At 48.5% G+C, this 841,639-nt stretch overlaps 14 protein-coding genes, 8 long non-coding RNA genes, 5 other non-coding genes and 4 pseudogenes across 75 annotated transcripts, besides 82 other annotated features; 12 read left to right on the top strand and 19 right to left on the bottom strand.

Moving 5' to 3' along the window:
- Nucleotides 3,255–4,023: an enhancer, noted in NCBI's record as "H3K27ac-H3K4me1 hESC enhancer chr1:201987061-201987829 (GRCh37/hg19 assembly coordinates)". NCBI's record gives its function as "activates a minimal SCP1, AML or CMV promoter by ChIP-STARR-seq in primed H9 embryonic stem cells {active_cell/tissue: H9 hESC(primed)}" and the evidence as "EXISTENCE:reporter gene assay evidence [ECO:0000049][PMID:30033119]".
- ELF3 (E74 like ETS transcription factor 3) lies at nt 4,773–11,369 on the bottom strand. Of its 3 annotated transcripts, none has more exons than NM_001114309.2 (9): nt 11,136–11,369; nt 10,657–10,827; nt 9,778–9,999; nt 9,520–9,612; nt 9,197–9,316; nt 8,920–9,009; nt 8,658–8,774; nt 7,932–8,127; nt 4,773–6,747 (listed from the first exon to the last, which is right to left on the bottom strand). In NM_001114309.2, exons 2-9 carry the CDS (start codon nt 10,817–10,819, stop codon nt 6,633–6,635), a joined length of 1,116 nt encoding a protein of 371 aa, NP_001107781.1. In that variant the 5' UTR covers nt 10,820–10,827; nt 11,136–11,369; the 3' UTR covers nt 4,773–6,632. The 3 variants fall into 3 exon arrangements, with proteins under 3 accessions (NP_001107781.1, NP_004424.3, XP_005244999.1); NM_004433.5 differs by having other exon boundaries at nt 11,250–11,369; XM_005244942.4 differs by lacking the exons at nt 4,773–6,747; nt 7,932–8,127; nt 8,658–8,774 and having other exon boundaries at nt 8,920–9,105; nt 11,250–11,369.
- Nucleotides 7,526–8,725: an enhancer, noted in NCBI's record as "CDK7 strongly-dependent group 2 enhancer chr1:201982359-201983558 (GRCh37/hg19 assembly coordinates)". NCBI's record gives its function as "activates an origin of replication core promoter dependent on BRD2, BRD4, P300/CBP, MED14 and CDK7 cofactors, with strong dependence on CDK7, by STARR-seq in HCT116 cells {active_cell/tissue: HCT116}" and the evidence as "EXISTENCE:reporter gene assay evidence [ECO:0000049][PMID:35650434]".
- Nucleotides 9,535–10,469: an enhancer, noted in NCBI's record as "H3K4me1 hESC enhancer chr1:201980615-201981549 (GRCh37/hg19 assembly coordinates)". NCBI's record gives its function as "activates a minimal SCP1, AML or CMV promoter by ChIP-STARR-seq in naive and primed H9 embryonic stem cells {active_cell/tissue: H9 hESC(naive and primed)}" and the evidence as "EXISTENCE:reporter gene assay evidence [ECO:0000049][PMID:30033119]".
- Nucleotides 10,470–11,403: an enhancer, noted in NCBI's record as "H3K27ac-H3K4me1 hESC enhancer chr1:201979681-201980614 (GRCh37/hg19 assembly coordinates)". NCBI's record gives its function as "activates a minimal SCP1, AML or CMV promoter by ChIP-STARR-seq in naive H9 embryonic stem cells {active_cell/tissue: H9 hESC(naive)}" and the evidence as "EXISTENCE:reporter gene assay evidence [ECO:0000049][PMID:30033119]".
- ELF3-AS1 (ELF3 antisense RNA 1) lies at nt 11,603–21,905 on the top strand. The gene is made up of 2 exons (NR_146472.1): nt 11,603–12,156; nt 21,629–21,905. It is a non-coding gene; the product is annotated as an ELF3 antisense RNA 1 (long non-coding RNA).
- Nucleotides 13,130–13,771: an enhancer, noted in NCBI's record as "H3K27ac-H3K4me1 hESC enhancer chr1:201977313-201977954 (GRCh37/hg19 assembly coordinates)". NCBI's record gives its function as "activates a minimal SCP1, AML or CMV promoter by ChIP-STARR-seq in naive H9 embryonic stem cells {active_cell/tissue: H9 hESC(naive)}" and the evidence as "EXISTENCE:reporter gene assay evidence [ECO:0000049][PMID:30033119]".
- RNPEP (arginyl aminopeptidase) lies at nt 15,813–39,308 on the bottom strand. 4 transcript variants are annotated; one of them, NM_020216.4, is made up of 11 exons: nt 38,843–39,308; nt 32,912–33,052; nt 32,425–32,573; nt 25,693–25,809; nt 24,402–24,637; nt 21,941–22,054; nt 20,468–20,580; nt 20,189–20,297; nt 18,495–18,719; nt 17,460–17,602; nt 15,813–16,398 (listed from the first exon to the last, which is right to left on the bottom strand). In NM_020216.4, exons 1-11 carry the CDS (start codon nt 39,287–39,289, stop codon nt 16,240–16,242), a joined length of 1,953 nt encoding a protein of 650 aa, NP_064601.3. In that variant the 5' UTR covers nt 39,290–39,308; the 3' UTR covers nt 15,813–16,239. The 4 variants fall into 4 exon arrangements, with proteins under 4 accessions (NP_064601.3, NP_001306111.1, NP_001306112.1 ...); NM_001319182.2 differs by lacking the exon at nt 38,843–39,308 and adding an exon at nt 38,440–38,595; NM_001319183.2 differs by lacking the exon at nt 32,425–32,573 and having other exon boundaries at nt 25,547–25,809.
- Nucleotides 16,982–17,624: an enhancer, noted in NCBI's record as "H3K4me1 hESC enhancer chr1:201973460-201974102 (GRCh37/hg19 assembly coordinates)". NCBI's record gives its function as "activates a minimal SCP1, AML or CMV promoter by ChIP-STARR-seq in naive H9 embryonic stem cells {active_cell/tissue: H9 hESC(naive)}" and the evidence as "EXISTENCE:reporter gene assay evidence [ECO:0000049][PMID:30033119]".
- MIR6740 (microRNA 6740) lies at nt 18,720–18,832 on the bottom strand. The gene has a single exon (NR_106798.1). It is a non-coding gene; the product is annotated as a microRNA 6740 (primary transcript).
- Nucleotides 29,826–32,257: an enhancer, noted in NCBI's record as "VISTA enhancer hs2572". NCBI's record gives its function as "enhancer in: branchial arch[3/4]" and the evidence as "EXISTENCE:transgenic organism evidence [ECO:0001131][PMID:17130149]".
- Nucleotides 35,832–36,006: a silencer, noted in NCBI's record as "fragment chr1:201955078-201955252 (GRCh37/hg19 assembly coordinates)". NCBI's record gives its function as "represses an EF-1alpha promoter that drives an FKBP-Casp9 reporter gene in an ReSE screen in K562 erythroleukemia cells {active_cell/tissue: K562}" and the evidence as "EXISTENCE:reporter gene assay evidence [ECO:0000049][PMID:32094911]".
- Nucleotides 38,723–39,402: a silencer, noted in NCBI's record as "silent region_1696". NCBI's record gives its function as "represses an Ori minimal core promoter by ATAC-STARR-seq in GM12878 lymphoblastoid cells {active_cell/tissue: GM12878}" and the evidence as "EXISTENCE:reporter gene assay evidence [ECO:0000049][PMID:35858748]".
- Nucleotides 39,613–39,672: an enhancer, noted in NCBI's record as "active region_2326". NCBI's record gives its function as "activates an Ori minimal core promoter by ATAC-STARR-seq in GM12878 lymphoblastoid cells {active_cell/tissue: GM12878}" and the evidence as "EXISTENCE:reporter gene assay evidence [ECO:0000049][PMID:35858748]".
- Nucleotides 42,945–43,305, bottom strand: RPL10P4 (ribosomal protein L10 pseudogene 4; annotated as a pseudogene).
- Nucleotides 43,361–43,495, bottom strand: SNORA70H (small nucleolar RNA, H/ACA box 70H). The gene has a single exon (NR_145769.1). It is a non-coding gene; the product is annotated as a small nucleolar RNA, H/ACA box 70H (small nucleolar RNA).
- Nucleotides 50,986–51,163: a silencer, noted in NCBI's record as "fragment chr1:201939921-201940098 (GRCh37/hg19 assembly coordinates)". NCBI's record gives its function as "represses an EF-1alpha promoter that drives an FKBP-Casp9 reporter gene in an ReSE screen in HepG2 liver carcinoma cells {active_cell/tissue: HepG2}" and the evidence as "EXISTENCE:reporter gene assay evidence [ECO:0000049][PMID:32094911]".
- Nucleotides 51,292–66,453, bottom strand: TIMM17A (translocase of inner mitochondrial membrane 17A). Its single transcript, NM_006335.3, has 6 exons — nt 66,404–66,453; nt 64,576–64,675; nt 64,382–64,445; nt 58,212–58,340; nt 56,413–56,523; nt 51,292–52,487 (listed from the first exon to the last, which is right to left on the bottom strand). The coding sequence occupies exons 1-6, from the start codon at nt 66,427–66,429 to the stop codon at nt 52,402–52,404; spliced, it is 516 nt and encodes a 171-aa protein (NP_006326.1). The 5' UTR covers nt 66,430–66,453; the 3' UTR covers nt 51,292–52,401.
- Nucleotides 66,175–66,464: an enhancer, noted in NCBI's record as "active region_2325". NCBI's record gives its function as "activates an Ori minimal core promoter by ATAC-STARR-seq in GM12878 lymphoblastoid cells {active_cell/tissue: GM12878}" and the evidence as "EXISTENCE:reporter gene assay evidence [ECO:0000049][PMID:35858748]".
- On the top strand, nt 75,408–125,500 carry LMOD1 (leiomodin 1). The gene is made up of 3 exons (NM_012134.3): nt 75,408–75,876; nt 121,205–122,719; nt 123,558–125,500. Exons 1-3 carry the CDS (start codon nt 75,616–75,618, stop codon nt 123,582–123,584), a joined length of 1,803 nt encoding a protein of 600 aa, NP_036266.2. The 5' UTR covers nt 75,408–75,615; the 3' UTR covers nt 123,585–125,500.
- Nucleotides 79,556–80,505: an enhancer, noted in NCBI's record as "H3K27ac-H3K4me1 hESC enhancer chr1:201910579-201911528 (GRCh37/hg19 assembly coordinates)". NCBI's record gives its function as "activates a minimal SCP1, AML or CMV promoter by ChIP-STARR-seq in naive H9 embryonic stem cells {active_cell/tissue: H9 hESC(naive)}" and the evidence as "EXISTENCE:reporter gene assay evidence [ECO:0000049][PMID:30033119]".
- Nucleotides 107,247–107,747: an enhancer, noted in NCBI's record as "H3K4me1 hESC enhancer chr1:201883337-201883837 (GRCh37/hg19 assembly coordinates)". NCBI's record gives its function as "activates a minimal SCP1, AML or CMV promoter by ChIP-STARR-seq in primed H9 embryonic stem cells {active_cell/tissue: H9 hESC(primed)}" and the evidence as "EXISTENCE:reporter gene assay evidence [ECO:0000049][PMID:30033119]".
- Nucleotides 125,745–125,814: an enhancer, noted in NCBI's record as "active region_2324". NCBI's record gives its function as "activates an Ori minimal core promoter by ATAC-STARR-seq in GM12878 lymphoblastoid cells {active_cell/tissue: GM12878}" and the evidence as "EXISTENCE:reporter gene assay evidence [ECO:0000049][PMID:35858748]".
- Nucleotides 129,369–133,279, bottom strand: SHISA4 (shisa family member 4). Of its 2 annotated transcripts, none has more exons than NR_030775.2 (5): nt 133,175–133,279; nt 132,340–132,511; nt 131,369–131,502; nt 130,388–130,555; nt 129,369–130,156 (listed from the first exon to the last, which is right to left on the bottom strand). NR_030775.2 is itself a non-coding variant. In NM_198149.3 (5 exons), exons 1-5 carry the CDS (start codon nt 132,959–132,961, stop codon nt 130,110–130,112), a joined length of 594 nt encoding a protein of 197 aa, NP_937792.2. In that variant the 5' UTR covers nt 132,962–133,058; the 3' UTR covers nt 129,369–130,109. The 2 variants fall into 2 exon arrangements, 1 of the variants encoding a protein (NP_937792.2); NM_198149.3 differs by lacking the exon at nt 133,175–133,279 and adding an exon at nt 132,889–133,058.
- Nucleotides 132,921–133,215: an enhancer, noted in NCBI's record as "tiled region #2190; K562 Activating non-DNase unmatched - State 4:PromP". NCBI's record gives its function as "activates a minimal TATA promoter and a strong SV40 promoter by Sharpr-MPRA in K562 cells {active_cell/tissue: K562}" and the evidence as "EXISTENCE:reporter gene assay evidence [ECO:0000049][PMID:27701403]".
- Nucleotides 132,921–133,565: a biological region, named in NCBI's record as "Sharpr-MPRA regulatory region 2190".
- Nucleotides 133,056–133,565: an enhancer, noted in NCBI's record as "H3K4me1 hESC enhancer chr1:201857519-201858028 (GRCh37/hg19 assembly coordinates)". NCBI's record gives its function as "activates a minimal SCP1, AML or CMV promoter by ChIP-STARR-seq in primed H9 embryonic stem cells {active_cell/tissue: H9 hESC(primed)}" and the evidence as "EXISTENCE:reporter gene assay evidence [ECO:0000049][PMID:30033119]".
- On the bottom strand, nt 137,665–192,799 carry IPO9 (importin 9). The gene is made up of 24 exons (NM_018085.5): nt 192,584–192,799; nt 174,616–174,677; nt 174,318–174,404; nt 173,362–173,563; nt 169,764–169,852; nt 168,859–168,945; nt 167,242–167,361; nt 167,033–167,133; nt 166,774–166,832; nt 166,022–166,173; nt 164,762–164,860; nt 163,403–163,509; nt 162,962–163,101; nt 158,349–158,508; nt 154,997–155,223; nt 153,160–153,308; nt 152,238–152,366; nt 151,098–151,373; nt 150,629–150,795; nt 148,995–149,128; nt 147,584–147,706; nt 147,020–147,124; nt 146,728–146,804; nt 137,665–146,012 (listed from the first exon to the last, which is right to left on the bottom strand). Exons 1-24 carry the CDS (start codon nt 192,744–192,746, stop codon nt 145,902–145,904), a joined length of 3,126 nt encoding a protein of 1,041 aa, NP_060555.2. The 5' UTR covers nt 192,747–192,799; the 3' UTR covers nt 137,665–145,901.
- Nucleotides 137,980–138,049: an enhancer, noted in NCBI's record as "active region_2323". NCBI's record gives its function as "activates an Ori minimal core promoter by ATAC-STARR-seq in GM12878 lymphoblastoid cells {active_cell/tissue: GM12878}" and the evidence as "EXISTENCE:reporter gene assay evidence [ECO:0000049][PMID:35858748]".
- Nucleotides 139,150–139,649: an enhancer, noted in NCBI's record as "H3K4me1 hESC enhancer chr1:201851435-201851934 (GRCh37/hg19 assembly coordinates)". NCBI's record gives its function as "activates a minimal SCP1, AML or CMV promoter by ChIP-STARR-seq in primed H9 embryonic stem cells {active_cell/tissue: H9 hESC(primed)}" and the evidence as "EXISTENCE:reporter gene assay evidence [ECO:0000049][PMID:30033119]".
- Nucleotides 153,111–153,326: a silencer, noted in NCBI's record as "fragment chr1:201837758-201837973 (GRCh37/hg19 assembly coordinates)". NCBI's record gives its function as "represses an EF-1alpha promoter that drives an FKBP-Casp9 reporter gene in an ReSE screen in K562 erythroleukemia cells {active_cell/tissue: K562}" and the evidence as "EXISTENCE:reporter gene assay evidence [ECO:0000049][PMID:32094911]".
- On the bottom strand, nt 158,509–158,583 carry MIR6739 (microRNA 6739). Its single transcript, NR_106797.1, has one exon. It is a non-coding gene; the product is annotated as a microRNA 6739 (primary transcript).
- Nucleotides 167,181–167,475: an enhancer, noted in NCBI's record as "tiled region #11581; HepG2 Activating DNase matched - State 14:Gen5'". NCBI's record gives its function as "activates a minimal TATA promoter and a strong SV40 promoter by Sharpr-MPRA in HepG2 cells {active_cell/tissue: HepG2}" and the evidence as "EXISTENCE:reporter gene assay evidence [ECO:0000049][PMID:27701403]".
- Nucleotides 182,561–182,855: an enhancer, noted in NCBI's record as "tiled region #12270; HepG2 Activating non-DNase unmatched - State 15:Elon, and K562 Activating DNase matched - State 5:Enh". NCBI's record gives its function as "activates a minimal TATA promoter and a strong SV40 promoter by Sharpr-MPRA in HepG2 and K562 cells {active_cell/tissue: HepG2 | K562}" and the evidence as "EXISTENCE:reporter gene assay evidence [ECO:0000049][PMID:27701403]".
- Nucleotides 192,397–333,700, top strand: IPO9-AS1 (IPO9 antisense RNA 1). Its single transcript, NR_046696.1, has 3 exons — nt 192,397–193,005; nt 204,655–204,729; nt 333,543–333,700. It is a non-coding gene; the product is annotated as an IPO9 antisense RNA 1 (long non-coding RNA).
- Nucleotides 192,500–192,709: an enhancer, noted in NCBI's record as "active region_2322". NCBI's record gives its function as "activates an Ori minimal core promoter by ATAC-STARR-seq in GM12878 lymphoblastoid cells {active_cell/tissue: GM12878}" and the evidence as "EXISTENCE:reporter gene assay evidence [ECO:0000049][PMID:35858748]".
- Nucleotides 192,721–193,015: an enhancer, noted in NCBI's record as "tiled region #13839; HepG2 Activating DNase unmatched - State 1:Tss, and K562 Activating DNase unmatched - State 1:Tss". NCBI's record gives its function as "activates a minimal TATA promoter and a strong SV40 promoter by Sharpr-MPRA in HepG2 and K562 cells {active_cell/tissue: HepG2 | K562}" and the evidence as "EXISTENCE:reporter gene assay evidence [ECO:0000049][PMID:27701403]".
- Nucleotides 192,760–192,999: a silencer, noted in NCBI's record as "silent region_1695". NCBI's record gives its function as "represses an Ori minimal core promoter by ATAC-STARR-seq in GM12878 lymphoblastoid cells {active_cell/tissue: GM12878}" and the evidence as "EXISTENCE:reporter gene assay evidence [ECO:0000049][PMID:35858748]".
- Nucleotides 193,172–193,685: an enhancer, noted in NCBI's record as "H3K4me1 hESC enhancer chr1:201797399-201797912 (GRCh37/hg19 assembly coordinates)". NCBI's record gives its function as "activates a minimal SCP1, AML or CMV promoter by ChIP-STARR-seq in primed H9 embryonic stem cells {active_cell/tissue: H9 hESC(primed)}" and the evidence as "EXISTENCE:reporter gene assay evidence [ECO:0000049][PMID:30033119]".
- Nucleotides 193,686–194,200: an enhancer, noted in NCBI's record as "H3K4me1 hESC enhancer chr1:201796884-201797398 (GRCh37/hg19 assembly coordinates)". NCBI's record gives its function as "activates a minimal SCP1, AML or CMV promoter by ChIP-STARR-seq in primed H9 embryonic stem cells {active_cell/tissue: H9 hESC(primed)}" and the evidence as "EXISTENCE:reporter gene assay evidence [ECO:0000049][PMID:30033119]".
- NAV1 (neuron navigator 1) lies at nt 194,987–482,829 on the bottom strand. Of its 9 annotated transcripts, NM_001389617.1 has the most exons (34): nt 482,614–482,829; nt 433,307–433,417; nt 398,350–399,103; nt 392,449–392,552; nt 372,531–373,322; nt 309,037–309,139; nt 303,201–303,566; nt 241,397–241,535; nt 240,647–240,944; nt 239,087–239,780; nt 238,104–238,550; nt 236,605–236,646; nt 235,379–235,527; nt 233,318–233,488; nt 232,164–232,216; nt 231,379–231,402; nt 231,190–231,267; nt 228,081–228,164; nt 227,379–227,490; nt 218,242–218,363; nt 217,459–217,467; nt 213,807–214,003; nt 213,346–213,538; nt 213,085–213,253; nt 212,695–212,792; nt 212,419–212,514; nt 211,851–212,010; nt 211,198–211,433; nt 210,199–210,353; nt 209,982–210,053; nt 209,295–209,491; nt 208,698–208,816; nt 204,671–204,868; nt 194,987–202,119 (listed from the first exon to the last, which is right to left on the bottom strand). In NM_001389617.1, exons 3-34 carry the CDS (start codon nt 399,069–399,071, stop codon nt 202,024–202,026), a joined length of 6,495 nt encoding a protein of 2,164 aa, NP_001376546.1. In that variant the 5' UTR covers nt 399,072–399,103; nt 433,307–433,417; nt 482,614–482,829; the 3' UTR covers nt 194,987–202,023. The 9 variants fall into 9 exon arrangements, with proteins under 9 accessions (NP_001376546.1, NP_001376545.1, NP_001376544.1 ...); NM_001389616.1 differs by lacking the exons at nt 233,318–233,488; nt 433,307–433,417; NM_001389615.1 differs by lacking the exons at nt 217,459–217,467; nt 231,379–231,402; nt 233,318–233,488.
- On the bottom strand, nt 213,254–213,345 carry MIR1231 (microRNA 1231). The gene has a single exon (NR_031599.1). It is a non-coding gene; the product is annotated as a microRNA 1231 (primary transcript).
- Nucleotides 233,392–233,892: an enhancer, noted in NCBI's record as "NANOG-H3K4me1 hESC enhancer chr1:201757192-201757692 (GRCh37/hg19 assembly coordinates)". NCBI's record gives its function as "activates a minimal SCP1, AML or CMV promoter by ChIP-STARR-seq in naive H9 embryonic stem cells {active_cell/tissue: H9 hESC(naive)}" and the evidence as "EXISTENCE:reporter gene assay evidence [ECO:0000049][PMID:30033119]".
- LOC124904483 (uncharacterized) lies at nt 244,414–299,901 on the top strand. 3 transcript variants are annotated; one of them, XR_007066792.1, is made up of 3 exons: nt 289,837–290,418; nt 290,977–291,034; nt 297,041–299,901. It is a non-coding gene; the product is annotated as an uncharacterized LOC124904483 (long non-coding RNA). The 3 variants fall into 3 exon arrangements; XR_007066790.1 differs by lacking the exons at nt 289,837–290,418; nt 290,977–291,034 and adding an exon at nt 244,414–272,180; XR_007066791.1 differs by having other exon boundaries at nt 289,837–291,034.
- Nucleotides 269,432–269,931: an enhancer, noted in NCBI's record as "H3K4me1 hESC enhancer chr1:201721153-201721652 (GRCh37/hg19 assembly coordinates)". NCBI's record gives its function as "activates a minimal SCP1, AML or CMV promoter by ChIP-STARR-seq in naive H9 embryonic stem cells {active_cell/tissue: H9 hESC(naive)}" and the evidence as "EXISTENCE:reporter gene assay evidence [ECO:0000049][PMID:30033119]".
- Nucleotides 281,099–281,198: a silencer, noted in NCBI's record as "silent region_1694". NCBI's record gives its function as "represses an Ori minimal core promoter by ATAC-STARR-seq in GM12878 lymphoblastoid cells {active_cell/tissue: GM12878}" and the evidence as "EXISTENCE:reporter gene assay evidence [ECO:0000049][PMID:35858748]".
- Nucleotides 283,560–284,109: an enhancer, noted in NCBI's record as "H3K27ac hESC enhancer chr1:201706975-201707524 (GRCh37/hg19 assembly coordinates)". NCBI's record gives its function as "activates a minimal SCP1, AML or CMV promoter by ChIP-STARR-seq in naive and primed H9 embryonic stem cells {active_cell/tissue: H9 hESC(naive and primed)}" and the evidence as "EXISTENCE:reporter gene assay evidence [ECO:0000049][PMID:30033119]".
- Nucleotides 284,110–284,661: an enhancer, noted in NCBI's record as "H3K27ac hESC enhancer chr1:201706423-201706974 (GRCh37/hg19 assembly coordinates)". NCBI's record gives its function as "activates a minimal SCP1, AML or CMV promoter by ChIP-STARR-seq in naive H9 embryonic stem cells {active_cell/tissue: H9 hESC(naive)}" and the evidence as "EXISTENCE:reporter gene assay evidence [ECO:0000049][PMID:30033119]".
- RNU6-501P (RNA, U6 small nuclear 501, pseudogene) lies at nt 288,451–288,550 on the bottom strand (annotated as a pseudogene).
- Nucleotides 296,976–297,477: an enhancer, noted in NCBI's record as "H3K27ac hESC enhancer chr1:201693607-201694108 (GRCh37/hg19 assembly coordinates)". NCBI's record gives its function as "activates a minimal SCP1, AML or CMV promoter by ChIP-STARR-seq in naive H9 embryonic stem cells {active_cell/tissue: H9 hESC(naive)}" and the evidence as "EXISTENCE:reporter gene assay evidence [ECO:0000049][PMID:30033119]".
- Nucleotides 301,686–302,332: an enhancer, noted in NCBI's record as "H3K27ac-H3K4me1 hESC enhancer chr1:201688752-201689398 (GRCh37/hg19 assembly coordinates)". NCBI's record gives its function as "activates a minimal SCP1, AML or CMV promoter by ChIP-STARR-seq in primed H9 embryonic stem cells {active_cell/tissue: H9 hESC(primed)}" and the evidence as "EXISTENCE:reporter gene assay evidence [ECO:0000049][PMID:30033119]".
- On the bottom strand, nt 302,329–302,448 carry MIR5191 (microRNA 5191). Its single transcript, NR_049823.1, has one exon. It is a non-coding gene; the product is annotated as a microRNA 5191 (primary transcript).
- Nucleotides 308,201–308,495: an enhancer, noted in NCBI's record as "tiled region #1273; HepG2 Activating non-DNase unmatched - State 10:DNaseD". NCBI's record gives its function as "activates a minimal TATA promoter and a strong SV40 promoter by Sharpr-MPRA in HepG2 cells {active_cell/tissue: HepG2}" and the evidence as "EXISTENCE:reporter gene assay evidence [ECO:0000049][PMID:27701403]".
- Nucleotides 308,201–309,027: a biological region, named in NCBI's record as "Sharpr-MPRA regulatory region 1273".
- Nucleotides 308,339–309,027: an enhancer, noted in NCBI's record as "H3K27ac-H3K4me1 hESC enhancer chr1:201682057-201682745 (GRCh37/hg19 assembly coordinates)". NCBI's record gives its function as "activates a minimal SCP1, AML or CMV promoter by ChIP-STARR-seq in primed H9 embryonic stem cells {active_cell/tissue: H9 hESC(primed)}" and the evidence as "EXISTENCE:reporter gene assay evidence [ECO:0000049][PMID:30033119]".
- Nucleotides 318,022–318,594: an enhancer, noted in NCBI's record as "H3K4me1 hESC enhancer chr1:201672490-201673062 (GRCh37/hg19 assembly coordinates)". NCBI's record gives its function as "activates a minimal SCP1, AML or CMV promoter by ChIP-STARR-seq in primed H9 embryonic stem cells {active_cell/tissue: H9 hESC(primed)}" and the evidence as "EXISTENCE:reporter gene assay evidence [ECO:0000049][PMID:30033119]".
- Nucleotides 331,212–331,712: an enhancer, noted in NCBI's record as "H3K4me1 hESC enhancer chr1:201659372-201659872 (GRCh37/hg19 assembly coordinates)". NCBI's record gives its function as "activates a minimal SCP1, AML or CMV promoter by ChIP-STARR-seq in primed H9 embryonic stem cells {active_cell/tissue: H9 hESC(primed)}" and the evidence as "EXISTENCE:reporter gene assay evidence [ECO:0000049][PMID:30033119]".
- Nucleotides 336,704–337,203: an enhancer, noted in NCBI's record as "H3K4me1 hESC enhancer chr1:201653881-201654380 (GRCh37/hg19 assembly coordinates)". NCBI's record gives its function as "activates a minimal SCP1, AML or CMV promoter by ChIP-STARR-seq in primed H9 embryonic stem cells {active_cell/tissue: H9 hESC(primed)}" and the evidence as "EXISTENCE:reporter gene assay evidence [ECO:0000049][PMID:30033119]".
- Nucleotides 337,204–337,705: an enhancer, noted in NCBI's record as "H3K4me1 hESC enhancer chr1:201653379-201653880 (GRCh37/hg19 assembly coordinates)". NCBI's record gives its function as "activates a minimal SCP1, AML or CMV promoter by ChIP-STARR-seq in primed H9 embryonic stem cells {active_cell/tissue: H9 hESC(primed)}" and the evidence as "EXISTENCE:reporter gene assay evidence [ECO:0000049][PMID:30033119]".
- On the top strand, nt 373,972–422,110 carry LOC124904482 (uncharacterized). The gene is made up of 2 exons (XR_007066789.1): nt 373,972–391,597; nt 421,527–422,110. It is a non-coding gene; the product is annotated as an uncharacterized LOC124904482 (long non-coding RNA).
- Nucleotides 393,018–393,519: an enhancer, noted in NCBI's record as "H3K4me1 hESC enhancer chr1:201597565-201598066 (GRCh37/hg19 assembly coordinates)". NCBI's record gives its function as "activates a minimal SCP1, AML or CMV promoter by ChIP-STARR-seq in primed H9 embryonic stem cells {active_cell/tissue: H9 hESC(primed)}" and the evidence as "EXISTENCE:reporter gene assay evidence [ECO:0000049][PMID:30033119]".
- Nucleotides 399,377–399,761: a silencer, noted in NCBI's record as "fragment chr1:201591323-201591707 (GRCh37/hg19 assembly coordinates)". NCBI's record gives its function as "represses an EF-1alpha promoter that drives an FKBP-Casp9 reporter gene in an ReSE screen in HepG2 liver carcinoma cells {active_cell/tissue: HepG2}" and the evidence as "EXISTENCE:reporter gene assay evidence [ECO:0000049][PMID:32094911]".
- Nucleotides 429,875–430,438: an enhancer, noted in NCBI's record as "H3K4me1 hESC enhancer chr1:201560646-201561209 (GRCh37/hg19 assembly coordinates)". NCBI's record gives its function as "activates a minimal SCP1, AML or CMV promoter by ChIP-STARR-seq in naive H9 embryonic stem cells {active_cell/tissue: H9 hESC(naive)}" and the evidence as "EXISTENCE:reporter gene assay evidence [ECO:0000049][PMID:30033119]".
- Nucleotides 454,321–455,107: a transcriptional cis regulatory region, noted in NCBI's record as "candidate enhancer chr1.10615 targeted for multiplex CRISPR interference". NCBI's record gives its function as "positively regulates NAV1 gene expression in K562 cells {active_cell/tissue: K562}" and the evidence as "EXISTENCE:mutant phenotype evidence [ECO:0000015][PMID:30612741]".
- Nucleotides 455,274–455,773: an enhancer, noted in NCBI's record as "H3K4me1 hESC enhancer chr1:201535311-201535810 (GRCh37/hg19 assembly coordinates)". NCBI's record gives its function as "activates a minimal SCP1, AML or CMV promoter by ChIP-STARR-seq in primed H9 embryonic stem cells {active_cell/tissue: H9 hESC(primed)}" and the evidence as "EXISTENCE:reporter gene assay evidence [ECO:0000049][PMID:30033119]".
- Nucleotides 455,774–456,275: an enhancer, noted in NCBI's record as "H3K4me1 hESC enhancer chr1:201534809-201535310 (GRCh37/hg19 assembly coordinates)". NCBI's record gives its function as "activates a minimal SCP1, AML or CMV promoter by ChIP-STARR-seq in naive H9 embryonic stem cells {active_cell/tissue: H9 hESC(naive)}" and the evidence as "EXISTENCE:reporter gene assay evidence [ECO:0000049][PMID:30033119]".
- LOC124904484 (uncharacterized) lies at nt 481,811–512,232 on the top strand. Its single transcript, XR_007066793.1, has 2 exons — nt 481,811–481,937; nt 511,955–512,232. It is a non-coding gene; the product is annotated as an uncharacterized LOC124904484 (long non-coding RNA).
- CSRP1-AS1 (CSRP1 antisense RNA 1) lies at nt 487,172–514,743 on the bottom strand. 3 transcript variants are annotated; one of them, NR_160748.1, is made up of 3 exons: nt 514,537–514,743; nt 491,781–491,862; nt 490,375–490,658 (listed from the first exon to the last, which is right to left on the bottom strand). It is a non-coding gene; the product is annotated as a CSRP1 antisense RNA 1 (long non-coding RNA). The 3 variants fall into 3 exon arrangements; NR_160747.1 differs by lacking the exons at nt 490,375–490,658; nt 491,781–491,862 and adding an exon at nt 487,172–488,532; NR_160746.1 differs by lacking the exons at nt 490,375–490,658; nt 491,781–491,862 and adding an exon at nt 505,187–507,612.
- RPS10P7 (ribosomal protein S10 pseudogene 7) lies at nt 501,354–502,052 on the bottom strand (annotated as a pseudogene). Its single transcript, NR_026667.1, has one exon. The product of NR_026667.1 is annotated as a ribosomal protein S10 pseudogene 7 (transcript).
- Nucleotides 503,094–503,605: an enhancer, noted in NCBI's record as "H3K27ac-H3K4me1 hESC enhancer chr1:201487479-201487990 (GRCh37/hg19 assembly coordinates)". NCBI's record gives its function as "activates a minimal SCP1, AML or CMV promoter by ChIP-STARR-seq in primed H9 embryonic stem cells {active_cell/tissue: H9 hESC(primed)}" and the evidence as "EXISTENCE:reporter gene assay evidence [ECO:0000049][PMID:30033119]".
- Nucleotides 509,531–509,740: an enhancer, noted in NCBI's record as "active region_2321". NCBI's record gives its function as "activates an Ori minimal core promoter by ATAC-STARR-seq in GM12878 lymphoblastoid cells {active_cell/tissue: GM12878}" and the evidence as "EXISTENCE:reporter gene assay evidence [ECO:0000049][PMID:35858748]".
- Nucleotides 509,891–509,970: a silencer, noted in NCBI's record as "silent region_1693". NCBI's record gives its function as "represses an Ori minimal core promoter by ATAC-STARR-seq in GM12878 lymphoblastoid cells {active_cell/tissue: GM12878}" and the evidence as "EXISTENCE:reporter gene assay evidence [ECO:0000049][PMID:35858748]".
- Nucleotides 514,502–515,131: a silencer, noted in NCBI's record as "silent region_1692". NCBI's record gives its function as "represses an Ori minimal core promoter by ATAC-STARR-seq in GM12878 lymphoblastoid cells {active_cell/tissue: GM12878}" and the evidence as "EXISTENCE:reporter gene assay evidence [ECO:0000049][PMID:35858748]".
- On the top strand, nt 514,833–538,426 carry CSRP1 (cysteine and glycine rich protein 1). 4 transcript variants are annotated; one of them, NM_001193570.2, is made up of 6 exons: nt 514,833–514,886; nt 525,652–525,764; nt 531,612–531,780; nt 532,972–533,083; nt 536,580–536,673; nt 537,167–538,426. In NM_001193570.2, the coding sequence occupies exons 2-6, from the start codon at nt 525,653–525,655 to the stop codon at nt 537,241–537,243; spliced, it is 564 nt and encodes a 187-aa protein (NP_001180499.1). In that variant the 5' UTR covers nt 514,833–514,886; nt 525,652; the 3' UTR covers nt 537,244–538,426. The 4 variants fall into 4 exon arrangements, with proteins under 4 accessions (NP_001180499.1, NP_004069.1, NP_001180500.1 ...); NM_004078.3 differs by having other exon boundaries at nt 532,972–533,101; NM_001193571.2 differs by lacking the exon at nt 514,833–514,886 and adding an exon at nt 515,117–515,332 and having other exon boundaries at nt 532,972–533,101.
- Nucleotides 538,639–538,968: an enhancer, noted in NCBI's record as "active region_2320". NCBI's record gives its function as "activates an Ori minimal core promoter by ATAC-STARR-seq in GM12878 lymphoblastoid cells {active_cell/tissue: GM12878}" and the evidence as "EXISTENCE:reporter gene assay evidence [ECO:0000049][PMID:35858748]".
- Nucleotides 541,349–541,438: a silencer, noted in NCBI's record as "silent region_1691". NCBI's record gives its function as "represses an Ori minimal core promoter by ATAC-STARR-seq in GM12878 lymphoblastoid cells {active_cell/tissue: GM12878}" and the evidence as "EXISTENCE:reporter gene assay evidence [ECO:0000049][PMID:35858748]".
- Nucleotides 552,383–553,097: an enhancer, noted in NCBI's record as "H3K27ac-H3K4me1 hESC enhancer chr1:201437987-201438701 (GRCh37/hg19 assembly coordinates)". NCBI's record gives its function as "activates a minimal SCP1, AML or CMV promoter by ChIP-STARR-seq in naive and primed H9 embryonic stem cells {active_cell/tissue: H9 hESC(naive and primed)}" and the evidence as "EXISTENCE:reporter gene assay evidence [ECO:0000049][PMID:30033119]".
- Nucleotides 552,383–553,248: a biological region, named in NCBI's record as "H3K27ac-H3K4me1 hESC enhancer GRCh37_chr1:201437987-201438701".
- Nucleotides 552,499–552,728: a silencer, noted in NCBI's record as "silent region_1690". NCBI's record gives its function as "represses an Ori minimal core promoter by ATAC-STARR-seq in GM12878 lymphoblastoid cells {active_cell/tissue: GM12878}" and the evidence as "EXISTENCE:reporter gene assay evidence [ECO:0000049][PMID:35858748]".
- Nucleotides 552,749–552,868: an enhancer, noted in NCBI's record as "active region_2319". NCBI's record gives its function as "activates an Ori minimal core promoter by ATAC-STARR-seq in GM12878 lymphoblastoid cells {active_cell/tissue: GM12878}" and the evidence as "EXISTENCE:reporter gene assay evidence [ECO:0000049][PMID:35858748]".
- Nucleotides 552,768–557,678, top strand: PHLDA3 (pleckstrin homology like domain family A member 3). Of its 2 annotated transcripts, NR_073080.2 has the most exons (3): nt 552,768–553,611; nt 554,373–554,470; nt 555,778–557,678. NR_073080.2 is itself a non-coding variant. In NM_012396.5 (2 exons), exon 1 carries the CDS (start codon nt 553,170–553,172, stop codon nt 553,551–553,553), a length of 384 nt encoding a protein of 127 aa, NP_036528.1. In that variant the 5' UTR covers nt 552,768–553,169; the 3' UTR covers nt 553,554–553,615; nt 555,778–557,678. The 2 variants fall into 2 exon arrangements, 1 of the variants encoding a protein (NP_036528.1); NM_012396.5 differs by lacking the exon at nt 554,373–554,470 and having other exon boundaries at nt 552,768–553,615.
- Nucleotides 552,939–553,248: a silencer, noted in NCBI's record as "silent region_1689". NCBI's record gives its function as "represses an Ori minimal core promoter by ATAC-STARR-seq in GM12878 lymphoblastoid cells {active_cell/tissue: GM12878}" and the evidence as "EXISTENCE:reporter gene assay evidence [ECO:0000049][PMID:35858748]".
- Nucleotides 553,319–553,458: an enhancer, noted in NCBI's record as "active region_2318". NCBI's record gives its function as "activates an Ori minimal core promoter by ATAC-STARR-seq in GM12878 lymphoblastoid cells {active_cell/tissue: GM12878}" and the evidence as "EXISTENCE:reporter gene assay evidence [ECO:0000049][PMID:35858748]".
- Nucleotides 553,529–553,588: an enhancer, noted in NCBI's record as "active region_2317". NCBI's record gives its function as "activates an Ori minimal core promoter by ATAC-STARR-seq in GM12878 lymphoblastoid cells {active_cell/tissue: GM12878}" and the evidence as "EXISTENCE:reporter gene assay evidence [ECO:0000049][PMID:35858748]".
- Nucleotides 559,795–560,377: an enhancer, noted in NCBI's record as "H3K4me1 hESC enhancer chr1:201430707-201431289 (GRCh37/hg19 assembly coordinates)". NCBI's record gives its function as "activates a minimal SCP1, AML or CMV promoter by ChIP-STARR-seq in naive H9 embryonic stem cells {active_cell/tissue: H9 hESC(naive)}" and the evidence as "EXISTENCE:reporter gene assay evidence [ECO:0000049][PMID:30033119]".
- Nucleotides 567,463–567,512: an enhancer, noted in NCBI's record as "active region_2316". NCBI's record gives its function as "activates an Ori minimal core promoter by ATAC-STARR-seq in GM12878 lymphoblastoid cells {active_cell/tissue: GM12878}" and the evidence as "EXISTENCE:reporter gene assay evidence [ECO:0000049][PMID:35858748]".
- Nucleotides 570,641–570,760: an enhancer, noted in NCBI's record as "active region_2315". NCBI's record gives its function as "activates an Ori minimal core promoter by ATAC-STARR-seq in GM12878 lymphoblastoid cells {active_cell/tissue: GM12878}" and the evidence as "EXISTENCE:reporter gene assay evidence [ECO:0000049][PMID:35858748]".
- Nucleotides 573,831–573,950: an enhancer, noted in NCBI's record as "active region_2314". NCBI's record gives its function as "activates an Ori minimal core promoter by ATAC-STARR-seq in GM12878 lymphoblastoid cells {active_cell/tissue: GM12878}" and the evidence as "EXISTENCE:reporter gene assay evidence [ECO:0000049][PMID:35858748]".
- On the bottom strand, nt 592,560–593,002 carry LOC124904582 (peptidyl-prolyl cis-trans isomerase NIMA-interacting 4-like; annotated as a pseudogene).
- TNNI1 (troponin I1, slow skeletal type) lies at nt 600,226–618,172 on the top strand. Its single transcript, NM_003281.4, has 9 exons — nt 600,226–600,283; nt 604,144–604,173; nt 604,837–604,840; nt 606,702–606,743; nt 607,307–607,438; nt 608,835–608,924; nt 610,423–610,599; nt 611,521–611,630; nt 612,706–618,172. The coding sequence occupies exons 2-8, from the start codon at nt 604,163–604,165 to the stop codon at nt 611,626–611,628; spliced, it is 564 nt and encodes a 187-aa protein (NP_003272.3). The 5' UTR covers nt 600,226–600,283; nt 604,144–604,162; the 3' UTR covers nt 611,629–611,630; nt 612,706–618,172.
- Nucleotides 613,605–613,684: an enhancer, noted in NCBI's record as "active region_2313". NCBI's record gives its function as "activates an Ori minimal core promoter by ATAC-STARR-seq in GM12878 lymphoblastoid cells {active_cell/tissue: GM12878}" and the evidence as "EXISTENCE:reporter gene assay evidence [ECO:0000049][PMID:35858748]".
- LOC101929343 (uncharacterized) lies at nt 615,587–622,465 on the bottom strand. The gene is made up of 2 exons (XR_241172.3): nt 622,166–622,465; nt 615,587–621,163 (listed from the first exon to the last, which is right to left on the bottom strand). It is a non-coding gene; the product is annotated as an uncharacterized LOC101929343 (long non-coding RNA).
- Nucleotides 617,648–617,697: an enhancer, noted in NCBI's record as "active region_2312". NCBI's record gives its function as "activates an Ori minimal core promoter by ATAC-STARR-seq in GM12878 lymphoblastoid cells {active_cell/tissue: GM12878}" and the evidence as "EXISTENCE:reporter gene assay evidence [ECO:0000049][PMID:35858748]".
- Nucleotides 622,274–622,936: an enhancer, noted in NCBI's record as "H3K27ac-H3K4me1 hESC enhancer chr1:201368148-201368810 (GRCh37/hg19 assembly coordinates)". NCBI's record gives its function as "activates a minimal SCP1, AML or CMV promoter by ChIP-STARR-seq in primed H9 embryonic stem cells {active_cell/tissue: H9 hESC(primed)}" and the evidence as "EXISTENCE:reporter gene assay evidence [ECO:0000049][PMID:30033119]".
- Nucleotides 622,632–641,123, top strand: LAD1 (ladinin 1). The gene is made up of 10 exons (NM_005558.4): nt 622,632–622,687; nt 632,653–632,796; nt 634,778–635,621; nt 636,151–636,255; nt 637,121–637,164; nt 638,567–638,639; nt 638,745–638,882; nt 639,217–639,303; nt 639,630–639,704; nt 640,063–641,123. Exons 1-10 carry the CDS (start codon nt 622,650–622,652, stop codon nt 640,066–640,068), a joined length of 1,554 nt encoding a protein of 517 aa, NP_005549.2. The 5' UTR covers nt 622,632–622,649; the 3' UTR covers nt 640,069–641,123.
- Nucleotides 632,227–632,727: an enhancer, noted in NCBI's record as "H3K4me1 hESC enhancer chr1:201358357-201358857 (GRCh37/hg19 assembly coordinates)". NCBI's record gives its function as "activates a minimal SCP1, AML or CMV promoter by ChIP-STARR-seq in naive H9 embryonic stem cells {active_cell/tissue: H9 hESC(naive)}" and the evidence as "EXISTENCE:reporter gene assay evidence [ECO:0000049][PMID:30033119]".
- Nucleotides 641,670–642,433: an enhancer, noted in NCBI's record as "H3K4me1 hESC enhancer chr1:201348651-201349414 (GRCh37/hg19 assembly coordinates)". NCBI's record gives its function as "activates a minimal SCP1, AML or CMV promoter by ChIP-STARR-seq in naive H9 embryonic stem cells {active_cell/tissue: H9 hESC(naive)}" and the evidence as "EXISTENCE:reporter gene assay evidence [ECO:0000049][PMID:30033119]".
- Nucleotides 643,770–644,307: an enhancer, noted in NCBI's record as "H3K27ac-H3K4me1 hESC enhancer chr1:201346777-201347314 (GRCh37/hg19 assembly coordinates)". NCBI's record gives its function as "activates a minimal SCP1, AML or CMV promoter by ChIP-STARR-seq in primed H9 embryonic stem cells {active_cell/tissue: H9 hESC(primed)}" and the evidence as "EXISTENCE:reporter gene assay evidence [ECO:0000049][PMID:30033119]".
- Nucleotides 644,276–662,942, top strand: TNNT2 (troponin T2, cardiac type). Of its 21 annotated transcripts, none has more exons than XM_011509938.3 (17): nt 644,276–644,333; nt 648,697–648,742; nt 649,801–649,811; nt 649,915–649,929; nt 652,111–652,140; nt 653,729–653,794; nt 654,150–654,185; nt 655,085–655,118; nt 656,286–656,346; nt 656,649–656,765; nt 657,581–657,658; nt 658,550–658,660; nt 659,562–659,570; nt 659,934–660,043; nt 660,587–660,677; nt 662,293–662,333; nt 662,701–662,942. In XM_011509938.3, the coding sequence occupies exons 2-17, from the start codon at nt 648,702–648,704 to the stop codon at nt 662,744–662,746; spliced, it is 897 nt and encodes a 298-aa protein (XP_011508240.1). In that variant the 5' UTR covers nt 644,276–644,333; nt 648,697–648,701; the 3' UTR covers nt 662,747–662,942. The 21 variants fall into 21 exon arrangements, with proteins under 21 accessions (XP_011508240.1, XP_011508243.1, XP_011508241.1 ...); XM_011509941.3 differs by having other exon boundaries at nt 648,688–648,742; nt 654,153–654,185; nt 659,565–659,570; XM_011509939.2 differs by having other exon boundaries at nt 648,688–648,742; nt 654,153–654,185.
- Nucleotides 644,308–644,845: an enhancer, noted in NCBI's record as "H3K27ac-H3K4me1 hESC enhancer chr1:201346239-201346776 (GRCh37/hg19 assembly coordinates)". NCBI's record gives its function as "activates a minimal SCP1, AML or CMV promoter by ChIP-STARR-seq in primed H9 embryonic stem cells {active_cell/tissue: H9 hESC(primed)}" and the evidence as "EXISTENCE:reporter gene assay evidence [ECO:0000049][PMID:30033119]".
- Nucleotides 645,250–645,746: an enhancer, noted in NCBI's record as "ENSG00000118194_1:199611961-199612457 (NCBI36/hg18 genome assembly) insert fragment". NCBI's record gives its function as "drives selective reporter gene expression in differentiated C2C12 myotubes {active_cell/tissue: C2C12}" and the evidence as "EXISTENCE:reporter gene assay evidence [ECO:0000049][PMID:22144875]".
- On the top strand, nt 665,294–666,541 carry LOC101929326 (uncharacterized). Its single transcript, XR_241171.4, has 3 exons — nt 665,294–665,681; nt 665,945–666,006; nt 666,182–666,541. It is a non-coding gene; the product is annotated as an uncharacterized LOC101929326 (long non-coding RNA).
- Nucleotides 667,893–668,432: an enhancer, noted in NCBI's record as "H3K4me1 hESC enhancer chr1:201322652-201323191 (GRCh37/hg19 assembly coordinates)". NCBI's record gives its function as "activates a minimal SCP1, AML or CMV promoter by ChIP-STARR-seq in naive H9 embryonic stem cells {active_cell/tissue: H9 hESC(naive)}" and the evidence as "EXISTENCE:reporter gene assay evidence [ECO:0000049][PMID:30033119]".
- Nucleotides 673,442–673,581: an enhancer, noted in NCBI's record as "active region_2311". NCBI's record gives its function as "activates an Ori minimal core promoter by ATAC-STARR-seq in GM12878 lymphoblastoid cells {active_cell/tissue: GM12878}" and the evidence as "EXISTENCE:reporter gene assay evidence [ECO:0000049][PMID:35858748]".
- Nucleotides 673,866–674,850: an enhancer, noted in NCBI's record as "H3K27ac-H3K4me1 hESC enhancer chr1:201316234-201317218 (GRCh37/hg19 assembly coordinates)". NCBI's record gives its function as "activates a minimal SCP1, AML or CMV promoter by ChIP-STARR-seq in primed H9 embryonic stem cells {active_cell/tissue: H9 hESC(primed)}" and the evidence as "EXISTENCE:reporter gene assay evidence [ECO:0000049][PMID:30033119]".
- Nucleotides 674,961–675,461: an enhancer, noted in NCBI's record as "H3K4me1 hESC enhancer chr1:201315623-201316123 (GRCh37/hg19 assembly coordinates)". NCBI's record gives its function as "activates a minimal SCP1, AML or CMV promoter by ChIP-STARR-seq in primed H9 embryonic stem cells {active_cell/tissue: H9 hESC(primed)}" and the evidence as "EXISTENCE:reporter gene assay evidence [ECO:0000049][PMID:30033119]".
- Nucleotides 688,967–738,450, bottom strand: PKP1 (plakophilin 1). Of its 2 annotated transcripts, NM_000299.4 has the most exons (15): nt 738,052–738,450; nt 727,911–728,014; nt 708,396–708,790; nt 705,259–705,403; nt 704,177–704,384; nt 703,161–703,338; nt 702,078–702,140; nt 701,575–701,689; nt 699,823–699,978; nt 698,767–698,943; nt 697,375–697,528; nt 696,829–697,015; nt 696,118–696,202; nt 693,088–693,194; nt 688,967–691,882 (listed from the first exon to the last, which is right to left on the bottom strand). In NM_000299.4, the coding sequence occupies exons 1-14, from the start codon at nt 738,251–738,253 to the stop codon at nt 693,120–693,122; spliced, it is 2,244 nt and encodes a 747-aa protein (NP_000290.2). In that variant the 5' UTR covers nt 738,254–738,450; the 3' UTR covers nt 688,967–691,882; nt 693,088–693,119. The 2 variants fall into 2 exon arrangements, with proteins under 2 accessions (NP_000290.2, NP_001005337.1); NM_001005337.3 differs by lacking the exon at nt 702,078–702,140.
- Nucleotides 699,870–700,371: an enhancer, noted in NCBI's record as "H3K4me1 hESC enhancer chr1:201290713-201291214 (GRCh37/hg19 assembly coordinates)". NCBI's record gives its function as "activates a minimal SCP1, AML or CMV promoter by ChIP-STARR-seq in primed H9 embryonic stem cells {active_cell/tissue: H9 hESC(primed)}" and the evidence as "EXISTENCE:reporter gene assay evidence [ECO:0000049][PMID:30033119]".
- Nucleotides 718,662–719,167: an enhancer, noted in NCBI's record as "H3K4me1 hESC enhancer chr1:201271917-201272422 (GRCh37/hg19 assembly coordinates)". NCBI's record gives its function as "activates a minimal SCP1, AML or CMV promoter by ChIP-STARR-seq in primed H9 embryonic stem cells {active_cell/tissue: H9 hESC(primed)}" and the evidence as "EXISTENCE:reporter gene assay evidence [ECO:0000049][PMID:30033119]".
- Nucleotides 738,080–738,609: an enhancer, noted in NCBI's record as "H3K27ac-H3K4me1 hESC enhancer chr1:201252475-201253004 (GRCh37/hg19 assembly coordinates)". NCBI's record gives its function as "activates a minimal SCP1, AML or CMV promoter by ChIP-STARR-seq in primed H9 embryonic stem cells {active_cell/tissue: H9 hESC(primed)}" and the evidence as "EXISTENCE:reporter gene assay evidence [ECO:0000049][PMID:30033119]".
- IGFN1 (immunoglobulin like and fibronectin type III domain containing 1) lies at nt 793,004–831,132 on the bottom strand. Of its 5 annotated transcripts, NM_001367841.1 has the most exons (25): nt 831,049–831,132; nt 828,656–828,709; nt 827,683–827,802; nt 825,978–826,117; nt 824,639–824,738; nt 822,578–822,622; nt 822,302–822,347; nt 821,545–821,719; nt 820,124–820,237; nt 818,050–818,218; nt 816,602–816,874; nt 815,822–815,873; nt 808,335–808,450; nt 807,655–807,779; nt 806,802–806,943; nt 806,118–806,417; nt 805,203–805,502; nt 804,496–804,669; nt 803,298–803,426; nt 800,210–800,512; nt 799,129–799,217; nt 797,082–797,277; nt 795,833–796,132; nt 794,748–795,074; nt 793,004–793,570 (listed from the first exon to the last, which is right to left on the bottom strand). In NM_001367841.1, the coding sequence occupies exons 2-25, from the start codon at nt 828,660–828,662 to the stop codon at nt 793,557–793,559; spliced, it is 3,756 nt and encodes a 1,251-aa protein (NP_001354770.1). In that variant the 5' UTR covers nt 828,663–828,709; nt 831,049–831,132; the 3' UTR covers nt 793,004–793,556. The 5 variants fall into 5 exon arrangements, with proteins under 5 accessions (NP_001354770.1, NP_001158058.1, XP_005245637.1 ...); NM_001164586.2 differs by having other exon boundaries at nt 808,335–815,873; XM_005245580.4 differs by having other exon boundaries at nt 803,298–803,351; nt 808,335–815,873.
- Nucleotides 795,408–796,400: an enhancer, noted in NCBI's record as "H3K4me1 hESC enhancer chr1:201194684-201195676 (GRCh37/hg19 assembly coordinates)". NCBI's record gives its function as "activates a minimal SCP1, AML or CMV promoter by ChIP-STARR-seq in naive H9 embryonic stem cells {active_cell/tissue: H9 hESC(naive)}" and the evidence as "EXISTENCE:reporter gene assay evidence [ECO:0000049][PMID:30033119]".
- Nucleotides 798,872–798,981: a silencer, noted in NCBI's record as "silent region_1688". NCBI's record gives its function as "represses an Ori minimal core promoter by ATAC-STARR-seq in GM12878 lymphoblastoid cells {active_cell/tissue: GM12878}" and the evidence as "EXISTENCE:reporter gene assay evidence [ECO:0000049][PMID:35858748]".
- Nucleotides 831,133–841,639: the final 10,507 nt, after the last annotated feature.

The following is an 841,639-nucleotide window of genomic DNA, read 5'->3' as shown; positions in this document are numbered from 1 at the left end:
CACACAGCAGACAGTTAATGAACACAGAGAGAATGAATGATGTATGTAAAGCAATAACTTGACACATTGCCTGGCACCTAGTAGATACTCAGTAAGCGGTCAGCTGTCAACATGAAGCTCAGGCTCCATTCAACATGATTTGTGACTTTGAGCAAGTTACCTTTCTTTTCTGAGCTTCAGTTTCCTCATCTGCAAAGTGAAGAGTGTTCTACATTGAGTGCTCTGTCCTACAAATCACTGGTAGTTATGATGTAGGGAGTAAATTTTTTTTTTTTTTTTTGAGACGGAATTTCGCTCTCGTTGCCCAGGTGGAGTGCAATGGCGTGATCTCGGCTCATTGCAACCTCTGCCTCCCAGGTTCAAGCGATTCTCCTGCCTCAGCCTCCCAAGTAGCTGGGACTACAGGTATGCACCACGACGCCTGGGTAATTTTGTGTTTTTAGTAGAGACAGGGTTTTTCCATGTTGGTCAGGCTGGTCTCGAACTCCCGACCTCAGGTGATCCGCCTGCCTCTGTCTCCCAAAGTGCTGGGATTACAGGCATGAGCCACTGCACTTGGCCGATGTAAGGACTAATTTAAGGTGCTTGTTCTTCCTGAAAAGAGATGGGTTGAGGGGGAAATATATGCAGAGCTATTACATGGACAAATGAAGTTCTGCCAACTCTCCTCCCTCAGCAGAGAGAGGGGATGGGACAAGACTGCTGGGCAGTGGTGGCATCTTTGGACACTCTGGGTTAAGCAGCCATTTACAGCCCAGAAGACCATGCAGAGATAGTCCAGTGTGCATGAGGGCCCATGCTATGCCATGCACTGAATTGGGTTAAAAGTCAATGGTTTTGGAAGTAAGAAAACTCAATACTTCCCAGTAAGTATCAGAGGCTCTGGTGTCCACCCCAGGCCCTCATAATAGAAGGAACTGGCTGGGCTTCCATACTCATGAGCATCCTCCCATCCCCCCCAACCCACTTCATTAATTTACTTGTTGACATGCCCAACGAGCCATCCTTTTGCCAAGTAGAGGGGGTACAAAACATGCTCCTAGTCTGGGAGCAGTAGGTGAGAGAAGCATAGATGTTTTTAACCAGGGGTTGAAAACTTAGTGCTTCTGGGGCCACACAGGTACTGCATGGTGGAGATGGTGGTAAACTACATGCAAAGACTATATGGAGCAGCCTCACTCCACTGTGACAGATTGTGGTCCAGGGAGAGCTGACCTAGCTGGGCCAAATTTTCTGATTCTTTTTTTCACATTTATCTTTATTTTTAAATTTTTTTGAGACCAGTTCTCACTCTGGTGACTTGTAGGACAAAGCACTCCAAGTAGAACAATCTTCATTTTGTAGATGAGGAAACTGAGGCTCAGAAAAGGAAGGTAACTTGCTCAAAGTTACAAATCATGCCCCGGCTGGATCGTGCAATCAGAGGTTACTGCAGTCTTGAACTCTCAGGCTCAGGTGATCCTCCTGCCTCAGCCTCCTGAGTAGCTGGGACCACAGGTGCACACCACCACTCCTGGCTAATTTTTAAAAAATTATTTGTAGAGACAGGGTCTCCCTGTGTTGCCCAGGCTGGTCTTGAACTCCTGGGCTCAAGTACTTCTCCTGCCTCGGCCTCCCCTTGTTGCGATTTCAGGCGTGAGTCACCTGGCCCAGCCAATTTTTTAAAAAGACAAGCCACAAATTCAGGTTTTTTTTCTGAGAAAATTTTCCTACTTTTAAAAACTTGACAACTTGGGCCAGGCGCAGTGGCTCACACCTGTAATCCCAACATTTGGGAGGCCAAGGCAGGCAGATCACGAGGTCAGGGGATCGAGACCATCCTGGCTAACACAGTGAAACCCCATCTCTACTAAAAATGCAAAAAATTAGTCGGGCGTGGTCATGGGCGCCTGTAGTCCCAGCTACTCAGGAGGCTGAGGCAGGAGAATGGTGTGAACCCGGGAGGCAGAGGTTTCAGTGAGCCGAGATGGCACCACTGCACTCCAGCCTGGGGGACAGAGCATGACTCCGTCTCAAAAACAAAAAGCAAAAAACTTGACAACTTGTTGATTTTTTTGTGACTGTGGCAAACATATCTGTAGTAGAAGGCATGGTGGGTAGTTCAGTGGAGCTCTTATAGGCCAGTGGCAAATGGAGGCAGGGGTGGCTTCCTGAGTGCAACCTGTGCGGTGGTCCCACAGGGCCCTGCGCTTGGAGGACTGCACCTCGCGCATGGTTCATGCTCTTCTCTGCTGTTGCCATTTTGAAATTTTTAATCGTTCTTTTTTTTTTTTTTTTTTGAGATGGAGTTTCTCTCTTGTTGCCCAGGCGGGAGTGCAGTGTCATGATCTTGGTTCACGGCAACCTCCGCCTCCCAGGTTCAAGCGATTCTTCTGCCTCAACCTCCAGAGTAGCTAGGATTACAGGCGCACACCACCACGCCCAGCTAATTTTGTATTTTTAGTAGAGATGGGGTTTCGCCATGTTGGTCAGGCTGGTCTCAAACTCCTGACCTCAGGCGATCCACCCGCCTCGGCCTCCCAAAGTGTGGGATTACTGGCATGAGCCACTGCGCCCAGCCTAATAATTCTTTAACAAGGGCCCAGGCTTTCACTTTGCACTGGGCTCTGCAAATTACCAGGCCTGTCCTGACTGGAGGCAAGGGCTGAACCCATCTGGTGGGGGAAAAGGGCCAAAGAGGAGGTCAGGAAATGCTTCATAGAAGGACCCCGAGGGAGGAGGTGAGTCGTGCAGGCAGGCCTGGGTGTGGCTATGTGAGACTGTGAGGTGGGAGTGTGTTGCGTGCGCTGGTGTGTGCAAGTGTGTGAGGTTGTGAATACGGTCCATGCGAGTGTGTGAGAGCAGGCAGCGTCTGCAGTGCGTGCAGGGGCATGTGAGTGAGGGCTTGTGAATATTTATCTTTGTGAGTGTGAGTGTGTGTGACTTTGGTTCCCATGAGTGTGTATGAATGTGTGTGGTGTGTGGGGGAGGTAGTGGCCAGGGCAGGGAGAGTCACGGGGCCATTTAGCAAATATTTATCGAGCACCTCCTCTGTGCCAGGCGCTGTGCAAGGTGCTGAGGTGAGTAAGCCCCAGCACTTGCCCAGAGGTGCTCACAGCCCGGCGAGAGAGAGAGATGTGTAAACAGACAACAGCAGAGAGAGAGAGCAGATTGAAACCAGACTCCTCAGAAATGCAACCCCTTCACCCACTTCCCCCAGGAGAAGCCAGACTTCCCCAGAATTGGTGGGACAGGTGGGGCTGTGGGATAAGCCAGGAACTGTCCCAGGGGGCCAACCCCAGCCCCTCCTCAGGCACACCCAAACACGACGGGAGGGGTGACCTCCCTCTGACCTGCTCAGCGACACACCCAATCCCACAGAAGCAGATAAGAGGTGACCAGCAGCTCCGGCAGGGCGGGATATAAACAGCCCGGCCCTGTGGCTTCCTCCCCACCCCCACTCCCCAGCCCAGGACACACCTGAGGGGATGCAGACTCTGGTGGGCGAGAGACCGGGCCGTCTCCTGCTAGGAGGCCCCTGGGCTGGTGAGAGTCGGGGTAAGGGTGACTGGTGCCCGACAGAGAGGGCAGCACGGAGGCCAGCCCAGGGGCCCGTGCCAGGACTCTGCAGCATCCTGAGGGGTGAGAGGGCAGAGAACTGTTGGGGAGAAAGGCGTCCCTCCCAGAGCTGCCGTCTTCCAGGCTGTCCCAGGCGCTGCCCTGCAGAGGCCACCTGCCCAGGTGGTCTCACTGAGCTGCAGCGTGGAGGCAGGCATGCTGTGAGCTGGCCCCGCTCTCACCCAGTCAGTGACTTCAGCCCACCACTAGCCTTGTCAGTAAAATGGGGACACCTGGTCTCCTCAGCGAGCTGTGGGGCGGATCAAATGAGATAATGGGATGAGGAAAGCGCCTCATAAACTGCAAATGGCAGGGCAAAGGTCAGCACGCAGCGGGCAGCACCTGCCCCCAGCCCTCCAGAAGAGGGTGAAGGGGCTGAGCGCCATATTCCCAGCCCTCCTCCCTGCTAGGATCTCCTTTAGAAGCTGAAGAGGCTGGGAGTCAAGGGAGGCTGAACAAGCATGTCCCGGGCTCTAGAGGCCCCTCCCCCACTTCTTGGCTAGGTGACTTCAGGCCACACTGGGTCACCTCTCTTCTTTTTTTTGAGACAGAGTCTCCCTGTGTCACCAGGCTGGAGTGCAGTGGCATGATCTTAGCTCACTGCAACCTCCGCCTCCTGGGTTCAAGTGATTCTCCTGCCTCAGCCTCCTGAGTAGCTCGGACTACAGGCGCGTGCCAGCATGCCCAGCTAATTTTTGTATGTTTAGTAGAGACGGGGTTTCACCGTGTTGGCCATGATGGCCTCGATCTTCTGACCTCGTGATCCTCCCGCCTTGGCTTCCCAAAGTACGAGGATTACAGGCGTGAACTACCGCGCCCAGCTGGGTCACCTCTTTTAAGGGTGCAAGGACCCCGAGATATTGTGGCTAGGGAAACTAGACCAGAGTCTAATGCATAATTTCCAAGAAATGGGGTCATTTTTAGACTAAGTAGCTGTGAAAGCTTCCCCAGCTTCTGAGGCTAGACCTACGCCCTGGCCCGCATCCCCTTTGTCTAACTGGCTCACACTTCAGAAGGGAAATGTAAGTAAAAGCCTTTTTCCAAATGGCTCCAGGATTCTGGTTTCTCTCATGACCTCACTTTCCTCTCCAATCAACTTCCCCACTCTCCTTTTCCACCATTCCTTGCTTCTCCAGAGCAAGCTGCATTTCCAGAAATCCACACACAAGCTTTAGTTTTTCTAAGATCCCTTCTTTATCCACATCACTTCAGCCAACAATCTGATTGGTATTTCCAAGACAACAGAGCAGTATTTCAAACTCATGAATGGGATTTTAATGTGCTGTATGGAATTTGAAGCCTCAAACTTAAGGAACTTTCCACCTGGAAAGCATTCTTAAGTAACATCAATGAACTGTCCTCCCTAAAACCTAGACACAGTATCACTGTGGAAACAGAGTAATAGTTCTGGAATCGATTGAGGATTAGGTTAGAAGCGCCCACACCAGGAAAAGCTTCCGGGAAACGGTTTTAGGACAGAATCAAGGCACACCTGTGGAACCTCTTTCTGCATCTGTCAAATGGGGACGCTGTGTCTCCTCTCTTCTTAGGAGAGGATTAAATGAGCCAGAGTGGGCTAGCACAGTGCCTGGCATGAGACTACAGTTTCACTGGGTGCTATACTCACTACCTGGGTGACAGGATCATTCGCATCCCAAGCTCAGCATCACACAATATACCCATGTAACAAACCTGCGCACGACCTCCTAAATCTAAAGTAAAAGTTGCAATTAAAAAAAAAAGAGAAAAAGACTACACTTTCAACAAATGCCAACTCCTTCCCTCATTCTTTCTCAGCAAGTACTCATCTCCATTTTGTTTTGTTTTTTTTTTTTTTTCCTTTACAAGATCCTAACTCTGATTTTGTCAGACTCAAAAGCTGGGATTCATATTACAGATATACAGTTTACAGCACACTTGGCTGGAATGCAAAACCATCTATTCCACAAGGCCAGCCATGCAATTCTAGACATCTTGAGAACATCAGGTCCAAACCCTAGCCTAATAGGAAAAATCAGTCCTAAACAGGACAGACTTGGTCAAGGTCAAGGTCACTCGAGCGGTGTCATGACAGCAGGATGCTTCTGACCTCAGTGTTCTGAGTTCATGTCCTTGCTTGCATGAAGTCTTGTAAGCGTTCTCCAACAGTCTCAGCTGCTTCCTTTGCTCGCCTCCCAGCCCAGTCCATGTGTCTGTAAGCCCACACCTGCTACAGGAAATCTGTAACTCCCCTCTTCGTCAGCCTTTGCCCTCACCCTCAGCCTGGTAGACCTTCATTTTCCTCCCCTCCAACCTCTTGACCATATTCGATCCAAAGGCCCAAATTTCAGTACACAGGTAGCTAAGACAAAGGTTAGAAAAAGCCCAGAAGGCACTTTATTGGAGGTCTCTGCCTCCATTCACAGGAGAAAGGAGCTGGGAGCCCCATCCTAAGGGTCCCAGCATCAGCCCACTGGAGGGCCTGGAACAGTCCAGCACTCTGTGGGAGAGGAGTGGGGAGGGGAATGTTTTAGAAAAAATAGATCTCTATGTACATCTGACATATTTATATAGCACATAAATTAGGGAGTGCTCTGACCCCTGCCCGTGGAGCCCAAGCACTGAGCAGGGAGGTGAACGCCAGTCCAGAAAGAAGGTGCTGGAGCCCCTGCTCTGTCCTCTCCATCACGGTGCTCCCCTAGGGCCTCCCCAGGCCTCCTTGGCTCAGTCCAGGTGTCTGCAGGAGGAAGGTGTTGTCTGCATTTAGTGTCTGAGACTGGGTTTGAGGAGGCACCAGATAAAAGGAGATACACTTGCAGCTATAAAGTCAGCTTCAAACCCCAGGGCTTGTAATTCCAAGAGGAGGGTGGGGAGGCGAGGCCATAGTCTCCGAGTCCCAGGACGATGGCTGACAATACACCAAAACATCAGCTTCTCTCCACAGCACAGCTGGGAGCATTCCCCAGTGGAGGGGCCATCTGGCCTGCCTGTCCTCCCAGGAAGGTTTGCAGGCCTCGAGTGGTCCGTGAGTTTGGTCCCGGGTATAGTTCCAACCCTCAGTTCCGACTCTGGAGAACCTCTTCCTCCTTCCAGCCGCTTGAGTTTTTGCCAAACTTGTAGACGAGTCGCCGGCCATCCACCCGTTCCAGGATCTCCCGTTTGTAGTAGTACCTGGGTGAAGAGAAGGATGGTCAGAGGTGCTTTGGCAGGAAATGGGCCCCAGGCTGCCAGCCCGCCCACCTGGCCCGCGTTACCCCCAGGTAACCCATGCCCACTGGTCTCTGCCTGACTAAGCTGAGCCTGACTCACACTTCCTAAACTCCTCTGTTCTTCACACTGGCAAGCAGAAGCTCTTTCCCTACACTGGCCTGTAACCGTGCCCAGGACACAGGGCTCTTTGCCTTTGCTTCTTTGTATCCTATGGCTGTGACTGGGGTCTGATCATTAAATTACATGACTTTTAAGGCCAGGGAGCTGGGCACGGTGGCTCACACCTGTAATTCCAGCACTTTGGGAGGCTGAGGCGGGCGGATCACTTGAGGTCAGGAGTTCGAGACCAGCCTAGCCAACATGGTGAAACCCCCGTCTCTACTAAAAATACAAAAATTAGCTGGGCATGGTGGCAGGTGCCTGTAATCCCAGCTACTTGGAGGCTGAGGCACAAGAATCACTTGAACCCGGCAGGCAGAGGTTGTAGCGAGCCAAGATTGTGCCACTGCACTCTAGCCTGGGTGACAGAGCGAGACCCTGTCTCGAAAAATAAAAAGAAGAAGAAGAAAAAAGAAAAGGCCAAGCATACTGGCTCACACCTGTAATCCCAGCACTTTGAGAGGCCGAGGCAGGAGAGTCATTTGAGGCCAGGAGTTTGAGACCGGCCTGGCCAACGTAGAGACCCTTGCCTCTATTTAAAAAAGAAAAAGAAAAAAAAAGTAAGTACATGATTTTAGGGCTGGACGGGATCTTAAGATGATCTAGTGTACTCCTGGACACAGGAGGAAACTGAGGCCCAGAGAAAAACAACCTAAGTGCTTCAACGAGGAGAAAGCCAGGCCCTGGGTGGGCACGGCTCCTGCCCCCTTTCCCACTCTCCAGGTGCCTTCCTGAGGACAAGCCTCACAGGCGATACAAGAAATGTTGCTGCTAGCTCAAGTGCACTGTGTCTGCTGTCTGCCAGGCTAATACTTTCTCCATGTTGTCATTTAATCCATGAAGTAGACCAACCCAGATGTTGTCCTCACTCTAAGGACTCAGCCCTGTTGCAAGAAGCCAAGTGGCAGCCAGAAAGAGGGCGGTGGGAGTGTGAGCGCCTGTCCCCATGTCCGGCTGTATCGTGAGGGTCCTGGCCGCCAGCTCACCTCATGGCCCGGCTCAGCTTCTCGTAGGTCATGTTGCTGTTCTTTTTCTTTTGGCCCCATAGTTGGGCCACAGCCTCGGAGCGCAGGAACTTGAAGACGCCTTCATGCCGATTCTCCCACTTCATGAGGCCCTCGTTGAGCTCCGGGTGGATGAGGATGTCCCGGATGAACTCCCACAGGTGGGTGCCTCTGGGCGCTGCAAGGCCAGCCTCCATCAGTTTGCCATCCAGGTGTCCCCTCTCACCCAAGGCCAGCCAGCCCTGCCCGCCCCAGTGCACTGCTGACTTGGCCACAGCATGCAGCAAGCCTCTCCAGAGACCCCGCAGTGCCCTCTGTGCGGGTACTGCAGTGACTGCTTTTCTCCTCAGCCCACCTAAGACCCACCAGCTGCCTCCTCACATTGAGGGTGTCCCAGAGGGCAGGACAGTGGCCAAGTGCAGAGAGAACTGGAGTCAGTGGACAGGACACTGGAGTCAGTGGACAGGACTCTGGTACCATGAGCCTCCCACTGGGAGCCTTATTTCCTCCTCCTCTCCAGGACCACCAAGCCAGGCTCTGCAATTAGGTGGTGACCGATACCATAGAGCCCCCAGCTTGTGCACAGCCTTACCAAAGGCCATGCGGAGGCCAGAGAAAACGGGAGAAGGGATACCTGCAACAACCCGCAGTGCCCCAGGAAGCCGCTCAGCCCGGCGCAGGGAGGACCCACGTGCCCCCGGAGCTCACCGTGCTTGCTCTTCTTGCCCTCGAGACAGTCCCAGTACTCTTTGCTCAGCTTTCGGGGCCGGCCTCGTTTCCGCTTCCCGTGCTTGGGATCCCCCTTCTTGCAGTCACGAAAACCATCTGTGGGGACGGTGGTGGAAGGTCAAGGAGGGGCAAGAGGGGAGTTAGGGAGAGTAGCCCCTCTACAGGAAAAGGCTGCAGGAAGAGCCGGGCCCCCTGTGCATTGCTAAATGGGACGCCCTCTTGGGGACCTCCCTCGACTCACCGCTGGGGAAGAGCTTGCCATCAGTGGGATCCAGGTCCACGTCACTTCCACCGGAGTCTGAGGAGTGGGAGCTCCGAGAAGCACCAGTCCCTGGGGGGCGGGGTCAGAGTAAGTCCCCTGCCGGCCCACCCTCTGCTCAACCACGCTGCTGGCTCTCAGGACACACTTCCCAGCCTGTTCCTGTTCCTGCCAGAAGGCCTGAGTTATGGTGCTGGGAGCCAGAGGGAACAAGGGACACTTCGGGGAAGGGAGGTTGTGGCCCAGAGAGAGCTCTCACCTGCGGTGGAGACGTCAGAGCTGCCAGGGGAGGGGGCTCCTGCGCCACAGCTGCCGGGGTGGTAGGGGCTGGCTTGCTGACCGTCGTCCAGCAGCTCCTGGGCAAAGGGGCTGCCCTGGTCTGGGAAGAGGAGGTGAGAACTCAGAGAGGGCTCAGGGGACCAGACCAGGACAGGTGATGCTGCCCATGGGTCTGATGACCTGCTGCAATTTTTCTAATTGAGGGAGGAAGAAGTCTGGGGAGGGGGTCATCTCTAGCACTCTGTGGAGGGGCAGGGATGGGACAAGACAGGCTGGGGAAGGAAGGAGAAAACGGGTTCTCACCAAAGGGCCCTGGGTCTAGGGCCTCCTGGAAGGCCATGCCATCCTTCTCCAGCAGCTCAATGATCCAACTGAGCTCATCAGAAGAGCTGGAAGCTGACAAGGAAGGAAGGAAGGGTCACACTCCCCTAATCCCTCCCTCAAGGGCTCTCTCTGGCTGTGCAGCTGGCCCAGAGCTCCAGGGCCTGCCTACGGCCACACTGAACTCGACTCAGCTCAACATGTGGAGCTGCTCCCCAGCCTCCAGGGGCCTGGACTCACTGAGGTCTCGCAGCTGGGCATGGAGTTGGTCCCCCAGAGGCCCAAAGACCAGACGCAGCTCCTCAAGGGCACAATTGCAGAGGGTGGCGCCATCCATGTCACATCGTGAGAAGTCAATGGCGCTTGCGTCGTACTTGTTCTTCTCCACTTGGTAGCTGATCCAGTCCAGAACCTGCGTCTTCGACCAGAACTGGGGCTGTTCCCCCAACCAGCTGGCCTTCTCTGCAAGGGCCAGGCAGGGAAACAGGCTCAGCTCAGGCCACCCAGCAGACCTTACAGCCCCATTTTTTTTTTTTTTTTTGAGATGGAGTCTCACTCCTGTCACCTAGGCTGGGGTGCAATGGCACAATCTCGGCTCACAGCAACCTCCACCTCCCAGGTTCAAGCGATACTCCTGCGTCAGCCTCCCCAGTAGCTGGGATTATAGGTGCCCACCACCACGCTGGGATAAATTTTTTTTTGTATTTTTAGTAGAGACGGGGTTTCACCATGTTGGCTAGGCTGGTCTCGAACTCTTGACCTCAGGTGATCCGCTCAGCTCAGCCTCCCAAAGTGCTGGGATTACAGGCGTGAGCCACCACTCCCAGCCCACACAGCCCCATTCCTGGAGCACACTGGGGATTCACACCTCAGCCCTTGGAGCCATCCCAAGAGTAGGGGCAGGAGGTAGCATTCACAACACCCTTGTCCTGGTATCTGACACCTCCCTCTGCCTGTCACAGCCCCACAACCCCCAGCACCTCAGTCACTAAGTCTCAGCCTCTAGCCCTGGAATTTGCCTAGAGACCCTCCTCCCTGCCTATTCCCCCATTTGTCTAACAGGCCCTTAGATGGATCTGTCTCCCACTCCGTGCCCCATCCCACCCCGCTGAGACCCACCTGTACCCTCCAATGACATCTGGGGGTTGCTCAGGGTCAGTACCAAGTCATCGGCCCCAAAGGTGGCAGCAGGGGGAACAGAGGCCAGGGTGGAGTCCTCCGAGCTGTACATCGCACTGAAGTAGTTGCTAAAAATGTTGCTAATCTCACAGGTTGCAGCCATGAGGCTACCTGTGGGTAGGGGGAGAGAGGATGAGGTTGGTGAGGGGACGAGGGTCCTCTCCTTACACTCCCAGCTACTCTGCTTTGCCCAACCCTGGGCAAGAGTAGCCCCCAGGGGCAGGAAGATCAGCAACTCTGCGGACACCGTCTCTTCAAGAAGGGCTCCAAGATCTCAGACCAGGGCAGGACCACAGGAGCCTCCAGCTGGGCTTCCCTCCTCAGATCTCTGGGGCCCTGGAGCCAGACTAGCGGCGTCATGGCCATTCTGCCTTCCCAGAGACAATCTCTCTCTGTTCTTTGACCCTCAGGACACCTACGCTCTTGCTCGGAGATCCTAGACTGGAGTGTGCAGGTTCAGAACTGCAAATCCTCTGGACCCCTCTGCAGTTTCCCAAGAGCTGGGCTAGGGAATGACAGGCGGGGAATCCTACCGGAGTGGCGGAGTCCGGCTGTGGCAGGCAGGCCGGCAGGCGGGAGAGAAATCCAGTTCCGCCAGGTAGCGCTGAGGTATCTGGCCGCTGCGCTCCCCTACCCGGCTCTAAATAGAGCCTGGAGGGAGCTCCTCCCTGAGCTCAGGGCTTTATAGTGTGTCCCCTGCAGTAACCTGAGCTGGTGTCTCATTGGATGGAGGGGATTTCCTGGCCTTTAGACTGGGCTCCTGGCCCCAGGTGATTTGCATATTCAGTGCCACTTGGCCCGGATCTTAGCAGGCAGTGCTGGGAAATCAGGCCCGGCTGGTTTAATGATTGTCAGAGTCTGTCATCCCGCACCCTCTGGGGTTGGGCACGGGGCACTGGCCTGGGCAGGTGGCGGGAACGTTGCTGGGGTGGGCATCTGTGCTTTCGGCTGCCCTCTGGCCCAGGAAATTCCTCCCAGGGGCCAGGCCAGAGATGGGCCAGGCAGGGGGAGGGCAAGTGAGGGAACATGAACCCCTGGCTGACCTGAGTCAGAAAGCTGCTGGCCCCTAAATTCCAGAGATTCAGCAACAAAGAGGCCTAGTAGGGAGAGGAGTTACTAGGTTTAGGGGTTTTTCCCAGAACACCCAGGACTCTGGCCAGGGGCTGGAAGGTGCTCCAGGCTCAATGCTGGGCAATACTCATGGATTAATTGGTGCTGGCTGGGCCTGCCAGCCTAGTCGTGGCCCCAGGGTCCCCACTAAAGGGCTCCTTCTCCAGCGCCCACTCTGTTGGCAAGGTCTTCACTACCATCACCTGCCTGGACTCCATCCAAGCATCAGGGTTGCTGCAGTCGCTCCTGAAGAGACCCGGCTCTGCTTGAAAGTTCTTCCCTCAGCGCCTGCTGGAGCCCTCCCTGCCGGAGTTGCCAGAATCCACACGGGTAAGTTCATCCCTGCTCTCTGGACCCCATCTAATCTCTGGTTCACTCGGCCCAGTTTTCCAGTACCTTCTGCTGCCCTCTAGTGGTCAGAAGCCTGACTACCTGGGTCACGTCATTCAAAGAAGAGGGAATGCATAGTATTAATATATTTACCAAGCACTTTTCAACATATTCTCTCATTTAATCCTCACACCAAAAAAGTCCTGTAAGGAATGCATGGTTATTCCCATTTTATAGACATGAAAGTTGCAGTGTGGAGGGTTCCCTTAGAATGGCTTGCCCAGGCCACACAGAGTTGGTGAAGGGGTGGAGCTGAGATTCACATCCAGGTATGCAGGTGTGTTGTACACAAAACCCTCGCTCTTTCCCTGCACAGGATTCAATGTCTTCGGGCTTCAGAGTCTTCCCATCCAGCTCCATGGCCAGAGCCCTTGCCTTCCCTGTGGGCAGAGTCCCCCATGTCTGTGGTTGTCTCTATGGACTCAGCCCGAAACACAATGGATAGTGTCTTATAGACCCTTCTTGAGACCCTGAATGGGGTAATACAGGTGGTTGAGGCAGGAGACTTGTAGCCAGCATCTGCAACTGTGTGATCTTGGATGAGACCCTTGGAGTCTGTGCTTGTTTCCCCATCTATAAAAAATGAGGTTGTCTGAATTTAATAATCCCTAAGATCTCTTCCAGATCTAGTATTTTGTTTATTTTGTTTTGAGGTGGAGTCTCGCTCTGTCGCCCAGGTTGGAGTGCAGTGGCGTGATCTCTGCTCACTGCAACCTCTGACTCCTGGGTTCAAGCGATTCTCCTGCCTCAGCTTTCCGAGTAGCTGGGATTACAGGCGCCCGCTGCCATGCCCGGCTTTCTGTATTTTTAGTAGAGACGGGGTTTCACCATGTTAGCCAGGATGGACTCGATCTCCTGACCTCATGATCTGCCTGCCTCAGCCTCCCAAAGTGCTGGGATTACAGGCATGAGCTACTGCGCCCAGCCCATATCTAGATTTTTATGCATTTGAAATGTAGGATCCGGTGGCTCACACCTGTAATCACTGCGTCTCAAAAAAAAAAAAACAAAAACAAAAAAATGTAGGATCTGTGTGACCCCCCTCCATTAATGCACAACTTGGGGAGTTCCTGGCCACCCTCAGCCAGGGTGGGTGAAACGGTTACTCAAACAAAAGGTGACTCCACCTTCTACAGATACTTCTTTCTTTAACTCTATAGCCTGAGGACTAAGAAAGTCCTGCGCAGAGAATCTGCTTCTTACCTTACCTTCTTCCTCTCTGAAGCTCCCAGGTGCCTAGGAGAGAGTTAATGTCCAGGATCCCCCCGCCCCCCCGCCCCCGCACTGGGCCAGTGCAGGCAGGAGAGCCTGGGGCTCAGTAGGATTTTCCCCAGCCCTTCAGGGGGCCTCCCCCAAGGAGCCTGAGGCAGGCACACCCTCCACCCAGTCCCTCACCCAGGAATGTGGGAGAACCGGCTTCTAGCCCCAGGGCTGCTCACGTGCTCCCTGCCCTGAAGAGCATCTGGCTGGGGCTCCCGGGATGGCGGGGTGAACAGGAGGATGTACGAGAAAAATGAGAAGGCTGTCAGCTCCCTTGCCTTCTTGGGGCTTCCTCACCGCTGACATGGAGCTGAGATAAGGAATCCCTACAGGCTGGCAGCTTGAGATAAGTGAGAAAGACTTGGATTTGAGGTCAGTGCCTTGGAGGCATGGGGATGGGGGTGGGGAGAAGGTTCCAGGATAGTGGTGAAGAGAGCTATGGAGCAGGATGCCAGGGGCTTCCCAGTATTCTGTGATGGCAAAAACAACCCACTGGCCTCCCCTCTCCCCACAGAGCTTGCCCACACGGCAGCACAGCCTCATCTTTGGGATGGGAGAATGTCCTACAAAAGGACAGGCACATCCAGTAGTCCTGTCAGGTACCAAGGTGGTGAGTGAGGCAGGCTGCACAGCTCAGGATACCCACGCTATGTAATGGGAGACCCCACAAAGTTAGTGGAGTCACAGCACGGCTGTTAGAGGAAGGGCTTCCAGCCTTTCCTTGCACTGACCCTTCATGATTACTGGGCCTATTGGTGCTATAGGTTTTTGTACAGAGCAAGGAAAGATAGCTACTGATAAGCTAGATAAAAGGTTGGGGAGAGGGGGAGACAACTGGATAGCCCTAAAATAGTCCTTGCCAATAACATATTGCCAGGAACAGTCCTGAAAGAGCCACGGAAGCAGTTTGCTGTCAAAATGCCAGTGCCTGGAGAAGCTCTTCCGATACCGGGCCTCCAGATCCCTCACCTATGACCCACATCACCCTCTCTGATGGTGGAGCTGTGTGCCACGGGGCAGAGGCCTCTCCAGTCTACCACTTGGTCACCACTAGTCCCTTGCTCTTGCTGAGTGAAAGCAAATCGACTCATTCCCAACCCTTGTGCAGGGGAGGGAGGAAGCCTGTTCGATAACCTAAATCCGAGGACAGAGCAGAGCTGCGAACAAAGCCTGTTTCAGGGGTGCCCTGTATTTAAGAAAGGCAAATGAAACACACTAAATATTTCTTCCAACCCTCCCCTCATCCCACTCCCAAACCCAGATTGCTAACTGTTTAGGTCCCCATGTTGAGGCCAGGAAATCAGAATTTAGTGCTAAGTTCTAAAGACTTTACTGATTACCATTCAAATAGTTATCTAGGATCAAAGACAGGTGAGGCCCAGTGAAGCCTTGGGCATGGGCAGAAGGGTAGATAAAAAGTCATAAGACACTTTATTTTTATTTTTGAGACAGGGTCTCACTCTGTCACTCAGGCTGGAGTTCAGTGGCACAATCAAGACTCACTGTGGCCTTGACCTCTTGGGCTCAAGTGATCCTCCTGCCTCAGCCTCCTGAGTAGCTGAAACCACAGGAATGCACCACCACGCCCAGCTTTTTTTTTTTTTTTTTGAGAAGTCTTACTCTGTCACCCAGGCTGGAGTGCAGTGGCATGATCTCAGTTTACTGCAACCTCCACCTCCCAGGTTCAAGTGTTTCTCCTGCTTCAGCCTCCCAAGTAACTGGAACTACAGGTGTGAGCCACCATGCCTGGCTAATTTTTGCATCTATCTTTTTTTTCAGTAGAGATGGGGTTTCACCATGTTGGCCATGCTGGTCTCAAACTTCTGACCTCAAGTGATTTGCCTGCCTCAGCCTCCCAAAGTGTTGAGATTACAGGCGTGAGCCACCACGCCTGGCTTTTTTTTTTTTTTTTTTTTTTTTTTGGTAGAGATGAAGTCCTGCTATGTTGGCCAGGGTGGTCTCAAACTCCTGGGCTCAAGCGATCCTCTCGCCTCAGCCTCCCAAAGTGCTGGGATTACAGGCATGAGCCACCGTGCCCAGCCCATTTTTTTTTCTTAGTGATGGAAAAGATAATGGGAATGCTGCTGCAGATAGAGAATTCAGCTGCTTCACGGAGAACTGGAATGCTATTCCTTTTTCATTTTCCTGCACCAGCTGTGCCATTTTGCCATATTTTTTTTCATATGCATGTGTAGGACACCCACCTCCTTCACCCTGGCTGTTCCCTGAGGACAGGAAAATACTGTCATTCTCTGGGCCTCCCCCAGTGACCTTTCCTGAACAAACACAGTGAGGACCTCTGGTGGAAGAAATTTAATAGTCACTCAATCCGTAACTTAATTTTTGCTTGAAAACTTTATTAAAATAAGGATTAAACCTGAAAAAAGAACAATCAGAATGCCAGCCCTTTGCATAAAATCAGCAAGAAAAAGGACAGAAAGAGAAAAAAGAAGAGCATCAGTCCTCTCCACTTCTTCCCAGAGACTTAGGTGGGGAGGAGAATACCCGCTGCCCTGCAGTGCCTGCAGCCTGTAGCGGGGAGAGCTGTGGGCAGGTTCTCTGTCTCGGGGCTCAGTGGGCTATAGAGAAGTAAGTTCCCACCAGAGCAGAGGCCCAAGAGTCACAGATACCTAAGCTAGAGAATAGATTATCCTGAGGGGATATAAACTCCAGGAAGTTGATCAGGGAACAGGAATTTGGGAACAAACAATTATTCTGAAAGCCTGGAGAGCCTGAAGAGGCAGGGGCCATGCACACGAGCCTCTAACTGCCCTTGGGTGCCACGATCTGCTGGACATAGTTGACAACATTGCTGTGGAGCTGGGAGGCGGTGGATGCAAAAGTCTCCTTGGCGAGGGTCTGGGCCACCTCACTGCCACCCATCATTGCGTGGTACAGCGGAAGTGTATACTTCTGCTTCCCCTGCAAGAAACACACATACACATGCCTAAGAAGCTTGCCTGGTGGATCTGTCCAGCCCTGCTGCCCCCAGTGCCAGTCTAACAGCAGCCATGGCTAGGTGCTAAAAGGGATGTGGGCATCACAGCTGGAATGAGGAGCTTCTCATCAGAAGTGCTCTAATTCAGGCATCTTCTTGGGCGCCAGAGATCCATGGAGATGGATCTCAATACGCGTCCCAATCCATACTAACATGGGGACGTCTACAGTCAACAAAATGAATGAGTTGGGTGGACACAATGGGATTCCAGACTTCTGGAAAGGTGTAGGTGGTGAGCCACCACGTGAATAGCAGATATCAGCAGCTGCGGCACATAAAGCTCACAGCCGCATACGGTCCAGCTGCAGTCAAGCAAAGGAAAACCCACAGGTCAACCCACAGGTCAAATTCACACAAATATAAGCCAGCGACATCACAAGTTCCTAAAATCCAGAGCCTTGAGGAAGCCATCAAAGGGCTCAGAATATCCCCGAACAGGCAGGCAGCCCTGACTTTATGCAGAGCAATGCTTCGTCTCCGGTCCAGCCCCTCCCTGCTCCGGAATCTGATGACATTCAGTTCATCCTGAGAGCCCGGGGCCTTTCCCCAACAGGGCAACTTTCACATAGTGACAGAGGGTCTGGCTGCTGTCCCGATCATGCCCAAGTCACAGGGCAGCAGGGACCTATCCTCCAAGCCTTTGTTCCTCTTGCTCCGCCTCTGGCCCCTTTCCCTCTTGTGTTTCCCACATGACACTGTCACCCTCTTTCCCGCCTCTGCGTTGGCTCTGGCCAGCTTTTTTCCCTGGGGTCTCACCAGCTGAATTGCAGAAAGCACTGCAAGCCTGCAGGCCTCCTCTTGTCCCTAGGGCAATGCCTTCAAAGCCACACTAGTAAAGAGGCTGAGTGGTAGGGTCCTCAGGTCATTTGCCCCTCCCTCTGTGCCTCAGATGAGTCCTAGATGAGCCCTGCCCACATGATTACTTCACATATGGCCGAGTGGGTCCCAGTGTGCTTTCGGGAACAGCGAGGCAGGGGTCACCCACCTGGTTATGCAGGAACTCCTTCACTTTCCAGAAATCTTCCTGGTGGTCGTTCTTAAGGACGATTTGGCCCCATCGCAGCCGGAGCTCTGCATTCCGGGCATTTGAGATACTTGGGTATGTGTCTCCAAGTTTTTTCACATTCCCTGGAGAAGAGAAAGAAATGGTTTGTGGCTGGTCACGGTGGGTCACACCTGTAATACTAGAATTTTGGGAGGCTGAGGTGGGCGGATCACTTGAGGTCAGGAATGTGAGACCAGCCTGGCCAATATGGCGAAACCCCATCTCTACTAAAAATACCAAACAAAACTGGCCGGGTGTGGTGGCGCACGCCTGTAATCCCAGCTACTTGGAGGCTGAGGTGCTAGAATCAAGAATCACTTGAACTCAGAAGGTGGAGGTTGCTGTGAGCCAATAGCACCACGGCACTCCAGCCTGGTCGACAGAGCAAGATTAAAGCAGACATATTCCCCCAATATCTGTCCCATTTTTTCTCCTACCACTCATCTGCTAAAAGTCATCTTGGCTCTAACTTTTTTTTAACCCCTTGGTGAATATTATGTTGACTGAGCAGCCACAAAGCATTAGAGGTTGAGAGCTCTGGATGACTGGGTTCTGTGCGAACTGTTTGTACCTCAAGTTCATTCTGTCACCTGGGTATTAACATCACACCGCCTACTTCCCAGAGGAGTTGTGGGAATTAAATGACTTAATAGACACAAAAGCCTTACAAGAGTCGCCTGCAGGAGCTTCGGACTTGAGCAATGCCAGGCTTTGTGACTTTGTCCTTGAGGTGCTTGTAAGTAGAACCCATAACCTCCCGATGGCACATTCCTTGTGGAGTGCCAGCCTCCCTAGTGTACGTGGCAGTCCCCTAACCCATAACCTCCCGGTGGCACATTCCTTGTGGAGTGCCAGCCTCCCTAGTGTACGTGGCAGTTCCCTAGGGGCAAGCATCACTACTTTTTGTGAGCCTCCCTCTAGCCCCTGACATAAAGCTGTGCACACAAGGAGCCCTGGTTCACCATTTTTTCTTACCAGGAGGGAGAGGGGATTTCTGGAGGATCTTATCCAGGAAGTAGACCAGCTGGTAGGTCTTCCAGGGAGAGATGGCCACGGCTTCAATGGCCTTCATGTCCAGCTCCTCGGCTGCCCACAGTTGGGCTAGCTCTTCAGCAGGCTTCATGAGTGAGTCCCCAGGGGAGAGATCAGGGAGGTACGGGGGCCAGCCGGGGGTATTCAGCCATCGATCAAACTCAAAACCTGTTTGGGAGGAGAGAAGACACTATCAGAATTCTCTGGCCAGGTTACGGTCAACTGGTTTAAGCAACTCCCAGAGACCTCAAGTTTCTCCTCTCTCCATCCCAAACTCTTTCCCCAGCATTTAACATTACTTTCCCATGTAACTATTCGCTCCAGCAGGGTCCTAGTTATAACGACATCTAGAGACTGTGCCGTTTCGACCGTGAAAGTGCTTTTCGCTCCAAATTAGCACTGTGTTGTCAGAGCCAAGTTGGTGGATGCTCTATTCACGTGCACATTCTCCTACCGATCACAACCACACTGTACTTAAGCACCCAGGCTCTAGGACCAGGCTGCCTGGGTTCCTACCCCTGCTCTGTCATTAACCAGCTGGGAGGCCACGGGCATGTTACTTCACCTCTCTGCACCTCAGTTTTATCTATAAAGTGGGGGTGATAGGCCCTGCCTCCGTGATGGTTATGAGGATTACATGAGCAAATAAACATTAAAAGCTTAGCGTATCGCCTGATGCATAGTAAGTACTCTGGAATTATTAACTACCATTAGCTCCGGAGTCCCCGCATTAAAATGCAAGCCTCCAACCGAACAGTAGGTGCTGCTAAAGTCCTGACCAATCCTACTGTCAGAGGACGCGGACTTCATCAAACCAACAATAGAGTGACTCAAGGTTCAGGTCACAGCAAGAAGTGGGGGTATGTCTAATGGATTGTGTCTTCCATGACAGGACATTTTTCGTTTTTTCTTTGGAAGTGGTACCTCCCAGGCAGAAACTGGCGGCTGGGCACAGCGGCTCACGCCTGTAATCCCAGCACTTTGGGAGGCCGAGGCAGGTGGATCACCTGAGGTCAGGAGTTCGAGACCAGCCTGACCAACATGGAGAAACCCCGTCTCTACTAAAAATACAAAATAGCCGGGCGTGGTGGCGCGTGCCTGTAATCCCAGCTACTCGGGAGGCTGAGGCAGGAGAATCGCTTGAACCCGGCAGGCGGAGGTTGCGGTGAGCCGAGATCGTGCCATTGCACTCCAGCCTGGGCAACAAGAGCGAAACTCCATCTCAAAAAAAAAAAAAAAGAAAAGAAAAGAAAGAAAGAAATAAGGAGGGCCACTGGGGTTGCCTTCACTCAGAAGGCTGTAGGAGGGGTGCTGCCTCCGCTCCTGCCCTGTGAGTTTTAGCTTGGGGCAGTGGTGCGGCAGCAGTGGCAGCTCTCCAGGCAAGTTAAGGGTCTGACTGTGTGTCCAGGTGAGAGGAGAGAGTAAGGAAACAGACTGGGAGAAAATGAGGCAGAGAGGAGTGAAAAGAAGTCATTCTTGTGGAATAAATCCCAGGATTCTGGGTTTGCTTCCCAAAACGCCCCTACCTAGCTGACTCTGACCCAGTGTTTTCCCATCCACCACCATCTTTCCGAGTGTCAATGAGATCTCATTCTCTACTATTTTTTAGAAGCCTGTGGGCCAGTTCCTCTGCTTACCTGGAATGATATCCACTCTCTTTTTCTTAAGCTCAGGGAAATATTCCAAGTAGAAGTCCAGAAAGTCATCGGCTAAGATGCTTCGGAATTTGAATTCATGCACATAGGCCTGTGAGGAGGGAAAGCTCTTTAGACCCTCTCTGGCCCCGTGGGGAGTGGTGTCCCTCTGTGTCCTGGGTCCTCCTCCAACCCCTTACATCTTTCGCCCCCTGCCTCTACCCTTGATCAGGCCCAGTGGCTTTATCCGCTCCTCTTCCTTCTCCCCTCATGTGACTATACCTTGAGAAAACTGTCAAACTGATCCTGATCACCCACCAAGTGGGCCAGGTATGAAACAAAGCAGAAACCTTTCTCGTAGGGGGTCTCATTATAGGTGTCGTCCGGGTCAACGCCTGGCAGAGGAGAAAGCAGACAAGATTTGAGCTTTTGTAGCCTGTCACCCGTAACGTTCTTCTCTAGCTCCACAGTCAAAGACTAGCGATGGAAGAGATCAGAATTCAGCTTCCCCAGGGACAGCAAGGCCAAGAAGGTGTCCAGATCCTGGCCTCTCTCCAGATCTTGGACTCTCTCAAGGCCAAGACTCTCTCTCTTAAGATCTCTATCTCAAGGCCAAGATCTCTCTCCAGATATTGGCCTCTCTCAAGGTACTTCCAAGATCTCAGAGGGCCATTCACTGTGGATCTAATATGAAGACAGAGAAACCAGCCTTCCAGAGGAGCGGACACATTTCCTTAGTCCCAGGATACACTTTGTGTGGGTAGGTTCCATCAGCATTTCCCACTGAGCACCAAGCTGTGTCTTTTCCATCCCTATTGGTCACCACCTAAATACTCAACCTACCCTCCCAGATCAATGTTTTTTTTTTTTTTTTTTTAAGACGGAGTCTTGCTCTATCACCCAGGCTGGAGTGCAGTGGCACGATCTCAGCTCACTGCAACCTCTGCCTCCTGGGGTCGAGCGATTCTCCTGCCTCAGCCTCCCCAGTAGCTGGGATTACAGGTGTGCATCACCACACCCAGCTAATTTTTGTATTTTTAGTAGAGACAGGGTTCTCCATATTGGCTAGGCTGGTCTCGAACTCTTGACCTCATGATCCACCCGCTTTGACCTGGGATTACAGGCGTGAACCACCATGCCCAGCCAATGTGTTGTTTTTACAGCTGTTCCAGGCTAAAACTAATTACCCGTCTCTAAGAAATTCATCTGCAAACTTAACGGCATCAAGGAACATGAGCTTCAATTGCATAAAAAGGTTTCAGATTAGTCACACATGGAATGAAGGAAAATGTTAGGAAGTAAAAAGATCTGAATTTGGAGAGAGGACCCGGATCTCAGTTGCAGTCATGCACTGATTAGGTACATGACCTGGACAAGACACTTAACTTGTCTGGCACTCAGTCCCATCCTCTGTAAAATAAGGCTAATGCTTTTATTCTACAGAATCCACAGATCTGCCCTGATGATCATGAAGGAATGCGAAAGAGCCTGGTAAAACGATATGGACTTGTGCAAATGCAAAGCAATGGTGAAGTCATCACGAACCGCACAGACTGGACAGAACTCCTATCTGGCTGCAATGGCTTGGGTTCAGTCAGCCCAGGGGCCAGAGAATTGGCTACAAAGAGCTCTGGAGTGCCCCTCCCTCCAAATAAAGTATTCTAAGCGTGCACTGATCAACATGAAGTTCGCATTAACTTGGGGCTCCAAGCTCAATTGAGGGGAGTGGGTGTCAGACAGAGGAGCCTCCTGGACCTGGTTCAATCTTCACGCGGAGCTTGTTGAGTGGGTTTTCCTCTCCAGTGATGTCCATGTGCTGACGCAGCAGAGCCCGCCCCGTTGCAGCCTCCAAGCAGGTGTACGCAGCGCCTGGTGCAGAATCAAACGTAAGCCTCGGGAAAACGTCTGTCACCACATCCAAGTGTATTTTCCTGACAGAGACACTGTGCTGCCTCCTTGTGGCCTCAAGAAGAACAGCGACAGATACCTGAAGCTTAATAACATTACCCTCCTGGGGACCCAGGGCAAATAGGGACAGTTACAGAGAGCCTGACTCAGTCCCTAGCTCCCTGTTGCTGTGGGCTACAAAGGACTTGGTTAACTCAGGCTGTTGGTCTCTCTCCTAAGTGAGGACTGGGGGAATCGCACCTTTCTGACAGTTACCTTTCCTTATCAAAGTACTGTATTTTTATTTTATCTTATTTCATTTATTTTATTATTTTATTTTTTGAGACAAAGCCTCACTCTGTCACCCAGGCTGGAGTGCAATGGCGTGATCTTGGCTCACTGCAACCTCCGTCTCCTCCTGGGTTCAAGCGATTCTTCTGCATCAGCCTCCTGAGTAGCCGGGATTACAGGTGTGCACCACCACGCCCAGCTAATTTTTGTATTTTTAGTAGAGAGGGGGCTTTACCACGTTGGCCAAGCTCAAACTCCTGATCTCAGGTGATATGCCCGCCTTGGCCTCCCAAAGTGCTGGGATTACAAGCGTGAACCACCACGCCCAGCCCCCGGCCTTATTTTTAGAAAATGATTTGATTTTTTTTTTTTTTTTGAGACAGAGTCTCGCTCTGTTGCCCAGGCTGGAGTGCAGTGGCACGATCTCGGCTCACTGCATCCTCCACCTCCTGGATTCAAGCAATTCTCCTATCTCAGCTTACCAAGTAGCTGGGACTACAGGCACACACCATGATGCCTGGCTAATTTTTGTATTTTTAGTAGAGACGGGGGTTTCACCATTTTGGTCAGGCTGGTCTCAAACTCCTGACCTCAGGTGATCCACCTGCCTCAGGCGTGAGCCACCATGCCTGGCAATGACTTGATCTTCTGTGAAAACTTAGAATTATTTTCATCTAACTGTTTCTGTCAGACAAAAGAAATTATCAACCCCAAATTTTTAAGGATCTCTAAGTCTCCTTCTGCATTAAAAACAATGACTGAGGGAACAGTGGAGGGGTGGGGCACAGGGTTTTGGAACCAGCCAGCTCTGCCCTTTCCTAGATGTTTTGACTCTGAGTAAGTGGCTTAGCCTCTCTCAGCCTCAGTTTCTTCAACTGTACAATGGGATAAAAATATTTGCTTGCAGGATTCCTAATGGCTGATTAAGATATTCACAAACAGGCTCTTGCTATATATATTCTGAATGAAAGTACAGAATTTGTACAAACTTTCTGGAAGATAATGGACAATATGTACTAAAAAGACTATGTAATTTAAAACGTTCAGGGCCGGGCGCAGTGGCTCACAGCTGTTGTCTCAGCACTTTGGGAGGCTTAGACAGGCAGGTCACTTGAGGCCAGGAGTTCAAGACCAGTCTGGCCAATATGCCGAAATCCTGTCTCTACTAAAAACATAAAAACTAGCTGGGCATGGTGGTGCATGCCTGTAATCCCAGCTACAGGGAGTGGGATGTGGGGGAGCTGAGGCAGGAGAATTGCTTGAACTACGGAGGTGGAGGTTGCAATGAGCCGAGATTGCAACGCTGCACTCCAGCCTGGCAACAGAACAAGACTCTGTCTCAAAAAAAAAAAAAAAAAAAAAGTTCAGACCCAGAAATTATGTTTCTAAGAATTTATCATTGTTGAAATCATCTGATATGAATAGACATTTATGTGTAAGGAAATTTGTCAACATATTTCAATGGAAAATTGGAAACAACCAGTAAATTAAAAAACATCCATATATGCAGCTATAGAAGAAAATCTAATGGGCTGGGCATGGTGGCTCACGCCTGTAATCCTGGCACTTTGAGAGGCCGAGGAGGTTGGATCACCTGAGGTCATGAGTTCGAGACCAGCCTGACCAACATGGAGAAACCTCGTCTCTTCTAAAAATACAAAATTAGCCAGGTGTGGTGGCGCATGCCTGTAATCCCAGCTACTCGGGAGGCTGAGGCAGGAGAATCGCTTGAAGCCGGGAGGTGGAGGTTGCAGTGAGCCGAGATCGTGCCATTGCACTCCAGCCTGGGCAACAAGAGCAAAACTCTGTCTCAAAAAAAAAAAAAACTAATGACCTGGGGAAATGTTTTTTTAAAAAAAAGTCAGTTGTCAAACCATGTGTGGTTTGACAATTCATACATACAGAAAAATGTTGGATACACACTACTGCCTCGTCTCTTCACACCCACTTGTATTCTGAAACCCCATAAGGAGATCACACTGGCCCCACAGGTTAAGAATGGGAGGCAGACTCCTTAGGAGAGGGGTGGGCACTTTACCAAAGAGGATGGTGGAGATCCTCCTCTGGGCGTACATGGTGAAACCTTCATTGAGCCAGAATTCACCCCAGTTGGCGTTGGTGACCAGGTTCCCAAACCAACTGTGGGAGATCTCATGGATGATGACATCTGCCAAGGAGCGGTCCCCAGCTAGCAGGCAGGGGGTGACAAAGGTCAGACAAGGGTTCTCCATTCCTCCAAATGGAAAGGACGGTGGCATGAAGAGCAAGTCATACCTGCCGAGAAGCGGGGAGGTCACCAAGAGGCCCTGGCTTCCCGGAGCAGACCCTACCTCGCCTCCCTTTCCAGCCTATTTCCAAGCCCTAACAGATGCAGTCACTAAACAGGCAGAGTACGACTTCGGGCCCAGTGCGGAAAATAAAGCCCAGGCTCCTCAATGCTTCTCCCACGTGGCTCCCCTGCCTTGCTGGGACTTCCCTCATCGAGGTGGTGTCTGCTCTCCTGGAGCTCACTCTCCAGGCATTTGTTTCCCTCTCTCCTTCCAAGCAGGGGTGGAGGTGATAAATGTATTATCAGCTCCATCACATGGAGTTCCCTGGAGGCCAACTTGGGGTCATAAAGACCAACCTGGAGCCTTTTATCTAAGGAGCCTAAAGTCTGAAGATGTCAAAGTTAAAAACAGAGTGTGGGGAAACTTCCAGCAATGGGAAAACACAGGTCAACAAAGGACCTTGACGGTGCTGCCCCATCTCAAACTTGGCAACTGCAGGTCACATTTTGAACACCTCAAGAACCTCTTCTCTGCCGGGCCTGGTGGCTCACACCTGTAATCCCAGCACTTTGGGACCAAGGTGGACAGATCACCTGAGGTCAGGAGTTCGAGACCAGCCTGGCCAACATGGTGAAACCCTGTCTCTACTAAAAATACAAAAATTAGCTGAGTGTGGTGGAGGGCGTCTGTAATCCCAGCTACTCTGGAGGCTGAGGCAGGAGAATCGCTTGAACCTGGGAGGTGGAGGTTGCAGTGAGCTGAGATCACGCCACTGCCCTCCAGCCTGGGTGACAGAGCGAGACTCCATCTCAAAACACACACACACACACACACACACACACACACACACACACACAAAGAACCTCATCTCCTAGGCCCTCTCCTCAGCAACAGTGAGAAGCCTGGCTCATACCCTCCTCTCTTCCTCCTCTCCTTCACTTCTGGGATCAGGGAAACTTTGCTCTGGGAGGCAGGAGGTGGAAAAGCCACACGAAGAGGAAGAATGGAAGCCAGTGACTCAGTTTAACAGGAGACACTAGAGTCAATGTGATACCACACCTTCCCCAAACATAAGGTCCAAAAAGCTTCTCTCCTGTTGCCAAAAATTCTTCTATCACCCCGTTGTACTCCTCCTTGGCAGCATCAATCAGGCAGGGCTCAGCCCACACCCGGCTCCTAAAGACAAGAGAGCAGAGAAAGCAGAATGGTGTTTAGAGACCATCGCAGTGACCTGATCCTGAAAGCACCTGTAGGAAATTGGCCTCCGCCAAGTGAATGTGACAATGCAGTCAGCCACAGTGACGGAGTGCAAGATCGGATCACCACACAGATCCAAGAGACCGCTCACCACACCTGAGAAACAAGAACCCAAGACAGCCTCATGGAGGTGGAACCGTGCTACGCAGTTATGGCTTCACTACTGAATGCGATCTTGCAAAAGTGATTTAACCTCTGTGAGCCTCAGTTTCCTCATCTGTAAAATGAGTGAAGATTAAATAAGACAACACACAAAAGCCCTTCAAACATTTATACAGTAAATGTTAGTTTTCTTCTCCCTACTTAGAGGAGAGATAAGAAAGCGTTCTAATAGTAGAATCTGGAATTGAATAAAACCTTAAGAGACAAACCTTTTTTATTTTTTTTTTAAGACAGGTTCTTGCTCTGTTGCCCAGGCTAGAGTACAGTGGTGTGATCCAACCTCCACCTCCTGGGGCTCAAGTGATCCTTCCATCTCAGCTCCCCAACCCCAGTAGCTAGGACTACAGTTGCACATCATCATGCCTGGCTAATTTTTTTATTTTTGTAGAGGTAGGGTTTCGCTATGTTGCCCTGGCTGGTCTTGAACTCCTGGGCTCAAGTGATTCACCTGCCTCAGCCTCTCAAAGTGCTGGGATTATAGGCATGAGCCACTGTGTCCGACCCAAACCTACTAATGTTAATAGAAATTTGTTAACTGCCTTAGGTACAATAATGGGATTGTGGTTATAAGGGAGAATGCCTCTATTCTTCAGAGAGGCACACAGATTTACTTGCTTTTAAATGGTCTAGCAAAAATAAAAACAAATCCACTCATAAAACTAATATGACAAAGTAGATGGTTCTATAGGTGTTCAATGCATCATCCTTTCAATTTTCTAAATATTTGAAATTTTCTTAATAAAAAGATAGGGAAACAAAGGTGGCTTGGAGGAAACAAAAACAAAAACAAAAACAAAACAAGAAGATCCAGTCTAATGGAAAGATGCAATGGACTCAGGGATCCTGCAGCCAAAGGCTCTGCTTGACCAAGAGCCCCTGGCTGCGCTTAGAACTGCTTTTCCACACAGACATATGAATGAGACTGGCTGGGCCTGGTGGCTCATGTCTGTAATCCCAGTACTTCGGTAGGCCGAAGTGGGTGGTTCACCTGAGGTCAAGAGTACCAGACCAGCCTGACCAACATGGTGAAAGGCTGTTTCTACTAAAAAAAAAAAAAAAAAAAAAAAAAATTAGCAGGACATGGTAGTGTATGCCTGTAATCCCAGCTACCTGAGAGGCTGAGGCAGGAGAATCGCTTGAACCTGGGTGGCAGAGGTTGCGGGGAGCCAAGATTGCACCATCGCACTCCAGCCTGGGTGACAGAGTAAGACTCTGTTTCAAAAAAAAAAAAAAAAGAGACTGATGGCAAAGTGGGATGGGTCCAGGCCCGGATGAGGGAAAACTTCCTCTGCGTTTGCTGAAGCATAGGAACTATTCTAACAGGAAGAAAAGATACAGGGAAACCAGTATCAGGTACTTCCCAAATATCAAAAGCAAAGACGTAGCCATGGAACACTGCATATGCATGTGAGGAAGCACCGAGAGTCTGGGATTACTTGAGGACAGGATCAGATTGCAATGAGGGAGGCAGTGGCAGGAGGTGGGACATGAGATGCCCAAGAGGGTCGGGTCATGAAGAGCCTCAGGTGCACTGTTACAGAACCGGACCTTCAGAGCCATGGGAGCATTTTAAGCCAACAAGTGACATTATCAGATTTAGTTTTAAGATATCATCCTGGCTGCAGAACACAGAAAATATGTTAAACTACAAGAATGGGTGAGCTCTCCAAGGAAAGCATGTAGAAGAAAAGAACAGGTCAAAGACAGAGCCTTGGGCAACATCGACACACAAGGAGCTGGGCAGAGGAGTCAGGGAAGGAGATGAGAAAAGGACTAACCAGGAGGCCTGATGACCAGCATGGGTGGTGTCACAGAAGCCAGAGGAGGGTCAATGGGGGCAGAAGAAAAACAGCAGAACATGAAGGCAAGGGCTAAAAAGCATCACATATGTTATCCGTATTGAGGCGAATGGCCTCTCTTACTAGTTTCAACGGCATGGCAAGGGTGGGGGGCTGGATTCCAATGGGTTGTAGCAATAAATGATTGTGGGGTGGGGGGGTTTCAAGAAGTGCAGCCAGTGCGTATACATGCCACTGAAGTCACCTGGCTACAGAGGGAAGGACAGTGTGTCGTGCCAGAAGAGAATATGGAGTTAAGGGTTTTTTGAGTTGTTTGTTTGTTTGTTGAGACGGAGTCTTGCTCTGTTGCCCAGGCTGGAGTGCAGTGGCGCGATCTCGGCTCACTGCAAGCTCCACCTCCCGGGTTCACACCATTCTCCTGCCTCAGCCTCCCAAGTAGCTGGGACTACAGGCGTGAGCCACTGCACCTGGCCGAGTTTGTTTTTTTTTTTTGTTTTGGCTTTTTTTTGAGGTGGAGTCTCACTTTGTCACCCAGGCTGGAGTGCAGTAGTGCAATCTCGGCTCACTGCAACCTCCACCTCCCACGTTCAAGTGATTCTCCTGCCTCAGCCTCCTGAGTAGCTGGGATTATAGGTGTGCACCACCATGTCCGGCTGATTTTTGTGTTTTTAGGAGAGATGGGGTTTCACCACGTTGGCCAGGCTAGTCTCAAACTCCTGACCTCTGGTGATCCTCCCACCTTGGCCTCCCAAAGTGCTGGGATTACAAGCGTGAGCCACCACACCCAGCCTTGAGTTTGTTTTTTGCTTTGCTATAGATCTTAGAGAAACTGGTGCTTGTCTAGAGGGGGAGGCTGCAGATTTGAAGAGAGAGATGTAAATGATGAGGCAAAGTCCCAGAGGACATGTAAGGGAAGAGATTTGGCTTTAAACAGAAGGAAGGACCTTTGTTGCAGTCCGGAAGGATAAAAGCAGATGAAGATAACTTTTTAAGTGGAGGACAGGAAACTGACATAATCATATCTGATGAATTTAATATTCTCAATAAAACAGGAGACAAGACCTTCTGCTTAAATGAGGGGATGGGATTGGATAGCAAACTTAAAGAGAAGAGTAAAGTCTTAGAACAGCTTAAAGGGAGTGAGATGGAAAGGTAAATAAGAGGACTGTTGAACAACCTTGAAAGCACACCTGCAGTTGAAGACTGTACATCTGTTACATTTTTCTGGAAAACCCCACACATGTCTATTTCAACTTTCCTTTAATTCCAACTTTTCACGAAGAATTGAGAAAGGTGTAGTGGTTATTACTGTGTAGTTTCACTATTTTCTACATCTCCCAAATACCCACTTATAGAAGTAGAGAAAAGGAATTGTATAACAAGGGACTGGGACATTATAGCAGCGGGAAGTGGGCAAGGGGCTTTGGGGTGTTGGTAAGAGGTAACCAACCACACACTTGGGCCAGGGAGGGAAGCCCAGTCAGGAGGGTCTTGACTGCCCAGGAGAAATGAGTGGCTTGCCGGAAGGGAGGCTGCCATGAGCTCAAGGAGGAGACATGGTGGAATATAGTGGGAGAGAGGCCGTCAGAGAGCTGGAAGGTTAGCAGAGTCAGGATGAATGAGGACAAGGGGCTCAAGGGCCTTAAAAGTTCAGATATGGTACAGTTCATGACAATGACGATGTCTAGGCTCTAGACTCCAGAGCATGGGTGTGAATATGGGTGGCTGACAGAGTGGAGAAGGCTCCCTGAGTAGAGGTCAAGAAACCCTGAAGGTTGGTGTTGTGGCTCATGCCTGCAATCCCAACACTTTGGGAGGCCGAGGTGGGAGGATCTCTTGAGCCCAGGAGTTCAAGATCAGCCTGGACAACATAGCAAGACCTTGCTCCTGCAGAAAATAAATAAAATTAACTGGGCATGGTGACAGAGTAGCTGTGGTCCCAGCTACTCTGGAGACTGAAGTGGGAGGACTGCTTGAGCCTGGTAGCTTGAGGTTCAATGGGCTGTTATTGTGCCACTGCATTCCAGCCTGGGCAAGAGAGCGAGGCAAGAAAAGAAAGAAAGAGGGAGGGAGGGAGGGAGGGAGAAAGGCACAAGAAACCCTGCAGCCACCCTCAACCCTGGGTGTTAGGAGAGAAAAGTCGCCAAAGATGATGTGACAGGAAACCAGACAGAAAAAGATCATGGGACGGCAGTCAGTATCTTCAAGGAATTACTTTGTGAATTGTTCTACCACCACCTTGGATGTCAAAATTACCACAGTCCTTCAGCCCAGTGGACTTCAGCTTGTTACAACTAGAAGGTTTAAGACAGTCATCCAAGATACCTCCACCAGGACACACATTTCTGTCAAAATAAATCAGGATGCTCTCAGTCAAGCTGCAATCTCACTACCTGTAGTATATTGCAAAGAGCACTGGATTTGCAATGGAAATACCTGAATTTTAATTCCAGTTTTGCCAACTAGTGGTCCTGCACAAGCCACTCACCACAGCCTTGGTTTGCTTATTTTTAAAATGTAGAAAGTATCATCCTCATGGAGTCTGTGTAAGGATTAGAAGAGATTATACATAAAAGGGCCTACTGGGATATACCCATAATTCCCCTCTGCCCAGGATTTTCCTCTTGCAGTAACAGGGACTGGGATAGGTGGCATACCTTGCCAGAAGACCCTCCGATTTAATAAACCCCCACGGCCCGGCGTGGTGGCTCATGCCTGTAATCGAGCACTTTGGGAGGCCGAGGTGGATGGATCACGAGGTCAGGAGTTCAAGACTAGCCTGGCCAACATAGTGAAACCCTGTCTCTATTAAAAATATGAAAATTAGCCAGAAATGGTGGCACACACCTGTAGTCCCAGCTACTTGGGAGGCTGAGGCAGGAGAATCACTTGAACCCAGGAGGCGGAGGTTGTGGTGAGCCAAGATCGCGCCACTGCACTCCAGCCTGGGCAACAGAGCAAGACGCCATCTCAAAAATAATAAATAAATAACCCCCCACAAGACCCTACGATGTGACCCAGGAGGCAAGAACTGTCCATTTAATCACGGAAGGAATAAGGCATTACCACCAGTTAAGTGGATTCTGTCACCTAGTTCGATATACCATGTTGTCATTTTATTACAGGCAGTATAAAAAGAAATCATTATCACTCAGTATCTTTAGAATCTATTGTTCTCTCATTTCCCATTAATAGTTCATACTCTTACAAGTAGAACCTTAGTAAGGGTATTCTTGGAAACGACGTTCCTTTACTTATCTACTTGCTTGTCTATTGCAAAGATGACATCCTTTTGGTTATTTCCCGCCCTGCCTATTAGGAAGACAGCCCTTCGTAAGAGGAGGGCACTTTGTCTTTCCAGACTGGTATTGTTTTGAATGTGTGCGCTGGGAGCAGATGCCAATGGAATCCCATTTATTATTCCAACTGATAACCAGAAACTAAGACTCATGATACCAGCAGTGCCACTGAGCCCAGTTATGAAGTCTGAGGCTCGTAACTAATGTTGTCAAGGACACCACTGCCTCTAGGAACTGGGAGCAGGGCCAGAGATAAAGAACAGCAACAGTGCCAGGAAAAGGTCACGGCTTCACCGTCCAGCCTGTGATGCTCCCACATTGGGACTAAGCTATGGTGGAGGTAATATGAGAGCCAGGAAAAACCTATACTCCTGGTCAAACCTCTTTTATCAGGAAACCTTACAAAATCCCTTTTTATCTTCACAAGATCCATGTAACTTCACGGAGGCATTGCTCTCACCGTAGGCTTAGACTCATGCATCTGCTGCAGATAGGAAGGAGAGTCCACTTCCCTCTTCGAGGGAAATGATACCAAAGTTGTTATTTCCAGGAACTACGTGCAAAAGAAAATGGGGAAGATTTGGTACAAAGATAGGAAAGTGGATATAGCTGCTAGAAGGGCATTTAGAACTTAAAGATATTAATAAAGATCCATTTCCCAGGCCGGGCATGATGGCTCATGCCTGTAATCCCAGCACTTTGGGAGGCCAAGGCGGGTGAATCACCTGAGGTCAGGAGTTCAAGAGCAGCCTGGCCAACATGGTGAAACCCCGTCTCTACGAAAAATACAAAAATTAGCCGAGCGTGGTGGGGCATGCCTGCAGTCCCAGTTACTTGGGAGGCTGGGGCAGGAGAATCGCTTGAACCCAGGAGGCAGAGGTTGCAGTGAGCCAAGATCGCACCATTGCACTCCAGTCCAGCCTGGGCAACACAGCAAGACTCCATCTCAAAAAAAAAAAAAAATCCATTTCCCAAAACTGCAGCCTAAATTCCAACATCCCTCTGTAAGGCAGCCCAGGACAGCGCTACTGCTAGCAGGGATGATGATCTCATTCCAGGCAGCAGGATTAGAACTGGAGAGAGGGAGTGAGAAAGGCAGGGAGAAAAAGAGCACTTCCTCCAGCTGTGCTCATGCTGCATGAGCTGCAGAAAGGCTCTGGACTCAGACAGAGGATCCAAGACTGCCCAAGAACCCCCCCAGCAGGTCCACTGGTCAGAGTCCTCCTCACCTCTGAGGCCAATCCAACCTTGCCTGTGGGGTCTTTGTCTCCTACCTGGGTCCAACTTCAGCCGAAACCAGATCTCCGATGGCCAAAGCTATCAGATAGGAGGGGATGGGCTGACACATCTGGAAGAAGAACTTATTTGGACCTCTCTTCTCCCAGGTGCTAGCACTCATCACAGCTGTGAAGCCATCTGGGACCTGACAACAGAGAAAGCTTAGGAGATTTTACCTGGAGAGAGTTTCCTTTTGATTAGTTTGAATAAGAGCATGACCGGCCACCTGTGTGTGATGATAATGGCCTGGAGTCTATCTTGGAGAACACAAAGGTTTCAAGAAACTAAATCTGTGCTCAACTGATGGGATTTAGAGGAAGGCTACATACAACTTCAGTAGGTGGAAGAATTTAAAAGTAAGCAATTTTTCAGAAGTACCACTGAATGGATATAATAATTTACCACTGAAACGTGACCTGATTGATAGATCTGAAATCATTTCTTCATCCCAAGGGCAGGTGCACCTAACCTTAGTCTCCTTACCTCAATAAGAGCTGAATACTTGTATTTAACAGCAGGCGTGTCGAAGCAAGGGAAGAAGGCCCGGTTTAGGACAGCCTGGCCCTGGGTGTACACGAAGGGCTTCTTCTTTCCTGCTGTCTGCTCGGGAGCCAACCAGCAAACCTAAGCGAAAAGAAGAACATTTCAGAACTGACATCTCCCACACGAGCTCAGTCTGGCCAGAGAAGTGAGCTGGCTGGAATGAGAGAATTTTAGGTAATCCTTAAAACCTTTCCGCCAGCCAGTCTGGTTTGAACTAGAAAGCTCTCTCCTCTGTGTATTTAGTTCATCCTGGAATCCATGCCAAAGTATGACATCCACTTCACAGGGCAGAGCCACCAGAAAGGGTCCATTCCTCACTGCATCCCATGGGTCATCTCAGAGACCTTGGACCGAGCCTCTGATCTTGTCATCTGTACCCTATCTGTGTCCTTTTCACTGTAGTAGTTTCTCATCAAACAAAAAACTACTGAAGCAACTGCATTTGGACTTGTGATAAGACACAGAAAAGCAGAACTCAACTGGGAGTCAGTGATTAATATGTTTTTTTTTTTTTTTTTTTTTTTTTTGAGACAGAGTATCGCTCTGTCGCCCAGGCTGGAGTACAGTGGTGCAATCTCGGCTCACTGCAACCTCGACCTCCCAGGTTCAAGCAATTCTCATGCCTCAGCCTCCCAAGTAGCTGGGACCACAGGCGCGTGCACCACCAAGTCCAGCTAATTTTTGTATTGTAAAGATAGGGTTTCACCATGTTGGCCAGGCTGGTCTCCAACTCCTGGCCTCAAGCAACCCGCCCACCTCAGTCTCCCAAAGTGCTGGGAATACAGGCATAAGCCATCATGCTCAGCCTAATATACATTCTCTTTTCTTTTCTTTTTTTTTTTTCGAGATAGAGTTTCACTCTTGTCGCCCAGGCTGGAGTGCAATGGTGTGATCTCAGCTCACTGCAGTCTCCGCCTCCTGGGTTCAAGCGAGTCTCCTGCCTCAGCCTCCCAAGTAGCTGGGATTATAGGCATGCACCACCACATCCGACTAATTTTGTATTTTTAGTAGAGACGGGGTTTCATCATGTTGGTCAGGCTGGTCTTGAACTCCTGACCTCAGGTGATCTGCCCGCCTCAGCTTCCCAAAGTGCTGGGATTACAGGCATGAGCCACTGCACCTGGCCTAATATGTGTTTTCTGTTCCTAAAATTTACCTTTTCAGAAGAAAGGTATTTTATATAATAGGCACTGGTTATATGATTCTTTATCTGTGTTCTGTTAGCTCTTAAACAAAGGGCAAATCTGGGTTGGGTGCAGTGGCTCACGCCTGTAATCCCAGCACTTTGGGAGTCCGACGCAGGTGGATCACTTGAGGTCAGGCGTTCGTGACCTGCCTGGATAACATGGTAAAACCCTGTTGCTACTAAAAATACAAAAATTAGCCGGGTGTGATGGCATGCACCTGTAATTCTAGCTACTCAGGAGGCTGAGGCAGGAGAATTGCTTGAACCCAGGAGGCAGATGTTGCAGTGAGCTGAGATCATGCCACTGCACTCCAGCCTGGGTGACAGAGCGAGACTCTGCCTCAAAAAAAAAAAAAAAAAAAAAAAAAAAGTAAAATCTGAATGATTTATCACAAAACCCAGTTTTTGCCTATAGCAAACAGCCATTCATTTACCTGGAAGAGGGGCAGGATGGAGCATAGGTCAGTAACAAATAGCATTTAGAATTTAGAAATGGATTCGATTACTCCAGGATGATTTCATAGGGGAAGAAAACTTTCTGGCTGGACCTTCAAAGACACGCAGGATTGAGATGGCTGGAAAGGAAGGGAGGAGACATTCACAAGGAGACGAGCAGCAACATGAGGAGAGGCATAAACAGATGCAGGCTCCAGATGCAGAGTTGGGGAGGCAGGCCTGGGCAAGTCTAATGAAGGGTTCTGAACACAGCAGTGTCTGAGACCTATTTTAAGAGGCATAAGGAAGCTACGTTGGGATGCTGGGTTTGAGTTTTTGTGTGTGAAAAATTTAATTAGTCTCCTTATAACAGGTACAGTGCAGTATAGAAAGGGATGAGAGAATAACTTCACAGTGGAGAAAGCTGATAATCACTGCTTCAGCCAGGGGACCGAGGTTAACGCTGACAGTCATAAATCATGTGGATACTATGCGCCCTCAATACCTGATGAAAATGGCACTTTGGCTGGGCGCAGTGGCTCACACCTGTAATCCCAGCACTTTGGGAGGCCGAGGCTGGTGGATCACCTGAGGTCGGGAGTTCAAGACCAGCCTGGCCAACACAGTGAAACCCTGTGTCTACTAAAAATACAAAAATTAACCAGGGTGGTGGCATATGCCTATAGTCCCAGCTACTTCGGAGGCTGAGGGAGGAGAATCGCTTGAACCAGGGAGGCGGAGGTTGCAGTGAGCCGAGATCACACCACTGCAGTCCAGCCTGGGTAACAAGAGTGAAACTCCATTTCAAGAAAAAAAAAAAAAAAAAAGAAAGAAAATGGCACTTTACCTCTGTGAATTGCCCCTCAAAACCCATAATCCCAATCTAATCATGAGAAAACATCAGATAAATTCCAATACAGGGTCATCCTACGCTATACCTGGCCAACACTCCTCAAAACTGTCAAGGTTGGCTGGGCTCAGTGGCTCACACCTGTAATGCCAGCACTTCGGGAGGTCAAGGCAGGAGGATCGCTTGAGGCCAGGAGTTTGAGACCAGCCTGGGCAACATAGGGGGACCCTGTCTCTACAGAAAAAATAAAAATAAAAAAATAAAAAACAAAAAACTGGCTGGGAGCAGTGGCTCATGCCTGTAATTCTAGCACTTTCTTTGGGAGGCCAAGATGGGAGAATTGTTTGTTTGAGCCCAAGCGTTTGAGACAAGCCTGGATAACACAGTGAGACCTCATCTCTACAAATAATAAATTCAAAAAATTAGCTGGGCGCAGTTGTATGCGCCTGTAGTCCCAGCTACTTGGGCTGAGGCAGGAGGATCACTTGAACCAGGGGGATCAAGGCTGCAGTGAGCCATGATTGTGCCACTCACTGCACTACGGCCTGGATGACAGAGCAAGACCCTGTCTCAAAAAACAAACAAACTGTCAAAGTTATATCAAAAACAAGGAAAGTTTGAGAAACTGTCACAGTCCCAAGAGGATACATGACAGCTAAATATAATGTGGAATTCTGGATGGCTTCCTGGAACAGAAAAAGACATTAAGTAAAAACTAAGGGAATCTGAAAAAACTATGGACTCCAGTATCGGTACTGGTTTATTAATTATAACAAATATATTATTATACTAATGTAAAATGATTCAATCTTGGTTAATAATATATCAGCATTGTTTAATTGTAACAAATGTGTCATACTAATGCAAAATGGTAGCAAGAGGGGAATCTGTGTGTATATGTGTATGTAGGAGGTACTGAACTGTATATGGGAACTCTCTGAACTGGCTGCTCAATTAAGCCAGGCATGTTGGCTCATGCTTGTAGTCCCAGCACTTTGGGATGCCAAAGCGGGCAGATGGCTTGAACCCAGGAGTTCAAGACCAGCGTGGGCAACATGGCAAAACCCCATCTCTACAAAAAATAACAAAAATTAGCCAAGTGTGGAGGTGGCAGGTCTGTGGTTGGTCCCAGCTACCCCAGCTACTCAGGAGGCTAAGGTGGGAGGATCACTTGAGCCAGGGAGGTCAAGGCTGCAGTGAGCTGAGATGGTGCCACTATACCAGTCAATAAGAATTGATCAATTGACTGATCATTGAATGCCATCAGTCAGTGATGTTTTTACTGATCAGCTAGGAAATGAGTATTTTTTTTTTTTTTTTTTAGATGGAGCCTCGCTGTGTCACCCAGGCTGGAATGCAATGGCATGATCTCAGCTCACTGCAACCTCTGTGTCCCAGATTCAAGCGATCCTCCTGCCTCAGGCTCCCAGGTAGCTGGGTTTACAGGTGTGAGCCACCACAACCAGCTAATTTTTGTATTTTTAGTGGAGGTAGGGTTTCACCATGTTGGCCAGGCTGGTCTCAAACTCCTGACCTCAGGTGATCTGCCAGCCCTGGCCTCCCAAAGTGCTGGGATTACAGATGTGAGCCACCACACCCAGCCTGGAAACGAGATTTTTAAAAAGAACAATGTAGGGAGCTTTTTGATCCCTTCTCAAAAAAAAAAAAAAAAAAAAAAAAAAAAAAAAAAAAGAAAGAAATACAAAAGTTAGCAGTAAGAGCTAACACAGCTTACTTACCATGTACCACGCACCATATTAACCACTTATGGAAAGACAACTCATTTAACCTATGTCAAGCACTTAGACTAGTGCCTGGCTCATCTTATTAAATATTAGCCATCATCCCCCCTCCACCAAAATTGCTTACTCATCATCTTTGCTTTTTTGTTGTTGTTGTTAAAACAGGGTCGCACTCTGTTGCTCAGGCTGGAGTGCAGTGGTGTTATCAGGCTGTGAAAGGAAAATCTCTTGGGCCCCCAAAATCACTAAAGAAAACTCAACCTGGGAACCGCTTAGGGCACACCTGCCTCCCATTCTATTCAAAGCCACTACTCTGCTCACTGAGATGGATGCATATCTGATTTGCTTCCTTTGGAAAGGCTCATCAGAAACTCAAAAGAATGTAACCATTTGTGTATCACCTATCTGTGATCCGGAAGCCGCTTCAAGTCTTCCTGCCTTTGCTGCAAGTTGTCCCACCTTTTCAGACCCAACCAATGTACTTCTTACATATACTGACTGATGTATCATGTCTCCCTAATGTATAAAACCAAGCTGTGGGCCGGGCGCAGTGGCTCACGCCTGTAATCCCAGCACTTTGGGAGGCCGCCGAGGCAGGCGGATCACGAGGTCAGGAGTTCGAGACCAGCCTGACCAAAATGGTGAAATTTTGTCTCTACTAAACAATACAAAAATTAGCCGGGTGTGGTGGCGCACGCCTGTAGTCCCAGCTACTAGGGAGGGTGAGGTACGAGAATCGCTCGAACCCACGACGCAGAGGTTGCAGTGAGCCGAGATCTTGCCACTGCACTCCAGCCTGGACGAGAGTGAGACTCTGCCTCAAATAAATAAATAAAAGATTAAACTGTAAGCAAGCAGTTTACTATGAAACTTGCAACCAACTCTACCTGAGAGATAACTGGCAGCCACAGCCTAAGGACTCTCCAGGAAGGATTTTCTGACTCTTACAGACATAAGCCACATAACTCCATCCTCTTATTTCCAATATTTGCCCCGTCCCGAAAAAAAATTAAAGAGTTAACCAACAGTGAGAAGGCCAAATTATTATAATGCTTATAGCACCCTAATTCCAGTTCTCACTTTTACTCAAATTCTTTCGTTAATCAAATCCAGGACTTCACAGGAGGAAACAAAAACAAAGATAAGAGCTTTAACCGTGGAACTAGAAGGCAACACAGAACAAAGAGCTAGATCAACATCTGGCTAATTCTAGAGCCACCATAAAGCAGAGATAAGGTGGCTGATAATCAGGTACCTCGGCCCAAAAGTCCAAGAGGGCACTAAGTGAAGTGCATGAACAACAGGTCATCTAGAAAGCCACGGAAAATGTTAGAAACGGCAGTGTGCGATGAGCGGGAATGCGGCGCAATCTGGACAAGCCTCCAGGGCCAGGGAGGAGACGCGGAAGGACGGAAAGGGTGAAGGATGCACCGCCCAGTGGCTGGAGGAAGTCCAGAAGGAAACCAGGCAGCCCGGGAGGAAAAGAGGAAGCAAGGGGAGGAGGCCTAGAGGCGGCGCGCGGGGAGTAGGCCCCTCTAGGGACGCTCTGGAAGGGTCCTCCCTGTCCCTCCTCCCGGGTGGGGTAGGTGAGGGTGCAGGGCGGCTGGGGGCCGGAAGGGCAGGCAGGCAGCGGCGGGCGCAGTCTGGGGCGCACTCACCCCGGGTCCCTCCCCGACGCGGTAGGTGAGCAGCACCTGGAGGCGCTCGGCGGCGCGGCAGGGCTGCGGGAAGGACACGCACAGGGCCTGGCCATAGTGCGAGAAGGGCTGCGTGTAGAAGCTCACGGGCTCCGCAGGCGGCTCCTCCGAGCCGGGCCGCTCCCGCCGCAGCGCCGCCGCCGTCACCTCCAGGCACGGGTGCGAGTCCAGCCGCAGCTCGGCGGCGCCCTCGGGCTCCAGGCAGCGCAGGTCCAGGACCGCGGTGCCGCTCAGCCCCCGGCTCCCTGCGCCGGGCCCTGGAGGCCCGAACTCAGCCCGCAGGTCCAGGTGCAAGTGCAGCAGCTCAAAGGCCCGGAAGTTGGAGGCCGAGGCCACGTCCACAGCCTGCGCGGAGTGCAGCGGCCGCCGGGCCGCGCCGCTGCCGGGGGAATGCTCGCCGCTCGCCATGGCCGCAGAGCCGTTGCTCACCGGCCGGGCCGCGAACCCGAGGGGAGCCCCGCCCCGAGCGCCGCGGGCCCGCCCCCGCCGCGCGGGCCCCGCCCCCGAAATCTGCTCCCGACCGCATCCCCTCCCTGCGCTTTACCGCCCACTCTTCTAGCTGCACCCGTGCCTCGGGACTTAGGACAAAAGAGGCCGGTGGGATCGTGTGGCCCACGTTTGCCCACCCATATCCTACTGAGGTGTTCCAGTCGTCCCGGTGGGGCACCCTTCTCTGCTGACCCTTCCTGCTGCCTCATCTAGGCAGTGGCGTGGACTGAGCCCTGGCTGGGAAGGTCTGAGTTCCAGATCTCACACCCTGCGATAGGCCAGTTGTTAGAACTGTGTGTCACCTTGGGCAAGTCGCACAAGAAACATGAATCTTCCCGAGCCTTTTTCTGCACCAGTATAATAGAGTCATAATATCTGTGTATCTCACGAAGTAATGTGAGAACTCTACCAGGTAACCTGTCTAACACACTCAGCAAACAGTGAAACCCTGCACAACTTCACGGAATTCACACTGGATCGAGCCTCGTCCCCCAGCAACTCCAGGCACGCCTATCTTTCTATTGTTGGGTTAAGGGACAGGAATCAGCACCGCGCAATTTAAGGCCTGGCTGTCCATCGCATGTCACTTCTATTTCCCTTACTGTATTGTACCGCTTATTGAGCTAGGGTATTCTCCGCTGAATACTTTGTTTCTCTTCTGTACCAGTGGGTTGCAATGGGCCTTCTATGAATAGGAGCTAATCAATGATGATGTTTTTACCGTTCAGCTAGGAAATGAGATTTTTAAAAAGAACAATGTAGGGAGTTTTTCATTAAGGGAAATAGTATTCCGTTCTGTGCTTCCTAGTTTTGTAGAGTTGAAATTATTTTATTTCATGAAATAATGCTTATGGTAGATAATGACTTTAATATTCCATGTAAGTTCAATGTCAGGGTTTTTTGTTTAACTCCAGAAACCTTAGAAACCTGCTTTTCTGTAGCATTGAGAACAGCGCTTGGTACATATTAGACGTTGAATACTCCTATCTTGAAATTATTCAGTCTTCGATGCAATGCACTTTTGCTGAGTATCTGCTAGACACCAGTTGTTAAGCTAAGTGCCTGGGGTACAGTTTGAATAAGTCCGGCACAATTCCTCTTCCTATGGTGTTCATAGCCTAACTCACATTTTAGCAGACGCACAAGAAAACAGGTCACGACACTTCCACGTGCTGCGCTTGATACGGGAAGAAAAGGATGCTGGGGAGCACAACGAAGAGATGCCTAGCCTGATCCTTCTAGTTAAATATTGACAGAGGAAGAGGATGTCATCCTTAGCTAAAGGGTAAAAGATTTTAGGCTGGGTGTGGTGGCTCACGCCTGTAATCCCAACACTTTGGGAAGCTGAGGCAGGAGGATCGCTTGAGCCCAGGAGTTCAAGATGAGGCTACGCAACAGAGGGAGACCCCCTCTCTACAAAAACATTTTAAAAAATTAGCTGGGTGTGGTGATGCACACCTGTGGTCCTGGCTACTCAGAGGATGAGGTAGGGGTATTGCTTGGGCCCAGGAGGTCAAGGCTGCAGTGAACCATGATCATACCACTGCACTCCAGCTGGGGCAACAGAGAAAGACCCTGTCTCAAAAAAAAAAAAAAAAAAGATTTTAGGAATTATATTATTTCCCCTTATAGCCTTACTTCTTCCTGGGAATACCAGGAACCTCATTTCCACTTCCGCCTCCCTGCATGGCTCCCACACTGTCTAGTTTGCCTCAGAACTGGCCTGTAGATGGCCTGTAATAACTTACAGTGGAGAGATTCAGGAATTCAGAGAATTCAGGATTGTAGAAAGGGGACACTGTGGGCACAGCCCACCTCTCCCCCAGTTCATTTTCATTATTTATTATTTATTTGTGAATGCTTAGAATGCAACATATGTTGGACATTTCAAAATAATGGCCACAAATTTTCCATTCCTGATTCTATAGATTTAAAAGTTACAGGGCCGAGTGCAGTGGCTTATGCCTGTAATCCCAGCACTTTGGGAGGCTGAGGCTGGTGAATCATTTGAACTCAGGAGTTCAAGATCAGCCTGGCCAACATTATGAAACACCATCTCTACTAAAAATACAAAAAATTAGCCGGGCAGTAGTGGCACACACCTGTAATCTCAGCTACTCGGGAGGCTGAGGCAGGAGAATTGCTTGAGCCTAGGAGGCAGAGGTTGGAGTGAGCCAACATTGCGCCACTGCACTCCAGCCTGCATGACAGAGTGAGACCCTGTCTCAAAAAAAAAAAAAAAAAACAGTAAAAAGTTACAATAAATTATTAGCAAAAATAAAAATAAAGCTACCTATAGACATGTTTTAGTTAAATTGAAGAAAACCAAGACATAAAGATCTTACAGCAGTGGAAGAAAAGAGACAGATTATCTACAAAAGAATGGCAATTAGAAATTGGACCAAGGTGCCAGGTATGTTGGCTCACACCTATAATCCCAGCACTTTGGGAGGCCAAGGCGGGCGGATCACCTGAGGTTGGGAGTTCGAGACCAGCCTGACCAACATGGAGAAACCCTGTCTCTACTGAAAATACAAAATTAGCCAGGCATGGTGGCGCATGCCTTTAATCCCAGGTACTCCGGAAGCTGAGGCAGGAGAATCACTTGAACCTGGGAGGCGGAGGTTGTGGTGAGCCGAGATCACGCCATTGCACTCCAGCTTCGGCAACAAGAGCAAAACTCCGTCTCAAAATAAGAAATTGGACCAAGGGCAGACCTCTCATTAGCAACATACAAGCTGGAGACATTATCTTCAAAATACTGAGAAAAAAAAGCCAACTGTCAAATTGGAATTGTATACCCAACTAAACTATTATTTGGTCATGTGCAGTGGCTCAAGCCTATAATCCCAGCACTTTAGGAGGCTGAGGCAGGAAGATCTCTTTAGCCAAGGAGTTCCAGACCAGCCTGGGCAACACAGGGAGACCCTGTCTTTATAAAAATAAATAAAATTAAAAATGAACTACTGTTAAAAAGTAAGGGAAAACAGATTTTTAGATAAAAATTGAGAGTATTTACCATCCATAGACTCCTAACGAAGAAATTCTAAAGGAATTCTTTTTTTTTTTTTTTTTGAGATGAAGTCTCGCTCTTGTCCCCCAGGCTGGAGTGCAATGGTGCGATCTCAGCTCACTGCAACCCCCGCCTCCCGGGTTCAAGCAATTCTCCTGCCCCAGCCTCCTGAGTAGCTGGGATTACAGGCGCCTGCCACCATGCCTGGCTAATTTTTGTATTTTAAGTAGAGACGGGGTTTCACCATGTTGGCCAGGCTGGTCTCGAATTCCTGACCTCAGGTGATCCGCCTGCCTCGGCCTCCCAAAGTGCTGGGATTACAGGCGTGAGCCACTGTGCCAGGCCAGGAATTATTTCAAGAAGGAAAGGAATCACTGAAGGAAAGAATGAGATGCAAAAAGGAACAGTGAGCAAAAAAAGTAGATAAATTTAAACAACTGTATAAAACAACACTAATAATATACTAATAATGTTTATGTGAGGGAATCAGGATAAAACTAAAATAACAGACTAAAAGTACATAAGAGAGAGGGGTAACTGAAGTTAAAGCATTTTTTTTTTTAGGTGGACAGAAAGTAGAATTTATTGGTGAGTATTAAGAGGGGGCAGCACAGTGGAAGCCCTCATGAGTGCAGGACCCGCCACTTGTCCAGAGGGCCATGATTGGGAATGTACTTGACCCATCTGGGATGAGCCGCTTCTCAGCCACCATGTCTTCAAATTAATTGGCATTGAACTTGGTGAAGCCCCATTTCTTTGAGATGTGGATCTTCTGGCGGCCAGAAAACTTGAACTTGGCCCTGCGCAGGGCCTCAATCACATGCTCCTTGTTCTGCAGCTTGGTGTGGATGGACATAACTTGGCCAATGTGAACCCTGGCCACAGTGCCCTGGGGCTTTCCAAAGGCACCTCGCATGCCAGTTTGGAGCCTACATTGGGGTAGTGTAAGGTCAGAAACATGAACATCCATCTGAAAGGACTGTCTCCAAGGTCCCTTAGAGCAACCCATACAACAAACAGGCTGCATACACTACCAAGGAAGCTGCTATTTACAGCCATTGCACACTGGGCCCCCATGAGGAAAGGAACTCAGTCGGCTTAATTGGCTGCAGGAAGTTAAAGCATTCTAAGCTCCTTGTATTATCAGATGGAGAGTAGGGATAAATGTGAGATCTTAAGTATCTGTATTAAAGTTTTAAAGGAAACCACTTAAGTAATATAAATTGAAGACAGTATATAACTCATAAGCCAATAAATGGGGAAATATGTAGTTTAAAAAAAAAAAGCAAAAAACTTGGCCGGGCACAGTGGCTCACACCTGTAATCCCAGCACTTTGGGAAGCTGATGTGGGCAGATCACCTGAGATCAGGAGTTTGAGACCAGCCTGGCCAACATGGTGAAACCCCATCTTTACTAAAAATATAAAAATTAGCCCGGTGTGGTGGCGGTAATCCCAGCTACTCAGGAGGCTGAGGCAGGAGAATCACATGAACCCGGGAGGCGGAGGTTGCAGTGAGCTGAGATTGTGCCACTGCACTCCAGCCTGGGCAACAGAGTGAGACTTTGTCTGAAAAAAAAAAAAAGGAAAAGAAAGAGTAAGACAGGATATTATTACTTCAAATCGAGGAGGCAGAAACCTGGGATGGTAAGTAGTTCACAAATACCTAGGTATAATTCACAAATACCTAGGTATAGTTCACAAATACCTAGGTATAAATTGCTTGTTAATGTTCTAGCTCACATGTTGGAGTATTATCTGTCTAATAATACAGTCTCAAAACAAATAAAATAAAAATTGGCTGAGCGCAATGGCTGATGCCTATAATCCCAGCACTTTGAGAGGCCGAGGCAGGTGGATTGCTTAAACTCAGGATTTTGAGACCAGCCTGGCCAACGTGGTGAACCCCTGTCTCTAAGAAAAATACAAAAATTAGCTGGGCATGGTGGTGCATACATGTGGTCCCAGTTACTTGGGAGGCTGAGGTAGGAGGATCACTTGAGCCCAGGAGATCAAGGCTGCAGTGAGCCGAGATCATGCCACTGCACTCCAGCCTGGGCAACAGAGCAAGACCCTGTATCAAAAAATAAAAAAATTAACAGAACACAAGGGAAAATGGACAAATTCACCAACAGAGTAAGAAACGTTACATGCCTCTCCCAGTAATTAAAGTAATTAACAGATCAGGGAATACTTTTTTTTTTTTTTTTTTTTTTTAGAGATGGAATCTTGCTCTGTCACCCAAGATGGAGTGCAGTGGCACAATCTTGGCTCACTGCAACCTCTACCTCCCAGGTTCAAGCCATTCTCCTGCTTCAAGCCATTCTCCTGCCTCAGCCTCCCAAGTAGCTGGGATTACAGGTGCGTGCCACCACGCCCAGCTAATTTTTGTATTTTTAGTAGAGATGGGGTTTCGCCATGTTGGCCAGGCTGGTCTCGAACTCCTGACCTCAGGTGATCCACCTTCCTCTGCCTCCCAAAGTGCTGGGATTACAGGTGTGAATCACTGCACCTGGCCTTTTTTTTTTTTTTTTTTTTTGAGACAGGGTCTTGCTCTGTTGTCCAGGCTGGAGTGCAGGGGCATGATCTCGGCTCACTGCAATCTACACCTCCAGGGTTCAAGCAATTCCTGTGCCTCAGCCTTCAGAGTAGCTGGGACTACAGGCATGTGCCACCATGCCTGGCTAATTTTTGTATTTTTTAGTAAAGACGGGGTTTCACCATGTTGGCCAGGCTGGGTGCCTTTCTAACTCCTGGCCTCAAGTGATCCACCCATCTCAGCCTCCTAAAGTGCTAGGATTACAGGCGTGAGCCACTGCACCCAGCCTGTATTTCTATTTACTAGTAATGAACAATGAAATTTGAAATTTAAAAACCGATACCAGGCTGGGCACAGTGGTTCATGCCTATAATCCCAGCACTTTGGGAGGCCGAGGCGGGTGGATCACCTGAGGTCAGGAGTTTGAGACCAGCCTGGCCAACATGGTGAACCCCCATCTTTACTAAAAATACAAAAATTACCCAGGTGCAGTGGCAGGTGCCTGTAATCTCAGCTATTCATGAGGCTGAGGCAGGAGAATCGCTTGAACACAGGAGGTGGAGGTTGCAGTGAGCCAAGATCACACCACTGCACACCCCAGTCTGAGCGAAGAGCGAGACTAGGTCTAAAAAAATAAAAACAAAAAAACCCCCACAAAAACAACAACAACAACAAAAAACCACCAAAAAACCCAATACTATTTACAAAGCATTTCCTAAAATGAAATATTGAGGTTTAAATATAACAAATTATATGCAGGACTATATGCTAAAATTGCAAAACACAGATAAAACTCAATCCCAATAAAAACCCCAGCAGGATTTTTCGTAGATAACAACAATCTAATTATAAAATTTATAGGGACAGGCAAAGAAACTAGAATAGCCAAAATGATGTTGAAAAAATAAACAAAATTGGAAGACTCATACTCATTTCAAAACTTACTATAAAGCAATGGTGTGACCCTGATGAAAGGTAGACACATACATCAATGGGACAGAATAGAGATTCAAGAAACAGACTTTTGACAAATGTACAAAAAATAATTGCGGGTCACATGTCTTACAATGGACTTATATCACAATATATAAAGAACTCTCAGAACTAAACAGTAAGAAAAACAATTTAAAAATGTGGCTGGGTGTGGTGGCTCATGCCTGTAATCCCAGCACTTTTTTTTTTTTTTTTTGAGACGGGGTTTCACTCTATCACCCAGGCTGGAGTGCGGTGGTGCCATCTCGGCTCACTGCAACCTCCGCCTCCCGGGTTCAAGCAATTCTCCTGCCTCAGCCTCCCAAGTAGCTAGGATTACAGGTGCCCACCACCACGCCTGGCTAATTTTTTTTGTATTTTTAGTAGAGACAGTGTTTCACCATGTTGGCCAGGCTGGTTTCAAACTCCTGACCTCAAGTGATCCGCCCATCTCGACCTCCCAAAGTGCTAGGATTAAAGGCGTGAGCCACCATGCCCGGCCTGTGATCCCAGCATTTTGGGAGGCCGAGGCGGGCAGATGGCTTGAGTTTAGGAGTTCAAGACCAGCCTAGGCAACATGGTGAAAACCTGTCTCTACAAAAAAGTACAAAAATTAGCCAAGCTTGGTGGCATGTGTCTGTAGTCCCAGCTACTCAGGAGGCTGAGCGGGAAGGATTGCTTGAGCCCAGGAGGTGGAAGTTGCAGGCGGGAGCCAAGATTATACCACTGCACCAATGCTCCAGCATGGGTGATAGAGCCAGACCCTGTCTCAAAACAAAACAAAACAAAAACAAAAGCATGAAAGATTTGAACAGACACATCACTAAAAAAGACACACAGATGGCAAACAGATGAAAGGATGGACATCATTAGTCATTAGAGAAAGGAAAATTAAAACCACTAGCACCTATCGGAATTGCTAACATAAAAAAAAAAATGGCACTACCAAGTGCCAAGGATACACAGCAGCCAGAACCCTCATAGGTTGCTGGTGAGAGCGTAAAATGATACAATTTGGGAAACAATTTGGCATTTTCTTATAAAATTAAACATATACTTGCCTTACAACCTAGTGATCCTATTTATTTTATCCAAGATAAATGAAAACATGTTCACACAAAAACCAGTAAGTAAAGGTTTATAGCAACTTTATGAATAATCATGAAAAATTGGAAATAACTCCAATGTCCTTCAACTGGTGAAGAGATGAATAAACAAGAGTACATCTGCACAATGGAATAAAAAGGAATAAATGATTGATTCACATACCATCATGAATGAATTAAATGCACTTTGCTAAATGACAGAAACTAGATCCAAATACTACATGTCGTAAGATTCCATTTATCTACTGAAAAGATAAAACTACAGACAAAAAACACACCAGTAGTTGCCACGGGTTGGAAGGAGTAGGGAGAGGGGTTGGCTATAAAAAGGCAGCATGGGCCGGGAACAGTGGCTCACACCAGTAATACCAGCCCTTTGGGAGCCCAAGGTAGGAGGATTGCTTGAGCTCAGGAGTTCGAGACCAGTCTGGGCAATATAGTGAGACCTGGTCTCTACTAAAATTAAAAAAAAAAAATTAGCTGGGCATGGTGGCACATGCTTGTAGTCCCAGCTACTCAAAGGGCTGAGGCAGGAGGATTGCTCAAATCTGGGATGTCAAGGCTGCAGTGAGCCCTGATCACACCACTGCATGCCAGCTTGGGCAACAGAGCAAGACCCTGTCTCAGAAAGAAAAGAAAAGAAAAGAAAAAGGCAGCATGAAGACATTTTGGGAGTGATGTGATTGTAGTTTAAGATTATCTGTGTGAAACTGTGGTGGTGGGTAGCCATCTCTAAGCATTTATCAAAATTAACTGAACTGTACCCCATAGTGAATTTTACTGAATGTAATTTAAAAATCCACCAAGATGTGGAGAGAAAGATGGAATGAAGTCTGGGGAAATGAATACAATCACATTGCAAATGAATTGCATAACCACACTGAAGAGAGTGGGGGAGAAAGGAGTATAATTAAATAGCTTTGGAACATGTTTTGAATAGATACTGAAGACTGAAAACAACTGTGTACAAACACTGTTCTAGCTGGCAAATCCATTTCTCAGAGCTATGATTTACTAAGTCCAAAATATATGTAACCAGGATTGAACAAATGAGCAAATTATTATAATGAGAAGCCAGGTTTCTTGCTGTTACAACTAAGAGAGACAGCTAGAATGAATCCTGTGGTGCCAGATTGAAGTTGGAGGGACTTAGTTTTTGTTTTATAACACAAGGACAGATACAGAAATAAACAGAAGTTTATGTGCATGGATTATATACTACATATTTCCTAGCTTTATGCACTGAAAAGGACTAGAATATGTCAAACATAGGGAAAAGGAGGGAAAATATCCAATAATTATTTGTCTTATTAGCTAAAGATGTTAGCCATTGTCAATTTTCTTGTTTTGTTTCTGTTTTTGAGACAGAGTCTCTCGCTCTGTCACCCAAGCTGGAGTGCAGTGGCGCGATCTCAGCTCACTGCAAGCTCCGCCTCCCAGGTTCACGCCATTCTCCTGCCTCAGCCTCCCAAGTAGCTGGGACTACAGGCGCCCGCCACCACGCCCGGCTAATTTTTTGTATTTTTAGTAGAGATGGGGTTTCACTATGTTAGCCAGGATGATCTCAATCTCCTGACCTTGTGATCCACCCGCCTCGGCCTCCCAAAGTGCTGGGATTACAGGCATGAGCCACTGCACCCGGCCCTCAATTTTCTTGTTTTTGAGACAGGGTCTTGCTCTGTTGCCCAGGCCGGAGTGCAGTGGTGCGATCTCAGCTTACTGCTCCCTCCATTTCCCAGGATCAAGGAATCCTCCTGCCTCAGCCCCCTTGAGTAGCTGGGGCTACAAACATATGCCACCATGCCCAGCTAAATTTTTTGAATTTTAGTAGAGACAAGGTCTCATCCATGATCTAACAGACTGAATAGAATTTATTATTATTATTATTTGAGGCCAGATGCGGTGGTTCATGCCTGTAATCCCAGCACTTTGGGAGGCGGAGGCGGGCAGATCACCTGAGGTTGGGAGTTCGAGATCAGCCTGACCAACAAGGTGAAACCTCAAGTCTCGACCCCAAGTGATCCACCCGCCTCAGCCTCCCAAAGTGCTGGCATTACAGGCATGAGCCACTGGGCCCAGCCTGAATAGAATTTGGACAATTAATTTTAACTATAAGTAACATGCCACAGGGTGGAGCTATGACCATGCTTTCATAATTTGCAGACATTTCCTATGTGAAAAACAGATGCACTTTCAATAGCAGGTGCAGCTGTACCCATGTCTTCCAAACCCTGATTCAGAAATCCACTATTTCGGCCAGGCACAGTGGCTCACGCCTGTAATCCCAGCACTTTGGGAGGCCGAGGTGGGAGGATTGAGTCCAGGAGTTCAAGATCAGCCTTGACAATGTGGCAAAACTCTGTCTCTATTTAAAGAAAGTGCTGGCCAGGTGCAGTGGCTCATGCCTGTAATCCTAGCACTCCATCTCAAACAAACAAACAAACAAACAAACAAACAAAAGAGTCTTGTTCTGTTGCCCAGGCTGAAGTGCAGTGGCATAATCATAGGTCACTACAGGCTTGACCACCTAGACTCAAGGGATCCTCCCGCCTCAGCCTCCCAAGCAGCCGGTACTACAGGTGTGCACCCTATCTCTGGCTAAATTTACATTTTGTGGCTAGCGTCTCACTAGCCCAGGCTAGTCTCCAACTCCTGACCTCAAGCGACCTTCCTGCTTCAGCCTCCCAAAATGCTGGGATTATGGGTATGAGCCACCATCCCCAGCTGAACTGTTTAATAAATATTCTAAAACTAAATTTGGTATACTAGAGTAGAGCTCAAGATAAAAAGTAAAAAAACTAAATTGTTTTAATAACTGAAATAAATAACTGGAGAAACAAGCAGATTAGGAAGGAGGTTTTCCCTAGGTCTTTACTGGAATAGTGAAGTTAGTTTCTCACTTTTAAGGTTGAAATGCCCATCAGAAATACCCCATCTGTTTTGCTTTGTATCTGACATCTTGTGCCAAATTGGCATGCAATAGTGGATTACTTTTTTGTTTTGAGACAGTCTTGCACTGTTGCCCAGGCTGGAGTGTAGTGGTGTGATTTTGGCTCACTACAACCTCTTCCCTCCCAGGTTCAAGTGATTCTCCTGCCTCAGCCTCCCAAATAGCTGGGATTATAGGTGCCCGGCACCATTACCAGCTAATTTTTTGTATTTTTAGTACCCACCGGGTTTCACCATGTTGGCCAGGCTGGTCTCGAACTCCTGACCTCGTGATTCACCCTCCTCAGCCTCCCAAAGTGCTGGGATTACAGGCGTGTGCCACCGCGCCCAGCACTTTCTTTTATATTTTTGAGACGGAGTCTCGCTCTGTCGCCCAGGCTGGAGTAGTGGCAAGATCTCGGCTCACTGCAAGCTCCACCTCCCGGATTCACGCCATTCTCCTGCCTCAGCCTCCAAAGTAGCTGGGACCACAGGCGCCCACCACCACGCCCAGCTAATTTTTTGTATTTTTAGTAGAGACGGGATTTCACTGTGTTAGCCAGGATGGTCTCGAACTCCTGAGCTTGTGACCTGCCCGCTTTGGCCTCCCAAAGTGCTGGGATTACAGACGTGAGCCACTGCACCCGGCCAGACTCTTGTGTCTTTAAAAAAAAAAAAGTTAAACCTAGAACTACCATATGACTCGGTAATCTCACTCTTATGTATATATCCAAAAGAACCAAAAATAGGAGTTGAAACAGATAGTTGTACACCAATGTTCATAGCAGCATAATTCACAATAGCCAAAAGGTAGAAACAACCTAACTGATCATCAAATAAAATGTAGTATATGCACACTATGGAATATTATTCAGCCCTAAAAATAAATTTTGCTACATGCTACTACATGGACCTTAAAACACGCTAAGTGCATTAAGACGGACACACAAAAACAAATATTTTATGATTCCACTTATATAAGGTACCCAGAAAAGGCAAATTCACAGACAGAAAGCAGAATTGTGGTTACTAGTGGTTGTGGCGAGGAAAGAATGGGAAGTTATTATTTAACAGGTACAGAGTTTATGTTTGTGAAGGCTGGACATGGTGGCTCATGCCTGTAATCCCAGCATGGGGTGTGGGAGGCTGAGGCAGAAGGATGGCTCGAAGCCAGGAGTTCGAGGCTGCAGTAAGCTATGACTGTGCCACTGCATTCCAGCCTGGGTGACAGAGTAAGACACTGTCTCTAAAAACAAAACGGAGTTTATGTTGATGATAATGAGAACATTTTGGGTATACATAATGGTGGCTGTTATACAACATTATGACTGTATTTCAATGCCACTGAATTATACACTTACAAATGGTTAATAAGTATTATTTTATGTATATTTTACCACAGTCGAAAATTCCCAAATTATCCAAACACAATCAGTAATTAAATGCCTACCATATGTATGGCATTGGGCCAAAAGATAAACGTGTGTTTACAGTACCCACATGGCTTTGTTCTCCATTTCCCACAGATGTAGGCAAATGTGTAATTAACTAACATCATGCCTCCTATAGGGCCACATGTCACTTCCAATATCAGGAAAATGACCTGTTCTGAAGTGCTCATCCATTTTCCAGGCCCAACCAGACCCCAAAATACATCGTTTATGCAGAGGACTTGGAACACATTCAAAACAGTACATACTTTATTTTCAAGCATACAAGAAACACTAAACTCTTCCAGTGCCAGTACACTCTCCATGAATTCTTCATATAGAATTGGGTATATTGGAAGCAAGTTGTTTCTGGTGAAATTTCTGATGATCAGGAATCAAGACTCAGTAGCCCTAAAGGAAGAGAGTTTTGTATCCAATATCCTCAAAACCAAGACATAGTATATTTTACTTTCAAAGTAAACTATAAACATTTTACCATATCCTTCAATCCATAAAGCATCTCACTGTGAAATGATCCATGTTGACTCTGCATAATTCTCAGAAGTCACTTCAAGTGATGAGGGACTAACTATAAAACATGCATTATTTGAAGTACATGAGCATGAAACATCGAAGTCTACAACTTATCTTAAAAGAAAGAGTAAGTTCCACCAGCTTTTTATTGTTTGAATAACAGAACACACAAAACCAGGCAGAGAAGTCCGCAAGGAGATGATGATCATATTTCACTGTTTTTTGGCCTTTTGGTCCTTCATCTTTCAAGCACTTACTGTATTTTCCTTTAGCGATTTAAACATTTATTTTGATCACAAATGCAATTCAAGTGTGAATAAATAAACGTATTATCTTTTAGCACCCTTCCCCGCTTGTTCCTTTAAATAGAAAAAAGTGCTAAATGTCTCTTTATAGCCTATTGGCCATAGCTGTCCCACCTATGGTTTTAAAAACAGACTGTAACTTGATCTTCTGAAATCCTTCTCGAACCACAACTCGTTCTGTTAAAGAAATCCTAGGAAAGAAGTCCTACTGATATTGTCGATAGTCTCCAAAAGGTGAGGAAGGTAACTGAGTTGAAGGCAACTGGGAGGGGTCTTCTGCAAACTGAGGACCTGCAAGTGAGAAATAAAAAGGATTTAAAAATCACCTGAATATTATATTATTAAAAAGAACAAATCTCTATAGAGAGTAAATCAATCAACAACAAAAAAATGTGCTAAATTAAAGCTATAACCCTAAATTTCTTTATAGATCTGCCTAATTCCCATAAGAGTACTGGAGAACCTTCAAATTTGGTATAACATATGACAGACTGGCTTGCTATGCTCCAGAATGAACAGTTTTCAAACACTATGCTAGGAAAGTCAGACGGATTAATTATAGCAAGAAGCAAACTTCAAGTTTTTAAAGCAATTGCTGTAACAAGCTGCCATATATCAAGATTAGAAGAGTTTCTCCCACTTCTTGTCATATTTTTCAGTAGCTATTTAAAATTATTTTCACAAAGTATAAGTATCCTAGTCATGTTTTAAGAGAACTTGGTAATCCAATTTATATAACCAATTAAGTAGGGAATGAGCTCTGAAATGGGAAGACACCCCCTAGCTTACTGTAGAACAAAGTCTTGCAGTTTTCATTTTCAAAGGATAGGAGAGCCTGTGAACTAAGTAAAACAAAGTGGCTTAAAAAAAAAAAAAAGACTTTTAGGGGATGAATCAATCTTTTCTCCTTTAAGAAAAACTGAAGTAGACTAAAAAATATCTGGAAGGAAGAGAGAAAGAGGGCAGTGGCAGAATTCTCTGAAGTTTTCAAAGTGTTTCACTCATATATTTTTACTTCACTATAAATGCAACTATCTGTTAATTACAGAAAACTTGAGAAGATACTGGGTAAAAAAGATAAGCTGGGGCCGGGTGCGGTGGCTCTCGCCTGTAATCTCAGCACTTTGGGAGGTTGAGGCGGGCAGATCACCTGAGGTCAGGACAACATGGCGAAACCCCGTCTCTACTGAAAATATGAAAATTAGCTGGGCATGGTGGAGGGTGTCTGTAATCCCAACTACTCAGGAGCTGAGGCAGGAGAATCACTTGAACCTGGGAGGTGGAGGTTGCAGTGAGAAGAGATCGCGCCATTGCACTCCAGCCTGCGAGACAGAGCAAGTCTGTCTAAAAAAAAAAAAACAAACAAAAACAAAAAAACCCCAAAAAAAGATAAGCCGATGAAAACCACTGTTGCCATTTACATACAGTTCTGTCTAACCTTTTTTCACTGTTTTAAAAACTTTTTTGCTGGGCGCGATGGCTCACATTCCCAGCACTTTGGGAGGTCAAGGCGGGCGGATCACGAGGTCAGGAGTTCGAGACCAGCCTGACCAATATGGTGAAACTGCATCTCTACTAAAAAATACAAAAAAAAAATGAGCCAGGTGTGATGTTGCGCACCTGTAGTCCCAGCTACTCAGGAGGCTGAGACAGAAGAATCGCTTGCACCCCGGAGGCGGAGGGTGCAGTAAGCTGAGATTGCACCACTGCAATCCAGCCTGGGCGACAGACCGAGACTCTGTCTCAAAAACAAAACAAGACAAACTTTTTCATGTAAGTTCACTGGAAAAATATGATTAAGTTTTCAAAGATTTCCCCCCTACACAGCTTTTCAGAAACACATCTCTTGTCTAAAAATAAATACACCTCTTTTAGGCTGCTTCTATATAAATGCTGAGTTTTAATTACTAAAAAGGAGATTCCAGCTGGGCACGGTGGCTCACCCCTGTAATCCCAGCACTTTGGGAGGCCGAGGCAGGGAGGATCGCTTGAGCCCAGGAGTTTAGGATCAGCCTGGGCAGAGACCTCATCTCTACAAAAAATATAAAAATTAGCCGGGCATAGCGGTGCACACCTATAGTCCCAGCTGCTCAAGAGGCTGAGGTGGGAGGATCGCCTGAGCCCAGGAGGTCAAGGCTGCAGTGAGCCGAGATTGCACCACTGCACTCCAGCCGGGGTCACAGAGATTCTGTTTCAAAAAAAATTAAAATAAATAAATAAATAAATAAAATAAATAAATAAAAAGGAGATTCCCTCTGAGGAAAAAAGCCTAAAACAAAGTACTCAAGGCTAATTTCTATGAGACAATGTAACTATTTAAGTTAACTATATCCATTTCTGAATTTCTGTGAATATGGAACTGTTTTGATGTTTTATGTAAAGTCTTTCACACTGAAGCAGTCAAAACAAAATTGGAAAGTGACCATCACTACAGAGTGTTAACTCAGAAGTAAGGAATGAAAAACAAACAGAAGGTGAGAGGGTCTGCAGGGTCATCTAGATTACTCACTGCCATTTAACGAGCAGTGCACTTGAAAATTGTGCCAAAAAGATACTGAATCTCTTGCTAGGTGCCTCAGGGAAATCAAAGCAAATTGGGATGTATGATCTATTCCTAACTTTATGCTGAATCTTTTCCAAGCTCCAAAAATAATTTTCAACATGTCTCACTATTCTACGTATTTTTTTCCTTCCCAAATGCCAGGTCAAATTTTCACTACTACTATCCTCACTATATATATATACACACACACACACACACACACACAACATATATAATATACAACATATATAATATATAACATATATAATACATAACATATATACAACATATAACATACATATTATATAACATATATAATATATAACATATATAGCATATATATAACATATATATGTTATATATATATATATTTTTTGAGATGGAGTCTTGCTCTGTTGCCCAGGCTGGAGTGCAATGGTGTGATCTCAGCTCACTGCAATCTCTGCCTCCCAGGTTCAAGTGATTCTTGTACCTCAGCCTCCCAAGGAGCTGCGATTACAGGCGTGTGCCACCATGCCCTGCTAATTTGTATTTTTAGTAGAGACGGGGTTTCACCACGTTGGCCAGGCTGCTCTCAAAACTCCTGACCTCAAGTGATCCACCTGCCTCAGTCTCCCAAAATGCTGGGATTACAGGTGTGAGCCACCGTGCCCGGCCACCTCACAATATCTTTTTGCATCCTTCCATTGTCAAGGGATATTTTCATTTAGACACTGAAATTTTTTTTTAAGAGATGGGGTCTTGCTCTGTTGCCCAGGCTGGCCTTGAACTCCTGGGGTCAAGTGAGTGGCCTCCTGAGTAGCTGGAACTACAGGAATGCACCATCTTGATAGAAGTTTTCTGTTTGTTTCATTTTGAGACAGAGTCTCGCTCCATCGACCAGCCTAGAGTGCAGTGGTGTGATCTCGGCTCACTGCAACCTCCACCTCCCAGGTTCAACTGATTCTCGTGCCTCCTGAGTAGCTAGGACTATAGGTGTGAGCCATTATGCCTGGCTAATCAGCTGAGAGCACATTCTATAACCATGTAATGATCATTCAGCCCACAATTTAATTATTACCCTATGCATCATATAGGAGGAACAACAGGCAACAAATTAAACCAATATAAAAATTAGCCGGGCTAACACATTTTCTAAGATACTTCTACTGTGAACCCTAAAGTGACCTTCCCAAATATGAGTCACTTTCCACTATTCTCTTCTTCAAAACAAGCAACACTATCTAAAATAAGCTAATTTATCTGTTAATGTGTTAGTCTGTCTCCCCCTACCAGAATGTAAGTCCTTGAGGGCAGGAACTGTCCTGTTCACTACCTAAAACAGTGTCTGGCATGTAGATGTACAATACTAAATTGTCAATTGACCATCATGATTGTTATACATCTGCAGAACCATTCTTCAAGTCCCTTTAAAATGATCAGACATTTCTTGCAAGACATGAGCACTGATAAACCCTAAGTACTATAAAGAAAGATCAACAGCAAATTTATACAAAAAATTTTTGTTTTTGTGGCTAAATATAACATGTTCATTTTTTACCTATTATCACAGTCCTCATGAACCACAGCATATTAATACATACCACACATTTTATCACACAAAGTATGTTCTTTCTTAACATCAGAAAACCATTCCAAAATGTTTGAGCTATAGTTTTAAGCAAAAAGACTCACCATTGGGAAACTGTGCAGAGGCAAATCTTGTCAACAAGATACCAGCTCCTTCAATTAAAGCTAGGAGAATGCCACCCATTGCGGCTGACCCAACCATGGCCACTGGTCCATCTGAAGACATTAATAACAAAGAGATTATTTTTTACAGAAATCTAGTTTACTGTAAGAGATAGTAAAGAAGAGAACTGTCCATATGGTGACATGCTCCCCCAACTCCCAAACTCTTTCTTATTGCCTAAGACCCAGAGTCAGTAAACTACAGCCACCCACAGTCCACCCACTGCCTATTTTTGTAAATAAAGTTTTACTGAAAGGCCATAAATCCCAGCACTTTGGGAGGCTGAGGCAGGCAGATCATGAGGTCAGGAGTTCGAGACCAGCCTGGCCAACATGGGGAAACCCCGTCTCTACTAAAAATACAAAAATTAGCTTGACGTGGTGGCGGGCACCTGTAGTCCCAGCTTCTCAGGAGGCTGAGGCAGGAGAATTGCTTGAACCCAGGAAGCAGAGGTTGCAGTGAGCCGAGATTGTGCCACTGCACTCCAGCCTGGGTGACAGAGTAAGACTCCGTCTCAAGAAAATAAATAAATAAATAGGGCCGGGCGCAGTGGCTCACGCCCGTAATCCCAACACTTTGGGAGGCCGAGGTGGGTGGATTACGAGGTCAGGAGATCGAGACCATCCTGGCTAACATGGTAAAACCCCGTCTCCACTAAAAATACAAAAAATTAGCCAGGCGTGGTGGCACACACCTGTAGTCCCAGCTACTCGGGAGGCTGAGGCAGGAGAATCGCTTGAACCCGGGAGGCAGAGCTTGCAGTGAGCCGAGATTGCGCCACTGCATTCCAGCTCGGGCGACAGAGTGAGACTCAGTCTCAAAAAAAAAAAAAAAAAAAAAAAAAAAAAAAGAAATAAAATAAAATAAATAAATAAATAAAGTTTTACTGAAACACAGCCATACTGTTTCGTTTATGTATTATCCATGGCTGCTTTCATGCTATGACAGCAGATTTAGGTAGCTATGACAAAGACCACACAGCCCACAAAGCCTAAAATATTCACTATCTGGCCTTTTACAGAAATAGTTTGCAAATCCCTTGGTCTAAACCACTAAGCTCAAAGGAATTCTCTGTCCTGAGGATCCAGAAGATGGTTCTAAGTTCCTTATTCATAACAACTCTATATGGCAGGTGTAATTATTAATTAACTCCAGATTACTGGTGAAGAAATTATAGCATAAAAAGTTTGGTAAACTGACCAGTCATACAGCTAATTAATGGCAGAACTGGGACCTGAAGTGCTCTCAACCACTGTAATATATGGGTTAGAATTCCATGCTCTTTCATTCTCAAATATTCCAAATAAATAGATCCCCTTACTTTTTTTTCAAATCACCATATACTGTATATTTATGCTATGCCAAATTAAACAATGCTCAGTTTTATAATTATTATTTTTTTTGAAGCAGGGTCTCACTCTGTTGCCCAGGTGAGAGTGCGGTGGCTCAAGTGATCCTCCTGCCTCGGCCTCATGAGTAGCTGGGACTATAGGCATGCACCAACACACCCAGCTAATTAAATTTTTTTTTTTGTAGAGACCAGGTCTCCCTATATCTGATCTCAAGCTCCTGGACTTGTGCAATCTACCTGCCTCAGCCTCCCAAGTGATGGAATTATAGTCATGAGCCAATGTGCCTGGTCAATAATCAGTTTTATATATTACAGATGTCATTCAATTGAGGCAGATGAGGTTTTCCTAAAAGTGTGGCTTCTACTAGTATGTCTGTAATGACTACTTACTTCTTGCTGCCAGTATGGCTCCCGTTAAGGCACCACTTGTGATGGAGTTCCAGGGATCTTCCTTTCCTCTGACTTGAACCATACTACAGTCAATCATGGAAAACAGCCCTCCCCAAACTGCAAAGCTACCTATTTTATTGTAAAAAGAAACAAGCAAATACTAATTTAAATTTCATCTTCCATTTAAAATATTATAGTCAAAAACATACTCACTATAGTCTCAAAATTTATAGTCCAAACAAATACATGCAAACACAAGTTTGAATAAACACCGAACAAGAGTTAGAATACTTATCTTTCGAATAAAGCTGGATTGTATTATATCAGCTGGAAAATTAGCAACGGCCCAAAGCCTATAAGAAATAAGCCAGCCGGGTGCCATAGCTCACACCTGTAATCCCAGCACTTTGGGAGGCTGAAGTGGGTGGATCACCTGAGGCCAGGAGTTCAAGACCAGCCTGGCTAACATGGCGAAACTCCGCCTCTACTAAAAATGTAAAAATTAGCCGGGTGTGGTGGCGAGCACCTGTAATCCCAGCTACTGGGGAGGCTGAGGCAGGAGAATCGCTTGAACCCAGGAGGCGGAGGTTGCAGTGAGCCGAGATCGTGCCACTGCACTCCAGCCTGGGCAACAAGAGCGACACTCCATCTCAAACAAACAAAAAAGAAGCCAAGCCTAAAACAGTCAGGCTGCATATGTGTAAAAACAAGCAAATCACCCTTCCAGAATAACATATCTCTCTGGTTTAAGCAGCAATAAACAAAATCAAACTACTCTGCTTCCTCTTTCGTTCTTCTTTTCTTTCATAGCTTTACTTACCTCTATTTTTGGCCTTTCTGCATTATATGTCATTGAGCATCTACTCTATGAAAATCACCGATGGGAAAACAAAAGAAATCCAGCTATTCTGGAACGTATTACAGGTGTAAGCCAATCCATGCTGAAGGGGCAAATGAATGATATAAATAGCTAGAACTATGGAACATCAAAGGGATGGAAATTGCCTGTCCATCCTTTATTCCTCAGATATGAATTTAAAACAACCTTAAATCAGCAGATTACTTTGCACTTAAACTCTATCTAAATACAAAAACAGCCAGGTGCGGTAGCTCACGCCTACAATCCCAGCATTTTGGGAGGCCGAGGCGGGTGGATCATGAGGTCAGAAGATCGAGGGCATCCTGGCCAACACGGTGAAACCCCCGTCTCTACTAAAAAATACAAAAAAAATTAGCCAGGTGTGATGGCGGGCACCTGTAGTCCCAGCTACTCTGGAGGCCGAGGCAGGAGAATGGTGTGAACCCAGGAGGCAGAGCTTGCAGTGAGCCAAGTTTGCACCACTGTGCTCCAGCCTGGGCGACAGAGCGAGACTCCGTCTCAAAAAATAAAAAAAATAAATAAATCCAGTGGATAGTACCAGTGGAGTATAGCATAAGCATCCTCATTTTTAGTACAATATTAGACATCACATCCTATGTAAAAACAAACCAGTTATTTCTTCTAACTCAGTAATTCTATGCCCTGGGAGAGAGCTATGACGTCTAGGTATATTAGAATTACCTCACTAAAATTTTCTGACAAGACCCTCCCATTTCCTCATGAGCCTAAAATCTCAGGAGACCCTTCCCCTGAGAATCATTGCCAGAATAAGTGTTGGCTACTAATGAGAATGGAGAATTTGAGTCTAAGCAGGATGAGGAGGAGATCCATAAAGGGTAGCCTGGTGTGAGGATCCAGAGCCAGATGAGGCGAACGTCTATACACCTGGACACCCGAGAACAAGGTTTTAGAGCCTAAGCAAGAGAGAGATTCTCAAGGAAGGCAGCCTGGCATGGAGTGTCAGAGTATACTCTGACAAAGGGCAGCCTGTTGTGGGGTACCATAGCCCAAGCAGGTTAAGAAGGCAGGTATACATATGAAAAGGAAGAAAATAATGAATCCTGTGGGATGAACTGGAAATACGAGATATCAATATAAACTTGTGATTTTCAGTATGTATAGATATACAGAAATATAGATTGTATACCATTCTTGATTTTTCTTTTAAAAAATTTTTTTGTAGAGAGGCATTCTCTCTAAGTTGTCAAGGGTGTTGAACTCCTGGGCTCAAGCCATTCTCCTGCCTTGGCCTCCCAAAGTGCTGGGATTACAGGTGTGAGCTACCACTTCTGGCCCTAAATACCATTCTCAACTAAAAGGAACTGGGGCTCTTTGGAGAAATGGCTACAACAGGAAAAGCTGCCCTGCCCACAGCTAGGGCATGAAAAGTACAAGATGAGCCTGAAACGTCTTCTTCCAAAATGCAAGAAAGTGGTCAAAGAGTAACAGGGACATGTCAAAATCCTATCTTATTTTCTCTATGAAAATATAAGACCTGGGCTGGGCCGGATGGCTCACGCCTGTGATCCTAGCACTTTGGGAGGCCAAGACGGGTGGACTGCCTGAGCTCAAGAGTTCGAGACCAGCCTGGGCAACATGGTGAAACCCCATCTCCACTAAAATACAAAAAACTTAGCCAGAAGTGGCGGCATGCGCCTGTAATCCCAGCTACTTGGGAGGCTGAGGATGGACAATCGCTTGAACCGGACAGATGGAAGTTGACGTGAGCCGAGACCGCGCCATTGCACTCTAGCCTGGGCAACAAGAGCGAAATTCCGTTTCAAAAAAAAAAAAAAAAGAAAATATAAGACCTAAGTCCGGGCGTGGTGGCTCATGCCTGTAATCTCAGCACTTTGGGAGGCTGAGGTAGGCGGATCACCTGAGGTAGGGAGTTCAAGACCTGCCTGACCAATATGGTGAAACCTCGTCTTTACTAAAAATACAAAAATTATCCCGGCTGTGGTGGCGCATGCCTATAATCCCAGCTACTCAGGAGGCTGAGGTGGGAGCATCACTTGAACCTGGGAGGCGGAGGTTGCAGTGAGCCAAGACTGTGCCACCACACTCCAGCCTGGGTGACCCTATCTCAAAAAAAAAAAGAAAGAAAATATAACACCTTTCAGAACACAACTATGATTTTCCCATACTGCCTGTCCCTCCCTGCACCTTGATCTGAATACCTTAGCAAATGCTCACCAAATTAATAAAATCATCATCCTAGTATTTTTAGAATTTAAAATACCATAAAAACTTCTCAATAGCTTCCTAAAAAAGGCTAACCTCTAGGATTTGAAATGGATAATTCCAATTCACTCATATCACCACTCACTCTTCCTCTATTTCACCGTGCTTTGTAAGAAAAAATAAACTCTTCCAGTTTTTCCCTATTACCAACATCTACATTAGCATGGAGCATCTGTCACAACTAATGACCCAATATTGACACATTACTATTTTTTTTTTTTGAGACAGAGTCTTGCTCTGTTGCCCAGGCTAGAGTGCAATGGCACAATCTCGGCTCACTACAAACTCTGCCTCCCGGGCTCAAGCGATTCTTCTCCCTCAGTCTCCCGAGTAGCTAGGATTACAGGTGCCTGCCACCACACCCGGCTAATTGGTGTATTTTTAGTAGAGACGGGGGTTTCACCATGTTGGCCAGGATGGTTTCGAACTCTCGACCTTAGGTAATCTACTGCCTCAGCCTCCCGAAGTGCTGGGATTACAGGTGTGAGCCACTGTGCCCGGCCGACACATTACTATTAACTGAAGTCCATACTTAATTCAGATTTCCTTAGTTTGCTAATGTCCTTTTTCTGTTCCACAGTACCACATTACATTTATTTTTATTTATTTATTTATTTATTTTGAGACAGAGTCTCGCTGTCACCCTGGCTGGAGTACAGTGGTGTGATCTGGGCTCACTGCCAAGTTCCGCCTCCCGGGTTCAGCCATTCTTGTGCCTCAGCCTCCCAAGGAGCCGGGACTACAGGCGCCCGTCACCATGCCCGGCTAATTTTTTTTGTTGTTGTTTTTTTTTGTATTTTTAGTATTTTTAGTAGAGATGGGGTTTCACCGTGTTAGCCAGGGTAGTCTCGCTCTCCTCACCTTGTGATCCACCTGCCTCGGCCTCCGAAAGTGCTGGGATTACAGTCGTGAGCCACCGCGCCCGGCCTACATTTAGTTTTTAATTTTATTTATTTATTTATTTTTTGAGACAGCGTCTCACTCTATCACCCAAGCTGGAGTCCAATGGCACAATCTTGGCTCACTGCAACCTCCACCTCCTGGGTTCAAGCGATTCTCCTGCCTCAGCCTCCTGAGTAGCTGGGATTACAGGCACGTGCCACCATGCCCAGCTAATTTTTGTATTTTTAGTAGACATGGGGTTTCACCACGTTGGCCAGGCTGGTCTCAAACTCCTGACCTCGTGATCCACCCGCCTTAGCCTCCCAAAGTGTTGGGATTACAGGCGTGAGCCACTGTGCCCAGCCCTTTTATTTTATTTTTTAGAGACAGAGTCTTGCTCTGTCACCCCGCCTGGAGTACAGTGGTGCAATCTCGGCTCACTGCAAACTCCACCTCCTGGGTTCAAGCGATTCTCCTGCGTCAGCCTCCTGAGTAGCTGGGACTACAGGCATGCACCACCGGGCCCAGCTAATAATTTAGTTGCTATGTCTTCACAGGCTTCTTTTGGCAGTGACAGTTATCTGATGGTATTTTAACTCACTGAAAATGCGTAAGGTGATAGAAGCAGCCTCTCAAAAAACAAGCAAAAACCTATATGGCTTCTGCATATACTAGAGGTTCTGGGTTTGGTGTGAACTTTTTAATACCACTCATCATTCTTGAATAACACAATAACCACCAACACAAAAACAAAGAGAAATTAGTTACTAATTACTTTCCAGGGTAGATAATTCTTACACAGGGAACAAAGGAAAAAGATACAACATTACCTCAACCCTCAGGAACTAAATTTCCTCATCTGGAAAATGGGAGATAATAATAGTACTAACTTCTTCATTACTGTGAGAGTTAAGAAAAGCAAAGAGAAGATTATTTTGATACCCAAAACATCTAAGGAACGACTGAAGTATTAAGATTTTTTCATGTCTTATATACGGTCTCTCCAATCTAACTATACCCTTGTGTTGTTTGTTTTTGTTGCTGTTTGAGACAGGGTCTCTGTCACCCAGGCTGGAGTGCAGTGGTGCAATCTCACTGCAGCCTCAACCTCATGGGTTCAAGTGATCCGTCCATGTCAGCCTCCCTAGTAGCTGGGACCACAGGCACATGCCCCAACACCTGGCTAATTTTTCCATTTTTCTGGGGAAATGGGCAGCCATGCTGCCCAGGCTGGTCTCGAACTCCTGAGCTCAAGCTATCTGCCTAACTCAGCCTCCCAAACTGCTGGGATTATTGGCGTGAGCCATTGCGCCCAACCCTGACTATACCTTTGTAAGTGAATATAACCTACAAACATTTTTTGTCACCTCCCTTTTCCCAGCTTCTGAATAACCAAGTTTACAAAGTACAATGAATAGAATCTTTTCAAATTTTCCAATGACCTCTGCACAATGTCCCAAAACCAACCTTGGAGAAGAGCCCAATCGGCTTGATGGGTTTCTCCTGCATGAAACCCCAATCCTTCAGATCACATTCTCTTCAGCTTTATGTTACCTCAGAAGCTATCGGTCCTGACTCACGAACCTGAGGTTTTTTTTTTTGAGACGGAGTTTCGCTCTTGTTGCCCAGGATGGAGTGCAATGGCATGATCTTGGCTCACTGCAACCTCCGCCTCCCGGGTTCAAGTGATTCTCCTGCCTCAGTCTCCTGAGTAGCTGGGATTACAGGCATGCGCCACCACGCCCAGCTAATTTTGTATTTTTAGTAGAGATGGGGTTTCTCCATGTTGGTCAGGCTGGTCTCAAACTCCTGACCTCAGGTGATCTGCCCACCTCGGCCTCCCAAAGTGCTGGGATTACAGGCGTGAGCCCCGTGCCCGGCCTCACACCTGAGCTTTAAATAACTGTCTTTCTTCTGGAGAAGGAAAAAAAAAAAAAATCACCGAGTGTCTGAAGGACAGAGACAAGATTTTCAAATGGGTATCATAATTCAGGTTAATTTTTCAAACAAACTACAAATCAAGAAGAAACTATAGGGATATATGTTTGTGACAAACCGTTAGACCAAACTAAAATCACTAATTGTTGTAATCTAAAAATAAAAATAGCTCCATCTTCAAAGGAACAGAAAAAAATAGTTCAGTTAAAATGAAAATTCTGCTTACCTCCTAACTGTGGAGCCCTGGTTTTAATAGCTGTCAAACTCCCTCGTAGTCTGTGGTTTACTCCCTATAACAAAAAAAAGGAAGCAACAAAAAATATATTAGAAGTACATTTCTAAGCCACTGATGGGACCACCAGTAATATCATCAAACCCAAGTTGCAAGTGATGATAAAATAAGACCATTCACCCACTTACCACTGGAGAATTGCGAAAACCTTTGATTGCTTGAAAGATACCACCACCAATGGTACCCATCGTAAAGGCCCCACCACAGTCATCCACAATTCGCCATGGGCTAAGAACAGGGGGAAAAAAAAGACCATATTTCTCATTCACAAACCATAAAATCTTCTTTGCCAATACAGTAAGGATTATAATGGAACAGATTATACTGCAGGGCCCACTGCAACCAATAAATATTTGGCCTATAAAATGACTTGAGGAAATGCTGTAATCAAACAGGGCAGTCAAAAAATCAAAGCAGTTTTGACTACAAAGATAACCAGGTAACTGATTATATTGTTTCAGGGCATACGTACTAAGAGAAAGCAAAGGGGCTACCTAATGATTTAGTAAATGAAAACCCATTATTTTTCTAAGTTGTTTTTTTTTTTTTTTTTGAGATGGAGTCTCACTCTGTCACCCAGGCTGGAGTGCAATGGCGCAATCTTGGCTCACTGCAACCTCCGTCTCCTGGGTTCAAGTGATTCTCCTGCCTCAGCCTCCCAAGTAGCTGGGACTACAGGCGCGTGCCACCACGCCCGGCTAATATTTGTATTTTTAGTAGAGACGGGGTTTCACCATACTGGCCAGGCTGGTCTTGAACTCCTGACCTCGTGATCCGCCTCGGCCTTCCAAAGTGCTGGGATTACAGGCGTGAGCCACCACACCCGGCCTTATTTTTCTAAGATCTTTAACTCAACATAGTTAAATATTTTAACTCTCTGCTAACCTGTGTCATTATAGTACATCAAACAGCTATTTACAGTGTGCTGAGTCCTACATATCTGAGCACAATCCAGAATGGAGGATAACTGCTTTGAAGAAGATAAGTTTGAAGAGCCAGGAGACCCTAAAACTTATATTTTGTATGCCATTTATGGGAGAGGGGAACATAAAACATGCAACAAGGCTAGGATACCAGAGTAGTAATTTAAGGTCCTGGGCACTTTCACAAATTGAGGACATCTTGGTTGTTGCTCTTACACAATAAAACAAATGATTAACCGAAATATCAAGATTTGATTTTTTACCTATGACCCTAGAAACTTTAAACTCTGGCAACCTGAGACTTCTGACAGCAATTACATCGTTTTATAATTATCTATGTGTCTGGTTTATTCATACTCAATAAACGCTGGATGTAACAATGAATTTCTGTCCATGGCTTTTCAGAGAACACATGCTATTACCTCTTCCTATTTCCCAGGTAATTTTTGTCCCCCTCTACCCTCAAGAAAGAATTCCAAGAAGGAAAACAAGGCCCCACGCAATAAAGAAGCTTATCCAGACCCCTTGGCTAAAATCTATGTTCCATTCATTTAAAATGCTTCACTCTGTGGACACATATCATGATACAAGTAAAACCTCAAGAATGACACTCCCTCAAATGCCTATTCTTCAGTTCCTCAACGCAGGAACTGAGCAAGGCGAGACGGAGGGACGCGCCCAAGGTCACCTCGACGAACAGGGGGGATTATAACTGGCCCCGCATAAAGTCGATTACGCCCTGCGTTGGGAGGAGGTTCCGAGGTTCTATCAAACTCAAGTCTGGACCTCCTTACCATCCATCACAAGGTCACACGGGTGCTGGGTTGGGAGAGGGAGGCTCACGCGGCCGGGGAGGTACTAAGTACAGGGCTAAGAAGCCGACTGGCCGCGAAAGACCGCATTGCCCAGTTACCAGGCCCAAGTCGACGAGGCTGCGGTTGAGTCTGGCTTGCACCTTGGGAGCCTGGACAAGGGAGAAGGAGGGCAGTGGGCAGGGGGGCAAGAGAAATGCAAAGACAGCGGTGAAGCTCACCAAGGCTCTCGCGCGTACTCCTCCATCTTGACTCCAATGCCGCGAGTGATGCCGGGCAAGCTGGGCGGAGCCTGACCCCAGAGGCGGAAGTGATCCCGAGAGGAGGGCGTTAAGGTCTATGAGCATTGGTTCACCATTTCCCGCTGCAGCCAATGGGAGCCAGGACTCCTGTGGCCAGCGTGTGGTCGGGGCATTGGCCGCGGCGTGGCGAGACTGGCCCTGCCCACGTCCTCAAAGGCCGCGAGTCCCGGCTGTGTGGGCGGGGGGCTACCAATGACGGAGTCACACTACCCGGTCACCAGAGGTTCCGTGGACTGAAATCAACGCGATACTGCCTAAATACGCTTCTTTCTTTCCCTTCCCTTCCGCCTTCCCTTCCCCCTTCCCTTCCCCCTTTCCTTTTCTTCTCTCCTTCCATCCTTTTTCTTTCTTTCTTTTTCTTTTCTTCTTCTTTTTTTTTTTGAGACAGAGTCTGGCTCTGTCGCCCAGGCTGGAGTGCAGCGGCGAGATCTCGGCTCACTGCAACCTCCGCCTCCCGAGTTCAAGCGATTCTCCTGCCTTAGCCTCCTGAGTAGCTGGGACTACAGGCGGGCGCCACCAGGTCCGGCTAATTTTTATGTTTTTTTAGTAGAGACGGGGTTTCGCCATGTTGATCAGGCTGGACTCGAACTCCTGACCTCGTGATCCGCCCACCTCGGCCTCCCAGAGTGCTAGAATTACAGGCGTGAGCCGCCGCACCCGGCCTCTTTCTTTCTCTTCTTTTCTTTTCTTTCCTTTCTCTCTCTTCTTTTTCTTTCTTTCTTTTTTGGTACTTTTGCTGTCAAATGTGGATTAATGCTATCTTATTCGTCACTTACTGTGAAGCTGTTACCAAATACACGTAGCTCCTTTAGGGCAAACAGTGTCTCAGTGATTTATAATAACCACAGTGCCTGGAATGTAGTAGATGCTCAATAAATGTTTGTGAACTGGAACTGTTTGGGCCATCTGGAGAGCCATGACCAATTTGGAGCCCTCGATTTCAGGGACATTGACACCAGAGCCTCTCACAGGCCTCTCCACTAATGATCACCAGAAGGTGTGAAGATGTTTGGCTCGGAGAAGAGGGGACTTATGGGGACCAGGCCGGGCGTGGTGACACGTGCCTGTAGCCCTGACTGTTCGGGAGACTGAGGCGGGAAGATAGCTTGAGCCCAGGAGATCTACCCCGCAGGGAGCTGTGATCATGCCACTGCACTCTAGTGACAGAGTGAGACACTGTCAAAAAAAAAAAAAAAAAAAGGTTGGGACCCATGGAGCTTTTAGTTTACTGTCAACAAAATCCCAATCATGTGATGGCTGTTAAAGTGCTCCTCTCCATTCTGTACGTTTGTAATTAACTTTAAAAATATGTATATATTTATTTTACGGAAAAGTCAATGTCATAAATAATGGAAGAGGCCGGGCGCAGTGGCACACGCCTGTAATCCCAGCACTTTGGGAGGCCGAGGCGGGCGGATCACGAGGTCAGGAGTTCGAGACCAGCCTGACCAACATGGTGAAACCCCGTCTCTACTAAAAATACAAAATTTAGCCTGGCGTGTTGCCTGTAATCCCAGCTAGTCAGGAGGCTGAGGCAGGAGAATGGCTTGAACGTGGGAGGTGGAAGTTGCAGTGAGCTAAGATTGTGCCTGGGTGACAGAGCGAGACTCCACCTCAAATAAATAAATAAATAAAGGAAGACTGCAAAGAGGAGTGAGGGTCTCTCCAAAAGCTTGGAAATAAAGTAAGCAGATGAATCGAACCCTCCATGGAACTAAAGATTATCAATAAATGTGTCTTGCACGTGAGAATGGTTCATACTAGTTATCTGATTTGGGTGTGTAAGGTGGAGAAGACGTGTTCAGAATGTGACTGTAATTAAGAATAGTTAACTCTATTTAATTGTACAGGCCAAAGAGAGAATGTGGGAGAGGGGACATGGAGGAATTCAGAGGGCAGGAATCTGACATTTAGTCAGCACCGAAGACCTGGTGGGTATAAATATTTTAGTAACTAGAGATTTGCACTCTCACCAGGACCCAGATAAAATATCCCTTAGCTCTAGCTCTAGCTACCTCCCTTTGTTCTTATTCCATATTTATTATGCAATCTTCTTCTTCTTATTTGGCTTCTGAATAGATTTCGATATAGAAGAGAATACCCTGGCCTGTGTTTATAACTATTCTTCTCCACTTGGTAGTTAATACTGGCTTATGTATCTGCCTCTTGTGAGATCAGTTATTTTGACTAAATCACCAGGAATAGTCAGGGTTCTCCAGAGAAACAGAACCAAGAGGATATATATATACACACACATATATATATCTTATTGTGTGCAAATATATATATATCCTTCTGTTTCTGTTTCTCTCTCTCTCTCTCTCTCTCTATATATATATATATATATATACATAAAATTAATATTTATTTATTTATTTTTGAGATGGAGTCTCACTCTGTTGCCCAGGCTGGAGTGCAGTGACGTGATCTCGGCTCACTGCAACCTCTGCCTCCCAGGTTCAAGTGATTCTTCTGCCTCAGCCTCCCGAGTAGCTGGGACTACAGGTGTGCGCCACCACACCTGGCTAATTTTTGTATTTTTAGTAGAGATGGGGGTTTCACCATATTGGCCAGGCTGGTCTCAAACTCCTGACCTCGTGATCTGCCCACCTGGGCCTCCCAAAGTGCTGGGATTACAGGCATGAGCCACCACACCCAGCCTATTTATTTATTTATTATGAGTAGTTGGCTCACATGATTATGGAGGTTGAGAAGTCCAATAATCTGTGTCTGCAAGCTGGAGATGGAGGAAAGTCAGTGATGCAGTTTGGTCCAAGTCCAAAGGCCTGAGAGCCAGGGGTGCTGATGATGTAAATCCCAGTTTGAGGGCAGGAGAAGGTGAAATGAGATATCCCAGCTCAATAGTGAGGCAGGAAAAGAGGGGCAAATTCTTTCTTCGGCCTTTTCAATGCCCAGCCACACTGAGGAGGGCAATCTACTTTGCCGAGTCTACCAATTCAAATGCTATTCTCATCTGGAAACATCCTCATGGACACACCCAGAACAACATTTAATCTGGGCACCCTATGGCCTACTCAAGTTGACACATCAAATTAACCATCACAGTGATAATGAGTTTCGGAGTTTACAAAGCTGAAGTCCAGTTTCTAGGTTGTGGTTCCCCAGCTCATTTAATTCCAACAGTCCCTATCCTAAAGGAGTTTACTGCTCTGGGAAGCTCCGCTCAAGTGGCCAAAGAAACTTTAAGGAAAGAGACTTCTTACTCTTTGCTCTCTTTTAATTGCAACAGATAACAGAACATTTTTGGCTGGGCAAGGCCCAGGAGAAAGATGTCACGTCTTCTCAAAAATATTCACTTCCATTTGGTTCCAGGGTGCTAAGTGAAGAAATCTTTTGAAAAGGGTTCAAAAGAAGCCTTTTGAAAGGTTTAGAAGGATTGGTACTCTAATCTCCCCCTAGTTAGTCTTAAAGAATTCTGAGGGACTGTGGTGGCCCTCACTGATGGAATGGTCAATGATACGAAGGCATAGTAGAAGAAAGCAGTGGAGGTCCTTGAGAGAAAAGTCACCATAAAGGTGAAGGGCGTTTGAACTTCTGATTCAACATACCAGTGTATATTCTATTGAAAGTTACTGTTCTGGGCTCAAGATAGGACTGCTGCTAGAGCCCCATGTGGTCCAGGTACTCAGTAGATCAAGCTTCATTGAGCCAGAGGCTGCTGTGGCCTAAGGAACTCCATCCACTAAGTCACAGGTCATGTACATGGCACCAAACCCACAGTCCCACCTGGTCCATGTCATGGAGAAATTCAGATTGGCGTGGATAAGTAAGCCTCCTGTTGGGTTTGGGTTTTAGTTTGTGACCAGGGCTGATTTGGTAGACAGAGGGGTTTTAGCTTAGGTAACATTGGTGGAGGTGAAGGAGGCAATCTCTTGTCTCTTTGCTGCCCCCTTTTTCCTCCCACTGCTCTCCTCTCAGGAAGACATTAGTCTGGCCTGTGCTCTGTCTTGAGCTCTCCTCTGCCCATTTCTGCTCATCTCAGGAGTGCTGGGCCAGGCCAGTGGCTTGCTCCCAGAGGCAAAGTCTGCTGCCTTCTAGGGGAACTGTCAGCATCCCCCAAAAGGAAAGAACCAGTGTGAAAACTTCTCTCTTTTGTGGTCTCTTTCAGGACCCTGCCATAGTCATTCTATGTCAGCATATCTCCTGATCTTTGCATGTATATACACATACATATAGCTATATAATTTAACTATATAGCAAGCATCAGTGAGTGCTTAAAATATGTCCGATGCTGTTAAGTACTTTGCATGCATTATCTTATTTAATATGCTCAATAATTCCATAACTATGAATTAGGGTTTTTTTAAATTTTAGATTATTTTATTTTCGTTATTATTTTTTGAGACAGTCTCACTGTGTCACAAGCTGGAGTGCAGTGGGATGATCTTGGTTCACTGCAACCTTTGCCTCCCAGCTTCAGGTGATTCTTGTGCCTCGGCCTCCCAAGTAGCTGGAATTACAGGTGTGTGCCACCACACCCGGCTAGTTTTTGTGGGGTTTTGCAATGTCGGCCAGGCTGGTTTCAAAATCCTGGCCTCAAGTGATCAGCCCACCTTGGCCTCCCAAAGTGTTGGGATTACAGATGTGAGCCACTGTGCCTGGACAAGGTTTTTTTTTTAAGAGATGGGGTCTCACTCTGTTGCCTGGGATCATCTTGACTCCTGGCCTCAAACATTCATCCCACCTCCTCGGCCTCCCAAAATGTGGGGATTACAAGCATAAGCCATCATGCCCGGTCTGGTTTTTTGTTGTTGTTTTGTTTTGTTTTGTTTTGTTTTGTTTTGTTTTAGAGACGAGTCTCACATTTTCCCTAGGCTGGACTCAAACTCCTGGGCTTAAGCAACCCTCCCGCCTCAGCACCCCAAGTAGTTGGGACTACAGGCACACATCACTGCACCCAGCTCGTAGATGCTCTTAATATCCTCATTTTCCATTGCCTAAGGCTCAGAGAGGTTAAATAACTTACTTAAGGTCACACATCTCAGATTTGAGCCCATGTCATTTGACTCCAGAGCCTGTAGTCTTATCTGCTATACTATACTGCCACCCTATATTCCTGAAAATGTGACTTTCCTGGGGTCATTCAGCCCAACTGAGAGCCACCTAAGCATTAATTAAATTGGTTCTGGATCCTCATTCTTCCCTCCTGCCCTGCACCACATTTTGATTGGAGCTTTGAGTCTCTTTTCCTTCTTTTCTCTCCCCATCCCTCTAGCGACAACAGTGCTTGTTTTTCTCTGGGGAATAGACAACGGCCAGGGTCCTGATACCCAGGATGGATTTGTTTCAGGTGGAAGTTGATTCTGAGCTGGAACAACCAGTGCTCCCTACAGAGTGGGTCGGGCAGTGGCCTCTCATTGTAGGGGCTGGAGGTGGCTGTACTCCCTGGCCTCTGGGTTCCCAAATCCTCCAGCTCCAGCTGTGATGCCTTTCAAGGGAAGACTTTTGGAGTCTGTGAGCAGTGTCAGGGAGCTCTTGGGGCTCCAGGGAGTAAAAAGCTTCTGACTGAGTCATGTCAGAAGAACCAGCGATTTGGAATTGGGAGACCTGACACAGAGAAGATACTGGGGTTAATGTGTAGAAACCTTTGGTTAGGAGGCATGAGTCCTGCCCTTTACATTTGAAAGCTATGGATTTATTTTTTTGAGTGTCTTCCTGGAGCAGAGACCACTGGGCCCAAAAAAGAAAACCACTGAAACCAGATGGTACAGGGCTAACCCTGGGGCTGAAGGTAGTGATTTGCTTTTAGGCCCTGACTGCTCCTCAGGGAGCAGTGAATATTTTTGGCAAAAAGCCTGAGAAAGAGTCCTTGGAAACTAGAAAGAGAATTGCTTTCAGCTGACTGGGAGGCTAGAGGTTGGCTGAGGTCCTAGAGCCAGGGACCCCAGAAGATGATGCTTTTTTCTGGGCAACACTGAGGGTGAAGGCCAGCTGACCCAAAGGGGGTACAGGGGGAGGGGATGGGCATAGGGAGTGCCATGTCCACCCAACATACCTAACTAAAAGCCCACTCCAGCATGGCTGAAACCCTTTGTTATGCCCTCTGAGATGACCACCCTGACTCCTCCCCACAAAATTAATGTGTCTTCCACTGGGTTTTTTAACAGTTGGACCTCTCTGCAAGACTCCTTGTACCTCTCTAGCTTGCTTCACTTTGCCTTACAGTGTAGTTATTATTATTTTTTACCCCATTGAATTATACATGTTTAAGAGAATAACAATGTTGTAATGACAATGTTGTAGTGCCTGGCAGGATGCTATATATAAATAGTAGTATCTGAATAAATGTTTGAATGAATGAATGAGAACCAGGTGAGAAAGTGTGTGTGTGTGTGTGTGTGTGTGTGTGTGTGTTTAGAGGGTGTTTACTCTTGAGAGAAAGAAATAAAAAGATGAGAGAAAAGGTGGGATGGGAAGAAAAGAACCCAGGACAAGAGTAAATAAATAATTATAGCCAGGCGCTGTGGCTCACGCCTGTAATCCCAGCACTTTGGGAGACCGAGGCAGGTGGATCACCTGAGGTCAGGAGTTCAAGACCAGCCTGACCAACATGGAGAAACCCCATGTCTACTAAAAATACAAAATTAGCCGGGCATGGTGGCTCATGCCTGTAATCCCAGCTACTTGGGAGGGTGAGACAGGAGAATTGCTTGAACCCGGGAGGCGGAGGTTGCAGTGAGCCGAGATCGCGCCATTGCACTCCAGCCTGGGCAATAAGAGTGAAACAGAGTTTCCCAATAAATAAATAAATAAATAATTATAATAATTAATAATAAATATGGTGTTTACCATGTACTGGGTATATCAATGAAATGTTGTCATGTGTAGGACCTAATTTAATATTCACAACAATTGTATAAGGTTGGTATAACTGTTGTCCTTATTTTACAGATGATGAACTCAAGTCTCAGAAAAGAAGGTAGCTTGCCCAAGTCACATGGCCTGTAAGTAGCAATACCAGGACCAAATACAGGTCTATTGGCCTCAAAGGCCCAAGCTCTTCACTGTTAAATCATACTTCTATTCAGCCTCCTCTTGTTGTGTTTTCCCATAGCCCCTGTGCTTGCTCGCTCTTTCTTTCTTTCTTTCTTTCTTTCTTTCTTTCTTTTTTGAGATGGGGTCTTACTCTGTTGCCCAGGCTGGAGTACAGTAGCGTGATCACAGCTCACTGCAGCCTCAACCTTCTGGTCTCAAGCAATCCTCCCACCTCAACCCCCTGAGTAGCTGGGACAACAGATGCTCACCACCACATCAGGCTAATTTTGTTTTTTTTTTTTTTTTGGAGAGATGGGGGTCTCATTATGTTGCCCAGCCTGTTCTTGAACTCCTGGACTCAAGCAATCCTCTTGCCTTGGCCTCCCAAAGTGCTGGGATTACAGACATGAGCCACTGCACCTGGCCTGATTTTGTATCTTTAGTGATATCTCTTGCTCTTAGAACAATGCCTGATATATAATAGGCACTTGATAAATCACTCAATAAATATATACCTACGGTTTGACCAATAAGTTGGCTACTGACTCTTAAAATGACAACCCCCAGGTTTCCCTAAAGTCTTCTTCCACTCTTCCTATCAAGTCTGCCTGCCTTCCTTCTGCCCTTCAGTCCCCCCAGTGGACACCATTCCCCTCTTCAGCCTTAACCTAAAGTTGGACTAGTGGACATTAAATGGCACGGCCAAGTTTTAGTCCCAGACGATCCCTGGACTCAGCAAATGCTGATCAAGTGACTGTCTCTCTCTGGCTTAGGATGGAAAGATGCCAGGAAAGATCGAAGCATCTACCCTGATGGGTTACACCAGGGCTTCTAGAAGGGATTTTGTGGCAGGAGGAAGGGGGGCAGGGGATTGAATGTCTCTGTGACTTGTGCAGGGCAGCATGATGGATGAGCAGTGGAAAGCCCTTCTATGAAACATGCCAGACCTGTTGCAATCGTATCTCTCCCGACGGCCCAGAATTCTGTTTCCCTGAAGACATACTAAATCGTGCTCTGGATTTATATGTGGGTGGTGACCTGCCTCTGTGCTCCCAAAGGAGGTCTGTCTACAGATGCCCGGCAGAGGAAGAAACAGATGACAACAGGGGGAGGTTTGAACCCTCTTCCCAAGAGCCTTGGAACTTCATGGAAAGTGACAGCCCTTTAAGAGTTTCCCGACTTCTGCAGATCCTTCTCTCTTTCCCAAACAGCCTGCCAGTTTTCAGTTTTGGTACACAGTAAGGATTTATTCTCTCTCTCTCTCTCTCTCTCTCTCTCTCTCTCTCTCTCTCTCCCTCTCCTGCCTAGCTATCTCTATCTCTAAGTTTGTCTTTCTGTCTCCTGTCTCTCTCTTAAGAAGTGGCCAAAGGATCCTGGAGCCTCTGATGCTCAGCCTTCAGGTCCTCCTTGGCAGAACCTGGGTAGAAAGAAAATGGGTAGGCAGGGGGTTAGGAGTAACAGCTCCTCATCTTGAATCTAGACTTTCCTGGAGCTGTATACACCTGGGAGCCCCCCAGCACATTACCAAATACTGTAGAAGGAAGTCCATGAACCACACATTGACCACAGTGATACGTCCACCCGGTGATGGAGTAGTAAAATACGCTCTTGAACGTGCCCCGGGCTGGCGAGTTCACCGGCCCTCATGGCCTCGTCCCTGCTTGTCTGGCTCTCCGTGGCTGTGATCTGCTTCTGCCAGCCTACGCATTTTTGTATCTTTTTCTCATTGCGTGGCCCCTTGTCTTTAAAAGGCTAAACTGCTCTGTACTAAATTTGGTCACGCAGCGCTCCAAGATTCCCTGGAATGTCCTCAAGTTTCAAACAGCTCTGACAGCGAGGTAGGCCCGCCCCCAGCTTGGGGATTGGCTTCTCCTCTCCGGGCCTGGCAGTTGTCGGGTCTTATTGGCCGCTGATTAGACCAGCCGGGGTCCACTAGCCCTGGGCTTCAGGGAGGCTGCTGCGTCCAGTGAACACTTCAGCACCTGTAGCACAGAAGGGCCAAGGAGCTGCAGTCCTCGACCAGCAGGAGGTTTGCTCCTCAGCCCACTCGCTGCATCCAGATCAGCTCACCCCTCTCCCTTCCCTGCCCACCAGGACTCTGATAGCCCCTGGCAGCCACAGCCCATTTTGCCAAGATGTCTAGAGTAGCCAAATATCGCCGGCAGGTGAGTGAAGACCCCGACATCGACAGCCTGCTGGAGACCCTGTCTCCCGAGGAGATGGAGGAGCTGGAGAAGGAGCTGGACGTGGTGGACCCAGACGGGAGTGTTCCCGTGGGGCTGCGGCAGAGAAACCAGACGGAGAAACAGTCCACGGGTGTGTACAACCGGGAGGCCATGCTCAACTTCTGTGAAAAGGAGACCAAGAAACTTATGCAGAGGGAGATGTCCATGGATGTGAGTGAGCACAGCCCTGGAGGGGAGGAGGGAGACAGGGGAGGGCTGGAGACCCTGGCTTCATGATTAGGATGCTTCCTTCCTTAGAAGAAACGTTCTTGTTGGCAAAGGATTTTAATGCTTCAGAACTGATGATTATCCACTGAACTAGCGGTGCGAATCTCTTACTCCTAATTTCTGTTTTATAAGCAGAAGTCGGATATGTTGGAGGAACACAACATCCCACAAAATCAAATAGAGCTACTAGTAGAATGGGAGCTGGAAGGTGTCCTTGAAGAGTCCATTGTCAAGTTGACTCCATCCTGGTCCCACAATACCTTTGTTTTTCTCCACACTCATTCCATCCTATTGTGAGGAGGGGTAAAAAGAGAGAGTGATACTTTATGTCTCCTGTCAGCCACCCAAAAAGACAAAGCTAAGCCATTTTTTGTGGGAGAATAACTCATTTTCAAGTCCCCAACCCTATGGGCATCTCACGGCACATGGATCATTTCAGGAGGCTTGGGGGTAAATGAGTTTCCCAAAGCAAAGGGAGACAGGGACCAGGAGTCTATGGGCTGGGAAATGTGGCTTAAAGACCTGATAAGCTTCAAATTTATTCCCAGGGAAGATGTTTTTTGTTGTGGTTAGTTGGTTTTTGGTTTTGTTTTGTTTTTGCACTCTCCAGAGGAGCCTCTGGAGGGAGCATGCCCTCTTTTTGGTAATTAACCCTTTAGCAGCTGGCGAGGCCGCTTTGCTGGGGGTTGAAGATAGTCATAGAGGAGGGAAAAGGGGTGACGGTTTTGGAAGCATCTGCCCACACCTACAATGGGCTTAAGCACAACTTGCTTTCTGTTTTCCTGAGTTGGCATGGAGGAATTTTTTTTTTGTCACTATTGCATTGGTATGTGAGTTTTCTTTGGACAAACTAGCCTCCGATGAAGTATGACTTTGTGGGATACCTTTGTCCATGGGAAAGAGTGTTGCATAGGAAAATTGTTCAAGTCTTTGTTCTAGTTCTCTTATTCAGCCACATCTCTTGTACATTATCCATTACTTGTGAATTCTTGCAAGAAAAAGATCAGTCTCAATTCTTGCTTTTTGTTTTACTTCTATGGAAACTGAGGCACAGAGCTTCAAATGACATGCACATTCTCACAGAGGAACTGAGAATGGGAACATTATCATCCAAAATGCCTGCGGAATGACTGGCTGGGTATGAAATTGTGTTGACTGCTAGTCACAGAGCATATTGGTGGACACAGCCCTGACTCCTTTAGTGTAGCAATGGGAAAGAAGGGAGGAGGAGGGAAGGGGGTGAAGCAAAGAGGAGCTGGAACTCTGTCTCTGTCCCTACCGCCCCCCCCCGCCCCACCACCTATGTTTAAGCCTTTGCCAAGAAGAGGGAGAAGGAGGGAGGAAGGAGGGAAGCCAGGAGGCTCAGGAATTTATTGTCCTGTATGCACAAGGTGGTTGCCCCAGATGCAGCTATGATAATGATAAATAAAACCAAAACATTTACAGAAAAAGTGGTAGCACTTACTGTGAGGGCCCGGTACCCCAACACAGCTATCAGGAATCATACAGAAAGAAATGAAATGCAGCCAAAGGCTTTGGCACCCTTGGAAATCGTTGACTCTGCTCTTCCCCACTCCCAGTCGCAGGCTCTGGGCCCATGACTGCCTTGTGTCCGGTAGCTTCCAGTGCTCAGAAAGGTACTCCTGAGGCTGAAGTCAAACAAAGCAGTCTAATCACAAGCAAGAGTGTGAAGGATTCTCCTGTTCCTGGAAATTTCACTATCATAGACTTTTTATTCAGCCAGTTAATACCGTGACAAGTGTCTCCTCCCCTGCCTCACCTCTCTCACCCCTGCCAGGTCCACACTTGGTTCTGCGGACAGAGCCCGAGTCAAGAAATAGAAGTGGTGTGTGTGTTTGTGTGTACATCCTTGATGTAAGGAGATGCCTTTAGGTCCGGTTTTCCCTTGTGGATGTAGGCTGTTCTGATCCCCTCACTCTTCCTCACCCTGTCCAGGGACGTACATTGGCATAATGGCTGGCTGGAGTTCGGGGTGCATGCTGAGCCTGGGCAGAAGTCATCTCTGTAAATCTGGGTGAGAATGAACCCTAGAAGGTGGCTTCTTTGGCACCATTAACAAAATAGTGAGTGTGTGGCCAAGAACTTGGATTTAAGTATTAGAAAAACCTGGTTTGAGTAATGGTGTCTCTGTGTAAGTCACAAGTTACCTAATCTAAGCCTCAGTTTCATCACCTACAAAATATGGATAGTAGTACCCATCTCACAGGGTTGTGAACACTAAAAGCGGTGCTGCGGTAGAGCACTTAGCACAGAGCTTGGCGTGTCATAAACACTCAGTCAAGGCCAGCTATGAAATTATTACTTCATCTGAGTCAAGGAACCCAGAAACCGGTGAAGTGGGCCGAAAGCAAATCTCTACTCCTGTCCAGCCCCTCTCTTCCCTCAGTTTCCTGAGGGCTGTGCAAGCCTCACCTGTCAGTTTAATGAGTGGCCCGAGTAAACAAGCAACCCCTGGGTGCTCAGAGTGGGGACCACCAACACCACAGACACAGCACCGTGCTGGGGGCAGGTGGACTCCAGGCTGCTGGCCTGGCTGCAGCCCTCACTGACGGTGGCCTTCACTCCATGTGAGGAACTGAAAAGTGGTCAAAACAGAGAGTAAAGCAAGATGAGCATTTACTAAGAAACTTCTACATGCCGAGCACATTCACCTTTTCTTTAAGCCTTACGATTCTTGGGAGATGTGTATTTTTATTCCTATTATCTTAGAGAGGTTGAATAACCTTCCCAAAGTCACACAGCTAATTAGTTGAGATCAGTGCTTCTTCCTCTCTGCCATACTAGGGTGCAAAAAAGACAGTAATGTCAGTCCCTGCCCTGAAGAATTTGTAATCCAATTAGATTCCATGCAAAACACACATGGATAGAACCATCAGAGAGTGCTACAGAGCAGAGACCACAAATTCTTATATTGGCTGATATAATAGTCTTCTGTCAAATGTTCATCTCCCTGCCCCCATGAGTAGGAACATAACTAGAAAAACTAAGTGTGGATTAGGGAAAGTAAATCCTGACTAGATAGTGGATGCTGTTAAGGAATTTCTATTAATTTCTTTTAGGTGTGATAATGGCATTGCAGATATACTTTTTAAAGGATTCTTTTCTTTTAGACATAAATACATAAATATTTATGGGAAAAATTTATTGGCTTTGGGAATTAGCCTTAAAATAATCTGGGTGGGGGTATATATAGATGAAACAAGATTGGCCACCAGTTGACAATTGTTGAAGCTGGGTGATGGGTCTACATGGGTGTTCATTATATTATTTTTTCTACTTTTGTATGTATGTTCGAAAATTTTCATAATAAAATTTAAAAAAAAAAAAGAAAGAAAGAAACCAACATTGGGAGGTTGGCCTTAAGACAGTCTTAAGGTCTGTCTTTTCCCCAGAAGGACAGCCCCAAGATGCATACTCTGGCTATTGTGCAAAGTGAGTCTAGGCTGCCAGAGGGCCCTTGGCCTGCTTCTCCCTCCAGGGTCTCCCTCCAAGGGATGGGATATTCCAGAGATCCTCCTGATTGTTTACCATCTTTTTCATGAATATTCCACCCTTGCCTCTTCCAGGTCAACTCCTATTTGTTCTGCCTGTCTCAGGTACCACTTCCTCCAGGTAGTCTTCCAGGACTCCCTCAAGGTCAGGCACCTTGTCTGAGCGCTCCAATACCAGTCTGTACCAAAGCCCTTGGGACATGACTTTTGTATAATCATCTGTTTTCTTGGGCTGTCTCACTCACCAGCTTGTGGGACTTGGAGGGCAAAATGCAAATGCAGGGCCCAGCACACAGCAGGCCTTCAGCCTCTGTTTGTTGAGTGAATGTTAGCAGGGGATTGGGGAGGGTAGAGGTGGGACTTGGAAGAATTGACCCCAGCTTCTCTCCCTCCCTTTAAAGGGCCAGACCTGTCAGCCAGTGTAGCTCCGCCCTAATCATCCGGGAACTCTCCTTCAGCCCAGGTAGAAGACAAAGCCCCTGGGCAAGCTGTAGCCAACGGTTCAGTGAAACTCTTGTCCTTGTCTCAGGTTTCAGGAACCGGATCCCAACCGGTCAACTTGTGTGTCCTCTTTCCTTCCCAAGTGGGAAAGAAAATCTCCAGCCTGCCTCCCCCTCCCTTCTCCCTGGTGTTAGCAGGGGCTGGGGATTAGCGCCTGTACCCAGCCAGGGTCAGGGCAGCTGAGCTGGTGGGGGTGGAGGAAAGCTCTCCCTAGAGGTAAACTCGAGAAGCAAACCCGAAGCAACCTACTAATAGCGGCTGCTGGGCCTGAGCCCTCCTGACCTTCCACTCCCACTGCCTGCACAGCCTCAGCAGCCCCCTCCCCCATCGGTTCTAGTTCACAGCTCAGTGTCCATGGTATCTCTACGGGGCCGGGAAGGCCCGAGGCCGGCGGCCTAACCCTCAGAATGCCCTTTGCAGAGGGTTGGGACCTATCAGGAGTGCACTGAGCAGCACGGCTCAATGCTTAAGGAGATTAACCCCAACTGGTACACACCCAAAATAGCCCTGGAGGCTAGGGTGAAGAGGGCAGAAGAGGTGACGGGGGCCTGTTGACCCAGGGAGGCAAAAGCAGGCACCGGAGAGGGTTAGACTGTTAAAATCTCGCCCTGAAATTTGAAACTGCCTCCATCCAGAGTTTGAAAAAGCAACTGCTTGTTTCTTAAACTAGGTGGTACAATCCACAGGTGTTTGTTTTAAATATTGTTATTATACGTTTTCTTCTGTATGTATATAATATTTAAAGAATTTTGAGGGCAGGTGTGATGGCTAATACCTGTAATCTCAGCACTTTGGGAGGCTGAGACAGGAGGATCACTTGAGTTCAGGAGCTCGAGACTAGCCTGGGCAACATAGCAAGACCCCATCTCTAAAAAATTAAAAATTAAATTAAAAAAAAAGAATTTTACCAGCCTGGCCAACATGGGGAAACCCCATCTCTACTAATAATACAAAAAAAAAAATGGCCAGGCACGGTGGCTCACACCTGTAATCCCAGCACTTTGGGAGGCCAAGGCGGGTGGATCACCTGAGGCTGGGAGTTCAAGACCAGCCTGACCAACATGGAGAAACCCCTTCTCTATTAAAATACAAAATTAGCCAGGCATAGCGGCACATGTCTGTAATCCCAGCTACTAGGGAGGCTGAGGCAGGAGGATTGCTTGAACCCGGGAGGCGGAGGTTACGGTGCGCCGAGATCGTGCCATTGCACTCCAGCCTGGGCAACAAGAGCAGAATTCCGTCTCAAAAAAAAAAAAAAAAATGCTGGGCGTGGTGGTGCATGCCTGTAGTCCAGCTACTTGGGAGGCTGAGGCAGGAGAATCACTTGACCCGGGAGGCGGAGGTTGCAGTGAGCTGAGATCGAGCCACTGCTCTCCAGCCTGGCTGACAGAGCAAGACTCCATCTCAAAAAAAAAAAAAAAAGACTTTGAGCAAGTGAGGCATTAGTGCCTGCTCCCACCCTCAGTGCTGCCCTCTGGGTGCCTGCCTTCTCCTTACTGGGACAGTAGGTATAAGAGCTTGGTTAGGCCGGGTGCCGTGGTTCATGCCTGTAATCCCAGTGCTTGGGGAGGCCGAGGCGGGTGGATCACGAGATCAAGAGATCGAGACCAGCCTGGCCAACATGGTAAAACCCCATCTCTACTAAAAATACAAAAATTAACTGGGTGTGGTGGCGCATGCCTGTAGTCCCAGCTGCTCGGGAGGCTGAGGCAGGAGAATCCCTTGAACCCAGGAGATGGAGGTTGCAGTGAGCCGAGATCGTGCCGCTGTACTCCAGCCTGGCAACAGAGCAAGACTCCATCTCAAAAAAAAAAAAAAAAAAAAAAGAGCTTGGCTGGATGGAAAATGCAAGAGGGAGGCAGGACAGATGGACAGGACCAAGGAGCACTTGTAAAATAAGATGGCTCACCAGTGAGAGCGGGATATAGATGGTTAAGAGGTGGGGTCTGAGTCCCACTAACCAAGGGGAGGTTGCTCCCAGCATCAGAGAAGGCTGGAGGCTTCAGGGATTCTGGGAGCTTCATGGTCCCCAGGCTGGGACAAGAAGGTGAGGACAAAGCCCCGGTCTTATCTGTCTATCCTCCTTCAGTCTCTCTTTCTCTCCCCCAGGAGACTTTAGAGTATCTTTGTCAGACCGTGTCAGCATATCTACAGCTGGGCCCAGAGTGTGCAGAGCCTGAATGAAGCACACCAAGAGATAGGCAGTCTACACACATGTGTATACACACACACACACACACACACACACAGCAGGAGCAGAGGAACAACACACAGCGCCATGCATGGGGGACAGGAGTGGCGACGCTAATATTTACATGCCTGCCAAGTTGGATAAACAGGAATATCCTGAGCCATAGAATGCAGGCCTTTCCAGATCAGGCCCTTCCTTATTTATTGGACCACTTTTGTTTAACCAGCAAAAGAGCAGTGGTCTCCATTCGGTTCATCAGTTCTCCCAATGGCTTGTTAGTGTCTGGGCAGTGCGGTGAGACAGAAAGCCCAGGGGTGTCTGGAATCAGATAGGTCCAGGTTTGAATTCTGCTCCTGCCCCTTACTGATCCAGTGACTTGGAATAAGTTACCCAAGGAAGAAAGAACATTAACTTGATTGAGTGCCTTCTGGAGCCAAAGGCTTTATCGATGCTATCTCATTAACATAGCTTCTTGAGGCCCAATTACTTCACCTGTCAAGTGGGGATGATAAAATCATCCTTGAAGGGTTATAGTGAAGATTAAATAGGATGAGGCATTGAAAGTGTTTGGCACATCACGAGAGACCTTCTTTCCTCACTCTAAACTCTTCAGAGTTTGTACCTGTATATCTGCCAAATCAACATTATTTTATCTCTCACGAAATTAAAAAAAAAAAAAACCATCAGTGAGTGTGAAGGAATGATGAAGAGAGAGGGGAAGGGGAGGAAGGAAAGCAGGGAGGCAGGGCTTATGTAATTACTCGCTGCCTGGCCCCAGCAGCCTGATTTCTTTGAGCCTCTGCCTAATTTATTTTATGTCACAGGCTCAGGGGCCCAAACTGAGTTGCTGGGTTGGAAAAAGACAGAGTGAAAGGAGATTAGGAGAAGATTTTGAGGTGGATTCTCCTTGTCTGCAGGCTTCCACCCCAGCACAAGCTCAGAAAAGCCAAGGCTGCTTTGGGAGAACTTGGCTTCAGCTGTCCCTGGGGCCCACTGCAGAAAGAACAAGCCGGGTTGTCGGGATGCTGTTTACAAACAGCTAGGAATAGAAGCACCTCCTGTTCCCACACCCTTCCACCACCCTTTCATGGACAGCCCACAGGCTCCTTCTGATTGTTACTTCAATAGGCCTTCCTTTGAGATCAAGCCGGCAGGGCTGGCAGGACCCCTGTCCCTGAGACTGGCAGGTGAAAGGTGCTACATCCTCAGGCAGAAATTCCCAGGGAAGCTCTGAGTGCAGACTATATGAGTCTAGTGGTTAGAATAGTCTCCTCAGGGGCCAGCTAGACCTGGGTGCAGATCCAGCTCTGCTGGTTGCTGGCTGAATGACCCAAACAAGTGACTTCACGTCTTGGAGCCTGAGTTTCCTCACCTATAAAATGGAAATTACGGCCGGGCGCGGTGTCTCATGCCTGTAATCCCAGCACTTTGGGAGGCCGAGGCGGGCAGATCACCTGAGGTGGGGAGTTTGAGACCAGCCTGACTACCATAGAGAAACCCCGTCTCTACTAAAAATACAAAATTAGCCGGGCGTGGTGGCACGTGCCTGTAATCCCAGCTACTCGGGAGGCTGAGGCAGGAGAATTGCCTGAACCCAGGAGGCAGAGGTTGTGGTGAGCTGAGATGGTGCCATTGCACTCCAGCCTCGGCAACAAGAGCGAAACTCCATCTCAAAAAAAAAAAAAAAGGAAATTACAATGCTTAGTCATAGGATAGTTATGAGGTTTCAGCAAAATAATCCACATAAAGCACTAAGCAGAGTGCTGGGTTGGAAACCTAGTAGTAAAGGCCCATGAACATTAGTTTCCTCCCTTCCCTTCACTCCTATCCGCTCCTCCCATTCCCATTCTCTTCATTCGTTTTATACACAGAATTCATGAATCATGCTTTATGTTTACAAGGAGGGAGGAGGACTCCATTAAATCATTAATTTGCCAGCTCTTTAATGAGTTCCTATTATGTACTTTCTAAATGCCAGGATAGAGTAGTGAACAAGAGAGACAAGGTTCTTGCCCTCATAGAGGTTACAGTCTATGTTTGTTTGTTTGTTTTTGAGACAGGATCTCACTCTGTTCCCCAGGATGGAGTGCAGTAGCATGATCTTGGCTCACTGCAACTTCCATCTCATGGGCTCAAGCAATCCTCCCGCCTCAGCCCCCAGAGTAGCTGGGACTACAGTTGTGCACCACCATGCCCAGCTAATTTTTTTGTATTTTTAGTAGAGATGGGGTTTCACCATGTTGCCCAGGCTGGTGTCGAACTCCTGGGCTCAAATGATCTGCCCACCTCAATCTCCCAAAGTGCTGAGATTACGGGCATGAGCCACTGTGTTTTTTGTTTTTTTGTTTTTGTTTTTTTTTGTTTGTTTGTTTGAGACAGGATCTTACTCTGTTGCCCAGGCTGGAGTAGAGTAGTGCAATCTCAGTTCATTGCAGCTTCAAACTCCTGAGCTCAAGGGATCCTCCTGCCTCAGCCTCCCAAGTAGTTAGGACTACAGGTGTGTCCCACCGCGCCCAGATAATTTTTAAATTATTTGTAGATACTGGGGTCTCCCTATGTTGCCAAGGCTGGTCTTGAACTCCTGGGCTCAAGTGAGCCTCCTGCCTTGGCCTCCCAAGTGCTGGGATACGGGCATGAGCCACCACACCTGGCCAAGGTTACATTTTAATGGGTGAGACAGACAATATATATATTTCCATATGCAGATCATATGTAGCATGCATACACATAACATGTAACATATGACATATATCTTCTAAAAAAGAGTAATGTCAGTTAAGGGAAGAGTATATGACATATCAATGGGAGACCACTTCCAACAAAGTAGTCAGGGTCTTCACTACCAAAAGAGGTGACATTTGAGCAGATTCTTTTTTTTTGAGACAGAGTCTCACTCTGTTGCCCAGTCTGGAATGCAGTGGCGCAATCTTGGCTCACTGCAACCTCTGCCTCCCAGATTCAAGCAATTCTCCTGCCTCAGCCTCCCGAGTAGGTGGGATTACAGGTGTCTGCCACCACACCCAGCTAATTTTTTTGTATTTTTCAGCAGGGAGGGGGTTTCACCATGTTGGCCAGGCTGGTCTCGAACTCCTGACTTTGAGTGATCCACCAGCCTCGGTCTCCCAAAGTGTTGGGATTACAGGTGTGAGCCACCACAACTGGCCCATTTGAGCAGATTCTAAATGGACCGAAGGAGCTAGCCTTGGGAAGATGTGGGGAAAAGCTTTCCAAGCAGAGGGAACATCAAAGACACAGGCCCTGGGGTGGGGGCAGGGTTAGCATGTCAGAGGAAAAGCCAGGCCCCAAAACTAGAGCAGGAGGAGTGGGGAAGGAGCCTGGAGGAGACGAGGCCTTGGAAGTAAGCAGGGTTCCGATCATGTGGGGACTTTTAGGGCAGCAGAGTTTGACTTTTTATTCTAAGTGCCATGACTTTTTATTCTAAGTCATTGGAGTGTTTTGAGTAGGGGAGAGATGTGATCTAATTTATGCCTTTAAAAGGCTCATTCTTCCAGCTTTCAGATAAACAGACTGTAGGGGGGCAAGAGTGCAGAAATGAGACCAGTTAGAAGGGTGTTTCTGTCTCTCAGGTGAGAGCTCAAAGATGGTTTGATGAGAAATGGAAACTGGCTGATGCACTGGGGGAAAGAGAAGAGTCGGGGTGATCAGTACTGCCTAAGCTATTGGGTGAATTTGATGTCTTTTTTTTTTTTTTTTTTTTTTTTGAGACAAGGTCTGGAGTGCAATGGTGTGATCTCGGCTCACTGCAACCTCCGCCTCCTGGGTTCAAGTGATTCTCCTGCCTCAGCCTCCTGAGTAGCCAGGATTACAGGCGCCTGCCACCACGCCCGGCTAATTTTTTGTATTTTCAGTAGAGACAGGGGTTTCACCATGTTGGCCAGGATGGTCTCGAACTCATGACCTCAGGCAATCTGCCCACCTCGGCCTCCCAAAGTCCTGGGATTGGCCAGGTGTGGTGGCTCATGCCTGTAATCCCAGCACTTTGGGAAGCTGAGGCGGGCAGATCACTTGAGATCAGGAGTTCAAGACCAGCCTGGCCAACATGGTGAAACCCTGTCTCTACTAAAAATACAAAAATTAGCTGGGCGTGGTGGTGGGCACCTGTAATCCCAGGTACTCGGGAGGCTGAGGCAGGAGAATCGCTTGAACCCAGGAGGTGGAGGTTGCAGTGAGCCAAGATCATGCCACTGCACTCCAGCCTGGGTGACAGAGTGAGACTGTCAAAAATAAATAAATAAATGAATAAATAAATAAATAAAACTAAAGTGCTGGGATTACAGGTGTACAGGTGTGAACTACCATGACCGGCCAAATTTGATGTCCTTTACTGCCATGGGAAACAGCAGAGAAGGAGTGGTTTTGGGAGGTGAAGAATTCTGATTTGAACAAGTTAAGTTTGTTGTGCTTAGTAGACCCCCAAGGGGAAATGTTGGGTTGACAGGGGTTGCACTCCAGATCTTGTCTCAAAAAAAAAAAAAAAAGGACATCAAATTCACCAAATAGCTTAGGCAGTACGGATCACCCCGACTCTTCCCTTTCCCCCAATGCGTCAGCCAGTTTCCATTTCTCATCAAACCATCTTTGAGCTCTCACCTGAGAGACAGAAACACCCTTCTAACTGGTCTCATTTCTGCACTCTTGCCCTCCTACAGTCTGTTTATCTGAAAGCTGGAAGAATGAGCCTTTTAAAGGCATAAATTAGATCACATCTCTCCCCTACTCAAAGTCTGGGGCTCAGTGGGAAGAGGGGATGGGAGATTAAATTTGGGATTCATCAGTCTGTGGATGCTACTGAAAGCCATGAGCCTAGAAGAGATCACTTAGGGAATAAATGTGAATGGAGGAGAGCAGAGGGCTGAGGCCCCAGCCCTTCATTATACCTACATTTAGGTGTTGGCAGAGGAGAAGGAGCCAATGAAGAGACTGAGAGGTAGAGGAAATTCAGAGTGGTTTCACCAAATCAGGTGAGAAAGGATTTCCAGAAGGAGAGAGTACTGTACCACATCCATTCTTGCTGAGAGGTTTAATAAGGTGAGACAGAGAATCAATCACAGTAATTGGTAAGATGGAAGCCATTGGAACCTTGGCAAGAATGATTTCACTGTGGTGAATAGTGGACTCAAAAGAGAGAATATGGATAAGGATTGGAGATGGAGCATCTAGATAAGTCTCGTTTTTCCTCAGTTTTGTTCTAATGGGAAGCAGAATAGTAGGGTGGCAGCTGGAGATAAATGTGGAATCAGGGAGGATATTTTTGAAAGACAAGGAATATTATAGCATGGCTGATGGGGATAATTCAGTAGACAGGGAGACTGATAACACCAGTGAAGGGGGCAAAAAGGGATAGAATGCAGTCGAGGGGTCACATCTCAGCAGCAGGTAATCACTTAGGAGAGAAGGCAGCAGAGATGGGCCAAGATACAGCCAGGTTGATAAGTGTGGTGATGGGAGGTTGAGGTTTGCCTCATACGTGCAATGTGCTGCTCTGGAAGGACAGCACTGGCAGCCATAGGCTGGTCTGAAGGGAGGAGAAACCAAGGAGGCTATGACAATAGTCAGAGGTTAAGCCTCAGGTCACAAGAAAAATGCTCAGTGCTCCCCGGATGAGGGCAGAGAAAACATGAAAGTACTTCCGGACATGAAATCTGGCATGAGAACAGTCAACAGACAACAGCCAGCTGCCAGAGCTGCTTGAAAATCCAGTAGATTTTCACCTCCAGTGCATCGATCTTCTGTCCCTTAAGTCACCCATGCCCAAGGAGAAGGAGGGAGCACACTGGTCCCTTCCCAGCATATGACTGACAGCTGGCGTGGTGGGACAAGCACTGGACTTGCAAGCCAAACCAGGGGGACCTGGGGCTAATTCCCAACTTGGCTATTTATCAGCTGGGTGGTCTCAGACAAGCATTTAATATTTCTAAGCTTCACTCTATTTTATTTTTATTCTTTATTGCCTTGTCCATATTTCATTTTTACTTGACAATAATGTTTTTATAACATTTTTATTGGAATATAAAATATTTACAGAAATGTGCACAAAAGTGTGGAGTTTCATGAATTATCACAAAATGAACAAGAAACTGAATGTTGTCAGCACCACAGCATTGTCCCTGCCCAAGCTTCCTCTCCAAAGATAGCCCCTATCCTGATTTCTAATCCCCTAGGTTAGTCTTGCCATATATATATATATATATATATATATATAATGTATGTATATGTGTACATATATAATATATATATGTATTATATATATATGTATTATATATATAGAGAGAGAGAGAGAGAAAGGCTCATGGAGTGTGTATTTTTTGTATCTGGCTTCTTTCACTCAACTTTATGTTTGTGACATGCAACCATGTTGTTGTCTATAGCATTTTTTTTTTTTTGAGACAGAGTTTTGCTCCTGTTGCCCAGGCTGGAGTGCAATGACGAGATCTTGGCTCACTGCAACCTCCACCTTCCGGGTTCACGCGATTCTCCTGCCTCAGCCTCCAAAGTAGCTGTGATTACAGGCGTCCACCACCAAGCCTGGCTAATTTTTGTATTTTTAGTAGAGATGGGGTTTCACCACGTTGGCCAGGCTGGTCCTGAACTCCTGACTTCAGGTGTTCCACTCGCCTCAGCCTCCCAAAGTGCTGGGATTACAAGCGTGAGCCACCACACCATCTGTAGCATTTTTAAACCTTCATTGCTATGCAGCATTTTACTATGTGAATATACCACAGTTTATTTATTCATTTCACTGTTAATGGACATTTGGGTTGTTTCCAGTCTGGGACTATTACAAACAATGCTGTTATGAACATTTTCGGACATTTTTAGTGCACTTCTGACTTCATTTCTGTTGGGTATGTACCTAAGAATGGAATTTCTGCGTCGTAGAGAATGCATAGTGAACTTTAATTTCTTCTTCTGTCAATAAGGATGATACCACCTAATTTGAAGGTCTCCATGAGGAAAAGATACAAAAATTTGAAGGTTTAACATAGTGCTTTGCAAACAGTAGGCACTAAGTTAAGTGATAGTCATTAACATCATTTCTTTCTTTTTGTTTTTTCTTTTTGAGACAAGGTCTTTGTCGCCCAGGCCAGGGTGCAGTGGTGCAATCTTGGCTCACTGCAACCTCTGCCTCCTGGGCTCAAGTGATCCTTCCACCTCAGCCTCCTGACTACAGGTGTGCACCACCATACCTGGCTAATTTTTTTATTTTGAGTAGAGACAGGGTTTTGCCATGTTGCCCAGGCTGGTCTTGAACTCCTAGGCTCAAGCGATCCACCAGCCTCAACCTCCCAAAGTGCTGGGATTACAGGCCTGAACCACCACTCCCGGCCCATCGTTTCTAATGGAGTACATCTTTGAGAGCAACTAGATGCTGTATAACCTTTTCAGCGTGTTCTGCCTCCTGTCCTCCTGACCCTCTCTATCGAGATTTGGACACTTCACTAAAGCCCAGGTCAGATTCCTCTACCTCAGGATTCATCTGTTCCAAAGATGATGACTTAGAGGCATATCCCATTTCATGGCCTCTTCTCATTCCTAGCCTTACCTACTCTCAGTATGGACTGACTTCTCTTCCACTCAATTTTCAGGCTTTACTTGTAATTTTCCTCTTTAACTTATATGTTACTATGGTTATTGTGAACATTATCCTCAATTCTCATGCTCAGTCCTCCCCAACCTTCCATCACCCCTAGCCTGAATGAAAGTAACCATTTAGCAATTCTATTGTGCATCCAAGCTACTGAACATACCCAGCAGCCTCAGATAGCACTATATTGGTGCCTCTGTGGATTAAAACCCTATAACCTCAGCCAAGCCCTCAAAGCTGCCCAGAAAACATCTACACTCCTTCTTCTCACTCCTCTGGGACACTATTCTAAAAATTAGTTTGTTTTTTTTTGATACAGGGTCTGGCCCTGTCACCCAGGTTGGAGTGCAGTGGCATGATTATGGCTCACTGCAACCTTGCCTCCTGAGCTCAAGTGATCATCCCACCTCAGCCTCCCAAAGTGCTGGGATTACAGGCATGTCCCACCGTGCCCAGCCAGCCTTTCTTTACAAACTCTCTTGTCCCATCTCTCTTTTCACCCTCAACAGATGATCTAGCCTCATATTTCGTGGAGACACTTGAAGCCATCAGATGAAAATGTCTTCAAATTTCTCTTCTGTCACCTGAAAACTTGTAAGCATCCATGTATGCAAGTTTTCGCCTTTCTCTCCCTTTTTATATGCAAGCTTTCTCTCCCTTTTTTTTTTTTTTTTTTTGACAGAGTCTCATTATGTCGCCCAGGCTGGAGTGCAGTGGCACCATCTCAGCTCACTGCAACCTCCTCTGCTTCCTGGGGTCAAGCGATTCTCATGCCTCAGCCTCCTGAGTAGCTGGGATTACAGGCACGCACCGCCACGCCCAGCTAATTTTTGTATTTTTAGTAGAGACGAGGTTTCGCCATGTTGGCCAGGCCGGTCTCGAACTCTTGCCCTCAAGTGATCCATCTGTCTTGGCCTCCCGAAGTGTTGGAATTACAGGCGTGAGCCACCGAACCCGGCCTTCCGTTTCTCTTTTATCCCATGGAAAGGATATCCCTCTTCTGTCCCAGACTATTACCCAAACCCACTTTTTAGAATCTTTTCTCTCCTGCCTCCACACGACCTTTGCTCCTTTAAACATCTCTCTCTCTCTTCAACATTCCCTTTTACTGGCTCTTTCTCCCCAATTCCCACATTCTCTCCTTTCCGTCTTAGCTAAGCTGTAGGAAATGGCATCCATGCTCACTATCACCCTGGACGTCTCTGCCCCCGCACTGCACAGACATCAGCCTTGATGAGGTAACTGGGGACCTCCTTGTTGCTTTATCTGAACACACCTTTTAGTCTTTATTCTATTTGTTTACTTTGTGGAATTTAACCACTCTGTCATTCTTTTAAACACTCATTTCCCTCGGTGCCAATACAGCACATTCTCCTTGTTTTCCTTTCATCTCTCTAGCTGTTCCTTCTTAATCTCCTCTGTGAGCAGCTCATACTCTATTGCCTAAATATGATTGTTTAGGGCTCTGCCCTTCCTATGCAGTCTTCATGGCTACCTTCATCCAACCCCATGGATTCAGTTATCCCCGTATGCTCTCTTTCTATCTCTGGCCTAGATCTCTATTTTGAGTTCTAGATCATTCAGTTGTCTCTTGGACACCTCAAGTGTCTCAAATTCAACTGGTCTGCAAATAAATTAATCATCGTCACCCCACCCCACCCCTAAACCTGTTTTTCCTCCTGTGTTCTGCACTTTGATGAATAGAAGTACCATTTAATCAGACACCTACATCATAACCCTGGGCTGTCCTGCTCCAATCCCTCTCCCAGTGTCTCCAGACTTTCCTAGTGATAGGATCCTGTTGTTTCTGCCTCTATGATCTCTCTGAACTCTGCCCCTCCTCGCAATTCAACTTCTATTACTCCCATGCATATCACTTATCAACTAGAAGAACGTCACAGCCTCCTAACTGATCTCCCAACCTCTCTTCTCGTGCCATTGGAATCCATCCTCCCCACAGTTGACCTTCCCTGTGTAAAAGCCTTCAATTACTCAGTGTAGCTTCCGTGATCAAATTCACACTTCTTAGCATGGCTTAGAAAGCTGCTGATGTTCCAGTGCCTTCCTATTTCTCAAGCTACGAATACTCTTCTCCTTGACTCTCACCCTACAGTTGTACTTGACCATTGGTTCTCCAGAGCGCCAGGCTTTATCTTGCTTCCTCTGTGCCTTTGAACATATTGTCGCCTCCAACTGGGATGCCAAGCCTAGCCAACCCTCATTCCTCTTTCAAGGCTCAACTCAGGTGACACTTTCTCTAGAGGCTTTCCGGACCCCCCCAGCCTAAGTTGTGTGCTCCACCTCTGTGTTCACAAAGCACCTCCTGCAAGTTCTGGCACCTCCTGTTCCATTCGCATGTAACACATCATTTCAGCATTGTCTGTTTCTGTGCTTTTCCCAAACTTCTTAAGGGTGAGGGCTGACTCTTATTCATCTTCATGTCCCCAGCAGTGAACACAGTCCCTGGCTTAATGGATGCCTGTTGAATGAATGAAGGATGAGGAATTTACAAAGGCAGTTCTATCATACTTGATTGAATCTACAAAATTTGTAATTCATCTATACCCTTCTGAGACTATTTGAAAATATGATTTTGTATCCAACTTCTCAAATGAAGAAAGATTTGGCAGTGATCCTTTTTTATCCTCTTTTTAAAAATAACCAATTAAATCAGTCTAAAATTTACACTCTGAGGTCTGAATTGTTGGGATAGATCACTGCCATATTTCCCCTTCAGTTTAAACTTGTTCCACTTTTTCTTCATTTCCTTGCAATTCTGTCTTCCAGCTCTGTAGTAACCTGAGATTACAGACTAACATATTAATTCCACTTGCCAGGCGTGGTGGCTCATGCCTGTAATCCCAGCACTTTGGTATGCCGAGTCAGGTGAATCACCTGCAGTCAGAAGTTTGAGACCAGCCTGATCTACTAAAAATACAAAAATTAGCTGGGCGTGGTGGTGGACGCCTGTAATCCCAGTTACTTGGGAGGCTGAGGCAGGAGAATCACTTGAACCCAGGAGGCAGAGGTTGCAGTGAGCCAAGATCACGCCACTGCACTCCAGCATGGGCAACAGAGCCAGACTCCGTCTCTAAATAAATAAATAAATAAATAAATAAACAAATAAATAAAGTCCACCTATGATCCCTGGGGCCACAGATAGACCCTAAAGAAAATATTAATTATATTTTTGCAGGCCGGGTGTGGTGGCTCATGCCTGCAATCCCAGCACTTTGGGAGGCCAAGGTGGGCGGATCACTTGAGGTCAGGAGTTCAAGACAAGCTTGGACAACATGGCAAAACCCCGTCTCTACTAAAAACACAAAAAAGTTAGCCAGGCATAGTGGCACACACCTGTAATCCCAGCTATTCAGGAGGCTGAGGCATGAGAATTGTTTGAACCCGGGAGGCAGAGGTAGCAGTGAGCCGAGATCACGCCACTGTACTCCAGCCTGGGCAACAGAGGGAGACTCTGTCTCAATAATAGTAATAATATTTTTGCTGATAATTTGCTCTATATGCACCCAGATAAGGCCTTTAGCTCCCATCATCTGGATTCTTCCATAAAATATCTGGAGAAGTTCAGCAGCATTGCCTCTAGATCTAGGAAAAGTAATACAGCTCTCCTAGAGAACTTGCTATAAGCAGATTTCCCTTTGGATCACACACACAAGAGCAGGAGAGGGAGTGGCCCTCTTCACAGCACTCACAGAGCCCACCCCTTTGGGAGGCCCAGTGCTTGGGTATGTGGCTATGATGGCCTGGAAGTTATCTGGATATACCAATTCTGCAGCTGGGTCGACACAGACTTGCCTTTCTGACGCCCAAGTAGTGAGGCTGGAGCAAAGGAGGAGCAGAGCTGGGATTAGGTCCTTGTAGGCAACTGATCAGCTTTTCTCAGCCAGGCTTCTGTAAGAGAATTAAGCGCTGGAAAAAATGAATTGAGAGACTATATCCTCAATTCCCCCGTCTTAGTCCATTTTGTGCTGCTATAAAAAAATACTACAGACTGTGTGATTTATAATGAAGAGAAGTACATTTTGCTCATGGTTTTGAAGGCTGGGAAGTCCAAGATCAAGGGCCTGTATCTGGTGAGGACCTTATTGCTGCATTATCCAATCCATGGCAGTAGGCAGAAGGACAAGTGAGGGCCAAAGAGAGCCAGGAAGTTGAAATTGTCCTTTTATAACAAACCCACTTCCATGATAATGGCATTAATCCATTCATGAGAGCAGTGCCCCCATGACCCAAACCCTTTCCATTAGGCCCCAGCTCCCAACATCACTGCACTGGGGATTGAGTTTCCAATGTATGAACTTTGGAGGACACATTCCAAACACAGCACTCCCAAAGATTCTAGCTGGTCCCATTCTGAATTCATAGGGAAGAAATTAACTCTATATAATGGATGCCTTAGGGCAGTAAGGGCTTAAATTGTCTTCTGAAATTCCAGTTGTCAAGGGCTGACATTGCGCCATTTTGCTTACACTGAGTTTCCTCAAGGTGGATCATCTCACCTACCCCAATGGCAGCATCTCTTCCACTTGCTACTTAGTGATAACCCACTTGTCCCATGTCCTCAACTTCACTGAAAAGTATAACAAATTCTTCTTTTTTTTTTTTTGTTTTTTTTGTTTGTTTGTTTTTTGAGATGGAGTCTAGCCCTGTCACCAGGCTGGAGTGCAGTGGCGTGATCTTGGCTCACTGCAACCTCTGCCTTCTGGGTTCAAGCGATTCTCCTGCCTCAGCCTCCTGAGTAGCTGGGATTACAGGCACACGCCACCACACCCGGCTAATTTTTGTATTTTTAGTAGAGATGGGGTTACACCATGTTGGCCAGGATGGTCTCAATCTCCTGACCTCGTGATCCTCCCACCTCGGCCTCCCAAAGTGCCGGGATTACAGGCGTGAGCCAAGTATAATAATTTTTAAATCACCAAGAAAATATCTAATAATGATCCCAGAGTACTAAAGACTCAAGTGTTCCAGTGGTCAAAGTTCTTTCAGGTTGGGAGGCTTTTGGTTTTACTTCCAGTCTCTGTAATCTTTGCCTTAAAAGCAGGAGAAGGGGGTGATACAAAGAACACAGACATGATATTTCTAAATTTGTTTTATTTGAAGAAAAGTATGCTTATAATGTAATAAGGCTCATCATAGACAGTATGCAAAACGTGGGAAAAAAAGGAAAATAGCCAATAATTCTTTGTCTTAGCTAAAGATATCAGCCATTGTCAATTTTCTTGTTTGTTTGTTTTTGAGACAAGGTCTTGCTCTGTTGCCCAGGCTGGGGTGCAGTGGTGCAATCTCAGCTTACTGCTCCCACGTGCCACCACTCCCAGCTAATTTTTTTGTATTTTTTGTAGAGACAGGGATTTGCCATGATGTCCAGGCTAGTCTCAAACTCCTGGACTCAAGCAATCCTCCCTCCTCAGCCTCCCAAAGTGCTGGGATTACAGTTGTGAGCTACGGCTCCCTGCTTCAGTTTTTTCTGAGTGTATAATTCTGTATGTATTTTTCTTTTTGTAGTTGAGATCATTTAATGCACAGCCACATATTCACATAAATTGTGTTCCCTACCTTATTTATTTATATTTTTGCTTATCATATTATAATTGCTTTTCCCATGTCACTAAAATTCTTCCTAAACATTGTTTTCAGTGGATGTCATCATAGTCTATTGTATGGCTGTGTTGAACCATTTGCCTATATTTGGACATTTACATGGCTCCCAATAAATACACTTTCCAAGGCCCTAAACAGATCCCCAGAGCCTCAGCACGGGCTCCTTCTCTTGGCCTTTGGCGCCCATCCCCAGAGAGATGGAGTCAGCCAAACAAGATGATAAACAGAACAGTTAACACACTGCTTCCCCAGCTGAGCCTTATGGGCTGATGGGTGAAACAAAGCCCCTAAAAGAGAAAAAAGACTCACTGGGCACTGGAAACGCAGAGACTTATGGTCAGCTCACAGCACAGACACTCCATAGCCCAGAGAAACATAAGGCCACACATGTTATTCTTTTAGAGGATCAAGTTCCTAATATTGGACCATCTGCCAAGCAGAGCAAAGCCCCACCTCCCTCTCGCTTTGACTCCCTGTGGGGAAATGTGTCGGTTTGTATGCAGTATAGATAGAGCACATATGCCTGGTTTTTCTTCCTTTGGGGAGGAAAAAAATGTTACTACCTAAAAAGAAAACTGGCTGGGTGTGGTGGCTCACACTTGTAATTCCAACACTTTGGGAGGCTGAGATGGGAGGCCTGCTTGAGCCCAGGAGTTCGAGACCAGCCTGGGCAACACAGGGAGACCCCGCCCCCCAGTCTCTCCAAAAGAATTTAAAAATTAGCCAGGAATGGTGGTGCACGCCTGTGGTTCCAGCTACTTGGGAAACTGAGGTGGGAGGATCACTTGAGCCTGGGAGGTTGAGGCTGCAGTTAGCCATGATCACACCACTGCACTCCAGCCTGGGCACAAAGGAAGACCCTGTCTCAAAAAAATTTAAAAAATTAAAAATAGAAAAGAGAAAGAGATTGAAAAAAAAAAAAACAAGCCTCCAGCCTTGAAAAATTTCAGGTCTTGGGTGGATGTCAAGAAGAGAAGGTCAACTGGTTCATCCTCCTGCTTCTACAGGGCCCTACCCTAAAAACATTCCACACCAATACCAAACCATAACCAAATGGTCATGCAAAGTAATTTTCCCCTTCCAAGAAAAATGGAAAGTGTCTTACTCCCAGAAGCTTGTAGGTAAGTACTTAGTTGCTGTCTTAGAACATCACACAATATGCCCCAGCTCATCCATGCGCAATAAAAGCAGAACCTAATGCCTTGGGTCTGAAGATTTATGGGCTTCCACATACGTTATCTCTTTTGATCCTTGCTTCAGCCTTATAAGGTAGACAGGGGAGGTAAATTTTAATCTACTTGACAGGTGAAGAATCTGAGGCTTAGAGAGGTCACCAGCTGGTGGCCAAGGAAGATCTTTTTTTTTTTCTTTTTTTTTTGAGCTGGAGTTTTGCTCTTGTAGCCCAGGCTGGAGTACAGTGGCACAATCTCAGCTCACTGCAACCTCTGCCTCCTGGGTTCAAGCAATTCTCCTGCCTGAGCCTCATGAGCTGGGCTTACAGGTGGGCGCCACCATGCTGGCTAATTTTTGCATTTTTAGTAGAGACAGCGTTTCACTATGTCGGCCATGGCTGGCCTTGAACTCCTGACCTCAAATGATCTGCCCGCCTCAGCCTCCCAAAGTGCTGGGACTACAGGTATGAGCCACCACGCTCAGCCGGAATATCTTGAACTCTTTTCTTTGTCTCTCTCTTTTTTCTTTTTCCAGAGATAGGGTCTTGCTCTGTCACACACACTAGAGTGCAATGGTGCAGTCATAACTCACTGCAGCCTTGAACTCCTGGCTTCATCCTCCGGCCTCAGCCTCCCAAGTAGCTACGACTGCAGGCACATGCCACTATGACTGGCTATTTCTTTCTTTTCTTTCTTTCTTTCTTTCTTTCTTTCTTTCTTTCTTTCTTTCTTTCTTTCTTTCTTTCTTTCTTTTTTTTCTTTCTTTCTCTCTTTCTTTCTTTATTCTTCCTTTCTTTCTTCTTTCTTTTCCTTCCTTCCTTCCCTCCCTCCCTCCTTCCTTCCTTCCTTCCCTCCCTCCCTCCTTCCTTGCTTCCTTCCTTCCTTCCTTCCCTTCCTCCCTCCTTCCTTGCTTCCTTCCCTCCCTCCCTCCTTCCTTGCTTCCTTCCTTCCTTCCTTCCCTCCCTCCCTCCTTCCTTGCTTCCTTCCTTCCTTCCCTTCCTCCCTCCTTCCTTGCTTCCTTCCTTCCTTCCTTCCTTCCCTCCCTCCCTCCCTCTCTCCCTCCCTCCTTCCCTTGCTTTCTTTTTTTTTTTTTTTGAGACAGAGTCTTGCTCTGTCACCCAGGCTGGAGTGCAGTGGCGCTATCTCGGCTCACTGCAAGCTCCGCCTCCCGGGTTCACGCCATTCTCCTGCCTCAGCCTGCTGAGTAGCTGGGACTATAGGTGCCCGCCACCGCTCCCGGCTAATTTTTTTTTTTTTTGGTATTTTATTAGAGATGGGGTTTCACCGTGTTAGCCAGGATGGTCTTGATCTCCTGACCTCGTGATCTGCCCGCCTCGGCCTCCCAAAGTGCTGGGATTACAGGCGTGAGCCACTGTGCCCAGCCTCTCTCTTTCTTTTCTTTTTCTTTCTTTTCTCTTTCTTTCTTTTCTTTTTCTTTCTTTTCTTTCCTTTTTCTTTTTCTTTCCTTTCTTTCCTTTTCTTTCTTTCTCTCTCTCTCTCTCTCTCTCTCCCTCCCTCTCTCTCTCTCTCTCTCTTTTTCTTCTTTCTTGTTGAGACAGCATCACACTCCCGGTCACCCAGGCTAGAATACAGTGGCACGATCACAGCTCAAGGCGACCTCGACTTCTAGGCCTCATATGATTCTCCCACTTCAGCCTCCTGAGTAACTGGGACTACAGGCGTGCATCACCACATTCAGCTAACGTTTTGTATTTTTAGTAGAGATGGGGTTTTGCCATGTTGCCCAGGCTAGTCTCGAACTCCTGAACTCAAGCAATCTGCCCCCCGTTGGCCTCTCAAAGTGCTGGGATTACAGGCATGAGACACTGTGCCCGGCTACAATTAAAAACAATTTTTTTTTCAATAGACAGGGTCTCACTATGTTGTCCAGGCTGATCTCAAACTCCTGGTCTCAAGGGATCCTCCTGCCTCAGACTCCTGAGTAGCTGGGATTACAGACTTGAGCCACTGTGCTGGCTCTGAACACTTTCTTTTGACCTCAAGTTGCAACAAACTGTGCATAACTTAATAGAAAAAATAATCTGTCCCTCCAGCCTTCTTTTTGGGCCTCCATCTGAATGGGAGATGCATCTCTTTGTTCAGCAGTTATGAAGCATCCACTGTGTGTCAAATTCCAGGATGGGTGTTGCTCAGTCTTGGTGGCCCTTTCAGCAGCAGCTTTCCTGTCACCGTGCTGCACTCTGGAAACCCTCTGCACTCTGAGATGGGTACTGGCCATGCTCCAGCGCTGCCCTCTGGGAGACCCTGGGGAAGGGCTGTCAAGAGTCACTCCTGGCCTGGCGCAGTGGCTCACGCCTGTAATCCCAGCACTTTGGGAGGCCGAGACGGGTGGATCACCTGAGGTCAAGAGTTTGACACCAGCCTGGCCAACATGGTGAAACCCTATCTCTACTAAAAATACAAACGTTAGCCGGGCATGGTGGTGCGCACCTGTAATCCCAGCTACTCGTGAGGCTGAGGCAGGAGAATTACTTGAACCCAGGAAGCGAAGGTTGCAGTGAGCCGAGATCGTGCCACTGCACTCCAGCCTGGGTGACAGAGTGAGACTCCATCTCAAAAAAAAAATTCACTCCTTTAAAATACCCAATGCAGTGTTTTTAGAAAAAAAGCAGTATTCAGTATATTCGGCAAATATACTGAATATAATAGTGTATTATATATATTATATTATATATAACAATATTATATTCAGTATATTCAGTGTGAATATATATTCAGTATATTCACAAAGTTGTACAACACCACTACCTGATTCCAGAATATTTTCATCAGTCCCAAAAGAAACCCCACAGCTATCATCAGTGACCCTTCATTTCTCCTCCCACCAGCCACTGGCAACCGCTAATCCATTTTCTGTCTCTACAGATTTGCCTATTCTGGACATTTTGTGTACATGGAATCGTAAAATATGTGGTCTTTCAGATCTGGCTTCTTTCAGTTATGTTTTCAAGGTTCATCCATGATAGAGCATGGTACTTTATTCCTTTTAATGGCTGAATATTATACCATTTTAATGAGGTATGACATTTTGCTGAGTCATTCTTCAGTTAATAGACTTTGGGTGCTTTCCATTTGGGGGCTAATAGGAGTAATGCTGCTGTGAACATTTGTGTGGAAGCTTTTTGTGGACATATATTTTCAATTCTCTTGGGTCTGTATTGAGGCATGCAATTGCTGGGTCATGTGGCAACTCTATGTTTAACTTTTTGAGGAACTGCCAGACTGTTTTCCCAAGTGGTTGCACTATTTATATCTTACCAGCAACATACAAGGGGTCCAATTTCTCCACATCCTTGTCCACACTTATTATTGTCTGTCTTTTTGATTATAGACACCCAATAGGTGTGAAGTATATCTCATCACGGTTTTGCCAATCTCAAAGGGCATGGATTTTGTTTCATTAAATAATGTGGTGATTTTCTTTTTCTTTTTTTTTTTGAGATGGAATCTCACTCTGTCGCCCAGGCTGGAGTGCACTGGCATGATCTCAGCTCACTGCAAGCTCTGCCTCCCGGGTTCACGCCATTCTCCTGCCTCAGCCTCCCGAGCAGCTGGGACTACAGGCGCCCACCACCACGCCTGGCTAATTTTTTGTATTTTTAGTAGAGATGGGGTTTCACTGTGTTAGCCAGGATGGTCTCGATCTCCTGACCTCGTGATCCGCCCGCCTCAGCCTCCCAAAGTGCTGGGATTATAGGCATGAGCCACTGCATCCGGCCATAATGCGGTGATTTTCTTGACCTATTCTGTAAGTCCCTTTCCTCTTCCTGATAACTCACTTTTCAGAGTCACCATATTTACTCCCGTGGTTTTCATTGCTACGTATACACCAATGACTCCCAAACCTACCTGTCAAGCCTAGATCTCCTTTCTGAGCCCCAGATCTTTTTTTTTTTTTTTTTTTTTTTTTGAGATGGAGTCTCACTCTGTCGCCCAGGCTGGAGGGCAGTGGTGCAATCTCAGCTCACTGCAACCTCCACCTCCTGGGGTCAAGCAGTTCTCCAACCTCAGCCTCACGAGTAGCTGGGACTGCAGGCTCGCACCACCATGCCCAGCTAATTTTTGTATTTTTAGTAGAGATGGGGTTTCACTATGCTGGCCAGGCTAGCCTCGAACTCCTGACCTCGTGATCTGCCCGCCTCAGCCTCCCAAAGTGCTGGGATTACAGGTGTGAGCCACTGCGCCCAGCCCAGATCTTTATTAATGCCAACCTGTTAGGCATTTAAATTTTGTCATGGCCAAAACAGTTGATCATCTCAAGTGCCACCCTCATCTCCCCGCTCCATATTCCCCGCCATGGTTATAAGCATCACTCTCTAACCAGGCAACCAAACTGGAAATCAGGGAGTCATCCTCCACTTCTCCTCGGCATTGTCCACTTCACTGAATCTTATTAACTGTACCCTAGAAATGTCCATGGAATGCATCTCCACTCCTCTGTGTTCACTGCTCAGCCTGGTCCAAGATCTCATCATTTCCTTTCTTTTTTTCTCTTCTTTCTTACTTTTTTATTTATTTATTTATTTTTATTTTTAGAAACAGGGTCACACTATGTTGCCCAGGCTGGTCTCAAACTCCTGGGCTCAAGCAAGCCTCCTGCCTTGGCTTCCCAAAGTGCTGAGATTACAGGCGTGAGCCACCGCGCCCAGCCTCCCACCCCCTATTCTATATTCGCTGGGTCCTGCACTGTGTAGAGGCCACTTGGCCTCCTTGATTTAATGGCTTGACATCCTTGTTTGCTCCCTGTCTTCCCAGTAGGTCTTGGCTTTTCTTTCTCCCTTCCAGTAGAATATCCAGACCCACCTCCTAATTGTCCTTGAGCTTAAAGACTCAGCTTACTCCTCAGCTATTTCTCAACTATGATTGACTTCCTCAGCAAGCAAGTGGAATTCTGGTCTCTGTGGCCTTGGCATAGGAAAAACCGGTGTCTCCAAGGGCCTCAGCTGCTAAAAGGGAGCTGCATTTAGGAGTTGTATTGACCCTGTAGCATGATGTCTTTCCAGAACAATTCACAAGGCCTGGGAAAGTATGTCATTTTACTGGGGTAGTAATCCCCAGTCAGAGAGTCAATGGTGGGTGGGAGGCTGAGGCGGGCGGATCGTCTGAGGTCAGGAGTTCAAGACCAGCCTGGCCAACATGGAGAAACCCTGTCTCTGCTAAAAATACAAAAATTAACCAGGCGTGGTGGTGGGTGCCTGTAATCCCAGCTACTTGGGAGGCTGAGGCAGGAGAATCACTTGAACCCCGGAGGTTGAGGTTGCAGTGAGCCAAGATCATGCCATTGCACCCCAGCTGCCTGGGTGACAAGAACAAAACTTGGTCTCAAAAAAAAAAAAAAAAAAAAAAAAAAAAGAGAGAGAGCCAGTGGCGGGTGGAGATGGCATTGAAGCCAATATATTCCTTCTACTCTTTGAAGTCCTGGGCTCTTCTGGAGACTTTAGGAAGACACTGAAAAAGGCTGCTTACAATAGTTTAGTGGCCAGGATGGAGAGATGTGGACTGGAAGGTGATGCAGGTGGATGCTGATTGGTGGCTCCCTGGAGGCCTGTAGTAGGATACCAGAGAGTTCTGCCCTGGAGTCTGCCCTGGTTAGTGGACAAAAAGATCCAGAAGGCACATGTACCACACTGGCAGATTATCTGAAGCTGAGAGTCACAGTGAGCTTTTAAACAGCAGAACCAGGATTTAGAAAATTCTAGTCAGGCTGGAATGGCAGGCTTAGTCTAACAGATGAACTTTTCTAGCCCACAGAAAAGCAGCCTCAGGGAGAGGACCCAATACCTACAGAGCACTCACATAGAAGAGAAGGGGTCACCTTGCTTTATACAGTCCCTGGGAATAACAGGACCAAATGGGCTTTCTGACACAGAGTCAGGTTAAAAAAGAAGAAAAGGGGCCAGGCGTGGTGGCTCATGCCTGTAATCCCAGCACTTTGGGAGGCCAAGGCAGGCAGATCACCTGAGGTCAGGAGTTTGAGACCAGCCTGGCCAACATGGTGAAACCCCGTCTCTACTAAAAATACAAAATCAGCCGGGCATGGTGGTGGGCACCTGTAATCCCAGCTACTTGGGAGGCTGAGGCAGGAAAATTGCTTGAACCCAGGAGGCGGAGGTTGCAGTGAGTACCACTGCACTCCAGCCTGGGTGAAGGACTGAGGCTCTGACCCCCCAAAAAAAAAAAAGTTTCTGTCTTTTAGAGATACACACTGAGGCCAGGCATGGTGGCTCACACCTGTAATCCCAGCAAAAGTGAGGCCAAGGCGGGAGGATTGCTTGAGGCCAGGAGTTTGAGACCAGCCTGAGCAACATAGCAAGACCCCAGATCTACAAAAATAAAAGTTAGCCAGGCATGGTGGCACATGCCTGTAGTCCTAGATACTCGGAAAGCTGAGGCAGGAGGATCACTTGAGCCCAGGAGTTTGAGGTTATAGTGAGCTATGATCATACCACTACACTCCAGCCTGGGTGACAGAGTGAGACCCTGTCCCTAAAAAAGAAATAGAGTACACACTGAAATATGTATGCATGAAATGATACACCTGGAATTTGCTTTCAAATAATGTGAGATTGTGACAAAAATGGGTGGGCATCAGATGAAACAAGATTGGCCATATGTAGAGAATCGCTGAAGCTGGGCAATGGGTACCTTGAGGTTCATTGTGCTGTTCTCTCTAGTTTGTTGTACAGTCGAACTTTTCCACATATAAAGTTAAAAAGAAGGAGGAGGAACAAAAGAAGAAGTGTTAGCCAGGCAGAGAAGAAAGCGAGAGGACATCCTGTGTGGCAGGAGCAGCATGCATAGGCAACAAGACCCAAGAGAGCCCAGCATGGGGTAGGGCAGCAAGACCCAAGAGAGCCCAGCGTGGCTGTTCCTCACTGTAACCAGAGTGCAGGCAGGAAGGGGAGGGCGCACAGAGGCAGGCACAGGCCAGGTCACGGAGGGCTTTGTTGCCATGCTACAAAGTCTGCACTTCATCCTGAAAGCATGGGAGCCATGGATCAGAATCACATTTTGAAAGGTCTTTCTGGAGACAGAGTGCACTCAAAGAGAAGGAAGACAGGAGGCAGGGGGTTCAGTGGGGAGGCAAGAGATGATGGAGGCCGCAAACACAGCAATGGTGAGGGGATGTGAGGAAGCTAATCTCAGCTATGTTAGGAAGGTGGGATGAAGGGAACGTGGTGAGGGAAAAAGGAAGCGTCAAGGCTGATGTCCCAGTGTCTGTGGGGTGGGAGAGCCATTCCTGAAGAGGGAGAAGGCGGGAAGACAGAGAGCTGCACCATCCCTGATCCCTGGCCTCTTAGGCCTAGGACTGGCTACAGAATTTGCAGGGCTTAGCGCAAAATGAAAATGTGCTCAAGAATTACTAAAACTTTCAAGACGATGACAGCAGAGAATTAAACCAAGCGTAGGGCCCTCTGAGCATGGGGCCCTGGAGCACTGCAGAGGTCAGACACCATAAAGCTGCTCCTGCTTTAGCCAATGTACCCTTTTCTGTTTAGAAGGAACAGGAGAGGGGCTGTATGAAAGCCAGGCCTCCTGCTCACAGCCCCAGGCAGTAAAAGAACAGTATGTTCCTTCTGCCACCCTCCGGGACCTAAGTGGGACCCAGAAGCCTGGGACAAATAGCTTGCATTTGTGTAGATCTTTACAACATTTCCCAGACTTGCTTGGGTTTTCCTTGGTGCTGGGATAAAATGAAGAAGCAGAAAGTACTAGCCAGGCACTTCAGAGAGCAGAGTGCTACAGTGACTTGTTTATCTCCCCAAAGAGATTTCCCGGTTTCTCCAAAAATGGGGTTTGCTACAAGCTTCCCAGTATGAGTCACCAGACCAGTTGGCAAAGCATTTAGTTCTGCTGAGAGCAATGGAGTTGACCCTTCATTGGCCGAGAAGATCTGCCACAAGAACCTTCATCCCCCTAGTGATGGGTTCTGCATAACCCCCAGGCAGAAGCCAGAATGGCGCTGACTGTGAAGTCTTAGCTATTGCAGGCTGTGTTGCATGCCCTCACCTCAAAACGCCTCTGTCTTTCTCTACTTGCAGTGAATGCAGAAGCCTTGGTGGTAGGGGTAAGGGCCTAGGTGAAACACAGACACCGCTCACCGTGCCTTCCTTTCTGGTGCCTCTTGATGGCTCTTGGCAGGCTTTTGAGGTCAGGCCACCTTCCCCCATTTACCATCCCTTTCACTAGAAACCCTGGTCCTTAAAGACTCAAGGCAGGCAAGAACCCTCCCAGCCTTGGCAGAGTTTGGTGACACATGCAGTGTAAGTGCCCAGCCACCCACATCTGCACATTATCCTTGTCTTTTCCAGAAGGTTTCTTTGCTCCCCTTCCCTACAAAGACAGAGCAGGCCCTGAGATGGTGGCGTTCACTCCTCTTGTAAAGCCTGGTCTCCCGCAGGACTGCATCAGAAAATGCCCTTTTTTTCCCAGGTTCACAAACCGCTGCCCTTTTCTTGGCTGCCATTGCGCCACTCCGACCCCTGGAGATCATCTTGGGAGGTAAAAATGAATCATGGCGTTTCTGTTTATGCTGGAGCTGGAGGCAGTGCCTGAGACCCTTTGGCCCTCTGCTCAGCACTGATGTTTATCACCGGGGCTGATGTGTAATTGCTGGAACAGAGCCAGGCGAAGGTCAGGCTGCGAGGCAGGTCCTGGGCACAGCACAGCCGGGCTGAAGACTGAGCACAGTGACGGGGAATCCCCTCCCTCCCACCTCTGGCCCCATCCATCCCTCCTCCCCACACCACGGCCTGATGCCTCTTGGTTTTTAATTTTGTTTTGTTTTTGCTGTGAAACTCAGTTATTTAAAGACAATTTTGTTTCTTTTTCATAAAACAGCTTTTGTTGGTTTTTGTTTTGTTTTGTTTTGTTTTGTTTTTTGAGACAGGGTCTCTCTCTGTTGCTCAGGCTGGAGTGCAGTGGCATGATCACGGCTCACTGCAACCTCGACCTCCCTTGGCTCAGGTGATCCTCTCACCTCAGCCTCCCAGGTAGCTAGGGCTACAAGCACATGCCACCACGCCTGGCTAATGTTTGTATTTTTTGTAGAGATGGAGTTTCACCATGTTGCCCAGGACGGTCTTGAACTCCTGGGCTCCAGCTTCCCCTCACCCTGACCTTCCAAAGTCCTGGAATAGATGTGCCTTTGTTGTATTTTTCTGATCATAAAAGTAGTTCAAGCCAGGTGTGGTGGCTCACACCGTAATCTCAGCACTCCGAGAGGCCAAGGTGTGTGGATCGCTTGAGCCCAGAAGTTTAAGACCAGCCTGGGCAACATGGCGAAACCCCGTCTCTACAAAAAATACAAAAATCCGCTGGGTGTGGTGGTGCATGCCTGTAGTAGCAGCTACCTAGGAGGCTGAGGTGGGAGGATCACAAGCTGGAGGAAGTCAAGGCTGCAGTGAGCCGTGTCACACCACTGCACTGCAGCCCAGAGGAGAGAATGAGACCTTGTATCAAAAAAAAAAAGTTCAGACATTAGACACTGAAAGGCTTCGGATGGGTCTGGCCTTCAGCAAGGTCCCTGGGGCTGCCGTGCAAGGATCGCCCTGGAGGAGGTCAGCGAAACCGAGAGGAGGTTGTTGCTATAACCCCATGAGAGGTGATAGTGGCCTGGACCAAGGGAACATCTGTGAGGATGGAGGAGAGGGATTGATCTGAGTGGGGTTCAGGCTGTAGTATCTGTGTGCAGGTAACGAGGGAGTATATAATAGGTCGATTTCCCAGCCTTCCCCCAAAATCACTTGGGCTACTGGTAGGGAAGGGTGAGTGAGTGCAGAGCGGGGTGCAGAGGGGTCCACGTTGCCTCCCCACAGATCCCTCCTTTCCTCTTCCCAGCCGGGTTCTGATTGGAGTCACTGGGTGTTTAGAGGAGCCACTTGCCCAGATAGGGAATAGTGCAGGGGTCGGCAAGGCAGTGGGGGAAGATAAGGAGTCCAGTTTTTGAGGTACTTTGGGGCACACAAACCAAGATATTCATTAGACGGTACTACCTTCCTAGTAGTGTCTGGCCCAGAGATCCAGCTTTGAGAGACATCAGTACGTAGAATGCAGCTGATGCCATCAGAATGGATGAGATAATCCGGTGAGAGGCTCTAAAGGTGAAAACAAAGGAGGCCTAAAATAAGACCTTGCCAACACCCACATGTCTCAAGGAAGAGGGTCCTTGAAGGAGGCCTAAAGGAGCTATCAGAGAGCTAGGAGGAAAGCCATGAAGGCTGCGGTGGAAACCGATGGGGAAGCGTTTTGAAGGAAGGACCTGGCCAATAGCGCCAGATGCTTCCCACGCAGTTTGAGCAATATATGAAATAAAAGATAAATCCGACTTAGTGACAGGAGGGTCAGAAGTGATCTGGATGAAACTAATTTCCATGGAATGTTGGGGGTGAGGCAAGAGTGTGTTGGATTGAGGAATGAATACGGATCAAAAAGTAGAGCTCTTTGAGGAAGTTTGGGTATACGGGAAGGCTGGCGCTACAGCTGGAAGGGACTGTGGACAGAAGGAGGATCTGATTAACCGGGAGAGATGGGCAGGTTTAAAGGGTGGTGGGAAGGGGCCAGGAAAGAGGGAGAGGCTAAGGCTGTGGAAGAGGGTGCGGGAGTGCAATGTGGGGAGGAGGGGTGGGCACCAGAGTGCGTGGGGAGGGGTGAGCCTGGGCAGGAGGAGAGGGAAGGTGAAAGATGAGCCTGGAGGTGAGTTTGTAGAAGAGGTGGCAGGAAGTTGGAGAATTGCCATGGGTTGTTTCCTCTGTCTGCCTGGGAAGAAATTAGAGGAGATTGTCTGCCAAGAATAGGGGTGGAGTGGGACGAGAGATACTAAGAGAAGGGAGAAGAATTCGGATAGATGCTATGAAGAACCAGGAGAGAGCTAGACCCATAATGACAGTTACCTTTTATTGAAAGCTTCCTGTGCAGCCACAGGAAGTGGATGTGTTATCCACTCACCTCAATGAAGCCTTAATACCGCCCCGTACCAGATGTGATCCCCGTTTTACAGATGAGGAAGGCAAATTAACCTGTCCATGTTGACATAAGAGCAAAGTGTGGAACCCTGGCCTTCTGACTCTCAAGCTGGTCCTCAGCATTGGCGCCACTTGTGAGTGTTAGGGTTCACAGGGGCTGCAGACAGTGGACGGCACCACGTGGGGTGTGGGCTACTCTCCCCAGATAGCCCAGCACCTGGGAGGAGGAGCCACACAGGCCTGCAGTCAGTGCTTTGGCTGTAGGGTTGGGGCTTTGGCTGGCACGTGTGACTGGGGTTGAGGATACTGGCAAGGTGATGACTGACGTGCTGGATAGAACAAGAGGTGAAGCAGTCAAGGTGGGTGGTGCAGAGAAGTCAGAATTTGGGTCTCATGGCCAGCGGTTCCACTTTTGGGTCCATCTACACTCCCAAAGAGTTGAAAGCAAGGACCCACACAGATATGTTCATAGCAGCATTATTCACAATAGCCAAAAACAGCCCAAGTGTCTATCAATGGATGAATAGATAAACAAGCTACATAAATTATACATTTTATGTATAATTTACATAAAATGCTAAAATTATCAAGGTATATACATACAATGGAATACTATTCAGCCTTAAACAGGAAGGAAACTCTGAATTCAAATTTTGGAGGTGTCCCCATTTCACAGGCAGCAGCCTCCATTTGGCAGGGCTTAAGCCTCACTCTTGCCCACATACCTTCCTCAGCAGCAAAAGGGTTAGCAATGATCTAGATGAGAATTGAGGATTAAGGAGGCGAGCCTTGTCCTGGAACAGCATAGTTTTTATTTTTTTTCTTTTGAGACAGAGTCTGGCTCTGTCGCTCAGGCTGGAGTGCAGTCGTGCAATCTCAGCTCACTGCAACCTCTGCCTCCTGACTTCGGACGATTCTCCTGCTTCAGCCTCCTGAGTAGCTGAGATTACAGGTGCTGACCACCATGCCCGGCTAATTTTTTGTATTTTTGGTAGAGATGGGGTTTCACCATGTTGCCCAGGCTGGTCTCGAGCTGGTGACCTCAAGTGATCCACCCGCCTCGGCCTCCCAAAGTGCCGGGATTACATGCATGAGCCACTGTGCCCAGCCTGAAACATCACTTTCTGAGTGGTGATCCAAGGAAAAGCCACTAAAGAAAGTAGCTAACAGAGGACAGTTCTGGGAGTTGTGTCTTTGCTTGATGCTGACAAGTCTCTTGTTTGCTAAAACAAACTCAACTTCTTTCCAGCTGCTCAGTCCTTTGGGAGAAAGGGTGAAGATGGACAATAAAATGGCTGTCAGTCCCCCGCCTGGTCCCAGCTTCCCACCTCTGGCCCAGTGAGGCTGGGCTTCTCCTTGTTTACTACATTCCTTTAGGGAACGTCAGTGGTGGGCAGGCTCTGGGAGCTGGCCTGCCTTGCCTCGCTGCCTCTCAGCTCCCACCGCCTTCCTCACAGCCCTGGACATCCTCAAGTTTGCAGGCCTTAGCAGGTAACCAAACACCCTGGTGTCCTTCTCAGTGTGGACTCCAGGAAGTTTGTTTTTGTTTTCGTTTTTTCTGAGATGGAGTCTCACTCTGTCACCCACACTGTCACCTCTAGGCTGGGAGTGCAGTGGTGCCATCTCGGCTCACTGCAACCTCTGCCTCCCGGGTTCAAGTGATTCTCCTGCCTCAGCCTCCGGAGTAGCTGGGATTACAGGCGCCCGCCACCACGCCCGGCTAATTTTTGTGTTTTTAGTAGAGATGGGGTTTCACCATGTTGGTCAGGCTGGTCTCAAACTCCCGACCTCAGGTGATCCACCCACCTTGGCCTCCCAAAGTGCTGGGATTACAGGCATGAGCCACCGCACCTGGCTGACACCATTTTCTTATTCATTCATTCAGCAATTCTCAGCATCTACTATGTGCCAAGGCATCATACTGTGTGCCAGGCATCGAGTCAGTAATAAACCATATTTCATGTCCCTGATCCTGCAGGGGAGATGGACAAAGAAACAGAGTGATAGGGGCCAAGATAAGGGAGGGAGTGAAGGGAGCTGTGGGGGAGGGGGAGGAGAAGGGCTTGGGGGTCAGGGGTCACTTCCCAAAGCACACCATGCTTGATGCTGACATTGATCCTGGACCATGAGTAGAGTGAGGCCGGGTAAAAATGGGGTGGAGCAATGCCTGTGCGAAGGGACAATGTTGTAGGATGAAGCTTGGGTATAAGGAAGTAGATGAGGCTGCAGAGGGAAGCCTCTTCCTCTACATGCTCTGCTCCATCCATTTACCAAACTTCCACTCCTCCTTCAGGAACCAGCTCAAATGTCTCTGCCTGCATGGAACTTTCCTTCACTCCTTCCAGGTGCAACCTCCTGGCTCTGTGCTCCACATACATTAGCAGACTGGAAGGGCTTTCTCAGGCTTACTGTTTGCTTCTGCCAGAAACCCCCTGTGGATCTTGTTAGTGCTCAGCCAGGCCTCCTCCACAGGCCCTGCTCTGTGCCCCAGGCTCCCTGTAGTTAGTGCCATTCATGTATTCTTCGGGTTGCCTCTTCCCAGCCTTATTATGTTGTGGAGCATAGTTTTCCTACTTCCATTTATTTCCTTTTTGGCCTCAAAGTTAAGCACAGGCCTTTTCATTTGAGTCTCATTGCCAAGCACTGGGGAAAGCAACACAGGGAAGTCACAGAGTAAGGTGGCATACAGTGGAGGTCCCTAGGCCATAAACCCTGACTCCTGATGGTGTGAAAATTAGAAGCCCAATGGGTTTGTCTGTTTGTTTCAAGACAGGGTGGTCTCACTCCGTCGCCCAGGCTAGAGTGCAGTGGCATGATCTTGGCTCACTGCAACCTTCACCTCCCGGGTTCAAGGGATTCTCCTGCTTCAGCCTCCCGGGTAGCTGGGATTACAGGCACCCACCACCACGCCCGGCTAATTTTTGTATTTTTAGTACAGGTGGGGTTTCACCATGTTGGCCAGGCTGGTCTCAAACTCCTGACCTCAAGTGATCCGCACACATCGGTCTCCCAAAGTTCTGGGATTATAGGTGTGAGCCACTGCCCCCAGCCCCCAGTGGGTTTCTGACCTTGGCTTTAGTTTCTTGAGGCTGCCTTCTCCCTAACTCTGCCTTAGCAAAAGCCATCTGGACCTTTTCCTCTAGATGGTCCCTCCTCTCAGTCTGGCATGAAATCCAAGGGAATGCTGGAGAAACTTCCGGGGTGACATTCGATTCACCATCTCTCTGCAGAGATTCATACCTTATCTATCCCTGTGTCCCCAGAGCTGAGCCCAGTCCTTGGCACTTGAGTGCATCTGGCCAAATGATCACATGCCCAGATAGCTCTCTTTGGGTTTGTGTTGTGTGCTTTGCAGGGAGCTCCTGGCAGGAGTGTGGCATTCACTCCTTAGTGTATCACTGTGACCGTGGGGAGCACAGCATAGTAGTTAAGAGTATATGTGCTATAACCCAAGAGATCTGAGTGTGAACTCCAGTCCTCCCACTTACTACTGATATAGTTTAAGAATGACACCAGCCATGCAAGGTGGCGAACACCTGTAATCCCAGCTATTCGGGAGGCTGAGGCAGGAGAATCGCTTGAACCCAGGAGGCAGAGGTTACAGTGAGCTGAGATTGTGCCACTGCACTTCAGTCTGGGTGACAGACTGAGACTCCATCTCAAAAAAAAAAAAAAAAAAAAAAAAAAAAGAATGACACCATCTGCAAAAGGGGAAAATGTTACCACCGACTCCCAGAAACTGTAACTCCCCCTGAGCACACTGCCCAGAGGTAGTGAATTTGCAGCAGTTAATTTCTTAGGCACCACAGTAATGTGATGGTTGTTAAGACCATGATGATAAAAGCATACAGGCTGGGCATGGTGGCTCACACCTGTAATCCCAGCACTTTGGGAGGCTGAGGCAGGAGAATCGCTTGAGCACAGGAGTTCGAGACCAGACTGGGCAACATGGTGAAATGCATCTCTGGAAAACAAAACAAAACATAATAAAAATTAGTCAGGTGTTGTCATGCACGCTTGTAGTCCTAGCTACTCAGGAGCCTGAGGTGGGAAGATCGCTTGAGCCTGGGAGACGGAGGCTGCAGTGAGCCATGATTGCGCCACTGTACTCCAACCTAGGCAACAGGGTGAAACCCTGTCTCAAAAAAAAAAAAAAAAATGCGTATAGGAAACAGTGGGAAAGGAAGACCTCAAGGTAGAAGTGAAGGTGGGCACATGTGAAGGCCCCTGGCTCCCAGCAGCCCAAAAGGGCTCCTCCCTCAAGCCTCCTCTTGCTGAGACTGGAGCCTCACCAAGCTCTGCCCACTTCAGATGGCAGTGCTGAGGAGTCAATTACATCAATGACTTAAGTAAAGCACTTATTAGCACGGTGTCTTGCACCTTGTAAACACTAAGTGATGGCTGTGGATATTGTGATTAACATTCTTATTTCAGTGTTGGGTGGCTGGGGGTGAAGGGCTGTGTCTGGACCAGGCATTCAGGTGAAAGAGTGGCTTAGTACATAGCCCCACTAATGCAAAGAGCATAACATAGAGGTTAAAAGTTCAGACTCTAGAGCCTAAGAACCTGAACTTGAATCCTGCTTTATCGTGTAATAGCTGCATAATCTTGGGCTTCACTTTCTTCTGTAACATGGGGATGCGTTGTAGAGTCATCTGAGGACTGCATGAGTGCATAACTGGATGAGAGGCACCTGGGGCGGCATGGCAGCCAGCACTCACCACGGTTAGCTACTGTTATGCTGGAGAAGTGAGGTATTAGGAAGCTCTTGGGTACTCCCTGGACTAAAGATTTGGGGAAAAGGATTAAACTCAGGTTGTGGAACTTGACTTCTCAGGTGGACTGGCGACCAGGGATGGGGACCATGCCCTTCAGAAATATGGGCTCAAGGCCAGGTATGGCAGCTCACACCTGTAATCCCAGGACTTGAGAGGCCAAGGCAGGAGGATTGCTTGAGGCCAGGAGTTTGAGACCAGCCTGCAACATAAGACTCCGTCTCTTCCTCCCAAAAAAAGAAAAAGAAACAAAGAAAGAAATATGGGCTCAAAGCTATGAAATGAGCTCCTCCAGTGTTAGAATTTCTCTGGTTTCTTCACTGGATGGAAGGGGTGGCCATTCTCACACCTGAGACCCCATCATCTGCAGACATTTTGCCAGGGGGCTGCATGCTACGCCCCACCCCCACGAGTTGCCTCACACACTCACAAGTGGGTTGGCTCCTGGAGTGCAGTGAGAAGCCACCGAGAGGTCAGGCAGGGTGGGAATGGAGCAGTATGGGCATCTGGGATGCCTGCAGGAGCACAGCTTTTCGTAGCTTCATGACTGCATGGGCCTTAGCTTCTCAGCCCACATTTTACCAGGTATACATGTTCCCCTGGGGGGTGCCCTGGATGACCCTTCTGAAGCCCTGAGCATGTGGGAGGCTGTGCCCACATGGCCAGCATTCTTCTGCGGAATGAGAGCACAAGCCTCCAGCGTTGCTTGTCAGGTTTATTGGGTGCGGATTGGGTCGCATGCTGTCTATCAACAGGGCCTAAGGTTGGGAGCAGGGAATGGCTGAGAGCTCTGAGGGCTCTGGAGTTGAGGGGCCATGCTGGGGCCATGTGGGAAGAGCCTGACTCCCTTCCATTTCGGACAGTTTCCATGTGGGTTATTTGGGGATGGTGCACTTTGCTGTCATCACCAAGCATTTCCAGAGTACCTGCGGTGTGTAAACCCCCTTGCTGAGTGTTCTTACTCTCTCCTGCCTTGGTCAGGGGCTGGGAGCTCCAGCTATGCAGTGCTGTCAGTAGTCTCGGAAAGTACACAAGAAGGCCGCCCTGTAGCACCCCCACAACATATACCAAAGCCCCCAACCCCAAATTAGGAATTCTGTGTTGAGCCCCTGTTTTTCAGGGGATTAACTGTGCTCCAGTATGGGCAGGAGCTGAGCATCTGTTTGGGTTTTTGTGTATAAGCCCTTGAACATTCCCAAAAGTATGTTTCCAGAGATGTTAACCTAAGGGGGTGAGGTTATACTTGCACTCCATCCTCACTTGTCATTTTCTTCTCCCTTCTCCAACCCCATTTCTGGGTCACAGTTTCCCCAGAAGTCTCTTATAACTTGGAGGGGTGAATGGAAGGGTTCCCTTAGAACTCATCCAGCACAGGCCAGTGGAGACAGCCAATGTTTCACCAGAGTGGGGGCTTTGAAGTAGCGGAAGCAGGTATGGGATGGGCTGGGAAGGGTCAGAGCTGGGATAACCAAAAAAGAGGGTTGCTGGCAGGTGCTGAGACCTAGTCCCTGAGCCACTGCCAGAACAGGAGTTGAAGAACTTCAGTCTGAGAATGGCTAAGAAAGGGGCTGCTGGCCTTTTGGGGGAGGCTGCAGTGATTCTGTGGCTGGCCTGAAGGAATGCTGTTGGCTGAAGCGGTAGCTCTTCAGCAGCGGGGAGGCCTGCTCTATGGTGGGGGGCATGCCCTCAACACCCTCTGCTACATACACTTTGATGTGAACTTGTCCCCTGGTCGGCCACGTCCCCTAAGTTGTGAGGGCAAGACTGTTTCTCATGTAGCACTGTGTCCCTCATACAGTGTTGACAGAAGCCTCTTGGTGAATGGGGCCGTGAATGGATGAACGAGCAAGGCCCGCAGCAGGATTCTTGGTGGAATGGCTTGAGAGGACAGACTCCTGGCACCCACAGGGCCCAACAAGTGTAGCTCCCTACAAGTGCTAGTTGCTATTGTTGGTGGGGATAATACCTGTCCCTATCCCACTCCACCCTGGCCTCTGTCACCATAGGACTGGGGTGGGTTTGGGGGAGGCTTCTCAAAGCAGCCTCATCCCTTCCCAGCTTGTAGCCCTCCAGGCAGGTCTCCAGGGCTTAATACATGGTCATTTCATTTTCCATGGAAAAGCACACAATGTAGTTCCATTCTGGGTAAGAACAAATTTCACCCTGCTAAACAATACCAAGATACTAAGCAAAGGGGGCAGGGGCTCAGATAGGAGGAGGTTGGGGCCCTACTGCCTGCCCTCGAGGCTTAATCACTTCTCAGAAGGACCCAGATTTTTACAGCCTATCTCCTATTCAAGGCTTTCTTGTCATCGGGATCTAGGTTTGAGTCCTGGTTCTACCACTTACAACCCAGTGAGGATCCCCAGAGGGATCAGTCCCATTGTACATATGAGACAACAGGTTCAGAGGTGCTAAGTGTCTCAGCCAAGGTCACAGAGCTAGTTAGGGGCAGAGCTGGGATTTGCACATAGGCCAACTGTCTAAAGACCCAGTGGGCTCATATGCCACTATGGGCAGAACTTTTCCGGAACAGCCCCCAGTTTTCCTGGCAGCCGTAAAGGGAACCTGTAGTTTTCTAGGGGCAATATCAGTTGTTACAAGATCTGAATCTTTGATGTCTAATGAGCTGGGCCTAGCCTCAGTAGAGGACTCCTGCTCCACATTCCACCAAGGGAAACAGGCATTACGGCCCCTACCCAGGACAGCTGGTGCCAGGAATCCAACTTTCCCCATAGGACAATGGACCTCCCTTAAACTTGTCTATATATTTATTTATTTATTTTAAATAGAGACAGAGTCTCACTCACTATGTTGCCCAGGCTAGTCCTGAACTTCTGGGCTCAAGCAGTCCTCCTGCCTCAGCCTCCCAAAGTGACAGGATTACAGGGGTCAGCCACTGTGCCTGGCCCCTCCTTAAACTTCTTTTCCAGAGACTCTAGAATCTTTCTTTTTGGTGGAAAACAATAAAAGATTTGGCACTCCACATGGAATGCGGCAGGAGACTGCAGTGGGTGAACTCCCCCGGTCCCTTCCAGCCCTGGGCCCTGCTGCCTGCCCTGCCCTGCACACCAGCCCTGTAAGGCATCTGCTGTCCCAGGGGACCTTTGACAGGCCCTCCAGCCCATAGTCAGCTCTTCCCTGCCCTCCCTTGTAAAGATAGATGAGACTGGCAGCTGCAGTGCCTGGTATCAGGAAGTCCCTAGGTGGCTGGAGGGAGTGGGCCAGAGCCCCAGTTCTTGGTGGGACAGCTTCATGGGAAATGCAGGGGAATGTTCAGGGGCTCTGAGACATGGTGGAGGCGGGTGGGGGGACTGATGCAGGATGCGGATGGACAGGTGGTAAGGAGTTTGTGCATGAGAGTGGGACTGGGAGATGTCACATATTTCCCTGGGGCTTTCCTGGTAAATATAACTTTGGTCAAGGAGAAACCAGCAGTAGGCCACAGCCTAGGCCAAGGTAAAAATGCTGTCTTCTAATGAGCTCCAGATCCACACAGACTGTAGCTTTAATGTCCTAGGGGACTTTAGCCAAGGCCTAGAAAAAGTCTCCTAGAAGCAGAGTTTGGAGACCCCATAGATCCTACCCTCAGCCAGGAGCTCGAGCTAGGGGCATTCCGGATGCCTCCAGATGAAAAGACTGCACAGGTATCACCAGGCCACATTGAGGGGACGTAGCAAGGGTGGCATCAAACCGTCGGAACTGCCATCACCTCGGTCTTGCTTTGGGAAAGGAACAAATACTTCTGAATTCACGGCAGTGGTATCACCTGTGAGGGTGCAGTCAATGCTAGTCAGCCCTGCCCTCCTTGGCTCTGCCCTCTCCTAGGCGAGTGCCTGGAAAGTGACCTCTGCAAGCACAGGCAGACTCATCTTCCAACCTCCTGCTGGAGCCATTCTCCCCAGGGTCTGTCTGCAGACTTCCTCCCTTGCAGCTACATGGGTCCAAATGACTCTGCAGAGAGGGAGATGCCTCCTCCTCAGGTGATGGGTCACAGGAAGGAAGAAGGTGACCTCAGTGGGGGACGGTGTGGGCTGGCAAGGTATCAGTGGGCTGTGGTTGCCGAATGCAGCACACAGAGGCTCTGGCCCTTGCTCTCAGCAAGTTCTCATTTTAAACTTTCTGGATAGACAAATAATCCTTTTCCTCTCATCTTTTGCCAATGGAGGTGGTGAAATGTTCTCTCCTCTGTTTAATCAGATAAGACTTCTAAAGAAAGCAGCATCAGAAGGGCCAAGGTAAGGGAGAAAATGCTGTGCTCTGCCCATCTGAACCTATCAAAGGCATTAAACTTGGATCCTAACGCACGTGGCAGACACAGAGCAACATCATGTAGCCATAAGGCCTGGAGGAGATGGGGGCAAGGAGCCGTTTCTTACTCTGAGCCCAATCACTAGGTACCTCAATGTGTCACAGGTCAGTACCGGCTTTCAGAGGTCATCCTTTCCATTCCCCTGCCTCCAACCAGGGACTCCCAAACCACCCCTGCGGGCTTCCCCTAACCCTAATGCTTTTCGCAAAGGGAAAAAATAACTGTTGCTACCTAGTTTTCTCATCAAGAGGCCTGTGGACCTTTACTGCATGGAAGTTCTTTGTTATATCTAACCTAAATTCCTCCTGCTATAAGGGATAGACAGTTGAGTAAGGTCTAGCGACAGAAACACAGGCAAAAATAACCTCTGGAGGTCACCGGGATGTACCATCAATTCTGGAAGCAAGAAGAAGTTTTCCTAGCCTCCCTTTCAGATTAGCACGAAGGAAGCAGCTCTGCTATGTGCCGGCTCCGAGGAGCTCAGCTCAACAGAAATCCCAGCCCTGGGAGGACTCTGGGCTCCTTCTCCTTTTAAGGCAACGTTTGAGTGCTCAGGGCTACACAAGCGGCAACAAGCTCCAGCCCCTCTCATTCCTGGCTATTTGGAGGAAACTGATGATTAATCAACCCTTTCCCTCCCACCCCCAGCCTGTTTTTCATTAGGTTCTTTTTAAAGTGTTGGCACACCTCCTCAAGAACAGACACTTGGCAGATCCTTGCCAACTAGGACCCCAGGGTAGGGGAGGTAACTAGGAAGGAGTGGGGAGTAGTCCTGGATTAGGATAAAGGGGAGAAGTCAGGATGTGCGGTGTCAGGGAAGAAAGAAGGTTAAATTGAGGCTGGGCGTGGTGGCTCACGCCTGTAATCACAGCACTTTGGGAGGCCGAGGCAGGTGGATCACCTGAGGTCAGGAGTTCGGGACCAGCCTGACCAACATGGAGAAACCCCGTCTCTACCAAAAATACAAAATTAGCTAGGCATGGTGGCACATGCCTGTAATCCCAGCTACTTGGGAGGCTGAGGCAGGAGAATCGCTTGAACTCAGAAGGCAGAGGTTGCAGTGAGCCGAGATTGCGGCATTGCACTCCAGCCTGGGCAACAACAGTGAAATTCCATCTCAAAGAAAAAAAGAAGAAAAGAAAAGGAAAGAAAGAAAGAAGGTTAAATTGAGTCCTGGCTAGGGGTGAGAGGGAAGGGTCTGAATGGGAGTCCTAGCTCTGAAGGGGGCTGCGTGAAAAGAGGAGGCTGGTGGGTGAGGCTCTGTGGGCAGCTGGGCACTTGAGTACTCCAGGGATGCTGGGTGGGCCGAGAGGAGCTGCTTTGGCCCCTGATGGGGAAGGTTAGAGATGGTTACATTGACTTGGTGGCTGTTAGTGAGACAGTCAGGTCTGAAATCCAGCTTTTCCCGAACTTGCTAGGTGAAGTCAGTTAACTCATCATCTCTCTGGATCCCCAGTTTCTCTCTGAGTGAAGCCTACAAGTGGCGTGGGAACTCTGGAAAGGGAAGCTATGCAGTGCACAGTGGGCTCTGAGAACTCCTGAAATGTGCACATTTTGGGAAAGGAAGGAAGAGGGGAGGGCAGGAGTCTTTGCCCTGGAGGCCTAATCTCTAGACCATGGGCCTAGAGAGGCTGGTCCCTCCAGCTCTCACCTCCAAGCTCCAAAAGTGGACAGAATCAGTGATGGAACTGCTCTCAACTTGATGGGATCAGGGAATAGGAGAGGGAATTTCCTGGTCAAACTATGGGCAGATCCTAAAAGGGCTGATCCATTGGGTTTCCTTGTTTCCATTCTATTTGCATACTCCTCTCCTTCTGTCCCTTTCAAATCAAGGTTCAGTAAGGTCACCATCACTTCTGCTCCAGGGTCAAACCCAGTTGATCTGAGGGTCAAACCCAGTTCCCTGGGGGCCTGAGTGAGTGGGAGGGGGAGCTCTCTGCCCCTTGCTCCATCACCATAGCCCCAGTGGGGCCTCCAGTGCAGCTGGACCTTGGGGCCTGCAGGGCAGGAGGCTAGAACAGATACATTCCAAGGCCCTGTCTCACTAGGCCCTGTGCCCCTTGGCTGCTTATTGTGATTCTAGCAGAGGAGCCAAGGACTCTCGCTGCTAAAAAAACCCAGGGGCTGGTCCCCAATGGCATGTGTTTGTGGTGCAGGTACAAACCGTTTCCATAGGACTCACTTTTCTTTCCATTCCCTCGGCGAAGAGCGGAGGTTGAAGAAATGCTACTTGGGCCCGAGAGTGCGACAGAGAGCTGCTTTCCTTTCTTCCCTGCCCTCTCCCCACACCCCAACCTGGCACTCTTGAAAGAAAACTTTTTAAATATTCAAACCATAGTCTCTTCCTCTTGAAAAACCTTTAGGGGAGGACATCACAGCCTCCCTTTAAGTCCCAGTTGCTCTGGGGTCACAGTTGGACAGTTAAGTCTAATGTCTACTCTATGTCTAATGTCTAACTCTGCCACTTCCTCTGCTTCTCTGATGAAGACGAGAAGCAAGTGCTCTCAAAACAGGGCTCAGGCTCGGTGCAACCTTACGGAGGAAGAAACAGGGATCCATGGAGGTGTGGGTGGCTTATGCTGTGTATAAAACTCAAGCCCCCAGCCTGGCGCGGCGGCTCACGCCTGTAATCCCAGCACTTTGGGAGGCCGAGGTGGGTGGATCATGAGGTCAGGAGTTCGAGACCAGCCTGACCAACATGGTGAAACCCTGTCTCTACTAAAAATACAAAAATTAGCTGGGCATGGTAGTGTGCACCTGTAATCCCAGCTACTCAGGAGGCTGAGGCAGGAGAATCACTTGAACCCGGGAGGCAGAGGTTGCCATGAGTCAAGATTGCGCCATCACACTCCACCCTGGGTGACAGAGCAAGATTCTGTCAAAAACAAACAAACAAACAAACCAAAAAAAACCTCAAGCCCCCATCACAGCTCAACTGACTTGGTCCCATGGCCTCTCTCACAAACTTCTCAGTGTCTCGGGGGTCAAAATTGAGTCATAGAATCCAAGATCTAGAATCTGGCAGAGTCTTCCAGAGATCAGCTGACCCAATGAATTCCAGGGCTCTCCACAGAGAGATGCTTGTCCTTAGCTAAGTTTTTACTAAAAATAAGGACAATACTGTGAATTTAAAAAAATACACATATTTGCTGTTAAGGTATATTCTTTACTCTGTTATGCCTACCTTCTTTAAAATTAGCTCCTTCTTATTTTAATGAGATGATGATGGTAGATAGAATTTTAAAATATCGGATGGGCATGGCAGCTCACACCTGTGATCTCAGCACTTTGGGAGGCTGAGGTGGGAGGACTGCTTGAGGATAGGATTTTGAGTCCAGCCTGGGCAACATAACAAGACCCCCATCTCTAAAAAAAAAAAATAATAATAATAACAATAATAATGATAATAATTTACAAATATCCTTAATTGGTAAAATAAAATGTTAGCATATGTTGATCCCTCTACCTTTTTTTCCTTTGGAAATGTATTGCCTTATAAAATTTCTGTATCTCAGAACTATTGGCCTACTCCTTAAAAGCAGGGGCCAGGACTAAGGTGAAGGGATGTGAGGCACTCACCTTGGGCACAGAATATAAGCGGATGCCAAAAACTCAGTGAGCAAGATAACTGATGTTTTCACATATATATATATATACACATATATATATGTGTATATATATATATACACATATATATGTATATATATATATATATACACACACACATATATATGTGTATATATATATATACATATATATATGTATATATATATATATATATACATATATATATGTATATATATATATATATATATACATATATATATATATATATTTTTTTTTTGAGACAGAGTTTCGCTCTTGTTGCTTAGGCTGGAGTGCAATGGTGCAGTCTTGGCTCACCACAACCTCCACCTCCCAGGTTCAGGTGATTCTCCTGCCTCTGCCTCCCGAGTAGCTGGGATTACAGGCATGCACCACCATGCCTGGCTAATTTTGTATTTTAGTAGACACAGGTTTCTCCATGTTGGCCAGGCTGGTCTCAAACTCCCGACCTCAGGTGATCCACCTGCCTCAGCCTCCCAAAGTGTTGGGATTACAGGCATGAGCCACCGCGCCCGGACTTCATGTATATTTTTAAAAATAAAACGAATGCAAAAAGTCCACAATAAACACCAATGCAAAATTTTAAAGACAGGATCAGTGTTAGTATTTCTCCTTTTGCCTCAGGTTCCAATGTGCTTGGCAGGGCATTGCTTGGAAGCAGTCCTTCTAAATCACCCATGATAGGAAAGGGCAATTCTGGGTCTGAGAATACTCCATAAAAGGAACTGCCACAACCTTTGCAGGTATTTGTTTGGTTGTCTCACAACCCTGAGGCCTTGAGTCTGATGTCATCCCATTTCTGCAGCTTAAACCTGAGTCCCTCTTTTGCTGCCCTCAATGGAGACATCCACCCCACTCTCCCAAACAGCACAACTGTCCTTCAGAGGCTCAAGGGCAGTTATGTAAGCGCTCCCCCACACATCCCCATACTCATTCCTCTCCCTCTGTAGCCAGCTTTTCATGATTATTTTTCTTTTCTGAATTCTTAGGAAAGCAAGCAAGTGGAGACCAAGACAGATGCCAAGAATGGAGAGGAAAGGGGCAGAGATGCCAGCAAAAAAGCCCTGGGCCCCAGACGGGACTCAGATCTGGGGAAGGAGCCAAAGAGGGGTGGTTTAAAGAAAAGCTTCTCTAGAGACAGAGATGAAGCTGGTGGCAAGAGTGGCGAGAAGCCCAAGGAGGAGAAGATCATCCGGGGCATTGACAAGGGCCGGGTCAGGGCTGCAGTGGATAAGAAGGAGGCAGGGAAGGATGGGAGAGGAGAGGAGAGGGCAGTGGCCACCAAGAAGGAAGAGGAGAAGAAAGGGAGTGACAGGAACACAGGCTTGAGCAGGGACAAGGATAAAAAGAGAGAGGAGATGAAGGAGGTGGCCAAGAAAGAGGATGATGAGAAGGTAAAAGGGGAGCGTAGGAACACAGACACCAGAAAAGAGGGTGAGAAGATGAAAAGAGCAGGTGGGAACACAGACATGAAAAAGGAGGATGAGAAGGTAAAAAGAGGAACTGGGAACACAGACACCAAAAAGGACGATGAAAAAGTCAAGAAGAATGAACCCTTACATGAAAAGGAAGCCAAGGATGACAGCAAGACCAAAACACCCGAGAAACAGACGCCCAGTGGCCCCACCAAGCCCTCTGAAGGACCGGCCAAGGTGGAGGAGGAGGCAGCTCCCAGCATATTTGATGAGCCTCTGGAGAGAGTGAAGAACAATGACCCCGAGATGACTGAGGTGAACGTCAACAACTCAGACTGCATCACAAATGAGATCTTGGTCCGGTTTACTGAGGCTCTGGAGTTCAACACTGTGGTTAAGCTGTTCGCCTTGGCCAACACGCGAGCCGATGACCACGTGGCCTTTGCCATTGCCATCATGCTCAAGGCCAACAAGACCATCACCAGCCTCAACCTGGACTCCAACCACATCACAGGCAAAGGCATCCTGGCCATCTTCCGGGCCCTCCTCCAGAACAACACGCTGACCGAGCTCCGCTTCCACAACCAGCGACACATCTGTGGAGGCAAGACGGAGATGGAGATCGCCAAGCTGCTGAAGGAGAATACTACCCTGCTCAAGCTGGGCTACCATTTTGAGCTGGCCGGGCCCCGAATGACTGTCACCAATCTGCTCAGCCGCAACATGGACAAGCAGAGACAAAAGCGGCTGCAGGAGCAAAGGCAGGCACAGGAAGCCAAGGGAGAGAAGAAGGATCTGCTGGAGGTACCCAAGGCCGGGGCCGTGGCTAAGGGCTCCCCAAAACCTTCACCTCAACCATCTCCAAAGCCCTCTCCAAAGAACTCACCCAAAAAAGGGGGTGCTCCAGCTGCCCCACCACCCCCTCCCCCTCCCTTGGCTCCACCCCTTATCATGGAGAACCTGAAGAATTCACTCTCACCAGCTACCCAGAGGAAGATGGGAGACAAAGTCCTCCCTGCCCAGGAGAAGAACTCCCGTGACCAGCTATTGGCTGCCATCCGCTCCAGCAACCTCAAGCAGCTCAAGAAGTTAAGTAGTTGTGGGCATGAGCCAACAGGGCGGGGCTGGGTAGGGCCTGGAGGAGAGGGTAGGACTGCAAAAGGGAAGGCATGCAGAGGAGCTTATGTCGGCTGCAGATGATATAGACTCCCAGGGCCCATAGGGGACTTCAGGTCATCTCATGCATCCTCCTGCCTGCAGGCAGGTCACACCTGTATATCCCCTAGAGCTGAGACTCTACCCTTCCTTTAAGGAGCTTCCTTTAATACCTCACTCCATGCTTCTCTTTCATTCTGCAATGAAGCCTGTTTCTCCTTAAAATGGAGAAATGGCCTCTACAGAGTAGTTTTGCCTCGGGTCCTTCCTTTAAGTCTTCTCCATTTCCCCAAACAAAAATGATCCACGTTTTACTTAGCCTCCTCTCAGGACCAGCCAAGTCCTACAGGTCAGTCCATCCGAAAGGTCTCTGGGAGATTCACCTCTCAGGAGAGTCTACCTTTGCCTAGCCAGTGCCATGGACACAGGAGCCATCCCTGGACACCCTACTTCTCCAAGCCCTGCCTCCCCTGGAAGTCTGGCCTGGGTGACAAAGTCCACGATCGTTTGTCCATTTGGTTGGATACCCAACCCCCACAACATCATCTGGGACAAGGTATCATGAGATAAAGGAAAATCTCAATTGTAATTCCAGTGGTCACTCAATGACATCCAATTTTTACAGACAATGAAAAATGCTCCCTCAGTGTCAACACCTCATTCACATTCCACAGACATAACATATTGCAGTGTCTTGTGTGTCCTTCCAGTAGGGAGGGAGGTGAGGTGGCTGAGCTCCCTTCTCTAACCTGTCTCTACTTTGCCCCTACAGGTGGAAGTGCCCAAACTGCTTCAGTAGGACCAGGCTGCCAGGCACCATCTGCCAATGCCATGACTGCTCAGGCCTCACCTCCCAGGGCTACACAGACCCTGCCCACCCCATCCCTGGCTGACCTGCTGTGGATGTCCCTATTCTGCCATGGGAGAGTCCAGGCCTGGGTCACGCTCAAGGAAGGATGCCTTATCTCTTCTCACTTTCCTTTTCTTGTCTCTGAGGCTCTCCAAATTTTGCTTTAGTACATGGAGCTCAGGTTTCTGGACAAGAAGAGTCCTTTTAGCACATCACTGAGAAGATGGCACTGTCCAGGGCCCATGTAGCTGGCAAGCTGCAAAAGGCCTGTGATCCAGGAAAGATGTCCCACAGGGACCACATCCACCCCAGCCCCACTGCCCTCCAGGGCCAGGATTCAGGCCTCTGAGGAGCCCACGGGGCAAAGCTGCTGGGCCAGTGGCACTCTGTGTGGGAAAATGGCAGAAAGATGGAGAGGCATGGGGGCCCAAAGGGGAGCGTGGGGAGGGGCTGAGGATACCCCAAAGTCCAGGCTAATTAGAGGATGTGGCAGGGGCAGTGGCCTGGATGCACAGTGCCTGATGGGAGTAGGCTCCAGACAGGAGGAGTGGGACAGACAGCAGCTGGACTTGAAGGTTTGATGCCAAAGCAGACATTTTCCTCACACCCACCTGCTGCTGTATGAATAGCTGTGTATCTGTTTTTCCATAAGATTTTGATAATATATACAAACCTTTAGCTGTGAATGGCTGTGCCCCACCTGTTGTCCTGAACTGTGAGTCCTGATCCTAACCCTGGGCTCCCTGGAGGACTCTAGAAGCTCAGGTTCCCTGCCACACTATTTGAGTTGGCCAAGAAATAAATTCACATCCTCAGAAAGTGCAGCATGGAGGAAAATCTGAACTCTAAGCAGAAGACTCTCCACTGACCTGGTTGTCCAGGTCTAGAAGGCCAGGCCTCTACTAGGTCTGCTCCTGAACCAGTCCTGCTGCCTGGAGTCAGTAGCCAGAGTTGTTCTCAGGGGTGCTGGGGCAGAGTGGAGCCCAGGGTGCTGGGATGGCTATATTAGGCATGTTCAGGGATGCTCATTCCATGACTCTGCCTAACCATGGGCTCAGGGCCAGGTCCTCACAGCAGTCACAGGCCCAGGAAGGCGGCAGGCAGAGAAGTGGAGTGACTATTTGGAGAATAGCACCCATATCTGTGTGCCCTAGGGCTCAGAGGGGCCTCATCTTCCCCAGCCCTCCCCACCTGCTCACCAATTCCACTTCCTGCCCCAACTGCAGGAATGCTGACAATGCTGCCATGCCCACCATCGGGTGTAGGTGAAAGGCATCTTTCTGAATTTCATTCTCTTGAAGGTGCTGCCACCCCTTGGCACTGTGGAACTGCCACCTTGGGTCTGTGTCACTTGTAGGTTTCTCTGCCTCCAGGTTGCCTCAACAGCAGGAGGCACAGCAGTTTCACCATCTTTGAGGTGAGGGTGGGGTGCCCCAGCTAGGAAGCAAGATCGCTGTGCTAGGTCTGACCAAAACCAGAGGGCAGTCTAGTCCTGGGGGTAAAGCCCTCAGATCCCAGGGTACACTCTTCTCCATTCCCTCCACCCACTTGCCTGTCACCCCAGTCACCTAAGCAATCACTGGGCCCAGAGGAGAGGAGACAGACACACACTGGCTCCTGGACCTAAAGGGTATGAGCTGGAGCTAAGGCCAGCTAGAGCTTCCACTGTCAGCCCTCACTGTCAGTCCCACTGCACCCCCCTGTGCCTGCTGGGCACTGGGCACTAGCTAGATGCTTTAGGTTGCTTCAGCTGATCCTTCAACTCTGTGAGGTGGATACCAATATTCTATTTTGCAGATAGAATTTGGCCCAGAGAGGTTAACTAATATATCCATGATCACACAGCTAATAAAAGTCAGAGCTCAGGTCTGTTTTGTTTGTTGGTTTTGTTTTGAGCCCAGGTCTTCAGGCCATAGAACTGCTTCTCATTAACAGCTCCCCTTCCTTCCCTCACTGAAATAAGGCTGTGACGGTGCTGCAGGAAAGCACTGGACGCTCACCTGAACCCAAACAACCTGCCTCCAAATCTTAAGGGTCCAATAGAACCTGTCACCTTAGGAAGCCCTTTCTACCAAACTTCAAACATGATTTAGCCAGAGAGAAAAACCACTCCCTACTGTCCTGAGCAACAAGTGAGCTGCCCTCTTCCTCGGTGCTCCCGCGGTGGGGATGCTGTTTCCGTCCTGGATGATGTCATCACTCCTCTAGTGCACTTGAACCTGGTGCGGGAGCACAGCGCCACCTGGGGGTGGACCGCAACCCAGATTCTCCAGCTGCTCCAGGGGTGCCCTGGAGCTGTGCTAGGGACCAGGGGAGGGAGGCAGTTAGAGGGAGGGGGAGGAAAAGATGGGCAGATAGCCTGGTGAGCTTCGGAAAAGGGGCCCAAACTCTGGAGGCTGTGTTTCTGCTGCGCCACGCACCCACTGCTGCCCACCTGCCCCACCAACACTGGCAGTCACCCATCTATCCTGCTTCCTTTCCTAAAACTTAGAGAGGGAAATCCAGAAAGGCTCTATCCTTGTCTGGTGCCTGTACTGTACAAGGACAAAAAAAGAGGTTCGAAGATAGAAAATGACTTGTCGAAGTTGATGAATCAGGATTTGAACCCAAGTCTCTTATCTCTGGGTTCATCTAGCAACCTGGATGAAGCCACGGTCTGACCTCCACGGTCTCTGCCTGCAGCCCCCACTGTCATATCCTCCACTCTGCCCCCCCACCCTCCATCACTTCCTGGAGAATCACATTCCCTAGCTCCTACCTGCAAGGAAGGGAGGCTTCACCTCTCAGCTCTCCCGGCCCGCAGGGCCCAGCCGTTGCACCCCAAGCTTCTTGCCTCCTGGTCCTATCCAGATGGGAAAAGCGTCTTTCCCTCCACCTTCCCAGCACTGGGACCTAGGCCCTGGTGCTGGCTGTGGGTGGGATGGCAGGCACCAGCAGCTGCCAAGGCGCTGGCCTCACTTGTCCTTACAGAAGCTCAACCTGCAGGTGAGCAAGGGGCTCTAGGCCTGGGCACTGTGTCACACATGTGGCACTCTTTAAGAAACATGAGATCTGGATGCAGGTCACCCATGAGCTTCTGGACCACCAAGTCGGGAGTGCCATGTGCTGCCCCCTACCCTTCACCCTGCATGGCCAGGCTGGGGCTCCTGACCTCTGAGTTTGGCCTAACTAGGGCCTGTGTTGCTGTGGTGCTGGGCTAGGCTGCTGGCCTAAGAGTGGCCAAGAGAGTGTGGCCCCCCTCAGCACCCTTCCCCCAGCACCTCCCACTCATCCTGTCTATGCCCCTCCTACCCCTCCCTCCCTCCCTCCTTCCTCCAGCCCTCTAGGGCCCTTCCCTTACTTGCCCCTCCCTCCTTTACTCTTTGCCTGAAGTACCTCCCTTCTGTTCACCTCTTGTGGGGGGCTCCCCTTCTCCCCTCACCCAAGGTGTCTCTCCTTTCTTGCCAACCTTTCTCCCCCTGCCCATTGTATTTCCATGTGTCCCTGCCCTAGCTCCTTCCCCTGCACCTGACCCCTCCCATCCACCTGTGAGATCCGCTTTCCCTTGAGCAGGCCCAGCCTGGCAAGATTCCTGCCCTAAGAATGCACTCCTCTTGCTTTTGTCTAAAAATGCCCCTCTTCTCCACATGTGCCTTCCAGACCGCCCTTTGGGGGATTCACCATTCCCTCCCAGCCTAGCAGGACCCTATTGACACTATTGAGGTCCCCCAATCCTTGAGGGACACTGCCCCTCCCACCCTCACTCCTGCCTGCCCTTATAGAGTGCCTGATTGGCTTTCAGGGGTGCTAGCTGAGGAACAAGGCGATCCGGAGGGGCAACTACAGCTTTGTACTCCCCTGGCCCTGCTGGGCTCCCCTTGTTTCCCAGATGATGAGTCAGATGAGGTGGGGTCAGAGGAGACTGCAGTGGTTTGGGAAGAGACGTAGGGGTGATTGCCTCCATTTAAAGAACTCCAGGATATGTGAGAGACCTCTTCACTGCTCAGAGCATGTGAAAGTCCTACTCTGTCACAGTTTTGCTCCTTTTCTTAGAATTCTCTTCAGTGTTTTGCAGAGTTAGTTGACTGGAAATGGGGCAACTCTACTCTTCCAGTCTCAGCTATGGCTAGGGTAAACCTGCCTCCTATCCCAGACTACAAAGCATTTTTTCATTGGCACCAGGTTGTTGATTCAAGGATAATTAATTCTGACTGGCATCACCTTGCATACATTTACACATCATTTCTCGGAGAAACTAAAAAACCTTAATATGTAGATCTCTTCCAGCTCCCAGCTTCAGGAGAGAGGAGACTGCACTCCAAACCTCAGATGACTTGGAGACCCTCTTTCCTAAATTGTGAAGCCAGGCACTCCAGGGCTCCAGCTCCCACCTCTTGTCCCCACCCTCAAAGAGAAAGAGGATTTGTACCTGTGGCCTCAGCTCTGTCTCTACCAGCATCAGCAGCCCCTCCCTGTCTGGGTCTGATCCAGGGGCAGACATGTGGGCCCCATGAAGATTTCACTGGGAAGGGGAAAGCCATGAATCTAGGGGCAGAGCTCTGCCCAGGGGAATTTCTGACCCTGGCCCCAAAACCCTGGCCCAGGAGCTCTTGCCTTCCAGGCTGCGTGACAAGAGATAATCCTCAAGAGTATGTGGGTGGCAGAAGGCCCTGGGGGCATGGTCAGCACAACGGCCATATCCAGAACCCAGCTGGGCTGCAGGATCCCAGAGGTCTGAGCGGGCAGGGCAGGAGAGCAAAGCCTGAGGCTGCAGTGGGGCTGGAGTACCTGTGGATGGGGAGAAAAGGAGGGCTGGGCTTAGAGGATACTTGGATAAGGGGCTTGGAGAGGGGAGGGGCTCTTCATTGGTGGGGCTTTGCCAAGCTGAGCTGACACTTTTCCCACTTGAGTTAAAAACAATAAAACTTCCTTCCCTGGATCTGTCACCAGACAAGTCCTGAGAGCACAAGGACCATGACCCCAGGGAACAAGGAGAGGGAAGACAGCCAGGCAGCTCCAGAGGTAGGGGGGCTCTTCTAGGCAATATTTGTGGGAGGAGGGGGAGAAAAGGTCATATCCCCCACTGTGTGGCTCAGTGGGGGTCACAGACATGGGCCTGGGGACTGGCAACCCAAGCAGCTGACAGAAGCACCTTGCACCAGATTCTTGGGTCACCCAGTGTCTCTACCTGGCTCCTAGTTCTAGGATCTCTAATCAGGAAGGAAAGCACAGGACTAACAGTTTCATGTACATACTATTTCACCCTCCTGACAGCCATGGGGTATTATCCCCATTTGATTTATTTATTTATTTATTTTTATTTATTTATTTAGAGACAGATCCTGGTTCTGTTGCCCAGGCTGGAGTACAGTGGCGCAATCTCGGCTCAATGTAACCCCAGCCTCCTGGGTTCAAGCGATTCTCCTGCCTTAGCCTCCCGAGTAGCTGGGATTACAGGCGCCTGCCACAATGCCTGGCTAATTTTTTTTTGTATATTAGCAGAGACAGGGATTCACCATGTTGGCCAGGCTGGTCTTGAACTCCTGACCTCAGGCGATCCCCCCCCCTTGGCCTCTCAAAGTACTGAGATTACAGGCATGAGCTACCGCACCTGTCCTATCTCCATTCTATAGATAAGGACATTGAGGCTTGGGAACCTTTGGAGACATGGCCAAGGTCAGAAAGTGGTGGGGCCCAGAATGAATCTAAGGGTACCTGAATGGGAACTGCCTTTGTACAGTTAGCAGTGCCTCAGCTGTTGTAGAGCTGTTGATCCCTAGCAGGGAATATCTGTAGTGCAAACGAGCATCTCTTCAGAGCTGTGGCAAAATTCACCTCATTGTCTTTAGGAAGCCTTTAGGAAGCCAGGAACAGTCCGCCTTGGTCTGCTTGTGGATGGGGGTGAGGATGGTGCTGTGCTCCGATGCTGGTGCTGGCCCTCCCCTACTTTTGGAATATGGAGTGGGCAACAGTCTGGGCCCAGCTGAAGGCGGTGTTCCTGGAAGGTGTGGATGGGTCCAATGATGCGACTGATATGAGTTATGTCTTTACAGCTTTAATCTAGCAGGCCAGAGATGTGGCCAGTGGGGCAGCCAGAGAGGAGGGCTACTGCCAGCTGCTGACGGAACCTCCTCCCTCCCCCCACCCCAGCCCAGAGGGGACAAACAGTAGGGCCCCAGCCTTCCTGGCTGGGATCTTGGGAGCAGAGGGACTATTTGAAAACAGGCACTGTGACCCAGGCTGTCATCTCCCTCCCTTGCCCCCAGTAAAAATAGCCCATAATTCCAAGCCCTCCCCCCAACCCCTCATAGTTCTAGTTCAGCTCCTGTTCCACTTCCCTGGGGCTCTGTCCCCAGTAGGGCCCAGGGCTTGGCTTGGTCTGGGGCCTGGTGGCTGGAGGACTCCTGCCACCCCCAGGACCAGATGCAGGTACAGGATGAGGGCATCTCCCAAGGTTGGCATCACTGAAGGGGCAGCAGAGACATGGCTGGTTCCTCAGGCTCCCGGGTAAGAGGGCTGTGGTGGCATATAGGGAGGAGGAGCTGAAAGCCAAAGAGACAGGATGAGGGTGAGTGGTGGCATAGGTGGACGAAAAGTAACACCCCTGCCCCCGGGGCAGACAGGACCCATAGGGAAGAGTGGGCCTGGAGGTTTCGGGCTAGAGGTGGAGGAAGTCTGGGAGAGGGAATCTGAGAATGAGAGAGGCACAGGGGAGGTCGCAGGGCAAGGGGTGGGGGAAGGCAGCAGCAAGGGGCTCCAGATTGCTTACTTACCTGCAGGGTTGTAGACTGGGGGCCCAGCTGGGTAGAGTGGATATTGGGGAGCAGGACCACTAGGTGGGTATATGAAGCCAGGCTGTGGGGGTGCAGGGCCAGCTTTGGGGTCCTGGGGGTATGGGTATACTGGCTGCACTGGGATGCCTGTCATTGGAATCTCCTGGCCTAGATGGGGGAGAAGGATCAGCATTCAGAGACCCATCTCCTATGGGAAGCCTCCTCCTCCTGCCCAGGAAACCAAGGTAAGCACCCTGGTGCTGGCCTCTGGCAAGCTCCAGGCTGGCCATCTTTGCCTCCCACACCCTGCTTGGCAGAGTTAAGCAGGGAGCTGTGCACGTGGCCCCAGCTGGTCAATCTGTGTTGAGCAAGTTTGCTCCCCTCAGCAGGTTTCAGAGACCTCATGAACCAGGGAGCACAGCCCAGGGAATATCTCACTTGGGCAAGAAGGGGACAGCTCAGGGCTGGTATCCTGTAATCCAGCAGAGCTGCCACTAAGAGGGTCTTCTCCTAGCCCTTCCCTCCCACACTGATCTCCCGTATGGCATCACTGTCCCCATGTCCATCAGGTTGTGGCATATGTGCATCACATGCCAACACTCAGGCACATATTTTGCCATCCACTGGAGCACACTCAATTAATGTTCATCACTACAGACCTGACCCCGTGTACTTACTAAGAGTCATATGTATGCATACACCCACTGCACCCACTATTGTTGACAGACTGCACTCCTGTACACATTTGAATCTTCATGTGTATGCACAGAAATGCACACAAAGTCTGATGTTCCATATATCCCAGGCACATTCTAATATTCACGGGTTTACAAGCATTTTTCTGGGTTTTCATGCTGGCAGGTGTGTGTATACAGAAGCACATACTACTACAGAATTTACCCAATCCATGAACTCTCTGCTGCCCATTATTGGACTTAGCCCAGCCCATCTGAGGCCCTTCTTGCCCAGTACTGGGTGTACCTTCAAATGGGCTCTGGAGCTGCTGGCGCCGGCGGTACAGGTAGCAACAGGAACAGAGGAAGCAGCAGATGGTGGTGGCAACCACAGCAACAAAGAGGATCACAGCTGAGGCGATGCCTGCTATGGTCTTGGGGCTTTAGACAAAGAACAGGTCCTCTCACCTTCCAACACTCATAGGACGGAGTCCTCATTATGCTGGCTCCAACTCCTGGCCAGCAGGGGGGCCATGGCATGCTGAGATTTGGGGTTCCTTGTGGGGCTCTGCCCAGTCCCTGTGAAGGAGATCTTAGAGGACCTCCACTTCCCAGAAGGCTATGCTGCCTGGCTGGCTAGTGTGAAGCATACGGGGATTTGCAGTGCGCCCCCAACCATTGCTTTTATATCTACAACTTAAATGATTAGACATACAGCATAACACTGAAAGGAGCCTTAGAAATAATCTAGAGCCATTTTTTCCAAACCCCGCTTCAATCAGAAGTCTCTATATCTATTTTATATATGATATATTAAAAAAAAGTTTGACAACCACTAATTTGGCAAGCAATGACCCATAGAAGGCAAGTGTCTTCTCCAAGATCACACAGCTAGTAAGAAGTGGACCTGGGAATCAAACCCAAGTCTCCTGCCTTTGTGCCAGAGCTTCTTCCACAAAGCTACACTGTCGTCCGGGTGTTAACCTTGAACCCTCCCTCCCCATGACCTGGCAGGACCAAAGGGAGGGCTCCAGAAAGAACCTGGAAACCCCGGGCCCAGTCAAAGCCTATGAAGGTAACTAACATGCCTTTTCTGGAACTCCCAGGCACCAGCACCTAAGCACCTAGCTCTGCCGCCAGGCTTGAGTCCTGGTGACTCTATTCAGCTAAGAATGTGGAGGTCGACAACGGAGGAGGCAGGAGTCCGGGAGGGAGGAAGAGGAGGCCTCTGGAGAAAAGGATAGAGGAGGTGGTGAGGGTGAGGAGGCAGGAACCCACCTGAAGGCCAGGCAGTGCTTCTGCTGCCTCTCGGTGATAAGCAAGGTCAGGTCCCTGCAGCAGTACCGATGGTAGCAGGTCCCGCAGCAGAAGGTGAAGAACTCGCAGTTAAACCCCGGATGCCAGGAGCCATTCCGGTCCAGGTACCACAGGCAGTCCTCGCCGGCCAGCACTGCGGGCAGGGATTGGGGGTGCCCAGTGGCCACCAGGCCAGTTCATCCCCAGCCGCGCTCGGCCCCACTCCCCCGGCGGTCCCCAGCCTGACGGCTCCCGAACACTGAGGGTTGCCCCTTGTCTCCACCCTGAGGGTCTCAGCCCCAGAGCCCCCGAGGCCTCTGCCTGAAGCTGACCCTGCACCCCGGGATCAGCCTCCCATGGCCCAGCATCCTGGAGCTCCCTCTTCCCGCTTCTTGAGGACCCAGCAACACCCAAGGCTCCCGTGGCAGCCGGAGGGTCTCGGAGAAGCCCCGAGCCCAAGCCCCTCGGATCGGTCCCTCCCCTTCCTCCGCCCCCATCCCACTCCTGCCGCATCTCTCCCCATCCCCTTACCCAGGGGAGCCCCCAGCACCAACAGAGCGATTGCGGTGAGCGGCGCGGCCCGGCGGAGCCCCGCGGGTGGCATGGTGGGGGCTGGGCGCGGCCGGGGTCGGGCCTCCCAGAGAAGGGACCGCAGGACCAAGCCGGCCAGCTGGAGCTGCGGCGGGGCCCAGCCCGCGGCCAGGCTCGGGCTCCTCTTCCGCCTCCTCTGGGGGTGGGACTAAGCGCCCCGCCCGCGCTAACCCAGCCGGCGCGGCTCCGCGCAGCGCCCAGGAGTCCACCCACCAGCGACGCCCACCTAGCCTCTGGAGCTGGGTGCCCCTCACCCAGCAGAGCACTGCCCTGCTCCCCCTGTCCCCGGCTCCGCGGTGGTTCCTCCCATCCGAGCCACCATGGGCACTGCGGGCAGTTGGGCACTGCGGCCAGGGAAGCCTGGCTGTGTCCTGGACCCGCCCCCGGCCTGGGCCCAATCACTATGCTGGACTCCAGAAGCCCTGATCCTGGTGCCACCTCCGAATGCCCAGACACATGGGCCAACCCTGGAGGAGCAGGGCTGGACCTTCACTTGTGGGGGACCTCCTCTGCCGCGTCCAGCCTGGGACATCCTGTCGGGGGCGGAGAGGGAAAGAGGCTGGATGTCACCCCGCCCCCATTCCCAGAACACAAGCACTCATTGAGAGGCATTCAGAGTGGCTTTGTCCCCAGCGGTGCCCACAGGCCTGAACCCTGCCAGCTGCACTGGCTCCCTACGATGGACCCTTCCCCCTTCAAGTGGACAGAGCTGGCATGCACCAGCCCATGGCCTCACTAGCAGGGAAGGCAGGCTGCTGGGGCCACCTGGGGCCCATCCAGTTAAACACTCTTCACAGTGAAAGCCCTTCACAGAGCAAGCCTGTACTGCAATAGCCACCGGAGCATAGGGAGGGCAACAGTTAATTTCAGGTGGGCAACAGTTAATTCCAGGTGGAGACAGTGTTTTAGGATGGGAGAGGTCAGTCTTCACAGGTTTATACTGAGTGCCAGTGACTATGCCCCATGCTACATGAGGTACCCTCCGAGGAACTGCAAATTAAGCCAGGGAGATCATCAAAAGCCTACCTTAATCCCCTGCCATGTACACCCTTTCACACACTTCTGGGCTTCCACATCTACCTCACTGGAATCTTTCCACAACTCCATGAACTAAGCAAGGTTCATCAGTGTTATCAATCGCATTTCACAGACTGAGAAACTAGGACTCATGGAGGTTAAAGAACTTGTTCAAGGTAATACAGCCAGTAAATGGTAGAGGCATCAGGAAGACCCAAATCTAAATCAGGGTTGATCCCCAGCCGCAACAGCAGACAGTGTAGACAGTGAGTATTTCTTGTGTTCTGGGGTGAGAGAATCAGGACAGGTCCATGGAAGGCCCAGTAGAATCTTAGTAGGTTAGGGAAGGACAGCCGAAAGAGGAGCTACCCCATCCTGGGCCCCTGTGGGTGCTGGCACACCTACCCAAGAGAGCTGGAATAGGAGAGGATAGGCTCCTGCCCCAGAAAGTTGCTGGTAGCCTGATGGGCAAGAGTATGTCCTCACGCAGGACACAGTCATAAATGCAGCAGCAGGGACAAAGAGAAACGCCTCTGAATCCAGCACCACCTACTCAGTGTGCCCATTGCCATCCATCTCCTCTTTCCTACACTAAAAGCTCCATGACTGCAGGGACCACGTGGCTGTGTTCAATGTGGCCATCCAGCCCTAGCCATCAGTGTTGTCATTGTTGGTTGAATCATCTTCAGATAAGGGACTGTCTTTCCTGCCCAGAGCTGAATCTCCCATGTGTACCCTTGACCCCTGCTGATTTGTCTCTTCATTATCCCATCTCTTTAGTGTCTTTAGCTTCTCACACCTTACCAGCTTCTTTTCCCTAGGAAATCTCAAGTCTCTCCTATTTAAAGCAAAGCAAAGCAAAGCAAACCAAACCAAACCACATCCTTCCTAAAACTCATCCCTCTCTAGCTACTTTCCTGCTTTTTTCTCCAACTAGCCTTCCTCAAAGTGTATACCCCTAGTTGACACGCCCTCCTCAAAGTGTATACCCCTAGTTGACACTTCCAGCTTGCAATGACACCTAGCACGCACCAACATCATCAGTGATTTTCTAATTGCAAAATTCTAAGAATGTGTTTCAGTTCATGGGATGGGAGGTGACTAGACTAGGACAGAGAGTGAAGAGAGGGGGCTGTGGGCCAACCAGAGGGGAGAACTGGCTGCACTGGGAGAACTGGCACTTCTTACCTTGACAAGGGATGCTGGAGCTCGGAGATGGAGAGCTGGGGCTAGCTTATGTCGCCATAATGAACCTGGGTCTTGAAAGAGTCTGTAGATTGGCCAGGAGTGAGGAGGGGCTTGGGTGGGAGGACTGGGGGCCCTGGAAGAAGTTGTCTAAATCTTCAGGCCTGGAAGGGCTTCACTACACCTTCTCTAGGTAAGGGCAGGCAGGAATACCCCCCGCTCACCAAGCTGGTCTCTTAATCCCCAGCAAGGGAAAGAAACGCTTTCCTGGAAAAGAGGAGGCAGAGTAATTTGTGATCAGATGAGACAAAACATAGGCTTTGCCAGTAGGAGGTTCTCCTCAGGGTGTCTGGAATATGATGGTAATGATACCACCAGCAGCGAACATTGCTGATGAGCTCATCCCATTGTACAGATGAGGAAACTGAAGTTGGAAGAACTTCAATTCCCCCAGCTCACACTGCTGGGATTTGCAGTTGGACTTTTGTGGCTTCAAAGCCCAGGCCCTTCAGCTTCACCACCTGCTTCTCTTTAAACAAGTCTAAAGGGCCAGGCACGGTGGCTCACGCTTGTAATCCCAACACTTTGGGAGGCCAAGGCAGGCAGATCACCTGAGGTCGGGAGTTGGAGACCAGCCTGATCAACATGTAGAAACCCCGTCTCTACTAAAAATACAAAATTAGCTGGGTGTGGTGGCACATGACTGTAATCCTAGCTGCTCGGGAGGCTGAGGCAGGAGAATCACTTGAACCCGGGAGGCTTGAACCCGGGAATCGCCATTGCATTCCAGCCTGGGCAACAAGAGCGAAACTCCGTCTCAAACAAACAAAAAAACAAGTCTAAAATGTTCAGTGCTATGCCTGGCATAAAAAGCATGTATTCAGGGAAACTTTGATGCCCAGCCCTTATCTCTAGCAGGCCTCTGCATGTGGTGAGAAGGTAGCCAGGGATATCTGAAGTGGGGAAAGGCAGGAGGAGGGGAAGGGCTGGGACCCTGCCTGTGACCCAGTTTGGGCTTGGCTAGGGGCTGTGGTAGGAGTGCTCTGCTGAGTCACCTCACTCCTGGGCTGAATGACCAGCCCAGGGCTCCTCCCAACCTCTTCCATGCTCCTCTATCAGAGCAGACTAACACAGGCATTCCTGAGGCCTTCCTTACTTTCCTGGGCCATGAGCCCTGGAGGCTCCATCCCACCCTGGTCCTACCCCACCCATGCTGTTTGGCCGTGGAGGCTCCTGCCTCCACTTTTGTCTGGCCAGTGGTTTGTTGAACCATTCCAAGATAAGGGAAACTCCATTCCTTTCCTAATTCCTGCCTCTGGTCAGTCAGTGCTCTCCAGGAATGCACTCTACATTACTCTGCCCTCCTTTTTTCTATTCCTCCTTGCCCAGCCTCTGGCAACCCAACTCCTGCAGACAGGTAATTATACATTCCCCCACTCCATAGGACCCTGAGTTCTTTACTCTGATTTAATGTCAGATCCTTCCTGGAGGGTCTTGGACACATTAATTCTCCTTGCAGTCCACAGCTAGGAAGAGTAAGGCCTAGGACAGCACCAGGACTTGGCCAAGTCTCATGGCTTAGTTGGGGAACCAGGTCTTTTGGCTCTCACTGCCCCGGAATAAACAAACATCTCTCTTAAATCAGAATGCTTTTCTTGGCATCCAGCTTTAATCTTTCTTGCTGTAAATGAAAGACTGTCTCCTGTTTGTCCTCTTGGTGGGAGGGACTAGCAAGTGGAGGGTGGGTGAAGGACAGTGAGGATGAGCCTCACTGCTGCCAAGCTACTGGTAAGAAGGTGTACTCTTCCATGTAACAAAGTTGCACAAGTATCCTATACATTTATATATATATATATGGAGCACTCTTCTCCAGAAGGACTTTCTACCAATGCCTTTGTAGGATTGCCTCTCCCAGAACGCCAGGCTTCTGCTTGTTTGTAGAGAGCCCAGGACAGCCTGGGCCTCAGGAAAGAAGAGGGTGTAGCCAGGCTGGCTTGGATGGCAGCTGTGAGCAGCCCCCTACTCAGGCACACTCTGGGTGGCTGTGGGAGCAGCAGCAGTCCCAGGCAGCCAAGGCCTGGCCTCAGGAGCCCAGCCCAGCCAGTGGGGCAGATGGTGAGGGCCAGGTTATCTTTAAATGGCACCTTACTCAGCCTGCCACTCTGCCAGTTGGGCAGGATGGCGGTAGACAAGTGTTATTTTGGGATCTGAGGGCAAGGGAGGAAGGCTCTGTTTATAGCTCTCTCCTTTCTGAACCTACTCTCTCTCCTGGGGAGGATTTGGGGCCATGGGCCTCAGCCCTCCAGCTGACCCTTTCCAACCTAAGGTTTCTGTTTTCAGCCTAGCTGTTAGCCATCTGCACAGATGGGAGTGTTGAATCTACAGAGGCACAGGGTTTCTCAGAAAGGCCAGCTCTGTAAAGGCAGGTTTAGGTGGTGACAACTGCATTAGACTTGGGATCAGACTAATAATAGGTAACATTAACACTTACTATGAGGCAGCACTACGAAGTGCTTTGTGTTATATTAACTTTATTTAATCCTCACAATCACTCCATGAAACAGATAACTAGTATTACACTTGTTCTGTGGATTAGGAAATGGAGACATAATTTAAGCAGCTTGTCCAAAGTCACCCAACAGGCAAGTGGCAAAGCCAGGGTTCAAATCCAGGCAGTCTAGCTCCGGAGCCCATGCTCTGAACCACTAACTAGATATGAGTCCTGCTCTGCCACTTACTGGTTCTGCAAACTTGAAGGAACCACTCCCCCTCTGGTCTTGGCTTCCTCTTTTGGAAACGGACTACCGTTCGGTTCAACCCACTAGAATCCCCAAGTTAGAACTGGCAGAGACACTCTGATCCATTGTGTCTCTCTCCCTGTTCAAGGGAAAAAGAACTTACTCAAGGTCACACAACCGGGCACTGGCCCTAGTTTCTGTGCTCTTGCTGTGAACCTCCCTGTGGCAGGGATGAGTCAGCGGAGCTGACGAGGGATATTAGTTATGAATTTGCAATCACAAAATCAGGTGTGGAAGAAATACATTTATTTTCTTTTAACCAAAATAGATGAGAATGAGTCTCTATCCTGCTACCTGGTTTGTTGTTATTATGGTTTGTTCCCCTCTCCAGAATCACGAAAAGGTCCTGGGGTCTCACACAGTGCAAAACATTGAGGTGAGCCCTCTAAGCCTTGGTCTGCACAGGTTCTGCTCATACATGCTCTTAAGCTTGCAAATTCAGAAGTGTTGGTCTGTGTGCCCCAGGTACAAGAGACCTTCCCAGGGAGCCTTGGTGACCAGGGCCCAGCATCCCTGGGGACTCCATGCAGCCTTTTCCCTAGGAAGTTCTATCATCTCCAGGTGCTTTGCCACAATCAGGGCAGGAGTCTCACCGCTCATAGGCCCCGTGGACTTTTTTGTCCCCTACTTATCTTTTGGAAAACTACCCCCCTTTTTCTCTCCCCTTCTTCCTCCGGGACCCTGGGCCTAATTGCAGTTCACTAGAGCTTTCACCATAGGGTCCAGAAGCACAGCTATTCTCATGCAGTCCTGCTGTCCACCCTACAAAAGCAACTAAGGCAAGGAAATGCAAAGAATTCAGGTATGTTCTTGGACTAAGTTGTTGGGGGGGGGGGAATCTAGTGAAAGCAAATTAATACACCGATAGTTTATGTCACACAGCTAACCACAGAAAAACTGCTTAGTAGGTGGAAGGCAAGAGCTGGGCCTACCACCTGTTTCTATCATGTTCCTCAGGCAGGGCTGCAGTGCTACAATTCATTCCTCAGAGCTGTCCTCCCAAAGGCTCACCAAGACCCTAATTTAGCAGCAGCATGTGTGAAATTGAACTGAGTCACAGTGTAATCCAGTGAGTCAGGAAGAATGAGCCAAACATAGCTCCCAGCTATGGGTGGGGGATAGGATGGGACATCTTCCACCACTAGAGGTGCTTTAATGAAGTCATCCTTAATTCTAACTACAATCCTGTGAGGTAGGTATTAGTTCCCTATTTTACAGATGAGGGAACCAAGGCTTGAAGGAAACGTCACTTGCCGCAGCTATGTAATCATGCCAAGTCAGAACAACTCAAGCCTGGGAGGGACTTCTAGGCCTCCTAGTCAGGCCAGTAGTTCCTCATTGCTTTTCTTCCTACAGCACATTTGCTACCATATCATGTATTCTACACAGGTTTAAAAACCCTAGTATACTTTTCAATTTTAGGAAGCCAGCAGTAATGCCACCCTTTTCCCAGTTACTCAAAAAAGGAAAAAACTGGAATGTAAGTGTCATTAGATGGCAAATGTTGACCTGTACCATCCATTAGGGAAACTTAAATTCACAAAACTTGTTTTTTTTTTTGTTTTTTTTTTTTTTTGAGGCAGAGTGTCGCTCTGTCGCCCAGGCTGGAGTGTAGTGGCATGATCTTGGCTCACTGCAACCTCTGCCTCCCGGGTTCAAGCAATTCTCCTGCTTCAGCTGCCTGAGTAGCTAGGATTATAGGCATGCGCCACCATGCCCAGCTAATTTTTTTGTATTTTTAGTAGAGACGGGGTTTCACCATGCTGGCCAGGCTGCTCTTGAACTCTTGATGTCGTGGTCCGCCTGCCTCGGCCTCCCAAAGTGCTGGGATTACAGGTGTGAGCCACTATGCCCGGCCTACAAAAATTGGAATTTTATTGCGATTACTTTTGGGTGCTTTGCTACTGGAATCTTGGTAAAGTATGGTTAAGACCTAGTCTAAATCCCCGTGAGAATGGGGAATTTTCCCGTGACTGCTAACTAAAGGTCTAGCCTCTGATCGAGCACTTGGATTGATGAGGAGGAACTCACTGCAACATTTTAAGACAATTCATTCCACAGCTCTCACTTTTGGAAAATCCTTACTTGTCAGTCTTTAAGTCCTACTGACTTTATCTTGTCAACATCTCTAATCCAGCTCTTCCACCCTATCCCCTCTAGTTACAACCTTAGTTCAGGCTCTGGGTTTTCCCACCTGGACTGCTGTAGCTGCTGCCAGACTGCATTCCTTTCTCCCATCTCCCACCCCTTCAATCCAGGTTCCAAGTCACCCTTCTAGTCACATTTGCATCAACACTGCAACACTTTTCTAAGACACAAAACCTGATCACTTCCCTGTTTAGTTATCTTGGGTAGTCTCCCATTCTCTAGAGGAAGCAGGTCTTGAAGGATCCTTCACAATCTGCCCCCCACTTGTCCTTCCAGCTTTATTTCTGGCCAGGACTCCCGTGAACTTAAGCATAAATATCAGTACTTGTAACGTGCTTATAAGGTCTGAAAATGAAATTGTTTCATGACGGCCTTTTCTTACTTTTTCTCTGCAATGTCTTACCCCACTCTCATCTGCCTGGCAAATGCACAGGAAAGGCAAAACAAATAGGCAACAAGTACAAGCTGCTTGGACTATAATCACACACTTGCAGGGTGACCTTTGATAGGTTAACAATATCTGTCTGCTTCAGTTTCATCAATCTGTAAAACTGGGTGAGCAAAGTGGACTACTTTGTAAGGTTAGTAGGTGGTCTGAGGTAAAAGTATTTAGCATACCCACTGGCGTTTAAATACTCCAGAAGCAGGTATTGTTAGCTCCTTGCAAGTGTTCAAGGGTTGCCTTCTCCATGCAACTTACCCGACTTCCTCCCCCAGGTTACCATTAGCCAGTTCCTTTTTTGGGCAGTGGGAACTAAACCCAGTACACTTATTTCTCTCACAGCACTCCCCACATTTATTATACTACAGATGCTTTTCAGCTTATAATGGGGCTACATCCCAATAAACCCAACAAAAGTTGAAAATACCGTTAAGTGAAAAATGCATTTAATACACCTAGGCTACCTTAAACCTACTCAGATCACTTACATTAGCTTACAGTTGGGCAAACTCATCTAACACAAAGCCTATTTTATAATAAAGTGTTGAATGTCTCATGTAATTTATTGAATACTGTACTGATTGTATGGATACTTGAAGTACTGTTTCTACCGAATGTGTATAGCTTTTGCACAATCCTAAAGTTGAAAAACTGGAAGTCAAACCATCATTATGTTCAGGCCCATCTGTATTTCTGACCCCCTACTAGACTAGCTCCTTGAGGGAAAGGGCCAAAGCCCTCCAGCATTTAGCACCGGCCTTGCATATCTAATAGAGGTTCATAGTTCACTGAAATGGGGTTGGGGGCAAGAGTAGCCAGAAATTGGCCTTTTATTTCCTACTTACTGATCATGGGTCAGCTTAGCTGGGGTGCAAAAGTATAGTATGTATTTCACTGGACCATCCTTGAACTTCCCAAAGCCATGTCCTGTTTCCTCTTGTCTTCTCTAAGCTAAGCATTCTTAGCTCCTTCAAGCTTCTTTTCCTTGACACGATTTGTCCTCTACATCTTAGCCTTCCTCTGGCAGAGGACTCATCTGTCAGGGAGCCTCCGGTTGAGCACCAGAAGGGAACATGGCAATGAGGATCACTGATAGGCACAGGAAGACTGAAAGGACCTTCCACACTACCCTAGACAACCTGTTTTTATTATCTCATCCTAGAACCACACTGGAGTTTTTTTGGACACATTAACAGTTCCTGGCATAATAAACTTTTTTTTTATTTTAAATTTTAAGAGACAAGGTATTGCCACATTGCCCAGACTGGTCTCAAACTCTTGGGCTTAAGTGATCTGCCCTCCTCAGCCTCCTAAAGTGCTGGGATTACATGGGTGTGGCACCACACCTGGCCCTCCTGGCATAATAAACTTTATTTTTTGAGACAGAATCTTGCTCTGTTGCCCAGGCTGGAGTGCAATGGTGTGATCTCGACTCACTGCAACCTCTGTCTCCCAGGTTCAAGTGATTCTCCCGCCTCAGCCTCCCGAGTAGCTGGGATTACAGGCACGTGCCACCATGCCCAGCTAATTTTTTTATTTTTAGTAGAGGCGGGGTTTCACCACATTGGCCAGGCTGGTCTCGAACTCCTGATCTCAGCTGATTTACCCACCTAGGCCTCCCAAAGTGTTGGGATTACAGGTGTGAGCCACCACACCCAGCCATTAAACTCTTAGTAGCACACAATACTGTTAGTGACAGCACAGTACTCTATAGTCCTCAACTCTGCACAGATGTTATTATCAATCTGCATTTATTGAAATGTTACATTTAGATTCTGCTCATTTTTATAGTTTGTAATGGTATTTGTTTGGATCCTAAATTTGGATTCTAAATTGTCATCCTTCCTAAGGGTTTCTTATTATCTAAAAATTTGATCAGCACTCCTAATTTACTAGTACTATCTCTTGTGTAAATGGCTTCAAATTCTTTTGTGGAATGGGTAAGGCATAAAAAAAGTCATCTGTCACTAATATCAAAGGAGGGGCCAAGGACACAGCCCTGGGGGAACTTACCAGGTCAACCCACAATGGGTGAATTTATAGTTTGTTAGTTAGTGGTCAGTTACCAACTTCTCTGTCTGTCTAATGCTTTGACTAAAATGTCCAGATTATTTACCTAGTTAACAAAATTAAAGAAGATTCTAAGACCAGTTTAGCATCATTTTCTCTGAAGTCCATAATGAATGTCTGTTAAACTCTCGTCACTCTTATTTAGGTGCTTTTGGGTCATTTGTTGTAGGTTCATTCTCCCAAATCAATGTCACATATACGTCTGTAACTTGTGTTATCAGCTTCCTTCCTAGGGCTTTAACTTCTTTTCAGTCTTATAGCATTCCTTCCATTTTCCTTTCAGTTCACTCCAATAAAAGCTCGACAAACTCCTGGGAGCCCCTTGGTGCCCCAGCTGCTGTTTACCAGTCAGGAGACTAAAATGTCTCAGAGCAGCTAAGTGCTCTTTTTTATTTTTACCTCATTTGTCTTACCTTGAACTTTTTAGTTCCTTGTAACCACTTAGCCCTGCCCTTTTCAGACTGAAGCTAGTTCTCTTTGGCCAAAGACAGGAGACAAAATATGGTCTAGAGTTTCTGTCAACATGTACTGGCCTCCAACAGATCTTTTTTCTTCCTGCTGACACTGGACACAGTCTCTCCACTCTTTTTCTCATCAACAGAATGGGAATATCCACTCTGTGAACCTGTTATAAAGGTTAAATGGGATAATGTATATGAAAATGCACTGGAAACACAATTAAGTACCTGCACATCGAGGGGTCCAAGACCTTCTGCTCTCACCCACAGCCGAGTATCTGTTAGCCAGGGGTAGCCCTTAAGTGTTACTAGGGCCCTTTCCTCAGGACTCAAGTTCTCCTGAGGCAGGATGCCCAGTCCTCCCCCAAATCAGCATGAGAGCAGAAAGGACCCTTGCCAAAGGATTTAGGACCACTTTTGGCACTAGATATAGAATGTTTGTCTAATTAGCAGACGCAGAGGGACCCCCATCATTCTCAGTCTGTGTGTGGGAGCCTTAAGCCTTCCCAAGCTCAGCAGTTCAATGCTACTGGCATGAGACCATTCTTTTGTGCCAATATCAGAGGCTGACTTGGCCTTATGCCTTTAGCACCAAATCCGACTGGCACTGCCTTGAGATAAACTATGGAGTCTGCAAGGCCGAGGGTGGTTTTCTCAGCACCACTTGGTCAGATCTGCCATCATTTCCCCAGTATCAGCAACTCCCACAATGCCATGTGAAGCAGCAGGGGCACAAGCAGTTAGCCTCAGAACCTGGCTGGCATGGGACGACTGTGAACATGCCCGCAGGCTTCTCAAAGGTAGTAAAAACTTTTAACTCTACTTCTTCCAATCTCAGTCATGGAGGTTGAACACTGGGGACACCTAGTGGCATGAAGAAATTACCAGCTACAATATCCTTGGGGCCATCCCCTTGAGTGGAGATTCAGATTCACTTTATATTCTTTCTCTTTTTTTTTTTTGAGACAGAGTTTCGCTCCTCTTGTTGCCCAGGCTGTAGTGCAATGGTGCGATCTTGGCTTACTGCAACCTCTGCCTCCCAGGTTCAAGCGATTCTCCTGTCTCAGCCTCCCGAGTAGCTGGGATTACAAGTGCATGCCACCATGCCTGGCTAATTTTTGTATTTTTAGTAGAGACAGGGTTTCATCATGTTGGTCAGGCTGGTCTCGAACTCCTGACCTCTGGTGATCCGCTGGCTTCGGCCTCCGTAAGTGCTGGGATTACAGGTGTGACACACCACGCCCAGCCTATATTCTATTTCTTCTTTGTGAGAATATCAATCTAAAGAAATATCCTGTGGTTATTAAAAATGGGGCACCAGATGTGGGCACTACCAAAAAAAGGGGAACACAGGTTTCATCTTTCTCCCCATGATTTGTGTGTGTGTGTGTGTGTGTGTGTGATTGAGTCTTGCCTTGGAATGCAACGGTGTGATATCGGTTCACTGCAACCTCTGCTTCCCAAGTTCAAGCGATTCTCCTGCCTCAGCATCTCAAGTTAACTGGGATTACAGGCATGCACCACCATGCCCAGCTAATTTTTGTATTTTTAGTAGAAATGCAGGTTTCACTGTGTTGGCCAGGCTAGCCTCAAACTCCTGATCTCAAGTGATCCGCCCATCTCAGCCTCCCAAAGTGCTAGGATTACAGGCGTTAGCCACCGCGCCCAGCCTCTCTCCATGATTTTCTAATCCTCATTTACTCTTTGAACCCCAAACAGACTAAACTTCCCAATTAAGGAATCTCCCTTAAAAATATTTGATTAAACAATGCCAGTTCTTTAAGAATCATTTCAGGCTATGTTTGCCAAGACACACTAGAATGTTTAGACAGGCTCCACCTAATCCTTTCCCCCATTACTTTTACTTACCTTCTAAAGGGAATAGAAGGCAAACAGGTGCTGAGACACCTTATACCATGCAACTAAATTCATTTGTAAAGATTACTTTACTGTCCTAGAAAAATACATGTTGCAAATTTGAGGGCTACAACTTAAGCACTTTAGAGGCTTCCTGAGGGAAAGGGGATAACCTTTGAATATCAGACTCTGTGGTAATGTGTGGGAGAGGCATATTAAATATAGTTGGGTCAGGTGGATTTAAAAAAAATCCCTTTTCCCCATTTTTTTTTTTTTTTCTAAAAAAGGAAGATCAAATTGCCATCTGTCTGGCTTATTTTGTGTGTGCATGTATATATAGGAACAGCTTGAGGGGAAGGGTTATGTCATGCAATGAAGCAAAAACAAGACGACCTCCTCTGACAGAGGAGCCTTAGTGTTGTAGAAGAGAAGCAAGGCTGAGGTCACTGGAAAGGCTTAGAATGAAGCTGCTCTTGCCTGTTCCTCCTGAGAACCCAGAGCAGCAGTGGTCCAGGGCACAAAGCATAATGATCTCTCATGAGGATTCCTATCTGAACACATCAGAAGTCCTATGAACATAGATAGGTCTGTTTTAGAATATAAATGGTAGTGACTTCCTGCGCTCCTGAGGCGGGGCAAAATAATCCATAAACACATAATCCTTCTGGGCAATAATGTTTCTGGACTCGCCAGCAGAGGGCTCTAGGAACAGAGGTGGGGGTAGAGTCGGGGAGAAAAAAGGTTCTAGAGATGGCATGTCTTCAGGGGAACTTTGAGAAATGTCCTTTGTTCCAGCATTCCTAAGTGACGGCACCGGTGAGCCTGGTCTGAATTGTCATCAGTGTCACTGCCGAGGCCAAGGGCCAAGGGTCAAGATGCCACTTTAGGTTGAGAAGAAAGTGCATCTCAAGGCCAGTGAGGGCTGCAAAATGGTTTGCGGCTGGCCCAGAAGGAGCAAATGTAGAAAGGCTCCCCTTTTTAGATGCCGATGGTCTGTAGAACTCGCCTCTCATTGTCATTAAGGTGGCCTGAAAACATTATGTAGCAGGGCTGCTGAGCAAACTGGCAGAGGAAATCTGTGAGATATGCCTGGAGGAAAGAGCAAGAGTGGCATTAGTGAGACATTGCAAGTCACCCATTTGCAGTGGAGCAAGAACCACAATCAAATGGCACAGGGAATGCTGGTTTTTAGACAAATGCCAGCTCCCTGAGGGATGGTCTTTCATGTTCTTGGATCTAGTTTAGGTAATCCACAGGGAAACAACATTTTTCCAAGGCTGTATCACCCCAAGGACCTTCACAACATAGCCTCTAGAAGATGAATTACAACACATCAAGTGCAAAGTTCCAGCCCACCCAAAACCCTGGACCACTCAACAAGACAGGAACTCTTTCCCATGAGGCTCCCATGTTAAATTATAAATGGATTTTTTTTTTTTTTTGAACACAGGGTCTTGCTTTGTCGCCCAGGCTCGAGTGCAGTGGTATGATCACAGCTCACTGCAGCCTTGACCTCTTGGCCTCAAGCGATCCTCCCACCTCAGCCTCCCGAGTAGCTGGGACCACGGGGGTGTGCCACTATGCCCAGATAATTTTTAAATTATTTGTAGAGACAGGGTGTCCCTGCATTGCTCAGACTGGTCTTGAACTCCTGGGCTTAAGCAATCCTCCCGCCTTGACCTCCCAAAGTGTTGGGATTACAGGCATGAGCCACCATGCCTGGCTATAAATGGATTTGAGCCCATATTCCTGTTTCCATGGCCTGGGACATTGTCATTTGCAAGATATCTCTGGACACCCTCACCTGCAGATCAATCTGATAGAGAGGATCCTTCAGGGCATCAGGGTCATCTTCCTCATCATCCTCGTAGTAATCCTCCTCTGTTAGACATAGCCAACACAGGGCGGGTCAGGACAAAGGCCCATGATCAGGCCCTGAGTGGTGATATACTACCACATGACTGAGGCGGAAGGTGCAAAAGCCCAAGAAATGTCCCTGTGGGCCCACCTCTCCCCTTTCTTGGGTACCCCACTGTTGGGATCAGTGTGCAAAGAAAAGGTATTTACCATGGCTGTCCTCTTATCAAACAGCTTACCATATTTACTTGTAGCAAGAATGTCAGATAAAAGTTGGCCAGCTAAACCATCCTCCTCCTCCTCCTCTTCCTCCTCCTGGTCCTCCCACATATCATTGGAGTCATCTACTTGGAGATGAAAAGCAGCTAGAGCTAGAGCACATTCATGCATTTTCCCTCCCCAAATCCAAATAGGCCAGAATAGAAGGGCCCCAAAGGCTTCTGCAATGTGGCTTGTAGTCCCCAGTGAAAGAGAATCAGAAATGGCCAAACCCTCCTGGTTAGTCTCAATGAAAGAACCTGGAGATATAAGTGTTGACAGGCTCTTAAGAAGAATCAAACCAAAGAAGGGCTATGTTAGCTTGCCTCCTGGCTGCCTCCCACCCCAGCCTCTGTGAGATTTCATATGGCAGACTGGAGAAGCAGCTCTACATGCCTAGTGCCTAGCATGGTGCCAGCCACAGAGCAGCCATTCCATCAACTTTTTTTTTCAATTAGTGACTCAACAAACCAAGTTGATAATTTGACAATTTGTAACTTGATCTGCCAGGCTAAAAGTCTCCTGGGAGTAAGGGCCTGGTGCACCTTGACTCCACTCTGCAGGAGTGGCCTGGCGAGCGGCATTAGCCTCCATGACGTTGGAGAGCTCGTTGATGATCAGCTTTAGGATCTTGACCAGCAAAGGAATGTTTGTCCAGCGTTCTGGGTCTGGGAAGGAAGAAAAAGGTTTCAAGTCAGAGTGTCACTGAGCTTACTTCTGGAAGTACCCCTGTCCTCTCCTCAGTGCCACTCACCAGAGTTCACCACCCCTCAGACTTTCACTGTACCTGACTATATCCAGTCTCCAAAGAGTGACTTAAAGTTAAATAACTTTATTGTTTGGTATTGTAACAGTTCAGAAGCTGGGAGAGATGAGAGTTCAGGGATTAAAGGAGATACAGTCTTGTTAGTAATAAAGCTCTGAAACCAAGGAACTGTATAGAGCCAGTACTCCAGTCCCAATGACTTAGAATTTGAGAGACAGCGGAGGTAATTATAAATCTACATTAAAGATAGCAGCTCTATACTCCCTACCTGCAAATCATTGGAGTTACAGGCCAAAGGCAACTCAGTAACAAAGACATGCTGACTATCTGTGCCCACGCTTCTGAATGAAGCTGGAAGCTGGGATGCTTGGTGCCTGAGACTATTTTTGTCTTTTTTTTTTCTTCAGACAGAGTTTTGCTCTTATTGCCCAGGCTGGAGTGCAATGGCGTGATCTTGGCTCACTGCAACCTCCACCTCCCGGGTTCAAGCGATTCTCCTGCCTCAGCCTCCCGAGTAGCTGGGATTACAGGCATGCGCCACCATGCCTGGCTAACTTTGTATTTTTGGTAGAGACGGGGTTTCTCTATGTTGGTCAGGCTGGTCTCGAACTCCCGGCCTCAGGCGATCCACCCACCTCGGCCTCCCAAAGTGCTGGGATTACAGGTGTGAGCCACCACGCCTGCATTTTTTTTTTTTTTTTTTTTTTGAGACGGAGTCTCATTTTGTTGTCCAGGCTGGAATGCAGTGGCACGATCTTTGCTCACCGCAACCTCTGCCTCCCAGGTTCAAGCGATTCTCCTGCCTCAGCCTCCCAAGTAGCTGGGATTACAGGCGCCCACCACCATGCCTGGCTAATTTTTGTATTTTTAGTAAAGACGGGATTTCACCATGTTGGTCAGGCTAGTCTCAAACTCCTGACTTCAAGTGATCCATCCGCTCTGGCCTCCCACCAAGTGCTGGGATTACAGGCGTGAGCCACCATGCCCGGCCTATTTTTGTCCATTTTCCACAACAGGAAGAAACCGTATGTTCTGATCCCTTTTACCTAAGTTTCCTGCTTCTTCTTTATCAAACCCATCACCAACAATTGTTTTAAAAATATACACCACAGTGCATTCCTTCCCTTCACCCAGGTATCCTTAGCCCCTTCGTATAGGGAGAGGATTGGAAGAATCGCAGCAGCACCCACTTTTGGCTGACTTAGAGCGGGTGCGGATGCCCTCATCCATGCTGTAGATCTCCTCTCCCTTCACACGGATATCCTGTAGCCGTTTGTCATCTGCATTGATGCCATGCTGGAGCAGCTTACAGAGTGCCACAGAGCTGGCAAGGAAGATCCAAAAAAAGGTCAATCAGCCGCCCATCTCGAGTTCACTCCAAGGAGATAAGCAATTATGTCCTAAGACCCTCTATTTGATAGTGAAAATTCCGTTAACAACTAATTAGGAGAGCTAAGAGAGTTCAGCTGAAAATGAGATTTTAGAGTTCATGAGGTGGTTTAATGAGATCTGTGCTTTTTTGTTGTTGTTGTTGTTGTTGTTGTTTTTGAGATAGGGTCTCATTCTGTCACCCAGGCTGAGTGCAGTGGTGTGATCATGGTTCACTGCAGCCTTGACCTCCCTGGGTTCAGGTGATCCTCCCACCTCAGCCTCCCAAGTAGCTGGGACTATAGGCATGCGCCACCGTGCCTGGCTAATTTTTGTATTTTTTTGGTAGACACAGGTTTCACCATGTTGCCCGGGTGGGTCTCAAGCAATTCGCCCACCTCAGTCTTCCAAAGTGCCGGGATTACAGGTGACCTGTTCTTCTTGAACAAAGCTAAGGTTGCACCATATTGTAAGGTGCAACGAGGTGATAAGAATCAGTGGTATAAAAATCCAGGATAAAAAGTTAGGAAGCCAGGGTTAGAAGGTTGGGTTTTTTATTTTTATTTTTCTGAGACAATTTCGCTCGTCGCCCAGGCTGAAGTGCAATGGCGTGATCTGCCTCCTTGGTTCAAGCGATTCTCCTGCCTTAGCCTCCCGAGTAGCTGGGATTACAGGCACCCACAACCACATCCAGCTATTTTTTGTATTTATAGTAGAGACAGTGTTTCACCATGTTTGCCAGGCTGGTCTTGAACTCCTGACCTCCGGTGATCTGCTCGCCTCAGCCTCCTAAAGTGCTGGGATTATAGGTGTGAGCCACTGTGCCTGGCCAAGGCTTGGGCTTATAAAGGAAAATAAGCCACTAGCAGCACTTAGCTGTGTGAAGTCTGTGGTAGAGAAGGGATCTCTTGTAAACAGAGACCAGAAATATATAGTCTACCTGTGTTGACTGTCTTTTGGGGATTTCAAGATGGCAGCTATTCACATATGTGCGTTAGCAATAAAGAAAGACAGGGAAAAGGGAATACAGAGAGCCATTTGAAATGTCAAACAAAAATCAATGGAGCAAATCAGGAAAAAAAAGAAATATGTGTCAGGAGCAGTGGCTCACACCTGTAATCCCAGCACTGTGGGAGGCCGAAGTGGGTGGATCACTTGAGGTCAGGAGTTCAAGACCAGCCTGGCCAACATGGTGAAACCCTCTCTCTACTAAAAACACACACACAAAGAATTCACTGGGTATGGTGGTGCATGTGTGTAATATTCGGACGGCTGAGGCAGGAGCAGGAGAATTGCTTGAACCTAGGAGGTGGAGGTTGCAGTGAGCCAAGATTGTGCCACTGCACTCCAGCCTGGGCGACAGAGCGAGACTGTCTCAAAAAAAAAAAAAAAAAAAAAAAAAAAAAAGAAATATGAGTGGTGGCAGAATGCCCAGAAAAGAAAGATGAGGTTCTACCTGACTTTGCCTTCATACTGTCCATAGAACAGGTGCTGTCGGCTTGTCCACTCAGCCATCACAAACTCTAGAGCAGGTTTGCCAGTAGGTCCTGGGAGGCTACACAGGAACTCCAAGAGAGGTTCTAGCTGAGTGTGCACCAGATGAGCGAACACCATGATCAGGGACTAGGAGAAAATAAGGACATTTGCTTCAGGGAAATCAATTTCAGAGACATAGGAGATGAGAGGGAACTGGCCAGTCAGATAAGAAATACAGTCTACACTGAGGGTATTATCCACAGGACAAGAAAACATGGGAGATTTCCTTGTCCATGTTTCTTAGGCCAAACAGATCAGACAGGTCCCATTTTACTTAACTGTCCTACAAGGCTAGTAAGAGGGTAAAATAAAATAACTCAGGACCAAAATACGAATTTTCATTTCTATCAGCCAGGGAGTAGGAAGCCCACTCCCCACTGCTCTCTTACCTGCATGACACTGAGCGTCTCTGCCTGCTGCATCTTACTGAGGATGGCACGAAGAATCTGGTCTAGATTCTCCCCGAGTTCCCGCCCTGCCTTGGAGATGAGGGTGGAAACAAGGCGGCCCACAAAGGCCGCAGTGAACTCTGAGGTGCGGGGGTCCAGGAGCTGGCTCACCACTTGCATCACATACCACAGTCCATTGTGGCCCTGCTCATCATGCCACTGGGCTACTTGTTCCAGGGTCACTGACACATAGGCCCGCAAGCACTCTCCGCCATTCTGGGGAGACAGGGGTGGCAAGCAAGATTAGTAATCGAGGGACAGATGCCAGAAGGCCCTCAGTCTGTATAAACAAATGTTCCCAGAGGCCTATGCCTCATAAAAGCGGTGAGTCTATAATGTTTGTGGTGGGCTCATACCACTGGAGTTAAGACATTTACTGTTACAGACATAGACGTGCATTACATAATTCCCCCTTTACCTAATCAGCTATCTCACAAATGTGTATATATATTTTTTTAATCACAAGGGACAATGGCCAAGCAAAATGAATTTTAATCATAAAGGTCTACCTCTGGTACTAAAAAAATATGCTTACAATCTTGGAATAACTGGGGATACTGTAGGTCTTTATATAGGTCTTACACAAACCACTAGTTGCCTAGGGATTTCCAAGCTGATCAATATTCACTGGCAAGTTCCTATAACCTTTCTAATCAATCACAGTAGCAGACACCTGAAAAGGTAACCAATTCACCCAAGAAACAAAAAGAGAAAAAATATTCAGGCATGTCTCCCCTCTCTAGAGGCCCATCACTCTGCTGACTTTATTACTAGAAGAAATATGCAGAAAGACTTTCTTATGGCCCCAAGTCTAGATGTCTGTAACCTCTTTCACAGTAGCAATACCCAATACAGATGGGCAGGGTGCTTGGTATCCATATTTTTAAAAACTGTAACATGCTCCAAAGCACCAGAAATGCTTGGCTTTTGCAGACTGAACCCTTCCTGAATCTGCTAAGTAAATATGGAGTTGAGAATTCCGTATTTCAAAAGCATAAAACCATGTCAGATTTCTCAGCATAGTATAAGCCCATGGCTGGGGAGCTATCTTCCCTCTTCTACTCTCCATGTCTCAGATACCTGCATGGTGGCATTGTCATCTGTGTGAAGGGTACACTGTGCCACAGCAGGGAAAGCTTGGCAGATGAGAAGCTGGGAAAGGGGAGGCTTTGTATTTCGTACTACTGTTGTCAGGATATCAATGGCTGTCTGAAAGAGAGAAGAAAAAGAAAAGTCAGAATTGCCTCTGGGGTGGGGGTTGCCCAACAACCAAGATCCTTACTGGATGGGTATTACATAGCAACCCAGAGAAAGCTTATTAATGAAAGGCAAGTTTCCAAAATAAAAGGAATAATTAAATGGGTAGTACTCTCAGCCTTCTCATAATAGCTTACTAATTGATTAGCCATAGGGGTGGGCAGTAGTACATGGTAGTGGATTGGATAACCAGGTGACATACTTAGTGGCACTGTGTAAAGGTGGCACTCTGTTCAATTCACTGAGGGTACCTCTGGAACAAGAAGAGCCATTTTCTTTCTTTCTTTCTTTTTGAGGCAGTCTCGCTCTGTCACCCAGGCTGGAGTGCAGTGGCACGATCTCCACTCACTGCAACCTCTGCCTCCTGGGTTCAAGTGATTCTCCTGCCTCAGCCTCTTGAGTAGCTGGTACTGCAGATGCCTGCCACCATGCCCGGCTAATTTTTGTATTTTTAGTAGAGATAGGGTTTCACCACATTGGCCAGGCTGGTCTCGAACTCCTGACCTTGTGATCCACCCACCTCGGCCTCCCAAAGTGCTGCAATTATAGGCATGAGCCACCGCGCCAAGCCAAGCCATTTTCTTAAAGCTTCAGAGAATCACCCACTGTCCTTGCAGGCAAAAGAGCTCAGCAAAATCACCCCATGAATCTCTAACGCTATTAGGTTCTTGTCAGCTAGATGCATCTGTGGGTGGCACTTGTAGATCTCTCTCACACACACACACACACACACACGGCCACTTACCGCACAAAGCCCTGCAGGAATCTTGTCTGCTGGGGCCTGCATTATGCTGACCAGAGTGGGAATCAGCCTCATTTGCATTGGGCCCTGACAGGCTTCAATCTGGGACAGCTCCTTGAAGATGTCCTGAGCCAGTGAGGCGACGACGGGATCTGAAGTGGATAAGGCAACACGGAATCCCCCTGCCTGATGGTCTGCATCTGCTTCTCGCTTAATGATGCCTGTTGTTTGGCCCTAACCTAAGTTAACAACTTCTGCATTGATTACTTATCACATACCCGGGACCTAGTGGGGCCACATGAATAACCTGAAAGAACAGGAGAGATCCTAAATCTGCAAGAGGTACACTTTGTATGGCTTCATTAAAGTAGGGACTAGTCATTAACAGCTACTCATAAAACAAAATGTGGCTTTTTCTAGAGAAAAATCTTTAAAGTCTTTATTCTTGTGAAACCTACGTTATAAAACCAAATGCTTAAAAAAAAAAAAAAAGCCCAACTGATACTTTAAGAAGACATGAAAGCTGCAAAAATTGCCAAAACACTGGCTTTGATGCATGAGAGAAATCATACATATCTCCTATGGGGTAGCCACGGTAGACATGAAGAACTCTCAAAGCTACTTCTGGGGCAAAAGGCAAAACTCCTAAAAAGCAGAGCCTTATGAAGAAAGGGAACTTTAGCTCAATCTTCTTTATCTATAGAACAAAACATCCTCCTCTATTTAGTATGGAAAAATATAGGCAATGTGCATTAAAGTATACCTTAAAAGATCACTGCAGCATTGTTTGTAATAGAAAAAAATTGGGAATACCCTAGATGTCCATTAACAGAATGGGTAAATTATGATATACCCATTTTATGGAACATTAGTAATGGCTGAAAAGAATGAGATATATCCAAGAACACAATGTGGAAAGCTCCTCAGTACACATTTTTCAGTGAAAAAGCTATCAAATAACATGTTCAGTATATCACATTATATAAATAATCCTTATCCTGTACATCTTTCTGAGCTTCAATATTGGAGCTCTCTCTTTAAAAAAAGAATCCTTAATATTTTACTAGTAATAAGGTATTAATAAATACATTCACTACAGGAAAAAAAAAACTTAAAATGCAGAAAAGTAATAATGAAAACACCTGTAATTCCACTACCTAAACACTCAACATTTTGATGTATTTTTTTTTAAAACATACCTATCTATACATACATGCTTTTCTAAAAGAAAAATCAAAACTTGGGATCATATTCTATGGATTTTTTGGGAAAAGTATCTTTTCATTTATTATAATGTAAGCTCTTTCCCATGGTTTCAGATATTCCTTTTAAGCTTGATTTTTAATGGCTGCACAGTATTTCATTTTATGGATATAATTAACTAATGTCTTTTTATAATTTCCAAATTTTTACTACTGTAAAAAATATCTAGTGAATACCTTTGTTTATAAACTTTTCCATATATCTTTCTTTAGTATCTCCTTTTCTAAATTATAGTCCTAGCCCTTTTCTTTTAGGAGGCTTTTCATTTGCCCAATTTCCTATTCTATCATCAAAGTTCTGAATTATGTCTCTTGCTTATTAGCCCTTTATTTATTATCTTTATCCCTAAGTCCTTACTAGAGAGTAAGTGTTACAGAAATAGGTACTCTATTTTTTAATGCTGCTACATTTACAGCACAATTCTATTTTTTGCTAATTGAAAGCCAGATTCTTTGCTTACGATGTTAAAACCATAGCTTCATAGCTAAGACCAGACCTAGGGAATCTTTCATTTAAATTCACCAGCCACCACCTTTTCTTTGGTGCCCCTCATAATACATCCTCCCTGGCAGCATACCATTACTGTACTTTAGGAAAATGGCGATGGTGAAGGGGCAGATTTTGCTTTCCATGCTTGCTGTGAATTCGGGGTCTACTGTACAAACGATGCACAGGGTCTCCATCACCAGGTTGAGGACCTCTGAGCTGAACTGGGCTGCTAGGTGAATTAAGCCATCAAGGATGCTGGGGAGGAAGGGCTGGAGCACGTGGGTACTCTCTGAGACTTTCAGTTGGTCACAATAACTAGAGAGAGATAGATAAGCAAGAATTATTAAAAAAAATTCAATTCCTGGTTTTCCCAATCAATCTCACATATTATAGCATTTGTATGTGTAGCTTTATAAAGCTAATTCTAAAGTTAGGTTTAAGTTTCTACTTCTTTCTGGATGTATTATATAAACATCAACACCACCATTTCTATGTTCTGTAATTTATTTCTTTGACTTTTGCTATTTTCTTTAAAAACTTCTGCTTTTTTTCTTGAGGTTTTTTTTTTTTGCATCCTGAAACAAGCTTAATTTATATAAACATTTTATGTTTCACTTTCAAAATCAGCCTATTAGCTGTAGGATTTAAAGTTCCCTCTATAGTTTTACTGTATTAGCCTCTTTTCAATCAACAAATATTTACTGAATGTTGCTTATCATGTCCAATATGATACAATTGTTAAAAATACATTGTCTAGGACCAGGCACGGTGGCTCACACCTGTGATCCCAGCACTTTGGGGGGCCAAGGCAGGTGGCCCAGTTGTTCTCTTCGAACTTGAGACAGAGGTACTTCAGAAGAAAGTCATATTATGTCAGGCAGTATAGGAAGCCACAGGATATATATATAATATTTTCGTGGGACATCAGTTTCCCCTGGAGACTTCAGGGTAAAGAGAAGATTAGGTGTTAGGAGTAACACAAGTTAAAGAAACACCGACTTCCAAAATAAAGTCCAACCTCTTTCAGCATGGCATTTAAGATCCAGCATGATGTAGATAGATGATGCAAACTCTGTAATCTACCATACGGTACAGTTTCAAGTTCATTAGAGGGGCAAAGTAACTATAAACCCTTAGAATAGAAGTGGGAAATGGAGCGAACTCCTGACCTCAGGTGATCCACTTGCCTTGGCCCCACAAAGTGCTGGGATCACAGGTGTGAGCCACCGTGTCTGGTCCTAGACAATGTATTTTTAACAACTGTATCATATTGGACATGATAAGCAACATTCAGTAAATATTTGTTGATTGAAATGAGGCGAATACAGTCTGACATAAATTTGAGTTGAAAAATGTGAAACAAGTATAATTATTTGTCAATCAGTATCTTGTTTCAGAGATTATTTAAGGGAGTTTGCAATGATACATAAACTATGACATGAAGGAATAAATTAAAACTGGGGCTAAAGAAAAAAAGAAAAGCAACGGTGGAATGCTGATCATTAAAAGGTTACTAGTGACATTAGAAAAGACAGCTGCAGGCCGGGCGCGGTGGCTCATGTCTGTAATCCCAGCACTTTGGGAGGTGGGGGCGAGCGGATCACCCGAGGTCAGGAGTTTGAAACCAGCCTGACCAACATGGAAAAACCCTGTCTCTACTAAAAATACAAAATTAGCTGGGTGTGGTGGCACATGCCTGTAATCCCAGCTGCTGGGGAGGCTGAAGCAGGAGAATTGCTTGAACCCAGGAGGCAGAGGTTGTGGTGAGCCGAGATCGCGCCACTGCACTCCAGCCTGGGCGACAGACAGCAAGACTCCGTCTCAGAAAAGAAAAAAAAAAAAAAAAAAGAAAAATAGTTCCAATAGTGTGACACGGACATAAGCCAGTCTGCAATTGGCTGGTAAACTAAATAGGAAATGACCAAAGGGAAACTCTTGACTGAAAGAAAGATAGCTAATGATCCATTCATAGGACAGTTCTTAATCGGGATCCACAGATAGGCTTCAAGGAATCCAGTGTTTGACAATGAATATAAAATTTTGTAAACATATATGAGTGTCCATTTCTCTGGCCCACATATCCACAGCTTTTGTCATCCTACAGAGATATCTGTTACATCTCTCAAGAAAACTATTAAACCACTACCCATGTGGTCCAAGAGATATGAACATTAAAAATAAAAGTTTTCTTCACAGTTCTTCTGATTATAAAAGTAATATAAACTTGTTGAAACAAACAAACAAACAAAATATTTTATATATATAACAGAGAATGAAAGTTCTTTGTACTCTAATCTCCCCCAGAGAGAATCAATGTTGGTAAGTATGCCTGATAGGTACTGCTGTCTACCTAAAACACTCTGGAAAGTAATGGGCTTATTTTACCCAAAGTACTTTCACATTCATACCAAACTCCTCTCACAGCTTGCAGCTGCAAACATTTCCATAAAATCACAACACAAAGTGGATAATTCTCCAATGAAATCAAGTTTCACTAAGGTCAGAAGCTAAACAGGCAGTGACCACAGGTACAAACTCAGAAAAACCCTTAAAATAACATTCATGCCTTAAGCAGCTTAGGGCTCTCTCTTCTCAGACATTTAAAATGGTGTTAGAGCTTTCTGAAAAAGCTATACTTAGTTTGCCTCTTAAGATGATACTTCTAATTATTTTAGAGCCAAAGATCTGCTTCACCTAGATTGAAGCAGAAAAAGATGGGACGGTGTTTATGGTCATAACATTAACCATTTAATTAAAACAGGCAGTTCTTGAATGCTTTCTAATGACATATAACACACGGCATCTCAAAAGATACTCCTCTGCCTCAAAAGATAAGACAGGGCAGGCACATGGAAAATAAATTTTGTGTTGGTAGTTATAGGATTCAGTTGAGATGTTTAAGTTTGAGCCTAAGATATTCCTTAAAACAACAATGGTCCTTCTAGTCTGCGTAGGAATATAAATAAATGACTTTTGATCCATTAGTAACACTAGCCTTAAAAAAGATAGGTAAAACTGGGAAAAAATAAGCAGTGTTTCTAGGTCACATTATCCCAGATTTGGTTTCTAATATAATCAACCAACAAAATGATGTGGACTCTAATCCTGCTTCTATCATTCATCAATTGTGCAACCCTGTGCAAAACATTTTTCTCTCCAAACCTCAGGTTCTTCACCATTGAGAGAAAGGGAGTTGCCTAGATGATTCCAGAACTGGAGCGAATTTAAAGAGGAAGAGGAGCAGAAAGGAACAGGACATCTTCTGGACTCACAAAAGCCATGTCTCTAGCATGGTTTCTTTCCCTGTCCTTCCAACATTCACCCTGAAGGATATCATTAGCAGGGATTTCCAAGCAACATAATACACTGGAAAACTGTGATTTGTTATATCTAACCTGAGCAACTTTCCCTTAATTATCACGCTAGGGTAGCATACTCACCCCCAGATGGCTCTCACTGCAGAAATTCGAACTGATGGGGGCTGTGTCTCGTGAAGACCACTAACTGTTGCCTGTAGGAACTGCTGGATCAGTTCAGGGGACATAGCAACAGTGAACCGACTGGCAGCCCAAAGTGCCCGGCCCAAGAGGAAAGGAGACACTGGGAGAAAGACAGAACAATTAGGGGCTGGAAAATGAAAATTCCTTTTACTTGTTCTTTCTCTTTCCCACATTCATTCCTCAATTTTTTTTTTTTGAGATGGAGTCTCACTCTGTCACCCAGGATGGAGTGCGATGGCGTGATCTCGGCTCACTGCAACCTCCGTCCCCCGGGTTCAAGCAACTGTCCTGCCTCAGCCTCCTGAGTAGTTGGGATCACAGGCGCCTGCCACCATGCCCGGCTAATTTTTTGTATTTTTAGTAGAGATGGCGTTTTGCCATGTTGGCCAGGCTGGTCTCAAACTCTGGACCTCAAGTGATCTGTCTGCCTCGGCCTCCCAAAGTGCTGGGATTACAGGCATGAGCCACCGCATCCGGCCCTCCATTCCTCAATTTTTTAGAAGTAAATAGATGCTACATAATATGTACAACTCATTTGAGAGAAAAAGCATAACCTTGTATGATGAAAGCAAATGTGTGACCTGTGGTACAAAATCAATTTCCCAGTTTTCCCTTGTCTCTTCTGAGCAAAGTAGATCTTGAATATTATTAGACTAAAAAGACTTTACCACCCCAGTCCTCACCCCCAGCTCTCATTATTCCTTACCTGTACTACTAGTTAATCTTTTTTTTTTTTTTTTTGAGATGAAGTTTCATTCTTGTTGCCCAGGCTGGAGTGCAACAGTGCGATCTCGGCTCACCACAACCTCCACCTCCCTGGTTCAAGTGATTCTCCTGCCTCAGCCTCCCCAGTAGCTGGGATTACAGGCATGCACCACCACGCCCAGCTAATTTTGTATTTTTAGTAGAGATGGGCTTTCTCCATGTTGGTCAGGCTGGTCTCAAACTCCTGACCTTAGGTGATCTGCCTGCCTTGGCCTCCAAAAGTGCTGGGATTACAGGTGTGAGCCATGGTACCCGCCCACTTAATCTTCTAAGTTGCCATCTCCATTGCTAGTTTATTCCCACTTTTGGACCACTCTTTTTTTTTGAGATGGAGTCTTGCTCTGTTGCCCAGGCTGGAGTGTAGTGGCACAATCTCAGCTCACTGTAACCGCTGCTTCCCGGGTTCGAGCGATTCTCCTGCCTCAGCCTCCCGAGCAGCTGGGATTACAGGTGCGTACCACCACGCCTGGCTAATTTTTGTATTTTTAGTAGAGAGGGGGTTTCACCATGTTGGCCAGGCTGGTCTTGAACTCCTGAACTCAAGCAATCCACTCGGCTTGGCCTCCCAAAGTGCTGAGATTACAGGCATGAGCCACCGCGTGCAGCCTTGGACCACTCTTAAAACATAAATTATAGCTCTGATCATGTCATTCTTCTATTTAAAATCTGTCAATTAATTCCATAGTCCACCAAATAAAGATTACCTTAGTCATCACGTTATTCAAGGCTCCCTAAGATCAGTGACTCTAGCATTACCTATGATTTCCCTTTATGGTTTCCAAACTCAAGTACACATCCCTCCTTAGCAACTTACATCTTACTCTCCCAGCTCTCTGCCTTGTTCATATTGCAAGCCAACATATTCACCTCCTTGCATTACCTAATTCATCTCTTAGGCTGAAGCAATTCTAACTATCTCTATGCCACAGTAATTCTGTCTTTAGTGTTCTTACATGTTATATATTTCGTTTGATAGTCTAGCCACTAATGTAAGGATTACTACCCTTGTTTACTATAAGCTGCTGAGGAGAGACTATTCTTATTCAGCTTGTCACAGGGCTTAACTTGTTTACTCACACAATAAACATCTTGTTGACGGAAAACACTGAACAGAACCTAATAAACTGTGCCAGTCAAATTACGCAATACAGATGCTCCTCTGCTTATGATGGGGTTACTTCCTGATAAACACATCGTAAGTTGAAAATACTGTAAGTTAAAAATGCATTTAAATTTAATACTGAACATCACAGCTTAGCCGGGCCTACCTTAAACATGCTCAGAACACTTACATTAGCGTAAAGTTGGGCAAACTCACGTAACACAAAGCCTATTTTATAATAAAGTGTTGAATATCTCATATAATTTATTGAATACTATACTGTAAGTGAAAACAGAATGGTTGTAAGGGTACTTGAAGTATAATTTCTACTAAATGCATATTGCTTTGGCATCACTGTAAAGATGAAAAATCATAAGTCCAACCACTGTAAGTGAGAAACTGATAATGTACAGAAGCAGTTCCCAAAGGATGGTCCAGAAATTCCCTAAAGTTAAAACTATTTTCACAGTAATACAGAAACATTATTTTTTTCACTTTCATTCCTTCTTTTTTTTGAGACAGAGTCTCGCTCTGTTGCCCAGGCTGGAGCGCACTGGCACAATCTCGGCTCACTGCAACCTCCGCCTCCTGGGTTCAAGCAATTCCTCTACCTCAGCCTCCTGAGTAGCTGGGATTACAGACGCGTGCCACCACGCCCAGCTAATTTTTGTATTTTTAGTAGAGATGGGGTTAGGCCATGTTAGCCAGGCTGGTCTCGAACTCCTGACCTCATGATCCGCCCACCTCAGCCTCCCAAAGTGCTGGGGTTACAGGCATAAGCCACCATGCCCGGCCTCACTTTCATTCTTTCACAAGTATACAGTGGAGTTTTCCAGAGGTTATATGGTATGTGATATCATGGCTCTGACAGCCAGGGGAAAACATGTTTCCATTTCTTTTATTTTAAAAACAACTCAGTTTTAATCTTTAGTATGTTAAATATTAATAAATTAAAGCCACATAAAAATGTCTTTTAAATTATTGATAATTTGTAACCAAAAAGTTTCAGAATGGTTGGTGTAGAAAAGGTTTTAGCTACAGGTAGGATTAACAAATGATATATATTGAGCCTTTTTCCAGACTAAATAACAAATATTCTAAAATTTCCAAAGTTTTTGAAAAATCTTTGCTAGGGTAAACTCTATAAGAAATGTGTTGATGGGCTTCAGAAATCATTCAATGTGTAACTATGGGATGCCTACTCAAGGCACTTGTAGGATACAAAGATTAGACATGATTTCTACTCTCAGAGACCTTACTAGTAGGAGTAAGAAAACATATTCAACAATGCAGCATATGATAAGTACAGAGTGAAACAGGATATTCCCAACGCATCTGAGCTCTGGATGTACAACCATTTTAATTTGTGATTCAGAGAATGGAAGTGATGGACTGAGACACCCGATAATAGATTACCTATTTAAAATCACAGAGCAGAACATTTTCAAATGACATAAGCTACTCCCAGAACTATCCTATGGAGAGGAAGTAAATGGACCGAAAATGGAGCAAACAATACCAAAGGTTCCATGATTTAAGTACTGAGAGAGAAAGCAAAGGCAGTGTTTTCGGATGGTGATCTGGCTCCAAGGATGAGAAAAGGCATGGCATGGCAGAAGCAAGTAGCAGAAAATGCCACATAGACAACAATGATTCTCAGCTACTGCTCTGTATTGCGGAAGAAATCGGTCTAATAGTAAAGGGCTACCTTTTTTTTTTTTTTAAACCAAGTCTCGCTCTGTCACCCAAGGTGGAATACAGTGGTGTGATCTCAGTTCTCTGCAACCTCTGCCTCCTGGTTCAAGTGATTCTCCTGCCTCAGCCTCTTGAGTAGCTGGGACTACAGGCTCCTGCTACCACACCCAGCTAATTTTTATATTTTTAGTAGAGATGGGGTTTCGCCAAGTTGGCCAGGCTGGTCTTGAACTCCTGACCTCAGGTGAGTCACCTGCCTTAGCCTCCCAAAGTGCTGGGATTAGAGGCATGAGCCATCGCGCCTGGCCTACTTTTTTCTTTTTAAGACAGATGGCTAACATGGGTATGAGAATGGAACATTTTAATTATTTGGATATTGGCCAAAAATAAAGTTTGAGAAAAATGACAGGAAACAAACAGGAAGAATGTGCCTGATACAGAATGCCTGAGGGCATTCTGGACTTAACAATGGGAGCAGTACTCGATAATTCTCAAGGTACAGCAACCAGATTTGGATTCCATTCAAATGCCAAAAACAACCATGAATGGGAACGCCAATTTGGGAAGAAACATAAACATCACGGAAGAATTATGAACTAGGCAATATTAGATTGTCATTAGGTGAAGCTTGAATCGGCCTCTGGGCTGTTTTAGAGGTTCGGATGAGTTCAAGCTGTAGGGTGCAAACAATTTTCACTCAAAGGACACAAGAATATCTGGCCTACCAGTCTAAGTGAACAATATAACCAAGTTAATGACAGGTTTAAAGAGTTTCCTTTATATATATATATATATATATATATATTATACTTTGAGTTCTAGGGTACATGTACACAATGTGCAGGTTACATATGTATACATGTGCCATGTTGGTGTGCTGCACCCATTAACTTGTCACTTACATCAGGTATATCTCCTAATGCTGATCCCTCCCCCAACCCCACAACAGGTTTAAAGAGTTTCTAGAATCCTGGCACGTGCTGAAACATACCTGAGAGGTTGAGGTCTGCAAGGATGACATTGGTCAGGAACCCATGCATGTCAAAATGAATCCTGCCATTTTTCACACTGTCAGTGATGATGGCCTTCACTGAGCCTAGGGCAAGCATGCATGCCTCATGGATCTTCCACCTGTGAAAGGATACTACAGCCTAGTAAAACATACTAAACTGCCAAAAGAGATAAATATTTGAGGAAACAAGATTCAGAAAAGGGCACTCCAGCACAATCTCTTCCAAAAGAGTCATTTACCTTAAGCCCTTCCATTCTAACCTATAGCTGAAAAGAGTGAAATTTTAATAATAAGAGATTAAAATCTGTTATTAAATTAAAACCAGATTTTCAAATTAAGATAAAAATAAATCCATCCTTTCAAGACTTTTTAAGAAGGGGTAAACAAAAGCATCTTAACCAATTAGCGGCTCACTCTTACCAGTGCTCAGTGCCACTGTTTTTGGTTTGCTCAGCTTCTTGTAAATGTCGAGTGGCTGCAGCAGCCAGGGCTGCTGCACTTTCATTCTGGAAATCTGTGGCCACAGCCTATAGAGAGAGAAGAGCTAATAAATCTGTTTGTGCCCATTAAATGCATTTTAATTGTAAACCGCTTCAGTCATGACTGTTAGAAGTGATTGGTTCAAGCTCTTTCACATACATGTGCAAACCCCTAATTGTATTAAAAATGTTATACCAGTAGGTCAGGGTCTCTAATGAAATTAAAGTAGTATCTGTATTTCGGTAGTGCCTAGGCATTGTAAGGCTAACCAGTTGGCTCCTTTGGCTATATTCAGCAGAGCATAAGTGAGCAATAATAGATCTAGCTTTGGATGACAATGGACCAAATATTTGCTCTCTTGGAGACTGATGATAGAAAAATAAGTCTAATCTACTAATTGGAACTGAATATAATCTTTCACAGCTCCTTAGAAATACTAAATGATAATGAGAAGTGATTCATCAACAGAGAACAAATCTCCTACCCAACAAGAAGCAAGTGGCAGTTTCTTCTTAGTATTTCAGCCTAGAGACAACTCTATGCTCTAGTCAGAAGAGGCAAAGAAAACATGAGCAGGTATTTGGATGTTAATCTTTCAGCAATCTGTTTTGTTTTGCTAGGTTTGCCAACCTTTTGTCTGTGCTATAGATTCTTGTTGAAGAGTGAATTAAACTGAAATGGCTTTTTTTTTTTTTTTTGAGACCAAGTTTCACTCTTGTCGCCCAGGCTGGAGCGCAATGGTGTAATCTTGGCTCACCACAACCTCCGCCTCCCGGGTTCAAGCAATTCTCCTGCGTCAGCCTCCCGAGTAGCTGGGATTACAGGCATGCGCCATCACGCCCGGCTAATTTTGTATGTTTAGTAGAGATGGGGTTTCTCCATGTTGGTCAGGCTAGTCTTGAACTCTGGACCTCAGGTGATCTGCCCGCCTCGGCCTCCCCAAGTGCTGGGATTACAGGTGTGAGTCACCACGCCCAGCCATAAACTGAAATGTTCTTGATTCAACTACCCTTACTCCATGGAACACTTTATCCTCTATACAATTCTCCCCCGCACCCCGGCCCTATGGTCTGCACAATTCTTTTATCTAATATTTAGTTTTAAGTTAGAACCAGTAGCAATGATTTTAGAATTTCTGAGTCTCGAATTTCATTTCAGAAACTCTCTTGCATCCCCAATAAAGTCTGAGATAAAGCCACCCAACAACACTGCTCACCTTGGATTAGTTGTCTACAAAAAAGAAGAAATGCTCAAGTGACTGATAGAAATTATGTGGCTGAAGTATCAAGGTAAACTTACCAGCAACAAGTCTTGAGCTGCTATTCTAACAGTATAGGAGAATGTATCATCATCTTCATCTTCTACAAATTGTTGGGGGTTGGCTGTCCATACTTTAATCTGAAAAGATCAAGTTATGTCTTTGTGATGCTGCCAATCTGATTCATAGCTTTTCATCAACAGATACAGGAAGATTTCAACCTATTATCCTGAAAAAACTCTAGCCTTTTGCTGGATGCAATGGCTCACAACTGTAATCCTGACACTTTGGGAGGCCAAGGTGGGAGGACTGCTTGAGCCCAGGAGTTTGAGACCAGCCTGGGCAACATAGTGAGACCCCACCTCTACAAAAAATAAAAAAGTCAACTGGGCATGGTGGCATATGCCTGTGGTCTCAGCTACTCGGGAGGCTGAGGCAGGAGGATGGCTTGAGCCTGGGAGGTCAAGGCTGCCGTGAGCTTTGTCTACACCACTGCACTCCAGCCTGAGCAAAACAGCAAGACCCTGTCCCAAAAAGCAAACAAAACAAAACAACAACAACAACAAAAACTGAAACAAAAACTCTAGCTTAAAAAAATCTTTTCTTTTTGATGTAGAGAAATAAATACTATTAAGTAGCAAGGTAGGTAGCAATGGCTATTGCTCTCTTTTAGAATCTGGCTGATTACTAGCTCTCTGCCAATGTCAACCTGCTGTTACCCTTTGATAGATCGATTTTCTGAATAGATTAAGTCTGATAGACTATTTATTGTGAAAATTATGTCAATTCTTGTGCTGTTTTAAACGAGGCGTTATCTAATTTTTGAACGTTCTTTGCTGCTTTTGATGACCCACCATCAGGCTAATGGTCTGATTATTACATTTTACTTTAGGGAAGGAACAGATTCTCCTAAAAATCAGTGTCTTAGGTTAGTGGTCCTGTGAGATTTTCTAATGGCAAAAGTGGGCCAGGCACAGTCACTCATGCCTGTAATCCCAGCACTTTGAGAGGCCAAGGTGGGTGGATTGCTTGAGCCCAGGAGTTAGAGACTACTAGCCTGGGCAACATAGTATAGTACTTTGCTGGGAAAAAAAAAAAAAAAAAAAGCCAGGTATGGTGGTGAACTCCAAAACCTTGGATTTGGCAATAAAATGATGTCAAACCTTTCCCAGAACTTCACATGAAATTATTCTTTTTGTGTCTATTTTTAGAAATAAAGTGTTCACCTGACCAAGACCTCATATTCTTCAAGTTGCACTTTCCAAATACAAGATGGTAACTGTCTCTCAAATATTATTTACCTGCTCCTCAGTGATTTGCATGTACAGGATAATATAATAAATCAATTCAGGCAAGGCTTTCTTAACAGTGCTTTTGAATTTGCTATTTTCTAGTAGAGCATGGACAAATTCAAAAATGCTAAAGACGAGATTTTCAAAGCCCAGGACTTCACCTGCAGGAAATACAGAAGAGAAGAAATTAATGACAAGAAAGCAAAAGGAAAGCATATATGCAGAAAATGAACTACATAACCTTTGTAAATTACTGAATATTTAAAGTACTTGCTAATGATCATTCCTGAGGAATTGGGAGAGAGGGCTCAGAGGTCACAAAACGTAATTTTGAGGATATTAAATATTCTTTGGTTTTTCAAGTAAAAGAATCAGAAACACTGGATATATTTTCCAGTATGTCTATTGTTCTAATCTGAAATAATGAGAAATGTTAAAACAGAAACGAAAGATTCATGATCTGGGACCCCCAAATGAAACACAACAAAATGCCAGAAGTAGGCTAGATTAAATGGCCTTAAAAGTATCTCTTCCAATGCAGAAATTCTATGATTTTATGAGATTTATGCAACTACCTATGTGGAACAGATTAAAGATTGTCAATTCTCATTTCCCCACATCGAATACATCGAAAATAAACTGAATTAGAAAACACTTAATAGAGTGAAGCCTCTCAAGTTACTGTTTCCCGCCCCCATCTCTGGCTTCTTTTTCTTTTCCCACTAACTGGTATTTCTATAAAGATCAAATAAACTACATACCATCAGAATCCACAGGATCTTCTACTTCTTCTGTGTAATTTACTTCTGTCCTCACATAAGTATGATGAAGAGTAAAGAAATAGAATTTGGAGTCTGCTTTACATATAATCTACATGGAAATGTTACATATTCCAACACTAAAAGTAGACACCTTAAAAAAGCCTGTGTAAGAAGAGTGGAACCATATGAATGTGAAACCCAGTGCGAGATTCCTAACTATAGGTGGTAGTAGCTCCCTTAAACTTTCAAGAAAGGATATAAAGCTGCACTCTCGGTTAGGGTGTTCCAAACAATAGGCAGAATCTGCTGCATGGAGGACACCATGTGCTTTGGGAAGTTTTTCACTAGGGCTGTCACTGCCTAAGAAGTTAAGAGAAAAGGACCCAAGTTATGAGTGATATATAAGAAATAAATGATTTCAGACCAGCCCCTCAAACTCCAAATATTTCATTGGTAGTAAGTGTTTACCTTTAGGACCTCCATCTTAAACCCACTGTCAGATGTGGGGCCATCTGGTATCTGGAGGGCCTGAACAAAGGCCTCTGTGAACTGCTGTACCACGGGAAAGATCAGGACTTTGGCTGCACCCTGATAACAGAAACCAAAGTCAATACTGGACAAACCCCTAATCCATGGCTTCAACACATATATATCAAACACTGATATTTGAAAGGCACCTAAAGCTCTCTTCAGGCTCCAAGCCTGATCAGAAGAGAATAGCTATAAAGTCAATGAAGGTGTTACCTAAGATTTCATTTTTCCTTAACCAGCACTTGCAGTTCTTCATCAAAGCCCTCTTAAAAACTATTATGTAAGACCAACTTTCCTCCTAACTGCTTCTGAATCACAGGGATTGGTATTTTTCAGCTAGCTTTGCTTCACACAAGAGGGCCATAAAAGAGTAGGAAAGTTCTAAGGGATGACTACTATGAAAAGGATATAGGATAAGGTGTTTGAAGAAGTAAGACTCAAAAGAAGACTAAGCTTTTTACAAGTTGAAAATTCAATCAGGCCAGGTGTGGTGGCTCACACCTATAATCCTAGCACTTTGGGAGGCCAAGGTGGGAGGATCACTTGAGCCAAGGAGTTCAAGATGAGCCTGGGCAACATAGGGAGAGACCCCGTCTCTACAAATATAAATTCATTAGGCTGGGCATGGTGGCTCATGCCTGTAATCCCAGCACTTTGGGAGGCCGAGGTGGGTGGATCACGAGGTCAAGATATTGAGACCATCCTGGCCAACATGGTGAAACCCTGTCTCTACTGCAAAACAAAAATTAGCTGGGCATGATGGCGCGTGCCTGTAGTCCCAGCTACTCGGGAGGCTGAGGCAGAAGAATCACTTGAACCTGGGAGGCGGACGTTGCAGTGAGCTGAGATTGCACCACTGCACTCTAGCCTGGTGACAGAGCGAGACTCCATCTCTAAATAAATAAATAAATTCATTCGTTCACTCATTCATTCATTAGCCAGGAGTGGTAGCACATGCTGGTGATCTCACCTACTCGGGAGGCTGAGGTGAGAGGATTGCTTGAACCTGGGAGGTTGAGGCTGCAGTGAGCTATGATCATGCCACTGCATTCCAGCCTGGGTGACAGAGCAAGATCTTGTCTCAAAAAAAACCCAAATAAATAAAAAAAATACAAATATAGCTGAGTGTTGTGGTTCATGCTTATAACCCCAGCACTTTGGGAGGCTGAGGGGGGAAGACTGCTTGAGCCCAGAAGTTCAAGACCAGCCTGGGCAATACAGTGAGACCCTATCTCTACAAACATTTAAAAAAGAAAATCAGCCAAGTGTGGTGGTGCACACCACACCTGTAGTTCCTACTGGGGGTCAGGGGATCACTTAAGCCCAGGAGTTCAAGGCTGTAGTGAGCCATGATTGCACCACTGTAGTCCAGCCTGGGTGACAGAGCAAGACCCTGTCTGGAAAAATAACAACAATAATTTAATAAAAATGTTAAATCTATCTCTAATACTGGTTAGTGTGCTTTTTCGTGCTGCTATCATGAAATGACTCACTGCTCTGCATGAATAAAACTTTTAAGCATGAAGTCTGTTATTGATCCAAAGACCTGCTTACCTTTTCCAGCTCCTCCATGTTACAGATCATATGGGCACAAGTGGTAAAAATCTCCACGGCTCGGGAACGGGTTCGAATACCATACACCTGGAAGAAAGGTTACAGCATAACAGCATAGCCACGAGACTGGAGTGTGTAGGTATGTGTGTATCTCAGACTAGAAGTAAAACTATGACTAATGAATCCTCACATGAGATTGGATGCCCTCGAGAAATGGGAAATGTAATTCATTTATGTCCAGGAGGCAGACTTCTGTAATTCAGAGAATGAAAGGTAGCAGAATCATAATGTTGGAACTTACTGGAATGAACCTTATATAAGGGCCTCTGTGGGTTCATTTGATTAAAAAATACCAGACTAGGTAGTGCTTAAAATCCCAACACAGCCAATATATTTCCTTTAAAATGCAGACCATTGGTTGGGGGCAGAGGGGAATAGGGAAGTTAAAACATTATCCATCAGGTATTTATACCTTACTATAAATGAGTTATCATTCATATACACACTAATCAAATATATATGCAATATATTAAGGGTCTATTATGTGCAATGCAGTGATAGATTGCTTCCCATTACTTAGCTGAGGTAGGCAAGCGTAGGTGGGATAACTCAGTAAGAGGCTGGAAGTAGCATGAAGGAAGGCACTATTTATCTACTTAGGGGCTACTGGATGCCAGGAAGTACGATATGTGAAGAAATATTTCAGCTATTTCACACTTTTATCAAAGGCTTGCCCTTGTAGTTGAGTGAAAGGTCTAAGGTTAATGCAGATTCAGATCCAGATCTTTGTCAGTTCTAGTTTTTAGGTATTGAGATCAGTTGCAAACACCATAATCTCCCACCTGAAAGGCTGGGGGCTGAAGAGAGCCTGAACTCACTATAATCTTGGAGCTGAGATTTCATACCTCAGCCATGGTGAAGATCTTATACATCTCTGGGAGAATGACAGGAGCAACAAGTGGCATCTGTGTGTCTGTTACTTCACGAGTGAATTCTACAAAGAAAAAAGTAGTACTGTTAAAAAAAAAATACTGCTTCATAAAGATATTAAGTGTGATATTTTCTGAACTGCTTCTAGGTGGCAGTTCCCAAACAGACAGCACACAGGTAAAGACACTGGCCTGGTGGTCTCATTCTGTGAAAGCAAAAGTAGCAAGAGTTACTGATTATTTGTTAGAAGGAGAAAGAATAATATGGAAATAAAGAAAAATACAAGAGATTAAAAAAGAAAACTTTAATATAAATACTGAAAGAAAATCTGTAATAGAACTGCATAAAAGTCCTTGTGAGGTCAACTTGGGAAAATTCTGTATTAATTTATCTTGTGCCCATCTGTCAACATTCAGTTACACTTCGAGGTTTCTTACCTTTGCTTCTGTTTTCAGTACTTTCGCTTGGCAAGCTGGTTTGATGCATGTAATAAAATATGTACAGACTTACTAGGCCTCAACTCCTCTTTGTATATGTTACTCTTCTCAGATTTTATTGACCTAAAAGTCAGAGGCTGCTGCTAACTGGAACAAATGGGAATTTTCTATATAAATGTGACAAAAAGCAACCTATACACAGAATGAGACTCGAAGGTGACGGAAATATGGGTCGTATCTTTCCCTTCACGTCTCAAAAAAAAAAAAACCAAATACACCACACACAAGGCACTGAGACAGCACAAAGGACCCTGGATTCATGTTACAAAGCAGCAGAATAAAGCTCTTGAGTTCCAGTAACTATCCACTTTACCTGATGCTTTTCCACGTTATCACTATAGAAATGGACATATGGGCCGGGAACAGTGGCTTATACCTGTAATCCCAGAGCTTTGGGAGGTTGAGGCAGGAGGATCACTTGAGGCCAGGAGTTCAAGACCAGCTTGAACATAGCAAGATCTGCCAGTACATTTAAAAAAAAAAAAAAAAAAGCTGCATGTGGTGGCATGTGTCTGCAGTCCCAGCTACTTAGGATGCTGAGGCAGGAGGCTCGCTTGAGCCCAGGAGGTCAAGGTTACAGTGAGCTACAACAGTGCCACTGTACCTGAGCCTGGGTGACAGAGTGAGACCATGTCTCAAATAAATAAATAAATAAATAAAACTAAAAATAAAGCTAACCACTTGGGACATTTTGGGGGAAGATACACAGCTACAAACGCAAGCTGGCATTTTCAAGATTAAGGTACTCCACAATTTTGAACAATATCAATCCCCACGAGTCAAATGAAGATCAAATACTCAAGGTTGAATTTTCTTTACAGCTGTAATTTCCTCCTCAAGGATAAAGTCTGAGCTTTGAATGGTGAGTGTTCTATTTTATTTAGAAATTCAAGGAAATTAGTCCAAACAAATATGATAGATGGCATAATAACAAGTTTTATGAAAAATACAGTATAATTTAATTCTGCTAATAAAGTGCTTGACTGCTTTTTACTCTCCTATACTCATCCCTGGTATCAATTTATTAATACTTTATAGGTTTAATTCCAAAAGTTTTCTGAGGTGATTCAGCAAGTCAGAAAAATTCTAGGACTCCAGCAACATCTCAATCTCCAAACTTCTTTGAGAACGAAGAAAAAGCTGTATCTGGTGGATCAAATCTTCTAATCCTTAGCTGCTATATTTGCATTTCCTTTACACCATGAGCCTTAGTTGGTTCTCATCTATAAATAGATAAGTTTAATAGGAAGCCTCATTAAAGGGAAACTGGTATAGTATCTTGAAAAACTCTGAAAAGAATCAGTCCCATTCTCCTAATGGGCCTCTGTCCAACCACCAATGTCCTGCTATCTTCATGCATGCCTAAGTTTTTGTTGTCAGAGTACAGTCTACTCTCGTTTGAAAATATTTGGAGCAAGTATTTGGGAATGGGGCTTGGCTGCTAGCCACTCCATGTCTGGTGACTCCATTACAAAAGGAGACAAATTTCCCCCAACAGTTCTTTCCCTGTGGCTGGCAGAAAAGTGATCTCACTGAACAGTAATTTCCTTAGTCAAACACAATAAGAGCTCTTCAGCATCCAAATCAAGATAAATGTACAAAACCTTTCTCTCTAGGTTTGTCAAAAGAACCTGAATTTCATCTTGGAAGACTGAGAGGGAACAGGCTTCCTTTCCTTGGTAGAACATGTATCTGTTAATTGATATCCTGGCACTATGAAGTGGTGAATAAAGAATCCTAAAAGGCCAATTCCATGCAGAGGGGTGTGTGAAATCACCTGAATAATGAATGAGTCATTAAGCAGAAGAAAGGGCAATAAGCAGAGAAGTCAAAATCTGAGCAAGGAACATTCTGATCTTTTTGGTAAGTCTGTTCGGTATCTGAGCTAAAAACTGAAGCTTTGTCACAGGCAATCAATACGAATATAGTGGGTAATTCAAAAAGGCAGCTGGGGTCTGAGAAGAGGTCATTTTGAAACAAAAGGAGAAGAAAGATTTGCATTTGACAAAGAGTTGATATTATCTACCATTAACATCACATGGACTAGCAAAATTGGGCCTATGTGCCAAGTTCAGTAAACTGAGATTGAGAAAGAATAGAATTGGCATTCACAACTAAGCAAGAATACATATCAGGTAAGCTAGCAGGTCATAGAAAAAGAGATAAGATATTGGTGGGACTTCTACAAACCTATATGAACAAAGGAGAAAGATGATTTCTAAAGGATCAGTACAGGATGACTAAAGTCCAGGTAAGAATTTCTTGAAGGCAAAACAGAGTAGTGACTTCATTTAGGGAATAAGAAGCAGGGAGGAACTTGCAAAGGACTGGGAAACTCAGGCCATCCCTAAGGATATATGAAAGCAGATTCTGGGAGGGATTGATAGCTTAATCAGGTTTAGAAGAGATATCCATCAAATCTCTTTGAACTAAAAGTTGAAGTATTTTTATCAACTTCTCAGAACAGAGAGAAGGAAAAGATACTGAGACTACATATTCTCTAACTGGCTAAATGAAGGTCAGGATTACATGGCTATACTGTTTTTATCTTCTTTTTAAATACTTCTATAAAAATCCATTTTACAATTCTTAACTTTGCCTTGGTTGAACTAAGTGGACAAATAATATATAGTAATAATGATAATCATAGTAACTAAACTTTACTGAACAAGTCAATAAAGATAGATTAGCTAACATTTAAACTATACCAAAAGCTCCTTTGATGCAGACACTACTATCATCTTAATTTTATATAAAAGGAAACTCAGGCTCAAAGAAGGTAAGTGAAGGATCAAGGTGAAGCCACTACAAAAATCCAAAATCTGAATACTCCATCACTATGCTAATACTGTATCTGTAAGTGGTAGGTTTGGGAGTAGAAGTAATACTATACAAACTTAATTCCCTAGAAAAAAACAATAGAGCTGGAGGGTAGATGGAGAGATAAAAACTAGGAGGGAGGAATAACATCAGCAGCAATTCCTACTGGTCCAGGCCATTATATCACATAGCTTCTGGTAATACTCCTGTCGCTTGAGATCCAAGTACCAATACCAGGGAAAAGGGCTTCTGGTACCTGTCAGCACACGCATGGCTCCATGGACGGCATTTAAGTCTCCGCTCACCAACATCTCCATGAGCAGGTTGAAGAGTTGGGGCCAAGCTTCAGGCCAGTCCCAGTGGGCAATGGCTGACACTGCATAGGCCACACTGGAGCGCACTTTGCTTATCGATTCTCTCAACCCATTAGGCAATAGCTCCCGGATAACAATTTTTGCCTGTAAGGGATAAAAGTCCACCTGCTATTAGATCAGGTTAAAAGTGACTGGCAGAGCCCAGTTCAATTGGGAACTGTGTTGGAAAAACAATGAGTACAAGGTACTGCATGTCTACAGAAAACTCCTATACACAAACTTGACAATTCATTTGGAGGGTTCATCTGTGATCTCTAAACTTATGCAGTCCATTACAGTAGCCACTAGCTATACATAGCTATTAACATTTTAAAAAATTTAAAATTCAGTTCCTCAGTTGCACTAGCCCCATTTTAAGTGCTCAACAGCCATATGCAGCTAGTAGCTATTGTTTTAGGCAGCACAGACACAGAATATTTCCATAATTGCATAAAGCTCCAGTGGAAAACATTCCTCCAGACCTTATACCTCAAAATTTCTTGGGGACTCAGGATGACTGCACAGTACTGCACTAAGTACAAATGTTATTTCATTTAATTCTTAAACCCTTAGTTGGTATTTTTATTCTCACTTTGGAGATTTAGGAAATTGAGGCTTAGGTGTTAACTACATTTCCAATGATCTCATAGCTTGTAAAAAGCAAAACTGGAATTTGAACACAGACCAGCCTGATACTTGAGCTCTTTAATGTATAGCCCTATGCCCGCAATGCCAGCCACCAATCTCCTTTTCTGCCTAGTCTTTTGATTGCTCCATGCTGTCAAAGAATGTTATAGTCTAATCTCTTAAAATGGACCCTCAAATCTCCTCAGGTAGACTAATCAAGTAACTGACTTACCCTTTCTGTAGTTTCAGGAGGCCTAAATTTCTCTGATTGGGCACACCAGTGAGTCTCCACATATTGTTTCAAGATGACTGATGCCAGCTGTGAAGAGAATAAGCCAAGTAGTACAGCAAGAAAAAGATTTTTTTCACACATAAAAACTATATACATAGCCTGATACATCTGAAGTATATCTAAATCTGGCACAACATCCTAGGTTATTTATACACTGGCCTTATTTTTCTTTCCTATAAGAAAGTTTCATTACCAAGGAAAGGGAAACTATTTATAAATTGGGCCAGTCTGGACTTACCTGACGGATTGCCAGTGCCCCCTGGGGATCTACAGTCAGTTCTGCCAAGTGAACACCAAATTCTGAAAGAGAAAATTTTATTGAGTCTAAGAGTACCTAGGAAAGCCATAGAAATTTACTAAGCTCTAACCCTGATGCCAACAAGATTCCAGAAAGAAACTTAATCTGTTGTTTCAAAAAGAGCTGATAACTGCTAAGACTGATTCCTCCAAGTAAAAGAAACAAGTTGGCTTGCAGGACATGCCTTGTTACAATGAAGTTTCAACACCCTTACACTTTTTCCAGTCACTGCATAGCACCTTCCAGCCATCTTCTCTTCCAAGATGACAACACCTTCCTCTTAGACCAATTAATGTGGTAATTGAAACATGGAGCCTGGCGTGGTGGCTCACGCCTGTAATCCCAGCACTTTGGGAGGTCGAGGTGGGTGGATCACTTGAGGTCAGGAGTTTGAGATCACCTTGGCCAACATGGTGAAACCCCATCTCTACTAAAAATACAAAATTAGCCAGGCTTGGTGATGCATGGCTGTAATCCCAGCTACTCGGGAGGCAGAGGCAGGAGAATCGCTTGAACCCAGGAGGACGAGGTTGCAGTGAGCTGAGATCGCACCATTGTACTCCAGCCTGGGAGACAAGAGCAAAACTCTATCTCAAAAAAGCAAAACAGGCTGGGCGCAGTGGCTCATGCCTATAATCCTAGCACTTTGGGAGGCCAAGGCAGGTGGATCACAAGGTCAGGAGTTTAAGACCAGCCTGGCCAAGATGGTGAAAACCCCGTCTCTACTAAAAACACAAAAAAATTAGTCAGGCATGGTAGCGGGCACCTGTAATCCCAGCTACTTGGGAGGCTGAAGCAGAGAATTGTTTGAACCTGGGAGGCAGAGGTTGCAGTGAGCTGAGATCGTGCCACTGCATTTCAGCCTGGGCTACAGAGCGAGACTCCGTCTCAAAAAACAAACAAACAAAACAAAACAAAAACAAAATATCATGGGACCATCTATTCCTGAGGACAACTTAAAAGGTGAGATTTCACGAGTTGTCCAGATATATGCCACCAGTTATGAGCTGATTAAGTCCAAGAAAACCTGGCTTCAACAAACTTAGTCCTACAAATGAGTAGTTTCCAATAAGCAATGGAACTTGAACTGCACATTGGGAGGCTGTAAGTAACTCTTACTTCCAAATTAAAATTTATTTTTAAAAAATGATTACTAAAATAAATTTTGTTTTAGAGACAGGGTCTCACTCTGTCATCCAGGCTGGAGTGCAGTGGCATAGTAATAGCTCACTGCAGTGTCAAACTCCTAGGCTCAAATGTACTTCCTGCTTCAGTCTCCCGAGTAGCTGAGACTACAGATGCACGCCACTGTGCCTGGCTCCAAATTAGAACTTAGATCTAATATATACTTGCAAAGGAGTCAACTGTCAAATATTTCTTTGTGAAAAGAGGAGGAAGAATGTAAAACCAACAGTGCATCATAATTTTTACATCTCACATTGTAGGGCTGTGCTATCCAATGCAGTAGCTATTAGTCACAATGGCTACTAAGTACCTGTAATGTGGCTGGTGAGACTTGAGATGCCTATAAATGTAATACTCACTAGATTTCAAACAGTGTGAAAAAAAGAGGAAAATATCTTTTTATATTGATCAAATGTTGCAATAATACTTTGTCTATATCAGGTTAAATGAATATAGAGTTAAAATTTAATTTTATGTTTCTTTTTGCCTTTTTAATGTAGCCACTAGAAAATTTAAAATTTCACACATGACTCATACTATATTTCTGTTGTACAGCACTATGCTAAAGAATGAACAGCAGTTTTCTAGACTTGCTTACTACTGGTAGATACATAGGTCACAATAGGCTCATCACTTCCCTTTGGAGGGAGCTATGGATTGGTGTGATTAAGAGAACAGGCTGTTTAGGTTCAAATCCTGAAGCCACCATGCCTGTCATTAGGTAAGTTTCCTTTCTAAACCTCAGCTTCCTCACCCACAAAATAAGAATATTGGTATCAGGGCCGGGAAAGGTGGCTCACGCCTGTAATCCCAGAACTTTGAGAGGTGGGAGTGGGCGGATCACCTGAGGTCTGGAGTTCGAGTCCAGCCTGACCAACATGGAGAAATCCCGTCTCTACTAAAAATACAAAATTAGCCGGATATGGTGGCACATGCCTGTAATCCCAGCTACTCGAGAGGCTGAGGCAGGAGAATTAATTGAACCCAGGAGGCAGAGGTTGCGATGAGCCGAGATTGCGCCATTGCACTCCAGCCTGGGCAACAAGAGGGAAACTCTGTACGCCCCCCCCTCCCAAAAAAAATACTGGTATCAATATATCAAGCAATCCTTTTAAGACTGAATAATATAATATATGTAAAATGCTTTGTACAATATCTGCCATACTGGTAAAAACTTGAAAACAAAAATAAGTTATTTTGCTATTATTTTTTATTGTCTATCATGAATACACTGTTTGGCTTTCCCATCTATGTTCCACCTTAATTGGATTCTACTGAAATAGCCATCCAAAGGGCATTTATACAATAGAAAAGCTTAATACCAAGAAAGAGTTGTTACATGCAATGTTTCAGGTTCAGGGCTTATCCAAGTAACCAGGTTAATAACTGCTAAAAATGATCTATGTCCATATTTTACAAAATAATTTTTAAAGACTTACAGAAAAGCTGAACAGTACAGAGTTCATGGATATCATTCATCCATTTTCCTCTTACATAACCACGGTTCAGTGATCAAAAATCAGGAAATTAACATGGGTATAATACTATTAACTAAACTAGACTTGATAAGAACTTCACCAGTTTTTTTCCTTATTGTCCTTTTTCCTTCAGGATCCCACATTGTATCTGGTTGCCATGTCTCCTTAGTTTCTTCTAAAGTGTGACAGGTCTTCATTTTTGTCTTTTGTGACCAGAACACTTCTGGTGAATATCGATCAGTTATTTTGTAGAACGTGTCTCAATTTGGGTTTGACTAAAGTTTCCTCATGTTTTAGATTGAGGTTATACATTTTTGGCAAGAATACCAGAAAGTGATGCTGTGTCCTTCTCAGTATATCATATTAGGGAGTACATAATGTTGATAAAAATTTTATTACTGGTTATGGTAACCTTGATCACATGGCAAGGTCTGCTGGGTTTCTCTACTTATAGGTACTGTTTTTCCCTTTGTAACTGATCCAAATCTAGGGAGAAATATTTTGACATTTTGCTATTATCCTGTTTCTTTTCAAAGTCTCACCCACTGATTTTAGCATCCATCTGTGGGTGTTACCTGCCTAATGGTGATTTTGCATTTCTTTTATTCTCTTCACTTTATTAATTGGAATTCTTTTATAAGGAAGTACTGTCCCTTCTCCTTTATTTATTACAATATTATAAAATATATATTTTGGTTTTCATCCATGATTCCTGGTTCTCAGCTCCTGTAAGCCTTATTCTTTCCTAACTGACTACAGTAATAAGAATATCTTTTTTTTTTTTTTTTTTGAGACAGAATCGCACTCTGTCACCCAGACTAGAGTGCAGTGGCGCTATCTCAGTTCACTGCAACCTCTGTCTCCTGGGTTCAAGCGATTCTTGTGCCTCAGCCTCTGGAATAGCTGGAATTGCAGGAGTGTACCACCACGCCCAGCTAATTTTTGTATTTTTCGTAGAGACTGGGTTTTGCCATGTTGGCCAGGCTGGTCTTGAACTCTTGACCTCAAGTCTGCCTGCCTCAGCCTCCCAAAGTGCTGGGATTACAGGTGTGGGCCACCACACCCGACCAAGAATATATTTTCTTAAAAAGTATTTGGCTTTTGTCCTTGGTTCCTGAAGTAGCTCCTGAAGGATAAAGGTGAAAGACAGTCTCTTCTTACTTACAAGATACTTCTTTCTGTCTTTTTTCCCGCACATCACCTCAACTTTCCTTTTCTTTTTTTTTCCCCCATTCCCCTACCTGATGCAATGGTCTTAGGACCAGGGCTGCAACTACATGTGCTGGAAGCAGGAATGATTCCTAGGCAAGAAATTCTAACTACGTATTGTAACTTAGGTCAGAATTCCTAATGGACTGATGGGAATGGGTTGTGCCTTCACCCCATCCAGCAAAATTGGGGCTAACAGTTAATACAGCTATATTGCCTGACAGTAAAAATAGCCCACTAGTTCTGCACCTCTGTAACCTAACCCTATCTGAAGGGGGTGCACTGAGGAAGAGGTACTTGCTAGACTAGTATTGTTGCCTGCAATCTAGACCATCACAGTGGCTGATTGTAATGCTCCTTCCAAAGGTGGAAAAGTTTGGGTACTTATTAAGAGAGAAGAAACAGTAGCTCAGAGGAAAGAAATGAATAAGTGGATTATGAACTGAGAGGATTCCAATATCACATTAACACCTCAAAAGAGGCTCAGAGCAAGAGATGACATTGCTTCTTAGCTCAATTATATCAAACTCATGAAATGGTAAAGTTCTGTGTTTGCTAAGACTACTTCTGCTTTTGCAACCTCACAAGAATGAAAGGAAGCCTGCCAATCTGAGCAGCCTCACCCTGGGAGACACTCATACAATATGATGAACTAGACTATTAATTATTGAATGGGATTCTAGTAATGTGGCAGTATCTTTTGAGTTGGACATCCTATTGACATAAGGGATCAGGGTTCGAAGACCCAAGGGCGGACTGTGATATTGTGAAATATGTATTTGGTCTTCTACTTCATTTCCTGGCAAACAGCTCCTAAAATCCTCAGAAACTCCAAAGTGATGTCTTTTTGTATGCTAATAAGCTGACTTGATAGCTGGCAGCTCCTAGGTAGCTTCAGGATGGGGGCTGGTCACTGGAAATATCTAGGCAGGCTTAGAGGGTTGGGACTTTCATCCCCCCATCCCACCCTCTGACAGGGTAGAGGGGCTGAAGGTTAAGTTGATCATCAATGGTCAGTGGTTCAATCAATCATGGTAGGGTAATGAAACCTCCATAAAAATGCCAAAGAACACACTTCTGCATTCCACCCTTCCAGACCTCATCCTATGTATCTCTTCACCTGGCTGTTCATTTGTATCGTTTCGAATATCCTTTGTAGAAAAATCTGTAAAAGCATTTCCCTAAGTTCTGTGAGCTGCTCTAGCAAATTAATCAAACCCAAAGAGGGGAGTCCTGGGAACCCCAACTTGAAGCTGGTCTGTTAGAAGTTCCAGAGGCCTAGACTTGCAACTGGTATCCAAGCAGGTGGGGGCAGTTTTGGGGACTGAGCTTTCAATCTGTAGGATCTGATGCTATCTCCAGGTAGACAGGTTGGAATTGAATTGGAGGACACCCAGCTGGTGTCCACTACAGAACTGACTGCTTGTTTGCTGGTGGGGAGAAATCTCCACATATTTTTGAGATCACAGAAGTCTTCTGTGTTGACTGTTGTAGTGTGAGAGCAGAGGAAAAATGGTTTGTTTTTCCTAATATTTATTTATACCTATATGAACTCATAAGTATTTATTTTATTCTGTGAGTTTTAATCCAATACTATCTTATTTTTTTTGTTGCTCAAATTGTTCCAGCTTTGGCCACTGGAACTCCTTCCAATTAACTCCTGTGTACTTCTATACATCCCCATTCTTTATCAAGCACTTCCTTATTTTTTGAATACACAAGATATTCTATACTTATCTTGTATTTTCTCTGTCCAAGCCAAGATATCAACTTCTCCTCCAAGGAACCCTGCTGTCTTTTAGTGGAGAATTATATTTAGAAACCAAGATGTGAGCACTAGGTATGTTCATTGCTACAGGAGTATCACTATTCCTAGGCGTTCTCAGAGAACAGAGCTAGGAAGTACAGTATACCTAACCATATAGCCATCCATCCATTTATCATACTGACTGATAGCCCAGATGCCAATCCAAACCTCGAGGTTCATTCTACTCTTCCCTTATTTGTAACTTCTTTCTCTAACAGTGATACACTTGGCTCTCATCATCTATACTTATTTTTTCAATCTTAAAATATAAAGCAATTACAGAAGTATTAATCCATACCTTTGTGAAAAACACACCTATTAATTGAACTACAATTTTGGTGTATAGTTTTTTTAACTGTAACCTACATGATGCAGTCAAATACTATTTTACTATTTGTAAATACTATTTTACAAAGTTACTTAGGTTAGTTCTTCCTCTCACCTAAAAAGTTATGTTATTCATTTGTAAAACATTTAGGTTCATTTGTTACTACTTCTGCTCCATTTTTAGTGCCTCCCTATTGTTTGATTTTAATTTTAATTATTTATTTATTTTTGGTATGTGAAACATTACCATGATTCTCAGAGTCAAAGCTATACAAAAAGGAATATTCCAAGAAGTGCCACTTCTTCCTCAACCCTATTACCTTGTTTTCATTACCCACTTCTTTACAACTATTCCCCACCCACTACATGCAGGCAGGTAACCAAAATCAGTTTCTGATTTTCTTTCCTGTATTTCTTTTACACAAATGAGCAGACACATTTTTTTAAATATTCCCTTCTTGTTTACATGAAAAAGAGTATATTACAGACACTCTTTTGCACTTTGCTTTTTTTCAGCTAACATTATATCTTGGGATTTCCAAATCAGTTCAAAGAGATTCCTGAAGTTCTTCTCTACAGCTGCATAATATATGTAGATATACCATATGTTATTCGTGTGCTCTCCTCTGTATGGACAGTTAGTTTTTTTCTAATATTTTGTTTTAATAAAAATGCTGCAGTGAATAATATTGTGAATATGTATTTTTGAAATGTTGAAGATGTCTTCAGCATAGATTTTCAGAAGTGGGATTGTGGGTCAAGAGGTAAGTGCATTTGTGGAGCTACTGGGTGTGATCAAATTTTCCTTCAGAAGGATTGCACCAATTTGTACTCCTACCAGCAATACATAGGAGCATCTTTCCAGTCTTGCCAACAGAATGTGTTATCATATTTAAAATTTTTTGGCCAGGTGTGGTGGCTCACACCTACAACCCCAGCACTTTGGGAGGCTAAGGCAAGCAGATCACTTGAGCCCAGGAATTCAAGGCCAGCTTGGGCAACATGGTGAAACACCAAAATAGCTGGGCACGGTGGCTCATGCCTGTAGCCTCGGCTACTTGGGAGGCTGAGGTGGGAGGGTCACCTGAGCCCAGGAGGTTGAGGCTATAGTGAGGAGGGACTGTGCCACTGCACTCCAGCCTGGGCGACAGAGTGACACGCTGTCTCAAAAGTAAATAAAATAAATTTTTTTGTCAGCCTGACAGGTGATAAATGGTTAATTCAATGTTGTTTTAGATTATATTTCTCTAACCACAAGTGAGTTTAAACACTTTTTGTATGTCTGAGTGTTGTTTTGGTCCTTTGTTCCTCAATTTTTAAGAATTCTTTATATATTAAAGGTATTATCCTTTTGTCTGTAGTATACATTGTGGGGAAAAAAATTCCTCCCAGTTTGCCAGTTGTCTCTTGATTTTTTATGTGGTGTTTTTCCCATGTAAATTGTAAAAAAATTTTATGTAGTCAAATTTATCAATAAAATATTTTCTTTTATTGTCTCTGGATCTTGAGTCATATTTAGAATCCCTTTCCCTATGTCAAGTTTAAAGACAAAATCACCCATGTTTTCCTCTAGTACTTGTATGATTTAATTTTTTCTGTTTAGACTCCTAATCATTTTAGAGTTTATTTTTAAAAAATCTAGTGTGAGATATGGGTCTAATTCCAAATGGCTACACAGTCATAGCAGCACTTTTTTTTTTTTTTTTTTTTTTTTGAGATGGAGTCTTGCTCTGTCGCCCAGGCTGGAGTGCAGTGTCATGATCTCGGATCACTGCAAGCTCCGCCTCCCAGGTTCCCGCCATTCTCCTGCCTCAGCCTCCCGAGTAGTTGGGACTACAGGCACCAGCCTGGGCAACATGGTGAAACCCCGTCTCTACGAAAAATACAAAAATCAGCTGGGCGTGGTGGTGCGTGACTGAAGTCCCAGCTACTTGGGAGGCTGAGGCACGAGAATCACTTGGGCCTGGGAGGCAGATGTTGCAGTGAGCTGAGACTGAGCCACTGCACTCCAGCCTGGGTGACACAGCAAAATCTTGTCTCAAAAAGTTTCCTCTAGGCTGGGCGCAGTGGCTCACGCCTGTAATCCCAACACTTTGGGAGGACAAGGCAGGTGGATCACCTGAGGTTAGGAGTTCGAGACCAGCTTGGCCAACATGGTGAAACCCCATCTCTACTAAAAATACAAAAATTAGCCGGGCGTGGTGGCGGGCGCCTGTAGTCCCAGCTACTTGGGAGGCTGAGGCAGGAGAATCGCTTGAATCCAGGAGGCGGAGGTTGCAGTGAGCCAAGATCATGCCACTGCACTCCAGCCTGGGTGACACAGCAAGGCTCCATCTCAAAAAAAAAAAAAAAAGTTTCCTCTAATAGGTTCTTACACATTTCCTAAGCATTTACTTTTTTGTTGATACTGTAAATTGGTTTTGGTTTTTAAAAAACCATTACGTCCTCTAACCTTTTATGGTTTGTGTATGTGAAAGCTATTGATTTTTATATTTTATGTCCTGTTTTACTGAATTCTTAGATTCTTAATTCATTCTTATTATGCCTTTAAGCTGCAGTTTTTGATCCACTCCTATGGCACCTATTGTTTCACTCAGGAAAGTGGATTTTTTTTTTTGGCATGACCGCCACAGAAGAAGCCACATTCTTTCTGAAAGAGTTATTAAATGATTAAATCACAAGCAAACACTTGAAACTTGCACAATCCCCCTACAGATACTGCAATCCATTCTAATTCTTAGGATTAATTTGGTTAGTACAGACTCTGGTTAAATCTATAAAACCCATTTGTAGCAAGAGAAGAAACAACAGGTATCTACAACCCGAAGATATGGGAGTCAACTATCAGAACTGATTCTAAAACACAGATGAGTCAGATAATTCAGGAACATCTCTTGGATAGCAATGTTCCAGTTCAATGGAAAAAAGCACTCTAAAATGCACATGTGAAATCCATTTAAAGGAGAAAGACAACTAGTAAGGGCATCCACAATTCCTTTGAGTTCAGATACTTAGTGTGATAATGGATGATACTTAGACTTCATGGCTTCAAGTCTGCTTAGAATGTCACTGTCCACCCAGGATTGGCCTCCCTGGACATGGTGAACCAATTCTGGTGTGCCTTATGTAACTTCCTTCACAATAATCTACAAGCACATTCACAAATTATCTGGGACATAACAGCATTTCCTTTTTTTTTCTTTTGAGACAGAGTTGCACTCTTGTTGCCCAGACTGGAGTGCAATGGCGCAATCTCAGCTCACCGCAACCTCCACCTCCCGGGTTCAAGCGATCCTCCTGCCTCAGCCTCCCGAGTGGCTGGGATTACAGGCATGTGCCACCACGCCCAGCTAATTTTGTAGTTTGAGTAGAAATGTGGTTTCTCCATGTTGGTCAGGCTGGTCTCAAACTCCCAACCTCAAGTGATCCGCCCGCCTCAGCCTCCCAAAGTGCTGGGATTACAGGCATGAGCCCCCGTGCCTGGCCTAGTATTTTCTTTTAAGGCATGATTTAAATAATTTTTCCATAGGTCATTATGATTTGGACTTTTAATGTTCCTAGCAAGAGCATAATTTTTGGATCATTACTACAGGGACAAACTAAAACAAGATCAAAATGAAGAAATTCTTCAATATACAGTGTGAAAAGATACTGAGGAATGAGACTTTTTGAGAAGGGTTTGAAACTTAAGACTTTAAGCTTAAACAAATCTGAACAACTGTCCTTCCAATGAAAGCACTGATATTCATATAGCTGTAGGGTAATACTGAGGCTCACAGCTCACAAAAGGGAAAAAGAACCACACATTTTCCATCAGTTCACTCTGGCACTGATCACAGGAGTCATTAGAGCATGAAGACCAGGCAAACTTTACACATAGGTCCTATCACAGCTTAAGGGTCCTTTCTCATCAACCAGAGAATTCCAAGTCTTTTCTCTTCAGAGAAAAGCTTAGCATGAATATATTTTTTCCATATCCCTGCCAGAAGGATGCACTCCAGTGATGATCACAGTAGCTAGAAGCTCTTCACTCTAATACAGTAATAAGTTAATCATGTCTGGTAACCTATCAAAGATCATATACAAAATTCCACTAACCACCTTGCTTCACACATCACTGAGACTGGAAGGGATGGTGAGAATAAGAGATCATCAGAAGATTAAGACCAACGTAGGGGCCAAAAACCCAAGTTAGCCAAGGGATCTGTACCTACAACAAGTATTTTAAGATGGACTCCTTCTAAAAGCTAATTTCTTTCACGCATGAAAGAAGCAGCATTAAAGTTCAAGTAACATATATTTGCTCAAAAGCAGATATATAATGGCAAAGAAAATCTTCAAATAACATCATCATTGTTAACTAAAGACAAATTTTAAAATAAAATAGATGAACAGATTTCCTTCTCTACAGACCCCTACAGTTTCAAAAATTATGACCACATGTCCAACATGACCACATGTTTCAAAGCCTCAAAAATTCAAAGACAAAGAGCTTATTTGCATTAGGTTATAGGGGGATGAAAGAGGGAAAATACAAAATTCTTTTACTTAACCCAATTTATTCTGTCTAGACCACATACCTACTAGAAATACAAGGATATCACTCACCATTTAAGAGTGTCATACCCATAATACTTTAGTTTACTTAAAAGCTATATAAATAATTGTTTCCAAGGAGTATGATGTTGATGGTAAACTCCGTGCTATAAAACCGATGCAAAATTAGCTGGGTGTGGTGATGCACACCTGTAGTCCCAGCTACTAAGGAGGCTAACATGGAAGGATCACTTGAGCCCAGGAGTTTGAGGCTGCAGTGAGCTATGATCACACCACTGCACTCCAGCCTGGATGACAGAGCAAGACCTTGTCTCAATTAAAAAACAAACTAAGAAACAAACTAATGCAAAGAAGGAAAAGCCAGAAAATAATTCTAAAGCTCTTGGCCTTATTTTAAATCTGATCAACACATTTGCTCCTATCCATTGGTTTCTGTTACGTAGTAAAACCCTACTTACAGATTTTTCACTTAACAGAGATACAATATTTTTTGAAATACAACTAAGTATATTTGTTAAAAAAAAAGTACGTGTGTGTGTGTTGGGGGACTTCTGGTTTTACTGATTGGTGTCTGTTTTTTTTTTTTTTTTTTTTTTTTGAGATGGAGTCTTGCTCTGTCACCCAGGCTGGAGGGCTGGAGTGCAGTGGTGTGATCTTGGCTCACTGCAAGCTCTGCCTCCCGGGTTCAGGCCATTCTCCTACCTCAGCCTCCAGAATAGCTGGGACTACAGGCGCCCGCCACCACGCCTGGCTAATTTTTTTGTATTTTTAGTAGAGATGGGGTTTCACCATGTTAGCCAGGATGGTCTTGATCTCCTGACCTTGTGATCCGCCCTCCTCGGCCTCCCAAAGTGCTGGGATTACAGGAGTGAGCCACACTGTGCCCGGCCTGGTGTCTTTAACACAATGTCTTTAAAAATATGAGAAAGAATAGCCTAATAACTTACTCTGGGATGATGAAGGCAGGGAAAATATAAGAAACACAGACATAAATATCCGCTTTATTTTGCTTTGCTTGGAAACGACTGTTTAAGATTAAACTAACATTCAATCTATGAAGTTGAGCCAAAGGGCAACACTGCCAAGAGGGCTATATGAAGTTGTTTTCTAAAGCTATTTTTGTTAGGAAATTTAATTTCTCTAGTTCCCTTTCCCATGGTGAAATAAGGACAGTTCATTCTGTTAATCTGGGTTTTCACCCTGACTCTAGATTCTCCTTAATTATACCTTTATTCCTATCCAAAATGGCATCCTTTGACTTCCTAAGAAATCCTCTGCCCTCTTTCATTCTCTAGTCTCATTCTCTTTTAGTCTTTTGCTTCCCTCTCGTTATCCTTGCTCCCCTTTCTCTCTTATCACCCCATATGGCAAAAACATTATCTATCTAAAACTTGGTTTAGAAGGGAAAACCCAAAGGAGAGCATGGAGGATAAAGGATCACTTAAGAAATACATGCTATTGGTCTGAAGGGTCTCCTAGAGAGACAAGACTTGGCAGTACTTTGACAGTCAACTAATAAGAATTGTGAACAGGGATTGTTGGAGAAGGATGCGGTTTTGAGTAGACCCCCTGGACAAGCCCCCTATTTCTCATGGGAGTTGGTAAGCACCACAAAACCACAGCTGAAAGGAAAAAGAAAACTCCACCACTGGCCTTTTTCCGAGCGTGGCCGCCTTCCGCTCGGCTCAGTGCCCGCCACATGCCCAGGAGTGCGTCTGGATCCTTGAGGGGCGCCCTTCGCAGGTGGACAGTGCTTACGCTATACTGCAAAAGAGCCAGAAAAGTGCCCATGAGAACCAGAAAGCAAACTTCCAGCCAGCAGGATCATCTCTCTAGGCATCTAAGATGGGGAAATCAATACAGGTATCTCGGCAGCATCTGAATGCCAGGAAAGGTGAGGGAGAGATAATTTCCCCCCTCCCCTGTTCAACATAATGGTGGTAGAAGGGAAGAAAAATGTATTCTCTGTGACTTATCTACTGGGAACTAGACAAGGCCAAATGATAGGGGAAATGTCATCATTTGTAATAGGCAAAAAAGAAATAAGCAAAGAAGAAAATGTCCTAGGGTCTAAATCTAGTTATGTAAGAAAGTCTGTGCATGCTGGCACGAAGAATTAAAGCTTCTGAATGAAAGCAACCCATTCCACCACTTGGATAATGCCATTCTTAGAGGAAAAGTAGAGAAAGAAGTAGAAAAAGAGGGAAAGAACTTCATTTTAAGATATAAAAAAATAAAGCACGAATACACCAAAAATAAAAGGCTGACATTCTCAAAAGATGGTAATTCTCATGATCTCACCGTAAGTCAGACAAAAACAAAAGAAAAAGAGTTGATGAAGCTGAGTACAGAATATGAGACTTTGACGTAAGAGATCTTCGGTGGTTCATAACCTCTCCAGTCTTTTTAACTACTATGTTTGTAAAGTGCTTAATATGAACCTGCCTATTAAACAAAACAGAATTAGAAAGCATGCTTTAGACTCTTAGCAGTGCAACAAAAAAAAAAAAGAAAAGAAAAGTTTTTTTACTCTAACGAATAAAAAAACTTAAAAAAAATTTTTTTTACCCTATTTAGGTAGAAGTAAATTTCCTACAAACCTGATCAAACTCAAAATCTCAATCCTCCTAAGAAAAATGAAAGGGGCCAGGTGTGGTTGCTCATGCCTATAATCTCAGCACTTTAGGAGGATCACTTGAGGGCAGGAGTTCAAGGCCAGCCTGGTCAACACAGCAAGACCCCATCTCCAGAAAAAAACTAAAAAAATCAGCCAAGTATGGGCATGTGCTTGTAGTCACAGCCACTTGGGAGGCTGAGGTTGGGAGGACTGCGTAAGCCCAGGAGTTAGAAGCTGCAGTAAGCTATGATCACACCACTGCACTCTAGCCTGGGTGACAGAGCAAAACTCTGTATCTTAAAAAAAAGAAAGAAAGAAAAATGAAAGGTTAACAATTATCTGCAGAATACTGTACACCATAATAACTTCCAAACTTTCAAGCAATGTTCTTCTCAATTCAGGATGGGAGTGCTATCTGATGAAGGTGGTTACTGGCATCATCTCCTTATCTAATTAGCCCTGTTAAATAGACTTTAAATATTCAGAGAGGTTTGCTGGGTTTCTTCCAGATTCCAAGTGACTAGCAAAAATAGCAAGCACAGGGGCTCAAGAAAATCATTCCAGCCAGGCGCAGTGGCTCACGCCTGTAATCCTAGCACTTTGGGAGGGCAAGGTGGGTGGATCACCTGAGGTCAGGAGTTCGAGACCAGCCTGGCTAACATGGTGAAACTCCATCTCTACTAAAAATACAAAAATTAGCCTGGCGTGTTGGTACGCGCCTGTAATCCCAGCTACTTGGGAGGCCTAGGCATGAGAATCACTTGAATCTAGGAGGCGGATGTTGCAGTGAGCCGAGATCATGCCAATGCACTCCAGCCTGGGTGACAGAGCGAGACTCTGTCTCAAAAAATAAAATTAAAAAAAAAAAAAAAATCATTCCAGGACACCAGGCTGATGAAGTAACCTATCTTATCCTTTTCAGATTGACACGCTACATGAATCAAATGGATCTCTCACATACACACACTTCCTTGGCTTAAGAGAACAGGTGCCCATTCTGGAAAATGTGATAATTAATTATAGGCAATTTATTTATTTATCAGAAAATATCAGCTGGTACACTAAATGATCAGGACTACTCTAGGCTCCAGCAATCTTTATTTTCTAAGATAACTGCTTCTTAAAATCTCATCTATAGTACAATTTGGTCACAGCATGTCAACTTCTCTTGCCTGTCCTTTTAACAGGGAGTTGACAATTGACCTGTGTCCTTTCCCCATAAATTAGATATTCTTCCATTTAATCTTCAAGACAAGGGATCATCACCTGGTAGCCAAGGAAGGTAACAAATGTTTTTGGCAAAGGGAACGGACCAGTTAATCTTAAAGACCATGTGGGATCAGTCTCCTATGTGATGGACTAATAAACAGCTCACAAAGACAGTGTGGTTATTTGAGAGGACAGAGGGAGGACTAGATCTGGTTGTCACCTGATCCTGGGCCCCATGGAACCAAAAAATGATCAAAAGATTACCAGAACACAAATAATAATAGACACCAAATCCCAGATTTCTCATTAACTTCAAGTTTTAAGAGTGTTTCCGGCCTGGCCGGTTGGCTCATGCCTGTAATCTCAGCATTTTGGGAGGCTGAGGTGGGCAGACTGCTTGAGCTCAGGAGTTCAAGATCAGCCTGGGCAACATGGCTAAACTCCGCCTCTGCTAAAAATACAAAAATTAGCCAGGCATGGTGGTGCATGCCTGTAATCCCAACTACTTGGGAGGCTGAGGCACGAGAATTGCTTGAACCTGGGAGGTGGAGGTTGCAGTGAGCTGAGATCATGCCACTGCACTCCAGCCTGGGCCCTGGACCACAGAGTGAGACTCGGTCTCAAAAAAAAAAAAAGTGTTTCCTAGAATCAGAAAACAAGGTTCCTTCTACCAGGGTAAAACTAAAATGTGGGCTGGGTGCAGTGGCTCACGGCTGTAATCCCAGCACTTTGGGAGGCCGAGGCGGGTGGATCACCTGAGGTCAGGAGTTCGAGACAACCTGGCCAACATGGTGAAACCTCGTCTCTACTAAAAATACAAAAATTAGCCAGGCATGGTGGCAGGTGCCTGTAATCCCAGCTACTCGGGAGGCTGAGGCAGGAGAATTGCTTGAACCCAGGAGGCGGAGGTTGCAGTGAGCCGAGATCGCACCACTGCACTCCAGCCTGGGCGACAGACTGAGACTCTGTCTCAAAACAACAACAACAACAACAACAACAACAACAAAAGCAAAAAACACTAAAATGTGAAGCAACACCAAAGAAGTGGAAAGTAGTTTGCAAGAATGGCTCATCTTGCTCTGTAGGGCATTCTAATAGGAGGAACCATGTCCTGCCAGTTTCATCAGGCCAGATAGTTGGCTAAATCCCGGCTGGAAAGCTGGGTTCTATGTTTTCATGTAAAGAAGGGTTGAGGCTGGTAAAGAAGCAGCTACTATATTGCACCATGTTCAGAAAACATCTGAGAGATTCAGACAGAGTTTAAGGTGGGAGGTACTCTGAACCCAATGTCAAAGATAACTTGTTAAAGGCCACAAGAGGAAGAAAGCAGACCGCATCTGAGGGAATGGACCGCCATTCTCCACCTTAAAACAGGTACAGAAGGGGGTAAATCTCTATAGTTTTTTTGATAGACATTAAGGAGCCAGACTACTTAAAAGACACAAGCAGCCTCCAAAGGGTCCGAAGCATTGCACTAAACTCCAGAGACTGATCCAACCCTCTAACCAAATCCAAAACCTGAGTCATATGCTCTATTACTAGATCACCAATATCAGGTCACTGCATCGATGCCTTTCCATACTTTTCATTCTCATAGTCTGCCCAACAGCACATTACCAGTAAGTTATGGGGGTCGGGGGGCAGTCGATCTATTTCTCATCAGTGACTTAGATCAAAATTCTGTACTTCTGAAATTTAATTTTTCACTTAAAGGCTCAAAAAGATGCCAGGTGTGGTGGCTGAGGCCTGTAATCCCAGCACTTTGGGAGGCCTAGGTGGGAGGATCGCTTGAGTCCAAAAGTTTGAGGCTGCAGTGAGCCATGATGGCATCACTGCTCCAAAGTCTACACGATAGAGCGAGACCCAGTCTCAAGAAAAAAAAGATGAATAAAGTGAGGAATCAGAGTTTCAAAAAAGACCTCGAGAACTTTATAATTGACTTTGCCCAGATGAGACCATGGCATTTGGCTAAAGTTGAAAAGATCAGAGCAAAAGTGGAGTTGTTGTAAGACAGTTTAAATACAAGTCAAGGTCCACCTTTCATACAAAGGTGCCAGACATGCATTTGGAGCACCAGGAGCACTGGGTACCACTCAGGGAAGGTTTAGTTAAGATGAATTTGCACCAGACTCTCAAGTTTTATTCAGGTGACAACTTGAATGTGATGAGGTTCCTTTGCTTTGTCACTCTTCCTTCCTCATACTCAAGGGGGACAGACATTAATGTGCATAAACGAATTTTATTTAGAAGCCGCTAAAAATTCCTTTAGATTAGTTTATACATGGTTCTCAAACAGCTTTCTCCTAACCAGTGGTTTCTCCTGTATAGATCTGATATTTTATAAAACAATGACAATTACAAGTGGGCCTTCAAAATGGTCCTTAGCCTGTTAGATCCCAAATCTTAACATATTTCCAACAGAAGAAAATTTGTTTTCAACAGCTCTTTCATACTGTGAAAGAATGTAAACTAAATTTAAGAGAGATTTGTTCTAAATTCTTTTCAATAGAAATACGTCCAGTAGGAGAGCTAACTGAAGGTTTTGAATATGATGGGTGTGTGATGGGACAATTTCCCATATCTCTGATGAAGTATTTAAGTGGTGGTGGAAATATTCCTGAGTTGGGAGATTCTGAGGATTTGGAGTTCCAGTGAAGCTCTGACCAGATATATTTCTTACACAAAGACCAAGAAGATTTCTCCTCCTGTTTCTGGATTAAATTGTTCTTTGTGGTAGCTACACTGGACCCGGTGAAAGGCTCACGCGGCAGGAAATTGATAGAAAATCTCGAACCAATGGTTTATTTTCTTCTCCATCACTTTAAAGCACACAATAGAGGACGGAGACAAAGAATCAAAAACAAAGGATGATCAGTTCCTCCAAACAGAAATGCACAAAGGTATTTAATAAGGGCAAATTATTTTTAAAATAAACGTTAAGTATGGTCAGGACAGTGAAGCAATCGCATATGCATTTAATTTCTGGGAAAACACGAAGAGTACAAACAACTAGCTAGGTTTATAACTCAGAGGCAGAAACTTGTTTGATGACATCTATTAAGCTTTGATAGCCGCCTTTTCGAGGCCCTACCCTTCACCACTCCTACTAATAGCTCCCCCTACTCTTATCCCAGTACAATCCAGCTGGTGAAGAGAACAGCGAAAGACTTTGGTCCTGGACTCAAAAAATATTTCCCCGACCGCGCTACTTCCTCCAACAGCACCAAGTCTAGCTCCATCTCCGTCCCCTGCAGATTCTAGGCTCCATCTATCTTTTCAAGTCTCCACCCTCCCTCCCCCACTCCCAGGCTCCACCTCCCCCGACCCTATCCTTCAGGCGCGCCTCTCCTCTCTCGGACTTTCACAACCACCAGCGACATCAATCTCTCGCTTCCTGCTCCACTTCTCGGCGCCCACATCTCCAACTGGCTCAGGCTCCCCATGTCCCCAGCCGGTACGGAGCTGCGGTCAGCGGATTGTGCGGCTGAGCCATCCTCGTGACGGTCCCGCCTCACTCACCCTCCGTCACCTCCAGCACCTTAATCTGTTCTTCAGCAGCCGCCCGCACCTCCTGTACTGGGGATAGGATCCCGGTGAGCGTATCCACTAACGCTTCCTTTAATCCTTGTGCCACTGGACCCGGCAGCCCGGAGGCCGCACCAGCTGCCGCCGCCGCCGCCATCTTTTCTCCCCTCAGCCCGCCAGCCCCGCGGCCGGGACCCGCCACCGAATGACGGCCCCCGCGCGCGGCCAATCCGCGAAGCCGCGCCTGCGCACCAGAGGCGGGCGGGAGCGGGCGGAGGGCGGGGAATGAATCTAAGCCTCCAGAGACAGCGCCTCCTGCTGCCTGAACGAGAACTGCACCTTTCTCTGCAAGGATCTCTGGATTTGTGTGAAAACTGAGCCCCAGACAGGTTAAGGGGCTTTCCTAAAGTTGCACAGTAAGTTAGCAATCTCATTTGGAATAAAGTTCATGATATATGACTTTATATTCATGCATCTTTCAGGTGTTAGGAGAGAGGAGGCGGGATGGGAATAGATGTAGAGGGCTTTAAGGAGAGAGGTCTGGGTCACAAATAGCCCCTATTTTAAACCACATTCTTTTCCCCCCAAACACTGAAAAAAAGTTGGCTCAAGTGACTCTCTTCATCTTAGCCTCAGGAATCCAAAGAGGGGGGAAAATAAACTAAAGCAAACTGGGAAGTGGAAGTGGGAAAACCACGGCCCAGTCCCTTGGTTTTCCAGCCTAGATGAGCCCAACCTCAAAGCTGGGAAGTGGCTGGGCAGGGGAGACACCGGCATGTGAAAGGGAGTTTCTTCCAGAGTGAGTGTTGTATGTGACTATTTGAGAATGAATCCTATTTGTTGAAAATGTATAAATTTTTTTCCCTGAGAAATTATGGCTGGACATTTAAGGGGTGCGAGAACAAGAGCAGTTTGATGATATGGTTGTCAGCAGCTGGTCGTGGGAAATGGCCTACGGTGCAGAGCCGCTCCTGAATAGCGGAGCAGGTGGAGAGGATGAGCGCTCCAGTGAGGTGTTAAAAATGCAGGGTGTGGCGAGGCGCAGTGGCTCACGCCTCTAATCCTAGCACTTTGGGAGGCCGAGGCAGGAGGATCGCTTGAGCCCAGGATTTCGAGAACAGCCTGGGCAACATAGCGAGACTTCGTCTCTACAAAAAAATACAAAAATTGCCCAGGCGTGGTGGCGTACGCCCTGTAGTCCCGGCTGTTCGGGAGGTGGAGGTGGGAAGATCACTTGAGCCCAGGAGGAGGAGGCTGCAGTGAGCAGTGATTGCGCCATTGCACTCCAGCCTGGGCGACAGAGTGACATCTTGTCTCAGAAAAAGAAGAAAAAGCAAGATGTAAGCCAAGGCAGGAGGATCACTTGAGCCCAGGAGTTCCAGGCTGTAGTGTGCTGTCATCACACCTATGAATAGCTACTGCATTCCAGTCTGGGCAAGATATACAGACTCTGTCTATAAAAAAAAATAAAAATTAAAAAAAATGCAGGGCAGAGTGGCAAGCATGTAGTGGCAGAAAGGATAGAATGTTGTTGGAATGGGAGGTTCTAGAGCAAACAGAAACAGGTATTTTTTAGTGAGCTGTTCAGGTTATGTGCCTTCAAAATGGTTCCCAGGAACCCTTATCAAGTGAGTTCATTCTCACATGGCAAAGGAAACGAGTTACCAAATCCTAGGTCACTTCCAAGACTGTGGATGCTGGACTGGTAACAATCAGGGATTAAGTCATCTCATCAGAAGATTACTTCAAAAGAAAGCTTTCTCAATTATTTATTTTTGAGTTGGGGGGGTCTTGCTATGTTGCCCAGGCTGGACAGGTGATCCTCCCACCTCAGCATCCAGAGTAGCTAGAACTACAGGTACACCCACTGCAACTGGCTTGAAGAGAGTTCTCAACACACTTGTCACCTCCCATGTTAAGAGGGCAGAGATGAGTTATGTTACTACAATTTCATAGGGAAAAGATTGCTTCTTGGACCCTTCAATTTTGCAATGGGGAATAGTAAGCCTATTTACTTTCTTGAAGTGGCCAAAAGAAGTTGAACTTGATTACAACAGCTTCTAATAGGTCAGTTCACTTTTACCCCAAGAAGAAAATTTAGCAAAGTCAAGAGGGTGGTATGTTTTCAAACACTGCAGCAACCCAGATGGAGGACTCCGGAGCCTTGATGTTTGGGCTGGATGTTTTGAGATCCGGTGAAGGATTCTATGTCCATAATGTGCGAGCAGGGGTTCCTCCCACCCCCAACCATGGGAGTCAGGAGACTCTAGCTTAGGGTTTCAGGTTACTTCTGGGTTAGGCAAATGACCACAAGCAGTCTGGCCTTGCCAATCAAGGAATGGGCCACAAGATAAATGGAGACAGAAACCAGGCAGAGAGGGAGCTAGAGAACCAGTGGACAGTACAGGAGATAACTTTATTGAAACGCAAATGGCATTGAACAGATGAATCTTGCTGGGAGGAGACATGCCAGATGGACAGAGGGCCCAGATTGGGGGTGGCCTCAGTGGTGATGAAGGAAGGCCTCTTCAGCTGGCTCTGGCATGAATTTTATTTTTAAATAATTTGTTATTTAAAATGAATTACTGAGGGGACAGCCCGGCTCTCTCTTCATGATTGTTACCGCAACTATATACAACAGTTTGCTTTCCAGATTCAATTTCGCTTTTTCTACATTAGATATAAAAGGGGGTAGGTTGAAAGAGGGGAGGGTCAAATAAAAAACATAAACACACAGACATACACATATCCTGGTTTGGGATTTTGCACCCAATAACTTAAAAAAAAAGTGTTGCAAAAACTTCTGCCCACTCTCCACCTGAGGAACACCATGCATTTGAGAAACACGGACTCTGTCACATAAACGGTGCTGCCTAAAACAGTATGGAGGCGGGGAAGGAAGCTAGCAGGGGTTGGAATTCATTTTGAAAAAAGATTGTTTTGTTAGAAAAAGCAAAAACAAAAAAGCATTAGAAAGTGGGAGCCACTGCACAGCAGTAGCCTAGAGACTGGCTGCGATATGGTAGCTCTGCCTTGATATCATCTTCGTGTCTTCAGGCATAGAGAAATGGCAGAGGAGCAGTAAGACCCCACAGGAGATGGCCAGAGGATCCACCATCAGCCTTCTGGGGACTGAGGAGGTGATCTTAGTGGAATTATTTTATACTCACCTCCCCCGGGGTTTAGTCCTTCCTCCAAACACTTAGTTCCAGGGCGCAGGAGACCTGTTACTAGCACTGTATGTTTCTTTGTGCTTTACCCAAGTTCTCATACAGGGAAAATTGACAAACTTGAAACAAAACCAGTTCTAAACAGCCTCATCTCCTCCATGGCCCAATCAGCTATTTTATGAGTTTGTAAAGATATGAAGCTTTTTTCAGATATTTTTTAAAAAGGATCTTATTTGGCAGGGTGCTGTGGCTCACGCCTGTAATCCCAGCACTTTGGGAGGCTGTGGCAGGTGAATCACCTGAGGTCAGGAGCTCCAGCACAGCCTGGCCAACAAGGCAAAACTCCGTATCTACTAAAAATACAAAAATTAGCTGGGCGTGATGGCGCACGTCTGTAATCCCAGCTACTCAGGAGGCTGAGACAGGAGAATCGCTTGAACCTGGGAGGCGGAGGTTGCAGTGAGCCGAGATCGTGCCACTGCACACCAGCCTGGGTGACAAAGCGAGACTCCTTCTCCAAAACAAACAAACAAACAGAAAACAACAAAAAAAGGATTTTATTCTGTCACCTTGGCTGAGTACTTCTGTATCCAGGTCCTGCTGTGGGGAAAAGAGAGGAGGAGCACAAGGACTGAAGTGCCCAGGTCTGTGTCTTCATTATGCAAGACTCTCCTATGAGCTGAGTGGAGTGTGGATAAGGGGCCTTCCTGGGATACTGGAGCCCTACACTGTTAGCTGCCATACAGAAGGAGGTTCTGGCCTGGTTCTCAGGCCCAGCAGTGCCCTTTATAACTCAAATAAAGGAGAGGGATGTTGCTGGGAGAACACGTTGTCATGGAAATACAAATTAGATTTTTTTTTTTTTTTTTACTTTTTCCATCCTATTACATAATCAGCTCGGAATAGATACAAATAATTCGGCAGAAGAGCAATCTGGAAGAGACCTCCAACTGCTTTTCCTTGTTGAAGCCCCTTTGTGTGCCAGGTAGTAATTTCCAAGGCATAAGGTTTTTCTCTGAAGGTTGTATTCAACTAGGAAAGACACAAACATTCTCCTAACTTCCACCCAAAAGCACACATACCTTTCTTTGTTAAAATCATAAATGGAAAAACAGAAACACAAGGAAGCATGAGAAAGGTGACTTTGAAATTAATGTTAAAGTCTGAATGACAACCTAGAACCTTCTTATTTTGGGCCCCAAAGCCTCTCAGTGTGGGAACTCCAATACTATAAAGGGCTTTCCCTTTAAAACAGTTGAATTTAGTGTGCATCAGAATCACCAGGAGGGCTTATTAAAACGTGGATTGCCGGGTCCTCTCATTAGAGTTTCTGATTCAGCAGATCTGGGATGGGATTGAGAATTTTCGTTTCTAACAAGTTCCCAAAGGCTGCTGATGCTGCTGGTCTTGTGCCATACTTTGCGAACCACTGCTTTAAGGAATGAGAAACCAGGGGATCACTCACTTACTTCCATGACCACCCTTGTCACAGAAAATTCTCCATGGTATAATCATGAAGAAGAATGACCAAACCATCAAACTGGAAGGATCTAGTATACACAGGTTGAATTTTCAACCGTCTTCGTGTCCCTGCAGCTTTGGCATTTTGATAGGTATCCTCCCTTCAAGGCTACATCTTCTGGGTTACTACCACCTTTCCCAGGATCTGTGGCCGGCAGTGCTCACTTCCAGGGCTAGGCTGAGCAGACATGCACCCATGCACCCTGGTGGCCCCATATATCCGTAGTCAGGTTGATTCAGGACTTATTAAAATATAAGGCTGATTGGATTATAAGGGGCAATATCTTCAGGCTTTGGCCTTTGGGGAACAGTGTTCATAAGATCATTTTATTACTATGGCCTTCTCAGTGGAGCCATGAGCCAGAACTTGTGAGTAGTATATCCATCTCTATTAATAAACCCTCTGCAAAAGCCCATTTTTCCATCCCATCACAGGGGTTGGCTTATGAAGTCGGCTTCTTAACTTTAGCTTAGTCAGTGCCAAGGAATAAGGAAAGCAAAAATAAAGTATGATGAGGAACTGCGCTTGGTGATCTGGGTCACTTCAGCACTTATTCCCTGTGTTAAATGTGTGATTAGGACAATTCCCCCGCCCTCTCCAAATAATGGCAATAAAGAGTTCTTAAGGTCTCATGCAGATATCTTCTTGACCTTGATTTGGAGGACTGAGTCCCCTTCAGTCAGGCAAATTTTACCTAAATGCAGGGTTTCTATGTGGATGCCATCCCAAGTGAGGATGTGAGGTGTCTGTGAGAAGCAGCAGGCTACCATTTCTCTCTTCCTACTCTTTTAGAATACTTTAGGAAATAGTTACTCCTCAGACCACTGTAAGGGGTTATCCCTCTGAGTAGTGTGACCCTTGTTTCAGAGAGCTAGAAGTGAAGAGATGGTGAGATTAGGTACACTTAGTCTTGCAAACCAGGAAAACCAGAAGGCAAGACATTAAGAGAGAAAAAGAAGCCCTCTATTTTGTCTTTAGTACTTAAGGAATATGGATAGATCAGTTGGAAAGTTGGCAATTCAAGACTAAAACAGTATACCAACCAATGAACATTTCATTGTAGGGTCTTCCCATGGACTTGTAGCAGATTTGTCTTCCCTGCCAGCCTCTACCTTCCCAATGGTTAGACATGAAAAAGACATGGGTACTTAAGGATTGACACAAAGACAGAGATAAGCACCGTAGAGCTGCCACAAAGCATAGATTTTAAAAAATACTTTGAAGCCTCAGAAGGTAGGAAACAGCAACAGCAAACTGCTCTTGTGTGTGTGAGAGAGGGAGACACACACACACACACACACACACACACACGCAGACATCAGGTCCCACATTAGCCTCCAATGACCTAGTATTTTATTTTTAGTGCCTAGGCAAGGTCTGAGAAACAAATACATTGGACAAAACTTGTTGGTCTTCTTCATCCAGAAATTAAGGGACTCAGCTCAGGAACCTCTCCTGGAGTTGTGGCTCTCCCCATTGGTTGACATTAGATATTGAATTCATGTCATTTCCTAGACAACTGTGGTGAGGGATGGAGTTGGGGGGCTGGAGAGGAAGATAATAGCACAAATTCCAGTATTAGGCTGGATTCTTCTGAAGGTGCCTGGCGGTTGAGAATTTAGCTATGGGACCCAGTGTTTCTTTTCTGAAGGATCCCAGTAGTCTCAACCAAGAAGCAGGACGTAGGTGGGAGAGAATGCTGTAGATTTGCTCCTTGCCATAAATTCTAGGGCAGTGAGTGGGGAGCTCAGGTTTTCTGCTTCAGAGAAGTCTGGATGAGTGTCCCAAGGGGTTATAGCACCATGAGGAGGCTCAGCCTTCTGCAGTTGCCATATAACTGTGATTCCTTCATGAGAATGATCAATCCCCACAGTGAGGGGCCCAGATGTGCAACTGTAAACAGGGTCCCAGGCTCCAGAGGGAAAGCCGAGGCTTCAATACTACCTCACTAGACGGGAACACACTTTCTGGAGGAAAGCAATTGGAGACCTGGCCTAAATGCAGCAGTCAGCTGAGAGTAGAGGGTGGTGGATCCCAGGAAGAGAAATAAAAAGTCATAGCATGAGGCCTCCAGAATCAACCTGCTGAGGATCCAAATAAAATTCATGGTGGTATCCATGGTTACCAGAGAGCCAAGAATCCCTTTGGGGTCGGAGGCAGTTGGAATGAAAGAAGGGGTTCTCCCCTCTCCTTTTTCTCAAGTAGCCAGTAACATCCATGGCAGAAGGCACTGGCTGGGCAGCACCAGAAAATAGAGTGAAGCGCTCAACCATCAGATTAAGATGGCATTAAAAGTCTGAGCCTTGCCATGGAACTGGAGCTTAGGATAGGGTTTAGAAGAGGCCTAGATCCCAAGCAGGCCCATCCAGTCTTCTCTTCCTTCTAAGTTAGAACAGCCAGCTCGGGGGCCTCCTCATTCTGCACAGCAGAGACCTTAAGGCAGTGATTTCAGCACCATCCTTGGACACACAGCCTCTTCCCACCACAGAATTGCATATGTTACAGCTGAGTTGGTTAGGGATCTTCACAGCTCATGGAATTAGCAGCAATAGCAATAATAGTCTCCATCATACAGAACCCTGTCATCCATGGGAGCTTACCACGTGGATGCAGAAGCTTTTGTGAGGGGCAGCCCGGACCATCTTTTGGACTTAATATACCGATATGAAGATTCAGATGCATCTACTCCTCGGTTGGGTGGAAGAGTGATCCAGGTTGGTATGCCTATAGATTCTGATAAAGTCTTGTGCTACTTAGGAATCTGAAGAGCAAACACTTAGGCCGGTGCTCATCACATATCCTTGACCTGCAGAGTCCTGAAGCTTCAGCCTACTAGGCAGCTCAGCCTAGAAGCTGGTCCCGCGGGGCTTTCAGAAATGGCAGGAAGTAGACTTGCCCATTCCTGACAAGCAAGATTCCATAGTCCTTCAGGCTCCATCTTAATTGATCCCAGATCTTCTGCCCCCAATGTATTGTACATCTAATCAAAAGCTTCTTTCTAGCTGGCTCCTTGGGTTTCAGCTACATTTCTTAGATGATCCCGAAGGTCTAGATAACAAGGGGGCGTAGCTGAATGGAGGTTAACATTTCCTGCTGGACTGTAAACTTAAGGGCCCAGGTCTTGTGTGTGTGTGTGTGTGTGTGTGTGTGTGTGTGTGTGTGTGTGTGTCTGTTTTAACCTAATGATTTGTATATAGTGAGTACTCAGTAAGTACTTGTCAAATGAAAGAACAGGGATTGCCAGACCTTCAAGGCAATGGGAAAGGAGCAAATCTGCAAAGGTAGGATCTCTTTGGAAGGCAGGTATTGGCCACCAAGTCAAACTCCTTGAGTCTTATATTCTGATTGGGATGATCTCACATGGATGTTCATCTCTTATATGTGAATACTCATTTGTGAAAAATAGTAAGAGCCAGCTAGGATATTTGGATTCAGTCAGGCACCATCAGAATAGTGCAGTGAAAGGCCAAACTGGCCACAAGACAGAGGAATGTTTTCAGTTTTCTGGTTTTCCTCTGGTCCATGATAAAGCTCGGAGTAACTCTTCTATCAAGATGGGGCTATACCTTCTCATGACAGAGGCTGGCAATTGAGCTACCCAGCAGAACGTGTGCTCTCAAAAGGGAAGTCAAGGGAACTGGGTTCCTCTTCTCCCTCTACTTCTGAGCCAATGCTTCATGTCTCATATAAGCCCCATGGATGCCAAAGATAGTGGCATGGCAGGTGTCATGCCAATTGCATGGCATCAGATTCTCCAAAGAAAACCCACTTGGAAAAGCCAAACTAGCCCCTGGAAAAGCAACCCAAGCATCTCGTGGACATGTGAGGAAATGGAAAAACGGAAAAAGAAAAAAAAAAGGGAAACAAAAAAATAAATAGGCAAATGGGAGAAAAAAATGAAAACAAAATAAAAACCAAAAATAAAAAAGTAGGGTTTATTGACTCTTATGCATTGTTAAATTAGAGGGTAGAAAGACAGAGCTGGTAGTCTTTCCCTGAAGGCTGTAAGGTTATTTTTGTGGTTTGGTGACTTCTCAGGTTGGCAGCCGTCTTGTTGATGTCCCCTATGTCATCCAGAGGGCAGGAGCGGGCAGCTCTCTACCTTGGCAACTGGTTCCTCTCTCTCCAGCTTCATCTTTTCCATTGTTTTTTGTTTGTTTGCTTGTTTTTGTTTTTCATTTTTACCTTTTACAGATTGATTTAAACATTTTTTAAACCACATGCTTCTTTTTCTGGGCTCCAGCCAGATCTCTGGGGGAGGAGTTGTTGGCAGTGGTGATGGAATTGGGAAGGGTCTGTGAGAAAATCTGAGGAGCTTCCTGCCTCCCCCAGATCTCCCTCACAAGACTGTCTCTCTCAGGGTTGCTTGTGAGAATCATTTAGGAACTGCTGCAGTGTTTTGATGTTTTCTGAACCCCTCCCCAGAAAGCCCAGGAGTTTGTAATTGAAACAAGAAGTCAAGGGAAAGACCCAGAATCATCTTTTCCCCAAAGTCATTAGAGGAGGCCAGTAAATGTGTTTAGGGGGCACAAGTTCCCAAACGCCACCCCACCATTCCTTCCTAGGAAGTTCTCAAAGGTACAGCACCAAGAACCTGTCCCTCCTCTTTCATCTCCTCCTCCCTCCTGTTCTCCTCCTGGGGCTGGAGAGCCAGTGCTCTGAAAGAGGAGAGGGGAGAGGAGGAGCTAAGATAGCTGATGCCAGCGTTCTGCTGTCCGGGGGTGACAGTGATTGCCGAACCCTTAAAGTGTTGCCTGAAGGTTGGGGTCCAGGATGGTTTCTCGATCTGGAGACTCAATGTAGTTGGCAGCTTCTTGAAGTTTCAGCAGCATGGCCATCTAAAGGGGGGCAAAAAGATGGATTTATGAGAGTTGGGACTCTGGGTCCTGCCCACAGAAGGGAAACAACAACAACAAAATCCCAACACTTTGGGAGGCCAAGGTGGAAGGATAGCTTGAAGCCAGGAGTTTGCAATCAGCTTTGAAAACAAAGAGAGACCCTGACTCTACCAAAAAATAAAAATAAAACAATAAAAAACTGGCCAGGCGTGGTGGCACACAACTACAGTCCCAGCTACTCAGGATGCCAAAGCCCAAGTGGGAGGATGACTCGAGCCTATGAGCCTAGGAGTTTGAGGCAGCAGTGAGCTTTGATATCATCACTGCATTCCAGCCTGGATGAAAGAGCAAGACTCTGTCTCCAAAAAAAAAAAAAAAAAAATCTAGATCATGGGTCTGATCCTTGGTTTCTCAGTGATGAAGAGCTCAGAGTTTAGAGTGGTTTGTGAAAAGGCAATGAGGATTTCTTCAATGATAACTGTGACACATGTGTATGTACAACAATTACTTGGGAGTATGCCTGCTATACAAGGGACAAGGTACCATTTATGGAGGAATACCAAAAAAGAATGAGACCACTTCTGCCTGCAGGGTGCTTGCACTCCAGGAGAGGAGGGAAGGCCTGAACATACCAACGAATACTGGGAGGAATGTGAGAAATGCTATAAAATAACAATTTCCCCTTCCAATAGAGTATAAACCAGCAGCTAGACACTGTATTATTATGAACCTATTTCTCTCCAGCTTACCAACCGTGTTGCTTCATGTCAAGTCTAAATACCTCTATGTACTCACTTCCTTCTCTTTACTTACTTTTTTCTCTGGACACGTCAAGATTGGTACTTCCATTTCAGCTAAGTAAGCCTGGTGCATTTTCTGTTGAATCTGCTCTCCACAATTCTCTTCTGTCTACGTGATTATTAATAAGCTTCCAATTTAAAAGCATTTTTATACAGATAGCATCTGTTTTTAACAAAGTCAAAATTTTAATAAAAATGTATTATGATTATTGGAAGAATTTCCTATGGGAAAGATAGAATTGTAAGGTCACAGGATTTGCGCATGTTAAGTTTTAATATAATCTGCCAAATTATCTTCCAAAATGGTTTTATCAACAACCACTCCCACCAGCGGAGTATAAAAGTCTATGCTTCCATACATACTACTTTTGCCAATGTGAAGTGGTATCTCTTGTTTTAATTTGCATTTCCTCAATTATTGGAGAGGCAGAGGATCCTTTTATGTTTTTATTGGCCATTTGCATTTGCTCTAGCCAAATGTCTACTCATATCTTTTTTTTTTTTTTTTGAGAGGGAGTCTCGCTCTGTCGCCAGGCTGGAGTGTGCAGTGGCGTGATCTCGGCTCACTGCAAGCTCCACCTCCCGGGTCCAAGTGATTCTCCTTCCTCAGCCTCCCAAGTAGCTGGGACTACAGGTGCCTGCCACCACGCCTGGCTAATTTTTTGTATTTTTAGTAGAGACGGGGTTTCACCATGTTGGCCAGGATGGTCTCAATCTCTTGACCTCATGATCCGCCCGCCTTGGCCTCTCAAAGTGCTTGGATTACAGGTGTGAGCCACCACGCCTGGCCTTCATATCTTTCTCCTAAGAGATGGGGTCTTGCTTTGTCACCTGGGCTGGAGTGCAGTGGTGTAATCACGGCTCACTGTAGCCTCAACTTCCCAGGCTCAAGCAATCTCCCACCTCAGCCTCCTGAGTAGTTGTGACTGTAGGCATGTGCCATCACACCCAGCTAATTTTTTTGTTTTTCTAGAGATGGGGTCTCAGTATGTTGCCCAGGTTGGTCTTGCACTCCTGGCCTCAAGCCATCCTCCTCCTGTCTCAGCCTCCCAAACTGCTGGAATTACAGGTGTGAGCCACTGTGCCCAGCTGTTTATATCTTTTATCCATTCTTCTGTTTGGAAATTTTAGATATTTTAGATACCAGTCTTTTTCTGGCTACAGGCATTGCAGATATTCCCCCAGTTTGTACTTGGCTTAGCCTGCTTTCTACAGGAGTTCCATGAACTCATTTAGCTGAAGTAGTCTTCAGGATAGCGTCAGAGGAGAAGCAGAAGTAGAGAGAGTGCTAGTGTGCCCTACTGCTCTACTTCTTTGGTTGATATTCCTACATCATGAGATCTACCTGAGACTTGGGTCTTTGCTAGAATACATCTTGCTGGGATGCACTATTATTTAGCTTAAGCCAGGTCTCAGGCATATGATCTTTATAACCCCAGATTCTGATATTTAGAGCTCCTCACTGGCCTTAGCCTGGTCCTGGCTTTGCTAGTGCTCACTCTTTACTCTCCAGGCCCCCATCAGTGTATGTATGAAAAGTGTGAAGAATTCAGGGTTTTTTTTTAACTTATTTTTTTCTTTTTTGAAATACAGACAGGGTCTCATTATGTTGCCCAGGCTGGTTTTGAACTCAAACAATCCTCCCACCTCAGCCTCTCAAAGTGCTGGGATTACAGGTGTGAGCCACCCTGCTGGTCAATAATTCAGTTCTATAATAGTCTTATTTTTACTCTAGAATGGCTTCTACTCACCAGAGGATCTGAGTCCAGAGAACTTGGGGTGCTGTCTTTGACTGTCCTATCCTCGGGAGGTGAGGCAATGCTGTGAGGGCCCACGGTGGGTGGGGGCAGGTGGTACAGCTTTGATTGGTCTTGTTGGGCTGATGGCCAGGGAAGTGTGTCCCGGACCCATTCCACTGGGTCCTCCCAAGCAGCTTTCTGTCCATGGACCTGGAAAGAAGGTGAAATATGATTACTGTGGGGAATTAACAGATTAGAGGCTTGTTCATGCAGTCTTTTGGTAGTTCCTACAAAAAATAGGCTCCTTAAAAATATGCACTTCCTGGCCAGGCGCAGTGGCTCATGCCTGTAATCCCAGCATTTAGGGAGGCCAAGACAGGAAGATCACTTGAGGTCAGAAGTTCAAGACCAGCCTGGCCAACGTGGTGAAACCCTGTTTCTACTAAAAAGAAAAAAGAAAAAAAAAATTAGCCATGCATGGCGGTGCGTGCCTATATAATCCTACCTACTTGGGAGGCTGAGGCAGGAGAATCACTTGAACCTGCGGAGGTTGCAGTGAGCCACTGCACTTCAGCCTGGATGACAGAGCAAGACTCTGCCTCAAAAAAAAAAAAAAAAAAAAAGTGCACTTCCTCAAATGTAAATCCTCGAGGCTCTGATTTCTGTGGAGTTTTCCTGAGTTTCCAAACAAGGAAATAAGTTGGTATAAATTGTAAAATAATTTTGGAGGATAATTTAGCAGATTGTATTAAAACTTTAAAAAATATTTAATTTTTATTTTTTCAATTTATTTTATTCATTTTTTAATCAACAAAAATTATATGCATTTATGATGTATAACATGATGTTATGAAATATGTATTTGCCGTGGGATGGCTAAATCAAGCTAATTAACGTATGTATTACCTTACATATATATTTTTTCCCAGAGGGAGTTTCGCTCTTGTTGCCCAGGCTGGAGTGCAATGGTGCAATCTTGGCTCACTGCAATCTCTGCCTTCTGGGTTCAAGTTATTCTCCTACTTCAGCCTCCCAACTAGCTGGGATTACAGGCATGTGCCACCACGCTCGGCTAATTTTTTGTATTTAGTAGAGATGGGGTTTCATCATGTTGGTCAGATTGGTCTTGAACTCCTGACCTCAGATGATCTACCTGCCTTGGCCTCCCAAAGTGCTGGGATTAACAGGTGTGAGCCACTGCACCTGACTTTACCTCACATATTTCTGTGTGTGTGGTGAGAACACTTAAAATCTATTCTCAGCTGCGTGCGATGGCTCACACCTATAATCCCAGCACTTTGGGAGGCCGAGGTGGGAAGATCGCCTGAGGCTGGGAGTTCGAGACCAGCCTGACCAACAAGGAGAAACCCTGTCTCTACTAAAAATACAAAATTAGCCGGGCGTGGTGACACATGCCTGTAATCCCAGCTACTTGGGAGGCTGAGGCAGGAGAATCGCTTGAACCTGAGAGGTGGAGGTTGCAGTGAGCCAAGATCCCGCCATTGCACTCCAGCCTGGGCAACAAGAGTGAAACTCCGTCTCAAAAATACAAATAAATAAATAAAAACTATTCTCTTAGTGAGTTTCAAGTATATGATACATTGTTATTAACTATAGTCACCATATGGTACAATATATCTCTTGAACTTATTCCTCCTAACTGAAATTTTGTATCCTTTGACTAACATCTCCTCAACCACTCCTACTCACCTACCCCCCTGCCCAGCCTCTGGTAACCACCATTCTACTTTCTGCTGCTCTGAGTTTGACTTCATTAGATTCTATGTATAAGTGAGATCATGCAGTATTTGTCTTTCTGTGCCTGGCTTATTTCACTTAACATAATGTCCTCCAGGTTTATCCATGTTGTTGCAAATGACAGAATTTCTTCCCCATCCCCCAACCACCCCACCTTTTTTTAAGTGACAAGGTCTCGCTATGTTGCCTAGGCTAGACTTTAACTCCTGGTCTCAAGAGATCCTCTCGCCTCAGCTTCCAGAGTAGCTGCTGGGACTACAGGCATGCATCATCATGCCTGGCTTTGAATTTCCTCCTTTTTTACAACTGAATAATTTTCCATTGTGTGTATATATACCACATTTTCTTTATCCATTCATCTACTGATGGATGCCTAGGTTTCATTAAAACTTAACATGCACAAACCTCATGACCCTACAATTTCATTTTTCAAGTAGGAAATGTTTCCGCTTTAGTCATAATGCTTAATTTTTTTTTTTTAACTTTTTTTTTTTTTTTTTGAGACAGAGTCTCCCTCTGTCACCCAGGCTGGAGTGCAGTGGCGGTGATCTCGGCTCACTGCAAGCTCCACCTCCCAGGTTCACGCCATTCTTCTGCCTCAGCCTCCCGAGTAGCTGGGACTACAGGTGCCCACCACCACATCTAGCTAATTTTTTGTATTTTTAGTAGAGACGGGGTTTCACTGTGTTAGCCACGACGGTCTCGATCTCCTGACCTTGTGATCCGCCTGCCTTGGCCTCCCAAAGTGCTGGGATTACAGGCGTGAGCCACCGCACCCGGCTTTTTTTTTGTTTTTTACTTTCTTGAAAACAAATACTATCTGTGTGAAAATGCTTTTAAATTGAAAAGCTACTAATAATAATGCAACATTTCCTTAAAATAATATAATTTATAAATGAAATAATGATTTCTGGCATCAGTCTGACAGCATCTTTAGAAATTTACTATATCACCAGGAGATATCTATCTCAATAACAAGTTACTTTTACAGATAATATATGACCCATGGGTCTAGCCATTACATCACAGTTTATTAGTGCTGGAATGGACTTTAGTGATCATCATACCCTAATTTACAGGTAAGAAAACTGAGGTGGTTTTAAGAAAATGACATGTTCCTTTTGCACTAAGTTTTTATTCTAACTTTTAATTTTAATTGTTTTTTTTTTTGAGACAGGTTCTCACTCTGTTGCCCAGGCTGGAGTGTAGTGGTGAGAACATGGCTCACTGTAGCCTGTATATCCTGGCCTCAAGTGATCTTCTGGCCTCACCCTCCAGAGTAGCTGGGACTACAGGTGTGCACCACCATGCCTGGCTGATTTTTTTTATTTTTTGTATAGACAGGGTCTCCCATGTTGCCCAAGCTCCTGGGCTCAAGTAGTCCTCTCGCCTCAGCCTTCTAAAATGCTGGGATTACAGGCGAGAGCTACCAGGCCCAGCCTTATTTTAAGTTTTTTTGTTTGTTTGTTTGTTTTTGTTTTTGTGACAGAGTCTCGCTCTGTTGCCCAGACTGGAGTACAGTGGCGTGATCTCAGCTCACTGCAAGCTCTTGCCTCCCGAGTTCACGCCATTCTCCTGCCTCAGCCTTCCAAGTAGCTGGGACTGCAGGCGCCCACCACCACGTCTGGCTAATTTTTTGTATTTTTAGTAGAAAGGGGATTTCACCATGTTAGCCAGGATGGTCCTGATCTCCTGACCTGGTGATCTGCCCGCCTCGGCCTCCCACAGTGCTGGGATTACAGGCATGACCCACCACGCCCGGTCTCCTTATTCTAACTTTTAAAAATCTTTTCACATATTTCATTTTGTCTTCAAAAGACTCCAGTGATTTAGGTAGAGCAGAAGGTGATGTCTCCTTTTTTTTTTTACATATGAGGGTATTTAAAAAGGTCAAGTAACTTGGTTAATATAACATACTTATTAGTAGTAAGTAGCTAAGGTTTTGTTTGTTTGTTTGTTTGTTTTAATTAGGGTTTTACTTACTTCTTAGCTCAATTATTTTTCTGTTTGCTCTGACCCCTAGAGAGTGGTTTAAATTGGGCTTAGAGCCAGAAGGCCTAGGACTGGAGAGATGGCCCCAGAGGCAGTGGTCATTGTACCATTTGCTGAATGGCAGCTGGAGGCAGGAAAGCAGCTTAGTCTACCCAGTGCCTTGCTCCACCTGTTAGAAAGAGAACCTAACTAATCCTAGTAGTCCCATGCCTAACATTAAAGAAACATTCCTACTTTGTTAGGTAGGACAGCCTGATCTTAGGGTTTGAGTGAAGGGGGTAGGGCTCACCTTTATCCCATCCTTGGCTCCTTCCTGTAGATAGGGAATGATAGAGTTGTTCCACAGGTCAATGAACCAGGTCCGGAAGTCCTCAATGCCAATGGGACACGACAGAAAGAAGCAAGGGCCTAGGGAAGAGGATGGGGCCATGAAGATGGCTGGGAACCTAGATCTTCCCGGTTGTGTGCCTCTTTTACTCCTTAGTACCAGGCAGAGGGGTCTGACAGTCAAAGGATTAAAGGAAATTTAGAGTTGTCAAGACTAGTGGGTGCTGACTGCCTAGATGGCAATCTCATAAGTCCTGCTTCACAAGGTAGAAGTGAGATAAGGGAGTGAGGAAAGCTGTTTAATTCCTTCCTACATATGTGCCTCCTTTTTTCTGTTAATTGTGGGAAAAAAACAAGGAGAGGGGTTAGCTTTCTGGTGATTGAAGTGGTGCTAACTGTGTTGGGAAGGCTCGTTAAGTGGTTCTAAGTCTGAAGCCACAAGGCTTGCAGCTCCTTTACATGCCGAAGACTCCAGGAAGAGAAGGGAGCATCCCTCCAGGTGGTACAGTGGAAAAGGGAAGCCACCTCCTGACCCCCGGGGGAAGCTGGACCCCAGTACCGATGAGGAAGTCTGAGGTGCTGTGCTTCTCAAGGAAGGTGTGGAGATGATACCACAGCTTGGGTACCCAGTCGAGCACCCGAAGCAGCTCTTCCTTGTTGGCATTGATGTCGCTGTCTGACTCTACCAGCTTCCTCCTCAGGTAACGAACCAGGAAGCCATTGGCTGGCTCCACGTTGTTGGAGAAGGTCAACATCCTGCCACCAAGGATGGGGAAAGTGGGGTCAGAGTGGCAATGGGGACATTGTCAGGGTTCAGCCCCTGCCAGTCTGTCCCTCCTTCTGCCTGCTTCTCACTAATGCCTACTTGGTTTCTTTTCAAGTAATAGTGGGGACATCGGAACTCAGAGCAGCAGCCCTGGGGTGGTAGAGCTGATTCTCAAATTGGTAGCCCTCTTCGGATAACCTTCTGACATCACTGACCCAGATCAGCGTGTGCGGGCAGAGAATCCTAATTCTGCTTAGAGCAACCTACCTGGCTCTCTCTTAGCTTAGCAGGCCTTTTCTCTCCTCAAGTGTCCTCCTCCACCTTGTAACTGACATGACAAATACATCTACTTTCTATTTCCAGCCCAAAAAGCTCTGGATACTTCTCTTTCCTTCTCCTATCTACTGCCTCCTGGCCAGAGTCCAGGATTGAAGACTCTTGGGTAGGGTCAGAAGGTTCATCCAGAGCTAGAGGTCTTACCTGAAGCTCAAGTGCAAGCCATGGTTGGGTGTCATTTTTACAGGCTGATTGGTGGTACCTATAATATAGGGACTGTAGGGAGAAAGGGGAAAAAGATTCACTTAGACTTGCCTTCACACTTGCTTTCTGCCACATGCACACAACTCATAGGTTGTCCTGGACTGGGTTCTCCCTCCTCCCACTTCGATGAATTTTGTCTTGATCCCAGCTTACTTACCATTTATGATACTTGCAGGTGAGGGCCCCATTGACCAACTCACTGATGGAGCCTGCTTCACTCAGGTCATCCAATAGAATCACCAGGGGCACATCCCCAATTCCTGTTTCCCGGTCTATCTGGTTGGCTAGGTTGGAAAGATACAGTTGCAGATCCTGGAATAAAAGAAGGCTGTGGGTCAGCACTTGGGAATAAGCAGCTGGATCGGCCTTGGAAATCAGGATTTTGAAGAAGTCTTACTAGATCTAGATTCCCCTGGGGCCTTTAGTTCCTTGCAAATTTGATTACAGCAGATTACCACAGAGTGATAAGCAGTGGTTGCAAAGGCTCTAAAGCAACCCTCTTAAGCAGCAGCCCCTAAATTCCCCAAAGTTGGGGAACATATGCTATTTCCTAGATGGATTTTCACTGGTACCATGGACTACTACTAATGGGCATGCCTCCCCGAGCTGGGAAGAGCAAAGATCTGAACCAACTCCATTGTATTAGGGTACTCAAGAGACATCATCAGGTTTTGGCAGGGGAGGGTGTAATATGTACCATTTAATTCTGAGTGCTTCTTCCCAGATAGCCCAAGGTCAGAGAGTAATACTGAAAAGAAAAGTAGAAGGAAGAGAACAAAAGAGAAGGGATGGGATTGACAGGGTTGGCAGACAGTGGGGTAGAAATGAGGAGAATGCAGTTTCATCAATGACCAACTGAGGAGGAAGGTGCACAAAGCAAGGAAAAGTGTGGAGAGGAAAGCCTTTCTCCATAAAGGCAAGGGAAAGTGTGGAGAAACAAGTTAAAGGCAAGAGGCTGGAAAGAAATCGTGGGGAGGGAAAGGAGAAGACTGGAAAAGGGGATAGATAGAGAGGGAAGGAAATGAACACAGAAGAGAAGAAAGATGAAGGCAGAGGTGAGGAAAAGGGAACAATGAGGCAGGAAGGGGCCGAGGAAGGGTCTTAGGGAAGGCTGAGGCATGAACAAAGGCTGGCAGGGGTGTCGGGGGGCAGCCACCTTGCAAGACTGCTGGTGCATGTTGAAGGTGCTGACGATGCCCTCTGTGACCTCACGGCCAGAGCGCTCCACCAGGTACTCGGCCAAGCGATTGGTCAGGTAGGTCTTGCCCGTGCCGCTGGGGCCCGAGAGGACGAGGCGCCGGTGCTTCAGCAGGAGGCTTATGTAGTGCTGCATCATCGGCTTGGGGATCAGCGTCTCGAACACCAGGCTGTCGACGCATTTCTCCTTCAGACCTGAACCCCCACCCCAGAAAGCATGAGTATTGACCAGGGTCTTGAGGATAGCAAGGGATCCTAAAGGGCTTTTCTTTCTTTATCTAGGAGCCCCCTGAAGAAACTCAGAGCCACTTGCCCCATGGTTCCATAAGAGTCCCTTAACCCCTAGTTTTGAAAACTTAGATCTTCTTTTTAGGGACATGCTGTGAGCTGGGGGTGAGGAGTGAAGCAAGAAGCCAAGGCTTAGCAAAAGTGTCCCTGGGAGCCAAAGTTAGGACTGGGTCTTACTCATCTTTTTATATCTCACATTACTTAAGCATCTTCATATTATACCTTCTCAGTGAGTTCTTGGTGAATGAATGCATGATGGATTATTTGATGATCCTGTCCCTGCCTTCATGCCACACCACCTCACCCCAAGAGACAAAGACTGACCTTTGAGGGAGACTGATATGTTATTGACACCTCGACGGCAAGGAGGCATCTCGGGGGGCTCTGCATCCAACACTCGTTTCACGTGGCTGATGCTGTAGCCATGGATGGACTCAGTGCTTAGTCCCAGGGTAGAGGCTGGGTCCATTTTAGAAATATAGTCCTGACAGAAAAGACAGGCAGAAGAAGAAGAAAATATACAAACACAGGTGTAAAAGCCACAACAAAGAATGTCTATCAGAGGAAACAGAAATAGATGGAGAAAGTGCAGAGCATATGCTTTTCCTAGGTAGCATTTCTCCATAAAGCCTCAAAGGTCCCCAGGATCCCAGTGCCTGGACGGTTTAATATCCTGTGAGAAGCCATGCATGGTGGCACATGCTTGTAATCCCAGCTACTCAGGAGGCTGCGACAGGAGAATTACTTAAGCCCAAGAGTTCAAGGCTGCAGTGAGCTGTGATCACGCCACTGCCCTCCAGCCTGGGTGGCAAGAGTGAGACCCTGTCTCTAAAAAAGTATATATATTCCACGAGAGGATGAACAACCTTTTTGAGTACAGGTATCCCTTTACCTTGAACACTTGGAAAACAGCTTCATCCAGCATCTTCCAGTCAACTTTTCCACTGACCTTGCTACAGCCCAGGAAGAATTCCTGCTGCTTCAAGTCCTGTAAGGCCAAGGAAGGAAAAGCTCTTGAGCTTCACTGCAGATGACTCCATGAACCGGGGTCCTAAAGGCCTTAGGAGTTGAGTTCTTTGGTTTTGGAGGTACCCAGGGTCCAGATTTTCTTGGATAAATGTAACAGTATTTGTTCATTCCCACTGTGGCTCTCCCTGAAGTTCCTTACCCCTTTGATGATGTGCTGCGGGGGCATCCTCACCACCACCCGGAGGGTCACTTCCTCCTTTGGACCACAAGTACTGATGCCATCCATGGGTGACAGGTCTGTGGGGATTGAAAAGAACCAACTGGTTTTAGGAGTACCCGCAGCCTTTCCTAAACTTTCCCATCATTATCCTTTCCAAAATAACTCTGTTTGCCACAGAGAAGGAATGGAGGTCCCAAACTCAAAAGTAGTTAAGGTTGAAGGACCATTACAACTCAGTGTCTTAGGACACTGGCATCTGCTTGGCTTCGGCATTGTTACCGCCCTGACCAAAGCAAGTGGAATGGTGTAACAGTGAAATAAGCCCTTTTCTTCCCTTCACCCTTATAGATTCTTCTCCCACACAGGTACCTGTGTCTGCAAGACTGGGGCCGAAGGAATGGGTGAGTGCCAGGCCTAGGGAGCGGCGTGGGGAAGATAATGCAGATGATCCAGGGACCTGCCCTGGAGTGGAGCCTGATGAGGGGCCTGGGGCTACCTTCAGTCGGTCATTCTCTGCTTTCAGCAGGTCCACCTCCAACTGTGGCAAGAACAGACAGGGTAGGGTGGCAGACTGGACAGACAGCAAGCCTTGGTCTTCCCTTTCCTGCAGCTGTCCGCCCAGACACTGACCTGCATGTTGTGCATGGTCTCCCGAAGCTGATCCAGTTGGTGGGCAGAGTTGAGGGCCTCCAAGCGGATGTCTGTAAGCTTCATTTCCTTCTCCCATAGCTCAGAGCGCAGCTCCGATACCTCCTTCTTCTCTGGCTCCTCCTCCTCATTTGCATGGAACAGCCTAGTGTGGGGGGCTGGGTGAGCAGGGCCCCTGTAAGATAGCAAGAGTCAAGCCAGGCTACATGAAGAAGCACTAGAGTTACTAGAGAATATTGAGAGGCATGGTTGGTGGTCTTGGCTTCTCCTGCCCATTGATATTCAATCAGCATGAGAAGAAAGGTCCATCTGTTGGTCTCATATGCCCAGGGAGAGGTCAGTAATAAGTACTGCTTGTCTAAGGTCTAATGGCCTCCTGTCAACTCTAGCCCACAGCTTACACTGGTAACAGGCTGGGTGGCAGGGAGCCAAAGAGCACTTACTCGGTGACATCAGTGCCCACGGAGGACGAGGTGGAGGACTTGATGGAGGGTGAAGCAGTCTCTGTAGAACCATGCTGTAGTTTGGGGGATGAGGGGGCTGAAGAGTCGGGTGTAGCAATCTCCTCTATATCCGAGTATGAGGAAGCTGACTTGGGCCCCTTTTTTATACTGAACGCTTTGTTGAAGGAACTTCGAAGCTAGAAAAAAGCAGATCCAGGTAGAGGGACATTAGGACTCCACTACTGGGATGGGGGAGGACTGGATTGAGACTTCTGAGACAGAGAGAGCTGGAGGCGGGGGATTTACTTTAATTAAGCCACCCTCTATAACACTTCACTTGATTCATAGAATACGGACAGAAGAGTTGCCTAGAAATTAGGACCGTGGAGGCAGAGGTTGCAGTGAGCTGAGATCGAGCCACTGCACTCCAGCCTGGCAACAGAGTGAGACTCCATCTCAAAAGAAAGAAAGAAAGAAAGGAAATTAGGACCAAGAGAAAGAACAGAATCTTCTAGCTTGCTGATGTTGTAGGCTATGGGAACTTCCTGGGTGTTCTCTTGCTCATAGGGGGAATTGTGCCCCTGATGGGGACAGAGAGAAGGTCCCAGAGGTCACATGGTATACAGCTCAGTGATCCAATCCCACCTTCTGCAGCAGAACAATAACCGCTCAGTCTAGAACCTGGCTCACTGTGGGCCTCAGAGGCCACCTCATGATGCCTCTGACTAGGGCTCATCAGCCCAGAATCTGTTCATCTAGTCATCTGTCAACCAGAAACTGACAATATGATTCTGTGGAGAACACGAGAAGGCAGTGGGCTCAAGCTTCTTTTAGTATTTCTTGTGCCCAGGACATCACAGAATGGTTAAAACAGCCAGACAGCATTTTCTATGATTTCCAATGTCCTAGAAGAAGGGCTATTTCCCAGCATTTCTTTAGAGTACTTGGGGCATTATAATCTGACCATAGCTTGTTTGATCTTGGTGTTGATGAGCTTGGGTGTTAGGGATGTGAGCTAGAGATGCAAACCAGGGTCCTGTCCCATACCCATCCACATGCATCCATACAGCATGCACACACCACACACCACACACACACATACACACACACACACAGGGACACAGATATGAAATGGCAGCAAGAGGCAGAGAGTAAAGGAGGGGTCAAAGGTTATAGGGGACAAAGGCAAACCAGATCTTTGGGACGGTGAGAAAAAAGAAGGAAAAATTTGAGGGTACGCTTTCTAAGCGTCTCTCCTGGAACATAGGAAGGCCGTCAGGTGATGGATGGAGCTGGTGGGTGGTGCATCTTGGGGTTTCCACCAGGCAAGATGTAAAGGAGGACCAACTTGGCTGTGGTGGAGACATGAATGAGTGAGTATGTGTGCAGCTGGCTGGCTCCAGGTGACTTCTTATCACTGAGCAGTCAGGGCTCAAAAGTACCATAAAGCTCATTTCTCTGTAGAGATGAAGAACCAAGCCTGAAAAGGCCAGAGAGTTGACTTGCTTGAAATTGCATAATTGACGTAAGACTTAGGACTAGAACTCAGGCTTCCTAATTTTCAATCCAGTGAAGTTTTCTCCATAGCACTGCCTCATGGGATGCTGTGTGTGTGTGTGTAAAGAGATCCTATGACAAGCTGCCTGAAGCATATGCCCCTAAGATCAATAAGATCCTAAGTGAGAATATGTGTAGTTCAGTATTCCCAAAGCCAGAACTGTTCCGAGATGTTTGGTGTTATGTGGCTAGTGGTTCCATGGTTAAATGAGTTTAGGGAACAATGGATTAAGCAAAATGAAACAAGATTATTTGCTGGGGGATATCTCACAACTTTTTCTGTGCAGATGTAGAAAATGCAGTACTTAGGCTGGGCGCAGTGGCTCATGCCTGTAATTCCTGCACTTTTGGAGGCGGAGGTGGGCGAATCAGCTGAGGTCAGGAGTTTGAGACTAGCCTGGCCGAGATGGTGAAACCGCGTCTCTACTAAAAATACAAAAATTAGTTGGACATGGTGGTGCATGCCTGTAATCCCAGCTACTCAGGAGGCTGAGGCAGGAGAATTGCTTGAACCCGCGAGGCCGAGGTTACAGTGAGCCAAGATCGCGTCACTGCATTCCAGCCTGGGTGACACAGTGAGACTCTACCTCAAAAAAAAAAAAAGAGAGAGAGAGAGAAAATGCAGTACTTCTCAAATTTATTTGACGATGGTATCACTTTTTTCTTTTTTTGGAGACAGGGTCTCACTCTATCACCCAGGCCACAGTGCAGTGATGCAATCTTGGCTCACTCAACCTCCACCTCCCAGGCTCAAGCTATCCTCCCACCTCAGCCCCCAAGTAGCTGGGACCACAGGCACGCATCACCACACCCAGCAAATTGTTGCATTTTTAGTAGAGGCAGGATTTCACTATGTTGCCCAGGCTGATCTTGAACTCCTGAGCTCAAGTGATCCACCCACCTCAGCCTCCCAAAGTTCTGGGATTACAGGCCTGAGCCACTGTGCCCAGTCAATGGTATCACATTTTAAGGAGCATCTCAATGGGCTGGCAATCAGTGGAACACACTTTGGGAAATGTTAATCTAAAAAATCAAATTTAAACAAGTATCAGGCTCTTCCTATGTGTACTATACCCTACTCAGTCAGTGCTCTAGCTAAGCTGGCCTTCTCCATCTCCCTCTGCTTCTCTTCTGCACAGACAGTGTCTGTGTAGAAAGCATCCCAACACATTCCTCTCTACCCATCACAATTGCATCTCAGTTTAACTTTTACCTCCTTTGAGAAGTCTTCCCTGCCTATAGTAATCACTGTCTCGTCATCTGTGAACTCCTTTAGCACTTACTGCCCGAATAAGCATTGTGGCACTGTTGGATTGCTATTAATTTTATATGTATAATTTTTTTGGTCTCCCCAGTAATACTGCAGCCTTCTTAATGACGAGATTATAGATTCCATTTTTCATATCCTTCACAACACACCTAGCACAATGTTGGGGTAGGGTTAGAGTGGACCTCAGGTATCTGGTTCATAACAGAAATTCTGGATGCATTTTCTGTTCATCTTAAGACCAAACCCTCATCCCTGAAATGTCTTTGGGAACTCCATGGATGCTTAGACAGTTTTAGGCTTTGGGGTGACTTGAGTGTGCCCTCCTGGTCTCTATCCCTCACCTATCTCTGGTTCATCCTACTCTAGAGCTAAATCTTCAGGTTAGGCCCAGGCTGAACTGGCCTCTGGAAACTGTGGTCAATATAACTTTCATCCAGTGACTCTCTTCCATGTTGGGTCTCTAGGTATTATGGAACCAAAAAGAAGAAGGTTCATTTTCTGGATAGGAGGAGCTCAATTTGACTGCTTTTTATAACAGGCCAATTTTGTAACAGGGGAAGATAGTAGGGAATATATTTGAATTTTGTTTGACTTTCCCATTTGGCCCCCAACCAGACCACTCCTCTGTCCTCACATAGGGCAGCTGTGGATGGACCATGCAGTGGAGTGAGTTAGGAACTCTGGGTGGTTGTTACAGTTAGTGTTATGAGTGGTCATTCATTTTTTTTTTTTTTTTTTTTTTTAGGGGAAGGGAGTTGCTCTGGAAATAGGGAAGGTATGGCAAAGGGAAAGAGAAAATAAGGGGATAGGAACTGGGTCTCTTACCTCATAGACCTGGAAAAAAATAGGGATTTGGAGTCAGCATTTTGAAGGAAAAAAAAAAAGAATCAACACTTAATCACTCATTTCACACAGCTGGTACCTGTCTGCATTATACAAAGGTCTGGGGGTGTGTCTTACTGAACAGGGGACAGAGGAGCAGGACGTGTCCACCTGGGGATGCTTTCTTACCACAGTCAGCAAGAGGGGCTGAGAGTGTCTAGACCTGCCTGAAGAATTTCAGAAAGGTCATACGAAGTCAGTTTAGGATTATGCAAGAGAAAAAAACCACACGTACAAAAATGACTTCTGGACCTACCAAAGGTAATAATAAAGAGTCCTTTGAAGTAATCTGGAAAGCTCCACAAAACATCCCCAAAAATTAAAGAAATGACCTCCAGGAGTCTAGAATGAACAGCTTTGTTCATAAAATCTCTCCATAGTATAGAAGGGAATGGGGGGTGGTGGGGACAGAACTGATAAGATGTTTCCTTCTGAGTATATCCTCAGCATCCTTCTGTTGCCAAATACATCTTGGCCTAACCAGTATGGAGAGCCCAAAGAAAGCAGATGCATATAAAGGTCAGAGGGGTGGCCTTGGGGACAAGTAGGAAATGATTGAGGGAAGGGAGAATCTGGGAGACCATGCTCTGAGCGGACATCACACTAGGGCTCAGTGTTAGACGGGACTACACCTTGGTTAATCCTGGAAGGATTCGATCCCTATGCTGAGGTGAAGGCGGTCCACCACGGTTCTACCTACTTCCCACCCCCCAAACCTTTACCTACCCAACTCTTTTTTTTCTTCTTTTTCGCATCAGCATCCTTGCTGCTGCCGATGCTGGAATGGCTAGTGATGCTGTTGAGGCTTGAGATGCTATCTGAGGAGTTTTGTCTCTTGATCCGAAGTTCTAGGGCCAAGTACAAGTGGGAAAAACATAGAACAGATTTAGAGAGGATGTGAGACTTCAGGCAAGTCTAGTGGCAGAAGATAAGAGAAAGGAGAACCAACCAACTCCTCAATCACATTATTCATTTTTTTGGATCATTCATTCAGCAAACATTTATTGAGTCCCAATCATGTTTCAACATAGAAAAAGTGCAAAAGGTAAGAATTAAATAAGAAATGATTCCTTTTCTCAAGAACCAGAAGTTAGCATGGAGTCATGGACTCAGCTTGAATCAGTCTAAGGACTTAACTAAAGCCAGCCCTCTACAGTTTTATGGAGATATCAACCTACCATTTTTCATGATTTTTCTAGCAATACTTAGCTATCTGGTGGTCCAAGGCCAAGAACTAGCCATATACTAGCCAAATACATCACTAGCCATGTACCCTGCATTCCACCTGAAAGAGCTTCAGTTTTCTCATCTGGTGGGTAGAAAATCTTTGCTTTCTGAGAAGGTTTGTGATGGCACAAAAAATAATCTTACTTTTCTACAACAGGGGAGGAAGGGGTTAACAAAGGAGATGTCTGAGTACTGAAAGAATAGAAATTTTTCAGATGGGAACTTTGGAAAACGTATTTAGGGTTGAAGAAAAGGTACATGCAAAGGCACTGTCCAGGGAACTGGCTTTGCTTTGAGGAACTGTGGGTAGTCTGGAATGGAAGCAGCAGAGGGCACATGTGGGGGTACAGAAAAAAGTGAGGGTGGAGATTAGGCTCAGGCCAGATCAGGCACAGCCCTCAATGTCTTTTTTCCTTTTTCTTTCTTTTTTTTTTTGAGATGGAGTCTTGCTCTGTCACCCAGGCTGGAGTGCAGTGGTGTGATCTCGGCTCATTGCAACCTCTGCTTCCTGGGTTCAAGCAGTTCTCTGCCTCAGCCTCCCAAGTAGCTGGGATTACAGGCACCCGCCACCAGGCCCACTAATTTTTTCGTATTTTTAGTAGAGACGGGGTTTCACCATGTTGACCAGGCTGGTCTTGAACTTCTGACCTCATGATCCACCCACCTCAGCCTCCCAAAGTGCTGGGATTACAGGCACGAGCCACTGCGCCCGGCCTCCTTTTTCTTTTCTTTCTTTCTTTTTTTTTTTTTTTTTTTAATGAGACAGGGTCTTGCTGTGTTGCCCAGGGTGGTCTTGAACTCCTGGGTTCAAGTGATCCTCTTGCCACGGCTTCCCAAAGTGCTGGGATTATAGGCATGAGCCAACATGCTCAGCCCCTCAATGTCTTTTTTTTTTTTTTTTTTTTTTTGAGAAGGTGTTTCACTCTTCTTGCGCAGGCTAGAGTGCGGTGGTGCGATCTTGGCTCACTGCAACCTCCGTCTCCTGGGTTCAAACGATTTTCCTGCCTCAGCTTCTCGAGTAGCTGAGATTACAGGCCCCTGCCACCACGCCCGGCTAATTTTTTTTTTTTTTTTTTTGAGACGGAGTCTCGCTCTGTCGCCCAGGCTGGAGTGCAGTGGCGGAATCTCGGCTCACTGCAAGCTCCGCCTCCCGGGTTCACGCCATTCTCCTGCCTCAGCCTCCCAAGTAGCTGGGACTACAGGCGCCCGCCACTACGCCCGGCTAATTTTTTGTATTTTTAGTAGAGACGGGGTTTCGCCATGTTGGCCAGGCTGGTCTCAAACTTCTGACCTCAGGTGATCCACTTGCCTCGGCCTCCCAAAGTGCTGGGATTACAGGGGTGAGCTACCGTGCTTGGCCCCCTCAATGTCTTTTAAATGAAATTTGCCTTTGTGCCATAGATAATGGAGAACGGAAATTCTGAAGCAAAGGCAAAATATTATCTGATTTTTAAAATCCTTTTTATTTTAAAATAATTATAGATTCATAGGAAGTTGCAAAGAAATGCACAGGGAGGTCCTCTGCACATTTCACTTAACCTCCTCCAATGCAAACATCTTGCCTAACTATGGTGCAATGTCAAAGATTTTTTAGGCTTGGCTCAGTGGCTCACAACTGTAACCCCAGCACCCAGGGATGCCAAGGCAGGACGATCACTTAAGCCCAGGAGTTTGAGACCAGCCTGGGCAACACAGTGAGGCCCTCATCTCTATTTAAAAAAATATTTTAAAAATAGAGCTTACTATGTTAACAATGAGAAAGATGAAATGGAGGGAAACTAAACTAGAGGAAGGGGAGTAGTAAAGTGGCTATTTGCAATTGTCCTCCTAGAAACAAAACCTGTTAGATGAAGGAGATGTGGGTAAGGTTTGGTTATTTTTCTCACTCTCACTATGACCAGAAATGGATCTTTTAAACTCTAATTTTCCCTTGATACTACAGGGAAAACAAGATCGTAGGATCTGATGCTATAACTACAAAGCTCATAAGGTATTTGGAAAACCCTTTGTACAACGATTATCATACCCAGTTAATGATACTACAGAGTACTTCAGTTATTTTAAAAGGCGTGGGAAATTCTCAAGAGGCTGGGTGTGGTGGCTCATGCCTGTAATCCCAGCACTTTGGGAGGCCAAGGCGGGAGGATGGCTTGAGCCAGCAGTTCAAGACCAACCTGGGCAACATAGTGAAACCCCATCTCTACAAATAATTACAAAATTAGCTGAGTGTGGTGGCACACGCCTGTGGTCCCAGCTACTTGGCTGGCTGAAGCAGGAGGATCGCTTGAACCCAGGAGGTGGAGGTTGTAGTGGGCTGAGATTGCATAACTACATTCCATCCAGGGCAACAGAATGAGAGCGAGACCCTGTCTAAAAAAAAAAAAAAAAAAAAAAAAGATACACCAAGTTGAAGTTAAAAAAAATCTTTATTTGTGTAAAAATGAATATACGTATCCATATATGTTTGTTTGTATATACACAGATATTTATTTCTGGCAAGATTAAAACTATTAGCAGTTCTTACCTCTGCGGATTGGGATTTGAAGGGGTGACTCAGGGAAAGGGATTTTATATTTCACCATATACCCTCTTATATAGTTTATCTCAGTGGTAGGAAAACATTTACTGTAAAGGGCCAGATAGTAAATATTTTATGCTTTGTGGCCATAGGGTCTTGGTCACAACTCCTCAGTTCTGCTGTTATAGCATGAAAGCAGCCACAGACATTATGTAAATTAATGAGTGTGGCTGTGTTTCCAATAAAACTTTATTTACAAACAGAGTGGTGAGCCAGACTTGGCTGATGGGCCATGATTTGCCCACCCCTAGTTTACATTCCCCCTCAGAACATGCATTGCTTTTATGATAAGAATTAGTTTAATTGAAACTAGTTAATTAAAAATAAAATAAAGGGGCTGGGTGTGGTGGCCCATGCCTGTAATTCCAGCACTCTGGGAGGCCCAGGTGGGTGGATTGCTTGAGTCCAGGAGTTTGAGACTAGCCTGGGCAACATAGCCAAACCCCATCTCTACTAAAAATACAAAAAGTTAGCTGGGCATGGTGGTGCGCACCTCTAATCACAGATACTCCGGAGGCTTAGGTGGGAAAATCATATGAGTCCCAGGGATCGAGGCTGCAGTGAGCTGCGATAGCACCACTGTGCTCCAGCCTGGGCAACAGAGTGATACCCTCTCTCAAAAAATAAATAAATAAATAAATAAAAATAAAAAATAAAAAATAAAGGGTAGCAAAGTATATGCATCCGTCTATCAGTTATTTGAAGGTTTCAATTAGTTGAGATATATCAGTTACATTTAAAAAATACACTATATAGTACTTTTTTTTTTTTTTTTGAGATGAAGTTTCACTCTTGTTGCCCAGGCTGGAGTGTAATGGCGCGATCTCGCCTCACTGCAACCTCTGCCTCCCAGGTTCAAGCAATTCTCCTGTCTCAGCCTCCTGAGTAGCTGGGATTACAGGCATCTGCCACCATGAACAGCTTATTTTTGTATTTTTAGTAGAGACAGGGTTTCACCATGTTGACCAGGCTGGTCTTGAACTTCTGACCTCAGGTGATTCACCCGCCATGGCCTCCCAAAGTGCTGGGATTATAGGCGTGAGCCACCGCACCTGACCCTATGTAGTACTTTTAAGAGCAAATGATACGTTGCAGAATCAAGCAATCTTCAAAAAGTTAAGAAACCTCTTGTGCATTTTGAATTTTGTACCATGTATATTTATTATCTATTTATAAATAAAATGAAATAAAATAAAATAAAGATAGGCATTATTGCCTAAGCATTGATTCTTTGAATGTTCCTAGAAATCCTCCTTGCCAAGTTAAGCCTGGATCAACATGAACTGAGGATAACATGAAAACTCATAGCAAAAAGCACAATTCATTCATTCAGCAAATATATGTTTGAAGAGCACATTACACACAGAAAAACCCATATGCCCTCCACCTAATTCAACAATTGTTAATATTTTGTTTTATTTGCTTTCTCTCTCTCTCTCCACACACACACACACACACAGTTTCTTGAACAATTTGAAAATAAGTTACAGAGAACACATCTGTTGACACTGAAGACTTCAGAGTATTCTTTCTTTTCTTTTTTCTTTTTTTCTTTTTTTTGAAGATGGATGTACTTTCTAAGAATAAGAACATTCTCCCACAGTACTATTATCACACCTAAGAAAATGAACAGTGGCTGGACACGGTGGCTCATGTCTATAATCCCAACACTTTGGGAGGCTGAGGTGGGTGGATCACCTGAGGCCAGCAGTTCGAGACAGCCTGGCCAACATGGTGAGACCCCATCTCTACTAAAAATACAAAAATTAGCCAGGCATGGTGGCACACACCTGTAGTCCCAGCTACTTGGCAGGCTGAGGCAGGAGAATCACTTGAACCCAGGAGGCAGAAGTTACAGTGAGCCAAGATTGTACCACTGCACTCCAGTCTGGGCAAGAGAGTGAGAATTCATCTCAAAAAAAAAAAAAAAAAAAAAAAAAGAGAGAGAAAATGAACAGTAATTCTTTTCATGTAATATCTAGTCCATATTCAAATTGGAATGATTTCTTTTTTTTTTTTTTTTTTTTGAAACCAGGTCTCTCTCTCACCCAGGCTGGAGTCAGTGCAACCACTGTGGCTCACTGCAGCTTCTACCTCCTGGGCTCAAGCAGTCCTCCAGACTCAGCCTCTGGAGTAACTAGGACTACAGGCTAATTTTTTAAGAATGAGGTCTCACTATGTTGCCCAGGCTTGTCTTGAACTCCTGGCCTAAAGTGAACCTCCCGTCTTGGCCTTCTGAAGTGCTGGGATTATAGCGTGGGCCGCTGTGCCTGGCCTGGAGTAATTTCTGATCTTAACTGATATAATTGGATTACTCTGGGGGCAAGGAAAGCACTGGAAGAACGAGCACAGCAAGACCAGTAAGGAAATTATTGAAATATTCTAGGAGAAGAATGATAAAAACCTGAGCCAGGGTAGTGACAATACAGAAGAGGGATAGAATTGAGATCTACGTAGGAGTTAGAACTAACTGACTATACAGGGTGAAACAGTGAGGAATCAAAGATGATTCTCGTATTAGAGGCTTGGGCAACCAGGCAAATGATAATACCTGAGATACGCAAACTGCAGAAGGGAAAAGGTTGGCTTGTGTGTTTGTTGTAAGTGGGGTGAAGGGGATGACTTTAATTTTGGACATATTAAGTTAGAGATATCTCTATGAGGTCAACTAAGTGGAAACATCCAAACGTGGTTGGAAGTAAAGGTCTGGAACTCAGGAGACTGATATGGATAGAAATACAGATTAAGAAGAGATTGTAAAACCAATTGAGCTGATAAGTGAGCCCAGCAAGTCTGCAGGATATAAGATCAATGTGCAAAAAATCAATTGTATTTTTATACACTAGTAATCTATAACTCAAAAGAGAAATTAAGAAAACAATTCAGTTTAGAACAGTATAAAAACTAAGTTTAACAAAATAAGTACAAGGTTCATATGCTGAAAAACTGCAAAATATCACTGAAAGAAATGAAAGAATATTTAGATAAAGGCATGCCTGTTCATGGATTGGAAGACTTAACATTGTTAAGAGGCAATACTCTCTAAATTGATATACAGATTCAATGCAATCCCTAGCAAAATTCAATCTGAGATTAACAAACGAATCCTGAAATTCACATGGAAATGCAAAGGACACAGAGTAGCCAAAACAACCTTGAAAAAGAACAAAGTTGGAGGACTCACACTTCCCAATTTCCAAACTTACTACAAAGCTACAGTAATCAAAACAATGTGGTACTGGCCAAGGATAGACATATAGAAGAATGGAATAGAACTGAAAGTCTAGAAAGAAACTCATATAGAAGAATGGAATAGAACTGAAAGTCTAGAATGAAACTCATATATGTATAGTCAATTGATTTCCTAGAGTGCCAAGACAATTCAGTGGGGGAAAAAATAGTCTTTTCAGCAAATGATGCTGGAACAACTGGATATTCTCATGTAAAAGAATGAAGTTAGACTGCCTACCTCATACCATGTACAAAAATTTACTAAAAATGGAACAAAGACCTAAAACTAAAAAAAAATTTAGAAGGAATTCCAGGAGTAAGTCTTCATGACCCTGGATTAGGCAATAATTTCTTAGATACAGCACCTAAAGCACAAGTAGCCAAAGGAAAAAACTAGATAAATGATGCCTCATGAAAATGGAAAACTTTTGTTCTTCAAAGAATATTTTCAAGAAAGCAAAACAGCAACCCATACAATGAGAGAAACTATTTTTCAAATCATGTGTCTGATAAGGGTCTAATATTCAGAATTATTAAAAAACTCTTAAAGCTCAACAACAAAAGACAAATAACCTGATTTTAAAAGTGGGCCAAGGATTTGAATACACATTTCTCCATAAAGACATACAAATAGCAAATAAGCACATGAAAAGATGCTTGGTATTAGCCATTAAGAATATGAAAATCAAAACCACAACGAGATACCACCTCACACCCACTAAGCTAGCTATTACAAAAAAGAGGTCAGTAAGTGTTAGCAAGAATGTGGAGCTATAAGGGCTGGGTGTGTGGCTCACGCCTGTAATCCCAGCACTTTGGGACGCCGAGGTGGGCGGATCACTGCAGGTCAGGAGTTCGAGACTAGCCTGGCCAACATGGTGAAACCCTGTCTCTACTAAAAATGCAAACAAATAATTAGCTGGGTGTGGTGGCGGGCACCTGTAATCCCAGCTTCTCAGGAGGCTGAGGCAGGAGAATTACTTGAACCTGGGAGGCGGAGGTTGCAGTGAGCCAAGATTGCACCATTGCACTCCAGCCTGGCCAACAGAGTGAGACTCCATCTCAAAAAAACAAAAACAAAGAATGTGGAGATATCGGCACCCTCATATGCTGCTGACAGGAATGTAAAATGGTGTAGCTGCTCTGGAAAACAGCTTGCCAATTCCTCAAAAAGTCAAACATAGAGTTACCATATGACCCAGCAATTCCACTTCTAGGTATATACCCCAGAGAACAAAAAACATATGTCCACACACAAACTTGTACATGAATGTTTATGGCAGCATTATTCATAATAGGCAAAAAGTGAAAACAACTCAATGCCTACCTATCAACTGATGAACAGCTAAACAAACTGTGGTATATCCACACAATGGAATATTATTCAGCCACAAAAAGGAATGAAGTGTGGATACATGACACAACATGGATGAGTCTTAAAAACACTTTGCTAACATGGTGAAACCCCATCTCTACTAAAAATACAAAAATTAGCCAGGCATGGTGGCATGCGCCTGTAGTCCCAGCTACTTAGGAGGCTGAGGCAGGAGAATTGCTTGAACCTGGGAGGCGGAGGCTGTGGTAAGCTGAGATCACGCCACTGCACTCCAGCCTGGGCAACAGAGTGAGACTCCGACTCAAAAAAAAAAAAAAAAAGGAAAATAAGTACTAAAAATTGTAAGTTGGATTTTGGAAAAATGGGAGTCACTGGTGACTGCAGTGAAAGTGTTTTTGGTAGAATGATGGTGACAGAAGCATAATTATAGTGGGGTTAGGTGTGAAAGGGAGGTGGAAATGTAGGATCGACTGGAGGAAGCAAAGAAATAAGATTATAGTTAGAACATAGATTGATACATCTTTCCCCTTTAACATACAAGAGCCTTTGGCAGGTTTATAAGCAGGGAAGGAATGAATAGAGCATAAGAGATTAGAGAGGTAGAAAAGGGCATGTGTTGGGTAAAGGGGGGTTGTATGGTTGCTAAAGAGGGCATCCCAAAACATTAGATAAGCGGTCACTCTTGGCCAGAAGGGATGAATCCTTCCAACAAAATGGAGACAAATAAATAAGTATTGGATGAATATAAACGCATGGAGTGGGGAAAAGTCAATGGAGTTCTCTCTTGAAAATGTTCATTTTCTTAACTAAGGGGGGCGCCAAAGCTATGTTCAGAGTAAGGCAAATCAGTGGTGGAATGAGGAGCTTGAAAAAAGCAATGAAAGCTGGGAATCACTGGTAGTGGAATAAAAAAGAAAACTGACTGTGGACAAGTAAGAGGACTGCCAAGGTATCTTGAAGACCTGACTGGAGTTAGAGATCACAGATTTTGTGGCATCAGACTCCCATCCATCTTGACTTCTGTAGCAAAGCTTGACTGGTTACTAAACGTCCAGGCTAACTTGCCATTTCAGCACCATATAACCTATGTGAGCTTTGGTTGTTTCATTGGAAGAGTAGTTGGAGAACTAAAGTGAGGATCAAATAAGATTGTTTGTGTGTGTGTGGACACACAACACATTTGCATAAAAATGTAAAGGGCTATTTTAACGATGGTCTTTGATGGCTCTTTGGCCGTGAGGTAAAGGTTAAGGAGAGGACCCCTGGGGCTTACAGGTCTCCTCTACTTGCCTTCATGCCCTAGGAAGCTGGGGTCATGCCCCTGGTACTCCTCACTGACCAGTCCAGACATCACACTAAAGGGTATCTAAAGGCCCTCACCTTCTAGAGACTTGATATAGGACTTGGAATACTATGGGCCCAGATAAAAATCTGTAATACTCTTACTTTCCTGCTCCCTGTTCCCTCTCAATCTGTGGCTGGATGTCCTACCTTTGGGTGTGGTTTCTGAGGCATTAAGGGCTCCCTGAATGACTGCCTGGGCCTCAGAGTTCTTTTTCTTCAGAAAGTCTATGGTTTCTCGCAAATCCAGCAGCTCAGTGTCCTAAGAGAGAAATGAAAATAGCGTTGGCTGGGCACGGTGGCTCACACCTATAATCCCAGCACTTTGGGAGGCCGAGGTGGGCGGATCACCTGAGGTCAGGAGTTCAAGACCAGCCTGGCCACCTGGTCTCCATTAAAAATACAAAAATTAGCTGGGCGTGGTGGCGGGCACCTGTAATCCCAGCTACTTGGGAGGCTGAAGCAGGAGAATCGCTTGAACCTGGGAGGCAGAGTTTGCAGTTAGCCAAGATCGCGCCAGTGCACTCCAGCCTGGGTGACAAGAACGAAACTCCATCTCAAAAAAAGAAAACAGCGTCATTAGTTGGGATTAGCAGGAGCCCTGAGCCCTTATGATGTGTCAGGCAATGGGCGAGGCATTGGAATTCTGCAAAACTTGATAGAGAAGGGCAAGGAATTGGGATAAGGAATATGCTCACACTGTATTGGGGGGCAGATTGAGAATCCAGGGTGACAGTGAGGTGGGGAGAAACTGGCATTCATGAGCAAGAACAGATGGTCAGCTTCGGCCTCTCTGTCCAGGAGAACCCCCTCGCCGCACCCACCCCTCCCACCCTTTCCCAGGCCTCTCACCTTCTCCTCGGCCGTCTCTGCCAGGTGTCGCAGGCGGGATGTCATATTCACCAGGCTCTGCTCAAAAGCAGCCACCAGATTAGCCTGAAACAAACACAGAAAGAGATTGCTAAGTTGCATAAGGCTGGGGGAAAGGCAATAACTGACAATGGGAAATAGTTTTAACTGATTTCCTGTATCTCGGAGCTGACCAATGCCAGCAAACCTCTTGGTGGTTAAAAAAATATTGATTTTCCTGAGCAGACAAAGGGGAAATCAAAGAAATTTTCTGGTGGGAACCAGCTTCTTGAATAATGAAGCCAGGTTGAGGGTAGGGCAGGTTTCCAGAGGCTCCTGGAGACTTGAGATCTAAAACCTATCAACTACCAGAGGTAGGACTATCCCTCTGCTCTATGTGATATTTGGTGTGGCCAACTTGGTAGGCGGGCCATAGCCTCTGGGGTCGTTCCTATTATTTTGGTTTAACTCCTGCATTGTGGAGTGGGCCGGCCCCCAAGGGACCAAATAATCTCCTGGCAGAAACTATTTGGTGCGTTTCTTCCTCCTCTGCTACTCCACTGCTTCACCCTTTCTTGCTTTGCAGCTGCTCCTTGTTCCCGGATTCTCCAGGTTTGCAAGGCTGGAAGGAAACTGCAGAGGCATTCCACCGTTTGGCCACTAGGTGTCAGGTCTGTTTCATGAGGAGTGAAGGATACCAAAGGGCTCTCTGGATAAGAGGCAGGCTAGTTCGGAAAGGTGCTCAGTGGAGGAGCTAAGGCCACTTGGTTTGGCATAGTTTGACCTCTAGCTGGCCAACTGGCTGCAAGATGTATAGGCAAGGTAAAGGGAATGAGGCCGGGGGCTAGAAAGGGGAGCACTTGGGGATGGAGAAATAGCCATCGTGAGACTATCTGAGCAAGTTGGTGACCCTAGCAAGAAGTGGGCATACTCTGCGCAGCTCCTTCATGCAGAGCTCTAGGAAATCGACGGCACTCTCATGGCTCCTACTGGCTTACAATTCTCCCTCCCTGTTGGGTCAACTCTAGTTTTCATCCACTGCTCCGCATGTCTGGAGCCTACTTCATAGGACCAGGGCTGGAGGCAATCCCTTTAGTCCAGTTAGAGCCTCCTCTTGCACTTTTACTATAAATCTGTCAAGGCCTGGGCTCTGAGGAGATTATAATATGTCACAACCTGAGCAGTTTCCTTTCACCCACTGTGCAGGCAACATCTGTCTTCTTGACCTCAGGTCTTCTCTGGTTTGCTTCTCTACATCCTGCATGTCTGCTTGTAGACTCCTTGTAGTCCCTGGAAGACTACTCATGAGAGGCCCCAAGAACCCCTGTATGCTCTTCTGTGCTGCCTTTCCCCATCCAGGGGAACCCTTTTGCTCTGGCTGGGCTTTCTCCCCGCTCTCCCCTACACTTCCTCTCCCTACATTGACCCTTCCCTTAATCCCAACCCCAGACTAGGGTACCTGTAAGACCTCAGGGCTAAGCAGTGGTGCTGCAGAAAGGCTAGCATTTGAGAGGGGTAAAGTGGTCTGGGCCCCTACATCTAGGGTGTGCCCTCAGCTTTAGTGGCTAGGAAGTTCCATGGAACATGACAAAAGTTTGGTTTGGAGTCACGGAATCCTGAAGAGAGCTGTGGAACCTTCCTAGAGTCCCAGCATCCCATCTCCTGCTTGAGGGCAGGGTTCTGACCCTCGGCAAAAATCTGCCTTTAAGATGCAGAACCCACCGTGTCTGGGTGTTTAGTTTGTTCTCTCTTAGCCAAATGGAACTTCCTGTTCTAAGAAAAATCACCCTCTAAATTCAATTTCTTGGCTTCAGCCCAGCCTTGACAGCATGGTGGCTGACAGATTGCAGTGTAAATGAATCAGACATAATAATGTTCTCTGCCTCCCTGGCGCCTCTCCCCCCCAGCATCTCCCAGACATGAATTTCCTGGGGTGTGCAGGACGTGACCCAGGCCATTTGCTTTGGTGGGTGTGGCACAAGGGAGAGAAAAGATGGTTCTTGTTTATGTTACAATTCTTATGGGTCCCCCAAGAGTGGGAAAAAGTGCTTAACATGAGCTTCAAACAAACTGGTACAACTTATGAATTGAGGGTTTGGGAAAAGAGAATCGAGAGAATAACTAGTGTGGTGAGGGAACTGCTGCTGAAATGTGTTGGAAACATTCAGAATCTTGGTGGAGATTCTTCTACCTAATTCCGACGGATAGACCCCAGGCCTGACAGCTGGGTTCCCCAGAGAGGAAGGGCAGAGAGAAAACCAGAAACTACTGCGGAAATTGCAGACATGGTTACTTTTGTGCAAACACTTGGAAAGCTCCTGCAGATCCGGCTCAGCTGTTGTTTACAGCTTTGGGGGAAAATGGCTCTTATGTTCTCTGTTTGCAACTCAGTCACAGGGGAGAAAGTACCACAGCCTGGTTAGAGGAGGTGGCTTCATTTCTCCCCATGTCACAGGGTAGAAAAACTAAGGTCTAAAGAAATAGACTCGTTCTAAATGGAGGTACTGAGAGTAGAAACAAAGAATTCTAGCTCTCAACCTGAATTTCAGATTGTTTCTACCATCTGCCCAAGGAGACTGCTCAGAAAAGGCAGTTGGGAATGAAGGAGTCAGACCAGAATGGGAGTTAGGTTTCTCAGTAGTGTCGTGGTCACTAGACAGAATTCTAATGACCAATCATGTGCCTGCACAGTTACGTGGCATGAACAAAGACATGAACACCCCCCAGGGCAGTGGAAAGGCTCTAAGAGCCCTATAATTATAATCCATAACTGCTTTTGTCCATGGCCAATGGCAAGGTTGTTTCTGCCTCCATGCAGAACCACTGGTAATCAATCTTCTTCTCTTTCTCTAGGGAGCTCAGCCCATCAGACATGAACTCATCCATACCTATTAATTAGAGTAGAAGCAAAATGGTTCTTCATAAAAGTTGAGGCTCAGAGAAGGGGAAGAACAATCCCCTCGTCTTCTATCATAGAGCTGTGAAGAAGACGCATGCCCTTGACGTCTCAGTCCAGGGGATACCTTACCAGGTAGTTTTCCTCCCTTGGCTGAACTTGTCTAACGATAGTCAAAATAACTGCCTTGATCTTTCCGTACTTCATGGCACTCACATTGGCAGAAAGCTGAGACGTCAAGGTGGCCACTTTTTCCTGGGATGATTCCAGTTCCCTACGAAGCTTCCGGATTTGCTGTAAAAGGAAGAGAAATACAAACTACTGGCTGCAGAAGCTGTATAAGATTTGGAAGGAAAATGAGGTGCAGTGATGTTAACAAGCAGAGACAAAGGCTTTCCACCCTACCTCAGATTGCATCCTCTCCTCAGCCTGAAGAAGGGAGCACAGAAGGAGAGAAAGAGAGAGAAAGGAAGTAGTTACTATGGAGGTGAAGAAGTCAGGTCCCAGTGGCAGGGTAGGAAATGTGAAGAAGCATGACTCAGAGGTGCAGAGAGGCTGAAACTCTTGTTTCCTGGCCCTGGCTCCTCACAGGACTCGGCTCAGATCTATACTAGGGTTTCAATAAAAGATTTCTTTGGAGCTCATCTCCAGCAAACTTTGTCATTGCCAAAAAGGCTAGGAAATGAGACTTTGGTTGGTTTGAGAACTAACGGTTATTGCCAGCAACTTGGAGTAAAGAATTAGGAGCAAAACAAATCTACAAATCAAGAAATGCCTAATAGCCAAATGCTGTGGCTGGTGCCCCACAATAAACACTTGGTCACTTCTAGGGTTCTGGAGTCCGGGTCCTAGAAATCTATTCATCTCACCTTCATAAAAGCTTCCCATCTACCATGGCACAGAAAGGGCTTGCTAACATGGGGATTCTCCATTTTTCAAAGGAGGGGAACAAAAATCACCAGAGTTGCTCAGGAGCTGGTGGTGGGGCCAGAAAGACCACTGAGGACCTGAGGCACCCAAGTGAATGCTACAAGCTCTAGGTGCCTCCCCCATTCCCACCCCAATGGGTACAGTGAAGAGCCAGCAGTGCCCCCATCCCCCGCCCAGTTACCCAACTCCAAGGAGGTTCTAGGGAGCATGGGATGGTAGAGGGGAGGGGATGAGAGGGGAAGAGAAGTTAATGCTCTTACTGAGGAGTAGGTGGAGGAGGCACTGGAGGCCAGGGACAGCACTGAGCCGTGAACTGAAAGAGAAGGAGAACACAAAGAGTTAACAGTGGGTTCCAGGGACAAGGGGTTTTTGGAAGACTCCCTAAGGCAGGAGTTTGGATTGTGATTCTGGAGGGCATCTGGAGCAAACAGAAAGAACAGAGTAGGGAACCCAGCTGGTATCAAAACAGCCCAAAGCAAGGTCTTGAGTCAAGCTAGCCTCCTCTTTCAGCCTACATTCTCTGGCAGCCTGGGTATGGCAGTCCCTTGCTTAGCCCGCTCTGAGGGGCACGGGGTTTCAGAGAAGGGAAAGGAGACTTTCATGGATAGTCATCATCTTATCTTCCCAGTCAGGAAAGCACCTTAGCCGCAGGAGAGGGGAGTTTCTCATCAGAGTTGCTCAGAACAAATACTGAAATTCTGCCCGCGCCTCCTCCTCTCAGCACTGGGGGATGTGCTTAGGATCTTGGGGATCATTCAGATGAAAACAATATTTAAGTGAGGAATATGCATTCTGATTATTCAGTAGAACCTATGGTGAGAACTAAAGCATGTCTGTAGCAGATGCCTCCTGGAATGACCATCTTGAAAATAATAATGGGAGAGCTAACCTGCCATAAGCCTGGTCTTCTAGCTCTGATCAGTACTAACACCCAGATCACCACCAACAATCAGATGGCCCTCCCTGATGCTCATCTTTGGAACATTTTTGAAAGAGAAATGAGATGCCTAATTATTTGTAAGGATTTATTAAGAGCTACTATTATGTCCTGTTTTCTTTTCATATATTTGAGAGACTGTGGGGAGGAAAGACTATGGCTAGAATGAGGAGGAGAGAAGCTGTGGTTTTCAGAGCATCCTGAGGGATGCCATTTAACCCTTCCATGCTCAATTTCCCTCCCCCAGCCCCAGTGATGGATGCTCCATCCCAATGCCCCAGTGCTAGATGTGCCACCCAAGGTTTCTGGGTCCCCAGACCCTTCAAAGGGATGGGGAGAAAAAACTGAAATGGCCCAACTTGATGTTCTGTGAATCATATATGTGTGTGGTGGTAGGAGTGGTGGGAGTGGAGGTGGTGGGTGAGGGGACCCAGCAGAGCTGGAATGAGCGTGAACCGCGCTAGCATGAAGTCTCACCATCGTCCGTGGGGTCTCGGAAGGATCCTGACCGAATCATTCCCTTGGGTCTCTCGGCCAGGGACAGGGTGCTCCCCATTTGGGAGCCGCTGTACAGCTCGAAGGCCGCCTCGTGGGTGGGGATGCTGTTGGAGCGGGTGATTCTTGGCGTGGTGGCCGCAGTGGGACTCACTGGAAGGACAGAGGGAAGGGGGACAGGAGAGGGAGCAGGAGGGCAGGAAAAGAGGCAGGGTCATCAGCTCTCCGGGCCCTTGGGGGATGGAGCACCGGGAGCATGAGAGGCAAATGGGGAGAGGGCAGGAGAGGAAGGGGCAGGTGCGGTGGTGGGAGTGTGCAAGCAGCTGGTGGTTAGGAGCGGGGTCCCTCCTGGGGAGATCAAGCCCTAATGGAGAAGGACCCTGCTGTCTGGAATAAAGACCTTCCCTCAACCCTGCCTGCCTCAGAGTTGTTGCTTTTGAAGGTTAGGCTGGGGGCCTGGCAGCTTTTCTGAGACCTTCACATCACTCGGATGTGCTGATGAAAATGAGATGCTGTGGTTCTCTAAAACACAACTGCCAGCTCAGGAGGACTGAAAATTCAAACCAAGACCCAGATCTGAATGATGAAAAAGCACCAGCTAGAGAAGGGGGCTGGGCTACGGGATCCCGTTGCCCTGGCATTGTGGAAGGGCGTGAGAATCTCCCCACAAAGTAGTGTCACTCTGAGTGACTGGGTTGGCGCTAAAGCATCAAGAAACATGGCCCTCTTTGCCTAGCATTGCCCCGGCTTGAAGGTCAGATGGACAGAGCAGGTGAAAGTGTCAGGTAAGGCTTGTGGAATGTGCTTTGAAGCTGGGTTCAGCTGAATCCCGTTAACCTGCAGATGCCTTACCCCTTTGCCCATTGCTGGGATTACAGCCTTTCAGGGTTTCATACCCACAAGGAGCTCCCTTGTCTATTCTTCTGCCTCCATACAGGCAGGTGGATGTCTAATCTGTCCATAAAGACCTGTGCAGAAGAAGATGGCACACCTCTCTGTTGACCTTTTCAAATTCCTGAGGTAATTATTGCTTAGCCCAGCCCCTCATTCTGCAGCATAAATGCAATTCTTCTTATTTGGTCTTCAATGGAGATAGAGAACAAGCTGGCCCCATCCTCCATTTAGTAGCCCTTCAGAGGGCAGATGATCCTGTCTGAACAATGGTTCTTTTCCCTAGGCCAAGTGATCCCAATTCCTAGTCTTTCCTCAAATTCCCCACAGTCACTGCATGGGTGTGTTACAGGTCCTTGTCTTTTATTAACTGATTTCTTTTACTCAGCTGAAAGAAGAGATGGATTTAAAGAGATGCAGCAAGCAGATAACAGGCCTATCCCAGGCACTATTCCTGAATGGATTCCTAGTAGGCCAATCATGGCGTACTGCTTCACAGAACCGGAGCTGGTGTGCTTCTGTGCTAGGCCAGACCCTCCACCTGATGCTTCCTCTCCTCCCTGTCTCTAAGTCACTTCCTTATTTCCTAGCTCTCCTTTCTCCCTAGGCTTTAGGAAGGGGGTGGCCAGGACACATCTGAGTCAGCCCTGCCTTCAGCGTTAGGATGGCCTGGGCTCAGCCAGAGCAGTTGAGGAATCTGGACTTGGCTGAGTTTGGAGGCAGATCTCGTCCTTGGCAATCAACAACCTTTCCCTCCTTCCTCCCCGTCGGCCTGACATTTCAGTATTGCCCTCTCATTAGCTGGCCCTAGTAGTACTGGGTGTGGTGGCTCCTTTCCGGCAGTTCAATGTGCCTGCTCTTGCACTGGTCTGATCTCTGGGCTTTGGGTTACAGCTTTTCCATGCCACCATTCAGGCTCTCTGATGCTAAAAGGACCCTACAACTTGTGCCTAGGGGCAACTTTTCAGTTTAGGATCTCAAAGTACTCTACCTTCAATCTTACTTTGGGTGGATAAACTGAGGCACCATGAAACAACCCAATACAGCATGAGTCAAACATGAGATGAAACCCAAAGCCCACCTGCCTTGCCTCACCCTGCAGGGTGACCCCTGCTTCACCCCATGCCACAGTGAGTGACTGAAAACACTAACCTATGTTGGTAAGTTGGCCCTTTGCACTCAGAGACATGGGAAGTGCAGGGGGAGAAGGCAGCTCTGACTGGTCATCGGATTCAGGCAGCCCACCAATGGTATGGGAATGTCGCCTCTCCTTGGTCTCCTCCTGGGACTGAAGCTGGTACCTGTAGGAAGCAGCAGAAGAACTCAGTCTGGGACTAGCAAGTGCGGTCAGAGGTTTAGTTGGTGCGGAGGGTGTCTGAACTAGGCTGGAGCCAGGAGATTCTGAAAGCAGGACATGGAAAAGAGGGAGTGGTCAGGGCTGCCCAAGGAGGGAGTAAGAGGTGGCGACTCAGCCTCCTCTCCCAGACCATCCAGAGGGTGTGGAAGGACTAGCAGGTATTCCCGTAAGGGTTCCTGAGCTGGGGGCAGAAGTGATGGAGGAGGCATTAGAACTTCTCCTCAGAAGTTCAGGACAGAGACTTATGATTCCACATGTGGGCTTTCAAGTTGCAAGAGTCGGTCAGGCACAGTGGCTCATGCCTGTAATCCCAGCACTTTGGGAGGCTGAGGTGGGTGGATCACTTGAGGTCAGGAGTTTGAGACCAGCCTGGCCAACATGGTGAAACCCCATCTCTACTAAAAATACAAAATTTAGCCAGGCTTGGTGGTGCACACCTATAACCCCAGCTACTCGGGAGGCTGAGGCAGGAGAATCGCTTGAATCTGGGAGGTGGAGGTTGCAGTGAGCTGAGATTGTGCCACTGCACTCCAGCCTGGGTGACAGAGCGAGACTCCGTCTCAAAAAAAAAAAAAAAAAAAAAAGTTGCAATAGTTGCCACCCAACTGAACAACTCAGTGCTGTCAGAACAGTGGATGACCAGGTAGGTCCTGCCCCTAGCCCAGCTGAGTGACCAAAGAAGCAGACTGTTCTCCCTCATACTTTTAGGGAAGAAAATTACAGAGATGAAGCTCAGCCAGGATTGGGATGGCATAGGCTAGTACAGGTAAGTGCATGATTCCCATGTGCAAACTTGTTTCTCCCCTGTCACCAAAAAAAGAACACTTGCTGTAAAAGTTGACTCACATAATATTAAGCTTGGGCAAGGTACTAGGTGGTACTTGTATGGGACCACATACAAATGATTCAGCTAAAAGGGTGACTAAATTCATGACTGGAGCCTTGGACAGGTTGAGATATGATTTTTCATACATACCAGCAGTCCCATTTATAGGGAAGAAAAAACACATTAAAGGGTTACCTGAGCCCTTTCTTGGGAAGAGTGTTCCGATCCCGCTGATTACTGTGGAGATAAAAAAAAAAAAAAAAAGAGAGAGAGAGAGAAGCATGTGGGTCCATCTTAGGAACTAGAGTTTAGGACCATTGGTGTGAGGTATGCAGACCCTAGACGCAGGACATCAAACTATGACCTGCTTTAGCTCTAGAAACCAAGAGATACTATAGCCTGCTTCTTGGCTTACAACTTGGGAAATTTATCTGAAATATTAAATGTTATTTCTCTGATTAGAAATTAAGTCATGGTTAGGCCGGGCGCCGTAGCTCACGCCTGTAATCCCAGCACTTTGGCAGGCCAAGGCGGGTGGATCACGAGGTCGGGAGATCGAGACCATCCTGGCTAACACGGTGAAACCTCGTCTCTACTAAAAATACAAAAAATTAGCCAGACGCAGTGGTGGGCGCCTGTAGTCCCCAGCTACTCGGGAGGCTGAGGCAGGAGAATGGCATGAACCCAGGAGGTGGAACTTGCAAGTGAGCCAAGATCGCGCCACTGCACTCCAGCCTGGGCGACAGAGCAAGACTCCGTCTCAAAACAACAACAACAACAACAAAAAACAAACAAACAAAAAAGAAATTAAGGCATAGTTAGTTATTTAAAAGATCATATTATGGCACTAGGGACAGTGGCATGAGCCTGTAGTTGCAGCTCCCGGGAGGCTGAGGCAGGAGGATTGCTTAAGCCAAGGAGTTTTGAGTCCAGTCTGGGCAACATAGTGAGACCCCATCTCAAAAAAAAAAAAAAAATAGATCGTATTATGGTAGGTAAAAACTACCATATAGGTAGTTTGATAACCTTGGCATATAGGGGGAAGGGAGGGGAAAACTAGGATGTGATATAAAAGAAAAGATTCTGGGCAGCCAGGTGTGGTGGCTCATGCCTGTAATCCCAGCACTTTGGGAAGCTGATGTAGGCAGATCACTTGAGGTCAGGAGTTCAAGACCAGCCTGGCCAACATGGTGAAACCTGGTCTCTACTAAAAATACAAAAATTAGCCGTGCATGGTGGCAAGTGCCTGTAATCCCAGCTACTTAGCAGGCTGAAGCAGGAGAACTGCTTGAACCTGGGAGGCAGAGATTGCAGTGAGCCAAGACTGCACCACTGCACTCCAGCCTGGGCAACAAGAGCAAAACTCCATCTCAAACAAAACAAAACAAAATGATTTTGGACTAGGAAGCAAAAGCTCTGGATGATAGGTTAACCTAATTATGAGATCTTGGATGAGTCATTTAACTTCTTTGTGCACAAGTTTCTTCATTTTTAATATAAGAATAATAATTTAAAAACAAAAACACATCTTACCTATCTCATGGAGTTGTTGTGAAGCAAATTAAATTACTTAATATATGTGAAAAAATGTCAAAAGTCACAAAATGGCAATAAAATATAGGATAGTATTGCCAATGGCAAAATGAGCCCAAGACACGGAGACAGGCCGAGGTTCTGCTGTCTTTTCTACCTACCTGTCCAGTTGCCCAGCTCTGGGGCTTCCACTCCAAGTCAGCTCTTCCGTCTCTTCTTCTGTGGGAGCAGCAGGGGGAGCAGGTGGGGTGGGGACGGGAGTACTGCTGGGGAAGGCACTGGGGAGGCTCATTGGCATCTGGAGGGACTCCATGCTCCTGTGCAGGCCTGAGAGTTTGGGGTACATGCGGGTCTCTTTTGGCACACTGAAACCACTCATTAGCTCCAGGCCCTGGGAGAAGCTGGCTGAGTTAATATTGAGGATGGGTGCCGGACTGGGGGTGAAGCAGGAAGGGAGAGGGCCCCCAGATGCTGAGCTTGTAGCATGCAGATCTGGGACCTTTGAAGCATGGGTGGTATCACTGGATGATGGTAGATCCAGACTGTTGGAGTTGACCTTGTCAAGATTGGCTAGTGAGGGTGGTTTGACAAAGCTCTTCGCTGTGGCCCTGAGAGAAGATCAAACGAAATATTTAGAATAATAGAATTACAGAGTGAGAGGCAGATAGGACCTTAAAGAAATCCTATCCAGTCTTGTTTTCTGCCTATTTGCTAAGCACAGAGGCTTATCCTAATGCTGTTGTGAAATACAATGCAAGGAAATCTGATACCCAACTTGGGGCACATTCAGCTTAGATAAGGGGCCAGCATATGCACATGGGAGATACAAGTGAATTTATGCAAATAGGTATATATGTGTAAATAAACAGTAAAAACACCCATACAAGTGCTGAAGACAGGGTAAGCATTGATCAGAGAATAGTACAAATGAGGTAAGTTTTGAAAGAGGGATTCAGTCTTTCAGAACTGTCAGAAACTAGATTCTTTCAGAACCTTGGCATATGGGGGAGAGGTGGGAAAGAGCCATGCAAAGGCCTAGAGACAACGGTGGATAGGCCATGCCTCATCTAGTCCAAGGAGGGCAGAGATATGCGAAAGAATGACAAAGCAAACAGACAAGGAGGCGGCTGCCCACATTGGGTACCTGAGAGGGGTTGGTGGCAGCTCTGCCAGCTTGGTGGCTGTGGGGTGGCTTGCTTGGTTCTTGGGAGTACTTTCTGGGGAGCCAATACTCTTCAAGGAGATGTTGTCTGAGTCCAAGGCCACTGCCTTGGCTTTGGCCTTCTCCTTTTCCCGATCTGTCTGATTGACAGGGGCTGGAGTGGTCCGCCCACTGGCTACCTTGGTAGGCTCCTTCAGTCTGGAAGGCGTAAGGCCTCCCTGCTTGGTGCTGAGGAGACTGGGGTCAATGCTGCTGCTCACAGGGCGAGGTCCACCCCGCCCGCCGGTCACGCTCATAGAACTTGACTTGGCTGGCCGGGGCAGGCTGCGGTACTGGATGTTAGAACGGGCTCCAGGAGCCAGGAATCCTGGCTCTGCACTGTTGGAAACATCTAAGCTAGTCTTGCGCCCATTTACTGGCTTGACAGGGATGCCTGAGGACTTCTGGATCTTGCTGAGAGTGGCTGAACCACCAGTTTGCATGACAGTGGCTGTGCCTGTGGCAGGAGGAGGCTTCTTGTAGCCAAAGGATCCCGAAGTGGAGGGGCGAGCAATGCCCGAGGGGGGCTTCTTAGCATCACTCAGGCGGTCCCGACCAGCATCAGAGGAGGAGCGTTGGAGCCCAGTATTCTTCACTGCAAGCTTACCCTTGTCTGTAGCTTTGCCCTCAGGTTTGCCTGCAAGAGGACGGGAAATGAGAAAAGAGCTGAAACTGACCAGTATCTTAAAAACCCACCCTTTTCTTTCCCTCCATGGGAGAAGGGAACATTGTCCATGTATTGTAGACTTTTAGAGGCCTAAATTTGGGTAAACAGGTACAAGATAAGCTGATAAAGTTTCTTGTCTGAAAGACTCTGGCTGGGAGGGGTGGGGAGGCTAGGAATTTTTTTTGTTTTGCTCCCAGAGTAGAATGGTCCATTTTGATTAAAAAGGCAGAGGCAAACACAAAGATGATCAAGAATATCCATCTAACAACTAGTTGTGGAAGGGAAAAAAAAGGTGGGGAAGCAAATGGAATAGAGTATGACAATATCTCTTAGTAATTAGAGACTACAGGAAAATGTTGATTAAGGCTAAAAGTTACCCAAGGGGCCAACTTTGGGGGCACTATAATTCTCTTGCTGTAGCCATTTTATTTATTGTTTTCTTAGGATCTTCCTGAGATGTCAAGCTGTATCCTATGAAAATAAGTGCCTTGAGTGACTAACTTGGGAGAAAGAAGAAAGCAAGCATTGGAAGTGTTTGGAAGGAGGCCAAACTAGTCTCTAAACATAATATACTTCCTCCTGTACCTCATATTAACTGGGATTTTGGCCCAGCCACTTAATCTCTTTGAGTTTCTATTTCCTCCACATTTGTAAAATGGAAATAATAACACCCATCTTTCCTAACTCACGGGACTGTCCTTAGACCAGATAAGATAATGTCTGTTAAAGCACTATGCAAATGTTTGCTATCATCCTATGGGTTAATGACCACTAAGAAGAGGAGCAACCAAAGAACTAGGTCTTTGCCCTTGTACCTTCCTTTATTCCAGGCTCACCTGCGACTTTGAGGGCACTCTGGGCTGTGTGAGTGATGGGGGAAGTTACAGCCACAGGTGGGGTCTTGCCCTTCTTCAGGGAACCAGGGTGGCCCAGGCTGATGGGCTTTTTCAGTTCTCCACCCTTGGATGAATCATCACAGCTCTCAGGCCGCTCCCTCCGCCACTTAGAAGTCCCAGGTTCCATCTTCAGGCTACCACTGTCGTACTCCAGTTTTTTAGGGGCTTTCTCCTCTGATTCACTAAACCAGCTCAGCCCACTTTCTGCCAGTGAGCGCTTCTCTGAGTCTGTGCGTAGCTAAAGAAAAGAGAAAAAGGCAGAGTGAGATACTTCTATGCAGATGGGAGACTGGATAGCTGACAGGATTGATTTTAGTTAGTACCTGGCGCTGCTCATCTCAGAGTATTAAGTCAAACTGAGGGTTTCTACCTATACCCCTAGGGTTTCCAACAGCAGATGACATATATCTCGGGGTTTCTTTTTCTCCAGTTGGAATAGCTCTTACATGTATCACTCTAGATTGGTGTAGGCACTAAGTATACACAATATGACAACATCTAATGTCTTGGGTGAGTAGCCTTAGCTTTTTTTGGGAGGGGGTGGGGGCAACTCTAAAATGACCTGGCCAAAGGCCTATGAGAACCAATCCCATGGAGTGGGTGTGTACGTGCAACCCCATACACAGATAATGCCATTTGCCCTGTGGTTCATCTTGAGATGGCAGCTTGGGTGTTTGCAAACTCACGTACCACTATTGTTGAGTTCCTGCGAGAAGCAGTGGGAGTACTTGGGAGGGAGTTGAGTGAGGAGCTGGCATTGAATTCTTCTGAACTGAGATTGTCTGAGGCATCGCTGAGTCCACTACTGATGGAGCTGCTTTCATCCCAGCTACAGGACAGGAGAGATGAAGGTCAATCGTTAAAACAGAAGCCCAGGCAAAAAATAAATGTTTCACATTGATGCAAGAATGGCTCTGCACCAGTATATAGGCTAGCCAAAAGGAGAAAACCTGGGGGTTTGTCCTAGGTTTGTCAGCAACTCAAAGTGTGACTTAAACTTCCTTGTAATTTGGTGATGTTCTTTTACAAAAGGAAGAGACTCTGCCTTTATCTGGCAAGAGAAAACGTTGTATCTTCTTAACAGAAAGGTATTTTATAAAGGCAAGGTAATTTTTGGATCAATCTAATTATACAAACCAATTTACTCTCCCTGTAAACAACCTCCATTCTTAAAATTAACATATCTTTGTTCATTTTTAGACGCGTTCTGCATCTATTCTCCCCCTCCTTTTCTAAAAATGTCTATAACTGGTAATGAGGCCCAGAAAAAGATTTCTCTTTTCTAGAACCTCTTAGACTTTTATCATTTCTCATTGAGCCTCCGTTTATGCAGTTCACCCTATCCTGGGATCGGGTCCTGCTTCTAAACAGAACATACTGTTCTTCTGTTAAGTGAACCAAATCTAAGGTGCTGTGGCCATGTAGAGGGGCCAAATTTGTGCTGAATGGATTCATTTCTCTGCCAATTGCTTGGAATATCAGGTCTGTGGTATTAGGGAGATACTGCTGTTAAACATCTTTATCTGTAAACATCTGTATCCAAAAACGCTACTTCATGCACTAAGTGAACTTACTACAACCTCCATATCTTTGTAGCTTGAGCTCTACAAACATTCATTTGGCTGTTCTTTTTTTTTTTTTTTTTTTTTTTGAGACGGAGTCCTGCTCTGTTGCCCCAGGCTGGAATGCAGTGGCACAATTACAGCTCCCTGCAACCTCCGCCTCCCAGGTTCAAGCAATTCTCCTGCTTCAGCCTCTCAAGAAGCTGGGATTACAGGCACCCGCCACGACACCCAGCTACTATTTTTTTTTTTTTTTTAAGTAGAGACAGGGTTTCACCATGTTGGCCAGGCTGGTCTTGAACCCCTGACCTCAAGTGATCTGCCCGCCTCAGCCTCCCAAAGTGCTGGGATTATAGGCGTGAGCCACCGTGCCTGGCCTGGCTGTTCATTTTTGGGTTTAACAAGTTTCAGTCAGAAAGTTTACCCTTAGCCTCAAAACTAGCCTCCTCTACCATTTATATTAATTTCCTCTTATTCTATCTTTGCTATTCACATTTCTTTTCGATCACATGCATTGTTTTCTAAGCTCGAATTCTGTCTCCTGTAAGCTTTCTTCAAAGGTCCTGTTTTCCAAGTCTTTCTCAATTCCTTTTGGACCTTAAAAAGTTCTTCAGATTTCACTCAAGTTTTACAGCCTAAAACTGAACACGGAAGTTCAGTAAGACTGCTATACATGAGTATTTGTTTGTGCCGGTAGGAATTAACTTCTAAATCCTTGTTATCTGTGTGCAGAGTAGGTTTGTTTATCAGCATTGCATATATGCAAGGACTAAAAGGCTGAAGATTTTTTTGTGTGAATTAGCTGCTATCTGAAAAAATTTTTCTTTTTGATTTATTCTGAGTTTCATATCATGGAACAAAAATCAGACATGCAAGTCATCTAAGTGGTTGGCCCAGATCTCAGCTGGCTCCCTCTAATTCATGTGCTGGGAATAGGAAAGTGGGTGGTTTGGACATTTTGGCTTTGTTGCTCTGTAGTGATTTATCCAAATACATTGAGAAAGAGCAAAGAAAGCATGGGGATTAGAACACACTACAGAGTTCTTTAAATTTTATGACTATGAAATATAGCCGTTATTGAATGACAATCAACCTCTTCCCCTCTTCTCCTCCTGATGTATATTAAACCTCACATTTGTCCTGGGCTAAGATGTCATACCCCCTCACTTTGTAGAGAAAGAATACTGAGGAAAGATCAATGCTGGTTTTATGATCCTATCAGCTCTTCCAGGTCAAGATAAGATCTTTGGCAAGCAAGCAAACAAACTATTCTCAGCATGTTCTCTAAGTCAAAGACAGAGGAAGCCTGTAGCACTGAATATTTCATCTGAGATTAATTATTGGTAATCAAGGTCGTGAGGCAAAGAAAGCTCTTATGGAAGGACCCTCGCAAAAAGAGGATTGCTGCAGCTCAGAAATCCAAAAGAAACCTTCCTTTGCCCCACATTTATGGAAAGTTTAATACTGAAATGGAGGAGAGGGATTTATCTTCTAGGAGAGCGTTTGGGTCCTCCTTGCTCAAAAGACATTCCTTCCCAAGCTCTTTTCCTGCAGTGAGGAAGTATAAGCCTAGAATTACCAAGGAAGGTTGGCTAGAGGATATAAATACTTCCTAGCAAAATTCTTTTGCAAGTTCTGAAGAAAAGGAAAATTCTGTTGTCATTACATGAGAGTTAAGCATCTCCACTGGAGATGCTCCACTGAAGAGAGCATAGTTTCTTTCTTTCTTTTTCTTCCTCTCTCTCTCTCTTTCTTTCTTTCCTCTCACTGTGTCACCCAGGCTGGAAGGCAGTGGCATAATCTCAGCTCATTGCAGCCTTCGCCTCCCAGGTTCAATTGATTCTTGTGCCTCAGCCTCCCAAGTAGCTGGGATTACAGGTATGCAATTTTTGTATTTTTAGTAGACACGGTGTTTCACCATGTTGGCCAGGCAGGTCTCCAACTCCTGGCCTCAAGTGATCCACCCACCTTGGCCTCCCAAAGTGCTGGGATTATAGGTGTGAGCCACCGCACCCAGCCCTCTTTCTTTAAACAACAACAACAACAACAACAAAAACCCACTATTACATTTGAATGGCTTGAAAAAAAAATAAAAGTTAAAGAGTGACAGAGCAAGACCTTTTGTTAAAAAAAAAAAAGGCTGGGTGCAAAACTCCTCCTTGAAGCCAGGTGTTCAAGACCAGCCTGGGCAACAAAGCAAGACCTCTGTCACTACAAACAAAACAAAAGAAATAGTACATGCTCTAATAAGGATCCAGATATTATATAAAGGAAAAAGGAAAAGTGCTCCTTTTTTGCCCTCCCATTTTTACTTCTAAGGTAACTATTATTAACAGTTTTCTGTGCATCCTTCAAAAATATCCCTATGCATATATCTTCTAGCTGTTTGCTCTCTGGATCTGCTGAATAGTTGACATTATGCGACCACACTTCATTATCCTGGCGATTCTCTATACCTGACTTAAACTGGAATCTCAGTCTTCCTCTTTGTTGTTTTACTCCTTGTTTCAGTGAAGTACCTCTTCCAGTAGGTTTCTGAAAAGGGGTGCTTTGGAAGTAAACTTCGTAAGACCTTACATGTCATAAAATGTCTTTATTCCATCTTTACATGTGAGATTTTGGGTAGCCACAGAATTCTAAGCTGAAAATATCTTCTTTCAGAATCTAAAGGCATTGTTCTATGTCTGTTTCTATTGTTGCCCTTCTGATTCTTTGTCCTTGTATGTGACCTGTTTTTTTTTGTCTCCCCTCTGGAACTTTTAGCATCTTCTTGTGCACTGAAACATCGCTAATGATGTGCCTTGGTGTGGGAGTTATTTTTTATCCATCGTATTGGGTACTTTACCGGATGCTTTGAATCTACACACTCATTACCTTCAGTTTTGAGAAATTTTATCAAAAATTTTTTGATGATTTTCTCTTCATTTTTCAGTTCTCTCTTCTAGAGTATTTGTAATTCAGTTAACAGATTTTTTGGCTGATTTTCTACATTTCTCTCTTATTTTCTAGTACCTTTAAAAAAAAACAACTCTTTTTTTTTTTTTTTTGAGATGGAGTCTTGCTCTGTCACCCAGGCTAGAGTGCAGTGGTGCAATCTGGGCTCACTGCAACCTCCGTCCCCTGGGTTCAAGCGATTCTCCTGCCTCAACCTCCTGAGTAGCTGAGACTACAGGCGCGTGCTGCCATGCCTGGCTAATTTTTTGTATATTTAGTAGAGATGGGGTTTCACCGTGTTAGCCAGAATGGTCTCGATCTCTTGACCTCGTCATCTGCCTGCCTAAGCCTCCCAAAGTGCTGGGATTATAGGCGTGAACCACCATGCCCGAACTTTTTTTTTTTTTTTTTTTTTTTTGTAGAGTCAGGGTCTCCTTATGTTGCCCAGGCTGGTCTCAAGTGATCCTCCCACCTGGGGCTCCCAAAGTGCTGGGATTACTGGCTTGAGCCAGCCTGGCTGCTAAACTCTACTTTTTGAGCAATGGCCTCAATTTTATCTTCCATCCTTTCTATTAAGTTTTTCATTTCTTCTATCACACATACATATATAGGTACACACACATATAAATATATAGACATACATATATATACACATAAATGTATGTATGGGTATTGTATATATGTATATGTATATTTTAGAGACGGGATCTTGTATTCTTACCCAGGCTAGAGTGTGGTGATGCACCATAGTTCACTGCAGCCTCAAACTCCTGGGCTCAAGTGATCTTTCTGCTTCAGTTTCCCGAGTAGCTGGGATTATAGGCGTGTGCTACCATGCCCAGCTAACTTTAAAATTTTTGTAGAGCCAGGGTCTCACTATGTTGTTCAGGCTGGTCTCAAACTCCTGGCTTCAAGCAATCTTCCCTCCTCAGCCTCCCAAAGTGCTGGGATTACAGTTGCGAGCCACTGCGCCCAGGCTTCTACCATATTTTAAATTTCCAAGGCTTCTTTAAAAAATTTTAAACAGCATACTGTTCTTTCTTTCAAGGATACAATCTCTTTTTCAACTCTCGGAGACATTCATTCACTCATTCATTTGGAGGGGCAGGTTTCCAATGTCCTTGCATAGTTTCTGGTTCCAAGTTGCTTTGTTCTGTTTGTACTGGCGGGACTTCGTGTTATAGACCTTCTGAGATGTGTGATGAAGCTTGGCTGTTTGCTTATATGGAAGACTGGGACACTCATTATAAGTTATTGAGAACCTTTGTGCACATGCAGTAGGACTTGTCAACTATGGCTTCAGTATAGGGAGATGAGATTGGACTGATTCATTTAAGTTTTTTCTCATGGGTTGGTCAGATTTCCTAGAGGTGAGTCTTCCAAACTCCAGCCTGCAGCATGTAAGACCAGCATTCTACGAGCTGAGTTAGAGAAGAGCCTGGAGCTTTCAACATTCAATATGCAAAGTTTTATTTATTCCCCTCTCCCTTGTTTTAGTTTAAAATCTATGCCCTCACTTGTGTCAGGAGTCCACCAGTCCAGAGACTACCTGTTTTACTCTCTCCAGAAAATGTCTCCAGTCTTCTGTTAATGGAGGGAAAGGGCTCCCCCTTTGGGAGCAGATGGAGGGGAATGGAGGGGAGAATCTGAGAGTCTAAGTGTTTTTTCTATAAATTTTCAACCAGTCCTCTTGTTTTTAGACTTACCTCTTCCCCTATTAAACCTACCTGATGCCACCAATTATGAAGCTTTTTGAGGATTCTGGGGTGCAAATTGAGTTGCTGCCCCACTTCCTCCACTGCTGGCTCAGGATTCGACTTTAAGTCTGATCCACCAGTTCATACTTGCCAGTCTGATTTCCAGCTTCCCATGATCTCATCACTATTATCTCTTTCTTCTCCTATTCTTTGTCTTTGTGGTTTTATGACTTATGAAAAGAAAAACGCTTTATTTTCATTTAACTTTTGTGGTAGTTGTGAAATATGTGAAATATATCCTAAGTGACTCTTTTGGATAAGATATCCTGATGGGTAGCCTTTGAGTAGAGAGAGGTGACGAGACATTAGCTTTGGAGTTCCAAAGTCAAATTACACAGAGGCAGAAGAAACCATCTAGATAATATTTTTTTTGAGATGGGGTCTTGCTATGTTGCCCGGGCTGGTCATGAACTCCTGGGTTCAAGTGATCCTCTTGCCTCAGCCTCCCAAAGAGCTGGAATTACAGGCATGAGCCATTGCACCTGGGCTAGATGATTTTTTTTGAAGACTCAAGAGCTGTGGGAGAAAAAAGGCTGGATGGACACTGTCCATCCTGAAACATATGACTGGTTGAGGTGTAAGAATAGAATGTCTTTAGAAGAGTTTGCAAATTTTACAGTTCATCAGTCAGAGTACTGCAAAGCAACTGCCTGGTCACTCAAGATAGCAGGGAGAAAGGAAGGCAGCTTAAATATGGCATCAAAAAGAATAAAGTAAAGAGGACAGGGCTCAGAGTTATGCAGGGCTACTGCATCTGTTGTTTGGCAGAAAGAATTTCTTTGCTCACTCTAAGCTGGATTTTGCTGTCTCCCTCCCATTTCTCTTTATATTTGTTTCTCACATAGATCTCAAGTACAGAAAAGAGAGCTGGGCAACAACAAGCTAGGCCTAAATTCACGAGGAGGTGAAAACAACAAAGAATGCAGAGACCTCAATAACCCTGTATAATCTAATCTACAAATCCAAACAACCACCAACAGGCTACTGATGTACGACAGAAATGGTGTCAAAAGTTTTTATTTGGGGCGAGTTCTTATAAGAACAATGGCACTTTGTCATTTTCATCTACCCCCAGAACAGAGAGGAAATGAGTCTGAATGAGCATATGAGAGATTGAGTCAGATATAACAGGACAATGAAGATGAAGAACCTTGTCAACGGATATTTCAAGGGAGCTATAACAGATTATAGAGGTAAATTAAAGAACTTTCTCCATGGGATACTTATTTTCCCACTTACTATTCTCCTCATATCATCTAGTCTACCCTCCAAAATTTACACGTCTCATTCCCTATTTCCACTAAAAAGCATCACCTTTTCCCCTCATTGCTCTATCAAAAACTTAGGTATGTCTTCAACTCCTTTTTCCTCCCCCTCCTCATCAAGACTGTAACACATCATTGATTGTATTACCACTTTCCTTTCAAATCTGTCTCTTCCTTTAACTTTCCCCTGCCTTTGCTCTGGTTCAGAGCCTAATGTCCTCTCACTTGAGCCACTGTGAAAGACTTCTTATCAGTTCTACTCCTCCCTCCCTCTAACATGCACTGAATATAATCAGAAGCCTAATCACCCAAAAGTGTGGCACTTAGCAAAACCTTCATTAGCTCTCTGTTACTGACATGATAAAATAAAAATTCTGCAGCCTGGCTGGGCATGATGGTTTACACCAGTAATCGTAGCACTTTGGGAGGCTGAGGAGGGAGGATTGCTTAAGGCCAGGAGTTTGAGACCAGCCTGGGCAACATAGTGAGACCCTGTCTCTGTGTATTTTTTAAAAAACATTCTACAGCCCATTTATCAAGATTATTCATGAGCCATCATTAATGTAGTATAGTGATTAAGAGCACAGATGTTGGAGCCAGACTACCTGAGTTTAATCCCTATAAACTCTGCCTAGGGTTAAATTCAACTTCAATTGAGCAAACAGTCATCAAGCTCCTAGTATTTTTTTTTTTTTTTTTGAGATGGAATCTTGCTCTGTCGCCCAGGCTGGAGTACAGTGGCATGATCTCGGCTCACTGCAAGCTCCGCCTCCCAGGTTCATGCCATTCTCCTGCCTCAGCCTCCCAAGTAGCTAGGACTACAAGCACCCGCCACCACGCCCGGCCAATTTTTTGTATTTTTAGTAGAGACGGGGTTTCACCGTGTTAGCCAGGATGGTCTCGATCTCCTGACCTCGTGATCCACCCGCCTTGGCCTCCCAAAGTGCTGGGATTATAGGCATGAGCCACTGTGCCCGGCCCAAGCTCCTAGTATTTATAATGCATGGTATCAGTTGCTATGGGCATTCAAAATAAGTGGCTATCCAGAATGAGCGTATAACCCAAGGATGGAGAAAGGTGTATAAATGAAATAAATCCATGACAGAGGTATAGACAACATACATAAAGCAATACAGAGGAAGGAATGATTTCATCTCCAATAAAATCCAGAAATATGACTTTACCATGTTACAATACTGATAAACATAATGCTTTATCCACTTTTCTCCACTCCCATCCCACTCCTACTTCCTATGTTCCCCAGGATTCCTATTAGGTGACCAGCTGTCTTGCCTAATTTCCTTTTAGAAATACAGACCTGCATGAGGAGCCGGTCCTCACACCACTATGCAGTGATCTGTGTGCTGCTGAAGTCTCTGGAGTCCTGGCATTATCCCAGGGATCTGACATCAGTGGACATAAGCCCTATCTGTTCATATTTCACATAGGCATTTTCCATTTCCAGATCAAATGCCAAGTCTTCCATGAGGCTTTCCATGATCCTCCTTGCCAGAAAAATCCCATTCTCTTTTATGTTTCTACAGACATATCTATACTTCTGTTAGAGTGGTCTGCCTTGAAATAGTTATGTCCACACATCTTTTCACTAGACTATATTTCCCTGAAGGTTAGGATTAAATCTTATGCTTCTTCGTACCCCTCATACAATATCTTGTATACAGTGGGCACTCACTCATTGCTTATATGAAAACAAGAATGCATAACTTCAGGAAAAAGGTTAAGATTTTGGAGCTGCTATTTATATATTCTCCAAGAATAACTAGTAATTTGTTTATAAATGTAATCCTTGCTTTGGGGTTGGGGGAATTTATTAACATTCTCTTTTTAGAACTTTCAGTACTCTGCTGAAATTCCCTATCTATACAAAAATGTAATTCACCTTTTCTACTGGATCCTTAAACATATTTATAAAAAGGATTTTACAATCCTTGTCTGTTAGTTTCAACATATGGCTCATCTGTGGATCTGCTTCTATTGACTATTTTTTCCCTCAGTCTTATTTTTTCTGCTTCTTCCTGAGTCTTGTAACTTTTTATTTTATGCCAGATGTTGTGTGTAAAAGTGTGGCAATAGGTATATCCAGAAAAGGACATGTCCCTTCCGCTGTTAGGCTGCTAGGATTGAGAGCTGAGTCAGTCTAGCCTGTCATAGAGCCAGGTTTGGGCTCTGTTATAGGTCAGTTCACCAGTTTTTTTTTTTTTTTTTTTTTTCTAGACGAAGTCTTGCTCTTGTTCCCCAGGCTGGAGTGCAATGGTGTGGTCTCGGCTCACTGCAACCTCCGCCTCCCGGGTTCAAGCAATTCTCCTGCCTCAGCTAGGATTACAGGTGCCTGCCACCATGCCCGGCCAATTTTTGTATTTTAAGTAGAGATGGAGTTTCGCCATGTTGGCCAGGCTGGTCTTGAACTCCTGACCTCAGGTGACCTGCCTGCTTCAGCCTCCCAAATCACCAGATGTTTTTTTTTTTTTTTTTGAGACGGAGTCTCGCTCTGTCGCCCAGGCTGGAGTGCAGTGGCGGGATCTCGGCTCACTGCAAGCTCTGCCTCCCGGGTCACCAGATGTTTTGAGGGCAGGATCAGGACTGTCCTTTCAGTAGCACTTAAGATCTGATCATAGTGAGTCCCCAGAGATCTCTCTATGCCATCCAGCCCAGCTGCCAGCTTTGGGCTGCTGTGGAGTTCTCTGCACTCTTGGTGAGCCACTTCTGTGCATTCAATGAAGGATTTTTGTGCTTTGGAGGGGGTCTTTCTCTACCCTCCTGCCCTGTTCTCAGGTTCCACTGTACTGTACTGTACTGCTGCTGTATAATCAGTGAAGGTCCTGTGTACATTGGGTGGGGGCAGGGATCTTTCTCAGATTTCTGTCCTGCCCTTAGCCATCAGCTTGCTGCCACTGTGTACTCAGTGAAGCCCTCATGAGAACGATTTAGGGGTAGGTGGGTACTTATTTGCTCTATAATTAGGGCTCCTTATGGCCAGCCTACATGTGGCCTTCAAAAGTTTGTAGGAAATTCAGCTATTTTCTCCTTATCCTCATCTATGGTGGGTTTGCTCCTCTTAGCCATACCCTAGGAGGAAAACAGCCATGTATTCCATCTCTCCTAGGAATGGCTCTTCTCTTTCTGGAATTTAGTTCAATTAGAGTACTTTGCATCCTTAGATATCTGTATTTTTAAAAAGTTATGTTTGTTGCTTATCCAGCTTAGCCTTGTTGTTAAGATGAGAGTGATAGTGTAGGACACTATACGATTCCCTTCAATAAATTAGCCCCTTGAGTGCTCTTAGAATAAATAAAGCCCTTCATCTAGGGCTGCTAAGAATGGCAACTGATTCCTCCTCTTGTTTTCTTGCCCACTTCCTAGCACTGATACCATAGTCTAAGGAACACTCTGATGCATCCATCTCCTCTGTAGGATGAAAAGAGGGACTGTGGAGAGGCCAGCTCAACTGAACACTGCTCTGTTTGTGTCTGTGCAGACACGTGGCAATGCATGGGGCAGGAAACACTCCTCCCCTCTGGGAAAAGCACCAACACTAACGTAGTTCTTGGCTAGGATTGGCTACCCCTCCCAGACTTCTCTCACACCGTCTGCTCCCCACATTTTAGGCCCAGCTATTCCATGGAACTTGAATAGCCAAGGGAGCCTGCAGGCAGCCAGAGGGCCAAGGGTGTGGGCTAACTAACTGGAAGAGTGGACCAGCTTGTGACTACATAGGAAAAAATCCTTATTGCTTCTGTAGCACAGCATGGTTCTTAAAAGTCAGACTTGAACACTGAATCTGTTCTTCTGTCCAGAATATATATGCCTTGCGAATCAGTAACTATTTCTCTATTTACTACTTAATGCATAAGAGCTGTATACATGGAACTCTACTTTCTCTTCTGAGAGTGGAGAAATATCTGCGGTACAATAGGCTGGTTTTAACAGCTGAGAGTTTTCTTTTTTTTCTTTTTCTTCTCTTATAATTATTTTTACTTCCAGTAGAGTTTATGGAATTGGAAGCCTAGGGGATACCTAGGACTTCTTGCTTCCTCATATAGGAAAGAGAATAACTAACTTTATCATCTAAACTGGAAACAGGTTCCAAGACAGCAGGAAGCTATTTGGCCACAAAATGTACCCTACTTCATGGAAACAAATCCCCAAATCAATCATGAAAAAAAGCCAGACTCAGAGTTGGAGGGCTTTTCAGTCCCCATCACTATACCAACTAGGTATGCACTGTATTCTATCAAATATACAAACATCAAATGGGGCAGAGCGGTAAAAGAGCATCAATAATCACAACTCTTGATATTGTCTCACTTGCTAGAGTTGATGGATGGTGACCTAGGTTAGGCAGTGAAATAGACAACAGTGACAAAGTGTGAATTTGACCCAGGGACTGAGAGTAATCTGAAAACCAAGATAAGTAGGAGGCTAGCAAATGTGATGAGCCCAGTTCTAGGTTTGCCAAGGGCTAGAATGTCTATGGATCAAAATAAAAAGAACATTTTTCATAGTGCAAGTGTTTTAGATAAGGCTGTCATTAGATGGTTCTGCAGCCAGCGATATCTCATGACATTTGCCCCTGATACTCAAATTATTCTTGATAATTTTAAGGAGACAGGGCAAAGAGCACATAAAGCTGGAAGTGGAATCAGTCCAAGTTAGAATTAAATACATACAGACTCAAAACTAATCTGTCCTCTTGAAGAGGCTAACCTTATTGGCTAGAAATGGACTGAGCTGATCTCAAAGAATACACTACTATAGACCAGAATGCATTCCTAATATTTGCTCTAGTCTTGAAATTTTCCATAGCTTTCTTGGAACTACACCAGATTAAAGCTAAGATATAGCTTTCCTTGCTTGCTACTTTAAGAATACTCTTGCTATCTATGATAAAATGTATTATGTTAAACCACGTGAAATTGCCAATCTTATAGGTAAAAAATTGGTCAAACCTGGGCACTTTCATATGATTCAACATCAAATATATTTATTTTTGTGTTTGGTCTACACTTTAGCACTTGTTTGCTACAAAACTGTGGTTGTGGATTCTAAACTCTTTTTTTTTTTTTTTTTTTAATTGAGACAAGATCTCACCTTGTCACCCAGGCTGGAGTACAGTGGTGTGATCTCAGCTTACTGCAGCCTTGACCTCCTGGGTTGAAGTGATCCTCCTGCTTCAGCTCCCCAAGTAGCTGGGACTACATGTGCGCACCACTGCGCCTGGCTAATTTTTTAATTTTTTGTAGACACAGGGTTTCACCATGTTGCCCAGGCTGGTTCCAAACTACTGAGCTCAAGCGATCTGCCTGCCTTGGACTCCCAAAATGCTAGGATTACAGGCATGAGCCACCATGCCTGTACTTACTCTTTTTTTTTTTTTTTTCTCTGAGACGGAGTTTCACTCTTGTTGCCCAGGCTGCAGTGCAATGGCGCAATCTTGGCTCACCACAACCTCTGCCTCCCAGGTTCAAGTGATTCTCCTGCCTCAGCCTCCCAAGTAGCTGGGATTACAGGCATGTAATTACCACCACACCTGACTAATTTTTGTATTTTTAGTAGAGATGGGGTTTCACCATGTTGTCCAGGCTGGTCTCGAACTCCTGACCTCAGGTGATCCGCCTCCCTCAGCCTCCCAAAGTGTTAGGATTACAGGCATAAGCCACCATGCCCAGCTGACTTAAACTCTTAATAGGGAGAGACCAAGTTACAAAAATCCAAGTCAAATGAAAGAAATGACAACCTGTCCCAGTCTAAGACTAGTTTGGTACATCTGAACAAGGGAATATGTTTTGGACTTTCCTCAATCCAAAGTTCCAAAGATATCCCATTCTTCAATGGTCTTTTATGCTTTCTTCAGACCCATTCCTGGAGGTGAGCCACTCAGTTCATAATCCATACTTCCCCAAAGGTCACTCAGACAGTCATGGAGATGTGATCCCTAATGAGAAAATTAGCAAGTGATGTTCCATCTCTGGTCCCTGCAGCAAGTGGACTCCTTTGTTAAGACGTTGGTGACCTACACCTGTGTTAATATGGTAGCCACTAGCCATATGTAGCTAATGAGTACTCGAAATGTGGCTAGTCCCAATTGAGATGTGGAGTAAGCTTTCAAAGACTTAGTAGAAAAGGAAAATATATCTTAATTATCTTGATAATTTCTATATTAATTACATATTAAAATAATATTTTAAATACATTGGGTTAAATAAGACATATTACAATTAATTTTACCTGTTTTACTTTTTATTTTTATTTTTATTTTTTTTGAGGCGGAGTCTCGCCCTGTCACCCAGGCTGGAGTGCAATGGCGCAATCTCGGCTCACTGCAACCTCCACCTCCTGGGTTCAAACAATTCTCCTGCCTCAGCCTCCCAAGTAGCTGGGATTACAGGTGCCCACCACCATGCCCAGCTAATTTTTGGATTTTTAGTAGAGACAGGGTTTCACCACATTGGCCAGGCTGGTCTCAAACTCCTGACCTTGTGATCTGCTCATTCAGCCTCCCAAAGTGCTGGGATTACAGGCGTGAGCCACCATGCCTGGCCTTTGTTTCACTTTTTTAAATGTTTCTACTATAACATTTAAAAATACATATGTGGGCCAGGCGCGGTGGCTCACACCTGTAATCCCAGCACTTTGGGAGGGCGAGGCAGGTGGATCACAAGGTCAGGAGATGAGACCATCCTGGCCAACATCGTGAAACCCTGTCTCTACTAAAAATACAAAAATTAGCTGGGTGTGGTGGTGCGTGCCTGTAATCCCAGCTACTCGGGAGGCTGAGGCAGGAGAATTGCTTGAACCAGGAGACGGAGGTTGCAGTGAGCTGAGATCGCGCCACTGCACTGCAGCCTGGCGACATAGCAAGACTCCATCTCAAACACAAAAAACCAAAAAAACAAAAAAAGTATGTGGCTTGCATTAGATTTCTGTTGGAAAGCGCTGTCCTAAACAGGAAACTTTTGGTCAATGAAATGTCCGCTTTAAAGAGCTGGAGTTCTTTAGCTGCTACAGTAGTTACATTTGGTCCATGACCTGAGAAAGCTACGGTTTGCAGTTAAACTTCAGCTGATCCCTTTGATGGCAACAAATGTGGTAACATTTTTAGGTGCAAACATTGAAATTATGAGCCATAGTCCTCGGAGACCATTCAAGAGGTTAAAGAGGATAAGTGATTTTTAAAAAAAAGATAATAGAAGAGTCAGAGTGAAATTGGGCAGTTTTGTGATGCTCAGTTTTGAAAATGAATCAAGACCATCTAGAGAAACCAACATTCTGTTCAAGTACTGCCAAAGTTCTTAAAGTCAGTAACCTCTCCTACTCCTCATCCCCATGTGGCCCTAGAGAACTCCAAGAGCGAGGGGGAGTACAGTGTCTGCTTCATTACATGTCTGTGGTTTGGCAGAGATCACAGCAAACTAGCTTGACCTGGCCAACAAAGCCAGGCAATGGGAGGAAAGGATGAATCGCAGAGTGAGAGATTTAGAGGAAGAGAGGGTGGGGCAGAGAAGAAGCCAATGTAAATTTTTTTGAGTTAAGGCTTTGCCAAGTCTTAATCAAGGGTAAAAATCACCAAGAAGAAAGGACTTTAAAGAACAAGGTAATCAGAGTCTTATATGAAATTGGAGGATATGTGCAATCAGGAAAATTTATTTGGCCCCTTGATATATTGGCAGTAAGCTCTTACAATTCCAGTCCTATAAGAAAACAAATGGTTTCAATAACTTTTAAAAGACATTTCCTAAACTCTAGTTTCAATCACAGAACTATCTGATTAATTTGTTCAATTCTCAAATGCTGAAGCTAATTTAATGAATGGACCATAGCTAGGGAAGCCCAAATTCAGATTTAAATCCTACAGACTGGTTACATGGCGTTATTAAAAAATCAGAAAAAATAGTCATCACAATTTTGGAGGCTACCATTTTAGAGTATCTGTTGCAACACCTAGGTAATGAATTCTTACTCAAACCCAACTGGGAAGATTATGAAGATTACTACCACGAATTTTGTAAATATTTCCTGGGCCGGGTGTGGTGGCTTATGCCTGTAATCCTAGCACTTTGGGAGGCTAAAGTGGGCGGATCGCCTGAGCTTAGGAGTTCAAGACCACCCTGGGCAACATGGTGAAACCCCGTCTCTACTAAAATACAAAAAATTAGCTAGGTGTGGTGGCACGCGCCTGTCGTCCCAGCTACTCAGGAGGCTGAGGCACAAGAATTGCTTGAGATTGGGAGGCAGAGGTTGCAGTAAGCTGAGATGGCACCACTACATTCCAGCCTGGGTGAAAGAGCAAGAGTCTGTCTCAAAAAAAAGAAAAAAAAAAAAAAAAAAAAAAGAATATTTCCTGAAGATCAAACCCATCCAAGAAAATTATACTCCAATGCTCTACTGTACCTTGATCATTCTGTTCGATGCTGAAATAATAGATTTCCACCATTGCCTTTTTCTTTTAAGTCACTCAGTTATAGTGACTGACAGAGTTCTGTATGGCACTTAGAAAGGAGTTAAAGCAAATAAACACAGGGACATGGCACCTCCAAGAATATAAAAGGCCACCCTAATGTGCCCATAGAGAAAGGACTTCTGTTATTTCTGATGATTCTTAATATAATGGAAAAGTGTGAAAACTTGTCTGCTTGGTTCTAAATCTAGTTCACCTCAAGGCTTCCTTGCTGAAGTTCTAGCCACCTTCAGCATACCCACTTTAGCTCACTCTCCTTTCTGATAAAGGTTCAAGTGTTTTTAATGGTGGCAATAGGGCCATAGGTCCAGACCTAGGCAGAACCCCACTCAGTCAGAATAAAGCCATGCATTTCTGTGCTTGTTCTTCACAGACGCCATCTTGCCAGTGGCAAAAGAAAAGTAACTGGTCTGGAGAACCGAATGCCCTTGCAGTTATACATAAAATTCTATGCATGTGCAATCTTCTGGTATCTGATCATACTTTCAGATTCTCAAATGTGTCTATGACTCAGAAAATTTTCTTTAAATTATCATCTTGCCTCCTAACACCCTGCTTTAGGCATTGCTTTCTTGATTCTGGCATTGAATTTTTGCCCTAAGGTTAAGAGAGTTTCTTAAATTTAGACCATTGTTATGGAATAAATTATGTTCCCCCCAAGTGTATGTGTTACAGCTGTAACTCCCAGTGACTGTATTTGGAGATGGGGCGTTCAGGGAGGTAATTAAGATTAAATGATCTTATAAGAGTGGAGCTCTCATCTGATAGGACTCGTGTCCTTATAAGAAAAAGGAGACACCAGAGAGCTCTCTTTCTGTGTGTGCACAGTTAAGGCCATGTGAGGACACAGTGAGAAGGTGGCTGTCTACAGCCAGGAAGAGAGGCCTCATCAGAAACCAACCCAGATGGCACCTTGATTTTGCACTGCTGGGCTTCGGAACTGTGAGAAAATAAACTTCTATTGTTTAAGCCACCTGCCCTGTGGTATTTTGTTATGTCAGCTTGAGCAGACTACCACAACCATTAAGTTACGAAAATAAGCTTATTTTATCTACATGTCAATATCCCCCATTGAACTACATTGGATATTGACCACCTCTATGATTCAGGCTAGTTTTCAATTCAGATTTACTGCCATCAGATTTTTTTAAATCATGATATCATAGGTTATTATAGGAAAATTAAATACCCGAATCCATCTGCTAGGCACAGTAGAAGCTATGGATTGAGAAAATCAAGGAGTCAGGCAAAGTGGAAGGAATTATCATTGCTGCTTGGACTTGGCAGCGAAATAATCCCGGAGAAATTCCATCTTTCTGTGATGAAATCAGGCTCTATATGTGCTCCTGTAATGACATGATACACAAGTATTCAGCCCTGCAAACAGCTTGGATAGCACTTTGTGGAACAAAATGGATGCAATTGGATTAGAGGTATCAATATATTTTATTGGGATCTTAATGTGGGAAAGGGTAATTGCAGGGTAGTAGAGGAGAGACAGAGAAGTGAGAATATAGAAGGAAAGACATGAGAGACTGTTTCCAAGCCGTCGGTTAAAGCTTTGCCATGTCAGCTGGCAGGGCCAGAGCAAGAAGAAAGAGCAGAAAGTTGAGCTGTTTAACGGGAGTCTCCTTAATTAGGACCAACTGTGGGTGAGGAATGCTGACTCGGCTGGCCACAATTTGTTTGAGTTTTCTCTAGTTTCAGAGATTTCCCTTTTTGTCTGCCCCAAGTCTTTCCCCTCCTGTACTTCTTTCACAGGAGTGGGAATGAAAAAACAAGGCACCTTCCTCTCTTTTTCAGATGTTTCCAAGTCAGGAAATTGAAATCCTTCAAAGAGTGAAAGATAACTGAGAATCTCAAGAAAAGCAAAAAATTCTCAGGGATACCATCAAATTCACCTTCAAAAGATAAAAGGCAGTCCTCTAGAGCAAGCTCTGGAGTACTGAGTATGTACTTCTATCTCTACTAGTCGCTATTACTACAGTTGAGTTAGTGTACTTGTCTTAGCCTCAATTTCCCCAAGTATAAACAGGTAATTGAACACCCACTAATCAAAATCTTTAGAAAGTTTGAACATCAAGGAAAATGATTTTGATTCTTAACTTGGTCAAGAAAACATCTTGAGGAAAACTAAAAAGTCACAAAATTAAGGTGTCAATTGATGTGAGTGACCTTATTTTGAGTTTCCATATTTTTATTGGAGAGGGCCTGAAGGAGGCTCTAAGAATAGTCAGTAGGATTCTGTTCAGAACCAACATTTTTTTTTTCTCTTTCTAAAACCCACATAGATGTCCCATTTTAAGGATTTTTGGAAAGGGATGAAAATGATATTTGATTTTAAATTTCATGAGATAATTCCTACTTCCTCACCACTGTCTCACCCATATTCTTCCTGCAGTGTTTCCTTAGGAGTCCACTGCACAATTCCAAAATCCCTAGCTAATTGAAAAGAAATGTAGAATAGTGTCTGCATTTCTGCACCTTCTCTAAACCAATAAGGAAGTAAGAGATAATTGACAATACTCCGAAAAGTAGGAAAAGTTTGGCTTAAGGGTCCAGAGTAGGGGTTGGCCAGATAGTAAATATTTATGAGGCTTTGCAGGCCATAAAGTCTCTGTCACAACTACTCAATTCTGCCATTGTAGCACAAAAGCAGCCATAGATAGTATGTAAACAAATGAATCCGGCTATGTTCCAATAGAACTTTATTTATGTCCACTGAAATTTGAATTTCACATAATTTTCATGTGTCACAAAATATTGTTCTTCTTTTGTTCCTTCCAATCATTTAAAAATGTGAAATCCACTCTCAGCTTGCAGGCCATACAAAAACAGGCAGTGGACTGGATTTGGCCAAGCAGGCCAAAGGTCACCAGCCCTGGGGCTAGACCAAAAAAAGAACCCCTAAAAATGAAAAGAAATAACAATTCCGTAACTGACAAGTCCTGGGCAAAAAAGCAACTCTGGGCTAAGAATGACCTCTTGGATTTCCACTTTTATTACTTCTGATCTAACCTGCTCAATTTTCAAGTCAAAACAAGATTTTTCTACTACTGATTCAGTTTTTTGGGTTTTTTGTTTGTTTGTTTTCTTTGAGACAGGGTCTCACTCTGTCACCTAACTGGAATGCAGTGGTGCAAACACAGCTCATTGCAGCCTCAAGCTCCAGAGCTCAAGGGATCCTCGCACCTCAGCTTCCTGAGTAGGTGGGACTACATGCGGGTGCCACCATGCCCAGATAATTTTTTTTTTTTAATTTTTTTGTAGAGACAAGTTCTCACTATGTCGCCTAGGCTGGTCTTGAACTCCTGTCCTCAAGTTATCCTCCCGCCTTGGCTTACCAAAGTGCTAGGATTACAGGCATGAATCACTGAGCATGGCCTCTGATTTAGTTTTGACTCAGAAAAAAAGGAAGAGGTTGGAAAAGAATAGAGAAGAAAAAGAAAAAAAGAAGCATTCGTACTGCTTGTACGTCATTGCCAATCCTCCATTCTGGAAGTAGGCGATGCCTTAAAGTGGGATGGAATGACTTATGTAGGGTTGACAGAAGCAAAAACCATTTTTGGTCAGAAGCACAAATTCTTCTACACAGGTTGGAAGAAGTGATATAGAACGTATATGGCCTGTATATGTTCCTGATGCATAAAGCAACAAATAAAAGTCTACTTTATTAAACGAAGACGTTGCCATTCATCTTCAGATCTCAGATCACCCTGTGAGCGCAAAGTGAGTACTGAAAGAGGAAAAAGGGATAGGAATCAGGCCCCAAATTCATACTACTAGGCTGAGAAATCTGTGCAACTCTGAGCAGTTTCTGGCAGCTCTAAAAGACCCAGGCCAGACTGCTGGTGTGAAACGCTGATCTGGCTATAAACACCTCCAGCCACTGAGCTACTCTCTCTTCGCGGAATGAAGCTTCCCACCACAAACCAAATGAATTGCCAGGCGTTCCCTCTGAACACATTATTCCCCGCTTTTTGACTTCTTTGTATCATATTCAGTTTTCTCACTCCAGAATCCCTGGCCTTCCATTATCACCTTCTTTTTTTCTTTATTAAATAAGAAGTCCACTTTCCAACGTCTTCTTTAGTGTTTCTACAAAAGCTGAGGAGGTCATCTTTTTTCTGTTCACGGTCTCCTTATTCAGTCAACAAAATCTTTAAATCCTGAGTCAAGATAGAGGGCAAAAGCAAGCTTTTCTGCTGTAACTACCCTAATGCTGTCCACATTCAATCTACTAAAAACAAACAAAAGGGAACATCAGAAAGGAAAGCTGCCAGCAAAACAGAAACAAACACAAATTCCAAATATTAAAACCTAAAGAGAAGAATATTGGATGCTAATTCCTCAAGTCTGTCTGCTTGCACACTACTATACTGAACTACATGGTACCATGTTAGTTAGAGAGAAGTGCCTCTCTAGGTCCAGAGGCTTGAGCATGTGGGAGGATCTATTCAGGATACGGGCAAGTTATGTGACACAATGACCCTTTGTAATGCACATAAAGAGACTCCCATCCAAATCCACAGATTCACCATAACACTCTGTTATTGAAGTATTTGTTGCAAGTTAAGCTACTTGATTTATTTTCCTTTTCAAAAATAATACTGAGAAACCAACTCACCACAGAATGCAAACATTTCTCTCAGGAATTCACACCCTATTGAGGTCCCCAGGGAGAAAGTCAGTGAACAACTCTGGATGAAGAATGTTACTCTAATACAAATCTAAGCAGGGTCACCACACAAAAAGAACTCTTGTCCCTACACTAAATGCAGAGGAAAAGAAATACTTCAGGCTGGTTATGGAGAGTCATCAATAAGGTAAAAGATGAGGCTGTTTTCCAGGTTATATAAACTTTTAAAACATAATATTCTTTTTTAAAAAAGTTTAATCTATTTATTTATTTTGAGAACGGGTTATGAGACTGGTTAATTTTTGTATTTTTGGTAGAGACGGGGTTTCACCGTGTTGCCAAGGCTAGTCTCGAACCCCTTGGCCTTAAGCGATCCACCCGCCTGGGCCTCCCAAAGTGCTGGGATTACAGGCGTGAACCACCATGCCCAGCCACCAGGTTATATAAACTTTTGATATAGCTTCAGCAATCCCTAGTAGGATTATTTTGAAGTTTTGATCTCAGTGGCTTGGCTAGATTTCCTAATTCCAGTAACTTTTGTAACTCTTTTTGATGCCCCATCCTCGTTTAAGTTCAAAACTAAAAATAGCAATGATATAGGTGGAAGCAGCCACAGGGGCAGGAGTACCAGATGATAAGTTTTCTCTTTTTACTTGTCCACAAAGAACAATAACCTCAGGACTTGAAGGAGCTTCAATGTATTGCAAGGGAAACCTACCAATTTGTTACTGGGGGAGTTTATTCAATCCCTCAACTAGCACCCTGATATCATTATTTCAAAAGAAGTGGTCACGAGAAGGTAGGAGAATTTAAGGACACACTTCATTACTGAACAGTTTTTAATCTGTGTGAATTCAACTGTCAAGATTTCCATTGTAGCAAAGCAATCCATGTAGAAGTCTGAGACTGCTCTGTGGAAAGATGCTGTTCACTTAATCATCAGGCAGGCTGGGATCCAACTCAACATTAGCTATTACTTATACCCATCCAGTCAAGCATAACCAGCATAACCTCTGCATTGCTGGACAAGCATGCAGCAGTGTCCTGCATGAAATCAAAGGAAAATCTGCAGTTTTACTGAAAAGATTCATGGCTCTCTGGAAAACCACCTTAAATAATTTAGGAACCTGAGAAGGCAACCAAACGATATTAATGAACACTCACGACCTCTGCATCATACTTTTCGACATTAGATATGCTGAAGCCTGGGTGATGGCCCTCCTTCAGTCTGTGAAGTTGATGCAATATCTAGCTCACTTGTTTGCTTGTTATCTGCCTCTAAGCTTGCATCAAACCAAAGCAGTTTCTCCACTTCTTCACTAACTAATGCACTGTGGAAACCCAGTGTTTCTTAAATACTTGCTATTAAAAGGCATCTTTAATGTGCTGCCTTTTATAATGACACAAAAGGGCATGCATTTTACATTATACTTCTAGTGGAGCTGCCAGATGTAGGCTAATCAATGCAAATAATCTAATCTTTTTTTGGGAGGGGGGAACATCACTAGATATTGTTATTACAACAATAGTTACCATATGTTCAGCACCTAAATATGTATGCCAAGCACTTTGCTGGGCACTTAACATACATGTATAACCTCATTTAAAGCTTCATATTAATTCCAAGTTAGATATGGCTTCCATTTTACTTACAACAAGAACTGAAACTTAAAACAGATAAAGTTACATGCCCAAGGGCCCACAGCTAGTAAGAAGAAAACAAAGCCATTGTAATATCAAGATCTGTCTGACTCTAAAGACTGTTTTTAACCACTACATATACTACAAATACTTCCATTACGAGAGAGATAAATGAAGTTAGGGGTGGTCACAGAATAGCAAAACTAAATTAGGCATTTACTCAGATCACTTGGGGACCATATGGGATTACTTCTGCAGTGCATTATTTGGCAGCTTTCCAAACGGTGTTCCACTGGAGGGTGAAGATCACTTATGCATCTCTAGGGACTCTTTGCACAAAAAGGTAGTCTCCAGGTCAAATTTAATTTGTGTCTGCTCCGTCACTTCTACCTTGCGCCTCAGTAGTTTCTGACATTTGGGATTTAGAATTGTGAAAAAGAAATGAGGTTAGTTCCTAGACCTCAAAAAGCCTGCAAACCAAAACACAATTTGCTTGAAAGAGTGACATGCTCCAAGTATCTGAAGGGCTTTAGCAAAAAGAATAATGTAGGATAGGCTATGTAGCTTGACAGAAAGCTTACATATTTGCTCAGGTTGGTTCCTACAGTTTCCAAAGGCAAATCAGTGTACTTCCTTAAATATGATCACCACCAAATAAAATGTCAACATCATATGCCTGCAGTAGAATGGGAAGAAAAGAAATCGATGTCAGGGTGTCAGCTGAAGAGCAGCTACTGATAATTTAACTGACTTCACATGTGGTGGGACAGGCACTCTTTTTGGACTGCCCATTCTAGCATCTTTCCTCTTTAGGAAAACTTATCAAGGACCCTATCTGGCCCCAAAGACCTTACTTTGTAAAGGAAGTCTATGCAACTCGTGGGCAAGAATCCAAAACATCAATCCCTCATGGTGAGGACAAGAAAAAAAATGCCGGATGAGTCCCCACAAGTGGGGCCACCATACTGAGACATATGGATGGGGGCAGGAGGCCCTGTGGCTCTTGGGGGCGTTGGATGGGCCAAGAGGGGTCCTATGCGTGGGTGCAGCCAACAGCTTTCCACAACCACCTGGGAACCAGCTGCATCATCCTCATGATGTCTCATTCCACCGCAACTAGGCTGGCCAGGTAGCAACAGTGATGCTTTTGCTTTGGACAGCCCTGTCTTTCTTTTCAGACTTGGGTTAGTCTTCCGAGTCAAAGACGTCAGTGCTCTGATGCCCCACAGCTTAGGCTTTGGGGTCAACCCTCTTGTGCCTCGCTGGATGAAAATGAACTCAGAATAGTTTCCCAGGTTAATGGCAGATGCCCCTGGTCAGCTGATTTGGGGGAATGTCATTTGATGACAGCACTGGAGATGTAGAGTATGGTATGAACTATAATAGTGTGCAATCTATATCAAGACAGAATATCAAATATAGAAACTGAAAGAAGGCAGAATGCAGCAGCTCATGCCTGTAATTCCAGCAAAAGCAGAAGAATCGCTCGAGGCCAGGAGTTCAAGACCAGCCTTAGTGAGACCTCATCGCTACTAAAAAATTAGCCGGGCGTGGTGGCAAGCACCTATAGTCCCAGCTGTTCAGGAAGTGAGAAAGGAAGACAGCTTGAGCCCAGAAGTTAAGAGGTCACAGTGAGCTATGATTTATGGATTGTGCCACTGCACTCCACTCTAACCTGGGCAACAGAGCAAGACAGTCGAAAGAAAAAAGAAAAAGAAAAAAGAAAGAAACTGAAAGAAGCCTCTAAAAACTTCTTGCCTTCAGAGATCTTGAGGAGAGACTGCTTTTTCAGATGTTCAATGGCATGTACCACATGAAAGTCAAGCTGCAGAGTTAATGGGGATTGTTGAACAGAGAGTTAATGGGGATTGCTTCTTTGTCTGAACATTATGACACTGTGGGATGGCTAGAACCATAAGTGCCGCATAGGTCCGTATAACAGTAGGGCTCTTGTGGACAGCCTACTTTAACATACTCCTATGCCAGACCTGCCACTATTATTGTGACCACAGAAGGAAACTTTTGGGGCTAAGAGTGAATCATTTTCTGATCAATCACAAAGAAAGCCAAAGTAGTGGGGAGAAAGACAGAGAAAGAAAGAAAGAAAGAAAGAAAGAAAGAAAGAAAGAAAGAAAGAAAGAAAGAAAGAAAGAAAGAAAGAAAGAAGGAAAGAAAGAAAGAGAATTGCTCATTAGTTCTTTGCCCTTTTCCAGACACCTGGAGAAGGAACTATAAAAAATGTGGGATGTGCTGGAGAAGAAAACCTATTGGTCTGGAGAAGGAATTTTTCTTCAGGGTGAAAATGCAGAGAATTTCTACATATTGAGTCACATGAAGGCAAAATATTGACTAAAAAGCTAGGCAGCAAGGAAGTAGGGATTTTAAGGCATTATGAAGGAGACTGCAGAGTCTTCCCTACTTGGCAACAACCCAGGACACCATCAGTCTATTTGGCCAGAGAGACCAAATGTTTAGTTATAAAATGTAGAGGGCCCTGAGACACTTCTTGTGCCTTGTGTTGATATTTTGTAGGGAGACATAAAACAATATGAAGAGTTGGTAAAATGGTTTTGCTCCAGAATTAGCAAGGAAGTATGAAGCATTCAGGGAACTAAGCTTTTTAAATGTCTGAAAATATGATTATAGCGCTACAGACTACAGAAAATCTAGAAAAACACATGAGAACTGAAGATTTAAATATTTTTATATAGGCTCTGCATTATGCCCATATTTGTTTATTTTTTTCCCCAATTTTCAGTCTGTTACTTGGAACACTGCTCCTTAGTAGTAATTAAACTGTTAAGTGGCAACTTTTTCATGCTGGATCTATTCTGCCCACCCTACACCACTTTTTTTTTTTTTTTTTTTTTGAGACAGAGTTTCACTCAGTCACCAGGCTGGAGTGCAATGGCGCAACCTCAGCTCACTGCAACCTCTGACTCCCTGGTTCAAGCAATTCTCCTGCCTCAGCCTCCTGAGTAGCTGGGATTACAGGCATGCACCACCACGCCCAGCTAATTTTTTTGTATTTTTAGTAGAGATGGGGTTTCACCATGTTGGCCAGGATGGTCTCGATCTCCTGACCTTGGGATCCACCCACCTTAGCCTCCCAAAGTGCTGGGATTACAGGTGTGAGCCACCGTGCCCAGCCCACAACTTTTTTTAAAGCTGTGTTTCTTCTAGGAGCCTCTTCTCCACGCCAGGCATAAGGAGGAGGTTTATTTTAATGACTTTCACCTTCCAGGTCTTTCCAGACATAAAGCAACTAATGTGTAAGTGCATTAATTGCCAAATCTCACAAACCACACTACTATGATTCTTGTCTTGCAGCCTCTAACTAAAATTGAACTAAGAATGCAAGTTTTCCTAGCCTATATCTGGTCATGGAAACCAGTTTAGTTCCTATCCTGCAGCAATGTTGATAGCCAATCATTACTGCCCTTTCAAATAACAATAAAAACTAAGTTAAGCTAAAATAAGTATATCTTCTTCCTCTTCCTCCTCTTTCTCTTCTTCCTCCTCCTCCTCCTCTTCTTCTCTTTCTTCTTTTTTTTGAGACAAGAGTCTCACTCTGTTGCCCAGGCTGAAGTGCAGTGGTGTAATCATGGCTCACTGCAGCCTTGACCTCCTCTTGCCTCAGGCAAGTAACTGGGACCACAGGCCTGTGCCACCATGCCTGGCTAATTTTTAAATTTTTTGTAGAGGGGGGGCCTCAATTTGTTGCCCAGGCAGGGGAAATAAGATAATATCTTAAGTTTTTAAATGTTTTTATGCAAAATATTTAATTGTTATTTTAGAGATAAGAGAGTATTTGTTGATTCTTTCTAGTGTTGCTGAAAAATGTTGAAATGTGTACAAAATGTCAACTGGGGCATATTTAAGGCAAGGTATTAAGTAACATGTTGTCTTTACTCTGAATTCTTATTACTGATGTCTAAAGGCACTAATTTCTCTAAAGTTGTATCTCAAATTATCTAAAGTCATTCCTCTGTTCCTGACTGGCATTTTTAAACATTATACCTGATATGACATATTCTTTAACATTGTAGCATAATTCCATTGTTTGAGACAAATTATGTAAATTTATTGCTAATTTATTGGGAGGGTCCATTGTACATATTGAATGAAACGCATTATTTCCCTATTTTTAAAAACTGGTTTAGTTAATATAACAGGACAAAATAAAATCAAATCCTGTGGTACAAATAACATAAAATAAAAAATTTTCTAGCATAGATCATAGGATTAAAAAGGTAAAAGCAGATAGAGCAGGAGATAGTTATGTCTAGTTTGATCCTGCTGCCTCATCACTCATGAGCCACATGGAGAGAACTTTTCGCCTGCATTTGTAGGCTACCAGCTGTCTCTCCTTTCAACTACTACACTCATCGCCTCTCCACCTTACCTCACATTTACTCCCCCACTCATTGGAACTTGGCTTTCATTTCCACTGCTTCACTGAAATCTCTTTGGCAAGGGTTACCAAAGATCTCTACATTGCTAATTCAACTAGGACTTTTTCATCCTTTCTGACTTCTGCGTTGCATTTAACACTGTCAGTCACTCCTTGAAATTCTTCCCTCTGTTAGCCTCGGTGACAGCATTCTCTTTCTGTTCCTGCTTATCCAGATTCCTTCTTCCTCCTCTGCCCACCTTTTACACTTTGGTCTTTCATTATATGTGGCTCTTGACTTACTGGTGTTCCTCTTCTACCTATTCCCTTGGGAGTCCTGTCCCATTGGCAAACATGATGGCAGAGTATCTTCCTGTATAGGGTATGAGAGGTTGGGTGGAAGGGTCTGGCACAGAGTAGATTCTCCATAAATACTTGTTGAATGAATCAAGGGGTTATATTAAAATATTTTCCCCGGAACAGAGGTGATTAGAGAATCTTAGGGTCTGTGGCAGGAAAGAAGGCAATATGGAAAAAAAACACTTGCTAAGTGCTTTCTTCAAAGCAACTTTATCCCATTGCAAGTTCCCAGATTCCAGCTTTCCTTCACTTTCCCCTTCTTTGGGTAGTCATCTGCCATCAGAATGACAATGTATCTACTTCTGGCAAAGAATTTTCTTGGGTTTCTGTAGTTGGGAAAGTCACATCAGGACTTTATTGGTCCCTTCTTTTGTGTAACAACAATAATCATATGCACATTTACCCACCAAACAGAAGCTAGCCCTTTATGTAACCCCCAGTGTGTTTCTGGAATGTGCTCCTATGTGGAGTTTGCCTAGCACAGCTTAAAAATTGCAAGAAGGATGCAGAATGTGCTGTGGAATTGTTTGTGTGTAAAATCGTTTGACCTCTCATGATGAGAGCTTCTTGAGAGCCTGAAGCCTTGTCATTTCTGTGGAAAACATTTATCCTAGCCAATGAAAACACACGGTGTTTGAGTTGAGCACTGTCATTCTGAAGGAGTCACTGGAGAAGCACTATTAAGGTAAAATATTACCCCCAATCCGTTTCTCTAATAAGGACATTTGAAAGATACACAATACATTCTTATACCAACTTTAACCACTCTTCAATCGCAGACAGTAGTCAAACATAAGGTCACCAAATTTTCCTATCATACAGTGGATAGCGGAATTTAATTAAATGGGGGCTTCTCTAGTTACCCAATTATGGGCTGAAATTTAATATAGCACAATTGCCTCTGCTTTTTACATTTATGAAATATGCAATGCAGTTCTTACAGGGGCTCATCAATCCTGTCTCCTAGGATAAACTGCAGTATGTATGCCACAGTGGCTCCAAAATAGACCATTTTAAAAGCATTTACGTGATAGTTTTTTCTCTGAAAAGCCACTTCTAAGATATGTGAATGCTCTTCCTTAGAGAAGTTTCCTTTGGGAAGCTTCCTTCCAAAGCTTTCTTTGCTTAGGGGGTGTGAGTTTCTAATTCCTTCTCGGATCCCAGACAGAGCTGAGATACTATACAAGGTAACCTTTAATTTGAGCCCCTCGTTCCCCCCAAAACTACCCCTACATTCTTTCCTAATGTGAAGATTTCCAATAACAGTGCAAAACTAGCAGTTAATAATAGGTCCCAACATGTAAATTACAGTGGTCACCAAAAATAAAGCTTCATGGGGGAAAAATTTGCAAGTTACCACTGTGAGGTAGATGCAGTAAAGAACAGTTTCCTCACACCATGGAAATCTGGATGTCTTTGCACAATTGGCAGACAAATATTCTGAACACAGTCCTTAGAAATGATTTTTTTCGTGTAAACCAAATTATGACTTTTCCCTACCTCGCCTCTCTGTCTCCTTCTCCTCAACAAACCTGACAATTAAACACCCAAAGCTTGTTCCTAAGCCTAAGTCTTTCTTTACATTTCTACAGAGCAATTAAAAAAAAAAAAAGGCAAAGCTGTAATCCGTTACCTTCTTAGCACTTTGTCTAAGGTGATGACTGGGACCATGTGTTATTTGTGAAGTTTTCTTTCTTGCCAAGCAGCCCATAAATGGGCTTGAGATCCTTAGAATAAGAGTGCTTGTTAAGGATTTCAAAAGAAGTGCTCCCAAGAAGCCCTCTTAATTCATACATTCTGAATAGCTTCCTCCCCCACTAAGATTCTCTACTCTTTTTATTAATACAACCAAGGAACACTGGGCAGGTTTGTCCAAAGAAATCCATTTAGAAATTCCATGGAATAGAAAGTGCACTTGTCTCTTTAATTCGGGTCTTAAGGAAGGTTGAGTTGTCACCCTCACCATGGGGGGGATCAGTGATCCGGCCTTGGAGGGCTTTGTAATTTTTATAGACCTCTTGCCTTCATCTTTATTTCAGAATTAACCGCCTTCTTATCTTAAGTCATTTAGTTCATGGACTGCTTACTCTTGGTGAAATATCTTTGTTGAGGGCTCTGAAGGTTTTCACTTCAGAGAACAGGACAGCTGAATACCACATTGTGCATGGAGGTCAAAGGTCAGCACTGGAGAGAAAACCCAGCTAATGCATTGTGAAAGACCTTCGTTTTTATGGGTGAGTTTTCCATGCATGTGAAAGTAAGCACATCTCTCACCTATTACAAAGCTTTGAACAAAAAAAGAACGAAAAGAAAAAGGAATCTTAATTCTTAAACAATAACTGGATGAAGTAAAGATCTTATTCCAGAGAAACAAACCATACACAGGTGTTCAGGCAAGGTAAAAAGCCACTCACGACATGCCCCAGGCATGACATCCTGCCCACTTACAGATGAAGAATGAATGGAGGAAAGAATAACAGGGAACTGAAAGGATTTAAACTTCTCAAACCTTAACCTGTAAATGCCAGCTTTACCAAACATTTTTGAAAGGCAGATGTTCTACTCAGTTTTTACAGAATCAGGTATTGAAGTATCTATAGTGCTTTGCAAATATTAATACCTGACAATTTTCATAACCGGTTATTGCTTTCAACACCCCATGAGATTGGATTGCCATATTTCTGTAGCAAATCCTTACTGATGCACTTTCCATTCAGACAAAATTCCATTCTCTCTAAACTGTCTCATACCCATTATGTGCCTCTCAACTGCCAGTGAACTTCATTCTTCTTCAAAGGGGGGAAACTAAGGCTGGAAGATTTGCCCTCAGCCGTGGAACAAATCAGTGACAAAGTCAGCATTAGATTTTTAGGTGCTTTATCTCTTCAGTGCTAAAAATGTGCTCCAACCTGGGCTGGATATCAAACATATACTTAGCAGGACATCAATCCTTTTCCTGGCTTCTCTGACATGTTCTTTTACACATGCTTTCGTCAAGATGCCTCTTGCCACATCACCTCCTCCAGGTTGAGAGGCAGAACAGTTTTTGTTATCTAAAGATACATATCTTAGAGAAAAATAACAATTTTGAGAACACAGGAAATGACTGGCTAGGAAATTACTTTTGGTATTAACATGCTTTTCTTGGGCAACTATGAGTGAAATTCCTGTTCTGAGGCTTTATGATCAGTCTAGGACTTTTGGCATAATCCTTAAAGAAGTCAAGAGAAGGAAGACTGAAATTAAAAGAAGAGAAAGTTAATCAAAATCAAACTGGTTTTGTTTCTAGAGGAGATGCCTTCAGGCAATAGACAGAAATAAAAACATCCTGCTCTTTCTTCCATCCTGTTCTGATACAGGGTAGATCCAGACCACTTCTCAATTTAGAAAAGGGGTCCTCACAACTTCACCCCACCCTCCAGGCCTCCTCCGATCTCAGAAAGGCAGGCAGGCCAAAAATTCCTGCCTGCCTTTCTGAGATTGGGAGGTGACAGCCCCTCTGGGCATCAACCAAGTGGTAGGTGTGAGTAAATATAAATTTCATCAATTATTACTCCAAAGAGTTGAAAATGAGTAAATACAAGCTATGACTTGAGCACTAAAAATATGTCCTCTGTCTGACTTGGGGAGAGCTTATTTAGATCTCATATAGATTTGGAGAAAGAAAGACATGGAAAAGACCTAATCTGGTGGCTTGCAAGCCCTTTTTTAAGAAGAGCAATCGTTTTTACTAACATTTTAACCAGAAGTCCTCAATGTATGAAACAGGTAAACACAGGGCTGCTCTGTTTGAAAGGGAGGCAGAGTCACCAAGTCCACCTGCCCCTCTTCCTCCCCTCCCCACCCTGACTTGGTCAACTCTCATACCATGAACAGTTTACCTCAGTCATTTCTCCCCTATCACTGATGCACCAAGTCATCCACGCAAATGGGTGTTTTTCTGCTTTGGGAGACTTCCAGGGAAGGGTTTTTCATACCTTCCTTAGGCACTCATTACATGTAAAATCCTTGCAGCGGTAGGTCTTTGTTATAAAAAATTACACAGAAAGTTGCCAGTGAACCTCAGTGTCATTCAAAGTACTAGGACCAATAGAATTTTTCCTGATACACTTCTGCTTTTCCAACTTGAGTCTTCACACCCATACCTACAGTGCATTATCAAGTCTAATGTCAGTTTCTTTAAGGTGGAGCAAAATTTTAACAACATAAAGCAATCTGAAAGCAAAATCCTCTAGAGTTTTATAATCTCCTCTAACCTTTCAAGTCCTACATATAACTCAGCAACATGCCTTTTCTTTCTTTTCTTTTTTCTTTTCATTTTGGAGAGAGAATTGCTCTGTTGCTCAGCTGGAGTGCAGTGGCGTGAACATGGCTCAATGCAGCAGCCTCGACGTCCTAGGCTCAAGTGATCCTCCAACCTCAGCCTCCTGAGTAGCCAGGACCACAGGTATGTGTCACCATGCCTGGCTAATTTTGCTTTTTCTTTTCTGGAGAGACTGGGTCTTGCCATGTTGCCCAGGCTAGCAATTTCCCTTTTGAAACTTCCAATATAGTCTTTATGGAAACAACTTTCTTTTTATGCTCATATTTCATCAATTTATGTAATAATTATATTATCCAAGTTCAACTGGCATAAACAGGTTTGGGAGCAAATGCAATTCTAGGAAAGCATTCAACTTGATTGGTGGAGCAGAAGGATGCAGGCACATTTGAGAGCAGCCTGTTGGCAACCTGTGCTCCGTGTGCAGAAGGCACACAGTCAGAGGGAATAGTGAGCAAGTTGGTGCAAGGGTTGTGCTCTATCTGATGCCCAGAACCATTTTGGAAAGACAAAAGTGAAATTCACAAGGCTGAAGACATCATCACAGCTCCCCTTCTGACTTTTGCTGCTTTTCAGTATATTTCTCTTTGCTTCACCTCTGAATTTTTTTGCTAAGTGGGGATGAGGAAGTGAGGCTAATAATTGTTATTGCTGAATCATTGGGCTGAAATCACATGGCCAGCGTTATTTAACTTTAAGACATTATTTCGCAGGTAGAATTGTTCTCAGTTAGAGAGAGTCTTTTTCTTTTTTTGAAACGGAGTCTCACTCTGTTGCCCAGGCTGGAGTGCAGTGGCATGATTTCAGCTCACTGCAACCTCCGCCTCCCGGTTTCAAGCAATTCTCCTGCCTCAGCCTCCCGAGTAGCTGGGATTGTAGTCACCTGCCACCATGCCTGGATAATTTTTGTATTTTTAGTAGAGATTGGGTTTCGTCATGTTGGCCAGGCTGGTCTCGAACTCCTGACCTCAAGTGATCTGCCTGCCTCGGCCTCCCAAAGTGCTAGGATTACAGGTGTGAACCACCACGCTGGGCCAGAGAGAGTCTTAGTTCAACTTTATAAAAGGGACATGGGGTAGCTAAGAGCCTTACCTGAGCAGACTACTACGTCAAAACCAGACACCAAACCCAAGGGTCCCAACTTCTTTAGGGGGCTCCTATAGGCTCCACTGTCTCCCTGGCACAGTAAATTTTTTTCCAAGGTCTTGTGGACTCTCTGGGGATCAAAGCTGCTTTTACAATGAATAGCTCTGTGCAAATTCCCAGAATTAGTTTCTCAGATAGCAGGAATGCTCCTAAATCAGGTTGTGCATGAGTAAGCAATGATTTCCTCCCTCCTGCAAGAGACTCATGGCTAGTTTCTCAGACAGAGGACGTGACTGGCCACTTTTGCCCCCTGAGGTTCTGAGGCCAGGGGTAGAGCTTGGTGGAGGCTGGTAGGTTCCCTGCTGAGGTAACTGCAGTGCAGCAGCCCAGATTCCATCTCCCTTTCTAAACACTGCACACATGCTAATGCTGGAGGAGCACAGCTTTGCCAGGGATTTCCATATGAGAACCCCAGAAAAGAAACAACTTGAAATATCATGGCAAACATGAGATGCACCCATAAAAGATGAAAGCAATTGCTATAAACCACGTGAAAAAGCTGGTGTTATTACATATACCTCCTCCTTCACACTTAATTCATAAGAGTGAGAGAGGAGGACCCTTTTAATAATGGGACAAGGAAAATTAATAAATTAACATACTGCTCATATACTGCAAAGGTAATAATTCCAAAACACATTATGAGCACTGAGAAGAGTAGTCTTTATGAAGTTTTCTCACTCAGAGAGCCGCCTTTCCAGGGAAAGGCAACTACAATCTTCCCCAGGGTCAGCTCAACACTAGCCTAGAAGGTGTCTGCAAAGTTGTTCGGCATGAATCCCATATATTGGGGACCCATTCCGGTGGGGTTGACGTAAGGAGCTCTGGGTTCTGGAAGAAGGATCCCAAGATAAGCACTCAGTGACAGCAAGCATGGGAATCTGAGTTGGCAACCCAGGGCCTGGAAACTACAAGGATGTTTATCTAGAATTTAGGAAGAGAGAAGCTTAAATGGGGGAAAAACAGTACCAATTATGGGCACCAAATACATATATAATATAGGAAATGGGAAGAAGTGGCAAAAACTTCCAGAACATGAATGTGTAGCATAATGTAAACAAGAGATTTCATTAGGGAACTTTTTCCAGACAAGAGTGAGGCATCCATTTCCAGGGATCTGATTAACCACTCAAGCACTGCTTTTCAACCACGTATCAGAGGGAATAAATAGGAGCAGGGTCTAGGATGTGTACCCTGGAACACCCTCTGCTGTCTTCGCCACTGTGTCTAGGGGCAAAATTCCAGAAACCCATGGCACCCAGGAATAAATCCCAAGTATGTGTTCTCCTTCAGGGCCTTTGAGCCACAATTCCACCCGCTGGCAGAAATACTACTTCTGTTTTAAAGCTGTTAAAAACCTATTTTTAAAATCGTACAGTTGGCAGATCACCAAAATCAAAACTTGATAGTCTAGTATAGTCTTATAGAACTATTTAAAATAATCCATGGGAAAATGTTCCAAGCCGGAAAAATAACAGTTTCACACATGCACACATGCACACAGGCAGGACCGTGTGTGCATGCACTAGGGCAACTGCCCGCACAGCCACGAGAATGGGGGCCCAGGAGGACGGTGAAGATGACAGAGTGGGATGGGCCATATGTTCCGATTTCTTTATACATTACCTATTGATCCACTGCCCCATCAATTCTCTTCAAGATTTATCTCAGGCCCAGGGTTCTTCTCCTTCCTCCTTCATACCTGAAAGTCTCCCTTCTACCTGAATAGTGTCTCCAAATTTCTTCATTTTTTTTTTTTTTTGAGACAGGGTCACACAGGCTGGAGTGCATTGGCATGACTGGAGCTCACTGCAGCCTCGACCTCCTGGGCTCAAGCGACCCTCCCATCTCAGCCTCCCGAGTAGCTGGAACTACAGGCGTGTGCCACCAGGCTCGGCTAATTTTTTGTATTTTTTTGTAGAGATGGAGGTTTCCCCATGTTTCCCAGGCTGGTCTTAAACTCCTAGGCTCAAGCGATCCACCTGCCTCAGCCTCCCAAAGTGCTGGGATTACAGGCACGAGACACTGCACCTGGTCATTCTCTCCAAATTTTGATGCAGTCTACATTTGAACTTCCATGAGTTTCCCACACTCACTGCGCTCCTAACGTGCTGCTCCTTGACCTGGGCATAAATCTTCCCTTACATTTCTGACTTGCTTGCTTCCTATTTCCAGCTACTGTTATTCCCCAATAACTGTTAAATATCCAATTCTATTACAAGTTAATCATAGTGTGGAATGGGAATAGGTTGTCTTTTGTTATGTTTTTAGTGATTAACAGAATTTCTTGGCACATAGTAGGCAATGAATAAATACTTGCTGGTGGATTTGCTTCCATTTTATGTACCTGTTATGTTTCAGGTGACATGATTTAACCTAATCTGAAGGGCTCTGTGTGTGACATGACACAGCATAAATATGGTATGTCCAAAGCTGTACAGCTATATTAGCTCTTACAGTGGTATCCTATCAGCTATTTTTTGTCATCATCAAAAGATCATTACTAAGTTCCACATATGCTGCACTTGGATAAAATCCCCTGGCCCCTAGAAACTTATAATTGGACAAAACTATCACCATATGATGAGTAAATATGGGGAAAATATATATAGATATGTCTAAAAGCAAGACTAGGCATGGTGGCTCACACCCATAGTCCCAGCAGTTTGGGAGGCTGAGGTGGGTGGATTGCTTGAGCCCAGGAGTTAGAAAACAGCCTGGACAACACGGCAAAACCCGGCCTCTACAAAAAAAAAATTAGCTGAGCATGGTGGCATGCACCTGCAGTCCCAGCTGCTTGGAGGCTGAGGTGGGAGGATTGCTTGAGGCTGGGAGGCAGAGGTGGCAATGAGCGGAGATGGCGCCACTGAACTGTAACATGAGTGACAAAGCCAGACCCTCTCAAAATAAATAAATAAATAAATACAATAAAATTAACTTCCCTGGAGGCTGGGGAACCTCATTAGCAGCTCTTCTTTATAGGAAATGACCATTCCAAATGGGAACTTGATTTTCAAGCTTGTAGAAAGTACCCAGCTCTTTAGATTTACATTTAGTCTAGGGAGGAGTGGCTGTATAGCCAGCCAGAGCTGGGTTTGAATTTCTGCTCCACTACTTACTGACTGACTTAGGACAGGCACTTTCCCTCCCTGAACATATGCACACATCAGAAAAATGGTCATGTCACCATCAGTCTTTCAGGCTAACTGGCAGAGTAAATAAGATAACAAAGAAAACACCTGTAAAGCACCCAGCTCAGTACCCAGGAAATCAGAGGTGGGTACACAACTTTCCTCTTCTCCCCTCTTTTGAATAACTCATCCATTATTCGAATGGCACCTGCAACAATACACTAAGTAGGAAAACTGGTTCGTGAGGAAATTCATACTTGCTATATATCCTTTGTAAGTCCATGGGTTACATCAAGCATTCCTTGATTATGCTCAATACTTAAGGACCAGTGGCCAGACTGTTTTGTATGTGTGTACATATGCATGTGTGTGGGAGGGATATTTGATATTCTTTCTTTTTCAATATTTCTTACCCAATCATGAGTCAGAGCCTTTATGGGATAAAGGTTTCCTAAGATGTAAACGTCCAAGAATTGAGCATTTCTAGGAAATTCCTGAAGCATCCCAAGAAAGTTAGGCTGAGGATGAATTCTCACATCCTACACATGCTCCACAAGTGTAGAATTATTCGATTCTGCTTCAATGGCAAGGGCAAGGACAGCTGAAAGACAGTCTATTATTCCATGAACTAAACGTGAGCTGACACTGACACCCAGGTCCAGAGCAAACAAGCCAGTGGCACTATCAAAGACCTCCAGATAGGATTCCTCCAGATAGCAGTGAAAAATTCATTCAGTTGTTTGTCTCAGAGGATTCTGTCTTAGATATGAAGTCTGTGTGACTGATGAAGGCACAGTGATGATGGGTCTAGGCAGAGAAGTTGGAAGATGACACAGAACCTCTCAATTGGGAAAAACTTCCCCCTCTTTCCTCAAATAAGCTCTTGTCCCTCTGGAAAACTCTTAGTTTCTCTTCAAAGCCCTAAAGAAAATGCTGCCTCCTCTAGGAAGCTCTCCAGGACCACTCAAAGTATGGCCCCTGCTTGCTGGCTTTCAGTTACTGCACATATGACCTGGTATCACAGTTACTTGCTGCCTTCTGCCTCCTCAACCAGACTGCATCCTCCTGCATTATCCCCTCTCATATTTCTCATGGTTTGAAATAATATATTTAAAGTATTGGCTAACATTGATTGATCTGTTTTCATTGTAAGAAAACATAGCTCCTAAATGCAGGGACTACGGTCTGCCTTACTGCTCACTATTCTATCGCCAGTACCCAGAACTTTGCCTGGCATCTGGGAAGTGCTCATTAGAGTTTGTTGAATGAATGAATGAATAAATAAATAAATAAATAAATAAATAAATACATACATACATACATAGCCGTCAGCTCCTTAGGGTTTTGTCTGTTTCTCCAGCACCCAGCATAGTGGCTGGCACAAAGTTGTCAGGGAGGAAAGGTTAAATGAACAAAATTGCTTTTTAAAAAAATCATGTTTTGACCGGGTGTGGTGGCTCATGCCTGTAATCCCAGCACTTTGGGAGGACGAGGCGGGTGGATCACCTGAGGTCAGAAGTTCAGACCAGCCTGACCAACATAGAGATACCCCATCTCTACTAAAAATACAAAATTAGCTGGGCATGGTGGTGCATGCCTGCAATCCCAGCTACTCGGGAGGCTGAGGCAGGAGAATCGCTTGAATCTGGGAGGCACACATTGCGGTGAGCTGAGATCATGCCATTGCACTCCAGCCTGGGCTCGAAACTCCATCTCAAAAAAACAAAAAAAATCATCTTTTAAGTTTTAAAAAGTGGTCTATTTTTATGTAAATTGCTATCCGAACCAGGAATGTATAAATATGCCATCCTCATTAGCATATAATTTGGACTGAATAGAAACCTGAATATGGGCAATGACGAATTTAAGTAAAAATCAGAGATATATTCTAAGCTGGGAACTGTTCCATGTATTATACTCATAGGCATCCTCATTAGAGTCCTAGTAAGACGGAAGAAAAAGATGCTAAAAAAAAAATCTAAAGAATTTGGGAGAGACTCTTGCTTCTGGGAATGACTTCACGTGGTCATAATTCCACTTATCAAAGCCCACATGTTTAAAGCATTCTGCTCTTCACATTTTCTCATTGTCATTACATCCCAGTAAGGTAGATCAGTCAGGAGCTATACCCATTTTATAGAGAGGAAAACTGAGGCTAGAGGCTATGCAATCTCTGTAAGGTCACAAAGCTAATTAGTAGTGGAGTGAGTTCTAAATCAGGTCAGCTGACTCCAAGTTTAGTAATCTTCCCACTCCCCACTGGTTGGGTGGCAATTATAATTTTCACCTCATTCCAACTAAAGTCGCAGGCCAACTCTAAACCTTTGCTGAGTCCTCCAATTACTCTCAACTTCTGCATCTTCAGCATTTAGTACTCCTGGGGCCTCAACTGGTATTGGTAAGAATAGTCTCCTTATAGCATAGTAGTTAGGGGTTGGCTTTAGAGTCAGACAGACCTAGGTATGAGGACAAATCCCACTACTGTGATCTTTAGTATGCTTACTTAACCTCCTTGTGCCTCAGTTTCTTCATCTGTGAAATGGGATGATAATAATATATACCTCATACGGTTGTTGTGAAGATTAAATGAAAAAATGGTTACAAAGCACTTAGTATGGCTTGTGTTTTACAGCCTCATGTTAAAATGAGAAAAGGTGATTAGCTGAGATGTTAGACACGGACTGTCCCCCCTATTAAGATGCCTTCTGCTGATTAAGTCCCTCCCTCATTCCTCCCAAGCTCAGGGCAGGGGCTTTGCAGGAAGAGGTTAATCCAGCAAGTGTGGTTTGCCTGCGGTGTGTGTGCCTAGTCCCATAAAATCCTCTAACGAGAAGCAGCTCATTGGCTTGGCTGTCCCTAGGTATTCTGTCCTCTCACAGAGGCTGAGTTTGTGCCAAGCCGAAGCCCTCTGCCCCAGGGAGTCTCTGTGGGTTGAGTGAGGCAACCGTAGTGAGCGAGTCTTGTTCCCACTGATCCCCAGGCTCTAGCTAAGGGTTCTTTCCAGGAGGGAGTCTAGGAGTGCTGAATGGGATAGATGCCTGGACTTCATGCTTGGAAGACACTGAAGAACAGTGTTTGCTGGGACAGGAAGAGAAGGAGTCTCCAGGAGAGACCATAATGTTTGAGATACGCAAGAACAGTGCTTGTGGGCACAGGCTTCCATGATAGATGGAAGAATCCCAGGCATCCAGAGAAGAAATACATCTGCTCTGAAACAATGAAGAGGCCATGGACTGATCACAGCTCACTCATCAAGAGCTGGTCATGGAGATACCTGAGGGCCAATTAAGTCATTCACCCAAATACCCTCACATCTTCCCAGTGCTGCCTCCTTTGGAGTTTAAGGGAAACCTGATTCTGGAGGGTAAGCATCTCTTTGATCCCTGCTGGCCTCAGCCTAACATCATTTACAGGGAAAGTTTTGAGCCCTCCCCAGAGCAAAGGCTTGGGCTAAGCTCCCCCTCTGTGAATTGGAGCCAGGCTAGTTAAATTTTATATGTGAAGTGTGGCAATTCGAGGAATGACCTCCACTTTACAACATCCCCTGTCTCCTTGCCTACCAATAGCAATTGACCTGAAAGTCTTGGGCTTGGATGGAAAGGAAACCACAGGCCTAACCCAGCTCCACCCTAGTAGGCTGGGTAGGTGTAACATGACCTGCTCCTCAACCTGGGCTATGGCAGACAGGTACCCGCCCTGGCACACCTGCCCAGAAGTCTGTTTCTGGTAATGAGCTAGGTGAGTATTCAATAGCTATGGCCCCAGGATAGGGCACTAAGCTCTCTTTATAAGGGCAGGTTCCCATGAGATGGAGTTGGGTAAAGGAAGGAGGCGGGGAGAATATCAATTCAAAAGAAAGAATGAGGTAGCCTAGAAAGGCTGTTGAGTAGGAAGGAAAGAGTGATAGGCTCAGAGAAAGGGCATTGGGGTCACTTAGAGGACTTGCACACCCTCCAGGCATTGGGGAAGCAAAGAATTTAAGAGTAGAGGCAGTGCAAATATTGTTTGGGTGGCAATTATAATTTTCCTTGGGCACACCCTATGTGGATCTGAAGTAGGCTCTAGTTGGGGTGGCAGAGGTGGAGGGAGGAGAGGAGGTTATGAACAGTTCCTTCCCTTCACCTTCTCCAGGGCCCAGTGAGCTGTCCAGGACTCAGCCCAGGATCTCACCTGAAGTAAGAGGTCCCTACATGGGTTTATTCTCTGCTCATAAACTGGTTCCTTTTATGACACCACCATACCTACCAGCCATTTTGGCAAAGTGACCCCAAGGACCCAAGTCACATTCCAGGGGGGCTTCAGGGCTGCATTCTGTCATACTGTGGTAGGGGAAAAAAGTTTGGAGTCAGCGGGCCTCTGGCTTCCAAGGGGCTCCTGGTGCCCATGGTCTTGCAGGGCAGGAACGGAGGCAGAAGATGCCTCTCGTTTCAGGCCTTGCCCAATTCTTTGCTTTTACCCTAGACCTTTGTGTGCACAGTTGTAATTGAGCCCCTGGAGGGTACTTGGGGCTCCCTTCGAGCAATATGAGGACGCAGGAGCATGTTACAGGGTGCAGGTCTGGGCTGCCTGAGATTTGAGGTGGGAGTGGCCACAGCACCAGGCATAGGGCCCAACCTCCAACTTCCCAGGTCTGCGGGAGGCTGAGGGGAAGGAGAGTGTATATGGGGTGAGAATAGTGAGATGGGAAGCCTCCCCTGCCCACCCCGCTAAAAAATCCCAGAAACCCCAGCCCCCTTTCTCAGGCCGGTGGAATTTCCTAATTCTCCCTTGGAAGTGCAGTTTCCAAGTCAGCTCAGAGAGTCCCAGGGCCAGCTGTGGTTACACTCACTTCCCCTTTATGAAGGAGCCTCTGTGCCTTGCCCTCACCTTACACGACCAGTCCCTCACTGTGCGTCTCCCCAAATTACCCGGCTCTCCGATTTTTCACCCCTTCCCAGGGTAGAGCACCAGGCTTCACTCTCTCTCGGAAGTATCCAGCCAGCAGTACGGTCACAAATTCAACGTCCCCTCCCTCCCCCGTTTCATCCTTCCGCCTCCCACCACCTCCTTTCACCCCAGGACGACCCCCGGAGCTTCCGGAACTAGGGTGACCTTGGCAGGGCCGACCTGGGGCTGCAAGCCCCTCCTCCTTCCACCCGCCTGGTCCCCAGGACCCCCGACCCTCACAGGCCGGGCCCCCACGCGCCACAGCCGCAACCATCGAAGTTCAATCAAGTTGCGCTATTGTCTCAGCTCCGTCCAGGTCTCCTGGGCGCCTAAGCTCCTTTCCTTCCCTTTCCACTCCCTAGAGCCCTCCACACACCCACTCCCAGCCCCAGATGCCCGTAAGCCAAACGTCCAGGAGCTCGGAGGCTCCGGCGGCGCAGGCACTCCTCTCTGGCGGAAAAGCGAGCGCGGCCAAGACCCTCCTTCTTGCGGACCCCACACCCACTGCCCCTGAGACTGCAGCTGCGGCGGAACTGGGGGGCTGCGGCGGGGCTGGGGGTGCCACAAACCCGACCCCAGCTCTGCGGTCTGGCGGTGAGGCCAGGGGGGTGGGGGCGCTTACCTGCGGGGGAAATTCACCGTTCTTCCGGATCTGGGCAGGGGCAGATGAAGCATCTTCCCCGGCTCAGGCGGCCATTCACCGGGTGGGCACCCAGCGCCCCCCAGGACCGCTCTCGCCTGACACCCGGGGACACCCGAAAAGGTATGAGCTGTGGGCCACGCGGAGGGTCGGAAACCTAACCCTCGCCTGCCCTCCGCTCCCTTTTCTCCCCACCACCAGGGCTTGTACTTACGGCTCCAGCTGTACTTAAAGTGACAGAGCCCCATTTCCCCGCCGCTGACTTCTGTCCCGAGCCCCGGCGATGCAGGCTGCGAGCGGGCTCTTTAACACCCAGAGCAGGTAGACAAAGAGCCACCGAAGCCTCCTCCGTTCCGGTGGCCTCGGAAGCCTGGAGGTGCCGACGGGGCTGGGGGCTCGACCTCCACCTGGGCTGCTCCGAAATTAACCCCTGGGATGCCAGCTGTGGTCCCTTGGGCGCTCTTACTCGCGCTGCACTGGCAGGAGGGGGTGTGAGCAGCGAGCCACTTCTCTCTGGGGCACGGGTGGGTAAGGAGTTGGGGAGGCCTGGGCAGAACCTTCTCCATAGAGGGCTTCCTCCCGGCCTCCTCCTGGCTCCTTTCCAGGCTTTTAGAAATTTCTAAAAATCGGAGCATGGGTCAGTGCATTGCCTAAAACAAGGTCCGTGGAGGGATGTGGTGGGAAACGAAGGTCCGATAGGGGTGCATATTACCACAGGTTGGCTCACGACCCTTCTGCTCACAGCCGGGAGCCAAGTAGGATGGCGCGACCTTCCGATGTCCTAACAACCTCAGGGGGTGGGGCCTAACATCTCTCCAGCATTCAGGAGACCACAGATTAGGTGAGGTGTGCTTGCTGGGGGAAGATTGTGGGAGAGAAACAACAGCTCACGCCACCCAAGGATCTGTGTCTTTATCCAGGATGCATTTTCAACTGACCGGTTAGGAAAAAAACAGTGGGATCCAGTAGCAGGGTCCTCCCATTGGGTTCCTCCCCCCTGAGGGTCCTCCTGGTAACTTCACTCTCCTGGTTCCAGAGAAAGGAGCCCTGTGGGGGGAATTAGCCTGCTGCCCTCACCCTTGCTTCCTCCAGTTCTCACTCTTGGCTCCTGGAAGGGGCTAAGTGTCTATGGTTGGGTCCCAATGCCAATGTGAACTGGGCAAACTGGGAAGCCTACATTTTAGAGATGGACAAATTATACCTGCAGTTTCTTTAAGCGACAAAAACAACAGTAGCATTTTTTTAAGCCCCCTAAAGTGCTGAACTAAGATGACTTGGGACCACAGAGCAGTAGTCTCTAGTGTTTGGGCAGTTTGATGTGACTGAGCCACACATACAGATCCAGGTCACATGTGTTCTCTTAAGCCTATCTTTCCAGGCCTCAGTTTTTACAGATGTTAAGGGAGAGGTTTGCACTCCTGAACTCCTCCTCCTCGCTCTCACTGCCTTTAAAGAGGTCTGGGTGGTGCTTTGAGTCCTAGGAACAATCCTTTCCCAAGCCCCCCAGCAATGCAGGCTGCCCCTACTATTTTCGGCCCACAGGTCAATGCACTTTGGGTAACTGTACAGCCCCTCTGCCCCTACTACTCTGGCTGCCCAATGCCACTGACCTGGGGCTGCAGCTCTAGAGTGATGAACCACAGTTCTTAGAGGACAGAAAACCTCAGCAGAGGGACCTCTGTTTCTGGAGAATGGAACAGTTTAAGTTGGAGGAAGGGTCTTTGTTTCTGAGGTTGCACATTGTGGCCAAGTTTTCCAAATATGCTTTGAGATCAAAGGGGAGTAAAGAGCTGCAGTGATCCTAGCGCCAATCCCTCAGACTTCCCCCTAGCATGGGGGGCAGACAGATTTTTATTCCCTTTACTCTGTTCTAAGAGGTTTGGGTAGTAAGACTTAGAAAAGATGCACCAGCTCCCAAGCAGACCAGCTCTGAGGGGGAATCAGAGCAAGGCAGACGGTTCTCTCTCACATATTCTTCCATTTCATTCCAGGATGATGTCCCTGGCCAAGCCCTATCCTGGCTCTCCTGTTCTGGTAATGTCCTGAGCCTCCCATCCTCACCACCACCCGAAACGGGGTGAGCACAATGAGTTCTCTAGGGAGGCTCTGTCCACGCAGCTGTGCTGGAGCTGGCCTGGGTCATCTGGGGAACAGCTTACAGTGACGTGCCATAAGGGATTCTCTTTAGCCTCAGCCAGCATGGAATCCTGAGTAAAATGACTTTGTCTCAGCCAAAGGAATGTCATCAGCAGGGGATGTTTTTCTCCAGATCTAGCTGTAAGCTTTCCATAAGGTTTCCTCCTTTGTGGTTTTCTCAGCAGGGAGGGCCTGGAAGGAGGGAGATCTGAGGCCTGAAAGGGGTAGGCACAGGGGTTTACTTGGAGGGACAGGGGTCTTGTGCATGGAGCTGAGCTGTTCCTGAACATTCCCTCGCAGCCCCCCAGAGACCATGTGGCTCCATCCCTCATCCTCATACCTGGAGGCCTGCCCACCCTTCCTTCCACCCTCCTCCCTGTGTGTCTCACCTCACACAGGGACTGGAGGAGCAAACCATAAAGAGAACAAGTCTCAGCCAGTAGCTCAGCTCAGGGGAGAGGCTCTCAGCTGAGTCCCCACTGAACATTCTGGGGTATAGGGTCTCTAAATCACCTCCTTCTTGGGATTGATTCCTGAGCTGCCAGAACCCAACAGAAGGCAAGTTTCCTGCTATAAGTTCCTCTTTCCTTCTTGATGAGGACGGTAAGTCCCACAGTAGTGTCTACCTTACTGCTTCGTGGAGGTTATGGTGAGCTTTTATAGGGGAAGGAGCAGGATCCCAGAAGCGTTGCTACTTAAATAAGTAACATGCAAATTAGCACCTGCTATTTTCAGGTCAGGGCACTTTGGGTAATTGGCAGCAGCACTGAAGAGAAATGTTGTCTGGGAGTTTTTTGTGAAAATATGAAAACACAGCCTCCCCTGTCAATGGGGAGCTTCTGCGCTTGAAGGGGCCCTGACCTTGCCTGTCATGAGGGTGTGGCAGAGTGGAAGGGATATGGTGGCACGGTTGTCTTGACTACAGTGGAGGTGGAGGGTGGGGGATGGGCAATGAAGGGGTGACTCTGAGCATGACTGTAGCCTGGGGTGCAGGGAGTGGGGGGCAGCGGAGGGACACATGGTAGAGGAGGATGACACCTGCTGAAAGGGAGCTGGGAGTCAGGCACTTGTCCAGAAAGAAAACCCAGCCAAAGAGGGAGAGAGGAAAAAGGCCTGTCTATCTCACATAGGCTTCCTCTGTGCTCCTGTGGGGCTTCTCTTCAAAAAGCCCTTAGGAGCCATGATCTCATTTGTCTCCCGTGCCAGCACTCTCACAGCAGCTCTTTACAAGGGGGAAACTGAGGCATAGAAAGTCCAGGAAATGTCCAAAGCAGAGGGCAGAATGCAGGCTAATATGCATGAGGTCCCTCAGCCAGATTCCTGGGAGGGGGTAATTCTCTCTTCCTTCCCACACCTTCCCCACCTCAAAGGATCTCTGGAGTCACCTTGGCTGAGGCCCAAGGTTCTTTTGGCTGAAGTTTCATTTCCAACAGAGACATCGAAAGATAGTTTATGGGAGGCTCTCCTTGTCTCCTGGACAATAATCTCAGAGGTTGATGTGGTTGGTTAGAATGGGGTAAGAAAAAAAGGGAAAGACTTGAGAAGCAGTTTGGTGTGCTCTAAATTCCAGTGTTGCTTGCTTGTGGGTTTCTGGGTTCCAGGGTCACCTGTCTGGGGCCTGATCACATACCCGATTTCCTGGTGAGCCCCAGAAATGAGACCCTTGAGAGGATTAGGGTCCCAAGGTAGGTATCCACAACTCTGTCCACTGACCTGCCCTCATGTCTTCTCGTTCCCATCAATCATAAGGCTATTTCATTCCTCAGATGGAAAAGCCTGTCCTTGAACAAGTTTTGGCCAGTCAGAGAATGTCCCTCTGGGCCTGTGGGTGATAGCTGGGCCTGTGACTCCTCTGCATCCTAGCCAGGCCTAGTTGATAGCATAGTGGCAGAAGCAGGACAATGGGCATTTTACAGCAGAGTGATTAAAAAGAGAAAGAATTAAACCAGAATGGAGGGGCAGGGAAAGGAAAGAGAAAGGAATTGGGAGAGGGACTTCAGTGAATTAACCCTTTCCATACTGTGGCAGGATCAATGGGGAATTACCTGGCCACATCCTTAATCCCAGCTTTCAAAAACCTGCTCCCAGATCCCCCAATGACCCTACTGAATCCTGAGGGAATCATCTGTCGTGACCTTGACAGATGTCTAAGAAAATAATTTCCAGTCTCTGTGTAGAAGTTTTCAAAGCATTTTCACATCCATGAGTTTATTCTATTTTCAAATAACCTAGTGATCTAAGGTGAGGCAGGTACTATTATACTTGCTTTAGAACATTAACAGCAAGAAAGATTAATAATAGAGTGGCCTTGTTTGGCCACAGGTTTAGAAGCCACAGTGACATTGGGTCCAGGTCCAGGCAATGGATTTCTTTACCATTAGCAATGCCTGTGTCTTCCAGAGTTCCTCATGCATGAATGTGGGGCGCTTCTCTCCTTTCCTAGACCAGCATGGCTGCTGTCTTTCCTCCTCAACCTCCAGGCCCTTCCTGCAGGAAATGCCAGGTACCCTGGATCAGACCCAGTTCATGTGGTCAGAAAATCCAGAACGTTTGAGCCAAAAAGGACTTTAGAGAGCATCTAGTTCAAACCGCTCATTTTCACAGAGGAGAAAATTAGGCCCAGACAGGGCAAGTGACTAGCTCAAGATCCTTCCACACAATCCAGGTGTCTTGATTCCTGGGGCAGGCTTCTTTTTACCAGTCAATGGCACCACTTCTTGCCAACTCCCTCCCTGGTGTGGGGCTCAGATTGACAGGTTTGGAAGGTAGATGGGAGAGTTTGAACTGGGGGCACTGGGGGTCAGCAGATGCACAGTGGAGTGTTCCAGAGCTCAGCCCTAATCCCAGCTGAGATTTCTCTGGGGCAGCAAATCAGACAGCTGGAGGAAGGGGTCCTGCTCCCAGCTGTGTTACTGTTCAACAAATATTTATATAACCTTCGAGGAGACCTGCCTTTCTCACCACCCCACAGTTGGGAGGGGCAGGAGAGAGGGTAGACCCTCCAGATCTTGTATAGTGAGCTACCGTCTCAGTAATCCTAGCTGATTATCTTGCTTCCAGTATCCCAACACATCAGTGGCTTTGTGTGCTTCTGAGAACATGAGACAGAGGACCATAGGAAGGGGTAGGGGAGAGGGGCTGTCTCTCCAGTAAGGGCCTGATGGACCCTCACCTGGGGTCACTGGGCAGATGCCAGGGTGTGTGTGAGTGTGTGTGTGTTTGTGTGTGTACAAACCCTCCACCTCGAGAGGCCAGGAGCAATCATTTCAGATCAGCTTAAGCACCCATGCCACTGCACTCCAGTGGTTCTCCGTTGCTAATTTGGATCCCAAATCTCTGGGAAACACAAATGAAACCTCATACAATGTATTGAGAAAGTACTGTAAATGATCTTCTTCTTCTTCTTCTTCTTCTTCTTCTTCTCCTTCTCCTTCTTCCTCCTCCTCCTCCTCTTCCTCCTCCTCCTCCTCCTCTTCTTCTTCTTCTTCCTCTTCTTCTTCTTTTTTTCTTTTTTGAGACAGGGTCTTGCTCTGTCACCCAGGCTGGAGTGCAGTGGCATGGACACGGCTCACTCCAGCCTCAATCTCCAATCACTCAAGCGATCCTCCCACCTCAGCCTCCTGAGTTGCTGGGACCACAGGTGCAAGCCATCATCGCCAGCTAATTTTAAAATTTTTTGTACAGAAGGAGTCTTGCTGTGTTGCCCAGGCTGGTCTCGAACTCCTGGGCTCAAGCAATCCGCCCGCCTAAGCCTTCCAAAGGGCTAGGATGAGAGGTGTGAGCCATCACACCTGGCCAATGTTATCTTCTTTAATCCTCAAAACCTTCTCCCCACCTCCACTTCTATCCCTGGTGTGAGCCACCATCCATTCTCACTTAGCTAACTGCAGCAGTCTCCCTTCCATGCTTCCTGGTTCCCCTGGTGTCCCTGTGGTCTGCTCTCCTCATAGTAGCCAGACAGACCCTTTGCAAAACATGTTGGATCACATCGTCCCTCTCCCTGAAGTCCTCCAGTAGCTTCCTCTCTCTTGGAAGAAAAGCCAAAGTCCTCAGCATGGCACACATGGCCTCTGGCTACCTGTGACCTCATTTCTGGCCACTTGCCCCCTTGCTAACTCTGCTTCAGCCACACTGACCTCCCTGCAGTTCCTTGAACTTATGCCGATTCCTGCCTCTGGGCCTTTGCATATACTCTTCTGTCTGCCTGGACAGCTCTCTCCCCAGTTATCTGCACAGTTTATCAAAGAAGCCTTCCCTGACTATCCACTCTCAAATACCCGCTACCCCATCACTCTCTGCCCCTTACCCTGCTTTATTTTTCCTTATGACACACAGCACCACCTAACCTATTGCATGTTTATCTGTTGGCTTGTTTGCCATTTCTTTTTCTCTCTTTTTTTAATTTAATATATATATTTTAAATATAGAAGGCTTCACAGATTTGGGTGTCATCCTTGCACATGCTAATCTTCTCTGTATTGTTCCAATTTTAGTATATGTGCTGCCAAAGCGAGCACTGCCATTACTTTCTTTTTTCTTTTTTGAGAAGGAGTCTCGCTCTGTCACCCAGGCTGGAGTGCAGTGGCTCAATCTCGGCTCACTGCAAGCTCTGCCTCCCAGGTTCATGCCATTCTCCTGCCTCAGCCTCCCAAGTAGCTGGGACTACAGGCACGCATCACCATGCCCAGCTAATTTTTTGTATTTTTAGTAGAGACGGGGTTTCACCATGTTGGCCAGGATGGTCTCGATCTCTTGACCTCATGATCCGCCCGCCTTGGCCTCCAAAAATGCTGGGATTACAGGCATAAGCCACCATGCCTGGCCCTGCCATTTCTTTTTTGTTTTGGTTTTTGAGACAGAGTCTCGCTCTGTTGCCCAGGCTGGAGTACAGTGGTATGATCTCAGCTCACTGCAACCTCCGCCTCCTGGGTTCAAGCAATTCTTATGTCTCAGCCTCCTGAGGAGCTGGGATTACAGGCACGCGCCACCATGCCCAGCTAATTTTTGTATTTTTAGTAGACACAGGGTTCCGCCATGTTGGCCAGGCTGGTTTTGAACTCCTGACCTCAAGTGATCCACCCGCCTTGGCCTCCCAAAGTGCTGGGATTACAGGCGTGACCCACCACACCTGGCCATTTCTTTTCATACATGAGTTTAAGAGCAATGCCTATTTTTCCTCCTGCCACATCTGCAGTGTCTGGTATATATTAAGTGGTCTACAAGTGTTTGTGGAATGTATGAGCAAATATCACAAGGTGGGCATTCCTTTCAGATAATGACACCGAAGCACAAAGAGGCTAAGTAATGCACATAGGTAGTGAGTAGCAAACTGAAAATTATACCAGACCAGTTGGGCTCTAGAATGTTCCATCTACTTTGCTACTCTACTTCCCAAGAGCAGGAAACTAACCACAAGGACTTGTGGAGATATAAGAGAGTGTATAAGCCAGACATGGTGACTCATGCCTGTAATCCCAGCACTTTGGGAGGCCAAGGTGGGTGGATAGCTTGAGCCCAGGAGTTTGAGACCCGCCTGGGCAGCATGGTAAAACCCTGCCTCTACCAAAATTAAAAAAAATACAAAAATTAGTGTGTATTTTAAAATTTAAGAATTAGCCTGTATTACATTTTAAACTTAGCATGGATTAAAAATAGCATCGTGGCACTTGCCTGTAGTCCCAGCTACTTGGGAGGCTGAGGCGGGAGGATTGCTTGGGCCCAAGAAGTCAAGGCTGCAGTGAACCATGATTGTGCCACTGCACCCCAGCCTGGGTGACAGAGTGATGCTTGTCTCAGGGGAAGAAAAAAAAAAAGAGAGAGAGAGATTGTATAGCTGTTGCCTTCCAAACTTCAGGGGTATCTGATCAGAGCTGGGAAGGGTGGGATCTCTCAGTTGGAACCTCACACAGGGAGCAAGGAGCTCCCTTGTATTTTCCCTGGCTAAATCCAGAAAACAGGGAAGATCAGAGGAAAGTTCACTCCAGCATGAGCACAGGGCAGCTGGCTATCCCCCAGGGCCCCTCTGTGGAGGCTCGCTGTGGCTTGGAAAGGGGCAGTGACAGCCAGATGATAAGCTCTGTCCCTGATCTTCTAATAACACTCAGCAGAATGTCAGCAGTCCTGGGAACCCCAGCTGCTGCAAGTCCCACCACCTGAAATTGTCCATATGGCCATGTATGTGTAGATAGTGTCATTCCTGAACTGCCCTTTGTCATCAAACCCACAGGGGCCAAGACAGAAGCCAGACTTCAAAGTAGAGGAAGAATGAGAGATTGAGGCTGGGTAGAGGGGCTGGAAGAGGGTGAGCAGTCAAAGAGGGCAGGGACTAGGTCAGAGCTTTGTTCCTGTCTCCCAAGCTGGAGATGCCCCACAAGAAAGAGACAAGGTACGACACAGACCCCTTTTAGTAGGAGCTGGCCAAAGGAGAAGGGGGGTAGGCTGGTGAGAATATACTCGCCCTGCTCTGGGTCACTCCCCAACCCTCAGGCTGAGCACAAGGTCACTCTTGTTTCTCTGGAGGGGTCCCTCCACCTCTCAGACACTCTCTGTGCCTGTCTGGTTGCCGCACACCCCCTGCACATCGGCGGGCCTGTGTCCTCAAACAGTCGATCTTGTGCACACACAGCCTCTTTGTATCCAGCCACCTCTCACACACGTTTGGATGGGTCTCACACAGTATCTGTCTGTCTCTCATTTCCACTGCTTGGTGTGCACATCACGAACGTGCTGACTCTGTTTTTCTACCGCACATGCCCCCGTGTCAGCCTCTCCTACCTTGTCTCTCCGTGATCCTGCCCTGCATATTCAGTGAGTGTCGATCTGCCTCCAATGTAGCTATGTGCTTTCGGTCTCTATGGGCCTGACTCTTTCCTCTGGCCTGCTTTGCAAATCTATACTTTTATGCCTTTTCCTGTGCTTGTTCCATCGTCACACTGATATATAGATGACCACCATTCAGTCCTTCAGCATCTTTGGACCCCCAACCCTGAACACTTCCGTAGGTAAGTCCCTCTGCCTGGCCTGCTGGCCTTTCTTCAGCTGCAGTGAATGGCCTTTTACTGCCTGGCCAGAGACATCTGATAGCCCAGAGGCCAGAGCTGGCCCCTCATGAACATCCTGGGACAGCTCAGCCTTTGAGCTGGAGTCAAACAAGGACTTGTATTCACAGAGGCTTGGGTTGCTCCTTCTGCCCTTGGACCAGAATTCCTGACTGTGGCCACTTTGTGGCTCCCCAAAGCAAGACTCTATCCTGGAAGATGGAGAGGTCATGTAAGGGCATTCCAGGAGGGGGTCTCTAACAATGATTCATTGGTCAGTCGACAGCATGGCCTGAGAACCTACATTGCTAGGTGTCGAGGGGAAACAGAGAGAGAGAAGACAGAGTCTCTGTCCTTGGGAAACTCCTACTCCAGTGGAAGGCCTGTGATCCCTGCCCCTGTCATGCTCACAGGCTTCAGGGACACAAGGGCTGCACACAGAGGGAAAGGCTTCAAGGAGCACATGGTGAGGCAGTAGGTGCACTGGAACGTGCCCAGAATGTCAGAGGCAGAGGCCTGGGTTCTGTTCTGGTGGGGCCACTTTGAGTTATATGATCCTCCCAAGCCAGTTAATCTGAGTTCCAATTTCTTCACTTGTAAATTGGAGGGGGGAAGAATGTCTAATTCACAGTGCTGTTAACATTAAATAAGATAATGCCATATTAGTGTGTGCAAACCATGCATGCTATGCAATTGCGAGAGAATCATAAAAGTGCAAATTACTTGCAGTATGAATTATGCACACAAGTTCCAGGACAACCCAGAGTCCAGTGTGATGAATCAGGAAAGGCTCCCTGGAGGGAGGGGATTTTGCAAAGATGGGTGGGCAACTGGACATCACCACCCAGGCGGAATAGTTGGCCATAGATGATGGCCTTTATAGCTTTGGTTTTCTAGGAGTAACCAAGAGAAGGGATGGAGGTAACATTTACTGACACCTGCTGCATGCCAAGTGTTATTTTTATTCTTTTATTTTTTTTTTAAGACAGTTTTGCTCTGTCGCCCAGGCTGGAGCGCAGTGGCACGATCTTGGCTCACTGCAAGCTCCACCTCCCGGGTTCACGCCATTCTCCTGCCTCAGCCTCCCGAGTACCTGGGACTACAGGCTCCCGCCACCACACCCGGCTAATTTTTTGTATTTTTAGTAGAGACGGGGTTTCACCGTGTTAGCCAGGATGGTCTCGATCTCCTGACCTCATGATCTGCCCGCCTCGGCCTCCCGAAGTGCTGGGATTACAGGTGTGAGCCACCGCACCTGGCCACCAAGTGTTATTTTTTAAGATGGAGTCCGATCTCTGCTCACTGCAACCTCCACCTCCCAGGTTCAAGCAATTCTCGTGCCTCAGCCTCCCAAGTAGCTGGGACTACAGGAGCCTGCCACCACGCCCAGCTAATTTTTGTATTTTTAGTAGAAATGGGGTTTCACCATGTTGGCCAGGCTGGTCTCGAACTCCCGACCTCAAGTGATCCACCTTGGCCTCCCAAAGTGTTGGGATTACAGGTGTGAGCCACTGTGCCTGGCCACCAAGTGTATTACATACACTATATTTCACTACATGCTAAGAACAATACTATTGCCGTATTCGTATTCTTGCTTAAAATAGATAAACAGCTTTTCCAAAGACTCAGAGCTGGGATCTGAACACCAGGCCTGTCATACTTCCAAACTTGTGTTCTTTCTGTAATATCAGACTACATGGAATTTCCAGGCACCACACAAGCTCAGCTGGCTTATCACAGAACATAAGGAAAAGGTTGACAATTAAAGAGGGGAGACAGTGGACAGGTAGACAGGTGGGCAGAGCTGGTGGGGGAAAAGCCAAGCTCATCTCAACAGCTTCCTTGATCCTTACCCATCTTGATTGTCAACCAAATTGCATGTCATCACACTAGGTGAAAACTCCAGCAGCTCAATTGTAGGTTACTAGGACACACTAGAGGAAGGAGCACTCCTTAGCTAGCATTAGTTGGCATAGCAACTAGAATACCTCCAGCAGCCCCTCTGGAATACCTGGCTTACTCCAACCTTTCACCAACCCTGCTGGGTTTGAACAGACACTGTTATCCAGATTAATGCTGCACAGACTGAGGGGTGCTGCCCACTATTTTAAGAATTAAGGAGGCTGGGTGTAGTGGCTCACACCTGTAATCTTAGCACTTTGGGAGGTTCAGGGGGGATCGGGGATTGCTTGAGCCCAGGAGTTTGAGACCAGCCTGGGCAACATAGTGAGACTCTGTCTCTACAGATGTCTTTTTTTTCTTTTCTTTTCTTTTTTTTTTTTTTTTGTTTTGCGATGGAGTTTCACTCTTCTTGCCCAGGCTGGAGTGTAATGGCATGATCTCAGCTCACTGCAAGCTCCACATTCTGGGTACAAGTGATTCTCCTACCTCAGCCTCCCAAGGAGCCAGGATTACAGGAGCCTGCCACGACACCAGGCTAATTTTTTTGTATTTTTAGTAGAGGCGGGGTTTCACCATGTTGGCCAGGCTGGTCTTGAACTCCTGACCTCAGGTGATCCACCTGCCTCGGCCTCCCAAAGTGCTGGGATTACAGGCATGAGCCACTGCGCCTGGACTTCTACAGAAAAATTTAAATACTAGCCAAGTGTGGTGATGTGTGCCTCTAGTCCCAGCTACTCAGGAGGCTGAGGTGGGAGGATCATGTGAGCCTAGGAGGTAGAGGCTGCCACGAGCCCTGATTACACCACTGAACTCTAGCCTGTGCAACAGAGTGAGATCCTGTCTCAAAAAAAAAGAAAAAGAAAAAAAGAAGGAGTGTTTTGAGAGCCAGGGGTTCACATCTGACCCAGGAATCTAACTCCACACCTTCCTCTTGTCTTTCCTTCCCATCTTTCCTCTTTATAACTGGTGGTATTTGTGTCCCACCTATGCCCCCTGCAGTCACTGTTCCTGTATGTGCTGTCTGAGCATGACTGTGGGCGCCTGTGACTCGAACTCAGGAATTCCTCTCAGCCTATGTGCAGCAGGCTTGAAACGCAGACCCAATGCCCTCTAGGAGCTGCCCTCAGCCAATAATGAATGGGAGCTGACATATAAATACCCATGCTTCCTTGCCCTTCTGGTGGGGCAACACTGAGGTGTATTCCACGTCATCTCCTAGAAATCCGTAAGCCCCAGTTGCCCACAGCAGTAACCTGCACATGAACATAGCCTGTAGTGGCTTCCTTCTCTCCCCTAACTCACTTTCCCACTCCTGTCAGCACTTTCTGGGCACCTGCCAAATAAACCACTTGCACCCAAATCCTTGTCTCAAGGTCAGCTTCTGGGGGTGCCCGGCCCAAGACATTCTTCATAGGCAAGAAACATGTTTGAGTGAAGGACTGACAGCCCAATTAGCCAAGTCATGATGGGAAAGAGGTCATGGTCACTTGTGTGACTCTGTGTGCAGTGAGCTTAGCTATCTGCACAATAAGCACATGCTATACTCACCCCAAACCACAGATGGGCACCATTTGCTGCACGAGAACATTGTGTGAACAGGTAAAAATGGGTCAAAACAAATCCATCTTTCTTGGCAAACAACTTATTATGTCATTCTTCCTGTGAGGATCAGAAAGATCATTTTCAAGCATGAAGGTTAATACATTCTTTGTCAAAGAATGTATTATCATCTAGAATGTGTCTGTGACAACTTAGGTCCAGTAGCTTGCTAATGTCTATCATCAAATGGCTGATGAAGGAGAGCCAGCATTTGTTGAGCATGTATGATATCTAACATAAGACAGCATTTATGATATCTAACGTAAGAGTATTAACTAATTTAATCCTCACATTAATCTTACAGAGTAGGCACCACTTCTCTCCACAGTTTTCGGCTGAGGAAACAAGCAGAGGGAGGTGAAAAACTCATCCAAACTCACAGAGCTAGGAAGGAAAAGAGACAGGACACAAACACAGGCAGCCTAGCTGTGAGCCTTCACTCTAAACCATGCTATGGCTCTGCCCATCTGTGGTATGCCTGTGTTGATAAGCCTGTTCTCAAAAGTCTGTTTATTTAACTGCACACTACAGGATTAAAAGAATATCAAGACCGTGTTGTGAAGCATTCCTTGAAACCTAAGTCAAAGCCCAAATTTAATGTCCTCATCTTCCAAGTTTAAGAAATCTTATTTTGATACTCTAGCCACCCCTAATTAAGGCAGAAGCCATCAGCTAAATGAAGAGAACATTACATGGAGATCAGAATAATAGATTTCTATTTTTTTTTTTTTTTTTTGAGATGGAGTTTTGCTCTTGTTGCCCAGGCTGGAGTGGAGTGGTGCGATCTTGGCTCACTACAACTTCCACCTCCTGGGTTCAAGCAATTCTCCTGCCTCAGCCTCCTGAGCAGCTGGGATTACAGGTGTGCACCACCACACTGGCTAATTTTGTATTTTTAGTAGAGATGGGGTTTCATCATGTTGTTGTTGGTCAGGCTGGTCTTGAACTCCTGACCTCAGGACATCTACCCACCTCGGCCTCCCAAAGTGCTGGGATTACAGGCATAAGCCACCACACCCAACCAGAATAATAGATTTCAAACTGACAGCTCTTTATACTTTTCAAAGCACTCTTACTATTCTTTTCCATTTGATCCTCTTAAGGCAAAAATGATTACCTTTTTTACAAATGAACAAACTAAGACTCAGAGAGGCTAGGTGGCTTTCTCAGTGCCACAGCAAGTTAGAGCCGTGCTTAGGATTGAACTCCAGATCTCAGAATTAGCCCAGTGCTTCTTCCCTACACCACAAAGAAGCATCAGCCAAGGCTATGTGTATGAATCTGGAGTCAGCATTCTAATTGTTAGATATTATCTTCAATGAAGCAACAGCTATCATCTACTTCAACTACATACTGCTTCCTTTACTGTGGACCCAATAAGTACCCTACCTTTCTATTTTATTTTAATTTTTAAAATTTATTTAACTTTCTAGAGACAGGGTCTTTGTCGCCCAGGCTGGTGTGCAGGGGTGTGATCATAGCTCACTGCAACCTCAACTCCTGGGCTCAAGGGATTCTCCCTCTTCAGCCTCCTGAGTAGCTGGGACCACAGGCACATGCCACCATGCCCAGTTAAGTTTTAATTTTTTTTGTAGAAACAGTGTCTTGCTATGTTGCCCAGGCCTAGTCTTGAACTCCTGGTCTCAAGCGATCCTCTCTCCCTGGACTCCCAAAGTGCTGGGATTACAGACATAAGCCACTGCGCCTAGCCCACTTATTCATGTTTTTTTTTTTAAGAGACGGAGTCTTGCTCTGTCACCCGGGCTGGAGTGCAGTGGCACAATCATAGCTCACTGTAGCCCCCCCGCCCCAACTCCTGGGCTCAAGTGATCCTCTTGTCTCAGCCTCCCAGGTAGTTGAGACTATCCATAGGCACGTGCTGCCATGCCCAGGGTATCACTTTGTTGCCCAGGCTGCCTACCTCCCTTTTAGATTTGAAGTCCTTTCAGGAGAGAAACTGAGTTTCCTTCCTGAACTTGAATGTTGGGTCCTCCCGAGGATGGCCCCCTACTGCTCTCTGCTTCTATCCTTGGGTTCCATGAGCAAAAACTAGGCCTGGCCCAGCTGTCCCGCTAGGCGGGATTCCTAAAGACCTACCAGGAAACAGAGAAGGCAAAGGCAGAAGAAGACATAAGAAGTGGGACAACTCTACTCCTTGTCCATTCAAATTCAAAAGGGGTCTCTTCTCTTTGTACAAACCACATAAACCCAGTGCTCATTGCAAGAGAATTCTTATCGATGAGGGTGGCTGGGTTGGGTATCTTGAGGTCTGAGAGTCAGACATGAGCCAAGTGGGAGGGCAGTGAATGCAGCTCCTTCTCAGGAGGGTAGCTGCAGAGGCTGGGGCCCTGTCAGCAAGGCTGGAAGTGTCTCTTTAAGGCTTGAGCTCGCTGATTCTGGGAGCACAGAGCCAGCCTGGGAGAAGGCAGGGGCCTACAGTTTATTTTATTTGACATTTTTCAACGTCAGGACACTTCAGAGCCAAAGAGGAAACGAATCCCATCTGTTCTGAGCCCCCAAGCACAGTTCAAGAGGACAGGCTGGGGAGTGGAGGAAGGGGCGGTGAAGAGAAAAATAAGAAGACTGGAACATCCAGCCACACACGGAGGGCAGGAAGCCACCTGATGAGAGAGCCAGGGTGTGGCAGAAGTCGCCAAGGAATCCTTCTGTTCCCGACACACGCCTACAGCACTCGCTCAAGATGGAGCCTGCTGACTCTGTCTAAGGCCCTGTGGCCCTTGGCATAGGTTTCAGGACAGCAGTCCTGTCAGGGCTGTGGACCTCACACCTCTATGTAATGTGAAGGGCACCCTCTGGAGTTGTGGGACTTGGCAGTAGTGTTACTGCACTGGCCTGCAAGTCCCCATCCATTACTGCCACCCAGCTCAGACACAGCTCACCCATTCACATACACAAAAATGGACACATTGAGAGGGAAACCCACATTAAAGTAGGGAGAAGATGGAGGGCCCTCTGACCTCCTCCCATCAGGCACGTGTGCCTCCTCTACTCAGTGCCTGCATCCACCTCTGTATGGGTACCCATCCTCTATTCCCCTCCCACTCCAATGGATGCCAGGGATGGAAGGACAGATGGCTGTGAAACTTATCTTCTTATTTAGATTAAATTCCAGACTTTCCTATTTTTAGAAAAACAAATTCCTTTTGTATTTCCAAGTGGTAAAAATGGCCCGAGCTGTCATCTAGGACAGTCAGCAGCCAACTCAAAGTTGTCTGCAGTGTCATGATTTGGATATTACCCTGGCGAGACTACTTCTAGTGTCAAGCGGGTGATCAGTCTAGGTGCCAAATTTTAAGAGGGTCATTGACGTCCTGAGAGCTTCCAGAGGAGGGTGACCAGGACAATGAAAGGTTCGAAAAACTGGGTCATTGAAAAAAGTACTGAAATAAGCTAGGGACTTTTTCTTTTTCTTTTTGGTCTAGAGAATATTTGAGCTATATTAAGAACATGTTGAAATATTTGGATGAAGAGTTACACCCTTATTCTATTTTTCCCAGATGACAGAATTTGAATCAATAGGTAGAAGTTACAGCGAAACAGATTTCAGTTGAATATTTAGAAACTTTCTTATAACTTAATTCTGTATGATATGGAATAAGCTTCCCATCACTGTGCCTATGCAAGCCAAGGATGAAAGACTGTCTGTCAGGGATACTGTAGATAAGATTATTGTACTAGATAGGAACATGGACTAGTCTAAAATTACTGAGAAGCTTTAGAAAAATGTGGCTTTCTGGGTAGCAGAGATTCTGCATTGGTAAGTCTGAGGCTTAGAATTTGTATTTCCAAAAAACCCCATCAGCTATAAAACTCTCAGAAGAAAACGTAGGGGAAAAGCTGCATGGCGTTAGATTTTGCAGTGATTTCTTAGATATGACACTCAAAGCATAGCCAACAAAAGAAAAAAACAGATAAAATGGATTTCATCTAAATAAAAAGCTTTTGTGCATCAAAGGATACATCTACAGAATGAAAAGGAAACCCAATACACAGAATGAAAGAAAATATCTCCAAATCATACATGTGATAAAAGGTTCATATCTAGCATATATAAAGAACTCTTAACACTCAAAAAGAAATTAAACAACACAATTTAAAAATGGGCAAAGGACTTGAATAGATATCTCTCCAAAGAAGATGTACAAATAGCTAATAAGTACATAAAGCTGCTCCATATTACTAATCACTACAGAAATCAAAACCACAATGAGATAACCACTTCGCCTCCATCAGGATGGGTTTTTTCTTTTTTTGAGTTGGAGTCTCGCTCTGTCGCCCAGGCTGGAGTGCAGTGGTGCAATCTCGACTCTCTGCAACCTCCGCCTCCTGGGTTAAAGCAATTCTCCTGTGTCAGCCTCCCGAATAGCTGGTATTACAGGCACGCACCACCACGCCAGCTAGTTTTTGTAGTTTTGGTAGAGATGGGGTTTCACCCCACACCAGTTGGCCGGACTGGTCTCCAACTCCTGACCTCAAGTGATCTACCCAACCCAGCCTCCCAAAGTGCTGGGATTACAGGTGTGAGCCACCGCGCCTGGCCAGGATGGCTACTATAAATACAAACAAAACAGAAAATAGTAAATGTTGGGGAGAATTCGGAGAAATTAGAACCCTCATTCATTGCTGGTAGAAATATCAAATGGTGCAGCCATTGTGGAAAACGGTATGGTGGTTCCTCAAAACAAACAAACAAACAAACAAACAAAAAACACATAGAATTACCATATGATACAGCAATTCCATTTCCAGGTATATACCCAAAAAGAACCGAAAGCAGGGACTTGAATAATATTTGGACACTAATTTTCAGAGCAACATTCTTCACAATAGCCAAAAGGTGGTAACAACCCATGAACAGATGAATGGGTAAACAAAATGTGGCGTATACCTACAACAGAATAGAGTTCAACCTGAAAAAAGAATGAAATTCTAACGCTACAACATAAATGCTCCCTGATGACATTATGCTAAGTAAATAAGCCAGTCATTAAACAACAACAACAACAAAGACTGTATGATTCCACTTATATGGGTTACCTAGAGTAGTCAAATTCATAGAGACGAAAAGTAGAATGGTGGCTCCCAGGAGCTGAAGGGAGGAGGAAAGGGTAGCTACTGTTTAATGGGTACAGTTTCTCTTTGGGGAGAAGACAGAATTCTGGAGATGGACGTGATGATGGTTACACAGCAGTGTGAATGTACTGAATGCCACTAAACTGTACACTTTAAAATGGTTAACATAAAATGGTAAATTTTATGTTATATATATATAACCACAATTTTTAAAAATAAATCCTTTTTAAAAAACATGTATGATTATTCTGGTAGCAGCATCAGAGTCACTTTCTTCCTTCTAGTTTGCTGACTTCAGTTTGAAGAATTTGCCTTCTTTGGTTTGCTGACTAATGACCTGAAAGGGGCCTGGTCACTGGAGGGAGTAGGGAGAGCTGACTTGAGACTGAACAGGGGCTTGGGAAGAGCCGTCAAAGGGATGATCCCCCCGCAGATAAACAGAGTGTGGAGAAAGCGCCAGAATTACTGTCATCTTTTATGGCTCACTCGGATAGCTTGGAGCCGATTATGTCACCCAGTGGGGAAAGATCAGCTTTTCTGCTGGCCCAGTGCTGGGAGCTCTTGGGAGGTGGGAAAGTAAATTGCAGTGGGCCGAGGCTGATGGGTGGGCAGGGGTGTCGCAGTGTGGAGGGAAGCGCTGAAGCTATCCCTACAGGGAACAGTCCTACCCCTTTAATGACTAGAAAAACAGTTTTTTAAGAAATAGGACATTTTCTAAATTATAACATCTAGATGGAAACCACAGTGGGGATGAGAAGACCAACAGGAGGCTGAGCAACGACAGCTCAGGTTTGCATGTTCACTTAAAGAGTCGCTGGAATCCAGGTTGCCCTGTTACTAATTAAAACAACAACAACACTTAACCATGAAAACCCATAATCGAGGAGTGACTGTTTACATTAAATTACTGGGGATTATAAGTTGATTCCCTTCAACTCTGACTTCTCAGATGGCCATGTTTACAGTCCCAGCAGGGAAGTTAACAAACTCGTGTTAAGGGTTACTGCTAACTGAAGGTTGACCATAAAAAATGCATGTGAAATGATCTTGTAAACTAGCATCACAGTTTACAGGAAGGTCCACTTTATGGATATTGCCATGCCAACAATTGATTCTGTGTTCCCCATGCAAACTCCAGGCTTCCCAAGGCTTACAGCTGGGGGCTGTGCAGGGAAGGCAAGTTCTTATTCATGCTAGTCTCGGTGAACTCTAATTTTTAAAAAATGGATTCGGGAACACACATCCTGTCCAGAGGAAGGAGGATAAAGCAAGGGTGTTAGAGGGGGGATAAAGGGGGTCTTTCCTACCCTTTCCCCCTGCATTCCATGCCCCCACAGCCTATTATCTATGCCCCTGGGATTGACCAGCTGCTACTAGATCTGTCTTTGCTGCTGATGCTGAGTAAGTGGGACTCTGGTCAGACTACACACCCCTGACGGTAAGAATCATGTCTCTCCATCAGTCTGGGACTCTAATAACAACAAAAATAATATAGCAACAAAAATAATAGCTATCATTTAGTGAGCATTTACAATGAGCCAGGAATTATTCTAAGTACTTTACATATATTAACCCATTGAATCCTCATCAGAACCCTGAGATAAGTTCTACTGTTATCTGCATTTGACAGATAGACAAATGAAAGAAAGCCTGGGGAGGTGAACCAGTTTGCTCAAGCTCATACAGCTAGTTAAGAGCCGGAAGTCCTGCCACCTTCCTCAGACTGCGACGTCTCCAAGCAGGGCTCCTGTACCTTGCAACACTTGGGGTATTTTCTGCCATGGCCATCAGGTGGGTTGGTGGGGTGAAGGGCTCTCAGAGGGATCTCGTTTCCATCAGTTTGGGAGCTGTGCTGGGCAGGGGCCCCGTCACCTCCATCAATCTGGGAGCTGTGCTGGGCAGGGGTCCTATCACTTCCCCTGTCTGGAAGCTCCCTAGGGTCTAGGGCTATGGTTCTTCTAACACATGGGGGACTTTCTAAAGACTCAGCCCCGCAGGGCTTGTGCCACCCTCTGCACCCTCCTGGGATTCTCAGAGGAGGGCAGTGACCTGACACTTCCTCAGGCAGTCCCTGGCAGCTTCCTAGGGCAGAGGCTGTGTGGAGCAGCTCCTCACACACCTTGGCTCTCCTTCCTGCCCAGCACAGGCCTCTGACCACAGAAGGAGCTCAGGATCTGTGCACTGCATGGCTTTTCTCTGGTCCCAGCTCCAGGCTGGTGGATCTGAGCGTGAGCGCGAGGTTGGGCTGGCCCCTGGGATTTAACAGGCAGTAAACAACTCCATTCATGCGTCAGTTGTTTTGCTCCAGAGCAGCCTCATCAGCTGGACAAGCCCTAACCAGATCCCTCCAAGTTCTCTGCAGGGGTGGAGATGGGGGTGGGGAACAGTGGATGGCCTGGAGCTTGGCTCTCGTCTTTTCCGAGGAGAGGCTACTTTCCACTCCCTTGAAGTCTGGGATTTTTATTGGGGAGAGGCAGGCCCTGGCAGTAAGATATTAAGTCCCTGAGAAGGAAGGGAAGGGATGCTGCTGCTACTTGTATGGCCCCTTGGCGGAGGAGGGCACCAGCAAACCAAGAAGGGAGAGTGAAAGTGGCAGTAGGCTAAGAGGTGCTCCAGAGAAGCTTCCAGAACCACTGCCTCTCTCCTGTCTCTGGGCTTGGAAGAGTTGGCCAGGATCCCCCTAAGCGCCCAGCACTTCATTCTTCCTATCCTCTCTTCTATCCTCCCAGACCAGGAGAGGACAGCAAGAATGAAGTGCTGGGGGCTTGGGGTCCTGGCCAACTCTTCCAAGGTTGGAAGGCATAGGCACAACTCTGTCAATTAAGGCAGAAAAATATAAGAAGATGAGGGTCCCTGCAGGGCAAAAGGCAGGAAAGAAGGATTTGACACGCTGGGTAGGGATTAGGAAGTTGCATGATTGGTAGAAGGTTTGCACAGGAAGAAACCCAAGGAGCAGACACTGAGGACCACAGGGGTCGGATAGGGAACTGAGGGGTTACGAACCCCTGGCAAAGGAAGTGGAGCTACTGCTGCTACTCACTGTTTGACTAGCGATTTCACCCACAAGCTCTCATTTTCTCTTCTTAGGTAGACAGATACGATGTTAATAACCTTTTTGGTTTTTTTTTTTTTTGCAAATGGGAAAGCAGATTTAGTTGTCCAGGGTCTACACAGAGTTCGCATAAGAGCTGGGAATAAAATGCTTTTCCAAGGCTCTTTGAGCCAGTTTATTGAGGGCAAAGAGCCAGGGAGGAGGGTGACAGAATGACAGCCACAGAGACCAATGAGAGGGAGGCGCCTTCATTGACCAATCAGCTCCTTGGATGTAGGCCCTGCCTACACCACACCCAAGTCTAGAATAAACCACATCGAATTTCAGAGGCAATCACAAAGTGTACACAGCACACTTTTGTGTACTTTCATAGCAGCACAGCAAACCAAAACCCGTTTTGGGTTCCACTCCACTTTTAAGGCGTCGCATCCCAGTGGTCTTTCCACCATCCTCCCCCGCCATCCAAGAAGCCCCTGCGCTTACCCGGTAGTGATGTCATCATCCTCCGTCATGGTCTTGCCCATGAGGTCACTGTCGCTCATGTAGCCGGACTTGAGGTCCACCTCATCCGAGTCCAGGGATTCGACCAGCTCCAGGCGGGAGATATGGCTGAGCTTGCTGGGGCTGCGCATGGGCATGGTGTGGGAGTAGTGGGCCCGTTCGCCGTGCATGTACCAGGCGGGCGTCCCCTCCGAGCGGCAGCTCCCACCCACAGAGGGCGCGTCACCAGCCTGCAGCCGCGGACTGGACTGGCCATAGCGCCATGACAGAGGGGACGAGCGGTTGGAGAGGCTGGACACGCTGCGTGGGTTGGCATCATCGCTGTCGTAGCAGGTCATCTCCAGGGAGCTGGGTGGAGAGCAGAAGGCACTACTTAGTCCTTGGCACAGCCGCCGTGTGCCCTGTCCCCTCACATGCACCCCAGCAATGCCTCCCCTCCACCCACAGGCCCTGTCACCTCCTCCCCACCTGCCCAAGCTCCACCTCCTCCATGAGGCCTCTGGTTGTGTGTTACCTTTGTGATACGTTATCTGTTTGACAAAGGAAATGATCTTAATTAAGTGGCTAGGGAAGAAATCCTGTATACTGTTAAGACCCTAGATTGTGTAATATGACCTAGGTTTGAATTCTTTTTTGGTATTGGTTAGTAAAGGAGCCCAAGGAAAGTAAATAACTAAAGCTTCAGTTTCCCCATCTGTACAATGGGGATAATGGCATAACATCTACCTTATAGAGTTGTAAGGATCACATATGTACAGACAGAACACAGTGCCTGGTATATGGAAGGGGTCAACAGACCTGGAGGCAAGTGGGAGAGACTGGTCACTTGAGCTTAGAAGGCCTTGGTCATTTTGTTAATGGTGTGTCCATCACCTCTCTTCTAGTAATTAGCTGAGGGCTAGCTGATTCCCAAACATCATATATAGGAAAGCTGAAGTAGAGTGCAGAGAGTATAGGAAAAGCTTTGGGAATCTGGGATGTATGGCAGGTCCCCAGTAAGACTGGTCCAAGCCACAGGCCTAGGGCAGCAGGGGAAATAAGCCTCCCCAGAGAATAGAAGCAGCCTTAACTGGACAAAGGAGAGGACACAGGGAACCAGACATGGGGGTGAAGCCAAATGTCCAGAGTCTCAAGCCTCAGGCCCTGCTAGACCAGGCCAAGGGAGCAATGCCCAGGTGAGTGCTGGATGGCCTGAGACTAGGGGAACCTGGGGGACTAGGGAAGGAGATAGGGCCAGGCGGGCTGCAGAGAGGAAATACAACTGGAATCTGGTTGAAGGGGTGGCTTGGACTTGGGTTCAGGCTGAGACCCATAATTCCATCTAGCCTAGCAGTGGGGCCAGCCCAAATCAGCCTCAGGCAGGGTCTCCATAACTTATCCTAATTAAGCCAGACAGGACTAAGTAAGCGAAACGGGGTTTGGTGGCCAAGAAAGCTGGGGCAACTGAGGCAATCTGTGGCTGGACATGAGTTACATGAGCCCAAGCAATCACTGCTCTGTGAACACATCCATTGCTTAGCCACTTTGGGGGCTGGAATGGGAGTGGGACATTGATTTTTCCATTCTGGTTTCTATCAAGTTCCTTGAAAAGAAGAAAAATTTCCAAAGTTGTCTCTATTGGACCTGAGAAAATACGGTCTTATTTTCTAACCAGCAGAACTTGAGGGATCCAAACGCTCTTGAAACTGAGTGTGCTGGGGTCCTGGCAGTAGTCCTGTGGGCAAGATGGGGGAGGCCCTGGCCAGTCAGGGCAATCAGTGGCAGCTGCTTCTGGCCCTCTGGAGGGCTTCCTGACCGTGTCCATGCCCAGCGGCTCCCCTCCTGGCCCTGCCAACTCTTTTTACTTATTTACTTATTTTTGAGACAGGGTCTCACTCTGTTGCCTAGGCTGGAGTGTAGTGGTGCAAACACGGCTCACTGCAGCCTTGACCTCCCGAGCTCAAGTGACCCTCCTGCCTCAGCCCCAAAGTAGCAGGGACGACAGGCACACATGAGCACATCTGGCTAATTTTTGTATTTTTTATAGAGATGGGGTTTTGCCATGTTGTCCAGGCTGGTCTTGAACTCCTGAACTCAAGCAATCCTCCCACCTCGGCCTCCCACAGTGCTGGGGTTACTGGCGTGAGCCACTGCACCCTGCTTCTGGCAGCCCTTTAGGAACCCCTTTGTGTTCTGCAGCTCTGCCTCATACAGTGTCTTGTTTCGGCTTCTAATTACTGTGGACCTAGACATCACATCTCCTTGGACAGAAACCGATGTGCCCCGAAGCCAGAGACTGTAGTGATGGTGCGACTTTGTCTGCCTTGCTCACTCACCACGGTATTTCAGCACTTTGCATGGCACCTGGCCTAGAGCTGGTGCTCTAGAATGAATCAAAGAGGAGCAAACCCACGATGGATGTGTGAGTAAAAAGCAAGGAAGTTCTCATCAGAAAACTCAGTCCAGCGCCCTGTGCAGTAAGTGCTTGATAAAAGCAAGCTGACCTTGACCATGGGATGAGACAGGGGAGGAAGAGGATGATGCTAACCATACTAAGAGGGTGGCGGGGATCTCCAGGGAAGCTGGTTTGGGTAGTTAGCCTACACCATGGTTATATACTAGTGTGGGAGTGAGGGCTGCACTCAGCATCTGGGTTCCTCAATTCTATTCCTGGCCTGCCCCTGTTTAGTTATTTGTACTAAAATTGCCTCTTCCCCTATTCCACAGCTCTCTCTTTTTTTTTCAGTTCCCCCAAACACATCTCTAGACATCTCTAGACTTAAGCTTGGTGAGGGGGATTCTAGCTCAGATCCTCAGTTCTTGAATTCCAGCCCTGCACCCACCCTTCAGGCTTGCCTTTCTCTGGGGAGGACACAGTTTCATTTCCTCTCCAGCCACAGTCTGACCCAGACTCTCCTCGCTGGGGGAAATGAACCAGTAGAAATTGAGGAAGCAGCACAGGAGTAAAGGCTTCTGAAAAGGAATGGAATCCAGTTATCCTGGGAGTTCCTGGGTGAAAACAGCCTTGCAGGAAGCACACACTGGACCATAAGCTCCGAGGATGAAGCTTGTGTGTGTTCTGGGGAGCCAGTGCCCAGCGCTGTGCCTGGCACACAGCTGGCATGGGTTCTGAGCATGCAGAGTACAGAACCTACCCTCATCAGCCAGCGTGACTCTGGCAGGTGCCTCCCTGCCCCCAGCCTCATTCTCTAACCCAGGGAGTATGTATATATCCTGTCTACTTCCAGGGCTAAGGGAAGGGCTCATTGATAGAAAGCCCTTTAAAAAGTAAAAGAGCCGGCAGGGCGTGGTGGCTCACACCTGTAATCCCAGCACTTTGGGTGGCCGAAGTGGGTGGATTACCTGAGGTCAGGAGTTCTAGACCAGCCTGGCCAACATGGTGAAACCCCATCTCTACTAAAAATACAAAAATTAGCCGGTGTGGTGGCACGCACCTGTAGTCCCAGCTACTTCAGAGGCTGAGGCAGAAGAATCGCTTGACCTGGGAGACAGAGGTTGCAGTGAGCTGAGATCATGCCAAGGCACTCCAGCCTGGGAGACAGTGAGACTCTGTCTCAAAAAAAAAAAAAAAAGAGCCATAAAAAGTCAGGGAATCATTGTTTTGGCTACCAGTGTGGAACAGGAATAATATAAACCAAAGCCTATGAGAGGAAGTGGCTCTAGGTCCACAGTAAACAGAAAAACCAGCTCCGGGGCTCTTGGTTCCTTTCCTATAAAGGGAGGCAGAAGCCAGAGGCCCTAGACGCTCCCCCTAAACCAGTCAGCATTATGCAAAAGGCTTGATTGAAGCCTCCCCTTTCCCACTAGAAGCAGAAAACCAATAGCGCCTGCCTAGGGTCAAGCTGTCCGGCTTAACGGAGGGACTGGGGGCTGGCTGCTCTGAGTCAGTGGCACCAGGAGGCTGGAGCTGCTACTTCTCTCCTACTCCTGTGAGTGAGTCATTTGGGGTGTGGCCCTCTCAGCAACTAAGCACTTTCTGGTGTCTTTGGCATGAGGCTGGTGGGTGACTTGGTGCTGAGAGATGTTCCAACAATTTCCTTGGATGGGGGAAGGCAGATGTCCAAGATTTCATCCGCTGGGTCCTAAACTGATAAGCCAAGCTCTGCCAGATCCCTGCTTCACTTGGGCTCCTGCTGGGGGCTTGGGGCTATGAGGGATGGCAGTAAGGGACAGATGTAAGGGGGTCCTGGAGCCCCCACCATCCACCTTTTTCCAGGACTTCCTTGGTCACCTCCCTTTCAGTAGTCAGGGTTCTGCTGGCCTGAGCAGAGGTAATCCCCAGAGAGTTTTGATTTATCTTACCATTTAAAATACTCGAGATGTCTGGGAGTAAAGGGCTGAGTGTCCAAGATGCGGGCATGGGCTGGGGATAGGGGGAGGAGTAGTACAAGGAAGGAGAAGGAGAAGGGTCATCTAAGCAGGAAGAACTACAGCCAACGGCTGAAAGCTACTTAAGACTAAGTGCAGTTCCACATCAGAGTTGCTGCAATCCCACAATGCACCGGGGTGACTGAAAGGTAGTGAGTTGGCCGGGCGCGGTGGCTCACGCCTGTAATCCCAGCACTTTGGGAGGCCAAGGCGTGTGGATCACTTGAGGCCAGGAGTTTGAGACTGGCCTGGCCAACATGGTGAAACCCCATCTCTACTAAAAATACAAAAATTAGCTGGGCGTGATGGCACACAGCTGTAATCCCAGCTACTCGGGAGGCTGAGGCAGTGGGCGACAGAATGAGACTCGGTCTTTAAAAATAATAACAAAATATTTTTAAAAAGCCTATGTTAAAAATAAAAAAAGAAAGGTAATGAGTTCTTTGTCATTGGTGGTATGTAAATATGTCCATGGGTGTGGTCCCATCCTCAGAATCCCAAATGGCCACACCCTGGGCTAAAGAAAGTCCTTTTCCACTGCCCCTGTGTCCCAACTTTGCTCTTAATTTTCCAGCCCCAGGAGTTGGAGAGGAATCTACTTCCAGTCTAACTGGGGAGGCTTCCTAGCCCTCACACAGCCTTCCTGCCCCACACCCCCCATGATTTCCCAATCTGGCTGTCTGTTCTGCCTCCCGCTGTCCCCAGAGCTTAGCCCAGCCCTCTGCCCCACTTGGAGCTGACAGCATGAGCTCATCTGGGCAGTCCAAGGAGCCAGCAAGGGAAATTCTGAGTCACAGCAGAGCCTGTGGCCAGGACTTTGCTCCAGAGAGAGGTGCCGTGGGAAGGCTGAGTGCCCCATGCAGCTGGAGGCTATGAGGTCTCTGCAGGGAGTGGGCTAGGGGGACACACCTAACAGGGCATGGAGCTGGGTGACACTGTGTGGGCCCTGTTGAGCACTCAAGCCTCCCTCAGTGGCTCGTAGAAGAGGCCAGGGGGCACCTAACTGACACAAGAGTGAAAAGACCCAGGTGTTGAGAAGGGAATTGATTCTAGACCCCTAGTTTAATGGAGACTTAGGAACAGGAAGAGAGCATTTAGTAAACCTTCTCTTGACAGATTGAGGAGACAGAGGTCTAATGAAGGAGACTGACTATCAAAGATCACACATTGAGCTGTGTAATGGCTTCCACTTCCTGGCTCCTAAGCTAGTGATTTTCAAGCTGATTTGCTGAAATGAAATGAAATGTTCAGGCACAAGCAGACAGAAGACAAAGCCAAGCTTCTCTTGTTGAGATAAATGGATTTCCTCCTCCTTCTGCAGTGGCTCCACGCATCAGGCCACCTGGCTGACCTGGCAGAGGTGTGGAGGGACCCGGGGGCCCTGCCCTCCAGAATGGGGTGGAGAGCCAGGAAGGCAGAGGGCATGACCCTCTCTGCAGCTCGAGCTTACCTGTGAGTCACCTGGGACCCTCGCAGGCTGGACATGGTCTCTTCCAGGTTCTGCCGGAGATCCAGGACATTCTGCACTGTCCTCTTTCTCTGGGACTCTGGGTCTGGTAGGGAGAGAAGGAAGAGCTGGGTGAGTGAAGAGAACTTAATGCTGGGATCCTGGGGGTCAGGAAGTGGAGATTGACAGTGTCCCCAGGAGGCTAGTCCCTGGGCCATGATAGTCACCTTCCTCCTCCCTTTCCCAAAGACAACCAACAGAATGGGCCCTCTCAAAGGCCCTGGACATGTGCCATTGAGCCCTCTGAACCCCAGATCCTGGCAGGGGGTACAGGCATGGCTTTCTGTGTCTGTGCACTCCTTTCAGAGCCCCCAAGGAACTGCCTCTACCTCTGGCTTTGTTTTGGGGAGGCCCTGCTTCTCATAGCAGAGGTCCTGGGCAAGATTTCTCGTGGTTGAGATGAGCTGGAACATCTGCCTGAAACCCCCTATCCAGGGTTGTGCTGGTAAATGTTTAACAACTGGCTTTCGGAGGAAGGGGACACCGATGTGTGGTGTTTGCCAATTTCCCTGGTATAAAGCCTCCTATCATGGCCACTTTCAATCTACCAATCTGATGTCACTGACCACAGAGTTAGGAAGAGGGGCTAACAATTGGCTCTGGGGAACTGGTACAAGCTGGCTTCAGTACACCTAAACCCAGGCACTGACTGGTAATATCTGGGGTTGCTCTATGGGGTCCCAGGAAGTTAGTTCAGATATAGTCTCCTAAAGGTGAGGTGGCTGGTGGGAGGTGGAAGGGATGAGCAGTCATTTTCTGGAGCTTGAAGTGAGCTCTGGGCAGTCCCCACACAAGTGGTGCAATCCTGAGTGAGAAGGATGCATGGGTGTGGCCCAATCCTCAGAATCCCAAATCACCAAGAGCCATTGTATTCAACCCTGGTGTCCAGATATTAGCCTGGACGGATGAGAATCTACAACAGCAAACAGGGTGAAAATAACGTCCAAATGACTGAGAGGTGCTTGAGCATGAAGGAACTCAAAGAATGTTCTTCCTTCCTTCAGTTCATCCAATGAATCTTTATCAAGCACTTACTTCACATCAGGCACCACCCTGGGCCCTAAGGACAGTATAATGAAGAGAAGCTGGCCCTGCCCCATGGCTTATCTTTCATTTTGGAACCTAAAGTCATGAATGGAACCAAGTCCCCCAGTACCTCCCTAAAAGACAATCTGCAGGAGAGAGTCAGGGAGTGACAGAAAGATGATGGCAAAACAACAGAGAAAACCCAAGAACTCTGGCTCTCCAGGCTGCTCCCTTTTCCCCTCCATCCGCAAGCCTTCTGCCGCTGCTGCAGAGGCCAAACGCCCCCTCAGTCCCTCCTCAGCCCACAGACTCAGCAGGAGTGTAAGGTTTTTTTTAGCTGCCAAAGGGAACATTTCTGAATCTCTTCAAGAGGTTTTTATTCCCCCAAGACTAAGCTCAGGCCGGCTGGCAGGCAGCTGCTTGACTGTCTTGTCAGGGAGGGGAGGCTGGGTGGGGCGGGCAGGGAGCCTGCAATGCCCTCTCCAGAGCCTTTTGGGCACCTTTTCTGAGAACCAGCTCCACACCCAAGCCCAGCCATCCCTCCTTTCCCCTCCCAGGGGGAGCTTCTCCACCCCCACATCCTCTCATGGTCAGCACCATGAATCCAGGCCTCCATGCTGGTGGCAAGGATCAGGGACAAATGGCAGGCCACCATGCCAGTGGCCTAAGCTCTATCCCCAGTCCTGGCATCACTTCCGTGGCCGCCAATGCCTATTTATCCTGGCAAGTGTCACCTTGTAAGCTGCTCCATGGCTTTAATTGATGGCTTGGCATGAAACACAGACAGGGTCAATTTTTTAGACTCGCCAAGAAATAAAGTTGAATTCTAAAATGCCTATGTGGGGACTAAGAACATGGTGCCAAGGTGTGGGTTTCTGGCCCAGGGTGATGCTTTTTATGGGCTTGGCAGACATGAGGGACAGGCACACACATCTCCAAGGGGTGTGTATTCCCAAAGAGGAAGGTGATCAAGAGTTACTCAGAGACTTCTGTGTGTGCCAGACCCTTTGCATGCATTATCTACTTGAATCCTTGCAACATTTCTGGGAGATTTGTGCTACTGCCCCATTTAACAGATGAGAAAACTGACACTCAGAGAGAACAAGTAAACTGCCCAAGGTCACACACCTAGCATGTAGCACAAGGCAGAGTTGAGCCCAGGAAGAAACTCATACTTGTCTTGATATATCACAGGGCATCTCTGCACCACTAGCATCAAGCATGGTGACTGTTGTATAGGAGGCGCTTAGGCTGCAAGCAGTGGCTCATGCCTATAATCCCAGCACTGTGGGAGACCGAGGCCAGAGGATCGCTTCAGGCCAGGAGTTTGAGACCAGCCTGGGCAACACAGGGAGATCCTGTCTATATAAAAAATAAAAATAAAAAAATTGGCCAGGTGGCTCAAGCCTGTAATACTAGCTACTTGGGAGGCTGAGGCAGGAAGATCACTTGAGCCCAAGAGTTCAATGCTGTAATGAACTATGATCACACCACTATACTCTAGCCTGGGCAACAGAGTGAGACCCTGTTTCAAAAAAAAAAACAAAGAAGATGCTTAGTGAACATTTCAAGAATGGATGCTACCACAATTTTTTAAAATTTCCAAAAACCCATGAAAAAAAGTAAAGGGATACATACATGTCACGTTAGGAAAATGTCTTTTTTTTTTTTTTTTAAGGAAAAATGTTTAAACCACACAGTAGCCTCAGGAGAGTCATGCTGCATTCCCTAATGCCCCAGATGCTCCAGATGGGAGTCATAGACATCTAGGTCACAGGTTTGACCCTCTTTCTCCATATCTCTTCCCTCAAAGACCTCTATCCTAGCCCCTTCCTCAATTCCACATCAGCAGAGTGTGGTGGGACTATTTCAGAGTCTCCCAGAGTCGCCAAACCACAAGAGTCCTTGAAAGTCACTTAATCCTGCTGTGTCTCTGGAGAGCTGGGAGGCTGAGGTCCAGGAAGTAGGGACTAGCTGGAGATCACAGAGATGCGAATGGAAGAACACTTGACTCCAGGCAGCTTCCCCACAGGTATAGATTTGGGGCATACAGGGGAGGAGGTTAGGGCAGGGTTTGGTTTCCTTGGGGGTGACCAGGATCTGGTCTCTGCTACCAGGCTGGAGGGGCCCTGCAGAGGCTACACCCTGCAGCTCCCTCTGTGCCCCAGCAGTGGCCCCTGGTGGCCATCATGGGTATGCCGCTCTGCTTCTCCAAGGCTCAGCCCAGGGTGGGTCTGGAGGGTTGGGGCCCCTGGTAAGTCTGGCTTCCTCCACATTGCTAGGTGACAGACACATTCCCGGGGTGGTACAGCCACAGCTTCAGGCCAAGAGGACTTACCTGTGTACAAAAGAAAGGCCTCCAGAGCTCCAGAGGCTGCAGAGGGGGCCTAGGTTGAGGAGCCAATCTGACATTCACACCCATGACCCTGAAGGTGAATTTTTATATTTTAGCTTAAAAATATGAGTAAGTTACATTTCCAAGGGAATTTACTTCACCTCTCAACCCTCATCCATTCCTGATCTTCACCTTACCCCACCTCTGACCACCAACCCATAACTAAGCTTCACCCCTTTCTCACCATCTCCTGTGAGGGTGAGCATCCCGGATGGGGTGAAGGTATCTAGGGCTTCCGCTACTCTGTGATAATGAGAAAAGTAACCTAAAAGTTCAATGGTTTTTTTTTTTTTTTTGGAGACAGGGTCTTACTCTGTCTCCTGGGATGGAGTGGCATGATCACGCCTCACTGCAGGCTCAACTTCCCTGGTTTTGAGCGATTCTCCCACCTTAGCCTCCTGAGTAGCTGGGACTACAGGCATGCCCCATCACGCCTGGCTAATTTTTGCATTTTTAGTAGAGACGGGGTTTTGCCATGTTGCCCAAGCTGGTCTCGAACTTCTGAGCTCAAGCTATCCTTCTGACTCAGCCCCCCAAAGTGCTGGGATTACAGGTGTGTGCCATCGTGCCTGGCTAATGGCTTGTTTTATTGGCTAAGTTGAGATGCCCTGGAGGCTGCCTCCATGTGTCTCTGTCAAATGTTTTGCTCTGGGTGTGGGACAGGCCTGGGGACAAAACAGAGCCCAGACATGGCAAAGATGCAGAGGGAGTCTTGGTAGCCCATCCCCTTCCTCAATACCCCTAAGTGGAGGACGTGCTCAGAATACTCCCATCTTACGTGGCACCTTTGTGCAAATTAGAACAAGGTACTCTCCAGTCCAACCCACCTCTAGCCAGGTCCTAGTAGAGTACAGCGTTCTCCTTCACATGATACCAGCCAGGATGCCACCCTCCAAAACTTACTCTGGGGGCCTGGGAGTGCGTGCTGTCTTAGCTCCTACAGAACAGGGTCCAGCTGCAAGAGTGAAGTGTGTGTATGTGTGTGTGTGTGTGTGTGTGTGCGCGCAAGTAGGGTTTGAGGGGGGAAGGGGGCAGGTAGGGCTCCTAGCAGGCCCCAGGGCGACACCAAGGTCTATGGGGAGGAGCTCATGATGTTATCCTGGGCTGCCCTCCAAGCCTTTCCCTGAAAATGGAGCAACTGGGGAGAGAATGTGTGTGCTACTCAGGCTCAGAACAGATGCAAGTCTCTCCCAACCCAGCCATCACCACGGCAATTCACAGTTACCACAAACAGCAGCATAGTCCCAGCATGCACTGGGGCATCTGCAGAGTAGGATGGTGTTTCTTTCTACACACTGTTGGCTCTTATGCAAGACCACAGAGAGAGCATACTGTCCATGTCAAGGGTCTTTGGGAAAGGACTAGCAATCAAATACACTTGACAGACAGGTGCATGCACACACAAATCAAATAATGCCCAGCTACTCAATGTTCACCACGAGGCATTTTCCATGTTATTTAATTTGAGCCAGGGGACTGATCACAAGTCTTTTTGACTCCAAAGCCCTTGTTCTTTCCACTACAATATGGTGTTTCAAAATACATGCACATGCCTCCAGATATACACACCTACTTGTGGTCTAGCCTGTAGTTTGTGGAAACCCTCATAAAACTCTGCAATTCTGCAGACATATGCATAGAGAGATTTCTGTGGACACATCTCCCATTGTATGGGGAGGAAGCAAGAAGACTAAAACGTTGCTAGAGGAAGAGAAGTAATTTAAGGGACAGCCCAGGGTGCACTGTGAGGATGATGTAAAAAGGGTCTTTCTCTCTGTTCCAGTGTCAGAACAGGGGAAACAGGCTTCCCCAGGAGGGCAGGACTACGAAATTGCTCATCAAGAGATTGGGACCCTAGGGCAAAACTGACAGTGATGTAGTGGCAAGAACATAGTCCTTAGATTCAGAAAGACCTGTGCTTCAGGTCCTGGTACTGCCCCCTTCCCAGCTTGTTTGAACAAGTCATCTCACCTCACTGCAGTTTCCCGCTCTGGGAAATGGGCATGATACCCACTTGGTGGGGTTGCTGTGAGGCTTAAAGAGCTAATTCACAAACATGCTTATAGTACGGTGCCTGGAACAGAGTAGGTGCTCTATAAATGGTGGCTCTTATCTGTCAGAAGGCACAAAGAGGTGGGTGAACAACGGGTGCACCCTCGGGCTGGCACTGAGGCTGGCCCCTTGTCTCTCATTTGCTGATGGGCGTGGTGCACACCCCTGGAGGGTGCAGCTCAACGGACCTGACATTCTCTTCCGGAACCTTGCTTTGGCTAGGTGAGACCCTCACTCATACCTGGAGTTAGGGGTGGATGAGGTAGTAACAAAACCTTGTTTCTGTGTCATCAGGCCTGACTACCACTCTCTCACTGCTGTGAGGCAATACAATATCTTCAATCCCGTTCTCTTGGGGCCAATCTTAGCTGTGGAGTATCGTGAACCTCAGGGGTCCCCTCTGGCCTGCAGTCTAAAATCTGATGTAGTAATAGGTGGAGAGCCTTCAACCGAGGGTAATAACCCCCCAAAATTCAGAGACGTTCAGGAAGAAGGAGACTCATGGGAATCCATCACCCGGCAGTCAAATTTCCCCAAGTTCTATAAAATTTTAATTATTGGCTGACAATTAAGTAAACTGAATAACTGTTGAAATCTTAATTATTTCCACCAGTGTTTCAAATCCCACATTAGTGGTTTGGCTCAGGGCAGAGGCCACAGAGGACTGCATTTGCACCTGACTTCTAGACTGGCTTCTGCTGTGAGTGGCTGGATGAGGTGGGAACCAACAGAAGGAACGGAAGTGAGCCAAAGAAAGAATGTTTTCAAGTCATGGCACTTCAGAACTTGAAAGGATCTCATTTTGTACACGGCGGTTTCAGGGTGGTGGTGGGGGAACAACAATCCCTCAGGTCCAGAGGGGAGGGGCCTGCCCAGTGTCACCAGGTTGTGAATGGCATGGTAGCTATCACTCTTGGCCCAGGGATCTTTAGACCAGCACTCCATGCTGTGGGCTGGGGATGAAACACACAGAGATGTATCACCAGAAGAGGTGAACTGCAATGTAAATTAATCATGTGGGATGGTTTGGGACTGGGTCCCAAATCCAGGCTAGGCTAAATGATCTGGAAACAAGAAGGATTAAGCAACATAAGCAACACAACACACAGACACACACACACACACACACACACACCCCTTCTTAATAACTCCCAAAAAGAGAGAGAGAAAAATATCTTTCCTGACCCTGTTAGATCCCTAGGGTGAAGCCCAGGTCAGTGGGAGTTTATCTGCACATCTCACAACCAGCATTTGTTGATGATCGTCTGGTGCTTACAATGAGTCAAACGTCTTTGGGAATCATTTTTATTCCTCTCTTCCACTCAAGGACACAAACCTTCAAACTCCAGCCAGGGAGAGCATTGCAGGCCCACCTCAGTGCACTCCTTGGTCTAACGATAAACTCCAGGTCTCTACCCACTGCTCAGAGCTGGACTAGGAGGGTTCTGCTGGTTCTTGCATCCAGTGACCTTGCACTGATTCACTGCAAAGGCTCCATCCTACAGTGTGGCTGGGGGCAGGTATGGAAAACTGACAGATAACCCAGCAAGCAAATCCCCTCTGCCTTCAGGTAGAGCACAGTAACTGTCCCTACAGTGACTCCATCCCCTCTCTCTATCCTTTTCTTCGCCATCTGATGACCCGAGAAGCTCTAAAACAGATGCTGGCAGGCCCCCACACCAGAGGCACCCCATTTCCATGGAGGATGCAGGCAGGGGACTATTTGTTCTCTTACTAATCCTATCTTTCCCTCGTTCCCCCACTTAAGTCACAATATTGTCAGAGGCAGTTGTCACCGAACCCCCGCAGCATGGCAAATCTCATGCTTCTCGTAGTTGAGTGCTCCTGCTCCCCAGGGGAGCTCCCAGGGTTTTCATCCTTACCCCAGAGAATCCGGAACCATCTCAATCAGCGAGTGGGCTGAACTGGAGCCCAGCGCTCAATGGCACTCCTGTTGTTTGCTGCATGGGGACACATACCCAGAAAGAGCCAGGACTAAAGGACTAATGTGTTGGCCACATGGGTGTGTGAGGCAAGGAAAGAAAAACTAGGAAATAGAAGCAAATCTGGGGCCAGAGAGAGGAGCATGCACGGCCATCTCAGCCTGGAACTGCCAGGCAGGTATCTTTCCAGATCACCTACGGTTTTGATTTTCACTGAGTGAGATGGCTTGGATTAGGGACCCTCGGTAATGCATCTCCACTGGGCACTGGGCTAAGAGGAATCGTAAAGCAGGGCATGCCGGGTGGACAACTTAGAACACGTAAAGAGGGTGAGGGGCAGTAGCTTATGCCTGTAATCACAACACTTTGGGAGGTAGAGATGGGAGGATACCTCGAGCCCAGGAGTTCAAGACCAGCCTGGGCAACACAGCAAGAGCCCATCACTATAAAAAATAATAATTTTTAGAGTTCTAGCTTGGGGGCACACATGACTTAGCTGTGGGAGCTAGGGTGAATTACTTCCCCTCTTTGGGCCTCAGTTTCCCTATCTACAAATATGGGAGTGGGAGTAGAGGATACCCAAGCCCCTACCCAGCTTTGACAGTCTGGTTCTATGGTTTTGTACTTGGCTGAAGCCCATAAAAGCATCTTTTCTCTCAGAGTATGCTAAAAAGGCAGATACCAGGGTGTCACCCCCCAGAGCTTCTGATTCAACAGGATGGAGATGGGGCCTCATCTTTGCAAACCCCCACAGTGGAGGGTGTGCTACATAAGGCCACATTTTGGAAAATCCTTACATCTCATTGCATACCACCAGTATTGGATGTCCATTACAAAACCAGGGCTTGACTTCCTGATGCCAAGTGGCTACGCAAAGTGTCCCTGGCCTTCAGAACAAATCTACTCTTCAGGCACAAGTCTGTTCTCAGGAAAAGCCGCCTCCTTCATCTCCAGGCTTGGGATAAGAGAAGTCACCTAGCCACCTCAGCCTTGCAGCAAGAGAACCCAGCCCCAGTCCAGCCCCCGCCAGGCTCTCTGGGGGCTTGTTGCTGAGAATGGCCACAAGGGGGCGTTGCCGGTCCTCAGCCGGCTGTGGCCTTGCTGCGACTGCAGCGCAGCGAGGTGGACAGCGTCTCGCTCAGGCTCGGGAGCCACCGCCCAGGTCTCTCTCCCTCAGTCTCCTGCTTAGCACAGCTCCTTTCCTCCCAGGACTCTGCACTCCTAGGGCTGACATCTTTCCCGCAACCCTAGGCCTCGTGGCCAGGCTGGGAGAACAGCCTGAGTTTGCAGTATCTATGACGGGGAGCCCACCCGGTTCTTGGGGAGAGGGAGCAGGGCCTGGCTTCTGGGATTAACCAACCAGCCTTCGGCACCAGGGAGGTTCTGGGGACCCACAAGCCCCACTTGGCAAGCTCTGATTCAGGGCCAAAGTTTCCAAGAGGCTCCAGCTGGCCTTTCTGCTCCAGTCCCCTGGGGAAATATTAAATAGATCAGGGTTCAGATCTGTGCTCTGAGGCCTCACCTCTGCTCCTCCGCAGTGTTCTTGAGGCTGGGAGCTGCCTGATGAGCTGGGAGGACAGTCACCCCACCCCCTCCACCACACCCAGGCTGACCCTTTCTGGGGAGTGGCAGCCTCTCTCTGCAGCGAGCTGAGGGCAGGCAGTGACCACAGGGCAGCCCCACGCGGATGGCTAGTTCAGGCCACAGCCTGTCACAGGACAGCTCAGCCCTGCTCAGCCGTGTGCAAAAGTGCAGCCTTTGGCAGCAAACTTGGGCCGGGGAGACGAGCTTAAAGTTCCAGGAGAAAGCAATACCTCCACAGCCACTAATATTTAGCAACAAGATCACGTTAGGAAAGGACTTGCCAAGGTCAAGGGTGGTCCATGCGGAGGACTGTGGGACCAGGAGAGGGTGCCTGGCCTCGAGCCCTGTTTGGAAGGAGTGCTAGTTTGCTATCCTGACTTCTCCACCTCAGGAGAAACACCTCCCTGCCCCATTTCCTTGTGAATGTTAGATTATAGGATCAGAATGATAGGTTATAGGATCAGATAGCAGACTCTCGAACATATTCTGTCTTCTCTCATTTAAAGACTTGGACTTCCGGGCTGGGCTCAGAGGGCTGGCCTCCTGCAGAAGGTGGCCTGCCTGTCTCAGCCTGGAGACGTGGCCCTCTGTTCCCCAACAGGCCTTGACTTTCCTGCCCAGTGAACCTCAAGGTTTACTGAAAATGTTTTCCATTAGTGATCCTGCCCAGACCCTTCATGTGACACCCTGCTCCAAAGAAGTCACTGCTGCTGGGAGCTGGGAGTGGTTGTTATGGCAACAGTTTACACAGCAGAGAGAACCATCTGCAGGCAAATGGGGACGGGAGTGGGGAGGGGCTGAGTCCAGGTGTGGATGACAATTGGAGGAGGCCCTGGGGGATTTCTGGTTGTGACACTAGTAAGATTAGTATTGGCTAACTCTTCTACAGGGCTGGGTACCAGGCACTATTCTAGCAGCTTTATGTATATTAGCCCATTTAATCTTCAGGACAACTCTTTGAGAGAGCCCAGTTATTATCCCCATTTTACAGTTGAGAAAAACGGAAGCCTGGGGAGGTTGAGTAAGCTGTCCAAGGACATATAACAGCAAATGGCAAAGCCAGAATTCAAATCCAGATAGTCTGACTCTAGAGCGCATAGTCCAATATTGTCGCCACTAGTCAGAATGGGGAGAGAGAGAGAGAGAGAGAGAGAGAGAGAGAGAGAGAGAGAGAGAGAGAGAGAGAGAGAATTCACATACCAAAATTCACCCTTTTAAAATGTACAGTTCATTTGGGAGCCGACGCTGGTGGATCACTTGAGGTCAGGAATTCAAGACCAGCCTGACCAACATGATGAAACCCCATCTCTACTAAAAATACAAAATGAGCTTGGCATGGTGGTGCACTCCTGTAACCCCAGCTACCTACTTGGGAGGCTGAGGCAGGAAAATCGCTTGAACCTGGGAGGCAGGGGTTGCAGTGAGCTGAGATCGCACCATTGCACTCCAGCCTGGGCAACAAGAGTGAAACTCCATCTCAAAAATAATAATAAAAAAAACAAATAAAATGTACAGTTCAATTGTTTTTAGTATATTTGCACAGTTGTACAACCATCATCACTATCTAATCCAGACTATTTTTATCATTCCAATAAGAAGCCCTGTGGCCATTAGCAGTCACTCCCTGTTCTCCCCTTGCTCCAACTCCTGGCAACCACCAATCTACTTTCTGTCTCTGTGAGTTTGCCTATTCTAGACATTTCATAGAAATGTAATCATGCAATATGTGGCCTTTTGCATCTGGCTTCTTCCACTTAGCACAACGTTCTCAAGGTTCCTCCATGTTGTAGCAAGCATCACTACTTCATTCCTCTTCAGGGCTGAATGATATTCCATTGTATGGATATACCACATTTAGTTTATCTATTCATTTCATAGGCATTTGGGTCATCTCAACTTTTGGCCTAGTATGAATAATGCTGCTATGAAATTCACGTCCATGCCTTTATATGGATGCATGTTTTCATTTCTTTTGAATGTATGCCTATGAGTACAATACTGGGTCCCATGGTAATTTTATAGTTAACATTTTGAGGAACTGCCAGACTGTTTTCCAAAGTGGCTGCTCCATTTCTCATTCCCATCAGCAGTATATGAGAGTTCCAATTTCTCCATATCTTCACTGACACTTGTCATTGTCTCTTTTTGATAGCCATCCAGTGGGTATGAAGTGGTATCTCACTGTAGGTGTCATCTACATTTCCCTAGTGCCTAATGATATTGAGCATCTTTTAGATTTAAGTTAACTAAAATTAATGAAGTTTCAAATTCAGTTGTTGGGTTGCACTAGCCACATTTCAAGTGTTCAATAGCCACATCATTACACCAGCTCGTAGCTACTGCAGCACAGATATAGAAGTTTCCACCACCTTGGAGCACTCTTAGAGCCACTGGAGTTGGTCTGTGCTAATATTACTGGCTCTTTTTCTTTTTCTTTTTTTATTTTTTTTATTATACTTTAAGTTCTAGGGTACATGTGCACAATGTGCAGGTTTGTTACATAGGTATACATGTGCTATGTTGGTTTGTTGCACCCATTAACTTGTCATTTACATTAGGTATTTCTCCTAATGCTATCCCTCCCCCAGCTCCCCACCCCCACAACAGGCCCCCATGTGTGATGTTCCCCACCCTGTGTCCAAGTGTTCTCATTGTTCAATTCCCACCTATGAGTGAGAACATGCAGTGTTTGGTTTTCTGTCCTTGTGATAGTTTGCTCAGAATGATGGTTTCCAGCTTCATCCATGACCCTGCAAAGGACATGAACTCATCCTTTTTTATGGCTGCATAGTATTCCATGGTGTACAAGTGCCACATTTTCTTTTCTTTCTTTTTTTTTTTTTTTTTTTTTTTGAGACAGAGTCTCACTCTGTCCCCAGGCTGGAGTGCAGTGGCAGGATCTCGGCTCACTACAAGCTCTGCCTCCCGGGTTCACATCATTCTCCTGCCTCAGCCTCCCGAGTAGCTGGGACTACAGGCGCCTGCCACCACGCCTGGCTAATTTTTTGTATTTTTATTAGAGACGGGGTTTCACCATGTTAGCCAGGATGGTCTCGATCTCCTGACCTCGTGATCCACCCGCCTCGGCCTCCCAAAGTGCTGGGATTACAGGCGTGAGCCATTGCGCCCGGCAATGTGCTACATTTTCTTAATCCAGTCTATCATTGATGGACATTTGGGTTGGTTCCAAGTCTTTGCTATTGTGAATAGTGCCACAATAAACATATGTGTGCATGTGTCTTTATAGTAGCATGATTTATAATCCTTTGGGTATATACTTAGTAATGGAATCGCTGGGTCAAATGGTATTTCTCGTTCTAGATCCTTGGAATTGCCACACTATCTTCCACAATGGCTGAACTAGTTTACACTCCCACCAACAGTGTAAAAGCGTTCCTATTTCTCCACATCCTCTCCAGCACCTGTTGTTTCCTGACTTTTTAATGATCGCCATTCTAACTGCCGTGAGATGGTATCTCGTTGTGGTTTTGATTTGCATTTCTCTGATGACCCAGTGATGATGAGCATTTTTTCATGTGTCTGTTGGGTGCATAAATGTCTTCTTTCGAGAAGTGTCTGTTCATATCCTTTGCCCACTTTTGATGGGGTTGTTTGTTTATTCTTGTAAATTTAAATTCTTTGTAGATTCTGGATATTAGCCCTTTGTCAGATGGGTAGATTGCAAAAATTTTCTCCCTTTCTGTAGGTTGCCTGTTCACTCTGATGGTGGTTTCTTTTGCTGTGCAGAAGCTCTTTAGCTTAATTAGATCCCATTTGTCTATTTTGGCTTTTGTTGCCATTGCTTTTGGTGTTTTAGTCATGAAGTTCTTGCCCATGCCTATGTCCTGAATGGTATTGCCTAGGTTTTCTTCTAGGGTTTTTATGGTTTTAGGTCTAACATGTAAGTCTTTAATCCATCTTGAATTAATTTTTGTATAAGGTGTAAGGAAGGGATCCAGTTTCAGCTTTCTACATATGGCTAGCCAGTTTTCCCAGCATCATTTATTACACAGGGAATCCTTTCCCCATTTCTTGTTTTTGTCACATTTGTCAAAGATCAGGTGGTTGTAGATGTGTGGTGTTATTTTTGAGGCCTCTGTTCTGTTCCATTGGTCTACATCTCTGTTTTGGTACCAGCACCATGCTGTTTTGGTTACTGTAGCCTTGTAGTATGGTTTGAAGTCAGGTAGCATGATGCCTCCAGCTTTGTTCTTTTGGCTTAGGATTGTCTTGGCAATGTGGGCTCTTTTTTGGTTCTATATGAACTTTAAAGTAGTTTTTTCCAATTCTGCGAAGAAAGTCATTGGTAGCTTGGTGGGGATGGCATTGAATCTATAAATTACCTTGGGCAGTATGGCCATTTTCAGGATATTGATTCTTCCTATCCATGAGCATGGAATGTTCTTCCATTTGTTTGTATCCTCTTTTATTTCATTGAGCAGTGGTTTGTAGTTCTCCTTGAAGAGGTCCTTCACATCCCTTGTAAGTTGGATTCCTAGGTATTTTATTCTCTTTGAAGCAATTGTGAATGGGAGTTCACTCATGATTTGGCTCTCTGTTTGTCTGTTATTGGTGTATAGGAATGCTTGTGATTTTTGCACATTGATTTTGTATCCTGAGACTTTGCTGAAGTTGCTTATCAGCTTAAGGAGATTTTGGGCTGAGATGATGGGGTTTTCTAAATATACAATCATGTCATCTGCAAACAGGGGCAATTTGACTTCCTCTTTTCCTAATTGAATACCCTTTATTTATTTCTCTTGCCTGATTGCCCTGGCCAGAACTTCCAACACTATGTTGAATAGGAGCGGTGAGAGAGGGCATCCCTGTCTTGTGCCATCACTGGCTCTTCTTCTATAAAGTGTTTGCCTTTGGCGCACTTTCAAGTTCATTTTACAGAGCGGGCCCGTCTTCAGGTTTCTGGGGCCCTGCCACTGAGGCCCAGAATGAGTTAGACAGAGACTTGCCAGATGATATATATTTGAGTTAGCGGCAGAAGAGAACCAGTAGCAAAGGTAAGGGCAGGCTTTTGTCATTTGACTTCACCCACCTGCCCACTCCCACTCCTGTGCAGCCCTCCACCCCCAGGCCTGTCCCTAAATCCCTGACATCACTTCCTTTCGCAGAACCTACCAGTGGCCAAGTGACAAAAGGCACCTTATCTGAAGATGCCACTGTTGTGATGGGAGTAGTTCTGCCTATCACACTCCTGCCTGCACCAGAACTCAAGGGGTCAGGTCTCCTGGCTACAGACCTTTCCTGAGTTCTCCAAACCAGGCCTTTGCAGTCTTCTATGTAGGATGTGAATCCCACGTGATTCCCTTGGAAGTGGCTGCATTTCAAATGGGAGACACATCAAATGAGTGAACATCACCGCCTCTGAAGCACTGATTATCCACCAGATCATGCCGGGCTGTGCCCTGACCAGCAGCCACTGGCTTCCACTTAGCCACTGTCTTGAGGGTTCTGAGTCCACCCATACAATAGGGGCTGCCCTCAGGGAGCTTGCAGCCAAGAGGTTGGCATGTGCAGCTGTGGTCAGGCATCATCCGTGCATGGGGGCCAGAGCTTCTGTTGGGGACTGACTAGAAAAGTGATAAGGTGGGTGGGTTAGAGGAGTCACAGGGGAGGTCCTGGAAGAGGTGACCACTGATCTGAAACCAAAGGAAGGGAAAGAATGAATCTGACCACAGGCAACAGGGCAAGTCTCAGGTTCAGGAAGGATACAGCCTATGCAAAGGCTGAGCCACAAGAGAGGAAGGACTGGCTCTGGGCATCAGACGACGAGAGGCCACAGGACACGGAGCTAGAGAGTCTTTGTCAAATCCCAGCTTTACCACTGTGACCTTGGGCAAGGTATTCAATGCCCTGTGACCTTGGGCAAGGTATTCAATGTCTGGGCCTCAGTTCTCTCACCTATAAAATGAAATAACAGCTGAGCTGTTGTTTAGATTTCATGTCTTTCTCCTCCTGAAGGGCAGAGACCTGGCATATTCATTCCAAATCCCATTCTGACACCTCAAACACAGTGGGTGCTCCACACATTGTTTTAAAGTGACACCGTAGGAGAAGAGGTGTGGTTTGGGGATGGGAATGGGATGGAATGGGAGACAAAGCAGATATGGCAGGGTGACTGGGCTGCTGGCATAAGGTCTGGCCAGCCTGTGTATGGACCAGTATAGACAGCCCTGCTGCAAGCCCAGAAGAGGCTGAATGTTAAAACTCATCAAAAGTCAGAGCTGGCACAAGCCTCAGAGGTCATTTCACAGATGAGGAGACTGAGGCGCACTGGAATAGCAGTGACTTGCTCAAGACGACACAGCCTGCTGATCTCAGAGCCAGGCTTGAGGATAAAGAGGAAAAGGTTGAGCTTTGAGGAGGATTATGAGAGAGAAAGCTGGGGGCAAGGTATGAGCAAGGTAGGGCTGCCCAGAAGGCGATGCTCCCTCTGCCGTTCACACCTCCCTCTTCCCCTGCCCCACTTCAGCCTGCACAGCATCTGCTCCTCCATCAAAAAGCTGACATCCACCCTGCCTGGCTGCCTCCCTGGAGGGTTCTTATTTCTGGAAAAGCCTGCTGTGTCACTGATCCCTTCACCCCTCTACTGCCCACCACTGGGGACCCTGTGACTCGGCCCATCTGCCACCAACATGCCCCCCCATTTCCAGGATGGTTCCACTGCTCACCAAAAGGACTCGGCTTAGACTAAGGCCCCGGAACTCCCTCCAGGGCTTGGGTATCAATTGAAACAAGAAGGAGCTAGGTTAGCTTTAAGGGAGACTTCCAATTAAGAAGGCAGAGAATTCCTACAGTGAGACTTAATAAGATGTGCTGAAGAGTTTTTGCATTTAAAAAAATTTTTTGTTTAGTGAGCATCAGAAGGTGAGAAAAGCAGGCAATGTTCTGAGGCAAGAAGGGAAGGAAAAGGAAAAAAGACAGTATTTCCCGAGTGTGCGCCAGGCATGGTGCGAAACACGAATATGTATTCTGTCCTTGCAATGCAGCGGCTGAGGTAAGTATGAGTACTCCGATTTTATAGATGTTTGGCTCAGAGAGGTCAGTTAACTTCCTAAGGTCACACGGCTTGTAGGGTAGGGATCTGAATCCCAGTCTTCTCTGAAGTCCGTGCTTTTTCCAAAATGAATGATACATGACCAAAAAGACAACAGAGGCGGACGCCAGGAGGCCCTTCCTGACTCATGCTGGAATCACGCTCCTCACAGCTCACAGAATGAAGCCTGTCCTCCACTGCAGGCAATGAATGAGATACAGAACTGCCAGAAGACAGGGAGTCATGGGCCACCAGCCAGGCCAAGCATTTCTCCACCTCCAAGACATCGGGCTGCCAGCCAGTCCAGGCCTCACTGGCAGTCACTGCTCCTGTCCAATGCTTCCTCGAGGGAGCCCTTTCTCCTCACTGGGCTTTGTCCCAGCTCTGAAACCTGTAAAGCTTCTGGCCTCGGAAGAACCTTCCTAGAGCGTCTGGCAGGCAGGTTGTGTCGCCTGCTTGCCAAGATCCATGGCTGCTCTCGACTGCCTAATCAGATCATTCAGAATCCTCCTCTTCCGCCCGATTCCAATGCAGGAGCCTGGGAACCAGCTGCAGCCAAAAGCAGAGCTTCAGGGCCACTCCCTCTCCCGCTCCCACCCTCTCCTGCTCCCATCCTCTCCCAACCCCACCCTCTCCTTCATGGGTAACACATGTGTGGGACTGGAGGCTCCCACTCCCACTCCCTGAGTCTGCCCTGTCCCCACTACCTGGCCCCCATGTATCTGGAAGGGAAGTGCAAGGCTGGATGCAGAGACCCCTGGATTCCAGTCCCCGCTTCTTCCGATGCCCAGGAGCAAGCCGCTCAGCCTTTGTGGGCTTCAGTTTCTCCTTCTTAGAGAAGGAATCAGCCCCATTTCTGCTCTCCTGAGAGTAGGGCAGGGATACGAAGAGGAAAGCAAAGGGAATGAGCAGGAGGAGATGTGCTGGGCCTTCTCCAGAACCAGCGGTGCAGCCGGAGCTCCTGCCGGGGTGGTGGCAGGGTGGGGTCTCAGGCCTGGGACTGCTCTGGGGAGCCTTTGGACCCCTATCAAAGTGAGACCAGGAAGGTACAAGAAGAGGCAATGGAGTGGAGGTCAGGGAATGCCTGGGAGGCAGCCAGGCCTTCTCTCAGCCCTTGCCCAAGCCCTCCAGGGCCTGCATCCAGCCCACGGTGGCCCAGGCACCATGCTGCAGTCACCAGGCACCTTCGGATTGGTCCCCAAGTAAATAGAGCCAAATTCCCAGGAAACAAACATGCCTTAGAGAGATTTTCCAGGTCTGCCAAGCTACAAAGCTGCACCTGAGTTCAGCGACAACACATCTTTCCAGGACAGAGCCCCAGTGCCTTCCCCATACCCCCTTTTCCCCCTGGCTGGTCAAATGTGTTGGAGTTCTGGGAAGAACCCAGCATGGCTGGAGCCCTCGGACAAGGGCAGAGGTGGGGTGACAGGAGGAAGCCCCCACCTCGTGTGCTGAATAAAGTTCAGCTTGAACCCGGAACTATACACAGGGCAAAGGTGAAGTGAGGCCCTAAGCTAAGGGCCCGGAGAGGAGAAAGCTGTTAAGAGAGCCCTCGGTGGAGGAGCAGGCATGGGGAGAGCATGGCTCTGGGTACACAGGGAAAAGCCTGATGGCATTTGCTGTTCACCTTTTGCCCTGAGCCCATCCAGGGGGGCCAAGAGGCCTGAGCATGGAAGAGGCTGGTCCCGGGGCAACTTAAGAGCTGGGCCAAAGCTAGGCTTAGCCAGAGGCTCTCCAGAGGAGGCAGTGGACAAGCGACATGAGCACTCAGGGTCTGGCCAACCCTGCCTTTTGGATATATGAACCCTTTTGGCAGACGATCTCTACTGTCCCTCTACATTTGGAAGCAAGGAGGCAAATGCCTACTGTGTGCCAGCTTCTTTCACATTCCTCCTGCTGTGTGAGCCTTTCAGTAATCCTGTGAGGCAGCTTCTTGGTTCGTTTGGCAGCTGAAGAGACTGATAAGCAATTTGATTTAGGTCTCAGTTACAAAGCAGCAGGGCTGGGATTAGAACCCAGCTTCTCTGTCTCCAGCTCCAGGGCTCGTCCCACTGCGTCACTCTGGAGACTGCATCTCGCCCATCCCTGACTTTCAATGAATAAGCAACCGACAGAACACAGAGCCCAGAGAACACAGGCTCCTGGCTATTTACGGCTCCCGGTTCACTTCTCATCTTTGTCAATAGCATGTACCTATTCTTAGGGACATGTTGCTGATCACCCACTGGGGCCAGCTTCCCAGACTTACCCTCCTCCCTCTGCAGCCAGGGCTGGTGGTCCTGGCTGCATTCTCCCTGCAAATGATCCCCAGCCTAACTCAGGGCAAGAAGCCCCAGCAGCTGGTGACCCCGGCCCTCACCCTCCCCAGGGTCATCTATCTTTAATGAGCCAGAGGACGCAAAGGGGGCACCCTAGGCTCAGAAGGAGGGATGAGAGAAGCGATGGGAAATCAGCTGCCTGGCTCCATTCAGCACTTCCTTTCCCTCCTTCAAAGAACAAAGGGAGTCCCTTTGCCCTCAAGGTTTCCCAGCCATTGCTTTGACTTCCCCTATGCCTCTACACCCCAACTGGGGGAGTTCTCAGTGATGACTGTGATGACTAGGGGGCTGCTGGTCCCCTCCAGCTCTCCGTGTTCTGGCACCCTCCTTTGCTCAGCACTGACTGGCGGTTGCCATGGGAACAGCGGGCCAAGGCTTTGCTCCTGGGGACAGGCGTGAGCAGAGTCTTGACTGAATTGATGTCTGTGTGTGTCCCCTCCCCCACCAGGAAGCCAAACTGGGGGACACACTGTGGAGACAGAATTTTGTACAGGAGCACCAAGCCCTGGCTGGAGGCCGGGGGATGGCTGAGATGGCTTCAGACAGGTCCTGCCCCCAGCCCCCAGCCCCCAAGGTGTCTAAAAGCACATCTTATCCATGCAAACTTGAGTCTCTGCACCATGAGACTTCAGCATCTCTCAGATGGCATTTGAGTCCTTGACCTGACATACAAGACCCTCTACAGACATTTTTGGCCTGATCTTCCATGAGTGTCCCACATACTCCTGCCCATTCAGGCCGATGCCTGGCTGCATCTTTGCTTCCTCCATCCCTCCTACGGCTTCCATCTAAAAGACCGTCCCTGCTGGGGCACTTCTCCCCAGCCCTCAATGCCCAATTCCAGTCATACCTCCTCCAAGAAGCCTTCCTTGGCCACTCCAGAGATCACTCCCCTTCAAGCTCTGGAACATTTGATCTCTGAGCCCCTCTCATCAACGATCACATACTGCCTTTGCAGTGACAACTCCTTTTGCCTGCTGGTCTTGTCTCCTCCACTAGACACTACATCCCTTATGTAGCTCCATCCACACCCTCGCAGCACTGGGCAGCACACAGCAGCTGCCCAGGAAATGCTGCCCGAGTGATGGTGAGTGAGCAGCCTCCATTCAGCCTCCTCCCATGGAGAATGCAGGCTGCCTTTCATCTGGCCCCTCCTCTTGGTAGAAATCACTATTCCTTCCTTAGGGTCCCTGCTGCAGCCTGTAACAGACTTCTACCACAGCCTGCGTATCACTTGATCACCCACACCTCTTTACACATCCATCTGCCTTCAGGGCAAAGGCCATATGCTATTTATCTTTGAATGCCTAGCACCTGGCACAGTGCCTGATATGTTGTAGGCCTTCCATAAAGGCCTGCTAAACAAATGCATCCCCTGGGCACATAGTCAGATGGCACCTCCTCCACCCACTCACCTGCCATACTTGTCCCGCCTCCCAGTCCTCTGGTTAAGAGATGGACAGGGAGGCAGCCTCATGTCTCCATTTGCCACCCTATAGCCTTCTCTCTCCTGCCCTGCCATCCCATTCCATCCCATCTCTACAGCTCACTTCCTTTGGGAAATCTCATGCAATCCCTCTCACCCCACTTCCCTATTGGCTTATTGTCTCAACTCTTGCCTTCTGCCTCTCAAATACCAGCAGCTACTATCTCTGCCAGTTTCTCCTGATTTGGTAAGTGTCTGGCTTGACTCCCTGGAGGCACAGGCCATGCTTTTCATTCTTCTCTCTCTGTAGGTGCCCACTGCAGGGCTCTGCCTCTGATCCTACCTACAGACAGACTTAGAGATAGCCCTGTTCCATGCCGTGTTCCCAGTGAACACCTGACTTGTCACATATGTGAGCCTTTGTCTTCCTCCCTGATATCTCAGCCTCAGTGCTCCCCTGTCAGACACAAATCAGGGGGAAATGGCTCCCCAGACACCATAAATGCTTTTAATGGAGACCAGGAACTCACTCTAAAGATTTTCCTGCATTTTCCAGACCATTACAAACTCCTGTTACCAAGGAGTCACAGTGATTTTCCCTGGAAAGGCAGACATATATATTTTACTGGACACACAACTCTTTAACACACATTGAAAAAACTACAGTAAAACTCACCATTCCAGATTTATAAACTGGAGCTATCTGTCACTCCACCTGAGCACCCTACTTTCAGTGGGTCTTTTCCTAAAAAGGTCCCAAAGCCTTCCTCAACCAGCTGTTAGGTGACACTGCTCTGCCCTACAGCAGCCTCTGTTACCCACAACTCAGCATTCACCACGTTGTAATGTAATTGCCTGCCTGCTTCTCTATATCCACACCTGACAAGCAGCAACTCTGGTGTGTCCATGGCTGTATCTCCAGGGCACATAACACAGGCTCGTTGAATAACGGGTGAGACAGCAGGGAGACGAGAACTCAGCCACAAGGCAGCTCAACAGCAGAGAAGGAATGGGGCAGGGTAAAGGGAAAAGAGATATGGCCTGGAAAATGGAGCCACACACAAAGCGTGAAGAATGACCAAGAGAGGCTAATGCCTCCCTTTCTGGGCTGGCTTCAAGCAGAACAGCAGCCCCCAGTTCTGACATGAGGTCTCTAGACCACAGTCAGGGAGTTAAACAGGTGCAACTGGCATTCCAACTCCAAATGACTGGTAGTAACTTCTTAGAGGGCTGTGTTGAGAAATATTCCAAGACCATGGCCATGTTTATCAGGACGGAGTTGTGATCAATTAGTGGGCAGTTCTATAAACCACTCCTTTTCCTTTCCTTCAGGCAGAACTTTTCTTAAGCATCTCCAGAAAAGGCGATTCCACGGCGTCCTAAGCCAGGGTCATACAAGCCGCTATTCTGTTCCTTATCCATGGAACAGGGACTGGGCTGCCTGTGATTCCCTAGAGACACCTGTTCATTCCACCTCTGAGCTTTTGCTGATGCTAGTCCTTTAATCTGGAATGCATTTCCCTTTCCATTTTCTGCATGTTCAACCCTTCCTCATTCATTTGTTTGTTTACGTACTTGATGAGCATTCTCTGCACTTTCTATGTGCCAAACACCATATTAGACTCTAGGGATAAAAAGCTGACCAAAACAAAATAAAAAAGTCTGCCTTTTGGTTTGCTTCCTAAACCTCAGACCACTTCTTCCAGGGAGGCTTCTCTGGTCCTTCCACCCAGAAATGACCACACCTTCCGCTGAGGCTCAGCATACTACGGTGCCTCTATTATAGTGGTTCTCAACAGAGATGTTGCCCCTCAGGGGACATTTGGTGATGTCTGGAGACATTTTTGACTTTCATGACTTGGGAGGGGGTGTTACTGGCATCTAGTGAGTAGAGGGCAGGGATGCTGCTGAACATCTTACAATGCCCAGGACAGCCCTCTATAGCAAAGAATTAACTGACCCAAAATGCCATTAAGACCCACTCCATTATCACACCACCTCCTTTCTGTTGTGCTGAACCGTTAACATTAACAACTCCCCCTCCCCAAGCTTCACTTCCTGGATTTTAAGTTCCTCAAGAACAGGATCAATGTATTATAATATCTGGAGTTATTCATGCAGAGGGTCTAGAGGGTTAACAGAGGGTCTAGAAACTCACTGAAGTGATATGCAAAATCTCGTACCCATGTGTAATGTTCATTTTCCTGGGGAAGAGAGCCTGAGACCAGGAAAGCAAAGACCTGCTGACCTGGAGCCCAGCACTCTGCCATGGACAGGCCACGGAGGAAACAGACACACACACTGCCACGGACAGGCCACGGAGGAAATAGCCAGCACTCTGCCACGGACAGGCCAAGGAGGAAACAGACACACACACTGCCACGGACAGGCCACGGAGGAAATAGCCAGCGCTCTGCCACAGACAGGCCACAGAGGAAATAGACACATTCTGCCACAGACGAGCCACAGAGGAAACAGACACACACTGCCACAGACAGGCCATGGAGGAAACAGCCAGCACTCTGCCACGGACAGGCCATGGAGGAAATAGCCAGCACTCTGCCACAGACAGGCCAGAGAGGAAATAGACATACTCTGCCACGGACAGGCCAGAGAGGAAATAGACATACTCTGCCACGGACAGGCCAGAGAGGAAATAGCCAGCACTCTGCCACAGACAGGCCATGGAGGAAATAGACACATTCTGCCACATATAGGCCACAGAGGAAACAGACACACACTGCATGGACAGGCCACGGAGGAAATAGCCAGCATTCTGCCACAGACAGGCCAGAGAGGAAATAGACATACTCTGCCACGGACAGGCCAGAGAGGAAATAGACATACTCTGCCACGGACAGGCCAGAGAGGAAATAGCCAGCACTCTGCCACAGACAGGCCAGAGAGGAAATAGACATACTCTGCCACGGACAGGCCAGAGAGGAAATAGACATACTCTGCCACGGACAGGCCAGAGAGGAAATAGCCAGCACTCTGCCACAGACAGGCCATGGAGGAAATAGACACATTCTGCCACATATAGGCCACAGAGGAAACAGACACACACTGCATGGACAGGCCACGGAGGAAATAGCCAGCATTCTGCCACAGACAGGCCACGGAGGAACCAGACACACTCTGCCACGGACAGGCCACGGAGGAAATAGCCAGCACTCTGCCACAGACAGGCCATGGAGGAAATAGACACACTCTGGGGAGCAGAATCTCCAACCCAGCTGCTCTGAGGCCCCTAGGAGAGCTTCCACCGCACTCCCCCAATCGCACATCTCTCTCAAAGCTTAGGTTGAGATTTTGTTGTTGTTGTATTTAATAAAAGGTGCTTTATTAGGGGAAGGTACAAACAGAAGCGTGGTCTTGGGCGGCCACAGGACAGGTAGATCTCCATATGTGTTACCCCTAGAGTCAGGGCTTATGTACCATAAGGAAAGGGTATATGTGCTCCAGCAAGACAATTAAAAACAACCCCCAGAACAGGCAAGAATGCTACTCTTGTAAGTAGGAAAGCCTGTCCATCCTGTCCCTTTTGCTTATGAACCTAGGAGTCTCTGGAGGGGCCTCAGCTTTAAGCTGTTACCAATCCTCCACCTCATTGAAGGAAAGGAGCTGGGGCCTGGATACACAATGGATGTATCCTTGGTTGAGTGGTGACATGATTTAAGAGAGAATATATCCTGTCCCACCTTCCAGCTACTTCCCCCTGGGAAAAAAGAAGCAACCTATAAAACTGTCCTGTAGCGGCCTAGATGCAATCAGTGAAATACATTTGGATTCATAATTGGATTCGTATCCTATAATTTGTGCAGTAAAAGTTGGAATTTTGATGGGCACCTCAATAGGCACCTTGGGTTCTACTCATCACTTAGTGCCTTCAATATGACTAAATTATGTAAAGTAAGTTCCTACAAAAAGGTGGAGGACTTCTTTAGAATTCGTTGAGAATGCTCAGCAGAGAAGGGCATGTTCTTCCAGGGTGTGTGCTGGGATTAACTGCCTCTTGGAAGCCCATGAAGGTACCTGGTTAATTTGATAACTGATCACAAAGCTTGCACTCAAGTCTCCCCATGTTTCCATGGGATAAACTGAGGCCTTAAACTCAAGGTCAGCAGTGCATGTGGAGCAGGCAACACGTCTAGTAACCTAGGTCCCAGCCTCTGCTGCTGCCCTAACCAACCTCCTTTTCAATAGAGACAGAATTTATCAAAGTGAGAGCCAATTTCATTCTATCATATCAGGGACAGGGAAGAGAGATAAAAGGACATTTGACTCCCTGCTGTCAGCCAGAGACGCTAATGAATCCTTTGCTTCCGAAGACGATTATCGGACAGAATAATTCATCGCTAGAGATTAATTGGACTAATTACGTTGGCTCTCAGAATCCCTGAATAATTATTTTCGATGGGGGCGGGTGTCAGTGATAACTGTGTGATATCTGAGCCTCTTCCCTTGAATGAAAAGCCCGCAAAAAGGGATTCCTGGTTTTGAACAGTGGGCAGGATGTAAATATCATGGATGGCTAAGTTTCAGCTCTGATCAGGTTATGTGGTGCCCATATTTTGTGTGTAAAACCTTTATTCAGAGAAATATTATCATTTCTAATATCCCAGATCATCTTCTTCACTCTTTCATTCAACAGATTCTTCAAAACATCCCATTTTCCCCAGGAAGTTCTCCTTGATTCCATGGGAGTAGGGAGACCACAAGCTGTGCAGATTCACGTCCCTCCTGGGAAGAGGTTTACCTGGTCCATAAGCACTAACCTGCCATGGTCTACTCTGCTCCAGTGCCACCCTCCCTAACCACCCTCACCCCACCAAGGAGCCCAGGGTCCAAGGCCTGGCACACAGGGAGAGCCAGGAAGGACCTGCTCTCATCAGAACAGTTGACGGCACCCCTGCCATCTCTTCCTCTTTAAATGAAGAGCCGACAACCTTGCTACGTGAGTAATACAAAGGCTGAGTGCACAGCCAAAGAATTTAGTGTTTAAATAAAACTTACAACCAAGTTCATCTGACACATGTAATCATCTGCATTGTCACTTTCATGTTATGTGGCAATTAGAAATCAAATGGCTGGGCAGTCATTCCTCGTTAATTACATACAGCAGAATCAGGCGTGTTTGGGATGACACTGCTGGAGGTGGTTGGAGGGAAAATGAGAACCTTTGATTCCCCATCTTCCCCCATCTGAGGGAGGGCCTTGGAGAAACTTGCCCGCCCTCAGATGTTCATACTCTCCCATCAGTTCCCAGGCCACAAATGCCAGGCTTCAGGAAAGGGTGGGGCACCATGTTCACTAGTTTTAGGGCCCTAGTTGACTCCGAACCAATATCCAGGGTAGGTGGGTGGTAGCTTTAAAATCAGACAGATTTGGGTTGGCGTCTTGGCTCTACCATGAAATATGCAAACTTAACTAAGAGTCTTTATGTTCAAAAGTCTCATTTTTTTTCCACCTGTAGAACAGAGATAATTATGTATATTCTAAGGGCTATTAGGAAGATTAAAGTAGATAACGTATGTTAAGTGCTAGCACAGTGCCTAGTATCTGGCAGGCACTCATATCATAGTTGTTATTGTTGGTATTATTATCATAAGTGGGAAACCCCATCCATCCTGGTCCCTTTTGGTTACGAACCTAGGGGTCTCCAGAGGGGCCTCAGCTTTAAGCTCTTACCAATCCTCCCATTGAAGGAAAGGAGGTGGGAGGCTGGATACACAATAGATGTATCCTTGGTTGAGTGGTAATATGATTTAAGAGAGAACATATCCTGTGCCACCTTCCAGCCACTTCCCCCTGGGGGAAAAAAAAAGCAACCTATAAAACACTCCTATAGCTGCCTAGATGCAATCAGTGAAATATATTTGGATTCGGTGGTAAAATCCTTAGAGGGAGAGCCACTAGTTAGTCACTCCATGTTGTAATTTATATAATACTGTATATATTGGCAAAGGAGACCTTCCTAAATACCGTATGCTTATAAAGACTTCTGAAGGGAGAAAGGAAAAAGCATTTAAGATGAAGCTGGCAAGGAGCTGAAAGGTTTCTGTTAATGGGTAACTGTGAGTAACTATGCATAATTGCAAAATACCTTTCACACCAGGAAGGAGCTTCTGAATTGAGTGACAAAGCAGCTGCTGCTCGAGGTTTTTGCAATGGCAGCAAAAGTGAGCCTCCTCCTGTCATCTGTCCTTCCTGCTGTGGACAGTGGGGGAAGGTGAGTGCAGTCTGAGGCTGGTAGGAGAGGTAGGCTGCAGGGGTTGGGCTATTTTCCAGAAAGAAAAGGATAGATTGCTGCCCGGAAGCCAATTTAAGGGCTCTTTAGGAGGCAAAGGTGGCAAGATAACTAGCAAGAGAAAACCTGCCTACAGAAACTATGGAAATAAGCAAATGGGTTGGAGTGGGGGATAGGAGATAGATGCAAATCAATGCAATCTTGAAACAAGATCACAAGATTTTCAGTTCAGCATAAAGAAATGTGGTCAGGAAATGTCTGGGACACACTAGAGACAAAGTATCTACCAGTGCAGTTAACAACTGGGCATCCAAATGCCTAGAGTCAGGGGCTTGCTCCCCACCTATTCAAAGTGGGATGACAAGTCTGAATTTCTGAAGCAATTTGTCCTATAGTTTAATCAGACTGCTGTCCAAACACCTTGACTAAAGAAATGGGTGTTTTGATGGGGACCTGGGGAAGGTGTGAGAGATAATGTTAGAGCATGGTACCCTGGGGGAGGGCTGGTCTGGATGGAATACTGAGGGGGCAGGGATGAAGGCAGCAAGAGGGCAGCTTGAGGGGAGTGAGTATGGGGGATTGAGAGGAGGGGCAGATGCAGTTGGGGGAGGAGTGAAGGTGCTAAAGATGGGTGCCTGGATTTCTCTGAGGACCAACATGACTCCCTTCCATCTAGAAGGGCCAGGCAGCTGTCCCTCGGTGCTTATTAGGTGTGCATCTCTCCACAGCCTCTTCTCTGGCTCTGGAGCTTCAGATGTGTGTGAAATAAAAGCAGTGAGCTGAGAACATCTTGTCATGTTGATCTGCAGCTGTCTCAGGTACCCTTTACAGGGACATTCTGCAGAAAGCAAGCCAAGACTGCATTCAGGGGTATTTTAGTTCACAGTGGCCTTAAAGACATGCAGCTCAGGAGTTTCCCATGTATCCATCATGTATCATCACAATTCCAGCCCAGGGCATTCAGAAGAATGGACGGGGTTCAGCGTGGATACGAAGAGCACAGGAAGATTAGGTTCTTCTACTTGCTCTGCCACTAGCTGGCTATGTTTCCTGGACCTGCTCCTCATTTGTAAAATGATCTGTAAGTCATTTCAAGTCTTGTGGACTTGGTTTAGAGTCACATACATGCCCTGATTATCACCACAGAGGAAAAATGTACTGGCTGCTGGGCCAAGGGGGACAGGCAGGGACTGTCACCGAAGATTCTGCCACAGGCGGTAACGGATCCCAGTTAGTCTGGCCTCACATCAGGAAATATCAGGTGTTCAGGGAACCAGATACAGAGGAAATGAGCAGAAACACCCAAACATGGGGTAATGGACACCTTCTCAATGATTACAAGCTGTTTCCTACAGAGCATCACTTGGGGGAAGGTGCGAGCTCATTTGCCTTACAGCCCCAAGGCTGGAAATCCTGCACATCTGTGATGGGGCTGGTCTGAGTTTCTCTAAACTCAATTAAATTTAGCAAGCATTTGAGTGCTTGCTACAGTGTTTCTCAGCCTTTGGAGTGTAGCCTTTGGCCCAGCCTTAAAAGACTGTGATTCAGAATAACCAGGTTTTTTTTGTTTTGTTTTTGAGACAGAGTCTCACTCTGTTGCCCAGGCTGGAGGTGCAGTGGCGTGATCACCGCTCACTGAAACCTCTGCCTCCTGAGTAGCTGGGATTACAGGTGCCCACCACCATGCCAGGCTAATTTTTGTATTTTTAGTAGATATGGAGTTTCACCATGTTGGCCAGTGCGAATTTCTGACCTCAAGTGATCCACCCACCTTGGCCTCCCCAAACAGTTGGGATTACAGGCATAAGCCACCGCGCCCGGCCAGAACTGGGGTTGTGGGTTTTTTTTTTTTTTTTGAGACAGAGTCTTGCTCTGTCGCCCAGGCTGGAGTGCAGTAGCATGATCGTGGCTCACTGCAACCTCCACTTCCGGGGTCACGTCATTCTCCTGCCTCAGCCTCTCGAGTAGCTGGGATTACAGGCGCTCGCCACCACACCCAGCTAATTTTTTGTATTAAGAATTGGGGTTTTTTAAAGCTGCATAGGCTGGGCACAGTGGCTCACGCCTGTAATCCCAGCACTTTGGGAGGCTGAGGCGAGTGGATCACCTGAGGTCAGGAGTTCGAGACCAGCCTGGCCAACATGGTGAAACCCCTGTCTCTACAAAAATACAAAAATTAGCCAGGCGTGGTGGCAGATGCCTGTAATCCCAGCTACTCAGGAGGCTGAGGCAGGAGAATCGCTTGAACCTGGGAGACGGAGGTTGCAGTGAGCCGAGATCAAGCCATTGCACTCCAGCCTGGGCGACAAGAGTGAGACTCTGTCTAAAAAAAAAAAAAAAAAGGCTGCATAAAGGAAGAAAGTTTAGAATGAACCACGTGCTATTAGGTTAGCGTTGCAGACATCAGTATTAACTAATATTTAGTTACACACACACAGTTTACATATATATCACATATATATGGAGAGATAGACAGCTATGTTTACATACATGGGTTAATATAAACACATATATTCCTAGGTCTATGCACCACAGTGATAGCAATAGGCACACCCAGCACTCAGATCTCAGATTCTAAACCTCCTCCCATTAAAGGAACTAAGATTCCTTGGAGAAATAGCTGATTCTTGGAGCACTGGGGCAGGGAATGTGCAAAATGAACCTAGAGCATCTTGTAGGGCCGAAAAGCAAGGAAATAAATATGTAAATAAAGATTGGAGTATGTCAAAGGGACACAGATGCCAGTTAAAAGTGCTCCCCTAACAGCCAAAGCTGAAACAATTTTGAAAACAAAATAAAAAATGTAGAACTGGATTATAACTCAAAGTATGAAATAAACATCCACAAGAACATACTGATCTAAATGAATGAATGAATGATGAATGAATGGGGGAGAAGAGACAAATCTCCCATAAAGAAGAATTTAGGTGGACGCTCCCCCTCCAGGAGGTGAAGCCCTCCTTGAACGTGGCTGCACACAGTGACTTCCTTCTGAAGAGTACACTATGGAAATGGGGGAGGGCGGGAGGGGACAGAGGACAGTAACACTCCGTGGAGAAACTCAATGAACACCACCTTAGCGAGATAATTAAGGTCAACATCAACAGTGATAAGTCATGTTGGTAGCATGGACCAGGGCTTCCCAATCCCCAGGCCATGGACCAGTACTGGCCACAGAGCAGAAGGTGAGTATGCCACACAGCAGGAACCCTAGCCGCACAGCAGGAGATGAGTGTGCAGGCAAGCATGACCGCCTGAGCCCCACCTCCTGTCAGATCAGCAGCAGCATTAGATTCTCATAGGAAGGTGAACCCTATTGTGAACTGCGCATTGTAGGGATCTAGGGTGCACACTCCTTATGAGAATCTAGTGTCTGATGATCTGAAGTGGAGCAGTTTCATCTCAAAACCATCTCCACCCCATCCCCCAACCCCTGTCCGTGGAAAAATTGTATTCCATGAAACCGGTCCCTGTTGCCAAAAAGGGTGGGGATCGCCGGTATAGACCCTTCATAGGATGTCATGAGAATGGCATTTTACTTCTGTGGTCTTCATCCCCCAAACACATAATCCCTGTTTAGCCATGAGAAAAATATCAGTTAAAACCACTGCAGGACATTCTGCAAAATACCTGACCAGTACTCTTCAAAACTGTCAAGGTCATCGAAAACAAAGAAAGTCTAAGAAACTGTCACAGCCTAGAGGGGCCTAAGGAAATCTGATGACTGAGAGTAATGTGTTATCCTAGATGGGATCCTGGAACAGAAAAAGAACATGAGCTAAAACCCAGGTAAATCCAAATAAAGTCTGGACTTCCAAGTTAATAATAATTTATCATTATTGGTTCATTAATTGCAGTAAAGGTACCCTAATAATGTAAGATGTTACCAACAGGGGAAACGGGGGTGGGGTATGTCAACCCTCTGTACTAGCCTTGCAACTTTTCTGTAAATCTAAAACTATTCTAATATTAAAAGTTTAGTAAGAAATTAAAAATTACATCGATGGTTCTGAGGCACAGCCAGGTTGATACACAGTTGCCCCTTGAACACCATGGACTTGAACTTAGTGGGTCCACTTACACATTACTTTTTTTTTTTTCCAACCTTGCATGTAATGAAAATAAAGTATTCCCGGGATGTGAAAACTGCCTACACCAAGGGCCAACTTTTCATAGCACGTAGGTTCTGCAGAGCTGAATGCGGGTCTTGACTATGCACAGATTTGGTTATAAGTCAGTGGTCCTGGAACCAATCCCTTGAGTATGCCAAGGAGAACTACAATATGTAGTAGATGCTAAAGAAAATAAGATAATGAGTGACACTGCCCTTATCACCAAGGTTCTTAGAGCCTGACCAGGGAGAGTGGGGGACTGCTGTCAGACAAATGGAGAAAAAAGCTAAAATAGTTTCAGCCAGTGAATGCCATCAGAGGCATTGTCACAAAGGTTCAAAAGAACCTCAGAAGAGGTTGGTGGCTGCGGTAGGGGTGGGGGACCATGGGGAAAACATTTTTCTCTTTCTTTTTTTTTTTGAGATGGAGTCTTGCTCTTTTGCCCAGGCTGGAGTGCAATGGCACCATCTCAGCTCACTGCAACCTCCGCCTCCCGGGTTCAAGTGATTCTTGTGCCTCAGCCTCCCAGGTAGCTGGGATTACAGGCATGTGCCACCATACCTGGCTGATTTTTTTTTTTTTTTTTTTTTGAGATGGAGTCTCACTCTGTCACCCAGGCTGGAGTGCAGTGGCACGATCTTGGCTCACTGCAACCTCCACCTTCCGGTTTCAAGCAATTCTCCTGCCTCAGCCTCCCAAGTAGCTGGGATTACGGATGTGCATCACCACACCCAGCTGATTTTTGTATTTTTAGTAGAGATGGGGGTTTCACCACATTGGCCAGGCTCGTCTTTAACTCCTGACCTCAGGTGATCCACCTGCCTCGGCCTCCCAAAGTGCTAGGATTATAGGCGTGAGCCACAGCACTCGGCCCTTGGCTAATTTTTGTATTTTTAGTAGAGATGGGGTTTCACCATATTTGCCAGGCTGGTCTCAAACTCCTGACCTCAAGTGATCTGCCCCCCTCGGCCCCCCAAGTGCTAGGATTACAGGCGTGAGCCACTGCGCCTGGCTGGAAAAATATTCTTAAAGGATGGGTAAGATGTTTATAGGTGAAGATGGAGGAAGTAGGTGTTTCCAGGCTGGGGATATTGCTTAATCCAAGACACAGAGGCCAGAAAATGAGGCTGACTCGGGGGAGAGCAAGGAGTCCAGCTGGACCGAACAGGAAGCAATGTTCCCACATGGCCTCGTGGACTGCTGGCCCTACCAGTGTTCTGCCAAAGCAGGATCCCATGGACAAACACGCTGGGGAGATTCTGCATATTTTAAACCCATTCCTGGGGACTCACGAACCCCATTAGTATACAAAGTCTCAGAGACTCCAAATCAGAAAATCTGTTTAACCTTTCTCAACCCAGAGTTTCCTAGATTTATTTGACCACAGGGTCTTTTATTTTTAAGTAATGCCAATTAACAAGTTTCACAGAATTCCCTCAGGGAAATGCTGGCAGATGGTTTGGGTAGGGAAGAGAAAGGAGAAGCTAGAAAGGTGAGAAAGTGCAATTGTGGAGGCCTGAAATGCTGGATGCGAAATCAGGATGTTATTCTGCAGAAGCCACTGAAGGCCTCTGTTCTGGGGAGTGACATGGTCTCAGCTGTGCATTAGGAAGGCACCCCCAGAGGAGTGTATGGGGGTGAACTGGAAGGAGGGAAGTCAGGAAACATTCATGAAGGAGATGATGGTGTGAATAGGACAATGGCTGGGGACGAAAGACAATGTAATATTTCAGAGGCAGAAGCAACAAGACTTGCGATTGAACCAGGGTGAGGGTCAGGTACAGAGAAGTAAAGAAGCATGGGCGCAAGAAGTGTGGCGTTGCGATCACAGCTGGGGAGACAGGCCAGCCCAGCTGGTCTGCAGTGGAGCCCTGCCCACCATTCTCCTTTCTCTGTCCCAAAGGCTAGAGCAGCACCCTCCAGACCCCCACTGGGCGAAGGGTGCAACAAAATAAATTTAATTTGAGCAACAAAATAAAAAACATAGTGATATGGTTTGGCTGTTCTGTCCCCTCCAAATCTCCTGTTGAAATGTGATCCCCAATGTTGGAGGTGGGAGGGGTTTGAGTCATGGGGCCAGATCCCTCATGAATGGCTTAGTGCTGTCCTCTCTATAATGGGTGAGTTCTCACTCTATTAATTCACCCAAGATCTGGTTCTTTATTTTATTTTATTTATTTATTTGTTATTATTTTTTTTGAGACTGAGTTTCTCTCTTGTTGCCCAGGCTGGAGTGCAATGGCGCGATCTCGGCTCACCACAACCTCCACCTCCCAGGTTCAAGCAATTCTCCTGCCTCAGCCTCCCGAGTAGCTGGGATTACAGGCATGTGTCACCATGCCTGGCTAATTTTGTATTTTTAGTAGAGATGGGGTTTCTCCATGTTGAGGCTGGTCTCGAACTCCTGACCTCAGGTGATCCGCCCACCTCGGCCTCCCAAAGTGCTGGGATTACAGGCGTGAGCCACCGCGCCCAGCCTTGGTTCTTTAAAGGAGACTGGAACTTCCTTCCTCTCTCTCTTGCCGTGTGACACACCCGCTCCCCGTTCACCTTCTGCCATGAGTAAAAGCTCCCTGAGGCCTCACCAAAAGCCAAGCAGATGCTGGTGCCTTGCTTGTACAGCTTGCAGAACCATGAGCCAAATATGCCTGTTTTCTTTATAAACTGGCCAGCCTCAGGTATTCCTTTTTAGCAATGCAGAACAGACTAACATACATAGTACTGAATTATAACTCAGAGTATAAGATAAACACTCCCATGAGTACATTGTGATATAAATCAATCACTGAATAAATGGGGGAGAGCAGACAAGTCTCTCATACAGAAGAATTCCAAATAATTTACAAGTATTATGATTTATATAGGAATGACAAACCTATGCTCCATGCCCCACATCCCTCTTTGCATCACTCCAAAGCAAAGCCTCCCTGAGAGAGCAGAGTGCAGTGGCCAGGAACCAGACACCTGTTCAAAACCCCTTTCCAAAACTTACTAGCTGGATGACTTCAGGCAAGTTACTCAACCTCTCTGCCTCAGTTTCCTCATTTGCAGAAGGAGGACAAAAATAATTTCAACTTTGTCGGCCTATCATGAGGACTTAAGACACGTGAAGTATCTGGTGACTGGGGGAAGACAGCAATGTGCAGAGTTATTAAATAGAATAAGTATTTGGTACATAGTAAGGGCACCATACATTTCAATAACTGGTTTGTAGGGGTTCAGAAGGGAGATGTTGAGAGGAAGGAGGAGGTCTATAGAAACCACAGAGAAGGTTACCTACAAACAGCTTTCAGCAGAGGGGGTCCTCAGGGGTGCCAGGCAGTCTGAGATGGAAAAATCAGGACCTTGCCCTTTAGGGGTGGAAGGAGCTCTGGGCTGCTCATTTTCACGTGGCTGACTCACTTTCCCAGATGCACACCGGTAATTAGAGGACCAGGGTTTCTGGTTCTCCAAGCACCTCCAAGCCCTTTGGGAGATGAGTTGTAAATGAGACCACTGCCGGTTTTGTGAAGAGAAAGGTGCTTTGAGGGCCAGCTGGCCTCCCTCTGCCTTAATTGTGGCCTCTCTGCCCGCAGGCTCAGGAGGTTGGCTCCCCGCTGCAGTCAGGCAGGAGGGGGCTTCATTTGGGTAACTCCTGCACATTGCTGTCTCCCCCCCAGTAAATAGCCCCACCTCCAAACCCCCAGCATCCTAACCACCTCCTCCCTTCTGGGCTCCCCGACCTTTGTCTCCACGGGAGCCTCCCCTCCCTAGCATCCTGTGTCCCAGCTGGAAGCAGATGGAGGGGAGGGGCTGCCAAACCCCTCTCCACCCCACTGGATGCCTCACGGGCTCTCTGGTGGGAGCCTTCCTCCTTCGACTTTTTCTCTCAGAGCTGATGCTGTTGAGTTTGGGTTGGGAGGGGGGACAGACAGAGGGAGGTGTGTCCTTGAGTTTGAGCTTGTGGGGAGATTCGTTGTGGTGGTGAGTGGGTGGTAAGAAACAATGAATTTGCAGGGATGAATGCAGCCTGGGACTTTGGAAAGCAGCCTCTTTTGTTGGAGGCTGGGTGAAGTCAGAAAGCTAAACAAAATTGCTGATACAGTTACTCCTTTATCACTCCTTTCTTCTTCGCTGAAGGGGCTGAAGTTACTAGGAAACTCACTATAGGAGAGGAGTTAAGAGTGCAGGTTTCAAATCCTGGCTGTGGCAATTATCAACTCTGTGACTTCCAGCGGAGTCCTTGCCTTCTCTGTGCCTCAACACCCTCATCTGTAAAATGGGGACAAGAGCACCTACCTCAAAGAGTTGGAGTAAAGACTGATCAAACTATTACTCATAAAGTGCTTAGTTCAGTTTCTTGCACACAATAAGCACTTGAAACACACCAGCCATTGGAGCGCTATCAGCAGCTTTCAGGAAAGTTCAGAAAGGCTTGCTTTGGCAGCAGCAGCTTACGTTGAGAGGTAGGAGGCCCGGACTTGTGTTCTAGTATTTCCACAAACTCACTGCCAAGTCAGTTCATAACGTAGCTCCCTCATTTACCTTTTGGGGATATTAATATTTGTCCTACCTACTTTATCAGGGTGGTGCGAAAATGCAATCACATTTGGCAGGATACATTTCTGAGATGTTTAATTCATGGTGCCTCCCTCTGTGTAATTCCACTCCCCAGCTCCCATTCTGAGCAGGTCACCAGGTTTCAAAACTCTAAACTTCGGGGACATTGGACAGAATAGGAAGCAGAATGGGGCAGCATGTTTGGTGAAAGCTTCAGGCTATTAGGAAGGTGAGTTTGGCCGGGTATGGTGGGTCACGCCTGTAATCTCAGCACTTTGGGAAGCCGAGGTGGGCAAACTGCTTGAGCTCAGAAGTTTGAGACCAGCCTGGGTGACATGGTGAAACCCCATCTCTACCAAAAAATAAAAAAAATTAGCCAGGCGTGGCGGCGCATGCCTATGTTCCTAGCTACTCACGAAGCTGAGGTGGGAGTGTCGCCCATGCCTGGGAGGCGAAGGTTGCAGTGAGCGGAGATCATGCCACTGCACTTCAGCCTGGGCTGGAGACCCCATCTCAGAAATGAAACAAACAAACAAACAAAAAAGATGGTGAGTTTAGGGGAAGGGAAGAGACCACTTTTGAGAAGCAGAGAGTGGGCAAGGCTCTCCTGAACTAGAAATGAAAAAAGCACCGTGAGTCCCAGGAGCAAGCAGTCAGATGCATTCCCACACCCTGAGGGGGACGGGGTGGGGTAAACAGGAGGAAGGGACATTGGGCAGAGGCTGCTGGCCTTGGCAAAGAAGTCCATGTCCCATGGCACAGAACTGGAGAGGCACTGAGGAAACTTGCAGGGATCACAACATAGTGGTCCTTTCCTGTTTTCCAAGCTTTGCTCAGACCTTCTGGACCTGGGGTGAGCCTGGGGTTGGGGGAAAGGATGCCAGCCGCCAGCAATTCTTTTTTTTTTTTTTTTTTTGAGATGGAGTCTCAATCTGTCGCCCAGGCTGGAGTGCAGTGGCACAGTCTTGGCTCCTGCAACCTCCACCCACCAAGTTCAAGCGATTCTTCTGCCTCAGCCTCCTGGGTAGCTGGGATTACAGGCACGCACCACCATAACCAGATAATGTTTGTATTTTTAATAGAGACAGGGTTTCACCATGTTGGCCAGGCTGGTCTCAAACTCCTGGCCTCAAGTGATCCACCCATCTCAGCCGCCTAAAGTGCTGGGATTACAGGCATGAGCCACCGCGCCCAACCAGACCCCAGTAATTCTGACTTGAAATGTCTTGCCACTCAGGAGGGTAGGGGCTCAGAAGTAGAATTACATTGGTTTAAAGACAATCAAGAATGGGATGTTTGTTGCCTGGCCAAGTTTGTGGGCTGCTATTTAGATCTATTACACACAGATTCCAAAGCTTAAAAAGTATGGAGTGCCAGAAACACAGTATTTGACATGATTATTAATTATCTAATTATTTTGGTATAAAAATGTTTGGCAAGAGGGGAATGGGGAAGGTTCGCCAGGGCCAGAAAGGGCTTGGGCTGCAGCTTCTGAAAGATTGTGTTCACCTTTTAAAAGCAGAGCTGGTTGGGTGTTGCGGGGAGAATGGTGGAGGAGCTACCGGGAACCCCAGCCTGGACCACTGGGGTGAAACTATTTCCTGCGAGTCAGCTCTCCCCAGCCGCTTCCCTCGCTGTGTGGCCTGCTTTGCCTCCCTGAGGCTCCCTGACTCCTCCCCTCCACTGAAGGTCCCAGCACAAGGAAAGGGGACAGAGCTGGGCCTGTGCCTAGGAAGCCGACTCTGTGTCCTCCTCAGCACTTCTGGGCAGCTGCATTTCAGTCTTGGGAAGGAGAAAGGGAGAGAAAGAGTCCCTGAGCCCTGAAACCTGAGCCCAGCCTGGCTGAAATAAGTGCAGCTTTCAGGAAGGAGTCAAACTTTCTCAGGCTAAAGCTTCCTCTTAAAAGCAGAGGGAGTGGCTGCTGGGAGGCCAGGTCTCCAGAGTCCCCAGGGCACTTCCAGGAGGACCTCTCTGCAGGAGGCCAGAGGTCTGTGCCTCAGTAAGGATTCATTAACACCCTATCTCAGAAAGAGGGGCTGGAATTATCTCCTTTTGGTAGGCAATAGGGTAGGAAGCAGAACCGGCCAGCATACTTGGTGAAAGCTTCAGGTGAGTTTAGAGGAAGAGAAGAGATCACTTTTGAGACGCAGAGAGGGGGCAAGACTCTCTTGAACTAGAAGTGAAAAGAGCTTTAGGTACAGGGGAAACTGGGGCTTGGGATGGTGATTTGGGAATAAATAATTCTAATTATGAATGATGATTTATGAGGCCGGCCACTGGGCCAATGAAAAGTTTGCCATTCTTTTCTTCCCTCTTGAGGCTCCCCGTCTGCCATCCAGCTTCAGAAAATGGTTCCAGATAGGCAAACTTCGTTGCCTCAGGAGGCCAGGGTTTAGGGTGGAGTGGAGGGAGAACATGAGTTTAGAGAAGTGAATTTGGACAGAACTGTAGGGGTTGTACCCCTCAAATTCCATCGCTTTGTTTTAAACATCATCCCACTTTCAGGAAAGGTAACTTGGGGAAGAAGATGGAGGGAAAGAGACGATATTTAAATGTGCAAATTCCTCTGGGATGAGTAAAATACAAACACCTTACCAAGTGCCTGGTTCATTTTTTGTTGTAAGTTAATGGTAAGTAATAGTAGTGTTTATGGAGCAGTTCCTTTGAGCAGGCTAAGTGCACTGTCTAAAAGCAGGGACTTTTATCTCTCTACCATGGTGAAGAGGAAGCTGAGGTTACACGAGGCTGGCCAGCCCTGGCCTTGTGACAAGAAGTGCCCGGTCAGAAAGGAGACGATAAGCATGGAGGATCCCGGGGCAGGGATCTCAGGAGCAGGGGACAGGCAGCAGTAGGACATTAACTTTGTGGCTTTTATGGTTTTGTCAAGGAGCAGATTTGGCACTGAAAGATACTGTCAAGCATTCACCAAGGAAATGGAGGACATGTTGGTGTGACATGGTGGTGGACAGATTGGTACCTGGTGTAGTCTGGAGGCCGTTCCCTCTAAATCTCATGTGGAAAGGTCATCCCCAGGTCAGAGGTGGGGCCTGATGGGAAGTGCTTGGGTCATGGGAGTGGATCCCTCATGGCTTGGTGCCATCCTTGCCATAGTGAGTTCTTTTTTTTTTTTTTTTTGAGACAGAGTCTCACTCTGTTGCCCAGGCAGTGACGCGATCTCCGCTCACTGCACCCTCAACCTCCCAGGTTCGGGCAATTCTCCTGCCTCAGTCTCCAGAGTAGGTGGGATTACAGGTGCGCGCCACCACACCCAGCTATGTGTGTGTGTATTTTTAGTAGAGATTGGGTTTCACCATGTTGGCCAGGCTGGTCTCAAACTCCTGGCCTCAAGTGATCTGCCCACCTCGGCCTCCCAGAGTGCTGAGATTACAGGTGTGAGCCACCGTGCCCAGCCAGTTTTCGTGAGATCTGGTTATTTAAAATTGTGTGGCACTTACCCCCACAACTCTCTCTTTTGCTCCCTCTGTCACCATGTGACAAGCCTGCTCCCACTTCACCTTCTGCCATAAGTAAATGCTCCCTGAGGCTCCTTTGAAGGCTGAGCAGATGCCTGCACCATGCTTCCTATACAGCCAGTAGAAACATGAGCCAATTAAACCTCTTTTTTAAATAAATTATCCAGCCTCTGGTATTTCTTTACAGCAACGCAAGAATGGCCTAACATACATGTTTTGCTGGAGGGCCTCCAGGAGGGCTCCTGGTACCAGCAATGACTATTTCTTAGAAGCCCTGGGCTGGGCCCTGGACAACCCCCCCCAACACACACTCATTCCAGGAGGAACCCAAGAAGGGCACAGAACAGAATCATGGGTAGTGCGGCACTGCGGCAGACATCCCCCACCACCCTTCCTCTCTGCTGCAACCCCTCTTCCAAAATACTTTTTGATTTTAGACAAGTTTCCATGGCAACCCAAGTCCCCATCAGCCAGAGGGTTACCATGGCGACTTAACTTGGCTCTGCGTCCACAGCTAAGGAGGGCCCTACACCTTAGCTGGCAAGCAAGGCTCACAGAAAATCAAGTGAAGGGAGGATTGAGGCCTTGGCTTGCTGTGGGGCATCTGGGCACCTGGACACCTGGGCTGGCCACCTGCCAGGCCTGGCAGCGAGGTCTTAGAGCAGTGGCTGGCGCAGTCCCCAACAGGACTGAGAAATGTTGGCTTAGGCTTTCCTAGTCTTTGGTTGCCGCTTCAAGGCACTGACTGGGCCCTACCTTCAGATGAAGCACCTTCTCCATGACTGCTGCCCTTCACGTTTGACCTCTTCTAAGAATCCTTCCCTAACTCTACCTGGCTTCAATAGCTTCTCTTCGACATTCTCTTGGTATTTATAGACTCAGTTTACAAAGTGCAACTCTTGGGCAATATTCCACATCTAGGCTCTAGACAAGGCTGCTATTCAACTGCTATGCCCCTTACAGTGCCCACGGCTACATACATTCTGTCCTATGCCTGTGCCTTCCCTTGTTAACGATCTGGGTCTTGAACTCTTCTGCCCTCTCTCCCACATCAGAATGGGGGCTCTCTGAGGGCAGGGCCTGTTCCTTGCGTTTGAATTTCTGCATTGAGCTTAGCTGAGGATGCAGAGGGATGGGGAGGTGAGAATGGCCAATGCTGAGAGTGGCCAATAGTAATGTGCCTGACCCTCCCAGCTGTGAAAAGGAGAAGAGAGATGTGAGGTCAATTTTCATTTTTTGGGAGGCTGACAATCTGGTCTGTAAATAATTGAGGCTGCTACTTCAGCTGTTTCACTGTCTCTCCATCTCCCATTTTACCACTCTCCAGCTACTATGCCAAGAGAAGAGAACAGAAATGAAATCTGATAAGTGTGTGCCTCCCACGACCATCCCTTATAGACGCACTCTCGCTCTGCTCGTAGATGCCGCGGCCCATCTGTGGGGCCTGCCTGCCCACGGGCCGGAAGTGTTGGACTCAAAAGCAATCCATCAAATGCGGAGACACATTTGCACTGTGTTCTGAAATACATTTTTAACTTTTATTGCATTCTCACAGAGCCTAAAACAATAAATTCATTAAAGAACAGCAAGAGTGTAGATTAAGCTCACTTTTCTATTTAGCCTGCAAAAAGAGGTGTGTTTAAAATTAACGGCAGTATTTTTTTTTGTAAAGACCAGAGTCAGGCTTTTCTTCGGTACTGCTTGCTGATTGGCCAGTGGGCAGAGTTCTACATGTGGGCCTAACATGCACCCCAAGGGCTTCAGTCGTCCCCACTGGCATCGCCATCAGTCTATGTGCGTCCACAGGGCAGTCGAGCTTGAGCGTCTGTTGGGCGGTAAGTTCTCAGAGCCCAGTCTGTTTGGCAGGTTTTTTACAACATGCAAACCAAGCTTGCCTTCCAGAAGCATCTGAGTCCTGCTCTGACCACAGGGACTTCTTATAGGCTTTCTTAGAGCATCATGTATATCCCTCTGCAAAGCCACCTTATTTCTATGACACCCTGAAAGGCAGCAGAGCCCAATGGTTAAACACACGGCGTCTTGAGTTCTGCCACTTACTAGCAGTAAGAGCTTAGATAAGGAACTTAACCTTTCTTTGCCTCAGGTTCCTGGCCCATAAAATGTGAATGATGATCACAATAACATCTACCTCATAGAAGGGCTGTGTGGGTTCACTGAACTATTATACATAAAGCACCCAGAACAGGGCCTGGCACAAAGAAATTGCTCTATTATCCAAAATCTGGGTAAACTGTCTTGACAACCAGTTCCCAGGGACTTTCTGTGCTTAGAAAGAAGGTTCTTTTAGGCCAGGGACTTTTCAAATTGCAGGCTGTAACTCATTTGTGGATCATGAAATCAATGTAGTGGATTGCAACCAGCAATTGAAAAAAAATTAGACCACATACAATACAATCAAGAAATCACACATACAAAAAACTTAAATATATTGTGCATAGTATTGTTTCATAAAACTTTTGACTCAGTATGTGTGTACTGAGTTTGCTGAAAAATGTATTTCTGACTTGGAGGATCAAGGTGGGAGAAAAAACGTTTCAAATACAGTGCTTTAGGCTGTTGTCAGTTAGTAGTGGCCTCAGTGTGAGTGAGTTCTTGGTTCAGTCCTGAGAGAAAGTAGAGAAGGAAGAAGAGAGAGGAAAGCTTTGGCAGGCTAAAGAGGAGAGACGGGACACTGCTGATAGAGTGGGAGTGGGAGAGAGGCCGGGATGCGGAGGATCAGGATGGCAGAGAGAGTCTTATATCTCTGACATTTTACCCTAAGCTGGGCCTGCTCCTTGTGGAGAAATGGAGCCTCTCTTTTAAGGTTTAACCTCGAGACAGCCTGACATTACTCACCAGAGATAGAAGCCAGCATCGGTATTGTGACCAGTGGCATGGTTCCCCATGGGAACTCCCAGACCAGAGCCCCTTATGGCCAGGTCTGCTGACCAGATAGCTAGGAGATTCTGTGAGAAATGCCCACTGCCTAGAGACCCAGCGTGCCCAGGGTCTGCATCTCCCAGTGACGTCCACCCAACGCTTAGGAGTGCAGGAGTTTTCACATTCATGATCTCATTTGGTCCTCCGCACAGCTTTTTGAGCTAGAAAGGGTAGAGCAAATATTATTCTCTATTTAGGAGAGATGAGCAAATTGAGGCCCCAGGAGGTAGAATGACTTGCTCAAGGTCATACTGTAGCACTGTTAGCCTCAGTGTCCACATTTTTCCCTGTTGGTCCAACAAAGTTCCATTTGCCCACTCTAACCTGTCTCATACCTGCTCAGAGGTATGTGTAGGTGGGGTGGGGCAGGAAGCAGGTATGGAGGGGAGGTGTCGGCTTTGAAGAGGGAGCACCTTAACATATCTGGAGCTCCTCAGTTCAGCCCGTAAAAAGGACATATGAAGAGGGATCAATGTCATACAGGGAGATGGCACACTGAGATTTAGCACTTGGTTATATCCTGGGGAAGATAATACCCTCGCGGAAGGCAGGGACCACTTCTACCCTTCTTCTAGAACTCCACAGTATCCAGCACGGTCCTGGGCTCGGTAATACCGTTTGCCTCAAGAAGTGAAGTAAGTAGGTCCTTTAGACATCATCTTTAGCTCTTATAACTGGGCACACTTGGGGCAGAAATGACCAGCATCACAACTGCCATAACAGTGAGTGTCCTTTACTAACCTTGCCTCTGAAGTTGCAGATAGGATGACTGCTCTAGTCATCACCATTGGTGCTACCAGCACCAAAACCATTGCCGTCATCTCTACCACCATCATTGCTGCCATCATCACCAAAACATCACCATCATCTCTACCACCATCACCAAGATACCACCAGCATCTCTACCACCATTACCAAAACATCACCAGCATCTCCACCACCATCATCAAAACATCACCATAATCTCTACCACCAACACCAAAACACCACCAGCATCTCCACCACCATCACCAAAACATCACCATCATCTCTACCAGCATTACCGAGACACCACCAGCATCTCTACCACCATCATCAAAGAAAGCATTACCACATCATCTCTGTCATCATCACCAAAACATCACCATCATCACTGCCATCATCAACAAAAAATCACCATCATCTCTATCATCAAACCATCACCATCATCTCTACCACCATCACCATCACTGCCACCATCACTGCTGCTGCCACAGTTACCACCACATCTGCCTGCTCAGGACACTCTAGTTGCTCCTCCATCTTTCCTGAGCTCAAAATTTATATGAATCTCATGTGCCCTAAGTACAGCTGAGATGAGCTTACCTTTTTTTTTTTTTTTTTTTTTTTTTTTTGAGATGGAGTCTCGCTCTGTCGCCCAGGCTGGAGTGCAGTGGCATGATCTCGGTTCACTGCAAACTCGGCCTCCCAGGTTCACGCCATTCTCCTGCCTCAGCCTCTCCGAGTTACTGGGACTACAGGTGCCCACCACCACGCCCGGCTAATTTTTTTGTATTTTTAGTAGAGATGGGGTTTCACCGTGGTCTTGATCTCCTGACCTCGTGATCTGCCAGCCTCAGCCTCCCAAAGTGCTGGGATTACAAGCATGAGCCACCGCACCCGGCCCGAGCTTACCTTTTTAAAAAGGTATCCCTATTAGAAAACTAAAGGGTTTTGTTATCAAATTTATTTCCTTTATACATAAGGAACTTTTGTATTTAGGCAAAATGAAGTACTTTTATTTTTTAAAAAAGTAAAAATGAAAAAAAAAATCAATGCACAGGATCAGAGATGCTCCTGGGGTTCAGAAGCCTTATCCTGGTGTCACCAGAAACCTCACTGTGGGCTCAGGGAACACAGTGCACCAGGCCCACAAGTCCCTGTCTCTTTTCCCGGGGAATCCCTGGTCAGTTCTTCAGCCTCTCCACTTCAGCTCCCTCCCTGGAGCCTGCAGGAATCTGTTTACTGCCCCTCCAACCCTCACATCTGCAATGATGTTTCCCTACCCAGGCCACTGTGGTGTCACCTGGATGGCTCTAACAGCTTCTAGTGTCTTCCAGGAACCCACCACTCTTGCCTCTCTCACTTACTCTCCCCACAGCAGCCTCAGTGACTTTGGAAAAACACAAACCTGATGTCATTTCCCCAATTAAAAGCTTTCTTGTCTTTCCACTGGATGTAGGGATAAAATTCACAATCCTGACCCTCATCTACAAGGCCCTGTTTGGCCCAGCCCACCCTCTCACCCTCCCATCTTCCCAGCTTCATGTTGCACCACTGCCACCTCGGTGGCCTTCTTCCACTTTCCTCAAATACTTGAGCCTCCTCGGACCTCTGTGCTGACACATACTGTCCCTCTGCCTGGTTGACTCCTGCTCAGCCTCAGAGCCCTGGCTGAAGGCTCACCTCCTCAGAGAAGCCCTCCCTGGCCCAGCCTCTCTAATCCAAATCTTTGCACCCTTTACTTCCCTACATAACATGTACCCAATGTGAGTTGAGGATTCTGTGATCATTTGCTCCACACCATCTGCCCCACAAAGTTGTAAGTCCATGAAGAGAAGGAATGGGTCTATTTGTTCATTGTTGAAATTCCTAGACTGGCATATAGTAGATACCCGACAGGTGTTGAGGATCCCCATGCCATTTGTTGCTAACCATGCCTGAGATCTTAACCACAGTGCTACACAGGGTCCCAAAGCTCCATCCTCAGCTACCTTCCATTCTTTTCCTACCCTAGGTCCAGCCACGCTTAGGCCATTGGTCATGCATTTTCCCTAGAAAACCCATCCAAGGACCCGATGCTGTTTCTCAGCACACCGCCCATGGCTCTGCTCAACAGAGGAGTTAGGAAAAGGAAGCAAGCTGCAGGAGTGACCCCAACGCAGCTAATGAAGATGCTGAGAGGAGCGAGGTGAGGTGAGAAGGTGGAGGGAAGGATCCCAAAGGCCCCCTTCTGTCCACACAATGGGGTCTGGAACAGGCAGGCAGGACCGTTAAAAGCCCACGAGACTAGGAACCAGTGTCAATTTTATACACTACAGAGGTGGCTCTCGGCAGCCTTCACCCTTCCATGCTCCAACCTTCCAAGCAGTGGGGTGGGGGGCTGCATCGACCCACGCCCAGCACCACCTCTCTACCCTTGGAGTCTCAGTCCCCAGAAGGTGCCTTCCACAGCGGCACCCCATACAAGTAAGCGGTGCTGAGACCATGGGGAGGGGCTAGGACACAGGCAGAGAGACCCTAGGAGGAAAGCCATGGGTGGCAGTGGACAGGAGTGATGAGCGAGTGGATGGAGCTGGCATGCCCCAGTCCATGGCACACGGTTCTCTGTGCCAAGGCTTTTAAGGTGCCCATTAACGAACATCACATTTCATCCTTAAAAAATCACCTTTTAAGAGGTGTGGAAGCAAAGCTCACTCCCGTTTGAGTACAAAGCCTGCTAAAGCCATCAGATTAGGGGTGCCAGGAAGCTGGTAGGGGGTGGCAGGAGGCGGAGGGATGGGAGCCTCCTAGATCTGGGGCTGAAATCCCAAACCCTCCTTGCTGGCCTGCTCTTTGAGAGAGGGGCTTGGACTTTGGCAGATATGACTTCATACTCTGCCCACTGCTGTCACCACCTTAATTTTTCTCAAGGGGAAACCTGAGGCAGTCCCGGGCCCCAGGATCCCTCAGCAGGAGGAAGACATGGGCGCTATGGTTTCAAGTGCCTCAAGCTGACACCAATGACCCAGAATTTCCTGGGGCCTATGGCCATGGCCTGTGATGGGACTCTGGCCAGTGAGACTGGCCCATCAGATGCGTGGTGAGGGCCTCCACCCTGGAACATCAAGGTCTGGGCATGTCCCTACACTTGGGGCATCTTCCAGAAGAGGATCCCTCAACCACCACCCTCAGCCATAGAAAGCAGCTCTGACCACCCCTCAGGTTTCACTGAGCGATGATGTGAGTCTCTGTATGTGGGAGGAACTGCGGAGTGACTTTTAAAAGCATATTTATGAGGCTTAAAAGCCACAGGGAGGGAGAGGTGAGTTTGTTACTTGACCCTAAAACCTCAGACAGTTTTAAAAATTCATGGGTCAGGCCAACAGCAGCTGTTTGCTGAGGTGCTACTGTGATAGGCAGCGCATCCTCCTCCTCCCCGGGTCCACTGTCTAAAATAAGAACCAAGAAGAATCACAGGATAGGAATAGATGGCAGGAGACCTGGATTGGGGTCTCTGATCTGCCACTCACCGGCTGGGTGGACTTGGGCAAATTTTGCTTTTGGGCATGTCGGTTTCCTCATCTGTCAGATGGGATGGGATGATGATCCCACCTGGCTCTGACATGGTCCCACCCACTCCTTCCCTGTCTGTAGGAGACCATCAGCTCCAGAGAACATCTGCCAGGGTGGGAACAGCACTTAGCCCACTCCTTTGTTTCAAGAACCAGCTGTGTGTGCCCAGTCAGGGCATCCTAACTTTACAGCCTAAGGAAGGGGATGGCTTAATTAAACTTTAGTGGGGAAATCACTGCACCAGGAGTCAGGGGAGCCCCAGGTGATCCTTAGCAAGTTTCTGTTCTTCTCTGGGCCTCAGTTTCCTCATCTGCAAAATGAAAGAGTTTGCACTTAATCTCTCAGAACTCATCTAGCTTTGATGCTGTGATGTTGTGGCTTGCCATTAAAATCAGAGGTGAGGGGACATCCTCAGCCTCAGCTGCGCCCACACTCTCAGGTGAATTCTGACCCAGAGGTGTCTTGAACCTCTCTGGGGGCCTGGCTTCATGGAGAGGGAGCATGGCGTCCTTGCCTCTATTCTTGGCTCTTGTTTTTTTAATTCCGTTGAGAGAAATCCTACCACGGAACATGGTGGAGGGTGGCTGCCTGCTGGTTCTGCCAAGGAGCCCACACAGAGCCCCATACTTCCCTGCCTCCCAGAAACCCCAAGTCCTTGAATCTGCAGGCCCTTGAAATTGCAGGCCAGGAGGGAGCTGAGAGTGAGGGAAGGCCGCTCCCACCCAGGAGAAAGGCAGAATATTCAGCAGCCCTGTCCCACTTGCTCTTTCTCCCCCAGGGTACAGGTAGGCAACATCTTCCAGGCAGGCAGTAAGCCAAGGATGTGGGCTGCTGGGGAGATAGGCATGGAGGGAGATGGCCCTGGCTTCCTCCGCCCATCACTCCTGGCTCTTATTTATCATAAAGGCAAGTTCTTAAAGTCTAACCTCAGTCCTTCTTGCTCTTCTTGTTACTATCATTTTCTCCTGATCTCTCCTCAGTGGATATAAAGGACAGTTGCTCGACCGCCCTCATAAACCATCCCCCACCCCATCTGTCTTTTCTTCCAGACTTATGTTTCCTACATAACAGAGCTGCTTGAGATAATATATGATTTATTTTTTTTTTTGTAAGGAGGGAGGCAAGACAAGGTTGGGGGTGGGGAAAGATTCCCTTTCCAATTATGCCTGGCTCAGGCTGATACTAGTGTCAGTTTGCATTCCCTGAACATATGGGAGCCAAGAAGCAAGAGGGAGGTAGAGATGGAGAAGGAGGTGCTGGCTTCCCAGCCTTCTCCATGGGCAGATCGGAGGCCCAGTGTTGCTGGGGAAGGAGCGATTAGAGCGGTGGGCTGTTTATGAGAATGGTGGGATTCTGGGGCTCATTCCCTCTGGCAACCCGCTCCCTCTGACCTCAGAGGGACTTACCGATGGGTGAGTGGCCTTCAGCTGCCCACTCCCTCGGAGCTCCCTGCTCCTTCACTTCCTTTACACGTGAGTTCAAGGAATCAAAATGGGTACCAGTCATAGTCAAAAGTGACTGGAAACCAGAAGAGGAAAACTGCTATCCCAAAATCTTAAGAAGAGCAGTTTGAGGCAGATGGAATGGCTTTTTTTTTTAACACTAGCACAGATAATTGAGAGATGAGGGAGGATGCAACGTAGATGGTAGAAAAACTCCAAGCAGCAGCAGGTTTACTGTCGGGCTGGGAGTGGGCAGGGAGGCAGAGGCAATTCAGTCATCTTAATGATGATTCTCCAAAGGTGTGTCTGCAGTAAAGGAGCCAGGTGTTCTAAGAAGCACCCTGGTCTTACCCTCTCTTTGTCTTTCAGCCAAGGGAGGAGTGAAGGTGATCCAGCTGACCTCAGGAGGTGGTGGGCAGTGGGGGGGGTGGGGTGCTCTTGCCCTCACCCCTCCAGAGAGAGACTGAGATGGGAAGAGTAGAGGAGAGGGCTTTTCAAAGATTATTCTGCATCTAGTGGTTTCCTACATGAGCTAGTGCTTGTGGCTAGTGCGGACAGAAATGGAGGATAGGCCTCACCCCATCTCCATGAGCCCTCAGCAAAGGCAGCTGATTTCTAAGCCAGCTGCTGGATTCCTGACAGTGAGCTCCAGGAACTGACACTGTTGGAGGCACAATGAGAACACATTGTACCCAGGCAAACTCTGCAGAGCTGGCCTCGGAAAAGAGGCCAGAAGCAGAGAATGCCAAGCAGATCTGCGGGAGTGGCCGAGGCAACGGAGAGGAGCCCAACTGGAGGATTTCCTGAGCACAGCAAAGGGAGAGAGCTGGGAGAATGGTGGGGCAGGGTGCGGGGGGAGCACTTCAAAGAGAAGAAGGTTGGGAAGGAAGAACCATGGGTGGGAGGACGCTGGTGCTTCTTAATCAAATGCAAATTTAAGGCAGACAGCGTGCAAACCGACAGGTCTAATTTTTGTGTCTGCAATCTGGGCGGTGTTTAGAGAGGAACTAGCATCCTGGGGAGATGCTTCTTGAGAACAAGCTTGGCACACACAGGCAGGACCTGAAAAGCAAGTCACCCAGTAACCCAAGGACACCTGGGCCCAAGGACACAGAAAGGAGAGATGGGGGCTTTCTAGAGATGGCAGGCCTGGCTGCAGGGGAAAAGGGAGGAGATGGGTGGACTGGTGGCAGAGGGGCAGGCTGAGGGCATACCACGGCTCATGAGCAAGGATCCAGGAAAATAGAGGACTCAGGAAGAACAGGCTGGGGCTCATCTCCTCCACTAAAATGGGAGCTCCCTGAGGCAAGACCCATGTTTCCTCCAACCAACCAGTGGGTTGTCGAGTGCAGCACTGTGTCTCCTCCATCAGGACAGGGAGCTGCCAAGGGCAGAGGCCATGACTCCTTCCTCTATAAACCCACATAGTGGAGTGGGTAGATAACAATGAGATAGTAATATAAAACAATCAATTTTGGGGCGCTTTTCATTTGCTAGGCACTGTGCTCAGTGTGTTACATGCATTATCTCATTTAATCTTCATAGCAATCCTATGAGACAGATATTATTTGACCCATTTAATAGATGAGGAACCTGAAGCTCAGGGAGGTTAATTGACTCGGAATCTCATGGCTAGTTAATATAGAGCCAGGATTTGATTTGTTTGTTTATTTGTTTTGAGACATGGTCTCGCTCTGTCCCTGGGCTGGAGTGCAGTGACGCGATCTCAGCTCACTGCAACCTTCACCTCCTGGGTTCAAGCAATTCTCCTGCCTCAGCCTCCCGAGTAGCTGGGATTATAAGACGCGCACCACCACGCCCAGCAAATTTTTGTATTTTTAGTAGAGACGAGGTCTCACCATCTTGGCCAGGCTGGTCTCAAACAGAATCAGGATTTGAATTCGGGTCTCTCTGACCCCATAGCTTGTGCATTTGGCCACTATACTCCGGATCTTCCCTCCCAGAACCCAATAGAGTAATGACGATGACTTAGGCTACACAGAGCTGCTGCAAACAGCTTGAGTTGAGAAGCTGGGAACTTTACGATTGTAATCCAAAGATACAATTTCAACAGGAAATCCAATCTCTATGCAGAGTGTGGGAAAATGGCAGGAATCCACCCCCTGCCCCAGGCCCAGGTCCAGGCTGGGCTCCTCTGGCTCAGAAGCAGGGCTAGATCCTCTTTGGCAAATTTTTTCCCATCTCCCCCATGGAACATCCCACCCTGTAAGGCAAAAACAGGGGACCCTCCCCACAACCCAATACCCTAGCTCCAGCCCCATGCTTGTGGGAAATAATGGATCAGCACCAAGCCCATCCACCTGTTCCCCCATGAGAGAAGAGAAGGAACCAGGATGTCTTGGCCTCGTTCCTCCCCAGATGTCCTCCCAGCTGTGTGATAACAGGCCACTGAGGCAGATTTTATGCCTCAGCCCTGGGAGGAAGCATGGAGGACCACCAGAGGGCTTGTTGGCCAATGGAGAGATTGTGAACAGAGCAGGTGGTTTCATTGAACCCGGGACAGAGAGGGAAATGACAAATCCAAGGTAAAGCTATAGGTCAGGCCTGAATCTTCATCCCTGCCCAGAAATGAGGACATGGCCAGTTTTCACCTTGATCTCAACAGGAGCCAGGCCCAGGCTAAGGATTGGAAATGGGTCATGGGCTCGAACATAAGGTGCTACCCTTTGATAATCTTCTCCACATCTCACGGTCTGTTGACTTTTTCCATATTATTTCTTCTATTTTCTTTTCATCACAGTCTAAACAACCACTGGGCTGACATATAACCTTAAAACCTTTGCCAAAGGCAACTTCTGGAGAATGTTTTCTTCTCTCATTGTGATGGGTGGGTCAATCAGAGACCGTTCCCCTTCGCCCCAGGGGGAATTGGCTGATGTCTTGGACAGAGGAGGCATGAAACCATGGGCATCCCTATTCCGCCACATGGACCGGGGGCAGAAGCAGCCAGTCTGTGGTACAAGAGGAGAAGAATCAGATGTGTAGAAAAACAGAGGGAGCAAGAATGCAGAGCATGTGAAGAGGCATAGAAAACTTCGTCCCTTTCCCCTGGAAACATGGCTGGTTCCTTTAATAAACTCTCCCTTTTGTTTAAGCTGGCTCCAGGGGGCTTGTAAATGCACAACCAAGAGTCTAAGCTAAAGTATCAGGGCTGAATTGAAACAAAGTCAGTGGCTGGAGCCATTCTGTGAATGAAGCCCATTGTGAGCACTAGTCGCCTCTAGGTTCTCCAGAGCCATGGTGGTTAGGGTGAGGAAGGACAGGGTGTCTGCAGGCCTGCAGGAGAAGTGGAAATAGAACTAGCTTTACTGGTCATCTATGGTGTGCCAGGTGCTCTATGCTCACTCTTCTAGATAATCCATATAATTACCCCCCCTGCTGTGGGTACAAGCCCCATTCTACAGATGAGGAGTAAGTGCAAAGAGGGCTACGGACAGCCAGCTGGTAAGCACTGGAATTGATCTGAACCCTCACACGCATGACTCCAAAGCTGGTGCTCCTTCTATCGCCCCAGGCAGTCAGGGACTCAGAGACACTAGGGCTCCAGGCCAAGGCCAGACACCAGAGTCTTGGTGCACACCTATCCCCTGTAGCAGACATACTGGCCCTTTGGGACCTAAAGGATAGGTGTGCAGAATGCAGAATTAAACACAGATAGTGGTAAAAGTGCATCAGCCATAGATCCTACAAACTGTCCTCAGCCTGCGGCAGGTACCCAAGTGGGTCCAGGGATGTTCTAGGCTCAGTTCCCTGTGCCACTAAACTCTTATAGGAAACGTCAGAGTGGGTCCACCCTGTTTAGAATAAAAGATCTGGGCTGCTGCCCAACAGGGCTTACGATGCCTGTGGGATGCAAGAATGCCAGTGCTCTCCACTGGAGAGAGGCCTCATGGCATAGTGGCTAAGGAGGCAGGTCACTGGAGCCAGACTGCCTGGGGGTCATACCCAGACTCCACTTCGTGGCTGTGTGACCTTGGGGAAATTACTTAACCTCTCAGTTTCTTCATTGCTAAAAAGGGGATAAGAGTAGTACCTAACCCACTAGGTTGTTGTGACGATTAAATGACTGAATACGTGTAAAGTGCTTAGAACAGTGCCTGGTGCATAACATATAATAAATGATAGATATTATGACGAGTCCTTAAATCTTCCATGAAGAAGCTAACTTCTCCGCTAGATGCAGCACTCTGGGAAATCTAGTCTAGAAATCAGGGGCTACAGGCTGAGGGTGAGCGGAGGGGAGAGTAAAAGGGAAGTCGTTCCCTGAAATGCTGATGGGGCTGACATCTGCAGAACCAGCCATGTGCCAGCCTCTGCACCAGTCCTTTCCCATGCAGCATCTCATCCAGTCTCCCAGATCTGGGAGCTGGGGAGTCTAATCCCTATTTTACCAGGCAGTTAAGTGGCTTATTCAAGATCAACAGTTAGTGAGTGACAGAGCCAGCATTCCCAGTCAAAAAGAGGCAGACAAACAGCTTATTTCAGGCCCCCACTCTTCCAGACCATTCTAGTTATCCTCATCCCAGCCATTTTGGCCCTATTTCTTCCTGTACATCTGGGGAGGCTCTTCTTGAAGCTCCAGGGCTTTGCTCTGTCCAGCACTAGCCACGATACTGTATCCTAACCACCCCTCTGTGGGTCTGCTTCCTACACTAGACAGTGAGAGGCTTGGGAGGAAGGGTACTTGGCAGATACTGACTCTCGAGGAATGCTAAGGAGGGCAAGAGAGAACCGATTCCTATAGGCCTGGGCTCTAAGGACCATTGCTAGACTGATGTAGTGCAAGGGTTCTAGAACATCAAGAGGGCAGGGAGAGCAGTGAGTTGCTACTTGTGCAAGAGGCAGTAGAGTCTAGCGGCTGAATCATGAGCCTGAATCAAGCCTTGTTTAAGCTTAGCTTGACCGTGAACTTGCCACATTCCTTTGGGGTAAGTTGCTTAGCCTCCTTTAGGCTTCCTTAAGCTTCCTTATACCTAAATCTTATATAACAGTGTCAACAAGTCAACAAGCATGCACCAATAAGGCCATATTGGTTGCTAAAAAATATGAAACACTTCCTTACAGTAGTCAAATAGGTGCTTTTTTGAGCCCTCATGTGCTCCCCCTGCCACCCTGGCCACCTGGGCCCTTCCTCTGGGACCTCCACAATCCAGCAACCACAGTTAACAGGGGGCCCCCAGGACTCCTCCAGCTCTGAAACCTGTGAGGGTTGTCAAATATTTTGCATATGATCCTTGATTAATATCTCAGTGTGAGGATAAAATGGGTTTACGCAAACAAAGCGCTAGCACAGCTGGCAAACAGTGAGTGCTCAATAAATGTTAGTCCTTATTGTTGCTGATTTCCAGTGACTCAGACATGTCTGTGAGTGTTAAATGGTCCCCCACGGGTCCTCAGGATGAAGATGCCTGAACTATCTGTGGAGTGCATGGCCTCGATTAGAGTCTCAGGGGCTAAGTGTTCCCTTCCAAGGAGCCCAGACCCTGCAGCAGGCCCTCAGTGGTCCCAAAGCTACAGGCTGGGCTGGGAAACCTCAGAGAGTCCTGGGGTGCCAAGTAGGGAGGCCTGACGCTGGTGCTCCTAGGAGCCCAGTGGGTCCCTTGATGGTGGCAGCAGGAGCAGCAACAGCCTCTCGATGCTGCCTGTCAAGCAGCAAGCAAACCCCACTGGGCAGGCAGAGTGTCAGGCAGTGCAGGGTCTCAGCCCCGCCACTACAGCTGAGGAAGGCCACTCTCATGTCTGCTGCCATCCACTGTGGCAGTGGGAGCAGCAGCAGCACTGGCCTGCCTGCTCCCCCACCCCAAATAGGCTCTGCTGCCTTCCCTGCTGTTGTGACTCTCTTTCCCGGGTGCTGCAGTCATGGGCAGGATGACAGGGAGGCCATGCTGTAAATGCTCCACCCCTGGACATCACGTCACCATCAAGGCCCTGTGGGAGCATGAAGACAGCAGGACAGTACCTACACCCATGGCAACCTGTGAACTCTAGGACAATAGCTCCTAGGGACACCTGGACTCCACGGCAAAACCAGATCCTCTATGGCAAAACATTCTCACTCCTACAGCAATGGAATCCCATGGCAATGCCCAGGGCATGGCAACTGGAACAGCCAGTGGCATCTTAAAGGAACAGAGAGAGATGAAGGTTTGAGTTTAGGAGAAGGGAAACCCTCACTCCCCACAGGCTCTCCTACCCCAGCGCAGCCGGCTGTCTTCACTCCCTGAAGGACCATCTGCTCGGAGGGCTCCAAGCCAGCTAGTCCCCATCTAGTTCTCCTACCTTCAAACAAACAAAGCTGGATAACTGGAATGTCTTCTCCCATTGTGCCAAGTGTCTTGGATTCCTTTATTTATTTTATTTATTATTCATTTATTTTTAGGGACAGGGTCTTGCTCTGTCACCCAGGCTGGAGTGCAGTGGCCCAATCATAGCTCACTGCAGTTTCAACTTCCTAGGCTCAAGTGATCCTCCCACCTAAGCCTCCTGAGCAGCTAGGGCTATAGGCACAAGCCACCATGCCCAGATAATTTTTAAAAACCTCTTTTGTACGGATGTAGTCTTGCTTTGTTGCCCACACTGGTCTTGAATTCCTGGGCTCAAGCGATTCTACGACCTCGGCCTCCCAAAGTGCTGGGATTACAGGTGTGAGCCACTGTGCTCAGCCTCTGATTCCTATAAATATTCCTTTAAAACTCCTTTAAATTCCTCCCCAACTTCCGGCTCCTTCAGGAAGGCTTCTTGGATCAAACAATAAAGCTAGAGCTAGTACGTGGCACCACACCACTTATGCCTGCCACTGAATAGCGTGCAGTTGAAAAGCTCCCCTGTCTAGTCCCAAATTGGTTTAATGTCTTGGTTCTGCTATAGGTAGTCTGGTTCAAGCTTTGCTGTGGGTTGTGGGACTGTTTTCAGCAGAGCACTTCCCAGGGCTGGGGCAGTGGAGGAACAACTCTTGGTCAGGGCAGAGCACTGCACCTCACACAGTAGGGCCTAATCAATTCCCAGGGCATGGCAACTGGAACAGCCTGGTGGCATACCAAAGGAACAGAGGAAGATGAAGACTTGAGTTTAGGCTAAGAGTTAGGATAAGGGGTGCCCCTACCCTCTCAGAGGGCCAACCTCTGGGCATGGAGGCTGAAGGAGTCCTCTCCCTCCATCCATCCCATGTGGGCACTGCATAGGCTGCAAGAATAATCTTCCCTGGAGCAGACAGATGTGAAACTTGAGAGGCCCTGGCTGGCTGATCTCATCGATCAGCAACATCTCCAAGGACCAGCGGGCACAGGACTCTTTTGGGGATCCTTTGGGGACGAACTTTGATTGGTCTCTTCCACTCAAATATCTGCTCAGAGCCTACAGTTGAGTCCCAGTGCACTCCATGTCGGATCAGCCATGATCCCACCCCAACCTGTTTTTCTGATCTCATCTCCTCTTTCACCACCTTTTCCATCTCTCTAAGCCAGACAGGACTCATCACTACCTGCCATTAAGCCCACAGTTCCTCCTCCCTTCCTTTTCTAGTTTTTTTTACCTCTACTGCCAGAATCTCACCCTTCTATCAAAACTCACATCACTTCTGTAGCATGTCCCCTCCCCACCATCTCACATGTGCCCCCACACACCCTATGCACTGATGCCAATTCCAGCTGGCCGAGCCCTCAGTTGCCCTTTCTGGCTTCTTCGCAGCATGCTGCATTCTGCTTGTACTGGAATGAGCCTGGACACTTCTATCTCCTCATCCAGCCTTTCAGAACCTAGTAAGCAGGGCCCAGAACTTCAGTCTCAGGAAGCACAGTGCTCTGCCGACACTAACTTCTTGACAAGTTGCTCCTGAATTAAATGGAATCAGACTCAATGTTTGAGGGAGTCTTGAGGCTCCTGGAGGCAGGTTACCATAGGGGTTAAGTTTAAATCCTAGCTCTGTTGCTCGCTTGCTTTACTGGCTTTGGGCAGATTACCTGTATTCACACAGGGTCTTGATCTATTACCCAGGCTGGAGTGCAGTGGCGTGATCTCAGATCACTGCAACCTCCACCTCCCGGGCTCAAGTGATCCTTCCACCTCAGCCTCCCAAGTAGCTGGGACTACAGGTGTGAGCCACCACTCCTGGCTAATTTTTTGTATTTTTAGTAGAGACAGGGTTTTGCAATGATGCCCAAGCTGGTCTCAAACTCCTGAGCTCAAGTGATCCACCTGCCTCGGCCTCCCAAAGTGCTGGGATTACAGGTGTGAACCACTTTCCCTGGCCAGATTACCTGTATTTCAGTGCCTCAGTTTCCTCACTTGTAAGTGCCAGGATCATAGAATTATTGTGAGTATTAAGTGATGGGCCAGGAGAAAGCCCCGCCAGGTGCCGTGGGTCCCCGGCAGGGAGCCACTCTGAGATGCAGACAGTGAGGTCCAGGTGGAGAGCTGGACTCCACTGGGCCCGTGAGTCAGGGTGAACAGGTCAGACATCTCCTATCAGGTCTTGTTCCAAAGAAGAGAAATGGAAGAAAAATGGAAGGAAGAAGCAAAAGCAGAAAGACGAATGGAGCATAGATAGGTGTCTGACCCCAAATATAAGAAAGGGGATCCTGGGAAATGCAGGCTAGCTTCATCTGTAAGCATCCAGAGAGCAAATTCAGACTCATGGGTAGAAATTCTCAGAAGACAGAATCAAAGCTCAACAGAAGAAATATCTTTCTAATAATGAGTGCTTTCCTGGAAAATAAGGTAGTGAGCCCTCTGTCACTAGGAGAGTGTAAACAGAACACCCACCTGCCTATGATGCTATAGTGGGATTAATTTTGGCTTGAGGAACAAGAACAATGACTTTCACTTACCAAGTGATTGATACATGTTATTGATAACCATTAGATTACTGATTCTTTTGATTCTTGAGCTTTTCATTTCCCCCTTGGGATAATCAGGTCCCAGGAGCTCCTAGGAAGCAGCCTCAGTCTGGGGATGTTGGAATCCTAGACCCCATGACAGTTTAGGGATCCTACAGAGAGAAGGCAGGGCCTGCTGGGTGGCTGCCAGCTTCCCCAAAAGGGAGGGGCCTGGTTAGTGGGTCACCAAGGGCAAAGGGGCCTGTGTCCTCAGAGTCTGAGGAGTAACCAGCACTTACAGTGCTTTTCTGGGAAAGAAGCCAAGGAGTCCAAACCCCAGCGGGCTCTGCCTAGGGGTCTGTTTGGGGGAAGCTGTTCCACCAGGGTCATATTTCAGACTCTTTTAAACCTGCCCAGCTGTTACATATACATGCACGCAAATGTCCCTTCAGTATGTGCATATGTGCTGCAAGCCGGTGAGTTTGTTTACATGCACTGATCCATGTGAACACATGCCATTCACTGCACACTTAGTCTTCACACCCTGACACCCAACCTCACCCGAGTTCTAGGGGTTTGTGCCATGTGCCATACAACCTATTAACCCAATAGCTCTCGTCATACTTGCCTCAGTCTTGCTTTCTCAACATTCGCTATCTTCCTGCTCAGCCCAAGGTCGTAGTTTATGAGCCCAGCTCTCCATGGAAACACCTGGAGCTTATAACATTCAACCTTTCAGACCAGACCACACCCAACAGCAACACCTCAACTGGATAACCTTGACCACAACTCTGAGATTCCATAAGAACCAACGCTGGGAACACACACAGCATACTGGGGCTTGGGACTGCACTTGTCCCTGCTTTCCACACCTCTAACTCACAGGAGAAAGCACCCTGAGAAGCCCAGAGTGAAAGCTGTCGCCCAGAAATTAGAAGATGCTGTGGAGAAACCACCCACTCCAGTGGCCCTGAAATGTATCATTGAGATGTCTAAAATAGATTCCAGGATGGCTCAGGCCAAGGCCCAGACCCTGCCGAGCCCTGGCTGCCTTGCTGAGGTTTGGCTGGAGCTGAGTTGGAGAAGTGTGTGTCAAACACGCAACATACAACAGCGCTGGCAGGGAGAGCCTGGGGCCTGCTGGAGCCAAAGCTCTTAGGGGGTGAACCTGGAGATGGGCTGCTCTCCATGCCCTCCCATCTCTACCTCAGCACCAGAATGGGCTGGAGCAATCTGGAAACTCCCAATGGGTCCTCATTCTCCCCTAATGGGAGCTTCCCACCTATGCAACACACCCCTCCACATTCCAAAGGCATCAAGTCTGAGAAAAAAAAAAGGTGCTTATAGAAGGTGCAAAGCACCATGGTGAAAAGCGGGTCACCCTGCTTATCCCAGGCACACGCTGCTGTGCCCACACTGGACAGCCATGCCAGACACACCTTAAGTGCAACTCTGCTCCTCCCTCAGCCTCCAGATGGGAGATCAAAACAGTTCCTGGGGCATCTTCCCAGTCTGCCCCCGATCTCTGTGGGTCAGAAGGAAGCAAAGACCTGCCTTCATTGAACAAGGGGGAGCTGAACCCTGAAGGCGCTGGTGTCCTGCTTCCTTCAGGAGGCCCAGTCCCCAGAAGCAGCAGTGTGGGGGAAGGTGTGGGAGGTGATGTCTGCCTCCTATAGGAGGGAACCTGCCCACGCAGGGCCAGTGAGCTGGGCCTGGCCCCCCCTACCTCCCCACCCGGCCCTTCCTGTGCATGAGAGAAAAGGCCGCAGGCTCTGGGACATCAAACACATCTGGGTAATCCAAACAGGGTGTGGGGGGAGGTCAGCCAGCGCAAATGAGAAACATGTGGCGTCCATTTCCCCTTGTTGGCTGGCTCAGGCTTTCCAGGCAGAGGGAGAAGGCTTTGGGCTTTGGGCTTTGGGCTTTGGGGAGGAGAGCTTCCTGGTTGGGCCAGGAGAAAGACCAGCCAGGTGCTGTGGGTCCCCGGTAGGGAGCCACTCTGAGATGCAGACAGTGGGGTCCAGGTGGAGAGCTGGACTCCACTGGGCCCGTGAGTCAGGGTGAACAGGTCAGACATCTCCTATCAGGTCTTGTTCCAAAAGAAGAGAAATGGAAGAAAAATGGAAGGAAGAGGCAAAAGCAGAAAAGACGAATGGAGCATAGATAGGTGTCTGACCCCAAATATAAGAAAGGGGATCCTGGGAAACGCAGGCTAGCTTCATCTGTAAGCATCCAGAGAGCAAATTCAGACCCACGGGTAGAAATTCTCAGAAGACAGAATCAAAGCTCAACAGAAGAAATATCTATCTAATAATGAGTGCTTTCCTGGAAAATAAGGTAGTGAGCCCTCTGTCACTAGGAGAGTGTAAACAGAACACCCACCTGCCTATGATGCTATAGTGGGATTAATTTTGGCTTGAGGTAGTGGCTCAACTAGACAATTTCCATTCTAGGATTCTATGAAATCTCAGGGAAGGGTGAGGGAGATGGAGCGCTCTGCAGAGAGAAAGGGACTTGGCTATCCAGGAAGACATTGCAGTGTGCTGCAGAGGTGGCTAAGCTGCAGTTATGGACCCTGAGGGCTCTGCTCAGCCTGCTCCATACAGCACTGGCTCTCCCTTGCACCACGTGGAGCAGCTTGCACCTTCACCCTCAGGGTCAGAGGCTGTGAGGTGCGGTATATGTGTGTGGAAGGATAGCTGCAGAGAAAGGCAAGATTGGAGGTCAGCAGAAGGGGAAGGATCTGGTGTTGGCAGCTTGTGATGGGGGTGGGTGGTAGGGGGTGGGAGGTAGGGGGTGGGCATTTGCAGCCACAGTATCAAATTGGGCAGAGAAAGTGGGAAGGGGTGAAACAAGAAGAAAGTGTCAGGAAACATCCCAGGACTCCAGGTGACTTGGTCCTGCTACCCATTCAATGCAGGTCTAGAAGGGGCCTGTGGCCTGGGGTTAGAGCCATCAGTGATGGATGGTAAAGGGTATCTCCCTGGGTTGGCTTAAGGTTCAGGGAGCCAGAGTAGCTCTGGGTACTTCTCCTCCATCTGTACCTTCTCCCCAGGGCAGAGGAACTGCCCCTAGGACCTACTTATTCATCCATGCGGTACTCTCAGAGGCAGAGCCATGGGCTGTGAGTCAAAGCCAACAGCTTTTGACTGCAGCAGTCAGAACAAGGCAATGCCCAAAGGAGAGGAACATGACCTGGGTGGGGGCCCAAGCCTAGCCTTGGAAGAAAACTTTCTGGACACGGTGAGAAAAGAAATATTATTGGTACCAACCTGGAGGAAGGCAGGAGGCCTCACAGCTCCAAGGTTTTGTGCCAGTGCCTTCTCTACACACATACACACAAACCTGCAGGCTGCTGCACCTTGCCACAGCCCTTCCTCCTGCCTGTGATTCCACAAGCATCCTCCATCACTACTGCTGCTGCCCAGAGGAAGGGCAGGAGTGAGCTTTGTCCTCACTCTCCTGCTAGGCCTCAGGGAATCTGAGGGTGCTGGATAAGTTTCCACATATCACCTATCTGTTCTGGGTGGCAGTTCTTTGGAGAATTCTCTACCCACCCCAGCCCCACAATGCACTGAATAAAAAGGAAAACGAAGTATTTGTGAACACATTTCTTTCTCCTGCTACTCAAAGTATCCCAGAGCACATTCACTGGAGCGACCCCCTTGCACTGCCCCTCCCCCCCAAAAAATTCACATCAATCAACTGGCTTAGAAATGAATAGCTTCCTGCCTTTCTTCCTCATTTCTACTTGGCCTGCACTTCAGAAGGCCTAACTGTTGTCATGACAACCGCTTGTGTGGGTCCAGACACCTTTGAGATGAAGAGGGACTAGGAAGTCCAGGTTCCTGGGTTCTTTTACTCCCTGACCTTGGGCAGTCTTAGCTGTCTCACTTTGCCCCCTTTTCCTGGAGGACAGAAGGAAGGAACATGAACACCTGGAGTGTCAAAAGACTAGTTTTGCTTTGAGATCCTCAGGTCCAGGGAAGATGAGGTAGGAAGATTTGGGGTGTTACTATAGTACAGACAGTCCCCGACTTGTGATTGTTCGGCTTCTGCTTTTTTGGCATTATGATCACATGAAAGTAATACATTTGGTAGAAACTATACTTCTAGTACCCATACAACCATTCTGTTTTTCACTTTTAGTATAGTATTCAATAAATTCCATGAAATATGCAACTTTATTATGAAATAGGCTTTATATTAGATGATTTTGCTTAACTGTAGGTGAATATAAGTGTTCTGAGCACGTTTAAGGTAGGCTAGGCTGAGCTGTGACGTTCGGTACGTGAGGTGTATTCAATGCATTTTTGACTTACAATATTTTCAACTTACAATGGTCTTAACGGGACATAACCCCATCATAAATTGAGGTGCATCTGTATTCTATTGCGCTGTATTAATACAGGCTCTCTTTAAGCCACTTGGAACATTTTCCAGGTCTGATCACCTTAATCTACACCCCCTTCCCATCCCTAGGGGGTAAGGATGAGCCATGGGAGGGTCTCTTCCATTCACAAATGAGGAAACTGAGTCCCAGAGGGGGTCACAGAGCTTAGGACTTCTACACAGAGAACTCAGGAATGCAGCCTCCAGCTTAGCCCCCAGACCCAGGCCAAGGGCCTTGTGGCCTTTCTTCCGGAGCCAAACTGCCTGATGTGAGTATCGGGCCAGGGTCCAGAGGCATCTAATTCCTGGAATTAGCCCATTTGCCCTCGGTACTCACTCCTCAGTCTTCCAAGTTGCTAGGGTTCCCCAGTGGGGCCCTAGTTATTTGGCAGCTTCCAAGGTTAGCGAAGGGACAGGGAGCCTGCCTAGACCATCTGGGACCCCAGCTGATTTCTGGGAAGGGGATGATCAGGTTTCAGTCCTTCCCTCTTATTACAGAAAGGCTCTGACTTGAAGCTGCCTCACTCCCACCCCCTCCCTCCGCCTCAGAAATTGATTCTTGGCAGCCTCTTGGATCTAGGATGGTACTATGGAGTGAACATAACTGGACACTGAGCCCCACTGAGGTGGGGACAAATGCCCAGTGTCTTCAATCACAATCCTGAAACATCAAGTCACCATTCTTCTCCCCAGAGGCCACCCTGCTGTACACTGAGGGCCTGTCTGATACCTGAACACCACCATCATTGGCTCTGGAAGACGAATTCCCTCTGTAGTTCCTCTCCCTCTACCCCTCCCCCAGGCAGTCTACCCTCTGCCCTTCACACAGGGAAAAGCTTAGTTTGGAGGTCACCAACTCCCCTCCTTTCCTCCCTACCACTGTTTGACACCAGGCTCTGCCTTGCTACAGCCTGAACCAACTCCCCACCCCCCAACTTTGGGTCCTCTCAGCTGGAGACAGGCAGATTTGGGAGTTTCCACCCTTCTCTCCCCACCCCAGAGAGCTAAGCCCCTCAGCCCTCTGTAGGGTCATCGAGGCAGTTCTGGTGGCCCATACCCAGTAGACATAGCCTTGGGCAGGTCCCTCTGCCTGCTGACTCTTCCTCTCTCAATCAGGTCTCCTAGGAAGAGCTGCGACTTAGTCCTCAGGAGATCAATGTGGAATCTCCCTTCCACCATGAACTCATAGATGCCTTTAAGGCCCTCAATGCTTTTGACTCTGCATTTCCCCAACTGGGAAGTGGAGGTGTTCTCTCCTCACTTCCGAGGTTACTGAAAGTGTCAGTGTGCTTTGAGAAGTGACAACTGCTAAGCAGGAATAAGGGACCACAGCTCAGCTTCTCCTCCTCTCTCGCCCTCCCTGCACCTGCCCTCCTCCCCACTCCTGCCCCTCCTCCCATCTCCCTAGCCAGCTCAGACCTGTTTGGCTCCTCTTGAGGAGCAACTAAGAGGGCTTCAATGGGCAGTCAGCTTCTGGGACAGTGTGAGGGCATCCAGGTCTGGAGAGGACCCAGACCAGCTAAGTTATCCCCAACAAGTAAAGCCTTGACCCTGAAAAGGGTTCTGTGCCTTCTGCTATTCTGTGCCCCGATACTCCCTTGCCCTCCCTCGCCAAGTCCCTCTCTCAGTCTGACACACACACACACACACACACACACACACACACACACGGTCCCTTCCTCTCTCACCCTGCTTTCAGTCCCTCAGCAGGGCTCTCTATCACATGGGCCAGTTGCATTTTGTCCATATCCCTCCTTGGTGCCTGCCATGGTGCCTGCCAAAAATTTATTAATTTTTTCCCTTATTGTCTCTCTTGCCCCATTCACTGAGGCAGGGCCTTTGACAGGCTCAGCCCCACACTGAGGACCGGGTGGCACATTCCCTTTGCAGAGTGAGGCTGCCTGGTCAGCTTCCGCACCCACCCAGCCATCCCCACCTTCAGGAGGGGCTCCCAGGGGAAAAGGCTGCTCTTCTTTTGCCCTTGTCCAGTCTCCTGATTGCCCCTGCAAAGCCCATTTGCGGCCTCCTGCGTAAGGATCGGTTCTCCAAAGGCCCAAATCCTTGCCCCTGTCAGAGGACCCTCATCCTAGCCCACACAGGAGTCGAGGGTTCCTAGGAAGACTGCAGCAGGCCGAACCGGTCTCCTCCGGCTTCGCATTCTCCAGGGCCGCCCGGCGAGCTCTTGCATGTTCCCCACCCGCCAAGCCCGTCACTCGGCCCCGCCCTTTCACACGCGCATTGGCACGCCCCTTCCCAGCCCCCAGCGGGCGGGCAGCCTGCCGGGTACCCAGGAAGCTCGGGTCCCTCGGCGCCGGAGGACCCACAACCCAGCCACCGCAACAAGTCCGCGCAGCCAAAGCAGCTCGCCTGGGCACCAGGCCCCACCGTCCTTGTTCCGTGGCCCCAAGAGGGCCCGTGCCAGTTCCCGAGGCATGGCCGCCTGGCGTCCGGCACATCCCAGATCTATTCCTCTCTGAGGGCAGGGGCTCTCCGGGGAGAGAAAGAGCAGTTCCGGGGCCCGCTTCGGGTTTTTTTGCATAGACTCTTCAGGCACGGAGAACAATGGAACAGCTCTGCGCGCTTCCTCCACTCGAGCAAGCTTTGTTCCTCCCTTCCCGCCTGCTCGGCTTCCATTAGCCACAGGGCAAAGGCTTCCCGGTCAAACAGGAGTCTCGGCGCTAACGCCCAGAGCTTTCGACACGCCCTAAAAGACCTGCGGGTGTAGGGGTTGGGGCCAGAGCCGGGGCTGAGGTATCGGACATGCGCCCAGATGCGCACAGCTGGCAGCCCGCCCGCCCCCGGCCCTAGACGCTTCTTTTAGCCAGAATCCTCACACCGCGGGGAAATCCGACTTGCGCTCCCACTCGGGATCCACAGAGGAAGTGGAGCCTCAGCTGTGTTCCGGGGCCAATCAGCCCTCACATCTGCTCTCCCACATCTGTCCTCTAGATCCGGGCTCTCGCTGGACGCTCCCCTTGCAATGCGGGATGCTCCTGTCAAGCGCAGGCCACACCACAACGGAGGTTTCCACCAGTCCCAGGTTTTGCCATATTGGGATTCTGGCTCTATTTCTGAGAGCCTGTAACCCCCTCACCCCCCATCCCATTGTCCAGCCTCACCTCGGGCAGGCCAGAGTCGAGCCCGGGTTCCCGCCTGTAATGTCTTTAAGAAGGTACACTTGAGCCATGCGCATCTGGAGGTGGGCCAGCTCAGCACATCTGGGCGCAATGCCCATCACAGCCTGATCGTGAACAGGAGGGCCCTCCGGGAAGGCGCAAGGGGAGGGGGCTTCGCTTTCCCCACACCTTCCCCAGCAGCTGGTTAGGAGAAAGCCAGGGGCGGGGCGGGGCGGGGCGGCAGGACTTACCCAGCATCTGGCTGAAGAGCAGCTGCTCCAGGTCTCCCAGCACGGTCACCACCAGCTCGGGGTCCACCTTGAGGAAGGCGCGCTCCTCCTGGCCCTTGGCAGAGGGGACAGGCCCAGAGCTCTTTTGCGCCTTGGCCTTGCTGGAGAGCAGCTCGTCGTCCGATTTGCCATCTTCGCTCACGGCCGCTTCAGGCGCCTTGCTGAGCGGCTTGACCTCCGCATAGGGTCCTCGAGGGATCCGGCTCGGCTTTCCCAGGTTGGGCGCGAGCGGAGCCAGGGGGGTCTTGGCGCCGCCCGCCGGGCTGCCCTTGGCCTGGAAGAGCGAGTGCTCCGACTTGGACAGCGTCTTGGACATCAGCGGAGCTTCACGGCCCTTGGACCCCACCTTGCCTAAGCCTTTGGGCGCCTTGGCCATATCGTCGCTCCATTCGGGCTCATAAAGCTGCAGCTTTTTCTCGGAGTCCGTGAGAAAAGAGAGGTTGGTGAGTGACTTCTGCTTGCGCAGGTTGGAGGCGGGCGGCCCGCCGGGGACACGGCTGTCCACGCTGCCGGACTTGAAGACCTTCAGCTCAGCCGCGCTGGCCTTGGCCATGCCGCCGCCGCCGCCGGGCGCCTTGGCGCGCTTGGGCAGCATGCCTCTGCCGTCCGCCGCTGCCGCCTTCCTGCCGGCGCCCCGCGGTTCGTCCGCGCCCTCGTCGCCGCCGCCGCTGCTCAGCTCCACCTCGGGCTGCACGCTCTTGACGCTGCTGCCCAGCATTCTGCCCGCGAGGAGCGCATGGACGATCCGCGCGTCTGCAGGCACGGGGGGAGGGGGCAGGGGGCGGGAGCGCAGGAGGAGGAGGCGGGGGAGGAGGAGGGGGAGAGAGAGGACGGAAGAAACCGAGGAAGAAGGGGAGAGAAGGGGGAGAGAGCGAGGGAGGAGGGAGAGAGGCAAGCCGAGGGCGCAGGGGAAAGAAACGCGAGGAAGGAAGCCGGGAAAAAGGAAAGAGCAGGGAAGCCGGGGAGCGATAGGGCGGGGTCGGAGGAAAAGGGGCGGGGCGGCGGGGAAAATACAAATTAAAATTTAAAAATCAGTCAAAGGAAGGATGGAAGCCCCGCGGCTCCTCCGGCGCCCAGCGGTGCTTTTGCTTTGGTGTCCGGATCCCAGCCCGCGGCCTGCCTGCCTGTCAGTCCCGTGGACACCGCACTGCCGGGCAGCGCCCCGGCCGCACTCAGCCAGCCAGCCAGCCCGAGTCGAGGCTGCAGGCTGCAGCTCCGAGCAGAGGAAGGAGGGAAGGGGAAGGCGGGGAGCAAACAGGAGGAGGGGAGCGAGTGTGCGCACGGGGAGGGAGGTGGGGGAGAGATAGTGTGTCTATTTCTGGCTCGGGAGGGGGAGGTATCTGCGAGCGGAGCTCCAGGGGCGGATGAGTGGGGGGTAGGGGGAAATAAAGGAAAAGCAGTTTTTCTCCCAGCTTTCCGCGTAGAAGCGGGGCGGGTTCTTGGATTCTCGGAGGGCACGGGGACCCCCTGCCGTGTCCAGGATAAAGATCTGTTGAGGAGGTGTGGAGGTGCAGGTAAAAGAGACGGAGGGAGGGCGGCTCAGAATGCGGGAGGGAAAGTGGGCCCGTGGGCCTGAGAGAGATGTCGGGAGAGGGGTGGAGGAATGGTATCCAGGGTGCTCATTCCCCTCCCCCAACCCCAAACCGTCTTTGGTTTTCCCCCAGGAAACTCCCAGTCCCGCCCTACTTCAGTCTCTGAGGCTCAAGGTTGCCCTCCTGAGCCCAGGAGGTAGGGGATGGGGGTAGGACACGGGTGGCTTGGAGAGAAGGGGCCTAGCGTTGACTGGGGAGGGGGCTGAGGGCTTTGTAGGGGAAGGAGTAACTCTTGAGATCAGGAAACTGGGTTTCTATTCCAATTAGCAATGTGACCTTGTCAAAGTCATTGAACCCCTCTGGTTCTGTTTTCTTTTATAGTGGTTATAATACCAGCTTCACAGGTAGAAGGGCTTTGGAACTGTAAAGGCCTGTGTCAAACCTAGGGAATCAAGAGGAGGCTTTGCACTGGGTCCCTTGCCTGCCAGAGTTAAGCAGAGCAGCAGAGTGCTTTTAAAAGATGTTTCCCAAGCCCTTCTTCCTTTCCTCCTAACTGGACCCAGGGGACAGGGATGAGGTGGAGGGGGAACAAGAGCCAGATGGAGTAGTCTGCAGTTTGCCTAGGACTGTACCTCAGTAGAGGGGACACTGCCCATCCTCAAATGGCCTCCCAAGTCACAGCCAGGTTGCCTGAGCAAAAGGCTCTCAGGAGAAAGTGGAGGGGAATTCTCTGAAAGCAAAGCTTGCTCCAGGAGGGGTAGGCCCAGGTGGAGCCACACTCTAGGGATTATAAAGCCCTAAGAACTTTTTGCCAGAATGTCTAACCATCAGATTATCTCCCCACCCCAAACCCAACCTCCATCTCTCTAGCTCCTTTCCTCCCTTTCTCCTAGAATCTGAAGAACGCTGTGTGTGAGTCTCATGGTTCACACACTCTCCTAACACTAATCATCACCTGCTGCCTGGTGTGAAATGTATTTGTGTCTCTATCTGTCTCCCCCGCCAGCGCAGGATCTCTCCGGGTGTAGAACTGTGTCACTCAGCACCTTGCATGGAGCAGGTGTTGCAACTCTGTTGGTTAAATGGATTTGGAGGCCTGAGCACTGTACGCTGGGTTTGTACCCTGCATGACTCTTGGGTTCTGGTGTTATCTCAGGACTCTCTGCCTTCCAGATTGAGATGCCATAAAATCTGCCGTGACAGGGATCATAGCAGAAAGGATAAGTGGCACGAGAATATAGAGTTCTCAAGCAGAGAAGTGTTTGGTAAGAAGCATGGACTCTTGGCTGTCTTGGAGACATAGAAAAAAAGGTGGCGATTCTGTCCTTGAGGAACTCTGGACTCTTGTATTTCCTGTCTGGCAGGGAATACAAGGTAGACAATACAAGACTTGGGAAAATAATAATCCTGTCCCTGTGAAAAAAGCAATGTCACACACATCAACACATTCATCTCAGGTAGACGGACATGGGTGTATATATTCCAATTATAAGAATAACAAGAGGAGTGGAGGACAGGTTTACAAGAGGATTCTGTACCATCTGCAATGCACAATGCAGATTGGCTTCAGAGGCTTATGTCGAGCATTAGGAAACTCAGGGGTGGAACTAGGGTTCGTGGTTCCAGATAGGAAATGACAAGCAGTGAAGAACTGGTTAAAGGAATGTGAGTGGTATCATGCCAGAACTTGGCCAAGGCACAGAGAGTGCCCAAAGGATGAGGCCAATCATGGGACTTTCTTTTCTGGGCACACACGAAGTACCCATGCTTATGTCCAAACATGAGGTCCCAGCTCAAGCAAGGGATCAAGCCCCATCTTTGGTGCCAAATCTTTGAGTAAGCATGACCATGCTCTTCCTACCCCATCCTTCAGGGTACTTGTAATGAAGTCACAAGCCATCACTTCTACAGTCCTCATCCTTACTCATTGGTCATTCTCTAATTTATACAAGATGCCCCTAATTCAATCACATGAGAACCACACCTTTCCTAAAAATAGCAATTTGAGAATCCGACAACACCTATTCTCTGACTTACCAGGTTACAGTTGCTCTTACTTGCTGTCTCTATATCCTCTTTCTGCATGTAAATTCATCTTCTCCTTAGCAGACAAAGGGAAATTCACTGGCTACCATCCTGGCTGAGAAAGCTTATTTTCACTGTGACACATTCCACCCAGTGTATTCTGCTGTGAGCAAAACCTGGTGCCCTCTCCCATGGTTTAATTTGGTCCCTCATCTCTGACACCCATGTCTGTAGGTTAGTCCCTCTCAAATCCTTTTATTTTATTTTATTTTATTATTATTATAATTTAAGTTTTAGGGTACATGTGCACAAGGTGCAGGTTTGTTACATACATATACATGTGCCATGTTGGTGTGCTGCACCCATTAACTGGTCATTTAGCATTAGGTATATCTCCTAATGCTATCCCTCCCCCCTCCCCCCACCCCACAACAGTCCCCAGTGTGTGATGTTCCCCTTCCTGTGTCCATGTGTTCTCATTGTTCAATTCCCACCTGTGAGTGAGAACATGCGGTGTTTGGTTTTTTGTCCTTGCGATAGTTTGCTGAGAATGATGGTTTCCAGTTTCATCCATGTCCCTACAAAGGACATGAACTCATCATTTTTTATGGCTGCATAGTATTCCATGGTGTATATGTGCCACATCTTCTTGATCCAGTCTATCGTTGTTGGACATTTAGGTTGGTTCCAAGTCTTTGCTATTGTGAATAGTGCCGCTATAAACATACGTGTGCATGTGTCTTTATAGCAGCATGATTTATAATCCTTTGGGTATATACCCAGTAATGGGCTCTCAAATTCTTTAGAACTGCTGCGAAACATGATTCCATTTGTTGCTCTGTCCACTTGCATTTGCTTGTCACCTTATGCCCCCTCCCCAGGGCCAGATCTTCCTTCCTGCCTTCCTGGTTATCTTGCTGTCTCATTTGATCTGGTGTTTTGGCCTGGTCCCTTCCCCTGTCTTTATTCCTCTTTGTTCCTCTGTACCTTGTCTCATGCTCTCATGGGATATCCTATTCCCCAAATCCCAAGTCCTTTCCCTTCCTTCAATAAATGGCTCCTGAAATTCTGCTTCTTTTGAGAAGAGAAAAAAGTGTTGTCAATAAGAGAAGCCTCCTCCCTACCACCTAAACCTAGTGCTCCACACTCTGTCCTGCATGAAATGTCACCTGTCAGTTTATAAAATGGAAGACACCTTCTATGCACATCTCATGGGTTAATTCAGTGCCAATCCCCTTGAGTGCCAGTCTCTGTGCACTGTCATTCTTTAAAGGGTCTTGCTATGGCCAGGTGGTGGTCCCTTTAAATAGCCATCTTGGCATCCAGGAAGTTTCTGACACTCCCTAATGTGACCTCTCCCTCTATCTGGCTCTTTTTTGATTCTTTTCACATCCCATGAGTTTCCCACTATCCTCTACTGCAGTGGGAGCACTCTGCTGCTGTGGCAACAGCCATTCCAGCATCAGTTGATAAAACCAGTATGTGCAGAATGGTTCCTCGAGTGATTCCTAAAAAGAGAAGGACCTGCCCTGTCACATTATCTCCAAACCCAGCCCTGAGCCCCTCCCACTCGGCCATTTACCCCTTCTCTAGAATGACAGGCTTCAAATTGTCCTCTGAAGAGAGATTCTACCATCAATGATCAATGAAGAGGTTATGTGATGAGGGAGAGGCCTGGCTGGGCAGGCAGTGGGTGCTGGTGAAGTCAGTAACCAAGTTTCTAAAGGGGAGGTGCAGAAAGAGGCTGGTTTGGAACATGAAAGTCCCCAATCCTCAGCGCCCCAAAGACCAGCTCATCATCCCACTCCTCTTTCCAAAGTCATTGGTAGTTTCTGGAATGGCGATAGGATGAGTGATTTGACTACATCTGTTGACAGATAACTTAAAGCAATTTGAGGAATGAAGATGTAGGCATACAGCCAAGGAGACGCATGCTGTGTGATATCACATTCTCACACCCCTGTGATTAGAAACGGATGTAACCCAGGTGTCTGTGGGGGGTCTGGGGAATCTGTCAGTTGGGACTGTGTTAGGAGAACTGGGGGTCAGGGAGAGCCAAAGAGAGGAGAGGGTGGGAAGGCTGTCCCCAGCTCATTGACCTTGAAAGGTGACCTTGGGGCCTGGCTTGGTGGCTCATGCCTGTAATCCCAGCACTTTGGGAGGCTGAGGCAAGTGGATCATTTGAGGTCAGGAGTTCGAGACTAGCCTGGCCAACATGGTGGAACCCTGTTCCTATTAAAAATACAAAAATTAGCTGGGCGATAGTGGCACATGTCTGTAATTCCAGCTACTTGGGAGGAGAATCACTTAAGCCTGGGAGGCGGAGGTTGTGGTGAGCTGAGGTTGCACTACTGTGCCACAGAGTGAGACCCTGTCTCAAAAAAAAAGAAAAAAAAGAGAAAGAAGGAAGGAGGGAAGGGAAGGGAAGGGAGAGGAGAAAGGGAGAGGAAAAAGAAAGAAAGAAAGAAGAGAGGGAAGAAAGAAAGAAAGAAGAGAGGGAAGGGAAGAAAGAAAGAAAGAAAAAGAAAGAGAAGGAAGGGAAGAAAGAAAGAAAGAGAGGGAGGGAAGGAAGGAGGGAGGAAGGAAGGAAAGAAAGAAAGAAAAGGGAAGAGAAGGAAGGGAAGGAAGGAGGAAGGAAGGAAGAAAGAGAAGGAAGGGAAGAAAGGGAAGAAAGAGAGAGAGGAAGGAAGGAAGGGAAAGAAGGAAGGAAGGAAGAAAGAAAGAAAGAAAGAGAAAAAGAAAGAAAGAGAGAAAGAGGCCAGGCACGGTGGCTCACACCTGTAATCCCAGCACTTTGGGAGGCCAAGGCGGACGGATCACGAGGTCAGGAGATTGAGACCATCCTGGCTAACACGGTGAAACCCCTTCTCTACTAAAACAAACAAACAAAAAATTAGCTAGGTGTGGTGGTGGGCGCCTGTAGTCCCAGCTACTTGGGAGGCTGAGGCAGGAGAATGGCGTGAATCCGGGAGGTGGAGCCTGCAGTGAGCCGAGATGGCGCCACTGCACTCCAGCCTGGGCGACAGAGCAAGACTCCGAGAAAGAAAAGAAAAGAGAAGAGAAAAGAAAAGAAAAGAAGGAGGGAGGGAGGGAAGAAAGGAAGGAAGGGAAGAAAGAAAGAAAGAAAGAGAGAGAAGAAAGGGAAGAAAGAGAGGGAGGGAAGGAAGGGAAGGAAGGAGCGAGGGAGGAAGGAAGGAAGGAAAAGGAAAGGGAAGGAAGGTGGAAGGAAAGGAGGAAGGAAGAAAGAAAGAGAAGGAAGGGAAGAAAGGGAAAAAAGAAAGAAAGAAAGAAAGAAAGAAAGAAAAAAAGAAAGAAAGAGGCCGGGTGCGGTGGCTCACACCTGTAATCCCAGCACTTTGGGTGAATCACGAGGTCAGGAGATTGAGACCATTCTGGCTAACACGGTGAAACCCCGTCTGTACTAAAACAAACAAACAAACAAACAAAAAATTAGCTGGGTGTGGTGGCGGGCGACTGTAGTCCCAGCTACTTGGGAGGCTGAGGCAGGAGAATGGTGTGAACCCGGGAGGCGGAGCCTGCAGTGAGCCGAGATCGCGCCACTGCACTCCAGCCTGGGCGACAGACCAAGACTCCGAGAAAGAAAGGAAGAAAGGAGGGAAGGAAGAAAGGAAGAAAGGAGGGAAGGAAGGAAGGAAGGAAGGGAGGGGAGAGAGAAAGAAAAAGAAGGAAAGAAAGAAAGAGAGAAGAAAGGGAAGAAAGAAAGAGGAAGGGAAGGAAGGAGGGAGGGAGGGAGGAAGGAAAAAAAGAAAGAAAAGGGAAGGAAGGAAAGGAAGGAGGAAGGAAGAGAAAGAAAGAGAGAAGGAAGGGAATAAAGGGAAGAAAGAGAAAAAGAGAGAGAGAGAAAGGAAGGAAGGGAAGAAAAAGAGAAAGAAAGGAGGGAGGGAGGGAAGGAATGAAGGAAGGTGACCTTGGGAGAAGGGGAGATTTGCGGGAGGGAGAAGGGGGCACATGAGCCCATACTTGGCTTCCTCCAGGGTTAAGGGCAGAGCAGGGGAGGTTTTTCTTGATTTCTGGGACCACAGTCAGGATCTGGAGAGCAAGGGCTGGGAACCCAGCCACATGGCTCTTCAAGCCTAGCCCACTCACTCTGGACCAGCATGGAGTTGTCACTGCCCAACTCAGTGACAAGCATTTTCTATACGTTTTCTCTGCTTAGATGCCTACCATAAGGTCTCCTCATCACCTGCCTAGCAGATGCCAACACCCCTGCCTTTGTGGAAAGCCCTCTAGCCATTGTTCCCCACTTCTTTTTGTCCTTTTCTCCACCATGTCATTCCCTCATGTCATTCCAGCTATCAGCAGGGACTTTTTGAGCACCCAAAACATGGGACTTCTTAAGCAACCCAAAGCTTTACTTCCAGTGAGATGGGAGCCTTGGTAGGCTGGGAGCAGAGAGTGACATGACCTGGCTTCCCTCTTGAAAAGGCCACTTTGGCTGCTATTTGGGGAGCAAATTGCTGGGCTCAAGGGCAGAAGCAGTTGCAGTCACCCAAGTGAGAGATGATGGTGGCTTGGAACTGGGCGGTGACTGTGGTGGTAGTGAGAAGTGGTCAGGCTCTGCATATATTTTGAAGCTGTTAGAATTTGCTATTGGCCAAATGTGGGTGTGTGGGAAAGAGAGGAACCAAGAATGTCCCCCAAGGATTTGGGCCTGGACAGCTCTAAGATTGGAGTTGCCATCAAGCAAAATGGGAAGGCTTCAGGAGGAGCTGGTTTTGGAGGTAGAATTAGAGTCCTCTCTTCTCCCCGGCCCCGCTTGAGGCCAAATCCGCCTCCTCTAGGCCGCCTTCCCTGACTCTCCCCACGCAGTTCACTGCAGCCACTTTAATCATTTCCTAATGTTCAGGGCTGTCATTCGTCATTCACCTATTGGTGCTTCCCAAGGATTCATCTTCAGTTGAACTTTTTCTCAAAACCCATCCCAGCTCTGTGCACACAGTGGGCTCTCAAAAATATTTGGTGAATGACGATTGATTAAATGAATGAATGCGTGACTCGGAACAGATGTGTAGGGAATTGTAAACAGCAGTGACCTCTTAATACCCCGTGGCAAGACACAGTGCAGCTGGTGTGTGGAATGGAAGCCAAGCTTCTGGGATGGTGGCCCAGCAGCATCTTTTCTCCCTTCCCTGAAGCCCTGGGCCAGAGTGAGGCCAGTAGACCCTTGCCTTGCTCCTTTGAAGGAAGCTCCAGTTCTTCAGAGGAATGACCTTGGGGCATTCAGGGCTGAGACCCTCTTCTGCCCCTAAATCTCTGCTCTGTCCAGAGGCATGGGGATAGTTTCACCACACTTCTGGGAGACAGGGGGAAAAGTGGGCAAGGTATCCTCACAGCCCAGGCAGTAATCCCAGCTGGGACTTCAGCCCCATCCCCCACTCCCACTTGCTGAAAAAAAAGGAGACACTAGACACAGTGGTCCAATATGGATGCTCTGAGTGGCTCACACCTCCAGGACCTCATCCAGGAAGACTTCCTAGATTGGTCCATTAGCCCAGCCACTGCCTTTGCTTCTCCAGGGCATTGGTAGTTGAGATATTTCTGTGGACACTGCAGGTCCCCGGCTCACCCTCTCTGGCCCCAGAAGACTCCCTGAGTTCAGTGGTTGGGGATTTTTCCTCTGGGCTACAGATCAGGTGTGTGGGCTCCAGAGAGAGATTTATTGTCTTCCTGTCTATTGGGGAAAATGAGGCAGAGAAAACTAGAGGCTGGGAGTGGAGCCAGAGGTCATGGGCCTCGGTCTGCCCTCTAGCTCAACCGTCTCGGGGGAGCTTCCAGAAGGGTGGGAATGCCGAGAAATTCTAAGCTACAACTCACATTCCTTGGAGCTCACAGCTGCCTGGACACAAATTTCTACACCAACAGGGCAAGGATAGAGCAGGGATGAGCCTGCCCACCGTGTGAAAGGACAGGGTCGGAAATGAGGTCCCTTAGAAGGAAAACAAGTCACCTCTAGTCACACAAGTAAACAAGACCAGAGCCTGAAGCCCATGTCCCCAGCTGGAGGCCGGGGCCCCCCAAGCTGGGATGGGGACGGGGCACAGGCTCTCCCTTCAGAGGCAGGGTTCTCGGGGCTTTGTCGTCCTGGAGGGAGTGGAAACTGGTTGAAGGCTCTTGGGAGGGCCTGTTCCAGACGTGGGAGGGGAGGATAGGGGCTGGAATCCAAAAAACTGGCCCCTCCTTCAGCCAAGGGTTTCTCAGCTAGAAAGTCAGGGGGCTAGGGAGGTCTGACTCAGGGCTGGGCTTCTTCTTCTCAGGGCTGGACACTTGCTTCTCCCAAGTGTCCCGGCCCCCAGGCTAGAACACAGGACTTCTATTTCTCGTGACTGGTTTCTCAGCAGAGGAGCCCTGGCAGTGCACAACAAGGCACGGGGTTTCTCCTTCCCCTCCTTGGGGAGTGGGGTCCAGATCTCCAAGCATTGAGACCTTCCTTCTTTTAAAGCCAGAACTCCATGATGTCCTGCAGAGAAGCATATCTCTGACCTGATGACCTCGCTGGCTTCCCAGGAAAGGACAGTCCCCTGGCCTCTGCTATCTGGCTGCCTTAGAGGCCAGTGCTGGCCAACACGCAGTACTCAAGCCCTTCCCCACTCTGGCTTCACCTGCTGACAACTTTGACCTCTAATGCTTTCCTCTAAATGCCCCTGCTCCAGGCCTGACCCCACCCCTGCACCTTTGCTTTGCTCTGCCCTTTTCCTGAATGCCTTCTGTTATATGAATTCAAATCCAATTCTCCCCTCAAGGCCCAGCTTCAGAGCCACCTCCTCCAGGAGGCCTTATGACTACCCCATCGCACACCGCTCTGCCTTTCCTACCCACTGATTATAGTCAGGGGCTGGGTACCCACATTCTGCCTACTTATATCCCACGGAGATATCCTCTTCTGCCAGCTGAATTGTTAAGTGCCCTACATAGGTTAGTTAGTAAGGGCTCACTGATCCTTGCTGAACTGAAAGACAGGGGATCTTACAGTTACTAAGCACCTCCTATTGCCAGGGACCCTCTTAGACATGTAATGTTCATCATTTCATAAAAGCCTTTGAAGCAGGGGCTGTCATTATCTTCATTTTATAGAGACATACACTTGCCCAAGACCACACAGCAGGCTGCTGGTGGAATCAGAATTTGAATATAGGTCTGTGTGTGTTCCACATCTTCCCATAACTTCATGCTATTACCATGCAGCTATTTCTAGAGACTTGCTTAATATAATAACTGCATGTGATTCCAAGACATATAGAACCCCACAGCAGGAAAGTCTGGGATCCTGGCAGAGAAATGGGGACTGGGTATTAGAAGGGTGAGTGAAGAATGGGAAGGAGGGCCCTGACTCTCCTGCCTGTCCTGCTGAGGAGCTCCTGTAACCCAGACATCTGCTGCACCTGAAGTCTGCATGATCTAGGACTGCAGTCACATTAAGACTGCCCCACAGAATCCTGGGAGTGAGAATGTGGCAGAGGAGAATCCTTCAGACAGAGCTGGTGGTCTGTAGCAACACCAGTCGCTTCATAGCTCAGCCCCATGACCTATGTCCTGGGGTCTTGGTCCACTTTTAGTGGACCTGACAGTCCCAACAAGTCAGGGTCTTCTGAGGACTTCCCTAATGTCAAGCCTTGGGGGTTCTGGGTTGTCTTCTTGATTTGCTATGTGGCCTTAAGAGAATATATGCAGCTGGTCATCTAAGAAATTGGGTGGAGGGAGGAGCTAGAGAATCTCTGCTCCCTCTGCTCAGGGGCTTCTAGTAGGGAAAGGCAGAAGAACACCTAATCTAGGGTACTCTGTCTGAAACTGTACTCATTTAAAATCAGATCCCTGTGCTCCTCAGGCTAATAAAGAGCCCAGGATAAGAAGTCCAGATGTTTCCCACATGTGCTTTTCCTGTATGTTGCCATGGCAACTGTCCCATACACACCACTGGGGTGGATATTGCACACTGGGCCTCAGCAGAGCTCTGCACCACCCAGGTACATCGCCCTTAGACCATGACCCACCCAGATCAGTTGTCATGGCAACTGCAGGCCGGTGAGGGAAAACTCCAGGCAGGCAAAGGAAGGAGAGGGTAGGGTGTGTGCCTGTGGCTGTGCCCATGTGTTGGATGGGGACAAGCAAACTCCTTGTGTGAGCATGTGTCCTTCGGGATGGGCAAATCTAGAGTTTAATTTGACCTGTCCATGAAGAATTGGTTGTTTTAAGGTCATTAAATCACAACACTAAGAGGGACCTTGGAGATAGTCTTACTCTGTAATAAATCCTCTTAATTCACTGTGGGCCACACAAACCCAAAAACCTGATGAGGAAAAGCACAAGGCCCAAACCTGTGGTGACCTTGTCAACACAGTGATGACATCACTACCCTAGAACAGAACTTCTTAATCTATGTTCACAGACTGGATTCTGGAGGTCCACAGTACCAGCCATCAAACATAAGCCAAATACTGTGAATATGTCCATTTATCTGGGGGGATATATTGTAATATCAGTCAAATTCTTAAAGAGATTCCTGACTCTAAAAAAGTAAAGACAACTGCGAAAGTAATGAGAAGCTTTTACCCATCTTAGTCTGAACCAGCTGGGACAGATGGTTTAAAGAAACCTGGCCTTCTTACTACCCTAGAGAGAAAGATATTCCCATTTTGTGGCTGCACTCATTTTCTCAGTTGGTACTTCTGTGCTTTATTAGAGTTTTGTTAGGTTTTTGAATGAGGTATTAAACCTCACAGAGGAATGCCATGGACTCATATTTCAATGAATTTTAATAGAATAATCACTGGCAATTACTTGGCATATAAAAATTGCTCTGCAAATGTTAAGAGTATTCATTGGCGTGATAGGTGGGAGTTCCAATGCCATGATGAGAACGTTGCCTTTCACAGGGCCTGATGTCATCACAAGGGGCTTGCCACCTCTGTGCTCCCTCCTGCCTGCATGCAACCTCAGATTCTTCAGCAGGAAGGATGCTGTGAGCTCATGAGGTCAGCTTTTGCCCCTGGACTGTGCCAGTGTTTATATGAACCTCAGGCTGTTCTCCTTCCACTTCCACTGGGGCTGAGCTTTCCTCCTGCCAGGAAGTTCTCTTATTTATCTGACCTCAGTCATTCATACCACAGGACACTCTCATTTCCTTCTCCTGGAAGGATTTTCTTGAGAGAAGGGACAACTGAGCATTTCTCCGCTCTCCCCTCCTCCCTGGGCTCATCTGGTCTCACGTGGATGACTCCACACTTGCTGAACCTTCCTATGTCCTGACCTTTAATTATCTTCAGCTCCCTCTGAAGCCTGGGACTCCCACCACCCAGGAAGGCAAGTTTTTTATTCCTTCCGCCCTTTTAAAGGATGAATATTGTGGCTGGGGTAATTCTCAGCACTTAATCTCTCTGGCTATTGTGTCTGTGTCACCTCTCTCTTCAACTGCCTCTCTCCAGAGCTCCTTCTGTGTAAGCCTGCCCGCAGCCTTATAGTGGGGAGGGAAGTCTCTCACCAGGGGACCCTAATCCTCTTACAAAGGGGTTTGGGGGGTCTTGGGATGGTGTGTTCCAGTTTCTGCCCATTCAGTGGTGCTGGAGGGAGACTTCAGCCTTGGCCAAGACTGGCATGGAGCCAGCACTTCTTGAGATAAAGCCCCCTCTGCAGGCTCTCTGTCTGCCCTGGGCCTTCCCAGGGAGACAATAGTTCAGAGTTATAAGGAGGGCTGGCCAATCTCTGCCCAGGCATGGGGCAAAGATCTGAGGGGCCAGATCTTCAGAGCTGCACTGGAGGTGAGGCTTACCTGGATTGGCCAGAGAAGTAGGGAGCAGCAGTGGTGGAAGTTTAGCAAATAGTTCCGCCTCCCATAGCTGAAACTTGTAACTGCTCCACAGCTCCCTGGATAACAACCTCTAAAGCTGTATGGAGCAGTCTGAGCTGGAGAGATTCCTGTCAACCAGGCCACCTCTCCTTCAGTGTCCTTTTTCCCAGAACCTGTCCATGGCTCATAGACACATGGAGAACTAAACAAGGGGTTGGGATTTCCTAGGAGGAGCTGAAGCAGATCGCTGCAGGTTGGAGAGTGGAGTCTCTAAAAATCTGCTAAGAGGCTGCCAAGTCAAGGACAGGTAGGTATTGGGTATAGGGGGTAATTCTCTAGGAAAACTACAGGGGAAAGTTTATCACCTTCCTCATCTATTCAAGCACTCAGGGCGAAGGGGGGTGGCCCACAGACTGCTGTTGCTTATAGTCCCAGGAATGTCATGAGGCCAAAGCTCTGCTCCTGCTCCTTAGGGTGGGAGACATATTCCAGAGCTGGGGCTTCTCCAGGGCCACCATGTAGATCACGTACAGCTGCACAGGTTGTACACTGCACAGCTCTAGGCTACATCATAAAGGGCCCACAAGTGTAGAAGTCTTTGCCTATTTTGTCCACAAATGTATTCCAAGCTTCTAGAATAACACCTGGAACACAGTAAGTGCTTTATAAAAAATTGGCAAATGGGTTGGGTGCAATGGCTCACGCCTGTAATCCTGGCACTTTGGGAGGCTGAGGCGGGCAGATCGCGAGGTCAGGAGATTGAAACCATCCTGGCTAACACAGTGAAACCCCGTCTCTACTAAAAATACAAAAAAAAAAAAGATAGCCAGGTGTGGTGGTGGACGTCTGTAGTCCCAGCTACTTGGGAGGGTTAGGTAGGAGAATGGCATCAACCCAGGAGGCGGAGCTTGCAGTGAGCTGAGATCGTGCCACTGCACTCCAGCCTGGGTGACAGAGTGAGACTCTGTCTCAAAAAAACAAAAAACAAAACAAAACAAAACAAAAATTGTCAATTGGATATGAATTTCCTCTGGAGTTGGGCAATGCAGAGGTCCTGGTTTTCTTGGTGCAGCGAGAAACAGGGAAGCTGGGTCTTGCCAAGATTTCTTGATTTCTGGGACCACAATCAGGATCTGGAGAGCAAGGGATTTGTACTATATGTGGAGCACTCATAGTTGCAAAAACCACGTAGAATCACTCACACACCTTTTAGAGTGGGAGGGCCTGAGTCCAAGGTAGCCACGGGGAAAAGAGGCTCCAAGCTGACCAGCTTCTGCTATTCTTGCCACTCCACTGAAATGGCTAACATTGGGTCAAATCCACTGCCTTGAGATAAATCCCCTTCCCAGCCAAATATTGTCTTGAAAAGTCAATCTCCTCCCTCCTCCTGTACTCCTCTAAAGAAATAGCATCCAGACTCCTACAGTTTCTATTTCAAACCCCTCCAGCAGGTACCTCGGATGACCTTACTTATCTGGCCTCTTCCTTCATAGCCCCTCCCAGAGCCAGGCTGGTGATCCCACTGCCTCTCCTGGCCTCCCTGGGAGAACTCCCAGACTTGAGTCATCTTCCCCTCCAGTGAGGTCATAGAACGTATGGTTAAGAGCATGACCTCTGAAGACCAGCTGCATGGGTTCAAATCCTGGCTAGACCACCTTGGGCAAGCCACTTAACCTGTCTATCCCAGTTTCCTCATCTGCAAAGTGGGTGTGATAATAACATCACTTGCCTCAATAACAAATAACACCAAACACATATTGAGCAGTTCTTATGTATCAGCCATTCTTCTAAGCGCTTTACCAATATCCATGCATTTAATTCTCACAAAACCCTATGAGGAAAGCACTGTTATCATCCCTGGTTACAACCAAGGACACAGGGGCACAGACAGACTAAATAAGTTCCCCAAGGCTGCATAGCTAGCAAGTGAGGAAGCTGTGATGCAAGGCAAGTAGGGAGTTAGATTCCAAACCTCATGCAGTTGTTAGAAGGATTAAAGGTGCTTATAACAATGCCTGGTTCACAGTAAGCCACGGTAAGTGTCGGCTGCTGCTACAAGTGCTATTATGACCTCCCGTCCCAGTTCCTGGAAGCCTACCAGGTCCTAGATTGCTGCTTTGTTTATCCAACAGAGTCTCCAGAGACCCTCGCACTCCCAAGCCACCTCTGCCCCACAACAGCACCAACCTGCTCAAGCTCTGAGAACACGGCTAATATCATCTGCCCCTGAACTGTTTCTACTTTCTAGTCAATTGTCTGCATGTCTTCTCTCCACAGATGACTGGGACATAAGGCTCATCTTGGCCTGGAGGTCCCCAGAGGGCAAAGAACACAGCAGTGTGAACTCAGCATGAAATGACATAGGTTTGGAGTGACAGGGATGCCAGTGGCATCCTGGGACCTGCTCAGATTGAGGGAGATGTGAGCAGGGACTGTGGCTCACTGATCCCATTTCCTTCCTCATTGCTTGGCAGAGGCTAAGGGAGACTGAGTTGAGCTTGGACAGTGTGCGACTGAGTGAGTACTGGCGGCAGTTGGGAAGGCAGGGAGTAAGAGAAGAGTGTGGCCTTTTGACAAGCCTGGGATGGAATCCTGGCACAGCCTCCTAGCTGGATGTCCTCAGACAGGTTTTATATAACCCTTCTGAGCCTGAGTTTCCTATCCATAACACAGAGTAATAATAACACCTTCAAAGGATTATATAAGGTATTCATGAAGGACTTTATGTAAAGCACTTGGCACTATGCCCTGCACATAGTAGGGTATTCAATAAGTGATAGTCATTATTACCATTTAGTTCTTTTTAGTGTTTAAGGAGTCAGAAAGCAGTGGTCCTGGTTTAGTTCACCTGCTAACTTCCTATGCAGTCCTGAGCAAGTCACTTCTCTTCTCTGAGTCTCATCTCTCCCTCATTGAAAAGGAGGCCAAATTTGGGAGATCTATAAAGTTTGTTAGAGCTTTGACTTCCTATGTTCTTTGATGCAAGTCATTTGTAGTCCAGGAATACTTGGATTTGGTTTGAAACCCCCAGAACAAACTTCTCTCCCAGAGAGTAGTTACCATTCCTTGCTCCTGCCCCAGGCACACTAGCTTTGCAAGTTCTCTTAGAATGAATACTCTATTCCTGCTCTATTTCAAATCCATAAGGCATGAAAAACTTCACTGTGGCTTAAAGATGGAGCCAGCTCAACAAGGGAGAAGAAAGAGGAAGAAAAGCAAAACAGCCCTAGTATGAGGCCAAACTCCACACTGCCCCACCCATTCTCTCTATATATCAACCCTCGTGTGAGAAGGAGGCAGGGAGGAGGCTCTGGCTTTTTCCTGATAACACGTACTATGATGAGAAAAAGATCCCTTCATTGTGGGTCCACTTAGTGCTCATTCAAACATGCCACAAAGTGGAAGTCATTAAAGAATCTGCATAAGCCTTGGGGCAACCTTTCCCAGTCCTCCTGCACACAGCCTCACACATGTGGGCACGCGGTAACGTCAGCCTTGGCTTCTCTTGGCTGTCCAAATTAAGATCTGATGGTGGTCTATACACTACCCAGTGCTGACTGCAACCAAAGGGAGAGTCAGCAGATGGGACCAGTGCTGGGCTGTCACCAACAGAATCAGATGGGCCAGGGAGGGTCAGGGCACATGTACAAACATCAGTGGGCTGGGCATTTCCACACTTGCCCCAGGGCAGAGGCAGAAGGAGCAGCTGCTGGTGGATGGCCTTCAGGATATATGAAGAACATCCCCAGTGCCCCAGGTTGGAGGCAAGTCATCATGGGAAATTCTCCTGCTATATAAATACTAGAAAGCCTTGTTTGGACTCTATGCCCAGAGTCCAAGCAGATTAAGAAAGTGGCACAAGGCTGAGAAAGCTCTTTGGCCTTCTCCTGCTCCGCTCAAAGACTCTGCACTCACCCCCCAAACCCATTCAGTGAGCTTGGAAGACAGAGAGAAGCACATTGGGAAAGGAGCAGAGAAAGACTGGTTGGTCTTTCTCAGCTGGTAGAGAAGAAACAGGCTGATAGAGGACAAATTTTAGAGCTCTACAACCACTTACATTGGATTCCTTACTCATTCATTCAAATCATACCTTCACCAAACCCTGACCGCCAGGCACTGTGCTAGGTGATGGGGGGCAAGATGAGTTCATGGTCAGGAAGGGAAGATACATGAGCTTCAAAAAAAAGCCCCCAAACCCCCAGCCATCTACAAATTGATATGGAAATAACATGATCAATAACTGTCAAATAACTATGCTGGATTCTGTGAATTATATAAATATTTGATGGAGTACTCTCCAAAGCACCCAATTATCCTTCTATAAATGGGATAATAAGCTCAGTGCCCTCCTTATGCCATGGGGCCTAGCGAGGGAGGCAGGACTGACTGGCTGCCTTGTCAACCCCTATAGGGGCAGGTCACTGGGCACAGCTTCTGGGATCCCAACAAATTCTCTAGATAAGTCTCACTGGAGTGAATCCCTGGGCTGTGAACATCTTGAAGGCAGGTCAAAGTCTTATTTGTCTTTTACCCCAGTGTCAAGCACAGTGTTCAGCACAAGGCAAACACTCACTGATGGTTTGTAGATTGAATGAAAGAATACATGAATGAATGAGTCATGTCATGCCCCAAGTGACTTTGGGAGTGAGAGGGCAAGGCATAAAATGAAATCCTTCAGTTGCCTCCTCTCTTCCTCTCTTCTCTGTTTTCTTCAAGCTCAGAAGAGCGCAGGCTCTTCCACAAGGCAGGCAAATCCGAAATCTCTCTCCCCATCCAACCCATCAAAGAGCTCGGCGTATCCTCGGCAGAGATGGGTCACCATGACAACTAGCTAGCACCAGAGCAGAGGCAGTGCAGTGAACCCTGCTCCTCTTCCCTAGGAGCCTTGGAGAAAGCCAGTGTTTCTCACTTTTCTGGTAAAACCCTCCTCCAAATGTTCCCCGGCACTCTGTCCCCCCAGAGGTACCCAACCGTGATCTAGCAGACAGTTTCACATCTAACCAGTGAGGGTGGTCTTCCAGCTGACAAGCCTGGGGGATTCCTAATGCTAGTCTGCAACAGACGTTAAAAGTAAAAGACCTCTCATCAACTCATCGGATAATAATCGTGAACGAGCGCTGGGTTAGGTGCATGGAGATCATTAGGCTCTAACAATGTGGCATCCACATGAGGAAGCCATTACACTAACAAAACTGCAAATGTAAAAATAGAGCTCCACATAGTTTCCTGGTTACCACATTCTAATTCTGATGGCTTTTCGGTGCCAGAGAAATTTGGTTTCCTTTTGTCCCCTGCCATGCCCTGGTTCTCTTGCATGTATATTTATTGTGGAAGGAGATGGCTTGCTTTGCAAATGCTGAGTCCTTAACCCATAACCCTCCTCCACAAGGCTTGTCATGGAAGAATGAGTGTTGCTGCTCTGTTTTTAGGGTTGCAGTGGCTCCAAGATCACTGCTATAGACCAGGCCTAGAAAGGGCTCAAAAGGTCCCAGCTCCCAGGCCAAGAAGGGATATCTGGCCACCTGCCCAGCAGGGCACAGAGAAGACAGAAGCAGTATACCATCCTGTCCGGTGATCTCAGGGTCAGGCTGTGTTCTAAGCCCCAGCTTGGCCCGCTGGAGCAGGGCACCAAGACAAAGCTGGGAGACAAGCCCTCTGGACAATCTCAGGTTTGTGAAAAGGAAATTTATTACTTTGTTGAGGCAAGTTTCCCTTTGTCTGGGAAAGTAAAGGATTGACCTGGTTCCCTGCAGTGTGCAGCCTCATGTACCCCTGGTGTGAATCATAGCCATCCTCTAGATACTTTTTTAATGTTGTAGGAAAATCAGCACACGTCCGTAAGTGCTGCTGAGTTTTGAATCTGACCCACTTAGGGCCTGACCTATGGTACCCAAGACACTCACTCATCCATGCATCATTCATTTATTCAGAGACACTGAGCACCTGAAGATGCATCTGAGACTGTCAGGGTCTCTGCCCTTATTGAATATTGCTGTATTTGAAATTTAGGGATCTTCCTGGTGAATCTCACATGCCTGAGCCTCAGGTGATATCTCATGACTACAGGATGACACGGGGAAGGGGACATGTGTGGGAGTGGCCTGTTAAAAGTGGTCCTGGAAGGGGAAGTGTTGTCAGGCAGCAAGCCAGATGGCTCTGGCCTGCCTCCCTAATTCCAGCACCTTCATTTTTCAACCTGGGCACCACTCAGAACCTGGCTCTCACTCCCAGCTTGTTACCTTTGTGTCAGGACTTCTCACATGACACACACATGCAGTGACTCCCATAGCCTGGGCATCCCCTGGCCACTTCCCTATGCTGCCCCTAAAAGGCTCCTGGGTTTGATGGACCAACCCTGGGTTGAGTCAAGCATGATGAAAACTCAAAGTGCAATTCACAGGTTGATGTCTCCTTGTCAAGAGATGGACCCATCCAGCCTAGGTCACTTCTTCTTCCATCTAGGCAGCTCTAGCACAGTGGCCTCCCGACCCTAGGAGGAAGTCTCCCCCAGATCACTTACCCATGCAGGAGAAGCTCTCCTCAGTCTCATGGAGGGGCTCAGCATAGCCATCAAGGGGCCAGCTGCCCTGGGAGAGGGGGCCAGGTTTCTGGTCAGTTTGCAACCTGTGGGACCAAGAAAGGGTAGTCACTCATGGTAGAGATGTCCTGGTCTCTAAGCCCCTCCATGGGGCTAAGAAAACCCTCTTAGAACTTGGTTCTTCTTCTCTGATAGTGCCCTGCACCACTCAGGGCCAGCCCCTCCCTGATGGGTATGTGCACATGCCTGCCCTCCAGCAGGCAGCAGGCCTTCTGTGCAAAGCTGCGCCAGGCAGGGAGCCCCAGAGGATACTGGGATGCCCGATGCTTGTCACCCCTTGACATTCTACAGTCTACCCATTTCCCAGGAACGTTATCACTTATAGGGCAGAGGGATACCCTAGCAACTCCAGGCCTTGGGTCCTTTGTCTTGCCAGGATCCTTGCCCTCAGGATGAGCATGTATGTACAGCCATGTACATATACACAGGGAAGAGCTCCCTCTGAAGCTGAAGTCACTGATTCCTGGTAGCTCAGGGGGCACACAGGCTTTGGGCTTGCTCGTAGTCCAGGCAGCTTGTAGGTCAGGAAAGAAGGAGGAGTAGGCTCAGCTGCAATCACAGTGACTCCCGGGAGGACAGGTCTCTTGCTGGGCCCGTTGTGGTAGCAGGAAGGAAGGGTGAGGTCTCTGGGCACCAGCTCCCAAGTGCACACAGACCTCTGAGCACAACCTCAACCGTACAGTTGCTCCCAGGAACAAAGGCTGTGGGAGCTTTCATTATAGGCAATTACCCTAGGCTCTGGGAGCTGGCCCGCCCACCCATCCGCCCGCTGTCTCCAGCTAAATGGAGACTTTGGCAGCTTGGCAGGAGGGGGAGGGGAGGGCTGTGCAGGCAGGAGGGGAAATTGAAGGGCTGGGCCATGGAACCCTGAGAGTCTCCAGTGCCACTGAGATTTGTCTTTCTCTCTCTCCAGTTTTCACTTTTTTCAATGCCTAGATGGCCGGGACTCTGGGCTCAATTTTGCCATTAACTCACTGTATAACCTGGAGTAGATCTCTTCTCCTCTCTGGGTCCGGCTTCCATCATGGGGTGAAAAGATGCCCCTCAAGGCTGGGATCTGTTTTACAGTCTAGGGTTGTGAGGTGTTTGCTGCTTCTGCTCAGCTTTTTCTAAGCTATTTAGGCAGTGCTGAGCTCTTTTGTATCTCAGGCCCCTCAGGTGAATGATGGGGATAGTGCAGGGTGGGGTGTCGTTAGAGAAAGCAGGAGGCCTCATCCTGGCCCCTGGGGGTGCTTGGTATGATGGGGACAATCGCCATGTACTACTGTCTCTCTTTTTTTTTTTTTTTTTTGACACAGGGTCTCACTGTGTCACTCAGGCTGGAGCACAGTGGTATGATCAAGGCTCACTACAGCCTTGATTTCCTGAGCTTAAATGATCCTCCCACCTCAGCCTCTCAAGTAGCTGGGATTACAGGCTCAAGCTACCACGCCTAGCTGATTTTCATATTTTTTGTAGAGATGGGGTTTTGCCATGTCGCCCAGGCTGGTCTCGAACTCCTGAGCTCGAGATCTGCCCACCTCAGCCTCTCAAAGTGCTGGAATTACAGGTGTGAGCCACTGCACCAGGCTCTTATTGTCAATTAAATGTCTGTCCAAGTACACAAGTGCCAAGGGGATAAAGAAAGACTGGGGTTGGTTGGTTTCTTGGAAGAAATTAGAATGGACCTGGGATTTTGAAGTAGGGGATGCAACATATTGGTGAGAAAGTAACAGAAAATTCTACTGGGGAGAGGGAATTCTATATAATGTGTCAACTGTTTCATTGATTAACATCATATATGTAAAGAGCTAAGCACAGCGTCTGGGCCAGAGCAGGTATGCAATAACCAGTGTTAAAAATAAGAATAGGCAGACGGGTGCAGTGGCTCATTTCTATAATCCCAGTACTTAGGGTGGGGGGGCCGGGGCGGATGGATCACTTGAAGTCAGGAGTTTGAGACCAGCCTGGCAAACATGGCGAAACCCCGCCTCTACTAAAAATACAAAAATTAGCCAGGCTTGGTGGTGCATGCCTGTAATCTCAGCTACTCGGGAGGCTGAGGCAGGAGGATCGCTTGAACCAGGGAGGTGGATGTTGCAGTGAGCCGAGATCGTGCTACTGCACTCCAGCCTGGGCGACAGAGTGAGACTCCATTTCAAAAAAAAAAAGAAAAAGAAAAATAGGAATAGGCCAGGGTGGTGGCTCACAACTGTTAATCCCAGAGCTTTGGAAGGCCGAGGCAGGAGAATTGTTTGAGCCCAAAAGTTTGAGGTTACAGTGAGCTATGACTGTGCCACTGCACCCCAGCCTGGGGAACAAAGCAAGAATCTGTCTCCAGTAAATAAATTAAAGACTAAAAACAAAAAAAGAAATAGTTACAGTCACGATTGTTGCTGCCATTAATATGATGCAAGAGTGGGTGAGGTTACATCAGTCATATGGGCCAGAAACTCCAATGGCAGAAACATTGAGGAAGGCAGGCTTTATCTCTAATTTCAGTCAGCTCTGTATTTTTATCCACATCTGCCTCCATCTCTCCAAACATGGCCAGGCCTCCATGTCCGCCCTCACTTCTCAGCCTGAGTGGACAGCACTCTGTATGCCAGAAGTCAGGCAGAGGTTGAACCAGAGAGAAGAAAATTGCAGTAGTGACACCAGTAACCCTACGCTCCTGATACCATTAACCATAGTTCCAATTGAAGTCCAACCCAAGGCCCACCCAATGCAGGAAGAAGAGAACTGTTGGGGGTTAGGGAGGTGGTAAAGGGTGCACTGGCAGTTGGGAAAAGTCAGCAAGGGCTGTGGTGAAGCTGCTGTGGCTCTCTTCCAGGATAGCAGAGAGGGATGAGGTTGAGGATGTGATGGAATTAGATGTGTGAGACCAGGGTCTCCTGAGAGCGGACAGGGGATTGCACCTTCTCTGGGTCCAAAGGGAAGTGATGGATGAGAGGAGACAAGCTTCACTGGGAAGGCCACACCAAGGCCCTTGAAAAGAGAGGGCTGTGGAGGATGGGGCAGGGGAGAAGATGGCTGCAAGATTCATTCCCTGGAGAAGCAGGTCAGGCATGACCAGGCTGGAGATGGGGAGGGAAGCAGGTGACCTCTGCTTCTGCATTCCACTGGGGCTTTGCAGAAGGCTGAGGTGCTGGGGCGGGTGGCAGGGAGGGAGGAGAGATTTCCACAAAAACACAATGTCTGTGGATTCTAGGAAGCAGATGGCACCTCCTTGGCTATGAAGCTTTGAAGGGTGGCCCAGCCTGGCCCTTGGCAGAGCTGCCATGGCAGCAGCTCTAGGCCCTGCAGAGTGTGCTGGGTGCCTGCCCATTGGCGTGCAGCATCTCGGAGTGTCCTTGGTCCTAATCGCACCCTTGAGCCTCAAATCTGTCTTGAACTAACTTCTAACCACCATGGTGATGAGTCAGGTCTTTGTGCCATGACCCTCTCTCCAACCCTAATCCAGAGACTGAAAGGGGCAGGGTCTAGGAGGTAGGGTGGTGTGACACATTTCCATTTCTGTTTAAAATGCAAACATGCAATAAATGTTTGCTGAATGAAGGAAACATGGTTCTGTTTAAGCTGCATTAAAATATTTGAATGAAGAATTCTGAGCTCTTTGGAAAATGTCAGGTTCTGAATATACCAAGGGACTTGTAAGGTAGATAATGTAAAATCTTAAACAATTTAATGCCTAGACACTTTTCCCAAAGAATGAATTCAAAATGAAGGGAATCAGGTAGGAGAAGAAAGTCAAAGAGTCACCAGGGAAACATTTTACTAATTGGAAAAAGGCCATTCAAAGGAAGGCCTGCCCTGCATTTCTGCTTCTTGAGTTCTCTCATCAGCTTCAGAATCGAAGTAAAGAAAGTCACAAGGGGACGTAAGTGAGTTGCCCCTTAGGAAAAGAAGCATCAGTGCACTTTGCAGGCAGTACAGTCAGGCAGAAGATATGCTTTGAGAGCCAGGGGTCACCCTGGTAAGACCTCCCTTTGGCTGTGAAGTCAGAATTCTTGCAATAACAGGGAGTTCACTGCCTTCCGGTCAATTTGTAATCCTCTCTACTTTTTGGAAAGTTCTTGCTCTTGAGCCTCAAATCTGTCTTGAACTAACTTCTAACCACCATGGTGATGAGTCAGGTCTTTGGAGCTGCACCAAGTAAATCTAATTCATCTTACAACATGACAGCCCTTCAAATATTTGAAAACAGTGCTCAGACCCTCTCTAAGCCTTCCTTTCCAAAGCAAACTTCTTCAGTTCCTTTCATCATCCTATAACACCTTTTTTGATCCCCCAGCAACGTGTCAGTCTTGCTCTACATGTGTTTTTGTATGTCGATGTCCTTTTAAAACGTGGTGTTCACAACTGAATGTAACAGTCTAAATGAAGCCTAAACATGTGCAGAGTGTATTGGGACCATTCACTTCCTTGTCCTGAACTCCAAAGGCCTAGTCCTGTAATATTAAATTGCATTCAATTTTTCAGAGATTAAGATACACAAGTTGCCTTCTGCTGAAGGTTAAAGCTCCTAGTGGTTCCCTACCCCCACCTCCAGCCGCTCTGATGCCTCAGAGGTCCCTGGTGTGTAAGGGATGATGTACAAGCTTTTCTATGCCCAAAATATAAGTGAGAGTTTCTCCTTCCATTAGCATAGGGGAAAAAATATAGGAAGTTAGTTTAGTCAGGAAGATACTTAATTTGCATTTGGGCATTTCTAAACTATATAATAATTAGTAATTAAAATTTAGTGTACTTACTGAAGTCTTTTTAGTATAATTATATTTTTATTTTTTAAAAAAAGCATAGTTTGCTGGGTGCGGTGGCTCACGCCTGTAATCCCAGCACTTTGGGAGGCTGAGGTGGGCGGATCACGAGGTCAGGAGATCGAGACCATGCTGGCTAACACAGTGAAACCCTGTCTCTACTAAAAATACAAAAAAAAATTAGCCAGGTGTGGTGGTGGGCGCCTGTAGTCCCAGCTACTTGGGAGGCTGAGGCAGGAGAATGGCGTGAACCTGGGAGGCGGAGGTTGCAGTGAGCCGAGATCGCACCACTGTACTCCAGCCTGGGCGATAGAGTGAGATGCCATCTCAAAAAAAAAAAAAAAAAAAAAAAAAGCGTAGTTGACTAAGCGTTTGTTTTTCTATGCAATCAACTTGCAGTGTCTGAAAAAAGCTGGATGTACTAGCTTGTTGGCCATCTTGTTGTGAATACTGGACTGGCCACCTCCACCAACAAGGATGTCAACACCTGTCTGTCTAAAGCATTACTAATTCCTGATATGCCAGGCACATAAGCAGATATGCACAAGGCACTATAGCAAATGGAGTGAGCAAACGAGTGAGAGACAGACAGACAGGTACAAGGTATGAGTGCAACAAGCAGTGTAGATTTTACTTACTAAGTAAAGGCGCAGTGCCCAAGCCAATAGAGTTGGTCTAACTCACAATGTTGGCAAATGTCCCACAATGAATTGGGTGAGACTGACACTGCCTATGTATCTAGCTGCTTAAGCTTCCACGACATCCCAATCTTTATATTGTTCCAGAGAGCAAAAATGGACATTTTAGGGGTACCCTCCTTATGAGACTCTTTTTGTTGTGGATTCCCCACAGTCGAGAAAGATCAGAGCTTCAGTCAGCGTCCCCTTTTATGGTCCCAATCCCATCTCAGCTCTCCAAGCCCCCAACTCTGTAGGCCTCCACCTACCTAACTTCTTTTTGTATCGCCTGGGGCCCTCTGGTCTTTACCAGCCACTGATCACCAGGGTCCCTGTCCTCTTCCGGCTTGCCCCTTGGTCCCAGCATGGCTCTTCCCCCTTCCCTCCCTGCCTGCTCCCCAGCTCACCTGTACTGGAAGGGGGCCACCGTGGCTGTGACTGGCTGACTCTGCTGATGGACTGAGGAGAAGCTAATGGCCCCCGGAGAGGGAGAGGGGCGCTTGCCCTGCACTGGGCTGCAGACTGGAGAGGAAGCCCACGAAGCTGCCCCCTCATCAGGCTCCAAAGACCTGGGGGTCCCAGAACTTTTGTAGTTTATATCTCTTTGGTCTTTTCCTGGGCAGCTTGGAGGCTTCCGACCTTCCGGAGCCCCTGGTATTTGAGTTTCTCCGTGAAAGCTCGTCCGAGAAGGGCTTCTGCCCCGGGTCTGGCAGACTGGAGTCCCTTCCTGGGCTTTTTTCTTCTTTCCCTGGGTGCCTTGTCTCTCGCCAATTCTTCCGGATCCAGCCCGGCTGGAGAGGGCTGCTTTCGGGGTTGTCCTGGGACTATTCCATGGGGAGCTGAAGGGGCCTTCCCCATCCTCAGCTGACTCCCTCACCGCCCCAGCAAACTTGGGAGAGCCTCTCCCCCGGAAGGCCCTAGGAGAGGAGTTTCTAGAAGGACCTGCAGCCTTTCCCAGTCTGGGGGAGGCTGCTCTCTGTGGGCTCAGGGCCAGGCCGGCCTGGCGTGGCCGCAGCTGGGGAGAAGCGCCCGGTGTAGGAATCCTGGTCTGGGAAGAGGCACGAGGCACCGGGATGGCGGAGGCGTAGTGAGGGCGGCTGGCGGGATTCACATTGGCCATCCCATTCATGGTCTGCAAGGCTGGAAGTGTGGGCTACTGTCCTGCAGGGAGAGAGGGCAAAAAAAGACCGTCAGGCACATCCCCACAAGCTTCCATCCTTGAGTGTAGAAAGAGGATGTTGGGGTCTGTGGGGAGGCTCGAGCACCCAGACTGGGCACTGGCACTCCTGGTTCGCATTGTGACTGGGTCACTGGCTACCCGCTGGACTCTGGGCAAATCCCTTTCCCTCTCTGCTCTGAAAAGCTGTTATGAGGCTCATCTGCAAGCACATATGGGAAAGTGCTTTGTGAATTGCAATGTGCTGTACAAATGGGCTTCATTTAACTTTCTTTGACTCTGTTCCTGTTCACTGATTGGGGACAGACTCTCCTTCTCACAGCTCCTCCCCCTCAGGCCTTTCCTAGTACCCCGAGTCTAGAATGTCCTCCACACTAAACAAGTTTCCTCATGCTCTCGGCCTCTGCCCTGCATGTTCCTTCCTCTCATCACTGCAGCTGACCCCTGGCTCTCTTCATAGGACACTCTCCAGTGCAGTGCAACCTTCTTCCACATGCTGCTGGGGCCCAAGGGTGGGAGGGCCAATCACAGTCCCCCCAGATCATAAACTTGTAAATTGGCAAATGCTGCCCCTTGAGGCTCCTGCCATTCCCTGGGCCCTCCCTGCTGTCCCCACCCCCATAGTCACTGGGCATTTGTCACTTGGCTCACAGTCTTCCTCTCCAGCCCATTCCCTACCCACCTCCCCCCATGACAAAACTGACCTCTGCCACCTCCTGCCACCCTCGTCTAAAAGAGACTGAGTGTCCCACCTTTGGTTCAAGGCAGTTCCTTGTGCAGGCCCTGTCAACAGCACTTGATCTTGTCTCTTCCAGACCTTGACTCATTAATTATCCCCTTCTCTCTTGTATCTTCAACCCTTCCCCCTTCACCAGCTTCCCCTCCTTGCCATGTTAATTAATGAATTAATCACTTCCATTTCAAAGGGAATTTAAAGCAGTTTACAAAGATACATACAATCAATTCCAGATAGATTAAAGAGTTAAAGGTTAAAAAATGAAGCCATAAAAAATGTTCAGAACACATGCATGAACGTTTCCATAATTTTGTTGTGGGAGAGGCCTTTCTAAGTACCACATCAAAGGCAGAAATCATAAACTAAAACACTGATAGATGTGAATGCATAAAAATTAAAATCTTTATATGGGCAAAAAACCTTTTCAAAAGGTTTGACACATCAATAAACTATAAAAATACTTGCAACAGACTGGGCGCAGTGGCTCACGCCTGTAATCCCTGCACTTTGGGAGGCTGAGGCAGGTGGATCACCTGAAGTCAGGAGATTGAGACCAGCCTGGCCAACATGATGAAACCCCGTCTCTACTAAAAATACAAAAATTAGCCAGGCGTGGTGGCACGCCTGTAATCCCAGCTACTTGGGAGGCTGAAGCAGGAGAATCACTTGAACCTGGGAGGTGGAGGTTGCAGTGAGCTGAGATTGCACCACTGCACTCCAGCCTGGGTGACAAGAGCAAAACTGTCTCAAAAAAAAAAAAAAAAAAAAGAAAGAAAAGAAAACTTGCAACAAGTATGAAAAACAAGGAATTAACACCTTTACATATAGGGAGCTCTACCAAATCAATATTTGAAAGCAAACATCCCATAGAATAAAGGGCAGGTGGGGCACAGTGGCTCACACCAGTAATCCTAGCACTTTGGGAGGCCGAGCGGGGAGGATCCCTTGAGTCCAGGAGTTTGACACCAGCCTGGGCAACATCTCTACAAAACATAAAAATAAACAAAAACAAAATTAGCCGGGCATGGTAGTGTGTGCCTGTAGTCCCACTACTTGGGAGGCTGAGGCAGGAGGATCGCTTGAGCCTGGGAGGTGGAAGTTGCAGTGAGCTGAGCTCATGCCACTGTACTCTAGCCTAGGTGACAGAGTGAGACCCTGTGAACAAGAAAACTGCAAAAGAATAAATACAACTGGCCAAAACAAAACAAAAACCAAAGACTTTATTAGAAATTGAAGAGATGCAAATTAAATAAGTTATCATTTGTTGCTATCAAATGTACTATATCGCAGAAAATTAAAATATCCAGTGTTGGTAAGAGTATATGGCCATGAGGCTGGGTGCGGTGGCTCACACCTGTAATCCCAGCACTTTGGGAGACTGAGGCAGGCGGATCAACTGAGGTCAGGAGTTTGAGACCAGCCTGACCAACATGGCAAAACCTCATCTCTGCTAAAATTACACACACACACACTAAATAGCTGGGCGTGGTGGCACATGCCTGTAGTCCCAGCTACTCAAAAAGCTGAGGCAGGAGAATTGCTTGAACCTGGGAGGCAGAGATTGCAGTGCACCGAGATTGCGCCACTGCACTCCAGCCTGAACGAGAGAGCGAGACTCTGTCTCAAAAAAAAAAAAAAAAAAAAAAAGAGTATATGTCTCCCATACACTGCTGTGGGAACAATGCCAAATCTAAAAATGTATGCTAGGAAAATGATTACAGATGGGAGCAAAGATTTATGTACAATGAAAATACTCAGTTTGATTCTCAAAGGGTGAATTGGCATTGGATGAAGATGAAGACAAAGGACATTATGGACAGAAAAGACCACCAAAGCATGGCCGGTTCTCTTGAGATCCCTGGGATCCCCCCTTCCATATTGTGGAGAAAGCTGTAAGCAACCACAGGAATTGTTTATGGCTGTTGCTGACCTTTCCCTGACCTTTGACTCTGTGGTCTGGGACCAGTTACAGCCTAAGCTATAAGAAGTCAATGTAGACCCTTAAGCATTAATGGATTTTTAAAACTCCAGTCTGAAGTGACCATGAGAGCCAGGGCTTATTGGATTGCTCTGCAATAAATGAAATAATTTCCACAAGAAATTATTCTACAAGGGAATTGCTATGACCCCCTCATCCTTTTCTCTAATTTGTACTTTAATGACTTGATACCGTTATTTGATTAGCTAAAGCAACCCCCATCCTACCCAGCAGAAGAAGGGCAGCAAAGCCATGTGTGCCCAGGGAATTATCACCAGCTTGCCTCTGCTTCTCCAGTGGCTGCCCATGGTCTAGGCCTGGAGGGCCACACCCAGGGCTTGCCTGCCTCCTGCCTCTTCCTCATCTAGCTCATGCCATTCCCTGCCCACCCACCAGGACACAGACTGGGAGACCCTGTGAGTCATCCTCTACTTGCCCACAGTCTCCCATGAAGCCTATCCAGCTCCCAGCCCCAGCATGCCAAGGACAACCCCACAGAAGGGACAGAAAAGGACTTTCATAAAGGAAACTCGGAAAGTGTAAGCAGGTACTACCTGCAGCTGTGAGAATCTGGGTAAATTATTCAACCTCTCCATGTCCAGTCTGCAAAATGAGGACCAAAGCCAATTATGCACCCTAGACCATCCCTTCTGGGAGCTATATTGGTGAGATAATCCAGAACTAAATCTTGACTCTACCTTCATCTCTCCTGGGAGTTCCTCCCCAACTCAGGTTGTGTTGCCCAACAACCACCCCCAACCAAGAGCCCAACTCACCTACATTGTCCTCCATGCATCCCTGGGCTCCCAGCCCCTTGACTCAGACTTCCCCCAGTCCCTATGGCTAGGGCTGGCTGAATTTCCAGCTAAAAGAGCCCTAAGGCTGAGGAGGCTGCGTCTCCCTCGCTTGCTAATGGAGCAGACGCAGTTGCTGTTTTTCCTGGATCATGATTTTTTCAAAAGCTCGATGGGAGGAGGATTTAAAACATTCCCATGGTAGGTCACAAGAACCCTACCCCTCCCTCTCCACTGCAGTGGGGGCCCTGCTCTCTCCTCCTTCCGCAACTTGATAGCCCTCATCTAGACTGGGAGGAGGATGCACACAGGATTGCCCCCAGGTGGGAGCCTGGGAGGATCAGACCATCTTTGGGTGGTGGAGGAGGGCTCCCCAAACAGTGAGTTATTTTAGCCTGGGTGAGAAAGGGGTCATGAAGTTTTCCTGGTTTGCCTTCGGAGTGAGAACCCACAGGTATTCAGCATCTTTAAGGACACCTGGCAGATGCTTCTGCCCTAGACAGAGTAACAGTCCCTTGTATTGAGACATTGTTTCTAGTTCTTAACAACAACCTTACAAAGTAAGTTTTAGTACCCCTTTCACAGGTAAAGAAAATGAGGTGGAGAAGGTTAAGTGAGCTGCCCCAGGACACACACAGCTAAAAAGTGGCAGAGTGGTGTGACTCAAATGCAGATGGACAGGACTCTGAGGCTCAAGGGTGGATCCCCTTGGCCACACCCGCCGAGAGCATATCCGGGCTCTGCCTACACACCCCCAACCTCCATGATCAACTCTGACCTTGCTCTGATTGGAGCATGGGGCCTTCCAGAGATAGAGTTGGGGGTGGGGAGTGGGGATCCAATTTACAGGGTGGAAACCAGAAGAGAAGATCAGTCATAGGCAGCTCTTGGGGAGGGCTCTTTTCCTTCTCTTATTCTCCCAACATGCTGGAGATCTAGCTAGTTTTCCCCAACCACCTCATACGCTGTTTGCCTTCGGTGGTACTGTAGGTCAGCATGGTACAGGGGCATTGCCCATGTGACACTGTAGGCAACATGCATGGGAGGGGGAAAAGATAGGCCTCATCCAGCCCGGGTGCAGGTTTAATATGCCTAGTTGGTGGCAAGTGGCACACCTGGGTTGGGGTGGGGATTGAGGAGGAAGACTGGAATTTCAGGTCTCTGGCAGCAGGGGTGGGGTGGCTGGGGAAGAAAGGGGAGAGAATACACATGGGAAGTAGGATTTGGGCTGAGGCCCATGGATGATGATGCCTCCAAAGCTGAAAGGTAAGGCCTCTTGCACAGGTCTTCTCTCCTGGGGCCTAGACATGCCTGCTGACTACAAGCACCCAGTTTACATTCTTAATGGACCAAATGATTTGGGAGACATCATGCTTGCTCTGAGGCTCTGTTTCCCTTCCTCTGAAATGAGGGGAACTTTTTCTGCCCCATCTCACTCTCTACTGCCTCATATTCTGTCTGAGCAGATTGAATAAAATAATGTCAGGAAAATGTTTGCTGTCTTGAGATGCATAATGTTAGCTACAATGGCCCTCATCTCCTGGATCTCAGTGTTAGACAAAAATGTGTCTGAGAAGCAGGACAATCTACGTCTCTTTCATTTTATTTGTTCTTGAGACAGGGCCCAGGCTGGAGAGCAGTGGTGCAATAATAGCTCACTGCAGACTCAATCTCCCAGGCTTAAGTGATCCTCCCACCTCAGCCTCTTGACTAGCTGAAACTATAAGGACACACACCACCACACTGGGCTAATTTTTTTATTTTTAGTAGAAATGAGGTCTTGCTATGTTTCCCTGGCTGGTCTCAAACTCCTGAGCTCGAGCAATCCTCCTGCCTCTTTGGCCTCCCAGAATGCTGGGATTATAGGCATGAGCTCCCGTGCCCAGCTTATGCGTCTTAAACAAGGGTCTGTTCAAGCCAAAGAGCTTGCCTGTCAGCATCAATCATCCTTTGTGATAACTTTGCAATGTGTCTGGGGAGTCTCAAGGGCAGAAGTTTAGGGGTAGAGCTGGAGGTGCAAGCAAGGAGAGTGTTTCTTTCTTATGGGAGTGTGTGTGTGTGTTTATGTGTGTGTGTGTGTGACAGACAGAGAGAGAGAGAGAGAGAGAGAGAGAGAGAGAGACAGAGAGATTGGGGAATCTTATCAGATCCTCCACCTCCAAACATGCTCTCTTTGTTCTTTCTCCTTCTAAGTACCCTGATCTGAAATTTCACTTAACCTCAGTGAATAAGAGGAGGGCCTCAGTGCTCTTTAGTTCCCTCATCCTGGGGATCCCAGTCCTCAATAAATTACACTAGGGAGTTAGTACTCTCTGTTTCAAAAGAACATTGCACTTACAAAGGGATTCATGGCAGGATCCCTTTGTTCAACAACCACACACCTTGGCTGGGCACCTTCCATGTACCAGGTGCTGTGGCAATTGCAATGGCTGAGACCCAGGTTCTGCTCTCTAGGAGCTAGCAATCTGGTGGGGAAGAAACACATGCACACTCGTGACAAGTAACATGTGCAGGCAGTGCATGCATCAAGAGAGACAAAACAGGCCGGGCATGGTGGCTTATGCCTATAATCCCAGCACTTTGGGAGGCCGAGGCAGGTGGATCATCTGAGGTCAGGAGTTCGAGACCAGCCTGACCAACATGGAGAAACCCCATCTCTACTGAAAATACAAAATTAGCTGGGCGTGGTGGCGCATGCCTGTAATCCCAGCTACTCAGGAGGCTGAGGCAGGAGAATCGCTTGAACCTGGGAGGCGGAGGTTGCAGTGAGCCGAGATTGCGCTATTGCACTCCAGCCTGGGCAACAACAGTGAAACTTCATCTCAAGAAAAAAAAAAGAGAGAGAGAGACAAAACAGAGTACCATGGGGATTTAGTTGTCATGATCTGTCAGTGAGGCAGGATCTGGGGAGGCTTTTAGGAAGAGCAGTCAGGTTGGTAGTTGGTGGTTTGAGGTCTGGGAAGTAGTGGATTTGATGGTAGAACTCCTCATGCCCCTGGGTCTATCCGTCAGTGCCCCAATACAGACTCCTGCTCTTTAAAGAGATTCTGTGGTACAGTGGTTAAAGAATATACTCTGGAGCCAGAATGCCTGGGTCCAAAGCGTGGCTCTGTCATTTGCTGGTGGTGTGACCTAAGGCAAATTGCGGAACCTCTGAGTTCTCTCCTCTGTAAAATGAGATTGAGACAGGATCTACTCATAGGATTGCTGTGAAGAGTAAGTTAGTTAATGAACAGAAAGTGCTTAGAACAGTGTCTGGCACATAGTAAGGACCAACAAGTATTTCTGTTATTTATTATGATCACAGAGACAAAAAAAAAACCTTCTTTTTCAAGTGTCCCTCCATCCCACGTACCCAGGGATAGAGGCTGAGCTGCCTCATTCTCCTGAGCTTCCAGCAGAGCAGAAGAGGATAAGAACACCTGCCAGGTCTGGATCAGAAACCTGAAGCATCAACAGGAACAACATTGTCCATGCTTCACACAATAACACCCAAATGCTCACAGTGGAAAGGGTAGGAAACTAGACAGCTCGAAAAATGTGTCATGGAAAGAGTAAAGGCTTTTGAATCTGGAAGATCTGGGTTCAAATCCTAGCTCTGCTACTTCCTGCTATGTGGCTTTAGAAAAGTTAAGTTTTCTGAGCCCAGAGTCCGCATCTGCAATAAGTAGTCATAGGGTTTTATAAAGAAGCAATGAAAGAGTAAAGATAAGGCACCTAGCTTGGTGACTGGCACATAGGAAGTGCTCAAGAAATGGCAGAAATTGGCCAAGAATGGTGGCTCATGCCTGTAATCCCAGCATTTTGGGAGGTCAAGGTGGGTGGATCACGAGGTCAGGGGTTCAAAACCAGCCTAGCCAAGATGGTGAAACCCCATCTCTACTAAAATTACAAAAATTAGCCAGGTGCGGTGGCAGGTGCCTGAAATCCCAGCTATTCGGGAGGCTGAAGCAGGAGAATCGCCTGAACCCAGGTGGCAGAGGTTGCAGTGAGCTGAGATCGCGCTACTGCACTCCAGCCTGGGTGACAGAGTGAGACTCCATCTCAAACAAAAAAAAAAAGAAAGAAAGAAAGAAAGAAAGAAATGGCAGAAATTATGTTAAGGAGAACAGCCATACCTCCTCCGTCCTCCCAAAGGGAAGTTGCCAAATTCAGACACAGAATGGGACAGTCTGGTGGATGGCAGGTGAGTTGAGAGGCTGGTGGCTTCCCAGGCAAAGTGGAACAGTCCCTGCCCCTGAACATGATGTATCAGCCACATCCAACACACTTTTCTCTCTCCTCCCTTTCCAGTCTACATCCCACAGCTGTCTGCTGTCTAAGTCTCACCCTGGTACTTTATTTTTAAATCAAACACTTTTTAGTTGCATTTGCTGACTGCCTGTCAGACACTGTTCTAAGTGCTTTGCCTATATTAACTTGTAATTGTTCTATAAGTTGGTGCTATTATTATCATTCCCACTTCAGAGGCAAGGACGCTGAAGCACAGAGAGGCTAAGGAACTTTCTCACGATCACACAGCTAGTAAATGGCAGAGTCAAGATTAGATCCAAACAGTCTAGCTCCAGACATTGTGCTTCTTACTTCACAGCCTAAATCCAGGCCTCAGCCCTAACTCCTTTCCACCCCAATCTTCCAGCCTTTCAGCCTCATTCCAGCGCCAGGCCCCGCCCCATCAGGACAAATGGAGGCTACCTGGCCATTAAAGCTCTGCAAACCCCAGAGCAAGGAAGTGTTTTGGGCCTATAAATATTTCATTCTGACTCAGAGGGTGGTGAGAGCCTAAGCACCAGCTCCCTCTGATCTCCCAGGATGGGGGCGAGGGGAAAGGAAGGCGAGCACCAGTATTCGGCGGCGGTCCCTCTCTCCCCGGTCTGGAGAACTGGCCAGTCGCAAGTTCCTGGCCCCGCTCTCCACCGCCCTTCCTGCCCTTGAGGCGCCCGCAGCAGCTGCCGGGGTTGGGGGCACACTGGGCGGCGGCCGTGGTGCTGATAGGACAGCTCCTCCTGCAGTGGCCCTGTTAAAGGGGCCGCGATTGCGTTTGGGAATGCACTGAATATACCCATTTCGAAAAGGTCAGAACATTTTAACCAGAGCATCTAGGGGTTGGATATGCCAAAAAAAGAAAGAAAGAGGACAAGGAAAATATTTACAGTAAAGGGCTGGAGTATCTCTGAACTCACGCACTGAGATACGGACACTGCACAGCACAGAGTGTTGGCTAAAAACAGAGGTCCTGGAGCCAGAACCACCCCCTCTCCCCACTCGCCCCCAGCCCCATCTTCCCAACCCCCACCCAGTCCCCTCAGACCGTTGTACAAATCTGGGTATTGCTGCTTCCTGCTTTGTGGTCCTGAGCAAATTACTTAACCTCCTTGGCCTATTTCCTCATCTTTGAAATAGGGATGATAACAATATCTACCTTAAAGTGTTGCTATAAAGACTAAGTGAAGTATTTATTATTATTATTATTGAGCCTTGCGCTGTCACCCAGGCTGGAGTGCAGTGGCGTGATCTTGGCTCACTGCAACCTCTGCCTCCCAGGTTCAAGCGAGTCTCTTGCCTCAGCCTCCCATGTAGCCAGGATTACAGGCGTGTGCCACCATGCCTGGCTAATTTTGTATTTTTATTAGAGATGGGGTTTCTCCATGTTGGCCAGGCTGGTCTCGAACTCCTGACCTCAGGTGATCTGCCTGCCTCAGCCTCCCAAAGTGCTGGGATTACAGGCATGAGCCACCACACCTAGCCAAGACTAAGTGAATTATGAGAGGAAAATCATGGAAGACAGTTCCTGGTCCATAATAAACACTGAATACTAGCTAGTTATCATTAAGTCAAGTCATTAGCACAGTTTGTATCTCCCTTCTCTGTTCTGCCCCAAATTTCCAATTAGTAAATTTTGTCAGCCATTTCAGTCAGAATAGCAGAAACATTGTCACCAGAATGTTTCACCTTTAACGTAAATTTATGTTTTCTTATTTGAGTACAAATAGGACAGTCCATTTATATGGGGTTGGTGGCGGGGGGGAGGCGGGGAGAGGGTAACCAAATTACACAGCAGGCCAAGTTTCCAAAATAAATACATTTAAGACTGTGGCATGGGTTAGTAAGAAAGATGGGGAGATCTCTTTTCATAGAGGTCCTTCTGAATTGAGGCACTCCTGAGTACATGAAGATGACTTAGATGCAACCTGTTCAGAGACAGGAAATGGACAGAATGACCTGCATGAGTCCAGAGGCCACGGACAGAATCCCTGGACCCCACACAGGTCTCTTTCCAAGCTTTCTTACAACATCTGACACGTACCCTCCCTCCGCCCTGGAAATCCTGGTTAGTTCCTCCCAGGGCCAAATCTCAACTTGGGCTTCACCTCAGGCAAGAGAGAAGTGTGTCCCTTGGTGCCACTCTGAAGATATGACTCGTACTGCTGCACCCCTCAGACCAACACCATACACACATAGTGACACACACACACACAGACATACACACACTCACTCACACCCTCCCACACAAGCACACTCACACATCAAGACACAAGATACACACTGCCATGCTCCGAGTGCTTGTGTCCTCTCCAAAATTTCTATGTTGAAAACTTCTCCAATGCAATAGTATTAAGAGGTGGGCCTTTGGGAGGAGATTAGGTCATGAGGGCTACACCTTTGTGAATGGGTTAAGTCCCTTCATAAAAGAGACTTGAAGGAACCTGTTTGCCCCTTTCTTCCACCACGTGAGGACACACAGATGTCACCATCTATGGGGAACAGGCCTTCACCAGACACCAAATCTGCTGGCACCTTGATCTTGGACTTCCATCCTCCAGAACCGTGAGCAATAAATTTCTGACGTTTCATTTTAATTCTTATATTTTTAGAGACAGAGTCGCAGCTCTGTCACCCAGGCTGGAGTGCAGTGGCGTTATCACTGCTCACTGCATCCTCAGCCTCCTGGGCTCAAGCAATCCTCCCACTTCAGCCTGCCGAGTAGCTGGCACCACAGGCACATGCCACCATGCCTGATAATTTTGTTTTTTAATTTTTTGTAGAGACGAGGTTCTCACTATATTGACCAGGCTGGTCTCCATCTGGACTCAAGCAATCCTCCTGCCTCAGCCTCCCAAAGTGCTGGGCATTATAGGCATGAGCCACCATGCCTGGCCTGTTGTTTACAAATTGCCCAGTCTAAAGTATTTTGTTATAGCAACCTGAATGGACTAAGACACACACACTCACACACACACACATTCTGACACACAGAGATAGACATATGCACACACAACCTACAAATACATATACACACTGATACACACAGATATACACATTCACACAGAGACACACAGGTACGTGCTCACACACTGACACATACACACTCGCACCGCACACATCATACATGCAACTCACACTCATGCTTATTCTTAAACACACAAACACACACATCTCCAGCTTCCTTTCCCACCTGTCCTCCCTGTCCCTTGCTGTCCCTCGCCTTTGGCCCATTTCCCACCCAGCCCAGGGTGAGGAGGTGCTCTGTGTCCTCCGATCCTCGCTCATCTCAGAGGCTCCAGGCCTCCAGCAGTGTGCTCACAGGCTTCCCTGGAAAAATGAGCCCCAACACCCGTACCTTGGGCACACAACTTCCAATATTTGTGGTTTACAGACCTTGTTCAGCTCACACATGGAGCTAAGGGTGAGGGTATAAAGGCAAATCACAATATTCCTATGCTTGAGAGGAAGTAACTTGTCCCAAGTCACACCACTGAGCAACAGGAGAGCCTGGGGTGACTCCCCCACTCCAGTTATCTTCCCCCACACCACACAGCCCCCTCTCCGCATAAGGCCGCAGTGTTTCCAGACTGGGCATTGCGAGGAGGTCCCAGGGCTGGGGACAGGACTGCAATAGTCATTTACTAAATGTTTATCCTTCTTGTCCAGCCTCTAATCTCTGCCAACCTCTCAGGACAGAAATGGAGGAAGAGCTGAGATGTCGTGGTGGGGAGCGCATAGTAAAAGGATTTGAGCCCATCCTCCTTCCCCAAGCTCTTGCCTGTAGACCCTGGCTTCAGGCTTCAGCAAACCAGCTGGGGGCCATTCAGCTGGGCCTGGTCCTTGGCAGAGAATGCAATCACCCCAGTCTGTGTCAAGAGAAAGACAAGGATGGGCAGCCAGTGGTGGTGCCCCATCAGAGTGGGCATGGGCAGAGTGGGCAGAGCCTTGGCAGGAAGCAGGGGAAGCTGAGGTCTACTGGCTGGGACTTGTTAGCAGAGGGGGTGGGGCTCAGTATCCCCAGCGCCGGCCTGGCTGGCTCCTGGCTCTGAATGGGGATTAGGATTGTCCACAAGCTGTGGGACTCATCATTCCCCTCCCCTTCGCCACCCCCAGGGCCCAGGGCTCTGCCAACACCTCCAGAAGTGTCCTTATCCTTAGACTGTGGCATGGCCTCCTTTCTGGCCAGATGGCAATGTGTTCTTACAGACAAAAGATGGGGCTGGCTGTGTTACTTTCAGGTAAGATCAGATCGTTAAGCTTCCTGTTATTTATAGTTAAGTGATCAAGCAATAGCAAAGATTTCACCTCTTACTCCAAGCCTAGCCCAGCCATTCCCCAGGAGAGGCTTCTGAACACCATACTTCCCAGACTTGGCATTCCCAGAGCAACTCCACCACCCCAGCCTGTGTCTAGAGAAGGACAAATGCTCTTCCCCAGACAGGGCGTCCTGCACCTGTGCCTGCGGACAGAGGCAGGACATGGAGATCTCAAACACACCTCTGCAGAGGAGATGTTCACTGCATTCCTCCAACACCTCCCTCAGAATCTCTCATCCTATCACCCTAGGCTGGAAGTTCTTCCAAGTGTCTAACCTCCATCCCTCCTGCTAAGAATCCAAGTTCACTTCCTGGTTCTCCATTCTAGGGGCTTGTTTCTCACAACCTCTGACCTCTGAGAGAGAAGTGAATTTTGAGCTTCAGGGAGGGAACTCAGAGCCGTCCAACTGAAGACTTGTGCTGTTTCAGCATATTGACATCTTTCGCTGATTTGGTCCACGTGAATGACTCCACTTTCAGTATCCCCAGTTCCTTTTCAATTAGCCAAGAGAAATGATTTAGTGCTAATGAAAATCAATGGTTTAAAACTGTCCCACAAATCACAGGGGGCTGGAGGCCTCAGTTATAAATACTTCCCAGGAAGTTGAGCTGGCATGGGAAGCAGGTGCAGCCGGCACACAGCTTCCTTCACCCTGAGTAGAGCAGAGAAGGTGCCCTCCCTTCTCTCTGCTCCTTCTTCTGTTCCAGGATACCTCCTGCTACATAGGCCTCAGTTCCAAACACCCCAACAATTGGCATGCTCCCCTGCAATGCAAATCAGAGCTTAGAGTTCTAAGCCACAAGGGTATAAATATCTAGGTCATTGGGGAAGTGCCCTGAAGACAATCCCTGTTCCATCCAGGTTTCCCTCTCTCCCTCCTCCCTCTCTCTCTCTATATATATACACTTTCCTCCAGGCCAGAGTTACAAGAAGTCTGGCTTCCCTAACAATAGCTTAGATTCCTGATGGACACTGGAGCTGCTGAATAGGGAGGAGCAGAGGTAAGCGGAACCTTGGGGCTGGGAGAGCTCAGTGCAGACACAGAAACTTGAGCCTGTGAAGACCCCCAAGCCGCCAGCCAGATGACCACGTCTCCCACCAGACCTGTCAGCTCCATCTTTCTCACACTTGCTTTATTATTATTTTTCTCCCCTATCTTAAAACTTCCAGTATTTCTGCATGGATGGGTTTTCCAGCCAGGCAGATGGAGGTAGTATCACTCAACAAATCCCACATACTTCCAGGGCCACTGGTCTGGGGCAAGGGATGAAGGGTCCTTGGTGCCGGGACAGGAGAGATCGTGGGGATTACGGACTGTTCCTAAAGCCCTCCAGCCCAGAGGCCCAGGCCACTTTGCAGTGTGTGGGCTGGTTTCCTGCCTGGAACAGCAGAGCCTGGCATTTGGAGAGGGCTGGACCTAGAGTCAAACCTGTTAGTGGGACTATGTTGTGAGGTGCAGACCAGACCTCTTGCCAAGTGAAGGCAGCTCCAGGCTGGCTACACTAGCAATAAGCTCTTCCTTCTCCCCAACAGCTCAGAATGTGTGAGGGGTAGGGTTGGGGGATCAGAAACTTGAGCTAGGGTCTGGCAGCAGGCCCAGCAGTCACATGCAGCCCAGGAGTCAGAACACTGGACAGGACTCCAGCGCTAAGCATCTTCCCGAGTTACTCAGTCCCTAGGCCTTAGCTTTGCCATCTGAAAAGCGGGGCAAGCAATTCCAGCACTGAAGATCATTCCAGTCCCATTGCCCTCTCTTGTTCCATCGGCTGCTTATGTGTTTCTGTTCTCCAGCAAAGCTGAGTTCCCCTGTCCTGCTGGCTCCAGCAGCCTCCCTCAGAGCCAAGCTAAAACTGTGCTTGAGCCCCCATTCCTGCCAGCACAGCGCTGCCAAGCCAGGGTGACTCCCTGATCTCGGCAGCAGCACATTCGTGTGGTAGTCACGCACGGAGGGAGAGGCCAGGTCTGGCCACTGCCCAAGGTCCCAGCGCCAGGCTGCAGGAGAGAAACCCTCCTCCCCCAGCTGACCCCAATCTCAGAAAAAAAGTCCCATGAGCTGTGAGGCTCCAGGGCGTAGCTGCCCAAGGCCCAGCATCCTGCCAGACACCAGGAGGCTGACAGGTGAGCTTATGGGAGACTTCTGTCAGCAAAGCTGGAAAAGTGCCTCCTCTGTTTCCCTGTCATGCTGGGCAGACCCAGGAGAGCAACTGCCTCCGTTCTGCCTGTACTCGGTGCCTCACTGACCTGTAAGTCCCCACACAACATCTCTGAACGGGGTCGCCTCTGCCTTGAAGGGCTGATCAGGAGGTTAGACCGAGGCTGCCCAGCAAGTAGAGCTACAGCAAGAGGGGCATCTGAGGTGGGGTCCACTGGCATTCGCAGACTTGGATCAGAAACTCGCAGGCCGTGCAGATCAATACCACTTATCAGCTCTCATCGCCACACTGAATGACAGCATTCACTTTTTATAAGTTTTGGGGGAGTTCTGTTCAGAATCCGGTTCTACTTATAAGCTGTGCAGTTTTGGGAAAGTTACTTAACCTCTCTAAGCTTTCGTTGTTTCATCTGAAAAACGAGAATACCTACATCACTGAATTGCTGTAGAGGTGGAAAAAAATAATGTGTGGAGAATGTTTAGTACAGTAGCACATGGTAAGTCCTTTAAAAAGGGTAGTTCTTATTACTTATAAAAATAACATGTGCATTAGAAAAAACTTGGAAAATCTCAAAACATAAAAAAGAAAATGTCTATCACCTATCAAGTTATCACCCCACTAAGTCAATTATTAGCATTTGTAGGTTTTGGGTTCTTCCAGGGTTTTTACTGTTCATAACACACACACACACACACACACACACACACACACACACACACACAATAAAGTTATCATTATACTATATATTTATATCTTTTCACTATATATTAAGCATTTTTACTTTTCATTTTAAAGTCTTCAGGCCAGGTGCAGTGACTCACATCTATAATCCCAGCACTTTGGGAGGCCGAGGTGGGTGGATCACTTGAAGTCAGGAGTTCGAGACCAGCCTGGCCAACATGGTGAAACCCTGTCTCTACTAAAAATACAAAAATTAGCTGGGTATGGTGGTGCATGCCTCTAATCCCAGCTACTGGGGAGACTGAGGTGGGAGAATTGCTTGAACCTGGGAGGCAGAGGTTGCAGTGAGCCGAGATCGTGCCACTGAACTCCAGCCTTGGAGACAGAGCGAGACTCCATCTCAAAAATAATAAAAATAAAGTCTTCAAAAATTATTAAAAACATACTTGTTAGTAGATAGTAAACAATTATGTGAATGCATTACACAAAAATTATTTGGCCTGGCATGGCAGCTCACACCTGTAATCCCAGCATTTTGGGAGGCCGAGGTGGGTGGATTACTTGAGGTCAGGAGTTAGAGACCAGCCTGGCCAACATGGTGAAACCCCATCTCTACAAAAATACAAAAATTAGCTGGGTGTGGTGGTGGACGCCTGTAGTCTCAGCTGCTTGGAAGTCTAAGGCAGGAGAATCGCTTAAACCTGGGAGGTGAAGGTTGCAGTGAGCTGAGATCCTGCCACTGCACTCCAGCCTGGGTGACAGAGGGAGACTCCATCTCAAAAAAAAAAAAAAAAAAGAAAAAAATTATTTGACCACTTTACCACCACTAGCCATTGAGGTTGTTTCCAATTTTCCACTATTATGTATAACAGTGCGACAAACATCCAAAATAGTTTTGCTTGGGACTCTGATTATTTCCACAGGCTAAATTCTTTGAAGGAGAATTACTGGGTCCAAGAGGAGAATCTTATAAAGATTCTTGGTTACAAATTGCAGATTGCTTGTCAAAAAGATTAACCGAGTTGTTTGTCCTCCAATAGTGTCTAAGGGTATTTGACTCATTACATCTGTTTTAGCAATTAGTATCTTGCATCTAAATGGCCTTGCTCAGCAGTGGGAATGTAGCCTTTGCTGGGGGCCTTGAACAGTCAGGCCAAGTAGGGGAGCAAAGCTGGAGAAAATGTGTGTGTGGGGTGGCCCCATAGCCAGCAGATCTTGTTCTGTTCTTCCCCAATGAACACAGATAATAACAAGTGAACTGCTCTACTTCAGGGATTTAAGTTAGAGGTTACAAAGAACTTTCTGTCCATGAAGAGGACAGAAATACAGAATACCAGGACTGCAGTCTTTCTAGTCCTTCTGTTTGGAGTTTGGAGACGCAAAGATGCTCTTCTGCCTGTGAAGTTCAAGGGCCAGGTGCATGGACAGGATGACAAGATGACCCGTGGCCTTAGGACAGCCTCACAGTTCACATGGCAGTAGTAGTGAGGAAAGTGCCAGCAAAATAGCATGGTTGGGTGGGTAGGTTGAGTGGCTATAAGTGCCAGATACTGGCTTGGGGACAGGTCTTCCATGCACTGTCTACCTTGAACAATAAAGACAGACCAGGTAGCCCCCTGTTTTGCCCACAGGAGAGGAGGTTTCGCAATGTGCAAGTCCTTGCCTTCACAAGGGTCCTGGTCGATCCCTGGCCACATGTCCAGAAAGGCAGTGCCTAAGTGCTCTGACCTGCTCCAGCTGTCTCACCTTTCTTCTCAGTGCCTCCCCTTTCTAAGACATCACCTGACTTCCCCTTTCTAGGTGGATCCCATAGCCATGTGGTGAATATATGTCAGGCCTTCAGAGGCTGTGAATGAAAGAGCCAGGGTCCCCATTGTGAACACAAGCCCACGCACCTGGAAATCTAACATGGTCTGGACTTCTTTCCCACTTCCTCTTTCCCTCTTTTTCCCTGCAGTCTCCCTCTAGGCAAAGCAGAAGGGATGCAGAGGCTGCTGAGGCCAACCACAGCCTGGAGATGGACAGAGCAGGGATCTCACGGGGCTCACACCCCCCCACAGTGCTTAGGCAGGAGACTGTGTTGCCCCAAATCTTGTTTATGGTATCTCCCATTCCCCCTCTCCTTAGCCCTCCCCTAGATGCAGCTGGCCAGGCATGGCCCAATTCAGATGCACCCACACCTATGGCTTATTGGAAAGTATTCTCCTTTACCTTACTTGTGCAACTATTAAAAAATCCTCCCTCATTCAGGCTGCCTTCCTGAACTGACCCACAGAAAGGGGATCATGTGACCCAGTCCCATCTGTCTAAACAAAAAATGCCCGTGGCTCTCATTCTTGCCCCTCACATGAATGCCTCTATGCTAGAGTTTATATCCCCACACACAGACAGACTGTCAGTCTCGTGACTTGTTATCTCATGAGGTCTGGGTTCAGTCCATTTGTGACACCCTCTGGGGAATCCTGAGAGTGAGCAAATTATTGCTGGCAAAACTGCACAAATGTCCTAAAATAAAGGGTCTCATCACCTCCTGCTACCACCTAACTTTTTTTTCTCTCTTTTGGCAATACTTGTTGTCATGGAGATTCTAACACAATGGGGCAGGTAGGAAGCCGGTTGCTAGGCAACGAGATGCTGGAGGTACAGGATTGGCTGCCAAGGTCTAAAGGAGCAGAGAGGATGGAGAGGGAAGGTGGAAAGTAGAGAAACACCCTAGGGGCAACACAAAGGCATGGGAGAGAAGCAGAAGACAGGATCAGGGGGAAGGAAAAAAAAAAAAAAAGCAGAAGCCAGAAAACAAGCAACCTCCCTGGTGCTGGGTCATCGTTTGTGTATGTGCTAGGGTGCCCTCAGTAAAAACAACAAAGCAAAACAAATATCCATTAATATATTTGCATAGCTGTGTTTACATTGTAGCAGGATGAATAAATATTTAGACAAAAAGAAGTTCTTAAATATCAGGGCAGAAAAATTCTGCAAGAAAATACTACATACAGGGGAAAGAGCGTGGGCTTTAGTGTCAAAAACTTGGGTTTGAACCTTCACTCCACCCCTTCCTCGATGGGTGACCCAGTCAAGTGGTATAATTTCTTTGAGCTTTGGCTTCCTTCCTTCCTTCTTTCCTTCTTTTCTTTTCTTTCTTTTCCTTTATTTCTCTCTCTCTCTCTTTCTTTCTTTCTTTCTTTCTCTTTCTTTCCTTTCTCTTTCTTTCTTCTTCTTTTTTTTTTTTTTCTGACAGAGTCTTGCTCTTCACCCAGGCTGGAGTGCAGTGGCACGATCTCGGCTCACTGCAACCTCCGCCTCCCAGGTTCAAGCGATTCTACCACCTCAGCCTCCCGAGTAGCTGGGATTATAGGTGCGTGCTAGCATGCCCGGCTAATTTTTGTATTTTTAGTAGAGATGGGGTTTCACCATGTTGGCTAGGCTTGTCTCGAACTCCTGACTTCAAATGATCTACTATCCACCTCGGCCTCCCAAAGTGTTAGGATTACAGGCGTGAGCCGTTGTACACCCGGCCCATGAGCTTCAGTTTTCTTATCTATAAAATAGGAATAGTAGCCAGGCACGGTGGCTCACACCTGTAATCCCAGCACTTTAGGAGGCCAATGCAGGAGGATGACTTGAGTCCAGGAATTCGAGACCAGCCTGGGCAACATAACAAGATCACCACCTCTACAAAAAAATTAAAAATTAGCTAGGCGTGGTGCCACATGCCTTTAGTCACAGCTACTCGGGAGGCTGAGGTGAGAGGATCCTTGAGCCTGGGAAGTCAGGGCTGCAGTGAGCAGTGATCGTGCCACTGCACTCCAGCCTGGTGACAAAGCGAGACCCTATCTCAAAATAAATAAACAAAATGAGAATAGCAGCATGTATCTTACAGGGTTGTTTCAAGGAAAAATGAGATGAAGTGATGAGCTCAGGCACAGAGTGGGAGCTCAGGAAGTGCTCAATCACACGGTTATTTTTGTTGGCCTTCTGTGACCAACCATTTGTTTTTATCTTAATCACCATTATTATGACTAGAATTGAAAGGCTATGCGATGAAATGGAAAGAACCTTGTTCCCGATGCCCAAAGACCTGGCTTCCATCCAGAGTAATGCACCTACTCTCTATGAGCCATGGGCAAATGATTAACCTAAGTCTCAGTTGCTCATCTGTAAAATGGGGATAACAATCTCTCCCTCACTGACCCGGTAGATGTCCTAAATGCTGAATACTCCCATCCCAACTCCCTGCCTGGCCTACTGTCTGGAGTGGGGCTACTTTCCACCTTCAAGGAAGGGAAGGGTTCAGTGATACCTGGATGCCCTTCCAAGCACCCCAATTCTACGTGACCATGTAGAAGACAGTGAAAGAAAATGCAGGCATGTGGAAGACAAAGCAAAGGGACATCCTCCAGGCTAATTTTCAGGCAAATTAATTTTGCCAAAGTCATGACTTCTGTTACCAGAAGCAAAGGGCAGTAGGGTGTCCTGACCCTAGTTACAGATGAAAACGTACAACAACCATTCCTGTAAATTTTACAGTGATGCAGCAATTCCATGTTGAGACTATATGAGGTCCTTTCAGAACATGAGAGTCACCAAGTCATAGAAGAGATACTTAAGGTGGCAGGATTGACTTGAGTTACTGCAGGCAGGTGGAGCTTTGGCAAAATACTGGATGCCTCCCAGGAAACCGTAAAATCTTTTGGGACCCATGAAGTTCAGAGAATTATTTTTGATGTCTAGCCTAAACCTTTCCTGCTGTAATTTTCAGTCCAGTCTCCCTGGTTCTGTACTCAGAGAGCAATTTAACTCACTGAGAAGATAACTGTCTCACCAGCTTCTAGGTTCACGCCAGGACTGGGGCGGCAGGCAGGAGAGCAGTGACTCACACCGACACTGTTTAATTCAGCTGTCTCACTGTCTACACTCCTTCCCGAGCTCTCGCCCCCAGTACTCTAAATCCCTCTGTGGTTTTGAAGCTGACTTTTCCAATAATACCAACAGCATCAGAGGAATGCTGCTACCATTTCTGCTTGGCCTGAGCCAGGCTTGTCAGGATGGGGAGGCTGGGTGAGGGGGCTGAGGGGGACTGGTGAAAGTCAGCAGGAGTGTGAGTAGGAGCTGAGGGGTAGCTGGTTTCCAGCCCTGTCCCCCTGGAGCATGCCCCAGCCAAGAGCAGCTCTCAAGGGGTGCAGAAGGCCTGGCTCTGTGGCCCAAGGCTGAAGAACTCTGGATGAGCTCATGGTAAAAAAAAAACCAAAAAAAAAAAAAACCAAAAAAAAAAAACATAGCTTAAGTCTAGGTGCAGTGGCTCAAGCCTGTAAACCCAGCACTTTGGGAGGCTGAGATGGTCAGGAGTTTGAGGCCAGCCTGGCCAACACGGTGGAACCCTGTCTCTACTAAAAACACAAAACAAATTAGCCAGCCTGGTGGCACACACCTGTAATCTCAGCTACTCAGGAGGGTGAGGTATGAGAATTGTTGAACTTGGGAGGCAGAGGTTCCAGTGAGCCGAGACCGCGCCACTGTACTCCCGCCTGGGTGACAGAACGAGACTCCATCTCAAAAAAGAAAAAACAAAAACAAAAACAAAAAAACTTAGAGAAGAACCGAATTGCAACTTTAAGAACAAGGAGTTTTTTAGGCCCAGTGGGGTCCAATTCTTTTTCTCCTGCCCTGGGAAGAAACATAAAGAAAAGAGCTTGAAACTGCAGCAGCAAGAAAGACTTAGGAAAGACTTTAGGAGGTGGCCTTGACAGTGATTTGGTGGAGAAAGAAGTCCTCTGATGCTGGTGGCATGTTCTAATTGGATTGGTGTTTTTTTTCATTTTAGACCCTTAAAAGGTGGACTTTTGAAAAACCATTCTCTCTGGTGGGTCAGTGGAAGGGTGGGTATGGGAAATATACCTGCGGAACCCATCCTGAGGTGCTCCAGAGAGGGGGCAGCTGATAACCTGAGCTGGCTGGAACTCAGAGGTTTCCAAAGGGCCTGTGGATCCCCTCCTCGACACCACCACTGAGGCTGCCATGAGGGAGTAGAAAGGGATGCTGGGCTAGGGGACTCTCCTGCTTTATCTAGCTTCAAGTTCAACTCTTTTAAATATTGGCCCTTCTCTTAGTCTGTTCTAGCTGCTTTAACAAAATTTTGCAGACTGGGTGGCTTTTAACAATAGAAATATACTTCTCACAAAGTTCCACAGGGTGGAAGCCCAAATTCAAGGTGCCAGGAGATGCAGTGTCTGGTGAGCACCTGCTTTCTGGTTCATATATGGCACCTTCCTGCCCTGTCCTCACACGTTGGAAAGAGTGAAGAGTCTCTCTAAGGTCTCTTTTATAAGGGCCCTAATCCCATTCACAAAGAAGGCTCTGCCCTCATGACCAAATCACCCCTAAAGGTCCCACTGTCTAATACCATCACCCTGGAGGTTAGAATATTTTTTTTAGACAAGGTCTCACTCCCTCACCGAGGCTGGGGTACAGTGGTGTGATCACAGCTCACTGCAGCCTCAACCTCCCAGGCTCAAGCGATCCTCCCACCTTAGTCTCCCAAGTAACTGGGACTACAGGTGCATGCCACCAAGCCCAGCTAATTTTTTGTGTGTGTGATAGAGTCAGGATCTCACTGTGTTGCTCAAGCTGGTTTTGAACTCCTGGACTCAAGTGATCCTCCTGCCTCAGCCTCCCAAAGTGCTGGGATTACAGGCATGAGCCACTACACCCAGCCAGGATTCCAACATGATTGTTGAAGAGACACAAACATGCAGACAACAGCAGCTATCCATGTTAGAGCTGAGGTAAATTATGTGGTCCCCAGCTGAAATAAGTCTGAAGACTCCTCCAGCTGAGTAGCTCCCTGGAGCTAGATGAGACGGGTGACTGCTATGGCTGCCATAAGTCTGTCTCTGACCAGAAGCCAGAGCAGGAGACAACCTGGAGTATCCAAGAGCTTGGGAAGAGGAAAAGAGAACAGCAGGTTTACTGAACAGCTTTGGCAGAGACCCAGGGAAGGGCAAACCTCCCCAGGAGATGGCTCCTAGAACTAAGGAAATGAAACTTCCAGAGCCAGACTTCAGGTAGGGAATCTCTCAAGTGCTAGAGGATTGTGATCCCAGGACAAACTTGATCTTGAGGGCTTTTCGGCTCAGGAGAGTCCTTTGCTCTTTTACTAGGACTGAGGGATCAGGTACCTTAGTGTTGTAAGCCTCCCCAGGCTTGAAATTTCTGACTCATCTTGGTCCATTTTTTTTTTGTCACTCCCTCACCTATTTTTTTGAGTTTTTATTTTGAAGTAATTTTAGATTTACAGAAAAGTTGCAAAGATAGTACAGAGTTCCCATCTACGCTTCACCCAGTTTCCCCTAATTTTAGAATTTACATAACCACGGTACATTTGCTAAAACTAAGAAATCAACACTGGCACATTACTATTAACTAAAGTATAGACTGTATTTGGAGTCCACCAGTTCTTCCACTAATGTTCTTTTTCTGTTCCAGGATCCATGTTTGAAGAGACACAAACTTTTTGAAAACTCCAGCCTGTCTCCACCATGCTTCAGGGGAAAAGGAGAAGTCGTTGGGGTTATTGTCCACTTTTGGTTCAGAGCAGGATAGCACCACACAGGGCATGGGGCAGGAGTAAAAGGAAGAGAAAGTCACAGAGAAACAGAGAAAGCAAGTCAAGGGAGGAGGCTCACTCAGCAACCTGGAGAGACCTGGAGAGTCTCTCCTTTGGGGCTTTTCTCTGCTCCAGCCTTGGGGACCCCTCTGGTACAGAGGTCATTCACTGTACAAAGGCTTTCAGGGATGACTGGGGCCTACGTCCCAGGAGTTGGAAGAATGAGGTATCCCGAGTCACAGATGAGCCGCTTTGCTTAAGACCCTTCCTCTCTAGGGCAGATAACCGGGCCCAAGCTGTCTCCTCGGTTCAGAGCCCAGAGCTTGGCCTGTGACTTTAAAACTCAGCCCCTATTTTTGAGCACATAGCACTTCATAATAAATAGCAGAGAAAGTGAAGCTGAGACAAGATTGTATCTCAGCAGAATTGTTTCCAAATAAAGTGTTGTTTTTTCCCCCTCAAACTCTCCCTGGAGATGCCTATGGTGCTTAAAAACCACTAAATATCTCTCCTTGTTTATGACACAGACGCCATCCCTCCCTCCCCCTGTCCCTGAGCCTGGTCTCTTTTATAGCAATTGCGTGAGTGGCGCTGAAGAGAATCAGAGCAGGCGCTCGGAAGCCTGCCTGATGGTTCCCCCTCCTAGTAAGAGGGGCTCATGACAGACGCAAAATTCATGGAGAGAAGCTCCCATGACTTGAGCATCGAAGTGGGCCCTAAGTCCTGGATTTCGCTGGCTGCCTGCCACAGACTCTGAACTGCCAGAGAATCCATTCTTCTGTACCACCTGTGGGTCAGGACCTCATGAAACCCTTAACAAATTCATTTTGTGCTCTGTGCTTACAAGGCGCACAGGGAACTGGAATTGCATCTGGGAAAAAGGGATGGAAGGGGCCGTCCAAGGAGAGGTTAATGGACTAGGGTGGCTGATTCCAGAGTGAAGGTCAAAGGGAGGCTGGCTCATGGACCTTGCAGATATAATGCCTTTGTTCTCTGTTCCCACTGAAAACAGGCCCTGCAAAAGGAAGTCCTCCTCTAGCCATAAAGATTGGGGTTGGATACAAGAAAATGACATGAGGAGGAGCTGGGAACCTTGAATCACGTGATCCAAAGAGAGTGTGACCTCATTGTCCCAGAGGGTTCTCCTTGCAGGGTTTTGCCTCCTGGGGGGCCCAACCTGGCCAGCTAAGCCCAAGTGGGGAGGCTGTCAGGGTGGGTGACTGTCAGCAGGCAGAGATCTGGCCTTATGCCTCCCCATATGCTAAGTGGGGCCAACAAAAGTCCTGTCCCCACTAGAGGCTCCAGAAATGTTTTCTGAATGACAGGCAGCTCCTTCCTGATGCCAATGCCCCACCTGATAATGATCATCTGTCCAGAGGCAGGGGGAGGGATGTCATGGCCTCTGTATAGCCTATCAGCTCCAGGGTAAGCCACAGAAAACAATAACACCCCCCTCCCACTTACTTCTGTCCCCAAACTGAAGACTCGGGTTCCTCATGGCCGGGACCCTACCAGCTTGTAGTTTCACAGCCTTTTTAAAATGGCAACACGATGACTGCCCTCACCCACTGCTTTTACTGCATCCATTAGCTCAGCTCCTTCTAGTCGGGGGAAGGCAATTGACAGATGATGAACTTGAGGTTTGGAGAGTGTGAGAGATTGTCCAAGGTCACAGCTCCACCCCCTGCTCCTATTCCAGGCGAAGCACATCCAGTTGGTCCTGTGGTCCTGCCAGTTTTCTTGGCCCTTGCTCTCTGGTCTTACCACCCTAACTCAGGCAGTTCCGATTCCTCACCAGGACACACACTTTGTTCTCCCGGCCCCACGCCGCATGGCCCACTCACACCATTTCCACCCTGAGGCCAAAAAGACCTGATCGAATTGTGGTTCTGATAACGACCCTCCTACGGGGTAAAATCAAGTTTCTTGGGGGTCCTCTAAGATCCTCCAGCACTTGATTCCTCCCTATTTCCCAGACTCATCTCTCTGCCCTGCCTCATTCTTTATCTTCAAGTTTTACTGAATAGTTTATCATTTATCCACACACCACGAGGTTTCAAGCTTATCCTTAGCTAATTTCTATTCATCCTCCAAGCTCAGCTCAGACGTCATCCCTTCCAGGAAGGCCTCTCTGACCTTCTGTAAGTGGCCCTGAGCTGCCAGAGCACTGTGTACATAGCGTTGGCTGCTCAGTCACCAGGTATACCTGGCTCATCTCCAAAGCTGCCTTCTTGAAGAACACTTAGCTTTGGCCACCTGGCGCCTGGTATCATGCCTGGCACGTAGTAGACACTCAGTATATATTGGAGGCATTGACGACATCTTGACGCCCAGGCATCCTGCAGCTGAACTCCCTCCCCTTGCTCCCTGGCCAAGGTGGGTGGGGCCTACTTCCCCGACTCTGCTCTCTGGAATCTGGGGCAATGGAGTTGGGCAGGAGATGGCACACCTCACAGGGGAGGGGCCTGCCTCACCTCGTCACACTGGGCCAGGACATCACGGGCACAGCAGGAGGAAATGAGACACAGCTGCCAAGGAAACAGACCAGGAAATCTTCCCCGCGGAACAGGAAGCAGGTGGAGCATGGGGGCTGAGCTTCCGCAGGAGTGTGAGGGAGGAAACCCGGCTCCTGTGCCTCAGGTCCTCCCAGCTTGGCCCTCAGCCTGGTGGAGCAGGGGCTCTGCAGCCTGTGGGAAGGGGTCCTTATGGACTCCCAGCTTGGCCCTCAGCCCGGTGGAGCACGGGCTCTGCAGCCTGTGGGAAGGGATCTTTGCAGATCCTCTTCTCAGGCTTTAACCAGCGGGCCCCAGGGGCATGTTAGGAGATTATGTGATAGTCTGTAGTTTGCACAGTGAGCCTTGACCAGGAAGCCCCCAGGAAGACAGCTTAGCTGTCTTCAGAGTGAGGCCGGAGGGGAAGAAGGAGAGTGTAGGGGGGTATTTGGCCAAGGCCAATGTGTGTGAATCCTGAGAAATGCTGGGTGCCTTAGCTGGGTGAAGGCTGGGAAGCCAGATGGGACTGCAGAAGACCTAGAATGCTCCCTCTCCTCAACCCCCTTCACTGATTCTCCTCTTCGTCCTTAACTTCTCATCACAAGATCGCTTCCTCAGTGACCATTTCCCTAACCTCCTAGACTAGACCAATGTTCTCGTTGCTTCTCCCTTGTTAAAACCCACCCTGCCAGGCCAGGCACGGTGGCTCACGTCTGTAATCCCAGCACTTTGGGAGGCCGAGGCAGGAGGATCACTTGAGGTTAGGAGTTTGAGACCAGCCTGGCCAACATGATGAAACTCCATCTCTACTAAAAATACAAAAATTAGCTGGGTGTGGTGGTGGGCACCTGTGATCTTAGCTACTCAGGAGGCTGAGGCAGGAGAATTGTTTGAACCCAGGAGGCGGAGGTTGCAGTGAGCCGAGATTTCGCCATTGCACTCCAGCCTGGGCAACAAGAGCAAAACTCCATCTCAGAAACAAACAAACAAACAAACAAACAAAAAACAAACAAACTAAAAAAACAACCCGCCCTGCTTGTCCAACATCTTCCCATTGGGCTGGAAACTCTGTTGGGGCAGGGACCATATTTCGTTCACCACTCTATCTCCCACACCTAGTGCAGTCCTGTAAATATAGTAGATGTTCAATAAATATGGTGGAATAAGTGGCCACAGGAAGTAACTGGAGAATGATGGAAATGGGAATCTCATGACCAGGCACTAAGTCTGGGCCAAAGACAGAGCCAGAGAGTGACAGTGTCTGCCCTTTCCTGATCCATAAACAAACAAACAAACAAAAAGTCCTGAGGAGTTCTTTGAAAGTCCAGCCCATGAGCTGCTGTGGTTCTTTCACATGAGCCCAGCCAGTAACAGGACTGGCTTGACCAAGCTCCCTCTTCAGTGCATCCAAAACCCTGGGCTAACTTGAGCTAACCTCAGGGCTGGGGTTAGGGTACCCCAAAGAAGGGAAGAGAGTCCCTGTCATCAGGAAGCCCTTGGACTAATGAGAGATACACGAAGGTGCCCTTGGCAATTTCCCAGCCTGATGGGAGAGATGGGGTCTACAGGTGGACAGAGGCTCAAGAGAGAAATAATAACAGCAAACACTGATGGACACGTACCACATGCCAGGCATTGCTTCCAGCATTTTATGTGTATCAACTCATTTCATTTTCACAAAACCCCATTGGGTAGATAATGTTGTTGTTATCATTTTATGGTGAGAAAACTGAGATGCAGTGAGGTTAAGGCGCTTGCCTTAATCACACAATCAAGACGTGGGGTCGCTAAGATTTAAGCCCAGGCTGCTGGCTCCAGAGCTGATATTCTAAACCATGACTCCACAGCATCTCTGGTATGAGTGATGCACATAACTGAAGAGGACGCAGTCCCGAAGCGAAGTTAACCACAGTTAGTTAATGAGCATCCTAGAGGAGGAGAATGCTGCATCAGGAAGGACATGGCTTGGTGGAAGAGGCAGAAGAAGGGCACCTTGGTTGCAGGGGACACGTAAGTGATGACTGAGACAGCACAGGAAAATCTGCTTTCAACTCGGCCAGGAGGCAGAGAGATGGAATTTCTTCTCCCTTCCCTTGGCTGGAAGACAGTGGCCATGTTGGAGGCCAGCTTCTAAACCCAACTGAAATTCCCAGACCCAGCCCACTTGCTGTGACAGTGCACACTGCTGTGCCTGCCTGCCCCTACCCTGGCCCCACTATGCCCCCAGTCCCTGCCTCGGATTGATCAGAAACCTGGTATGGCCTGGAGAGGAGGGACCTGGTGAGCAGAGGTGAGAAACAGACTCGGCGCCCCTTGGCACTTGGGGGAGGGAGGAGGCTTCCAGGAAGCACTTGAAGAAAGGATAGCCACTGAGCCAGAGAATGGGAAAGAGAGAGCTGGCTGGAGCCTCTGAAGATCTGGCTTATTGAGAAAGCTTTAGTTGAAAGGAAGGGATTTGTTGAATGAAGGAAGAGAAGCAAAGCAGTCTTCAGTTCTAAGCATGAGTCAGGGTGAGGTGCCTACTACTACCCTTACACATCCTTGTGCCTAGCACACTGTCAGGGCCCACAGAAGAGCTGACAAAATTGAACCCAAATAAGCAGGCTTTGCAGCAGAGGCAGACACCTTAGCTCGGCCTGAGATTCCCTGGGTTATCAGTACTAAGGACTGGGGTCCCACTGGTGGTGGGAGTGCCTCAGGACCAGCCCAGACTCTCAGCCTTGGAGGTGTGCTTGGATACAGTCCTCAGGCGTGGCAGGTCCACACTAGAGACATGAAGCAATCCTCAGCTGCTTTCACATCCCTCCCCTCAACGGCCTCCTCGCTGTGCTAGGCACAAGAGCAAAGCACCTTGCCCTTGCCTAATGCTTAGCCCAGATGCCCTCCTGCATAGAGAAGGTTCAAATATTCCCTGCTCAGTGCTCCCTTTCTCAGGCCTGACCCTCTAAACTGGTCTCTGAATCCTGGAGCAGCGAGGGGGCTTCAGCAGGTTCCCGTGCTGGACAGCTCCCAGAGCCCCAGTTTCAGGGTGGAGCCTGCCCTTCCTGCTGTTCTGCCCCAGGGCTCTACACAGACAAGGCTGTCCAGAGAAAGGCCAGCTCCCCGTAAACCCCACAGCCCCTCACTCACTTCACCTCACGACCCATGTATCACAGAGATAACCTATTTCCGATTCTGCCTCAAGGGATAATGCTACTTTGCTGCCTGCCTGTCCTCCTCTCCCCATCCTTTTAGAGTAACCCAGCAAAGCCAGTCCTCAACTATGCTGATAGAGAGTTTATGGGGCCTGCATGGGGAGCTCTGCCACCAAAGACTAACCCGGCTTCGCCTCTGGCTACTCAAAGTCCACAGACCTCTGATTACAGGGCTCTCTTCAAGCTGGCTCCTAAGGCTCCCTCCCGCAGGTTCCTGCAGACCCCATGCAGCCTGGGAGCTCCACAAGCTTTCCATTCCAGCAACCACCTCCTCCCCTCCCTTTCTCCTGGGTCATGCTGAGCCCCAACCCTGCCTTGACCAAGAGGCTATGAAATGAACAAGTGAGGCCAAAATAAGGCCCTGCCCACATGATGCACTCCCTTAGCCCAGGTATAGGGGTTGCTTGGGCCCAAAATGGCCTTTTGATCTACCAATGGGCAAAGAAGTACCACTCCCGGGCAACCCGCTCGGGTCCCCTTCCACGCTGTGGAAGCTTTGTTCTTTCACTCTTCACAATAAACCTTGCTACCACTCAAAAAAAAAAAAAAAGTGCCACTCCCTTGCCTGCTGCCAGACTTCTTGGCTCTCAGCTCATGGCTGGTGCTATTCTCAGGATGGCTTGCTACATTCAGCCTCTTCCCACCTGCACTGATGGTGGTCCCACTACCCTGACCCCTCAGGGCCTGAAGGCAGAGTCTTAACACCTGCTCTTGATTCATCCCCATCCTGGTGAGCCTCCAATGGCCCCAGGCTCATCCATCCTCCCTGCAGCTGCAACTAGAGCAAAAGCAGAAGGGATAGTACTGAAAGTGGGGAGTGGCTCAGAGTTGGGAAGAAGCCTGTGCTGAGGCCAATAGGAGCCACAGTTTGATGGTGGGAGAGGAAAAAGAATATGTACTCAGACACATGCTAAACTGCCCCCTTCCCTTCCCCCATGACAATGTTGCAATCATTGCAACATACAAATGACTGCACATATCGTGCGGGCCCAGTACATGGAAGCTCAGAGGACTCCTGAGAAAAGACAGAACCAGAAGAGAATGCGCCAAAAGAGAAAGGCCACCAACATTTGGATAAACTCTTCCTTCTGGATTAGATTCTGCAATCCTCTGACTCATCTGTCGTCTAACTGCTGCCCCAGGGCCAGACTAATTGCAGGAAAGTTGAATGCAGCCAAAGAAAACAGAGGTAGATGTTAGAGAGTCCCAGGTTTCCAGGGCTTGGAGGGAGAGCAAATGTCTTAATTTATGGGCATGCGTTAGCCTTTCCCATGGGAGAGGAAGTTGTCTCTGGCCAGGAGTGGATTGAGGCCCGAGGACCCAAGTAGCCCCACTTGCTGACAGGCTTGTGGGGTTGATAGATGAATAGGGCCTGAAGCTGGAGACGATGGGGCTGGAAAAGGCATCAGTTACCTAAGGCTTTATGAAGCTAGTGGCGGCAGCCATGATTGAATACCCCTATTCCCACCCCACATCCCAACCTCACAGTTGCAGCCCCTACTCAGCCCCAGATATCAAAACTTCCACCTGCCAGATGGGGCAACACTGCTTGGTGTCTGGGGCAATCTAAGGCAGGGCTTGGCAACATCTTTGGTGATAGGAGCCTCATGCAGACTGAACAACGTCCACAGAGGCCCCCAGTAATCAGGAACAGGGAGTGAGATGTGACTGGGAGAGGACGTAGCCCCAAATTGAGAATGGTAGTATCTGAGAGTGATAGGAGAGGGCCACGAACCGCATCCCAATCCTCCCTGGACTCGCTCCTGGTCTGACGGGTAGGGCTCTGAGCTGGGAGGTAAAGACTGGGTCCCCTCCCAGTTGGCTATGAGGCCCTCCACCCCTTTCTGCAAGGTGCTATCATCTTGCCACCTGGACCCCAAGACCTGTGCTTTTCTCCCATTCCCTGCTGGGTACAATTGATTATCTCCTCCTTGCCACTCTCTATGTATCTCAGTCTTTAGAGCACAATCCAAAGACCACCTCCCCCCAGGAAGCCTTCTGTGCCAGGGCCCCCATTCTTCAATTAATGACCCCGATTTACTGACTGACACTCTCTCCACCTTACATGGAATAAGTGGGCAAAGTGCTGCCTACAGAGCACCAGCCTGGAAGTCGGGAAACCCTGGTTAGGGCCGCAGCACTGCCACCTTGGCTGTGTGACTCTAGAGAAATCACCTGCATGCTCTGAATCTGTTTCTTCAACAAAATGAGGGGTGGTGCTAGGAGCCTGTGGGTGATGGAGTTCTGCTTGTTCTGTCAGCTGTTGTCCCACCCCACCCTTTGCCAGCAGACTATGAGCTTTCCCAGGGCAGGGACTGTCTTTCCCTCTCTGCTTCAGGATTGTGTCTGCTGTTGCTGATTCCACAAAGACTTGCTGATGGCAAATGGGTGGATGTGTGTGCTAGCGGGAGGCAGTGAGAGGAGAGACAGGCAGCTTTTTAAAATGCTAATGGCCCATGCAGGTGTGGCTGGTGCTTCCCATGCAGGTGGGGCAGCTTCCCACACCACAGAAGCCCTGCTTCAGGAAGAGAGGAGAGTGGGGGCTTGAGAGGGGAGGGAGAGAAGACACCTCTGCAGACTGTCCTCGCATTGTCTAGCCTGCAGCCTGCACAGGCTGCCTCATCAAAGACATCGCTAAGCCCTTCCTTAGATTGTTCCAGACCCTGAGCAGGGTTGCTCTATCCAGGTGGCAATTTTGATATCTAAGGCTGAGTAGGGGCTGCAATCAAGAGCTCCGGGTTTGGTGGCCCTCTTCTGTCATTTCGGGTGCTGTCCTCCTCAGTTTGAGTCCATGTCCCTTCCTTTCCCTGTCTCACGATTCAGCTTTCTCACCTTCCCAGACCTCTTGGGGGGCACAGAAGAGGGACAATGCCGCTGAGAGGGAGAAGATGCTCTTGAGAGGGAGATGCAAGCAGCAGCAATTCACAGGCCAGAAGGAGATGTTGCAGCTGGGGTGGGGCCCAGGGTGGAGCGATGGGTCTCCTACCCAGAGAGCCAGCCAGCAGGCTGCAGAACTGCAGAGATTTGCATACATCTGCATACATTTACACACACTTATTTTCTGTCCCAGTGCCAACCTAGCTCCTCACACCCTCCTTCTATATGCCAGGCCTGCTCAGCCCCTGCAGCCCAGGCAGGACAATACCTGGCTGGGAGCACCTGGGGCTACTCAAAGGCAACTGAGCCCTGGGAGGGGCCCTGACTCGGGGAGGTTGTGTGAACAGCCCTTCCTCTCCTCACCTCTTGACAAAGAGGCCCTCTGAGCACAGATCTCCTATGGTGCCAACCTGTCACTGCTAAGGGGTGACAATGACTGCAGCCTCCCTCCCTTGCCTCGTCTCCCCCAGGTGACCCCATCGCACATTAAGGATGAGAAGAAAATCTGTGTGGAGCTGGAGAGACGCCTTAGGGATCTTTGACTCCAATACCGTTGTTTTACAGGAGAGGCAAAGGAAAGGGCTGAATACTCAGTTAATTCAGTCAATCTTTCCGTGTTGCCTCCTTTGGGACAGACACCACTCTAAAGGCCAGGAATTCAGCAGGGGACAGAATAGCCCCAAGTCATCCTCTAACAGCTTGACTGCATGTGTTGGAGAGAGGGGCCATGAAGAAAAAAGAAAGGTAGAAGGTTAGATGGTGCTAAGTATGCTGAACGATAAAATGAGAGAAGAGGCAAGGAGCACCAGGTTGGGGTGACATGGCCATTAGAAAGACATCTCACTGTCTGCGATCCTCAGTCATCGACAAGCTGGTTAACAGGACCAGAGGTACAGTCCGCCCTTCTAACACCTATCCCACCCCATTCCACACAGCCACTCCTTCCCATCTGCTTTTCTGGGCTGGAAAATGGGGCAAAAAGAGTTCTCAGACGGGCAAGAGGCCTGGCCGACTCGGCTAAGCCAGCCCACTGGCTCCTGGCCTAGATGCTCTGACTCCTGGCCCCGCGCGCAAGCCTCACCCACCCAAACAGCAGCTTCCCCTGCAGCCCTTCCTCAGCTGGGCCTGGGCACCTCGCAGCATGCAGTCATTAACACCTGTGTCCGAAAAAGAAAGCCAGGGGTTGCCAGGGACCAGGAAGCAGAGGATTGATGGAAACTTTCTGGAGAGAGGAAATGTTCTAAATCATAATTGTGATGGTAGTTAAACGACTGTATACATGTGTCAAAACTCATTGAATTTCATTTCATGTAAATTATACCTAGATAAAGCTGCCAAAAAAAGGAAAAAAGTAAGGCAGGAACTACCTAGCTGGGGAGATTTTGGAATGGAACTGAGAGGCGGGTGGGACCCTGGAAGGGGATAGGCTGAGATCAGAGGGCCCTGGTTACATTTCCTACCCCATCGCTTACTAGTGGCATGGCCTTGGGTGCTTACCATTCACCTGATTACCTCACTTTCTGCTTCTGTGAAATGGAGATACTGTCTTCCCTGGGCGGGCATGGTGGCTCATGCCTGTAATCCCAGTACTTTGGGAGGCCGAGGCAGATGGACCACTTGAGGTCAGGAGTTTGAGAACAGCCTGGCCAATAGGGTGAAATCCCATCTCCACTAAAAATACAAAAATTGGCTGGGTATGATGGTGCGCACCTGTAATCCCAGCCACTCTGGAGGCTGAGGCAGGAGAATTGCTTGAACCTGGGAGCCGAAGGTTGCAGTGAGCTGAGATCGTGCCACTGCACTCCAACCAGGGTGACAAAGCGAGAATCCATCTCAAAAACAAAAGAAAGAAAAAAGAAAAATGTCTTCCCCATGGGATGGTTGTGAGAATCAAGCTACATAACATAACTTTGGGGTCATCCCATAATATGTGCTCAGACAATAACAAATAACAGGCCGGGCACGGTGGCTCACGCCTGTAATCCCAGCTCTTCGGGAGGCCAAGGCAGGCAGATCACATGAGCCCAGGAGTTCGAGATAAGCCTGATCAACATGGCAAAACTCTGTCTCTACTAAAAATACAAGAAATAACCAGGAGTGGTGGTGTGCGCCTGTGGTCCCAGCTACACAGGAGGCTGAGGTGGGAGGATCAATCAAGTTCAGGAGGCAGAGGCTGCAGTGAGCCAAGATCATGCCACTTCACTTCAGCCTAGGAGACTGAGTAAGGCCTCTTCTCAAAAAAACGAAAAACAAAACAAAAAAACACTTTATTCAACATTTACTGAGCAGGCATTAGCTTAAGTGCTTTACACATATTAACTTAATTTAACATTTCCCTACACGGTACTAAATATTACTATCCCCATTTTATGGATGAGGAAATTGAGGCAAAGATGACAATTTGCTTCTCCTTTCCCTATCTGTAACATGGGAATTTTCAACCGTTCTCTATTTTTAACTCTGTTTCTGCTGCATGTTAATGGGTGCTCTGGGGTAAAAAGGCTCCATATTCAAATAAGTTAGAGAAGTGTGGGGCTGAATAGATTTCTTTCTAAAAAATGGAGATATGATTCAAATATAATAAAATCCAAACTTTTGGGCCGGGTGCAGTGGCTCATGCCTGTAATCCCAGCACTTTGGGAGGCCAAGGTGGGTGGATCACCTGAGGTCAGGAGTTTGAGACCAGCCTGACCGATATGATGAAACACTGTCTTTACTAAAAATACAAAAATGAGCTGGGCGTGGTGGTGTGTGCCTGTAGTCCCAGCTACTCAGGAGGCTGAGACAAGAGAATTGCTTGAACCCAGGAGGCAGAGGTTGCAGTGAACCAAGATCATGCCACTGCACTCCAGCCTGGGTGATAGAGCGAGACTCCATTTCAAAAAAGAAAAAAAAAATCCAATCTTTTAAATTGTACAATTGATTTGTTTTTAGTATACTCACTAAGTATGCAACCATCACTACTAATCTCAAAACATTTTCACCATCAACAAAAGAAACCCATAACTAATAGTTGTCACTCCCTATTTTTCCTGTCCCCAGCCCTACCAACCCCTAATTTACTTTCTGTCCCTGTGGATTAGCCAAAACTCATACCTGGGTGTGTGGCTCACACCTGTAATCCCAGCACTTTGGGAGGCTGAGGTGGGAGGATCACTTGAGGCTAGGAGTTCAGACCAGCCCGGGCAACATAGCAAGACTCTGTCTCTACAAAAAAAAAAAAAAAATTAATCAGCTGGGTGTGGTGGCACCTACCTGTAGTCCTAGCTACTCAGGAAGCTGAGGTGGGAGGATCGCTTGAGCCCAGGAGTTTGAGGCTGCAGTGAGCTATGATTGTGTCACTGCACTCCAGCCTGGGCAGCAGAGCAAGACCCTATCTCTTAAAAACAAACAAACAAAAACTCATATGAATAAAATCATACAATACGTGGGCTTTTGTGTATGGCTTTTTTCACTTAGCAAGATGTTTTCAAGATTTATCCATGTTGGAGCATGTGTCAGCACCTCATTCCTTTTTACAGCCGAATAAGATTCCACTGTATGATATATCACATTTTTGTTCATCCATTTATCACTCATTAGCTTATTTCCACTTTTTTGGCTATTATGAATTTTGCTGCTATGAACATTTGTGTACATATGTCTTCAACTCTCTTGAGTATATCTCTTGAGTACATACCTAGAAGTGGAATTGCTGGCTCAAGTGTATCTCATCTCCATGTTTAACTTTTTGAGAAATTGCCAAACTGTTTTCCAAAGCTGCTGCGCCATTTTACATTTCCACTAACAATCTCTGAGAGTTCCAATTTCCCCACATCCTTGTCAACACTTGTTACTGCCTGTCTTTTTTATTTTAGCCATCCTAGTTGTGGGGAAGTGGTATCTCATGTTCCAATTTGCATTTTTCCTGATGATTATTGATGTTGAGCATATTTTCATGTGCATATTTTCCATTTGTGTATTGTCTTTGGATAAATATCTATTCAAATATTTTGCCTACTTTTAATTTGAGTTTATTGTTGAATTTTAAGCATTCTTTTTTGTTCATTCGTTTGTTTGTTTGAGGTAGGGTCTCCCTGTGTTGCCCAGGCTGGAGTGCAATGGTGAGATCTTGGCTCACTGCAACCTGTGCCTCCTGGGCTCAAGCTATCCTCCCACATCAACCTCCCAAGTAGCCAGGACTACAGGCACACCACCATGCCTGGCTAATTTTTGCATCTTTTGTAAAGATGAGGTTTTGCCGTGTTTCCCAGGATAGTCTCAACCTCCTGGACTCAAACAACCCACCCCCCTTGGCCTCTTAAAGTGTTGGAATTACAGACATGAGCCACCATGTCCAGCAATCATTCTTCATGTATTCTAGATACTAGACCCTTGTCAGATATGTGATTTACAAATATGTTTTCTCATTATTTGAGTTGAGTTATTCACTTTCTTGACAGTATCATTTGAAAAATAAAAGGTTTCTGTTTTTTTTTTTTAATGTGGTAAACTACACATAACATAAAGCTTATCATCTTTGTTTTTCTTTCTTTGAGACAGGGTTTTGCTCTGTTGCCCAGGCAGGAGTGCAGTGGCACAACCGTGGCTCACTGCAGCCTCAATTTCCCATGCTCAAGCCTTCTTCCCACCTCAGCTTCCTGTGTAGCTGGGACTACAGGTGCGCACCACCACGCCTGGCTAATTTTTGTATTTTTTGTAGAGATGAGGGGGCGGGTCTTGCTATATTGCCAGAGTTGGTCTCAGATTCCTGGGCTCAAGTGAGCCTTGGCCTCCCAAAGTGCTGGGGTTACAGGCGTGAGCTACTGTGCCCAGCCTAAAACTTACCATCTTAACTGTTTTAGATGCACAGTTCAGAGGTGCTATGAACTGAAATGTATATCTCACACCCTCCAAATTTGTGTTTTGAAGGTCTAACCCACATAACCTATAGTGTGGTTATATTTGGAGATAGGGTCTTAAGAGGTAATTAAGGTTAAATGAGATCATATCAGTGGGGCCCTAATTCAATAGGGTGAAAAGAGAAAAAGATACCAAAGATCTCTCTCTCTCCCCCTCTCCCTCTCTCCTTCTCTCCCTGCTCTCTGTCTTCCCTTCCTCTCCCACCCCCATGTGTGCCTGCCCACTGAGAAAAGGCTGTGTGAGGACCCAGGGAGAAGGCAGCCACCTGTGAGCCAGGAAGACAGACCTCACCAGGCACCAACCTGAGCCCCTTGATTTTGGACTTCCAGACTCCAGAACTGTGTGAAAATAAATTTCTGTTGTTTAAGCCACCTAGTCTGTGGCACTTTGTTATGGCAGCCCAAGCAGGCTAATACAGGTGGTATTGATTAAGTATAGTCAAAGTTTTGTGCAACTGTCACTACCATCTAGCTTCAGAACTCTTATCATGTTGCAAAACTTAAACTGTACCCATTAAAAAATAACTCTCCATTTCTCCCTCCCCCGGCCCTGGCAATCCCCGTTTTACTTTTTGTCTCTAGTAATCTGACTACCCTAGGTAACCCAGAGAAGTAAATCACAGACTGTCTCTTTCTGTGGCTGGTTTATTTCACTTAGCATTTCATCAAGGTTCACCCATGTTGTAGCATATATGAGAATTTCCTTCCTCTGTAAGGCTGAATAATATTTCATTGCATACCACATTTTGTTTATCTATTCATCTGTCAACAGATACATGGGTTGCTTCTACCTTTGGCTATGGTGAATAATGTTGCCATGAACATGAGTGTACAAATATCTCTTTGAGATTCTGCTTGCAAATTCTTTTGGGTGTCTACTGAGACGTGGAATTGCTGAATCATATGGCAATTCTATTTTTAATATTTTGAAGAACTGTCATACTGCTTTCTATAGCTGTTGCACCAATTTACATTCCTATCAATATTGCACACAGATTCTGTTCCAATTTCTCCATATCATCGCCAATGCTTGTTACTTTCTGTGCTTTTGATAGCAGCCATCCTATTGGGTGTGAGGTAGTATCTCCTTTTGGTTTTGATTTGCATTTCTTAATAACTAGTGATGTTAAGCATCTTTTCATATGCTTGTGGTCCATTTATATATATTCTTTGAAGAAATGTCTATTCAAGTCATTTTCCCATTTAAAAAATCAGTTTTTTTTGTCATTGTTAAATTGTAGAAGTTTTTTATATTTTCCACATACTAGACCCTTATCAGATATAAGATTTGCAAATTTTTTTTCCTAATCTGTGGGTTGTCTTTTCACTTTCTCAATATTTTCCTTTGAGGCACAAATGTTTTTAATTTTGTTGAAGTCCGATTTGTCTATTTGTGTGTGTGTGTGTGTCTGTGAATGAAGAGCTTCTCAGAGCCTTTCCTATGTTCATGTAGATCAAGATTCCAAAAGACAGATGATCTTACTGCATTTCCACAACTTAGCTGACCACAGAAACCTAGTTCTGTGCCTCCCCCATCATCGTATTCTCACAGAATAATTTGCAAGTCACAGAACACACTCTGAAATGTTCTGCTTTAAGGGTTTTCAGTACTCCATGAAAAACCCTTCAGCAGAAGATGAGTCATCACACGTTCAGAACCCTAAAACCAGAATAGATCCAGCCCAGTGCCTGACTTCAGGGATGAGGGCCCAATGACCTGCCCAAAGCTTGGGAGACTGGGGAGAAGATCAGGCCCCTGCGAAAACTACCCGAATGGGGAACTCAAGACAGGAAGCATTTGTCTTATTAGTTGTGCATGGGGTTGGGGCTGGGTGGGAGGACCTTGGTCAGTTGCTTCCAGAGTGAGGATTTCAGGCCCATCCTTCACTCATGTGAGCCTTTGGTTTGGAAAGGCAGGGGCCCTTCTCCTCTCCCGTGGGATGCCAGGACTTGGGCTGCCTGCCAGTTGGTCAAGAGCTTCCTTGATTCCCTGCTTTGCTGTCTGCTCCGGACTCTCCCCAAACCCCTTTCTCTGGATGACTCAGGGGCAGATGAGTGAACTGAGTGAAAGAGCCAGAATCCAGGCCTTGGTGGAGCATCTGGACTGGCCCAGCCTGTCAGCAGGGCTGATGGGCTAAGCTCTGGGCGGTTTCTTATGGATTCAGAGGAGATTCTAGAAACAGACTGAGGAGGGCTTTCATAAGGCTGCCGTGGGCTCTGCTGGACACAGGCACATCACAAGCTGGAACCAGCTGCTGAGATAGCAGCTGTATTCCATCTCCAGGATTTGGTTTACCAAGATGAAAACAAGATCCAATGCCTGACAATTATACAACTTTTTCTTTGAGAGTCTGCACACACATCTCAGGCAATCTCAGTCACATGGGAGACCAGAGGGGCAAAAAAATTATTTCTCATTCACTCCTTCCTAACACATTATGACTCTGGAGAATCTAAGTGGTTAGAATCCAGATTCTTTGTTTTTATAGCTGCATATAGAGTAGGTTACATTTCCCCCTCTATATGCAGCTCTGTCTTGTAAGGAACCATTAGATGGGCAGTCCCTAAAAACATGGTATCATGAAAAAGAGCAATGGTTTTACAGTCTCATAAATGTGGGTTTGAATCTAGAGTCCTCCAGGTACTGGATGATTGACCTTGGACCACTTCTTTCACATCTCTGAACTTGATATTGTTCTTACACTTAAAGTGGAAATAACAACACATGTGAAAGATCTGGCACATATCAGTGGTTCCATAAATGCTAGTGTCCTTCCCAAATTGCATTGTACAGAAAAATCATCACAGGTGATGGAATTTCTCAATTGGAAAGGATCTTGGAGATGATCCAGTTGGATTCTTTAATTTTTCAGAGGACGAAGTTGGAGTACAGAGAGAGTAAGTGACTTGCTGAAGGACACGCTGCAAAGTGAGATTGCTACATTCTACTCAATCCAAGTTTCCCTGGGAAGCTGAAGGTCCTGACTGGCTCCTCTCCCCCAGGCACCAGCACTGCTCTTCTTAAGCTATTTACATGCTTTATCTTGAGGCTTGAGTTTTGACCAGTGGAAGCACTATTGGCCATGAGAATAGAAGACCGGAGGTTTACACAGTTACTCCAGGGAGCTGGCAACTTCAACAGCTCCTTATTTATTTCCATGGCTTCCTTGGGAAGAAAGGAGAAAGAGGATTTCAAAGGCTCAAAAAAGGTCAATTGTTTGCCCAAGGACACCCAGCAAGCTTGTAACAGAACCATTCCAGGGCCCCAAGTGCCACCCTCTGTCCCAGAGCCATTCCTACCAGCTTCAGCTGCCTCCTTCACCCACTCAGAGATTCCTATCTCCAGCAGGGAAGGAGTTAATGCCAACCTCTGTTGGCCTCTGCAGGTGCTGCTCTTGAGAAAGAGCCCCTTAGCAGAGTCTACAGATAATGGGAGCGGGAGAGATAACGAGCTTTTTGTCTTAATTGCAGATGGGAAAAAGGGTTGGCTTGTTGGAGGGCTTGGACAATTAACACAGCTGGGGTACAGGGCCTGATGAGCCCTGGATGGGGCCTTGCCCCTGCTGTCTCCTCTCCGACAAGCACAGCGATCAGGGCTATTATACCAACACGGGCGAGCCTGACGCAGCGTGAGCCCAGCCGAGGCACACAAAGAAATCAGCCAGGCAGGGAGGAGGCTAAGAAATCACCAAATGGGCCAAGCCCCAGAGGGTGTAGAGCCGCCATGGTTGGCCCCACTCAGACACCTGGACAGTCAGAAGATGGGCTGAGCTGCACAATGCCAGGCCTTGGGTCCAGCCCTCAGGGCTATGGCAGCGGATGCTGAGGGATCCCGTATACACAGTAGCCTCCTGTAGCCTCTCCAAAGACTAGGGGAACAGGGAGCAGCAAGGATGACAGTTAAGATCAGAGAGTGGGGTGTGATTGGATCTCAGAAGGAGAGCAGTCTGCTTGGGATCCTGTCTAGCTTGTTGAAGGGTGTAATAGACCTGGCTCCTAGCCAGCAGCTTTGCAATCAGCAGGCAGGGGCTGTTGACCAGGCTGGGACTGGACCTTAGCACTTTTCTTTCACTAGGTCCCCAGTGCTCTCCCACTCTCCCATTCCCGAGGACAGGCTTCCTCACGTAAGCCCACCTCTCTGAGATACCAGACACTGCAGAATCATGCTCCCTTGTTGGATTTCCTCACCCCTTGGCCTCTGGGCCTGTCCTGGACCTTTCCTTCCCATCCATTCCTCACCATTCCCCAGCTCTTCTCTGTGTGGGGGAGCTGGCTGGCTGATTCCTGTAGGCTGACTGTCCCAGGGTCCTGAGTCAGCTGGTTTCTGGCTGGCTTCTGCCCACAGGAGGCACTGGAGGAAAGGAGAAGCCAGGGGATTCCTCTCTCTTCCCCTCTACCTCAGGAGGTGTCATAGCAATATCCAAGTCCCTTTGGAGGCCCAGCCCTTCCCATACTGGTCCTGTGTGCTTCCAGATTCCCAGGATCTTGGTTGCCTCTGCCTGGGAGTGGCAGCTGCTTCCTCCCCTGTTTGACTCGTCAGCTCTTCTCTCTCTCATGTAGCCAGTTCTCAGCACTAAATTTCCTCTCTTGCAAATATGAAAAGTGGTTTCTGGTAAGAATGACTGATACAAACTCATGACTGGCCTTTCCTTGCCCTTCTCAGTCTCATTTGTGGTGTCCTGCATGGCTCCTCTTTTGCTGACCACTTGTGAAACATGGCAGCTCTGTTCCTGGTCTGTTTGTTTGTTTGAGACGGAGTCTCACTCTGTCACCCAGTCTGGAGTGCAGTGGCGCGATCTCAGCTCACTGCAAGCTCCGCCTCCCAGGTTCACGCCATTCTCCTGCCTCAGCCTCTCGAGTAGCTGGGACTACAGGCGCCCGCCACCATCCCCAGCTAATTTTTTGTATTTTTAGTAGAGACGGGGTTTCACCGTGTTAGCCAGGATGGTGTTTCTGGTCATTTTTAAAAAAATTCTTAGAACCTTATCAGGGAGCTTTATTATTTTTTTCTTTTTTGATACAGAGCCTGGCTATATCGTCCAGGCTCGAGTGTAGTGGTGCAATCTCAGCTCACTGCAACCTCTGCCTCCGGAGTTCAAGTGATTCTTGTGCCTCAGCCTCCAGAGTAGCTGGGATAACAGGCGCCCACCACGACACCCGGCTAATTTTTGTATTTTTAGTACAGACAGGGTTTCGCCATGTTGACCAGGCTGGTCTGGAACTCCTGACCTCAGGTGATCCGCTCACCTCAGCCTCCCAAAGTGCTGGGATTATAGGCATGAGCCACCGCGCCCGGCCGGAGCTCTGTTTTTAACTACTGATTCTATGTAATGACTCTCAAATCTGCCTCTCTCTGGCCTTAACTTCTCCACTGAGACACTTGTCCACCTGACATCCTTACTGGGATGCTCACAGACTCCGCACAGTCAACACAGCTAAACTCCGTTTCTTTCTTTCCCTCTCAAAATCTGATGCTCATTTTCTCAGATGGGGCTACTAAGCCAAGGCGTTAAGCTCCTCCTTTCTCCCACATCCATTCCAACCTGTGAATCTTGTCTCCTAAATCTCTCTCAAGATTATCCCTGCAACCCATCTCCACCACCACTGCCTGTGTTCAACCCTCACTCGAACCGTAACAAAAACCTGCTCGCTGGTCTCTCCACTCCCTGCCCTGTCCATCCCAGGATGACTGCTCAGAAAGCCTTTAAGGGTAAGCATGGCAAACAACTCCTTCTATGATCCAGTCTCTACCCCATTCCCTACCTCTGCTAACTTCTCCTGTTTTGTCTTCCTTTCCCTATGCCATGCACCGGCCCCCACGAACAACCTGCAGTGAGTACTCTGCCCCTCCTGTTGTCTGATGCCTCTATGCCTTTGTAGCTGCTGTGTTGCCTGGTGGGATGCCCTTTACCATCGTGTCCATCCAGAAATCCATTTATCTTTCAAAGTTTAGCTCAAGCATAACCTACCTCCTCTAAGAAACCATTCTTCCCCCAACCCCATCCCAAGTAGGGCGATGACTCCCACCTCCTTTAAGCCTCCAGAATATCTCATATTCTTTTTTTTTTCTTTTTTAAGACAGTCTTGCTCTGTCACCTAGGCTGGAGTGCAGTGGTGGGATCTCGGCTCACTGCAATCTCTGCTTCCTGGGTTCAAGCAATCTCCTGCCTCAGCATCCTGAATAGCTAGGATTACAGGCGTGCGCCACCACGCCCAGCTATTTTTTGTATTTTTAGCAGAGACGGGGTTTCACCATGTTGGCCAGGCTGGTCTCGAACTCCTGACGTCAAGTGATCCACCCGCCTCAGCCTCCCAAAGTGGTGGGATTACAGGCATGAGCCATCACTCCTGGCTGAAAACCTCATGTTCTAAATACTTGGATGGTATTGATCTATTTGTTTGCTAGGCTTTGAACTCTTTGAGAACCAAAAAAAAATTTTATTTGTCTTTATGGGCTGGCACAGAACAGGTGTTCAAGAAAAATTCTGGAAGCTGGAGTACTGTGATTGTTAATTTTAGCTGTCAGCTTGATTGGATTAACGGATACCCAGGTAGCTAGTAAACATTATTTCTGGGTATGTCTGTGATGGTGTTTCCAGAAGAGATTGGCATTTGAGTCAGTGGACTGAGTAAGGAAGATCTGTCTTCACCCAATGTGGGCAGCCACCATCTAATCTGCTAAGGGTCCAGGCTGAACAAAAAGGCAGAACAAAAAAGTGAATTTGCTCTCTCTCTCCTGGAGCTGGGACAGTTTTCTCCTCTTGCCCTTGGACATCAAGAACTCCAGGTTCTCTGGCTTTTGGATTCTGGGATTTGCGCCAGAGACCACCCTTCCCCCCAGTTTCTCAGGCCTTTGGCCTTGGGCTGAGAACTACATCATTGGCTTGCCTGGGTCTGAGGCCTTTAGACTTGGACTGAGCCATGCTACTGGCTTCCCTGGTTCTTCAGCCTACAGACAGCCTATCATGGGACTTCTCAGCCTCCAAAATCACATGAGCCAATTCCCATAGTAAATCCCCTCTCGTGTATCTATTTTTATATCTTATCGGTCTGTTTCTCTGAAGAACCCTAATACAAGTACTTTTCCTTATTCCTCCCAATAGTTGTACTTACAACTAAAAACCCTGGACATTATATATAAAGCAAACATAAGAAGACTCTGAAAGGTGGAGATAAAAAGGTAGACTGAGGCCAAGCACAGTGGCTCATGTCTGTAATCCCAGCGTTTTGAGAGGCCGAGGTGGGTGGATCACTTGACACCAGGAGCTCAAGACCAGCCTGGCCAACATGGTGAAACTCCATCTCTACTAAAAATACAAAAATTATCCAGGCGTGGTGGTGCATGCCTGTAATCCCAGCTACTCGGGAGGCTGAGGCATGAGAATTGCTTGAACCCAGGAGGCAGAGGTTGCAGTGAGCCATGATTGTGCCACTGCACTCCAGCTTGGGTGATAGAGTAAGACTCTGTCTCAAAATAAAAAAAGGGTGGATGAAGTAGGGACCTTGGGACTCAAGGAACAACATGGCGATGAGGTCTCTGAGTTCATTTGTTTGTTTTTTTCTTCATAAATTCCAGACTTGGAGCTGAAGAAGTCATCAACCCAGAAATGCCAATGGGTGCAAACAAAAGAAGCCTCAACAAAAGCCTGCTTTCTCCAGCCAAAGGCCAGGAAAGTGGCAGCCCAGAAAGACAGAACATTTTTTTTTTTTTGAGACTGAGTTTTGCTCTTGCCGCTCAGGCTAGAGTGCAACGGTGTGATCTTGGCTCACTGCAACCTCCGCCTCCCAGGTTCGAGCGATTCTGCTGCCTCAGCCTCCCGAGTAGCTGGGATTACAGGTGTGTGCCATCATGCTTGGCTAATTTTTATATTATTAGTAGAGATGGGGTTTCACCATGTTGGCCAGGCTGGTCTCGAGCTCCTGACCTCAGGTGATCCACTCACCTCGGCCTCCCAAAGTGCTGGGATTAGAAGTGTGAGCCACCATGCCCGGACCAGAAAACTTTTAGATGATAGTTGTTCAATGATAAAGTTTGAATGATGATAGTTGTTCAAACTTTTAGATGATAGATAGTTCACTCCAGCCAAACGCCATAGGAAAAATTGTGCTCCCACTTTCATCCAGGGCAGCGAAGGGCAAGTGGGGAGCCTAGAGTTCACCTTCACCAGGCCATGATGAAGTGCCCAACAACCCCACTAGGGTGGTGTCAGAGAAGGCTGAGTAGCAAGCCCAAAGTTCCATCCCCTCCTCCTGGTAATGAGGCCATTCATTATCAGTGGAGCCCATATGCGGAGCCTGGACTTCCACCCCCACCTAGCAGTAATAAGGCACCCTTCCTGCTTCCCACAGTGTGGTATAAGAGGAGGCCTAGTGGAGAGACAGAACTTTCATCATTACCCAGAGATAAGCCACCCTCAGCTCAGTTCCCCTGGAAACCAAGCAGGGAGCTGGAACTCCTACCCCTAGCCCAGGGGTAATGAAGAACAAAGAACAGAAGCTATAAAGAAGAACCAAATGGAAAATTTTAAACTGAAAAATACAGTAACTGAAGTGTTGATCTCAGTGGATGGGATCAACAGTAGAATTAAGGAGAACAATCAGAGAACTGGAAGATAGAACAATAGAAATTAACCAATATGAACAACAGAAAGAAAATAGACCAAAACAAAAAGCAGAGCAGATTCTTAGGGGCCTGTGGGACTATAACAAAAGATCTAACTTTCGTGTTATTGAAGTTCTGGTAAGAGAAAAGAAAGAGGATGGTGCTGAAAAAGTACTCCAAGAAAAAATAGTTGAAAACTTTGCAAAGTTGGCAAGAGACATAAACCCACAGATTCAAGAATCTGAGCAAATGCCAAACAAGATAGACCTAAAGAAATCACAAATTAAGCATCTGCGAGTTAAAGACAAAGAAACAATCTTGAAAGCAGGAAGAGAAACAGGAAACCTTAATCTACAGGTGGAAAGGGTTCAAATGACAGTAGATTTCTCATTGGAAACCACGGAGGACAGAAGGAAGTGGCACAATATTTTTCAAGTGCTGGGGGGAAAATAAAAAGAACTGTCAACTCATAATCCTATACCCAGTAAAAATATTCTTCAGGAATAAAGGGGAAATCAAGAACATTCTCAGATGAAGAGAAACTAAGAGACTTTGTTGCCAGAAGGACTACTCTAAAAGAATAGCTAAAGGAAGTTCTCCAAACAGAAAGGAACAGAATAGAGAATCCAGAAACAGACCCACACAAATATGCCCAACTGATTTTTGACAAAGGTGCAAAAGTAATTTAATAAAGGAAAAACAGCTTTTCCAACAAATGGTGCTGGAGTGATTGGACATCCATAGCCAAAAAAAAAAAAAAAAAAAAAAAATCTAAGTCTCAGGCCTTATGCCAAAGTTAACCCAAATGGATTGTGTGTTTAAATGCGAAACATAAAAATATAAAACTTTGAGGAAAAAATATTTTAAAAATCTTTGGCAAAGAGTTCTTAGACTTGATAACAAAAGCACAATCCATAAAAGGAAAAATTGATAAATTAGACTTCCTCAAAATTAAAATGTTTCATTCTGTAAAAGACCCTGTTACAATGTTACAAAAGACATACAGAGTAGGAGAAAATATTTGTCAACCACATATCCAGCAAAGAACCAGCACTTATAATACAGAAAGAGCAATCAAAACTCAACAGTCAGGCCAGGCATAGTGGTTCACTCCTGTAATCCCAGCACTTGGGAGGCTAAGATGGGAGGATTGCTTGAGGCCAGGAGGTTGAGGTTGTGAGCTGTGATGGCACCACTGCACTCCAGCCTAGATGACAGAGCAAAACTCTGTCTCAAAACAAAACAAAACAAAACTCACCAAAAACCAAACAATTCAATTAGGAAATAGGCAAAAGACATGAAGAGATATAGCACCAAAGAGATGTCTAAATAAGCACGTGAAAAGAAATTCAAAATCATTAGCAATTAGAGAAATGCAAATTAAAACCATGAGGAGATATTACTACATACATATTAGAATGGCTACAATTTTAAAGCAATGACAACACCAAATGTTGGTGAGATGCAGAGAAACTGGATCATTCATACATTGCTGGTAGAAATGTAAAATGGTACACCCACTTTGGAAAGTGATTTGGCAGTTTCTTAAAAAAATTAACTTGCAACTAACACGTGACCCAACAACTGTACATCTCAGAGAAATGAAGAGTTATGTTCACACAAAAACCTCTACACGAATGAATATATTAGCTTTATTATTTTTTTTTTTGGAGAGGGTCTCGCTGTGTTGCCCAGACTGGTCTTGAACTCCTGGGCTCAAGGGATCCTCCTCCATCAGCCTCCTGATTAGTTGAGATTACAGGCACATGCCACCATCCCCAGCTTATCAGCTTATTCTTAATAGCCCCAAACTGGAGACAACCCATGTCTTTCAATAATGAATGATTAAACAAACTATGGTACATCCATATCATAGAATATTACTCAGCAACAGAAACAACTGAACTATTGATACACACACCTGGATGAATCTCCACAGAATTATGCTAAGTGAAAAATAACTGTTCCCAAAAGGAATATGCTCTATGATTCCATTCATATAACATTCTTGAAATGGCAAAAGTATAGAAATGGCAAACATATTAGTAGTTGCCAGGAGTCAAAGAAAGGGTGGAGGCAGGAGAGAAGTGGGCGTGCCTTTAAAAGGGCGACATGAGGGATCCCTGTGGTGACAGGACTGTTCTGTGTCTTTACAGCAGCCGGGCCAATATCCTGGTAGTGATATTGTACTACAGTTTTGCAAGATGTTAACACTGGGGGAAGCTGGGTAAAGGGTATCCAGGATCCCTTTGTGGTGTTTCTTACAATTGCATGCAAATCTACAATGTCTCAGAATTAAAAGTTTAATAAAAGTCAACAATTGTGGAAAGCATGCACGAATAAATAATTGAGTAAGTGAAAGAACACAGGAAATCAGGGAAGAAATACCCCATGCCTGGTGATCAAGGACCAAGATGCAAATAAATGCTCTAGCCTACAGTCTCTCTCTCTTCATAATTTGTCCCTTCCCTCCTTCCTTCATAATAAACTCGAGAAACACTTTATCAAAGAAACTGTCCTTAATTGGCCTCAGATGTTGTTACGTCACCACTCCGTGCTCCTCCAGGACTCATGTTCATTTTTGACATTAGGTATTTGTCCTTGTTTGGATTTGGATTTTCCTTCCAATTTAAGGGGCCCCTGAACATTTCCTCCAACAGACTGGGGGCAGCCTAAGGGCAAACACCTTCATCATCCCATTGGACACGCCTCCCTGATGTAGATACGCAGTTCTGAATACTGCAACAGAATTCAATACAAGATCTGCCAACTCCAGTGAATTTAGGTGTTCCCAAAGATAGATGTCAATAAATACTGGCTGAGTTGAACTGGACATGCTATAAATTCCCTCATGCACAGGACTAGATCCTATAGCTCAGCAGTTCATAGGCCAGTAGACTAAGAGACAAAGGATCAAGGAGAAAGAAGGGCAAGAAGGGTAGAAAGATAGTAAGGACCAGGTTGGGGGGTCCACCAGGAACCCTGAAGAAGACACATCTCTCTCTCTCTAGGTCTCTGTCTCTGGTCCTCTCCCCAGCTGCTTCCCAAACTAATTCCCAGGAAAAGGGAAGCACTGAGAGTCCCAGGGGTTAGAAACACATCAGAACAAAGAAAAGTTAAGTCACTTTCAGCCATTCCACTCTGCATCAGGACTTCAAAGGAGAAAGCACCATCTAGGTTGAAGATGGGCCCTTTGTGTCAGCTGCTGGAAAGTCTTTGGCTTTTCCAGGCAAGGATTAGACAATGGCCTGGGCACTTTGCAGCTTTCCTCTCCCCATGTTAGAGAGTGTGGGGCCTCTGGCACTGTCTGTCTTCCATGCCTCCCTAGCCAAGTGCCATGAGCACCCCAGTCTGAGCAGAGGCCGAGCAATGTGTGGCGGGGGCAACAAGCCCCGCAGCTCTCCTTCCTTCCACCTGAGACACTGAATCTGTCTGTGCAGAGGATAAACAGAGGCAGGGAGGGTCAGGGCTCCCAACGCTGGTGACGGTGGTGGTAGGAGGCGCAATGGTGGCTCCAGCTAGTTTCTGGCAGTGGCAACAGAATTGATCTGAGCAGGCTTCTTGTGCCACGAATTGGGCTGTGGTTCTGGCTACCAGCTTTCCTTGGAAGCTGCAGGTTTCCCAAGCCTGGTTCTGCAGCCTTCCCACTTGCTCAGTAAGCTACTGGGATATCCAACAAGCTCTTTTTCTATGAGGTTGAGCAGGGCTGAGTTCCTTTGCTTGCTCACAGGAAACCTGAGGTCCAGGGTGGGACTGACCACCACAGGCTCTGGGTGGCCCATCCTGACTCCGAGTGCTGGGTTCATGCTGCTCCTTCTGCCTGGTGCTTTCCCACAGCTAACAACCACTCGACCCAAACCCATCATCCTGTAAAGTCCAATTCTCATGCCACCTGCTCCACGGAGCAATCTTGGATCTCTCCAGAGAATGAATGTCTCTCTCGTCAACACTCCCCAGCATTTTACCTGACTCTCTCTGTGGGGATTTAACACTTCCTACTTTAGATTATAGAAAGTTGTGTATTACTTTTCTCCCTTACTACATGGTGAGTGTCCTGAGGCTGAGGTCACTTCTTGTTTTCTCCCTTGTACCCAGCCCAGTCCTCTACACTGAAGAGTGCTCAGTAAATGCTTATAAATAGAACTCTTCAGTTTATTTAGACTCGTTCTTTTTTTTTTTTCTTAGAGACAGGGCTGCACTCTGATGTCCAGGCTAGAGTGCAGTGCCGCCACTATCATAGCTCACTGTAGCCTCAAACTCGTGGGCTCAAGCGATCCTCCCACCTCAACCTCCCAAGTAGCTGGGACTACAGGCACGTGCCACCGTGCCTGGCTAATTTTTAAAATTGTTTTAGAGATGGGACCTTTCTATGTTGCCCAGGTTGGGACTAGGCATTCTTAACTTGGGGTCCAGGCACCCGCTGAGCTGAATGTAATGCATTTTTTGGACACAATGCCCACAGCTTTCATCAGATTCCCAAAAAGGGTCCATGACCCCAAACCAATTAGTAATAGATAATATTTGTTGAGTGTTTACTAGGTACCTGGCACCATTTTATATATTTTTCATGTATTAGCTCTCTTAATCATCACAAGATCCCTGGGAGATAGGTACAGCAGGCAGGCCTGGAGCAGAAGACAATTTGGGCCTCCCTCTGTCATGATGGAGGGTCCTGACTGCAAAACAGGAGGCAGGGAGGGGGTGTGTGACAGACATGTAGGGGAGGGGACAAAGCTCTCTGTCAGGAAGAACTGGTGCAGAGGCAGGGCAGGGCAGGGGCTCCCTGAGGGTTTACCTGGGGTCACATGGCTCCACTTCAAAAAGATTTGTTTTTATTCCCCTCCCTTCCTTCCTTCCTTTCTTCTTTCCCCTTGAAAAAGTGTGAATACGGTACAGGTGTGCACACACACACACACGCATACACACACACATATCAGGAGATGAAACATTATCTGGACTTAGCAGCCACGTTCTGTGAAATCAGCACTCCAGGGTCAGCTCCCTGTGGCCTGCCTCGACTTGATGTCCTGCTGTCTGTACATCCTTTGAATCAGTCAGGGTGTCTGGCCTACATGGTAAATTCCTCAGGCACAGGCCATGTGCCTATGCATAATTCAGTCTGAGCTTGATCAACACAAATGAACATTGTCAGGCCTTTAAACAAAGTTTGATTATTTACTTTTGAAGGAGGGCTCTTCCATGCAACCTTTCCAGTGATGACACTAGTTTCAGATGGAGCTGACCTTGGGCTGCTGGGCTCAGGCTTCTAGAAGGTGAGATGGGCAGGGGCAAGATGGAGTAGGAAGGAGCAGGGTTGGACAGCATGGGAGGAGATGGCTATGGGGACAGAAAGAAAAGTAATTCCCAAGAAGAGCACAGCTGGAAACCACCCCCTACCCCAGGGCATCTACTTGAGCAATGAGGATTAATCTCTGTTGTCAACACCTGCACAGTTTAGAGCAGGCCACTTAGCTGCCTCCTTTGAGTCTTGTGATGACTTGCTGGTAAGGTATAAGACAGTCATTCCTATCCCCATTTCATTGATGGTGATAAAGGCTAAAAGAAATTAGAATCTGGCCAGGCGCGGTGGCTCACGCCTGTAATCCCAGCACTTTGGGAGGCTGAGGCGGGTGGATCATGAGGTCAGGAGTTTGAGACCAGCCTGGCCAATATGGTGAAACCCCCGTCTCTCCTAAAAATACAAAAATTAGCCGGGCATGGTGGTGCGTGCCTGTAGTCCCAGCTACTCGGGAGGCTGAGGCAGAAGAATTGCTTGAACCGGGGAGGTGGAGGTTGCAGTGAGCCAAGATTGCACCACTGCACTCCAGCCTGGGTGACAGAGCAAGACTCTGTCTCAAAAAAAAAAAAAAAAGAAAGAAAGAAAGAAAAGAAATTAGAATCCAAGTCTCCTGACTCCAAATCTTGAACTTGGCCTACCACACAATGCTGCTCTCAGGGAACTATGGAAGCCAGCTTAGGATCCAGGGTTCTGTAGCCTGGAGATGCTGTGGCCCCTGCAGAAGCCCACCATGCTTGTCACATGCCTCAGCCTGGAGGACCAAAAACCCCGCTGCCCAGTTTCCTCGCTATCCCATGATGAATCCCATAACTTCTCCCTTAATCTGTGATCACATCCTCATCTCTGAGGAACCTGAGTAAAACACTCTCTCATATAGGACCTTTTGTCTGGAAGGTGCTCAGTGACTGTGAGTGGAATGAGCGATCAGATGAGTGAATGACTGAGTGAGTGAAGTGTTAATAATTCCTTATGGGTGCATTAGGCACATTAGGTATTCCCCTTTCCGCTATTAATAGATGGTTATACCAGAGTATCATTAACATATGTGGTACTTTTACCCACTCAAATTGTTTGTGCCCTTCCCCTGTGATAAACAATTTTGCCAAGAACATTCTTGCAGCTAGATCTTTGTACACATTGATGATCATTTACTTCAGTTAAATTCCTATGTAATCCCACTTTAATAATGGGATAAACAGAACCAAATTAGGAAGGGAAATTTGCTGCAAAAGAAAAAAAGGTCATAATAAGCAATTCTAGGCAAAACAGAACGCCTAGCCAGGCTTCCAGTTCTTGACTGTGGATAATTGAAGGGGCCCTTGCAGTTCTGCTGGGCACCCATAGCCAGAGACCTAGGGACAGCCCCAGAGTGCTCACTCTGTGGTCCCCTTTGTCTGTGATCTCATCATGGTGGGGGACTGGTTTCCCAGCTGTGTGACAAACTCCCTGACAGCAGGGACTGCATTCCCCAGTGCCTGGAGCCTGGCAGTACCTGGAACAAACATGGAAGGTGCTCAATATATATCTTCTACCCTGGCCTGAAGGCGTATTAAGCCATGACTATGTAGGAAAGGGAGCTGTCATTTATTCACTGGGCACCAATTATGTGTCACGCACTGTTCTAGGAACCCTGCACACATGATCACATCCATTATCTCATGTCATTCTCACAGCAACTCCCAGCACTACCTCCCCTTTCTGATGAAAATGAGACTCAGAGAGGTCAGTCTGACTTCTCCTTCATCACACCATGATGGCAATTGTGCTTAGTCCCACTGGCTAGCCCAGAGATCCAGGAGCCAGGGCCTGCGAGTCCACACAGCTCACAGTGGATGCTGACTACTCTGCTCTTTCAAAATCAATGGCCACCAGACCTGGCGGGGCTGATACAGCCCTTGGCAGGGACAAAAGCAATCACAGGACACCTCGACCCTGGCAGGGGTGGATGCGGACACAGCGGAAATGGGTGCTGAGATTCGATGAAGCTCAGGAAATGAGATAGCTTTGTTGCCTTAGCAATGAGCGACCAGGGTCAGCGGCAGAGCAGAGGCAGCTGCAGGGCTAATGGTAGAAAATAGGCCATGTTGTCAGGCCTGAGGTTCCAGAGATGGAGAATGTGTGGAGGCAGCCTTCTTCCTAGACCTGGACTTCTGGGAACAGGCCTCCTCCATTGAGAGAATAGATCCCAAGTGAGGAAGACTCAATGTGCTTGGTGCCTCTTCTGAGCAGAAAAGGGAGACTGCCTGCTGGGCTTCCCCCATACCCTGGCCCTGGCCCTGGTCGTAGCCCTCAGCCAGCTCAGGAAGACCCTTCAGTATAGGCCAGGCTGTAACAGGGAGAAAAAGCTTTTTTTTCTCACTGGTGGGACACCAGGCAAGCATCTCCTTGGCCTCTCTGGTTGTTTCACCACACCCAGCCCTGAGGACCTATTATCCTCTATTCTCGCATAAGGACAGGTACTCCCAGGGCAGGCCTGCTTGCTGGCTGGCTGGAGAGCCCTTTCCCATCTGCAGACCTGTACTTCTCATTGGCTGGGCCTGCAGGGCAAGAGGCAAGGGTTGGGGGTGGTGACCAGATGCCCCTGGAACTAGAGAGGAACAGAATTCAGGGCTGTCTTGCCAAGCATTCTCCTGACGGCTGTAAGGAGGCGCCTGACCCTGGCAGTTGCTTGATCTTTGGGTCTGCTGAGTCTGCCCTAGAAGGGAAGGAAGAGCAGCCCTGGGCACAGCCTACATGTGGGCCATGGGCTCCAACCAGGTGGGGAGAGAGTCTGCTTCCTTCCACCTGCTCTGATTTTTTTGTTTGGTGTTTTTCAGGTCAGCCTAATCAGGGCACACAAGAGGCCAGAGAAGCGCTCACCCCGGATGACTATAGTGCCTCTTCTTAATCATAATAAATAAAATGAAAATGGTATTTTACAGTTAAAATATTTCCACATCCGTCATCTCATTTGATCCTCACAATAACCCCAGGAGCTGGACAGGGCAGGTGTTGTCTTTCTCATTATTTCACAAGTAAAACAGCAACTGAGAAGTAAATTGACTTGTCAACGATCACACACTAGTCAGAAGCCTAAGAGCTGGATGTCTGCTTCCAGAGCCTTTGTCCTTCCCACTCCTCTGTGGCCTTAGAAGAAGGTGTCCAGGTGAGCAAAGGGAGAGAACTGGACCAGCGGATACTGCGAGGGGCTTCCTCATGAGGGGGTTACTAACTGCTTCCTCCTGAGCTCCTGCAGTCCCATGATCACAGGGCCCCTCTCTGTGTGCAGCCCCAGCAAAGTGATGCAGAGAGATGGGCACTCCCAGAATCACTGTACCTTCCCTAGATCATTTTTTAAAGGCAGACATACCCTTGACAACCTGGAGCATCTTATATGATGTCAGCTGGGAAGGATGGCAGAAAGATGGCTTTGAGAACCTCTAAAGTGAAGAGATGAAGGATGCAAGGATCAGCCTCAGGGTCCATGACACCTTTCCAGTGTCCCTGGTGCTGGGTAAACCAGTGTGCTTTGACATCCCTGGAGTCATTTGTTTCAAGAGCTGAAGATGATGTTAATTTCGGACATTAAAATCATTCATAAATCGAAGCTAGCTCTGGGCTGCCCTGGCATCAGGGGAGTTCATGCTATAGCCGTGAACTGCTGCAGCTGCTGGTTGCCTACCAGGAGGTGGCCAGGCTGACTTGCACTGGAGTGAAGCTGCCACAGGATCCAGCCCAAGATCAGCCCAGACCTTCATGGGCCTGAGCACCTCTGGAGGGGGGTGGCTTTTCACACCTGGATGAGACTTTGGTCAGCTCTGTACTGTCCTCAGGGCTGCTGGTGGTTCTGAACAGAAGTTCTAGGGGCTGGGGGAGTGGCCTGGGTTTGCCCAGAGCAGGAAGGAAACACGCTTCTCCCTGGGTGTCCTGCTAACAGGAAGCAGCCGGGAGGAGTGGGGAGCTGAGAAGGCCCCACCTTGCACAGAGGTTCAGGCTCCTGGACCACACAGTCTGACCTTCCCAGTCTGACCTTCCTCCCTAGGACCTGCCATTCAAGCCCACTGACCTAGAGGACCCCCGCAAACTTCTGCGCATGCATGAGGCACATCTGAACTTTTAGACTAAACAGACACCCTGGGAAAGAAGAGGGAGTCGGTGAGCAGCCTGAAGACCGAGAGACCCTTGCAATGGAGCCCTCTTTCCCGAGCACATACTGTGGGACAGGCGCTGTGCAAACACGCATTGTTTATATATTATATTATATTATGTTATTGAATCCTTACAACAACTTCATGAGGTAGGAGTGCTTAACATTTTCATTTTACAGATGAGGAAACTGAGGCCCAAGGAGGTAAAACAACACGCCTAATTGCCACAGTCGGTATCAAACTCACGTCTGCCTGGGGGCACTAGGCAGCCAGCATGTTTGGGGTCATGTGTGTACATGCAGCCACCCCTCACAGGAACTGCAGTGGGCCCAGCTGTGGCCAGACATACCACCACCCAAAACTCAGAGGGAACAGATACAGCACCCAACAAGAATTCAGGACGCAGCCCCGGGAAGCGGTGATGGCAGTGGCAATGGAGTGCTGACACTCCATTAACAAATAGGCTTTGGGTGTTACAGGAAACAGACAAGCCAGGGTTCCAGGATTCTGGGATTGGCAACCCAGATCTACCCACAGGAAACTGCCAGCTAGGGACAAGAAGAGCTGCCCACAAGACTAAAACTGGGCAAGGGGCTTGCTCTGATGCCAGTCCATCACCAAGCTGGAGGAGCAGTGGGAAGTGCTCCACAGCTGCCCCCCACTGCCTTTTCACCCCAGCCCACAGCCTCCTTTTATTGTCAGCCCAGGATGCCCGCACTCCAATTACTCCTTAGGTACACAGCCCAGGCAGCCTATGCTTACGTGGTCCTAGGCACTCACAGGTGGTTTATGTACTCAATTTGCATGGCAGGGTCTTGGCGAAGGGGAGATGATGGCACACAGCTGGACACACAGCTGGTTAAAGCACCCATGAGGCTCTGTCTCCTAGGGTTGATCTTCAATTGGGTCAGTTACCCTTGCTCCGTGCCACATAGAGAAAGGACATTCTCGATGTGCAGGCAGGGGTCTCACAAATATAATACACACAAGGCTTTGGGGTTTTGGGTACCGACACAACTGGGGAGGCAGGTACCTATGGCTTGGGAGAAAGCCATAGTCTCTCATGGGTAGACATGTCTGTGCTGTTGGAGAGACAGTCTCCACCTTCCTCCACAAAGCAGCGGCAGGTAGACCCTGGCCACACTGGATTGGAACAGAGACCCCAGGGCACTGTGAGTTCCATCTCCCTGTGCCTCTGACAGCCTTGGGCACATCAATATTGTCTACACACACAGTAGAGTCTCATTACTGATTCAGTTAGACCATATGGATCCCTGAGATGCCTCCCTGAGCAATATTTTCAGTAGAACCAAGAGGGGTGGCTGAGCTCTGGCTCGCTTCGCCTCAGTCCTCCAGCTGGGTGTTGTGCAGACTCCATCCCAGTGCAGCTCTCAAGCCTCTTGAGCACTTCACCCAGTGGCCCAGCTCCTACAGCGCGGGCTCCAACCCCGGTAACTTGACAGGACAAGGCCCCTCTGGCCCAGCCAATGCCCTCGTACCTGTGGACAGCCCCATCAGAAAAAACAACAGAGGCAACCCCCTGAACCAACAGAAGCCTGTTCCCCATGAAGAGGGTGGGGATGTTTGTCCACTCCCCCCTGCAGCTGATGGCTTTCCCATCTTGTCAGGCAGGAAGGGACAGGGTGTGGGGAGGTTGTGATACTGATTTCCAACCGCCACCCAGTTCAAGATCCTAATCAGAGTCCTGTGAAGAGCAGCTGGTCATTTTTTTTGTCTTCCGGTGGCTGGGGATGGGGGGTGGGAGGGGACAAACTATTCCAAAACACCGCCTAAGGAAGTCAGCACCCTGTGGTTTGGGGATTATAAGTGAGGAGGGAATCACAGATAGTTGAGCAAATTACAGTACATACATATGAAATAATATTTAAAATGATGTGTACAGAGATTTGATCGATACAGAAAAACATCTGAGATAATATTAAGCAAAAAAGCAAAAATACAAAATGGTAGGCCGAGTATGATCTCAGGTAGACAAACCTGCCTTTAAAAAAAAAAACAACCTAGAAGGAAATGTTAACAGTGTTTGCTTCTGGAGTGGGGGATTATGGCTACTTCAAGTTTTTCTATTTTTCTATGATAAGCTTTGTTAATCAGGAAGAAAAAAACAACACTAGTTAAAATTTAGGGAGAAAAAGGAACCATGGATGGGGCACCTGTGCCCTCTGTGATCCAACAGCGTCATCCCAAGGGAAGAAGAGTTCTGTGTGTGTTGTGAGTGGGCAGGGAGAGAAAGTACTGACTTCTGATACAGCCCTAGAACTCGAGGGGCTGTGTTCTGGAGTATTCCCGAGGGAGCTCTCGCCTGATGGGAGAGACAAAGCCCCTGCCTGGGGAACACAACCTAAGTGCTGAGGGAGGGGAGAAAGGCCTGTAACGGCTGAGGGTGTGCACCCTGAGCAATATCACTAGGTACTGGTGGAGCCAAGCGGAGAGGGCACCAGGGGTGGGTGACAGTGGTGGGCTCAGGGGGAAGCCTTCCTGGAGGCGGTGAGCCTCGAGCAGGCCTCCAAAGTGAGCTGGGGTGTGGCTGGAGCTGCCGGCATTTCATGGGGGTCTGGGGAGTGGTTCTCAGAGCCTGCAAGAGAAATGCCCAGGAGAAGTGGCCTGCCTCTCTCTGAAAGAGGTGGGCAAGCGTCACCATCAGAATGGTGTATGTGTCGGGAGGAAACTGGGAGATGGGGCAGAGTGTGGGGGAGGCCCCTGGAGCCCACAGGAAGGAGTCTGGAAGTGATGGGGAGAGCTCAGTGCTGGCAGGGAAGGAGGAGCAGCCAGGATCTGAAAGAAAGGACCAGCGCCAGCCTTGACATGGAAGAGGGTGGCTGCATTTCAAATTGGTCTTTTAAAGAAAAGTCTGAGAGGGAGGCGCTGAAGGGCATTTGGGTGTTAATTTTTGGTTCAGTTCAGTGACTAGGGATTGGGGGAATGTCTGGCGCCTCCAGGGATAAAATGCTGGCCTGAAGCCACAAGGCCCCTGGGAGGTCAAATCCACCTCATCATGTGGCCTGGGGTCCCACCTTCAACTGTGTGGGCCTCAGTTTCCCCCAGAGAGGCAGGGGGTGGGTGACAGCCCTTCTATTATCCTCAAGTCTCAGGGGCTCTGCTAATAAAAATGATTGCAAAACGCTTTGCAAATAGCGATACTGCCTCACAACGGAGGCAATTCTTTCCCACAGAGGGGGCTCAGTTCCTGCAGGGATCCACTTGGAACCTCTCTGCCCTCCAAAGAAGGGGCCCTTCTGTTCCCTTGTGATCTCAGTGAATACCACGTCCCTGGGATAGCCATGGGCCGGGCCCCATGCCCGCTGCTGGCAGCCGCCCTCACATAGCACAAGGGAAACTTTGTGTGCCTCCTCGGCCTGGAGTGTGAGCTGCCAAGAGCAGGGTCAGTTTCTCTTCTGATGGCGGAGGAAACCGAGGCACAGGAAGGGAGACTGACAATGAGCCCAGAAGAAACCAGGCCCTGTACTTTCTTATTTAGAAAATTGGCATCAATAACTAGCATTTATAAGGCACCACATGGTTTATGTAGTAATGATGATAGCAGTAGCTAAATATTTAATGAGCACTTAGTATGTGCCAGTCACCTTACATTTATTACCTTTTTTAAAACATATGTTTATTCCTGCCAACAATCCAGTATGATAGGAACCATTAGTGTTCTCTGTGGTAGGCAGAATAACGGACCCCAAAGATGCCCATTCCCTTTTATTCAGAAGTTGCAGTTGTTACCGTAAGTGGCAAAAGGATCTTCACAGATGTGATTAAGATTAAGGACCCTGGAATGGGTAGGGTATCTTGGATTATGCAAATGGGTCCATCTAATCACATGAGTCCTTAAAAGCAGAGAACCTTTCCTAGCTGCAGAGAAGCAGCGAGATGGCAGCATGAGAAGGACCTGACCTGCTGTTGCTGACTTTGAAGATGGAAAAAGGGGCCACACACCAAAGATTGAGGGTGGCCTCCAGGAGCTGGAAAAGGCAAGGAAACAGATTCTCCCCTGGATCCTCCAGGTAGGAACACAGCCCTGCTGACACTTTGGAATTAGCCCAGTGACACCCTGTCAGACTTCTGCTGTACAGAACTGTAAGATAAATCTGTGTTAAGACACTAAGCTTGTGGTCATTTGTTACAGCAGCCTAGAAAACCAATCAATTCCTATTTATTTATTTATTTGAGACAGAGTCTCACTCTGTTGCCCATGCTGGAGTACAGTGGCACAATCTTGGCTCACTGCAACCTCTGCCTCCTGGGTTCAAGGGTTCAAGCAATTTTCTTGCCTCAGCCTCCCAAATAGCTGGGACTACAGGTGTGTGTCACCACACCCAGCTAATTTTTGTATTTTTAGTAGAGACGGGGTTTCGCCATGTTGCCCAGGCTGGTCTCGAACACCTGACCTCAAGTGATCTGCCCGCCTCGGCCTCCCAAAGTGCTGGGATTACAGGCGTGAGCTACCGTGCCTGGCCCCATTCCCCTGTAATAGGTAAGGACGCTAAAGGTGAGAAAAGTTAAAGCCACACTGCTACAAAGTGGAGGAGGTGAGACTGAACTATTCCTTTCACACCTACAAACTGACCATCTACAATGAGCCAGACCCTGTGCCAGGGCCGAGGATGCCTGCCTGCCTGCCTGCCTGCCTTCCTTCCTTCCTTTCTTCCTCCCTCCCTCCCTCCTTCTTTCCTTTCTTCTTTCTTTCTTTTTTGAGACACAGTCTTGCTCTGTCACCCAGGCTGGAGTGCAGTGGTGCTAGCATGGCTCACCGCAGCCTCAACCTCTGGGACTCAAGAGATCTTCCCACTCCAGCCTCCTGAGTAGTTAGGGCTACAGGGACACACTACCATGCCTGGCTAATTTTTTAAATTTCTTGTAGAGACGGGGGTCTTGCTATGTTGCCCAGGCTGATCTCAAACTCTTTGGCTGATGTGATTCTCCTGCCTTGGCCTCACAAAGTGTTGGGATTACAAGTGTGAGCCACCACTTCTGGCCAGGAATTTACGGTCCAAAGAGAATCGGATCCCAACCAGATCTGCCTGCCTGCAAAGCTTCTGCTTGTCAGGGCCACAGCATTCTGCCTTCGCAGGTCTTTCACATGTTACCTCATTCTACCCCTACAATAACACACTGAAATAGGGATCCATGCCCTCATTTTGCTGATGAGAAAACTGAGGCTCAGAGAAGTGGGGTGTTAGCCAAAGGGCCCCCAGGTGGTCATATCAGGCCCAGAACTCAAGCTCCTGGCATCCAATTCCAGATTCTGGGTTCTTCCTTACCTCTGATGTGGAGGGATCCTGCAGGCTTTCCTTGCTGTACCTGTGGCACTTGAAGCAGACATGTGGGGTACCCCACCAAGCAGTGTCTTGGGGATTGTGGTCTCGTATGCTTTTCTCTGGGCCCAGTTCCAACATCTCCCAGAAAGATACATCTCCCAGAAAGATACACCAGAAAAAAAATCGTGTTGGGTCAGTGGCACCTGTGGGACGAGTTAACGCCCCCTCTGCCATCCAGGCTGGGTCCCGGCGTCCGGACGCTCTTCGAGGGGCTGTTTCCTGAGGACAAATGTTTCCTGCTGCCGCGGATGCACAGGGGGAGCGTGACCAGGGGCAGCTAGCCCTGAGTCGCACCACCAGCTTGCTAAGCATGTCTGCACCCTCTGACGATCCGGTCACCTCTTCATTAGTCTGTAGCTTCCCCCACACATCCTCTCTTAGGACTTGACAAAAGGCCAGGATATTTCAATTGGGAGGCTCAGGCCACTCTAAATACTCATAACCACCCACTCTGGCAAAAACTATTTACTATGCGTGTTCCTGTGCATTACCTCACTGATTCACCCACCGTCCTAGGCTGTTATCATCCCTACTTTTCAGAAAAGGAAACTGATGCTCAGACAGATCCCGTGATCCAACAGCATCCAGGATCTGGACTGAGGTATTGGACTTCTGGTGACTCACTGGTTCCCTACTGACAGGCTCTGTAGGCAGGGCCTGCCCCACCCCTCCCTGCCTGCTCCCTTCCATCCACCAGGCCCAGGAGAGAGCACCAACCGCCTAGAAGTACCCTGCAAGCTAAAACAGAAAGAGATGCCACATTCTGCTCTCATACAGTCCTAGAATGACCTGCTTAATATTATATCTTAAGCTCCACTCAGAAGGAAGCTTGGAGCTTTCAGAAAGCAGTTTCAAAAGTGATCAGTCCTGCCGGGATCCTTTCAGACCATACAGTGTCCAAGGCAAAGGACCACTGCCCACCTGGGCCTGGCCCACTAACCCTGTCCTGCCCAGGGCTCAGGAGGCCCAGCTGCTGAGGGGTTGCTGTGATGGAGGAGTGAGTCATGGGGCCTGGAATCTGAAGCCTTCCAGACCTTCGCCCATCCCAGCCAACTTCACATCTGCCATCCAGATGTCTCCACTTCGGAAATGCTTTCTACCAACTAGGACCCAAGGTCGGGGGGCATACTTGACCTTAGAAAAATACCTTCAGGTTGGGTTTGGTGGCTCATGCCTGTAATTCCAGCACTTTTGGGGCTGAAAGGCCAGAGGATCACTTGAGCCCAGGAGTTCGAGACCAGCCTAGGCAACATAGTGAGACTTCCCAACCCAGCTGTCTCTACAAAAAAAAAAAAAAAAATTAGCCAGGCAAGGTGGTGTGTGCCTGTAGTCTCAGCTACTTAGGAGGCTAAGGTGGGAGAACCGCCTGAGCCCAGGAGTTCAAGGCTGCAGTGAGCTATGATGGTGCCGCTGCACTCCAGCCTGGGTGACAGAGCAAGACCTTGTCTCTAAAAAAACCGAAAAATAAATAGGAATAAATAAATAAAAAATACCTTCAGAACCTCCTTGGTCTCCTTGGTTGATTCTCAAACCTAAACCTAACTGGGTGCCTTTGTTCCAACCATTGATAGTCTCATGCTGTGACCAAGCTTACTGCCTAAGGGCCCTGAACATGGGGGATCTGATGGAGGAACAGAGCCCCAGCCTGCAGGGAGTTCCCAGGCTGATGGGCAAGGCACAGTTCCTAATCTCATGGAGGCCCCAGGCTGAGTAGGGAACACAGCCAAACACAGCCTTGTCCTTAACCAGATCCTACACTAATGGAAGAGACAGAACCCTGCCCCCAGGAAGCCTACTGCCTAATAGGGAAAAACTTCTGTATCTGTGGGGAGCTTCCAATGTCCAGAAAAAAAGGACTCAGAAGAAAAATCTAGAAACATGGATAATGGAAGTGAAGGAAACTAACTTTTATTGAATGTCTAGCATATGCCAGCTACTATACAGATTTAATCTTCTTTAATTCTCACAATTACCTCATTTACAGTCAAGGAAACTAAAGCACCCTGGTTAGTTACCCAGCTAGTAAGTAAGTAAGTAACAGAATCAGGATTTGAACTCAGATCTGTGCAGCTCCCACATCCTGTTTTTGCGTAACACCATGTGTGATGGGGCAGATTCGTTTACCTTCTTTTCCCACATCACCCTTTAGGCTGGGAGCTAGTTCTTGTTTCCTGTTGCAAATCACCATTCTCACAACACTAAAAATTACTACACTTAGGACTACTTCATTGACTGACAATATCCCACTGTCCCAGCAGCAAGAGGGACTGCCGACTCTGTCCCTTTAAAATGAAGAGAAGGACTCACAAAGGAGCTCCCATCCTCCACTAGCAAGGGGTCCCACCCACCACAGAGGCAAGCTGTGGTCAAGGCAGGGGCTTCTTGGGGTCTCATGGAGAAAAGGTTCAGAAATCAAAGCCCCACCCCAGGTTGGTCCCAAGCCAGTCACTGGATGAACACACTCCCTGGTACCTGTGGAAAGAGTAGCGACTGCTGCACGCCACTGGAAAGCCTGTGGTGGTGGCAAATGCAACGGAAATGCTGACTATGTTCCCTGAGCCCACTGTCTGCTTTGTGGCACCCAGGGCTGGCCTGGAATAGCAGCCTGGCCTTCCCGTCATTGTGCTGGAGCTCTGGGAGGTCTCGGCTCATGGCAAGGATCCACAGATCCCAAAGCCTTCTGTGGCTCCTCAGTCCCAGGGAAGGGGCTCTGCAGAGACAGGAGATAAAAATGCTGCCACGCAGCAACAGAGATGCACATCTGTACAAACATCAGTGTCTTTCCACGGGAACAGTGACTTGGGCATTGAAGGACTGGGAGACAGGATTTCATTAAATATCCTGTTTCTCAGGGCCTGCTGTGGGGCAAGAGCTCTGGCAAGGAACCTAGGGTCCATTGCCAATTCCAGCTCCTCCTCTGCTTCTCTCTGGCACCCCAAACACCCCGGATGCAGGGTCACTGGGCTCTTGCCTGTTGGTCACCACACCAGGATGGCCAAGGCTAGACCACTAGTAGTTTGGGATCTTCAATGGGGCAAGTTGTTCTGGCCTGGCAGGAGGGATATGCTGATGGTGGAGGGGAAGCTGGCGCTGGCTAAGGGGTCCATAACCCAAAGGGAAGAAGATTCCATAAGAAGCAGCAGCCAGGCTGAAAAATTATTGACCTTTTGCTCTTGCCATCAAATAGCATTCTAGCCTGTCCCATACTCTATCACCCAAGATCCTTAATGGGTTTTACATCCTGAAAAAAATGAAAGTTACATGAGAGAAAGCAAGAATCTTGGTTTTTGTTGAGGAGGGGTGTGGTTTATAGAAGATGGAACCTAAATCAAGAATAGGAGAGTTTTTTGATACCACCCAGCAAGGCAGAGGCAAACACAACACAGAGAGACAGATACGGTTCTGCTCTTCCCATCCTCTGAACTTCCTCGGCCGCCCTACCCTGCCTGGCTTCCCGCACAGTGCAGGACTGCCCCAGCCTGAGCCTCTCACCCCAACTTTCTTCCAGTCTGAGAAGGAGGGGACACGTGCCTGTGGGACCTGCTTCCTTAGCCCACAAGATGCAGAGCTGCGAGCTGCCTGCATAGGAGAGGAGGGCGTGGGGATCGGGCTGGGTTCTGCTGGGCAACTGCACCCTCTGGTGGCGGCAACAGGAAGATGCAAGGCCATGCAGACAAAGGCCGAACCAGATTCTTCCTCCTTCCCAGAATCCCTCTACACCGCCTTTATTAAGCACCTATTGGCGGATGGCACGGGGTTCTGTCCAAAGAGAAGTGGATGGACACTGCACTGTTCTTAAGGGCTGCTAAATGAAACCTGCACAGGAGAAAGGAGGCTAATCCTTCCACAGCTCTGGGCTAACAGGCCTTCCCTTTCCTCACACTCCAGCTTCAGCGATCAGTGCTTCAATGGACAATTTTGCTGCCCTCTGCCCACATGCATGGCACCTCGACCATCATCTCGGACAAAGCTTCTCACCTCCATCAAAACCCTGCTCCCAGTCGTAACTCTAAGGACCCTCAGCCTCCCCCAACCTACAAGAGACTTAAAAGCAGCAACTGTTGGAAGAGCACTGTTCCTGGTGGTTTATGTGCGAGTCTCCAGTGTCAGATCCTCCAAGGGTGTGCTTCTGGTCTCTCCAAATGGATGGGGAGCTTCTCAAGGGCAGGAAACATTTATTGAGCATCTATTTCATAGCCAGGCCCTTTATAACCACAATTCATGGTAGCCTCTCGGCAGGCCCGTAAGGACCATAAATAACCCCCAATTTACAGAGGGGAAACGGGCTCCAGAAGGCCAAGAGCTATCAACAACCCCTTTCCATATGCCTGGCGCTATGCTAAAGGTGTTATACGCGTTATCTCCTTCAATCCTTGTGAACAAGGTTATCCAATGAGCTAGGTTAAAATTATTCCCATTTTACAGATGAAGGTGTTGGGGCTCAGAAAACGATACCCCATAATATGGCCTTTTGACATGCTGAACTAAAGAAGCAGACTCAAGGTACCTCTGACTTCCCCCACCCCAACTCCTGCCTCTCAATCATCCATCTTTCTCAAAGCACAGGATGAGACTATTCTCTGGAATTCTCTTATCTCCCTAGAAGCCAGACCCCAAAGAGGAACACAATTGCTTTTGATTCCTTCCCTGAAGTTTTATTAACCATAGAAGATTAAAATTCATATCACAGAGGAAGAGACTGAAAATTAAACACCACACCTGTGCCGGGCGCGGTGGCTCACGCCTGTAATCCCAGCACTTTGGGAGGCCGAGGCGGGTGGATCACGAGGTCAGGAGTTCAAGACCAGCCTGACCAACGTGGTGAGACCCCGTCTCTACCAAAAATACAAAAATTAGCCAGCGTGGTGGTGTGCGCCTGTAATCCCAGCTACTCAGGAGGCTGAGACAGGAGAATCGCTTGAACCCGCGAGGCAGATGTTGCAGTGAGCCGAGATTGTGCCACTGCACTCCAGCCTGGGCGACAGAGCAAGATTCCATCTCAAAACAAACAAACAAAAAACACCACACCTAGATCCCAGACAAATTTTGTCCCAAACCAGTGTTCGTTCTTTGGTTCCATTCAATTCCCAAAGAGAATGATTTACTAACCATTATCTGAGCACTGGGCTCATTCATTTCCCCGAAAAATCACTGCCTACTCTTCAAAATGGCCATATGGCCCGCATTTCCCCTTCCCCTATGTAGAAGGGTATATAAGCCTCTGGACCTCACTGGGTTATGGAGTGACCATTCTCCTGTGATTCCCATGAGCTTATGCACGTTAAATAAGTTTATCTGCCTTTTATCTACATATCGTCAGTTTATTTTCAGTGAAGTTTCAGAGGGTGGTGGGAAAGCTTTCCCTTGGCTCCTACAAAGCACGAAAACATTGAGGGGATAAATAATATGCACGAAGTCGCACAGCTAGGAAGAGGCAGCAGGATAGAAACCCAGTTCTGTTTCACCCTTATTCTTATCCCTGGTTTCTGTTTTTGTTTTTTGGAGTCCAGGCCTCCTCCTTTCTGCCCCTCCAAGCCCCTTGCGCAGGGTTCCATGCACAGCTCAGTCACCGCCCAGCACATAGATGGCTTCCTTTCCGCAGCCCCTGAGGAGTCCTTTCGTCCTTCTACAGCCAACTCCAGAAACTACATAGAGTGCTTTCTTCCTGTCTCTCTTCATCCCTTCCACTCCTATTGGAACAAAACCACGTTTGACATTTCTCAGCATTATTACATTAAACAGGCTGGATCTCAGCCAGCTATTTCTGGGCTTTAATTACTTGTTCTATCTAGCCTAAGTGGTGTGGGCAAGCCGGTCCTCAGTTAACCCACCTGAAAACTGGGAAGATCAGGAACTATCTCCTAGAATTTGATTACCAGCCAAGGACGGTGCTAATTTGGAGGTGGTAGTTAAGTGTTTTGGGGAGGCTGGGTGGTTTCTGACTTTAATTCTCTCTAAGACTAGCCCAGGGGAACCTCTGGGGCCACAGTGCAGCTTTGTAAGTGATCTCCCCATGGGGAGTAAATGTCCTGGAATCAAGCCCTAAGGCAGGCCCCTAATTCCTTGCATGTGTGATTGGGCACACAAGCCTCAGGACACGTCTGAAGGCTGTCCTGTGGGCTGTGCTGAAGGACATTGGACAAGCACATCCCCCAACCCTTTGTCTTTCTTCCAGAATCTCTTGCATTGTTTCACAAAAGGAGCAGCACAGAAGTTGAAATTCACCCAGGCACCTCAGAGGGCATTGGGCTCCTGCCTCAGGTACTAATTGCAATCCAATCTGGCTGAATGATTGGGGCTGAAATGTGGCATTTCACCATCACAGTTGGTGCCGTGGGAATGCATAGAAATCTTCAACTTGACACCAAACTGGACTTCCCTAGGGCTTCCTAAGAGAAACAGTAGATCATTTTCATCTCAGCCCCCTCCAAGCCTTAAGTGGGGGCCCTGTGGTCTGGCAGGATCATGGAGTCAGGGTTCCCGGGACCCTGGCTGACTCATCTTCCTCCTTTGCACCAGAGACGAGTCTACTGGTCTGAGCTTTTGCCTGAGATATTTGCCCGTAGAATTAAGCCCCTGTTTTTACAGGGGGAACACTAATGATTTTCTAGGGCTCTCCATTGAGAGGTCACTTGAGACCCGTTTTCCACACAGGCATTTGGAGGATGGTGCTCTTTGCTGGTGAGGAGAGGGGCATTTCTCCAGAGAGGGCCCCAAGGACTGGTGGCAAGCCTCTATGGAGGGGGCAGGGCTGGTCCTTAGACCTCTGCTGCTGGCCCAGGTTGGACTAAGGTTGGGGCTAGGACAGCAGAGGGGAAGAGTCCAAGTATTTTTCTCCCCTTGCCTGGAAGGCCCCCCAGTTCCCTCCCCTCCAACCCAGTCTTTGCCTGACTTAATTCCTGCAAGCCCAGGAGGAGGAATTCACCTCCCAAGAGGCCCTTCCTGCCCCTCCAGGGGTTACAGTCCCTCCACTGTCCCCCCACTGTCCTGAGCTATTACAACTGGGGTGTAATCACTGGTTTGCTTACCAGACCTTTTTTTTTTTTTCTTTTTTGAGACAGGGTCTTCCTCTGTCCCCCAGGCTGGAGTGCAGTGGTGCGATCTCAGCTCATTGCAACCTCTGCCTCCCAGGTTCAAGAAAGTCTCCTGCCTCAGCCTCCCGAGTAGCTGGGACTACAGACACCCACCACCATGCCCGACTAATTTTTTTATTTTTATTTTTTGTAGAGATGGGGACTCTGTATGTTGTCCAGGGTGGTCTCAAACTCCTGGGCTCAAACAATCTACCCACCTTGGCCTTCTAAAGTGACAGGCATGAGCCACTGCTCCAGGTCTCAGACTATTTTTTATAAAAGAGCGTTATACTGTTTGTCCTTAGCACCTAGGACAGTCCTAAGCTGTGGCTAATATCTAGTGAATGAATGAATGGATCAGTGAATTAATGAATGTGGCATTTTCAATCCCCACTTTCGGACCTGAAATCCTAAGTCTCCCAACTCAAATACCTCTTGGGCCTTTTCCACAGACTGTTCTCTTGGGGTTCCAGATAGGCCGACCTCAAGTAGTACCCCAGAAGCTGTTATTAAATCTGCCCCGCCCCCCGCCCCCCATCTCCCTTCACAGCACCTTTGCTCCAGCACCCGGGAACCCATCTGGCTCCCGAATCCCCACTGCCCCTCCCTTTTCTGGCCTCTCTTTCGGAAACACCTTTTTCCTGCCTCCATTAGGCCGCTGTGTTTCCTGCACAGGAAGAGGGCCTTTTGATTCCAGGGTGCTATTTATAGCAGCCCTCCCTCCTTCTGAGCCTCACTAAGGTAGGGGTGATGGCGCAGGGGATGGGGATAGAAGATGCTTGGGACTTTCCAGGGTCCCGGCCACCAGGAGAAGAGGGCTGAGTTCCCAAATGAGGGATGGAACCTAGAGGAAGCTTCTGATCCCCAGACTGGCTTACCCTCCTGACTTCCCCATATCTGTTAGTAGCTCCACAGCTCTCCCAGGCCCCCAGACTCAAAACCTCAGAGCTTCAGAGTCAAGGAGTTGTGGGATTTACATCTAGGGAAGACATTACAGATCATTTTGTAGATGAGGAAACTGAGATCCAGAGAGGAGAAGAGATTTGAACGAGGTCACATAGAATGTTAAAAGTAGGTCTCTGGCCAAAATCTCCCCTGATTCTTGCCTTACCTGCAACAATGACAAAGGATTGCCTCATTCAATCTTGTGGCAGGTGGCATGTTATGGGTTGAATTGTGTCACCAAAAAAGATAATTGAAGTACTAATTCCCAGTGTCTCCGAATGTGACCTTATTTGGAAATAGGGTCATTGAAGAAGTAATTAGTGAAGATGAGGTCATACTGGAGTAGAGTGAGCTCCTAATCTGGTATGACTGCTGTATTTATAAGGAGAGGGAAATTTGGACATAGACATACACAGAGGGAAGAGGATGTGAAGGCCACAGGGAGGAGATGGCCATGCAGCGGTGAAGGCAGAAATCGGAGTGATGTGTCTCTACACCAAGGGATGACAAGGATTGTCGGAAAGCACCGGACACTAGAAGAGGCAAGGAAAAATTCTCCACTAATTTCAGAGGGAGTATGACCCTGCCAACACCTCGATTTCAGACTTCTACCCTCCAGAACTGACACTATAGATTTCTGTTTCATTAAGCCACCCACTTAGTGGTACTTTGTTATGGCAGCCCTAGCAAACTGATCATTTGATGGATAAGGACTCTAAGACTGAGACAGGTTAAATGAGTTACCCAGGTTATATGCCAAAAGGTGCAGGAGGGACTCAACTTTCAGTCCAGTGCTCTTCCAAAAAGACTGCACGACTTTTGGATTCTGCTCTCTGTTGTGTCCCTCCCATGTTCCACAGTCATCCAGTCCTGTTCGGTTTTCCTTTGTAAAAAGTCTCTCCCACGGCTCTTCCTTTCCTTCCCCAGCAGGGCCGCCCTAGCCCAGACTTTGCATGTCAGGAACGTGACAGTACATCTGCTGGCCCAACTCTCCCTCTTCCAAGCCATTAGTTGGTCCCACACCTCTTTATGGAATGCCCACTGCTTGCTAGGTTCTGTGCTATGTGCTGGCTTCCCATCGGTGAACAGAACAGACGTGGTCCCTGCCATTAGGGCCGTCCTGCTGGTAAAACAGCTTCATCATGTCACTTCTTGGCTCCGGGTCACCAGTGTCTCCCCACCACAGGCTCCAGTCTTGCACGTGGACCTGTGTTTCCCACATGCAGGGCCAGACACCCCTGTCTGTCAACACGTGTCAGCTCAATTCAGATTAAAGAATAACATTCTGTCTTATGGGGAAACCAGGGGCCCCTCTACAAATGATCTGAACTTCCCAGCTCCAGGAGATAAAGGCAGCTCCAGTCCATGGAGGGAAGAAAAGGCATTATGGTCTTTTACAGCAAGACACAGAAATGGGGAAGTTGTCTGGGAACAAAGAAGGTGACACTGAACACTTTAAACATCCACTAAGGACCGACCAGCTTAACTCTCAAAACCCTGGCAGATACTCTATTGATGCTGGATAGATGTGAATCCTACCGCAATGAAAGGAATCTCAAGTTTCCTCCCATAAACAAACTGTGGCACATTCATACGTCAGAAATTAAAAGAAGCAAAATACATCATTCAACATGGATGAATCTCAAAAACATTATGCTGAGCTAAGAAGCCAGACACAAAATAGAACCTACCACATGATTCCATTTATATGAAGTTCAAGAGCAGGCAAAACTAATCTATGATGATACGAATCAGAACACGGAGACAGTGGGTGGGAGCACATTGACAAAAGGGACAGGAGGGAAATTCTGTGGGTTGATGGAAATGTTCCATATCTGGATCCGGTGTGGGTCACATGGGCGTATTCATTTGTCAAAAACACATCGATCTGTGTGTTTCACTGTTTGTAAATTATACCTCAATTAAAATAGAAGACAATAGAATAAAAGAAGAGAAAAGGATTCCCTCCTTCTCGGTTGGAACACACAGTGGCTGGCCTTTTGCAGGTGAATATACCCTCACATTTTCTCCTGCTTCTCTCTCTAGACCTGAAATCTGGCTCAAGCTCTGTTCACTCCTCTGGCTGAGTTTAGGAAGCAGCCCAGGCTCTCTACAAAGAGGCAGATGGAAGCAAACAGAGCCGGCAGCCCTGGCCCATGGGCCACTGAGCACAGGCTCTGTCTGGCTTTGTGAGTCAGGCCTTCACCACAGAGGTATCCAGGCTGAGCCCTCCCTGGTGTCCTATTGCCTGGAGATGGCCCCAGCCTGTATTTTGGCTCACAAGCCTCGAGTTTATCATTTCAAATCTCCCACCTTACCATATATTTTGCCTCAGCCACATCTGCGGCTCCTCCTTCCAGAGCCAAGCGGGTGCTATTTACAATGCCCTGGAAACACAGCCTGGGCCAGATAATAGGCCAGTGTTGCCAAACAAAACCCCAGGCCACTCTGCCCCCCTCGTCCCCTGGAGGCCTGCAGTCTGGAGCCCAGAGGGGCCTGAGGGACCATATATCTTAGAGCCAGCACCACAGATAACCCTTCCACCCGTCCATCTGACCCTCAGACAGGGAAGCATCCCCTGTCTGATACGTAAACATCCATTTGGGGATAAATCTACCCCGAAGTATAGTCTGCATGGCTGGGGCTAAATGAGGCATCCTTGACTTCGCTCCATCCCTTTGCCTGTCCGGTGTACGTTCGGTGGATCAAGGATTTATTTTATACATGGGGGTGCAGCGAGCCACGGGGCATCCAAATTAAGGACCATAAGAATGACCAACATTGGCTCTAGGCCAGAGGGTGCTTAACACCTTCTAGGATGATCTTCACAATTCCCTGGCCTGAGTATTATTGCCCCCATTTTACAGACGAGAAAATTGAGGCTCAGGGAGGTTGTAGGAACCCGGGTCAGGCTGACTCCAAAGCCTGTGCATTACCCCACATGCGTCAGAGCCCAATGTCAGGGAGAGGTCAAGGAAGCAAAGAGGTGGCCTCTGAACAAGCCAGGGAAATTCAGCACCTTCAGCGCTCCCGTGGGCAGGAGAAAGGGAAAGGACATTCCCTTTACCCACCTCAGCTTAAAGGCATCCCTTACCCCCAACCCCGCCACCCTGCCAAATAATCAATCAACAAATGTTTGCTGAGCCCCTACTGTGTATCAGGACCCAACTAAGCTACTTCCAAGTGCTAAGAGCGGCCAACTCAGAGTGGCATTGTGGGCTTTCCTCTGCCCTGGGAGGCCTTTCCCAGACTATCAGCATGCCAGCCCTGACTCGGCCTCTGGCCCCCTCCCTGCCATCCCAAACACAGAGGCCTTTGTCTTTGTCACAGTCTCTGTGGCCAGCTCAGCAGTGGCCATTCCCATCCACTTCCCACAGCCACCCCCAACTCTGTGGTCACTTTCTAGGCCTCCCTACGGCCCCTGATTTCTTTCTGGCCATGGCCAGCAAGAGGAAGTGGGGAGATGACTAAGAGGGGTGATGTGGCATCTTTGTGATGACATTTAGTAAGGAGCTTGGTAATGAGTGACAGAGAGACACTGGATCTCACAGGAGATGTGTAAATTGGGAGGGGCCGGCTTATTAGCTCCAGACCGGCTAAAAAGCAGAGGAGTTTTAATGGGTTGCCAGCCTAACACAGGCCTAAATTCATGCACAATGGTAATTTTCAACTCTGATGAGAAAATGAGAAACAGAACCTCAAAACGTAACACTTTTACGTTATTTTTTTGACTGGGTAAAAATGAGCAGAAGTGATAAAATTGGTGGTGTACTTTAAAGTAGCTTTTATTGAGAAATAAATCTCAAGCGCTTGTCAAAATAAATGTGATAGCAAAGTAAATTTAAAAGCTCAATATGATTTCTGCATTTGTATAACAGACATGATGTCTGTGGTTAAGTTCTATGAGCCATTAAAGACACTGTGGCGCTGGGCGAGGTGGCTCATGTTTGTAATCCCAGCACTTTGGGAGGCCGAGATGGGAAGATCACTTGAGCCTCGGAGTTCCAGACCAGCCTGGGCAACATAGCAAGACCTTGTCTCTACAAAAAATGTAAAAGTTAGTCAAGTGTGGTGGTGTGCTCCTGTAATCCCAGGTACTCAGGAGGCTGAGATGGGAAGATCGCTTGAGCCTGAGAGGTTGAGGCTGCAGTAAGCTATGATTGCATCACTGCACTCTAGCCTGGGCAAAAAAGTAAGACCCTTTCTCAAGAAAAAAAAAAGAAAGACACCAGTCCACTGGCCCCTTCTGCTATACATGACCCTGGAGTGTATTGGAAAGGACAAAGACCAGGAGCTGGAAGACTTGGGTTCCCCAACTCATTCCCTAAAGTTATGTGGCTTTGGGTAAGTTACTTAGCCTCTCTGAGTCCGATTTTGACATCTACAGAAAGGGAAATATTTGTCCTGCCCACCTCATAAGGTTGCCATGAAGAGTAAACGAGAGGATGGATATGAAGTCATTCAGCACGGACCATAGAGTAGACCAGAGGAACCTTTGCAGTGAAGGCCTGAGGAAGAACTCTGATAGCAGGATGGGATTTAGGTTATGGAACTTCAGTCAAGCCAACCTCCATCCTCTGGGTCAGGTGACTGCTCCAGAGTGGTGTGGGTCTCAAACATTTGCCGAGAGGCCCTTCAGGGCCATACATAGACCACCCACCCCACATGTTCCCAGGACAGAAAGTGCAGAGCCGAGGAGCTTTTCAGAGGCCCTGGGTTCCCAAATACAAACATAAAACTACAAAATTGAAGTTAATCAAGATTTAATCAAACATCTATAAAATGTAACATTGTGTCAACTTCTTCAATACTTAACTTTAGCTTTCACAAAAATGCATTCTATTTGAAAATAACTTACAGATAAAATTTTTCTTCTGATCCAGTAATTTCTGCATATGTTCAGGGTTACCAAGAAATAGCCAATTTAAAATTATTAATAAATGAATTGCTGATAACCAAATACTTTTAAAAGTGAAATTATAGGCCAAGGATGGTGGTTCACCCTTGTGATCTGAATGCTTTGGGAGGCCAAGGTTGGGAGCAATCCTGAGGCCAGGAGTTTGGGACCAACCTGGGCAACATAGCGAGACCCCATCTCTACAAAATATACAAAAATTAGCCGGGTGTGGTGGCGGGCGCCTGTGGTCCCAGCTGTTTAGGAGGCTGAGGCAGGAGGATCACTTGAGCCCTGGAAGTCAAGGCTGCAGTGAGCTGCATTGGTGCCACTGCACTCCAGCCTGGGCAACAGGTTAAGACCCCGTCTCTTAAAAACAAAAAAAAAGTGAAATTATAATTTTTTTTAAATTACAACAAATATTTAGCAATTCATGTGGGATGTAGGGTGTTGGGTGCATCCTTATGGGCATGCTGCGTCCTGGAGCTCTTTCTGGGTGAGCATGCCCGGCGGGCACCCAGGTCTTTTTTTTTTTTTTTTTTTTTTTTTGAGATGGAGTCTCGCTCTGTCGCCTAGGCTGGAGTGCAGTGGTGAGATCTTGGCTCACTGTAAGCTCCGCCTCCTGGGTTCACGCCATTCTCCTGCCTCAGCCTCCCAAGTAGCTGGGACCACAGGTGCCCACCACCACACCCGGCTAATTTTTTTGTATTTTTAGTAGAGACAGGGTTTCACCCTGTTAGCCAGGATGTTCTCGATCTCCTGACCTCATGATCTGCCCGCTTCAGCCTCCCGAAGTGCTGGGATTACAGGTGTGAGCCACTGAGCCAGGCCGGCACCCAGGTCTTAAGACAGTCCTCTCTGTGGTTGCTGGGCAGGCTGTAACCTGCCCAGCAACCACAACTAAGTATATTGAGCTCTGCTTAAAGATTATCAGTAAATGTCATTTACATGATCATGACTACATAAATATTATTAAATCCCAGCCTTAGATTTCCTTCCTCCAAGGCCAGGCCTTTTGTCCTGCTCACCTCTGTGTATTTAGAAGCCAGAAGGCCAGGCGCGTTGGCGCATGCCTGTAATCCCAGAACTTTGGGAGTTTGAAGCAGGTGGATCGCTTGAACCTAAGAGTTTGAGACCAGCCTGGGCAACATGGCAAAACCCCCTCGCTACAAAAAATGCAAAATTTAGCCAGGCGTGGTGGTACATGCCTGTAATCCCAGCTACTCGGGAGGCTGCGGTGGGAGGATCATCTGAACCTGGGGAGGTTGAGGCTGCAATGTGCTGTGATTGTTCCACTGCACTCCAGCCTGGGTGACAGAGTGAGACTTTGTCAAAAAAAGAAAGAAGGAAAGAAAGAAAGAAGGAAGGAAGGAAGGAAAGAAAAGAAGGAAGAAAGAAAGAGAGAGAGAGAAAGAAGAAAGAAAGAAAGAAAGAAAGAAAGAAAGAAAGAAAGAAAGAAAGAAAGAAAGAAAGAAAGAAAGAGAAAACTAGAATATCTGAATTTAAAGCCTGCCTTCCTCACTACTGTTTTGGGTGGTCACCATCAAATTGTACAGAAGACCTTATAATAACAAGCAACAGTTTCCTGTCCCACCTCTTCCCAACTCCATTCTATTGTCCAAATAGTTTTCTGTTATTAGCTCCTTTGGTGGTTATCCACGTAAACTCTAGATAACATACTAATAACTATTCCCTGTTTTGTCACCTGTAGACAATATCTATCATTACCAAAGGAGTTAGACAAGTTTAGAGCACTTACACTAAACCCGACTCTCTTTCTCCTTTTCTTCCTCCCAATATTTGATTTTAGTTACTTTTATGAGTTATCTTGTACCTTTGATCTTAAAATTTGGTTTCTTGTTTTCTAACACTTTGACAGACTCTTGAATCCCCTCAGTAGAAGAGGAGAGTATTAGAGACCCTCCTTTTCCCTCTTCTACCTCTCTTCTTCAGTCAATAACACCTTTATTCACTTATTTATTTATTTTTATTTTTTTAAGAGATGGGATCTTGCTCTGTCACCCAGGCTGGAGTGCAGTCGTGCAATCATAGCTCACTGCAACCTCAAACTCCTGGCTGGGATCAAGTGATCGATCCTCCTATATCAGCTTCCCAAGTAGCTGTGGCAGGAGGACCATACTATAGGCATGTGCCATCATGCCCAGCTAATTTTTTAATGTTTTGTACAGATTGGGGGGTGAGTCTTGCTAGGTTTCCCAGGCTGGTCTTGAATTCTGGCTTCAAGAAATCCTCCTGCCTTGGCAGTTACACCTTTATTGATAGCTATTTACAGCCTGCCCAGCAACCACAACTAAGTATATTGAGCTCTGCATAAAGACTATCAGTAAATGTCATTTACATGATCATGACTACATAAATATTATTAAATCCCAGCCTTAGAGCCTCACTTTCCTCCTCTGTCAAATGGGGACAGCATAGCATGTGCTAACACCTCATAAGACCTAGTGGGCTGGGCACAGTGGCTCACGCCTGTAATTTCAGCACTTTGGGAGGGCGAGGTGGGTAGATCACAAGGTCAGGAGTTTCAGACCAGCCTGGCCAAGATGGTGGAACCCCGTCTCTACTGAAAATACAAAAATTAGCCGGGCATGGTGGCAGGTGCCCGTAATCCCAGCTACCCGGAAGGCTGAGACAGAGAATTGCTCGAACCTGGGAGGTGGAGGTTGCAGTGAGCCGAGATCATGCCACTGCACTCTAGCCTGGGCAACAGAGCAAGACTCCGTCTCAAAAAATAATAGTAATTTAAAAAAAGACCTAGTGAAGAGGATACAGAATGTGTGGAATGTAAAAGACGCAGGTTTTTACAAATATAATCTCTTATTTTTCTATCATTACATATGACATGCAGCATGGAGTGGTAATAATGGCTCATACTATTTGGGCAACTTAGATAACTCTCTGAACTGCAATTTCCTAACCAGTAAAATGGAGAGAATACTAGTACCTATCTCGCTAAGTTGTTGGAACGATTACATGAAATGATATAAGTCAAAGTGCTTCTCCTCCCGTGGTTCACTATCCCAATTTTAGGGATCATGACCTTATTTCCCTTTTGCTGAGAGAGAAAATTCCAATTTAGGCCTTAACTGAGCAGGCTGTGGGTTGAGAAAAAGTATACAGCACTCTCAAAAAGGCATTTGGGAAACTACTGGAAAATCTGATTCTGGCCATATATTAAACAATTCTGTTAAATCCAGTACTAACGGGTATGATTGTGGTGCTGTAGCTTCATAGAAGTATGTCCTTGTTTGGCCGGGTGCGGTGGCTCACACCTGCAATCCCAGCACTTTGGGAGGCCGAGGTGGGCGTATCACCTGAGGTCGGGAGTTTGAGACCAGCCTGACCAACATGGAGAAACCCCGTCTCTACTAAAATTACAAAAAAATTAGCCGGGCATGGTGGCGCGTGCCTGTAATCCCAGCTACTCGGGAGGCTGAGGCTGGAGAATCGCTTGAACCCGGGAGACGGAGGTTACGGTGAGCTGAGATCGTGCCATTGCACTCCAGCTTGGGCAACAAGAGCGAAACTCCATCTCAAAAAAAAAAAAATGTCCTTGTTCTTTGGAAATAACATGCTTAAGTGTTGAAGGGTTAAGTATCATGATGTCAACAAATTACTTTTTTTTTTTTTTTTTTGAGACAGAGTTTCATTCTGTCTCCCAGACTGGAGTGCAGTGGTGCCATCTCAGCTCACTGCAACTTCTGCTTCCCGGGTTCAAGTGATTCTCCTGCCTCAGCCCCCTGAGTAGCTGGGATTACAGGCACCCACCACCATGCCCAGCTAATTTTTGTATTTTTAGTAGAGACGGGGTTTTACCATGTTGGACCAGGATGGTCTAGATCTCCTGATCTCGTGACCCACCCACCTTGGCCTCCCAAAGTGCTGGGATTACAGGTGTGAGCCACTGGGCCTGGCAACAAATTACTCTTAAGTGGCTCAGAAAAATATTATATAGATTGATCTATATACAGAGCAATCTAGCAAAATGTCAACAATCAGTGAATGTAGACATTCATCGTACTAGTCAGTCTTTCACCTTCTCTACTTATCTGACGGTTTTCAAAATAAAACCTTGTGTGTGGGGGAACTTGCACCATAGGAAAGCACCTTAACTGTCATGTGGCCCTTTCCCCTCCCCCTGGGAACTGCGCATGGGCCCTGAGGGTGCAGCTTCCACAGACTCACCCAGTGAGGTAGGGGTAAGTGTGGCTGACACCTTCTAAATCTACTTGGTAAAGCGAACTATACCCAGAGGGCGATGAAGAGCACAAAAAGCCAGGGTCCAACGGGCAGCACGCAATAGTGCAGGGTATGCCGTGCAATCCAGCCCTCTTCCTGAAGCTCTGGGGAAGGAGAGCCAGAGGGGCCATACAGAATGGTCCCAGATGAGAGACAAAGGCAGGCAGCTGCTTCGTATGGGTCCTGGCTGGGGCCCCCTAACCGTGTGTCTCATCAGCTGTCTCTCCTTTGTTAAAGGAAAAGCAGGAAGAGAGCAGTTGGTATCTTGGCATTACCCAGAACCCAGATACTCCTTCCCAGTCAACTCAATTATCTGCACCAATGAACTGGGAAAAAGGCACTGGTAACTGACTCTTGAAATCCTTTATTATGGACCTATTCTATGCTATGCTTGAAGTCTACCAAAAAATTAGATAACACCAAAACCAGATGAAATAACTAAACAACAAACAGTAAAGAGCAAAGATACAGTCAGACTCGTTCCTTTATGCCTTCATTTATCCCTTCTGCATCAGCCCAGTTCTCTGGTTTTCAGGGGCAATCTACAAATTGAAAAGAAAATCTGCTTTGTCTATCTGATAATAAATAGGTGATCTGCCTATGGCTAACCTGTGCCAGTAAGCTCATAAATGGAGTGGTGCACCTCACTCTGGACATGACACCTTCAAAGAAGAGAAACTAGCATTTAAAGGGTGATGCATATAATGAGGAAGGTGAGTAAGAAATAGGATGAGACTGGGCATAGTGGCTCACGCCTGTAATCCTCAACACTTTGGGAGGCAGAGGCAGGCAGATCACTTGAGGCCAAGAGTTTGAGACCAGCCTGGCCAACATGTATCTGGAATAGAAAAAGCTACATGCCTGGGTGACAGAGAGAGAGATTCTGTCTCAAATAAAAAATAAATAAATAAAAATAAATAAATTAATTAAAAAAAAAAAGAAAAGAAAAAAGATTAAATCTGGCATTTATTAAGCACACACATTGAGCATCCCAGAGACTGAGTCAGGTCTGACATGGTCTCACTTGATTCATGCAATCACTCTTTGACTGTATTTTTTGAAATTGCCAGATCATAGGAATCTATGCAGGTGTGGGGTTGTGGAATGACGAGGAGGAGAAGGAAGAGGTTAGGACTGAAAGCTGAGGCAAGTTGGAAAACATTGTCCCAGGAGTAAGGCATTTTCATTCCACTTTTCCTGGGGAAGAAACAGAGTCTCTAAGAGATTCCATGGCCTGCCCAAGGTCACACAGAGTGTAGCGATGATGCTCATGTGGAGGATATAATTTCAATTGCCAATATTTCCTAAATGCTCATCTCGCTAAGGACTTCAGGTGCAAAGTCAATGTTTGAACCTTGAGTTCAAGTCTTAGTTATGTCATGGTCCACAATCTTGCTATTACGTCATATATCAACCTTCCTTGAAAAAACATGGGGACACATCCAGTGAAAATCTGAAGGAAGTGGGGCTGCTGAGACCAGAGAAGAAAAGATGGGGACAGATGCATGGTAGTTGTTCCCAAATATTGAAAGGCTGACACTCTGTAGGCAATCACACTTATTCTGCATGACTTATTTTGAATATCCTCCACTTTATTCAGGGATGCATTTTGGTGAAGCCCACTAAGCTTTTGGGATCTTTCAGCGATGGGTGGAAGTCATATCCCTGACAGATTAATACAATGAGGAACTCTGAGAGACAGAGCTGTCCAAATATAGAATAAGATGATTTCAACATAGTGTTGCAGGAATGCCCCAGCAACAGAGGTGTCCAAGCTGGATGACCTCTGAGGGGGATGTTTTAGGGGGATTTGATGTATCTGGAATAGAAAAAGCTACATGACACTTAAGTTTCTTTCCAACTTTGAAAGTTTCATTTTACAGAAGTTGGTATTTACTCTATTTACAAATGGATTTTAAAATCAGGGAAGGGATGTAAAGTGGGTCAGTATTACCGACCAGATGGGGAGGGAATTGCGTCATTGAAAGCTGTGACCAGTCAAGGGTTCCAGCGAGTAAATCAGCTCAACCATTGAGTAGTTCTAACCCTCACAGTGCATCAAAATCACCTAGGGAGCTTTTAAAAATGACAGACACTGAAGCCACATTCCAAACCAAGTGAAGCTGAATCTCTGGGGATGGGCCCAGGAATTGGTCATTTTTAAAAGCTCCCCAGGTGGTGCTAATGTGCAACCAAGATGGAGAATCCCTGAGCTAGAGGAAATGAAGCCCGCGCTGAGGCTGGGCGTGGTGCCCTCTGAGTCTCAGGATGACCAGCAATCAGTTCATCTCTGCATCAGGGCCAGTGGTGGCCCCTCCGGCTGGAGGGAGTTGGTGGGAAACTGGAAGACAGGAAGATACAGCCCTTTAACCCTTTAATGCCTAACTTCTAGTTATTAAAAAATGTTCACAAATTCATAGAGATGGGAAGTAAAATGGCGGTTGCCGGGGCCTTGGGGAGGAGGGAAGGGGAATGGAGAGTTACTCTTTAATGAGTACAGAGTTTAAGTTTGGGAAGGTAAAAAAGTTCCAGAGATGGCTACAGGTGATGGTTATACAACAATGCAAATGCATTTAATGCCACTGAACTGTACATTTAGAAGTGGCTAAAATGGTAAATTGTAGGTTATACATATTTACCACAATATAATTGTTAGATGTTTAAAGTACACTAATTATAATGAAAAGTATAATTAAATACATCAACCCATCCTAATGTAAAATGTTAGCACTTAGTCAAATTTTGTTGTCTTTTTACAGGGGAAAAAAAAATGAAACTTTGCAGATAAAAAAAAAAAAATTCAGAGGGATTTATCCCAGGACTAAAAGAGTGATTCAACTTAAGAAAAACAATCAGTGTAAGGCACCACACTAACACAATGAAGGAAACAAAAAACAAGCCACAGGATTATCTCGAGTGATACAGAAAACAAGCATTTGACATAAAATTCAACACCCCTTTGTGATTAAAAAAAAATGATTAGAAAACTAGAAATAGAAGATGATTTCCTCAACACAAAGGACATTTATGAAAAGCCCACAGCTAACATCACGCTCACTGGTGAAAGGCTAAAATCAAGAAATCCCCCTAAGATCAAGAACAAGAGAAGGATGTCTGCTTTCACCACTGCCACTCAACATTATACTGAAAGTTCTAGCCAGAGCAATTAGGCAAGAAAAATAAATAAAAATCATTCAAATTGGAAAGAAAGACGTAAAACTATTTCTATTCACAGTTGACATGATCCTATGTATAGAAAATCCCAAAGAATCCAGAAACAAAAAAGCTACTAGAGCTAATAAATTCAGCAAAATTGCAAGGGACAAGATCAACACACAAAAATCAGCTGTGTTTCTACACACCAGTAATACACAAGCCAAAAAGGAAATTAAGAAACAATTCCATTTATGAAAGCTTTCAGAGCATCTGAGGATTGGATATCAGAACAGTCTTGCAGTCTTTTGAAGTGGAATCATCTTGTTAGTAACGGTCCTTGGCAGAGGCACATGCATCAGAGCCTTTAATTTTATATGCATATTAGTGCATCTCATATTAAAATTAAGTAGAGCAAATAGATTTGATGGGGTGGTAGTGTGAACTGCACAGGACATGTGTAAGAACCTGAACCACATCCACAGGCAGGTCAGAGTGGCCTGGGTCTCAGCCATCCTGCCTCGCTTCACGTCTCAAGAGTCACAGGATGCTGGGAAGCAAAATCGCAGGCCTCTCGGAGGAAATCAGGCCTGAGTCAGCCTTCCCAGGAGGTTAAGGGAACAGATGAGGCCCAGGAAACGGTTTACTGTGGAGGGTGTTTTTCGCTAGACTAGTTGGAGGGGTATTTTTAAGTTGAAGAAGGAACTAAAAGTGTTTTTAATTATTATTTTTTGTGTGTGACTAGGGGCCAGAAAGACGAAGTGTTTGCCAAGTATTGCCACATTTCTTAGCTCTCCATGTTCCAGAGACTCGAAAAGTTGATAGATGCTTCCATCACAGAGATAGCTGTCTTGACCCTAATATGTTTCTGTTCCTCTCTCTAGCTAAGAGGTAAGTAACATCTGCTGAGATGGAAACGCTAGGAAGATAAAAATTCCCAGTGATTTGCTGAAAGGGAATGAGCCCTAAACTGAAAGCCAGGAGCCCTGCATTCTAGGCGGGCTTCTGCAGTACCCCAGTTGTGTAGCTCTGAGCCCATCCCTTCCCTTCAGTGGGCCTTGATTCTTGCCTGTAAAGGGGAGAAGAGCAGGGGTTGGGAGGAGTGGAGATCCTTTTAACTTTGACATTCTGGTTTTTCTTAAAGGCCAAACCCTTCAAGAAGTCAAAAGAACTTTAAAAGAAGAGGGAAGTGACACTGATTGGAAATAGGAAGGCAAAAATAGAGACAAATTGTAAAAGATGGATAGGAGATTTTTCTATTCTAGGCCACTCCTTTCTACTGGGCCCAAACTGAGTTGATACCAGAGGTTCACAGGGACTCAGGAGGGGGCTAGATTAGGCAAGAAAGGAAAAACAGCACTCCTTTAAAAAAAAGATGGAGTTTCACTCTTGGCCCCCAGGCTGGAGTGCAATGGCATGATCTCGGCTTACTGCAACCTCTGCCTCCCGGGTTCAAGCAATTCTCCTGTCTCAGCCTCACGAGTAGCTGGGATTACAGGCACCTGCCACCACACCCGGCTAATTTTCATATTTCTAGTTGAGACAGGGTTTCACCACGTTGTCCAGGCTGGTCTCGAACTCCTGACCTCAGGTGATCCGCCCCTCTTACGGGCATGAGCCACCGCACCTGGCCAAAACAGCATTCTTGTTTTCAGTTTCCCCAGGCCAAGGTTTATCAAAGAAGCCAGATCCCAGAAAAAGCCCAAATATTCAAAGCTTGCCTACTTACCCATGGGCAAATCAACATTTTTATGAACTGCTTTTGAGGGAAAAAGAAGTAGAGGGGGTCTGGGGGAGCAAATTAACTCCCAAAGAATGAATAAATGGCACTTAAATGAGATAGGAGGCCTTTGAATGCTACTTAGTTTTTCTCCCCAATTCTATTAGTTTGGCAAGCATCTATAAAGTGCCTACTGTGTGCTGAGTGTTGTGGGTGGTCAGATAGGGTGTTTGGCTGGAAGGTACTCACAGGAAGATAGGCATGTGCACAAACACCCAAATATCTAAAATACAAAGCATGGCACACTGACAATCAACAAAAACAAAAAATGCAAAGCAGAATGTGAGACCTGCCCCAAGGGAAATCAGATAAACTGCTGAAGAAGTTCAGATCAGGGGCTGTTCTCTTTCACCCGGAAATGGTGTTCTCTTTCACCTGGTGTTCTCTTTCACCTGGAAAGTTCAGGAAATAGACCCTAGGGGCTGGAGCCCAAATCTGAAAAACCTTCTTTATTCTTCCAACCGTAGCGATTTTTTCCTGGCTCCACTTTACAGAAGTGAAAACCAGGACAGAGACATGAGGAATTATTTGCTCTCTGATCATCCAGGTGGTTAGCAACACAGCCAGATAGAGAACTACAAACTGATGATTGAAAACTTCCCCTAAAAACTGATGGTGAAAGCACATACTACTAGGAAGCTCATCTTAGAAGACAAAATCCATAGAGCTGTTCCCTCTGTCTCCCTTCTTAGGTCAATCCCAAAGACACACCAACAAAAAGTCAAAGCAGGATTTAAAAAAATGTCATAAGCAAGCTGGAATCATATATATCTCTGGCCTAAAGGAAGCCAAGGTCTCTGCAGTGTCAGATCGTCAGATCCTCCTCCTGGGGAGGCCATTCTTTTTGCGAAGTCTCCAGTCCCATTACAAGTGAGTTGCCGGGGACTTCATGTAGGGGGAACAAGAGCTAGCCCACAGATGAAAACCCAGGCAAGCCCTCTGCTTTTGCACAGTGAACGAACGTGCCCACAGGCTTCTCAGCATTGAATTTGAACGAGCCAATGGTATCCCAATCATTGAAACAGGAAGCCAGATAAACAGCATGTTATCAAGGGGGGATCCAGCTCTTCCCTTAAGCCGGCGCCAGCTGCGCCCTGTGACTATCCTAACAAAGTCCCATTGACTCACCAGCTGATTTTCCTGTGTTCGGCTCCAGGGGACAAGGAACCCTCTCTGCCGGGTGGACGTCACCCCTACACACCGCCCCCGCCACCCGCCACTCGCGTCCTCTCCAGTTCCTGCCTCCCCTCTGCCCGCTGCAAACTTAGCTGCTTCTTTATCCTATGACCAGTTTTTATCGGCTCTGGGGATTAGCAGGGACCAGAGCCCAAGCCTCGGGAGCGCTCAGGTGAGCTCCCCGTGATCACCCAATTTCTGCGTTCTCCTCTCTCCCCTCTCCTCCGGGACCACTTTCTCCGCTCCCAGACGCACTGGGCGGGCGCCAGAGAGGACGGCCTCCGGGAGATTGGCGGGAGGGCGCTTCCCGGCGCATCCCGGGGGTGCGGGGAACGTTTTCTGGAACGGCCCGCGAGGTCACCTGCCCCAGCTGTTCCTCTGGCTCCTGCTGGGATGGGAGGAGTTAACTCTTGCTTCAACGAAAGGCAGAGGTGCGGGTAGGGTGTGTGCTTGCCGTGTGGGTGCGAGTATAAGAACGCAGCACCTGGTGTCTCATGATAAGATCTCAACGCACTTTAAATTGTGGGTATTTCACAACAAGGAAACTGAGGCTCAGAGGGACTGAAGTTAGGCAGCCCCCCCGGAGAGTCAACTCTAGAATCAAACGCGCAGTCAGTCCCATAGGGGTCGAAAGGGCACACACCTTCCCGGGAAGCCGCGAGCATCTTGGTTGTTATTTATTCCAGCGCCTCTCCCGAGCCCAGCCCACAGCCTCCCTCGGGCACCAACCTCCCCTACCCCGAGACTTGGTCTCGGCCTCGCAGGACCTGCCAGCCAAGCCTCGCAAAACGGGAAGCGCCAGACCCTCAGCGCCGCGACCGCGCGACCGCCCCGCGCCGGCCACTCACCGGAGCGCCTGCCCGCCCGGGCTCCGGGTCCGCGCCGCAGCCGCGCAGAGTCGCGCATCCCCAAGGGCAGCGCGGGTGCGGGGTCCGCTTCTCGCGAGCACAAAGTTTCCCGGGGCTCCCCAGGCCGCCTCGGCCCCTCGCACCAGGCTTGGCGTCCGCCGCGCACTCCAGCCTCGGGCCCCGCACTAGGGCAGCCGCCGGCCCCGGCCCCACAATGAGGAGGGAGGCGGCATCCTGAACAAAGTGCCGTCCCCTCGGGAACGGCGGCCGGGGCGGAGCCTCGTGACCCGCTGCCCCAGGCACACGCCGGCTGCCTCCACGGCGGGCCCAGGAGGGGAGTGCCTGGCGGCCGGGGGGCGGGCAGGAGGAGAGAATCCGTCCGATCGCCCTGGCTTTCCTCCCCCTGCACTGTGCCAGTTTAACCCGCAGAGGGGCGGAGGCATGGGTCCCTTCCAGACTTTGTCATTGGAAAGCTATTCCCGTAACCCTTTGCTGCCTTCGCCTTCCCGTCCCGCCTCCCAGGCTGGCCGCAGAAAGGCGGCTGCTCGGTGGCGGACCCGCGAGCTGGCAGGGCAGGAAGCCTTTGCACAATTGAGCCTTTCCTTTGCCCGGGGACCCGCCACCGCCACTTCCAGGCCGGGTTTCCTCCCTCCCCCACATGTCGTCCGGGTACCGCTCGCTGGTTCAGCCGCAGTTCTTTAGGAGAAGGGGACAGATGGATGGGCCAGCCTCTCCACCCGACTTCTGACCCCGGGCACCCACCTCCTTTCTTTCTCCACCCCACTGAACTGTCATGCTGTCTGAGCTGTCTTAGAGGAGGGGGAGGCCCCGCAAGTGCCCCGCAAATAGTAGGTGCTCAGTAAAATAAGTGACTTCTCCCCACCTTCCAGACAGCCGATGCCCCTCCTCCTTCTTCCAGGGACTTGGGAGTGGGAGGAGGGGGAAGAAGAGGAGAGAGGAAATGACAGGACCTGAGGAGAGTGAATGGGAGGAAGGCCCTCAGCCAGAACCTACTGCAGAAGCAGTGCAAGCCCCCTGCCTCCTGGCTTGGGGACTTCCAGGGTCTGCAGGAAGAAGGCAGAAGGAAGCCAGATGACCTGAGCTTTGAAGCAGGCTTTGGAAAGGGAGTAGCTGTGGCCAAGGACCCAGCAGATTCCCCTGCTCCTGCCAACAAATAAGAGGACTGATCTATTCCCAGGGCCATGGGGTTGCAAGTTGGAGGACTGATGGATAGAAAGCAAAACTGCCTACTCCCTGGGAGGTCTCACAGCTCTTTGCCAGCAAAATCAGTGTGAGCAGAGTCAGGATGAGAGCCCTTGAGTCCTCCCTGAACGCCCCACACAGTCAGTAAGGCCACAGTGGCTTTGAATTTGGAGAGATGAGACACCAGACAATGGACAAGCAGTGACATTCAAGAAGTTCCCAACTGATCAGGGAAAAAGATTTGTTGTATGATTTTTGTCCATGAAGGGAGTGAACTGCCTTTTGGCGCGGGATAAGGGGGTGGACTGCAGAGTGACACCCTTACCCTCTGTATAAAGACTAGAAGTGTGGGCTCTTAAGGCAGACTGCATGAGTTCAAATCCTGGATCAATGATTTTTTAGCCATGGGAACTTACTGAACTCTTTAACCTCTAGCTACCTCAGTTTCTTTATCTGTAAAATGGGATAATAATGGTTCCTATCTCCTAAGAGTGTTGGGAGGATTAAATGCGATACTATAGGTGACACACTTAGAATAGTGCTTGGCACATAGTAAATGCTCAGTGAACATTAGCTGTTACTTTGATCTTGGAGTAACTAACTCTTGGAGATCTAACTCTTGGAGATCTAACTCTTGGAGATGTAACTCTGCGCCCAGTTTGGCATTCAATGATGTGCTAGCTAGAATCCTTTTGTGCTCTTCCCAGTCCTGCAAAGGGGAGCCTAGTCCTTTAAGAAGAAGCACTGTCCTTTCTTGAGAGCTCAAAAGGTGGGACCCCAGGGACCAAGGACCACACAGTAGGTATGCAAATGACTATCAGAAGGTGAAATGACTCCTTGACCCATTGTGAGGCTGGATGCATAGCCCCCATCCACATTGGTAATGCTGGGATGATGTCATTCCTTGGGTGCTACCCAGAATGGAAAAGAAAGCCAAAGCTATAATTTCGTAAGGGTTAGATCTCTTCTATCAGTACACAGGATCAATATTTCTCTCCCACTTATGAGTGGCTGCTCATACAAGTTCTCCCTCACCCTGCTCCTAATGTCCCAATCAATATGGGTGACGGGATCATTTGTACCCCAAGCCTCAGCATCACACAATATACCCAGGTAACAAGCCTGCATATGTACCCCCTGAATCTAAAATAAAAATTCAGAAAAATGTCCCACTCACAGATTTCCAACAGTGAACCTGTATGTGTAGGCAAACATAATAGCATATGGACAGGTTGAGGGAGGAAGGAGTAAAGGGGCCAGTCTGGTTGGGGTGACAGGCAGAGGATATGAAAGCTACTGAAAGAGAAAGTGGATAGGACAGAGCGGCAGGGAGGAGAAGCCAGAAGAGACTCTGGACAGAGCACTGTTTGGGTAAGAAACAGGGTCCCGCCCATCCCAGAAGTGGCCTCTGCCAAATGCCTACTTTGTGAGTAGTTTTTGTCTGAACACAGTGATGACTCAGTTGCTCTGAGTCTAGCAAATGGATTTTCCTTAAATATGAAAATCAATAAGAGGTAAAGGCAAGGACCTCGCTGTGGGGAGGGGAGGATGGAGAGAGTGGGAGAGGTGCTGGGGCGTGAAATGATTTGTGAGTGATGGAAGGAGGGAGATTCAGGTTCACTGCAGGAGACCCTTGGCATAGTCACCTGTACCCCCACTCCCCACCGAGAAGGTGGCCTCCAGGACCTGCTGGCCTCACTGAGGCTCCTTAAAACCCAACAGCCCCTCTGTTCCCCTCCTCCACAGCTTAGAGCCAATCCTGCTTTGGGACAAGATGGGTAGCGAAAGGATTAATGTCAACCTGACAAATAAGTTTTAAAAAATCAGCCCAGAAGCTTGCTGTCACTCCCATAGAGTATCAGATCCGGCCTCCGACGAGATGAGAGTTTTGGGAACCCCAGGAAGTATGGCAAGTGACATTTTCAGCCCCAGCCTGATTTCTTTGGGGGCTTTGCCTGTTTTCCTGCCGCCTTGAGGTCTGTGGACCAATGCTAATTTGTTTCTTGGGTTATCTGACATGGGACTTTGAGGATTTGAACACACTCACAGCTCCTGCGTTCCACGTGGCCCACAGGGAGACTGTCTTTATCCTTCGGACTGTCTTGTTTGGGGCTCCCAGAGCAGTTTGTAAGGTCCTTGGCAGGAATATGAAGATAGCACATTGCTTTATTTTCTTGAGCACTTAATAAGCGTCACTGGAGCTTCTAAGGAGGAGTCCGAGGCAGCTTCTGACTTCCTCCTCTGAAGCACAGTGGAAAAACACTGGGCCCAGCTTCAGAAGACCTGACTCCATGCCTTGGTTCTGATGCTGGCTGAAGTGCATCACCTCAGTTTGCTCATCAGTAAAAGGGAGTGTTGACACCCAGAGGACAAGAATACCCACCTACCAAGGGCATGGTGAGTATTCAGTGAGATCATGGAGGAGAAAATGGTTTCTGCAGTGCTGCTCACATATAAGCAGAAGTGGGATTATCAAACAGAAAGCATCAGCTCATATTCCCAACCCCGCCCCACCTCCCCACCCCAGTCAAATTCACTGTGGTTATGGGCTCAGTGCTTGAAAACCCATTTTTCAGTGATAGAAATCTGACTGGCCACTAAAAATCCTTGTCCTTTCTAGCTTGATTCATTAACCAGTGAGGGGTTTCCTAGGCTAGTGGAATGGGGTTGGACATGGGCAAAACAGGCATCTCCATCCTTGGCCACTCGGGCCTCATGACTGGCCCTGGGCCCCCTTTAAGAAGGGCCCTCTGTGTTGACTGTTGGAGCTTACAGGGACCTGGGAGAAAGAGTCCATGGGGAAAAGCTGTCAGAGTAATGAATGTTTTACGAGAGTGAGCGAGTCACTGCCTTATCGGGAAGATGCTGTTTCTCACTCTCTCTCTGTTACCAGGAAGTGAGATGTACTGAAAGCCATCGTGGTGTTTTTCCAAAGATGGCCTTTGAAGAGGAGGTGTTTCTTTAAGGGGCCCAGGAGAATAGGGGTTGGGTTTGCAGGGAGAAAACCTGCCCCTTTAAGAAGCCTGGTTCTGGCTGTGGCAATCCTGTGGTATGGAAGATAATAATAGTCCCTACTTATATAGCATTTGCTGTGTGCCAACTGCTATGCTAAGCATTTAACATATATTAACCCATTTAATCTCCACAACAACCCTATGAAATCTGTACCACTTTTTATCTCCACTTTACAGGTAAAGAAATTGAGGTCAAGTGTCTTGTCTGGGTCTCAGCTAGTAAGTGATAGAGGTAGGATTTGAACTGAAGGAGTCTGGCTCCTGAGTCCATGTTTTCAAATACTACATATATGCAGAGGAAAGGAGTCTTGATAGTCTCCATAGCAGTGTGGAGAGCTTGATCATGTACTAGTTCAGCACATTTCTTTATTTCTTTTCAACAGCTTTATTGAGGTACAATTTACATATTATAAAATTCACCCACTCGAAATATACAACTCTAAATCTACAGAGTTCTGCAGCCATGACCAGAACCAAGTTTTAGAACATTTCCACCACCCCAAAAAGCTACCTTGTTCCCCATGCATGTTTTAAACTGAGTCTCAATTTTCTCAACTGTAAAATGGGAATAACAGTGCCTGCCTCATACGGTTGTTATGAGCATTAAATCAACATGTAAATGGCATAAGGTAATGGTCAACAAATGTTATCTATTATTATTACAGTCTCTTAGAGTCACTTAAATACAGACTTTTAGAGCTGGAAGTGGGAATGGTCTTAAAGACAATCTAATCAAACTCTCTCCTTTAACAGATAAAGAGATAACAGTGCCAAGATGTTAAGCAACTTGCCAATTAAGGACACAGTAAATTTAGTGGCAGAGCTGGGAATGAAACCCGGGTTTCTTGGTTGGTACTTCAGTCCTCTCTTATCTCCTGAGAGACTTTCCACTCGAGGCACAGGAATATCATTGTCCAATACCCCCTTCACCCCCCATCTTTGCCATCTTTGTGGGTGCCTCCAGAGCAATGCTGACTGGCAGGCATGGACCCTGGGACTTTGCTTGTGCTGGAATACATAGAGCTCTGGCTTTGGAGCAGGGAATGTGGCTGAGGAATGTTGGGTGCAGAATCAGGGGACCAGATCCAATGTGGAGGCTGAGACAGGAATGTCCATTGTCAGAACACGGAATGCATTAACTAAAAGAATCCAGGACACAGCCAGTCCAACGGTCAGCTAGTCTCTGCAGAGCCAGCTTCATGGGCATATGACCTGTGCAGTCACACGGGGGCTCAAGCTTAGAAAGGCCCCCTGCTTGGTTTAATGCTTTGTTGTTGCCATCTTGAAATTCACAATGATTTTTAACAAGAAATGTCACATTTTTATTTTGCACTGGATCTTGTAAATTATGTAGCTGGTTTTGCCCATGTGATAGCAGAGCTGCAGCCAGACTCTTAAGGCCCTAGCAAGGAATAGTGTCTCTCCACCCAGAACTTACTCACATGTAAACTCTATGTATAATACACAGTCATAGAGTCTTAATACCGAGCATTAGAAGAATCAAAGCCTGGGCAACATATGGAGAACCTGTCTCTACAAAAAATTTTATTAAAATATTAGCCAGACATGGTGGCACATGCCTGTTGTCTCAACTACTCAGGAGGCTGAGATAGGAGGATGGCTTGAGCCTGGGAGGTGGAGGGCGCAGTGAGCCATGATTGTGCCATTGCACTCCAGCCTGGGCAACAAAGTGAGACCCTGTCTGAAAACAAACAGAGAATAAAAGTTGTGAAACAATTTGCACATTATGATCCAATTTATGATGAAAGATGCCCCATTAAAGTATATCTTTCTATATGTACATATGCTTGTATGAAAGTATATTTTTTTAAGGTCTGGAAAAACACTTCAAACTGGCAGTCATCAAGGGAGTCATTAACTTTTTCTGTGTGTTTGAGTTTGTTTTTTACAAGGAGAATCTATTCATGTATTACATACATAATTATTAAAAAAGTGTAAGATACTCCTAATACATTCTGTAAGCATTTTCCTATATCAATAAATAGTCAGTAAATAGTCTTAAAATGCCAAGAAAAGGTGTCTTGAGAGGGGAAAGCAGAAGTAGGTGTCAAGAGGGACCCTGGAGAGTGGTAGACAGGGGCAAAGACTATTTCAGGCCATGACAGGGCCTGAGGGGAACAGGCTTGGATGTGAGGAAGGGAATACCGGGTGGGGGAACCCAGAGGTAGCTGGTGAGAGGGTGGGTGCTAGGTGTCAGCTCCGTTCAGATTTAGAGGCTGCGATGTCCACTTTGGTGAGGGTAGGGGAGGATGATAGGAGCTGGAAAAGGATGAATTGCCAAATACGACTGGAGGTAAAGGCTGTAGAGGTGAATCCAGCTGTGGTGAGAAATGGATGAGGTGGAGGTAGGCAGGTGATTCCCTGCAAGGGAGAAAGAATGGGGCTCAGATGTTGGATTTAACAGAGAATGGGAGATTTGAGGCAGTGTGGCCCAGTGGTCAGAGTGCAAGCTTTGGAGTCAGGACGGCAATCAAATCCCAGATTCACTGCATCCTAACTGTGTAACCTTGAATTCTCCTCTGGGAAACAGAAATGATCTTGATAATAGCTATGCAGTAGGGTTGCTGGGAAGATTTGATAAGATGATGGAGGTAAAGCATTGCATCCAGTGGCTGGCACAGACCCCCAAATCTTCCCCTTTTCTCTTTAATTGATTTTGTGGTTTGAGGCTCTTAAATGGCAAGAAATCATTTGCATGAATAAAGAGCCATTCTTCCAAGCACTTCCCTCCTAGTTTTCTGGGAGAGCCACTGGAAGCCAGGATTCAGAGTTCCATCCTGCAAAAGCTGAGCTGAGCTAGCCAGGAAGGAGGAGGAGCTGACTGTGGCCCAAGGGCTGGGAAGCAAGGCAGAAGGGGAGAATCCAGCCCTAATTCCCACGCTGCTGGTGCCAGTGAGGCTGACTGTGGGAAAACCTTGTCAGGGGTCACACTTTGGGATCTCTAGGAGCAAGGTGCTCTGTGAATGCTTATCTCAGATTCTCTCCACCCCTGGCCCTTTCAGTGCCCCCAGCCCAACTCCGGGGAGAGTATGAGTGACTGACAGGCCCTGCTGCAGCTGCAGCCTCCTCACTGTGGGTACAGATGTGCTCAGCAGCAGCTGTGACACGGAGCCCACACCTGTTCCCTAGATCAGCTGCTGTAACTGTACTCCTGGGAAAGCAGGCCAGGTGCTCAGGCCTTGCCAAAGCCAGGTCAGAAAGCAGGTGGAAAGTCGGGCATCTGCCTGTCATAGCAGCGGTGGAGGCTGCCTGGAAGGTCATGAGGCCCTGGGAGTCTCAGCTACAGACTGGGCTCCTCTTCCAGCCCACGCTTGTCCCCAGCTGTACGCCTCCCACAGGCCCTCTGTGGTTTCCTGACCCCCTCCCTGGGCACCACCACATTGGGGTGGGAGAGACTGAGGAGCTAGGAAGGAGGCGGGGAGTCTTGAATGGGATGCCTCTGGCCATCTGTTATTCTGGGCCTGTAAGCTGTAAAGTCAGGGGACTTGTCCTGGGAGGTGGGGGTGCCCTGGAGCTGAGCAGCAACAAGGACCGGAGGAGTCAAAGAGAACTGAGGCAGGGAGAGGCCAAGGATGAGGGTGCGTCTGGAAATGAGAGCAGGAGAGCCTCTTGCGTGGCTTTGGCTGTGGAGACCTTCGTTCCGGAGACTCTGGGCTGCCACGGGAGAATTCCACTAAGCATGTGTCGGGGGCAGGCCCGGGCAGGCGGCCGTGGGAGCGCTGCACACACTCTGCTCCAGGCCTTGGCCAGCTAAAGTGCCGCTCTGGGAGAGCCTGGATACCGGGTGAATCCAGAAATCCCAGGTCCCTGGGAAAATTTCAACAAGGCAACTCTGACACGCGTCCTCTGACACCCAGACCGACACAATATATTGCTCACGCCAATACACATAAAAACCTCCCGATAGAAAACCAGATGGTGAGTTGGCATTGCTGATGTCTGGATTCTACACCCACACCCCACATAGTGCTTATAAAGAACACACCCTCCACTCATCCAGCCCACCCCACTTTCAGGGAGAGGAATCTTGAGCCTGCGATGCTCATAATGATGCTAACGCCTCAATGGAACGGTGCTCGCCAATTTCCCCAGTATCTCTGACAGTGCCGTGCCAGAAGAAACAGCACATGTGGCAAGCAGCTCCCGGCCAGATGTGGGACACTGCTGACCCCTGCTGGCGCTTTTCTCTCCACGCCAACCAGGGAGAGCCCCAGGGAGAATGCAGTATTGGAAAAACCTTGCAATCTGTCTGGGAGGGGTAGGAAGAAATACCCCAGCTCAGAATCTCCTCATCTGGAGTGCCTTTGACGAGACTAAGATGAAATTACAGTAAACCCAGACTGAGTTTCTGGGAGGAGTGAGACAGACTAATAGTATGTCCCCCTTCAGCCTTTGTGGCCTGGAAAACCCTGCTGCCAATCCCCTTGAAACTAAATTGGGAAACCATTAGCAACACTCCTTTAGCCAAGCTCAACCTTTAGGAGGAAAAAAAAAAGTAAGAAAGAAAGAAAAAGAAAAGAAAAGAAAAGAAAAAAAACACCATCCACAAGTAGCCCAAGATTTTCCAGTTACAATCAACCCCTTCCTTACCCACCCCCTGTCCTGCCCCAACGCCTTGCAGAGTCTTTGTGAAGTTTTAGCTTAATTTATTGTGGGTTTAATATTCCCCTTAGACTAAGATGTAATCATCATGGGTTTAATACTTTTCTTTCCATGAGAGACAGTAGCACTGTGCTCTTTGAAAAATCTTTACTAAGACCAGGTGTGGTGGCTCACGACTGTAATCCCAGCACTTTGGGAGGCCTAGGTGGGTGGATCATCTGAGGTCAGGAGTTCGAGACCAGCCTGGCCAACATGGCGAAATCCCGGCTCTACTAAAAGTACAAAAATTAGTCGGGTGTGGTGGTGGGTGCTTGTAATCCCAGTTACCTGGGAGGCTGAGGCAGGAGAATTGCTTGAACCCGGGAGACAGAGGTTGCAGTGAGCCGAGATCGTGCCACTTCACTCCAGCCTAGGTGACAAGAGTGAAACATAAAAAAAAAAAAAAATCACTTTGTACCCACAGAGACGAAGTTCAAGTCTTCCAGAATCTCTACTGGAATAGTCATAGCGACCAAAGGAGGACCAGGACTCTGATAATTCCAACAGAATTAGTATGGAAGCCCCACAGCACAGAGAAGTGTTTCCATTATTAAAACTCTTTTCTCTGTCTGGGCATGGTGGCTTGACCCTGTAATCCCAGCACTTTGGGAAGCCAAGACGGGCAGATTGCTTGCATCCAGTAGTTCGAGACCAGCCTTGGCAAGGTGACAAAACCCCATCTCTATAAGAAATACAAAATAATTAGTTCATGTCTGTGGTTCCAGCTATCCGGGAGGCTGAGGTGGGAGGATCACCTGAGCCCAGGAGGCGGAGGTTGCAGTGAGTCGAGACTGCACTACTGCACTGCACTCCAGCCTGGGCAACAGAGTGAGACCCTGTCTCAAACAACAACAACAACAACAACAACAACAACACAACCCTTTCTCTCCTTTGCACCCTACTCTAGACCCAGAGCTCTTTTTCACTTTGTTGTTAAACTCCATGAATTGTGTGTAGACCCCCTATCACTCTACAACCCATCACCATTAGGCCTCCACTCTGAACACTCCTACAAAGGCAATCATGGGCCTCTTAATAGCTAATCTAATGTACATATTCCAGTTCTCATTTTACTTGCCCTCTATAGCATCTGACATTTTAACGTCTATTCATTCATTATTTATTTTAAAATTTATTATGAACTATTTTAGGCCTGCAAAAGGTATACAGAATAATATAACAAACATATCTGTTCCATTAGTCAGGGTTCTCCAGAAAAGCAGAATCAATAGAATGTACACTATAGATAGACAGGGAGGGGATGGAGGGGGAAAGAGAGGCGGGAGGGAGAGGGAGAAATAGAGAGAGGGAGAGAGAAAGAGATTTATTATAAGGAATTGGCTCATGCAATTGTAGAAACTGACAAGTCCCAAGATCTGCAGGGTGAGTCAGCAAGCTGGAGACCTAGGAGAGTCTATAGCATGTTAGTTCCAGTCCAAAGTCTGAAGGCCTTAGAAACAGGAGGGCTGATGATGTAGTTCCCATCCAAAAGCCAGCAAGTTCAAGACCCAGGAAGAACCAGTGTTTCAGTTCAAGTCTGAAGGCAGGAAAAAGCCAATGTCCCAGTTTGAAGGCAGTTAGGCAAGAGGAATTCGCTTTTACTTAGGGGAGAGTCAGCCTTTCTCGTTCTATTTAGGCCATCAACTGATTGGATAAGGCCCACCTATATTAGAGAGGGCAATTTGCTTTACTCATTCTACTGATTTAAATGTTAATCTCAACCAAAAACACCCTCACAGAAACATCCAGAATAATATTTTACCAAATATCTGGGCATCTTTTGGCCCAGACAAGTTGACACATAAAATTTAACCATCACATCTGTAAATGCCCTGAGTTTAAGAAATAAAGCATTACGGCCGGGTGCGGTGGCTCATGCCTATAATCCCAGCACTTTGGGAGGCCAAGGCGGGCAGATCATGAGGTCAGGAGATCGAGACCATCCTGGCTAACACGGTGAAACCCCATCTCTACTAAAAATACAAAAAATTAACCAGGCGTTGTGGCAGGCACCTGTAGTCCCAGCTACTCCAGAGGCTGAGGCAGGAGAATGCCATGAACCTGGGAGGTGGAGCTTGCCGTGAGCTGAGATCGTGCCACTGCACTCCATCCAGCCTGGGCGACAGAGCGAGACTCCGTCTCAAAAAAAAAAAAAAAGAAATAAAGCATTACAAATATAGTTTAAGCTCCTCCTCTATTGCATTCCTTTCTCTCCCCCCAGAGGAAACGTTATTCTGAACTTGGAGTTAATTATTCCCATGCATATGTTTTTTTTTTACTATATTATACACTCTATATGCATTGCATTTTAACTATATGAATAACATCATGCTGTGTATATTCTTCTACAATTTTCTTTTTTGACTCAACAAATTTGTAAAGTTCATCCATGTTAATGCATATAGCTTTAGTTTACTCATTTTCACTGCTGTATAATATTCCATTGTACAACTACATTCTAATTTATTTATTTTATTTTATTTTTCTTTGAGATAGAATTTCACTCTGTTGCCCAGGCTGGAGTGCAATGGCGTAATCTCGGCTCACTGCAACCCTGCCTTCCGGTTTCAAGCGATTCTCCTGCCTCAGCCTCCCAAGTAGCTGGGATTACAGGTGCCCACCACCACGCCTGGCTAATTTTTGTATATTTAGTAGAGATGGGATTTCACCTTGTTGGCCAGGCTGGTTAGAACTCCTGACCTTGTGATCTGCCTGCTTCAGCCTCCCAAAGTGCTGGGATTACAGGCATGAGCCATTGCACCTGGCCTATTTATTTTATTGTTTCTAATTTTTTTGCGATTACAAACCGTGCTGCTATGGAAATTCTTGTAAAGATCTTATTGTGTACATTTGTGTTTCTCCAGTAGTCTACCCAGGAGTGAAACTGATGGCCGCAGAGCCTGGACACTTTAACTTTACCATATTCATCCTAACACTGGTATTGTCAGACCCTTTTTTTGGACAACCAGATGGATGTGAAATTGTAGATTATCATGATTTTAATTTGTATTTCACCAACTATTAATAGGATTGAGCATCTTTTCATAAGTTTGTTCAGATTAGAATTGCCTTCTATTCCTATTTCCTAATCTTTTTCCAATTATATTGTTGGTTATTTTCTCTTGGATATATAATAATTCTATAGTGTGGCCAATTGCCCTTTTTCTGTTACATGTTTTTCTCTTATCCTTTCCAAACTGGTGGCTTCTGTCTCAGCACCTTTTTAATAGCTTTATTAAGGTATAATTAACATAGCCTAAAATTCACCCATGGTAAAGGTATGATTCAATGATTTTTAGTAAATTTAAAGAGTCGTGTAACTATTACCACAGCCTAGTTTTAGAACATTTATAACATCCCAAAGCAATTCTTCCTACCCATTTGTAATCAATCTCACCCTCAGCCACAGGCAACCACTAATGTGCTTTCTATCTCTATAGATTTTTCTTTTCTAGATATTTAATATAAATGAAATAATCTAATTTATGGTCTTTTGCATCTGGCTCTTTTCACTTAGAATTTTTTTTTTTTTTTTTTTTTTTTTGAGACAGAGTCTCGCTCTGTCGCCTAGGCTGGAGTGCAGTGGTGTGATCTGGGCTCACTGCAAGCTCTGCCTCCCGGGTTCACGCCATTCTCCTGCCTCAGCCTCCTGAGTAGCTGGTACTACAGGCGCCCGCCACCATGCCCAGCTAATTTTTTGTATCTTCAGTACAGACGGGGTTTCACCTTGTTAGCCAGGATGGTCTTGATCTCCTGACCTCATGATCTGCCCACCTCAGCCTCCCAAAGTGCTGGGATTACAGGCATGAGCCACTGCGCCTGGCCTTTGAATTATGTTTTTAAGGTTCATTTCGGTATAGCTATAGTAGTTTTTTTTTCTTTTTATTGCTGAGTAGTATTTCATTGTATGAATACAGCACATTTTGTTTATTTACCAGTTAATGGATTTTTGGCTTAATGATCTCTGATGAGAAATAACTCTCACATTTATATTTTACCCCCTGCATGTAATGTGTCTTTTCCCCCTATGGCTGCTTTTAAGATTTTCTCTTTAGTTTTGGTTTTCAGCAATTTTACTCTGATGTACCAAGTGTGATTTTTTTTCTTTTTTCGTTTTTTTTTTTTTTGAGACAGAGTCTCACTCAGTCGCCCAGGCTGGAGTGCAATGGTGTGATTTCGGCTCACTGAAACCTCTGCCTCCTGGGTTCAAATGATTCTCCTGCCTTAGCCTCCCCAGTAACTGAGATTACAGGCACCCACCACCACTCCTGGTTAATTTTTGTATTTTTAGTAGAGACAGGGTTTCACCATGTTGGCCATGCTAGTCTCAAACTCCTGACCTCAGGTGATCTGCCCACTTCAGCCTCCCAAAGTGCTGGGATTACAGGTGTGAGCCACCACGTCCAGCTCTGGCTAATTTTATATTTTTAGTAGAGACTGGGTTTCACCAAATTGTCCAGGCTGGTTTTGAATTCCTGACCTCAAATGAGCTGCCTGCCTTGGTCTCCCAAAGTGCTGGGATTACAGGCATAAGCCACTGCGCCTGGCCCCAAGTATGATTTTTAAAAAGTTTATCCTGCTTGGGGTTAGTTGAACTTTTTGGACCTGTGGATTGTTATTTTTCATCAACTTTTAAGCCACTGTTTCTTTAAATATTTTTCTGCCTTATTGTTTTTTTCCTTATGGAACTCTAATTGCATGTATGTTAGACTGCTTACTATTATCCCACAATTTGCTAATGCTCTGTTCATTTTTTTCAACCATTTTTTCCTCTCTCCACTTCAATTTAGATAATTTTTATTAGCTTATATTCAATTCACTTATTTTTTTCTTCTGCAGTGTCTAATTTGCTGTTAAGCTCATCCAGTAAGTCTTCATACACTGTATTTTTCAATTTTGTAATTTCCCTTTAGTTCGTTCTTGAATTTCCATTTCTTTTGAAATACCTTATCTCTTTACCTATTGTGTGTTTTTTTTTCCTTTAAAATTTTCAGCATACTTATAATTGTTGTTTTAAAGCCTTTGTCTGCTGATTCTCATAACTAGATCACCTGATGGTCTTGTTGTCTTGTGATTATGAGTCATAGTTTTCTACTTCTTCATATGTCACACAAAATTTGTATTCTGTACCCTGTGTGTGAAATAGCAGTAGAGGTTAGCAGTAGAGATTTAAGTATAATTTTTGTGTTTTGTTTCCATTTTTCAGGGAGTGGAAGCTTTTCCTTCTGTTTGGTGGTTAAAGTGCATAAACATAGGATTATTACATCCTCTTGATGAAATGACCTCTAATCATTATGAAATGTCCTTCTTTATCTCTGGTAATATTCTTTGCTCTGAAAACAACTCTTGTTGTTATTGTTTCATTTCATTTTTGTTTTTTGAGACAGGGTCTCACTCTGTCACCTAGGCTGGAGTGCAGTGGCATGACCACGGCTCACTGCAACCTCTGCCTCCTGGGCTCAGGTGATCCTCCCATCTCAGCCTCCCAAGTAGCTGGGACTATAGGCCTGCACCACCACACCTGGCTAATTTTTTGTATTCTTTGTAGAGACAGGCTTTCACCATATTGCCCAGACTGGTCTGAAATCAACTTTGTCTGGTGTTAATACAGCAACTCCAATCTTCTTTTGACTAATGTTAGCATAGTATATTCTTCCTATCCTTTTAAAGATTTTATATTTAAAGTTCATTTCTTGTAGATAGCAAATAATTGAGTCTTACTTTAAAAAAAAATCCATCTAATAGTCTCTGCCTTTAAAATGAAGTGTTTAGGCCATTTAGATTTAATGTGATTATTGATGTGGTTGGATTTGAGTCTATCACTTTGCTGTTTATTTATTTATTTTTTAATTTTTTTGAGACAGAGTCTCACTCTGTCACCCAGGCTGGAGTGCAGTGGCGCAGTCTTGGCCCACTGCAACCTCTGCCTCCCAGGTTCAAGAGATTCTTCTGCCTCAGCCTCCAGAGTAGCTGAGATTACAGGTGCGTGCAACCACACTAGGCTAATTTTTTTATTTTTAGTAGAGACAGGGTTTCACCATGTTGGCCAGGCTGGTCTCAAACTCCTGACCGCAAATGATCCGCCCACCTTGGCCTCCCAAAGTGCTGGGATTACAGGCTTGAGTCACCACACCTGGCTCCATTGTTTATTTTCTATTTGTCCCATCTGTTCTTTGTTCAATTTTTTCTCTTTTTCTGCTTTAGATTAATTGAGTATTTTCACAATTCCATTTATCTCCTTTGCTGGTTTATTAGCTATAACTCTTTGTTTTGTTATTTCGGTGGTTGCTTTAGGATTCATACTATTTATCTTTAGCTTACCCAAATCTACCTTCAAGTGATATTATACCATTTCATGCATAGTATAAGAACCTTGCAATAATGTGCTTCCATTTGTCTCCTCCTGACCTTTATACTATTATAACCATGCATTTACTTTTCCAAATGTTATAAACCCTGAAATACATTCTTATTATTTTTGTTTAAATAGTCAACTATCTTTTTAAAAGTATTAAATAATTTTCTTCTTTCCTTTTTTTTTTTTTTTTTTTGAGACGGAATCTTTCTCTGTTGCCCAGGCTGGAGTGCAGTGGTGCTATCTCGGCTCACTGAAACCTCCACCTCCCGGGTTCAAGCGATTCTCCTGCTTCAGCCTCCCTAATAGCTGGGATTACAGGCGCCCGCCACCACACCTGGCTAATTTTTGTATTTTTAGTAGAGACGGGGTTTCGCCATGTTGGCCAGGCTGGTCCTGAACTCCTGACCTCAAGTGATCTGCCCGCCTTGGCCTCCGAATGTGCTGGGATTACAGGCATGAGCCACTGCACCCAGCCAGTTTTAAATAATTTTTTTAAAATCGTATTTTTTAACCATGTAGCTACCATTTCTTCTACTCTTTATTTCTAAAAGATATTTTTTCTAGATATAGAATTCTTTGTTGACAATTTTTTAAAAGAAATTAAAAATGTTACTCTGCTGTCTTCTTGCTTGTATTGTTTCCAATGAAAAATAAGACATCATCTTTATCTCTGTTCCTTCTTTTTACTTCCGCCTTAAGGACTTACTTTAAACATTTCTTATATTGGGGTCTGCTTGTTGTGAATTATTTCCCCTTTCACATGTCTGAACATGTCTTTATTTCACTTTTAATTTTTAAAACAACTTTATTAATATACACTTTACATACCAAACAAGTCACCTATTGAAAATATACAACTCAGCTGGGCACAGTGGCTCGTGCCTGTAATCCTAGCACTTTGCGGGGCTGAGACAGGTGAATTGCTTGAGCCCAGAAGTTCGAGACCAGTCTGGGCAATGTAATGAGACCTTTTTTTTTTTTTTTTGAGATGGAGTTTTGCTCTTCTTGCCCAGGCTGGAGTGCCATGGCGCAGTCTTGGTTCACTGCAACCTCTGCCTCCCAGGTTCAAGTGATTCTCCTGTCTCAGCCTCCCAAGTAGCTGGGATTACAGGCACCTGCCACCATGGCTGGCTAATTTTTGTATTTTTAGTAGAGATGGGGTTTCACCATTTTGGCCAGGCTGGATGAGACCTCATTTCTACAAAAAATCCAAAAAAATGAGGTGGGAGGATTGCTTGAGCCCAGGAGGTTGAGGCTTCAATAAGCTGAGATCGCGCCACTGCACTCCGACCTGGGTGACAGAGTGAGACCTGCCCTGCCCCACCCCCACAGAAAAGAAAATGTACAACTCAATGATTTAAAAAAACTACTTAATTGGGATATAACTGACATGCGAAAAGCTGTACATATTTAGTATATACAACTTAATGAATTTCAATAGTTTTTAGTATATTCACACAGTTCTGTAACTATCACCACAGTCTAATTTTAGAACATTTATCACCCCAGAAAGAAACCTGGTACCCATTACAAGTCACTCTCCACTCTTCTGTGCCCCCACCCCAGCCCTAACAACTGCTAACTTACTTTCTGACCCTGTAGAAAGAAACCGCTAATTTATTATACTTTCTGATCTCTCCAGACTCAGCTCCTTCTCAATTCAGGAAATCTCTGAGCTTTGCTTAGGTTCCTTCTGCTGCGCCACAGCTTGGAAGCTCTTTCACATGGAAAGCTGGGACAATCAGAGGGCGCCTCATTTGTTTCTCATCTCTCATAGACCACTCTCCTTTATTGCCTATTTCCAGTGTCCTGAAAACTGTTGTTTGATATATTTTGCCCTCTGTTGTTGTTTTAAGCAGGAAGATACCTGTTACTCCATCTTTGCCAGAGGCAGATGTCCATTAAAATGAAAGTCCCACAGGGCCGGGGGCGCAGTGCCTCACGCCTGTAATCCCAGCACCTTGGGAGGCCAATGGGGGCAGATCACTTGAGGTCAGGAATTGGAGACCAGCCTGGCCAACATGGCAAAACCCTGTCTCTACTAAAAATACAAACATTAGCTGGGCATGGTGGCACTCACCTGTAATCCCAGCTACTCAGGAGGCTGAGGTGGAAGAATCGCTGGAACCCAGTGGGTGGAGGTTGCAGTGAGCCAAGATCACACCACTGCACTCCAGACTGGGCATCAGAACAAGGCACTGTCAAAAAAAAAAAAAAGAAAAAAAGAGAAGAAAAGAAAAGAGAGAAAGGAAGGAAGGAAGGAAAGAAGGAAAAAAAGAGCCACATTAAACAAACCTGACTGAGAACACACAGGTCTCCAGATACTACATTTGTGGAACATCAGTTTAAGAAATTTTATACAATAATAAAAAGGCAAATAATTTAAAAATAGGTAAAGTCGAGGCATAGTAATCCCAGGACTTTGGGAAGCTGAGGTAGGAGAATTGCTTGAAGCCAGCAGTTTGAGAGCAGCCTAGGCAACATATTGAGATCCCGTCTCTACAAAAAATTCAAAAATTAGTTGGGCATAGGGGCACACACCTGTAGTTCTAGCTACTCGGAAGGCTGAGGTGGGAGGATTGCTTGAGTCCAGAAGTTACAAGTTACAGTGAGCTATGATCACACCGCTGCACTCTCTCCTGGATGGCAGAGCGAGACCCTGTCTCTTAAAAAAAAAAAAAAAAAAAAAGGAAAGAAAGAAAAATAGGTAAAAAGGGGCACATGTTCTCAAGATCTCCTGAGGGCTGCGTCATGAGAAAAAAATTAAATATAAAATAAGTAAAAGATTTAAATAGCTGGGCGCGGTGGCTTACGCCTGTAATCCCAGCACTTTGGGAGGCCGAGGCAGGCAGATCACGAGGTCAGGAGTTCAAGACCAGCCTGGCCAAAATGGTGAAACCCTATCTCTACTAATAATACAAAAATTAGCGGGTGTGGTGGTGTGTGTCTATAGTCCCAGCTACTTGGGAGGCTGAGGCAGGAGAATCACTTGAACCCGGGAGGCAGAGGTTGTGGTGAGCCGAGATCGCGCCATCCCACTCCAGCCTGGGCAACAAGAATGAAACTCCATCTCAAAAAAAAATAAAAAACAAAAAAACAAAAAAACTGATTGAGGAGAGCAAAGATCACCTGGTGACCATCAAGCTGACCATCCAGAGGCAACATTTCTTATCTGAGGAATTTAGAAGTAATTAGATGTCCCTATTATTCTAAAGCAAGCATCTGGTACCAGGCTTTTAAAAAATTTTTTAAGTAACTAGGATTTCTGTACATCTCCTGAATAAATGCATGTTGAAACTCGTTGTGCAGCCCTTGCTGACATTAAGGCACCAAAATATCTACAAATGTAATCACGTATCATGACCTATGTGGCTAATATGGTCCACATTACTCCTAAGCTCCTGCTTTAAGGTCCATAAATACCCCTAAGGAAAAGTCTGCCGTGGCGCACTTACTTTTCTCATGCTGAGGCACCTCACTGCACTCTTCTGCAGCTTTCTTTCTTTTTTTTTTTTGACTGTAAGTTTATTCATCGCATAATAATCCTCTCCAATTTTACTGAGGTGGCTGACCACGTCCACAACCAAATCCATCTCTGAACTGGAATTTGGTTGCTGACCCGGCCCCAGCCTCGGCTTTCTTGTTGGCACCAGGGGGCACAGCACTCCGTTTGTAGGTATCTCTGTTGGCTTCCCCTCTTGTGAGTCTTGCAGGTCGCTCACCCTCCAGACTTTAGGCCAAGGCCTGCCAGTCTCTGGACAGCTGCGGTGTAAGGTGGCAGGCACAATCTCCGAGGGCAGATGAAGGTAATCACAGAGATACTGGATACCCTCATTGGTAAGGTACCAGTAGAAATGTCTCCAGGCAAACTTCCTTCACGTAGCCTCGGGACTTGAGAGACTGCATGGCCTTCATGACACGAAGGTTGGGCGCATTCTTGTCTGCCAGCTCCGGGTGCTTAGGCATGTGGACATCCTTCTTGGCCACCATGACTCCCTCCTTAAAAAGGAGTTCATAAATGGCAATCCAGTTCTTCTTAGGCATCAACATCTCGGTGGCTGTAGGGTCCGGGTGGGGGGCTGGAAAGGCACGTTCTTTCTTTCTAATAAAACTTTCCTTTTTCAAACCTATACTGTTGTCAGTAAATTCTTCCTACCAACCCATGAGTCAACCCCCCCTTTTTTTTTTTTTTTTTTTTTGAGACTGAGTTTCACTCTTGTGGCCCAGGCTGGAGTGCAATGGCACGATCTCGGCCCACTGCAACCTCCACCTCCCGGGTTCAAGCGATTCTCCTGTCTCCGCCTCCCGAGTAGCTGGGATTACAGCCACGCACCACCACACCTGGGTAATTTTTGTATGTTTAGTAGAGACGGGTTTTCACCATGTTGGCCAGGCTGGTCTGGAACTTTGGAAATCCTGACCTCAGGTGATCCACCTGCCTTGGCCTCCCAAAGTGCTGGGATTACAGGTGTGAGCCATTGCGAGCGGCGAGTCAACCACTATTCGACGCGGGGCTCTGACACCTTACCCAGCACCGATGACTTTATAAATAAAATGTCCTATGTCCGTGCATATTATTTGGCAATAAAAAAGGAATGAAGTATTTATACACGTTAGTGAAAGAAATAAAAATATTTCACCTTAAAATATCCTTCTTTGACATATTTTGAGACAGCTGTTCAAAGGGCCTTGCAAACAGAAGTAGCCCTGCAAAGCTGTCTTTGGTGGGAGAGATTTGCATCAGTGGATAAAATCTTCACTTATGTGGGGCTTCTCTTTAGATTTAGGAACAATTAACTGAGGCTCTGACACCTTTAAAGGTCGAAAAGAAGTATTTACCATCAATTCTTTCTGAGGGCTGCTACCTGTGAGATTTCATCTACCTAACAAGACCACTTATGCTAGCCAGGCCTCATCTTTTCCCCCTCCCATAAGGTGTCTTGCCACTAAAACCTGCTTACCACTATAATCTGTTTTTGGCCATGCTCTGAGTCCCCATTCATTTTGTAACCTCAAGATGGTATGGGCCGAGAATGGTGGCTCATGCCTGTAATCCCAGCACTTTGGGAGGCGGAGGCGGGCGGATCACTTGAGGTCAGCAGTTTGAGACCAGCCTGGCCAACAGGGTGAAACCCCATATCTCTACCAAAAACTACAAAAAGTAGCCAGGCATGGTGGCATACACCTGTAGTCCTAGCTACTCAGGAGGCTGAGGCAGGAGGATTGCTTGAATCTAGGAGGTGGAGGTTGCAGTGAGCCGAGATTGCATCACTGCACTCCAGCCTGGGTGACAGAGTGAGACCCTGTCTCAAAAAAACAACAAAAAAAGATGGTATGTAAGCTCCTATACCCCACTGGGAGGTTAGGGTAACTCTGCAGTACTCCCCCGCGTGCATGTTGATAAATTTATATGCCTTGTCTCCAATTAATCTGCCTTTCATCAGTTGTTTTTTCAGTGATCCTTCAGAGGGCAAAGAGGAAGCTTTCCCTTAAGTTATATAAAATAAACTAGACACAAAAGACCACATATTGTATGGTTACATTTATGTGAAATGTTCAGGCCAGGCGCGGTGGCTCACACCTATAGTCCCAGCAGTTTGGGAGGCCTAGATGGGCTGATCACTTGAGTTCAGGAGTTTGAGACCAGCCTGGGCAGCAAGGCGAAACCCCATCTCTACAAAAAATACATAAAAATTAGCCAGACTTGGTGGCCTGCACCTGTAGTAGTCACAGCTACTGGGCAAGGGGGTAGAGGGTACTGAGGCAGGAGGATTGCTAGAGGCCAGGAAGTGGAGGCTGCAGTGAGCCGTGATTGCGCCACTGTGCTCCAGCCTGGGTGACAGAGCCAGGCCCTGTCTCAAAAAAAAAAAAAAAAAAAAAAAAATCGGAACAGGGAACAGGCAAATTTATAGAAACATAAAGTGGATAAGTACTTGTGTAACCACCCAATGGCTTCTCCTTGCCTGATACGCAGACAGAGCAGATTTATCAAGACAGGGGAATTGCAATGAAGAGTTTAATTTACAAAAACTTGGTGAAAGAGAGATAGAAGCTTTATTATTACTCAAACCAGTCTCCTGGAAAATTTGGAGACTGGAATTTTTAAGGATAATTTGGTGTGTAGGGGGCCAGGAAGTGGGGAATGCTGATTGGCTGGGTCAGCGATGAAATCATAGGGGGTCAAAGTGGGATTTTTCTTCCTGTCCTCTGTTCCTGGGTGAGATCCCAGAACTGGTTGAGCCAGATTACCGATCTGGGTGGGGCCAGCTGGTGCATCAGAATGCAGTGTGAAAAATGTCTGGAGCACTGATCTTAGGTTTTACAATAGTGATGTTATCTTTCGGAGCAATGGGGGAGGTTCAAAATCTCGTGGCCTGTCTGCATTAATCTTTTGAGACTGAGTCTCACTCTGTCGCCCAGGCTGGAATGCAGTGGCACGATCTTGGCTCACTGCAGCCTCCGCCTCCTGGGTTCAAGCGATTCTCCTGCCTCAGCCTCCCGAGTAGCTGGGACTACAGGCCCCCGCCACCACTCCCAGCTAATTTTTGTAATTTTAGTAGAGACAGGGTTTCACCATGTTGGGCAGGCTGGTCTCCAACTCCTGACCTCAGGTGATCTGCCCACCTCGGCCTCCCAAAGTGCTGGGATTACAGGCCTGAGCCACTGTGCGCCCGGACTGTCAGCATTAATCTTGAGGCTAATTTGTTAGTGCTACACAAGCAGTCTGGTCCCCAAGCAAGAAGGGGCTGTGTTAAGGGAAAAGGCTGTTTTCATCTTTGCTTCAAAGTTAAGTTATAAGCTGAATTCCTCCCAAAGTTAGTTTAGCCTCTGCCCAGGAATGAACAAGGGCAGCTTGGAGATTAGAAGCAAGATGGAGTCAATTAGGTCGGATCTCTTTCACTGTGATAATTTTCTCATTGCTGTAATTTTTGCAAAGACAGTTTCAGTTGCTAGGGATGTTGCAGGAAAAAGCAGGAGTGATTGCAAATGGGTACAGGCTTTCTTATTAGGTTAATAAAATGTTCTAAAATGGTCTGTGGCGATGATTGCAAAACTGTAAATATACCAAAAACCATTGAAATGTACACTTTAAAAGGGAAAATCATATGACATGTGAATTATATCTCTTTAAAAAAAAATGTTATCATATACCATATGTCTATGTGGGCTTCCAGCAACTCTTCTGGCGCTCCTGGAGTGGCCAGGTCAGGTATGACTAAGAATTCATGGTATGGCCTCTCTGTATTATCTGACTCTCCTCCCTCCCTCCCTCTCCCCCCCTCCCTCCTTTCTTTCCTTCCTTCCTTCCTTCCTTCCTTCCTTCCTTCCTTCCTTCCTTCCTTCCTTCCTTCCTTCCTTCCTCTCTCCTTTCCTTCCTTGCATGAACTAGATGCTACCCTAGGCACTGAGCATACAGATATTGACCAAGATCTAATCCTGTCCTCAAAGAGTTCACAACCTCATGATTGTCCTCAGCCCCCTGTAGCAAAGGAAACTTTTATTGGGACCACTTCTTTATACCCTGAGCTATGAAGAGTAAATCTAACCTTTCTAAAGTCACATACATCTGCACTTAGTGGGGGCTCAGGTGATGGAGCTCCAGTGCTCATAAGCAAGTGAAAAACATAAGGTAGATTTAATATCTTGTAGTTCTTTAGTCCTTCTCATTGCCAGGGTGGGTCACAGAATGCCCATAGTAAAGGAAGCCAAAGTCTCCTTCCTCTTTGGGTCTCAGGGTCCAGATATTGTGTAGCTGGAAGCTCACTACTGAGACACTCAGCAGCTGCCAGGCAGGCAAACTCCCTATTTCCCACACAGCCAAGCTTGACCACCATTATTCCTGGCTCGTGCACCCTTTCCTATAAAGTTGGTGGTTGACATGGAAGATCCTGGACATTCAGGTCATAGTGCCATCAAGGGCCTTGGGCTGTCAACCTCTGCTGTGGTCCTTGATCTCACTCCCTATTCATCTCTGTGAAGCTGCCTTCTAACCTGGGGCTGTGTCTTATCTCTGACCCAGCTCTTGCTCATGCATGATGACTGCTCCCTGCTTCCCTGTATTACCCCCAAATGATAGCTGTTATGCCTTGTGGTTGCTTGTGAAACTGCCTTTGCAAAATTATAACTGAGGAAATTATGACAGTAAAGAAATCAGACCTACCTAACCATTTTGCTTCTAACCTTTAAGCTGTCCTTGTTCATTCCTGGGCATAGGTGGAAATAACTTTGCCCTGAAGGAATTCAGTTCATGATTTGACTCTAAAACAAAATTAATAATAGACCTTTCCCAAAAAGACCCTCTTCCTGCCTGGGGACCAGTCTGCCTTTGCAGGGCTAACAAATTAGCTACAAGATTCGAAATTACAGTTTAGGGGTCACGCAGTCTCTGGCTTGAAGAATCTGAACCTCCTTAAATTGTTCCTAGGGATAACACTACTGTTGTAAAACCTAAGATCAGTGCTTGAGATATCTTGCAGACCCTACACTCTGGGTGGATCAGCTGACACAACCCAGAACTGTAATCTGGCTCAACCAGTTCTGCCATCCCACCCAGGAACAGAAAATAGCACAAAAAACTCACTTCGACCCTCTATGATTCCATCTCCAACCTGAGCAATTAGCACTCCCCACTTCCCAAGCCCCTACTTGCCAAATTAAAACTCTGATCCCCGAATGCTCGGAGAGACTGATTTGAGTAATAATAAAACTCCAGTCTCCTGCACAGCCGGGTCTGCGTGAATTACTCTTTCTCCATTGCTATTCTCCTGTCTTGATAAATCGGCTCTGTCTAGGCAGCAGACAAGGTGAACCCGTTGGGTGGTTACACTTGTGTGCTTATCTTATCTCTCTTGCTACAATACAGTTTTTGTTAACTGTTGCTTTCTGGTTTGGCCCCTGCCTACTACTGTTTTTGAGGACTCAGCTTGGACACAGCATCTGGTTATTCCTGGTCACTTGCTATAAGAACACAAAGTCAATTCTCCCCCCTCTAAGAATCAGTCTTGGTAGGCCTTCACCCATGATTGCTAGTCCACTGCCTTTGCCAGCTGTGAGCTGCCATCCATCCCAGCCTCCTGTCTGCCCCTTGGAGTCCACTTCAAAAGTCATCTTCCTCTTCCTCAGCATCTTCTCTTCGAAGAAATGTTTCTCATAAGTCTTGGTGAAGATGGCTCAGTAAATACTTCTAAAACCTTATGTTTTCCCTTAGCAATGCCAAGTCTGTAAAAACCACTTTCTTTCCTAAAAATGCATTTCTGAAGGTACCATCAATGAAGATCTCTGCCTGAAATGACCTTCCTGCCAGCAGCAAGTTGTATTTTCCCCAAATGGTTGCAATAATGCTTTCCATTCCACATACTCTTCCAGAACCTTGCCACTCACACATCAGGAAATGGAGTCTCTGTCCCCTTCTTTGAAACTGGGTGGGGCTTCGTGACTGTCTCAACTAGTGGAGCACAGGGGAAGATCTGCTATGGGCCTTGCGAAGCCAGTTTTCAAAAGGCAAGACAACTTTCTCCTGCTATCTCTTGGGATGCTTCTCCTTGCAACCAGCCACCATGCTGTGAGAGAGTCCAGGCCCCATGGAGAGACCACATGTAGGGGTTCTGGCTAACAGCCTCAGCTGAGGTCCCAGCTGACAGCCAGCATCAGCCTCCAGCCACAGGAGTAAGGGAGACTCAGTGAAGAATCCAGCCAGCTCTCATTTGACTGTAATCACAGGAGAGATCCCAGCAAGAACAATCGGCTGAGCTTGGGAAAACCCTAAAACCATGAGAGAGAAAAACAAATGACCGCTCTGTTACACTACCAAGTTTGGGGTGGTTTGTTGCAGAGCAATAGGTAACCAGAATGCTGTCCATCTCCATACATTATGAGCCTAACCACCCTTTATGGCCCAGCTCATTAGCCTGTCATCTCCCATGTAAGCCTTCTCTGATCCCCACAATGGAGTTCTCTCCCTGTCTGAACTCCCGGTGCTCTTCCTGTGCCAGTCTCCTCTCCCACATCTGGGTGCACACTTCAGCTCTCCCCTCCCTGTAAAGTCTCCATTCTCCATTCATATCTCTCGGCACCTAGCCCAGTGCTTGGCACATAGTGGGTGCTCAATACAGGCTTTCTCTGTCTGGATGCGTGAAGGATAGGGAAAGGGATCTTGGGGAGAGAACATCTACCAGTGGAGAAGAGAGGGTCCTGAGTTGCAAAACAGCTTCCAGGGCTTTCAAAGGCCTTTTTCACTGACTAGTGTCCTAGGACATTTTTGGCTTCTCTGCTAAGAATGTAGGATATGAGTTAGAGTCAAAAGGATTTATGAATAAGTATCAAGTTGTCAGAGGTGTTTGAGCTGGAGCAACTCCATCTTGTGTAGGGGATGTGTAAAATAAGGCTGAGACCTACTGGGCTGCATTCCCAGACGGTTAAGGCATTCTAAGTCACAGGATGAGATAGGAGGTCAGCACCAGATACACATCATAAAGACCTTGCTGATAAAACAGCTTGCAGTAAAGAAGGATGCCAAAACCCACCAAAACCAAGATGGCGACGAGAGTGACCTGTCCTCACTGCTACACTCCCACCAGTGCCATGACAGTTTACAAATGCCATGGGAACGTCAGGAAGTTACCTTATATGGTCTAAAAGGGGAGGCATGAATAATCCACCCCTTGTTTAGCACATAATCAAGAAATAAGCATAAACATGGGCAAAAAGCAGCCCTCAGGGCTGCTCCGTCTATGGAGTAGCCATTCTTTCATTCCTTTACTTTCCTAATAAACTTGCTTTCACTTTACTCTATGGACTTGCCCTGAATTCCTTCTTGCGTGAGATCCAAGAACCCTCTCTTGGGGTCTGGATTGGGACTTCCTGTAACAAAGGGCTCCTTGGAAAGAAAGGATTGTCCAAGCTGAGGGTTTTCTTAGGATTACAGTGTATGGCCACTTGGGGGAGCCGAGGTGCGGCGAGGTGTCTTTCACAAGTTCACCAGCAGGTGGCAAGCTTATTCGTGGTTTCTTGCAAACTATGGATTTATCCACGCACACATTCATAAAATACTGAGCACCTACTCCATGTAAGGCTCTGTGTGGCTACAAAGGAGGGTAAGCTACAATTCCTGCCCTCCAAGACCTTCCAGGTGAGTGAACTCAATGTTTCCTTAGCTTGTCTTTGGGTTGAAATAGTTCTTCAAAAGTCATCCAATCCTTTCTTCTGTCAGTGTAATTTAATATAATCGACCCTGATGGAGGAGAGGAGTCAAGAGTCTTGCCAAGGCCGGGTGCAGTGGCTGACGCCTGTAATCCCAGCACTTTGGGAGGCCGAAGTGCACGGATCACCTGAGGCCAGGAGTTTGAGACCAGCCTGGCCAACATGGTGAAACGCCGTGTTGCAGGGTTTCTACTAAAAATACAAAAATTAGCTGGGTGTGGTGGCGCATGCCTGTAGTCCCAGGCTGGGAGGCTGAGGCAGGAGAATCGCTTGACCCCAGGAGGTGGAGGTTGCAGTAAGCATAGATCGCCCCACTGCACTCCAGCCTGGGCAACAGACTGAAACTCCGTCTCAAAAAAAAAAAAAAAAAAAAAAAAGAGTTTTGCCGAAAGTCTGGTTATTTTCAGTCTACTTCACTGCTTTAAGTAGATTGGCCAGGTGATCATAGATAAGATCAGAGCAGTGAAGGTGGTGTGGCTAGGGACCAGGAGAACAGGGAGAAAGAGATTTTAAAGCAGGAGGAAAGCAAACTGATCAGTAGATTAGGAGCTGGCGTGATTGGAACTGGGCCTGTCAGAAAAGCCTCTCCTGAGCCTTCAGCCAGCTCCCTGTGGCCACACTTCCCTAGAGCCTGTCAGGCTCGGAACAGTGGAGCCATGCACAGCCAGCTGCCCGGGAGCTCCCTGCCGCCTGCTCCCGCCCTGAGTCCCCAGCTCCTCCTGCTTTCCCCTCCCCACACTTTGGCTGTGAGAGCCACTCCACAGTTTTGCCTGTTTGGGACAGAGGCAGTGGCTGCAGAGGGAGCAGGAGGGAAGTGACCTTACATCAATTTCAGGCCAAGGGGAGGGGAAGAGGAAGTGGTCATTTAAAAACCTATCTAGACTGTTTCACAGTGTTCTTAAGGACCCAACCCTGAGCCACCCCAGTGCATTTCTGAATATCACCTTTCAAGCTCCCCTGGAGCTTCACAGTGTAAATTTCAGCCTGAAAATCAGAAGAGATTTCTGGATCAGGAACCCCCTAGAGTTTTTATTTTGTTCCTTTCTAAATGGATTTCTCCTTTTCTTGCCTCTAAGCATTTTATTCTTATAACATGTATACACTGCCTTTTCCGATTTTCATTTGCCTCTGGCTGCCAAGCTCATTTCTCCAGCAAACCCTGAGAGATTCTAGGAATCTTCCTTAGAAAACATGAATACAGGGACTGAAAGCAAATGCTGGGCCTTATTCCACAAGCCCCCTTTGACTTGCCTCATCCTAGCCTAGGCACAGCCGAACAGTGCCAGAGCCAGGGAGAGCCTTGCAGATCACCCACGTGGGTAGGCGGGCCTAGTCATATTCCCAGGGGCCCACAGAGATACTACCCACCAAGCACGATACATTTCCTAAGAACTCCATTTCTCTGAACAGTAAGTAATTTTATTTATTTATTCATTTATTTTTTGAGACAGGGTCTCACTTTATCACCCAGGCTGGAGTACAGTGGAGTATAGTACGGCTCACTGCAACCTCTACCTCCTGGGCTCAAGCGATCCTCCCACCTCAGCGTCCCTAGTAGCTGGGACTACAAGCATGCCACCATGTCCAGCTAATTTTTGTATATTTTGTAGAGACTGGGTTTTACCATGTTGCCAAACTTGGTCTCAAACTTCTGGACTCAAATGATCCACCTGCCTCAGCCTTCCAAAGGGTTGGGATTACAGGTGTGAGCCACCGTGCCTGGCCAGTGAGTCATTTTAAACATTATCTTTTTATGAAGACAAATACAGTTATGTGCCAAGGAGAATGCAAAATTCAAATAAATTTTTGCAATAAACCCCAAGACTTCAAGGACTGGGAGTGGATTGATTCTGACAACACTGTGGGTTCCTTACATTTACTTCTTTGCTGTCAGAGGTACCTCAGTGGAAATTTTGGAGAATACTGAGTTAGTCCAACCTCCCATTTCACACATGAGGAAAACTGAGGCCTAGGCCATGGTCACAAAGCTACTAAGTTAGCTACTGCTGTAAGCCCTGGTCTCCTCACATGCAAAGCAGGGGGTAAAAATAGTCCTTACTTCATACAGCTACTGCGAAGATTAAAGGGGACAATTGTGTAAAGTACCTGACAGGTAGTAAATGCTTAATAATTATAATTATTCCTCATTATCAACAGTATTTTATTTGTTTTTTGTTTTTTTGAGACACAGTTTCACTCTGTCACCCAGGCTGGAGTGCAGTGGTTGGATCTCGCCTCACTGCAACCTCCACCTCCCAGGTTCAAGCGATTCTCTTGTCTCAGCTTCCACAGTAGTTGGGATTACAGGCACATGCCACCATACCCGGCTAATTTTTCTATTTTTAGTAGAAATGGGGTTTCACCATGTTGACCAGGCTGGTCTTGAACTCCTGACCTCAAGTGATCTGCTGGCCTTGGCCTCCCAAAGTGCTGGGATTAAGGCATGAGCCACTGCGCCAGCCATCATTAGTATTTTAAATCATAGATGACAGAGCTGAGACTCAAACTGCAAGTTTAGGGCTGGATTTTTTTTTTCTTTTTTTAGACCATTAGATGAGTAAACTTCTTGAGGTCAGGATCCAAATTATAGGCTTCCTTGTATTCCCAGAACCTAGAGACCAGCACAGAGTGGGGCCCCAATAAATGTCTTCTGAGTGAATGGTTGGATGGATACATGGATGAACAGGTGGATGGACGGATGGATGGATGGATGGATGGAGGGAGGGATGGATGGATGGAGAGACAGATGGATGAACAAATGGATGGATGGGTGAATGAATGAATGGATGGATGGACAGATGGATGGAAGGATGGACAAGAAGATCTCCAGCCCAGACTGGATCTCTAATTTCTCTGGGATGATGAGCAGAGCTAAGCCAGACACATTCCCTTACTCTTTCCTCAGCCTCACACTCAGGTCCTCTTCACTTGGGATCAATGCGGAAAAGAAGGGTTTCACCACAGGAGAGGAGAGAGAAGATGTAGCATCAGGATGCTGATGAGGGAGGAAAGAGAAGAAAAGATGCCAGAGGAAGCAGCAGACAAAGTTGGAAGCTGGAGGACAGGGGCCCTACTTCCTGCCTGTAACAGGCCCCACTTCATTCCTAGCAGCCATCAAATACCAACCCAGAAGTGTTGGGAAATAGAGTGCACAGAGAGAACATAAAGATACTGAAAAGGTTAGACATTTGTGAGAGTCCTGAGAAGCAGGTAAGCCCCTAAGTGTGCCAAGCCTCCTTCTAGAACCCCTAGCAGATAATTTATTGGTGATGAGCTCTGACTGCATTGTCTCTGCAGATGTGGGTGCTGCTGACCAGCTCGGGCCAGTCTAGATATGGTTATATAAATGAGGTCAGCCAGAATGAGAACCTCTGCAGAATGAGAATCTCTGCCTTAAGGATGTCCCAAGTATTGATGATGTTTACTGATTTTTCTGTCATTTCAACATCAGGCTTGTTCCTGTTTGCATGGTGGGTAACCCCAGCATCACCTTTGACTCAACTCAATCCCAAAGCCCTTCCTCATCCCTCAAGTCTTCTTTATCTGCAAATGTGCTATCTAAGACCAAGCCCAAGTAACTGGCAGCAGGCTGGGAGAATAATATAGTCAGAAGGTGAGAGGTTCTGGAAAAACACCAAACAAGGCAGGTCCTACTTGGCTTCATCTGTAGCTCTGCGTAGACAGCTCCTAAGACAAGTGACCTGACAGTCTTTGGGTGGAAAAGAGGGGTGACCATCTGCCCTGGACTGCCTGAGATAGTCCTGTTGCCTTAGTGTAGTTACGAATACTACCACATACCACTTACTATCCAAAGCATTCTGGTTTAGATGACACATTGTACAGCCATTCTGTTTATAAGGTGCTTTAAGATCTGGGAGAAATCCAAGTGTGACTGCAGTGACTGCTCTTCTTTTTCTGGATCTACCCTAAAGCCATTTCACAGCACAGGTTGGCATGTCCTCACAGGGAAATCTATCAACAGTCCCATGACTCCAGAGAGGACAAACCCAGACCAAAGAAGGTAATGTAGGAGTTTGCCCTTTTGTAAAATCCTGGGCAAAACTCCGAGGCTCATCTCTCCAAGATACTGAGAATTGAAAGGAGAGGGGGAAATCCCATGGGATCGCCATCTTTGGGCGGAAGCCCTTGGTCTCTGACACTGATGGTGGTTCTGCAGTTTAATGGACCTGTTTAACTATTGCTTAGTCAGTGCAGCCGTGACCAGAAATTCTTCTGGTTTCTCCTCCTTCATCTTGGTTGGGTCAGATGAAGATGGCCCAATCTGCAAGAAACACTGGTTGTGTGCTTCTAGACATTTTAATCTTGGAGGGCCTTGTTTATAGGATGGACCTGGCCAAAGGAAAGATGTTACTTATGGTAGAAAGCAAGAAAAACCTAGATAAACACTTTTTTTTTTGAGAAACACTCTTGCTCTGTCGCCCAGGCTGGAGTGCAGTGGTGCAATCTTGGCTCACTGCAACCTCTGCCTCCTGAGTTCAAGTGATCCTTCCACCTCAGCCTCTCGAGTAGCTTGGATTACAGGCACACACCACCACGCCTGGCTAATTTTTTTAATTTTTTTGTAGAAACAGGGTTTCACCAGGTCTCGAACTCCTGGGTTTAAGCAATCTGCCTGCCTCGGCCTCCCAAAGTGTTGGGATTACAGGCGTGAGCCACAGTGCCTGGCCAAATACTTCATTTTCTAGATCATAAGATGCTTAACTTTATTCCTGGCAAAAAGTTGATTCAGCAAACCAGGGCTTTAAGTGAAGCCGGTTGGGGCCTGAACCCTTGACACCTGCCCAGGGTGGAAGACATAGCAGCTGCATCTATGGGCCACCTGGGGTGTAGGGTGACCAGCTGGAGGCTGTGAGCTTCTCTGCTCCCTGAAATGCCTGCACGGGGCACTCAGGAAGGGCTGGGGACTGGGTGAGGAGGTGTGGACAGAATGTCCCCTGGAAACTGCCCCAGGGGCAGCTTGAGTGGCCTGAGCCTGTGTCTGTCCTACTGAAGGTTGGAGCCCCAGAGAAAAGCCTCTATGGAGGCACCCACTTTTCAGAACTGCTGCTTTTGCGGGAGAACACCTTTTTCCAGGTGTTGTCCTTAGGGTAGCAGGGAAGACTGGGAAAAACTGAGGGGCAAGAGCTGTTGGAGGGGGGAGTTACATTTATTGAGTGTCTATTACATGCCGGGTGCTGCTGAAGGTCTGCGGGTCCTACCGGATCTCCTTTTAGCCCCTCACATCCCTGTAGATTACACGCCGTTCACAGATGACCCTGAACCCAGAAGGGCTGTCTAGGCCCAGGGCCCAGCTAGTGAGTGGATGGGCAGAATCAGACCTGCCCTGGAAGGGTCTGTCTTACCCTGGCGCCCAAAATGTGTCCCTCACCCTCTGCCACCAGGACAAGTAAATTCGAGACACCCTTTCGTTAGGGGCTCAAGTTTATCATGGGTCTGACCTCTAAGGTCATATCTCCGCCTTCTCACCTGACAGACAGGAAACTCCTGAAATGCCCCTCGCACGTGCAAGACGTTTTCCGCGGTGGCGGCGACAGGGCGCACAGTGGGACCGCAGCACGAGCTCGGAGCACCCCCAGAGTCGGCGACTCCTGCCCCCGCCCCTGCCGGCCGGCCTTCCCGGGGCCTAGGAGGGCAGCACCGCCGGGCTTCGCGCCATGACATCAGCCCTGGAGTGGTGCAGTGTGCAAAGCCCACTGGTTGGCGTGGCCCGGGACACGCCTTCCGCGGAGCGGAACAAAACGGCGCGCAGGCCGGGCGCACCCAGCCGCCACTTCCGAGAGCGCCTGCCGCCCCTGCGCCGCCGAGCCAGCTGCCAGGTGAGTGCGCCCTGAGTCGCGCGGCTCTGCCCGCCGCGGAGGGGCGCCTGGGCACGCACTCAGCGCCTCCCGGTCTTGCCAGCCCCGCCGCAGCCCCGGGGCTGTCGCAGGCGGGGAACTGTGAGAAGTGACCGCAGTTAGCCCGGGCAGTGCTGCTCTTTTCTGGAGGCACTAGGTCCGTCCCCATCCCGGGCCTTCCTGGGCTTCCTGGACACAGTTGACTTCCGCGTGTGCGTGACCCAGGGCGACCCGGCTCCCCGCAACCGCCTGCAAGTCGGGCAGAACAATCGGCGATTCTGCGCGCCACTGACGCTCATTGTATGGCAGAGAGATGAGGGCATCCGTGCCACCCCCTCCCTCACCCTCCTGCTGGGGAGAAAATGCCCGCGGGCGGGGTGGGGCAAACATCTGGGCCTGACCTTGGACATCTGTGTCCCTGAGCGCAGGTGTGAGTTTTCCCTCTTGTGAAATAACTGCATGGAAACCTCTCCACTCCAAATCTTGGTGCTAGGTGGTGATGGTTACTGAAACCTGAAAGAGCCTGCAGTCAGTGTTTTGTGGCCTCAGTCCTTGAAAGCTGGGAAGTGATAAAGGGGCTGGTATTGAGCACATTTAAAGCAAATCACAATGTGTTAGCTAACAATCAGCCCTCTGAGGCAGGTATTGTATCTACTGGTACAGACTAGAGAATATTTTGCATGCTTCTGGTTCTGGTGCTGTTGTGAACTAACCAGGACCCAGGAATCGGCTGGAGCAATAGTGGGCTCAGGCTCTGCCTAGAGCCCTGGGCTCCAGCCACCCACCAGCTGCTCCCTGAGAGTGAATGAATGGGCAGGCTCTCCCCACGCTGGGATACTATCACAGTGGCACCGAGGAAATCCACTGGGCCCTGGTAGAAAGTATATCAGTATATCATGAAGAGGTGGCTTGGAGTCTTGGTGGGATTGTTTGGAAGGCAGAGTTTTGACTCTTGGATTTGCCACTTAACGCGCAGGTTTCCTTGGACAAACTATTTAACTTCTCAATGTCTCAGTTTCTTTCAGGGATGCTACTTGGGGAGCATATTACACAGAACCTCCAACACAGGAGTGATCTCTCAGTTACTGTCTTTCTTGTCCTCCCCTCATCCCTTGCCTTCCTCCCAGAAGCTAAGGAGGCTGGAGGTGCTGGTTGTCTCCCTCTGTCCTCTCAGACTGCATGTTGGGGATTTTCCCCAGGTGGGATTTGGGGATGGGTACTGAGCCTCCCCTCAACTGCTCTCACTCAACTGCTGCCTCCTGACTCTCCAGCTGGTTTCTGGCTACCTCTTTTGAGAGAGACTGTCCTCAGCCCTCAGCTGCTGGAGGGCAGCTTTTACCCATTGTTTCCTAAATCCAGCCTCCTCCTGCTCACGGTCTTCCAGTGAATGACTCTTTGCCTTGGAGAGGATATCCGGGGCGGAGGCAGTCAGACGAGGAAGGAAGTTTATCCTGCAGAGGGTGTAGTGTGGGTTAGAGGAGAGGGAGGAGAGAACTGTCTGCAAGGCCTGAGATGCCCAGGATGGAGGGTATGGGGAAGAAGAAGCAGGAGAGAAACTAAAGAGAAGGCCCATCAACTCTGCAATTGGCCTGCTAATAAAATGGGAAAAACAGGGGTGCTGTGGCCTATTTGCCTGTGGTCTGTCTTAGCACCTGCCTTCCTGGCCCAGGTGTTTGCTCTTTTAATTGCACACATGTGCATCTGCCTCTGGAGCTAGTGAGTCCTGACTGGGCCAGAGTTGCAGCCTGGGAGTGTAGTGACACTTGACTGAGTGATCAGCAAACATTTGATGAATGAGTGGGGTAGCAATGGTCTTTCAGCTGAGTTGGCCTACGGGATACTCATAAACCTTGCAAATAGTTACTAGCCAGTTTTTCCACTTGGGTAGATTGACAAGCAGGTGAGAGAAAAAAGGCGTAGGTTTTTTTTGGGCTTTTTTGTGTGTTTTTGTTTTGAGGCAGTCTTGCTCTGTCACCCAGGCTGGAGTGCAATGGCGTGACATTGGCTCACTGCAACCTCTGCCTCCTGGGTTCAAGCGATTCTCCTGCCTCAGCCTTCCAAGTAGCTGGGATTACAGGTGTCTGCCAATATGCCCAGCTAATTGTTTGTATTTTTAGTAGAGACGGCATTTCGCCATGTTGGCCAGGCTGTTTTTGAACTCCTGACCTCAGGTGATCCACCTGCCTCGGCCTCCCAAAGTGTTGGGATTACAGGCATGAGCCACTGCGCCCGGCCTGGTGTTTTTTTTTTTTTTGGAGACAGCGTCTCACTATATTGGCCAGTCTGGTCTCGAACTCCTGGCCTCAAGTGATCCCCTCCCTGTCCCCACCACCATCTCAGCCTCCCAAAGTGCTGGGATTACAGGCATGACCCACTGCGCCTAGCAACATAGTTTTTAATTCACTGTCCATCCCTGGTGTGGGAAGCAAATTGGGAAGGCTTTTCTGGCAGGTTGTTAAAGTTTTAAATATGTATGTAAGCCTAGCTTATTGTGAAACGTTGGCTTGCTAGATGAAGACACATGCGTTAAATATTTTGGGATCCAAAGAGGTGCTAGTGAGAATAAGACTTTTTCCTCCAAGTCAGCCATTTGGCATTACTCAGGGCATATTGTCAAATATCAAAAGAGATACAAACCTGAACGATAAGTGTTAGAGTTGGCCTCTCCTTAAGATAAGGATAACCAGATATCTGCACTTGCAGTGTACCAGACAGTGTGAGAAATACTTCACATGTGTTATCTTGGACAATTTATGAGGTAGCTACTGATGCTCTCCATTTTACAAATGGAGAAACTGAGGCTCAGAGGTAGTAAGAAACTTGCTCAGGATCACAGCTGATCAGTTGTGGAGCTGCCATTCAAACATAAGCTGACTGTTTCCAAAACGTATGCTCAGTCACTACCTTATTATTTTTCTTTGCTCCTCTACATTTCCTTTTTCCAGATCAACTCACTAAGGAAATATCTGCCATTTGTGAAACACATCAGCTTTACAAGGTGCTTTACAGTGGCTTATAAACTATTTAAGGAAGATATCTTTCACTTGGATGGATCAGGGTTAGAACTCCTGACCTCCGGGTTTTCAGTCTGTTGCATGGCCAGGTAGGAGCAGAGGGGACCCCTGAGAGTTAGTTCCCAGCCACTAATGGATATGCTTTCACCAGCTCTGCATGTTTGAGTTTCAGAGCCAGGTTTGCAGAAAGAAAACAAGCCTGGAAAAGAGCGTGCTTGAGAAAGAGAGAGCTAGCAAAACTTGAGGGGAGGGCAGAGAAGGTGAGGTGGAGGGGTCCTGGGTTCCGACTGCTGTTTCTAGTTGTCAAGAATTTATATGGTAATGACGTGCCTGTACTACGCAGCTACCCAGGAATGTGTCTGACGCCAGCACTGAGTAATTCCCATGTATGGTAAAGTGTGTAAATACGGGGGCAGCTAGCATTTCCAGACTCTGGTATTTCCAGTGCTTCCCCAGGGCCAGAAGGCAGCGTCTGAGTCTTCAGCGGTGACAACAGGGGAAGAAATGGAAGGTTAGCAGCTGGAGCTCAGCCCCAGCTAGGCAGCCAGCACCCCCTACCCCCGACTGTGTGCCTGGCTTTCTTTATGCAGGGGTGGCGTGTGTTGGTGCTTCCTGGGATGTCAGCTGCAAACGACCTGTGTTTTTAAGGCCTAAGTGCTAATGTGTTTTAACTTGTAAAAAATTAATCAAAGAAAAATCATTCAGACCATTTTGTTCAGCATGGAATAACCAACATCATTACAGATCTGGATAAAAGCAAGGAAACCCCATCTGTTAATTTGTCTATGAGGCTTTATTATAATACAGGATTTCCTGTAGAAGTTTTGAAATACTACAAAGAAGTCATCGACCTCCATTTCTACCTGTGTTGACCTTCAGACTTCTTTTTTTTGAGACAGAGTTTCGCTTTTGTCCCCCAGGCTGGAGTGCAGTGGCACGATCTTGGCTCACTGCAACCTCTGCCTCCGGGTTCAAGCAATTCTCCTGCCTCAGCCTCCCAAGTAGCTGGGATTACAGGTGTGCACCATCACACTCAGCTAATTTTTTTTTTTTTTTTGTATATTTAGTAGAGATGGGGTTTCACGCTGTTGGCCAGGCTGGTCTCAAACTCCTGACCTTAAATGATCCACCCACCTCAGCCTCCCCAAGTGCTAGGATTATAGGAATGAGCCACTGCGCCCTGCAAACTTCTGAACTCCAAGAGTAGGGAGCTCTGCTCTAGAAGGCACTGGGGGCAAGTGGGGAAAGGGAGAGACATATACCGCCCTTGTCAGCTCACAGTCTCACAAGGGCCACTGGACATGGATTTGAAAAGAGAAAGCTCATTCAATAGAGAGAAGGATTCCTGACCTAGAATGACAGTCAAGTTCTGGAGGCCCATGGGGCCTGGATTGATGGTAGCTCAGTGATGCTGGTTACCTTTTCAGAGAGGCGGGTCATGTGCACGGTTCTGAAGGAAACATGAGGTGGGACATGGAAAGCTGAGGCCAAGCCTGCCCCATCTCCATGGCAGCCATTCTCCCCCTACCCGTGACCCTGAGCTTCAGGAGAGGCTGATTTCCTGAGCTCTCAGGTGTCACTTCTAAGACTTGGCTCTGAGCCCTGACCAGCCCAGCCCCCTCCTCTCTCTGCCCTCAGCTGCTCTCTGGACACTGGGGCGTGGAGGCAAAAGCCGAGCTGCAGATTGGAAGGGATGCCAGCCCTCCTGTCCACCTGGCAGATACCAAGCAGCTCAGCTAATGCGAGGGAGCTAGATAAACATCTGACAGGTTTCTACTGGAGCAAGTGGATGGGGACTTTAACCCTGTGCCGTCAGTCACTCTTTGGCCCTAGGGAATAAATGATTTTGGAATGGGAGAGATGGGATTTTTCCACTGTAGAAATAAAGATATGGGATGGTTTTGAAGGGTTTGATAAGAAGGGGCTTGCCTTCAGACACTGGTGGCTGGCAGTTAGGGATTTTACATCTCTGCGATGGTTCCTTCAACCTGTCACCTGAGCCAGACTTTATTTATTTATTTATTTATTTATTTATTTATTTATTTTGAGACTGAGTATTGCTTTATTGCCCAGGCTGGAGTGCAGTGGCAAGATCGCTGCTCACTGCAACCTCCATCTCCTGTTTCAAGCAATTCTCATGCCTCAGCCTCCGGAGTAGCTGGGATTACAGGTGCCCGCCACCATACCCGGCTAATTTTTGTATTTTTATTAAAGATGGGGTTTCACTACATTGGCCAGGCCGGTCTCGAACTCCTGACCTCAAGTGATCCGCCTGCCTCAGCCTCCCAAAGTGCAAGGATTACAGGCGTGAGCCACCACACCCAGCCGAGCCTGACTTTCATGAGATTTGGGGTGACTGAGAGTCTGTGACCTTTTTCTTCTCCTTTTGCTGCTGCTGTAAGAGCTGCCACCTTGGCTTTCTTGTCTCAAGGCTGAGGATCTGGGTACAGTCCTAACTGGGGATCTGGGTACAGTCCTAATGGGACAGCCAGGCTAGGAAGATGCAGCAGCAGACACAGCAGGCTTCTAGCCGCCAGCCGTTTCAGGAAAACAGCTGACCAGGTGTTTCCAGCCATTCAGTAGAAAATTCAAGCTCTGTTCTCTGTTGAGATGGTCAACAGAGTGAAATGGGACATCACAGACAGCTGGGGGGAGCTAAACCCCAAAGAAGGGCAAGTAACTTGTCCCAGACTCATTCGCTGGGCTAGCAGATGAATCAGGAGTTCCTGGCCCTATTTGGCATGGTACTTCTTAAGCCTCGCTCCTTCCATATGTGGACTAGCTACATGTGGATGGCTGGCCCACATCTAGCAGTGTGGAGTCGACGTATGACTGGTCCAGTCGTGTGAGTGGTAGTCAGAGGGGCGGGCACTTACAGTGTGCTGGCCATCACTTCCATACCTCCTCATTTAATCCTTACAGCTGAATTTTAGGGAGTCCATATACGGTCCATTTTAGAGACAAGCAAATTGACACTCAGAAAGGAAAGTAACTTGCCCAAGATCATTCAGCTAGGAAGGGGTAAATCCATATTGATCGAATCCCAGCTCTTGTTTTCCTAACCATTGACCTGTACAGCCTGAACTCTGACCTTGGGAACTTCTCTTGTCCCAGCCTTCTGCAGGGCCTCTGTGCCGGAGAGCTGGGAAGGCAATTAAGAAGGAGCCAAGTGTCCCTCTAAGGCACTCCATGAACTCTGAGAAACAGGTTTCCTTTTAAGGCAATTCGGCCTCCCTACAGGCAGAATTTGGCTGTTGGAGAGAAGGGCAGAAAGGGAGGAGGTGGAGTGAAGACTGAGCCCTGCCTGTTGCCAGGGTTCCCTCCAGCTGAGCCTCTTCCCCACAGGCAGGGTCACCTGGAGGGGTCCTCTTGTGGGCAGAGGGGGACAGGACCTCATCCACAGGCACTGCCTGAAACCCTTCCTGGCTAGGGATAGAGTCATCACTTTTCATCTCAAGGCAATAGAGCCCTGTCCTTTCACTGGGCTCTTGAGGGGAGACCCCCCACCCTCGCCCTAACTAAATGACCAGGCTCAAAAGAGCAGCCTGGCTAAGAGACGTCCTGAGCAGATTTTCCTTACTGGCAGGTCCTTGGGTTTCACCCATTTCTCCGCCCATGTTCTTGATTCCCTGGGGCCCTGCTGGATGTGGGCCCCTGACACGGAGCCAGGGAAAACAAGGGGAGGCCTGTATGGAGCTGTGGGTCTCCCCCAGAGGGAGAAGGGCTTTTGTGTCTGTAACAAAACAGTGCTTGGAACTGGCTCCCAACCATGTGGCTAGGGGAATTTTCCTCCCTTAGGGGTGTTCCTAGGGGCCTGAGTATGTCCCCTGCTGGTTCAGGGGGTTGGAAAAGGAGAAGGCCGAGGAAGAGGGCCAGCACTGATGTATTGTATGCCTATCATGAGCAGCCCCTCTTAAATATGCAAGGGCCACAGCATGGTGACTGGGACCCAGAGGATTCAGAAATAGATGAGCTTGCATTAGAATCCCAGGTCTATCTCTTCCAGCTGTGTGACTATAAGCAACTTGCCTAACCGCTCTGAGCCTTGCTTGTCTTGTCTGTAAGGTGGGCATACATTCTTTATCTTCGGATGATGAGGATGAAATGAGATGATGTGGCTGGGAGCAGTGACTCATGCCTATAATCCCAGCACATTAGGAGACCGAGGCAGGCAGATCACTTGAGGTCAGGAGTTCAAGACCAGCCTGGCCAACATGGTGAAACCCTGTCTCTAATAAAAATACAAAAATTAGCCGGGTATGGTGGTGGTGGCGGGCGCCTATAATCCCAGCTACTCAGGAGGCTGAGGCATGAGAATTGCTTGAACTCAGGAGATGGAGGTTGCAGTGAGCAGAGATTGTGCCACTGCAGTCCAGTCTAGGTGACAGAGTGAGACTCCATCTTGAAAAAATAAAGAAATGGGATGATGCAGATGAGCCATCTGATGCATAGTAGGCATTCAGTCCATGGCAGTGTGGGTGCCATGGCTGAGTTCCAAGGGTCACATTGAGTCACCTTATCAGAGGGAGAAGAGAGCTTGTGTGGGTCTGTACAACTGGATACATTATTCACAAGAGCTTCCCAAGCAGACCTCCCCTCACATCTCACTGGCCAGAAATGGTCTCAGCCTGTTCCTGATCCAGCCACTGGCAAGGGAATGGAATCTCCATGGTTGGCTTAGGGGACAGAGGCTCTGTTCCTCCATCTGGGGAAGGGGCATCTCCCCAGTCATTCAATGGCCTGAATAAAATCGGGGTTTTGTAGCAAGGAAGAAGGGGGAAATGGCCGATGATCAGGCCGACCATAACACACATTGCTGATTGCTGTTCCTGTCTAACTGTCCTTCACATCGTACGGTTTTCAGCTCCAAACCTTTGCTTGACAAGGGCAGCTAGCAGTCCTCAGTACAGAAAGAGGCTGAAGGAACAGTGCAACATCAGAGGCTGGGAATGGGGACTGTCCCTGGATCTGGGGGCTCAGGCCGCATGGGTTATCTGAGGAAGACAGAGATGGGGATGTGAGCAGTTACAGAAATTCCTGCGGGGCATGTCAGCGATGTGTGGGAGCCTGAGGAAGTGCGGCTGCTCCAGAACCTGGGAAAGGGAGAACTGGGCTTATGCAGCAGGCATGGTCTACCTAGATCCCCCAGCATCACTAACACCACTTCCCCACAGTAAGCTCTGCCTCTCAGCCTGCACACGCTTACCAAGCACCTCCACTAGGAGCCAGGCTCTGCAGAGATTCACCATGCAGAGAAAATGGCCCCAGAAGCTGTGGCTTTCGATATTAGTGCATCCTTCATTCATTCCTCAGCTATTTCCTGGCCACCTATATGAACAGCCACGTGCCAAGTGCTATGCAGAGCATGGGGACAGAGTGGTGAACGTGACCTGGATCCCTTCTTGAGCTGAGGCCCGTGTCACCCTCAAATGGGAGCTCTCCAGTAATGGAGACTGTATCTCCCTCTGCCCTTGACATTGACTCTCCAGCTGCTGGTGCAAGCCCTGTTACCAGGAGGGTGGGCTCTCGTTGCCACATCCCGGTTTTCAACATTTCCATGTGACAGGTTCCGTGAGCTCTCTCCTTAGGCTCCTTTGCCTCCTGAGGCAACAGATCCCTCTGACTCCCAGCCCCTTTATTTCCCGGCACCTCCCTGTGTCCTTTACTCACCAAGTCCTGGGCAACCCCCGGCACCAAGCCTGTACCCACTGTAGGTGGTGCTTTGTATAGCCCTTCCCTCATGAACTTCTGTTGAAAGAGCTGGAAGGGTGGTCTTCCTCCTTCAGCCACGTCTGTTGAGTGAGCGAGTGAAATGGAAGGAGAGAAGCAGGCCCCATCTGTTCTCCACACTCACTAGTGTTACCTTCCGTGCTGCTCTGTGGCCACGTGGGCACTGACCTGAGGCATCACTTGGACTTCTGTGTGCTGTATATGTGCCAAGTACTGTGCCTTGCCTTTGACATATCATATCTCATTTAATCACCAGACATACTCGGTGAAGTCGCTATTTTTATCCTTTTTTTTTTTTGAGACGGAGTCTTGCTCTGTCGTCCGGGCTGGAATGCAATGGCGCGATCTCGACTCACTGCAACCTCTGCCTCCCAGGTTCAAGCGATTCTCCTGCCTCAGCCTCCTGAGTGGCTGGGATTACAGGCAGGTGCCACCACGCCCCACTAATTTTTCTATTTTTAGTAGAGACAGGTTTTCACCATGTTGGTCAGGCTGGTCTCAAACTCCCGACCTCGTGATCTGCCCACCTCAGCCTCCCAAAGTGCTGGGATTACAGGCATGACCCACTGCACCCAGCTTTTATCCTTATTTAACAGATACAGAAATCAAGGTTTGGAAAGACTGACTATCTTGCCCAAGGTCACACAGCTAATGAGTGGCAGGATCAAGATTGAGCCAAACCTGCATGGCATCAGGACGCCAGCTCTGAACCAACACCTAGAGCATCTCAAAGTTGGTCTGGGCCACCTGCTTTGTTTGCCTGGGGTGCTTGTTAAAAATTCAGATTCAAGTACCTCATTCTCTCAAGTATCTCATTCTCAGAGGTTATAATTCATTAGATGTGGGGTGGTGTTACTAAATCTGATTTTGCAAAAGCCCCTCACTCTGAAGTTTGATAACTGCCCTGTGTGCCTACCTCCTGCCTTTTTTTTTTTTTTTTTTTTTTTTTGAGACAGAGTCTTGTTCTGTTGCCCAGACTGGAGTGCAGTGGTGCTATCTTGGCTCACTGCTACCTCCGCCTCCCAAGTTCAAGTGATTCTCCTGCCTCAGCCTCCAGAGTAGCTAGGATTACAGGGGCGCACCACCACACCTGGCTAATTTTTGTATTTTTAGTAGAGATGGTGTTTCGCCACATTGGCCAGTCTGATCTGGAACTCCGGAACTCCTGACCTCAGGTGGCCTGCCCGCCTCAGCCTCCCAAAGTGCTGGGATTACAGGCGTGAGCCACCATGCCCAGCCCTGCATTTAAAAAACAAAACAAAACAAAAAAAACTTTTTTCTTGTGGTGAGCTATAGCTTATATACAAAAGTGTGCACAAAACCTACATGTACAGTTCAAAGAATAATTATAAAGTGAGCCCCCATATGACAACCACCCTGAGTTAAGAAGGAGAGCATTGCCAGGCAGTGCCTTACCAGCCTCCCTGGTCTCCCAACCCAGTCATGGTCCCTTCCCTCTCTTAGAGGTAACTCTTCTAAGGTAAAAGCTTGTGATCATCATTCCCTTGCTTTTCTGTAGTAACTTTTCCACCTATATGTCCATCCCTTGGCAATATGAGTTTAGCCCATTTGTGAATTTCCTACAAATGGACTTGCATTTTCCCAGCTCTGGTCTGTCTGCTTCTTCCACATTCTCTTTGAGATCCGTCCATGTTGACGTGTGTAGGGGTAGGCAGTCCATTTTTATTGCAGCTGGAGCCTTCTTTATAAAGCCTGCTTCTTCTGCTGATCCACATCCTTTAGAGTGCCTAGCACAGGGCTGAAAATGCAGCAGCTGCTCTGTAAAGACCTGTTGATTAGATTGGGGGGAGGAAATCCCCGAGAACGTGCGAGGCTGCTGTCGAGAGCTAGCAGAAAGTGCTCTGCCAGGCCTGGTGGCCCCCCAGGCATTCTACTTTTGTCTTTCTCTCCTCTGGATCTGGCTGTTGCATTTCTGTCGTGGACAATCTGAGATGTTTCCATCTCCCTGTAAAATTAATTCCCATTTCTGTGTCCCTTTTCAGAATGCCGAACTGGGGAGGAGGCAAGAAATGTGGGGTGTGTCAGAAGACGGTTTACTTTGCCGAAGAGGTTCAGTGCGAAGGCAACAGCTTCCATAAATCCTGCTTCCTGTGCAGTGAGTACGCCCCAGGCCCTATTGCTGTTGCCTTGGACACCCTGGACGGGCCTGCCCCCACAGGCTGGGCCTGTCAACACCCCAGGGAACTGATCCCATGGGATGTAAACAGCTTGACATTTGGCTGAAGCGCAGCTGGGCAGGGAAACACTTCAGGGCCTCTTTGTTCCGTTCAGAAGCTTCTTTCTAAGGGATGAACTGGCCAGAGCGGGTCGGGGTGGCAGGCGTTCAGGGGCTGAAAGCCAAGCTGTAAAGACTTGGTTAAGAAAACTTTCCACTCAGCTCTCTCTTCTCTCTCTCCCTGTCATGATTTCACCATTTCAGAGGAAAACACTTTCAGCCCTTTGCACCCTAATTATCTCTTGTTCAAAGGCAACAGAGGCCACAACCTCATGGTGAAGCTGAATCTGGAGGAAGAGTGGGGCTCCTCCTTCCTCAGCCCCTTGCAGGCTGGCCTGTTCAGTTCTTCACTTCCCATTCCCACTCAGCCTGGGATGAGAGGAAGAGGGAGTACAAAGTTCCCTGATATCTACTCCTAAGAAGCCAGAGCAAGGTTTGCTCCAGTCATAAGCCTAGATGAGTAAGAAATCAGACAAAAGAATACCAAGCAACTGACAGAGGTCAGGTCGACCCAGGGATCCTGACACCGTGATGCTGCACCCACTGGTACCTGGGCCAGGTGATGTTTCCAGGATGTGGCAACTTGGTGAAGCCTCTCCTCAGGTTCCTAAATGAGTTGGTTCATTGTGATCAGAGCAGAAGGTCTGGGTTAGAAGAAGAGGCAACTTCAGCAAGGTGCATTTTCTTTCTTAAGACAGAGTCTCACTCTGTCACCCAGGCTGGAGTGCAGTGTCTCACTGCAGCCTCCACCTCAAATGATCCTCTCACCTCAGCCTCCTGAGTAGCTAGGACTACACATGCATGCCACCATGCTCTGCCAATTTTTAAAAAAAATTTTTAGAGAGACAGGGTCTCCCTATATTACCCAGGGTGGCGTTGAGCTCCTGGGTTTAAGCAGTCTGCCCACCTCAGCCTCCCAAAGTGTTGGGATTACAGGTGTGAGCCACTGTGCCCGCCAAGGTACATTCCCCATGATGGTAGGCAGAATGGATGGTAGAAGAATGTCTTAGTTAAAAAAGATTCGGTGTTTATTATCTGTGTGATGATGGACAAGTTACTCAGTTTCTCTCTGGTTGAGTTTTCTCATTATTACGGAGGAGGTAATAATAGTTACCTCATGGGATTGTTGTGAGAATTAAAATGAAAGAAGCTTGTAAGACAAAGCACTTAAAATGATTATGAGTGTTGAAGAAATGATATGCACACACACATGCGCACACACGTGCACACGCACACACACACACGCACACTGCTGAGGGATCTGTAGCAAGATGGTGTGATACAAAGAAGCCCTCACCAGGGTCTGAGGCCCCTGAAGATGGGGAGATCCAAGAATGGGGTCCTGTCTGTTCTGCATTACACGAAGCAAAGTTTCATGATTTGTGCTCCAGAGTAGGATACAGATGGGCCAAGAGCCACCTGTTCAATGGACGTTTGCATCTCTGCCTGTCGCTAGGTAGACCCACCTGAGGCCACCCCGCACAGGGCAGCAGGGGCCCCACATCCTGCTCAGCCGGGCCTGGAGTGACAGCTCCAGGGCTGCGTCTGATGAATGGGGAGTAAACAAGGTTTAGTGGAGCTTTGTTGGCTTCCAGCCTGCAAAGGAGGCCAGAAACAGCAGCGTCTTGTTATCAGCAGTTCACTACTCTTAGGAATTTCCAAGCCGTTTATCTTTCCAGAGGGAATAAGAGAGAGCTTGGTGCTGGCTGGGAAGGGGGTCTAGGCTGCTGGGGTCCTAAGGGCCCCTCTCTTTGCTCTCAGATGTTGCTTAATCACTGACCATAAGGGGTCAGCTGTGGGCGGGGGTGCCTGCCTGCAGACCTGTTTACGGAGGAGTAGTCGGTCAGAGGGTTGAGGGAAGTCAGGAATTCAGGGGGTGGCATAGGAAGGAAGGAACAGGGCCTGGGGCAGGGTGTGAGGGGCGCTGCGGATGAGAAACAGTTGTAGAAAGTCAGGCTGGGGAGCAGGGCTCTTGGCGGGGTGCGGGGGTGTTATGCAATGAGCAGCCGCAGGAAGCAGTCTCAGGTCACGCTAGGGTCTCAGGGCCAGTGCAGCTATTGGATATCAGAGCACCAAGTGGACCCCCTAGCACTGCACATGTCCCAGCAGGCTGAGCCATCTCCACAACTTGCTCATTCATCATGCCTAACACAGCACCTGGCACAAAGTGGGTTCCTGACAAAGATTTGTTTATGAATGGAAGGCACATCATTTCTCTTTTCCAGTGAAGTGGGTGATAAGTGTTCACCCCATTCAGGGTGCCCACTGAATCAAAGGACTTTCCCTCCCGAGGAAGGGAGAGGCTAGCCAGGTCTGGGCCAAGGGCAGTAAGGGCCATCTCCCTCATTGGCCAGGCCTGGTTGGGTCCCCAAAAGCAGTTGTGACCATGTGGGTTCTTGGCTCCAGATTCTACTCAGCTTGCCCACCTACATGCCTGTATTAGTCTACTCTCATGCTGCTAATAAAGACATACCTGAGACTGGGTAATTTATAAAGGAAAGAGGTTTAATGGACTCACAGTTCCACATGGCTGGGGAGGCCTCACAATCATGGCAGAAGGCAAAGGAGAAGCAAAGGCATGTCTTACATGGCAGCAGGCAAGAGAGCTTGTATGGGGGAACTCCCATTTATATAACCATCAGATCTTGTAAGACTTTTTCACTATCACAAGAACAGTATGGCGGAAGCTGCCCCCATGATTCAATTATCTCCATTTGGCCCAAGGAGAGATTTGGGTGGGAACACAGCCAAACCATATCAGTGCCCTTTCCTGAGTGTCTGAATGGGCGGGAGGAAGACATGATGATGTCATAGGCAAAGGTGGGGAGAATGACCTCCACCCTGGGCTTGGCCTGGGACCAGGGACTGAGAGGGCCTACAGTATACTCCCATGGTCTTGAAAGGGGCTGCCAGATCCTATGAGCAGGTGGTGGTTCAGAGGCTGGTGGGAAAGCTCAGCTCCGTGGCTGGGAACCTGCCCTGAGGTTATGTGCCCATCTCTGAGCTGTACCCAGCTCCCTGCTGGGGAAGGTGGGTTAAGCAGCCAGCCCTGAGGAAAGAAGAACTCTGTGATGGTGGCCGATGGAACAGGGCCCCACAGGTTGGCCCTGGGCTGTTCCCTAGAATCCAAGAGCACAGGGGAAGCTCACGGAAGCCTTGCACACTTTCTGACACCAGCGTCTCCTCACCTGCAGGCTGAGACTTACTGACACTTTTCACCCTCTTGGCCCCACATGTGTGGCCCACTGGAGGGGAGCAATGGCTGGCAGAAAACCACCAGGTCTGGAGGTCAGGGGCTGGGTTCTGGCCTGGCCCTGCATCTGGCCAACACGTGATCTGGAACTGTTTTGTGGGCCTCGGTTTTCCTTCCAGAAGCAGAGAATCATTCTCTATTTCTGAGTGGGGCAAGGGGGCTCTGACCTCTCCCCTGGGGCTGCCTTTTCCCTTTATTTCCAAGCAGTATCACAAGGGCCCACCAAAGTGGCATCTGGAAGTATGTGTTTCCAACAAATCCAGTCTTTTTTTTTTCTTTTCCCCTTATTGGCTTACCATGATATGGTAGAAATTTATTCAGGCCTGCCTTTAAAATTCCCCTTGATTGAGTCTTTGGTGGATCTTACAAAGACTTTGGTGAGTTGCAGAGTCTCTCAGTATATCACCTGGATGGAGGTAGAGGGGCAGAGGGCCACGATGGGCAGGATTGGGCCTCTGGGAGAACAGAAGGGCCAAGGCAAAGCAGAAAGGAGCAGGGAGGTCCTCGGCAGGGGAGCCATCTGGAAGATGTCAACTTGCAGGCCCTGAGGTCTGCCCTGGGCTGAGTTCCTGGGTCTCCTACTGGAGAGATCAGCCAAAATACACCTCTGTTCCCCCAAGCACTCTTTGCTTTCTGCCTTCTCTCTGGTCTTGGAATTTTCAGTTCAATTGGGATCTTACAGGAAAACAATTCCAGGCCAATTCCTGACTTCCCACCCTAGAAGGGAATGTTGGAGCCCTTGGCCTGTGGTTCCCTCTCCCTCCTTCTTGGGAGCTGGTCCCGGGGGGAAATGGTGGGAAGTTCCATATTTGGATGGCCCAGAGTGCTGGAATGAGATGGAGATCTCCAGAGCAGGACAAGAGGGTCCTTATTTAGTCTGAAGTCTCCAACCTGGGGCTTAGGGTGAGAGAGGAGCTGGCAGAGGGATGGACCCTTTAAAGGCAAGAGGATGGCAGTTGCAAGGAAAGGAGCTGAGAGCTTCTCCGAGGGTGGTAAAAGGCGTGGCTTCTCCAGTGGTATCCCTCGGTTTCTATGTTCAGGACATGTTTGAGGATGCGTCCAACTGAGATGCTGAACTCCAATATTTAAGGAATATGATCAAACCGAATTAGGATTACAGGACAAGTAAAGAAAAAGAATGCAGTTGAATCTCTTGAGAGGAGTATGTGAAAGTTAGAAGCAATGATCTCTTGAAGCTGGGGCCTGTCCCTCCCACTTCCTTGTCTCCCGATGGTACTAACTTTATATAATACTAATAAGAGTAGCCAACATTTATTATGCATTTGTTGTATGCAGGGTATTATGCCAAGTACTTCACATGTCAGATCTCATTTGATTCTCACCACCAGCTTTTGGGGCAGACATTATTATGTTCATTTACAAATGAGGACACAGAGGCTGGAAAGGCAAAAAAAACTTGCAAATGGCTGGAAAGGGAGAGAGCTGGGATTTGATTCTGGGCAGTCTGACTCTTCATGACCCCAGGCTCTGAACTGCTTTAACTTTATTTTTATTTTTAAAAGTTTTATTTATTTATTTATTTTTAAATAAATAGAGACAGGGTTATGCCATCTTCCCCAGGCTGATCTCAAACTCCTGGGCTCAAGTAATCCTCCAGCCTTGGCTTCCCACTGCTGGAACTACAGGCATGAGCCACTGCACCCAGCCCAAACTGTTTTATTCTGGATAGCTGGGCATAGCTCCCCTCTGAGATTAACAGGACGAAATATGAGGCCCACAGCCTTTCCAGCTCAGACCATTGCAATCCCTAGTTCCTTCCGTTCCACTCTCTCTTACCCCAGGAGTCAGGAAGTTCTTCTGTGTCTGACCCTCACTTCTTCCTGTGGTAAAGTGATTTCTGAGATTAGAAACTTCAAATCCTCTTGTGATTAGCATGAGCTGCATCCCATTTCAAAGCCCACCATGTTGGGCACTTAATAAATGTTAAACATTTCTTATGGGGTATCACATCACCTGCATCTCCCCCCGTTGGCTCCCTGCCAACATGCACAGATAGTCTCTTCTGGATTCCACTGTTGAAGGCAGGAAAACTGCCCTTCTTTTCTTTTTCCTCCTCCCCCATTGGGACATATGGTCTCTGTTGAGGGCAGAGTGAGGAACCTCAACAGGCGTCCTGTGGCTTGGGGTCAGCCTAGGCTGTTGCCTCTGAACCCTGTGTTGCACTGCAGCCTGAGGAAGTTTAGGGGTGCAGAGGACCAAAGGAGACACATATGGATTCCTGGAAGAGGAATTGGTGTTGGCCAGCATTTCTAGAGTCGGATATGCAGATCCCATCCCTCTGTCCTCCCACCCATTGGCCATCCCGCCTGCCTCCATTTGTAGACAGTTCCTGAAAGATCAGGATATTATGTATGCAAAGAGGCCAGAGAGCTTCAGCTGTAAGAAGCTTGCAATGAGCAAGAAGGTCACCCCAGCTTCAACTCAATGCGTCCGCTTCCCCTTCCCCTCCACAGTGGTCTGCAAGAAGAATCTGGACAGTACCACTGTGGCCGTGCATGGTGAGGAGATTTACTGCAAGTCCTGCTACGGCAAGAAGTATGGGCCCAAAGGCTATGGCTACGGGCAGGGCGCAGGCACCCTCAGCACTGACAAGGGGGAGTCGCTGGGTATCAAGCACGAGGAGTGAGTAAAAGATCCCCTCCCAACCTTTTTCTTGAGCTCTCTCCCCCACCCTGTATTAGGCCTCATGTGTATTTACAACCATTTTTGGGTAAGCAATGGAAGGCTCAGAAAACCAGTTATTTAAAAGGCAGTCACAGAGCAGTGTCTATGTGTCAGGCTGCTGCAGGAGCTGGGGATGCAGCAGGGACTAAAACAGGCTGGGCTCCTCCCTGCAAGGAGCGTGCATTCTATATTTGTATGAGAGTCAGAGCTGGGAGGGGCCCCAAGAATCACTTAGTCCAATTTCCTCTTTTTTTGTTTTTTTTTGAAAGGGAGTCTTGCTCTGTCACCCAGGCTGGAGTGCAGTGGTACAATCTTGGCTCACTGCAGCCTCTGCTTCTTGGGCTCAAGTGATCCTCTTGCCTCAGGCTCCCGAGTAGCTGGGAGTACAGGCATGTGCCACCACACCCAGCTAATTCTGTATTTTGTAGAGACAGGGTTTCACCATGTTGCCTCCTCTTTTTATAGATGAGAAAATCCAGCCCAGGCTCAGTGACTTGCCTGGGGTCCCACGGCTAGTGAGTGTCGGAGCCAGATCAGGGGCTCAGGGCAGCACCGTTGCCACACCAGCCTCACTGTCTCAGCCCTGCTATCTCTCACTACTGAGAAGAAGTCATTTCCCTTTCTTCGAAATGCCATAGGGTGTCATCAGCCCCACCACACCCCCCTCACCCCACGGCACTCCCTGGCCTCTGGGTAAATGGTGGCTGTTGGCAGTCAGCCTGGCTTGCTCCTCGGCCTGGGGGGTGGACGGAAATGATGGATGAATTACCAAGTTTCAGCCAAGGTCATTGCCCCAGTGGGAATGATTCATCAGCAGATTTCTCCTGTAAAGAATCTGATAATAGACCAGCTGCAGGAATGAGGGGCAGAGGAGGGCAATTCTTAGCAAATGGGGTGTTAAATGATTCTGGGGTTAACTGGGTGACCGAGGGAAGTATGATGTTACAATGGAAATAACATTGTGCTGAGGCTTGGTTTGTCCATCTGTAAAATGGGAGATGACCCTAGAGGCCCTAGCCTTTGTGACTTTGGCAGAGAGAATTGCGCGCTGCTCTGGCATGAGATGAAGGTAGGGTCATGCCCTCTCAGTGCCAGCCCCACCTGTACTTACAGTGTAAGTCACCTCACCCCATGCCCTTCTCCATGCAGAGCCCCTGGCCACAGGCCCACCACCAACCCCAATGCATCCAAATTTGCCCAGAAGATTGGTGGCTCCGAGCGCTGCCCCCGATGCAGCCAGGCAGTCTATGCTGCGGAGAAGGTGATTGGTGCTGGGAAGGTAAGGTGGCTGCTGGGCATGAGAGGGATGGGGGGAGATATCTTCCTGAAATGTGGATTCCAGAACTTTTAAATTGGTGACCTAGCTCTGCTCAGGGCAGCCTGAGCACTGGGGTTTAACCTCTTCTCTTTGTCCCTGTGGGTTGCATGTACCTGTGCTTTCCAGTCTCCAAGGAGCTCATATCAGCCATGAGCAGTAACATCCCCAGCATTGATGGACAATGGGCAATTCATAGGGAGTGGCAATGATCAATCTGTATCTCTAATATAGGAGAACAGAAAGTAAGGGTACGTGGATGGGCTGCAGAGGGTCCACAAAGCCCTGAAGATTATATACAAAGTTTCATGGGAACCTGTCTGTTTCTTAGAAGAAGATCCATAGCTTTTATTAAATTTTCAAAGGATTTGTGATCCCAAAAATATACATTCTGTTTCATGGGATGTGGACTCCCAAAAACCCATCCAAATACCCCCAGGGCAGAGATTTTCAAGGTTCAGACCTACCAGAGCCTCCTAGGAGGCTTTTTTCACACTGTTTAGAATTGCCGCACATGCCCTTCCCCCATGATATTCTGACAGTAGCCCCCAATCACCAATGCACAGTGAGAATCACTGTAGCAAATCAACAGTTCCCAATTGAGCTGATCACTTCCTTCAGATAGGCTGCAGTAGAGAAGAGGCAGAACTCTTGCCCCTGGGGTTTGCAGTGTCAGATTAGCAGTCAGAAAATCACAGAAGAGATGTCTTTCAGCTGTGGGGCCAGAGAGGAATTCTGGAGCATCACGTGAGGCCTGAGATAGAAAAGTGACTTGGCCAAGATCACACAACAAGGTTATGGAATGTCTGGGCCTGGAGCCCATCTTCATCTCTTCTGGATTCAGGTTTTGGCTTTCAAGGCTTTTTGACCTTGAGGAATGGGATAGGGGAATTGATCAAGAAATGTTAAACAATTAACACTTAGGCCAGTGTTAGAATCTCTACTCTCACAGTCATGGTTGGACAGAGATGGGGATTAGTATCCCTGTTGTACAGATGAAGAAACTGGGAGTCAGGAGGATTACATAATTTGCCCAGATCCGCTAGCTAGGAAGGGGCTAAGCCAGACTCAAGCCCAGGTTTGTCTGACTCCGAAGCCCTTGCTCTTACTGCTGTTACTACTGTTAATGCTACTTTGGGCCATTTAGCCTCTTCAAACCCATTTCCAAGGCTGCAAAATGGGAGGGGATCCTAGCACGGTGATTAAGAGCTTGGACTCTAGACAGCCTGCTTTGAATCCTAGTTTTGCCATTTATTGGCTGAGCGAACTTGGGAAAATTTAGCCTTCCTAAGCCTCAGTTCTTCAGCTCTAAAGTGGGCCTGGATGGTGGAGGAAATGCAAAGTGGACCAAGTAATGGCCCCTGACAAATAAGGCAGTTTTTTTTTGTTTGTTTGTTTTTGTTTTTGTTTTCTTTTGGCAGAATTTCACACTTGTCACCTAGGCTGGAGTACAGTGGCGCGATCTTAGCACTCTGCCTTCCGGGTTCAAGTGATTCTCCTGCCTCAGCCTCCCAAGTGGATGGGACTACAGGCACGCGCCACCACACCCAGCTAATTTTTGTATTTTTAGTGAAGATGGGGTTTGACCATGTTGGCCAGGCTGGTCTTGAACCAGCCTGGACCTCACGATCCACCCACCTCGGCCTCCAAAAGTGCTGGGATTACAGGTGTGAGCTACCACACCCAACAACAAGGCAGTTTTAATGATTAAATGAGATAGTACATGTATAATGTGCAATGTAGTGCCTGGTATGTCCTCAGTACAGTTTTGCTATTGTTATTATTATTGTTGTTTATTTTCAGGGATTATTTTGAGGTCACAATGAAGATCCTTGCCATTGACTAAAGGATATGAAAACAGGAGACATTAATATTATTATTAAGTTGGGTTTTTTGTTCTATCTCATTATGAGAATAGAAAATTATTAAGAATAGCTAAGAATCACTATTTCCATTACTTAGGCAGGCTATAAGGTAAAGTTAGGGCTGTACTAAGGAGTAGGATAAGAGAATTTTGCATTCAAGTGGAAAAGGTAGGGAGAAGCCCCACCTTTCTATTGCCTCGCTCAAGAAATGTTGAGCTGGGAGTACTTTTGGGTGCTTATGAATGAGCAAAGGGATTCAGCTTATTTTGGCAGGGAGGTGGCTAGGAAATATGAGGAGAGGTGTTGGTCTAGGTGTGATTCAGTTTTTCTCCAGCCTAGAGAGCTTGGGGTAGCAGCCCCTGCTTTACAGAGGAGGCAGCAAAGGCTGGGTGACTATTGAGGTTGCACCAGCACTGACCTAGACCCAGGTCCCCCCATTTCAGCTCTCTGGAGGAGAAGCCAATGTGCAAGGTTAGGCAACCAGGAAATCTGAGGGGATGAATTTCCTTTCTCATCCACCAGCCTGGGCACTGGGAGTGTCTTTGCCCTTAAAAGGCCTTGTTTTGTCTTATCTGACTGCTGCCTGCCTCTTGCTTTTCCTGGGTTAAGCAGAGCTGTCTACACATCAGCCTCTTAGCCTGCCCAGCTGTTGATGGGAACTGGCTGCGGAGAAGTCTGTCTGTGCAACGTCCCATCACTGTGTACAAACTCGGGCCTCACTTTTTTTCTGGGACAGCTGTTTGCCCTGTGTTACAGAATGCATGTGAGGACTAGATATTTAAACATATGATGCCTGGCCACAGAGAAGGTATTTGTAATTGGATTCTCCTGGACCAGCCCAGCCTCTGAAGTTCTAGAATTAGGTGCCTCCTTTGCCCAAAGGCTATCAGCTATTGGAGGGGAGGGTGGCAGTATGTCCCTCACTGGGTAGCTGTGAACACTAACTGACTTCACCAGTGTAAAGTGCCTGGCACAGGGCCTGGCACAGAGGAAGCCAGAGTCAATGTTGTCTAGTATCACTTTGGAAGGAGAATAAGTCTATGAAATGCATTAAACTCAGCAGGGAAAGTCCTAAGGAGTAGTTTCTCCAGGGGCCACAGAAGACCCTTTGGGTCTCTATGAGAGGCCCCAAGGCAACACAGGGCAGAGAGGTCTTTCTGGTGAGGGCTGTTCAAGTACTAAGTGACAGTACCAGGAGGAGTGCAAAGCCCTGGCTCACACCACTGATCTACTGGCAAGATGGGTCTGGAGAAGGCTCATCTGGCCCAGCCAGTGGGGTAACAGCTACTTTGGTGTTAAACCCACCCCCTCACCTGCCTTTTGTGGTATAGCTGGTGACCCTAATCATCAGGCCATTGCAACATAGCATGGAAGATGGTGCGAGGTGGCGTGTGGTCCCTGGCCTTCTCCCTCTACTGCCTTGCACCATAGGCCATGTCCTCCCAGCAGCACCAGCTGAGTAGACTTCAGAAGTGGCTTGAGCCCTTATACCATGGTTATGTCAAAGGGAGTGGGCCTGGGGTGGAGGGTACCCTCATCACTGGTGGCAGCCATTAACTATTTCCTTCCCTGCCTAGTCCTGGCATAAGGCCTGCTTTCGATGTGCCAAGTGTGGCAAAGGCCTTGAGTCAACCACCCTGGCAGACAAGGATGGCGAGATTTACTGCAAAGGTGGGTGTTTTCACTTCTAATTGAGGGTCAGGAGGCCCAAGGGGGTAGGGGGGCTAAGTAGTTTTGCCTTTGCTGAATGTAAACTAATTCCTGGCCTTGGGATCCAAGATCTGAACATCTAGTATGATTCCTTCATTGTACAGATGAGGAAACAAGACCAGAGGGGGAAAGCAACTTGGCCAGCATCATCTGGCAAATTGAGGCAGGCATAGGGCTAGACCCTGGCTTCCTAACTCCCAGTCCAATGTTCTTACAGCAGATGATGCTTCTATAATTTTGGTGGCAGGGGCAATGGGTACAGGGTACAACCAAGAGCCTCTTCGCTATTTTACTATTGAGATTGGGGTGCTGTGGAGGTGAGGGGGTACCAGTGGACCTTCCTTCCCTAGCAGTCTGGCTGGGCACTAGGAGTGGGGGATCTTCAGCAGGAGGGTGGGTGGTGTGGCTGGGGGTGGAGGAAGAACATGCCCTTATCTCTCTCCTCTCTCTGCAGGATGTTATGCTAAAAACTTCGGGCCCAAGGGCTTTGGTTTTGGGCAAGGAGCTGGGGCCTTGGTCCACTCTGAGTGAGGCCACCATCACCCACCACACCCTGCCCACTCCTGCGCTTTTCATCGCCATTCCATTCCCAGCAGCTTTGGAGACCTCCAGGATTATTTCTCTGTCAGCCCTGCCACATATCACTAATGACTTGAACTTGGGCATCTGGCTCCCTTTGGTTTGGGGGTCTGCCTGAGGTCCCACCCCACTAAAGGGCTCCCCAGGCCTGGGATCTGACACCATCACCAGTAGGAGACCTCAGTGTTTTGGGTCTAGGTGAGAGCAGGCCCCTCTCCCCACACCTCGCCCCACAGAGCTCTGTTCTTAGCCTCCTGTGCTGCGTGTCCATCATCAGCTGACCAAGACACCTGAGGACACATCTTGGCACCCAGAGGAGCAGCAGCAACAGGCTGGAGGGAGAGGGAAGCAAGACCAAGATGAGGAGGGGGGAAGGCTGGGTTTTTTGGATCTCAGAGATTCTCCTCTGTGGGAAAGAGGTTGAGCTTCCTGGTGTCCCTCAGAGTAAGCCTGAGGAGTCCCAGCTTAGGGAGTCACTATTGGAGGCAGAGAGGCATGCAGGCAGGGTCCTAGGAGCCCCTGCTTCTCCAGGCCTCTTGCCTTTGAGTCTTTGTGGAATGGATAGCCTCCCACTAGGACTGGGAGGAGAATAACCCAGGTCTTAAGGACCCCAAAGTCAGGATGTTGTTTGATCTTCTCAAACATCTAGTTCCCTGCTTGATGGGAGGATCCTAATGAAATACCTGAAACATATATTGGCATTTATCAATGGCTCAAATCTTCATTTATCTCTGGCCTTAACCCTGGCTCCTGAGGCTGCGGCCAGCAGAGCCCAGGCCAGGGCTCTGTTCTTGCCACACCTGCTTGATCCTCAGATGTGGAGGGAGGTAGGCACTGCCTCAGTCTTCATCCAAACACCTTTCCCTTTGCCCTGAGACCTCAGAATCTTCCCTTTAACCCAAGACCCTGCCTCTTCCACTCCACCCTTCTCCAGGGACCCTTAGATCACATCACTCCACCCCTGCCAGGCCCCAGGTTAGGAATAGTGGTGGGAGGAAGGGGAAAGGGCTGGGCCTCACCGCTCCCAGCAACTGAAAGGACAACACTATCTGGAGCCACCCACTGAAAGGGCTGCAGGCATGGGCTGTACCCAAGCTGATTTCTCATCTGGTCAATAAAGCTGTTTAGACCAGAACTCTGGTGTCCAATCCTGTGTCTGTGGAGCTGGGAGGGAACTCAATGGGAGCAATCAAATTAGCAGGGGCTTTGGGAGGCCGAGGCAGGCGGATCACCTGAGGTCAGGAGTTTGAGACCAGCCTGGCTAACATGGTGAAATTCTGACTCAACTAAAAATACAAAAAATGAGCCAGGCATGGTGGTGGGTGCCTGTAATCCCAGCTACTTGGGAGGCTGAGGCAGGAGAATCGCTTGAACCCGGGAGGCAGAGGTTGCAGTGAGCTGAGATCACACCATTGTACTCCAGCCTAGGCAACAAATGTGAAACTCTGTCTCAAAAAAAAAGCAGGCAGCCTGGTGGAAATGAATCAAAGTGGATTCGTTCCTGCTTTTTCTAAGGACCAATTACTTCTCAGTATCAATGCCAACTGAACCACACTGTCTGAAGTGACCCGACCAGCCAAACACCACTGGCTTGTCCTGTCTGGTCTCCACCCCCAAATCTGGGCCTGGGAATTGCATGGACTTTGGACTTGGAGGGGCTCAGCTAGGCCCCAAAACTGTGCTCAGAACTTCTCCCAGCTCGGAAAGCCCCAGCCTAAGAGGGAAACTCAACCAGAGGAACTTTCACGTCAAATCTAGAAAGCTCACTTCTACCTAGGAGGGGTGTGGTGGAGGGGCCTGGCTCAGCCTGCTGTGCTGTTAGGGCCCCCACAGCAAGTCCGTGGAAGGCCACATTTTTTTTTGGAAATAGGTTCATGTGAGGGGTTGCGGCATCCTTCATCTTAGGCATACCTGCCTGATGCGTTGGGGCTGTGCTGCTTTGCTTCAGCCCTTCTCGAAAATGTGCCCACACTAAGTTTTCAAAACAAAAGCAGATGCTTTAATAACAACAAGGCCTCGTGTACCTATTTCCCAGATGACCAGCTCCAACAGTGGCCTTGACAGAGGCCCCTCCTGGACTCTGAGAAAGGCACCTATGCATGCATAACACCCATCAATGGTGCAGAGCAATAGAAAAGTACAAGATGACCGGGAGAAGAGCTGGAGGAGTTCAGGGAATGCCAGCCCAGGGTGGGCTCTGGCTGGGAGTTCTGCAATCGGGGTCAAGGGCTCCATCTTGGTAACCCCTCTGGCTCCAGCACAGGGGGTGGCCCACGAAAGGTGCTCCGGACAAGTTTCCGCAGCCAGGAGGACGGCTGGTTCCACACACCCAGGTGGACCCTTCTGTCTGGGAGGGGCCTACAGGAGTGGCCCGGATGGGAGCCTTTGGGGCCCAAAGCTGGAGAGAGGCTGCCCTCTGCTGGCTGATCGGGAGGGCCTGTCGGCGACCGTCCTGTGCCTTGCACCACTAGCTGTCTTGCTCCCGGGCCACTGTTTTTCAGTGCAGCCCCACGGTGGGCAAGGGGCCCTGACGCACCTCCTGGGAATAAGACCTGGGTAAAGGCAGTAGGCTGTAAGCCAGCTGCGGCCAGGCCAGGAAGCACTCACTGGACGGTGAAGGGCCAGCCAGAGGGGCGCATCAAGGAAGGAGGAACACCAGGCAGGGGAGGCACTTGGGGAAGGAGGGTCGGCTGACGGGGAGGGGGCCCAGCATCTGCAAGCGCGGCGCTTGCGCCGTCCCGGGAGACACCAGGTGGTGCTGTGGGGTCAGGGCAAAAGGCAGGCGCTGCGTTTCCGCGCACCCCACGCCCTCCTCCTCTCTCTGTGGACCCTGAGGACTCAGCTCCTGCGCAAGACAGCGCACGCGTCTAATCCCCGACGCTCACTTCTCCTTGGAGGGCTGTCGCGCTTCGGGGCCCTGTGGAATACCAAACCCTCACCAAAGAGTGAGCAAGGACTCTTTTTTTTGAGACAGAGTTTTCCTCTTGTTGCCCACGCTGGAGTGCAATGGTGCGATCTCGGCTCAACGCAACCTCCGCCTCCCGGGTTCAAGCGATTCTCCTGGCTCAGCCTCTGAGTGGCTGGGATTACAGGCATAAGCCACCCCGCCCGGCTAATTTTTGTATTTTTTTGGTAGAGACGGGGTTTCTCCATGTTGGTCAAGCTAGTTGGCCTAGAACTCCCGACCTCAGGTGATCTGCCCACCTCGGCCTCCCAAAGTGCTGGGATTACAGGCATGAGCCACCGCACCCGGCCAGGGTGAGCTAGGTCTTTATGTCCACTTAGGTATTTCTTTTCTCGTTTCTGTCATCTCCGAGCAAGGCGTCCAGGGCGACCTCGGGAGAATGTGTTTGGTGGGAGCTATGCCCAGCTGCAGGAGCGGTAGAGCCCTGGGCTTTTTAGGATGTGATGGAAAATAGCTGCCGCTCCCGATGGGCGGCAGGCCCAGCCTCCTCGGGCTGCCCTTCTCCAAGAGCCTTAGCAAATTGTCCGGGTCACCTGAGAGGCTGGGGAGGGACAGGAAGACCACGAGGCCGACTGGAGGGTGAGGATAGAGATCTTGGGTAGCGGGGGTTGGGGGGCGTTAGAGCTGCTATTAAGTGTGGGAGTGATCCCTGAATCAAGGGCCACAGAAATTATTCGAGAGGGGCTCCCAATCGCTTCTCGACCTTTTGGCTAAGATCAAGTGAGGGGGGCACCCAGCGAGGAACGATCCCCCGACTTAGATCAGTGGAGGTGAGTGTGGCGGAGTGAGGAACACAGGGATTAACAACTGGAAGGTCCGGCCCTCCCCGCGCCTCGCCTCCGTGCCACGCCCAGCCCCGGCCCCGCCTCCAAGCCCAACCTTTATTCTGAGAATCATTGGGGAAGCCTTTAAAAATGGATTCCCAGCCCCACCCCTAGAGATTCTGATTCGGTTGGCCTGGGTGGGGCCTGGGAATCTGTATTCGACAAGCTGCTCTGGTGATTCTCTGACGCTTGCCCGGGCTCAGCCGGGCTTGAGAACCTGCGGACCAGCCCAGCCTCCTAGTAGGTGCCGGCCTCCACCCGGCCGCTCAACCTCAACCACTTAGCTGCCAACAGCTCCGCGCCCCGCCCCGCCCCGCCCCGCCCCGCCCCGCCCCGCAGCTGGGGCTGCCTCTGAACGGTTCTAATGATTAGAGAGGACTTCCTGGAACTTCCTATTTCTGTCCCCTAGAGTCATCCAGAACAGGTCTAATCCCTCTCCTGCATGACAGCGCTTCAGAGATTTGAAGACAGCTGTCGGCTGCCTGAGTCCGCCCCTCCCCACCAGAGATCCCCTGGCCTTTCAGCGCTTCCTGATGGAGGCACCAGGGAGCCCAGTGAGTCCAGTGGAGGAGGAAAAACACAGCCAGGGGTTGGGGGCCGTCCAGTGGCCAGAGAAACAGACTGGGGACTTGCAATAGGTCAAAGGGAAAAAACAGAGGCAGCTCCCCCTGAGAAACGCCTGTCCCCTGCCTTTCTAGGGTGCAACTTCCTCCAACCTAGTCTTCTTTTGGACATTTTGGAAACATTATTATTCATCCAACTTGTGTGCTTACTATATGCTATAGACTGTTTGAAGACCTTTAATGTATTAACTCACTTAATTGTCACATTACTCATCCATCTCGTGTGCTTAATATATGCTATAGACTGTTTGAAGACCTTAAATGCATTAACTCATTTAATTCTCACAATAGCCCTATGAAGTAGGTGCTGTCATTTTACCCACTTATAACTGATCAAACTGAAGCCAAGAACCAAAGAACAATTCAGCAACCCTCTCAAGGTCAAATTGAGCAGGATATAAATGCAGGCAGCTGGGTCCAGGTCCCATCGCTGCAGTGCTATACCTAACATCCTTGCCTTAAGAGGAGACAATTATGTACTGGGAGTATGAGGCCTGGTGCTGGAATGGTGAGTTAGGACCATAGCAATAGCTAACAGTTATTGAGCACATACTATGTGCCTGGCACTGGTCTAGATGTTTTCTTATTTGATCCTCATATAAGCACTAGGAGGTAATTATATTATCCCTTTATTATATAAGAGGAAACCGAGATTCAGTGAATTTTAGAGACTTACTCAAGTCCCTGGCAAGTGGTGGAGCCAGGATTGGAACCAGCTCTGTGACTTTGGGCCTGCCTCCTCCCCTCTGGGTGTCGGCTCCTCATTTGCGAAGTGAAGACGTTGGCCTAAATTAGTTCTGAGGAAATGCTTCTCAAGCTTTAATGTGCATATGAATCTCCTGGGGATCTTGTTAAAATGCAGATTCTAGTTTTGGGTGGGGCCTGAAATTGGACATCTCTCACAAGCTCCCAGGGGTAGGTGGTGCTGATGTTGCTGATCCTGGGACCACACTTGAACAGCCAAGCTTCAGGGGATCCACCCAACTCTGATGTCCTGAGTTTATGGGCCTAGAAAGACTCACCCTAAAGGCCATGAAAATTCAGGAAGCAGATTATCGTGAATAAAGCCTTTAGTGGGCATTTTCCATGCCTGGACAAGCCCTTAGTTCCTTTTCAGAAGCACCTGCTCCTGAACCTTCTACATTTCCACTCTGTTGACCTCAACCTGACTCTTCAAGAGAGTTCAAGGTCTTGGTCCCAGGCCAAGGGGGATTGTTGCTCCCTGCTGGAGGAGTGAAGAGGTATCTCTGTGGCTCTGCCTTCTGGGTACCCAGCAGTCCCATGGCAATCACACTGTCTAGTCCTTTAAGAGATGTTCACAGATATTCCTGGACACACAGTAATATCTACGTTTACATTTAAGGGTTACATTTGGCCTCTTCCCTTGAATTTTGATGTGGTGATGTGGCTTGCTGTGGCCTCTAATTGAGACCAGAAGTGTCACTTCTGAGCAGACTTCTTTTTTTTTATTTTTTATTTTTTATTTTTTGAGATGGAGTTTCACTCTTGTCGCCCAGGCTGGAGTGCAGTGGCGTGATCTCAGCTCACTGCAACCTCTGCCTCCCAGATTCAAGCAATTCTCCTGGCTCAGCCTCCTGAAGTAGCTGGGATTACAGGTGCCTGCCACTACACCCAGTTAATTTTTTTGTATTTTTAGTTGAGACGGAGTTTCATTATGTTGGCCAGGCTGGTCTTGAACTCCTGACCTCAGGTGATCCACTTGCCTCAGCCTCCCAAAGTGCTGGGATTACAGGCGTGAGCCACCGTGCCTGGCCATCTGAGCAGACTTCTTTAATAGGCACGATGTAAGTTTTCATGTCCCTTTTCCCTGTTGTGGAGAGTGTGGAAGTAGGTGTGATGGAACCTCCAGCAACCTGGATATGTGTATATCTCAAGGAGCAGATATACCTCCCCTGCCAGCTCAAGTAGGACATATGGTATGAGTGGGAAGACCTTTGCTATGTTAAGCTATTGGGTTTGGGAGGAGTTTCTTAGCACAGCATAACCTAGCCCATCCTAACTAGTACACATACCAATATCACCTTAGATAGGCCGAGTCAAGTATGGAGACCATATTTCTACAAAGTCAGGATCGTAGCCTGTCAAAGATCTAATGCTTAACTCTGGGGTCTTCTTCAGTAGGAAGGAATATCTTCTTGCAAAAGTAGGGTGGGATTCCTAAAGATGTGAACTCTTCCTCCCCTTCTTTTGCTAGTCCCTGTTAAGTAGAGAACTCTGATTCACCCATTTGCCATTGTGTCCCTAAAGTCTAGCCCAGGGCCTGAATTAAGAATTAAGAATACTTAATTCTTAATTCACACACAATGGGATTTACTCTGAAGTTCCTTTCTATGAATCTTCCTGTAGATCACATCCAAGAATATGCCATGAGCCTTCCTCCCCTCCCTAAGCCCCTCCACACACCCCTCTGCCTTGAGCAATTTGTTAATTTCTCCTTGACCTAAGCCTCAGGCTGGACAACTCACAGCCTCCTTCTCTGCCTGATCTTGACAATGGCACTGCATAGGAGCTTCCCTGTTATCAAAGTCATACTCACGAATAATAATCTTTATAACTCTCATGATGAAACATTTGAAAATCAGAGGCAAGTGGTAAAAAACTCATCCATGATCTCCTCACCTCGAAGGAACTGCTGTTGACACTGTGACCTTTCCTTTCCTATTTTCCTCTGTGCATTCCCCCTCCCCCCATACTTTTAGGGAGAGCCTATGAATGTCTCCTATTTAGGAGGAGAGGGAAAAGCCACCCACAAATGCAGAAAATGGCACAGCTGGAAGGGGACTTACGAATCCTTCAACCAACTCCCTTACATTACCATTGAGAATGCTGCTTTATACTAGTCTGGGTGCAGATGTGTGAAAAGTAAAAACAAATATCTGGCAAGACCCAAACCAAGCTAAGTGATTGTTGTCTCTGGGGTTGGGGGACTAGAAGGGTGGTGAAAAGATACTGTCATGTTTTGAATCTTTTGCAACAAAAATGTATTCAAGTGTTACTTGCATTTAAAGCACATTATTACTAGAAGAAAAGAGAAAGCAACTTTTATGTCAAGGGTTTCATGGCTATTATTGGCATATTGGTTGAGGCCACTAGTTTCCTGGGTATCAGTCAGTCTCCTCCTAGTGTCATTGCCCCTTGGTCAAGTGTCCTCAAGGAAGAGATTCATTCCAGGGCAGCCCATTTTTTCCTACAACATGGGCACCCAGATGCCAAGATGGCATGGGAAAAAGGAAAATTCTGCAGGCCCCAACCTGAACCATTAGCCCACAAGTCCAATCTCTGTAAGACCCACGCTGGGATCAAATGCCTTCAAGCCCAGACTCAGCCCCATCAGAGGGGGCAGTAGGTGCTCTCAAGACGAAAGGGATTCTTGGTGAATCAGGAAAGTTATTGGGCTGGAAAGTGATTAAAGGGCTGAGCGTGGGAGGGGATTTCCACTGAGAGAGCCAGGCCCAGGAGCAAGCCTGGGCGGGTCGGCTGCAGAGTTGCTGCCCACTTGAAGTCTGTCGCAATGGTGCCCATAAAACCCAAGTCATCAGAGACTTGAAACCTTGGTAGGGTTTTTCCTTCTGTTTCCCTTTAGAAAAACAGAGATCCGAGGAAACCCCAAAGTCCTGGAACAAAGGGCTGTACATCAAAGCGGTGCGAGCAGGTCAGGAGAAGTCTGAGGGAGAGGTCAGCTGGAGTGGGTCTCCCAGCCCCCAGCTCCCAGGGAGAGGAGAGCAGTGAGGGACCTGTGGATTGGAGGGTGGGTGCAGAAGCCTGAAGGGAGAAGCAGGGTGGGGAGGAGCAGGGCTGTGAACAGACCCATTTTCATGCCCCATCTAGGTGAGGAGGCACTACCTGGCCTGAGGAATCCAGGGAACAGGTTGAGGAAGGAGTAGTGATGTTTTCTTTTCTTGCCTATACAGGGGTTACATAGCTCCCATAAACTAGCCAGGCTTTTTTTTTTTTTTCAAATATGCACTGAATCTGCAAGATAGAACTTGACAGCCTTCATTTTACAGATGAGGAAACTGAGGTCAGAGAGAGGAAGTGATTGTGTAAGGTGTCACCAAGCTTAGGCTAGGACATGGGTGTCCTGTCTCCTACCTGAGTGCTCCTTCCCCTACACCAGTGGTTCTCACACGTGGGCGTCAGAATCACCTGGAGGGCTTGTTCAAACACGGATTGCTGGGCTCCAAACCCGGGTCTGGGGTGGAGCCTAGAATTTGTATTTCTAACAAGTTCCCAGCTGATGCTGACTCTGCTGGCCTGAGACTACATTTTGAGAACCGCTGCTCTAGACCCTTGCTATCTAAAGTATGTTCTGTTGACTAGCAGCATCAGTGTTACTTGGAAGCTTCTAGAAGTGCAGAATCTCAGGTCCTACCCTAGACCTATTCCATCAGAATCTGCATTTGCAAGATCCCCAGGTGATCCATTTGCACACTGCAGTCTGAGAAGCGCTGGTCTATGCCACACACCTCTTTCTGGACTGGGGGTCAAATTGAGGCAGCCTAGATGAGCCTTCCAACTCCAGTTGCCAGGGGATAATGGAATAGGTGCCCAGGGTCCTGTGGGGGAACCAGCCCCTTTTTTGTGTTCCCCAAGGTTGGGGAGTTCTCTCCAGAACTACAGAGACAGGAGGGGCTGCATGCTCAGCTCTGGGTTTGCTCGGTTCTAGTGTACACACCCGACATCAGGAGGCTCTATGTGCCCACCTTGGGGAATCCTGGGAATGCCTGGAGGCCAATAACTGCCATTCAAGCCTCTAAATCAACCCCTGCTCTGAAGCCAGCCCTTGCGTTTGAAATTCTATTTCAAGAACTTATGTAATACCTATGTGTTTATTTTATTTTAAAAATATGCCTAATACATGAGTATGACATCCAAACCATATTGAAGCATGCTCATAAAATGACAGGCATTCTCACACTGCCCATCCCCATCCTGGACATTCCATAAGTAACATATCACTGTGAATTGAATCCTGTTAGATATAACCTGTACAACAGAGGTGGACTTTGTTCATTGTGGCCATGCTATATACCTTATTAACTCACTGTACTGTAATGTTTCCCCATGAAACAACGTATTTCAGGCATCTCAACCTACTAAGACCTGTAGATCTGTGTATTTTCAACTGCTGCACCGCATGAACATTTATGTACTGTGCAGTTAACTAGATTTTTAGAGAAGCAATGCATGCACAGGATTTAAAAAAATCAAACAATACAGATTGGTGAACAATGAAAAAATAAGTCTCTATCTTTCTTCTTCATTGTTACCTAGAGAAACTGTTAACAATTTATTTTAAATTTTTATTTACTTTTCTAAACAGGGTCTTGCTCTGTTGCCCAGGCTGGAGTGCACTGGTGTGATCATAGCTCACTGTAGCCTCAAACTCCTGGGCTCAAGCCATCCTCCCACCTCAGACTCCTGAGTAGCTGGGACTACAGGCATGTACCCCACTATGGCTATATTTAAAAAATGATTTTGGAGAAACAAGATCTTACTATGTTGCCTAGGCTGGTCTCAGACTCCTGGGCTCAAGCGATCCTCATGCCTTAGCCTCCTAAGGTGCTGAGATTACAGGCAAACCATTTATTTTTGGTATTTAATTAAAATACTTAATTTTTGTAATAGTTTTGGATGTATAGTAAATTTGAGCAGATAGAACAGAGTTCCTGCATACCTACCCTTCCCCCATAGTTTCTCCTATTATTAACATCTTGCATTAATGTGCTACATTTTTTACAATGAATGAGCCAAGATTCATACATTTACTATTAACTGAAGTTCATGGTTTAAACTCACTCTTGTTGTATGGTTCTGCAGGCTTTGATAGATGCATAACGTCACGTATCCACCATTATAGTATCATACAAAATAGTCTTGCTGCCCTAAAAATCTCCTTTAACCATCTAGTGGTTTCCATTGTTTTAAATAATGCAGTTACATTCTTTTCATTAGTTCATTAACTCTAGATTGCATTGATTGTTTCCCCTCCTCTGCATTATCCTTTTCCACCTCCCAGTTTTTGTCAGGTACATTGTCATTTCATTTTCTCATTCGATAATTATTCATTCAGTTCCTACAGTGTATTAGGCAATGTTCTAGGTGCTGGAGCCACAGGGGTAAAAAAAACAGATAGGCTGGACGCGGTGGCTGACGCCTGTAATCCCAGCACTTTGGGAGGCCGAGGCAGGCGGATCACGAGGTCAGGAGATTGGAACCATCCTGGCTAACACAGTGAAACCCCGTCTGTACTAAAAATACAAAAAGTTAGCCGGGCATGGTGGCGGGCGCCTGTAGTCCCAGCTACTCAGGAGGCTGAGGCAGGAGAATGGCGTGAACCCAGGAGGCAGAGCTTGCAGTGAGCTGAGATCGCGCCACTGCACTCCAGCCTGGGCGACAGAGCGAGACTCTGCCTCAAAAAAACAAACAAACAAAAAACAAACTCCCCGCTGGCATAGAGCCCACAAGTAAAGGAGATAGACAATAAGTAAGAAAAATACAATTGTGGATGCTAATATGTGCCATAGAGAAAAATTGAGCAGGGACGGGATACAGTGTGTGTATGTACATCTATGGAAGGGGGTTGTGGCTTTAAACACAGTGTTGGGAGAAGACCCCATTGAGAAGGTAATACGTGAACACAGCTTAGTGTGGTGAAAAAATGAACCATTTGGTGATCTGGGAGAGAGGATTCCAGACAGTGAGGACAGCAGGTGCAAAGGCCCTGAGGAAGGATGGTTGCCAAGTTCAAGGGATGGTGAGGACTGTGGCTGGAGCCAGGGATAGAGGAAAGTACAGGAGGTAAGATCAGAAAGTGAAGAGCAGGTCTTAGAGGGCCTTGCAGGTAGCATCAATGACTTTGGCTTTACTCAGAATGAGATGAGAAGACTCTGGTGGCTTTTGAGCAAAGGAGTGATATCATCCTTAGTTTTAAAGTTTTTGCAGTGTTAATGTACGTCTTGTTTTGTTAATAAATTGTCTTCAACACTTTTCTTTAGATTGAGTCTAACAATTTATGAAGAATTTATATAAGATTAAGTAGACAGCCAGGCGCAGTGGCTCATGCCTGTAATCCCTGCTCTTTGGGAGGCTGAGGCTGGTGGATCGCCTGAGGGCAGGAGTTCGAGACTAGGCTGGCCAAAATAGTGAAACCCCGTCTCTACTAAAAACACAAAAAATTAGCTGGGCATGATGGCAGGCGCCTGTAATCCCAGCTACTAGGGAGGCTGAGGCAGGAGAATCGCTTGAACCCGGGAGGTGGAGGTTGCAGTGAGCCGAGGTCGTGCCATTGCACTCCAGCCTGAGCAACAAGAGCAAAACTCAATCTAAAAAAAAAAAAAAAAGAATTAAGTAAATATAGAAAACAAAAGCTATGTTACTTTTTGCATCTCTCTGGGTCTCATTCTTACCTCTAACCCGCCTTATTCCCATCTTTCTTTCCGCCTTGTCCTGGGTAGCCACCCAGAGGGACCCCTCCTCTCCACTTGGACTTCCTCCTTCTCACACAGGTGTGGAGGTGGTGTGGCTCAGCCCTAGCTAGAACCATTTCCAGCACATTCTTCCCTGGGGCCATTTTGTAGTCTAGCCTGTTCCAGCCGGACTTGGATTTACTGACGGTGCAGATCTGCTTTCTCTTTGGGGTGGGCAGAGGGAGAAGCCAGCTCTGGGCTGCTACCATGGGACATTTTGTCCATCAGCCAGATGTGGAGTTAACAAGTCAATGATAATTGAGTAAGTGATGGGGCGCGGTGGCTCACGCCTGTAGTCCCAGGACTTTGGGAGGCTGAGGTGGGCAGATCATGAGCTCAGGAGTTCGAGACCAGCCTGGCCAACATGATGAAACTCCATCTCTACTAAAAATACAAAAATTAGCCAGGCATGGTGGCAGGCGCCTGTAATCCCAGTTACTCGGGAGGCTTAGGCAGGAGAATCACTTGAGCCCAGGAGGCGGGGGTTGCAGGGAGCCGAGATTGTGCCATTGCACTCCAGCCTGGGTGACAAAGTGAGACTCCATCTCAAAAAAAAAAAAAAAAAAAAAAGAATTGGGTAAGTATCTCTAGGGCCCAGCACTGCTCCAGCCCAGTGACTTAACCAAGAAGTTTAAGTCAGAGCTCCTGTTCCAGGGGATGGGTAGGGATACCTCAGCAGGAAGGGAGGAGCAGCACCAGCCCTCTCTGCACGCTGCTCCCCTGGCTTTTGAGTTCTTCTTGATCCTTCTGATGGCCCAAATAATCCAGCCTGGGCCTGAGCCTCTCCCAGATGTGGCTACCAGGCAAGATGCCAGTTCTAGGGAAAGATTTGGAATGAATCATCTCCCCTAGTCCCAGAGGTCTTGAGATTGGAGGACAGGATTCCAGGTTCCAAGGACCCATTCAGGCCTCCAGGAAGACGTTGTCGTGTTAGGAACTGGATGCTTAGCTGATGAAGACCCTTCCAGCAGTAGAGTATGTCCTGCTAAATTTCCTCCAATGGCCCCCCACCCCCATCTTTATCTGCTCACTCTTGCTATCCAATGTTCCCTTCTCCTGTGTCCAAAAGCCCGCTACCTCGCAACTCAGTAAGCTGAAGAGAAAAGTATGGGTGACTGGATCATTTTTAAAGGAACTATGTGGACTCAGATGTTCATGTATGGGCAGTATGGGTATGTATCATCAAACGATCCTGGGCCCTGTTAGCCACCATGCATTCTCATCTGGACTTTGCCATTTTCAAAGCCATGTGACGCCATTTACATTATCTGACCTCTCTGGGTCTCATTTTTCTCATCGGTAAAACGCCCACAGTGATAATAATATCTGTCTATCATGAGCATCTACAACATGTGAGAGGGCTCTGTACGAAGCCCATACAACTGTGAATCCACCTGGAACTGGAAAGAGCATGAATGAGTCCCAGACCCAGTGTGGGGAGAAGAGGAACTGGTAGAGATAAAACAGCAGTGGCCCACGCATGTAATCCCAGCACTTTGGGAGGCCAAGGCAGGCGGATCACCTGAGGCGGGGAGTTTGAGACCAGCCTGACCAACATGGAGAAACCCCGACTCTACTAAAAATACAAAAAATTAGCCAGGTGTGGTGGCAGATGCCTGTAATCCCAGCTACTTGGGAGGCTGAGGCAGGAGAATCGCTTGAACCTGGGAAGCAGAGGTTGCAGTGAGCCGAGATCGCACCGTTGCACTCCAGCCTGGGCAACGAGGGCAAAACTCCGTCTCAAAAACAAAAACAAAACAAAACAAAAAAATGAGTTAGGGGTAGAGCCTGATCTAGGGCCCTGTTTCCTCAGAGAGAGAACTTTGGATCATGGCAGGACTGTGCCAGGTTGGTGCACCCAGGAGACCCCTGTGGAGTGGTGGGGAGGAGCCATGGGAGGGCAGGGCTGGCAGGCAGGCTGAGACCTTGTGGGTCCCTCAGGTAGGGCCGTGGCCACCTCGAGCTCCCTCTTCTGCTGCTCTCTGGGCCTCAGGAGACACCTGTCTTTGTCTTTTCTTTAATGCCACTGTCTATTCCCTCTCCTGGAGGGGCATTCTGGGAGTTAGGAGTTAGTTGTCGTCACACGTGTGTGTGTGTGTGTGTGTGTGTGTGTATAAAGAGTTATGGATGAGACACTGACAGTTCCCTTCTCTCATCTCCTAACTTTGGGACTGCAGAGGAGCGCACTCCTATCCCCACAACAGGACCTTCCCTGTATCTGTTAGGCTCTGCTCTTTGGGCAGGAGGATGGCAACACAGGGTGTAAGTACAAAGAGGTCTTATTACTGTCATTATTATATATCATTACTCCCGTAAGAATCTATTATTAACATGTTGATGAATAGACCTTTAAGAAACTGTGGGCCTGGAGGAACTGATCAAGATGGGGACAGAATGAGGACCTAAGAGAGCCCTCTTCCAGTGCCTGGCTTAATCTCAGGGCCCCCATCATTCTCTAAAGGGAATAAGAGTGGGGAGAGGGGAGGAAGAACATTTCTTGAGACTCAAGAGTTGTCAGGTCCTGTCTTGGGTCTTTCACAAATGTTATCCAACTTATTCATCAGGACAACCCCATGAGATGAGAATAAATTAATCCTCCTATTCGACAGATGAGGAAATTGACGGAGGTCAGTAAAGTTGCCCCAGGTGGGCAGGACACAGCCAACAAGGGAGAAGAGGTTTGAACTCAACTCTGCAAAGCTCTTGTGTTTACACAATATTCTAGCCAGAACAGAAAGAGACCTCTCCCTCTGCGTTCCCCTCCAGCTCTGTATGCGGGAGAAGTCCATTCTTGGGGAAGGCCGAGGGAGGACAGAATCTGCGGAGCGGAAGGAGCAAGGTTGGAGCTGCGCTTACACCTGGGACTGGCTGTGCCATCGGTCCAGCGTCGGCGCCTGCAAGTGTGCGGTGGAGAGGACTGCAGACAGTGGCATCCCCAGGTCACGGAGGGGGTCCCTCCTCCCCCACTACGAGGAGGGCATGAATGACCTCAAGCCTCAGCTCTCCTTTGTTGGCACTGGCTACTCTCTACAGGCCTCCCCGCGCAATGCATGGGGGTAGGAGTAGGAGCAGGTGAACTGTCCAAGCAGAGGCAGCGATGGACAGCCTCTCTTGGGTGCTGCACAGAGAAATCGGGCGATGGAGGAGGAACCCAACATGGGCTTGATGCAGAGGCTGGGGGCCCCATGGCGTGCCAAGTAACCAGCAGCTGTCTGACGCCTAACATGCAACTGGTGCCACTGCGCGTTCGCCAAGCAAGCCCACCCCCTTGCTAGCAGCGCGCTCTCCAATCGAGGAGATGCGCCTTCCCCCTCCCTTCCCCGCCATCTCCCCCTTCATTCAAGGCCTGGGGGAGCTGCGGTTCCGAGAAGCGGCAGACGGCAGCCAGAAGGCTTGGGCTGTTGAGTAAGCAGCCCCCTCTCAGTCCCGGCCCTCCCCGCCCCGCGCCCTGCGCCTCCAGTGAGTGACTGAGCCCCCGCTGCGGCCCCGCCCCCGGGGCCCTGCCGGAGCTGGTGCGCGGCGCGGAGGGGAGGGCCGGCCAGGGTAGGAATGCGCTGCGGGCGGGCGGCGCAGGAGGCGAGCGGCGGAACATGTAAGGGCACATCCCGCGAGCTGCCGCCCAGCGCGCAGACAGAGCCCAGGGGAGCAAGAGAACGGGCGGGCGGTGGGGCTCACGGCCTAGGGAGGCGCGGAGGCATCTGGCAGAGGCGGGTCGGGCTGGGCCAGCTGGGGTAGAGCGGAGGAGCGGGTGCCGGCTGAAGCGGGGCGGTGGGCGCGGAGCGCGCTGGGGGCACCGACACCACCTCACCGGCAGCCGGGTGCTGAGGGCCGCGGTGTGGGTGCGCGGAGCAGTCAGGGCGCAGGTGGGCAGCGCGCACGGCCTGCCAGCCCGGGGCGCCAGAATCCTGCGCTGCGGGGCCGAGAGGGGCGCCGCGCCCGCCGCAGCCTGGAGCTTTCCGCGAACCTCGGGGCGCCCATGACGGCGGCGGCGACGGCTACCGTGCTCAAGGAGGGCGTGCTGGAGAAGCGCAGCGGCGGGCTGCTGCAGCTGTGGAAGCGGAAGCGCTGCGTCCTCACCGAACGCGGGCTGCAGCTCTTCGAGGCCAAGGGCACGGGCGGCCGGCCCAAGGAGCTCAGCTTCGCCCGCATCAAGGCCGTGGAGTGCGTGGAGAGCACCGGGCGCCACATCTACTTCACGCTGGTGACCGAAGGGGGCGGCGAGATCGACTTCCGCTGCCCCCTGGAAGATCCCGGCTGGAACGCCCAGATCACCCTAGGCCTGGTCAAGTTCAAGAACCAGCAGGCCATCCAGACAGTGCGGGCCCGGCAGAGCCTCGGGACCGGGACCCTCGTGTCCTAAACCACCGGGCGCACCATCTTTCCTTCATGCTACCCACCACCTCAGTGCTGAGGTCAAGGCAGGTAAGCCCCCGGGGGACTGGGCCCTCTTCTCTCCTTCCCTCCCTTCTCTTTCCCCTACAGAGAGAATGAGGACTAGCATTCTACTTCAGAGCCGGACATCTTAGGGGGGAGGTTCCTGGGGCCAACTGAGGGCATGGGAGGCTTGGGCCAGTGGCCAACCCAGCAGATCCGGACTTTCCCCTGAGGCACCAGGTTGGCCGGTCCAGAATGTGATCCAGGTGTGTGAGAGGAAGATGGAAGCCCTGGGAGGGGGATACCTGGGTGAGATGAGCCTTCTTTCAAGTTGGTTCAGCCCTGACTCAGGTGGAAGGAAGTAGAGGGAGGTTGGCCTGCACATTGCCCCAGGCTGTGGGCCTCTGCTTTCCACGCAGAGCAGGGCTCCTGGACTTCGGCTTTCTGGCAGCTGAGGACAACCGAGGGTGGGGACGCGGATCGTGGAGGCCGACCCTCTTTCCCTCTAGGTTGAATGCTTGTCATAAAGTTTGAGCATTGAATTGATGTAGAAAGACAGTATCTCCCAGATGGCGAAGGCACCATCAAGGGTTGCAAATAGAGCCAAGGAGTCCGGCTCCCAAGGTGGGGCCTCAGTGGAAGGTGGGGCCTCAGTGGGCCGCCTTGGCTGGACTGGGCCTGAGGGATCCAGCTCCTCCTCTACATATGTGTGTGTGTGTGTGTGTGTGTGTGTGTGTGTGTGTGTGTGTATGGTTTGTTGTTGTTGTTGTTGTTGTTTGAGACAGAGTCTCGCTGTGTCACCCAGGCTGGAGTACAGTCGTGTGATCTTGGCTCATTGCAACCTCTACCTCCTGGGCTCAAGCAAATCTCCTGCTTCAGCTTCCAGAACAGCTGGGATTACAGGTGCCTGCCACCACACCCTGCTAATTTTTGTATTTTTAGTAGAGATGGGGTTTCGCCATGTTGGCCAGGCTGGTCTTGAACTCCTGACCTCAGGTGATCTGCCTGCCTCGGCCTCCCCAAGTGCTGGGATTACAGGTGTGAGCCACTGCACCCAGCCTATATATATATTTTTGAGACAGGATCTCTACCTGTCGCCCAGACTGGTGCAGTAGCATAGTCATGGCTCACTGCAGCCTCAACAGCTTCAACCTCTTGGGCTCAAGCGATCCTCCCACCTCAGCCTCCAGGTAGCTGGGACTACAGGCACACGCCACCATGCCTGGCTAATTTTTTTTTTTGTAGATTTGGGGTTTCCCCACGTTGCCCATGCTGGTTTCGAACTCCTGAGCTCAAGCAATCTGCCCACCTTGGCCTCCCAAAGTGCTAAGATTACAGGTGTAAGCCACCACACCTGGTCCCCATTCTTGACAGTGGGTTTTGAGCCCTAGGGCTCACTGTTAGGAGAGCAAGGGAGCTGAAGGATAGGCAACTGCGCCAGAGGCTGGGCCACTGATGCCAAGGGGTGGGGGCCTAGCTGTCTACCTGCCCCTGAGTGCCAGTCAGGCCTGGCTGGGCCAGGGAAGGAGAAGCTGGAGGAGGGCATGGGGCACTGGGGCAGGGTGGGTGGGTGCAGCAGGATGGGGTCATGAGTTGTTATTTGTGATGTCTTAATCCTCTATGAGCAGTAGGGCAGGGAGTGGGGGGCGGATTTGTGGTCAGGAAGGCCCAGGGGAGGGGCCAGGAATAGAATCTGGAAGCCCTGGCTCTCAGCCCTGTGCCCTCTTCCCCAGATGCCACTCCCTTCTTGTGAGAAGTAGGAGTAGGGCTGAGAAAGGATTTAGCCTTCCTTCTAGCCTTAATTTTTCCAGTGGAAACCTAGATCCTTCTCTCCCCACTACCACCTCCTAGGCGACCTTACCCGCCTGCAGATGTCTTCAACAGTAGAGAGTCCTAGTGAGCCTGGGGCCCCATCTAGTGCCATACCCCACTTTGATGGTCCTGTTAATGCCCTCCCACATTGTAGTTAGGGTTTAGCTGAGAAGTGGGGTATAAGGCAGACCCCCTGTGCTGAGGATTGATCCACATTGATCCCTCAGGTCTTGGGGGCCTGGGAGGAAGCAGATTCCTTTACCACAGTACGTATGCAAAAAATGTTTTCCATGTTTATGGAAAAGGCTGGGAAGTGCTGGTGTAAAATGCCCAAGCTCATAATAGATACTCCTTTCTCCATTGTTGCCCCTGCTCTAACTGCTGTTCTTTCTTGCCAGCTTCGTTGTTCCCTCTGGCTTGTGGGGGCACGGCTGTGCTCCATGTGGCAAGGTGGAAGGCATGGACGTGTGGAGGAGGCGCTGGAGCTGAAGGAATGGACGAGCCCTGGGAGGAGGGCAGAAGGCTACGCAGGGCTGAGGATGAAGATGCAGCCCCTGGATGGTCCCAGACTCTCAGGACATGCCCAGCTCAGGGGCTTCGAGCCACAGGCCTGGCCTCATATGGCATGAGGGGGAGCTGGCATAGGAGCCCCCTCCCTGCTGTGGTCCTGCCCTCTGTCCTGCAGACTGCTCTTAGCCCCCTGGCTTTGTGCCAGGCCTGGAGGAGGGCAGTCCCCCATGGGGTGCCGAGCCAACGCCTCAGGAATCAGGAGGCCAGCCTGGTACCAAAAGGAGTACCCAGGGCCTGGTACCCAGGCCCACTCCAGAATGGCCTCTGGACTCACCTTGAGAAGGGGGAGCTGCTGGGCCTAAAGCCCACTCCTGGGGGTCTCCTGCTGCTTAGGTCCTTTTGGGACCCCCACCCATCCAGGCCCTTTCTTTGCACACTTCTTCCCCCACCTCTACGCATCTTCCCCCCACTGCGGTGTTCGGCCTGAAGGTGGTGGGGGTGAGGGGGGGTTTGGCCATTAGCATTTCATGTCTTTCCCCAAATGAAGATGCCCTGCAAAGGGCAGTAACCACACAGTTTGCTGAGTGAAATTCTTTGCCCACAAAGACCCAGGGCTTGGAGCATCTCTCTCTTTATCCTTAATCTCCCAATTTGCAACCCATTCTGAAGTCTCCAGCCTGGATAGGCAGAGACACTAAAACCCCAGTAGACAGGGCCTTGGTGGTCCTAGGAAGGAGGGCCCATAGATTCTGGACCGAGGGATGTCAAGCTGGTCAGTTCAGTCCCTATGAATGTCTCTTCTACAGGAGGCTACCCTGCCCCTGCTACCCTGGGAGAAGCCTCAGCTTTCTGGGCAGAGTTTGTCTCCCTGTCATTTATACTCTCAGGCTTTATACATTTACACAGTAAGTTCTCCCTCCTGGAGGGTTAAAAGGAATAATTTCAACAGGGTGAAGGCCTGGCACGGTGGCTCACAACTGTAATCCAAGGACTTTGGGAGGCTGAGGTGGGTGGATCACCTGAGGTCAGGAATTTGAGACCAGCCTGGCCAACTTGGTGAAACCCTGTCTCTACTAAAAACAAAAATTAGCCAGGTGAGGTGGCACACACCTATAGCCCCAGCTACTGGGGGAGGCTGAGGCAGGAGAATTGCTTGAACCTGGGAGGCAGAGGTTACAGTGAGCTGAGATGGCACCACTGCACTCCAGCCTAGGTGACAAAGCAGCAAGACGCAGTCTCAAAACAACAACAACAAAAAAAACGGGAAAACAGGTACAGACAATAGCTGCCTGGAGTTGTACAGAAACTTGATTGGGTAACCCTGGACCTTTCCAGGCTGTGGCCAGCAGTTGACCCTGCCTGCCTTTCCTCCATTGTTTTCCCATGTCTGACCTTCCCTGTTGCAAAGCAGTGGCCTACTACAGGGTCTCTCTGGAGGGAGCAAGGAGGCTCAGTGGCCCCATTCAGCAATTCGAAGTCCCTTTAATTGTTTTGTGCTTCCAACCTGTTTTGTTCCCGTTCAGATTTCTCTCGCCTTCCAATAAAAACTTCCCTGTCCTGTGCCCCAGTCCCTCAGAGTCCACAAGAGGTTCAACTTGCTCATCTGATGTGTGAATTACATCACACAGTTGAATGAGAATTTGTTAATTACAACAGAACTTTTATAAATATGTCACTTACTGTATCCAATTGTACAATTGTCCATGGGTGGCTTAATCCCACCATGGCAAATAAGCGTCTGTTTATGCAACCCTAATCAGTGCTGAGAAAGATCAGAGCTCAACTAGAATGCTGTGATCAATTGGTGATGCCTGCCATGGGCTTTGGAAGAAAGGTGGGGAGAATGGCGGCATTATCTGGGGGGGTGGGCGTGGCTGGAGAGAAGAGGGTTGCCATCCTATATAACAGCAGCTTCTAAATAGCCTCTAAAATAGAATCTTTGGGCGGGGCGCGGTGGCTCACGCCTGTAACCCCAGCACTGTGGGAGGCCGAGGCAGGCGGATCACGAGGTCAGGAGACCAACCTGGCTAACACGGTGAAACCCCATCTCTACTAAAAATACAAAAAAAGTTAGCCGGGCGTAGTGGCAGGCACCTATAGTCCTAGCTACTCGGGAGGCTGAGACAGGAGAATGGCGTGAACCCGGGAGGCGGAGCTTGCAGTGAGCCGAGATCACGCCACTGCACTCCAGCCTGGGCAATAAAGCAAGACTCCATCTCAGAAAAAAAAGAAAAAAAAATAGAATCTTTGCTCTTCAATCAAACCGGAGGGTAACTGATGGTGGGGGTTCAGGCATAAGGAAAAGACGTATCCAGGCACTCAGAAATAGGGGAGTGGGCCGGGCGCGGTGGCTCACACATGTAATCCTAGCACTTTGGGAGGGCAAGGCGGGTGGATCACCTGAGGTCAGGAGTTTGAGACCAGCCTGGCCAACAAGGCGAAACCCCGTCTCTACTAAAACTACAAAAATTAACTGGGTGTGGTTGTGCACGACTGTAATCCCAGCTACTCGGAAGGCTGAGGAAGGAGAATCGATTGAACTCTGGAGGTGGAGGTTGCAGCGAGCGGAGATAGCACCACTGCACTCCAGCCTGTGTGACGGCAGTGAGACTCCATCTCAAAACAACAACAACAACAACAACAAAAACGAAATAGGGGAGTGTTAGTGAACAGATGGGGTTGAGAGGCAAGACATCCAGCAAACTAAATGCCTTTACAGGCTAGGCACTGTGCTCGACTCTGGGGATGCAGAAGAGAAAGACAAGATCCAGTCCTTGCCTCAAGGAGCCAGGTTCTGGTGACATCAGTCAGTGCTAACTGGTGCCCATAGAACTGGCCACCAGGCGCCAGGGGAGCACTGGGCAATACTTTCTCTGTCCAGCACTAGGGGTCATTCTCAGAGCTTGGCTGCAAAGGGCAGTGTAGGGTATAGTATGAGAGACATCAAGGGCAGAGGGCAGGTGGAGGGTGGAGGGGGAAGCAGGCTCTAGTTTCTGGCACTCTGCTTTTTTGGAACACCAGCCCTGTTGGTTTAAAGTATGTTGGTTCTTGACCAAACCCAGCTTCCGTTTCTCTTGCTAGGAGAGTCCCAGCCCCTTGAAGAGTCTGCTGCTGTTAGAGCCCTTGACACAGACCCTAGAACGCAGTTCTAGGTATGCAGCAGTGTAGGGGCTGGTGGTTGCAATGGGGTGATCATTTACTATCATTTGTAAGAGCCTGGGAGCTGTCTGAGTATCCTAAGAGCCCTCACAGCACAGAGGTCTGGGGTTCAAGACCAGGTTTTTTGTTGTTGTTGTTGGTTTTTTCTTTTTTGTTTGTTTTGTTTTGCTTTTTGAGACAGAGTCTTGCCCTGTTGCCCAGGCTGGAGTGCAATGGCACGATCTCGGCTCACTGCAACCTCCGCCTCCCAGGTTCAAGCAATTCTCCTGCCTCAGCCTCCCAAGTAGCTGGGATTCAGGCGCCCGCCACCAGGCCTGGCTAATTTTTTGTATTTTTAGTAGAGATGGGGTTTCAGTGTGTTGGCCAGGCTGGTCTCGAACTCCTGACCTTGTGATCCACCCGCCTTGGCCCCCGAAAGTGCTGGGATTACAGGCGTGAGCCACCGTGCCCGGCTAAGACCAGGTTTTAAAAAAGATCCGTGACCTCTTTGGGGAGTCTTTGCCTCTCTGATGGAGGAGGGGCCATCCTGCTTCCTGGGTTCACGGGTGTTCTCACTGCTCTGGTTTTCATGACTTTGAATTTCCAAGAAGGAGCAAAGGCCCTTACCCCGGGAAGGCTTGGCTAGACCTCAGAGTAGGGTCAAGACCTCTTTGGGGGCACAAACAGGCTCTGATAGTGCCAGCAGACATGCATGAGATGGAAAACCTTTGCTCAGTTGGGCCTGTGAGGCCAGGGAAGGGCTGTTGCCACCAACTCTCCCCATGCTTCGGCAGCCCCAGCGTGGCCTCACCCCCACCCGATACGTGAGTCATCCATGGGAACATGAGACAGGGCAAGTCTCAGCCAGGCAGCTGGGAGTCCGATGAGGTGGGGTGGGGAGACCGAGGGAGAAGGGATGGGCTTGCTGTGGTCAGGGTGAGCTGGGGTTGGGAGCTAAGGCTTTAGCAAGAGTGAGCCTGTTGCAAGGGTGAGAATGGAGACCAGTGAGGAGAGCCAGAGTGAGAGTCCATGAGCTGGAATCGCAGCAGGAAGGAGTAGGGGCAGATAGACAGGGCGTTACCGTGTGCAATCCTGAAGTCTGTTGGGGATGTATAGGTACTGTGGGCAGCTGTCACACCAGGGCCAGGACCCAAGGACCCTGGCAAGACTGGCTATACAGGAACATACTGTAAGGCTGCACAGAGAGCCCTGGTTTCACCTCCCTCAGTCTCCTGCCTCAGTGGGTCCACCATGGTTCACCGAAGTGATCTGTCCAGAATTCAATTCATTCTTCTGCTAAAACTGCCAGCGCTTTCCCCACTGCATTGGGAGGATGCCCACTTGTCAAAAGGGTCTTCTCTCCACTATCAGGGCTATCTCTCCAGTGTTTGTCTCTACGTGCTCCACGCCCGGCCCCAGCATGCAATCCACCCCCATTCCAGGACCTGGGAAAGCTGCCTCACACTGCCAGGCCAGTGTACCCCCACTCTTGCTACATGCTTCTGTATCACTGGCTCAGCTCTCTCTCATGTCACCACCTCTGAGAAGCTTCTCTGAGTGCCCTGCCTACAAGGCAGGCTGAGTAACTGCTCACTTCTCTCTGTGCTGCCATACCTCCTCTATTAGTCACACTGCCTTGTGATTGCTGATTTATGCGTCTGCCTGTCCAACTAGACTGGTCAGTTTCTGCACTTGTTATTTGTATATTCCTGGTGCCTCAGAGTACCTGGCAAATAGTAGATTCTAATAATAAAAATGACAAGTGGTATATAGTGTTTACTCCGTGCAAGATATTGACCCAAGAACTGTAAAAAAAAATTTTCTTTTTTTAAGACAGGGTCTCATTCTGTCACCCAGGCTGGACTGCAGTGGCATGATCTCAGCTCACTGCAACCTTGACCTGCTGCTGGGCTCAAGTGATCCTCCCACCTCAGCCTCCTGAATAGCTGAGACCACAGACGTGCACCACCATGCTTAGCTGGTTTTGTATTTTCTGTAGAGATGGAGTTTCATCATTTTGAACTCCTGAGCTCAAGCGATTCACCTGCCTCAGCCTTCCAAAGTATTGGGATTACAGACATGAGCCACCATGCCCAGCCTATACAATTCTTAAATCATGTAACGTTTCAACAACCCTGTGAGGTAGGTGCGATTATCACGACTCCCATATTTTACATTAAGAAACTGAGGCCCAGAGAAGTTAAGTGGCTGGTTCAGAGTCACATAGCAGCTAAGTGGTGGAGCCAGGAGTCAATGTGGTCACAGTGGGACTCTAGGTAAGTGCTCTTAACCCAACACCAAATAGATTCTTACTGTTTGTGAGTAAATAAGTAAGTGAATGAACCCAGCATTTTGCTGGGAGAAAGGAGGTCAGAAGAGAGAGAGTTGGTGAGGATCAAGCCCCGAGAGGGCAGAGAAGGGAATGGTCTGTGGGCTGGGGGTAGGGGAGGCTTCATGGAGAGGATGACTGGAGCCAAGTCCTGAAACAAGGGTGGAGATTAACTACAGGAAAGGACCCAGAGATGTGCCCCATGACCTGGGAGGCTCTGTGCATGCTCACGAGAGCTAGGCCTGTGGTGAAAATAGCCTAGAAGAGCCGATGGACTCCTTCCTGGTTATGAAGGAGCAGTGAGAACTCTGGGGGAATAAATGGTGTTCCAGGTTCAGAACCTTGTCGCTGTATTGGCCTGAGATGCTCTTTGTCTAAGGACCTGGGCACAGGGTCACCTTAGCCTGCAGGGACAAACGCTCAAGGGATCAGAAGCTGTGATCCCATGTGGCGGCAATCCTGGTCCCAGAGGCCTAGAGGCAGCACTCATGCCCTGCTTGCTGGCTGACCAACCAGCCTGGTTGGCCTGGAATTCTCCAGTTTTAACACTGGAAGTTCTGCATCCGGAGGAGCATCTCAGTCCTAGGCAAACTGTGGTAGTTGGCCACCCTACCCACTGCCCCAGGGACAGGAGGCCTTGTAAAACCCATCCTCATGATCTCACCAGTCAGCTCTGCCCACAGCACTCGGCTCCATTGAATGGGACCGTACAGAGTACAAGCCTGTGGGCAACAGCGCTACAGCCCTGGGGCATCACCCATCAGTGACTCAGATGTCATCAGCATTTCCTGCCATCTCAGGGGAGAGACCCAGGCCCCCAGCTGCAAAGAAGAAAGATAGCCAGGGGTCTCTTGGGGGCTCTCCAGTCAGCTCTGGGGGCCCTACTGGAAGCCAACTGCAACTCACTTTAACTCAACCCAACTTCAGTGCTTTCTTAAGCATGAGTGAGTATTTGCTGCACAGGGGCATAAGCCCATCCCACCCAGACCCTGGCTTTAAAGAGCTCCCAAGGTAACTGAGCCAGAGAGGGCAGCATGCAAAAGGAGGAGGACAGTAAGGTGCAGGCAGAACTATAGGAGGTAGGATGGAGGTGCAGGGAACATTTGAGCTGGCCCTTTTAAGGGAGCGTATAATTCTGACCATCAGAGAGAGGAGGGATGGCGTTCCAGGTGGAAGAAATCACATGTGCAAAGGTGCCAGGACCAGAGAAGGTGAGATGGGACAGGAGACAAAAATGGTGTGCACAGAACCTGAGGAACAACAGCCACACACAGAAGAAGTGGGCTGGGGGTGTGGGCTTCTTTCCGTAGGCAATGGGGAGCCCATCACAGAGGTCTGTCACACACACAGACACACACACACACAGACACACACACACACAGACACACACAGACACACAGACACACACAGAGACACACACCCACAGACACACACCCACAGACACACACACAGACACGCATGTACCCCTTATTTTTATTTTTTTATTTATTTATTTTTAACTAACCCCTTATTTTTATTATAAAAATAAGTTAATTGAAGAAAAATGTGAAAGCACAGAAAAAGAACAGTCACATTTGTGTTTCTATCCCTCAGAGATAGTCTTTGTTAGCATTTTGGTGTATTTTCTTCTACATCTATTTTGATGCAATCATATAATATGTAATTGTTTTTCATACATGGGGTCATACTGTGTACTCTATTATATTCTGCTTTTTTGCTCTGTCCCAGGCTGGAGTACAGTGGCATGATCTCAGCTCACTGCAACCTCCGCCTCCCAGGTTCAAGCGATTCTCCTGCCTCAGCCTCCTGAGTAGCTGGGATTAGAGGCACATGCCACCATGCCTGGCTAATTTTTGTATTTTTAGTACAGACAGGGCTTCACCATGTTGGCCAGGCAGGTCTTGAACTCCTGAGCTCATGATCTGCCCACCTCGGCCTCCCAAAGTGCGGGGATTACAGGAGTGAGCCATCGCACCTGGCCCCCATATTCTGGTTTTTAATGTGTCAATATATTGTGGTTATAAGGCCATACCATTACGTGCCTCTCAATGCCTGTATGTTATTCTGTTCTCTTTACTATTATTTATATAGCAAATCAATCCTTTATTGTTGGACATTCATGTTCTTTTTCATTCTTTCTCTCTTACGTATGAGGCTTCAATGACCATTTGCATATTTAAATCTCCATTTTTGTCTCCGGTTGTTGTTTCTTCAGGGTAATTCTTTTTTGTTTTTGTTTTGTTTTGTTTTGTTTTGTTTTGTTTGTGACGAAATCTTGCTCTGGCACCCAGAGTGGAGTGCAGTGGCATGATCTCGGCTCACTGCAACCTCTGCCTCCCAGGTTCAAGCGATTCTCCTGCCTCAGCTTCCCGAGTAGCTGGGATTACAGGCACCTGCAACCACGTCCAGTTAATTTTTGTATTTTTGGTAGAGATGGGGTTTCACCACGTTGGCCAGGCTGGTCTTGAACTGCTGACCTCGTGATCTGCCCACCTTGGCCTCCCAAAGTGCTGAGATTACAGGTGTAAGCCTGCACCCGGCCATCTTCAGGGTAATTCTTTAGGTGGAATGGCTGGGTCCCCCTGTGGGGTGGGCAGAGGTGATCCTTGGTGGCAGTGATGGAGAAGGGAGACCCTGGGAGGCAGGAAGTGAGTTAGGAGTAGAGCTAATGAGAGCTTGATGACCGGAGGCTGTAATGGAAAGAGGAGGTGGGAGGAAATGAGAGCAACTAGTTAGGAAATGCCCACTGCGGGAGAGATACTGAAGTACAAGGAGGCCTGCCAGTAGCAGTTAAAAACTTAAGCTCTAATCACAGATCTGAGCGTGAATGAATCCCCAAGGTGTCTCACACTAACCACATGACTTGGGCAAGTTATTTGGCATGCCATTAAAATGGGAATGATGATAGCCCCACTTCCTAGGATCACTGTGAGAATTAATTGAGAGAATGCCTGTAAAGTAGATAAAGTACACAGATAGTGCACAATAAATGTTTGTTATTACAGTAGTATAATCATCCTCCTAGTAACTGCTTTGCCTAATCCCTATTTAGAAAACTGTACGTAATTAACAATTTAAATTAGTAACACTTACTGAGTGCTTTTACCTAATCCCAATTCTAGCCTTCATGCATAATGGTCTAAATTTCAGACTGTGCTAGGTTGATGTTCCTTCCACACAAGTGTCCTCATTTTACAGATGATGAAGCTGAAACTCACAGAATTTGAAGCAGTTGCCTGAGATTCTGCAGCCAGCCAGTGGCTTAGAGTGGATTCCTGCCCCCAACTCTGGATCCTAACGCTCTTCTCACCACCTCATGGCACCTCCCTGGCATTTGAACTTCGTGGTTGAAACTGAGGGTAAAGAAAGCAGGCGCGGCTCGTCAAGATCCCCTAGTCATTGGGTTGTGCTGCTCTGTCATTCTCCTCACCAGCACCGCTAACTGCACTCCATTCCGATGGCTCATGGCCCTTCACACACACAAAGGCCCTGCTCCCCTGCCAGGGAAGAGAGAGTAGGTTGCACAACTTGTCTGCATTCACAGAGCATGTCACCAAGCAAGCAAGAAGGAGAACACACAAGTTTGGCCCTGGAAAACCCTTGGCTGACTCTGCTGAGAGGAAAGTGGGCCTCCATGCTAACTGAGACAGTGCAGATAGAGGAACTGAACTGTGAAAATAGCTCTAAAAAGCCAACAGCATCTATTAATTAGACTTGACTGGGGTGTTCAGGGCTGCGGTTTGGAATTGTCAGCTCTTTATGCAAAGGGGACTTTAGATCACTCTGTGCTCTTACCCCATTTCCAAAACACACATAACCAACGAATGTTTCTCACAGTCTGGGTGGTCTCCCACATGGGTCCTGCCCGGTCTGTTTTTCCAGTGGGACAAAACATAGGCTTCTCCCTGGAAGATTCCTGGAAGACCCCTCCCCCCACCTTCACCTTTCAGTTCTGTAAGCTTCCTCATCAGTGCTGTGTTTCTTTCCAGAGCTCTGACTCAAAGAGCCCTCTGGTGTGACCTCATCATATTATCACAACAGCCCTGTGAGTTTGGAAGAGGTAGGAGGATTTCCTGATAGATTAAGGATGGTCGTTCTAAGGCTCTGAGAAGTAAAGTGTCTTCCCCATGGTTAAGGTGGGGTCCCTAATCTCACTACCCAGTCTGGAGTTAGAAAGACAAATGTTCCTGGCCTGGCGTGGTGGCTCATGCCTGTAATCCCAGCATTTTGGGAGGCTGAGGTGGGAGGATCACTCGAGGTCAGGAGTTCGAGACCAGCCTGGCCAACATGGCAAAACCCCGTCTCTACTAAAAATACAAAAATTAGCCCAGCACGCACTGTAGTCCTAGTTACTCAGGAGGCTGAGGTATAAGAATCGCTTGAACCCGGGAGGCGGAGGTTGCAGTGAGCCAAGATCATGCTACTGCACTCCAGTCTGGGTGACAGAGCAAGACCCTGTCTCAAAAAAAAAAAGAAAAAAAAAAAAAAGACAGACAAATGTTCCCATCTAGGGCCCTCTGCTGAAGGCTGTGGAATGCAGGCATCTTGGCCAGTTGGGAATTTAGCGAGGGGATCTCCTCCCTGCTGTGTCTCCTGGCCTCTGCTAGGTACCTGGCAGCTCCTGTCAGCTTAGCCTGCAAGTCATGTTTGCAGTCAGGATCCTCTGCTAGTGCCCACTGCTGGACAGATATTTCAAAATAAAGGTACTAGGAAATCCAGGGTGCCTGGAAGGATGTGGGAGGACCTGGGTCCACTTTGCTTTTCCCAGTGCCTTCTGAGCTCCCAGATCCAAAGCTGAGAGGTCTTCTGCCTGCACAGTCTGGTGAGGGGTCCACCCTGACCCCAGCAGCCAAACCCTTGCTCTTCTGCTCAGCTGCTCATGGGCCTGGGCAGAGCCTGCTGCTGGAACTGACTTGAAGCAGCCCCCTGGTTCCCTGCCCTAGACTGGAAGGTGCAGGAGGGCAGGGTCCTGTACTTTTTTTTTCTTGTGCTCACTGCTGGATTCTCAGGTCAGTGGCTGGCATATAGTGGGTGAATGCTCAGCAAAGACTCGTGGAAAGAATGAACATGAAATTCTGCATGTGGGTAGTGTGCATGCGTGCACCTGTGTGTGTGTGTATGAAATACTGTCTTGGGGGCTTATCGGCTGTGAGGGCAAGTGTTTTCTGTTTGTAGGTGGATGTGAGCTGGGCTCCTGGGAGCTCCTGGGACACTTCAGATGAGTGGAGCCGGGAAGAAATCCGGCAGGTATGCAGTCGGGGGGAATGCACTGAGAGGACACCTAAGTGGCTCTCAGCAGGAATGCCGGCAGCCTGTACCCTCTTTCAGGCTGTCCATTACCCGGCCCTGTGACCTTGGACAACTCCCTCCTTGCTGGGTCTCACTTTCCTCACTTATAAAGCAAAGAGGTTGAAGTAGGTCAGTAGGTTCTAAATCCTGCAGATGGTCAGACTCTCCTGGGTGCCTGTTAAAAGCACAGAACACTGTCACTACCTGCAGCCCACTGAATCTGAACCTCTGGAGCTGGCCTAGGTTTCAGTATTTTTAATAAGTCCCCATAGTGATTCTGAAGTTGCCAACCCAAGGGAAGGATGCTTAATGATCTCAGACAGTGATATTCATCAAGAACTCAGGGTACGAAAAACTATGGCTGCTGTCCTGGTCCCTGGGGTTTAGGGCGCAGGTGCTTGGTGGAGATTTATTGAATGAAGCCTGATGAATGGTGTTACACATACACACACACACATGCACACACACGCCCTGCAAGCTTATATACATCCACTTAGCCTCACATGCCAGGGTCCTGGGGAGCACCATCTGCAACAAGGGCAACCTCATTCCTCCATTTCCTGTGTCTTCCTTAGACTGGTCTGGTGATTTTCTTTGTCAGGTCTCATTCATATCCAAATATTCACTGGAGAAGAGAGCTCCGTGGGCAGCTGGTTTCTGGTCACACTCCTACTGGTCTGGGGGTCAGTTTTCATCAATATAGAATAGGAACTATTAGCCTCTCTCCCTGCAGGAATACTATATACATGAACAAGGTCAAAAATACAACACAAATAAGCATGTAGCAAAAAGTAAACCCGGGCTATAGGCAGATAGAGCGTTGTTGATTTCCTTGGGCTGCTCTCTGTGGTGGCAGCCCTCTCTGCTATGGTCTTTCCCATAGAACTCTGTGGTCTTCTTGAGCCTCTGTTCCTGTGTTTACCTAGCTAGTCCCTCCTGCTCCTTTGAGACTGAGTTCTAGAGTAACGGTGACAGGCAGACTCTAAGATGCCCCTGCCCATAATCTCTGTCTCCCAGAATTCACCCCCTTGTGTAATCCCTTCCCTCTGAGAGTGAACTGGCCTCGTGACTTGCTTCTAACCAATAGAATGGGATGGGATGCCACTTCTGTGGTTAGGCTATATAAGATTGTGGTTTCCATCTTGCTCATCCTGACTCTCTCATTTGCTCATTTTGATGAAGCCATGTTTTTTTTTTTTCTTTGAGATGGAGTCTCACTCTCTCACCCAGGCTGGAGTGCAGTGGCATGATCTTGGCTCACTGCAACCTCCGCCTCCTGGGTTCAAGCGATTCTCCTGCCTCAGCCCCCTAAGTAGCTGGGATTACAAGCACATGCCAACATGCTTGGCTAATTTTTTTTTGTATTTTTAGTAGAGATGGGGTTGCACCATGTTGGCCAGGCTGGTCTCAAACTCCTGACCCCCGTGATCTGCCCACCTCAGCCTCCCAAAGTGCTGGGATTACAGGCTTGAGCCACTATGCCCAGCCTCAAGCTGCCATGTTTTAAAGGCCTACTTGGCAATGAACTGAGGGTAGCCAGGGTGGCCTCTGGTCAAAGCCCACAAGAAACTGAATCTACCAACAACCTTGTGAGCTTGGAAGAAGGTCCTTCCTCACTTGAACCTTCAGATGAGACCCCATCCTGGCAGACACCTTGAATGCAGCCTTGTGATGGACCCTGAAGCAGAAGACCTAGTCAAGCCATGCTTTAATTTGTGACCCATAGAAGCTGTGAGACCATATGTGTGTGTTGTTTTAAGCCACTAAATTTGTAATAATTTGTTACACAGCAATAGGTAACTAATATGGAATCTTCTTTGGGAAGCCTTGCCAGGGTTCTTCTCTTACCCCTAGTCAGAGCCAAGTGCCCCTTCTCTGCATACATCTGTCATTACCCTTTACACACTCTTACTGGTATAGCCTTGGTTTACTTGTTTATATCCCTCTCTAGGTAGGAACCACCTTCTCTTTACCATTTATCTCTAGTGCCTAACCCTGTGCCTGGCACACAGTAAGAGTTCAGTGTTTGCTGAGTGATTGAGATTATAGAATCTCTATCCCTCTTTACCTCCCCACCTTTCCCCAGATTTAGCAGTTTGCCTTCTCAAAAAATAGGAGCAGGTCACCCTGAGATTACTGGCTATTAGAAGGCACCAGAGTGCCCTGGGCTCTGGGAGGGGGCCAGGCTATCACAGGGAAAGTGCTCAGGGCTCAGCCCCATGGTCTTGGAGTCCACGCGAGTCACCAAAAGACTGAGAGCTGGTGGAAGAAGAGCTGGGTTTTTCTGCTTCCCGTTTGGGCAATGCACCTTCTCTAGCTGGCCTGCTTAGCATAGGACTTCCTACCTTCCTACCTCAGGGCATCCTGGACTGTTCTGAGGCTGTAATGTCATTTTTTGTTTGTTTGTTTGTTTTTGTTTTGAGACCGAGTTTTGCTCATGTTGCCCAGGCTGGAGTGCAATGGTGCAATCTCGGTTCACTGCAACTTACACTTGAACCTCCTCCCAGGTTCAAGCAATTCTCCTGCCTCAGCCTCCCAAGTTGCTGGGATTACAGGCATGTACCACCATGCCAGCTAATTTTTTTTTTTTTTTTTTGTATTTTTAGTAGAGATGGGTTTTCACCATGTTGGTCAGGTTGGTCTTGAACTCCTGACCTCAGGTGATTCACCTGCCTTGGCCTCACAAAGTGCTGGGATTACAGGTATGAGCCACTGCGCCCAGCCTGGAGTGTCATTTTTTGTTTTTTGTTTTTTTTGAGATGGAGTCTCGCTGTGTCGCCCAGGCTGGAGTGCAGTGGCACAATCTCCGCTTACTGCAAGCTCTGCCTCCCAGGTTCATGCCATTCTCCTGCCTCAGCCTCCTGAGTAGCTGGGACTACAGACGCCCACCACCAAGCCCAACTAGGAGTGTCGTTTTTGACCAATTAAAAGTGCTATCCCATGGCAGGGCAGATGAACTCCTTCAAAAGGAAATTCTCCAACACAACATAGAAAAAGAGCCCCTTCCTGAGGGAGCCAGGGCCGGGCACATGTTCTCCTCTGTTCTATCGGGTGAGGAGGGGGTACTGGATTCCTGGGGCTGCTGTAAGAAATTACCCCAAACTTGGTGGCTTAAAATAACAAAAATTCCTTCTCCTGCAGTTCTGGAGCTAAAGATCCGGAATCAGAATCAGTGGGCCAAAGTCAAGGTGTTGGCAAGGCTGTGCTCTCTGTAGTGGTTCTGGGTGAGAAATGATGTCTTGCCTCTTTTAGCTTTGGGTGGCTCCAGGTGTCCTGTGGCTTACGGGATAGTACTTTTCACCTCTGCCTCTGTGGTCACATTGTCTTCTCCTCTGCTGTCTATAATCTCCATGTGCTTTCCTCTAATAAAGACATGTGATGAACTTTACAGCCCACCCAGCTCATCCAGAATAATCTCCCCATCTCAAGTTCCTTAACATCATCACATTTGCAAAGTCTTTGCCATATGAGGTAACATCCACAGGTTCCCGGGATTAGAAAGTGGACCCTTTGGCTGGGCGCGGTGGCTCACTCTTGTAATCCCAGCACTTTGGGAGGCGGAGGCAGGCGGATCACAAGGTCAGGAGTTCGAGACCTGGCCAATATGGTGAAGCCCCATCTTTACTAAAAATACAAAAATTAACCGGGCATGGTGGCATGCGCCTGTAGTCCCAGCTACTCAGGAGGCTGAGGCAGGAGAATTGCTTGAACCCAGGAGGCGGAAGTTGCAGTGAGCTGAGATTGTGCCACTGCACTCAGCCTGGGCAACAGAACAAGACTCTGTCTCAAAAAAAAAAAAAAAAGAAATAAAGGAAGTGGACACTTTGTGGGGGCTGCCACCAAGGGTGTGCCCAGCAGGGAAGAAACCGAGGCACAGAGCAGCATAACATCACATTTTCACCTGAAATGGAAGCCTAGTGCCTGAACTCCCAGACCAACTTCCCTGCCACAGGCTACCGTCTCCAAATGAGGTGAGGCCCGGGACTGACAGGGCCAGCTCCCCATCTGCCCATTTTGTTCTGCAGAGGCCAGCCTGCTTTCTCCTGGATCCCGAGGCTCCTCTTTCCTGCCCCCTCCTTTCTGCTGGCGCCTGCGTGGGAGGCCCTGGCTGCATGACGGGAGTCTGGCCTCAGAGCAAGGACTCAGAGGCATCCTTCCCCAACACAGGCTTGGTAGCCCCACGGTGGGGGAGGCTGTAAATCCCCCGCCCCTGCCCACAGGAAACAGCTGGGTCCCAGGCACCTCCTGCAGACTTAACCCTTTCCAGAACTGCGAACCCCTCCCTGGGCCTGAGCAGCTGGGAAGGGGTGGGGTGAGGGGGCTCTTCAGGTCCAAGCAGAGTTTTTGCTCATGTGTGTGGTGCTGGCAAGTGGCCCCACTATTGTTTATTGAGGGGACTTAAGCCTGCCTGTCCTGCCAGTAGCCAGGAAGGGCTGGGTCTGGTTAACCCTTGGTGTGGCTGTCAGGACCAGGGCAGGAAGGGTGTTGCCTGGGGTGCATGAGCCTCCTCTTTGGTCGTCGCTGGCATCCGAAAGGCCTTTGTCTAGCCCCAGACTATACTGGGCTTTGGGATGAACGCCGGACCCACTGGAAATAACTGTACACTGGCCCCAGGGCGGGGCTGCTGAAATCTAGCAGCCCTCTCCTTGCTAGACTGTAAGTGTCCAGGATGTGAGGACCTTGGTTATCTCTGGCAGAAAACAAATTATTTGTAAATGACCCAAGTGATGCTGGAAGTTTCCAGCTTTCCAAAATTATTTTTCTTCCCCTACCTCTTCTAACACAGGATCTCTTTGGGAATGTTGTAACATTTTGAAGGGTGTGAAAATTCTCAGTAAAGTTAAGTCATTACACACCTAATAATAATAAGGATAATTATTATTATAGTCTCCAAGAAGCTGGAAGAGGATACTCTTATCTCCAGGTGGGTGGGAAGGCCATCCATTAGCACGTTGATGATTGTAATAAAATCTCTGCTGTGTGGCCTGGTAATAAATTTTCATGAGGTTTTCATGACCACTATCTTATTTGATCTTACTTGCCCCCTGTAGCAGAGATAATCCCTTCTCACTTTGTGGATAAGGAAATTAAGAATCAGGGAAGTTTAATATGTAACTTGCTCAAAATTGCAGATTGTGTAGTGTGGGAGCTGGGATCAGAGCTCAGGTCTGTGGGACCTGAAAACTGGCCCTGGCACAGCTGCAGGAAGACGCTGAAGGCACCGTAGAAGAAGTAGGGCCAACAGGAGGGAAAGGGAGCAAAAATGGGAATATGGGGTCCAGAGCAAAGGCTTGGGAGTTTTACTAATAAATCCTCGGCCAGGCGTGGTGGCTCACGCCTGTAATCCCAGCACATTTGGAGGCCGAGGTGGGTAGATCACTTGAGGCCAGGAATTCGAGAGCAGCCTGTCCAACAAGGTGAAACCCCGTCTGTACCAAAGATACAAAAATTAGCCAGGCATGGTGGTGAGTGCCTGTAATCCCAACTACTCAGGAGGCTGAGGCAGGAGAATCGCTTGAACTCCAGAGGCAGAGGTTGCAGTGAGCCAAGATAGTGCCACTGCACTCCAGCCTGGGTGACAGAGCGAGATTCCATCTCAATAAAATAAAATAAAATAAAAATAATAATAAAATAAATCCTTATCCTGAGTGACTTGGAATGGTAGCTGGGCAGTACTAGCATTTTGTTGAAAGGTAATTGTGGGTCAGTACTCTGTTAGGTGCATTGCATGATTTAGTAAATAATTCATATAATAAAGACAGGGAAGGAACAAGGATGGGATGGGGATTATCAAGATAGAAGATGGAAACTGAGCTTTTTCAGGCAGGCAATGGCAGGAAGCAGGGTGCGGAGGCACCTTGATTAACAATGGGACCCAGCAGCCTGGAAGGATCCAGAACAAATCCTGGCACATGTCTGGCCATTGTGGAGTGGGAGGAAGGTATCAAAACCTGCCACTCCAGGAGATGGGCTGGAGTGTGAGCCTCGTCCCTCTGGCCTGGCCCTGATGAACCATGATCTGCCCCTCCCCCAAGCCACAACACAAAGACAATAGTCCCAGCGAGCCTCCTTGGGACAGGACAGATCGTGCCAGGCTGCCCAGCAGGACAAGGGGCCCTTGTGCAGGCCTCAGCTTCAGATCCTGCTCCACCCTCTCTGCGTTGGGGGGTGGTCGGAAGTTCAGATCTTGTGATGGGAGGGAGGCTGAGAGTCTTTCTACAGGGCCAGTGCTGGGGCCAGGGTCACCCAGAGGTCTCCAGGGAGCCAGGGGTGAGGCTGGGTAGCAAGTTTTGGGTTTCTGGAGTCTGGGGGAGGCAGGAGATTGGCTGCTCTGGGTGGCTTCTTGTGGAGCTTGAGAAGTGGCCTTCTTTGAATAGAAAGGAACAGAAGTTTCCTGACCTTTCTCATTTGATCCTCACAACCCTGTAGGGTATAAATGCAAAAGATGATTACCCCTATTTTACAGATGAGAAAACAGGTTCAAAGAGAAGGAAGGCTTTACCTGAGGCCACCCAGGGAGTAAGAGGAAGTGCCAGCATTCACAGCAGCTCTGGGAGTGGGGATGGAGTATGTGTGGTGAATTTATTCGAGAGGCCCGAAGGCCGTCTGAAAGCGTGGGTGCCAGGGTCCTTTTTGCAGTAAAGGTCAGGGTCCTCCCATCACACCACCTGCTCCGTCCCTTCCCACTGCCCCCCCACCCCCATGCCAGGGTCAGCCGCTGGGAGCCCAGGCCAAGCCTGCAACATTCCAGGGAAGGGAGCTGTGGCTCAGGCTGGAAGCTGGGTCAGGGGGCACAGTGGCCCAGCCAGACGGCCTAAATGTACTCAGCTTTTCCTTGAAATTCCACACACCCTGGGCGTTTGGCAGGAGCCCGGAATGCACTTCATCTGAACAATTTGTCTTTCATGGTGCATTTGCATCAATTACCCCATTGTCCTTTCGCCTTTTCTTGGACCACTCTGGCGGTCGAGGCGCGCCCTGTGTGTGCTGGGAGCTGCCGGATGTAGGGTGCGGGGAGGGTGGGGCTGCCCCCTGGTGGCCTAACCTGCACTCACCCACCTAGATGTCTGCCTGAGCTGCTTAAGGAGCAGTCAGATTCCATCCCACAGGATGACTCGTCTGACCCCAGCTCCCCACTCCCTAAACTGTTCCCAGGGTCCCTGGGTGGGGGCGGAGAGAAAGATTATGAGAGGCGAGATGGCACAACACAGGCAGGTCAGGCAGTTCATGAAAGGGAGGGTCCATGGATCCAGGGCTTGGGATCAGCCCCCACACTGCCCCCAGCACCTGTGGAACCTTAGGTGATTCAGCAACCTCTCTGGGCCTCAGGGAGTTATTTGTGAAATAAGAAGCAATAGTGTGCAATAGTGCTAACATCCTGGGCGTGGAAGCTTCATGTATGGGGTTTGAATCCTGGCTCTCCCATTTGCTGGCTGGGTGCAAGATGTTTATCTTGATAAGCCTCAGTTTCTTGCTCTGTAGAATGATGAGAGCAACAGAGTTGGTCCCTGTTATTTGTGGATTTCATATTTGCAACTGAGTGTACTTGCTGAAATTTATTTGTAACCCCCACATCAATACTTGTGGAGCTGTGATCGCTGGCAGCTATACAGAGTGTCAAAAAACTTGAGACAAATAAGATGACACTTTGGCTTCTCATTTCAGTTCTCATCCAGTAAGCAAGGGTCCTTTTCTTGGTCTATTTAGTGCCTTTTTTTTTTTTCATATCTGTGGTTTTTGTTGGTGATTTTACTGTTCAAAATTGCCACCAAGCATAGTGCTGAAGTGCTGTCTGGCGTTCCTTAGTGCAAGAAGGCTGTGATGTGCCTTGTGGAGAAAATCTATGTGTTAGATAAGCTTTGTGCAGGTATGAGTTATAGTCTGTTGGCTGTGAGTTCAATGTTAGTGAATCAACAATAAATATTAAATATGACACCTTTTTGTTTTTTTTTTGAGAGAGGGCCTCACTCTGGTCACCCAGGCTGGAGTGAGCTGGTGCCATCACGTCTCACTGCAGCCTTGACCTGTCAGGCTCAAGAGATCTTTCCACTTTGACCTCTTGAGTAGCTGGGACCACAGGTGCTCACCACTGTGCCTGGCTAATTTTTAAAAAGTTTTTTGTAGAGACGAGGTCTTCCTAGGCTGGTCTCAAACTCTTAAGTTCAAGGGATCCTCCTGCCTCACCTTGGCCTCCTGAAGTGCTGGGATTACAGACAAGTGCCACAATGCCTAAATAAGGTGTCCTTAAACAGAAACACATATAATACAAGGTTATACATTGATTTTATGTATTTATTTATTTATTTATTTATCTATCTGAGACAGAGTCTTCTCTGTCGCCCAGGCTGAAGTGCAGTGGTGTGATCTCAGCTCACTGCAACCTCCACCTCCCGGGTTCAATAGATTCTCGTGCCTTAACCTCCCAAGTAGCTGAGATTACAGGCATGTGCCACACCCGGCTAATTTTTGTATTTTTTAGTAGAGACAGGGTTTTGCTATGTTGGCCAGGCTGGTCTCGAACTCCTGGCCTTAAGTGATCTGCCTGCCTTGGCCTCCCAAAGTGCTGGGATTACTTACAGGCGTGAGCCACGATGCCCAGTCACAAACTAATTTTAAAAATTGATAAAAAACATTGTGATCACAGGCTTGCAAGAACATAATCCTGTATTTCCACTAGGAGCAATTGGTCAGTACTTGCTAATTCTGGGTTCCCAGAGACTTTATAGAATGTAACTACCCAAATAACAAGAATCTACCGTACTTACAGTTTTTCTCCAAGGCTTGAATATGTCAAGTGTGGCATTGTAGCAATTGCAGTTAATACTGTTCCCTGGTGTATAAGCTCTCGTGTTGATTCTCCTGAAGCCCCTAAGCTTCATGTGGGGGTCAGCTGCCTGAAGGTGGGATCCCTCCAGGAGTACACACAGACACATCACCAGCCTCATCTTCGCTGCTCATGCCTGAAACTTCTACCATGAATACTTTATTCATTCAGTTTCATTAAAAGGCCAACGTCTCTCTTGATGATTCACAGGGCTCTCTTCATTGACATTATCTTATTTGGCCTTCACAACAATTGCGATGGTAGTGTCATTGTTCCCATTTATAGATGAGTCTGAAGTTCAGAGAGGATAAATAATCCGACCAAGGTCACCTGGTTTGTTGATAGCTGTATTAGTCCCGTCCTCACACTGCTATAAAGAAATACCTGAGACTGGGTAATTTGTAAAGAAAAGAGGTTTAATTGGCTCATGGTTCCACAGGCTGTACAGGAAGCATGGCAGCATCTGCTTCTGGGGAGGCCTCAGGGAGCTTTTACTCATGGCAGAAGGCAAAGCGGGAACAGGCGTCCTGCATGGTGGGAGCAGGAGGAAGAGAGAGAGAGGGGAGGTGCTACACACTTAAAAATTTTTTTTTTGGAGACAGGGTCTCACTCTGTTGCCCAGATTGGAGTGCAGTGGCACAATCTCAGCTCACCGCAACCTCTGCCTCTCAGGCTCAAGCAATTCTCCTGCCTCAGCCTCCCGAGCAGCTGGGAATACAGGGATATGCTACCATGCCTGGCTAATTTTTGTACTTTTAGTAGAGATGGGGTTTCACTATCTTGGCCAGGCTGGTCTTGAACTCCTGACCTCAAATGATCCACCGGCCTTGGTCTCCCAACGTGCTGGGATTACAGGCGTGAGCCACCGTGCCCAGCCTACACACTTTTAATTAACCAGATCTTGTGATAACTCACTCACATCACTCACTCACTATCACGAGGATAGCACCAAGGAGATGGTGCTAAACCATTCATGAGAAAGCCACCCACATGATCCAACCACCTCCCACCAGGCCCCACCTCTAACACTGGAGATTACAATTTCACATGAGATTTGAGCAGAGACACACATCCAAACCATATTAGTGGCACAACAGTCAGAAAGCTTCAAATTCCACTGTCTTTCCACCACCAGACGCTGTCCTGGTAAAACATAAATGCTCCAGGGGAGGTAAAAGCCAGGTCTTGTTACTTACACTTTAGTGTGAATGAGTGCATTGAGATCCCCAAGGAAATTGACTGAGATCAGGTGGGTGATAAATATCTGATAAATACGCCTCTGCCTCTACCCTGGGCCAGGGATCACTGCTGCTTACTTGAATCACCCTGACTCCTCCTACCTCCCTTTCTGCCTGCAGTCCCTGCCCCGCTATCAACAGTTACCTTCCTAAAACTCAGGTTTGATTATCCTGCATCCCCTAAAATCAATCAGAGGATGCCTTTGCCTGTAGGGTGGGTCCACGTCACTTAGCTGGGATTCAAAGACTTTCCGATGACGTCAGCCTTCCTCTCTTGCCTCCCTTCCTACCAGCCTCCTATGGTCTGACCACAAAGAGAGGTTGCAGGATCTCACCATGCCTCTGCTTTCTCCCCTTCAAACTTTTGCTTGCATAGCTCCCTCTGCCTTTCTCTGCAATCTTAGTCAGCTGGGGCTGATAGAACAGAACAACATAGTCCTGGTGGCTTAAACAACAATTTATTTCTCATAGTTCTGGAAAACTGTGAAGGAGGCTGGGAAGTCTAAGCTCAAGGTGCTGGCAGATTCTTTGTCTGGTGCGGGTTCTCTTCCTTGTTTGCAGATGGCTGTCTTCTTATTGTATCCTTACATAATCAAGAGAAAAATAATCTGTCTCATGTTTCTTCTCAAAAGGGCACTAATTCCATTCATGAGGGCTCTACCTTCATGACCTCATCACCTCCCAAAGGCCCCACCTCCTAACACCATCACATTGCAGGTGAGGATTTCAACATATGAACTTTAGAGGGAGGCTGGGTGGGGTGGCTCACATCTGTAATCCCAGCACTTTGGGAGGCTGAGGTGGGTGGATCACCTAAGGTCAGGAGTTCAAGACCAGCCTGGGCAACATGGTGAAACCCCATCTCTGCTAAAAATACAAAACTTAGCTGGGCATGGTGGCAGGCTCCTGTAATCCCAGCTACTCAGGAGGCTGAGGCAGGAGAATCACTTGAACCCGGGAGGTGGAGGTTGCAGTGAGCCAAGATTGTGCCGTTGCATTCCAGCCTAGGTGACAAAAGCAAAACTCCATCTCAGAAAAAAACAAAACAAAACAAAACTGTAGAGGGTCACAGTTGTAGTGACCCTCACAGTTTCAGGGTCACAACATTTAGTCCATGGCACCTGCCTGTCCTCACACCCTCCTCCGGTCTGCCTGTTCAAATCCAATCTATCCTTCTCAGAGCCTGCTCCGCGGTGAGACCCATCATCCTCTAGAGCCTGCTGCTTCTTGCTCTCCTGCCCCTTCCCCTCTCTCAGGCTTCAGACGCCTGCACTAAGGTCACCGTCTGGACTCCCTGGCCCCGGACAGCCATCAAATCCTTCCCTGGCCCTGAGTGTCTCTGTGGAACTAGGCCTTGCCTGCCTCAGCCCATTCCTTCCCTCCCATGGGCTCTGGGCCTGGGGAAGCAGGGTTTGCAGGGGCACAGCTGGGAGAGAGGCTTCCAGGTGCAGGGAGCAGGAATGAGACGAAGATGCTGGGAAAGCTGCTCTGGTGTGTGAGATCCAGAGGCAGAGAGAAGGCTGGGCATCATGAATGTAATTGCCTCTTTGACTTTTTTTTTTTTTCAGAAGGGGAAAGGGACTTTAGTTAAGATCTGAATGGTTTTTAAGTTGTTTTTGGTTTCCAGACATATATTTTATGTGCATCCCTGACTCAGAGGAGCCCTAAGACAGGCATGGGTGAGCGTGCTTCCTCATCCTCACCCCACCCCACCTGGCCCCCACTTTTCCTGCATTTTAACAAACACCCTTACCTTTTCCTTCCCTGAGAAAGCCAACTATTGGATGCGCTTAACCTGATTCCATACAAATGCCCAGCTTCTCTCTATCCACACCTCTCTCCCCTCCTGCCTCAGGGATCATGTTCCTTTTCCTGTTGAAGCCAATCTGGCCACTGGTGCTCTTTTCTTTTTTCCTTTCTCTTTCAATTTTTCTTTATTATGGCAAGTATGCTTAACAGAATTTACCATATTAACCATCCATGTTTAAGTGTAGAGTTTCGTGGTGTTAAGTACATTCACATTGTTGTGCAGCCATCACCACTGTCCATCCACAGAACTCTTTTCATCTTGCAAAGCTGAAACTCTGTACCCATTAAACAATAACTCCCCACGCCCCCTCCCCCAGCCCCTATTCTACTTTCTGCCTTACGAATTTGACCACTCTAGGAATCTCCTATAAGTAGATCATAAAGCATTTGTCTCTATTTTTTTTTTTTTTTTTTTGAGACTGAATCTCACCTGGTTACCCAGGCTGGAGTGCAGGGATGCGATGTTGGCTCACTGCAACCTCTGCCTCCTGGGTTCAAGCGATTCTCCTGCCCCAGCCTCCTGGGTAGCTGAAATTACAGGCATGCACTATCACGCCTGGCTAGTTTTTTTTTTTTTTTTTTTTTTTTTTTTGTATTTTTAGTAGAGACGGGGTTTCACCATTTTGGTCAGGCTGGTCTCAAACTCCTGGCCTCAAGTGATTTGCTGGCCTCAGCCTCCCAAAGTGCTGGGATTACAGGCATGAGCCACCACACCAGGCCTGCATTTGCCTTTTTGTTACTGATTTATTTCACTTAGCTTAATGTTCTCAAGGTTCACCTGTGTTATATCATGTGTGAGAATTTCTTTCCTTTTTAAAGCTGAATAATATTCCATTGTATGTATATATCACATTTTGTTTATTCACAAGCTTATTGGTTTTAGATGGGGTCTCTTTCTGTTGCCCAGGTGTACAGGTATTCCATTGTATGTATATATCACATTTTGTTTATCCATTCATTTGTTGTTTTAGACAAGGTCTCACTCTGTCACTTAAGCCGGAGTGCAGTGGCACAATCATGGCTCACTACAGCCTCAACCTCTCAGGCTCAAACAATCCTCCTGCCTCAGCTTCCCTACTATAGTAGTCCCAGCTACTTGGGAGGCTGAGGCAGAAGCCACCATGCCTAGCTAATTTTTTTTTTTTAATTTCTTGTAGAGGTGGGACCTCACTATGATGCCCAGGTTGGTCTCAAACTCCTGGGCTGAAGTGATCCTTCCACTTTGGCCTCCCCAAGTGCTGGGATTACAGGTGTGAGCCACCGTGCCCAGCCTCCATTCTTTTGTTGATGGACACTTGTGTTGCTTCTACCTTTTGGCTATTGTGAATAATGATGCTATGAACACAGGTGTACAAATATCTCTTCAAGATCCTGCTTTCAGTTCTTACACTCAGGAGTGGAATTGCTGGGTCATATGGTAATTCTATTTTTAATATTTGAGGAACTGCCATAGTGTTTTTCACAGTGGCTGTATTTCTATTCCCAACAACAGTGCACTAGTGTGCCAATCTCTCTATATCCTCACCAACACTTGTCATTTCCTGTGTATTTGATGGGAGCCATCCTAATGAGTGTGAGGTGGAATGTGGTTTTGGTTTGCATTTCCCCTATCAATTAGTGAAGTTGAGCATCTTTTCATGTGCTTATTGACTATTCATATATTTTCTCTGGAAAAATACCTGTTCAAGTCCTTTGACCATTTTTTAATCTGGTTGGTTGTTTTGTTGTTGAGTTGTAGTTCTCTATATGTTCTGGATATTAATATCTTATCAGATACATGATTTGCAAGTATGCTGTCCCATTCAGCAGGTTGCCTTTTCACTCTGTTGGTAGTGTGTTTTAATGCATAAAAGTTTTCAATTTTTATGAAGTCCAATTTGTCTATTTTTGCTTTTGATGCCTCTGCCTTTGGTGTCATATCCAGGAAGTCATTGCCAAATTCAATGTCGTAAAGTTTTGCCCTACATTTTCTTCTAAGTGTTTTGTAGTTTTTAGCTCTTATATTTGGGTCTTTGGTCCATTGTGAGTTAATTTTTGCATATGGTGTTACGTAAGGGTCCAACTTCATTCTTTATCATGTGGATATCCACTTTCCCCAGCACCATTTGTTGAAATGACTGTCTTTTTCCCACTGAAGGGTTGTGGCACCCTTGTCTAAAATCATTTGACCATATATGCGAGGGTTTGTTTCTGGACTCTCTATTCTATTCCATTGATTGATATGTCTGTCTTTATGCCAGTACCACACTGTTTTGAAGACTGTAGCTTTGTAGCTAAGTTTTGAAATCAGAAACTGTGAGACCTCCAGCTTTGCTGTTCTTTTTCACAATTGTTTTGGGTTTTAGGGTCCTTTGAGGTTCCACATAAATTTTAGGATGGATTTTTCTATTTTTAAAGAAGATGTTGTTGGGAGGCACTAATGCCTCCCAACAACAATCCTCTGTTCCTGTTAGCTCTTTCTCCACAGGCACCTTCTCTTTGCTATAAACATGCTCACTTCTTTGTCATCCTAACAACTACTCCTTTGACCCCGTGTCCACCTCAGATATTTGTTCTATTTATCTTTACATATTTTAAAATCCAACCTCCTTGAAAAAGAAGCTCACTCTCTCACTTCCTCATGTATGCCCACGTGCTTCTTTTTATTAGCTGATTTTAATTTTTATGAAGACAATGAATGGCCACAGTTTAGAAAGATGAAAAAGTGCCACATTTCTTATAATGAAAACAGCAGTTTCCTGTGCCCCACTCTCCCCAAAGGCAGCCACTTAATTTTTCTGATATTCCAATGTGTATTTGCAACAACAGCCTGATAGTGCTCTTTGTAGATTTTTCAGTTTAAATACTATCTAGCCCAGGTGTGGTGGCTCATGCCTGTAATCCCAGTGCTTTGGGATGCCGAGGCGGGATCACCTGAGGGCAGGAGTTTGAGACCAGCCTGGCCAACATGGCAAAACCCCGTCTCTCCTGAAAATACAAAAATTAGCTGGGTGTGGTGGCGGGCCCCTGCAGTCCCAGCTACTCAGGAGGCTGAGGCAGGAGAATCACTTGAACCTGGGAGGCAGAGGTTGCAGTGAGCCGGGATCTCGCCACTGCACTCCAGCCTGGGCGACAGAGCGAGATACTCCATCTTAAAAATAAATAAATAAATAAATAAATAAATAAATAAATAAATAAATTAATTAAAAAAATAAATACATACTATCTAAACTGACTTCTTGTGACGGAAGGCAAGAACAGTGCAAACCTCACCCCAGCCCCCATGCAAACCCATCCCCCATCCTTTCAATACATTTAGTTTCATCTCAAGTTTTGGTTAAGTTAAAAATAGTTACATAACTTTGATTAGATAAATTTTCTTACATCCCATGTAGTATATTATGATTAACCTTCCCTACTTATATGATTTTTGGTTTTCTCTGAAGTTAAGTTTTGCCGTGTTTTTATTTGCTTAGTTGTCTATATATGTTTCATGACTAAATTAGCCTCTTTTTCCTCTTGGCCTAGAGGGCTCAGTAGATCCAAACCTGTGAGGAAGTTATGAGCACTCTTCTCTCTTCTCTCTTTTCTTTTTTTTTTCTTCCATACCCCTCGCCTGCCCCCAGTCTCCCGCTCTAATCTGTGCTAGTTACTTACTGGGCCTCATATACAGCTGTTAGTGATCCTAGAGCTTCCCTCTCCACTGTCCTGGGAATTTCCTTTGCCTCTTACCTACAGGATCCCAAATTCCCTGAACCCCATGCCTGCCTTTTGGTGATTTGCTCCTTCGTTTTGGTGAAACCCAATCTCTAGTACCTTCCTGAGAAAAGAGGCAAGAGAATTTAGAAACTTTGCATATATGAAAATATCTTTCTTCTGCTTCTTTTTTTTTTCTTTTTTTTGAGACTGAGTCTCACCCTGTTGCCCAGGCTGGAGTGCAGTGGCACCATCTCGGCTCACTACAAGCTCTGCCTCCTGGTTCAAGTGATTCTTCTGCTTCAGCCTCCAGAGTAGCTGAGATTACAGGCATGTGTCACCACGCCTGGCTAATTTTTGTATTTTTAGTAGAGACGGGAGTTTCACCATGTTGGCCAGGCTGGTCTTGAACTCCTGAGCTCAAGTGATCCGCCTGCCTCAGCCTCTCAAAGTGCTGGGACCATAAGCATGAGCCACCACACCCAGCCAGAAAATATCTGTCTTCTACCTTGACAGTTAATTGATAATTTACCTGGGCATACATAGAATTCTAGTTGAAAATTATTTTCTCTTAGAATTTTTGGGCCAGGTGCAGTGGCTTATGCCTGTAATCCCAGCACTTTGGGAGGCCAAGATGGGCATATCACTTGAGGTCAGGAGTTTGAGACCAGCCTGGCCAGTGTGGCAAAACCCCATCTCTACTAAAAATACAAAAATTAGCTGGGCGTGGTGGTGCGTGCTTGTAATCCTTCCTACTCAGGAAGCTGAGGCAGGAGAATTGCTTGAACTCGGGAGGCGGAGGTTGCAGTGAGCCGAGATTGTTCCAGTGCACTCCAGCCTGGGTGACAGAGGGAGATTGTCTCAAAAAAAAGAAAAAAAAAATTTTTTAAAGAGATTTTTCTATTGTATTCTAGTTTCCTGTGTTGCTCTTGAGAAGCCTAAAACTATCCAACTTTGAATCTTTTGTATGTGACCCATTTTTCTCTTTGGAAGTTTCAAGTGTCTTCTCTTTGTCTCCCGTGCCTTAGGTCTTTGTGAATAATACAGCTGGGACTTGGTAAGCCCTAGCCCCTGGAACGTTGTGCGTTCAATTTCTTTGGTAACTATCTCCATTTCCAGCTCTTTGTTTTGTTTTTCTGGAGTTCCAAGTAGTAAAATATTGGACTTCCTGGATGATCTTGAATTTTCTTATCTTTCTTGATCTATTTTCCATCCTTTTTTTGTGCCTCTGGAATCTTTCTTCAACTTTATTTTCTAGCCCTTCCAATTAACATGTTATTGTTGCTGTCATATTCCTAATTATTAAGAGTTCTTGCCGGGCGCGTTGGCTCACGCCTGTAATCCCAGCACTTTGGGAGGCCGAGGCGGGTGGATCACGAGGTCAGGAGATGGAGACCATCCTGGCTAACACGGTGAAACCCCGTCTCTACTAAAAATACAAAAAATCAGCCGGGCGTGGTGGTGGGCGCCTGTAGTCCCAGCTACTCGGGAGGCTGAGGCAGGAGAATGGCGTGAACCCGGGAGGTGGAGCTTGCAGTGAGCCGAGATCGCACCACTGCACTCCAGCCTGGGCGACAGAGCCAGACTCCGTCTCAAAAAAAAAAAAAAAAAAAAAAAAGAATGAGAAAGAGTTCCTTTTGTTTTCTGAATGTTATTTTTTCCTTTTTTGTATGGATTCTCTTCCCATTTCATGGGTGCAATATTATCTCTCTGTCTTTGGAAATATTAATCATAGTTTTTTGATGTTTTGTTCTGTTGTTTGCATTGTATGTTTTGTAAACCAACAAGTGTCTGAGACAGATCTCAGTCGATTTAGAAGTTTATTTTGCCAAGGTTGAGGACACGCTTAGGAAAAAGAAACACAAACCACGGTAGGATCTGTGGCCTATGCTTTTTTCCAGAGAGGGTTTTGAGGACTTTAGTGTTATATTAATTATTAATAAAATTAATAATATCACATTAATTAACTATATTAATAGTCCCTTCAGGACTCTGTCTCCCCTTGACTTCTGTGACATCATACTAATCTTATTCTAGCCCTGTCTCTTTTTCTCTCCTCTTCTGAGTTTCTTCCTCTGCCTCCCTTTAAAACACATCAATGGTTGGGTGTGGTGGCTCACACCTGTAATCCCAGCACTTTGGGAGGCTGAGGAGGGTGAATCACCTGAGGTCGGGAGTTCGAGACCAGCCTGGCCAACATGGTGAAACCCCATCTCTACTAAAAATACAAAAATTAGCCAGGCATGGTGGGCACCTGTAGCCCCAGCTACTCGGGAGGCTGAGGCAGGAGAATCGCTTGAACTGGGGTGGGGGAGGTTGCAGTGAGCCAAGATTGCACCACTGCACTCCAGCCTGGATGACAGAGTGAGACTCTGTCTCCAAAGAACAAAACAAAACAAAACAAAACAAAACAAAACAAAACAAAACAAAACACATCCATGCCCCTTGGGGCTTATTCTTAACCTTCGTCTCTTCCATAGTGAGAGTAAACTTGCTAGAGTTCCCCACACACCATGCTTTCTTAGGCCACTGTGCCGTGGCCAGGCTGTTCCTTGGGTCTGTAGTGCCCTTTGTCCTTGGTTGCCTGATGAACTCCTATACATCCTACAAAACCTGGCTCAGGGCTTATGCCCCCTGCAAATCTTCTCTTGAGTCCCCTCTGAGAGAATTAATCACTACCTTCTCAGTATGACATTAAAACACGTTATTGCATGTATTATAAATGTTTGGGGAGTTTTTATATATTCATGTGGCCAACAAGGCAGGAAAAGCAGGCTTCCCTTCTGTCTGGATTTTAGACTGCATCACAAAAAATTCACATTTATCAAGGTAGGTGGAGAGGATACCAGGGAGGGTATAGCAAGAGTATACTTCACTCCAGGCTGAACCCCCTGAATTATTCTGAGGTGGCTGCACCTGGAGTTGGGAGTGAATATCATTTTGTTACAGGCTGTGAGATTCTTGGCTCCCTGGACTCCGCAAGGCACCTTGGGAACCTCAATATCCTTCAATAGTGGAAACGGGAATTTTCTTCATACCTCGGTCTCCTGAGGCATCAGGGACCATCCACTCACTCCTGGCTCCACACCTCCCTCTAGGGTCAGCCGCCTTCTCTCCAAGCTCTCTCCACTTCTCAGTGTCACTGTTGGCCACGCCCAGAGAGGAGCAGGGGCTACTGCAGCTGGTGTCTCTTCCTGGGATGAAGCATCTTGAAGTCTTTAGAGACACTTGTGCACACACTACAGGCCTCCTTCCCATGTGTGTCCTTGAATGGGTTCCAGAGGGTCTCTGAGCCCGCTGGAATTGGTGTGGAATAGCTTTTGGCTTTTCAAAATGATGTGTGTGAATGCTTTTGCATTGCAAAAGTTTTCAAAGGAAGCTTGAACCCCCTTCCAAAAGTTAAGAACCATAGAACACTTAGATCCTCAAGGGAATTCTGGGATTACAGGGAGACCTCACTTTAAGAAAGATAGACAGGTCCAAAGCAACTATGTTGGAGTTACAGTAACTGCATTGCAAGACGCTTCTCTCACATGAACTGTATTTGTTGCTCTCCAAGCTTTAGCCCTGGAATCCACCCAGATCACCTAGCTGTGAACAAGCGTGCAGGGAAGGTTCAGGGAGTGATGAATAAGAGGCTGGGACTGGAAACACTTTTGATTGTTTATCATGTGGGTGGAGGGAGGAGGGACATTCACATACAATCAGCCACTTTGAAAATTTCACACCCAAGCGATCTCAGGCATATAGTCAGTCACAAACAAGTCACCCACACGTTCTTTCCCTTTCTCTCTCTGTTTCTCTCTCTCTCTTCACACACACACACACACACACACACACACACACACAGGCACGCGCACACACATGCACACACATGCACCAAGGCTCACCAATGCTCCCTCTGGTGGCAAGAAGAAGAACTTTATCTCTTTATTCCAGGAATAGAAATACAGCTCCCGGGACTAGGTCAGCCAATGCCAGGTTTTTCTCACATAACCCACACGGAGTACTGAAACAAAATTCACAGTTTTATAATGCCACTGTTTCATGCAGTGCCTTCAGGGCATTTTATTAAACCACAAAATACCTGGAGCTCACTAGCAATGACTGATCTTACACACAATAACTTGGATATTAAAAATTCTTGGGCTGGGTGCGGTAGCTCACTCCTGTAATCCCAGCACTTTGGGAGGCCAAGGTGGGCAGATCACCTGAGGTCAGGAGTTTGAGACCAGCCTGGTCAACACGGTGAAACCCCGTCTCTACTAAAAATACAAAAATTAGCCGGGCGTGGTGGCTGGCGCCTGTAGTCCCAGCTACGTGGGAGGCTGAGGGAGAAGAATCACTTGAATATGGGAGGCAGAGGTTGCAGTGAGCCAAGGTTGCACCACTGCACTCCAGTCTGGGTTACAGAGAAAGACTCCGTCTTAAAAAAAAAATTATTGGTTGAATCCTGTTATTGGCTGCCATTGGACATAATTAAAAATCATACTTTATGTTTTCTTGATTATTTCATCTTTTATGTTATTTTGTAGATGATAATGTGAATCAGGATAATAACAATAATAATCTGCTAAAAACATAGAATGTTGTTCTCAGATTAATAATAAAGGGTGTAAAGTCAGGTCTCAGTGTAGCAGCCCCGGGTCACCAACTTTGAATGAAACATTTATACGCCTGGCCAGGTGCAGTGGCTTACACCTGTAATCCCAATGCTTTGTGTGGTCAAGGTGGGAGGATCGCTTGAGCCTAGGAGTTTGTGACACTCTAGGCAAGAGAGGGAGACCCAGGACCGCTTTACACCCTTTGTTAAGGACTCCAAAGACCTTTTGTTTAAGTCAGTTAAATCTATCAATATTCTCCATATCAGAAATTAAAACTGAGAAAAAAGGTAAACATATATATGTTTGAGACAGAGTCTTGCTCTGTTGCCCAGGGTGGAATGCAGTGGCACAATCTTGGCTCACTGCAGCCTCCGCTTCCTGGGTTCAAGCGATTCTCATGCTTCAGCCTCCTGAGTAGCTGGGATTCCAGGCATGTGCCACCACGCCTGGCTAATTTTTGTATTTTTAGTAGAGACAGGGGTTTCACCATGTTGGCCAGGCTGGTCTTGAACTCCTGAGCTCAAGTTATCTGCCCGTCTCGGCCTCTCAAAGTGCTGGGATTAAAAGTGTGAGCCACCGCACCCAGCCTAAAATATATTAATTCATTTAGTAACTATAATAAGTCCATTTTACATGTTAACTTATTTTATTATATGTCATAAATAATGTAACAATATATTATACATTATAATGTAAAAAATAAATACAAATAAAATATTATTTAATATAAATAAAAGGTTTTGTGATAAAATTACAGAGCAGAAATACCTAGTGAAGAGTGGCATTTTATTACATTTTTACAAATCCTTTTACTTGTCTGGCCTAATAGAAAACAGTTGGATTCTCATATCTGCTTTGCAATCAATCTGTTTGTTAGAAATACAACAAAAAAATATCTAGTCTTGCATAGATATGTAGTCAGAAAACAGAAGTTTTTTTTTCAAGACAGATTCTCATTCTATTGCCCAGGCTGGAGTGCAATGGCATGATCTTGGCTCACTGCAACCTCCACCTCCCTGGTTCAAGTGATTCTCCTGCCTCAGCCTGCTGAGTAGCTGGAATTACAGGTGCACGCCACTATGCCCAGCTAATTTTTGTATTATAGTAGAGACGGGTTTTACCATGTTGGCCAGGCTGGTCTTGAACTCCTGACCTCGTGATCCGCCCACCTCAGCCTCTCAAAGTGCTGGGACTGCAGGAGTGAGCCACTGTGCCCGGCTGAGAGAAGTATTTTAATAGCATTTTCAGAGAATTGTGGATATTCTTGGGTACTACATCAAAACTCGATAAGTGGGAGTTTCTTAAGGGTTAGCTACAATGTACAATCTGAAACCTATCAATAAAGTTTTAATACTCTGGATTTTGTGACATTATGCCTTGGTCATTTGGAGGATATTGATGTTCCGAGTTATGCATATTTTCCAAATGTTGATGCATTTCATACATTAAACAATGATAAACAATTACATTCTTAATATCACCATTGATCTTATCTGAAAAGTCTTTACGTGTTTGGGAACCTGTCAAGCTCATGATGGCAGATAGAACTTTTCAAGATTCAAATTTTTGTTGGAAAGCTTGAATTTTATAATTGGCAACAAGTACTCTGAACTGTTTTCCTTGGAGTTACAGGCTTAGGCTGGGTGCGGTGGCTCATGCCTGTAATCCCAGCATTTTGGGAGGGTGAGTCTGAAGGATCACCTGAGGTCAGGAGTTTGAAACCAGCCTGCAACATGGTGAAACCCCGTCTCTACTAAAAACACAAAAAATAGCTGGCCGTGATGGTGCATGCCTGTAATCACAGCTACCCGGGAGGCTGAGGCACAAGAATCACTTGAACCTGGAGGGTGGAGGCTGCAGTGAGCCGAGATTGGGCCACTGCATTCCAGCCTGGGTGACGGAGCAAGATTCTGTTTCAAAAAAAAAAAAAAAGTTACAGGCTTACTTTGTTCATTTTTGAGAAAATAGTCAAGTCCAATTAACAGTTTTTCTTTTTCTTTTCTCATCTCTTTATTTTTTTTTGAGACAGGGTGCCCCTCTGTTGCCCAGACTAAAGTATGGTGACTTGATCTCAGCTTACTGTAGTCTCGACCACCTGTGCTCAAGTGATCCTCCCACTTTAGCCTTCTGAGTAGCTGGGACTACAGGCATGTGCCACCACGCGTGGCTAATTTTTGCACTTTTTTGTAAAGACGACGTCTCTCCATGTTGCCCAGGCTGGTCTCCAACTCCTGGACTAAAGTGACCCTTTCACCTTGGCATCTCAAGGTGCTGGGATTACAGGAATGAGCTACTGCATCCGGCCAATAGTCCCCTCCCCTCCCCTTTCCTCCTCTCCCCTCCCCTCCCCTTCCCTTCCTTTTTTTTTTTTTTTTTTTGAGATAGGATTTCATTCTGTTGCCCAGGCTGGAGTGCAGTGGTGCTATCTTAGCTCACTGTAGCCTCGACCTCCCAGGCTCAAGTGATCCTCCTGCCTCAGCCTCCCAAGTAGCTGAGACTACAGGTGCACACGATTATGACTGGCTAATTTTTGTAATTTTTGTAAAAATGAGGTCTTACATGTTCCCCAGGCTGGTCTCAAACTCCTGGGCTCAAGTAATCCTCCCACCTCGGCCTCCCAAAGTATTGGAATTACCAGTGTGAGCCACTGCATCCAGACAATAGTTTTTCAATCAGTCCTTTTCTCAAGTAAAAATGATGCCTTGGCTGGGCGCAGTGGCTCACACCTATAATCCCAGCACTTTGGGAGACTGAGGTGGGTAGATCACCTGAGGTTGTGAGATCGAGACCAGCCTGACCAACATGGAGAAACCCTGTCTCTATTAAAAATACAAAATTAGCCAGGTGTGGTGGTGGATGCCTGTAATCCCAGCTACTTGGGAGGCTGAGGCAGGAGAATCGCTTGAACCCTGGAGGTGGAGGTTGCATTGAGCCGAGATTGTGACATTGCACTCCAGCCTGGGCAACAAAGGCGAAACTCCGTCTCAAAAAAAAAAAAAGATGTTTTATGATGGAATACAGCACTTATAGCTTACACAGATATATAGATATGTATTCCATATACTTTGGTCTATGGCAGAAGTGCTCTATATTCTAAACATATTTAATTTAATACAATTAACATTTTTTTCTGTTTCATCAAGGACGCTTAAATAAAACTGGCTTTTTGGCCCCAATGACTGCAACATGGGAAAGAATAAGTCACCAGTTTTACCCACCATTGCCTTCGCACTATCAGCCCACATGCCAATCCAATGCAAAGATAAATATGGTACCCCCAGGAGTTGGTGGACCACTCTTCGAGAAGCATTACCACATCGCAAACCCAGGATAGTCTGTGACGGGGCGGAGAGGGGTCTGTCTTAGGGGGCCTAATCCCTCTCCACCTCCTGCTTTGGCTGGGGAAATTCATTCCACCCCCAGCTCCCAAGGCCCCCGTTTGGTTTCCAGCCTCTGCTGCAGCAGATGCACTCTGGGTGTAGTTATATGTCTGCAGTCCCGTTCCCTGCTGGACTGACAGTGAGCACCTTGGAGCTGGGCTTTGTGTTACCAATTTTCCTATAGCTGAGCCCTGATGAGCAGCAAAGAGATGGGTTGAAGTGTGGCTGGGAGTCTGCATGTATAAGGAAGCAAAGGGAGGCCTCCTCTTTCTTGCACAGAGAGGAGGGTAGCAGCTTGCCCCTCCCCCTGCCCCATTGTGAACAGGGTGAGACCCCATGAAAGCCCTATCCTCAGAAAGAGGCTCAGCCCAGCCTCAGAGTTTTGGAGAGGTTGTCCTATCCTGGCTAGGGTCTGGAAGGATCTTCATTAGATCTGCTGACTGAGAAGGTCCCACCCTTCTCAATTCCTCCCCAAGCCTCCTGCAAAACAGTCATGGGGTGGGGGCAAGGGCGTGAGAGCAGGGAAGAAGGACAGCTGGGGTCTGTGGAGTTATGGGGCTTTGGAGGAGAATGGAGCGGGAGGAGGAAGCAGCCAGGGAGGTGGGGATACACACCAGAAACAAGGGCAGGGCTCTTTGTCTGTGTTGGCACCTGCTTCCCCCTGACATTTCTGGCCCCAGGCTGGGCACAGGGTGGAGGGGGTGGTCATAGTTCAGGGTGACCTCCCAGGGCCTAAGTTTAACAACAACAAAGGCCCAGTGCCCAGCTGTTGTTTCTATGTGTGTCCGAGCACATTGTTGGAGGGCGAGCAGTTCATCACCTATGTCAAGGTCAGTGAGTGGCTGCGGCTGCTTCTCTCTGGGAGAGGGGGCATCTGGTGCCCAGACACTCCAGGTGCCAAGAACTTGAAACAGATGGCTTCTCAGACGGCCCTTTCCCTGTACCCTTAGCCATGAGCCTCCTAGCCTTATTTCAGGACCCTGAGAAACAAGCAAAGATCCCTCCTGAGCCATGAAAGGCAAATTTCCTGCACTGTGTCTGGCCAGAAGGTGCCTTTCTGTGTTGGTTACTTGTCCATTCGTTTATTCGATGAGCATCTACTATGTGTCAGGCACTGTGGTGGTCACTGAGAATATAAAACTGCATAAGACATAGTGTTGACACTCAAGTTTCTCCCAGATGAGTAAATAGATGACTTCAGTATTGTGGATGCCATGTAGAAAGAGGGACATACAGGGCTATGGGGCCTGGAGGAGCGGCTCCTAGTGCAGTCGGGTGGCCAGGGTAGACTTCCTGGACGAGTCAGTGCTCCACTGAGACTTGGAGGAGGGTAGGAGTATAGGTGGATTGGGAGAGAAGGGCCTTTGGAGAAGCCTCTGGTGATCTGGGGATGTTGAATAGTTCTGTGCAGCTGGGACCAGGGGGCATAGGGGCTAGGGAAGCTGCAAGGGTGTGATCACAGAAGCGCATGTGACTTGACCACAGGTTTGCATTTTATCCTCATATTGTCATTGAAGGAAGGTGGTTCGGGCGGCAGTGGGATGGAGAGGCTTCCGGAGCAGTCAGCTGGAGCGGTGAGGAGGTTGCTGCCATGAAGCTGGCAGAAGACAGTGGCTCAAACAGATACGGTGGCGTGGGTCTGTGGAGGAGGGCAGGTTAGGAGGCCTCGAGGGGAGCAGGACAGGACTTGCTGCTCTCCTGGCTGCGAGGAGGAAGGGAATGGAGCAGAGGGGGGGACCCTCAGATTTCTAGTTTGGCTCAGCGGCTGTGGCTGGGCCTTTGTGTGACAGGGAGAAGAGGAAGGGAGCAGATGGGGTTCAGGGTGGGGCCATCGAGTGAGGAGGGGCTTGGCGGTGCCTGAGCCAGGGTGTTGCCCAGGCAGCTGGGCACATGGGCCTGGTGCTGGAGTGGGCCAAACTGCCCCAGCAGGCCCCAGGGAAGGACGGCAGGCTGGGATGCCGTCCCCACGGACTCCCTCTCCTCTCTTAGCCCTGGCACTAAGTGCGTTCCTCTGGCAAAGAAGAAAATAATTTCTGTCCCTCGCCATCTGCTGCATGGGAAGATGGGAATGGAGTGAGCACGGTATGAGGGGATCAGGAACGTCAAGGGGCTGTGTCCAGCTGCCCAAACCATCCAAGAGGCCGGCACCGTGCTGAGGACAGTGGCGGGGACAGGAGCCAAGGTTCATCATCGTACCCCAAGGCCTGGGTTGGTGCCTGATAAAGAGTGTTTGGGGGGCTCCAGAGTTCTCTGGGTCTGAAGCGTAGGGTGGGGAGGGCAGCATGGGGGATGGACCAGGGCAGGGGCTGCCCATGCCCAGTTCAGGGGCCCCACTGAGGGGTGAGCACAGACAAAAGTGTTGTGTCTGCCTAGAAGGGCTGCTTTTAGATGTTTTTTTTTTCAGTCTTTCTATGATTATATTTTCTTCCTTTAACCAGAATAATATGATATCCAAAGTTTGTCTTAACTGGTGGATGTTATACAGGCTTATCCATCCCACTTACAGGCAAGACAGATGCTGCGTCCTGCAATGGCCCCACCATGGACCCTCGTCATCCAACCGAAGTCGCCCCCTTGCCTGGCTTTATCTTCACTATATTGTGAGGCTGCTTCATTGAATCTTATCCCAGACTTTAACTTTTCCATGACTGCCGTGATTTTGCCATGTTGTTCACACAGAGTGTGTCTGACCTTAGCTGCATTGCCACCGCCTTTGGGACCCTGAGCCTTCTTGCCAGCACTGTCACTCCCAGAGGTTGCTTCCACTTTCCCCTTTTCCAGAACCACTTGTTCCTTTGGGTGGCATCCTGGAAACTTGCTGTTGAAGTCTCAACTGCCTCAGTGGTTCTTCAAGGGAGGTCCTCAGGCCACCACCTGAGAAATTGTTAGAAATGCAAGTTTCTGGGCTGCATCCCAGACCTGCTGAATCAGAAATTTGGGGAGGTGAGGCCCAGAATCTGTGTTTTAACAAGCCCCCCTCAAAATTCGGATGCCCTATAAGGGTTTGAAAACCACTGGGGGTGGGTGGGGGAGTGGGCAGAGGCCTGTTCTGCTGCACACCATGCTGGGTCCAGAGTGAACAGATGGAGGGGAGAAGCCCCATCAGCTGCCCCTGGGGACAGCCTTTTCAGAGGGAAGGTAGAACTGTGCACCCAAAAACACAGGGGAGGCAATGCCTAGAACCAAGTGAGCATCAGAGACAGAAAGTCCTGTGCGGGAGAGCTGGGTGGAACCTGGTGGGTGGGTAGCGTGGGGCAGAATTGGGAGAGAGACACAGTGACCGGGTGTCCCAGTTCCCAGGGTTGCTAACTGCTCACGTGCCAGCTTGAAAATGATTAGTTTCTAGGGAGGGGTCTACACCCAATTTGCTGGCTCACTCTCCATCACTGTCCTCCACATCCCCCAGTCCCTGGACATACAGGGTCAGCCCCACCGACTTATTATGGGGATTCCTGGAGAGGCAGCCTGTTTTGTGGGGGCCTGTCAAGGCACTGCCAGTCCCGGGCTCAGGGTGTGGAGGCTCAGCGGCAGCACAGAAAAAGGGAACCTGGGGCGGGAGTGGGGGTGGTCTTTGGGCCTTCCTCCTTCATTCTAGCACTGGGCTGATGGGAGAAGCCAGATGAGCCAGAAGAGAATTCAGGGTGTGGCAATGCTGAGCTCAAGGAGCAAGTAGTTCAAGAGAGAAGTGAAGCAACAGGTTTGGCAGAGGGTGGCGGGTGTGGGGGGGGGGGGGTCGGGGCATGGGGAGGTGTGTGGAGGGTGCAGAGGGTGAGAGATGTACCCCCACCTGCCCAGTGCTGGGACCTGCAGGGACTCACAAGACCCTCAGCCTCTTCCCTCTGCCCTGCCTCTCCTTCACTTCCACTCACCCCATCTCTAGCCCCACCCAGGCCTTCCTGGAGGGGAAGAAGAGCCTCCTCTCATGGTGTCCCCGTGCTAAAAAGAGTGGCTAATATTATTTGTTATTACACAGCCAAACCTCTTACAATAGGTACATCAAGAATCAGTCATTCAAACCATCACTTACGTTTTTTTTTGTTTTGTTTGAGACAGGGTCTCACTCTGTCACCCAGGCTGGAGTGGCATGTGATCTCGGCTCATAGTAGCCTTGACCTCCTGCTGGGCTCAAGCAATCCTCCCACCTCAGCCTCCCGAGTAGCCAGGAGCACAGGCTTGCACCACCACACCCGGCTAACTTCTGTATTCTTTGTAGAGACGGGGCTTTTGCCATGTTGCCCAGTCTGGTCTCAAACTCCTGAGCCCAAGCCATCTGCCTGTGTCAGCCTCCCAAAGTGCTGGGATTACAGGCCTGAGCCACCATGCTCAGCCCATTTACTGTGTTTAATGTTGGGATGAATTATACAGAGCTTTGGGGTCACAACATTGGTCCATTCCAAGTTCCCTGTGGGAACCACAGTGTTGGCTGAAGATGAGAACATTAAAGTCATAGCGATGGCCCCCATTTACTGAACACTTACTGTGTGCAGGAGCACGGACTTTGGCACCAGAGAGCTGGGTGCAGCTCTCAGCTCTGCGTCATCCTTGCTGTGGGACCCTGGGTTATTGCTGAGCCACTGTGAGTCTGTTTCCTCGTGGGTATAGTAGGGTAAGTAATAGTGCCTACCTCAGAACATTAGTGTGAGGCCTCGAGGGGTATATACTAAGAACCAACATTTGTTCAGCATTTGCCTTGTGCCAGGCCTTTGCAATGCCCTTTATACACAGCACCTCATAGGAACCTCACAGCAACCCCCCGGGTGGGCACCATTATTATCCCCATTTTACAGATGAGGAAGTGGAGGCTCAGAGGGATACATTGCTAAGTTTCACTAGTGAGTGTTCCTGGCAAGTGGCAGAGCCGTCTACTTCCAAAGTCATGTGTTGACTCACCTCACTATGCTGTCTCTAATGCCACAAACCTTCATGTGGGGCTGATTTGTGGTGAAAAATTGAGGGTGACAGCTTTTGGTTTCTTTGTTCCTTCTGCTCTAGTCCCCTCAGCCCCCAGCCCTGCCCCCTCTCAGAACTCAGCCACAGAAAGCTGGCCCTGGAACCACGATGGGCTTAACAGGGGGTGGGCAGAGAAGGCGGGGAGGGGTGTGGGGTTGGCTGTCACTGAAGCGAATGCCCCTGAGTAGTAGCGGGAGGGCCGGTGTCGGGAGGGGCCGCCGGGAAGACAGATGGTCTGGGCTTTGTCACTTGCTAATTTGGGCTTCTGTGCTTCCCAAACCAAGCCAGGGCAGCCAGGGCTGACAGGTGTCAGCCTCTGAGGTGATAGGCCCTGACTCCACAACCCACGGCCTTACAAGGCTTAGCTCCTCTGGCCAGACACTTCCTTCCCTTGCCCCGTGGCCTCCCCAGCCCCGGGAGGGACAAGGATGACACTGGGAGTCAGTGGCACTAGAGGCTGGAAACCCCTCCAGGCCTTCCCCTCTCACCGATGCCCATCTCACCATCCCTCTTTCCTGGACTTGCCTTTTCCTCCCGCGATCTGGCCAGCTCTGGTTCTCACTCCTTCTCCTGGCAATTCTTCCATCCATTTCCATTGAGCTGGGCAGTCACAGAAGATCTGAGAGGGTACTGACCACAGAGGCCATTCTCCTGAGGCCTGGATTCTGGTCAAGGCTGCCTCAGCCTCTACCTGGACTTTGAAAGAGGATAAAGGGGGCCAGACATGGTGGCTCATGCCTGTAATCCCAGCACTTTGGGAGGCCAAGGCAGGAGGATTGCTTGTGCCCAGGTGTTCAAGACCAACCTGGGCAATATAAGGAGATGCCACCTCTATAAAAAATTAAAAAAATATTTTTAAAAAGAGGTTAAGGGAAAGCCAGCAGCCTTGTCCCAGGGAGGGGGACCCCATGGAAGCCAGGCTCAGCCTCAGGTCCCTGCACACCCTTAACCCGCTTTACAAATGAGGAAGCCAAGGTTCAGAGAAGATGCTGCATAGCTGGATCAATTCTGCAGTGAACCTAAATTCAGCTTAGTGTCTAGAAGGCCTGCAATAAGGCTAGGCCAATGCAATGAGGGGAAACTCATGTGGTATAGAGTAGGGCTTGGACATGAAGCTGGATTAGGAATTAGAACAAGGTCAGTTTTGGCATTTTGCATGCTGTGTGCAGAATGGATTGAGAGCACAAGCGGCCACCTCAGTAAACCAAGCAAGAGAGTAGAGAGCAAGAAGGTGAAGGTTCTAGTAGGTTAGGGATAAAGACAGGGGCAGGGATTATACTGGGGTTAAAAGGAGGGTTAGGGCCAGGTGTGGTGGCTCACGCCTGTAATCCCAGCACTTTGGGAGGCCGAGGCGGGTGGATCACGAGGTCAGGAGATCAAGACCATCCTGGCTAACACGGCGAAACCCTGTCTCTACTAAAAATACAAAAAAGTAGCCGGGCGTGGTGGCAGGTGCCTGTAGTCCCAGCTATTCGGGAGGCTGAGGCAGGAGAATGGCGTGAACCTGGGAGACAGAGCTTGCAGTGAGCTGAGATTGCACCATTGCACTCCAGCCTGGGTGACACAGCGAGACTCCATCTCAAAAAAAAAAAAAAAAAAAAAAAGGAGGGTTAGTTTTAGGATTTGAATTGGGCTAAAGTTAAGGTTAGGGAAGTGTCTTTGCTTTGTGGGCAGCGTGACAGAGCACTGGGCTGGGAGTTAGGAGACCTAACCCCTCACCCTGTGGCCTCTCCTCGAGGGGCCTCGATTTCCTCACGGGCACATGGATTGGACTGGACGGTCTTCCTGCTCTGGCGTCCTGCAATGCTCTCGGCAAGATCAGAGCTGGCTTTCTGGAAGGCCAGGCCCTGGTGGGGCTGGATTGTGGCCCACTCTTCCTCAGGGCTGCCTTGCTGTGAAACCTGGGCTGGTTTGTTTCACTGACCCTCCCAGGTCACTGTTTTCCTGACTGGTCCTAAGCACAGCCGGAACCATGAAGTCCAGGGCCCATCAAGGCACCGAAGAATGTATTAGTTTCTCATTGCTGCTGTGGCAAGTCAGCACAAATAACCCAAGTTTATTATCTTACAGTTCTGGAGGGCAGAAGTCTGAAGTCAGTCTCCCTGGGCTGCAAGGCAAGGTGGTGGGAGGCCTGCTTCCCCCTGCAGGCTCTAGGGGAGAAGCCGTTCCCTGGCCTTTTTTGGCTTCTAGAGGCTGCCTGCATTCCTTGGCTCATGGCCTCCCTCCATGATCAAGGCCAGCAGCATAGCATCTTTTCTGACATCTGCTTCCTTCATCGCATTTCCTTCTCTCAGCCTTGCTCCTCAAGCCTCACTCAGCTGAGAAGGACACTTGTGTTTAGATGGGGCCCACCAAGATAATCCAGGATAATCTCCCCATCTCAAGTGTCTTAATGTAATCACATCTGCAAAATCCCTTTGCCATATAAGGTAACAGATTCACATTTGCATTAGGGCACGGGCACCTGTGGGGACCATTATTCAGCCTAGCGCAAAGGGTGCTGCCTGGGGATCTCCAGGGCCAGGAGCACTCTCTCTGGCTCTGTGTCTAGGAAGGGTCCTCCCTGACCAGTAAGCATCTGAGTCAGACAGAACCTCAGCTCTGGGACAGCTGTGCCTGCTCTGCAGGGAGAATAGGAAGCCTGGCCCCAGGGCAGATGTGCACTGAGAAGGGGTGACCTTTTCTGTAGGCAAGGAGGGGAGGAGAAAGGCTGCAGAGGCGCACTTGGCTGGGGCAGTGAGTGGGCCACAGGGCTAAGACCTCCAGTGGCGGCCCCTCAGCTGGGTGTGGGCGGCCTGAATCATTGAGGCCTGCTCTGCACCCACTCCATACATGAAGGAAGATGGGGGTCAGGGGCAAGGACAACAGGGCACTGCATTCTTGCTTTTGAAGGCCACCTTTGAGAGACTGCAGGAGAGAGACGCTAAAGAAGTCAGTGTGTGAACTGGGGTCAAAGGTCAGGGTGGATCTGAGAGGGTGAGCTGGAGGCTGGATTCCACATGGTGTGCAGGGATGGTGGGGATGGAATTGGGACACTGGGGTGAGGGGTCCTGGTCCCATGCTGTCCAACAGAGTGTGAAGATGAATCACTCCGAGTCTGAGATTCTCCATGGCTCCTGCCCAGGGAGGGCCCCTGGCTGCACTATGTTCTCCACGTCTTGCTGCGGACATCCGGCCACCTACTTTCTTGGCTTTTGTTCACCCTGCTTTGTTCTTCTATTTGTCGAACTGTCTTCTTTTGTTTTTCCTTTTCAAAAAGCAGGATAATTCATGCAGAGAATTCATTTTTTGAGAATATCAAGGCCTTTTAAGAAAGTTATTGTATAGGCTGGTCATGGTAGCTCATGTCTGTAATCCCAGCACTTTGGGAGGCCGAGGCAGGTGCGTTGCTCAAGGCCAAGAGTTTGAGACTAGCCTGACCAACATGGTAAAACCCCATCTCTACTAAAAATATAAAAAATAGCCAGGCATGGTGGCGTGCCTGTAGTCCCAGCTACTCAGGAGGCTGAGGCAGGAGAATCACTTGAACCCGGGAGGTGGAGGTTGCAGTGAGCCACTGTACTCCAGCCTGGGTGACAGAGCCCCTGTACTCCAGCCTGGGTGACAGAGTGAGACTCTGTCTCCAAAAGTATATAAATAAATAAATAAATAAATGGAAAGTTATTGTATAAATTATAATAAGCCAAGGCAATAAACTCCAGTAGGCTCATCTGCAAAGCCCCTAAATTCCTTCTCCCCTCTAGCTGCTCCTTTTGGCTGGAGCCTGCCTTCATTATCCATCACAGCCTCTCCACTTGGAATCCTATGTCCCCAACCCCTATGCCTCCCCAGACCCTGTCATTTCTCCCTGGCAGCCGTCTCACATAGAGGCTTCTCAAAGTTGACCCGACCAGAACAGAATTAGAGCAACCTCTATTAGGCAGCAGAATGTCGTTGTAGAGAGGGCAGGGCCTTTACCTCTGTGGGCACTGGGGTGTGTCTCCTTAGGACACCCCTGCCCATTACTCTCTCCTTCTCCAAATGGGGAGCATGGCTGGGGCTCCCTAACCTCCTGCTTGCGAGGCCTCTCTCTGGCCTCTGAGAGGGTCAGTGTCCTGCCCCAACCCATGAGATGACAGACTATAATAGCCACAGGATTAACATAGCAGGCATTGTCTTTCTCTGACTATAGGGTGGGTATTATGTGTTCATCAACCATCCTAAAAATACCCGGTAAACAGGTGCAGCCCCTGTGGCTCCAGTCCCCTGGGATCTGTTGGCTTCTGGCTGGAGATGAAGATTAGGGCAGAGGAGAGGTGAATTAGTCTCACTGAGTTCCAGGCATGAGACTCGGGTGTCCTTTGGAACCTGGGAAATCTAGATTCCAGGAAACCCATCTGGAGGGGGATGCAGAGTGTCTGCAGACCCTCAGACCTCCCTGAGCATAAAGGTGTGCCCTGCTGCCACTGCCATTCTGCTCAGCCCTGGAAACACTCACTGGGGTCAGCCTGCAACACTGCTCACATCACTCCCCACAGCCAGGCACCCTCGTATCCCACGTGCACCAGAGCCACTGAAAAATCCCTGAAAGCTGAGTCTTTAGCCCTCTTGGGCTTTTGGGGCATGGGTTCAGGGGCCTCATTTCCATATTGCCTTATAAGAGATGCAGGGTTAGCCCAATGGTCCTCTTCCCCCAGCTGCTACTTGCCCCTCTGGGCCTTCACTGTGGCCCTTTGCTCTCCCTCATTCCCCCTCCCAGTCCCATCTCTGCTCAGTCCCCACACCTGGTCTGGCTGCTCATTCTTTCCCTTTCTGCAGCTCGAGTCTCCCCAGGTGGGTGCTGGTTTCACTCAGTTGGTGGCACCTATGTGCACAGAATTTGCCTCTGCTCCTGAGCCACAAATTCACATGGCTTTCCGCCTATGTGCCTGTTGTGTGCATTGCAGCACGCATCTGCCCTGTGAGGTGTGTGTGTGTGTGTGTGTGTGTGTGTGTGTGTGTGTGTGTGTGAAGGGTGGGAGGGAGGAGGGGCAGCAGGAGGGGGCAGTGGGTCTGTTCTATTTTTACCAGCCAGTTGCTGCTGGACACAGTTTTCATAGCCTCCCCTCGGCTCTGCCCCTCACAGTCTGCAGTCTACGGCGAGGCACAGGCCAGCCCAGCTCCACGAGGACTGAACAAGGTAAGCGTCTGCAGCCCAGAACTTCAGATGTAGGTTGATCCCAGGCAGAGAACCTGGGGCTTTTGTTTAAGGAGAAAGCGAGGTCTTGGAGCTGGAGAAAACCATTTCTTGCCTGTGCAGTTGGTTTGTTGGTAGAACATTCCTAAAATACTCCCACAGCATTTTGTCCCACAGAATGGCATCTCTCCTGCAAAACTGTTGTGAGAGGTGAAACTTTTTCCTGGCCATTTGGAGGCTGTGAGCAAGGAGCAGAATCTTCCGTGAGGTTCCTTAGGAGCCCCAGGGCAGAGCCTAAGGGATGATGTTTTCACACAGGATGCCCAGCAGAGTGTGGGAGGGAGAGCGCACCCAGGGGAAGGGGTGGCCCTGGGATCAGAGAGCCAGGGTGAGTGCTCAAAGTCAGCAATGCCTGCAGCGGAAGAGAAGGAGGGTGCCTGACGCGCAGGACTCCCAGGGAGCCTAGAAGGCAGGGCCAGAGCTCCCTGCTGGCCAAGGAAACCATCTTGCTTCTGTGTTCTTTGTCTCTGAGCGACGCTGTTAGCTCCCTTTGCCTATCCCTCTGTAGTGTAGCACAAGAGCAGAGGAGGGCAGACCGGCAACCCCTCTTGACTGCTCCTGCTCAGAGCTCCTGGCTCTGAGAAGCAGCAGTAGATACTGGGGGTCCTCTTGGAGGAAGGCAATGGTGGCGGCATTTTGGGTTGGGGCACAGGAGCCAGTGAACACATAAGCCAGGGCAGTATCTACAGGGTAACCCAAGGCTTGGGGCAGGGGGCCGTGTGGCGGTCCCTGACTCAGGTGGGGGCTGAAGGCAGCACCTGCCACCAGGTTTGGGAGTCACAGTCCCACAGCAGCTCTGAGATTAGGCTTTGCTGTTCAGAACTCAAGATGGGGGCAGCCCAGCGCCATGCACTTGGGAGTGTTAACCGTCAGTCAAGGAAGACAGGGATGCCCTTGAATGGGGGTCCAAGGTCAGGGGGCGGGGAGCAGGGGGAAGCACATGAGCCTAACTAGATACTTGTGGACGTGATCATTGGGTGTGCAAAGAGATCAGTTCTTTCCCCTACATATACACGCTCTCTCTCTCACACTCACACTCTCACACACAGTCACTTACACACACTTACACACACAGACTCAATCTCATAGTCTAGCGGATAGTCCCTTCCACGCTGCAAAGCCTCAAGGAAGGGAAAGCCCAGCTCTGAGGCAACCACCAGAGACTCTTTGCTCCCCCCCTCGGGGGGAGGATTTTCTCATTATCTCCTTGCTTGCTACTTGTAGAGGAGATGGAATCCTGGCTCTCCAAGCCTTCCAGTGGCTGCTATCTTCATCCTGACTTATCAGTCCTCGCTTGTCTTCCACAGAGCCTGGCAAGGGCCCCCGTCTGAGGGGTGTCAGAGCACAGGCTGAGGCCTCTTGCCTGACGTGGGACCCCTTGGTCTGGCATTTGTCAGTGAGGCAGGCTGGGGGCAGGCCCCGGAGCTTGGCAGGAGGTGTAAACCGGCCTTGGAAGGTAGGGCCCCACAATGGGGACAGTTGGATCTCTGAGGGAGACAGGGAGGCATGATCACTGCCAAATGCCCACCAAGGACAAGGCACATCCCAGGGAGACAGACGCAGACCTGGTGCCCTCTGGACACTGGCATTCCTGGAGGCTGATGATGGACAGATGGGCCTGGAGGTGGCTCTTCGCCAGCTGGTGTTTCCTTTGGACTTCCTCAGTGTCTTTGGAGAAGCAGAGCCCTAAGAATAAGCAGCTGCCCATAAAATCTAATACCAGCCAAGCATCTCAGGAATTCATGGATTGTCTCCATACCCCTCCCTCTGTGCCCCAGCATGACAGCTGAGACTCTGGGGTCACACTACACCTCCACCTCCTCCACCCCAGCCTTACCCTCCCCTGGTGGCGGAGGCAGAGGTGGAGGGAGGCCCAGAAGGCTTTCTGACCCGTTGGGAGATTCAGGGGAGGTGGCCAAAGCTGTGTTCATTGGGGTTGGGATAGTGCTTCATGGGCACAAAGGGAAAGGAGAGAATTAGGGCAGAGGAAGGGGTGGCTCTGGGATACAATTATTGGCAGGCACTTTACAAGTGTCTTTTAATTCCCCACTTCCCAGACCCCACAACAAGGTTCTTGAACCAAGTCCAAACTCCTGCCCCCGAGCTCCATGCCTGCCCACTCCACACACACTAGGCTCTCCCATCCTTCATTTCACAGCCTGGCTCAGGGCTCCTGTGCGCCCCTGCACACCTGCTCTCCACCTCAGCTGTCCCCTTCCTTTCCCTGAGCTTTTGCACAGTTCCTCCCTTCCCCTGCATTGGAATGCCCTGTGTCCAGGCCCAGGCAAGACGGTGAATTATGTCTGGTTTTGGAACATCTCCCTCTGCAGCCTCACGGACCCCCTCTTTGGCCTGGGCCCCAGGATCACCTGGTCAGGGGGCTTCAAATTGTATTCCACAGCCAAGTGTCCTCACAGAAGACCAGAGGGCTGCTATGGGAGCCCCCTTCAACCAGTGCCATTTGGCTCTTTTTGTTTGTTTGACTTTTTTTTAAGTTCGGGGTACATGTGCAGGATGTGTGGGTTCGTTACACAGGTAAACATGTGTCATGGAGGTTTGTTGTATCAATTATTTCATCACTCAGGTATGAGAGACGTACCCATTAGTTATTTTTCCTGATCCTCTCCCTCCTCCCACCCTCCACCTTCTGATAGGCAAAATGCCATTTTGCTTTTACTGATTGAATTTATTTTACTTCCAAGTAAGATTTGGTTAGGACAAAGGATTCAACCAAATAATATTAATTAAATATTATTTTAATTACTTATTATTAATAATAAACATCAAGAGGAAACTCACTGATTTAACCCCTAATTTTGCAGAGAGGAAAACCAACCCAGAGAGGGGAAAGACAGACTAGGGTGAACACGGGATTTGCCCTGCCTTGCGGCTTATTCTCTCCCACTCAAGGCCTCCCACTGCCCCACCCTGGAGGTGCCAGTTGCATTGCCATCTGTGGATGGAGTTGTGCCATGTGGCAGCTACCCGTTTTCCAGCATCCACTCTGCTCATTCACTTTCTAGGCCTTCCTCTCTCTGAGCCCTTCAATGACCACCCTTATTCCACAGGATAAAGTCTAAACTCAGCCTGTCCTTCAAGGCCCTCATGAGTGAGCTACACTCTCACTTATTTTTTTTTTTTTTTTTTTGAGAAGGAGACTCATTCTGTTACCCAGGCTGGAGTGCAGTGGTGCGATCTCGGCTCACTGTAACCTCCGCCTCCTGGGTTCAAGCAATTCTTCTGCCTCAGCCTCCTGAGTAGCTGGGACTATAGGCGTGCACCACCATGCTGGCTAATTTTTGTATCATTAGTAGAGACGGGGTTTGACCATATTGGCCAGGCTGGTCTTGAACTCCTTACCTCATGAACTGCCCGCCTTGGCCTCCCAAAGTGCTGGGATTACAGGCATGAGCCACTGCGCCCAGCTGCTCTCACTTTCCAAACATATTTCCTATGGACTCCATTCTGTTCTCCACTGGGATTGGCAAGCTTTATCTGGAAAGGGCCAGATAGCTTTGTAGCTCACATAAGGTTTCTGTTGCAAATTCTTAAAAAAAAAAAAAAAAAAAAAGCTTACAATTCTTTAAGCAAAAACAGGCTGGGAGCCAGGTCAGGCTTATGGGCTGTAGTTAGCTGACCCCTGCCCTGCAACCCTGTCCCATCTTGACCTGCTGGAATCCAATGTGTCTGATTTCTTCCTTTTGTGTTCTGACTCTGTCTCCTAGGCTGGGCTCCCAAGGCCCAGCTGGGCAGGGGCAGGGGTTTCCACTTTCCCTTATGAATGATTCCTCTGTGCCCCCTAGGTGCTGTCTCACTGCCACCATGCCGGAAGTGTAAGTAGTCTCACTGCCATCTGGGGCCCCAGGAAGGCAAGTCCCTTTGCCACAGACTTCAGCCCCGCAGTGGAGGCACCATGTTTTCAACCCCCAAAGCTTTTCCCTAAGAGACCAGGTCCTCAAACAGGGGCAGCACTTGATGGTTTCCCCTGTGCTGCCTGTGTCCTCCCAGCCATTGAGCAGAACTCACTCCCAGGTTGCCCTGGGAGTGCCTTTTTGGCTTGTGCCTCAGAGATTTCCTGTCTTGATCTATCACATGAATTGCATGTACCAGGCCACCACTTAACACTGGTGCAGTAGGTGAACAAAGCTTTGGGAATTTACCCACGCACCCGTGGATGGATGCTTTCACGTTGCTGGAACCCTACGCTAAGGCTTCCCTCCCCTTCCACCACTTGTCCCCAACTTACGATGCCCAGTACCTCCCAATAAGAATGCCCCGTAGTTCAAAGGGCTGTTGAATTTTTATTTTATTCTGCCGGAACCTCAAACCGCTCCCCTTGCCTGATGCCTGATGACTTTCTGGCTCACTGTTGTCACTGGCCCCCTCCTCCCCCAAGCTGGTCTGTGAGGTTCTGCGACTGCACATGTAATCCTCATTGTTCATACTCACTCTGTGTTCTGCTCTTTCCCCGTCCTTCCTGTGATGGATGCCTGAAGCGAGGTAAGTGATATTTGGGGTATCTCTGTCTTGGTTAACTCTAACGACTGGTAAAAGTGGGAAGGTGGGGTTGGCATCTGAGGAGAGGGAAGAGCCTGTGTTAAGGCCTGGTGGGAGTCCAGGGGGTGTAGGGTATTTAGTGGCTGAACAAATTCCCAGGAGATGGAAACGTCAGGTGAAGATTCTGGATGTGGGGCTTCCTAGTGTCCAGGGAGTTGCTGTGCCAGTGTACCATGTCACTGGAAGGACTGGTATTGCAGCAGGGTTGGGTGTGACTCTGCATCCTTGCTGAGCACAAGCTCTTCCTCACCCACTCTGAGAGCTGGTCCAGTCCTGGGGGGACCATCCTATTCCATGCAGAGCTGATCCTGTGCAAAGCTATATTGGAAGGGTAAGGGATAGTCATTGGGTTATTCCACCCTTGCCCAATGGCTGAACATTGATTGAGGAGCAAAGAGATGTCCTTAAATCCCTCAGGTGTTAGAAAACCCTGACACTGGCCATTCTATACACTCCAGACTTACCAGGCTACTGAGATCACAGCCTATGTACAGTCCAAGGATGGGGATGGCAGGGATAGGGATGTGGGCCCAGGGATGGAAACAGTGAGAATTAGCAGTATTGATGGAGGGGATATTTGGCACAGAGATTCTCAGTAAGAATTGAACATGTTACTTTTCAACATTCATATGAATTTTTAAGTTTTGCTGAGGCTCGTATTAAAGTGAGTCCTCACTGACTGATGGTCAAATGAGGTGGCCATCGGCTCACCAAGTGGTGGGGAAATAAGATCGCAGTCAAACATTTGCCATGTGTACATTACAGTGTGTAAACCATGGTAGTAATGCTTAGAGTCATAGGCTCTTTCTTTTGAAATTGCACTTATCTGAAATGTAACAAAAATCTTTAGGAGAGGAAAAGACAAACCAACCACTCTGAACAGTCAGAATAGAAGTTACACATTCCATTTGCTGAAACTCATCCATTGTCTCTCATGAGAACTTCCCTCTCAAAGCCTAATCACTTCTACTTGACACCCTGGAATAACATTTGAGAGCCATGCTCTGCCGGCTCACAGCACATTAAGTCTAGGTAGGATGCTTCCTGCTGGCAATGAGAAGTGACCGCCTATGGCCCAGAAGATACTCTAGTGCTCGAAAGGCATCACAGTCTCATTAGTTGGGGACCAAGCAGCCCTACTACTCACCTTTGCCAACCCTGAGGGACCACTGTCACAGGGCTAGGACTAGTAAGCAAGAACATGTTTAGGATTTTTGATAAGAAGATAAAACAGTGGTTTTATATCTTAGAAAGATTTGTATGGGTGGTGTTAACATTTTTAAAAGTTTTGAGGTCTACATAGATACGTTTCATTTATTTGGGAAATTCACAGCTTATTTATGCAGCATGACGGATCATCAAGGTATTGCTGTATTACTACCTGGAGTGTGAAAACACATAGCTTTTACGATTTTCAAAGGATTTGCACATCCATGATCTCATTTCATCTGCAATAACTCTGTGAACTAAGTAAGGGGGGGGGTCCTAATATCCTTATTTACAGATGAGGAAGGAGGTGCCTGTAGAAGCCATGTGGCCCTCATAGTATCTTACAAGATTTCAGCAGCAGCAGAATCAGAGTGGGAAGTTAAGGCTTCAGCCCCTAGGTCAAGGTAGCTGACTGCAGCCTTCTCTGAACTGCAGAGGTTAAATAACAAAGATGAGCTTTTAAGGCACCGTAGGGTGAGCAGAGGATTCCGGATAAAGATAGAGAACGCTGGCTGGCACTTGTCTTGTCCTAGACCAGAATTCCAGTTCTGCAGCCTCTGCCTCACCACCTGTCTCTCTCTCTTCTTGCCCACAGAGAAAACCCAAGATCACTGCCTCCCGCAAACTCTTGCTGAAGGTGAGGCTGGGGGCTGGCTGTGGGGGGATGCCCAGTGGGAGGCAGAGGGGCAGCAGAGCAGACTCTGAAGGGATGTGGAGGATTATGGCAAGGAGAAAGGAAGGAGGCCAGAGTGAGGATGATGAGGGGCAGGAGTCCAGCATTGCTGGAGCCAGTGCCAGGCTCAGGTGATCAGTAGGTGGGATCCTCGAGTATGGATTCTGGCATCCGCCTGTGGTCCCTAGAGTAGGTGGTGACCAGCTTCAGAGTGGGAAGCTACTCATGCAGGCAGAGGGACTTCCTTTATTTTCATATGTGTTTCTCTCTTTGGAGTTTTGTGGGTCAAAACAGACAGTAAGTGGATAAGAGGAAGACTGTCCGGGGAAAACAAGTTCCAGGGCTTGAGGAACATTGTGTGCAGCCACTGGGTGTACCCTCATGGTGGCCTGTCCATGGCTGCTGCATACACTTCTACACTGGACAGTGGTCTCAGAGTTGGCCCAGGCTGTGGCTGCCCTCCCCTCATTCCCTGATGCCGGGTGGGAGATGTGAGGCCCCCAGCTCAGCAGGTGTGTCCTGTCCAGAGCCTGATGCTGGCCAAGGCCAAGGAATGCTGGGAGCAGGAGCACGAGGAGCGCGAGGCTGAGAAGGTGCGCTACCTGGCAGAGCGCATCCCCACGCTGCAGACCCGTGGCCTGTCCCTCAGTGCCCTGCAGGTTAGCCTGGCAGGTGGGGCGGGGCAGGGTGGGGCTGGAGGTGCTGTGTGGGTGGCTCCAAGGACCAGGCGGCAGGAGCCTGAACTAACACCAGCTCAAGGCTCCATAATTTACAGGGCACTCCTCCCTTACATGGTCTCATTTAATCTTCACAACCACCTGTGAGGTGGGAACATTAGATTCCATTTTACGGGCACTGAACTGAGCATCAGAGGGGAGGCGTGACTTGCCTGGGCTGGGCGGCCCAGCTTCACAATCAGCCAGTGTGGTGGCATGGAGTGGGGAGGCGGCCGGGGTTGGGAGAAGCCCCACTTTTCCAAGGACTTGTCTACCCTTTCCTAGAATTTGGTCTTCAATGTTTTCAGAACACTGGTAAATTGGTTAAATGCCAGTGATTATAGAGAAAAGAGACTGGAAGGAAGTATATCAAAATGTTACTAAGTATCCCTGGGTGGTGGCATCACTAGGTATTTTAATTTTTATTATTTTTGTTTAATACATAGTTTTCAAAATGTCTAAAATTAACGCATTACTTTTATCATAAGAAAACTATTTTATTTTGCTGGGCACAGTGGCTCATGCCTGTAATCCCAGCATTTTGAAAGGCGGAGGCAGGAGGATTACTTGAACCCAGGAGTTCGAGACCAGCCTGGGCAACATAGTGTGAGACCTTTTCTTTATACAAAGTTTAAAAAAATGAGATGGGAGGGTCACTTGAGCCCAGGAGGTTGAGGCTGCAATGAGCCATGATGAAAGAATACTTTTTTTTTTTTGAGGCAGAGTCTCATTCTGTTGCCCAGGCTGGAGTGCAGTGGCGTGATCTTGGCTCACTGCAACCTCTGTGTCCCAGATTCAAGTGATTCTCCTGTCTCAATCTACTAAGTAGCTAGGACTACAGGTGCACACCACCATGCCTGGCTAATTTTTGTATTTTTAGTAGAGACAGGGTTTCACCACATTGGTCAGGCTGGTCTTGAACTCCTGACCTCAGGTGATCCCCCACCTTGGCCTCCCAAAGTGCTGGGATTACAGGGATGAGCCACCGTGCCCAGCCAAGGATACTAGTTTTTTGTTTGTTTGTTTGTTTTTTTGAGACGGAGTCTCGCTCTGTCACCAGGCTGGAGTGCAGTGGTGTGATCTCAGCTCACTGCAACCTCCGCCTCCTGGGTTCAAGCGAAGGAATACTATTTTTTAAGAAATCATGACATTCAGACAGGAGAACAGAGGGCATACCCTTTGAGCTATTGCCCGTCATGAGCCTCAGAGTGGAGGAGACTGTCAGCTCCTCTCTGGATCCCAGGTCTTGCAAAGGGGCTGGGGAGAGGGTCAAGGGCTGGAAACTGATGTCTCTGTTCCCCTCTTCTTCACACCTGCATGATCCATCTGCGGCCCCCAGGACCTGTGCCGGGAGCTGCACGCCAAGGTGGAGGTGGTGGATGAGGAGCGATACGACATTGAGGCCAAATGCCTCCACAACACCAGGGAGGTGAGTCTAAGGAAGGGAAGGGGCATGGCCATAATGGGTTGGGCAGGGGCATGGGCACGGATGCAGCAGCCATGGGAGGTCCCCTCCTTCCACAGGGCCTAGGAAGGGGCCACTTAAGCAGGAAACTTTGGTTTGTCTGCCCTAGCCCCATAGGGCTGGAGATGGGTAGAGTGGATAATCACACATGAAAAGTACAAACTTCCTCCCTACCTGCCATGTGGGCTCATCAGCCTAACAGAAGCTGCTCTCTTTATCCACCCACACAAATAATCATATGCCTGTTAATAACGTCTTACCTTTGTGAAGTGCTTTCATGTTCGTTATAGCCTTTGATCCTCCTTATAGGCCTGTGGATGAAGTAGGGGCTATTATCTGCACCTTGCAGAGGAGAACACTCAGGATCAGAGAGGCCAAAGACTTGTCCTAGGTTGCACAGTGGTGGTCCTGGGACCAGTGCTGGTCTCTGGCTTCCACTCCGGTGCTCTGTGCTCCCTTAGCATGGGGTGTGGGAGGATTAGCTCCACCCAGACCCTGCTCCAGTGGGGAGGGGCAGAGCAGAGAAGGACAGGGCTCCTTTGGGGCATTTGTCCAGGCAGTGAGGAGGGGGCAGGGAGGGAGCACAAGCCACTTCTCTCCTTCCCACTTCTGCCCACCAGGAATTATATGTGGGGTCACCAAGCTCCTAAGAACTCCCCCTAGAGATCACACCCTGGGAATTCCTCCAGGGGTCTAGGACCTGTAAGTTTATCACCCTGCTGGACCAAGGCTGTGAGCTGCTTTGAAGGCTCACTGGGGAGGAATAAGTTAGAAGCAGGGATGAGGCTGCAGGAACAAGAGGAAGCAGCCCTGCACTCCAAATAGGGCTTCCAAATCAGACAAGTCTCAGTCTGGTGGAGCCGCCCCTTTTATTCAAGGCTATAGTGTTAGCAACGGCTAATAGGCTTTATCTGTCCACTTAACCATCCGTTTATCAGCAAATGTGCAGTGGTTATTTGCAAAGGGATGGGTGGGTCTGACTGTCCTAGAGCAGGGATCTCCAACTCTTGGGCTGTGGACCAGTACCTGTCCGTGGCCTGTTAGGAACTGGGCCACACTGCAGCAGGTGAGCAGTGGGCAAATGAGCATTCCCGCCTGAGCTCTGCCTCCTGTCAGATCAGCGGCGGCATTAGATTCTCACAGGAGTGTGAACCCTATTGTGAACTGTGCATGTGAGGGATCTAGGTTGCACGCTCCTTATGAGAATCAAACTCATGCCTGATGGTCTGAGGTGGAACAGTTTCATCCTGAAACCACCCCACCACCTCTCCGTGGAAAAAGTGTCTTCCACAAAACCGGTCCCTGGTGACAAAAAGGTTGGTGACTGCTGATAGGTCTGGCTTCAAGGGTGGACAATTTAAGGTGTATCTCTGGCTGGAACCCTAGCAGTCTGAGGTCCTCAGGAAGGGTGTCCTGTGGCTAGCTGCCTCTCCAGTGAGCCCCGGGCGCTTCTCACCTACAGATTAAGGACCTGAAGCTGAAGGTGATGGACCTCCGTGGGAAGTTCAAGCGCCCGCCCCTGCGTCGAGTCCGTGTCTCGGCTGACGCCATGCTCCGGGCCCTGCTGGGCTCCAAGCACAAGGTGTCCATGGATCTGCGGGCCAACCTCAAGTCTGTGAAGAAGGAAGACACAGAGAAGGTGAGGTCCCTTTCCTCAGAACATTCCACCCTCTGCCCTACCAGCTTTCCCCTTGTCAACCCCTCACATGGCCTCAGGCTGGCCCAGGAGCTCCTGTTGGAGACCAGTCAGCTTGACAGACAGAACATTCTAGAATGCTTTGGGAGACCAGTGTGGGAAGAAAGAAAGAAGATTTGCTCCCTTCCTTCAGGCTGTTCCCAGTCTGACGAAGAAACTAGGACATAAAGAAAGCTAGACCCCAGACGGAGAAATGAAGTAAAAATCTTGTTCCCAGTGTGAAGATAATGTGGAGATTTAGGGTAATGGTGGAGATGACTGCCTGGTCACCACAGGGAAAGGAGACAGCAGCTCATCTTGGTTATAGCCACACACGAGCATAGACATTAGAGAACTGAGTTCAACCACCCAGCAACAAATTATTCAAAGTTGGTTGAATTCACAGTATATGTGCCCCAAATTGATAGGCTCTGTAAGGAACAGGGATGAAGGAACAGTCTCTGGCCCAAGAAGCTTCAGAGGAGAAGAGATAAGCCAGACAATATACTGAGGAAATGGAAAAGCAGCCGCATTTGCAGGGGAAGACTTCTTGGAAGAGGTGGCCTTGAGCCTGCTGAGTGCCAGACCAGGAGGGTGGCATGGAGCCTTGGAGGAGGTTTTGCTGAGGTGCACTGAGGTGGGAACTAGCCCCATAGCTGCCACTTTCACCCAGTGCTCCCAAGCCACACAGCTTCCTTTTTCCTGTGGGGCCTCGGCTTGGCCTGTGTCCACCTGCCTGGCTGAGTCCTAGGACCTTACCAGCTGGGGAGGGGCATCAGGATTTCTTATCATCCGAGGAGACTGGTTTCCTATCACCCAGCTTCTCTTGAGCTGGGGGGCCGTCCAGCCTGGTAAGTCCCTGATGTGTGTGCCACTTGTCTACAGGAGCGGCCTGTGGAGGTGGGTGACTGGAGGAAGAACGTGGAGGCCATGTCTGGCATGGAAGGCCGGAAGAAGATGTTTGATGCCGCCAAGTCTCCGACCTCACAATAGAGGTACCTAGAGACCAGCTCCCTTCTCTGGGGTCCATCAGAGTCTAGAGGATAATGAGGGAGTCCACAATGGGCAGGCGGGTTGTACTTAGTGTGGTGCACGGATGCACGGACTAAGGCACCGATGAGACTGATTTGAGTCGGCTCTCCTGGGCTCAGTCCTGGCTCCAGCACCATGATACTTGGGCATGTCATTTCTGTTTGGCGGCCCTTTTTGTTCCCATTATCTATGAAATTGGGGGCTGTATCAAATCAGTGGTTCTCCAAGTGTGGTCCTGGGACCAGCAGCGTCTACATCACCTGGGATGCAAATGATCAGCCCCCACCCCAGATCCACTAAATTGGAAACTCTGGGGTGAGGCCAGCCTTCTAGGTGATTCTGATGCACATGAGAGTTTGAGAACCACTAGGTTAGAGGGTCCCTGGGATCCCTTCATCTCTGACTTTCTGAGAATCTATGCACTTTTAAATACCTCCTGGTGATGTCCTTTATTTGTGCTCCCTGCGAAGTACCCAGCACTCACAGTACCTGTTCCCAAGGAGCTACCACTCACAGAAGCTAAGACTTCCCACCATCTGAGGAAATAGCTGGAGAAACTGGGCAAAGCAAGGAAATCAGGCCACGTAAAACCCTCTACGGAAGTGCTGAGAGAATGTGCAATAGGGCAGGCATCCACCAGACAGCACTGGTCAGAGCAGGCTTTCTGGAGAGGAGGAGCTCTCTGAGGATGCGACGAGCGAGTGTTAGCTGATAAAGGGAAGGGCATGTTGAAGGGCTGATGGTGCAACAGAAGCATGGAGGTGGGAATTAAGCAGCCACAGAGTAGCATGGCAAGGCTAGGTAAGAGCTGAGGGCCGCAGTGTGGAGGAGCGGTGTGAGGGGTCCCAAAAGGGGAGCAACTGTGCCCGAGGGCCGAGAAGCTGAGGTTTTGTAGGAGCCCTTATGAATGAAGATCCAGTCCGGGGTGCGCTAGGGCTGAGAAGCCCTGGGGACTGCATGTGCTGTAGGTAAGTCAGGGATTCATGCGCTGCACACAGGTCCCCGGGAACTGATGGCTTTGCCTCTTTGTCCCTACAGGCCAGCTTGCTGTGCTGCGCTCTGAGCTCCTGCTTCATGCTTCTTCTCCAACCCAGCTCACTCACCTCTCTGCCTGTGTCTGGAGCATCCCTTCCCACCTCTCCCCCACTTCTTCCCTCCAGCCTGCATGCCCTCCTCTGGAACTGGGATTAAACAGATACCCAAGAGGCAGGAAAAACGCGAGTGTCTGAAGACCTCACCCTGGCAGGGTGGGCTTCTATCCACCCATGAGGCACCTGGGGCTTCTCAGCCACCCCGTGGTGTAACAAGTGGAGGAGGAGGAGGGGGTGAGAACACCTTTCCTCCAGCCCTGTGCCACACTCCTTCTATGTGTGTACAGTGTCCACAGGCATCACACCTTCTTCATTAAAAACCCAGTTTCCTGGTCATTTCTGCAGCTCTGACTGTGAGCCCTGAGAAGAAAGGGAAGACTTGGGGCTTGGGAAGAGAGGGCTGTGCTGGGCTCCAGTCACCCTGTCTGCAGTCCGGAGCTCGGGATCTGAAGGGAGGGCTAAGGAATTGGTGGCTGCTTGCCAGGGTCCCCTGGGGCCCCTTCTGCCCAGTCCCTGTGACGTCACACTGCACACACTCACCACCCAGGATGCTCAGCTCACCAGAGCCCTGACCTCCGAGAAATGACCCCGTCCTGCCCCTGACTCTGGCCATCAGAAGAGGCCTCTCCATTAAGAGCCGCTTCTCCTGCCGGCTTTCATACTCTCCTTCCTCTGCAAACCTGGATTAACTCTCCCTGATGTGTGCTGGGTTGAGAGGTCAGGGCACTTTCAATCCCTCACCTAGTCCTGCTGCACAGGGCAGGAGGCCTCACAGAAGAGATACTTGCAGTTCCAGGCCTGGCCACCAGGTGACGCCTTCCTTCTCTCCTGGGCTCTCCTGTCCCTCCGGCCTCTGCTCTCCCCACGTTCACCCACCCTCCTCCCAATTGTTTCCCCTTCACACTCCTGCACTGGTCCTATCCCCCAGGACTGATTCTTTCCCGGAGATGGGGTGGCCACTTATCTGTCCTCTGGATCAGGTCCTTTCTCCATCCCACTACCTCCTGGGTCCAAAGCCTGGTGAGAGCATAGGGCCTTCTGGGGTGGAAGGGGGGTCTGGGGCAGCCTCTCTTCCCCCAACATACTCACTAGAGTGGCTCCTGTGAAGCAGAGACCAAAGTTCTGACTTTTCTTTTTCCTTTTTTTTTTTTTTTTGAGATGGAGTCTCGCTGTGTCACCCAGGCTGGAGTGCAGTGACGCGATCTCGACTCACTGCAACCTCCGCCTCCCAGGTTCAAGCGATTCTCCTGCTTCAACCTCCTGAGTAGCTGGGATTACAGGTGCGTGCCACCACACCCCGCTAATTTTTGTATTTTTAGTAGAGACAGGGTTTCACCATGTTGGTCAGGCTGGTCTCGAACTCCTGACCTCGTAATCTGCCCACCTCGGCCTCCCAAAGTTCTGGGATTACAGGTGTGAGCGACCACATCCGGTCAAGTTCTGACTTTTCAGGGCAGTGGGATGGTGACTTCTGAGCTAAGCCTGCAAGGGAAGTGGCTGTTCCCAGACCTGGGGTCCCTTGGCTTTTCGACCACCCTAGCACTGGCCCTAGGAGGGGCTGAGTTATCAGAGCAGCAACCCTTCTACCCACCCTACTGAGTCCCCATTCTACCTTCGAATCCCATGTATTATCTTCCATAAGTGCCAGAAATTGGTACAAAGTGCAGTGCCAGCTGCTCCCCAGGGCATGGTCTGGCTCTCTGGGCTGCTGGGCTGCCAGCCCCTTTCAGAAAGCATGGCAGTGGGAACCAGCAACTTGGGCTACCTTAGGGGAAGCAGCACTCTGCCCAGGGTTCTTGCTATAAATAGGTCAGTGGGCAGAGAGGCAGATGTGTGCAAAAAGCACAACCCCAATCACACACAGAAACCCGTAGGCACGGACACACCCAGTCTCAATGCACGAAGTTGGAGAACCTGACAGGGCTGGTCCAGGCCACAGAGGATGGGGTTAGGCTTCATGCCTTCATGCCCAGGCAGCCACAGAAACCCACTCTTCCCCGCCTCACAGGGCTCCTCCGGTTGGCCTGGATCCAAAGCGATCTCCTTGTTTCACCTCTTTCCAGCTCTTCCCTAGAGCCTGGCCCCAAGTTCCAGAGTCAAATCCCAGTTTTGCAGTCAACTATTAACCTGGGGCCCTGGCAGATTGGGGTATCCACCCAGTCATGTAAAGGCAGGAGACCTGCTCTGGGCCTGACTCAAAGCAAACACGTGGGTGCAGAAGACCCATGGGAGGAGGAGGTGGGGCCCACTCAACACACCTAAGCCAGTGGCCCTCTAGGAGGGGCAGAAGAGCCAACCAGAGGGTTCCTGGAGGTCATCGGGTTCCTCCTTCTGCTTCCAGGCAGCAACAGACCTAATTCATCTCCTGTGAGGATGGAGCAAGGGCGAATATAGGCATAGACATATCTGGAGCGCAAGGATTGAGAGGCCCTGTGGACAAGGGGAAGGAGAGCTTGGGGGTGGGAGAGGGATCTATGGAAGGGGCTGTTGTAGCCAAGAATGGGGCCTGGGCTGGGGGCCTGGCCTCTGGAGAGCCCTGATTCTACTCCAGTCTTCTCTCACCATGGAGACAACACCAGTAGAGCTGGGAGCTGGGGCCTGCCACTGAGTAACAGCTCACACATGTAGCACACTTATGCGTCAGGCACCAGCATGTACACCTTAATTTATTTAACTTTCACAACAACCCTAGGAGAAAGGTACAGCTACTATTCTCATGGTACAGTGGGGAAAACTGAGGCACAGAGAGGTTAGGGACTTTTCATGATCACACAGCTAATAAGTGGTGGTCCCAGGATTCAACCCAAGAAGTCTGTTAGAATCCATACTCTTATCGACTATTTTAATAACAGCATTTCAATAATAGTAATATGTGATGTTAAATGCTTTATCTGAGTTATATCATTGCATTCTCACAAAAATGGTACATTTGTTAGCTCAAATTTACAGATGAGGAAATGGAGGCCTGGAGAGTTCAAGTAGCTCACTCTAAGTTACAGGGTTTGCTAGCTGCAGACTGGAGACTAGATCTCAGGTCACTCTGCCTTGGGGTTGCCCTTTTCTGAGATCAGACTGGCCTTAACAGAGCCCAACTTTCTTGGAAGGACACAGCTGGGGGTCGAGGGTCCTGCATATGCACCTGGGGAGTCCCCACACACCCGCACCAAAGGGGAAACATTCAAAGGAGATGCAGGTGACATACAGATGGGCTAAGGTGAGGCCTTCCTCCAACATGGGGCCCTGGCTGAGAGTGGAGGGATAGGGTGCTACTTGGGGGATATCTATTACTAATCAGCACACAATAGCTGGGTGGGCACCCCCTCTCTCTGCAGCTGGTGGAGATGGGCCTGGTGCTCCTCTCTGCTTGGTAGGAATGACCAGGGCAGGATGCCACCTGCTACACTCTTGCCTGTCCCAGAGCCCTTGGGAGACCAGCTGTTGCTCCCACCTTTCCCCACAGGGTGCCCGGTCCCCACGGCGCAAGGAGGCCAAGCTCAGCTGTGTGTCTGAGCCCACTCAGCAGCAGGCATGATCAGGGCAGGGCCCAGCGCTAAGGGCTGCTGGGGCTAAAGTGCCTTGCTGAAGGAGGGGCAGAGTTAAACATTAGCCACAATGGCCCCCCGCGAAGTGAGTCATACTCCCCACAAGTCTCTGGGCTGGGCAGCCGGGGGCGGGGGGGTTAGCTTCGTTCCAGGTGGGTGACCAAGCTGCGGAAGCCCAGGACAGTTCGCTGGGACCAGTGCTAATGGCAGCTTCTGCTCCTGACCCCCATCAGGTCTCTTTCCTCAGACATCCCCAAAGCTTGTCTGCCTGTGGGTCTTTCATTAAAGGTGACGGGCAAGGGTTTTCTCTTCCTTCCAAGACACACTTCTAGGCTGGCTTGTGGGTCCCCTGAGACGAAGGCTGAGCAGGGTGAGCCTCGAAAACCCCATAGCACTGGCCCAGAGCACTGCGGTCAATGTCCGAAGGACCAGAGAGGGAGGGTGACTTGCTCAAGGTCACAAACCTAACTGGAGCTAGGAAGTAGGTCCCCAGACTCCCAGTCTGAGGAAATTGGATGTGGACAGGGCTTTGGTCTCCTGGCCAGAGGCAAACGCCCAGGGATCTGAACAGGCTGCCCATCTCTGGCCTCAACTCAGCACCCCAACTGGCTCCAGTGCCAACCATTGGCCTCTCTCACTGGTTGGCACAGGCTGGGTGAGCCTGGCCCTTTGCCCTGGGTTCAGGAGAGAGGTATGGCTTTGCCTGGCAGTCAGGGGAGGTGTTCCAACCTGGGAGCCCCTGGGGGAGGAGCGTGTGTGTGAACGCTTGTGCCTGTTCATCAGAAGGGGTGAGCATGGTGTGTATGCGTGGGCATGCAGAATGCAGGGTGATGACCTGTCTGCCCGCCCTGAGTGTCACAGACACCTGTGTGTCCCCTGTACTAGTGCCTCCCAGATGCTCTTCTCCTGACTGGCTCTTTGTGACCTAAATTTCAACTGCTCCACCCCACAAGGAGGAAACCAGGGCCACAAATGTAGTGAGATTTTCATAAAGCTAAATGTATTCAGTGGAAACGACCTTCCTCTGATCTAAAAGCATGCATGCCTTTGTTTTATTACTGGAGTATTAAATTAGCCCTTACTTATGGAATAGGAGGACAGTAGGTGGCAATTGTTTTCTAATGCTCTTACTTCACAAAATAAAATGGTGGCAGCACAATGTCAGTATTTATATTACACAATATTATTAGTTTGTAAAAACCGAAAGCCAGGGAGCTTACTGCCCTGGATTCTTTAGGGCGTGGGTCTTATCACCTCATTCATTTCTTCCCTTCCCCTAAGAGTGCCACAAGCATGGCAGTTGCTCAGCTGAGACACATGAATGGGAACAGAACTGAAATATCAGGATGTGACCTCGAGCCAGCTGGTTGGGGCTGGGGATCCCCCTGGATCTCCACTCTGTCCTGTCCGAGAAAGGGGAAGCTGCCCTATGAGTCTTTTTTCTGGGGGATTCCAGAGGTTGAACGTCTGTTCTGAGGCTCCTCAGAACCTCGAGGGAGGGGACGAGAGAGATGACCCCTTGCCCAACCACTGGCTGAAAAATCTTGAAATTCCCTGACTTTGACCAGGGAATTCCCAGTTGTGCTAAGCCCTGCCTGGTGGAATGTCCCTGGAGGAAGTAACCAGGACACGCATACGTTTTTAATGTACGTATAAAGAATCGTAAAGTGAACACCCATCTGCCAACCACTCATTTTAAGAACTAGGATATGGCACATACTTTTGAAGCCCTTATGCGTCCCTCCCCAATCACAACCCCTTCCTCTCCACAAAGGTAAATACAATCCTCAATTTTGTGTTTGTTATTCTCTTGGTTCTCTTCATAATGTTACTACGTATTTATGAATTCCTAATACATCATTCAGTTTTGGATCTTTTTGTAAACCTTACTTAAGTGCATGCATTTTGCTTTTTCCCCTTCAATGTTAAGGTTGTAAATTCATCCCTATTGATAATTGTAGTTCATTCATTTTCACTGCCATGAAATGATGAAATGATGAAAACACCATTCATTCCCTTTCCTGCTGATAGACATTTAGATCTCTGCCACTACCAATTGTGCTGATTTGAATATTCATGAGTCTCACTTCTGATGCTCATGTTCAAGAGCTTCTCTACCCAGGAGTGCAACTGTTGGGTCGACAAGAATGACATCCCCACCTTTGCTAGTTGTACCACTTACACTCCCATCAACAACTATGACAGTTGCTGATGCTCCACATCCTGGTTTTGGCAGATCCTGGAGACCAGAGATCCTGGATACTTAACCTCACCTGATCTCAGCTTCTTCCTGACTCAGCTTCCAAATGTTACTCTTGGCAGGGGCTCTCAGGCTATTTGGGTTTTCCTGTTCTTTCCAAATCAAGTTAGTGCAATTCTCTAAACCTTTATTAAGCACCAACTCTGCCAGGCATAGTATTGAGGGGATACTGAGGCAAATAAGACATTCTTTTTCTTCTCAAGGCACCCACAAGATGCTTGGGGAGCCAGGGCATGGGCACAGATAACTTGAACTCCAACCTCGCTGCTCACAAGGAGTCATTCCCTCCTCCTTCCTACTCAGCAAGGGCCCTTGCATGCTATGGAAAACACAATGCAAAGCTGTCTCCTGAGCTCCCCCGCTCCAACACCCAACCATCTATTGGGCAGCTCCATCCGGCTGTCTTCAGGGATGTTAAATTCAAATGAGTAGAGGCCAAGGATGCTGGTGACCATCTCACAATGCACAGACAGCCCCCGACAAGGAATTATCAGGCTGAAATGGCCATAATGCTGAGGCTGAGAAACCCTCGGTGGTCTAAAGTCACCCCTCCCTAGATCTCCTGCTCTCACATCCCTGTCTCATCAATGGCATCTCATTCACCCAGTCCCTCCAGCAGGGAGATGGGAGTCACCTAGATTTCTCCTCCCTCACAAGCCGTAGTCAATCAACTCAGTCCTGGCCATCCAGCCTTCCAAAACTCCTGCCAACACCTTCTCCTCCCCATCCTCCTGGTGCCCTTGCTCAGGGCCTTCATTTCTTTTGTTGACTATAAAAAATAGCCCCCTAAGCTGTCTCCCTTCCAGTGTGATCTCTTGCCACACTGCCTCCAAACCCTTCTCATTTTCTATATTCAACTTAATTCTACAGGATAAAGGCTTTTTTTTTTTTTTGAGACAGAGTCTTGCTCTGTTGCCAAGGCTGGAGTGCAGTGCAGTTCAGTGGTGTGATCTTGGCACACTGCAATCTCTGCCTCCTAGGTTCAAGTGATTCTTTTGCCTCAGCCTCCCAAATAGCTGGGATTACAGATGTGTGCCACCACGCCCAGCTCATTTTTTGTATTTTTAGTAGAGATGGGGTTTTGCCATGTTGCCCAGGCTGGTCTTGAACTCCTGACCTCAAGTGATCTGCCCGCCTCAGCCTCCTAAAATGCTGGGATTACACGTGTGAGTCTCCATAACCGGCCAAGGCTGACTGACTCTTTAGCACAACACACAAAGTCCTTACTACCTGTCTCCAACCTTTCTTTTCAGCCTTGGAAGGGGCTCAATGCTTCACGCAGACTAGTCTTCTCTCTGTTCCACACACACCTTTCATGTTTATGTCCCAATGTCTTTGTTTATGCTGTGTCCTATAGCTGGATGCCCTTACACCCTTTCTGACAGTTGAATTCCACTTACCCTTCAAGGCCCAACTTAGATGTTCTTTCTTGTGTGAAGACTTCCCCAATCCCTCCTGATGACACAATTTCCATTTTTAATCACAGTCTGACTTGAATGAGGCTCGGGGTATATGTGTGCTTGTGTATGTGTGTGTGTTCACCAGCATGTGTTTGTCTTCACTGATAGACTGAGAATGTCCTGAGGTCAGGAACCGAGTCCTTATCATCTTTGTGTCACTGAATGTCAAAGCCACTTGTGATTATAGTGGGTAGAATGAATTATAATGGGTAGAACACATCCCAAAAAAGATGTGTTCAATTCATAACTTCTGGTACCTGTGAATGTGACCTCATTTGGAAATAGGGTATTTGCAGGCATAATCAAGCTAAAATGAGGTCATACTAAATTAGGGTGGAGGGATACTTGAACACAAACAAGAGACACAGGCAGAATGCTGTGTGACAAGAGAGGCAAATCTTGGAGTAATGCAGCTGTATGCCAAGGAGCTCTGGGAAGAAGCAAGGAAGGATTCTCCTCTGGAGCCTTTGGAGAGAGGCTGGCTGTGCTCACATCTTCATGGCAGACTTCTAACCTTCAGAACTGTGAGAGAGTAAACTTCTGTTGTTTAAAGCCATCCAGTTTGTGGCACTTCATCACGGGAGCCCCGGGAAATGGATGCACTGATCCAGCACCAAGTACAGTAGCTGGCACTTAGAAAGTATCCCATAAATGTACAGTGTCTGATCTCAAGGAACTTTCTGGGCATTGACATATATGTCATTCACTTTTCCTTACTTCTAGGGTTGTCTGCATACAAACTTTCCATGTCTTTGGGCTTTTATATCTGTAGAGAGGCTGTTAGATTTTGGGCTTTTAGAAACAGGACTGTTCCTGCCTTCGTGAAGTGTCCCTGGCATGACCAGGCTTCAGATGACTTCATAGGAGTATTTCTCTTCCTGTGTTGAGGTGTCAGCACTGACCAGCCATGGGAAGAACATTCAGTAGGTCCCTAGGGAGACAGCAGCTTCCCTGACAGTGTCAGGCCCCGGGTCAGAGGATCCAGGGACCTAGACTATTGGGGTCCCCTCTTTCTCTTTTCCTGTAAGCAGCATACAGCTCCAGGGCCTGCCTTGGCCTCTGTTCAGAACTCCCTGGAGCCTTGTCGATATTCATCTGTGCACTCCAATGTCACTAGCAGGGAACTCATATGATTTCCACAACCTGGAAGGAAGCAGAGCAAGGTATCGTAACATCCACTCCACAGATAAGGAAACTGAAGGAGTTTGTCCCAAGTCACACAGTTCACAAATGTCAGAATCAGAGCTCAAGTGTGCAAGTTACCAGTCCAGTTCTCATGTCCTGGACCTCGTCCCACCCTTGCCAAGAAGGAAGGCTCCCTGGAGGAGGGGGTACTTCGGGAGGGGGAATCTCAACAGGCTGGCTGTGTCTGTGTTTCCAGGCTTCTGCCCGGCAGCTAGCTTGCCCTTTGCCGTGAGATCTCAGAGCTGGAAGGCCTGACATGAGCACCAAAGAGAGGCTGAGGCTGGGCAGCGAGGCCCAGGAGCATGAGGGCAGTTCTGGCTCTGGCTCAGGCTCCCTTTTGATATTCTCATCCTGGCGCTGGGGCTGTGCCTCCTTCCTCTCAGGGCAGGAACAGCAACTGTGCGCTGACCCTGCAGTTCAGATCCATCAGGGAAGATAAGATTCCCCATGCTCAACGCCTGACCCTCTCTTAGCCCAAGCCCACCTGAGGCTGGTTCCTGGATAGAAAGCACCTGGCCCCGCACCAGCCCAGATGGGCACCTAAAGGGAGCCAGGTGGTGTCAGGGGTGCCTGAGCTGTCTCACGGTGCTCCAAAATTCGAGTCCTAGATATCTGTGTTTAATCTTTCCTTGGGGAAGAAAAACTGAGCTTCCTCTGCCCTTATTATACACCCTGCCACTCTAGCCCAAAGTCCAGTATCAGGGAGCAAGGACAGTGCCTTTGACATATTTGTGCTTTCACAAATGTTTGCTGAATTGAGTCTAAGATTCTCCCTTTGGGTGGGGCTGGGTCTACCAGGGGCATGTTTTGTGTGCAGCTCAGAAAGCAATGCCTCATTCATCTCAGCGAGGCCTACTGGGACGGTGGGCCCGGGTGGGTTCCGAAGCCAGGGAGTGGGGAGGGCGCTCCCTGCGAAGGGGCCCCGAAGGCGCGGGCGCTCTAGACCCGAGATCACAGTACCTGCGCTAACTTTTCCGCTCGGCTTCTTGCTCTTGAGCGTCTCCGGGCTAAGTCGGGTTCCCGGCAGGGGTCCCCGCCCCCAGCCCAGCTCCTCGGCACCCCGGGCCGCGGCACAGCGCGGGGAGGCGTCCCAGCGCCAAGCTGGTCGGACTGGTTCTGAGCAGGAAGTCTCCCGCCCTCGCCCCGGGCAGCCGACCAGCCCCACGCCGGCCCCGGGCGTCCGTCGTTCGGTCCCGCGATCCGTCCGACGGTCCACCCAGTGCTTGCGGCCTCGCGGCCGGGCCGGCCTGGGCTGCAATCAATGCGGCTTTGTCTGGGACGCCCACATCCCAGAGGCCATTCCCGGGTCGGCAAATCGGAGCGCGGCCGGGGCGCGCGGGGGTGAGATAAGCGGCCATGTGATCCCACCTGGGCTGGAAGGGGAGGGGCGCCAGGTGAGGCGGCGGCCGGCGGGGCGCGGGCGGCCACGCGGGGCTCCTGCAGCATGGCTGTCAGCAGGAAGGACTGGTCCGCGCTGTCCAGGTGAGCGCCGGAGGGAGCCGGGAGGGGCGGGGGGTCGGCGGGGAGCCTTTGGGTCTCCTCTCCTCGGGGCACCGGCCTCCTCCCCGCCTGGGACCCTGACACTGAGGCTGGATCCTGGTCTTGCTGCGACTCGCGGGAGACAGGATTGGGGCCAAACTCGGGACCCCTGAGGTTACAGGGTGGGTCTTCTCCCCTCGGGGCCTGAGGCCCCACACAGGGTGCTTAGGGGAAGGCTGGTCCTCAGTCTGGACGCCCGCTGGGATATGGCCCCCCCTGTGGAAGGTGGAAGCAGGAAGGAACGTTTTGGGGGATTGTGGAGGTGTTCAGGAGTAACCTCCAAGCCTCATTCCTGAGAGAAGCCTCTCTCACTGCCCCCGTGTGTCTCTGGCGGAGAGGACCCCTGGGAGGTGTCCCACAGCCCCTCTTGGGAGGGGGAGCAGGGAGAGCCGTCTTGGAGGGGTCAGTGAAGAGGACTGGAGGGAAGCAGACCCGTCTCCCACTAAGGACGCTCAGAATCTCAGCATGGCATTTTGGGGTGGCATCTGGGCTGGGAACCTTAAGATAGTTGCCATCCCCATCTGTGCTGCTGCAATCTTTACTTGTACACTGGTCTCCTAAAGGGTCGGGGATGAGGCATCCTACCCCTGCCTGCTGGACATCCCATCAGGGTCCGAGAGGCCTGGGGAAGGCGGGTGTTCAGAAGGCAGCACCCCTCATGGAGATTGGTGACCTCTAGCGACTTCTCTTGGAGCGACCCTGCACCTCTGCCAAGAAGGCCCCCTGTGAGCATTTTCACCTCATTCCTCCACTGGGCGCCCCCGTCCCCCATCTTGTCCCTAAGGAAACTGAGGCTCCTGCGGTAGCCCAGAGCTGGAGCCTGCTCTTTTGATCCCTTTCTAGCCAGGTAGATATTAGCCTCTTAGCTCCTCCCAGGTGGGCATTTGGGTCTTGGCCTTTCCTGAGCCAGGGCTATCTCTGCCAGGTGCAGACCCTCCAGCCATTTGGGTCCTGTAGGCTTTCCCCAGCAAGGCATCTTTCACAGGTTTTTCCAGTGCTCTAGTATGTCCTCTACCCCGCTCCTGCCCTCCCTTAATAAGGGCTCCAGAACTACCTCATTGTCTCAGGCTTAGCCTCTCCATAGCAGCTCATCGCCTGGGACTGGGGGGCCACCTCCCCAGACCCTCAAGACCTCACAGTGCTCTGAAGCACTGTGGGCAGCCCATGGGCTCTAGAGAGGGGAAAAGGTAAGCCCCACGAATGGAGGGAACTCAGTGCTCTGGAAAAGAAACCCAGGCTGCTATAGAGGAAGGTCTATGCTGAGGGTGCGGCTGAGGAGTCAAGGTCTTGGACTTTGCATGTGGGTCAGTGTGCCTGGGGGTTGATGTGGGAGTGTCTTTGCTTCTAGATGTGGGCCTACCTGTGCCTATGAATGTATGCTTATGTGTGTGTGTGTGTGTGGCATACTTGTGGACAAGTGTGTTTATGGCCTATGAAGAGATGACACATCTGTGTGGGGAGCTGGTTCTTATGTTGCTGAGTCTTGAGTTTGTCAGTCTGCATATGTTCAGTTGAACTGTTTATTGAAGACCTCAGTACTGTGCATTGGGTTAAAAATACAAACCAGACACTCCTTCTTCAGAAGTTCATAGTCTGGTGGGATATATGTGATTTTGTGTCTGAAAGCATGCCTGGATATGCATGGGGGGGTGTGTGTGTGTGGGGAGGCAGCTGGGGCACTGGAACTTTGAAAATGGGAGCAAGGTCTGGCCTAAGCTTGTCCACTGCTCAGATGGACATGGACTCATGTGGCTACAGCCAAGTTCCCACAAGATGTCCAGGGTAAGTGCCAGGAAGCTCTGGGGAACAGTCCTGCCACAGGGGCCCCTGGCCTGCCCTCCCTGCCGGGTCCCAGCCCTCATAGAGCCCTGTGGGCAGACGCAGCTGCTGCCAACAGTCACCCTGATGAGGCACCTGGAACAGAGGACCGCTCCCGCTCCGCTCCCTGGGTGAACAAGCCTCAGCGGGCAGGCAGGAAAGGGCTGTGAGTCACTGTCAACAGAGCCTCCTGGGCTGGGGAGGACCGTGCTAGGGTGTGACAGCACGGTCCCAGGTGGGGAGGTGGATGGAGAGGTGGGTGGGTAGCTGGGGGCCAGCCTGCAGCCCATCCTTGGCATGGAGCAGAGATTCAAGTCTTCCAACCCTGGGATTGGGGGGGCAGTGGTGAGCTGGCTGGCTGGGTGCCCTGGTCAGAGGCCTTGTCCTTTTCTCCCCGGACTGGCCTGGTGACCAGTGAGGCTGGGCCAGGCCTGTCTGCAGGGGGTGAGGGGTGGATCTGAGAGTGCCTGGGACTGAACAGCCAGTGGTTAATCATTTCCCTGCCTGGGCCTTGAGCCGCCCTCCTACTTCCAATCGCTGCCCTGGGTTCTCCAGACACCTCTCCCTAGACCTTTGGGGCTGGAAGAGACCTGAGTTACCCCCCACAGTGACCATGCAGAAGGGGAACTTAAGGCCTGCCCTGCTCAGGTGCAGGAGACTGGCCAAGGTCATGGGCATGATCCCCCAACCCTCCTCTGTCCTCCCTTCCCTAACCCCAGTCCCCAAGATTTGCAAATTATGCTCCTTGAGCCCCAGGGTTCCACAAAATGCATCTGGGGCAGCCTTCTCACCCTCTCCCAGCTTTAAGCAGGGCAGCTGAGCCTTAATCTGTTGTATAATGGGCTTCTGTCTATGATTCAATTTGGGAAAATGGCTTGTACTGCTAAATATGACTTTTAACAACCACTTCACTTAAATCCCTGCCATCAGTTGCTGCAGAATAGATGGAAGTTAGACTTCAGGAAGAAAGTTCCCAGGGTAGAGGTCAAAACAAGCTCTCTAGTGAGTAACGGCAGAATGTCCTTTAGAATTATTTAAGAGAAAAAGAGGATCCCCATCCCCAAAGGATGGAGTTGAAGTCTGGAGTGGGGAGGAGGATAGCAGCATTACATGGAGACACCGAGAGGGACATGTGTCCCCAGATGAAGGCCAGGAGGTGGGGGAAAGGGTTGTCTAGAGGGAAGGAGTGGTAGGCAGCTGCCTGGGGCTGTGGCCTCAGCTAGTAGGAGCAGCTGAGCCTCCGCAGCTGTTCGGGCCTGTAGGTTTCACCCTGGGCCTGGCTCTGGGGCTTGAAGGTCAATGTTGCATGGGCCACGGGGTTTCCCCAAACCTCTGCCCTCCCAGGCTCCCAGGCTTTGCCCTGGGCCCCAGCCTGTCCTGGGGTAGGGAATACCACACCTTCAGATGCCCTCTTGGGCCTCTGTTCCCTCCCTTGAAGGTTCAGCTGTTGAGCTCCCTCTGGGTTAGGGCCAGCCCTCCCTGGCCATACCTTTTCTGGCACTTGGTATGATGGTTAAGCGTAGGTGCTTTTGAGAGGCTGACCTAGGTTTAAATCTTGGTTTCTTGTTTTTATTAGCTGTGCGATCGTGGGAAGGTTGTTAACTCTTTTGAGCCTCAGTTTCTTTATATACGAGATGGACAGAGTCTCACTCTGTCACTCAGGCTGGAGTGCAGTGGCATGATCTTGGCTCACTGCAACCTCCACCTCTTGGGTTCTAAGTGATTCTCATGCCTCAGTCTCCTGAGTAGCTGGGATTACAGGCGCCCGCCACCACGGACCCAGCTATTTTTTTTCTATTTTTAGTACAGATGGGGTTTCACCATGTTGGCCGGCCTGATCTCGAACTCCTGCCCTCAAGTGATCCGGCCGCCTTGGCCTCCCAAAGTGCTGGGATTACAAGCATGAGCCACCGCACCCAGTGGCTGTTGTAAAGATGAATGCCAGGGGTATTAGAACAGTGACTGGTGTTAGAGTAAGCACTTCCACGTTAGTGTGCTCACTTCCCCCCTTATTCCTTTAGTTATTCACCATGTTCAAGAAGTGCCTAACACTGTTTTGAGCCCTCAGTTTTTTAATTTATTACTGGGGTTTCAACAGCTGTACCCACTGAGTCCCCTCCTGGGGACTGGGCTTTGCCCTTCCCTCCCTTCCATTTTTATCCTCATAACTTGTGCTTATTGGAGATAACATTTCTCCCCAGGGTGGGGTGGTGCTGCTGAAGGGACTCATGTTTTGCCAGGTGTCAGGGTTGAAGGCAGCCCCATGATTCCCAAGCAGCAGGGGCGGTGGCCACATCACCTTGGGTGAGCTATGGGGTCTTAGTATAAAGCTTGGGGACACTCAAGGATCCCTGGGTTCTGAGTCCTGCAGCTGAGCCCTGGAGACCCCCAGGAGACCAGGCTCTGAGTGCTCATGCACCATCCAGGGCCCCACAGGAGGATAAACAAATAGGCCACTTCCCCAAGGGCTGAGGGTGGCATGTGGGAGCTGTGTGGCTCAAGACCCAGGAACCCTGGAGGCTCCAGCTCAGCCAGCTGTGGGTGTGGTCAGGGGAGAGGCACTCTGGGCTTTGTGGGCCACTTTCCCCAGTATTTGGATCCCTCAGCTTTGGAGGGCAAGAGCTGTTTCCAGGCTATGGACAAGGGACGGGGTGCATCCAGAGGAGGGAGCTGGAGGTGTGGCCTCACGTGTAAGCCAGCAGAAGTTGGCGTTTCTAAATCTGAATAAGAAAACCAAGGAGAGGTGGGACTTTGGAGCCTGCCTTATAAGAGAGCATCTGTTTGTGTGTAGTGAATGAAGGATGAATGAATGATGAATGTTCAATCTACAAATACCCAGAGCTCACAGCAGTCATGCAGAGGCCCAGGGGAATCTTGTTTAAGTTCCGTGGCCAAGGCCATAGGGGGATAGTTTGATTTGGGCGCCTCTCCATCTCCCCTGAGGAAGTAGAGGTGTGACTGACAGGAGGGATTGAGGTTCTCACCAGGAAGAGCTGCCCTGCTGGCAGAATTGGGAGGGTCTGGAAGGTTCTCCTCCAAAGGCACTTCCTTTCCCCTTGGGGTGATGGGCAGGCACTCGCCTTCCCTGGGCAGACAGCTGGGCAGATTGCCTTTGGGGGAGGAGTGGGCTTTGTTCCCCCTTTGTGCGCCTCGGCATCGAGGCAGAAGTTTTGTAATTTCTAGGGAGGAGGAGAGCCCAGCACCCCTGAAATTGACACTTACTTGCTGTTCCACATTTGTCAGCACCTGCTGGGTGCCGGGCACCGTACTGGGCACTAGAGATGAGACACCCTATCCTGCGGTTGTTTCTCTCACTGCAGGACAACTCAATCACTCTTCACTTATATAGAGATGGGGGTCTCACTTTGTTGCCCAAGCTGGTCTCAAACTCCTGGGCTCAAGTAATCCTCCCACCTTGGCCTCCCAAAGTGCTGGGATTACAGGCGTGAGCCACCATGCCCAGCCAGTCACACTCTTTTCAACCCTCTCAGACCTTCTCCACTCTCTCCTTTGTTTGCTCATCAAAAAAAAAAAAAAAAAAAGCAAAACTTAAGATCTGTACATTAATGTAAATTATACCTTAACTTAAAGCATTCTTTGAGCCCACATCCTCCTCTAGCTACTGTCCCAACTTTTTTTTTTTTTTTTGAGATGGAGTCTTACTTTGTCATCTAGGCTGGAGTGCAGTGGCGTGATCTTGGCTCACTGCAACCTCTACCTCCTGGATTCTAGCCATTTTCTTGCCTCAGCCTCCCAAGTGGCTGGGATTATAGGAGTCTGCCACCATGCCCGGCTAATTTTTGTATTTTTAGGAGAGACAGGGTTTCACCATATTGGCCAGGCTGGTCTTGAACTCCTGACCTCAGGTGATCCACCTGCCTCAGCCTCTCAAAGTGCTAGGATTACAGGCATGAGCCACTGTGCCCAGCCACTACTGTTCCATGCTATTTGCTTCTCAAAAGAGTTGTTGATACTCACTAATTCCTTTTTTGGTTTCCATTTACCCCCACCAGCCTGCTCAGGCTCTGGTACAGCCCTGGCATCTGCTTTTCCTGTGGTATCTGGTGCCTCTGTGCTCACAATTCTGTCTTGGTCTCATTCCCCTCGCAGCAGCATCTGACTGGGGCCCTCACTCCCCTGTTCATGCCAACACCCTCCTCTGGTTTCCTTCCAGCTCCCTGGCTGCAACGTCTTGATCTTTGCCTTTCGCTGGTTTCTTCTCCTTTGGAACAAGCCAGAAGCACAGCTCTTCATCTCCTTCTTGTCCCTCCCCACTACCACCCAACAGCCCACCACACTCCTTCCTCCCCTGGTCTTCCCCATGTTATTAATGGCCCTCCAGAAATAGCTTGGGCCCAAAATCTAGCAGTTCTTGATTTTTCTCTTTTCCTCTCCCTCCTCCCACCCAACATCCAATCCAACAGTCAACCCTGGTGGCTGTATCTTCAGAACATGTCCCGAATCTATCACTTTTCCCCATATTTTCTGTCCCCACCCCAGTTCAAGCCACCATAGTTCTAGCTCTCGCCTATGGGATTGCAGGTGCCTTCTGACGGGTCCTCTGTTTCCCCTCTCCCCTGGCCCTTTCAATGTTTTTTTTTTTCATACAGCAGCCAGAGAGATTAAAAATAGAGCGATCCCATCATGTTGTTTTTCTGTGTAACACTCTCCAGGGCTCTCCAGCACACCTGGAATAAAACCCAAGTCCTTTCCCTGGTCTCCAAGGCCCTCTGCTCTGGCCTTGCTTCCCTCTCCAGCTTCCCTGTGGGCCACTCTGGCCCTGGTTTCCCGTCTTCCCCTGAATACCCAGCTCCTCACATGCAGGCTCTGCACTGGCTGGATCCTCCTCCTGGAACACTGGCTGACGGATCTGGCTCTGCTGCCTCCTCCTCATGAACCAGGGCTCTCCGAGGGGGCTTTCCCACCCAGCCACCTTCTCTCATGTCACTTACTTTGTTCCCTTGTCCTAGTGACACTTAGCTGGTGTCATTTTGTTCATGGGCTTGTTTCCTTGCTCATGGTCTGACTCCCCCATGCTGGATGTGTGCCCTGTGAAGGGGAAGACCCTGTTGGTCTCATTCCCAGCTGTTCCCAGCCCCTGGAATCGTGCCTGGTACATAGTAGGTCCTCAAAAGTAATTTTTTAGTGAATATTGGCTCAATCCAGGGGATGCTGGACCTAGAAAAAAATCGGAGCGGTTCATGTGGTTCATCCTTCTCATTTTAGGAGGGAAAACTGAGGAAGAGAAAAGGAAGTAACTTGCCAAAGGGCAGGAGGACTAGAAACCAGATCACCTGACCTTGCCTTACCACAGACTCCCTGTGGAGGAGACAGGCTCAGTGGGAACTAGGGCTGAGCAGCAGGAGAGGCTGGGACAGCAAAGGGTAGAGAGTTTGGCATCTGGCAGTGGCAAGAGGAGGCCTTGCAGTCGTTGCTATAACTCTGGGAGGGAAGAAAGAGGCCTTTTCTAGAACCTTTTAACCTGATTTGCAGACAATGCAGGGGGAACCACAGAGAAGGGCTCCCCCAGCTGACTTTCACAGCCTGGTACTCCCCTGCTCACACCCCCTCCTGTCTCCCGGGGTGAAGCTCAGCCTCCTGTCCCCAGCAAACCCTGAACCTCGGTACCTTCCCTCTGCCTGGACTGCCAGCCCCACCCCATCGAAAGCCTGTTTGTTCACTGAGATGCAGCCCGGTTCATCTCTTCCATGAGCCTTTTCTGATAATCTTGGCCTATAGCATCTGTTCTCTCACACTGAAGAACAACTTATGCACTTTGGTTGGGGGAGTTATTGGTGGACACACTTCTCTTTTTCACTGGATTGTCAATATCTCCAGGGCAGAGACCCTGCCATGTTCTGTGATGCCCACACAGTTCCTGACATGGTGCTGGCTTGTCATAGTCATTCAGTTTTCATTTGCTGTTTGGTTGGACTGGAAGGGGTGGGGTGGATGGAAGATGGGCTGGTGGGAGGTGGTAGGTAGGGCAGGTGGATAAAGATGGTGGAAACAGCTGAGTGGCTGAGTACATGGATGTGTGGGCGAGTAGTAGATGGATAGACTGGTGGAGTTGCCTGGCTGGCTGTAGAATGCCTGCTTGGCCCCATGAATGAAGGGTGACTGGGGCAGGAACCAAAAGTAGAGTGTGGGGTCCCCTTGCTCCCCAGAGAAGTGAAAGTTGTCTGGATTTTCATCCAGATCTGTGGAGCTCCATGGCTCAACTCTTTCCACGAAGCTCTTTCCATCTGAAAGGTGAGGGAGGCTCCAAGAGCCCCTGGGAAGTGAAAGGAAGGCGATATTGGAGTTTTTTCCATGGGTAAATGGTTTTGTTTGTAAGTCTTCCCTTCCCAAAAGCTAAGAAATTCCATGGGGAATTGAGTGAGGAAATATCTCCATGACTGTCCACTGATGGATATTACCTAAGAATCCCAGGACCAAAAAGAGAAAGGCACTTGGCAAGTTCATCTGTTTCCTTCAGGCAGGACCAGGCCCGCCCTTCCACGTTCCTAGTCACCCCCGGTGATGGAGGCCCTCCCATTCTCATCCCGGGGTCCAGAGTACAGTTCAACCCAGTGGTTCCTATGTGGGGTGACTTTGCCCCCCAGGAGACATTTGGCAATGTCAGGAAACATTTTGGTTGTCCCATCTGGGGCATGTACTACTGGCACCCAGCAGGTAGAGGCTAGAGATGCTGCTAAACGTCCTGTGATCCAGGACAGCCCTGGACACGCAATTGTCTGGCCAAAGTGTCAACAGTGCTGAGCTGGAGAAACCCCAGTCTAATCCAAAGCCCTGCAGCTTTACTAGGAATTTGATAGACGTATGATTTGAACTACATTTAAAATGTTAAGTTTTTTTTGAGATGGAGTTTCACTCTTGCCCAGGCTGGAGTGCAATGGCACTATCTCGGCTCACTGCAACCTCTGCCTCCCAGGTTCGAGCAATTCTCTGGCCTCAGCCTCCCGAGTAGCTGGGATTATAGGCATGCACCGCTATGCCCAGCTAATTTTTTTTTTTTTTTTTGTATTTTTAGTAGAGACAGGGTTTCACCAAGTCTTGATCTCTGGTGATCCACCCTCCTCAGCCTCCCAAAGTGCTGGGATTACAGGTGTGAGCCACCGCGCCCGGCCTAAAATGTTAAGTTTTTGAGTAGTCACATTAAAAAAGTAAAAAGCAGCCCAGCACAGTGGCTCATGCCTGTAATCCCAGCACTTTGGGAGGCCAAGGTGGGAGGATTGCTTGAGCCCAGGAGTCTAGGACCAGCTGAGCAACATTGTGAGACCTCATTTCTACAAAAAATCTAAAAATTAACCAGGTGTAGTGGTGCACACCTGTAGTCCTAGCTACTCAGGAGGCTGAGGTGGGAGGATCACTTGAGCCTGGGAGGTTGGGGCTGCAGTGAGCTGTGATTGTGCCACTGCACTCCAATCTGAGCAACACAGCGAGATCCTGTTTCAAAAAAAAGGAAAAAACAAAATTAATTTTAATATTATAGCTCATTTACCCCAATATATCCACAATATTGCCACTTCAACACACAATCAATATACACAATTTTTTTCTTTCTTTTTTGAGACAGAGTCTTGTTGTGTCACCCAGGCTGGAGTGCAGTGACACAATCTCGACTCACTGCAACCTCTGCCTCCTGGGTTCAAGTGATTCTCGTGCCTCAACCTCCTCAGTAGCTGGGACTACAGGTGTGCACCACCACACCCGGCTAATCTTTTTTTTTTTTTTGTATTTTTGTAGAGATGGAGGTTGCCATGTTGCTCAAGCTGGTCTCAAACTCCTGAGCTCAGGCAATCCGCGTGTCTCAGCCTCCTAAAGTGCTAGGATCATAGGCATGAGCGACCGCGCCTGGCCGATGTACATAGTTCTTAATGAGACCTTTCACTGGTCTTCAAGATCCAGTGTGTATTTCACACAGCATGCCTTGGTTCACACCAGCCACGTTTCAAGCACTTCTGAGCTGCTAGTAGCCAGTGCAGGCCTAGAGGGCATTTGGTCTCTTCTCCCAGCCCTAGAGGAGCCTGCCTCGGGAGGGTCCTGGGTTTCCCCAGCTGTGCTGACCCTCTCCTCCCCTCCCCCAGCCTTGCCCGGCAGAGGACTCTGGAGGATGAGGAGGAACAGGAGCGCGAGCGCAGGCGGCGGCACCGCAACCTGAGCTCCACCACGGACGATGAGGCTCCCAGGCTCAGCCAGAATGGAGACCGGCAGGCCTCTGCTTCTGAGAGGTAGGTGCTCAGGTTTCTATCCTGATGGATGGGGATGGACTGGTTGCCTCAGACTAAGTGCAGCATATTCAGTCTGCTCAGGGAGTTGGGGCCCAGGAAATGAGGCTGAAGGGTGTGATGATGAATTTCCAGTTCCCCACCTTCCCCAGACTCAGTCCTGCCAGCTTCCATCCTCTTCATAACAATGCTTGCTACTATTTGTAGACCATCCATGAGCCAATACTGTGCTGGACATTTTATGGCCATAGCTCACGTAATCCACACAATGTCCCTGAGAGAGAGGTATTGTTAACCCATTTTACAGGTGGAGTAACAGGGTTGAAAAGTACTTAGGTGACTTGCTGAGGTCACGTACCTCAAGAGTGGCAGGGCCAGAATGTCCATCCAGATCTGTCAAGCTCCCGCCTCCTTCCATTATCCAGGCTGCCTTCTTCTAACCCTGACCCTCTATAATTTACTTCTTTTTTTTTTTTTTTTTGAGACGAAGTCTCGCTGTGTCGCTAGGCTGGAGTGCAGTGGCGCGATCTCAGCTCACTGCAAGCTCCGCCTCCTAGGTTCAAGCAATTCTTCTGCCTCAGCCTCCTGAGTAGCTGGGACTACAGGCACCCACCACCACAGCCAGCTAATTTTTGTATTTTTAGTAGAAATGGGGTTTTACCATGTTGGCCAGGATGGTCTCGATCTGTTGACCTCATGATCCACCTGCCTTGGCCTCCCAAAGTGCTGGGAATACAGGCATGAGCCACCGTGCCCAGCTGCCTTTTTTTTTTTTGAGATGGAGTCTTGCTCTGTCACCCCGGCTGGAGTGCAGTGGCGCAATCTTGGCTCACTGCAACCTCCGCCTCCCAGGTTCAAGCTATTTTGCCTCAGCCTCCCGAGTAGCTGAGATTAAAGGCACCTGCCACCATGCCCGGATAATTTTTGTATTTTTAGGAGAGATGGGGTTTCACCATGTTGGGCAGGCTGATCTTGAACTCCTGACCTCAGGTGATCCACCAGCCTCAACTTCCCAGTGCTGGGATTACAGGTGTGAGCCGCTGCACCGGCCTATAATTTACTTCTGAGGAGAAGAACCTTGGGGCTAGTTTTGCCATCTAGATTTTGGGATTATGAGGTGGGGGAAGAGCCTGGGGTTTACTGAATGCCACCTACATGCCAGGACTGTCCTGGGCACCCTCATGAGTCTCATTTTGCTTCCTAACAAGCCCAGTTTGTAGATGTGAAAACTGAGGCTCCGACAGTAAGTTAACTTGCCTGAAAGCACATGGAGAGCAGGGTGATGAGGAAGGAAAATAATCTCCTTTTGCTGGAGGCCAGGTGCTGTGGGTTATGGACAATCCTCTCATGTTACTTTTGTTTCTTTGGGTCCCCCAAGAAGGGAGAACAGGGCTGTGATGACCCTCTCCTCTCCTGTCCTCCCCTCCCCCAGCCTTGCCCGGCAGCAGACTCTGGAGGATGTCCAGAGCTGGGCTGCACCAGTACCTGTGGCTGTCACCTAGTCTTGGCTGCACCCACAAGACTGACAGGAGTGTGGAATGGTGCATCGGAAGACTTAGGTTCTGCTCCCAGCTCCCCCACGAATCAGCTGTGTGACCTTGACAAAATCCCTGGACATCTCTAGTCTTGATCTAAGATCTAAGGGGCAGAGACTGTGCTTATTCCTTTTGATCCCCAATGCCCCAAGCAGGCTCTGGCACATATTAAAGCAGTTATTCAGAGTCTGTTGACTACGTCTGAACATGGAGTCGTTGGACTTCATAGGAATTTATAAGCTTTTTAAAAAGCATAGTGTGCTTTGCTCAGATGATACCTTGGAAGTGCAATATATCGAGTGGATAAAGGTGGTGGTGAGCCGGGGAGGCCAGGGCCTGACATCCTCACCTCCTCCTTGGTGGCCCTGGCAGCATCTCCATTGGGTTAGGTATACTTAGGGTATCTTCCACCTCTATCCTCTGATTCTGTCTCCCATCTTCTGATTCAGACTACCGAGCGTGGAAGAAGCAGAGGTGCCCAAGCCACTGCCCCCAGCCTCCAAAGATGAGGACGAGGACATCCAGAGCATCCTCAGAACACGGCAGGAGCGGAGGCAGAGGCGGCAGGTGGTGGAGGCTGCACAGGCCCCCATCCAGGAGAGGCTGGAGGCAGAGGAGGGGAGGAACAGCTTGAGCCCTGTGCAGGCCACACAGAAACCCCTAGTCTCCAAGAAGGAACTGGAAATCCCACCTCGCCGGAGACTGAGTCGGGAACAGCGGGGCCCCTGGGCCCTGGAGGAGGAGAGCTTGGTGGGCAGGGAGCCAGAAGAGAGGAAGAAAGGGGTTCCAGAAAAGTCCCCAGTCTTGGAGAAGTCCTCCATGCCAAAGAAGACGGCACCTGAAAAGAGCCTGGTCTCCGATAAAACCTCCATCTCTGAGAAGGTGCTGGCCTCAGAGAAGACATCTCTATCAGAGAAGATAGCAGTGTCAGAGAAAAGAAACAGCTCAGAGAAGAAGTCTGTTCTAGAAAAAACCAGTGTCTCTGAGAAGTCGCTGGCCCCAGGGATGGCACTGGGCTCAGGAAGGAGGCTGGTGTCTGAGAAAGCTTCCATCTTTGAGAAGGCACTGGCCTCAGAGAAGAGCCCAACTGCAGATGCTAAGCCGGCCCCAAAGAGGGCCACAGCCTCAGAGCAGCCCCTGGCGCAGGAGCCGCCAGCCTCTGGGGGAAGCCCAGCCACCACCAAGGAGCAGAGAGGAAGGGCCCTCCCTGGGAAGAACCTGCCCTCTTTGGCAAAGCAGGGGGCTTCAGACCCTCCGACTGTGGCCTCCCGCCTCCCACCCGTCACACTCCAGGTTGGCAGTGTCCCGTCCCTCCCACCCTTCTACTCTGCCACCTGGCTGGCACTGCCGGCCAGTCCCACCCAGGTAGTCCCTGGTTCCCTGGCTGCCTCCATCCTCCTACCTGCAGGCTGGCCTTGGAAGTCTCTTCTTTCCCTGCCTGCTTCTAGCCATGGTCAGAGCAGGGAGGCTGAGATGGGGCAGGCTGCTGGAGCTTAAAGGGGCACCAGCTGTGGGGCAGGGAGCATCTGGTGCCCCCCACCATATCCTCATCCAGGGCCTGGGCTCCAGGACCCCGGCAGACTAGTGGGGAGCCTCAGATCCTTCTAGAAGCTCCCCTGGAAAGCTCTGCCTGGTGCCCTGGCCCCAAGGGACTTTGTCTGTGAGCCACTCCCACAGCAGATGAAGGAGGCAGGAGAGAAGGCACAGGGCTGTCTCATTCTCCCCTCTTCCTGCAGCTCCTGGGGTGAGCCATGGGGTTTATGGCTGCCCCGGCTTGATGGGCCCTAGACCTCTTATGTGACACTCCCCCTGCTCCATCCAGGTGAAAATCCCCAGCAAGGAGGAAGAGGCAGATATGTCCTCACCCACACAGCGAACCTACAGCAGCTCCCTCAAACGCTCCAGCCCCAGGACCATCTCCTTTCGGGTGAGAGCCCTGGGCACCCTGGTCTGCGAGCCACTGGAGGGCAAGTGGAGGAAGCCCGCATCCATTACAACATAGGAGCCGTAGGTTAGGTAGGAAGGTCCCCTGGATAGAGAGGAGCTTTGGATTCCCATGGGTGGCCCTGAACAAACAAGGTTGTATTCAGCAGAGGAGAACAGGTTAGTAACCTGGGGGGTAGGTGCCAGTAAGCATGAGCAGCCCCACCTAGTGGGCAAGGCCAGGGCTGCATGAAGACCGGACAGGCAGGGCTGGCCCTGGGCTGCAGGGAGGTCCACACCTGCCTTCATCAGTTCCTGGCCTCACCTAGGAGACTTGTCTAGGAGGGGAGGGGAGGAACAGAGAGCAGCAAGGCTCTCCTACTGCTCCCTGCCCTGCCACTCTCCCAATAGTACAAACTATGTGGATTGGGGAAATCTCGTCTTGCTTTGTCCTGGTGTTTATTCTTGGTTCTTCTGTTCACTGGGTCATTCACTCAATCATTGGGTATCATGCCTCTAATGTGTGCCAGGCCCTGGAGAGGTGGCCCAATAGCGACTGGTGCCCCCACAGAGCTCATGGGCAGTGGGAGGCAGATAGGAAACAGGTGGTTACAGGTGCCCTGCGAAGGAAGTCTGAAGAAAGTCTTCTGACCCATATTAGTGGGTGGGAACCTGTGTCTTCCAGATACAAACAAGGATCTTTAACGAAGGCTTGTCCACATATTTCTTTGGTGGGGTTGACCCCTGGTAGAAGGGGTGGGAGGTCTGAAGAGGAGGAGGACATGTCTTGAGAGCTGGGCTCCTCACTCGAGGGGGCCACCGATTTCCCGGGGACTCCCACACAACAATGCCTTTCCTTCTCATTTCAGATGAAACCCAAGAAAGAAAACTCGGAAACAACCCTAACTCGCAGGTGGGGGGCCTGGAGGCTCTGGTTCTTTCTATTTGGCCATGTTCAGGCTATTTTCTGAGTACCTGCACCCGCCCTCCTTGTGCCAGGCTGTGCGGTAGGGCACATGAGGGGAAGGTGCAGTCCTTGCCCAGGGCTCCAGATCTGGCAGGGGGATGGGATTAACAGGATGAACTCAGGCGGGATAAGATGGAACAAGGATGGGGAAGGATCAGGGAGAGCTGCTCAGAGGAGGCAGGGCTTGGGTGGGGCCCCAAAGGGGGATGAGGGTTTAGCCTTGAGGTTAGGACAGGGAAAGGGGGCTTTCTGGGAGGGAGACCACGAACAGTGTAAGGGAGGGGAAGCCCCTGCTCCAGCAGGCCTGGTTGGGGGGCTGTGGGTCTGCAGGTTTAACAAGGATTCCTGGGCTCGCTGGTGTTGATGCAAGAAGCCTGAGGACTATGCTTTGAAAAAAAAGCAAAACTGAAATAGGATCTGAGAAGCAGATGTGCTTATGTATTAGGAATGTCATCCACTCATGCTGTATTCATCTGCCCCATGAACATTTACTGGAGCCTACTACACTAGGCTAGGCCTGGGGGCTGGGGTGGGGGTGGAGGAGGAGGAGTACAAAGACAAATGACACAGCTGCTGTCCTCAAGCAACTCACACCCACCCAGCAAACCTATAGCAGCTCTCTCAAACATGAGAACATTACATACTGGCCAACCAGGGAGGGACAGGGACACAGGAATATGAACCCAGGGCTAGGAGCTCAGGAGTAGCTGCACCTGCTCAGCCTGTGAGAGCTGGGGAAGGTGTCATGGAGCAATTGATTTTCCATGAACTAGCAGGAAGTTTGCTCATGTAAAACTGGAGGAATAGCATTTTAAATAGAGGGAACAGCATGTGAAAAAGGCAGAGTGAAGAGCATGGTGTCCAGCTGGCTGGCACACAGGCATACTGTGGGGGAGGGAAGGGGAGGGCCCAGATCACTAGAGCCTTGTATGCTGTGCCAAGGCCTATGGGGTCTGAGCTGGAAGGACAGGATCAGATTTGAGGTAGGAGCAGCCATGTGGAGAGCTCACGGTGGCAGGCTGGGAGAGCAGGTAAGTGGCGATTGCTGTGATGGGGAAGACGGAAAGGAAGGACCTGCTTTGGGAGGTGTTTTGCAGTGGAAATGACAAGGTATGGGGGAGAAGGGATGTCCTATTGAATGGGACGTTTCTTGGAAGTGGAGGGAAATCCCTGGCGTCTGTAAGTTCCTCATGTTGGCCAAGTCAACACAGCCTGCTGTGTGATGGAGGGCCACATTCTCTTGGCCACAATGAGAACGTGTGATGGGGCTGCTCCTCAGGCCCTGGGGGCAGGCCTGGTCTCCCTGGGTGTCTCACTTGGCTCGCCTGTTCCATCTTCCATCCTGCAGTGCCAGCATGAAGCTCCCAGACAACACAGTGAAGTTGGGAGAGAAGCTGGAGAGATACCACACGGCCATACGGGTGGGTGGGGGCTTCTCCTGAGGGGCGGAGGGTGCAGGATGAGTAGTGGGCATGGCCCTTTCCCCTCCCCAGCATGGGTCAGCTGTTGGTGTTCTTGGTTCCCAGAGATCAGAATCTGTCAAGTCTCGGGGTCTGCCTTGCACTGAGTTATTCGTGGCTCCTGTGGGTGTAGCCAGCAAGCGCCACCTCTTTGAGAAGGAACTGGCGGGCCAGAGCCGAGCAGAACCAGCCTCCAGCCGGAAGGTGAGGGGCTCAGGCCCCACAGGGTCCTTAGGGTGATTAGCCCTGACGTCTCCAAAACCCAAATCTTGGCTGTGGCAATGCTAGAAAACTGTTTTCATGTGTCAATTAATGTTGGCAGAACCTCCATTTGAGTTCCCATTCACGTTCCTGAGCCCATCTCCTTAGCTGGGCACACAGCTCCCTGGGGGAAGGGGAGGGGGCTGTCCCAGGTATATGTGGCATGTGCTGGATGCATAGGGGAGTGAGGGAGAGTCCTATCCCATTCCAGGGCCTCTGAACATGCCTCGCTGCTGCCAAGGGCCCTAAACCCTGAGATGGAAAGTTCTCTTTTTAGGAGAACTTGAGGCTCTCAGGGGTTGTGACATCAAGGCTCAACCTGTGGATCAGCAGGACCCAGGAATCTGGAGATCAGGACCCCCAGGTATCCTCACCCTCCCTGATGTCTCTTACTGTGGAGCCTTTGTGGTGGGATGACTGGGGACAGAGGAGGGACAGTCGGGAGAGGAGGAGTCATTTCGGGAGAGGAGGAGTCATTTCGGGAGAGGAGGAGTCATTTCAGGAGTGGAGGCAGTCGGGAATAGATGGGTGTGTGGGTCAGACTCTGGCAGAGAGGAGGGGTGGGTCTGGGTTCCTTTTCTCTTTTGGGAAGAGAAAGGACATCCTGGGCTGGGAGCTGGGCCTGGGGTATCCCGAGCCCTTTGGAGCCTGGTCTTAGTCTCTGGTCTCCACCCTGATACCCTCAATCAGGAGGCACAGAAAGCATCATCTGCAACCGAGAGGACTCAGTGGGGACAGAAATCTGACTCCTCGCTGGACGCTGAGGTGAATGGTGGGGAGGAGCCTGGCCCTACGGCGGAGGGCCACGGTGTACTGTGGGAGACCCCATCGTCCCCGTGTGCACACACTAATTGGCCTGCAATCGCGCAGTCCACCCAGAACGCCCCCATCCCTGCTCATGCAGATTGGTCTGAGCCAACCGTGAGAACAAGGTTGAGCCCTCACCTGGTTGTGCTGCCTGCAGCTCTGCAGAGCCCCTCCCTCTTCAGCTGGCAGATTACAGGGCTCTGACTCCTTGTGGGTGTGGGGCTTGGGCAAAGGGATGCCTTCCTATCCAGTGGCCCCCTTCCCCTTCCATCCCTGACACCCCATTGACTTGTGCTAACAGCTCTTTGCCCCACAGGTGTGACAAGCCCCGCCAAGACAGACCTGCAAGTCTTCGTCTCAAGGGACCTCCCTCATGCCAGGCCCCTGCCTCTCACAGCAGCACCCTTTCCTCTCATTGTCCCTGTTCCCTTTTTGCCTGTGGATCTGTTTGGCCAGGGTCCCTGGGGTCAGGAATATTTGCAAGACTCAGCCAGCTCCTTCCCAGCCCAGCCTCTTGGGGCTGGGACTTTCTCACCCTGCGGCAGGCACAACAGATGCTGGGACCCAGTCTCTGCCCAGGTCACAGCACAAGTGCACATCAGCACTATGGGGCCTATGTCCTGCCCAGAGACCTCTGCTCCTTCCTGCTCACATCCACAGTCAGGGCACGGCGCCCCTCAAGAACTCCAGAGTCACCTGTCTCATCGGCTCCCAGCAAGTGCCTCTTTGTCTATGATGTCCCCCTTCTCTGAGGCCTGGACCCACCCATCTTTGTCCCTGGGGCCTGCTCCCAGCCACTGAGGCCCGCTCTGGCCAGGGGAGAAGGAGCTGCCGTGCGTCTTCCCTGTGCCCCGTCTCCCTGCTTGGTTCTCCCCTCCCTTCCCTGGCCGGCTGCCATGGCCAGGAGCTAAGTGCCTTTTTGTGTGCAACCACTTACCCTTTCTCTGAAAAACCTGTTCTCAGGAAGGATCTGATAAACTCATTTACTCTCAGGTGTAAGAGACTGATGAGACCTTAGAAGCGAATTCCTCTCTGGAGGCCTTGCTTTCTAGCAGAGGTCACCTGAAGTGTGTGAGGAGGATCATCATTTTCCTCATCCCCCCTCTTCTCACATTAAGGTGGTGGCTTGCCACTCAGCAGTCCTAGCTTGGTGACTGGGAACTGCCACATACAGGGCCAGGCCTACCCTCCTTCCCCACAAGCCCCCTCCAACCCCCACCCCCATGCTCTGGACCTCATGGCTCCTATGAGCTTGGAGCATGGTGAACCATCAGAGAATCTAGAACCAACCAAGCTAGGAACATCAGCCTGGTGCCCTGTTAACCCCTTAAAGCTGTGGTTTACAACTTTTCAAAAATTTAAATCATTAGAACTCTCCATCTTGATTGACTGCCCTAGTTTTACCCAGAATCAGCTGGGGATGTGGCCAGGTGCAGAGCCCCCTGCCCATTCCCCCTTTGCATGCCTGGGGAAGCTCCAGGTCTTTTTGGAACACGACCCTTAACACGGCTCCTAAGGGGGTATCACCAGTCCAGTTCCCCAAGTGTGTGGGGGATGAGCCCTAGCCCTACTCTGTGACTCTGGGTGAGGGCTCCTCAGATCTGTGCCCCAGGGGACAGGCCCTCAAAGTGCCATCCGTGCTCAGGTCCCAGTGCCCCAGGCTGACCCACCTCTGGTCAGTGAGTCTCCTGTGCCTGAGTGAGGGATATCGGGACCTGGGGTCCCTGCCCCGAGCACCTCCCACCCACTGCTAGTGCTGGGGCTTTGTGAGTGTTCCAACTTCATAGCCGAGAGTTGGAGGACAAGGCTGGGGCAGGGCCGAGGAACGGATTGAGTCCTGCCTAAGCCTCGGGACATCTAAACAGCTCTGGCTCTGCCCAGACCTCAGGTGTGACCCTGAGCCATTTTCCTTCTCTGAACTTCAAGCAGATGACCTCAGAGAACTTTCATATGTTCATGCCATGATAGGTGAACTTTTCCAGTAAACAAAACTGTCCCCACACAGAGGAGAGGCTCCTGGAGGCCTTCACCTGGCAGGGCCTGACCGTGGAGTAAGAGCCTAGGAAGACACTGAGGGGCCTGTTCCTGCAGCTGCAGCCTCAGCAGGGCCCTTCATGCCTGCACCCCCCTCCCCTGGGGTGCCCAGTGAGGGCTGACTGCTAGGGGAAATGTCGGGGTGCTACAGCACAGCCCCCTCCCCTGTGAATCCAGCACGTGAGGGCCCTGCCCTCGTTCCTACTGGGGACGCAGCCAGTAAACAAGGAGACCAGGGTGTGCCCAAGATGACCTCAGCTGGGGATAGATGAGTGGTAGCGACTGGGTGTCCAGGCGGGTGGGGAGGCCTCTGGATGGGTGACATTGGGCACCTTCTGGAGACAGAACAGGGCTCCCACACACCACTCCGGGCTGCACCCTCCTGCTGTCTTGCCACAGGGGCCCTGTGCCCCACAAGTGGCCCGTCCTATTGTGGATCCTCAAATTTACATGCACTGTTTCAGCATAAGCCTCCCATTCCACTCTGGCTTTGTTTTCTCTTTACATCCCTTTGAAAGGACAGGGATATAAAAAAAAAATGGGCTAAGAGTAACCCTACTATGCCCAGGAGTGGCTGCTGCATGGGGGCTGGATTTCCTTATCTGAGAGGCTGTCTCACAGCGCTCTGAACGAAGCTCCTGCCTTAGAACAATTCGAAGCCATACACGTGTGGCCTGTGACACCAAGGATCTACTGGGCTTTTCCCATGGGGCTCAGTAGTGACCTAGGTGCCCAGATCCCTCTTCTAGGCATCCATGCAAATAAACCGTGGTCTGTTTGAAAGGTTATTGGGCTTACAAGGAACAGTAACCCACCCTCAAGTTAAAAAAGGGTTTGGGAAAAGTAATTCCGAATTCTACGTTACTCCAGGCCAGGACCCAAGGCAAGGCTGGGCCCTGCTTCGTGGGCTAGAATGGGAGAGAGAGATGATGGGGCTCCCCCCACTTTCTTGACAGCCTGACTCCTTCCTCACTATCCCTCGGGAATCTGTCCCCTCCATCTGCCTGTCTCTCTACAAAGTGCCCCTGCTTCCCTGTGGTGGTCCTCAGTCCCACAATGCTGGCCAGCGGGCGGTTGGCTTCAGCTTGCCCTGCCACAGATGTGCTGGCAGTGTGGAGGCCCACGTGGCAGGGCAATCAAGGCCACTGGACTCAGAGGCCACAGGGAACTATGGAGGGGATGGAGTCAGCTGAGTGATGGGACAAGAGTCTGACAGCAGCATGGGTGTGGAGCAAATGGCAGTCCCCTGCGCAGAGGACCCTTTCAAGGACATTAGTGGTGGAGGCAGCATAGTAGCTCCCAAGGCAGAGGGATTGAGAGAAGAGTTTGAGGACTGGGAAGGCGGGACACATGATTGGGTGATGGGAGAAGGGGGCAGAGAATAGCGAGATTGCTTTCTTTGCCCACGGAGAAACAGAGGAGTGTGGATCATGAATGGGCAAGATCTTTAAGTGCCAGGGGGGGTCATGGAGGAGGGGAGGGCCTGCTCCAGAGGAGGACCATTCCTGCTTCAGAGCCAAGCAGGACCTAGGCTGTGAAGATTCGGAGAAAGAGATGGAGGGGAGAGTCAGCTCAGCTGCTTACTGGCTTGCTTTCCTCCTGTCTCTTTCATTTTCATAATCTACCAAACCCTGCAATGGGCCAGCCTTGAACATACAAGTGCATGTGCATGGTCAGACACAGGCAAGCAAGCAAGACCCCTAGGCCTGACCTATGCATCTGCAATCTAGTAGGTTTAGCAGATCATAGCCCCGCACTGCTTGATTTTAAAGCCGTTAGGGGATGACCTTTGACAGTCCGCATCACCCCTCTCACACAACGAGCGCCTGTTCAAGGTTCTTGACTGGAAGTTCTACCTTGTATCTGGCCTCCTGTAGCAGTTTCAGTCCATTCCCTGTGAGGAGGGTGTGCCACATGGCTTTGGGGGTCATGGAGAAGACCCACCTTGCAGATGTCCTCACTGGGGCTGGCAGAGCCGGCAACCTGCCTAAGGCTGCTCAGTCCATTAGGAGCCAGTAGCCTGGAAGATGTCTTTACCCCCAGCATCAGTTCAAGTGGAGCAGCACATAACTCTTGCCCTCTGCCTTCCAAGATTCTGGTGCTGAGACTTATGGAGTGTCTTGGAGGTTGCCTTCTGCCCCCCAACCCTGCTCCCAGCTGGCCCTCCCAGGCCTGGGTTGCTGGCCTCTGCTTTATCAGGATTCTCAAGAGGGACAGCTGGTTTATGTTGCATGACTGTTCCCTGCATATCTGCTCTGGTTTTAAATAGCTTATCTGAGCAGCTGGAGGACCACATGGGCTTATATGGCGTGGGGTACATGTTCCTGTAGCCTTGTCCCTGGCACCTGCCAAAATAGCAGCCAACACCCCCCACCCCCACCGCCATCCCCCTGCCCCACCCGTCCCCTGTCGCACATTCCTCCCTCCGCAGGGCTGGCTCACCAGGCCCCAGCCCACATGCCTGCTTAAAGCCCTCTCCATCCTCTGCCTCACCCAGTCCCCGCTGAGACTGAGCAGACGCCTCCAGGATCTGTCGGCAGCTGCTGTTCTGAGGTAAGGCTCGGGCAGGGCTCTGGGGAAGAGGAGAGCAGAGAATGGACGGGGAGATGTGAGGGTCTTGGGCCCTGGCATATTTACCCAGAGTCTGCCTGTGTCCGCAGAAGTCCATGGCCCCTCCTGGTGGAGGCCACACTTCAGAGGACAGGTTGCCAGGTCTGGGCTCCAAGATTGGTACAATAGAGCAGAGAGAAAGAGAGAATCCCATGGTAGCCATTGGAGACTAGGGTTGGAGTCCTGGACCTGCCACTAAAGATGTAGAGTTTAAACTCTTGGATGAGTCACTTTCCCTCCCCAGGCCTCAGTTTTCTCATCTGTAGAGTGGGCTAAATATTTGCTAGGCCTCTGCCTGCTCTAAATACAATGAGGCTCTAACCAACAGAGACTCCCCTAAATTGCTTGTTCCAGGCCGAGGGTCACCTATACCTTTCCAGTCAGGTCCTTCTTGAGTCCCAGGGAGCAGAGCGAGACTGCAGCCCTGTCAGTCAAGTGAGTCTCCTGGTCATATTCTCAAGGCTAGGAACTCAGAAACTGTCCTGGAAGTACTGAGAACGACCAGATGTGCAGGGTCCTCTGCAGCGCCTCTCCAGGCCAACGCGGGAATTCCATTTGATGCCGCTGACTCAGTGCCATTCCCTCCCAGAGCTGAGCTGAGCTCCCAGACCCTGAGCTGAGCTGCACTTGGGGGGCAGATGGGGAAAGGCCCCACTGGGAGAACCTGTCCTTGGGTGTGAGCCCAGCTGGTTGGCATTAAAGGGTTTAACCTGGGCCCCCGTAAGTGTAACCCTTGTCCCATCCCACCCCAACACCCCATCTTGGGACAAGCCTTGCTCTGTGCCCAGGAGTGGTAGAGAAAGATTCCCTTGGTTTCTAGTTTCTCCTGGGCAGGCTGAGGACTATTCAGGGAGGGGGTTGCCTGGTGTGTAAGGAATTTCAGAGCACATTCCTGGCCTGCTGTAGCCGGGAAGCTACCTGCCCTCCCAAATTCCTTTTCTGACCCATGTCTTAGAGGGCGAATCTTCCTTCTCTCTGCAAAAGTGGAATCTGAGAGGATCAGGTTGCTGGCTGCCTCCTATTTCTGACCCCCACTTCCACTCTTCCTGCCCTCTCCCCATCCCCTTACCCCCGCTCTCCTGGTGGGCTAACAGCTGTTGGCTTAGGAAAATCCCATTCGAGTGCTGGGGACAAGGACTGAGGGGTGGGGCCTGTGTTTCTCAGAAACTCGGAGACTGTTTCTACAGGGACAGAACTCAAGGCTCTCCTGCTTTGTAGTTGGTTAACTGAAGTCAGAGAGGCTAGGTGACTTAAATAAGGCCACACAGCAAAATCTGGGTTTTAAGCCCAGATTTTTTGACCCCAAGGTCAGTATGCCTTATGCCTTCTATTGTCTTTGCTTTACTCCCCAAGAAAGGTGACCCTGTGAACGTGTTAGGCTTCCAACACGTGTTGGCTATGAATGCATTAGGCTAGAAAGCTGCCTGTGGAAGTGGGTGGGACTTGGGTGTGAGGACACAGGTGTTTCAGGACATTCTGGTTCCTTGCCCTGCCAGGTTCTTGACTCTCTCCCATTCTGCAGCCCCCAGTCTCAGCCCACCTCTTTCCCCTGCATCAGGTCCTGCCTTTGAGCCACTGGCATGGTGGTGTCCTCTGGGCTGGCTGAAAGCCCTCCTCCATCCTGCATGTCTGCATGCTATTTTTGGGAGCTGGATGGTGCCCCCAGGAACAGGGAGAGGAGTCCAAGCTGCTCTGTCCTCCTGTGAGGCCCCAGCACCATGCCCAGTGGCTCTGAACTGGTGGAAGGGCAGAGTAGGAGAGGAGAGAGAAAGCTAGAAGCTATGCGCCCAGGCTGGCCATGCACGGTTCCTCTGAGAATTTTCTCCCTCCCACTGAGGGACAAGCTTCTCCTGGGGCTCAGGTAGGAGCTCCTCAAGTTCTCAAGTCACTAGTTCTGGCCGCTCCCCTGGGGCTTTGGGTAACAATTGTCAGCCCCACCCATCCTAGGGTTAGGAAGGCTATTCTCTTTGGCCACTCTCATCCTAAGACCTATTTGGAGAACCTCTGGGGTTTGAGTCTTTTTTTCAGCAGAATGAGGCTTGATCCCGCATTATAGCACCTCGCACATTTGATGTCTCTTCTTCTCACCCACTCACCCCACCCTGGGGGTTGGGGCAAAAAAGTGGCTCAGAGCTGCGGTTCAGAGCTCCTTGTAAACAAGGCTCCTCCCTCACTGTCCTCACCCTGCTCCAGCAGAGGGAGCAGCGGAAGGACCACTCTGCTGCAGCCATGCTTGTTTCTAACCCAGCAGAACTGGACATAATGGGAACAGGGTCTGAAGACAATCAATCCAGGGCTGCAGTGGGTGCTGAGTCTGGGGAAGCCTCCACCTGGAGGGGCAGCTGGGCAGTGGCAGCTCCCTTGGAATGGCTCAGCCTCTGGACATCACCCCACCCAACCAGAGCCCTGGCTCTTGCTGGATGTCCACAGATGAGTGCCTGGGATTGGTCTCAGCCACTATGGGGGGGATGTGCAGGGAGAGGTGATGAGGGAGTGAGCAGGACTGTCTATGTGCCTCTGTCCTCATCCTGAGGCTTGGGTCTGAAATTGGTGCTGCAGCACTGGCACGCGTGAGTGGGGCAGGAGGTGGGCAGCAGGGGAGGAGCATTGGAGGGTGGTCCTGAGCATCATTTGGATTCTTCTCCCGCCTCACTTTAGCCTCACTCTCACATCACCCTGTCCATTCTCTCCCTTGGAAGCCAACATCAGGAAGGCTGTGGAGCTGGCATATTGCACTATAACAGAGGCTGCTGTTCACGTTTCAAACAACGTGATTGTGTCCCTGGAGCAGTGCACTGTCATGGCCCCGGAGGGTTGGGTCATAGTAGTTATTAGCTGAATGCCTACACTTCACACTACCTCTGTTCCTCACACCTACCCAAGAAGAGCAGTAATTTCACAGCAAAGAGAGCTGAGATGTGGGGAGGTTAAGTGACCTTGCCAAGGTCGCAGGCAAACGCATGCTGGAGCCAGCATTCAAAACGAGATTAGTCTCACACTCAAGTGCTTGCTCTCTGCCCCCTCCCTGTGATTACATGCTCATTGTAACACCTGATGTTGCCTAATGCCTTCCCCTTTTGTTAATGTCAACTGGAGCCTCGTAAAGACCCTGAGTAGCCAGGATGTGTACACTTTATCTCCATGAGACAGAGAAAGGACTGAGGTTTGGAGATGTTAAAAAGACTCGCCTAAACACCCTCGGCAAGCTAATGGAAGAGGATCTGAATCTAGATTATCTGTTCCCAGTGCAGTGAGAAGATGATCTCAGAATGAGTTCCCTGGGGGAACATTTTTTAATCGGAATTTTCATTGACATAATTAAAGACTAGTACACAGTTGTCTTTAATAACGAGCGTTTACACACGGTGCCTAGTTTCTCCCGAGGGCAACATTTGCAAAATTAGTACTATATCAAAACCAAGATTGGACATCAATACAATCAATCTATGATCTTATTCAGATTTGCCCACAATTGCACCATGTGTATGTGAAACTCTAAACAACTTTAACCTGTGGAGGTTCACGTATCCATCACCACAGTCTACATACTGAAAAGATCCCAAACCACAAGGATCCCCGCTGTGTGCTTTGATTTATTTATTTAGAGACAAGTTCTCACTCATTTGTCCAGGCCAGTCTCTTGGGGTGCCCAAAGACCTTTTGTCCAGGTCTCACTTTTGTCCAGCACACATGGAATGGGTGTGGTGGCTCACGCCTGTAATCTCAGCACTTCGAGAGGCTGAGGCAGGAGGATCCCTTGAGCCTGGGAGTTCGAAACAGCCTGGGCAATGTGGCAAAATCCCAGCTTTACTAAAAATACAAAAATTAGTCGGGCATGGTGGTGCACAACTATAGTCCCAGCAACTCAGGAGGCTGAGGTGGGAGAATCGCTTGAGCCCAGAAGGTTGAGGCTGCAGTGAGGCTTTGTGCAGTGAAGATTTGTACAGTGCTGAACAGATCCTGTGGAGTGGGGGTGGGCAGAGTGGATGGAAAGGTTGAGAAACTGCAGACATTGTCTTGAGTGTCACAAATGGAAATGCAGCATCCCAGGCAGTATTGCCTGTTCAGGGGCAAGGAACGAAGTGGACATCAGCAGGTGGCCTTGCTGCCATGTGGGTGTCACTATCTCCCCCAGCAGGGGAGAAAACAGGCTTTTTGTTGCAGGTCACACAGCTCATGAGGGGTGGAACTAGATTCACCCTAGGCCTCGCTGATCTCTGTACAACGGGGGCCAGAGCTCTTCTGAGGAAGGCAGGCTTCCCTTTGTACCTGCACTGACTTTTTTCTCCTTTTGGAGGGAGAGCAGAGACCATGTCTGACATAGAAGAGGTGGTGGAAGAGTACGAGGAGGAGTGAGTATCTGGAGCATCTTGCCTGAGTGGGGTCCTCTCCCGCCGCTGCCCTGACACCTGGTCCAGGAGCCTCCCAGCTGTCCCTCGGATTCTGGGTAGAAGTAGCTGTGTGTGTTTTGGGCACCCCGAGGAGAGATATAGCCATTTCCTTTCCACTCCTGTACCCCTGGGTTGTAGATCCCAGGCAGAGCACAGGCCGAGAGACTTCGGGAAGCACAGAGGTTCAGCTCCAGGGTCATCAGTGTCCTTGGCCAGTCTTGGCTAGGGGCCATGAACAGAGAAGCTGAGATGTTGGGTCTCCTGAAACTGACTGAGGAAGGTTCAGTGACTCTCCAGAGGCACAGAGCTGATTATGCCCCCCAAACCCCAGCTCAGAACCCAGTGTTATCACCCTGTCTTGGATCCCTACTCTCTCATGACAGTGCCCTGCCCACAGTCCTATCCCAGAGGGAAACCAGGGGGTGGGACACAGCCAATCCAATAACTACAGAGGATAGTGGTCACCAGGGAGGAGACAGAGGTATAGGCACGGCTACTGCCCTCACAGAACTTACTCTTGTTGAGATGTTAAGACATAAACTGGGAGAAGAAATTAGCAACTGGGGGCCTGGTGTGGAGGGCGGGCTGTTGGTAGTGTAGGAGTTCTGAGGAGAGGGAGATCAGGGGCTGGAATAGTCAGGGGGCTGTGTGGAGAAGGCAGGTCTTACCTGTGTAGAATTTGGAAAGATAAGAGATTTGGGAGAGGGCAGGACTTTCTAGAAAGGGGTACAGCTTGGGCAAAGATGGAAAGAGTAAGTGAGCAGAACGCTGGTGAGACCAAGCTGGCTGGGGCGGAGGCTTGCGGAGGATGGTAGGAGGCAGCCCTGCATGAGAACGGCAGGCCAGGCTAGTGGGTGTCATTGCAAGGTGGGCAGGGCAGCGTGGACTCCACTAGGCAACAAGGGAAAAGAAAGGGGGATTATCTTTGGGGAAAGGCCAGTGTGTGCATGTGTGTGCAGGCGTGTGTGTTTGCATGTGCTTGTGTGCGAGCTACTGACAGTGTTTCCTGTTGCTCTCAGGGAGCAGGAAGGTAAGCGTAAACGTGTGTACTCATTTGGATCAAAGACAGCCTGGTTCGAAACTGACCCACCTCTTCTCTCTTCTCTTGCTGCCTGGACTTCTCTTCTGAGCAGAAGCAGCTGTTGAAGGTATGTGCCTCAGGCAGGTGGAGAGCCAGAAAGGGGCAGGCTCAGCAATGTGGAAATCCTGGGAGCCCTGGGAAAGCAGCTCATCTGTCCCTGCTCCTCACTCTCAGCTGAGCAAGATCCTCCAACAACAGTGCCTTCTAAAATGGGAATCAGTCCTACCTGGGTTGCTCGGGTCTTGAGGCAAACGATTTAAACCTGTCTCTTCTGTCTGCCATTTGCTTCAAACACACTGATCACTTTTCCCAATTTTTTTTGCTTCTTCTCCCTTTTATCATGGGAAATTTTAAATGCACATAAAGGTAGCAATAATAATAATAATGGCCCCCCCTGCCCAAGGTACCCATTACCAGCTTCAACAATCATCATCTTAGGGCCAGTCTTCTTTCCTCTATACTCCACCTTCCACCAGTTATTTTGGAGCAGACATCCAAAATTGTTCCCAGGCACCATGTCAGTTCACGCTTCAAGATTTCGCTACACCGTATCTCTAAGAGATAAGCACTACTTAAAAACCATAACCACAATGCCATGATATGCCCCAAAAGATTCCATTTAGTAATTTCTCAAATGCGATTGTGAGTATGAAATTGCTCAGTGATCTGAGACGTCTTATCTCGGCATGAAGATTTGTCATGATTCTGAGCTTGCAGAGGCCCCTCTTGCTGCTCCTATGCTGATCGGTTAACCCATCGCCCTCCTCAGCTGTGGGTCCCACATCTCCCTGAAAGAACGCCCTCACCTTCCCTTCTTCCTGAGAGCTTGGCACATGGAAATGACTCAGAGGCTTCACTCCAGTCCTCCCCCTGCACCCCAGGCAGGTGGACCCTGCCTTTTAGTGGCTCAGGTATCACTTCAGCATGTGGCATGTAGATATTAGGAGAAGGGTCTCTATGAAGGTCCAAGGGGGGAGCCCAGGTGGCCCCGCCCTTGCTCCCCATGGCTCCTAGGGAAAATGGGGACCCTCCTGCACATTTAGGGCTGTTCCAGGGCTGTCTGGCCAAAGAGGAGACAGAAGAGAAATTCACAGGAGAAACTGAAAGAGGCCACAGGCGTCTTTTTTGGTTTTTAAGGAACACCAGATACTTCAGAAGCTATCAGAAATATATTTTTGAATAAAAAATCTAACTGGCTCCAAATTCTGCTGTGTTCCCTGAACAGACTCTTGATATGATATCCCTTCCTTTGTTTTGGAGGATTTTCCACTTCCTTATAACAGGTTTAGGGTGGTGGAGTTTGAGACATAGATCTCTGGATTTGGGACCAATCTGCCTGCCACACACAGTAGAATTTGGCTGTGAGTTAGCAGAGTCATTCTCCACTGTGCTGGGGCCTGAGCCGTGTAGCATCTGCCTTGCTTGCCATGAATAGACGAGACTTGCCTCCCACACAGTTGAGGATCTGGCTGCAAATGATCAAGAGAGAGCAACGTCTAGATGGGTGTCCACTAAGCCTGCAGGATAGATAATGCCAGGTGTCCTTCTTCCAGGAGAGGAATTGTTCCACTTGCTGGAACTGTTTTTTTGGGCAGATATTTGTACGTAGAACAACTGTTGTAGATGCAGCCTCTTTCCTTAGATTTATAATGCTGGACCCTTCTTAGATGGGGCAGCATCCTCCCAACAGGCCGGGCAAATCTCCCCTGGGGCCAGGCTCTCCAATGAGGCTTTCTAAAGTGTGACTCCTGGAAACTGGACATAGTTTGCAGGATACCCAAGAGCCTCATTCAGAGCAGGAACATGGGCAGGCTCGTTGAGGGCAGGAAATTTGATGGAAGAGAATTGTCCCCCACTCTCTGCTCTTTAGGGGCCTCTGTCTTAGTAAGAAGGAGGCCAAGGCTCTGTCGTCTAGAGGCATTGCAGTTACCACAGATCGCATGCTCCTCTTGTGCCAGGCACCTGCTGGGCGCTCTATGCACGCTAGGTCATTCAGTCCTCACCACGGCTGAGAAGTGAGTAGAATGATTCCCATTTTACTGATGAGGCACCTGAGGCTCAGGGAAGTAACTGAGAGTTGCCCCTGTTGCTGGAAAGTAGTGGCTTGGGAATTGGAATGCCGGCCTAACTCCAAAGCCCACACTCTTAAAACCACTGCGCTGGGTGGCTGCTCCTGCCGCGGGCTCTCTGCTCCCAGACTAACCTGTCTCGCTTTTCCCCTCCGCTGCGGCCACTCCCTGAACCTCAGAAGAGGAGGACTGGAGAGAGGACGAAGACGGTAGTACAGCCTTTCCTTCTGTGGTGCTTTCTGCTGCCTGCTGTCCCAAGTGCAGCCTCCTTGTCCAGGGGCCCTGTTCTGGGGGCTGGGGGGTGTGAGTAGGCGGCAGGGACGGAGTGGGTCAGTCGTTTCCTCCCCTGCCTCCCAGGGGCCAGGATCACAGTTCCAAGCTGATCATCATGCCTGAACTTCAGGGCCACTGGCTCCTCTTCCTGGTTCCTGGATCCTTCCCCTGGGTTGGGTGGTGGGAGGGACCAAGGCTAGCTGGTCTCCCAAGCTGCTCCAAATGTGGCCATAGAGGGGACCTGGCACCTGGAAGACAGCAGCGCCACCCTGCCCCCGCGCACACCCCAGTGTTCCATGCTGGGCCCTCCTTAGGAGCTGGACAGCACCAAGCAGGGTGGCCAGGTGTTGGTTGGGGGGTCTGGGGACAGAGTCCTCTGGAGAGCAGCCAGGGAGACTGGAAATAGCCAGAGCAGGAAGGACATGACGTCAGCCTTCAGATGCGCCCTGCTGATGGGGAGCACAGGACCAAGGCAAGGGAGTGAGACCAGGGCTTAATTTTAGAAAGTGCGTTCTGACAGCTATATCTCAAGATGCAGTAGGTGGGTTGGGGAGGCAGTAAGCTCCCCATCCTTGGGATGTTGCATGGCCACTGGGTGGGCTGGGGTATATTATATAGAGAAATGACACGTCAGATGAGGTGGCAGAGGTGTGAACAAGATGGCCTAAAGGTAGACCCCACAATGGCCATGTCCTTCCTCGCTAGCCCTCTGCTTTCACACTTTCTAGAAGGATCATTTTGAGGTAAGACTCCTGCAGGGATCAAATAAAAGGCATCTCCAGGCTTCAGAGAGGACTCAGACCTGGGAAGGGAGGACAGAGGGAATGAAGGCCAACCCTTCTCCCACGATGGTGTCTTCCTCCTGTCTGAGGTTTTTCTTCTCCCTCTGCCAAGAGGCACCCACTTCCCAGTGCATCAGTGAACAGGCATCACAGAACACTTCCTACAGGCACAGCCCAGGCCAGGCGGCATCCTGTCTCCCTTATCTGTTTGTCTGTCTGTCTACACCAAGTGCCTGAGTGAGATGGGGGCCACATCCTGCCAAACAAATAGATGAAAATAGAAAAATCCTGCCCACTTTCTGGATAGTACGAAGATCCAGATATTGAGTGTGCCATCCAGCCACACAGTCGTACTCTTTTGGTTTCTTTGAGATGTGGATTGAGGGTGTCTAGAGTCACTAGGTTCAGGACAGGAGCTTCTGGACACCTCGGCTTAAGCAGAGCATGTTCTGTGGTGCCAGACACGGGGTGGAACTTCTGGGCTGGAAAGTTGGGGAATGAGGTGGAGTCCCATCATCAGGGAGGTTGCCGGGATGAGTGGGGCTAAGCTGGGTGGCGGGAGGTAGCCGACAGTCAAAACCAAGAATGGCAGCCCCCCAGCACGTTGGTTGCCCCCAAATTCATCTGGACCTAGACGTCTTGACCCCCATCCCCACTCCCCGCTGCCCATTCTCTGCTCTGGGTTCTGCCTGATAGCATGAGTGGGGCCTGCTTCTTCACTCTGTCTGCTTCACTTCTCCAGAGCAGGAGGAGGCAGCGGAAGAGGATGCTGAAGCAGAGGCTGAGACCGAGGAGACCAGGGCAGAAGGTAAGTCTCTGGTTGAGGGTGCAGGGGCCTCAGGGGGTGGCGAGAGCCCCTGGAGCCATTCCTGAGGCAGTAAGAAACCCCCCAGAACAGGCTTTCCCATGTGCACCTGACTCTCCTATTGACTAAGATTCAACCATTGATTGCCCAATCAACAAACGTTGACCCAGCGCTTCTCTTGTGTCAGGCAGTCTTGGGTCCAGGGGAATGTGTGTGTGAGAGACAGCTCTGTAACCCCAAAAACCAACAGAGTGCATCTTGGCTAGGGCTTATCTGTGGGGAAGGCTCTTGCTGGTGGCGGAGGGGGGGACTTGAGCTCAGAACAAGGACCTTGATTGATTTCTCGTGTTTCATTTAGAAGATGAAGAAGAAGAGGAAGCAAAGGAGGCTGAAGGTAAGGATATCAGGAGAGAGGTACAAGGGAGGCAAAGGAACCCCTCACAGCAGCTTTGGAGGAGAATGCCCACAGTGCTCTTTCCAGGGAAGTGGATGTGCACTGAGAGGGTTTGGGAGAGGAGAGGACAGAACTTGGTGGCACTTCCAAAGTTTTAGATGTTGAGCTTTCAACTTTGCCCCTTCTCCCAGAGAAGTTGCATTGGTGGCACCCAGTGGGAGAGGGGACCATTGTCCAGCCCCCTGGTCTGGACAGAGCAATGGGACCCAGAAGTCATATCCACACATGAAGCTCCTAGAGCTTAGGTGAAATCACTTGTAGGATGTGGTGTCCGTAGGATGAAATCCCAATGCATAGATGGTCATGGTGGGTCATTGCTGCAGTCATCGTCATGCTGCAGCCTTCACCAGGGTTCTAAGTGGTCCCAGTCACTTCTCCAAAGGGGAGGGGACAACCAGCTGGGGCTTGGAATCATGTCATCAGCTTCTGCCCTGTGGCCACCGGGAAGTCCAAGGGGTAACAAAGAAGGCAAAGACCTGGGAGGGGATTCTAGGGCCAGGACCCTTGGGGACCTTTCCAAAGGCCTTGTCACTGTGAAGCACAAGAGAAGCAAAATTGCTTTGCCCAGAACTGGTGAGTGAGAGAAGGCTTTGTGTGAAGTTCCACACTGCGTGAGTGTGTGCCCTGCAGAACTCTATGGGAGGGGGAGTGTGGCATCTGCAGCCCCCGCTGCCTTCATTCTCCTGGATGCTTCTGGAATCAGGGCTCCCCAGTGCCGGGAGGGACTCACTGTGCAGATGGGGAAATGGAAATCCACAGGGATCTAGCTCATCGAGGGCGGAGTTGGGACCACTTCTGGGGCCCCCTGACCCATGGCTGTGTGCTTCTATCTCCTCCAGATGGCCCAATGGAGGAGTCCAAACCAAAGCCCAGGTGAGTGGGGAGGCACCTGGGTAGAGCCGGGAGCAGAGGCTCAGGGAGAGAGGATGATGATGGAACGGGGTGCAGTATGGTGCAGTGGACACGGGCTGGGGGTTTGGTGGGCACAGAGCACCACAGTACAGTTGTACAAGTTGTGTACTGCACAAGCGTCTCTTCCTAAGGGAGTGAGTGAGGGCTGAATTCCACCCAACACTCCATCACCAATCGTGCACCCTAGCAGGGATGGGGCTATGTTCTTCTAGAGGAAGGGCCCTGAACGGACACTCTCCTCTCTCACAGTATGGCCAGAACACCCTCCTCCATGGCCGAGGTGGGACCTTGGGATTAAGGGAAGCAAATTGTGGGGAGCCAAACAATGAAACCGTGCCAGCATAGGCATGGCGGCTTCAGAGAGCTGAGAGAGGGCAGGACGGCTTGGTGCCACACACGTGAAGCCCACCTGAAGGTGGTGTGTGCTGGGGGGGGCTGGGGGATAGGGAGCATTTCCCTTTTTATGATGCCAACCCTGCCAGCAGAGGTTGACCCATGGCACCTCTGCCCACTCACAGGCTCTTCCCATTTCAGTGGGGCCTTCTGAAACCAGCCCAAGACATCCCAGATCCATTTATTTGCCCAGTGCCTTCCCCCTTCCTGGCCTCTTGTGCACTGCGGTATCTCATTTCAGCTCCACACACCTGAGGGCAGATGGGGACATGAAGAATCAGAGAACCCCCTGGGTCTCAGTATGTGTTGGGACCAGGACCAAACTGCAAGACTCCCAGGTTCATGGCCAGTTTCTGCGGGGTCCACCAGGGGATTTGAAGTCCAAGAAGCATGGCATCTTGTCACAGCTTCTTTGATTCCAAGTTGTGTGGCTTTGAGCAAGTCATTCTACCTCCCTGAGCCTCAGTTCTCCTAAGTGAGATTAACGGTACCCACTTCATGGGCATATCATGAGCATGAAGTGAAATAGCATATGTGAAAGAGCTTTGTGTATTCCCAGGTGCTGAGCAAGGCTGAGGACTGCCATTGTTGACGTCAGTGTTACTATCATTGCTGTGGTTGGTCGGGGCAGTGCTGGAAGATTCTCTAGGAAGGATCAGGGCCCTGCCTGTCCTGGACACCCTCAGTCCCTGGGTCCAGAATGGGGCTGATGCTGACTATTCCTCTCTCCAACAGGTCGTTCATGCCCAACTTGGTGCCTCCCAAGATCCCCGATGGAGAGAGAGTGGACTTTGATGTAAGCGGTGGCTGTGGGTTGAGTAGGCCTGGGCTGGGGATAGTCCCAAGGGCCCTCAGTGACAGAGATTTTGTGACCTTGGGCTGGGGTAGAGCATAGGTGGGATGGGGTGCAGCACCAGCCAGGCTGGGTGCCCATCCATGAGCGTGGTCCTGGGTTCAGGCCACAGTTACCCCTTCCCTGGCCAGGCGCCAGGCCCTGCCAGAGGTCTTTTGCACTGCGTTGGGGGGTGTCTAGCCCACCCATCTCTCCTCTGGACTCTTTGGAGTGGCAGCCTCTGAGCCGCAGCGGTCCACCCACAGGACATCCACCGGAAGCGCATGGAGAAGGACCTGAATGAGTTGCAGGCGCTGATCGAGGCTCACTTTGAGAACAGGAAGAAAGAGGAGGAGGAGCTCGTTTCTCTCAAAGACAGGATCGTAGGTGTCCAGTCTGCCCACCTAACATTCTCTGATGGCCCAGTCTGTCCTCCATCCCTTTTGTGAGGCCCCACCTCCTCCAGACAGCCTTCCTCGGCGCCTCAAACCCAGCTAGGTGTGAGGTCTCCTTCAGAGGCCCTCCAGCATTCTGCACAGCTCCTGCAGCCCTGACTGGTTTCTCGGGTCCCTGCCTTCCCTCCCCATCCTACTGGATGCTCCTTGACTGCCAGAGCTGAGTCTGATCTGTTTCAGGCCTCCCCCAGGGCCTAATTCAGGCCCGGGCTGTGGACTGATTGGTCACAGGCCTGCTGCGCCACCCCTGCCCTTGCCTCCTCTTCCCCCGCAGATGAAGGGGAGTGTGACCTGCAGAATCCCACATCCTTCTCCTGCAGAGCGTGGAGGCTGCTTTGATTGCTTTTGTTTCTCCCCATCAAACTTGCCTTCCCACAGACATGCTGCTCTGGCTGGAGCAATGACTTGGCCATCTATCCAAGCATATGGCACAGAGCAGCTGCCAGGGCAGGGTGGGATGGAGGTGGGGGCAGAGCCCAGAAGGAGCCTGCCTGATGTCTCCCAGTTGTGGAGGGCAGTCTCACCATGAGGAATGTTGGAGGTGGGTCACTGCAGGTACCCTGGTGTGCACGTCCGTGGAGCTGGTTGAAAGTGGAGGCCCTTGGAGGCCGGGCACCATTGCTTCAAGACTCTGGAAGGAACCCTCCCCCAGGAATTCCCTTGCCACCCCATGCAGGTTTCTGTACCTGCGATGTCACCTTCTCCCTATGCACACCTGGGTGGGCTTTGCCTCTTCTCCTTAGGAGAGACGTCGGGCAGAGCGGGCCGAGCAGCAGCGCATCCGGAATGAGCGGGAGAAGGAGCGGCAGAACCGCCTGGCTGTGAGTGACCCCTAGCCCAGGCCCATGGAGGCCCCCCATGCTCCCAGCTCCTGCTGGGCCCCCAGGCCCCTCTCTATTCATCAACATGAATGAAATCAGTCAAGAGACAATATTGGCCGGGTGCGGTGGCTCACGCCTGTAATCCCAGCACTTTGGGAGGCCAAGGCGGGTAGATCACTTGAGGTTGGGAGTTCGAGACCATCCTGACCAACGGAGAAACCCTGTCTCTACTAAAAATACAAAATTAGCCAGGCGTGGTGGCACATGCCGGTCATCCTAGCTACTCAGGAGGCTGAGGCAGGAGAATCGCTTGAACCCAGGAGGCAAGGTTGCAGTGAGCCGAGGTCATGCCATTGCACTCTAGCCTGGGCAACAAGAGTGAAACTCCAACTCAAAAAAAAAAAAAAAGGAAAAAAAAGAGACAATATCAATATCAACCTAGGAAGTGCTGGGCATTGTCTTGGCTCTGATAATACATCAGCAAACAAGACAGAAATGCCTGCGTCCTTATGAACGTGTTATTTTATAAGACTCTCCAGCCCTCATCCCTTCCCCAGTGCAGACTTCGTGGGAACCGAAGGCCCCGTAGCTCTCTTCCTGTGCAGCTGCTGAAGGCATTTCCAGAGCAACAGGTCTTCCAGGGGCACTCCCAGCTTAAGGGGATGACGAGACCTCACATTTGGGAATCAGGACCTCATTCAATCACGCAGTCATTTCTCAGTCAGTGGACTCCTGTGGGCCAGCACTGTGCTGGGAGCTACCCTCTCAGAAAGCTCCTTGCTGAGCGGAGAGAAAGCTGAACTCACCCATAAAGACCACAAGCTTCAGCCCAGAATCAGGGTTTCCAATCCTTTCCCCTAATTTGCTTTCTTCCTCCCTGCTGTAAATCAGGAAGAGAGGGCTCGACGAGAGGAGGAGGAGAACAGGAGGAAGGCTGAGGATGAGGCCCGGAAGAAGAAGGCTTTGTCCAACATGATGCATTTTGGGGGTTACATCCAGAAGGTAGGTAGGGAGCAGCAGGGGTTGCCAGGAGATCCTAGTATAGCCCTGAGGAATGAGGTGTCCACTGCAGCAGGTAGACTTTAGGTCAGGTCCCAGGAAGAGATTCCCAGCTGCTGTGGGTGGAAGACTGAGGTCTCCTCATGCCCAGCCCTGAGCTGGTTTTCAGCCTGACCGCGGCTTGCACTAGGAGGGGCTTGCTGGGGTAGGGGGCTACAGGCAGAGCCTGGGGCACCAATGGTGCCCCCCATGCCTGGCTCCAGCAGTGCTCAGGAGCCCCCAAGGAGGCTGGGTGCAGCTGGAAGAGCCTTGTGCCTAGAGTCAGAGCTCTAGTTGGAGACCCAGCTCTGCCACATACAGTTGTGTGACCTTTTGCAACCTCTGAGCCTCGGTTTCCTCAACTGGCACTCATATTGCCTGCCTTGATGCTTTGAGAAGCTCAAATGAGCTACCATGGAAAGTGTCTATGTGCCACACAGATGTGAGGTTGTTTGTTCCTGGAAACTCACTCTCGATCCCTAACTTTTGTGCCCCATTCCTCCTAGGTCCTCCATTCTCGAGGGAGGAGGGATATGTGAAATTGATTTTCTCTAGGTAGTGAAGGAATCAAAACATTTTCTTAGATTTCCAGCTTAGTCCCTAGCTCAGGACTAGGCCACCCCCTGCCTCTGCCCCCATGGTGACCACACCAGCCAAGACTTTGGCATCAAAGTCTTCATGCTACCGAACAGCCCCTGCTGTAACCCTCAGACCCACGTCCTAGTAAACCCGGCTGACTACAGCGAGTATCTGAATCTTCTCTTCCATGTCTCTCCTTGCCTTTGTCTTCCTGCCTTCTCTCTGTGTCTCTGTTGCCGTCTTGGTCTTTTTCTATGGGCCTCTCTCTCATGGTTTCCCGGTTTAGCAGGCCCAGGTGGGTACCAAAAACCTCAAGCCTTCTTCCTCCCCATAGTTTTGGAGAGCTCCCTGGGAGGGGAAGGCGCCTTGCTGGAGGGGAGGAGTGAAGAGATTGGGCTGGCTGGGGAGGGGGGAAGCTGGTGAGAGGTGAAAGAGATTAGTTAGGCAAAGAAGGAAGAGACTGACGTGATCCTTCTTGCCCCTACCTCAGTTTCCCTAGGGAATACATGTAGTTGGTAGTTGGGGGGTGTGGCAGGAAGAAGAGCATAAGAACCTGGCCCTCCTGCAGGCCTTGCTCCACCCCCAGGGGGTTTGGGGAGGGTTAGGGGACAGGGAGGGGGCAATCTGGCCAGTTTACTCTGCTTCCCACACCCTCCAGACAGAGCGGAAAAGTGGGAAGAGGCAGACTGAGCGGGAAAAGAAGAAGAAGATTCTGGCTGAGAGGAGGAAGGTGCTGGCCATTGACCACCTGAATGAAGATCAGCTGAGGTGGGGGCTGGGAGGAATGGTCCTGGGGCACTGCCCGCATCTGCTCTGGGAGGGGTCGGGCCAAGGGCACTTCTTGCTGTGAGCCACCAGAGGGCAGGACTGCCTCACATATTTTCCCATGGCAAGTTTGGTGGGACCAGAGCTGGGCCCCAGCAGGTCGGGCCAACTCCTTTCTGGGCTTTGCTGATGGGGAAAGAGAACTGAGCAGGTGCCCCACCCCTCTGAGCTTCACCTACCCACCTGCACACGGGTGTCAGGACAGGGGATTGAACTAGATGCTCTCCTGCGCCAGAAGGGCTTCTCCTGCTCCCCGCTTGTTCTTGGAACTTTGCCCTGGCAGTCCCTGGTGTCCGTTCCTGAGCACTGGGTGCTGCCGTCTGGTCCCCAGGCTGGGTCAGGCCCAGGGGGTGGGCTGGGGTACCCTTGGCAGGCCTGGAGGTGGGAAGGAGGGCTGGGATGCTGGGGGCTGGGCCGGGACCAGGACGGAGGCCCAGGAGGGCCCTTTCTTACTGGACCTCCCCATTCTCACCCTTGCCCGTGCAGGGAGAAGGCCAAGGAGCTGTGGCAGAGCATCTATAACTTGGAGGCAGAGAAGTTCGACCTGCAGGAGAAGTTCAAGCAGCAGAAATATGAGGTGGGCCGCCATGCTGTCCCCGCCCAGCATCTCCATCTCACACTCCTCCTGGTTCACTGGGTCCGGTAATACTGCTGCAGGTCCCTGGGTCCCTGTCCCTATTCCCCAACAGCCCCCTTCAGCTCCTGCATCTGCCCCTGCTGCCTGGCCTTCAGCAGTGTTCCATGTCCACCGCATTGACGACTGCTTGCTGGAAGTGTCTGAGAGCTCGCTGGGGCTGAGCAGAGACACTTTCCTGGTGTTCCAACCCTGGGGGTCTCCAACACGTTGAGGCAGCAGCTCAGTGATCTGAGCTGGTTACAAGGACCAGGATGCACCAAGCCAGGACCCCCAGTGGAAGGGGAGTGCTGCCAACAGAGAGGTGCTTCTCCCCACATACACCCAAGGTCCTGGTGTGGGCACAATTAGGCTGAGCCTCAAGCTCACAGTCTTTCGGAGTCCTATGTGCACTAATGAGGGTCTTAGGTGAACAGACACCAGGCAAGGAAATGGCTTAGAGGACACTGATGCTGCATACCGGAGCTTAGACCTGGGCGCCAGTCCTTCCTTACCCACCACCCCCGAGCCCCGGTCCCAGGGCCTCTTTGCTACCTAAGGGAAGAATTCAGCTTCCCCTGGAAGGTCTCCTTTGCTGCTCCTGCCAAACCACTCCTCCCTGGGCAAGAAGCCCCTCGCTGGGCAGGCTCAGGCTGCAGTGGCTACAGGGTACTCCCACCTCCCAATACGGAGAGAGGCTGTATTGCCTGGTGACAGTGGCATGGACTTTGGAGCCATAATGCCTGGGTTGAATTTCTACCTGTGCCCCTCACTGGCTGTGTGACATTGGGTGAGTTAGTCCACTGTTCCTTGCCTCCATTTCCACAGGTAACACTACAATATACTTCAGAGGGTGATTGTGAGGGTTACAGAGATAATACTAATTGTTATTATTGCTATAGTGTTCCAACCACTGTTCCAAGCATGTCCCATGTATTAACTTACTATGCCCTCATAGCAGCCCTATGGGTTCATATCTGGGAAGGTGCTCAGGACAGAGCCTGGCACCCACTAAATGCTCAGCAGGTGTCAGCCATTGTTATGGCCTCTCTAGTCCTGTGCCTTCCACTTTTTTCTCTTTTTTTGGTTCCACACTGAACTCTGCACCGGCCAACAGGACACAGATTTGCCAAACTTTGGGGCAGCACCCTGCAGGGGTGGTGCATGGGGATGCTACTGCTCAAAGGGCACAGCTTCCGGGATGGTGGGCAGCTGGGCAGGGGTGCCCCAGAGGGGTCTGGGGCTGGGCTGCTAGGAGGGCTCCATGACACAGCCTCCAGCTTTGTGCCCAGCTCTCAGAGGCCCTTCTTATGGGACTCTCATATCCTGAACCTATTATGGCCCTGGGACCCCACAGTGGGAGGCCCATGAGGCATCCTGGAAGCTTCTCCTTGGCTTCTGCCTGTGGTACACGGGCCCCTCCTGACCCTTAACTATCCTAACCCCTCCTACTCTTCCATGCTCCTCCTTCTCCTCCTGCACTGCTGCACTCAGCCCCCTTCTCCCCATCCCCAGGCCACCTGGGACCTGAGCCAGTCAGCTCCAGCGTTGCTCTTTGTCCTTCCCACTTTTCTTGCAGATCAATGTTCTCCGAAACAGGATCAACGATAACCAGAAAGTGTAAGTGTCTGAGGTCATTCTCGCCTAGCCCTCCCCCTGCCCCCTCCTTCCCTACCTTCCAGCTATCCCATTCCTCCTTGGAGGGCCCCAGGCTCCCAGCCCTTCCTCCTCTGCTTCAGCCCACAGGTTTCCTTCTCTGGCTCCTCCGGGGCCTCGTGCTTCTCTCCCTGTGGCCTCTGCTTGCTGGTGGGGGTGAAATGTGGGGCGGAGAAGCTTCCCTCCAGCCTCAGGCTGCTGTCCTATTCTGCCCCTGGAGGCAGCTCCAGCCTGCTCCTCTCCCCTTTGGCACCCCAGTCCTACCCCAGCCGCATGGTGACCTACTACCCTGCCTGTGTCTCCATGTCACTGCGTCCTGCTTCCCCTGCAGCTCCAAGACCCGCGGGAAGGCTAAAGTCACCGGGCGCTGGAAATAGAGCCTGGCCTCCTTCACCAAAGATCTGCTCCTCGCTCGCACCTGCCTCCGGCCTGCACTCCCCCAGTTCCCGGGCCCTCCTGGGCACCCCAGGCAGCTCCTGTTTGGAAATGGGGAGCTGGCCTAGGTGGGAGCCACCACTCCTGCCTGCCCCCACACCCACTCCACACCAGTAATAAAAAGCCACCACACACTGACTGGCATTTCTGTCACGTCCCCTTCAGAGAGAGAGAGAAACTGAGGCGAGACCCTGCTCTCACAGGTCCCCGGTGTCTGCCAAGCTCTAAGGAGCTTTCCCCTGTCTGGTCTCCCTGCTTGCCTCTAGCTGGGGAGAGGGTGGAGGGCCCAGGGTGCAGCCCAGGAGGCAGGAGCAGTGGAAAGGGCTTCAGATCATTGCTCCTGGGAGTCACCAAAACAGCACATGGGAAAAGTGCTGTTGAGGGGGACAGAGTGTTCCCTGCATGAGTCACTCACTGGAGAACAATGCAGGACTCTTCGGATGGTTCCCGTTCTCTTTCTCCTCCTAGCCAGGGCCCTAGGAACCAGGTGTCTGAGGGACAGGGAGCTCTTGAGGAAGGAAGGAAGGCCAGTTTTATTGGGCAGCTATTCAGGCCTGAGTTGTTGAGAGGTGTGGGTTAGTCTGGGTGCCTCAGTTTCCCCCTCCCATGATCTGCACATCCTCGAGGGCTTAAGTCACAGGGTCCTGAGCTGAAGAGGACAGCTTGGTGGCATGGATTTCAGTTGGCAGAAAGACAAGGAAACGATGAGAGGGCACCATCCTCCTCTCCAGAGGAGAGCCTGAGACGACACATTCTCTTGACCCTCCATTCCTTTGTCAGGCGTGGAATTTCCCCCAATTCCTGATTCCTTCCCTTGGCTCCCCACTTGCCATCCATCAGCAAGTGCCTCATGAGCTGTGTCTGGAAAGGCTTCCTGTGGTCTCCCAGCCAGAGCAAATCCATTTCTGCTTGCTAGAGCATGTGCTGTCACAGCTATGCCATCCAATGCCACACTCTGTTAGACGGGTCTCTTCCTGCAGGCGTGGCTCTCATGCTCCCAGGAGACAATGCAGACATGTTATCCTGTGCTGTATGCCAAGCACTGGGATCCATGTAGTGAGAGATGAAGAGGAAATGGTCCTTGGGCCACAGGGAGGGGCTTAGCCTGGGGTCTCGGCCTCATTTCTTATTCATTCATTCGTTCAGTCATTCAAATACCTCCTGAGCACCAACTATGTGCTAGACACTGTGTTGGGTGTGGGGTGCTGTGATTTAAGCCAGCACATCGCTCATGGAGCTCACAGAGCTCACATCCAGCAGCAGGGAGACAGCAAGCAGAGGTCCCAGCCCTGGGTGACAGGGGCGGGTGGGGGGTGCGATGCTGGGGAGAGGCATAGCCACGCACCACACCTGGCCCTGGCAGGTGGGAAGGCTTTCTGGAGGAAAGAGTGTCTAGGCCGAGTACCAGAGGGTGAGGAGGGGGAAGTCAAGGGGAAGAGGTTGGGGGTGGGGCTGGGAACGGCACATAGAAAGTTTGAGAAGCAAGAGCCAGCATGGTGTGTTTGAAGAGATATAGTTATTAGCAGAATCCAAGCATCTTCTGGTGGGGACAAGAAGGCTCCATCATAAATGCCCCCAAAATGGACAGGGAGGCAGGACGCAGGCCTCAGGCCCAAGGAGGGCTGTCACCACGGGCTCTGGGAGACCCACTGGCAGCTCCTGGCACGCACCAGCCCTACTATCTCAGTTTGCCGGATAGGACAGCTGGGGCAGTGCCCTAGCCCCTCTCCCCATAAAGGGGCACTGCACCTCTACCCCCACCTGCCGCCTTGGCTCCACCGCCTATGCCTCAGTGTCTCCTTGGTGCAACAAGAGGTCATGATGGGCCGTGTGTCTGGGGCCCTGTCTCCTGCTCCCCCTCTCCCAGCAGGGTCCTTGTGACCATTTCTCTAGTACAGCGGTCCCCAACCTTTTTGGCACCAAGGACCAGTTTCTTGGAAGACTATTTTTCCATGGACAGGGGTGGGGTGGGGAAGAAAAGTAGGGGTGGGTGGGTGGGGGTGGTTTCAGGATGAAACTATTCCACTTCAGATCGTCAGGCAATAGATTCTCGTAAGGAGTATGCACCCTAGATCCCTCGCATGCACAGTTCACAATAGGTTTCACACTCCTATGAGAATCTAATGCTGCTGGCTGCTGATCTGACAAGAGGTGGAGCTCAGGCCGTCATGCTCGCCCACCCACAGCTCACCTGCTGTGCAGCCTGGTTCATAACAGGCTATAGACTGGTAGAGTCTGGTCCACGGTGCAGAGGTTGGGGACCCCTGCTCTAGTAGATGTGGTCTCTCTTTTAAAAATTGTGCCCAGGCCGAGCGCGGTGGCTCATGCCTGTAATCCCAGCACTTTGCGAGGCCGAGGCAGGCACATCATGAGGTCAGGAGATCAAGGCCATCCTGGGCAACATGGTGAAACCCTGTCTTTACTGCACTCCAGCCTGGCAACAGAACGAGACTCCGTCTCAAAAAAAAAATTAGCTGGGCATGGTGGCGCGTGCCTGTAGTAGGGCTCGGGAGGCTGAGGCAGGGGAATCGCTCAAAAAAAAAAAACAACTGTGCCCAGAGGTGGGCACAGAAGACACCCTTGCCCTCCGACTCTGAAAAGCCCCTAAGACCAGATCCCACTTAATCTCTTTTCTCCTAAGGTCACCTGGTGTTCAGGAAAGAACTTCGGAGTGTCCCAGGCGCTGCCCCCATGGGGGCCTCACCCAGTTGAGGTCCCCATCCCATCATCTTAAGAGGAACACCACAGGTTAACCCAAGCGCTGCCTCTAGGCAGGAGATCTGCAGACACCTGGTCTGCATGGAACCTGGAGCACTAATCCATAAGTGGAGCCTGGGAAGGGGACCTTGTCCTATCCCAGGACAGAGGAGAAAGCAAGTGAGTGTCAGGGTGCAGGGGCACACCTGGTCCATCAGCCCAGTGCAGGGAGTCCTGCCAATTTCAAAAGGCAAGGGTGGGGGCTTCAGACCAAGTGGTCCTGTGCTCTCCCCATAATATTGCTAGGGAACAGAAAGATCATGGATGTGTGCACAGAACACACTGAGATAGCTTCACAGATAGGGCCTCCACACACCCTCCTCAGTTCACCCACCACTTCCATCATTCTTGTGCTTATGATGGTCCTGAACCAAACGTTGAAGGTGCAGCAGTGGCCAAGAGCTGTCCTGGGCCTCCTGACAACTGAGGAGCTGGATGCAGCGGGGTGAGTTGACGCCCACCCAGACACTCTGACCCCCACTGTCCCCACTGTCCCCTGCAGGGACCTCCCTCTATGCCTCTCAGATCCCATCTCACTGTACTTTCGATCCATGACCCATTGCCTCATGGGCCTCTCAGCACCCTGTGTACACCAAATGCTCAGGGAAAATTACTTGCAGGCTCTTCTCAGCCCTGAGTCAGAGGTGAAGACTCTTCCGCCATCCTGTCATCAGATTCGTTCTCCTAACAAGCTCGCATCCTGGGCAGAGCTTGTTCGTGTGATGCCCACTTTAGAGGTAGAGCTGGGAGAGAACAAGGTGTTCCCCCAGGGCTCCTTCGCCTGGGAATCCAGCTCCTCCAGCTGGAGCCCCGATGCTCTGAAGCTAGAGCCTCACTTTCTCCCATCAAACTCTGGCTCTGCCCCTTCCCAGCTCTGGGATTTTGGTCAAATTCCTTGCCTTCTCTGTGCTGAAGTTCCCCTATCTAAACAATGGGGATTGTTATGAAGGCTAAATGAAATAAACATGCAGCAACTAGCACAGTGCTTAGTGCATAGTGTGTAATCAGCACGAGCCACTGCTACTGCCTTTTGGATGAAAACACGTTATTAGCCTTTCTCAAGGGCTCAAGGTCTGCAGAAGAAGAGTTCACCCATGCTGGGTCTGGGCTGGCTCCTCCTTGCCTGTGTGGTTTTAGGGAACCCTTCAATGGCTCCTCTTTCCTCCTGGATTCCACGGCCTGGTCTTCTCCCTCACCAGATAGGCCACCAGGGGTTGGGGGTGGGTGGGATTTGCTGCTACGGACTGTCCCTCCTGGCACGTGGTTCAGCGTGTGCCACTGTCTGGATGGAGGTGCCAGAACTTGTTCCCAGGCCAGGCTCCACTCCCTACTCTGCAGCTTGATTTCTGGGAAAGGTGGGGCAGGGCCTGAGCTTCCAGGGAACCTGCCCTGGTTGGGGGAAATAGCTGGGCTCAGGGATAGGTCTCAGGGCCAGGCTCTCTAATAGGCTCCTGTTGGGTATGGGGCAGGCTGGGGGTGCAGGGGAGACCAGGCTGGACCCCATGTTCCCACAGTGTAGCCACGGGCACTCACTTGCTTCTCTGGGCTTGGCTTCTCCTCTGAAAGTCCAGTCTGCCCTGTCATCCCTACCAGGAGGAAGACTAAGTGTGAATTTGGGGAAAATGCTGCTGATCTGGGTCAGCTCGTCTTCTCCCCCTGCACACATACCCTTCATGTGTTTCTCGCTCTGCGCCCCCCACGCAGGCACTGGGCCAGCTACTTTACATATGTTCTCTCCAGCCAACCATCCACAGTCCCCAGATCACACCGCATGTTGCAGATGAGGAAACTGAGGTACAGAGAGTTTAGGCAACATGCCAAGGGCCATTCAGTTAGTAAGTGGCAAAGCTGGGATTTGAACCCAGGTCTATGTGACGCCAGAGCCAGGATTCTTCCTAACATGTGGATCTTGTAGATTGAGGAGCATCCCAAATCTCCCCAGATTGCAGTGCTTGGGCCAGAATCAGAGCCTCCCGTGGGCTGACTTGGGGTGAGGGCACAGGGCAGGAGTCCAGGAGCTTGACCCTCTCTGCTGCCCTCCAGCTGCCCACCTGGGACCTGACAGGAGGAGATGTGCTATGTCTAGCACATGGAGGCGGCCTCTGGAGGGAACAGTAGAGGTGGGGTTGAGTGGGGCTCTACCCAGGGTGCAAGAGAATCATTGGCCAGCCTCCTCCTTCTTGGGAGTAATTATACCCCATACCTGTGTCCCAGAGTAGTTGGGGGGATCTGTGGGTCATGGAAGCACCTGTCATTACCTTGTCTGTGGGTTACCCCTCGACTCTGCAAAGATAGTGAGTAAACCTCAGGGTGGGCAGAATCCTGGGTCTAGATGCCAGCAGGGCCTATCTGGCTGTTGTTGGGGGTGGCAGAGGTGCTTTAGGGACCCTCTGCAGTCTACCTCCAGCCTTACTTTTCAGCCAAATGGAGCTAGCTACTTTTGTTTCTCCAGCATGTCCTATGCTCTCCCACCTCTGCATGGCTTTTTCTTGCCCTTCTTTCTGTCTCTGCCTATCCAACTGCCCTCCGCCTTCCTCAGGGCCTCGATGAAGTCCCTGTTTCTCCAAGAAGCCTTTGGGACTCCCTCCTGAGCACCTGGGGCTTCCTGAGCACCAGCGATGCCTCTGGTGATGCCTTAAGAGCCGCACATTGAAGGCCCATTCACTCTGGGCCTCCTGTGGTTCACAGAAACCAGGACTGGGTGCCCAGCCCAGACCTCCCTGCCTGGCACTGTTCCCAGGGCTTCAGCCCCACCCACCTGCTCATCCCAGGTTCTCAGCTCCCACCCCAGCATCTACAGGAATTTAAATTGCTCTCAAATGAAGACTCAGGAGAAAAATGTTTCCATACTTGTGCAGAGCGCCCTGACCTGGGGCGGGGGTTGGGGGAAGTAGCCCCAGCTCCGCCCTGTGGCCCTGCCCTCAGTGCTGGCCTTGGCCACACTGGCCACACCTGCAGCACGCCCCAATCCCAAAGCAGTTTTCCCCGTAAAGCCAGGCCTGAGCAATGCAAACCTGAAGAAGCCTGGGGCTAGGCTGGGGCTGCTCTTCAGGAACGCAGTGGGCGGGGTGGGAGAGGTGGTGTGATTCCCAGGCTGAGAGGTGCTGAGATTGTGCTGGGTTTGCTAAATGTGGGACAGGGAGACCTGTTTAGGATGAGCTGCCTCACCCCGTCCTCTCCCCACCCATCCGTACCCTGCCAATTCCCAGAAGATGATGCCAGCTAGGAATGCAGGTTGATGAAGATAAAGGCAGAAGGTCACTTCACTTCTACCTGGGGGCAATAGACAAAGCAGTGTTTCCCTCTGAACTTCACACAGAGACTCCTCTGGCCCCACATCTCCCACCTGTTCAGGCCCAGGTGATGTGGTGAGCAGTGGTTTCTGCTGGGAGACACTTGGCATAATTTGTAAGCCAGCTACATGATAATACTAACAAATGATATTTGCCTCCATATATTAGGCACCTATCGTGTGCCATATACTATGTTACGTAATTTATGTCCACTCTCTAATTACAGTAACATGCAAAATTAGGTCCTATATAATAACTCCATTTTATACACAAGGAAACTGAGGCTCAGAGAAGTTAGGTGACTCATCCAAGGTCATACAGGGCAGGATCCTGATTACTGTATTTTTATTACAATGTTAAAATTATTTGAATGGTACACTTCCTACCAAATCAAGTCAGGCATCTGATAGAAACAAAGAAAAGCATATTTTCAAGAAGTCCCTTCTGTATTTTAGCCAACAAATATTTGAATAATTTCTGATTATATAATGCAAAGTACGAGTGCATCGATCCTTATCATAGAAAAACTTGTGTGAAATAATGTTCAAATTTGTCTATTGCAAAAATTTGATCACTCACCTGGGAAATCTGGAATTAGGAATGTAAGATCTTACCACTGCCTCTTGCTCATATAAAGTGGCTTGTGAATTCACCTAGCCCTCATCCCACTCAGTTGCGGTTGGTGGTTTCCTCATCTCTCCCCTACATCTAGCCTGGGCACTTCCTGGGACCTGGGGTCCTGGGTTGTTCATCCGTAGATCCCAGTGGCCTCCATGCATGGGAATGAATACAGGAGAAAAATCATTCTCAAATTAGATGATCTTGTTTAAGGTTTGATCTTTTAAATATCAAATATCAGAGAGGGAAAATATGGCAAACTAATCACATTAGAGTTGCATTGTCTTTCACAGTTGTCAAAGCACTGTAACAAGTCCATAGGATAGTAACTTTAGAAAAAGAAGACCTTTGATCTTGGAAGGGTCATACGTTTACCTCGCTCACATCATATCGATGCAAGCATTAAATCTGCTTGATAACCAATGTTTCTATTAGAAAATAGGGGTCACTGACACATTGGTTCAGTCATTGTGTAAATCCAACACATATTTATTAAACACATACTCTATTCTAGGTACTGGCTAGTTATCAGGGTTATACCTGAGGACAGACCAAGACTGTTTCCTACCTTCATAAACAAGAGGAGAAAAGTATTAAACAGACATTAGATCACTGGATAGATAGATAGATGATAGATAGATAGATAGATAGATAGATAGATAGATAGATAGATAGATAGGAGATAGAGATAGGTGACAGATGGATAGATGGATAGATAGATAGCAGATAGAAAAGAGATAGGTAGATAGATGGGAGGAAGGTAGATAGATAGAGATAGGTGGATACATACATGCATATATGCATAGACACAGACACATGTATGTACAGATATAGATATACATATGCAGTGCCTGGGTCTCAAATTGTAAAAAGAGAAACCCAGAGGAAAACAGCAGTGTGCTGTGAAAGAGAACAGGTTGGACATAACTTAAACGGAGGTGTTGGATGAGGGAAAGCGTCCTTGTGGAAGATATCACTGAGTTGAAAACTAAAGGATTCATAGGCATTGGCCAGAGGAAGCAAGTGAGAAGATGCTGGGAGCAGAAGGAACAGCAGGTGCAAACAACTTGGTGTGATGGATGGACTGAAAGGAGGAGGGAGGGCTGCGTCATGGCTTTGGGGGCCACGTTAAGGGGACTGGATTTTACGCTGAGTGTGATGGGAAGTGTTTGATAATTTTAAGCAAGGGGAGGATGCACTGACTTATGTTTTTAGAAGATCACTCTGGCTGTGGAGTGACCTTTTGGTTGGAGCACATGCGGGGAAACAGGGAGACTAGTTAGGAGGCTGTTATCATGGCGACGGTGGGGTCACGCTGGCGACCTGGGCTGGTAGTGTGGGAGAAGGAGAGAGGGGGACTGTAGATCTGAGGTGATGTCAGCAGAAGGCAGTTTTGGAAAGTAGGGGTAGAATGTGGGGGCTTGGAGAGAGTGCACTGTAGGTGGGGTTTGTTTACATGAGTCCCCTCCTTCCCCCAGGTTCTGATCCACTCCCCACCCCAACCCCACACCGTTCTCTCCAGCACCAGCCTTAGACCCTGGCAACTGGGAGTCAGGCGTTGGGCCCTACACTTTAAAAGGCCCCACTGTGGCTCTCCTTTGGCTGTCCTCCTTCCAACAGGACAAGGAGTCTGCAGGTACCAGGGACACGCCCACCTAGATCCAGCCTTTGCTAAACCAGAGCCACTCAGGAAGACAAGCCACATGAGACCTGGAGTTTGCACCAGAATAGAGGTCAATTCACTGCTTCCTTCATTAGGAAAGTCTTGCAACCAATGACATAATAAAATAAAATAATAAAATAAAATAAAAATCAGCTGGAGGAGCAGGGACACCTATCCAAGGCAGACAGCAGGACAGCCTTGGGTACTGAGGAAGGAGTCAGCTCCTTCCCTGGCCCCATGCCCACCCCAGCAGGAGAGGGGCCCATGGAACAGGGACCCATGAGATGGCAGAGCACAGCCCTGCTCCCGGTTTGTCCCCAAGTTTAGTCCATGCTGAGCAGGAGAAGGAGGGGAAGGGGAGCTTTGAGTTGAATAGGAGATTGGAGTTTGAAATGGATGAGGGCAGAGACTTAATAACCAAAATGTGACCTTGTAGGAATCAGCAGTGGCCGTGCAGTTTTGAAACCTTTAATAGCACTCACTGTCCACAGGGCAGGGGCTTTCCCAGTTGGTAGCAGTAACTGAGAAAAAATTAAAGCTCTTTGTAGCCAAACCTCACTTAAGGCGATACACTCCTCACTTAGGGTTTGACTCCTTGGGTGAGGTTTGACTACAAAGCCTCCTTTCAGGCCGGGCGTGGTGGCTCACGCCTGTTATCCCAGCACTTTGGGAGGCTGAGGCGGGTGGATCACGAGGTCGGGAGATCGAGACCTTCCTGGCTAACACAGTGAAACCCCGTCTCTACTAAAAATACAAAAAGTTAGCCAGACATGGTGGTGGGTGCCTGTAATCCCAGCTACTGAGGCTGAGGCAGGAGAATCGCTTGAACCTGGGAGGCAGAGGTTGCAGTGAGCTGAGATCACATGACTGCACTCCAGCCTGGGCGACAGAGCGAGACTCTGTCCCAAAAAATAAACAAACAAACAAAATCTCCTTTCGGTCCCCACTCAGCCTTCCCTGGGAGGCCAGCCCCAGCCACAGTAGCTCCCTTTGCAGCCCCCACCCTTCCACACTGCGCTCCCAGTCTCCTCTCCTGTCTGACTTTTCTCTCCGAGCTTTTTGTCTTTTACATACAATATGTTTTCACTGTTTACCTTGTTTTTTTGTCCGTCTCTCTCTCCACTTGACTGTAAGATCCAAGAGTTCAGGGATGTCTGTTCTGCTCACTGGGCACACGGTAGCCCTCAGTAACTACTTGCTGAATGAATGAACGATGTTTGCCCAGGAAGTTGAGGGCTCTTATTTAATAGACTGCATATATTACACAGTGTTCCACAAAGGGCAGAGGGAGAATCTTGCCGAACAGAAGATTTGGGGGCTCCAGAACAGGCGTAGTTGGGTATTTGACAATCTGAAGAGTTCAGGAAACACCATTTTTGGCTAGTGGAGCTGTCTAGGCCAGGGCTGCTGCACTCTGAATGAATGAGTCGGGAACCAGTCAGAAAGGAGATTTTCATGAGAAAGAGACCGGGCTGCCTTGCCACATGGGACAGAAGGATACTAATGTCCTCGCCAGCAGCAACTCATTTTGCATCCTGCTCAGGCAGGGGTTGAGAGTGGCAGGGAGTGGGAGGAAGTCACATGTGCCCCAGAATCTGCTTGGATTCTAGAAAGTGTTGAAGGGCATGGATTCTGAAGCCAGACTCCCTGGGTCCAATCCCAGCTGCACTAGGTATTTATTTAGTGACCTCAGTCAAGTTACTGTGCCTCAGTTTCTTCATCTGTAAAACAGGCATGATATTAGCAACCACCTCATTGGGTTATGGTGAGGATTAAATAAGCTCCTATAGGGCTGGGCACGGTGGCTCACGCCTGTAATCCCAGCACTTTGGGAGGCCGAGGCAGGCGGATCACCAGAGGTCAGGAGTTCAAGACCAGCCAGACCAACATGGTGAAACCCCATCTCTACTTAAAATACAAAAATTAGCCAGATGTGGTAGTGGGCGCCTGTAATCCCAGCTACTTGGGAGGCCGAGGCACAAGAATTGCTTGAACCTGGGAGGCAGAGGTTGCAGTGAGCCGAGATCACACCATTGCCCTCCAACCTGGGCCACAACAGTGAAACTCCATCTCAAAAAAGAAAAAAGAAAGCTCCTATAAATATAAGTGCTTGGAACAGTGCCTGGCACATGGAACAAGCAGATAAGCGTTTGCTGTCATCTTTGGCATATTGTGGAGATAGGAAGGGTCCCCGGCTCCCTGTCCTTTTCCCTTAATTGTGATGTCCATCCCCTCCTTCCTGCCTGCCCTTAGTTTCCTCCAACTTAGGTTTCCCTTTCCTCCCATGCCCCAGGCCTAGGGTGAGCCTTGTCTGGCTTCCTCCTTCCCACCTTCTCCTTCCTCAGAAGGAGTCAGCCCAGCCGGCCTTGCCCTGCCATGTGCAGCCAGACAGTGATGGAAGATGAGTCGCCAGTGCTGATGACACCCCCACCTCCCGCCCACCTCCCACCAGGACAGCAGAGATCTATTCCAAGGAGTGGATGGACAAGGAGCCCCAAGTCTTCATCGCTCTCTTGAGGGATTAGAGCTCCCCCTGGGTGTGGTTTGGGAGCCCTGCACCTGAATTATTGTCGCCCTGCCGGTGTGGACCAGAGAGAGCCCTGCCCACCTCCCAGCATCCACCTCCCAGCCCCCCGTCTGTGTCTCCCACCCCATTCCTAACTGTAAAATCCGTGCCCCCAGACTACCCTGGCCTCCTTGTTCTCCCTATCTCTCTAAACAATCCTCACTTCCACACTCTCTCCCCATTTCCACATTATTCTGCAGCCTCAGCTCTGCTTCCATGTGTTTTTTCCCTCCAAGTTGCCCTTCTTTTATAAGTCTGCCCTTCCAGGAAGTCTTCCTGGATTGGCCAGGACCTTGCTGCTCAAAGTGTGGCCCGCAGACCGGCATCAATGGTACCACCTGGGATCTTGTAGAAATGCAGAATCTCAGAATTTGCATTTTAATAAGATCCCCAGGGATCCATGTGCACATTCCAGTTTGAGAAGTATTGAACTAGGTCACCCTGCAGTCCCAAAGGTCCTTCATTCCTTGAAAAGACAGAGATTCTGGGAGCCTGTCTCAGATGGTGACAGGAGGGAGACAGGAGAGAGCATTTCAAAGAATGCAGCGAGCCCTGCTCCTGTCTTATATCTTGACTCCTACTTTCATGGCAGCCTGTCCACCAGCCTGTCCAGATTTCGAGGCTGAGCATGCTGGAATTCCCCCTGCAGGGCTCATCAGTTGCACTTGGTCTGCGGACACACTCTCCCAGTCCATGCCCATCTGCTTTGCCATTTGACTTGTTCCAGGAGAGCCTTTGTCTGGGATTCCAGAATTTCCCTTTGGAAGTAAGCTTAAACAATCTCAGTGTGGCTGCCCAAACTGGCTCTCTGAAATTGGAGTTCTGTTAAAGTTTTCTGCACTGAAGTAAGTTGGGAGGGGCTTCATGCCACCTTTGTCTTTTTCTCTTTCTTTCTCTGCTGTGATACACATGAGCACGTTAAAACTGCTGAGAATCACGAGTAAAAAAAACTGATTCACTCATTTAGCCCAGAGTTTCCAAAACTTAGACCTCCTTTGTCACTTAGCATTGTGAACATCCTCTGGAACTCATTTTGGGAAATGCTAATCTAATTCCCTAACACACACACACACACACACACACACACACACAGACACACACACACACACACACACACACAGACACACACACACACACAGACACACACACACAGAGACACATAGCAACTACTAAGATTTTATGCAAGGCTCTTTGGATGCTGCAGGACCCCTTGAGCTCATTTTCTAAGTGAGAAGCTGAGTCTTGTGGTGTTGGAGAGGATCTGCTGGGGCTTCTCTTCCAAATCCTTTCTGGGGGGGGCAGGGCTGGTACAGGCATCGTCAACTCACCAGGGTCTATGGGGAGGCTGTTCTTACCAACCTTGATTTCTCCTGTATACTGGATGGCTTGACTTTTATTTTGAGTCTCAAATGCTATTTGTTCTCTCAAATCTGCCAATCTAGTCCTGTAGTTGAAGTTCCTGCCAGCAGGGGGAAGTTCCTACCAGTTCCCATGGGCCTGATGGTCATTGTAAAAGGTGTCCTCCCCAGCTGAGGGAAGTTGGAAAGGACTTCTACGAATCCAGTGCTTGGGCTCAGTTTATGCAGGGAAGTTCTGTCTGCCTTGCCCACCTGGAGAATGGTGGCAGCAGAGTTTTCTAGCCAAATCTCGACTCGCCTTTTGCTGACACTGTGGTTAGACAGAAGGTGGAACTGGCAGGGCCAGTTCTGACAGCCTGACTCACGGCTTCTCTAGCTCCCTGCCACTGGTACAGGGAGGTTGAGGCTGGGTGGGGGGAGGGTGTGGGAATCTGTGCAGGAATGCCAAACTGGAGGCTTCTCAGTCCTAGCCAGGGAGCTGGGGCAGGCTGGGGGCAGTGTGTGGGGCTTGTTGAGAACCTAGGGAAGCTGATGGGCATGGGAAAAGGAGACCTTGAGAGCGCCAATGCTCTGAGAATCACAGAGTGAAGGCAGGGATTTCCGTTCCACAAAACTCACATGAAGGTCTGATTTGGGCTGGCAGGGACCCCAGATATCCCCTTATTTCAGCAGGAAGGAAGCTGGTGAGGAGGTTTTTCCAAGGCCACACGTTGACTCTGCGGTAGATCTGGGATCTCCTGATAGTTGCATTGAGGCATCACTTTTTGTGGCATCTGGGCTGCTTCCCCAGCTGGAACTGTCACATTCAGACTTACCTGAGAATAAATTTATCCCGAAGCTGATCTATCGGCTCTGGAGAATCCCATTTCCCAATACTAACATACGCCATGCCCAATTTCCTTGCTCCTCCTTGAGGAGGTGGCACAGTAGGATCCACCATGGGCTGAAGGTGCTGGATGATCTGGGGTGCCATGCAGTCAAAAGAGACCTTTGCCTGAGTTTCCAAGGAATTGGAGTTTGGAGATCCCACAACCTGGCAATTTCCAGGCCTAGATGACAGATTTGGGATATCCAAAATCTGAGAGAGTCCAGCCCTGTATTCGGTGTATTCGGTGCAACTCAGACCACAACTGATGTCCCTTTACCTATTCAGAACTCCAGTTCTTAAGAGGGACAGTGACAATCTGAGACATGTTCAGAGAAGGGTGACCAAGAGGGACACTAAATCATGTCCTTGAGGAATGGTTGAAGCAGCTCAGGAGGCTTAGCTTGGATATGAGAAAGCTCAGAGACACCAGAGAGCTGTGTTCAGATACTGGAAGGATTGTCATGGGGAAGACAGGCTGGACCGATTCTCCATGGCCCCAGTGAGTAAAGACAAGACCAGTGAGTGGAAGTTGTAGGAACCCAGAAGCCAGAGCAATACCAGATACTTGACTAACGGCCAGCACAGCTTTGAGTTCTCTTCCCCTGGAGGTGCTTGGAGGGTGCTGATTGGCCAATGTGGAAGAAGGTTTATGGGTCTTCAAGAGTCAGCTGCAGGAGGGAGGCCTGGGAGACTTTTAAGGTCATTTCAACATGCAATTCTATGCATCTATATCCAGACTCCTGTTCTATTCAGCTCATGTTGGGTTTGTGCTCTGTGCTGGACACTGTACCAGGTATGACGAAAGGGCAAAAAATGGAGCAAGTCACTATCACAGAGGGGAAAATAGACACACGCACAAGCCAGGGCACGACTCGTGCCTCCACACAGGTGCACGCAGGCCTCACAGAGGGGATGACATGCCAGTTGGGCCTCAAAGGATGAATAGAATTTTGACAGGCAGAGGCAGGGGAAAGGCACACCAGGCAGAAGAAGCAACACAAAGACAGTGGGATTAACCTGGCACATCGTGTTTGGGGAGATGCCAGTCATGGGTGGAGTAGAGGGAGTGAATGGGAAGCAGCAGGAGGCAGGAGGGGTGGGCTGGGGCTGGCCTGGGAGAGCCTTGGGTGATAGTCTAAGAATTCTGGCTACAGAAAAGTGGGAGCTGGTGATGCATTTAAGCAGGGGAAGGATACAGTCAGCATTATTTAGAAAGATGACTCTAGTGGAGGCACTCTGGGGGCAAAGGGGCGGGAAACAAGAGGCAGAGGGCCCAGCCAGGAGGCCCAGCCTATTGCCGTGGAAGGGGCCAGGCCTCAAGGAGGCCCAGGGTAGACAGCGGTAGTGGGTGTGGAGATGAGGTAATAGTTTAGAGTTGTCAGGACTTGGTGCCTCAATGGGAAAGGAAGAATGAAAGATGAGGCCAGAGTTACTTGATGAGGTGACTGGGTGGGTGGTGATTTAATTAACCGTTGTCTTTTGTTTTTCAAAAACAAATGAACCAAAACACATGTGGCTCAGGCTGGTTCAGAACTTTGTGGAGCCCTGAGCGGAGAAGGGAAGGCCCAGGGAGGTGTGGGGAAGCTGGGTAGAAGCTCTGAGGGGCAGCCATGAGGGGCCGGAGGGTTGCTGTGTGAGTGCTCCCCTCTTGGAGACTCAGCTTCCCCTGAATGAGCAGCAGGGGCACACACAGTGTCCTGGCTCTCTAGTGAAGAGCCAGACCCTCTCCTCTGCCTCCCTCTTTCACACCTGAGTCTCTCACTCCATCTCAACCTCTCTACCAACCTCTGCAACTCTCCTCTCAAGATAAGCTGGTAGGTTGATGATATGACAAGTTGTCAGTACCCCCTGCACAAGCCTCACCCATCCCCCTAGCCAGCATTGCTAGGAGTTTGGGTAACCACCAGCCAGGATCTTTGATCCACAGGGCTCAGACCTACCAGACCACCAGATATGAAGTATGGAGCCCTTCTCTATCTAATCTCAAACAAGGGTTTGTTCCGAGTTATCTCTGAGTATGTGGAGAAGAGCTCTTCTTCATCCCCAAATGGTTTGTGTATTGACTGGCAACTATCATAGGTGGAGTGTGGGATAGAGGAATGTCTGGAGCTGCTGTGGAGCCGTACTTCAGTTTAGTTAAACAAGTGTCTCATGTCATCACACTATCCCACCGCTGTCCCTTCTGTTGCAGTCACTGATAGACCCCTGGGGCACTCCTGTCACTTCCCTGAAGATTTTCGCTCCAATCTACCATCACTTTCTCAATGTTAGTTCTATTATAATTCTTGATGATTTCAAAAACTTTGAGTACAATCCTTCCGATATCCTGGCCTCTTGGTTTCTTGATCTCTTCTCCAGAGATTTTTGTCCTCTATCCCACTTTAGCCATTTACTTTCATGGTTGGTCAACCTTGTTGTGACCAATAATGACAATTCCTTCATATTCTCAATTCCAAGCAACACACTCTTTGACCACTACTTTCCAAATGACACCTCACTGCCTCAAGTACTCAGGCCCTAATCACTCTTTGGACCCTGCAATCCGTTGATACTATCATGTTAATTTTCATGATCTCTCAACCAACCCCCTCGTGTTTTCTCCTTCCTTACCCAGGTTAAAGTTTATGGCTCGTCTATAGCCATTCCCTTGCCCACATCCTTAACTCCCTTCCTCCTCTCTTGCCTCACTGACCTGCCTGCAAAACCCCCTGGTTAAGTCCTCTTCACTGTGTGGTAGCAACATGTGGGTAGAGTAAGCACATGACTGTGCTGACCAGTCTTCCTTTAAATTCATTACCACCAACCTTAAGCGGGTTCTCAGTGCTGCCCAGCATTCCTACTATATTTCACTAGTTCTTTAGTTTTCCTACACTTCTCAACTATTTCATGCCTTCTACCCTCTTCCACCGTCTAACATGTCCTCCTCTATCCTCACTCTCAGATCTCACTGAGAACATGGACATATCACAAAGAGAACTCCAATAATCTCCCACCACCACATCTATCCCCACCTGCCTCGGGAACCATAGTTGAGCTGTCCACAGCCCAGCCAGGGCCAACCCTTCCACTTATGGATCAGGTCCTATGCCTGTTCACCTACATCACACCAGCAATTTTTTCCTCTCTCTCGGGTCATCGATTTCTCCTTCCCTGCCATATTATTCCCATCAGTATATAAAACATGATTTTATTTTACAAAAAAATCTATGTTTATGCCACATTCACTCTCTAAAAGCACCTCATTTATCTCTTCTACTTTACAAATACCTTTTCAGAAAGCTGTCCGTCCTCACTCTCTAAAATTCCTTTTCTTCCTCTTTCTCTTGAACCCACTCCAGTCAAGTTTCTGCCCCTACCACTCAAACAAAATTGCTCTGGTCAAGGCACCAATGACTTCCATGTCACTAAATTTGATGATCAGAAGGTTCTAGCAAATCATAGTCATCTTTCCTAAAGACAACAGCTATAAACTCTGGGTGAAATACAAAAAGTAGCAACTACCTGCAAATACTGGACAGTCACCAAAAGCAAGAAGAAACTAAGGGAAGCTGGCACTCAGATAAGTAAAATTTCATTGTGTAAGTTTTCCATTTTATAGCTTTTCATCAAAGGGCAGACTGCAATTAGCTTCATGCAGACTGTCTTAAAGCCCAAGTAGAAGCTTATAGTCTTATTGGCTTAGATAACCAGAGGAGAGAGTTTAGGGCAGCTGGAAAATGGAGGAGGGACATATTGGAAAGGAGAGAGTCACAGAGAGAGTGCCCCAAATTCTGAATATAAACTTAGCCTAAATCTCTGACTGACTCTTTAACTATGCAAACATAGGGGAGAATCCAAGAAGCCCAACTGAACCAACAGAACTGAACAGCGATTTCAGCTGACGCTCACCCTAAAGGAAACGGGGTTTGAAGTTTGAGTTCAGCCAGTTAATTGCCTCCTAAAACAAAACATCAACACTTTTCAGAGGGGTGAAGAACAGAATCCAGAAGTAATACAATGTATCATTCATGAAGTCCAGGATGCAATCCAAAATTACTAACATAGTAAGAAACAAGAAAACCTGACTCATAATTGAGAGAAAAGACAATACCTGAGGACTGATCATAAAATGGTTTTGATACTGGAATTAACTGACAAGTATTTTAAAGCAGAAATTATACTTTTGCTCAAAGATATAAAGAAAAATATGCTTGTAATAAATAAATAAGAACTGTTATCAAAGAAATTGAGATACTAAATAAAACCTAATAGAAATTATAAAACTGAAAAATATGATAAGTAAAATAAAAAAAATTCACTGGATAGGCTCAACAGCACATTTACAATGACAGGAGAAAGAGTCAGGGAACCTGAACACAGATCAGTAGACATGTACTAATCTGAAGAACAGAGAACAAAAATAAACAGGCACTCAGTGATCAGCAGGACAATATCAAAAGGTCTAACATACATGTAATTGGCGTCTCAGAATGAGAGAAGAAAAAAAAATGAGACATAAAAATAATTGAAGACACAGTGGCCCAAATTTCCCCAACATGATAAAAGACATAATGTATAAACCTAAAAAGCTCAGCAAACCCTAAGCAAGCTGTGTCTAAAGAAAACCACACCTGGGCACATTATAGTCATACTGTTATAAATCAAAGATGTAAAGAACCTCTTGAAAGCAGGCAGAAAAAAAAATGATACCACACAGACAGGGAACCAACAATACAAATGACTACTAAATTCTTATCAGGAATAGTGGAGACCAGAAGGCAGTGGAAGAGCATCTTTAAAGTAATGACAGAAAAAAAGACACCATCAATCAGAATTCTGTGTCTGGAGAAACTGGCCTTGAAATATGAAGTTTTTTAAAGATAAATGTAAACTGAGAGAATTCATCACCATTAGACCTGCACAACAAGAAATGATGAAGGAAGTGTTTCAGACTGAAAGGAAATAATGCCAAATGGAAATTTGAATCTTTAGGAAGAAATGAGAAGCACTGCAAATGGTAAGTACTAAAGGCTACTTTTCTGTTAATTTCTTTCAAATGGATATGACATTTTAAGGCAAAAATGATAACATTTTATTGTGGCATTTACAATATATGTAAATATAACACAAATAACAGCTCCAACATAAAGGAAGAGGGCTGGTAAGTAGATGTATGTGGCTCCAAATTCTTACATTTTATTTAAAGTCGCACAATATCAGTTGTAAGCAGATTAAAAATGTAAAGATATATATTATAATCTCTAGATCAATCACAAAAAAACCCAAAAATATAAAGATGCAAAAAGCCTATCGATGAATTCAAATGAAATTCTAAAAATAACCCCGAAGAAAGAAGAAAAAAAACCCCCAAAAAACAGAGGACCAAAAAGAGAGTTGACTAATCAGATAACAAATAGTAAAATGGTAGACAAATTTAACCGTACCAATAATTATTCCAACTCTAAATTGATTAAACACTGTTTAAAATGCATTGGTCATCAGAATGGGGAAAAATAAGACTAAGTCTCAACTATTTGCTATCTAAAAGAGATGCATGCTTAATATAAAGACACAGATACATTGAAAGTAAAAAAAAAAGGCAAAAGATATAGGACACAAACAGTAACCAGAAGACTGGAGAACAGATTAATACCAGATACAACAGATTTCAAAACAAAGAGTATCAACAGAAACAGAGTGACATTTTATGAGGACATTCACTGGGAAGACAAAGCAAACAAATATATGTGCATACTTAACAACTGTAGAATACACATGATTTTTGAGTGCATATGGTTCATTCACTAAGAAAATATGTTTGGCTCTGAAACAAGTTTCAATAAGTTTAAAAGGACTGAAATTATACAGAAAATGTTCTTTGAGTATAATGGAATTAAATTAGAGATAAATAAAAAGTGTCTAGAAACTCCCAAATATTTGAAATTAAATAACACTCTTCTAAATAATTCATGAGTCAAAAAAATCACAAGAGAATTTGGAAAATATTCTTCCTGAAATGATAATGAAAGTACATGTCAAAATGTATGAGATGCTGCTGAAGCAGTGTTGAGAGGGAACTTTAAATACCTGAAAGGTTAAAATCGATGACCTAAGTTTCTACTTTAAGAATCTAGAAAAATAAAAGCGAAATAAGCCCAAAGTAAGTAGAAGAAAGAAAATCATAAAGAGCAGAAACTGATGAAACGAAAAAAAAAATAGAGAAAATTAACAAAGCCAAAAGTTGGTTTTCTGAAAAAATAAACTCCTAGCTATGCTATTCAAGAAAAAGTGTTTGTGTGTGTGTGAGAGAGAGAGAAGGAGAGAGAGAGAGAACACAAATTACCAACATTGGAAATAAAACAGGGCATACACTATAGATCCTGCAGACGTTACTTTTTTTTTTTTTTTTTTTTTTTTTTTGAGACGGAGTTTTGCTCTTGTTGCCCCGGCTGGGGCAGTGGAGTGCAGTGGGGCAATCTCGGCTCGCTGCAACCTCCGCCTCCCAGGTTCAAGCGATTCTCCTGCCTCAGCCTCCTCAGCAGTTGGGACTACAGGTGTGTACCACCACGCCTGGCTAATTTTTTTTTTTTTTGGTAGAGACAGGGTTTCACCATGTTGGCCAGGCTGTTCTCGAACTCCTGACCTCAGGTGATCCACCTGCCTTGGCCTCCCAAAGTGCTGGGATTACAGGTGTGAGCCACTGTGTCCAACCCAGACATTACTTTTTGTTGTTGTTGTTTTGAGACGGAGTCTCATTCTGTTGTCAGGCTGGAGTGCAGTGGTGCGATCTTGGCTCACTGCAACCTCCACCTCCTGGGTTCAAGCGATTCCCCTGCCTCACCCTCCCGAGTAGCTGGGACTACAGGCACACACCACCATGCCCGGCTAATTTTTTGTATTTAAGTAGAGATGGGGTTTCGCCGTGTTGGCCAGGGTGGTCTCAATCTCCTGACCTCGTGATCCACCCGCCTCGGTCTCCCAAATATTACATTTTTTTAAAATCTGGCAAAATTAATCTGTCATGAAAAAAGCAGAACAGTGGTGGCCTCTTAGTGGGAAGGGGGATTGTTGACTGGGAAAATGCATGAGGGGACTTTCTGAGGTGATGACATGTTCTATATTTTGATAGAACTTTGGGTTGCACAGACGTCTGCATTTGTCAAAATCTATTGAATGGTACACTTAAGATTTGTGCATTTCACTGTATCTAAATTTTACCTAAAGGAGCAGAAAGGAAAGAGGAGGAAATAAAAGAATCGTGAATCCAGTTGTCAGCTCTGCCTTCATCCTGTGTGCTCATCAGCACTATCCCACACAGCCGGGCCCTCCCTCCATCTAGGCACACTTTCTTCCCTTGGCTTCCAGATGCCACACTCTCCTGATTGGCCTTTCACGTCACTGGCTGTTCCTCCTCATTCTCTTTGGTTGGTTGTCCACCGCCTTTGAAGCTCTTCTCTATTCTATCTATCCCCATGACGTTGGTCATCTCATCCAGTCTCATGGTGTTTTGTTTTGTTTTGTTTTTTTTATTTGGAGATGGGATCTCATTATGTTGCCCAGGCTGGTCTTGAACTCCTGGGCTCAAGCAACTTCCCGCCTTGGCCTCCCAAAATGCTAGGATCAGATGTGAACCACCATGCCTGGCCTAGTCTCATCATTCAAAAGCCCTTGGGTCTTTTTTTTTCTTTTTGAGACAAGAGTTTCGCTCTTGTTGCCCAGGCTGGAGTGCAAGGGTGCAATCTCGGCTCACTGCAATCTCCGCCTTCCGGGTTCAAGCGATTATCTTGCCTCAGCCTCTCGAGTAGCTGGGATTACAGGCATGCCCCTCCACGCCCGGCTAATTTTGTATTTTTAGTAGAGACGAGGTTTCTCCATGTTGGTCAGGCTGGTCTCGAACTTCCTACCTCAGGTGATCCACCCACCTCAGCCTCTCAAAGTGCTGGGATTAGACATAAACCACTATGCCTGGCCTAGTCTCATCGTTCAAAAGCCCTTGGATCTTTAATCAAAGATATGTGGCCCCAATTAATCTAGACTCTTTTTAGGAGGTGGGAATACTTGGCCTCAATCTCTCCCCTGCGGAGTCCTGGTCACCAAAGCTAAGGCTTCAAGAAGAGCCCTACTCATCATATAGGGATGCTGGTCCTTACCAAGCCTCTGCTCTGTGCCCACAGTGCCAGGTGCTGTCAGATCCCTCCAGCAGCCTTGTGGTTGTGTGTGTGTGTAGGGCTCTATCAGTGTGTGTGTGTGTGTGTGTGTGTGTGTGTGTGTGTGTGTGTGAACTCCCCCTGTGTTTAGAGAGTCCCATGTTTCTTCATCCTGTGTGCTCATCAGCACCATCCCACACAGCTGGGCCCTCCCTCCATCTAGGCACACTTTCTTCCCTTGTCTTCCAGATGCCACACTCTCCTGATTGGCCTTTCACGTCACTGGCTGTTCCTACTCATTCTCTTTGGTTGGTTGTATACCAGACAAGAAAATGTTTTTCTTCTTTTATTTGCCAGTTCCCCTTTCCCTCCCTTCCTTCCTTGTTCACCTAAAAGAATAAATATCCAGTTCCTTCCCTGTGCCAGAGACTGCTTGGGTCCCTGCCCTCAGGGAGTTCACAGTCCAGTGCAGAAAGTGGCTGTACCAACCACCCAGGTGCCGGGTGTTACATCAGGGCTCTGGCAGGGCCTATGGAGCATCCAAAGGTGCAGTTAGTCCAGTGAGGAAGGGGACTTGCAAGAAAGAGCAGAGGGTGGTGTTGGAGAAGGGGCCTGGCCTTGCTCCTAGTGCTGCTTTGTGACCCCTGCAAGTTACTTTCCTTCTCCAGGCCTCAGTTTCTCACCTGCAAAGTGAGGGAGTCGGGCTAGACCAGCGATTTCTCCACAGCTCCTCGGAGCCTGGGGTTCTGAGGATCCCACTCCTGGGCAGAAAGGGAGTGGGCAGGTGGAGCTCTTGCCCCAAGTCTCTTCCACCCGGGCTGCCTCTGTCTCCCCATGCCAGTGTAGCTTACCCGAAGGATTCTGTGGTTGGAAAATAGGTGGATATCGTCTGCTGAGGGGTGTTCCCTGGCCATTCCACTCCGACAGTCTGTGACCCTGATGCAGGCCAGCTCCAGACAGCAGATCCCAGATGCTGGATGGTGGGTCCAGCATGCCACCAAGCCAGCCTGTTCCCTGCCAGCCTGTCTCCCAGCCCCCAGCACCTGTGGCTACAGCCCCACACTCTGCAGTCCGCCAGTGGTCCAGCCATCAAGGAGATCTGGTTGGTTGGGGCCAAGAATAAAGGCTCTGCCCCCAGGAGTACTCAAAACCAGACAGACAAGGGGACCAGGCAGGACCAGCTCTGAGCTGGCAAAAGAAAAAGAAGTAGAGAGATTGGGCAAGAAGTGACTCCTTTCAGATTCAAGAGTGGACGGTAGATGGGCTGTCTGGAAAAGGGCTTTCTCAATTCAGAGGAGGAGGTGAGTGTAGGGTATTTTTGCCTTGACCTCTCAACTTTTGGAAGAGGACAAGAATTTTTTTCCCAGACGTTTCTTGAATTAAAAAGAAAAGATGAGGAGTATATGTCTGGGGTACAGGTGCTTATTCTGTTTTCGAACACTGGTTACAGAAGGCTCAGAGGGGCACCATGGTCACAGGTTGGAGTCATTAGAGGGCAGTTTTGGAGCCAACCTAATTGTTGGCAACTGCTGTCTAGATGGCAGCTATAGAGAAGGGAGAGGAGCACCAACCTTGGCCTCAGACCTGTTTCAAAATCCGAATCCATCACCTACTATCTGTATGACCTTGAAAAAGTTGCTCCACCTCTGAACCATAGTTTCCCTATCTGTGAAATGGGAATGATCCCACCTACTTTGCAGCATCTGGATAGAGATAGAAGGTCATTCATGCATGTCAGTGCCCACCCCCACGGGGGTCACAGAATAGGTGGTCGTTCTTGTCTGTTGTCCCCCACAGCCCTGCTATCCTCCAGGAAAACTCTGGGCCCCAGAATGCAGCCAGGTGAGCCTAAAGGGATCCAGAACAACACGCATGGGTGCAGCATGGGCCCCACTGGCCCTGGAGACCTGGTTGACATTTCCTTTCAGAGAGAGGTGTAGAAAGCAGGATTTTAATGGTCTTGTGTGCAGAGGGTGACATTTATACCCCAGAGATTTAGAACCGCTTGGTAAATGCTGAAATGCTTTTTAGAAATTTTAAAAATTAATTCAGCAGCCATAAAACTTCTTAATGGGCCAACTAGAGGGCTTAGGAATGCCAGAAGCCTGAAATCCTTTCTGTATATGGGATATCTCTGCTGATCCACCATCAGTGGGGCTTGTCAGCTTTGACACGCTTCCCAGAGAGGCTGGCATGTCACTTGGTGACATTCACACCCTGCTGAGGTGTGCAGGATGACGGGTTAGGGTGGAGGATACCAGCAGGAGTCCTTAAGGTATTTTTCACTCTGTGGCCCTGGCCTCATTACCTCCATATTCTAATCAACCAAACCACCAGCCCCAGACTAGATGATCCACACTGTAGTTTCTGGCATCTGATATTCCGTCTATCAGAACTCTTCGTTTATTGGCATGTCTGCACAGCAACCACAGCTCATAAGATGTGTAATCTTATGATGCCTCGAGGTGCTGTGAGCTTCTGATTCATTAAAGATTTGGTTATGCACAGTATCGCCTTTGTGTCAGGCCTCTCTGAACAGTTTTAACACTTTGACAGCTGGGCAGCCTCATGCGAGTTGACCAGAGCAGACTTGGGCTGGGACACAGGAGGCTTGAGTCTCAGGCTTGGTTCCGCCACAAACTTGCCACGTGACTCTGCGCAAGTCACTTTCTCTCTTTGGGTCTGTTTCCTCATCTATAAATTGAAATGTAATACTCTGGGCTCTGCCTGTCTCACTAGAATGAAGTAAAGATCAAAACAGCAAACCAACACCCTAAGGCTTTGAAAGCAAAAGGAGTTAATGTGTGGCCCCCTCAAGTAAAAAAGACTATTGTTATTATTAACGACTTCTGTTCACTCTTTTCTCCAACTGTGTTGGACAACGGAACGCACTGCATTCCAAAAATGATGCACAATGAATGCTTTATCTCTCGTGGAGAGAATCGGGTTCCAGGCCAGAATACTTCCAAAGGCAACAGGAGGAAATGGCTTCAGGGCTCAGGGTAGAGAGACCTGGAGGCAGCCTGACATGGAGTCTGGGAGACTCAGCCTCCAGCACCATGAGACCTTCTCCTTTCCACAGCTTAGGCTGCCAGCTGCTCCTGGTGCCTCCCAGTTTGGTCTTGCCCATCTGTTCCTGGACCCTTTTGCTCTCACTGGACAGTCCTCTGAAGGGGCCAGAGGGCCTGCCACCCACTTGGCCAGGGACAGTTGAATTAGTACTTCTGTAGCTTTTTGGCACTCCTACACATTAAGTGCACCCACGTCCCACGTAAAATCGAACTTCTTTACTGTTAGTTGTAATTTCCCAGTAATTATATCACATGTGGGAATTTTTAGGAAGTGAGACAACTAATCCGCAAATTGTTTCCAGTTGTTTATAAATAATAGATGTAACAATGGCGATGATGTAATATTGCATTTTGCATTGTAACGTAATTACACATAGATTATTATATGGCAGTGGTAGGAACATGAATAGGAATGAATGAATCTTGCAAACATATTGTTGAGATAAAATAACCAAACATAAAAATGGACTTACTGTTGACTTCCTTTATATAAAGTTCAAAAATAGGCAATATTAATCTACGGTGTTAGAAGTCAGGACAGTGGTTACCCCTGGGGAGGAGGATGGTGACCTGAAGGGGTCTGAGCAGGGTTTTGGGTGCTGGTAATGTTCTGTTTCTCGGTCTGGGTGCTATTCATTTGTGAAGCTTCATTGGGCTGCATGCATTTTCAGTTGTACATGTTTCTGCATGCATGCTATATTCCAATGAAAGCTTAGCAATCTAAACATCTGTTGATTGTAAATTTGTAACTTGATCTCACATTTTGGAGTCAATACATATTTTTCAGGTCTCAAAACATTTTTTGGATGTCCGAGGCCTCGTGTATTTAACAGTCCAGGCCACAGATAGGCCATCTTCTTCTTGTCTGTGGTACAGCTCCTTCTCTCTGACCTCTCTGGACATTACTAAACTGTGGGATGGTCCAGGAGGTCAGGGCCGTGGGCTGTAGTAGAGAGGACTTGCCAGTCACCACTCTTTCAAATTGGGAAAAGCTCACATTCAGCCCTTCCCCAAGCATCCTGACCTTCCCCATCCAGGTGGCCCTGACTGGCACTGATGGCCCACGGTGGTTATGTTCACAGCACTACTTGGAATTTACTACACATGCCTCGTTTGCTTATGTTTGTCTTGTCCCTTATGAGACTTCTGAGGCTGGGGCCCATCACATCCTTTGTTTTTGTGACCCTCCAGCACCAATACAGAACCCAGGTAGAATAGGCATTCAATAAACATCAGCTCCAGCTGGGCACAGTGGCTTATGCCTGTAATCCCAGTGCTTTGAGAGGCGAAGGCAGAAGGATCACTTGAATCCAGGAGTTCGAGACCAGCCTGGGCAACATAGTGAGACCCATAGTTGGGAGCCTTAGCTGGGAGGATTGCTTGAGCCTGGGAGGTTGAGCCCTCTTTGAGCCATGATCTCATCCCTGTACTCCAGCCTGGGCAACAGAGCAAAACCCCTGTCTCAAAAAGTAAATAAATAAAACTAAATAAACACCAACTCCTTGACCTTCATCTTTGAATTTCTCTTTCCTACAGATGCCCCACCTGGATGGGTTCAGGCTTGGGGACATTTACAAGCTGTGTGACCCTGGGGGTATTTGTTCCTTCCCTAAGTCTCGCTTTACTTATTTTAAAAATCAGGACAGCAATCCTAGTGTCATGGAGCTGCGGTGAGGCTCGATGTGCTGCTGTAGAGCAGGTGTCCATGGATAGCGCTGTCCCTGTGCCCCCGGGTGGCATTCTCAGTCCTTGCCTGGTACAGGGTAAGAGGAGATCATGGAAGGAAATGAGTAGCCCCTTCATCCCTCAACAGCACCCCAAAGAATCCACTCCTCGAAAAAGTTCAAAGAAACACTAGCAATTTATTGATTTTCTCTATTTCCAAAAAAAGCAAATACATTAGTGTATCACACAAGGAAACTGGGCCTGGCCGGCACAAGGTTCCTCTACAAACATGAAGCAAGGGGAAGGTGGGCTACAGGGAAGCTCCAAGATCCCTCACAGCAGCCCCCGGCTTCCCTTCCCTGCCCACCCCAGCCGCAGTCTTGGTCCTGCCAGCCAGTTCAGCCAGATTCCAAGGTGGACATGCAGACAGCAACACTGCCTCTTGGGTCCCCAGGAGGAGTGTGGAGTCAGGGCTGCTAGTGTGGTCCCCACTGCAGAGGTGGCTGGTGGCCAATGACTGGATTTGTCATTGGCCGCTAGCACAGGAGATCCCAGGGCAGAGTCTGTGTCCTTCCTCATTTGGCCCCAAATTGGAACTCCTTATTTTGGGCATTGGCCCTGGTAGTGTGAGGCCAATGTGGACTTAAAATCCTGAGACGTGTGTCGGCTACATGAAGCCTGGCAAGCTCCTTGTTCTCTTTCTCTAGGAAAAGCCCCTCTCAGTTTTGCCCCTCTCAAAGTGACAGGCCTGGGTCAGAGGCCCGGGTGACCTGAGCTGGCCTGAGAGGGAATGGGCAGTGTCACCAAAGTCAGCCCTGCCCTAATAGTCTGCCTCAGCCCCTGAGGTCTGGAAGGCTGCCTGGTTCCCAGGGCAGGGGCTGGGCCCATGGGGCTCTTCATTCTTTGAAGGTGGGAGGAACATGAGGCGAGGGGATGCAGGAGGCCAGGGTAGTGCTAAGGGGAAGGGGCATCCGCCTGGGCTGGTAAGGTTCACATGCAGCGGTGCATTTCCCCTCCCGCCCTGACCGGACTGCACAGCCCCCAGCCGGGGGAGCCCTAAAGCCAAGGACTTGTGTCTCCACTTTCCTCCAGAAAACATAAGCCGCATGAGGACAGGGATGTGGTCTGTGTTCTTCCCTGATGTAGTCTAAGTGCTTAGGACACTGCCCCGCACAGATTGGTATGCCATACGTATTTTTTAGGAGAAGAATTCCTCTGGGTTCTGATGACAACAAAGGAGGCCCCTGAAACCTATGCCCAGGACAGTCCAGGGATCCAGGCTCCCACGTGGGTCCCTGAGAGGGAGAGGTGAGCCAGGAGTGGGCCTCCCAGTGTGAACAGAAGCAAGGGAGGGTATGACAGACCCACAGCACCACAGCACAGCTGGCTAACAGCCGGGGACACCTCTCGGAGGACAGCGTCCTCACATGTCTGGCGTCCCCCATCTCAGTTATCATACTGAGTCCACATCAGTGTTTTCCAGCCTGAATGCTGGGGCAAGAGGTGGGTTTGGACTCGGGGGTGGTGCAGAAGAGGAAGACTTGGGAGGAGGCTGAGAAGGGGTGAGGAGGAGGAGCATCTTATATTCTTCTAGAGAAGGGCACAGACCAGGAAGTTAATTCCTCTCTAACACCAGCAATGCTAGCATGGAGGTAGAAGCTGGAAGGAGGAAGGCTTGGGAGCGCTGGGCTCTGCTCTGTCTTAGTGTACACCAAGGGATGTCCACACAGGTTTTCTCATAAGGCCCTCGGGAGCCCTCCTGCTGCTGCTGGTCTGAAGTGCACAGAGTCTGGGGGCTCGACGTGGCTGATACCCCTAATAGCCCTGTTTATCACATCCCCTGTGGGTTTCACAGAGTGGAGACAAGACAGCTGGGGTCAGGGGAAGTGGGGCATGGCCCCTGGCTGAGATGTGAGCTTGCCGGTACCGGTACCCTGATATGGCACTTTCCTTTCCTAGTCTACCCAAACTCCCCCCGTCCAAGTCTCCTGGGACCCCAAACACTCCCTCAATTGACTCACAGCAGGCTTGGTGGAAACATCTTCCTGGTTAATTTCTATACCCCAACTCCATCCCACTAGAAGCCGGAATAGGTATATGCCCAGCCCCACTTGTTCCCCTCTCCACTGGGAATATGAAGACCAGCCATTCCCAGAACAGCTCTTGGGAAAGAGCTGCAATAAAATAGCTTTTCTTAAAAAAATCATTTTTTACCTTCTTTCTCCTGCAACAAGTAGATTACAAGACCTCTGAATGCAGGGCCTTTGCAGGCTGAGCCTGCTCTGATGGGCACACAGCCCAAGAGGGTGGAAGGCACCATCTTTCAGCTCCTACTCCTCTGAGCAGGCCTCATTTGGCAAAGTATGCGAGAGTGTCCTGCTGTCCTCTGGAACCCCACACCTACCCAACCTCAGTCCTTGTGGCGCTGCTGGAGGGGTGACATTACAGACACCCCAGATTCTCCCATGAGATACACCAGACCTCCCTTCCTGGAAAGCAGCCTTGTAAGTGGGGAGGCTGGCCCAGCCCCAGTTACTCCTGCACCCCTGGAGACCACTGGTAGGAAGCCTGCAGGACTCCTCTGAGGGCCTGACTGCAGTGATGGCCCCCTTGCCCTGGCACCACACATTTCAGGAATTATGAGCAGCTCACCAAAAAGCACATGTTGTCCTTGCCTATGAGTAAGAAACACAGGAGAGTCCTTTTCACCACCTTATGAGCTGCAACAAAATAGCTTACCTAGCTTTTTGCAGTTTGTGGTTATGCTTTAAGACACTCACACACACACACATGCACGCGCACATGCATGCACACACTTACATTATACACATATATATACCATTTCTCAGAGGAAGAAATATTGACATCACATATAAGCCCCTTTAACTCAAGAAAGCCCCCACCGCCCCAACCTCCCTAACCCCCATTGCCTGCCAGTTTCCCCAAGGAAAAAAAAAATCTAAAAATCTTTCCACTATCCACAGTTTTTAGGTTTCTTCTCAGTTTCTTGTGAACTTTCCCAAATACTGCATAGGATGGACAGAAAACCCCATCCAGCGAGGCCTGAGGGCTTCTCAGCTGGGTCATATCTTCCTGGAAAAGGAGAAAGTCCTCCAGTTAGTGTTTACAGTGAGATGTTTCCACACCACAAGCCCAGCCTGTACTGCCACCCTCTTCTCACATCGGCCCTCAAGTGTGCCCTGGCCTGAGACTGGATTCAAGGCTGCCCTAGACACATTTATAGATTGCCCTGTGGATTCAGAAGCTTGTCAGCTTTGTCTGCCACCCTGCCACAGTGTCCCCTGCCCACCGTCTTCCTCACTAAGAAAGAAGGTGGTGTTCATTAAGGATTTGCCAAACCGAATCTCTTTCCCCTTTTCTGCCTTCAAGTTGTTGCAGCTTGTTTACTAGGAGAGGATATCTGAAGTCTTATTTAACCTTCATCCAGACCAAAGTTACAGTCCTCTCTCCCCACCAGGGATTGGGGTGGGGGGTGCTGGCAGACAGCCTGGTTAAGAGGTCCCCCTTAGCTCAGGAGACCCTGTCTTGATCCCAGGCTATTTGCAGATGGCTCCATGCTGGGCTGCCCCTGAGGCCCCTCTCTAGGGGTGATGACATCTGGCTGGAGTATCTCTATTTGTGATTCTCAGTTTACCCGCATCAGAAACACTTTAGACGCTTGTTTAAAAATAGACTTTCCTGGATCCCACTCCAGGGCTATTGAGTCAGAATAGCTGGGGCTGGGCCAAGTGTGTGCATTTTAGCAAGCAACCCATATAATTCCAATGAACACTGAGGTTGGCAAGCCTTCATCATAGGATTGGTTCTGAGTTTTGGGGGCCTAGAATCATCAGCTGGAAATAAACTTGTCCACACTGGGCATGTGCAGAGAGTGGAAAGTGAATTATAAAAGGATAAAAAAGTGAGCTGTGTATGGCCAAGCCCAGAATGACATATTCTAGAACTCCAGTTATCCATATTGTAGAACTCACTGTAGTCCATGTGAAGGGCACCACCTGTGTTGTTCAGTGTACAACCCACACATTTGTACCTAGCAGTCCTGCCCAGACCCTCTGACCCCTCTGAAACTCCCAGGACATTATACACCCCTAACGTCCTGAGGGTGGGACAAACTACGCCCCCAGCCAAGCAGTCTACACAACTGCTTGTGTTGTCCAGAGCCAGGCAAAAGGATGCTTCTGTGTCCCTGGGAGCACAGGCCTAGCCCTTGTCTCTGAGACTGGCTGAGGCTGTTGCAGTGGTCCCAGAGGCATCCCTGAGGGTGGGGTGATTCTTACCTGCAAGCCTAACTTGCTTGGACAGTCTCTTCTTAGAATCGGGAGGTGAAGTTCCTGAGGCTGTTGGCCCCAGCTAAGGTTCCCAGCATGTTCCTATCGAAACCTTGCTGCAAAGGGAGAAACAGCAACCAAATGACACAAAACTGTGTGGGGCTTGCTGTGGGGTCAGACACTGTCCACTGCCCTCCCAGAGCAACCTCGGCTCACACAGCCTCTCTCTTATCACTAAGTACATGTGTCAGGGCGAAAACTGGCCTCAGTAACTGTGTAACAAAACATAATAACTCTCCATGAGTCGGTGCAATGTGTTTGAACTTCCACTGACACATGTGAATTTCCTACTTGCATTTGCAGAAACCTGAGTCAAGGCGTGAGGATTTAGGCTAGTATTATTTTTTAAACAGAGCAACAATCAAAATCAGATTAGAGAAGCTGTCAATTGTTCTTCCCTCTGACCACCTCTATCTTTTCTTTTTTTAAACAATTCTGACAAGAGCTCTTGGGCAGAGAGGACATGCCCATTGTTTCTCAAACACAGGAGCAGGGGGCTCGCACTGGTAAGAAGCCGCTGTGCTAGAAGGTTCTGTTTACTTGTCTGTTCTTCACCTCCAGCCCCACTAGCCCCTGAGTGCCTGCTGGATGGAGAGTGAGTCTTATTCCTGTTATTTCTCCCAGCATACAGCAGGTGCCCAATACATGCTTCCAAGTGAATGTGGACAGCATGATTTGAATGCAGCAATAGGCCAAGGTGCCCTTGAAAAGAGGGTCCTGCTGCCAGCCCTGAGCTCTGAGAGCCAAGCCAGCCATCACCGACCTGTGGGAACAGGAGGGGAGATGGCATAGGGGATCCGAAACAGCAGCCGGTTCGAAGCCCTGCCCCTCCTGTCTTTGGGCATGTATTACATGATGCCATTTTTCTTCTGCAGATTGGCATGCTCATTCCTGTCGAGCATGGCTCATGCCCTGACTCACTGAATCAAGACAAACTCCTTGGACCCTGATTCCCTATTCAGCAAAATGGACACAAGCCATGTGGCCTGTCTCACCTGTGCTTGTGACAACTCAATGCATGATGGATGTGAAGGCCCTTTGGGAACAGACGCACCAACTAGATCATGCCCAGGATGGTTGTCAAGCATAGCTGGAAGGAGGAGTGGAGACTGAATGGGGACGCTGGTTCCCAAAGGCATGTGTAGAAGGGAATTCCCACCGAGAGCGATGTCAGTGGATTCTCTGTGTGTCTTAGGCCGGGGGTGGACTCTGTGTTTTGGGGTAAGCTGAATGCTTTGGACCACCATTACACAGCGGGAGGAAGCTCACACCAGTCCTCCTTACCTGCCTCCTCGTCTCCCTTTGTCTATCTGGCAGTTGCCATTTGCCAAGCCCATCTTCAATGCAGTGCTGTTGGAAAGGAGCTCTGGATTGTCACATGGAGAACAAGGGCCACCCTTTGCTGTGACCTTCAGATTTCCCCAATCATCTTTGGACACCGTGCGTTCATGAGTCTCCCTATTGTCCCCTGCCATGCTGGAGGAAGAGCTGGGCTTCCTTCTGCCCCACGCTGCTCAACCAATCCCCAGGCTTCCCTGTCCTCCATCCCTGTCTTTCTCCCTTCTTTGCCTACTCCCTCTCCTCCCATGACAGAGATGCTTGAGTCTCCTCTGTCTTTAAACAGATCTCTTTTTACCCACTGTTTTGCTCCTTTTTCTGCAGGCTAAATTGCAGGGAGCAGCATCTCCTCTCAGCAACTCCCCATCCATCCCCATCCACTGCCTTGCCCACTGCAGCAGGCCCCATGGGGCTCCCCTTGCTTGGCCAGCAGTGCTCCTGGACGGCTCCAGAGACTTCCGAAGCACCGGATCCAGGGCCTTTTCCAGTGTCCATCCCCTGGTCCTCTAGGTAGCCCTGGGAACTGCTGCCCTGCCTTCCTTAGAGCTTTCTCTTCTTACCAGGTCTTCAGCCCCTTCTGGCACCCTGCACAGTTCCTCTTTTCCCTGGCCTTTCCTCCTTCTTGTCCCCAGCAGATGGTCTTCATATTTCTGCCCTGTCCTTCAAGACTTTTCCATACACATGCAACCCATGGTGGTCTTGCCTGTTCTCATGGCTTCGCCTGCCTGAACAAAGCTCCACTCTGTATGGTAGCTCTGGCCCCTCTGCCAGGGCCCACACCACCTCCAGCCTGGACTCCCATCCAAGTCTTCCAAACTCAACCTCTCCAAATTGGGACCCCTCTTACTCCCACCTAAAAGCCTTCTCAGGCTCTCCTCATCTGATGTGTCTTTATGAATATAACCATAGTCTCCAAGCTAAAAGCTCCAGCCTAATCAGCCCCACTGCTCCATTTCTTCCACCTCCTGTCCTTTATGTCCATGCTTATCACTGAGGAATGGGAAAGAAGAGGCCATGTGAAGATGTCATACAACAAGACCTTATACCCTAGAGGACTCTGTACCTGGCTAGCTGGGGAGGGGTGGAGGACAGAGAGGAGGCCAAGGTCACCACAGGACAAGGACAGCAGCCTCCAGGCTTCTCAGCCCACTCTGCCTTGCTCACAGGGTGAGCTTTGGTGCTGCTTTGATCATGAAACCCTCTATTCAAAACTTTGAATGGTTCCCCAGTGCCAAAGGTACAAGTCCAAGCTCTTCAGTTTGACATTAGAAGGGTTTTGTAACCTAGCCCACACCTACTTTTCTAGCTGGAGTGAACCCCATGCCCTCAAAAGACTTGTGTGCTTTTTGTCCACTCTGTTTTTCAGTTTGCTCCTAAAGGATCCCACCCCAGGCCTCTCACACATTTCCTTGATTTCCTCTGCCCTCCATGTTCTCAGCATCCCTCGCAGATCTCAGAGCCCAGAGACTTGATCAGAACGTTCATCACATTCATTTTCACGTAGACGCTGTCTTTGTCTCTCAGACTGTCCCGAAGGGCAGGGGCGTTTCTCTAGTGCCCAGCCCAGAGCCCAGCATATGCCAGGCCCTCTGCTCATGAGCAGGAAGAACCTCAGAAGAGGATGATGTCCTGGGCTCTTACCTGTCTGAGGACACCCTGCAGTTCCTTGCTGGACCACATGTCAGACAGGAGAAGCCGGGCAGCTTCTGCGGCCTTGGGTGAGGCACTGGGCAGGTGAGAAGTGCATTTGTGAGATGAGATTCCAGGAGGTGTGAGAAGGAGCACCCTCTTCCCTCCCACCCCCACTGCCAGGGCCTGGACACAGGGGAGGCCTCAGAGGAGGCCTCAGGTGTGCAAAAGAGAGGAGCCCCATTGGGGTGTGGTGAGCCTGGTCACCCTACCCAGTGGGCACAACCCCATGCCCCTGCCCACCTAGAGCACCCCAGGACTCTCCTCAGGGGCCATGAGGTGGCAGTGCTCTTCCACTCCAGTCCCCAGCCTTGTCCGGGGAAGAGAGAGCCCCACAGAGCAGGATAAAGTCCCTATTCAGTTGGACCTGCTGCCCCATGCCTCCTGCTGGCCCTCTGAGGACCTTGTGCCCCCGAGTCCCCCAGCCAGGAAGTGTGTTGCCTCTTCCCTCCATGCAGCCCTGGGGCCTGGATGCTGGACCCTTCTCTCCACGCACTCTCGGCTTCTGGAACTTCTCCTCCATTCAAGCCTCCCCCGTCCCTGGCTCCCCCTGCCCTTGGTGCTTCCCCTACTCCATGGAGAGCTGCGGGACTGCTTCCTGCTGTGCAGGGTGAGGAGGGGCTCTGATTGGGGTGCAGCCCGTGGGAGCAACCCCCCGCCCACCTGCTTCGGCACAGGTTGATGATGTTGTTGAGCATGCTGCTGGAGAAGTACTGCTTGGCCAGTTGTGGCTGCGAGGCCATCAGGTTCCTCACAGTGTAGCAGGCCGAGGACAAGATGTCTTCGGAGTTGCTGGTATTGCCAGTGTGGCTGGTGAGGAGCCTGGTCACCTCCGGGAACACCTGGTTCCCTGGGAGAGGAACGAGTTGGGGCACAGGGTCAGGATGACTGGGGAAGGAAGGGCTGAGGGGTTCCCTCTGGGGCCACACTCTTCGATAGCCTTCTGCCGGGCTCTGAGCCAGGTGGCCCTCAGGGCTTCCTGGCAGCTCCAACTCAGGGCTCAGAGACCCAGATAGGACTTTTGCAGATCTGCTCCCAGCCCTCAGGTGACAGGCTCCCTTCTCCTGTCTCCATACCTGTCTTTGGCCAGCTTCCTTTCTTGGAATGCTCATCCCAGGGAATGGCTTAAAGGATGACCTTCAAGCAGGCTTGAATTGTAGGGAGCCTGCCATGTCTTAGCTAGAGGGGGAGGAGAGAGAGGGACCTTACCCATCACTCTGTGCAGCAGAGGGTGGCGGGACATGTTGCTCAGGAGGGAGGCTCCGGACCGCACCACATCAGAGTTGCCAGATTGCAGGAGGCGGGCAATTTGTGGCAGGCCCTTTTCCTTCAGCCCAATCAACTGGCTCATGCCACTGGACATCTAAGAGAGAAGGAGTAGATGATGAGCTAGCCTGTGGCTTCCCAGGCACCATGGCAGGCAGAAAGGGGCAAGGAGCCCCAAAGGCAGACATCCCAGAACCCTTTCTCTTTCATATTGGAAGCACTAGCTCACATGTGGGCAACTACAGAAACCTAGGCTAACATGCACCTCCCCTTTCCCAGCCCTGATCCTGTCTCCTGGATCAGCCTGCAGCCCAGATGGGTGGAGAGAGGGAAGTCTCATTTCCCCTACTCATAGTGACCCAGAGTTAGCTTCCAGAGTAACCCAAGCGTCCAATGCTGCTCTCTCACCCCACTGTCTCAGCGCTGCCCCCATTACATCTCCCCACGCTATCTGCCCATGTGAAACTATATGGTCAAGGGTATTTGTCAATTAAACATCTGGCCATCTTCTTCCAACTTTCCTACCTCTTTAGAATCCAACACATATTTGTTGAGGGCTTGCCTGAGAAAAGAGGGCTAAGAAAGGGTCTGGGCCCACATGGAGAGAGAACTGGGGTCCCCTAGAGGTAGGCCAGTTCGCCCAGGCCTCTAAGCAACATAGCTATCCTGGGTGTAACAGGTCTAGGTGGGTTTGGCATTCTCAGAACTGCCCAGCCTCTCTCCTCACAGCCAGGGAAGTTCTCTGCCCTCGGTCTACTCTAGTGCTGCTGCTGCTCGGTTCCCTTTTCCTAAGTAAAGCTGAAGAACAGTTGGCCGCCTGGCCCATCTCAACTCTTCTTGATTGCAACAGGTTTCCTCTGGCTCTGCCCCATACCACTGTGCCCTCCAAGCTACATACATTTGGCCTCAACATCTGCACGGATTCTGTCACATCTTCTCTGGACCTGCTTGGACCCCAAACCCTCTTTTTCCACCTTTGTCAGTTCAACAAATGGGAAACTCCTTTTGCCAAACACCTTCTCCGCCGCATTCCCCGACCTCAAGCAGAGCCCAGGAGGCCAGCTGGGGACCGGGAGCCATGTGGCCAAGGGGATTGTGTGTGCATGGACAGAATCCAGCATCAGTGGGCCCACCCTCTCTGCATCCCCCAGCAGCTCCTAAAGGGCAGGAGTGTTTCCCCATTGCCCAGCCCAGAGCCCAGCATATGCCAGGCACACTCTGCTCATGGGAGGCTCCGAAGTCAGGGGACAGGCTGGGGGGAAAAGGAGGGAGCAGAGGCTGGACGGTGGCTGGAGGATGGGGCTGCTGCAGTAGAGAAGGTACAGTCCCACTCACCAGCCCCTTGCTGGCTGTCAGGTTCTGCAGGGCACCAGCACAGGCCTCCAGGGTAGCATCTTTCTTGCTCTTGCCCATGAGGTTCAGGTAGGTGCGGATGGCATCTGAATGGTACAACCAGCCGCTGCCCTTGGGGTTGGTCTCTTCCTCAGGCAGGGGGCAGTCATAGTTGTTGTTCTGAGGATAAAGAGCCGGTCAGGGGGGTCAATGGGGAGCCTTGTGAGAGGACACAACCCAGGCATTCTGTCCCCATCCCCCCAGCCTCAGGGTCGTGGTTCCAGATAGGGCAAGCTGAGGAAGCGCCTGCAGAGGCAGGGGGCCCAGGACAGCCCCGCTGCACCCCTTTCCTCTATGCACTGCAGCAGCTCCATGGGATGCAGGAATGGGCCATGGTCCCCCAGACTGTCCCAGGATGTGGGAGAAGAGAGCATCCTGGCATCTTGGGAGCTGTGTTCCAGGGCAGCCTTGGCCCAAACCTTCCAGATATGTGGGGCTGCTTTGGACTCTCCCATCATGATGCTTCCTCCTCTTCCAGACTCAGACAGTAGGTTTGACCCACCCTGGGCCAAAGAGGGTGGTCTGAGACCTGGATTCCACAGCTGGGCCCAGTGAAGGAGACCTGACAACCCATCCCTGGTAGGCTTCTGCTTCTGGGGAAACCTGGCAGGGCTCAGGAGATGGTGGGAACCAAGGCCAGAAAGAGTGAGAGTTCTGGCTTTCCTCAGATCCTCAAGGGCAAGGGAGAAGATGGGGGAGACTTGACCCACTATACAGGAAGAAAGACCAAGGCCTGCAAACAGAAGGCTGGAGTTTTTGACCTCTAAGGTGGTCTGAGCCCCTACAGTTCCAAGAACAGATTCCCCCTTGTGCAAGATGAATGGCCTCTACCCAGCTCCCAGAGTGCACCCTGAGCCCCAGGCCAAGGTGTCAGCATGGGCCTGTCCCTTAGGGCTGGCTTCAGGCTCCAGGAGGGCCCAGAGGAAAGGGCAGATGAGGCAGTGGCTCCTGGGGGGGTGCTTGATGGGGCAGGCCCCGCCCTGCTGATGCTGTGCTCACCATCATCTTGTCGCTCTTGTTGCTGAAGCAGCCAGTGGAGGACTTCTCGGTGTAGGCGTTGCGGGCGTTATACTCCAGCTGGCGGTAGCGGGTGGGCACCTCGGCGTCCAGGCGGTAGGAGAGGTTGTGCAGAACACACATGCAGTTTTCCACAGACTGGGGACCAAGGAGAGGCATGGGCCTGAGCCTCTGCCCGGCCCGACAGGCTCCTGGCCTACCACCTACCCTAGCTAATAAGAGAGCAGAGGCACCTGGGCTGCATCGGGAAAGATGAGCGCAGGCACCACCACACTATCAGCCTGGGAAGTCTTCCAGGGCCACCTCTGGGACCTGAGTTTGAATCTGTCATTTCCTGGCTGCATGAACTTGACTGGCCTCACTTCTCTGGGCCTCAGCTATCTCAAATGTAAAATGAGACTACAATTGTCCATTTCACTAGGCTATTTGGAAGATGATACAGAGAAAGCACTTATCACAGGGCCTAGTGTGTGGTAGGACTGCTATGGACAACATGCCAATGGGCAGACTGGGATATTGAAGAATGTGTCTTTTTTTTTTTCCAGAACAAACTCCTCCAGAAGAAGCCCCATGCCTCTAGATTCCAAAGCCATCTAGTGCCCCCATCATTCTTTCTTCCTGGGGCCAGTCCTTAGCTGTCAATGTCAGCGGTGCTAAGTCCACACAAAACACAGCAACACCTGGAGCCCAGGGCTTCATCATGGCAGCTGGGCTCAGATCTTTGTCAATCTCCTTTGGCAAACCTCCAAAGGACTAGGGTTTGGGGGCAGCAGATTTACCCTCCTAATGATGTTTGGCCCTTGCTGGGGTCTAAGGGAATCTGACTTCCAGGGCTTGGGGTTACACAGGTGTTGGAGATATTGCACACAGAGCAGAAAAGCATCTTGCCCTTTGGAAGCAGGCTGAGCAGCCCAGTGACAAGGCTCTCCTCTGTGGCCCTGCTGTTGCTTCCAGTGGAGGGAGCAGGAGATAAAATCCCTCCTTACGGCAACTGTGCTGAGAACCCAGGTGCTGTGATGTCAGCCCGTTCCCTGGCGATCTGGAGCCTGCTGGGCCTCACTATCTCCTGAGCCACTGTCCTGCCATGGTGGGAACATCTCAGCCTTCTGTTTATCTGCCCTCCACAACTTTTTTTCTTTCTGTTTGTCTGTGCTGTGTGTCCAGAAGTCCAGAGAGGGCAGCAAGATGACTGCCAATGGCTTTTCTGGGAGGCAGTGGGAAGATAGCAGTGGCAGAAGGAGCCTCATCTCAGGGGGGACACTAAGCCCTGGGGGCACCAGTATGGATTCCTCTGGGCTGTGGGGCAGGGCTCGGGGTCACAGGACAGGCCTCAGCACCACCAATGAAGCACAGCCAGCAGATGCTCGCTGGGAGCTTCCTCTGTGCCAGGCCCTCTTCGTGTTTTGCTTATTAACTAATCAAGCCTTTCAGACAACCCTTGAGGTTGATATGATTATGACCCTTTCCATTAGAGTGAAGAGTGAACCGGGAAACAGAGAGATTAGGGAAGCAGCTGCATCTACTCCACTTCTAAGTGAGGGAGAGTGGATTTGCATGGGCACGCTGTCCCCAGAGCCCACTCCTGTAGCCACCACTGAGCCCTGCATCCAGATGCCTCTTCTACCACCCCTGAGTCTGTGCTCCTGTCTTGTCACTGGGCCAGGCCTCAAAGGCACCCAGAAAATGTAGGGGGCTGGGCCTAGGGGTCAGGGTGCCACCAGGGGATGCACTCACCTTGTCGTCACAGCGGCTGGCCGCTACACAGTTCTGGACATAGGCCATGAGGGAATCAATGAGCCCTGAGTAGTTACGCATGGTCTGGCGGCCTGCATCGGCCGAGCTCAGGTTCCTGGGGGAGAGAAGAGGGTGGAAGAGGGCAGAGAAAGGGGGAAGAGAGAACGGGGAAGGTGGGGACAAGAGAGTGTGGTGGGGGACAGGCAGGAGAGAGAACAGGCAGGAGAGGGGAGGGCAGAGAGGAGACGACGGGGTGGAGATTGGAAGTTGTGGTAGAAGGAAGGAAGGAGAAGAGGAAAGGGAGGAAAGGAATGAAGAGAGGAAAAGATGAAAACGGAAGGAAAGAGAAACCATTTAGCCAATTCCGCCTGGCCCTGGCTGAGGCTGAAATGAGGTCTCATTTGCACTCAGTTCTTCTCCTCCTTCACTCTGCCCAGTAACTTTATAACTGGCAATGGCTCCATGTGGCAACGGTCCCTCCGCAGCTGCATCCCAAGGCTCACACCCTGCTACTAGTGGCCCTTTGCGGAACAAGAGCCAGAAGCTCCCGCATGCCCAGTCTCTTTCTGTGGGACAGGAAGAAGCCCTGTTGATGCTGGATCAGAAGTGGATCTGGGGGTGGCCGGGCTGGGCACCAGAAGCTCCCTCTCCACCCAAGCTGTGTTCTGCCCCCAGCAGTAGGCTCACTCCCAAGCAATGTGGGCTCATCCCCAAGCAATGTGGGCTCATCAGCCTGGTGCAGGTGGGGTGTGGCTGCTGTTGCTACCAGTAGCACATCAACCCCATAAAACTCTTAATTATCCTCACTTTTCATCTCCCCAGCCTCTCTGCTTCCTGGAGGCTGCTACCGGAGGCTGGCAGGGAGAAACACAAGTTGAGACACAGAGGCACATGCCAGCTGCACCCACCACTCTGGGGGGATTCTCAGGAGTTGGGAAAGACAAATCCCATTAAAGCAAGACAAACCCCATTAAAGACCCTAAAAGGGATCCTGCTCCAGGGTTCCAAGCCCTGTACCAGCCGCCCCTCCACACCCACCCATTTCGCCAGCTTGTAAACCACTGCTTCTAGAACAAGCCCTCCCACCAGCCCCACAGGGGCTTTGCCACACCCTGGTATGGAACTTAGGCAACTTTGGGTGAAGCAGTGCCATCTTCATGCCAATGAACATGGCAAATGGTTTTAACACCACAGCTGGGAAGTGACTCATTAGCAACCCATCGGTAGACTTTTGTCTAAAAGAACACTCTTCAAGATGATAGCACAAGAAATGCATTTTTTTTCATGGGGTGGAGGAGGGAAATGGTTGAACCAGTTTGGATATTCAGATCTAGGCATTTTCAAGCTCAGATTTCTGACTAATGTCCGCTGCATTCTCTCAAAGGGGGTGGTAGGGTCCTGGGCCTTATCCAGTTCCAGGGAAGTTAGGAAGGCCTGAGTCCCTGTGTCTTGGAGCCTGCCCATAAGAGGGAGTGCCGGGTTGTCTGTTATGTTCTATGCACCGGCTGAATGTTGGCTGAGATGGGGCTGCCTGGGGAAGGGCCCAAGGCTGGGACAAAAAGACCCCATGTATCCTCTTCTCTCACCTCAAGCAGCCTGTGGCATTGAAGAAGACCTCAGGGTCCACCACTTCCCGGGACATGTTGCTATTGCCATCGCACCAGCCAGAGAAGGGAATGATGACGCGGTCGGCCAGAACAGGCAGGGCGTCGGCAATGAGTTCCTCCTTCAGCTCGTCAGTGGAAGACAGGTTCCAGAGCAGCCCTGGGGGTCAGAGACCATCAACCCAATTTGTGCCAGGCTCAGGATGCCCTAGGGACCGAGGTAACAGCCCCAGCCTGGACTCTGGCAAATGGGCCCTACTGAAATGTCGCTTTCCAGGTAGCCCTGGTCTGTAGAACCTATTGTCTGTCTGTGTCATGAGGCTATTTCTCAATGCCCCAACCAGACTGAAGGTTCTTTGCAGGCAGGGAACATCTCAGAGTTCTCTGTCAAGGCCAAAATTATGCATGTGGAAAGTGATCAAAAAACGTTTGATTGATCAGTGGTTTTTAGTATAAATTTTAGCACTTGGAGTCTTCTAACGCTGTCTCTTTTCCATCTGAAAGTTATGCCAGAAATACTTATCAGTCATTACTCTGTACATGGTCTGATCTTCCCAGCCCAATTCTAGGTCTTCACGGTGACCTCTTCCTCTTGTGCCCCCCACCTTGAGTGCCTACCATATTTCTTGAACACAGGGTAGGTGCTTAAGGCCTGTTAACCCCTTCTCCCCTCAGTCTTACTCTCTTTCCATCACCTGGGAATCCCAGGGCTTGTGGAATATGGATCTTGCCTGGACATCAGCCTTCCTCCTTTTGCTCTTTAACCTCAAAAAGATGGTGACCCCTTGTGTGTGCACACCACCCAAGGTCACCCTCTGGACACCCCTAATTGGGCCAAGGCCAGTGTCACTAAACTCTCAGGATATTAGCCCTGGGCCAAATCTGCACAGCTGTGTCTTGGCCCAGCCTGGAGAGACAGGCTTGCACCCCAGCCTGGGGCCATAGCCAGTGGCCTTGCACAGCCCTCAGGCTGGCTCTCGGTGGCCGTGTTGTCCTACCAGTCAGCTGCTTCTGGATCTCGGCGTTCCCGGTTCTCCTCAGGAGGCTGACTGCCTCGCGGATCCCATTCTGCCTCCGGGTCTCCAGCTTGTTGGTGGTGCTCCTGAACACCAGGTTGCGCAGGGCCCCTGCCGCGGCCTGCTGGACGTTCTGGTTGGGGCTGCGGAGGAGGTCCACCAGCTTGCAGATGCCTCCCAGCTGATAGACCTGCCAGGAAAGAGTTGCCACGCTGCCTGGTCAAGGGAGATGAGGCTGATCTAGTTATTCTCTACTCAAAGGTGATTTTTTTTTTCAGACCAAAAAATCTATCAGTTCAGAAATATTCAAGTCAACCAAAATAAATAAGCAGTGTGAGGTCATGATAACTGACCCAGACCCGGAGGCAAAAGACCTGGATTCAGATCCTAGCTCCCATATCCTAGCTCCCATATCCTAGCTGGGAGAACCTCAGCTAGGGTCCCTCCTCTTTCCTGAGTCCTGCTTTCTTCCTCTGGAGAATGATGGTGAGGACCTGATAAGAGAGTGGATGTAAATACATTTCAAAACCCTAAAGCAGAACACAGACATAGAAATGCATACAAACTTATCCGGGACTCTGGGAAACTCATTTTTGACACTACATCCTTGGGCTGAACTGAAGAACCCTGTAGTGTCCTTCCTGCCAGCAAAGCTTTGGAGGCATCAACAGGCCTGTTTTCTACCGTAAGATGCCTGGAGAGAGAAGGGGAGTGGGAGAGAGGAAGCAGGTAGGAGGGCAGGAGTTGAGAGGTGAGGAGCAGTCATGTTCTTTAGTGGGATTTGAGAAAAGGGGTTTCTGTTGAACCCGTGGCTGGCATTGAAGTCTCTTCCATGACCAATGGAGGAATTGTACCTGCCTAATGTCCACTTAAACAGAGGGCTTTGCTCTGCAGAAAGTTAAGATGCCCAGCTCTAACCTTGGGCAATGCGAAGGCTCCTGGCAGCTGGGCAAGGCAAGAGAAGCCAACTGCAGATGCCCTCACCCATCTCTAAAAGCGGAGTCAGGCTGACACACCCAGGCCCTCCGCAGGCCCACCAAGGAGGAAGGTATGCAACCAGCTACCTGTTGCTTGGCAGATTCATCCTGGAAGCAGGTATGCTGGATGTAATAGGCCCCAATGGCCTGGTACTTCTCATCCTGGGAGCTCAGGTACTGCACAGCCTTGGGGATGGTCAGCCCACTGCACTCGATGTCCTCACTGCAGATCCTGTGAAGAATAGGCAGTGGGGGTGGTTACGGGGTGGGCTGGGAGCCCTGCTGAGGGGGCTCAGAATTCCTCCCAGCACACTAAGCTGCCACAGCCTCATCTGCCCTCTGGAGAGCCAGAACAAGGCAGCCCAGGCCCACTTGGAGAATACCCCTGGGAACAGCTCCTCTCCTCCAGAGGAGGGAAGGCTACACCCACTGGATTTGCCCCATGTGAGAATAGTGAGCCCCTGGTCACAGTTAATGTCCTAGCAGGTATGTTATCTCTCCACTGAGGAAAAACTCCTCCCTATTCCCTGAGGGGAAGCTTCCCACCTACCTTGCCATCTCTCTTGTTTGTGTCTGGTATTAGGAAAATGGAAGACAATGGCCATGATCCTATCCATCCATCCATCCATCCATCCGTCCGTCCATCCGTCCGTCCGTCCGTCCATCCGTCCATCCATCTGTCCATCCATCCGTCCGTCTGTCCGTCCATCTGTCCATCCATGCATCCATCCATCCATTTATCCATCCATCTATCCATCCCCAAGTCCAGCTGGCTCTTACACAAAAATGTTCACATCTAGCCTTTCTTCCCATTCTTATAGCCACCAATTTCCTGATCTTGATCACTTTAAAGGCAGCAAGGGACTTCCATATTTGGCTTTCTTCCTCAAGTTCCCCCATCTAAAATTTCATACCCTTTTTACTAGATAAGTGGTTCTAAAACCCAGTTCACTGTGTTGTTCTCTAGCTCAGAAACCATCAGCGGCTTCTCCATACTTCAGGTTCAAGTTTAAACAGCTTAGCCTGATGTCCAAGGGCAGGTATTAGGTTGAATCATAGGAAATGTCTGTAGTCAACCTTTTTTCAGCCATAAAACCAGAAATTTCATATGTTTTAACCTAATAACCCGGCTCCACTATGAACATTCCCCAGCCCCTATCCAGGGTCTGCTCCAGCAAGACTGTCCCCTTCACTGTACCCTGGCCAGGTCTCAGGCATGCCTCAAGGCACACCACTGGCCCTGCTGATGCCCCACATCTGTGAAGCCTTCCTAGGGAAGGGAAACCTCTCTTCTAAGAACCTCTCCAGCTCCCCTGGTGTAGAGTCACAGGGTGGTGACTGGCTGTGTCCAGCATTCAAAGAGGGAGCCCTATCCTTATGCTTTGACATACTTGGTGGTCAATAAATACCCATGGTTTTAGCTATAGCAGCCCAACTTCATTTCTAGGAAAACCACCCGAGGTGCAGAGTTCTCTGGCACTGGGTAAGTAGTACTGCTGCCTGCATTGAGAGAATGTCACCCTGCATTCATCAGTAAAATGTCACCCCAAAATGGCTTGACACTCATCCCTTCCATATCTCACCTAGAACCTCCACTCAGGGCCTCTGGTTGGGACAATGAGCTGAAGCCAGAGGCTGCCCTGATCAGCCTCCAAGACAGAGAGGTTTCTTAGTTCTTCTCCAGATCATCCTAAATACGCCTTACGGCCATCAGGTAGTTCGGAAACGTCTAGCTCTATAACGGGGTTCTGCTTATTTTCAGAACAGTGTGGTACCAGTAGGGAAGAGCACAGGATGGAGAGCCAGCTGTGTGGCCTTGGACAAACTACTTAACATCTCTGTGCCTTGTTTTCTCCTCAGGAATACTCATGCCTGCCTGGTGGCGGGTGTGAGGATTAAAGATGAAGAATGCAAAGCTCCTGAGGCTCTCAGAAAAGGAGTTAATTGTGTAGCTCCAGAACAGCTCTGGGTTGTCCCTATCATGGCTGTGTCTCCCGCACTTGTCAAAGAGCCTGGCATGTAGTAGATGGTCGGCAAACATTTGCCAAATAAATAAATAACAAGAGCAGTAGGTGGTGATGAAGGACAGTTCAAAGGTTCAGGGAGCCCCCAGCCCTGAAGGGCAGGCTCAGTGTCACTCACGACACCTCTGCGTCTATGGCTCCTAACGGGGCACCCCATTTGGTCTCCTTTGTTTCCTCTGGGTGATGGCCTTCCACATGTATGCACAGGAGTTGTGCTCTGTTCTGTAGCAGTAGATCATGAAGCCCCATGAAGTCCCTCAGGGTTTTTGTTGTTGTTGTTGTTGTTTGTTTGTTTGTTTGAGACAGGGTCTCACTCTGTTGCCCAGGCTGGAGTGCAGTGACACTATCTCAGCTCACTGCAACCTCCCCCTCCCGGGCTTAAGTGATTCTCTTGCCTCAGCCTTCTGAGTAGCTGGGACTACAGGCACCCGCCACCATGCTTGGCTAATTTTTGTATTTTTCTGTAGAGACAAGGTTTCATCATGTTGTTCAGGCTGGTCTCAAACTCCTGAGCTCAAGCACCCTCTACCCGCTCCTGCCTCGGCCTCCCAAAGTGCTGGGATTACAGGCGTGAGCCACCACACCCAGGCCATGTCCCTCAGTTTTTATGTCTATTTGTCCTATTTGTCCTTTGGATTTACCTGTCTTATAACGTAACCTGAAACCCATTCTATTCCCGTCGTCCATACCGGGGCATATTCCTTTGCTCTTTCAGAACATGGATAGAGATTTACATGCCTAAGATCAGAGGTTCTCAAACTCTAGTGTAAATCAGAATCACTGAAGGGCTTGTTAATATATGCATTGCTGGGCCCCTCTCCCAGTGTTTCTGAGACAATAGGTCTGGGTGGGTCCCCAAATGAGCATTTCTAACAAATTCCTGGGTGATGCTGATGTTGCTGGTTGGAGGAACACACTTTGAGAACTATTAGCCTCTTTCTGTTCATAAACTGTGACCTTTAAAACCTACACAGTCAATGTCTGTTTCACCTTCACACTAAGAACTTCTTGAGTTCAAGGGCCCATGGGGCCAGGTTCTCCCCATTAGGGAGTCCATTACACCAGGGGCAATGAACTCCCCAGGGACAGAAGCTATGTCTCTCCTGTCATCCCAGGAGCCCTTTGCAGGGTGCAGTCAGGCTAAGGGTGTGTCTCCCCACTGGCCCTCCTGGCTCCCCAACCCAGCCCAGCAGCACTCACTTGGAGCTGGCCCTAGAGTGGCCAAAGGACAGGTCCTTGTTGCAGGAGATGGGCGGGATATACACAGGGTCCTGCTTGGAGGCACAAGAGGGCGGGCGCACAGGGCACTTCTTTATGGCCTTCTGACCACTGCAGGTGCTGTAAAAGCTGTAGCGGTTCTGGGTGGTCTTCTGGCCCTTGCTGCCCAGCGTGCCCTTGCGCAGGGTGCCCCGTGGGTCACAGTAGAGGTCGGGCTCACTGCGGCTCGCCTTGATTTTCTGCATGAAGCAGATGTCGCTGCCTGCGCCGGTGGTGTTACAGCTGCCCCGGGGGTAGTGCCGGCTCCAGTTCTCCATCTGGCTGTAGGAGCTGAAGCGCCTGTTGTCAGGCTCCCGCTTGAGGGTTCCATTGTAGATCTGGCCAGGGAAAGGGAGAAAAGCTCAGTCAAGGTTCCTAAATGGGGGTCCTGGATCCAGCAGGGCATGAGATACAGCCCTCCCCAGCCCCCATAATAACGCTTACAGAATCCCAGAATGTTTGGCGTGGAAGGAACCTGAGCCATCATCTGATATATTACTTTTCTAACTGCAGGCTGTGACCCATTGTGGATTATAAAATCAATTTAGAAGACTATGGCCATCATTTTTAAAAAGATGGAATAGAATAATATATCCTGGAATATAAAATATCAGAGTGCAGTGCAGGTAGTAAAGTCACACATTGTTTTGTGAAACAGTGTATGGGTACTGGGTTGCAACATACGTGACATACCTAAAGGAGCTACCAGGTGTCATAAGAGGGAGGATGAACCCAGGAAGCCAAGACAGCCCAGGAAAGGTGTATGCACCAGTATCAGAGCCCCATGCTAGTCTCACCCCACAGACACAGAACGGGTCTAAATATGTCTCAGAAAAGTGGAGGAGGATGGTCTGCCCAGATGGGGCACTTCGAGTGAAGCCAGGCTTTATGACGAATGGTGCAGTGTTTCTTTACGTGGGTGCTGTCGGCACCTGAGGCAGAACAATCCTTCGCATTTATTACTGTGAATTGCTGTCAAAAAAGTTTGACAACCTCTGATCTGGTCCCACATGGTACAGTCCAGGAGGGGGAGTTGGAGGCCCAGAGAAGAGTGACCTTCTAGTAGTCACTCGGTGAGGAAAGGACAAAACCTGGACTTGAGTCTGGGTCTCCAAGCCCTATGCCATTCCCAGACACCAGCAGCTTCTCACACAGCCAGCCTTCTTGGGCCCCTTATACTCAGCACACAGAAACTTCTATTCTGGCCAGGACTGTTTTCTACTGTTCTTTTCTGCTAAACTCTTCATCTTGCCTCCCCTCTTCCAGGGCAAGAAGCAAAGGGTAACAGGTCACCTCAAAGGCCAAAGAGGGACAATATTCCTGCTCCCTGGGCCCTTTTACAAGGGACTGTGAGCTAGGGGCCTGCGTGCACACATGGAGGCAGGCCTGGGGCTGCAAGGTGGGGTACAGGGAGGGCCTCCTGGGCTTTGTTGTCAGGCTGGCAATGGGGAGAAGCTGGGCAGAGGCTCAATCCGGCACAAAAACATACAACAGACAATGAGGTGCCTCATGAGCTCTGTGTGAGCCCAAGTGGGGAGTCGGCCTCCTTGGGAGGGGCCTGTGAGGTTGGAGACTTGGTGCGAATCAGTTCTGGAACAGAACTGTCCGAGGAGGACTTTCCCAGGAGCTCACAAGCTGGTGGGTCTGGCCTGCTCCAACTTGTTCTCATAGTAGAGGATCAACATCGAGTATGATAAAAAAACATCTCCACACAGGTGCTGACTTGGGACTCACCTTTGCTGGGATGGGCCAGGGCCAAACCCAGCAACCTAGGGCCTGCCCGCCCACCCCTGCCCCTCCCTGAGAGAGAGAGAGTATGTGTGTGTAGGGGAGGTCGTTAGGCAACTGGGTAATTCCCTTCTGCACCAGATCTAGCCACACAAGCTGGGGAGGGGCTGGCACTCGACTTGGTCCTTTTTCATCTCTGCAGGGAGTCACAGACAGCAGGAAACTCCCATGGTTTGAGCTCCCAGAAAGACTGGGTGTCAAACCACCAGTCAGAAGTTGCATCCAAAACTCAGAAGCCACAGACTGTTAACCTTGGCAATAGCCTGCTCATCCCCTTCACCCACACGCCCAGCTGTGCACTCAGGCAGGCATAATTTTCTTCCCCAAACTGGGTCAACCAACCTACTCCAAAGAGAATTGGTGTCTGGTTGTTGGGAGAGGCATAGATGGACAATCACAAGGCATGGGGAGAGCAGCTGGGCAATTTTCTGAGCATCTGGGTATGGAATGCGTGTCCTGCAGATTACAGGCAAAATATGCCATGAAAGCCTTTACAAATGGCCACACCCTCCATTCTCCTCTCAGGGGAAGGAAGGTGGCAGATGACAACATGGAGGGGGAAGCCCAGCATTGCCAAAGGGCAAAGAGCCAGCTAAGCCTTAAATGGAAATGCAACAAGGAGCACCCTTGTTCTCCATAAACGACACGCCTGGACGTCATCTCAGACACCTAATGAGAAGCCCAAACACTCATCCTGGCCCAAAACCAGCAAACATGTGATCATGCTGATTGAGCCTCTCAGAGGCTTTGGGCTTTGCTTTCCTGTGCTGGGAAAAGGAGCAGCTGGCAGCCTTGCCAAGTCTCAGCAAGGGTGGGCTGCCCACAGGGAATGGGCATTGGCTGCACCTGCAGGGGAGCGGGCAAGGTGGGGAAGGCAGAGACATCCCCGTGGGACTGCATTTCCCAGCCTACCACCATCAGCCACACCCTAGTGGCGTCACCCATTCCTGGGAACCCCACCCCAGCTCCTAGTGTCATGGTGCTGGTGGGCTGTGCTGCCTGAGGACAGCTGGGTATGACTCTCTCCCATCATCATGGCCCTTTGCTGTCACTTTGACAAGCAGGAGTAAAGCCTCCTCTCAGACCCCGTCCTCCCCAAGTACCATGAGGGGGCCTGGATTCCCTCCAAGGCACAAGGAGGTGAACTGCCACCAGCTCTCCCTGCACAAATTGGCCTGGGACCTGGATGAAGCCTGCAGCCTTGAAGGCTGAAACGGCAGCAACTGCCTGGGAATCCAGGTGCTTCCTCCAGCTCACTGGGCTGAGATCTACAAACTGGAGGAAGACCCAAGGTCAAGAACACAGACTCTGGAGCCAGCCTGCCTGGCCTTGTCGTTGCCCAATGGGTGGCCTTGGGCAATTACTTAAGCCCAACGTGCCTCAGTTTTTCCATCTGTAAAACTAGTATAATTGTAGCCAACATAGAGGATTGTTGGGAGAATCCAGTGAACTAATGTTAGTAAAGCACTCAGGACAGTCCACGATATGAGTGTTTGCTCGGTAGGGACATCATATCCCTCTGACTCTTAGATTGGGCACAGGCTGGCTGCCTTAGGACTTGGCTCCTAAAGGAGAGATTTTATGTCACCTGTGACATACCTAAATGGGATACCAGGTGTCATAAGAGAGAGGATGAACCCAGGAAGCCAAGACAGCCCAGGAAAGTGTATGCACCAGTATCAGAGCCCCGTGCTAGTCTCACCCCACAGACATAGAATGGGTCTAAATATGTCTCAGAAAAGTGGAGGAGCATGGTCTGCCCAGATGGGGCACTTCGAGTGAAGCCAGGCTTTATGATGAATGGTGCAGTGTTTCTTTACTTGGGTGCTGTCGGCACCTGAGGCAGGACAATTCTTTGTATAGGCTGTCCCAAGCATGGCAGGATGTTTAGTGCCCCAGCCTCCAGGTTCTAAATGCTAGTAATGCCTCACAGTCATTGCAAAATGTCCCCACACGTTTCCAAACACTGTCTTCCAGGTCCCGAGAGAGCAGCTGCAGCCAGAAGAGGATGCACGGGCAGTGCACGTGCGCCCGCTGCAGGTGGGAGAGCTTCACCGCCAATGCCGGCTCTCCCAGCCACACCCCCACACTCAGATAGCAATCTGCTGGCAGCGTCTGGCTGTTTGAATACAAAGGACAGTGACACACACACAACCTCTTGTCTGGTTATCCCATGGATCAGAACATTCCAGAGGCTGGAAACTCAATTTCCTGAGAGCAGAGTTGGTCACTCTGCCAGACAGCAGGCTAGACTGGACAGCCAGACAGAAATCCAGAGCATTCTGAGAGACATGTTTCTTCACTTGGGAGACCAGTGGGGCTTTTGAGGGGTCCCACAGCCCGAGGTGAGCCAGGAAAAGCTGCTTTTAGCTAGGAGCCCCCCAGCCAGTCCCCGCTTTGCCGCCTGCTTGTGTAATTCCCCTTCTCCCCTTCCTTCTTGGAGAAGTGGGGTGTTTTAACCCCACACTGAAAGCTCCCCTCTATTCCTGTCCCTCATTAAGTCAGGAAGCTCTCAGAGGCCAACCCCTCCTTTATAGGCAAGGAGACAGTCTCAGTGAAGCAATACAAGCCCCAGATCCAGGGCCTCAAAGAACTGAATATGACCAGTTGCCCCTTGAGAGAGCCATTCAGTGTGGAGTGGCCCCCAAAGCTGGAAAAGCTCCAGCTTGCCCAAATCATCGGATAGGGCAGTAACTAACCATTCAAAAAGAGATGGCATCCTCCTGTCCTTCCATTAGAGAGTCCTTACTGACTCCCCTCTTTTACACCCCTACTGCCCAGGCTCTGACTCCGGGTCCCATCAGCTTACCACCAGGCCACTCCAGTGCCCCCCACTGGCCCCTGCCCAGCCCCCAGGGCTCTGGTCCCTGCCTTGCGATGCCATCACTCCACCTTCCTTAGGGAAAGCTTTCATCAGCTCTTGCCGTGCTGGAGAACCTACAGTGTCTGCTCCTTACAAGACAAACTCCCCAGCCCAGCCCCACCCTGCCTGTCCAGCCATCTCTTCCCCTCCCCAGCACACCCCTCTAAGCTGCCCCATGACCTCAGCCACATCCCAGGCTCCCTGCTTCTGTTCAGATGCTCCTCCACCCTGGACAGCTTTTCCTCACCTGCAGCCTCCCAAATCCTACATTTATCTAAGGCCTCTTCTCCACCTGTCATCTCCAAAAGGCCTGTTCTAACCCAGCCCTGTCTCCATAATGACCAGAGTTGGAATTATTTGCCCTTAAAGCCAGGGGCCTCTGGTCTTGTTTGTTTTCTAGTTGCTAATGTAGGTTTCTGTCATTTCCCTGAGCTCTCCAGGGCAAAGATGCCTAAAACAGGGCTGAGCTCACAGCAAGAGCTCAGTGAAAGGTGGACTGTGACTGTGAGAATTTGTGCTAGGGGTGGAGATTCAGGATGCTGACAGCACTGCAGTTCCCATGGCCTCCAGGGCACAGAAGAGAGAGAAGGCACCATGAGTAAAGTGGGCTGGCGGTAGGTAGGGCCGTTCTAGGCAGGGTGAGGCAGCCTGTGCCGGTGCACGGCATGGGGTCCAGCTGTGATGTCCAGAATGCTTCCCTTTACCGCTTGACCTGAGCAAAGCAGCTGGGTGGTTGAGCCCAGAGAATTCTATCCAACTCTAGCTGGACAGACAGAAGCTGCTGGACTCCTTGGGAGCTGGGTATGATGAAAAGAGTGTCTGTGTCCCCAGCTATTAGCCCATTTTGAAACCAAGCTTCTGCCAGCAGGGTGGGGCCGGCCAAACCGGTTCTCCAGCGAGACACACCCTGGTCTGCTTGCCAAGTCACACACCCAGCAGTGTCCAACAGGGCCATCTTCAGCAGCGTGATCTCCCAAGGCCCTTTTCATGAAAGGGAGTGCACGCACAGTTTCATGGAGTCCTCGTGCCTCTCAGGCCTGGTGAGGGCTTGCTGGAGAAAGAACCTTGATTAGAAGTCTTTCAAAGACAGGTTCCATTTGCGACTTGCCTAGTACCTGCCACTCCCCACTCAGTGCCCAGATGAGGGGCTCTCATGTAGTAGGCATGTAGTGACCCTTGTTCATCTTGCTGGGATTTCAGTCAGGACTGGGATATTGGGCAGAGCTGACCCATCACAAGGGGCACCTCGCAAGTGGCTTAGCGGCTCTGCTCTACCCTCTCTAGGGGTTTGGAGAGCACAGGTGCTCCCCGAGCAAGGCTGCCGAGAATGGGGCACACAGGGCTCCAGGCGGTCGAGAATCTTCCCAAAGGGGTAGGGGTGCCTGCTTATTCAGCAGTCTGAGTCAGCATGGGAACCACTGAGGCCTGAGTCACAACAGATGGGACTTCAGCAGGGGAAGTGTCGATCCCTGCCTCCTGACCTCTCTGGGCACGGCTCCTTCTCTGAGAAGCAGGGGGTTCCACCCTGGGCTGGCCCTCCTTTCTTTTCCTGGAACACTGCTTTGGGCAGAGCAGCCCCATTGCTCAGAAGCCTTGACGCCTGGACACAGAGCAATCCCATTTGGCCTTGGAGGAAGTGTGGTGGGTGTGCCTCACTGTGGGTCCTCAAAGGCAGAGGGAGCTGCACCCACAATGCCATCACCAGCACCCCGAGACCAGCAGTGCCCACCCAGGTGAGAACTCCAGAAGGTACTTGCTAAGTGCTACTGAACTGAAGTCGCTAAGTGTCCACTGAGAGAAGGCACAGCAGAAGCCATAAACACCTTGATGCCCAGTGCAGGTACATGTTGCCACCTGAATTTTTTAAATGTTAAAAAAATGTAGTCCAGGTGCGGTGGCTCATGCCTGTAATCCCAGCACTTTGGGAGGCCGAGGCGGGCGGATCACGAGGTCAGGAGATCGAGACCACGATGAAACCCCATCTCTACTAAAAATACAAAAAAAACAAAAAGTAGCCAGGCACGGTGGTGGGCGCCTATAGTCCCAGCTACTCGGGAGGCTGAGGCAGGAGAATGGCATGAACCCAGAAGGTGGAGCTTGCAGTGAGCTGAGATTGCGCCACTGCACTCCAGCCTGGGTGAGAGAGCGAGACTCCGTCTCAAAAAAAAAAAAAGTAAAAGTTTTGGTGCCCATCCTCAGAGTAGAGACTTCCCCAGAGATCTGGTTAATAATGGTCAGTATCCCTTATAAGCTTTGAAAAGCAGAAACTGTGAGCATACTTCAATCATGCCAGTATTAACAAATGTCTATGGATAACTGAGGACAACTTTTCTAAGTAGAAAATATCCTATAAAACTTTGTAGCTTGCGGGTCTTTTGGGAAGATGCTTCTTTCTCCAGTGAGGCCACAATTCTGGGATAAAGAAGGCATCTTAGCCTCTTGGGCTCCAGGCTCTAAGCCTGCCTGCAAAGGTCAGGTCCATGGCAGTTCCTAAGCCTGGTGTGGGGACAACACGCACTTGTGCAGCCCAGCGCCTAGCCGACACCTGGTGCTCCATCAACACGCAACTATGCCAGCTCCTGCATCAGCTCTGTCTCCACTTCCTGCTCCTTGCCTATTTACTGCACTGTGGAAAAAACAGGTTTTCCGAAATGTTTCTGTTTTACCTTTCCCCCTCTACACCTGAGAAATAGGTTTTTCTCAGCTCTGAACACTGCTAGGATGGGTTTGGAAACAAGAACCTAAGGTTTCATACACAGACCTGTCTGTTTCCTTTTGGAAGGGAAATCCCTGGCAGGCGTTTGCCACTTCAGACGCAGCTCTCACAGCCCGAGTGGTGGAGGACCACTGGCCCTCAGCCATCTCCCTTCCATGGCCCCAGAGAAGTGGAAGGCATGGTCATTCTGCCCTCCAGGAGCTCCATGTTCTGAGGTCATAGCTCCTGGCTTTCAAACCCAGAGGCTGGTTCAATTGTCCCAGTGATGGTTCATCATGAAGAGGGAAAGCTGAGGGGGCCGTTCTGATATGAAATAACTCCTGGAGTCCTGGATGACGAGCCAGCACCTCAGAAGAGCACCCTTGAGGGTCAGGAAGATCCCACTGGGCCAGATGCCCCCCACCCTATACTGGGAAGTTGGAGGGAGAGGCTGGCTGGCCCCAGAGCCACCCCATGCACTGGAACAGGAGGTGCTTCCCAGCCCTGGGAAGAGGAGGGCCAAAGGCTGGGAGGTGGCAGCATCCTGAAGGGCAGGTGCTTACCTGGCCCAGAAAAGAGGTCCCTGGAGACCCAACAGTGGAAAGAAACCACTCCTGCTGGTTACAGTTTTTGTTTGTTTGCTTGTTTAAGACAGATCTGTAGCCCAGGCTGGAGTGGAGTGCTGCCATCATGGCTCACTGCAGCCTTGACCTCCTGGGCTGAAACAATCCTTCCACCTCAGCCTCTCAAGCAGATGGGACCACAGGTGCACACCACCATGCCCAGCTGATTTTTAACTGTTTTATGAGACAGGGTCCCCCTATGTTGCCCAGGCTGGTCTCAAACTTCTGGCCTCAAGTTATCCTCTTGCCTCAGCCTCCCAGAGTGCTGGGATTACAGGTGTGAGCCACTGTGCCTGGCCTGTTAGTCAAGAATTTTACATGAAGGGAGAGACACTTGACTGGGACCTTCAGTGCTTGGGTAAGAGATCTCACCTTTGGAAGAGAAGCATGCGTGCATGCATGCTCACACACACGGACACACACTTCTATATGCACTCCCCACCTGCCCACGTGGGACACACATCCCATGCCCAAAGTGGACTCAGGTAGGGAAGGTCTTTGGAAGTTGCTTGAGCATATCCTGAACACCATCACTGGTGTGGCACTTCCCAGTGTGCAGAGGGCTTCCCCGTTCATCACCTTGTGATTATCTCCCAGCTGGCCAATGAGGTGGCAGGGCAGAGAGCAGCAGCTTTGTTCTGTTTGTGAGCATATTAAGCTCAGAGAACTTTAGGCTGGTCCAAGGCCACGCAGCTAAGATGGGGCAGACCCTAAGCCAGGACTCAGGTCTTTGGTGTCTCTTACAGTGATTTTCTTCCAGCCACTCTGCTACCAGAGTCTGGTGACACAAACAAAGCCTACAGGGCAAAGAGTCTCTATAGCTAGGGGGCCCTCTACAGAAACTCTAGCATCTCTGGCCAGTTGCTGGCCCCGACTCCTGGAAGACCCCATCCCCAGTGGTTCTAGACACAGGAGGTGCCAGCCCTTCTTCTTTGAGCCAACTGTGGGAGGTTCTTGAAGACATTTAAGAAGTGTGTAGTTGCTTAGCTATGTGTCACAATTCTAATGCCCAAAGACCTGGGCTGGAAGACCATCTGTCCCAAGGGATGCCAGGCCTGTGGGCAAGGAGACCTTGTGGTCATGATAACTGTTCTGTCCTGGCCAGGACCATGAGAATGAAGGTGCAGTGAGTGATGGGAATGTGACTGTTTGGTTCCTCTCCAGCCACCCTTAGTGGTACTCTAAACGCACCACTGAGCACACACAACTGGGGCTGAGAAAACAGGGACTAGTGTTAAAGCTGGTACCTGAAGCTGAGCCCTGGATCTTCTGGAATTAGTTCAGTCTTGCTGAGCTTCTGGCGTGGCCAGGAAGGAGGAGGAGGGAGGAATGGGTCCCTGGCTACCCGTGAGCACCCCAACTCAGATCCCAGCACTGTGGGGCCTCCTGAGAGCTGATTAGGACCCTAGGTAGATATGAAAGAAGCTTAGGGACTTCCTGGGGGCCCTCTCCAGGTTGGCCACAGAGGGCAATCCTCCCACAGGGCATAGCACCCAGCAGACCCTGGTGAGTCCAGAGAACTGTAGGTGCTCAGTCAGAAACATCCACCTTAAATGTGCCAGTTAAAAAAGTGTTCAGCCAGGCGTGGGGCAGGTCACCTCGGTGAGGGGAGAGGGCTCTACTTCATGGCTCTGCTCTTAGGACCTCAGCTCTCCTACCTTGCCTGCTTTGGGAAAATTATCCTGAGCCATTAGCATATGACCCGGAATCTCCCCCAAGTGCTGGCAACACACTACTGGTGGCTGTGGGGTGACTCCAGGGAAATCAAGGACACAGCAATATCTAACATTGAAACTCATAGAAAGGACTTCTTTTTCCCATTTTGATTACCACAGGGAGAAAGTCTAGCTGGGTGTTAATATATTTATTTAATATTTGCCAACCTCTCTTTTTAAGAAAAAACAAAATAAAACAAACAAACAAACAAAAAAATAAAACTTTTCTGCCAGGTAAAAGTACCTAGCTAGAATTAATGTTATGTTTTTATTCTATTTATTATAATTGATTACCAAGGTTGTGGTTAGCCTTCATTTGTGGCAAAAGATACCGGTTTTTGTCATTTGGGTGAGTGATATAAAGTTTCCTTTCAAAATAAATACATTGGAATAGCTGGGCATGGTGGCACATGCCTGTAGTTCCAGCTACTTGGAAGTCTGAGGTGGGAGGATTGCTTGAACCCAGGAGTTCAAGACCAGCCTGGGCAACATAGTGAGACCCCATCTCTAAAACTGGCACGTGCCTGTAGTTGCAGCTACTTGGAAGTCTGAGGCGGGAGGATTGCTTGAATCCAGGAGTTCAAGACCACCCTGGGCAATATAGTGAGACCCTGTCTCTAAAATAAATACATGAATAAATAAATAAGTGCAGTGGAACTGATAAGTAATTCCCTTAAAAATAAGTAAATAATAGTTGGTATGATTTTGCAAAAATTGTGACAGTAGAATGCAAATGACGAATGTCTGGGAAACATGATTGCCCGTAGTGGCAAAAGTACCATGATGTGCCAGTGTGACCAGGAGCCCTGAGCCAGGAGTCAGGAGACCATGCTCCAGTCTTGGTCTCCCCTGCCTAGCTGTGCAGCCTCAGGCCGTCGCCTCGCCTCTCTGAACCTCAGTTTCCCCAACCACAGCATGCCCTGTAAGGCTTCTTCTGAAGGAAGGCAGTTCGGCAGTTCGGCAGCCTGTGATTCACCCCTTGCTGAAGTCACAAGCGGCCTCCTTCCCAGCCTGTCTTCATCCCCTTCCAGGCCTCGCCCTTGGGCACGCTGTGGGGGCGGGAGGGGAGGGGCTCCGGGTCTAGAGCTGCTTTTCTCCCCACCTGTGTCTCTACAGATCCCCCGTCCCCTCCCCGTGCCTGAGCTGATTTTGTTTTCAGCTGAGTTTGCTCTCCTGGGGCAGGCAGGCTTCCGTAGAGACATGCCAGGGCCCTGGGGGAGAAAGTAGAGCCTCACCCTTGCAAAGGGTGGGGACGGCTCTTCCACCCGCTTGGGAAATTCTGCTGCATTTGTCTCGCTGAGTCTAGTGACAAAAGGAAAACTCTCAAAGCAGAAATAAGGCACCAGAAGATACCCCCAGGACTGTATTTTGATGACTTAATCCCATGCCCTGCTTGCTGGCTTCGAAACTTGGCCAGCAGGAGAGGCTTGGCCCACTTCTCCCCCTGCCCTTCTAGGTCCCTCCCTCCTCTTGCTCTTCACACCCCGCTCAAAGTCCACTGGGGTCCAGACTCAGTTCTGCCAGATCTATCTGTGAGGTCACAGGCAAGCCCCTACACTTTTCTGTGGTTTGATTTCCCTGCAAATAAAATGAGAATAACAAAGCTTGGTCCACCTACTGAGCTCACAAAGACTGAAGGATCAAGTCAGGAGATGAAAACACAAGCAGTTTGTACAAGTTCAAAATGCTACACTAATTCAAGGGATTATTAAATAACCAGGTGCCGCGGGTTGGAGCACTTCTCCCTTGAGAGCTGACTGAGGACACAGCGCAGCTGAAACAGGCTCGAAAGCCACCACCTGCGGCTCATCCAGAACCCAAGACCCCCTCCCCAGATGTCCAAGACTCAGAACTGAAGCTGGGGAAGCAAGGCTTGGAGGTCATCTGGTCCCACGCCTTCAATGACAGATGAGGAAACCGAGGCCTGGAGAGGTTTAAGTTAGCGTGTGCTGCAAAATTTAGCTTTTAATTATATCTTCTTGTGCTGTTGTTTTGTCTGTTATTTGTTTTCAACTATAGCGTAAGGACTTTAAATACTGGTTGGTTGAGTAGATTAGTTTTTGTCAGGGCCAAAAGAAAAAAAAAAAAGCCCAAAATGAAACTCCACCAATTTCTGCTGGGGCAAAATAAAAAAGTTTATAATTATCCTTGATTCTTCAAATCTTCTCTCTAAAGTTTCATATTAGGGGAGAAGGGGAGAGAGCAACAGCCGACTCATCCAGAAGCTTCCTTCTCCGGAGAAGACAGAATTCCATTCTCTGTGGCCAGGGAATTGTCTGCCTCACAGTATCTCATCAGAATGGAAGAAATCGAGCCCCAGGCCCATCCAAGCATAAGTGTTCCCAGCCTAGCCATCAACTCAGAGCTCTACACAACATGAATGGAAATGATGGAGGAAGATTAGTTGTTGATTAGTGAAGCTAAAGGAAGGAGAACTGGCTTCTGTTGTCTCTGGGGAGAGTGGAGTTCCTTCCTGCAGACATCCTGAGAAGGATCCGCTGCTGATCGCATCCTGGGCTGCCAAAGCTTGGTGCTCCCCACTTGCTAAGCAGCTGCCACACTGAGTCCCTTAGCAGTGACAAGTCTCCCTGCACATCCTGACCAAATTGCCCTGGCCTTCCCTCTCCATTCCTCTACAAGGGTCCACACTATCAGGACAGTGACTGGTGGGAGTCTGCCCTCTCCTGGGTCTGGTGCTCCTCCCTGGGGCAGGAGGATGGAGGGGCCAGCGTGCTCACTCGGCCCTGAGGAGCATTGTTGTGGGTTTGTGATGAAGGCCTGGGAGGCTTAGGAGACCTCAGGAGCTGGCAACATGGAACCAGTTGCCCTCCTTGCAGGGGATGCCTATGCTTTGTGAACAGTCAGCAAGGTACTCTCAGACCACAGTCCAGACCTAGGGGCATTCCTGCTCTGCCCTCCATCCTGTCTGCTAAGGGCAGCCCTCTCTCCTTGCACACTCAGTTCAAAGCTCAGCTCCTCCAGGAGCCGATCCCGACTTCCTGCACCTGGAGCTTGCCCTTGGAGGACACCACTTGCATTTGTTCACTGGAACCGTGTCCTCCTCCCTTTGCAAGCCCATGCTGCTGACATGGGGCCATTCTCTGACTTCTCTCCCCAAAAGAGGGACACAGAAGCCAGACGTCAGAGTTACAAGGAGGTGGTCTGAGCCACCATCTAGTCTTGCTGATGATAAGCCTGAGGCCCAGCAGAAGAGGAGTCCCCAACACAGTCACGGGAAACCAGCCCTCAGACCAATGTTTGTTCCTTTTCTCCACATTCTCTCTGGGCTCTAAAGGGGCCTCCCTGGCTTACCCAGTCCTCAGCCAGGAGGCAGAGCCTCAACTCACCTGCCATGGAGGGGAGAGCAAGCCCAGAAAGGAAGCTCCCCGAGCTCAGCCCAACCCTAAGGGCAACAGAAGCTTCTTAGGGGAAGCAGAGCCACTCTGATGGACTGTGGCTTAGAAAGGAGGGCCCCTCCCAAGGAGTACCCAGACACCAGTGTTTGCCATAGGCTTCTCCTTCAGTTTAATACAGGGAGTGTCCCAGTGGCAGCAGTTTGTCTGTGAAAGCACACGGCATGCTCCTTCCACAGGGAGGGGTGCCCCTGGAGCCGGCCCGCCCGCTCCCGCTCACTTGCCTCCATTTTCTCTCAGAGGCACATTCTGTCCCTTGGCAAGTAGGATCATTGCCTCTTCTTGTTGGGGTGAGAGCCTGGGGCCCTTGTAGGACTCTCCTATCTCCCAGGGCTGGGTGGGGGTGAGTCATGAGTTGGCAGCGGGGACACTGAGTTGGCAAACACATCAATTGCTCCCTCTTGGAGCAGGATCCATGCCTGCCTGGGAGTAGGAGGCTGTGGTCTACTATCAGTCCCTCACCTGGACTTTTCAAGAAAAGACGAGAGGCCCGGCAGGCACTGCCGAAGGAACCCAGCTCATACACCTAGAAAGTGGCATTTGGAGCTGAGACACATGGTTTGGAAAGAGGGAGTTGGGTCTGTTTTAAGTTAGGGTAGTTACTCAGCAGAGCTACTTGTTGTGCATCAGTTTCCCTGTCTGTGAAGCTAAAGTAAATGAAGTCCTACCATCTTTTCATCCTGTTGCAAGGGCTAACTAACTGCTGTTTTCCTGGTGCCTGGAGTGCTCAGATGAAAGCAAAGAGGAAATTAAGAAGCTTTTATCCATCTGTAGGCTTGAAGCAAAAATCTGGGCTGGAGGAATTAACACTACCTCTGACCCTGGAGGGACCAGCACACAGACTTTAGCTCCCTGTAGCTACTCAGAGTCAGCTCTCAAGCCACATGCAACCCTAAGTGAGTCCTTGGCTGTGCTTTAGTCCAATTGCCTTGCTCCATAATTGAGAAAGCCAGGGTCTAGAGAGGTGAAGTCCACTCCAGATCCCTCAGTTTGTAGCAGCCCAGCTGAGACTGGAATCCACGCCTCCCACTGCTGATCTGGTATGTCACATCCATAAACTTCATACTGCTCTTTGAGACAGGAATTTTCATCCATTTCAGAGATAAGCAAGCTGAGGTTCAGCTAGATTAAGAACTTGACTAGAGTCACACAGCTAGTTAAGGAGCAGACTTGACTAAGAGTCACATGGCTAGTGAAGTTCCTGGCCAAAGTCCAGGGCTTATTCCTCCACTCCGGGCTGTCTCTGGGCATGGCCTCTGTTGACTGCGGATTGGTAAGGACAGTCTGTTTCTGCTGCTGCTAGGGTAGGAGTCCTACCGTGTTTCTCCCCGGCAGCCCCTCTGCAGTACCTGGCCCATGGCTCTGCCCTTGTGGACACTCGATTAGCATGGCTGTGACTGAGGGTGAACCACCAACCTGGGGAGCACTGTGCTTGGCTTTCCCATCCCCTGCTGGAGTGTGATGCAACCCCAGTCCTCTCATCTGTAACAGAGGCTTCATCCACATTTCTTCAGGTCTAGGGTGGCCAAGATCAGTTCTCCTTAGGGTAAGGGCCCCTAGCACATTGTCCACAAGACTCTGTCACAATGGGATCGTCAAATACAGACATATCAGTTAGGCAAGTACAACTGAGAAGAAGCTGGAAGAAAGATTTGCTAGTAAGTCCTGCGTTAAAGAGGAGAAATGGGGTCAATGAATAGGACAATGCCAAGACAAAGACAGAATTCTCCCTTGTTATATTCTGGGAGTTCTCACTCTTAGGCATGCCAGGCTGGATTTAACTGAGTGATTCAATGTGGCAGTCACCATGGTCACCCTGTTCCAGACCTCCCTCTGATGATGCCTCAGTGGTTTTCCTCTCTACTGATTAGATCCTGAGCAGGGTGGTGTAGGGCAATCTGCCACCTAAGAACTTTTTACTTGGTAGGACTCCCAGAAGAAGTGCTCAGGGTGCACTTCTTGATTTAAAAATAAGTAAACCCTTTGGAGCTGAAGATGATAGACAAAAGGAGTGTCATCTTAATCCAGAACCATTCCCTGGAAATCAAAATTGTCCACACGCCTCAGCTTCACTGAGGACAAACCCATGTGATCAAGGCCTGTTTTCAGCTTTGGAGTTGAAGGGCTGTGCCTTTCCATGGCTCCAGCTCTCTATTCCCCGCATCCTCGTCTTTGCTGACCCAGAGGAAGATATTCAAGGGACATATTACAAGGACAACTAAGATGGGACAAAAATCCTCCTTTTCTCACCAGAAATGCTGCAGCCTAAAGTAATTCTGCTGGGTCCCTAGCCTAGGAGAGGAGCACGTAAAGGAGTGTTGTTTTTATCACAGGAATGAGTGGGGAGACATAGTGACAGAGGGTTGCCAGATTTAACAAATAGATAGACGGGGCATGTAGTTATATTTGAATTTTACATAAACAGCAAATAATTTCTAAGTTAAGACATGTCTCAATTATTGTATTTTGTTGTATTTTATCTGGTAACCCTGCCCTGAAACCCATTAATGCTTATACCCAAGTGAACCCAGCCTCAGTCTAGGAAGGGAAAAACAGAGCTTCTCTCCTGCCTCTTTTGAGCTAGGCTGACTCCCCATGGTGAGAGTAGGCCTGGTTGGAGGGGATGGGAAGGGAGGAAATGGAGGGATTCAGACTCATGAGTGTCTTGCAGATCCCTAAACTTTAGTGTTTAGTGTTTAGTTGTAACGTTCAAATATTGAGATTGTGGAAACCCACAGAATGGCAGTCATAAGAAGTGCAAATGTCTGGGGTAATGAAAACAAACTCCACTAGGTTAGGAGTTACGAGGTCAGAGATCTAGTCCGCTGTACCAGTAACCAGCTGTGTGGCCTTCAAGGAGTAATTTCTCTTCTCTGGGCCTGCGTTTCCTCAACTGTAAAATGCAAACAGTGTTGGGCTCTAATATTCTACAGGTTTGGTGCTGAGAACCAGAAGAGCATAGCTGAGTATGCAGCTGAGAAACCAGGCAGCGAGGCTAAAACCTGCCCCATCTTTTGCTCCATCTCACCAGCTGCTTCCTCTCCCTGAGGTCTGTGGGGCTCTGAGGTTCCAACATTGTCCTCCAGCAGATCCTTCTGCCTGAAGGAGGAGGAGGCTGGGGTGGCCAGCAGAGAGCAGAACATGGACTGGGCCAATGACTTTCTTTGGAGCAGTCTTTTATTTTCCTTAAGCCCCTAGATGCTTTTTGTGTGTCACACTATCTTTGTTTTAAGTTTTATTTTATTATAAGAAAGTCTCTCTACATTCAATTTGTGATGTGAATAATCATAGATTATAAATAGTATGATGATTGTTTTTTAATTACAAGGCTATTATTGATATAGACTATAAGGTAAAACTATAAGGTACGACCATTGCTTTTTAAATATTTTTAGAGCCTTCTTTTTGGAATTGCCTACAGATCCTTTACATATTTAAATGAGATATGTATAGGAGGTGACAAAGCTTTGCTATTTGAGAATGGTTTGATATTTAGAACTAGAGCCAGATCTGAGGAGTGAGGTGCTCCAAGTGAGTAATATTGTTTCTGGTCAAACCCAGGTCATGACAATAAAGAAATGAGACTGGTTTTCTTGTCTGGCTCCTGAAATGATGCTGAAGACAGTTCTGAACTTTTAGGGGTTCTAGAAACATTCTGAGCAATGGCAGTATTGGTGTTATGCTCCAGTACAGAAACTAATGCCTTTATCTTATTTGTCTGTTGACCTCTGTGCTTCTAACTTGACTGCAGGTTCATTGAGGGCAAAGTCAGATTCTTTTCAACTGTGTTTCTGTAGCGCACCTCACTCACTGCTGTGCCCCAGCAATTGCTCAATACAAGTTGGCTGACCGAGTGAATATAAAGTATCTGCAGCAAATGATCCTTCATCAGCTCTCAGAAGCTCCTGAAAATATGCTGATGATGCTTGTGCAGACAAACTACACCCTCCTCCCCACCCTCCCTGCCTTCTGCTGCCATATTGGTTTCACCAGAGGGGAGGAATAACATCGTCCTGTGCCAGTTGTACCATCCATGGGAAAATCCCACGGACATAGGATTATCTCATGCCACAGATCTCTATTGCCTTTTCGCCTGCTCTCCTTCTCCTTATGTCTGGACCTCGTTTGGTTTTGCCCAGGTTTCATCTGATTATATGTCTGGCTCCAATATCAATTATTCCACTTCCTCCCTACTTGGCCTCCTCCCTCTGCCAAATCTTCATGTGTGCTCAGTTCTTCCCTCTTCCCACAGCCTCTCCTGAACTGAAAGGAGATGGGACGTGCCTCAGCAGCTACCCTGCCATGAGTCATGTCTGCAGTCCTGCCAGCGAGGGAGTAAGGAGGGTTGGGTCTTAGGGTGGGGAGAAGGAAAGAGATTTTCACTGGTTGTCAGGAAATGGGCACAGGGAGGGGTGAGGACAGTTTGGGAGCATTAAAAGCTAGTGAGATGACTGAGGACTGAGTTAATTAACCAGAAGTGAAATGTTCAACATGGGCCAAATGAAGATTTTTTTTTTTTCTTTAGAAACACCTTCCCCGAAAGAGTTCCTTTACAGTTCTTGGTTACAAATTTCCATGGTTACATTACCCATTTGATAATACTTCACAGTTAATGTCATCTGATATCAACCCGTGAGTGAAGTAGACACACGAGTATCATCATTCCCTTTTTATGGATGAGAAAACTGAGGCCCAGAGAAATTAAACTATCTAAAGTCACAGAGCCAGAGAGGGGCAGAACTAGGACTAGAACCTAAGCCTCCTAAGCTCTGAACTGGTAATGTCATTTAAGTAAAGACACGTACCATCTGTACTGTCAGCATAATCATCCATTCCGGCTGCTGGTGCAGTGATCTGCCTTCCTTGGGTTTCATCTAATCCCTTTATGCTGCATTCCTAAGCCATTTTCTCAATTTGGTCATCACCCTTTGTGTAAAAGCCCTTTTATTCACATCTGTGCTTGATCTGTCAGTTTACCGGGCTCAGTGTGCTGGGTTTATTTTGCACTAAGAGTGTCATTTGCCATCAAGAATCAGGAAAAAAGCGAGGGAAGTAAATTCACAGCAAATCTAGTTAATTGTCTCCTTTCATCCCCAAGCTGTAATATGTAAGAAAGACATAGCCTCCAAAATTAGCCCCCAAAAGAACTCAGGAATGGAAGAATCAAGCAAATGACAAAAGAACACCAAACTTATAAACTCCTCACCCTCTCCTCTCCCCAGGACCCAGGACCTTTGACAGTCAATCAGGAGTGATATCTGTGAGACATCTGTGTCTTAAAGCAAATGCTGCTTCATCCTAAGGCCCCACCAAGACAGAACCCCAGATTCCCACAGAGAAGCAGCCTTTAATCCCCATCTGACAATGTCTTGAGGGCCTTACAAAAGAATTCCCAAGAATAATGCAGGCTAATGTTGCATCAGCGAAAGTAAATGAAAGTCATAGAATTTGGAGGCTAGGAGAAACCTTGGGTGTCATCTAGCCCGGTACTCCTGACTTTAGAGCAGCAGAAAATTCCTGCACTGGCTGGTGTGGTTGTATCCTGAGCATCTACTGCAGTGCTTGTCACAGAATTAGGGCTCAATAAATATTTGTTCAGTAAATGGATAGATGAAGTATAGTGGATTGAGATCACTTAGAAAGCAGACAGAGCCAGGATTACAGGATCTAAAATAACCTCTATCCATGTTAATTTAACAAATAATCTTAAGAATTATTGTAATCTTTTTTCATGTACATTAGTTCATTTAATCCTGAAAATGACCCCAGAAGTTCTTTGTTATATCCACTTTCCATGTGAAGAAGCTGAGTCCCAAAGTTTGAAGTAACTTGCCCAAAGCCACATCTCAGTGAGTAGCAGAGTTAAAATTTGAACCCAAATGTGTCGGGTTGTCAGGGAGGCTCCACTCTAGCATGCAGTGTCATATGCAGGAGTCAATGCAGTGGACATGTTCTCTTGGCTCTTTGACCATAGGCACAGAACGAACAGAGATGACCCTTTAGGATTTTCCTAGAAACATCTAAACTGGTCCATTAATAGACCTCAAGAATGCAAACATTTCCCAAATCCATGATCAAATCAGACCTACTGGGAAATGGACTTGTTTTTAAATGCCTTTTAAAAATGCTTTTCCTAAAATATTATCATTTGAGACATTCAAAAATATCCAGTCAGCCCAAACGAGAGCCACCTATGAAACAATGGCCAAGTCAACAGACCTAGTCAGAGTTGATGAGCCTCAACTCACGGACCAAAGCCTACATCACTCTTTTTAGCAACTGGTGCCGGTTTTCTCCACTATAAACCTCAAACCATCCCCACAAGTACTCCAGGTCTTTTAGGATGGAAGCAGTTCCTTACCGGATATCCCCATGAGCCATTCCCTGCCTGGAACTTGGAGTAGTAGCTGCTCCTGCTGGTGGTCCCATAGTTGTAATTGTCAGCCAAGCCATCATACATGGAACCTAGAGGAGAAAGGAGGGGATTAGGACAGGGATGGCCATGATCTTCATCCACCCCTGTTCCTCAGGGCATCACTTCTGCATCCAGGTCCACTATGCCCATGGAGGAGACCAGGTCTGAGCTCCTGGAGGAGAAGGTGGGGAATGTCATCTCCATCTATCTCCACATCCTCCACAGCCGGGACCAAGGGAAGGGCTACCACAGACTCCTGCAGGGACAGCTCTAAAACTCTCATCTGTCCCCTTCCTGGGAGCCCAGTGGCTCCACTGCTGCTTGGGTAGGTTAACACCTACAGGTCAGGACTTGGTCTGGAGGGCCTTGGAGCACGGCCATTCCAGCCCAGGGAATCATCACTCCATGTTCCACAAGGATAAGATTCCCACTCAGGGGAGACAGGCAGGATTCCGACATTCCCAGTCCAGCAGCAACAGCTGATTAGAGATTGATTCAGGACAGGACTCTGGATTCAAATCTCAGCCCAGCCCCTACCAGTGACCAAACTTCCTCCCATTCTTTCACCTCTAACATGCTCTGGCTGGTGAAGGGGGAGCGGCGATCAACCTCAAAGGCCCAGTGAGGATTAATTAATGTTTTCGGAGTGCTTGGAGACCCACAAATGACAGGCTCCGCAGGAGGACAGAGTGTCATTAGGGTTATTAGTGGCAAAGTGGCTTTGCATCACAGAAAACAGAACTGGATTTGGGGCTCCTAGTGGGGCCACCCCCCTCATCTCCCTTTCACTGGCCAGCAGGGACACCCTAAGGGATAGCATCAACTCTGCACAAGCTGGTCTGTTCACTGTCCTGCTGTCCTTGAAATATGGCCAATGGTGACAGGCTCACCACTTTACTCACATCTCCCTCCATGCCAAACCTGCCTTCCCTCCTTGGCCACTACCTTCTAATCTTGCTCATCTTTTGAAGCCAAGCTCAAGACCTCACCCACTCCAGGAAGCCCTTTCTGATCAGTTCTGCACAAGGCAATCTCTCCTGCCTCTAAACACATACTGTCCTGCTCTTGGTAGCCCAAGTCTCATTCTGCCCTGCGTCCCATTCCCTCAGCTATACTGGGAGCTCCACGAAGAGCAAGCCATGGCTCCGTGGCCTGGCCCACACTCTTGTTAAGTGATGGCCTTGGGGGATGAAGGTGAGTGGGATCCAGTGAGAGCCTCCTAAGAGGGATATGCACTCCTTTTCTCTAAAGCGATGGTCAGACTCCCCCATCGGAAACCCTGTCTGTGGGGAAGAGAGTTGGGCAGTGATCTCACCCAGCCAAGGTAGCTCCTCCCCATCTGCCACACCCACTTAGGCTCCCCGGCCATTGCCTGGGGGAGCAGGGCTGGAATATCTGAGCTGGGAGTAGAGGGAATAGCCAAGGGGCAGCTTTGGAATGAGGCAGGGATCCCCACCTCGTGCCACCTCCCCTGTCCAGCGCCAGGTCACCACCCATAGCCCACAGCAGAGAGTGCTGCCCAACTCTCTGCACCCTTCCATCATGGACATTAGGGGTCTCAAGCTGTGGCAGACACAGCTTGCCCTGGGGGCCTAGCGGTGTTGATATTTGTCCTGGTTCTGGCACCTGGGCAAGTCACTTGCTCTCTCTGAGCCTCAGTGTCCTCTTCTGTCAAAAGAGAGGGTTGGCCTCTTACCTCCCATAGGCCCCGTACAGTTCCACTGCCCTGTGGTGGTGTGATGATAGTGACACGTGCCTGACTGCGTTCAGAGGAGCCGACTCCTCCTCTCCAGAGACACAGCTCAGCTTACAAGGAAGAAGGGCAGACATCAAAGGCCACACTACCGCCTCGTTTGCCACCTGCCTCAGGGTCCTCTGAGAGGCCTCCCCTATACTCCAGGCCTAGCCCTGACTCCAGAAGGGCCATCCGCCTATGAGCAACATCCTGGGACTCTGCCATGTGGCCCATTGAACCTCTGGCTTCCTCCAAGCTCCCTGTAGAGTGCACACAGCTCTTCCTCCACCTTTCTCCAGCAACCGCTCCTCTGGCAAGACTGTCCTTATCAGGAAGAGGCTGGAGGCAATCTCATGGGCTCAGTCACTCAGGACTGGTGCTCCCAAGGAAGGGGGCTGCAGCCAGGCACACTCATAGTCAGGACCCTAGGTGGCCAACCACCAGGTCTTGTCTGCCTCCCTTCCACCCAGCCCACTTTGATCATTCTTCCAAGGTTTGATAGGATAGAGTTCATTTGGATCTGGCCCTGTGAGCAGGTATTTCTCACCAAAGGTCAGGTGTGGGTCAGTCAGCTGCTTCTGGGTGGAAAATTTGGGGTGGTGACAGACAGAACTTTATGGAGCACCGGGGAGGCCTCCTGCTATGAGAAGCAGCCCCGGGGGGCTTGCACCAGGGCCTTCTTGCCCGTCTTCTGGGAGAGAACCTGTCAGCATGATGCTGCTCTCCCCATGGGTCATCAGACTAACCATCTCCTCCCGCCACACCCTGCACCTGCCTGCCTCCCTCTCATACACTCTTCTCTGTATGAAGGTAGAGGCCTCTCTGCCATGGAGGTGGCAGTGGACACACAGACACATGGAGGGAGAGGCCAGAATGCCCTGCAGTTCCCAAAGCCAGTCCCCATGTCCAGCATGAACTCTGGTAAAGGCAGGTGTGACTGTCACTCACTTGTGGCCTGCAGGCCCTTCCAGGCAGTTCCTGAAGGCATCTCCTAAGACCTATCTGTAGTTGGGGTCTGCTTGGCTCTGGTGAGAATGAGGGTAACATCACACCTGCCTGCACTGCTAATCTGGCAGAAGGTGACAGTATTTGGGGCGGAGGTGGTGAGAGAGGGGAAAAGTCCATAGTTGTCACACACCTGAAATCACAGCTCGCAGTGTGCCAGATAACCAAGGAGTACTGGGGGCAGGTGTGCTCTGTCTGTAAGAGCACTGCTCCCACAACAAAAGTGATTTTCCCTCTCTTGACCCTGGGGTGTCTGACTGGTAAGTAATGCCCTCTAAAAGTCAAGTTCAATAGCAAGAGCATGGGCTTCTAATGAGTGTAATGGTGCTAGCTCACTCTTCCACTTGGTCCCCGATGTCTCTAGAATGCACTTCTAGGAAGCCTTTCCTGATGAATGACGCCTACTCCCATCTCCATCTCACGCCCGTACAAGTCTCCACCACCATGTACTTTGGACACTCTCTGAAGTGCGAACCATGTCTTTCTTTCCCTGGGACCTTGAGTTCAGGGCATTGCCCCAGCTGGGTCTGGGCCTGACTGGCTTGAGCTGGCTCTTTGCGTCAATGACCTCTTCTCCCTTGCCCAACCCTTGTGGTGAACGTGCTCTGATGCCTGGTGCTTAGAGGCTTAGAATGGGGTCAGGCTCTCCTCCCACTCAAAGAGGTCCCTGGTGAGTGGGGTAAACCAGGAAGAGAGGAGGGCTGCTGCAGCTCTCAAATACCCAAGGCCACCTCCTTGAGGAGGATTCTTAGTTCCTGGGGAATGGGGGAGGGGCTAGTTCCCAGCTCACCCCACAGAATCACTCCTACCCTCCAGCTAAGCATCTGCTTTGCCCCTCTTCTCCCCATATGGGTGCATGCAGCATGAGCAGGGATGTGGTGGCTTCTCGGTGACACTGACAGTGTGCCCAACCTGTGTGCCATCCTCAGGAAGCATCTGCCCACCCACAGAACCCCAAGGTCAAGGAGCAAGTGCCTCAGAGCATCTGCCACTTTCCCAGGTATACAAGCAACACAACCTGCTCTGTCCACATAGCTCGTCTGATTTTACATCCGCGTTTTAGGGTGTAAAACCATCTCAGAAAATCTACCGCTCAGGTCACCAGTGTCCTGGCACACTGCTTCCCTTTGGTGCCTTAGACAACGACAGGCTGATTCTTTCTTGTGTCATCGGTGCAACTCAAGCTTTCTCGCCTCAAAACCTTTGAAACTGGAGGCAGCTCCTTCTTTAGGATGAGTGGAAATCTCTCTCCAGTAGGGGCAGGTGAGCCTTTGCAGGGATGACTCATCCTCTTCCACCTCCAAGCTTTCAAATAGGTCACACTTACTGCACCTGAAACATTCTTTCTCTTCTTCTCCAACCCTCCCCCTGCATTCAAAACCTTGCACAAAAATCAGCTTCTCCTAAAGATGACCGCACCCAGCTCTGAGCACTCCAAACTTGCCAGCATAACCATGTCAGCACTCAATCCAGCGGCTGACTCTGCACTGGCTTGTGGGCTCCTTGGAATGTGGCTTCTGTACACTGTGTGTGTGTGTGTGTGTGTGTGTGTGTGTGTGTGTGCACTCCTCCCAGAAGGTAGGGCCTGGGTCTCCCCAACCAAGCTGGGAGCTCCCTGAAGCAAGGAATCTTCACCTTTGGTAGATCCACACTCCACACCCCCAATCCCAGGCCCAGGTTCTACATAGAGAAGGCTCTCAGGACATCAGCCTTCCTGCAGACAGAGGTCATAGGGAAATCCGCTTTTTCCACTTTCCCTCCCCTCAAATCCTTCTCCTTCGTCACAGGGCAAGCTGCTCGGAACACATTCTTGCTTACTCTGTCTCCCTTAAGGCCGATGCTTCTTCTAGCATATTCTACTTTTGAATAAAGCCCACCTGTCCTTCAGCATGAAAAGCTTGAGAAAGGAAGCTCATTTTCTTTTAGTCTTGAAAATGCCTTTACTTCACCCTCTGAAATCTCTTTCACCCATGGTGCCCAGAAAAGCTAGGCCCACAGCAATAGGAATTTAAATGAGATAACAAGAACTGCCAGGAAGCTACTGCTGAGAGAATACCCTCAGAGGTGTTTCGGAGTGGGCAGGAGTGGACTGTGTCTGCGGGATGGTTCCAGCTCCTGGAGGGAGGACTGGGCTGGCCAGCCTCCTGCCCCCTCTGCTGGGCTGCTGGGAGCACCGTGGACATGCCTCCCCAACTCGGCAGCTTCTAGGAGATGGGGAGGGCAAGGAGTTCAGCACAGCCTCACCGGGCACTTTGGTGTGGCTCTTGACCTTTTCCTGGGTGTACGTACTGAACAGAAATGCTGAAACAAACTGGGTTGCTGTGGCCTGTGTTCTCTCTTCTCCCTCTCCAGCCCATGTGACTCCCTCAGGCTCTGCTGGGACGCGTTCAGACCTAGCTCTGCCACAATCCTGCTGCTCTTTCAGCAGATCTGTTCATGGCCACCACCAAGCCTGAGGACTGGGCAGAGCATGGGAGCATCCTGTGGGGACAGGATGGGCGTGAGGGGGCAGGGTGGTGGGTTAGAGTGGGCAAGGGTTGACGGGTTCAGGTGGGGTTCAGAGTCAAAGGCTCTCGCCAGCAACTACTACATTAAGTGTGCGTGTGTGTGTGTGTATGAGAGAAAGACATGGGTGTATGTCATTGTATAGGGGTGCTCCCCCATGCTGGATCTGTGTGAGTGAAGGACAGGGACTAGAACAGTGGTTCTCCAACTTGGCTACACATGAGAATCACCTGGGAGTTTCTGAAGTCCTGATGCCCGTGCCATCTTTCATACTCACTAAGTCAGAATCTCTGGGGGTGGGACTCACGCATTTGTGTTGTTTGAAATTTCCAGGTGATTCCAATATGTAGCCAAGTTTGAGAAGAGTGGATGAGAAGACTTTTTAATATGTTAGGATGTTTACGAGAGAGACACGATGAGTGGCATGCCTTAAGGGGAAGAGCTTTTTGGCAGAACAGCTGCTGGCGGTCTGGGCAAATGGTTTGCAGAGCTAGAGAGTTATAAAATCTATTTCCAAAGAGTGTTCCCATTGCAAAGCACTTTGGAGATGATCTAATCCAACCTCTGACAGCTGCAGAGACCCAAAGAGAGGCAGCGACTTGTCCAAGATCGCACACCAGGTAGATGCCAGGCTGGGCTCCTGACACAGCACAGCTGCAAGGACACACATGTACACACACATAACATAAGTGTGTGCATGTTATGTGTGTGTACGTGTGTGCATGTGTGGGTGTGTGGATTCATGTGTGGGGTGTATTGTGTATACATGCATATATGCATGTGTGACCTATGTGTGTATACATGTGTGCGCATGTGTCCAGCGTATGCCTAGAAGGAACTTCACATGAAGATATCTAACATTCGTCCATTTTATTTTGTTCAAACATTACACATCTTGTAAGGGTCACGGCCCATCGCAGAAGCGCTTCCCAGATTTCTAAACCTAGAACAATTGGCACAATGATACTTACAATGGTATGGGGTCGGGGGAGGAATTTGTACTTTTAAAAAATCTCTGTCAAGGAGCAGGATCCAGAGAAGCAGCATTTGCTGCAAAACACCCTAGAATACCCAGCATTTTTGCATGTGTTGTAACAGGCCAACGGAAATTCTGGCTAAAACTCCAACTTCAAGCCAAGGTACATTGTAAAGAAACAAGAATTGGTTCATTTGAAGTTTAATTGGTATGTTTCGCCAATGGAACAAGCTAAAGCACACATAGCCATTACCATCTGCAATCTCAGCTTCGGTCCCAAGAAAACAACCCCAGAAGTGATGCCTGTGGTCAGGAAAGGACAACTTTCTAGAAACTCTAATGAGCAGAACACTCGGGCAGAAGCTCATGCTGAGACATAGTCAAACACAAATACAAAAAGCCATCAAAGTGGGGGCTCCTGAGGCGAGCTCCTTCACTGTGCAGGCTGCGGAGTTCGTACAAGCATGCCCCCCTCTCCCCTGATGAGGGCTGAATAGACACAGGAACTACAGAAAGGGAGCAGGCACCTCCCCTGGCTCAATGTTGCCTCCAGCCCCTACCTCTGATCAGAGAGAAATAGAGGCTTAGCAATTTTAGATGGGAAACAGTACTTCTATGAAGAAGGGAGAAAGAGAATTTCAGGCCAAAGGCTGAAATAAAAAATCACAGATGGCTAAGCAGGCAGTGAGACAAAGCAGGCAATGGTGCTGGTGTTGTTAGGACTTCCCTGGAAGGAGACAGGACAGGTGAAAGGAAGCTCCTTTCACTGAGCTGGGTGTGATCTGTATTCACAGTGGCGGGGGAGCGCTTGGGTTAGGGCAAGTGAGATTCAGGTTCAGCTTTAGGAAGAGATTCCAAGTGAAGTTATAAAGATCTGGAAGGTGGATAAGTGTTTCCTTCCCCATCCTCAGGGAGGTCATTTCCCTGGCAAAGATCTTTTGCTGGGTGGTGACATCCCCCTCAGTTTCCCCTTGCCTTCCACACAGTCTGGGAAGAAAAGGAGGCCAGACACCCTGAGGCACACAGGGACAGCCTGAAAACACAGGGGAGCAATACTTCAGGGGCAGTTCAAGATGGGTAGGCAGGTTCAGAGCAACCTCCTTCTGCAAGGTCTCCAGGCCACAGAAGCCACCTTCTTCCTGCCCGGGGCCTTCATGACCAGGGCAAGGTGCTTGTCTGATCTGTGGCATTTCAGGGAGAGCATGAGTGCAGACAGGCATTTTGTGACAGGCTCCAGGGGCCCTTCCTCCAGTCCTCAGTGGCTCAATACTCCCTCAGTGACAAGAGAGAAAAGAGCACTAGTGGAGAGGAACTGAGAAGCCACTTCTATCACAGGACCAAGGATGGCTGGTCCTGACTGTCCTTCCTGGGGTACAAGGAGCAGTGGCTACTCTTCCAGGCAACCTGTGGGGTATGGTTGGCCCTTCTTAACTAGGGAAACTTTGGATGGGATTCAAGGGGCTCAAGAAGACCCTAGGTAAACTGACTCTGCTCTTGGAAGAGACTAAACAAGAACCTGAATCTGTCCAGGGGGCGAGGGAAAACGCCTGGGGCATGGTCCTTCCACAGCTACCAGCTCATTCCATTCCAGGAACCAAAGCAGGCTCCTGACAGGTAAACCAGCATAAGAAAGAGGGAGCAGAGTGAGTAGAGGTGGCCGCAGAGCAAATAGGGGACGTTTGGGTGTTTCTGATGGAGAAGACAAGGAAATCTGATGAAAACTAAGCCAGATAAACCAGAAACACCAGCTCCAAGTGACCAAACCGCCTCTTCCAGCAAGGATGCCTCTGCAGCCTCCTTTAGGAACCTCCGCAGAGTCTGAGGGTAGAGGGGACACGCCCACAGGGCTAGACCTTGGAGTTTCTGGAGAGGTAGCCATCAGCATCAACCCTCCCCCAGTGAAGCCCCCTGGGGGACCTTGGGAGGAAAAACAAAGAGGGAACAAAGGAGACCTTATCAGATAGAAGTTCCCCACAAAGACCAAGCCCAGAAAGTGCACTTCTTGCTGACAGACACTCAGCCAATATCCCGATAGGTAGGAGGAAAAAGGGGTCCTTGGGGCACCCAGGGCCGGTTTGAGTTTTCTGGAGTTGTGAGCCAAGAGCTCAGGCTGGGATGGAGTGGGAGTGGGAAGGGGACAGCCAAGTCTTGTGCAGAGAGGAGAGTAGGTTGAGCTGTGCTCTGGGCTGTAGCCAGAAATGGGGGCACTTTGTTATTCCAAACCTAATTCTAAAGAGGCTAGGAGGCACCTACCAAGGCACCAAATAAAAGGGAAGGAGGCAAGTGCTCTGGAGGTGGCATGATCTTGAGTGGAAATGTGACGAGAGGAGCCTGGAGCCCACACAAAGGCAAAGAGCACACAGAGAAGCAAAGGCCTTTAGGTCTGGGGCCCAGGAAGTCCTCTGCCGGCCATTTTCCTTCCCTCGGCTCTACAAGGGGCCACTCAGGAATGGGGGCTAGGGAGTAGGTGGGGGGACAGAAGCCACAGGTAGAAGGAAGTGTGAGGTGTGTGTGTGTGTGTGTGTGTGTGTGTGTGTGTGTGTGTGTGTGGTGGAAGGGCCAGGGTCGGTTTCTTTTGTCTCCTTCCACCTTATTACCCCCTGCCCCTCACTCTCTCCTAAGGCCTGTCTTAATACATAAGTCTTGGTTGACCTGTACTGTTTGGTAATGGGTAAAGTCTTATTAGCATTTTACTAAACTTAGCTAAATAAAATAAGTAAATAAATAAACAAGTGGAATCTTTGCTCACTTGTGTGTAATTCTTACCAGGCATCCTTTGTATCAAAGTGTTTACTTGGTCTATAAGCTCTCCCCTGTCAGGTACTGCCCCTTCCTCCTTGAGTTTCCTGGGTGCTGCCCCTTTCTCCCAGGTTCCCCCAGTCATGGGATCTGGCCTCTCAGAGGCTGGAGGAGGGGGTGCCAGGCCCGGGATCCAGCTTGGAAAAGTGCCCGTGAGGGTTCAGCTGGAGGTCTCCCTGGGGCCCGGGGGGATTTCCAACCTGCCATTCCGTACTCTCCCCATGAGACACTTGTTTCTACCTAAGCTGGGTGGGGTAAGAAGAATCCAGTGGGAAAGAGGATTTCTGCATTGGCTATTCGGGAAAGAAAGCATCCCTGACCCCCTTCCCTGTCGTCAAGGGACCCACTGGCCCTGGGGCGGCCTTCCAACTAGGCTAGCCTCTTTCAGGAGGCTCTCGATAAAGTGCCCTGGAGTTCCAGGCCCTCGTCCCTGCTCCCTGTGCCACTTTCCCGTCCCGCAGCGCCTCTCCTGAGCTGCACTCCTGTCTCAGCGACTCCCTCACCCCGCTCGCGGATACTCATGCGCGGCCCCACAGGGACTGGGGTTCCCCTTGGCCTGGACGCTGGGCATCGGCCTCCAGCTGAAGGCCAGGAGATCAAGCCCAGGAAGGGTGAAGGGTGGCCCACAACCGTTTGCGAGCGCGGGGACCATGGGCCCCAGGACAGCCGGGGCCAGACAGGATGCAGGGCAGATCCCTAGAGCAGCATCCGAAAGAGAAAGCCGTCCAGACCCAGGGCTCAGGGACAGGAGAACCGCTCGCGGGGGATCCTCAACCTCCTGGCACGCTGGGACATGCTCCTGGCTGTGTCCCGGTGAATCACCCATCCTTGCCCACTAGCGCGCCATCGAGCTCGCGGGGCCGTCGAGCCAGCCTCGGGTCGCGTTTACACCAGCTCAGAACCGGCTGGGAGCTCGGCTGCTCGCACTAGGTGCGTAGACCCTGCCTGGGGCCGGCAGCCCCTCGCCTCCCCTCATCCCCGGGGATGCGTGCGTCTCTTGGTCCCCGCCACTGGGCCAGGGTGCTCTGGAAAGGGGCGCACGGACCACGCGGGGGCCGAGCCTTTACCTCGATTGGAGTGGCTCAGGGTGGACGACTGGGAAGACTTGGACTTCTGCCGCTTGACGGTCATCATCACCTGCTCCTGCACGCGCTGCCTGCCAGACGTGCCTGTTTTCATCTTTTGGTCCGACGGCAAAGCCAACGTGGAGTTGTCCTGGTCCTGGAAGCATTCGTACGCCAAGGCGGTCTTGAGCGGCGAGTGGTTCATGGTGGCGGGAGGCGGGTGGCGCGCGGCCGGGGCCTAGGAGAGCAGAGAGGCGAGGCGAGGTGCGGTGCAGCGGGCGGGCAGGAGCGTGCTCTTCTCGCTCTCAGCGGCTCCCTACGGCCATAGAGTGCGTGGTCCGCGTGAGGGCTCCCTGCAGCTGCTCCTGGCGCTTCCACCCTGGTTCGTCCCTCTCTGGCACTGGCGAGGCCCGCCCTCCGTCAGACAGGATATACCACCCCTGCCCTGCACCACCCACTCCACCGGGCCGCGCGCTGCTGCTGCTCAGACGCGGAGCTGCAGGGCACTGCTGCTGCGGAGCCAGCGCTCTTGGGGGCAGGGCTGCGAGTCCCCTGTGTGGGACGCTGGGCGCCTTCCTGCTCGCTCTTTTTTTTCTCTCCCTTCCCTCTCCCCATGAGCAAGAAACGTCGCAAGCCTTGAGGCCCCAGGGAGACGCCCCTCTGTCCTGTTCTGCCGGCTCACTGAGAAAGCATGTGCTCAGCTCAGGAACCGAGGGAGACCTCTCTCTAGGAAAGAAAGGAGTCTTTCTTGACCAGGCTGCCCAGGAGAGCCAGGCGTCCATCTCCCTCTGTACTGAGGTCATAGCAGAGACCAACCCCGGCGGTGGAGGCTCCCGGGCTGATGGCAGAACCATAGCTCTTGCTCCAAAGGAGTGCTCCATCTTATGGGGGTAACCCAGTCTACTCTAAAGGAGCTTCCTCTGAAGAAAGTGGGGTAGGGGCAGTAAGGCCACATCAAGGAGCAGACTTGGGATATCAGACCACACAGTGGGTATGCCTTGGTAAAACCGGTGGTTATTTGTTGTTCATGAGTATACCCCGGTAAAACACCACGTGAACAGCGGATCCTCTCTGAAACTCCACTATAACCTCTAAAACAATGCCTGGCACACATAATATTAGGCGCTTAATAAAAAATATTTTAAATAGGTGAATACGTGAATGCTAGTTAATTTAAGGTAAATTAAATCTAACTCGGATCCTAACCAGATCCTCACTGAAAAATTGAAAAGCTGCTTTACCCTGAAATTTCACTCTGGACTTATTATTCTGGGACCACTGTGTGCATTCCCCTATATACACTCACCCCTGGGGACACATGTGCAGTGAAGCTTTATTCATGTAGCATCCTCTCCAGGCGTGGAGGGAGCCCACATCAGTGAATTTGGTGTGTAACAGGAGCTGAGTGTTTTTTTTTTTTTTTAAGTATTTACTTTGATGGAAATCTTTCTAAAAGGTATCGCATTCTGTTTGCCTCCTAAAGCAAACAACACTGAACATATTTGCTGTACTTCTTGATGCCCTGGGTTTCTCATTCTGGACATCCATTACTGAACTGTGTAGTCGTGCTGTCCGGTCAGTTTCTTAGTTTTGGGGCCTCCACCAGTGTGTGACACTATCACAGCCGTCACTCTTGCTGTCATTTGAGGCTGCCGCTCACAGCTCACATATTTTACTTTTAGTTTGCTCTTCTAATCTACAGAGGAAAGGACAATCAGAAATCTATTCTTTTTGGGAATTTTATGTCGAGGAAGGATCAAGAAGACTGAATGACTGTCTCAGGGACCATGTACATGAAGGTCACTCACGCAACTCCTGAGATGTGGGTGTTACATGCGGGGAGCCCCAGCTTTCCCAAGGAAGGTATTCCTAGTAGCAATTTGCAGAGCAGATTATTGTAAAGCAGATTATAGTTTCCAATAGAAACAGTTTTATTATTGAGGGCGCTGTTCCTAAGAACTTAACCTCAAGTAAACCAGAGATGTGATAAAAAATATGTCATAGATGTGTACAAAATACCTGTAAACCTCTATTATCACTTCATATTGTAAGATTCTGCCTCTAGCCATAGACCGCCAGGACTGGACAGAGCCTTGGACTTCATCCAGCCAAGCACTGCATTTCACTGATTAGGAGAGGAGGTAGCTTGCTTGCAATGCCCCAGTTAATATGTGGCAAAGCCTGCATCCTAACCAGGCCTTGTGACTCCTGGCACAGTGCTCATTCCACCACATCATCCAGCTTCCCTTATAAAAGTCCTATAAAATGGACATTAAAGTACAGTGCACACCGATTATATAAGGGCCCCAATGTACTGTAAAGTATACACAGCAGCATATAAAAATACAATTCTATTGTATCACACATTTGGCCTATCTAAAACCTAATATGCTAGCCATAATAAATGTTAATTACATCTTTAAATAACGATAATTTTCCTATTCTAGGATATAGAAGGGCCCTGAAGGAGGGGATTAGAGTAGCTCATCTTCCTATAAAAGGCAAGTCCGTGGAAGCAGAACTGATTATCTTTAAAATTGTTTCCAGGTATGAAGTTCAGTTTTTCTAGCTACTTCTCTACTATGTTAATATTGACATTATTTTGACATATTGATAGCAATAGCATTTACTATGCTCCTCCAAACACCATGCCTACCAACCAGGCATTGTTCTGAGCCCTGTACACGAACCACATCATTTAAATCCTTACAATGACCCTATGAGGTGGGCACCATCACCCTTCTTTTTCAGATGAGGTAACTGAAGTTCCATGAGGCCACCCAGCTGGCAACAGGCAGACAAGGCAACTGCAATCCAGAGCTGGACACTCAGTGGCAGTGCCAGGCTGCCGCCTCGAGATTTCTCTGTGACAAGCAGATCCTTCTCTGGATAGGTATTTTAACAGCATCCATTCCCATCACAGGGCACGAAAGTCAGGCCAGCTGGGTTCCTGATCTAGTTGTGTCACTAACTAGCTTCATGTTAGACAAGTGCCTTCCTCCGTCCCTTGCACCAATCTACAAAGAGAGCGGGTAAACTTCGTGGCTCCTAAACTCCACTCTAGCCCCAACATTCTATAATTCTGTCGATTGTGGGGATTTGTAGGGCAGGACATCTTGAATCAGGCCCTTCTGACAGAGGAGGAGAGGAAAGAGAAGTCAGGTTACACATTCTGGGCCACGGTGAGGGAGATATACTCAGGCTGGGAGGATTGGTTTGGGGCTCAGGTATATGGTTTTGAGCCAGCAGGCCAATGCTATTTCCATAATCTCTCTCTCTCTTCTGCCTGCCTGAGCCCCACCCTATGTGGGGCCTGTCTCAGAAATCAACCAGCAAGGAGGCTAACACTCCTAAAGTGAAGAAAAGATGTCAAGGAGGCACAGTCACATGATCCTGGCTCTGAAATGGCATGCTTTCAGGTGACTGTCAGAACATATATTTAGATGTTAAAATTCTAATGGATATGGGTTAATTTTGGCTTGGAAGGTGTTGGGGGTGATCAGGGGGAAGCATCCTGAAAGAAGTTAATTTTGACTTGATTCTGAAATAAGATGAGTATATTTTCATCCTCAAAGGAATGAGTATGAACGGGCTTCTAATTCTCTTTGCTGCCTCCTTAGAGCATTAAGTGTGACCCAGATTTCCCTTTCAACATTCTGGCTCCCAGACTTCACATCCTGTCATCTCTATGTTCATTAAAAAGTGAAATATGAGTTCATTTACTCAACAAGTATTGACTGAGCATCTGCTATGTGACAGACCTTGTCCCAGGTACTAAGGATACAATGGTGAGGAAGACAAAGTTCCTGCTCTTACAGAATTTACACTCTGTCACTCTCACTCTGTGCAGTGGTGTGTCTTGACTCACTGTAACCTCTGCCTCCCGGGTTCAAGCAATTCTCCTGCCTCAGCCTCCTGAGTAGCTGGGATTACAGGTGCGCACCACCATGCCAGGCTGATTTTTGTATTTTCAGTAGAGACAGGCTTTCACCATGTTGGTCAGGCTGTTCTCAAACTCTTGAACTCAAGTGATCCACCCACCTCGGCCTCCCAGAGTGATGGAATTACAGGCATGAGCCACTGTGCCTGGCCTAGAGCTTATTTTCTACAGGAGAGAAGGAGAAGGCTGGGCCAGGAGTGGGTGGGGGCTATCCCAAGGAAGGCTGAGAGGAGGTCTCTGGGGCTCCTGCTGCTTCTAAGAGTGTCTGGGCTGAATCTTCTCCCTTCTCAGTTTCCAGCCCCCCAGGTGAGGGGACCACCTCTAGCTGAGCCCCTCACTGACGCAAACACCGCAGGAGCGTGGAAGAGGTAGGTTTTCTTCCTGGATCCCTGGGCTTGCTGGGTGGCCCCATCTTATTCAGCCCAGTCCGTCTGCAACTGAACTTCCTGGACAGCGGCCACGGGGCCAGCTCCCTATTGTGAAAGCTTTTCTGGATGACATCCTTTGGCCAGTTAGCAGACTCCTCAATGGCTGCTCAACTCAGGAATCTTATAACCTTCCCTGATGAACTCGCACTGCCCCCTCCCTAGTCTCTAAATCGCCTCTGTCTTTTCTCCTGCATTATTTTGTTTTCATCCTAGCACTCACCCCATGCAGCCACCTGCCCCTTACCTTTGCATATTTGCTGTTCCCTCTGTGTGGAGCACTGTCAGTCAGTCACTTAAATACGTACCGAGTGCCTAAAGGGGCTGGTATCACCATGTCAACCCTGGGGATACAACGATGAAAAAGACCAGATCTTGCTCTCATGGGGCATATGTTCTAAAGACATAGACAAAGAGTCGATCTGTAAATGATTGCAAATTATATTAAATGCTATGAAGGAAACAATGAGCGGCTTAGAGGCTGCAGAGAGGGACAGCTTTAGCCATGGTGACCAGACTGTGACAGGCTGAGACTTGAAGCATGAGAGGCAGCTGCCCATCTCAGGAGTGAGGGAAAGGGCTCTGGGCAGAGGAAATGGTGAGTGTACAAGCCATGAACCTGGCATGTCTTCAGAACAGACAGACCAGGGAGACCAGGCAGGTGGGCACAAGATGGGCAGGCAGGCAGTACTGTCCTGTAAAGCTTTCTTGAATTATGAAAATGTTCCATCTCTGTGCCCGCTATTTAAATCAGTTCAAATTGTGTAAAGGAAACATTCAGTTCCTTAAATATACCAGCCTCATTTTAAGGGCTTGATAGCTACATGCTGCTAGTGGCCATTAAATTGGCCAGTGCAGGATCATGCTGGAGCTTGGAAACTTCCGTCTGGGAAGACAGAAAATACTCCTGAATTTTTTTTTGTTTGTTTGTTTTTTTGTTTTTTTGAGACGGAGTCTCGCTCTGTCACCCAGGCTAGAGTGCAGTGGTGCAATCTCGGCTCACTGCAAGCTCCGCCTCCCAGGTTCACGCCATTCTCCTGCCTCAGCCTCCCGAGTAGCTGGGACTACAGGTGCCCGCCACCACGCCCAGCTAATTTTTTGTATTTTTCGTAGAGACGGGGTTTCACTGTGTTAGCCAGGATGGTCTCGATCTCCTGACCTCGTGATCCGCCCGCCTTGGCCTCCCAAAGTGCTGGGATTACAGGCGTGAGCCACTGTGCCTGGCCTCTTGAATTTTGTTCTAAGAGTAATGACAGAGCACTGATAAGTCTTAAACAAGGGGGTGACAAGCCCCTCCCACCTCCTGCCTTCTTGCCACTTGTCAATCCTATCTATCTTGGTGAAGGAATCTCCAAACCAAATTCAAGACCCCCTCCTGGGGACCTTTGTGCCTGGTGCCAACTGTGTTATAGCCCTCGGCCACTTTGTCATACTCAGATGTCCATAAGACCTAGAGCAGACTGAGGGAGGGGATGTGTGCTTTTCATTTCTGCTTCCTCACTGTTCACACTGGTACACATCACGTGCTCAATACATGTTTTTGTTAAACTAAAGCCACCATCTTGCTCTGGAGCAAGGCCATGTCCCAGAACTTTCCCAGGTCTCTGGAGTGATTTGGGCTCAGGGCATCCTGGCCAAGCTTTTGCCTTTCTCAAAGCCAGTTTCCATTAAGACCGCTGTCCTCACCTCCTGCCAGTAGGGATGCCCTCAGGAACAATCCCACCGGGCTTCCACGAGAGCACAGAAAACCTGCCCTTCTCACTTCCCAAGGGAAATTTACATCAGGAAGTAAGAAGTCATTCAATCCCCTGCCCTGTCCTAGGCATCTCAGGAAAAATCAATCCAGGAAGTCATCTTCACAAGGATCTGGACAAACAATGCCTCATAGAAACCCTGTGATGACTCCTTCCAGAATCCTAGACCCTCACCGCCCTCAGGGTACCAGGGCAAGATTGCACCAGACTCCCAGCCTGACTCCTGGTGTGATATATGCCACTGCAGGTACCAGACTGCAAGCCATTACACTTGGAAGGTGCAGACAGTGCACAGAGAGGCTCCCAGCCATGGACAGGGAAATGGGGGCTACTGGGGCAGGGGCGGGAACAGTAGGGGCCTCTCTCCCAGCCCTTTGGCAAGCACCCCAGTGAGAGAATCAGGGCATGTGACCATGAGTCTCCTATCCATGAAGGCAGGGGTGAAAAGGCTGGCCTGTGCCCATTCACACTAACCCAGCTCTGCTCTGGAAGGAGCTGAGGGGTACATGCTGGCAGTGGGAGGAGAGAGACAGCAAAGAGGCTGGTTACAGAGGCCCAGAAAGGAGGGTTTGGATGAGTCTAAGGCGTGCTGGGCTAGGCCAGCTAAGGGGCAAGGCCAAGGTGTGCACCTAGGGCTCCTCCACACACCAGAACGCTCTCAGAGCTGCCTTTCTGGTCTCTCTGGGTGGGGTGGGTGGGGTGGAGGTGATGAATAACAGCAAAGACCCAGCCCAGTGCCGACTGGCTGCTGTCAGCACTAGATTTGCTCTGGGTCCCGCCCCTCTGCCAACCCAAATTCTAGTTCTGTCTCCCAACACTGGCCTGCCGGGGGCCTGCCTCTCTATCCACCCTCTCCCCTTGGCCAGCAGTGCTGTTCTGTGGCCCCCTGGAAGGACGAGGGCCCCAGGCCTTGGCCACAGCCTCAGGATCCTGCTCAGCCCCCAGCTCTCTCTGGGACCAAAAGCCATTTCACATAGACTCCAAAGTGTGCCCAATGGGACAGACTGGGAAAATAAGAACAGGGGCTTCGGGCTGGGTTTGGTGGCTCACGCCTGTAATCCCAGCACTTTGGGAGGCTGAGGCAGGTGGATCACGAGGTCAGGAGATCGAGACCATCCTCGCCAACATGGTGAAACCCCGTCTACAAAAAAAAAAAAAATACAAAAATTAGCTGGGTGTGGTGGTGCATGCCTGTAAGCCCAGCTACTCAGGAGGCTGAGGCAGGAGAATCACTTGAACCTGGGAGGCAGAGGTTGCAGTGAGCCGAGATTGCTTCACTGCACTCTAGCCTGGTGACAGAGGAAGACTCTGTCTCAAAAACAAAACAAAACAAAAGAAACAACAGGGGCTTTGGAGTCAATAGACCAAGCGGTGCACCCCAGCTTTGCCACTGCTAGCTGGGTGATCTGAAATGCTCTAGCCTGTCTGTATCTCATTTTCCTCAACTGTAACATTAGATTAGTAACAACCATCTCACAGGAGCCTTATGACCATAAATGGGTATTATACATAAAATGCCCAACACAGTGTTTGATATACTGTAGGTGCCTAATAAAGATGCAGGACTTCTTCCTTCCTCTGGCAGCACCGCCTAGCCTCCTATCGAACTGCCCTCTCTCCCACACTCTCCCCTTTTGACATATTTTCCAGGGCCAAATTCCCAGCTCATGCCCTTCCTTCCTAGTCTCAGGGTCTTCAAGCATTCCTCCTTCCCCTGGGAGCAGGGCCATACCCCACTCTGGGTCCCACTCACAGCCTCTCTCCTATAGCCCCTGCCTCTCATTCACTCCCCATCCAGCATTTTTGTCTGCAACTGTGGCTCTGCCATTACTACGCTTGGAGACTTCAGAACGGCAGAGGTGGAAGGGGCCTCAGAGCCCATCCCTTGGAGCCCCTGCATTTGTCAGAAGAGGCAGCTGAGTAGAGAGCGGCATGGTGATGTGGTCTTGCAAAGTCCTGGGTGTCTGGGTCCTACTTCCCCCACACGGGGACCGGGGTTCCCTCCTCCTTCCTTGGCAGGTGGATGGGGGAGGGGGCTTGGTGACAAGTTTGAGCCTTAAAAGGGAAGTCAAGGCCAGAGAGGCATCCCAGAGGCGGTTCCTGTAAGTGCTGCTCCCGCTGCCCTGTGCTGGAGGCATCGCCGGTATTTGGGAGGTGGAGCAGCAGCACAGGGAAAGGCCGTGGGAGCCGCAGAGCTGGCATCAGCATGGGGTGTGTGGCAGAGCGCCGAGTAGGCCCCTGTGCTCACTCTTTCTTTCCGTCTCACAGTCACGGGCCCAGCCCCAACCCCAGCCCTGTATAGCCTCAATGATAATTTCGTGAGTCACCCACCCTTGCCTGCAGACAGGGCAGCCACACCCAGGGCAGCTGGCACCCTAGCCGGGGTTTCTGCTGTGAGCTGCTGGGCAGGCAGCCTGCCAGGCCACGGACGGCGACCAATGGTGAGCCAAGATGCTCCAGCACCTCAGGCCAGGCCAGGAACCTGCTGAGTGGCAGAGCCTCCCGTCTGCATTACCCCATTTCTATGGCCGGGGCCTCCTGCGGAAAGCCTCTGCCAGGTGCCTTCTTATTAGGATCGCCAATAACAAGCAAAGGACCGGGCACCTGCCCCATCTGTGTTCAGTAAGGCCCTGGGCTTCAGGCTGCTCCCAAAGGGTCGGAGTCTCCCTCTGACCAGGCTTGAGTCAGGAGCCACGGGTCACTTGCGGCTCTCTCTGCCAGACACAGCTGCGACTTCATCGCTGCCCCTTTGAATCCCATCACGGCTCTGCCCTTTGAAGCCCAAATCAAATGCTCTCATCTCCCCAACAACCCTCCCAGATGTCCCCAGCTGGGGGTGACACCTCCTTCCTTGAGCTCTTAGAGGGAATTGTGCCTCCTTTGCCATTTAGTGCATCATGCTAAGTGATTAGGTGCACTGTGGGCTCTTGGCTTCAGCAGCAGGCCTGCCACAGTGCTCTGAATATGAGAATGGCTCAACAAATGTCTATGCAGTCGATCCACATTCCACTTAGGTATTCTGTTCTGACATTCCTGGGACCAGATGCCTCTCTCGGCACCTTTCTGTTCCCGCTCCCCTCCACTCTTTCCAGGTCATATCACCCTACTAGAGGCTGTCCCCCAGGCCTTGACTTTAGGCCCTGCTGGGGTTGGGGCTGGGCCTGGATCCATTTTGACGAAGAGCCGTCAAGGAATTGGGGGGTTCCATGACATTCTGACATCCTAGCCATCTCCAGACTCAGCACTTCACGGTTCACCGCAGCTGCCAAGGGAGCAGAGTAGGGGGCACAGCAACCTGGGCAGAGCCTGGGAGAGCTGGGAAGAGCCCCCTCCTGCTTTCCAAATGGGCCTTGTGATGACGCTTTGTGTTGGCCATTCCTAGTCCTTGACTGGCCTGCTCTGAGAGTCCCTTTTGCCCAAGAAAGACCCTGGGTGACTTCTATCATGCACGGTTCTCTCCCCCATTCCACTCCACTGTCTTAGAAGCTGATCAGTCAAGCAGGGATCACTGGGATTGGATTGGTAAGAGAGGTTAGCTCATCAGCTCAGTGTTCTCCTGGTGACTCTGACCCCCAGCTTAGGCCAAAGATGCCTGCCTCACCGCTCTCAGCTCCAGAACTCAGGCAGGAGGTAACAGGGGCCAGGGGTTGGGGAGGGTGGGCAATGTGATAGTTGAGACAGAACTTGGGGGCCTTCTAGGAGGCTTTGAATACTGGAGACCACTGAAATTGGGAAGGTAAGTTTGTAGTCCATGGAAAATAGTTTTGTTTTTACTGCTGCAAAGGAAAATCATATGCTGACTTCCAAAAACAGTCAGGATTTTGAGGGTTCCTTGCTGGTTTCGATGATTTTGCCTTTACTTTCAACTTTTTGCACACAGGGCCATGATAATGTTTCAAATATAACTGGATCTTTACAGTCTACCAAGTAGTTTCCGGTCCTTTATCTCCTGGGATCTGCCCATCTATTCTTTGAGAATTGTGGTCATTCTGTTATCATCCCATTGTAAGGATGAGGGGACTGAGGCTCAGAGAGGGTGTGTGGCTTGTCCAAAGTCACCACCACTTAGCAGCAAAGCTGGGCCTCAAAGGTGCTTCCTATGTTCCGAGTCCACTGCTTTTCCTCCATGCCACACCATATGTGCCCCAAGACATTTCCAGGCTGGAGACAGCTGCTGTGAAATGCAGTCTTCAGGGACACTTGATTCTTATGAATGGCACCCACCAAAAAAGATATGTCCATGTCCTAACCCCTAAAACCTGTGATTGTGACCGTACTGGGAAAAGGGTCTTTGCAGATGGCATTAAGGGAAGGATCTTGAGTTGAGATTATCCTGGATTTAGGGCAGGTCCCCAATCCAATGGCAGGAGTACTTCCAAGAGAAAGGTATAAGGAGACTGGAGACACAGAGAAGGCCACGTGAAGACAGAGGCAGTCTTATGGAGTTATACTGCCACGGCCAAGGAATGCCCAGAGCCTCCAGAAGAAACTAACCAGGCTGACACCTTGATTTTGGACTACCGGCTTCCAGAACTGTGAGCGAATACTTTTCTGTTGTTTTAAGACACCAAGTTGGTGCTAATTTCTGCAGCAGTCCTAGGGAGTTAATAGCGACATTAACCCTGAAACTCTCCCAGTCATGTGGTATGAGCTGTCAGTCTCTCAGCAAACCCTCTCAGCATGTGGCCTGTTGGGCATGTGAGATTCGTGAATGGCTTGGGGGGCAGTACCAGAGTGACATCGTCCCTCAGCAATGGTCCGTGTGAGGACCAGCTGGCTCCTGCGCAGCCTGGATGGCCAATCTCTTGCTCCTCTGCCCTGCTCCCTTCAGCACCCGCCTTTACGTCTGGTTTCACTCCACACCAAGAAAAGAATGATGCCCCAACAGCCCTGGGAAAAGTGAAGCGGCCATGGGCGATGTCACCGTTCCACCAGGAGGAATTTATGAAGCCAGTTACACCTTAGCCAGGAAGTTGGTGGGGGGGCAGCCTCTAATAACTGCCAGACTCTCAGCCCTGGCGGCTGTCATCTTCATACTTCCCCACTTAGTGGGATGTCTTGAGGTAGTCAAAGGCAACACAGCCACAATTAAACATAACAAGAAAACATAATGGGACTTTGTCTTTCTATGGGGCCTTTCATTCTGAGAGCTCACCAGGTGGTTTTATGAGCCTTGGGAAGCCCCCTGTTACTCCCTTTACAGAAAGGTAAACTGAGGTACTGCACAGGAAGAGTGCCAGAACAGGGCTCTGGTCAAGTTATTAATCAGTGCTACTGACCAAGAGCTTAATTCTGAGGGCCCATCTAGCTCCCTTGATGGTCAGGGTCACCAGGCTTCAACAAGAAGCTTAGTTTTTTTGTTTTTTTTTTTTCAGAAAGTTCTCAGGATTTGTGGTGTCTTCTTAGAGATGGTCAGAATGGGACTCAGACAGCCTGCCCAGCCTGATGGGGGTGGAGGATTGATGGGGCAGAAGGTGGGTATTGAGGCAGAAAAAGAGGGAATCGCACTAGGAGTCCTTCGTATCTCACTCTAGTTGGGACAAAGCAGAGTTATGGGCCTGGGTTGGCTACCAACTTGCTGTATGGCTTTGGACAAGTCATTTGCCCTCTCTGGTTTCAGTTTCCTTGCTTGTATAATGAGGGGGTTGGATGCTCTAAGTCAGTACTTCTCAAATCCTAATGCACATCGAATCACCTAGGAATCTTGCTAAAGTGCACATTCTGATTCAGCAGGTCTAGGGCAGGGCCTAAGGCTCTGCATTTCCAGCAAGCTCCCAGGAGATGTTGATGCTGCAGGTCCTCTGACCACACTTAGAGCAAGTCTCAGGACAGGTCACTCGACCATGAGCTGTAAAATGCCATCATGTCATCATCTCTACTTCCTCAGGGGTGCTGTTTGGAGAATAAATGGGCTAGTATGGGTAAGAGCACTTTATAAGCTATAAAGTCCTGTACAAATATGTTTTTTAAAAAGATCACCAATATATGATTAAGACTTGATATTTGGTGGCAAAGGACTTGGTTCAAGAGCCTGGTCTTGGTGAACCTGTGACATGGGCGTAATAAAACCTACCTCATGGGCTCGTTATGAGGACTAAATAAAACAGGATCATTGAGAGCAGCAACAGAACATCTCATCTTGTACATGAAGACACTCAGTGGTCATTCTTCCTCTTAACCATGACCTCACGTGCAGGATGGGAACCCATCAGCAGGAAGAGGATGCCTTCACCCTTACCTGCTTTTGTCTCTCCCATACTGGAGTTCACCTGCTGGGCTGTGACATAATGGCCACTTGGTCTCCAAGGTCCCTCAAGGTCCCCCTCAAGCTCCTCCACTTTCCTACTGTCCTAGGGGCTGGACCAGCAGCTTGTTCTGCCCAAGTCCCCTGATTGTGCCTGGGTCCTCCACTTGGAGCTGCTGCAGAATCTGTGAACACAGCTCCAAGGGAGCATAGCCATCTTCCCACCCCATCTCCACACTCACTGCTCCTGAAGATGCCCTGATTGGGTGAGGAGGGAGGCTACCTGGCTCATGTCAGGGTGGATGTGCATTTCATTTTTCTTGGGAAATTGCCTGCCACTTGAATGTGCTTGGGGTTTGGCAGAGCAGTCAGTCCCGATAGAGTAAGCTTGCGGGCACAGCCTCCCACCCCCATTTCAGGCCTTGGCAACAATGGGGACTCCTCCAAGAACTGGCTTTTTCTTTCCCCACCCCTGTCTCAGCATCCCATCATTTCTCCTAGCATGAGCCACTTGCAGGGTGGACACTGTGACACCAGAAGCAGCAGTGTGCAGCCTTCTGGAGAAGGTTTCAAGTGTAGACTCTCTCCCAACCCGTGGCAGTGAAGTCTGGTTATGTCTAAACAGAACAATTACCCTAATTGCTGTTTGTGCTAATTATACTGTCATCATTGGTCCGAGGATAGGATAGGCATTACTCACCCCACCTGGCCAAGGAACAGCAGCCTGCGGCAGGCCAGATCCCAAGCCACTGGAGAGGGAGGACCCAGAATGCAGCTCAGATGGCCCCTGGATGCCAGCCAAGTCCTATTTGAGCCTAGGTCTACCATGCACCACACTCCAGGCCTTTAGGGGGTCTCTGACCATGATTAGAAGATCTCTTGGTTTCTACGTGTGGTTTAGGTTTATGGATGCACAAAGTTTACATAATATACTTAAGTGTGCAAAAAAAAAAAAAAGTAAATTGCTTTCTTGTCTATACCCAGTTCTACTGAACTCACAGGCCCCCTTTCTGATGATGGCAGTGAATCGATAGTAGAAAGCAAACCAAACTTGCCCACTGAAGGAATTATTTATAGGAACCTCTTGGATTCATTCGAAGTGATTTGCGGATGTAGTCAATTCAGAATCAAAACTGCCTATAGGACTGTCCCTGCCCATCTAAAGGGGCTTCTCCACTCAGCCACCCCTGTGCCTCCTGCTCCAAATGCACACTCATGGTTTTGGGAGAGTGAGGTCTGCCCACTGCCCTCTGCCCTTCGTTTTCAGAGCCTTCTGCCATGTCTGAAGTCTGGGCCAGACCCCACCCCATCTCCACGCTTGCTGGTCCTGAAGATGCCCCGAGTCCTTGTTGTGACAAGAACTCCATCCTGGCCAGGGTGTGCCACCCTGCAGCCTCCTGGTTGTTTCCTGCCCCATCACTGAATCCCTGGCAAATCTGCCAGTCAGCACTTTCAGCCTCTTGTGCAGCTTCCTCTGGGGCACGCAGGACGTTCTAGATGTCCTGTATACCTCCTGAAGTCCACAGGCAGCCAGGGGACAAGAGCTCAGGACCATCTCCCTCGGCACCTCTCTTGGTCATTTGTAATCAGTTGCCCTGTCCCTTTTTGGAGTCTTGTGGCTTCATGGAGACCACAAGACTTTTCTGAGAGCCTAGCAATTTTCTAGGTCTATATCCTTGGAACCTAAGAGCAAGGCCCCTGCACCGGAGTCTCCCACCAAACCTCTTTGGGTGTTTCTACCCCTAACAATACTTTCCTCCTCTTGCCGTGAACCTGACAGTAGGGGAGGAGGTCAATGTCTGATCCCTTTATTCTCACCCCATAGCCTTTCCTGTCCCCTCTCCCAGGTTACGAAAGGGTTTTCTCCTTCTTCTTCCTGCTGGGTGGAAGCTTCTTTCCCCTCTTCTATATCCTTCCTTAGCAATAAGCCTCCTGGCTTAGCCTAATCACAGAGAAATTCAGGGAAAGGAAGAAAAAAATCTGGATTACATCAGGAGAGATTTGAAAATCATCAACCACATTATACAGAAAACCCAGCAACCTGGGGTAGAGGAACGAGCTGGGACTTGGAGCCAGAAGGACTGGTTTATTTCCCAACACCGCTCCTTTCCTAGCTCTGCCTTTTCAGAAAGCGCGTGCCCTGGTATTCAGGAGCCATGACGGTGACATGGACCTTTAGGGGTCCAGCTGACCTGAACTGCTCCAAACAGTAACCCTGAATATGGAATCGGGACTCTGTGGGAATGAGCCTCTCTGGGTAGCGGGGAGCCTATTTGTCTAACATGTTGTCTGGCATACAGAGAACCCTGCTTCAGAGAGAGAGAAAGAGAGAATGAAGCAGAGTCACAGAGAGAAAAGAAGAGACAAGTGAGTCTTGGCAGACATCCAGCCCCTGATTCTCACTCAGGTAGACTCGCAGAATCCTGGTGTTTGGGACCCAAGGTAACTAATAGTAGACTCTTTTGAGCAAGGGAGGGGCCTGGTCCCTGGGGAATAAAAACAATGACAGCACCCCGTTTACCAGATAATTCCATGCAGCCTGGCTCTCAAGATCAGACATGGCCTCCTGGCCACCAGCCAGTGTCCACCCTCTCCCAGACGCTGCATGTGGACACTTCCCTGTGGACGAAGCCTCTGTGAAGAATGAATCATCCTGGACCCAGACGTGGGAGTGCCATGGTACAAGGGAGTCTGGCAGTGATGGGAAGAAGAGCCAGATGGCCTGTCAGGCTCTTCCCGTAGTAGGATCTGGTTCTGGGGGATGGCTCTGCCTCGGTGTTGGGCCAAAGCAGAGGGGATTAGCTCTCCACCGCCCTCCCTCCCTGCAGCAGCTGCTGCTGAGGCAGCTGGATCAGGATTCTGCGATGAGGACGAGCTTATCCCAGATAAGGCAGGCTGCCACGTCGAGGGTCCAAGGCCAGCAGACAGAGTGGAGTGGTGCAGGGTCCCTGCAGGCTGCTGGACACAGCCCCCTGCTGTGAGAAGACTGGCCATGTCCGCATACTCCTCCAGACCAGTTTCTTGTCACTAGTCAGCCCTCTTCGTTCCAGCCAATGATTCTCAAACTACAGAGCGTGAGAATCATCTGGCATTACTTCTTTTAAAAGGGACATTTCAGGAGCCCACCCAGGTCTGGGCTGGGGCTCAGGAATATGAACTTTTAAGGAGCATTCAGGTGTAGCTAAATAATTATACATGTTTTTAATCGTAGTAAAATATGCAAAACATGAAATTCACCATTTTACCTATTTTTAAGTGCACAATTGAATGGCATTAGTACATTCGCATTGTTGGGTTGCCATCACTGTCATCCTTCTCCAGAATTGTTTCCTTATCACAGACTGAAACTCTGCAGCCATTAAAAAAGAACTCCCATTTCCTTCTCCCACTAGTGCCTGACGCATCATCCTCTATGAATTTGACCACTCTAGGCAACTCATTTAAGTGGAATCAGACAGTGTTTGTCTTCCGGTGACTGGCATATTTCTCTTAGCATAATGTCATCAAGATTCATCCATATTGTAGCACATGTCAGAGTTTCCTTCCTTTTCTACTGTGTGGATAGACCACATATTGTTCACCCATTCACCTGTCAATGGACGGTGGGTGGTTTCCACCTTTTGGCTATGGTGAGTAATGCTGCGATGAACATGGGCGGACAAATCTCTGTTCAAGTCCCTGTCTTCAATTTTTGGGGTATATATCCAGACCCTTCTCTCGCGTCTCCCTCTGCCATTTCACCCCTTTTACTCCCATAGCCTAGAATGCTTTCTTCATTTCTATCTTTCAAGCCCCATTCTGTTTCCCTTGCCTTGTTGAAACCTGTCTAAATCTCACCTCCTTAACGCCAGCTTGGGAGGCAGCACAGTGGAGGGGCACAGGCTCCGGGCCTGGACCGGTGGGTCTGTGCACCTGTCTCAGACGCTCACCAGTCTGTGTCCTCGGACTACTTACCTAACTGCTCTAACTTCAGTTTTCCTAACTGCAAAAGGAGACGTGAAAACACGCTTGTAGGATCATTTGAGAGGATTCAGTGGGAAGGTCCATATAAAGTTTCTGGCACAGAGCAGGTATTTAATAAATGGTGGTGGTTGTTGGAATTTTTCCAGAAAGCTTTTCCTGACAGTATAGATATGAGATGTAGCACTTTGCAAAGCAAACTCCACACTCACAGAAGATGAGACAAATAAAATCCCCTCTCCTCAAGGAAATAACCCTAAGGTTTCTGCCACTGTAAATTAGTATAAGTTAGTAGCAGGTAAACTCTTGGAATTCAGCAAGTGATGTTTTCTGAGTAATTTCTATTTCTCTTGCCGTAATTTAAATACATTTTGTCTTGTTTTATCCTCAGTAAGCTCCCAGAACTGCTGCTCAGAATCCTGTCATTATTTTTCTAAATGCCTTTTAGGATTTAAGAACCTGATATATCCCCAATTTCTGACAATTAGAGTCAAAACCCAGACACCCAATTTTGTGTGCCTGTGGCAAGCCACGTACCAGGGAATAGCACCGAGGCTAGAGGAGAATGAAGCAGGTTCCTTGTTTCTGAGGAGGCCACAGGCATTCAGGCAAGACTTACATGCATGAGGCAATCTAGGGAACAATATGAGACACGTGTGACTCATCTGCTTTATATTAAAGCAAGTAGAGGGTGTGGACAGAGCTGTTCATGTTAGAGTAAGCAATATGAAAAGAAATAGCACAGCAACTATGAAAATATACTATGCAGGCAGGGGAACAAGAAGGAAGGAATATAGCCTGAAAACAGGTGAAAGAGTCCAAGCTGGAAGAAAACCTGAGCTGAAAACAGAAACAAATTCCTCACCAGTGTTTCATGTTTCAGAGTATGATAATACCATATAAATACAAAGACTAGATAATTATAAAACTGAATGAGATGAAGAGATTGCAGGGTTAGGAAAACAATTGGGAACTAGATGCAATTACACAGCTAATAAACTAGTTAGAAACAACATACAAGTCCAAAAATAGAATGGCTAAAGGAAAGGCTTGAAACCATCATAATCAATGCAGAGAAAAAAAGAGGCAGAGATTCAAGCAATTAGAAGATGGGAGGTTAGGAGGATAAAAGAAAGGAAGGGAGGAAGGGAGGAAGAGAGGAAGGAAGGAAGGAAGGAAGGAAGGAAGGAAGGAAGGAAGGAAGGAAGGAAAGAAGTGAGGGAGGGAGTGAGGGAGGGAGGGAGGGAAGGAAGATTAGCTAATATAAGAAAAATTAATATCCCTAAGTAGAAAACCATATAAATGAAACAGAAAAGATATTCAGGGATGTAACACAGAAAAAAAATTTTCTTCAATAAGGGACTGAATTTGCAAAAAAAAAAAAAAAAAAAAAAAAAAAAAAGGCACATGACATACCAGAAAAAAAATAGAAAATGGTCCACACCGACATATCCTGTTTAAGTTATTGAACTTCAAAGCATAAATAATTTTCAGGAGTGCAGGCAGAAAAGAAAAGTCATCAAAAGAGAGAAAACTCAGGTTCGACTCAGACATCCCATTCAATGCCCAAGTACATAAAGCAATGTCCACAAAATATTGAATGAGGAAGAGCATGACTCACAAATGTTATACCAGATAAGTTGTGTCAGATCTAAAGGCAGTAGAAGCATCTCAGACATGATAAGCCTGTCTTGAACACACAATCCGACACACAAGCCAGAAAACCATGAATTATTTGAGCTAACCCAGAGAACCCAGAGAATAAAAGGCTGGTGGTGAGCACTGCATTCATTTAAATATAGAACTGTTGCAGAGCAGAATAAAAATATGTAAAACTCCCAACAAAATGAAAATTACGTAAACAACAAAAATCAAGAGGTGGGGGAAGGGGAGATGAGATGAAGTACAGGGTGCTAGTTATTTCATCTTTCATAGCAGGGAGTCAGCCAGACTGAAATGAAAGCATACTTTTAAAAGTCAGTGACTACAGCTTCTTAAAACAATTTTGAAAAATGATTTTTCTTATCCATAGAGGGATCTTATAGGTACAAGTGTCTCATGTAATTATGAAACATTTATCCAAGATTGAATAATGCCTTCAGCTTAATCTTCCATTTTTTTCTATTATATGTAAGGACAAATACATTTAACGTTTTCATATTTTAAAAGTATGGGCCAGGCATGGTGGCTTACTCCTGTGATATCAACACTTTAGGAGGCCAAGGTAGGAAGATAACTTGAGCCCAGGAGTTCGAGATCAGCCTGGGCAACCTAGCGAGACACCCATCTCTACAAAAAAATTTTAGAAACGAGTGGGATGTGGTGGTATGCGCCTCTAGTCCCAGCTACTCAGGAGGCTGAGGCAGGAGGATCGCTTGAGCCCAGGAGGTTGAGTCTGTGATAAGCTATGGTTGCACCACTGCACCCCAGCGTGTGTGACAGAGTGAGACTCTGTCTCTATAAAAAATAAATAAGAGAATGTAACACATGACCCTATTCTTACAAAATGATTTATCTATTATTTATTTACTGACCAATGTATCTGTATTTATATTTTGAAATTTGTCAGGACTGATGTTTAGCAAATATTTATGTTGTTTTTTTCTGGGTGGTGGGATTTGGAGTGATTGCAAATTTTTGTGTTGCTTGAATTTTTATAATAAGCATGTATCAACTTGACAAAAATCACCAAAATCACTACCTAGAAACATTAAAGGAAAGGTTAAAGTGAGTGTAGTCCAAAATCAGTTCTAGAGCAGAAGGGGTGGGCACCACAGGCTGGCATGTGACGAAGGCTTTGGCCTCCCTCCGTGACACCTGTTGACCCTCTCCGACAGGGATGGCCAGATACAGAAGATAGCTGCTTGGAGGAGATGGAGTTGGAGCTGAGTGCTCGAGAGCATCTGTTTTGACAGGCATTTCATGAATTATCTTACTTAATTTTCCTAGATCTGTGGAGTAAGAAGTATGTACTCCATTTCAAGAATAAGGAAACTGAGGCCAGAGAGTGTCAGTAAGGGAAGTACATGCTAGACAGAAGCACAAAGCACAGGCACTTCTGGGAACTGAGAATGCAGCGGGAACTCTGACTGGCAGTGCTCAGACCTGGCCTCCAAGGGCAGTTGAGCAGAACTCTGGGGAGGAGATTATCCCAGTTTGAGTGAGGGAGGTTCCGTACAAAGGTTCTGAGTTGGGACCTTGTAGCTGTGTGTTTGAAAACAACAAGGCTTGTCTTCAGAACTAGATGGCAAGGAGACCAGACAGGGGAGGGAGCAATGATGGGCGTTCATCTCCCATGCCACAACAGACAGGGTCCTGGCCGCTGGAGATCAGCTCTCAGCAGTGGTGAGCAGCACCTGGCTGAGGCTGCACGTCCTCCATGGGGATGCCATGCCCAAGAGAGGGGAGGTGGAGGAAGACTGAAGCCGCAGCAGCAGGCAAAGGTCATGGTGGTGACTGTACCCAACCAAACCTGCAGGGCACAGAGACTCAGATCTCAAATGGGGTCACGCTCTCAGAGATCATAAATGACTCTCCTGCTCCTTTTGCCTCCCAAAAGGTCATTAAGTCATTAATTATATAGCAAGTGACAATAAAATGGTCTCGGTCTTCCTCATCTTCCCCAGAGTTCAGAGCCTTGGGACTCATGACCCAAGGGTTCTGTCCTGAGCCAGCTGCCTTGCTGTATCTGAGCTTCAATATTCCACTTGAAACTGGTCATTGCCTGGATGGCAGAACTGTCATGGTACAGCAGTCCTGGCCTTGAAGTCCACGCCCATGACCTACCTACCGGGCAACCTCAGCGAAGCCCCTCAGCCCTTCCTACCATAAATGGCAGGGAATATGCTAATGCAGATGCATAGAAGGGCCTAGAATGTTTTCAGAGAACATCGGTCCTGCCCCCATCCTTGCTTTGACCTTTGAAGCTCATTCCTTCCCTCTCCATGGATGGAATTTTCCCAAGCCCCACTCCCACCTCTGAGACTGAAACCATCTCATGGGACAAGCTAGAGGTGAAGAGTATGAGCTCGGAAGTCCAATAAATTTTATTTGAATCATGGCTCTGCCACTTACTAGGTGTGTGACCCAGGCTGAGTTAGTTAACCTCTCAGCCCCAGTTTCCTCAGACATAAAATGGAGATATTATCTACCCACTTATCTGTCATGGAGCTTAAATGGGACAGCACAGATAAGGTGGCTGAGACACGGCAGATGCCCAATGAGGGTGACTCCTTCCTGCTGAACCCATTCCTTACTGTCATGGTCATGGATTTCCTTCACACTCCTGACCTCTGTTAGAGCTGGTGCTGGCTGGTGGCTCCTGACCTCTGTTAGAGCTGAGTGCTGGCTGGTGGCCTTGGACAGTCAGGCTTCCTCTCCGAGATCAGTTTCCCCACCAGCTGCTGGGCTGTGGGTCTAGTTGGGCTCTGCTCACCAGACCCTGTTCATAGGCCCTGGCCTTGGGTCAGATTTCTGCCAGTCAGGAGGGCAGGGCTGGGCTGCATGCTGGAGAGAGCCTTCAGATTCCAGGGCTGGAGGAGAACGGAAAGAGATGCCTGTCGACCACAGTTCTCCAACAGAAACATGACGTGAGCCACCCGTGCAATTTAAAATTTTCTAGTAGCTGCATTTTAAAAAGTAAAAAGAACTGGTGAATTTTAATGTTTTATTTACCCCAAAATATTATCATTTCAACATGCAATTAATATAAAAATTGAGCTATTTTGCATCCTTCTCCTATGAAGTGTTTGAAACCTGTGCTCTGCAGTCACATGTGATACTAGACAGCAAAGATTTTCAAGACAGAAACCAAGAGTGTGATGGCGAGGAGACTGGCGTGGACAATGGAAGCATGGTGAAATATTCATCCAGCCAGCCAGCCGCCACGAGCTCCTCCCACTCCCCCTACCAGGCCCTTAGCAGGAGGCCCCTTTGCTGTATGACTCCCCTACCCAATTGGGTTTCATTCCCAACTCTGCTCTCAGTAGGTTCCCTACCTGGGAAAAAAGAAGGAAAGGGAAGGGCAGGGGACGGGAAGGGGAGGGAAGAGGGACAGAGAATAGAACAGAAAAGGTCCCTCTGGGTCCCTGGCCCTGGGGGATTTGGGGACAGGGGATCTAGCCTCAAGTCTCCCCACAACTTCATTCAACACATGTTTATGATGGCAGCCCAGCAACAGGCCTTGGGAGGAGTGGCAAGTGGACCAGGCGGGCCCCTGCCCTCATGGAGCTTCCATTTCAAAGTGGAGCAGGCTTCCTTGGTGCTCATGAGGCTCCACACTCATCTAGAAAGAGCCTGAGACCTGGAGACCTTCAGGGAGGCCTGGAGAGCTCCTTCTCGCCCAAAGAGCAGCTCCCAACTGCTCAGGGCCCAGTCCTCTGCTCCCCACCTGCCACTCCAGGTGTCCTCAGTCCACTGATGCCCTGTCTTTCACCACAGCCCATCCCCACTCTCCCTCCACCACCCCTTCCCCCGGCCACTCTCAGGCCCCACCAGGGAAGCTGGCCTGCCTGGTCATAGAGTTCCTGAAAGAAGGTAAGCTCCCTCCTGCTGTCCTGAGGGTGGGAAATCACAACAGTCAGCCTTCCTGGTGACAACAGCTGCTGGACAAAGACTACCCCTTCCTCCCATGACACAGACTCCTCACTTCATGCCTGGCATGCTTGCTGAGTGACTGCTGGGTGATGTAAATCTCCCAACTCAACAGAGACGCCCATCCAGACCAGGATTCGCCCACTCTCCCGGGCTCCTCATCGCAACCTGACATTCCTGGAGGGCGCAGGGTTTCTGCCACCAGCCAGTTGCATAATCCCAGGCATGTACCTACCTCTCTCCTCTCTCAATGTACAGCCTCATCTGTAAAATGGGGTAGTAACCCCTGCTTTTGGGATGGTTGTGAGAATGAAATTAGGTCATAAAGACTCATGGCACATGGTGAATGCTCCATGCTAGGGAGAGCCTACCCACCATCACCCCCTTGCTCACAGTGATGGGTCTTTTGGGGTGCCCGGCAGAGCCTGGGATCCATGTGCCTCTCTCTGAGGCAAGGCCCCACTACCAGGAACTTCAAAGCATATGTTGTGGAACACAAGGATCTCACTGGAGCTACTGGGGGAAGAGGGAGAAGGTTGCTCCTGGTGGGTGGGGTTCTGGACCCTTCTTGCCTAATTCGGAGTGGCTTCACTTTTGTCTGCTTTATGCCTTCAGGTTCCAAATAGCATTGTTTGAAATTTCTGATGCCTTGAGAGTTTGAGGTCACTTCTTTCTAACCTCCTCATTTTACAGATTGGGGAAATGGAGGCCTTGCCCAAGATCATAGAGAGAAGGAGGTGCAGAGCCTAGCAACGAAGCCAGAGCTCTGTGGCTACGAGCGGGTTCACTCCAGTGCTGGGGGAAGGGGGCTGCTAACTAATGCCCCACAGCTTCCCTGGGTGGAGTTCAGACTCAGCTATCAACACCCCTGGCTCAGGCAGGGCACTCAGCTCCTGGCTCCTTACCTTCCTGGATTCTGTGGGCACAGGGAGGCATCTCGCCAGGGGTGAGTACGTATAGAGCTCAGAGGCAGGGAGTGCCAAGAACATGGGGAGTGGATTCAGCCTGGACTCTCTGAGTGCAATGGGGTTGTCCTACACTCATGGAAGTCTCTGAACATAAGCCTGGGTACCCAGAGATCCCCTCTAATAGGAACAGAGCGTGAGGGGTGCCTGTGTACAAGGAAGGCAAGTCAATCAAGAAAAGGGTTTCCATGCACAGACTGGTGCCCGGTGCCAGGTGCTGGTGGGATGCGAAGGTGATTGTAACACAAGTCACTATTTACAGAGAAAGACTTTCAGGGTATGGGAATGTGCTGTATTTTGAATTTTATACATTCATCAAAATTCATCAAGATATACACTTACAGTCTGAGCATTTTATTGTATGTAAAATGTAACATCAATGACTTAAAAAATCACCTGAGGGAGACACTAGGAAGGAGAAAGATTTGAGTGGGGACCACCAGGTAGGTATGTGCCTCCTGCACAAAGGCAAAGAAAGGACTCCATCACACCACGGAGAGATGGGTGTGGCTGCCCGTCCCAGCAGCGGCCCCCGGAGGTGCCCGGATGGGTTCTGTGTCAGGAAGCTCAGGTCAGACGTGTGCACATTTTTGCCAGAACCCATCTGCGTGTGCACATTTTTGCCAGAACCCTCCCTCCGCACAGGCCTCTCTCCAGGCTGGAGGACACACCAAGACCTGCCCCCAGGCTGGGCGCAGGCCAGTTAGCTCTTGGTCCCTTTCCCGTCCTCAGCCACACCCTCAGGGTCTGGGGAAGAGGCTGGGAGAATACGCCCCTGACTTGGTGGAGGAGGATCTGTCCGCCCGCAGCTTCATTTCCCTCCAGTCCACCAACGGGCCTCCCTCTTGCAGAGGGAAATTGGGGCAGGCACAGGCCATTTGCAGAGAGGGGCTCTGGGAGCACTCTGCGGAGCTGCCCCAGATGACAGGATGTGAGCCGCCAGCGGCTTGGGGCGGCTGGCTGGGAGCCGTGTCTCATCGCTTGGGAAGCCGGGTGCAAGCGCCAACAGCTCCACTGACGCGGGAGGTGGGGGTGGGGGACAGGTGCTGCTCCAGGGAAGCAGCAGCCCCCACCCCGCCAGCCTCCCAGTCCTGGAACAAGTCCCCCATTGAGCATCCCAGGCACCTGGCGCACTTTCCCTGGGGGTCCACACCCTGGTGGAGCTCGTGCCTGGCCTCCTGGTGGGGAAAGGGCAGCCCTTCCTGGCTCCGGAGCAGGAGGTTCCCGGAAGAGGGCGGCTCTCTGGGCGAGGCCAGGCCTGGGGGAGGGGCGGATCCGCCACCGCAGCCCCCAAACAACCAGGCCACACCCCTCTTACCTATAACAGGTGAGAGCTCCCCCACCCAGGCCTCCCTGGCCAAACTCGCCTTCTGCCCTCCCTAACCTTGTAACTGCCATGACGAGGCATGACTGGCCCCTGCCATCTTCCCCTGCTGAGCTGTCCTGGTAACGTTCCCAAGCCCAGCCTCCCCCAGCTCCAGGAGGGAGGCTCACGCTGTCGACCTCTAGGGGGAAAGCCACCAGAGAAGGAGCAGAGTGGCCCAAGGCAGTCCCCAGCTCTTGGGGCTGCTCAGGATTCGGCAGTGCCCGTGATACTGCCAGGTTGAGCCAATATGAACCAACTCACTGATTTTTTTTTTAATCATTAAAAAAATAAAACCCTCCTCCAATTGTCAGGAAGGAGTTTGAAAACGGTAAGGTCAGCAGAACTGGGGGCCTTTCCTCTTCCCAGTGTCAGGGAGCAGCAAGTCTAGAAACAGGAGAGGGTTGGCCTGGAGCCTCTAGGGCCATCTTTGTGCTGTGCAGTGCCATGCCACCTCCACTGCCCCCCACTGCAGCCCTGCCTCCCTCCAGCTCTGCCCTGACACCTCGCCCAGTGCCCACTGCTCCCAGGCCAACACACACGTTTTTCCAGCTTTTGGGCTACGAGTGGGCTGCACCGGCTGAAGCCAACATCAGAGATGAATGGGACAGCAGAGCGGTCGTGCGCACTCAGCACCAGGTGGAGGCGCCCAAAGTCCACTGCGCTGTGGACGGTAGAACTGCTCCTCAGCCAATATACGAGTGGCCCTCAGAACAGGGAAGTGGCCGAGGAGGGTGGGCTTCTGCCTTAGGATGTGTCTCCTCCACAGCCCAGCCATTAGCTACGAGGGTGCTCTAGAGACCTCAAGAGCGGGGAACAGGCCCCTGGGGCTGTGAATCACTCATGGGTTGAGAAGAGGAGGGGAACAGAGGGACAGGGCTGAGCTTCCTGGGTAAAGGGGGATGTCCACACAGGGACGGGAGCTCCACAGAGAACCATTGGGGGTGAGAGTGCAGGCTAGCAGGGCTTGGCCTTAGCTGTAGGGTTCCGGGCTTTGCAGGGCACCCTACTCCCCAAAAGTGGAGGTTGGAGACAGCAGGCAGCAGCCTGAGGGGGTGAGACAATCACTCCATCACTCCATCTCACTCCATCACTCCATCTCACTCCATCTCACTCCATCACTCCATCACTCCATCTCACTCCATCACTTCATCACTCCATCTCACTTCATCACTCCATCTCACTCCATCACTTCATCACTCCATCTCACTTCATCACTCCATCTCACTCCATCACTCCATCTCACTCCATCACTCCATCACTCCATTTCACTCCATCACTCCATCTCACTCCATTACTCCATCACTCCATTTCACTCCATCACTCCATTACTCCATCTCACTCCATCACTCCATCTCACTCCATCACTCCATCTCACTCCATCACTCCATCACTCCATCTCACTCCATCACTCCATCATTCCATGTCACTCCATCACTCCATCTCACTCCATCACTCCATCACTCCATGTCATTCCATCACTCCATCTCACTCCATCACTCCATCACTCCATGTCACTCCATCTCACTCCATCACTCCATCACTCCATGTCACTCCATCACTCCATCTCACTCCATCACTCCGTCTCACTCCATCAGTTCATCTCACTCCATCACTCCATCTCACTCCATCACTCCATCTCACTCCATCTCACTCCATCACTCCATCTCACTCCATCACTCCATGACACTCCATCACTCCATCTCACTCCATCACTCCATCACTCCATCTCACTCCATCACTCCATCTCATTCCATCACTCCATTATTTCATCTCACTCCATCGCTCCATCTCTCTCCATCACTCCATCACTCACTCTCACTCCATCACTCCATCTCACTCCATTACTCCAACTCCATCTCTCCAACGCACTCCATCACTCCATCACCCCATCTCACTGCATCACTCCATCTCACTTCATCACTCCATCACTCCATCTCACTCCATCACTCCATCAATCCAGCACTCCATCTCACTCCATCATTCCATCTGACTCCATCACTCCATCACTCCATCAATCCAGCACTCCATCTCACTCCATCATTCCATCTGACTCCATCACTCCATCACTCCACCTCACTTCATCACTCCATCTCACTCCATCACTCCATCTCACTCCATCACTCCATCTCACTCCATCACTCCATCACTCCACCTCACTCCATCACTCCACCTCATTCCATCACTCCACCTCACTCCATCACTCCATCTCACTCCATCACTCCATCTCACTCCATCACTCCATCACTCCACCTCACTCCATCACTCCATCTCACTCCATCACTCCATCAATCCATCACTGTATCTCACTCCATCACTCCATCTCACTCCATCACTCCATCTCACTCCGTCACTCCATCTCACTTCATCACTCCATCACTCCATCTCACTCCATCACTCCATCTCACTCCATCACTCCATCACTCCACCTCACTCCATCACTCCATCACTCTGTCTCACTCCATCACTCCATCATTTCATCAATCCATCACTCTATCTCACTCCATCACTCCATCTCACTCCATCACTCCATCTCACTTCATCACTCCATCACTCCATCTCACTCCATCACTCCATCACTCCATCTCACTTCATCACTCCATCACTCCATCTCACTCCATCACTCCATCAATCCATCACTCTATCTCACTCCATCACTCCATTTCACTCCATCACTCCATCTCACTCAATCACTTCATCACTCCATCACTCCATCTCACTCCATCCCTCCATCACTCCATCACTCCATCTCACTCCATCACTCCGTCAATCCATCATTCCATTTCACTCCATCACTCCATCTCATTCCATCACTCCATCACTCCATCTCACTCCATCATTCCATCTCACTCCGTCACTCCATCACTCCATCTCACTCCATCACTCCATCACTCTGTCTCACTCCATCACTCCATCACTCCATCTCACTCCATCACTCCATCTCACTCCATCATTCCATCTCACTCTGTCACTCCATCACTCCATCTCACTCCGTCACTCCATCACTCCATCTCACTCCATCACTCCATCACTCTGTCTCACTCCATCACTCCATCACTCCATCTCACTCCATCACTCCATCACTCCATCTCACTCCGTCACTCCATCACTCCATCTCACTCCGTCACTCCATCACTCCATCACTCCATCTCACTCCATCACTGCATCACTCCATCACTCCATCTCACTCCATCCCTCCATCACTCCATCACTCCATCTCACTCCATCACTCCATCACTCCACCTCACTCCATCACTCCATCTCACTCCATCACTCCATCAGTCCATCACTCTATCTCACTCCATCACTCCATCTCACTCCATCACTCCATCTGACTCCATCACTCCATCTCACTCCATCACTCCATCTCACTCCATCACTCCATCTCACTTCATCACTCCCTCACTCTATCTCACTCCATCACTCCATCTCGCTCCATCACTCCATCTCACTCCATCACTCCATCTCACTCTCTCACTCCATCACTCCATCTCACTCCGTCACTCCATCACTCCATCTCACTGCATCACTCCATCACTCCATCTCAGTCCATCACTCCATCTCAGTCCATCACTCCATCGCTCCATCTCACTCCAGCACTCCATCACTCCATCACTCTATCTCACTCCATCATTCCATCTCACTCCATCTCACTCCATCACTCCACACTCCATCTTACTCCATTACTCCATCACTCTATCTGACTCCATCACTCCATCACTCCATCTCACTCCATCACTCCATCTCACTCCATCACTCCTCGATCACTCCAACTCACTCTAACACTCCATCATTCCATCTCACTCCATCACTCTTTGATCACTCCATCTCACTCCATCACTTAGGGCTCGGAGGAGCCCTCCCCAGTAACTGGATTCCAGCCCCTTCCAGCCTGGCGGCTTCTTCAGCATCAGCGGCAGCCAACTGCTGAGGAGAGAGCCTGTCCCTTCCCTCGGGGCCTCTCACTGAGCCTGTGCCCCATATCCCAGGCGCCTCACCCAGGACACATGTCCTAGGAGTGCGACAGTGCTGTCAGCAGCCAAGGCCGCGCCCCTGAGGCCGCTCTCCTCTCTCCTGGCTACCCCCACGGGCTCCCCTGCCAAGGGCTGCAGGGTGGAGGGAAAGGGTCCGACGCCATCTTCCAAGGAGCATGTCTTGCCAGAGAGCCCAGTGCCGGCTCCTGGCCTCAGTGTCCTCTGTTCCAGCTCCTGTACCTTGATGGGACACTCTGCGGTCCTGTCCAGGTCATCTAAGACAGGTCCTGAGGGAGCTGCCATGCTCTCCTTGACTCTCAGAGAGAACCCCAGCTGTGGACCCAGGGAAGAAGAGGTGAAGTCTGATGTGTGGGCCCGGCCTCTGTTCCACCTGCTCTGTCCCCAGGGTCCCGCAGGGGCGGAGGAGGAGGGAGTCTAGAATCCCGCCATCATCCGTGAGGGAAGGAAGCGGAAAGAGGGGCTGCTGCTCGGTGGCGGGTGTGGGGAGTGGGGTGAGGAGGCCAAACGGGCCGGGTGCACAGGAGAGAGAGGGTGGCGCCAGGCTGGGGCACCGAGGGCCAGTTAGCCCCTCCCTCACACACACCCCGGGGCTTCCCAGGGCCCGCCCCACCGACCTCCACTATGCAGACCCTCTGTGATACCCAGAGCCTGAGTCCTGACCTCCAGAAGACCCAGAAGACCCCGGGCTGAGGACCATGGAGGACACTGAGGAGGGGAAGAAGGAGGCACCCCTCACCCGGGGCCAGGTGCAGGCCTCCTGGGGACAGCATGCCGTCTTTCCCAGAGAGACATGGCCTGCCGGCGCCCACCACTCCAGCTCCAGCCCACTTTCCACCCCACTCACCTGTTCCCTGCCCCAGGTTGTCCCCAGAGGTCTCAAAGGGCCCACTGTCCTCTCCCAGGCTCCGGCCCCGCCGCAAAGCCTGTGGTGCCACCTGGTGGTCATGTCTGGGATGGCAGGCTGACCCCAGGGACTTGGGAAGGGGTCCAGGCCTCTCCTGCTCCCTCCAGCTCTGTTCACCCACTCAACCCCTGCTTTGCTCTCCCTGGGGCTTCTGGCCATTATGTTGCTGGCCCTCACTGATTCAGCCACAGTGTTCACAGCTGCTCCTTGGGTGTGCTGGAGAGCCACGCCATGCTAACCTCCACCAGGGGTGTGAGAAGAGATCTGGAAATAACAGCAGCACCATGATGCGGAGTGACCTTGAACCCGCACAGTGCTCTGGGGGAGGGTCTACTATTATCTCCATTTTACTGATGAGGAGCTGGCCTCCAGATGTTAAGTCACTTACCCAAGGCTACGCAACTAGTAAACATGACACTGCATTGAACCACGCATCCAGGAACCCCAGAGCTTCCCCCAGCAGAGGCTGGTGGAGTCCACAGCCTCAATCCCAGGACAAGTGCTAGCCTTGGATGGGGAGAGTGGAAAGAATGTAAATTAGGAGTTTGGTTTTTAAGCCCAGCTCTGGCACTAACTCACCGTGGGACTCAGGGCAAGGCCCTTTCTCTGTCCGGGCCTTCTCTACCCTGGGGGAATCAGACCAGGCAATCCCATGCATTCCCGAGCTGGAACTGGGCCCTGGGCTCAGAGGTCCAGGCTGCTGCCTGCAGGGCTGGGCTGGGCTGGGCTTGGCTGGGCTTGGCTGAGCGGCTGCAGCTCCCACAGGAAAGTATTAAATGAAACCCTGAGTTCTGACTGTGGTGTCTGAAATGGGCCCTCACAGACTGCAGGTCAAGGCTCCAACTCCTTTGTGCCCCACCTCTCCTCCTTCCAGGAAGCACCTCTGACAATTCCTTAAAGCCCCTGGCTTCGCCTTGGAAGGCAGCCTTCAAAGCCCTCCTCTCACTCCCCATGCACCATGGACTCCAGTCCCCGCGGGCTTCTTTCTGGCTGTCAGAGGTGCTCTCCCGGGCCTCCCACTGCATGGTCCTCTCCGCGCTGGAATGCTGTCCCCTCACCGCTTAGCCTGGAAGCCTCTGCCCCGCCAGGCCTCAGTCCAGGCCTGCTCAGGTCCCCGTGTTATATGGCCCCACAGCACCCAGCACTTTCTATGGACTAGGTACTAGTTTGACTGGTACAGTCAGCCCTCTGGGAAGCCTCACAGGGAGCATGTTGCTGTACCCTGGGTCCGGTGCTGCACATGGCATGCAGCAGATGCTCCAAATGCCTAAGCACTTCAGTGTGCAGCCTGCTGTAACTGTCCATCGCCACCTGCTCATGGCATCTGGCCCCACACTTACTTTCACACATTTTGTATCCCTGCACCTCCTGTCCACCTAAAGACAGAAGCTCTGCCTCTCCTGCCTCCCATAGAGGAGGGGAGAGGCTGCTGCTTGGGGTCCTTCTCCAGCCCTGGCTTTAGCCCGCTGTTATCCACATCACAGGCATCCTGGGAAGGTGCCTGACACACTGCCCCCGGCCCCAGCCCAGGCCGTGCTCTCCTCCCCTGGGCAGCAGAGCGCAAACCTGGGGAGTGGACACACGTAGAATGCCAGGAGGAGGGAGGAGGCCCAGCCCCACTGTGGCCAGAGGGTGTCAGAAGCACAGGACAAGCAGGAAGGAAGCCTGGGAGTCACCTAGGCCAGCCTTCTCATGCACAGAGAAGTGAACAGAGGCACAGATGAGGCAGGGACTTGCCAGCCTCTCAAAGCTGAGGTCGGAGGCCAGGTGTCCTGGCCCAGGGTTCTTGCACTGTCTGTGGTCCTGGGTGCTACAGGAAGAGTCCCCATGGAGGCAGGAGAGTCCCTGACCCACCTCCCAACATAGTTGGGTCCTTTGAGACACAGTGCTGTTGATTAGGGGGTAGGGTAGGACTGAAGGACTGGATTCCTCCAGGCAAGAGACAGGAGCAGAGCCCTCCTCCCCCTTGGGTTCTGTTCTCCAGGACCAACGTCTTGCTCCCTGGGGAATTTAAATTCCTAGCAACCTGGCATTGAAGCCTGTTATTACTGCTATTAGAAATAGCCTAATACTAATGGCCTATTAGTAGCCTGACAGCAATTGAATACCTGCTAGGTGCTAAGCTCTTCCCACACATGTTTCCTCATTTAACCCCAACAACTCCAAGATACAGGTATTATTACCTCATTCGACAGATGAGGACAATGTGGTGTGGGTGATGAAGTGGCCATGAGAAATTGGCTGCCTGCCGCTGTTCCCCTCCCTCAGCCCCTTCAGACTTCTCTCCCTGCCTGGCTTCCTCACCATCCCTGCCCTATCTCTACATCCCAGCAGCACCCCCAATCCGGGTCAGTCACCACACAGGGCAGTGGAGAGGTCTCCAGGATGGTGGCCCTGCTGCCCGGTTCTGCACTCTGCTCCCAGTGGCCCTGCGGGGCAAGCTGTGTCTGCTGCTCCTGGGCCAGCTTCTTGGCCTACAGCTTCTGTAGCAGGGGCCTGGGAGCTGGAGGGCATGGGGCTCCATGAGCTGGGCCCACGAGCAGCCACTTCCTCCCAAGGTCTGCCGCTGTGGGCAGAGTCTCCAGTGCCCCAAGGAGGCAGCACCATCACCCCACGCCTTGGCTTATGTGCATCCTTCTCTGCCCAGAACGTCTCACTCAGTTCTGCAGATCCTCCCACCTTGGCACTCTATGGGTGTCCCTCCCACCAGCCTTGCTGCTTGGCCCCGGGCTGCTTCTGAACCCTCTGTCCACCTTGGAGCCCCCCATCAGCTCACCCCTATTCTCAGTTGGCACCTATCCCAGGGCGACCTCAACCCCTCCCACGTGCTCCTAACTAAAGGGATGGTGATGTCTCCCAAATGCACATCTCCAACCCCAATCCCCCAACCCGACTTCCCACCAGTCAACATGCTGTGTTTAAAATGAGCTCATCTCTACCTTCCCCATCTCTCAGGGCGTTGCACCACTGCCCCTCTCAGCTGACAGCCAATCGACAAAAAGCCATGAACTTTACCTCCTTCTCTCCCAGAGCACCCACTTCTCAATGGCTCCTCTATCTTGAACTTCCTCCTTGCCTTTATGATGCTCTAATTTCTGATTTGTCCTTTGGGACACTGCTCAGGTGCCACCTCCACCATGAAGCCTTCCTTGATTCCTCTAGGCTGAGTTGGGTATCCCACTGAAGCACCCCCATGGCACCCTGTGCTTATCTAAGCTAGGACTTACCTGCTAATAATGCAACTGCCTGGCCACTGGCCAGTGTCTCCTAAACTGGGGGCACCTCTAGGCCATATTGTGTTCTCTTAGCACCCAGATGATACCTGGCACATAGTAAGCACTCCATAACTAGTGGATGAGGGAATGGATACATTAATGAGAATAATGCTTGGGAAACCCTGAGGCTTCGGGGCTCAGAAAACATCCACAACGGAAGAAGTGAGACAGCAGGGTCTCCTGTGCCCCATCAATACTCCTCCCTACAAAACCCAGGGGCCTGCTGACATTCGCCAGCATCAGCAGGACAACGAAGGAGACCCAGCGGGAGCCAGTTATACATCACCCAGTATTAGGAGTGCTCGAAGCACGTTCATCCTCACAACCTTGCAAAGCAGGCAGGACAGCATCTCATCTCATTTAAGGAAAGCCGAAGGCTCAGGGTGGCTAAGTGAAGTACCCAAGGCCTCCCCACAGGGCAGGGCTACCCTTCTGACTCCCCATGCAGTCCGACTGACCACCCCTGTTCTCACCAGATGTTCTCCAGCTGCTACACCCCAGAGCCTCCACTTGTCAGCTCTGCCATACTCTCTTTCACCTCTCTCAGCTCCTGCTGGCTCCCGTCCAGCCGTAGCTGCAGAGCCTGGGAGAGCAGCTCACCTGGCCCAGCGCCCTCTCCACCTCCAAGGTGCTCTGGGCTACATCCCCCAGCCTCTGCTCCAGCCGGCTCCTGTGCCTCCTATACTCCTCTCTCCAGGGCTTGGAGCATCTCCTGGGTCTCCCAGAGGCTGGTGGCCAGGGTCTAGACAAGGCACACCAGACGAGAGCCTGATGCCTGGCCCCAGTCCAGTCCTTGGCTGAGCAGCCTCGGGCCCCTGCTCCTAGGCAGGCCTGCCTCTCCTGCAGCATGGCCAGCTGGCCCTGCACCTCCACCCTCCCCCAGAGTGCCTAGGCCAATCTCTCTAGGGGGGGCTTTGGCCAGTGCCTGCTTGAGTACCTCTGTTTCTCGGAGCTTCGGCCCCAGCTGGGCCTGCACCATCCGAAGCTCATCCAGTTCCTGCTCCAGGACTCCCAGGCCAGGGCCCTGTAACCCAACAAAGCAGGGGGTCACTCTCCTACTTGAGAAGCATCCTGCCCCATTGCTGCATTCCTAATCATGTATAGTCACAGCAGACTCACCTCACATTCTCCTGCCAGCCCCGATGGGAGGCATTTTATATACCTTTATTTCTCACAACTCTGAAAGGAGTGCTGTTTTGTGCTCATTTTGCTGATAAGGAAGCTGAGGTTCAGAGAGGTTAAAGGAACTTGCTCCATATCACATAGCTGGTCAGTTTATTGAGTTGAGACAGTAGTCTAACTCCAAAGCCCATAACTGAATTACAATCACTGTGGTTTGAATGTTTGTCCCATCCAAGACTTATGTGAAACTTAATCCCCAATGCGGCAGTATGGAGAAGTGAGGCCTGTAAGAGGTGGCTGGGTCATGAGGACTCTGCCCTCATGAAAGGGTTAATCCATTCATAGGTTGGTGGGCGAATGGGTTATCACAGGAGCAGGACTGGTGGCTTTATAAGAAGAGGAGGAGAGACCTGAGCTGGCATGCTCAGTCCCCTTGCCATGGGATGCCCTGGGTCCAGGACTCTGCAGAGTCCCCACCAGCAAGAAGGCCCTCACCAGATGCAGCCCCTCGACCGTGGGCTTCTCAGCCTCTATAATTGTAAGAAATAAGTTTTCTTTCTTATAAATTACCCAGTTTCAGGCATTCTATTATAAGCAACAGAGAACAGACTAAAACACTACCCTATTCATTATTTATCAAATATTTGAGTATCGGTTTTGTGCCAGGTATTATTTTAGGAGTGGAAATAGAGCAGTGAACATAAAAGAAAAAACAAGTCTGTAAAAAAGCAAGTGGCAGGTAAGGAATCTTACATTCTCACAGGAGTGATACAGATACAAGGCAAATTAATAAAATCAATGTGTCATATAGTGATATTATACTTTGGAGAAAGATAAAGCAAGGAAAATGGACAGAGATTGATGACAGGGAGGGAGGTTGCCATCTTAGATAAGGTGGTCAGAAAAGGCCTCATGGAGAAGGTGCTTTGTAACACAGGCCTGAAGGAGGCATGGGAGTGAGCTGTGCAGGTATCTGGAGGAGGAATGTTCCAGGGAGAGGGACAATAAAGAGACCAGTGGGGCTGGAACAAAGGTGGCCAAGACCACTAGCTGCGCTCAGAGAGGTACAGGCACGCCAGGAACAGCCTCCCTAAGACAATGCGACTGGATACAGTACCCAAGCGTAATGAAAGATGTCAATTCTTTGAAATCCGTAGAAGTTTACCCAGCCGTGGGTGGTTTGGCACCAGGTTTCTCATTCACTCCACATCCACCAAGTCACTTCATCGACCCAACCATGGCAAGTGGCAGGTAAGGGAGGGATGGCCCAATCTTATACGAGGAGAAAATGGAGGCCCAGAGTGCTTCCTTGGCCTAAGAAAACAGTGACTTCCCCACAAGGAGGATCTGTTCTTTGTGTCTTTAGGATTTGGAGGGTGGGGGCAAGAGAGGACAGAGATGACGGTGATCCTCTTTCTTGTTTGCACAGGGGCAGAGGGATATGCTAGTCTGGAGCCAGAAACTACATCCTCCCCAGTCAGTGCTCCCCACAACACCAAGCTCCAGGAACCTAAGGCGCAGGCCTGCACCCGGCCTAGGTGAGCCCAACCTGCGAAGTCCCCGAAGGAGGTGCAAGGGTCGTCAGAACAATAATGCAATATTATCTTTTATATGTCAGTGCAGGTGTAACAACTTTTATCCTGTGCAGAGTCTAAAATTAGGAACAGAAAACACATAACTCGAATACATCTGCAATCAAATCTAATAAATTTAGGTTTGGAATCTAAATTAATACACTCAAGAGCACTCTTTCAACTACTATATATTATATATGTAATTCAGTTAAGGGGAGTCAGGAGAGGTGAAGAGAGAAAGAAGAGGGAGGGAGAGAAGTGTTTTTTGCAATCGTTTATTACTTTTACTTATTTTATTGATAAATGTATCATCCATATGAGAATTTATTAACAAATATTTTTTGGCTTAAAGAATGATAATAAACTCCATGTTACACTACCCATATTAAGAAATTAAGAAATAGACCATTACCAGTTCCCTAAAGGCCTCCCCTTAGTTCCTCCCCTATCTTATCCTCTTCCCCTCAGGAACAACCACTATCCTGACAGCTACCTTAATTACCCATTTGCTTTTCTTTATAGCTGTACCACCTATGTATGCATCCATCCTGCATGCATAGTTTTACTATGTTTAGTTTTACTTAGTTTGACCTTTATATAATGGGCTTGTACTGTTTGTAGTTTACGTTATTTGTTTCTCTCAATCAAGTTGTTTTTGCAATACATTCACGTTGATGAATAAAGCAGTTGTTCATTCTTTTTCAAAGCTTTATTATATTTTATGTTTTTATCTGTCCTACCACGGAGGGTATTGGGTTATTTCCAGTTTGTGCTATTGAATAGCCACAGTGCTGTTATGAACATTCTTTTACACAGGACACATGTGCAAAAGTTTATCATCTAGCTTATATACTAGACATATAAATTGGAATTGCTGGGTCAAAAGACATAATTCCTGGCTGGGCGCAGTGGCTCACGCTTGTAATTCCAGCACTTTGGGAGCCCAAGGCTGGCGGATTATGAGGTCAGGAGTTCGAGACCAGCCTGGCCAACACAGTGAAACCCCATCTCTACTAAAAATACAGAAATCAGCTTGGCATGGTGGTGGGTGTCTGTAATCCCAGCTACTCAGGAGGCTGAGGCAGGAGAATCGCTAGAACCTGGGAGGTGGAGGTTGCAGTGAGCCCAGATTGGGCCACTGCACTCCAGCCTGGGCGACAGAGCTAGACTCCATTAAAAAAAAAAAAAAAAAAAAAAAAAGAGAGACATAATTCCCATGGTCAACCTGATCAGGTAACAGCAGACTTTCTCCAGTTTACACTCCTATCAGTACTCCTATCAGTGGGTGAGAGTTCTCATTTTTTCAGTTTCACCAAAACTTGTAAACAGACTATTAAGTTTTGTCAATCGAATAGAGATGAAATATACAATTGTGGCTCAAATATGCACTTCTAGAGTTACAAATGATGCTAAGTATCTTTTCACAAGTTTATGGGCCAATACTGGTATTATCTCTTGTTTGAAATGTCTTTATTTTTTGCCAATTTTTTTCTTGAGATTTTTTTTTCTCACTGATTTGAAGGGTTTCTCATGAATATTAATTATGTACAATAATTTGACAGATATTCCTGTGGCAAATATTTCTTCTACCCTGTGGCATATCCTTTGACATTCCTTATTGTCTTTTGATGAAAACACATGTCTAATTTTAATATAGTCAAATTTATAATCTTTTCCTTTATGGCTTTGCTTTCGGAATCTTGTTCAAGAAATCCTTCTCTACCTAAGAGGAACAGAGATATTTTCCTACAGCGTCTTCTAAGATTTATAGTTTTGCCACCTACGTATAAACGTCTAATACATCTGGAATTCATTTTTGTATATGGTATAAGGTAGGGATTCAATTTCACTTGGATAACCAATCGTCCCAGAACAACGTATTAAACAGTTTATCTTTAAACTATTGACCTGTAATAACCACTGTGTCATGGATTAAGTTTCCAAATAGGCGTGGGTCTATTGTTTTCTACTATTCTATGTGTCTATTGATACACCAATATCACACTGCTTTAATTACTATAGAGATAATAAGTCTTCAATTCTAATAGGGCACATTTTCTCCCTCCTTTTCCTTCTTCAGCAATGTCTTCACTATTTTTGATTCTTGGCTCATTCACATCAATTTTATAATCACTTTGTCAATTTGCATGAAAAACCCCATTGGGATTTTTATTGAAATACATTGAATCTACAGACTCGATTAACATCTTTGAAATATTATCTTCCTATCCTGGAACATAGCATGTTCATTTATTTATGCCATTTAAAATTTGTTTCAATAAAGTTTCATAATTTCTTCATGTAGTTTTTGCACACTTTTTCTTAGATCTATTTCTGGGTGTTTCATATGTTTGTTGCTATCCAAAACGATATTTGTTGCTATCCAAAACGATATTTGTTTAAAGTAACATTTTCTAATTGACGATAGCTGTTCATGGAAATACAAATAATTTTTTAATGTCGATTATTTTATTCAGAACTTTTGTTAAATTGTTTCATTAATTTTCATAATTTATAGATTATTTGGCAGTTTTATGTTGGCAATTCTATCATCTGCAGTAACGCCAGCTTTGCTTCTCTCTTTCCAATTCTTACATGTTCATTGCACTGACTAGTAGCCCCAGTACAATGATAATTTCTATAAATGATGGCAGTAACAATTTGTCTTGCTTCTGATTTTAAAGAGAATGCTTTCAACATTCCAATATTAATTATGATGTTTCCTGCAGGTCTTTCTAGATGCTCTTTCCAGGGTTATGGATATTTTCCTTCTTTTTCTAGTTAACTAACAGTTTTTTAAAATCACAAATATAAGAGCAAACATGTATTACCAGAAAAGATTGTTCTAAATGCTTTACATATGTAAATTATTTTAATCCTCACAACTTCATAGGTAATACCTATGAAGAAGTTATTATTAATTTTATCTGTATAGATAAGAAACAAAACTGAAGCTCAGAGAGATTAAATAGCTTGCTGAAGGTTATAAAGTTTCTTCACAGTATAATCAGCATTCGAAACCAGGGAGTTTGGCTCCAGAGTCCCTCTTATAACATGCTACTACCTCTCACTGAATGCTGAATTTTATTGAGTCCTTTATCTACATCTACTGAGGTGATTGTATGGTTTTTTTCCTTTATCAATGTGGTGAATTATATTAATCATTTTTCTAATATTAACCCCATTTTGCAACTCTGGTATAAATCTATCTTGGTCATGATGTTAAACATATTTCCTTCTTGCTGAATTCAATTCACTGACATTTGTTAAGAATTTTGTTAAAGATTTTGCATCTATATTACTAAATCAGATTAGCCTGTAAATTTTCTCCTTTGTGCTCTCCTTGTGATTCTAGTGTCAATATTAGGCTAATTTCATTTCATAAATGAAGGAGTATATTAGTCAGCTTAGGCTGCCACAACAAAATATTATAGATTGGGTGGCTTCAACAGCAGAAATTTGTTTATCTTGGTTCTTGGCCAGGAAGTCCAACATAAAGGTGCCGGCTGATTCCACTCCCAGTGAAGGCTCTCTTCCTGGCTTGCAGATGGCACCCTTCCTGCTGTGCACTCACATGGCTTTTCCTTGGTGTGTGCACATGGAGAGGGAGAGAAAGCTCTCTAGTGTCTCTTCTTATAAGGACATTCATCCCACCATGAGGGGCCCACCCTCATGACTTCATCTAACCCTAATTACCTTCCAAAGGCCTCATCTCCATATAACATCGCACTGAGGGTTAGGGCTTCAACATGTATATTTTGGGAGGACATAAACATTCAGTCCATAGCAGGAACTGAATGGACTGGAAAAGTTTGTAAAGATTGTAAATGTTCCTCAAACATTTGGAAGAACTTTCCACCTATCAGATTTTTGGGCTGTGTTTTCTTTGTGGGAAAATGCTTAACTACCAGTGGGATTTATTTGATAATATAGGACTATTCGGGTTTTCTCTCTCTTCTTGAGTCTGTTTTGGTAAATGATTCTTTTTTTCTAGAAATTTACACATGCCATTGACCTTTTCAATTGCATTAACCTATTGTTTTGAATAGTATTATTTATCTCTTCTGAATATGTAAGGGGTCCTCTTTTTCATTCTTAATAATATTTGACATCTCTTTTTTCTTTGATTAATCGTGTCACATTTGTTAATATTAATAGCCACTTCAAAAAGACAATATTTGAGTTTGATTATCCACTCTATAATGTGTTTTAAAATCATTAATTGCTGCCTTTTATTGTTTTCTTCTAAGTTCTTTTACATTTATTTTGTTTTTTTCATTTTTAAAAAGTTATTTTCTATGTTAGGATATGCTAATTGCTGTGACAACCTCCAAATCTCAGTAGTCTAATACAGTAAAAGTTTATTTCTCATATCTCAGTCCAATGCAGGTTGCTCTGGAGGATCTTGCTCCACCCAAAGTCACTCAGGAACTGGAGACGCTTTCATCAATTGGTTCCACTATACTCTGGATTGCAGAGTCCTACAAAAGATGCTTTGCATTCAGCTGGTAGCTGAAGGAGGAGAGAAAGAATGGATGCTTGTACAGGAAGTAACGTTATTCACATTGCTTCTGTCCTTATTCCCTTGACCAGAGCTCAGTCACATGATCATAGCAGATTGTGGGAGTCTGGAAAATTGTCTCTGACATGGATCCTTATCTTATTAGTATTGAACCTTTCTATTCTTTTTCAGAGTAAGCATATAAGCTACAAATTTTCTTCTACATTTTATTTTCACTGGATTCTACAAGTTTTGATATGTAGTTTTAAAAATCATTATTTAGTTCTATATATTTTCTTTTTTATTATGAATTTTTCTTTGCATAATTAATTGTTCAATGGTATGCTTTTGAATTTCCAAATGTATGGACTTTTTATATATCTTTTTTATTTTAAAATATCTATACTGATCATTCTCTCTTGCTTCTCAGAACTTATCTCTAGAATCATTTCTCTTCTATCTGAAGTTAATGAGTGAAAATTATTCAGTTTATTGGTTAATTCTCTCAGCTCTTTTTTGTCCTCATAATAATACATTCAGAGAAGTTAAATTATTGTATTGCCAAGAGATCTATACATGTTAAGGCTTTTGGTATATATTAACTAATTTTCCTGCAGATATATTCTATTAATTTATAGAACAGCAGTATATGAAAGTTTATGTTTTTGATACATTGAAAAATTAGTTATTATAATTCTTTAACTCTTGCTAAACTGATGGGTGACAAGTGGCACATAATTGCAATACATTGCTTCATAATTTTTATAAACTCCCTGATTCCTTTTCGTACAATTGTCTATTACAATGTTGTCCTTTTCTTATTGACTTATGAGAACTCTATTTATTATCAAAATTTGACTGCCATATATGTTGTGAAAATTTTAAACCAATTTTTCATTTGTCTTTTAACTTTGTTTACGGTCGTTTTAAAATTCAAAAGTTATTTTGTTAAGCAGTCAACTCTATAAAAATTTTTGTCTTCGAGGTAAAGGGCTCAGAAAGCCCTTTCCCAGTCCCAAGATGAAATAAACAATAACTTAGATTTTGTTCTTTTACTTTTATATATGCATGTTTTATAACTCTCTTTAATCCATTTGAAATGTATTATGGTGTATGGTATGAGGTAAGCATCCAATTAATTTTTTCCCAACTAGTTGATCAGTTGGTACTATTTCCGTCCTTACTCAAAAAGCTATCTTTATTTCACCTTTAAACTAAGCATTTTGTTTTTTATTTGTTTGAATAAAGTCTTTCTCTCCATCCGTATGGCATTTGGTAGATTTCCTCAACCAAATATGACTAAAAATTGCACTTACATCAAACATTTATTTCATTTTCTGTACATTTGCCTCATAGTCTCTCTTTAAACTCTCTCTCCTTTTTATAAATTAGAGCCAAGAGAGAATAAGATATGTGAGTAATGCTGTCTCTGTATGTGGGCCTTTTGAGAGATTGGGGGGGATCACATCTTGACAAGTAATAAAAAATATTTGAGCTCACTATATGCCAGGGACTGAGCAAAAAGTTGTGAAGACAAGAACAAATAAGATCCAGTACCTACTCTCACGGAGCTAATGTTCTAGCTGGAGAGACAGACAAATACGCAGAAAAGACAAATAACGAAACGGTAGATGCATTCCTTTAACATGGTAAACGATACAGGGATGCCTGTTATCCACGCAACAGTTCAATACAGTGTTGGAAGCAGTAGTCAATGCAATAGGTGAAGAAAATTAGGGTGTAAAAAACAGGAAGAGAAGAAATAAAACTGTATTTTTGCAGATGATATGATAAAATATTTAGACACTGAAAAGATTTAACAAACTATTATAATGAATAAGTTCAGCAAAATTGCTGAATACAAGATTAACTTTTAAAAAATCAATATCATTGTTTTACACCATCAATAACCAACAAAAAATAGAGTAGACAATAGAATGTCATTCATAGTAGTTACAAAAGCTACAAAGTAGCTAGGAATTACTCTAACAAAGGAGGCACATCACATTCGTAGGGAAAATGTAAAATTTAATAAAGGGCATTTAATAAAAGACATTTAATAAAGTCTTTTAAAAGACTTGAATAAGTGAAGAGGTTAAATCTCACTCATCAGTAGAATAACTGAATATTGTAAATTTGTCCATTATCCCCTTTGATTACATTAAATCAATGCAATCTCATTGAAAATTCCAGCAGTATTTTTTAAAACCCAAACTTATACTAAAGTCAATATTGAAAAAATAAAGTTCTACAAATAGCCATGCTAATTTTGTAAAAGAAAACCCAAAAGAGGGATCTAATCTATCAGACATGAAGTCATACTAAAAATTACACCACTATACTACTGATGTGGAAACAGGAAATGGACCAAATAACAGAATACAGAGACCGGAAACATACAAAATTATATAGGAGAACTTTCTCCGGTGTTAACAGAAGAGACTATTGAATAGCATTAGGAAAACTAGATCACTAAATGGAGAGAAATAAAGATAGCTTCTACTTCAATCCATTTATGAAGGTGAACTACAAACAAATTAAAGACCTAAATGTGAAGGTAAAACAGCTAACTGAAGGAAATGTAGTGGGATATCTTTGTGACTTTGGGTTGGGAAGAATTTCTTAAACAAAACTCCCTTGCAACACACACATATATACACACACACGCACAAACTATAAAGAAAAAGAATAATGGATTTTGCTACATCCAAATTAATGATTTTTGTTTACTAAAAAGCACCATAGGTTAAGTTAACAAACATGATAGGTTAGGAGCCTTCTGTTTCTAGCAATATAATGGAAAAAAATATCCTGAAAACCCAGTGCTGCAAAACACCTAAAAAATGCTAGATAAAATATTTTTAAATGTAATTTTAAATGCATAGCTGAGATTGCAAGAAAGAAAGGAAAATCCTCAGAGGCCAAAAATAAACTGGTAGCACAAATCCTGAGTGTCAAGTGAGTGTTGTGCCATCACCAACACTTTCGAGTTTATCAATTTTAATGAAAGGGGTAGAGGGACGTGAAGTAGGACCTTTGGTGAAATAAGCCTTAAAGGATCCAACTGATTCCAAGAAGCTTAACTGTGTGCCAGAACAAAGACCAACACTATTTAAAGGAATGCAACAAAATCAAAGATATAACAGTGTAAATGCACAATGCCAGGCATAAAATAAAACATTACCAGGCATGTCAATGATGAATACATGTCCCATTACCAGGAGAAAATCCATCAAAATAAATATATCCAGAAATTACCCAGAGATGGTAGAATCAGCAGACAAGGATATTAAAACCACCGTTAAAAATGTGCTCCATAAACTCAAGAAGGTAGAAACACGTCAATATGGTAAGAGAAACAAAAGATACATACCTTCAAATCTCTAGAAGTTCTAGAGATTTAAAGGATACAGCATCTGAAATGAAAAACATACAAAATGAGATCACCAGTAGTTTAGACACTGCAGAAGAAAAAAATTCAATGAACTTCAATACATAGCTATTGAAGCACAGAGAAAAATGGAATGAAAAACAAACAAACAAAAAGAATAGAGCCCTAATGAGCTGTGTTCAAATGTCAAGCATTCTAACCTAAGTGAAATTGGAGCCACAAAAGTAGAGGTACAGAAAAATATTTGAATAAATAATAGCCAAACATTTCTAAATTTGATGAAAATTACAACCCACAAATCCTTCCCAACAAAGAAAACCCCAGGCCCAGGGGTTTTATTAGTAAATTCTACCAAACACTTAAGGAAGATACAACATAACTCTATACAAACTTTTCCAGAAAATAGAAGAGGAGTAAGTAATAAAGAGTCTAAAAGTAGACCCACACATACGGTCAGTTGACTTTCAACAACCCCACAAGGTGAATAATCACAAAGAAAATCCCTCCAAGATATATTGTAATTAAATTGCTGATAAGGAGAAAATATTAAAAGCAGAGAGAAGTGTTCTTTGTACCTAAGAACAAAGATAAGAATGATAGCTGACATTTCAACAAAAATTGCAAGTCAAAAGATAACTAAGGGGAGGGTAGCCAAGATGGCCGAATAGGAACAGCTCCAGTCTACAGCTCCCAGCATGAGCAATGCAGAAGACGGGTGATTTCTGCATTTCCATCTGAGGTACCAGGTTCATCTCACTAGGGAGTGCCAGACAGTGGGCGCAGGACAGTGGGTGCAGCGCACCGTGTGTGAGCCAAAGCAGGGCGAGGCATTGCCTTACTCAGGAAGTGCAAGGGGTCAGGGAGTTCCCTTTCCTAGTCAAAGAAAGGGGTGACAGACGGCACCTGGAAAATCGGGTCACTCCCACCCTAATACTGCGCTTTTCTGACGGGCTTAAAAAACGGTGCACCAGGAGATTATATCCCACACCTGCCTTGGAGGGTCCTACGCCCATGGAGTCTCACTGATTGCTAGCACAGCAGTCTGAGATCAAAGTGCACGGTGGCAGCGAGGCTGGGGGAGAGGCGCCCGCCATTGCCCAGGCTTGCTTAGGTAAACAAAGCAGCCAGAAAGCTCGAACTGGGTGAAGCCCACCACAGCTCAAGGAGGCCTGCCTGCCTCTGTAGGCTCCCCCTCTGGGGGCAGGGCACAGACAAACAAAAAGACAGCAGTAACCTCTGCAGACTTAAATGTCCCTGTCTGACAGCTTTGAAGAGAGCAGTGGTTCTCCCAGCACGCAGCTGGAGATCTGAGAATGGTCAGACTGCCTCCTCAACTGGGTCCCTGACCCCTGATCCCTGAGCAGCCTAACTGGAAGGCACCCCCCAGTAGGGGCAGACTGACACCTCACACGGCCGGGTACTCCTCTGAGACAAAACTTTCAGAGGAACGATCAGCCAGCAGCATTTGTGGTTCACAAAAATCTGCTGTTCTGCAGCCACCACTGCTGATACCCAGGCAAACAGGGTCTGGAGTGGACCTCTAGCAAACTCCAACAGACCTGCAGCTGAGGGTCCTGTCTGTTAGAAGGAAAACTAACAAACAGAAAGGACATCCATACCAAAAACCCATCTGTACATCGCCATCATCAAAGACCAAAAGTAGATAAAACCACAAAGATGGGGAAAAAACAGAGCAGAAAAACTGGAAACTCTAAAAAGCAGAGTGCCTCTCCTCCTCCAAAGGAATGCAGTTCCTCACCAGCAACGGAACAAAGCTGGACAGAGAATGACTTTGACGAGTGGAGAGAAGGCGGCTTCAGACGATCAAACTACTCCGAGCTACAGGAGGAAATTCAAACCAAAGGCAAAGAAGTTAAAAACTTTGAGAAAAATTTAGACAAATGTATAACTAGAATAACCAATACAGAGAAGTGCTTAAAGGAGCTGATGGAGCTGAAAGCCAAGGCTCGAGAACTACGTGAAGAATGCAGAAGCCTCAGGAGCCAATGCGATCAACTGGAAGAAAGGGTATCAGTGATGGAAGATGAAAGGAATGAAATGAAGTGAGAAGGGAAGTTTAGAGAAAAAAGAATAAAAAGAAATGAACAAAGCCTCCAAGAAATATGGGACTATGTGTAAAGACCAAATCTACGTCTGATTGGTGTACCTGAAAGTGACGGGGAGAATGGAACCAAGTTGGAAAACACTCTGCAGGATATTATCCAGGAGAACTTCCCCAATCTAGCAAGGCAGGCCAACATTCAGATTCAGGAAATACAGAGAACGCCACAAAGATACTCCTCGAGAAGAACAACTCCAAGACACATAATTGTCAGATTCACCAAAGTTGAAATGAAGGAAAAAATGTTAAGGGCAGCCAGAGAGAAAGGTCAGCTTACCCACAAAGGGAAGCCCATCAGACTAACAGCTGATCTCTCGGCAGAAACTCTACAAAGAAGAGAGTGGGGGCCAATATTCAACATTCTTAAAGAAAAGAATTTTCAACCCAGAATTTCATCTCCAGCCAAACTAAGCTTCATAAGTGAAGGAGAAATAAAATACTTTACAGACAAGCAAATACTGAGAGATTTTGTCACCACCAGGCCTGCCCTAAAAGAGCTCCTGAAGGAAGCGCTAAACATGGAAAGGAACAACCATTACCAGCCGCTGCAAAATCATGCCAAAATGTAAAGACCATCGAGACTAGGAAGAAACTGCATCAACTAAGGAGAAAATAACCAGCTAACATCATAATGGCAGGATCAAATTCACACATAACAATATTAACTTTAAATGTAAATGGACTAAATGCTCCAAATAAAAGACACAGACTGGCAAATTGGATAAGGAGTCAAGACCCATCAGTGTGCTGTATTCAGGAAACCCATCTCACGTGCAGAGACACACATAGGCTCAAAATAAAAAAATGGAGGAAGATCTACCAAGCAAATGGAAAACAAAAAAAGGCAGGGGTTGCAATCCCAGTCTCTGATAAAACAGACTTTAAACCAACAAAGATCAAAAGAGACAAAGAAGGCCATTACATAATGGTAAAGGGATCAATTCAACAAGAAAAGCTAACTATCCTAAATGTATATGCACCCAATACAGGAGCACCCAGATTCATAAAGCAAGTCCTGAGTGACCTACAAAGAGACTTAGACTCCCACACAATAATAATGGGAGACTTTAACACCCCACTGTCAACATTAGACAGATCAAAGAGACAGAAAGTTAACAAGGATACCCAGGAATTGAACTCAGCTCTGCACCAAGCGGACCTAATAGACATCTACAGAACTCTCCACCCCAAATCAACAGAGTATACATTTTTTTCAGCACCACACCACACGTATTCCAAAACTGACCACATAGTTGGAAGTAAAGCTCTCCTCAGCAAATGTAAAAGAATAGAAATTATAACAAACTGTCTCTCAGACCACAGTGCAATCAAACTAGAACTCAGGATTAAGAAACTCACTCAAAACCGCTCAACTACATGGAAACTGAACAACCTGCTCCTGAATGACTACTGGGTACATAACGAAATGAAGGCAGAAATAAAGATGTTCTTTGAAACCAACAAGAACAAAGACACAACATACCAGAATCTCTGGGACACATTCAAAGCAGTGTGTAGAGGGAAATTTATAGCACTAAATGCCCACAAGAGAAAGCAGGAAAGATCCAAAATTGACACCCTAACATCACAATTAAAGGAACTAGAAAAGCAAGAGCAACCACATTCAAAAGCTAGCAGAAGGCAAGAAATAACTAAAATCAGAGCAGAACTGAAGGAAATAGAGACACAAAAAACCCTTCAAAAAATTAATGAATCCAGGAGCTGGTTTTTTGAAAGGATCAACAAAATTGATAGACCACTAGCAAGACTAATAAAGAAGAAAAGAGAGAAGAATCAAATAGACGCAATAAAAAATGATAAAGGGGATATCACCACCAATCCCACAGAAATACGAACTACCATCAGAGAATACTACAAACACCTCTACACAAATAAACTAGAAAATCTAGAAGAAATGGATAAATTCCTTGACACATACACCCTCCCAAGACTAAACCAGGAAGAAGTTGAATCTCTGAATAGACCAATAACAGGCTCTGAAATTGTGGCAATAATTAATAGCTTACCAACCAAAAAGAGTCCAGGACCAGATGGATTCACAGCCGAATTCTACCAGAGGTACAAGGAGGAACTGGTACCATTCCTTCTGAAACTACTCCAATCAATAGAAAAAGAGGGAATCCTCCCTAACTCATTTTATGAGGCCAGCATCATCCTGATACCAAAGCCGGGAAGAGACACAACCAAAAAAGAGAATTTTAGACCAATATCCTTGATGAACATTGATGCAAAAATCCTCAATAAAATACTGGCAAACCGAATCCAGCAGCACATCAAAAAGCTTATCCACCATGATCAAGTGGGCTTCATCCCTGGGATGCAAGGCTGGTTCAATATATGCAAATCAATCAATGTAATCCAGCATATAAACAGAGCCAAAGACAAAAACCATATGATTATCTCAATAGATGCAGAAAAGGCCTTTGACAAAATTCAACAACGCTTCATGCTAAAAACTCTCAATAAATTAGGTATTGATGGGATGTATCTCAAAATAATAAGAGCTATCTATGACAAACCCACAGCCAATATCATACTGAATGGGCAAAAACTGGAAGCATTCCCTTTGAAAACTGGCACAAGACAGGGATGCCCTCTCTCACCACTCCTATTCAATATAGTGTTGGAAGTTCTGGCCAGGGCGATTAGGCAGGAGAAGGAAATAAATTGTATTCAATTAGGAAAAGAGGAAGTCAAATTGTCCCTGTTTGCAGATGACATGATTGTATATCTAGAAAACCCCATTGGTTCAGCCCGAAATCTCCTTAAGCTGATAAGCAACTTCAGCAAAATCTCAGGATACAAAATCAATGTACAAAAATCACAAGCATTCTTATACACCAATAACAGACAAACAGAGAGCCAAATCATGAGTGAACTCCCATTCACAATTGCTTCAAAGAGAATAAAATACCTAGGAATCCAACTTACAAGGGATGTGAAGGACCTCTTCAAGGAGAACTACAAACCACTGCTCAAGGAAATAAAAGAGGATACAAAGAAATGGAAGAACATTCCATGCTCATGGGTAGGAAGAATCAATATCATGAAAATGGCCATACTGCCCAAGGTAATTTATAGATTCAATGCCATCCCCATCAAGCTACCAATGACTTTCTTCACAGAATTGGAAAAAACTACTTTAAAGTTCATATGGAACCAAAAAAGAGCCCGCATCGCCAAGTCAATCCTAAGCCAAAAGAACAAAGCTGGAGGCATCACGCTACCTGACTTCAAACTATACTACAAGGCTACAGTAACCAAAACAGCATGGTACTGGTACCAAAACAGAGATATAGATCAATGGAACAGAACAGAGCCCTCAGAAGTAATGCCACATATCTACAACTATCTGATCTTTGACAAACCTGAGAAAAACAAGCAATGGGGAAAGGATTCCCTATTTAATAAATGGTGCTGAGAAAACTGGCTAGCCATATGTAGAAAGCTGAAACTGGATCCCTTCCTTACACCTTATACAAAAATTAATTCAAGGTGGATTAAAGACTTAAATGTTAGACCTAAAACCATAAAAACTCTAGAAGAAAACCTAGGCATTACCATTCAGGACATAGGCATGGGCAAGGACTTCATGTCTAAAACACCAAAAGCAATGGCAACAAAAGCCAAAATTGACAAATGGGATCTAATTAAACTAAAGAGCTTCTGCACAGCAAAGAAACTACCATCAGAGTGAACAGGCAACCTACAAATTGGGAGAAAATTTTTGCAACCTACTCATCAACAAAGGGCTAATATCCAGAATCTACAATGAACTCAAACAAATTTACAAGAAAAAAACAAACAACCCCATCAAAAAGTGGGCAAAGGACATGAACAGACACTTCTCAAAAGAAGACATTTATGCAGCCAAAAAACACATGAAAAAATGCTCATCATCGCTGGCCATCAGAGAAATGCAAATCAAAACCACAATGAGATACCATCTCACACCAGTTAGAATGGCAATCATTAAAAAGTCAGGGAACAACAGGTGCTGGAGAGGATGTGGAGAAATAGAAACACTTTTACACTGTTGGTGGGACTGTAAACTAGTTCAACCATGGTGGAAGTCAGTGTGGCGATTCCTCAGGAATCTAGAACTAGAAATACCATTTGACCCAGCCATCCCATTACTGGGTATATACCCAAAGGACTATAAATCATGTTGCTATAAAGACACATGCACACGTATGTTTATTGCGGCACTATTCACAATAGCAAGGACTTGGAACCAACCCAAATGTCCAACAATGATAGACTGGATTAAAAAAATGTGGCACATATACACCATGGAATACTATGCAGCCATAAAAAATTATGAGTTCATGTTCTTTGTAGGGACATGGATGAAATTGGAAATCATCATTCTCAGTAAACTATCGCAAGGACAAAAAACCAAACACCGCATGTTCTCACTCATAGGTGGGAACTGAACAATGAGAACACATGGACACAGGAAGGGGAACATCACACTCTGGGGACTGTTGTGGGGTGGGGGGAGAGGGGAGGGATAGCATTAGGAGATATACGTAATGCTAAATGACGAGTTAATGGGTGCAGCACCTCAGCATGGCACATGTATACATATGTAACTAACCTGCACATTGTGCACATGTACCCTAAAACTTAAAGTATAATAATAATAAAATAAAAATAAAAAAAGAAAATGAAAGGAACTGTGAAATGAAAAAAAAAGATAAGTGAGAAAAGATAATGAGGTAACAGATTAAGAATAAAAAGAAGATACATGTTTCTACTATGAAGAATGAAAGAGGATATCACTACAGAGCCTACAGATAGTAAAATGATTATAAGGGAATATTATAAACAACTTTGTACCAACAAATTCAACAATGTAGATGAAATTGACAAATTCTTTAAAAGTCGCAAGTTATCAAAGTTCATTCAGGAAGTCACTGGTAGCTTGGATAGCCCTATATATTTGTTGAAAAAATTGAATCTGAGGTCAAATCCTTCCCACAAACAAAACTCCAGGTCCAGTGGCTTTATTGGTAAATTCTACCAAACATTTAACGAAGATGTAACATCAACTCTAAACAAACTTTTCCAGAAAATAGAAGAGGAGTAAGTAATAAAGAGTCTAAGACGACCCACACATGTATGGTCAATTGACTTTCAACAAGCATTCCAAGGTAATTCAATGGAGAAAAAGAAACTCTGACAAAAAAAAACCCCCCAGCTTGACTCTTAATACCTCACACCACACACACCACATACAAAAATTAACTTAAAATGCATAGAATGAAATGCAAGAAGTAAAACCATAACACTTCTAGAAGAAAACAGGAGAAAAATCTTTGTGACCTTGATTAGGCAACTCCTATTCTTAATTTACAAATGAGGAACAAGGCATAGATAGGTTAAAGATCTTGCGCAACTAGTTAGTAGTGGAACTAGTCTTTAAACCCTTAAACTTATGCTTAGATGCTTTTTTTTTTTCATTATACTTTAAGTTCTAGGGTACATGTGCACAACATGCAGGTTAGTTACATAGGTATACATGTGCCATGTTGGTTTGCTGCACCCATCAACTCGTCATTTACATTAGCTATTTCTCCTAATGCTATCCCTCCCCCAGCCCCCCACCCTCCAACAGGCCCTCATGTGTGATGTTCCCCACCCTCTGTCCAAGTTTTCTCATTGTTCCATTCCCACCTGTGAGTGAGAACAAGCAGTGTTTGGTTTTCTGTCCTTGTGATAGTTTGCTGAGGATGATGGTTTCCAGCTTCACCCATGTCCCTGCAAAGGACATGAACTCATCCTTTTTTATGGCTGCATAGTATTCCATGGTGTATATATGCCACATTTTCCTAATCCAGTCTATCATTGATGGACATTTGGGTTGGTTCCAAGTCTTTGCTATTGTGAATAGTGTTGCAATAAACATACGTATGCATATGTGTTTATAGTAGCATGATTTATAATCCTTTGGGTATATACCCAGTAATGGGATCGCTGGGTCAAATGGTATTTCTAGTTCTAGATCCTTGAGGAATAACCACACTGTCTTCCACAATGGTTGAACTCCCACCCACCAACCAACAGTGTAATTTACACTCCCACCAACAGTGTAAAAGTGTTCCTATTTCTCCACATCCTCTCCTGCATCTGTTGTTTCCTGATTTTTTAATGATCGCCACTCTAACTGGTATGAGATGGTATCTCATTGTGGTTTTGATTTGCATTTCTCTGATGACCAGAGATGATGAGCATTTTTCCACGTGTTTGTTGGCTACCTAAATGTCTTCTTTTGAGAAGTGTCTGTTCATATCCTTTGCCCACTTTTTGATGGGCTTGTTTGTTTTTTTCTTGTAAACTTGTTTAAGTTCCTTTTAAATTCTGGATATTAGCCCTTTGTCAGATGGGTAGATTGCAAACATTTTCTCCCATTATATAGGTTGCCTGTTCACTCTGATGGTAGTTTCTTTTGCTGTGCAGAAGCTCTTTAGTTTAAGTAGATCCCATTTGTCTGTTTTGGCTTTTGTTGCCATTGCTTTTGGTGTTTTAGTCATGAAATCTTTGCCCATGCCTATGTCCTGAATGATATTGCCTAGGTTTTCTTCTAGGGTTTTTATGGTTTTAGGTCTAACATTTAAGTCTTTAATCCATCTTGAATTAATTTTTGTATAAGGTGTAAGGAAGGGATCCAGTTTCAGCTTTCTACATATGGCTAGCCAGTTTTTCCAGCACCATTTATTAAATAGGGAATCTTTTTGCCATTTCTTGTTTTTCTCAGGTTTGTCAAAGATCAGATGGTTTTAGATGTGTGGTGCTATTTCTGAGGCCTCCGTTCTGTTCCATTGGTCTATATCTCTGTTTTGGTACCAGTACCATGCTGTTTTGGTTACTGTAGCCTTGTAGTATAGTTTGAAGTCAGGTAGCATGACACTTCCAGCTTTGTTCTTTTTGCTTAGGATTGTGGATATGTGGGCTCTTTTTTGGTTCCATATGAACTTTAAAGTAGTTTTTTCCAATTCTGTGAAGAAAGTCATTGGTAGCTTGATGGAGATGGCATTGAATTTATAAATTACTTTGGGCAGTATGGCCATTTTCACAATACTGATTCTTCCTATCCATGAGCATGGAGTGTTTTTCCACTTGTTTGTGTCCTCTTTTATTTCATTGAGCAGTGGTTTGTAGTTCTCCTTGAAGAGGTCCTTCATATCCCTTGTAAGTTGGATTCCTAGGTATTTTATTCTCTTTGTAGCAATTGTGAATGGGAGTTCACTCATGATTTGGCTCTCTGTTTTTCTGTTATTGGTGTATAGGAATGCTTGTGATTTTTGTACATTGGTTTTGTATCCTGAGACTTTGCTGAAGTTGCTTATCAGCTTGAGATTTCGGGCTGAACCAATGGGGTTTTCTAGATATACAATCATGTCATCTGCAAACAGGGACAATTTGACTTCCTCTTTTCCTAATTGAATACCCTTTATTTCTTTCTCTTGCCTGATTGCCCTGGCCAGAACTTCCAACACTATGTTGAATAGGAGTGGTGAGAGAGGGCATCCTTGTCTTGTGCCAGTTTTCAAAGGGAATGCTTCCAGTTTTTGCCCATTCAGTATGATATTGGCTGTGGGTTTGTCACAAATAGCTCTTATTATTTTGAGATACGCTCAGATTCTATACTTGACTGGCAGGGACTTTTTTTGGCTTTGTGTGGAAATGAATGAAAATGCCATGACCATTCCTTTTGTCTTCATATCCCACCCCAGTTACAGAAGTATGCTAGCCCCTCCCAGGGACACCTAACTTGGCCTGCCCCAGGATATTGGCACTCTGCTGTCCACTGCCAAAAGAGACAACTGCTTTCCACTGTCCCAGGCCTCCAAGGGCAGGAACTCCACCTCCATCGTGGTTGGCGCCCAGAGCACACATGCACCTGTAAATTTGGTCCTAGAATGTTTCCCTTTGGCATTAGACCAAAGGGCTGTGATAGCTACATAGGTCACCCTGAATTGTCTAATCTGAACCATTTGCCAGCCCTCGAACCCAATTTGTGCTTCCCTACCTCCTTGCCTTTGCTCATGGTGTTCTCCACCGTGATACACCCTTGCCCATTCCTGCCTGTCCAGTTGCTACTTTTCCCTCAAGCATGTTACCACTTTACGAAGCCCTCCTTGAGGTTCTCAGTCTGCAGCATCTCTCCTCCTCTGAACTCCTCTAGACTTTATTGGTGCCTTTCTTAGAATATGCATCACAGGCTACCTTGGATTATGGCTCTTGGTATTCAAGTCTTGCGTCCCTGCCATGGATCCCTTGGCTATAGGACTCATATCTGAGTCATCTTCATCTCCGCCTCCACAGTGCCTGATCCAGGCTCATAAAAAAAAAATGAAGGTGTCTTATGAAGCCATCATGAGTTATAGTCTTTTGTCCTTATATTGCCTCAATAGGTCAGTCCCCTGTAGCCCACCCTTAGAGGTACAGAAAGGTCTCTCTTCTCATCCTCAATATGAGTGTCTGCTCAGAGCTAGGCATGCCACAGGCACTGGGTCACCCCCTCTGTGCAAACGACCTCTTCTCTGCATTTCTGAAACCACAGACTATTGGCCTGAGGCCCTGCCCTCCTTCAACTCCAGGACCGTGCAGCATGGAAAGAACTCATGAGAACTGCCCCACACAGGCTGAGGTGTCCAGCCACTGCCTCTCAGTTTCTAAGAACTTCCTTCTTTTCCTATGGCCATGGTGTTGGCCTGCTGTGTTAGCAAGGTAGAGATAACAAGAGAAATTCCAAGGAAAACAGCTCATGCAGGTTTCTTTGGTAGGGGAAGGAATGAGCTATAAAAGGTTGTCTGGTGTGTGTCCCTGCCTCTGGGGGACACTCTTGGTCTATTTTAGGTGAACAGTTCTCTCTCCGGTTCAGAGAACCTTCCCTTGGTCACATATTCTCACTCTTCAGAAACAGATTTTTGGCATTAACCCTTCCTCCTGTGATTCACCCTCCTTCCTTCATGCATCTGACCTGCAGTTAGTGGCAAAGGGAGGCTGAGGGAAGCAGAAGCCAGGATCTGAGCAGAGGGAGTGAAGGGCAGACAGTGTTCTAGCTCATCGGGTCACCTGCTGGGCCTCAGAGCTGATGCCCTGGGAGAGAGTGGGGTTCAGCCTTCCCCGGGGCTCCTTCCTTTCTTTTGGCTCCTGGAAACTCTGGAATATTTCCTGGGAGCCTGAGAGTTTGGGGGCCATGCCTTGAGGATAATGGAGTGCAAGAGTTCTGGGGGCAGTGGTGGGGTGACCCACCTGGGAAAGGGAGGCATCCCATCCCTCCTGTGACATGGGGCAGTGGGGACTGTGAAGAAGGTGAGGAGGCCTCATGCAGCCTTGAGTGAGAGTCACCCTCATGCACTTGAGAGCCTCTTTCTTCCCCTTCTGACAGGGGCATAGATCCTGGAGTAGGATTCTCCCCAACTCAGACTCTTTCTGGTCCCGGGGAGTGACGGACATAGGCCAACCCTAGGCAACCCCAGCCCTGTGGTCCCCACACACGTAACACCTGGGGAGGCCTCCAGCCCTGCTGCTCACAGGATTTCTGCCAGTCAGAAGAGTGCAGGAAACAAAGGCCAGGAGGAAGAGAAGCCTCTCCATTACCCTCTAACCCTTCTTGGCTTTCTCGCCCTTGCAATCAACTATGTAGGCCTGGGCTGCAGGAGAAGAGTCCAGTTCTGAGCCCGTTCTTCCTCTATCCAGAACCCACCCATCCTCCCAACTGAAGCCTGGAATAAAGGCTCCGCTTTGGAAATCTTTCCTCCAACACACCCACCCCAAGTAAATTTGCCAATGATCTGCCTGTATTAGCCTAATGTTTTAATGAAGAAACGCATAGAAAGCACTTGCTGCACCCCTGGAATCTCTTGAATCCAGGAGGTGGAGGCTGCCCCCACCCACACACACGACCTTGATGCCCTAGTCCTCACCCAGGTCCTCTGACCTCCTCTCCTCTTCCCTCCCAGTGGTCACAGCAGGCCCAGCTGTGCCCACCCTCCCTCCAAACGGCTCAGCCCAGGAAAATAAGGAGCCGGCCCATCCTGCAGGCAGGTGCCCTCTGGATCTCCTGAAGCGAAGAAGAAAGAAACCCATATGGTGAGGGTCCAGGAGGTTCGCTGTCATTCTGTTGAGTGACTTAGCTTGGAGCCAGGAGGTGGAATGCCCTCCTCCCTTGTTTTTCTTCCCCAAGGACTTCACGTCCTCCTGGCCAAAACCTCGCCAGGCATCTTCTCACTCCCATTTTCCTGGGGCTCTGGGCACAGCCTCCATCCTTGGGATTGGCTTCCCGGGCCAGTGCAGGTGTCGGAAGTGAAGCTTCAAGGGTCCAGGACCATCCCAGGGTGAGGTGAGGCTAGGTGCTGGGTTCTGCAAGACACAGGATATTCCAGTTGGTTCAGAGGGGCAGCCACCCCACCCTGCATCTGTTCAGTGGTGAAGAAAACTCAGAATGGGGCTTAGACTACAGGCTCTGCCATCAGGGGGTGTGGGTTCAAATCTGGAGCCACCACGTGCTCTCTAAGCTTGGGCAAAGCCCTTTGCTGGCCCCTCGGGGAACCATAATCACCCCCAATGCCATCTTCGTTCCGGGACTACATGTGTACACAAGCTGGGGTGTTTCGAGAGTGGCTTCCTAAATGCCTAAGCACAGGTGCTACAGAGAGGAGAGATGCTCTGCTCCAGTGCAAAGGGGCCGTTTTTCCACAAAGGTCAATTGAGGCTTGCCTTTTATTGCTATTCAAAATATAAGGTGTTTTAAGTACTATCGAAGGAAAAACCTTTATTAACATATATATCTGTGCTACTGAAAAGGAGACTACCAATGAGAGAATCAGCATGGCTTTCTAGGCACTAAGTGTTCATATCTTGACATACTTAAGAAACAGCAATACGGATGCCTGTTCATCTCTCAGCCTGCAATGTGTAGCGTGGCCCCACTGGGAAGCTTAGGTGAGCAGTACACAGCCCTTCAATCAAGAGTTGCTCACCAAGTTCAAATACCTCATTTTAAAAGTGGGCAAATCTGCCGGGCACAGTGGCTCACACCTGTAATCCTAGCTCTTTGGGAGGCCGAGGCGGGTGGATCACCTGAGGTCAGGAGTTTGAGACCAGTCTGGCCAATATGATGAAACCCCCCTTCTATTAAAAATACAAAAAAATCCGCCAGGTGTGGTGGCGGATGCCTGTAATCCCAGCTATTCAGGAGGCTGAGGCAGGAGAATCTCTTGAATCCAGGAGGTGGAGGCTGCAGTGAGCCGAGATCATGCCATTGCACTCCAACCTGGGCAACAAGAGCGAAACTCCGTCTCAAAAAAAAAAAAACTAAAAATAAAAATAAATTTTTTAAAAAGTGGGCAAATAAAGACCACATGTGGGCCGGTGTTGGTAGGTTAAATAGCTGAAAGTTCATAGAGTCAGGCAGAGAGTCCTGGTCTCCTGACTCCCGGCTGAATCCCTCTAGGCACCCCCCGGAGCCTCCCTGACAGGCAGGTGGTTGCTCTCCTGGCTCTCCTTCCTGCCCCACTGCCAGGGCAGCCACCATTACCTATGACAATGAGGGTGGCAGTGCTGACTGCCTGGCCCAGCGTGTTCTCAGCCACAGCCTTGTACTCCCCGCTGTCCTTCGGGGATACGCTGGGGATGGTGAGGGAGCACACGCCCAGCAGGTCAGTGCTGTACACCGCGGGGTTTCCTTCCAGGCTGCGGTCATTCTTGAACCAGGTGACGTGGGGCCGGGGCGAGCCCTGCACGGCACAGCTCATGCAGCACTCGCAGCCCTGGGGCAGCAGGTGGGACCGCAGGCCCACCAGGAACCGGGGCTTCTGGCTCAGGTCGGGCTCCCGGTAGCACGGAGCCTTCACTGTGAACCTGTCTGTGGTGAAAGCCGGGGTGAGAGAAGAGGGTGAGAAAGCGAGGAAGGCCTGGCTGAGACCCGGGTCTGGGTAAAGAGTTCATGAAGCTACCATGTAGGCCTTATCTGGGATTTCCTGCCACATCTTGCCTGCAAATTTGGACCCCAAGGCTTGCCTCATTCTATCCTTTTCCTAAAATTCTTTATGGATTTTTTTTTGTAGCTAATACACATTCACTGTGGACAATTAGAATACACAGAGAATCAAAGGAGAAAGAATAAAAACCAAATCATAATCTCACTACCTATAGATGACTATAGCTGACATTCTGGTGTAGAGCTTTCCTGAAATTTTTGTATTTTATGAAAATGAAACCTTGATTTGATTTTATAGCCTGCTTTTCTGTGACTGATCTTAAGGTCCACATCTACTTTGCGGTAAAATATACACTTTGTTTTCAGAGAAACATTAACCTCTATTTGCCTTATTGTCTGTGGCTGCTTTTGAAAATCCTCCCAAAGGCACCTCAGACACCAAAACACCCACACCAATCTCATTCTTCCCACGGAGGTCGGGGTGCAGAGGATGCCAGAACAGGTGGGTGTGAGGCAGGAGCGGGAGGAGCAGCAGCTCGGGGCTGCTGGCTGTTATTTGGCATGCTCCAGGCCATCCCTGCCACAGTCCCTATCCTGCGCGCTTGCCATGCTTGGGTGCATCCCACTGCATTGCAGAGCGCAACCCCCACCCTGCCTGCTCCTCCCTCTCAGGGGCTGCTTACCGCGCTGCCGGGGGATGCACCAGGGCTGGCTGGTGTCCGAGGGTTTGCTGGCCCCCAGCTCATTCTTGGCCACCACCCTGAAGTGGTATTCGTGGCCGGGGAGGATGCCCAGGAGGGTGAAGCGGTTGGTGTGGATGCGGTCGGCTGCCTCGTGCCAGGGACCGTGCGCTGAGGAGCGTGTGAACACCGCGTAGTGCAGCGGGACATCCTGGGCCTCGTCAGGAGAGGGTTCCCACTCGGCCGTCACCGTCCCAGGCACGTTCTCCTGCAGGTGGATGGGCCCAGGGGCCTGCGGGCATGCTTCAGGAGAGACGGCAGAGGGAGGTCACGTGGAGGGGACCCAGCAGGGCTGCTACCAGCCCCCTCCAGGTCCCAGGACTTCTGAGGGTCCTGGGGAACGCAGTCTTGCCACACAAGTAGCTGGACCCAGAGTAAGCTTGGCCAGCGGTCCACAGTTATCTCTAGAGGGTAGAAAATCTCCCCAAAAGAGTAATTTTAATTCACTTCAGTGTGTTTGTTTGTTTGTTTTTTGAGACGGAGTCTGGCTCTGTCACCCAGGCTGGAGTGCAGTGGCACGATCTCGGCTCACTGCAAGCTCCAACTCCCGGGTTCACGCCATTCTCCTGCCTCAGCCTCCCAAGTAGCTGGGACTACAGGCGGCCACCACCACGCTCGGCTAATTTTTTGTATTTTTCGCAGAGATGGGGTTTCACTGAATTCACTTCAGTTTTTAAGTAAAATGACACAGGACAAGGCATGCATTTTTGGACAGAGGCAGGGCTCTCATGAAGCTGCATTACAGAGCCCCCACTGTTAGTCTATTTGATCATTTCTGGATATCCAGAAGCTCCTCCAGGGCAGGGGCTGTGTGGAGCCACAGCTGGGGAGGAAAGCCTTTATCCTGTGCAACGGCTGCAGACAATTTTGTCCCCTGGGTCTTTGGAGTGATGTAACAGTGGTAACCGCCTCTGCTCACTGACTCAACGGGAAGGATAACTGAGGTCGGAGAGGAGACATGACATGACTGTCTCTAGGCTCCTGAGGCAGAAGGACAATGGAAGTCCCCAGGGGATCTTCTGGGGTCCTTTCTACTTTCTATCATCAAGCATGGAGGAAAGGTGGAGAATGGTCACTTTGCATACCCAGCCCTGGTAGAGTGGCTGAGACCTATGATCAGACCAGTGGACACCTCTTTGCCTTGGTGAGTGGCCGAGCCAGCGTCCAGAGCCCAGAGCAAGGCCTGCCTCACCTGCCACCCTGATACGGAAGCTGTGGGCAACCTCCTTCCCCTGCAGGGTCCTCAGCACCACAGTGTAGAGACCACTGTCTGAGAGTCCAGCCACAGGGATCAGAAGCTGGGTGAGGCCATCCTTAGTGACAGTCACACTTCTTTTGGGCAAGGGCAAGCCATCCTTCAGCCAGGTCACCTCAGGCATGGGCATGGCCTGAGAAAGGAGAGGAAGGAAAAGTTGAGAAGGGGAAGCTGGCAGTTTCATGGAGGTGATGGCATTTAAGCTAGGCCAAAGGTAGAAGCGGTGAGAAGAGTCTTCTACAAGGAGAAAGTCGACCAGAAAACACAACGTCGACAAGAAAACACAGGTGGGAAAGAGGGGTGGTGATAAAGTGTGAGGTTGGCAGGCGGGTATGGTAGGGGGGCGGTAGAACAAGAAAGGAAGTTGGACGAAGAGGTTCGGCAAAAATGCAAAGTGCCCTCCACGTCACACCTCTACAGACATCTGGACATTATCCTCTCAGCCAGGAGCCGCTGTTGTCAGATTCTGAGCAGGAAAGCATAATGAGTTCTGGATTCACATGGCAGGGGGTGGGATGGGAATGAGAAGGGATGTGTGGGGAGGGGAGTGTTAACCACCCTGGCAGCCAAGACCATGTAGGAGATAATTTGGCAATAGTCTAGGAGGAAGATTGCGGTGTCCTGGCCTTGAACTGTGGTGACCCTGAGCAGGGTGGGAAGGCCAGCCCAGCTGCTTGGTGACCATGCCGTCAACTCCCTACGGGGCCCTCAGTACAGGGCACGGTGGGCACCAGAGTCAAACGAAGATGCTGATAGTCACTAACTGACCTCACAGGATTGTTCTGAGAATTTAAGGCGTTAATAATAAATACACGGAAAGCAGAGAGAACAAGGCCTAGGACATGGTAACTACTCAATGTGCATTAAATATTTTTGCCATCATTATCATTGTCATTATTGTGGTTAAGAACAAGTCATTTAGAGTAAGATAGACTGGTTTGAATTCCTACACAGATGATGATGATTTTAAACAATAATAATATTAAAACATATTGGGTGCTGTCATATGCCAGGCCCTACATATACACTTTCAATATATTAATTCCTTGAACCCTCAGACCTTTGAGGTAGGTTACTATTATTATCCCCTTTTGACAGATGAGGAAGGTGAAACACAGAGATGTTAAGATATTTGTTCTGGCTGGGCACAGTGGCTCACACTTGTAATCCCAGCACTTTGGGAGGCCGAGGTGGGCAGACTACGTGAGGTCAGGAGTTTGAGAGGCCAGCCTGGCCAACACGGCGAAACCCCATCTCTACTAAAAATACAAAAATTAGCCGGGCGTGATGGCATGCGCCTGTAATCCCAGCTACTTGGGAGGCTAAAGCAGGAGAATCGCTAGAACCCGGGAGGTGGAGGTTGCAGTAAGCCGAGATCGTGCCACTGCACTCCAGCCTGGGTGACAGAGTGAGACTCCATCTCAAAATAAATAAATAAATAAATAAATAAATAAATAAATAATATTTGTCCAAAGTCAAACGGCTGTGAGTGATGACATCAAAATTTGAACCCAGGCAGTTTGTACTTTTAGCCACCACCCTACTGTTGTAAAGTCAGGTGGTGTTGGTGTTGGTTAAGGATCACCCTGAGTCAAATATAGGTCATGTGCTTGCACAAAAATACATTGTGAAGTCAAAGGGGATCATCTGCACGACCGGCTCCCTGAATTCCCAGACTAGGAGAGGTGGAGAACCGAAGAGCCTTAGTTTGGAGGTGCAGTAGCTGAAGCTACCACTAGAGGGATTTGCAGGCCTGGAGCAGAATGGCCACCCAGCCGCCAAGTGAGGGCAGTACCTTCAAGGAGGACCTGAATCCTTCCTGCCTCATGTCTCTCACCTGATTTCCACAAGCCCAGTCAGTGATTTCCACAAGCACTGACTAGGGGCCAAAAAGGAACAGGGAAGAAAAGAGAGCCACAGGGCTGAGTCTGGCCCCCTTGGCCTCTCTGGGCTTCCCTCCCCACACCCCTGCAGGTACACTCACTTCAAAGGAGACGGGCACACGAACTGTGTCCCCGACCTTGACTGTCAGCAAGTCCTTGGTGCTGGAGTCCACGAGGAACTTGGGACAGACTGAAACGCACAAGAGGACTGGTTACCTCCCTCCTCCCTCACAGTTGGACCCCAGCCCCAGGTCCCCAGCAAGGTAGGGCTGGAGGGGAAGACTGGGCCAGTCGGATTGATGCTGAGATCCCAACATACTGGGGCCTCTAAAGGACTGGAGTACAGCTGGGAGCAGAATCTTCAGGGGAGACCCCAGGGGCTGATGGGGAGATGCTAGCGGGGGAGGGACAGGAGCTGAGAAAGGAACCCTGCAGGGAGAGGGGTGGACTAGGCTGGAACAGAGGAAGATGCAGACATGTGGCAGAGCGCTTATGTTTTGCAGATGAGATAAACACCAATCTAAGACAGGAAATGACTTGCCTGAGGTCACACCTTGTTCGGGAGAGAGCCAGGACAAGATTCTGGGACTTTGGACTCCGTGTGCTGTGTTTGTGACTCCCTACTGCCATAGTGATGACTAGGGTCAGCTGGGGTGGCCCAGTGTCAGCTTGGGTCAAAGGCAGATCAGGTGCTTGTGGTGGTTAAAGCCCAAAGGGAAAGACAATCCTCTTTTCAATAATAACGGGGAGCTGGGCATGTCCCATTCTGAACGTGAACCATGGGAGCTGAGCGGCCCTTAGGCCTTCGAAGGCCATGCCCGGGAAGCAGCCACTCTCTCTCCTACAGAACATCAACTTTGGAGTCTCCAGGTTTAAATCCTGGCTGTACCACATACCATTAGTGACAACTAGGGCAAAGTACCTTGAACCTCAGTTTCCTTCTCTGTAACTTCGGAATAAAAACATTAATATTGTAGTATAGTTATGAGTCGTAATGAGAAAACATTTCTAAGAAGGGACTGCCTAGCCCAGTACCTAGCACCTAGTAGGTGCTCAATAAATGTTACTTCCTGAAACTGAGGGTGGGGATCCTGGCTTAGTAAGTGCATTGCGGCTACTCAGGGGCCCCCTCTTAGGAGAGGCCTGCAGGGCTCAGGGGTCGGGGAAGGAGGCAGCACTCACCAGTAACAGGCATGGCTTGCACTAATGTGTCCAGGGCACTGGGCTGGCTCTGGCCTCCTTCATTAACTGCTGTCACCCGCACGAAGTAGCCCTCTCCAGGCCGAAGCCCCTTGGCCGTGTAGGTGGTGACTGGCACGGTGCCCACATGGCACGGGAGCCACTGGAGACTGTCTGAGCTGCACAGCTCCACCACATACCCCTGGGCTTCATCCCCTTCCTGGGTGTCTGGCCCAGCCCAGCTCAGAGTGATGCTGGTGTTCGATCTGTCTGTGACTTGGAGATTCCTCACCAGCCCAGGGGGTCCTGCCAGGCACCATGGGAGAGTCAGGAATGGCATCTCCTGAGGGAGGCCACTCAGTGTGGATATTGATTAGCCTTCCTTGTGGGAGACTGGGAATTGTTTTCACTTAGCAATTCTGCCTTTAGATTCTTCCTGAAGCACCTACCTTGTTCCAAATTCTTACTGTAACCAGCACTTTGTCTCCGTTATGCACACAGATCCCAGGCCACCTCCACCAGGAAGCCTCCCTCAACTCATTCCCCTCATTCATTCACCAACCTGCCAAATGCCTTCTCCTAACTATCCTTCTGTAATTCCTGAAAACTGATATTTTAGTTGATGACCTCTTGGGTTCCATTATCCCGTATGACTAGACTTCCATGTGTTTTTATTCTGGACTCTAAGCTCTTAGAGTCACGACTCTGCCTTCTGGGTACTCAGTGCAGGCTTCTTGTTCTCCACTTATTACATGAGAACAATAATAATAGCCCCACCTACCCACAGAGGTTTTAGAACAAGCAAAAAGCACAATGAGTGTGAAAGGGCTCTGGCCCTCAAGTCTGGCTGCACGTTGGAATCACCTGGTGAGCTTAAAAATACTGGCACCTAGATGCCACCCCAGAGATTCTGATTTAATTAGTCTGGGGTGCAGTCTAGGCATCAACATTTTTAAGAGTTTTCCAGGTGTTTCTACATATGCAATGAAGTTTGAAAACCACTGGGCTAGGGCAGTACTTCTCAAACTTTAATTAGTATAGAAGTTACCTGGGGATTTTTGTAAAAAATATAGACCCTGATTCAGTAGGTCTGGGGTGAGGCCTGAGATTCAGCATTTCTCATAAGTTCTAATAAGATGATGTTTCTGGGCCATGGGCCTTGCTTAGCAGCAAGAATCCAGAAAATGTAGTGATTGCTGTGGCTACTGTTAGACACTGCTTATCCTATCTATTGTCTCTACTTCCCACCACTGATAAAAGAGATTAACAGGCTGTGGGCCCATGGCTCATGCCTGTAATCCCAGCACTTTAGGAGGCCGAGGCAGGAGGATAGCTTGAAAGCAGGAGTTCAAGACCAGCCTGGGCAATATAGTGAGACCCTGTCTCTACAAAAAGATAAATTAGCAGGGTGTGGTGGCACATGCTCATAGTTCCAGCTGCTTAAGAGGCTGAGGCAGGAGGATTGCTTGAGGCCAGGAGTTCAAGGCTGCAGTGAGCCGAGATTGCATCACTGCATTCCAGCCTGGGTAAAAGAGTGGACCCTGTTAGAGAGAGAGAGAGAGAGAGAAAGAAAGGGATAGAAAGAAGAGAGGGAGGGAGGAAGGGGGAGAGAGAGAAAGAAAGAAGAGAGGGAGGGAGGAAGGGGGAGAGAGAAAGAAAGAAAGAAAAAGAGAAAGAAAGGAAAAAAAAGAACAGAAAGAGAAAGAAAGAAGACAGGGAGGGAGGAAGGGGGAGAGAGAGAGAGAAAGAAAGAATGACAGACAGACAGAAAAAAGAAAGAAAGAGAGAAGGAGAGAGAGAAAGAAGGAAGGAGAGAGAGAAAGAAAAGAAAAGAACAGAGAAGAAAAGAAAAGATAGGACAGGCTTGGTCCATTTGCAAGGAGTAAGTTGCATGGGCCGGCTTTCCTCCCCCATCCCTCCATTCCATGTCCTGCCCTTCCTAGGACTAAAACTCAGATACCACTTGAACAATGAAATGTACAGAATGTTTCGGTCTTGTTGGGTTCATTCAAACAGCCTGAACACCTGCAGTGGGCTGGGCCCTGTGGGGCACAGAGATGCTCTCCAGGTGTTGACCACCTGGCCCATCCGTCAAGTGCCAGAAATGTGCTGCTCCCTAGAGGACTTGGCGTAGGCAAACTGATTAGGGGATGAGAAATACAGAGCAGCATTTTCTAAGCTGTACGCCTTGGAGTGACGCTTTTAATAGGTATTTTGTGAAAAAGCTAGATTTGGATCAAGGTTAGACAGGTTTTTTTCCCCTGCAGGACTTGGAAACATCAAAAGCTCACATCATACACATCTTTAATCACAGACATTTTTTGCTGTTCCTGTTCTCAGAATGTCTGTTGGCATCTCTCAATACACTCCATGTTCCCAAGACCACAGGTCTCAGATAGAAAATGCTATCTCAGACTATAAGTTTCTCAAGGGCAGAGACCAGGATTGATTTACCTACTTCCTGGCACAATGCTGGCCATTTAGTAGGTGATGGGCAAATATTCATTGGATAGAGAATTGATGCTGAGCTTCCCCTGTTACCTGCCCTCCGCCCTGCCTGATGGGCAACACTAGGGTGAGTGGATGCTTATGAGACTGGGGCAGGTGGGCCAGCTTGGGGGCTGGCCTGCCTAGAGGCCAAAGAGTGAGTGAAGTGATCTTGAAAAGGACTCTGCTTTTTTTTTTCTTCTTTCTTTTCTTTTCTTTTTTTTTGTAACAGGGTCTCCCTCTGTCATGCAGGCTGGAGTGCAGTGGTGCAATCATAGTTCACTGCAGCCTCAAACTCCCGGGCTCAAGCAATCCTCCTGCCTCTGCCTCCCAAAGTGCCAGGATTACAAGTATGAACCATTACTTGGCAGGGAAGGAATCCTCTAATCCCACTGCCTGGCTTCTGGGCCTGTTTGAGCTCACGTAGGGCCCCTAAGATGTGGCTCACCCGAGAGGCCTTTTGATTTTTATATCCCAGCCCTCCTGACCATCTCCCTCAGGACTGCCCCGACCTGTGACCTTTGACCTCCCATCAAGTCCCACCCAGCTTCAGGGCTATCCCATGCTCACCTCCACCCCCATCCTGGGTTGGTGCCCTACTTACTCATGGGGTCCCGAGCAAAGACAGCATCCGATGGAGGTCCAGGCTCTCCGGGACCTGAGGGAGCCACAGCTGTGACCCGGAACTCATACTGACAGCCCTGCCGCACGTCCGCCACCGTCCACCTCCTCTCTGTGAACAGCCCGCCCATGTGAGTCCCACCCTGATGGTGCTGGACATGGGGAGATAGCTTGGGTGCCTCCAAGTTCTGAAGGAGACCAAGCCTGGGGTCCTAACACATCCCTCCCTACATCCCTCCACCCGCTGTGACTCAGTTCCCTCCAAGGTGGAAAGAGCACTGCTCAGGGCGTCAGGAGCCTCTGATCCCTGTCTGGTTCCACCACTAACTTGCTGGATGTTCTTGGGCAAGTACCTTAATCTCCCTGGTTGTCTCTGCCTTACAGAGTTGCTGTCATATTTAAATAAAGCAGAATCACTAAATAGTGAAATTGGGAGAATGTTCATCTCTCTCTTTCTAGAGATAAGGAAACTGAAGCCCTGACAGGCCTCAGCTCCTAAGTAGCAGAACCATGACCTGAATCCAGGTCTCCTGGCAAGCTGTTCCGAGCCTGTTCTTTCCTCCTCAAACCTGGACTTCCGCAGCACGCATGCAGAGCAAGGAAATGCTAAGGGTTATCACAAGACCCTTCAGCATCTGCCCAGCCCTTTGGCTTTTCCAAGTTCTTTCTGATCTCAGAATGCAGTTTGTTTCTTTGGAAACTACTTAGTGGGGCAGGGGATCCTCCTCTCCACTTTATGGATGTGGAAATTCAGATCTAGAGAGGAAGTGAACTGTCCAAGGTCAAGGCCAGAAGTAGAGGGGCCAGGGCTAACAGCTTCATCTCTGGCTCTCAGCCGGGATTTCTGAATCAGGGCTTCTTCACCTCAGCACAATTGAAATTTTTTTGCCAGATTCTTCTTTGGGATTTTTGAGAGGAGGAGGTGGGCTCTGTCCTGTAGAGGAGGAGGTGGGCTCTGTCCTGTATACTGTAGGAGGTTTTGCAGCATCCCCGACCTCTTTGCACTAGATGCCTGTAACATTTACCCTCCACCCCATTGTGACCACGAAAAATATCTCCAGACGTTGCCAAACCACCCTAGACGAGAACGACTGTATTAAACCAATCTGAACTGAAAAGTCCCTGGGATCCTGGAGCCAGGAGGGGTCTAAGGAAGCTCTGGAAGCCAGGACAATGCTCACCAGGCACCGGCTGGTCGTTCACTGCCGTCCAGGTGTTGCTCCCCTTCTTACGCCTCTCGATCAGGTAGCCCAGGATGTGGGCGCTGCCGGGGCCCCGAGGTGCTGTCCATGTCAGTGTGATGCCCTGGCTGGAGGCCGACAGGATGGCTGGCGCGGAAGGGGCCTTGGGGAGAGCTGGGGGTAAGAAAGATTCCAGTCAGCCAGAGGCCTGGGAAAGGTGCCGGCTCATGGGGAGCCCCTGGGGGTAGGGGGCACAGGCATCTGGGACAGGCCACACTCCGCCCTGTCCTGGTGAGTGTCGGGGCTGAGGCAGCCCGCCCTAGGTCAGTGTTCTGGCTATTCAAGGGAAGGAACGAAAGGACAGAGAAGGCACTGCAGCCTCGGAGCCTAGAACCAGCCCTGAGACCCCTCAGCCTCCAGTCCTCTGATAGGATGTTGGAGGCGGATGCTCCTCTCTCCCTGGGACCCGCGACAGTGGGCTTTGCTGGCCCACACCCTCACTCCTGGAGACTCTGTAAAACACTTCCTGATCTGGGTGCCAGATCCCAAATGCAGCTGAGGGAAGGAGTCTCCAGAGTGCTACAGAAGGGCCTCCGAAGCCCCGAGCACAGGCTGGTGTCACTCAGCCTCTGGGACAGCCTGCCCTCCTCGGCACAGTGGGGAGCCCAGGAGTGTCCCCCACCCCCAGCCCCAGCCTTTTCTCTCACCCTCAGGAGCCACCAATATCTCCTCAGACTCCAGGGCCTCGCCAGCCCCCTCTGAGGTCACAGCCCGCACTCGGAAGGTATACTTCCTGCCTGGCTCCACATGGGCATCCGTGAAGGTGGTGCTGTCAGCGGGGGCCTCGCCCACCTTCAGCCAAGTGCTCCTGCCAGCCTGCCGTCTCTCCACCACGTAGCACTCTACAGTCCGGCCCCCATTGTCCCTTGGGGGCCGCCAGCGGAGGCAGACGCCAGCCCTATGGCAATCCTGAACCTCCATGGGGCCTTGTGGGGGATCAGGCTTGTCTGGGGACCCACAGAGAGGAGCGGGAAGAGGAGGGGTCAGAGGAGCTGGAGGGGAGCAGCGCCAACCCCCCCAACTCCCCGCCACCCCGACTCCCCCCCACCCCCATCCACTCATCAGCAGATAAGCCTGCAATGGGGCAGACTGTCCAGAGAGCCTTGGGCATTACCCAGAGGGCCACACATTCTTGAGATGTCTCCACCCCCAACACACACATGCACCCAGGGATGTGCCATGGAATGCACCAGCCCCTCCCGGCCCCACCGTCCGGTGGCTGGTATGGGCACCTGCTCGGCCAAGAGCAGTCCTACCTTGCTGGCACCACTCAGGGCTGGGGACCACCATCCTACCCAGCAACTTCCTGAGGGCCCAGTGTATTGGGGTCAGAGAAGCATAACCGGCTCCTCCCCCCCAGCAGGAGCCCAGCACTGTGTTCATCTCAACTGCTTCTTCCTAAGCAGTCTGAGCAGAGTTAGTGGTAGGTCTGGATCTTAAACAGCATGCAAATGAGGATCAGAGCCAGCAGAGATCATATCCCAGGCCTGCCCTTGATGGCAGGGAGGGCCCAGAACCCCAGGGACTCTCAGGCCTTAGTTGGGGGAAGACAGGGCTGGTACCTATGACTTGCAGAGTGAGCTCGGCCTGCACAGAGCCTCCCTCACTCCTCAGTGTCACGCTGTACTGGCCACAGTCCTTCCTGCCTGCGCTGGGGAGGCACAGCCGCGTGTAGCCATCCCCCAGGTCCACCTGGGCCTCCCTGTCACTGCTGCCCACCACCTCAGCCCCGTCCTTCCTCCAGGCAGCCTGAATGGGGAGGTGGCTCTGGAAGGGGATCTTCACTATCACCGGCTTCCCAGCCTTGACCACCAGTGGCTCTCTCAGTTTCTCTGTCACATCTGGAGCAATGGTAGGGGAATCTAGAAATAAAACAAGAGAGTCAAGGAAGACCAGGGCACTGGGCACCTGGGGAATATAGAAAGGAGGACCCAGAGAAGGAAGTTTGGGGGAAGAGTAAGGAATCCCCTGCCCCACCACATGAGGACAAACAAGGGGAAGGGGCTTCATCTGCAGCAGAAGAGACCAGGCTTAGACCTCACCAAGGACTTCCTGACAGGGAAAGAGCTAAGATGCTGGAATAGGCAGGGTATGAGTCGGCTTTTTAAATCATCTTCTCTGGGGATGAGATTAGATACTGGCTGCAGACTAGCCACAAATTCAGGTGTTTTAAAGCAAGGCATATCACCTGGTACAAAGAGACTGTGGGACAGGACAGGGCAGGGCAGGGCAGGGCTGGGCCTTACCCTGGACGGTCAGGGTGGCCTCGCTCTGCTGGTCACCAGCTACAAAGGTGTACCTCCCAGCTTGGGTCCCCTGCACATGCGTGATGAAGAGGCTGTGCACGAGACCGTCTTGCTTAAAGATGACTCCATCCTGGGTGGTGAGCTGGAGACAGGGCCACAGCAGGAGAAGGTCACCCCACTCCCATCCCAGTTCCTTCAGGCCAGCTAACCAGAGCCCTTTACTGATGCTGGGATCCTGATAACAGCTGTGTGAATGGAATGCTTATTGTGTGCCAATGCTCTCTGTGCTTAGCACCTTATTTAATTGTCGTAACAGCCTTATGAAGTAAGTACTATTATTTGTCCCACTTTATAGATGAGGAAGCCAGACTGTTTGCCAGCTTGCTTGAAGTCTTATAACTGGTAGTGGCAGAGCTGGGATCTGAAGCCAGACTTAGCTGATACTGAGCCCCATGCCCTGAGTCACTGTGATGTCTCTTGGGGTGACAGCTTTAATGGAGGACAGAGGATTGTGCAGGGAGACGAGGGCCCCCTTCTGGTTGGGATGAGACGATGGCATTTGTACGAGGCCTTGAAGGATGGGTAGGATTCAGCAGGTATGGGTATAGAAGAGGCATTTTGGATGGTGGAAGAACAAGGGGTATGCTGAGGGGCATAGGATACACATCATTTAAAAATCCAATTTTATTTTAAACACACCAAGTTATTGGCTATTTAAACTTCTCCTGAGGTGGATACATTAGCAAAATGAAGAATGAAAAATCTTTCTTTCAAAGCCTCTACGCTCTTGCCCCTCTCTGCTTTACCTCTGTCCCTCCCACTGGTAAAGAGAAGGTGTGAGGGGAGGCAGTACCTTGACGCCATCCTTAAACCAGGTGCCAGGTCCCAGGTCACTGGTGAGGGTACAGGAGAGTGTGGCGGCCTCCCCCGGCTGCACTTCCATGTCAGCCAGGCCCTGGGAGAAGTGGCCCATGGGGCCTGGAGAGACACAGAGGGAATCCCCAGGGCCGAGCGCCCCAGGCCATGGCCTGCGCTGTGCCCCGCAAGGCCACCATGGTCCTGCCAACTGGGCTTGGCTGGTGTCAGCAGGGCTGGTTCCCAGCACCTATGCTATCTTGGCTCCAATGCCCTGGTCTTCCCAGACAGGAGCCCAAGCATTGCTGCTTTTCTCAGCAGGACCTAGGCTGGTCCAGGAGACCTGGGGTGTAAGGTATATGAAGGGCCCCCCCGCCACAGGTGAGAAGTCTGGTAACCCACAGAGAGTTGGGTCAACAACTCTGGTGCTGTGGACATAAGGTTTCAAGAGCAGATACCTAGGAGACCTCTGAGCCTCTCACAGGCTGGACCCCATCTGCGTAAAGAGGAAGAGGTTGCTTCCTAAATTTGCAAAAGATTCCTGAGAATGGGGAGCACTGGCAGGGACAAACTCCTGGGGCTGGAGGCAGAACTGGGACAGACCCAAGCATCCCAGTGGCCAGGGAGCTCCCCACTGTCTCTAGCCCATGGGAGCCAGCTCAGCAGAGAAGCACCTACCTTGGGCATCCTTGGAGAAACTGCCAGTGCCAGGCTTGTATCTGGATGTGGAACTCCGGGTAGCATCTCTCCTCTCTCCATAGATGTCCAACCTGCCGTCTTTGCCACTTCTCCTGCTACCAAGGTGACCAGGGGGCTCCCGGCTCTGATCTTCATTCAGCATCTCCTCCAGGCACCCCCAGTTCTCTCCCATAGGCTGCCACCCCATGCTTCCAGCCTCGTCTGCTCCCCTTCTCTTTCCTCCTCCAACCTCAGCCCCTGACTGTGCCTGAGACCTGCTCCTGAGTGAGCCAGGCCTCCTGCCTGACCTCCCAGCCTCTTCCACTCCCTGCCCTTCATCCTCCTTTAGGGCCCCAGGACCCTGGACCTCACCATTCTCAGCCTCCAGGGACCCCTGCTCCCCGAGGGACCTCTTTCCTCCTCTCTGTCCCTTGCCTCGCTGAGAGCTCAGGTCCTGGGTCCCTCCTGACCTATCTCTAGAGGCTTTTCTGCCAAAGGGACCATCTAAGCCATTCCAGGCTCCCTGAGGTCCGGACTCCCCAGGTTTTGGGGTGAGGGCATTCCCCCACTCAGTAGAATTCCCCTTGCCCAGGATACCTGAGTCCTCTGCATCAACAGAACTGCCCCTTCCAGGACTTGAACCTTTGCTATCCAGGGACCATGGGCTTCGGCATCCACCAGCCGCCTCTTGGCCTGGTGCACCCTCCCCACCCTTAAAGCCCCCTGGCCCTTCATGGGTCCCACCAAAAGCGGCATCTTTCTCCTGCAGAGAACCGGAAGCTCTGGAGCCTGCGGGCTGCTTCCCAGCATCTATGCTGCCTTGGCTAAACCCCTGGTTTTCCCAATCAGGAGCCCAAGCATTGCTCGTCCCTTGTCTATCAGCAGGCCCTGATGTTGACTTGCCCCTTCCCCCAGGCATAGAGCCGCTGTCCAGATCCTGACCTGTCCCCACTGAACTCCCTGAGCCTACCCTTCTGCCTCCCAAAAGTGAGTCCCCACCTCCCTGAGATGCCAACCCCCCCTGGCCAGCAACTCTACCCCTGTCTGTCATTCCTGGGCCTGCTTTCCAGATGTCCCGTTCATATCCAGACCCTAGAGCAGCCATTCCTGCCCAGGTCTCACCTTCCACTGCCCCCTTGCCATCAAGAAACCCAGAAGCCCCCATTATCCCTGCTTGGTCTGGAGACCTATCCTTCACCCTGGGAGCCCCTCTGTCTCTAGAAGACCCTGGAGTCCCAGAACTGTCTTGCCATTCTTTGACATCTGGTTTTCCCTTGGCACCAGCAGCCTCCGAGGCCTCAGGGATCCCTGAAGTTCCATAGCCCCCAAGATCTTTGGTGGAGCCTCGCTCATCTGAAAGAGTCTGTCGCCCTCCCTGAGACCCCAGCACCCCTGTGCCCCTGAGGCTGTCTCTGTGTGCCATGCCACCTGCAGTGCCTGGCATTCCAGCCATCCCAGGTTCCACCCCAGGTCCTGCCCCATCCACAAGCCTGGTTTCCCTGGCTCGCTCTGGACCATCCTTGGAGTTCGTGTCACCCTCTGATGCTACCCAATATCCTGACCTGTGACCCATGGCTTTATGGCCTCTGGGTCCAGCCTCATGTCCTATTCCAGCCAGTGAGCCTGGTACTCCAAGCCTCCCTGAACCATCTCCATAACCCATCTTACCCTCTGGTCCCGTTTCCCCAGATCCTCCTGAGCCTCCTCTATAACTGACCTCACTCCCTGACCCCATGCCACTAGTTCCCCCAAAGCCTTGCCTAGAACCTGCCTCATTCCATGACAAAATGTACCCAGAATCCTCCAAACTACCCCTAGAACCTGCCTCGCTCCCTAATGGATTCCTCCCAGAACCCCCTAAAACATTCTTATAACCTGCCTCATCCCCTGAACTGATTTTTCCAGAACTGCCTAAACCATTCCTGTAATCTGTGTAACTGCCTGAACCCATTTCCTCAGGAGCTCCCAAATCCTTCCTATAATCTGCCTCATCCATTGACCCCATTTCCCCAGAACTCCCTAAACCATCCCTGAAACCTGCCTTACTCCCTGAACCCATTCCCTTAGGAGCCCCCAAATCCTTCCTATAACCTGCCTTATTCACTGACCCCATTTCTTCAGAACCCCCTAAACCATCCCTGAAACCTGCCTTACTCCCTGAACCCATTCCCTCAGGAGCTCCCAAATCCTTCCTATAACCTGCCTCATCCATTGACCCCATTTCCCCAGAACTCCCTAAACCATCCCTAAAACCTGCCTTACTCTCTGAACCCATTCCCTTAGGAGCCCCCAAATCCTTCCTATAACCTGCCTCATTCACTGACCCCATTTCTGTAGAACTCCCTAAACCATCCCTAAAACCTGCCTTACTTCCTGAACCTATTCCCTCAGGAGCCCCCAAATCCTTCCTATAACCTGCCTCATCCATTGACTCCATTTCTTCAGAACCCCCTAAACCATCCCTGAAACCTGTCTTACTCCCTGAACCCATTCCCTTAGGAGCCCCTAAATCCTTCCTATAACCTGCCTCATTCACTGACCCCATTTCTACAGAACTCCCTAAACCATCCCTAAAACCTGCCTTACTTCCTGAACCTATTCTCTCAGGAGCCCCCAAATCCTTCCTATAACCTGCCTCATCCATTGACCGCATTTCTTCAGAACCCCCTAAACCATCCCTGAAACCTGCCTTACTCCCTGAACCTATTCCCTCAGGAGCCCCCAAATCCTTCCTATAACCTGCCTCATCCATTGACCCCATTTCCTCAGAACCCCCTAAACCATCCCTGAAACCTTCCTTACTCCCTGAACCCATTCCCTTAGGAGCCCCCAAATCCTTCCTATAACCTGCCTTATTCACTGACCCCATTTCTTCAGAACCCCCTAAACCATCCCTGAAACCTTCCTTACTCCCTGAACCCATTCCCTCAGGAGCCCCCAAATCCTTCCTATAACCTGCCTCATTCACTGACCCCATTTCTACAGAACTCCCTAAACCATCCCTAAAACCTGCCTTACTTCCTGAACCTATTCCCTCAGGAGCCCACAAATCCTTCCTATAACCTGCCTCATCCATTGACCCCATTTCCCCAGAACTCCCTAAAGCATCCCTAAAATCTGCCTTGCTCCCTGAACCTATTCCCTTAGGAGCACCCAAATCCTTCCTATAACCTGCTTCATTCACTGACCCCATTTCTCCAGAACCCCCTAAACCATCCCTGAAACCTGCCTTACTCCCTGAACCCATTCCCTCAGGAGCCCCCAAATCCTTCCTATAACCTGCCTCATTCACTGACCCCATTTCTACAGAACTCCCTAAACCATCCCTAAAACCTGCCTTACTTCCTGAACCTATTCCCTCAGGAGCCCACAAATCCTTCCTATAACCTGCCTCATCCATTGACCCCATTTCCCCAGAACTCCCTAAAGCATCCCTAAAATCTGCCTTGCTCCCTGAACCTATTCCCTTAGGAGCACCCAAATCCTTCCTATAACCTGCTTCATTCACTGACCCCATTTCTCCAGAACCCCCTAAACCATCCCTGAAACCTGCCTTACTCCCTGAACCCATTCCCTCAGGAGCCCCCAAATCCTTCCTATAACCTGCCTCATTCACTGACCCCATTTCTACAGAACTCCCTAAACCATCCCTAAAACCTGCCTTACTCCCTGAACCTATTCCCTCAGGAGCCCCCAAATTCTTCCTATAACCTGCCTCATCCATTGACCCCATTTCCCCAGAACTCCCTAAACCATCCCTAAAACCTGCCTTGCTCCCTGAACCTATTCCCTTAGGAGCCCCCAAATCCTTCCTATAACCTGCCTTATTCACTGACCCCATTTCTTCAGAACCCCCTAAACCATCCCTAAAACCTGCCTTACTTCCTGAACCTATTCCCTCAGGAACCCCCAAGTCCTTCCTATAACCTGCTTCATTCACTGACCCCATTTCTCCAGAACCTCCTAAACCATCCCTAAAACTTGCCTTACTCCCTGAACCCATTCCCTTAGGAGCCCCCAAATCCTTCCTATAACCTGCCTTATTCACTGACCCCATTTCTTCAGAACCTCCTAAACCATCCGTAAAACCTGCCTTACTCCCTGAACCTATTGCCTCAGAAGCCCCCAAATCCTTCCTATAGCCTGCCTTATCCACAGACCCCATTTCCCCAGAACCTAAGCCACCCCTATAACCTGCTTTGCTCCCTGAACCCCCTCCCTCAGAAACCCCCAAATCTTTCCTATAGCCTGCCTCAATTAACCCCATTTCCCCAGAACCCCTTAAACCACCCCTGTAACCTGCCTTGCTCCCTGAATCCATTCTCTCAGGAGCTCCCAAATTTTTCCTATAACCTGCCTCATCCATTGACCTCATTTCTCCAGAACCCCTTAAGCCATCCCTATAACCTGCCTTGCTCCCTGTGCCCATTCCCTCAGGAGCCCCCAAATCCTCCCTATAACCTGACCCCATTTCCCCATAACCTCCAATCCCATTCCTATGACCTGACTCATCCAGTGACCCCATCTCCCCAGGACCCCTTAAACCAGCCCTGTAACCTGCACCCATTCCCTCAGGAACCCCCAAATCTTTCCTATTATCTGTTTCATCCATTGACCCGATTTCCCTGGAACCCTTTAAACCACCGCTATAATCTGCCTTGCTCCCTGAACCCGCTTCCCTGGAATCCTGTAAACCACCCCTATAATCTGCCTTGCTCCCTGAACTTATTCCCTCAGGAGCCCCTAAATCTTTCCTATAACCTGCTTCATCCATTGACCCCATTGCCCCAGAACCCCCTACACCATCCCTATAATCTGCCTTGCTCCCCGAACCCATATTCTCAGGAGCCCCCAAATCTTTCTTATAACCTTCCTTATCCACTGACCCCATTTCCCCAGAACTCCCAATACCCTTCCTACAACCTGGCCCATCTGCTGATCCCATTCCTTGGAGGCCTCCTGAACCATCTCTAAAGCCTGCCTCACCCCCTGGCCCTGTACTCCTAGGCCCAAGGCCCCTTGACCTTTCTCCATAGGCTGTTCTGACCCCAGTTCCCTGAGGCCCTGGAAGTTCTGATCCATCCTCATAACCCAGCACATTGCCAGCCCCATAAGCCCACTGGCTCCCAGAAGCGGCCCCATTGTGAGGTGCGAGTGACTCAGGGTGCCTGGTATCATCCCTATAACCAGCTCCAGCTCCAGAGGCCTTAGCACCAGGGCATCTTGTCCCATCCCCCTCACCCACTTTGCTTCCTGCCCTCAGAGACCCTGGTCCCATGGCTCCTGGACCCCCAGAGCCATCTTCATAGCCTCCTTCTCCAAAGGCCCCCAGGGCCTCTGAGGCTCTGAAGCCCCCATAATTTCCAGTCTGACCCCAAGGCCTTATTCTTCCAGAGCTCTCTGGTTCTGCTTCCACACATCCCATCCCAACAGTCTCCACTACTCCAGGGGCCTTGAGACCACCTCTACCCGCAGACCCTGTCACCCCAGGACTCCCTAGGCCACCATCTGAATGGTGCCCTCCCCTAGGGTCCATGCCTGCCTGGCATGCAGAGGCCCAATTCCTGGTGTCATTCATGGGTGCTCCATCAGGACCACCTGAGCCATTTTTAAGACTGGCAACTCTCCCAGACCCTCCTCCTGCAGGGCCAGAATCTTCATTTCCAGACCACACTCCCCCAGGCGCTCCGGAGCCATGCCTGTACCCACCCCCTTCCTCAGACTCCACTCCCGCAGGTGCCCTAGGGGAAACTCTACAACCAGCACCATGGCCGGACCCCATTTCTCCTGGAACCCCTGAGCCATAGCTATAACCAGCCCCGCTTTTAGAGCTTATTTCCCTAGAATATCCTAAGCCACCCTCGTACCTAGATTCCATTCTCCCGGGACCTTCCAAGCCATCCTTATAGCCTGTCTCACCTCTGGGTCCTTTTACTCTGGAGCTCCCTGACCCATTCCAGAAATCTGGTTCAGACCCTATTGACCCAGGACCTCTTAATCCTTTCTTATCTCCTAGTGTCCCCCCAGATCCCTGAGCACCCAGGCCTGGAGCCCTACTTAGCCAGTGGCTTCTGGCATCCACCCCCTGACCAGACTCCGTCAGTCCAGCCACCCAGATACCACCCATACCCTCTTGTCCTCCACTGGGCCCCAGCACTCCAGGCCCATGGTGGGCCCCAGTTTTTCTGAGGCTAGATGGTGTGTCATCCCAAGGACTTGTGCCCTTAGATTCTATTCTGCCAATACCCCCTGCTGCTCTGTGACCTGCTGTCCAGCCCTGGGAAGACTGGAAGCTTCTGGGGTCATACTCTACCTCACCCGAGGCCCAAGCTGTTTCCTGGCCATCCCTTCCCCTGAGCTCCTGTAGGACACCTTCGCAGCCTCTGGGGTCTCCTGGGCCTCCAGGGCCAGTTTTGTAGGCACTTCCTGTAACTACAGACTCCCCCCGGCATATACCATCTGCCTCCTGCAGTGAGTCTTCAGCTTTGATCTCAGGACTCCCATCTCCCAGAAGGAATTTTCTACCACCTGATATTGATGGTTCCTGGAAGTCCTTGCCTCCAGGTATCTGTTCTAGCAACTCTCCTGACCCCCAGTAGCCCCTGGCTTCCCCATAGTCAGCATCTCTACCTCCCTGAGAACCCCAGGATTCAGGGGCCATGCCCACCTTGGAGCCAGAACCTCTTCCTCCAGTAAGCTCCAGGGTGCCAGGACCTCCTGCCCCATTGCTGTCTCCAGCTTCTCCCAGGCCAGTCCCACCACCCCACACTACTATTCCTCTCCCCCTTTCCCTACTTGGAGCATCCCCTCTGTCCATCTCAGCCAGGCTGTCATCCTGTGAAATCTCTATCTGCTTTCCTCTTGGCCAGGACCCTACAGGATCAGACTGGCATCCCTGCAGGTCGCTCTTTCCTCTCCCAGGTCCCAGTCGAGCATCCCACAGTTGCTCTGGGGCATGCCTGTCCAGTTGTCTTCCACTGTCCCCTCTGTGCTCCTTTCCTTCCCTGCTGCTCCCCAGTCCTCCAGCCTGAAGCCGACTGGACCCAGCCTCCCAGCCTCCTGCTTTCCTCCAGCATTCATCACTGTTGCTGTCTCTGCCACGATCTTGCTGTTGTTTTTCTGGGAGGCCCAACCCTGATTCTGAGCTCTCTCCCTGTAGATGGGGCCTCTCTGCAAGGCTTCTGGCCCAGCCTCCCTCTCTGTGGGATTGATTTTCCCTGGGAAGAGTGGCTCTGCTTCCCTCTGCTACTGGAAAGCCCTCGCCCTCCTGTCCAGGGCCCCAGGCTGAGTCAGCTGTCCCTTTGTCCCCCATCAAGGAGTAGCCATGTCTGCCAAGGCCATCCCTGTCTGGGCTGGCTATGTGCTGGAGCCCAGAAGCCGGCCCAGCCCCTTCAAGGGAGCCCCCCCTGGGGCCCTGCTCTCTGGATTTCTCTCCCTGGCTCTCGATGCTCCCAGACTCTTCTGCTCCTGATGCCTGGGCTCCTTGCCTCTGCAGTTTGTGGTCAGCACTTGTGGACTGAAGGTCTTTATCCTTCCCAGCTTCAGTGAGGGGTTATTCATATGGAAGGTCAGTGCCCACATGGAGAGACAAGAGAAAATACCAAAACTCCTGTTAAATCCGGCCAAAGCACCTGCCTGAGCCCAGCTGCTTGCCTGACCTGGACTTCCCCAGGAGAGAAGCAAGGTGACCACCTGGGAAGGAAGCCAGGGTGTTCCAGGGATGGATGGGTGAATCCCATCACCACCTCCCTAGTCCTATACCCGCAGGCCACCCTGCTATAGGCTTCATGAGGGTTTTGGAGAAAACGCATAAGCCAAAAGTCATTTGTTTATCAAACTGCCGCAGCAGGTGCATGGTTTTTAAAATATCGACTTGCTCAACCACCTGCCTTACTTATGTCCAATTTACACTTTCCTGGGAACATCTGGAACGCAAATTTCTATCCCCAGGGAAGTTTGAGAGTGCTCTCTGGTCTGGTGCAGGGGCTTCTCATCCAGACTGAACCTGGGCCACTGTCCCAAGGCTGCCTAGGACCCTAGAGCCATCTGTGCCCCAAAGTAATTCCAAGAGACCCAGTAGAGCAGGCACAGCTGAGAAGGGTTGGGTTGGCCATGAAGGTCTGCACTGCAGTGGGTGGAGAATAATCTAAGGAGCTTTCCTTATTCTCTCTGACCAAAGGAAATCCCACTGCCTCGCCTTCCTCATGCCTCCGCAGCCCCAAGGTCTTCCCTGGAGGCAGAGAAAGACAGAGTTTTGAAGCACTCACCTTCAACCACCAGCCAGGCGCTGGAAGTGTAGAGCCCGGTGCCCAGCGAATAGGGGCCCATGTCTGAGAAACGTGCCCCCCTCACCACCAGCCGGTGGGTCAGCCCGTCAGGGGACACATACACTTCATATTTGTCACTGGGGTGGAGTAGCCGGTGCCGGAAATGCCAGGCTGCACTAGGGCAGGGGCTGGAGAGGGTACATTCAAAGACTGCGTCACCCTGCTCCTCACAGTGGGTCTCCGCCAGTGGGACCACCACTCTTGGGGGGATGGCTGCCGGGGAAATAGGAATGGGGATATCAGCTTGATGGTATGACACAGTGTGACCTAAGGCAGCAAGGCTGGCCATTCAGAAATCCTGGCTTAGACCAGCTCAGCCACAAACTCCCCATGTTACCTTGGACAGGTCACCTCTGGACCTCAGGTGTCAATTCCCCCCAAGTAAAATGAGGGGCTACAGTTATGAGCAATGAGGCTTATTTTCAGCTCTGGGATTCTATACTTCCAAACCCAAAAGTTATATTTAGGGACAAGGTGGATGCATGAAGGAAACCACTATGCTAAGAGCCGGTAGTTTATCTTATTCATCCTTGTGACCATCTCCAAGATAAGTATTATTAATTTCTTTTTACAGGTGAGAAAACTAAGGCTTAAAAAGTTAAATAACTTGCCCCAGTCTTACGCAGTTAAGAGAAACCAAGATTCACACCCAGGTCTGGCTGACTCCCAAACCCATACTTCTTTTCCCAAACTGCACTGTTTTCAGGCTTTCCAAAGCCCCATCTGGGCACCTCCCCCGTGCTGGGGCACATAACCCCCTTTTTTCTCCCCCAACTTTGATTCAGCCATGTTCTTACGACATGTCTGTCCAAAGCTCCCTTCCCCAGGCCTCTCGTTGTCCTTTCAAGAACCCCCTTGAGCTGGCAGGTGCTCTGAGAGTGATGTGGACACAGGTACTCATGGGGATGGGACAGAGTTTGATGAAGGAGGAGTGTCAGTTCCTAGATGGGGAAGGAATACAGGAAGCAGAAAAGGAAAGGTCTGTATGGAGCGTGAGGATGCCTAACCCAGAGATTCTTGCTAGGGTGTTGTGGGAGATGAGGACATGCAACAGAAAGGAGTTCTAGAGGCTGTGCAATTAGTCTGGATCTGATCTGAAAATAATTGATGGCTAGAGAAGGTCTAAGCAGAGGCATGACACATATGTTCTATGTCTGTGACAGTAATTCAGTAGAACCCAGCTCAGCACCAGGAGAGATAACTCGCACCAAGGCTTTGGAAAACAGAAAGCATCAAAATTTGGCCATCTAGGTATGTGTCCCTCTCCCAATTGTCTTTTGCAGCTGGGGCCACATCACATTTACCCCCCAACACACACGTTGCACCAACATGGACTCCATTTCTAACATATCTCCCCAACTCCAACTTCGGCAGTGTAGACCACTCACCACTGGCCTCCAGTTCTGTGGAGAAGACCACAGCATCCTCCACCTTGACCTGGTAAATGCCAGAGTCCTCAGGCCTCAGGTCTTGAATCTGGAACTCATAGCGCTTCCCCAGCCGGCGCAGACAGTGCTTGGTTTGGTTGTTGAAGCCATAGGGGATCATCTCACCATCCTAAGGCCAGAAAAGGAAGAGGAGGCGGGCCTCAGTGGGTCCTCAGTGCTTCCTGCCCCAGTCCCATTCTGGCTATAACCAGCAGTTTTCTCCCACGGGCCCAGTCGCCAGACAACAGATTCCTGGAACCATAGAGGAGCTGGGATGGGGTGGACAGCAGGGCCTGGAGAACATGGGAACAGGGATTGTGAGCTGGATGGGAATCCATGCTCTAGGAATGTCCATGGAGTGAAAAGTCTGCAAGTGTTATACAAAGGGGCACCTGAAGTTGCTGACATTCCAGCTCAGGCTGTGAGTAGAGTTACTCTCCAGCAGCCCTGCGAGGATAGCAGGGGAGGCCGGACACAACACCCATGGCCCAGAGGCCCCAGCTCAACTTATTCACCAACAGGAACTTGCAGAGAATAACATCAGATATCCATAAGGCTCTATGAAACCCAGTAATCTATATGCATACCTGCTTTAACTAAGCCCTAGATAGGTTTGCTACTTGCTGAATATTAACAATAGCTAATACTTATTAGGGGCCCACTGTGTGCCAGGCACTGTTTCAGGTACTTAGGACACATCAATGCATAAAACAAAGATTCCTGCTCTCACTAGCTAAAATCCTATGGGGGAAAAATATAAATAATAGATGTCATAAATAAGTAAATAATTTATGTTAGAAAAAAATAGAACTGGCCGGGTGTGATGGCTCATGCATGTAATCCCAGCACTTTGGGAGCCTGAGGCGGGTGAATCACTTGAGGCCAAGAGTTCAAGACCAGCTGGCCAACATGGTGAAACCCTGTCTGTACTGAAAATACAAAAAATTAGCTGGGTGTGGTGGCAAACACCTGTAATCCCAGCTACTCGGGAGGCTGAGGCAGGAGAATCACTTGAACCTGGGAGGGAGAGGTTGCAGTGAGCCGAGATTGCACCACTGCACTCCAGGCTGAGCAACAGAATGAGAAGAAAGGAAGGAAGGAAGGAAGGAAGGAAGGGAGGGAGGGAGGGAGGGAGGGAGGGAGGGAGGGAGGAAGAAAGAAAGAAAAAGAAAGAAAGGGAAAGAAAGAGAGAAAACTAGGGAACAAAAAGGTAGATATGGGTCCAGGGCTCCTGAGTGCCAGGGTGGGGCTGGAGGGACATAGTGGAATCACACGGAGTGGCCAAGGGAAGTCTCTCTGCCATGAAGGAATTAGCCCTGTCGATATCGGGGATGAGCATGCCAAGCAGAGGGAACACCTGGGCAAAGGAACAGGGACAAGGCCAGTGGGCCAGGAACTGAGGGACAAGGGGAAGAGAAGCAGGAATAAGCAGAGAGGTGAGGGGAGGGGCAAGTCACACATGATGTCATTTAGCGCTGCAGTACACCATGAGACAGGTCCTATATTATCCCCAGTTCACAAGTGAGGAAGCCGAGGCATGGGGAAGATAAGTATCTTGTCTGAGGTCATACAGCTTATAAGTGATGAAGCTGGATGAGTTTGGCTACAGAACTAGCCAAATTTTACCAACTGCTCCCCACCTGCCTCTGCCCCCATCTGGTTGGCAGATAATTACTCCTAGAGCCCAGGTAGGGATGTATGAAGTCTCTGGAGAGAAAGCTCAGATGGAAAGGGGTGCACTTTCTCAGAACCCTCTTTTCACCCCCGTGCTCTGGTGTTAGACACAATTTACAGAGAATCACAGGCCCAGCTGGAGAGCCCAGTTGCTCAGTGTGAGATAAGAAGTCCCTGTGGATGGATGGTCTACACCAGGGTTTGGTCCAGGTCCAGCCAGGAACTCCATGGGATGAGGGGCTCACCACTTGTGTGCTCTGGTTGTTCCCTTGGAGGAATGCAGGGTACCCATAGTTCCCTCTCCACTAGACCTGAAGCATCCCTGCCAGATCCCCCCCACCCATAGCCCCTCCAGCCTCACCTTATACAGGTAAATCTTGCTCTGAGAATCCTTGAGATCCAGCTCCAAGTCAAACTTTGCATTCCCATCCTTGGTGACCCTGATGTGTCTTAAGCTGGAGATGGTGTTGATGTACTACAAAGCAGACAAACACCCAGCAGGAGAGCTCATGAAGCTCTCTCTTCGGGGTACTCTGAACCCTCATAGGCTCTGGTACCATCCCAGGCCCACAGCGTTCCAGATGAGCATGCATTGGCCCCTTTTACAAGTGGGGGAAAGTAAGCCCCTCAAGGAAGGAAATTCTCCAAGATGAGAGATCAGATCAGGAAGACAACCAAGAAAAGACCCCAGGTGTTCAGTTGCTAGAACACAGTGGGGCTTTTCCATCTATCTGTACTTCTAACGAACATTAGTTGAACACCTACCGTGTGCAAAGCTCTGTGCTAGGTCCCGTGTTAAAGCCAATGAGAAAGCTTGGAGGAGAGAAGGCTGAGACCCTAGGTGTTAGGTTTAAGGAAGCTTATCTTTCAAGGGGATAAGATACTATTTTCAGGATAATAAAAACTAGTTGTTTTCCATTTTCAGAAGAAAAATTAGACTTATGCTATAGTTAAGTTAGACACAGGAAAGAAATTCCTGTACAGCTGATAAGATTCTGGGATCAGAGTGCTAATGGGAACTGTGAAATTCCCTTCCATGAAAGCCTTTAGAAGTAAACCAGGTAGCCAGGTGCGGTGGCTCACGCCTGTAATCCCAGCACTTTGGGAGGCCGAGGCAGGCGGATCACGAGGTCAGGAGATCGAGATCATCCTGGCTAACACGGTGAAACCCCGTCTCTACTAAAAATACAAAAAGTTAGCTGGGTGTGGTGGCAGGCACCTGTAGTCCCAGCTACTCAGGAGGCTGAGGCAGGAGAATGGCGTGAACCTGGGAGGCGGAGCTTGCAGTGAGCCAAGATCCGGCCACAGCACTCCAGCCTGGGCGAAAGAGCAAGACTCCATCTTAAAAAAAAAAAAAAAAAGAAAGAAATAAACCAGGTACCTCCCCCCCGCAATCTGGTGACAATGATAATGATAGCAAAAATCAAGGCACTAAGCTAAGTACTTTAATTACATTCTCTCATTTATCCTCCCAATAACCCTACAAGGTAGGCATGACTATAATTCCCATTTTACAGATGAAGACACCAAGATACAGAGGCCCTAACCCTTCCAAAGCTCCAGAGTTTAGTAAGTATCAGAACCAGGTTGCAAAGGCAGGACACCAACCTGGGATCCCAGGGCCTTAGCCAGATACCCCACTGGGGACTAGATGGAGACAGGCCCCTTGATCATACTTGGTTTCCTAAGTTCTGCCTCCAAGCCCACCTCCAGGTGTGAGGCACCTATGGTCCAGGTGTGTGGGGTGGGCATGGAGTGAGGGGTGGGAATGGGGTGAGGCACCTGTGCCATCTTGTCCTCCTGTTCCTTCTTCATCTCCTGCAGCCTGCGCAACATGCCACGGTAGTCGACGATGCCATACTTCAAGCAGATCTTCTCGTAGTCCTTCCTGTCTGCTGTCATCAGCAGCTGCCATATCTGCTCAAGGTCCATCTTTTTCTTGGGGGCTGGTGGGGCCCTGGGGAGCAAGGCTAGCAGGTCAGAGGCCAGAGGAATCCCTGCTCCTCTGTTGGCCACCTGGCTCTGGTGTCCCAAGTAGTTCTGGGAAGCTGCTCTATCTGCACTCGAGGAAACGCAGAGCCTGGAATCTCTGGGACTGACCACTGTTGAGGCCAGAAGGATTCAGAGATGGGTGGGGCGAGCCTCAGCCTCACCCCACAACTTTCAGGAGAAATGCTCCTGACAACTTGTATTGTAGATTTCTAAGTAGGATGTCTGGGGAAAGTGGGTGTTGCATTGTTCTGTTGCTTAAAAAAAAAAAGTACATCATTGTTCTGGTGGACCACCACATTTTGCAAATGAGGAAATCAGAGGAGAGATGATTAACTCAAGGATATAGAGCTTTGAAATGGCAGAGCTGGAGCTCTGTCCCATTCCCATCCAGTTCAGTCCCCTTCCCATCCTCCCATCTGCTACTGGCAGTCTAGCTCCCTGCTGTGTTGGGTAGAGGTGGGGCTCAAGCCCAGCTTACTTATGGAAATAGCAGGGGGTGAATACTATGGGAGCCTCCAAAATCCCTCATGGACAGGCCCAAACCCACCTCTTTTTCAGCAACTTCCGGAAGTCCATCAGCTCCTTCCTGAGGTCTGAAAAAGGAGCAGGAATGAGGCCTCAGTCCCAGGTGGGATGACTGAGGGTTGATGCAGAGCTTTTCTGTGTTGTCCATGCTGACAACTGAGCCTTTGGAAGGGGCTCTCTTGAAGACTGGTGGTGATCCACAAGGTGTTCATGGTAGCTCAACCAGGCAGGGAACACCAGGAAAGGAGTAGCCTATCCCCCACAGGCCCCCAAGGAGGTTTCTGACAAATCTGCCTACCTTCCTGCGGTTCCCTGTGCCTCTTCCGATTCTTCCGAAAGCCAACTGCAACATCCAGGGAGGAGAGGAAGGAGTCGATGTGGACAAGCAGGGAGAGAAGCAAGACATGTTGATGGTCTTCCTGAGAAACTGATGGAGTCCCAGAGCCCTGCTCTCCCCACTGTCCTCTAAGGCGTGGACGATCCCAGCAAGAGGGATGGAGCAGGGTGGAGGGTCTGTCCATCATAAGCCTTTTTACCCTAGAGCCTTACCATGACCAAGGGGACCAACCTAAGCATCATCTCATGCAGGGGAGGCCCAGTCATGTGTCCGCAGGGGCCAGGGAGGTGGCATAAATGCGTGAAGCAGACACTGGCAACCACAACAAACTCAAGAGTATCTAAAGGGGCAGCTGCTCTTTCACTCCACCTGGGAGCTGCCATTTCAGGGTATAGGCCCAATATTGCCAAATAGGTCAGACATTGCTGTTTGGCTAATCCTGCAGCCATTTGTATTCTTCATCATCTGCTTCCACTAGAGAGGCTGAAAAAGCTAAACACTCACCTTCCCCAGCTTCCCTTGCAACTAGCAGTGCTCATGTGACACTGTCCTGACCAATGAGCTCCAGGAATTTCTGAGAAAGCCTTTGCTTCCTCTATAAAAAGGGTGGATGGACTGGTCGTGATGGTTCATGCCTGTAATCCCAGCATTTTGGGAGGCCGAGGGGGGAGGATAGCTTGAGCCCAGGAGTTCCAGACCAGCCTGGGCAACACAGGGAGACCCCGCCTCTACAAAAAAAATAAAAAAATTAGCTGGGTGTGATGACACATGCATGTAGTCCCAGCTACTTGGGAGGCTGAGGTGGGAGGATCACTTGGGCCTGGGAGGTCAAGGCTGCAGTGAGCCATAATCACACCACTGCACTCCAGCCTGGGCAACAGGTCTCAAAAAATAGAAAATAAAAGGCCAAGCACAGTGGCTCATGCCTGTAATCCCAGCACTTTGGGAGGCCGAGGCAGGTGGATCACCTGAGGTCAGGAGTTCGAGACCAGCCTGGCCAACGTGGTGAAACCCTGTCTCAACTAAAAATACAAAAATTAGCCAGGCATGGTGGTAAACGCGTGTAATCCCAGCTACTCAGGAGGCTGAGGCAGGAGAATTGCTTGAACCCGGGAGGCAGATGTTGCAGTGAGGTGAGATTGTGCCACTGTACTCCAGCCTACGCGATGGAGCAAGACTCCAGTCCATCTCAAAAATATAAAAATAAAAATAAGAGAGGCAGATGGACCTGGGCCACCTCTTCCACCTTCCTACCTTGAACATGGATTATGTTTGAATCTGCCACAGCCCTCTTATGGCCATGAGGTGATAAGCCAATCTGCTAAGGATGGCAGAGCAGTGGGAACGAAGGAATCAGCTCTCCGATGGCAGCCCTGAGCTGTGGTATGAGCCCTGGACGCCACTCGCAAAACTTCTTATGTGAAGGAATGAAATATCGTTATTTCTTAGGCTGCTCTTAGTAGGATTTTCTGTTAGTTGCAGGCAGATCAATTGTAAGCATAACCAATGGCGAGACTAGACCTGCTTCCTCAAGAGATATCTACCTTTTAATTACTACAGGTTGACAATTTTTAAAATTTCAAACACCACGCACACCAAAAAAAACATGTCTGAGAGAGAATTTGGCCTTTGTGTGACCTGTTTGTCAACTCTGGCATAGGCCTGTCCAAAATATCCTTTGCATGGTGGAGAAACTGAGACCCAGAGAGGAAAACGAAGCCCATTGAATGAGTTAGCAGAAGCTCTAGGACTAGAAGCCAGCTTTCAGGTCCTGCTCATTTACTGGGCCAAGAGAATATCCTTCAGAGTATCTGCCAAGGTGTGCCTTTTTAAACACATGCAGACTCAGTGTGCATGTGGATGAAGCCCGGGGCCCAGCACAAGGTGGGGCTGCAGCAGCGGCAGCAGCCTGGATGGGCCTCCCTTCCCTCCCCTCCCCTCCCTCACTAGCCACGGGGCATCTGATTCCTCTGTGGGTCTCTGCCCTGTGCACTGATGAGACAAACTCAGGGAAAAGCCCACCTTCGATGACAGTGAGTCTCACTGAGCAAGCGGCCTCTCCGTACGCATTTACTGCTGTGCAGCGGTACAGATCCGTGTCCTCGCCTGTCAGCTTGTTGATCTGCAGAGAGGCCAAGGGCAGAGGAACAGGGCTACCACATCCCCTTCCTCCATTTACTAGACACGGCTATGTGTTGGGGGTATAAAGTGAGTAAGACATGGTCCTTGTCCTCATGGAGCTCACAGTCTTTATCAGGAAAGACAGACCCCAAAACAGAAACCTGGTTTGGGACAGAGGGTGGATGTATCAATTCTTTGCCATCAGAGGCAATGTAGCGAAGTAGAAAGAGTGTGCTTTTTGGGGTCAGATGGATCTGGGCCTGAAAACAGTCTCTGTCCTGTATTACTAGCTGTGGGACCTTGGGCAAGTTACCTAACTTCTCTCAACTTCAGTTTCTTCATTTGTAAGATGGGAATATAATACCTCAAAAAAGTGGTGAATAATTAGAATTAAATATATAATCTATGTCAAATATTTAGCCCCTGGGACATAGTAGGGCCTGGCACATAGTAGGTATCCCATGGTTAGTATTTATAATATTGCTCAGATTAGCCAAGATTGATTGAGTACTCACTATAGGCCAGGCACTAGCTAGACACTTTACATAAAACTTTCATCCTCATAACAACTCCTGGCCAGGCGCAGTGGCTCATGTCTGTAATCCCAGCACTTTGGGATGCCGAGGCGGATGGATCATTGTTGGTCAGGAGTTCAAGACTAGCCTGGCCAACATGGTGAAACCCCAACTCTACTAAAAATACAAAAATTAGTCGGGCGTGATGGCGCATGCCTGTAATCTCAGCTACTTGGGAGGCTGAAGCAGGAGAATCGCTTGAACCTGGGAGGTGGAGGTTGCAGAGAACCAAGATCACGCCATTGCACTCCAGCCTGGGCGACAGAGTGAGATCCATCTCAACAACAACTCATAACAACTCCTTAAAGTAGGTACTATTATTATCCCATTTTTACAAATGAGGAGACAGAGGTAAAAAGAGTAAAATGACTTTCTAAAGCCAAGGTGGTGGGCCTGGGATTGTAACTCCAGCAGTCTGACTTCAGAGCTTGAGCTCTTAAGCTCCAGTCTACACCACCTCCCAGGTTATCAGCAGAGGTATCTGCAAGCCTGCCAGATCCATTCTTGGCTCAGGCAACTTTGAGTCACGAGATGGAGTTGAATGGATTCAACCTCAACGAGGAGTATGTCTTACTCCTCTAGGGATTGGAGGCTGCCAAAGAGACCTTCAAGGGGATGGGAAAAGACGAGTAGACCCTGGTCAGGGGAAGAGCTACGGTTCTTACCTGCAGCACGTGCTCCTTGCTGCCAGGGCTGGAGGAGATCTTGTACTTGCTGGAATCACTGAGGTCACCTTTGGAGTTCTGCCAACGCACCTCGGGCCTGGGCTCCCCACAGACCACAGCCCGAAAGACAGCATTTTTCCCTGCAGCAGGAAGAGACGAGTAGGGAGACTGACAAGTTGGGAGAGGGTGACTGTATACTTTATTTAAATTTTAATTTATATCGTCTTCCTCATCTAGGTATTTCAACTGCCCCTTCCAAAAAGGATGCCAGGCCTTGGTCCCCTTGACTCAGGACTCAGAATACGCAGGTGGAAAGCAGCAGATTCCAGGCACCCAGAAGGCAGTGCTTCCTCTTTCTATATTGCAGAAGCTTGGGCTGCTTGAGGGAAAGAGACAGGTGGACTGGCCCTGGTGAAAGGGGAGGCCAGCAGGGCTTTAGGGGACAGGGGCTTTTCTTTGAGAGTGGGTGAGCAAGGAGTCTGAAGGCTCTGCCAAGACTAGGAAGGGAATGAGATTTTGTGAGTTCCGGGCAGGCGCAGGGGCTCACGCATGTAATCCCAGCACTTTGGGAGGCCAAGGCAGTCGTATCACCTGAGATCAGGAGTTCGAGACCAGCCTGGCCAACATGGTGAAACCCCATCTCTATTAAAAATACAAAAAGTAGCCAGGCTTGGTGGCATGTGCCTGTAATCCCAGCTACTTGGGAGGCTGAGGCAGGAGAATCACTTGAACCCCAGAGGCAGATGTTGTAGTGATCAGAGATTGCGCCACTGCACTCCAGCCTGGGCAACAGAGCGAGACTCCATCTCAAAAAAAGAAAAAAAAAAAAGAAGAGATTTTCTGGCTTCCCTTCCTACTCTCTAGGGGGAGGAGGAATCACAACTAGGAGAAGGAGTGACTATTTGGTGCCCGAAGGATCCGGTGCTGAGACACAGGCTTCAGCCTCAGAAAAGACCCCATGCTCCATGCCTGTCATGGAGGCCTGGGAACTGCCCGCCCTCAAGGAATCCCTCAGCCTCCCACCAGGAACATCTCAGTAGACAGCAATATAGACCAAAGGCCCAAGGGCCCTTCCCAATTTCTCATTACCTTGTTCCAGATTTAGAAAAATAAAATACCATTCTTTTTCTTATTACCAGGATGCTATGAACTAAAATTTATTGCAGGGTGTGTGTTGGGGAAAGAACACCAATTCCCACTTTTTCCCCAATAAGCCTTTGTTCCCACCACTTTCTTGGACACCTTCTTATGTGGCCTTCTAGAAGGGCCTTCCTGAGCCCAGCCTGTGAGCCACAGCAGGTGCTGCTGCCTGGAGGCGAGGATTGGGAAGAGTCAAATTAACTGTTTTAACAGTGCCTCTCTGCAGCAGTGGCTTTGAGGTGAGGAGACAGGGACCAGGAAACACCACAACCTCTCCCTGCTCCCCAGTTTAGCATTTTTCCATCCCTGCCCCCCAGATATTTCTCACACCAGAATAGCATGGTGTCTCTTCACTCTCTTTATCCACTCTTTTCCCCAGGCCTCTTGTCACTTCTAGGGTTCCAGGTAAGCACATACCCCCTCAAGGATAGGAGGGAGATGGGCTATGGCCTAGTGATGGATATAGGGCCTGGGTCCCCAGGAAGGTTGGTGCCCCAGCCCTCTCCCCTGGGAGGTAGGAGAGCAAGAATCTTGCCTCCCCTCCGCAGCTCCCCTCTGGGCTCACCCTCTGGCAGAGCCGAGGTGACGGGCTTCTGCTCAAAGTCCGGCGTGCTGCAGCCTTCAGGGATCTCCTCCACCAGCTGCCAGATGCTCACTCCAGGGATGTGGGACTTCCGGAGCTTTCCTGGAGAATGCAGGAGGGAAGGAGATGGGGCCTTCCACCTTCTTCCTCCTGGGTGGCCCTTCAACAGAATGGGCATCCACCCACTCACCCCAGGAGCAAGAAGCCCCTTCTCGCTCCTACTTTTGGGTCAGGATTATTTGTAGTACCTCCTGCCTGTGCACAGTGCTTTTGAATTCTCTAGTGGGAATCTGGTGGCACACACTCTGGCAGTGTGAATGGAGCCTCTAGGAAGTGGGTGGGGCACCCTAGGAAGACCCTGAGTGTGTCACTGGGGAAAAGCTGGGAAGAAAGAGTGAGAAAGGGCTCCTTCTCAGGAAGCCAAGAAGCAGGAGCTCGTGTGGGGGCTTTGCACTCCTTACTCAGGAAAACAAATCAAAACCCAAAGCCAAGACTCAAAAAAAAAGCCAAGCACGGTGGCTTACGCCAGTAATCCCAGCACTTTCGGAGGCCGAGGTGGGCAGATCACCTGAGGTCAGGCATTCGAGACCAGCCTGACCAACATGGTGAAACCCCACCTTTACTAAAAATACAAAAATTAGCCAGGCATGGTGGCAGGCACCTGTAATCCTAGCTACTCAGGAGGCTGAGGTGGGAGAATCACTTGAACCTGGGAGGTGGAGGTTGCAGTGAGCTGAGATCGCGTCACTGTACTCCAGCCTGGGCAACAGAGTGAGATTCTGTCTCAAAAAAAGCCAACAACAATAAAAATAAAATAAAATAAAATAAGGAGAAAAAAAACAACAACAAGATGGGCAAGTTCCCAGAAATCTCTGATCCCTACCACTTCTCTCCTCTCTGTCCTGGTAAGGATCGCCAGGGAGGGCTGGGGAGGGGAGATTAGTTCTTCTCTTACCTGCCATAGTTCTGCCTCCTCTTTGACTCCTCTGAGGGTAGAAGTTCTATTACCCTGAGAACAGAAATGGAATTGCTTTTGAGAAATCCAGGCTGGTCTCACCCCACCCCTCCCACACCATCAGTGCATCAGCCAATGTCTGGGGTGGGAGCTGGAAAAAGCTGCTGCCCCCAAGAGCTTTTCTAACCCACTAATGGCACTGATTAGTTTCCTGCAATTCCCTGTCCCCAGCAAAACCAATTTCCCAGAGACCAGGGAGTGGGTAGCATGCTACCCAGTTGGTAACATTCCCAGGTAAAGGGAACCATAAGCTGAGCCTGCACACTGTGCTGGTGGCCTGGCCTCCTGGTGGGACCCCAGACCTGATTACCCTGCCCAGAACATGAGACACAACCCTCCCAAACCTGAGGAAATCAGACCCATTCAGGATCCTTTCAGCTGTGTAAGGATTCAGCTGTGAAAGGATTTCAGCTGTGAAAGGATTCAGGCTCCTTTCAGCTTGCCCCATTGGCTTTGGAATGGGAATTCTCCAAGGACATTCTTTGGGCCTCCTGGCTCTTCCCCCAACTCTGAGATTTTCTGGCAGGACACTGAAGCCCTCTACTTCCCACGCTCCACCAATCTAGAATCCTTCCAGTCACAAGGTCTGCAGGGGAGAGGCCTCAAATTTGCTGCTCTTAAGCTCTTCTTGGCCCAGGCCTGTAGGATCCCCATAAATCCATCTGCTCCCCTCAGAAGCCAGTGAATTATAGTGTCAGGTGAATAGGAGTATTTTCCATTCTCTCACCACCACCATCTCTCCTGATTTCCTCTTAATTGCATCCATCTGTTATGGCCAATGGGGAGTCCCACACAGGAGAGGAAGGGGGTTGGGTCTGGGGTGGGATGAGAGCCATAAATCAGGGAGGGGGGATGTCTTGAAAGAATCTTCCAGCAGTCCCACCCTCTGTGCGATTGGCCCATGGCCAAGCGGTTCCATTTTGGGGACTCCATTTTCTGCCCAAAGAGCCTTATCATTAATATAGAATCACACATGACAGAGCAAATTCCTCTCTCCCATGGAGATCATTCCATTTCGCAACGGCCACCCACTGGCACTTCTGACCCCTGGCAGCCCCTCGCCAGCCCAGCCGCTGCACCCTAGCGTGCTGGAATGCCATGGTACGCCAACTGCGTTCTGGAGTGGTCACGGGTGCCACAGGCACTACGCCGAAGGGAGTCACGAGGAAGGGTGGGAGGGAAGGCAGCCACCAACGGATGAGGACCCAGCTGGACACGGCCAGGGGGAGGGCTGCAAGGGCCCCCATCCCACCCACCCCTCAGTGCAGCCTCCTGGTAGATGCAAGTGCACTGGTGCCAGTCGGTGACCCCCACACTGGAGTAGTTTGAGTTCAACACAGCTATCTGAGTCATCATCCCCATCGTCACCCACATCATCACCACGAGCAGCTATCATCCTGTTACTCAGCTATTGGTCACACATGAAGAAGGATGACGCTGATACCACTCTTCTCCCTCCAGCCTCCTGCCTACAGCTCCCAGCAGAGGAGGGCAAAAGAAGCAAAGCTCTTGGGGGAACTTAGGGATGTGACGTTAAGCATCCACTTCTGGAGCTCCACTCTCTTTTAGAATAAGCCAGATTTGGTACAAAGTCAATGACACAGGGAAAGAGATCTGTTGGATTGGAGACTAGAGGGATGTAGTCTCAGTTGGAAGGGATGAGAAAGGAAATGAATTCTCTCCTCCATAATTCATTCCCACATTTGAGAAGAACTCCAGTTCTTCCCAGAAGGAAACAGCAGTTTGTGTCCTCACTTCAGCTGTCCCAACAACACTCTCAGCACTGGATCCTGGGACAGTCCCTCCCTGCCCCCTCTCCAGGACCTATGGCTCCCCATCCTTTTTCCCTACCCTCCCCGGATCCATCCTGCACATCCAGGTCCCTGCTACCTCCAGTTGGTCCCTGCTACCTCTCAACTGGTAGAAATTGAGGCAGGAAGAGCCAAATGGAGTTCTCTCAACTGCTTTGACCATGATACTAACCAAAATATAACAAGTCCCAGCCCGAGGTCCTTATTCTGGACTGCTAGTGATATTTTTAATCTGGTCATCGTATCACACCCAAAGTCAAGCCGTGTCCAGAAAATTAGAGCCAGGACAGAAATGCCCAGACAGGACACACTGAAATTCTCTCCTCCAGATATCCTGGAGTAACCTAGAGGGGATACAGGTGCACCCCAGCGTGTGATCCGCCAGCCAGGGAATGTTCCCCAGGCAGACATCCTGCCCACTGCCTGCCCCTTCCTGCGTAGAAAAGCTGGACAGCAGGCTAGTGTCTCCATCCTGGCCCTACCCTGGCCCGGGTGGGCAGCCAGGTGTGAGCACCCACTTACCTGGGTGTACAGCTGACCTCCCGCTTCCTGTCTGCTCCCTCTTCCCCGTTTCCAGCTGCTGCTTGCTGAGGCTCTGGATTGACTGGTAGTGGACAGGCAGGGCTGGAGCAGGTGTCGGTTGCTGCAGGCGCCTCTGCTCCCTCTGCCCCTCCCACTCACCCCGCCTCCTCCTTCTCCTCCAGTCCAGGCTTGGCAGGGCAAGGCCCCCAGGGCTAACATTCTAGCTCAGAGGAGGTCAGAGATGGAAGGGTCCTGTGACATCAGTCCATCCAACTCCTCGCTTTGCAGAGCTTTAAGCTCTTAACCAGACTGGCTTAGTGTAAATTTGCCCCATGAAGCCTCATTTATACGACCCTTTTTAGCAAGGACATTTTCATCATCCAAACCCTTAACTTTTCAGCTAAGCTGGTCCCTTGGGACCTTTGACACCATAAGTCACACAGATACATAAGCCACTGCCCTCTTGGGAATCACACCTCCAAGTGGTATCAAACAGGCAGCAAACTTTGGGAGTGGGAGGGAAGGCAGCCATTAACGGAGTCACAGACACAGAGTCCACCGAGAGTGACCAGGAAGGAGGAGACCCTGGGAACTGTGTAGTCAGCAGGCCTGCTGGAGAAGGTGAGCTTGCTCAGGAGCTTTTCAAGGAACAGAAGGGGTGACCTGACCAGCAGGGTTGGGGGCGAAGTCGGCAGGGCAGATGGTTGGGTTTTTGGTCGGACAGATGGATGGCAAGTGGAAATTGGAAATACAATGGCTGGTAACAGATTTTCTTAAGGAGAGTGGAGGGCAGGTGAGGCCCAGGAGATAAGGCCACCTGGTGTGCTTTGAAAGAGCCACCTTCTCTCTCCTTAAGGACAGAGAACTGCTTTGTTGCCACCCATAAGCGAGGCTTGATTGAGGATTCAGGTGAAGTAGAAGGGAAATGGGGTGAATGTTTGCATCCAGGGGAGGACACTGAATATTTACATGTGTTGATTAGCATCTTGCCAATTTCTACAGGCGCTACCTCTGGATGTGCTCCGAGAGGGGAGGTGTTTGACCTCTTCTGCGCAAGTACGTGTATGTGTGTGCATGCATGCACACACACATACATTTGTGTGTCCTCCCTGTGTGTTTCTGAGTGTCAGGGCTGGTCTTTCATTTGTTCAACAAACATGTGTTGAACACCTACCGTGGGTTGAGCCCTGGCTCTGGCACTGTGTTAAGCCCTAGGAATACAAAGGTAAGCAAGTGACAGGGCCCTCCCATCATGAAGTTCACAGTCTAATGGGGCAGGTAGATGTAGGGGCTCCAAAGGAGACAATGGAGAGTGTGAGGGGAGGGCTGGACCTTGGAGAGCAAGGGAAAGAGTGGCAGTGAGAGTTGAGTTTGGACAGGTAGGCTTTGGGGGCCATTGAAGAGTTTTGATCTCTATTGTAAAGGTTACTGAGGTTTGTTTAAGCTGGAGGGGTGACAGGATCCAATCTGCATTTTAGAAGAACTCATTCTGGCTGCAGAAATGGAAGGGATTGGAGGAAGGAGAAAGTGAGAGGCAGGAGTCTACCTCCCAGGAGTGCAGTCCCAGGAGAACACCCTAGGGTGTTCTTTCTCATGGTGGGGCCCTGAGCTCCAGGGGCCTCCTGAGCCACAATGCTGCATCATTCCAGGAGGGGGAAGGAGGAGGCTGCATCATTCCAGGAGGGGGAAGGAGGAGGCTGTGAACATGGCCCAATGCAGAGCCTTTAGCATTTCACGTGCCTCTGTTGCCCCCCTAGACAGCCCATGTGCTCTTCCCTGGGGCCTGGGGATGGCCTGCAGATCCACGAGTCAAGGTGTGCCCTGCTAACTGGCCTCCATTTTCCATGATGTTGTTGTTGTTTCCTAAACAGAGATGAGATCTTGCCATGTTGCCCAGGCTGGTCTCAAACTCCTGGGCTCAAGTGATCCTCCCATGCCGGCCTCCCAAAGTGCTGGAATGGCAAGCATGAGCCACTACACTCACCCCATTTTCCATGTTTTAACAGCAGCCCACATTAGGGGACCTACTCCTCTCTGCGCTGTGTCATACATGGATCCCTATCGTTGCAATAAAATGGAAATTTCGGGACTCCAAGGAACTGAGAATGAGTTACACAGTTTTTACCACTCTCCCCACTTTATCCTCTATCAAATGTAGTGTCCAGTAATATTTAGCTATGTCTGGATCGCCAGCCATCCACCACCACTTCCCAGGGTATAATCTTATTACACCTCCTGATAGACTTTTCCTTTGGGAGATAAAGAGACAAGTCCTGGCCGGGCACAGTGGCTCATGCCTGTAATCCCACCACTTTGGGAGGCTGAGGCGGGCAGATCACAAGGTCAGGAGATTGAGACCATCCTGGCCAACATGGTGAAACCCCGTCTCTACTAAAGATACAAAAATTAGCTGGCTGTGGTGGCATATGCCTGTAGTCCCAGCTACTTGGGAGGTGAGGCAGGAGAATCGCTTGAACCCGGGAGGCGGAGGTTGCAGTGAGCTGAGATCGCATCACTGCACTCCAGCCTGGTGACAGAGTGGGACTCCGTTTCAAAAAAAAAAAAAAAAAAGACACAAGACCTTACCTTCATCGATTAGGGGAATATCCATGTCAAAAGAACTCTGGGCAGTGAATTTGTGTGCATTATTCATTGTTCCTCAGTGCCTTATGGAAAGGGCTCAGGGACTTTGGGTAGGGATAGGTTCAGAATTCATTAATGCTCTCCTGTCCCCACAAGAACGAAATGCATTATATGGCAGGTACCAAGAGGCTCAGGCCCCATAAAGGCCTCTCTTGGGACCCTTTTACTCCTGATGGCATGGGTCAGATGAGATGATCTCTGAGATCCTGGCCAATTTGAACCTTCCACAGTCCTGTGACTGAATGGGGAAGGCCATGTGGACTTGAAAAGCAGTCCATGTGACTCAGGAGAGAGTTTAAATTCATTCACAGGCGTTCATTGCCTCTATGCTTGGTGTAAAACTGGTTCTGTCCCAGCTGGGTGAGTCACTGAGGGTGCTGTCCAGGGGAGGGTGTCCTCTCTTGCACCCAATGGGGTCCATGTAGATGGGTTAGCAGAGGAAGATTCTAATCAAAGACATGCAAACATGCTCACACACAAACATACACATACACCACACAACACCAACAGAGCAGGTCTTTGTGAAAGGTAGAAGACTATGAGCTGCCCTGTGGAGATGTCTTCAGAGACTAGGGGCCTTCTCTAAGCCTGGAGCTAGGGCATAAGATTCTATTTCAACCACAGTCCCTACCCAGGAAGATGGAGCTGGGAGGACCAGTGGACAAACAACACCCCTCCTGTGCTTCCTTCCATCCTCCTTGGCCACGGTCAAGGATGCCCTCCAGTCCACCTGCTCCCTTGAACCATCCACTCTGCCCCCCAGCTGCCTGCCTAGCCGATATTCCTCCCTATCTCCAGTCCAGCCCATGTGTCAGCCTTAGTTCATGTCTTTCTCACCTCACCTGCAGTGTAATGAATCCCATGTAGCCTCATGGGAAAGAAGACCTTGGAGACCCCAAGGGTAATTTCATGTTTGCAAAGCTGGCTTTCAGTGACAGAGAAACTTGAGTCAGGAGCCAATCCCTAATCTGGAAGGGCCTAGTCCAGCAGGCTCAGCTGGCGCAAGGGCTACAGGAGGGGGTCCTTTGGACCCTCAATGAGGAGAAGCTGGGGAGGAAATCCCACTCCACTTTCCAGGAATGGCTGAGCCACAACAGGCTTCAGTCTATTGAGGCAGTGTAGACTCTCACAGAATGTCAGAGCCAGACAGGACCATTGAGGGCATCTAACAACAGCAATAACATTATAGCAGTAACAACAGTATTTAACCCTGATAGAGTTCTTGCTACATGCCAGATATTCTTTTGAATCTTTAGTTATGTTAACTCATTTAATCCCTCACAACAAATCCAAAAGGCAGAATTGATCACTAACCCCATTTTACAGAAGGGGAAACTGAGATACAGAGACATTATGTAACTTGCCCAAGGTCACACAGCTAGTGAGTGGCAGAGCCAGGATGTGGACCAAGGCCATCCAGTGCCAAGTCTACACTCTTAACGACCAATGTCCTGTGGATCCAATCCAACTCGCTTCTTTTCAGATATGGACACTGGGGCTTGGAGAGAAGTGGTTTCCTCCTGGAAGGCACACAGTGAAGTGTTTTGCAGCCAGATTCGCCTCCTCGTGGGAATGAAGCACCAAACCCCAAGTCATTCCAGAAAGCTGCTCCCTTCAAATCTCCATCAGGTGGTGAGGAGGTAAATAAACCACTCCAGCTAAACAGATGCAAACCCACTCAGGTTTCTAATGTTGCATTGTCGTTTTGCAGGGACACTTGCCTATTTTCATATAATCAGGCAAATCACAGTACTCACAGGCCCCCAACCTACTGTGTGATGTTTTCTACATGGGTTATTTCATTTAGCCCACATAACACCCTATGACGTAGAAACATATCTCCATTTTACAGAGAAGGAAGTTAAAGCTAAGAGCAACTATAATGTTTCCACTGTTACACAACTAGTAAGTGATTGAGAAAAGATGTAAACCAGGCCATCTGATTCTACTACACTTCTACTTCCTGCCCTAGATATCGGATTCTTTAAAAATAGACATAGTCTCACATTTTGCAGGCTTCATGGCTATATTCTTTTAATCATCAATGTTAGCCTCAAAAGATCTAACAGGGCCTATCAGAAGTTGAGAAGGACCTGGCCACTTGCAATTTTTGAGTCTTCTGGTATTTTTTTAAAAGAAGAAAATAGGACTAGAAATAATGGGTAGTACATTTAAAATATTTACATCAAACCACTTAAAACTTTTATAAATCCTGTAATAGTCTGTGAAAAGCATGATTACACTGCAAGGCATTTTGTGTCTGTGAGTTAAAATGGTTCATTCCTGATGCCCTACCAGTAGGGTAATAGTGTTTACCAGGAATAAACACTATTTGTGGTTAAAGGCATAAAATGAGTATTCTCTTCTTTCATTTCCATCAGTGGTTTTTCTATGACCGTGTGGATAACTCATTTGTATATAGTGTTGGTCTCTTCAAGAAGCACCCCATCCCCATTGCCATGACAGGCTCTGTCTAGGGCAGGAGCCCAGCAAGGGAGGCAGGTCTGCAGGAGGTTAGAGGAGGCTCTGCCTCACCCCTTCCAGGCCCTGGCTCTCTCCGCACAGTGGCTCCAGCTCACAATGGCCTTGGAAGACTGGCCTAGAGGCTGGCAGAGAGGAAGGAGGTAGCAAGTCGCTGGGAAAAAGGTGCCCTTCTACCCATCTCTCCCAAGAGCGGTGAGGAGGCTGGGGCTGTTGCCCCCACAGCTCAGAGCAGCCATGCCACGTGCCTCTGACAACCACCACTGCTACTTCTCCTAGTGGCCCTGGGCCTCGCAGCAAGAGGCTTTATGCTGGCAGGAGATGGGGAGGGGTGGGACTGCAGAACCCACCTTGCGGTCCCCTGGAATCCTCACCCAGCTCTCAGCTAAGTCACTGCCCTGAGCAACTCTTAGAACCCAGGGCTGAAAGCCATTTTCTCAGGTGCAGAAACAGAGTCCAAAAGGAGCTAGAATGCTGGGTAAGTAGCAGTGAGGCAATTTGGAGGAGCCAGCCACCTTGAGTTGGGAGACCCTGAGGCAGACTGGGGCAGGGGAGCCAGGAGACCCGAGTCCTGGAACTGTCTCCTGGAAGCCCCAAGCCGGACAACCTGACTCAGACTCTTCTATTAGAAACAGACTCTGTCAGGCTGGATTTGGAGTGGAGTTGCTCTTCCATGCTGAAGAGGGCACTCTCCTGCCCATGCATAGAGCCTGGCTTATGACAAATCTGAACTCTTCCCGGCATCCAGAGCATTACACCAACCAACACTCTCACCGCTGACCTCCCAGCGTGTTCCCTCCAACTCAGGCAGGCTGGCCTCTCGTCCCCACTGCGTTCTCCCTCCTGCCTGGAATGCTGACCTCCCTGCCCTCCTGTGGTCACCATATTAAGTGGCATTTCTATGTGACTGCATTAATTCACCTCAGTTTTTAGGTCTCAGTCTGTCTTGCAGACACTCTGTCTCCTTCTGAGTCCTGGGAATTTCCCAAGAGCCAGAATTGCCTCTCCTTCTATTTCACCTTTCCACAGCCCACCACACCCAAGGACACGGCTCTGATCACAGAAGCTTTATGACAAGGCAGTTTCTTTTGAGCCCGGAGTCGGGAGATGCTCAGAAGCTATATAGGCCCTTTCCCATCCCCACCCTGCAAGGAAGAGTTCCCTTTAAGTAAAAGACAGTCCTGGCTAAACATGTGTTTAGCAGATTCCCAAAAACAAGCTTCAAGCAGGTCATATTTCTTGACATGACAGGAAGGAGCCCATTACCAACAGGACCACCCACATCCAGGCAAGCTGTAAAGTGTCATTTGTACTTTGCTATGGAGTTTGGCACTTATTTTGGAGTGGATGAGGAGTCATGGGAGGCTCTCAGGCAGAGAGATAACATATTTGTATGCTAGAAAGAGCCCGTGGGTGGTGTGCATTGGTTAGATTGGAGTAGAAAAAATTCTGAAACCAGGACTTGACTCTCAAGTGTAGGGGCCATGTCTCCTACATCAGACTGGGGGCTCCCAGGGGCAGGGACAGGGACTCCCAACCCCTGTGCTCAAGCCTGGGCACACGCTCAGGGAAAGCTTAATGCCTGTGGACTGATTTACCTGAGGTGAAAATTGAGGCTGATGGGGACATAACTTATTTCCAGGAACCCTCACTCCCCCTGGCCAGCCTAGAAATGGACCCTGGGGATGCAACCATGGGATACAATCCCCCTGCCTCCAGCGTGGCTCCTTCCCTGGATCATCTCTCCTCTTTCTGGCACCAATTTCCTAAATTCCCAGCAGCCCAGCCACACACAGCTGGTGGTAAAGATCAGGCTGAAACCCCATCCCTGCCCAGTGGCTTGGCCCTGGGATACTGAGCCAAAGCAGAACACCGCGGGCAGGACAGGCTGAGGGCTGGGCAGGCAGCGGCTGGGGCCTGCTGGGCACCGCAAGTCCTTGGGAAGCCCAGCCATGGGGAGGAAAGGTGGCTGACACTCCCCTGCCTAAGAAACATGGGGACAGGACCCTCCCATAAGGGCTAGTGAGGAGACAGTTCCTGCCCACAAGAGGCTTAGCCTCAGGCTTCCACCTAGGATGGCAGAGGAAAAACTCAGTCTTCTGATTGAAGAGACACGATCTTCACTATCAGGTCACCATTAAGTGGTATCTGTCATTGCTATGGTCGGCTCCGACAGCCAGTCCTGTCCATGACAAGTAGAAATGGAAGCTCACAGGTATTAAGGATCTACAGTGGGCGACCGTGCAAGGCACTTGGCACTGTGCAATTCTCTCTTTAATTATCTCATTTCATTTTACTGTTTCCGCTGTGGATTGTAGACAGGTGTTTGTACATGCTGTAGCCTCTGCCTAGCTGACTCATTTTCAGATTGGTTTAATGTGACCTCTGATTGTCCAATGCAAGGTAACAAGCACTTATTGTTATTGCAATTATCTCATCCATCTTTAGGGCATGTATTGGTTTATGGGCTCTCTCCCCACATAAAATGCAACTTAGATTGCAAGCCCCATGAGAAGGATTCTGTCTTGTTCACTGACTTTGAGAATAGGGCTTGGCATTCATTTATTAAATGAACAGGGCCTGAGAGAATCTGCAAATAGTTTACCTGACTTTAATTTTAAGAGGGAGTAGGGGAGGGCGAGGAAGAATAGATTATTTACCACCGTGACTTGATTTTAAGTCTGGAGATATTTGGAGACTCTTCTGTAACTGTAACTATGAGAGAGGAGAAGATGTCTATTAAGGCTTTGTATAATAAAACTGGAAGACAGGGAAGGGAGAGGTTCCATGTCAAAGAGAACAATGAGATTCTGAGTTAGAATGGAATTACACACTTTAGGAGCCAAATTAAAAATGTGGCTGAGCTGGGCGCAGAGGCTCACGCCTGTAATCCCAGCACTTTGGGAGGCCGAGGTGGGTGGATCACCTGAGGCCAGAAGTTCGAGACCAGCCTAGCCAACATGGTGAAACCCCGTCTCTACTAAAAATACAAAATGAGCCACTCATGGTGGTGGGTGCCTGTAATCCCAGCTACTTGGGAGGCTGAGGCAGAAGAATCACTTGAACCCGGGAGGTGGAGGTTGCAGTGAGCTGAGATTGCACCACTGCATGACAGAGCAAGACTCCATCTAAAAAAAAAAAAAAAAAAAACCATGGCTGGTCCTTAAAGCTAGGGGCTGAGAGTAGGGTCTTGATGTAGGATTAATAAAGAAACCCTCTCTTTCCTCAGCCCTGACTTTTGCATTGCTACAGTGTTTTACAGTCACTAAATGGCTTACCAAAGTTGTCCACCCTCCCAATTTCTGAACAGCGATGGAGAATTGGTTAACAACTGAAGACTCAAAGGGCTCCATGGTAGAAAGCCAAACTCACTTCTCTATTGATTTTGGTTTGAAAAGAGCAACTGATGCTTTAAGGATTCAATCAGAATTTGTGATGCAAACTGTTAAAACTTCCTCAAATATTTAAATATTCCCAAACACAAGTACAAAAGAGCAGCAAAAGGAAATAACCATTGAGTGCTGGAGTAACATCAGTCACTCTAAAGTTAGAACCAGGATTTGGGGTGTGTTTAGTGATATGCAAGGCATTTGCCTCTATGCAGTGTGGAAAACCTTGCCCCATGAGGTCTTTCTGTTTTAAATTTGCATGTTTTTTTGACTTCCCAAATGTTTTTACCACAATTAATCCCTACTCATTTAATTTCTCAAACATAGCCCCAAATAAATTTGGGGTTTCTTTTCTAAAAATTAAATCCCATGTTCTGGGAGGTTTGTGCCACTGTCAGAGTCCAGTGAATGAGAGGTCGGGTGAACATGAAGCCCTTTACCAGGACAGTAACTTTATGCCCTGGCTTAGTGCCAGGTGCCACGCTGGGCTCTTACATGTATGGAGATCTTCAATCCCACAATCCCCCTGTAAGTTGGGATTCTTATCCCTGCTTTACACATAGGAAACCTGGGACATGAGAGGTAAAGTCAGTTTAGGTGACAGAGTGAGCCCTGATGAATGCAGTGGTGGAGCTGGAAATGGAACTGGCACACAAGTCTCCTGGCCTCTCAAAATTTGGGCTCCTCCGTTTATAAAACAAGAAACCAAGATGTGCATGACAGCAACCCTGTTCTGTTCCCCCTACAGAAGTCCTCCTAGAGAACCAGAAAAGACAGAAGAAAAAGAAAGGAAGAGAGTAAGGGATGGATGGAAGGAAGGAAAGACAGCATGTGGAAGAAAGAGAAAGACAAACCTAAAAAAAGAAGAAGAAGAGGAAGAGGAAGAAGAGGAAGAGGAAGAGGAAGAAGAGGAAGAGGAAGAGGAAGAAGAAGAAGAAGAAGAAGAAGAGAATTTCACCAGAGGAATACCATTAGTACCAGTCATGAGAAAAGGTGACAAACCCTTTGGTTTGTTTAGCTCAGTGACATCCTTTGGTGCTGTTCTGTCCAAATGCCCAGACAGCATCAACCAGTGATTTCAGGCAGCCAGAGCGTGCTTCTCCCTCTTATGCCCCAGCTTCCCTTTTCCTAAAACTCCCATTCCTCCCACTCTCCCTGCAGTTAATTCTGGAAAGTTCCCCAGGCAGTCCCTGGGCTAACTTAGACAATATCCCAGGAGGCCACCTGTCAGCCTAGGTTGTTAGATGCTTGCTCCTGGGAGATTGACGGAGCCGGCTGGATCTCACTAATGCCCAGGGTGGAAAAGGGCTTTGCTGCCTGGTGACTGATTTGTGTTCCTGGAGGAACTCGATCAGGAACCGCTTGACAGCGCGCCAGTACAGTGGCTTCACAGAACTGAGAACCTGAAGACTGGAGATCCATTCTTGGTTCAGTCTTGTGTCCATCCTGAAGATAGTAACACAGGTGTTCATCTCCATGCTGAAGAAAATTCTCTGAGACTCTCTTCCCCATTTCTTCTCATTGCATGGGCATGATCTGACCCACATAAATCAAAAATGGTGTCTTGAGCCTGCTGGTTCTCTCCTGGGGCTTTCTTGTCTAAAGGGCTTTTCACTGTCCCCCCATGATGGCTCCAAGGTGATACAATGAAAGCTTTCATTGGCATCTCCTGAATCTCCTAGAGTGCCCTCAGTGCCCTCTCTACAAGAGGCTGGGAGCAGACTTCCCATGTGCTACCCTCTACTTTATTTTAAAAACTCGTGGGGATGAAAAAAAACTGCCTTACATTCTGGTAGCATGAGAATTTAAAGGAAGAGAAATTTTCATTTCCTGGTTGACTTTCTGAGATCACTTTAAACTGACCATAAGCTAAAAGGACTAAGACCACAAGCTATGGTAGAAATGAGAATTGTGAGGAATTTGGTACAGTGGGAGGGACCTGAACTGTCAAGAATATCATATCCTGGTCCATATTGGAGGACATTTATGATCCTCTAGAAGAATTGTCGTGGAGACTATCTCAGGATTTACAAGTATGCTGACATTTCCTAGTCATGTGACTATAGCCTAGTCTTAAA

Source organism: Homo sapiens, chromosome 1 (genome assembly GCF_000001405.40).
Source record: "Homo sapiens chromosome 1, GRCh38.p14 Primary Assembly".
NCBI classification, from domain to species: Eukaryota; Metazoa; Chordata; class Mammalia; order Primates; family Hominidae; genus Homo; species Homo sapiens.
Note: the sequence above shows the minus strand (reverse complement) of the source record. Positions and strands in the feature narration are given on the sequence as shown.

Coding starts and splice junctions, on each gene's coding strand:
- ELF3 (NM_001114309.2), bottom strand. CDS start 10,819: ATGGCTGCAACCTGTGAGATTAGCAACATTTTTAGCAACTACTTCAGT. Junction 9,613..9,777: donor TGCCCAGCTGCGAGACCTCA/GTGAGTCCAGGC, acceptor CTTCCTTGTCAG/CTTCCAGCTCTTCTGATGAG. Junction 6,748..7,931: donor AAGCTGAGCCGGGCCATGAG/GTGAGCTGGCGG, acceptor CTCTTCACCCAG/GTACTACTACAAACGGGAGA.
- RNPEP (NM_020216.4), bottom strand. CDS start 39,289: ATGGCGAGCGGCGAGCATTCCCCCGGCAGCGGCGCGGCCCGGCGGCCG. Junction 18,720..20,188: donor GAGAGTGGATATCATTCCAG/GTAAGCAGAGGA, acceptor CCTCCCAAACAG/GTTTTGAGTTTGATCGATGG. Junction 16,399..17,459: donor AGGAGTTCCTGCATAACCAG/GTGGGTGACCCC, acceptor TGTTTCTTGCAG/GGGAAGCAGAAGTATACACT.
- TIMM17A (NM_006335.3), bottom strand. CDS start 66,429: ATGGAGGAGTACGCGCGAGAGCCTTG. Junction 64,446..64,575: donor GTTTTCGCAATTCTCCAGTG/GTAAGTGGGTGA, acceptor TTTTTGTTATAG/GGAGTAAACCACAGACTACG. Junction 52,488..56,412: donor CTCTGCACAGTTTCCCAATG/GTGAGTCTTTTT, acceptor TCTCACTTGCAG/GTCCTCAGTTTGCAGAAGAC.
- LMOD1 (NM_012134.3), top strand. CDS start 75,616: ATGTCTAGAGTAGCCAAATATCGCCGGCAGGTGAGTGAAGACCCCGAC. Junction 75,877..121,204: donor AGAGGGAGATGTCCATGGAT/GTGAGTGAGCAC, acceptor CTGAATTCTTAG/GAAAGCAAGCAAGTGGAGAC. Junction 122,720..123,557: donor ACCTCAAGCAGCTCAAGAAG/TTAAGTAGTTGT, acceptor TTGCCCCTACAG/GTGGAAGTGCCCAAACTGCT.
- SHISA4 (NM_198149.3), bottom strand. CDS start 132,961: ATGCCACCCGCGGGGCTCCGCCGGGCCGCGCCGCTCACCGCAATCGCT. Junction 132,512..132,888: donor GGTGCTGGGGGCTCCCCTGG/GTAAGGGGATGG, acceptor CCCTGCCCGCAG/TGCTGGCCGGCGAGGACTGC. Junction 131,503..132,339: donor AAGCACTGCCTGGCCTTCAG/GTGGGTTCCTGC, acceptor CTTTGTCTAAAG/CCCCAAGACCATAGCAGGCA.
- IPO9 (NM_018085.5), bottom strand. CDS start 192,746: ATGGCGGCGGCGGCGGCAGCTGGTGCGGCCTCCGGGCTGCCGGGTCCA. Junction 169,853..173,361: donor AGCCATGCGTGTGCTGACAG/GTACCAGAAGCC, acceptor TTTTCTTTGTAG/AATTCACTCGTGAAGTAACA. Junction 151,374..152,237: donor ATGACAATGCCACCATGCAG/GTATCTGAGACA, acceptor CTGTCTCCCCAG/AATGGCGGAGAGTGCTTGCG.
- NAV1 (NM_001389617.1), bottom strand. CDS start 399,071: ATGAATGGGATGGCCAATGTGAATCCCGCCAGCCGCCCTCACTACGCC. Junction 309,140..372,530: donor GCTCTTCAGCCAGATGCTGG/GTAAGTCCTGCC, acceptor TCTCCCTACCAG/ACCCAGAGTCCCAGAGAAAG. Junction 235,528..236,604: donor CTTCCCAAGAAAGGGCTCAG/GTAACCCTTTAA, acceptor TGCTTCCTACAG/GTACCAGCTTCAGTCCCAGG.
- CSRP1 (NM_004078.3), top strand. CDS start 525,653: ATGCCGAACTGGGGAGGAGGCAAGAAATGTGGGGTGTGTCAGAAGACG. Junction 525,765..531,611: donor TAAATCCTGCTTCCTGTGCA/GTGAGTACGCCC, acceptor TCCCCTCCACAG/TGGTCTGCAAGAAGAATCTG. Junction 533,102..536,579: donor AGGTGATTGGTGCTGGGAAG/GTAAGGTGGCTG, acceptor TTCCCTGCCTAG/TCCTGGCATAAGGCCTGCTT.
- PHLDA3 (NM_012396.5), top strand. CDS start 553,170: ATGACGGCGGCGGCGACGGCTACCGTGCTCAAGGAGGGCGTGCTGGAG.
- TNNI1 (NM_003281.4), top strand. Junction 606,744..607,306: donor CCCGCAAACTCTTGCTGAAG/GTGAGGCTGGGG, acceptor TGTCCTGTCCAG/AGCCTGATGCTGGCCAAGGC. Junction 608,925..610,422: donor GCCTCCACAACACCAGGGAG/GTGAGTCTAAGG, acceptor TCTCACCTACAG/ATTAAGGACCTGAAGCTGAA.
- LAD1 (NM_005558.4), top strand. CDS start 622,650: ATGGCTGTCAGCAGGAAGGACTGGTCCGCGCTGTCCAG. Junction 635,622..636,150: donor TCCCACCCGTCACACTCCAG/GTTGGCAGTGTC, acceptor TGCTCCATCCAG/GTGAAAATCCCCAGCAAGGA. Junction 638,640..638,744: donor GATACCACACGGCCATACGG/GTGGGTGGGGGC, acceptor CTTGGTTCCCAG/AGATCAGAATCTGTCAAGTC.
- TNNT2 (XM_011509938.3), top strand. CDS start 648,702: ATGTCTGACATAGAAGAGGTGGTGGAAGAGTACGAGGAGGA. Junction 653,795..654,149: donor CGAGGAGACCAGGGCAGAAG/GTAAGTCTCTGG, acceptor TGTTTCATTTAG/AAGATGAAGAAGAAGAGGAA. Junction 660,044..660,586: donor CTGAATGAAGATCAGCTGAG/GTGGGGGCTGGG, acceptor TTGCCCGTGCAG/GGAGAAGGCCAAGGAGCTGT.
- PKP1 (NM_000299.4), bottom strand. CDS start 738,253: ATGAACCACTCGCCGCTCAAGACCGCCTTGGCGTACGAATGCTTCCAG. Junction 702,141..703,160: donor AATGCCACAGGCTGCTTGAG/GTGAGAGAAGAG, acceptor CCTGTCCCACAG/AAAGAGACTGGGCATGCGGG. Junction 699,979..701,574: donor CCAGCCGCTGTGACGACAAG/GTGAGTGCATCC, acceptor CTTGGTCCCCAG/TCTGTGGAAAACTGCATGTG.
- IGFN1 (NM_001164586.2), bottom strand. Junction 807,780..808,334: donor TTTCTCCAAGGATGCCCAAG/GTAGGTGCTTCT, acceptor GTGTCTCTCCAG/GCCCCATGGGCCACTTCTCC. Junction 797,278..799,128: donor GTGTGCCCGTCTCCTTTGAA/GTGAGTGTACCT, acceptor CTCCTTTCTCAG/GCCATGCCCATGCCTGAGGT.